This window comes from Elephas maximus, chromosome 27 (genome assembly GCF_024166365.1).
Source record: "Elephas maximus indicus isolate mEleMax1 chromosome 27, mEleMax1 primary haplotype, whole genome shotgun sequence".
In the NCBI taxonomy this organism is placed as follows: Eukaryota; Metazoa; Chordata; class Mammalia; order Proboscidea; family Elephantidae; genus Elephas; species Elephas maximus.
Window position 1 is genome coordinate 33,376,069 of NC_064845.1, and position 1,064,402 is coordinate 34,440,470.

The window sequence follows — 1,064,402 nt, forward strand, 5'->3', positions numbered from 1 at the left end:
AGGTCAGTCCGACCATGGTTATTAAGCCCCTATCTGTGGCAGGGGTTTTTCTGGGCCTTGTGTGCTATACAAACCTCAAAAAGCAGACAGGAGCCTCAGGGCCAGTAAGGGCACAACTATGCTGCCCAGAGTGTGCTGTAGTTACCGCTGAGAGTGTCCAAGATGACTGTGGACAAATTTACTGTGGCCTTGTGACCTTGGGCAAGTTATTTAGCTTCACTTAACCTTATTTGTAGAGTACAGTTCTCCTCATTTGTACAGATGATAATAGTTCCTCCTGTATTGGGTAGCAGTGGGTTTTTTTTTGGGTATTGGGTAGTTTTCAGTATTAAATAAATTAATATTTGTATAGTGCTTAGAACAGTGTGTAACAAGTTGCAAGCGTATTTAAAATACAATTTAAAGTATTTCAATAATTATGTATTTTATTTATGTGGAGTAGAAAGAAATACAACTGGCATGGTTTTAAGGGTATTTTTGCCTAGGATGAGGCTGAGTGAAAAATAGTAGGTTGATTTCACAACAAATATTAAGTAAGTACCAGTTTAAGAAGGAGCCCTGGTAGAATAGTGGTTAAATGCTTGGCTCCTAACCAAAAGGTCAGCAGTTCGAATCTACCACCTGCTCCGTGGGAGGAAGATGTGGCGGTCTGCTTCTGTAAAGATTTCTGACTCATAGGAATAGTGACCCTTTAGGACAGAATAGAACTGCCCACGAGGTTTCCAAGGAGTGGCTGGTGGACTTGAACTGCTGACCTTTTTGTTAGCAGCCATAGCTCTTAACCACGGCACTGTCAGGGTTGTTGTAAGTTGGAAATGACTTGATAGCAATGGGTTTGGGTTTTGTTTTACTAGTATAGGAGGCACGTGGGGATGGTAAGAATTGTGACAGTGGAAAACGAAGGATTACGTTTGGGAAATAACTGTGTAGGAGAAAAAAAGAAGGTAATATCTAGGGTGACCAGTCAGCCCAGTTTTCTGAGGGATTTCCCAGGACTGAGGGGTTTCCCAGGATGAGGGACTTTCAGGGCCCAAGGATAGTCCCGGGCAAACCAGAATGTTTGGTCACCCTATATATAACTACACCCTGATATTTATTTCAAAAGCATTTACTGAGCACCTACATTGTTTCAGGCATAGGGCGAGACACTGGGGGCTTCTGAAGGGCCCCTGCCTCTCACGAGCTGGTAGTAGAGTGGTTTCTTTTTCCGGATCCTGCCACTGACATGCCCTGTGATTGGAAGAAAGGACCTTAGCTTTTCTCTGTGTTTCTTAGTCTGCAAAACAAGGGATTGGGATAAATGATCTCTAAATCCCTTCCAAAGCTGGGGTTCTTAGACATGAAATGCACAGTACATCTGTTACTACTAAAAACTCAACTCCTACTGATGTCCAGGGTAAGAAAAGAACAATGAGTGAAGCGTGCATTGTGAATCTTTTCTTAGCTCTCAATTTTAACCTGAGGCATGGGAGAAAAAGAAAGGAATGGAGTCTCTCCTATCTCCCGGACTCTTCTATCCACTTACAACCCTGACATTTTGTGTTCCAAACATAGGATCCTTTGGAAAACCTGAAAAATGTATATGGTCTGGGAAATTAGCAGAAGAGAGACTTCCCCACAGGTCCAAACATGCAAGATTTCCATAAGAAACACCTGGAAGATTTATTAGGGCCAGAGCAGATGTTTATGAGGCCCAGAAGTACAGGTTGCTCCAACTGAGGTTGAGTTTATGAGTTGAAGAAGAATCTTTGGGATGATGATAAATAGTTTACTTAGTTGACTAACAGGTTCTTGTTTGTAGCCACTTTGGCTTCATCAAATGACCTTTCAGAGTTGACAATATTTCAAAATTTCAGGCAAGTTATGTTACATAAGAGTATAACTCACTGACCATCTGTTTTTGTGTGACTAAAATCATCTTACAGTTAGGGCTTGGAAATACTCTTACACAAATTGTTATTTATACATATTTTTTCCTAGAGTCAATTTAATGAAACAAATATCTGTTGAGTGCCAGTTATGAGCTCAGTTCTGTGAAGTTTTGAAGAGGAAGAGATTCTCAGTTGCTAGGAACCCTGGCCAAGGGAAACATGACAAGAATCCAATCATCCATGTTATATTGATGCTGCCATTTGTTGAGAACCTGATGATTTTTACCTAGAACTGAGATTTGCTGTAAGTGAGATATAGCAGATGGGTATGCTGTTTTGGGTATTGACAAATCTAAGAGGAGTTTCTTGGCTCAGAGAACTTCTCAGGGGTCCTGTCTTTTTTTTTTTTTTCCGCATGAATTTAAAAAAAAAATTTTATTGTGCTTTAAGTGAAAGTTTACAAATCAAGTCAGTCTCTCACACAAGAACTTATACACACCTTGCTACATGTTCCCAATTGCTCTCCCCCTAATGAGACAGCCCGTTCCCTCCCTCCACTCTCTTTTTGTGTCCATTTCGCCAGCTTCTAACCCCCTCTACCCTCTCATCTCCCTTCCAGATAGGAGATGCCAATATAGTCTCAAGTGTCCACCTGATCCAAGAAGCTCACTCCTCACCAGCATCCCTCTCCATCCCATTGTCCAGTCCAATCACTGTAGGAAGAGTTGGATTTAGGTTTTTTTATTTTTTAAATAATAAACTTCTAAGCCTTGTGATGCCCAGACACCCTCTAGGCAACATTCTCTGTAATTATTGCTCCCTTGAGTCACTGGTGGTTTTTAGGACCAGAATGTTGAGAGAGAGATAGGCTATAAAAACAAATATACTGCATCAGGGGGTATAGCTCAGGGGTAGAGCATTTGACTGCAGATCAAGAGGTCCCTGGTTCAAATCCAGGTGCCCCCTAAGCACTCCTGTTTTTGCTTTAGGAGAGTATGGATTGACTTTGTCTTGACATTATTGTCTTCTGTAGGTCACGGCTGCTCAAATATAGCCAATGTGCCCAGCATTCCTGGTATGTCAGGCACCAGTCTAGGTTCTTTACTTTATTATTTCCTCTATTTCCCACCAAAATTCTAAAGATAGGTATAACTAGGGTATGGCAGGTATAGCAAGTATTGCACTGGCCCTGGGAGCTGTGGCACCACTGGGCAGTTTTTATCAACCAGGTATGGCCAGTATTGTATCTACGAAAAATGGCGCCTACGGCAAGTACTGAGATTGCACCCCTGTCCAAACATCTGACACCCCTGTTTTAGATAACTTTACCATAATATCAGCTCAAAAATACAAGTCAAGCCCGTTAATCTTTTAATTAACAAATGCTTGAGGAAGGATGTAGTGCCGTCCGCGGTTAATAGAAACTGCTTAGTGGCACCACTGCTCTGGGCCAGTGCAATACCCTAGATACACCACTGCTAAATCTCCATTTTACATGAAGACTTGTAGATGCTCAGTATCTTCATCGAAGTAAAAAAGCTACAATGTCCAGGATTTGAACTCAGAACACATACTCTTAATGACTTCATTCTGCTTCCCATATGCTTCTTCTAAAGTTAAAAGCTTTGTGACAAAATCTCACTTAGCAATGTTCTCAGGGTCCTATCTATGGAAGTTTAGAACCTTGTGGCTGCAAGGACCACTCAGCAAATACGCCCACACTTGGCAGTACCTTGAGGAAAGTCAGGGAATAGGGTCTTTATAGAACTTTGCTGGGAGTCAACGTGAACTGGAATGAAGTTTTGGGAATCAAACTCTTTTTTCTTTCTAAGTTTTGAGGAATTTCTATTACCTCTCCCAATTCATTTATTGCAGCCGAGCACCCCCATATTGGCTATCTTCATTAGACCCAGGCATGTGGGGGTCTAGTGAAGATCAGTTTGAACAACACACACTGAGCACATAGTAGCATGGGCCAGAAATGTGGCAAGTGTGGACCCGGAGATGAAAAAGGCATGATCCCTGCCTTCAATGTCTTCACAGTCAGGATAAGTAAACCAAACTAAACCTACTGCCGTGGAGTCAATTCTGACTCATAGAATCACTATAGGACAGAGTAGAACTGCTTACAGAAGCAGACTGCCACATCTTTCTCCCGCAGAGGAGCTGGTGGGTTTGAACTGTCCACCTTTGGGTTAGCCACTGCACCACCAGGGCTCCTTATAATCAAGATAAACAGACAAACAAAAAAAACCAAACCCTGGTGCTGTGGAGTTGATTCTGACTCACAGTGACCATATAGGAAACAGTGATATGAGCTGTACCGCGAGGTCAGGTTCAGAAGTCATGCTGAGGAGGCATTGATAATGTCTGTCTAGAGGAGGGGAAGGTTAAGGGAGACTTTGGAGGGGAGCCGATGGCCAATTAGGGTTTGAAAGATGAATAATATCTCAGCAGATTGAGGGTGGGAAGGAGGTCGAGATGGTGGGAAGGGTGGTTGGAGTCCCAGGCAAAGAAAATAGCCCGGGCCTAGGATGGAGCCAGGTGGATGCAGTTCCAATCATCTGGACCCTAGAACATGATGCGGGAAGTGGCAGAAGATGGAGCTGGAGCTGAAGAGACAGGTAGAGGTCAAAATGTAAGGAAATTTGCATGTTGTGGTAAGAGAATTGGAGTTTATCCTGAAGGCATTCAAAGTGTGGTAACTTAGGTATACTTTGTTTTAAAACTGGCTGCCCTGGGTGGGCCAGGCGAAGGGATGTGAAGGGTGGGGTCAGCATTGGTTACGAGCTATAGGTGCTAACCAAAATGTCAGCAGTTCAAATCCACTAGCCACTTTTTAGAAATCCTGTGGGGGCAATTCAACTCTCTTCTGTAGGGACATCTTTGATATGGGTTTCACCACATCATAGTAAAATCTTTGATGTGGTGAAAGCCATGTGAAATTGTTCACTACAGATGCTCTGATAAGCAAGGTAAGCACCATGCTTACCTTGCCTCTTGGATAATCTGCCCCTGGGTGGGGTCCAGGAGGCCACTTAGGAAGTGCTAGGACTTAAGTGACGTCAAAGGTAAAATCAACAGTTCCTGATGACTAACAGGAATTGGGGAAGGAGAGGGTGGGAAAAGCCTAGAATTGTAAGTATTTTGGCCTAAATGACTGAAAACACAATCACTGACCAAGTGTCACCAACCAAGTGTCATCAGCCAAGTGTCACCAACCAAGAGAGGGAGGAAGGCTGATCAGATGGGTAAGGAGGCATGCCCTGCACTCAGCCCTGTGCCTACACAGGAACCTTTGCCCACCACCTCCTAGTTGGGTGTCCTTGGACTAGATATTTTACTTGTTCTGTGCCTCAGTTTCCCTATCCACAAAATCAGAATGTTAATAATGCTACCTATCTTCTTTTTTTTTTCTTATCTTAGGGAGTTTTTGTGATGATAACATAGAATGTGAGGGCAGAGCTTTTAGGGCATTGCCCGGCATGTAATAAACGCCCGATAAACACGAGCTACTGTTATTAGAGTCCCTGTGTGGTACGAACGGTTAATATGCTCCGCTGATAACAGAAAAGTTGGAGGCTTGAGTCCACCCAGAGGCACCTTGGAAGAAAGGCCTGGCTATCTACTTCTGAAAAATCAGCCCTTGAAAACCCTGTGGAGCACCGTTCTACTCTGACACACATGGGGTCTCTGTGAGTCAGAATTGACTCGACAGTAACTGTTTTTTTTTTACCTTATGATTATCATTGGAAACGCTGGTGGCGTAGTGGTTAAGAGTTTGGCTGCTAACCAAAAGGTCAGCAGTTTGAATCCACCAGGGGCTCCTTGGATTCTCCGTGGGGCAGTTCTACTCTGTCATATAGGGTCGCTGTGAGTCGGGATCAACTTGATGGTAGTAGGTTTTATTATTATTATTACCACAAAGCAGGATAGGAAGAGATGCAGGTTTGGGCAAGAAGATGACAAGTTTAGTTTGGGGCGTGCTGGTCCCTGTAGATACCTCAGAGTGGTGAGGTTGGGAATGGGTGTCTGAGGCCCTCAGAGAGATTGTGAGCAGGCTCTCTGGCTGCCGTTTGCTCCTGGTAAAATGATGTCACCTTTGAAAATCTGATGAAAAAATGCACATATATAATGTTGGCCTATAATTTTCAGAGTTGTACATGAACCCCTGAAATCTATCTGTGGATACCTAATAAAGATCTCCTAATAACATCCCAGCATTTTTTGGTGGCTCATAATGCTAAAAAACTGTTCACTGGTGTGCCCAGAGATCTATGAGCAGTTGGTGGTGTGTTTTACAACTTAGAAGATTAGGCTGAGAATACAGCCCTGAGCTTTAGATGCTGCAAGAGAACGAGCATATGCGCTCTGTGAAAAGCAGGAGGTGGGCGTGCTTAGGAGGGAATTAGAGACGTGTTTAAATCTAGGAGGAACCTCAGACAGAAAAGGTATTTATGAGGTGTGATGTAAGTCATAAAAATAGCCTAAGTGTTTATATGAAGCCTGTTATTGTCATGGGGGTATAGCTCAGTGGTAGAGCATTTGACTGCAGATCAAGAGGTCTCTGGTTCAAATCCAGGTGCCCCCTGTTTGCTCTTTTGCTCTTCTTAGCAGTTTCATTAAAAATTCAGGTCAGCAAGGTGCCTAAAAAAGAAATCAAACCAAACCTATTGCTGTTGGGTCAGTTCTGACTCATAGCAACCCTATAGGACAGAATAGAACTACCCCATACGGTTTCCAAGGAGCATCTGGTGGATTTGAACTGCTGACCTTTTGGTTAGCAGCCATGGCTAAACCACTACACTACCAGGCTATCCAAGGAACCTAGTGCTCGATATTTAAGGAGGTGCTCACTCTCAGTTTCCTGCAAATAACTTGGCTCATTAATTCCCTCACAGAAGGGATGTGTGTTCACACATACTGACCCCCTCAACATACAAACACAGTCATATACCCAGAAAGACACACACATATATATACACATACACATCTACACAGGTGTCCCCCTGTCCCCCCATGTGCTTGCTTATACATTTTTTTATTTCTCCTTTGAACATTCTAAAGAGCCCCGGTGGTGCAGTGGTTAAAGTGACTGACTGCTATCCAGAAGGTTAGCGGTTCAAAACCACCAGCAGCTCCTCATGAGAAAGATGTAGCAGTTTGCTTCTGTGGAGATTTACAGCCTTGGAAATCATATGGGGTTGCTATTGACTCTACAATGGTGAGCTTAGTTTTTTGGTTTGGGTTTATGCATTCAATCTTATAAATCAGACCCTTGTCATCTCCCTTTCTTGAAACACTTTATTTTGTGTTAATTTTGGTGGGCGGATTAGATTTACAGAAGAGTTGTCAAAACAGTAGGGAGAGGTCCAGTGTGGTTTTCCCCCAGCTTCCCCTAAGGTTAACAGTTTACATAACCATGGTGTATTTAGCAAAACTAGGAAGTAAACATTGGTGCGACATTACTAACTAAACCACAAACTTTATTCAAGTTTTACCAGTTTTTCCACTAATGTCCTTTTTCTGTTCCAGGATACAATCCAGAATACTGTGTTGCATTTAGTCGTAATGTCTCCTTAGTTACCAGCAATGGGGGTATAGCTCAGTGGTAGAGCATTTGACTGCAGATCAAGAGGTCCCTGGTTCAAATCCAGGTGCCCCCTGTATTACTTTTTAGGCGCCCTGGTGGCACAGCCATTAAGTGCTTGGTTGCTAAAGGAAAGGTTGGCTGTTCAAACCTACCCAGGTGCTCTTCAGGGAGAAAGGCCTGGCAATCTCCTTCTGTTAATATTACACCCTAGAAAACACTAGGAGGCAGTTCGACTCTTTCACATGGGGTCACCATTAGTAGGAATTGGCACCCAACAAGAATAGTGTCCTCCAATCTCTGAAAGTTTCTTAGTCCTTCCTTGTTTTGGGTAACCTTGATACTTCAGTATTAGTATTTTTAATACAGTAAGTGTATATTTATTGTATGTGTATTTCTTTAATTTAGCCTTATCCAGGTTCATCAGATATATTGTACACCATCAATTTGCTTTTGATTTAGTGCTATTTTATGATACATTTATGGTGGTTTAAATAAATGAAGTTGAATTGGCAATCTTTCCTGACATAAATATAACAAAAAGTCACAAGATTTTAGACAAAGATAAAGGTTTTTAAATGGCAAAAATTCTTGCTTAATGAAATGTTTTCTATCTTCTAATTTAAGATGGAAAGTTGATTCGTGATTATTTACAACACCTGTAGTAACTGATTTTATGAACTGCTGTCTCACAGATTTATATCTGAGCCATGAGAGTGAGTTAGAACCAGTCCTTAGAGAAGTCATTCTAGAAATTAAGTAGCAATATATAGGATCTTTTTACTGTACCTTAAAAATCTTAATTGTCTCCCCAATCTTTTAATTAAATTTTGAAGATAGCCTATATAAATACTGCCTCACTGCCCCCCTCCCCGCCCCCAAAAAGCAAGAAACCCAAACCTGTTGCCAGCCAGTAGATTCTGACTCACGGTGATAGCCAACACAGCCAGGAGCTGCTTGGCCATTATGAAACAAAGCCTCAGGTGATGGTTATGGGTGTGTTCAGGTGGGAACTGCTCACCTGCCCTCTCCTGTGCATCGTCCTCAAAGTGCTGAGTGTGGCTCAAGCCAGTCAAGCCCAGTTTAATAGCCTACGTGCCAAGGGAAAAAATGCCATTTGTCTTACTGCGCCTGCATGCCATGATAACCTATGTAGTACCTAAAGTTTGCATGTACTTCCTTGTGAGAGACGGTATAAAAGGTTCTGCCTCTCTTTGTTCGGGGAGCTTGATTTGAGGTATACACCTCCTTGCTCCTTTCCTGCACACTTGCAATAAACGGTCTTCCTCTCTCCTCCCTAGGTGTGTCTTTATTGATGAGAAGTCACACTGAGCAGGACCACCTTTAGGTAACAAGGGCAGCCTTACGTAACAGAATAGAATTGTGGTCCATCACAGGGTTTTCAATGGCTGATTTTTCAGAGGTCCATCAACAGGCCTTTCTTCCCAGGCACTTCTGAGAAGACTAGAACCTTCAGTGTTTCAGTTAGCAGGAAGCACGTTACTGTTTGCACCACTCAGGGACCCCAATACAAATAAAAATGTAACTAAATTTAAAAGAGATATTTATTTTATGTCCTATAACTCACAATGGAAAGAAATGAATAGGACTCAAAGTGAATTAAATGGGTGTAGCTGGATTCTAGCTTTTCTCATGGCATAACGTTCAGTGTTGTTTCTGAGTAGAGGTGTTTTCCTTACCCTCATTCTTTTCATTCTTTGTGGTAATCGTTACTGCTGCTTGCTGGCCACCCAGGTCTCCCTGTGCTGGGCATACGTTATGATCGGTCTTATAAAAAAACAAAAAACCAAACCCATTTTCATCTAGTAGATTCTGACTTATAATGAACCTATCCTTACCCTTATAGAGGCTGCTTCTTAGTGTTATCAAAGCAATTCTGAAAGGCACACATACATATTTAGGTTTCTTTCCAGCTCATCGTGACTCCACCGCTCCCACCCCTACAGGGATGAGAACCCAGCAGCTACATTTACACTTCCTTGGCCATAGTTGACGGTATGCCTTATGGAAAGCTGGGCCCATTGAATTCTCTTTCCCAGGGGTTTGGAACAGGCATGGAGACAAGTGCATTCCTGGGTTTGGCTGGAACTGGAGTGACAAGAGGAAACCCTGGTGGCCTAGTGGTTAAGTGCTACAGCTGCTAACCAAGAGGTCGGCAGTTCAAATCCGCCAGGCCTTCCTGGGAAACTCTATGGGGCAGTTCTACTCTGTCCTATAGGGTTGCTATGAGTCGGAATTGACTAGGCAGCAGTGGGTTTTGGCAGTGGGTGGAGTGACAAGCGACACAGGCCTGGGAGCTGTTGGGCCCTACACGCACAGAGCAGAGGAGGATAGCAGCCACAGAGAAAGAATGTAGCACACGTACAGAGAAAGAAGAATGCAGCACATGTGAGCAGGGCAGCAGGGCCAGGAGACAGTGTGGGGGTGAGGGGGAGAGAGAGAGAATGAGAATGAACCTCAGGAGAGGACACCGTGGTTCCTGATTGCCTTCCATTTCCTGGTCCTCATCCTTCTGGAGGATACAGTGAGACACATGTGTATTGTAGTATATCCTTCTCTGCTCCTTTTATTCCTAATTTGAAATGGCTTTCCATTAGTTGAACCCAAAAATCCTTGGCTAAAGCAGTACCCATTGCAGATAACCCAGCAACCCAGCCCTTTGGATAATCTTCCTGGGAAGCTTCAAGGCACCACTTCCATTTCTATTTGAAAGTCTGCTTTTGCCTTGGAGGAAGGGTACGCAACTCTGCCACCCAATCTCTTTGCAAAATGCCCATAAGTTTGTAAACGGCGAAAACAAAACAAAAATAATCTCTTAATCATCTGGATGATAAGGAAAATAGGGTGCGGCTGATGCAATGCAATGGAGACTGTTGAGTTTCACTACCTGTACCCTGACACTTTTGAAAAGTTCTGGTCATTGATGAAATATTTAAGGGTCCACTGGTCTGGGGCATGTCAGGATATTCCTTTTAAAACCAGAAAACAAAAAACAAACCCATTGCCATCGAGTCCATTCTGACTCATAGTCAACCCTATGGACAGAGTAGAACTGCCCCATAGGGTCGCCATAGCTCTTAACTACTGTACCACCAGAGTTCCCATTCCTTTTAAAGTGAGAGACAAATTGCTGTACCTTGTCCCAGTCACCACATAGAAAGGCACGTGAGTTGCCAGGCCTCTCTGGTTTTTGGTGGCAAGGTATATGGGTGTGCTACTGTGATATATTTCCTGGAAAACAATAACCCATAAGACCGTCAGTTGTTAGTGGATTCCGGAGCAATGGCGGAGTCTGCAGTAGGTCCAGGCTATGGTGGAAGTGGCTTTTCCACTTGGGTATTAGGATTCAATATTGGATGTGTATGTACAACTTCACAGGAGCCCTGGTGGAACAGCGGTTAAGCACTCAGCTGCTGACTGAAAGGTTAGTTCGAACCTACCAGCAGCTCTGTGGGTGAAAGATGTGACGATCTGTTTATGGAAAGACTACAGCCTTGGAAACCCTATGTGTGGGCACCAAGTGGGTCCTTGGTGGGGAGTTTTACTCTGTCCTGCAGAGTCTCTATGAGTCAGAATTGACTCGAGAGCAACACAACAACGTGTGCAACTCCAGCCTTGTTACTCCTTTTTCTCTGTGAAACAGTGAATTTACCTGTTCCATTAGTCATCACATGGTGTTTTGTAATTATTTATAATTAGTCAGGCTAAGCTTGGCCATACTGTGGCAAAAACCCTGAAATCTCAGTAGTTTAGCACAATAAAGGCTTATATCTCATTCATGCAAGTTCTGATGCAGGCCTGGCAGCCCTTGTCCCTCTTGTAGTTATGTGATCGTGCAAGTGTGGCCTCCAAGCCCATTGCTGCAGGGGTAGAGAGAGTTGGAGGGGCCACTCCAGATCATAGTTGCCTTAGCGCATGAGCGACATGCATCACTCTGCTCACAGTTCATTGAGCAAAATTTGTCACATGGCCCCAACTTGGTTGCAACGGAGACTGGGAAATGCAAGAAAGCTTTTGGATATCCAGTGAGTTTTAATTGTCTCTGTTACTGGGTGGTGCAGAAACCCTGGTGGTATAGTGGTTAAGTGCTATGGCTGCTAACCAAAGGGTCAGCAGTTTGAATCTGCCAGGCGCTTCTTGGAAACTGTATGGGGCAGTTCTACTCTGTCCTGTAGGGCTGCTATGAGTCGGAATCGACTCGACGGCACTGGGTTTTGGTTTTTGTTTGTACTGGGTGGTGAAAATGGTTAACATGCTTGGCTGGTAACTGAAAGGAGGGAGGTTTGAGTCTACCTGGAGATGCCTCAGAAGAAAGGCCTGGCAGTCTACTTCTAAAAATCAGCCATTAAAAACCCACAGTTCTACTCTGACAAACACACAGTGGTTAGGAGTTGAAGTCGACTTGATGGCCGCCTTTTTTTTTTTTTAATTGTCTCTGCCATACTTTGTTTTCCCAGCTCCAATATAAGCCCCCAGGATGTGGTCATTCTTCTTTGCATCACCAGGGACTAACACAGTACCTTGCGCATAGTAGGGACTCAGGGAGTGTTTAGTGAGTATTAACTGTTGACTAATCGAATGAATGAGAGATGCAATATATAGAAACAAAGCATATTTTCAAATTCTTCAGAAACTAACTTTACTGTAAGGCAATAGTTATACTTCTCATGTTTTAAAAGTAACTTCCTTTTGCTTTTGAAAACAGCTTCTGAAAAGATTCAAGCTTTTGTTGAAGAGGAAAATCTTGTCTATGCCCATCAAGTAATTATTATTATTATTGTTATTTTTTACCAGTTGCTTTTACTTTGAAAAAATCTTGGTTGTGTAAAATATTAAAACTATACCAAAAAATATAGGAGAAAATAAAATTTGACTGGATCTCTGCCACTGTCTTTTTTAAAAACTGTTACTTTTTTTTATATGTGTTTATACATGTGAATGTGTGTTGTGTGTGCGTGTGTTCATGTACACAAATATGTAGTAAACGCAAAGGTAAGGAAAATGTATCTGGTATATCTTAGGCAGCACCTCAAATTCTCTTAGCCTAGTCTGTCCCCGAGGCCTTTGGCCACTTTTCCTACCCTGGCTGCCACTGGAATGACCAAGTATGTGGGGGTTCTATCCAACTTCACACAAGTATAGCCCTACAGCCCTTTGCCTGACCACGGGGGATGCTTCTCGCCTCCCGCTCTTGGCTTCCCTCTTACCTTTGAGGTGTGAGAAGCCATGGGACCCATGGTGCCCACACTTGCAGAATCTGGAAGTCCTGAGGAGTTAATGCACCACGCGGCAAGCCTTTTGCCAATAAGATACAGAATTGGAGGGGTAATTTATTCTCCTTTCTTCTTTTGGGCGGATGTCCTGGGATGCAATAGTTTCTGCATCCTCTTAGAGGGCAGCTTTATGAGTGGGTAATCGGTTGTACTTGTTGTCAGGTGATGGCCAGTTTGGAAATGCACCCTTGAATTGCCTTAACCTTCTTTCTCTGCTTCACTCCCTTCCACCTCACTCTTGCTCTCTGGGACTGCACACTCTGAAAAAATAATAGCACCTACAGCTTTTGTCTTAAGCTCTAAGTTCTGGGGTGCCCAGGTATAGCAGACCCTATGTATGCTCTGCAAGTTTTTTATTTTATTTTATTGTGTTTTAGGTGAAAGTTTACAGCTAAAGTTAATTTCTCATATAAAAATTTATACACGTATTGTTATGTGACCCTAGTTGCAATTCCTATAATGCAACAGCACACTCCCCCTTTCCACTCTGATTTCCTGTGTCCATTCACTCAGCTTGATCCGTTTCTGCCTTCTCATCCCACCTCTGGACAGGAGCTGCCCATTTAGTCTTGTGTGTCTACATGAACTAAGAAGCATACACTTCAAGAGTATTATTTTATGTTTTATAAAGACCAAAACCAAACCCACTGCTGTCAAGTCGATTCCAACTCATAGCGACCCTATAGAACAGAGTAGAACTGCCCCACTGAGTTTCCAAGGAGCAGCTGGTGGTTCCAAACTGCCAATCTTCTGGTTAGCTGCTGTAGCACTTAACCACTATGCCATCAGGGTCTCTTTGTGTTTTATAGTCCAGTCTAATCTTTGTCTGAAAAGTTGGCTTCGGGAATGGTTTTAGTTCTGGGTTAACAGGGAGTTCAGGAGCCATGTCTACTGGGATTCCTCCAGTCTCAGTCAGACCGTTAAGTCTGGTCTTTTTACGTGAATTTAAGTTCTGTGCCGCACTTTTCTTCTGCTCCATCAGGGCTCTCTGTTGTGCTCCCTGTCAGGGCGGTTACTGGTGATAGCTGGGCACCGTCTAGCTTTCCTGGTCTCAGGCTGATGGAGTCTCTGGTTTATGTGACCCCTTTTGTCTCTTGGGCTAATGTTTTCCTAATGTCTTTTGTGTTCTTCATTCTTCTTTGCTCCAGGTGGGTTGGGACCAATTGATGCATCTTAGATGGCCGCTTGCAAACTTTTAAGACCCCAGATGCCACTCACCAAAGTGGGATGCAGAATATTTTCTTAATACACTTTGTTATACCAATAGACCTAAATGTACCCTGAAACCATGGTCCCCAGACCCCCGCCCCTGCTACTCTGTCCCTCGAAGTGTTCGGCTGTATTCAGGGGATTTCTTAGCTTTTGGTTTAGCCCAATGATACTGACTTCCCCTGTATTGTGTGTTGTCCTTCCCTTCACCTAAGGTAATTCTTGTCTACTATCTAGTTAGTGAATTCCCATCTCCCCTGTTTCCCACTCTCGTAACCAACAAAGAATGCTTTCCTCTGTGTTTAAAACTTTTCTTGAGTTCTTACAATAGTGGCCTCATACAATATTTGTGTTTTAATGACTGTCTAATTTCACTCAGCATAATGCCTTCCAGATTCCTCCATGATATGAGATGTTTTGGAGATTCATCGTTGTTCTTTATCATTGCATAGTATTAACTCTTGTGAATATACCATAATTTGTTTATTCATTCGTCCACTGTTGGGCACCTAGATTGTTTCAATCTTTTTGCTACTGTGAACAGTGCTTCAGTGAACATAGATGTGCATCTATCTATCCATCCATCCATCCATCCATCCATCCATCCATCCATCCATCCATCCATCCATCCATCCATCCATCCATCCATCTATCTATCTATGTGACAGCTCTTTTTTCTCTAGGATATATTCCAAGGAGTGAGATTGCTGGATTGTATGGTAGTTCTATTTCTAGCTTTTTAAGAAAGCGCCAAATTGGTTTCCAAAGTGGTTGTACCATTTTACATTCTCACCAGCAGTGTGTAAGTGTTCCAATCTCTCCACAGCCTCTCCAATGCTTATTATTTTGTGTTTTTTGGATTAATGCTAGCCTTGTTGGAGTGAGATGGTATCTCATTGTAGTTTCGATTTGCGTTAAAAAAAAAAAAAATTTTTTTTTTTTTTTTTAAAGTCTAATGATTGTGAGCATTTCCTCATGTATCTGTTACCCACCTGAATGTCTTCTTTGGTGAAGTGACAGTTCATATCTTTTGTCCATTTTTAATTGGGTTATTTGTCTTTTTGTGGTTGAAGTTTTGCAATATTGTGTAGATTTTAGAGATTAGACCCGGATCGGATATGTCGTAGCCAAAATTTTTTTCCCAGTCTGTTGGTTATCTTTTTACTCTTTTGGCGAAGTCTTTTGATGACTGTTTGATTTTTAGGACCTCCCAGTTATCTAGTTTTTCTTCCGGTGTTTGTGCATTGTTAGTTAAGTTTTGTATTCTGTTTGTGGCGTGTATTAGGACTCCTAGTGTTGTCCCTATTTTTTCTCCCATGATCTTTATCATTTTAGATTTTATATTTAGGTCGTTGATCCATTTTGGGTTAGTTTTTGTGCATGGTGTGAAGTATGGGTCTTGTTTCATTTTTTTTTGCAGATGGATGTCCAGTTATGCCAGCACTATTTTTAAAGAGGCTGTCTTTCCCCCATTTAACAGACTTTGGGCCTTTGTCAAATATCGGCTGATCATATGTGGATGAATTTATATCTGGATTCTCAATTCTGTTCCATTGGTCTATGTATCTGTTGTACCAGTATCAGACTGTTTTGACTACTGTGGCAGTATATGTTCTGAAACCAGGTAGTGTGAGGCCCCCCACTTTGTTCTTATTCTTCAGTAATACTTTACTTATCTGGGGCCTCTTCCTTTTCCATACGATGTAGGTGATTTGTTTCTCCATCTTGTTAAAAAGTGTTGAAATTTGGATTGGGATTGCATTGTATCTGTAGATAACTTGGGTAGAATTGACATTTTCACAATGTTGAGTCTTCCTATCCATGAGCAAGGTATGTTTTTCCACTTATGTAAGTCTCTTTCAGTTTCTTGCAGAAGTGTCTTGTAGTTGTCTTTGCATAGGTTTTTTACGTCTCTGGTTAGATTTATTCCTAAGCATGTTGTCTTCTTGGGGGCTAGTGTAAATGGTATTAATGTGGTGATTTCCTCTTCAAAGTTCTCTTTGTTGGTGTAGAGGAATCCAACTGATTTTCATATGTTTATCTTGTACCCTGATACTTTGTTGAAATCTTCTATTAGTTCCAACAGTCTTCTTGTGGATTCTTTAGGGTTTTCTGTGTAAAAGATAATATCATCTGCAAATAGGGATACTTTTACTTCTTCCTTACCAATTTGGATGCCCTTTATTTCTTTTTCTTGCCTTATTGCTCTGGCTAGGACCTCCATCACAATGTTGAATAAGAGTGTGATAAAGGACATCCTTGTCTGGTCCCTGTTCTCAATGGGAATGCTTTCAGACTCTCTCCATTTAAGGATGATGTTGGCTGTTGGCTTTGTATAACTGCCCTTTATTACATTGAGGAATTTCCCTTCTATTCCTATTTTGCTGACAGTTTTCATCATGAATGGGTGTTGCACTCTCTCAAATGTGGTATCTGCATCAGTTGATAAGATCATGTGGTTCTTATCTTTTGTTTTATTTATGTGTTGGATTGCATTGACTTTTTTTTCTGATGTTGAACCATCCCTGCATACCTGGTATGAGTCACAGTTGGTCATGTTGAATTTTTTTTTTTTTGAAATGTCGTTGAATTCTATTGGCTGGAATTTTGTTGTGGATTTTTGCTTCAATGTTCATGAGGGATTTTGGTCTATAATTTTCTTTTTTTGTGGTGCCTTTTTTATTTTACCTGGTTTTGGTATCAGGGTTATGGTAGCTTCTTAGAATGAGTTTGGGAGTATTCCATCTTTTTTTTATGCTCTGAAATACCTTTAGTAGTAGTGGTGTTAACTCTTCTCTGAAAGTTTGGTAGAATTCTCCAGTGAAGCTGTAAGGGCCAGGGTTTTTTTGTTGTTGTTGTTGGGAGTTTTAAAATTACCTCTTCAAACTCTTCTTTTGTTATAGGTTTATTTCGTTGTCCTACCCCTGTGTTAGTTTAGGTAGGTAGTATGTTTCTAGAAATTTGCCCATTTCCTCTAGGTTTTCAAATTTGTTAGAGTTTAATTTTTTTTATAGTATTCTGTTATGATTCTTTTAATTTCAGTTGGGCTTGTTGTGATATTGTCCTTCTCATTTCTTATTCAGGTTATTTACTTCTTCTCAAGTTTTTCTTTTGTCAGTTTGGCCAATGGTTTATCAATTTTGTTGATCTTTTCAAAGAACCAGCTTTTGGTCTTGTTAACTCTTTCAAATTGTTTTTCTGTTCACTATTTCATTTATTTCTGCTCTAATGTTTATTATTTCCTTTCTTCTGATGCCCAAGGGCTTCTTTTGCTTTTCTCTATTTGGTCAAGTTGTAGGGTTAATGTTTTGATTTTGGCTCTTTCTTCTTTTTGGACGTGTGCACTGATTGCTGTAATTTGACCTCTGAGCACTGCTTTTGCTGTGTCCCAAAAGTTCTGGTAGGATGTGTTTTCATTCTCATTTGATTCTGTGAATTTCTTTACTCTGTCCTTGATTTCTTCTATACCCAAGTAGTTTTTGAGCACGGTGTTGTTCAGTTTCCGTGTATTTGATTTCTTTTTTCTTTTCCTTTCGTGTTATTGATTTCTGCTTTTATGGCTTTATCATCAGAAAAGATGCTTTGTAGTATTTTGATGTTTTGGATTCTGTTAAGGCTTGCTTTGTGGCCTGATATGTGGTCTGTTCTTAAGAATGTTCTGTTTGCATTGGGAAAGAAAGTATACTTGGCTGCTGTTAGGTGGAGAGTTCTGTAGATGTCTATGAGGTCAAGTTGGTTGATTGTGGCATTTACATCTTTTGTGTCTCTGTTGAGCTTCCTTCTGGATGTCCTGTCCTCCACTGAAAGTGGTGTGTTGAAGTCTCCTACTACTATAGTGGAGCTGTCTATATTTCTTTTCAAAGCTGTTAGAGTTTGTTTTATGTATTTTGGAGCCCTGTCATTGGGTGGGTGATTATTTATTATGGTTTTGTCCTCCTATTATTGACCCTTTAATTATTATGTAGTGCCCTTCCTTATCCTTTGTGGTGGATTTTGCTTTAAAGTCTATTTTATCAGATATTAATATTGCCACCCCTGCTCTTTTTTGATTGTTGTTTGCTTAATATATTTTTTCCCACCCTTTCAGTTTTAGTTTGTTTGTGTCTTTAAGGTATGCCTCTTCTAGGCAGCAAATAGACGGACTCTGTTTTTTTATCCATTCTGCCACTCTCTGTCTCTTTGTTGGTGCATTTAGTCCATTTACATTCAGCATAATTATTGATAGGTATAATAGTGCTGTCATTTTGATGTCTTTTTTTCTTTTTTTTCTGTGTGTGTTGTTGACAGTTTCTTCCACTTAATTTTCTGTGCTGAGCCATTTTTCTTTATTTTCTTTTCATCTTTTTCATTGTGTTGATTTTGTATTTGCTGAGTTTTTATGTTTTTCATTTTGATATGTAAGATTGTTACTTTCCTTTGTGGTTACCTTAACATTTACCTCTAGTTTTCTAAGTTTAAAACAATCTTTTATTTCTTAATATCACCTTCATTTCCTCTTCATATGAAAGTTCTATGACTACATTATTTAGTCCCTGTTTTTTGTTTTAATGTTGTCATCTTTTACATGTTTTAGTTTTGATTTATTTTTGTGACTTCCGTATCTAGGTTGATATTTGGTTGTTCTGTCCTGTGTTCTAGTCTTGTTTTGTTATCTGATATTATTGATTTTCCATCGAGAAGACTCCCTTTAGTATTTCTCGTAATTTTGGTTTGGCTTTTACAAATTCTCTTAACTTCTGTTCATCTGGAAATGCCCTAATTTCACCATTATATTTCTTGGCTGGCAATTTTTTTTCCTTCAAGGCTTTATATGTATCATCCCATTGCCTTCTTGCCTATATGGTTTCTACCGCTATTCAGAGTTTAGTCTTATTGACTCTCCTTTGTAGATGACTTTTTGTTTATCCCTAGCTACTCTTAAAATTCTCACTTTATCTTTGGTTTTGGTGAGTATGATTATAACATGTCTTGATAACTTTCTTTTGGGATCTACCCTGTGTGGGGTTCAATGAGCTTCTTGGAGAGATACCTTTTCACCTCTCACGATATCAGGGAAGTTTTCAGCTAACAAATCTTCAACAATTCTCTCTGTATTCTCTGTTACTCCCCTCTGTTCTGGTACTCCAATCACTAGTAGATTATTCCTCTTGATAGAGTTCCACATAATTCTTAGGGTTTATTAATTTTTTAAAATTCTTTTATCTGATTTTTCCCTCAAATAAATTGGCATCAAGTGCTTTATCTTCAATATCAATAATTCTGACTTCCATTGCCTCAATTCTGTTCCTATGACTTTCTATTGAGTTGTCTAATTTTGAAATTTTATTGTTAATCTTTTGGATTTCTGTTTGCTGTGTCTCTGGATTCTTGCAGCCTGTTAAATTTTTCATTATGCTATTGTATAACCTTCTTAAGTTCCTCTATTGCTTTGTCCATGTGTTCCTTGGCTTGGTCTTTGTTTTGCCTGATCTCTTCAAGAGCTCTGTATATTAATCTTTCAAATTCTACCTCTGGTGGTTCCAAGATCTTATCTTCCTCCAGGAGTTTCTTGATTCTTTGCTTTGGTCCTTTGCTGAAGCCATCATGGTGTGCCTCTTTATGTGATTTGATATTGACTCTTGTCTCTGAGCCATCAATAAATTATAATATTTATTTATTTTATGTTTGCTTTTGTTCTGATATGCCCAAATAGGCTGGTTGTGTGAGCTACTTTGATTATCGGTGTCTTTGAAGCTCTCACGTTCTGTCACCAGGTGGTTGGAGCTGTTACTAGGTACATAACCCTAGGATTCCATTTACTTTTCTTGTGTGGATTCACCTCAGGTGTCCAGGTTGTCAGTCACCAAGTGTGTGGTGCAGGCTCTCACCTGCAGTCCTAGATGAGCAGGGCTACGTAGTCATGATTGGAGTAGGCACAGGTATCTGGCTGCAGTAGGAGGTTATATGCTGAGCAAGTTAGGGGGCTGATGGCTGCCCCTGAGTGCCTGGGTGGAAGGTGTGTCCCTGTTCCCTAAAGTGTATACGTGGGTGAGTTTTGAAGCCAGACTTTGGGTACCCAGTGCTGTTGGCTGTAAGAACAGGGAGGCACCACTTATTCTTGGGCCCCTTTAGTGGGTGGCTAGGTGGAGTGGGTAAAGCCACCAGTCCTCAGGTCCCTGATGTGAGTAGGTGAGGATCCTGCTTAATGTGGTGTCAAATGTCATGTATCTGCCACTCCCCTTTAGCTGTTGCAGTTGAAAATAGGCTTCAGATGTATACCCTACTGTATGTACTGTGCTAATGAGGGCCTTTGCTGTTGAAACAGGACGACACAGGTCTTGGCAGGGGTGAAAGGTATTCAAAGTCCATGAACCCCTTATGCCTGTGCCTAGGCAAATGGGCTCTGCTTGCCCTGAGTTCATGCCTTAGGGGAGCTGGCAGGTTATTTTTTCCTGTTTGTTAATTTGTTCCCTCTCCAAAGCTGGGAGAATGGCTCAGGGCAGGTGATGTGTCCCACTTCCGGCCCAGGGGATGTGCAATCACAGAAGCTGGACTGGGACTGAAGCAGAGCAGGTAGGGAGAGGGTAAATTGGAAAGGCATACTTCCCAGAGGGGGAAGGTTTTTTTTGATCCCTTGCAGTAGGTTAGACACTTGCATTTAACTTTTGCAGAATCAGTGCCTGCCACATGTCCCTGGTTCTGGAGGCTTGAGCAGACTCTCTGCCACTTGGTTTCTCCTGCTGTGGGAATTGTGTCCTGCATGATATTGGTTGCCTCAGTCTGCATGCAGTGGCCTATCCAGTCTGCTGGGTGCTAGCCAGGTCAGGTCTGGCAAATCATCGCTCCTTCTGAGCTGTCACTCCTTCTGCCTTCACTCAGTCTGACTCCTCAACTTTGTCTTTGATATTCAGGGCTCCTAGATTGTCATACATAATTGGTTTACTTGTTTTTTCTGGCCTTTGTTGTAAGAGGGACCACAGGAAGTGTCTGACTACTCTGCCATCTAGGCCCCGCCTCCTCTGCCCATTTTAAAAAAATTTTTTGTTGTCATCCAGAATTTGCACGAAACATACACTAATTCAACAATTTCTACATGTGCAATTCAGTAACGCTGATTACATTCTTTGAGTTGTGCAACCATTCTCACCCTTCTTTTCCAAATTGTTTCTTCCCTATTAACGGAAATTCGCTGCACCCTAAGTTTCTTACCTAATCTTTCAGGTTGCTGTTGTCAGTTTTGTCCCATATAGACAGATCCTAAAAAAGCACAATGCTCAAGGCAGAGACATTCTTTACTAATTAAGCTAAATTGTTGTTTGGTTTAAAGAAGGCTTCAGGGATATTTTTGGCTTAAAGTTTACAGATTACCTCAATGCAATAGTTGTGGGGGTTCATCCAGTTCAATGGCCCCAGAAAGTCTGGAGTCCATTAGCATTTGAATTCTGTTTCTCATGATGCTAATTTTCCCTTCAGCTCTTACAATACCACACCCTGGCCTGATTCCAACTGCTAGTATCTGCATATTTTTACCTGAGAGTTTTTTTTTTTTTGGCAGCTAGAGCCTATTCTGCACCTGTGCATGGCAAGTGGAAAGTGCCAGAGAATTAACACCTCCTGGGAGCAGCTCTCAAACAATGACTGACAGAAGTTGCTGTTTACCCCAGGTTCTTTACCCCTTCTGTGGGATGACTCTGAGCCATGCAGTCTACGTTGACTCCAGAGTTCCCCGGTGGGATTAAGTTTCGTTGCCCACAGTGGGAACTTGCTTGATAACATAACTTATATTGGCTGCCTTCACTTTTCTGTCTCACTTCCCTTCTCCTCTGCTGGTATGTCTTGGGGTCGCCTTCTAAATAAGTTACTTGTACTTGAATTCTTGACTCAGGGTCTGTGTCTTAGTTATCTAGTGCTGCTATAACGGAGATACCACATGTGGACGGCTTTAACAAAGAGAAATTTATTTCCTCAGAGTAAAGTAGGCTAAAAGTCCAAATTCAGAGTGTCAGTTCCAGGGGATGGCTTTTCTCTCTCTCGGCTCTGGAGGAAGATCCTTGTCCTCAATCTTCCTATGGTAGAGGAGCTTCTCAGGCACTGGGACCCTGGGTCCAAAGGATGTGCTCTGCTCCTGGTGCAGGTTTCTTGGGGGTATGAGGTCCTCAGCTCTCTGCTTGCTTCCCTTTCCTTTTATCTCTCAAGAGATAAAAGGTGGTGCAGGCCACACCCCAGGGAAACTCCCTTTACACTGGATCAGGGAGGTGATCTGAGTAAGGGTGGTGTTACAATCCCACCCTAATCCTCTTAACATAAAATTGCAATCACAAAATGGAGGACAACTACACAATACTGGGAATCATGGCCCAACCAAGCTGACACATGTTTTTGGGGGGACACAATTCAAACCATGACAGTTGGCTTCTGTGGGAACCCAAACCAAGATATCAGTCTAAGACATAATCTTAAAAATTGTTATAAACTGACTTTTTCATTTACTGTATCCTATAAAAAATTTTTTTTAATAAAAAAATTTTTTTTTATAATTGACATTAAATATTTAAAAAATTTCTAAAATGCATGATTTCAAAATGCTGCATGATATCTATATAGATCAAAACTTATGCAAATAATATTTTGGAAATTACAGTTGTTTCCAATTTTGTTATCCAACTGTAATTGAACAGACGGCAGTAAACAGAGCTAGACGGGTCTTGTCCCTGGGGTCAGAGTTGCAAAGAAATAAGCCCCGATGGGTCATTTGTGCACATGATAGGAAAGACACGATTCATGTGGACATTCCCTCTGACATCTTTCTGATTGATGTTTTCTGAAGGTTGCCATATAGCAGGGGTGCTTAGAGAAAAATCAAAGGACTCTTGATTATATTCTACCTTAAAAGGAAATGAATTGCATGCAAGCTTTCATTAAACAAGGCACCATCTCTGTCTCCTCTCTCTTTGAAAAGAAATGACAGCTAAAGCTCATTATGAAGTACTTTGCTAACTGATAGATTTTGTTTTACTGTGGGACAAATTGAGCTTCCTGCTTACAAAGGGATGTACCTTTCTCGTTGTATATGGTTAGGAAAGAAATTTAAAGTTTTATTCCAGCTCTCTGGATGATATGGGGCAGCTAATTAACCTCTCTCAGTTCTTTTTTTTTTTCCATTTGTACATTGGACACAATAATAGTATTGCCATGACTAAGTTTGATGTTGTTAGTTGCTGAGGAATTGATCCTGACTCATGGCAATCCCAAGTGTGCAGAGTAGAACTCTTCTATATGGTTTTCAAGGCTGTGATCTTTTGGAAGCAGAACATCAGGCCTGTCTTCCAAGGAGCCTCTTGGTGTGTTTGAACTGCCAATCTTTTGGCTTGTAGTCTTAGCATTAAACTGTACACTCAGGGGCTCCTAACTCAGGCTGCTATCCACCAGGCACTCCTTGGAAACCCTGAGGGGCAGTTCTACTCTGTCCTACAGGGTCGCTGTGAGTCATAATTGACTAGATTGCACACAACAACAAAATTCTTACATTACTACTAACATTTAGTCCTGATTAACAATTTCTCTCAGACTTGCAGATACAAACACAACAAGAAGGAAGATGTTGGAGGCCCAATGGCAGTTTCTTTAAAGCAAATCTTTTAGACTTTGTACGTGTAGAGATTAGCAGCATCACGAGAAAAAAATGTAAATAATTGATTTTTACTTGTAGATGGGAAGAGTATTATAGTTGTATTCAGTGCATAAATTTATCCTAAGCATAATAATAATAAAAAAAAGCATATTAGGTAATTGTTAATAGGTAATATGCCTTACACCCACTACAATGCATTAAAATTTCAATTAAAATCAGAAGAATGAAAGTGAAGGGTATAAAAAGTTCATTGTTTATTAGATCAGAATAAATAATGTTAGAGCTCACAATTTAAAATTTTATCCAAAGCAATGTAATGTGTGGATATATTTATTAAATATAACATTTAATATTGATACTATCAGTGCCACCGAGAGAAAAAATCAGGCACATGACAAATTGAAAATTCAAGGTTCCCTGAAGATTAAAAAACAAAACAAATGGAATTCGTAATAGAAATTGTATACATAAAAGACCAGGATAAAAATTTATTACATATGCATGTAATACTTGGACTATGTAAGTTTATAAACTTTCACACAAAAATTTAAAAATTTGAAGACAATTTAAGTCCACGAACACTAACTCCCGTTTTGGAAACCCATAAAGGGAAGTCACATCTTATGCTCAATTTTAAGCTATACTTGGAAGTTCTTTGAAAAAATGATTTTTGTTTTAATTTAAGTTTTTTAAAAAAGTATACTTATGTTTGTGATATTAATCCCATTTGGAGGGGCCCCTGTCATGCCTGGGTCTGCAACAAGAGTTTAGGACATTACCACCTCTTGGTGGCCCTGGATATTATTATATGAGTAAAGCTTAGGAGTTAATATAAATAAACTGCACGTTGGAGGACTCGTTTAGTGTCAGTCCACATCCAGTTTATATAATTTTCCAGTCCAGCTCAGATTATAATGCTACTAATTTACTTTTTATGTAAATTTGGTGCCCTGACTGTTCGATCATGGTAGACTTGTTGGTCACTTTTCTACCATAGAAAGTTTAATGTATTTATTTTGGGGTTTTCTCCATAATACTGGGTAGCCCTGCCTTGCTCTAAGTATATTAAACAATTCACTCACTTGGTTATGTGTGCTGTAGCAAAAACCACTCAGGCTGTAAGTGAGAATTCAGAGGATATATTTGTTTTCCAAAAATTTATTTGAATAGAGGAAACCACCAGCTCACATAAATGAAAACATGACGATTTCAAAGAGAGTCTCAGGGAGATGGTTACAGGGCTGAAGAAAAGAAATTTCAGCAAAAATCATTGGTTGGCTAACTTTGAAGTCAGAAGAGAGCGGGTCAAGCAAAGCAGGGAAGAGCCTTCTATTGGATATAAATGCTAAGGTATGCTTAGGTGGGCTACAAAGATTTACAATCATAGTCACAGGATACTTACAATGCGTGCTCTTCAGAATAGATTATAAAAATGTCTAGTTTGATGTAAAACATTTCTTGTGGCCAGAGTTGTTGATAAGAACTCACGCTAAGATTTCTTTCTTAGAAAATGCTTATCCAAGTGAAACCTTTCTGGTTGCCTACAGAACTTAGCTAAAGAGCTGTTGCCCAAGGTTTCTTCCTGAAACTTGTTTCTACATCCTTATCATGAAAGGAGTGTTTCTTAGGGACATTTTACACAAAGGCAGCTGTGCCAAAACCTCCCTTCTTGGGTGGATTCCTTCCACATCTTGACTTGTCCACAGTAAAGATACCTCCCTAACTACCCAAGTTTGCTATGCCAGCTAAAGAGCCTAAAAGCAGGCATTGCTAATTTCAGTTTAATCCTGCTAAAAGCAGTTTAGGAACATGGATTTCAGTTTTTTACAATTTACTCTGGTCAAAGATTTACTAAATTTCTCTCTTGCACTTGGAAACTTGCTGAAGCAGGAAATAAGATGGGGGTCTATATCTCAGTGTTGACACACTCACCTCCTCGCATGTTATGCTTCAAGACTGCTGAACGAGGGAACAGCCTGATGGGATGAATATTAAGCCCTTTGGACCCACGCATAAGGGATAGTGGCGATGCATCCGCAGAAATGCCTTCCCCCCTCTGTCCCTCTTGTCCAGCTGCCTCAGTCAGGAGCCTTTAATATTTGTGGCACCTGGAATGTCATTTTGCACGCTGTCACTACATACGTGACTGGTGCCCCCTTGGATTTGCACCTGGGGGAAGTGCCCCCCTCCCCCTACGCCTCTGCATACCGTGTGATTTGATAATCTGTGCATTTGGCCATCCAGTTATTGCCTGTTTCTAACTTGGCGAGTCTAACATGTCCCAATACAATCAATGCCTTTGCCAATATGAGATTCATTTGTGTTAATAAGTTAAAAATTTCCATATGTTAACCAGGCTCAGGCTTGCCACATAAATGTACGCAGTTAGCACATTACGCAAAACGGTGTAGCTGGGGGGTGAGTAGTGGCTAAAATCCAGCCCCGACACCACTAGCCAAATAGAACTCCCTGGTTTAGGCTGCATATACTAAAGAAAAGAAAGCCTTTTTCTAATGTGAACAAATGTGCCATTGATTTGCTGAGCTTTAAACCCACAGGACTGTGCCTGCCTAGGGTGTTTATTCTTTCTAATTATCACAAAGGTGTGTATGGTTAGCAGTGCTTCCCTTTGGGCCTCTTTCGGTTGCAAGGACAGAAACCCAACTCAAACTTTAAATTCCAAAAAGGAATTTAACAGAAAAATCCAGGTTTCATATTGGCTTCAAACACGGCTGGATCCAGGTGCCCAAGTCATGCTATCAGGAATCTGTTTCTCTCCTTCTCTTGGATCTGCTTTTCTCTGTGGTAACATTATTCTCTGTGAGGTTCTCTCCAAGTGGTGGAAGTTGACCAAGTTAAACTCCTTCCCTCTTAGCAGCCCCATGACAAAAGGAAGTTTGTCTTCTGCATAGTTCCAGCCAAAGCCTCGTGACTGCGTCACACTGGCTTGTTTCCGAACCAGTCATTGTGGAAATGGCCAGGGAATTCTCGGGTTTGGCCAGGACTTAATTCTGTGCCCATTTTTAGAGCTGGGGAGTTGGTTATGCCCCATTTAAGCCACATTAAGATTGGGAAAATGGATGGCTATCTAAGGAAAAATTGGATGCTTTCACCAGAAAAAAGGGAGATAGACCTCACACGGATTAGAAACAATACATACAGACTACACCCACTTACTGGATTTGGGTGGCTCAAATTGTTAAGTGCTTGGCTACTAACTGAAAAGTTGATGGTTTAAGCCCATCTAGAGGCACCTCAGAAGAAAGGCCTGGCAATCTAATTCTGAAAAATCAGCTATTGAAAACCCTATGGAGCACAGTTCTACTTTGACCCACATGGGGTCACCATGAGTGACTGTAGACTCGAGAGCAATTGGGTTGATTTGGTTTTTAGTCATTATAGAGTTGAATTGTAGAAAGACATTCGAGAAGGTGATGAAAACAAAGCCTAGATTTTGCCCATAATCCTTTGGCAGCCATGGGTTACTAATACCTGCTTAGGGAATTGAAAAGCTGATCACATAGCTCAGGCTGGCTCCTCAATGTCAGTACTGTAAGTACCTGGGCTTTCTTATGTAATCTCTGGATTTTATCTCATTCCATTTTTTTTTTTTCCATCCAATTCTGGGCCAGGGCACCTGACAGCACACTGCAGCCTGGGTTCGAAGAACACTCATGGCTCACTTTGGATGTGCCACTTCTTGATGTCACCAGACTTTTCCTTTGATGATCTCATGCTGCCTCATCTCTAAGTTTATTCCCAAGGAACAGGACCTAATACCCACATGTACTGACTCTTCTGAGGGGAGCCCAGAGAGTTAGTTATTCTGCCCCCCATACACGGGCGGTAAATTGACCTATTACTGGGAGAAGGCCAGGAAAGACCTCAGAACTCTGGTGGTCTTAGGAATTCCAGTTACGTGTGCACCCTCTTGGAATCTAAAGGCTTGACCACAGGCAGGAAGCAGTCACTTGAGGAGTTTACCCCATTTCAGACCATATGCTTTGGGTTGGTCTATTCTTGGCTTGGAGCCCTCGTGGTACAGTGGTTAAGAGCTTGGCTGCTAACCAAAAGGTAGGCAGTTCAAATCTACCAGCTGCTCCTCGGAAACCCTGTGGGGGCAGTTTTACTCTGTCCTTTAGGGTCGCTATTAGTTGGAATTGACTTGATGGCAACAGGCTATTCTTGGCTCCAAGTCTAAGCCAATCAGACAATTGCATTTCTCTCTACAGGGATCGGTTAAAGGATAGAGTTACAACCCAAGCACGATCAAGGTTTCTCAAAGGGACTGTCTCTGGATCTTGTGGTAGAGGGATCCTTCTTTGGTTAATTTATTTTCTGCCACCCTTAAGCCTGAAAGTACATAAATCTGGAGATTTCTGGCTAACTTAGAACCATAACAGAAAGTCTGTTCTGGGGATGGAACTACCAGTACAGTGGCAGTTGGAGTTGAGAAGTAGAAAAAGAAAAAACCAAGACCTGGTAACATCATTTCAGCTCCCGGAACAAGTCATGCTAGAAGCTAGGACAACTAGAATTTTCAGTTATGAGACCCAATAAATTCCCTGTTCGTCATGTTTTCTGACAACTGCAAGCAAAACACTCCTAGCTGGGGCATCCTAATATCACATTTTTCTAGGGTTTACTGAGGCCCATTGAGGCCAGGATCCTTCTTTCCATATTCAGAGCTCTGTTTCCTTGTTGTCATGGTTTGAGTTGTGTCCTCCTAAAATGTGTCAACTAGGCTAGGCCATGATTCCCAGTTTGTGTGATTGTCTACCATTTCGTCATCTGATGTGATTTTCCTATGTGTTGTGGATCCTACTTTTATGATGTCAGTGAGGCAGGATTAGAGGCAGTTATGTTAATGAGGCAGGACTCAATCTACAGGATTAGGTTTTATCTTAAGTCAACCTCTTTGGAGATATAAAAGAGAGAAGCAAGCGAGAGACTTGGGGAACTCATACCACCAAGAAACAAGAGTCAGGAGAATAGCGCATCCTTTGGACCCAGGGTCTCTGTCCTGAGAAGTGTCTCGACCAGGGAAGATTGATGAGAAGGACCTTCCCCTAGAGCCAACAGAGAGATAAAGCTGGAGCTGGCACCCTGAATTTGGACTTCTAGCCTCCTAAATTGTGAAAGAATATATTTCTTTGTTAAAGCCATCCACTTGTGATATTTGTGTTTTAGCAGCACCAGAGAGCTAAGATACTTGCATTCTAAAGCTAACATCAGAATTCCACTTAGTCCCTCTACCCTGCTGAACTTGTATCTCTCTTTGTAAATCCATGATAATAAGTCATGCCACCTATACCTCCATGTGTTGAGGACTACTTAGAATACTTGTAAAAGTCTTTGTTTTTACAAAATATTAACAAAAGTGCTCTGTGAGTTAATCCCTCTTACTCTTTCCTCCTGCCTTTATTTAAAAAAAAAAATCCTCCTGCAAAATAAAAGTTGGCTTTTATTTTAAAAAATTACTAATTATCTACATTCACTTCTCAAGGTGTAAACAGCTATACTAAAAATACCCCTTCTCTCTGGTGGGAGGTGGGAGGTGGGAGGATTCAGGGCCAGACTGCCTCCCATTCTTTCATTTTTCTTCCTCGGTCTTCCTAAATTCTTGACTTCTGAATTTCTAGTACTGGAAAGAAATGCAGTTATTCAGAAAATGCCAACAACAACGAGCTGTTAAGTGGATGAAATTGTTCCGGGTCTAGGTTTGTCACGAACTGGTGTCATTTTGAGAAAATGTCTCATTGATCTGCATGAGCTAAGTAGATTTACTGTGGACGAAATTAATCATGTGGTTAGCTGCCTTCGAATTGGCCCTGACTCATGGCAACGAGTCCATGTACAATGGAACTAAATGCTGCCCAATCCTGTGCTATCCCCGTTGATTAGCTGCAGGTTGGACAGTTGTGATTCACAGGGTTTTTGTTGGCTGATTTTTGGAAGTAGATCTCCCAGCCTCTCTTCGTAGTCCATCTTAGTCTGGAAACTCTGCTGAAACTCAGCATCATAGCAACTCGAAAGCTTCCCCTGAGGGACAGTGGTGGCTGCACATGAGGTACACTGGCCTGGAGTTGAACTCAGGTCTCCTGTATGCAAGCTGAGAATTCTACCACTAAATCGCCAATGCCTAATAGATTAACCATACCAGTTACTGCCGAGTTGATACCGACTCATGGGAGCCCCATGTGTGTCAGAGTAGAACTGTGCTCCCTAGGGTTTTCAATGGCTGTTTCTTCCCAAGTAGATGACTAGGCCTTTTCTTTGAGGTGCCTATTGGTGGACTCAAATGCCCAACTTTTCAGTTAGCAGCTTTGCGTTTTAACCATTTGCTCAGCACAGGGACTACAAAATTAACCATAGGATACTTTAAAAACCAGGAAAGAAAAGAGAAGTGAAATTTTATTGGGAAGGAAGAGGAGTGATAGAGAGAGGATGAGCAGAAAGGGGAGGGAAGAGACATGGTTCGTGGTGGAAAACCTACTCAGATAAAACTTTGGTGTTAAAATTTGGTTGGATAGTAGAATAAATGTAGGGTGCAAAGAAAATACAGGACAACCAATTAAATTTGAATTTCAGATAAACAATACTTATTACATCACCAAAAACAAAACAAAAAAACAAACCAAATGCATTGTCTTCGAGTCGATTCTGACTCAAAGCGACCCTATAGGACAGAATAGAACTGCCCCATAGTGTTTCTGTGGATCGGCTGATGGATTCCAACTCCTGACTTTTTGGTTAGCAGCCGAGTTCTTAACTACTGCGCCACCAGGGCTCCGTAAATATTGCATAAAATAGCAACTCTAAATGTGAGAATATGAAAATTTTTCTTTTTTAGAGTCGATGGATTATCTTGTTTGCATTATGGAACCCGCAGGTGAGACTGACTTGATCTAATTTCCTGAGACCAAACCAGGGGGTATTTGCATTATAAGTTCCTGTAACCCGTAGTCTCTTCCTTTTTTAATAGATGCCTTCAGCTGGCTGAAGTGTTCACAGTTTTTTTTTTTTTTTTTTTAACTACTCCTTCGAGCACTCCTTTGAGCACTGTGGCTGTATTTCTTTCTCTCTCTCTCTCTTTTTTTTTTTTTTTAACTTTTTTATTACGGAAAAATTTCAAATATACACAAAAATGGAGAAAATTATCAGGAGTTTTCATTACCTAGCTTGAACATTTGTTCACATTTTGCCAATCTTGTTTTATCTATCCTCCTCCATCCCATTATTTTGTGGAAATATTCAAAACAAATAAACAAACTGTAAATACCTTTAGGTACTACATTTCTTTTTTAATTTTATGTTTCCTCTCTTGTCCTAAACTCTATCTCATCTGTTTAATGTTGCCAGATTCCCACTTTTCACAAATTAATTTTTCTTGCATTTCCTCAAGTATCACCTACAGTTCATGAATTTCCCTGAACTTCGGCAGCCTGTTCAGACCCCACAGCATCTGTTCTGCATTGTGCTGAGGGTCCCTTTGGGCAGGGGCAGTATCAATTTTGACTTTCTCTCAAACTTACTTTTTTGTTGTAAAAAATGTGTATAACACAACATTTAAAAATATGGACTGCTTCACGAATTTGTATGTCTTCCTTGCATAGAGGCCGTGCTGATCTTCCCTGTATCATCCAGTTTTAGTACATGGGCTCCCAAAGGGAGCATTCAAACTTCCTTTTGAAAAACACTAATCTTTTTTTTAATTTAATAAACATTTTTTAACATTGCGCTTTAGGTGAAAGCTTACAGAGCAAATTAGTTTCTCATTAAGTAATTAATATACATACTGTTTTGTGACATTGATTGCCAACCCCACATTGTGTCAACACTCTCCCCTTCTCGACCTTGGGTTCCTCATTTCCACTCATCCAACTTTCCTGTCCCTCCCTGCCTTCTTGTCCTTGCCCTTGGGTAGGTGTGGCCACATAGTCTCACATAAATAGTCTCACATACACGGTTGAAATACGTGTGTTATTTTTTGTTTTATGTTACTGTTGTTGTTAGGTGTCACTGAGTGGGTTCCGACTCCTAGTGACACTATGTACAACAGAATGAAACACTGCCTGGTCCTGAGCCATCCTCAAAATTGTTGTTATGCTTGAGCCCATTGTTGTAGTCACTGTGTCAGTCCATTTCATCGAGAGTTTTCCTCTTTTTTGCTAATCCTCTAATTCACCAAGCATGATGTCCTTCTCCAGGGACCGATCCCTCCTGATAACATGTCCAAAGTACGTGAAACACAGTCTTGCCATCCTTGCTTCTAAGGAGCATACTGGTTGTATTTCTTCCAAGACAGATTTGTTAGTTCTTTTGTCAGTCCATGGTATATTCAATACTCTTCTTCAACACCACAATTCAAAGGCGTCAGTTCTTCTCTGGTCTTCCTTATTCATTGTCTGGCTTTTGCATGCATATGAGGCGATTGAAAACACCTTAGTCTTCAAGGTGACATCTTTGCTTTTCAACACTTTAAAGAAGCCTTTTGCAGCAGATTTGCCCAATGCAATGCATCTTGATTTCTTGACGGCTGCTTCTATGGGTGTTGATTGTGGATCCTAATAAAATGAAATCCTTGACAACTTCAGTCATTTCTCCGTTTATTATGATGTTGCTTATAGATCCAGTTATGAGGATTTTTGTTTTCTTTATGTTGAGGCGTAATCCATACTGAAGGCTGTGGTCTTCAACCTCCCCCAGTAAGCGCTTCAAGTGCTCTTTATTTTCCTCAGGCAAGGTTGTGTCATCTGCATATCGTGGGTTGTTAACGTTAATGAGCCCTCTTCCAATCCCGATGCCCCGTTCTTCTTCACATAGTCCAGCTCCTCAGATTATTTGCTCAGCATACAGATTGAATAGGTATGGTGAAAGGATACAATGCTGACGCAAACCTTTCCTGACTTTAAACCAATCAGTATCCCCTTGTTCTGTTAAAACAACTGCCTCTTGATCTATGTACAGGTTCCTCATGAACACAATTAAATGTTCTGGGATTTCCATTCTTTGCAATATTATCCATAATTTTTTATGATCCACATAGTTGAATGCCTTTGCATAGTCAATAAAACACAGGTAAACATCCTTCTGGTATTCTCTGCTTTCAGCCAGGATCCATCTGCCATCAGCAATGATATTCCTGGTTCCACATCCTCTTCTGACTCCAGTTTAAATTTCTGGCAGTTTTCAATTGATACTGCTCCAGCTGCTTTTGAGTGATTTTCAGCAAAATTTTACTTGTGTGTGACATTAATGATATTGTTCAATAATTTCCACATTTGGTTGGGTCATCTTTCTTTGGAATGGGCATAAATATGGATCTCTTCCAGTCGGTTGGCCAGGTAGCTGTCTTCCAAATTTCTTGGCATAGATGAGTGAGCACTTCTAGTGCTGCATCTGTTTGTTGGAACATCCCGATTGGTGTTCCCTCAATTCCTGGAGCCTTGTTTTTTGCTAATGCCTTCAGTGCAGCTTGGGCTTCTTCCTTCAGTACCATTGGTTCCTGATCTCATGCTACCTCTTGAAATGGTTGAATGTCACCAATTCTTTTGGGTATAGTGACTCTGTGTATTCTTTCATCTTCTTTTGATGTTCCTGCACTAATAGAACCCTTCATTACAACTTGAAGCTTGAGTTTTTTCTTCAGTTCTTTCAGCTTGAGAAATGCCGAGCATGTTCTTCCCTCTTGGTTTTCTATCTCCAGGTCTTCGCACATGTCATTATAATACTTGACTTTGTTTTCTCCAGCCGCTTTTGAAATATTCTGTTTAACTCTTTTACTTCATCATTTCTTCCTTTCAGCTCTTTTACTTCATCATTTCTTCCTTTCAATTTAGCTACTTGACGTTCAACAGCAAGTTTCAGAGTCTCTTCTGACATCCATTTTGGTCTTTTCTTTCTTTCCTGTCATTTTAATGACTTCTTGCTTTATAAAAAAAGGCCTGTCTAATCTTTGGCTGAAGGGTGAAGCTCAGGAGTGACTTCAGTACTGAGTTAAAAGGGTGTCCAGGGGCCATAGTTTCAGGGTTTCTCCAGTCTCTGTCAGACCAGTAAGACTGTTCTTTTTGTGTGTGTGTGTGAGTTTGATTTTTCTTCTACATTTTTCTCCAGCTCTGTCTGGGACCCTCTATTGTGATCCCTGTCAGATCAGTCAGTGGTGGTAGCCAGGCACCGCCTAGTGCTGGGCGCAGTCTGGCGGAGGCTGTGATAGCTGTGGTCCATTAGTCCTTTGGACTAATCTTCCCCTTATGTCTTTTGTTTTCTTCATTCTCCCTTGCTCCAGACAGGTTGGGACCAGTAGACATATCTTAGATGGCCGCTCACAAGCTTTTAAGACCCCAGATGCTATTCACCAAAGTAGGATGTAGAACATTTTCTTTATAAACTATGTTATGCCAGTTGAGTTAGATGTCCCCTGAAACCATGGTCCCCAGCCCACAGCCCAATAACTCAATCCGACAGGGAATTTGTATGTGTCTAGGAGGAAGCTACTCTGACTTTGCCTTGGTCAAATTGTGTTGACTTCCCCATATTGTGCACTGCCTTACCCTTCACCAAACACTAATGTTTTCTCTCTTTGCTCCTTGTTAGTATATATCATGCAAGTCTATATTTTCTAGGGCACCCAGCGGGTCCTCCAATTTAACTTTTAAAGATTCTGAGGAATCGGTTTGGAGATGCTGACAGCAACAGCTGTTCTCAAACTCTAGTGTGCACAGAATCACCTGGAGGGCTTGTTGAAACAAATGGCTAGGCCCCACCCCCAGAGTTTATGATTCAGTTTATCTGGTGGGGTGGGACTCCAAAATTTTCTTTTGTGTGAGTTCTGGATTCAGCTGCATCTCAAGTGTAGAGTACTGAGTAGACAATAATAAGGTTGAGCTCAAGTGATTGTACTCAAGCTCCTGAAGGGGCAACGATGAGGCGATGGCTATAATTCATTCATTCAATGAATAATTATTGAGCCCCTTCTGTGTGCCAGGCACTGTTCTAGCTGCTGAGAAATAGCAGTTAATAAGATGGATAGGGTCATTATCCTTACGGAATTTGCATTCTAGCGGGGTGAGTGAAAAGGGAACAATCTTGATGGGTCCCTAATCAAGCAGGAAAAATACAGTAATAAGTCAAAGTCAAATATTAATCTGCATTATTCGCTCACAGTTCTGGAGGCCAGAAGTCCGAAGCAGTTTCACTGGGCTAAAGTCAGGATGTTGGCAGGGCTGCACTCCCTCCAGAGGCGCTGGTGAAGAATCAGTTTCCTTGTCTTTTCCAACTTCTTGAACTGCATTCCTGGCTCATGGCCCCTTCTGCCATCTTCAAAGTCAGCACACTGTTGTTGTCATTTGACGTGGAGTCAGTTCTAACCCGTGGCAACCTCACGAGTGCAGAGTAGAACTCCTCCATAGGCTTTTCTTTTTTTAAAAAAAATTCTATTATGTGTTAGGTGAAAGTTTATAGCTCAGGTTAATTTCTCGTTAAAAAATTCACACACATACATTTTTTTGTGACATTGGTTGCTATCCCCACAATGTGACAGCACGGTCCGCCTATCCACCTTGGGTTCCCTGTGTCCATTTGTCCAATTCCTGTCCCTTCCTGCCCTCTCACCTTGCTTTTGCACAGGAGTTGCCCCTTTGGTTTTGTATATTTAATTGAACTAAGAAGCATGTCCCTCACATGTGTTATTTTTGTTTTATGATCCCTTACTGTCGAGTGGATTTTGACTTTTAGTGACCCTATAGGACAGAGTAGAACTGCCCTCATAGTTTCCAAGGAGTGCCTCGTGGATTTCAACTCCTGACCTTTTGATTAGCAGCGGTAGCACTAACCCACCAGAGTTGAGGCCTGTCTAATCTTTGTCTGGAAACCCTGGTGGCGTAGTGGTTAAGTGCTATGGCTGCTAACAAAAGGGTCGGCCATTTGAATCCACGAGGCGCTCCTTGGAAACTCAATGGGGCAGTTCTACTCTGTCCCATTGGGTTGCTATGAGTCGGAATCGACTCGACGGTACTGGGTTTGGTTTTTTGTTTGGTTTAATCTTTGTGTGAAATGTGGGCTTGGGGAGTGGTTTCAGTTCTGAGTTAGCAGAGTGTCTGGGGGCCATAGACTCCAGGGTTCCTCCAATCTCTGTCAGACCAGCAAGTCTGGTCTTTTTTCATGAATTTGAATTCTGTTCTAATTTTTCTCCCGTCCTGTCTGGGACTGTTTGTTGTGGTCCCTGTCAGAGCGGTTGGTGGTGGTAACCTGGCACTATCTAGTTCTTCTGGGCTCAGACTTGTGGAGTCTCTGGTTCATGGGGTCCTTGTAATCATTTGGGCTAATATTTCCCTTGTGTCTTTTGTTTTCTTCATTCTCTGTTGCTCCGGTTGGGATAAGACCAATAGATGTAGCTTAGATGGCTGCTTGAAATCTTTTAAGACCCCAGATGCTACTCACCAAAGTGGGATGTAGAACATTTTCTTTATGTCATATATTATAACCATTGACCTAGATGTCCCCTGAGGCTATGGTGCTAGCCCCCAGCCCCAGCTACTTGGTCCATCAAAGTGTTTGGATGTGTCTAGGAAACTTATATGCTTTTGTTTTGAATCAGTTGTGCTGACTTCTCGTATATTGTGTGCTGTCTCCCTTCATCAAAGTTGACACTTGTCTAGTATTTAGTCATTTCCCCTCCCCTCTCCCCCACGCTCGTAACCATCAAAGAATTTTTTTTTCTGTGTGTAAACCTTTTCTTGAGTTCTTACAATGGTCTTCTCCTACAGTATTTGTCCTTTTGTGGCTGACTTATTTCACTCAGCATAATGCCCTCCAGTTTCATCCATATTGTGAAATGTTTCACAAATTCATCATTCTTCTTTATCATTGAATAGTATTCCTTTGTGTATATGTATCATAATTTATATATCCATTCATCTGATGATGAACATTTAGATTGTTTCCATCCTTTTGTTATTGTTAATAGTGCTGCAATGAACATGGGTGTACATATGTCTATTCATGTGATAACTCATTTCTTTAGGGTATATTCCAAGGAGTGGGGTTGCTGGATCATACGGTATTTCTGTTTCTAGCTTTTTAAGGAAATGCCATGTCCTTTTCCAAAATGGTTGTATCATTTTACATTCTCACCAGCAGTACATTAGAGTTCCAGTCTCCCTGCAACCTCTCCAATATTTGTTATTTTGTGTTTTTTGGATTAATGCCAGTACTGTGGGGGCGAGGTGGTATCTCATTGTAGTTTGGGCTTGCATTTCTCTAATGGCTAAAAATCGCAAACATTTCCTCATGTGTCTCTTGGCAGCCTCAATATTTTCTTTAGTGAAGTGCCTGTTCAGATCCTTTACCCAGTTTTTAACTGGATTATTTGTCTTTTTGCTATTGAGGTGTTGAAGTATTTTGTAGATTTTAGAGATTAGGCCCTTGTCGAATATGTTGTAGCCAAAATTTTTTTCCCAGTTTATAGGTTCTCTTTTTACTTTTTTGATGAAGTCTCTTGATGAGCCTAAGTGTTTAATTTTTAGGAGCTCACAATTATCTAGCTTCTCTTCTGTGTTTGTGCATTGTTACTTATGATTTGTGTATTTGTGTACTATTTATGCCATTTATTAGGGCCCTGACCATTGTCCCGATTTTTTCTTCCATGATCTTTATCATTTTAGATTTTATATTTACGTCTTTGATCCATTTTGAATTAGTTTTTTTTTTTTTTTTTTTACATAGTGTGAGGTATGGATCGTCTTTCTTTCTTTTTTTTTTAAAACAGATGGACACCCAGTTATGCCAGCACTATTTGTTAAAGAAACTGTCCTTCCCCCATTTTACAGACTTTGGGCCCTGGCTTATCAATTGGTCATAGACGGATGGATTTATGTCTGGGTTTTCGACTCTGATCAATTGCTCATTTTGTCTGTTGTTATACCAGTACTAGGCTGTTTTGACTACTGTGGCTGTGGCTGTATAATAGGTTCTAAAATCAGGTAGTGTGAGGCCTCCCACTTTGTTCTTCTTCTTCAGTGATGCTTTACTCATCTGGGGCCTCTTCCTTTTCCACATAAAGTCAGTGATTTGTTTCTCCATTTCCTTAAAGAATGCTGTTGGAATTTAGATCGGGATTGCAATGCATCTGTAGATCACTTTGGGTAGTATTGACATTTTCTCAATGTTGAGTCTACCTATCCATAATCCTGGTATGTTTTATACTTATGTAGGTCTCTTTTGGTTTCTTGCAGCAGTGCTTTGTAGTTTTCTTCATATAGGTCTTTTATGTCCCCTGTTAGATTTATTCCTAAGTGCTTTATCTTCTTGGGGCCCATTATAAATGGTATTGATTTCTTGATTTCCTTTTCAAAGTTCTTTTTGTTGGTTTAGAGGAATCCAACTGATTTTTTATGTTAATCTTGTATTCCGCTGCTTTGCTGAAATCTTCTATGAGTTCCAGTAGTTTTCTTGTGGATTCTTTGGGGTTTTCCGTGTATAAGATCATATCATCTGTGAATTGGGAGAGCTTTACCTCTTTCTTACCAATTTTGATGCCCTTTATTTCTTTTTCTTGCCTTATTGCTCTAGCTAGGACTTCCAGCACAATGTTGAATAAGAGTGGTGATAAAGGGCATCCTTGTCTGGTTTCCGTTGTCAGGGGAAATGCTTTCGGTCTCTCTCCATTTAAAATGATGTTGGCTGTGGGCTTTCTATAAATGCCCTTTATTATGTGGAGGAATTTCCCTTCTATTCCTATTTTGTTCAGAATTTTTATCAGGAATAAGTGTTGGACTTTGTCAAATGCCTTTTCTGCATCAATTGATAAGATCATGTGGTTCTTTTGTTTTATTTATGTGGAGGATTATTTTGATTGTTTTTCTAATGTTTTTCTCTCCTTTGAGTTTTAGTTTATGTCTCTGTGTCCAAAGTGGGTCTCTTGTAGACAGCATATAGACAGATCATGTATTTTTATCCATTCTGCCACTCTCTGTCTCTTTACTGGTGCATTTAGCCCATTTACATTCAGTGTTTTTATTGATAGGTATGAGTTTACTGCTGCTATTTATTTATTTGGTGTTGACGGTTTCTGTGTTCTGCTTAATTTTCTGTGCTGAGTTCTTTGTGTTTATGCATATTCTTTTCACCTCTTTTATTATTGTTGACTTTTTGTTTGCTGAGTCTTTATGTTTTTCTTCTTTTCTCTTTTGATTGGTAGGTTTGTTACATTTCTTTGTGGTTACCTTGAAATTTACCTTTATTTTTCTAAGTTTAAATTAGTCTTTTATTTCTTGATATTGTCCTGATCTCCTCTCAATATGGAAGTTTTATGGCTACACTGTTATTTCCTTTTTTTTGTTTTGATGTTGTCGTCATTTATGTATTGATGTCTCTGGTCCCCTATTTTCAGTCTTTTAGCTTTGTTTTGTTTTTGTGAATTCTCTATCTGGGTTGGTATCTGGTTGATTTCTCTTGGATCCTAGTCTTGGATTGTTGTCTGATGTTGTTGGTTCTCTAACTGGAGGGCTTCCTTTAATATTTCTTGTAACTTTGGTTTGGTTTTTACATATTCTCTTAATTTCCGTTTATCTGGAAATCACCTAATTTCACCATCGTAGTTGAGAGACAATTTTGCTGGATATATAATTCTTGGTTGGCAATTTTTTTCCTTCAAGACTTTATATATATATGTCATCCCATTGCTTTCTTACCTGCATGGTTTCTGCTAAGTAATCAGAGCTTAGTCTTATTGGTTCTCCTTTGTAGGTGACTTTTTGTTTATCCCTAGCTACCCTCAGAATTCTTTCTTTGTCTTTGGTTTTGGAAGGTTTGAATATGATATGTCTTGGTGACTTTCTTTTGGGGTAGTTAAGAGCTCAGGCTCCTAACCAAAAAGGTCGGCAGTTTGAATCCAGCAGCTGCTCCTTGGAAACCCTAAAGGACAGTTATACTCTGTCCTATACGGTTGCTGTGAGTCAGAATCAACTCAACAGCAATGGGTTTTTTTGGATATCCTGTATGGGTTTCGTTGAGCTTCTTGGATAGATATCTCCTTGTCTTTCATGATACTGGGAAAGTTTTCTGCCAGCAAATCTTTAACAATTCTGTGTTTCCCATTGTCCCCCCATTCAGGTGCTCCGATCTCTTGTAGGTTTTTCCTCTTGATAGCATACCGCATAATTCTTAGACTTTCTTCATTCTTTTTTTCTGATTTTTTTCTCGAACAATTTGATGTCAAGGGATTTATCTTCAGTCTCACTACTTTTGACTTTTATTTTCTCAACTCTGTTCCTACAACCTTCTCTTGAGTTGTCTAATTCTGAAATTTTATTGTTAATCTTTTGGATTTTTTAGTTGCTCTTTTTATATGGTTTCTAGCAGATTTTATTCTGTCATTTTGTTCTCGTATTGTTTTCCTGAATTTTTCTATGGCTTTGCCTGTGCGTTCCTTGGTTTGGTCTATATTTTGCCTGATTTCCTTCTTAATCTCTTGGAGAACTCTGTGTATTAGTCTTTTGAATTTGTTAGCAGGTATTGCCATTGCCTTATCTTCCTCTGGGAGGCTTTCTGGTTCTTTATTTTGGTCGTTTGCTAGAGCCACCTTGTCCTGCTTCTTTATGTGGTTTAATATTGACTGTTGTCTCTGAGGCATCAATAAGTTATTGTATTTATTTATTGTGTTTTTGTTTACTGTGTCCTAGATTTTTGTTTTGATGTGTCAAAGTAGGGTGGGCATGTGTGATACTCTGTCATTCATCTTGCCTTATTGAAGCTCTCACCTCCTGTCTCTAGATGGTCAGAGCAGCTACTAGGTTATGTGAGCCCGAGAGTCTGTTCACTGTTCTTGCAGGGGTACTGAAGATGTAGGCAGCATTTTTTTTGAGATGATTAATCTATCCTGTTGGTCACCTGGCCAAGGGTGCAGGGGGTGTTATCCCTGGCAGTTGGGTTGGGTGTTGTGTGTGTGCTCTGCCACTTACTGGTTGTTTGGGATGATGGTGCTTGGGTTGTTGGTCACCAGGAGTGTGGTATGGAAACTCTCACCTACGGTCCTGGGGAGGCAGGGCTGTGTGGGGGTGTTTGGAACAGGCACAGATCTCTGGCTGCTGTAGGAGGTGTTGTGGGGGGCAAGGCAGGGGGCTGTCAATTGCCCCTGTGTACCTGGATAGAGGGTGTGCCTCTGTCCACTACAGCACATATTGGGGGGGGGAGGGGATAGCACAGCCTGTCCTTGGGCACCTGGTGCCATTGGCTGGAGGGATTGGGGGTTGTCACTAATTCTCAGGCACCTGTTGTAGGTGGCTAGATGGAGCCAGGCAGTGCCAAATGCCATAAATCTGCAGTTCCAACTTGGCTGCTGCATGTGAAAAGGGACTTCAAGTGGAAGCTCTGCCGATTATGTCCTAATGAGGGCATGCTGTGCTCAGTCAGCCAGAAAGGCACTGGTGCGGGTGATTGGCAGGGGTGAAGGATGCTGCAAGTCTGTGGATCCCCTATGCCAGTGTCTGGGCAAAGTAGCAGGTACCTTCATGATTTCCCAGCTTAGGGAGCATGGTGGTGTTGAACGTCACTGGACTGGTGTTGGAGTGGGGAGGGGGATAGATGAAGCAAAAGAAGCTCTCCTTGGCTATGAAACTCTGATGGGGGATGGGTTATGGTGTGCACACTGTGGGATGGGAGCTTGCACTTAACTTTTGCAGGTCCGGTGTTGCTCCTGTTTGGCTATGGAGGTGAGTGCAGATTCACTGCTGCTTGGCTGCACCAGGTGCGGTGTTTTGGGCTTGGGATGTTGCTGTTTGCCTCAACCTGTGTGCACTGTGCAGATTCAGCTAGCAGGATGCTGGCAATGCTGCAATCTGCAGTTCCCCATTTCTACTGTTTTTGAATGATCTCTCCTTCCATCTTCTGCTCAGTCCAATTTCTCAGCTTTGTCTTTAATGCTTCGGGTTCCTAGATTGTCATATATATCCAATTCACTTGTTTTTTTGGGTCTTTGTTGTAAGAAGGAGAATAGGAAGTGTCTGACTATTCTACCATCTTGGCCCTGCCTCTCCATAGGTTTTTCAAGTTGTGACCTTTTGGAAGCAGATCACCAGGCCTGTCTTCCAGGGTGGCTTTCAGTGGGATTGAACCACCAACCTTTTGACTAGTAGATGAGTGTTCGACCGCCTTCATATTCTCCTACTGTATCAATAACTGAAGATCATGTAGGAGTAGTGAAGCCTAATGCAGGGTGAGAAGATGACCCAGGAAGCATGGGAACAATGTCCGAAAACTAATTACAATTTGTTGCAAGTGTTTCCTGAAGTTGTATGGTCATGTAGTGGTAATGATGAAAATTTATTAGAAGGTTACAATGTGCCAGGTATTTTACAGGTATTCCTCTTTCAATTCACCAATAACACTTTGAAGGAGGTGTAAAACCCCTATTTTACACATGAAAAAACTCAGGCTCAGAGAACAACTTGCCCAAAATCACACAGTCAATAAAAAAGGTAGCACCAAGTGTACAAGGCAGGCAGCTGCCTCCAGAGCCAAAACCTAATGAAAACCTTGCTACTCAGTGTGGTCCACAGACCAGCAGCATTAGAGTCACCCAGGGACTTCCTAGAAATGCAGAATCTCAGGCACTGCTAGAACTGCTGGATCAGAATCTGCATTTTAACAAGGTCCTTAGTGTCTTAGGCTGGGTTCTCTAGAGAAGCAAAACCAGTGAAGTGTATACATATCTATACATATATTTAGAGAGAGAGAAAGAAGGCTGGAAAGTCCCAAATCCATGGGTCAGGCTACAGCTTCTCTTGACTCACATTGCTGCAGGGGCTGGTGAACCCAAGATTATTATTTCAGACAAAAGGCCTCTGGGTCACAGGCTATGGAGGCCAACAAATTTCAAGATCAGCAGGTAATCTGGCAGGCCGCTGGCTCACAGACTGCAGAGGCTAACAAATCCCAAGGTCAACAGGTAAGCTGCTAGCTCAAGTCCCAAGAACCGAAGGTCAAATGAACAGGAGCCAGCTGCAAGATCCAGAGCAAGCAAAAGCCTGTAAGCCTTGCCAGAAAGTCCACCTATATTGGATGCAGGCCACACCCCCAAGGAAACTCCTTTTCAACTGATTGGCTACTCACAGCAGATCCCATCACGGAGGTGATCGCATTATATCAAATCTCACCATGGAGATGATCACATCATTATATGACTGACAAACTGCATCATAATTGCCAAACCACTGAGAATCATGGCCCAGCCAAGTTGACATACAACCTTAATGATCACACCCAGCAATTGGGATAGACATTAAAGTTTGAGATGCACTGCTCTAAAGAATTGGACTTTAAATGTGGTGAACTACAGACTCAGCAGCTGTGGAAGCTGGGTAAATTATCTTCCTCTTTGCTGCCTGATCTAACAATATTAAGGAACCCAGTTAGTCTGATAAGTCTTCATTTAGATAAGAAAATAATGACAACACACACACACATACACACACACACCAAAAACCAATATTCTCTGAGTTCATGTTTGCAGGCCTAAAGAAGGACATCACAGGGTACTGTAAATAGCAGTTACTTGTCTCTTGGGCATTGAAATATTTGCTGACTTAGTTATTTATCATCTCTATGTGCTACAGGGTCCAGGGTGATAAATTATGGAAGAGAGGGTTATTCAATTACAACACTCTCGCTTACATCAGATGCTGGTGCTAGGCATATTGTGGGCACGGCAATAATCACACAGCAGATAAAGAATGTCTCCTGATTATTGTGCTTATAAAAGATGCTTATTCATAGAAGCCTGTTTTTACCCCAGGCCCTTGTTAGATTGGTTCTCTATTTCTAAATGTCAGAGTGTGTGGTTTTGGCTGAATCAAGGAGTAGAATAATAGAAGACGGCTCATAAACCAGTTTTTCACATTAGAATTACCCGGGTGCTCGTTACAAATGTAGATCTTTGGGCTGCACCTGGAAAATTAGACTTTTTAGGGGTGATATCCAGAAATTTTAATTTTTAACAAGCTTACCAGGCAATTCAGAAAAAAAAGAATAATGTAATGACTTGCCTAAAATCTAGTACTTGCATGTAGTTATGTTTCACACACACACACACACACACACACACACACACACACAGAGTCTGGTATATAGATGGCTGGCTTTTTAAGAAAGCATTTTAGATATTAGTATCTAACATAAGCGGGGCTAGACAGGTGTGAGTAGCTGAACATGAAATAGGCAAGTGTCTTAGTCATCTAGTGCTGTTATAACAGAAATACCACAAGTGGATGGCTTTAACAAAGGGAAGTTTATTCTGTCACAGTGAAGTAGGCTAAAAGTCTAAACTCATTGTGTCAGCTCCAGGGGAAGGCTTTCTCTCTCTGTTGGCCTTCTTATCAATCTTCCCCCGACTAGGAACTTCTCTGCTTAGGGACCCCAGGTCCAAAGGACACACTCTGCTCCTGACACTGCTTTCTTGGTGGTATGAGGTCCCCAACTCTCTGCTTGCTTCTCTTTCCTTTTATCTCTTGAGAGATAAAAGGTGGTACAGGCCACACCTCAGGGAAACTCCCTTTATATATTGTATCAGCAATGTGACCTTAGTAAGGGTCTTACAATCCCACCCTAATCCTCTTTAACATAAAATTACAATCACAAAATGGAGGACAACCACACAATACTGGGAATTATGGCGTAACCAATTTGACATACACATTTTTTGGGGGCACACAATTCAATCCATGACAGCAAGTAAGTGCTAAAAAAATGCAGTTAAACTTGAAAACACCTCTCATGTGATAGCAAGTGATCCTTTGTCACTAAACCAAAAAAGCAGAACTCATTGCTGTCAATTCCAATTCATAGTGACTGAATACTACAGAGTCGAACTACCTTATAGGGTTTCCAAGGTTGTAATCTTTACCAAAGCAGACAGCTGCATCTTTCTCCCATGGTTGGGCTGGTGGGTTTAAAACGCCAACCTCTCAATTAGCAGCTGAGTGTTTAAGCACTGCACCACCTGAACTCTGTTCCTTTGTCACCAAGCATGCCAAAGCCACAGGATTTAAGAGTTTAAAGAGTTAAGGAAGCTGGCTGATTTTCTTGAAAGATCTGACAATACCACCACTTGCCAGCAGGGGGCAGCAGAGAGCTGCTGAACGGTCCGCGGAGGCCTTGTGAATAAAGGTTACCATTTAGGAGGCTGTTAGAATTGAAGCCAAAAGTTGGCTGTAGGAATGTCTGCTAAGGACATGACCAGCCTGGGCAGGCTGAAGTTAAGCTGCAAATGGGGAGAGCGGCCCTGAAACAAAAGCAGTTACCCCTCATGAGAAAAGGCAATGCCCATGCTAGCGGGTGGAAGAGAAGAATTGAACTCACTGAAGCAAGGTGAGTCAGGAGCAGGGGTAAGTGCTGGGTGTGTCCGAGTGGGATGGTGGCATCATCAGGAAGATAATGGGATGTTAGAGAGCACCAGCTTCTTCTGAAGTAGCTGTTCTGAGTCACCGTATTTTAGGATGTAGTGGTTAAATGCTACAGCTACTAACCAAGAGGTCGGCAGTTCGAATCTGCCAGGAGCTCCTTGGAAGCTCTATGGGGCAGTTGTACTCTGTCCTATAGGGTCGCTATGAGTCGGAATCGATTCAATGGCAGTGGGTTTGATTTGGTTTTGGTTTTTGTTGGTACTAAACCAAAAACCAAACCCATTGCCGTTGAATTAATTGCAACTCATAGTGACCCTATAAGACAGAGTAGAACTTAAATGTAGCTTTTAACCACCGTGCCACCAGTCCCTGGTGGCACGGTGGTTAAGAGTTCTGGTGCTAACCAAAAGGTCGGTAGTTCAAATCCATCATCTGCTCCTTGGAAACTCTATGTGGTAGTTCTATTGTGTCCTATAGGGTCACTATGAGTCGGAATCAACTCAACGGCAATGGGTTTGGTTTGCCTGGTAAGGAGTCTCTAGGTGGTGCAGTCTACTAATGCACTTGGCTACTAACAGAAAGGTTGGAGGTTCAAGTCCACCTAGAGGCACCTCAGAAAAAAGGCCTGGTGATGTACTTCCAAAATATCAGACATTGAAAACCCTGTGGAGCACAGTTCTAGTCTGACACATATGGGGTCCCAATGAGTTGGGATCAAGTCAACAGCAACTAGTTGGTTTGTTGCCCTGGTAAGATCAGGGAAGTCATAGGGTTCCTGGCCAAGAGTGTCTTGTGACCAGATCATTAAAAAAATCCTGGAACCTAATCCCTCATTTGAGAAATCCTTTGGTAGTAGGCTTTTGAAATTCTTTTTGAAAATGCCATAGTATTAAAGGAAGAAAAAAACTTAAGAAATACAAGACAGTACATGATTAAATACTGCAATTGTGCTACAATCAATACTTGCTCAAGAAGTTTCAGTGAAAGGGGAGATCAATGAAGGCTTGAGTGGCCAAGGAAGCCTTCGTTAAGGAAGTGAAATTTGATCAGCGCCTTAATGGATGAGCAGGATTTAGAAAGGCAAGGACACTCTAGGTAGGAGGAACAAAATGCAGACCAGTGGGAGGCTGTCCTTCTGTATCCAGGGTGCCTTGAGCATGCATAAAGACACTTTTTTGACTTTTGTTAAGTTTGCTTTGTTTGGATGATTTCAGAAGGAACAGTTTCCAGCTTCTTTAGGCAATGGTAATCATTGATGACGCAAGCAAACATCTGAAACACACACAGCAGGTCACAAGGAGACAATTTGCTGGGAAGGAGATGTTTGCTTGATTCCTTCCAGTTGGGGCACCCTAATCTTGACTCTCTGAATACATGGGGTCTGCTCAGTTCATGTCTGGGTATATGAGAATATGTTGAGAATTTATGAAGACGAGAAAAGATTTTGTTGACAATTCCTGAAACAATTGTCTGTAATGAGCACCAGGTGCAATTTACTGTGCACTTACACAATAAAGGACACAAGAGATATATCTTCCTCCCAAGTAATGGGCTGGCAATTATCCCTTACAATCGTGGCCTGGAGAGTAGTTACGACTCAGTGGGTAGATCTCCTTTGTGTATCCCATCTCTCCTGGGATGTTAGCTTCCTGCTTCTTATTACTAATTGCTGATAGATCTTTTTGTCTTTGTTCATGCACTTATTTCAAATATCATGTTCTTTTAAATTAATTTTTATAGGAGGCTTCGTGTCCCTCCATGCACTGTGCAAAGCACCAACCTCTATTTGGGTGTGTGATACACCAGGTCTTGTTTCTCCAACGTAGAGTGTTTCTCAACTATTTTTGGGGGGATCTAAGCAACTTTCAAGACAAAACACTTTCCTATTGGTAACAGTGGGTCCTTGTGGTGTGGTTCTTAAGGGAATGGAGGTGGGGTTGGGGGTGAATTTAGGAAAAGACATATCAGCAATGGCCAAGGGGAGCATCACAGAGATCCTGAGAAATTCTCCTCTCTACCCCCTGAGGTGCTTTTAGCTAGGAGGTGCTGCTGTCACTTTGGGAGTCTCTTTCCCTGTGTGCGTAGGTGTAGATGTTTTGCAGTTATCAGTGTCCTCTTTGTCCTTTTGGCTTGGGAGAAGTGTTTTAATTCCCTTTAGTGAATTGAATCCAAGATGAAAACATGTTCCTCATTAGGCAGTACCAAGGATGCCAGGGCAGTTCTTGGACAACACCTCTGAATTTCTTCCTGGAAGCATACGTTTAGGAGCTCAAGGATAGTAAGATTTAATCATTTAATGCCCAATGTTGTGATATATATTCTTTTAAGGAGGCATTTCACTTTAAGATTTTCTTCAGTGTGGCAAGTCATCCACAAAAAATTATTTCAGGAAGAGAAAAAAGAAATTAGGGTCAGTTGTTCGAAGCTTCAGATAATAAGAGGGATAATTTAGATCGGAAGAAATTAACCACTTGGAGGCAGGTGATACGCCTGAACAGCTGAGGATTGTTAGAAGTAATGAACACATCTGAAATCACAGCTGAATCCAGTTTTAATGAGTCGAAGCCATATTAAAATAGAATAAATAGGGTTTCCTGTACACCTGTGGAACCCTGGTGGGATGGTTGTTAAGGCTCAGCCGCTAACCCAAAGGTCAGCAGTTCAAATCTACCAGCTGCTCCTTGGAAAAAAAACCCCATGGGGTGATTCTACTCTGTCCTGTAGGGTCGCTATGAGTCGGAATCAAGTCGACAGCAAAGGGTTTAGCTGGTTTTTATGGCTGTAGGAGCTGTGGTAGCGTAGTGGTTAAGTGCTGAAAGGTCAGTGGTTCAAACCCATCAGCCACTGGGAGGGAGAAAGACGTGGCAATCTGTTCCATAAACATTACAGCCTTAGAAGCCCATGAGGCAGTTCTACTCTGTCCTATAGTGTCAACAGTAGTCAGAATAGACTGGATGGCAGCAGGTTTTTTGTTTTTTTCATATGTAGCTGGAACTACATTTTAATGTGTACAGAAAATGTGATTTACTACCTGATTTACTTTTCATCAACCCTGCTGGATCCTAATGTTTAGTTCAATGCGATAACTTTTGTCCAATTCAGTAATTTAAACTGTCTTTATAGATTTATACTCATTTTCTTTTGAGTAGACTATCTACTCTCTTCCTGACCCCCACCCATTTTACCTCTTCAAAGTGGGAATGGGTACATTCGGTGGTGTGACTTATCTGACATTAGTATGATGTAGATGGGAATCTTGGACTATGAATTATTTTCTGGAACCATTTTCATCCCTGTGGCAGACACTGACCCCTGGCTTGGAGAACTCCAAGATTAACTGGCTCCATCACTGGGTGTTTAGCTGATGGCTGCTACTGACTTCTGCTGTAAGCCAAATAGCCCAGTCCACCAGTTTTCTCTGTCAACTTAGCCCCTGCCTTGGTTCTTTCTTGCTATGCCACAGTTACCCCTGAAGTCTGACTGGGACTCTACTATTGTGACCCCTTCTGTGAAACTCTCCAGACTAACTCTCAGGGGCCTGGGGGAGCCACCAAATGTGCAAGGAGTAGCCTCACTATGGTATATCCTCACTACTCAAAGTATGGTCCATGGACCAGCAGCATCTACATTACCTGGGAGTTTGTTAGAAATGCAGAATACAGGGCCATGCCAAAATAGCACTATAGACAGAAGTACCATGCCATCCCTCTACAGCAAAGACCAGAAAAACTAAGTAAAACAGACACAAATGTCAATCCTGGGACACTAAGTGTCAAATGAAGGAATAAAGAACTCAACCAGGCACAGAATGGAATAAGAAACTGACAGAGATCAAGGAGAGCTAACATGGCAGGGACTCGCCATCTGGGACCTCAGCCACCAAGAGTGGTGGAGAAGGAGTACGGGAAGGCAACTTCATGAAAGTCCCAACAGGAGACAGAACACCCGGTAAGTAGATACATGCTTCCTGCTCCTCACTCTTCTTCCCTCTAGTGGCCTCCATCGCTTTCTAGTGGGGCCTGATTGCTTGGCTGGCAAGATGCCAGCTCCTCACCATCCAGAATCATCTCACCCCTACCGGCTGGCTCCTTCAGTGTCATTTTTGTTGTTGTTTTGGCTTTTTTTTTTTGTTTGTTTCTTCTCTGTCTCTCTCACTTCCTTCCTTTCCTTTCCCCCGCCCAGTTAGTACTATGTGCCGTCTCTGCCCCTTCTTGACAGGCTGTCCCACACCGCTTGGCTAGAGAGCCACCAGGACACAGCTTCCCTTGTCTGCACCTCCCCATTGGTAGGCTCCCTCAGTGTCCTTTTTTTTTTTTTTTAGTTTCTTATCTCTCACTCTTCCTTCCTTTCCTTTCTCCCTCCCAACTAGCTATGTGTGCCATCCCTGTCCATTCTTGACTGGCTATGCCACACCACTCAGCTAGAGAGCTACCGGCACATGGCCTCCCTAGGTCCATGCCACCCCCACTGGTAGGCTTCTAAAGTGCATTTATTTTTACTTTCTTTTTTCCCCTCTCTCCCTTCCTTCCTTTCCTTTCTCCCACCCGCCTAGCCCTGTACACCACTCCCCCCTTTTAAATGGGCTGTGCTGTACCACTCGGCTAGAAAGCCTCTGGCACACAGCCTTCCCAGGTCTGCACCACCCCCCACGGGCCAGCTCCCTCAGTGCCATATTTTTTATTTTTCTTTATCTTTCCCTTTCTCCCTTACATCTAGGCCCTGTGCTGCCTCTACCCCTTATTGATGGGCTGTGCCATGCTGCTTGGTGAGAAAGACCTCAGCTTGCCACCAACCCCAATTCCATCCCACCCCCAATGGCCAGATCCCCCAGTATCATATTTATTTCTTTTCTTTTTTTTGTCTTTTCTTTCTTCTCTCTCTTTCCCTTCTTTTCTTTCCTTTCTCCAGCTCACCAAGCCCCATGTGCCACCCATGCCCTTTCTCAACAGGCTGAGCTGCACTGCTTGGCTAGAGAGCCACTGGCACACGGTCTTGCCAGGTCTCTCCTGCTGCCACCCACTGAATTCTACTGCAGCATCATTTTATTCACTTTTTATTTTTTCCTTTTGTTTATTTCTCTTCTTTCTTTCACTCACTTAGCTCCACACATCACATCACCTCCATTCCCTCCTGCCTATCTGCACTGCATGCTGAGTGTCCCTCCCCTGAGAGGCACAGGCACACACCAAAGGACCTTGCCCTGCACTGTGCCCCAACCATGCCCTGTCAGCCCCAGTATGTGCCACAAACAACTCATTACCACCTCTTCCCACCTGCTGGACCTGTCCTGCTACACTGTAGCTGAGCAACCAGCCCTGTCCACCTGGACAAGGTGGTGAGAAATATTGTGCCCATAGATGAGCAAACAACAAAGCAGGCCCAGCCTGCCTGCCCAGATATAACCAAATAAAACAAAAAAGCAGGATGAAGCAAACATATCTACAATCAATAAATGAAGAAAATAATTCCTGAATGTCCTGAAGACAGGAGGCAATATCAAAACATAAAAAAATAGGACAGGATGTCTCCAGAAAGCATCCAAAATAAAACATTAAATGACCTTCCTGTAGAAGAAAAGGCACTGGAACTACTACCTGATTAAAAAAAAATATATAGGGAATTCAAAATTCTAATATTCAGGGCTACCCAAGAGATGAAGGAAAACACAGACAAAAATAAGGAAAAAATAGACAAAATCATGGAAAAGACGACAAAGCACTGGTAGAATTCAGGAAAATAATACAGGAACAAAAATGTCAAAAGGAACAAACAACTAGAAATCATACAAAAACAGCAATTAGAAATCTGGTAGATAAACAGCAAGATTTCAGAAATGGACAGTGCAATAGAAGGTTTAGGAACAAATTTGAAACAATGGAAGATGGATCAGTGAAACTGAAGACAAATCCTTGGAAAACATTTTGTTTGAGTGAAACTCAGAGAAAAAAATGAAGAAACCCTGAGAACAAAATGGGATACAATCAAAAGCAAAAATCTACATATGAATGGAGTTTCAGAACAGGGGAAGAAAATGGAAAACACAGAGAGAATCATTGAAGATTTGCTGACAGAAAACTTCCCTAATATCATGAAAGATGAAAAGATGACCATCCAAGAAGCTCAGTGAAGCCCATATAAGACAGACTCCAAAAGAAAATCATCAAGACATATCATAATCACACTCTCTAAAATCAAAGACAAAGAAAGAGCCCTGAGAACAGCTAGAGAAAAGTCACGTAAAAAGGGGAAACAATAAGACTAAGCTCTGGTTACTTGGCAGAAACCGTGCAGGCAAGAAGGCAATGGGATGACAAATACAAAACTTTGAGAGAAAAAAAAAAAAAACTGCCAACCAAGAATAATATATCCTGTGAAACTCTTGTTCAAATATGGCAAAATTAGGACATTTCCAGATAAACAGAAATTAAGGGAATATGTAAAACCAAACCAAACTTACAAGAATTATTAAAGGGAGTCCTTCAGTTAGAGAACCAACAACATCAGACAACAACCTGAATCTAGGATGCAAGACAGCATCATCCAGATACCAGCCTAGGTAATGAGCTCTCAAGGATAAAACAAAACTACAAAATTTACAACAGGGAACCAAAGAGGTCAATCTGTAAATGACAACAATGTCAGAACAATAAAAGAGGGAATAAAGGGTGTAGGTATAGAATTTTCAAGTGGAGAGAAAGTCAAGGCAATATCAAGTAGTAAAAGACAGGCTTAAACTTAGGAAGAGAGGGGTAAACTTCAAGGTAACCAGAAAGAAAGTTAACAAATCTACTTATCAAAATAAAGAAGAAAAATATAAAGTCTCAGTAAACACAAAATCTACAAAAATGAAAGAAAGAAACAAACAAAAAAATCCACAAACAAAAAGAATTCAGCACAGGAGAATAAAAGGAACAAAGAAAACATCAGCACCACAAAAAAAAAAAAAAAGCACTACAAAATGACGGCAATAAACTCACACCTATCACAGTGAACATAGATGGCCTAAATGTACCCAAAAGAGACAGAGAGTGAAAGAATTGATAAAAAAAACAGGACCCATCAATATGCTGTCTACAAGAGACACACTTTAGAAACAAAGACATAAACATGTTAAAAATTGAAGAATGGAAAAAAAATATCAAGCAACAGCAACCAAAAAAGAGCAGGAGTGGCAATATTAATCTCAGATAAAACAGACTTAAAACAAAATACACCATAAAAGACAAGGAAGGACATTATAAAATGATTAAAGGGACAAGCCAACATGAGGACATAACTATAATAAATATATGTGTACTTGATGACAGGCCTCCAAAATACATAAGACAAACTCTAATGGCACTGAAAAGAGCAAAATGGATCAAAGACCTAAATACAAAACCAAGAACTATAAAGATTATAGAAGAAAAAATATGGTCAACACTAAAGGCCCTAATACACAGCATAAACAGGATACACGCCATAACTAACAATACACAAACACCAGAAGATAAGCTAGATAACTGAGATCTTCTGAAAATTAAACATTTATGCTCATAGAAAGACTTCAGCAAAAGAGTAAAAAGAGAATCTACAGACTGGGAAAAAAAATTTGACTATGACAAATCTGACAAAGTTCTATTTTCTAAAATCTACAGGAAAATCCAACATTTCTACAACAAAAAGACAATCCAATTAAAAAATGGGCAAAGGATATGAACAGACACTTCACCAGAGAAGACATTCAGGTGGCTAACAGACACTTGAGGAACTGCTAGAGATCACTAGCCGTTAGAGAAATGCAAATCAAAACCACAATGAGATACCATCTTACCTTGACACTACTGGCACAAATCAAAAAAACAGAAAATAACAAATGTTGGAGAGGCTGCGAGGAGATTGGAACTCTTATGCCCTGCTGGTGGAAATGCAAAATGGTACAGCCATATTGGAAAAGAAAACAGTATGGCACTTCCTTAAAAAGCTAGAAATAGAAATACCATACAACCTAGCAATGTCACTCCTAGGAATATATCCTAGAGAAATAAGAGCCATCACACGAATAGACATATGCACACCCATGTTCACTGCAGCATGGAAAAAGATGGAAAGAATCTAAGTGCCCATGAATAGATGAATGGATATACAAACTATGGTACATACACACAATGGAATAGTACACAAGAATAAAGAACGATGATGAATCTGAGAAACATATCACGATATGAATGAATCTGGAGGGCATTATGGTGAGTGAAATAAGTCAATAACAAAACGACAAATATTGTATGAGACCACTATTATAAACACTTACGAAAAGATTTATGCACAAAAAGAAATACTCTTCGATGGTTACAAGGGAGGAGTGGGAAGGGAAAAACATTAAATAGACAATAGACAAGTGGTAACTTTGGTGAAGTGTTAGACAGTACATAATACTGAGGAAGCCAGCACAACATGACCAAGGCAAGATCATGGAAGCTTCACAGACACATCCAAACTCCCTGAGGGACCGAATTACTGGGCTAAGGGCTGGAGACCATGGTCTCGGGGGACATCTAGCTCAACTGGCATAACATAGTTTATAAAGAAAACGTTCTACATCCTACTTTGGTGAGTAGAGTCTGGGATCTTAAAAGCTTGTGAGAGGCCATCTAAGATATGTCTACTGACTCCACCCTGTCTGGAGCAAGGCAGAATGAAGAAAACAAAAGACACAAGGGAAATATTAGTCCAAAGGATTAATGGACCACAACTACTACAGTCTCCACCAGACTGAGTCCAGCACAACTAGATGGTGCCCGGCTACCCCGACTAACTGATCTGACAGGGATCACAATAAAGGGTCCCTGACAGAGCTGGAGATAAATGTAGAACAAAATTCTAAATCACAAAAACGGACCAGACTTACTCGTCTAACAGAGCCTGGAGAAAACCTGAGAGTATGGCCCCTGGGCACACTTTTAACTCAATACTTACGTCACCCCTGAGGTTCATCCTTCAGCCAAAGATTAGACAGGCCCATAAAACAAAATGAAACTAAATGGGGCCTCCAGACTGGCACAAGGATGAGAAGGCAGGAGGGGACAGAAAAGCTGGTAATGGGGAACTCGAGGTTGAGAAGGGGAGAGTGTTGACATGTCGGGTTGGCAACCGATGTCACAAAACAATACGGATATTAATTGTTTAATGAGAAACTAATTTGCTCTGTAAACATTCATTTAAAGTACAATTAAAAAAAAATGCAGAATGCAGGCCTCACCTAGAGTAATGGGTCAGAACCTACATTTTTAACAAGATCTTACAGGTACATTAAGGTTTGAGAGGTACAGGCATAGAAGAACTATATGATCTTGCTCACTCAGACCTAGCCCTTAGTAAGTTAATGAGAGTTAAAGAGGTTTAGGAAATCATTTTTTATTGAAAAAGCTTGCTTTTATAGACCATTAAAGTGATGCAAAATCCTACCTTGGAATTTTGAAGCTGAATAAGAACTTTTTTATATCTGCAATCTTGCTAAAATAATCATCAACCTTCTCAAGGGAAATAGATGCTTCTGGTAGACTATGACAGCGAGTATGAGGAAATGTGAAAGAAAAGGCTATTTAATCATATTAAAATATTATCCCTTTACATTTCAAAAGAAAAGAGAGGAAAATAATGAGAGATGGGACGAGTTTAAACAGTCGGTGACAGTATAATTTGTTATACTTCCCTTTTTCTTTTAAAATTTTATTCTAGTTCTGTGTGGTTTGTAAGTAGAAAGCAAAGTTAATTGATTTGTATCACTATATCCATGCTTCTCAAAGTGTTTCACCTAAATGCCCTAAAAAATCGGGTTTCATAATCAAATCAATTTGGAAAATGTTGTGAACTATATATTCCTCTTGGAGACTTACAGTAAATATTATAAAGGCTCTGCAAGTTCCTTCCAAGAAATCCCTATAACTTTATCTAACACAGGACTTCCAAAACTCTTTTGCCCATGGAACCCTGTTCCAAGTAATATCCATCAGCATACCAAGGAGCCTTGTGTTCTTTTTAACAGGTTTTAGAATATTCTAATCTAAATTAAGCCCTTTCTATTAAAAATGAGATTATCGATGGGTATAATTTGTGATATCCCCAGCTCCATCTGATGGCTTATACCTGATTAAAACTGACTCAGGGTTGTTTTCACTCACCAGCAAGGTTCAGGGGCCCTGGGATTTAAAGGACCCTCACCTCAGACCCAGTTTCTCTGTCTTAAATGTCAGCTTTGGTGTCCAGTCCTTTCTTTCTGCCTATCTCATCAGCCAGTTAGGACTGCACCATTGATTGTCTGCTTGCCTCTCAACTCAGTTTTGTCCCCTTAGATCTCCTGGAAACTGAGAACCAAATATCATAAAGAAGCTGACCTCTACCCCCACAATCCAGCTCGGGCTCCCAGGACAGTTCCTGTACAGCTACTGACTAGAAGGAGCGTTAGACACTTAGTGAAGTATATCTTCCTAATGAGTCGGCAGTGATCACCTGATGACAGCTGCAAGTGCCACAGGCATGTCAACTGGACAGTTTGGACACACTCCCCTCCTGGTCCTTCATTCTTGGTGGCATGAGGTTCCCATCCTCTCTGCTCAATTCTTTCTTTTATATCTCAAAAGAGATTGACTCAAAATACAACCTAATCCTGTAGATTGAGTCCTGCCTCATTAACATAACTGCCTCTAATTCTACCTCATTAACATCATGTTGTTGGTAGGTACCTTGGAGTCAGTTCTGACTCATAACGACCCTGTGTACAATAGAATGGAACACTGCCGGTCCTGCACCATTCTCATAATGGTTGCTATGCTTGAGCCCATTGTTGGAGCCACTGTGTCACTGCAACAAGAGATTGACACTGGATTGATACAGATTAACATCGTAGAGATTAGGATTTACAACACATAGGATAATCACATTAGATCACAAAATGGTGTATAAGCACACAATATTGGGAATCATGGTCTAGCCAAGTTGATACACATTTTGGGGGACACAATTCAATCCATAACAGATGGGGACTGAGAGATTCTCTTCTCTTTTTCTCTTACAGTAGGAAGAGTCTTGTATGTGTTGTGTTTGAAAATCAGACCTCATTCTGTAGTTACGTGTGCAGTTGATTGTGTATGGATTAACATGATGCGTGTTCCATGGAACTGTTTTGGTAGATATTCGTTAGAACTGAGTCCTGTGGTAAAAAGAAAATGCTGGGAACTGCTGGGAATGGTAGTTGAAATATTGGTGGGATAAGAGTGGGATGGTAGGAATGTCAGAAAGCTAATGGGTTGTCAGAGGAAAGTAGAATTACACACCCACACTCATGTCATGGCCTCATAGAGGGCAGGATATACTTCTTTGCCTCTTGATTTGGGCTTGGCCATGTGTCTTACTTTGGCCAATGGGGTGTTACCAGACCTGACATGAGCAGAGACTTGAAATATGCTTGTAACTGCTGCCCCTTGAGTCTGGGTCCCAGAACGAATACTCAGGAAGTAGAAGCGAGCCCAATCCATAGCCCAAAGCCAAGTCCAGTCAAGCCCAGCCAACCCCAGCATGAAGCAAAGATGCCCAGATCAGCCCAGCCCTAGATCAGCCAAATGATTGTCAGCCTGCAGCCTTGTGAGTATGACAATAAATGCTTGCTGAAAGCCATGGAGTCTTGGGGGTTCTTTGAAATGCAGCATTATTGTGGCAATAGCTGCCTTACATATTGGGCTAAACAAATTTCCCTATTGCATTACTTCTTAGAGACCTTCATCTGCTACGTACATGACAAATCTTTAAGATGGACATAGCGGTATTTCCAATTCAACCCTTATTTTTCAGAACACCTTATGACACCAAGGAAGACAGAAATAGAACCAGAGTTGGTCTCTAAAAAAAAAAAACCAAGCTTGTTGCTGTCTGTCATTGTTAGGTGCTGTCGAGTTGATTCTGACTCATAGCAACCCTATGTACAACAGAACAAAACACTGCCCAGTCCTGTGCCATTCCCACAATCGTTGTTATGCTTGAGCCCATTGTTGCAGCCACTGTGTCAATCCATTTTGTTGAGGGTCTTCTTCTTTTTCACTGGCCCTCTGCTTTACCAAGCATGTGTCCTTCTCCAGGGCCTGATCCCTCCTGATAATATGTTGACGTCTAGGAGGAGGATATCAAACATCTGCCCCCCTTTAATACACACAGAAGTCCACCTTGAGAATGGAATTGCTAATATGACAGGTTATAAGCCAGATGATTGTTGGATCACGATGGTGGGGGTATAGTTTTGGATGTTGGCAGGGGAAAGGTGAGATTTTTAGGTTGCCTCATTTTTTATCTTCATGCATATAGCTGTAGCTATAACAAACCTACATTTTGAGGGGAGATGGATTGAATAGGACAGTGTGAAATGGGGAAAATGGATAATCTGTCTGAGGTGGAGAAGGTGCCAGGTGTGAGGAAGACGAGAATGGATATATGAGGTGTGACAATAAAGTCATCAACTTAAGTACCACCCCCACTAGTTCATTTGGTTATGTTTTCTAATTTTATCTCTTGTATCGTGATCTCCTATGAGGGCTGGATTGGAGCTTGCACCTCTTTGGGAGAAGTCTCCTCTCCTGGGAAGGCCTAGGATAGGTGCCCCTGGGCTGCTCTGGTGGAGGTTGCAGGAGAAATGCCCCATTTTCCTCCTTAGCGTACACATTCTTGGGTTTCTCTTTCCTTGCCTATTCTTGCCACTGGAGTGACAAGGCACAGATGGCCCAGATAAGGAGACCAAGGGGGCCATTTGCTTTTGGGATAGGGGTCGGAAAACTTTTTGTAAAGGGCCGGATAGTAAATATTTTAGCCTTTCTAGGCCATACAGTCTCTGTTACAACTACTCAAGTCTGTCCTTGTACATGAAAGCAGCCATAGACAATAAGTAAATGAATAAATGTGGCCGGGTTCCAATAATACTTTACTTACAGAAACAGGTGGTGAGCTGGATTCGGCCCATGGGCCATAGTTTGCTGACCCCTGCTTTGGAAAATGATTTCTTACAGCTAACATACCACCGTGCTTTAAACAAACCAAAGGCATTATAAAAGAAAGGCATTTTTCTGGAGTTTTCCCTGCTCACATATTGCTCCTGAACCCTTGGCACCCAGTGTTGAATCTGCAGACTCTGGGTTTAGGCCATCTTCATCTCTTTCTATTTCACAGACAAAAAATAACTTGTGATGCTCTTGAGAGGCAAGCCATACGTATAAAATAATTTTACTCCTATTTTGCAGATGCTCTATGTTTACTTTGGAATCTTTTACAAAAGGCAGGACATTGAAAAAATTGAATAGTAAATTAAAAATTACAACAGATGAAATATTACAGTTGGATTAAGTAGAAAATACAAGTTAAATTTTGAAGGTAACCATCACTGAGACATAAGATACTGGTGTATTGCTTGTACATTAGAAGGGTAGTCAGCATATTTAGCACTGAGTAGGGCAGTAAGGGATAACTATGCATTCAATTCTATACTGATGGAACCCATACCATCTGCACAACAGCTTTCCTTCATCTCTGTGCATTTGGAACTTTAATGACACTAACTCAAAACCTGGCCTGGATTTCTTCCCTTTTATGGATCGTATAAGTTTTTTTTTTTTTTAATAAGTTTTGTGCAACCGGTCCTTTTTATAGGGTACCAGCAGGCAGTGCGTTTAAGCAAGCTGAAATAGAGAATTGTACAAGAAGTCTTGCCTGCTGTTATACGATCCACTTAATTGCCAGCTTTATTAGATCACCCATCAGGTAACCCCAAAAACTCTTCTGAAGAAATAAAGCCAGAGCCAAGTGGGGATATCTGATCGTTGCCGGCATGTGGCTGAATTTTTCTGCTTTTGGGTACCATTGGCTTCATTTTCAGACAGGCAAAGGCAAGTAGGTCCTAGGAACCTCAGTCCCTTAGTTCCACAGCGAGCAGTTTCTCCAGAGACTAGAGGAGTATAAGGAATACAAGCAGAGAATTCTGGCTGCTAATGAAAAAATTCCGAAATCTGTCCTATTGGCTCTCCTGAACTGTGAGGTCTAATTAGATGTTTTTCTGTCTGACTCCCCCTACTCCAGACCTTATGTGTCTTTTAATCTTCTCATTCTGATGCCTAATGAGTGGGCTTCAACTCAAGCCTATCAGCTGGTCTTCTTGAGGTCTACAAAGTCCATTTCCAGAATGAAAATTCGCAGGGAACAGTCCCAATTAGGGGAATGTGAGTCACTTTCTTCTAAAAGAACCCAAAGCAGTAGCCTGTGTTACATTTTTTTTAGGTAAGACAATGAATTTCCTTCTTGCTTAAGCCGCTTGGGTTATGTTTTCTGTTATTTGCGAGCAAACAAGGACTAAATACTCAGACTCAGATGGCCAGTATTCAGGCTGAAAGGAGCCTGAGGGATGATCCCCTCCAATATCTTGTTTTATAGAAATGAGTAAACCAGGAGGGTGGGATACTGGCTTGGCACTAAGCACATATCTGCCGGTGGTAGATGTATGTGTAGCATCTGGGTTTCCTTCCTTTCCTGCCTTTAAATTAAGAACTATATCCATCATTAGAAATATGAACCATTCAAGAAAGTTGCTTGATCTTATTTGTTTATTATCATTCAGATATGCCAGTTCTGATGTCAGTTCTTAGTTTTATCTGCTAAAATAAAATAGCAACTGGCTTGCTAACTAACAAAAACAACCAAACAAAAAGAGTTATTGTAGCGGTCTGTTGCCTTGCCAATTTTTAGTTTGAAACTTGCAATATCTCCTATGGTTATGTGACTAGCCTATTACCAGAATAAGGTTCTTGCCTGTCACTGGTTCAGAATGAGCAGGTAAAGCACGTAGTTTTCCACACAAGCAAAGCTTTATTGAAGAGGCTTGCATGCAGAGATGCCTAGAGCAACGCTTACCCTCATCTCACAGAACAAAAGATGGGCCTGAGTTTTTAAAAGTTCTTGGGCAGGAAAAGATTCATGTTTATTCATAGGCACAGGCGGAGATATGTTAACTAAGGTGCGAGCACAGAAGCCTTCTAAGATGGCTCCTATCCCAGACGTCTCTGGGATTCGTAGCAGGACTTATCATGGGGTGTTGTGCCTGCACAGTCTCTCCCTCCCTGAGTTCGATTCCCCTGCTGGAGATGCAGCCCCTCACCGCCCCTGGTGGAAGGTCACACAGCAGTCACAGGTGGATGTTCTGCGTATGTCCCTGGGCTTGGTTTTCTCCAGCTGCTTCTGAAAGGGAACTTTAAAGAAGTTTGCAGGCTATTTTTAGATACCCCGCCCCACCGTTCTGGGGAATGGCTTTGTTTCTGTGCCCTGGCCCATTTTTTGTTACTTTGTTTGCAGATTTGGGGGCCCCTCTCTTCCTCGTTTTAATAAGTCCCTAGGTTCCACCCCCAGCCCCCTATTACCTCCCTGATAACCCTGATAGTATGATCTATTTCTCTTTTACTTGCTTCTCCTTTAACCACACCAGCCTCTTCACTATTTCTCAAACAGGCATCCTCTGATCTCAGGGCCTTTGCTCCCTGTCTTAATACCCTGGCCTCTGTTACAACGAAAGTGGGTACATCCTACCCACAAACACCAGATAACCTGACTTTTACTCCAACTTCCACAGTGACTTCTAACCTGCCCAAGCTCCAGCGCCTGAGGGGCTGAGCCCCCATTGTTCTTCTTCTGGAGCTGGCCTCTGTTTGGGAAGGCCCTGTTTTGAACAGGACTCCTGGTCCTCTCCAGGTTTGGTGCAAAATCTGGTCTCCAGCCACACTTCCTTCTGCCCCTGATTGAACTCTCTTTCCAGGACTCTTTGCATATGGTTTGAACTCTGGTTCTCCTTATTAACCTCCTGTTTCTATTCTCTTCTGCTTCATTAAAGGATTCTGTGGCCATTTCCTGCTCAGATGGCCCCTGGGGCTCCTCTACCTACACTCCTTGGGCATAATGGAATGTTTTTTCTTCAAAACAGAGCAATTACCCCATCTGCTACCCCCAAAAGCTTTAGCTAATCCTGGTGTCCTGAGGGCTTAACTGAATTTACAGACTTAATAAAAAATAAATTAGCTAACATTAAAAAAAAAAAAACCCAGTAGATTTTATATAAAAAGTATCTGGCTTTAGGCTACTCTTAAAAAAATCAGATGATCTGGCAAGTCTACTTCCCCATTCTCAAATTTCTCAACTGGTTGGATGTGCATTTTAGTTGCCCCCTTTGGAGAGGGTGTGCCACATTCCCTGGCATTCCCTATTGTCTTGCAACGGGCTCCATTGTGCCTTTACCTTACCTGCTGCCCGGTATTTCTGTTTGAGTTTGTAACCTCTTCCCAAGGTCAACCATTCTAATCCTGCTCTCATCTCTATTATATATTATGAATGTCTTTTATCCTCAAGGAAGATACACTTTTGAAGTTCTATGTGCAATTCAGATTGTTCATATATTGGTTTAGTTGTTCTTAACTTGTTATTTGCATATCCTGTACATACATACCAATCAGTTTTAGATTATAAACTAGTTAGCGTGGTAGAATCACTGAAGTATCTTTGTGAAGTACCTACTATGTGGTAGTAATGCATAGTACGGGGTTTCTCAATGAGTAGTTCATGAGCCACCAAGTTTAGAATCGCCTGTGGTGCATGTTAATGCTTGTTAAATAGGTAGATTCCTAGGCCCCACCCTAGACCTGCTGTAACACATTATCTGGATGTAAGGCCCTGGAATCTGCATTTTATACAGGGCACAGATGTGTGGGCAGCTGTCCTGAATGGGCAATGGTGGCTTTATCCGTGATGGTGGCAGTGGCCTGAGCAGAGTGATGAAAATGTGTTCCAGAGGGAACAGCACCCTAGAGTCCTGTTGGTCTAGCCATGTGCACATCAGCCCATAGAGTGACAGCCCAACCAGGAAGTAAGTAAATCCAGCAATGTGGGCCAGGGTTAAAGGGGAACTGGGCTGGAAGGAGGACAGTGGTTGTCCCAGCTTGGGCTCTCTGGGAGGCAGACTCAGAATTGGAGATTTGAAGGCAGAAAGTTTATTGGTAATGCTCTAGGATCAACCTCTTTGGGGAGTAAAGGAAGTGAGATCTGGAAGAGGGAGAAGTTGAAGTTCAATGTAATCCTAACAAAAGGTCTCAGTCAGTCCTACAGACAGCTGTGGAGCTGGGGTGGCCTTTCTCAGTTGTCCTGAATTGGAGCAAGTGGATTGGGCCTTTATATTCCTCATTAGCCAATTGCTGGATGTGGGCTACCCTTGAGAAGAGAGAGCGTACCTAGGGCAAAGTGGCTGTCAGCTGAGAGCAGGTCCCACAGAGGACTCAGCTGAAAGCTGTCAGCCTCCAATTTCTGCAGCTAGAGCCATGAGTACCTTTACCCTAAAGGGAGGAATCTGCATAGCACACAACAATCTACCAAAACAGGGTTCAATAGACTATGGCCCCGGGGCCAAATGCAGCCTGCAACCTGTTTTTGAAAGTAAAGTTTTTTTTTTTTATTGTAAAAATATGCATAGAAAAACATTTGTCAATTCAACAGTTTCTGCATGTATTATTCAGTGACATTGATTACATTCTTTGCAGTTGTGCCACTGTTATCACTATACTTTTCCAAACTATTCCTCCACCATTAACATGAAGTCAGTGCCCCCTAGGCAACAACCCCCCCTTTCCCCTCCCTCCCACCCTTGGTAACCACTACTATTCTTTGGTTTCTATCTATTTGCTATTTAACACAAATGAATATAATAAATGAAGTCATACGGTATTTGTACTTTTACAATTGACTTATTTCACTCAGCATGCTTTTGAGATTCATCCATGTTTTAGCATGTATCAGGCCTTTTTTCTCTTTATGGCTGGGTAATATTCCACCGTGTGGTGTTACGGGTAACGTTATATGTCGCCTTGGCCAGGCTACGATTCTCAGTGGTCTGGCAGATACTATGTAATCACCTTCCTTTTTTTTTCAAGCTGTGCCACCTTTTTTTTTTTAAATAATTTTTATCGTGCTTTAAGTGAAAGTTTACAAATCAAGTCAGTCTCTCACACAAAAACCCATATACACCTTGCTACACACTCCCAATTACTCTCCCCCTAATGAGACAGCCTGCTCTCTCCCTCCACTCTCTCTTTTCGTGTCCATTTCGCCAGCTTCTAACCCCCTCCACCCTCTCATCTCCCCTCCAGGCAGGCGATGCCAACATAGTCTCAAGTGTCCACCTGATCCAAGAAGCTCACTCCTCACCAGCATCCCTCTCCATCCCATTGTCCAGTCCAATCCATGTCTGAAGAGTTGGCTTTGGGAATGGATCCTGTCCTGGGGCAACAGAAGGTCTGGGGGCCATGACCCTGGGGTCCTTCCAGTCTCAGTCAGACCATTAAGCCTGGTCTTATGAGAATTTGGGGTCTGCATCCCACTGCTCTCCTGCTCCCTCAGGGGTCTCTGTTGTGTTCCCTCTCAGGGCTGTCATCGGTTGTAGCTGGGCACCATCTAGTTCTTCTGGTCTCAGGATGATGTAGTCGCTGGTTCATGTGGCCCTTTCTGTCTCTTGGGCTTGTAATTGTCTTGTGTCCTTGGTGTTCTTCATTCTCCTTTGATCCAGGTTGGTTGAGACCAATTGATGCATCTTAGATGGCTGCTTGCTAGCGTTTAAGACCCCAGACGCCACTCTTCAAAGTGGATGCAGAATGTTTTCTTAATAGATTTTATTATGCCAATTGACTTAGATGTCCCCTGAAACCATGGTCCCCAGACCCCCGTACCTGCTACGCTGGCCTTTGAAGCATTCAGTTTATTCAGGAAACTTCTTTGCTTTTGGTTTAGTCCAGTTGTGCTGACCTCCCCTGTATTGTGTGCTGCCTTTCCATTCACCTAAAGTAGTTCTTATCTACTATCTAATTAATGAATGCCCCTCTCCCACCCTCCCTCCCTCCCCCGTCTCGTAACCACAAAAGAATGTTTTCTTCTCAGTTTAAACTATTTCTCAAGTTCTTATAATAGTGGTCTTATACAATATTTGTCCTTTTGCAACTGACTAATTTTACTCAGCATAATGCCTTCCAGGTCCCTCCATGTTATGAAATGTTTCACAGATTCCTCACCGTTCTTCACCGATGCATAGTATTCCATTGTGTGAATATACCACAACTTATTTATCCTTTCATCCGTTGATGGGCACCTTGGTTGCTTCCATGTTTTTGCTATTGTAAACAGAGCTGCAGTAAACATGGGTGTGCATATATCTGTTCGTGTAAAGGCTCTTATTTCTTTAGGATATATTCCAAGGAGTGGGATTGCTGGATCTTTTGGTAGTTCTATTTCTAACTTTTTAAGGAAGCGCCAAATCAATTTCCAAAGTGGTTGTACCATTTGACATTCCCACCAGCAGTGTAGAAGTGTTCCAATCTCTCCACAGCCTCTCCAACATTTATTATTTTGTGTTTTTTGGATTATTGCCAGCCTTGTTGGAGTGAGATGAAATCTCATTTGTAGTTTTGATCTGCATTTCTCTAATGGCTAATGATCATGAACATTTCCTCATATATCTGTTAGCTACCTGAATGTCTTCTTTAGTGAAGTGTCTATTCCTCTCTTTTGCCCATTTTTTAATTGGGTTGTTTGTCTTTTTGCCATTGAGTTTTTGCAGTATTATGTAGATTTTAGAGGTCAGGTGTTGATCAGAAATGTCATAGCTAAAAACTTTTTCCCAGTCTGTAGGTAGTTTTTTTACTGTTTTGGTGAAGTTCTTGGATGAGCATAAGTGTTTGATTTTTAGGAGCTCCCAGCTATCTAGTTTTTCTTCTACCTTCTTTATGTTTTCTATACTGTTTATGCCATGTATTAGGGCACCTAACGTTGTCCTTATTTTTTCTTCCATGATCTTTATCGTTTTAGATTTTATATTTGGGTCTTTGATCCATTTTGAGTTAGGTTTTGTGCATGGAGTGAGGTATGGGTCTTGTTTCACTTTTTTGCAGATGGATATCCAGTTATGCTGGCACCATTTGTTAAAAAGACTGTCTTTTCCCCATTTAACTGTTTTGGGGCCTTTGTCAAATATCAACTGCTCACATGTGGATGGATTTATGTCTGGATTCTCAATTCTGTTCCATTGGTCCATGTATCTGTTGTTGTACCAGTACCAGACTGTTTTGACTACTGTGGCGGTATAATAGGGTCTAAAATCAGGTAAAGTAAGGCCTCCTACTTTGTTCTTCTTTTTCATTAATGCCTTATTTATCCGGGGCCTCTTTCCCTTCCATATGAAATTCGTGATTTGTTTCTCCATCTTATTGAAGAATGTCATTGGGATTTGGATCAGCATTGCATTAAATGTATAGATCGCTTTAGGTAGAATAGACATTTTTGTAATGTTAGGTCTTTCTATCCACGAGCAAGGTATCTTCCTCTCCATATGGAAGGTGTATGATTACATTTCTTAGTCCGTCTTTATTATTTTAATGTTGTCTTCTTTTATATAATAACATCGCTGTTACCCTGTGTCGGGGTTTTTTTTTTTTTTTTTTTTTAATCTTGTTTTGTTTTTTTTGGATTTCCCTGTCCATGTTGACTTCTGGTTGCTCTGCCCAGTGTTCTAGTCTTGGGTCGATACCTGATATTATTGATTTTCTAACCGAAGAACTCCCTTTAGTATTTCTTGTAGTTTTGGTTTGGTTTTTACGAATTCCCTCAACTTGTGTTTACCTGCAAATGTCTTAATTTCACCTTCATATGTAAGAGACAGTTTTGATGGATATATGATTCTTGGCAGGCAATTTTTTTCCTTCAATTTTTTAAATATGTCATCCCATTGCCTTTTTGCCTGCATGGCTTCTGCCGAGTAGTCCGAGCTTATTCTTATTGGCTCTCCCTTGTAGGTGACTTTTCTCTTATCCCTCGCTGCTCTTATAATTGTCTCTTTATCTTTGGTTTTGGCAAGCTTGATTATAATATGTCTTGGTGACTTTCTTTTAAGATCTACCTTATGTGGAGTTCAATGAGCATCTTGGATAGGTATCTGCTCATCTTTCACAATATCAGGGAAGTTTTCTGCCAACAAATCCTCAACTATTTTCTCTGTATTTTCTGTTATCCCTCCCTCTTCTGGTTCTCTAATCACTTGTAGGTTATTTCTCTTGATGGAGTCCCACATGATTCTTAAGGTTTCTTCATTTTTTAAAAATTCTTTTATCTGATTATTCTTCAAATATATTAGTGCCAAGTGATTTATCTTCAAGTTCAGAAATTCTAGCTTCTACTTGCTCAATTCTGCTGCTCTGACTTTCTATCAAGTTGTCTAATTCTGTCATTTTATTGTTAATCTTCTGAATTTCTGATTGCTGTCTGTCTATGGATTTTTCCAGCTTATTAAACTTTTCATTATGGTCCTGAATAATCTTCCTGATTTCTTCAGTTGCTTTATCTGTGTGTTCCTTGGCTTGTTCTGTGTATTGCCTCATTTCCTTCCTGATGTCTTGAAGGGTTCTGTATATTAAACTTTTGTAGTCTGCATCTGGTAATTTCAGGAATGCACTTTCATCTAAAAGATCCCTGGATTCTTTGTTTTGAGAGCCTGTTGCGGTGATCATGGTCTGTTTCTTTATGTGACTTGATATTGACTGTTGTCTCTGAGCCATCTATAAGTTATTGTATTAGTTTATGCTTGCGGTGGTGGTACTGTGTCGTAGCTGCTTGCTTTGTTTTGTTTTGGTATACCCCTATGGGTTGCTTGAGTGAGCTAGCTTGATTATTTTTGCCTTTGGAGCTCTGGTGTCCTGTCCCCAGCTGGCTAGAGCTGTTATCAGGTTTATCAGTCTAGGAGCCCATTCCGTTTTCTTGTATGAATTCAGCTCCGGTTTCCAGGTAGCTGATATCAAGTGTGTGGTCTGTACCTACAGTCTTAGAGGGGCAGGGGTGACTGGCGTATATACCCGTATCTGATTGCAGTAGGGGGTCACACTCTGAACAAGGCAGGGGGCTGAGAACTGACCCCCAAGTGGCTCTGACGAAAATGCATCTCTTCCTAGAGCGTGCTGTGGGTAGGCTCTGCAGAGGGACCATGGGCACCCAAAGTTTTTGTTGTAAGGACTGGGAGGTACCAGTTACCCCTGGACCCCTGTCGCGGGTGGCTGGGCAACACAAGTGGAGCCACCAGTCCTTAGCTCCCTGTTGTGGGTAGGTGAGGGCCTTGTTTAAGAGGCAAAGCAATGTCTAACGTCAAACACCCACCTCTCCACTGCACAGCTGGGAGTGGGGGCGGGTGCGGTAAAATATACGCAAGTACTTAGCTTTTGCCGAGAACGTCCTTCTCCTCAGGTTCCGGAGGTGTGAGTGGGCTGTGTGGCTGCTGCTTCTCCCTGAGGAAAGTGAGGCCAAACGCAAGGACCAGGCAGCCGCTGCTCCGGGAATTGTGCCTGAGGGCTCCCCGTGATTCAGGTCCGGTAACTCCTCTCCACTTCTGAACAGCCTCTTCCTTTCCCTGCCCCTCAGTTCGTTATCTAAGCTTGCCTTTGATGCTCAGGGCTCCCAGCCTGTCAGAAATACACTCATTTCACTTGTTTTTTTGGGTCTTTTTTTTTGTTGTAAAGAGGGCTCGACGGAAATGTCTGTCTATTCTGCCATCTTGGCTCCGCCTCATCACCTTCCATTTTGTGATCTGATATGATCACCCAATCAGTGAGGAAGGGGAGTTTCCTTGGGGGTGTGCCTACTTCCAGTATATAAATGGATGTTCTGGCAAGGCTCACTTTCTCTCTCGACCCAGCACTCTTCTTGTCATCTGGCCTGTGGTTTTTGGGATTTAAGCCTGTAAAAGTCTTCAGCCTGCTTCCTGACCTGCAGGTTTTGGATTTGCCAGCCCCTTCAATCCCGTGAGCCAGCAGAGGCCTCCAGCCTACTGCCTGACCTACAGATTTTGGGTTCATCAGCTCTTTTCAACAATGTAAGCCAGCAGAAATCTTCAGCCTGCCACCTGACCCATGAATTTGGGACTTGCCAGTCCCCACAATTGTGTGAGCCATTTCCAATTGCGTGAGCCATTTCCAATTGCATGAGCCATTTCCTTGAAGTAAATCTTTCTATATATATTTATGTATACAGTTCAATGTTTTCTTCCTCTAGAGAACCCAGATGAAGACATGTGGATACACCACATTTTTTTTATTCGTTCATCTGTTGATGGACATTTAGGTTGTTTCTACCTTTTGGCTATTGTGAATAGTGCTGCAATGAACATTGGCCTACAGGTTTTTGTTTTTGTTCCAGCTTTCAGTTCTTTTGGGTATATACCTAGAACTGGGATTGCTGGGTCATAATGGTAGCCTTATGTCCAACTGTTTGAGGAATCACCAATCTGTTTTCCACAGTGGCAGTATAATTTTGCATTTCCTCCAACAATGGATGGGGGTTCTAATTTCTCCACATCCTTGCCAACACTTGTTATTTTCAGTTTTTTTTTTTGTCATCGCCATTCTAGTGGGAGTGATATGGTATCTCATTGTGATTTTGATTTGCATCTCCCTAATGGCTGGAGCCTGGTGGAGCAGTGGATAAGAGCTATGGCTGCCAACCAAAAGTTTGGCAGTTCAAACTCACCAGCAGCTCCTTGGAAACCCTATGGGACAGTTCTACTCTGTCCAAAAGAGTCATTATGAGTCAGAATCTGCTCTACGGCAATGGCTTTGGTTTAATGGCTAATGACATTGAGCATCTTTTCATGTGCTTGTTGGCCATTTGTGTGTTCTCTTTGGTGCAATGTCTGGTCAAGTCCTTTGCTCATTTTCTGATTGGGTTGTTTGTCATAAATAAATATTTTTTGGAACACAGCCATGGCTGTTCGTTTACATATTGTCTATGGCTGCTTTCATACTACGATGACAGAGTGGTCTAAATATTTGTTATCTGGCTCTTTAAGAAAAAGTCTGCTGCAGAAAGCTGATGTAGAAGCAGTCCAATCCAAAGTTCTCCAATGGGAAGCCTTTGTGGCACTTTCCACATATGGTGGGAGGGCCATGGCTTTAAGGGGAACATTCCTGCCCAGGCAGAAGACCACATTTGAAAACTTGACTCAAGCCATTTAGGTACAAGGAGGTAACCTCCTGGAAATCCCATTGAGATGACCTGCAGCCTTGGCTCAAGTTGATTTCTCTTCCTTTACATGATGGGACCAATGTAGGAGGTCCGTGGATATTTTCACTAAGAGGATACAATTCATGAGAGGTTTATATTTTTTGTATTTTTATGAAAATGTATTATGCTACGCATATGTATTATGCCACAGGAAAAGAGGGTGGTCAGCCCAGTCTCCTTAGATTTAAATAGGATCTGTGAAGAAAAGGGTTTGAGATATCCTGGAACTCTAAAGCCTGTGTTAGAGTGAAGCGGGAGCTCCAGGGTAGCCACTGCTCAAGGTCTCCATGGTGAGAGACAAACACATCTGAATGACCAATCAGTCAGCCAAGGTGTGCTTTAGAACAAATAAGGGCCCCCAAGCTCTAGTAAGAGCTTGTTCATTTCCATGGAGCATGCGGTGCTCCCTTATAATTCACTTAAAATAGGTAGTTTCTATAACAACGGACCTAACTTAAATAGATGCATGCTCATCTCTCTGTTATGGAGGAAAACATTTCAAAGATTCTGTTCTGCTTTGCTAATCACTTTCAAAACTGAAAAAAAAATGTTCTGACTCATAACTTTGTAGGGGACTGAGCCTGTCTCACTAAGTCATCTCCGTGAGCTCTGAATTACTATTTTGGAGCAGAATCCAGCCACCTGAGGAGGCCAGAAACTCATTTCTCTTTGTGCAGCAGTGCAATTAGAAGCTTTTGAAATCTTGGGTCTGAGCTAAGACAGTTAAGAAAGCAAGACGCTCAGAGTACGGATGGACAGATGGGAGGGAAGCTTTAGGATGAAACGTAAGCTCTTGAACGGTGAGGGCAGTGTTTCTCAAATGATGACGAAAGGCCATCTGCATCAGCATCACTTGGAGAACTTGATTAAAAAAAAAAAAATACAAAAAAACCCTGGTCCCAAGCTCAATCTTACCAAATCAGATTCTATGAGAGTGGGACCCAGGAATCTGAACTTTTTAAAAACAAACTTCCCAGGTGATCCTGATGCACACAAGTCTGAGGACCAGAGACCAGTGACCTAGCTCATTTTTTACTTCATTGCTGTCTACCCCATTCAGAGGAAAATGTGTTTACATGACCATTTACATGTCTTTGCTTTTGTAGGGGGATACAATCACAACAAGGGTCTTGTGTTCTGATGGATTTGGCAACTTGGGGATGAGGCAGTGATATCATTAAGGTTTATGATTTTATACATATAAGCTGCAGGTCTTTCATTCTTTCAAAATTCAGCCAACAAACATTTAGACATTTATTGACCACCTACTATGTTGCAGGCATTGTGCTAAGCTCTATGAGTACCAAGAAGTACAAAAGAATCCCTACCCTCAAGTAGATCACAGCCTGGCAATTCTCTCCATTTCACAGATGACACAGAACTGTGGTTCAGAGATGTTAAGTAACTTACAAAGATAGGCTGCTGATAAGTGACAAAAGTGGACCTTGAATCTTAACCTCTGACTCCTAGTCCAGTGCTCTCTTGAGTCCATTTTCTATCTTTTTAGTTGTAATGATGCCATTTGCTTAAAAAACAGACTTAACCTGGGACATGCTGAGAAGATGAAGAATCACACCCAGCATGTCTTTAACACCCTTGTGTGAGTGTTGCAGCCATCTCTGCCATCATTTGGAAATTATTCTGACTATGCAAGTGTCTTACTATAATCATGTTCAACCCTTCTGGCTCTCTTGAACTGTAGGATTCTTTAAAACGAGGTTCTTTGAAAACTTTCATAAGTAAGCTCCCTTAAAAAAGGAAGTCACAATAAACAATGTCAAATACATACCGCAGAGATGTTGAATAAGAGGAAATCAAGATGAGGCCATTGAATGTGGGAATTAGGAGGCCATTAGTGACCTTGGAATGAGCAGTTCCCATCTAGTGGTGTGGACAGAGGCCAGAGGCTGGAGAATGAAAGGGAGCCGTAGAAGGAGGAGGAAAGTCGTGCCAAGTTCAATCAGGTCACCAAGATGAATGGGGGCAGGTAAATGGTGAGAACCGGGGTACGCAGCAAAACTGGGCCAAAGAAACAGAAAACTTGAGTGCGAGGAGTAGTGGGTTAGAGCTAAAAAAAAAAAAAAAGCTAGAGTTGGGTTATTTCCAGAGGTGTAGACCAACACCCAGGGGCAGGTGTATATGCTTGCCCAAGGGACAGGCCAAAGTACACAGGGTGGGACTGCATAGTGCCTCTGATATGGGCCACTCTTTCTAGAACTGGTCTGTGATTAGTATTGCATTTGTGCCTCAGAAGACCTCTTATTTCTGTATCTCTGGCATCATTTTGGCCAATATTCACTACTAGAACAGGCTACGGGATACATCTATTTATGGAGCTTTTGCTTTACAACAAATCACCCTGAAACTTAGTGGTTTAAAGCAACAGCCATTTATTTAGCTCACAGTTCTATGGACTGGATGAACACAGCTGGGCTCACACATGTGTCGATGGTCAGTCCCTGGTCAGCCAGGAGCCTTGCTCTGGAGTTTGGCTGAGTGTTGGATGAAGCAATGGAGGTCACTGGGCCACATATGCCTCATTATCCATCAGGCTAGCCTGGGCTTGTTCACCTGGTGGGAGGATTCCAAGAAAAAGAGTGCAAGGTCTCTTGAGGCCTGGGTTTGTAACTGGTACAATGTTACTTCCGGCTGCATTCTCTCGGACAAATCAAGTTATGAGGCCAGCCTAGACTCAAGGGATTTAGAAATAGACTTTTGGTGGGACAACTGCAAAATCACAGGGAGGAGAGTAATTGGTGCCATTTTGGTAAACAATCTACCCAGTCTCCCCTCTGCTTCTGGAAGGAGGCAGAGCCCAACATATTGGAGTGTAACTCACACTTTGTAGTTTGCAAGGAGCATCAGCACCTGTTCCTGAGGGACAAGGTCAGTCCAGTACCTGCTGAGTGAATCAGTGTAGCACAGTGATCATACCCCCACCCCTTGGTCTGAGGCCTGGAGAGCAGGCTTCTTGGTTCTGATTACCTCAGACACACTCTGTGGTCCTTTGAGCTTGAAATGCTTTCAGTAATTACTTGCTACCCAAGGGAACCTGTCTGGGGGGAATGTATAATGCTAGCAGAAATGAACAATACAAAGAGAGGCTATCAAACCCCATGACTTCTGGGAATGTCCAACACTAAAATGTCAACACAGCTCCCTGACGCTCCTTCTTAGGAGGTGACCCAGAGTCCTACAAAACCGAGGTAATTAAGCAGTAAATTCCCTAGGTGATGACCTTGGCAAACCTTAATATGTCCAGAATCTTGCCTTCCACCTCTGCTATCACTGTGCCCATGGGAGCTGCCTTTAGGATTTCTTTGTAGTTGAACAAAGCTGGTGACGGTTCTGATGTACTCAATGAACCTTTCTATGGGATGGCCCTTGAATACCAAACACGCTGCTCCCTCTCCATGCCGCATGCAGCCACCATTAACATTCCTGTTGTGTCTTTTGTTCGAATTACAAACTAATTACAGAATGCATAATTAAGTGCATCATCTTTCAAATGCTGAAAAAAACGGTCAAACATTCCACCCTTTAAGCTTGATCTTACTACTGGTAATTAGCAACATGATTCACTCTGCAATGACGGTGGGGGAGGGAGGTGCTTGGAAACACACTTTTCAAGCATAATAAAATGTTGACAGTGCAGGACAGGTTTTATCTATTATTATTATTTTTTTCCCCATATAAACAGAGCTGATTGGAAACCCCTTTCTTCTCAGCCTTTGTGAGTTGTTACTCAGTTCTCATTGGGCTGGGGGAACATATCCTCCCCTTGGCTGAGGAAACCCTGGTGGCATAGTGGTTAAGTGCTATGGCTGCTAACCAAGAGGTTGGCAGTTCAAATCCACCAGGCACTCCTTGGAAACTCTATCAGGCAGTCTTACTCTGTCTTATAGGGTCACTATGAGTCAGAATTGACTTGACAGCAGTGGGTTTGGTTTTGGTTTCAGTTTTGGTTACTGGCTGAGGTCAGAGTAATGGGTCTATGAGATATAAGATAACACATACTAATGCTCATGCAGCACTTTACATTTAGTGAAACTCATTTTACCCATATCTCATTTAGTCCTCATGACAAGCCTGCGAGGAAGGCACTACCATTCCCTTTTTATAGTTAAGAATCCTGAGGCTCAAAGAGTTTATGTGACTCACTGAGTCATACAGTTAGCGAGGCTGAATAGGACCTTTGGCCTGGATGGATATGTTTCTAGAATCCCATGCACTCCCTCCTACGACATGGTGCGAGATGGGATGTCAACTGTATAAATTCTATTTGAAGCATGCCTTCGGATGCCCCATTTCATCTCTAGAATCCTCCTGTGTCTGATACAATCAGTACTGACTTTTGTGACACTAGATGATTGTCGTGCATGATCCAGAGACAAAGAGTCAAGGCAGCACAAGGCAGACAAGCAAATTCATTCATTAAATGTTATATATATAACAGTTCTAAATGCTGAGATTTGATCATGGGGTCAGGTCTTGTCATAAGATGATTATCCTTTAAAATGGTGTGGAAAGTATAGAGACTGTAGACATGAGGCTGCTTCCAAGTGATAACGCTTATTAACCCTGCAAATAGTTACCGCCTCCTACACACACACACACGCTCCTCACCTCCCATTTTATTACTTTGTCTTTTTCTCCATTGGATTGTACAGTTGTTCCATATTTAAATCTGAAACCAGAAAATACATATGCATTTGATATATGAATCACCTGACATTCCCTTATTTCTTAGTTCTGGAAAATGAGATCTAGGAAATCTTTGTTGGCATTTCCAGAAACTGCTTACAATCTCTACAGTAGAAGTTCTAGAGACCCACCTAAATTTTATTAACCTGACATCCAATTGATATACATTGCTGTTAAGTCAATTCTAACTCACAGTAACCCTATAGGACAGAGTAGAACTGCCCCCATAGGATTTCCAAGGAGCAGCTGGTGGATTTGAACTGCCAACCTTTTGGTTAGCAGCAATAGCTCTTAACCACTGCACCACTGGGGCTCCATCCAACCAATAGCATTTCTTTGCCTGAGAGCTTCTCTAGCTACCAGCACTTACTTTTTCATTGCGAAAGCTGACAGTGTTAAGGAGTTAACATCCCCTGAGAGCAACCTTCAACCAATGACTGATAAACACTGCAGCTCTGTCACCCCTCTGGGCAGGATAACTTCAAGGCATGTGGCTTCCAGATTTTCTTCAGTGAGACCGAGCTTGATAATCCAAGAGCTGGCTTGATAATGCACTCTTTATAGGCTGCCTTCCTTTACCCTGTCTCACTCCCCACACTCCTACTGGTGTTTCCATCATCTCCTAGATAAACTACTTGTACTCAATTCTTTGTTTCAGGGTCTGCTTCTGAGGGAATCCAAACCAAGACACCTTTGTACTCAATGATTAGAAGCACTGTTACCAAGTCAAGTGATTGCTGACTTCCAATTCTTTGCCAAATACCATATGTCAAGAACAGGATTTCCCAAGTAAGTTCTCCAAACCTACACCATGTTGAATGGTTCTCTGGTCCAATAATATGGGAAAATACTGCATGCTACATCTCCAACGTAACATTTGCATATTAAAGGTCCTGAGAGGTCTCATAAAAAGAAATAAGCTTACTTTGTTTATTTTAGCATTTCTTAAACTTTTTGAGTAAATAACTTATTTTGATTGTTATAAAAATATATATAACACAACATTTTCCAGTTCAGCATTTTTCATGTGTACAATTTAGTGATATTGATTACATTAATCATGTTGTGCAACCATTACCAATAATTGTTGCTAAATTTTCCATCACCATAAACAGAGACTCACTACTTTCCATACAACTATTCTCCATTTCCCCCTTCCTCTCATCCTTAGTAACCACTAATAAAACTTTGATCTCTATATATTTGCATATTCTAGGTATTTCATATAAGCCAGATCATACAGTATTTATTGTTTTGTGATTGACTTATCTCACTCAGCATAGTTTTTAGGGTTCATCCACGTAGCATGTATCAGGTCTTCATTTCTCTTTTTGACTATGTAATATTTCATTGTATGTATGTATTACGTTTTGTTTATCCATTCATCTCTTGATGGATGTTTGAGTTTTTTCCACCTTCTGGCTATTGCGGATAGTGCGGCCATGAACGTTGGTGTACATGTGTCTGTGTTACTGCTTTCAAATCTCTTGGGTATATAACTAGGAGTAGAATTGCTGGATCATATGGTAATTCTATCTTTAACTTCTTGAGGAACCACCGAACTGTTTTCCACAGCAGCTGTACCATTTTACATTCCCATCAGCAATGGATAAAAGTTCTCCATAAGAAAAAACAAACAAACAAAGCAAACAAAAGTGAATAAATTAGCCATATTATTACAGTAGAAAATTTTCCTAAGCTAAAGAAAAACCTTAGTTTACAGATAGAAAAAGTTAATCAAATTCCAGACCAAATCAATGAAAAAAAAAATCCTGGCAAATTTTTAATTTTAGAAATAATGTTTTCCAAGCATCTATTTAGAAAACGGCCCCTTGGAACTTCCTTAAGTGTCTATACAACGTTAAGCGACAGAATAGAAATGAACCATGTCTGTACAATTTGAAGGGAAAATTTCTATGCTCTAGGAGTTTGTGTGCAGTTAAGCTCTCATTTATGTGTAAAGAAAATAGTCAATGAACATGCAAGTACTCTAATAACAACACGTGTATCCTCCTTTAAAAATATTTCAGGACATACTTCCTCTTTTGTTCTGATGCTCATTTTCAAGAGACACATTGGGCTGACATTACTCATCTTTTTAAGTAGGCATCTAAAGACCTTCTAGAAGTTTATCTTTAGTTCTAGTTTCAAGCTAGAGTGGCCAGAACTTCAAATTTGTTGCTATTCCCAAACCTTTCACATTTTTTTCAGTACTGGAACAAAAACCTGTTGGTAAGGTAAAGAATGGACTCGTCCTGTGCTTTTCAAAACTATAATGTGTATACGATTTACTTGGGGATCATGTTAAAATGTAGATTCTTACTCAGTAATTTTGGGGCCCAAGATTTTGCATATTATAACAAGCTCTCACATGATGCTTATGCCGTGGCCCGTAGACCACACTTTGAGTAGCAAAGGTATACATTCTTTCCACCAGAGCTTCAGTCTAAGGTCTCTTTTTTTCCTCAGTCTTTACAAATAAGGATGGGAATAGGTCTCTTGGCTTGGAACACACAAAATCTTTGTGATTAGGTTTTACTTCTTAAAATATTCCCTGCTTCTTTGCACTCAAGAGAACTGTTGAAAAACATGTCTCTTCTTATTTTATTTCTTTAATGGAAACTGAATTTAGAGCAGCATACAATAAGCTCCATGGGGGCAGGTCTGCATTGTCTGTCTTTTTCACACTCTATCCTCAGTGCTTTGCTCAATTTCTGGCTTATGGTATGGGTTTAATAAATATGTTTTGAATGAATAAATGGTTTACCATATTTTTTTACACAAATAACACGCACCTTCTATGTTTGCCAAACACACTTCCCCCCGCGAGGTATTTTTGTAAGTGCACTATGCTAATTTTTTTTACAGCAACATGTAAAAAAATTGGCATAGTGGCACTTATGAAAATATCTTGGGGGAGCAGGGTACAGTTGGCAAGCAACTATAGAAGGCACGCGTTATTTGTGTAAAAATATAGTACAAGGAAGGGAACTAACTTGTTGAGCACTGATTCTGTACTATGTGCTGTGCTTGGCACTTTACAGGCACTGTAAAATTCAATCTTAATATTTACCTCACAGAATTGTTACAAACATTGTAGAAAGTAGGAAACACACTCTGTAAAGTTGAATTACTTGCTAAAGTCTCATAGCTAGGAAGTGGCAGAGTTAGGGTTCAAACCCTGGTCTTTCTGATTCCAAATTATTTTTTTCCACTATATGAAGCTGATACTCAATAATTTGTGATCCTTTCCTTTCCCTACCTCCTTCTTTTCCTCCTTCTCTCCCCTTTCTATCCCTCCTCCTCCCTCCTTCCCTTCGTTCCTTGCTTCCAACCAACCAACCAACCAACCCACATTTGTTGAGCACATATTCTACCCCAGGGATCAGCAAACCTCTTCTAAATGGCCAGAGAATAAATAGCTTACTACTCAATGCCGCCATTGTAATGCAAAAGCAGCCATAGACATGACTAAACAGATGGATGTGACTGTATTCCAATAATACTTTATTTAAAAATGCAGGCAGCAATTCATATTTGACCCACAGGTCATAGCTTGCTTACCCCTCTTCTACAACAGGCACTTTACTTGAAGTTGGGCACATGTAGGGCGCTATGGGGACACACAGGAGTGGCATCGAATGGATTCATATGCATGTGTGGGTGGCTAGGGAGGGGGTGAAGCAAGGTCTCCTGGAGGAAGTGATTTCTAAGACAAAAATTGCTCCATCTAGATTGCTTTAAAAATGACTATCCCTCAAAACAGACAATTTATACAACAACCTTCACAAAAATTTAAATAGCAAAATAGACCACTTTTATAATGGGGGCTTTTCCAGTGTTTCCGTACCTTAGCACAGAGGCAGCCACCTGTGCCACAATATTTAAAGTCTCTTCGAAAAAGGTAACAAAGTCCAGATAACTTTGTTTCACACCTCCTCCTTACCTTCTTTGGACACCTTGGCTAACCTGCTTGCTCTTGCAACTCTTCATTTTGTCCATTTATATAAGTGACGGTAAGTACCTGATCCATTTGCTCATTGTTACAGCTTCATAAAGATAAAATCAAACATGCTTATAGTTTGTTTTGAGCTTACTGTGGACAGGTGTTATGTGAAGACATTGGGGCATATGATTCACTTTAGACAGTGTAAGGTGTCCTGGTTTTGACACTCGACTCCATGAGGTTTTGAACATTTTTTTCTTCTACTTTCTGAATTTATTTAATACGTAAGCTCTTATTGGAAGCCCTGGTGGTGTAGTGGTTAAGAGCTATGGCTGCTAACCAAAAGGTTGGCAGTTTGAATCTACCAGGCACTCCTTGGAAACCCTATGGGGCAATTCTACTCTGTCCTATAGGGTTGCTATGAATTGGAATCAACTCGTCAGCAACTTTTTTTTTTTTTAAATAAATGTTCTTATGTCATATGGCATGTCATAGGAACTGGTGGTTTTAGGGACAAGGAGAGGAGTAGGGCTGTGGTCTCCTCTTTTATACCTTCTTCCTTCCCTGGGTAGCAGGCCTAACATTTTTTTTCTCCACAATTCAATCCATGACATATATATATGCATGCACCCACTATTTTTGTGTTCCAATAAAACTTTATTTACAAAAACAGGTGGCCAGCTGTGTTTGATCTGTGGGCTGTAGTTTGCCAACCCCTGGTTTAGATTCTCAATGTGAGAGGAGGTGGCAGAAAAAGTGATCTTGGTTGAACAGTTGGGGAAGTCTTCGTTATAACCACCTTTCCTTGAGGGTCTACCCTCTGCCAGGTACTCTATCTGTCTCAGATCATTGAATTTTGAAGCACCCAATGTAAATTGCCCAAGGTTACACAATTTAGAAATACAGGCCTAGATTTAACCCCTGATCTTATCGTTGTTGTCTTGTGCCAAGTCAGTCCCAACTCATGGTGACCCCATGTGTTATAGAGTAGAACTGAGTTCAATAGTGTTTTCTTAGCTGTAATCTTTTTTCTTACCATTCAAAAAATTTATACACAAAGTGTTGTGACATTGGTTGCAATCCCTGCATTGTGTCAGTCAGCACTTTCCTTCTTTCTCTTTCAACCCCAGGTTCCCTGTGTCCATTCACCCAGCTTTCCTGTCCCTTCCTACAGAAGGTCTTTTGGAAATTGCAGACCCAAAATGCTAGTTCCTTCAGGTTATATCTTTGCTGGTTCTTTGTGTAGAAGAGAGCTGGCTCAGCTTGACCATGTTCTTTTGTACTCGTTCCCACAGGCCTTCATCCCAGATTGCTGGGAACCTTTTGCCCAGTGGGCAGTCCTCTTGGGAATAGGAGCAAGATGGCTTAACCCTAACCCTACTGCCATGTCCACGTGGTCATTGATGGTTGCACCTCTTTACAGCGACCTGCCTAGTCTAGCAGGCGTTCATGAGCCACTCCAAAGTAAATGAAGCACCTGGGTACAATCTGTTGTCCCTCATCAGGTCACACACTTTCTTCCTCTGCTGATTGTTCTGTGTGGAAGATTCCTTTTTATCTCCAGCTTCCAGCTCCTCTAATTTTGGCAGTCTTCTTATCTACTTCTTTAGTTTCAATCCCCAAAAATTCTCTCTCTGGTTTACAACTCATCACTTGTATCCTGGCTTGGTAACTGACCTGTTTACTTTGGTCTTGGAATCCTAATGAGGGCACTGTCCCTGTGGAATATCCTGGTTCAAAGAAGCCCAAGATCTTGGATCTAGTCTCCTCTCTTGGCTTGGGTCTTGGAGGACTAGATCTTATACTGCTAAAGATGTTTTCTTTCTTTATTACCTCCCTGGGCTAAAAAATAGGTTGGTTCCCAAGAGACACGGGAGCTAGATGCTACTCCATCATGCCTCTTGCTGTATTTAAGCCAATCAACAGCTATACAGATGCCCTCAGAGCACGTGTCAACTGGTTCTGGGTCATCTCCTGGCCAGAATCTCTCCGGTAGCTCCAAGTCAAGGGAAGAGGGCTCTCAGGGGAGTGCAGTAAAAAGTGGAAGTGCATGGTTAGGTGTGGTATAAGGCCTAAAGTAAGGCCCCCAATATTATGTGCTGTCGCGACATCCAGTGAAATTGGGAGGGCCTCAAATGTCCTAAATATAAGTTCTCTTCATTTTGCTTCTACAGATAAGGTCTCCTAGCCAAAAAAAATCTCCTTTCAAGGAGACCAGGCACAGTTCCTCTTTGTCCCTGAGTAGTGGGTTTCAATTTCCTGCCAGTGTGTGGAATTATTTAAACAGACCAATCACATTCTCCTACAGGAACCAAGACCAACCCAAAACCCACTGCTGTCGAGTCGCAGGAACCAAGGGGCACCCCAAAGTCTTGATACTCACAGCCCCCGGCTGTTCACTTTGTTCCCAAGTGCAACCCCCATGTGGCCCTGTGTGGTGTTCTCCTCCCCCAGCCTGTGACTTTATGTGACTAATGGACTGCTGCTGATCTCATTTGTCCACGTGGGGTGTCATGTGTTTGGCTATCCCTATATTCCTTGGTGAGAATCTCTCCTTACCAATTGTGTGGATGAAAACCAGTTGCCATCAAGTGGACTTTGACTCATGGCCACCCCATGTGTGTTAGAGTAGATCTGTGTGCCACAGAATTTTCAATGGCTGATTTTTTGGAAGTATATCTCCAGGCCTTTCTTCTGAGGTGCCCCTGGGTGGACTCGAACCATCAACCTTTTGGTTAACAGCTGAGTATGTTAACAATTTGCACCACCCAGGGACTCCAATGGGGTGGATTCCTATTAAAACACTAGGTTCAGCCTTTTCCCAGGAAAATGATTCATCTTTAAGAGGTTCTTGACCCTGATAAGCAGCACATTCTAATTACTATGTCTGGCTTTGTGGTCTGTATCAGAAACTTTTTGGATTAAATTAATTAGTTCACTTATAACAGCGCATGGGATGTAATAAATCCTCAACAAATGCTATCCATTATTGTCCATTGCTTTTATAGTTCCTGATCCTTAATTGAGGCTCAATAAATGATAACTTATACTACTACTAACTCATGCTATCCTGCTTATCCCGAATAGCTTATATGAAATCAAGTGAGAAATTAATCCTGTAGGCTCTTGATGATCTGCAAGGCAAATGGAAAGGGGAAAATTCATGGTAGTAAAAGCTCCATCTGTGATTTTCAAAGAAATATGAGGGAAAAAAGTAGATGTGTAGAAGTATTTTGAGTAATTGACTCCTATGAAAGGTTATGAAATACTTAGCAGGACTAAAAAAATTCATCGTCTTTAACAAAACCTAACATTAGACCTGCTGAGGAATTAATAATTTTTTAATAAAATAAACACTTAAAGTGTCTATATAAGCATTGAATTATTATATGTAGGTAGACATCTTAAAATATGCCTTTTAAGATAATTCACACTAATTATTCCTTACACTTTCTTTTTCATTATCTTGTTAGAATAGAGGGAGAAGACTATTTTTGAACTTGGAAGCTATGAAAAAAAAAGTGAGATTCCATTGTTTTTATTATACTCTAATTACAGTAGGGAAAGTCAGTCAGGGGCTAAGAATACAAAAATAACCAGAAATCGGCCTGTTCTCTCCTCTGCCCCCACCTGCCTGGTGGGATCTTGGTTTCTTCCCAAAGGGTTCTAGAAGTTCCTAGAGCCAGTGCCCAGGTACTTCTCAGCCAAGTCCCTGTGGCTCTCTCACTGTACCTGCGTTCAGCCCTTTCCTCTTGTGCTCTCACCTGCTGTTGTGATTTCTTCCATTCCTGCTGTCCCCACACCCTGCTCTGCCAGTGTCTGATGGACCTGTTGCACTGTCGGTGGTACTGATCTCCATCCAAAGATGGTGGTCCTTACCTAGTGTGTCCCTTCACCACAGAGCCTGCTGCTACTAGTGTCCTCTAAGTGGCCCAAGAAGATCATTAAATAGCCATATTTACCTGCAAGTTTATTGCAGCTCTGTTTCCCAATGATTCAGACCTGAGTCTGTGGAAATTGGAGAACAATCTGAGGGAGAACCACAGGCTCTTCCTCACCAACACCTCTACCCTGTGAGCCCAGGCCCCTGCCCTGGGACACATTCCCCTTCCCTCTGCCCGCCTCTCTTCCCAGGGGTCCAGTATCTTTCAGACTTGTCCCAGTAGCCAAAGTCCCAAGATGAATACAACTTGGGATCATTCTCAGATTCCTGCTACACTATTAATGAAGACCAACTGGCAATTGATTTTTAAAATCAAACAGATATGTCTGTATTCTTTGAAGAAGAAATCACCTTACCAAGAGGTGACATAGTTCCTATGTCCTGAAGATCCTTACAATTCCCTGCCAGGAAGACTCCCAAACAGTACTCCTTGGGTTGATTTTATACCAAAAGTGTCCTCATGTGGGTTCTGGAGTTACACCGGTTTTGAATTCTACCTCTGCCATTTATTTAATGAGAACTGGGCAAGGCACTTAATCTATGAAATTTGATTTATTCATCTGTAAAACAGAAAACAAACAAACTACCATTTTAGTTATCTATTTTTTTAGTAGTGCTAGTGCTATAGGGTCGCTATGAGTCGGAATTGACTTGATGGCAGCAGGGAGTTTAGTGCTGCTATAACAGAAATACTATAGGTAGATGCCTTTAAGAAACAGAAATTTATTCTCTCACAGTCTAGGGGCTTGAAGTTCAAATTCAGTGTGCCAGCTCCAGGGAAATCTTTCTCTCTCTGTCAGCTCTGGGGGGAAGGTCCTTGTCATCAACCTTCCCCTGGTCTAGGAGCTTCTCAGAGCAGGGACTCCAAGTACAAGGGACGTGCTCCCTCCTGGCTCTTCTTGCTTGGTGGTAATGAGCTCCCTTTCCTCTCTGCTTGCTTGTCTCTTTTATATCTCAAAAGAGATTGACTCAAGATACAACCAAGTCCTGTAGATTGTGTCTTGCCTTATTAACATAACTGCCTCTAATTGTGCCTTATTAACATCATAGAGATTAGAATTTACAACACATAGGATAATTACATCAGCTTACAAAATGGAGGACGAACACACAATACCGGGAATCATGGCCTAGCCAAGGTGACGTACATTTTGTGGGGATACAATTCAATCCATAACAACTACCTTCTTTATGAGTGACTGCGAGCACTAATTGGGGTATATAAAGTACTTAATAGAGAATATGGCTCATAATAAACGTTGCAGTGCCAAGATCCATTTTTAGTTATCATGGTCCTTGGGGTCTTGAAATAACTCAAAAGAAGACAAAATTACATTCTGACCTGATGTATCGCGGGAGATTTTTATTCCTTTTGTCCAGTCAAAGGAACTCAAGAGAGACAGAAAATGGGATACCTCAAGCTTGCCTCAAAGTGTAAAGTTTTGGCCTGAAATTAATAGTCATCATAAGAAATTCCTTTTCCAAGTGCAAGGGGATGGGATGGGATACAGATCTCACTGAGATGCGACAAAAAACAGCTAACTGCCGCAGCATTACCCTGGGAGGAGTTCTTAGAGTTTCCAGGTTTAGCTAACAAAAATACAGAACACTAAGTTAAATTTGAGTTTTAGAAAAACAACAAATAATTTGTTAACGTATTTCCCAAATAATGCATGACTGTCCTGTATTTTATCTGTATTTTAACTCTAACCCTCCCATCTCTCCTTGTGAGGTCCTGGCACCATGTGACTTTCAGCTCTGGGCATTTTACCAGACATATTTTTTTTTTATTAGTGGTTAAATTCATCTCTCATATCCATGTCAGAAGACTAGCAAACAATTACCCAATTACGGAGTTTGTACATTGTGACAAGGAAAACAAAATCTTCTAAAACTAAATTCTGGAATATGGACTATCATGAGCTTGTTCTGTTTAATTGATGAGGAGATGCTGGCTGGAGGGCTTTTACCTGGCTCAAATCTTGACCACCATCATACATCTTAGTTCTTAACTGGGCAGCCCAGAATATACCTGCCCTTGTGGCTAAAGCCAGTCCAAGGAAAGATTGATGAATAGTGGTAGTTATTAATACTTGCCGCCACATCCCCTGGATCAGATAATCACCTGAAACCATCTGTTCCAGCTTCAAACCAATGGGAAGCCTGGATGGAAATACCCATTAATCACAGCTGAGACTTTTAGGGAGTATGACTGATGGCAATTAGTTGATAATATTTATTTGGGAGGCTGCATTACTCTGCAGTAATTACAGAACCATGAGTAAATCATGCTACCCTCCCCCCTTTCATTAATAATTAGAGCTACAGAGACATTGCAGAAATTGCTACGTTGGCTTAACTGTCTCTCTACGAAGCTACTTTTCCTGGAGAGCTGGAATGTGTTTTGGAGACTGGTCCATCTCAGTGGTGGCATTTTGTCCTCCTCTTTCCAATAGGAACATGACTGTTTGAAGCTTCCCGAAGGTCTTTAAGTGGCAACCTACCTTCCTTCCCATAGTAACAGTTTCTTCTGATGGAGCAGGGAAGCCAGCATAATTAATAAAACTCACTGATAGATGTTTGCAAAGTCAATAATAAAACGTTTGGGGATTCTTGCAAGATCCCTTTACTCATTTTATCACTTTGTGGCTTCAAGGCAGTTGCCATAATCCCCACTTCACAGATGAGCAAAAGTGGTCATTAAACTTCTCGCATTGGAATGCAGATCATTTACTGATAGACCAGAAACACTCTATCAGATGGCTCTGCTTGCTTCTGTCGTCACCTGCTAGGAGAGGAAAGGCTATTTCCTCAAATCTCATGATCTCAGAAGAAGGTGTCCTTCCTATTTAAAATGGCCCAGTTTTTCAATGGAGACAGCCTACTTACCTTTTCTAGAAGAGTGCTTCTTAAACTTCCATGAGAATATGAATCACCAGGGGATCTTGTTAAAATGTGGATTCTGGCTCTGCAGGTCTGGGATGGAGCCCGAGAGTCTGCATTTTTAACAAGCTCCCGGTGGGGGGATACTGATGCCCCTGGTCCACAGACCACCCTGGGTAGAGATTCTAGAACACAGAACGGAAATCTTCAGTAAGAATCAAGAGAACTACATGAACAGTAATACTAAATGATAGTTATGTATTCAGAATGTCCTGGAACTCTTTTGTCTGCTCTGCCAGCTTTTTGATGATGAAGAACTACTTTATACTTCATTCTTATCTATTTTCTCGACCTAAGTTAAAGCTTATTTAATGAAAAAGTAGCCTTAACTGTAACTGCTCTGTTCTTATTGTCACCTAATGTTTCTACTGCCAGGAATGTCCTTTTCCAGTGTCTTTGCCTTATAAACTCATTTTAAAGACCCAGCTAAGGTGCACCTCCTCTGTGAAGCCTCCTTAATATGGCATAGAATATAATATCCTGTGGTGTGCTGGAGCCAGCTTGTACTAGCTCCGGAGTCAGTTGTGTGCATTTCTTCCTAACGCCTTATTTAATGACCCCACGGTGGTAATTCGAAATCAACTACTGAAGGAATATTTACACCATGGTTGTTTTTGTCAGGTGCTGCTAAATCAGTTCCTACTCATAGCGACCCTATGTACAACAGAACGAAAGGTCGCCCAGTCCTGTGCCATCCTCACAATCATGGCTATGTTTGAGCCCATTGTTGCAGCGACTGTGTCAATCCATCTCATTGAGGGCTTTCCTCTTTTTTGCTGATCCTCTACTTTTCCAAGCATGATGTCCTCCAGGGATTGGTCCCCCCTGATAACATGTCCAAAGTACGTGAGATGAAATTGCGCCATCCTCGCTGCTAAGGAGCATTCTGGGTATACTTCTTCCAAGACAGGTTTGCGTTGGGCAAATCGACTGCAAAAAAAAAAAAAAAAGACCTCTTTAAAGTGTCAAAAAGCAAATACGTCACTTTGGGGACTAAGGTGGCCTGACCCAAGCTGTGGTATTTTCAGCTGCCTCATATGCATTCAAAAGCTGAAAAATGAATAAGGAAGGCCGAAGAATTAAAACATGGTGCTGGCAAAGAATATTGACTATACCATGGACTGCCAGAAGAAATTTACACCATGGACAGCGGCAAATACAAATTAGTTACCAGGACCCCCAGCCCAATTCCCAGATAAATTGTTAAACATTTACGGGCATGACACTGGTAACCCCACAAGACAGGATTCCTCTCTTCTGTCAGTTGATACAGTTATTATTTTCTAAAATAACTATTTTCTCCACTAGACTTGCAGTGCCCAATATAGAAGTCACTAGCCACAGGTGCCTACTGAACACTTGGAATGTGGCTAGTCTGAATTGAATGTACTCTAAAATATACACTGGATTTTAAAGACTTAATATGAAAACAAAAAGGACGTAAAATATTTCACTAATAATCCCTATATTCACTCCATGTTGAAGTGATAATATTTTGCATATGCTGGGTGAAATAAAATATATTATTAAAGTTAATTCCACCTTTTTTTTTTCTTTTGTTACTGTAGCTACTAGAAAATGTGAATTTATACATGTGGCTCACATAATATTTGCACTGGCCAGCACTGCTAGACTCTAAGCTCCCTGAGGACAGGAGTCATGTTTCCTCAGTAACTAGCACTGTGTTTGCTACACAGTATGTTGTCAAAAAATATATATTGACTGAATGTGTGGAAGATAGTAGAAGAAAGAAGGTAGCGGTATAGGGAATAATTGAGTGGGAGCCTTGTAACCCATAGAAATGTACACCTCTTAGAGTTGGAAGTCCTATATGGAGATCCAGTTCTCTGCCAGTGGTGAAACCCCATCTTTAGGTTTCCTGATGGATGATCCCCCTGCCTCCATAGGAAAACTCCTAGTGACCGGGACCTTAGTGCTTCCAGGGGCCATCTATCCCTGGCTGGGTCTTCATTTGCTCCAACAATTCCCATTGCATAGACTTGGGCACAAATAAAACAATCTCGGCAGCTGCCTCCTTGCTGGTGAGGAGTAACTCCAGGATCTACCTTTCCTCTTCTCTCTTTTTTGTTGGCACCACTGTTGGTCTCCCTTCAGGATCCTCCGTCTTTGTCCAACTCCTATTCGTTTGATGATGTATTTTTAAGATCTTCTGGGATTTTGAATCAGTTCTTTCTCAAGGCACTGTTGCCTCCTTAGTTGCTCCTTCACCTTCCCACAGCCCTACTCTTGGATAAGGGAAGGGCCCAGCTTCACTCTCAGACCAGTCTTTGGTGGGTGAAGATGGTTGGTTTGAGGCAGCACCCAGGACTCCTGCTGCTTGGGAAGGAAGACTAGGGCAGGAGCAGCATACCCTCTGCCTTTTTGGTGGAAAACAGTGGGAAGTGGCATGGTTTAGGAAGGAAATCATGGGAACCTATTTAAAAAACTGTCAGGCTGCAAGTATGAAAATATTATTCCTAGGATAACAAACACATTTAATATATGCCAAGTTCTATGCCCCTGTGGTGCAGTGGTTAAGTTGGATGGCTTTTACCCTCTTACAGAACTGAATCTGTCTCCCAGAAACTTCCACCCATTAGTCTGTCTTCCTCTTCCTCCTTCTTCACCTTTTCAACATTGACATGAAAATAGCTAATATTCATATAACAGTTTTCGTGTGTCATTGATTCTACTATGCATTTTGCAATCCTCGTCTTACTTAATTCTCACAACAATCCTATAAGGCAGGTAATATTATTAACTCCACTTTACTGAGCAGGGAACTAAAGCTTAAAGAAATTAAGTAGCCTGCCCAAATTCCTCCAGAAAGAGTGGCAGAACTGGGATTGGACTCAAGTTCTGTCTGATTCCAAAGCCTAAATCTTAGCCATGTTGCTATAGTGTTTAGCTATCAGCTAGTTCTACATTCTGAAACGTCACGAAAAAATCTCTCCCTGATTTCACATGATAGTCCTTCAAGAGTTTGAAGACAGCTGTCCCCTCCTTTGTGACATAAATACCAGTCATGATTCATCTCTTTTTTTCAGAGTGGTCATTCGTATTTTCTTCCACCTTTCCCCAACCGCTCCTAGCTCTTGGACTGGTCCCGTTTCTCACACCTTAGCTTAGTGTTTGTCATGCTACCATTTTAGAATTAGTCAGCGTAGAGGAAAGGTTGGTTTAGAAGAAAGTAACAGCATATATTGTACAGTAAAACCTGAGAGACCTGGAACCTGTGTAAGGCGGAAAGCCGTCAGAGAAGAAAAACTCAAATATTTTTCACTAATAGAGAGCAATAGAAAAGTGGTAAGACCGCACTCTGTCAAAGATCTCTCTCTGTGAGATCTGGAAAAAACAAGGCAGTCCCGCTGAGTTTGCGCTCTCATAGATTTCACTGTAATACTTAAAAAAGAATTCTCACATATATTTTTATCATATTTGAGCCTAGCAAAAACCTTGTGAGATAGTCTTAATATTTTCAGATGTGGCAACAGTAGAAGAGGAATTAAGTGACCTAACCAAGATTAAAATGGTCCCTGGGTATCACAAATGGTTCACGCTTGAGTGCTAATTTCAAGGTTGGTGATTTGAACCTACCCAGCAGTGCCACAGAAGAAAGGCCTGGAGATCTTCTGTAAAAATTACAGCCAAGAAAATCCTATGGAGTACTTCTACTCTGTAACACGTGAGGTTGCCACGAGTTGAAATCGAATTGAAGGCAACGGGTTTTTACCCAAAATTACACAGATGATGAGTGAAATAATGAGAACTTTAATTTAGATCTTGCTGTGGTGGCGTGGTTAAGTGCTACAGCTGTTAACCAAAGGGTCGGCAGTTTGAATCCACCAGGCGCTCCTTGGAAACTCTGTGGGGCAGTTCTACTCTGTCCTATAGGGTCGCTATGAGTTGGAACCGACTCGACGGCACTGGGTTTGTTTTTTTTAGTTTATGCAAAACGTATTTTTTCCCCGCTTTAAGGGCACCAATAAATGATGTGGGAGTCTTTATGCGGATCTGCACATCAGCTCCCTGGGGCCTTGGTCTCACAAGCTCCTGCATCACAGCTCCTTAGAAAGTCTATGTCTGACCATTTTGACAGCCAGAGTCGTTCTTTTAGAATTATTTCTAAAGCACTGACATTTATTTATAAGGATGCAAGCTTTTGGAAGAATGCCTGCCTGCATCTTTCCCAAAAGGCTTAACTTTGGTAAAGAAATTCACTTGGATAGTTCAGAAAAGAGACAGAAGATTGAAAGAAACCATTACAAACACCTCCGTGGAGAAAAACTTACAGACACACAGGCTCCTGGCAGAGCACCTTGTAAAGTACCTGGCACAGAGTAGGCCCTCGGTAAATATTCATTTGAATAAGAGAGCTCCCAAAGCCTTACAAAGGTAGAATCATGCAAACTAACCTTTCTCCATGCAAGAAGGCACTCAGAGCCTAAGAAGCTGAGGCCACTTCTCAAACCTTAGGAGTAGATAGTGACACAGCTGAGACTAGAGCTCAGATTTACTTATCTGAGCCAGCCCTGGCTTTGGTCACCCAGCAGAGTTCCTTAGAAAAAACCATTTGCAAGGAGGGGGCTGCAGCGGGGGAGGTTTGTAAACAGTTGCCATGGTACCCAGGTCTCATGATAACCAGGCACAATTAGGATGGTGGTGAAGTCTTGCTTGACCAGCCTGCTTCCTGGCTGCCCTGTTGTCCCACTGGGAAGGGCTGGGTGTGCCTAGTGGCTAACAGGTTTCAGATGGAAATGAAACAATTCCGCTAAAGGTTCCTGTAAAAGCATCCCTTGAGTTACACTGGGAGGTCCATCTACTAAGTTTTCAGTGCTCCTTGAAGTAGTCTTTATCAGCTCTTTGCTGGTATAGTCACAGTAGAGTTAAATTAAAAATACTGTTATTTCAACTATCAGATAATGTTTCACAACTGAAGCTAGTTTTGCGGTCACTTTTGCCTCTGCTAATTAGCTGGGACAGTGTTCCACTGTTATTCATAAGGTTTTCACTGGCTAATGCTTTTCAGAAGTAGACTGCCGGGTCCTTCTTCCTAGTCTGTCTTAGTCTGGAAGCTCAGCTGAAACCTGTCCTCCATGGGTGACCCTGCTGGTATCTGAATGCTGGACACACTGACAGACAAGAGAAGCAGGACTATATGAAGAAGAACGGGGCATCAGGATTGGAGGAAGACTCATTAACAACCTGCGTTATGCAGATAACACAACCTTGCTTGCTGAAAGTGAAGAGGACTTGAAGCACTTACTGATGAAGATCACAGACCACAGCCTTCAGTATGGGTTGCACCTCAACATAAAGAAAACAAAAACCCTCACAACCGGACCAATGAGCAACATCATGATAAATGGAGAAAAGATTGAAGTTGTCAAGAATTTCATTTTACTTGGATCCACAATCAATAGCCAGGGAAGCAGCAGTCAAGAGATCAAAAGATGCATTGCATTGGGTAAATCTGCTGCAAAGGACCTCTTTAAAGTGTTGAAGAGCAAAGATGTCACCTTGAAGACTAAGGTGTGCCTGACCCAAGCCGTGGTATTTTCAATTGCATCATATGCATGTGAAAGCTGGACAATGAAAAGGAAGACTGAAGAAGAACTGACGCCTTTGAACTGTGGTGTTGGCGAAGAATATTGAATATACCATGGACTGCCAAAAGAACGAACAAATCTGTCTTAGAAGAAGTACAGCCAGAATGCTCCTTAGAGGCAAGGATGGCAAGACTGCGTCTTACATACTTTGGACATGTCAGGGGAGATCAGTCCCTGGAGAAAGGCATCATACTTGGCAGAGTACAGGGTGAGCAGAAAAGAGGAAGACCCTCAACGAGGTGGATTGACTCAGTGGCTGCAACAATGAGCTCAAGCATAATGACGATTGTAAGGATGGCTCAGGACCGGGCAGTGTTTCACTCTGTTGTGCATGGGGTCGCTATGAGTCGGAACCGACTAGATGGCACCTAACAAAACAACAGCATTTTTTAAAATAAAACTTGCCTAGCAATTATTGTGTGCAGGATCCAACATACATCCTGTATTGCTTGAAGAAACTTGAAAAATAATTTGTTCTTGGCTCAAGAATGCTGGACACTTTGTAGTTTTCCCATCTCCTTATAGCAATGTTGAAAACAATTTATTTTCTCAGTAGAAACAAGCTCTTCAACCAAGGGGAATCCCACACTTGTCCTCCTCAGGTAAGACAATGCTCTGAGATGACACCACTTTTCCCAAATGTGAACAAGAGAATTGTAGACAAGTTGCCACTGGGTTACTACAGCTTTGAGCTTTGTTTTGACTAGAGTTTCAGCTCTCCATTCCCTCCTATGTGGTTCTAAAAAAGTCCCCATCTTTTCAGACAGGAAAGTGGGTTTTTTAAAGTCAATTACCTGCTAAGAATCAAACTATGGGGTGTTTACATATATCATGAAAAAAGTATTACAGTTGGTATATGTGGTAGGCAGTGGGCATTAGCCTCCCTTGATTAACAGGGGCCCCAATTCCCTTGCTACGAGAATCCCAATTTTATTCCTGTTAGAAATACGTCCAGCTGCAAGGGAACACTAGTAATTAGTGTAAGCATATTATGGCTTTCTGAGTCTCTTTTGCCAGATAATTGCTTTCTCTTCCTCCCTGTAAGATAAGGGTGAAACTTTGAGCTCTTAACAGTGAAAGGAAACATTCTCCACCTTGCCTACCCCCTCCCCCATTGATTCTTGCCTTGGGATCTTGAGATGACAAGTCTAAGGGTAAAAAGTCAACGTCCTTATGATGGCAGATGGAAGGGTAGTAATTGCTGGGTCCTTGAACACACTTTTGAGCTCCTGAACTAGCCCTAGCTTCCTACCTCTGGGCTTGTTAAGTAAACAGTAAATGTCTAGTTTAAATCACTGTTAAACTTTTTGTTACTTGCAGCCCAATGCACACTGACTGATAGAGTACAGGTGAGCATCATATTTCCGTATCTGTAGCACCCAGGGACTCTACCCCAGGTCAGGGATCAGTCTCTGCCTAAATTTTGAGGTACTCCTCTAAAACATATTGGCTTTTTCTCTGCCTGAGCATGTGCAATTTCTTTATAAATTCAGCTTACATCCATTTGCGTTTAATCCGTGTTCATTTCTTTGCCATCTGGGCTCTTCAGAGCATTTTTGTTAATACTTCCAGGCAACAGCAGGTAATAGGTGAACCTACTGCTATACCAGCAATTATAATGAAGGCTTTACTTTTTTTCTCCAATCGTATGACTTTGCCTTTGGTCTAGACAGTGTTATCCAAAAGAAATATAATGAGAGACCCATATGTAATTTAAAATTTTCCAAAAGTAAAAAGTATACCCACAGTACAATATAACAGTAATATCTTATGCAATGCAACGGTTAGAGTGAAAGGAAATCCAACCAATAAAGTTGTATTTAATGGAAAAATATTTTACACTGCTTCAGCTTTAAAATTTTAATTAAATAAAATAAAAAATTCGATTCCTCCATTGCACTAGTCACATTTCAGGTACTCACTGGCCACACGTGGCTACTGGCTACCATATTGGATAGCTCAGGTCTACACGTAAACCCCTTAGGGGCGGGAACTGTGTTCTGTTCAGGCCTTACCTTAGTTATTGCTTCTTCCTGGAACCCTTCCCGGGTCCATTACGTGCCCCTCTTACGTGCTCCTGCAGCCCTCTGTGCTAACTTCTGTCATGGTGCTGGCACACGCTGTATTGCAATTGCTTAATTACTTGTCTATAGGCTCTTTGCGGGCCAGGAATAGTTCTAGTTTATCATTGTATATCCCATGCTTAGCACAGAGGCAGTCATATCATAGGCACTTGTTAAATGTCTATTGATCTTTTTTGATGAATTTTGTTAAGTTCATTGAAAAAGTTGTTTTTGGAGCCTTTATCAGACTGTAGGCTCCTTGAAGGTAGGGACTGTGACTTATCTCTATAACTTCTTCACCTAATGTAAACCTTAGCACATAGTAGGCACTCAATAAATGTTTGTTGAATGACTGTCGAACCTTGCCACACCCCAGGCTTTGTTTTCTGTCTTCCCATGGCTAAGCCTGACTGACTACACCTGCGGCTTCAGCCTCACCCCCATTCTTCGAGACTTAAGGTCATTTTCTGAAAACCTGTGTCTGATTCTCTGAGCTAGAGTCCTGGTTCCTCTGTCTGGTTGGTGCTGGGGCCTGCCTTGGGCTTGTCAGGTGCCCTAAGCTCCATTAATAGCCAAAGTATGACCAGTCCCCCCTCCAGCGGAAATAACCCTGCTGGCTTTCTCAGCCCTGCTTCCCTCTGCAGTGCTTCACTCCCTCTGGGTACACCTTACCTGGATTTACATGTTGCATAGTTTCCTAGTGTAGACTAATGTCTGGCCCACATCATGCTTGCACAATCTTGGGATTTCCTGTTTTGCCTGCCAGACTGGATTCCCTCTTAGCCAGACCTCGGTTTAGAGCCTTTGGCTTGTGCAGTGACGGGACACACCGCTAGGGGGAGACACTCACTTGCTGTCACTTCAAACAAACAAACCAAACCCACTGCAGTCAAGTCGATTCCGACTCACAGCAACCCTATAGGACGGAGTAGAACTGCCCGATAGTTTCCAAGGAGCGCCTGGTGGATTCGAACTGCCGACCTCTTGGTTAGCAGCCATAGCGCTTAACCACTACAAAAACCAAAAAAAAAAAAAAAAAAACTGTTGCCGTCCAGTCGATTTTGACTCATAACGACCCTATAGGACAGAGTAGAACTGCCCCACAGGGTTTCCAAGGAGCAGCTGGTGGATTTGAACTGCTGACCTTTTGGTTAGCAGCCCAGCTCTTAACCACTGCTCCACTAGGGCTGTCATCCGTAATCCGTTGACATCCAGTTGGTTCTGACTCACAGTGATCCTGTTGGACAGAGTAGAAGTGCCCCATAGGGTTTCCAAGGAACAGCTGGTGGATTCGAACTGCCAACTTTTTGGTTAGCAACGAAACTCTTAACCGCTATGCCACCACGGCTCTGTCAACCTTAGACATGAATAGTTATTTTGACTACATTCCAGCAGATGGCAGTAAAGTGTTTTGGACAAGGAGTTCCTTTTTTTTTTAGTTTGCACAAAGCCCCCAAATAAGCTAGACTGGAGGTTGCCAGCAGAGTCTGCCTGCAAATTTAGCAGGAGAGTCTAGTTGCAGTTTCTTGCCCCTTTATCCTAGTAGTTAATCGTACCAGGTATAGACAAAATGTGATGAGTAAGAATGCCTCTTGCTTGGGGGAGTGAAACACATTCCCTTTTGATGTTTCTTATTGCAAACCTAACAGGGAGCCGCTGCAGGAACTACCCCCAAGCCTTGCCTCAAGCTATCATTGTGCACTCTGGTGTCATTCACTGCTTTTTGTAATTCATCTGTACACAAGGCCTGCATTCTGGGATGAATCTGATTAAGGCCCCTGGTATGGGAGAACCAAATTCTTTATGGGCACCAATGGTACACACCCCCAGAGACAGGAGGAACATTCTATGCAAAAAAAAAAAAAAATTTGTTTTTAAAAAGAGAAAGCCATTTAAAACCTTTAAAAGGCAAGAGCAGAGAAAGGAAAGGGAGCTATTTAGTAGTTCTAAGAGGAGAAAGGTGCCAAAATGTTTATGCTGTTTTTTTGTTTAGACTCAATTGTCTGGAGTGGCAGAATTGTATCTAACTGTGTGAGATCTATAAAGCTGTGAGCATCTATGCAGAGAGTCCGTCAGGAGCAATACAGCCCTCTAATTATTGACTCTGTGATGATACATTTCAGAGTGCATTTGAGAAGGAGAATCTATAATCACACCCCTGCAGGGCTAGACTCCCTTCTTCAACCTAGTAGGTTCCAGGGAAGAGAGCATGTGATGACATGCGGCATTCACTTCTATCTGTAGCTGGTTTTATCCCAAAGAGCCCTCATACCCTCTAGCTTAACCAGGCATTAATCTGGCTTGGTTTTTCCTGGGTTAGGGTATTCCAGATCGTTTCTTGGTAATTTGTGGGCTAACCTGGTAAAGGGGGCTCACGACCTGCTGTTCAGGAGAACTGCCCCTGGAGCTGGCATAGTGGAGATTTGCCCAACTTTCTTATCAGAAGCTATGTAACAGATACCTCTAAGGTCAAAAGGAACTTGTCTTGTAGAGACATCTCTAGGGGTAGTAAAGAGAACTGGGTGGGGAGAAAAAACTGGGTTCTAATGTTTTGGAACCCCTGGTGGTGTAGTGGTTAAGTGCTATGGCTGCTAAGCAAAGGGTCAGCAGTTCAAATCTGCCAGGTGCTCCTTGGAAGCTCTATGGGGCAGTTCTACTCTGTCCTGTAGGGTCGCTATGAGTTGGAATCAACTTGACAGCACTGGGGTTAATGTTGTTTCTGCATTGCCAAGTAGGTATGAAGCTTTGGGAAACATCCTTTTTGAATTTCTGCTTCTCTTTTACATTAAATGAGGTGTTTGGAAGAAAGAAAGTTTCCAGGAGTCTTTGACTTTTGGTGCTTAGAACTTGACAAGCATTTCCAATGCGAATATTGAACCCTAAAGTGCAAGAATGGCAAATGCCTGGCACTTTGCTGCCACATCACCCATAATCAATCCCACTACTCTTTCTCTTGAGCCTGGATGTTGTCTCAGAATCTTCCTCAACGTGGCACCCCAGGAGGTCACTACTAACCAAGTGAAACAGGCCTTCAAGATGGAAGCTTCTTGCCACCCCAGACTGTGAAAATTCAAGGTTCCCTACTTCTCATCACACTGGGGTTTCAATTTTCTATTTAACTCCTAAAGCCAGTTATTTTTCTCCTTAATCAATAGGCTTTTTATTTTTTAGAGCAATTTAGGTTTATAGAAAATGAAGCAGAGAGTAGAGTGAGTTTCCAATACTCTCTCTCCTACTCACAGTCTCCTATTGCATGAACGTCTTGCATTAGAGTGGTTCATTTATTATACTCAATGTACCAGTACGGATACATTTTGTTAACTGAAATCCATAGTTTACACTAGGATATATTCTTCGTGTGGTACATTTCTGTGGGTTTTGATAAGTGCATAACGTCACGTATTCACCATTATAGTGTCATGAAGAATAGTTTCACTGTCCTAAAAAATCCTGTGCTCCACCTACTCCTCCTTCTCCTTCCCCGGAAACTCTAGAAACCATTGATCTTTTTGCTATCTTTATAGTATTTTGCCTTTTCTAGAATGTCATATAGTTGGAATCGTATATAGCATGTAGGCTTTTCAAGGTTGGGTTCTTTCATAAGCAATATGCGTTTAAGGTTCCTCTGTGTCTTCTCATGGCTTGATAGCTTGTTTCTTTTTATCACTGAATAATATTCCAGTGTATGGATATACCACAGTTGGCTTATCCACTCTTTTTTTTTTTTGAAGGACGTTTTGGTTGTTTCTTAATTTTTGGTAATTATGAATAAAGCTGCTATAAGTATTTGCATACAGGTTTTTGTGTGAACATAACTTTTCAACTCATTTGGGTAAATACCCATGAGCACGACTTCTGGATCATAAGGCAAGACTACGTTTAGCTTGGTAAGAAGTTGCCAAGCTATCTATCAAAGTCATCATACCATTTTGTGTTTATACCAACAGTGAGTGAGAGTTTCTGTTGCTCTACATTCTCACTAGCATTTGGTGTTGTCAGTGTTTTGGGTTTTATCCATTCTAAAAAAGTATGTAGTGATATCTCATTGTTCTAATTTGCAATTCCCTAATGACATATGAAAGGAGCCCTGGCAGCACAGTGATTAAAGCTATTGACTGCTAACCCAAAGGTCAGTGGTTCAGAAACCACTGGGAGCAAGATGTGGCAGTCTGCTTCCATAGAGACTTACAGCCTTGGAAACCCTATAGGGTTGCTATGAGTTGGAATTGACCCGATGGCAGTGGGTTTGGGTTTAAGAATGACATATAATGTTGAGCATCTTTTTATATGTTTATTTGCAATCTGTATATCTTCTTTAGTGAGGTGTCTATTCAAACCTTTCGTCTATTTGGTAATTGAGTTTTTATGTTTTCTTATTGCTGAATTGTAAGAGTTTTTTTTTGTATATTTTAGATATATGTGTTTTATCACATATATATGTTTTGCAAATATTTCCTCCCCATCTGTGCCTTGTCTTTTTATTCTCTTAAGCCAGCCAGTTTTTCATTACAATAGTATCCTAACAGACACACCAGGATAAGCTCCCACCCCAGTTTTTGTCATACAACAAGGGAGGGATGTCTGAAAGTAAAAAATGAATGAAATGAAATGAAACAAATGGCAACAGTAAAGACAGGGGCTCTATCAGTGTTAATTACTGATATCTGCTATATTAAGTAGAAGAACATAGGGATTTAAAAAAATCATCCCCAAATCTAGTTATTACATCACATCACAGTAGGGAAAAAATCGCTAATCAGGTGTTAGAAATTTTATATTGCTGATGTGGACGCTGAGGTTTTCTCTTTGCTTTAGTGTAAACTGGTGAACAGTATAGTCCATAGTCTGTGCTTTCCTGGAATAAGAACGACCACGATCAAGGCTATTACATTCTATATACTTTTATGTTAATCTCTTCAATCTTATTTAGGCACAGTATTGTATAGTTGGGCCAGTATTTTCTTTGTGGTGTTAGTATTTACAAGTGGTTCTCACCCCCATGCATCTGTCAGTTTGTCATACTGTGGGGGCTTGTATGTTGCTGTGATGCTGGAAACTATGCCACCGGTATTCAAATACCATCAGGGTCACCCATGGTGAACACGTTTCAGCCGAGCTTCCAGACTAAGACAGACTAGGAAGAAGAACCCGGCGGTCTACTTCTGGAAAAGAATTAGCCAGTGAAAACATTATGAATAGCAGAGAACACTGTCAGATAAAGTGCCAGAAGATGAGCCCCCCAGGTTGGAAGGCACTCAAAAGATGACTGGGGAAGAGCTGCCTCCTCAAAGTAGAGTCAACCTTAATAACTTGGATGGAATCAAGCTTTTGCGACCTTCATTTGCTTATGTGGCATGTCTCAAAATGAGAAGAAACAGCTGCAAACATACATTAATAATTGGAACCTGAAATGTACGAAGTATGAATCTAGGAAAATTGGAAATTGCAAAAATGAAATGCACAAAGATTGATATCCTAAGAATTAGTGAGCTGAAATGTACTGATAGTGGTCATTTGGAATCTGACAATCATGGTCTACTATGCTGGGAATGACAACTTGAAGAAGAATGGCATTATATTCATCGTCAAAAAGAACATTTCAAGATCTATCCTGAAGTACAATGCTGCCAGTGATAGGATAATATCCATACTCCTACAAGGAAGACCAGTCAATACGACTATTCAAATTTATGCACCAACCATTAAGGCCAAAGATGAAGAAATTGAAGATTTTTTATCAACTTCTGCAGTCTGAAATTGATCAATTGATAATTACTGGAGATTGAAATGTGAAAGTTGGAAACAAAGAAAAAGGATTGATAGTTGGAAAATATGGCCTTGGTGATAGAAATGATGCTGGAGATTGCATGATTGAATTTTGTAAGACCAACGATTTCTTCATTGCAAATACCTTTTTTCACCAACATAAACGGTATTTTTTTTTTTTTATACACATGGACCTCACCAGATGGAATACACAGGAATCAAATCGGCTACATCTGTGGAAAGAGACAATGGAAAATTTCAGTATCATCAGTCAGAACAAGGCCAGGGGGTGACTGCGGGTCAGACCATCAAGTACTCATATGCAAGTTTAAGTTGAAAGTGAAGAAAATTAGAACAAGTCCACAAGAGCCAAAGTGAGACTTTGAGTATATCCCACCTGAATTTAGACACCATCTCAAGAACAGATTTGACGTGTTGAACACTAATGACCGAAGACCAGATGAGTTGTGGAATGACATCAAAGATGCCATACATGAAGAAAGCAAGAGGTCTTTAAAAAGACAGGTGAGAAAGAAAAGACCTAAGTGGATGTCAGAAGAGACTCTAAAACTTGCTCTTGAACGTCAAGTAGCTAAAGCAAAAGGAAAAAATGATGAAGTAAAAGAGCTGAACAGAAGATTTCAAAGGGTGGCTCCAAAAGACAAAATAAAGTATTATGATGACATGTGCAAAGACCTGGAGATAGAAAAGCAAAAGGGAAGAACATGCTCAGCATTTCTCAAGCTGAAAAAACTGAAGAAAAAATTCAAGCCTTGGGTTACAATAATGAAGGTTTCTATGGGGAAAATATTAAATGACACGGAGACACTATACCAAAAAGAATTGGATGATGTTCAACCATTTCAGGAGGCAACATATGATCAGGAAATGATGGTACTGAAGGAAGAAGTCCAAGCTGCACTGAAAGCATAGGTGGAAAATAAGCCTCTGGGAATTGACAGAACACCAACTGAGATGTTTCAACAAACGGATGCAGTGCTGAAGTGCTTACTCCTCTATGCCAAGAAGTTTGGAAGACAGTTAGCTACCTGGCCAACTGGCTGGAAGAGATTCGTATTTATACCTATTCCCAAGTGTCATGGATTGAATTATGTTCCCCCAAAAATGTGTTTATCAATTTGGCTGGGCTATAATTCCCAGTATTGTGTGGTGGTCCTCCATTTTGTGATTGTAATTTTATGTTAAGGAGGATTAGGGTGGGATTGCAACACCCTTACTAAGGTCACATCCCTGATCCAATGTAAAGGAAGTTTCCCTGGGGTGTGGCCTGTACCACCTTTTATCTTACAAGAGATAAAAGGAAAGGGAGACAAGCAGACAGGGGGTGCCTCCTACCACCAAGAAAGCAGTGCCAGGAGCAGAGTGTGTCCTTTGGACCTGGAGTCCCTGTGCAGAGAAGTTCCTAGTCCAGGGGAAGATTGATGAGTAGGCAGACAGAGAAAGAAAGCCTTTCCCTGGAGCTGATGCCCTGAATTTGGATTTTAGCTTATTTTACTGCGAAGAAATAATTTCTTTTCATCAAAGCCAGCCACTTGCGGTATTTCTGTTTTAGCAGTACTAGATGACTAAGACACCAAAAGAGATGATCCAACTGAATGCAGAAATTATTGAACAATATCATCAATATCACACGTAAGCAAGATTTTGCTGAAGATCATTCAAAAGCGGCTGCAGCAGTATATTGACAGGGAACTGCCAGAAATTCAGGCTGGATTTAGAAGAGGACGTGGAACCAGGGATATCATTGCTGATGTCAGATGGATCCTGGCGGAAAGCAGAGAATACCGGAAGGATGTTTACCTGTGTTTTATTGACTATGCAAAGGCATTCGACTGTGTGGATCATAACAAATTACGGATAACATTGCACAGAATGGGAATTCTGGACCGCTTAATTGTGCTCGTGAGAAATCTGTACATGGATCAAGAGGCACTCATTCAAACAGAACAAGGGGATACCACGTGGTTTCAAGTCAGGGAAGGTGTGTGTCAGGGTTGTATCCTTTCACCATACCTATTCAATCTATACGCTGAGCAAATAATCAAAGAAGCCAGGCTAAATGAAGAAGAATAGGGCATCGAATTGGAGGAAGACTCATTAACAACCTGCGTTATGCAGATGACACAACTTTGCTTGCTGAAAGTGAAGAGGACTTGAAGCACTTACTGATGAAGATCAAAGACCACAGCCTTCAGTATGGATTACACTTCAACATAAAGAAAACAAAAATCCTCACAACTGGACCAATAAACAACATCATGATAAACGGAGAAAAGATTGATGCTGTCAAGGATTTCATTTGTGGATCCACAATCAACACCCATGGAAGCAGCGGTCAAGAAATCAAAAGATGCCTTGCATTGGGGCAATTCGGTTGCAAAAGGCCTCTTTAAAGTGTTGAAAAGCAAAGATGTCACCTTGAGCACTGAGGTGCACCTGACCCAAGCCATAGTGTTTTGAATCGCCTCATATGCATGGGAAAGATGGACAATGAATAAGGAAGACCAAAGAATTGATGCCTTTGAAATGTGGCATTGGTGGAGAATATTGAATATACCATGGACTGTCAAAAGAATGAACCAGTCTGTCTTGGAAGAAGTGCAGCCAGAATGCTTCTTAGAAGCAAGGATGACAAGACTATGTCTCACATAATTTGGACATGTTATCAGGAGGGATCAGTCCCTGGAAGAGGACATCATGTTTGGTAAGATAGAGGGTCAGCGAAAAAAGAGGAAGACCCTCAATGAGACAGACTGACACAGTGGCTGCAGCAATAGGCTCAAGCATAGCAACAATTGTGAGGATGGCGCAGGACTGGACAGCGTTTCATTCTGTTGTGCGTAGGGTCATAGGGTCACTATGGGTCAGAACCGACTCGACAGCACCTAACAACAACAACAGTGATTCTTAGACTTTGTGGTTGCCAAAATCTCCTAGGAGACTTATAAAAAGACTCAATTCATGGAGCCCTGCTCCCAGGGATATGACTCAGTATATGTCTGGGATAGCTCTCAGGAATATGACTTTATATCAAGCCTTGAATAGTCCTTAGGTCACAATTTGAGGAATGGTCATCTATGTTATAGTGAAGTAGTTCTTTCTTGTGCCTAAAACTGGATGTTGATGGCTTCCATTTTTTATGTAAGTGAGCCACATGGTGCCATCATTTAGCTCTGCGTTACTCAGTTTGCATCATATAATGCCAAAGGGTAAATTCAAGAAACTGTAATATGAACAGCAGAAGTTCTTGAGTACGATGAGCCCTAATGGCAAAAATATTCACATCTCCAAGTGACAGTATTGTACTTGCAGTATCTACTGATGGAAAAAATATGCAGTAATGAAAACCTGCTATGAGTTCAGTAACACTTTCCAATGCATTTGTATTTCACAAGGCCCAACAGCATCTATGTATATTCAAAATTATTAGTGCATATATATGTGAAATATATTGTTTATTCGATCTACAAAGAGTGGATTAGGGAACTGCATGAAAGAAGTCCACGACCTAACCCATGTGTCTCCCATCCTGCTTTAAGGAGTTCATGACACAGAAATTTGAATTGTTGAAACAGAAAAAAGCTCAGGAAGACTTGACTTTGAATTCCAAAAAGGCCACAGTCTTAGTTTCCTACTGCTGCTATAATACAAGTACCACAAGTGGGTGACTTTGAAGAACCAAAATGTATTTTCTTACAGTTTAGGAGACTAGAAGTCTGAATTCAGGGCACCGGCTCTAGGGGAAGTTTCTCTTTCTCTGTTGGCTCTGGGGGAAGATTCTTATTGAGCTTGGTTTCTTGGTAACCTTCATATGGCATCTGTCTTCCCCCATTTGTGCTTTCTTGCCTCTGTGTCTATGCTGCTTCTTGTAACTCAGAAGTGGTTACGTTTAGGACACACCCTGCACTGATATGACCTTATTAATATAACAAGGAAAACCTTATTTCCAAATAGGATTGCATGCACAGGTATAAGGCTCAGGACCCAGACACATATTTTTAAGGGACACAGTTCAATCCATAACAGATGCATACTGGCTGAGTTATGTATTTACTTAACCCAGAAGCCTCAGTTTCCTCACCTGTAAAATGATGATGGCTAATATATTACTGATAGATCTAATGTAAAGATTGAATGATGTATCTTGGCCCAAAATAGGCAATCGATGTTAGTTTTCTTCAAAAGAATTAATGAATTGACTCTTTAAGACTATAGCCATAGGAGAATCTGAAGCTTTATGCTTTTCCCTGTGATTCACCTTGAAGGTCCCAGGGGCTCTCATCTCAGTACAAGATAATTTGGAGGAGTTTCCATTTGGTGCTCATGCTGATACTCTTGTGTCCTGGGCTCTTTCATGGCTGTCAATTGACCAAGAGTCTATGAACCACAGTAATCCCAGGAAAACAAGGTACAGAATTGGAGTGGGCTCCTGCAAGATATTAAAAAGATTCTCTGCACTCAAGGAATGGAACAGAACAAACAACCACCCCGTCCCCTTTCACTCAGAGAGGAACACAAGGAGCATCACCCGTAATTAGTGTGTCTTTGTTCTTAATGTTCCCCAGTCAAGCCTACAGATGGAGCCAAGGTTATTACATGCACTTGGAACGTTCTTTTTCACCCTGCATCAGGAGATAGCAGGAAGAAGGTTGTGTTGCTCTCTTCTTCCGCAACTATTCTGCAATTTGACACTGAAAACACTCCGGCTTGAGGTTTAATTTGAATATCTATGGTATAAAATTACCAGTGTTCACATCCCCTAGCATTTTCCTGACAAATTAATTGCCAATACAAATTTCAGCAGCGGGTGTGTGTGGAGGGTGGTGGGGTTGAGAGTTCAGTTTACGGGAGGTAATTACGGGTGTCCTTGGCCAGGAAAGAGCAGAGACGAGACTAAAGGAGCCAATGTTTTGGGTAAGCAGCACCTGCTCCTTTGCCAGCTCAGACCTGTGGGCCTAGGAAATACATATAACTTGGAGGATTTAGTGTCTACCTTTGGTACCAAAAACCAAACCAAACCCAGTACCATCGAGTCAATTCCAACTCATAGTGACCCTATAGGACAGAGTAGAACTGCCCCATAGGGTTTCCAAGGCTGTAAATTTTTACGGAAGGAGACTGCCACATCTTTCTCCCATGGAATGGCTGGTGGGTTTGAACCACCAATCTTTTGGTTAGCAGCCGAGCACTTTAACCACTGTGCCACCAGCTCTTCCTACCTCTAGTAGAAGCAATTTAATCTCTTAAACATCGTGTGATGCTCTCTGAAACCACACTGTGTGACCCCGTTACCTGGTTCTTAGATCTTTGCTCCACTTTATTCGTCATTCCAAGTCTTCAAAACATCAGGATAAATAAGACGAACAGCAAAGCCCTCTAAGGTAGAGAGTAAAAGAGTTTAAAAAGAGATTCTTCATTTTGGTTGGGTGTGACAGAAGGGGCACATATCTAAAAGTAGCTGATCTCTTCTGAAAGCTGTGGATCTTTTAAGAAATAGTCTCCGCTCATTTGCAGGTCTTTAATACAGAACTATTTCCCTGAATTACATAGCTTTAGACAAGGTGCATATGTTCCTCTTTAGCCTAAGCCTTTTCACTGCAGTTGTAGTCCTCGAGTGTCAGAGGCATTTGCTGCTGGAGTTGTTTTCTTTACTGTGCCAAAAAAAAAAAAAAGACAACAACAACAATAAATAAACAAATAAAATCCCCAGCTTGGGTGAGAGGAATGGAGGGCTGGATGAAGACCAGAACAGATATGAACTCTTAAACATTCTCCTTAAAAATTTTCAAGTTTTAAAAATATTAGCACTTTTATAGATTTCCTTTCATCTTAAAGATACTTTTGGAAATTGAGTGTTATAACACTGCCGTGTGAGTAAAACAAACAAAAAAACTAAAACAGATGCACACAATTGATTCCATTAAGTCTTGTTCTTGAGTTTTACCTGTGACGTCAGTTGCGTTTAAAAATATTAAAGATCAAGTGAGGATGAGACAATATTTTGGGCACTCTAGTTCCTGGATCATGGGATTGGAAAGAAGGGAATGAGGCTACTTGTTGGCCAAGGTTAATGCACAAATGTTTTATTCTGTCTACTCGATGAATTTGGATCTCATCACCCAAATATCCCAGGTACAAGGCTTCCTCCATGTTTCCTGGGAGACAAGTTTACTCTCCCACAATTCTCACTGGGATTTCCATAGTTATAAAATAGCAGAGTTGGGTGGGACCATCTTCTCCAGATTTTTGATTTAACCGATAAAGACATGGAAGCCCATAGACAGGCAAAGGACTTAGGAAGGATTGTCCAGCAAGTTAGCAATAGAATGAGAACTAGAACCTAGGCCTGACTGGCTTAATACATTTAAAATAGCAGTAAGCAAATATTATGGGGAAGTAATCAATGATTTTACATGAATGTGGGTCTTGAATTTTAATTTGGAAATCAACTTTGCTCTACCAAGTTTGCAGATTTATGATGCTATTTGATACAAATGCCACTGTGGTAATAGTCAGGTGGAACTGGGGAAAGAGAGAAGAGAGTGAATGTTTGTTGAGCATCTCCTATTGTCAGGCACTTAGATTTACTATTGCATTTAATTTTCACATCTCCCTGATGAGATGGATATTGTTCTTATTTTATAAATGAGAAAACTGAGACTCAGAGAAGTTGAGTAATTTGACCAAGATCTTTCAGCTATTAGTATACTATTTGAACCTGGAAATAAATGATTCAAAGCCCACATATAATATCTTTCCATTTACCTCCTATGTTGTCTTGTTTGGAAGCCCTGGCGGCCTAGTGGTTAAGTGCTACAGCTGCTAACCAAGAGGTCGGCAGTTCAAATCCACCAGGCGCTCCTTGGAAACTCTATGGGGTGGTTCTACTCTGTCCTATAGGGTTGCTATGAGTCAGAATCGACTCCACGGCAGTGGATTTTGGTTTGGTCGTCTTGTTTCACCCACTTCCAACATTATTTTGTTAGACTTTCTCGCACCAGGGAAAACACAAAACAAAGTCTAGATAATCAGCCTTATCATTTGACCCAAGCATTTACAATGTGTCTACCAAGTACTTAGCCTTGTGCTGGAAATTTGGAATTTGGAAATACCAAAGGGGTATGAGGCATTTACATAACTGAGAAGGGCCCTGTAGACATAAGAACATTAGATAAACACCTCCTGTGACTTTCCATCATAATTAGCAGGAAATTCAAATATTTTCCCAGGCTTACAATACCCCACATCCTTGCTACTCAAAAGGAGCTCCACAGACCAGCAGCATGGACATCACCTGGTAGCTTATTAGAAATGCAGAATCTCAGGCCTCACTCCAGGTCTGCTGAACCAGGCTCTGCATTTTAAAAACATCTCTATGTGTTTCGGATTCGCATTCAAGGTTGAGAAGCATAGCCCAAGTGGTCTGGCTCACTACAACCTCTCTGACCTTACTGCTTAGCCTGAGTGGCCTTCATTTTTTGACCTCTGAACATGTTTATCTGGTTCCTGCCTCAAGACCTTTGTACTTGCTACTCCCCCTGCCTGGTCTGTGGCTGGTGGGTTCAAACTGCTGACATTTTGATTAGCACCCAAGCACTTTAACCACTGTGGTACCAGGGCTCCTGTCTGGTCTGCTCTGTCCCCAACTTTTTTTGTGGCTCTGTTTTGTCATTCAGGTCGCAGCTCAAACAATATAGTCTCAGAGTCTTCCTTGACTATCCAAGTTGAAGAGCGCTGACTCTTAATAGCACTGTATTCATTATCCTGTTATATTTTCTCATAGTACTTATTATTCTTGTAAGTAATATCATTTATTTATTTGCTTACTTGTTTATTATCTGATCCTCTCACTAGTATGTTAAGCTCCATGAACACAGGAATGTTTTGCCTGTCTGATTCACTGTTTTATCCCCAGACTGAGAACAGTGTCTGGCTCAAGTTAGTCAATAAATAATTTCAATATTCAACAAATATTTTATGAATTAATGAACAAAAGTATTTCTTTGACATTACAATTTCAGCACACTGATGTTAAAAGCTAAGATGATTTGCAAATGTGTTAACCTAACCAAATTACCAAGCAATACCACAGCAACAATTTTTGGCATGTTGGCTGGTTTGAGGTGAAGTTCTTTGGGATTGCAATTCCTGAGTCAAGGAAAGGAGAGCTGTGGTGGTGGTGGTGGGGTGGGGAGGGACCAAAACAACCTTTTCCGTAAATTCCTGCCAATTTTAAATAAATTGCTTCTGTTAGTGTGCAAATTGGGAATTTTTGACTTCTCTGCATAGGTAAGTTTTCTTCTTAATTTCTTTTCAGCAATTCCCTTGAGAAATGTAGATGTTATACATTTGGCACATGTAAAGAATGCGATTGGAAACCTTCCCTCCTTCTCTTTTTAGTTATAGGAATGTACAGTGAGGTGGTTTATTTCTTAGGTAAAAACACCAGTTTGGAGAGAGTTCATGCATACTTTACGAGCTGACTCTGCAATCATATCCTGCAGATATTTCTGGAACAGAATAGCAAGGGTAACCTTTCTGAATTCTGATGAGCCATCCTGGGAAGTGTGCTCACATCTATACAAAATCCCCAAACCAAACCCATTGCCGTTGATTCCGACTCTTGCTACCCTATAGGGCAGAGGAGAACTGCCCCATAGCTGTTTCCAAGGCTGTAAATCTTTAGTGAAGCAAACTGTCACATCTTTTTCCTGCAGAGAGCGGCTGGAGGGTTCGAACCATTGACCTTTCGGTTAGCAGGTGAGCACTTAACTGAGACAGAGCCCCCACAGTGCTGTATTCTTTACCAGGCTTCCTCTCCTACAGTGTTGCACTGAAAAATCCTTTCCTTTCCTCTCCCTCCTCCCCATCCTTGCATTGGCTTGGAGGTTATAAGTAAACCCCATTGCACCTGTATAGTGTGATTAAGAATGATGCTGACATAAAAACCAAACCAAACCCACTGCCGTTGGGTCAATTCCAACTCATAGACCTGCTGACATATCTTGTATGAACACCCTACTTGTAAACCCCTTTAAAGTAACTTGCCTGCCTGCCCGCCCTTGGCCAGCTGTCTTGGCAGCAACCGCTCCCACTGACTCCTTTTCTTTGCATAAGGAAATAAAGGTGTCTTTCCTGTTCTCCCACCTTGGTCTCTCCTTTATTGGGCCAATACAAGTCACGCTGAGCAAAAATCTCGGGTTTCCACCCAGTAGCATAACCACCGTGCCACCAGGGATCCTCGTATTCTCTACGAAGGCCCTGTAAAGAAAAAAAAAAAAATGTAAAATTATTTGATACTTAATATATGCCAGACAATTTAGGAAACAAGATCTCATTTTAATTCTCCTCCTTTACGAGGTGATACTGCCCCATTTTACAGAGCAGGAAGTTAAGAGCAAGAGGTTAAGGCTTGATCAAAGTCACCTGACTAGTGGCAGAACTGGAATTAAAGTCCATGTTCTGCCTTGTTCTTAGTGAAACTCCATTGTCCACCTTTCATTGTCCTTGGGGGAGGGTCTCCATCCCTGACCTTTTACATGTACATATTGGAAAGTACACCAAATTTTCTTCTGACTGAAAGAAAACACTGTGAAGACCAATAGCCTTAAGAATTTATGAAGAAAACAAGTGATGGTGTAAAATCTTCAGTATTCCGTGGATAGATGTTCTAGCCCTGAGGCGAGAAGTATAAAGATGAAAACATTTTTACCTCATAGGACTGTGGCTCTGCCAGTCAATGGGTCCAACCAGATTATATAAAGAACCTGAAATACCAGCTGCTGTGGTTTCAGATGCGGGTATATTATTTTATTAGCCATGGTCGTTGTTGTTAGCTGCTGTCGAGTTGGCTCTGACTCATGGTGACCCTCCATGTTCAACAGAACGAAACACTGGCTGGTGCTGCGCCATCTTCAGGATCATTGGTGTGTTTGAGTGCATCCTTGTGGCTATTGTGTAGTGCCTTCCAACCTAGGGGGCTCGTCTTCCAGCACCATACTGGGCATTATCCTGTGGTGATCCATAAGGTTTTCACTGGCTATTTTTCAGAGTTAGATTGCCAGGCCTTTCTCCCTAATGTGTCTTAATCTGGAAGCTCTGCTGAAGCCTGTCCACCATGAGTGACCTTGCTGGTATTTGAAATGTTGGTGGCATACTGCAAGCCACCACAGTACGACAAACTGACTGAAGGGTGATGGATTAGCTGTGGTAGACAGAGGCAATTTTAAGTGGAGGACTTAACTGAGACTGTTATTGATATTATTTTGTCAATAGAGAAAAAAAGGATTTTGAGGGCAATCTGAGATTCTCCAAGATGACTGAAGTTTTCCTTACGGTCACCTGAAGGCAGGGGGAAGAAGGGAAAGGGCTTCCAGGCACCACCCCCCCCCACCCATTAGATTGCTGCTCCGCAGCCCCAGCACACTTACACAGATGCTCTGGAGACTTCATTTCCAAGGGGTCTGTTTTGCATTTTCCCCCTGCAAATGGAACCCCTAAGTCTATCCCAGTATCTATGCAGAGCACCAAGACAAGATTTCCAGGGGAATCCAAACGCTATGCTGTTTCAAGTAGTTTCCTTTTATATGCCAAGAGGCCATTGAGTCCTGAGTTTCATTGCTTGCTGTGTGCCACCGAGCTGATTCATAGCAACCCTATAGGACAGAGCGGAACTGCCCCACAGTGCTTCCAAGGCTATAATCTTGACGTAAAAAAAAAAAAAAAAAAAATTTTTTTTTTTTTTTTAAGCAGACTGCCACATCTTTCTCCTGCAGTGCGTCTGGTGGGCTGGAACAGCTGACCGTTTGGTTAACAGCAGAGCATTTAACTGCTGCGCCACCAAGGCTCCTATTCATCGCTAAGTCCGTTGAAAATTCCCAAAAGGCAGAGTTTGGGTAATGCCCAGTAGATGGCGCTCATTAACAACTTTCTAAAAAAAAAAAAAAAGCGTACCTTGAGCTTTTAAAAAAGCCCTTCAAAAAGATTTTATTTTAGAGTCTTTTGGAAGACCAAAGCTTTGTAAAATATATATTTGAGACAAGAGGGAAGTTACTTTTCCGTCGTTTATAAAGATTTTAACTTTAGTATCTTCCATGGCTCAGAGGAAAAACAAACAAAAAACAAAAACAGAGAACGATCTTCTTCTACGGCGCAGTTTGTTTTCTTTTCTCATTTAAGAGGATCCTTCTCTGAACAGATTGGCCGGCATTTGCTTAGAGCTCGGAGTCCTCTCTTTGGAACGGGCGTTTTTAGAAAAGGGTAGTGAAGTGCCCCTAAGTACTTTCTCGACCCTTGATGTACCGGAAGTTCAGAGTCTCAGCACTATTTCAATGAAATCTGGGCACCGTGTACACCGTTGTTTCTACGGAAAATGAAATCTGAATTCCTCTTTCCTCAGCGGAGCTGCAGGGGCTGAAGCGGTTCTCCTGGCATCAGTAACTTGCCGATTTGTTATCCTGGATTATAGAGGGGATCTCATGAGCCTTTACTCTTTGCTCTTCTTAACCGGGCAACAAGCAGCTACCCTCCCAGGGGCAGACCTCCTTCCCACCCAGGGCTTTGGGAATCTTCTATACTTCCCGAAACAGGAGCTGCTTCACCTCGAAGTCAAGTCTCCAACGGTGTCTCTATCTTCTTTCAGTCATTGAGGAATTCTGTCTTTGGCAGATGCAGTCCCAGGATAAAGTCCAGTGTTTTAATCACAATCTTCATATTTATAAAGAACATTTGGGAAAGTTTGAGGAAGAAAGGGACCATAAATGCAGTTCAGGGAACAGGCGAATCAGAGGAGAGGTAGCTGTTGTCAGGTACCAATGAGTCGGTTCCAACTCATAGCGACCCTGTGTCCAACAGAAGGAAACACTGCCTGGTCCTGCACCATTTTCACATTTTCTATGTTGGAGCCCGTTGTTGCAGCCACTTTATCAATCCCTCTCACTGAGGGTCTTCCTCTTCTTCATAGCCCTTCAGTCCTGATGCCACATTCTCATGTTATTTACTCATCATACAGATTGAGTAAGGACGGTGAAAGGATACAAGCCCGGCACACACCTTTCCTGATTTTAAACCAAGCAGTATTCCCTTGTTCTGTCTGAATGACTGGCCTGCTGATCTATATACAGTTTCCTCATGAGCACAATTAAGTGTTCTGGAATTCTCATTCTTCACAGTGTTATTCATAATTTGTTATGATTCACACAGTCAAATGACTTTGCATTTGTAGGGTGGTGGGTAATCCACTAAGAGTCTTCTTTGATAAAATTCATGGACCATTTTTATCATCAGCTGATGGGATGCACTGGTCCTTATATATGCAGGCCCTGTCTTATCTAAGCAGAGATGAGGTGTTTAGGTTGGGTGTCAAATGTCTCCCACGACGTCAAAGTCCAGCTGACCTGTCTGATCTTAGTATAAATCATGACCTCAGCTCTTTGTTAAGTCTCTAAAATATTAAATTCTTACATGAGAGGCAATAAGACTCTGTTAGTAATAGATATTCCCAGATGCAGACAAGAACCATCCTGCTGAGTGTTTATTTTCCCTTCTATTTTATTTATTCAGCGTTTTCTTCTTGAAGATTGTTCTGTTTAGACCTCTCATTCATGCGTTCTTTCGATAAATATTTACAAAGCATCTTTTTATGTGCCAAGTGTTTATCTAGATAAGACACCAGCAAACTATAGTCCCTGGACCGAATCTAGCCCACGGCTGATTTTTGTAAAAAAAGTTTTATTGGAACACAGCCCTGCTCATTCATTTACCTATTGTCTATGCCTACTTTTGTGCTGCACCTGTAGAGTTGAGTAGTTGCAACAGACACCTACAAAGACTAAAATATTTACTATTTGGCCCTTTATAGAAAAAAGCTTGTGGGCCCCTGGTCTCAGTCATGGAGTCACAATGGTCCTTAACCTTAGTGACCCTATCTCTTTTGGAGGAAATGTGCTGGAGAGAGAGACAATAAACAAATGAACAATAACAACAAAAAATATACTTCTAAGTGCTATAAAGCAAATAAAGCAGGGTGGTATACTACAGAATGGAATGAGGGAGTTACTTCAGATTGTATGTATGGTCAGGGAGTTCCATGCGAATGGATACCTGAGTGGTGAGAAGGAGCCTTCTGTATGGAGGCCTGGGAAAGTGCATTGAAGCAGAGAGAACAGTGAAAGCAAAGGCCCTAATCTGAAACTAGGTTTGCAGGTTCAAGCTACAGAGAGAAGATCCTTGTGTTTGGACTGTAAACAATGAGAGGAAGAGTGGTAAGAGGTGAAGTTCAACAGGCAGCCAGGGACTGGATCAAGCGGGTCTTGTAGGCCATGATTAGGCATTTGGATTTATTCTAAGTACAATGGGATGCCATTGGAGGGTTTGAAGCAAGACAGTGTCATGACCTGAGACATACTTTCAAAGGTCAGTCTGGGCATTATGAAAGGGGTTGGAAGAGGGCAAGAGCGGAAGCAAGGAGAAATCCAAGTGAGAAAGAATGGTAGCAGTGACAACAATGAAGAGTTGTAGCCAATGGGACATGATAATGGAATGAACGTGAAGTGTGAGGGAAAAAGAGGATTCAAGGTGACTCTTAAGTTTTGGGATTGTGCAAACAAGTGAAGGGTGATGTATTTATATAAATGGAGAAGACTGAGGGTGGAACAGGTTCGAATAGGGCTGTGGATGACGAGTTCTGTTTTGGACAAATTAAGTTTGCAGTGCCTATTAGATGTCCAAGTGGAGATGTCAAGTAAGCTCTTGGGTATATACTTATGATGATTAGGAGAAATATGAGAATTGAAAATAATAATTTTGGAGTCCATGGCATACAGACAATATTTATAGCCATGTTGGAAGAGATCACCTAGGGAATTAATATTGATAGAGAAGAGAAGAGGGCTACCAAATAGGTACAAATATTGCAAAGATAAAGTCACAGAATGGGAAAAGTATGAATCAGACCTAGGTTCTAAATCTTTTTTGGTCCCTCACCAGCCATGTAGCCTTGGTTGGGCCCTTTTTTGTCTTTGATCCTTAGTTCCCTGATTTTGAAGGTCCTAAAAATCAATGACTTTTAGTTTCTGATGTAAACAGTGGTTGCAGGTCAAATAACATTTCTTATCAAATCATGTACCACTTCTACTTGGAGGAAAAAAAGCTTCTTGACCACTGTGTGTTCTCACTTGAAATCATTTCCCAGCTTTATGTATCAAGGAGAGGAAGTATTGGGGATGCAGTGTTTGGAAACACTTGCCTGATCTAGATGCAGCTGGACTCACAGAGCTCTGGTAGGGGCTCCTAGCCTCCTGGCAATCTCTCTACCCGGTGCTGGTATTATCAGGCTGGTGGTGATGCTTGCTCTGTATAGTCATCTGAGTTGATGTTGGGGCGAGGTTTCACTTCTCTTTGGCAGCAGGGGAAGAGCGATCTTCAGTCTCAAAAGAGTTCAGAAGACTCTCAGGGCCTTTGGGATCCAAGTGTGGCTGGAGTATGACCAGCAGGCTCGGAATTGGGAAATTCTCCAATAGCTCCTGCCAGTGTTCTCAAGGGGACCCAGACACAGTCATCCTAAAGCCAGCTGACTCTGCCCCCCTGGCATCATACTAAACTGGAAAAATGGAGATTGCTGGTCTCAGTGACTTCTCCACCTGAACCAGCACTAGGAAGGTTGATCTAGACCATCTTGGACTTTGTGATCAAACGGTCTGCATTACGGAGTGCCTGAGGCAAGTTACTTGCCTTCTTTGAGCTTAGTTTCCCCTCTCTATGAAATGCACCTTATAATACCAGCTTCATAGGGTAGCGTAAGGATTAACAGAGGTAGCCTTTGTGAAAGCAGAGTCAGAATTAGTTTTTTTTTCTTCTGTGGATTACACTCTCCTTGGCTGTCCTTAGCATGCTTTGCCCTGAATGACTATACAATGATGCAAAGATAAAGAATCAGGATTAGCCTTGGGCAGGAGGTCCTGGAGGATGAAAGAGAATTCTAAAGCAGGTGAGAAAAGGCAGACTCCCCTGTAACACTGGGGGCTGCTTCCTACACTCCACCCAATATCATGTTTTCAAATATTTCCTGCAAGCACAGAATGAACTAGTTTTATCATTAAAGACCATCTTATCTCCTTCTTGGAAACCCTGGTGGAGTAGTGGTTAAGCACTATAGCTGTTAACCAAAGGGTCGGCAGTTCGAATTCACCAGGCAATCCTTGGAGACTCTATGGGGCAGTTCTACTCTGTCCTATGGGGTCACTATGAGTCGGAATCAACTCAACAGCGCTGGGTTTGGTTTGGTTTTTTGGTATCTCCTTTTTACTCCCACCTCCAACACACATTATACATGCATTGAATTTAAACAAACTTCATTTATTGTGCATTTCTTTTATGTTGAGAAGAAGGTGTGGTGCAAAGATGCACCAGATGCCTCCAGCTTGGCTTTCACCTGAAGCTTGGGGGATCTTGGAGACTGTCAGTGATCTACAGAACTTCCTTATCTATACGTAGGAAGAATTTGCTCTAGACTACTGCTTCTGAAATTTTAAAGTGCATATGACTCATCTGATTAACAACCTGCGATATGCAGATGTCACAACATTGCTTGCTGAAAGTGAAGAGAACTTGAAGCACTTACTGATGAAGATCAAAGACCACAGCCTTCAGTGTGGATTACACCTCAACATACAGAAAACAAAAATCCTCACAACTGGACAAATAAGCGACATCATGATAAATGGAGAAAAGATTGATGTTGCTAAGGATTTTGTTTTACTTGAATCCATAATCAACACCCATAGAAGCAGCAGTCAGGAAATCAAACAATGTATTTCATTGGACAAATCTGCTGCAAAAGACTGCTTTAAAGTGTTAAAAGCAAAGATGTCACTTTGAGGAGTAAGGTGTACCTGACCTAAGCCATGCCATTGTCCAGTCCAATCCCTGTCTGAAGAGTTGGCTCTGGGAATGGTTCCTGTCTTGGACCAACAGAAGGCCTGGGGGCCGTGACCACTGGGGTCCCTCGAGTCTCAGTAAGACCATTAAGTCTGGTCTTTTTAGGCTAGGGCATTTAAGAGCCAGTGTGCCTTCTCCATCCCTCCCTTACCCTGCAGCAGAGACCTTGAAGGCCATGCCTACCTAATTGTGTAATTACATGATGGAAGCAACCAACATCTCCAAGTCACCATTTGGAGGAGAACCACATAGAAGGGTCTCACTTTTTGTGAGGAGAAAATAAACTTTTATTCCATATTGGGCATGTAGTTATTCCTACATCAAAGGATATTCAATTTCTTTCTTTTGTCTCTCAAATAATGTTGAAATAAGCATATTTGTACCTGGTGTGGGTGATTTTTAGAAAAAAATTTTATTATGCTTTAAGTGAAAGCTTACAAATCAGTCTCTCATACAAAAATTTACATACACCTTGCTATATACTCCTACTTGCTTTCCTCCTAATGAGACAGCACACTCCTTCTCTCCACCCTGTATTTCCGTGTCCATTCAGCCAGTTCTTGTCCCCCTCTGCCTTCCCATCTCCCCTCCAGACAGCAGCTGCCCACATAGTCTCATGTGTCTACTTGAGCCAAGAAGCTCACTCCTCACTAGTACCATTTTCTATCTTATAGTCCAGTCCAATCCCTGTCTGAAGAGATGGCTTTGGCAATGGTTCCTGTCTTGGGCTAACAGAAGGTCTGGGGACCAGGAGTTCTGGGGTCCTTCTAGTCTCAGTCAGACCATTAAGTCTGCTCTTTTTATGAGGATTTGAGGATGTTGGTGATTTTTTAAGAATAGACACTGAGAAGTGGAATTGCTGAGTTATTGCGTATGCATTTCAAATGCTAATAAATACTGCCAAATTGTCCTCTAAATTAACTATATAAATTTATACTTCTACCAGCAGTGTGTATGAGTGTCCATTTTCTACATGTTTATATTACTTCTTAAGCAAGAATATCTAAAACTTATTGTTTAATTAATCTATTGCTGTATAACAAACTATCCCAAAACTTAGTGGTTTAAAACAACAACCATTTTATTCTCTCTCATGATTTTGTGGGATGACTGTACTCAGTTGGATGGTTCTTCTGCTCCTTGTGATATAGGCAGAGGCTGCAGTTGTCTCTGGGACCTTTACCAGGATGAAATATCTGAGATGGCTTATTTTCAAGGGTCCCTGTCAGTGCTGGCTGTTATTTGGGAGCTCAGCTTGGGCTGTCTCCTCTCTGTGTCCCCTCCATGTGGTGTGGCCTTCTCAGAGAAGAGCGTCTGGATTCTTGGGGAAGAAACAGAAGCTGCCAGTACTCTTAAGCCCTGGACTCTGAAGTCTCAGAACATTATTCCTCCGCATTGTATTGGTCAAAGTACTCACAGGGCCAACTCAAGTTCAAAGGGAGTGGAAATGAACTCAGAGCTCTCTTGATAGGAAAATGACGTGTGTAAAGGATTGAAGGAATTGTTAGTGGCTATATCTGAAGACTGTTTACACTGTTTTTACGTATTATGAAAACAACCACTGTTTCTTTGAGTCTGAACAAAGTTGAAGGAATGGTATTGGCAAAACTTCTAAGAAACAAGGGATCTTAAAGTGTTTGATTCTTGGTACTATTATTAAGTGAATGTGCTCTCTGTAAATCAGGTTGGAGAAAACTGAAATTCTGCTAAGAATTCTGTCAGCCTGAAGATTAGTCATTCCACTGGTGGCCACTCCAGTCAAGGTGGGAACAAGCTGTAATTTCTTCTCATTCTCACTCTTTCTAAATATACCAGGAGAAAATAAAATGAAGAATCAGGTTCAGGCTCATTTCTAGCCATATAGCATGTGTTTGGGAGTTTCAAGGTTAGATATGATGGAAAACATTCAAAATAAATGACTTGAAAGCATACAAAGTCTGCATCATTTAGAGCGACAGTTTGTTAATTAATCTCCTGTCTCTGGAGATGGGGTAGGAGGTGGGTCAAACAAGGGACTAGGGAGGGGGTTTGGAGGCAAGTCCATGGATACCGCAAGTACAACAGATGGATCAGGAAGGCTTTCCTGATTTGTGGTCTTGATTTAGTTAAGCTATTTCAATGTGGCCCCTGGAATGGTGGGAAGGTGTCATGGATTGAACTATGTCCCCCCCCAAAATGTGTGTATCAACTTGGTTAGGCCATGATTCCCAGTATTGTGTGGTTGCCCTCCATTTTGTGATTGCAATTTTATGTTGAGAGGATTAGGGTGGGATTGTAACACCACCCTTACTCAGGTCACCTCCCTGATCCAAGGTAAAGGGAGTTTCCCTGGGGTGTGGTCTACACCATCTTTTATCTCTCAAGAGAGAAAAGGAAAGGGAAGCAAGCAGAGAGTTGGGGACCTCATACCACCAAGAAATCAGTGCAAGGAGCGGAGTGAGTTCTTTGGACCAAAAAAAAAAAAAGAGTTCCTGCGCAAAGAAGCTCCTAGTCCGGGAGAAGATTGATGAGAAGGTTGACAGACAGAGAAAGCCTTCCACTGGCTCTGACACCCTGAATTTGGACTTTTAGCCTACTTTACTGTGAGAAAATAGACTTGCTTTGTTAAGCCCATCCACTTGTGGTATTTTCGTTATAGCAGCACTAGATAACTAAGACAGAAGGGATAGAAATCAGAGCCAGTTTGGGCTAAAGGGGGAAAAGGGTGATATTTGTCATCTCCACCTACTCATGGCTCCTAGAAAGGACCCTATTATGAACTGAAGTGTGTGTCCCCAAATATTTGTTGGAATCCTAACCTCCTATACCTGTGAATTTAATTGCTTGGAAACTAGGTTTTTTTTTTGTTATGTTAATTAGATCATACCCAAGTAGGGCGGGTTCTCAATGTATTGCTTTTGTAAAAAATTGGACACAGATACACAAGCACACAGGGAAAGACAGACTCCATGTGAGGATTTTCTATAATCCAAGGAACTGAGGAAGGGCCAGGGCTGTCTACAAGGAAGAAATCTGCATGGCTGAAACCCTGATTTGGGCTTTTAGCTGCCAGAATTGTGAGAAAATAAATTTCTGTTCTTTAAAGCTACCCACTTGTAGCATTTGTGTCAAAGCAGCACTAGGTAACTAAGACAGTCCCTTTCTTTCTACCTATTCTGGAGAAGCATGTCTGTGAAAATATTTATGATTTTGGTTGTATTCTTTAAAATTTGCTGGGGTCAGGCCATTCAGCACTAAATTTAGGACTTCCCAAAATGTTTGGAGGCTGAGTTAGAAGTACAAAAGGTTTATTGAGTTACACATTTGAAAGGAAAAAGACGGAGTAGGATAGGACAAGGAGAGCCCCAGTCTGTGATGCTGAGCTGACAAAGCTTCTGCCAGTCCAGTGGAGAGTTTAGGGGGAAAATTGCCCACTAAAGGAGTCCTACATTGGGTAGAAATGGCTAGTTCTTGTACCATGTGTCTTGCTTAGACACTGGCTGGGGGCTGGCCTAAGAAGAACAAGACCTCAACTACCATTGCCTTGGTCAGTCATTGACTACGGGCTGCCCTCAGAAGAGCATGCCCTCAGCTTGAAAGCTGAGGCAGACCCTGTGGAAGCTTATAGCTATAGGCTGTCAGCCAACCACACTTCTTGTGGCTGGGCAATGAGTTCTTTCTTGAAGGGGGATCTGAATGCTGCTTCTCCTTGTCTACCACGGGTACCTTATCTTTCTCCATTTTTCCTTGTTTTGTTCAAAGTTGCATTGCAAAAGCAAAACTTTCTCTGCTATTAAGTTCATCATCAGATTGCAAGTGTTGCAAGTGTTTGAGAGCAATTTGAATCTGCTCAAGAGAATAAAAAAAAAAAATAGGAAAGTAAAATCCCTGGTTAGTGCAATTGGTTAACACACTTGGCTGCTAATGGAAAGTTTGGAAGTTTGACTCTACCCAGAGGTGACTTGGAAGGAAGGCCTGGCAATCTACTTCTGAAAAAATCGCCCATTGGAAGCCCTATGAAGCACTGTTCTACTCTAACCCACATGGAGTTGCCAGGAGTTGGAGTCAACTCAACAGAAACTGTTTTTTTAATTGCTTATATCATCAAGCCATGAGAAGGCCAGAGACATGACTGAAACCAGAAGCTCAGATGGTCCCAAGATTGTTACTGCCTCTTATTTCTACTTCCCTTAGTGAAGAAGCTTCACAGATGTGATGGTCTCTCCTGACAGTGTTGGAATGATGGCTGTACTAGACCCACCTCTCTCAGCTCTGCCACCACAGCAGAATGGGTCCTCTCTCCTTGGTTCTAATTCTTAGTCTCTCAAGGAAGGGTTCTATTGAGTCTGCTTGGACTGTGTGCCCATCCCTGGGTTAATCACTGATGCCAGGGTGACAAAAGATAGAAAGCTGGCAACTCTCATTTAACTTATACAATCAAAGGAACATTTCTCAGAAACAGAAGTGGGGTTGGACAGGGAATACGCATAGATGCCTACCGTAACCTCCCTCTTTCCCCCTAGTCCTAGATTCATTTTCTAATTATTTCTAACAACAGATGTTAAGTTTGATGGGGAGTGATCGCTCAATAAGAACCTCATTCTTCCCAGCCTTTCCCTAAAGATGCTGACACTCTTGCCTCATGGACTGCTTTGAGAAACACCATAAACTATGAAGAGCTTGTTCAGTTTTATTTTTCTATAGTTCTTGTATCAGTTAGCTATTGTAGCAACCAAAAAAATGATTGTAGCAAAGTACTCAAAAACTCAGTGGCTTTAAATAATAAACATTTAGTTTTGCTCAATTCTGTAGATCAGCTGGGTGTTTCTTCTGGTCTCAGTTGGGCTAATACATGCACCTGTGTTCAGCTGTGGGCTGGATAGGCCATTCAGTTGACTTTGGCTGTGTTCTCTCACATATATTTGTGTCAGGGGTTGTAGGCTAGTCTAGGATGGCCTCAACTATGACAGCCGGCTCTGCTCCATGTGGTCTCTGTCCTCCAGCAGGCTAACCTGAACTTGCTCAGATGGCCGTGACAGCGTTCAAGAGAATGAGTGGAAGTGAACAAAGCCTCTTGGGACCTCTTCTCTCACACACCATTTACCCCTACACCTCAACTGAGAATGACTGCTTTGGAGATGGGCTTAGAACTTGCGGAGAATTGAAAGAAGAGGGATTCTCTAGACTGAAAAAGACACAGAATGGCTGGGTTTACTGTAGGCATGAGGAGGACAGTTAGATAAATAAATGAAAGGGAAATAAAGAGATGAAGGGTACCAGTGTAAAATAAGGGAGTGGCCTGGGTGATCTTTAAGGTACTGTCAGGCTGACACATACTGAACTTAAAATTTATAGTCATTTTGATTATAGTCATTCTGTGATTTGCCTTTTCTCACAGAAATGCCCCCAAAATCAGAAAAGAGGGAGCAGCAGCAGCTAGAGGTGTGGGGTCATGAAAAACTTTTAAAGTATTGAACAGAATAGGTTTGGGATAGTAGCATGGAGTTAGAAAGGGAGAAAGAAAAGTGATTTTTACTGAGTTCCTTTGATATGCTAGGCCTTGAATTCTGCACCCTTAGGTTGTATTTCATTTTGCCCACAACCTTTGTACCAGACAGCATTGTTCTCATTTTAGAAATAAAGAAATGGAGGCTCAGTAATATCAGGAAATGTTCCCAAGTCTCACAGTTAGTTCTGGCAGCTTTGCCTGAAAACCAGTGATTTACAGGTAGGGAATGCAGACTTTTGTAGGCAGCTGAAAGAGGAGGATTTGTGAGTTCGGCAGTGATAGTTGTGAGCCTCTAGAATACCTGACCTGCATCTCCTCCACTTTGTATCCCGAGTGCTCAGCAGTGTGCCTGGCATGTGATAAGTATTTGTGTTGGAGATGCGATCATGCATTATTACGTAAATACACCAGGGCTCTGTTGATGTGTCATTATCAGAGCACGACTGAAGTAATGAGGAGCACACAGATGAAAGTGAGGCATGGCTGGGGGCTATATAAAAATACAAAGGAATGCCAAAGCCAGGAGTTCTGTGGCTACCAGGATGGGAAGTGGGGTGAGGGGGGAGCTACTGGAGCCCAGCTTTCTCCACCCAATGGAATTGGCCACTGAGCCCCTCCAGAAGTTGCTGAAACCAATACAGAAGCTCCCCACATGGACTGAGAGAAGAAAATACCTGGGTTCTTTTAGCCTTGTCACAATTTGGGGAAAAAGTCAGCAGTAACTAAAAGTTTCTAAGAATGGAATGGGAAGAAGTCCAGGGAATTGAGATAATCTTTAGGCTGCTTCTATGGATCAATAGGGAATCCTACCTTATCACAAAATGAGAGACTCTAGGCACTAATTATCCCTGCAACAAACGATAAACAAGTATCCCAGCTTTAGGACTTGGATTTAATGGATGTGTTTTGGTGTGTGTGTGTACATTTAATCAAGCAACCAGTAGTAATAAAATAGATTTCTTAAAATAATGGATAGGATAAAGATACTGTCTTAGTCATCTAACGCTGCTATAACAGAAATACCGCAAGTGGATGGCTTTAACAAAGAGAAATACATTCTCTCATAGTCTAGGAGGCTAGAAGTCCAAATTCAGGTGCCAGCTCCAGGGGAAGGTTTTCTCTCTCTGTCAGCTCTGGGGAAAGGTCCTTGTCACCCATCTTCCCCTGGCCAAGGAAATTCTCAGCATAGGGACCAGGATCCAAAGGACACATGCTCCTCCTAGTTCTTCATTCTTGGTGGCACGAGGTTCCCCTGTTTCTTTGCTCTCTTCTCTCTTTTATATCTCAAAAGAGAATGATTTAAGAACCAACCTAATCTTATGGATTGAGTCTTGCCTCATTAACATAACTGCTCTGCTGCTAATTCCACCTAATTAACATAGAGGTAGAATTTACAGCACATAGGAAAATTGCATCAGATGACAAAATGGTGGACAATCATACAACACTGGGAATCATGGACTAGCCAAGATGGTGGATATTTTTTGGGGGACACAATTCAATCCATGATGTTCCATGTTTTGGCCTCCCAAAATTCATGTCATGCCACATGTAAAACACATTCACCCCGTCATATCGTAGCAAAGGTCTTAAATCAACTCCAAGTGTGAACTCCATCCTGGGACAAGATTCCTCTTCATCTGTGAAATCTAGAATACGAGCTATCTGCTTCTATAGTACAATGGCGGAAAAGGCACAAGGTAGACATTTGCATTACAAATGGGAGAAATTGAAGGGAAAGAAGGGATAACATGCAACAAGAAAGTCAGCAGAACATGTTACATTAGCCCTTAAAGCTTTGAAAATAATCCTCTGTTCTCTGAGACAATTTATACAATAACCCTGTCCTCCAGCCTTTAGGTATTGACTACATCTCCAGATTCTGAGTGGAGGCCCCTCTACTCTGGGCTTCAGGTCTGCCTTCTAGGCCCACTGGGATGGCAACTCTGCTCCCTCGAATTTGGGCAGCCCCATTCTCCTAGTCCATCTGAGTGGTGACCCCACCCTTTGAGACCCCAGAGGCCTTGGCCCTACCCTTTGAGACTGAGGCAGCTCTGCTTCCTATGCTCCTTGTCTCTTCAGCTTCTGCTTTCTGGTTCATTGGCCTCTCCCCCACCTTGTGCTCTCCACCCGCATCTGCCTGCTGGGGCAAGTGTTCCAAAGCTCTGTAGATCAACTGATAAGTGCCCAGAGGCACCCCACTCCACCAGGAAGCCTCCTGTACAAAGGCACTCAGCTCTCTCACTCCGTGGGTTGGCTCTAGCACTGTCATGCATTGGCCTCCAGTATAACAGCTCTCCTTGCTTCCTTCTGAGTCTTTACCAGAATTGTCTTTGATGTCCATGATTCCACCAACAGTCTCTTCAAGGTAATCTAGACTTTTACTATGAAGCACTTTAAAACTCTTTCAGCCTCTTCCCATTCACAGTTTCAAAACCACTTCCGAATTTTAGGTATCTGTTAGAACAGCACCCCACTGTTCTGGTACCAAATGTCTTAGGCTGGGTCCTCTAGAGAAGCAAAACCAGTATAGTGTATAAATATATAGAGAGAGATTTATAGCAAGGAAATGGCTCACAAGGTTGTAGAGGCTGGAATGTCCCAAGTCCATGGATCAAGATAGAGGCTTCTCTTGATTCACATAGCTGCAGGGGCTGGTAAACCCAGGCTGGGCAGGTCAGAGAGCAGGGCTCTTGCTCACAGGCTGTGAAAATGAAAAAATTCCAAGGCTGACAGGCAAGACAGCATGTAAGCTGGTAGTTCAAGTCCTAAGAACCAGAAATCAGATGAGCAGGAGCCAGCTGCAGGATCTGCAGTGAGCAAAACCCCAAGAGCCTTGCCAGAGTATCCACTTAGATACTATGCAGGCCACATGCCCAAGGAAACTCACTTTCAGCTAATCAGCTACTCACAGCAGATCCCATCATGGAGGTGATCACATTATAGCAAATCTCATCATGGAAGTGATCACAACATCATGTTGTTGTTAGGTGCTGTTGAGTCAGCTCTGACTCATAGCAACCCCATGTACAACAGAACAAAACAATGCCCGGTCCTGCACCATCCTCACAATCATTGTTATGCTTGAGCCATCGTTGCAGCCACTGTGCCAATCCATCTCGTCAAGGGTCTTCCTCTTCTTCACTGACCCTCTACTTTACCAAGCATGATGTCTTTCTCCAAGGACTGATTCCTCCAGATAACATATCCAAAGTATGTCAGATGAAGTCTCACTGTCCTTGCTTCCAAGGAGCATTATGGCTTTATTTCTTCCAAGACAGATTTGTTCGTTTTCAACATCATACCACTGCCAAGCTACATCACAACTACCAAACCACTGAGAATCCATGGCCCAGCCAAGTTGACACACAACCTTAACCGTCCTGTATACCCAGGGAAAATTGGCCCTAAGATGCAAAGGTTTTGCTTGTAGTTGCTTATCAGTGTGGTTCTAGTTATTATTGCTGTGTAACAAACCAGCACAAAACTCAGTTGCATAAAACAACTGTTTTATCACACTCACATATTCTGTGGGTCAGGATTCCAGACAAGGCACAGCAGAGATAGATTCTTGATGCCTAGGGCCCCAATTGGGAAGATTCAAAGACTGGGAGTTTCTTAATGATTGGGCACTGGAATCATCTGGAGGCTTCTTCACTCACATTTCTGATAGTTGATCCTGGCTGTTAGGACCTCAGGTAGATTGTCAGATTCAACACCTATATGTGGCCTCTTCTAGTCTGGGCTTCCTCACAGTATGGTGGCTAGATTTCAAGAAGTGTCCTAAGAGAACATGGTGGACGTGAATGGGATTTTTAGGATCTAGCCTCAGAAGCTGTTTAGCATTACTTCTGTTCTGTTGGTTGAGGTAGTCATAAAGGTCTGCCAAGTTTCATGTAGACCTGTCATGGATTGAATTATGTCCCCCCCCAAAATAAGTGTATCAGTTGGGCTGGGCCATGGTTCCCCATATTGTGTGATTTTCCCGTATGTTGTAAATCTTGCCTCTATGATGTTAATGAGGGTGGATGGGCTGCAGTTGTGTTAGTGAGGCAGGACTCAACCTATGAGAATGGATTGTGTCTTGAGGCAATCTCTTGAGAGATAAAAAAGAGAAGCAAGCAGAGAGATAGGGGGACCTCATATCACCAAGAAAGCAGTGCTGGGAGCAGAGCGTGTCCTTTGGACCTGGGGTCCCTGCACAGAGAATCTCCTGGTCTGGAGGAAGGTTGATGAGAAGCCTGATAGAGAGAGAAAGCCATCCCCTGGAGCTGACACCCTGAATTTGGAGTAGTAACCTACTAGACTGTGAGAGAATAAATTTCTCTTTGTTAAAGCCATCCACTTATGGCATTTCTGTTATAGCAGCACCAGATAACTAAGACAAGACCGAACCACTTATTGGGAGGAATATCAAGGCTACAGTGTAAGAGGAACACGTGGGACAAGATATAATGTTGTGCTCACCTTTGGAAACACAATTTTCCCATATGTCCATTCCTCTTTTTACAATTTAATGGCAAGGGGGAAGCACTGTCTCGGACATGAGGAGAGCTTCAGACAAAGCTCATCATAAAAGAGAACCCTGGGCTGGAAATCGAGTGGCCAGAATTCCAGACCCAGCTCTGCTATAAATTAGCTGAACTTCAGATTCTCAACTCTAAAGTCCTAGAGGTCTGAGTAGTTAGCTCCAGTAAAACCTCTGTTCTTAAATTATTAGGGAAAGAAACTTGCTCCCTGGGCATCATTAACTTGAATTCAGACCTCATCAGAGGTGGGCTCTATTCCAATCACTTCACTCCCCCTTCTTGAAGACCCTCCTCTTGCCTTTGCCCCACAAGGGCCAGCTCTAGGTACCACTTGACACCTCCCACCCAGCACAGCTGTTTGTACCAGGAACCCACTTAACTTAAGCTGGCGCCACTGGAGTGCCTCTCCTGGGAACATGGAATTGTAAACAAGAGACTAATTAGGTGGTGCTGGGTGATGCAGTGGGAGGTCATGACGACCCTTTCCCAAGACATGTTGCTGAAGCACAGAATGCTGCTTGCAGAAAGACAAGAGTAGGCCTTTGTGGAGACAAAGTCAGAGGTGAGAGACAGAGAAATTATGTGTGACTGAGATCAGTTGGGTGAGAGATGAGCAAGACCCCAAGAGCAAAGGAGCTAGGATGAATAATGTTGTTGGATTTTAGTCCCTGGGTTCCGCCTCTTGTAAAACCTGGCTGTACTTCTTCTATTTCAGTTCTAAGAAATCCCTGCACCTTCTAGAAAATATTCCATTTGCTTGATTCTATCCTTTTCAACAAGCTATCCCTGACCAAGGTGCAAATTCCAACCTCACATACAATGAACATGACATGATAAGCCAGGTAAGACCTGTCCATCTCAGAACACTCCTCCTCCCAACTTTCACCAGTCACACCCTGGTGCTTGTATTATAAAATCCTTGATGAGTCTCGTCCTGCAGTTTATTATTCTGCAAGGATAAAGAGAAGGAGAAAAGTTATAAATATCAACCCTGGAAGAGACCTTGGATATAGTCTAGAGACCAAGCCACTGGAATAACAGAGAAGAGAACTGAGTACAGAGTGGGGCAGTGACTTGTGCAAGGTTGTATATTAGTTAACAGTGGGTTTGGGCTGAAAAATCAGGTCTGATTGTGGTTTCAGCCCCTGCCTGACTAAATCAGCCAGAGCTACCTGGGAGAATGGCAGCAGCTGATGGAGCAATCAAATATATACTCTGCATTGCTTTTCTCTGTACCTCTGTTTGTTCTCATGGGAGTCAGGATCTGTAGGGACATCTTTACTGCTAACAATGACAGACATTTGGCTGTTGCCCTAATGCAGAGAGCAGTAGAAGTGGAGGGAAGTAGAAAAGGGTCATTTTAGGGGTCAAATTAAATTTGTGTGAACCCAGCACACTCCTGAAAACTCTGTCAACTTGCATAAGCATTGAAAGCATTTGTTGGCCTTCCCAGTGAAGAGCACAATCAATACAATGTCACCTCGAGACTGCTTCTAGTTCCACGGCTCTGATTATGTCGCACCAAAAAGACAAAGGTCTTTCCTTTTAACTTTTTATTCTGGTAAATTTTAAACATATTCAAAAGTGGACAAAAGAGTGTAATAGATACCCAGATAACGAAGATTTTTTTTAAACCAGCTTTATTAATGTATAATTGACACACAATAACCTGCACATATTTAAAGGATACAAAATGACAATTTCACACACACACAGTCACGATCCCATCAACACAATCCAGATAATGAACACCTTTGTTTCCAACCACCAAGCTTCCTATCGCTGCTTTGTGATAATCTCCCCCTCTGGCCGTTCTCCATGGTTCTCCCTACCCGTAACCTTTCTCCATCTCACTTCCCCCTGTCTCCAGGCAACCACCATTTGCTTTCTGTCAGCATAAATATGCTTACATTTTTCTAGCATTTTATATAAATCATACTGTATGTACTCTTTTTATGTCTGGTTTCTTTCATTCAGCATAATTGTTTTGAGATTTATCCATGTTGAACCATCCAATGCTATATTCTTGTTGTATTGCTGAGTAGTACTCCATTGTACGAGTATACCAAAGTTTGTTTATCCGTTTACCTGCTGGGTAACATATGCATTGTTTCTTCCTGCTGGCTATTATCGATAAAGCCGCTATGAACATTTGTGTATAGGTCTTTGTGGGGATGTATGCTATTTTATCTCTTGGGTAAATTCTGGAGCCAAATGACTGGAACACATGTTAGGTGTATGTTTAATTTTTTCCAGAAAACACCAAATTGTTTTTCAAAGTGGTTATAACATTTTATATTCCCACCATCTGTGTATGAGAGCTCCAGGTCTTCCATATCCTTAGAAATATTTGACATGGTCAGTTTTATAAGTTTTAGCCATTCTAATTGGTATGTAGTAGTATCTCATTGTGATTTTAATTTTCTTTTCAATATTCTAATGACTAATTATGTTGATCATCTTTTCATGTCCTTATTTGACATCCACATATATTTAGGGAATTGTCTGTTCAAATCTTTTGTCCATTAAAAAAACATTGGGTTGTTTGTTTTCTTACTATTTACTTTTGACAGTTCTTTATATATCTGGATTCAAGTTCTTTATCAGATATATACTTTGGATATATTTTTTCCTGTCTGTGGCTTATCTTTTCATGTTTTTAACAATGTCTGTTGAAGAGCAGACATTTTACATTTTGATAAAGTCTAATTTATCAGTTGTTTCTTTTGTGGATCATATTTTGGGTATCACATCTAAGATACGTTCCCTAACCCAAGACCACAAAGATTTTCTCCTGTCTCTTTCTTTTAAATAATTTTTATTGTGCTTTAAGTGAAAGTTTACAAATCCAGTCAGTCTGTCACATATAAGCTTATATACACCTTACTCCATACTCCCACTTACTCTCCCCCTAATGAGCCAGCCCGCTCCCTCCTTCCAGTCTCTCCTTTCGTGACAATTTTGTCAGTTTCTAACCCTCTCTACCCTCCCATCTCCCCTCCAGACAGGAGATGCCAACACAGTCTCAAGTGTCCACCTGATACAAGTAGCTCACTCTTCATGAGCATCTCTCTCCAACCCATTGTCCAGTCCCTTCCATGTCTGATGAGTTGTCTTCGGGAATGGTTCCTGTCCTGGACCAACAGAAGGTTTGGGGACCATGACTGCCGGGATTCTTCTAGTCTCAGTCAGACCATTAAGTCTGGTCTTTTTATGAGAATTTGGGGTCTGCATCCCACTGTTCTCCTGCCCCTCAGGGGTTCTCTGTTGTGCTCCCTGTCAGGGCAGTCATCGGTTGTGGCTGGGCACCATCTAGTTCTTCTGGTCTCAGGATGATGTAAGTCTCTGGTTCATGTGGCCCTTTCTGTCTCTTGGGCTCATAGTTATCATGTGACCTTGGTGTTCTTCATTCTGCTACAGAGTCTTTGATCAAAATGTTCAGTAGTGGTAGCTGGGCACCCTCTAATTTTGATCTCATGGCAAAGGAGGCAGTTTTTCATGGAGGCAATTAACAACACATTCATTTCCTCCTCCTATTATTTTTATAAATTTTATGGTTTTAGGTTTTACATTTAGGTCTATGATCCATTTTGAGTCATTTTTGTGCATGGTGTGAAGTATAGACTAAAGTGTTTTTTTTTTTTTTTTTTTTGCATATCCAACAGTTCCAGTACCATTTGTTGAGAAGACTAATCTTTCTTCAGTTCATTGCTTCCTTACTTTCTAGAATAATCCTGGAAGGAACAAGGAGGAGATGACATTTCTTCTGGACTTTGAAGGATAACTGGGATTCTAACAGTTGGAGATAAAGGGAAAGACAATGGCTAGAAGGTTAGACAGTGCAGGACTTACAAGGCAACAGCACATAGAACTCTGTGCATAAGACCCTTCAAATCAAACGTAGTATTAAAGAAAATCTTTGTACAACTTATCTTCTCTAGTCACCCTCTGGTTTAAAATCCTCCGTTGGCTTCCTATCACCTGCAAAGTGCATACCAGCACCTTCACGATTTGTCATGTCTTGTGCTGTTCAGGCTCATCTCTTACCATTTCACCCAACCCTACTGTCCCAACTCAAGATGCTGACAAACCAAATGGTTTCTATTTTTTTGTGGGTACCATGCTCTCTCTCAACTGTAAGACTTCGTACATTATGTTTCCTCTATCTAGAGCCTTCTCCTCCATTTCCCTCAACTCACCGTTTTAGCTGTTTCCTACAGTCCTTTGGGGCCCAGCTTAGACTTTCCTCTTTCAATATTTCTTCAAACTTCAAATCCATGTACCCATAAAACACGTTATTAATCAGAGCTGGCTACATAATTTGCATGGCCCAGTGCAAAATAAAAACACAAGGCCCCTTGTTCAAAAAGTAGTGAAAAAAGTACCATTAAGTGTACTAAAATACCAAGCTTTTTCCTTTCTTCCATGGTTTTTCCCTTGAGTTGTCGTGGAATTTTTTATTTTGCTATTTAATGGTATCTTTTTTTTTTTAAGTACAGAAAAATTAAAAATTGTAAATTATTAGCATACATTTTACCTTTCATTTTTATCTGGTGCAATGCCAGCTTTATCTAAGAGCATTTTGTAGCTCATATATACATATGCACTGTGTCTTAACCAGAAGAGTGGAAAATATGCACAAAACTAACTTCTTAGTTTTACTTCTTGATAAGCAGACGTTCTACCAACACTCTCTACCTTCTGCTTACTGATGATTAAGGAGGGACTGAAATGAAAAGGAACTATGGATTGTCTTATCTTTTCCTTTCCTTCTATGTCATCATTTTCAAGATAATGGTTGGCTAATATAGGGAAGTAAAACAGGTATAAAAGAATATGATAGCATTCCTTGGGCATCCATTTTTGTTAGAATGCCTTTGCCTTCTTTCTCGTTTAAACTGAAAGCGTGGTGTCTTGAGGCTGTCAGAGCTTCCACTTACTCATTTATAGAAGTCATATATTTAACTTGTACTCACTTTGAGTCTTACTGACGGCCATGTATCGGGGTGCACTGGAACTCTGTGCTCATGGGGCACCCACAAACACATGATTGGGGTGGCAAGGAACAGTGAACATGCATATTGCGTGTATTTCCTCTGCATTTAACCATGTTTCATTGTCCATCAGACTTCTTTTACAAAACACAGGTTCAAAGATAAAATTGCTAAGGCTTTCAAGATGGTGACAGCAGAGTACTAAAGCAAGCCCCTCTGATTGCGGGCCCTCTGCAATTGCATAGGTCGTGTGCCCTGGTGCTAGCTGGGATCATTTTTCACTGTATCATAAATGCTTGGTGTCAGGGTCCAGTTCTCTGTAAGCAGACTCTGAGATGGAGATTAGTGTGCACGAGGTTTATTGAGTAGTACTCTTGGAATCAATACTTGTGGAAGGGAAGGGAGGAAAGCAGGATTGAATGGAAGAGAAGCTGAGCAGCCCCAATGTCAGCTGACACTATGGGTGATTCTGAAGAGTAATGGCTGTTCAGAATTGCTCCAGTTTGGGGCAAGGGGACTGGGCCTTTACATGCCCAAATCAATCAGTTATTGGCTGTGAACTTTCCCAGGAAGGGGGTGTGACCTTGGGGAAGGTGACTGTCTTCAGCCCAGGCATTCTCTGTAAGGGGCTGCAGCACTTCCAGCAGCTGGGGGAATAAGTCATTTGACACTAAAGGGGGATCCAGGTGCCAGATGTATCATCTACCACACTTACCCTCCCCTTCCTGTTGTCCTTCCACCCCCTTCCTGTTGTCCTTCCACCCCGCTGCAAACAAACAAACAAAAGCAGTTCTTCCTGAATCAGTTCTGACTCATGTGTGTCAGAGAACTGTGCTGCATAGGGTTTTCAGTGGACGATTTTTCAGAAGTAGGTTGCCAGCCCTTTCTTCCAACACAACTCTGGGTGGACTTGGAGCTCTTACCTTTAGGTTAGCAGCCAAGAGGGTTAACCATTGGTACCAGCCAGGGTCTCCAGGCACTCAAAAAAACCTTTATTAAGTGAATTAAAAAAGGTACTGAGCAAAATAATAATAATAATAATAATAATTTCCTCTAACAAAATGCAGATTCTGTTAAAGAACAGGATGCCCATGAACGTTTATATGGCTTTCCTCAATTTCCACAGCTCTTTCACATTTGTCTCATTTGAACTTCACAACAGGAAGGTGAGGTAGGGGATGAGTGTTCTCATTTTCTAGGTGAAGACACTGAGGCTCAGAGAAGTAAGCCAGTTTGCTCCGAATCACAGAGTTAATAAGTGGCTATTGCCAAGACTTCTTTTGCTGCAGTTTAGGGTGATCGCATTATGTTGATTAAACACGTTGCATCTTTCTCATTTGCTAAGACCCAGTTCTCATAGTCAGGCTCTAAGGATAAAGTGAGCAACCAAACGCCCTGCTTCCTTCAGCTGCCCAAAGGGTGCTAGTGGCCCATGTTTTCAGCAGCAGCATCAGTTACTAGAAAGCCACTCATACTCTTCCTGGACTCACGTTGTGGCTGACTGGTGTTCACAGTGGGTTGGATGGTTCCATGCCAAAGCGACTTCCATGACCTCCCCAGAGCCAGAGCTGGTCCTTTCCGCTCATTATCTAACTAAGCTCAGCTCTAACTATCCCAGCTAACTGGGTGCAGCTAAGATACAGTCAGGCTTGAGGTTGTCCAGAGGAGAGAGACTGGGGAAGCTTCTCTTTACTTTTCTGGTGCTAACCTTTAAAACATTCCACAGACCATCGGTTGAAAGTAAAAATAGCCTTTCTTGGCATTGAATAATCTAACTTCTCTTGACAAAGAGGTCATAGATTCCCCTCCTCCGGTGGTTTCTTCTTTTTGAATAACTAGCTAAATCTGTTAACGAAAGGACATTCAACTCTTAGGAGGAAGAAAAATGGAAATGTTTAGGTAAAGGGCATCTGTTTTTAAAGCTGCGTTTTTAGGTGACTTCCATTTGATCTTTTAGAACCTGTAAAGTACAGGCCTGTGGGTTGGAATGGTAGCAACAGAATTAATCCCTATTTTTGAAAGCAAATAAGATGTGCCAAATATGACTTCTGCTGCCTAGGTGCCTAATAACGAGGGTATTAAACTCAAAAGGCAAAAGCCTGCGATCCAGTTCTTTAAAGGCATCCGTGATGTAATGGGAAAACAGGAGCCTCAGACACTCATGGATTTTAGTCCATCTCTGTTGTTTACTAGGGAGCCCTGGTGGTGCAATGGTTAAGTGCTCAGCTACTAACTGAAAGGTTGAGGGCTTGAATCCACCCGGTGGCTCTGTGGGAGAAAGACCTGGTCATCGGCTCCTGTAAAGATTACAGCCTAGAAAACCCGATGGGGGCAGTTCTACTCTGGTACATGGGGTTGTTATGAGTCAAAAACCCACGTAACAGCACCTAACCATAACCACACTTGTTATTTACTGGCTCAGTGATTCTAAGCCTCAGTTCCCCATCTGTAAAAGAAGGATAAAAATAGAGACCTTCCTGGATTACTTCTCTAGTCTGACGTAATACACGTGAAAATTCTCTCCAAGTGTTAGAGAGCATTTTACTAAAGTACTTTACTAGTCATAGAAGGAGTAAGGATGAAATCAGACTTCTGAAGGCCTGTGCTAATTGGAAGTATTGCATACCAGGTCTCATGTTTAAAAGTCATGTTTAATCGAATCATGAGTAACATGACAGTCTACTAGATTATTACGACAATTTTTTAGAGTCCAGAAAGCATTTTGATATTATTTGGGTCTAAATAGTTAGAGTAATAAAGTTGCCTTTTTAAAATAGTAAATCACAACCCATTAATGGAGCCAAAATTAATTTATTCACTTCAAGCATGTCATTCCATGAGTTTTGGCAAAAGTAGAGACCTGTATAACCACTACCATAATCAAGATATAGAACATTTCTATCACTTTGGATAGTTCCCTTGAGTCCTTTTGGAGTCAGTCCTTTCCCCCAGACCCGATGCCCCACTGATTTTTTTTTTTTTCTTTGGTCATTAAGATTAGATTTAGCTTAGCTAGAATTTCATAGAAGTAGAATCATGCAGTATGTACTATTTGTATCTGGCTTCTTCACTCAGTATAATATTTTGGGATTCATGCATGTTCTGTGTATCAGTAGTTTCTTTTTATTTTTGAGTAGTATATTTGTAAGGATGTATCACAATTGGAAACCCTGGTGGCATACTGGTTAAGAGCTACGGCTGCTAACCAAAAGGTTGGCAGTTCAAATCCACCAGGTGCCCCTTAGAAACCGTATGGGACTGTTCTGCTCTGTCCTATAGGGTCACTATGAGTCGGAATCAACTTGATGGCAGTGGGTTTGGCTTGGTATCACATTTGGTAACTCTTTCACCTTTTGACGGACATTTGGTTATTTCCATTTTTTTTGGTGATTATGAATAAAGCTGCTATGAAATTGATGTACACGTCTTTGTGAGAGCATTTTTTTAAATTTTATTGTGCTTTAGGTGAAAGTTTACAGCACAAATTAGTTTCTCATTCAAAACGTTATACACAAATTGTTTAGCGACACTGGTTGCAATCCCTGCATTTTGTCAGCACTCTCCCCTTTCCCTTTCGATCCCAGGCTCCCTGTGTCTGTTTGTCCAGTTTTCCTGTCCCTTCCTCCCTTCTCGTCTTTGCTTTTGGGTAGGTGTTACCCGTTTGGTCTCCTATACTTGATTGAACTAAGAAGCATGGTTCTCATGTGTGTTATTGTTCGTTTTATTGGCCTGTCTAATCTTTGGTTGAAAGGTGGACTCCAGCAGTGGCTTCAATTCTGAGTTAGCAGGGTGTTCGGGGGGCATAGTCTTAGGGGTTTGTCTAGTCTCTGTCAGACCAGTCAGTCTGCTCTTCTTTTTGTGAATTTGAATTTTGTTCTGTATTTTTCTCCCTCTATTGTCTGGGACCCTCTATTGTGATCCCTGTCAGAGCAGTCAGTGGTGGTAGCCTGGCGCCATCTAGTTCTTTTGGGCTCAGCTGCTGGAGGCTGTGGTTCATATGGTCCATTAGTCCTTTGGACTAGTATTTTCCTTGTGTCTTTCGTTTTTTTCATTCTTCTTTGCTACGGATGGAATGGGAAACCCTGGTGGCATAGTGGTTAAGTGCTACGGCTGCTAACCAAAGTGTTGGCAGTTCGAATCCGCCAGGTGCTTCTTGGAAAATCTATGGGGGCAGTTCTACTTTGTCATGTAGGGTAGCTATGAGTCAGAATCGACTCGACGGTGCTGGGTTTCTTCTTCTTTTTTTTTTTGGTGTGGATAGAATGAGACCTATAGATGTATCTTAGATAGCCCCTCACAAGCTTTTAAGACCCCAGATGCTAGTCACCAAAGTAGGATGTAGAACATTTTCTTTACAAACTACGATATGCCAGTTGACCTAGATGTCCCCCAAAAGAATAGTCCCCAGCCCTCAGAGGGCATGTATTTTTATTTCTCTTGGATAAATACTAGGAATGGAATTTCTGTGTCTTATGGTAAGTTATAACCACTTGTGCTTGACTACTAACTCAAAGGCTGGTGGGTTGAACCCATCCAGCAGCGCTTCAGAAGAAATACTGGAGATCTGCTTCCATAAAGATTACATCCAAGAAAGCCCGATGGACAGTTCTACTCCGTCACACATGGGGTGGTCATGAGTCAGAATCTACTCGACAGCAACGGGTTATTGTTTTTATTCATAGTAAATTATATTAAACTATATTATACTTAGTAAAAAGCTGGCAAACTGTTTTCCAAAGTACCTGTACAGGAGTTCCAGGTGCTCTGCATTCTAATACTGCTGTTGTGTGCCATTAAGTCATTTCTGACTTATAGTGGCTCTACAGGACAGAGCGGAGCCCTGGTTGCACAGTGGTTACAAGCTCAGGCTGCAGTTCGAATCCATCCACCACTCCTTGGAAACCACGGGGCTGCTCTACCCTGTCCTATAGGGTCACTATGAGTCAGAATCAACTTGACGGCAGTAGGTAGAGGACAGAGTAGAACTGCCCCATAACGTCTGTGGAAACAGGTAGCCAGATTTTTTCTCCTGCTGAGAGATTTGAAGTTTCGGGTTTGAGTTCAAATTGCCCACATTTTGGTTAGCAGCCCAGTGTTTAACCATTGTGCCATGAGGGCTACTCTTCGCTAAAGCTAGGTTTAGTTAATCTTTCAAATTTAGGCATTATAGTGTGTGTTAGTGGCGTCTCATTGTAGATTTTATTTGCATTTCTTAGATGAGTATCTTTTCATGTGCTTATTGGCCATTTGTATGCATTTTCTTGTGATGTGTCTGTTCAAATGTTTTTTCCATTTTTAATTGAATTGCTTGCTACTGATGGCTTTGTAAAATGAAACTACAGAAAATATAATAGAAAATATCAGAGTGCATTGCATCTAGTGTGATATTTCGTTTCATTAAACGTTTGTGTCAGTGTATATACGTATATACACACACAAACACACGCACATGTGCACACACACATGCATACACACACCTTCTGTGTCACAATATTGAATACATTTATTATTACCTAATACCAGATTTCTTATTAAGTGATAAAAATATCCTCCTCCATATTTTAAGTCCACTAAAATTTGAGTTTTCTATTACTTGCAGCTGAAAGCATTTTTGCTCTGGCATAGGCTTCTACAGTTCTTCCCGGGGTTGGCCTGTTTATATTCACCTCCTTACATTATGCATAGACTTGGAGTCGTGCATTTGAATAAGCATACGGTAGATTGTTCATCTTGCTTGGCTGATCACTAACTGTGTGATTGCTGAAAAATAGAATTCATCTCTAGTTATTGACATTCGGATTCATAAGCTTAGACAGTAAAGTCTAGTTGGCAAAAAGGGGATATGTATGACATAAAAGACCTTCAGGTTAGGAATATAGGTGATTTGCATGCACCTTTTAAACTTACATTTATGCCCTTTAATTGATTTGTAATCAATTAATTTTCAATTTGGTAGTAGCAGTGGTAGTTCTCCAGAAGATTTTGGAGTTTATTAGCTATGCCTTGTTTGGTTTCAGGACGTTCATTGCTCCTGGATTTTCTCCTTTGAGTAGTTACAGTGTTAAAATGTTTGCAAAAGACATTCTCCACATGCTATTTTATAAAGAAGAGGGCTTCTTTTTTTGTTCATTTTCAGTATATGTCCACATCAAAGGCCAAAATATCCCTTTTAAGGTTCTGAGTTGTCCAGGAGTTTGCCATTCCCCGAATGTTCCACAGAAATCCCTGGATGGTACAAATGATTAAGTGCTCAACTACTAGCCAAGGGGCTGGTGGTTAGAACTCATCCCACAAGCGCCTCAGAAGACAGGCCTGGCAAAAGTTCACAAACTTGAAAACCCTACGAAACTGTTCTACTCAGCACACCTGGGGTTGCCCTGAGTTGGAATGACTCCATGGTAACGAACAACAGCAGCAGCCACATTTATTGTATTTACTATGTCCCAGGCGTCGAACTAAGTTTAATTATCTCATCTACGCTTCACAAAAACCCTATGAGGGAAGTCTATTACTATTATTTTCCTACAGATAACACTCAGAGAGGCTAAGTGCTATGCCTAATGTTACACAGTTAGAAAGCATTGGAGCCAAGCTGCTGAACAAGAGAGAGCTAAGTGCCTGTGCGCAGGAAGCTTCCTGGTGGAGTGGGATGCCTCTGAGCACTAATTGGTGGAGCTAGGCTTGCTGACCCATGGAGCGGGGGAGCTGAGTGCCTTCCGGCCGAGGTTTACTGGTGGAGTGGGGTGCCTCCAGGCACTTAATGGTGGAGCTACAGAGCTTTGGAACACTTGTCCCACTAGGGCAGACACAGGCAGAGAGGCCTGAAGGGCCAAGAGGCCAAGGAACTGGGAAGCAGAAGCTGAAGAGACGAGGAACACCGAAAGCAGAGGAGCCTCAGTCTCAAAGTATATGGCTACAACTTCTGGGGTCTCGAAGGGTGGAGTTGTTGCTCAGAATGGGGCCTCCCAAAGCCCAGGAAGCAGAGGTGCTGTCCCAGTGGGGCTGGAAGACAGAGCTGAGGGGTCCTTACGCATTATCCAGAGAGTATGTTCAATACGTAGAGTCTAGTGGGCAGGGCCGTTCTGTAAATTGTCTCAGAGAACATAGGATTATTTTCAAAGCCTTGAGAGCTAACATAATGTGTTCTACTGATTTGCTTGTGCCCATTATCCCTTCTTTCCCTCCAATTTCTTCCATTTGTGATGGAAATGTCTAGCTTGTGCCGGTTCTACCACTGTACTTTGGAAGCAGATATATTGCATTCTAGATTTCACAGATGAGGAAGACTTTTTGCATTTGAACTTCGAGTTGATTTAAGACTTTTGCTATGATATGATGGGGTAAATGTGTGTTATATGTGGAAAGAACATGAATTTTGGGGGGCAAGAGGGTGAAATGTTATGGATTGAATTGTGTCCTCTGAAAATGTGTATCAATTTGGTTAGGCCATGATTCCCAGTATTCTGTGATTGTTCACCATTTTGTCATCTGATGTGATTTTCCTATGTGTTTTAAATCCTATCTCTATGATGTTGATGGGATGGGATTAGTGGCAGTTATTTAATGAGGCAGGACTCAATCTACAAGATTGAACTGTGTCTTGAGCCCATCTGTTTTGAGATATAAAAGAGAGAAATGAGCAGAGAGACCTGAGGACCTCTTACCACTGAGAAACAAGAGCCAGGAGAATAATGCATCCTTTGAACTCAGGGTCCCTGTGCTGAGAAGCTCCTCAACCAGGGGAAGATTGTTGACAAGGACCTTCCCCCAGAGCTGAAAGACAGAGATAGCCTTCTGCTGGAGCTAACACCCTGAATTTGGACTTCTAGCCTACTAGACTGTGAGAGAATAAATTTCTCTTTGTTAAAGCCATCCACTGGTAGTATTTTTGTTATAGCAGCACTAGATGACTAAGACAGGGATAGGTATTATTGTGGTTTTTTAAGCATGAGGCAAAGGAAGCTCAGTAAGAACAATTGACCTGCCAAAAACACAAGTCCAGTAAATAGCAGAACAAAGATGGGAAATAAGCTGTTGCTGTTCCCCAGCCTAAGACCTGTGATGGAATAAGTTGGGTTTACTGGTACTTTTTAGAACAAGAGAGGCCACATACCATGGGAACCCTGGGGCATTTTCATAGGAAAAGCTTGTTATAGGATTGGGTTTGAGTTAGATTTGAGGAAAGGCTTCAAGGAAACATGGCATTACTTTGGACAGAATGCTATTAGGAAGCAGGGGAAATTCTGCAATTGGATATCTTAATAATTTTTATTTAGGATGCAGGAGAATGGAGTGGGAATAAAGCTGTAGTTGGTAAAGAAGTAGCAGTTACTCAAGTTAGCCACTCTAGGAAGATATCTGATCATTTTTGTGGTTTAAGCACTATTCTTGAGAGTTCTTGTTTTTGTCTTCATCAGGTTTACAGAGTGATTTTGTCTTACATTGGTGTTCCGCAGGGGTGGATTATCCAACATGCAAGGTAAGCATGGTGCTTACCTTGCTTACCAGATCATCTGTAGTGAACAATTTCACATGGGCTTCACATCTTTGATGTGGCGAAAAACAAAACAAACAAAAAAACACCAAACCAGTTGCTGTCTTGTCAATTCCTACTTATAGTGACCCTATAGGACAGGCAGAACTGCCCCATAGGTTTCCAAGGAGTGGCTGGTGGATTTGAACTGCCAGCTTTTTGGGTAGTTGCTGTAGCTCTTAACCACTGCAACACCAGGGCTCTTGTGGTGAAACTCATGTGAAATTATTCATTACACATTAGTAAGTAAGCACAAGTAAGCCCATGCTTACCTTTCCTGGGTCATCAGCCCCTGTCAGGGGTTGTAACTTTTAAAAGACACTTTGATTCTATAGGAAGGTGCTGTGGGGTTGGGAGAGAGACAGATGCCAGCCGTAACTAGAAGCAGAATCTCTGATGTGGTGAAAAAATGTGAAATTGTCCACTACAGATGATCTGGTAAGCAAGGTAAGCACCGTGCTTACCTTGTCTATTGGATAATCTGCCTCTGGTGTTCTGTGAAATTGCTTATCAACTAGGAAATACCAAGGTCTTCCTGTGAGTACTAAGCCAGTTAACAGATGATAACTGTCAGGGGCTACAATTTTGCTTTCTCAAAGATCTCAGCACTTCTAATCCAGTGTTCCTTCACTTCACTGTACTTTCTTGCCTATCTGAAGTTTTCTCATTACTGTGTGAAGGTTTATAGGTTTCTGAGAAGGAGCAGTATGAGTGGGGTATATAGTAGTGTATTATGAGCTTGCCTCTAGCCTCACCTCCAGGCCCCCTCCCCTCAATAGTCAATACAGTACTCAGTGCTCAAAGTCTTCCCTTCTCCCTATCAAAACCTGCTTTTCTGGAAGATTTGAAACTGACATGCCTGAGTTATAATGATGGATGATACCCCCAGAGACCTTTTCCTGTAACGAGATCACAAAGTGCTATTTTTTCCAGGGAATCGTAAAATTTTCGTCGGTTTATGTTTTTAAAGTCTTATTTATTTTTATTATAAAAGTAACATATGCTCACTAAAGGAGAAATAAAATACAAGAGTAGTAATTAGGAGAAAACGAAGTCACTCGTAGTCCCACCATCTGAAGAAAAACATTCTCAAAATTAGTAAGCATTTTCTATCAGATTTTTCTCTGTGTGCAATATTGTGTGGGATGTGTGTGTGTGCTCATTGTTTTGATCAGATTCTCTATAAAATTTTTGTTCTGGTCTTTTTATTAACTATTTGCATGTGAGCTGCAAGCATAATTTTTAATATTTACTTGATACTCCATAATATGAATATGTTGTAATTTATTTAGCCTGTATTTATTTGGGAGCATTTACATTGTTTCTATTTTTTTTGGATATTATAAATAATCCTGTGATAAACATTCTTGTGCAGAAATCTTGTCTCATGACTCTGTTTTGTCAACCTAAATTTCCATAGTCAGAAAAGCTCACACCCGTTGCCATCTAGTTGATTCCAACTCATAGGGACCCTGTAGGACAGAGTAGAACTGTCCCATGGGGTTTCCAAGGAGTGGCTGGTGGATTCAAACTGCTGACCTTTTGGTTAGCAGCTGTAGCTCTTAACCACTGCCATCAGGACTTCAAATTCCTATAGCAGAGTTGATAAATTGAAGGATATAAACATTTTAAAAACTGTTACATGTATTACTAAATTTGGACAGTTATATTTTGAGAATTAAAGCCTTAGGCTAAAGGAATGAAGGTCTTTCAGAGGAATTCCAGGTTTGGGCCAGCTGGTCAGTGAGAAGGGAAGAGACAGGAAGAAGTGAGGTGAAACATCAGTTTTTCTGGAAAGCACACCAATTTTTCTCTTACGTGTTAGTCCCGTCTTGGTTTTCAGGAGGTCTTAGTCACCTAGTGCTGCTATAACAGAAATACCATAAGTGGATGGCTTTAACAAAGAGAAATATTTTCTCTTAAAGTCTGGTAGGCTACAAGTCCAAATTCAGGGTGTCAGCTCCAGGTGAAGGCTTCCTCTGTCGGCTCTGGAGGAAGGTCTGTGTCATCTATCTTCCCTTGGCCTAGAGCTTCTCCCCGCAGGAACCTCAGATCCAAAGGACACGCTGTGCTCCAGGCACTGTTTTTTTGGTAGCGTGAGGTCCCCGTGTCCCTGATCACTTCTCTCTTTTATATCTCAAAAGAGATTGACTTAAGATACTATCGAATCTTTAGATCTCATTAGTATAACTGCCAATAATCCATCATAGTGATAGGATTTACAACACGTAAGAAAATCTCATCAAATGACAAAATGGTGGGCAATCACACAATACCGGAAATCATGGCTTAATCAAGTTGACATATATTCTGGGGGGACACGGTTCTGTCCATGACAGCCTCTGAAGGGAACTTAGCAGACCAAGAGGGCGAGGGTGCTGCACACCCAGAAGGTAAAAGAGGAGAAACAGAAGGTTCATCAAGCAAGAAGTGAGTGCCTTTGCCTTAATTTAACCCCACAGAGGAAGGGTTGACTTGAGCTGCTTGCGTAGCTGAAGGCTGCAGCCCTGATCCCAGTCCCTCACACAAGGCTGACTGCTGAGACTGGGAGAGTGATGTTCTGGTTAGCATTTGCCCAAAATGAGTCATGGGAGAACAGAAATGTACATTGGCATGTCAGGTCTGAGCTACAACTGGCGTCAAGGCCAAAGCTTCCCATTCTTGTCTGCTTCTCATTCAAGACATCTTAATTCCCCCTTGTTCCCCATGTGAGGCGTTAACTATACAGTCTGAGGGAGCTGGTGAACTCTCTGTGCCACCAGGGAAGAAGTGTGCTAGTTGATTCTTTTCTGGGTGGCAATTCTCTCTTCATGACCTCTACTATTAAAAATCCTGGAGGCACTCTTGAAAGCCCGTGCTAGCCTGGAACAAGCTTTGTGTCTTAAATGAAAAATGAAAACCTAAATAGTATCACTTTCAGAAGGCCACTAGCAAGGGGGAAAACAGGGAGGGTTTGGCACCACTCAGGGTGCCGGAGCCGCAGGCCAGGCAGGTGATGGGCCAGAGGTGGAGGGACGTATTCTGCCAAGACTGTGGGGGTTGGGTCACTGCTGCAGAATACGTGCTAATAGCTTCTTAGGCAGGAATACAAATCCCCTGGTACAAAGGGGTGTTTTGCTGCAATGTGCAAATTGGTTACCAAATGTTATACTTTAAGAAAGAGAAGGATGGAAGAAATCTAATATTTATTGAGCTTCTATTAAATATGAGGACTCTGCTCAGCACTGTACCTACATTATCTCACTTATCCCCCAACCTGCCCTATGAAGTAGGAGTGCAAAATAATATTAAAACCTATTTTGAAATGTGAGAAAATTGAGTTTCAGAGAGGTTCTGCTGCTTCCTGGGGTCACAGAGCAGGTTTGGGTGGGAGCCAGGATGCAGAAACAAGGCTGATGCCTCTATAAGTAAATATGTATACGGAAATGCATGAAAAATGCGCAGCCCTAAGATTTCGAAAACAAGTAATATGTAACTTAAAAAAAAATTCAACTCTTGGTGAGCTTTATTGAGGTATAAATTAAATACCTAGTTACCCGTTGTAAGGGTACAATTCAGTGGTTTCAGTAAATGTTACAGGATTGTGCAACGATCACCACAGCCCAGTTTTTTAATATTTTTATCTAAGTGTACTTTTTATGCAATAAGGATATGCCTGAAAATGTAGGTAAAGAAAATACTATGATTTCCATTGTCTGCTTACATTATTTTTCCTACATTCTAGTGGAGGAAAGAGGATGTTGATCCAGGGTGCAGGGACCCCACTACAGCTTCTTAGAAGAAAGATGGCTGAGATTTCCAGAAGGGTGATTTCTAAAAATTAGATATGGCCCATATGGCACCAGTTGATGGGCTATGAAACAGACTGCAAAGGAGGACTTGCTGGTATTAAGTATATGTGCAACATCGACAATTTTAAGTTATCGGCTTGTTGTTGTAAAATTCTGCTTATATTCAATGTCGACCTTAAACATTCCAGGATATTGGAACATTTGAATATAGAAATAAAATTGAGATGATGACCGTATATTGTTCTTTCCTTGCCTAACTTTGGCATGCTTGTCTTGTTTCAGCTTAGACTTCACCCAACCAGGCAGCTGTCTCTAACCTTCCTTTCCCTTCTTCCCAAGCATAGCTTACATGCTTTCATAACATCCTGTAATTATTGGTACCATATTATTTATCAGACTGAATTTCCCTTTGACCTGAATATCTTCCCTCATTAGATATTAAACTTCCTGAAGGCACAGGATTTGTTTTTTTAGGAGTAAAGAATTCATTTTGGTTTTGTTTCATTTGTTGAGCATTGAAAAGATATATTGATCATGTATTACTTGAAATTTTGCTACAAAGGGGCTAGAGAAGGTTGATCACAAAGAGTTGGAAGCCACTGATATTTAAAATAAAACTCAGAAAAGAATATAAAATATCTCTGAATTTTTAATGTACTTAAGTGGGACCAGGATGAGGGGGGTGGTGGTGGGGTCAGGGAATGGGAGTTGGTTAGGAAGAAGGTTTCCAGTTATAAAAAAAATAAGTACTTCGTAGGGTTATATCTGTAACATACGGTTTCCTTGATTTCTAGATCATTTAGATAATCCTAGAAATCTTGAAATTTACCTAGAAACAGTTAATATTTGATAAGAGATTTAAGGTGGATTTTAATTTCATTCCATTTTGTGTAACTCCAGACCTCATTTTTTTAATATTTAAAAATATATAATTTGTTGCCTAAAATGGACTTGGTCATGAGACATTTGCCAATGATCTATCCATAGCAATTAGATTTTCTTTTGGCCACCACATGAGCATATGTGTTAACTAAAAGAATGTCTGGAGTTTTATTTTAAATATGAACTTGTATGCTAGTGATTATTTTAACTTTTGAAGAAGAGATGGGCTCCTTAAAGCCTCTTACAGTGTCGGACTCTGTAAGTGACTCAGATTTAAACAGTTGTTTGGACACCTGAACAAGATGCCTTCCATTGTTGTTTTGCCACATGCCCTAGAAAATAATGCTTACTTGTTGAGGTTATTATTTTTCCTACTACCCCCTAGCAGCAAATGTAACTACTTCTGATTTCTTTGCTTGCTTGCTTGTTTATTGATGGCAAAAGCGAACCTCCAGTCTGGATGGCGATTTAGGAAGCTAATTGCCTACAATTATCTTCCTGAGGACCCAAGTCTCTTTCTGACTTGCTCTTTCCTGGAATTTCTTAGCCTATTCTAGAGATAACTTGGAAGTCACAACAGAGGTAGCATACTGCTAAACAATTTTTAACTTTGGTGGCAAAGGTAGAAGGATGGGTTATCACTGGTGGCTACTAAGAGATGATTTGTTTTTCTCCAAAGGAAGAGAACACAAGCCAGTGAAATATTGTGAGACTGTAATTATTTTATAGTTATAAAAGAGCCAAACAATTATAATCCATGCCACCACAGGCTGGGGCTAGGAACTCTGAACTCTACAAGAGAGCAGAGTTGAAACCCAGGTTTGCCACTCTTATCTGTGTGGCACCATGCAAGATACTTAGCATTTCTGAATTTCAGTTTTCTCAGGCAATACCAATGCCTAGCTCTCAGGATTGGAGTCCTGGTGGCACAGTGGTTAAGAGCTATGGCTGTTAATCAAAAGGTCGGTAGTTTGAATCCACCAACTGCTCCTTGGAAACCCCATAGGGCGGCTTTACTCTGTCCTATAGGGTAGCTATGAGCTCACAGGATTGGTGAGAAAGGCAAGACAACATAGGTGAAAGTCTTGGTCCAGTGCTTGGCACACAGTGAATATTTGCAAATGTTACTTTCATGGGAATCCAAATTCGTTTCAGAATCATTACGAGCTTCATGGAGTGGGCCTTCTTTAGGTTCTCTAGCTTCTGATATCTAGAAAGGCACAGGTATTACAAAGTTTTGTCCTTGGTATGCAGATGGTGCCTTCGTGAGACTCCACAAGTGCAGTCCTTTTGTAGTGATGGAGGCAGGTGCATCCTATTTCCCCTCACAGTATCCTAACGGTGACACCTGTCTGCGTGGTGGCAACAGTAGTAACTACATTGGTGACCGTGTGACCTGAGGGTTTCCAGAAACCTGCTAGGGAGAGGGTTTCTGCCTGGACTAAGTCCATTCAATATAACATTCCCTAAGTGGGATCTGTGGCAGATGGAGCCCAAAAGATTGACTTGGATTCTAGGGATAGATTTGTACTCTGCCTTTGCTATTCAGGCAAAGGAGTTGTGAACTTTGGAAAATATCTGTCACTGATAGCTGTCTTGTGTCTCGTCTAAGCTCTTCTGTAGTCATATTCATCTTTCCAATGGACTACATCCAAGTTCAAATTTGTGTCCTTATTTTTACCAGACACATGACCTTGAGGAAGTCATTTGATCTATTTGAACCAGCCTCCATTTCCTCATTTATAAAAAAAAAAAAACACTAACCTTACAGAGTTGTTATGAGGATTAAATGAGATAACTAACCCATGGAAATCCCAAGTGCTTTGCTTGGCACGTTGTAGAACCTTAGTAAATTTTACTTCCTTTCCAGTTGCCTTATCTGCAAGAAAGAAGTGGGTTGCTCTGTGAGTTGAAAGCCCCATGTGTCAATGTCTGATTCCAAATTGGGCATCTTTCTTAGATTCCTATCAGGCATTCTAACATGCATTATTTTGACAGATGCTAGACTCTGTATTTACCAGTCCTGGTTCTGTGACAGTGCTGAGTATGCAAATGAGATCTTCCCAAGTGCTGCTGACTGTCAAGAACATAGCGCTTCCGCCAACGACTATTGATGTGCTATCTCTTGCCACACTGCTCAGGATCTCAAGAGTGCCTTTTAAGATTTTAAAACCAAAGAGCTTCAAGGGCTTGCCAGTTTTCAGTGCAGCTTGAGAGAAGTGACTGGAGAGCTGGGCTAATAAGAGGTTAAGTGACTTACGTGTGGGCTCTGGGCATGGACCTACGCTGAGCCTCTAACACTGTGGAGTCAGAGTTATTAGGGAAAAGTTACCAAATAGCAACTTGGGGAGAGGAAAGAAGACTTTCCACCTAAGGATGCTAACTCCATCATAAGGCATGCTGTGAAAAACCGCTGACTTTGCCAGCAGTGAGGGGCTCTTTCTGCTCAATTTGCCTAGGATCCATTTACCAGACTAGAGCATCCCCAGCTAGGGTGTGGCTCATGAGTGGACTGAGGAAGGTGAGGAGTGTTTCAAGGAATAAAGCACCCAGGGCTTAGCTGGACAGTGGAAGTCTGTAGTCAGGATTACAGAAGGCAGAGTAGCTAGAGGGAATGCCCAGGTCAAAGCTAGATAACAGTTTTGGCTATCAGGTAAGAGATGCAAAGGAAATTTGTAAATAGACCACAAAGCTAGAAGTTGGGAAAGTCAGGAACAAGTGGGGAAATAAGATACAAGGGGAATTCAGAGCTAAGACTGTGAACCGTGCGAGAACATCAGAAATCTGCTATTATTATTATTTTAAAATCTGGCACAGGCTGTATTGTATATCAATATGTCTTCTGGCTTAAAAGAATCAGGCAGAACTGTGCAACTTACTTTAATCACACATTTCTGGCTTCTGGGCAGTGTGTTGGTTAGCTATGGCTGTGTAACAAACAACTACACAAATCCCAGTTGCGCACATAAGCATTTACTTAGCTCACGTCTGCTGGTGTTTTGGGAGTGGCTCACCTTTAAGGTGAGGGTCCTACTGGCTCAGATCTGCTCCTTCTGTTTCATTCTGAGATCAGGATGAAGAGACAGCAATCTTTTCAATGGAATGGCCAAAGTACAAAACAAAGAAATATGCGAGACCTCTGAAGGCCCATACTTGGAAGTGGCACACTGTCACTTCTGCCTATCCATAATTGGCCAAGGAAAGTCACATGATCAAGCTCAAAGGCAAGTCTTGGGGAAATGTGCTCTAGCCATGGAGGCAGGTGGAAATTTTCCTTTCAAAGCCTCATAACGTAGGGCATGGATACAGAGAAGGGTGAAGAATCTGGGCCATAAATGCAATCTATTCCAGCCGGGAATTAACAATGAGGCCTAAATTTATGAAAGTGCTATTTTATTAAATGTAACTTCTATTTAGTTACTTTGCAGGCCATTATGTGGTTTGCGGTGCTGGGTTCAGTGCTAATGTTTCCCTCAAATGCACATATGCCAAGCACAATGAGACTTGAAACATCTCTGCATGCAGTATTTCTCTGTTCCAACTAACATTCATGAAGATAAGCCAAGAAATGAAATTGAAGTGTGAAATTTACACAGTTTGTCATTTTAAAATGTTTTGCTATTGAATAAAATTCCAAAGTGTATGAGTCATAAGGGTAGAGCTCTAGGTACTTTCACAAATTGAGCACAGTGGTGTAACCAGCACCCAGATCAGTGAACAAAATATGAGCAGTATCCCAGAAGCCCTGCACTCATGCCACCTTCCTGTCATGACCCCGTCAATGGTAGCCACTATCCTGTCTTCTAGCATTATAGATGACATTTAGAATTTCATTGTCTTGGGTTGGGTTCTGTAGAGAAGCAAAACCAGTGAAGTATATGAATATATAGAGAGATTTATGTCAAGGAAATGGCTCGCTCAATTGTAGAGGTTGGAAGTCCCAAGTCCGTGGGTGAGGCAGGAGCTCCTCTTGACTCACGTAGCTGAAGGGGCTGGCAAACGCCAGATCAGCAGGTCAGACAACAGGCCTCTGGCTCACAGGCTGCCGAGGCTGATGAACCCAAGACTGACAGGTAAGCTGCTAGCTCAAGTCCCAAGAAGCAGAGGTCCGATGAACAAGAGCCAGCTGCAGGATTCAGAGCCAGGAAAAGCCAGTGAACTTGGCCAGAAAGTCTACCTATATTGGATGCAGGCCACACCCCCAAGGAAACTCCCTTTCAGCTGATTGGCTGCTCATAACAGACCTCATTATATAACTGCCAAATGACTGAGAGTCCTGGCCCAGCCAAGTTGACAACCTTAACCATCACTTTCATGTAAATAGAATTGAGTCATATATCCAATTTTGTCTTTTGAGCTTCCAGCCTCTTTTTTATGAAGCTTCTTCATTCTCTGAGGTTTCCCTTTTCTCTGCTTTTCCGAGTATTAGGAGCCCTCTGCTTTTCACATCCTCCCCCCGTTAAGGGATTTCACATCTCATTGGCACTTTCCCTGATACATAACAATACCAGTATGATAGCATTCTGAAATTATTTTATCTTCAAAAACCTATGTTGTTATTGTTGTTACTGTTTGCCATTGAGTCGATTCTGACTCATAGCAACCCTATAGGACAGAGTAGAACTGCCCTTTAGGGTTTCCTAGGCTGTAATCTTCATGGGAGCAGAGCATCAGGTGTTTTTTCCCATGAAGCCACTGGCGGGTTTGAAACACTCACCTTTTGGTTAGCAGTCAAGCCCCTAACCATTGTGCCACCAGGGTTCCTATTACCTATAGAAGGTATGTTTCCTGGTACAGTATAGATATAGGCAATGGCAAAGAGAGGGAGGCAATTGTTTTTCAGATTTTTTTTTTATGAAATTATTCCATCAATATTGAGAGGAGTGTGCCAAAATTTCCAACTGTAATTGTGGATTTGTCTCTCTTCTTTTAATTCTATCATTTTTTGTTTCATATACTTCAGATTTTTGTTGTAATTGTTTTCTCTTCCTGACATATCGACTCTTAGTGCAGTGGTTAAAAGCTTGGCTGCTAACCAAAAAGCCAGCAGTTCTAATTCACCAGCAGCTCCTTGGAAATCCTATGGAGAAGTTCTACTCTGTCCTATAGGGTCGCTATGAGTTGGAATCAACTCAGTGGCAATGGGTTTGGTTTTGGTTTTTCTCCTTGTCTCTGGACATTAACCTGTTTTGAAGAACTGAGATGCTAGGGTTATGGAGCTCAAGGTCATGGTGGTGTCTCCTCTCCTCAGGTCCACCACCCCTGACCAGGGAGGATTCTTTGTACTGTGAATCCTGTATCAGTCGGGATCCTGAAGAAAATAGATGGCATATTTGAAAAATTTGCGTCAAGAGAGTTTAATGAGTGAACTTACAAAATGTGGGCAGGGCTAAAGCAACCAACAAAAGATGTGGAAACTCACTGAGATTAGCAACAGAGGGGAGTTGTTAATTGCCCTAGGCCAGAAGAGGGAAGCAGGGGTGTGTGATAACATTTCCACAGTCCAGCAAGAGCAGGGTTGTCCCTGTTGTTGTTTGTTGTTACGTGCTGTTCAGTTGGTTCCAACTCATAGTAAGACAGGGAGCAAAGGCCCTGAGATCAGAGGATGCCTGTTTGAGAAATAGCGAAGAGACTGGTGTGGTTAAAGGAGAAGCAGGTAAAAGAGAAATAGATGATACTATCAGGGAGGTAATAGGGGGTTGAGTGCAGAACCTAGGGGCTTAGTAAGACAGAGAACAGAGGGGCCCCCAAATCTGCAAACAAAGTGACAAGAAATGGGCCAGGGCGCAGAAACAAAGCCATTCACCAGAACAATGGGGCAGGGTATCTAAAAATAGCCTACAAACTTCTTTAAAGTTGCCTTTCAGAAGCAGCTGGAGAAAACCAGGCCCAGGAACATACGCAGAACATCCGCCTATGACTGCTGTGTGTGACCTTCCACCAGGGGCGGTGAGGGGCTGCATCTCCAGCAGGGGAATCTAACTCAGGGAGCGAGAGACTGTGCAGGCACGACACCCCATGATAAGTCCTGCTACGAATCCCAGAGGCCTCCATGACAGGAGCCATCTTGGAAAGCTGCTGTGAGCACACCTTAGTTAACATATCCCAGCCTGTGCCTATGAATAAATATGAATCTTTTCCCACCCAAGAGCTTTTAAAAACTTAGGCCCATTTTTTGTCTTCTGAGACGGGGGTATGCGTTGCTCTAGGCCCTCCTCTTCTCTGCTTGCAAGCCTCTTCAGTAAAGCTTTGCTCGTGTGGAAAACTACGTGCCTTACCTGCTCATTCGTGACCAGTGAGAGGCAAGAACCTTATTCCAGTAACAATAGCGACCCTATGTACAACAGAAAGAAATTCTGCCAGGTCCTGTGCCATCCTCACAATCATTGCTATGTTTGAGCCCATTGTTGCAGCCACTGTGTCAATCCATCTTGTCAAGTGTCCCTGGGTGGTACAAATGGTTAACCTGCTCACAGCTGACTGAAAGGTTAGCACCCAAGGGGTCTTGGATGAAAGGCCTGGTGATCTAGCTCTGAAAAAAAATCAGCACAGTTCTCTGACACACACGGTTTTGTCGTGAGTAGAAATCAACTCCATGGCAACTGGTTTACCGAGAGAAGGCGCAATGAGGAAGTGACTGCCCAGCAGGAGCAGCGGTTATTGAGGAAGTAGCCATGGCTAGAACTCTGGTGAGGTAAGGAGAGAGTGGAGGAGGAACTGGAGTGGGGAATAAATGTCCTTTTTATACCCTCATCTCTTGCCAGTACCCTCCATTGGCCAAAGCCAACCAGAAGCCAGAGGGCAAGGGAGCCTCAGTAATGCAGACTATAGGGGTTGGCCTTTCAGGACACAGAACAGGTAGACAGGGTGAAAACTAGATCTGGGGGTTAAGGGGGGAGACAGAGAATAACTAGTGAAGCTCTCAATCTGAGGGGCAGCAGGGTTCCTACGACGTCCTAGGAGGCAAAGATGTAGAGTGTAGCATTCAGGAGGCCAGATTCTGGAGCCAGACTCCCTTGGTTCAACCCTACTTTTGCCACATACCAGCTGTGTTACTAGTTACTTATATTCCTCACTTATAAAATGGGTGTGATAATAGTATCTGCCTCATGAGGTTTTTGTGAAGATTAAATGAGTTAATGCATGCAAAACACTTGGAAAAGTGCTGGGCACATAGCAAGCACTACAGAGGTGGTATTTTTATTTTTACTTAATGGTCTGGAGCTCTTGCTTTCTTAAGCTCTCTAGCACCTGGAGCATGTTGCTCAGGTGTTTCAGTGACTAAGTGAGCATACAGGAGAGGACAGAAGAGGGCAAGAACAAGAGGCCGTCACCTTTTCAAGGGAGAAAGACCGGATATTTCTTCTCCTTTGTATTTTTCTGAGGGCATATGTGTGTACATATAAACTAATAATAAAATAGTGATTACACGGGTTTTGCTCCTAATTCTAGACATTGGAAGTCAACAAAGTGGGAAGAAAAAAGCTGAAAAAAGTTTGTATACAAGTAAAAACAGTAATTAACATCACTAAAAAAAAAAAAAATTATATATTTTTTATGTGTATTAGTGGAATCCCTGGGTGGTACGAATGGCTAAGTGCTTGACAACTAGCCAAAAGTTTGGCAGTTCAAACCACCCAGAGGCCCTTTGAAAGACTGGCCTGGTGATCTGCTTCTGAAAGGTCATGCCCTTGAAAACCCTGTGGAGCACACATGGGGTCACCATGAGTGGGAATCGCCGCCATAGCAACTAACAACAACAACAACAATATGTGTATTGTTGTTGTCGTTGGGTGCTGTCGAGTCGATTCTGACTTATAGCAGCCCTATAGGACTGAGTATAAGTGCCCCATAGAGTTTTCTAGGCTATAATCCTTATGAACCCTGGTGGAGTAGTGGTTAAATGCTACAGCTGCTAACCAAAAGGTTAGCAGTTCAAATCCACCAGGCGCTCCTTGGAAACTCTATGGGGCAGTTCTACTCTGTCCTATAGGTGTCACTATGAGTCAGAATTGACTCGACGGCAGTGGGTTTTTTTGGTTTAATCCTTATGAAAGGAGACTGCCACATCTTTCTCCTGCTGAGCAGCTGGCTGGTGGGTTTGAACAGCCGATCTCTCAGTTAGCAGCTGAGTGCTTAACCACTGCGCCACCAGGGCTCCTAACCTGTGTATTAGTTCTCACTTAAGTATAATTATCAAGCAGCATAACGTGATTATGATTAGCAATAAACGTGTTATTTTATTAGGACTAGAAACTCAGCTTTCAAAGTTTGTTATTCCAGGTAGTATGACAATTAATCAGAAGCTTCAAAAAAAGTAGAATGGATGTGTATTCTATTTCCACCTTCATCGCTGAGTGAGTGGGTAACTTTGTGAAATTTCTCAGTAAATCAATGTGTTAACATTTCTCCCTGCAGATATCGCCGAGGCACTTAGAGATCCTTGGAAGTGAGGTTCTTTTTTTTTTTTTTTTTACCAGTGAAGAATCTCAGTGTTCCTCAGAATGGTATTGACAAAAGGAGGAGAAGATGCTGAGCACAGAACAGGGCTCCATAAATATTCATAGGTCAGAAGATTGAGGAACCCTGCAAGAGTCATGTCCACAATTTCTTGCCTTTAAAATGCCATTAGCCTTTTCTACTGATGTCAAAACAATGATGTATCAGGTAAACACAGGGGCCTGTCTACAGAAAGTAGTGCCTATGGCAATTAGTTTTAAATTTCTGAATGATCTCTGACAGCTGGTGATGGAAACTGTGATGGCCAATGGAAACTGCTCATTATAGCCCCTCCTTAAGCAGCACCCGGGGCACACACCCTACCTGCCATATCTTAGTTACACCTCAACCCCTCTGTATTGTCACTCCAGAATTTCCTTATCTTTTTTTTTTTTTCTTACTTGCCTGGAGCCTGACTTCATTGCTATTAACCCAATAAATGGCTCCCATGAACTGACATGGCTTGTAAATTCCAATATCCCTTACGGTTTCTTTTGTTGTATCAGGAATGTGTTCAGCTGAAAATAAAAGAAAAGCCAACTTAAAGAAGTTTAATAAGCGACTTGTTTTTCTCACTTAATAAAAAGTAGAGAGATTGGCAGTCCAAGGCTGGTGCAGCTGCCCAGTGATGCCACTGGGCACTCAGGCTATCTTTCCATTCTCCATCCTTATTGGGTAGACTTTTATGCTCATGCTTGTCACCTCATGGTCAAGATGGTGGCTGCATCTCTAGGCTTCTTGATTGCAGTACAGGTTGGAAGAACAGTGAATGGTGGAAGGGTGTCTTTTAACAAGGCTTTGCTTTTTTTTTCAGGAAGAGGTACACTCCTTAGGGATTTTTGCCACTATTTCACTGGTCAGACTTGTGCCATAGGATCACTGTTGTCTATAAAAGAGCCTGGAAATTCAAATTTTTGGCTGGCCATATTGCTGCCCTGTAAGACCAAGTTAATAAGAAAAAAGTGTGGCGGGGCGGGGGGGGGGGGGGGCGGGGGGAAGCATAGCAGGGGTATGTGATGGCAGTCAGCAGGGTCTATTCCATTTGTCACTTAGCTTTAGCAATAGGCTCTCTATTCTCATGCTTAGGAACTGAAGTTTGGTAAAGTGAGATCTGGGATGAACTATTCACTTGCATTTCCTGCTTTACACTTAACCTCACTAAGCCTCTCTTTGTTCATCTGCAACATGAGAAGGAGAACCTGTGCCCCACTGACCTCACAGGTAATGTGACAATTAAGAAGTTTTGAAAACACTTGACAATGCAAGATGTTTTTAGATGATGTGTAGGATTGACCCTCATTTCTTGAGATCTTTTATTTTTGGAAAAATTCCCAAAATATTTAATGCCATTCTTTTCCCAGTGGTCCCTAGAAGGTACTCCATGGAACGCGTGGCTTTGTAGGATGTTAATAGTTTTGGCATGGAAAAAAAGCCCCTATGTTAAAATAGATTTGGAATTTCAGGATTACTTAGAGCTTTTAAAATGTTAATTTGCAGTGCACTCTCTAAGAAGGGATTCTATCTTTTAAACTTAGCTGTTGGGAAATTTTTTTTTTTTTTTTGGTCAGGTGATCTTAAGTGAAAAGTATTCCACACAGAATTGTATGAACCTTACTTTAGAAAGCAGCGTTCAATTCAAAGTCATTGTGACTCAGAGGTGTTTCTTATGTAGATTCACGGATTATGGAATGCAATTTAGAAAGGACCATTGTTATCAGCTAGTCCATTGCCTTCATTTTACAGTTGGGGAAATTGAGGCATTGGGTGGGAGGAGTGATTTTTTCAAAATGATACAGTCATAGATTTGTGATTCAAACTCAGATCTCCTGCTCATTAGTCTAGAGACATTTCTTCCACATCTCACTACTTGTCCCCCACCCCAATCTTGATTATATGTGGGCCTTGGCAAGGATGGACTGTGGAATTACCTGTGCCATCAATTGCAGCCCTGTCTTCTCCCTAGTGTGTTTCCCTTCTGAGTATTATTCTGACCCATTCAGAACCTCCATATAGAGCCAGTCTCTAAGCATCAGGTATTGCACCTCTCCTATCCCTTGCTTCAGCCCCCGGGCTGTGTTGCTGCCATAGTCAGGAATTTTTGCGCTCCTGGAATTTTTTCTCCTGAAGAGGGTCTTCAGTGATAACAGCTCATAGTCGATGCTATGTTTATTTTTGCCATATATATGGGAGAGAGACAGAAATGATTTTCAAAGAACATATATGCATTTGAACAGGGGAATTCTGGAGACTGCCCTGCTTTGTGGGCTAATCCAGTGCTTCCTAACTGTTACTAATAACAGTGGATACGCTATTGTTTGCACACATTTACTTTAACAAACTAGATCAAATCCAAGGCTATTTCTAAAACTAGCCAGTTTCCCTCTGTTAAATTCTGATATACTTACTTGAGGAGATGAGAAAGAGATGGAGTTAAAGCTCAAATGTCATATCAATGCCTAACATCTATCCATCCATCCACATACCCATTCATCTATCTGTCCTTTCATCCATCCATTCATTCATACGTACATTAAAAAAAAAAAAAATTATTGAGCGTTTTCTGTGTGTCAGGCATCATAACATGACATACAATACCATCATCTTGGATTTGAATAGCCCCTTCAAGTTTTCATAGCTTTTTCTTTATGCTGCATTTTTATTTTGATTTTCACAGTCATGAGATGGAGGGTAGAGTGAGGCACTAGGAAGGATAAGATTCAGTCATTCTCATTATAGAAGAGCAGACTCCTGCTGAAACAGCAGAACTGGGTTAAGGCCACCCAACCAGAAGTTGCCCAACCTTTTACTCTAACCCATTAAACCAGACAACTCATTAAAGGAACCAGCTCTTGATTAGTTTAGCGAGCCACAAATGCTAACTGACAGTTTTGATGATTTAGTCCTCACCTCCTGTACTTTTAGTCATCTTCTCTCCTTGAATCCAGTTTTTTACTCTGCATATCTTCCTAACTTGACCGTATTTGGGATGATCATCAATTCCCTTCTTGATCTTGTACCTGGGTCCAGTGTAATTGCCAGTTCGATGTGTCTCCACTCCTTGGCCTGGTGAACCCCACTCACTGCCACTAACTGTGCCTTTCCCAGGCCACCTTGGCTCACCTCTTATGGAAGAGCAAGTAATGCTGCCTCCTTTGTGCTGACTTGCCTCCTCATTCTTATACCACCTTACAAGCCACAATGTAATTCTGTTCGATACAACCAGATCCAGAACACTACTTCTCTTCTAATTATTAATTAGCTATGACAAAGACAAGCTTACCAGACTGGCATGACATCTTACATTCACTTATCACTGGCCCCCCTCAGAGCACCTTTCCCAATCCCAAATCAAGAAGTCAGATTTGTTCTCTTGCTTTTGCTCTGCTCTTTCACAAATAGCTTTTCCCCCTTTTCATATCCATGTAGTAGTTCTTCAGATTTGCATGAATTCTGTTCCCTGTTCCCTACTCCATTCTCCTCTGGGAAAATCTAGAGCCTTGACTTCTGTTCTACGCTTCTCTGCCTGAGGCCTATTCAAGCAGGGTTTTTAGTTAATTCTTTCCTGTTACCTTGGAACTATTGTCTATTCCTGTCCTCTATGCTCTCGTCACTGGCAACAACGTTCCCGATTCCTCTTATCTAGTTTTTAATTTCTTCATGGTGCCTCTTCCATGGTGCCTGTTTTATAATGAGGTGGGAAGCTCAGGAAGAAAAAACCTCCAGATGACAGCAAGCACTCACTGTGTCTTCATTCTTGATTACTTCCTTGCCTGCCAGTTGTCCCTACGACTTCCCACCTAAATGCAGCTTCCTTCTCACGGGGCTCTGTGCCCACTTATGACCAGGTTACTGCTGGCATCTCTCAGTTATTTTCTAGCTGATAAGAATGAATGAAAAACAGGTGGCCAGCTTCCTCGTCCCACAGCCAGGAAGTAGAATGGTTGAATGAAAAAAATTGAAATCTTTTTCATAATTCAAAGTTAAAATAATCTCAGACTCCAAATTGTAATCCAAAACAGACAAATGCAGAACTACATCTAATAGTAGATCAAAAGAATTGGAGGCGCAGTTCCAGAAACCTGGGCTCTATTTCTGGCTCTCCTGCTAACAGTAACTAGCAGTGATTTGGGGCTAGTCAGTTCACCTTTCTAAGTCTTGTAATGCTCTAACTACTAGTCTCTTTTCAGCTTTAAAATGCTTAAGAAACAAACAACTTCTATCTCTCCTTAGGGCATCAGCTATTCCTGTTTTATAAGTCAGTCAGTAATGGAAACCCTGGTGGCGTAGTGGTTTAAGAGCTATGGTTGCTAACCAAAAGGTTGGCAGTTCGAATCTACCAGGTGCTCCTTGGAAATGGGAGCAGTTCTACTTTGTTCTATCGGGTCTCTATGAGTTGGAATCAAATCGACGGCAACAGGTTTTTGGTTTAAATCAGTCAGCCTCTCTCTTGTGCACATACACATGTACACCCAAGCTGAAACAGCACAGATAAAATGGAGTGTTAAGAATATTTAAGAATCCCACAGGATGGCAGGAAACAGGAATTAGAGGAATGGCGAACAGAGGTAACAAACAGAAAACAGTAAAATGGCAGACTTAAATTCTAACATCTCATTACACTAAATATAATTAAGCCAATGGGCCAAATCTGGTCTCTGGGTCCATATTTCTTTGACAAAGGAGTAAAGAAATTATTTTTTAATATATATATTTAAAACTTTTTATTTTGAAATAATCGTAGGTTCACATGCAGATGTAAGGAATAATACAACAAAATCCTGTATACCCTCACCTAGCTTCGTCCAAGGGTAACATCGTGCAAAGCTATAGTGTATTTCAACCAGGAAAATTGACACTGATATAATCTACTGATATTTCACAGATTCCACCAGTTTTACGTGTACTCGTGTGTGCATGTATACGTATGTGTGTGTGTTTAGTTCTATGTGATTTTGTCACGGGTAGATTCATGTAACCTCCATAAGAATTAAAATATGGGATAGTGTCCATCACAAACTACCCTTTTGTAGTCATAACTGCCCACTCCCTAAGCCCTGACAACCACTAACCTGTTTCCCGTTTCTATAATTTTGTCATTTCGAGACTGTTATGTAAATGAAATAGCCTAGTATGTAACCTTTTGAAACTGGGTGTTTCCCACTCATCATAAATTCCCTTGAGATCTGTCCAAGCTGCTGTGTGTATCAGTAGTTTGTTCCTTTTTATTGCTCAGTAGGATTTCATGTTATGGATGCACCACAACTTGTCTAACCATTCACTCACTGAAGAAAACTTGAATTGTTTCCGGATTTGGGCTCTTTCGAATAAAAATGTTCTGATATGAACATTTGTGTACAGGCTTTTATGTGAATATAAGTTTTCATTTCTCTGGAGCAAATGCCCAAGAGTGCAAATGTTAGATGTTTAGTTTTTAAAAACACTGACATACATTTTCAGAGTGACTGTATCATTTTATGTTCCCACCAACAATGAATGAGTGATTCAGTCTCTCTGCATCCTCACCACCATTTGGCATTGTCGCCATTTTTATTTTAGCCATTCCGATAGGTATAGTTGTTGTTGTTAAGTGCTGCCGAGTTGATTCCGACTCATAGCAACTGTATATGACAGAGCAGAACTGTCCCATAGGGCTTCCTAGGCTGTAATCTTTGTAGGAGTAGATTGCCAGGTCTTTGTCCTGCTGCTGGGTAGGTATGAACTGCCAACCTTTTGGTTAGCAGCCGAAAGCTTAATAGTTGTGCCACCAGGGCTCCTTAATCGGTTATAGTTATATCTAACTATGGTTTTAAGTTGCATTTCCTTTATGGCTAATGATGTTGAATGTGTTTTCAGGTGCGTATTTGCCATCAGTATATAATTTTCAGTGAAATGCCTGTTCATGTCTTTTACTCATTTTCTAATTGGATTGTGTCGTGCTTTCATTGTTGAGCTTTGAGAGTTCTTTATATAAGAACTAGGCACAAATCCTTTGTTGAATATGTAGTTTGCAAATACCTAGTCTATAGCTTGTCTTTTCATTCTCTTCACAGGGCTTTTCACAGAACAAAAAATTTAAAATTTGATGAGATATAATTTATCACTTCTCCTTTTATGGGTCATGTTTTTGGTGTCAAGTCTAAGAATTCTTTACCTAGCTCAGGTTCTGAAGAATTTCTCCTTTTTTTTTTTTTTTCTTTAAGCATTAGAGTTTTCCATTTAAGTCTATGATCCATTTTGAGTTAATTTTTATATAAGGATATGGGGTTTAGGTTGAAATTCATTTTTTGCCTATGGATGTTGAATTGCTCCAGGACCTTTTTGTTGAAAAGGCTGTTCTTCCTCCATTGAATTGCTTTTGCACTTTTGTCAAAAATCAGCAGGGCATATTTGTGTGGGTCTAATATTAGGTTCTCTATTCTGTTGATCTATGTGTCTATTTATTTGCTAATACCACCCTGTCTTGATTGTGGTAGCTATATATAGTAGGTCTTGATATTGGATGTAGTGATTCCTACCACTTTATTCTTTTATTTTTTAAGATTGTTTTAGCTATTCTATGGCCTGTGCCTTTCCATATAAATTTTGGAATACACTTGTCTACATCTACAAAAAACTTTACTGGGACTTTGATAGGAATTACAATAGATAGGTCAATTTTGGAAGAGCTTACTCTTTACTATGTTGAGTCCTCCAATCCACTAACAAAACATGTCTCCCCATTTACTTAGGTTTCTGTGATTTTTTTCAACAGCATTTTGTTATTTTCAGCATATAAATCCTGTACATATTTTGCTACATTTACATCTAAGTGTTTCACTTCATTTGGAGCAATAGTAGATAATATTGTATTTTAAATTTCAGTTTCCACTTGTTCATTGTTAAAAAAACAAAAACCACTGCCATCAAGTTGATTCTGACTCATAGCGACCCTATAGGACAGAGTAGAACTACCCCATAGAGTTTCCAAGGAGCACCTGGTGGATTCAAACTGCTGGCCTCTTGGTTAGTAGCCATAGCTCTTAACCACTATGCCACCAAGGTTTCCTGTTCATTGTTAGAGTATAAAAATGTGATTGATTTTGCTCAGTTAATCTTTATCTTGTGTCTTTCTTGAACTCACTTATTAGTTCTAGAAGTTTTCTTTTATAGATTCCTTGGGATTTTCTACAATTAAGTCATCTGCAAATAGGGACAGTTTTACTTATCCTTTTCCAATATGTATATGCCTTTTATTTCTTTTTGTTAGTGCGGCGGCTGCTCTTCTAGCGCTATGGTAAGAGTGGTGAGAGCAGACATTCTCACCTTTGTCTCCAAGTTAGAGGAAAGCATTCAGGCTTTCACTAGAACGTATGACGTTGCTGTTGTTGTTGGGTGCTGTTGAGTCGATTCTGACTCATAGTGACCCCATGTGACAAGGGTAGAACTGCTCCACAGGCTTTCCTAGGTTGTCATCTTTACAGGACCAGATAGTGTGGTCTTTCTTCCACAGAGCTGCTGGGTGGGTTCAAACCACCAACTTTTTAATTAGTAGCTGAGTGCTTAAACATTGTGCCATAGATTTTTTGTAGATGCTCTTTATCAAGTTGATGAAGTTTCCCTCTATTACTAGTTTGTAGAGAGTTTTTTGCTTTTTATATTTAAAGTGTTGTCTAAACAAAACAAAACAAAGAAGAATATGTGACACACCATATGTGGCATAAAAAAGCTTAAAATATTTGCTATCTAGTCTTTTTCAGAAAAAGTTTCCAAACCCTAGTCTAAATACAGAAATTTAAAAGAGGTTGTCAGAATAGATACAAATACCATTCAACTATATGCTGTGTACAAGAAACTTACTTCAAATAAAATGAAATACATAGATTAAAAGGAAAAGAATGGAGAAAGATAAGACATGTAAATACTAATCAAAAGAAAGCTGGAATGTCTACATTAATATCAAAACTAGGAGACTTCACAGCAAAGAAAATAACCAGGCTTAAAAACAAGTACACTCTGTGCCAGGGTAGAGTTTGCCAGATAAAGTACCAGAGAACAACTTGCTGTCAAGTGGGTTCTGACTCATGGGAACCCCATGTGTGTCAGAGTAGAACTGTGCTCCATAGGGTTTTCAATGGCTGATTTTTCGGTAGAATGCTAAGCCTTTCTTCTCAGGTACCTCTGGGTGGACCCAAACCTCCAACCTTTCAGTTAGCAGCCAAATGTTAGCCATTTTCACCACCTAGCAACTCCAGATAAAACACAGGTTGCCTGCGTTTTAGTTTGTTAAATATAGAAGCTCTAGCCAAAAAACCATGTTAGGAACTTTACATAGTTATCTTAGTTATTTAGTGCTGCTATAACAGAAATACCACAAGTAGATGGCTTTAACAAAGAGAAATTTATTCTCTCATAATCTAGGAGGCTAGAAGTCCAAATTCAGGGTTCCAGCTCCAGGAGAGGTCTTTCTCTGTTGACTGTGGCGGAAGGTCCTTGTCATCAATCTTCCCCTGGTTTAGGAGGTTCTCAGCATGGGGAACCCAGGTCCAAAGGAGGTACTCTGCTCCTGGTACTATTTTCTTGGTAGTATAAGAGCATTTTATAAGAGCCCTCATGTTTCCCTGCTTGGTTCTCTTTTTTATATCTCAAAAGAGATTGATTTAAGACAAAACCTAATCTTGTAGAGTGAGTCCTACTGCTAATCCCACCTCATTAGCATCATAAAGGTAAGATTTACTATACATAGGAAAATCACATCAGAAGACAAAATGGTGGACAATCACACAATACTGGGAATCGTGGACTAGCCAAGTTGACATACATACATTGTTTAATGACATACATACATTGTTTAGGGGGACACAATTCAATTCATAACAATAGTTTATCTCGAATATTTACCACAATTCCTCAAAGTAGGACAAAAAGTAGCAAAGATGGAATTTGCAACCATCTGAGTCTCTTCCTAAGTCTAGATTCTGCTTGGATACTCCTTGACCCACACTGAATATACCAAAAACCAAAATCCATTGCAGTTGAGTTGATTCTGACTCATGGCAACCCCACAGAACAAAGTAGAACTGCCTCAAAGGGTTTCAAGGGAGCAGCTGGTGAATTCAAACTGCTGATTTTTTGTTTAGCATCTGTAGCTCTTAACCACTGCGTCTCCAAGGCTCCCACGTTGAATATAGAAGCCCAAACAATAAAAAGCCAATGAACGTACACAGTGGGATACCTGCACTAAGCTAATCTTTTCTAAGAAGGGTACTTTTCGCACCTAAAAATTAAGCCTGTATGCAGAAGTGGATGGTGAATTTGAGAACAAATTGTCAACAGGCTTGAATATCTAGGAAAGAGGTGAGAGTGAGAAAATCTTACATGCTTTGACCTTTTAACTTTTAGCATGTTCTGAAACTGATTTTTATAGGTTTTAAAAATATAAACAAAAAGCTATCCTCCCCCAACCCAACATGCAAGAACACTGGGCCCCCAACCTTAAATCTCTATTTACATTGTGATTTCTAATTTCTCTTTCAGCAAAGGTTTTGAATTCAGTAAAGTGATTGACTTTTTTCTTTTTCAGTTACAAAAAAAGATAGGATGTCTAGAATTTTAAAAACATCAAAATTTATTCAGGGTAAAATTATAGATGTGGTCATGTAATAGGTTGAAAGACTTCAAAACAGTCAACCATAGCTCACTCTTGTGAACCAGTTTATGAGGACCACCATTTCGCAGAGAGAAAATAGAATACAGACATCTGAAGTGGTTCTGCCATTGGCCAAGTATAGTGATAATAATGATCCTAAAGATGAAGTGAGGTCTTATCGTGCCAGTGGGTAGGAAGTAAGTGCAGCTTGGATACCACCTACAACATTTTTGTAATATCAACAACCTGCTCTTATTTACTTATTATTTTTCTTTAAACCAAGTCACCTTTTCCACTTAAAAATAAATTTAACCTCATCCTAAGCAATAATATCCATGAAATTGTGGCGTGATGAGCTATAGTTTTTAGTAAACATTAAATTGCAAATATAACCTAAAATCAGCCAGTGTACCTATGTTCCCTTGGTGATGCGTACACAATACTTTGTAAAACATTGGCTTAGAGCACAGGTCAGTAGTAAACTATGGCTAGCTGCCTATTTGTATAAATAAAGTTTTATGAAACACAGCTATGTTCATTTATTTTTGTATTGCCTATGGCTGCTTTGCACTATAATGCAGAGTTAAGTAGTTGCCAAAGAGATCATATGGCCCATAAAGCTAGAAATATTTACTATGTGCTCCTTTACAAAAAATTTGCCAACCCCTGGCTTAGAGGAACATTGTCAAGTTGAGTGTTATCCATTCTCATAGATCTGGTTCCCATTCGTGGTCCAAGCTCACATCTCCTTTGAAGTGCCTTTCAGAGAAGAAAGTATTCCACCTAATGTGAAGACAAGACAGAAGATTCACTTAAACACTGGCTGAACCCAGAGTGTCTAATGAAGATCTATTGATAGTTCTCCACCAAATGTCTTTTGGCTTGGGGGAACTGTGTTTCAATTTGCTGTAGGAACTAGCTGTCTCATTATCCCCCTAACCAGCTGGACAGAACATCCTTGTACTTTTCGTCTCTCCAGTCTTCAAAATGGCAGGGACATAGATGGGATTTCAAGCTTGAAAACTAACTACGAATTCAACATTGATATGGCTGTCATCTGTAGCTTTGATTTCTATATTCCTGGCAAGTGTGGGCAGCTTCTGTTTGAGCTAAAGTTGAAAATTGTTAAGCAGGAAAGTAATTTTCATCAGGTAAAGGAAGGGGGAAAAAAAACTGTGAAGCTGCGTCACCTTATATTACACAGGCTGACATTTTTTCTCAGTTGTTTCTCGTGGAAGGGACTAAAAGTTCCTATATAAAAGCAGGTGAGAATTGCTAATCTTGGGGCCCAGAGAGAGATGGCCATGTGTATGATCTATTGCTTGCTTTAGAAGTATATTTTTATTATTCTTATCAATGTACTTATCATCAGATAATAGCATTAAAATATATAATACGTATCTAATTAATGAGATAAGAAAGTATCACAAATAAGCACTTCTAAGCATAGGCCCTGGTGGCATAGTGGTTAAGTGCTACAGCTGTTAACCAAGAGGTCGGCAGTTCAAATCCACCAAGTGCTCCTTGGAAACTCTGTGGTGCAGTTCTACTCTGTACTATAGGGTCGCTATGAGTTGGAATCGACTCGACGGCAGTGAGTTTGGTTTTGGCTTTTTAAGTATAGGCCTATTTCTTCAAGGTGTTTGTGAATTTGTTATGAAAAAGTGTTGAAATATTATAGAGAAGACTGATTCATTGGTTAAGGTGTGTTTGTGTGCGGGGTGTGTGTGTGTGTGTGTGTGTGTAGGCTGGGGAAGGATTGAAGAAGTTTCACAGAGGATGTTTTATTTGAGCCTAGAAAGATGAGTAGGCATTTTCTGGATGAAAAAGCAGGTGGCAGACATTTCAGGTAGAAGAACCAGTCCTCCTATGACTGCAATCAGCGGTATAGGACTTCGTAAGAAACAGCAGCTACACCGTCATTGTACAGAGCAGGCTTTGTTGAAAAGAGAAGGAAAGCAATGGAGTGGCAGCTAGAGAGAAAGTGGGGACTTCTAGAGAGGATTTTTTAAGATGAGAGAAAACACATGTTTGTAAGTTCATGAGAATGATTCAGTAGAGGGTGAAAACTTGATGTAGACAAAAGAAGGGAAAATTAGTAGAAAAATATCCTTCAGTAGTCCAAAGGAGAAGGTGCAAAGAGAAAAGATTTTCCTTAGATAGGCATATCGTTAATTCATATGTTATCAAGGGGGAAGATGGAATTGTGGCCTTGAAAATGGTAGGCGGGTGGCGGAGTCTGTCAAACTTCTATTGTTTTACATTTCTCCATGAAGAAAGTAGTGAGAATTAGCTGAGAGCGAGAATGTGGGAGGGAGTTTGGGGGTTTGAGGAGATAAGATGTGAGAAAGTCCTTTGAGAGTGTTGGAAAGTGAGTGGATTAGGAAAATATAGTGTCCTCTTTCCTGCCTCCCTCATTCTTCCCTCCCTCATTCTCCCCTCTCTCCCTTACTCCCTTACTCCCTTCCTTCCTTCCTTCCTTCCTTCCTTCCTTCCTTCCTTCCTTCCTTCCTTCCTTCCTTCCTTCCTTCCTTCCTTCCTTCCTTCCTTCCTTCCTTCCTTCCTTCCTTCCTTCCTTCCTTCCTTCCTTCCTTCCTTCCTTCCTTCCTTCCTTCCTTCCTTCCTTCCTTCCTTCCTTCCTTCCTCCCTTCCACCCTTCCTCCCTTCCTTCCTTCCTTCCCCTCTGCTTTCCTTCCTTTAATCCTGCTTTCTCTTACATGTCTACAACACACCAAGTACTGTGCTTAACTCTGGGTATCTATCTAGAGGTGGAGGGACAATAACTTTTCTCAGTAAACCCTACAGGGAGAGACAGACTGTGGTCTGTCTCCTACAGTCGCCCTAGGTCCACCCTAGAGTCTTCAAGGCTGTTCCTGACAGGTGATGGTGGGTGGTTAGAAATGAGCAGTCAATACCAGCTGAGTTTTCTGCAGGAGAGAAAGAAATCCAAAATCCAGGAGTGAAACTGAGTTTGCCTCACTTCCATGCACAGGTTCTCAAATTTCATTATTCAAGAAGGCTGTTCTCATAAGTAAGTTGACCAGATATTTGATTTAGGCTATTTCTCAGACAAGGATTAAAATCATTGTTACAATGTAGTGTTTTCAGGATATACCTAAGCCAAGGCAGCTCATCGTTTGAATCCGCTAAATATTGTTGTTCCGTGTTTCTTTCTCAAGAACTAACAGGACTCTCAGCATCTAATAGGTGCTCGCAGCAGCTACTATGATTGAACATTGCTTTACTCTTAGGGACTTAAGACAGAGTAATGTGGAATGTACAGATTGCTGTAATTACAAGTGGGGAAATGGAAGCTGCAAAGCAGTGACTATGTCCTCCATTCTAAATGTATGAATGGTGTTACTAATATTTTATCTGACTCATCTCCCAGGAGCAGTTGTTTCAAGTTCACTGAGAAGGGGGACTAAGAAAACTGAAAACACATGACCTTATAGAAAGTCTAACAAAGATGCTGGTGGTATTGGGGGGACTGACCCTGACCCCACATGGCAGAAAAGGCATGGCCTACACTAGTGGCCTCAGCAAGGTCAGAATCCATAAAGAAGTAGCAGTTGCTACATGAGGCCACTGTGCAGTGGATTGGGTAACGCTACTGGCCATAGTAGTAATAATAAAAGTTATTATAATTATAATCATAGCAATGACAATAACAATAATAACACTATCTACATTTTTGAGAGTACCACCTATGTGCCCAGGGCTCTAGAAAAACTCTCTTTGATCTCTAGGACCATCAAGAAATATACGCATTATATTCTTACAGTTTTAGACATTGAATCAGCGATTAAGAGAAATTAAATAACTTGACCAAGGTCACACAGCTGTTAAGAGTTGAGCTGGGATTTGAACCAAAATAGATTTGATCCAAAAGTCCGCTCTCTCTGCTGTATGCTGTGTCCTCTCCGGGAAACTTTCAATGGCCAGTGAGGAATCTCAGACCCTTCCTTGGGAAGGATTTGGAGGTCTGGGTTACCAGGCATTCTCAGGGTTGAAACCATTCAAATAGTTGCCAAGTTCTTGACGGTTCTCCCTCTGACTGGTGTGATCCAGAAAGCAATGGTTATATTAAAATATAGAAGGTGAGTGAATATTTATTACACTAGTAAGAAGAGCTTTCTTCTTGAGCATTTTAACTTTCCTGAACCTTGGTGCCCTGGATCCTAAAGACACATCCCTTGACATCTTTGCTTGAATGGAATGAGATGAGTTGACTGTCATTTCATGTCATTCCTGGAGCATCTCAAACCGTTCCGCTGCCTCTCTGCAAATAATCATTCAGGAAAAGCTATGTTAAATCTGGGTTTATGAATAAACCAACCTATTTTCTATTCATTTTGCATCAAGAACTTCTTAAGGACTTACCCCAATCATAATTAGCTCTTTTTAAGTCAGTTTTTAAAGTATTCATTTTCATCAAAGGTGTATATGCATATGATTGAAAGAGTCAAATAGTGCTATAAGGTTTGATATGAAAATCAGCAGTCCCCGCTCCACCTCTATTTCTCCTTCCTAAGATATAGCCATTTGCTGTCTCCTATTGAATTCTTTTGGTATTTTCCACTATAACTCTAAAGAACATGCTTCTTTTAGACCCAATGTATTGATTTCCTAAATTGGGAGGATTTAATCTCTTTTAACCCCCACATATCCCATCACAACACTTCCATTTCTTCTCTCCTCCTAATATAAACCCCTATTGCAGTCAAGTTTATTCTGATTCATAGCAACCTGGCAGGACAGAATAGGACTGCCCCAGGGGCTATCCAAAGAGCAGTTGGTGGATTCAAACTGCTGACCTTGTGGTTAGCAGCTGAGCTCTTAACTACTGTGCCACTTACTTATATCATAATATCCATTATGTCAATATTCAGCATTTATACTAAAACAATGTAAACAATATTTATAACCAAGCCATGTAGTGTACTAGGATAACTTTGTTTTTGCACTACGTTTTTTCTCCCTACAGTGTTAATAATTGCCCTGTGTTTGTTGGCTTGCTTAGTTTATGTACCTATTCCTACATTAAATTATCGCTATGTCTTTTGCATCTCTGCCTCCATTTTTAATTACCCAAATCTTCTTTTGGTTCTGTGAATGTGTCTTTTTTTCAGCATCCTGTTTATGTTTCATGGATGCACTATTTCCCTTCATGTCCTTGTGGATATTAGTAATGGTTTTTATTTTAAATTTGCTTTTCCCTTCATAGTTTCTGTTGTCTCTAATTTGATTTTGATCGCTGTGTTCGTTCTGGGGTCTATCATTCCTCTTAGAAGGGCTTTTCGGTTAGATTTTTGTCGATACTCCTGCTGGTTTATGCTTAAGATCGAGGTACTAAAAGACTGTTTGGAGTTCTGTGGGTGGGCTTGTTGATGGTGGATTTCACTGTAAGACATCCTGGCTGGGCCATTTGGTTGGGGATCCCCATTGTCAGAATCTTTAGATTTTTCCTGTTGGAGTGCTTAGATTACTCAGAAAATGATCTTCCAGGATCCTGCACAAAGGGTACAGGCCTGGCTTCCAGCATTCTGGGGGCCAAATAGTGATAAAGGGCTTTGGGATTCAAATACAAATACTCACATTCCCCACCCCCATTCCACTCCCTTATTCTGTCCACACCCTCACTTGTCTGCCCTTCCCCCTTCCCCATTTTCAGTATTGCTTCCAACTGAAATTTGTGTTCCCTGGTCCAGACTCCTCAATAGAATAAACTTCCAGACTTCATCTGAGGTGGGGAGGATGATTCATTCAGCTGTGCCTATAATGATTTCTTAAAAATCAATAAGGAAAAGGCCGGGGGCAGGGAGGACCAAAATGCTTTTTAAGCAGACTTCCAACCAATCCTCCTGTTATAGCACCAGCTTCCCCATACTTTGGGCGTTCACTGGCATAAATCAGGTTATTTCTCAGATTTTTCCTTTACTCATTTCAGATTCAGCTTCCTTAGTTTGCTAAGTCTTCTGTTTCCTAGGCTCCAAATGTTTGCTGTTACCATTCATTCTTCTTTTCATTGACCTTGTAGATTTGTCTTAAAAAAAAACAACCAAAAAAACCCCTTTAACTGACATTCTAGTAGGGTTCTGGGAAGGAATAACAGTAAACATATATCTACAGTATGCTGTCTTTACTCAAAATCCAAACTTCCTTTTTGCCATATTTACCTTCTGTCTTAAGCATGAAAGATCCAGAAATTTTATTTTCCTTTTTTAACAAAAAGTCTTGGGAAATCTTACCGTTAAAGAAAATCACCCACAAAGAAATCACAAACTTCTCACGTATAATCGAAATTTGTTTTGGAGAAAAGAGGAAGGGAAGAAGGAAGAGAGAGACAGACATTAACTTTCAAAATGACTAAAAGATATCAAAAGACTAGAGAATTAGTGGAACACTCGGAGTTGCACATAGACTTTATTTAGCTACAGACGCTCATTTATTTTGCTGCTTTCAGTCTCTTCATCTGTAAAAGAGAGACTTTGAACCTTTGACTTAGAGGAGAGAATTTCAGACGCCTTTGGAAAATCGACCATTGTTTTGCCCTATCTTGCAGTAAATCCCGAGGAAGAATGTACTGGGCTTGTTTTGTACCAGTTTCTACATCTGGTAGGCAGGTAAACCAGTTGCCATTGAGTCTATTCCAACTAACAGCAACCCCACGTGTGTCAGAGCAGATCTGTGCCCCATAGGGTTTTCAATGGCTGATTTTTCGGAAGTAAATCACTGGGCCTTTATTCAGAGGCGCCTCTAGGTGGACTTGAACCTCTAACCTTTCTGTTAGCGCAAGCCAAGTGCATTAACCATTTGTACTATCCACGGACTTCCAGAAGTGTCAGGTGGAAGAATATTCCAGAAGAGTACAAAAGCCTCCACAAGAATGGAAAACGGAGAGTCCTGGTATTCCCAGTGTTCTGGGGATATTTGTACATCCTGGTGGAGTATGAGGAATCTGAGAAAGTGTGCCTTCATCTGGGAGCGTACTTTGTTTTCTTGCTTTACAAAACTGCTTCCTTACGTTTTGGTATTCTTTGCCATTAAAATAGCACTATATTTATGTTAGTGTCAGTGTTACTATGTTAAATGGGACAGAAAACAAACTAATCAACGGAGAAAAATAATGCATTTGACTACACTAAAATTGAGAACTTCTGTTCATCCAAAGTTATCACTAAAAAACTAAAAAGAATTATCTATGTCAGATCAAATTGACAACAGTAACTCTAAAGCATAGATGAGTAGTTTATGGGCAGTGGGCCTAAGTCCATGGCGGTGAAAAAATATGGGGAAAAATAGCAAGAACGATGACACAATGTGAAGACTGTAACCCAGTGTTATCGAATTACACATCTGAATGGGTGTATGATCTGCTGTGCATATTTTCACTAAAAGTAAAATAAATATTTTTTAAAAAGTAAGTGAAAAGAAAACTCACAGACGGGAGAAGATATTTATGTAAGATATAACCAACAGAGGGCTCTTTCACAGAATATATAATACATAATTCTTACAAATTAATAAAGAAAAAAAAGCACACCATGGTGTTTTTAATCACCTCATATTCATGCAAAAGCTGGATGATGAATAAGGAGGGCCAACGAAGAAGTGACACCTTTGAACTGGGATGTTGGCAAAGAATATTGAATATACCATGGACTGCTGAAAGAATGAACAAATCTGTCCTGGAAGAAGTACAACCAGAATGCTCATTAGAAGCAAGGTGGCGAGACTGTCTCACATACTTTGGACGTCTTATCAGGAGGGATTAGCCCCTGGAGAAGGACATCATGCTTGGTAAAGTGGAGGGTCAGCGAAAAAGAGGAAGACCCTCAATGAGATGGGTTGACACAGTGGCTGCAACAATGGGCTCAAGCATAACAACGATTGTAAGGATGGTACAAGACTGGGCAGTATTTCATTTTGTTGTACATAGGGTTGCTGTGAGTCAGAATCAACTCAATGGCACCTGTCAACAACAATAAGGAAAAAGGCAAACAACCTAATTTAAAATGGGCGAGAAACTTGAACAGATACTTCACAAAGGAGTATGTAAAAATGACCAACAAACATATGAAAAAATGTCTAATCTCATTACTGTTGTTATTAATTGCTGTTGATTCTGACTCGTGGCAACCCCACATGTGCAGAGGAGAGCTGCTCCATAGGATTTTCAAGGCTGTGACCTTTCAGAAGCACATCACCAGGCCCATCTTCCAAGCCACCTCTGGGTAGTTTAGAACTGCCAATCTTTTGGCTACTAGTTGAGCACTTAACCATTTGTGCCACCCAGGGATCCAAATTAAAACCATAATAAAACACTACTACTTAAACATCTGACAATACAGTGTCATTCCCTGCTAGTGGGAATGTAAATTGGCATAACCACTTTGGGCTTCTGTTTGGCCCAAACCCAGTGACGTCGAGTTGATTCTGACTCATAGCGACCCTATAGGACAGAGTAGAACTGCCCCATAGTTTTCGAGGAGCGCCTGGTGGATTCGAACTGCCGACCTCTTGGTTAGCAGCCATAGCACTTAACCACTACACCACCAGGGTTTCCTTCTGTTTGGCAGTATCCATTAAAGCTGAAGACACATAGACCCTGTAATCTGGCAAGTCTTCTCCTAAGTTTTATATCCTACAGTAATGCCCGCGTATGTGCACAGGCTATATATACATAATGTTCACAGCAGCACTATTTGAATAGCCAAAAATGGCGAACAGCCCAAATATCCATCAGTAGTGGAATAGATAATTAAATTGTAGTAGGTTTACACAATGGAATACTATTCAGCAGTGAAAATGGGTGAAGTACAGCTATATGTAATAATGTGGATGAATCTCACAAACAACCCTGAGCAAAAGTAGCCAGCTGTAAAAGAACACAGAGAGAGAGAGAGAGAGAGAGAGAGAGATTTACTTAAAGTTCAAAAATCAGGCAAAACTAAACTATGTCTTTAGAAATACATGCTTAGGTAGTAAAAATATAAAATAAGAAAAGGAAGTTAGGATAGTGGTTACTTTGTGGGGGGCAGGCAATGGGTAGAGGCAAGGAAGGGGTCCAATGGGAGCTTTTAAAACAATGTTTTTTCTTTCCTCCTAACCTGGCTGGTAGTTACATGGATATTCCCTATTTGATAAATCATGAAGCTATACATTTTTGTTTTGTACACTATTCTGTATGTACGTTATTTTTACCATAAGAAAAAGGGCTTAAAGCAGTACTTGATACATAGTAAACCCACAGTAAATGTTTGCTATTATTTTGATTTTTAAAGCAGTGGTTCTCAATCTGGAAATTTTTCCCCAGGTGACACTTAGCAATGTCTAGAGACACTTTTGGTTGTCTCAATTAGGGAGGGGAGTGGTGCTACTGGCATCTAGTGGGCAGAGGACAAGGATGTTGCTAAACATCCTACAATATATAGGGCAGCTCCCCACAACAAATAATTTTCTAGCCCAAAATGTCAGCAGTGCTGAGGCTGATAAATCCTGTTTTAAAGCATCTCACATGTTGTATAATACCCATAAGATCTCAGTGAATGGCCCTCCCCTCCCCTTCTCCCCACTAATCGCTCCACCAAGCTACATTCTTTACTTATGTCTGTTTACAGCTTTCTTGTCAAAGTGATAACAATTCATGACTCCTGATTCTTTTAAGGTCAAATATTGGATAAGCTGTAAATAGGTGAAAGTGAAAATACAGGAATGGCCAGAATTTCCTCTTAAAGCCCTTGGCTAGGGTAATGCCCTGTTTGCTGGAAAGGCACTCTGCTCTATTGAAATTCACCAGATACACTAGGCATATGCTGCACCCATCTTATTTTCTTCTGAATGACAAGGGCCATCTTTTGTCTTCTTAAATTCAGCTCATTTTTTTTCACAAGTCTGGCCTTTCAGGCAGCAGTGGCAGAGGTCCAGGGAATATCATTTGCATTATCTTTGCTTAAACACAGGGATTTGGGCCATTGGGTACAACTGAAGGGCCACTGGCTGATTGAATATGTCTTTCTCTTGACATACCTAAAGATCTCTTGGGTCGTAGAGATTGGTTCTTTCCAGTCAAAGTGATCAAATTATAAGACTAAGATAATGTCAAATAATAATAATAAAACCGTTTTGAGCAGATTAAAAGTAATCTAAAATTAGCATGTAAATGTTCTTCCTAGTTGAGAAAATAACCTCAAAAAGGGAAGAAAAAAACAGAATTTGTACTTTTCTGTAGCACATTGGTTTGATGGGACAAGTGCTAGGCAATGATTAACTTGTTTGTTCAATAAATCTTGACATGCCTCCATGTTATGATAGTACATTTGAACCCTTCTAAGTAATAATTTTCTTATAAAGTGTTTTTCCTTCTCCAAATACATCTGCACTAAAAAAAAAAAAAAAAAAAAAAATGCTTTTCAAAGTTGGGAGATCCAGAAGCTGAACTATGCATATTTTTAATGCATACCATCAATTTTGGCCTATTTCTGACATCACACCTTGTGATTTTATATTTTTTTCTTCATGTGCTTTAGGCAGCAACACTCTCCCGAAGCCTTTCCATTGATCTTCAGACATCCTGTCAGAAGCTATCCCTAGAAACAAATTTTATAATGAAGTATGAATCTAGGAAAAATTGGAAGTCAAAAATGAAACGGAATGCATAAAGATCGATATCCTAGGCATTAGTGAGCTGAAATGGTCTTGTATTGGGCATTTTGAATCGGATAATCATATGGTCTACTACGCTGGGAATGACAAATTGAAGGGGAACAGTGTTACATTCATTGTCAAAAAGAACATTTCAAGATCTATCCTGAAGTAGGACACCATCAGTGATAGGATAATATCCATATGCCTACAAAGAAGACCAGTTAATGTGACTATTATTCAAATTTACCTCCAACCACTAAGGCCACAGATGAAGAAACTGATTTTTTACAGACTTCTGCAGTCTGAAATTGATCACATATGCAATCAACGTGCATTGATTATTGCTGGAGATTGGAATTCGAAAGTTGGAAACAAAGATGAAGGAGCAGTAGTTGGAAAATATGGCCTTGGTGATAGAAATGATGCTGGAGATCATGATAGAATTTTGCAAGACCAACGACTTCTTCATTGCAAATACCTGTTTTCAACAACATAAGTGGCAACTGTACATGTGGACCTCACCAGATGGAATACACAAGAATCAAATTGACTACATCTACGGAAAGAAACGATGGAAAAGCTCAATATCATCAGTCAGAATAAGGCCAGGGGCTGAGTAAGGAACAGACCATCAAGTGCTCAATATGCAAGTTGAAGCTGAAGTTGAAGAAAATTAGAACAAGTCCATGAGAGCCAAAATACAACCTTTAGTATATCCCACCTGAATTTAAAAAGCATATCAAGAACAGATTTGACACATTTAACACTACCGACCGAAGACCAGACAAGTTTTGGAATGACATCAAGGACATCATACATGAAGAAAGCAAGAGGTCATAAAAAAAACAGAAAAGAAAGAAAAGACCAAAGTGGACGTCAGAAGAGACTCTGAAACTTGCTCTTGAACTTCGAGTAGCTAAAGCGAAAGGAAGAAATGATGAAGTAAAAGAGCTGAACAGAAGATTTCAAAGGGTGGCTTGAGAAGACAAAGTATTATAATGACATGTGCAAAGACCTAGAAATAGAAAACCAAAAAGGAAGAAACCTTGGCATTTCTCAAGCTGAAAGAACTGAATAAACAATTCAAGCCTCATGTTGCAATAATGAAGGATTCTACGGGGAAAATCATGCAAGAAGCATCAAAAGAAGATGGAAGGAATACACAAAGTCACACTACTAAAAAAATTCGTCAATGTTCAACCATTTCAGGTGGTAGCATATGATCAGAAACTGATGGTGCTGAAGAAAGAAGTCCAAGCTGCACTCAAGGCAATGGCAAAAAATGAGACTCAAGGAGTTGACAGTATATCAGTTGAGATGTTTCAACAAAAGGATGCAATGCTGGAAGTGCTCACTCATCTATGCCAAGAAATCTGGAAGACAGCTACCTGGCCAACTGACTGGAAGAGATCCACATTTACGCCTATTCCCAAGAAATGTGATCCAACCGAATGCAAAAATTATAGAACAATATCATTAGCTTCACACACAAGTAAAATTTTGCTGAAGATAATTCAGAAGTGGCTGCAGCAGTATATCAACAAGGAACTGCCGGAAATTCAAGCCAGATTCAGAAAAGGACATGGAACCAGGGATATCATTTCTAATATCAGATGGATTCTGGCTGAAAGCAGAGAATACCAGAAAGATGTTTACCTTTGTTTTAGTGACTATGCAAAGGCATTCAACTGTGTGGATCATAACAAATTATGGATAACATTATGAAGAATGGAAATTCCAGAATACTTAATTGTGCTCATGAAGAACCTGTACATAGATCAAGAGGCAGTCCTTCAAACAGAACAAGGGGATACTGCATGGTTTAAAGTCAGGAAAGGTGTGTGTCAGGGTTGTATCCTTTCACCATACTTACTCAATCTGTATGCTGGGTAAATAATATGAGAAGCTGGACTCTATGAAGAAGAATAGGGCATCAGGATTGGAAAAAGACTCATTAACAACCTGCATTGCTTGCTGAAAGTGAAGAGGACTTGAATTACGCACTGTTGAAGATCAAGACCACAGCCTTCAGTATGGATTGCCCCTCAACATAAAGAAAACAAAAATCCTCACAACTGGACTAGCAAGCAACATCATGATAAATGGAGAAAAGATTGAAGTTGTCAAGGATTTCATTTTACTTGGATCCACAGTCAACACCCATGGAAGCAGTAGGCAATAAATCAAAAGATGCATTACATTGGGCACATCTGCTGCAAAAGACCTCTTTAAAGTGTTAAAAAGCAAAGATGTCACCTTGAAGACTAAGGTGTGCCTGACCCAAGCCATGGTGCGTTCAATCACCTCATATGCCTGCGAAAGCTGGACAATGAATAAGGAAGACGGAAGAAGAATTGACAGTTTTGAATTGTGGTGTTGGCAAAGAATACTGAATATACCATGGAAAGGTGAAAGAATGGACAAATCCGTCTTGGAAAAAGAACAACCAGAATGCCCCTCAGAAGCAAGGATGGCGAGACTACGTCCCACATACTTTGGACATGTTATTAGAAGGATCAGTCCCTGGAGAAGGACATCATGGTTGGTAGAGGGTCAGCAAAGGAGAGGAAGACCCTCAATGAGGTGGATTGACGCAGTGGCTACAACAATGGGCTCAAACATAGCAATGATTGTGAGGATGGCGCAGGATTGGGCAGCATCCTGTTTTGTTGTACATAGGGTCCCTATGAGTCGGAACTGACTTGATGGCACCTAACAATGACAACAACACTGTTCAAGATAGTTATTCATGATACAATTAAAAAGCAAAGATCTTCACTCAGTTGGATCTCAGCCTTACCACTTCTTGTGAGAGTTTGTTTAACCTCGGTTGCCTAAATTTCCTCACCCATAAAAGGAATAGGTGCCTATCATGTTTCAAACAGCTATGAAAATGGAGAGGGGGATATCATGGGCTTTAAGATGGGCAACTTCATTTAGAAAGAGATGTGGAAGAGATAGGCAATTACCGATATCATTAGTAGCTATGGCCTGGGAATGATGTTCTAAGGAAAATTCAAAGACTTAAAAATAAATTGGCTGTGAAACTAGGATAGGAGAACAGGAAGCAACTTTTCAAGTATGCTAGGTACATTCACACATTTTCACCTTGTTTAATTCTCACAATGGTCATACAAGGTAGATATTATTTTGCTCCATTTTCAGTTAACCCATAGGCTTACCAGGAATTTATGACATTGCCTAGGCTCCAAAAATGAGCTGAATCCATAAGATCCTTGCCCTTGGGAAATCAGGAAACAGACAGAGAGTGAGAGAGACAGCCAATTCAGCAACAGGAGCAGAAGCTGAGAGTGGGCTTGGAGAGGGCGTGATAGCACTTCAGAATTACAAAGATGTGGACACTCTTGAAATAGATGAAAGCTGGTTAGTCCAGCAAGGGGGAACAGAGTAAATGTCAGAGAGAAACGGATGGAGAGAGGGAGAGAGAGACCATACAGCTCATGAGAAAGATGGAGAGAGACTATGCCTGGCCTCCATGGCTGCCTGAGGTTCTGTTAATTCTGTAGTTTCAAGTGTGTCCCTACCTAATCCCCCTACCACGTGCATTCTTATCTGAAGATGAAATTATTTGAGTTGCTGTTCTCTAGTTAACATCATAATATTACAAACATTAGCAAAATACAACCCCCCAGCAAGCCTCTCCTGAGTGTTGACTGCCTGCCAGGCACTGTTCTTAAAGTGAAGCCATCAGGGGTAAAACTGGGGGGTTACCCTCAGAGCTTCTGTGTATTTTCTCACTGCTCCACAGCTGGCTTCTATCTTCCAGGCTTTGCCTCACCAATGAGAATGAATGATGGCAAGATTCCTAATCTTAATCCTACACTGTATATAGGACCAAAGCAATGCGTTATTAGTACCTGATCAACCTTCTCCAACCAATGTTTATTACCTATTCTGCCTCTTGCGCTTTTTACCAGGTCAGTTCAGCCAAGCTCTTAAAAAAAACATAGCATACAAAGCAAACCAACTGTGTGCAATTGTAACCACCTCTTGGAACTTCTCCCACCCCTTACCCTTCGTCTGTTCCTGATCTTTAGTTCCTGATGTTCATACTCTGATATCCTCGTTCTATGACCATAAACTTGGCCTCACCTCTAGTTCAGAACTAGGACTTTGTAGCTGTAGCTGGACACTCTAGCATTTAAACCTTGCCTTTCCTGTTCAGAATTTGCTAGAACACTCTCGCTGTTCATCCCGCTGCCTGGAAGTGCCCTTGACAGCATCTGGGTCATTCCCAGTCCCTCACAAGAGGAAGGGGGCATTCAGTCATCCTCCCAGAGTACATACATCTGCACTGGTGGGGCAGGTAGGCACCAAATAGAGCAGCCAGAATGTGAGTCTGTGTCTGAAAAGGACTGGGATGGAAGGTAGGGGATGGGATTTCAATGAAGCCAGGATCCGGGGGTTCTTGACGGCTAGTGAATTCCTGTCAGTCACTGGAGACCTCAGCAGGATATTGGAGCAAAATCTGGCAGGTGAGAGGGTTACCTGGTGCCCTGAGTAGCTTAGGTGTATGGCAAGAATCCTGTATCACTGATAAGTTTATTGATTTTTTGGTCCAATCGTTCATTTTCTTGTTCACCACACATTTATGAAGTTTCTGCCATGTGCCTGGAACCTAGCATGATAACAAATATCTTCTGCTTCCATTAAACTCTTCAGCCTTGAATTGCTAAAAATAAGCATTGCAAACTGTGGCAGATGTGAGACCAAGGGTATGAGCAGGAAGGCCCTATTTTCTAATTGTGCTGGAGGCTAAGAAATTACCAGAACGATTACATTTGCTCTTTCTTCTCAACAGCCAGCTGCATGGTGCAATGTGAGCTCTTGTGGAAACATCATAAACAGTTTAGAGTCCATGGGGATGGAATTCTCTGCTGAAAAGACAAGGTTATTACAGAGCAGGGTGTCTGATCCTTGACTTGGCCAGTATCTGAGGTAGGGCCATTCTCTGTATTTAGAAAACAAAAAAAGTATAAAGAAGAAAATGTATACTGTCTATAACATAACCTCTCAGATGTAACCACTGTGTTCAAAAATTACATAATATATACGGAGAAACGGTGGTTCAGTAGTAGAATTCTCAAGACCCAGATTCGATTTCCACCCATTTCACTTCAGCTACAGTCACCATTCATCCGTCAGTGGGGTCTTGTGTGTTAGTATGATGCTGAACAGGTTTTGCTGGAGCCCCCAGACTAAGAAAGACTAGGAAGTAAGGCCTGGTGATTTACTTCTGAAAATCAGCCAATGAAAACTCAGTGGATCACAATCATCTGATCCTGCTGAGCATGGGGTTATCATGAGTCAGGACCGACTGAATGGCAGCTAACAAGTATACACACACACACACACACACGCACGTATACTGTTTGTATCAAGCTTTCCCTGGCTAACATTATGTCTTAGAAAATTTCCCAAATCATTAAATCTTTTTAGAGCATAACTTTAATGTTTACATACATTCCATTGTTTGGGAGTGTCTTTATTTCACTATTTTTATTGATTTCTATTTTTCTTTTTTATAAGCAGTGCTTCTGTGAACATCCTTTGTGTGCATATCTGATTGTTTCCTTTAGATAGATTCTTCTTAGAAGAAGTACCAGGTTTAGGGATTTTAACTTTTTCAGAATTTGGATCCACACTACAAAGTTTTTTTTCCAGAATGAAAGCACCAAAATGCACCTGTCAACAATGCAAGGAAGTGATCGGCAAACTACACTCTCTCCAACATTGTGTATTATATAAAAATTCTCTTATTGAATTATCTATTGAAGGTTAAAGTGAGTCTCTTGTTAAATTTGAATGTTTATTATCCATTTCTAAATTTTTCTCTGGGAAGAGTGAAGAGTGTGAATCGGGTGTCCAGAAAGCCATTGTTACTTTCTGCATTCTCTGATGTGCCTTCATCTTTCTGCCAAAAGATGATTTGTGTTCTCTCCCACCCTCACCCCCTGAGAACTCTTGTCTTGATGGAGTGCTGATTTCTCTCTTCTCCTCTGGCTGATAAAGGAGTCAGACTGTACTCAGGAGTATGCTGATTAGGGCCTAGGAAAGGAAAGGCTATTAAGACTTCCTTACCCATTCAGCATTTTGACCCTGACTTGGAAGTAACTTCAAGAAGACAGTCTCCACTTTGGTTTTGTAATATCTCCAGATGTCTTCATTTATACCCAGGGTGTCATGAGATTCTTTGCAAAGGCAATAACATATAATTTAATTAAAAATTAATTCAAAAAACTTTTTTAAGAGGAGAGAGGAGTCTCATAAAATCAAAGCAGTAAGTCTGGCTTCTCAGCTCTATGAAGATCAGCGAATACTTCCTCGATGGCAAAGGGCCTTCTTCTGTGCTGGGTGTTGTTGCATGCCAGGCATGTTTTAGGCTGAGGACAGTGAAGTGAGGTTGAGTGAGATGTGGCCAGAGCTGGAATTATCTGCATACTGGAATGAACTAGGTTTAGGAAAACAGAACTGGTTGTGGAAATGGGAAGAAAGAACAGCTTGGATATGTAATATGATACCTAAGTAATATGGCACCAAATAGTAGATAATATGATAATGCTAGATGGTACAAGAGGAAGGCTTCAACAGGAACTAATGGAGACATCCCAACAGGTGGGTGCGACACAGTGTGAAAGCAGATGGCTGTCGAGATCTAGCCAACGTGGTCAACATTTCAGAGAAGGCTTTCAGCAGATAGTATGTGTCCAGGCAGTACGAGTACAGGACCAGGACTCTAGTTTATGTCTACCTGGGAAGAGCGAAGTGGTTGAAAGACCTGCAAAGATTGGAATCCTAGGCAGGCAAAAGTGCAGAAGGCCAGTTAATTGGACCAGGGTGTGAGGTTGTGACTTGATTTAGAAAAGAGAAGTTCTATAACCTGAACAGGGTTCAAGGTCATAAGTGACATTGAAATCCGGATGACAAAGCTGGATCATGGAGTGTTGGGCGAGGGCTTTAGATAACTGCTTGGCTCAGAACTGGCTTGGTCCTAGGGCAGACTAGAAATTGAAGGGTCAAATGGGCCCTGCTAGGAGGTAAGGTAGTTCTGCTAGGGTTGGGAGCCAGGCAGGCCTGACTCCAAATCAGGAAGACGGCACACATAATGCAGTTCCTGCTTCTATCCTTGTTTGGGGTCAGCATAGCATCCTGCCTTTGTTGTTGTTAGTTGCCCTCCAGTCGTCCCCCCAACTCCTGGCAACGGAACAAAATGCTGCCCAGTCCTGTGGCATCCTGTCCTTATAATGTATAGATTATGAAGACAGTTTTCAATCCACCCCTTCTATTTTACTTCTTATGTATCTGCCAGAACGGATCATCAACCCCTGGTGAAGAGGATGAAAAGAGAGGCCTAAGAAGGAAAGTGCATCAAGCTCCCCATGATGTCACAGCTGTTGGAGAGGTAGATAAGGGTGGCAGGGAGAGCCCATCCAACTTCTTCCACCAGGGTGTTCTTGTAAAAAGTGATTCATGGTGCCAGAGCAGTCCTTCATTGAAGCACACTGAGCGCTTACAGCAACCCTGGTGAAGTCAGAAAAGCTTTGTGCAAGCACAGTTTGGGGAATAAAGCTCAGGGTTTAAGAGAAACATGGAGCCTGCTCTTTTTCTTCCTACCCTGGTGCCTTAGTCATCTAGTGCTGCTATAACAGAAATACCACAAGTGGATGGCTTTAAGAAAGAGATATTTATTTCTTCACAGTAAAGTAGGCTAAAAGTCCAAATTTAGGGCATCAGCTCCAGGGGAAGCCTTCCTCTCTCCGTAGGCCTTCTCATCAATCTTCCCCTGGACTAGGAGTTTCTCTGCACAGGGACTCCAGGTCCAGAGGACATGTTCTGCTCCCAGCACTGCTTTCTTCATGGTATGAGGTCCCCCCCTCTGCTTGCTTGCCTTTCCTTTTATCTCTTATAAGATAAAAGGTAGTGCAGGCCACACCCCAGACAATTTCACCCTAATTCTCTTTAACATAAAATTACAATCACAACATGGAGGACAACCACACAATACTGGGAATTATGATGCATCCAAATCAATACACACATTTTTTGGAGGACATAATTCAATCCATGACACCTGGTCAATCTGTTTACTTTCTGAAGCACCTGTAGTGTTACGTTAAACTGACCCTCAGGTTCCTCATGTGTATACCAATATCTGACTTGCCTGCTTTCTAGGATTGTTTTGCTTGTCAGTTGGAATGATATGAGTAGAAATGCTCTGGATATTGAAAAGTGTTAAGTAAATAAAAATTATGGTTACTGAGTAAAAAACACAAAGCAGCTGAAATAATAAAACTTAAATGTCAAGTTGATTTCCTACCTTTGACTCTAACCTTGGCCAGAAATGTGGAGACAAGCAGGACAATGCTTTATAGTACCAAATCATCAGAACTAATTCAAGGTCAACCAGAAGGACCATTCACAGCCATCCCACATGCAGTACTATGCTAGGAAGGGACCTGTTAGGTGAGAGAAGGTCTGCAATCTTTCTTTATTGGGGAGATGCTCTTGGAAAAGAAAGAAGGCCAATGACCCGCTCAAATCCAGTAAACATGCTAATGACAGACTTCTTGGGAAGTAAGTTTCTGGTATTTGTGATCAGGAGAGTCCTTATCTATAGAATGCTTTTAGTGGGATACTGGCATTCTTAGCATAAACAAACCAGAATCTGTAGATTTATGGGCATGGCTCCTCAGAAAATGACAAGTAAGCTACTACTGAGTATAAGATAATCTGGTCTGTGTAAGTGATGTGAACTGCACACATCACTTAGAAACTCATATGCTAACTTGGGCCCGGAGTGTATTTTGACGTGGCAAGAAAAGACTTGGGGAACAGTGTTGGAGGTCTCAGACCTCTTCCTGCTTTGAAATTATTCATCAAGCTTGATACTAAGACCTATGGTTCATGCTATCCTGATTTGACAATCCAATCATTTGTGTTATCATATATACGTTTCTTAAAAATGATTCCAGCCCTCAAAGCAAGAATTGCTTGTTTATTATTCCCTCCAGACAGCGCATGGTTTCATGGGCACTGATGCAGCTGTAGCCGGGGCATGACTCAGTGACACAGTAGAGAAAATCACTTCCATACAATCCAGTTGCATTGACTCCTTCTTTCCTCAACCCTTTGACTCTTCTCTCAACACTTCCCTCCCAGTAACATATTCATCAGATCCTGATCACCAGATGCTTTCCCTCAGTTTACCGTTACTTCATTAGGCCTCACTGGCATTGAGATTAGTAGATCTTCCAGAGTCTTTGAAGCCAGCCCTCCTCTTAAGACTGCTATCCAATCTTTGATTTTGTAAGATCCTGGTAGACTTTCTTTCCATCTAGTTATTGAGTGTGTGACCCTTGTACCAATTCTCCTTTCTTTTCTTTGAATTTTTACATTTCCTAGACCCACTGGCTTCCCTGGAGGTTCCTGTCTTCGTCATTCTTTCATTACATGAATTGAGAATACACAGCTATACTTCATAGACAGCTATGAACTTAATCCATTAACACCATGCACATCCACACTGTTTTCTTATCTTCGTCTTCCGTATGAAAGTGTCATAGTAAAGTTTCATGTGTTGCAAAAGAGTGAGTTTTTCATCAACAAGTATTTAACTTCTGATGTACCCTTACGGGGGAGAGATGGCATTCATAAAAGCGTTGACAAATGGGCCTGTTCTTATGTACTGTTCTGCTTCTAAGGATTTGTTTTGTGACACTTCTCCTTGGTATTTAAAAAATAAGTTTGAAAGGGAAAGAAGTTTCTACGTGGGAAGAATCTGATTCTAATTTTTTTAAAAATAATTTTTATTGTGCTTTAAGTGAAAGTTTACAAATCAAGTTAGTCTCTCACACAAAAACCCATATACACCTTGCTACACATTCCCAATTACTCTCCCCCTAATGAGACAGTCTGCTCTCCCTCCACTCTCTTTTCATGTCCATTTCGCCACCTTCTAACCCCCTCCACCCTCTCATGTCCCCTCCAGACAGGAGATGCCAACATAGTCTCAAAGTGTCCACCTGATCCAAGAAGCTCACTCCTCACCAGCATCCCTCTCCAACCCATTGTCCAGTCCAATCCATGTCTGAAGAGATGGCTTTGGGAATGGTTCCTGTCCTGTGCCAACAGAAGGTCTGGGGGCCATGACCACTAGGGTCCTTCTAGTCTCAGTCAGACCGTTAAGTCTGGTCTTATGAGAATTTGGGGTCTGCATCCCACTGCTCTCCTGCTCCCTCAGGGGTTCTCTGTTGTGTTCCCTGTCAGGGCAGTCATCGGTTGTGGCTGGGCACCATCTAGTTCTTCTGGTCTCAGGATGATGTAGTCGCTGGTTCATGTGGCCCTTTCTGTCTCTAGGGCTCATAATTGCCTTGTGTCCTTGGTGTTCTTCATTCTCCTTTGATCCAGGTGGGTTGAGACCAATTGATGCATCTTAGATGGCTGCTTGCTAGCGTTTAAGACCCCAGATGCCACTCTTCAAAGTGGGATGCAGAATGTTTTCTTAATAGATTTCGTTATGTGAATTGACTTAGATGTCCCCTGAAACCATGGTCCCCAGACCCCTGCCCCTGCTACACTGACCTTTGAAGCATTCAGTTTATTCAGGAAACTTCTTTGCTTTTGGTTTAGTCAAATTGTGCAGACCTCCCCTGTATTGTGTGCTGTCTTTCCCTTCACCTAAATTAGTTCTTATTCACTATCTATATAGTGAATACCCCTCTCCCACCTCCCTCCCTCCCCACTCTTGTAACCACAAAAGAATGTTTTCTTCTCAGTTTAAACTGTTTCTCAAGTTCTTATAATAGTAGTCTCATACAATATTTGTCTTTTTGCAACTGACTAATTTCACTCAGCATAATGCCTTCCAGGTTCCTCCATGTTATGAAATGTTTCACGGATTCCTCACTGTTCTTTATCGATGTGTAGTATTCCATTGTGTGAATATACCATAATTTATCCATTCATCTGTTGATGGGCGCCTTGGTTGCTTCCATGTTTTTGCTATTGTAAACAGTGCTGCAATAAACATGGGTGTGCATATATGTGTTGGTGTAAAGGCTCTTATTTCTCTAGGATATATTCCAAAGAGTAGGATTGCTGGATCGTATGGAAGTTCTATTTCTAACTTTTTAAGGAAGCACCAAATCGATTTCCAAAGTGGTTGTACCCTTTAATATTCCCCCAGCAGTGTAGAAGTGTTCCAATCTCTCCGCAGCCTCTCCAACTTTTATTCTTTTTTGTTTTTTGGATTAATGCCAGCCTTGTTGGAGTGAGATGAAATCTCATTGTAGTTTTGATCTGCATTTCTCTAATGGCTAATGATCATGAACATTTCCTCATATATCTGTTAGCTACCTGAATGTCTTCTTTAGTGAAGGGTCTTTTCATATCTTTTGCCCATTTTTTAATTGGGTTATTTGTCTTTTTGCAGTTAAGTTTTTGCAGTATCATGTAGGTTTCAGAGATCAGGCGCTGCTCAGAAATGTCGTAGCTAAAAACTTTTTCCCAGTCTGTAGGTAGTCTTTTTACTCTTTTGGTGAAGTCTTTGGATGAGCATAAGTGATTTTTAGGAGCTCCCAGTTATCTAGTTTTTCTCCTACATTTTTTATAATGTTTTGTATACTGTTTATGCCATGTATTAGGGCTCCTAACGTGGGTCCCTATTTTTTCTTCCATGATATTTATCGTTTTAGATTTTATATTTAGGTCTTTGATCCATTTTGAGTTAGTTTTTGTGCATGGAATGAGGTATGGGTCTTGTTTCATTTTTTTGCAGATGGATATCCAGTTATGCCAGCACCATTTGTTAAAAAGATTGTCTTTTCCCCATTTAACTGATTTGGGGCCTTTGTCAAATATCAACTGCTCGTATGTGGATGGCTTTATGTCTGGATTCTCAATTCTGTTCCATTGGTCCATGTATCTGTTGTTGTACCAGTACCAGACTGTTTTGACTACTGTGGCGGTATAATAGGTTCTAAAATCAGGTAAAGTAAGGCCTCCCACTTTGTTCTTCTTTTTCAGTAATGCCTTATTTATCTGGGGCCTCTTTCCCTTCCATATGAAATTGGTGATTTGTTTCTCCATCTCATTAAAGAATGTCCTTCGGGATTGGATCGGAATTGCAATAAATGTATAGATAGCTTTTGGTAGAATAGACATTTTTATAACGTTAAGTCTTCCTGTCCACGAGCAAGGTATGTTCTTCCACTTATGTAAGTCTCTCTTGGTTTCTTGCAGAATCGTACTGCAGTTTTCTTTGTATAAGTCTTTCACATCTCTGGTAAGATTTATTACTAAGTATTTTATCTTTTGGGGGGCTACTGTAAATGGCATTGATTTGGTGATTTCCTCTTCAATGTTCTTTTTGTTGGTGTAGAGGAATCCAACTGATTTTTGTATGTTTATCTTGTATCCCGATACTTGGCTGAACTCTTCTATTAGTTTCAGTAGTTTTCTGGAGGATTCCCTAGGGTGTTCTGTGTATAAGATCATGTCATCTGCAAATAGAGACACTTTTACTTCTTCCTTGCTAATCTGGATGCCCTTTATTTCTTTATCAAGCCTAATCGCTCTGGCTAAGACTTCCAGCACAATGTTGAATAAGAGTGGTGACAAAGGGCATCCTTGTCTGGTTCCCGATCTCAGTGGGAATGTTTTCAGGCTCTCTCCATTTAGGGTGATGTTAGCTGTTGGCTTTGTATAAATGCCCTTTATTATGTTGAAAAATTTTCCTTCTATTCCTATTTTGCTGAGAGTTTTTATCATGAATGAGTATTGAACTTTGTCAAATGCCTTTTCTGCATCATTTGATAAAATCATGTGATTCTTGTCTTTTGTTTTATTTATGTGGTGGATTACATTAATTGTTTTTCTAATGTTGAACCATCCCTGCATACCTAGTATGAATCCCACTTGGTCAGGGTGAATTATTTTTTTGATATGTTGTTGAATTCTATTGGCTAGAATTTTGTTGAGGATTTTTGCATCTACATTCATGAGGGATATAGGGCTATAATTTTCTTTTCATGTGGTGTCTTTACCTGATTTTGGTATTAGGGACATGGTGGCCTCACAGAATGTATTTGGTAGCATTCCATCCTTTTCTATGCTCTGAAATACCTTTAGTAGTAGTGGTGTTAACTCCTCTCTGAAAGTTTGGTAGAACTCTGCAGTGAAGCCATCCGGACCAGGGCTTTTTTTTGTTGGGAGTTTTTTGATTACCTTTTCAACTCTTCTTTTGTTTTGGGTCTATTTAGTTGTTCTACCTCTGTTTATGTTAGTTTAGGTTGGTAGTGTATTTCTAGGAATTCGTCCATTTCTTCTAGGTTTTCAAATTTGTTTGAGTATAGCTTTTCGTAGTAATCTGACATGGTTTTTTTAAATTTCAGTTGGGTCTGTTGTAATATCACCCATCTCATTTCTTATTTGGGTTATTTCGTTCCTCTCCTGTTTTTCCTTTGTCAGTTTGGCCAGTGGTTTATCAATTTTGTTGAGTTTTTCAAAAAACCAGCTTTTGGTCTCATTAATTCTTTCAATTGTTTTTTTGTTTTCTATTTCATTTAGTTCAGCTCTAATGTTTATTATTTGTTTTCTTCTGGTGCCTGTGGGTTTCTTTTGTTGCTCTCTTTCTATTTGTTCAAGTTGTAGGGATAATTCTTTGATTTTGGCCCTTTATTCTTTTTGGATGTGTGCATTTATTGCCTTATAAATTGGCCTCTGAGTGCTGCTTTTGCTGTGTCCCAAAGGTTCTGATACGAAGTGTTTTCACTCTCATTGGATTCTCTGAATTTCTTTATTCCATCCTTATATAATCCTTCTATAATGCAGTCTTTTTTGAGCAGGGTATTGTTCAGTTTCCAAGTGTTTGATTTCTTTTCCTGTGATTGATTTTCACTTTTATGGCCTTATGGTCAGAGAAGATGCTTTGTAATATTTCAATGTTTTGGATTCTGCTAAGGCTTGCTTTATGACCTAATATGTGGTCTATTCTAGAGAATGTTCCTTGTGCACTAGAAAAGAAAGTACACTTGGTTGCTGTTGGATGGAGTGTTTTGTATATGTCTATGAGGTCAGGTTGGTTGATTGTGGCATTTAGATCTGCTGTGTCTTTATTGAGCTTCTTTCTGGATGTCCTGTCCTTCACCGAAAGTGATGTGTTGAAGTCTCTTATTATTATTGTGGAGCCATCTATCTCACATTTCAATGCTGATAGAGTTTGTTTTATGTATCTTGCAGCCCTGTCATTGGGTGCATAGGTATTTAATATGGTTCTATCTTCTTGGTGTATTGTCCCTTTAATCATTATATAGTGTCCTTCCTTATCCTTTCTGATGGATTTAACTTTACAGTTTATTTTGTCTGAAATTAATGTTGCCACTCCTGTTCTTTTTTGATTGTTGTTTGCTTGATATATTTTTTCCATCCTTTGAGTTTTAGTTTGTTTGTGTCTCTAAGTCTAAGGTGTGTCTCCCGTAGGCAGCATATAGACGGATCTTGTTTTTTAATCCATTCTGCCACTCTCTGTCTCTTTATGGATAGGTATGAATTTAGTGCTATCATTTTGATGTCTTTTTTGGTATGTTGACAGTTTCTTTTTCCCACTTAATTTTATGCGCTGAGTATATTTTCTTTATATATTGCCCTTTCCTCATATTTGTTGTTGTTGATTTTGTTTCTGCTGAGTCTGTATTTTTCCCTTGTATTTTATCTTGTTGAATAGGATAGTTTGTCTCCTTTGTGGTTACCTTATTATTCACCCCTATTTTTCTAAATTTAAAACTAACTTTTATTTCTTTGTATTGCCGTATCTTCCTCTCCCTATGGAAGGTGTATGATTACATTTCTTAGTCCGTCTTTATTATTTTAATGTTGTCTTCTTTTATATAATAACATCGCCGTTACCCTGTGTCGGGGTTTTTTGTTTTTTTTAATCTTGTTTTGTTTTTTTTTGGATTTCCCTGTCCGGGTTGACTTCTGGTTGCTCTGCCCAGTGTTCTAGTCTTGGGTCGATACCTGATATTATTGATTTTCTAACCAAAGAACTCCCTTTAGTATTTCTTGTAGTTTTGGTTTGGTTTTTACGAATTCCCTCAACTTGTGTTTACCTGCAAATGTCTTAATTTCACCTTCATATGTAAGAGACAGTTTCGATGGATATATGATTCTTGGCAGGCAATTTTTTTCCTTCAATTTTTTAAATGTGTCATCCCATTGCTTTCTTGCCTACTTGGTTTCTGCCGAGTAGTCCGAGCTTATTCTTATTGGCTCTCCCTTGTAGATGACTTTTCTCTTATCCCTCGCTGCTTTTATAATTGTCTCTTTATCTTTGGTTTTGGAAAGCTTGATTATAATATGTCTTGGTGACTTTCTTTTAAGATCTACCTTATGTGGAGTTCGATGAGCATCTTGGATAGATATCTTCTCATCTTTCACAATATCAGGGAAGTTTTCTGCCAACAAATCCTTAACAATTTTCTCTTTATTTTCTGTTATCCCTCCCTGTTCTGGTTCTCCAATTACTCGTAGGTTATTTCTCTTGATAGAGTCCCACATGATTCTTAAGGTTTCTTCATTTTTTAAAAATTCTTTTATCTGATTTTTCTTCAAATATATTAGTACCAAGTGATTTATCTTCAAGTTCAGAAATTCTAGCTTCTACTTGCTCAATTCTGCTCCTCTGACTTTCTATTGAGTTATCTAATTCTGTCATTGTATTGTTAATCTTCTGAATTTCTGATTGGTGCCCGTCTATGGATTTTTCCAGCTTATTAATCTTTTCATTATGTTCCTGTATAATCTTTCTAATTTCTTCAGTTGCTTTATCTGTGTGTTCTTTGGCTTGTTCTGTGTATTGCCTTATTTCCTTCCTGATGTCTTGAAGGGTTCTGTATATTAAACTTTTGTATTCTGCATCTGGTAATTCCAGGTATGTACTTTCATCTAAAAGGTCCCTGGATTCTTTGTTTCGAGCCTGTTGAGGTGATCATGGTCTGTTTCTTTATGTGACTTGATATTGACTGTTGTCTCCGAGCCATCTATAAGTTATTGTATTAGTTTATGCTTGCTTACTGTGTCATAGCTGCTTGCTTTGTTTTGTTTTGTTATACCCCTATGGGTTGCTTGAGTGAGCTAACTTGATTATTTTCACCTTTGGAGCTCTGGTGTCCTGTCTCCAGCTGGCTAGAGCTATTATCAGGTATGTTAGTCTAGGAGTCCATTCAGTTTTCTTGTATGAATTCAGCTCAGGTTTCCAGGTAGCTGATATCAAAGCTCTTTCCCACAGTCTTAGAGGGGCAGGGGTGTTTGGCGTATATACCCGTATCTGATTGCAGCAGGGGTCACACTCTGAACAAGGCAGTGGGCTGAGAACCAACCCCCAAGTGTCTCTGAGGAAAACGTGTCTCTGTTCCCTAGAGCGTGCTGGTGGGTGGGTTCTGCAGAGGGACCATGGGCACCCAAAGTTTTTGTTGTAAGGACTGGGAGGTACCTGTTATCTTTGGACCCCTGTCGTGGGTGGCTGGGTGACCTGAGTGGAGCTACCAGTCCTTAGGTCCCTGTTGTGGGTAGGTGAGGACCTTGTTTAATAGGCAAAACAATGTCAAACATCAAACACCCAGTTCTCCACCGCACAGCTGAAATGGTTGGAGTTTGCCAACACAGCCTATTCTCCCAAAGTAGGCCCACACAGGTCCATGCAGAACGGAAAGGTGCTCAAGGTCCATGGACAGTTTATGCCTGGATAGGAGCCACTTCTGTCCTGAGCTCCCCCAGTTAATGGAGCTAGCAAATTATCTTTTCCCCCCAGTTGCAAATTTTTTCCTTCCCCAAGGCCAGGAGGCCATCTCTAGGTGCTCATCAGGGTCTATCTCAGGCCCAGGGATTTAGCCGCTGAAGCCGGCTTGGGGGTAGGGGGGGTGTGGTAAAATATAAGCAAGTACTTAGCTTTTGCCGAGAGCATGCCTTTTGCCTCAGGTTCCAGAGGTGTGAGTGGGCTGTGTGGCTGGCTGTTTCTCCCTGAGGAAACTGAGGCTGAATGCTAGGACCAGCCCGCTGCCACCACTGCGGCCACTCTGGGAATGGTGCCTGAGGGCTCCCCGCGATTCAGGTCTGGTAACTCCTCTCCACTTCTGAGCGGCCTCTCCCTCCCCCTGTCTCTCAGTTCATTGTCTAAGCTTGCCTTTGATGCTCAGGGCTCCCAGCTTGTCACAAATGTACTTGTTTCACTTGTTTTTAGGGTCTTTGTTGTAAAGAGGGCTGGACGGAAGTGTCTGTCCATTCCGCCATCTTGGCTCCGCCTCTCCTGATTCTAATTTTTTCAGTGTGTTTTGAAAGTTTTGGAGGGCCAGGAGTTCTATGTAGGATGAATGTATGTCCCTGTCATCATTCTCATTGTGCCTCTGGGAAGGACAGGAGTGGGCAATGGGGTGAGATGGTAAAAGGACATGATACTTGATGTCAGAATCTTTGAGACCCTTTCCCACTTAGTTACTATGTAAGCTTGGACCCATCCTTTCTCCCCTCTGAGCCTCATTTGCCTTATACATAAAATTGAAATAAACATATATATCCAAGGGTGGTTGAGAAGGTCAACTGTGATAGTAGATGTGAAAGCATTTTATACACTATAAAGTGCTACAGAATAAATATTCTTATTTGGTATTTTATATCAAATGGACTCAATTGTTTTCTGGGGCTTCCTGAGTTATCTGTTCCCACCCTGATCAGCAACCCCATAAACATTTAACGTGGTAGGTTATGCTCTTTCAGGCTCTTGGAAGACCACCTGCTAAATCTATCCTCAGATCTGTTCAAAGGGAAGCAAAAGTTCAGAGGATCAATATACACATACACATAAATACGCACAGATGTGCACACATACACACAGACAACCCTGCATCCAAATCTCAGAGGTATGGTTCCTTTGAACTTGTGATGAAAAAAAAAAAAAAAAAAATCCTGGCTGTTTTTCTCAAACCTAGTTAGTTACCTGAGAAAACAGTATCAGTGTCTTCTGAGCTGGTACCTACTTGCAGACTTGGGAGTTCATGGGGACTGTGAAATCCAAAGTGGGAGGAGAAACAGGACACCCGCACCAAAAGGGACATCTTGGGGCCAGAAATTAGGGTTAGGACTCAAAATGTCAAGGCATAGACTTTCAGGAAACTGGTCCCTTAGCTTTGTTGCCTCCTCTGTGACTTCATGATATTATCTCATAAGGATGGTTGAGAAGATAAAGTCCCACCCACTGAGCACTTGGAAAGTTTCCTTTAGTCCAACAGAGGCAGGAGCCAGCACAGCAGAATAGAATCAGCGTGCTTTCTGGTGGTCTGGTGGTAACTTAGTTTGTTTTTTTTTATTAGGAACTCTGAGTACAAAGTCTAAACCTGTGTGGGCTAAGCCAGATATGTATATCCTAGAAGTAGCTCCATAGTTCTTTGGCTTTTCATCTGATAAATCTTGGGTCTTTAGCTACAACAGGACTTAGAAAAACTAGCTGTTGGATTATGGTTGCTCCAGCTCAATTCCCAGACATTTGGTACAATGGAATCAGACAGACCTAGTTTTAAATCCCACTGACTAGTTTTGAGATCATGGGCAAGGTAGTTAAGCTCTCTTAAGTCAGTTCTTTCACCTGTAAGATATGGATAATAATACTCACTTGGGTTCTTGTAGAACAAGGTTAGATAACAGACAACGGTTGCCTGAGACATTAGAAGCTCACTAATTGTTAGTTCTTCCTGTCCTTCCTCTTTCAGGATCCTCTTGCTGGGCTTTTCCTGGTCAGTTCCTTCCACCCACAACTGCTGTTTAGGTTTGGGTTGTTTGAAAGTCATTTGGTTATTTGTTCAACTGTCTTCAAGCTAATGGAAGTAATAACAGCACCCATCCCATGCATTCATTGTAAGAGATAAATGATATATTACGGGTAAAACAGCACCCAAAACCCAACCCAGTGCTGTCGAGTCAATTCCAACTCATAGCAACCCTGTAGGACAGAGTAGAACTGCCCCATAGAGTTTCCAAGGAGTGCCTGGTGGATTCGAACTGTCAACACTTTGTTTAGCAGCCATAGCACTTAACCACTATGCCACCAGGCTTTCCATAAAACAGCACAGAGCTTGGCAAATAGTAAGTGAATGGATACAGGTTAGCTAAATGTTTTGCCTTCAAAGGAGTGGGGGGAAGAGAGGAAAAGCTAGTCCTCAAGAGAGGAAAAGATAGTCCTACTCCATCCTTAATTGTTCCCCTAATGACATCACCATAAGTCAGTAATTTTGAGTCTGTATCATTCCACTACAGAAAATTCTTAAGTCAACTAGAACTGTGTCCCTGTTTTTCTTTCCAGCATACCTTCTTTGCTTGGCCTGTGGCAGCTGGATTTGTTGGGGCCATTCCCAAAGTGTGGGCAATGCAATGTTCCTTAGAATTCTGTGTAGGGCTTGTTCTGTTTTGCTGGGGCGGGGGGGCGGGTAAGGGTGGGGATGGGGCCAGTGGTGAGGCAAGAAAGGGGTGGGATAAGGTGCTAAGTCTGGAACTCCTCCATTTTACAAAGGAGGAAACACTTCCTAATTTTATCATTTTTCAGGTTGCAGTTTCAGATCGTGGTATAAATCCAGGTATACCACTCCTGACATACCTACAGCACTCTAAGGACAGCACCCAGTCCCAAATTACAGCCTGTTCTCCACACTGGTCTCTTTAGATATTGACATTATGGGGGACTCAGTTTTTTCTAATTTCAGGACAACAGAGCAAATAATAACATTGATAGTGAAAGATAAAAAAAATCCCACCCCAAAATGCGTATTTGTGACATCAGAAACACACAGCTATTTTCAGTTATGTGCAGGACTGGTCCATGGGACTGTAAAAATTTTTCAAAAAATACTCTCTTTCTGGGCATTTCCTAAATCATGACACGGAGAAAAAAAAAAAAAAAAAACCTATTGCCATTGAGTCGATTTCAACTCATAGGGACCCAAAAGGACGGAGTAGAACTGTGCCATAGGGTTTCCAAGGAGTGACTGGTAGATTCGAATTGCTGACCTTTTGGTTTGCAGCCGAGCTCTTTAACACTATGCCACCAGGGCCCCAGAGAGTGGAAGGATGTCATATTAATAGTGAAACAAATTTCTCTCTTTTTTTTTTTGTTTGCATGGCAGGAAGAAAAATTACCATTTTAAACAGAAGAAAAATTGTATGTAGCCACTTTTGCAGGCCAGGGAGGGTTTTATTTTACATCAAAGGAGATGGAGTGTTAGGAATCTACTTTGATGGCTTCTTTGAGGATGAAAATTCAGCTCCCTTCATCCTAGGGCATCACAAAGAAGAGGAGGATAGACAGAGGGACAGCAGAGTTGCTCTGAATAATAAACCTTGTAAGTCGAAGGCAATTTTAAATATCTAATAATCATCAGGAAATGCTGGTGGCCTAGTGGTTAAGAGCTAGGGCTGCTAACCAAAAAAGGTCGGCAGTTGGAATCCACCAGGTGCTCCTTGGAAACCATAGGGGGCAGTTCTACTCTGTCTTATAGGGTCGCTATGAGTCGGAATCCACTTGACGGCAACGGGTTTTTTTTTTTGTGTGTGTGTGTGTGGTAAGAATCATCCAGGAAGGGAGTGGCATGTGAGAGGCAAGACAGGTGAGGGAAAGCTACAGAAAACAAGAGACCCCTCGGTGGGCAGGAAGCCAGCGTCTAACAGGAGAAACGCAGCCAGTAAGATTGTGATGAGGAAGGAGCCATTTTGTAGCAAAAACTTCTTGCTTTCAGTTTTAAGATGACATCTTAAATGATTGTAGCCTCCATTCTATTGCTTCAAACTTTGAGCGATGGATGCTTGCTTACGCAGACCTGCCCTACATCAGTGGTGCTTTGTGTAGGATGAAGGGCTAGGGATGGGGGACAGTGGCGGTGAGGGGTGATAGCCTGCAGGAAGAGCAGAGCAGTCACAAGACAAGGTGTGCCAAGTGGAGAGCCAGGACTCAGCAGAAGTAGACAGCTGGATTGAGAAAGGAAAAGAAGACTTGACTCAGGAAAACCCTTTGAGACATTGTAAGGAGCAGTGTGGAGAGAAACAGTGTTGTGCTGAACTCTCCACAGAAAGTAGGGTAAGAGCTGTAGCAGTTCTGCTTGAAAATTAGAGGACAGGTGATTCCCAGAAAGCTTGAAGGTGGCGGTCCCCACATAAAAAAAATATATATATTTTTTCCATTTTCAGGAGTAGGGGTGGGAGATATTCTTAGATGAGGCAATTAACAAAGGCTGTTACGTTTTATAGCACATCACTTCATACTTCAGAGGCCTATTTTGTGTAAGTCATAGGGCTGAAAAAGAACCCGACAGCCTTGATGTGTATGTGTGTTTTTGTGGTGTCTGTCTGGCTTTGGTATCAGGATTATGCCTGCTTCATAGAATGAATTAGGGAGTATTCCTTCCTTTTCTATGTTCTGGAATAGTTTGAGTAGAATTGGGGTCAACTCTTCTCTGCATGTTTGGTAGAATTCTCCATTGAAGCCGTTTGGGCCGGGGCTTTTTTTGTTGTTGGGAGTTTTTTTTTTTTTTTAGGACATCTTCGATTTCTTCTTTTGTTATGTGTCTGTTGTATTTTTTTTTACCTCAGTTGTGTTAGTTTAGGTAGGTTGTGTGTTTCGAGAAATTTGTCCATTTCTTCTAGGTTTTCAAATTAGTTGGCGTACAATTTTCATAATACTCTGTTATAATCCTTTTTATCTCATTTGGGTCTGGTGTAATGTTCCCCATATCATTTCTTATTTTGGATGTTTGTATCTTCTCATTTTTTTTCCTTTGTTAATTTGGCCAGTGGTTTGTCAGTTTTATTGATCCTCTCAAAGAACCAACTTCTAGGCTTGTTGATTCTTTCTATATTGTTTTTTCTGTTTCATTTGTTTCTGCTCTTTATTATTTCCTTTCTTCTGGTGATTGTGGACTTCTTTTGCTGCTCCTTTTCTATTTGTTTGAGTTGTAGGAACAAGCTATTGATTTTGGCCCATTCTTCTTTTTTAATGTATGCATTTATTGCTATGGATTTTCCTCTGAGCACAGCTTTTTCTGTGTCCTCAAGGTTTTGTATGTTGTGTTTTCATTCTCATTTGATTCTAAGAAATTTTTAATTTAATTTTTAATTTCTTCTGTTCCCCAATGATTTTTAAGTAAGGTGTTATTCAGTTTCCATGTGTTTGATTTTTTTTTCCTTGCTCTCCCTGTTATTGAGTTCTACTTTTATAGCATTGTGATCAGAGAAAAGGCTTTGTATTATTTTGATGCTTTGGATTTTATTGAGGCTTGCTTTGTGGCCTAAATGAGGTCTATTCTGGAGAATGATCCATGTGCATTGGAAAAGAATGTATACTTTGCTGCTGTTAGGTGGTGTGTTTGGATTTTGCCACAACTGCAAAGTTGAATAGTTGTGACTAAGACCATATGGTTTGCAATGTAAAAAAATATTTACTATCTGGCTCTTTACAGAAAAAGTTTGTAGACCGTTGTACTCAATAGGGGTCTTGTTGTTGGAAGTGTCTATACTCTAGATTCATTTGGGGCACGGGAGAAGGAAACTCATGTGTTAGAACCTACTGTGTGCTGGAACCACATGCTGATATCTGATCTCAATCCTCAAAATGACTTTAGCAACATAGGTATAATCTCCAATCAGTTTAGATCCTTCAAGGTACCAAGGAAAGATTTTAAGATGACTTCTCACTACCTCCTCTACTGTTCCATCCCCCATCTGTTATATTTAAGAACCCACTATCATCTCTTACCTGGATTATCACAGGTTTCCTTCATTCTGCCCTTGACCCTACATTCTATTTTCATTAGAACATTCAGAATAATTCTTTTAAAATCCTAAGTAAGATCAGTGTTACCTCTCTGCTCTCCTCCAGTGTCTTCCAATCTCATTCAGAGTAAAAGCCAAAATCTTGGCAATGTTTTACAAGGCTCAGCTTCACTGTCCAATACGTAGCCATTAGTTATTTAAATTTAAATAAACGAAAATTAAATCAAATTAAAATTTGAGTTGTTGAGTCACACTAGCCACAATTCAATTCCTCGGTAGCCACATGTAATAAGAGCTAGTATAGCTAGCCACATGTATAGTAGCTAGTGGCTACTATATGGGACAGTGCAGATATGGAAAGTTCTATTGCAGAAAGTTCTGTTGGGTGGTGCTGGAATCTGGCATCTTATTACCTCTCTGGCCTTGTCTTCCATTGCTCTCCTCCTTTCTGACTCCATTCAAGCCACACTGACCTCCTTGATGTTTCTTGAACATCCCTGCCTCAGGACTTTTGAATATGTTTTATCCTCTGTCTGGAATGTTCTACCCCTAGATAACAATAAGGCTCAATTTCTTACAAATTTTAGGTCATTGCTCAAATGGCATAGTCTCTCAAATCCTATTTAGTTTGCACCCCCTAGCATTCCTCCAATCCATATTCATGCTTTAATTTTCTCATTATTTACTACTACTTGTCATATATATGATATATGAATATGTGTATCTATACATACTCTCCCTCCACGTCTACGGTTGGTAGAATGTAGCCTCCATGAGGCTAGGTTTACTTATTTTATTTTTTTTAACTTCATTGATTATCTCCAGCACCATAGTAATAACTGGCCTAGTAAGCTCCCATAAGTATTTGATGAGTGAATGAATGAAAGTGTCAACAAGCACTTGTCTGATTTCCTAGAAGCCCACCAATCTTCATCTGCATTGTACTACATTGATTTTTTTCCCCCCATCCACTAATTTATTGCTTTGTGCTGTAATTGGCAATAGTTTTACTTCATGAGTCCTGCCTCCTGCCTATGTGCTAACCTCCAGGAGTGCAGGGTCTGTCTTCAAGTGTTCTGAGTGACCCTATTCAATGATTATTGCCTACCAAACCAAGAACTCTGAAGTTTCCCTCCTTAGCCCCCCCCCAAAAAAAAAGCCCAAATTAGTAGGAAAATATTAAAGAATTGCCAATATTCCTTCGTCATTCGCTACTTCTAAAAGTTATTTTCCCTGTGTCTTGAGAAAAATAATGTGCCCTAATAGGGTTTATGCAGGTGATGGAACATTTTTTATTATTTTAATTAATCCTATTCCAAGTGTACAGAAGAGGAGAAATCCAATAGAAGACAATTTTCATGACAATGTGTGGTTACAGCATGCTGGTGGAGGAACATTTATCCAAAGTTATGTCATGCCCTAATCATGAGAAATTTTGAATTTGGGCCAAAGCTACCCTCAGCTGCTGTCACCATGGGGTGAGGAGCTTTTCGTGCTGGTCTGATGGCACACTGGAGTCCCTGGGTGGTGCAAACGGTTAAGCACTTGGCTGCTCTCTGAAAGGTGGGCGGTTTGAATCTACCCAGAGGTGCCTTAGAAGAAAGGCTTGGTGATCTACTTCTGAAAAATCATCCATCGAAAACCTTAGGAGCCCGGTTCTACTCTGACACACACGGGGTCGCCACGAGCCGGAGTCAACTCTACCGCAACTGGTTTTGTTTTGTTTTTGGCTTTTTGATTGCACACGTGTTCTAGAGAATAAAGTGTGATAGAAATAAGGGTGGCTTAGAAAGGCTAAAAATTAGCCCATGTAAACAAATTCGGAGTATGGAAAGATCGTCAGCTCCGTTTCGAGTCCTAGGTCAGACATTTTGGCACTGTGTGAAAGTCTGCATTTCCCTAGCCCCTGAGAGAGACTGAACAGCACAGTACAGCAAGTGAACTCAGATTTGGCAGCCGGATCAATAGTGAAATTTCTGATCTGTGACTTGGCTCTGTGAGTCAAGGTAACTTGCTTGATTTCTCTAAGCTTCGGTTTCTTAGCTAGGATGGGATGCTTTGTGAAGATCGAAGGTGAGTGTCTGGCACAGAGTAGGCACTCAACGAAAATGGTGGCTTTATTCGTTGATCATCCCAACTCTGCTACTAAATAAATGGACAGGTCGCTTTAAATGTGGCTTTTGTTTTTCTCATCTGTAAAATAAAGGGTTGTATTAAATAACCACATTTTTTAGAACCCTTCTAGTCCTAACATCTCATGATTCAAATGTATTTATAGTGTATAAAGTTTTGTCTTCAACTTAGGCTCACATAGCCTTAGTTTTGATCTTCTGCTGAGTGTTAGCGTTGTCACTAATGAAAGCAAGACGTTTTAAACAAGCTCTCTTCCGCTGCTACCCCAGGGTCTGCTTCTTCATTTTTTGGGTGTGGCCTGGAGCCATGAGTAGCAAATTTTTAGCTGCACAATGAATGCTTCATTCCTACCTTTCACCCTCCATGTCATAACTCCCTTCAGGTCGGCTCCAGTGCTGCAGAACCTTCTTGGCTTTTTATCTTGCCCACTGGAGTTTTTGGTTTGCCCCTTAGGCTTCCCACTCCTTGATGACTCAGATGTCTAACTGAGTGCTGCTGCTAATATTTACCCATTTGCTTCATGCTTTGTCAACCCATTTTCAAGGCACAGAACCCATGGTTCAGCTCAGGCTCCTGCGACACCATTGCTGTCACCCTTGCCAGCTTCTCACTCTGGGAAGAAAGATCAGACCTGCACATGGAAATTGAAATTTTCATTCCTTTTCGAGACTTGGCTCAGCGTTGACATTGGAGAAGCCTTCTCTTAGCTCTTCCCTCAGGTCCCTTCTTGGTGTTTTCCATGTATGTGCAACGTGTGTTCTCTGTGCCCCATGCATGTTTTAATGCATATTTTCTGTGCCCCATGATGTTTTAATCATGGTACTTATCATACTATTTTCTCCATCGTGTCCCCCACTAAACTTTCAGCTTTTTGAGGGAGGGCCAAAATCTTAATCAGAAATGCATCTATTGTACTTAGCAATGTATATACAGTTAAAAAAAAAAAAAACAAACCCATTGCCATCTGGTCAATTCCGACTCATAGGGAACCTGTAGGATAGAGTAGAACTGCCCCATATGGTTTCCAAGGAACAGCTGGTGGATTTGAACTGCCGACATGTTTGGTTAGCTGTTGAATACTTAAAAACACTGGTGCCACCAGAGCTCTGTGTATACAATAGGTACTTAATTAATGTTGAATGAATAAAATTCCTATTACCTGAGGTCAAGTTACAAGTCTTCTTCCCTGCCTATTTCTCTCCCGAGACAGAGAGGGGGAGAATAGAGTTACAAAATGTCCGTCAGTCTGCTACCATAGGGTAACCTTATCATTTCCAGAGGTATTTATGAATATTGAAACGTCTCTACGTTCACTGCCTTGCTCCAACTCTACCACTGTCCTACGAGAGGTGTAAGCAGGATTTGAGTATCTTTTTTGCATTTAACAGACTGGAAGCTAAAGCCCAAAGAAGTTTGGTTATACCTAGACTACCTGTAAACCTAAGATTTTACAACTAGAGGTGGAAAGCAGTACTAGAATTCAGGTCTTCCAGTTCCAAACCCAGTGTGCATCTTGTTGCTTTTGACTTAGGACATCTGGGTAAACACCCACGGAAATACTTTTTTACACTTCCTTCGATTCTTCAAGGTTGGCAGACTCAGTAGGAAATGAGCTTGGAAAGAAAAGAGGCTATAAAAATGCTAACATTTCCAAGAGGTCAAAGAAAGGATTTGGGTACCACAGGCTGCATTTGCTCAGGCCTCCATTTGTAACCCCGTCTGGGGATAGTAGACCAGACTTGATTAGGGTATTAGATAAACAGATCAGTTAGGAAAAGGCATAGTGAAGCTTTTAGAATCAAATAGGAATAAGAGTCAGGGTCAATGTGTGAGGCTGAGATGCTAGAGGTGCACCCTAGAACAAAGTCATCTTCTTGCTCAGAGTAGAATAAGGAACAGGTAAAGATAATTTTGGAAGATTGGCTGTCTGGCAAAATTCAGAAAATCCAGGACCAGGAGAAAAGTGAATGTAAGAAACACTGCATCTGCTTCCAGGAGAGCTTAGAAAGAGTCTGCTCCCTTAGATTTAGCTGTCTCATCCTCCTTCTCACTCCTGGAAACCAGTGCCCAGGTGACAGCAGCCTGAGGTCTTTTAGGTGAGGATGACTGTTAGCACCTGGTTGGGTGATGAATGTAGGCAAGGACAGCTGCAGCTTCTGGCAGCTCCACCTTCCAGGAGGGAATGGAGGGACACCAAATCAGAGACTCAGAAAACTTCAGCATTTGAAGGGCTCACAAAATATTGGGAGTGTCATCGGTATTGATGAGATTCACACCCCAATCCTGATTCACACCTGAGGGTTAAACTGGGAATTATAAATCCTATGTTTCTTTTTTTTTTTTCTGCAAGAGAGATTGACAGCGCTAATCCTTATTTATTTAATAACCCCAATGGTACATCTCTTCGCTTCTTCATTCATACCACTCTCTGTCTTTCTCATGTACACACACACATACACAGAATTCCAGTCCAGTTCTCAGATTCTGTTGGAAGCTTCAATCCACTGAAGCTCGGGCCACAGTGACTCACTGATGTTGGTGCTTTTCTTTACTCTCATTTTGGTGGTGGTTACATTGTCCATATTTCTTTCACTAATAGAAAGTTATTCTGAAGTTGAGATGTAATTTGGTGGCTTATAATTGGTAATGTTTTGTTTTTGCTTTTTCTTATTTCCAGCTCTGGGACCACACATGATGTATTCATTGACTCTCTGAGAGAAGACTTTTCTTTAACATCTAAATGTGTTCAACAGTATAAGGTAGGAGTGTAGAAAAACAGACCCAGAGATGGGGAATTAAAATGAGTCACTGGGATTTTGGAACAAGGAGAGATTGAAACTATGAAGCACATTTTGTAAGGCTGAGCCAGGATAAGAACACAATTATAAAATCTCAAAGGATATGGAAAGTCTTAATATAAACTTGCTTACCGAAACCGCTAAAAAAATCGGAAGATCCAATTCTAGGATCACTAAGGAGGATATGCTTTTATGCAGCAGGTAGTATGCAACTGAGTCTTGTAACAAAATGTAGTCAAGCCAAAAATATTCTTTTTCTGCAAGGAAATAGATATAGCCATGGGTGAAAGGTCTCTTTAAAGTTATTTGGGGTAGATAAAGGATTTTTGAGTGAAATCAATAACCTCATATAGCTAACATCATTGGGAACCATCATGACCTTCAAAACACATTTTTTTTTAATTGTGCTTTAAGTGAAAGTTTACAAATCAAGTCAGTCTCTCATACAAAAACTTATATACTCCTTGCTATGTACTCCTAGTTGCCCCCCTCCAATGAGACAGCACATTCCTCCTCTTCATCCTATATTCCCTGTGTACATTCAGCCAGATCCTGTCCCCCTCTGCTTTCTCATCTCGCATCCAGACAGAAGCTGCCCATATAGTCTCACGTGTCTACTTGAGCCAAGAAACTCACTCCTTACCAGTATCATTTTGGGTCTTCCAGTCCAGTCCAATACCTGTCTGAAGCATTGGCTTTGGGAGTGGTTCCTGTCCTGGGCTAACAGAAGGTCTGGGGACCATGACCTCTGGGTCCTTCTGGTCTCAGTCACACCATTAAGTCTGGTCTTTTTATGAGAATTTGAGGTCTGCATCCCATTGTTCTCGTGCTCCATCAGGGATTCTCTGTTGTGTTCCCTGTCAGGGTAGTCATCGGTTGTAGCTGGGCACCATCTAGTTCTTCTGGTATCAGACTGATGTAGTCTCTGGTTTATGTGGCCCTTTCTGTCTCTTGGGCTCATAATTACCTTGTATCTTTGGTGTTCTTCATTCTCCTTTGGTCCAGGTGGGTTGAGACCAATTGATGAATCTTAGATAGCTGCTTTCTAGCATTTAAGACCCCAGATGCCACTCACCAAAGTAGGATGCAGAATGTTTTCTTAATAGATTTTATTTTGCCAGTTGATCTAGTTGTCCCCTGAAACTATGGTCCCCAGAGCCCCACCCCTTCTACTCTTGCCTTTGAAGTGTTCGGTTGTATTCAGAAAACTTCTTTGCTTTTGGTTTAGTCCAGTTGTGCTGACCTCTCCTGAATCGTGTGTTGTTTTTCCCTTCACCTAAAATAGTTCTTATCTAGTATCGAATTAATGAATACCCGTCTCTCTCCCCACCCTCGTAACCATCAAAGAATATTTTCTTCTGTGTTTAAATTATTTCTTGAGTTCTTATAATACTGGTCTCATACAATATTTGTTCCTTTGCAACTAATTTCACTCAGCATAATGTCTTCCAGCTTCCTCCATGTTATGAAATGTTTCATGGATTCATCACTGTTATTTATTGATGCATAGTATTCCACTGTGTGAATATACCATAATTTATTTATCCATTCATCTGTTGATGGGCACCTTGGTTGCTTCCATCTTTTTGCTATTGTAAACAGTGCTGCAATGAACATGGGAGTGCATATATCCGTTCTTGTAAAGGCTCTTATGTCTCTAGGATATATGCCAAGGAGTGGGATTGCTGGATCATATGGTGGTTGTATTTCTAATTTTTTAAGGAAGCGCAAAATCAATTGCCAAAGTGGTTGTACCTTTTATATTCCAACCAGCAGTGTATAAATGTTCCAGTCTCTCCACAACCTCTCCAATATCTATTTTTTTTTTTTTTTGGATTAATACCAACCATGTTGGATTGAGATGGTATCTCATTGTAGTTTTGACTTGCATTTCTCTAATGCCTAATGATCCTGAACATTTCCTCATGTATCTGTTAGCTGCCTGAATATCTTCTTTAGTGAAGTGTGTGTTCATATCCTTTGTCCATTTTTTAATTGGGTTACTTGTCCTTTTGTTGTTCAGTTTTTGCAGTATCATGTAGATTTTAGAGATCAGATGCTGATTGGAATCGTTGCAGCTAAAATTTTTTTCCCAGTCCGTAGGTAATCTTTTTACTCTTTTGGTGAAGTCTTTGGATGAGCATAAGGGTTTGATTTTTAGGAGCTCCTAGTTACCTAGTTTCTTTTCTGGTGTTTGTGCATTGTTAGTAATGTTTTGTATACTGTTTAAGCCATGTATTAGGGCTCCTAGGCTCCTAGTTCGAATCCCCCAGGTGCTCCTTGGAAACTCTATGGGGCAGTTCTACTCCCTCCTATAGGGTCACTATGAGTCGGAATTGACTTGAGGGCACTGGGTTTTTCTGGGTAGTGTTGTCCCTATTTTTTCTTCCGTGACCTTTATCGTTTTAGATTTTATAGTTAGGTCTTTGATCCTTTTCGAGTTGGTTTTTGTGCAGGTGTGAGGTATGGGTCTTGTTTCATTTTTTTTGCAGATGGATATCCAGTTTATGCCAGCACCATTTGCTAAAGAGACTGTCTTTTCCCTGTTTAACAGACTTTGGGCCTTTGTCAAATATCAGCTGCTCATATGTGCGTGGCTTTATGTCTGGATTCTCAATTCTGTTCTGTTGGCCTATGTATCTGTTGTTGTACCAGTGCTAGGCTGTTTTGACTACTGTGGCAGTATAATAGGTTCTAAAATTAGGTAGTATGAGGCCTCCCACTTTGTTCTTCTTTTTCAGTAATGCTTTACTTATCCAGGGCCTCTTTCCCTTCCATATGAAGTTGGTGATGTGTTTCTCCATCTCATTAAAAAATGTCTTTGAAAGTATAAATAAATTATGGTATATTCACACGATGGAATACTACACATCGATAAAGAACAGTGAGGAATCTGTGAAACATTTCATAACATGGAGGAACCTGGAAGGCATTATGCTGAGTGAAATTAGTCAGTTGCAAAAGGACAAATATTGTATAAGACCACTATTATAAGAACTTGAGAAATAGTTTAAACTGAGAAGAAAACATTCTTTTATGGTTCTGAGATGGGGGAGGGAGCGAGGGTGGGAGAGGGGTATTCACTAATTAGATAGTAGATAAAAACTACTTTAGGTGAAGGGAAAGACAACACACAATACAGGGGAGGTCAGCACAATTGGACTAAACCAAAAGCAAAGAAGTTTCCTGAATAAACTGAATGCTTCAAAGGCCAGTGTAGCAGGGGCGGGGGTTTGGGGACCATGGTTTCAGGGGACATCTAAGTCAACTGGCATAATAAAACCTATTAAGAAAAAATTCTGCATCCCACTTTGAAGAGTAGCATCTGGGGTCTTAAACGCTAGCAAGCAGCCATCTAAGATGCATCAATTGGTCTCAACCCACCTGGATCAAAGGGGATTGAAGAATACCAGGGACACAAGGCAATTACAAGCCCAAGAGACAGAAAGGGCCACATGAACCAGCAACTACATCATCCTGAGACCAGAAGAACTAGATGGTGCCTGGCTACAACCAATGACTACCCTGTCAGGGAACACAACAGAGTAACCCTGAGGGAGCAGGAGAGGAGTGGGATACAGACCCCAAATTCTCATAAAAAGACCAGACTTAATGGTCTGACTGACACTAGAAGGACCCTGGTGGTCATGGCCCCCAGACCCTCTGTTGGCACAGGACAGGAACCATTCCTGAAGCCAACTCTTCAGACATGGATTGGACTGGACAATGGGTTGGAGAGGGATGCTGGTGAGGAGTGAGCTTCTTGGATCAGGTGGACACTTGAAACTTGTTGACATCTCCTGCCTGGAGGGGAGATGAGAGGGGAGAGGGGGTTGGAAGCTGGCAAAATGGACACAAAAAGAGAGAGTGGAGGGAGGGAGCAGACTGTCTCCATTAGGGGGAGAGTAATTGGGTGTATGTAGCAAGGTGCATATAAGTTTTTGTGTGAGAGACTGACTTGATTTGTAAACTTGCACTTAAAGCACAATAAAAATTACTTAAAAAATCTTTGGAATTTGGGTTGGAATTTCATTGTATCTATAGATTGTTTTGGGTAGAATAGGCATTTTTAAAATGTTGAGTCTTCCTATCCATGAGCAAGGTATGTTTTTGTACTTATGTAGGTCTCTTTTGGTTTCTTGAAGTAGTGTCTTGTAGTTTTCTTTGTACAGGTCTTTTAGGTCTCTGGTTAGATTTATTCCTAAGTATTTTATCTTCTTGGGGGCTATAGTAAGTGGTATTGATTTGGTGATTTTCTTTTCAATGTTCTTTTTGTTGGTGTAGAGGTATCCAACTGATTTTTGTATGTTTATCTTGTATTCCGATACTCTGCTGAACTCTTCTATAACTTTCAGTAGTTTTCCTGAGGATTCCTCAGGGTTTTCTGTGTATAAGGTCACACCACCTCCAAACAGAGATACTTTTACTTCTTTCTTACAATTTGGATGCCATTATTATCTTTATCTGGCCTAATTGCTCTGGCTAGGACCTCCAGCACAATGTTGAATAAGAGTGGTGATAAAGGACATCATTGTCTGTTTCCCATTCTCAAGGGGAATGCTTTCAGACTGTCTCCATTTAGGTTGATGTTGGCTGTTGGCTTTGTATAAATGCCCTTTATTGTGTTGAGGAACCTCCCTTCTATTCTTGTTTTGCTCAGGTTTTTGTCATGAATGGGAGTTGGACTTTGTCAACTGCCTTTTCTGCATTAATTGATAAGATCATGTGGTTTTTGTCTTTTTATTTATATGATGAATTACATTAATTGTTTTTCTAATGTTGAACTGTCCCTGCATACCTGGTATAAATCCCACTTGGTCATGGTGAATTATTTTTTTGGTATATTGTTGAATTCTATCGGCTAGAATTTTGATGAGGATTTTTGCATCTACGTTCATGAGGGATATAGGCCTGTAATTTTTTTGTGATGCCTTTGCCTGGTTTTGGTATCACGGTTATGCTGGCTTCGTAGAATGAATTTGGAAGTGTTCCATCCTTTTCTATGCTCTGAAATACCTTTAGTAGTAGTGGTGTTAACTCTTCTCTGAAAGTTTGGTACAATTCTCCAGTGAAGCCATCCAAGCAAGGTTTTTTTTTTTTTCCTTGGGAGTTTTTAAATTACCTTTTCAATCTCTTCTTTTGTTATGGGTTTATTTAGTTGTTTGATCTCTGTGTTAGTTTAGGTAGGTGGTGTGTTTCTAGAAATTTTTCCATTTCATCTAGGTTTTCTATTTTGTTAGAGTACAATTTTTCTTAGTAATCTGATATGTTTCTTTTAATTTCAGTTGGGTCAGTTGTGATATCGTCTCTTTTCTTATTTAAGTTACTTGCTTCCTCTCCTGTTTTCCTTTTGTCAGTTTGGCCAATGGTTTATTGCTTTTGTTAATTTTTTCAGAGAGTCAGCTTTTGGTCTTGTTAACTCTTTCAATTGTTTTTCTGTTCTCTATTTCATTTAATTCTACTCTAATTTTTATTATTTACTTTCTTCTGGTGCCTGAGGGTTTCTTTTGTTGCTCTCTTTCTACTTGTTCAAACTGTAGGGATATTTCTTTGATTTGGGCCCTTTCTTCTTTTTGGATGTGTGCATTTATTGATATAAATTGATCTCTGAGCCCTGCTTTAGCTGTGTCCCAAAGGTTCTGACAGGAAGTATTTTCATTCTCATTGGATTCTAAGAATTTCTTTATTCTGTCCTTAATTTCTTCTATAACCCAGTCATTTTTGAGCAAGGTGTTATTCAGTTCCCAAATGTTTGATTTCTTTTCTCTACTTTTTCTGTTATTGATTTCTACTTTTACAGCTTCATGGTCAGAGAAGATGCTTTGTGATATTTCAATGTTTTGGATTCTGCAAAGGCTTGCTTTATGACCTAATATATTAACTATCATTAGCATGAAGTGAACATTATATTAAACATCTGTCTTTTCTCCCCAAACACAGAGATATAAAAATGGGTGGGGTAAGTAGATGTGCTATCTATATTAAGAGATCATACTATATGTGCTATTTTATTTATTTCTTTTTCTTTTTATTGTACTTTAGATGAAAGCTGACAGAACAAACTAGTTTCTCATTAAACGGTTAGTACACATATTGTTTTATGTCATTGGTTAACAACCCCATGACATGTCAACACTCTCCCTTCATGACCTTGGTTCTCTATTACCAACTTCCCTGTTCCCTCCTGCCTTCTAGTCCTTGCCCCTGGGCTATTGTGCCTCTTTAGTCTTGTTTTGATTTACGGGCCTGTAAATTTTTTGCTGAAGGGTGAACCTCAGGAGTGACTTCACTACTGAGCTCAAAGGGTATCTGGGGGCCATACTCTCAGGGTTTCTCCATCCTCTTTCAGACCAATAAGTCTGTTTTTTAAATTTTTTTTGTGATTTAGAATTCTGTTCTACATTTTTCTCCAGCTCTGCCTGGGACTCTGTATCGTGATCCCTGTCAGAGCAGTCAGTGGTGGTAGCCAGGCACCATCTAGCTGTACTGAAATTCTGGTGGAGGCCGTGGTTGATGCGGTCCATTAGTCCTTTGAACTATTCGTTCCCTTGTATGTTTAGTTTTCTTCATTCTTCCTTGCTCCCAAAGTGGTGAGACAAGTGTAGTATCTTAGATGGCCACTCACAGGCTTTTAGAACCTTAGACACTACTCACCAAAGTAGAATGTAGAACATTTTCTTTATAAATCATGTTATGCCAATTGAGCTAGATGTTCCCGAAAACCATGGTCCCCACAGCCCTCAGCCCAGCAATTCAGTCCCTCAGGGAGTTTGGATGTGCCTGTGGAGCTTCCATGACCTTGCCTTGTACAAGTTGTTCTGGCTTCCCCAGTACTGTGCAGTATTTTACCCTTCACTGAAGTTACCACTTGTCTATTGTCTATTTAGTGTTTTTCAATCCCCACCCTTACCCTCCCTCGTAACCATCAAAGATTATTTCCTTTTGTGTGTAAATCTTTTTGTAAGTTTTTACAGTAGTGATCTCACACAATATTTGTCCTTTTGTGATTGACTTACTTCACTCAGCATAATGCTCTCCAGATTCATCCATGTTATGAGATGCTTTGCAGATTCATCATTGTTCTTTATACTTGCATATTACTCCATTGTGTGTATGTCCCATAGTTTGTTTAGGCATTCATCTGTTGCTAGGCACCTAGGTTGTTTCCACCTTTTTGCTGTTGTGAACAATGCTGCAGTGAACATGGGTGTAGATATGTCTATTTGTGTGACGGCTCTTATTTCTCTAGGATATATTCCTAGGAGTGGGATTGCTGGATGATGTGGTATTTCTATTTATAGCTTTCTAAGGAAGTGCCATATCATTTTCCAAAATGGTTTTTATCATTTTGCATTTCCACCAGCAGTGCATAAAAGTTCCAATTTCCCCATAGCCTCTCCAACATTTATTTCCTGTTTTATTTATTTATTTGTGCCAGTAACGCCGGAGTGAGATGGTATCTCGTTGTGGTTTTGATACGCATTTCTCTAATGGCTAGAGATTGTAAGCATTTCCTCATGTGTCTGTTGGCTGCTTGAAAGTCTTCTTTGGTGAAGCATCTGTTAATTTTCTTTGCCAGTTTTTTAATTGAAATACTTGCCTTTTTGTTTCAGAGGTGTTGGATTTTCCTGTAGATTTTAGAGATTAGACCTTTGTCTGATTTGTAATAGCAAATATTTTTTCCCAGTCTATAGGTTTTCTTTTTACTCTTTCGATGAATTTTTTTCATTAATTAATTAAAAAAAAATTGTACTTTAGATGAAGGTTTACAGAACAAACTAGTTTCTCATCAAACAGTTAGTACACACATTGCTCTATGACATTGGTTTACAGCCCCACCACATGTCAACTTTCCTGTTCCTTCCTGACTTCCAGTCTCTGCCACAAGGCTCGTGCCCCCATTTAATCTTGTTTTGTTCATTGGGCCTGTTCAATCTTTGGCTAAAGGGTGAGCCTCAGGAGTGACCTCATTACTGAGCTGAAAGGGTGTCTGGGGGCCATACTCTCAGGGTTTCTCCAGTCTCTGTCAGGCCAGCAAGTCTGGTCTTTCTTTTGGAGTTAGAATTTGTTCTACATTTTTCTCCAGCTCTGTCTGGGACCCTCTGTTATGATTCCTGTCAGAGCAGTCAGTGGTGGTAGCCGGGCACCATTTGGCTGTACCGAACTCAGTCCAGTGGAGGCCATGGTAGATGTGGTCAGTTAGTCCTTTGCACGAATCTTTCTCTTATATCTTTAGTTTTCTTCATTCTTCCTTGCCCCCAAAAGGATGAGACCAGTGGAGTATCTTAGATGGCTGCTCGCAGGCTTTTAAGACCCCAGATGCCACTCACCAAAGTAGAATGTAGAACATATTCTTTTTTTTTTTTTTAATTTTTGAAGATTTTATTAAAGTATAACATGCATAGAGAAAAATGTATAAATCAACAAGGATGTTGTTGAAAGAATTTTCACAAACTGAGCCCACCAATGCAACCAACACCCAGATTAAAAAATAGAACTTTATCTTTGCCTCCAGAATTAGTCCCTCAGAGATTTTTATGGACTCTATAATTTAACACATAATTTAAACTTAAATATTTAAAGTAATAATCCATTTACTTTCCCAAATTTGGGACCATATTTAATCCCCTAAAATCAGGGGAGGCACAACAGTGGGGTTAAGTAAGATGGAGGAAAAATTTCTGGAGGCAACAGCATACAGCACCACTTGGGTTTTTCTCCTGAGCTGATGTCACTCTTTTTTTTAAATAATATTTAAAGTTTGTTGACCTTTTTTTTAAAAAATTTTTTTATTGTACTTTAGATGAAAGTTACGGAACAAACTAATTTCTCATCAAACGGTACACACATTTTTCTATGACTGGTTAACATGTCAACACTTTCCCTTTTCAAACCTGGGTTCCCTATTACCAACACTCCTGTTCCCTCCTGCCTTCCAGTCCCTGCCACAGGGCTGGTACACCCCTTTAGTCTCATTTTTTTTCTGTAGGCCTGTTCAACCTTTGCCTTAAGGGTGAACCTCAGGAGTGACCTCATTACTGAGCTGAAAGGGTGTCTGGGGGCCATACTCTCAGGGTTTCTCCAGGATCTGTCAGGCCAGCAAATCTGATCTTTCTTTTTGAGTTAGAATCTTTTTCTACATTTTTCTCCAGCTCTGTCTGGGACCCTCTATTGTGATTCCTGTCAGAGCAGTCAGTGGTAGTAGCTGGGCACCATCTGGTTTTACTGGACTCAGTCTGATGGAGGCTGTGGTAGATGTGGTCCATTAGTCCTCTGGGCTAATCTTTCCCTAGTATCTTTAGTTTTCTTCATTCTTCCTTGCTCCTGAAGGGGTGAGGCCAGTGGAGTATCTTAGACGGCCACTCACAGGCTTTTAAGACCTGGGTGCTACTCACCAAAGTAGAATGCAGAATGTTTTCTTTATAAATTATGTTATGCCAGTTGAGCTAGATGTTCCCCAAAACCATGGTCCCCGTAGCCCTCAGCCCAGCAATTTGGTCCCTCAGGGAGTTTGGGTGTGTCTATGGAACTACCATGACCTTGCCTTGTACAGGCTGCACTGGCTTCCCCAGTATTGTGTACTGTCTTACCCTTTACCAAAGTTTCTAATTATCTATTGTCTATTAAGTGTTTTTTCATTTCCACCCTTCCCCTCCCACATAACCATCAAAGATTGTTTCTTATTGTATATAAACCTTTTCATAAGTATTTACAGTAGTGGTCTCATACTATATTTGACCTTTTGTGATTGATGTATTTCACTCAGCATAATGCCCTCCAGATTCATCCATGTTATGAAATGCTTCACAGATTCATCCTTGTTCTTTATCATTGCGTAATACTCCATTGTGTGTATGTACCGTAGTTCATTTATCCATTCATGTGTTGATGGGCCTCTACGTTGTTTCCATGTTTTTGCTGTCATGAATAGTGCTGCAGTGAGCATGGGTGTGCATGTGCCTATTCGTGCGACGACTGTTATTTCTCTAGGATGTATTCTTAGGGGTGGGATTGCTGGATCCTATATAATTTCTATTTATAGCTTTCTAAGGAAGTGCCATATCATTTTCTAAACTGGTTGTATCATTTTGCATTCCCACCAGCAGTGCATAAGAGTTCCAATTTTCCCACAGCCTCTCCAGCATTTGTTGGAGTGTGAGATGGTATCTCATGTGGTTTTGATTTACACTTTTCTAATGGCTCGAGATCGTGAGCATTTCCTTATGTGTCTGTTGGCTACTTGAATGTCTTCTTTGGTGGAGTGTCTGTTCATTTCCTTTGCCCATTTTTTAATTGGATTGTTTGTCATTTTGTTGTAGAGGTGTCGGATTTTCTTGTAGATTTTAGAGATTATACCTTTGTCTGATTTGAAATAGCCAAAAAAAAATTTTTTTCCCAGTCTTTTGGTGAAGTCTTTTGATGAGCATAAATGTTTAATTTTTAGAAGATCCCAGTTATCTAGCTTATCCTCTGGAGCTTGTGTGTTGTTGGTTGTGGTTTGTACCCTGTTAATGCCTTGTATTAGGACCTCTAGCATTGATTCTGTATTTTGTTCTATGAACTTCACGATTTTTGGCTTTATATTTTGGTCTTTGGTCCATTTTGAGTTAGTTTTTGTATCTGGTGTGCGGTATGGGTCCTGTTCTTTTTTTTCCAGATGAACATCCAGTTTTGCCATCATCATTTGTTAAAAGACTGTCTTTTCCCCATTCGAGGGACTTTTGCCCCTTGTCAAAGATAAGGTAACCATAGGTGGGTGGATTTATATCTGGGTTCTCAATTCTGTTTCGCCGGTCAATGTCTCTGTCGTCTTACCAGTACCAGGCTATTGTGACTACTGTATCTGTATAGTAGGTTCTGAGGTCAGGTAGTGGGAGTCCTACTACTTTATTCTTCTTCTTCAATAGTGGTTTACTTATCTGGGGCTCCTTCCCTTTCCATATAAAGAAAATGATTAGTTTTTCTATCTCTTTAAAGAATGTTGTTGGTATTTGGATTGGTATCGCATTGTATTTGTAAATTGCCTTGGGTAGAATTGTCATTTTCACAATGTTGAGTCTATCTGTCCATACATCTCTTTTGGTTCCTTGCAGTAGTGTTTTGTAGTTTTCTTTGTATAAGTCTTTCACATCACTGGTTAGATTTATTCCTAAGTATTTTAATTTTTTAGAGGCTGTTATAAATGGCATTGTTTTCCTGATTTTCTTTTCATCGTTCTCTTTATTGGTGTATAGGAATCCAACTGATTTTTGTATGTTTATCTTGTATCCTGCTATTCTGCTGAAGCTTTTTATTAGTTCCAGTATTTTTCTCCTGGAGTCTTTTGGGCTTTCTATGTATAGTATCACATCATCTGCAAATAGGGACAGTTTAACTTCTTCATTACCAATTTGAATGCTCTTTATTTCTTTTTCTTTCCGTATTGCTCTAGCTAGGACTTCCAACACAATGTCAAACAAGAGTGGTGATAAAGGGTATCCTTGTCTTGTTCCTGTTCTAAGGAGAATGTTTTCAGCCTCTCGCCATTAAGAAGGATGTTGGCTGGTGGTCTTGTGTATATGTCCTATATCATGTTGAGAAGTTTTCCTTCTATACCTATGTTACTGAGAGTTTTTATCAGCAATGGGTGCTGGACTTTGTCGAATGTCTTTTCTGCATTGATTGAAATGATCGTTTGATTCTTTTCTTTCTTTTTATTTATGTGGTGGATTATGTTGATTGATTTTCAAATGTTGACCTATCCTCGCATACCTGGTATGGATCCTACTTGGTCATGGTGTATTATTTTTTTCATATGATGCTGAATTCTTTTTGCTAGAATTTTGTCGATAATTTTTCCATCTATATCCATGAGATATCTTAGTGTGTAATATTCTTTTTTCATGGCGTCTTTGCCTGGTTTTGGTATCAGGCTTATGCTGGCTTCATGGAATGAATTTGGAAGTATTGCTTTCTTTCCTGTATTCTGAAATAGTTTGAGTAGTACTGGTGTAAGCTCTTTTCTGAATGTTTGGCGGAATTCTCCAGTAAAGCCATCTGGGCCAGGGTTTTTTTTTTTTTTTTTATTTTGGGAGTTTTTTTTTTTTTTTTTAATTACCTTTCCAATCTCTTGTTATGGGTCTGTTTAGATTTTCTACATAATTTTTTGTTAGTTTGGGTAGGTAGCGTGTTTTTAGAAATTTGTCCATTTCCTCTAGATTTTCAAATTTGTTCAAGTATATTTTTCCAATATATTCTGTTATGATCCTTTTTATTTCAGTTGGGTCTGTTGTGATGGCCACCATTTCATTTCTTATTTGGGTTATTTGCATCCGCTCCTGTTTTTTCTTCGTCATTTTGGCCAGTAGTTTGTTGATTTTGTTGATCCTTTCAAAGAACCAACTTTTGGTTTTGTTGATTCTTTCTATTGCTTTTCTGTTCTCCATTTCATTTTTTTCTGCGCTCATCTTTATTATTTCCTTTCTTCTGGTGGCTGTGGGTTTTTTTTTTTTTTTGCTGTTCTCTTTCCATTTGTTCGAGTTGTGTAGCTAATGCTTTGATTTTGTTCCTTTCTTCTTTTTTGATGTGTGCATTTATTGCTATAAATTGACTTCTGAGGACTGCCTTTAATGTGTCCCAAAGGTTTTGATATGATGTGTTTTCATTCTCATTTAATTCTAGGAATTTATTGATTCTATCTCTGATTTCTTCTACCGCCCAGTGGTTTTTAAGCAGGGTTTTATTCAGTTTCCGTGTAATTGATTTTTTTTCCCTGCTCTTTCCATTGTTAATTTCTACCTTGATGGCATTGTGGCCAGAGAGGACACTTTGTATTTTCTCAATGTTTTGGATTTTGTTGAGGATTTCTCTGTGGCCTAAGTTGTGGTCTTTTCTGGAGAACGTTCCATGTGTATTGGAAAAGAATGCGTACTTTGCAGCTGTTGGGCACAGGGCTCTGTATGTCTATGAGGTCAAGTTGGCTGATTGTGCCCCTTAGCTCTTCTGTATCTTTGTTGAATTTCTTTGTAGATGTTCTGTCCATTACTGAGAGTGGTGTGTTGCAGTCTTCTACTATTATTGTGGCGCTGTCAGTTGCTCTTTTCAGTGCTGTTAGAATTTGTTTTTATGTATTTTGGAGTCCTGTCGTTTGGTATGTAGATGTTTGTTATAGTTATGTCTTCATGATGGATTGTTCCTTTTATCATTATATAGTGCCCTACTTTGTCTTTTATGGTGGATTTTGTTTTAAAGTCTATTTTATCTGAGATTGATATTGCCACTCCTGCTCTTTTTGCTTGATATATGTTTTTCCATCCTTTGATTTTTAATAGATTTTTCATCTTTGTTTCTAAGGTGTGCCTCTGGTAGACAGCATATTGATAGATCGTGTTTTTTTTTTTAAATCCTTTCTGTCACTCTGTGTCTCTTGATGGGTGCATTTAGACTGTTTACGTTCAGTGTAATTATTGATAGCTGTGAGTTTATTGGAAACCCTGGTTGTGTAGTGGTTAAATGCTACGGCTGCTAACCAAAGGGTCGGCAGTTTGAATCCGCCAGGTGCTCCTTGGAAACTCTATGGGCAGTTCTACTTTGTCCTATCGGGTCACTATGAGTCGAAATCGACTAGATGGCACTGGGTTTGGTTGGTTTTGGTGAGTTTATTGCTGTTATATTGTAGTGCTTTTTTTTTTTTTTTTTTTTTGTGGTGCTGTTGTGTTCTTTGTTCCTCTTACTCTCCTGTACTGAATTCCTTTTGTTTGTGAATTTTTTTCATTTCTTTTGTTTTTATAGATTTTTTAATTAAGACTTTATGTTTTTCTTCTTTATTTTGAAGAGTATGTTTGTTAACTTTACCTGAAATTTACTGTTATCTTCCTAGATTTGAACCAGTCTATTATTACTTGGTATCTCCTTGCCTTCATTTCCATAAGAAAGTTCTATACCTCTACTGTTTACTCCCTCTTTTATTGTTCTGACATTGTTGCCATTTACAGATCAACCTCTCTGGTTCCCTGTTGTAATTCTTTTTGTTCTGGATAGTCCTTAAGGGTTCATTTCCTCGGGTGGCATCTGGCTGGTATGATCTTGCATCCTGGATTCAGGCTGTGATCTGATGTTGTTTGCTGTCAAACTGAAGGATTTCTTTTAATAATTGTTGTAAGTTTGGTTTTTACATATTCCTTTAATTTCTGCTTATCTGGAAATGTTCTAGTTTCACCATATTTGAAGAAGAGTTTTGCAAGATATATTATTGTTGGTTGGCAAATTTTGTCTTTCTAGGTTTTATATATGTCTTCCCATTGCCTTCTTGCCTGCATGATTTCTTCTGAATAATCAGAGCTTAGTCTTATTGTTTCTCCTCTGTATGTGACTTTTCATTTTTCTTGAGCTATTGTCAGGATTCTTTCTTTGTCTTTGGTTTCAATTAGTGTGATTATGCTATGCCTTGATGATTTTCTTTTGAGTTCTATCCTATATGGGGTTCATTGAGCTTCTCAGATGGCCAGCTTTTCATTTTTCGTGATATTAGAGATGTTTTCTGACAGCAATTCTTCAGTGATCCTCTCTGGCTTTTTCATTTCTCCTCCTGTTCTGGAACTCCGATCACCCACAAGTTTTTGCTTTTGTTTCCCACATAATTCTGAGGGTTTCATCATTTTTCTTCCTTCTTTTTTCTGATTTTTCCTCAAAGTGGTAGCCAAGTATTTGTCTTCAACTTCTCTGATCCTGTCTTTCATTGTTTCAACCTGCTCCTCAGCCCTTCTATGACACTGTTCATTTCTGAAATCCTGCTGTTTATCTTTTGGATTTCTAATTGTTGTTTTTGTATGATTTCTAGTTGTGAATTTATTTTGGCATTTTGTTCCTGTATTATTTTCCTAAATTCTTCCATTTTTTGGTCTGTATTTTCTATGAATTTGTCTGCCTTTTCCATGAATTTGTCTATTTTTTCCTCATTTTTGTCTGCTTTTTGCATCAACCCTTGGATAGCTCTGAATATTAGAGATTTAATTCCTTTGGTAGTTCTTGTGCTTTTTCTTCTACTGGAAAGTCATCTGATATTTTATTTTGGATACCTACTTGAACCATCCTGTCCTTTTTTTTTAAAACATGTTTTGATATTGTCTTCTGTCTTTGGTACATACAGTAGTTATTTTCTTCATTAGATTTGTTTGTTTTATCCTGCTTTTTTTGTTATATTTGGTTATGTCTGAGCAGTGGGCTGTGCATTCTTTGTTCTTTGCTTGTCTGTGGGCACAATACTTCTCACCTCCTTGTCCAATGGGCAGAGCCAATAACTCAGCTATGGTGAAGCAGGGCAAGTCCAGCTCAAGAGGAAGGACTGGAATGTGTTGTTTTTGGCACCTATTAGGGCCAATAAGTCAGACTGGGAGTCAGTGCAGGGCAGGTTCCAGTAGACCATGTCTGTGCTGTTGTTTACATGATGTTTGGCTCATGATGCAGGTAGGCAGCAATGCGGGGTGGGGGGGAGGTTGTGATGTATGAAGCTAAAATGGGTATGGGAAAGAAGAGAGAGAGGAGAGAGAAACAGGAGTCAAAAACAAACAAAGAAGCCAACAAACAAAAAAAGTTCTAAGGGAGCTTGTTGTTGGAGTGGAGAGACAAGAAACTGAGAAATGGTGAAAGAGAAAGAGAAGGAAAAAATGATAAAATAATAAAAAAAAAGAAAACAAAATCCCCAGGGACCCCACTGGTGTGGTTGTGAGACTGGAGAAGTGGCTCCCAGACCATGCAGTACAGCCCCACTAGAAGGGGCTCTGAATCTGTGAAAAGAAAAAGAAAACAAACAAACAAACAAAAGAAAAAAAAAAAGGCACCCGGGATCCTGCCAGCATAGCAGTGCTGACTGGGGAAGCAGTTCCTTAGCTGAGCAGTGCTTCATAGCCTTTCAGGAAGAAGCAGAGCTGGCACACGGAGCCAGGTGTTCAAAAGAAAGGAGGGGGAGGTGGAGAGAGGCAGGGAGGAAAAAAAAAGAAGCAGAAAAAGGCAACACCAGCAACAAACAAATGGCACTGATAGAGCTGGCCACTGTGGGTGGGGTGAATCCAATCAGCATAGGGCTGGATTCAGTGCCTCCTGGCCAAGAGACTGCTGGTGGCAGAAAGTGGCAGAGGCCCAGTGGGGGGAAGATGGGTGGTGGGTGAGAAAGCTTATATCGCTGGTTACTGGGTGCTCTGTCTCCTGTTAGGAGCTCCATGAAGTTGCTTTCCTGTACTCCCTGTCCACCAATCTCTGATGTGGGTGAGGTGAATCCAAGTGGCACAGACCCTGCTCCTCCTGGCTGTCCGAGCAACCACTGCCAGCTAGAAAGCAGCAGAGAGCAAGCAGCAGGTGGGAGAAGGATAGGGGGTGGAAAAGCATATATTGCCGGTTACTGGGTGCTTCATCTCCTGTTCGGAGCTCTGTGAAGCTGCTTTCCCATACTCCCTGTCCACCGATTTCTGACAGGAGTTTAAAATGGTGAATCTGTGTTGCATTAGCTGATAGGGGACCTCTGCATGTATCTCTCCTCACTCTCTGTTCTCTATTCCATTTGGTGATTTGGTGAGATCCTTGTCTCTTTACTTGAAATTTAAGGTTCCAGGATTGACATTTGTCTCTATTTTACTTAGTTTTTTGGGTCTTTGCTGTGAAGGGATGGCGTGGTGCTTCTGTCTACAGCACCATGTTGGCTCTGCCCTATATGTGATATTTTAAATAAAAAAGTGTTACATTTTATTGAACTTAAATGTAAGGTCCCAAGAAGGAGCCCTGGTGGTGCAATGGTTAAGTGATTGCCTGATGTCTTTGTCATCTAGTGCTGCTATAACAGAAATACCACAGGTGGATGGCTTTAACAAAGAGAAGTTTATTCTCTCACAGTTCAGTAGGCTAGAAGTCCAAATTCAGGGCACCAGCTCCAAGGCAAGGCTTTATCTCTCTGTCGGCTCTGGAGAAATGTCCTTGTCATTAGTCTTTTTACTTTGGAAGCATCTCAGCGCAGGAACCTCAGGTCCAAAGAATGCGCTCTGCTCCCAGCACTGCTCTCTTGGTGGTAAGAGGTCACCATGTCTCTCTGCTCACTTCTCTCTTTTATTTCTCTAAATAGTATGGCTTGAGACACTATCTAATCTTGTAGACCTCATCAGTATAACTGCTGCTAATCCAGCTATTACATCACAGTGACAGGATTTAGAACACATAGGGAAATCACATCAGAAGATAAAATGGTAGACAATCATACAATCATACAAGAGAATCATGACCTAGCAGAGTTCACAGATATTTTGGGAGGACACAATTCAATCCATGACATTCCACCATTCGACCCCCCAAAATTCATGTTCTTGCCACCTGTAAAACACATTTACACCATTATATCATACCAAAAGTCTTAATTCAATTCCAAGTCCAAAATCCAAAAATTCCTCTTCATCTGTGAAATCTAGAATACAAGTTGTCTGCTTCCAAAGGTACAATGGCAGAACAGGCGCAAGCTAGACATTTCCATTACAAATAGGAGAAACTGGAGGGAAAGAAGGCATAGCAGGCACCAGACAAGTCAGCAGAACCCATTACATTAGCCCTCAAGACTTTGCAAATAATCCTCTGTCCTGTGAGACGATTTACACAACGGCCCTGCCCTCCAGACTATAGGTGTTTGCGACTCTCTGGATTCTGAGTGGAGGCCCCTTGGCTCTGGGCTTCAGCTCTGCCTTCCAGGCCTACTGGGACAGCAGCTATGCTCCCTTGGCTTTAGACTCACCATTCTCCTAATCCATCTGAGTGGCAGCTCCACTTAGAAACACCAGAGGCCATGGCTCCACCCTTTGAAACCCCAGAGGTCCTGGCCGTACCTTTTGAGACTGAGGTAGCTTGGCTTCTTGTGTTCCTTGTCTCTTCGGCTTCTGCTTCCTGTCTTCTTGGCCTCTAGGCTCTTCGGGCTTCACACCCACATCTGCCCTGCTAGGGCAAGTGTTCCAAAGCTCTGGAGCCACTGATAAGGACCTAGAGGCGCCCCATTCTGCCAGTAAACTTTGGCCGGAAGGCACTCAGCTCTCTTGCTCCATGGGTGGGCAAGCCTAGTTCCTTAGATGAGAGCCTGGAGGCACCCTACTCTGCCAGAAAGCCTCCTGGCACAGGCACTCAGCTCTCTCACCCTGCAGCTCTGGTGCTATCTGGCACTGGTCTTCTGGTTCTGCTGCTGCCACTTCCCTGCTGCTGCTGCTGCTGCTGCTGGTCTTTTGCTGCTGCCAGTCCTCTATCCATTCACAGTTTCAAAACCGCTTCTACATTTTAGGTATCTGATTAGCACCCAACTGCCAGTACCAAATTCTGTTTTCGTCATCTAGTGCTGCTATAACAGAAATACCACAAGTGAATGAGTTTAACAAAGAGAAGTGTATTCTCTCACAGCCCAGTAGGCTAGAAGTCCAAATTGAGGGCATTGGCTCCAAGGGAAGGCTTTCTCTCTCTGTCGGCTCTAGAGGAAGTCCTTGTCATCAGTCTTCCCTTGGTCTGGGAGCATCTCAGCATAGGAACCTCAGGTCCAAAGGACACGCTTTGCTCCCAGCACTGCTTTCTTGGTGGTGTGAGGTCCCTACATTTCTCTCCTTGATTCTATCTTTTATATCTCCCAAAAGAGATTGGCTTAAGATACTATCTAGTCTTGTAGACCTCATCAGTATAACTGCTGCTAATCCATCTTATTACACCATAGTGACAGGATTTACAACACATAGAGAAATCACATCAGAAGATAAAATGGTAGACAATCATACAAGGGAATCATGGCCTAGCCAAGCTGACAGATATTTTTGGGGGACAGAATTCAATCCATGACACCTGCTAACTGACAGGTCGAAGGTTCAAACCCACCAACTGACTGAGGGAGAAAAGACCTGGTGATCTGCTTCCATAAAGATTAAAAATTACAGCCTAGGAAACCCTATGGGGCAGTTCTACTCTGCCAGATAGGGTTGCTAGGAGTCGGAGTGGATTGGATGGCACACAACAGCAAGGTCCCAAGAGAATTTAGTTCTAAAGCTCTGCCTAAGGCAGTGGTTCCTAGACTAGCAGTGTTAGCATACCCTGGGAGCTGTTAGAAATGCAAATATCCAGGGTCCACCCCACACCTTCTAATAAGAAACTCTGGGGTGGGGCCCAACAATCTGTGTTCTAGCAAGCCCTCCAGGTGATTCTGTGTGCGCTAAGATTTCCCTCACTTCCTGGTTTCCTTTAGTTACATTTTTAAAGTTTTCAAGATTTATAATATTTCTATTTTGCAACCATAATTCCCTTAATTGCTTAATACTATATTTGTTTAAATGATATGTATCCTTTTTACAACAGTTTTTCCATTCTCGAATTCTGTAATTTTAACTCTTGGTTGGCTTAACGTAGTAACCTGGGATTTTTTTCAAGAAGGGCTCTCAGGTCCTATAATTCCTTAAATTTTTCATGCTGAGAGTAATTCTTTGTTTCCTCTATAACTTAAAAACATTCTGGTTTTGCAAGATAGTCTTGGGTCTAGAGTTTCTTGGATGCAGAACTTTGTAGACATTGGCCATTGACTTCTGTTATTAAATTTTGCTGTGGAGATTCTGAAACCAGAATCTATTTTTGCCCTGGTGACTTGGTTTTTCTATTAAATACCTGAAGAATTTTCTGTTAGCCTCCAAGTTTAATAACTTAACTATGATTTCAATAATTCTTTAACAGTTATTAATTTTTCCTGGAACATTCTATGCCAATCTGTAGATTGTCTTTCTTTTCATCAAGGAAAATCTACTATAACTTTTAATACATTTTTTTATCCCATTTATTGAAATTTCTCTTTCTGAAAAAATATGCCTTATGTTGGGCCATTGTTTTTTCTGTTTTATGTATCTATTACCTTTTTTCTTATTGTTGTAGTCTCTGTCAATTTTCCCCTCTACATTCACTGTGGTTAAGTTTCCCTTATGTATTAGTAATTGTTTCCAGCTGTGTCTATTACAGTCCCTGTTCTATGATGGGCTGCTTTAGCCTTTGATTTGTTTCCTTATTTTTGCAATCTCAATTTTCATTTCATCCTGTTGTTTTATTATCTTCTGTCTGTGGTCTTATTTTATTGATTTTATTTTCTCTGGAAGCCTATAGAAAAATTATAGTCTGAAGTACTATCAAAGAAATTTCGTTCAGGGTAAGTTTTTGAGCAGCATTTGGCAGATTCATTTTCTTTCTCATTTGGCTGTAGTATGTAGTAATGTCCCTCTATTTCTTTTTATCTTTAATACTTAAAGTGGACAACTCTTCCCAGAGTTTCTATTTGTTCTAATAATGTGAACATTGTTAGACTCCTTTCTCACTCTTTCAGTGACTTAATTGTTTTCCTCCTTTGAGACCCTTTGAAGTGTGCGTATTGTGAGTTCTACCCATTTTAAAATAGCCTAAAGCACTGGGAGGGATTTTGAAGAGTTCTACTTGGGTTGTGTGTGGCCTTTGGGAAGACCTGGGGCTTCTCTTTCTTCCCAGGCTTTGCTAAAATGCTGTGTGTCAGGACTCACTTCACCTAGTTGGAGCTATGTTTTCTTTGGACCTGTCCTGCAAGTCGGTGTGGACATACTTATCTCAGGGAGGTCATCTTGGTGGTTTCACATCAACATTTTTACTCACTGGTCTTTTCCTAATAGTTATTCTTATTCCCCCCAGAAGAAGAAAAGTAAAAAGACACCTGGAGCACTTAGCTATGGGGCACAGGGAGGGAGGTAGAGAGTCCAGAGTTTCTTAGTGGTTACCAGGGCTAGGAGGGAGGGAGAAAGGAGGGGTTATTGCTTATGGAGCACTGAGTTTCAGTGTAGGTGATAGAAAAATCCCATTGGTTAAGGGTAGGGTTGCACAGCTAACTAATATAATTGCTGTCAATAAGTTGTACACCTATAAAAATTTGAAATGGCCAAAGTTATGTGATAGAAATATTTACAGTGACAAAAACGGTAGATGCTGAGGCTGTTTTTGTACCAGAAATATCTAATGTGATTTGGTTTCTTGGTATGGACATTTAGGGTCATGGTTTCATAGGACATCCCAGTTAATTGGTCTAATAATGTGTTTAGTGCCTCTGTTCTACTTCCTAGTTCATTTCATAGAGCCTAGGGTCTTAAAAGCTTGCAAATGGCTATACAAAGTAAAACAATTTGTCTCTATTCACCTGCAGCCGTGGAGAAAGAAGAGTCAAGAATAGGAGGAGGAAATGGAATGCGTAGCTAACTGCCTTCATGAACAACTGCTGCCTTTGCCATGAGACCAGGAGAACTGGATAGTGCCCAGCTAACATTACTGAACATTTTGATCAAAGAGTCTATAGAAGGATCTTGATTAAAAGGCGGAAAATGAGGAATAGAATTTCAAATTCTTATGGAATCCAGAGGAGCCCTGGTGGCCAATGGTTAAGAGCTTGGCTGCTAAGCAAAAGGTCAGCAGTTCGAATTCATCAGCTGCTCTTTGGAAACCCTATGGGGCAGTACTACTCTGTCCTATAGGGTCGGGATCGATTCGAGGGCAACAGGTTTTTTATGGAATCCAGATTTTGTGGAGCCATGGAGGCTGGATGAACCCCCAAAACTATTGCCCTGAGATAATCTTTAAATCTTAAACCAAAAATATCCACTGAAGTTTTCTTTTAAAATTTATTTTTGTAAAAATATGTATAATACAAGATTTGCCAATTCAAGATTTTTCAAGTGTACAATTTAGTGATAACAATTACTTTAATCATGTTGTGTAACCATCATCCCTAATTGTTGCCAAATTTCCTACCACCATAAATAGAAACTCACTGCTTCCTAAATAATAGCTCCCGCCTTCGCTCTTGCTCCTAATCCTGGTATCCACTAGTAAACTTTGGTTCCTACACATTTGCCTATTCTTGTTATTTCCTGTTAATGAGATCATACAGTATTCGTCCTTTTGTGTCTGACTTATTTGACCCAGAATAATGTTTTCAAGGTTCATCCTTGTTGTAGTATCGTATTCTTTTCTCTTTATGGAAGAGTAATGTTCCATTGTATGTATATACCAGATTTTGTTTATCCATTTGTGATGGCTAAGGTTGTGTGTTGATTTGGCTGAGCCATGATTCTCAGTAGTTTGGCAGTTATGTGATGATGTAATTTGGCAGTTATGTAGTGATATAGTCATCCTCCATGATGTGATCAGCCAGCCAGTTGTAAGGGGAGTTTCTTTGTGGGTGTGGCCTGAATCCAATATATATGTGAATGTTCTGGCAAAGCTTGTTTGCTTGCTCTGAATCCTACATCTGGCTTATCATCATCTGACATCCAGTTCTTGAGTGTTGAGCTAGCGGCCTGCTGTCTTACCTGCTGATCTTGAGATTTGTTGGTCTCTGCAGCCAGTAGTCTGCTGTCTGACCTGCTAATCTTGGGTTCATCAGCCCATGCTGCTACCTGAGTCAGGAAAAGCCTCCACCTTAACACCTAACCCATGGACTTGGGACTTTCCAGCCACTACAACCATGTGAGCCATTTCTTTGAGATAAGTCAATCTCTCTGTCTATATATACATTGTATACACACTTCAGTGGTTTTGCTTCTCCAGAGAACATAGCCTAAGACACCATTCAACTGTCAATGGGCATTTAGGTTGAGACTAGCACAAAAATTTATTAAAAAAAAAAAATTATTTTGTCATTGCTGTTGTTGAGAATATACACAGTAAAATATATACCAAGTCAACAATTTCTACATATACAATTCAGTGACATTCATTACATTCTTCGAGTTGAGGAACCATTCTCAACCTTTTTTCCTGAGTTGTTCCTCCCCATTAACATAAGTGGACTGTCCCCTAAAGTTCCTATCTAATCTTTTAAGTTGCTGTTGTCACTTTGATATTATTTGGATAGTTCTTAAAAAAGTTTAATGCTCAAAGCAGTTTTTTTTTTTTTTTTTTTATTAGTTTTGATAAACTATTGTTTGGTTTTGAAAAGACTTCAGCAGATATTTTCAGTTTAAGGTTTAAAGATTATCTCAGGTAATAATTTCAGGGGTTCATCTAGCCCCCATGCTCCAGAAAGTCTACAGTCCATCAGAATTTGAGATTCTGTCCTGCATTTTCCCCCATTTGATCAGGATTTTTCTATAGAATCTTCGGTCAAAATGTCGAGCATCATCCAATTCTGGTCTCATGGCAAGGGAGGCGGTTTTTCACAGAGGCAATTTAGCCACACATTCTATATCCTCCTCCTATGCCTGACTCTCGCTCTTCCTCTGTTGTTCCAGGGGAATAGAGACCAATTGTCATGCTTTGGATGGTCTCTTGCAAGCTTTTAAAACCCCAGGCACTACACAACAAGCTAGGAGGTAGAACAGAAGCACTAAACTCGTTATTAGGCCAATTAACTGGGATATCCTGTGAGTCCATGACCCTAAACTGTGAAACCAAAGAACCAAATCTCACAAGGTTTTTGGTTGTACATAAACAGTCTCAGCAGCTACTCTTTTTTTTTTGTCATTGTTGTAAATATGCGTCACCTGACTTTTGCCAATTCAGATTTTTACAGGTATACAACTTATTGACATCAATTACAATAATTGGCTTGCAATCTTGTCGTTAATCAATGTGATATTTCAATCACCACTAACCTCCCTTACCCCCTTCTCCCTGCCTTGGGTAACCACTAATAAACTTTGGTCTCTCTACATTTGCCTTTTCTTGTATTTTATATAAGCGAGGTCATACAATATTTTTTCATTTGTGATAGATTTATTTCACTCAGCATAATGTCTTCAAGTTCCATCCATAGTGTAGCATGTATCAAGACTTTGTTTCTTCTACTGGCTGAGCAGAATGCCATTGTATGTATGTACCACATTTTGTTTATCCATTCATCCATTGATGGGAATTTAGGTTCTTTCCCCTTCTTAGTTATTATGAATAGTGCTACAGTGAACATTGGTGTACAAGTCTCTGCTATGAAGTCTTTTGGGTATATACCTAGGATTGGAATTGCTGGGTCATATAGTAGTTGACCTATATGGTGTTTCGCTATCAGCCAGAACCAACTCCATGGTACCTAACAACAACAAATTGTTATATTTTTAGTTTTTTGAGGAACCACCATACTGTTTTCCACAATGACTGTACCAATTCCCACCAGCAATAGATAAGGGTTCCAATTTCCCCACATCCTTGCCAACATTTGTTATTTTCTGTGTTTTTTTTTTTTCATCTTAGCCATGCTGGTGGGAATAAAATTGCATTTCATTGTGGTTTGATTTGCATCTCTCTGATGGCTAATGACATTGAGCATCTTTTCATGTGTCTGATGGCCATTTGAATGTCCTCTTCAGTGAAATGTTTATACAAGTTCTTTACCCATTTTATGATTGAGTTGTCTCTTTGTTGTTAAGTTGTCATTTTATATGTATTTTGGTTATCAGATTCTTATCAGATATATGGTTTCTGAAGATATTCTGTCAGTCAGTAGCATGCCTTTTCACTTTTTTTCGTAAAGTCTTCTTAATTTTTATGAGGCCTCGTTTATTTGTTTTGTCTTATGCTGTTTATGCTTTTGGTATTGTATTAGATAATCTGTTGTTAAAAGCTAGAACTGACAGTGCTGCCCCTACTTTTTCTTCTAAGAATTTTATGGCTTTAGTTTAGGCTTTTAATCCATTTTGATTTTTGTCTTTGTGGATGGTGTGAACATGAGTCCTGTTTCATTTTTCCGCATGTGGAAATCCAATTTTCCAATACCATTTATTGAAGAGATTCTTCTTTACCCACTGAATGGACTTAACACCACTGTCAAAGATCAGTTGACCATAGATATGTGGGTTTATTTATGGACTCACAATTCTATTCCATTGGCCTGTGTGTCTATTGTTATACCAGTACAGCAGTTTCAATTTCTGTTGCTGTATAGTATGTTTTAAAATCAGCAACTGTGAGTCCTCCTACTTTGTTCTTTTCTTTCAACACTACTTTAGCTATTCATGGCCTCTTGCCATTCCATATGAAGTTGAGGATTAGTGTTTCTATTTCTGTAAAGAAGGCTGTTTGAATTTTGATCAGGAGTGTATTGAATCTATAGATTGTTTTTGGTAGTATTGACCTCTTAACAATATTAAGTCTTGCCATCCATGAACATGGAACATCTTTCCGTTTATTTAAGTCTTCTTTAATCTCTTTCAGCAGTGTTTTATAGTTTTCATTGTATAAGTCCTTCACATCACTGGTTATATTTATCCTTAGGTATTTTATTCTCTTAGATGTTATTGTAAATAGAATTGTTTCCCTAATTTCTCTTTCAGTTCTCTCATTGTTGGTGTATAGAAACCCAACTAATTTTTGTTTTTTGACTTTGTACCCTGGAACTTTGCTAAATTCCTCTATTAGCTCTGGGAGTTTTCTTGTGGACTCTTTGGGATTTTCTTTATATAGGAGCATATCACTGCTAATAGAGATAATTTTACTTCTTTTCCAATCTAGATACCTTTTATTTCTTTTACTTATCTTATTGCTTTGCTAGGACTTCTAATACAATATTGAATAAAAGCAGTGAGAGCAGACAACCTTGTCTTGTTCCTGATTTCAAGGCGAAAGCTCTCAGACTCTCTGTTAAGTATAATGTTGACTGCTGACATTTCATATATGCACTGAATCTTGTTGAGCAATTTCCCTTCTATTCCAATTTTCTTTAGGGTTTTCATCAAGAAAGGGTGTTGGATTTTTTCAAATGCCTTTTCTGCATCCATAGAAATTATCATGGTGTCTTTTCTAGTTTTGAACCATCCCTGCATTTCTGGAATAAATCCCGCCCCACTTAGTCATGGTATATGATTTTAATATGGTGTTGGATTCTGTTTGCTAGTATGTTTGTATCTATATTTATAAGAGATATTGGCCTTTAGTTTTCTTTTCTTGTGGTGTCATCTAGTTTTGCTATTAGGGTTATGTTTACTTTGTAGAATGAATTAGGGAGTATTCCTTATTTCTCTATCTTTTGGAAAATTTTAAACAGTATTTGTGTCAGTTCTTCTCTAAATATTTGGTAGAATTCCCCAGTGAAGCCATCTGGTCCAGGACTTTTTTTTTGTTGAGAGGTTTTTGGTCACTGATTAGATCTCTTCACTTGTTATGGATCTGTTGGGACTTTCTCTTTCCTCTTGAGTCAGCTGGTGTAGGTTGAAGCCTTCTAAGAATTTGCCCATTTCATCTAGGTTATCCAGTTTGTTGCCATACAGTTGTTCATAATATATTGTTGTAATTCTCTTTATTTCTGTCAGATCAGTTGTAATATCCCCACTTTCATTTTTTATTTTGGTTATTTGCATCTTTTCTTTTCTTTGTCAGTCTAGCTAAAGGTATGTTAATTTTATTGATCTTTTCAAAGAATCAACTTCTGGCTTTATCGATTCTCTCTACTGTTTTTCTGGTTTTGATTTTATTTATTTCTGCCGTAATCTTTGTTATTTTCTTTCTTCTGGTAGGTTTAGGCTCAGTTTGCTCTTCTCTTTCCAATTCCTGGAGTTGTTGAGTTAGTCTATTGACTTGAGATCTTTCTTCTTTTCTCATGTAGGCATTTATTACTATAAGCTTCCCTCTGAGTACTGCCTTCACCACATCCGATAAATTTTGGTATGTTCCCCTGAAATTTTCTTAAACCCAAACAGAAGTTTAGCTAAACTAGTAAAGAACATCTGCCTTGAGCGCTGTGCTTTTTTAAGATCTATCTATAAGGACCAAATTGACAACTGCAACTCAAAAGATTACAGAATAAACTTAGGGGGCAATGAGTTTATGTTAATGTGGAGAAACAATTCACAGAAAAGGAGGGTGAGAATAATTGCACAACCTGAAGAATGTAATCAATGTCTCCAAATTGTACATATAGAAATTGTTGAATTGATATATGTTTTGGTGTGTATATTCTCAACAACAGCAAAAATAAAATAAGTAATAATAAAAAAAGACATCTGATGATTTGACCCCTCATTAATAATTCTGAGAGGAGGAGTGAGTCTTTCTCTGGGTTTCTCAGTGAGCACTCCCATGCCCTAAGCACTCCTTGTTTTGCTAAATCCTTGTTATTGTTATAGGATGTTATATCTGGGTAGTTCTGACCACTTTACATTCCTCCTTCTTTTTCTCATCCTGTGGATGCCCAAGTGGAGTTTGTTAATTCTTTCCATCCCTTTGGAGTTTCTGTGATGATAGGTGTGGGGTTCAGAGGGGTATTACAACTTCTCCCACTGCTGATGTGCCACATTGGGGCCTGTTTGTGCAACTTCTCAGGTTTGTTGATTTATTTTCTTTACCCAGCACTGATTCTGCTAAACTGCACCAGAATCTCCTTCTCTTTCATTCTACCAGCCCAGCTTCCATTTTATAATTTTATATCATGATGTACATTGTGCTGATTTTTTTTTTTAAATACTGTGGGTTTTTTATTATTATTATTTTTTATTGGGGAGGGAGGTTCTACGACCTGCCATCTTTCCTCATAGGACACTTCTCTTGTTATAAACTGTTAAGATTTTATTAATTTTTGATGTGCTCTTAGCTGGCTGTTTCTACAAACAGTGACAGTTTACTGGTACTTTGCATACGTTTGGGGTTAAGAGAAAGTAAGGGGTGTTAATAGTAGCATTCGTAATACAGTCCTTTATGGGATTTCCTAGATCCTAGGAAATGCTCTGACTGGAAGTTCCACAAGGAAAATCTTGCTCTGTCTTTGGAGAATATCCTCATGAAACAGAATAAAAATGGCTTGAAATCAAATGGCATGGTGTTAAAAATATGAGCTTTGGAGCCAAGCAGGCCTAGGTTAAATTAAATGTCCACCCCACATACATGTGTGATTTTGGCAAAGTTCTTTCGCCTCTTTAAGCTTCAGATTAAGTGAGAATAGCATGTGTAAATGGGAATGCCACCTCTTATTGTATAGACTTATGGAGAGGATTAAATCAGTTACATGTTCAAAGTATCTGGTCTATTCTACTGCCTGTCACAGTGGAGGTACTTGGTAAATGTTAGTTCCCTGTCTCCGCCTCCCTCTCCGCATTCCTTCCATCCTCCTCTCTAACCAGCAGACATGGCCATCTAATCTGAGCTAATAGGGTGGAGACCAGTTTCCTCAATTAGGAAATGAGTCTGGGGACCTGACACACATCTAGCATTTCATAGGTGCTTTTCTCACCTTATAATATGATCTTCTTTAATGCATAGAGTGTTCTTGTATGAGGTGAGATCAAGCGATGGGCAGGTGATAAAGTATTTGCTTTCTGGTCCATCCCTAGATAATGGGTTATGCTTTCCATTAAAATTCAATTTGTCTGAAATCCAGGAAGTCATCAAAAATGATTACATGCTGAACAAATTGTTCTCCCAGGAAAGGCTCTTGACAAGACATCAGCAAGGATTAATAGTTATTAATAAGTGTAGGTGCAAAAGGCTGAGGTGTTTGATTTTAGATGATTTGCAGAAGGCTTAATCCCCTTACTTGGTCTCAGTCACAGGCAGATACCTGGACTAACAGAGGCATTGGTGAGGACGGCAGGGGCGGGACTTGGTTGGAAACTATGAATCTACAGGTCTGCATCTTGAGAATTGACCTGCATGGGGCCTGGCAATGGCCACCTCTGCTGACTGTGAGGGTTGGTTGGAATGGCTCAAACAGCGGTCGATGAGCTGGTATCGCATGCAGCTTGTGGCTGTGCAGCCAATTCAAAATGAGTTACACAGAAGCATCACTGCCGCTCTCTCTTTGGGGGATTTGGCTTTATGAAGTTGAACCAGATACCGAGAAAATGTTCTTGTTTGTGTAGCCGGTGCTGCTTGGAAATCTTGGGGAGAACCTACTGTACAGCAAATTAAATTAAATTAAAGCAAATTAACCCCCAATTAGCAGAATGCAGAAGTAATGGGAGGTGAGAGTGGGCTCTATCTCATTACTTTTATGCTAACTCATGGATCACCAGATAACCACATTTGCTTTTAAAACTTGATTCTATACGAACTACATGTTTTCATTACGCACTACTCAGAACACAATTGCATTTCTCATTGATAGTTTAGTTTGTAATTCACCATTTGTGGTTGAGGTGAGATATAATTTCATTTTATTTATAAAATATATTGTTTTAAATAGCAAATTACTACAGGCATCTGTTTGATAATATTTATTCTATGTCCATCAAGAAAGTAGGGCTCTTTCTAGGACTCTTGTGTTTTGGAGATAACAGCAGAGAACGTCAGAACAATGAAGATTTAAAGTATAATACTTGAATTTATAACTAAAAATTCTAATCCTCAGGCGCTGATATCATGACAGACTAAATCATACTGCTGAGAGAGGAAAATTTCATCTGTGTAGTGAGCATGAAATTCAAAGTCTTTCAAAGGTATCTTCTGAAAATTATCTTTCGGTTAATAAATGTAGTAACAAACCAAAAACCAAACCCTTTGCCATTGAGTCAATTCCAATAGTGACCCTATAGGACAGAGTAGAACTGCCCCACAGGGTTTCCAAGGAAAGCCTGGTGGATTTGAACAGCCAGCCTTTTGGTTAGCAGCAGCAACTCTTAACCACTGAGCCACCAGGGCTCTTCTAGCAAAAGGTAATGCTTAATTTAGGTTCTCCAAAAGCTGACCCTGAGACAAGAAATTACGTATAAGTGGTTTATTTGAGAGGTAACCTCAGGAAGCAGAAGTGGGGGGTGGAGGAGTAGCCAAGGAAGGGAGGAGAGCCAATAAAGATGTATAAATGAGTAAGTTATCACTGTGGGCAACTGGGGCTCAGCCTCACTGAGAGCCCTCTGAGAGACTACGTAGAACATCCCTCAGGGTCATCCCACAAAAGGTCAAGGAGGCTGGGGTATTTATCTACTAGTCTTCATCCCTCTTTGATTGAGGATCACTTCTGGAGGCATTGACATCCTACTATTCTGGCCTGCCCCGTACCAGTGGCCAGAGAATGTGCCCAGGCATGGAGATGCATACAACCATTTGTGTGTATGGGGACTGTCTATGGGTAATCTCTGAGTTGGCTGAGGAGACTTGGCATGAGGTGAACAGGGAGGATACCAGTAGCATTTGCCACACTAAGTACAACACATAGTAAAATGATGCCACAACTTTTGAACTGTTCAGGTATTTTGGATCCACACTAAATTACTACCCAAGTCACATGAATTTTTGCCTCATATCACTGGATTTACCCACTGCTTTTATCCTTACTATTGCCACGTGGGTTTAGGCCACAATGGCCTTTTACTCAGATGACTGCCACCATTCTAAATGGTCTACCTGTCTCCTATCTTCCTCGTCTTCAATCAGTTCTTCACATAGCTGACAGAGTAAGCTTTCCAAAATGTAAATAAGATCATGCTATCCCCTTTTTAAAATTCTTCAATGACTCCTTAAAGCTCACTCCTTAAAGATCTTATACGACCTTCCATGATCTGGCTCCCACCTGCCTCTTCACACACTTCCCCCTCATGATTCCCATTGAGCTATATATCCTTGAATCACCAACCCCTTTTTTCCATCACCACCCCCACCCCCAATCTACCCCTACCTCTCTTCCATCACCCCCCTCCCCCATACCTTTACCCCTGGACTTTTTTTTTTTTAATTGTGCTTTAGATGAAAGTTTACAGTGCAAATTAGTCTCTCATTCAAAAATTTATACACAAATTGTTTTGTAACATTGGTTGTAATCCCTACAGTGTGCCAGCACTCTCCCCCTTTCCCTTTTCACCCCAGGTACCCCTTGTCAATTTGTTCAGTTTTCCTGTCCCTTCCTGCCTTCTCATCTTTGCTTTTGGGCATGTGTTGCCCATTTGGTCCCGTATACTTGATTGAACTAGGGAACACATTCCTCACATGTGTTGCTGTTTGTTTAATCCTTGGCTGAAAGGTGGACCTCGGGAATGGCTTCAGTTCTGAGTTAGCAGGGTGTCTGGGTGCAGTAGTCTTGGGGTTCCTCTAGTATCTGTCAGACCAGTAAGTCTGGTCTTTTTTTGTAAATTTGGATTTTGTTCTACATTTTTCCCCTGCTTTGTCCAGGACCCTCTATTGTGACCCCAGTCATAGCAGTCGGTGGTATCTGGGCACCATCTAGCTCTTCTGGGCTCAGACTGGTAGACGCTTTGGTTCAAGTGGTCCATTAGTCCTTTGGTCTAGTATTTCCCTTGTACCTTTGGTTTTCTTCATTCTCCTTTGCTCTGGACAGTATGGGTCCAGTAGATGTATCTTAGACGGCTGCTCACAGCTTGTAAGATCCCAGATGCTACTTACCATAGTAGGATGTAGAACATTTTCTTTATACCTCTGGACTTTAACACACACAACCCTTCCTCTGCTTTTCCCCTTTCTCCCAGTCCCATTTTCCTGCCCAACTTGTACTCATTCTTCAGATCTAAGCCTAAATGGTACCTTTTTAGGAAACTTTTCCATTTCCCTAGACCAGGTAAACTCCCTAGTCTTATGCTGCTATAAAAAACAAAACAAAAAATCAGTTGCTGTCAAGTCGATTCTGACTCATGGCATTTCAGAGGAGAACTGTGTTCTATAGGGTTTTCAATGGCTATAAACTCTTGGAAGTAGATCACCAAGCCTTTTTTCTGAGGTGCTTCTGGGTGGATTTGAACTGCCTACCTTTCAGTGAGTAGCCAAGTGCTTAACCATTTGCACCACCCAGGGACCCCTTTTTGTTGCCATAGAACCCGGAAAATTCTCTATCTCACTCTCACCGTGCTTCATGAAGTGTTGCCCGTCTCATGTCTGTCACTCAAGTCAATCTATCTTTTTTGCCTCAGTGACAAGCACAGTGCCTGGCACATTTTAGGTGCTCAGTAAATACTTATTGAATGAATGAATGAACAATATTAGGAACGTGCTTTTGATTCTCTTCTTCTATATTCCCTTAAGAAAGTATTATGGGAGAAGAAATGAATCTCAAATAGTTGCTACTTATGGCAACTGTAATAAGAGGCTAAGGAATATAGTGTTCGTGTGATGCTGGTCCTTGTTCCCAAGGATGGGAAAATCTTTAGCAAATAAAGACATGGCTTGAAGTCTGGTTGATTTGCTGTCTATGAGAAGCAAAGATATTATGATGTGTTGAGTTACTTTCTACAAATTTGGTGGCCTGGACCACTCTCTTAAAAGACCTTACCAATATCTTTCTTTATCCTACTTGTGCTGTTAATTGTAAAACAAGTTAATATTGGCAATCAAGGGGTTGAAAAGTAAAACCTCTGGGAAGCTAAAGCCTATTTATCACTTAGATCACATCGCCAGCTAAGAGCATGGCAGAATAATGCAATGTGCTGATGGCTTATATTTCCCACTCTCCAAATAAGTAGATTCAGTGGGGGAAGTAGTGGCCAACTGAATAAACAGTGAGGTCCCATTAAGCAGAGTGACATGGATGCTGGCTGCGTTTAATAGTGACCATGCATTTGTCTTGTATTTGAAAGAAAGAGTAACCGGTTGCCACTGAGTCAACTCTGACTCATAAAGAATGTTTGGTGGTCAGGACAGGAAGAATCACGTTCTTGCCCAAGGCAGACACCTGTTTTCACTTCCAGCCTATCTGAAAGCTACCTCTTCTATCCCAAAACAGCAGAATGTAAAAAGTTCTTACACTGCTGCAGAACAGATGAAATGCTGAGATATCCAGTGAGGAGGAATATAGAAACAGAAAACTAGAACCCAAGTGAGAGAAGCCATTCCGAGGCATTCCAAAGCTGGTTCCAAGAGGAACCAGCAGTTGGATTTTGTAGAGTCTTTTGGAGCAACTGCTCTTAGATATAGTTGATGAAGTCTCTGAATTTAAAGTTTTAACTTTGTTGATTATTCATCAATGATTTTTCATCAAATTTTTCTGCCAGTCATGTTAAAGCAGCTCTGACATGAGGCCAGGTCTTTCATGGAACGATGACGAGAAGAGAAAGACTCATCAGCCTTATGCGTTGTGTAAGAAACAATGTATCCAGACCAGACCACATCTAAGAACATTCTCCTGGTCATGGTTAGCTAATGATTTGTACAATTTTAAAGAAGGAGGCAATGGTACTTGAACTTGATAGTAGAAGCATGTATTGTGTAGGTGCAGTTAGTCATACAGTGAATCATACACAGGTCTAATCTTCTAATGAAGGTTTGGTTATGCTCAAGTAAGTCTTCTATTTTCTTCATAAAGAGGAGCCCTGGTGGTGCAACAGTTAAGTGCTCAGCTGCTGACTGAAAGGTTGACAGTATGAACCCAGGTCTTCATGGGAGAAAGACCTAATGATCTGCTCCTGTAAATATTACGACCTAGAAAACCCTATGGGGCAGTTCTACTCTGTCACATAGAGTTGCTATGAGTTGGAATCGACTCAAGAGCACACAACAACCACATTTTCATAAAGCTCCAGCATAGATAAACACACACACAAACACAAAGGGCATGAGTATTATAAAGATGTTGAAGCAACAAATAGGAAAAGCCATGTACGAAACTTCCTCTCCCCACCCTTACAGAATCCCAGATCGCTTCCTCTTGGATCTGAAAGGAAGAGTAACCGGTAACCAGCTGTCTTACAGTCAGCTCCTACTCACGGCTCCCCCATGTGTGTCAGAGTAGAGCTGTGCTCCACAGGGTCTTCAGCGGCTGATTTTTTCACAAGTAGATTGCCAGGTTTTTTTCTGAGGCACCTCTGGGTAGACTGAAAGGAAGAATAGAAGAAGGGTAATGTTAGCTGGAGCACAAGTTCTTGTTGGACCGAAGTGGTGTCTTATCTCCATTCTACACAGGCTAAGCGTATTGCTGGATATACACTATATGCCCAGTGAATCGTTCTGAATTTAGACATGGATTAGGTGGTGACAAATACAGGGTCATTATTAGCTGTAGCCAGCATCCGTGTTACTCTTCTTAATGTTACCCCTCTGTTTATTCAGTTGGCCACTACTTCCCCACTCAATCTACTTACTTGGGGAGTGGGAAACATTCCATTATCCTTGCCCCAGCATTAGCGCTTAGCTGGCCATGCGACCTAATTGACTCGATCAGAGCAAACCTAGGAACTTTGGCATGGAGTTCTGGACAGAAGTGTTTTCTCTTATCCCCCAGTCATGTAAATGTGTAGTCTGGGCAGTTACAGCCATCTTACAATCTGTCAGAGAAGAAGGTCAGAGCCAGAGTTAGTGTATAAAACCACCTTTGATACTCTGCCACTGGAGTCTTTCAACTTTATGAGCCCATCAATCCCTGATTGTTTAAGCTAGTTTGGGTTTGTTTTTCTGTTACTTAAGCCCAAAATTCCCCAACTTTGGCCTGTTGTATACTGAATATTAAAAATCTTGAGAGTTCTTCTGGGGGTAGAGCACACATGAGAAAAAATAACAATATATGATTTACTGAAAGTATATGATTTATTTACTCAACAAATTTTTATTGAGGGCCTACTCCATTCTAGACATTCAGCAAGGCTCCATTGCAGTCTTGGGTGTATAATGGCAAGTGAAATAGATAGAATAAAATAGTAAGTTAAGGGATACAAATAGTGAAACCAACAAATATAATGTAGTAAATGCTAGAGTAGGGTAGGTGTGGGCCTCTCGTGGGCACATACAAGAGCACAGTATCTTGTTTAGGGGATTCAGGGCAGGCGTCCCAGCAGGAGGGAAATATCTTCTAAGATGTAAAAGATTAGCCAAAAAATTGTGTGTGTATGTGTAAGTGTGCATGCAATCACACAGAAAGGTGATTCCCAGCAGAGGAAATAGCAAGTGAAAAGCTTAGAAATAGGAATTGAAGAACAAGGAAGAAATTCAGTCTGACTAAAGCATAGATGCCAGGGAACTGGAGAGGGTCATACTGTGAGACGAAGCAGGGACGGTAGAAAGGACTGGCTCTTGCAGGACCTTGTAGGCCATGTTAAGGAGTTCAGGCTTTATCCTAGGAGCAATAGGAAGGTATTGAAGGGTATTAAGAAGAAGAATGGCATGATCTAACTTACTATTTTGATGGTGCAAAGGAAGACAGTTTGGAAGTAGCGAACTAGAAGGAGTGATGAATTCAAGACCAAAAAAGGCAGTTATCAAAATGCAGAAGTTAGGGGAACAAGGGTATCAGGGATAAATTAAATTGCTATTGGACAGATTTTTGACAAAGAAAAAAAGTGAACATAGGAGACAAAAGGTAAGAGTTTGGAAAGAGATAGGGCACAAAGAAAGAATAGAAGAGCAGGGCAGAGCCCCACAGGGAGGGAGAAAAAGAGTGTTGAATTGTTGTCCCGACAGTGACCTTGCTTTAAAGGGAGAAACATATAAATTTGTCAAGACTAAGCCAGTTGTCATCATGAGCCAATTACAGAGTTACATTAAAATGATTGTACTTGATTTAGACTATGTTACTATAGATAAAAAATAGATTTCTCTCACCCAGCTCTTTCTTTCCATTGAGTAGATGATTCTTTATAAACATACACACATGCACACACCTTACACACTATCTAAAAGACAGCTTGGAAAGTGACTGTAGTTTTATCACATTTAAGTAGCTGTGATATTTGGTTATGGTGGGTTGGTTTTTTTCTTGTTTCCCTTCTATGGGCAGGGAATGTTGTGAAAGGAGTAGAGTCTGGCTTAATAGTGCTATTTAAATGTTATGAATCGAAATTGACTTGATGGCAATGGGTTTGGTTTTTTGGGTTTGGGATTGAATCCTGATCTCTTAGTTATTTAGTGTTGCTATAACAGAAATATCACATGTGGATGGCTTTAACAAACAGAAGTTTATTCTCTCACAGTCTAGGAGGCTAGAAGTCTAAATTTAGGGTTCCAGATCCAGGGGAAGGCTTTCTCTCTCTGTCAGCTCTGGGGGAAGGACCCCATCATCAATCTTCCCTGGTCAAGGAGTTTCTCGGCACAGGGACCCTGTGTCCAAAGGATGCACCGTTCTCCTGGCTCATGTTTCTTGGTGGTATGAGGTCCCCCTATCTCTTTGCTTACTTCTCTGTTTTATATCTCAAAAGAGATTGATTCAAGACATAACCTAATCTTGTAAATTGAGCCCTGCCTCATTAATATAACTGCCTCTAATCCTGCCTCTCTAACATCAAAGAAGTAGGATTTACAACACGTAGGAAAATCAATCAGATGACAAAATGGTGGACAATCACACAATATTGGGATCCATGGCCTGGTCAAGTTGACACGTGTTTTTTAAAAAATTTTTATTTGTTGTGCTTTAAGTGAAAGGTCACAAATAAAGCCAGTCTCTCATATAAAAACTTATACACATCTTGCAATGTACTCCTACCTGCTCTCCACCTACTCCTAGCTACTCTCCCCCTAATGAGGCAGCACACTCCTCCTCTCCGCCCTGTATTCCCTGTGCCCATTCAACCAGGTCCTGTCCCCCTCTGCCTTCTAATCTTGCCTCCAGACAGGAGCTGCCCACATAGTCTCATGTGTATACTTGAACCAAGAAGCTCACTCCTCACCAGTATCAGTTTCTATCTTATAGTCCAGTCTAATCCCTATCTGAAGAATTGGCTTTGGGAATCGTTCCAGTCTTGGGCTAACAGAGCGTCCAGGGCCATGACCTCCGGGGTCCCTCTAGTCTTGGTCAGACCATTAAGTACGGTCTTTGTACGAGAATTTGAGATCTACATCCCACTGTTCTTCTGCTCCATCAGGGATTCTCTGCTGTGGTCCCTGTCAGGGCAGTCATCAGTGGTAGCAGGGCACCATCTAGTTCTTCTGGTCTCAGGCCGATGTAGTCTCTGGTTTATGTGGCCCTTTCTGTCTCTTGAGCTCATATTTACCTTATGTCTCTGGTGTTCCTCCTTCTTCTTTGTTCCAGGTGGGTTGGGACCAATTGAGGTATCTTAGATGGCTGCCTGGTGGCGCTGAAGACCCCAGATGCCACTCACCAAAGTGGGATGCAGAATTCTGTTAATACATTTTGTTATGCCAATTGACCTTGATGTCCCCTGAAACCATGGTCATCAGATCGCTGTCCCTGCTACTCTGGCCTTCGAAGCGTTCAGCTGTATTCAGGAAACTTCTTTGCTTTTGGTTTAGTCCAGTTGTTGATACACATTTTTGGGGGCACAATTCAATTCATAACACCTGACTATCCTCACTTATTAACTGTGTGGTCTTGAAGAAATCATTTAATCTCTCTATGCCTCAATTTTCTCATGTCTTTAAAAAAAAAATAAGGTTGTTTGCTTGTATCAGTTAGGCATTGCTTCAAAACAAACTACCCACAAAAATCAGTGGCTTTAATTAACAATCATTTATTGGCTTACAGTTCTGTCCAGGTTTAGGTATTTTTGGCATGGCTCACTCATGTGTCTATGGTCATCTGAGGACTGGCTGGGGGCTAGTTTGCTGATCTTCATGAGGTCTCTCACATGACTGGCCCTAGGCTTCACTGGTCCATTTCTAGCCCATCTCTCACTGATCTTTCAACAAAATAGCTTTGGCATGTGCTCATAGAGCTGGGTGGAAGTGTGCTAGACTTCTTACAGGTCTAGGCTGAGAACTAACAGAGCATTACTTCTGCTGCATCCTGTTGGGCACAGTAAGTCACAAGGCCAGCCCACATATTACAAGACATATTACAAGTAGCATGGACATAAGGAGGGGGAGAGTAGTGATTGTTTTTTGAATTTCTCACACTATTACCCTGCATTGTTGGGAGAATTTGATATGAACATGCGTGAAAGTGCCTAGTACAGTGCCTGGCACACAGATACTCAATACCTGTTAATTTCTTCCTTCCCATAGATACCAACACCACTGCATACTGCTATAGGAGGAGGTTATAGAAATAGAGGAGTCTCTGGGTGGTGCAGTTAACTTGCTTGGCTAACTGAAAGGGTGGCAATTTGAGTTCAGCCAGAGGCACCTCAGAAGAAAAGCCCAGTGATCTGCTTCCAAAAAACCAGCCACTGAAGACCCTATGGAGCACAGTCCTACTCTGACACACAAAGTCACCATGAGTCAGAACTGACTTAATGGCAACCAGTTTTTTTTTTTTTTTTTTTTTTTTATGGAAACAGAACAGATAAACTTTTTAATACATGCCTCAGAATTACTTACATCTTCCCCAGTAGGCAAGTCTTTTTAAAAAAGATTTTCAAAAGAGCAAAATTATAGGCCTTGCTTTTAGAAAAAGTAAGCAATGTGGCTTCTCTCTTGCTCTTCTTTCTTCTTCCCCCAAGAATATCCTCAGAATGATAGGACTTCACCTTCTCCTCTCCAGAGGAACAATGCTTTATTTTGGTCTGCCTTTGATCACTGGTGATTCACTTTAAAGGCAGCACTGCTGGAAAAATGCACAAAGCTGAGTTGCAATCAGAAAAATGAGTATGTAAAAGCGGCATCTTCTGACTTTCTCTCCTTGTTTCCTGGGATTTTTTTGAGTCACTTCTTCTTAATTCCTTTGCCCACTGAGCCAGCCAGGCTGGGAAAGTTGGGCTGGGTCCTGATTGTCTGGTAGTTCTCATCGATATTCTCACTATGTTCTGTTAACTAGGGAATGTATTCCTGTGTAATTTGCCAAAGAAACGTTGGACTTCCAGAAGCCAAGCAGATGAAGTAAGATTTTTAATTAAGAAAGTAGGCAAAAATGGTGGATTAAATTTTACCATCCTGGTAACTTCACAAAATGTATCAAAACTCCAAAAATTATGCACAGTAGACTGGACTAGTATAATTTTAGGAGTTTATCCTAAAGAAACAAGTGGAAAAGTTGTGTTTTTTTAGATGAACTTTCAACTTTGGAATAATTTTAGATTTATGGAAAAGTTGCAAAGATAGCACAGAAAGTTCCTATATGCTCCTCAGTTGCTAACTCTGGTATGTTGCTATTAACTCCTGACTTCATTTGCATTTCACAAGTTTTTCCATTAATGTTCTTTTTCTGCCTGAGGACCTAATCCAGGGTACCACATTAACTTTAGTTGTCATGTCTCCTTACAGTCCTCTTGTCTGGGGCAGTTCCTCAGTCTCTCCTTGTTTTCCATGACCTTGACAGTTTTGAGGAACACTGGTCAGGTATTTTATGGAATGTTCCTCAACTTGGGTTTGCCTGATATTTTTCTTATGATTAGACGCGGGTAATAGATTTTTGGAAAGAATACCACATAGGTGAAGTGTCCTTTTGGTTAGCAGCCAAATGCTTAACCAGTGCACCATGAGGGCTCCGTAGGAGGGATACATGTCATAAAAGCAAGCTCATGAAAGCCTGTGTCCAATAGTGACAAACTGGAAACAAATGCCTAACGACAGGGAATTAGTTTAGCATATTCCGTTACATCCATAAATTGGGATTTTACAACAATTATAAATTATGATGTAGGCTAATATCTATAGACACAAAGAAGGCAGATTGCAAAGCAGGATTTTATTTAACAATTTAAAGATCTATATATATGGAAGGAAACCCTGGTGGTGTAGTGGTTAAGTGCTCTGGCTGCTAACCAAAGGGTCGGCAGTTCAAATTCGCCAGGCGCTCCTTGGAAACTGTATGGGGCAGTTCTACTCTGTCCTATAGGATCGCTATGAGTCGGAATCGACTCGACGGCACTGGGTTTTTGTTTTGATATATATGGAAAACCAAACGGAGAAAAGATTGACATTGTCGAGGGTTTCTTTTTACTTGGCTCCACGATCAACACCCGTGGAAGCAGTAGTCAAGAAATCAAATGGTGCATTGCTTTGGGCAAATCTGCTGCAAAAGACCTCTTTAAATTGTTAAAAAGCAAAGATGTCACTTTAAGGAATAAGATGCACCTGACCCAAGCCATGGCGTTTTCAATTGTCTCACATGCATGTGAAAGCTGAACAATGAGTAAGGAAGACGAAGAAAAACTTACGCTTTTGAGTTATGAGGAAACCCTGGTGGCATAGTGGTTGAGTGCTATGACTGCTAACCAAAGGGTCAGCAGTTCGAATGTGCCAGGTGCTCCTTGGAAACTCTATGGGGCAGTTCTACTGTGTCCTATAGGGTCACTATGAGTCGGAATCTACTTGACGGCACTGGGATTTTGAGTTACGGTGTTGGTGAAGAATGTTGAATATACCATGGATTGCCAGAAGAACAAACAAATCTGTTTTGGAAGAAGTACAGCTAGAATGGTCCTTAGAAGCAAGGATGGTGAGACTTTGTCTCACATAATTTGGACATGTTATCAGGAGGGACCAGTCCCTGGAGAAGGACATCATGCTTGGTAAAGTGGGAGGTCAGCGAGAAAGAGGAAGATTCTCAATGAGATGGATTGACACAATGGGTGTAACAAAGGGCTCAAGAATAACTAAGATCATAAGAATGGTGCAGGACTGGGCAGTGTTTCGTTCTTTTGTACATAGGGTCGCTATGAGTCAGAACCAACTAGGTGGCACTTAACAACAACAACATATATATATATATGGTTTAAAAATTCTGCACACTGTGACATAGCAACCCTGTGAGGAAGGCACTTTCATCCCAGAGCCTGCCCTGGAGTGCCCTGTGGTCTGCCCCTGTTATGGTGACAAACCCTCCTGCCACAGGAACTGGTGGGTGCATATAGATGTTTCCCAGTAATAACCCAGGAAGGAGTTTACCCTTCTTGAGACAGCCTGCACACATCAGAAAGGTTACTGCCACCAGAAGGGGTACATTTTTTCAAAGGCACATTCTACACAATGGAGCTAATGACGACTCCTAGATTTATTGCAAGGAGTACATGAGATAACATATAACCAGATAACATATATGAAAATATTTGACCCAAAAGTTAACTACAGATGCTGGCCAAACCTGAAGAATCAACAAGAAAACAAGCGACAAGAAGAGCAGGCTATATTGGGAGGAGGGAATCCTGCCAAGGCAAACTCTGTTCTTCCTTTTACATCTCTTTTGTGCATGTTACAGACTCACAGATCTGCCTTGGAAGAAGTACAGACAGAATGCTCCTTAGAAGCAAGGATGGTGAGACTTTGTCTTGCTTATTTTGGACATGCAGTCAGGAGAGATCAGTCCCTGGAGAAGGACATCATGCTTGGTAAAGTATGAGTCAGTGAAAAACACGAAGACCCTCAATGATTGAGACAGTGGCTGCAACAATGTGTTCAAACATACCTACTATTGTGAGGATGGCATAGGACCGGGTAACATTTCATTCTGTTATACATGGGGTTGCTATGAGTTGGAATCATCTTAACAGCACCTAACAACAAACACAATATAGGCTGCTGAAGTCAAGTGCAATATTTTGTCAACCCCAGTACCTAGAGTGGTGTTTGGCACAGAGCAGATGCTCAAAAAAAAAAAAAAAAACAAAAAGTTTAATTAATGAAACTGAAAGACCTTAGAGTTCTGTAATATTGAAGCCTTCTGTGTCCTTTTCATCCTCCCATCCTCTTTTCCTCTTTAACGAGTTTGGTGTGTTGTAAATGCCTGATCCTCTCTTGTTGTAACTACTAGAAGTGACTGTTAAGAACTTCTCCCTCCTCTGAGCTTTTGTACTTGCTCTTCCTTCTGCCTGGAACACTCTTCCCCCGATCTCCCCATGCTGGTTCATTCTTATCTTTTAGTTCTTAGCTCAAATGCTCTCTCCTTAGGGAGACTTCTTTGATCATCCTATCCAAAGAGCCCTTTCCTAATTAGTCCTTATCTCATCACCCTTTCCATTTTCATACAGGATTATTATAATCTATAGTTGTTTCTTTTTCTGTCTCTCATTCTCTTTCTCTCCTTCTCCATGACACCCAATCTCTTTGTCTTTATTTCTTTGTTTATTTTCTGTCTTCCCAACTTGACTGTTAACTCTCTGAGGGAAAACGCCTCACCCTCTGGTTCATCATTATATCCTTAACATCAGAACAATGCTCAGTAAATATCAAGTAAATGAATAGTGACTAGACACATTACTCATTTCTCCACCTCTAGTATTCTCCCTCACAAATCCCTCCCCAATTTAACACTAACATTTGATCATGACATTCCTGCTCAGAATTCTTCTGTATCTCCCCTTGACCTCTAGCCAATGTTTCCAAATGTTTAGAACAGGTGTCAAAACACAGTTTTGGAGGGGGAGGGGGGTTGCCAAGTAAGGACATTTTAAAAGTGGTAAAACTCCATACTACATTGATAGCAAGAATCCAGTGACTAATTAGATCCCAAAGTCTCAAAAATTAATCTGTTGTTGTTGCTGTTAGGTGCTTTCAAGTCAGTTCTGACTCAGAGTGACCCTATGCACAACAGGACGAAACACGGCCTGATTCTGCGCCATCCTCACAATTGTTGCTATGCTTGAGGCCATTGTTGCAGCCACTGTGTCAGTCCATCTCATTGAAGGTCTTCCTCTTTTTCCCTTCCCTCTTTTACCAAGCATGGTGTCCTTCTCCAGGGACTGATCCCTCCTGATAACATGTCCAATGTATGTGAGACATAGTCTTGTCATCCTTGCTTCTAAGGAGGATTCTGGTTGTACTTCTTTCAAGACAAATTTGTTCATTTGGCAGTCCACGGTTTATTCAATATTCTTCGCCAACACCACAATTCAAAGGCGACATTTTTTTTTTCCCGCCTTTCTTATTCATTGTCCAGCTTTTGTGTGCATATGAAGGGATTGAAAATACCATGACTTGTGTCAGGCACACCTTAGTCCTCAAGGTGACATCTTTGCTTTTGAACACTTTAAAGAAGTCTTTTGGAGCAGATTTGCCCAGTACAATGTGTCTTTTGATTTTTCGACTGCTGCTTCCATCAGTGTTGATTGTGGATCCAAGTAAAATGAAATCCTTGACAACTTCAATCTTTTCTCCATTTATAATGATGTTGCATATTGGTCCAGTTGTGAAGACTTTTGTTTTCTTTATGTTGAGGCGTAATCCATACTGAAGTTTATGGTTTTTGATCTTCATCAGTAAGTGCTTCACATTGTCTTCACTTTCAGGAAGCAAGGTTGTATCATCTGCATAACACAGGTTGTTGATGAGTTTTCTTCCAATCCTGATGTCCCGCTCTTCATACAGTCCAAGTTCTCGTATTATTTGCTCAGCATACAGATTGAATAGGTGGATGAAAGAATACAACCCTGATGCACACCTTTCATGACTTTAAACCATGCAGTATCCCCTTGTTCTGTTTGAACGACTGCCTCTTGATCCATGTACAGATTCCCCATGAGCACGATTAAGTGTTCTGAAATTCCCATACTCTGCAATGTTATCCTTAATTTTTATGATCCACACAGTCGAATGCCTTGGCGTAGTCAATAAAACACAGGGAAACATCTTTCTGGTATTCGCTGCTTTCAGCCAGGATCCATCCAACTTCAGCAATGACATCCCTAGTTTCACGTCTTCTTCTGAATTCAGCTTGAGTTTCTGGAAGTTCCCTGTCGATGTACTGCTGCAGCAGATTTTAAATGATCTTCAGCAAAATTTTACATGCATGTGATATTAATGATACTGTTCGATAATTTCCATATTCGGTGGGATCACATTTCTTGGGAATAGACATAAATATAGATCTCTTTCAGCTGGAAACCCTGGTGGCATAGTGGTTAAGAGCTCCATCTGCTAACCAAAATGTTGGCAGTTCGAATCCACTAGGCACTCCTTGGAAACCCATGGGGCAGTTCTACTCTGTCCTATAGGGTCGCTATGAGTCAATCGACTCAGCAGCAATGGGTTTTGGTTTTGGTTTCAGTCAGTTGGCCAGGTAGCTGTCTTCCAAATTTCTTGGCATAGACGAGTGGGTACTTCCAGTGCTGCATCCATTTGTTGAAACATCTTAGTTGGTATTCCATCAATTCCCAGAGCCTTGTTTTTCACCAATGCCTTCAGTGAAGCTTGGATTTCTTTCTTCAGTACCATTGGTTCCTGATCATATGTTACCTTCTGAAATGGTTGAACATCAACTAATTCTTTTTGGTATACTGACTCCGTGTATTCCTTCCTTTTCTTTTTTTGGATGCTTCCTGAGTCGTTTAATAGTCTCCCTATAGAATCCTTCAGTATTGCAACTCGAGGCTTGAATTTTTTCTTCAGTTCTTTCAGCTTGGGAAATGAAGAGCTTGTTCTTCCCTTTTGGTTTTCCATCTCCAGGTCTTTGCATATGTCATTGTAATACTTTACTTTGTCTTCACAAGCCGCCCTTTGAAATCTTCTGTTCTGCTCTTTTACTTCTTCGTTTCTTCCTTTGGCTTTAGCTACTTGACATTCAACAGCAAGTTTCAGAGTCTCTTCTGACATCCATTTTGGTCTTTTCTTTATTTTCTGCCATTTAAGTGACAACTGCTTTCTTCACATATGATGTCCTTTCACAACTTGTCTGGTCTTCAGTCATAAGTGTTCAATGTGTTAAATGTATTCTTGAGATGGTCTCTAAATTCAGGTAGAATATACTCAAGGTCGTACTTTGCTCACATGGGCTTTTCTAATTTTCTTCAGTTTCATCTTGAACTTGCATATGAGCAATTAATGGTCTGTTCTGCACTTGCCCCCTAGCCTTGTTCTGACTGGTGATATTGAGCTTTTCCATTGTCTCTTCCCACAGATGTAGTCGATTTGATTCTTGTGTATTCTATCTGGCGAGGTCCAGGTGTATAGTTACTGTTCATGTTGGTGAAAAAAGGTAATTGCAATGAAGAATTTGTTGGTCTTACAAAATTCTATCATGCAATCTCCAGCATCATTTCTATTACCAAGACCATATTTTTCAACTACCAATCCTTCTTATTTGTTTCCAGCTTTTGCATTCCAATCTCCAGTAATTATCAATGCATCCTGATGGCATGTTAGATCGATTTCAGACTGCAGAAGTTAACTTTAATTTAATTACATTAATTTGAAATTTCTTTAAGTGCCCTAAATAATAATTCAACCATTTTTGGAAAAGGGGTTTATAAAATTTATTTCTTGCTTAGTAAATAATTTGGAATTCACTTGAATTTCTCCATAACAATACCAAAAACAGAAACCAAACCTGTTGCGGTCCAGTTGATTTCAACAAGTTCCCTATATGACCTAAATGGTTTGTGTTTGACTCTGTGGAAGAAAGGCTTGGTGATCTGCTTCCATAAAAATTACAGCCAGGAAAACCCTATGGAGCAGTTCTACTCTGTAACACGTGGGGTAACCACTACGCCACCAGGGTTTCCCATAATGATACAGGTCACCATAAATGTCAATTACTTTGCCCTCTGTGACTCTGCTCTATGTCTTCCACATTACATCTTCTGCTTTTTTGCAGAACATGATCTTAAGTTCTGCAATGGTATTGTTTTCCTCGCATTTTCTTTTTTAGATCTATATGCTCCCTTTATATGCCTTTCTTATTGTCTTAGAATTACCTCAGGAATAAAAATTATAAAGCTTTTAGTTAACTTGCTTTATCCTATGAGTTTCAAAAGAAGAAGCAACTTCCTTTCAGTTTGAATTTAAGCTATTTGTCTAGCTTCAGCATTTTGTGTCATATAGAAGAATTATCCACCAATTTGTTCTCTGCTCATATGCCATATTCCCGATAAAGATGTCATGAGGTCAACTTATGTGAAAATAAAGAACAGTTGTCATCCAACTCCCAGTCTCTGGAAATAAGAAAATCTCTTGAGAGTTTCCAAAGTTGCCAGAGGAAGGCTGGGCTTTCTGATGATTGACAGCATTCCAAAGCTTATGAAGAGTTCATCAGTCTTTTCTAGGGTAGAAGAGAGTTGAGTTTGTGAAAAAAGGTGGCACAGAAGATAGAATGAGAGACTTGAAATAAACAGGTATGGGGCAGAATCTGATGACGCTCGCCAGTGGAGTTTTATTATGAAGTAGTGGCAAGAGCTGAGAAGATGTGGGTTTGAAACTCACCTCTACCCCTACTAGCTGTGTATGATAAGATACTTACCCTCCCTGAACCTCAGTTTATTATCTGTAGAAAAAGAGAGGATATGAACACCTACCTTACTGGGCTGTATGAGAGTTAAATATGATAATGTTTGTTAAATTATCCAGCCAAATTACACATAGTACAGGCTCAGGCTTTACTTTCCTTTTCTCTCCATACCTACCAACCTCTTCTTCAGGAAAATGGAGACCTGTTCTTCAACCAACTATGAAATAGAGAATATTTATTTTGGACATCATTAATGTCCCATGCCCTACACCTTTGGCCTATTTTGTTTATTTAAATAAATTATTAATAAATCTCCTCTCTCTCTCTCTGTACATTTTTTGTTTCTTTTAGCCAGGGTCTTGTCCCTAACTCTATCCAAAGTAAAGAAACCTGGAAAGAAAGTTTCTTACCCAAAGCCGTTAATAGAAAATTGTCTAGGAAGCTAGCTGAGGGTAAATAAATTAGGAATAATATTTGGCTGTTAGTAACAAAAAGTTCAAAGTTGTGGCTTGAATAGACTAGAGGTTTTATTTTTCTCATAAGAAAATGGGCGATACTGTGGTTGGCTTCATGATATCAAAAACCTAGGTTCCTTTTATCTTTTTGCTCAACCTGTCTTGACAAAAGCTTGTGGCTTAATGGTCACATGATGGCTGACCCACCTTCACTTTCAGGTAGAAAGAAGAGAGGGCATAAGTGGATAAAATCACATACCAGCTGAATCAGTATCCTCCTGCCCTGCCTTTAAGATGTTTTTATGGAAACTTTTCTATAACTTCTGCTGACAATTCAATGGTTAGGCCAGTGATTTACAACAGAACTTTCTGTGATGATGGAAATGTTCTATATCTGTACGGTCTGAAATGGTAGCTATTAGCCACATGTGACTTATTCAGTACGTAAAGTGTGGCTAGTGTTGAAGAAATAAAATTTTAATTTAATTTTAAGAAATATAAGTTTATATCTAAGTAGCTGCATGTGTTACTGGCTACGGTATTGGACAGTACAGTGCTAGACCTTTGTCACATAACTACCCTATCTGCAAGAAAGGCTGGCAAATAAAGGTTTTGTGCAGAGTCTATTGAGCTCTTATTAAAGGCGTTCTTTTAAAGGAAAAAAAGGAACATACAAATACACATAGGCTAAGAAAATAACAGTCTTTGCAACAGAGGAATAGTTGGATGCTAGCATCCCTTACCCCCAAAGAAGTGAAGTCCGAATGGCTTTATTGCAGGCATGAGGATTGGTGTGGTTGGGTAGCAGACATTATGTAGCTGAAAAGCAGAATCTCAGAGCTTGAATTCATTTGAATTTGTCAAATACCTTTTCACAAATGAGGAAACTGAGGCTGAGAGAAGTACCAGAAGGAGACCTAATTACTAGGTAAATGGGATAAGCTGCTCTGAAATGATACAGCTGATTAAACACACACACACACACACACACACACACACAAACAAACAAACACACACCAAACCCATTGCTGTCAATTCTATTCCGACTCATAGCGACCCTATAGGACCGGGTAGAACTGCCCCATATGGTTTCCAAGGAGCACATGGTGGATTTGAACTGCCAACCTTTTGGTTAGCAGATGTAGCTCTTAACCACTATGCCCGCAGGGTTTCCATAGCTGAGTTACTCAGAAACCCAGTGCCATTGAGTCGATTCTAACTCATAGTGACCCTATAGAACAGAGTAGAATAAAAATAGCTGATTTAGTGGCCTTTAAAACATCACCCATAATAACGGTAAAGTCTCAGAACACCCTCTGCCTACGGTTTTGAAAAATGCAGTGAAAAAAAGCTAGAGGGGCTTGGATGCCACCTATTGGTAGAAAAAAGTGTAAGGAGTCCCTTATAACTGCTAGTTAGAGGCGTCATAGGTCATATAGGGTCCCCAGATTGAAGAATAAGAGACAGTGGAAAATGTGATTCCTGAATCAGCTTGGAACATATGTATTAGTTTTCTCTTCACTCTTACTTAGCATTTTAGAAGAGTTTTCTTAGGGCATTCCTCTCTGCTTTCCAGTAATACAGCCCATATAAATGCCAGAGGAAGACGTATCAGTCAGTTCTCAAAAATCACTTGAAATAGAAAAAAAAAAATACATTTTTACCTATTTTAGTAAACATGGGGTGAGATTCAAGGTTCTTTTTCGATCCACAGCCTCAAAAATAAATCCTGTTTTTTACAGCAGCCCCCTTGACTTGTTGAGTATGTAACCATCCTACAGCTTGGATGGAAAAAAAAAAAAAGAAAGAAAAAAGACATTTCAATTTCAAAACAAAAATTCTCACCCTGACTCATTCAGAGAAGGATCCAGGGTTTTTAAGGCAGGGCACTGACTCTCTGCCTGTTTTTCTCCTTCATCATCTGCTACCCTTAAAAAATGGTATCAGCTGCATTGGTAAGAATCCACATTTCTTCCCTTTTGTTCCCTGGCTCCATTCCAGCATTTTACTCGTCGCACTGATGGGTGAGATGCCTTTCATATTGGCATAGGATACTGAGCGAATGCCTTCCCTTATGTTATCAAACAGAGACCCAGTGAGCAAATCTACCCAGAGCTGGAGCCTCCTCTGCGGCTTGGGAGCACCAGGGGCCCCGTGGCTCTGTGGCTTGGCTTTAGATACTTTTGACCATGGCTGTAGATCCCAGAAGCTCAGATTTCATGAAAAGGAGAGCTGGAAGGAGGTAAGTGATACAGATAAGGGGGTTGTGATGTCACAGTTTTTGAGGGGACTCTGGCTGTTGGGCAACCTGCTGTGGGGGGAGTGATTGCAACCGGAAGGTCATTAGTGCTTTATAAACCTTCGTTTATGGAGAGGTGCTGTTGATTTTATGAGAGGTGGGACTAAAGTCTGCCTTAGGAACCATGCAAAGAGCCTCTTTGAATTTACCTTCAGTATCATGTTTTGAGAAAGAAAGATGCAAGTTTCTGGCATAAAGCTGCACGTGTGTTCTGCACACTGGCTTGCAGGCGACTGTTTGTTTCTAATAAGGGAGCCGAAGCCTTCTGGCAAAGGAAACCATGTTTGTCACAAGTTGTGGCATTGTGTTTAGTGTGCATGTCTATGCTTTCAGCATGGCGAGGGGCAAAGATGACTGCTTTGGGTTGTTCCCTAAGGGCTCGGACTCTGTTACTTCCGCTCTGTGGCTCATGCCCCTCTGTAGTCTGTCTCAATGAAAGCTTCCTCTTCTCTCATTAACTAATAGCCTTTCCGAGTTTGGTTGTGCAGACCACTCAAACCCCAGCTTTTTTTTTTTCTTTGACAAAATAGATATAATAAAACCTACTTGGGCAGATCGTTGTGAAAATTAAAAGCGATTGTCAGTAGAGTCCTAATAGATTGCCTGGAAATAGTACATGCTTACCACCACCCTACACCCCCCACGAAAAAAAAACCCATTACCATTGAGTCAGTTCCGACTCATAGTAACCCTCTAGGACAGAGTAGAACAGCCACATAGGGTTTCCAAGTTGCAGTTGGTGAATTCGAACTGCTGACCTATTTGTTAGCAGCTTAATGCTTAACCACTGTGTCAGCAGGGCTCCAGGACATGCTTTAAAAACAAAACAGAACAAAAAACAAACCACTGCCGTCTAGTCGATTCCGACTCATAGTGACCCTGTATGAGTACATGTACATGCTTAGCACATCTTAATTCCTTTTCTTTCACCTGGAAACAAGGCGTTTGTGTTAAGCTCTCTCCTAAGTATTTTTCAAAATTTAACAAATGTTTGTTTATTACCCACTATGTGCCAGATCATTTACTAGGCATTAGGATTATATCACGCACAAGACAACAAAACAGACTTATTACCTGTCTTCTTGGAGCTTAGATTCTAGAGGAGGACACATTTGTTATGCAAAGAAATAGTGCCTTTCCCTTTCCTTCGCTTCCTCATTCCAAGTTTGTTCCAAATCAAGCTTCAGGCTCCTCTCAGAGGCTGCTTTTGAATGAAACCTGGAAAGAATCTTTTCTGACTTAAAATTTTCATATTTAGTGAACATATGTTGGTTTGTCTGCCAAGTATCCATCCCCCTTTCCTGGCGGGAAGACCCTTAATCTCATCTGGAAACCATCCCTGTGTCTCGCTGTCAGTCTGAGTAGGGTGAGTCTCTCCCTTGGCTCCGGGTGTGTAGAGTACAGAAAATGCTCCCAGACACCGTGGAAGGCCTGGCCATCAGTGTAATTCCATGTCCCAGGCCACAGTAATTGACTTGTGTGCACAGCCACATGACCCAATTTTTTCCAATCTAAGTGAACCCAAGGATTTTTATGGGAGCTCTCCCTAAGATCCTTTTCAGGGTCCATATTTTGTGTCATCCTACTTCATGAGGGCCTGAGTCATAACCTTGGGAAAGAAAAAAAATGCTTTTCTTTTTTGAAAGCTGTTCCGCTGCTGCTCAAAGACCTTTCTAATTGCCCATACAGAACGATTAATGGGACCCCTGCTCCTTCTTCTATCACAGTCTTATTTCTCTTTCTCTGGCATTTGAAATTGGAAAGTCTGTGGCTGCTAAAAGGTCCCAGAGTGGTACAAACAGTTTCCACTTGTGGTTCAAACCTACTCAGTGACTTTGCTGAAGGAAGGCCTGATGATATGTTTCCATAAATATTACAGCCAAGAAAACCCTATGGAATAGGTTCACTCTATAACACATGGGTTGGCGTGAGTTAGAATTGACTTAAGGGCAATGGTTTTTTTTTTTATTAAGTTGTTTTTGGTGATTAGTAAAAAGCTCTGGGCTAATAGCCTCTCCACCTGAAAAGAGGCCTTGTTAGGTAGTGTCTCAACAGGGTGGGGAAGACCTCCCATCTGTCTGTATCCCAGTCCATGTGAGATTGCAATACACTCCATGTTATCGCAATGTCAGGGAGAGCCTTTCTGCACTGAAGTCCAATTTGTGACTCTGGCAATACTGCTATACTGAGAGAATTTAGTTGTCTAATTTTTCTGTAGTTGCAGAAACAACGTACATTGTGTCCCCTCATTCCTCACGTGTATGAATTTGACTGTGAGTTTCAAATAGGAAAGTCATCTTTCTTTTTAAGGTGCTTCCTAAGATGTGGTAGTGGTTATTACCCCTTATTCCTTAACTAAGGCAGATTGTTTATGTCTATTTTTAAACACAGGTACTCCTTATCTTGTACTTATTTGGGAGGTGGAGGTAGGCAGGAAGACATTATGGGACAGATAAAAGCCTTGTAGTTCATTCATTTATTTATGTATTTATCTATTCCAAGTAATTATCAGAAGCCTACCATGTGACAGGCACTGTTGTAGACATGGAGGATCCAGAGGTGAGCAATACCTTCACCAATTTTGTGGTAGTCGAACATTCATCCCAGAAGTTCCCTTGCATGTGGGCAAAAAAAAAGAAAAGAAAAGAAAAAAACCCCCATAACTCCAACCCCTTGGTATTTGCGCTATACTCTAGAGCGGAGATAGGGTCCAAGCACTTGGAAAACTGAATCAAGCGTCTACAGGGCCTCGTGTCAGCAACGGAGCAGAGCAGGAAGTCCGTAGCGGGAAGCGGCAGGACCCTGGAGAGCGCCACCCGCTAAATCTAGGGCGGCGCCGGACTCACGTTCGCGGGGCAATGCTTGTATCCGCTGAAACCCCCCAGGGGGCGCTCGCGCGGAGGATTCCGAACTAGTATCTTGCTGGGCGCTTGGGTTTCGTCAGAAGGTGGAAATCTCTCTGTGAGAAGCTGCCATCTCCCCGCCACCCGCTCTCCCCCTTTCTCTGTCTTCCTTCCTCCCTAGCTTCTCTCCACTCTCTCCCTCTTTCCCCAGCACCTCCTCTTTACTCTCTGAGTTAACTGAGATCCGAGCTGCTCCCCACAACATTTTCACCCTCCTCCATCCAGCCCCTGTTACCAAGAATGGAGCCAGGATTTCCTGAGAGACCAAACTCTCCTCTCAGCATCTTTTCCATCCGCTACTGCTAACCTGGCCTCAGAGGACGAAGTGGGAGGGCAGTCCGACCCCCTTCACACCACTGCACAACTACAAAACCAACAACCTTCACCCCAAAGCCGGATTTTGCATCCTAGGGGCGGGACAGACCTGGTCCCCAGCTGAATTCTCTTTCTACTCTTCCAGCTTCGCACACCCAGGTAAGTCGGTGCAACTCTGCATTCCTGTGTTCTTGGGACGCTATGATTGCAAGTCTGTTGTGGTTGCTGCGTAGCACGACCAACTTTTGAGATGTACTGATTTTCGCTCAGATTTGCTTGTTTACCATTGTTATTGTTGCTGTTTTAAGAAGCAGCTGCAAGCATCATCTTTTATCCAAAGGAACTTTCATCCCGTATGCTTCACCTTTTGACGTACACCGGAGTTACCCAGGTGGGGTGGGGCGCTGTGGGCAGGACGCCCGGGTAGGAGGACGCAGAGCACCAGCTGAGGGGCCAGTCGAGGAAGTTCTGGAAGGGGGGAGGGGCTACTGTTTTGGAAATCGAGGAGAGGGGTGGGGGGCAGAATCGTGGCTGAAGTTGCAGCTTCTCCTCTGACAGTGAGAACGCTGTGGGAAATTGTAGCGGTATCCATGCCTTGACCTAGCTGCTGTTGGATTTCACTTGTCAACCCCATCCAGTCCCCTGACAATGAGCTTCCAATGATGTTAAATTGCATCTGGGGCTCTTGGGATTAAAACTAATCAATAGACTTGCGAGTCCCTTGATTCAGCCAAGTCTCCCATTCCTTCTTCCTCTGCTAAATGAAGTAGCCAGGGGGGAAAGGGGGCGGGACTGGAGAGACCACTCCAGCACAAACCCCAGCTGATTAAAGAGGTCAGGCCCCCCAGCAGGACATCACAGGATCGTTAGAAAAGAATCGGGGAGACAACTGGGAGGTGGTCCACGCTAGGTTAAGTGAGTGTTGATTACTGTCCTGTGGAGAGAGCAGGTTGAGCCCGGAGGGATGCCCTTAGGACGCTGTCGCACTCCTCCTTCCTCTTGAAGAGAAATCCCCTCCCCCCATTATGGGGTTTAAGGCTCTCACTCCCCCTGTTCTTCTAGATCTGACAACCCCCACCCCCACCCAGGTAGCCTTGCAGGGTGGGCTTTCTGTCCAAAAGCTTGCCAGGCTCCAGGAAAAAAATCACAGGCTGTAGAGATGATCCCTGGGGTCTGAGTTTATGAAGCAGTCTTCATGGGGGATTTGGTAGATGGAGGGAGGATAGAGGAACAGGCTAGTGGGGGATGGGGGCAGGGAGGAGAATGTGCCTTGAGACACTTTGCAAGAGAAATATCCGAGAGAACCCCCCCTCCCTGCCAAATGACCCACTAGTGCCCTAGGATTCCACTGCCCTTTGGGAAACGATGCCTTGGCTCCTTTACACCTTTGCACATGTAAAACTGTGCAAAACCAACTTTTCACTCTTTTGCTGCTTTGCCAGGGATTTTTAAAGCACTGTTCTTGTTCTTGGCTCACTGGGTTTTCAGTTTCCTGAACAGCGTTGTATGAGCTGTCCAAGGTACTTAAAGTTTTCTCCTTAAACTGAGAAAATCGACTTTAACTTCAAAGGAAATATTCTTTCCTTCTCACTCCTCCTCTCTGCTGCCCTCTTAACAATCCTGATCCTCAAAGCTGTTTGTGTTTTATTTTTTGCTCTATGTCAAAGCAAGCTAAGAGGAACTTTCATAGAGGATAGGTGTTTTTGAATCCATGGTTTTGAATCCGTGACAGTACTTTGGAGTTAGTATACACTGCTTTAAACTGCATAGCACATCTCCCTAAAAGCCAGAGGCAGGCAACAACTTTACTTCTTTTATTTGATGCCCTTCAAGTTCAAGAAGGTCCCATTTCTTTTTATTACCCCACAGATAAATCCGAGCTCAGGGTGGCTGCGATTAGATAACTTCCGGTGTTTTAATTTCCCTTACTGAGCTGCTGCTGCTACATTTAACACATTTTCTTTGCCTGTACAATTTTAAGGAGTGACCAACGAAGTCACTGTAGCATATCAGGGCCCTAAATTCAGAGTAGGTCAAAGGTTCCCTCATGTACATTGCTGTTGTCCTTGTTGTTGTTAGGTGCCATTGAGTCTATTCTGGTTCATAGTGACCCCATGTGACAGGGTAGAACTGCCTCCATTGGGTTTTCTGGGCTGTAATCTTTATGGGAGCAGATCACCAGGTCTTTCTCTCATAGAGCCACTGGGTGGGTTTGAGCCACCAACCTTTTGGTAAGCAGCTGAGCAATTTAGTGGTGCATACAATTTTTTTTTTTTTTACAATAGAGGGAGAATTGGGAAATACAGATAGGACACCTGTGTTAATAGTGTATACTAACGAAGTCCGAAATCTCCTTATTGATCTCTGGTGGTAAGATTCTTATCATTCCACAGAATCAAATCCAAACCACATCAGAACTAGACCATTTCCCCTGAGCCTTTCATAAAGGGAGGTATTGGTTTGTAGCAGGAGTAGATGTTAAATGCTGGGCAATACTGAATAGCTGAGTGAGAAGAGCGTTACTCTAATGTAACCAGAGGTCTGTAATGCGTTACCTTGTGAAAACTCCCCTGCCATTACACCTATAGTTTTCCTGTGAGTGGTCAGCCTTGTTTTTCTTCTTCCAGACACACTCCCAGCGTACTTTATGGAGAGCAGGCCCAGATGGGGTCCACTGAGTTTACCAGAATGAGACAGTTACTTTGCTAGAGCTACAAAATATTTCTTTAAAAATAGTTGCTCTGATGTTTATGAGTTGTCTCTTAATTGTGAAGACAATTTAAAAGACTCGCTGGTTATAATCAGGTCTCTGATAACAACATAGAATTTTCCTTGGATTATTGGTTTGTTTTCAGGAGACCCTACTTTTAGCGGGTTTAATTAAAATATGTCTTGTTCTAAAGTGTTTCTTGATCTGCATATGGGTTTGTGATTTAAAAAGAAAATACGTCATTTAGAATTAGCTGAGTAGGAAGCAGAGGTGTTATGTTGCCAGAGAAATTTTACGTAGTATTCCAAAAAATGGAAGAAAGCTTTGCTTCTTCCCATTGTCAGAAATTTCCATCAGGATGGAAAACCTTAAGAGTGTACTGATCTTAAGGAATAATCACAGAGGAAAAAAATGGGGGTGATGGTGGAGTCTTTATTCTCATTTGCATTTGAATCTTTGGGAACCCTACTGAATGAATATATAAAGTTTTACCATGCCTTCCTTTGTCTTCAGTTTGCAAGTTCACTAAACTATAACTCCCTGGAACCATTATGGACACCATTATTCACATAAACAAAAGATTATCCATTCAGAGGTGAGCATTTTGGAGGTGAGCAGGCAATGTTGTGCATAATCCCTGTCCCATACTTTCAGAGTGGTCTGAATCTAGAACAAAGAATAAGAAGAGTACTCCGATGATGTCAATCTGACTGACTGGGAGAAGTCTCTCTACTACTTGTGGAAGTCACTCCATGAGTCTTTTTTTTTTTTTTTTTAAATGAGAGATGGGGCATTTCATGCATTTTAAAGAGGAAAAGGACTGAATTTATTATCTGTACTTTATCTTTCCACTTTTATTTTGTTAGTATTTCAAGACAAAACAAAAAAAGAACCCTTTGATCTGTGCAGGAACCCAAAGTCATATTTCCTTGGCAACAGTAGCCAGTACGCTGGAGTTACAAAATATCAAGGGAGAAAATTTAAAATGCATTCAAAATCATATGTCACGTGGTTCAAGGGCATCCTGTAGTGCACTAGAGCTGACCTCCCAGCATTATAATAATAGAGTTGCATTTGTCTCTCCCTTTCTCTGATTGAATGTGTACGTTGAGGAACAGATCACAGGGTTTGAATTCTCTTTTTTTAAAAAAGAAACCCACGGCCGTTGAGTTGATTCCAACTCGTAGCAACCCTATGGGACAGAGTAGAACTGCCCCACAAACTTTCCAAGGAGCGCCTGGTAGACTTGAACTGCTGACCTTTCGGTTAGCAGCTGTGGCACTTAGCCACTATGCCACCAGGGTTTCCTTTAATTCTCTTTAGGATGTCCTAAAAATACCCCTTTGAGGGAAGCATGTTATGAAAATAAATTGGGTTGGGGTTACAAATCTGTTTCTTGTGTCAGGTAAACACCCCATTTGTCATTCCAATGACAAATTGAAAAGTGTGGAGGTTTGTGATGTGTCCAAAATTAAGCTCAATAAATGGGTTAGGCAAGCTGTGCTGTCTTTTCTATGCTATTTGAAATAGACGATATATAAACAGACAAAAAACCCATTGCCATCAAGTTGATTTTCACTCATAGCGACCCAATAGGACAGAGTAGAACTTCACCATAGGGTTTCCAAGGCTGTAATCTTCATGGAAGCAGACTGCCACATCTTTCTTTTGTGGAGCAGCTAGTGCGTTCAAACTGCCAACCGTTTGGTTAGCAGCTGAGTGCTTAACTACTGTGCCACAGGGACTCCTTTTAAACAATGTATAAAACCAAACAAAACCAAGTCCATGCTGTTGAGCTGACTCTTAGTGATCATATAGTGACCCTATAGGACAGAGTAGAACTGCCCACAGGGTTTCCAAGGAGCAGCTGGTGAATTTGAACTGCTGACCTTTTGGTTAGAAGCCATAGCTCTTATCCACTGCACCACCAGGGCTCCCAAACAATATACAGTAAGATTTAATTAGCTAGGAGCCCTGGTCAGTGGTTTAGAATATTTTCTGTACTAGAAATACTATTTATGCAGAAGCTTTCTGTTTGGTCTCTCGCTCTCTCTTATGTAATGTATCATATATATTAAGTAGATATATACATTATATAATGTGTGTGTGTATATACCAAATATATATGATATATTCGTATATATTTTTCTAAATTGCCAAATCCTGGGAAGTCCTTTATTTGACTGCTGTATTCTTTGGAAAAGCCTCTTGAGAACCACCAGCTTTTAGCTCTGTTAATACTGGAAGTCTAAAGGCAAGCCTTGAGAAGAGAAAGTGATAAAGATGCCCTCTTTGGGAACATTTATTCTAGTCCTATGCTTTTAATACACTCCATGGGGTAGGGAAGTTCCTCTAAGCTGGCCTGTGGTAGACCCATTCCTAAACTATGAACAATAACTTGATCGCTTGAGTCTATAACTCTCAGAAGCAGAAGAGAGCTTGGGGACAATCTATTGACTCTAGCGGTTTAATTTGACAGATGTGGAAACTAAAACTCAAGAGAAATGCTTTGCTTAAGACCAGAGACTCAGTCAACAACCTTCTTGATTACTCCTCTCATAAAGAGACTCAAGTTCCCTGTAGATGATGACTGTGGTGGCGCCAATCTCTGGCGCCATGTGTACTGATAGTCTTTATTGAGTATGAGTTGGGGATGATGGGGGGGCGGGGGCGTCCATCTCCATTGGAGTATTTGGAAGAGCAGGCTTGGGACTTATTACATTGCTTTCTCTTGGAGCCAGTGCAATATTTACTCAATAGATGTGATTAAATTTGTAGAAAGTCGTTGTCTGCAGCCATCTCTATTAATGTGCATGTTTTTGTGAAGAAGAATTGCTCATGCACAATCTTAGCTTTCTATTTCAAATGTCACAATTGAGTCAATAAAGTAAACAAGGAGATTTGATAAGTGTTTACAGTTCCAGGAACCCACAGGGGAATCCTTTATTCTGTCTTAAATTAAAGGTCTATTCAAAAAGAACAACTTGTATAAGATGTTGGTTTTACTTCTCTGGCTCCAAACATGATATTTGTTGCTTTGTATTTCTTATTACTTAGAAAACAACAAAGATTTCTCCTTGAAAACATCAGGGGAGAAATATAGTATTTTAGGTTAACCCTAGAAACATTCTCAGGTTTACAATATATTGACTTAAAGACTTTGTTCATTATCCCAGAGATCCCAAACCTCTGTAGGACAATTCACTGTGCCTTGGGGAAGAGGAAGAGGGAAATCAGGCTGGCATGGGGCGGTGAGGGGGTGGGGTCCCAGGCAGGGCTGCCCAAGGGGCCGGTGAGGCAGGAGGGAAGGGCTGGAGAGAATGACATTAGAGAGGACGGTCGCTAGAGGGTGCTGGAGCACCGGGAGAGCCTCACCTTGGGGACCACGAGCCAGGCTTCCAGGCTCAGGGATGGGGGTTTGACAGAGCCCTTGAGATGTGCCCAGATATGAGGTCTTAGTTGTCCAGGCGTCTCTGACTTTCCTGTTTAAATTGCCTAGCTGCAGAGAGGGGACAAATGGCTTTGCCATCAGCATTAGGTGGGTGGCATCTAGTACCTGGTTGGGTTGCTCAGTAACTGGACAAGGAATCGCTGTCAGGACTCTCCCTGGAAGGCCTGCCTGGCTGTTTGTTTCTTGACACTTGTGCCTGTTATCAGAGGAAGAACTCTGGAAATTCCTGTTTGGAATCTTGGGCTCATGCTTTTCAAGCTGCGGGCCTTTGGGTGAATTACTTGACCTGAGCGAGTGTTAGCTTCTGGGAAGTCAGGAAAATGTGAATGTGAAGAATCAAAAGTGTCTGGTGTTTTAGCAAGCAGGCAGATGTTAGTTCCCATGCCCTTTCTGTTGGGAGTGCTCCCAAAACTTCACCCTTTTCCCTCCATCTGAGCCTCATTTGCTGTCTCCACACCCACCCTTCCCTTAGCAGAAGGGTCTTATTTATCCATCTGTTGAATAATAATTGATCACATCCTTTACACCAAAAGCTATGTTAGCACTGGGGATAAAAGTGAATTTCTTATCTTTTGAAGTCACAGGCTTGAGGGGCAGATAGGTATGTGAGAAGAAACATTGAGATGGAGGTAGTAAGTGTGAGGAGAGAGAGGAACAAATGATGTTGGGTGAGAGATAAGGGGGAGTCCCTGGATGGTGTATATGATTAACTGGATCATAACCAAAAGATTGGAGGTTTGAGTCCAACTGGAGGTGCCTCGGAATAAAGGCCTGGTGATCTACTTCTGAAAAATCAGCCATCGAAAGCCCTATGGAGCACAGGTCTACTCTGACACACGTGAGGTAGCCATGAGTTGGGGTCTGTCTGCTGGATTGCCAACAGGTTAAGAGATAAGGGAGCCATTTTCTTAATCTCAATGAACCTGGAAACTAATCCCTTAAGTCCTATTATACACAAATATCTTCTCATCTCCTTCTATTTCAAGGAACCAGGTAGTAAGAGGGTAATTCTGAGGGAGAAGAAAGGGGGTGCTTTGGTTTATATATATTTTAGCAGATACTTGGTTTATGAATATATTTAACAGTACTGATTTTTGTTGTTGTTGTTAGGTGCTGTCGAGTCGGTTCTGACTCATAGTGACTCCATGTGACAGAGTAGAACTGCCCCATATAGGGTTTTCTAGGCAGTAAAGAGGTTTTTAAATCTAGTCAGCTAGTATCACTACCCTGCAAGTACTAATTTCCTCAATATCACAATAAGATAAATGCCTAAATAGTTGAGTTAATCCATTTAAACACAAAATTGATTTTTAAAGTAATTATAACAGAAACATAACTTAAAAACAAAAAACCTTACCATTAAATGTTAGGTCTGTTGTTGTTGTGTGCCTTCAGGTCGATTCCGACTCATAGTGATCCTACAGGACAGAATAAAACTACCCCACAGGGTCTCCATGGAGTGGCTGGTGGATTGGAACTGCTGACCTTTTGGTTAGCAGCTGAGCTCTTAACCACTATGCCACCAGGGCTCCAAATGTTAGATCTAGAACAACCTAATTAAGGATTCTGGTTTTAAAATATTGTAAGATGTATTCAATACGAATATCAATAAAAATGAAAGCTAATAAGACTAGTAGAGTGCAAAAAGCAATGATTTACAGTTCAATCAATATTACTAAAATGATGCACACTCACACACACACACACACACGAATCTTTTAATTTATCAGTCGGCACTGAGATTGGAGGATACCTGACCTGATGTCGTTGTTATATTTTGTGCAGTTGTTTCAATAGCTTAGAGACAGAAGTTCCAGGGACAAATTGAAAAGGCAAGGAGATTGGTGCCTATATTGTGCTGATGTGAAACTAGCAACAGGTACATCGGGTCACGTGTGTTGATTTTATCTGGCAAGTTAGACTGCCAGCTCCTGAGACGCCATGATTAGACTCCTTCTGCTGGGTGCCCCTTAACTTCTGTGATTTGATTGTGAAATGTGTTGGAGGGAAGGCCTGATAAGAGGACAAGATTGGAAAGAATTGATCATTGGAGCAGTCAGTAACACTCATCATAGCTCATGGCTTCGTTTAACTTTAGAGACAGAAAAATAAATGATTCTTATTGAATCAGAGAGTGTGAGACCTGGGTGATCCCATAACATAAGGTACACCTCCTCCCATTTTTTAGATGAGGAAACTCAGCAAGGCTCAGCAAGGTGAATTTTGAAGTGACTCACCCAAGCTGATAGGTGGTTGAGTCAGGTCAAAGACAGAGATATCCTCACCCCTTGTCCTGTGTTCTTCTCTTGGCCCACACCACATCCATCTCTTCTCCACTGTGTGCTTTGTGAGGGCAGGTCTGGTCCTCTCTCTGTCTTGCTCATGGTTTATCTTGGTCTCCTAGGGCTGCCATCACAAAACATCACACAAAGTGAGTTGCTTTAAAGAACAAAAATGTATTTTCTCACAGTTCTGGAGGCTGGAAGTCCAAATTCAAAGGATTAATCATGTCTGTTCCTTCTCAGGACTTTGAGAAAGGAACCATTCTATGCCTCTCTCCTAGCTTCTGGTGGCTGCTGGCAACCCTTGGTGTTCTTTGCTGCTTGTAGATGTATCTTCACATGGCTTCTTTCCCCCGTGTGTGACTCTATTTCTGTATCTGGTCTTCTCTTTATAAAACACTACTCAAAAGGGATTAGGGTGAAGACTCACCCCACTCCAGTATGTCCTCTTTTAATTTAACTAATAACAAAATAAAAACCTCTTTTCCCAAACAAGGTCACATCACAGGTACAATGGTTAGGACTTCAACATATCTTTTGGGGGGGCACAATTCAATCCATAATGCTGCTGAACCCAAAATAGTGCTAGGCACTGTAGTTGCTCAGAATGAAGGAACTACACCCTTTCTTTCCTTCTCACTCTTACTCAGGAATGTGTCAAGAAACCATTGGGTTGCAATGCAGTTTGACAAAGACAGATAAATATTTGTTAAGTTTTGTTATGATAGGAGCTTAAGCTTTGAGTGTAAACAGACTTGGTTTGAACCCAGACTCTGCCACTTAATAGTTGCTTGGCTTCAGGGAAACTACTAAAACTCTGAGTCTTATTTCCTCATTTGTAAAAAACAGGGATAAAACTATCCATGATAGTAAGGGGCCTGATCCATCCTAGGTAAGTACTTGCATGTTGGTTTTTCTTACTCTTCCGCTCCTGCCTTCTATTCTTCCCCAAGGAGGCTTAAATGGTGATCTTTGGAGCCCTGGGGGTGCAGTGGTTAAGAGCTCAGCTGCTAAACAAAAGGTTAGCAATTGGAATCCACCAGTCACTCCTTAGAAACCCTCTGGGGCAGTTCTACTCTGTCTATAGGGTCACTATGAATTGGAATTGACTAGACGGCAATGGGTTTTTTTTTTTTGGTTTTATAGGTGATCTAAGGCGCCCTGGTGGCTCTGTGGTTAAGTACTGGGCTGCTAACTGAAAGTTCAGCAATTTCAACCCACCAGCTGCTCTGTGGGAGAAAGATGTGGCAGCCTGCTTCCATAAAGATTACAGCCTTGGAAACCCCATGGAGCAGTTCTACCCTGTCCTATAGGATTGCTAGGATTTGGAATCCACTCAAAGCAACTTTTTTTAAATGGTGGCACAGCAGTTAAGCACTCAGCTACTAACAGAAAGGTTGATGGTTTGACCCCACCCAGCAGTTCCACAGGAGAAAGACCTGGTGATGTGCCCCCACAAAGATACAGCCATGAAAACCCCATGGAGCAGTTCTACTCTGTCACATGGCGTTACTATCAATTGAAATTGACTCAATGGCACCCAACAACAACAGTGTATATTTAAGTTACTCAAAACCAGCTCTATATCATGTCTCATTTATTAAACATACTACTACAGTATTATATTTTGATTTTCTGCTTTGTATTATATGAGTTAGATTTATGTGTGTAGTTATACAAACATATTAGTATACAGAATTATATATATATAATTAAGTATATATGTAGTACTTTATGAACAATTTAAGTGATTCTGTCAAGGATTACCTTAATGCATTAATTCTGAATCCTAGCCCTCATCTAAAATATACTCCATTATATTTATAAGACCATCAGCTATGTTGTATATCTAAAACAAAACAAAACAAAACAAAACAAAACAAAACAAAACAACAAACCAGGTTGCCATTGAGTCAATTCCAACTTGTGGTGACACCATGTGTTAGGGTCCAGAACTGCTCCAGGGGGCATTTTTGGCCGTAATCTTTACCAAAGCAGATCTCCAGGCCTTTCTCTTGTGGTGCTGCTGGGTGAGTTCAAACTGCTAACTTTAGGTTGTTAGTAGCTATCATAAACTGATTGTACCACCCAGGGACCTGGGTTGTACATTGGTAGGCAGAATTGCTTATCAATGAAAAGCATAAATTTTGAGTCAGGCATTCCTGGGTTCAAATCCCAGCTCCGCCATTTTTAAGGCGTGTTATCAGGAGTGATCTACTTAATTTCTTGAAGCCCAGTGTCCACAGATATAAAATAGAGATAATGCTAGTGCCCATTCCCAAGGATGACTGTGAGGATTGAAAGATACAGTGTACATCAAAAACATTCCAACTTCTCATCATATTGCTGGCACAGGGAGATTACTCAAAAAATCGTAACTACCATTGCCTGATGTCATCCCTCAAAGGTTAGAGGCTTATGAGTAATTATCCTAATAATAGTGATTTGCCATTGTGAAAACCCAAAGGAGTGTGTTTTTGAAGGTATGATAGAAATCAGCAATAAAAGGTATGCTTTCAACGGTTACTGACACAACCGTTTACCTCCTTTCTCCCTTCCCTTCATTTCTCTCTCTGTTCCTGCCCACACACTTTGTACCTGGCCACAAAGATGATTCAAGGGTTATGCTGGGGTTTCTCTTAGATAAAACTTTCTCCATTCATGCTGGTTCTAGCTTTATTTCAAATGCAAGGTATGTTTAGCACTGGCCCTCAGGTACACAGCTGGAATACAAGATCGATCACTGTACCCTGCAAGGCCCAGCAACAGGCATTTATTGTATTTGACTTTATGTATCTCCTACTTCTGTCCAAAAAGAATTCTGGACAGCCAGCAATAGACAGTGTATTGGGAACTCTCTCTGCTATGAAAATCCAAAATGTTACTAGCATTAAACACTCTTCCTCCCCCCCACCAGAAGTCAGAGACTCCATGCATATCCTAAAGCCATGGTTCTCACACTTTAATGGGAATCAGAGTCTCCTAGAGAGATCATTAAAACACAAGTTGATGGGCTCCACACCCAGAATTTCTGACTGAGTGGGTCCTGATCCAAAAACCAAGCCTGTTGCCATCGAGTTGATTCTGACTCATAGTGACCCTATAGGACAGAGTAGAACTGCCCCATAGGGTTTCCAAGGCTGTAATCTTTAGGAAAGCAGACTATCATATCTTTCTCCCGTGGAGTGGCTGGTGGGTTCCAACGTTTTATCTTTCGATTAGCAGCTAAGTGCTTTAACCACTGTGCCACCAGGGATCTTCCAGGTCTGGTTAGAGGTTGCTAATTTGTATTTTAACAATTTCTCAGGCGATGCTGATACTGTTGACCTGGGGACAATGCTTTGAGAATCACTGCTTTAAATATTTGCTTTATGTAGACAAGCCACACATTTTCCCTCCCTGCGGTACAACTGAGAACAGAGTTAGTGATGAGAAAGAGATCTGACATTTAGGGAGCACCTATTCTGTGCCAGGTACCTTACTAGGGGCTTTACAGGTATCACCCTATTTAACCCACACTGTGATCCTGTCAAGGAGCCCTGGTGGTATAATGATTAAGTTCTCACTGCTAACCAAAAGGTTGGCAATTTGAATCCACTAGCAACTCTACAAGAGAAAAGACCTGCTGATCTGCTCCTGTAAGTAGACATGACAACCTAGGAAACCGTATAGGGCAGTCCTACTCTGTCACATGGGTCACTAGGAGTTGAAATCACCTCAACGGCACACAACATCACGACCCTGTCAATCAATTTACACTTATTTATTGAGACCTACCATGAATCAGGCAATGTGCAGTTCTAGGTTCTGGGGATATGGAGTGAACAAGACAGATATAATCCTGACCTTCTGTATATTAAATTTCAGCAGGGAAGACATGCTTGAGCAAATAATTACAAGGCTGATTAGTCTGGTTTGTAGAAAATGAAAAGACCAGAGAGGCTAAGAAACTCAGCCAAGGTTACACAGCTAGTGGGAGGCACAGGAGACAAAACAAACTTAAAAAGCCATTTTACTCCACAGATGTAGGCCTTCCACAAAACTAGAGGTTCTCAAACTTTTTGCTCTCAGGGACCTTTTAAAAATGCCTAAAGAGCTTTTGTGAATGCGAGTTTAATCTATCAGTATTTGCTGTTTCAGAAATTAAAACAAAGTCATTCACATTTTGAGAACCGCTACACTAAACCATGCTGCAGCTGGTCCCTCTTCCCTGGACTCTGAACCTTAATTTGTTTTGGTAACTTTCGTAGTCATCAGAGATGAGTGACTTCTCATCTCCTTCTCAAATTTTTTTTTTTTTTTTAAACATGAGACCCTCCCTTAAGCCTTAGTCTGTACTTTCTAGGGATGATGATTTATTTCCTAAAGAAAAGGCTGACCTGCTTTGGAATGGCCTTTCAAAACATCTATGTATCTATTTGTCAATGTCTGTATGTAGGTAGGTATGTAGATATGTATGTAGGTACATAGGTAGGTATCTATGCATCTATCTTAGAGAAGTGCAACAGTTAAAATGTCAATCGTGGAACAAACTAAGAAGTGGAGGTTTTATTTCCCACCTGAGGATCAATCCCAGCCAAGAGTATATTTAAAGAATTAGCTCATGGAAGTTTCTGATCTGTGTTGCCTTCAGGGTTGCTCAAGGTACATGCCCCCACAGGGGAAGTCCAAAAAAGCAAGCTGAAAGATCATTTTTGCTGCTTCATTACAGTGAGAGAAATAGCTGAATGTGTGAACTCCAGCGCTTGCGGCTTCTGTGTAATGTTGGCAGCTGAATCGTGTTTAATCATGGGCTAATGACTCTGAAATACTGTTCTTTCCCATCGTTTTAATTCATTACTACTGGGAATGCAAAGCCCTAGTAGAAATTCTCCTTTGGTGTGTAATGGTCCGTGGTTGTTCCAACACTTTGATGCTTCTCCACGCTTTATGGTATTGTTAAGTTGTACTGAGTAGAATCAACCAAATCAGAGCTGACATAACTCAGTGTGATTCTCAATGGATGACCAACAAAGTCGGGTCTTCTCCTTTTATTTTATGTAGGAACAAGTGAACTAAGGGGGACGTTACTGCAAGGTTAGTGGGGTGATTTAGATGTGGCTGCTCTGTGGATGAGAACTTGGGAAAGAGAGAATCAACCTGTCACCTGACTGCTTGGGCTTTTGACACCAAACATCTGGGTCATTGGTTCAATGGACACGTTTTGAATTTTTTATCCAGATGTTTGGTGTCACACGGGCACAAGCCATAGCAAAACAAACAGGCCAAAGATGTGGGATGCGAGATGATCACATGTCATCTTCAATAAAAAACCAGTTGCCACTGAATCAGCTGTGACTCATGGCAACCCCATGTGTCACAGGGGGGAGCTGCGTTCCATAGGGTTTTCCATGGCTAACTTTTCAGAAGTAGATCTCCAGGCCTTTCCTTCAAGGTGCCTTTTGGTGGACTTGAACCTCCAACCTTTCAGTCAGTAACCTAGTGCCTAAAGCGATTGTGCCACCCAGGGACTCCTAGAGGCTGAAATTTAGCATTGACCTCAGGCAGCAGGATTCCTTCACACAGCATCTTTGTGTATAGGGCACATTTTGCAAGGTGATTATAACTTAATTAGAGGAAATACCTTTCTGGAGAAGAGCACTTGCATGAGGAGCCAAGGCATCAGTGGTCATACCAGCAAGTTCCACCACCTTTTCACCATCACCTCAAAAGAGAGCCTGTAATATAACTCATGAAGGGCCACCTCCTGGGGAACTCTTTTGGCTGAGTTTATTGGGCTGTTTTTATATTGTGACCTTCTTGCCCAGAGTTATCAAATTCTGATTTGATGGACTCATGTGAGCAACACACACTGTCGCTCCAAGTGATGCACTCTGTTGACTTTGCAAATTCCTAGGGTGGCCATTGAGAACCTGTTTTCTCTGAGGCAGGCACAAACAGGGAAGTCAGCTGGGCCAACCAGCAGCAGCATGCCACCCACCCACCCACCTCCTCACCCACTCAGCCCTGCCTGGAGAATGGGCTCAGGAAGACCATACTTGCTTTCTGACCCTTCATGCCTGCACTGTGTTTGGCTTGCACAACAAGCTAAGTACCCCAGAAACAGACTTTCTACCTCCAGCAGGACTGGATGAGAACTATGTTTTGTGGGGATGAAGTGATGAGAACTTGCTTGCATCATGGGGACATCATCTTCCCTAAGCTGGGGACAGGCGATAACACTCAATTATGGACGTCCCGTGCTTGGTTACTTAAATGGAAATTTCTATCTGCCTTTGTGTGGGTAGTCAGGAGCAATTCTATTTGTGATTCCCACTTTCCCTTTGTTTTACGAGTAATTCCAATAGCTAGTTACAATTTTCACTATCTAAGTTCCCTATTCTGCTATTTTATATTCTTTTAACTGCTATGAACGTAAATGAGGTTTGAGGTGAAATAAGACCTGAATAAGGCAAACTTGGGATCTGCAGCCTCAAAAAGTCATTGTCAAATGAGATCATTGACATTTAAGACATGAGGTCCACTAGGGCAGGGACCAAGTCCAGCATGCAGCCTTGTTTTTTTTTTTTTTGTAAGTCAACTTTCACTGAAACACAGTCACACCTGTTATTGTCTCTGGCTGCTTTCACTCTAAATGATAGAGTTGAGTAGTCAAGGCAGAGACCCTGTGTCCAGCAAGCCCGGCTCTTTATAGAAAAAGTTTGCCAATCGTTGCACTAGGGGCATATTTCTATTTGTCCATCTGCATATAAGAAACACACATTTTCAAAAAGACGAAGGTGTTATTAGTCTGAAATATGGGCTATGCCCCATAGGGTTTCCAAGGAGAGGCTGATGGATTCGAACTGCTGAGCTTTTGGCTAGCAACCAGGTTCTTAACCACTGTGCCACCAGGGCTCCTGAAATGTGCACTATGGATCAAATGATCTAAATGATAAAATTTTGGTACTGTGCACTGTGAGGATCTAGCACACTGTAGGTGCTTGTGGGATGAATGATTGTGTATTTCTGTATGAATGATTTATGTTTGGGGTTCTGGCTCCCCATTTATAAAATCAATGTGTCTGATCTGATTTCTAAAGGTCCTTCTTGCACTAATATTTTACATAGTATTAGAGAGGGAGAAGGTGAGGCAGACAGAAACACCCTTGGTACATCTCAGCCCCAGTCTGCCAAAGCGACAACCATAGCCTCCTGAGTCACCCTCAGTCAAATTCATTGAACGTCAGCTAGAATGATTAAAAAAAAAAAACTAGTGCCATCGTTAGGCAGGTACAAAAAGCATGACCGTCTGCTGTCACAGAGTTATCAGATGTCTTACCTGGAGAGAGATGAGGGGAGTTGAGAACTTCTCAAGTCTGCTTTATGCTTGTTCTGAATTTGTTTATGGGGATGAGTTTAAAGAATATGTTGTTTACTGTTTGTGTTCAGCGGCTCTGAAGTGAGTGGGTGTCATCTCAGGCATGTTCCAGCTGTGCAGGACTCAGATTAACAGCACTGTGTAAACACCACGTGAAGTGCCTAAGGTTCTTTAACTAACTCATTGTACCACCACCATAGGTGGAAATCACACTTCCATGAGTTTCCAAAATCACCCTGCAGGGAGGTAGGGAGCTACAGACTGTTACTTGGTGGGGATGGGGTGAGGGGTATGATGGCCGTCACCTGGCTTTTAAGTCCTCCACCCCCAGAGGAGAAATATGAGACGTGTCACCATGGCAGAAAAAGCTTTTGCTCTGTCCTGTGATTTGGGTTGCAGACTCCTCATTCTAAGCATATGCTATGCCTCCCCTTAAGAACTGGAGTTCCCACTGCCCATTTTCCTGAGAAGACAGTCAGGGTTTCACTCCACTCAGCCCCACAGATTTGACCATGGAATTATCGCTTATTAATTCAGCCATTTGGGAGGGTGACACGCTGCCTCTGCTGAGCTGTGAGCAGAACTTCAACCTCAGTGCTTGACTCCCAGGCTGTGCTCCGGTTTCCCCCACAGGCACTCAGCACTGGGTTTCAGACGGAGCAGCCCTTCTGCCTCCTTTCCCTGGTAAGTGAATTACTCATGGAGTGGGATGGCTGAGTGCAAGCAGAACGGTGCCTGAGCCCTGGGGTTGAGGAGGGGGGAGTCTGCTCAAGAGCTCTTGGCTTCCACATGCAGGACCCAGGCCACGTTTTTTTCCCCCCATTTTGAAAGAGAAGAATAGGAGGAACAGGATGGGGCTGGCACCAATATGATGCAATTTGTGCCGGGTTTTGAGGCTTGGACCTTTAAGATGGGAGGTGTGTTGTATCAAACAGGCTTTGTCTTGTCCTCCTGGCTGAGGAGCTATCTTTCTAGACTCTTTTTTCAGAGTTCCAATGCTTATTGGAACTTCTGAAAACCATCGGTCTTGGGACTGGAGGGGACAGAAGGATTGCTTTCAGATCTGATGAAGTTTGTCTAATGTTACAGTTCAGTGAAGTGGCGTTATGCCATGAAAGCATTGTGGCAAATTTTCCTGAACCACGAATTTCGTCTTGGTTGCGTGTATTCTGTTTTTCAGAAGTAAACGGACAGATGGTACATGTATGATTGTAAAAATTGTCTTATTCCTTTTTATGCATATCTTTGTATGCACCAGTGATGTGGATCTTCATTTAGGAAATTTGTTTTTCCAGTGGTATGGTGTCACTGACTGATGCAATACCATACCTATTAATTTGTATCAAATTTATTTAGAAAACAACCGCTCTAGGAGTGTATTACTCACTACCCGGGCTGAGACAATTTCATAGGCAACCAGGGCAAAGTCTTAAAGTAGAATTTCCTTTTAGTGAGAGGAGGGACCATTTCTGCAGCTTGGAAATGAAGAGGCTGATACCTGGTTTAACAAAATTGGACGTGATTTAAAACTAAATCCCACTTTTTTTTCTTGCTTTCTTTGCAAATGTTGATCCTGACATCGAGAGCCTCAGAGCTTTTCTTATTTTCTTGTTTCACAACTCCTGAGGAACGTGCAAAAAGGAAAGGTAATAAAGGAAAATCGTTTCAAGATCACACATGATTCGTAAAGGCTGCAGCCACGCCCTGTGTGAACAGTGATTAACAGCTGCAGAGTCTGCAAACGACTTTTTAAAAATAAAGTGATAAAGCAAATTGTCCCATTATTTCATGTTTTGGTGCTTGCTCAAGTGCATCGCCCTGATTTTTCTAGGCTTCGTTTTATTCTGTGGGAAATTGGATCACTCTTCACGTCCCGGCGCTGCTGTATGGGAGCTTGTTCACGTAGATTCCTGGTGATCCTTCCAGCAATATTTTAAGTTCCAAGACAATGACGTGGTATACGAAAACCATACCCTCTTCTAAAACTGCTTGGATGGACAGAAACGAGAGCATTTCCAAGGTTTGCTCATTTGGAAGTAGTCTGGTCTAATTTAGAGTGTGATGGTGGTGAGAACGTGCTTAATGAAGTGAAACCGGTTTAGATGGCTTTTCTTCTGCCATCACCAGCAGGCTCAGGGTAGGGCTAGTGGGCATGACAGACAGACAGACACAAAACTAGCTTCATTTGTGAAATGAGGGATGAAAGGAGGAAGAAAGCTCTTATTTTAAAATTCAGTGTCATTCCAGCAAAATAGATTCATTTGAGGAAAATAGTTTTTTTTGTGTGAAATTCAGTTGTCTTTGGCAAACTAACCGAATACCCTTTTCCTGATCGATAAGCCCCTGAAAAGGAAAACTTTGCTTTCCCTTGGGATATAGAGTGGTGATTTGAATCTTGTTTGGGTCACAATTTCCCTGGAGAATGTGGTGAAAGCTGTGAAAAATGAGCACACCTATTTGTATACAAAATCCACATCCAATTTCAGGGATCTTCGGATCTCACTGAGCACAGGCCCCTCCTTTTCCCCATCAAAAACCCCTTTCGTTGTCTTTTCAATGGATGTGATCTCTATGGTAAACTTCTTTTTGAAAAATGTGTATGTTAGCTTTCTCGATGTGGTGGCATTTCTCATTGAGGCAAAAGAGAACAGTAGGGCTGGGGACACCTTGGGAGGTCCCAGAGCTGCCTGGACTCTCTTTCAGGGCTACCACAAAGAGCTGTGCATTTGCCAAGATTTGGGTGCCCAACCTTCCTGTGTTATCTGGGGCATACTCTCTGAGATGAGTGGCTTGTCCGCAGGGGTAAGTGGAGGGGAGGAGGGGGGGTGATGGCAGGGCCCCAGGGGTTAGCAGTGAGAGAGGCATGGCTGCAAGCCAATGAGCATTCTCAGGGGCACTACCCCTCCCCCTACCCTCTGGAGCTCCTGAGCTCCCTTCCCTGATGGGCTGCCCAGGAAGCCAGTAGACTGAGCTTATCATATGATGCCCTGGCACAAATAAAAGGGGAGGGCCTCCCACTGCAACTCCTGGTAGAGAGCCAGTGGTGTCCCAGGCTTTTGCCCAGACATCCTCCAGAGCTCCAAGCCCTGGGCCATGACATACAGTCTTCCCGGGGCTCACTTCCTTGAATACGTGGCACTATACTCTCAGGAAAGGGTGGGTGCTGACCAGTGAGGCACCTAATCTGCATTGGAGGTGGTCCGCATAGCTGTATGCAGGTTCATCAGCAAGCTTGGAACTAGGACCTGTAAGGCACCTCGAGATATTTTGGAAAAACAAAGGGAACAAGTATAAAAATGGAAGATCCAGAAGCACAAGGGTAAGAATTGTCCTCCGTTCCTTCCCTTTCCTTGTTTACATCCTCCCTCTTTCTTTCTATCCTTCCTTCCATCCTTTCTTCTACATCTCTTTCCGTTCTTCCTTTCATCCATTCTTCTCTTTTCCTTCCCTCCCTCTAGATGTCCTTCCCTTTTTTCCTTTCCTCCCTTACTTTTTTTTCCCTTTTATCTTTTCCTTTCATCTTTTCTTCTTTCCTTCCATTCTTCTTTCTTTCATCCATCCTTCCTTCAGTTCAACAGACATTTTCAGGTGCCCACCGGCTACCGTATGTTCTTAGCTAGCATGGAATTTTGACACCCAGTCCTTCACAACAGGTCTACCTTCATAGTACCGAGGAGTATTTTTTGTCCTGTGTTACCTTCCAACACCTACCTCCTTCTTCGTTTGTCTTCCTTAATGATGTAATCAGTTAGCATGTATTGAACACATATGCAGTGTATTGCGGTAGAGAAAAGTTAAAATAATTATGGACTTTACCTCCAAGAAGGTTAAAATTAAATTGAAGATCAAGATACAAGTATGTGAAAAGCCAAGTAATAAATAGTAGTGTAATAATTACGTGAAGTGGCAAAATAAGAATGTGAGATTATGTAAGAGAGTGTGAACATTATTGCTGGATGAGTGGAATGAGAAACATTTGAGTTCAGAGAAAGGAGCAAGTTTTGTGGGGTGGATGGGTTTAGGAAAGTCCTATAGAGAAGCAGTGTAAACTCTATTTCCAAATAGTAATTTAATATTCAGATAAGAGAAAAATTGTATTCCAAGAAGGGAGACTGATATAAATAAAAGCTCAGTCTTTATTCCTGTCACCTTCATTTTCCAAAAGAAACCTCCAGGGGAATCTCTTTTCCTCTCTCTGTGTTCCTTGACTTCTCCTTCTTTCCTGGGCACTGCTGTCTCCTCTATAGTTTCTGTATTTTCCCCACATCACCATTTTGCCTCAGCTCAGATGGGCTCAGGATAATCATCTAGTTTATCTCAGACCCTACCTTGATCAGTAGAATGGTCACTTCATACTGCAGGTAAAACACTACTTGTGATGGAGGGCTAGGCTGAAGAGAGCATGTCAAAACGTAATTCTGAACTTGGTGGTTAAAATTCCAGCCTTTAATTTTTGTCAGATCTTGGGTGAACTGCTCTTAGCTTAATGGTTCTGGCATGCTGGACAGCCTGGAAGTCAGGGATATTGGTTGGAATTCTTAATTTGTCTGGTCCAACATGATTTTCTTGCTCCTTGAAATGTACGTTAAACATGTTCTGTGATGTTTTTATAGTAGATATGTGAAACCAATTCATATTATTTAATTCCAACATCCCCAATCCACAGAGAAATATCTGCTCTTTAGGTGCATGATGAGCGCGGATCCCAGCCTGATGTCTGGGTCTTTTGTGGAAGTGACTTGAATAAAATCTGACTGATACACTGTGGTAGCAGCCTGCCCATGGGAGTTGAAGAGCCTAAGTTTGTTCCTCTGAGGCTGGTATTTCTCTGCTATTGTTCTGTCTGGTAACTTCCGATGGTTTAGCTGCATCAGTAACCTTGCTTGGGAGATATAGGGTGGTTGGGATTTTTGCCCTTAAGTCAAGGAAATAATCCTTTTATCAAATATTTGCTAACTGCTCAGGATGTAAATTTTATCATTGGTACTTTATGATTGATTATTGAAAAGTTCACACTTTGGCATCATGTATGTTGTGTGTGTGTATGTGCGTGTGTGTAGGTGTGTGTCTGGGGTTAGAACAAAGGATTCCTTTTCCTTCCAGAAATGGTGTGGTAAGTCTTAGTGTCTATTTGAGCTTCTTTTCCTTCCTTCATCAGGAGAAATCTGGCTGTAAGGATTACCTTGTAGCAGAAAGGAAAGGGGAAGACTTCCCTGGCAGTAAAAGATGCTTCTCTGGGAGCTAACCTAGAATGTATTGTTAAAAGGCAATTTGAGATGCTTTTACTCAACTCCCTCTGTTATAGATAAAGGAAACCTAGACCCAGGGATGCGAAATGATTTTGGCCAAAGTGATGCAGCAGATTAAAGGTAAATGAGGGTTTTTTGACTCCCCAAAATAATTAGATGTAGAGAATCCTTGCATTCTTTTCTCAAAATATGTTAGAAAAAGAATGCAATGATAAATAAATTATTTAAGCAGCAGAATAAATCAACTGGTTTTGTTTTACATCTTATGAAGAGTGATTTAACAGAAGTTTAGAGAAAATTTTTAAAAATAGGGGATAAAATTATTTTCAAGAATTGTTGTGAGCTATCGAGTTGATTCTGACTCATAGTGACCCTACAGGACAGAGTAGAACTGCCCCATCGGGTTTCCTAGGCTGAAATCTTTAGGGGAGCAGATCTCCAAATCTTTCCCCCTGTGGAGCAGCTGGTGGGTTTGAACTACCAACCTTCTGGTTAGCAGCTGAGTGCTTGAACATTGCACCACCAGGGCTCCTTTTTCAAGAATAGAGAGATATTCTACAAAAATATATAGGATCTGTTTGAAAGATATTCCCAGGTGAAAAAAGTCAGACTTTTTGTACACTCTATTCTCATAACATGACACAATGACTTTGGAGCTGTATAATACTAAGATAATTAAAAGATATCCAATTGCTCAAAAACTATTAAATAAGTATTTTATGAAAGACAGAAGCCAAGAACAAAATATATTAAATATATTAAAAGATAATGGAAGTATAATCTCCGCATAAAAAAAAAAAAAAAAACAATGCCTTGCTATGAGTCGGAATCGACTCCAGGGCACTGGGTTTTTTCACTGGGGATGGGACCATGGAATGTAGCCAAAACCATAATTAGACTAAATTTCTTACTCCCCAATGCCAATGTTAGAAGAGAGAGAGACTAAATAGATTCTGAATTAAAAAAAACATTTTAGGAAAGAAAAAAGAAACAGAAAGCAAAATAACCTGGAAATTGAGGATGAAAAAATCAAATAGCCTAACGAAGAACAAAGTCCTAATTTCTAGCCCCAGCTTGTTAGTGCCTCTTCCTCCTCTCCCTCAGCTGCCCCTGGCCCTCACCATCATTGCTAGAAAATTCAGAATGCTTGATCCCTATACTCTCCAGAAGCAGGGTCTTGGGTAGATAGAGAAATTGTGTTGGGGGAGGGCTGGCCCTGGGGCTATTTGTTCCACTCTCATCCTTTAGGGAAGGCTCTAATAGGGTGCCCAGAAAGAACATCAATCCAGGCTGTTGGCATATTCCCAGGAGGCTCCCAGCCTGAGGTTGCTAGAGAAGGGGCTTTACCAAGCTGCAGACTTGCCTTTTTGTAGTTTTTTTTTTTTCTAATAGCATCACAACTCTTAGAGCCCAGCTCCCCTTTGGGGAGCCCACAAGATGATACAGCATTCTCCAGCTCAGGAGAGAGTGGTCCACGATGAGTTTACTGGCAATTATCTACAATTTGGCTTAGCTTCAACTCAGACCTCTGTCTTTGCTTCCCACCTTTCTGAGTCACCACTGACATCAACTCCAAACATTTATTGATCACATACTGATTGCATTATTGGAGGCAGCATTGCTTAGAAGCCAAGAGCACAGGCTCTGGAGCTGGGATGCCTGGGTTCAAATCTGAGTTACACCACTTCTAGCTGTGTGATCTTGGGCAAGTTAACTCAAACTCTGTGTCTCAGCTTCATCATTTGTCAGTTTGGAATAATATTAATAATAGTCCCCAACTCATAGGTTGCTGTTAAGTTATTAAATGAGATAAGCCTTAAAGCATTTTCAGTAGTGTCTGGCACAGAAAAATTGTTCTTTAAATATTAGCAATCACTATTATTTTAACCTGTAGGGAGTCTGAGCAAAGGCATAAATACCTAGAATTGCAAAAAACAGTCCCTGCCCTGGAGGAATTGTAGTTTAAACTAAGAAAAACATTTTTCCATTCATGAAAAGGAAGTTGGGCTTGTGAACTGATATCTAGGGAAGGATCAGCTATGATGTCTGAGGATGTGTACCTTTCCGCTACCCTTTACCCGACTGGCTTGGCATGGATGGAACAGAGGTTCCCTGACTCTCGAGAAAGAGTGAAATGTTTAGTCAACTGAATTTCTTTCAGATCCGGGGCCTCTGAGAAATTCTGCCTGAGTTTCATTCCAAAAAACCAAACCAAACCCATTGTCGTTGAGTCAATTCTGACTCGGAGTGACCCTATAGGACAGAGTAGAACTGGCCCATAGGTTTTCCAAGGAGCAGCTGGTGTACTCAAACTGCCGACCTTCTGGTTAGCAGCAAACGCTTAACCACTGCGCCACCAGAGCTCCATAATTCCATGTATTTGTCTAAAAAAGCATTAAAAAAAAGCATAACATATATGAATTCTTAAATATGATATTGTTACCAAGGCATTCCTGGTGGTTGTGTCTCTTGGGTATCCTGGAAAAATGTAGAGAAGAGGCCAGCCTAGCTTGCAGAATCTTGTTGTTAGCTGCTGTTGGTCGGCCCCTGACTCGTGGTGACCCCATTTGCAATGGACTGAAATGCAGACAAATCCTGTGCCATCCCGTGAATACCATGACTGGTGTGGATTGGACCATTTTAATCCAGAGGGTTTTCATTGACTAATTTTTGGAAATAGATTACCAGGCCTTTCTTCCTAGTTTGCCTGAGTCTGAAAACTGCTGAGACATGTCCAGCATCAGAGCAACATGCAAGCTTCCACTGGCTGCGGTTATGCACGAGGCATGAGTTGTATCAATTGGGAATTGAATCCAAGTCCCCTGCAAGGAAGGAGCCCTGGTGATGCAACGGCTAAATGCTTGGCCGCCGACAAAAAGGTTGACGGTTTGAATCCACCCAGTGCCTCTGCGGGAGAAAGACCTGGTGATCTGCTCCCATTAAGATTACAGCCTAGAAAACCCTGTGGGACAATTTCACTCTGTCACATGGCTATGAGTTGGAATTGACTCCATGGCACCTTACAATGACAACGACTTCCACATGGAGGGTAAGAATTCCACCACTGACCCACCACTGCTCTCTGTAGAATCTTAGGTCAATTTTCTAATGTCATTATGTCCAGACAGGTGCTATGGGAACTAGTGCTTGGGGTATATCTTATTATGAAGTGTCCATATTCCAGAAAAGCCCCTTCTCTTACTATGATATCAATCTTCTCAGTTTAATTGTCCTCCCATCTCAGTGACAACCAAGGGTGGGATCAGAGGAAGGATTACCCACTATTGTGACCTTGGTTCCTAACTTCCGTTTATCCAAAGGCATCACCTCGTGGTGGCTTTCTCTGCCTGTGTCAATGAGCTGGGGCTCAGGTTCTGCCCTCTCCATGCGGAACACCATCCAGGGCAGGGGTCAACTTGTTCTTGTAAATAAAGCATTATTGGAACACAGACACACCCATGCAATTGTGTATTGTCTACAGCTGCTTTTGTGCTATAATGCAGAGCTAAGTCATTACCACAGACACCTATGGCCTGCAAAGCCTAACAAATTTATTACCCGGCCCATTATAGAAAAAAGGTTGCTGATCCCTGACCTAAAGATTAGACACTTCAGTCCCAAAGGGAAGAGGCAATATAGGGGGCCAGACATCAGTGACTGGTTCTACAAATGGGGACAAAGGCAGTCCTGTTTCTTCCTCTCTGAGCTTCAGTTTCGCCAGTTAGGGGAAACTGAGCTAGATGGTTTCCAAGGCATCTCCTCGCTCTTTGATTTGAAGGCCTTTGGAGGCAGTATGTGTGGGCCAGCTAAGCAGCTCTCTTTTTGCTCTGTGTGTTCCCGCCTGGGGTGCCTTTGAAGCCAGCAGGGAAAGCCATGTGCCAGGAAATCCATGGGGCTTGGAGAGAAGAGAGCTCCTGGGTTGTTCTGGGGACAGGGCTCTGGAGACTGGAGGCAGCCGTGTCCAGGCAAATATCTGCTATGAGAGGGTGGTCTCAGACCAAAGGCTACGGACACCCAGCCTGATTTTGCTCATTTTTGAAACGACGAAGAGAAGCTAGCCCCTGTGACTCCATGCACTGGGAGAACAGGGACATGTGCCTGTATATCATATAATGGCAATCCCTTCTCCCTGACCAGATTGCTGGGGCCATGCTTAGCCTCTGACAATAGAGACCTGGACACAGAGTGACCTGGGCTGAGCAAAGATATAATAATAGTTAAGGAAGGTCGACCAAGGACCCTGTGGGATGTGAGTACACAGAGTTGAGTCTCTCCACTAGAGCCAAAAAGGCAACCAATCTAAGGCCCCTTGATCTCTTGTCAAACTCAAGCTCCAGTCCCCTCAGATTACCAAAGTACATGGTATGTTTTTCTTAAAAAGCTTGTTTTGTTCACTTGCCTCCCCACTTCCTCCCAGCTTTGTTGGACCTTCATAACCAGGACCCAATAATGTGTAGCTGTGTGTAAACCTGGGGCTAAATGCTTTCTTATCGTCATCTCTTGTAATTTAAACCTCACATCAGGTTGGGGGCAGCTAGTTCTGCCTGCTTTTGGCAGAAGAGGAAACTGAGGCTCACTGGAATTAGGTAAGTTGTTTAAGGCCACAGACCTAGAATGTTCACCTCAGTTTCAAACCCAGGTCTTTACACCCAGCTGATAGTGCTTCTGATGCCTGCTCATACTATCTTGAATTGGGCTAGTTTAATTGCTAGTACAGTGAGGCTGAAGGGGAAAGGGCTGCTTCCAACTGTTGAGTTCACATAACCCTGGGTTTCTCAGCTTTGGCACTATGACATTTTGGGCCAGGGGATTATTGGTTGTGTGGGGCTCTCCAGCAACTGTAGAATATTTAGCAGCTTCCCTGACTTCTACCCACTAGGTGCCAGTAGCACTCCCTACTTCCCCCTGCCCAATTGTGACAAGCAGAAATATCTCCAGACTTTGGAAAATGTCCCCTGGTGGGGGGATTGACCCTGGTTGAGTCACTGACACAATCCACTGTTAATTTGCCATTGAAGAAAAATTGCCTGTGTATATAATTTCTTTATTGTCTTTGGTTCATTTGTACCAAAATTCTGTATGAGTGACTTGGGTCCTTCTCCCTGCCTGGCTGATATCCTGGGGCGTGTCATTGGGAAGCCTTCACCTCACTGGCGCCTTCCCAGACTTCCCAGAGAGCCTAGAGCTTCCTGGGGATGTATTAAGAGCCAACCAGCCATGAAAACCAAGTGCTTGTCTCTGTGCTAAATGCCTCTGCTCAGACAGTAGAATGCTTCAGTGGCATAAACATATGGCATCAACATGGCCTCTGAAAACCATGCTGGGCATTTAACAAGCATGGAGGGAGGCACACAGGCTGTGCCAAGCTCTGGAAGCTTATAGAACAGGACCTCTCCTCCCCCAGGGGCACCTGGGCTGTATTTCCCCAGGGATCACGACCCCGAATAGGCCAAGGCTTTGCAGGGAAGAGGGCTGGTGCCTTGAAGCTATTGCGTTTTGTTCCTTTAATAAAACACCCTGCAGACCTTGACATCTGGCACAGAGCAGACCTGGAGCAGCCGTGTGGCCCAGTGCCAGCCTTTACCTCTCGCTCCAGGCAGGCATCCCACAATACAGCTTCTGTTAGGCAAGAGGATGTGGGCAGCTCAGCAGTGACCCACTGTGTCCTGTATGCACTGCCCCCCCAAGGGCAGGCGGTCACTTTGGGAGTTCTAGACCAATGAACAGGCTGGGATGCTGGTCACAGAAGCAGAAAAGCCAAACCCCGTTGCTGTCAAGTAGATTCTGATATGCTCACAACAACTGAGCAGGATGCAAAAGGTTTGGACTGCCTGTAAATTTTCAAACTCAAGCCTAGAGCTAAATCTCATCATCATGAAGTCTTGACAACGGACGTTTTAAATGGGCTTTGTTTTTTTTCTTTCTAAGAAGTAAGCTTTTGGAGCTATATAAAATCACTAGAAAAAGTCTTTAGAGGCTAAGAGGAGTGAGGACTTCTTTGTGAAATACGTGGGCAGATCCTGAACCATAGCTGACAGCGTGAAGCGTGTCTGTGTCTATGCCATGTACAGACATGTAGCCATGCACTTTTTCTCCACATGAGAAGATCACAGGCTAAACAGGCCTGTTTCACATTCTAGCTTAGCCACTTCCTGCATGTAAAGTGTGGATGAGTTACTTAACGTCATCAAGCCTGTCTCCTTGTCTTTAAAATATGAATAAAGGTACATCATGGCATTGTTGTAAAGGTTAGAGATAAAGTATTTGAAGCCGCCAGAGCAAAGAAGGCACTTAATAAATTGTACTATTTTTATTACCACAATATACTCTTAAACGTCCTAAATAAAAACAGATCCCAAGCCTGGGATAGAGCTTGTTTTCTTAAATTATTGCCCGATAGTTAGGCTATTGTACCTGATACTGACTCTGTTTCACTCTTGGAACTGAGAGTGGATATTTTTTATTTTGTATACTTTCTCTCAATCCTCATTCGTTATGAAATGATAAATAATCTTTCAGAAATCTGAATTATTTTCCTTAACACCTCCAAGGGCTTTAACTTCTCAACCATTCCACAAATATTTATTAAGCACCTAGTCTGCACCAGATGGAGTCTTGAGTGGTAAGAGTAGTTAACATGTTTGATTGCTATCTGAAAGGTTGGAAGTTTGAGCCCACCAAGAGTTGCGTCGGAAGAAAGCCCTGGAGATCTGCTTTTGAAGAATCAGCCATTGAAGCCCTGTGGAGCACAGTTCTACTCTGACACACATGGGGTCACCATGAGTCAGAATTGACCTGAGGCGGCTGGTTTCTGCACCAGACACTGGTCTAGAGGCTGGGGATTCAGCAGTGAAAACAGCGACACAAGTCCCTGCTTTCTGGGAGTTTACATATCAAATCTGCTGCAGCCATGCCTTCAAGAGGGATGTGCGTCATTCAATGTCAGAGTTGTCCTTTGCAAACTAACTTTGTGCCACACTCTGTGCCGAGTGCTTTGGGGAGCAAGATGCAGTGAAGAATGGAACACTGGAATAAGGCAGTGATGGTGGGCATGCTGGGTAAGTGACACATAAGCAACTGACTGTGAGACGGAAAATAAAAAATCATGACAGGTGTCACAGCAATCCAAGAATTGATTTAGAACAAATTTATGGATGAATAATTCATTAAGGCTTATTAAGGGGAGTTGACAGCAGAGTGCCTGGAACACAGTATGTGAATGTTTGAATGAATGAACTGTTGAATGAAGAAAAAGACTGCCACGTATGGTTGTGCAGGTTTCGCACTGCACAATTCTAAGGGCTGCCTTTTGAATTGAGGAGATATTCAGTGTTCAACCTGTGTGGCCACGTGTAGCGGCTCTGCCAGGCAGTTCGTACACACAATCTCATTTCAATCTCTCAGCACTACATTGGGTAAGTGGTGTCTTCTCCAATGTGCAGACATGGAATTTAACACTCAGAGAGATTGTTACCTGCCCAGGTTTACAAAGTAAGTCAGTGGGAGGACTCACACTTGAAATACAGACCTGCCTGACTTCAGAGTTCCTGCTTAGAGAATAGGAGAAAACCATCCCTTGAAGATTAAACTTGATGGTTTGAGTCCTGTCTTTCCTTTGAACCAAATATTTGGGTCTCTGGGGTCAAAAAGGAGAAGTGAAGACACTGTAATGATTATTTTTCCAAGTCCTGGGCTTCACATTACAAACTCTGTAAGCCTTTTGTCCCCTTTTCTCTCAGTTGATCATATTATACTCTCAGCTTTTCTTCCTCTTTTCCTCAAGAGAAGACTAGACCAGAGACCTCAGAAAAGCCTAGCTGCTAGAGGTGCAGGGCATACCATATGTATTACTAACAAAAAATAAGGGCAACAATGGGACCAGCTGAAGGGAGGAGCTGTTACTGTAGGAGCTGTATTGTAGCATGTGACCAGCTTCTCAGCAGGAAGGATTACATCCAGCTCTGATGTGCTGTTTCTTTTATAACTCATTTTTAATATCTCCCCATCTCTGAGTCAGCAGTAAACTGTATAACACAACATCATGTTTGGTGTCCTCTCAAGACTAGTTGATTGTGAACAAGTTCTGTCCCACACTGCCCCTCTGAAGTCTTGGCATGTCATGCTCCCTTGTGTTCCTGGAAATCCATGGGAGCTAGGGTTGACTGGTGGCTCATAAAGAGAATTTATTTCTCAAGAAACAATTTAAAACGATATCCCAGAGACTATCCAAAGGATGAAGGAAAGATTTATATCAGGATGAAAAGAAAAAAAAAAAAAAGAATTATACATAAGAATGAAAACTAAGTTTCAGGAGATGGAGAGTTGGAAAGTGTCTTAGGCTGGGTTCTCTAGAGAAGCAAAACCAGCAAAGCATATAAACATGTACATAGAGAGAGAGTTATGTCAAGGAAATGGCTCACGCGGTTGTAGAGGCTGGAATGTCCCAAGTCCACGAGTCAGGATAGAGGCTTCTCCTGTTGCACGTAGCCACAGAGACTGGCAAACCCAACATCCGTAGGTCAGAGAGCAGGGCTCTTGTTCACAGGCTGTGAAGATCAACAAATCTCGAAGATTGGCAGGCAAGACTGCAGGTAAGCTGCTAGCTCAAGTTCCAAGACATGGAGATCAGATGATCAGGAGCCAGCTGCAGGATTCAGAACAAGCAAAAGCCCACAAGTCTTGCCAGAATATCCGCTTACACTCAATGCAGGCCACACAACCAAGGAAACTCCCTTTCAACTGATTGGCTACTCACAGCAGATCCCATCATGGGGGTGATCACATAATATCAAATCTCATCATGGAAGTAGTCACACCATCGTATGACTATCAAATCACTGAGAATCTCGGCCAGCCAAGTTGACACACAACCTTAACCATAACAGAAGGTATATGCCTTTGGAAGGGCAATGCAGATTACCTGCTTAAGAAACATGTTGATTTTTATGCTATAAACTTCTCTCTGGCTTTCAGAGCCTGTAGGATCTCTAGAGTTCATCTGCTTACAGGTGAAAACAGGCTTTACATCTTCCGTGCTATTCATTTTTCTTAAGAAAAGAGGGGAGGGGAGGAGTGAGGAAAAGATTCATGTGTTTGAATTAAATGCTTGGTTTCCTTAGATCCTCCCAAGGATTCTGAGAGGAAGAAATTAACTCCAGTTTTATTGATGAGGAAATGGAGGTCTTCAGAAGCCACATGGCCTTAGGGTGTTCACATTTTTCATCTTTGGACTGTCTGCTGTAGCCCATGCTCATTCTACAATATTGTATATTTTAAAAGGCAGTGAGGGACCATTTTTCTTAAATAAAAGGGGAAATGATTCTGTGTTTTTAATAATAATAATATTCCCTGTAAATCAAAACCCATTGTCATCAAATCAATTCTGACTCATAATGACCCTATAGAACAGAGTAGAACTGCCCCACAGGGTTTCTAGGAAGCAGCTGGTGGATTCAAACTGCCAGTCTTTTGGTTAGCAGCTGAACACTTAACCACTGTGCCACCAGGGCTCCAAAATATTCCCTGTAGGCAAATTTAAAAGAAAAAAATTTATTGATTAATTACTCTGTGTCAGGCATTGTGGTAGATATTATATTTTCACAGCACTTCAGTGAGGAATATTCTATTTCTGTCCCCATTTGACAGATGATGACACTGAGGCTCAGAGAGGTAAATAACCTCCCTAAAATCACATAGCTGTTAGAAGTGCCCTATCTTTGTAGTCATATGGTTTTCTTCTCTGTTAGACTTTAAACTTCTGGAAGACAGAGACTGTCTCTGATTAATTTCTCGTCCCATTAAAAGGAGTCCGGGTGACACAACATTCAAGTGCTTGGCTGCTAACTGAAAGTTTGGCAGTTTGAACCCACCCAGGGACTCTGTGGGAGAAAGACCAGGAGATCTCCTGTAAAGATTATAGCCTAGAAAAGCCTATGGGGCAATTCTGCTCTGTCACATGGGGTTGCTAGGAGTTGAAATAGACTCCCAGCACCAAATAATAATGTCCCTACTGAACACAGAATCATCCTGCAAAGTGATTTCCCAGGGTAGGTGTTTAGTAAACATTTGAGTGGACAAATGTTAAATCACCCTGGAGCCTGCCCTTCCTGAGTTGTGTTTATGGTCCCTTCACACATCTGGCTACCCCTCTTTTATGAGTAGGATAGATGAGGAAGAAGGGTGTGTTAGCAGATTGTTTTTTTCCTTCTGTAAATCATAGCAACATATAGCTTTCATGCATATATTATAGAAATGGCATATTTGTTCTTTTTATGTTTGACTATGTTAATTAGAATAATCGACTCGACGGCACTGGGTAGGCTGTGCTACCTTGACAAATAACCCCAATGATTTAATGCAGCTAAAAGTTTGTATTTTACTCATGCAAAGACCAGTTGCCCAGTGGGTCTGAGAATTATTTAGGGCAGCTGTCCTCCATTATCAGTGATATTTGGTCTCCTTCCCAGTCACGCAGCAGGGCAACTGGGTACTAGGACGGTCTTGCACTGGTAATTAATGAGACTAAAATCTCTTTTGGCCATAGCCTATTGGCTGAAATTAGTCACATGCCTCACTAAATTGCCAAGAGGGAGAAGAGAAAGTCTCCCTTCTGTCCAGTAGGAGAAGAAAATTGGACATAAGTGAGCTCCAGAAGACTCTGCCCCAGTGGTGTTCGTATTTTATTTCTACCATTGACTTGTAGGAAGGATTTAAGGTAATGGCTATAATGCCAGAAGATTTCTTCAGAATAGTTTCATGGAGTGCAGTTCCATTAGGCAGGTGATATTAATTTCAATTTCATATATCTAACCACAGTGACTCCCATCCAACTCTGGCTATTTGGAAGTTCTAGATGTTAGTTGTACCAATAGCAGCAATTTCCTTTTAGGATAAGAAATTTTCTCTCAAACCATCAAAAACTGTTTTTTAAAAGTTCAGGAAATTGTTGTGTTTTCTTGATACTGTGTAGAAAGGGTGCCTTAGGTGGAGGTCTTGCTTTTTTAACGTCAGTGTAAGACATTTTCCATCAGATTGTTAAAATGAACTTAACAGACTATAAAATGTATGTGTTATTATCTCACATTTCTCTGTCAGTCTGTCTGGCAGTTGCTGCCTGAGTCTCTCTACTCCATCTCTGTCTTTTTCACTGTACACACACACACACTGCATAATTAATAAATAAAAATATAACAGCTATTATATCTGAGCTGAACAGTTATTTTCATTTTCTTCTGTATACTTTTATGAATTTTCAAAAGTATTTTACACTAAAATTCCCTTTGTAAAGTTAACATAATGTGTTTTACTTAACTATGTTGTAATCAGCAAAAAAAAAAAAAAAACATTTTGTGTAGATATAGGCTGGATAATTTTATGTGCTTTTTGTAACTGTGTCTCAGAATAGAATTAAATTCTGCTCATTAAAAATTATCCCCTTGCTCTCTTTTCGTTTTGAGGTCCTTTAGAACTTGGAGACAATGTTGAGAGAAGAGTGTGGAAAGCAGGAAGGGAGGGGGATGACGTTCAGAAATGAGGGGACCATCATTTCCATCACGAAATCCAATTTAGTTAGGGTCGGCCAGCCCCTGCCTCACCCTCCCCTTCTGCTCTTCCAGGTTAGTTAACATGGCATCTTCTGATGGATGCCATCTTGCAATTACAATGCTGGTGCTGGCAAGTTTCAGCATCTCAGCTTCCATGGCCCCTAGCTGTCAGCAGCCTTGTCTTTTTAATCAGGACCTGAATTACTCCTTTCCATCAAGTAACTTTTTATAATACTTTCCCAGGTCCCAATGAACTTGGTTGGAGAAGGGAGACGTTAGTTGCATTTTAATTGAATCATTTGCTTCTCAGGAACGCTAGCCCGATGGCATTGGATGGTTTGTACAGGGCGAGAATGAGCACTTGCTGGGGTCTGAGTCCCTTTGACTCACCACACCATTACAGGGTGCTGGGGGTGAGCAGAAGTTTGTGACACAGAAGCAGGCGGTGAAGAAGGCCTTCTTGGAAGTGGGAGAGAGGGGTCCTCAGCTGCCAGGGTCATCAGAGACTCCGCCTTCTGAGTCAGGACAGGAAGGAGAGCTGAGCTCTAGGGGCCTGCTCCCCAGGACGGAATTATCTCAGTAAGGTCCTGGGGTTGGCAGAGTGTGGGATGACTGATGCCCCCCCGACAAAAAAGCAGCCTCCAAAATAGATGGAGAAGTTGCTCTTTGTGACAAATGGCCCCAGTCCTCCCTCACATACCTCCTTGGCTGCGCAGCTTCCTTAAAGCAACAGCCAAGATGTCACCAGTATGGTACTTGTGAACATGTGTGCTCATGAGTTTAGTGTATATGTTCACCATCTACAGGAGCCGCATTGGCTAGTATCTGCCAGTGATGGGGAAACAAGCAGATTGTGTCTGTGATCATGCATTTCATTCTGAGCCCATAGTTTATTCATTTAATTCAGGGCTTCTTGAGCCCTAAAGTGCGTACAGATCAGCTGGGGGTTTTGTTAAAAGGTGAGTTCTGATTCTGTAGGTCTCGGGTGGGGCCTGAGACTCTGCATTCCTAACAGCTGTACAGGTGATGCTAAGGCTGCTGATTTGAGGCCCACACTTTGAGTAGCAAGGGTTTAATTGTCAGGTGCTGTCTTCATTGGGATCTCTGACCTATCAGAGGGGTATTGGCAAAGCTTGGTTTCTTGAGAAGTTCATTGATTCAAATTTTTACTTATTACCAAAGGTGATTTTTGTTGCTTGTTTATTCCAAAGATGTTAACATATACTTTGATATACAAATAACTCTTAAAGGGCTTGATTCGTGCTTTTTTTTTGTTTTTAATTGGAAAGAGAATTGTCCAAATGGCCACCACAGACTGAAGAAACACACCTCCTCACATAAACTAAACCCTGCATCACTACTTGTCTTAAACTGTAAGGATCTAGGGGACAAGGGCCAATGTTTCATGCAGACAAGTGCTTAATAGAAGCTCTTGGCATTCTACACATTTTTTAAGTGTGATCTGTTAGGGCGAAATTGCCAAAAGAAAAAAAAAAAAAACACATGCATTTGTGTAAGATGGGTCAAGAAAAATTGAAACGATTCCTTTAGAATTTCATTGCTTTGTATTCTTGCTTTAATCTGAATTCAAATTCTTACAAGCGTTCATGAAAGTGACAAGTCAAAATACATGGATGTGAGCCTTGGTCCCTATCCCTTGCCTTTTCTTCTTGGACGCCACTGAGGCTTTCTGCCAAGGCATGGGTTTGATTTAATACCCCATCTCTGCAGCAATTGGTGTTTGGCCTTCTGAGACTTGATTCTGAGCACCATGGCGTGCTATTTAGATGACGAATGGAGCAAATAAGAGAAGTTAGGAAGACAGACATGGGGGGCTGTCACCATGGTGGGTGTGGATGCCAGTGGAGAGACTGGCCGCCTAATGGATTTTTATTAGCCGGTGCTGCTGTGTCTGCAATGATATCATCCTTCAGAAAAGAGCCCAGGACTGACTGGGAACAATTTAACCTGGTTAAGAAAAATAAAAGTGTTGGGAAAAGATAACAAACGGGGAAAAATTCTGTTTGGCAGTACCTGGTTTAGGGAAATTAGAACAATGTATTCAGCTGCATCTTGGTTACCAAGTTAGTGTCAAATGTTTCTTTGTATTGGATAAGCCTTATGTAACCTCCTCTAATTTGCAGTGGTTCAGTGGTAGAATTCTCACTTTTCATGCAGGAGACCTGGGTTCGATTCCCAGCCAACGCACTTCATGTGCAGAAACTACTCGTCATGGGAGGCTTGTGTGTTGCTATGATGTGGAACAGGTTTCAGCAGGACTAGGAAGAAAGGCCTGGTGATCTATTTCCAAAAATCAGCAATGAAAACCTTATGGATCACAGTAGTCTGACCTGCAACCGATCATGGGGATGACGCAGGGTTATGGTGAAGTACTTGATCTGCAATTTCTTCACCGATATGAATTTTTTTTTTCCCATCGTATCTTAGATGGGGGTTTACAGAACAAACTAGTTTCTCACCAAGCAGTACGCACATTGTTCTATGACATTGGTTAACAACCCCACAACATGTCAACACTCTCCCTTCTCAACCCTGCATTCCCTATTACCAGCTTTCTTGTTCCCTCCTTCCTTCCAGTACCTGCTCTAGGGTTGGTATGCCCATTTGGTCTTGTTTTGTTCCATAGGCCTGTATAATCATCGGCTGAAGGGTGAACATCAGGAGTGACTTCATTACTGAGCTGAAAGGGTGCTGGGGATCATGCTGTCAGGGTTTTTCCGGTCTCTGTCAGGCCAGCAAGTCTGGTCTTTCTTTTAGAGTTAGAATGTTGTTCTACATATTTCTCCAGCTCTGTCTGGGACCCTCTGTTGTGATCCCTGTCAGAGCAGTCAGTGGTGGTAGCCGGGCACCATCTCATTGTACTGGACTCAGTCTGCTGGAGGCCGTGGTCCATTAGTCCTTTGGACTAATCTTTCCCTAGTATCTTCAGTTTTCTTCATTCTTCCTTTCTCCTGAAGGGGTGAGACCAGTGGAGTATCCTAGATGGCTGCTCACAGGCTTTTAAGATCCCAGACGCTACTCACCAAAGTAGAATGTAGAACATTTTCTTTATAAACTATGTTATGCCAGTTGAGCTAGATAATTCCCTGAGATCATGGTCCCCACAGCCCTCAGCCCAGCAATTCTGTCCCTCAGGGAGTTTGGATGTGTCTGTGGAGCTACCATGACCCTGCCTTGTACAGGTTGTGCTGATTTCCCCAGTATTGTGTACTGTTTTACCCTTCACCCAAGTTTCCACTTACCTATTATCTATTACATGTCCAGGTAGTGTTTTCTTCTGGTGTACAAGGGGTCACTGCGAATCAGGGGCCAATTCAATGACAGCTAATAACAACAACAATTTGTAGGGACTCAACAGTGTAACTCATGGGTATGGATTTTAGCTTCGATTCAGCCCTTGACTCTCTTGATATTGTCTTCATTTGTAAAGTATGTGAAAGGAGGAAGGACTAAGGCCCATCCTCTATCCATTTTATGCAGAGATGAAGGTGTTTTTAAGAGTCGTTGCTTTGAGTCATGTATTTAATATGGATAGATTTTTTTTTTTTTTTAATGCGGAGAACTACAAGGCTCCAGGCACTTCTCATGGTCCCAAACAGAAGGCTTTGATTTTGTGATACACTTATAGTTTTCATTTGCAGTCTAATTGCCTTTATCATTTCATCTGTGGTGTATTGATTAAAGCAACCACATTGCTGACGTTATCTACACAGCATACTTGGATATGATTTCCCCTCTGCCCCTTTATGAAAGTGTTTTATTTGGTTCTTTTAAATTAAGATTAATCATAATCTCTATCTGTTCAAATCAAGTCATCCTTTGGTCAAACTAGTTGACCTTCTTGTTCTGTAGCCAGCAAAACAAATCATTTGTTAATCAGGATTTAATTGAATTTGCTTTTCTTTCTTGATAAGATTATAATATTTACAATTTCAGACCCTCAGCCCTTCCCTCCTTGCAGTGCTACATCTACAAAGTGCAGAGCATCGAGATTTTAATTTTATGTTAAAGCAACTTTGTTCTGTCATAGGCACTACTGATTTTACTGAGGGTTTGTTTTGAGTGAATCTGTGCCTTAGTTTTCTCACCTGTAAAATGTGGATAACACTGCCCAGCTCATAGCATTGACCATTGCAGGGATTAAGTGAGATAATGTATTATCCATTCTTTGATAATTTCTTTAACATATCTGGTATGACTTCAGCAAGTAACTCTATTTACATTACTTGTATAGCATTTCTCACCATTTGATAATTTTGTTTTTCCCCATTATAATATAAGCTCATCGAAGCCAGGAATAGGGCCTATCTGCTTTACTACTGTCATTCCATAGTCTAAAATGGTCTAAACTAGTTTAGTTTCAAATAGTTTTAGGCCAGTCCATGATCTAAAGTAGTATAGTATGTGGAAAAAAAAGTACCAATAAACATTTGATGAAGAAGTGAATGCAGGAATAAGTAAATGAAATCACAGATTGCTAGGAACCCATCCATCTTTTTTCATTGTTGTACCCTTAGTGCCAACGTATAGAAAATGCTCACTATGCATTTCATGGGTGAATAGATGAGAACAGTTTTTTGGTAGATCAGAAACTTAAGAAAATGCCAGTCTAGAAGATATCTTCTTCCCTGTCTGTCATATGAAGGCAGTTAATTCAATTCTTTAACATATTCTGTACCTGGGTAAAAGTGGGTCACAGCTAGGGATGTGGGACATCTGCTCCATGTTCCTTGATGTTCAGGGAGAGATTGCTGGTGGTAAAGTAGAAAACACACTTGCAATCTGTCGTGTGAACAGATTGGTTGATTACTGTGCTGTTTAGTGGTGCTAAAGTGTATTACTCCAAATTTGGTTACTGGCAGTTGTCCTGATTAAGTGGATAAGGGTGAGGGAGGAAGTGCTTACCTTACAGGGTAATTAATACCCATAGTGTGGTTAGCAAATGGACATGATTTTCTTGTCTTGTTTGTGGTTTGTTATCCAGGGTGCCGGCAGCTATAGCAGCAGGGGCTCTTTGAAGTTCAAGGGCAGGAAAATGCAGCATTTCTATGCTTTTAGAATTCCTAGTGTGGTAGAGAGGGACAAGAGAGGGAATGCCTGGTGATATTTTTCAACCTAGCTAACATTGTACTAGATAGGAGCTGAGAACTGAGCCTGCCCATCATGTGAGTTGTGATGGGAATGTTTGAATCTTCCATGACCCACTGGGTGAAAAGAACAATCAACAGGGATAGTGGAAGGGAATCTTCCCAGCACTAGCTTTTCTTTGCTCTGGCTACTGATATGCCCGTGTCTTGGACCTTATAAACAGAGGTATAAAGTAAGGCAAGGTGGAAGTTATTATTGAAGGTGAGCCTGGCCCAAAGTCTATTGCCCCACCCATCAGTGCTAGTCCTCTGCCAAAATGCCCAGTGGAGAATTCCACTTGTTTGGAGACCATACTCAAACAGCCATCTTCCATTGTGCCTTTCACTATCAACTCAACACTTGCCTCTCCTGTTTCCTTCAGGACATTTCCTTTCTTCTTTGCTCCCTTCTTTCTTCCTCTACAGTGGTCCCCAATTCTCCCTCCTCCTCTCTCAGTAGGAACTGGCTCTCATTTATTAAGGCCTTGCTCTGTATGCAGACCCTGGGTGGTCCAAATGGTTAACGTGCTCAGCTGCTAACTGAAAGATTGGAGGTTTGAGTCCAGCCAGAGGAGCCTTGGAAGAAAGGGCTGGAGTTCTACTTCCAAAAAATCAGCCACTGAAAATCCTGTGGAACACGTTTCTACTCTGACACACATGGGGGTCTCCATGAGTTGAGATCAACCCGATGGCTATTGGTACTGGTACTGCTCTGTGCACAAGATGAACCAGACCATGTCTGGTAAATTCCTTGGTTTGAAGGAATGGTGAACTAATAGCATTAACACGGTCTAGAGCAGAATAATTGCTATGAAGAACTAAGGGAGTGGCCTGGAAGATGAATGGGGAGAACTATTTCAAATCAGAGTACAAGGGTATAAATACGTTAAAATAATGAGGGTTGCTAAAAGACTCATGGGAGCCTATCATTTCAGAAGGTCTACAAAGGACACATGGAGGGGGTAATTAAATGGCTATTTAAAAAATAATAAAAACTTAAGTCTATGAACTGAAGGTCCTTACTGAGTTCTACGTAAGGTTAATACAAAAAGGACCCACGCTTGAGCACATACTCTTAAAGTCCCCAGACAGTAAGAAGTTACTGACAAGGGATGAAGGCAATCAGACTGGAATCAGACTTCTCATGTACAACTCTAGAAGCTAGTACATAGTGGAAATAATATCTATGGAAAACTTCGAGGTGTTTTTTATCTAGTGTTTAATTTTCTTTTAGGAGATCACTCCTAGTTTGAGACTACGTGACTTAGAAATGCTCACTGATTCATTGAGATGGAGTTCTGGAATTACATCTGAAGATATAGGAGTTAGGATTCCAACACGTTTTGTTGTTGTTGTTAGGTGCCGTCAAGTCGGTTCTGACTCATAGTGACCCTACTTACAACAGAATGAAACACTGACCAGTCCTGCAACATTGTCGCAATCGTTATGCTTGAGCCCATTGTTGCAGCCACTATGTCAGCCCATCTTATTGACGGCCTTCCTCTGTTTCACTGACCCTCTACTTTACCAACCATGATGTCCTTCTCCAGGGACTGGTCCCTCCTTGTAACATGTCCAAAGTATGTGAGACAAAGTCTTGTCATCCTTACTTCCAAGGGGCACTCTGGCTGTACTTCTTCCAAGACAGACTTGTTCGTTCTTCTGGCAGTCCATGGTATATTCAATATTCTTCACCAACACCATAATTCAAAGGCATCAATTCTTCTGTCTTCCTTATTCATTGTCCAGCTTTCGCGTGCATATAAGGCAATTGAAAATATCACGTCTTGGGTCAGGTGCACCTTTGTCCTCAAAGTGGCATCTTTGATTTTTAATACTTTAAAGAGGTCTTTTGCAGCAGATTTGCTCATACATCATTCAATTTCCTAACCGTCGTTTCCATGGGTGTTGATTGTAGATCCAAGTGAAATGAAATCCTTAATGTCAATCTTTTCTCCATTTATTGTGATGTTGCTTATAGGTCAAGTTGTGAGGATTTTTGTTTTCTTTATGTTGAGGTGTAATCCATACTGAAGATTTACACATGTTTTGGGGGGAGACACAGTTCAATCCATAACAAAATCCCTTAATTCTGCAATCTACTCTATAGTCTTTCAATAAATTTCTTTTTAAGTAATTTGAGTGGGTTTCTTTTACTAGCAACCAAAGGACTCGAACTGATTTAATGTCCAGCTATTCTGACCATTTCAATAATAACCTATAATCAAGTGATCACTAAATTGGTATTTGTAGGCCTAATCTTTTCCCTGATTTCAGTTTCTCAAATTTCCTATGAAGTGTTTCTCCCTGTATGGCCCGCCTACTTTTCAAAACACATTAGGCCACATATCAAACTCACATCATTTCCAAACTGGCTATTTTCCATATGTTCTTAATTTTATCACTAGTATCACCATTACTCCAGATTACTTTTCATGAAACACCGTTCTCGTTATGTCGCTCTCCTACTCTAAAGCCTTCTAGTCAATCCCCTACTCTAAAGCCTTCTATCTTTCTTTGCACTTGCATCATCGTATTTGATTACACCTTTGCCTATCATTCAAGTCCCTGTCAAATCTGACCACTTTATGGTCATCAACTCAACATGACATGCCTATCTTTTATCCATACCTGTGTTCATCTGGACCTTCCACTTTAAATGACTTCCCTCTACCTACAAAAATATCCTTTATATAGTACTGTAATAAAAGTAGCTCTGTACTTACAATAAACTACAAGTAGTCCCCAAGTTATGATGGGCCTCCGTTCCGATGACTCCGTAGTAAGTTCTGACGTAAGTCGAATACCTCTCTTTTAAATTTTTTTTTAGTTTTCATTATTATTGCCTTTTGTTATTAGTATCTTTATAAATTGGTTATTTGTCTATGGAGGTTGCAAATATTACATATAAACTTGCAGATATATTTTGATATATACATACATACATACATTAAAAAATAAACAAATCATAAAACATTGCTCTGACCACAAAGAAGAGTTGGACAACATTGGCATTTTGTCCACAGATGGTTGTAAGTGCAATTCCTCGTAACTCAAATATGTCATAAGACTGGGACTACCTGTATACAGGGTTGTGCGTTAGTTCCACTAGTGCTAGCTGTGGATCCATGAAGCTTCCATTTTTCATCTGTAAGAAATGTACCTTAGCTCTTTTCTAGTCTGGCCCTTCCTTTTATTCTTATTAATAGAGAAAAATGAGGCACATACAGGTTTAGGGATTTGAACAAGGTCACATAGCTTCCAGGTAGAGGGTCAGGATTGAGAAAAATCAAATGAATATTAAGTGCTGTATCCCCAGGTAGATAATTTCTAAGGAGTCCCCTTGCCTGTTGCTGCTCCTAGCTTTAATAGTCTTCAGGCTCTGTCTCTGCAATGGGAAGGAGAGGGAACTATTTGTCCTGCGTTTAGTGTAACAGTTGTTGTAAATGTCTGAAAATTGTAATTCCAAATGGTTTGCCCTTTCCACCATTGGTTAAAAACAGACTTTTAGTATTTTGGGAAATTTATTTATTTTAGACAGTGAGCTTAGATAGCTGGAGGATTGCTAGAATCCAATGCTTTATATGAAAGTAGGTTACATCAAAACCATGGTGGAGAGAGAGACTCTTACCATACCTAACTCAGATACAGCAATGATTGTGAGGATGGTGCAGGACCAGAGAGTATTTTTTTCTGTAGCACATAGGGTTGCTATGAGTCAAAACCGACTCGACAGCACCTAACAAAAACAAACAAAACTCAGGTGGAGATATCTTGGTAATATTGCTAATGCCACCACTAATCGCACTCCCTGTACCCTGAGATCTATCCCTGTATTAGTACTTTCATGTAAGAACCTTTGGTGTAACCCAGTCATTCCCATCATCAATATGTCCATCCCACGACCATCAAGTTGATTCCAACTCACAGTGACCCTATAGGACAGAGTAGAACTGCACATAGGGTTTCCAAGGCTATAAATCTTTATGGAAGCAGACTGCCACGTATTTCTCCCATGGAGTGGCTGGTGGATTCAAACCTCTGACCTTTCGGCTAGCAGCTGAGTGCTTTAACTGTTGTGTCACCAGGGCTCTTCATCACCATGCAGTTCTCCACAATTCTTTAAGCAGATACTGTGTACATTTTGGGATGTTTCAGAAACGCTGGGGCAAATTTTCAGGCCTCCTGGACTTCTGGGCTTCTCCATTTCTAGACAGGAGGATACTTTTTTCAAGGAGATGTGGCTCTTCCTTTATTAAGCTCTCCTAACTCAGAAACCAGAGCATGTGACTACACAGCTGTGACAACACAGTCCCAGGAGGCTGCGATTTCCACAGTAACTACAAACCGATGGAATCTGCACAGACATATGACCCATCAGACAAACCTGATCCTATCACATCTGGGCTCTGCAAACAGATGATAAAAACAAAACCCAGTGCCATCGAGTCGATTCTGACTCATAGCGACTCTATGACAGATGATAGCTGAGTTGAACAGCATGATTAACTGCATTAAAAACTCTCACTGCTGCTCCTGCAGGCTTGGTGGTGTGAGGATTTTCTTAAGCGCTCATGACGGCCATTGTCTCCTCTTCCCCTCTTGATTGTTTTCCCATTTCACTCTCACATTGTTGAGTTAGTTTCTCTTTCTAGCCCTCATCTTTCTCTGCCTCTACCGTGTACAGGAATTCCTTCCCTCCTGGTTGTTGGCTTTTTCATCTCCAGCCTTTCTCCCTTCCTGCCTGAGTTGATTTTATTTTTAATGGAATTTCTCTTCTGGTTCTCTTCTCTCTCCTCCTACCCTCTGTGTTCTCCCACAATCCCCCAACTATAAATAATCCAAGGCACCCAACCTTTTGCTCTCATGGAGAAATGAATAATTAAAACCCCAAAGGCAGACACGTGGATTAAATCAGGCACTTAATTTCTTCAAAACACTGAGAGCATTTTATGGTGGCCTGTGCAAATGGATGAGTCACAGCCAATTACTTCAAGAGGGAAGAAAGCTGAGGTTTGGCTTGATCAACACCATATTGGGAAAAAAAAAAGAGTGTGCCAACGAATGTCAGATATTAGACAAGAATGACACTTCTTCCAAATTCAGCAGCACGAGCTGTGGAGTCCCATCTGTGACGCAAGTGATAGTGACAGAGTTTACTGACCAGTGGTGGTGTTTCTATATAATTTTTCTTTCACAAAGTGAAATACTACAAGTTACAAGCTCCTGTTTGCTAAACATGCCACAATGGTGATTCATTTGTTAGAAATAATCTGGTTGGTGAACTGGGAAATTGAGATCTTTTTAGAGACTGTGTAGTGGACTGGCAAGTCTATTTATTTAATTGAGGTGCTCAGAAAGCAGTCAACATGTTTCATAGACATGTCTTAGGAATGGGTAGTCCATAAAACAGGTTGCGAAGAGTTCCATGATGCCAAGCTGCTAGGCAGTTGCCAGGCTAAAGCGTTCTCCCTGGCTTTCCTTATTTTTCAAGCTCCTCTCAGGCTTTCCAAAGATGGCTGATTTCTTTCAAGAGTGGTCTCTTTTTTTTTTTTTTTTGACATCTGTCATCCTGAGGCATCTCTCTTATGCAGTGGCCAAGAAAGTACACTTAACAGTTATCTGATAAGTTACAGTCTGTTGCTGATTTGTGAATGGATTTTCTGAAGGAAAATGTAGAAGAAGTGTTTTCAATCTGGATGAAGTTAACAGAACCTTTATATTGGGAGGTTCTACAAAATCTTGAAGGGGACGTTATCAGTTGGAGATACATGAGGAGAAAAGGCATGGATTTAGAAATAATACACACACACAAACTTAAAGAAAATATTGGTAATTTGCTAGAACCATTAAGCCAACGCAGGAAATAGTCATTTATTAGAATTTCTTTGAAAGGACAGGCGTGCACGTGTATATATGTGTGCACTTGTGCCTATGAATTCTGCTTTGGAAAAAAAATCAAAATAAAATAAAAACTCTACCTTAAAGGAATCACTCAATGAAGTAGGACAAATGAAAGAAAAGCAGCAACTTAAAAGCTGAATGGAAAGGAGAGCAGCACATATAATGTGTTTAAAAATTACTTTGGTAGCATGTGTTTTTCTTTAAGGCCCTTGTGCTCTTTTAATATCAATTAACAGTTTTTCTCTATAAATGGCAGCTTCATTATGGAATGTTTAGAAAGGATTAAAAAATATATATTTGTCATATCCTTCTCCCAGTACATATGCTATTTTCTAAAAATTTAGGTCCTTTGGGAGGAGTGTTAATTATGCCAATTACTTGCTTTCACCTGTTCAGACTTTAAGGATGGGTTTTTGTTGTTGGTAGGTGCCATCTAGTCACTTCTAACTCATACCAACCCCATGTACAATAGAGCAAAACACTGCCTGGTCTTACACCATCCTCAAAATCATTGCTATCTTTAGTGATGGCCTTACCAAAAACCAAAACCAAGCCCAGTGCCGTCAAGTCGATTCTAACTCATAGCGACCCTATAGGACAGAGTAGAACTGCCCCATAAAGTTTCCAAGGAGCGCCTGGCGGATTCGAACTGCCGACCCTTTGGTTAGCAGCCATAGCACTTAACCACTACGCCACCAGGGTTTCCTTTCCTTATCACATTGTAATGCAATTCCTTATTACTCTCCAGAACCATTACAAATGGGCCTCTTCCAGCTCTACCATCTGCTTTGTCTTCCATTATCTTTTCAGCCCCCCACCTTTTTTTTTTTTTATCATTATCAATGGACATCCTGGACAAATAAATTACACTGGGACAGAAAGAGAAAGGGACAGCCATGATTACTCTAATAACTCCGGAGATAGAACGTTCCAGATATTTATTTTATTATAGAAGACCAAAGAAATTAAGGAAACCAAACTGTCCATATTTCATTCTATACTTGTCTCACGTTGTTGTAAAGTCAAGTATCATTTTTTGCTACATATTTCATTTAATGTGTTCTTGAAGAGCTTTGTACAATTGTTATTGTGTTTGCTGGGGAATTTTAAAGAGAAAAAGAACCTAAAACAACATTTATTCCACACACAAAATATGTACTCCATCTCTATTCAACAACAACCATTTGGACTTTTTCTCACTTGCTTAAAAAATAGCTAAAATTCAAAACCCACTTCAGCCTTCAAACCAAGGATTTATTAGGAAAAAAATATGAAATACCCATAATAGGTAAAGGTATGGATCCAGGAAGCAGATTAGTGTTTGCCGGGAGCTGGGGAAAAGGGGCAAAGAGGAATACTGCTTACTAGGTAAAGGGTTTTCTTTTGGGTGATGAAAATGTTTGGAAACTAAATAGCAGTAATGATTGCACAACATTGTGTATATGCTAAGTGCCACTGTATTGTATATTTTAAAAGGGTTTATTTTATGTTATGTGAATTTTGCCTCATTTTAAAAATCCACAATCACAATTTAGATATAGAAATTATTTTTTCATAAAACAAAACCTACTTATTGCCTTTTTTAAAAAAGAAACTTCAATATAGATAATTTTTTAAATCTTTTGGGTGGTGGTCACAGAAGTCTATAGAGCCTTGTATGACAAACAAAATGAAAAAGGTAGATAAGCAATTTTAAACATCTGTTTGACATACAAAGTTGGCAGTAAAGCCATGAACGTCGCAACTGACCTGGACAGAGTATGGGCTTTGACTACAGATTCACAATAATCTATTATTTGCATTGTTCCCATTGTCCAACAACTCTTCTGCTCAAAAACATTCCTTGCCTTCCCAGAATTCATACATTACATTTCTGCCTCTTTAGCCTTGGATTCTGGGCTCTCCAGACTTGGTCCCAAGCCTGCCTAACCTGATGCAGCCAGGCTTCATTTACACCAGACTGCCACCCGTTCCCCAAAACCTAAATACAATTTTGCTTCTTGATGCTTTTGACACAGTATTGTCTTGGCTGGACAGGCTTTTGCTGCCTGTAGAAATTTTATTTATTCCTCAGCCTCCAACATCTCAAATTTCATTGTGATTTTAATACCTGCTTCCCCAGTAAGAAAAAAATATATCATTCCTCTACCTTTCACAAAACTTGCTTCTCTTTTTAGCATCAATTTCATTCTGTTTGGATTAACTTTTAATTCTTCCCATATGTGTCTTCCCTGGTAGATTACAGTTCTTTGAGGATAGGAATCCTGGTTTATGGATCCCCAGACTTCCAATGTCTTGGCCATTGTTAGTGGTATGACATATATATATATATATTTTTTTTTTATTAACTTTTATTGAGCTTCAAGTGAACGTTTACAAATCAAGTCAGTCTGTCACATATAAGTTTATATACATCTTACTCCTTACTCCCACTTGCTCTCCCCCTAATGAGTCAGCCCTTCCAGTCTCTCCTTTCGTGATAATTTTGCCAGCTTCCAACTCTCTCTATCCTCCCATCCCCCCTCCAGACAGGAGATGCCAACACAGTCTCAAGTGTCCACCTGATTTAATTAGCTCACTCTTCATCAGCATCTCTCTCCCACCCACTGTCCAGTCCCTTTCATGTCTGATGAGTTGTCTTTGGGGATGGTTCCTGTCCTGAGCCAACAGAAGGTCTGGGGACCATGGCTGCCGGGATTCCTCTAGTCTGACATATATTTTTTAAAACATTAGTGCATTTGCAGGTCAAATCTCTGGTGACCCACTCACAGTATTTGATGAAAACTCAATATTTTATATTTCAAAGCAGTGTTTTTTTGTTTTTTTGCCTGGTACAACCTATACCACCTGAAGTGCTTTTAGGGGCATTTGATTGTATTGTCCCTGGGTGGTGCAAACAGTCAACACTGTTGGCTGCTAACCAAAAGGTTGACTGTTTGAGTCCATTCAGAGGCACCTTGGAAAAAAGGTCTGGAGATCTCTTTCTGAAAAATCAGCCACTGAAAACCCTATGATGCACAGTTTGACTCTGATACACACAGGGTCCCATGAGTTGGAATCGACTCAATGGCAACTGGTTTTAGTTGAACTGTAGGAATCCCAATAAACTGTATAAACTCTCACGTTTTGGCAGTGAACCTGATCTCAATAGCCACCAAAAGGTTTCCTTTCCTCTAGAAGGACATCTGAGTCTGCTGCTTGTCTCCTAGAGGTCATGATCATCTCTGCCACCCTTTGTGGGTCACCTGGAGTCATTTCAGGTAGGTGGATTCTGAATATACCTCTAAAATACATTGCTCTGGGAAGTAAAATCACACACCACAGGCCAACAGAGCACGCAATTATAAGCCGTTCACTAAGCGTGTGTCTCCATATACAATAGTCAATTACTGATTTATGAGGGTTAAAGGGAGAAGGAATGGGAAGCATCAGAAGAAGAATAATTTGGATTCCACTTTTGAGCTTTAGAGGCAGTGTATTCACAGTGAAACCTAAGTGGCCCGGCGTTATAGTGACCCCTGGCTGTGTGCATCTGTCTCTTCTCTGGCAATGCTGACCATGGAAAACAGAGCACCATTGTTGTCAAATTTTTATTTTCTTATTTGTATATTGCCTAGTCTTATATTTGGTGAACTATATTTTTTGACAGAGGTTAAATTCATATGAAATTAGGACAATTCTGGCAAGGCTGGGTAATATAGAACAACAAGGGCAGCATTCCCCATCTTTGTTAATGGCACCGCCATTTTTACAGTTGCGCCAGTGAGACACCTCAGAGTCACCTTTGGCACCACCATAGCAAAACTGTCATAAAGACCTGTCTAAGTTCCCTCTGTCAGCTATGTCCATCTCTATCTCTATAGCTGTCTTTCTTGTCCAAATTAATAATCATCTCTCCTTTGGTCTATTAGACTAGCCTTCTTTTTGGCCCCCCTCTAATCAGTTTTCCACACTACAGTTAGAGTGATCTTTTTAAAAATGCAAATCTGATTATGCCACCCCCCAGCTTAAAATCTTTCAAAGGCTTCCCATTGCTCTTAAGATAAAGACTGGAATCTTTAACATGGCTCGGAAAGCCCTGTTTCCACTGGTGCCTGTTCGGATCACCAGCCTCATTTCTTACTGCCTGCCATCACACCTCACTTCCAGCCACACCGGACTTCTTATAGCAACTCAATTTCACCATGTTCTTATAGCACTTATTGACTTATCACAACTGAAGTGAATAAATATTTGTGTACTTTATGGTCTAATGTCTATAAATTTTGGGGGGGGGGGGACAGGTACGTTCCTTGACTTCTTCATCCCTGTATCTCCTGATTATAGCATATGACAGAGACTCAGTAAGATATTTTTTAATAATTTTTTAAAATAATTTTTATTGTGCTTTAAGTGAAAGTTTACAAATCAAGTCAGTCTCTCACACAAAAACCCATATACACCTTGCTACACACTCCCAATTACTTTTCCCCTAATGAGACAGCCCGCTCTCTCCCTCCACTCTCTCTCTTTGTGTCCATTTCGCCAGCTTCTAACCCCCTCCACCCTCTCATCACCCCTCCAGGCAGGACATGCCAACATTGTCTCAAGTGTCCACCTGATCCAAGAAGCTCACTTCTCACCAGCATCCCTCTCCAACCCATTGTCCAGTCAAATCCATGTCTGAAGAGTTGGCTTTGGGAATGGTTCCTGTCCTGTGCCAACAGAAGGTCTGGGGGCCATGACCACTGGGGTCCTTCTAGTCTCAATCAGACCATTAGGTCTTGTCTTATGAGAATTTGGGGTCTGCATCTCACTGCTCTCCTGCTCACTTAGGGGTTCTCTGTTTCAGCAAGATATTTTTAATCAATGAATGACTGTATTATATTATAAAAATCATTTGATCTGTGACTGTGACTTCCTCAAGGGCAGTACATACCTGAGACATATTCATGGGCCTAGTGTTCAGCACTTAGTGGGCCCAGAACATTACAGGCACTAGGTAAACATTGATAGGAAATTGCCTCGTATGTCACCCCTGACTCTAGTCTAGGGCCTGAGACTCTGTGATCAGACCAATGGCATCAGCATTGCTTGGAAACTTGTTAGATGTCCAGAATCTCAGGACCCATCCAGACCTACAGAATCAGAATCTGTATTTTCACCTAGTACCACCATTTTAAGGCACCTCGTGGTGCAATGGTTAAGCACTCGGTTGGTAAATAAAAGCTTGGCGGTTTAAACCTACCTGGAGGCTCCGTGGGTGAAAGACCTGGCCATCTGCTCCTGTAAAAATTACAGCCTAGAAAATCCTGTGGGGAAATTCTGCTGTCACATGCGCTCTCTGTGAGTTGAAAATTAACCTGAGGTACCTAACAACAACAACCACTATTTTATTGTTGAGTTCCAAAATACATACAGTAAAATGTGTAAAAAAAAAGTGTAATAAATTTAAGCATACAACTTGATGTGTGTTATCTATGTTACCACTTCTCTGATCAAATATAGAACATTTCTAGCACTCAAGAGGCTTTCCTTCTTCCCCTTTCCCTCCCAGAGTAACCACTTCCATTACTACTTATTAGCTTTTCATGTTCTTGAACTTACAAAGTACCACTGTTTTTTAACTTAATATTTTCACAAAATACCCAGGTGAGTGGTATGCACATTCAATTTTGAGGAGTGTTGCTATGGAACATTGGTTCTCAAGCCTGGCTGCACATTGCCATCAACTGATGCCTGGCTCCTGCCCCCAGAGATTCTGATTGGGCTGGGGCGGGGGGCGGGCATCAGGGTTTTTTAAGAGTTCCCAAGAGATTCTAATGTGAAGCCAAGACTGAAAAACACTGCTCTCTATCTAAGACCTGTATTGCTCAGCTCCTGTATCCCCAATCCATGCTGGGAATGATCAGTAGTTACCTCTCAGAATGAAGCAGGTCTTGGATAGAGAAGATTTTGCCTGCTTTCTCAGTTTACCCCTTTTCTGTCTTCACCTTCCATAGAACCTACAGGAGAGGCACTAAAGCCTTTTGGTTTCTTTTATCCTCCTACGGGGCAGTGGTGTGCTGGAGCTGGCTCAAGCTGGCTTGTGAGGGCTGATTGTGTGCTTATAAACTACGCATTTAAAGATATATTGGCAGCTTGAAATTGGCTACAGAAATTGGCAAACACTACAAATCAGGTTTTATTTCCAACCACCTCCACCCAGCTCCTGGAGAGCTGGTTTAATGTCACACACTCCGTATGGGTAAACATTAAGTACTACTTGATCTAGTCAAAATAATTATATAGTGGCTGTTTCTGTGGTTCTCTCAACTTTCCCTTTTGCTAACGTCTGACTTTGTTGTTGTTGCTGTCGAGTCAATTTGAACTCGTGGCAATCCCTTGTATGCAGAGTAGAACTGCCCCATAGGGTTTTCAAGACCGTGACCTTTCTGAAGGCCTGTCTTCCAAGGTGCCTTGGGTGGGTTTGAACCACCAACCTTTCTGCTAGTAGTCAAGTGCTTAACCATTTTACCACCCATGGATATGTTTAAATAATGTGGGCAATGGATTCACTCCTTTGGGGGATATAAAAAGTTGGGTAGGATTATCGTGTTTCTTACATCCAGCTTGGGTGGAAATCCTTAGAATCAGGTTTCCCATAGCCACTGTTATCTGTTGTTGCTCAAGCACTCAGTACATGGACAAGGTAGGAAAACTACATTCATTACCACATCTCGTTTAAGATTTTTCATTGAATCTAGCATTCTCTTCTACTGGCTGGCACATGCCTTCTTTGGTATCTATTGATCATTGAATTCTACGGAGTACAGAGTGCTACAAGATATTTTGTGGACATTTTGTATATAAACATGTGGGACAGAATTGATAAAGGACCTATGATTCTTTTCTTAAAATAATTTATCTTATTTTTTCTGTCATTGAGAATATATACAACACATACACCAATTCAACGGTTTCACTTTAATGAATTGTCCACTACAGATTAGTATGTAAGTACATGTAAGACCGTACTGAGTTATCTATCTGCCACTGTCAGGGATTATAAATTTGAAAAGAGGCCTTGATGTTGTAGGAAGGTGTTGTGGGGTTGGGAGATATACGGATGACAGCCATACCTAGACGCAGAATCTTTGATGTGGTGAAAACACGTGAAATTGTTCACTACAGATTAATAAGTAAGTACAAGTAAACCTGTGCTTACCTTGCTTGTTAGATAATCCACACCTGATCTCAGGGAAATAGTGTTGGGTGTTCATCCAGGCTCCATGGCCCCAGAAAGTATGGATCCCGTGGGAATGTGAAATTCTCTTTTGTCGATGGCCATACCATCCAGATCATGCCCAACCTCATCTGATCTCAGATGCTAAGCAGGGTCTGGCCTAGTTAGTACTTGAGTGAGACGACTTGTGATTCTTAATGGTTAGAAATGAGAATCAGTAAGGCTGAGTGGAGAAACTACAGATGAGGAGTTAGAAGAACTTTTTGGAGTCTTGGCTTCGTCACTTACTAATGGTGTGGCTTTTGAAAGAAACATAATCCTCCTGAGTCTCCATCAGAAGATAAAGAATACCTGCCTAGTTAAATTGTGCCAAGGAGCAATAGAACAGTGCTTTGAAGGGTGATTGTCTCAGATGCTGTTGCCTATGTAGAAGTAGTCAGCCCTTCATAGCAGCCGCCAGAGCCCAGGTGCTTCTGGTTGCTTTTGGCAAGATTCCTGAATTGCCTTTAGGGCTTGGTGATTACCTCATGCTTCTCCTGTATCCACAGCATTGCAGTAATTTGCAGTCTGAAGACATAGTCTTCGAGGGAAATGTTAGACACAGGTGACATAAATCAGTTGGTCCCAGGGATTCTATGCAGCTCTTGCCTTCAATGGAGAGTTTGGTTGTAACTGCTTTTTCAGTTTTCTCCTGAGAAAAACAGTATCTTTGACATCCAGGAATATTTCCTTAGCTGCTCAGACATGGAGAAAAGGAATTCATGGCAAAGCCTATTAACTTTATTTTTCCTTGTTCTCAAATTCAAGGAAGTATCATGTCAAACCTGAGAATCTTTGGCCTCCACATGACTTCCCCTTTCTGAGAAAATATCTCCAAATGAATTAAGCTCTATTCATATACAAGATATAAGCATTTGAATTATTGAACAAATTGTAACTGAGTAAATGTTTACATGGAAGACTCTGGGATTCCAAGAATTTATTGCACATTGTGAACTTTAAAAAGCTCTTTTTATATAGGATGAAAGAAACATGGCAATTTAATCAACATGTCTTTGCAGCTCCATGTCAGAGCAAAGAATTTGTCATATGTATCTATGTGTATATACATAATTTATATACATATATACATAACTGGGAAACCCTGGTGGCGTAGTGGTTAAGTGCTACGGCTGCTAACCAAGAGGTCGGCAGTTCAAATCTGCCAGGCGCTCCTTGGAAACTCTATGGTGCAGTTCTACTCTGTCCTATAGGGTCGCTATGAGTCGGAATCGACTCGATGGCAGTGGGATATACATAATTTTACATATACATGTTATTGTTGTTGTCTTTTGTCAACAGAGTAGAACTGCTCAATAGGGGTAGCCCTAGGCTGTAATCTTTATGGGACCAGAATGCCAGGTCTTTTCTTATGTATATATACATAATTGTATTATCCTAGTGGAAACACTGGACCGACTCTGATAGATATTAAAACAAAAATTTTATTGAAGGAATAATTTTATTCCACGGGAAAGCATGCAGCATTCAAAAGGACTGCAACGTGTATACTGCTTTACAGGCAGAACATTGAGGTATTTAACAGGCAGGGTAAACAAATGCAAGCAACTTCACTTCAAAGCAGTTTCAGGGGGAGGAAAGAAAATTTACAAGGATGATTAAGCTACAAACTTTCTTAACATCAATTTCTAGTCTAATGCAAATCTCTCATTCCTGATACAGTTTGACGAAGGCAATATTTCTAAAATGAAATATATAAACATTCTTCATGTGGAGGCTGTATTGTAGGCTGATTTAAGCTTAATTCGAGTCCTTGAAAAGAGTAAAGATTAAATCAGCTCTAAATCTAAACATTGCCTATCCATCTGCCTCTTTATTCTAAAAAACTTCATTTTTACCTAGTTACCAATTTATAAAGAATTAGCAGAAATACTGTGGAAAAATTCTGATGAGTGAAAATTAATATGGGAGTGAGAATGGGAATAAGCTTGACATAACCTACTTTGGTATAAAATTATTTATAAGTTCTAACTTCATTTAATATATCTGTAAGATGCCTTCTCGGGGGCCAGCTGCATAAACATTCTTAACAGGCACTGGGCTTGCTTTTCAAGTGGTAAAACCTTGGCAAAAGGCTGAATATTTCTTAAAAGAGGAGAAATGAAATTCTTAGTTTTAACTTCAGAATGGAGTTTCTAATTTTAGGTCTGAAGCCACCTAATTCAGATATGCTAGTAGTTCAGATTCAAAAGTTTGTGTACATAGTATGTAGGTATATATACATATATACATATATGTGTACACACATATACACACATACACATGTATACAATGTACGTTCTAGCAATTAAACAGCCTTATTTTTTTTTTTTAGTATAATATAAATGTAAGTTAGTCCTGCAGATTTTGTGTTCTAAATTGCAGTACAGCATTATGTATGTTTTAAGAATGGACCTACTGTAAATATATTTTTATTTTGTTATAAATTTAGACAAACATTCTGGAGTTAATTTTCAAGACCTAAACTCAAGTACTTGAGAACTTAGATATTTACAGGTTAATGTTTGCTAATCAGAAAATCTAAAACTCATTAAAAGTATCATTCAATATCGGTGTGGTTGTAGCATTTTCTAATTTCAATTTTTAGAAAAAATTTTGGTGAAATATTTGGAAAATAAAAATGAGAAGGCAATTAAAGATACTAGGAAATTTGATAATTGTCTCCTTTTTCCCCCTTTAAGAAGGTTTTGTTTTATTCGGTCAGCATTATCTCTCACTTCAACATAAGCATAGATTTAGCGCATCCGCAAAGATAAAATGGCAGAATATTTCTAGACAGTTTCATATATTATAAGCCAATTCAAAATTTATTGAACAAACAAACCTGTTGCTGTTGAGTCAATTCCGACTCATGGCAACCCCATGTGTTACAGAGTAGAACTACTCCATAGGGTTTTCTTGCCTGTAATCTTTACAGAAGAAGATCTCCAGGCCTTTGCTGGGTAGGTTCAAAGTTCCAATCATTCAGTCAGTAGATGAGCACAAATGGTTTGTGCCAATGAAGATATATACAGTGAGACCTGTGAGAGCTGGAACTCAATGGGACTGCACTGTTTCCCCAGATCTCACAAGTTTTCTGCCTTGAGTTTTTCTTTTCTGAGATGTTTCTGCCCTAACCAGGTTCTGACTTTCACAGGCTTTACTGTATAATGTTTGTATACATATAAACCCATTGCTGTCAAGTTGATTCCAACTTATAGCCACCCTATAGGACAGGATGAAACTGCCCTATAGAGTTTTTTAAAGGAAACCCTGGTGGTGTAGTGGTTAAATGCTACAGCTGCTAATCAAAATGTCGGCAGTTCGAATCCACCAGGCTCTCCTTGGAAGCTCTATGGGGCAATTCTCAACAGCAATGGGTTTTGGTTTTGGTATAGAGTTTTTAAGCCTATAAATCTTTACAGAAGCAGACTGCCACGTCTTTCTCCTGCAGAGTGGCTGGTGGGTTTGAACCACCCACCTTTTGGTTAGCAGCCAAGTGCTGTAGCTACTGTGCCAACAGGACTCCTGGTGTATATATATGTAAATATGCGTATGTATATTGTATATATATGTATGGAAACACTGGTGGCATAGTGGTTAAGTGCTACGGCTGCTAACCTAAAGGTCAGCAGTTCAAATCTGCCAGGCGCTCCCTGGAAACTCTATGGGGCAGTTCTACTCTGTCCTATAGGGTCTCTATGAGTCGGAATCGACTCGATGACAACGGGTTTGGTTTTTGGTTTGATATATATATATACACACACACACAAATACACACACATACATATGATAATTTTTTTTCTTTTTCCTGTCAGCATATACTTTATGTGTAAACAAAAATAAAACTCACCCAAGCAAAAGCCACTAATGTACCACCGATGATTCCAGCAATAAAGTACACAAATTAAATAAAGGTTATGATCTTCCTTTCACTATAAATTCTAATTGCAGCAAAGGGGATAAGAGGTTGTTTATAATAATTCAAAGAGCCCTGGTGGCACAGTGGTTAAGCACTTGGCTGCTAACTGAAAGATGTGGGAGTCTGCTTCCCTAAGGATTTACAGGCTTGGAAACCCTGAGAGGCAGTTCTACTCTGTTTCTATAGGGTCGCTATGAGTTGGAACTGACTCGACGGTAGTTTTTTTTTTTTTTTTAATTTCTTATGACAAGTAATTTATATCTTTGCAAGTGATTTTACTAAATTACTGGGAAAGCATTATATACATGAGAGTTTTCACTTGTTTAAAATGGGCTTATCTGAATGGATATGGTTTTAGTATTTAGATAATTTTTTGCATAGGCTACGTCGGTAAATCAAGCTAAGAATGTAGGTATAGCAAGTTTTTGAGCTTTTGGTGGTCTTAAAATAGACATTTTACAAAACCATCTAAAGGAGATAGCAGTGGTGTCTTGTCTGTGTCTGTATGTTGGAAAGGGTAGAGGAGCAATCTCTTCCTTGAATGATTTATTGTCAAATATGAATATTTGTGGTTTTCAGCATAGGATGCCCCGTTAGTTGCAGGTGCCACGTGGGGTGTGAGCTTCCCTTGCGGTACTTTTTATATTCTTGAAAGGAGTAGGTGTTATGATTGCTTATTAACCCTGGACCCTATTTATTACTGTAACAACAAAGTGGTGTCTTGCTCAGACTAACCTGCAGCCAGTGTGGTGAAGATATCTTTCCAGTGACTTGATTTGCTTATCAAACAACTGAAGTGCAGCTTTGGGGGGAAAGTGGCGCTTTTCACACACTCTTTCTTGGAGTCTTCCATGTAACAGGAGAGCCTGCTCTTCCTTTCCCTCTCGCCGTGTCTCCTTCACTTCCCCCCTTTGGCTCCAACACGCTTGACTATTATTGCACAACAGAATTGGTAATTTCGTTCCTCTTTGCATCTTCATAAATACTTTTTGGGACAAGAATGAAGTACGTGTAACCTCAAATGGGTTTGTCAAAAATTATAATGCTTTTCATTTATCACTTATTAATTTTTAAGTATTGAATGTTTATCCCATTCAGATATTTAGAAGCTAGTTGCCAAATCCTTCACCAGCCATTACACAACCAGTCCATTTTCTTTGACTCTAACTCAGAAGTAATTTCCTTAATCATTTAGATGATTTTACCCCCCTGAGCTTCCTTAATTACTTTTCCTTTTGGGCATCGTAAAGCCTGATGCTAGACATCATCTTCTGACATTCACCTCCGGAGACTTCAGGGGAGCATTATTTTTCCTCTCTTCTCTTCTTCCCCCTACTTTCCCCACTTTATTCTCTCTCTTCTTTTTTAAATTTTCTTTCTCTTAGGGAATTCCAGACCCAACCTACTAGACACAGTGTGTTCTCTTAAAGGGAAAATAGCTTAGGTGAACTTTATCAACATTTTTCTGTTGCCACGGTTGAGATTTTCTTTCGTTTGCTTGTTTTTACATGAACCAGACGTTTTTTAATTTGAAAAGCCAACTGGGGCTATAGTATTAAAAAAAAAAATAAACCTTATAAAATTAAGCCTCCCACCCATCTCAGGCTTCCAGTCCCCTGGTCTTCTTCCCCAGGTACGACCACTCTTACCAGTTACTCGTGACCCTTCTAGAAATACTCCAAGGGTAGAATGTTTTATAGAAGAGAGAGTACACGAGAGAAAAAAGAAGGAGAAAGATCAGAATAGGCATAGTGTTTAAAAACTACTAATAGTGACGGAGCATAAGGGTTTTTTCACCTAACAATGTATCTTGGAGATCTTTTTATATCAGCATTCACAAGTCTACTTCGTTCTTTCTCATGGCTGCGTTGTGTGACCATGTTATCATCTGTTTTACCTGTCCTTATCAGTGGACATTTAAATCATTTTATTTATTTGTTTGCTTACTTATTTTTGCTGTCATGCTGTAATGAACATTCCGACTCATATGCCATTTCTCCACAACCTGGTATATCTGTTGGATAAGTTCTATGCATACCAAAAACCCATCGCTGTCGAGTCAAATCTGACTCATAGCAAACCTAAAGGACAGAGGAGAGCTGCCCCATAGAGTTTCCAAGGAGCAGCTGGTGGATTCAAACTGCTGACCCTTTGGTTGTTAGCAGGCTGAGCTCTTAACCACTGGGCCACCAGGGTCCACGTTCTATGCATTACTAGTCTTAACTGTCTGTACATATAACCCACTAAATCCACTGTTGTCGAGTCGATTCCGACTCATAGCGACCCTATAGGACAGAGTAGAACTGCCCCCTAGAGTTTCCAAGGAGTGCCTGGTGGATTTGAACTGCCGACCTTTTGGTTAGAAGCCGTAGCACTTAACCACTGTGCCACCAGGGTTTCCTCTGCACATATGGGTATGTTCATAACCACCAGTATACACAAACAGTAAGAACATGGATTCTGCCCTCTGATTTCCTCATTTTACAAAGTACCTCAGGATATTGACATGCACAGGGCCACCTCATTCTTTTCGGGGTCACCTTGTATTTCCCCTCTATAAGTATACATGTCAGGGTGTTAATTTCTGCAGGGTAGGCATTTGGGCCTGTAGAAGCAGTGTGAGTTTATTTTCCTGGGTTGGAGATGAACTGGCTTGAAGAGATTGGCGCCAGCAGCTCCCGGGGCTTGTCATTGCTCTTGAATATCTGCACAGAAGCCTAGGCTGGTAGCACTGGGAAAGACCATGGGTAATTGAATCCAGCCCCCTCATTCTCAAAGTGGGGGGACTAAACATGTAGAGGAAGTCAGTCTCAATCTCCTGCCCAGATCCATTCACACCAGGGAGGGGCAGAGCCTCCTAACTCACCATCCAGGGATTTTTCCACCACTTTGGTCTCTGTATTCCTGCAGACTGTCTCCTGTCATTTATTATTACTCCTCATGACCTTGACTGGGTTCTCTTGACTTGGAGACTCAGAGTTGGAAGAGACTTTTAAAGGCCATCTCATTCTACCCCCAGAGCCTAGTTAAAACTTGACAGGCAGCTCTCTCTTACAGGAGACATTTTGCCAACATTCCATCTTAGATAGTTTCAAAACTATGGCTGAAAGTTAATGATATAACTTTTGAAAAAAAAAAAAAATCATGGCTCTGTCTTTCTCTCTGTCTTGCATCCCTTTGAACAGGATGAGATGATAGTCGACACAATGGGCAGGCAGGCCTGGCCCTGCTGATATAACACGGGGCAGGGGGAGAGCAAGCAGAGGCTTTTGTTCTGGAGGTGGTAACCTTAATGGATCAGATCACATCTGAGTTGACCCCTTTCTCATTAGAGGCAGGGGAGAGAGATGCTGCTTGGTGTCCTGTCTTAGTTGAAACTGCTTCCAGAGGAGGAGGTCATCTGTCAGAATTGTTTGAGCTGAGTGCCGTGGTAAGGAAGGGGTGGAAAGTCAGTGTGTATGTGTGTGTGTGCACGTGCATGTTGGGTGTGTATACATATATGCATTTACTGCATATGCATAATCACGTATGAGTAGATATGTGTATACGTGTAATATAGGTACCTAAATGTGGGCATATGCACATATTTATGCACACACGTGTATACACACAACACATATTACAATATACAGCTAGGAAGGGAAGCAGGCATTAAGAACCCTCTTAAACCTCATCTAGCGACCCTATAGGACAGAGTAGAACTGCCCCCGTAGAGTTTCCAAGGAGTGCCTGGTGGATTCGAACTGCTGACCCTTTGGTCAGCAGCCGTAGCGCTTAACCGCTGTGCCATCAGAGTTTCCAGGGGTAAAAAAGAAACAACTGTATTAAGAAGACCAGAGAATGGAAAGTTCTGACAAAAGCAAGGGTGTTTGCCCCCCCCCCAAGTGAAAGATTTCTCTACATACCTCCTTTCTACCACAAACAGTTTGAATGACAGCCCTTCCTCTGTTCATGTGGTGGCATCCCCACAGACTCTGGTTGCCGTGGTGATTCATAGCAACTGGTATAACCCTACAGGCCGGGGTAACATGTTTGGAATAGTCAGGTAAGGAGCCCAGAGAACATGTATTTTGTGGATTGGTGCCTTGCTCATCTGTGCTGAATTCCGAAGGTAAAAAAATCAGTGCTATGTTTGGTGAACCAATTTCTTTTGACAAGTTAAATGCTTTTGACATCTCTACTTTTCCCAGGTAATTGTTAAGTAGATATACAGATTAAATTGACCTTAGAGATAAAAATTCATGCTTGTTCCCTCCATTGTTCTAACTGTTCAAAACATTTATTCCAGATTTCTTTGGCAAGAATATATTCCCACGTGGGGGAAAACCATTCAGCATAGTTAAGAGCATTGATTCCAGATTCAAATTGCCTGAGTTTGAATCCCAACTTTGCCACTTACTGGCTGGGACACCTTGAGCAAATTACTTCAGCCCTTTTTTTTTTTTTTAATTTTATTGTGCTTTAGGTGAAAGTTTACAGCACAAATTAGTTTCTCATTCAAAAATTTATACACAAATTGTTTAATGACATTGTTTGCAATCCCTACAATGTGTACTTAACCTTTTCGATCCTCAGTTCTCTTGTCTGCAAATATCTACTATTTGGGGTTGCACTGGAGAATAAATATATTAATATATGTAATGTACTTACAATCATGATTGATCCATACCAGGTGCTATATAAATGTCAGCTGTTACCATCATCATCGTCACTTATTTCTATTCTTATTATGACATTGGATTACTGGTTGAAAAATTGACATTTTTTTTCCATCCTGCATTTAGATGGACTCAGTGGGGAGAAGAAAAAAATAATACAGTCTGTAGAACAGAGTATGGGTAGAAGTTTAAAATCACAGGAATTCTTTCAAGACCACCTAAAACTCTCTCGAGCACACCTGAGGATTCTGTCTGCCCTTAATCCTCTCCTTGCCATCTAATTCAACTGGAAAACTGGTATATTTCATCTTTCTTTTCTTCAACTAAACTCAATTTTGGTAGCTTGTTAGATGACTGTGATATCACTAACCAATTGTATAAAATGACTTTTCTTCAAGTCACCCAGGTGTACTGCAAGTTTGTGCTCATACCTGCTGTTATAAACAGTTGAGAGTTTTGGAGGCAAGAAGTGATTTAAGGGGTGTATGTAGATGTGATAGGGAAGAAGGTAGGACTCAACCTGGGTTGTAGACCTCTGTTACACTCCAACACTCTTTTTAAGAAGTATATGAGAAAGCTGAGGAGTCAGGGAAAGATTAAGAGTAAAAATCATTATATTTTTCTTTGAGAATGGTGACCTGGGATGGGTCCACTGGGAACATCTGGTCCAATCATCCCATTTATAAAAAGGAAACAGAACCTCAGAAATACATGTGGATTTCCCTGTGGAGGGAGGGGCAAAGGCAAGAAGAGAACCCAGGTCACCTCTGGCCCAGTCCAGAGCTACTTCAGAGCAGAGGTGTTTGGGCCTTGAGTCCTCTGCACCATTTTGCATCCTTCCTTTATCATCTTCTGGTCTGTCATCTGTCTGGGTCTGGACTGTAGGAGTAGCCTCTCGGCCCTTTGGCACACTTAGAGAATTCTGCTCAGATGTGAGGGGCAGCCTTTGTTCCATGACAGCAGCAGCTTCCTGTGGGGCCCAGTGCTTCTCCTTTGGCATTCCAAACAGAAAGTCCAGCATTCCATGTCCCCAGCCAGTAAAGCCATCTATTTATTTAAAAGGGAACAAAAGGTCACCTGAGGTTGGCATTTGTTCCAGCTCTGATTTTTTTTTTTTTTTTCTGAGTACTTACGTTACTTCAGACAAAGAAACTCTGATTTGAAATTCTGTGATGTGCTCCAGTTGGCCAGCTGAGCTTGAGGAATTCATCAGGCAGAGTTATAGGCATGTCTGTCAACTGGAATGTACACTGTTGGCGACAGTGAGACCTCTGTGTGCCAAGGGAGTGCCCATACCTAACCCTTAGTATTTTTGTTAACTTCAAAGTCTCTGAGAGAACAGCATTTACTGTGTGTCAGGTGCTTTTTTCTGCCTAGGATGGGAGAACACAAAGTTTCATTAATCTCAGTTCTGACCTTTGATTTGCATGTGCATTTCTTCTCCTAAATGCAGCGTAACTTAAACATATGTTCTTTGCCATTCTCTGATCTCAGCCATCCATTCGTTCCATAGGTGTTCACTGAAAACCAACCAAGAGCCAGGCACTGACCTACATGCAGGGACACGAAGGCAAATAAAGCTCATCCTGGACCAAAACAAATCCACAGACTATTGAGAGAGAAGTAAATAAGTGGTTCCATTGAGTATCTTCAGTACTGACACATAGTAGGTGCTTCATAAATATTTAGTAAATTAAATTGAATTCGACAGTCAAAGCTGGAATTTAGGAAATGCTTGGTAAGAGATAGCAGATCTGTAGTGTAACTGAAGGCATATTGCATATCTCCTAGTTCAACTGAGCAAGTATTTCAAATCTTCAAGTCTGTTGACGAGCAACATTTTGTTGTTGCTTTTTGACATAATAATCAATTTGAGAAGTGAATTCAATAGTAAATTACTCATTAACTTCTCTAAAAAATGAGTAAGTTCTGATTCAAAGAAAAAAAGATCTGCATTCTAAGAATTTTTACTTAACACTGTCCAAAAGGGCCTCAATTAAGAAATTTAATTTTGAATTGGTTTAATGAAGCCAGGATGCATTTTCTTCTTATTTTTTCTTGAAGCTGCTGCCATATCTAGGTCTGAAAGTCAAGGGGAGAAGGAGCTACTGGGACTAGAGAAAATAACTGTTAGTCTCGAAGAGGCTATTTAACAGAGCTGTGGCCCCAGCTCAGCTAGAAGAACACGACCAACTGCAATGATCTGGAAGGGAGGAAGGTGCCTATTCTCACTCTCCTCTTGTCCTTCACTCCCTTGCCATTATTTCCAATTGACTGTGCCCAGCTGGAAACTAGAGGGCAAGGGAGCCACTGATATAGCCCATACAGGTCAGACTTCTAGGGTATATAGCAGAGGTATAAAGGATGGGGAATGGATTTGTAAGAATAAGGAAAAATCCAGCACAGTAGGACCAGATAACTCCTTGGGGCCAAAGGGAAGGCATTCGAACACGTAAGGGAATTATTGTTTGCCAATCAATTTTTTTTTTTTTAATCAAAGCTTGGGCCAGGCAATGTTTCATTTTGTTGTACCTAGGGTCATTATGAATCGGAACCAACTGGGATGTTTGAATCCAGCAGTGTCTTAGGAAATCAGAGAGGTAGTCAAGAGATTGCTGTTTCAAGGTATGATAAAGATGGTTGCAAATTCTTTGTTAATCCTCCCACTGAGACATGGAATCTACTTCCACTCCATATTAGCTAGAAATAGCCTAATTGGTCTTTACTGTCTAAAAAGTTCAGTAGTAGTGATGTTCTGGAATTTCTCAGAATCTTGTAGATTTTGCATTGGAATACTCTTTCTGAGAACCTTAATCTATCATGTAAGAAGTCCACTTACCTTGAGACTGCCATATTAGAGAGACCATATGCAGGCACTCTAGTTAACAGGCCCAGCTGAGCCCAGCCACAGAGCCATCTCCACCAAGGTGCCAGATGTGAGTGAAGTTATCTTTTACCCTCCAGACCAGCGCAGCTGCCAGATGAATACCACTGAGTGGCTTCAGCTATGCCACATGGAATAGAAGAATCACCCAGCAGGGTCCTTCCCAAATTCCTGACCTACAAAAATCATGAGATATAATAAAATGGTTGTTTTAATCCACTGAGTTTTGGGGTGGTTTGCTAAGCAGCAATAGATAATTAAAAAATGCTCTCACCCACAGATTGATGATTTCCATTCACCCTACAGCCACATTAACATGACAAGGTAATACCAACCCTCCATCAACCCTGACGCACACGTAAAACTCTGACTTTCCAGTTCTGCAATAAATGATCTAGCCAGAAAACTGACTCGAATATGAAGTTGTTTCAGGAGCTGTTTTAATTTGCAAACATGGAGAAAGTGGTAAAAAACTGCACCAAGGAAACATTATAACCCTCATCACCTTGGATTGTCTTTAAATAAAGTTTAATATTTTTTAGTATAATGAAGGTCAGAATTTATTTTCTTTTAAATGCCAGTGACTAAACCCTTTGCCATCGAGTCGATTCCAACTTGTAGCAACCCTACAGAACAGAGTAGAACTGCCCGACAAGGTTTCTAAGAAGTGGCTGATGGATTCAAACTGCTGACCTTTTGTTAGCTGAGCTCTTAACCACTGTGCTTTCAGGGCTTCATCTGCCAGTGAAAGATGTACAAAAATTGATCCTTTATTAGGCTCCCCCCGCCAAAAAAAATTCAAATTTAAAAAATGGGAAAATATCGACAGTTTGATGTGCTAATTACTCAGTCATCATTTTTAGTTTTAGCCATCTACTCAAGTTGCCAACACAGAGATCAAAGTTTGACTTTATTCATTGAGGCACCAAGAGCCATCACTCCCAAAGAACAGGGCTCCCTGGTGAAGTTAGGTTGGAGAATGTGTTTGGGACCTTAGGCCCAGTGGTTGCTTACTATTTTCTCCCTCCAAATGTAAACCCTAGGACCTGGCTATGGGTCCTGGACTGAATCTGCAAATCAGGATTTGGGGGTACTTATCCAATTGTGTCCATGGAGGATTGTAGCCTGCCTGGTAAAATCGAGTGTTGGCAAAAAGGAAAGCCACAGAGAGATAACAGTCTCCTAACTCCTAACTTACGTTTGGAAAGAAGCCTTTGTACCCTGCTCTTGGTGTGCTTTAGCACAGGAAGCCAGGAAGGAGGCCTGGCTCTTCTTACTGATCCATGGAGCAGACAGCCACACAGAGCCTGTTTCCTTTCTGAGGCAAAGGAATTCCACCTGGTGGATGTCAGCCATTCGCCTTGCCCTCACTTATGGGAGAGAGACCAGGAGTGCTCCTTTTAGCCCTCCTATGCTATGAGCCAGAATTGACTTGACAGCACTGGGTGGTTTTGGGTTATGCTGGGAAGGAGCCCTAGTGGTACAGTGGTAAAGAGCTGTGCTGCTAACCAAAAGGTCAGCAGTTGAAATCCACCAGCTGCTCTTTGGAAACCCTATGGTGAAGTTCTGCTCTGCTCTATAGGTATGAGTCAGAATCAACTCGATGGCAAAGAGTTTGAAGTTTCTTTGTTTCACTTTTGAAAAGCTGCAGAAGTCTCCAGGTCTATGGACTGAGGTGAGGTTTTGTGAACAGAAGAAGGATTTCCTCCTTCCAGTAGGCAAAAAATATGCATTTAATATAAGCAAGCTAAAATTTTGGAAAACTAAAAACAAAAAAAACAACCAAAAATCCCTACCAGATAACTGTTAGTTCAAGTGGGAAATTGAGATTACAGTAGCAAATTACTTAGAAAGTAATAGACCTTTGAGGCTAGCTGCAGGATGTATAATTTGGATTTTTATTTCTAATTGGGTATTTTTTGTTCCCTTGACCTTCAGTGAGAGAAGACACTGGATATTTATCTTCAGTAGTGTCTAAAGAGTCTGCTTCTGTTTTTTGCTCTTCACATTTCTGGTTCTCACCATAATTATTAACCTCTACTTTTCCAGCTTCTTTTTTTCTCCCTAGTTTTTTTTTCCTCTAAATTTTGTACACAACAAAATATACACCACCTCAAGTTTCTACATGTACAATTTAGTGACGTTGATTACATTCTTCGAGTTGTGCAACCATTCTCACCCTCTTTTTCTGAGCTGTTCCTCCCTCAGTAACACAAACTCACTGCCCCCTAAGGTTCCTGTCTAACCTTTCGAGTTGTTGTTGTCAATGTCATCCCATATAGCTAGTTCTTAAAAGAGCATAACGCTCAAGGCAGACATTTTTTACTAGTTAAGCTAAACTATTGTGGGGTTTTAAGAAGACATTGGGATATTTTTGATATAAGTTTTAAAGATTATCTCAGGCAAAGTTTCAAGGGTTCATCTGCCCTCCATGGCTCCAGAAAGTTTGTATTTTCCCCCTTTTGATCACGATTCTTCTATGGAGCCTTTGATCAAAACGTTCGGTAATGATAACTGGGCACCATACAGTTCTTCTGGCCTCATGACAAAGGAAGCAATTGTTCATGGAGGCAATTAGCCAAACCTTCCATATCCTCCTCCTGTTCCTGACTCTCCTTCTTCCTCTGTTGCTCCAGGTGAATGAAGACTAATTGTTGTGCTTTGGATGGCTGCTTGCAAACTTTTAAGACTGCAGGGACTATGCAATGCACTAGGAGGCAGAACAGAATCACTAAACACGTTATTGGGCCAATTAACTGGGATATCCCATGAAACCATGACCCTAAACTCCCAAACCAAGGAACCAAATCCCATGAGGCATTTGGTCATACATAAGCAGCATCAGCAGCTACTCTTTCGTTGTTGTTGTCGTTATTGCTGTTGTCAATATATCTATCACACAACTTTTGCCAGTTCAATTTTTTATGGGTATACAACTTATTTTTGGTTTTTTAAATACAACTTATTAACAGAAATTATAATAATCAGCTGTGCAACCCTACCCTTAATCAATGCCATTTTCCCATCATTGTTAACTCCCTTTTCCCCCCTCCCTCCAGCCCCTTGTAACCGCTAATAAACTCTTTTCTCTATACATTTGCCTTTTCTTGTCTTTTTATCTGAGTGAGGTTGTATGATATTTGCCCTTTTGTGATTGGCTTATTTCGCTGAGCATGTCTTCAAGCTCTGTCCATACTGTAGCATGTATCAAGACCTCATTTCTTCTACTGGCTGAGTAGTATTCCATTGTATGTGTATACCACATTTTGTTTATCCATTCATTTGTCGATGGGCATTTAGGTTGTTTTCGCCTTTTGGCTGTCGTGAATAGTGCTGCAATGAACATTGGTGTACACATTTCTTTTTGAATCTCTGCTTTCAGTGTTTTGGGTATATACCTAGGAGTGGAATTGCTGGATCATATGGTAGTTTTATTTTTAAGTTTTTGAGGAACTGCTGCACTGTTTTCCACAATGGATGTACCATTTTGTATTCCCACTAACAGTGTATGCAAACAAACAAAAAAAAGACAAACAAACTTGCTTCTGTAGAGTGATTCCAACTCATAACAACCCTATAGGACAGAGTAGAACTGCCCCACAGGGTTTCCAAAAAGCAGCTGGTGGATTCAAACTGCCAACCTTTTGGCCAGCAGCCGAGTTCTTAACCACTGCGCCAGCAATGGATGAGAGTTCTAATTTCCTCACATACTCACCAACATTTGTTATTTTTTGTTTTCTTTATCTTAGCCATCCTAGTGGGAGTGAAATGGTATCTCATTGTGGTTTTGATTTGCATCTCTCTGATAGCTAATGACGCTGAGCATCTTTTCATGTGTTTGGTGGACATTTGAATGTCCTCTTTGGTGAAATGTCTATTCAAGTCCTTTGCCCATTTTATGATTGAGTTATTTATCTTTTTGTTGTTAAATTGTTGAAGTTTTATGTATATTTTGGTAATTGGATTCTTGTCAGATGTATGGTTTCCGAAGGTGTTCTCCCAGTTGATAGCTTGTCTTTTCATAAAGTTTAATTTTAGGAAACTATAACATATTATATGTTTATTCCTAAATGCTGCATTAGGAAAACAAGCTTGAACATTTCATTCGTGATAGAGTGAACCCTGAGGTGAGATCAATTTCTGTGAAAAAAAAAAAAATTGTAGCAGAGAAATATGCAGCTAATGAAACATAATTAGGAAAATGAAGTGGTACTTCTTATGTGTGTTATTGGTCAGGATATGCTTGATTATGCTGCAGTAACAAATAACCCCAAAATATCAGTGACTTAACACAAGAAAAGTTTATTTCTTGTTCTTGATACAGGTCCAACTTAGCCTGGTATGTGTGTGGGGGTGGGTGGGTGCGGGGGCAGGAAGTCTCTCCAGTCATTAGAATCTCTCAGAGGCACATGTGAACTCAGGCTTCACCTCAACAAGTGTTCCCACTATCTCCAGAGCATTGAGAAAGGGATACGGCAACTCACATACTGATTTTTAAAGCTTCATTCTGAGTGAAACAGACTACTTCCATTTCCATTTCACTGACCAAAGCAAGTCACGTGGGCACACCCAATTTGAAGAGACCAGGAAAGTTTGTTTGAAAGAGGGAGGAACTGGAAACTTTTGGTGAATAGCACCAATTATGATCATAAGCATCTATTATGGGGCCAATATATTCTGCTAGGCAAGCCTCATTAAATTCTAACAATGATCTGTTTTATAGGTAGAAAACTGAGACCCACACAGGTCAAGCAACTTGTCCATAGTTACAGGGCTAGTACTTGAAGAAGAAGGACTGGAACTCAGGTCCTCAGGTCTTACTCCAAAGCTCATGTTCTTTCTTTGACATGATGTTTATAAAACATATTCATGTTATTTAGGAACTTGAAAGGGTGAACTAAAGTAAGAAGAATTTAATAATTGCCTAAATGTATTTTTGGGTCACTTTATAGGGTCACTATGAGTTGGAATTGACTCAATGGCAGCAGATTTTTTTTTTGGTTTTTCATCTTAATAAGGCATTTTGTTCCCTCTTAGATCTATGCTCGTAAGTGCAGTAAAATAGTTGATAAGCTACAGAGTCCCCACTGTGTTCAGAGCACTGTTCTTGGCCTGTGAAGAGAAATGAAAAAAAAAAAAAAAATCAGAAAACAGCCACCAGTATTTTTGTTGCGTTTATTATACCCTAGGATAGAAAAGACAAACTTTCTTTAAAAAAAAAGGCTCATGGACACTTACAGAGTCTGCTTGTAAATTAATATGCTAAATCCCTTGAAGCTTGAACAAGGTATTTTATAAAAGAATATGGTTCTTTTTATTTAGCAAATAGCAAAGTCTTGGAACTTGATCAGGTATAAATATCTGTTGTTTCAAGCAGGATTTAGAACAATGATTCTTATAATTTTTACATTAGGCACTCTTTTGAGATTCTGCTGAAAGCTGTTCTCTCCCTCAGGAAATAAACTTACACACAATTTTTTCCTTACATTCAGGGGCTTCACAAATGCATCCCCCACCAGAAGCCCATCCATTTGCTTAAGACACACTAGCTCAGGTAAATATTTAATTGTGAATTTTTGAGTTCCTATAACAGCATCCATCACCTATTAGGTGCTCACTAAATATTGTGAATTGAATGAATAGAGAAGGGAAGGGGGGAATATCTGGGATATAGCTGTAATCTTATATCTCAGATATCCATTATCCTTCCATTATCCATTCATTCAATCCACAATATTTCGTAAGCACTGAATGGGTGGTAGGTGTTGTTCTTGAAACTTAAAAATTTATCACCGGAAGTGGAATAGGTATGACTTAACAATGTGTATGCAGTGGCAGACCTGGATTTGGACAAGGAAAAGGAGTACAGGAGAAGAATAAATGGAAGATTGTTTTGAGATACCTAGTTTGTGTGACTCCTGGTGACATCACCTCCATGGTCTCTACTATTTCACCTGTTGGTCTTTCTTTAAGGTCATGTTTTGAGGATTGTAATAAGGGACCAGGAACCCCCTTCAACCCTACATATTCTGCCCTCAGTCTTCTATATTTGGATCTTAAGGGTCAGGAATTGGTGATAGAGAAGGAATGGGAGGACACTTTTGAGAAACGTGACATGCTTGCTTGCAATGGGGTAGTATGTTGAAAAAAAAAAAAAAAACATAGTTTAAATGAGCATTGAATACACATTTAATTCTTGCTCACCAGGTGCTTGGCAAAGCTGTAAATGAGCACATTCACTGTGTTTCCTTTGATCTTACGATAATGCATGTTGGCTGAATACTACTTGGGATGGATTTCTGGGTCAGGCAAAATCACACATGTTTATTCCTTACAACACCGGGATTAAGGTTAACGAGTTACTTCTGTTTAACCAGGGATAAAACTAAGGTTACTAGTGATTCAAGTTACCTACCAAGGGTCCCAGAGGGGCTACTGAAACTCTATCCTTGGGTTTATAAGGAAGTTGGAATTTCAGTACAGCATGGTGAAGTGATTCCTTGAGGGAAAAAGTCATTTGATGAGAGGCATAGTTACTCTAAAGAGTTTTTTTTGGTTTGTTTTTTCCTTTCTACAAAAGCGTGTCGGCTTGAGGAAAGTGCCTCAGATGATTACTCAGGTGATCAGGATTTTAGCCCTAGTCCTGCCCCTAAGAAGCTGTGTGGACTTAGAGCAGGCCTGGAACATCTCTGGGTCTCCACTTGCTGTGACATGTCTCTGAGGTTTTTGCAATCATTTTTAAAGTTTCCACTAGCAATAATAATCTATGTTGCTTATCCTTCTGGTACAAATTATGGCAATTTAGTCAAACTGTTTGAAATCAACTCTATGGATTGGAAGGAATATCAAATATTGCGTGAAGATAAACACAGTCAGAAAATATTATCAGCATTTTCTAAGCAATAAGTTTTTCTGAAGTAATATGATTTTATAGCCCTTTTGTGCTATTCAGCGTGAATGACCCCCCCCCCCCCACCCCGTGCCCTCAGCATCTCACACAGTGTATTATCAGGCTCATCATTCTTTTCGAGGCTGTTTTTGAGGCATTTAATAACCTGAATCTTTAGAAGCACGCGTACTATGACATATTACTTGAATTTGCTATTAGGCTTTATGCTTCAGAAGATATATTTCTTAAAATAATGGGTTTCATCACTCAAAAGAAAGAAGTCTCTGCTAGGTATTCATATTCTTAACTCAGTGTTATTATAATTCAGGGCACTGTATAACATTATAATTTAGGTGGTTTTGCATGTGAACGGCAGTCCTGGTGGTACAGTGGTTAAGCACTCAGCTGCTAACCAAAAGAACCGGCAGTTTGAATCCACCATTTGCTCCTTGGAAACTCTCTGGGGCAGTTCTACCCTGTCCTATAGGGCCGCTATGAGTCAGAATTGACTCAATGGCACTGGGTTTTTGGGTTTTACATGTGAGTAAGTAAGGGTCAGAGGAGCAAAGTGAGATCACTCTAAGTTGCATCTGAGAGTGGAAAACACTCTTTGCAACTTCCCATTATTTTCCAGAGAGGCACCATTGTGCTTTGGTGATACAGGCAATTACACAAATAAACAAGATAGGGTAGAAGCTAGATTATAAAAACTGGGATTTTTCAATTTCCCCCTTTCTAAAGTCAACTCAATGGCAATGAGTTTTTCTTTTACAGCCTGATGGCATATTCCACAGAGTAGCCCGGTGATCCTTGGATGAGGGTGTTTAGGAGGATGGTGTCTGTGCCTTGATCCCCCGCTCTGTTCTGCTGAGGCACATTGGCCTTGATGATTGCCAATCTGTTTTGAAATTGCAGTCTTTGAGTCTTAAGTATTTTAGGATATGTGATTTTTCTCTCATGGATTTTGATTAGAAACTGTCTGTCCCCTATCCCGCCCCCTGCTGCCTAGATTTTGCAGCATTTCACTGTATTATTTCCCCATTATTTGATGTTTTTGATGTCTTCAGTGCACAGTCATGGTCAGCTCCTCTGGACCTTTGGACTCATTACCCCAAATTTCCTCCAATCTTGTTTCCTAGATTATTGTTCCTTTTGGTTTAGATCAGAGGACTCTAGCCTGATTCACAGCAATCGGCCAGTTTGCAGGCAGGGAACTGGGCTGCAGGTGTCACCTATGAAACTATCACTACGCTAGATACTTGCATTTATCTCATTCTATTCATTATAAAAACCTCCAGGATTGGAGAGCACAGGGATGTTTATTATTAACTCAATTTTCTATGTAAGGGGAATTGAAGCTTAGAAAGGTACATAAATTGCCAGAGATCACACAGCTGGTATGTAGTAGATAGTGCTGGAATTTCACTCCAGATCTTTGATTTTAAAGACAGTGAAGAGTACTGCCGTGTTTCTCAAACTTCAAGTGCGTCAGAATCACTTAGAGGGCTTATGGGACCATTTTCCCCGGCCCCATCCCCACAGTTTCTGAATCGGCAGGTCTGGAGAGGGGTCTGAAAATTTTTATTTCCAGCGAGTTCCCATATGATGCTCATGCAGCTGGTCCAAGGACCACTCTGAAAACTATTGGTGCAGTGTATAAAAATGGATTTCTAAAGTCAATTTGCCTGGATTCAAATCAGGGTTTTGAACCAGTTAGTTCCAGTTTGAACCCCTGCTGAAAATTTGCATTTTGATCCCAGATCCCCTGAATCAGAATCTACATTTTAACAAACCCCCAAGTGATTCTTATGTATAACTTCCCGGGAGTGTGTTAGAAATGCAAATTTTCAGCAGGGGTTCCAACCAGAACGAATTAGTTTGAGGCCCTGATTCAAATACATATTGGTTCCATTACTTACTAAGGGCAAGAACCGGGGCAAATCACTTTATCTCTGAGTTACCTATTGCTCATTCAAACCTGCCTCAGAGAGTTGTAATGAGGATTACATAAAAGCCAAAAAACCCATTGCCATGGAGTCTATCTCAACTCATAGTTACCCTATAGAATGGAGTGGAACTGGCCCATAGAATTTCCAAGCAGCTCCTGGTGGACTCGAACTGCTGACCATTTGGTTAGTGGCCATATCACTTAACCACTATGTTCCCACCAGGATTTCTGAGGATTACATAGGATAAGGTATTTCAAGTGTTTAATAGAGTGCCTGGTATCTAGGAGCCCTGGTGGTGCAGTGGTTAAAGCAGTTGGTTGCTAACCAAATGGTTGGTGCTTCCAAACCACCAGATGCTTCATGAGAGAAAGGTGTGGCAGTCTGCTTCCATAGAGAGCTATAACCTTGGAAACCCTATGGAGTCTTTATGAGTCAGAATCGACTAGAAGATGATGTTTTTTTTTTTTATTTTTGATATCTAGAATCACTTTATAAAGTTATCTATTGTTATCATTCTTACTAAATTATACTTCCAGGATTTTGCTGGCCTTTCTCATACTCTGTGACATCATATGTTCTATTTTTGAGGCCCCTTTATTCACTTATTCCACCCACATTGTTTCCTATCAAACTCTGAGCTTTATTTCCCCTCCTCTTCAACAACTAGTGTCCGTAGCACACCTTTCTGCCCCAACCAAAACTGCAGTATTTTGAAGCTTCCATGTCTGTGTGGATATGATTGGACTTCTAACCTTCTTGAAATTTCGCCACCTTAACTTTAATGATCTCCAGCTGTTTCCATCTCACCCACCTTCTGGTGTAGAAGATGCAGTAGAATTGTTTGACTTTAGAACTCCCCTCTAGAATAAGTTCCTTGAAGACAGGGACTGTGTGCAATGAATCTTTGATCCTCTACCATGTCTGCCGCTGTTAGACATTCCTGAGAGGGTTGGAAGACGTGAAGTCAGAAGAGCTTTGCCACATGGAACAGATTATCTCTGCTCTGTGGAATTTGTTTTCCTCAGTGAAAGGCTTGAATTAGAATAAGAAATTTTTAGAAAGATGTCTTTCCTTTTATCATCTGCACCCTCCCCTGGCCTGAGGATTTCTTATTCAAGAGATTGATAACAATGCCGATAGCCAAAGGCTCTATGGTTGCTCTTTAGTTTAAGTCTCCTTCCCTTGTACCTGGTGCGGAATGGACCTGAGGACGTGCTAGTATACTGCGGAGACTTTTTTTTTTCCCCAAAATTCTCAAGGTTCAATTCCAGAAGCTATTATATTCATCCCAGAATTGGGCTGATGGGCATGGAGACATTATTATCCTTGGTAAAGTTTATTTTTCTACAGTTTGGAGAAAAACTGGATGTCAGAATACTAGATGTATTCTGACAAAAGTAAGGCTCCAGTGAGGATGAGCTCTGATAGCATTTATAGATGTCGGCAGTTTCTCACCGAGTTCTAGTGTGGGGTTATTTTGCATCCCAACTCTGTCTAAGTAGGACAAGGCATTGAACTAGGGGAATGCCTTGCAAACAGGATTATTTTGCAATGCATCCTGGATCAGTGTAGCTACAGAAAACAAGAGTAACTTAAAAAAAAAAATTACATAACTCTTTTTTCCTAATGACAAAAGTGTTGTCATGTTCATGAAAAATATGTAAAATTTTAATGAAGAATATAACAAGGTTAAAAATTTGGGACACATTCTACTAGTCTTTTATTCTCTCTTGTGTGTTTCTCTCTCTCCTCACTTACATAAACAAGATTAAGTAATAGCGTATACCGATTTTCTTGCTTGCCAACACAAAATATTTTCTCATAATCTCTAAACATTCTTCAAGAATATAATTTTCATTGGCCACATGATATTCAACTGGGTGGATATAGCATTATATTTTCAAAATATTTTTGATATTTATGTTTCCAAATATATTGACATTTTAATAAATGCTGTATCGAACATCCATTGCTACATATAAGTTTTGTGTACAATTTATGATAATTTCAGTAGAAAAACTACATAAAAATGTAGTTTTACTAGATTTTAGGACATGAATATGCTTTGATGATTAATGTATTGTAAATTACATTTTATTATGCAAAGGATTCGAATGCCAAAGGTTTTATTCACTGGTTGTTGTTAGATGCTGTCGAGTCGATTCTGACTCATAGCGACCCTATGTACAACATAACAAAACAGTGCCCTTTCTTGTGCCGTCCTCATAATCACTATGTTTAAGCCCATTGTTACAACCACTGTGTCAATCCATCTCATTGAGTGTCTTCCTCTTTTTCGCTGACCCTCTACTTTACCAAACATGATGTCCTTCTCCTGGGACTGATCCCTCCTGATAACATGTCCAAATTATGTGAAACAAAGTCTCACCATCTTTGCTTCTAATGAGCATTCAGGCTGAACTTCTCCCAAGACAGATTTGTTCGTTCTTCTGGCAGTCCATGGTATATTCAATATTTTTCACCAAAACCATAATTCAAAGGCATCAATTCTTCTTCTGTCTTTTGTGGTGATTGAAAACACCACGGCTTGAGTCAGGCACACCTTCGTCCTTAAAGTGACATCTTTGCTTTTTAACGCTTAAAAGAGATCTCTTGCAACAGATTTGCCTAACACAATGCGTCATCTGATTTCTTGCCTGCTGCTTCCATGGGCATTGATTGTGGATCCAAGTAAAATGAAATCCTTGACAACTTCAATCTTTTCTCTGTTTATCATGATGTTGCTTATTCGTTCAATTGTAAGGATTTTTGTTTTTTGTATGTTGATGTATAATCCATACTGAAGGCTGTAGTCTTTGATCTTCATCAGTAAGTGCTTCAAGTCCTCTTTACTTTCAGCAAGTAAGGTTGTGTCATCTGCATAATGCAGGTTGTTAGTGAGTCTTCCTCCAAGCCTGATGCCCTGCTTTTCTTCATATAATCGGTTCTTCTTCATGTAATCATATAGTCGGACTATTTGCTCAGCATACAGATTGAATAAGTATGATGAAAGGATACAACCCCAGTGCACACCTTTCCTTGACTTTAAACCATGTAGTATCCCCTTGTTCTGTTTGAATGACTGCCTCTTGGTCTACGTGCAGGTTTCTCATGAGCACAATTAAGTGTTCTGGAATTCCCATTCTTTGCAATCTTATTCATAATTTGTTAAGATCCACACAGTCGAATGCCGTTGCATCGTCAATAAAACACAGGTAAACATCTTTCTGGTGTTCTCTGCTTTCAGCCAGGATCCATCTGCCATCAGCAATCATGTCCCTCGTTCCATGTCCTTTTCTGAATCTGGCTTGAATTTCTGGCAGTTCTTTGTCGGTGTACTGTTGTAACCGCTTTTGAATGATCTTTAACAAAATTTTACTTGATATTTTACTAATGATATTCTTGGAGAATTTCTGCATTCTATTAGATTTTTTTTTTTTTTGGACTGGGTACAAATATGGATCTCTTCCAATTGGTTGGCCAGGTAGCTGTCTTCCAAATTTCTTGCCATAGACAAGTGAGCATCTGTTTGTTGAAACATCTCAGTTGATATTCCATCAGTTCCTGAAGTCTTGTTTTTTGCCAGTGCCTTCAGTGCAGCTTGGACCTCTTCTTTCAATAATACCATCAGTCTTGGTCATATGCTACCTCTGAAATGGTTGAACGTTGACCAATTCTTTTTGGTATAGTGACTCTATGCTTTCCTTCTATCTTCTTTTTTTTTTTTTAATAACTTTTATTAAGCTTCAAGTGAACGTTTACAAATCCAATCAGTCTGTCACATATAAGTTTACATACATCTCACTCCCTACTCCCACTTACTCTCCCTGTCTTGAGTCAGCCCTTTCAGTCTCTCCTTTCTTGACAATTTTGCCGGCTTCCCTCTCTCTCTATCCTCCCATCCCCCCTCCAGACAAGAGTTGCCAACACAATCTCAAGTGTCCACCTGATATAATTAGCTCACTCTTCATCAGCATCTCTCTCCCACCCGCTGACCAGTCCCTTTCATTTCTGATGAGTTGCCTTCGGGGATGGTTCCTGTCCTGTGCCAACAGAAGGTCTGGGGAGCATGGCCGCCGGGATTCCTCCAGTCTCAGTCAGACCATTAAGTTTGGTCTTTTTATGAGAATTTGGGGTCTGCATCCCACTGATCTCCTGCTCCCTCAGGGGTCCTCTGCTGTGCTCCCTGTCAGGGCAGTCATCGATTGTGGCCGGGCACCAACTAGTTCTTCTGGTCTCAGGATGATGTAGGTCTCTGGTTCATGTGGCCCTTTCTGTCTCTTGGGCTCTTAGTTGCCGTGTGGGCTTGGTGTTCTTCATTTTCCTTTGCTCCAGGTGGGTTGAGACCAATTGCTGCATCTTAGATGGCCGCTTGTTAGCATTTAAGACCCCAGACGCCACATTTCAAAGTGGGATGCAGAATGATTTCATAATAGAATGATTTTGCCAATTGACTTAGAAGTCCCCGCAAACCATGTTCCCCAGACCCCCGCGCTTGCTCCGCTGAGCTTTGAAGCATTCATTTTATCCCGGAAACTTCTTTGCTTTTGGTCCAGTCCAATTGAGGTGACCTTCCATGTATTGAGTGCTGTCTTTCCCTTCACCTAAAGCAGTTCTTATCTACTGATTAATCAATAAAAAACCCTCTCCCACCCTCCCTCCGTCCCCTCCTCGTAACCACAAAAGTATGTGTTCTTCTCAGGTTTACTATTTCTCAAGATCTTATAATAGTGGTCTTATACAATATTTGTCCTTTTGCCTCTGACTCATTTCGCTCAGCATAATGCCTTCCAGGTTCCTCCATGTTATGAAATGTTTCAGAGATTCGTCACTGTTCTTTATCGATGCGTAGTATTCCATTGTGTGACTATACCACAATTTATTTACCCATTCATCCGTTGATGGACACCTTGGTTGCTTCCAGCTTTTTGCTATTGTAAACAGAGCTGCAATAAACATGGGTGTGCATATATCTGTTTGTATGAAGGCTCTTGTATCTCTAGGGTATATTCCTAGGAGTGGGATTTCTGGGTTGTATGGTAGTTCTATTTCTAACTGTTTAAGATAACGCCAGATAGATTTCCAAAGTGGTTGTACCATTTTACATTCCCACCAGCAGTGTATGAGAGTTCCAATCTGTCCGCAGCCTCTCCAACATTTATTATTTTGTGTTTTTTGGATTAATGCCAGCCTTGCTGGTGTGAGATGGAATCTCATCGTAGTTTTAATTTGCATTTCTCTAATGGCTAATGATCGAGAGCATTTTCTCATGTATCTGTTGGCTGCCTGAATATCTTCTTTAGAGAAATGTGTGTTCATATCCTTTGCCCACTTCTTGATTGGGTTGTTTGTCTTTTTGTGGTTGAGTTTTGACAGAATCATGTAGATTTTAGAGATCAGGCGCTGGTCGGAGATGTCATAGCTGAAAATTCTTTCCCAATCTGTAGGTGGTCTTTTTACTCTTTTGGTGAAGTCTTTAGATGAGCATAGGTGTTTGATTTTTAGGAGCTCCCAGTTATCTGGTTTCTCTTCATCATTTTTGGTAATGTTTTGTATTCTGTTTATACCTTGTATTAGGGCTCTTAGGGTTGTCCCAATTTTTTCTTCCGTGATCTTTATCGTTTTAGTCTTTATGTTTAGGTCTTTGATCCACTTGGAGTTAGTTTTTGTGCATGGTGTGAGGTATGGGTCCTGTTTCATTTTTTTGCAAAGGGATATCCAGTTATGCCAGCACCATTTGTTAAAAAGGCTATCTTTTCCCCAGTTAATTGACACTGGTCCTTTGTCAAGCTGCTCATACGTGGATGGATCTATGTCTGGGTTCTCAATTCTGTTCCATTGGTCTATGTGTCTGTTGTTGTACCAATACCAGGCTGTTTTGACTACTGTGGCTGTATAATAGGTTCTGAAGTCAGGTAAGGTGAGGCCTCCCACTTTCTTCTTCTTTTTCAGTAGTGCTTTGCTTATCCGGGGCTTCTTTCCCTTCCATATGAAATTGGTGATTTGTTTCTCTAGCCCCTTAAAATATGACATTGGAATTTGGATCGGAAGTGCGTTAAATGTATAGATGGCTTTTGGTAGAATAGACATTTTTACTATGTTAAGTCTTCCTATCCATGAGCAAGGTATGTTTTTCCACTTAAGTATGTCCTTTTGAATTTCTTGTAGTAGAGCTTTGTAGTTTTCTTTGTATAGGTCTCTTACATCCTTGGTAAGATTTATTCCTAAGTATCTTATCTTCTTGGGGGCTACTGTGAATGGTATTGATTTGGTTATTTCCTCTTCGGTGTTCTTTTTGTTGATGTAGAGGAATCCAAGTGATTTTTGTATGTTTATTTTATAACCTGAGACTCTGCCAAACTCTTCTATTAGTTTCAGTAGTTTTCTGGAGGATTCCTTAGGGTTTTCTGTGTATAAGATCATGTCATCTGCAAATAGTGATAACTTTACTTCTTCCTTGCCAATCCGGATACCTTTTATTTCTTTGTCTAGCCTAATTGCCCTGGCTAAGACTTCCAACACGGTGTTGAATAAGAGCGGTGATAAAGGGCATCCTTGTCTGGTTCCCGTTCTCAAGGGAAATGCTTTCAGGTTCTCTCCATTTAGAGTGATATTGGCTGTTGGCTTTGCATAGATGCCCTTTATTATGTTGAGGAATTTTCCTTCAATTCCTATTTTGGTAAGAGTTTTTATCATGAATGGGTGTTGGACTTTGTCAAATGCCTTTTCTGCATCAATTGATAAGATCATGTGGTTTTTGTCTTTTGTTTTATTTATATGATGGATTACATTAATGGTTTTTCTGATATTAAACCAGCCTTGCATACCTGGTATAAATCCCACTTGATCAGGGTGAATTATTTTTTTGATGTGTTGTTGGATTCTATTGGCTAGAATTTTGTTGAGGATTTTTGCATCAATGTTCATGAGGGATATAGGTCTATAATTTTCTTTTTTTGTAATGTCTTTACCTGGTTTGGGTATCAGGGAGATGGTGGCTTCATAGAATGAGTTGGGTAGTATTACGTCATTTTGTATGCTTTGGAATACCTTTAGTAGTAGTGGTGTTAACTCTTTGAAAGTTTGGTAGAACTCTGCAGTGAAGCCGTCCGGGCCAGGGCTTTTTTTTGTTGGGAGTTTTTTGATTACCGTTTCAATCTCTTTTTTTGTTATGGGTCTATTTAGTTGTTCTACTTCTGAATGTGTTAGTTTAGGTAGGTAGTGTTTTTCCAGGAATTCATCCATTTCTTCTAGGTTTTCAAATTTGTTAGAATACAGTTTTTCATAATAATCTGAAATGATTCTTTTAATTTCATTTGGTTCTGTCGTGATGTGGTCCTTCTCATTTCTTATTCGGGTTATTTGTTTCCTTTCCTGTATTTCTTTAGTCAGTCTAGACAATGGTTTATCAATTTTGTTAATTTTTTCAAAGAACCAGCTTTTGGCTTTGTTAATTCTTTCGATTGTTTTTCTGTTCTCTAATTCATTTAGTTCAGCTCTAATTTTTATTATTTGTTTTCTTCTGGTGCCTGATGGATTCTTTTGTTGCTCACTTTCTATTTGTTCAAGTTGTAGGGACAGTTCTCTGCTTTTGGCTCTTTCTTCTTTTTGTATGTGTGCATTTATTGATATAAATTGGCCTCTGAGCACTGCTTTTGCTGTGTCCCAGAGGTTTTGATAGGAAGTATTTTCATTCTCGTTGCTTTCTATGAATTTCCTTATTCCCTCCTTGATGTCTTCTATAACCCAGTCTTTTTTCAGGAGGGTGTTGTTCATTTTCCAAGTATTTCATTTCTTTTCCCTCGTTTTTCTGTTATTGATCTCTAGTTTTATTGCCTTGTGGTCTGAGAAGATGCTTTGTAATATTTCGATGTTTTGGACTCTGCAAAGGTTTGTTTTATGACCTAATATGTAGTCTATTCTAGAGACTGTTCCATGTGCGCTAGAAAAAAAAGTATATTTTGCAGCAGTTGGGTGGAGAGTTCTGTATAAGTCAATGAGGTCAAGTTGGTTGATTGTTGTAATTAGATCTTCCGTGTCTCTGTTGAGCTTCTTACTGGATGTCCTGTCCTTCTCCAAAAGTGGCGTGTTGAAGTCTCCTACTATAATTGTGGAGGTATCTATCTCGCTTTTCAATTCTGTTAAAATTTGATTTATGTATCTTGCAGCCCTGTCATTGGGTGCATAAATATTTAATATGGTTATGTCTTCCTGATCAATTGTCCCTTTTATCGTTATATAGTGTCCTTCTTTATCCTTTGTGGTGGATTTAAGTCTAAAGTCTATTTTGTCAGAAATTAATATTGCTACTCCTCTTCTTTTTTGCTCATTGTTTGCTTGATATACTTTTTTCCATCCTTTGAGTTTTAGTTTGTTTGTGTCTAAGGTGTGTCTCTTGTAGGCAGCATATAGATGGATCTTGTTTCTTTATCCAGTCTGTGACTCTCTGTCTCTTTATTGGTGCATTTAGTCCATTTACATTCAGGGTAATTATAGATAAATAAGTTTTTAGTGCTGTCATTTTGATGCCTTTTTATGTGTGTTGTTGACAATTTCATTTTTCCACATACTTTTTTGTGCCGAGGCGTTTTTCTTAGTAAATTGTGAGATCCTCATTTTCATAGTGCTTGACTTTATGTTAGTTGAGTCGTTACGTTTTTCTTGGTTTTTATCTTGAGTTATAGAGTTGTTATACCTTTTTGTGGTTACCTGATTATTTACCCCTATTTTTCTAAGTGAAAACCTAACTTGTATTGTTCTATATCGCCTTGTATCACTCTCCATCTGGCAGTTCAATGCCTCCTGTATTTAGTCCCTCTTTTTGATTATTGTGATCTTTTACCTATTGACTTCCATGATTCCCTGTTATGTGTATTTTTTTTTTTTAATTAATCTTAATTTGTTTGTTTTTGTGATTTCCCTATTTGAGTTGATATCAGGACGATCTGTTTTGTGACCTTGTGTTGTGCTGATATCTGATATCTGATATTATTGGTTCTCTGACCAAACAATATCCTATAGCATTTCTTGTAGCTTTGGTTTGGTTTTTGCAAATTCTCTAAACTTGTGTTTGTCTGTAAATATCTTAATTTCGCCTTCATATTTCAGAGAGAGTTTTGCTGGATATATGATCCTTGGTTGGCAGTTTTTCTCCTTCAGTGTTCTGTATATGTCGTCCCATTCCCTTCTTGCCTGCATGGTTTCTGCTGAGTAGTCAGAACATATTCTTATTGATTCTCCCTTGAAGGAAACCTTTCTTTTCTCCCTGGCTGCTTTTAAAATTTTCTGTTTATCTTTGGTTTTGGTGAGTTTGATGATAATATGTCTTGGTGTTTTTCTTTTTGTATCAATCTTAAATGGGGTTCGATGAGCATCTTGGATAGCTATCCTTTCGTCTTTCGTGATGTCAGGGAAGTTTTCTGTCAGGAGTTCTTCAACTATTTTCTCTGTGTTTTCTGTCCCCCCTCCCTGTTCTGGGACTCCAATCACCCGCAGGTTATCCTTCTTGATAGAGTCCCACATAATTCTTAGGGTTTCTTCATTTTTTTAAATTCTTTTATCTGATTTTTTTTCAGCTATGTTGGTGTTGATTTCCTGGTCCTCCAGATGTCCCAGTCTGCATTCTAATTGCTCGAGCCTGCTCCTCTGACTTCCTAGTGCGTTGTCTAATTCTGTTATTTTATTGTTAATCTTTTGGATTTCTACATGTTGTCTCTCTATGGATTCTTGCAACTTATTAATTTTTCCAGTATGTTCTTGAATAATCTTTTTGAGCTCTTCAACAGTTTTATCAGTGTGTTCCTTGGCTTTTTCTGCAGATATCCTAATTTCATTTGTGATATCATTAAGCATTCTGTAAATTAGTTTTTTATATTCTGTATCCGATAATTCCAAGATTGTATCTTCATTTGGGAAAGATTTTGATTCTTTTGTTTGGGGGGTTGGAGAAGCTGTTACGGTCTGCTTCTTTAAGTGGTTTGATATGGATTGTTGTCTCCGAGCCATCACTGGGAAACTAGTTTTTCCAGAAAATCCGCTAAAAAAAACTGCAGTCAGATCCCTATCAGAGTTCTCCCTCTGGCTCAGGCTATTCGGATGTTAATGAAGCCGCCTGGGGAGGGTGGGGGAGGGAACAGAGAGATAGGAGAGTAGCACCTCAGAATATAGCCAGAGTTGCTTGTCTTGCTTGGAATGACTATTATATCTGAGATCCCTGCCGGGCGTGTCGCCTATGTGTGCTGGCTGTGTGGAGATTGCCCCCAGGGGGTCTGGCCCGCTGGAGTCACGGTCAGATCCTCCACTTCCAGCCCCATGCCCAGCGTCAAGGCTCCCCTACTGGGACAGTGCACTCTCGACTCCAAAATCAGTCGCTGCCTCCCGGGGACTTCTCGTCCCTCCAGCCACGTGGCCGTGCCGCCTCCGAGAACCAGTTGGGCCTCCTCCCGGGGTTAGTTCAGATGGGTGGAGTAGCTCCCCGTGCTTGTGCCGTGACTGAGTGTCCTGGCTGGGACGCTGTTCTCCCCGCTCCAATACCAGTCGCTGGCTCCCGGGGACTTCTCCTACCGGCTGCGTCCCACGCCGCCTGTGCGACCCGGCTGGTCCCCTTCCCGGGGTTAGTTCAGGGGGGTGGAGCAACTCTCCATGTTTATGGCATACCTGCGTCCAGTCCAAATCCCTGCGGGACGGTTCCCCAGCTCGGATGCTGCTCTTTCTGCTCCAAGATCAGTCACTGCCTCCCGGGGACTTCTCCTACCAGCTGCGTCCCACGCCGCCCGTGGAACCGGCTGGTCCCCCTCCCGGGGTAAGTTCAGGGGGGTGGAGCAGGTCTCTGTGCTTGTGCCGTACCTGACTGGTACGCTGGCTCCAGGCTCTGGAAACAATCACTGCTTCCCCGTATTAGTTCGTTCTCCGTCTCTAAATCTGTGTTTGTTGTTCAGGGTTCGTAGATTGTTATGTATGTTATCGATTCACTTGTTTTTCCGTGTCTTTGTTGTAAGAGGGATCCGAGGTAGCGTCTGCCTAGTCTGCCATCTTGGCTCCGCCCCCTCCTTCTGTCTTCTTTTGATGCTTCCTGTGTCATTTAATATTTTCCCCGTAGAATCCTTCAGTATTGCAACTCAAGGCTTGAATTTGTTTTTAGTTCTTTCAGCTTGAGAAATGCTGAGCGTGTTCTTCCTTTTTGGTTTTATATCTCTAGGTCTTTGCACATTTCATTATTATTCTTTGTCATCTTGAGCTGCCCTTTGAAATCTTCTGTTCAGCTATTTTACTTCATCATTTTTTAAATTTTTGCTTTAGCTACTCTATGTTCAAGAGCAACTTTCAGAATTTCTTCTGACAGCCATTTTGGTCTTTTCTTTCTTTCCTGTCTTTTTAATTACCTCTTGCTTTCTTCATATACTATGTCCTTGATGTCATTCCACAATTTATCTTGTCTTCAATCATTAGTGTTCAACTTTTTAAATCTATTCTTGAGATGGTCTCTAAATTCGGGGGGATATACTCAAGGTTGCACTTTGGCTCTTGTTCTAATTTTCTTCAATTTCAATTGACTAGGAGGAACATAGAAAATCTTAATGAATCAATAGCCATTAAAGAAATTGACCTGGTAGTTAAAAATATGCCCCTACCAATCCCCCATCATACAAATATAAGACATATACCAGGCCAGTAAATTTTGAACACAAGTTTCATCAAGCCTGAAAAAACTGGTATTTCCTACCTTTTGCATATTTCAGAGAACACACAGAAAAGAAAAAGCTCCCAACTCATTTTATAGACAAGTACTACCTTAACAGAGTCCCTGGGTAGCATAAATGGTTAAGCATTAAATTGCTAGCCAAAAGGTTGGCAGTTTGAACCTACCCAGAAGTACCTCAGAAGACAGGCCTGGCGATCTGCTTCCAAAAGGCCACAGCCTTGAAATCTCTATGGAGCAGGTCTACTTTGCACACATGGGGTTACCGTGAGTAGGAATTGACTCAACGGTAACTAACAACAACATTACCTTGACACTGAAATGAATGTTATAGACCAGTTTCACTTAGGAGCATAAATGAATAATTCCTAAATAAAATACTAGCACATAAAATCTAGTGTTTCAGAAATACATTGTAATGAAGAAGAATTAATGGGTACAAGGTTTCTCTTCAGGGTGATGAAAATGATCTGGAATTAGATAGTCATGATGGTTACATAACACTGTGAATGTACTAAAAACCATTGAAAAGTACACTTTAAAAAGGTTAAAACGGTAAATTTTATCTCATGTGAATTTTCCCTCAATAATTTTTTTTTTAATGATGTAATTTCAACAAATTTTTCATAAGGCTGGGGAAGCTTATCCTAAAATTTATATAGTGGAGTAGATGTTTAAGGATAGCCAAGACAAACCTATCAGTAAATAATAGGAAAATGGGCAAGTACATGAACAGATAATTCATAAAGGAAGAAATATAGCTGGCTGAATCACTCTAGTAATCTGATAAATCTGAATTTAAACAACCAATCACAGTTTGCATTTCATGTGTCCCAGATTGGCAGAAATCAAAAAAGGTAACAATACCAAGGGTTGGGAAGGATGCAGGGAAATACGGATGGATTGAAAAAGGGTGGAAGTGAAATAGCTACAACCATTTTGGAGAACAGTGTATGAATATCTACTAAATCTGAAGATGACTGTACTTTATTGTCCAGGGATGTTACCTCTAGGTATATACCATTTAGAAACTCTCACCCATATGCACAAGGTGTGTATAAGAGTATTGTTTACAACGGTGAAAATATGGATACAACCCTAATGTTCTTCATGAGGGGAATAAATGAGTAAATCCATTGCCATCGAGTTGATTCCACATCATAGTGACCCTGTAGGACAGAGTAGAACTGCCCCATAGGGTTTCAAAGGCTGTAATGTTTATGGAAGCAAACTGCCACACCTTTTCCTCTAGGAACAGCTGGTGGGTTCCAACCACCGACCTTTCAGTTAGCAACTGAGTGCTTACATTATGTCATATTCATGCAGTGGGGCATCCTCATGGTGCTAGCATTTTAGTGGCAGGACAGACAATGAACAAAATAACTATGTAAAGTAGATATATGTTAAAAAGTACTAAGGGCCAGAGAGGAAAATAAAACAGAGAAGGGATATAGTAAGCAAGTGCTGAGGGTGGGGGGGAGTGGCATTGAAATTTTAAGTTGGGTGGCCTCATTAAGATGGTATAAATAATAATAATTTGATCTTATTTAATAAGGTAGAACTTCTAGAATATTATTAAATTTTAATTGTAGTAGTAGACATTATTATTTTATTCCTGACTTAGAATCTAGCTTAGAATGTAGTAGGTAATTAATAAATGTGTACCAAATGAATATCTTTGATGTTTTATCTTTAAGTATGATTTTGACTATTGACTGATACTTTCACATTCCAGTGTTGTTGAAACTCCAAATCTGTTTGTGTTTTATTATTTCAATGGAAAGATGGGAAGAGATACTCAAGTATTGCAGGCTTTCTTCCATCCTCATCTGGAGTCCCATGACAACATTTTAATCTAAGTGAAGCACCATGCCTGGTGTGAATTGATGCTCTGTATGGTTTTTGAGTTGAATGAATGAAGAAACAGGATGAAGGACAGTAACCCCCTTAGCTTGATTTGTAATTAGTAAATATGCAGATATTTGGTAAGTGGATCTCCATTTATTCTCTTGCCCAGGACTAGCAAATGTTAGGGACAGGCTTGGCCAATGTTGTTGTTGTTTGATGCAATCAAGTTGGTTCCGACTCATAGCGGCCCCATGTACAACAGAACGAAACAGTGCCGGTCCTGTGCCATACTAGTGATTGTTGTTATGCTTGAGCCCATTGTTGTGGCCACTATATCAATACATCTCATCGAGGGTCTTCCTGTTTTTGCTGACCCTCTACTTTACCAAGCGTGATGTCCTTCTCTAGGGACTGGTCCCTGCTGATAACATTGTCCAAAGTATGTGAGACAAAGTCTGCCCACCATTCCTTCTAAGAAGCATCCTGGCTGTACTTCTTCTAAGAGAGATTTGTTATTCTTTTGGCAGTCAATGGTATATTCAATTTTCTTCACCAACACCATAATTCAAAGGTGTCAATTCTTCTTTGGTCTTCCTTATTCATTGTCCTGCTTTTGTATGCATATGAGGGGATTGAAAATACCATGGCTTGGGTCAGGTGCACCTAAATCTTCAAGGTGACATCTTCGCTTTTCAATACTTTAAAGAGGCCTTTATTAATAATTGGAACATGGAATGTACAAAGTATGAATCTAGGAAAATTGGAAATCATCAAAATGAAATAGAATGCATGAACATTGATATCCTAGATATTAGTGAGCTGAAATGGGCTGATATTGGCTATTTTGAATCAGACAAGCATATGGTCTATGCCAGGAATGACAGCTTGAAGAGAAATGGCATCACATTCATTGTCAAAAAGAATATTTCATGATCTAACCTGAAGTACAACGCTGTTAGTGACAGGATAATATCTATATACCTACAAGGAAGACCAGTTAATATGACTATTTTTCAAATTTACATACCAATCACTAAGCTCAAAGATGAAACAATTGAAGATTTTTACCAACTTCTGTAGTCTGAAATTGATTGAACATGCAATTAGGATGCATTGATAATTTCTAGTGATTGGAATGCAAAAGGTGGAAACAAAGAAAAAGGATCAGTAGTTGGAAAATATGGCCTTGGTGATAGAAATGATGCCGGAGATCTCATAATAGAATTTTGCAAGACCAGCGACTTCATTGCAAATACCTTTTTCAACAGCATTAAGGGTGACTATATACACATGTACCTCATCAGATGAAATCAAATTGACTACATCTGTGGAAAGAGATGATGAAAAAGCTCAATATCATCAGTCAGAACAAGGCCAGGGGCCATTGTGGAACAAGCCATCAATTGCTCATATGCAAGTTCAAGTTGAAGCTGAAGATAATTAGAACAAGTCTAAGAGAACCAAAGTACAACCTGAAGTATATCTCACCTGAAATTAGAGACCATCTCAAGAATAGATTTGACAAATGGAACACTAATGACTGAAGACCGGACAAACTGTGGAATGCCATCAAGGATATCATCCATGAAGAAAGCAAGAGGTCATTAAAAAGACAGGAAAGAAAGAAAAGACCAAAATGGATGTCAGAAGAGACTCTGAAACTTGTTCTTGAATGTAGAGTAGCTAAAGCAAAAGGAAAAAATGGCACAGTAAAATAGCTGGACAGAAGACTTCAAAGGGCAGCTTGAGAAGACAAACTAAAGTATTATAATGACATGTACAAAGAGCTGGAATTAGAAAACCAAAAGGGAAGAACACGCTTGGCATTTCTCAAGCTGAAAGAACTGAAGGAAAAATTCCAGACTTGGGTTACGATATTGAAGGATTCTATAGAGAAAATACTAAAGGACCCAGGAAGCATCAGAAGAAGAAGGAAGGAATACATGGAGTCACTATACCAAAAAGAATTGGTCGATGTCCAACCATTTCAAGAGGCAGCATATGTTCAGGGACCTATGGTGCTGAAGGAAGAGGTTCAAGTTGCGCTGAAGGCATTAACAAAAGACAATGCTCCAAGAATTGACAGAATACCAACTGAGAGGTTTCAACGAAGGGATACAGTGCTGGAAGAGCTCACTCATCTATGCCAAGAAATTTGAAAGACACCTACCCTGCCGACTCACTAGAAGAGATCTATATTTATGCCTATCCAAAAGAATGGTGATGCAACCGAATGCAGAAATTATTGAACAGTATCACTAATTCACGCACAGTAAAATTTTGCTGAAGATCATTCAGAAATGGCTGTAGCAGTACATCAAAGGGAACTGCCAGAAATTCAAGCCCAATTCAGAAGAGGATGTGGAATGACGGGTATCATTGCTGATGTCAGATTGATCCTATCTGAAAGCAGAGAATACCAGAGAGATGTTTACCTGTGTTTTATTGACTATGCAAAGGCATTTGACTGTGTCGATCATAACAAATTATGAATAACACTGCAAAGAATGGGAATTCCGGAACATTTGTGCTCATGAGGAACCCATACATAGACCAAGAGGCAGTCATTCAAACAGAACAAGAGGATACTGCGTGGTTTAGAGTCAGGAAAGTTGTGTACCAGGGTTGTACCCTTTCACCATACTTATTCAATCTGTATGTTGAGCAAATAGTCTGAGAGTCTGGGCTATATGAAGAAGAATGGGGCATCAGGATTAGAGGAAGACTCATTAACAACCTGTGTTATCCAGATGACACAACCTTGCTTGCTGAAAGTGATGAGGACTTGAAGCCTTTACTAATAAAGAGCAAAGACTACAGCCTTCAGTATGGATTACACCTCAACATAAAGAAAACAAAAATCCTCACAATTGGACCAATAAGGAACATCATGATAAATGGAGAAAAGATTGACTTGGTCAAGGATTTCATTTTACTTGGGTCCAAAATCAATACTCACTGAAGCAGCAGTGGAAAAATCAAAAGGCACATTGCATTGGACAAATCTGCTGCAAACGACCTCTTTCAAGTGTTAAAAAGCAAAGATGTCACTTTAAGGATTAAGGTGCAACTGACCCAAGCCATAGTGTTCTCAGTCACCTCTTATGCATGCAAAAGCTGGACAATGAATAAGGAAGACTGAAGAAAAATTGATGCCTTTGAATTATGGTGTTGGTGAAGAATATTGAATATACCATGGACTGCCAAAAAAAAAAAAAAAAGAACAAATCTGTCTTGGAACAAGTACAGCCAGAATGCTCCTTAGAAGCAAGGATGGTGAGACTATGTCTCACATGCTTTGGACATGTTATCAGGAGGAGTCAGTTCCTGGAGGAGGACATCATGCTTGGTAAAGTAGTGGGTAATCGAAGAAGAGGAAGACTCTCAATGAGGTGGACTGACACAGTGGGTGCAGCAATGGGCTCAAGCATAATAATGATTGTGAGGATGGTGCCGGAGCGGACAGCACTTTGTTCCGTTGTACATAGTGTCGCTATGAGTCGAAACCGACTCAAGGGCACCTAACATCAACAACAACAAAGAGGTCTTTTAAAGCAGATTTTCTCAATGCAATGCATCATCTGATGTCTTGACTGCTGCCTCCTTGGGTGTTGATTGTGGATTCAAGTAAAATGAAATTCTTGACGACTTAAATCTTTTTTGTTTGTCATGATGTTACTTATTGCTCCAGTTGTGAGGATTTTTGTTTTCTTTATTTTGAGGTGTAAGCCATACTGAAGGCTGTAATCTTTGATTTTCATTAATAAGTGCTTCAAGTCCTCTCCGCTTTCAGCAAGCAAGGCTGTGTAATCTGCATATCACAGGTTGTTGATGAGTCTTCCTCCAATCCTGATGCCCCATTCTTCTTCATATAGCCCAGCCTCTCAGACTATTTGCTCAACATACAGATTGAATAAGTATGGTGAAAGGATACAACCCTGATGCACACCTTTCCTAACTCTAAACCACGCAGTATCCTCTTGTTCTGTTTGAATGACTGCCTCTTGGTCTATGTATGGGTTCCTCATGAGCGCAAGTGTTTCAGAATTCCCGTTCTTTACAGTGTTATCCATAATTTGTTATGATCGACACAGTTGAATGCCTTTGCATAGTCAATAAAACACAGGTAAACATCTCTCTGCTAGTCTCTGCTTTCAGACAGGATCCATCTGACATCAGCAATGATATCCCTCATTCTATATCCTCTTCTGAACTGGGCTTGAATTTCTGGCAGTTCCCTTTGCTACAGCCTTTTTTGAATGAGCTTCAGCAAAATTTTACTTGAGTGTGATATTAGTGATATTGTTCAGTAATTTCCACATTCGGTTGCATCACCATTCTTTTGGATAGGCATAAATATAGATCTCTTCTAGTGAGTTGACAGGGTAGGTGTCTTTCAAATTTCTTGGCTTAGGTGAGTGAGCTCTTCCAGCACTGTATCCCTTCTTTGAAACATCTCAATTGCTATTCTGTCAGTTCCTGGAGCCTTGTTTTTACCAATGCCTTCAGTGAAGGTTGGACCTCTTCCTTCAGTACCACTGGTTCTTGATCATATGCTACCCATGTTTGCAGCTGTTTCTTCTCATTTTAAGTTGTGCCACATCGGACAGTGAAGGTCCAGAAAGCTTGACTCCACATCATTAAGGTGGACTCTACTTTGAGGAGGCAGCTATTCCCCAATCATGTTTAGAGTGCCTTTTAGCCTGAGGGGCTCATCTTCCAGCACTATATTAGACAATGATCCGCTGCTATTCATAAGGTTTTCACTGACTAATTTTTTTTTTTTTTTCCATAAGTGACCTTAGTTCCTTTTTCCTAGTCTGTCTTAGTCTGGAAGCTCAGCTGAAACCTGTCCACAATGGGTGACCCTGCTGTATTTGAATACCGGTGGCATAGCTTCCAGCATCACAGCAACATGCAAACCCCACCGTATGTCAAACTGACAGACACATGGGGGATGGCTAAAATAATTGGCACTTATTCAGCAAGTATCATTCCCTAGGCAAGGCCCTCCTATGTAATCATAACAAAACACTGCAAGATTGATATTATTTCTACAGATAAGAAAACAGGTTCAAAAATGTCACACAAATGTCCTGATGTAATGCTGCATGAACCATCGCAGAGCTTGTACCCCAACCTAGTAGGCCTGATGCCAAAACCTGTGCTCTTTTCTTCACATAGTGGTGTCAGTTCCTAGAGGCACAATCATTGTGTTCAGAACTACCCATTCATTTTTGTTTTTTCCTACATTGTATTTTATATTCAGTTTCTCCATTCCAAAGTACATCAGCATATAGGAGAAACATCTCTTGTTTCCAATTTGGTAAATATTTATTGAGCTCCTACATCAGTTATATTCAGTGCTTTACAAAAGGTTGTGACCAACCATCAGAGCTCTTAGAAGGTCTCGGGTAGGTCCCAGTTAAGCCTATTCCTAAAGGATAGCAGAGGAAGTTTTCATGTGCACCAAGGGTTGTGAACTGTTGTTCTGGGAACTTTCCAAACATCATCTCATTATCCCATTCGTATCCTCATTTAACCTTCATAAAAATTGGATTGATGGGTCAATTTTTATTCATTATATGTGAGTCAGTTTGTGTCCTCAAGAAGCAGGTGCCAAGATGAAATTAGACATGCCAGGGATTTATTTGGGGGAAATGATTACAAAGAATAAACAGGGGAAGGATCAGAGTAGGAGGGGAGAGCTTTCAGGCCGTGGTGCAGGTCTGGCACTTGTGAAATGAAAGAGGAAGGAAGGAGGATTGTGTAGGAAGAGCTCAGACTGCAGTGAAGCTCTGAGAAAGTCTAAGTCTGGCAATGGGGAGCTGCAGAGCAAAGACTGCCCATTAAAGGAGGCCTGTATTGGGCAGGAATGGGCCATCTCTAGTACCCCTACTTGTTCTGTCGTTGGCTGGGAGCAACCTTGGGGGAGAACATGGCTTTGGCAATGAATGGTGCTGAAGCTGTGAATGTGTGGCAGCTGAAGGAAGTCCATTAGCACCCTCCTTCAACAGGCTTTCTTGGAGGGAGGCCTGAGTAGCGTACCTCCATGGTCTTCACAGTGCTATACGGGACAAGTTCCATAATCTCCCTGAATCTCATTTGTGAAATGGAATTAGCATCATCTCCACCACAAAATTAGGAGGATTAAACAAGAACATAAGTGAAAGTACCTGGCATAGTATCTGGAATGAATTTAAGTGATTGCTATTCTTTTTCCCATGGCACATATGAGCAACCTGGCACTTAGAGAGAGAAAATACCTTTGCCAGAGTCACATGGCTATTAAGTGGCAGGTCCAAGATTCAAACACAGTTTTGCCTGACCCCATGTCCTACACACATTCCATTCAAGCACATGCTTGCTTATCTAAGATTTTATTCCCAAAGTCTGGAACTAAAGACTGCATGAATACTCTGTATTGTACAAAGCTGTTCATGGAGGAACATCTGCAAGCCCTGGGATGTGCACATATGTGGATTTTACTTAATTTCCTCACGTCTTACTTTCCACTGGCACATCACAGAAATGCCAAACATCTTGTTCTCTGATCATTAGTTGTGTATTGGCTTGTGGAGCTTTTGGTAGGGTTATAACATTTCTAGCACTGAAATACTCATTTTTAACAAATACTATCTTAGAATGAAAAAAAAAAAAAGACGTAAATTGGTTTCTTTTAAATCTCACCACTTCCACCCCATAAACTCACCAAGTTGATACAGCCAGATTGGGAATGTCATCCTTTCTCTGATGTCATCTGTAGGCAGGTGGAGGGACAGTAGCTATTCCTTGTCTAGGGCTTTGGAGTCATAGGAAGTAGCCAGCTGAGGACCTGAGGAGAGCCCTGGCCAATATTTCCTCTGCTGCTATTGCTGTTGTGGATAATGAAATAATACTGACAACCAGGAGCACGCTTTGGGCAGGGAGGCCCTTGGAATCACACAGCACCCTGCGCATTTTAGCCATTTGTCTCATTTCACATGCTTTTCTGGATGTTGTTACTCAAGAACACGGCAGCCCAATCCCTCCCTACCTCAAATTGCCCACATCCTGTAAGTTATGGTCAGCTTCAGCTGCAGAAGGAATGGTACCAAACTGCTCTGGGATTTCCCTACACAAACTTTTTTTTTACTGGCAAAAGGAGAGAGGTTCAATTCTCCTAGGTTTAGGAGATAAACATTTGGTGCCTGGTTAACCTTATAATACAGTGTTAGACGTAGGATTCAGTTTTATATATGTTTTTAATGCTGACTATGGCTATGTGAAGGAGCCCTGGTGAAACGGTGGTTAAAGTGCTCGATGCTAACCAGAAGATTGGAGGTTCAAAACCACTAGTCGCTCCGTGGGAGAAAGACGTAGCGGTCTGCCGTTGTAAAGATTAAAGGCTTGGAAACCCTATGGGGCAGTTCTACACTGTCTTATAGGGTCACTATGACTTGGAGTCAGAATTGACTTGATAGCAACAGGTTAATTTAGTTAGTTATGGCTAGGTAGGAGCCCTGGTGGTGCAGTGGTTAAGTGTTCGGCTGCTAACTGAAAGATTGGTGGTTTGAATCCACCAGCAGCTCTGAGGGAGAAAGATCTTTACAGTCTGCTTCTGTAAAGATTTATAGCCTTGGACCAGATTTACTGGACTGGTAGAGATTAGATGAACCCCCAAGATTATTGCCCTGTGATACTTTTTAAACTTGGAACTCCAACCACTCCCAGAGAACACCTTTCAGCCAAAAGACAGATTGGCCCATAAAATAAACATCACCTGTGAGTACTGTGTTCTTCAAAATAATCATCTAGATGAAACCAAATGGTTAACATTTACCCTAGACTAAAGATGAGAAGGCTGGGGGGATAGGGAAGCTAGATTAATGGAAACAGAACAACCAAAATGGAAATAACAAGAATGCTGCTATGTTGTGAAGAGCGTAACAAATATCACTGAACAGTATGTATAGATTACTAACTGAGAACCTAATTTCTTATGTAAACTCTCACCAAAAGCACAATAAAATACTAAAAAAAAAAAAAAAAAAATACTTATAGCCTTGGAAGCCCTATGGGGCAGTTCTACTCTGTCCTGTGGAGTCACTATGAGTCAGAACTGTTCAGGGTCAACAGGTGGGTTTTTATGGCTAGGGGCTAGAGATTTGGAGGTGAAAAAGTCCCTGTCTTCAAAGAGGGAGACATAGAACAAATAAATTCCAATCCACGGAAATAAATGTGACTCATAATGGGTTATTTGGTAAAAGCAAAGTGATACTTAGTATAATAGACATTCCAATAACATGAGAAAGTTTAGACAGCCTTTGTAACCTAAATTGTAACCTAATTTTATGATTAGGTTTTCTTAAATTGTTTTAAGTGTGCAAATAACACAACATTTGCCAATTCGAATTTTTTTACATGGTACAATTCAGTAAAACCAGTTACGTCAATCATATTGTACAACCATCTCCAATATCCATTGACAAATTTTCCATCCTCTAAACAAAACCTATATTAGGTTTTAATGAGAACATAAGTCTTCTCTTGTCAAACAAGGTATTATTGTGATATTTTATACATATTAAGAGTAAACAAGGCAGAACCCGGCTGGGGCAGCCAACACAGGTTTTGAAGGCACCGTGTACAATTTGGGACACTAAAGAGGAAAAATTCAGAAAAAAAAAAAATTGTTAACAATAGAACATCTATAAATCATAGAAGACAAGTTTTTATTGAGTACCTAATTTGTGTCAGAATGGAGAGTCCAGGAAAGTGGTAGGCCTAATCTTGGGTTTTAAAATGTATCTCCTGAACCAGAAGAACTTTTATCATATTTTGCCTTAAAGTAACAGTAAGTAACAGCGAGATGTACTATTTATTTCAAAGATAATCTGTTTTAGGGCCTTAATTTTTTCATGTGTAGATGGGGATAATAAAATCTATTTCACAGAGGTGTATTAAGCCGTCTGCTGGTAAACATTTGACAACCAGCTCCCAAAAAAGAAAGGAAAAGAACGAAAAAAGATCTCTGATTTGTAGCATTTCCTAATTCCCACAGTGTTAATATTCTCACTGTGACTCACTTTAAACTACGGCATAACATCACCGAATTGGAAGAGAATTATGGATAACAGTAAAATGTAGTAAAATAATTAAGGAATGATGACTATTTTTTACCTTTATTTTTAATATAATTTAATTTTTTTATATAATTTTATTCATTTTGTTATGGAGAACATACATGGGAAAACATACACCAATTCAACAGTTTCTACATATACCATTTAATGACATTGATTACAGTCTTCAAGTTGTACAACCATTCTCACCCTCCTTTTCTGAGTTGTGCCTCCCCCATTAGCATAACTTCACTGCCCCTAAGTTTTCTATCTAATCTTTTGAGTTGCTGTTGTCAATTTGATCCCCTATAGGTAGCTCTTAAAGTAGCATAATGCTCAAGGCAGACCTTTTTTTACTAGTTAAGCTAAACTATTATTTGCTTTTAACAAGCCTTCAGGGGATATTTTTGGTTGAAGGTTTAAAGATTATCTCAGGGTAATAGTTTCAGGGGTTCATCTAACCTTCATGGCTCTAGGAAGTCTAGAATACATGAGAATTTGAGTTTCCATTCTGCATATTCCCCCTTTTGATCAGGATTCTTCTATGGAATCTTTGATCAAAATATTAGCAATGGTAGCACCATCCAGTTCTTCTGGCCTCATGACAAAGGAGGCAGTTGTTCATGGAGGCAATTAGCTACACATTCCATTTCCTCTGTGGCTCCAGGTGAATAGAGACCAATTGTTTTGCCTTGGATGACTGCTTGCAAGCTTTTAAGACCTCAGGCACTACACAGTGAATTAGGAGGTAGAACAGAAGCACTAAACATGTTATTAGGCCACTTAACTGAGATGACCTATGAAACCATTAATATAAAAAATGCCTAATAGTGCGTCCATAAATTGTAATTTTCTCCAATCTTCCTTCGTATTTTATTAAATCCTGTCCTCCTCCTTGGAGGACATGACAATATCTCCAAAGACAAATTAGCTTGATGCATTATTCAGAGTATTCAGGAAAACTTGGTGAGCAGGATTCATTTAACTCTCAGTCAGTCTTCTAGAAGGGTAAGCTTGGATATGAGGAAGAAAGACTTTGAGGTCTTCGTCTCTCCTTGTAAACATTTGTTCCAGCTCATAAAGCCTGCATGCCAGGTATTCACTGCCCCACTTTCTCTGGGTTAAAAGTTCTTCATTTTTCCTCATCCAGTAGCTGGCCTAGAAGAGACAGTGATCTTATTAAAAAAACCAAACCCAGTGCTGTTGAGTCGATTCCGACTCATAGCGACCCTATAGGACAGAGTAGAACTGCTCCACAGAGTTTCCAAGGAGCGCCTGGCAAATTTGAACTGCCGATCCTTTGGTTAGCAGCCGTAGCACTTCACCACTACGCCAGCAGGGTTTCCATGTGATCTTATTAGAGAATTAAATTTGTGATTTTATTCAACTTCAGGTGAGAGTTCTGGAAGATGTTTCTCACTTTACATTGGAAACAGCATAATACCCATTGCCGTTGAGTCAATTCTGACTCATAGAGACCCTATAGGAGAACAGAACTGCCCCATAGAGTTTCCGAGGCAGACTGTCACACCTTTCTCCCGTGGATTGGCTGGTGGGTTCAAACCCCTGACCTTTCAGTTAACAGCTGAGCGCTTAACCACTGCACCACCAGGACTCCTTAAACAACTTAATACATTCCACTAATTTTAAACTATGGAGCCCTGGTGGCACAGTAATTAGGAGCTCAGCTGCTAACCAAAAAAGTTGGCAGTTTGAATCTACCAGCTGCTCTTTGGAAACCCTGTGAGGCAGTTCTAGTCTGTTCTACAGGGTCGCTAAGAGTTGGAATCAACTCAACAGCAAAGGGTTAATTTTGAACTAATTCTGATATAGTCATTTTTTGTTTCATTTATTTAGAACTATAAACCACATGATTAGAAATCTATGTTAGCAGGGCCCATATTTTTTTAAGCTAGATTTTATGCTGCTTTACTGAGTATAAAAGATAAAACACGCTCAAGGTAAAAATCATGAAAAAATACAGAAAAATATAAAGACAAAAATAAAATCACTAATCACTCTGCAACTCAGAATCAAAATTATCGTTTGGTTAATTTCTTTTTTTTTTCCCTGTTTGTATGAGTTACATAATTGGGGTTATACTGTACATACGGTTTAATATTTAGCACGAATAGTTTTTGGTAGATGTGATGAATTTAGAAGATTTATAATTATGTGTGAGCATTTTTGGAAACTCAAAATTTCATCAAAAACATAAACCTACCTGTTTTCCTTTTAAATATAATCTATCATAATGCTTTAATTTCATGATTAGTTATGATGAATTAAACTTGCCAATTCAAAACAAAGTGATTACTTATATTAAGCTTCAGGAATGAGGATATAACACACACTTTGGAGATAGATAAACTTGGGTACAAACCCCAAATTCCAGGTAGGTTATTGCCTGACTGTGTGACTTCGGGTAAGTTACTTCAACTCTTTGTGCACCAGTTTTCTCTGATGTAAAATGGGAATAATATTAATACCTGGAAAAGTTGTTAACCAGGTTAGTGTATTTTTACACAAATAACGTGTACCCTCTATGTTTGTTTGCCAAAATTCTCTACCCCTGTGAGGGTATAATTGCCACTATTCCTTTTTTTTTTTTTTTACATGTTGCTGTTAAAAAAAATTAGCATAGCATGCTTATGAAAATACCTCATGGGGTGAAGGAGAGAATGCTGTTGGCAAACAAACACAAAAGGCACGCATTATTTGTGTAAAAATATGGTATATGATGAGATAATGCATGTCAAGTGCTTATGATACAACAAGTGTTCTATGAAAGATAATCTGTTGAAACAAAACCGTTGCCGTCGAGTCTGACTCATAGCGACCCTACAGGATACAGTAGAACTGCCCCATAGGGTTTCCGGGGAACAGCTGGTGAATTTGAACCTTTTGGTTAGCAGCCAAGCTCTTAACCACTGTGCCACCAAGGCTCCTCTATGAAGATAGCTATTATTATCGTCATTACTGACTGGTCGAAACCTACCTGCTTGATACCAAGATGGAATAAGCTACTGACTCCAGTAGCGGTGGCAGAGGATGAGCTGTGATTATTAAATATATGTGTCTAGAACTTATATGTATCTAGAACTGTGCCTGGCACAGAGTAAGGGCTACCCAAGGGTTTGCTATCACTCACTGCCGGTTCTTGTGTGAGCCAGTGGTTAACCTCTAATTTATCATACAAATTAAGACAGTTTTGAGAGTGAAAGGGGCTGTTACTAATAATTACTCTGGAACAACAGGTGTAAACCACGACTGTTCTGGGCAAACTGGGACAAATCTAGGCAAACTGAGATAAATAGTCCACGCTGTCTATCCCTCCATTTCCTCCCAAAATATACACAGTGTTGATAGTTTCTTAAAAATTCTCTTCCTATTTCCACTTAACAATAATATATACAGAAATCACTGTATATCAATACAAAGAACCACCCCTATTCTTTTCTTAAAACAGCTACCTGGTATTGCATTCTTTGGCTACAAGATTAATATATGTACCCCGTTCTTTATTGGTGAATTTTTACATTATTTATAATATCTAGCTATTTCAAACAATGCTGCAGTGAGTAACCTTGTCCATAGTTGCGCAGAAGTGGAATTACTGGATTAAAGGGTATATGCCTATAAAATTGTTAACATTATTGCTGTGTCTCCCAGTGTAGGCCTTGTACTAATTTGCATTTCCATTGGTGGTATATGAGAGTGCCTACTTCCCACAACATTAACAACAGATATTTTATATTTACTTCCCACAACATTAATAACAGAGTGCGTTGACGACCTTTGGTTTTTGCTTTAGGCAATGTGATAGATATTTTAGTGTAGCTCGAACTTAATAATGTGCTAAACAATAGACATAATGGTAAGTATTTCTGTCTTATTTCTGACTTTCAGAGTTTGCCCATTAAGCTTGGTGCTGGCTTTTGAGGTATTTTTTTATGACGTTAGATATCCATATATTTTTAATTTTAGATTTTTGTGAAGCTTGCAAGAAACTTTCACAATGTGGATTTTGCCCTGTAGTTCTGATATCTAGAAAGATTTGTATTTTTATTCCAGTGGTATCTTGATAATTATAAATTTGTGTAACATCTTCAATTCTTCTTTCATTCACAAGAATCAATTAGCAGCAACCAGTAAACATATTGACTCTTTTCCCTTTCTGCATTCTTTCTTTTGTCACCTGATTTTAATCAATAGTATTATTTTGTTGATTAACTTTGTACTGTTCAGTATAGTTATATTTTCATCATTTGATTTATGACTTTTAAATGATATGGTTTGAGTGTCAGATATTAAAAATGGGAAATCAGCTAACTTATTCTATCTCCAAACTTCTGCTTTCTCTTCCAATTTCTGTTATTTGCATTATTTCTCCATGGTTAAGATATTAATGAATACATTCTGTTCTGGTACCTCAGTGATGATAGTTGGAGAGTTAAATATATTGAACACTATTACTTTTCCATAGTTTCCCCAGTTATTTCTTAATTTTTAAAATATATTTTATTGTGTTTTTGGTGAAAGTTTACACAGCAGATTAGGTTTCCATTTGACAATTTCTATACATATTGTTCAATGTCACTGGTTACATTTTCCACATTGTGTCAACATTCTCATTATTTCATTCTGGTTGTTCTGGTTTCATTAATCTAGCTTCCCTGCCCCCACTCCCCTGACCTTTTCATCTTTGCTTTAGGGTAAATGTTGACCATTTGGGATCATATAGATGATTTTTTTTTTTTTTTAAGAAGCACAGTACTCACGGATGACATTGTTTATTTTATGAGCCAATCTGTTATTTAGCTGAAAGGTGACCTTCAGGAGTGATTCAGTTCAAAGTTTAAAGAATATCTCTGGGTGGTAGCATTGGGGGTTCCTCTATTTAGTGGCCTGGTAAATCTGGACTTTTTTTTTTTTTTTTTAAGGAATTTGAGTTTTGTTTTACAATTTTCTCCCATTCTATGTAAAACCACCTATTGTGTCCCTGGTCAGAACGGTTAGTAGTGGTAGCTGGACACCATCTAGTTTTTCTGGTCTCGGGATAGATGAGGCTGTAGTTCTTGTAGGCAATTAGTCTTGTAGACTAGTTTCTTCTTTGAGTTTTTGGTTGCCTTTTTACTCTTTGCTCCAGACAAGTAGAGGCTAGTAGTTGTATCTTATATGGCTGCTCATAAGCTTTTAAGACCCCAGGTGCTACTTACCAAACTAAGATGTAGAACATAAACTTTATGGACTATGTTGTGCCAATTGACTGAGTTGTCCCATGAGACAGTGGATCCTTTCTTAATTGACTGAAGTTTGTCCTGTAGTATTTCCTCAGGAAGAACTAATAAGTACAATGTACTCTTAATTCCTGTATGTTCAAAAATACTAGTTCATGGTCTTTTTACGTCAACGGTAGTTTGGCTGTGTTTAAAGTCCTTGGCTCATAATTTTATTCCTTGACAATGTTATAAATGTTGCATTGGCTTCTGGTGTTGAATTTCTCTGTAGAAAAATCTAATGCTAGTCTGATTTATCTTCCATGGTTTTGCATGGCTTCCCAAATAATTATTTACCTTTAAAGTATGATACCTTTACTTGAATATATCTCAGTATTGACTATTTCTGGATAAATTTCCTGGTGTATGTAGTACGTTTGCAATAATATTGCAAAGCTTTTGATATTTTAATATTCAAAGCTTTCATTTCAGGAAAATTTTCTTGATTACATTTTTAATTATTTTGTTTATTGTTTTAGTTTTATTCACTGAGAACTCTGATTATACATATGTTGGATCTCCTTTGCTTTTCTTTTGTATTTTTCATTGTCTCTCTAATCCTTAACTTTATTTATGTGTCATTTTGTTTGCTTTTCTCATTTCTGTTCTCTATGTCCCTTACTGTACTATTTGTAATGTCTACTTTTTAGCATCCTTTTATTTTTTTGAACATCCCTTACTGTACTATTTGTAATGTCTACTTTTTAGAATCCTTTTATTTTTTTGAACATTTGATTGTGTTTTAGGTGAAAGTTTACAGAGCAAATTAGTGTCCCACTCAACAATTCATGCACGAATTTTCCCATGACATTGGTTACTATTCCTGCATTGTGTCAGCACTCTCCCTGTTTCCACCCTACTTTCCTCGTTTCCATCCTTCCAGTTTCCCTGCCCCTACTTATCTGCTCATCTTTGCTTTTGGGCAAATGTTGCCTTTTTGGTCTCGTACAGTTATTGTCGTAAGAAGCACATTCCTCATGGGTGTTATTGTTTATTTTATAGGGCAGTCTATTATTTGGCTGGAAGATGACCCCTGGGAGTGGCTTCAGTTCCAGGTTAAAAGGATGTCTTAGGACAATAGTCTCAGGGGTTCCTTCGGTTTCAATCAGTCCAGTAAGTGTGGTCTTTTTTGTGAATATGAGTTTTGTTCAACATTTTTCTCCCATTCTAACGGGGACCTTCTGTTGTGTCCCTGGTCAGAGTGGTTGGTAGTGGTAGCCAGGCACCATCTAGTTCTTCTGGTCTCAGGCTAGAAGAGGCTGTGGCTCATGTGGGCCATTAGTCCTGTGGTCTAATCATTTCCTTGATCTTTGATTTCCTTCACTCTCCTTTGCTCAGACAGAAAGAGACCAATAGTTGTATCTTAGATGGTCACATCTTTAGCATCCTTTTAAATTTCATCTTTATACCTGTGATTTTTTTTTTTCCTTCTGATTTTTTCCTGGATTCTGTCAACTAATATTTCTTCTCCTCTTGTTTCTCTGCCTCTTTCCTGCATTCTTAGATTTCGAATTTATGATTTTCCTTAATACAGCGTATTGCTCCATTAAATTTTAAAAATTTGTGGTAAAATATTTATCTCAGTGTGTATGTGTCCATGGCAACATTTTTCAATGATTGTTCTTTGTCTATGAGTAAGTTTTTTCTGATATTTCCACATTTTTCTTCTATATGTATATATATGTACATATGTGTATATTGCATCATGTCTGTGCCAGTTCACTTTTTATTGTTCTTTAATGAGAAAGCTGGATTTTCTTGAACTGGTTATATGCAGGAAGTTCATCTCTGAGGTGATGAGGGTCCAGGGTATAGCTATAAGCTTCCCAGCTCAAGGGTTCTCTGTTTTTCTGGTGCTACCCAGACAGAATCATTCTAGTGATTCTTTGTGTAATCCCCTCTTAACTTCTCTGAACCAAATTTAGTCCAGCAGGTCTCCCACTACAAGCTTTGCTCACTCCACCCATATCCACTCCTGCAAAACAAGGATATACTTTTTGCATGTCAGAGTGAGCCCCTCATCTTAAGTGAATGCTGCTGATCCTTTCTGAAATCTATCAATGCTGAGTTCTTTCATCATTCTGTGTTTATTCTTTTTCTTCCTCCCAGATAACTTTGGCTTGCTCTCAGCTGTTCTTAGCAACCTCTTTATGTGTTTTGAAATTCTGTGGATTAAATGTCTCCTAGTCCAGCTAAAAATGTTTTCTTTTTACTCTGTTTGTTATTTGAATATGATTTTTCATGAGGAGAAGAATAAAAATTCTAACTTATGCACCATAATCATATCAGATGTCCTGAACACTATTTATGCCAAAAGAAAACAAGACAAAGCAATAACCAAACAAACAAACAAATGAAACAAGAGGCCCATACTTCTGAACTGTTCCAGACTTGGATCATTCCTGGGTTTTCTTAAGGCATAAAGGGAAATTCATACTCTTTTACCAATCTTTACATCTTCTTACAGACTCAAAACACAGCCCCATGGAGTGGGGGGAGGCTCTTTTACTAATTTTCCAAACAATGAACTTCTCTAAATTTTTAACTTCTTCTGCAAACTTTCCCACCTCCTCCTTGTCTACATTGATATCTCACCGACTCCTAGGATATAACTTCCCCTGTAGCCTTCTCAAACAGAGGCTGTTTTTCAAGGCCATGTTATTGAGCCATCTCATCTTTTCCCTTAACTCCTAGTCACACCTTGTCAGTCATTGAAGGCCTGGCTGTCTTCCTCAGTTCCTTACATTTTGCTGTCATCCTAGACAATTTGACATTTACTTGGACAACCCCAAAAGGACTCTGGTCCTACCTCCAATGACCTTTCACTCTCCTCCACCCCATTTACCCATTTCTCATGCTCTTGACTTTGGTTATCAATAGAAAGTGCCCCACGTCCAATATTGCTAACTCAAACATCCTACTTTCCTGCTCCCTTGCTGAGTGATTTCTATGCAGTAATTCTTTGGCCTTATTGAGATGCACAATCTATTGATTCTTACAATTTCTCTATCAGCCCCCTCCTGTTTATATTCTCCAGATTATATTCTGTGGAACTTCATTTTAATCACTGTCTTGAAAATATGCTCAATTTCTTTATCTTTCTCTCAACCCATTTTAACTGCCTGATCTCAGTCCTATATGAACCAACTACACACCCACAAACATCCAAAGAACTAGCTTAGGGCCTCTGGAGAAAAATCAAATATTGGGGAAGGACAGTGTCATTGTAAATTCCTGAGCACTAACCCCCAACTGAGCCCTCAATAATTCCAAAATATCTAATTTCTTTTTAATAATATTTTATTGTGTTTTCAGTGAAGGTTTACAGAGCAGTTTAGGTTCTACACAAATTGTTCAGTGACATTGGTTATATTCTTCACAATGCAGGAATATTCTCAATATTTTCGGTTCTGGTTGTTCCATTTCCATTAATCTAGTTTCCCTGCCCACTTACATTCTCATCTTTGTTTTAAAGTAATTGTTGACCCTTTGGTCTCATGTAGATGATTTGTTAAAGGAGCACAGTACTCATGGGTGATATTCTTTATTTTGTGAGCCAATCTGTTATTTAGCTAAAAGGTAACCACAGGGGCTAGTTTCGGTTCAGGGTTTAATGGGTATCTCAGGGCAATAGTCTCAGGGCTTAATTTTCTTATTGAGTTTTTTCTCCATCACCAAACACTTGTTTTACATCCTCTATTATCCATGACTCTCTAAATTCTTTCCCCCATCCTTCATTGAATGATATTGTTCTATTCATACAAGAAATAGAAGCTATCAAGTAGGAAATCCCCCTCTTCCCACCACTGTATTCATGGATTTACCTGCATGTCCTTGCTTCTTGCTCAGTGGATGAAGCATCCCACTTCTAATCAGTAGCCACTGGCTGCATGTATGCTCCAGACATCGCTTTCCCCTCTGCGCCCCCAGTTGCAGGAGCCTTGTGTCACTAGGTTTTTCCTCTAACTCCTGTAACTTTAGTTGTCCTCTCTAACTGGATTCCTCTCAGCAGCCTTCATCCATGTCATGGTGTACTTCATCTATAAAACACTTTCCCTTGGCCTCTCATCTCTCTATGACATTTTACATATTTTGAAAAATCTTTGGACACATGCTGTTTTCACTTCCTTACCTCCCATTTACTTTTTTTGTTAAATAACTTTTATTGTGCTTTAACTGAAAGTTTACAAATCAAGTCAGTCTCTCTCATATGAACTTATATACACCTTACTACATACTCCCACTTACTCTCCCCCAATGAGTCAGCCCACTCCCTTGTTCCAGTCACTCCTTTCGTGACCGTTTTGCCAGTTTCTAACCCCCTCTACCCTTCCATCTCCCCTCTAGACACGAGATGCCAACACAGTCTCAAGTGTCCATCTGATACAAGTAGCTCACTCCTCATCAGCATCTCTCTCCAACCCATTGTCCAGTCCAATCCATGTCTGATGTGTTGTCTTCTGGAATGGTTCCTGTCCTGGGCCAACAGAAGGTTTGGGGACCATGACCGCCGGGATTCTTCTAGTCTCAGTCAGACCATTAAGTCTGGTCTTTTTATGAGAATTTGGGGACTGCATCCCACTGCTCTCCTGCTCCCTCAGGGGTTCTCTGTTGTGCTCCCTGTCAGGGCAGTCATCGGTTGTGGCCGGGCACCATCTAGTTCTTCTGGTCTCAGGATGAAGTAAGTCTCTAGTTCATGTGGCCCTTTCTATCTCTTGGGCTCATAATTATCTTGTGACCTTGGTGTTCTTCACTCTCCCTTGATCCAGGTGGGCTGAGACTAATTGATGCATCTTAGATGGCCGCTTGTTAGCATTTAAGACCCCAGACGCCACACTTCAAAGTGGGATGCAGAATGTTTTCTTAATAGAATTTATTTTGCCAATTGACTTCGATGTCTCCTGAAGCCATAGTCCCCAAACCCCCGCCCTTGCTCCACTGACCTTCGAAGCATTCAGTTTAACCAGGAAACTTCTTTGCTTTTGGTCCAGTCCAGTTGAGCTGACCTTGCCTGTATTGAGTATTGTCCTTCCCTTCACCTAAAGTAGTTCTTATCTACTATCTAATCAGTAAATAACCCTCTCCCATCCTCCCTCCCTCCCCATTTACTTAAAAAAATTTTTTTTAATTGTGTGAAAATATATATAATAGAACATTTACTTTTTTGTCATTTTTAAGTGTACAATTTATTTATTTTTTTATTGCACTTTAGATGAAGGTTTACAGAACAAACTAGTTTCTCATCAAACAGTATACACATTGTTGTATGACATTGGTTAACATCCCTATTACGTGTCAAGATTCCCTTCTCAACCATGGGTTCCCTATTACCAGCTTTCTTGTTCCCTCCTACTTTCCAGTCCCTGCCACAGGGCTGGTGCACCCCTTCAGTTTTGTTTTGTTCCATGGGCCTGTTCAATCTTTGGCTGAAGGATGAACCTCAGGAGCGGCCTCATTACTGAGCTGAAAGGGTGTGTGGGGTCTGTACTCTCAGGTTTTCTCCAGTCTCTGTCAGGCCAGCAAGTCTAGTCTTTGTTTTTGAGTTAGAATTTTGTTCTACATTTTTCTCCAGCTCTGTCTAGGACCCTCTATTGTGATTCCTGTCCGAGCAGTCAGTGGTGGTAGCCAGGCACCATCTAGTTGTACTGGACTCAGTCTGGTGGAGGCCATGGTATATGTGGTCCATTAATCCTTTGGACTAATCTTTCCCTTGTGTCTTTTGTTTTCTTCATTCTTCTTTACTCCCGAGGCAGTGAGACCAGTCGAGTGTCCTAGATGACTGCTCACAGGTTTTTAAGACCCCAGACGCTACTCGCCAAAGTAGAGTGTAGAACATTTTCTTTATAAACTCTATTATGCCATTTGAGCTAGATGTTCCCTGAGACCATGGTCCCCACAGCCCTCAGCCCAGCAATATGGTCCCTCAGGGAGTTTGCGTGTGTCTATGGAGCTACCATGGCCCTGCCTTGTACAGGCTGCACTGGCTTCCCCAGTGTTGTGTACTGTCTTACCCTTCACCAAAGTTACCGCTTATCTATTGTCTATTAAATGTTTTTCCATCCCCACGCCTCCCCGCCCTCATGACCATCAAAGATTTTTTTTTCGTATAAACCTTTTCATGAGTTTTTACAGTAGTGGTCTCATACAATATTTGTCCTTTTGTGACTGACTTATTTCACTCAGCATAATGTCCTCCAGATGCATCCATGTTATGTGATGCTTCACAGATTCATTGTTGTTCTTTTGCATTGTGTAATACTCCATTGTGTGTATGCACCACAGTTTGTTTATCCATTCATCTGTTGATGGGCTTCTAGGTTGTTTCCACGTTTTGCTTTGTGAACAATGCTGCAATGAACATGAGTGTACATATATCTATTTGTGTGAACACTCTTATTTCTCTGGAATGTATTCCTAGGAGTGGGATTGCGAATCACATGGTATTTCTATTTCTAGCTTTCTAAGGAAGTGCCATAGCATTTTCCAATATAGTTGTATCATTTTGCATTCCCACCAGCAGTGCATAAAAGTTCTGATCTCCCCACAACCCCTCCAATATTTGTTGTTTTCTGTTTTATTGATTCGTGCCAGTAATGCTGGGGTGAGATGGTATCTCATTGTGGTTTTGATTTGCATTTCTCTGATGGCTAGAGATCGTGAGCATTTCCTCACGTGTTTGTTGACTGCTTGAATGTCTTCTTTGGTGAAGTGTCTGTTCATACCCTTTGCTCATTTTATAATTGGATTATTTGTCTTTTTGTTGCAGAGGTATTGGATTTTCTTGTAGATTTTAGTGATTAGAGCTTTGTCTGATTTGTAATAGCCAAAAATTTTTGCCCAGTCTGTTGGTTCTGTTTTGGTGATGAGCGTGTTTAATTTTCGAAGATCCCAGTTATCTAGCTTATCCTCTGGAGCTTGTGTGTTTTTGGTTGTGATATGTATCCTATTAATGCCATATATGAGGGCCTGTAGCACTGATCCTAATTTTTCTTCTATCAACTTCTTAGTTTTTGGCTTTATATTCAGGTCTTTGATCCATTTTGAGTTAGTATTTGTATATGGTGTGAGGTATGGACCCTGTTTCATTTTTTTTGCAGATGGACATCCAGTTTCGCCAGCGCCATTTGTTAAAAAGACTGTCTTTTCCCCATTTGATGGACTTTGGGCCCTTGTTGAAGATCAGGTGACCATAGGTGGATGGATTTACATCTGGGTTCTCAATTCTGTTCCACTGGTCAGTGTGTCTGTCATTGTACCTGTACCAGGCTGTTTTGACCACCATAGCTGTATACTAGTTTCTGAGGTCAGATAGGGCGAGTCCTCCTACTTTATTCTTCAGTAGTGCTTTACTTATCCAGGGGCTCTTCCCTTTCCATATAAAGTTAATAACAAGCCTTTCTATCTCTTTAAACAGTGTTGTTGGTATTTGGATCAGTATTGCATTGTATTGATAAATCTCTTTGGGTAGAATTGTCATTCTCACAATGCTGAGTCTACCTATCCATGAGCATGGTATGTTTTTCCATTAATGTAGATCTCTTTTGGTTTCTTGCAGTAGTGTTTTGTAGTTTTTTTTTGTATACGTCCTTTACATCCCTGGTTAAATTTTTTCCCAAGTATTTTATTATTTGTAGGGGCTATTATAAATGGTATTGTTTTCCTGAATTCCTTTTCATTGTTCTCTTTATTGGTGTATAGGAATCCAACTGATTTTTGAAGGTTGATCTTGTATCCTGCTACTCTGCTGAATCTTTCTATTAGTTCCAGTAGTTTTCCGGTGGAGTCTTTTGGATTTTCTTAGTATCACATCATTCACAAATAGGGAGAGTTTAACTTCTTCCTTACCAATTTGGATGCCTTTTATTTCTGTTCCTTGCCTTATGCTGTAGCTAAGACTTCCAACACAATGTTAAATAGGAGCAGTGATAAAGGGCATCCTTGTCTTGTTCCTGTTCTCAAGGGGAATGTTTTCAGCCTTTCTCCATTGAGGATGATGTTGGCCATTGGTTTTACGTAGATGCCATTTATTATGTTGAGAAATGTTCCTTCTATACCTATTTAATTGAGAGTTTTTATCAGGAATGGATGTTGGACTTTGTTGAATGCCTTTCCTGCAGCGATTGAGAGGATCATGTGAATCTTTTCTTTCCTTCTGTTTATGTAGTGGATTACCTTGATTGATGTTCTAGTGTGGAACCATCCTTGCATACCTGGTATGAATCCCACTTAGTCATAGTGTATTATTTTTTTTTTTTTTTGGTTATGATGCTGAATTCTATTGGCTAGAATTTTGTTGAGAATTTTTGCATCTATATTCATGAGAGATATTGGTCTGTGATTTTATTTTTTTGTGATGTCTTTGCCTGGTTTTTTGTATCGAGGTTATTCTGGCTTCACAGAATGAATTCAGAAGTATCGCTTCCTTGTCTATGTTCTGAAATAGTTTGAGTAGTACTGGTGTAAACTCTTCTCTGAATATTTGGTAGGATTCTCCAGTGAAGCCATCTGGGCCAGGGTGTTTTTTGGTTGGGAGTTTTTTTTTTTTTATTACCTTTTCAATCTTTTCTCTTGTTATGGGTCTGTTCAGATTTTCAATGTCATTTTGTGTTAGTTTGGATAGGTAGCGTGTCTCTAGAAATTTGTCCATTTTCTCTAGGTTTTCAAATTTGTTGGAGTATAGTTTTTCATAATACTCTGTTAAGATCCTTTTTATTTCAGTTGGGTCTGTTGTAATGTTCCCAATTTCATTTCTTATTTCTGTTATTTGCATTGTCTCCTGTTTTTCTTTTGTCAATTTGGACAGTGGTTTGTTGATTTTGTTGATCCTTTCAAAGAACCAACTTTTGGTTTTGTTGATCCTATTGTTTTTCTATTCTCTATTTCATTTATTTCTGTTCTGATCTTTATTATTTCCTTTGTCCTGGTGGCTGTGGGTTTTTTTTTTTTGCTGGTCTCTTTCTATTTGTTCAAGTTGTGTAACTAATGTTTTGATTTTGTCCATTTCTCCTTTTTTGATGTGTGCATCTAGTCCTGTAAATTGACCTCTGAGTACTGCCGTCATTGTGTCCCAAAGGTTTTGATATGATGTATTTTCATTCTTGTTTGATTCTAGGAACTTTTCGATTCCATATTTGATTTCTTCTATTACCTGGTGGTTTTTAAGCAAGGTGGTATTCAGTTTCCATGTAATTGATTTTTTTCTTGCTCTTCCTGTTGTTAATTTCTCCTTTGATATCATTGTGGTCAGAGAAGATACTTTGTATTATCTCAGTGTTTTGGATTTTTTGAGGGTTGCTCTGTGGCCTAAGATGTGGTCTATTCTGGAGAACGTTCCATGTGTTGGAAAAGAATGTGTACTTTGCTGCTGTTGGGTAGAATGTTCTATTATATGTCTATGAGGTCAAGTTGGCTGATTGTGCTCTTTAAAAAAAAAAACCAAACCCTGTGCTGTTGAGTCTATTCCGACTCATAGCGACCCTATAGGACAGAGTAAAACTGCCCCATAGAGTTTCCAAGGAGCACCTGGTGGATTCAAACTGCTGACCCTTTGGTTAGCAGCCATAGAACTTAACCACTATGCCACCAGGGTTTCCCTGGGCTCTTTAGCTCTTCTGTAGCTTTGTTGAGTTTCTTTCTAGATGTTCTGTCCTTTACTAACAGTGCTGTGTTGAAGTCTCCTACTATTATTGTGGAATTGTCAATTTCTGTTTTCAGTGCTGTTAGAGTTTGTTTTATGTATTTTGGTATTGGGTACACAGATGTTTATTATGGTTAAGTCTTCATGATGGATCATCCCTTTAATCATTATATAGTGCCCTTCTTTGTCTTTTATGGTGGATTTTGTTTTAAAATCTGTCTTATCTGAGATTTATATTTCCACTCCTGTTCTTTTTTGGTAGTTATTTGCTTGATTTTTTTCCATCCTTTGATTTTTAATAAATTTCTGTCTTCATTTCTAAGGCATGTCTCTTGTAGACAGCATATTGATGTATCCCTTTTTTTATTTTTATTTAATCCGTTCTGTCACTCTGCATCTCTTTATGGGTGCATTTAGCCCATTTATATTCAGCGTAATTACTGATAGGTGTGAGTTTATTTTGTACTGCTTTTTTTGTGATGCTAACATTTTCTTTGTTCCTCTTACTCTCCTGTGCTGAGTTCCTTTTGTTTGTTGATTTCTTTTTCATTTATTTTGTTTTTATTGAGACTTTATGTTTTTCTTCTTTATTTTGATGATTAGGTTTGTTAACTTTTTTTTGTGGTTACCCTGAAATTTATCCTTATCTTCCTAAATTTGAACAGTCTATTATTACTTGGTATCACCTTACCTTCCTCTCCACTAGAAAGTTCTATACCTATACTGTTTATTCCCTCTTTTATTGTCCTGATGTTTTTATCATTTATAGATTAACCTCTCTGGTTCCCTGTTGCAATTGTTTTGGTTTTGGATAGTCCTTGGGAGTTCATTTCCTAGGTTGGTATCTGGCTGGTACAATCTTGTGTCTTAGATTCAGGCTTTGGTCTGATGGTGTTCTCAAACCGAAAGACTCCCTGTAATAATTCTTGTAAGTTTGGTTTAGTTTTTACATATTCTCTTAATTTCTGTTTATCTGGAAATGTCCTAATTTCACCATCATGTTTTAACAAATATATTGTTCTTTGTCAGCAGGATGTATTATTCTTTGTTGGCAATTTTTTTTCTTTCAAGATTTTATATATGTCATCCCATTGCCTTCTTGCCTGTGTGGTTTCTGCTGAATAATCAGAGCTTAGTCTTATTGTTTCTCCTCTGTATGTGACTTTTTGTTTCTCTTGAGCTGCTCAAAGGATATTTTCTTTGTCTTTGGTTTTAGCAAGTGTGATTATGATATGCCTTGGTGCTTTTCTTTTGGGGCCTATCCTATATGGGGTTTGTTGAACTTCTTGGATGGTCAACTTTTTCTCATTCATGATATTAAGGAAGTTTTCTGTCAGCAATTCTTCAATGATTTTCTGTGTGTTTTCTGTCTTCTCTCCCTGTTCTGAAACTCTGATCACTCATAAATTTTTGCTTTTAATTATATCCCACATAATTCTCTGGGTTTCATCATTTTTCTTTGTTGTTTTTTCTGATTTTTCCTCAAACAGAGTTGTATCCAAGTTTTTGTCTTCATATTCACTGATTCAGTCTTCTTTTGTTTCAAACCTGCTTCTCAGCCCTTCTATGACACTGTCGATTTCTGAAATCTTGTTAATGTTTTGGATTTCTAATTGTTGTTTTTGTATGATTTCTAGTTGTGAGTTTATTTTGGCATTTTCTTTCTGTATTACTTTCCTGAATTGTTCCATTGTTTTGTCTGTATTTTCCAGGAATTTGTCTGCCTTTTCCATAAACTTGTCTATTTTTCCTCATTTTTATCTGCTTTTTGCTTCAACTCTTGGATTGCTCTGAATATTAGAGATTTGAATTCCCTGTCAGGTAGTTCTAGTGTCTTATCTTCTACTTGAAAGTCATCTGGTGTTTTATTTGGGACACCTACTGGACCCATCCTGTCCTTTTTTTGGTATGTTTTGATATTGTCTGCTGTCTTCAGGACATTCAGTAATTTTGTTTGTTTCTTGATTGTAGATTTGTTTGTTTTGTCCAGCTTTTTAGTTTTATTTGGTTATGTCTGAGCAGGTGGGTTGTGCGTTCTTTATTGTTTGCTTATCTGTAGTCACAATAGTTTTCATCTCATTGCCCAATGGGCAGGGCTAGTCAATCAGCTATGGTGCAGCAGGGCAGGTCAACCTGAAGGGGAGGGGCTGGGATGGGTTGTTTGTGGCACATACTAGGGCCAATAGGGCGGGCCAGGAATCAGTGCTAGGCAGATTCCAGTAGGCTGCTCCTGTGCTGCTTGGGGGTGTGATGTTCAGTGCACAGTGTATGTAGGCAGGAAAGAGGTTTTGATGTGTGGAGCTAATAGGGGTATGGGAAGGAGGGGAAAGAGGAGAAAGAAACAGGAGGTAAAAACAAACAAGCAAAGAAAGAAAGAAAAAAAGTGCTAAGAGTGCTTGCTGTTGGAGTGGAGAGGAGAAATTGAGAAACGAAGAAAAGCAAGAAGGAAAAAAATAGAAAAAGGGAAAAAGAATGAAAAAAAATAACTAGATAAAAATTTGGAAAAGAAAAAAAGAAAAGCCCCCAGGTCCCAGAGTTCCACCAGTGAGGCTGCTAAGACTGGAGAACTGGCTCCCAAGCTGCATGGTATAGTTTGGCTAGAGTGGGTATAGACGTCACAAAGCAGCAGGTATTCAGGAGACAGGAAAAGAAGATAAGTGTAGAGAGACAAGAACTGAGAAATGAGGAAAGATAGAAAGGAAGGAAGGGAGGGAGGGAGGAGGAAGGAAGGAAGAAAGAAAGGAAGGAAGAAAGAAAGGCCCCGAGGGATCTCTCCTACGGCCGCGCAGATTGGGGGAGTGGCACCTAAGCTGTGCAGTGCAGCCTGGCTAGAAGGGCCTCCTAAACTGCGAAACGAAAAAGAAAAGAAACAAATAAAACAGAGCAAAACAAGGCCAAAAAAAAAAAAAAAAAAAAAAAAAAAAAATCCCCAGGGATCCCACCAGCATGGTGTTGCAGGCCGGAGGAGTGGTTCCCAAGTCGAGTATGGCTTCAGAGCCTTTCAAGAAGAAGCAAAGATGGCACACAGAGCCAGGCGTTCCAGAGAAAGGAGGGGGAGGTGGTAGGAGGCACAGAAGAAACCAAAAGAGACAGAAAGAACCAACACCAGCTCAGGGGCCCGGACAGTGTGGGCAGGGCGAATCCAAGCAGCCTGAGGTCAAAGCAGTTGCCCCCCTGCCAAGAGACTGCGGATGTTGGGAAGCAGAGGGGGCCGAACGAGGGGAGGTGAAGGGGGTGGCTGGGAAGGTATGTAACACCGGTTACCGGATGCTCTGTCTCCTGCTGGGAACTTCATGAAGCTGCTTTCCTGTACTCCCTGTACACTGATCTCCGATGTGGGTGGGGTGAATCCAAGTGGCATGGACGCTGCACTTCCCAGCCAGCCAAGCCGCCATAGCCAGCCAGGAAGCTCGGAGGTAGAGCAGCGGGGAGAGAGTGGGGGGGTGGGAAAGCATGTATCACTGGTTATGGGGTGCTCTCTCTCCTGCTGGGAGTTCTGCGAAGCTGTTTTCCCGTGCTCCCTGTCTGCTGATCCCCGACAGGAGTCCAAGATGGTGGATCCATGCTATGTTAGTCATGGGGCCTTCCGCGGGTATCTTTCCTCCCTGTCTGTCCTGTTTCAGTTTCTTATTCCATTCGGTGCTTGGCTGAGTTCTTTATCTCTTCATTTGACACTTCAGGTTCCAGGAATGATGTTTGTCTGTTTTTTACTTAGTTTTTCGGATCTTTGCTGTAGAGGGTCTGTGTGGTGCTTCTGTCCATTGTGCCATGTTGGTAGGAAGTCTTAAGTGTACAATTTAGTGACGTTAATTATATTCACCATGTTGTACAACCATCACCACTATCCATTTCCAAATTTCCATTTACTTTTTAATTTACTCCAATCTAGATTATTCGTAAACTGATCTTGTTAAACTCATCAATGACTTTCCTAACTCCGAGGGTCACTTTTAAATTTTTACCCTATATGACTTTTTAAAAGACCTCTTGATTTCTAGTTTCGATCAAAAAAATAAAACAAAACAAAAAATGGTTGCCATTGAGTAGACTTCCAACTCATGGGGACCCCATGTGTGTCAAAGTAGAATTGTGCTCCATAGGGTTTTCAGTGGCTGATTTTTTGAAAGTAGATTGCCAGGCCTTTCTTTTGAGGTACCTCTGGGTGCACTTGAACCTCCAACCTTTTGCTTAGCAGCTGAGTGCATTAACTGTTTGCGCCTTCCAGGAACTCCATATCTGTTCCTTTCACAGTGTCTTTCTTCTAATTAGAGGGCACCCCCACATGTCTAGTAGCTCATGCCATGACTATAGTTATCCTTTTGTTGTCTCCCCATCTTCTATTCATATATTCCATGTTTCAGGAAGCCTATCAATTTTTATCCCAAAATAATTTGCAAATCTCTTCATTTCTCTTCTCCTCTGCCACTACTTCAGTCCACGTTTCCATCATTTTTTGGCTTTACTGCTGTAATGCCCTCCTAACTATTCTCCTCACTTCCATTCTTGCTCTTACCTAATCCTTTCTTCACATGGCTCCAGGTAATAATTTATGAGGCTACATGGCATCATGTCACTCACTATTGCATCTAAAATCCAAAACCTTCAACATGGTCTACAAGGCATGATCTGACCCCTCCCTGCCTCTCAATCCTCATTTTCCTCTTGCTCTTAGTGCCTCACCCACACTGGCCAACTTTAAATATCTGGAACCCTTGGAATTTTGCATATGGTAATCTCTCCACTTGGGATGTTCTTCCATCAGCTCTTTACTTGGTTGACTCCTACCCATCCACCAGGTTCAACTTAAATGTCCCTTCCTCAGAAAAGCCTTCCTTGACCCCAAAAGGCACTCTCTCATAATATCTCATCACACTATTTACTCTTTCTGCATGGCCCTTATCCAGTTGTGTAGCTATATATTTATGCAATATTTAATGTCTGGTCTCTGCCAGGTCAGTCTTGTTCTCTACTTAATCACCAGCACCTACCACAGAACATGATATAAAGCAGGATTTCAATGGATATTTGTTGACTGAATGATTGAAAAGGGATCTCAGCTAGGCCTTGCTTTGTCACAGAGGATTAAATGCCTTAATCTCATGTATCAGATAGCCAGTTTCCTTTCAGGGTTCTTGTCTGTGACCTTGTAACCGAACAAGCTGGTTTTATGGTAATGCAGACTTTGAAATTGTCAGCATGTGTATACTTCTGTTTATGCTGTTGACCTTTGGTTCAGGGACCTCCACTCCTCTTGTCCAAACCCATTAGCTGACATGTGAGATCTTTCTGATATTCAGAAAGATATTTCCTGTCCCCTGACTGCTGTGTGCATTGGAAACATTGTCTTTTCTGATTGGTACTCACTTGTACCACGGTGTCAAACTACAGGTAGAAAAAAGAAGCAATTCTTGAAAGGCAATAAATGTTGAGATGTAAGAACTAAGGGGATTATTCTCTCTTCTCTAGAACCATAGAATGTCAGGTTGCAAAGCACTTTACAGTGCTAATCCAAATCCCTGTTGCACAGATAATAAATTTGAAGCCCAGAGAAGTGAAGTAATTTCTCCAAGGTGACACAGTTGTGTTATCCCTTTGCCCACTACACCCTGATTTATCTTGGTGACAAAAGAATGTGCTGCTGACTTTAAATTGCTTTTCTTGGAATTATTTCTGAATTGTAAAAAGGCCAGAGCAAAATGATGGTAGGGATGAAATGGGGTGGGGATATAAACTCTCTTTCTTAGTGACTAGAGGGGAAAACTCAAGTTCTTTGTCTCTCAGGGTTGAGGAGGACCTCAGAAGTCATGTAAGCCATAAACACTGAGGCAGGCCCTCCGAACACAGTCACCAGACCCATGGGCATGATGGGCAACATTGAGGTAATTAGGGATGGATGTTGCTCTCTTTTGAATGCAATTCCCTTTGCAATAGAGTGTTGTTGGTGAAGATAAGGTTAACTCTGCTCCTAATTGAGGAGACCTTGACCCCTCCCTGACCATTTAATTGAATGGGTCTGCTGAAATGGTTCTTCTTCACTGAAATGATCAGCACTTTCTTTCTTGAGACATTTTGCACTACTCCTACACGGAGGATGAATTTTGCTCAGTGCTGATTGGGTTTCAGGAGCACATCACAAAAGAGCCTACCATTTTACTTAGTAGAGTAAGTTTCATTGGCTTACTTGCTAGCATGACTGAAACTGCTCTGAAATTTATGGGGAATGAGTAAGTGTAAGTTGCTTTTGCTAAAATATCAGGTAGTAACATTTCCTGTATGAAGTATTGGCTTATGTGCTGATTGGAAATATTTCTAATCAACACCCTTGGCATCCTCTGTGTGAGCTCATTCTTTCTCCCCTCACAGTGGTTTGTCTCCCTCACCTTGCCTTGTGAGAGGCAAAGGCACAAGATGGGAAAAGGGATTTTTGAAATAACCTGTCTCTGAAAATTCTGTGGTTATAAGAGTCGGGTTGGAGAGCTCCCTACCATTCAGTTAAGTTCTTCTCTACTTAAGGGAAAGAAATCATCTAAGGGTGACAACTCTGTTCCTTTGGATCCTATGTGTAAAGGCCCAAAGAGATCCACATATAATTGGTAACTTTCAACTGAGTCTGTCCCAGTTGGAAGAGGGAAGAGAGTTACTAATTCTTGGAGCACTTACTATGTGCCAAGAATTATACTAAGTGCTTAATGGGGCTGCCATATTGTATGATTTCAGGGAGCACCATTCACATTGCAGTCTGTGTATAATGTACTCCCTAAAGTTGTACAATGAGTATCTTTATATCTATTAACACAATACAAACAACCCATACAGTAAGTGGTGATATTGGACCCATTTTTATGGATGGGAAAACTGAGGTTCAGAAAGACCACATAACCTACCCAAAGTCACAGAACTGGTAAGCGGATATCAAAATATCTTGTTTTCCCCTCCAGATCCACTCTCTGCCTTTTTCTACTCTCTTTATAGATCATATCCCCAAATCTCTAGTCCTTTGACTTCCTACTGGGTTTTTCTAATGGGGATCCTCAGCAGGAGATCAAAAGGAAGGATGAGAGTGAGGTCAGGGTATGTATGGCCCTGGTTCCTTCCCTGCAGGATCACTGAGGGCTGGTTGTGTCACTGCTATTCTCAAGATAGCCTCTTGTACATAACTTTCTCCCTTAGGGTTCTAGTTCCTTCCATTGCTCCTTTGGGCCTAGGGTTACTGCACTATTCTTTGAAATTCTCCTGCATCATACTTCCCTTAATTTGAGTGTGCCATCTGCTTCTTGTAGGGATGCTGACTAACAAAGGCTACATTTCAAAATGATACCTATCATCTTGAAAGTTAAGAAAGTTAAGGTCCTTTCCACTACCTCTTGCTAATGCTTATTGAAAAATACCACTACTTTACACGACTACCTGTTGAGTCAAGTGGAGTCATGGGCAAGAGCCTGCAGGATGGTGAATCTTAGGCACTTTCTTGCAAAATCTCTACAGCACATTCACAATAGTACTTGCAGCCAAGAGGACTTGTCCTGCACGTCTATCTTATAGATGGTGCTCAAATGATTGCTTTGAAACACACTAGACTACAGCCTCCCCCTGCTTCCAGCAGCTCCTCAGGCAGACGGTGCAGTTAATGCAGATTCATTCAATAGTGTCAAGGCTCTGCATCTCTAGGAGGGCTCAGTTAATGATGAACACCCCGGCCAGGAAGACATGTCTTTGACTAGATGGCTAATGAGCTTGTGAGCTTTTTCAAGAAGACACCAAGGCAAGAGAGAATGGGATACAGAAGGGATCAGCTTTGATAAGGGAGGGAGAACTTGCAGAACAGCGTTTGGAGCTTTGGCAAAATGGGCAAGCCTGTGCAGTTGGTACTGTGAAGAAGCTCTGGGAGACCACGGACACTGCCTGATGGAGGAGAAATGACAACGTGGAGAAGGAGCAGAAATGAGACATGGGACCAAGTTATCCTACAGGTTTTTCTTGTTGCAGGCCTGGATGTCACTGTACACGTCTGGCAAAGCATCTTCTGGCTTAGAGTTTATTTATATTACCATTGTTAAGAGTCACTTAGATTTCCTATTTATTTTCTAGCAGAAAAGAAATTCAAAGCAGATTATCACAAGCAAGTCCACAAACTGAGTGAGTCCCCATGATAGAGAAGGGTTGACAAACTTTTAGAGAGATTATACCCAGTCTCTAGTTATTTCTCTCTTAAACTAGGCCCAGCATTGTGGTGGAAGGTATCCAGAAATCACTGGCGTCTCTGTCAAGGCCATTCCTGACCAACTTCCATTCTGCAGATCTACGTATTAGGATTACTGTAAAGGCCACAAAAGGGAGGCTGTACTATCAGGCTCTGATACTTATTAACCATGTGACTCTTCCTGTGTTATGTTATCTGGTTGAGCCTCAGTTTCCTTATCTGTAAATAGAATAATAACAATAATACCTACCTCATAGATTTGCTGGCAGAATTGAAGAAGTTACTTCAAGTAAAGGGCTTAGCACAATAGTGCTAAGCACATCATAAGGGCTCATTCTGTTAGCCACCATGGTTATTGTTACTATTATGTAGAAAGGCAAGGGAGGAGTACCATTAACACTTGGTGGGAACGTGCCTGGAAAACCTTACTGACTCTTGAGTTTGGCTGGAACTGATCCTGCTGCGTAACTCATAACCGTCTTTTGGCCCCCCTTTGTCATTCATTCACCCATTCAACAAATATTTCTTGAGTGTGTATAATATACTAAGCACTGAATGAGGGAACGTTCAAAGTCTCTCTCACACAGTTCACCTGAGAGTGGAGTAGCAGACCAGTGCAGTAATCAGATAGTTACACACAGGGTCTTGTGCTATAGGAAGGATAGAGCCAGAGTGTGAAGGGTAGTACATAGAGAAGGAAGGGGGGAGATGGGACATTTAAGTTGGCCTGGAATGTCAAGGTTGACTTCCTACTGATACTAACGCTTTAGTTGAAGAGAACAGATAATCTATTGAATAACAGAGTCAAGACAAAAATAATTTATTGATTAGTTCCATAAATGTTTATTGAGCACTTCCTCCCTGCCAGCCATTGAACTAGGTGCTTTAAAGCTCCATGAAGGCAGGGACTTGCCTCTTTTGCTTACCTCTCAGTAAACATCTGTAGACTGATACTATAGTGATATGAAAGAGCTCAGAGGGTGCCAAAGGTGATTTGAACCCTGGTGTTCACCTGGAACCTCTGGCTCCTGTGGGGCTTGGTATTTGTAATAAGGCAGTATCTGGGCTTATCTGGCATGAATGTATGAACAGTGAGTAAATGCAGCCATCACCTCTTTGGTGTCTTCAGGAGCATGACAAGCCTTTTCTTTGGGGGGACAACTTGGGGGTTGGAGATTGGTGAAGACAGTGGCAGGTGATCTGAAATTGAAATCTGGCTGAGCCAAGAAACCTTAACCATCCCAGAGGCTGGGGGAATCCTTCTCTCTTCAAGGCCCCCTTGATGGGTGACTTTCAAAGTCAAGGGTGCCTTTTTCACAGCTGTTGTTGGGAGAACTCTCTAGCTCTGCTTTTCCTCAGCTAGTCCTGGGGTTGGTCCCATCCACTGCCTGTATCCAAAGCCTCGTTACTCATTGTCAATACCAGGATGCCAGACCTCCACGCCGGAGCAACCAGCTGCTGCTCATTATCTTCAGTTTGTCCTCGTCCTGACAGAAGTGTCAGGGAAAGCTTCTCAAATCGCAGTTTCCCCGGGCTCGTGACTGGGAGCCCAGAGACTTTCCGCACCATCTGCTCCAGTCTGCCTGGCTTGAGTGTGGATGGCAGAATGGTCACCTGGGCTGCTTGCTTCAGTAAGCATGTGCGAGTTTAGGCATGGACTGGACACAGCCTTTGTTACTTTTGGGGGAACACACTTCAGACATACCTGCTTGGACTCAGCTCGAGGTCTTGAAGTAGACTGTAGGACACTTGCTATGCCCATTCACTGCCAGGATGTTGTCGCCTTTTCAAACACCTGTTGGCAACAGATGGATCAGTTCTTATTGTTGAATGCAAAGGTGAAAAGATAGTGGGGGTCACTGGCTTGAAATGTTGGCTCCTTTAAATAGGTTTGGACTACTTTCCTAATGAACTTACCTTAGGATTTTATGGCCAAGTAGATCTAAAGCATGCTTTACAAAGCTTTTGTGGTAAGTATAATTTCAATTATGTCTACAAACGCTTCTCTTTTTGGAAAGCAGACTGATAAAAATTTTAAATTATCTATACTTCAATTTAGTGCTGTGGTATGTATAGTTAATATATGCTTATTCTAGATTTCAGGTATCAATATTATACAAGAACTGATGTCTACACAAGGTTCGCTTCATGCTTTAAGAGATAAACCTACTGTATTCATTCTTGTTGCAAAAGTAATACATGCACGTTTGTTACCCACAATTTAGGAAATGCCTAAAAAGCACAACACTGAAAATTAAGCTCATCTATAATCCCACAACTCTGAAATGAAATAATACTAACTTGGCGTGTTTTCTTCTAGGTGTTTATTCTATGCAAGTATGAAATATGTTTGTAAGTGCTTTTTACGCATACAGCTAAATGGCATCAAGAATGCAAACAAAAAAGAAAAGGAAATTACATTTCTTCCTGATCTGTGCAATTTTCCTCAAATGAGTGTTCTCTGAAACACAAGCCAGCTACCTCTACCTGCAACCACAAATCCAAAGCCAAGAGTCCATGAGCGTAGGGAAGAGGTGAGGGCATGGGGACACGCAGAAAAAAATGAAACTCTGGTTAATAGCCAGACCAGGGGGAAACTATCCTGCTGAATGAATTTGAGGGGTTGTTTTATAAAATCAAACAAAAGATGATTTCATTGACTGATTGATTGATTAAGTCATTTATCCATTCAACAAGCATTGAACCCTCATTTTTGACTTAGGCACTGTACTTGGCAAAGAAATAAAAAATACAAATAAGACATATCCTTGACTTCCAGGAGTAGTGCCCAGTCTGGGCTGAGAACCAGATGGCTAGCTCAGCAGTGACAATGAGATGTCATGCATTGTGGTTGAGCCACAGGAGCACGTGGGAAACACGAAGTCATTTCCAATGATTGGAAGGAAAGGCATTTGTAGAGATGTGGTGGGAAAAGGGTTCTGGGTGTCATTTTAGGGAGTTTGTTCTTAGTCCTGAAAGTGCCGAGATCCATTGAAGGATTACAGAGAGGGGAGTGAAATGATCAGTTTTGTATTTTGCCCAGCACGGTTAGAAACAAAATTTTGACATCAGATAGCCACATGACCAAAACATCCAAAACAGAAGCAAGCAAGCGAACAAACAAACAGACAAAAGGTTCTCTGAGCCTCAATTTGCCCATCTATTGAATAGGGTTAAGGATAACTACCTCTAAGCTTGTTGTGAGGTTTCAATTAGATAAAGTAAATTGTGAAGTAAAAGTTCTGACGTGTGGTTGATGTTCAGCAAATGGCAGTTATTGTTGTTGCAAAGTGCACAAGGTCCTTATTCCAGCCTCCATTCATCCATTCTCCCCCCTCTCCACCACATAGATCCCTCAGTGCTATCCCGCTCTCCTGCCACCCCTACCTCACACCTCCACTCCTTTGCTCAAGCTGTTCCATCTTCTTGTTATGCTGTTTTCCCCTTTCTATTGCCTACTTTACGAACTACAACCTATCTTTCAAGGCCTGACACAAATATCACCCTTCTCCTAAGGTAGTGAAAGGATTTTAGAGACAGGAGAGAAGTGGAACATTTCTTACTCAACATCGGGAGACTGAATTTTAAAGAATGGGATTAACAGTCTCTGACACTTTGCCTATAAAGTTTAGGTTTGTAGATAAAAAACCGGTAGCTGTGGAGTTGATTACGACTTATGGCAACCCCAAGTCATAGTGTGTCAGAGTACAACTGGGCTCCATAGGGTTTTCAATGGGTGATTTTTCAGAAGTATTTTGCCAGGTTTTTCTTCTGGGTCAACTCCAACCTTCAGTCTTTCAGTTAGCAGCTAAGCATGTTAACTGACCACCCAGGAAGCAGTTCATTCCCACTTAGAATTGCTGAGCCTACAATCAGGTTATGCTCCTCTTGAGGAAGGTCCCTAGGTTGGGTCCTGACCCAGGGATATCTGCTGCCTTCTCTGGGTTGTCTTTTTTCCTTCCCTTCTTCACAAACTCTCTCTTGTTTGATTTATGTTTTTATTCTCTTTTATCCCCTAATATTTCCACTTGTTTCTTTTTCCATTATAATTGTTTCCTTATTTTATGTTGTTTGTATCTTTCCTTATTTTTTAGTATATTTGTTACAAGCATTATTATTCCTCATTATAAATTCTTGTTGCATTTGTTCCAGTAATTCTGCTTCAATCAACAAATGCTTATGGATCAATTGCCTGTCTTTTGTTGTGCATGTCACATGCTAATTTGGGGAAGAAGGGAGAAAAACACTTAAAAGTTTTTCTCCATCTTATCATCTCTTTGCCAACACTCCCTCCCTTTGGAGTTTCTCACAAAATTTTGGGGGTTAATTCTTTTGATTCCTGCTCTCTTCTTGTTTCTGTATATTGCCCATGATTGATGCTAAGGGGGAGACCCTATACAGTCCATTCTAACTGGTCATCTTATCATTTACCTTAAAAATAATCACACTCAATTTCATTTTAAGCTTTGGAATCTGGGTGGCACAAGCACTTTGTGATTGGCTGTTAACCTAGAGGTTGGTGGTTTGAATCCACCTAGCAGCTCTGTGGAAGAGAGGCCTGGTGATCTGCTCCCATAAAGATTACAGCCAAGAAAACCCTATAGGGTAGCTCTACTCTGTAACACTGGGGTCGTGATGAGTTGGGGAAGACTGGAAGGCAGCTAACAACAGTTACAACATGATAAGCTTTATGTGGTGTATGTATATGTATGTGCGTTTTAAAGAACCCGATTAATAGACTACAGAAATTTTCTACTAATTCTTAACTGCAATGATACCTAATTATTTTCCCTCTGTACTTATATAGCTTACTTGCTATTGAAGCCTACCAGAACTGAGCAAATCATTCTACCGCTGGGACACCACTTGGAGATGAAATTTCCCAGAGCCTAAAGGCCATAATTTCTACTGGTCTCTTCTTTATTTCAGCTGCAGATGGGAATAGATTCGTGATTTTCTCACATCCCTGTTCTTTTATCTGTTCTGTCTCTCTTCCAGGAAGATGGAAAAGATACCACATGTTGCTAGGTTTTCTGAAATTCTCAATAAATGCAGGATAACCTGGTGATGAATCACCAGAAGTCAGAATGCCTGTCATTGTTCCTCAGCTCCAGTGCTCACTGGCTATGTGTGACCCTGGGGAAGTGGCCCAAATAGTCCGAGACCCAACACTCTGTACACAGGGAGCATCTTAGTACATCCTTCAGAGGGCTGATGCAAGGATTCAAGGCACCTACATGTGTATGTACTTTAGAATAGCAATGAGCACGTCATAAGAACACACAAATATATTTTCTCTTCCCATTTTTCTCCTGTCCTCAATTCCCAAATACCAATTTTGCCATTCAAGTAAAAAAAGAGGGGTAAAAATCTCTTTTTTCCCCCCTCAAGCAGAACTTTTTTGTGCACATAAGTATGTTTATCTATTTTTTATGTCATGTGTCAGTTGATGGGAGTTCACAGATGGGAAAATGGAGAGCCTGTACCCTCACAAAGTGTAGAGTTTTGTGGAGGAAGCAGGCAGATTTGATAGATGTCCTTGATCAAGTGAGCTGACTGCTGGCTCACTGTGAGGAGCCCAAGGTGCTATGGGAGCCTCAAGGAGGTCAAGGAAGGCACCAACTCAGCCTCAGGGTGGTGCTGGAGGCTCTCTGGAGTAGGTGATGTGTGAGCTGAAACCATGGTCCATGGTGAGTAGGGTCAGGGATGCAAATCACGAGAGAAAGAGAGAGAGACAGAGAAAGAGAGAGAGAAACAGAGAGGGAGAGGGAGAGAAACACAAAGAGAGAAAGAGACACAGAGAGAGGAGACAGAAACACTTTTAGAGAGTAACAAATGACTGGAGGAAGGAATCCTCAAGCTTTGAGAGCAACACTTCACTATTATGATGAATTCACAGAAAAGTTCTGTGTGAAGAGGAAGATCTTGCAATTGGTGCTTGTGCCGGAAGACCAGGGATGTTCCAGCTGTGATCCTGGTGTTTGAGCCTCAGGGACACAGAAGTCAGCAAGTCATTCTATCAGCTAATTGGTGATGCCCCCACTTACACATATTAGTTTGTTAGAGGATTTAATCTCTTTTGTGACCAAAAGGCACAGCTTATGTCACCCTCTTCCCTAGTCCATCCTTTCTAGGGATTAGAAACAAAACAACGGGTCTGCTTCCTCCTGTCACACAAATCTCTACACTAGTAATTTCCAAATTTTGATGCATATTTGAATTACCTAGGGACTGTTAAGACTCCCAATTCTGAAGTCTCACTCCAATTAAATCAGAATGTCTGGGGGTGAACACAGGTGCCAATACTTTTAAAAGATTCCTGAGGAGCCCTGGTGGCAGTCATTAAGCGCTCAGCTGCCAACTGCAAGGTTGGTGGTTTAAACCCACCAGCCACTCTTCGATAGAAAGATGTGGCAGTCTGCTGCTGTAAAGATTATAGCCTTGGAAACCCCAATGGGGAAGTTCTACCCTGCCCTATAGAGTAGGTATGAGTCAGAATTGACTCAATAGCACTGAACAACGAGCAATTCCTTGGTGCAGCAAAGTCTGGGAACCACTGCTCTACACATTGGAAGGTAATTTGATCTTTGAATCCAAGTTCATTTTGTTTTTTTGCCCCTTTGGTCATTTTTGTGGTTACCTCTAAATTTCTATGTAACTCAAGTTCCTGCTTCTCTTGTCTTCTCCTTCCCACTCTTTCTTTACTGCCCTGTCTGATAAAAGTTGGAAGTTTGAGTAGAGGGTGGAGATGAATGGGTATCCAGGGAGGGGAGCAAATGAGGACTTAGTAGCTGTAAGGGAGATAGAACATGGCATGTGGCTATTTGTTAGCAGCTGTGTCTCTGATGAGTTGGACTCAGGACTTTTGTTCCTTCATCGTCGTCGGTGACTTGCCAGGGAGCATGTAAAATATGGAAGATACTGCAGATAAACACTTTTATCACCAGGTGGATTCTTGTTCCAAATCCCTATCTTGTCACATGCTCTGTTGAACTGAGCTGAACCATGTAAGAGTCAGGCAGCTTCCTTTGGTCTCTGTGGCTTGAGAGAAGAAAAGAGGCAGACCAATTGGCCCCTTGACTCTTTTGCCTTCCTTCTCCAGGTCTTCCTCTTGGTGGAGAGGGGAGGATTAGGAAGAAAATCTTGGAGGGGAGGACGAGTCATTTTCCTTAGGTCCTGAGGTTTAGCTAGCCTGAGCCGCTCACTCACTTGAGACATATTTTCCCACAGTCCCCAGGCAAGTCCTGTTGGGGTTTCTACACTCCCCTGGCTTCTCACAAGACTGACAGACCCTGTTTGTTTCTGCTGATCACAAAGCAAAAGTGTCAGATTGCTTTAAGGGAGGCTGTTGTTACCGTTAGGTGCCCTCAGGTTAATTCTGATGGGTGGTGACCCCCATGTGTTACAGCGCAGAACTTCCCCATAAGGTTTTCTTGGCTATAATTTCTACAGGAGCAGATTATCAGGTCTCTCTCCCATGGAGCCGCTGAGTAGGTTCCAACTGACAACCTTTCGGTTAGCAGCCGAGCACTTACCTGTTGCTCCACCAGGGCTCCTGCTTTACGGGATTAAAAAAAAAAAAACCAAACCCATTGCCATGGGGTCGATTCTGACTCATCGTGAGCCTATCATACAGGTTAGAACTGCCCCATAGGGTTTCCAAGGCTATAAATCTTTAAGAAAGCAGACTGCCACATCTTTCTCCTGTGGAGCGGCTGTGGGTTCAAACCACTGACTTTCAGTTAGGCGCTGAGCACTTAACCACTTCACCACTGGGGCTCCTCTTTAAGGGATAAAACCAAAAAAAAACTAGACTCATAGTCATTAAGCCAATTCCAACTCATACCGACCCTATAGGACAGGGTAGAACTGCCCCATAGGGTTTCCAAGGAGCAACTGGTGGATTTGAACTGATGACCTTTTGGTTAGCAGCCAAATGCTTAACCACTGTGCCACCAGGGCTCCATTTAAGGGATAAGTATTGTGTGATCCTATGAAGCTGATATCTGGAGGGAAACTGGGTTTTGGGACACTGATATATGCAAATAAGGCATGTGACCATTAGAGTATCTTTAAATGACAACACATTGGAAGCAATTTAAATGTCCAAGGGAAAGAGATTGGTTGAATAAATTTAATATCTCAGATAGTGGAGTACTAGTTATTACAACTCATGTTTGTAAAGAATCATGACACTGGGAAATGTCTACAATATATCACTAGGTTAAAAAGCCACACAAAACACAATGTACAGATCGTGATTCTGTTTAAAATCCATAAGCATAGAAAAAAATTTCTAATAAAATATACCAAAATAGTAACTATGGTTTTATCTGAGTGGTAAAATTGCAAATGGCTTTTGTACTCTTGTGCTTTCTTAATATTTTCCATTTTTAAATCATGTACTTGAATTTCTTGGATTTTTGAAAAATCTTCTAAAAACAGAAAGTATAAACTGCATTTAAAAAAAATGTTTGGCTATCTATGTAAGGCACATGAACTAATACCCACCGGCAGACTATTCTTGGAGGAGTCATAAACAATTGACAGGGTCCCTCTGATGCTGGAATAACAGGTACTTAGTAGCTAGTTATAGAAAAAAAACGAAAATGGCAAGAGTGGTCACACAAGAATTTGAGAGGTGGATTAATGAAAAGTAAGGATTGGATTTCAAGGGCCATCTCTATCTTAAAGCCATTAAGTGCTTGGCTGCTGGGGGCAGCCACTGACGAAGCATTCAGTTGTCATTACAGATAACTTACTCTGTCGCTTGGGGTCACCATGAATCAGAGTTGACTTGACGGCACATGACAAGAATGTCTTCCTCCAGTGGAGACTCAATGACCTCATATACTTTGATATCATGACCCCACTAGCTCAATACAAGCACTTTTTGGTGAATCAACATGGCGGGGGAAGTACAGCTAGAGAACATGAACTGGCACTTCTATGCTTCTTCCTGAAAGTGAAACATATTACTTTTCAGGAATAGTCACATGGTTCTGCCTAATGCAAAGAGAACTGAGGGAGCAGATGGTATGTTTGGTGAGCAGATTTTATACACACACACACACACACACACACACACACACACGTGTACACACACCTCTCTTTCTTTCATCCTACTATTGGCATGAAAGAGGGCTGCATATAGACATGTAAAATGTTACTTATAACAGAATTTTCAATTGACTTAGACTCTGGAAGAGTGAACTTTAGCTTTTTATACCCACCAAAAGCAAATTCCTTGACAGAACTTACTAAAAGGTTCCCTGTGTCCAATGAACCAGTTTTGATTATAATTGAACTTATTTGCTCCTAAGTATTTGGCTCAAGCTGAAATATATGAGTAACTTCTTCTTTTTTTCTTTTTTTTAACATAAACTGACTTTTAATTTGGAATCTCAATTTATAATAATGATTTATTTGTAAAGCATAGCTCCCTTGAATGACCTCAAATTTAAGTTTGGGGAGCATTTGGGCATTTGCTATATTGTGGACCATAGGAGAAAGGGAAACAGAATTAACATTTTTAGAGAATCTAGTATGTTGGGTATTTTGCTTGGTTATTTCATATCTATTATCGCCTCTAATTGGCACAATAACCCTGGGAGGTAGCTCTTAGTACCTTTTTTTTTTTTGGAATGAGAAAACTGAGACTCAAGAGAGGTTATGTCATAACTAGTAAATATCAGAGGCAGGACTTAAATCAGGCCTGTGTGTCCCCAAAGCACTTTGAACTCTATCACGAATCACCCAAGTGATACTCTTACCTCCAGACAGAGCATACATACTCCTATGCTTTTGCACTTCTTTTGCTGCCTGGTCATACAAGTTGGCATTTCCTTTCTTCTTTTCTTATCCTCTTCAAATTCAGACTAAGCCCTGAGCTTAGCTTAAGGACCATCTCTCCCATTTCACAGATGAGGCAGTGATGGTTCAGTGTAAAACACCTAATACCAGTTCTGATATATAGAACAATGTGTGATAAATATTGCCTTTCTTCTCTCTTCACTGTGCTTTGTGCCAAAGTATCTCTTATCTTCTCTGGGTTTTATCATCACTTAATTTGTTCTTGCTAATTACTTTGGCAGTTCATCATACATCTACTTGCAGAGCTTTCTTTCACGTAAACAGTGGTAGCCTAGCAATTCTTGAGTGCTTGCTCTGTAGTATTCTAGAGCTTATACTCTGTATCTGCATTGTTAGTCACTGAATCCTCACAGCTACACTAAGGTAGATACTATTTTTAGTTCCATATGTGGATGAGGAAACTGAGGCACATCTTGCCTCTGATTATGCAGGTAGTAGATCATGGAGCCAGGATGTGAACCCAGGCTGTCTGACTCAAGAGCCTATGCGTTTAAATATCATGCTACAGTGGTTTCCAATAGTAAATATTTCATCTACTCAGTGACATTGAAAACTGTTTAAGGGTAGTAACCACATCTTATTATTTCGATATTGCCTCATAGCTTGTGTCTTAGGCTGGGTTCTCTAGAAAAGCAAAACCAGTAAAGCGTATATCTCTATCTCTATTGATCTATCAATCAATCATCTATCTCTCTCTCTCTCTCTATCATCTGTCTGTCTGTCTGTCTGTCTGTCTATCTATCTATCTATCATCTATCTATCTATATCTAGAGAGATTTATCTCAAGGAAATAACTCACGTGGTTGTAGAGGCTGGCAAGTCCCAAGTCTGTGGATTAGGTATCAGGCTGGAGGCTTCTCCTGGCTCACATATCTGCATGGGCTGACTAACCCAAGATTGGCTGGTCAGATGGAAGGCCACTGGCTCATAGGCTGATGAATCCCAAGGTCAGCAGGTAAGATGCTAGCTCAAGTCACAAGAACTAGAGGTCAGATGATGATGAGTGGATGCAGGATCAAGAGCTAGAGTCTTGCTGGAACATTCATTTATGTACTGGAGGCAGAACACACCCCCAAGGAATCTCCCTTTCAACTGGTTGGCTGCTCATAGCAGATCTCATCATAGAGTTGATTACATCATTACATAAGTGCCAAAATACATCATTACAAAGTAGCCAAACCACTGAGAATCGTGGCCCAGCCAAGTTGGCACACAACTTTAACCATCACAACATGTAACAGAATATTAAACAAAAAAACAAACCCATTCCTGTCGAGTCAATTCCGACTCATAGCGACATTATAGGACGGAGTAGAACTGCCACATATGGTTTCCAAGGAGTGCCTGGTGGATTCAAACTGCCAACTTTTTGGTTAGCAGCTGTAGCTCTTAACCACTACACCACCAGGGTTACCAACAGAGTATTAGGCACATGGTAAGTGCTCAATGATTTTTTGTTGATAATTGAATTTTTAAGGATTTTAGGAATAAAAGGAGAGTATCCCCAACCATGAGCATCTCTGCCCAGTGGTCTGTGATTATAAGAAGTTGTATCATTTGGGGCCTATGCTTTTAGTCTCCAGTGAAATTGACAAGTGTAAAGACTAGTGTCTGAGAGATCTGAGGACTCAGGAATGTGCCCGATTTTCTAATCTAGTTGGTGGAGGAACTAGGACTGAATTAGAGTTTTCTGCCTAGAAGTGACATCGTATCTCCTGGAGGACCTAGATTTCTGAGATGTAGAGGCAAAGTTGTCCCTTTTGAAACCACCTTTGGCAGAGCCCATTGAGGGGCAATGGTGTGGAAGCAGTAATGTCAGTCCATCAGGTGTGAGCAGGAAGCCTGGTGTGATTGGTCAACTCCTGGTTACCCGATACTGCTGTGAGGATTTCAGATCATCCAAGATCTTTTGCCTCGGCCATTTAACATATAAATCTCTGCCTTTGAGGCAGTTGCCTTGAGAGAGAGAGACAGAAGGAGGGAGGGGGAAGGGGAGGGGAGGGGAGGGGGGAGGGGAGGGGAGGGGGGGAGGGGAGGGGGGAGGGGAGGGGGGAGGGGAGGGGGGAGGGGAGGGGAGGGGAGGGGAGGGGAGCGGGGAGGGGAGGGGAGGGGAGGGGGGAGGGGAGGGGGGAGGGGAGGGGAGGGGAGGGGGAGGGAGTGAAAGAGAACTGCACTCCTTGATAGAATGCTTGGAGACTTGCATTGAAGTAATATTTGGTTCTAAGATGATGGCAGAGATCAGACTTGTTGTGTTTCTAGGTCACTTGACATTTTGAGGGCCTGGCTAGCTACCGCAATCCCTGTTTCTGGTTCTGGGTGTCTTCTTTATCAGCAGCTGGGGAGTCTCTGGGTGGTGCAAACTTTTAATGTGCTGGGCTGCTAACTAAAAATGTTGGAGGTTCAAGTCCTCTCCGTGGTGCCTCAGAAGAAAGGCCTGGCAGTCTACTTCTGAAAAAATCCTGTGGAGCACAGTTCTACTCTGACACACACAGGGAGTTGTCATGAGTTGGAGTTGACTTGATGCGAACAGCTGGAGCCACAGGTTTGAAAGTACCTCGACACTCAGAAGTTTCAGCTGTGGTACCAAGCTTGTTGGTGTTATGGACTGAATTGTGTCCCCTAAAATATGTGCTGAAATCCTACCCTATACCAGTGAATATAATCCCATTTGGGAATAAGGTTTTTTTTATGTTAATGAGGCCATATCAATGTAGGGTGTGCCTTAAACCTCATGCCTTTTGAGATATAAAAAGGGCAGATTAGACACAGAGAAGCAAGCAAGCACAAATGGGAGAAAGATAGATCGCCAAGGATCCAGGAAACTCCTGCGCTAGAGAAGCTGAGACAAGGATTGTTCGCCAGAGGAGGCGGAGAGAGAGAGCCTTCCCCTAGAGCTGGTGCCCTGAATTCAGACTTCTAGCCTCCTAAACTGTGAGAAAATAAATTTCTGTTTGTTAGAAGCAGATACCACTCACTTGCATTTCTGTTATAGCAGCACTCTAGGAAACTAAGACAGTAGGTTTAGGAGGCTTCACTCCCAGACCATCCAGCTTTGAGCCTTTGTTGAACAGTACTTGACCCCTACGCATCAGGACCTTGCAGACTGTAAGCTAGTCTTTCTAACACGTATGTGATGATTGATGTGAAGGATGCCTAAACAACTGTAAGAATACAGATGAAGAGTGACTGATGGGGGTGTAGAAACAGGTCATGCCGGGGGATTAAAATTGGGCCATGAGGGATGAATCCAAACCAAACCCATCACTGTTAATTTGATTCCAACTCATTGTGACCCTATGGGGCAGAGTAGAACTGCCCCATAGGGTCTCCCAGGCTGTAATCTTTACAGACACAGACTGTCTTTCTCCCAAGGAGCTGCTGGTGGGTTTGAACTGCAAACTTTCAGTTAGCAGCCAAGCGCTTAACCACTGTGTCACCAGGGCTCCTTGATGGAGAATCGGTGGTAGGAATTCTTTCACGTGAAAAAAATCTTCCTAGGATTCTGTGAGTGTTCTAGCAGAGGGACTAGACTGTGCAAAGGCTTGAAAGTGTGAAAAAAAGGTAATGAGAATAAAACACGATGATGTGGCTAAAGAAGAGTGTGGACGAGGTTATGAAGAGCCAGTTGGTGAGAAATGTGGACTTTGGCCTGTGGAATTTAAGAACCATGGAAGAATGTTGGGCAGGGGAGCGACCTGATCAGATTTCAGTCTAACAATTTGGTAAACATTCATGAGCAATGAATATCTGCTGATGGCAACAAAGAATAAATGACAATGGATCCAGGTTGGGAGAAAAAAGAGAAATGACCTGCTTTGTCCCATTTAAGGTTATTTTCTTAGATTCTACTTTGTCGCATTTTACTTATTCTCACTTTTTTTATTGGCGCTCATCTATTTTTCTTTATTCATACATTCATTCAATCATTTTGTTTATTTTAGTGATTTGCTTTGTAAGTATCAGTTAGATTTTAAAGATAATCTAAGGTCCTAGGTCCTTTAATAAGGTAGTTTAATCTCTTTCTAATTGTAACAGATATGTTGACCTTATTTTTGCCATCTTATTATTTATTTTTAAGTAAAATTTTATCTATGCATGACAAAAATATAGAAGAATATACATATCGCAAGTGTACAACCTGATGAATTTTTATAAAGCACACTCCTAAATCAAGATATAGAATATTTCTGTACCCCAGAAGTCTCTCTTGTATCTCTCTCATCAGTGCCCTCACAAAAAGTAACCATTATTCTGACGTCTATAATTATAGATTACTTTTTGCTGATTTTGAACTTTATGCAAATTGGGAGTATACAGTATGTATTCTTTTGTGCCTGGCATATTTTTTTCTTTTCTTTTTTTGTATCGTTTTCCTATCAACACGCCGGAGTCATTTAACGATGATTATGTTGGCCGTATCCACTGATGGACAGGAGGTTCTTCCACTAAAAAGGAGCGCCTGGCGGATTCGAATTGCTGACCCTTTGGTTAGCAGCCGTAGCACTTAACCACTACGCCACCAGGGTTTCCTCTTCCACTAAAGTCTCCCATATTTTCCACTGTATCATTTTTCTTGCCAGAAGCTTTGTTCGTTTTCAGCCTGAAAAATCACGTCTTCAATTTCTCCACCCTGAAGTTGGTCTTCTAACTTTTTAACTTCTGGCTCCACTTTAAACTTACCCAACTTCTCATTTGTAATTTCTTCTGTATACTTTCTATATCCTGCATTTTTAGGGATTTGCTAAAGAACATCAAGGATCTTTGTGTATAATATTTTTAGTCTCTCATGTGGGCTCACATGTATAATGATTCCCACAAGGCCAGTGGCCTTCTTCAGCAGCCCTCTCATGACAGCCCCGAGGACCTGAGGCGTGCCGCCCTCACGTATTTTTTCCAACATTCTAAGAGATCCATCCATGCTGGTGTGTGTATCAGAAGATCCTTCATTTTCATTGCTGTATAGTATTCCGTCATGTGAATAGACTAAATTTGGTTAGATGCTCAACTATTAGCCAAAAGGTTGACAGTTCAAACCCACTCAGAGGTACCTCAGAAGACAGGCCTGGTGATCTGTTTCCAAAAGGTCAAAGCCTTGAAAACCTTGTGGGGCAGTCCTACTCTGCACACATGGGGTTGCCATGAGTCGAAATCCACTCGACAACACCTAACAACAATGACAACAACAACAATCTTTTTCTTGGGGGCAGTGGTGGTTCAGTGGTAGAATTTTTGCCTTCCATGTGGACGACCTGCATTTGATTCCTGGCCAATACACCTCGTGCATAGCCACCACCATCTGTCAGCGGAGGCTTGCATGTTGCTATGATGCCGAACGGGTTTCAGCGGACCTTCCAGGCAAAGACAGACTAGAAAGAAAGGCCTAGCCATCTACTTCCAAAAAGCATCCAGTGAAAACCCTGTGGATCACAACGGTCAGATCAGCAACCAATCAGGAGGATGGCGTAGGACCGGGCAAGTTTTGCTCTGTTGTGCATGAGGTCACCACAAGCTGGGGGCTGCCTTGACGGCAGCTAGTAACAACAACAACATCCGTTTCTTAGGTCACATGTTGTTTCTGCTGTTATTTTCTCTTTATTCACCCAGGACTGTGGAGAAATCTATCCAGCCTGCAACTCACAGTTGACAGGCTAGGTGGAGTGTCATTAATCCTCCTCGTTATCCAGGCTGTATCTCCTACCTCTCAGTTGAACATCTGAAGGTCACCTTGATACCGAGTCCCTGGCCTGAGTTGCTGAGCTCAGCAGGCATTTATCCAGGGAAAGTCTGCCGGACCAAGGCTGGAGCTCTCTGACTTAGCTGGAACCTCAGAGTCCATGCTTCTGTACGGTGTGGTTTATGAAAGGCAACGCTTCCCTACTCTGCCCCACTTCCTGGGATCTTCTTGTCTTGACTCCCCATTGCAAGGCTTTTCACAGAAGATGAAATAGCTGCAAATGTAATATACTTCTGCCTGTTGCCCTTTAACTTCTTTTCCAAAAAAAAATTTTTTTTTGTCTTTTTCTCTCTCTTTCCTGGTCATTTATCTCCTAATGTATCCCATGGAAATTTTTTGTGATTAAATAAGTTTGGAAAATGTTATACACCATGCCTCCTTTTTGGAGATTCACAAAGCACATTCATATATTAACGACGCTGAAATGTACTGCTGTAAAGAAAAGCTTTACAAAATCTACCATTTGCTTCTTTTGAGAATATTTACTAGCACCTCATAGAAAATAGTTCCATCGCATACTGCCAGGTAGGAAACAGAGGGAATTCCACAGGAATGTTCTTCTCCTTTCCAATGCTGTTGCCAGTTTTTCAGGTTCTTCATGGCACTTTGAATAGAAATATGGCAGCAAAATTAATGTATTGTAGATATTTACTTGTCTGTCTGTTTCCCATTAGCCTGTGAGCTCCTCGAAGTTAGCAACTGTGTCTTTTCATCTTTGTTATCTCTCCGTGCCCAGCATGGTTCTCAGGGCATACTTGAAACATCTTATGAATGAATGAATGACATGTAACATTCTGGGGCTTTCAGCGTTAAGGGACTCACATAGAGCTAGAACCCGAACCTGGATCTCCAGGTATCCAGTGAGAGGTAGAATAATATCACAGAGAAAATCCTGAACTTCGGAGTTTAAGAAATCTGACTGACGCCTGCCTCCTCTTTTTTTTTTTTTTTTAGTAGCTGAGTCATCTGGCAGTTTACTTAGATTTTCTGAATCTCAGTATTCTCATCTGTAAAATGGGAATAATAGCGGCAGCTACCTCCCAGAACTGGTGAAAGGATTAAATGTGGTAATGTAACTGGAAGCACTTAGCACAGTGCTGGATACACAGGTAACAAAAGCACTTGCTAGCGTTGGTAGTACTGTGCTAGCGTTGGTAGTACTGTGCTAGCGTTGGTAGTACTGTGCTAGCGTTGGTAGTACTGTGCTAGCGTTGGTAGTACTGTGCTAGCGTTGGTAGTACTGTGCTAGCGTTGGTAGTACTGTGCTAGCGTTGGTAGTACTGTGCTAGCGTTGGTAGTACTGTGCTAGCGTTGGTAGTACTGTGCTAGCGTTGGTAGTACTGTGCTAGCGTTGGTAGTACTGTTGCTGTCATTACTTTCCATGTAACTCCTGTTTCTCTGGCCTGTCCCTACCCTCACTGGCCTGCACATTTTCTTGTACTGTTATTCTCCTCATATGTGTATTGGAAATCTACAGACCTTGTAGCTGCCACACACACACGGCATCTGCAGAATTTCTTCCTCATATTCCGATAATGCCTCCCACAAAGCCTTACCCAAGTGTACCAACTTGGTCAGTTCAGCCAATAGCCCCTCCTGCTGCTGGAGGCCCCCTGAAGTTTTTTTTAATGGAAATGGGTGGACTTTGTTTCTTTCCTTGTCTACCTATTCTCCCCAAATTCCTCTGCTGAACATACATTTCTCACGTTGTTTAATGCAAGCAATCACACCTTGCTCGCTGGAAGTCACTACGGTAACGGAGAAAGAGAGAGAATGTGTGTGTATGTGTGTCTTAGTTACCTAGTGCTGCTATAACAGAAATACCACAAGTGGACGGTTTTAACAAACAGACGTTTATTCTCTCACAGTTTAGGTGGCGAGGAGTGAAAATTCAGGGTGCCAGCTCCAGGGGAAAGCTTTCTCTCTCCATCACTCTGGGGGTAGGTCCTTGTCATCAATCTTCCCCTGGCCTAGGAGCTTCTCACTCAGGGACCCTGGGTCCAAAGGATGCACTTCCCTCCTGGCTCATTCTTGGCGGTGTGACGTCCCCCTGTCTCTCTGCTCAATTCTCTTTTATATCTCAAAAGAGATTGACTCAAAATGCAGTCTAATTTCTTAGCTTGGCTACTGCCTCATAGACATAACTGTCTCTAATCCTGCCTTATTAGCATCATAGAGGTAGGATTTACAACATATAGGAAAATACATCGGATGACAAAATGGTGGACAATCACACAATACTGGGAATCATGGCCTAGTCAAGTTGACACACATTTTTGGGGGACACAATTCAGTCCATTGCAGCGTGCATGCATGTGCGCGTGTGTCTGTGACCCTGCACGAATGCCAACATGCAGATACCACATCTTCCATGCTACTGTGGCTCGCTGCTTCACCAAAGCATCAGCCATGAGTACATGGTGACTGGCCACACAACTGATCTCTGGGACAGACATGGTGCTATCCTCCTAAATGGCCTCTCTTTCAAACACCCTTCTCTCCACCTCCAAAAACATACCCAGTTTACCTGCTCCAGTAAACCAATTGCTGTCGAGTTGATTCTGACTCATGGCGACCCCGTGTGTATCGGAGTAGAACTGTACTCTATAGGGTTTTCAATGACTGCAATCTTTCAGAAGTGGATTGCCAGGCCTTTCTTCCAAGGCATCTCTGGGTGGATTTGAACCACCAACCTTTTGGTTAGTAGCTGAGCACATTAACCATTTGCGCCAACCATGGACTCTGTTTACATGCTACTTCTACCTAAACTCTTATCTCTTCTTTGCTTTCATCCGTAACTCATATAGCAGAGCCATTCGCCACTAAGCTTATGTTCTGCCATTCTGAAACTTAGAAGGAACATTATTATGCTCTGAGTATAAAGGTAATGCTGCATTAGAAAGAAGCTCCAAGGAGAGCTTCACTCCAGTATTGTCATGAGGGTCCCTCCTAGTACCAGCAAAACACAGCCCACGATCTGCCGCTTCCCTCTTCCGTGCATGTGGATGGCCAACTAGCCAAACCCAGACTCACTGCCGTTGAGTCGATTCCAACTCATAGTAGAACTGCCCCATAGAGTTTCCAAGGAGCGCCTGGCAGATTTGAACTGCTGACCTCTTGGTTAGCAGCCGTAGCACTTAACCACTATGCCACCAGGGCTTCCATGTGGATGGCAGCCATCGTTTAATAGTGGGACTCTATCTCACTCATCTACCTCCACACAGCACTACAGGCAGGCACGGCCAATCACCTGGCACTGGCAGATGAGGAAAAGCTGGTGAACCAGCCTTAGGCCTGTGCAGCTCTTTTAGCCCTCCTGCATCTACTCTATCCCATAGTGGGAAGACAGATTTCTCTTATGAAAAAAGCCCTGTTTTCTTGAATTGCTTTGAGGTAAGGTCCCAGACATTGCATTTATGTTGGACAGTGCTTTTGAGCAACACCATTCAGTTTTAGTCTTCAGGAAAAACAAAGAAAGAAAGCTATAAACTAGAGATGCATGTCCTCTACAGGAGCTAGCAGCCACAGGTAGCTATTTAAGGTGAAATAAAATTAAAAATTCAGTTCCTACGCTGTACTAGCCATATTTCAAGTGCTCAGTAGCCACTCATGGCTAATGGCTACTGTGTTGGATGGAGCATATATAGACACTGTCATCATCACACAGATTTCTACTGGACAGCAGTGAACTAGAGGTTGTGTTCTGTATCTAAAGAGGTATTTCTTTTTTACAGTTTGTCATATATTCAACACCCTCTTCTTTCTCAAAATGCACCATACTGTCCTCTGCCAACTAAGCAAAAATAGCATTGTTAGCTCTACGATATAATTAAAAGCAGATGAAGGAAGCTCTTAAATGAGAAGGTGTAGGAGCTGAACAAGACCGATAAGTGGATCAGTTATCATACTTTCTCAAGGAAATTGCCTTCTGGCTTCATATGCTGTCTAGCTTCTCCCATTGAACATAAAAATAATCTTGCTCTTTTTTTCCCCCTTTAAGTTTAGCTACATGTATGAGACCAGAAGCACAAAATTCATTTTGTGAGCCCCCAGCTTCCTATTAACCTGACATTAGTGGAAGAACCCAACCTGTGATTATATTAAACAGGGAAAATAACTGAACAAAAGAAGGCTGGGATTTGATCTTTCTACTGGGTGAATTTAGTTGCCTGAGAAACGGGAGGAAATTATTTTAGTGCTGAGATGATAAAACATCATCTGAATTTGTTTTTTCTCTCTCACACAGGAACTGTAGCTGCTCTTGTTATGGCAGGAGAAAGAGGGGTTGTGGTAGGAAGAAGACAGTCATTCATACCATTTCCCTTGATATTTCATTCCCCTTTTCCTTTTTAAAGTTTCTGCCAGCCTTTATAATTATCTGGTTAAATTTGTACATCCAATTCTTCTCCTAAAAATGGGTGACATTTGAGTGCTAAAAAATTAATATGAATGTAATGCAATGGACATAATTGCTTTCTAGAAAAATCTCATCTTTCTGACTCACTGTTAGAGCCAAAAATGTGAGCCTGGGAGTTCCTCGAACATCAATTTCTCTGATTCTTTATGCACATTTTCCCAAGAAAGCTGTTTCTCGGGGAATGAGGCCTTTGCTGGATTTTTTCTTTTGGTCTCTGTTGTCTCAAAGCTCAGGAAATAATAATTCAATGCACTTGGGTGATATGGGTGTAGTGAATTCCAGCAAAACATTCATGTACGCATATGGTCAATGTATTAGAAACTGGTTTTGGATCTTATTCAGGAAAACCATGGCCTTTTGTAATTAACAAGCTTTGTGTTTCTGGGCTTCCTGGGTTGTAGTTCTACCATCTGCAAGTCATCAAATGCTCAGTGGCTGAAACAGAGTAGGGACACTGGGTTCCTAGACCCCTCACCTTGTTGGTGAAGGTCCCATTGTGTATAGAGTGTCCCAGAAGTGCCTTGAGCTGCCTTCAGAGTAAGGGGATAAAGAAAACTGAACTCATTAATGCACACACCACACCTTAGGGACTCATTGTGATTCACTTAGGGCTGAAGTTTGCCTTAGCATGATCTAGGAAGGAAAGATTTAGTAAGCAAATTAGAAGTGTAAGCTATTTTATAAGAAATGGTTAAAAATATGAGTCTTGGAGTCCATTAAACCCAGGTGTATGTCCTGTCTCTGTATTTACCATATATGACTTTGTGGTAAGTTATTCAACTTCCACGACCCTCAGTTTTCTCACCTATGAATCGGGGCTAACAATAACTTTATCAATAGGTTGTTGTCGTCATTGTTGTTAGGTGCTGTTGAATTGGTTCCAGCTCATACAGACCCCACGTACAACAGAACAAAACATTGTCCAGTCCTGCGCCATCCTCACAATTGTTGTTATGCTTGAGCCCATTGTTGCAGTCACTGTGTCAATCCATTTCATTGAGGGTCTTCCTGTTTTTTTGCTGACCCTCTACTTTACAAAGCATGATGTCCTTCTTCAGGGTCTGGTCCCTCCTGATAACATTTCCAAAGTATGTGAGAAGAAGACTCACCATCCTTGCTTCTAAGGAGCATTCTGGCTGCACTTCTTCCAAGACGGATTGTTCGTTCTTTTGGCAGTCCATGGTATATTCAATATTCTTCTCCAACACTGTAATTCAGAGGCATCAATTCTTCTTCTGTCTTCCTTATTCACTGTCCAGTTTGTGCATTCATATGAGGCGATTGAAAATACCATGGCTTGGGTCAGGCACACCTCAGTCTTCCAGGTGACATCTTTGCTTTTTAGCACTTTAAAGAGGTCTTTTCCAGCAGATTTGCCCAATGCAATGTGTCATTTGTTACGAAGGTTAAATGAAATAATGTGTGCGTATGTTTTTTATTAGTATAGTTAATATTAGTGGCTAGGAATTCAAGTTATCTTTAAAAGAGATTTATAGAGCATTATACGCTTGATGAAGATAAAAAGTATGACTATTCACAGCTATTCTCTCTTTCCCATCCTCTTGGGACAATTCAGTATTTCTATTGTCAGACTGTGAGCTGAGGGGGTCTGAGCAGGGTGAGTAATGATTAAAGTAGTGAGAGGAAAGAAACACAGCAGGCATATAAATTAAAAAAATAAAGGACCCTTTAAGAAAGAAAAATAAAAATAAAGAATCTGTAACTCCACAGGACTCAGAGAGAAGGGCGGCTGGAGGTTTTTGGGAGGACACGGAAAGAGGGGGAAGGCAGCTGAGTGTGGCATTCAGGGGAGCAATGTGGGCAAAGAGCATTTTGTGAAGTGTTGTGTGGTGGAAGTCCCCACCTGCTACTTTTTTGAGAGGCTTCTTAAGTAGCTATCCCGCATGGACACAGTATAGCATAGTGGTGTTAAGAGCCTAGATTCTACACTCGGGATTCTTAGGTTCTAATCGCTGTTCTACCGTATTGTGGCTGGATAACCACATGCATAACGCTCTATGCTGTGGTTCTTTGCCTGTTGTCTGATATAGTGCTGGAAGATGAGCCACGTAGGTTGGAAGACACTCAACATGCACAGTGGCCTCACGCCATGATTGTGAGGAAGGCACAGAAACAGGCAACATTTCATTCCGTCGCATGCGAGGTCACCATGAGTCAGTTGGTGGCAACTAAAAACCACAAGCATGGGACTATCCTGAGGATCAGATGACCTAATGTCAAGTCCTTTGTAGATATACGTACAAGAGCTTGATAAATGTTATGTTTTTCAGCATTGCTACTCCTCTAGGGGGAAGCTTAGCAGTGTGATTAAAAAAATAATAATAACAATCATAGTTTGTATCTCATGAATCCTCATTATGGACTGGCACTATTTGGAGGACTTTTTATGAATGAATCCATTCAGTTCTCAAGACAACCCTACAAAATATGAACTATTATTACCCCTATTTTACAGATGAAAAAACTGAGGCACAAAGAATTCAAGCAAACTGCCCAAGGCCATACAACAAGTGAGCGGTAGAGTTTGGATTCAAATCCAGATACTCACATGCTAGATCTACACTCTTATCCTTTAGGCCATTCTGCATCTTGAATGTGACAAGTACTGATTTTAAGATAAGCCATCTCTGGAGCAGTTTGCCTTGTTTTATGGATCCTTGGTTTGTACTCTACAAACCTGCTATTCAAAGTGTGGTCCATAGGTGAACAGATCAACAGCACCTGGAAGCAGAATCTCAGGACCCACCCAGGCTCTTGAATCAGAAGCTGGTTTTAAGAAACCGCCCAGATGCTTCACGCTAACATTAAGGTCTCATGTTAAAGTCTGAGAAGCCCTGCTCCAGAATAAGAACCTTTAGGGCAGGGGGACTCTCTCATTCTTGTCTTCACCTCTTGCAGTGCCCAGCACAGTGCCTGCTACCTAAGAGTAGATCTAAGAGTAGGATGACTCTTGATCATCCAAGGAATGTTGGACAGGTGCCAGTGGAAGAACACCTGGTTTATCTCTGGCAAGTGGATGACGCTCAGTGCCTCCTGCACCCACTACAGCATCAGACCCAGGGCAGGTGCCCTGTACACATCTCTGGAATTGATCTAGAATGTTGTGCTATAGAGACATCCAGCACCCTAACCTTCCCGGGATGTGCTGCGACATTTAGAAAGGCCAAATAATGCCAAGACAAGCAGAACAGTGATTATGCACTTGTTCTTAATGCAGGTTTAAGACAAGCTCTGCTCAGTTGGTTCCCTTGTGAACTCCAGCTGATTCCCTTCCCTCTTGGGCTCTCTATTGTCTTGGCGTTGTTTGCAACTCATTCAGAAACTAATTAAGTTTCAGGATCAGAGTGTGGATATGCTGAAGTGGTGGCTTTTTATAACTTAAATTATCTGAGTGAAAGGAAAATTTTAATTCGCTTCTAAAATTGGCCAAAAGTCAGATTTCATCAAAATTATTCTTGACTGACGTTAGTCTCCGTAAAACCAGAGTATTGTATGAAAGGCAACAAAGAGGGTTTAAACAGGACATGGAAAATGTATTGATAATCTGGCCATATTAATCCTGTTCTCTAACAGAGTGTGAAATTACTTGTTTACTCCACTTCTCTGGGGCTGGAGGCAGCTGATCTCTCGTTGACAGAGCCTTATTTTGGGATTGGCAGTGGGCTTCAGCCATGCCAAGACCAAACAATCTGACTTCCCTGACCCATGTCCCACCTCAGAAGTCAAGGTCAAGATTGTGGTTACCTCTGGGCGGACACAGGAACTAATGAACTCCAGTATATCTGGTCAGGGCTTTCAGTTGTGCATGGGCAGAGTTAAAATGGAGGCCCTAGGTATAATTGTGGGAAGTGGGGAGCTTTTTTCAGTATCCCCACGTTTCCTACCTGTATCCCATTCCCCACAGATGCAGGTGAAGGTTGGTTTCATCAGGAGTCCACAAATATTGCCAAATGAGCACTACTGGGTATGCAGTAATGCATAAGAAGTAGTCCCTGATCTAAAGGAGCTTGCATTATTTTTTTTTTAATTTCTATGTTGAAACACCTCTTGAATCTGCTTATATTAGTTAGCTACAGCTGTATAACGCTATTACCTCAAATTTAGCAGCTAAAACATAATTTAAACATTTTTATTAAACATATTTATATCTCACATTTTCTGACAGCCAGGAGTCTGGCCACAGGTTAGCTGGGTTCTCTGCTGTCTTAGTTACCTAGCTCTGTGGTAACAGAAATATCACTAGTGGGAGGCTTTAAAGAACAGAGATTTTCCTCACAATTATGGGGGTTAAAGTCCAAATCACGCTCTTGGCTGTGTTGATTCTTTCCTTGTCAGTAGCTTCTGTTGTTCTTGGTTCCTTGGTGATCCTCATGTGGCACCCGGTCTTCCCTGTGTCTAATTCACAGTTTTTATGACCCACCTTACTTGACTGTGGCCTAATTAACATAACAAAACCTTATTTTCAAACACGATTGCATCAACAGGTATATGGGTTAGGATTTCAACCCATATTTGCGGGCGGTGGGGAACACAATTTAATTTATAACATTTGCTTTAGGGTCTTACAAGGTGGCAATCAAGTGTCAGCCAGAGCTGTGGTCTCCTCTGAGGTTCAACTGGAGAACCATCCACTTTCAAGTTCACATGTTTATTGACAGAATTTAATTGCTGTCAGCCTATTACACTGAGGGCCTTAACTGCGTCTTTATTGCAGAAGGAACATCTCATTACTTTTGCTGTGTTTTATTGATTAAATGCAAGTCATAGGTCCCACTCACACTCGGGGAGAGGGGATTACACAAAAGCATGAATACCAGGAGGTGGGGCTTATAGGGGTCATCTTAACATCTGATCTTGACACCACTCCTGATTTTTGTTCCAGCTGCTCTGCTCAGTTCTCTACTTGGTCAGTTCTCTACCAGGAAGGAAACAGAATCATCTCTGTTGACTCAAGAGATTTTAATGAAAGGACTATTTACAGAGGTGTGTTTAGAGTTAAGGGACCCAACATGGAGGCTCCCAGAGGCTAACCACAGTGGTGAAATAGACCCTATTGACACTGCCTAGATCCCTTTTATCTAGTAGGTGTTTCCATCCCCCAGTGGTGGTTAATGTTGGCTGCTACTGGCTTATAGCTGCCCCTTTCTGGGGAATTGCCTGATTGCTCTCAGCCAGGAGGGTGCTACCAAACCTATGAGATGCTTCCCTAGCCCTAGCATTGTTACCTAAAGCAGGTTCCACTCAGTGTGGCTGAATAAAGACACACTGAGGCGAGGAGAGAGGAAGAGTGTTTACTGCAATCCTGCAGGCAAGGAGCAAGGAGGTATATACCTCAAATTAAGCTCCCTGAACAAAGGGAGGCAGAACCTTTTATATCGTCTCTCATGAAGAAGTACATACAAACATCACGGACTACATAGGTTATCATGGCATGCGGGCGCAGTAAGACAAATAGCATTTTTTTCCTTTGGCATGTAGGCTGGTAAACTGGGTTTGACTGGCTTGAGCCACACCCAGTGCCTTGAGGACAATGGACAGGAGAGGGCAGGTTCCCTTGGTCTGAGCAGCTCCCAATTGAGCCATAACCGGTGCTATCACTTAAAGCCTTGTTTGATGGTGGCATAGCGGTTAAGAGCTACACTGCTAACCAAAAGGTCAGCAGTTCGAATCCACCAGGCGCTCCTTGGAAACCCCATTGGGAAGTTCTGCTTGGTCCTTTAGAGTCGCTATAAGTCCAAGGTGACCTAACGGCAAAGGGTTTAAGCAGCTCCTGGCTGCTTTGGCTATTGTCATGACTGACTGACATGAGTTATGAGAGGCTGGTGCCCTTTCCTTGAGGTGGGATCAGCTCTGTGCTAAAGTTCATACTCCAGAGCTCCCAGTAGAACCAGGCTGAAGCTGGGCTCCAGCTGAGGCTGCTTCCTGGCTTCACTCACTTCCCTTCTCTTCTCTCCTCAATTTATCAAGTGACTCTGAGTCCCTACTTCTAGGATGCCCAACTTTAGACTAGCGGGAAACCATTACTACCCATAAGCCTGAAAGAGCAATGGGAGGGGTATAGGGGTGGTGTTACCAAAGCCCAGTGAGAGCTGAAGCCTTAGAGGCAGAGTTGCTGCCAGGAGCTGTGATCATGTAGGGACTCAGCCACTCCTAGAAGTGCAAGGTCAAATCAGCGTGGGAGTTGGGAAGAAAAGTGCTGTCCACCTTCTCCCTTCCTAAGGTCTTATGTTTGGGCATCCCTTTAGTCAAATCCATCAGTAAACTAGCCAACAATGAGCTGCCATCCCATAGAGGTCGGCCTCTTAGGGCCCAGAGCAGGAAAAGAAGGGCAAAGAATCAGTGGGGAAGGAAGGAATAATGACTAGCATAACAATCTTAGACAATCACGAACTTTTCTCTCATTTATTCCAGTCCAGCCAACATATTGGTACCAGACTGGTCTTTATCAAATGCTTATGTGATCATGTCCATTTCTCAGCTCCAAATCCTCCAAGGGTTTCCTATCACCTAAAGGAGTGAGCTGCAAAACATTTGGATCATATACCCACTGGTAAAAAAAAAAAATCTCTTAACATGTACCCCTAGTACATTTATTTATTCATTTATAAACAATTTAAATTTACTATCATTAATTAATAGCTTGATTATGAGGATGGTGCAGGACTGGGCAGTGTTTCGTTCTATTGCATATAGGGTCACTATCAGCGGGAACCGACTCGACAGGACCTAACAGCAACAACTAATAGCTCGGGGCACTATATACACTTAGTAAAGGATATACCTTTAGTATATAGTGTGTGTAAACCCATATTTCAAGAAGTCTTGATAATTAAAGAAAAGTTTTGGACAACTTCTTGTCACACGTGATTAGATTGTCACCATTTTTAACCAAGTAAGATGGCTAGTGGAAGCCTCATGTTAGGAGTAGATATGTTACATCTGCCATTTAGTGTTGTTGCTTGTGTCTACAGTACTGAATTATTTTCAATCATGAATTTCTTTGCAGTAATCTGCATTTTTGGGGGGAAGGGGTGGTTAAAATAGATACTTTCATCTGAAATCCACTAAACTAGGCACACATGAACCAAAAATGTTGTAATAACCTGAAAATGAATAAATGAGGGAAGATGAGGCTGTTGACCCTTCTACATTGTGGCATTCCCACAACTCCCATCAGATATCTCATGAACTGCATGTAACATACGACTTTCTGTCATATGGACCAAGAGAGGGTTTCCCTGGCACACCTGGCTTCCCAAGTAGCCAGCTGATGCATTGGGAAGAACATTGAAGAATAATTGTCCATATTGAGAAGGTGACAAAGCAGCTTCATAGTATTTATAGGGCTGGCACCATTGTTATATTATCTGCCTTGTGAACATGTGCAAGTTAGTTATCAGCTCATGTGTATGAATCCTCAGGCAAGCCACTATATGTGATAGGTGGCTGTGTGCTCTTAGGTGGGGGGTGGTATTTCCAGATCGTGTGGGCTTCAAACAGAAGGCATTTAAAGGGGGCTAGTGGAACTTTTTTTCTTTTTTAGTGGAACTTTAAGGAGACCTCACTGCACTTTAAGGAGGCCTCATTGCACAGTAGTTAGAGTGTTTGGCTGCTAACCAAAAGGTGAATGGTTCGAACCCACCAACCACTCCATGAGAGAAAGATGTGGCAGTCTGTTTCCATCAAGATTTACAACCTTGGGAACTCTGTGGGGCAGTTCTACTCTGTCCTGTGGGGTCACTATGAGTCAGAATTCACTCAATGGAGTGGGTTTTTTTTGGGGGGGGGGATGGTGTAGTAGAACTTTAGTTTTAAAGTAATAGCAGAAAATCTAATAGCATAAATGATTTCCTCTTGAGCGCAGTCAAACTACAATAATAATAACAACCACATGTGGAATATCTACTATATACTTGAAACTGTGCTAATTACTTTACAGTTTTCCATCTGATCTTCACAATGACTCTTAAAGTTAGGTAGATGTTAGAGAGGTTAAGCACCCTGTGCAAGGTCACACAGTTAGTGAATGGAAGGACCAGGATTTGAACCTGGAACTATGTGTCTCTCTGACAGAGTCTGTTTTTTCATTATATCTCACTATTAAGACCAGGCATTAGAGATGAAGTCCCATTCTATAGGAAAAACTTGTGTTCTGTAGAGTGAATCAGTGGTTATGGGTGAGAGAAGGATTAAACTCTCGTGCCAGGATAAGGGACAGTTAGAAGAGATTTATTTAGATGGCTCCCAGAGACAAGGCAAGCAACTCAGAGCTACAGAATATGAATTTCGAAGGAACCACTTAATGCATGGGGAATAGTAGAGCATGGGAAGACATTGATTGGAGAATAAACTGCCCTTTTTTGTGCCCATTTCAAAGAAAGGTGAATCGACAGAATATGGAAATTATCGAACAATATCATTAGTATTACACGCAGGTAAAATTGTGCTGCAGATCATTCAAAAGTGGTTGCAGCATTTCCTTAGTAGGGAACTGCCAGAAATTCAAGCTGGATTTAGAAGAGAACATGGAATGATGTCAGATGGATCTTGGCTGCAAGGAGAGAATACTAGAAAGATGTTTACCTGTTTCATTGCCTGTGCAGAGGCATTCAACTGTGTGGAGCATAACAAATTATGATAACATTGCAAAGAATGGGAATTCAAGAACCCTTAATTGTGTTCATGAGGAACCTGTACATAGGCCAAGAGGCAGTTGTTTGAACAGAACAAGGGGATACTGCCTGGTTTAAAATTAGGAAAGGCGTGTGCGTTGGTCATCTATTGTTGGTATAACAGAAATACCACAAGTGGATGGCTTTAACAAAGAGGAATTTATTTCCTCACAGTAAAATAGGCTAAAAGTCCAAATTCAGGATGTCAGCTCCAGGGAAAGGCTTTCTCTCTCTGTCAACCTTCTCATCAATGTTCCCCAGATGAGGAGCTTCTCTGCCCAGGGACCCTGGGTCCAAAGGACACTCTTTGCTTTCTTGGTGGTATAAGGTCCCCTGTCTCTCTGCTTTCTTGGTGGTATGAGGTCCCCTGTCTCCCTGCTTGATTCTCTCTTTTATATCTCAAGAGATTGCCTCAAGACACAATCCAAACTTGTAGGTTGAGTACTGCCTCACTAACACAAGTGCAGCCTACCCACCCTCATTAACATCCTAGAGACAGGATTTACAACACATAGGAAAATCACACAACACTGGGAATCGTGGCCCAACCCAATTGATAAGTACCTTTGGCGGGGGGACATAATTCAATCCATGACAGTGTATGTCAGGGTTGTTCATCAACTCATGTATACAATCTGTATGCTGAGCAAATAATCCAAGAAGCTGGACTATTTGAAGAAGAACAGGCATCAGTATTAAAGGAAGACTTATTAACAACCTGCAATATGCAAATGACACAATCTCCGTTGCTGAAAGTGAAGAGAACTTGAAGCACTTACTGATGAAGATCAAAGACTATAGTCTTCAGTATGGATTACACCTCAGCATAAAGAAAACAAAAATTCTGACAACTGAACCAATAAGCAACATCATGATAAATGGAGAAAAGATTGAAGTTGTCAAGGATTTCATTTTACTTGGATCCACAATCAACACCCACGGAAGCTGCAGTCAAGAAATCAGATGACCTACTGCATTAAGAAAATCTGCTGCAAAAGATCTCCTTAAAGTGTTAAAAAGCAAAGATGTCACTTTAAGGACTAAGGTGCACCTAACCCAGGCCATGGTATTTTCGGTCACCTCATATGCATGTGACAGTTGGACAATGAATAAGGAATACTGAAGAATTGATGCCTTTGAATTATGGTGTTAGTGAAGAACACTGAATATACCACGGACTGCCAGAAAAATAAACAAACCTGTTTTGGAAGAAGTTCAGCCAGAATGATCCTTGGAAGCCAGGATGACGAGACTTCGTCTCATGTACTTTGGACATATTATCAGGAGGGACCAGTCCCTGGAGAAGGACATCATGTTTGTAAACTAGTGTCAGTGATGGGCTCAGGATAGCCACAATTGTGAGGATGGCTGAGGACCACGCAGTGTTTTGTTCTGTTGTACATAGGGTCGCTATGAGTCGGAACTGGATCAATGACACCTAACAATAACAACAGCAAAAAGTTAAAGAGGGCTCACAGCATACTCTAACCATGTCTGAACACATGACCATTTTCCCACTAGCTGATTTCTTCCCTCCCAGCTTTGTTATAAATTTCATTACAGACATGTTCTGTCTTCCATGTTATTCTAATAATTGGTTTGCTCAGAAGTTTTAAAAATAAAGGAACAGTAATTTATTATACTGTGCATTTATCACTTGTGCATTTTGTATAAATGAATGAAAATTTATTTAAAAATAGGAAGGAAGTATGGCTCTCTATGGTTGTCGAAATCAATCAAGGGTATTGTTATACACTGTTCCTTGGTAGGTTTGAATAATTCTTCACCTAAAGGATTTACATGTGGAAAAAATGGCATTGAGATTACTGTTGTTGTTAGGTGTGGTTGAGTTGGCTCCAACTCATAGAAACTTTACGTATAACAGAATGAAATGTCCCCTGGTCCTGCACCAACCTCACAATAGTAGGTACGTTTGAGCCCATTGTTGCAGCCACTGTGTTAATCCATCCATTGTTGAGGGTCTTCCTCTTTTTTTGCTGACCTTCTACTTTACCAAGCATGATGTCCTTCTCCAGGAGCTGGTCTCTCCTGATAACATGTCCAAAGTACATAAGATGTGGTCTCACTATCCTTGCTTCTAAGGACCATTCCAGTTGTACTTTCTCAAAGACAAATTAGTTCATTCTTCTGGCAGTCTACGGTATTTTCAATATTCTTCACCAATACTATAATTCAAACGCATGAATTCTTCTTCAGTCTCCCTATTTCATTGTCCAGCTTTCTCGTGCATAGGATGCAATTGAAAATACCATGGCTTCCAGGAGCATCTTAGTCCTTAAAGTGACATCTTTGCTTTTTAAGATTTTAGAGAGATCTCTTGCAGCAGATTTGCCTGATGCAATATGTCATTTGATTTCTTGACTGGTGCTTCCATAGATATTGTTGTATACACTCTTCCTTTGTAGATTCAAACAATTCTCCAGCTATAGGCATTTATGTGTGGTAAAAACATTTGGGTAGGAGACAGAAAACTAGAATTCCATTCCCAACTCTACTGTTGGGACAATTGCATGACATGGACAAGAGGCCAACCTTCTGTGAACTTGAATTTTCCCATATGTAAAAAACAAATGTGCCAAATTCCCTATTAATGTTCAGTTTGGTGGAAGTTGGAGCAACTCTTCCCAGTACTAGCAGTAATCCCACAACACATACTAAAACAGAATTGCAACCCCTCCCCAACTGCAATTTTCTCTTATTTATTTTAGAATAGAAGTCAACAAACATTTTCTAAAAAAGACCAGATAGTAAATATCTTAGGCTTCATGAGCCACACAATCTCTCGTGCAACTACTCAGCTCTGCCTGTGTCCCAATAAAACTTTATTTACAAAAGCAATTGGTGGGCCAGATTTGGCTCGCAGACCATAATTTACTGACTCCTGTTCTAAAGCATCACTTCTTGGCATTCAGTGTAACTTCTTTTCAACATATATAGGGAAAAGCATATACTGACAATAATTAGATAAACAAGGCTCTAGTAGGATGGAATGTAAAAGACCAGAAATGTAAAGACGGGAGAGCAAGAGTAGAATCTTGTGATTGAGCCTTGGGAAAGAAAATTCCAGTGACCTCTGCAATGAAGGAGAGACGTTGCCAGAGAGGAAAAGACTTAGCTTTGGCGTGGAGCTCTGAAATAAGTTTGGAGGTGGGTGGTGTGTGTGAGTATGTGTATGTGTGTGTGTGCCTGCGTCGTCCTGTGAAGAGGTAGTACAGTGTTGTACCGGGGTCTAGTTTGGTCCTGGGCACTAAGTGGAAATTCACTAAATATTTGTGGAAGGAGAGGAGGGAGGGATTATCCTCAATTTATGCATGAAGAAATTCCACTACAGGACACTAATACCTTAAGGTTGAAGTAGCCATTGCCGTGTTTCCTAACAAATCTACAGTGACATAGAATTCTGTGAGAAGGATGTTGCATTTTCCAACTGGGAGAATCTTCAGAATGGAGCAGAGGAGCTTCCAATGTCCTTACAAGTTCAGTCCTCCTCAGAGAAGGGGGAGAGCGTTGGTGGGCTCTGGGTTGCCCCTTCAGCCCTGGACCTCTGTGATATGGTATGTTGTTGAAAAGGGTACTACATGGAGATGGGCAGGGAGCCTGCAGTGATCATACATGACCGCCATTTTTATGATTTCAGAATGAAAGACTGTGTTTTTCCTCTCATACCATCTAGCCCTTATCATTCCCCTTTTGATTTCTGAGTTTTAATGTGGTAGGTAGGAGTGAGGAAGGGAACGTTGAAAACAGATTTCCCACACTTGAGGCAAGAAATTGGATTTTAGCCCTTTCGTCTTGAAATGGGCTTGCTGACATCATCTCAAGAGGTGGGCCAGAGTTTAGGGAAGGCAAATTTGGACTGTTTCTTCAGATAGGGTGAGAGACTTCCTATAGATGTTTAAGTGACATTTTTGAGTTTTAAGATTTTAAAGAGGTCTTTGGGATCACAAAGCAGGGGAGTTGGATTTTTAGGGCATCTTAAAAAGTTGGAATGTGATTAAATTGATTAACCAACAAATCTGTAAAATTTCACACAAGCCATGCATTTAATATAGAAGTGGATTACAATTTGCAGTCTATTGCACTAATTCATTAATTTTATTTCACAGACTAAAAAGTGTACTATGCAAATGTATGCAAATCATATAGGAAAATAGTGTTCTTAGCCAAATAGCAGCTGCCTTTTTTTTTGGTTTATTTCCCTGGGACTGTGCCACTGGTGTGGAAAGTGAGATAATAAATACCTTCAATATTTGAAACTGTGCATCGAACAATTTCCTGAAGGATGATTGAGAGGCTTTTGCGGTTTCACAAATATTGCAGTGATTGGCACATATTTTTTTTTCCCTCTTTTTCTCACCTAAAACAGAATGAAGAAGATGACTAACATTTATGAGTCGGCTGCCAATACGCTGGGAATCTTTAACAGCCCCTGCCTGACCAAAGTTGAGCTGCGTGTGGCGTGCAAAGGAATTTCTGACAGAGATGCCCTTTCCAAACCAGACCCCTGTGTCATCCTGAAAATGCAGTCCCACGGGCAGTGGTTTGAGGTAGGCATGTCCAATGAAATGGACAGAAGCATGCCTGGTTGGTTTATTTTGATGAGATGGAAAATTCTAGAAATGAATATGATTATGTTTCTGCTTATTTCACAATGTTTTGATGTGGCTATTTTGATACTGTGGATCGTTTCACATTCACCCTTAATTTGAGAGCCTGAAACTTTTCACTTACTGAGAAGTATTTACAATATACTCTTTGTCCTATCTCCTCCTAAAGTCTCTCCCTGTCTCTGAGCTTTGCCCCATACCTCACTGCCACACCACCTGAACATGACATGACTGTGAGGCCTTGGGTCATTGGCAAAGGGTAGGCAGCGAGAGATTTAAGGACAGGCATGAACCTGTACCCCAGGCTGGGCTGGGGTGAAGAAGCTGATGCTCCAAATATTGGTTCCAGGGATCATTGTGGTCAAGGCAGATTCATAAGAGTAGATTAGACAACTAGAATTCTGGGAAAGGTAGCTCCAAGGGAGCAAGAATTTGATGATTGGGATAGAAGTGACTACTCAGATGGAATAACCTCAGTGGATGGGTGTCTTTTCCATATGTTCCTGGGTTGGGTGAGGGAACCAGGAGGATTGGTATCAGTAATGCATTCCATGGGATCCCTGGCTCCTAGGCTGCAGTTGGGACCAAGCTCCAGTCCTGGGAGCTGGGCTGGGGTACTTACTGTGTGGGATGTTTGGCCAGAACTGAGGAGTAGGGACCAAGACTAGAAGCCAGTCCTATGACCAAACCTAAAATAGGGTGCTGCAAGGGGAGCTGACTCAGGACAAATGACGTGTTTGTGGAGAAAACTGGGCTCTGTGGAGAGTTGTTCCAGTGGTGATGGAACCCAGTCCCCAGAACTGAAGCAGTGAGTGATGTCATTCCAATCCCCATGGGTTAATGGGGTGAGCTGGATGTGCTACCTCAGCGAAGGTTGGTTGGGTACTGAAGAAAGATGAATCCTGCTAATGGAAATCATCAGTAGATTGAGCAGTAAGGAGATTGAGGTGGCAGGAGTGGGATAAAGGAGTACCAGCTTGCAGTTTTAACTGGCTTTGAAGGGTAGTCAAACCACATTCAGACAGCCCCCCAAAGCATGCATAGAACGTCCACTCTACATGTTTGCTAACACACACTCCTTGCTATGCATGGGTGTGGAAGCTGGCTGGGCAGTGGTGGAAATGGAATGGTATTGTGTTTCTCCAAAGAGAAACGGGTTCCAGATTGTCAAGTTAACTCTGTTTTTTTCAGGTTCGTTCTAGGAAGGATTTATTCTTTTTTGTGCCTGTTAAACTCTAACCTATCATGGACCCAGTGGAGAAAAGCTCTAGGAAGAGTGTCGAAGCTCTTTGTCTGTTATCAACTGTACTACATTTGACCAGATGTTTCTTTGACTAGTGCTCACGGTAGAGGTGGTAGCTTCTGGGAAGGGCTCACAGGGGCCACATTACACATTTAGTTTTAGGGTCAGAACTTAAAAAAATATTGGGTGCTTATCAAGTACCAGGGACTGTTCTAGGTGCTTTATTTAAAATAACTTAGTCCTCACAACAATCCTGTGATATATTATCCTCATTTTACAGATGAGGAAAATGAGGCACAGAAAAATTAAGTAATTTGCCCAAGATCACTCTGCTTGTCAGTAGAAAATCTAAGATAAACCCAGGCAGTCAAACTCCAGGGCCTAAGCTCTTTGTTGCTATTTTATACTTACAGTGGACACCAGTGTTAGTCTTTGCTGGTTTGTGCAGCAATGTTGTGGGTTGGATTCTGCGTTTGGATTTTGTTTATTTATTTATGAGGTGAAACAGATTGGATTAGGTCTGGGTTTTAGTCCTTGTTGTTGTTTCTGTTTTTTTTTTCTTTTGCTTCTAAGAACCTGGTCTAAGTGAGCAACGTTTTTAAAGTTCTGGTCTTGGCGAAGGGTGGAATGGGGAGAAACAAAGGGTACAGCGGAGGATGTAGTTTTTGTTCTTCCTAAGGGAACCAAGACCTCAGTGAAATTTGGGTAATATGATTGAAGACTTGCTGAGTAAGGCAAGAGTAGACTACTACTTGCTTTGGGTCGTTTGGAACAAACTCTTCAACCTTTCAATACTTCCATCTGTTTACAAATAGCTAGAAGGCGGCTCCACCGTAGAAAGAAGGCTCAATGGACTTGAGAGGCAGCACTTTTACTGCTATGTATATATGTGATATCAGTAACTTCCCAAAAAGGGAAGTTGGATAGACATTGATGAGCAGATGAGATTCAGGTGAGAAGCCAACCTGCCCAGGAGAATGACAGACAGATGGGCAGATTTGGGGATCTTAATTTAACTTCAGATGTGTCCAGGGCTTAAATTGTAAAAGCAAAACAGCATTTACAACTAGCTTAATGTGAGAAGGGAGCCCTGGTGGCACAGTGGCTAAAGTGCTCAGCTGCTAACCGAAAGGTCTTCAGGAGAAAGAGGTGGCAGTCTGCTTCCATAAAGATTTATAGCCTTGGAAACCCTACAGGGCAGTTCTACCCTTCCCTATAGGGTTGCTATGAGTCGAAATCTATGGCAATGGGTTGGGGGTTAATGTGTGGTCTTTTTTTCCTTCTAAATAATACCTAAATAATTGACTTTGTTGGTGCATTTATTTTTTTATTGTTTATCTAACAAGACATAAATGGAATACCTATGTTAGAAAAAAGTCACTGTGAAAATTAGAGAAAAAAATTCATCTATCTCTCTTTAGGTAATGAACTATTATTTATATATATTCTTTTTCAGTCTTTTCTTTCTGGCAGCACATTCTTATATGATTCTGGTTATGCATGTACAAATTTCTGTCCCTGTGTTATTACCTAGTAGTGTATGTATTTCCATGTTGCTATAATATTCATCATTATATCATTTAAAGATGATATAATATCCCATCAAATGGATTTATGTAACCATTTCTCTATTTTTTTCTCTTAGAAGTTGCTTCCAAAAATACTCTATTTTAAGTAACATTGTGATGAATACCTCTATGCATGAGGCTTTCTCCTTTGTTTTTGAAATAGCTACTAGTAGAGATTCTGTCAAAGTGGAACTGGTGGGGCAGGGCATACTTGGAGGTTTTGATACATATTGCCAAATTGCTTTTTCAAAGTGCCCTGTTGTTGTTAGTTGCCATCAAGTTGGTTTTGACTTATAGCGAACCTATGTACAACAGAATGAAACACTGCCTGGTCCTGCCCCATCCTCACAATCATTGCTACATTTGAGCTCATTGTTGCAGCCACTGTGTCAACCCATATGGTTGAGGGTCTTCTGTTTCAGTAATCTATTACAGTGTTATTCAGAGTGTGGTCTGCACACGACTACCAGTCCAAAAACAAGTACAGATGAGATATGGAACTTGTATCACAGTATAAATAAATTCACTGCTTCCTTCATCTAGAAAGTCTTACTCTTAGAAAACAATGTCAGCTGAACTAAACAGCATGCTTCGTAAGACAGCTGGTTTACTATCTGGCACTTTGAGAACTGCTCCAATCATTTTTACACTCTTAGCAATATATGTTCAGGATATAGTCAGAAAAACAGAACCCATACCAAGTAGCTAATAGAAAGAATTTAATTCAGGGCACTAGTAACAAAAGTGTTGGATATGTTGAAAAGCTAAATAGCTAAAAACTCTACCTTAGGACTAGAGCAGTAGTGTGCTGGAGACAGCTTATACCGATTTGTGATCGCTGATGATTAAACATTCTGAAATCTTACAAGTTAGAAATGGTATTTATACAACAGAAATTGACAAACACTTCAAATCAGAGTCCAAAGCACCACCACCCAACCCAGAGCCAGCTGCTAAACATTACCAGCACAGAATTGGATGAGAGGGATAAAAGGAGTTGATAGTAGTCCTGAAGCCTAAGAGTTGGGCCACCTAGAAAAAGCTGGATCCATGGTGGGTGGGGATATCTGGTGGGAGCCAGAAAGATCGAGGAGATTCAGATAGTGCTGGAGATGCTGCCTGAAAAAGGGGGTGGAGTGGTGGAGGTACCCTAGCATCTCCCTTCCCATTGCTTTCCAGTCTCCCACCAATGCCTTTCACTGAGGCAAACTCTTCAAGCCTTCAGTACTTCCCCCATCTGTTTACAAATAATAGAAGGTTATGGTCCACTCCCTAGTAGAAATAAGAGTGTAGAATGCATTTAAGATCAAAGAAGTAGATGACCAGCACATAAAACTTCTAACAACTCGTAGTAACTTGGAGAATCATTCATTCACTCCTCAAGTAGTGTACACTTACTTAGTATCCATGCCTACTTTTTGGTGCAAGTTCCATAAGTGGCCTCTACCTCGCCCACACCTATGCTGGACCCCGAAAAGTTAGAAATACTTTGCAGTCTACTTAAACCATGTAGCTAACAAGGGCATTTGACTGTGTGGATCATAGCAAATTATGGATCACATTACAAAGAATGGAAACTCCAGAACACTTAATTGTGCTCATGTGGAACCTGTACATAGACCAAGAGGCAGTCATTCAAACAGAGCAAGGGGATGCTGCATGGTTTAAAATCAGGAAAGGTGTGAATCAGGGTTATATCCTTTTACCATACTTATTCAATCTATATGCTGAGCAAATAATCTGAGAAGCTGGACTATATGAAGAAGAATGGGACATCAGGACTGGAGGAAGACTCTTTAACAACCTGCAATGTGCAGATGACACAACCTTGCTTGCAGAAAGCAAAGAGGACTTGAAGCCCTTATTGGTGCAGATCAAAGACTAGAGCCTTCAGTGTGGATTACACCTCAACATAAAGAAAACAGAAATCCTCACAACTGGACCAATAAGTAACATCATGATAAACAGAGAAAAACTGAAGTTATCAAGGATTTCGTTTTACTTGGATCCACAATCAACACTCCTGGAAGCAGCAGTCAAGAAATCAAATGACACATTGTGTTGGACAAATCTGCTGCAAAAGACCCATTTCAAGAGTTAAAAAGCAAGGATGTCATTTTAAGGACTAAGATGTGCCTGACCCAGGCCATGGTGTTTTCAGTTGCCTCATATGCATGCAAAAGCTGGGCAATGAATGAAGAAGACCTGAGAAGAATTGATGCCTTTGAATTGTGGTATTGGTGAAGAACACTAAATATACCATGGACTGCCAGAAGAACAAACAAATCTGTTTTGCAAGAAGTACAGCTAGAATGTTCCTTAGAAGTAAAGATGGCAAGACTTTGTCTCACATACTTTGGACATGCTATCAGGAGGGACCAGTTCCTGGAGAAGGACATCATGCTTGGTAAAGTAGAGGGTCAGTGAAGAAGAGGAAGACACCCGATGACTTGGGTTGACACAGTGGCAGCAACAGTGGGCTCAAGCATGGCAAGGATTGTAGGATGGTGCAGGACCGGGCAGTGTTTCATTCAATTGCCCATAGGGTCACTATGATTCAGAACTGACTGATGACACCTAATAATATATAATAATAGCTACTGCTGTTTATGAATGTGCACAGGAGCAGTATTTATTGATGTGTGAATTTTCCTATATCCACCTTCTAGAAACTGCCTGGATTTACAGAGACATTCGTGTTTACAGAATCACAGAATTGAGAGAAAACCTCAATTTTTCATAAGAGAGTTCATGATGGCTGTGTCACTTTCCTGGGTCTCTTCCTTTTGGGGAATCTGGTAATTGGCTAAATGGAGGAAAAAAATAACAAACTGAGAGGCTAAGCTGATCTGTGTAATGAAGAGATTATGGAGGAGTGTCAGGGTAAGAGAGAGAGGAGCAGGTGAGCTTATCTTTCAGAAGCATTTTAAAGTCTGACAAAAGAAAGGCACCGTCTAGAGCAGCATCATCCAATAGAACTTCCTGCAGTAATGGCAGTGTTCCATGTCTGCCCTGTCCAAGAAGGTAACCCCTAGCCCCTTGGGGCTTTTGAGCACTTGAAGGGTGACCAGTATGGCTGAGAAAATGAAAATTTCAATTATTTAATTTAAATTAAACATAAATAGCTAGCATGGTTCTAGAACATCTTTGGCGCGCTAGATAATTTAGCTGGCGTGAGGAGGAGAGGAAAGGGGATTTGTAAAAATGTTACTGTGGACAGTTAATTTTATACCTTAAATTTTTGGAAGGAGTTTGCCATTTGGAAAGAGATTGCCATTTCTTTTTTATTACTTGTGATTGCTGGACTGTGCTTTTTCTAATGGAATTCCATCAGAGAACGGGCCCTGTGATGCCCTGGTTTACAGTTCAGGTTACCACTGCAATAGATAGAACTATCTTCAAATGGGCTTCCCAGAGGAAGAGGAAGTGCTTGCTCTTTTGGTTGGCTATAGTCCCTTAGCAATGGAAGAGAATATTTGAGCTCTAACATGGATCATAAAAATGTAGGCTTGATTTTTAGACTCAAAAAGACCTACAATCTGGCTTCTGTGCTATTAATAGTATTAAGGGTCAATGAGAATGAGTCAGTATGTCTTTGGAATATTGGAAATCAATCATTCTGAAATGCACATTGGACTGTGGCACTTTGCAGACCAACCGTGTTTGGGATCTACGTCTGATGACTGAGAGACACAGATGTGTTTTGTTTCCCCCCAGAATAACCCCTGCCTTTGGATTGGCTAGAGATGGAATGATGTTCACTGGGTAAAAACTTTCAGTAAATGTTTAGTAATGGCCATGGTTGAAACTGACAAAACGGAAGGAAGAGAAAACTTGCTACTTGGAAATGCATTCCAGAACTGAGAGTTTCAAACCTACTCTGTAATTTCCATACACATTTTTTAAAATCTCCCCTACATTCACTCCTGGCCATGTAATGATGACAGTGTATGGTGATATTCAGTGGTCAGTGTTTTAGAGAGTATTTCATCTTCCAATGAAGAGTGGAAATTATTTTGCCTTCCACTGATGTGTTTGGAAACTCCTGCAACTAAACATCACATCCAAGTGGGATAGTGAACACTCCTCAGGGATTCAAAAGCAAGGACCCTGCTGAACTGAAGACTTTGATTCAGTTCACTGGAACATAAGTTCTGTTTCCTGGGCACGGCTGGATGTTCTCCATGAAGCAGTGCCAAGTCCATGATGTGTGGCCCTTGGCCAAGATTCTGTGAATGGCAGAGTACTTATCCTCTTTGGAAAAACCCAAATTATTCCCTAAACCACTCCGATCACCTTAGTTCTGTGTTTCCACTTAGTTTTAATACATAATTATTGAGATCCTTTATAGGATGTTCTAAATAATTCTGAGTATTAATTGCCCTTGGATGTATCATGTACTTTGGTGGATTGTTGTAATAATAATAATTGTGAGTAATAATTAGTGTGCTTATGTCTAACATGTCACTTGTCAGTGGGTTCTAATAATTTAAGTTAATTATTATTTGTAATAATAATATATCCCTATAGTACTTTATATTCACAAAGCCCATCTGCTTACATTGTTTCATTGGCTTCTCATAACTGCCCCATGAAAAGGCAAGACAGACATTGAAATTACCCCTAGCATATATAGGGCACCCTGAAAAAGACATGCTTCATATCCTCAAAGACCTCAGAGTCCAGTAGAAGAAGTCTCTCCTTAAGAGGGCCTGAAGTTCAGAAAGTCAAGTGACCTTGAGAAAGAGGGCTCAAAATAAGGCCCTGACTTTCATCTCTTTCTTACATATGTGGTAGGTAGATCATCTCAAGGGTGCCTAGGCTGCCTTTATGTGGGATGGAGCTAAAAATCATCACTCTTCCCTCTCTCCATTATTCTCCATTTTCTTTCCACCTCCCACCCCCCAGCTACCCAGATGTAGGGTCTAGTTGGGGTGCCATATGATCTAACATCCCTGCTAGCAACACAGGAGGAGAAAAGTTGGTCCATGGCAGTGGACTTGCTGTGGAATTTTGTAGCAGTTCCTTCTTGGCTAGAGGGCTCATGGGAAAGCCCTATAGAACAAGTGGGCCATCACCCTTTTGTGTATTGACCAGAGAGCATGGAGCCCAAATGTCAGATTCACCTATACCTGGCATAATTGATTTTTTATTACTCTAAATTTTTAAAGCCTAGAATGAAAATGGGTCAAGCAATATAAACATTTAGGTGATGACTTCTTAAAATAAAAATAGCAGTAAAGTAAAACTGAACCAAACCTGTTGCTGTCGAGTCAGTTCTGACTCATAGTAATCCTATAAGACAGAGTAGAACTGCTCAATAGGGTTTCCAAGGCTGTAAATCTTTATGGAAGCAGATTGCCATGTATTTCACAGTGGTTCAAAGGTTTGAGCCACTGACATTTTGGTTAGGAGCTGAGCATTTAACTACTGCGCAACCGGGGCTCCTTAAAAATAGCCGTATAGGTAAGTGTGTGTACATAAATATAAATACACATGTATGTTGTTGTTTTTAGGTGCCATCAAGTTGGTTCCAACTCATAGCGACCCTACACACAACAGAATGAAATACCGCCCAGTCCTGCGCCATTCTCACAGTCTTTGTTATGCTTGAGCCCGTCATTGCAGCCACTGTGTTAATTCTTCTCATTGAGTCTTCCTCTCTTTCACTGACCCTCTGCTTTACCAAGCATATGTCTTTCTCCAGCAACTGATCCCTTCTGATGACTCGTCTAAAGTATGTGAGATGAAGTTTCACAATCCTTACTTCTAAGGAGCATTCTGGCTGTACTTCTTCCAAGACAGATTTGTTTGTTCTTCTGAAGTCCATGGTATATTCAATATTCTTCAATAACACCATAATTCGAAGGCATCAATTCTTCTTTAGTCTTCCTTATTAACTGTCCAGATTTCACATGCTTATGAGGTGATTGAAAATACCATGGCTTGAGTCAGGCACACCTTAGTCCTCAAAGTTTCATCTTTGCTTTTTTTTTTCTGCTTTTTTTTTTTTTATTGTGCTTTAGATAAAGGTTTACAGGGCAAATTCGTTTCTCATTAAACAATTAATACACATATTGTTTTGTGACATTGGTTGCCAACCCCACAGCAGGTCAACACTCTCTCCTTTTTGACATTGGGTTCCCCATTACCAACTTTCCTGTCTCCTTCTGTCTTGTCATCCTTGCCCTTGGGCTGGTGTACCCATTTAGTCTCATTTTGTTTTATGTGCCTGTCTAATCTTTGGCTGAAGGGTGAACCTCAGGAGTGACTTCAGTACCGAGTTAAAAGGGTGACCAGGGGCCATACTCTCAGGGTTTCTCCAGCCCCTATCAGACTAGTAAGTCTGGTCTTTTTTTATGAGTTAGAATTTTGTTCTACATTTATCTCCAGCTCTGTCCTGGACCCTCTATCATGATCCCTGTCAGAGCAGTTGGTGGTTGCAGCCGGACACCATCTAGCTGTGCTGGATTCTGTCCAGTAGAGGCTGTGGTAGTCGTGGTCCATTAGTCCTAAGGGGCAGTTCTGCTCTGTCCTATAGGGTCACTATGAGTCAGAATTGACTTGATGGCAATGGGTAGTAATGGTAATAAATATATGTATATATGAAGCTATTTATTAGTCCTTTTATATATATTCTTTCTGATACAACTACCCTTCAATGTAGGTATTGAAAACAGGTAGGGGAACTGAGATGCTTGGGAATATGAATACATTAACTAAAGTCACACAACTAGTAAATAGTAAACCTGGAATCTGGTTGATTCCAAAACCCATGCTTTTGCCACTTACCCAGAGGTTGTGAACTGAAGCTGCTGGCCCCCTTCTAGCCTACAGACATATTTTGTTTAGCCTTCATGGTATTTTAAAGTGTTGTACTTGGTTGCCAAAACATAAAGATCAGGAGATTTTTCATAAAACTCCAGATTTCTGTTTTTTTTTTTTTAATTTAATTTTCTAAAAATGTATTGTGGTAAAGTATATATAACAAAATGTTTGCCATTTTAACAATTTTTAAGTGTACAGTTCCGTGACATTAATTGCATTCCCCATATAAAACAATTCTGAAGGAATAAAATACCTAGGAATAAATTTAAGCAGGGAGGTGAAAGACTTGTTCACTGAAAACTATAAAACATTGCTGAACAAAATTAAAGGAGACCTAAATAAGTGAAGGAAACCCTGGTGGTGTAGTGGTTGAGTGCTACAGCTGCTAACTAAAAGATTGGTAGTTCAAATCCACCAGGTGCTCCTTGGAAACTCTAAGGGGGCAGTTTTCCTCTGTCCTGTGGGTGCTATGAGTCAAATTCGACACGACAGCAATGGGTTTGGTTTAAATAAGTGAAAGACATCCCAGGGTCATGGGGTGGAAGACTTAATATTGTTAAGATGTCAGTGCTACCAAAGAAATCTATAGATTCAACACAATATCAAAATTTCAAGAGCCTCTTTTGCAGAAATGGAAAAGCCAGTTCTCAAATTCATATGGAATTGCTGGGGCCCTGGTTTCTTTTGAGTAACCAGGAAATCTGGCAACCTGGGGCCTTTAATTCAGGACTTCAAACCAGTTCATTCTGGTTCAAACCCCTGCTGAGAATTTGAATTTCCACCTGAGATATACTGAATCGGGATCTACTTTTTAACAAGATCCCCAGGTAATTCTTATGTATAATAAGTGTTGAGGACCAGTGCTCTACTAGTGGTTCTCCGAATTGACCCCTAACCAGCAGTATTAGCATTGCCTGGGAACTTGTTTGAAAAGCAGGGCTTGGAAGCACTGCTTTAATCCTTGGGGCATCAATGAGCTGGAGATGGTCAGCAGCTGCCTTCCTTGACAGAGTATGAAGGTTGTCCTGTGCTTTCTATTAGCCAGCCTGCTTCCTGCACCTGTCCACCTGAGCGGCCCCTGGAGGCATTTGAGTTTAGACTACACTCATGCACGACTTGGGCTGGGTCTCTGAAAAACTTTTAACCTCTCACTTGTGGACACAGAAGAGAGTTGAAAAATGAAAATTAAGCTAATTAAAGCATTCCCTCTGGATATCACAGACAAGCTTCTTTCTCAAAAGATTTTCTGTTCACACTTTGCTGACTTACAGTGTTTCGGTGGCTAACGCCTAGCATGACAGATGATAAAAAACAACAGTTTTCTTCAGTTGTTCACAAAGTTTCCACTGTGGTTTCACATCAAGCTCCCATTTGGGAAAACTTTGATGTTGCTTTCTACCTCCCCCATAACACATCCTTAATAAGAATAATTTATTTTTCTTAGAAAAAAAATAAACAAAGTTGATTTTGGTGATATTAGAAATCTTACCCTAAGCATTAATAGAAAAGAAAACCAAATGAAATAGTAGAGCCAGAAAACATTTCTTCCCAGCTGCCCAAGGTCATGTCACTGTGACTAAGAGACTGAGGGTTCCACGATGTTCAATCTGTAAATGATGCACCTGGATACAGGGAAAGATGATTACTTGATATGTGGCTAAGTGGCTTTCTTAAAATTGAAATTGCAAAATTGCCAATATTGAGATGTCCAAGAGCAAAATTCATGCAAGTTGGGAAATACCAGCTACGAATGAGAAAAAACCAATTTGAACTGATACGTGTTGGTGATTAATTCTCTTGCATGTCCTGAAAATGCCTTATGACCTGGAAGACTAACTTCTGGCCTTCTGCAGCAAAGAAAGCACCATGACCTTGGCTTCCGTGCCTCCTTAGCCTGCAGGATTGGCGGCCACACTTTGGATGTGCAAACTGAGCATTGCTTGCCAAGGGTTTTCCTGCTGTACCCTGAATCCCATGATGGTCACTTGAGAAATGGAATTATACATCAAGGAGAGAGTTTGAGGAGACAGCTACAGTTTAGAGCCTTCTATGTCTAAGAAATGATGAAGTAAAAGAACTGAACAGAAGATTTCGAAGGGTGTCTTGAGAAGACAAAGTAAAGTATTATAATGACATGTGCAAAGAAATGGAGATGGAAAACCAAAAGGGAAGAACACGCTTGGCATTTCTCAAGCTGAAAGAACTGGAGAAAGAATTCAAGCCTCGAGTTGCAACAGTGAAGGATTCTATGGGGAAAATATTAAACGATGCAGGAAGCATCAAAAGAAGATGGAAGGGATACACAGGGTAATTATACCAAAAAGAATTAGTCGGTGTTCAACCATTTCAAGAGGTGTCATATGATCAGGAACCAATGGTACTGAAGGAAGAAGTCCAAGCTACTCTGAAGTCATTGGCGAAAAACAAGGCTCCAGGAATTGACAGAATATCCATTGAGATGTTTCAACAAATAGATGCATCGCTGGAGGTGCTCACTCATCTATGCCAAGAAATATCGAAGTCAGCTTCCTGGCCAATGGACTGGAAGAGATCCGTGTTTATGCCTATTCCCAAGAAAGGTGATCCAACCGAATGTGGAAATTATAGAACATATGATTAATATCACACACAAGCAAAATTTTGCTGAAGATCATTCAAAAACGGCTGCAGCAGTGGGTCAACAGGGAACTGCCAGAAATTCAGGCCGGTTTCAGAAGAGGATGTGGAACCAGGGATATCATTGCTGATGTCAGACGGATCCTGGCTGAAAGCAGAGAATACCAGAAGGATGTTTACCTGTGTTTTATTGACTATGCAGTGGCATTCGACTGTGTGGATCATAACAAATTATAGATAACATTGCAAAGAATAGGAATTCCAGAACACTTAATTGTGCTCACAAGGAACCTTTACATAGATCAAGAGGCAGTTGTTCGGACAGAACAAGGGAATACTGATTGGTTTAAGTCAGGAAAGGTGTGCATCAGGGTTGTATTCTTTCACCATACCTATTCAATCTGTATGCTGAGCAAACAGTATGAGAAAGTGGACTATATGAAGAAGAATGGTGCATTGGGATTGGAGGAAGACTGATTAACAACCTGCGTTATCCAGATGACACAACCTTGCTTGCTGAAAGTGAAGAGGACTTGAAGCACTTACTAATGAAGATCAAAGACCACAGCCTTCAGTATGGATTGCACCTCAACATAAAGAAAACAAAAATCCTCACAACTGGACCAATGAGCAACATCATGATAAACGGAGAAAAGATTGAAGTTGCCAAAGATTTCATTTTACTTGGATCCACAATCAAAAGTCATGGAAGCAGCAGTCAAGAAATCAAAAGATGCATTGCATTGGGTAAATCTGCTGCAAAGGACCTCTTTAAAGTGTTAAAGATGTCAACTTTAAAGTGCTGAAAATGTCACCTTGAAGACTAAGGTGCGCCTGACCCAAGCCGTGGTATTTCCAATCGCATCATATGCATGTGAAAGCTGGACAATGAATAAGGAAGACCGAAGAAGAATTGATGCCTTTGAATTGTGGTGTTGGTGAAGAATATTCTATGTACCATGGACTGCCAAAAGTACGAACAAATCTGTCTTGGAAGAAGTACAGCCAGTATGCTCCTTAGAGGCAAGGACGACGAGACTGCATCTTACGTACTTTGGACATGTTGTCAGATGGGATCAGTCCCTGGAGAAGGACATCATGCTTGGCAGAGTACAGGGTCAGCGGAAAAGAGGAAGACCCTCAACGAGGTGGATTGACACAGTGGCTGCAACGATGAGCTCAAGCATAACAACGATTGTCAATGGCTCAGGACTGGGCAGTGTTTCATTCTGTTGTACATAGGCTCTCTATGAGTCAGAATCGACTTGAAGGCGCCTAAGAACAACAACAACATACTGAGATGGCCTCGTTAACATAACAAAGAAAACCTTATTCACAAATGGGATTTGTCCACAGGTATAGGGGTTAGGAGTCCAACACATATTTTGGGGAGACACAATTTAATCCATAACAATACCTAATATGTATTGAGAGTACATATACAATCTCAAAATAAAACTGAACTATTTATGGTGTGTCCCACCAGGCTTCAGTCCAACCTGAAATCACTCTGCTGGACCACTTAGGAAGCTGTCCTAGGAGCCTGGCTCGACCTGGAGTTAGTTTGGAAACAAGGCCAAGGTTCACCACACGATAACTGTGACCTCAGGAGAGTTATTGCCTCTGAGCTGCTCATGCTTTTTCATCTCTAAATGGTTGATGTTGGGATTAAATTATTGGCTAGCAGGATAGTGAAGTGGCTGAATAGTGAAGGCTCTGGAATCAGTCCACTTGGGTTATCTGTGTAACCTTGCACAAACACCTCAACTTTTCTATGTCTGTGTTTTTACCTGTAAAATGGGTAGCAATAAAGCCTATCCATGAGTTTCTTATGAGGGTGATATAAGAAGATGCTTAAACTGGTGCATGTTGTTGATGTTAGCAGCCATTGAATTGGCCCCTGACTCATGGCTACTCGTGTACAATACGATTGCACTGTTTGAGCCATGGGATTTTCATTGGAAGTAGATCACCGGTATGACTTAGTGTGGAAGCTCTACTGAAACCTGTTTAGCATTATAGCAACACCCAAGCCTCCACTAGTGGTGGGTAGTGGCCTCGCATGAGGTGCATTGACCAGGAATCAAACCCAGGTCTTCCAGATGGAAGGCAAGAGTTTTACCACTGAAAGACCACTGCCATAGTGAGTGCTTAATGAATACTAACTGTTATTTTTTTAAAAGGAGATAATACATACAAAATGGATGTAGTTAGCACATTACTTAGGATTCAGTATATGGAAGATATTATCAGTTAATATGTACGTCGAGGCGTGTTCAATGCCAGAGGTACATTTTTGGTCTGCTGCCCAGCCCAAGCATTCTAGATCCCAATCTTCTGTGTAAAATAAGAGAACTTTTACTCAGAAAACTGAAAAAGTCTCTAAGTTTCTGCCAAGTCTCCAATTAACCACTTTGATTGATCTATTTGGACTTCCCTGGTAGGGAATTATTTAAGCCTCCTTATCCCCTTCATTCTCTGCATTTTGAAGACGACGAATAGACCTGGAGAGACTTCATTCCACTTCTCCGTTTTCTCTAATCTATGGACTGAGAATTTCAGAGAGGCCATGCTGATAACCTTACCTTTCCATCTTTGCTTCTGTGCCAACATCTTGCCCCCACCATTTGTCAGTTTTAGCAGAGAAGTGACAAGAAAATTCTTCCATTCCTTCTGGAAACTCCAGATGCTCTCGGGGTCAGCTTACAGGCTAATTAAATATTTTATCTTGATTCAGGCTCAGAAATGTTTGACTCCTTATCTCTTCATAGTCTGTTTTCAAATACTTGATGTTTCAAGAGCTTCTTCTATCTGAGAATTTAGTCTTCGATATTTTCTTCTTGAGTGTGAAGACTAGTTCTTATTGAGAGATTACAGTTTTGGAACTGTGTATAAAAGGAAGAAAATTTGATTTCCCCCCGCTTTGATGAATGTTAGCCTTTTGAAAACTACTTCAGAGGAACTGAGATTTAAAGTGAGGGAAACCTGTTTTAGCCTGCCCCTGTTGAAGACTGGGTGGTGTAAACCGTTAAGCACTTGGCTACTAACCAAAAGGTTGGCAGTTCGAGTCCACTCAGAGGCACCTGGGGTGTGAGGGTAGGGGAAAGGCCTGGTGATCCACTTCTGAAAGTATCACAGCCATTGAAAACCTTATAGAGTCCAGTTTTACTCTGAAAGACACGAGATTGCCATGAGCTGGAATCAACTCAAGGACATCTGGCTGGCTTCATCCAGTTTGTTCTAGTACTATTGTTGCATAATAAATTACTCCAAAATGTAACAGCTTGCATCAGAAGTTGAAAAAGGGCACAGTGGAGATGGCTTATCTCTGTTCCACGATGTCTAGGTCCTCATCTTGGGAGATTGCTAGAATGGTTGCGGTTTCAGATCATCTGAAGGTGTCTTCACTTATATGTCAGACTGGTATTTCTGATTGGAGAACTTCCATGTGGCCTTTCTATGAACAGCAGTGTCAAGGCAGGGACATAGACCCTGTCTCTTAATAAGAACAGTGTCAAATTTTTGCCACACAGCTAAACTATGAACTATACCTGGAAACATGAGCAAACGAGGGAGCCCCAACTTATTATCATGTGATCCTATGATTACCTTAAAGGGCATGGATAGGAGGAAATGGGCATATTTATAATTCCAGTCCCTGTTTAGGGTGCTCTCTTTGAAGTTTGAAATATTCAAATGTAGGAGTTGTAAAAGGAAATACTATTGTATACTCTGATAATTAAACTTAAAAAAATTTTGACTTGAAGAGGTACAATAAAAAGAATATACAAACTGAAATTTCTCCTGGGTTTGAACACCAGATTTAAGAATAGCCTAAAAAAATATGCATTACCACCAGTAGATACAATAAAGAAGAAAACAAAAAACAAACAAACAAACAAACTAGTATCTGCACCCACCTTCATTTTCTCATTGCTTCTTCACAACAGCTATTGAAATCAATTCTATTATTTTCATTGCCAGTTTATAGATGAAAGAACTGGGATTGAGAGATGACATAATAACATTTCCAAGATCATATAACCAGGAGGGGTGGAACCTGCTCTCTAAAATCCTCTGATTTCAGATTTCCGATCATTTGGTCACACCATGAGCCCTCTCTTGCTGATGCCTCATTGTGCCAAGTGTTACCCCTTTCAGAGAGACCTCTGTACCTATTGGCTGTGGGAACCAGCCAAGCCCAACCACAGTTGTCTCTGTCTCTTTGCTACTTGATCCTTTAGTTTCCCATTTCCAACCAACTACTTTAAGATTTACCTAACCACAGTTTTCAATACTCATATATTCCACAATAATTTAATGGCAAGAGAGCAGTTTATCCTATGGTTGAGGCATGATTCACCTAAGAATACAATTGCCATCGAGTCAATTCCAAGTCGTGGTGACCCCATGTATGTCAGAGTTGAACTATGCTCCATAGAGTTTTCAGTGGCTGATTTTTCAAAAGTAGTTCACCAGGTCTTTATTCTGAGGCACCCCTGGAAGGACTTAAACCAACAATCTTTTAGTTAGCAGCCGAGTGCATGACTGTTTGCACTACCCAGGAACTCCTGTGATCTACCTACTAGTCCATTAATGGTGCACATGTAAATGGCTAATTATTAGACTCATTCAACAATCATTTACTGAGCTCCCACTATGTGCCAGACACTGCTTTAGTGGGTGAGAATAAACAAGGAACAAAGCATGGTCCTAAATCTCGTGCTAGCACAGAGGATAGAAAGTAAGCAATAAATGTATCATTTATTGTCAGATAGCTGTATGTACTCCGAAGAAAAATGAAGCAGGGAAAGGGGATAGAGAATAGTATTTAAGTGCGTGAGAGGGGCTAGTTTAAAAATTGTGGCCACAGAGGCTTTTTTGAGGAGGAAATATTAGCACAGAAACCTGAATAAATAAGGGAGTGAGCCATCTGGACATAGGGAAAGAGTGTCCCAGAAGAAGCATGACCACAGGCCGTGGCACAGGCACTTGTTTGGTCTATTTAAGAAAGGACAGGATGGCAGGGTACCTGGAGCGCAGTGGAATAAGAAGGCAAGATTGACAGGAAGTGATGTTGGAGAGGCAGTAAAGGGCTAGATCATGTAGGGCCTCAGACCATGACAGAGTCCTGGATTCTATTGCAAATGTGGGAGGAGGTCATTGGAGGTCTTGGAGCAGTGAAGTAGTTTATATTTTAAGAGATGACACTGTCTGTGCCAGACACCATACAGAGACAAGAGAGGATGCTAGAGATGACTCAGGAGGCGACTATATTTATCCAGGTGAGAGATATAGTAATTTAGATGAGGTGGTAACCATGGAGAAGATGCTAAGTGAATGGAAATGAGATGTATTTCAAAAGTGACTAATTGCCTCTATGAACAACTGCCTTCTTTGCCATGAGACCAGAACTGGAATGGGCCCGGCTACCATTACTGAACATTTCGACCAAAGGCTCCATAGAATCCTGATCAAAAGGGGGAAATACAGAACAGAATTTCAAATTCTCATTGACTCCAGACTTTCTGGAGCCATGGGGGCTGGATGAACCCCTGAAACTACTGCCCTGAGATAACCTTTAAACCTTAAACCAAAACATCCCCTGAAGCCTTCTTAAAACCAAACAATAGTTTAACTTAACTAGTAAAAAAGGTTGACTTTGAGCATTATGCTCTTTTAATAACTATATGGAATCAAATTGACAATAGCAACTTGAAAGGTTAGATAGGAACCTTAGGTGGCAGTGAGTTTATGTTAATGAGGGAGGAACAACTCAGAAAAGGAGGGTGAGAATGGTTGCACAACTCGAAGAATGTAATCAATGTCACTAAATTGTGCATGTAGAAACTGTTCTGTGTTTTGCTGTGTATATTCTCAACAGCAACGACAAAAAAGTAGACCCTATAGAATTTGCTGATGGATTGGATATGAGGTGTGAGAGAGAGAGGAATAAAGAATGATTCTAGAGGTATAAGCAACTGGGTGAGTAATGATGAGTACTGCTGGAGGAGGAGCAAGGTTTGGGTTGTATCAATAATTCTGCAATAGACATGATTCTAATGCTGAGAGACAGTATGGTGTAGTTTTACAGTGTCACTCTGGTCACAGACTGTCTATATTTGAATGCCAACTCTATTATTTACTAGCTATAAGACCTTGCATAAGTCAATTACTCAGTTTTTCGTCTGCAAAATGAGGACAAAAAGAGTAGCTACATTGTAGGTTCATTCCGAGGATTTTAACACAAAGCAGTGCCTAGCATTATACAATTATTAACAATCAATATTATTATTAATATATTTCTGTGAACATTTATGACTGTTTTCTCAGGGGCAGTATTGGGACAAAGGATATATACATTTTTTTTTTAACTTTTAAAATAATAAAAAAAAGAATTTAGGCGAACAAAAAATAAAAATAACTCTAGTGTCCATCTGGAATGAGTATACCTGTAACCTGTGTTCCTACCGGCATCCTGTGAGATGCAAAGGAGGCAATTCTTTTAAAAATACTTTATATAGTTTAACATATAGACTCCTCTGCCCTTTGCCAGTCTCCCTTGCCCAGTCACAGAATGAATATTTCCCTGGTTCAGCATGACTTGGGTTTACTTAGATAATTCTTCTCCCTTCAAAATTATCTTTATGTTAATATACATATTAATTATTCAATAATATAATATGACTTATATAGTAATAAAATACTAATATAATATAATTTATTACTAATATATCTATATTAATATACAGTGTGTGAATTTGCAAGAGAGCAAGGGCTAGAGCATGTATGCACATGACAGAGAGCTCACAAGAGAGATGTGGGTTGTATATGTGTGTGTATCAGACCTGAAGAATAAATCCAAACATCTCTAGGTTGTCATCTCTAATTCTGAGCGATTGCTGTACTTGCTTCTGTGCCTTATTTAAAGAGAGGAAGAGAAATTGATTTAATAACCTGTCACATTATACAACACAAGAAGAACTTGGGAAGAAAAAACACTCTGGTAGTCTCAGTGGGAAGAAAAATATTGTGACAGCTCCATGGAGAAATCTTTTTGTGGAGAGAACTGATAGAAATTATGATGAGATGAGGATCTTAGGAAAATATATTGCTCCCATGAAATTAAGTTGACCACCACAGCACAGACCCCCTCAATATCGAAGACTAATTCCCTTATATAAGGAGAATAAGAAAACAGAGACTCTGATCATTATTTTTATCTTATTTCTTTAAAATAATGAATTCCACCATTACTTCCTCTGAGGCTTTCCAGAATACTCTATCTGACTGAGGTGGGACTGAATAACAACAAAATATGAAAATAATATGATAGCCTTGTAAAGTTTATCCAAGAGAGTTTAACACCTTATTGTTAAACTGGCCTCCTGGAGAAGCCAATTTTTAGCCATAGAGAACAAATAACATTAGGGAATTGTTAATACCCTCTAGCTAAAGGCCACCAGAACATACCTGTAGTTAAACAAGTTGAGTCTATTGGAACAAGGGAGAACACATACCATGGAAAACCATGAGACATCTTAGTAAGAGAGCTTAAGAAAGGACTTAGAGAATTCTGGCTATTGTTAGGTGTTTTGGGGGGAGAGATTTAAGGAAGCAGGATGCTCTGTATTGCATATTGTCAGCACCAAACCAAAAACCAAACCCAGTGCCGTTGAGTCGATTCCAAGCCAGACCAATTCTATGATGTGTACCTTAATGTCTCTTATCCAGAAGGTGGGAAGAAGAGAGTAAGGCTAAAGCTGTAATCAGCAAGGAGAATTTTGGCTATACTTCCAAGACAGATTTGTTGGTTCTTCTGGCAGCCCATGGTATATTCAGTACTCTTTGCCAACACCATAACTCAAAGGCATCAATTCTTTGGTCTTCCTTATTCATTGTCCAGCTTTCACATGCATATGAGGCAATTGAAAATACCATGGATCCGGTCAGGCACCCTTAGTCCTCAAGGTAACATCTTTGCTTCTTAACACTTGAAAGAGGTCTTTTGCAGCAGATTTGCCCAATGCCGTTCATCATTTGATTTCTTAACTGCTGTTTCCATGGACGCTGATTGTGAATCCAAGTAAAATGAAATCTTTGACAACTTCAATCTTTTCTCCGTTTATCATGATGTCGCTTATTGGTCCAGTTGTGAGGATTTTCGTTTTTTTAATGTTGAGGTATAATCCATACCAAAAGCTATAGTCTTTGACCTTCTTCAGTAAGTGCTTCAAATCCTCTTCACTTTCAGCAAGCAATGTTGTGCCATCTGCTTATCGCAGATTGTTAATGATCCTTCCTCTAATCCTGATGCCATGTTCTTTTTCATATAGTGCAGCTTTTTTTTATTATTATTTTTTATTGTGCTTTAAGTGAATGTTTACAACTCAAGTCAGTCTCTCACACAAAAACTTATATACACCTTGCTACATACTCCCATTTACTCTCCCCCTAATGAGTCAGCCCACTCCCTCCCTCCACTCTCTTTTCATGTCCATTCCTCCAGCACCCCTCTACCCTCTCATCTCCCCTCCAAACAGGAGATGCCAATGTAGTCTCAAGTGTCTGCCTGATCCAAGAAGCTCACTCCCCACCAGCATCCTTCTCCATCCCATTGTCCAGTCCAATCCCTGTCTGAAGAGTTGGCTTTGGGAATGGTTCCTGTCTACCTGTCTACCAATGGTTCCATGACTACCAGGGTCCTTCTAGTCTCAGTCAGACCATTAAGTCTGGTCTTTTTATGAGAATTTGGGGTCTGCATCCCACTGCTCTCCTGCTCGCTCAGGGGTTCTCTGTCGTGTTCCCTGTCAGGGCAGTCGTTGGTTGTAGCCAGGCACCATCTAGTTCTTCTGGTCTCAGGCTAATGTAGTCTCTGCCTTATGTGGCCCTTTCTGCCTCTTGGGCTCATAGTTACCTTGTGTCTTTGGTGTTCTTCATTCTCCTTTGGTCTAGGTGGGTTGGGACTAATTGATGCATCTTAGATGGCCACTTGCTAGCATTTAAGACCCCAGAGGCCACTCTCCAAAGTGGGATGCAGAATGTTTTCGTAATAGATTTTATTATACCTATTGACTTAGATGTCCCCTGAAGCCATGGTCCCCAAACCCCCACCCCTGCTACGCTGGCCTTTGAACTATTCAGTTTTTTCAGGAAACGTCTTTGCTTTTGGTTTAGTCCAGTTGTGCTGACCTTGCCTGTATTGTGTGTTGTCTTTCCCTTCACCTAAAGCAGTTCTTACCTACTGTCCCATTAGTGAATACCTCTGTCCCAACCTCCTTCCCTCTGCCCTCTCATGACCATCAAAGAATATTTTCTTCTGTCTAAACTATTTCTCAAGTTCTTATAATAGTGGTCTCAGACAATATTTGTCCTTTTGCAACTGACTAATTTCACTCAGCATAATGCGTTCCAGATTCCTCCACGTTATGAAATGTTTCATGGATTCATCACTGTGCTTTATCGATGTGTTAGTATTCCATTGTGTGAATATACCATAATTTATCCATTCTTCTATTGATGGGCAGCTTGGTTGCTTCCATGTTTTTGCTATTGTAAACAGTGCTGCAATAAACATGGGTGTGCAATATCTGTTCATGTGAAGGCTCTTATTTCTCTAGGATATATTCCAAGGAGTGGGATTGCTGGATCGTATGGTAGTTCTATTTCTAGCTTTTTAAGGAAGCGCCAAATTGATTTCCAAAGTGGGTGTACCATTTTACTTTCCCACCAGCAATGTATAAGTGTTCCAGTCTCTCCACAGCCTCTCCAACATTTATTATTTTGTGTTTTTTGGATTAATGCCAGCCTTGTTGGAGTGGGATGAAATCTCATTGTAGTTTTGATTTGCATTTCTCTAGTGGCTAATGACCATGAACATTTCTTCATGTATCTGTTAGGTACCTGAATGTCTTCTGTAGTGAAGTGTGTGTTCATATCTTTTGCCCATTTTTTAATTGGGTTGTTTGTCTTTTTGTAGTTGAGTTTTTGCAGCATCATGTAGATTTTAGAGATCAGGCGTTGATCGGAAATGTCATAGCTAAAAACTTTTTCCCAGTCTGTAGGTAATCCTCTTACTCTTTTGGTGAAATCTTTGGTTGAGCATAGGTGTTTCATTTTTAGGAGCTCCCAGTTATCTAGTTTTTCTTCTGCATTGTTAGTAATGTTTAGTATACTGTTTATGCCATGTACTAGGGCTCCTAACGTTGTCCCTATTTTTTCTTGCCTGATCTTGATCATTTTAGATTTTATATTTAGGTCTTTGATCCATTTTGAGTTTGTTTTTGTGCATGGAGTGAGGTATGGGTCTTATTTCATTTTTTTGCAGATGGATATCCAGTTATGCCAGCACTGTTTGTAAAAAGACTGTCTTTTGCCTATTTATAGTCCAGCTTTTTGGATAATATGCTCAGCATACTGATTGAATAAGTACGGTAAAAGGATGCAACTCTCATATGCACCTTTCCTGATTTTAAACCATGCAGGATTCCCTTGTTCTGTTCAAATGAGTCTTTCTTGGTCTATGTACATAGGACAGAATAGAACTGCCATGTAGTGTTTCTTGGGCTGTAATCTTTAGGGAGCAGATCGCCAGGTCTTTTCTCCCACAGAGCTGCTGGTGGTTTCGAATAGTCTTTGTTTTTGTCTGGTTCAGATATGATTATGGAGCAGTATAGTTTTTGTCTTAGTCTATCCTAGTCACAGAGTGGCCTTGTCTTATGTTGGTGTTCTCTGAAAATGTTTTTGCTCGAAAAGGGACCCCTGAAGCCCAGCTGTGAGTGTCAGGCCAGCTTCTAGCAATACCAAGCCAGCTCCCAGATGTGAGAGGCTGCCTTTCCCTTTCTCAGAGTGAAACCCAGAAGTTAAGCTGTTATACTTCAAAAGTATCTTCTTAAAAGCAGGTCACCGTGTTTACTGAGCAAAACATTGATTATAACAAGTCTTGAGTCTAAACAAGCTTACCTTTTATTTCTCAGTTCTTTATCATCCAAAGAAAGGTATTTATGATGGTCAGTGTGCATACATTCTACCAGTTATTTTTTTTTCTTTAATTTAACCCTGAGTCTCTCTTCTGCTCTTTATCCCTCTGATCAGTTAGAGAGAAAATTCCCAGGAGATCCGCGGAAGACATTTCAAGTTTCTGTTCATCTCTCACAGAGAAAACTACTCAAGAAACACCCCAAGTCCATCAAATTGGACAGAGTTTTCACAGGGATCTGGCTATGAGAATATGCCTTATTATTATTTTTTTTTAAGGTGGGGCAGATGGCTTTATTTCTGCCCCATTTCTTAAACCAGTGCCCAGTTAATTTTGGAGAAATCCATCATTTCCTCATAGTCCCATTTTAGAAGCAACACCTAGTCACTGATATTTACACAACAAACAGTTATTGAATATCCACCATATGCCATGTACTCTCCTTTTCACTGGATATGAGAATGAACAGGTATGGTCCTTGTACTTATGGAACTCGTACTCCTCAAGGGAAAGAGAGACATATGGACCAAAAATTCTCTTAGAAGTTTGAGGTGGGGGACTCAGAGGGAAATGTCTTCAACTCTAGATGGGAAGGAGAGCCAAGGAAGATTTTATAGAGAAGATGCTACTCGAACCAGTCCTTAAGTGATGGATCCGCCAGGTAGGCAAGGTGGAGAATAACATTGCTTAAAAAAGGAACATTAGACTATGTGCAAAGGTCTAACTTCAACAGAAGGGGACCCCTCCACCAAACCTTGATAGTACTAATGATAAACGTTCTTCATAGGACCTTATGAAGGCACCATTATTGTCTAAGCTAGAGTCCTACGTAGGCCTCACCCCCAGAAGAGAATATTTCAGTCACCGAGGGGGTAGATGACTTTTGAATCACAGAGACTTTTTAGTGCAGCTAGTATTCAGCAGTTCTCAGTGCGGAGAGGAAAGGACATTCCAGGAGGGATCAGGGTCAGTTTTGAGGACATAATCCTGTGCATAGAGAATAACCGTGATGCAGCCTGGAAGGTTGAATTAAATTGCCTTTTCCCGTGAATACGCCACAGGAGACAGAATATGGTAAACTCAGATGAAACAGCTGACTTCTTTTCCATCATGAGATCTTGGTGAAAATGAGGAAGACTAAGGAAAAATTCATTAATGGAAAGAGTCACAAGATTTCAGTCTTAGTTACATGCATCCTTATTCAGAAATGCATGAACACACTCTCTCATTGTGTTCCATACTCTCTTCACTCACTTTACTTAGTCACATTTTGCCTCAAGTCACTCTCACACAGTCCATGTGGTTTGCACTCATTGCCAAACTCTAACAAACACTCTGTCTCTGCCTCTCTCACAAACATTTACACAGGCACAAACACCCTTACACCTTTTTATTTTATTTTTAACTTTTATTGTGCTTTAAGTGAAAGTTTACAAATCAAGTCAGAATCTGATACAAAAATTTATAAACACCTTGCTATATACTCCTAATTGCTTTCGCTCTAATGAGACAGCACACTCCTTCCCTCCACTCTCTCTTTCGTGTCCATTTGGCTAGCTTTTGACCCCCCCCCCAAAAAAAAAGCCCTCTCATCTCCCCTTCAGACAGGAGATGCCAACATAGTCTTATGTGTCTACTTGATCCAAGAAGCTCATTCTTCACCAGTGTCATTGAATATCTCACAGTCCAGTCTAATCCCTGTCTGAAGAGTTGGCTTTGGGAATGGTTCCTGTCTTGGGCTAACAGAAGGTCTGGGGACCATGACCTCCAGGGTCCTTCTAGTCTCAGTCAGACCATTAAGTCTGGTCTTTTTATGAGAATTTGGGGTCTGCATCCCACTGCTCTCCTGCTCGCTCAGGGGTTCTCTGTCGTGTTCCCTGTCAGGGCAGTCGTTGGTTGTAGCCAGGCACCATCTAGTTCTTCTGGTCTCAGGCTAATGTAGTCTCTGCCTTATGTGGCCCTTTCTGCCTCTTGGGCTCATATTTATCTTGTGTCTTTGGTGTTCTTCATTCTCCTTTGGTCTAGGTGGGTTGAGACTAATTGATGCATCTTAGATGGCCACTTGCTAGTGTTTAAGACCCCAGATGCCGCTCTCCAAAGTGGCATGCAGAATGTTTTCTTAATAGATTTTATTATGCCAATTGACTTAGAAGTTCCCTGAAACCATGGTCCCTAAACCCTCGCCCCTGCTACACTGGCCTTCAAAGCGTTCAGTTTATTCAGGAAACGTCTTTGCTTTTGGTTTAGTCCAGTTGTGCTGACCTCTCCTGTATTGTGTGTTGTCTTTACGTTCACCTAAAATAGTTCTTACCTACTATTTAATTAGCGAAAGCCCCTCTCCCTCTCTTCCTCCCTCCCCACTCTCGTAACCATCAAAGAATATTTTCTTCTCTGATTAAACTATTTCTTAAGTTCTTATAATAGTGGTGTTATACAATATTTGTCCTTTTGCAGCTGATTAATTTCACTCAGCATAACGCCTTCCAGATTCCTCCATGTTGTGAAATGTTTCACGGATTCATCGCTGTTCTTTATGCGTAATATTCCATCATGTGAATATACCATAATTTATTTATCCATTCATCCACTGATGGGCACCTTGGTTGCTTCCATCTTTTTGCTATTATGAACAGTGCTGCAATGAACATGGGTGCATATGTCTGTTCGTATAAAGGCTCTTATTTCCTTAGTATATATTCCAAGGAGTGGGATTGCAGGATCGTATGGTAGTTCTATTTCTAGTTTTTTAAGGAAGCGCCAAATTGATTTCCAAAGTGGATGTACCGTTTTACATTCCCACCAGCAGTGTATAAGTGTTCCAGTCTCTTCACAACCTCTCCAACATTTGTTATTTTGTCCTTACACCTTTCTAAATTCAGTTCATTGTTAGCTCAGGCTAGTGTGCTGATCCAATGAACTAGACTCAAGAAGTCAAAGCAATAGGAGATGGTCTCATTTGTTCTTTTGGTGGAATTGTCCAGAATAAACAAATAAATTTGCTATGATCTTTTATTCAGGAACTAAAGGTATGGCAAGGTTAGCTCCGTGAGGGCAAGGCCTTTGTTTATCTTACTGATCACTGAATCTCCAGCACTAGAACGGTGCCTGGCACCTGGCAGACCCTAAATAAATATTCGAATGTATAAAAATGAATGACATTTTCTCTTGCTTGTAGATATTGTTGATGTTTCATCAATGCTGTATTTGATTGTTTGGATGTTCTTCTGTAGAGACCAGTATACTCTATCTAGTCATAGCACATCTATTTCTAATAGAATATCTTATTTCTTGGTAGTAAATGGGTCAAAGATATATCTTCTTGTAGTTTGAATTATCTAATTGGTGTGAAATTTGCCCAAGTCTTTTTTTGGAGGAATGTCCTTTGATAAATGTTTTTCAGTAAACTTTATTTTACAAATCAACAAATTTACAGAAAATGTGCACAAATTTATAACCCACACCCGGATCAAGAAACAGAACATTAATATCACTTCAAAAGCCCCTTTTGTACCCACTTCTGTTTATTACCTTTCATCCTGTGCCATGAATAACCCTGATCCTGGCTTCTAACAGCCTAGATTAGCTTTGACTATCTTTGATTTTTATACAAATAGTGCATATAGTATGTACTATTTAGTGTCCGTGTTCTCTTGTTTAACGTTTTGTTTGTGAGTTCATGGTATTTCATGTAGTCTAGTGCATTTATTGCCGTTGCCATATACTGTTCCATTGTATAGATATAACGCAATTCATTATCCATTCTGTTGCCGACGGACATTTGGATTGTTTACAGTCTGGAGCTATTAGGAATAATGCTGCATATGGATACATTGCTTTTGGGTAAATGCCTAGAAGCATGTTTGCGAAGTATCAGGGTGGGCATATGTTTAGTTTTAGTAGATGTTCACAAATAGTTTTCTAAGTGTTTATACCAATTTACACTCCCACCATCAGTGTATACCACATCTTCCCCAGCACTTGATATTGTCCATCTTTTTCATTTTAGCCATTCTGGTGGGTTTGTAGTGGTATCCCACTGGGCTTTTAATTTGCATTCCTCTGGTAAGTAAGAAGATGAACACTTTCATGTATTTGTTGGGCATTTAAATATCTTATTCTGTGAAATACCTGTGTCTGAGAAACAATTTTTTAATTTGTTTTTCAGTTGCATCTCCATTCTACATGTGTGGTCCCCAACCCTAACAGTTGCTTTCTTTTCAACCCATTTCTAATTTACAACTACATTATTACAATAATAAGCAGGAGTCCATTAATTCTTAGCCATCACTCTTTGATTTTGGGACTTCACACTGTTGTAATTATTACATATATTATTACTGATGTTTTCTATTCCAAATGCTACTCTTGGATCATAACTGTTATAATCATCATCCAATTATTATCATAAGCTTCATAGCAGCCCACATTACATCTCTGTATCAGCTAATAATTCTTCCAATTGTCCGTCACAAAAAACCAGGCTAGAGGGTCTTAAACAAATAAACAAATAGGGGTTAATTTTTCTCGTCTAAAAATAAGTTGCTGGTATTGGGTCAGCTGCTTCATATCACCATCAGGAACTCAGATTATTTTCACAATTTTTTTGTACCATCTTTAATAAGTTTGTTAGCTTTTTGTCCTCATGCTTATTGCCTCCTTGTCACAAGATAGCTGCTGAATTGCCAATATCATGTCTACATCCTAGGTAGGAATAATGGAAATGGGTGGAAAGCTGTGTCATCCATGTCTGGGATTCTTTTTTAATAGAAAAAAAATTGTCCCCAGAACCCTGATCATTCAACTTCTGCTTACATCTCAGTGGTTACTTAATTATCACTGTGTCACTCGAATACTTCAAGCTGCAAGGGAGGCTGGGAAATTAGTGGTTAGCTTTGTAGCTCCCAAAGCAGGAAAAGACAAGAGAGAAGAATGTTGTTTGATGTCAAGTGAGGAAACATACAGTGTCTGTCTAAAACTATAAAAGAAGCCATAGATAGCATGGTGCGATCAGCTCCTCTTTAGCTTTGGGGAAAAAAACACTAGAATGGATTTTTAAAAAATAGATAACGCCCATTGCTCGTGCTGGCGCACCTTCTGTCTGGTGTTCAGAGCATGATTTAAGGAGCACTTGCCATGCGGTCCTGAGCTGTTCCTTCTGATTAGAGGTGTTGAACTCATGTTTCACTAGGCTCTGCCACCTTTTGTCAGCAACCACACAGGTTAACCTTCAGTAAAATGATGATAAACACACACATACACATAAAATACACGATGAAAAATGGGGGAAAAATGTCTCCTGGCAATAGACAGCTCTCATAAAGAGTAAAAGACGTGCCTTCCATTTGGTTACAATTGGAATTTTATATAAACTACATAAACGTTATTTGCTCTTGCTTTTTATTGGTAAAGGTGAGGCCTTGCTGGACACTGGAAAGGTAGCTCATTCCTTTTATTTAACTGCTCTAATGAGTAAATAGAGCCCTAGTGGCACAGTGGTTAAGAGCTACAGCCACTAACTAAGCAGTTGGCAGTTCAAATCCACCAGCCACTCCTTAGAAACCCTATGGGGCAGTTCTACTCTGTCCTGTGAGGTTGCTATGAGTTAGAATTGACTCGACAGCAACGGGTTTGTTTGATTTTAATGAGTAGATAAGAGTGAAAATACCAGCCAACAAAAATCTTAATAGCCTGCTCGAGGTTTCAAAAGCGCAGCTAAAATTTTCGATATCAAACCCCAAAATGGTTTCTTAAATAAATAATCTTTTCCAGTACTCCCTAAAGGCACTTTCTTTCTTTCAGCCATTTTTTTTTTTTTTTTTTAGTGATCAAGTGTTTATTTAGTGCCTTCTGTATTAGATACCATATGTTAGAAAGAAAAACTATGGGTTTTAGAGATTAATAGTCTAAAGGTAGAATCCCAAATCTTCTGCAGGCTCTCTGAGTATGCCTGGCAAAGTTGCTCAGTATACCAGACTCCAATTCCTTCTTTTGTAAAATAGGAATAATGTCCATCTCATCGGTTTGCTGTGACAATTAAATGATAGTCAGCAAATCTCCTTAGCCAATGCCAGGTATCAAAGGCCTTAAGTGGTTAACGATTTTATAGCATATTCTGTAGAGAATTGAGTCTGACAGTGGAGCTAAGTATATGAGAAATATTCATCAATAATATACATGCAGTTTTTCTCTTTGGCTTACTTTGGCCTTAAAAAATAAACTTGCCAGCCTCTTCCATTGTTACAAGGAACTCCTTGTAATCCACGTATGATTTTAAAACTTATTTCTTTACCATGAAGTTGTAATGAAATATTTTCTATGAAGCAGCTTTGCAACTGAAAGGAGTGTATTAAATATAAGAAAATGAAGTAGCATTATTTTTCTTTAGATTCAATCCAATATGTATGTAGTACTTGATATACATAGGTTCATATAATCCTTACAACTCTGCCAAGTCGTGATGTTACCTTCATTTGTAGCTGAAGGAGCCAAAGCTCAGACACCTTGTGATTTTACAAGGTCACACAACCAGCAAATGGGATCTTCTTACCTGCAACTCTAGAACAGCCTGTGAGCACTTCAGAAGTTTCAGGGAAAAAAATGGCAAAGTGGTAATTTCCCCAAATACAAATTTATAAAAGCGGCAAAGAATCTCGAGGGCTGGGAGTTAGACTGGAGCTGTATCTTGTTCTCTGTTGTGTTCCCGTGTTTGTCCCAATGGCTGGTATGCAGTAGGTGCTCAACAGGCATTTGTCAAATAAGCAGCTGAATGACTGAAGAAGCAAATCTCACTCCCTAAGCCATTGAAGTAGTTTTAAAGCGGAGATTAAATGGTCAAATGTCATATTCCACACTGGATGGCCACTACACTGTGGATGTCAAAGCCTAGAAAGGCAGAAATCATTTGGAGAGAGAGGGAAGACATCTAGTTATCCACCACTGTTGTCACAGCCCCACAGACTGACCATTCCATGAGGCGTGGCCTGAGAATGGCAAAAAGGAGACAGTCAGTGAGATAGGAACCGGAGAATCCAGAGACAAGGCACACAGGTCACCACCACCATCCGGCTACTCCAGTGCCCAATGTATACCTCACTCCTAGCACTCGCCATGTTGAATTGCAATGATCCATTTATGGGTCAGTCATCCTTCTGGAATGTGGCTTCTCAAGGTTGGTGACTGGGCATTTGTCACCACTGAATTCCCAGCATTTACCCTAAAGGCAGCATTTCATATGTCTTTGTGAGCATGAACTGGGTGCACAGATGTGCTAAAAGAAGTGTTTCCCAGGTTATAGGCCAAGTTCCATGAGCACCAGGTGCCTCAGAGTGATCTCAGGGTCTAGTTACAGAGTCAGGGAGTTAGGGCTTGATCTAAAAGAAGAGGCTATTCAGAGAAGAAACCAAATTTAAGAAGAGGGGTGGAAGCATTAAGGGCTTTGAAGACAGGTGTCTCTGACCGACTCTCAGAACCAGGCTTTGCTAGAGCAGTAATTTTCACCCCCCACTGTATCAATCAGGATCCAGTGAAAGGAAGAAACCAGTGATTTAAGAGAGAGAATTTAATGTGAATAATTGTTTGCTAGGTATTGAAGATGTGAAAACACTAATAGGAAAACACTAAGGTACCAAAAAGGTAGCAACTGCCAGAAGCAGCTTATACTGCTGAGACTGGGTGAACAAAAGGAAAAATTTGGAACGATTATCTAAAATTCAGACCTTCGAGAAGGGAACTGTGCCTGTGTCTCTAAAGGGGGACCGTGAGGCTGGTTCTGTGAGTGTTGGACAAACTGCAAGGCAGACTCAGCCGCTGCTAAGGGACTGAAGTGCCACTGTCAAGGTAAAGACGTGTTGCTGGGGAGAGATTGCAGATGAGCTCACGGGAGCAGGAAGCAAAACTGGAACAAAGACACAAGTCCCTTCTTCTTCCCCTTCCAGCTTGCAGGCACCCCTGTTGTTGTGTAGCCATTGAGTCGATTCCAACTCATAGCGACCTTATAGGATAGAGCAGAACTGCCCATAGGGCTTCCTAGGCCGTAATCTTTACCAGAGCAGATCATTGGATTTTTTTCTCCAGCGGAGTCACTGGTGGGTTCAAACCACCCACCTTTCGGTTAGCAGCCAAGCACTTAACCATTGAGCCATGAGGGCTCCTGCAGTCATGCCTAGCAGCCCCTATTGCCAGAGCCTAACAGGAATCTGACAGGCAGAGTAGAAAGTGGTTTTCAGAGTGCTCAGCCCAGTACCACAAAGTAATGTAGAAGGATGGGTTTGGAACTGAGAGATGAGAGTTTCGTTTCATAATGGCCGTGCTCACCTACCTTCCCAAGGCTGGCTGTCCGAGAGTCACTGAGCACGCTTCATTCAAGTGCTCTGCAGTTACTCCACTTAAATGTTGCCATTGCTAATACTTCAGTAATCAGATTTCACCCTCATACTACCATCAGTCCTAGGTGGGTGACAGTGGGTTTCCCATTCTTATCTCAGCTCTTGCCCTGTGTGATCTTTAATACTGAGAAGTGATTAAAACCTCAGGCTGTAACAGGCTCTGGAGATTTGAATCTTACCTAAAGTTTGAATCTATTACCTACTATCTCGGCAAGTGTCTTTGCCTCTGTGTCTCATATTCTGGGGAAAAGTAAAAGAACCCGTTACTGCAATTTCTCAAGTTAGAGGCGCCTGCAGCAAACAGCCAATTCTTGAGATGGGGTGAGGTGGGTAGCAAGAGCTTTATTATGTATCGCTTTATGGAGACAGAGGGGAATGATCTCCTCCTGAAGCTGTCTCGAGAAACTGCAGTCCAGCTGGGGTTTTACAGGGAAAAGGAGACATGGGTTTTAGGAACTTATGGAATGTCCATTCCCTTTCTGTGTGGTTTTGGTGGTCACGTTGCAAACATGTTGATTTTTCCTGCCATTATCCCATCAGCACAGGGAGTGACTGGCACCATACTGGTGAGCATCGTCCTGTTTGACAGGCTTAGATCGATATCACTTGTTTTTCCACAGTTCTAGGGGAAACATTGGTTAACTTTTAACTTTTAGAGGAGCTAACAGCAAAATCATACTTGGAGACAGAGACAGACTAGGGAAGGGGGAAAAAAAAATGGCACAGGTACTGTTCAAGATACGGCTGAGCAGCCTGTTCCAAACCTTCCTCATACGACTAGGGCTGGTGTAGATATTAAATGAGTTTATGCACATGATACCCTAAGAACATTTCCTGGACTTGGTAGGGGCTCAGTAGAATTAATTCCTGTTGTTTATACTGACCTTTGGCTTCAGTGTCAGTGGTGGCTAAAACAGAATGACATGTGTCTTCTGGAAATTCATCTACCCAACAAACATGTACTGATTTCTCTGTGCTAGGTACTGGAGACATACAGGTAAAAATGGATGGTCCCAGCCACTGAGAGCTCACAGTCTTGTGATAAAAAAATAAAAAAAAAAAATTTTTTTCTTGTGATAAAAAAAAAAAATTTTTTTAGATACGGTAAATTGATAATGACAATATAGTGTGATAAGACATATGATTTTATTAAAAATGAATATGGTAAGACTATGGAGTATAGCATCCTATTTATAGTCTATTACTGTGTAAAACTTTACCTCAAACTATGCTTGCTTAAAGCAACAATAATCACTTATTATCTCATGTTTACTGTGGGTCAAGAGTTCAGACAAGGCACACCAGGGATAACTTGCCTCTATTCCATGATGTCTGGGATTTTTGGCAGAAAACTTGAGGGCTGAAATCATCTGAAGGCTCATTTACACACATACCTGGTATGTTGGCTGTGTTCCCAAGGCAATCTCTGAAGGGAGAGAAAGGCATGTGGAAGCCATATTGCCTTTTATGACCTAGTCTCAGAAATCATGCACTTCTGTCACACTGTATTATTCAAGGCAGTTAAAAATGTCTGCCCAGGTCAAGTTAAGGGAACAAAGAACCTACCTCTTGCTGGAAAACTGTCAAGGCCTAGTATAAAAGAGCATGTGGGGCAGGATACAGCCATCTTTGGAAAATGTACTCTCCTATAGCATGGGGTTGGGGTAGGGAGAGATCAGAAAAAAGCTTCTTAGGAGTAGTGGTGTTCTTGCCAAACTCTGAAGGCCCAATGGAGAAGAGAAGAAGATTATTTCAGATCAAAGATCCAGAAGCATGAGAAGGATTTGTGTGTAAAAATGTATCAATAATTCATTATGTTTGGTTTTCTTTGAATGGCAAGAGTCTGAGTTTACCAAGTCTTTCTTTTTTTGCAAGAAAATCAGTTTCTATAGTAAGTCTGAAGATACTATTCTTGGGAGAAATGGGACCTGGAATTTTTAGACTCACCCTCCCACTGCCCTTCTCCTGGCTCTGTCTTGACTGGCAGGAAGTGGTAAGATGCTCCGGGTAGTCAGTTTCCCCATTGCAGATGGAGAGCACATGTTTCCAAGGTCTGGCTATGAAAAGGTGGGAAAGAGGTGTCAGAATATCAGCAACTCTGCTCCAGGCATCCTCATCTGGCCATTTTCAGAATTTTCAAGAATGTTCTCAGCACTGACACTTGAGAATACAATCCTATTTTAAATATCTCCAAGGAGATGCCTCATCATATTTCAATCCCCATCAACTCTTCTTATCAGGAAAAACTCCAATTGATTCTTATTTTATAACCAAGATTACCTCCTATGGTAGAGGGGTCACATTTTCTCCTGCTCTATCTTCACTGGCCATCATTAGCTTTGAAGAGAGCCAGTTATAAATATCTTAATGTTTCCTGTTTCTTCTTCCTTACCCCCCCTGCTTTATCCAAGGACCAGTTTCTATTTGCAATATTTCTTCTTTCTATTCATTCCTTTACATTTCCTCTGCCCCTACTCTAGACCCTTGGAACTTTCTGGGCTATTGAGTTTGCTTAATGATTGGTCTCCCAATGTACTATGTTTCCCCCTGCCCCATCACACTTAGCATCAGTAGAACCTCTTCACAGAGGGCGTTCGACAAACGCTGGCTTTCTTCTAGAAAATGGTTATTGAATTACCCTTCAATCTTCCCTTCACTAGGCTGAATGTTCCCACCTCCCCAGAGGGTGGCTCCCTGTACTTCTTCAACATGCCTTAGTGTGATGTCTGCTACCCTGAGTCAAATGATTTCTAAATGGAAACCTTATGGTAGCACCATCATTAATTAGCATTCCTTCTCAGAACATCTAAAAGGAGCTGGTTGGGAAAATAACGTGCTCCAAACAAAGCTAGTGAAGTTTAGAAGTTGGCTGCTTAAAAAAAAAAAAAAAAAGTGCAGCCCTTGCTGCTTAACTATTCATGCAGAGTTTATTGGACTTCTCTCTTCTCCTTGTCCTCTTTTCTCTGTCCCCTGATCCTCGTACCCACTGCCTTCCTGTCTTCTATCTTCAGAATTATAGCCACTGTCTCTTAGCGATCACACTGTGCCCTGTTCATGCCTGATGAATAGCAGTGGAAACCCTCATAGCACTAATTTATGTAAGGACCGCCTTCTCTGACGAGACTGGCTGCTGCTTGAGGTTGTTGTTGTTGATAGCTGTCATTGAGTCGGCCCCTGACTCATGACAACCACAGAATTAAACGATTGTGATCCAAAAAGTTTTAATTGACTGATTTTCGGAAGTAGCTCACCAAGCCTTTCTTCCTAGTCTGTCTTAGTCTGGAAGCTCCAGTGAAACCTGTTCGGCATCCTAGCAACACTCAAGCCTCCACTGATAGATAGGTGGTGGCTTTGCATGAGGCTCATTGACTGGCGATCAAGCCTGGGTCTCCCTCATGGAAAGTGAAAATTCTACCACTGAACTACCACTGCCCTCCCCCTCCTTGCTTGAGGGTAGAGACCATGTTTTGTCTTTTTAAGCTCCACAATTATAGCACAGTGGGTGACACAAAGTAGATGCTCGGTGGGTATTTACTGACAGAATGAATGAACAAATTATTAGTAAGTTGTATTGTTTTGCCCATTTCAGGTTGCTTCTGGACAGTTGCCCATGTGTCGAGTCTGCTGAGGACTCTCTTTCGCTCATCATCAGCACATTCCCTGCTCATCATGAGTAGGTCTTAGTTTGTCATTTCCATAAGAAACTTTCCTTAACCCTCTCCCACCAAACTTTCAGTCTCTCCTCCTTTTTTACCGAGTTGTTGTTGTTGTGTGTTTTTGAGTGGACCCCCAAGTCCTAGTGACCCTATAGGGGAAAGCAGAACTCCCCTGTAGGGTTTTCTAGGCTGTAATCTTTATGGGAACAGATCTCCCATGGAGAGGCTGGTGGGTTCCAACTGCCAACCTTTTAGTTAGCAGCAGAGCACTTAACCATTGTGCCACCAGGCCTTCTTCCTCACCTAGGTAGGAACTCCCATGTGTGTTCCTTTGTACTTTTCATGTCATAGGAAATGTTGTATTTCGTTATTTTCTCATTAACTATCTGTATTCACTTTCAAACTACAGACCTATGAGAGGGAGGTCCGTATGTGTCTTGCTTTCATTGTACCCCTAGTGCCAAGCAGAGTGCCTGGTATATTTCCGGCTCTCGATAAATATGAATAAAATTATGTAAGTATGAATGATTAATAAAAGCGGGGTCCTTTCCTGTAGTCTTGAAATAGTCTTCTTTCTCCATTCCTTTCCCCCAAATGGGACTCTAATCATATAGTTATGACTGTACCCTGAAAAAGGAGAACCTCAATAAAACATAAACACATACAATGCAGTGTTCAAAAATCCAGCAACATCTTTTATTTATGCTTTTGTATAAAAATATTCCATTACTATAAAATATGCAGAAGTGGAGGATGCATGGCTGACAGATTTTCCTTCAATTATGAAAAGCTGAGCTAACTAATGGGCTTCAGCTGCTTCGGCCATTCGTTTAGCGCAAACGGGCTGTTCCAGCCGTGCTGAGCATTGTGGGTGCCATTCGTCTACGTCATGGGGGAGAATATGATTATTGTGAGGCATATTGAGGAGTTTTATCTCAATGTGACAAAAGAAATTAATAGTCCTAATATAACCTGTTCTGGCATAGTATTTCCTGTTCTTTATGCTTCAGCTGCTGCGGGCTGTCAGAACAGGGCACTACAGGGACCTGATAATGTGGAAGCCGAGGTCTCCCTAGCATGGAGAGAAACAAGCCTGACCTCCCTGCCCCTTGTTTTCTGGAAGTGATAACGTTTATCCAGGTGGTTGTTTTAGGACTGGGGGCTGGTGCAGAGGGGGAGTGAGGTGGGAGGAGCAAAAGGGCTTTTTTTTTTTTTTCGTTTTCCTGAAACATTCCTCTTGAAGCCTTGACTTGCTCCTCAAAAGCTTTTAAAATGCACCTCACAGCAACCTTAGCAAGATGTGTTTTGTGGAGGTTTTTTTTTTTTTTTGTCATTTACCTAATATTTCTGAGACTATGTTCTCACTTCCTTCTAGTCCTTACTTAGCTACTTTCAGGATTATAAAAGTTGTTCATAGAGGTAATGTGCAAAATCCCCTATTAAATTCTGGACAGATTGTCCCCTTTAACTTGTCATAGGAATACTTTTCCCTGTGGAATATAACATGTTTCTGAGACGTTCTAGTCTTGGGTAATTCCATTTTACAGGGTTTGTCTTTCAGCTTACATCTGCTAATGGTTGCTTTTATCTATCTAGAGAGAAGTAGGAAGTGTATTGGGCTTAGGCATCAAAACTGTCCTGTGTTCAAATGTTAGCCCTACTGAAGTTTTTGACAAGTTATTAAGTCTGTAAAATAGAACTAAGAATTCCTGGACTTGTACTGGTTAGGATTCGTTTGGGCTGCAAGTGAAAAAATTAAAAAATATTAGTTATTTAAACAAAACAGAAGGCTATTTTTCTATCACATAAAAGAAGTCCAGAGCCTGATAAATTCATGGAGCCATTAGAAATCAGCCATTTTCTTCTATTGGTTTTCCAACCTCCACAAGAACTACTACCTCAGGGTCCAAGGTGTTCCCTGAGCTCCTCCCATCAGGCTGCATTTCAGCCAGGAAGGATGAAAGAGCCTGCCTGTTTCTTTTAAAGGATGCTTTCTGAAAATTGTAACACCACTTCTGCCAGAACTTAGAGAGATGCCGTGCCTAGCTTTGGGGAAAGGCTGAGAAATCCATCCTTAATTTTAGGTGGTCATGGGCCAAGATAAATACCAAGGGAATTTTTTAGAAGATGAGAAGAATGGATACTGGAGGACAATTATAAGTCTTTGCCACCTTTCCTGCCTAAATATTGTGAGGATTAAATGAGTGACTTTTCCAAATTCATTTTATAAACTATGAAACCATGTATTCTTGGCAGGTGTTATTATTAAAATATCATTATGTTATTTTCATGGGTTGTTGTTAGTTGCCATCACGTCAGCTCAGACTCACGGTGACCCCAAGTACAACAGAATGGAATGTTACCCAGTCCTGTACCATCTTCATGATCGTTGGTGTACTCTAGTGCATTGTTGTGGCCACTGTATATTTTGAGTGCCTTCCAACCTAGGGCCTCGTCTTCCAGCACTAGGTCAGATGATGTTCTGTTGCGATCCATAAGGTTTTCATTGCCTAATTTTTGGAAGTAGATTGCCAGGCCTTTCTTCCTAGTCTGTCTTAGTCCAAAAGCTTTTTGCTGAAACCTGTCCACCATGGGTGATCTTGCTGGTATTTGAAATACTGGTGGCATAGCTTCCAGTATCGTAGCAACATGCAAGTCATCACAGTATGAGAAACTGACAGGCGGCTGGTGATTCTCATGGGTAGGAATTCAGAAAAATGAAGACAAGTTAAAGGAATTAGGGTTGTCCATTTCTCAAAGGGAAATTTTCATTCTGGAGAGTTATTGTTGAGATCTGTTTTATGAAGAAGTATTATAAGAAAAATACCTCTTATTCATTGTAGATTTGGATGGAGGATGAAGGGTGGCTAGAGCCTATCTCTTTCATTTTACATATGAAGAATTTGAAGCCCCAAAAGGGGATGTTATTTTTTCAAAATCATAATGCTGATTACTGGTAGGGCCAGAACTGAAGGCCTGAATATTCTGGCAGAATATTCCTTTCAATATCTTGTCTACCACACAGCTCTACCTTCCCCAAATGAAAATCAGCTGTAAAATGAGGAATGATTAAACTATCAAAGGAAGTTGTGATAGAGTGGTTGACAGAATTTTCTGACAGTGGAAGAGATGGGCATTTGTGAAGAGGGCTGGATGAGTTGACCTCTTAACGTAGCCCCAACCGTGCTCTTCCTTGATGACTGGAGTTAAAGTTGACAGCTGGCTCATTCAACACTGGCTCCCTTCCTTTTCCTTTCTTAGTCATATAGTTCATATTGGCCACCCCATGGCTACACTGTGATTCAATTTTCATCTTGCTCTTGAAATCTGTTTTAATGTTTTGTTTGTCCTTTGGTTGCTGCCTCTGAATTCAGGGTTTTTTTTTTTTTTTTTTCCTTCAGTTTATCAACTCCTGGTGCTTTTGTCATCTCAGGTTTTCTTACCCACTCCTGTACCAGCTGTGCCACAAGATGGTGGTGGGGGAAGTCAGTTCCTTCTTGAGCATCACCACCCTCTTCCCATCTCTATCCTTGCATCAGGGAAGCCTATTTCTATCTGCAAAATGTGACCTTTAGCTTCTTATATGAACACTTGCAGCAAACTCTTAGCACACTCCCAGCAGCACCAGCTGCCTTTTTGACTTCTCACTTGAATTTCTAAGGAGTGTTGCTGACTAATTGCTGAATTCTTTGTGCTTGGGATTTTATTTTAATGCTTGGTGGTGTCTTGTTCCTGTTTTGCCCTTTTCTTTGTTACTCCCTTCTCTCCCCTCTTTAATGTAAGATGACTTTGATTCTTTGTCCCGGCAATCTGTTTTCTGCTGTGTCGGGTTGTACACCGCTGTCTTTCCTTAATGTCCTCTGGCAGGCTTTATTAATTCGTATAATTTTGCTATGCTAAGTGGGAAACAGTCATTTTACAAAACAGCAATTACCTTATGAATCTACCTCGCTTCCGTGTTATCCAATCTTATTACATTTCACTGGTTTTTCCTTTAAGACTTTACTTCTTAAACCTGGTTTATACTGCAGAAATTCCTAGTTGCCCAGCTAATATCCACTGTTTCCTTTTTCATGAACAGAACTCTCCCTTGCGGAGGAGGGGTATGAAGAGGGGCAGTTACACCCAGCTATAAAAATTATCATTACTACCCCATGATATCTAATTTCCAGCCGCTCTTTCAGCTATAGGTGGCCACGTGATAGTGTTCTCACCAATAACATGTTAAATAGTGTTCTCTCCAATAACATGTTAATGGAAGGCCAAGCTGGAGATTTCTCAGGAAGTTTGACTTCCCGTAGATACTGGCCCTTTCGCATTCCTGGTCCCTGGAATGTAGCTATGATGGATGAAGCTGCCACAGCCATACTTTAATTATGACAGAAAGGCCAAAAGGACTGTGGAGACATCAGCCCTAGAATTCTGGGCCATTGAACTAATGTCAGAACCTCCTACCTCCAGAATTCCTGATAAAAGAAAATAAAATCTCTGATGAGTTTATATGACTGTTGTTGAGTACCACCACTGCTCCTGGCTATATGCAATTCCTCTCCAATACACTTATAACGCAATGAACCCACCTGCTATGGGTTCATGTGATGTGCTACCCAGAATCCCTGTAAGCAAGAACTTGTTTGCCTCAGTTACTGGCTGTGCTGTCTGCAGACAATCTTCGGCTGTCAACGTTTTCGGGGATTGCCTTAGGTTCAGAGATCCTCCTCAGCTGAGGTCCTGCTTTTTCCCTTTAGTGGCCCACATTCAATTAATGATCAGTGTGGGCGAACAAAGGCTGGCCATGTTGGCCCAACTTGGAATAACTCCTAAAGGCCATTTAGACTCTCCACAAGGGTGCAGCGGCCATCCTTAGGCCCACATTGCAGCTTGATGCCTCCCTCTGCCCATTCCTGATTTTGTTGCCTCCCTTGATCCCAACTCCTTAATAAGCATCCTATACAGTAGGCTCTGTCTCTGGGTCTGCTCCTCAGAAAACCCAACCTGTGACACCCGCTAAGTTGCTTTTTATTATACAGATGTATATTGACATCCTACCATGGACCAGCTGTATGCTGTGTCCTGATTCTTGGTGGTAGTAGAGGTCAGGTGCACAAAGATGCCTTATTCAGAAGTGGCTTTACTTGAGTGAAGGAGTCAGGTGTGTAAACAAATACGTATCATTTAGGGTGATGAGTCCAACTATAGGGGTGATTATATGAGAACACAAGGAAAAATTCAAAAACTGCCCGGGAGAGCCAGAGAAGACCTCATAAAAAAAAATGTGAGGTAGGAGGTGAAGGGCATTTTTAAAAGGATTCCTGGTGGTGCAGTGTTAAAGTGCTCAGCTGCTAACCAAAAGGTTGGCAATTCAAACCCACCAGTTCTGTGGGAGAAAAGTTGTGACAGTCTGCTTCCATAAAGATTACAGCCTTGGAAACCCTATGGGACAGTTATACTCTGTCCAAAAAAAAAAAAAAAATTTTTTTTTTAATAGGGTTGCTATGAGTTGGAATGGGCTCTATGGCAATGGGTTAGCATGCATTAAAAAAAAATGTTTAAAAGAGCATGGAATGATTGGAAAAGACAAATGATTTGTTTGTATAAGCCTTGTTGTTATTGTTAGGTGCCATTGAGTCAGTTTTGACTCATAGCTACCTTTTGTAGCACAACAAAACACTGCCCAGTTCTGTGCCACCCTCACAATCGTTATACTCGAGCCCATTGTTACAGCCACTGTATCAATCCATCTCGTTGAAGGTCTCTCTCTTTTCTGCTGACCCCCTAGTTTGCCAAGCATGACGTCCTTCCCCAGGGACTGGTCCCTCTTGATAACATGTCCAAAGTATGTGAGACGAAGTCTCACCATCCTTGCTTCTAAGGAGCATTCTGGTTATACTTATTCCAAGACAGGTTTGTTCATCTCTGGCAGTCCATAGTATATTCAATATTCTTTGCCAACACCATAATTCAAAGGTGTCAATTTTTCTTTGGTCTTTCTTATTTGTTGTCCAGCTTTCACATGCATATGAGGCGATTGATAATACTATGGCTTGTGTCAGGAACACCTTAGTCCTTAAAGTGACATCTTTTTTTTTTAAACATTTTAAAGAGGTCTTTTTTTTTTTTTTTGCAGCAGATTTGCCCAATGGAATATGTTGTTTGATTTCTTGACTGCTCCTGCCATGGGTGTTAATTATGGATACAAGTAAATTGGAATGCTTGACAACTTCAATCCTTTCTCCATTTATCATGACTTTGCTTATTGGTTCAGTTGTGAGGATTTTTGTTTTCTTGATGTTGAGGTGTAATCCGTACTGAAAGCTGTAGCCATTGACTTTCATCAGTAAGTGCTTCAAGTCCTCTTCACTTTCAGTAAGCAAGGTTGTGTCATCTGCATATCACAGATTGTTAATGAGTCTTCCTCCAGTCTCGATACCATGTTCTTCTTCGTATAGTCCAGGTTTTGAGAGTATTTGTTCAAAGTACAGAGTGAATAAGTATGGTGAAAGGGTACAACCCTGATGCATAACTTTCCTGACTTTAAACCACACAGTATCCCCTTGCTCTATTCAAATGACTGCCTGTTGATTTATATACGGGTTTCTCATGATCACAAGTATTCTGGAATTCCCGTTCTTCACAATGTTATCCATGATTTGTTATGATCCACACAGTCGGATGCCTTTCCATAGTCAATAAAACACAGGTAAACATCTTTCTGCTATCCTCTGTTTTCAGCCAAGATCCATCTGACATCATCAGTGATATCCCTCCTTCCACATCTCCTTCTAATCCGGCTTGACTTTTGGCAGATCCCTGTCGAGGTAACGCTGCAATCGCTTTTGAATAATCTTCAGCAAAATTTTGCTTGTGTGTGATATTAATGATATTGTTTGATAATTTCTGCATTCCGTTGGATCACCTTTCTTTGAAATGGACACAAATATGGGTCTATTCCAGTCAGCTAATTTCTTGACCTAGATGAGTGAGCACTTCTAGCACTGCGTCTGTTTGCTGAAACATCTCAGTTGGTATTCCATCAATTCTTGGAGCCTTGTTTTTCGACAATGCCTTCAGTGAAGCTTGGACTTCTTTCTCTGTATTAGGCAAGTGAACTGAAGCCAGATAGTGAGAGTCATTATATGAGTCTTTGGGAACCATTGTTTTTGTTTGTTGTTGTGTTTTGTCTTTGGATCAAAATGCAAGTTATATGAGAACTTAAGGGCTGTGGAAAGACCAAACAGTGATCAAGTAACAGGTAGATTTGATAGGAGAGACTAGAGATAAGGAAGCCATAAAGAGCCTGGTAGAGTGTCCAAGCAACAGGTGAAGAGAGAGTGAACTAGAGAAGTGACTGTGGATAGAGACAGCATGTGATGACTAGGAAATTTGGTAGAAGAATTAACCAGGTTTAGAGTCTACATTGATCTGGGTAGTAAAGAAGAAGGAGAAGTCCAAAAGGACTAATAATTTTGACTTATGACATGTAGTCATAGTACTCTCAAGAGCCAGAATAGGGATGATGAGTTGTTTTGAGGTCTCAAAACGTCTAGAAGACAACTCGAACTAGATTTCTATCACACAGAGCCATCTCTTGACTACAAATATAGACTCAGAATACACTGAAGTGTTTGTTTTTCTTGAAACTTTACATTTGGGTGATGTTGTTCAAAGAGAAGACAAAAATGTTCAAAGAGAAGAAAAAATGGCAAAGGACAGAGCCCCTGGGAAACATCTGTTGTGTCCAGTAGGACTTGAATAAATACTGCTTAATCCTGAGTAGAGTGGTAATGACTAAACATTTGCGTCCCACTCCTCTTAATTGACATGTAGTACAACTCCCACTTTTATTGTTTCACAAAACTCTAGGCTGGTTTTAAGACTTTATCCCTTTGTGCATTTGGCAGCTCAAACTTGCCCATTTTCCATGTCTTTAAACCCTCTTTTCATATACAACGAAAAAATCCAGTAGGGTTATCCTCAACTCTAACACCTTCTAATACCTTCCTATTTCCCATCTAACAAGATGAGATGGCCCAAACTCAGAGTCCAAAGAAGAACACTGGCTTGCACAGAAAGCAGGAGGCATTTCATGACTTAAAATCCTGAATCCTTAAATCAGGAGCGTTTTCTGCAGTAGAATCAAACTCAACCCTGAGGGCTTATTCTATAAACTCTTTAAAATCAAAGCCTTTGTCTCATTTGTCTTTGAAAGGCTCGATAAGGAGTAAACACAATTACCTTGTGTGGAACTAAATGAAATGGAGCTGGACCAAGACTGTAGGAATGTCCTCAACAAGTAATGCCTTAGAATCATTACCTGACCCCAGATGTGGGGTTTCATAAGAACGAAAATGGAGGGAAGGAAATGTTAATATATTTGTGATTGTACTTTGTACTCAAGAATGAAAACCAGACTTTCTTTTTACTGTAGTAAGTATATATGTAACAAAACACTTGCTATTTCAATATTCTTCACATGTACAATTCAGCAGCATTAATTGTATTCATGTCGTATGATCATCACCATTATCTGTTTCCAAATGTTTCCATCACCCTTAACAGAAGCTCAGTGTCCCTTAAGCAATGTGTCCTAGACTTATTTTTATACAAGGTAGGTGGAAATGCTGAGAGTCAGTAATAACAGAGACAGGAGGACATACTGGACATGAGATTCACATAGTGAGACATAGCTTAGGAGAGTAGCATTTGCATTGACATCCAGAAATTGGACAGGGTTTTCTTTCATCAGGCATTAATGTCAAACTCACTGAACGAGTATTATTCATTCAATGTCAGACTCGACTGTCATTTGTGAGTATCTTTTTTTTTTTCTATGTGCTAAGCACTGAGGATTTTTTTTTCTATATTGTTTGGGCCACAGAAGATGTGGTTATTTTATTTTATCCTTCCAGCATCTGCTGTGACATAAGCATGGTAACCCCACTTTACAGACGAAGAAACCAAGTCTCTTTAAGTTTAACTGATGTAAGTCACTCCACTTAGAATTGGGATTTAAACTCAGGTCTTAGTGACTCAAAGTCCTATATTCTTTGCATCATATCACACTGTCTCCTTTAAATGATTCATTAAAAATGTGTTGAGAGCCTCAGTAAGGGAAGTAAATACAATTTTCACATGTGTTCATTCTCTTAGTGGTGTCATCCAGCCTGGGGGCTCCTGACCAGGGAATATGCAGCATTTGTCCCTATTGTTTCCAATTCCAAGCCCTGCCAATTTTTATGTGTTTTATAGCAATAATTAAAATGAGCTCAATTAACTGGGCATGTTTATGTCTTTGGCCTTCTCTCTTTGGGCTCTGTATAACCAGTAATCCTCAGTTAATATCTGAACTATTTCCAAAATGTTATCATTATCATTTAGTCATACTTTTCATTTTGTTATCTGTAGCTTTAGAAACTGCTAACTCTGGTGGATTCTTTATTATGACTGCCCTTCTCTCCCAAATGTAACTTCTAAGACATATGTTATCATACTTTGTTGTGTGATCCTCCAGCATAACTTCAGGAACATGGAAGGGCTGACTGATGATGAACAGTTAAATACTTAAGTGCCTTTGCTTGTCCAAGCATTGACTTAGAGTTGTCATAACTCTATGTAAGTGCAAGATAGATGGAACCCAGGATAAGTTTGCTTTGCTTGAATTAAAGGGAAAGAAGTGGGGAATGACTTTTGAGTGAGAAAGCATGGAATGACTGAGTCATCCTGTGGATAGATTTGCATTGAGATAGATTTGCACTGGCATTTTCTATTTTGGTTTCTGACTTAAGTTCCCTTGGCTCAGAATACTTACAATTTCGTTAAGCAGGGCCAATGCCTCTCTGTATGTATTTTTTTCCCATTAACATTTGACACAAGGATTGCCTTCCAATATAAGGTTCTTGAGAAGCAAAGGAAGAATGGTCATCAGCAGAATGATAGACTGAACCCAGTGACCCCTGTAATCTGAGTTAGACAGAGTTCAGTTGTTGTCGACACTGGCCGATTATGGGAATCACTTGGAGAGCATGGGTTCTCAATCTTGACTACACATTCACCTTTAAAAAATAACTAATGATTAAGCCCCACCCACAGAGATTCTGCTTTTATTGGTCTGGGGTGTTGGAATCTTTACGCCCCATTCAGTAGTTTCTAAAATGCAGCCAAGGTTGAGAACCAATGAGATAGATGCTAAATTTGGGAGAAAGTAATATGGAAGAGGATCAAAGGCAAAAGTAGCCTGAGTTGCAAAAGTAGCCAATAGGAGATCAACTGTAGGTGGTTTCCAATGATGAGGACTGGGTAGAGAACAGGATCTTGAGGACCCCTGAGATTCCAGAAGATGAGATGTAGGCAAGTCAAGGAACTCAGCTGGGATTTGTTAGTTTTATTTGTGGCCGATGTGTTTCATTTGTAGGGTTACCACATAAGTTATCATCTAAAGTGGGACATTTTTGAAAATGAAAGGGAGTGCTAATAATTACACTGAAACAACAGGCATAAACCAGGACTGTGTTGGACAAACTAGGATGCAGGTCACTCTTAGCATTAGTCTAGGGGCAGATTATCCAATAGGCAAGGTAAGCATGGGCTTACTTGTGTTTACTTACTAATCTGTAGTGAACAATTTCACATTTCTTCACTACATCAAAGATTCTGCTTCTAGATATGCCTGGCATCTGTCCCTCTTCCAACCCCATAGTTCCTTCCTCCAGAATCAAAGCCTCTTTTCAAATTCACAGTCCCTGACAGGGGCAGATGACCCAGTAAGCAAGGTAAGCACAGGCTTACTTGTGCTTATTTACTGATCTGTAGTGAAAAACTTCACTTGATGAAACCCACGGAAAAAAACGTGAAATTGTCCACCACAGATGATCTGGTAAGCACCATGCTTACTTTGCCTATTGGATAATCCACCCCTGCATAGGTTTCATTGATAGCTTCTAATGCTAGGATCATTTGGCTTGTATAAACCTGTCCTTTATAAGTAAAGTAGAAAGTAGTTAATATTTTTGATTCCTACTAATATCATCTCTACAGCTCTACCAGCTTTTTTAGACAATGGTTCTCAAACTTAGTTGCACATTAGAATCAACTGGAGATCTTAAAAAAAATGCTAACACTTGGTTCCCATCCCCAACAGATTCAGATTTTGATGCGTAGAGTTCGGATATTCTTCTTTTAAATCTTTCTGAGTGATTTGAATTTGTTACCATAAATGAGAAGCACAACTTTAGAGAGAAGGGATTGCTCAAGTTGACGATGTTTGCGCCCCTGCATGGCAAGTTGCCTGATAACATGTGACATTATTATGAAGACAGGTTGTGGGTTTGTGTAATGAGTCTTGTTGCTTTATAGCCACAACTCCTAGATTGCTTTCTCCCATTTGCTGTTGAAATTATGTGGTCTTTATGTGATGGATTGGAAACTCATAGTCTTTAATTTGATGAGGCCTTGGGAAGAGTTTGGCAGTGATTGTTTCCAAATGTTTTACTGATGTGATAGCATTCAAAGGATAAAATGTCTAAAACACCTATTATAAAACTTCTAGAATACCATGGTATTACCCTAGTACGTCTTTCATGGCCTGTTGTAAAAGGGTTTCCACAGATGTTAAGTAAAGGAAAGGAAAACAAAACACCCCCCTCGGTGTTTTCGATAAATACCAAACACTGCCTCTTTGTGAGCATAACCAACTTTTCTTTATCCAAGGCTCTGTCTAGATTATCTGTACTACTCTAATCTTTCCCAAGGGATGATTATCTGTTGAGCTCTAGTTCAAATTAAAGTCCATCAGAAATGGGAAAACATAAAATGGGGAAACAAAACCCAACTGATATTTTCATTAATGGATCTGCCAAGAGGGTTGGGCGGGAGAAGGGTGTGCAGCTGGGGTTAAAATGATTCTTTTGCTCTGTGTTTTTCACTTCCCCTGCTCCCAGAGAACAAATCATGATCAACCCTTCAATTCTCTTGGCTTCAAGAATTTAAGAGAAGTTCGAAGACATAACTATATGAATTAACTTAGAAATATGGACAATTGATATTTTAAAATTATTACAAATTCTTGAAGAAATGCATATAGCTGCTCCAAAAAGTTGACTTGTCAAGAAAAGAGGTTTCTTTGCATAATTTTGAGAACTTACTCCCTTCCAAACACCTGTGTGGTAGTGTTTATATGGGCTACATCTGGTGTGAATTTTTTCGCTCTTTAATTTTTTTTTTTTTTTTGTCTACCTAACACCTGCTTGAAATTGCTATGTTGTTGGGAGAAATGAAAGTTGTATTGGTATTCTCAGTGGGTTATAAAACATAATTAGTCCAGGAGTGGATAACTGGTAGAGCAGCAGAAGGGTTGGAAGGCAAAGGGGTTAGCACATGACAAAATTTCCCTCCACCATTCCGCAAAGTATTTCTTTCACTGTCCCTTCCCCCGAAAGTAGGTTCCAGACAGAATATCCCGTCCTGAAGTCAGACAGTAACAATTCTGTACAACTGTAGAATATCATATCTGAGGTCTTAGGAAATTTCTAGACCACCCAACTCTTTTCTGTAAAATGAAGAAAACAAGGCTCAGGGAGACTGAAAAATATTCCTACAGTCAAGCTAATCAGGTTCTCTAATTCTCAGTTCATTACTCTTTTCACTTCATCCTACTATCCAGCCAAGTATTTACCAGCCCTAGGGCTCTACTGGAGGAGTCCTGGTGGTGTAATGGTTAAGCACTCAGCTGCTAACCAAAAGGTGGGCAGTTCGAAACCACCCAGCAGCTCCATTAGAGAAAGACCTGGAGATCTGCTCCTGTAAAGATTACAGCCTAGAAAATCCTATAGGGTAGTTCTACTTTTTCACATGGAGTCACTATGAGTTGGAATTGACTCAGTGGCACCTAACACGTGAGGCTGTACTGACTACAAACAAGGAAGTATTTTGTAGGGTTGATTGTGAACGATTGAACTGCTGCTGCTGGAGAACCCACTCTTCACTTTTAGCTCATTTATATTGCAGGTTCTTCATAAAATTTCCAGGATGGAGAAAGCCACCAACATCAGTTCTGTTGCTAAAAATATATAATACTCACTGGCATAAATGTTAAGTTTCTTGAATACAGTTTGGAAATTCTAGAATCTGGAACTGGGGTTGGCACAAAATCTCTCTCCATAAGTTTTTGTCTGAAAAATATGGGAAGGAGCTCATGAATAAAAGAATATGACTTATGACCTTTGTTTCTTCCATTACAGAGTCCTTGAAAGCAAAGGTTGTGCATACACTTGAAGATGATATATACACACATACACATAAAATCTAAAACTCATTGCCATCGAGTCGATTCCGACTCATAATGAACCTACAGGACAGAGTAGAACTGCCCCATAGAGTTTCCAAGGAGCACCTGGTGGATTCAAACTGCTGACCTTTTGGTTAGCAGCTGCAGCTCTTAACCACTATACCACTAGGGTTTCTATACATGTATATATACACATAGGAAACCCTGGTGGCAGAGTGGTTAAGTGCTACAGCTGCTAACCAAAGAGTTGGCAGTTCAAATCTTCCAGGCGCTCCTAGGAAACTCTATGGGGGCAGTTCTACCCTGTTCTATAGGGTTGCTATGAGTCGGAATCGACTTGAAGGCACTGGGTTTGGTTTTTGGTTTTATATATGCATAGGAGGCCTGGTGGCACAGTGGTTAAAAGTTCAGCTGCTGATTAAAAGGTTGGCAGTTTGAATCTACCAGCCACTCCTTGGAAACCTTATGGGCAGCTCTACTCTGTCCTATAGGGTCAGTATGAGCTGGAATCGACCCACCAGCAGTGGGTCTGGTTTTGGATATACACATAAGGAGCCCTTGTGGTGCAGTGGTTAAGTGCTTAGCTGCTAACCCAAAGGCCAATGGTTCAAACCCACTAGCTGCTCCATGAGAGAAAGACGTGGCAGTCTGCTTCCGTAAAGATGTCAGCCTGGAAAACACTATAGGGCAGTTCTACTCTGTCCTCTAGGGTTTCTATGAGTCCGAATCAACTCAATGACAACAAGTTTGGTTTGGTTTTGGTATATACACATGTATTGTAAGCAGAAATATTTGACAAAAAACATACCTTCTAATTCCACTGAGTAAATTGAATCATATACTGTAATGGGGAAGAACGTGGGTTCTGAAACCTGACTGGGTTCAAATCCCAGATTTGCCATTTATGAGCTGCGTGACATTGGGTGAGTTTCCTTTTTGCTCATGTACATGATAACACCTACCTCATGGGAGGGTTCAATGATTTCAAGCATATAAAGCCTGGCATGAAGTGTAATTATTCTTAAAATATTAACAATTGTTGTTACTAGCCAGGGAAGATCATGCCTGGGAATACTTTTTGGCCATCTTTTCCAAGGTTCCGTAGTTTGTCAGAAGGTTTTCCTTTCTACCTCCCATGTTCCCCATCCACTTTTGTATTGTTTTCCTCTTCCAGTAGGTCAGTACAGAAACCGGATGTGGACATCCCAGCTTCCAGACAAGAAGCACTGATTCATCATATTCTGTACAACTGCAAAATGATAGAGCTGGAAGAAATTTTCAGAATGCTTAGACTGTATGATGCCTTTGATTTCATTCTTCATTCTCTATGACATTTTGGGGTACTTCGCCTATTATAAAACATCTTAATTTGGCTAGAATCAGGGTATGATTGATATGAGAGAGAACGGTTAGATAGAAACTATGTAAAGGGAAATGTTTATGCCTTCCTAGGTTCTGTACATAGTGGGTGGCCCCAGAGATGGTTGTTGAATTTAATTAATTTTACAGATAGAACCACACGTACTCTCGGTCTTTTTCCATTTTATCCGTATCAGGTTATGTGATCGAAAGTTCCTGGCCTGTGCTGTGGGAAAGCACAATATCTTGGCAAATAGAGGAACTAATCTAAGCAAATTACATATTGGCTCAAGTCTCCAATATATTTCTTGTTCTGCTGGCTATTCAGCTGTGGGAGGACTCAGAGAAAGGCAGATATATGAGACCATGTACAAGAAGAAACTTACGATAAATTTTATTTTATATGAACTCAATGTCTGTTTATTAGAAAGGATCAGGGTTGGCTATTGAGATAATGATGACAAATACAGCCAGATATATGATGATGAATTTAACTAACCAGAGTCTGGAAGTGGAGGACTTTATAGGCAGAGGCCCAAACAAATTCTTCAGAATTAAATGGTTGCAGTATTCATCACACACATACATACACACACACCACTAAACATTCACACACACACGCTCACAATGCACAGTTAGGAAAACAAATGACTACTGAGATCAAAACAGGAATCTAGGAACTCAGGCTCCACCTACTGTTATAACTAATGGGTTATAACTAATGAGTATGAGATGGACAATGGGACTGATGGCTTTAAAACCAATTCGTCTTACATAGAGGTGGAGCTACTGGAAGAAAAAGATCTTTTTCAAAATTCTGAAGCAACCTTCCTGAAACGTAGGCAGAGTCCACTTTACAATCAGTGCTGTGAAAGACTATTGTGCTGTTGTGCACAGAGTGCTGTGCAATTATTGGTAAATCAAGAACCAAAAATACTCGCGTGTGCCCAGAAACTGCAGATGGAGAGTTTTAGGCATTTGTCCTCTGTGTTCAACCTCAATGGCCACAAACCCATTGCTACTGCAGTGAGAAAGGACTAATGCCAGGACCAAGTTTCCATGTCTACACACAGGTCAATCTTTATCCAACTGGGACATCATGAGACTTTGCCCAATCATAGAGAAGTAGGTATCTTGAGGTCCAGGGGAGAAAAATCCAACAACTGCAAAATGGATCATTTGAGATCAGGCCCAAACGGGATTCTCCTGAACACTGGAAATGCAAACCCAGGAAGAGGCTCATAAGGAATGCACTGGCATGAAACAAAAGCTAGTTTCTCTTGAACTTGTCTTTGCATTGGCATCCTGATCAAAAGGAGCTACAGGAACACCATTCTCTGGTTGTTAGCTCGTCCGGGCCCACGGAGAAGAGTTTGATAGACAAACGCTTTGATGTATTTGTTATGTTGTGGTCAGGCAAAACTTAAATTCTTGATTTAAGTGAAATTGTATTCTTTAAAAAAATCTTTCCTAGTTTCCTAGGGACCCTTGAAAGAAGACAAGAAGAAGGACAAGGACAAAGAGCAGGGTAGGATAGAGAGGAGAAAGGCGGGGGCGGGGGGGAGGAAAGAGAGAGAAATGTTGACTATTACTCATTTGGGTAATGAATGAGAAGGAAAAAATGGGGATGCTCTCATTGGATAATAGGACAAAGTTTAGTTCTTCATCCTGAAATGGAGTATATAAATATCTTCCCTTACTGGGATTTTGGAGACCACTTTTTTGAATTGAAGTAAATTTACATATAAAAGTGTACAGACAGATCTCAAGTGCTCAGTTTAATGCATTTTATTTTGACAATTATGTACACTCATGTAACTACCACCCAAGAGAACATATATATTGGTTTCATCACTCCAGAAAGTCCTCTCAAGCCCTTCTCCCCCTCTCAGACTTACTCCTCCTCTCAAAGTTTCTATTCCCGTAAATGAGTTTTACATGTTCTTGAACTTTATATAAGTGCACTCTTTTGTGTTTAGCTTCTCTCAACATAATATTTTTAGAGATCGATCTGTGTTATTGCATGTATCAATAGTTTATTCCAAGTAGCATTCCATTATTTGGATATACCATAATTTTTTTATTCATTCTCCTGTTTAGGAACATTTACGTTGTTTTCACTTTTCAGCTATTATAAGTAAAGTTGCTATGAAGATTCTTATACAAGTTTCTTAGTAGGCGTAATTCTTTTGTATCTCTTGGGAAAATGTATAGAAATGAAACTTCTGGGTCATACAGTAAATGTATACGTTTAACTTTATAAGAAATTCCAAAATGTCCTCTGAAGGGCTTATGTCATTTTACACCTCCAGCAGTAATGAGTAAGAGTTCTAGTTGCTCCATGTCCATGCAAACATCTGGTTTTGCCCATCTTTTTTTTTAATTTTAGTCATTTTAGTGAGCATAAAATATTACCTCAGTGTGGTTTAGATTGTATTCCCTGGTGACTAAATTATGTTGAGCATCTTTTCATGTGCTTATTGGCCACTTGTGTATCTTTTTTTGTGAAATGTCTGTTTGTATCTTTGCCCACGTTTGGAAAAAATTGGATTATGTTTTTATTGTTGATTTGTGAGAGTTCCTTGTATACTCTGAATATGTATATTGTAAATATTGTCTTCTGTGGCCTGCCATTTCATTAATAGTGCATTTAAAAGAACAAAATTTTTTTTTTAAATTTTGATTAAGTCCAATATATTACCATTATTATTTTATGGCTACTATGTTTTGTGTCTTATCTAAGAAGTATTTGCCTTTGCCAAGTTTATAGAAATATTTCTCTGTTGTTTTCTTATAGACTATGCAGTGATGAGGAAAGGGATTTGGCTGGGATGCTAGACTGAGCTCTGTTGCTACCAGGAGATCTTGGGCAACTCGCTCCTTCTACCCACGTCTCCTCATCTATAAAGTAGGGAGGCTATATAGTCTCCAAGACTCTTTCTTGGTATAGAATTCTGGGTTAGAGGTGGCTACTAAATTGAGGGAAGGCCAGACATAGAAATAGTTCTCCTCAGGCCAAGCTGGCTGTTTCTTCTGCCAGATTGCTCTGTCTTCCTCTTTCTAATAATTACTGTTTAATGCTGGTTATTTGAAGGCTAATTAAAATTGTTCAGTACAAGGAATGCCTATATTCTCCCTCTTTTCCCTCATAAACTCCCATGAAATGACTCTATAAAGTCCGTTACACCCAGTCTCTATTAATGTGATGGTAGAAGTCAAATTCTTATTTATTGACATGTTAATCCTTCAGTAGCTTTGAGCCTTTCTGTGTGTCTGATTCATCTGGACAGTAATGACCCTATCTATGTTTTATGATTTTCCGGTTCTAATTTTTTAAGCTTATTATAGTCCCTCTGTCCAACTGTTACACAGCTGGTGCCAAGCTCAAAGAATATTCTTCAAGTCAGCTTTTGGAGTTTTTCAATGAGTTTTTTTAAGGAGAGATTAAAAATATTAATTTTTAATTGAATGATTAATATGCAAATACAGTCTCATTTTTAAAACTTCAAACATTATGGATAATGCTTAAATCCTTCTGAACCACCCATCTCCTTTCCTAATCACCTCCCTAGAGGTTACCCATTTGGTGACTTTTTGTATGTAGCAACATAAATACATATGTGTACCTAAAGAAATAAAAGATATTAACATAAATGGTATAATGCAATGCATATTTTCCAGTATATTCCCTCATTATATTGTTTCATTTATCCATGTCACAAATGTTTCTGCAGCGAAGGTTCTTATTATACATGTTGTCTTGTACACAGGTGTGAAGAGAGGTGCCAGGAAGTAGAACTGCTGCATCATGGTGCATGGAAATACTTCATTTTTAACAGATACTATTGGGATTATTGGGATTATAGTAGAGCAGTTGAAAGCCTGGACCCTGGAGCCAGACTACCCAAATTTGAACCCCTGCTGTGTTACTACTTACTGGCTGTGTGATTTGAGGCAAGTTAACCTCTCTCTGCAGAGTGGGGATAAGCTCTCATGGGATTGTTAAGGGGGTTAAATGAGATAACACACATGAAGTACTTTAACTAGTGCCTCAGTGTGTCCTCCACTACACTTTTAGTTCAGTTAAGCAAGGGACCACGTTTTACTCATGTCATCCCCAGGAGAGCACTGTACTTGGGACGTGTTAGTTTAGTAAATCCTTACTGAACAATCCTAGTTTAACACCTAAATGGCTATTCTTCCACATAGCCTAAGTAGCTCCTTGTACAAGATGAAAAGTAGAATCAGGACGGAGAAGAAAGAGTAGTTACTGAGTATCTTCTACTGGTCTCTGTCAGGCATTGTGTTGGGTGTTCTACCTTCTTCCTTGCCTCATTTAGCTGCCCTTAGAGGTCCCATTTTATAGATCAGATAATGGAGGCTCAGAGAGGTTAAGAAAATTATCCAAAGCCACACATCTAGTAAGTTTGGATTCAAACTTGGAGTTGACAGCTTTCTGCTCCAGTGAATATTCTCCCAGTGCAGACAACAGAATGTCTTCAATTCCTATAAGGACAGGCCCATGGAGGAAGGTGGACTTTTTCTAGGGTGTCATAACCCTATAGGAACCCTTAGAAAGCTTTTTTTTTTTTTTTAAAAGAACATGCACTGTTTTAAGAACTAGTTAACTCTAAACTAATGAGGGGAGTCCTGAACTTAGCCAAAAATTAAAAGGGCTTTCAAATTCAGACGAATGGAAATGATGGATTGTGGAGGCAGCTGCAACCAAAGAGATACTCCAATATTAAAGGGATGCCACTCATGAATATTCCAAACCTTATGGCCAATGGAACATAGCATCTATACTTGCACTGAAGGATAGATTTACAGCACCACCAAGAACTGTGTATTTCTAGCTCTTAATCCCTGTGTTTAGAACTATCTCAGCTTGCTAATCCTGCAGTCATGCTGTGTAACAACTACAAAATCTCAGTGACACAAAAATGAGACTTTCTTTAGCTTATGTGTCTGTGGGTGGTCTGAGATTCAGATGGTCTACACTGGACTCATTAACATTGTGTTCGGTTGGGGTGGCTCTGTTTCATGAATTTCTCATCCTTTTCCTCAGACCAGTTGGCTAGCCAGGTCATGTTCTTCTCATGGTGATGGCAAAGGTCCAAGGGAACAAGAAGAATCACACAAGGCTTCATAAGACCTGGGCATAGAACTGATACACTGTCCCTTCTACTTCATTCTATGTCTAAAAGTTGAGTCACATGGGCAAACTCAAAATCCAGGGGTAGAGAATATTACACTCTGCACATTTTAGTGGGAAGAATTTCTAAGTCATTTGGAAAGGGTATGGATTCAGGGAAGGTGAAAAATTGGGACCAATGATGTAACCTACCAAAAGATTATATAAAAGAGTTTCTCTTCGGGTATGTATTTATTTCTCCAACCTTTAGTTGGGCAGCTAGGGTAGAAAGAGCAGGTAGGGAGACAATGGTTTTGTGTGTGTGTGTTTATTTTATATCACCACTGTCATTCCACTAGTGAGGCTGTGGTGGAAAATGCCCTCTTCAATCCTCCCTCCCACGTGGGCACATGGAGTGAAGAGTAATTTAAAATGAGCGGGCTGCTTGTATACTTCTCAGAGCACCTGCATCTTATTTTAGAAGCAATTGACGCCTTTGGCCTGTTTTGTGCTTGGGCAATTTGGAGTGATTAAAGAATTTTGCATTTCTCAAGTGCTTCAGAGGAGCCAAATAGGGGTTGGGTGCAAATCCTCAGGGGTTTTTCTTTGGGAAGGGCTCTTTTAATCACTGATCATCTAAGAAAGCAGCCAAGATACAAAGTTTCCAGTGTCCCAGTTTGAATTCACAGTGGACCAAATTTAGAAGCCTCCCTGACAAATTCTGATTCATTGGCTTGGTATTTCACCCTTTGCTTTCTTATTTTTAACAATAAATCTTTGCCTCTGTGTTTGTCATTTTTGCTCACACAGTGCAGGCTTGAAGGAGGACACCTTAAAACTAATGTTCTCTTAAATAAGAATTAGCATTCTGGGTGGGTACTGACTAGTGAGATGAGATGAATTAGGGAGAAAGTAGAGAATAAATGGGGTAAAAAAAAAAAAAAAAATGGGGTAGGGGCCACAAAACAAGATTGGCCATTGGTAGCATCTGCTTCCTGTTAGTGATACACAGGTAACCTAGAGATGGTGACAGCGATGGCAAGGAAACAAAAATATTTGATTTTTTTTAAAATGAAGCTATTTTCCAAGGAAGATGGATTATATGTAATAGAAGGTCCATTTAATTAGCAGAACAAAAAATGCAAAAAAGGTGGTTTTGGAAATGGAACTTGGCAATAGGAGCCAGGAAGAACAGAGCTGATCTGCATTTTAAAGACAGAGAAAGTATGAATTCCCAGGAGCCTTGCTATTCAGAGTGTGGTCTTCGGACCAGCAGCATTGGTGTCATTTTAGAGCTTCTTAAAAGTGCAGATCCTTGGGCAGAACCTACATATTAAGAAGGTCCCCAGATGACTCATATGCGCATTGGAGTTTGAGAATAACTGCCTTTGCATAGTCAGGATGGAAAGGGTTAAGAGTAAATGTATGGGGGAAAAAGCAAATGGGAAGGAGATGGTTTGGGTAAGGGGTTGGAAGCTGCCAGTGAAAAATCATCCGTGGTGGTAGGATGGCCAGTGAAGTTTTTAACAACAAAATTGCCTAATATCCAATTTTTAGTTGCTTGCTTTTCTGAAATGTAAACCCTTCATCTGTATCTCCCCTACCCTTTAATAAAATTTGTTCTACGTAATTACAGGTGGAGGTGGTTTGCTTTTGCATGTGTGTATAAATTCCAGGACTGTCTGGGTTTCACATCTGAGTGCATGTGGGAAGGACTAGAGACAGCAGGTGCAGCAAGGTAAGGGGATTCAGGATCCAAGTTGATCCATTACAGATAGGAATTTGGGATAAGGGACAACAAGGAAATGCTGATACAATGGGAATGCTTTGGAATATATTAATGTATTTTCTTTTTTCACATTTTTCTGTGACCTCCGTATTCAGAAAACCTTTTCCTCAAGGAAGGTGGGATTATCAAAGACAAAAAGCAGAGAGAGTTCAATGTAAACTTTTGATTGTCTTGAAGACCAAAAGGATTTCCTGAGTTGCAGAAGCTCCCCCTTTACATATCAAGACTCAAGTCTATCTGGCTATGATCACAGAATTTTATCTAAGCCTGGTGTAGAGAGAATCTAGACTATGTTCATAGAGGAAGTACCTGTATACAGGAAGTAGATGGAGAAGTCTTTGCAGGATAAGGAAAGAGTTTAGGATATGAATCTACAGTGACGATTCTGCACCCTGCCCCCCACCCGCATCTAGTTACCCCATCCCCTGGGCTTTGGCCTAGGGGAACAGAGATGTAAAAAAATTCCAAATAGGTTGAGGAAGAAGCCAAAAGCAGAGGGGGCCTGTGCCCATTTCCTGTTTGTAACTCTAGGGAGAGACTGCAGTGCAATGGGTTTCTCTTGTGTATATGACCTTTCTGGCCCTGGCTTTGTAGCTCTGCCAAAATGATTTGCTAGGCCACAATCTTGCAAAGGGATTGGACAGTTTACAAGGCAATTAAGGTATGTAAAATCCTTGTGGGGATTGGACAGTTTACTATGCAAATAAGGTGACTGTGGCCTATTAAGGGGATTGATCAGTTCATGGTCTCGATGGGAGGAGTAGGTTTATAAAATGGCTAATCCTACAGAGGCTGAGGGGGACCTCGCTACCATGAAGAAGAAAACCTAGGAGCAGATCACATCCTTTGGACCTCAGGTCCCTGCACTGAGAACCTCTTTTACCCAGGAAACAGAAATAACTGTGACACTGGAGATGGCACAAGATAGCTCAAAAGGGCACAAGACGGCCGTAGCAGTATGAGCAGCAAACCAGGAGACTGGTGTGGGATGGTTCTGGTGGGCTTGCTGATTCACGGAGCAAGAGAGCTAAGTGCCTTCAGGCAGGAGGCTCGCTGGTGAAGTGGGTGCCTCCAGGCACTTGTCAGCAGAGCTAAAGAGCTGTGACACTTGCCTGCGAAGGGCAGAGGTTGACAGAGGCTAACATGGCCGAGAGAAGGGCCTGCTAGCCTGGCCAAGAGTGAGGCCTGCCTGTGGGCATGGCCAAGAGAAAGCTGAGAGCTGTCCTGTTCGGAAGCTGTCCTGATTGACAAACCGTATCCTGTGTCCTGAGTTGTTCCTGTTACCTCCAAGTTGATCCTGATAATCATATGATCTGTGTGTTCTGTGTGGCTATTGCAATGAATTATCAAACCCAGTGGAGAAGTAGAGAGTGCCGTGGGGAGGATGGCTGGTGTCAGAATTGGCAAAAAGGATGGAGAGTGGAGGTATATATGTCTGACTTCTACCTCATAGGAGTCAGCTTTGGGCTGATCTTGATTCACATCTCTCCTCCTGAAGTTAGAGGGCTTTTGATACCACCACATTACAGAGATATTACAGAGGACGCTTCGTGCCTACAAGTTGTGGCCATGGTAGAATTGAAATGGCATTGTAGAGTGTAGAATGTAACTCGATACCATTTTCCCCCACAACACCCACCATTTCCCCCCTAAAACCCACTACACAATTCCCAAAGCCTGTGGGCTGTTGTTACTGTGGTCTGGCAGGTTCTGTGCCCAGTGAAAATATGATACATATCTGAAGGGAACTTCCTGGCAAGCTCAGTGGGAGGGCCAGAGTGACCCTGTGGCTGAAGGCTTCAAGAAGGACTGGCCAAACTGACAATTAAATTAGAGTCCCAGACTAACCTCAGAAGATCAGCTGAGCCAGCAAGAGCTGAGAGGACAGAATCACCAAGGGAAACACCAGGCCTCTACCACAGATAAGCCCCAGCTGTGGAGAGCTGCAGTTGCCCTGAAGACAGAAGCCCACTGCCTAAATTCTGGATGATGTGAGTTACTCCTCAGCCTTGAATCAGCAGGGAAGGACAACCCAGGGCCAGACACCCCTCCCCTGCTGCCATGAGGACGTCACCTTTCACCTGCTCCCAGTCCTGCTTGTAGAAAGATGGGAGGGGTGGGTGGTGGTTGTTGTTAGGTGCCATGGAGTTGATTAAGGCTCACAGTGACCCCATGTACAACGAAATGAAACCCTGCCCGGTCTGCACCATCCTCATGATCGCTGCTATGCTTGAGCCCACTATTGCAGCCACTGTGTCAATCCATCTCGTTGAGGGTCTTCCTCTTTTTTTGCTGACCCTCTATTTTACCAAGCAGGATGTCCTTCTCTAGGACCTGGTCCCTCCTGATAACATGTCCAAAGTATGTGAGACAAAGACTTGCCATCCTTGCTTCTAATGAGCATTCTGGCTGTACTTTTTCAAAGACAGATTTGTTCATTCTTCTGTCAGTTGATGGCATATTTAATATTCTTCACCAACACCATAACCCAAAGGCATCAATTTTTCTTCAGTTTTCCTTATTCATTGTCCAGTTTTCACGTGCATATGAGGCAATTGAAAAGGCCATTGCTTGGCTCAGACATACCTTAGTCCTTAAAGTGATATTTTTTCTTTTTAATACTTTAAAGAGATCTCTTGCAGCAGATTTGCACAATACAATGTGTCGTCTGAGGGATGAGTATACTCCTTAAGGGGAGAGACAGCCTTGACAGAGAATTTGAAGTTTGAATTGACAGAGTTCTTATCCAAAAGAGTGGAAATAACTAGAAAGAATATTTTATTGGAGAGAGTATTACTTCTACTTAGTGTGTATGTGTGTTCTTCCACCACTGAGAAAACAATGAGATAAGTTAGTAGAAAATAAAGGAAGCTACACTGTTGGCACAGTGGTTAAGATCTTGGCTGCTAACTGAAAGGTTGGTAGTTCAAAGCCGCCAGTGGCCCTGTGGGAGAAAAGACTTAGCAATCTGCTTTCATAAAGATTACAGCCTAGAAAACTCTATGGGGTAGTTCTACTCTGTTATCTAGGGCCGCTGTGAGTCGGAATCGACAACACATAACAACAATCAACAGTTTTGTAATCTGACTTATTGAATGCAATCTCCCTGCACACCTCCCCTCCCTTCCTCCACATACATATAAATGTTCCTGAGAATTTAAAAATCATAGAGCGTTCTATGGTCTTCCAGGAGCCCTGGTGGCACAGAGCTCAGCTACTAACCAAAAGGCTCTCAGTTCAAATCCACCAGCTACTCCTTGGAAACCTTATGGGGCAGTTTTACTCTGTCCTATAGGGTCGCTATGAGTTGGAATCAACTCAATGGCAAAGAGTTTTATGGTCTTCCATAGTATGTGGAGTTGGAGCTCTTGTTTGTTAGGGGAAGTGACCCCACCTGATCTCTAGGTGACATTAGATATCAAGTGTTTGAGTATCTTTTATATGCCAGATATTGTATTGGCACTTAATGTATTACTTTAAATAAGCTTTACAGAAAATCCTGTGATTTAGGTGGTGTTATTATTATCATTATTTTAGTTTACAGTTTTTTTTTTTTATTATTATTTTAGTTTACAGTTGGGAAAACAGAGGCTCAGAAGGGTTTACTTATAAGTAACTTGCTTGAGGTAACGTGGCTATTGAGTGAGTACACTGGGATTTTAACCCAGACTTGGAAGTTTATGTGCTTTCATATTCTGTATTTGACATTCTCTCAAAGTTGATGCTTACATTTTGAGGCTCTTTGCGATAGCATGCGTTTCCCTTCCCTGTTCCCTCTTTTCCCTTGTTGTGCTTCCTTCTTTTTTAATTGCTTGGTGAGTATTTCTGTCTAGGAATCTCCATGGCTATTCTTTACTGTTATATGGGCTCTTCAAGGCTGACTCCTGTGGTCTGACTCTGCCTTTCTCAGTTGTCCTTGGCCATTGCAGGGAGAGGTGCACAGGTTCCGAGGCCCATGCACATCACCATCAGGCACACAAAGTGCACGCACCATTCATAACTGTTACCAGAAACCCTATGTGGGAGAGGATTTGGCCCTAAGACCTCCTGTTTATATTCTGAAAAATGGCAGTGGTGACGCCACCATGGAACCACCCTCATGTCAGCTGATATTAATTGGTAATCCATGACATTTTGGAAAAAACATGTTCTCTCTGAGCACTGTAGTTCCACATCCTCTCTGGACTATTGCTGTGGTCTGGCAGGCTCTGCAATTAGATTAAACATATAGAACTTCCCCTTTGATTTTTATTCTGTGAACATAGGTTCCTCAGTCCCACTTCCCTTTCCTGGAAACTCATCCGATAGCAAAATCTGATAATATAATTATTAAGTAAATTATTATGTACAGTTGTTACTAAGCCTCCCTTGAGTGATCAGACCTGGGAGAATTTGAAAATGCTGCTTAGTCAGGCTATAACATCAAATGTTTTAAAGAAAACTATACAAATCAAGAGACAGTTGTTGGTTTTGTTTTTGTTTGTGTATTTGTTTGTTTTCCTCTTCACCTCTTTATTTTAGGAAGTAGGTCTACAAAAGGGTCCTGTATTATTTTTTTGGTAGGGTAATACTGCTCTCTGCATTCTTTTTCATGAGTTACCCTTCTTTACCACCTACATTCCTCTCAAAGTAGATATCACAACAGGTTGTGTGTGGCTGACATGCTTTGTATGAAAACATTGAGAGGGTGTGGCAGGGCTCACCTGCCAACACCGAGGTGATATAGGGGACGTATAGGTCATATATGCACAGGTTGACCACAGGTCCTGCGAGTTGGGTGAATGATACCACAGGGTTAGCTATGCCTCCTATAAATCAGTTAAGAGTGCCAAGATCCATAAACATTTTCCTACTCTGAGTTGTTCCACTTTTGGGGATTGATCCGAAAGAAATAATGAAAAATGCAGACAAAAAATGTACTGATAACATAGTAGGGAGTTTATTCCTTCAATGCCTTAAAGAACTTACCTGTAAGACCGTAATAACCTAGCATGCTTTAAGGGGTAATACTTTGCTGTTTTTTTTTTTTTCAGTTTCTTTAGTGGTTATTAGACAATTCCAGTTGTCTGCTTTTTTTTATGTCAGCTTTGGTACTTCATATTTTTCCAGTAATAGTCCTATTTCATCAAACTTGTCACATCCTTTTATAATTCCTTAAGTCTCCTCCATATTTGTGGGGATAGGATTTTTTCCAACATCTTATTGTGAATATTTTTAAGAATTTAGAAAATATTGATCAAATTGTACAATGAGCACCCATAAATTCACGACCAAGATTTTACCATTACAATTTTGCTACATTTGCTTTATCACATGTCTATCCACCTATCTGTCTCTTTATCTACCCATCAATCCACCTTTTCTAATGCTTTTCCAAGTAAATTACAGACATGATGAGAGGATTTTAAAAGTGGAAAAAAGATTTCAACTCTTTGAGCTACATTTTACTCTTGTGTTATATTAGTGGGTATATCGGTGAGGGTCATGGCAGGAAAGAGATGACATGTCAGATTGGACAATTTGCAGAGAGTTTACAAAGGTGGGGACGGTGCCAGGCCCAGGGGCAAGTGAATGGGGCACTAATGCCACCCTGAGGCTGAAGGACCAAGTGGATCGAGTGCTCACTGGATTCAGAGACAGAGCTGGTAGAGGAGGCTGCCTGATGGGAAATGCAGAGGGAACTGGGGGGGGGGGGGATAAACACCGGACTCACCCTCCTCCCTTCTCCAATCTTCTGCTAATGTTCCCTCTTAGCCAAGCCCAGGCATAAACCAGAGGGTAAGGTCAAACTTTGGGGCAGACAGCAGGATAGAGAAGGATAGGAAGTGGACCAGGAGTAGAGAATGGAAGATCTCTAGCACAATTTTGAGATTTTTAGCTGGAAGCACTTGGATCATCTAAATAGCATAAATTTTAGTTAAAACATAACATGCTAAGCAAATGAAAGCCTTGCAATAGGTCAAGTGGATACATGGGTAAGTGCCCATGAAATGTCAGTAGAATTAATATCAGAGTTATGAAAAGTTCAATTTAAGGTGATTACAGTCTAAAAAACCATCGACACAGTTACAGAAAGCCTTCTGGAAGGTGGAGTGTGTGATGAGGTAACTGTGAGGAAAGGATAAGAAAACTATGTGGTTGATTGGTTTGGTTGCAGGTTTTTGTATCCAGTCGATCGCTTGTCTCATTAAATAAAATAAATAGCAAGGCTAAATGACTTGTGATTATATGGGATTGTGCTCGGCTGTGTACATCTGGCCTGCTGGCTGTATGGCTGAAGGAGTTTAGTTTGGAGGCATTAATGTCTTTTCTGAAAAGACAGATTCATGACATCATGTTTTCCTTTGGATTTGAATTTGGAAGCCTTAATCAATCAGTAGCACAAGGAGTATATGCAAGACATCATTCTAGGGACTGTTGGGAATACCAGGCAGGGCTGCCTATGAGAAACTTCTAATCAATTAATGGGAATGATGCATACATTATTATTGAGGGTGTCACTGAGAGGTGATTTTCTTAGGGTGATCCCCACTAGTTTCTGAGGGCTTCTATAACAAAGTACCGCAAACTGGATGGCTTATAAGAACTGAAATTTATTGTCTCACAGTTCTGGAGGCTAGAAGCTTGAAATCAGAGTGTTGGCCATGTTGATTGCTTCTGAGAGCTCTAAGAGAGAAACAGTTCCATGCCTGTCTCCCAGTTTCTGGTGATTGCCAGTGATAATTGGCATTCTTGGCTTGCAGATGCATCACTCCAAATCTCCGCCTCCATCATCACGTGGCCACCTTCCCTCTGTGTCTCTTCTCTTTTACGAGGAGACCACTCATATTGAATTAGGACCCACTCGACTCCAGCATGACCTCATGTTAACTGATACCATCTTCGGTGACCCTATTTCCAAACAAGGTCACATTCATAGGTACGAACAGTTGGGGGGTGGTATTAGGACTTCAACATACTTTTGGAAGGGCACAGTACAATCCATAACACCAACATATGCTCATATCATCACTGATTTCTACTCCAACTCCTTGTTGTGGGCCAGGCCAAGGGCAACGAGGTAGAGAAGAGACCTCCATTGTAAAGTATAGCAGATGATTCTCATTTGTTTCAGCTGCCCGGCCTCCAGCCTCTTTTCATATTTGGAAAATCTTCATCTTAAGAGTTTGGGGACTGGCAAAGACTTCCTCCTGCCCATTAAGTCTTATGCTCTGTAAATTGGCCATGCCAGTGCTGGACTTCGACTTAAGAGCTAGTGAAACAAGGCTTAGTGGACTAGGAGCTCTTTCTTGCTGATTTCAGTGTCCCTAAAGGCAGTAATTTCTTCACCAGAACCAGTTGAAAAGGATGGCTTTGGTCATTTTTCCTTGATCCTTAGCCTCAAGGTTGGTTTTCAAGTTTTCCTAAAGACTCCGTGAGCCACCTCAAGCCTTTTAATACGTTGTTGTTAGGTGCCGTCGAGTTGGTTCCAACTCATAGTGACCCTAAGCACAACAGAACGAAACACTGCCTGGTCCTGCGCCATCCTTACAATTGTTGTTATGCTTGAGCTCATTGTTGCAGCCACTGTGTCAAATTCACTTCACTGAGGGTCTTCTTCTTTTCCTCTTTGTCAGGAGGGATCAGTCCCTGGAGAAGGACATCATGCTTGAAGGAGTACAGGGTCAGTGGAAAAGAGGAAGACCCTTTTAATATAGTCCTTTTTAATTTGCTTTGTTTGCAGTTAAGAGCTCTGTCTGATACATAAATCCATGCTTGAAATATTATTATCACATCCCAATGGATACATGTGCACAGGTTAAAAACAGATAATTTCAAGAGTCTTAAAAATGGCCAATAAACACATAAAAATTTCTATCCTGTTAATAATCAAATAAGTGAATTAAAATAAGATATGATTTTTCAATTATAATGATTGTTTAGGTTTTTAAAACATAATATCCAGTATTGTTGAGGGTGTGGAGGAGGGATGCTGTAAACAGCTTATGTTTGCTGGAAACAGGAACTAATGAATATGCAAACCTTAATGTATAGAGACAGTTGCTCCTCACAGTGCTACTTATAATAGTGAAAATATAAAAACACCTACATGTTTAACAATAGGGATGTAATTACATAAATTATGGTAAAAAAAAAGTTCATACAATTCAGTAGCCATTAGCCATAAGATTTTCAAATACTGTTCAATGGCATGGATCATGAAATAAGAAGAATGTACAACTGTCAGGGCATTATGAATGCATTTCTGTTAAACTGAAAAATATGTATGTTATTAAATGTACAAAATTACCAGTACTAAAATGTCCATACTGTTTATTTCTGGCTTATGAGCGAATGGGAGATTTGAATTTTCTCCTTTATTTGTTGGTATGTACCAAGTAGTCTTTAACAATCAAGTAAAACCATATTTTTTGTTTTTTCAAGTTCTCTAATAGTTTATCTGCTACAGCTACCTCCTGAAATAGTAGCATTTTTTAAACAATTTAGTCTCTAATTGCAATCCTGCAAGGAGCTCTTGTTATCTCTGTTTTGTACATAAGGAAACTGAGGCTCAGAGAGATCAAAAAGCTGGAACTTGGTGCAAAATGTCAAACTACAGTTTAGAAATAGTTAATATGCTGCTTGTCCAAACAGCCTGCTGGATTTTTTTTTTTTTTTTTAATAGCAGGGGAGAAAATAACCCCTTTCCACCATGGACACTGTCAACACACAGTACTTCATATTTTTAAAATGTATCTCAAAATGTGTGGAATTGATGGATCAACACTCATACTTCCAATGTAAACACTCTCTTTCCTGTGTGCACCATATCACGTTGCCCTCTTTATTTGAGCAATGTACCCTGCAGTGTGTAAATAAGAGATGACAACTCCTAATAATATGTGTGGGGAGAAATGGATTTGGTAAAACAGAAGCATGCATAATTCAAATAGCAAGCCCTGTCCCACTCAGTTTTCTGCGTAACTAATTTGCAAATTCTTTGAGTTTCTGCCAGCAACTGTTCCCCTCCCGTCCCCTTCCAGAAACCTCTCTGAATCAAATCAGACATGGCGTGGGGAGGTGGGAGTGGTAGGAATAAGATTTGTTTTTCTCTGACTCTAGGTATTGTAATTAAGCATTTTCTCAATATGTTTTATGATTAATCTCATCGGGTTTCTCTTATATTTATTAATGGAAAAATAGAGCTGCTGAGAGGGGTAAATCATGCCAAGGTACCGTTTCATATTGGTGGAAGGAGTAAGATAAGAACTATCTCAGTACCAGTGTAAGATTCAGTTCGTTCACTTTGGGGCTTGTATTTGCATGTCTTGTTTGACAAATGAGTAAACATCGTGCGATGTCCCTGGTTCTCTTCAGAAAAATCAGTTGCCATCAAGTTGATTTCAACTCATGATGACCCCATGTGTGTCAGCTAGAACTGTTCCTCAGAGGGTTTTCAATGGAGTATTTTTTGGGTGCAGGTAACCAGACCTTTCTTCCAAGGTGCCTCTCGGTAGACTCCAAACTCCAACCTTTTCGTTAGTAGCCGAGCTCATTGTTTTCACCGCCCAGGGAGTTCCAGTCTTTCCATTGTGGGGCACATTTTAGATACACGTCTGGTGGAATCAAATATTTCAGGTTACTTAAGGTATGTAGATGGTGCAAATTTTTCAGTGGCAACTCCGAAGTCTGGAAATGTGACTTTATTTTTCTACAGCAGAACAAGGCTCGCTCCCAAGACCTCATTTCTGCTTGGTGGTCATAGGGATGACCCTAAACTTGCCTGCTGGAAGTCTTTGTCACTTTCAATTTACAACAGTCTCATCCAGGTTAACACAATCATTTCAGTGTATATAGTCAATTGAGGATTTAAACGCAGTCAATTCGAAGTTCAAATTTCCTATCCAGGTGATTCTCCCCTCGTGAGGAGTCTCCCCTTGCTGAACTCTTCTCCAAGATGGTGCTTGGGTTCAGAGGGGCCCCTGTGTGACTACATGGCACCAGAGAAAGGGTATCTGGTTCTCATGTAGCCATCTGGATCCATGCTGACGAGCTTACTTGTGCTTACTTACTAATCTGTAGTGAACAATTTCACATGGGTTTCACCACGGCACGTCATCTGCCTGTCTCTCTGTCTGGGCTTCTGTAACCCTGGAAGACAGAGCTTTTATTTTCTCCCAGCGTGTGGCAGGACACCATCTTCACTTTCATATCATGATTTATAGCTGGCACTGCAGCTAAGGGTATCCCCGAAGGGGCTGACAACTGAAGAATCTCTGCCAATATCACTCCCAGCTGTGGGGGCAGCAAGTCCGTGAAGGGGGATTTGGGTGGTACATCTCTGCGTCCATTACAATGATGAGAGACCTCTATGCTTGCTTAACCCTGTTGCCATTGCTTCCGACTCACAGCGACCCTTAGTGATGTAATTTTGCCTCTGCTTCTATGCACATCTGAGTACCTCATGTTCTTTGCCTGCCTAACAGTGTATTGGTCTCATGGCAGTCAAAGGAGGGGCATTTTGTAATTCTTTGGAAGCATACGGTCACTGCCTTATGAGAATCTAAACCAAAATTTGAATCCTATGCCCTTTTTTCCCTATCTGTGGGTCAAAATATGAAGTCCTGATACTTCTATGTAACACCAACTTGTCTGAAAGAGGGTTTCCCTCTAATGATTCTTAGTATGGCAAAGGAGCTCTAGTTTTAGAAAGTGGAAGGACAGTGTTTTTCCTCCTTAGGAGGTAGTGATGAGGTTGGGTTAGAATTCTGTTCAGAAGCAATGCAGGGGTACAGGCAGGAGGGAAAAAGCAGAAAGAGAAGTAAAGGTTAACCCTTTGTTGACCCACGGGACATACAGTTTTCCAACCATTTTTATGCCTCTGGAGTTCTTTGGGAAGGAGTTAGCCCAGTTTTAAAGCATTTAGCCTCAAGGTGGGAGCCTTTTGAAACACGTGAAACTCAAGAACCCTGAGTTGGAGCCTCATTTTTGTGTGGATTGAGTATTGTCTTAGGTGATGCCTCCTGCAAGTGTGAATTTTCTAAACTTTTGACAAGTTTGCCTTTATCTTTGTGAGATAAGCCTCAATCTTCAGTCAGTCACATTGCTGTTGTTGTTAAGTGCCCTTGAGTCAGTTCTGGCTCAGAGCGATCCTATGTACAATAGAACAAGACACTGCCCAGTCTGTGCCATCCTCACAATCATTGCTATGCTTGAGCCTACTGTTGCAGCCACTGTGTCAGTCCATCTCGTTGAGGTCTTCCTCTCTTTCGCTGACCCTCTATTTTACCAAGCACGATGTCCTTCTTCAGGGTCTGATCCTTCCTGATAACATGTCCAAAGTATGTAAGAGGTAGTCTCACCATCTTTGCTTCTAAGGAGCACTCTGGTTATACTTGTTCCGAGACAGATTTGTTTGTTCTTTTGACAGCCCATTCAATATTCTTCACCAACACCACAATTCAAAGGCATCAATTCTTCTTTGGTGTTATTTATTCATCATCCAGCTTTTGCATGCATATGATGTGATTGAAAACACTACAGCTTGGGTCAGGTGCACCTAAATCTTCAAGGTGGCATCTTTGCTTTTCAATACTTTAAAGAGGTCTTTGCAGCAGATTTGCCCAATGCAATGCATCTTTTGATTTTTTGACTGCAGCTTCCATGGGCATTGATTGTGGATCCAAGGAAAATGAAATCCTTGATAACTTCAATCTTTTCTCTGTTTATCATGATGTTACTTATTGGTCCAGTTGTGAGGATTTTTGTTGTCTTTATGTTGAAGTGTAATCTGTACTGAAGGTTGTAGTCTTTGATCTTCATCAGTAAGTGTTCAAGTCCTCTTTACTTTGAGCAAGCAAGGTTGTGTCATCTGCATAACACAGGTTGTTAATGAGTCTTCCTCCAATCCTGATGTCCCGTTCTTCTTCATATAGTCTAGTGTCTCAGGTTATTTGCTCAGCGTACAGATTGATAAGCATGGTGAGAGGATACAACCCTGACTTATACCTTTCCTGACCTTAAACCACGCAGTATCCCCTTGTCCTGTTCAAATGGCTGCTTCTTGATCCGTGTATAGATTCCTCATGAGCGCAATTAAGTGTCCTGGAATTCCCATTCTCTGCAATGTTGTCTATAATTTGTTATGATCCACACAGTCGAATGCCTTAGCATAGTCAATAAAACACAGGTAAACATCTTTCTAGTATTCTCCATTTTCAGCCAGGATCCATCTTACATCAGCAATGATACCTCTAGTTCCACCTCCTCTTCTGAATCCAGCTTGAATTTCTGGCAGTTCCCTGTCAATATACTGCTGCAGCCACTTTCCAATGATCTTCAGCAAAATTTTACCTGCATGTGATGTTGATGATATTGTTCGATAATTTCTGCATTCTATTGGATCACCTTTCTTGGAAATAGGCATAAATATGGATCCCTTCCGGCTGGTTGGCCAGCTAGCTGTCTCCCAAATTTCTTGGCATAGATGAGTAAGCATTTCCAGTACTGCATCCAGTTGTTGAAACATCTCAATTGGTATTCCGTCAATTTCTGGAGCCTTGTTATTTGCCAGTGCCTTCAGTGTAGCTTGGACTTCTTCCTTCAGTACCATGGGTTCCTGATCATATGCTACCTCCTGAAATGGCTAAACGTCGACCGATTCTTTTTGGTATGGTGACTCTGTGTATTCCTTCCATCTTCTTTTGGCGCTTCAAATATTTTTGATGCGTCCTTTAGTATTTTCCCCATAGAATCCTTCAATATTGCAACTCCAGGCTTGAATTTTTTCTTCAGCTCTTTCAGCTTGAGAAATGCCAAGCGTGTTCTTCTCTTTTGGTTTTCTAACTCCGGGTCTTTGCACATGTTATTATAATAGTTTACTTTGTTTTCTGGAGCTTCCCTTTGAAATCTTCTGTTCTGCTCTTTTATTTCATCATTTCTTTGTTTTACTTTAGCTACTCGATGCTCAATAGCAAGTTTCAGAGTCTCTTCTGACATCTATTTTGGTCTTTCTTCGTTGTCTTTTTAATGATCTCTTGTTTTCTTCATGTATGATGTCCTTGATATTATTTCACAACTTTTCTAGTCTTAGGTCATGAGTTTTCAACAAGTCAAATCTATTCTTCATAAAAAAAAAAAAAAAATTTTTTTTTTTTTTTTTTTTTTAATAGGATGTAATCAAGCTCGTACTTGGGCTTTCCTGGACTTGTAATTTTCTTCAGTTTCAGCTCGAACGTGCATATAAGCAATTGATGGTCTGTTCCACAGTCGGCCCCGGCCTTGCTCTGACTGATGATATTGCGCTTTTCCATTGTCTCTTTCCACAGATGTAGTCGATTTGATTCTTGTGCATCCCATCTGGCAAAATCCATGTGTATAGTCACTGTTTATGTTGGTGAAAAAAGGTATTTGCCGTGAAGAAGTCGTTGGTCTATCATTTAATCTCTAGCATTGTTTCTGTCACCAAGGCCGTATTTTCCAACTACCGATCCTTCTTCTTTGTTTCCAACTTTTGAATTCCAATCAGCAGTAATTATCACTGCATCTCAATTGCACATTTGATCAATTTCAGACTGTAGAAGTTGGTAAAAATCTTCAATTTCTTCATCTTTGGCCTTAGTGGTCGATATGTAAATTTGAATAATACTTGTGTTAACTGGTCTTCCTTGTAGGCATATGGATATTATCCTATTGCTAGCAGTGTTGTACTTCAGGATAGATCTTGAAATGTTCTTTTTGATGTGAATGCAACACCATTCCCCTTTAAGTTCTCATTCGCGGCATAGTAGACCATATGATTCTCTGATTCAAAATGCCCGGTACCGGTCATTTCAGCTCATTAATGCCTAGGGACATCGATGTTTATGCATTTCATTTCATTTTTGATGATTTCCAATTTTCCTAGATTCATACTTTGTACATTCCACATTCCAGTTATTAATGAATATTTGCAGCTGTTTCTTCTCATTTTGAGTCGTGCCAGATCAGCAAATGAAGGTCCCAAAAGCTTGACTCCATCCATGTCATTAAGGTGGACTCTACTTTGATGAGGCAGCTCTTCCCCAGTTGGCTTTTGAGTGCCTTCCAACCTGGGGGGCTCATCCTCCCGCACTATCTTAGACAATGTACCACTGCTATTCACAAGGTTTTCACCGACTAATTCTTTTCAGAAGTAGACCTCCAGGTCCTTCTTCCTAGCCTGTTTAGTCTGAAAGCTCAGCTGAAACCTGTCCGACGTGAGTGACCCTGCTGGTATGTGAATACCCGTGGCATAGCTTCCAGCATCACAGCAACATCCAGGCCCCCACAGTACAACAAACTGATGGACGCTTGGGGCTCATTCAGTCATAGTGACCATTTTCTCCTTAACATCATTCATTGTTTCCAAGTTTTACTGGCCCCTTGATTTCTAGCTTCTGAACAGTAAATAATGCCTTTGCAATATGGAATAATGCATCACAGTGGCACTTTTCAAGAGACTCAAACTCTTGTAAGTTGTTCTTACCATGCATTCAATCTTAGGACCCAATTATTGCTTCCCCATGTAGTAGGTGAAATTCACCACTGTGAGGAGTTCTGGAGTATTCCCAGGCAGCTGTTTCTGATTCTTAGCTTTTAGTGCTGCGTTTGTTATAATGGAGAATACATATTAGTGGTAATTTTCCTGAGATTCAAATTCCTTTGGTTTTATTTATTTGACCTGTAAGTACTACTTTTGCGGTAAGGAATAATGCATTGTACCATGTTTGAAAAGTTTCATGAAAAATAATAGAAAGGCTAAGAAGAAGGAGACTAGAATAAAATGTATGCCTTCAAGTTTTACCTCGTGTTTTGTAAATTTTTAAGAAATAAAGTTAAAAAAATAAAAATAAATGATTTTATCAATGACTCATATTGGCAACATTTATGCCATCGAAGGTCCTCTGGGACATATGATCCCAGATAATGGGTATCAAAATCCGTAACAAAAATACTGAATTGGCCCTTTAATCAGCATGCCTTCCATTAGTAAAAATACATTGTATTAACAAAAATTCAAAGCAGAAAGTAATTGGGTCACCATTAAAAAGAAGCCACTTCACTCCTTGAGAAGTTTACTCAAGGGGATAGTGTAGCAAGTGGCCCCATATCCAGAAAACTGGTCACACTGAAGGCCCCACTGGGATGGTCCGAATGCCTATTTGTATCATAACTACTGGAAAGATAACTCCAAGCACATTTCCCATTTAGATTGGATCATTAGCAAGCCAGAAATTGTGTTCTAGAAGCTCACTCTGGGGAGGTAGGGACATTCAACTGGCATGATTCAAACAGCTGGATCCTAAACACCCTAAAAGACATCTTAAAGGGCTGCCAAGGACTCAGGGTAGTGTCCTAATGTGTTCAAAAACCATACTATCTGAGGTTGGCAACTGCAATGCTAACACACATATTTATCTTGCTACTTTGAAGGTCTTTTGATTAGAAATCCAGAGTTAACCAGCTAGATATACTGCATACTCAGCTGAGCAGAAATTTAAATCAAGCTGTAGAATTAAAATCCTGTTGTTAAATATTTTGTCTTTTTCCTACTGAGGCCGGCATTTAGCCAACATATTTGTCAAGTGAGCTTTGATTTGTTCTTTTGGATTCCAATTCACAAGTTTTGTGTCAGTCTTTGGCTGCTGACAGGGCTCACTGCAAAGGAAACTGAAATAAAAACTAATAATGATCCAAAAAACTAATGGAATAAAATTGGAAGCCAATTAAGAAAATTATAGAGGAGAAAATCGGCTGAACTGGGAGTGGAAGAGATAAGGCCGATTATATTCTCTTTTCATGAAAATGTCTCTGCTTGCCCAGGCAGATGTGGTTTCTCACTTTACTCACCCGTCATGGCACTCGCCAAATTCCCCCTTGTTCTATACTGATTGGTACGTGTACTTGACTTTTTCCTCCTGACTAGATGTTAAGGTCCTTGGGATTACATCCACTTGATCCATATTTGGGAGCCCTGGTGGCGAAGTGGTTAAGAGCTCAGCTGCTAACCCAAAGATCTGCAGTTTGAATCCACCAGCCTCTCCTCAGAAACCCTAAGAGGCAGTTCTACTCTATCCTATAGGGTTGCTATGAGTTGGAATTGACTTGATGGAAACAGGTTTTGGTTTGGTATTCATCTTTGTAGTGTCTTGTATAAGGCTTCATATATGGTAGGCAATTAAACCGTAAAATAGTAAAGCTATAAGGGAATTTTGGAATGGTATAATCTAATGCCCACTTTAACAGGGGAGAAAACTGAAGACTAAAATATTTTAGGGAGTCCCTGGGTGCTGCAAACGGTAAGCACTCACTGCTAGCTGAAAGGTTGGCAGTTTGAAACACAGAGGCATCTTGGGAGACAGGCCTGATAAAATCTACTTGTGAAAGGTCTTAGCCTTCAAAACCCTGTGGAGCAGTTCTCCTTTGCAGACATGGGGTCTCCTTGAGTCGAAACTGACTCGACGGCAACTAACAGCAACAAGAAAATTTTAACAGTCTGCCTAAGGTTATCGGTTAGTGGTAATACAGTAACTAGATCCTAGGTCTCCTTACTGTCAAGTCAATAGTCCTTTTTTCTGATTATAATATTATTACATGCTCACATATGTTACACATAAAAAAAAACACATAAACATGCTCCTATATGTGACAAAACATAAAGCACAAAAAAGCCACCCATAAGCCCACCACTCAGAATAATTACTATTTACCAATAATTTATTAAATACTTATATATTAATCAATAAATCTTTGAAGGTATAGGATATAAATTTTAGTATATTACTATATAAAAATAAAATGTATGCAAACATAATTTATATATAAATATATGTTCAATTTTTATTAAATAAATATATATTAAATAAAAAAATATAAATATACTTCTATATGTGTATATGTATAATTTTGTACCCTAGTTATTTTTATTCATTTAACATTATGTTATAAGCATTTTCCCATGGTAGTATTCTGTCTCCGTAATATACCTTTAAAGACTACTTTAAAAGTTCATTGTGTGCACTTAACACAATTTATTTCACTCATCCTCTATAATGTAGGTCTAAATTTTCTTCCAAAAATTTCACTCTTTTAATGCAAGTATTTCCTTACAAAATCTTTCACCATTAAAACGCACAGATGCAATGGGCATCTTTGTACGTAATTCTTTTCCATGCCTCCTATTTCCTCACAAAGATGATTTCTGGAAACAAGTATATTAGCTATTTTAAGGCTTTTGATACATATTACAAGATTGCATTTCAAAAAGTTGGCACCAAGATATATCCCGTTATCATTTGACTCTTTTTAATAAGGTGTTAGGCTAAAATTCCTTTATTTTTAAAAGCATGTTTTTTATTGTCTGAAAAGTAAGAATTTATTTGGTCTGAGTAAAATGATAACTCAGAATTTTCATGTTGGGTCATTGTAGGTTATGTATTTTTAATAACATGTAGTAATATATATTTGTTAATATGTTTATATTTAATACATATATACACAGGCATGCATACAAACATACATATAATAACCTTAAAATTTACAGAAAATCTTGATATATACTTTCATAATAGTGTCCTGTCCTCTGAATTAATTTTTTTTGTGTTCTACGACATTCTGACGTTGATTTTTCTCTGTATTAAAATTTTCTTTTGATAAAAGTCTTTAAGGAATACTTTCACTTGCATCAACATGATTCTTACCATAATTTTAATCGGAAATTGTAATGTTGTTTCTTTAATTTACCATTGTATTTTTCAGAATTTTAGGGGTTAGTTTTAAGTATTGTTTTACATTGCCTACAGAAATAAGCTTATTAGATTCTTCGCATTCCTTATTGGTCCCTGTGGGGTTTAGTTATCACCAATAATAACTGAATTTTCTCTGCTCTCTGTGAATTCTCCAGGCTATTCTAATAAGTCCCATGCTTCTAAGCCTTGACTAATAGAATTACACCATAATCGTCTCATTTGTATTTTCTCTAATATACATAGTATATGAATACTTTAAAATATCCTTGTGCTCACAGAAATTCAATATGTTTGGTAATTTTGTCAAGTTTCTTAGTAAAACAAAACTTTATAGGTTTTTAAAATTATTTTTAAACTTTTTTATTTTGAAGCACTTTTTGACTCATATAACTCAAAAACTCAACTGCTCTCGAGTGGATTCTGACTCATAGCGACCCCACAGAGCTTCCAAGGCTATAAATCTCTACGGAAGCAGACTGCCACGTCTTTCTCCTGTGGAGCCGCTGGTAGAAGTTACAAAAATAGTACAGAGACATATATATACCAACAGAGAAAGAAAGTAGTTTAGTGGTTGCCAGGAGCTGGGCATGGGAACAGGGAGTGACTTCAAATGAGCATGGCATTTCGTTTAGGGAGACATAAATATTCTAAAATTAGATTGGGGTGATGTTTTCACAGATTTTAAATTTACTAAAAATCATTGAATTATACACTTAAGATGAGTAAATTTTATGGCGTATAAATGATACTTCAATAAAGCTCCTAAAAAATAGTACAGAATTCCATTGTATCCCCCTCACACAACTTTTCCCAAAGATAACATCATAAATGACCTTAGCACAGTTATCAACACAAGAAATTTGACATTGGTACAATACTATTACCTAAACGGATATGATTTGTATTGCACTAGTTTTTTCATCACTCTTCCCCTTAATTTGGATTTTGGGAGGAGGAGTATATTTCCATGGATTTTATTTGTACGCATGGATTCATTTAATCACCACCACAGTCAGGATATAGAGCTTGTCCATCACCTCCCCCAAACTCCCTCTGCTATCTCTTTATAGTTACCCTACCCTGCACTCCCAACCCCTGGTGTATCCTACCACTTTATATAAAATTCTAAAAATGGCAAAATTATAGTCATGAAAAACAGATTAGTGGTTGCCAGGCGTTAGGAGTGAGGAGAGGGCCAACTATGTGAAGCCTTGATGGCACAGTGGCTAAGAGCTCAGCTAACCAAAAGGCTGGCAGTTTGAATCCACCAGCTGCTCCTTGAAAACCCTATGGGGCAGTTCTACTCTGTCCTACAGCGTCGCTAAACCAAAAAACCCAAACCCAGTGCCATCGAGTTGATTCCGACTCAGAGAGTGGGCTGTGAGCTGGAATTGACTGCACAGCAACGGGTTGGTTTGTTTTTTATACATTTTTTTTTATGTGACTGTTTGAGATTGGCCTTTTTCACTCAGCATAATGCCCTTGAGAGCCACCCACGTTGTTGACTGTGTCAATAATCTGTCCCTTTTTATTGCTGTGTAGTATGTCATTGTATTACCATCCCATCTGGTCATCTGTTTGACTAGTGCAGGACATTTGGGTTGCTGGCAGCATTGGGGCGGTTGCAGATAAAGGTGCTGTGAACACTTGTGTACAGGTTTTTGTGTGTACGTAAGTTTTCCTTTCTCTAAGGTAAACACCCGGGAATGGCGTGGCTGGGTCCTGTGATAAGTGTATGTTTAACTTTTTAAGAAACTAGCAAACTGTTTCCCAGAGTGGAGGGACCCTTTTATAGTCCTACCAGCAACGAAGGAGAGATCCAGTGGCTCTGTAATTTCACCAGCGCTCAGTATCATGTTTGGTTATTTTATCTATTCTAATCAGCATGGTTTACACATGTTTTCTCCCTGTTTGTAGCTTATCCTTTCATTCTCTCAGCAGCCCCCTCAGCAGAGCAAACATTTTTAATCTTGGTGAAGTCTAGTTCTTCCGTCGTTTTTATGCTGTCATGTCTAAGCCCTCTTTGCCTAACACCTTGTCATGAAAGAAAAAGTTTTAGTTCTTCCTTTCCAAGCTGTATTTCTTTTTCTTGGCATTTACTGTGCTGCCTTTAAAACCGCTCCTAAAATTCTGAACTCGAGTGATAAGAGTGGACATTCCTGCCTTGTTCCTGATCTTAGGGAGAAAGCGTTCAGAATGTCACCACTGGGTATGGTGTTAGCTGTAGGTTTAGATATCCTTTGTCAGGTTGAGGACATTCCCTTCCATTTCTACTTCGCTGGGAGTCTTTAGCATAAATAGGTGCTATTTTTTTTATGTTTACCCAAATGCTTTTTCTGTTTCAATTAATATGATTGTGTGGATCTTCTCCTTTAGACTGTTAATATGGCAGATTGCTTTAGTTGAGTTTTGAATAATGAACTATGTATGCATCCTGGATTGGAAACACTACTTGATCATGGCATATTGTTCCTTTTATATATTTACTAATATTTTGTTAAGAATTTTTGCAGTTATATTTGTGTTATTAGTCTATAGTTTCAGGGGTTTTTTTTTTTTTTTGCTTGTTTTGTTTGATTTTGGTTTTTTGTTCTGATTTTGGTGCCAGGGTTATGCTGGTCTCAGAATGGTTTGGGAGGTGGGTGTTCTCTCCTCATCAATTTTCTGGTGTAGAATTAGTGATAGTTCCTAAATGTTTGGTAGAATTCACCAGTGAAGCCATTTGGGTTTGTATAAATTTTTGCAGGGTTTTCACTATGAATTTATTTTTTTTTAATAGTTAGAGGACTCTTCAGATGATATCATTTTGGGTGAGTTTTGGCAGTTTGAATCTTTCAAAGAATTGGTCTATTGTATCAAGATTGTCAAATTTATTTATGGTATTGATACTTTTTATCTTCTCTCTGTTTACCTTTATCTCTTTTACTAGTTTTATCAGTTCTATTTATCTTTTCAAAGAAGAAACAGCTTTTGCTTTGATTGACTTTATTTATTTTTTTTTCCTGCTTTCAATTTCATTGATTTTTGCTCTTTATTATTCCCTTCCTTCTGCTTACTTTGGATTTCTTTTTTTAGTTTCTTGAAGTGGAAATGCAATTATTTATTTGAGACCTTTCTTCTTTTCCAATATAGGGAATAAGTGCTGTAAATTTTCCTTTAAGCGTTGTTTTATCTGCATCTAGCATAATTTGTTATATTGTATTTTAATTTTCATTCTGTTCAATATTTTCTTAATTTCCATGGGACTTCTTCTTTGATTAATGGATCACTTAGAAATGTATTGTTCAATTTCCAAGTGTTTTTGAAGCATTCCCTTTTATCTTTCTATTACTGGTTTCTAATTCAATTCCATTTTGGCCAGAAAATATACTTTGTAAGATTCCAATTCTTCTAAATTTCATGAAGTGTGATTTGCGATCCAGGATATAATCTATCTTAGTGAATGTTTTGTGTGCATTTGAAAAGAATGTATATTCTGCTGTTCTGTGCCTGTTCCACAAGTATCCATTAGATCCTGCTGGTTGATGGTGTTGTTCAATTCTTCTATATTCTTGCTGGTTTTCTGTTTAATGGTTCTGTCAATTACTGAGAGAGCAATGTTAACATCTCCAACTTTATTTGTTGATTTGTCTGTTTCTACTTTCAGTTTTATCAGTTTTTGCATCGTGTATTTTGAAGCTCTGTTGTTTGGTGAATACACACTTGAGGTTGTTATGTCTTCTTGAAGACTTGACCTATTTATCACTATGTAAGATTTCTCTTTATTCCTGGTAATTTTCTTTGTTCTAACATGAGCTTCGGCTGATATTAATATAGACATTCCAGCTTTCTTTTGGTTAGTGTTACATAGTATAGCCTCACTCTATTCTTTTACTTTTAACCTACCTATATCAGGGGTTTTCTGGGTATATCATAGTATTTGAAGTAAATTTACTATCGACTGCATATAGTTGAGTCTTTTTAGAAAAATCTATTCTAATCTTCTCAGCCTTTTATTTGATTGCTCAGACTATTTACATTTAGTGTAATTATCGATATGTTAGGATTTTTTTTTTCTCTTTGTGGTCTTTATCTATCACTATTTTTTCCTTTTTCCTCCATTCTTTGGAGTCACTTAAATATTTCTTAGTATTTCATCTTAATATATCTCTTGCATTTTTGACTATTTCTTTTTGTATAGGTTTATTATTGGTTATTCTAGGGCTAGGGGCCTTGCTGGCATGGTGGTTAAGCACTCAGCTGCTAACTAAAAGGCCAGCAGTTCAAACCTACTAGTAGCTCTGTAGGAAAAAGATGTGTCAGTCTGCTTCATAAAGATTTACAGCCTTAGAAACCCTATGGGGCAGTTCTACTTTGTTCTATAGGGTCACTATGAGTCGGAATCAACTGGATGGCAGTGGGTTTGGTTCTAAGGATTACAACATACATGCTTATCAGAAACTACTAGTATCAATATTTTTATCATTTCAAGATAATGGAATGTAGAAAGCTTACCAACATTTGGGCCTCTTTACCCTCCTCCTTTGTGATATAGTTGTCTTGAATATTATCTCTACCTGTACTGAGAACCTCCAGACAGTGTTAAAACTTTCACTTTTAGCCATCAAACATAATTTTTAAAACTCAAGAGAAGAATAGCCTATTAGATTTACCCAGATATTTACCTTTTTCCATTGTTCTTTCTCCATTGCTTATGTTTCATGTTACCTTTTTTTGTTATTTCCTTTCTGACTGAAGAACTTTCTTTAGAATTTCTTTTAGAACAGGTCTGCTGGCAACAAATCTTTGATTTCCTTCATCTGAGAATGTCTTTATTTCACCCTGATTCCTGAAGGATATTTTCAATGGTTGTATAATTTTGGGTTAACAATTCTTTTTTTCCCCCAGCATTTTAAAAATATTGTACAGCTTCCTTCTGGCCACCTTGGTATCTGATAAGAAGCTTTCATTCAAATCATTGATCCTCTAAAGGCAAAAATTGTTTCTCTCTGGCTGCTTTCATTATTTTTCCTTTGTCTTTGGTTTTCAGAAATTTGCTTATGATGTATCTGGACATGGACTGGGTTTTCCTGGACTTTTTTTTTTTCTTGATACTGTACCCTTTGGTAGATCATGGCTACAGGCTGTTCTAGCACAGACCAATATATATATGAAACAAAGATAAACCCCAGGGGAACTCACTGTCAAGCCTTTACTCGTTTCTAGTTTATCCATCTTCTCTTCACCTTTAAGAATCTTCTAATACTTTCTTTATGTGGGCTTTCTGTGGGTACAGGACCTTAGTTGTAATCAGCAGGAAGGTAGGGTGGAATATGTTTACACATCTTGACCGGAACGAGAAGTTACCATTTATTTTTGTTACCTAGTGAGATTGCATTTGTTTTCTGTTTGTTATTAATTTTTCCTTCTTTGAATTACTTGTTCATGTCTTTTCACTAATTTCAACTGAGACTTAAATGTTTTTCTAACTATTTAATATGAGCTCTTTATATGTTTAGAATGTTACTTTTATAACAATTTTATTTGTTGTAAAATAATTTCTTCATTTTTTGCCCTTTTAATATTATTGTTTTTTATTTACAAATCTACAGTTTTTTTTTTCTATTTTGACTTCTTTGCACATCCCAAGATCTGGTAAGCAATCAGTTTATATATATATATATATATATATATATATATATGTATAAACACACACATATATATAAAACCAAACCAAACCTATTGCCATCAAGTCGATTCTGACTTATAGTGACCCTATAGGACAGAGTAGAACTGCCCCACAGGGTTTCCAATGAGCACCTGGTGGATTCGAACTGCCAACCTTCTGGTTAGCAGCCATAGCTCTTAACCACTATGCCACCAGGGTTTCCAATTATATATATATCAATTACATATATATATTTCATTTAATTTTTGTTAACATTTAAATCATAGTCCATCTGGAATTTATTTTTATTCTATAGGGCAGAGGTGCTATAATTTGATTTTTTTCTTCCAAATAGTCCAGTAATTGTCCCAGCACCCTTGTTTATTTGGTGATCTTTTCTTTCTCTACTAACAGATATAATTATTGAACGAATAAGCCTTTTTTTCTTTCAAAGAAGAATTTTTTTTTTCCCCACCCACATCTTCGAGCCTAACAAACCCTGTCTTGGAATCTACATAAGAAAATGAAATTCAGCTTCTCTCATAAGAGGTGACACGGAATGAACCTCCTTGCCTTACTCTTCTACACCTCCCCCGTCAATCCACATCTAAAGGAATAAACAAGTAAATGAGCCAAACAGAAGAAATAAGAAACATAATTTAAAAGGAGATAATTAAGTCTGGTTGTCCCATGATACTAATAAAGGGAGAAAATGCAGAAAGATAATGGTTATTATAAAATCTAAAAAGGGAATTTAAACCACAGGCTTTCACTGTAGCCTGCATTTTTCCCTAGCTTTTGTCTAAAAACATGTGAAATACATGAATATTTATTGCCATCTTATTTTTTGAAAATGTAGAATTAAATTGGTGTCTCATGAAGACATAAAGTAATTATATATGTATGAGCTTGCAGATATTTCTTGTTTTCCTGCATAATTCTTTGAATTATTCAAATAATTATAATCAGCCATTTTAATAGCTACGTGAATGTAAAGATATACATTAGCACCTAATTTCCCCTGCTTTCCTGCAGATGGAGAAAACGCTAATTTCCTCTTGCTGGAATATGTGTAGTTTTCGCAGTGGAGGAAAGACTCCTGGGGGAATGTGGGGCACAGTAGAGAACTGAAAAATTTGGATGCTTCTGATGAGTCAGTGGCGACCTATCCACATTTCCCTAATTCTGATGAATTGTCTTTGAGCAAGTCAGCCCAACCAAGACTTATATCTTGATACACTGGACCAGTCTCCTCAGGAATAATGGGATTTTTAACTCCAGAAACTGAGAGACCATCTTTGTTCCCCAAGCAACCTCACTTGACATATCATTTACACCATTCTCCATCCAAAACCGGCTACATTTGCTGTATAAGAATATCTAGGACAAGCCCCGCTAAAACCACAATTATAAAACATAAAACCATATTGATGTAGATATCAAGTACAAAGTGCAAACCATGAACTCATTAAATAGAACTTTGAACTCTAGACATTTAAATTCAGACATTGGATTATAAAATCCACGTTCTCTCCATACCATTCCATGGCACTAGTGACACAGAAGATGATTTTAGGTGAAATACGGACACAGAGTTAAATAACATTGAGTCACACAGTGAGGCACAATGGCCTTTTGCATTATTTTTGTATTCCGATGGTGTCAAAGAGAAAGTTTCAATTTGGCATTAAATGTTTTCACAGTTTTTTAGCATTTCATATTCTCCCTTTTTAATGAGGAAGAGGAAGACCTCAGACTCAGAGGCCTAAGAGCAGGCAACATTATCTAGCTAGAATTAAATTTTTGTTGTTGTTGTTTTCATTATATTTATTTACATATTCTCTTCTATTTATGGAAACCCTGGTGGCGTAGTGGTTAAGCGCTATGGCTGCTAACCAAAAGGTCGGCAGTGTGAATCCACCAGAGGCTCTTTGGAAACTCCAACGGGGCAGTTCTTCCCTGTCCTATAGGGTCACTAGGAGTTGGTATCAACTAGATGGCAATGGATTTTGTTTTGTTTTGTTTTTTTCTATTTATAGCAATCAACACTGATTTTTCCATTAATGATAGTGATATAAAGCTTTTGTTTTTAGATAATATATTTAATTTTTCAAATGTGTCAATCTGAAAAGTAGTAAGTAAATACAAGTGTTGGTATGTGAAAGGCCGATGTGTGGAAACTACACATTTTGGTTAAAATATGACACTATAAATTCTTAGAACAATGTCAATGTTTGAATAATATGTATAGTATGTATGATATCTTCCTCTAGGCCCCAGAATATTTATCCCAGGTGCATGGACCACTGAGAAATATCAGTAGCCAGATCATGAGAGTATTTCTCTTGCAGAGAAAAGAAAAATTGTTGTTCTCAATTTTGAAGAATTTATAGCAATGGTGGAAAACCTGGTGAGGTAGTGGTTGAGTGCTACAGCTGCTAATCAAAAGATTAGCAGTTTGAATTCACTAGGCACTCCTTGAAAACTCTATGGGGGACTGTTCTACTCTGTCTTATAGGGTTGCTATGCGTTGGAATTGACTCAACGGCAATGGGTTTGGTTTTGGTCTTATAGCAATGTTGTATATTAGATGAACTGCCAAGAAAAATCGTGGGCTTTTCTTCCTTTAAAAGCCCCCCCTCCACCATTAGAGAAGATAACTTTTGTATAGAGTTCTCCATAGCTTTTAAAAAATGTCCTAGAACAATGATTCTAATAGTGTCTTTTATATATTTCCTAAACTTTCCATACTGAAGCTAATCTCAGGGAAGATCTTCATTCCTAGAAACATCTAATGTTTGTTCCTACTATATGCTAAGGCACTAAGCACTCAGAATGTATTAGTGAATGAAATAAACAAGTAGTTGTGAAGCTTGCTTTTGGCATAAGGAGTACCGAGGAGACAGGAGGATATTGTGATTTGATTAGGGTATTCTGAACAGGCTCCATTGAGAAGGTGACATTTGAGCAAAGACTTGAAGATGATGAGGAAGAGATAATTGGGGGGGGGTCAAGTAGGGACAGAGCCTTTTCCAGGCAGGGGGAACCATCATTGCCAAGTCCTAAGGTAGAAGCATACCTGGCATGTTCAAGAAACATCAGAGAGGCCCGGGTAGCTGGGTAGGATATGAAGTTAGAGAGTAAGTTTGGGGGTTGGTAGATCTTATAGGGCCTTGTAGGCCATTGTAAGAAGTTTAGCTTCTATACCAATGATCTATCTTGTCTCTTAGAAGAATCACACAGCCAGCTTGGTTGAGAATAAGCTGTAGAGGAACAAAGATGAAAGAAGGGAGACCAGATAGAAGGGTATTATAGTAATATGGTGGAAAGATGATGGTACCTGGAACCAGGGTGGTGGTGAAGAAATGTGGTTATACCCTGGATGTATCCGGAAAGGTAGAAGAATTTCTTGATGAATTGGGCGTAAGGTGTGAAAGAACTTTTCAACATGAATGCAGCACATGATGGAATAGCTGGAAAAGAATCACCACAGCAAAGGCATGGATTCAGAGGAGGTATCTGGTCTTGGGGCAGCCATATTTAATGGGATCATATAAGCCCCAAACACTTCATTAATGCATAAGAAGAGATCTGTAAAATACCTGGGTTTTGCTTGTTTAGTCAGGTACATCTAAATGACGGCCACCACTTTTTGTGAGACTCTTTCACAGTCTTGACTTTTGAAGAGCCGTGTGTGTGCGTGCGCATTCACATGCGAGCGTGAGTGTATATAGGAGCTTGTTATATATAGTTATATAGGAGCTTGTTCCCAGCTCTAAAAGCTATTACTTAGGACTGATAGAAATGCAACACTATGGTCTGCTGGTAAATGGCCCCGATGGCAGTAACGTATACAAAGTTATTTCAACAACGGAAGACACAGAAATCCAACCAATTTTTCCCTATCTTCTTGTGAAGGGGTATCACTTCTGATTTATTCTAGTTCAGCATTTTCAACATTTATCCCATTGGGCTCTTTATGCCTTAATTTCTTATTTTATAGTATAGTTACAGTGTCGTTTTATAGGATTGTATAGTTAGGTGTTCCGGGCATTATTTCTTGTATTTGTTGCCTCATCAGCTCCATCTGGGACTTGAATATTAACTACTGGCTCTAGTAACTTTTCATCTTCTGCTGATGAGGTTGGGTTGTGGGTGCAACTGAACTGCACCAGGGAAATGTCAGTTTGGGTGATTCAGCAGAAACTCATATTTCATTTGACAAACATTTAGTAACTTCTGGTTTAGTGCATGGCATGGGGATTATAATGATGAAAAGATATTTTCCTACCCTCAGGGTACAGTATTCCACGTGAATCATGATTAGGCCTAGTCTACAGCACTGACATTGACAGGGGGTATGAGAGAAGAGATGGCTGTCAAAAGTCTATCATTTGTGCTGAAAAAGAAAAGAAGATATTCTGTATAAATTCTCAAGAAGTATACCATTTATAAAACATTTTAGCACAAAGTGTTCAAAGATGTGATCCAGATCACCAAGAGATTAATCAAAATAACAGTTCAAGAATAAATTGTGTGAATGCAACAATTACCTCCTACAAATTTATCCAAGAGAAAGAACTATGTCCGCACAGAACTTATACAAAAATATTCATAAGAGCTTTATTTAAAATAGCCTCAACTGGGATCAATCCAAATGTCCTTCAACTTGAGAATGAATAAATAAATTGTGATATATTCATGTTACAGAACCCTACTCAGCAATAAAAAGAACGAGCTACTTAATGCATACAAAAACAAAGATAAATTCACAAAAATTTTTTTTTTGGACTGAAGAAATCCAAATATAAAATTACATATGGTATGACTCCATTTATATGAATAAGAAAATTGGCAAAACTAAGCTAGGGTGATAGAAATCAGAACAGTGAGAAACTTTCTAGAATGATGGAAAAGTTCTGTATCTTGATTATGGCATGGGTTACATGAGTATACATTTGTCAAAACTTATTTAACTACACTCTTAAAATCTCTATGTTTTATTGCATGCAAATTATACTTCCATAAAAAAGAGCAGTGGAGGGAAATAAAATCTGAGGATCAAGGAATCAGAATTTCATTAAACAAATTTAAAATCTGAGCAAGGCAATCTTAGAATTGGCTTTTTCTGCCACCAACATGTATATAACTTAGCATATTGAGATATTTTTTAGTTATTGCTTCTGTTTCTTTCATTCTCATTGAATTGTGAGCTCATTGAAGGAAAGAGTCTCTTGTTCACGTTGGTGGATAACATAATGCATGCCACGAAGTATTTTCTTGGAATCTGTCATGTCTCTAGCTTAGGAAAACCACACAAAGTATCAGTGATGGTAATCTAGCCTCTGCAAGATTTGTTCTATTGTTGTCGTTAGGTGCCATCGAGTCAATTCCAACTCATAGCGACCTCATGTGTTACAGACCCCACAGGGTTTTCTTGGGTGTAATCTTTATAGAAGCAGATCACCAGATCTTCTCTTGCAGAGCTGTTGCGTGGGTTCAAACTGCCAACCTTTTAGTTAGCGGCCGAGACCTTAACCTTTCTAAACTACTATATGTTCATGCCTTGCCCCATCTGCGTGTGCTCCATGTTTACTCCTCTTGTTTTATCTTATTAGCTTCCCATTTGATTAGACCACAAGTCCAACTTGACAAGCTACCACTTTCCTACATTTCAGTCCCAAATCAACACTCTCCCTTATGGTATAATGGAATAAGACTAAAGATTGTAATTAAGTATCTCAAACACAACAGTCATTGGGATAAAATGGTAGAAATTCAGTAGTGGATTTGATTTACTCTTCTCTATTTTGAAAATTGTTTGCATTATGATTATTGTGTTTAAATTATAAAATGTTTTATGTCTTACTGAGCTACCAGTTGTATCCTGTTTATCCACTGCTGCTTTTTTTCTATAAATACAAGTAAAATAAGGTTAGAGGCTGCTTCTGTAGATGAGCCCATGAGACTTTGTCACAGTAGCCATAGATAACTCTCTCTTCGTGGCTTACCACAGTCTTATTTCACCCTTGAATATGTGCACGTGAAAGTTATAGTGAGGTAGGTTTCCATTCTTGGTGAAGCTAATGAAACTTTGGAATAAATGTGTTCTATAGGGTCGCTATGAGTCAGAATCAACTCGACAGCACTGGGCTTTTTGGTTGGGTATCCTAGAATGTGTTTTGGGTTATTCAACATGTGCAGATAGGCACAGAAGCAACTGGGGACCTAGCTGAAAGGGCTTGATGGTGTTTTCTTTAAAGTGGTCATCCTGTGAGCTATTTCATTTCTTCTCTCAAATATAATTTTAGAGACTAAGGTTTCATATGCCTCTTCTTCAAATCCCATGAGAAGATTCCTCAGGATGATTCAAATTCTTACCTTTTAAAATGAGTTATAACACGTGCTATAATTTCAAATTGCAAATCTTCAAAAAACAGTGAAGACCAAGAATTAACAATAAGAATAAAAAACTCAGGCTGTCTGTGGATTCACAGAACCCATTCTGATGACTAAGAGAAAGACATCCAGAATTCATGATATACTTGTATTTATGGGGTGCGGGTGGTTGTTGTGAGGTCAGCTGATGGCCCTATCGAATGGAAGCAATGTTTATGATGGGGTTTAGTGAAGGGCGTTAGCTTAAAGAACAAGTGACATAAATTGCTTCATTTTCTTCATCTTCCTCACTTCTGAGGAACCTGTCATAAGGGAGTGCATCCCACAGGGGAAGCCAGAGAGACCCAAGGATATATTCAGCCTGAAAGCTGAGTGGGAATTTTCACTGAGAAAGTGGATTGTATTCTCAGCTCCATCTTGCTGCTTTTCTTTTATTTTGGCCTTTATGGGTAAGAAAATGGATGGTAAGAGGCTTTATTAAAGCACTGAAATGGGGCCGTAACTCAGGGTAGTATGAAATAACTGTATAGTGTCAGGAGACCTGGGGTTAGTCCCCCATGATCTTAGGCAAATGCATTTTTGTCCCCGGGGTCATGAAACAAAATAGAAGGTTTCTCTAAGTTTCCTTCCAGCCCACTTTGGCTTTCTGTGACTCAGGCTTGAACTCTGAACCTTTCTGTGACTCTGACCTTTAAGCCTTATCTTTTCTAACCCATCTAGCTACCTTTGTGTGGAATAGTTTGAATCCTTTTAATATTTGAGTTACTCTTTACCAAAAGATCCCCCAATTCTCCGGAGTTCCTTTAGGTCATGAAAAGCCAAACAAGCATATTTGTTGAGTGTCCACTATAAACCAAAGTCTCTAACAGGACTTTGCCTTTGCCGTCGAGTTGATCTTGACTCATAGCAACCCTACAGGACAGAGTAGAACTGCCCCAAAGAGTTTCCAAGGAGCAGCTGGTGGATTTTAACAGCCGACCTTTTGGTTAGCAGCCGAACACTTAACCACTACACCACCAGGGCTTCATATATATACATACATACAGATATATGTACATATATAATTTCATTTCACCCTTATGACAACCCTGTGATGACACGATTATTTCCCCCATTTCCAGCAAGAGAAAATGGAGATTTAGGGGCATTAAGCAATTTATCTGGGACATAAGCTTGTAAAAAAGCAACATTGGACACCAGGGTCCTTTGACTTCCCCTTTATCCTGCTCCAAATCCCTAAAATATTCACTAATTTATTTATTCATTCAAATCCAGGACTTGTATTGAGCACCTATTATATGAGGCTTAAACCCCTTACATACATATTAATTTGGGAATTTTTTCCTTTGGGGGTGAAAATTGTCCAACATAGGCTCCATCAAAGCTTTTGTCAAGTTCTCTGCCTTTATCACAGCTTCTCTGGGCCCTTTCATTATTCTTTTGATCACATTTGGCTTTACACAATGCCCATCCAAGGCCTAGGGCCTAGGGTCTAGAGGCTGGGCTCTGGGTCATGCTTTGGTTATCAGTGGCCATGCTAAGGGCAGAATAGCAGAATACCTCCATCTTTGGTTTTGCTGTTGGAATCTGAGCAATGTTACTCTGTGCATGGTAGCCTTTACGAAGGCCAGGACCTTGGTTTGGCCTCTTTCTGATGACTTGAATACACAAGAAGCAGCTGACACTGGTGGGGGAAGAATGCCTTCCTGTGTAGTTCTCCCATCTCACATTCTCATTGGGCCATAGCTTTATGTTAGAAACTGCTACTGATAGAAGTTACCACTTTCTTGTTTGTTGATTGGGCCTCAGAACAGTGAAAATGGTTTTGCTAATTTTTTTTTTATCTGCCATTTCTGAGTATCACTTTTAGGATTTGCTACAAGAACCATTTACATGGCACCCATTTGTCCTATTGATTACATTTAGAGTAATTCATTACTGTGATACCAGAAGAGGAGTCCTGATGGTGCAGTGGTTAAGCACTTGGCTGCTCAGTGAAAGGTCGGTGGTTTGAACCCATCAGCTGCTCCACAAGAGAACAAGGTGGCAGTCTGCTTCCGTCAAGATTTACAGCCTTGGAAACCCTATAGGGAAGTTCTGCTGTGTCCTACAGGGTCCCTATGAGTTGGAATTGACTCAACAGCAATGGGTTTGGTGTTGGTTGTATATTACCAGAAACTATTAAGGAATCTTGCGACAGACTCCATGAGGGCCAATGAGGCTCCTAGGTCCCTCCCACAGTCCTGGTTCAGCAAAGGCAATCGCTCATTTCTATCCATTGATAGTGGAGTGTCACCTGTCATGTCACCTGTCATGTCACATGAGAATAGAACTAGAGGTTCTACTCGAGTGGTCCTTCCAAGGCTTCAAGATTTCATGCAGCTATGAAAAAATTTCAGAAATAACAGGCTTGTCTTGCTTTCTGCTCTCTACTTTGCTGTCTACTCTAAGCCCCCTACCAAAGTTCTCCAATACAGGGTACTCTAGAAGCAAGCAGAAAAAGAAGCTCTGTCTCCTTTTCTAGATCATCTCTCTTCCCTAGTTCACATCCATAGGATAAGGAAGGAGACACCTCAAATAATTGGGAATTTTTTTCTTCTGAAGAGGCTCCCATGTTTAATTTGCTTTCACTTACCTAACTTGATGGTTTTTCCTGTGAGAGGAGTTTACACAGGCTTACCTATTTAAATATGGTTAAAACTGAGACCCAAAGACATTAAAAGACCTGACAAGACTGGTATTAACCTTCGCAGTTTTACCCTCTTTCTTACCATACCCAGCAAAAGGATAAGACTAGGCCTCAGGCCATACCACTTCTGCAAACGTTGGTGGTGTCAAATAAAGACTTTTGAGCTTAATCCTTTGATGATAACACTCAGGAGACCCCAGGTAAGCTGCCTTTTAAAAGATCGATAGCTCTTCTTTTAAACTTTGTGTTCTGCATTATTTCCAAAGCCCCATTTATGCCTAATTCCTATATTATTGGAACAAGAAAGACATCAGAAAGCAAGTATGATCTAAATAACTTTGGGCTTTGATTTTTTAGAATCATGGAGTTACAGTGTTGGAAGAGACCTTTCAAACTTGTCGTTTGTTAGATAAAGAACTAAACGTTAGAGTATTAAAATAACTTACCCAACTAGGAGGTTGGGTTTCCTGTCTTATAGACCCCTGAGAGGTTAATATATTAAAGAGTCTCAGTCAGTATTAGATTATTTCCTCTGCACTCCACATAAGGAAACAGGCTTTCATTCATTTGTTCAACAAGAATTCATTGTACATCTTCTCTGTGCTAGGTGTTAAAGTGGCTGTAAGGAATCATGAAATAGTTCCTGGCCAAAATCTTACAATCTAATTACAAGTTCCAATGTGTACACCAGAACTTTTATTTCTTTTTTCATTTAAGTAAGTTGAAGAGAAGAAATACCTGGCTCACTAAGGTTGATATTAGACTGGAAACAATATAGTTTTGATGTATGGTCTTATTTAAACTCTGCAACATACACTTATCTTGAAATGTTTTGCAATTTCAAGCTGATGAAAGCAACTTGGCCTTCAAGCCTAACCTTCAAGCAGAGTGTGGTTACAACATGATTTTACAACTCCAGTTATTTTTGCATTCATTAGAAAGCACTTCAAAGATGCTCCAAACTCGTCCTCAATCACTTGCTTTCAGAAAGGTATTTAATTGCCATATGCTCAGTGAAAATGAAAAGTCTTGACCTTGTCTATATTAAGAACATTGAGTATATTTCAATCCCAACAACTCATGGGGGTGGTGTCTATATTGATGTGAGTTTCCAAGAGCCTTATCTTTGAACTGTGCCACCGCTAAGCTTGTGGCTTGCTGGTAGCACAATAGTGGAAGGCTCAAGGCTATTGGAGTCAGGGAGAGTTGAGTTTCAAATACAGGTCTGCTACTTACATGCTATGGGACCTCAGGCAAGTTAAGAACCTTTCTAAATCTCCAGGGAAAATAATCCAGCATTATTCAAGGTTGTGACGAGGACTGAATGATACGTGAAACATCTAGCACAGCGTGTGGCATGTAGTAGGCTTTCAATGAATGTTAGTTTCCTTCCTCTTTTTCCTGTGTAAGAAATCTTGTGATGTATATGTTGCCACTTTGTTCTGTCTTGCCAAGAAATGTGAAAATTATTTTTGAAATCTAGTACTGGAGGGAAAGGAGCCCTGGTGGTGCAGTGGTTAAGCACTCGGCTGCTAACCAAAATGTCAGTGATTTAAATCCACCAGGCTCTCCACGGGAGAATGATGTGGCAGTCTGCTCTTGTCAAGATTTACAGCCTTGGAAACCCTGTGGGGCAGTTCTACTCTGTCCTATAGGATTGTTGACTCAGAATCAGCTCGACAGCTATGGGTTTAGGTAGTACTGGAGGAAAAAAACAAATTTAAGCATACGAATAAGGAAAACTTCTCAAATGATCTCTGAGATAGATGAATTTTTCTAGAATTGCTGGAGTCAAGTGCAGACCTGGATAGGTGTTACATTTATACGAGTAAGTACCTGCTGGCTCTGTTACATTTTGTGTGGGCAGGGACTGGATTCTCTGTGCAGGTCATACAAACGCCAGTCAACTCCTCAAGACAGACAAAGACATCAACTTGGATGGCTGAACAGAGAACTCATGTTGAATTCTCTCTGCCCTGTTAAATTAATGAAAATGAATTATCTGGGGGACCTACAGGATGGAGGAATAGTTAAGGAGAAGATGAAGAAAATAATTATTTTCCAACTCTTGTTCATTCATCACCTTGGAGAGTGATCCGTTTCAGGTAACACTAGGGTTATAGTTGTTGGTCTATGCTGGTCTCAGGATCAAGCATCCAGCATAAGGAACAACCCTTTAGTCAATTTTTTTTTTTTTTTACAAAGAATCAAATTACAAATCCTACAAAGGGACTCTAGTAGGACTTTTTCAAAGGTATCACTTTTGGTTAAGAATTTAGAGCTTTAAAAAAAAAAGAGTTTTATTTCGCACAACTGGCAGCTCTACTTTTATTCTGTCTAGCTAGTAACCCATTTTACAGAATTTAAAAATGGATTGATTTCCTCTACTTTGGTTAATAGAAGTATGTATAAAATAACAATTTTCCCAGATTATTGGAGTATTTTCCTTGCTTCCTGGAAATGGTATTTAAGAATACACTGTCATTAGTTCTGAGGGACAGGGAAACCCTTAAAAAGAGGGTTGGTTTGTCAGGTTTTCCTATTTTCCAAAGGAGTCTATCAAACATAAAATAAGAGACATAGGAATCCCTGGAGAAAGCTAAAGTTCTGGGAACAAGGGTCTTCAAAGAATTTAGACAGCATAAGAACATAAAGAGTAAATTGATTTGATTTGTCAATTTACCGAGAATAAGAATTTGTTAATTTACCAAGATAAGAATAAGTGAGCAAACTGCGGTCATAGTATGGGAGTTCACAGTGTAGTGTGCAGCTATGTTCCACTTTCTAATACACCCCACCTTTTGTGAAATGAATTCTCCCCGTTTCTGTAGTCTTTCTTGATGGGAGAAAAGTTCCATGCACCCTAGTCTACAATGGAAGGCCTGCCTCTCTGTCTTCTCCCTAATATTGCCATGGGACAGCCAAATACATTTCTCTTGGGACCTTCAATCCCGAGTGAGGAATGGGAGGTGGAAGGACTATTTATGAGTCACTCATCACAATGGCTACACCAGTGGAATGGATGGCATCTGTCCAGGCTTCTTTCAATAGAGAGACCGGTGATTTCCTGCTTGCTAGCCTTCCAGGGGTATGTGATCCTGCCATTTCCCAAACCAAACCCCTTGCCATCGAGTCAATTCTGACACATAGTGACCCTACAGGGAAGAGTAGAACTGCTCCATAGGGTTTCCAAGGAGTGACTGGTGGATTTGAACTGCCGAACTTTTGATTAGTAGTGAGCTCTTAACCACGGCACCACGAGGGCTCCCTTGTGTAAGTTGGCCAAAGCCAATTTCTATTTCTTGCAACCAAGAAACCCTTACTGATCTAGGACTTCATTTTAAGCTTGTCTCAAAGTACATCACACCCCATCAATTAATATGTTGGGTTATTAGTGGAGAATTCTCAGGCTGAAAGGGAATCTAGAGATGCTATAATCCAACCACCTCCCTCTTCTGCTCTGCTCTGGGGGGAAAAAAATGAGACTTGGGGAGAAACACCATTGATTACATTTTAAAATGTTGGAACATTGTGGCATAACTGTTCAGTGAGTTGACAAGATACTTGAGTCACTTTTCCCAACAAATGGTAACAAAGAGGAAAATAGTTCCCTTGAGACCTCTGTTTGTTCAATTATTGATAGATTGAGCTGACATTGGACAGATATAGCCTAGGGCTTTGAACCGTTCCATTCATTCTGGTTCAAACCCCTGCTGGAAATTTGCATGTCCAACAAGTTCCCTGCTGAGAATTTGCATTTCCACCCCAGGTAAACTGAATCAGAATCTACATTTTAATAAGAGTCCCAGGTGACTCTTATGTATAACTTCCTGGGAACTCGTTAGAAGTACAGATTCTCATCTGGAGTTTGAATTGGAATGAAGTGGTTGGAATCCCTGGTATAGCCATGGTGTGGCAAGAAGTTCCATTAAAAACCTCTCCAATATGGTGTTCTTTCACCCTCAAGTGCTTGCCAGGAGGGCTTGTTGTGTAAAGTAAAGTTGCTAATGTGTAAAAAGAGGGATCAATTCTACCTCACAGAGCTATTGAAAAGTTTAAATGAGACAAGTGCAGGTTTCAGAGCCCAGAGTCTAACAAAATACTCAAAGATATTTTTAAGAACACAGCTTATGATTTAAGCCATGATGTTGCAATAGCATTTTTCTGGACACCAGCATCTCTATTAGTAAGAGATGTGTGTAAGGATCACATATTCAAAGAAAATAAAGTAAACACTATTTGCATAGTATGCTGGACTTTAGGAACTACGGTGGCGCAATATTTAAGCATTTGGCTGCTAACCATAAGGTCAGTAGTTCGAATCCACCAGGCGCTTTGTGGGAGAAAAGGCCTGGCGATCTGCTTCCATAAAGATTACAGCCTAGGAAATCCTATGGGGCAGTTCTACTCTGTCCTATACGATCCCTATGAGTTGGAATTAACTTGATGGCACACAACGACAACCACATGCTGAATTTGTTGTCCAGCTGCTGGAAATGTGGGCAGCAGACAGCCCTCAGCTGTGGCTTCTTTAGGAATTGCCTCAGCTGCAGAAAGTCCCCTTGCTTAAGGTCATACCTTCCCTGAGTGGCCCACGTTTATTGCCTAATCAAGGTGGGATACAAAGACCCAGCCATCTGGCCCACTGTCATACAGCTTTGTCAAGCTCTTTTAGCCCTAGAGCTGCCCGGGGGGTCAGCCGCGGCTATTGTTGGCCCTTCATCTTAGCTCAACTTCTCCTACCCAATCCTATTTCCTTCCCTTCCCTTCCACAAGTGTTGGTCCCAAGGACATTCTCTAATCAACATCCTAGATGATAAACTCAGAATCTGCTTCCAAGGGAACGCAATCTACAGCACCCTGTTTTGGAATTTTACATTTAAACCTGCTAAGAACCTTATGAGATAGCCTATTATTTGTCCCATGGTAATAAATGAGGGGATTGAAGCTCAGGGAAGTAAGCAACTTGTTTAAGGAAACACATTAAGTGGCAGAGCTGGGATCCAAGTCTATTTCAGTTTGATTCCAAAGACCAAGTCTTTCGAGAAATTATTAATGTATCTCTTCTTGGCCTGAGAGAATAATTTTCTCTCCCAGACTGAGCAGCTGGGCTTCATGCTTTGAGCAGGATCAGAATCATACTGTTCACAGAACTGTTTAGGTTGGTTCCAATGAAATTCCTTTTCCTTTTGCCTTTATTTATTAGCATCCTTCTCTACTCCCTGAGTTAATGGCTATTGTCTTAGCCTAAAAATAACAAGTGTCAGGTTTTACACATTTTCAAAAATTTCAGTGTTATCATTTAAAAATAGGCTCCGAAATTTTGTTTTCTCTCTTTTGGCAACCACGGTTGCTATGGAGTTCAAGTAATAGATTGTGATGTTTAACACTGAATTAATTACTACTTCTCACTCCCAGGGAACATCTAATTATACGTATTCATGCCAAGAAGGATTTGCTTTTCTTAAGTGTTTATGTGCATAAGTGTGTGTGTCCTTTTACTGTGCCATAAGCATTAGGGAAGGGTCTTGGTTTGTGGTCTTCTGGAAGACTCATTTTTCCTCCTTAATTATAATTTATTTTACTGGATCTGGCTTATATCAAGATTGTATTGTTCTTTTACATACCCAGATAGCTTTTCCTACATGCCAGTTGTAGCCTCTTTAATTTTGAACCTAATGGTGAAATAAAGCATAAAGATTACCCCTCCTTTTCTCCCTCAGCCTTGGTCTCTTGGCCAATTTATCACGAGGTACTCCAGTGTTACTGTAAACAGCACGGTGTTTTTGGAATTACATACAACTGAGTCTGACTCTTGGTTTTGCCAGTTGATTGACTTGGGGAAAGTCATGTCAGGTCTGAGCCTCAACCACCCAATCAATAAAATGGGCATGATTTTATCAACCACATAGAGTTGTTGCAGAGATTAAATCAGCTTTAAAAAAAAAAAAACTTAGAACTGTGTTTTTCAAATGTTAGCAGGCCTATGAATCACCTGGGGATCTTGGTAAAATGCAGATTCTCACTCAGCAGATCAGGTGTAGGGCCAGAGATTCTGCATTCTTAACACGCTTCAGTGATGCCAACGCTGCTAATGCATAGACCACACTTCAATTAGTGAGGACTTTGATAATGCTGGGAACATATTATGAGGTCAGCGAATTTTTAGCTATTAATATGAGCCCTTTATTAATCCTTATCCTATACCTTTTGGACAAAAGAGTACAGAATTCATATACATTAACCAGATGGAGAAACCAAGGCACAGGTAAGCAGATCCTAGAATATTACCTTGATGACTTCCCCGGGCCTCTCTGCTGCTCATTGTACCCCTGTGTAGCTTCTATTTCTCCCTTGTGTGGGCTGTTGCAACTTCTGCTGCTACTAATGGGAGTTACCCAAGCATGTGTTGAGGAAAGAACATAAATCCTATGGTGTTTTTATATACTCAACTCATAAGACAATTTTGTTTTACTGAAAAGAAACCAATTTTTTCAGTAGGGACAGTAAGACGTCAAGAAATTTACTCCTTTTCATTGACTAATCAGATGACCATTTAAGAAAAAATTGGATTCAGGGTGTTCATTTGAAAACGGAGCTGTGGCTCAAAGGCTTAGGGGGTTCTAAGTGGTTGAAGTTACGTAAAGTGACCTGGGTGCATTTTAAGATGTGAATGCAGCCCCTTGCTGAAGAGATCTTGGGATGCTTACAAAACAGGAGTTGGCAACCTTTCAGATGTGGGTAGGCAGTGTTTCTTTTATTTATACTCTTCAGTTAGGGGAGGTGGTAAACTGCTTCTTCTTTGAGAAAGTCGGGAAAGGACTTTTTGGCCTTCCTTCTTCAGTGGTTCGAGAGAGCTTCTCTCTTTAACTTCTTCCATGAACATCAGCAAAACAATTTCATGTCTCTTGGGCCTCCTAGCTTCTTGCCTGGAATGTCTGTGTTCTTCTGGCTTGCCCTTTTTAATCATTCACCCCTTACTGGCCTTTGTCACTCCATCTTTTTGGATCTTGAGACCCAGACTAATACGCACCTGCCATTTTTTCCTTGGCCAGTGACCTTGCTGGCCCAGTATCTTCCTCTTCCACCCAATATGGCATAGTGGAATAACAATAACCAGAGTCCTCTAATAGATTTGGAAGTCCTACATGGCTTGCCTCCTCCTTAGCCTCTCTGGCCCCCTCTGCTACTATTCACTCCTCGTTGCTACACGCCAACCAAATTGCCCTCCTTGCCATTTCTTGAATACACCAGGCACATGCCTGCTATAGTGCCTTTGCTTTGGCTGTTCACTTTGCCTAGAACTCTCTTCTTCCAAGCAACTTGTTAACTCTCTCACCTCTTTCAAGTCTTACTTTCTCAGTGAAGCCTTTCCTGACTACCTGTTTAATATTGCAGCCTACATGGCACGACCACTCCCACTCCCACATTTCTGATCCCCCTAACCCTGCTTTCTCATAGCAACCTGATATGAGTCGGAATTTGATGGCAATGGATTTTTTTAATGGAATCATACCTTACCACGCCCGCCCATGAGAATTATAACCACCTAGTGTAGTTCATACACAATGAACCACAGTTTTGTTCAAAACCTTTACCTCACCTTCTCCCAGCATTACCTTTCCTTCCACATTAGGTAAATGTAAGTCTTCAGAAGCAACAGAAATAGTTCTTCGTAAAGAAAAGTTAAGAATGTTCTATATCTTGAGCATGGTGGTGGCTACACAGTTGTACGTATTTGTCAAAACCCATTAAACTGTCAGTGGGTGCAGTTTACTGTATGAAATTTATATTTCAATAAGGTTTTTTTTTTTTTTTTAAGTATATAATCATCAACCTTGGGTCGTGGGGTGGATATGAGGCTGGCTGATATTATAGGATAGAGGCAGTAGTTAGCATTTAGGAGGATAAATTTCTTCATGGGAAATAGGACAAATATCAGTACACATTTATTGTCATACCAATCACGCTCTCTGGCTTTGAGCACTAGAGCAAATGCCTCAATGTTACACACATCTGTACTGTCCTTGTTGGCTCTTCTCCTATTTGCAGAGTTATTCTTAGAAACTCACAGACTAGAAATTTTCAGATCAGTTTTGTTGTATGTTGTTCTGAAATGGTTGATTCCTGTTCCACTCCTGTTGCCAAGTTACCGGTTGCCAAGTACATTCCGACTCATGGCGACCTCATGTGTGTCAGAGTAGCACTGTGTTCCAGAGGATTTTCAATGGCTGATTTTTCAGAAGTAGGTCTCCAAGCCTTTCTTCTGAGACACCTCTGGGTAGACTCAAACCTCCAGCTTTTTGGTTAGCAGCCATATGAGTTAAACATTTACACCACCCAGGGATTCCTGACCCCGTAAAGGGGTATGGATTAGAATCTATTAACTCTGAAAACAATGTAGTTTTCATTAAAAAAAAAAAAAAAAAAAAGCTAGGAAAAAGTAAATGAAGGCACTCTTCTCATGCTAATAACTTCCATGTGGAAAGAAAACAACTAATAAGACACTAGCTAGCAAACTCCCAATACGTATATGCTCAAGTTTCTAAAGGTATCTTGTTCAGCCCACTCCTAACCACTCCTCCATTTCAATTTTAAACTTTTCAAAATGAGTGAGGTAGGTCTCAGATGTGAGAATGCCAGACATAAAGGGAAGACATAAATCTAAATTCTGCTGCCTCTGAAATACCACCATTACAACAGGGAAGGTTTAAGAAACCTTTCAGTACCTGAGTATGAATGTTACCCTTGGAAAAAAAAAAAGTGGGGGGGGGGGAGCTTGGAAAAGTATTAAAATGCTTAGAGAAGCAACTTGTTGTTGTTAGTTACAGTTGAGTTGGCTCCCATTCATGGTGACCCCATGTATAACAGAACAAAACATCGCCTGGTGTTAGGCCATCTTCATGATCATCGCTTTGCTCTAGTCCGTTGTTGGTGACCACTGTGTATTTTGAGTACCTTCCAAACTACGGAGCTCACCTTCCAGCACTATATTGGACAATATTCTGTTGTGACCCATATGGTTTTCATTCTGGCTAGTTTTCAGAAGTAGATTGCCAGGCCTTTCTTCCTAGTCTGTCTTAGTCTAAAAGCTTTGCTGAAACCTGTCCACCATGGCTGATCTTGCTGGTGTTTGAAATACTGGTGACATAGCTTCCAACATGCAAGCCAACATACTATAATAAACTAACAGATGAGTGGTGGAGAAAAGCACCTTATGTAGCTATAATTATAGTAAAATATATATATATATATAATTATAGTAGGTTTTAGGATTTTTTTCCATACTTACTTCAAGGATTACATATTTTCAGGCTCTGAGATCTTCCTACTCTGGACTAGAAGGAAGGCTCATTGTAAAGTGCTCTATGGTTCACTAAAACTTTAATTGCTGTAAATGCTTTGAAATGTTATCAAAAGGATTTGTTTGCTTCCATCCAGCTTCTTCATGCTGGAATCTGGGTAGCAACCATGAATCTCTAGGATAAATATGGGAGGGCAGGTTTACCCCAGGAGCGCTTCGTCTCCATTCCTGGATATCTCCCTAAAGTCTACCCCTTCGCCAGTTCTCATGCACTGGATTTTGTTTTTCCTGTCTTCTCAGGGGAGAAGTATCCAAGAGGGCTCCTGTCTCTCATTTTATCTAAAGTATTATCAGTTTGCCCAGTTTCATGACCTCACAGACTAATTCTGCTTCTCTTTCTCTGTCTGGTGATTCTTTCTTATTTTCTTGCTAAATAATTCTTCTCCTTTCTCATCGTTTACATCTTGTGGGTATTTTTAGATTGCTACCATGTCCACCTTTACCACCTACTGTTGCTTCCTACTGGGTCTGCTCAGCCAAACTATACATATTTAATTCTTCTAATCTTCTTTTATCCCCCAGACTTACCAGTCTCTTAAAATTGTGTTGCCCTTTTTTAGACCTCCTCCTGATTGTTGGTGCCCTGTGACCCAGCAGACTGTCTCCCTGAGATGGCATTAGAAGGCACTGCTAACATCACATCCCAAAGTCTTCTGCCTCTGGTTAAAAATAAACAATGCAGAAAGAAGGACCCTTATAGTATTCATTAATGACGTTTGTTAGACATTTCCAGTTCTCTGCTTTCTGGATATACAGTAGGATTATACTTCCCAGGGTCTTATGATTGGCTAGGGCCATGCGACTAGTCTGGTGGGTGAATTATGAGCTGTGAGTCACTTCTAGACCAGTAAAAGGTCCTCCAGACCACTGTTTTCTTCCTGGCACATTGATTGCCAATTTCAAGATGGTGACTGCTCTGTTAGTCTGATACCCTGAGTTACTACAATGAGCAGAAACCCCTCTGCCAAACTGTGTTGTGCATGTAACATGAGCAACAAATATAATTTTGTTGTTTTAAGCCTCTGAGACTTGAGTGTGGGAAAGGTTTTCACTGTAGCATAACCTCGCCTACCCTGACCGATGCAACTCTAACAGATACCCTTAGAATGTCCCAGCTGTCTATAGCTGTCTATGTCACTTCTGGCAGCCTGTTATAACAGTTTTGAATATGTCAACACAGCAAATCTCTATTGGATACAATGTCACATCAAGGTGATGCCTTCATCTAGACCCTTAACACTTAATTGTTGTTGTTAGGTACCATCGAGTTGATTCTGACTCATGGTGACCCCATGTGACAGAGTAGAACTACCCCATAGGGTTTTCTAGGCTGTAATCTTTATTGAAGCAGATCACCAGGTCTTCTTCCTGCACTAAACCAAAAAAACCAAACCCACTGCTGTCGAGTCAATTCCGACTCAGTACGACAGAGTAGAACTGCCCTGTAGGGTTTCCAAGGAGTGCCTAGTTGATTTGAACTGCCGACCTTTTGATTTGCAGCCATAGCTCTTAACCACTACACCACCAGGGTTTCCTTTCCCGCACTAGTCACACAAAAATCAGGTGGAGAAGTTTGAATGTAATCGAAACCTCTTGCCGAAGGCCCAAGGACAGAGAAGGAAGAGGAAAATGAAACAGCCGCCAAGTCTCCAACGTAAGATTTTCCAAACCATGTCAGGTATATTTAAGCATATCACATCTTGGATTCAGATATAGAGACAGCACCAGGAATAAATGTGTGTGCTGGGATTTCTCCCAAATCTACTGCGCCATAGCATGCAAACCACTCCCTCTTCAGGTGGCTGTTATTTGATATTTTTGTTTAAGAACAAAATCAGTGAACATTTCTCCCCCTAGAGAAATAGGTTAATATATGTTTCAGATTTTGATAAAACAATATTTTAGATGACTTACTAAAGCACTGTCAGAGGTTTCTGACTAGTTTTTTTTTTTTTTTTTTACTAATTCTTTTTTAAATTTTTGGTGGAGATATACACAGGAAAATATATATCACTTCAACAATTTCTACACATGCAATTCAGTAATATTAGTTACGTTCTTCAAGTAGTGCCACCTTTCTCAAAATCCTTTTCCAAATTGTTTCAACATCTTCAACACAAACTCACTGCCCCCTAAGCTTTTCATCTAACCTTTTGAGTTGTTATTGTCAGTTTGATCTCATACAGATAATTATTTAAAAGCACACAATGCTCAAGGTGGGCATTCTTTTCTAATTAAGCTAAACTATTGCTTGGTTTAAAGGAGCCCTGGTGGTGCAGTGGTTAAATATTCAGCTTCTAACCGAAACGTCAGCAGTTTGAACCCACCAGCCGTTGTGTCAGTCTTCATCTGTAAGGATTATGGCCTTGGTAACCCTGTGGGGCAGTTCTAAGTTGTCCTGTATGTTTGCTGTGAGTCAGAATTGACTCAACGGCAATGGGTCTCTTATTGTCTGGTTTAAAGATGACTTCAGGGGATAGTTTTGGTTTAAGGTTTAAAGATTTTCTCAAGGTAATATTTTCAGGGGTTCATCCAGCCTCAGTGGCTCCAGAAGGCCTGGACTCTATGATATTTGAAGTTCTGTGCCACATTTTCCCCCTTTTGATTGGGATTCTTCTATAGAATCTTTGATCAAATCATTTAGTAATAGTAGCTGGGCACCATCTAGTTCTTTTGGTCTGACTATAGTTTAATCTCCTCTTGGCCACCACTATATATATATAGTTTTTATGTGTGTTTATGAATGAAAACAACATAAATGGATTTTTTCTGATGTACTGCATATTTTAAATTAAAAAAATTCAATCAATAATCTTATCGTGTATAAATGTATTTTTAATATTCTCTTTGCTTCTACTATTCTACTACAATAACTATTCTCATTTCTTTGTTTTCATTTTTATTATGGTAAATAGGTGTAGTGAAACATTTGCCATTTGTTTTTAATTTTTATTCACTTAGAATCATATTTTACGTGCTTGAATTTATATTGCACATGGAATTTTTGTTCTTTGTATTTCACTTGCCATAATTTCATGGATTCTTTTTGCTGTTTCTACATAGTCTTCACAGATTTTCTTTTACTTTCAGTTTTCAATGAAAATAACTATTTCATTAGATTGAAATTCTGTTGGGTTGAACAATTTTAACTTACCATTTTATACATCAAAAATAGTATAATACACTATTTAATCAACATAATAGCATTTTCTTAACCATTCTTCAGTAGTTGAACATGCTGACTGTTTCCAGGTTTTAACCTTGGAATAAGTTGGCTTTAAATATCTTTATGCATTTATTTATTTTTCTTCATTTTTTTAAAACTTATTTATTGTGCTTTAGGTGAAAGTTTACAAAACAAGTCAGCCTTCCATACAAAAAGCCATACACACCCCGCGGGCACTCCCAGCTGCTCTCCCCTTAATGAGACAGCACATTCCTCCGTCTCCACCCTGTATTCTCCGTGTCCATTCAACCACCTCCTGTCTCCCTCTCTCTTCTCATCTCGCCAGTAGGCAGGAGTTGCCTGCATAGTCTCATGTGTCTACTTGAGCCACAAAGTTCCCGCCTTACCAGCATCATTGCCTATCTTATAGTCCAGGCCAATCCCTGTCTGTAGAGTTAGTTTCAGGAATGGTTCTAATCTTAGGCTATCAAAGGGTCTGGGCCCTCTTGTCTCAGACCATTAAGCCTGGTCTTTTCACAAAAATTTAAGATCTGCATCCCACTGTTCTGCTCCATCAGGGATTCTCTGTTTTGTTCCCTGTCAGGGCAGTGATCGGTGATAGCCAGGCACCATCTAGTTCTTCAGGTCTCAGGCTGATGGAGTCTCTAGTTTTTGTGGCCCTTTCTGTCTCTTGGGCTCATATTTACCTTGTGTCTTTGGTGTTCTTCATTCTCCTTTGTTTCAGGTGGGTTGAGACCAATTTATGCATCTTAGATGGCCACTTGCTAGCATTTAAGACCCCAGACACCTCTCACCAAAGTGAAATATGTGTTTATTTTTAAAACTTTTTTCTAAGTGTATATTCTCAGATGTGCAATTACTCCCTAAATTGTTTACTTTCCTCTTTATACTCCTGGTGAACTCCTACGCATCCTTTGAGATCCAACTCAGATATTCCCCTGTCTGGGAAGACATCTAGTGCTCCTCCAGGTTTCCTCTTCAACACTGCATATTTTGAAGCACTAACCCTTCCATGGGATTTGTGGGTGGCCGTCTTAGTCACCTAGTGCTGCTATAACAGAAATACCACAAGGGAATGACTTTAACAAAGAGAAGTTTACTGTCTCACAGTCGAGTAGGCTAGAAGTTCAAATTCAGGGTGCCATCTCAAGGGGACGGCTTTCTCTATCAGCTCTGGAGGATAGTCCTTGTCCTCAATCTTTCCCTGGTCAAGGAGCTTCTCAGGCACAGGGGCCCCAGGTCCAAAGGATGCGCTCTGCTCCTGGTGCTGCTTTCTTGGTGGTTTGAGGTCCTCAATTCTCTGCTTGCTTCCCTTTCCTTTCATCTCTTAAGAGATGAAAGTTAGTGCAGGCCACACCCCAGGAAAACTCCCTTTACATTGCATCAGGGAGGTGACCTGAGTAAGGGTGGTGTTACAATCCCACCCTAATCCTCTGTAGCATAAAATTACAACCCCAAAATGGAGGACAACCACACAATACTGGGAATCATGGCCTAACCAAGTTGACACATATTTTTGTGGGACACAATTCAATCCATGACAGTGGCATAGTGGTTACGTGTTCTACAACCAGCTGAAAAGTTGGCAGTTAGAAGCCACCCAGAGACACCTTGGAGACAGGTGTAGCAATCTTCTTCCAAAAGGTCACAGCCTTGAAAACGCTATGAAGCAGTTCTCTGGACACATAGGGTTGTCATGAGTCAGAATTGACACAACGGCAACTAACAACAACAACCCTTCCACCTTCCATAGCTTTTGAAATTTTAGCCTACGTATTGCTTTCATTGGCCTCTGAGCTCCTGTGGGGCAAGGGTTGTGTATTCTCTTCATGTACATTACCAGTGTTGCCACTCGTGCTCTATATGCGTTTGTGGAATGGAATGATTAAAAGTTGTGCACACTTTCAGGCACACAACTTTCCCACATGATGTTTGATATTTCTCGTAAGGACTGTTGGCGAAGCTAGATTCTTTAGTTTTTATTTGAAGAAGTGGGAAGCCTGCTTTGAGCTAACTGATATAACAGTAAGCTACAGCACCTTCTTATCTGTCCCTGGGCACTGGTTGCTACCTCGAAGAGGCCTTGACCTTGTCCCTGGGCACTGGTTGCTACCTCGAAGAGGCCTTGACCTTGTCCCTGGGCACTGGTTGCTACCTCGAAGAGGCCTTGACCTTGTTTTGCATTGTACTGTGCTACATGCCTTTGACTTTTTCCCTTTCCTGGGCATTAGTGTTGCATCCTCCTCACCCAACCAAGTTAAACTCTTATGCTTTTCTTTCTTCTTAATGTCTCTAACTTTATTGATCCTTTGAACAGAATTTTGCTTCCCAGTCTTCATGGTTTTTTTCTCCCAATTTTGGCCAGCTTAAATTCCATCTTTATTTTCTCTTGGGAAACATGAACACTGGGTCCTAACTGTAGTCCTAGATTGTTTAGATAACGAGTCAGGACATAGGAATAAAATTGTCTAGTTTGTTATTTATAGATCCTGAGACACCCAGACAGACAGACACTGAGATTTGTAGCGAGGACTATTGATTTCTGAGCCCTCACTCATGTTCATCTTACTATCTTGTACTTAAATATCAAGCAATACCCTTCGGCAACTGCCTTTATGAAGGGTTGTGTTTCCACCTTTGCCGCCCACTAGCTGTATGACCTTGGTCAAGTTGTTTAGCCCCTTTAAGCCTTAATTTCCTGATCAGGATATTTATAGTGACCACATAAAGATAAGGGGTTTAAATGAGAAGATGTACTTAAACTCCTTAACCCAGGGCTTGACATGAAATCAGCCCTTCGTAAGTACTGGCCTCCTCTTTACTTTGGTGGCGCAGTGGTTAAGAGCTTGGCTCCTAACCAAACTTTCAGCAGTTTGAATCCACCAGCACTCCTTGGAAACTCTATGGGGCAGTTCTACTCTGTCCTATGGGGTTGCTATCAGTTGGATTCTACTCGACTGCAATTGGGATTTTTTTTTTTTGGTTTACCTCGTGCTCATCTTGATTAACTAATGTTGTTAGGTGCCATCGAGTTGATTTTCACTCACAGCAATGCCACGTGACAGAGTAGACGTGCTCCGTAGGGTTTTCTTGGGTGTAATCTTTATGGAAGCTGATCATCAGGTCTTACTCCTGTGGAGCTGGTGAGTGGGTTCAAATCACCACAGTTTAGGTTAGCAGCCAGCCCTTAATCCTTTGAGCCAACTTTCTGTTAACTTGAGATAAATCTACATAATGCACTCCCTCTGGGATAATCAGGGGACTAAGAATTCTTTAAAAAGGCCTAATTTGAATGACATTTTCAGAGAAAGAATTAGAGGCAGCTTTGGGACAGAAGGAAAGCATGAAAGGGTGGACTTCCATGAAAGATAGCTTTGACAGAAAGATAGTAGAAACTTCCATTTGTACTGGGCAACCTCCCTGCTGGATATGAAGTCTTTTGGTCATTTCTTTTTCCATTCCTCAAATGATCACGCTCAACATATTTAGATTAATATCTTTATATATTTATGTTTCCTCCTTCTTTTTCTTCCCCTTTTGTTCCTCCTCCTCTTCCTCTTCCTTCTTCCTCTCCTTTTTCTCCTTCTCCTTTCTTCCCCTTCATTCTCATCTTCCTCCTTCCCTTACCTCTCTCTTTTCCCTTTTCCTCCCTCTCTTCATTTGACTCCTTTTCCATTTTTTTTTTAATTCCTGTGTCTCATGAGAAGATTTTTGACCAATGCAGGGATAAAATCTTTTATCCTGTTTATTTATACTAACCTAAAATAACCAGCTGATGACTTTTAAGAAATGCTGTCTACTTTTTTTAGACTACATCATTTTGAGTTAGCTCATCTATTCTTTCTGTGTTAAATTTGAAAATTTCTACAATGATTAGGCAGTTATGACCTGTTCTTACTCTTATAAGTGGACGTTGTAGTACATGATCTGCTTGTCTACATTTGATTTCCTATTATCACACATTTCACTGGTTTTTCATTGTTGTCAATATTATATGATTTTTTTTTTTTTTTTTGATTATCACACAGTTTTGGGTTGACCCCTCACATTCTGCCTTTCTCATTTTTTTCTAAGTATCCATTGAAGCTTTGTGGAATCAGGAAGGGGAGTACATTAGTTTTTGATTGCTGATGTAACAAATTACCACAAATTTAGTAGCTTGAAACAATATAAATTTATTATCTTCGAACTGCCGACCCTTTGGTTAGCAGCCGTAGCACTTAGCCACTATGCCACCAGGGCTTCCTTAAATTCTGTGGATTAGAAATCTGCCATGGATCTCACTGGCTAAAATCAAGATGTTGGCAGGGCTGTGTTCCCCTCTGGAGGCTGTAGGCATGAATTCATTTTCTTTCCTTTTCTAGCTTCTAGAGGCCAACCACATTCCTTGCACCCTCTTTCCTCAGTCTTCAAACCAATAACAACAGGTCAAGCCTTTCTCATATCAAATCACTCTGACATACTCTTCTGCTCTTTTACTTTTAAGGACTCTTATGATTGCATTGGGTTCATCTGGATAATCCAGGACACTCTCTGGATTATCTCAGGACACACTCCCTATTTTAAGGTCAGCTGATTAGCAAACTTAATTCCATCTGCAACCTTGGTTCCCCTTTGCTACATACCCTAGTATATTCACAAGTATACACACATACACAAATATGTGCATACATACATACGTGTACACTCTCCAAAAAGATGCCCTGTATCATTGTGAAAACCATGGGCTACTTTTACCAAAGACACAAGTTATGTTCATTTAGAAGCTGTAGAAGTCTATCATTTTGGGGGAAGCATCTTCCCTTCTGGGATAAATGGCTAACTTTGATTAGGGTGCTTAGTTCCCCTTTTACAAAACCCTCACAACAAATTCTTCTGAAAATACTAAGCAAATAAAAAGTTTGTTGTCTTGAATTTCATAATAAAAACTAGCCAACTATCACATTTCTTTCATCTTTCTACATTCTAGGAAGCTCAATACTAAGTTTATTAGATAGGTTTCTTAACAGAAAATTTCTTACGATTTTAACTTAATTTTTTATTTCACAAATCCCAAACCAGTGCCGTCAAGTCGATAAATAGTACATGAATAATTCTCCTAGATTTTTCTGGTTGATGTTGTTTTTATGTGCCATTGAGTCAATTTCAACTCATAGCGACCCTGTGCACAACAGAACGAAACACTGCCTGGTCCTGCACCATCTTCACAATTGTTGCTATGCTTGAGCACAGTGTTGTAGTCACTGTGTCAATCCGTCTCATTGAGTGTCTTCCTCTTTTTCACTGACTTTCTACTTTACCAAGCATGATGTCCTTCTCCAGGGACTGATCTCTCCTGAAAACATGTCCAAAATATGTAAGATGTAGTCTTGCCATCCTTGCTTCTAAGGAATAATCTGGTTGTACTTCTTCCAAGACAGATTTGTTCATTCTTTTGGCAGTCCATCATATATTCAGTATTCTTCTCCAACACCATAATTCAAAGGTGTCAATTTTCTTTGGTCTTCCTTATTCATTGTCCAGCTTTCGCATGCATATGAGGTGATTGAAAACACCATGGCTTGGGTCGGGCACACCTTAGTCCTCAAGGTGACATCTTTGCTTTTCGACACTTTAAAGAGGTCTCTTGCAGCTGATTTGTCCAGTGCAATGTGTCTTTTCATTTCTTGACTGCTATTTCCATGGACGTCGATTGTGGATCCAAGTAAAATGAAATCCTTGACAACATCAATCTTCTCTCCATTTATCATTATGTTGCTTACTGGTCCAGTTGTGAGGATTTTTGTTTTCTTTATGTTGAGATGTAATCCATACTGCAGGCTGTGGTCTTCGATCTTCATCAGTAAGTGCTTCAAGTTCTCTTCACTTTCAGCAAGCAAGGTTGTGTCATCTGCATAACACAGGTTGTTAATAAGTCTTCCTCCAATCCTGATGCCCCATTCTTCTTCATATAGTCCAGCTTCTTGTATTATTTGCTCAGCATACAGATTTCATAGGTATGGTGAAACGATAAAACCCTGGCGCACTTTTTTCCTGACTTTAAACCGTGCAGTATTCCCTTTTTCTGTTCAAACGACTGCCTCTGGATCCAGGTACAGATTCCTCATGAGCACAATAAAGTGTTCTGAAATTCCCTTTCTCCACAAGGTTATCCGTAATTTGTTACGATCCACACAGTCAAATGCCTTCGCATAGTCAGTAAAACCCAGGTATACATCTTTCTGGTATTCTCTGCTTTCAGCCAGGATCCATCTGAAATTAGCAATGATATCCCTGGTTCCAAGTCCTTGAATTTCTGGCAGTTTTCTGTTGATAAACTGCTGCAGCTGCTTTTGAATGATCTTCAGCAAAATTTTGCTTGCATGTGATATTAATGTCATTGTTTGATAATTTCCGCTTTCTATTGGATCATCTTTCTTGGGAATAGATATAAATATGGATCTTTTCCAGTCAGTTGGCCAGGTAGCTGTCTTCCAAATTTCTTGGCATAGATGAGTGAGCACTTCCAGTGCTGTATCTGATTGTTGAAACATCTCAATTGCTGTTCTGCCTTGTTTTAGCCAATGCCTTCAGTGCAGCTTGGACTTCTTCCTTCAGTACCATTGGTGCCTGGTCATATGTTACTTCCTGAAATGGTTGAATGTCAACCACTTTGTTTTGGTATAGCGATTCTGTGTATTCCTTCCATCTTCTGGTTGATAGGGTGGGAATAATGCTCTTTGCAGTTTTCAATATCCTAGGCAGAAATTTCCATTTAAATGAAGCTTTGAGGAAGGTAAAATTTCTCTTTCATTCTCCTTTATGATTATTTCCTTCCTTCCTTCTATCCATCCCTCCTTTCTTTCTTCAACTAATTCTGATTAAATGTCTTCTATCAAGTGCCAAGCACTGTTCTGATTTCTACATATATAACAATGAAGAAGAGTGGCAATGTTCTTACTTTAATGGAGGATACATTTGAACTTTTCCCTACTCTTCTTTTGCTTTTAAAATGCATAGTAATAAGTTTTTAAAAAATATTTGTAGATTAATAAACACTTAGGTAAGAATGTGGGGAAGTAATTCATCTACATTTTGCAGACTAATATGTTAATTGATATGGCCATTTTAGAAGATAATCAGGCAAGACTGAAATTATATATTAAAAAAAGTCATCCCCTTTGACCCAGAGATTTCATTTCTCTTTATCTATCCTGGAAATATTTTGGCCTAGCCTCAGAAGCCACACTCCATCATTTCTGAAATAGCCTATTGATTTTACAGGTGAACCTCATTCAAAGTGGAAGAGAGCTATGCTGGGACATGACCACCAGAAGACAGAATCACTGGAAACTATCTCAGAGGCTGTCACAGTTGTTTTCCAACCCACTGAGTTTTAGCCACCTTACTAAAGCAAGGGATGGAAACACTGATTCTAGATGAGGAGAGCAATTTGCAATTTTGTCACTTTTTATGATATGCTTAGTACTTAAGAATTATTTTTTCTTCCTTTTTTTCAAATTATTAATATTCACATCACCTACTATTTTGTGATTACCTAAAATATGCAAGGAAGTTAAGAGAGAAAAACTAACACATCTGGAGTTATAAGGGCCCTATTTTGTAGCAGGTTTTACACATGTTGCCATATTTAAGTATTTCAAGAATCCTGAAAAGTAGATATGAAAAAAACAGTTGCCATCGAGTCAGAGCGGAACTGTGCTCCCTAGGGCTTTCAATGGCTGATTTTTCAGAAGTAGATAACCAGGTCTTTCTTCCAAGGTACCTGTAGATGGACTCGAACCTCCAAACTTTCGGTTAGCAGCCAAGCTTGTTAACTGTTTGCACCACCCAGGGACTCTAAAATTGAGACTAAATAAAATGCTTATAATTATATGACTAGTCAGTGGCATTATTGGGATTTGAATTCCAGACTTTCCAGACCGTTTTCCACTAAACTGGATAGAAAGGCCCTCCGTGATTTCCCTAATTTTGTACTCATTAACGTTAAGTGCTACGACTGCTAACCAAAGGGTCGACAGTTCAAATCCGCCAGGCGCTCCTTGGAAACTCAATGGGGCAGTTCTACTCCATCCTATAGGGTCACTATGAGTTGGAATCGACTTGAGGGCACTGGACTGGGTTTAATGTTAAACTGGTATTATTGAACTTAAGAAACAAGTTGACTGTAACAATATTTATTTCTCTGAACATCATATAATGGCTATGAATCTCAGTCCATAAACTCAAAAATGAACAAAAAAATATAGCTTGTTTTATTTTCTGTAATATAATTTAATATTGACTTGTTCAGGCCCATATCCCACAAAGCTGAAAGGAAACTTTAAAGTCAGTCATTTTTGTGGTTTCCTGAACCCTCTTCCTTTCTTCTCTGGGTGGTGTCAGAGTTAGCTTAGGAACAGAGGACTGTAAGGTCCACAAATGCTGCTCCTGAGATGTCTTTTGCCCTGGTCAACATAGCCTTCAGTACAACTTCAGTGTCTGACTTGGGGCAAGGAAACTTTTGTTCAAGATGTCCATCTTCTTCTTACCCACCATAGCCATCTCCCCTCTGAGATTTCTTGTACTCTTTTTCTCCCTGTCCTCCCGCCCATGGGCATTAGCAGCAAAGAGTCCTAGTTTTTTATCTCTAAACATCCACATACCTCTCTGAATTTGTTCTGCTCATAATCCAAGGCCTTGCCACGGAGGCTGATCCCCTTTCTCTGTTGTTGTAGGCATTCTTCTAACTCTGGGAAACCTATCGTCTGAGTGATGCAAATCCACTTTACTTCCTGGTTCTGGTTAAGAAATTTTCATTAGCACACAAACTTCCTCCCTCCTTAGCCGTCTTCTGAACAGATACTAGGCTTTTGGAAATAAATTCAGGAAGACTTGGTTGCATTTGTTCTCATTTCCACCCCATCACGTCCTTCTTCAGAGGCAGTAGGCAGAGGGTAGACCACCTGCTGGAAACCAGAGCAAGAGAAAGAGGGAAACAGCCTTGGTGTAGTTTTTGACTTCTAAAAGTACCTAACAGATCTTTTTGACTCTCACTTTACCCTGCACCTGGAGCTTTATATCAGCTGACCAAGTTGGCTGTGTTTTCTTGCTCCAGGCAGAGGCTGACAACTGTAAAATTACTATGTTCTGATTAATATTTTAAGGCGAAGTTCATATTTTAAATTACACACCATTTAGTTGTATTTGGAAAGATGGCATTCAGCCAAGAGAAAAACAAAAACGCAGATAGGGAAATTTTCAAATATCTAATTATATCCAAGACTTGGCTGAATGTGGCCACAGTATTTAATGTTTAGGTTATTAGCTATCATGATTCCAGCTGCATGGTAATAAAAGTAAAATGATTCTGGAATTTCCTGATTTCCCACTATTTATATTCATGTCTGATAGACTGTGTTTTCCAGGGAATGCTATAATGATATCTTCTACCCCGTTCGCTATTCTTATGATGTGACCTTTTTTTGATGAGAAAGCACAGTCTCCTTTCCCTTTCTTGAATCTCGGCATACATTTTTCACTACCTCAACCAGTAGAGCCCAGTGATTATATACAATATGCAAAGAAGATAGGAGATGAAGACTAACACATCTGGAGTTATAAGGCCCCTACTTTGTAGCAGACTTGACACATGTTGTCACATTGAAGCTTTTCAAAAATTCTGTAAAGTAGGTATAATTTGCAGGAGCCCTGGTGGCTCAGTGATTAAGCACTCAGCTGCTAACCAAAAGGTCAGTGGTTCAAACCCGCCAGTCGCTCCTTGGGAGAAAGATGAGGCAGCCTGTTTCCATAGAAATTGAAGCCTGGGAAACCCCGTGAGGCGGTTCTACCCTGTCCTATAGGGTCACTATGAGCTGGAATCGACTCAGTGGCAACGGGTTTGGTTATAGTTTAGCTATAATTTGCCCCATATTACAGATGACAAATTGAGGATAAATGAAATGCTTATAATTGCAGTTTTCCACTAAAATTGTATAACTGGCACTATATGCCTCCTGAGTTACTAAAAGAGATGCAACTTCTGCCTAGCTCTCTCTTTGGTCACTTGCTCTTCATACCCATGTCACCAGGTGGAAACCCCAGGTTTGCCCGGTGTGACTCGTATCGGCCAATAAATGAGAGACCAAGGTTAGAGAGTGTAAAGGTGCCTTTATTTTATTGTGCAAGGAAGGAAGTAATCAGGACTGTTGTCGCCAAGACTGCTCCGAGAGGGCGAGAGAAAAAAGTTATAAAAAAAAAAAATTTATTTATTTTTATTTTTTTTTTACAAGTAGGGAGTTCTTACGAGGTACATCAGCAGTGTTCTTAATTGTATCATACAGGCAGCAGAATTCCCATGGGGCAGGCCGAGCAAAGAAACTATATAATTTTGATGCAAATTTAGAAGCCAACCAAGCAATGGAACTAGAAATGGCGATGCTGACCAAGCAAGCTTCAGTGGAATTTTCTGCAGCCTGGGGATTTCTGAATTAACCAGACACCATACTATAAAGAAGCCCAGGCCACATGAAGAGGCCATATATAGATGTTCTAGCCAATAACTTCAGCACAGGTCCCAGCCAACAGCCTTCATCAGTCACCAGACTACAACTCCAGTTACCCTTTGGCTGCAAACTTGTGGAGAACCCAAAAGAGAATCATTTAGCTAAGCCTACTCCATGCCCCAAAACTGTGAGAGATCATAAAAATAAATGATCCTTTTTTTATGCCTTTTTTTGGGATGGTTTATGTGACAGAAATAGATAACTGGAAAACATATATCGACCCATGGATAAAAGCAGTCCTGCTAAAGGACTAATAATGGGCCACATCTACCACGGCCACCACCAGACTGAGTCCGGTAAAACTAGATGGTGCCCGGCTACCACCACTGACTGCTCTGACAGGGATCACAGTAGAGGGTCCTAGACAGAGCTGGAGAAAAATGTAGAACAAAATTCTAACTCAAAAAGAAAGACTAGACTTGCTGGCCTGACAGAGACTGGAGAAACCCTGACACTATGACCCCTGGACACCCTTTCAGCTCAGTAATGAGGCCACTCCTGAGGTTCACCCTTCAGCCAAAGATTGAACAGGCCCATGGAACAAAACAAGACTAAAGGGGCACACCAGCCCTGGGGCAGGGACTGAAAGGCAGGAGGGAACAGGAAGGCTGGTAATAGGGAACCCAGGGTTGAGAAGAGAGAGTGTTGATATGTCATGGGGTTGTTAACCAATGTCACAGAACAATGTGTGTACCAAATGGTGAGTTGTGTACAAAACTTTCATCCAAAGTACAATAAAAAAAATTAAAAAATGGACAACTTGTATAAAAATTCTTGAATGGGAACCTAAAGACAATAAAATATTACTTGAAAAAAAAAGTGGTCCTGAACTATAGGTGCCAAAGTTATTGGAATCATCTATTTGTGGATCCACTGTAGCTCCATATACTAATTTTTTTTCCCCTGATGTCTTTTTCTGGCTGCAAATACTTGGGACGCCTGAGAGCTCTGGTCCCTGTTGCATACATATTTGCAAAATTGTACTTCAGACTAGCTAGCTATCCAGATTAATATATCTCCTCAAGGCAACAAGGAAAACCAGATATAGCATTCCCAGGGAAGCACACATCTCTCTGTTTGCAGCAGGTATTGTGTGATTCATTAATGGGCTAATTAGATGGTAATGAGGCTAGAAAAAAATCACAGAACGGGCAACCAGAATCCTTCTACCTGGACTCCAGGCAAATGCGTCTGGCAAGCGCTCGTGATTTGGCTTCTTTGGGAATCTAGTCTGCTTCTGAATATTTCTCTTAAATAATAAACCACCCAAAATGTAGTGGTTAAAAGCAACAACCGTTTATTTAACTAAAAATTCTGTGAGTCAGCAATTTATGCTGTGCTTAGCTGGGCAGTTATGGTCTCAGATGGACTCTTGCATGTGTCTGTACTCAGCTGCAGGTAAAAAAAAAAAAAAAAAGGCCTGGCTAATTATCAGGGCAAAAGGGATGACTGGGCCACAGCAGGTTAGCCTGGACATAGTCATCTGACAGTGCCATAGTTTCAAGAGAAAGAGCAGAAGAATGAAAGCCACTTATGACCTTGGCTTATGGCCTGGCCCAGTGCCGCTTCTACCACATTGCATTGGGCAAAGCAAGTCATAATCCAGCCCAGATTCACAGGAGAAGAGGGGTACACTATATCTCTTGATGGGAAGAGTTTAAAAGTCACGTAGTAAAGGATGTTGAATGCAGGAACCAAAAACCAAACCCACTGCCATTGAGTCGATTCCTGACTCATAGCGACCATATAGGACAGAGTAGAACTGCCCCATAGAGTTTCCAAGACCGTGCCTGGTATATTTGAACTGCCTACCTTTTGGTTAGCAGCTATAGCACTCAACCACTACACTACCAGGGTTTCCGTTGGCTACAGGGAGGAGTAAGAAGTTACTTTTTTTTTCAAAATATTTTATTGTGGTTTTTGTGAAAGTTTACACATGGAATTAGGCTCTCATTTAACAATTTCTATACATATTGTTCAGTGACATTGGTTACATTCCTCACAATATATTAGCATTCTCGTTATTTCCATTTTGGTTATTCTGTTTCCATTAATCTAGCTTCCCTGTCCCCCCTAGCCTTTTTATCTTTGGTCTAGGGTAAATGTTACCCATTTGATTTCATCTAGACAATTATTTTGAGTAGTATAGTACTCATGAGTGATATTATACATTTTATTTGGCTAAAAGGTGACCTCTGTGAGCGGTTTGAGTTCCAAGTGTAAAGAGTATCAAAGGGCAATAGTCTTGGGAATTCATCTAGTCTCTACTGGTCCAGTAAGTCTGGCTTTTTTATGGAATTTGAATTTCGTTCTACATTTTTCTCCCATTCTATCTCATATAATGAGTCCCTCGTCAGAACATGTGGTAATGGAGCCAGGCACAATCTAGTCCCTCTGGTCTCAGGGTTGGTGACATCATTGTTCATGTAGACTCTTAGTTCTGTAGTCTAGTTTCTTCTCTGAAACTTTGGTTAAGTTGGAGACCTTTTTTTTTTTTAAATTTTTTTTTATTGTATTTTAGATGAAGTTTTACAGAACAAACAAGTTTCTCATCAAACAGTACACACATTGTTCTATGACATTGGTTAAAAACCCCAAGACTTGTCAACACTCTCCCTTCTCAACACTGGGTACCCTATTACCAGCTTTCCTGTTCCCTCCTGCCTTCCAGTCCCTGCCACAGGGCTAGTGCGCCCCTTTAGTCTTGTTTTGTTCCATGGGTCTGTTCAATCTTTGGCTGAAGGATAAACCTCAGCAGTGACTTCATTACTGAGATAAAAGGGTGTCCGGGTACCATAATCTCAGGGCTTTTCCAGTCTCTGTCAGGCCAGCAAGTCTGGTCTTTCTTTTAGAATTTTGTTCTATATTTTTCTCCAGCTCTATCTGGGACCCTCTATTGTGATCCCTGTCGGAGCAGTCAGTAGTGGAAGCCGGGCACCATCTAGATTTACTGGACTCAGTCTGATAGAGGCTGTGGTAGATGTGGTCCATTAGTCCTTTGGACTAATATTTCCCTTGTATCTTTAGTTTTCGTTGTTTTTCCTTGCTCCTGAAGGGGTGAGACCAGTGGAGTATCCTAGATGGCTGCTCACAGGCTTTTAAGACCCCGAACGCTATTCACCAAAGTAGAATGTAGAACATATTCTTTTTTTTAAAAATAATTTTTATTGTGCTTTGAGTGAAAGTTTACAAATCAAGTTAATCTCTCACATATAAACTTACATATACCTTACTACATACTCCCATTTACTCTCCCCCTAATGAGTTTTTTTTTTTTTTTATGAGTCAGCCCACTCCTTCCTTCCAGTCTCTCCTTTCGTGACCATTTTGCCAGTTTCTAACCCCCTCTACCCTCCCATCTCCCCTCCAGACAGGAGATGCCAACATAGTCTCAAGTGTCCACACGGTGCAAGTAGCTCACTCCTCATCATTATGTCTCTCCAGCCCATAGTCCAGTCCATTCCATGTCTGATGAGTTGGCTTCGGGAATGGTTCCTGTCTTGGGCCAACAGAAGGTATGGGACCCTGACTGCCGGGTTTCTTCTAGTCTCAGTCAGACCATTAAGTCTGGTCTTTTTATGAGAATTTGGGGTCTGCATCCCACTGCTCTCCTGCTTCCTCATGAGCTGTCTCTTGTGTTCCCTGTCAGGGCAGTCATTAGTTGTAGCCAGGCACCGTCTAGTTCTTCTGGTCTCAGGCTAATGTAGTCTCTGGTTTATGTGGCCATTTCTGTCTCTTGGGCTCATAATTACCTTGTGTCTTTGGTGTTCTTCATTCTCCTTTGCTCCAGGTGGGTTGCTAGCATTTAAGACCCCAGACGCCACTCTCCAAAGTGGGATGCAGAATGTTTTCTTAATAGATTTTATTATGCCAACTGACTTAGATGTCCCCTGAAACCATGGTCCCAAAGCCCAGCCCCTGCTACGCTGGCCTTCGAAGCATTCAGTTTATTCAGGAAACTACTTTGCTTTTGGTTTAGTCCAGTTGTGCTGACCTTGCCTGTATTGTGTGTTGTCTTTCCCTTCACCTAAAGTAGTTCTTATCTACTATCTAATTGGTGAAAACCCCTCTTTCTCCCTCCCTCTTTTCCTCCTTCCCCATTCTCGTAACCATCAAAGAATATTTTCTCTGTTTAAACTATTTCTCAAGTTCTTATAATAGTGGTCTCAGACAATATTTGTCCTTTTGCAGCTGACTAATTTCACTCAGCATAATGCCTTGCAGGTTTCTCCATGTTATGAAATGTTTCATGGATTCATCACTGTTTCTTGTCGAGTATATTCCATTTTGTGAATATGCCATAATTTATTTATCCATTCATCCATTGATGGGTACCTTGGTTGCTTCCATCTTTTTGCTATTGTAAACAGTGCTGCAATGAACGTGGGTTTGCATGTATCTGTTTGTGTAAAGGCTCTTATTTCTCTAGGATACATTCCAAGGAGTGGGATCGCTAGATCATATGGTAGTTCTAGTTTACGGAAGCACCAAATCAATTTCCAAAGTGGTTGTACCATTTTACTTTCCTACCAGCAGTGTATAAGTTTTCCAGTCTCTCTACAACCTCTCCAACATTTATTATTTTGTGTTTTTTGGATTAATGCCAGCCTTGTTGGAGTGAGGTGGAATCTCATTGTAGTTTTGATTTGCATTTCTTTAGTGGCTAATGATTGTGAGCATGTCCTCATGTATCTGTTAGCTACCTGCATGTCTTCTTTAGTGAAGTGCCTGTTCATATCCTTTGCCCATTTTTTAATTGGGTTATTTGTCTTTTTGTAGTTGAGTTTTTGCAGTATTATGTAGATTTTAGAGATCAGACGCTGATCGGAAATGTCATAGCTAAAAACTTTTTCCCAGTCTACAGGTAATCTTTTTACTCTTTTGTTGAAGTCTTTGGATGAGCATAGGTGTTTCATTTTTAGGAGCTCCCAGTTATCTAGTTTCTCTTCTGGTGTTTGTACATTGTTAGTAATGTTTAGTATACTGTTTATGCCATGTATTAGGTCTCCTAGGGTTTTCCCTATTTTTTCTTGCCTGATCTTGATCATTTTAGATTTTATATTTAGGTCTTTGATCCATTTTGAGTTAGTTTTTGTGCATGGTGTGAGGTATGGGTGCTGTTTCCTTTTTTTGTAGATGGATATCCACTAGTACCAGCACCATGTGTTAAAGAGACTGTCTTTTCCCCATTGTATCTTCTTGGGGGCTACTGTAAATGGTATTGATTTGGTGATTTCCTCTTTGATGTTCTTTTTGTTGGTGTAGAGGAATCCAACTGATTTTTGTATGTTTATCTTGTATCCTGATAATCTGCTGGACTCTTCTATTAGTTTCAGTAGTTTTCTTGAGGGTTTTCTGTGTATAAGTTCATGACATCTGCAAACAGATACTTCTTCCTTACCAATCTGGATGCCCTTTATTTCTTTATCTAGCCTAATTGCTCTGACTAGGAATTCCAGCGCAATGTTGAATAAGTGGCAATAAAGGGCATCCTTGTATGGCTCCCGATCTCAAGGGGAATGCTTTCAGACTCTCTCCATTTAGGATGATGTTGGTTGTTGGCTTTGTATAAATGCTCTTTATTATATTGAGGAATTTTCTTTTTATCCCTGTTTTGCTGAGAGTTTTTTGTCATGAAAGGGTGTTGAACTTTGTCAAATGCCTTTTCTGTATCAGTTGATAATATCATGTGGTTCTTGTCTTTTGTTTTATTTATATGACAGATTACATTAATCATTTTTCTAATTTTGAACCATCCCTGCATACCCGGTATGAATCCCACTTGGTCATAATGAATTATCTTTTTGATATGTTGTTGAATTCTGTTGGCTAGAATTTTTTTTGAGAATTTTTGCATTTAAGTTCGTGAGGGATATAGGTCTGTAATTTTTTTTTTTTTTTTATGGTGTCTTTACCTGGTTTTGGTAACAGGAATATGCTGGCTTCATAGAATGAGTCTGGGAGTATTTCGTCTTTTTCTATGCCCTGAAATATCTTTAGTAGTAGTGGTGTTAACTCTTCTCTGAAAGTTTGGTAGAACTCTGCAGTGAAGTCATCCGAGCCAGGTCCTTTTTTGTTGGGAGTTTTTTGATTATCTTTTCAATCTTTTCTTTTGTTATGGGTTTATTTAGTTGTTCTACCTCTGTTTGTGTTAGTTTAGACAGGTAGTGTGTTTCTAGAAACTCATCCATTTCTTCTAGGTTTTCAAATTTGTTAGAGTACAATTTTTCATAGTAATCTGATATGATTCTTTTAATTTCAATTGGGTCTCTTGTAATATCGCTCATCTCATTTCTTATTAGGGTTATTTGCTTCCTCTCCTATTTGTCTTTTGTCAGTTTAGCTAATGGTTTATCAATTTTGTTAATTTTTTCAAAGAACCAGCTTTTGGCCTTGTTAACTCTTTGACTTGTTTTTGTGTTCTCTATTTCATTTCATTCTGTTCTAATTTTTTTATTATTATTTGCTTTCTTCTAGTACCTAAGGGTTTCTTTTGTTGCAGTCTATTTGTTCAAGTCATAGGGTAGTTCTTTGATTTTGGCCCTTTCTTCTTTTTGGATGTGTGCATTTATTGATATAAATTGACCCCTGAGCACAGCTTTAGCTGTGTCCCAAAGGTTCTGATAGGAAGTGTTTTCATTCTCATTGGATTCTATGAATTTCTTTATTCCATCCTTAATGTCTTCTATAACACAGTCATTTTTGAGCAGAGTATTGTTCAGTTTCCAAGTGTTTAATTTCTTTTCCCTGCTTTTCCTGTTATTGACTTCCACTGTTATGGCCTTATGGCCAGAGGAGATGCTTTTTAATATTTCAATGTTTTGGATTCTGCTAAGGCTTGGTTTATGACCTAATATGTGGTCTAATTTAGAGAATGTTCCGTATGCTCTGGAAAAGAAACTATACTTGGCTGCTGTTAGGTGGAGTGTTCTGTATATGTCTATGAGGTCATGTTGGTTGATTATGGCATGTAGATCTTCTGTGTCTTTATTAAGCTTCTTTCTGGATGTTCTGTCCTTCATTGAAAGTGGTGTGTTGAAGTCTCCTACTGTAATTATGGAGCTTTCTGTCTCAGTTTTCAATGCTGATAGAGTTTGTTTTATGAATCTTGCAGCCCTGTCATTGGGTGCATAAATATTTAATATCATTATATCTTCCTGATATAATGTCCCTTTAATCATTATATAGTGTCCTTCCTTATCCTTTGTGGTGGATTTAACTTTAAAGTCTATTTTGTCAGAAATTAATATTGCCACTCCTGCTCTTATTTGATTGTTGTTTGCTTGATATGTATTTTTTCCATCCTTTAAGTTTAGGTTGTTTGTGTCTCTAAGCCTAAGGTGTGTCTCTTGTAGGCAGCATATAGACGGATTGTGTGTTTTTATCCATTCTGCCACTCTCTGTCTCTTCATTGGTGCATTTAAACCATTTTACATTCAGCATAATTATGGATAGGTATGAGTTTAGTGCTGTCATTTTGATGTCTGTTTTTGTGAGTTGTTGACTTTTGTGTGTTGTTGGCTGTTGTTGACTTAACTTTTGTGCTGAGTAGTTTATCTTTATATATTATCTTTTCCTCTTCTTCATTGTTGTTGCTTTGTTTCTACTGAGTCTCTATTTTTTTCTTGTATTTTTTTTTTGGTTAGTAGAGTCGTTAGTCTCATTTGCGGTTACCTTATTATTTACCCCTGTTTTTCTAAGTTTAAACTTAGCTTTTATTTCTCTATATTGCCTTGGCTTCCTCTACATATGAAAGATCTATGACTACACTTCTTAAAAAAAAAAAAAATTTTTTTTTTTTTTTTCACTTCTTAGTCCCTCTTTATTGCTTTAGTGTTGCCTTCTTTTTCATAATGGTATCGCCGTTTCCCTGTTTTGAGCATTTTTTTTATCTTGATTTATTTTTGTTCTGGTGATGTCTTTTGATGAGCATAAATGTTTAATTTTTAGAAGATCCCAGTTATCTAGCTTATCCTCTGGAGCTCGTGTGTTGTTGGTTGTGGTTTGTATCCTGTTAATGCCAAGGGCTTCTAGCGTTGATCCTGTTTTTTCTTTTATAACCTTCATGGTTTTAGGTTTTATATTTAGGTCTTTGATCCATTGTGAGTTAGTTTTTGTGTATGGTATGAGGTGTGGGTCCTGTTTCATTTTTTTGCAGAAGGACATCCAGTTTTACCAGCACCATTTGTTTAAAAGGCTGCCTTTTCCCCATTTGATGGACTTTGGGCCCTTGTTGAAGATCAGGTGGCTATAGGTGGATGGATTTAAATCTGGGGTCTCAATTGTGTTCCATTGGTCAATGTATCTGTTGTTTTACCAGTACCGGGGTGTTTTGACTACTGTAGCTGTATAGTAGGTTCTAAGGTCAGGTAGTGCGAGTCATCCTACTTTATACTTCTTCAATATTGCTTTACTTATCCAGGGCTTCTTCCCTTTCCATACAAAGTTAATGATAAGTTTTTCCATCTCTTTAAAGAATGTTGTTGGTATTTGAATCAGGAATGCACTGTATTTGTAAATCACTTTGGGTAGAATTGTCATTTTCACCATGTTAAGTCTACCTATCCATGAGCATGGTATGTTTTTCCATTCATGTAGATCTATTTTGGTTTCTTGCAGTACTGTTTGGTGGGTTTTTTTTTTTTTTTTTTTTTTTTTGGTATAGGTCTTTTACATCCCTGGTTGGATTTGTTCCTAAATATTCTATTTTATTTTTTTATGGGCTATTATTAATGGTATTGTTTTCCTGATTTCCTTTTCATCTTTCTCTTTATTGGTGTATAGGAATCCAACTGATTTTTGTATGTTTACCTTGTATCCTGCAACTCTGCTGAGTCTTTCTATTAGTTCCAGTAGTTTTCTCGTGGAGTCTTTGGGGTTTTCTATGTATAGTGTCATATTGTGAGCAAATAGGTACGGTTTAACTCCTTCATTACTGATTTGGATGCCCTTTATTTCTTTTTCTTGCCTTACTGCTCTAGCTAGGACTTCTAACATAATGTTAAATAGGAGTGGTGATAAAGGGCATCCTTGTCTACTTCCTGTTTTCAAGGGTAATGTTTTCAGCTTCTTTCCTTTAAGAATGATGTTGGCCACTGGTTTTGCATATATGCCCTTTATTATGTTGTGGAATTTTCCTTCTATACCTATTTTATTGAGAGTTTTTATCAGGAATGGGTTCTGGACTTTGTCGTATGCCTTTTCTGCATCGATTGAAATGATCATGTGATTCTTTTCTCTCCTTTTATTTATTTGGTGGATTACATTGATTGATTTTCTAATGTTGAACCATCCTTGCATACCTGGTATGAACCCTATTTGGTTGTGGTTTATTATTTTTTTGATATGTTGCTGAGTTCTCTCAGCTAGAATTTTGTTGAGAATTTTTGCATTTATATTCGTGAGAGGTATTTGTCTGTAATTTTCTTTTTTTTTATGGTGTCTTTGCTTGGTTTTGGTATCAGGGTTATGCTGGCTTCATAGAATGAATTCAGAAGTATCGCTTCCTCTTCCATGTTCTGAAATAGTTTGAGTAGTAGTGATGTAATCTCTTCTGTGAATGTTTGGTAGAATTCTCCAGTAAAGCCATCTGGGCCAGGCTTTTTTTTTGTTGGGAGTTTGTTTGTTTTTGTTATCTTTTTCAATCTCTTCTCTTGTTACGGGTCTGTTGAGATTTTCAACATCATTTTGTGTTAGTTTGGGTAAGTTGTTTGTTCCTTGAAATTTTTCCATTTCCTCTAGGTTTTCAAATTTGTTGGAGTTTAGTTTTTTATAATATTCTGTTATGATTCTTTTTATTTCAGTTGGACCTGTTGTAATGTTTCCCATTTCGTTTCTTATTTGGATTATTTGTGTCCTCTCCTGTTTTTCTTTTCTCAGTTTAGCCAGAGGTTTGTCGATTTTGTTGATCTTTTCAAAGAACCAACTTTTGGTTTTGTTGATTCTATTGTTTTTCTAGTTTCTATTTCATTTATTTCTGCTCTGACTTTTATTATTTCCTTTCTTCTGTTGGCCGTGGGCTTCTTTTGCTGTTCTCTTTCTATTTGTTCCAGTTGCGTAGCTAATGTTTTGATTTTGTCCCTTTCTTCTTTTTTGATGTGTGTATCTCTTGCTATAAATTGACCTCTGAGGACTGCCTTTGGTGGGTTCCAAAGGTTTTGATGTGTTGTGTTTTCATTCTCTTTTGATTCTAGGAATTTTTTTATTCCATCTCTGATTTCTTTTATTACCCAGGGGTTTTTAAGCAAGGTGTTATTCATTTTACATGTAATTTTTTTTTCCTTGCTCTTCTTGTTGTTAATTTCTACTTTGATGGCATTGTTGTTGAGGAGATACTTTGTATTATCTCAATGTTTTGGATTTTGGGTTGCTCCGTGGCCTAAGATGTGGTCTATTCTGGAGAACATTCCATGCGCATTGGAAAAGAATGTGTACTGTGCAGGTTTTGGGTGGAGTGTTCTTTATATGTCTATGAGGTCAAGTTGGCTGACTGTGCTCTTTAGCTCTTCGGTATGTTTGTTGAGTTTCTTTCTAGAAGTTCTGTCCTTTACTGACAGTGGTGTGTTGAAGACTTCTACTGTTATTGTGGAACTGCCAATTTGTCATTTCAGTGCTGTTAGTTTGTTTTATGTATTTTGGAACCCTGTCATTGGTTTTGTAGGTGTTTGTTATGGTTAAGTCTTGATAGTAGATCATCCTTGTTTTCATTATATAGTGCCTTTTTTGTCTTTTATGGTGGATTTTGTTTTAAAATCTATTTTATCTGAGATTAGTATTGCCACTCCTGCTCTTTTTTGGTAGTTATTTGCTTGATATATTTTTTTCTATCCTTTGATTTTGAATTAATTTACGTCTTTGTTTCTAAGGTGTGTCTCTTGTAGACAACATATTGATGGATCCTGTTTTTGTATCCATCTGTCACTCCCTGTCTCTTTATGGGTGCTGTTAGGCCATTTACATTCAGTGTAATTGTTGATAGGTATGAGTTTATTGCTGTCAATTTGTAGTTTTTGTGTGTGTGTGTGTGCGTGTGTGTGTGTGTGTGTGGTGCTAACATTTTCTTTTTCCTCTTACTCTCCTGTGCTGAGTTCTTTTTGTTTGTGAATTTAGTTTTCATTTATTTTGGTTTTGTAAATTTTGTTTTTATTGAGACTTTATGTTTTTCCTCTTTATTCTGATGATTAGGTTTGTTAACTTTCTTTGTGGTTACCTTGAAATTTACCCTTATCTTCCTAGGTTTGAACCAGTCTATTATTACTGGTATTGCCTTGCTTTCCTCTCCATTAGAAAGTTCTGTACCACCACCATTTATTCCCCTTTTTATTGTTCCGACCTTGCTGTCATTTACAGATTAACCTCTCTGGTTCCCTGTTGCAATTGTTTTGGTTTTGGATAGTCCTTGAGAGTTCATTTCCTAGGCTGGTATCTGGCTGGTACAATCTTGTGTCCTAGATTCAGGCTGTGGTCCGATGTTGTTTGTTCTCAGGCTGAAGGACTCCCTTTAATAATTCTTGTAAGTTTGGTTTTTACATATTCCCTTAATTTCTGTTTATCTGGAAATGTCCTCATTTCACCATCATATTTGAATGAAAGTTTTGCAAGATGTATTATTTGTGGTTGGCAATTTTTTTCTTTCACGGATTTATATATGTCATTCCATTGCCTTCCTGCCTGCCAGGTTTCTGCCAAGTAATCAGAGCTTAGTCTTATTGTTTCTTCTCTGTATGTGACTTTTTGTTTTTCTAGAGCTGTTCTCAGGATTTTTTATCTTTGGTTTTAGTGAGTGTGATTATGATATGCCTTGGTGTTTTTCTTGTGGTCTATCCTATATGGGGCTGGTTGAGCTTCTTGGATGGTCAGCTTTTCATCATTCATGATGTTATGGAAGTTTTCTCTCTGCAATTCTTCAGTGATCCTCTCTGTGTTTTCCATTTTCTCTCCCTGTTCTGGAACTCTGATCACTTGTAAATTTTTGCTTTTGATTGTATCCCACGTAAGTCTTAGGGTTTCCTCATTTTTCTTCATTCTTTTTTCTGATTTCTCCTCAAACAGAGCTGGATCCAAGTGTTTGTCTTCGAAATTTTACTGACCCTGCCTTCCATCATTTCAAGCTTGTTCCTCAGCCCTTCTATGTCACTGTCCATTTCTGAAATCTTGTGGTTTATCTTTCAGACTTCTAGTTGCTTTTGTATGATATCTAATTGTAAATTCATTTTGGCATTTTTTTCCTGTATTATTTTCCTGAATTCTTCCATTTTTTTGTCTGTATTTTCCCTGAATTTGTCTATTTTTTCCTCATTTTTGTCTACTTTTTGCTTCAACTCTTGGATAGCTCTGAATACTAGTGATTTGAATTCCCAGTCAGGTAGTTCTACAGCCTTTTCCTCTACTAGAAAGTCATCAGTTGTTTTATTTTGGACTCCTACTGGAACCATCCTGTCCTTTTTTTCTATATGTTTTGGTATTGTCTGCTGTCTTTGGGACATTCAGTAGTTATTTTCTTTGTTTCTTGATTATAGATTTGTTTGTTTCATCCTGCTCGTTTATTTGGTTACGACTGAGCAGGTGGGCTGTGCATTCTTTATTGTTTGTTCATCTTTCACCTCCTTGTCCAATGGGCAGGGCCAGCCACTCAACTGTGGTGCAACAGGGCAGGTCCAGCTGAAGGGGAAGGGCCGGGATGGGTTGTCTGTGGCACATACTGGGGCTAATAGGGTGGGCCAGGAATCAGTTCTGGGCAGGTTCTGGTAGGGCATGCCTGTGCTGCTCAAAGGTGTGATGTTCAGCACATGGCGCAGGTAGGTAGGATAGAAGGGGAAGGGTGTGATATGTGGAGCTAATATGGATATGGGAAAGAGGAGAGAGAAACAGGAGCCAAAAACAAAAAAGGGGGGGGAAGAGTGCAAAGGGAGCTTGCCATTGGAGTGGAGAGATGAGAAACCGAGAAATGGAGAAAAGCAAAAATGAGAAAAAAAGAAAAAGCAAAAAAAAAAAAAAACTGGATAAAAATTTGGAAAAGAAGAAATAAAGGGGGGAGGGGGTTCCACCGGCACGGCCTTCAAGACCGGGGGAGTTTCCCAGCCTGCACAGAGGGGATATAGGTGTCACACAATACTGGGTATTCAGTTGACAGGAAAAGAAGGTAACTATAGGCAGAGAACTGAAAAATGAAAAGACAGAAAGGGAAAAAGAGAGAAGAAAGAAAGAAAGAGAGAGAAAAAAAGAAATACCCCAGTGATCCCACCTACATGGCTGCGGAGATTGGGGGAGTGGCTCCTAAGCCATGCAGCACAGCTCAGCCAGAAGGAGCTCCCAATTGTGAAAAGAGAAAAACAAACAAAACAGAACAGAGCAAAGCAAAGCAGAACAAGAAAAAAAAAAAGCCCCAGGTATCCCACTAGCAGGTGTCTCGGGCTGGGGGAGTGGTTCCCTAGTTGAGCGGGGCTTCACAGCCCTTCATGAAGAAGCAACGATGGCATATGGAGCCAGGTGTTTGAGAGAAAGGAGGGGGAGGTGGTGGGAGGCATAGAAGAAACCTAAGGAGACAGAAAGAAGCAATGCCAGCTCAGGGACCTAGCTGTTGTGGGCAGGGTAAGTCCAAGAGGCCCGGGACAGAAGGAGTTGCCTCCTGGCTGAGTGAATGCAGCTAGCAGGAAGCAGAGGAGGTCAGAGGGGGAGGGGGAAAAGGGTGGGGGCTAGGAAAGCTTATATCACTTGTTACTGGGTTCTCTGTCTCCTCCTGGGAACTTCTTAAAAGCTGCTTTCTCATACTCCCTGTCTGAGGATCTTCAGAGTGGGTGGGGTGCACCCAAGTGGCATGGATGCTGTACTTCCAGGCCAGCCAAGCCACCACAGCCAGCCAGGAAGCTTGGAGGTAGAGCAGCGGGGAGAGGATGTGGAGTGGGAAACCATGTGTCCCTGGTTACCGAGTGCTCTGTTTCCTCCTGGGAGCTCCATGAAGCTTCTTTTCCATGCTCCCTATCAGCCAATCTCCAACAGGAGTCCAACGTGGCAAATCCCTGCTATGTTAACTAATAAAGAACCTCTGCACGTATCTCTCCTCGCTCTTTGTCCTCTGTCAGTTTCTTATTCCATTTGGTGTTTGGCTGAGTTCTTTATCTCTTCATTTGACACTTCGGGTTCCAGGAATGATGTTTGTCTCTGTTTTACTTAGTTTTTCAGGTCTTTGCTGTGGAGGGACGGTGTGGTGCTTCTGTCTAAGGTGCCATGTTCTTGAGACCATTTATGCAATGAGTCTACCACAAATGGTTTACCTGCATTATGCTGGGCTTTGAACAATAACTCCAAGTAACTATGGGGTGCCATAAGCCTTTGACTTCATAGACTGGGCCAAATTTTCAGGGAGATAGAGGGACCTCTGTTACGAGCAGCATGGGTGCAGGAAGTACACTGAGAAAATTATAGAACTAATGATCTTTTCTGGCTTTATGGAAGGGTATCGCTAGCCTTCATACCTTGGCACATAGCAATGTTAATTGTGATAGCCAGGATGGGCAAAATTATGTTGCAGAAACAAACAACTGCGAAATTGTAATGGCTTAAAACAATATTGGTTCATTTATTTATCATGCCATATGTCCATTACAGATTAGTTGTGTCCCTCCTCTATGTTGTCTTCTTTCTGTGACCCAGGGTACTAGATCCGCAATCTCGAATGTTGCTGATTGCCATGGGTGAGCAAGGAGAACTCTGGTGGGTCTCACACTGGCTATTAAATGCTCCAGCCCCAAAGTCAAACAAGTCACTTCCATTCACAACTAGTTAAATAGAGCCAGTTATACGGCCCCTCCTTACCAAAAGGAGGACAGTGAATATAATCTTGTCATGGGCCTAGAAGAGGAAAGTCCTGGAATATTCAGTGATACCACTAATGACTATCATGCTTTAGGAATTACCACTTGGGGGTGATAAGTAATTTGAATTCTACTATTTGAATTATAGAACATTTTAAAAAAAGTGTTATCCAGGGTCAGCCCAAGATTCATTCTCCGAAAGTGAGATCATGGGATATGTAGGGGAGTCTGGTTGTTTTCTAAAACATCCACTACAAAGACCATATATCAAAGATATCCAATTTTTCTTAACAAATAAGAATGTAGCTATAATATATGGCTTGTCATAACCTGTCTTGTATCATCTTTTCATCCTTTGTTGCTAACTGGACCATTTCTTTTATTTATCCTACAATTGCTTCTTCCTTTTTTACAAAGATTTCCTCCTTTAGGGAGGCAGGTAGAACAGTGGTAAGTGTTCTGAACAAAGACTAGCTCTACTACCGATGAACTGTGTGACTCTTAGCCAGGCACATAAGTTCCCTGTGATTTATTTTCCTCGCTTCTCACCTTAAAAAGAGAAAGAGAATTAGATAATCTTTAACGCTCTTTCCACCTTAAAAAATCCTGTGCTATCATTCTTATGTCCTCTTTTCCTCATGGAAGTGCTAACTTTATCATCAGTTACTTATTGTAATCTCACAGTAAGAAGTAAAAATAAATAAATAAAAAAGAATGCCATGTTATTTATTTACCCACTATTTCACAGAAGCAACAAAGGGCAAACTATAGTGAATTAGAATTTTTAGTTTTCATCCAAGATCAGTCAATACTCAGCCTAGACGAGTGGTTGGTGACTGATATTTCTCCTTCTTTCTCTCTTCTTCTACCTAAATATATTTTGAAAGATATTTCCTAAAATGCCAATAATGATTTTTTTTTTCTGGAAATGTATAGGTTGTATCAATTTTCTTTTCTTTTACTCCTAGACACTAGAATTTCAGCAAAAAATTTAGAAATAAGTAGTGGGGTGCTGGTAAATTTATGACATATGCCAAGTTTTATGCATAAATACTTGTAAAAAATCAGTTGCTGAGTTGACTCTGACTCATCGTGACCCCGTGTGTGTCAGAGTAGAATTGTGCTCCACAGGGTTTTCAATGGATGAGTTTTTGGAAGGAGATTGCCAGACCTTTCTTCTGAGGAGGTTCTGGGTGGACTCGAACCTCCGACTTTTCACTTAACAGCTGACCGCTTTACTGTTTGCACCACCCAGGGACTCCTAACTCTCACTACCTCCCCAAGATTGAATATTGCTCCCATAACCTAACCTCAGAAATGTCTAATTCCAGTCTTTTCTCCATCCAAAAGTTCAGTCTCGGGCCAGGATGTTAAGATCAAGGCAACTTCTTGAAGTACCTATGCAGGGACAATCGTCTCTGTGGGTTGTGAACTGGCTCTCTTGTGATTTTTGGCTCTGTGCTATCATGACTTGATCCCACTATGAGATTGTCAAGGAGGAAGCAGCCTCTTCCTCTGTGTCCATAAAGCTGAATTTCTGTCTTCATTGTATGATTCAATTCTGAGATTTCAAATACATCCGACACAGGTTTTGGGGGCGATTCTGGGGTTTCCCTCTGTGAACACTTTGTGCTTTGAGGATGTTGCTAAGGGGCACTGCTCTACGTATGTTCTTTGACATCCTTCACAGCCTTGCTCAGGCCTGAGAAGCTCAATGAGTGTGACTTAGGTGTTTCAGTTTACAGTGCCCGGCACCGCTCACTGCTGCCCTGGCCCTGCCCCAGCTGAGTTCAGTGTGTGGCCATCATCTCCTGATGGCCCTACCACTCTTCACTTTTGGAACTCACAAGGAGCAGCTGGGCAATGTGTCAACATTTTTTGTTGTGCAAGCCAGAGGAGTGTGTAATAGTCTACTGCTCTACACCAAGACAAGCGGTCGGAGGTACTTGAATGATACTCTCCCAAAGAGCCCATTTTATATAATGGGTTCTTTTCTGCCTTGGGCACCTGGTGTTTCTGTGGCTCCAGGACTCTGGCCATTATCAGAAAGCGAACCTCGCATACTACTTTGACCAGGTAGCTGGAACCTGATTCTCACCAAAGTCCATCTGGGCTCTTTCCTATATTAATCTCTTCCCTTTTACTTTGGATGTGTAGCCTTGACTAATGTGGCATGAAACTGACTCTCCTTTTATCTTTTCTCTGAACTTCTAAAGCTGACTCCCATCCTATGCCCTGACCTGGAAAATAGACTCATCTGATTATTGCTATCGCATCTGCAGACCCTGCAGTGTCCCTATCTCTCTACATTCCTGTTGCGATCTGCCTCAGTTCAGTTTGAATCTTAGCATGGCTTGGAATCAGTGCCACTTAGGCATTGTACCCAAACTAAGTCCTGACACTGAACATCTACTGAATACTTGGCAATGCTCACAGACCTGAGAAAATAATAATTAAGTGCACTACAGTTTATATCCTGCAGTGTTTTGCACTGAGATATCTTGTATTTGAAAGAGCTAACCCATGGTTAAGTCCAGTTTTTTGTAAGAAGTAATGAGCCATGAACCATAGCTCTCTGGACTTTTTCTCCTCAGTTGACATATGGCTTTGACAGAGACTTGAGCACATGGAACATCTGGGCTTAGCCCATTTTTCTTTCTACTTAGTGCCAGGAGGCAACTTTTGTACCTTAATTTTATAGGTTCAACTCTTTGGCAGTAGTATAAGGTCTGGGGTGACTGGGCAGGAAGTTATTGTGCAATATAGTAAAGTACAAAAATAAACCTGGCCCCACTTCAGATAGGAAAGCCACATGAGCTTTTTAGAAAATGTCCAAGCACTGCCTGAGCACTGATTGATTGGCCTGCTGTAGCCGTTATTAATAGAAGCAGATCATTTTTCCCAGGCCCCTTGAAGATATGATAGGGGCTGCCTGCAAGTGCCATATGCAGACATAGATGCTCATGTACAGATGATAGATACCTTACAGGGTTCTGAATACTTATTCCACTTGACATAAATCACTGCTGACATTTTGAATTCTGTCCTTTTCCTCATCTCTACTTTCCTTTTTGCAAACAGCGTGGGAGCACCTTGGAAATCTTTCTAGGTGATCCCTCGCTATGATGGTCAGATGAGTCCATCCCTGAAATAGCTCTATCTTTCATGTCCTTTTTTCTTTACTGCTACCACACGCATCGAGGTCATCTTTGTATCTCTCAGAGGATCAAGTAGCTGCTTATTAGGCATTTCTAGCTTTGGCCTCAGCCATCCCCCATTGCTATCAGAATAGGTTCCCTAAGAGCATATATTCAATCATGTGTCTCACTTGTTCAAAACCTCCAACGTAGAATTAAGCCCACATCCTTAGGCTGATATTCAAAGCCTCCACAATTTAATCCCAGCTTTTCTTTTTTGGATTATCACCAACTGAGCCTTCCCAGACTGCAAATGGGGACATTAGTGAGAAATATGCAGTAAGAGCGCCTGACACAGGGCCGGTATTCCCACAAAACCAGGGCTTTGAACCAGTTGTTCGTGGTTCAGTCATGGTTATGGAAGTGAAACCAGAACAGACCTGAAAATTAAAAAATTTTTAAACTGAAACAGGAAAAGTTACGGGTTGAAGCCATGCTAGAAACCTAATCTCTCTCTTAGAAAGCAAGGGCAGCATACACGTTGCATAGCAACCAAATCTCTTGCCCATTGGATTTTGAGCACAGCCAGAAACAGTGGTGCCCAGCTCAAAGATGGCAGCTGACCATGCTGCTTTAAATGTGTGCGCTCTTCACAATCCTACTGTTAATCCGGTCTCATGCATCAGGCTCCTGAAATGGCTTACTACATGTCTTCTGTGTTTTCCATTCCAGGGCTTTGACCAGTAATTTTTCTTGTTTCGGTTGCCATCCTGGAAAGCCCAAATTGTAAAAACTCGGGTCTCTTCTGGTTTCTCTTTGTGGGCCATGACTGCACTGGTTCCAACCAGTTCAAAGCCCCCCGCACAAAATTTACTGCACTAAACAGAATTGAAAGAGACCCTACTTTTCTCATCCATCAGATATTTTGGCAATCAAAGTATTGACTCAGAACTACTCCGGCCTTGATATTCCAAGGGTCTACAAAATTAAAATATTGATATGTGTGGTATCACAATCCAGGGTATTGTTTCCTCTGCTTGCTTGTAGTGGACTGATGAAATGTGACAGAATTGTTTAAAACTATTTCTTTCGACATTTTTGTCGTGAGCCTACAAACCCCAAAACAACATTCATTCAGCTCTTTATCCATTCATTTAATCATCAATAAATATTTATTGAGCACCCACTATATGCTAGATAATTACAAGGAGCTGAGGATATGTAGATTATTAAGACAAGTGGGCCCTATCTACAAGCAGCTTACCATGTAATAGTAGTAGAGACTTATTAGGTGCTAGGAGAGCTGTGATAATGCTGTTAATGGTTACACTAGGGACACAAATTCTCTTGGGATTGTTGAAAAGGTTTCTGGGAGCAGGATATGTATGTTATACACACGCACACACACACACACATACACATGCAGATATACACATAATTATATATGAACGAATAGATATTCTCTAGTTTGAAGAAGTAAGAGAGAAGATGAGGCTGAAGGTAATGCTATTCCTGCAGAGATTTTAATAGGTCAAGTCACAAAGGTGTGAAAATCAAAGTTAGTAGTTCCAGGAACAACAAGAGGCTTAGAAGGCTGGAAGTTAGGGTGTTGACGTGAGAGTTGGTAAGACCACCATGTCAGACCTTGAACTTGTGCCAAAGAATGTGGACTTTATCTTGAGATCATGGGGAGTCAGTGAAGAGTTTCTGATGGGAGAATGACATAATGGTGTATCAGATTCATTTGTTAGAAAGATCACTCTAGAACAGGGTTTGTCAACCTCATTTGGGTCAGGTAATTGCTTTTTGTAGAGGTCTGTCCTGTACATTGTAGAATGTTCGGCAACGTCCCTGGCCTCTACCCACTAGATGACAGTGCTTCCCACTTCCAATTGTGACAACCAAAAATTCCTCTAGATATTGCCAAATGTCTCCTCTGAAGCAAAGTCCTCTGTGGTTCAGAACCACTGATCTAGAAGCATTGAGGAGGGGGAATTAGGGAGATAAGAGGCTAAGAGACCTTGTAGGGGCTAGTGAAATGGTCCAAATGAGAAATGATGAGGTACTGAATTAAAGCAGAAGCCAGAGAGATGTTGAAGAGGAAGTGCCTGACAGCTATTGTGGGGAATGACAGGAAAGAATTTTGCTTGATGCCAAAATTTTTTACTATGGCTATGTGGATGGAGGTGCCATGTGCCATGCTAAAGAATACAGGGGAAGGAGCTGAGTTCTGTTTTGGGCATGTTGACTTGAGGAATCTGGGCCATCTAGGTGGAGCTAGACAGATGGTTATAAGACCCAAGCAAACGGTGGCCTGTGCCAACCTCAGTACTTAATGAGTAGGGGGAATACCTGTCTCTTTCCCCCACAGAGCACACACATTGTTCAGACACTGATGTTAGTCCTCTTAGGATTTCAACCATTTCATAGGTCAGGGTGCAGATTTCAACTTGGAATTTTATCTTGAGAGATGAATATTTAATATGGCAGCTCCAACTCTGAATTTCTGTGTTTTCCAGGGAACAAATCTGATCTTTTTTTTTTAATTTTTAGAATTTTTATTGTGCTTTAAGTGAAAGTTTACAGCTCAAGTCAGTCTCTCACACAAAAACTTATATACACCTTGCTACATACTCCCAATTACTCTCCGCCTAATGAGACAGCCAGCTCTCTCCCTCCACACTCTCTTTTCGTGTCCATTTCACCAGCTTCTAACCCCCCTATGCTCTCATCTCCCCTCCAGGCAGGAGATGCCAGCATAGTCTCAAGTGTCCACCTGATCCAAGAAGCTCACTCCTCACCATCATCCCTCTCCAACCCATCGTCCAGTCCAATCCATGTCTGATGAGTTGGCTTCAGGAATGGTTCCTTTCCTGGGCCAACAGAAGATCTGGGGGCCATGACCACCGGGGTCCTTCTAGTCTCAGTCAGACCATTAAGTCTGATCTTTTTATGAGAATTTGGGGTTTGCATCCCACTGTTCTCCTGCTCCCTCAGGGGTTCTCTGTTGTGCTCCCTGTCAGGGCAGTCATCGGTTGTGGCCAGGCACCATCTAGTTCTTCTGGTCTCAGGATGATATAGTCTCTGGTTCATGTGGCCCTTTCTGTCTCTTCGGCTCGTAATCGCCTTGTGTCCTTGGTGTTCTTCATTCTCCTTTAACCCAGGTGGGTTGAGACCAATTGATGCATCTTAGATGGCTGCTTGCTAGCGTTTAAGACCCCAGATGCCACTCTTCAAAGTGGGATGCAGAATGTTTTCTTAATAGATTCTATTATGCAATTGACTTAGATGTCCCCTGAAACCATGGTCCCCAAACCCCTGCCCCTGCTACACTGGCCTTCGAAGCCTTCAGTTTATTCAGGAAATTTCTTTACTTTTGGTTTAGTCCAGTTGTGCTGACCTCCCCTGTATTGTGTGTTGTCTTTCCCTTTGCTTAAAGTAGTTCTCATCTACTATCTAATTAGTGAATACCCCTCTCCCACCCTCTCTCCCTCCCCCCTCTCGTAACCACAAAAGAACATTTTCTTCTCAGTTTAAACTATTTCTGAAGTTTTTATAATAGTGGTCTTATACAATATTTGTTGTTTTGCAACTGGCTAATTTCACTCAGCATAATGCCTTCCAGGTTCCTCCATGTTATGAAAAGTTTCATAGATTCCTCACTGTTCTTTATCAATGCGTAGTATTCCATTGTGTGAATATACCATAATTTATTTATCCATTCATCCATTGATGGGCACCTTGGTTGCCTCCATGTTTTTGCCATTGTAAACAGTGTTGCAATAAACATGGGTGTGCATATATCTGTTTGTGTAAAGGCTCTTATTTCTCTATGATATATTCTGAGGAGTGGGATTGCTGGATCGTATGGTAGTTCTATTTCTAGCTGTTTAAGGAAGCCCCAAATCAATTTCCAAAGTGGTTGTACCATTTGACATTCCCACCAGCAATGTATAAGTGTTCCAATATCTCCACAACCTCTCCGACATTTATTATTTTTTGTTTTTTGGATTAATGCGAGCCTTGTTGGAGTGAGATGGAATCTCATTGTAGTTTTGATCTGCATTTCTCTAATGGCTAATGATCGTGAACATTTCCTCGTATATCTATTAGCTACCTGAATATCTTCTTTAGTGAAGTGTCTATTCATATCTTTTGCCCATTTTTTAATTGGGTTATTAGCCTTTTTGTAGTTGAGTTTTTGCAGTATTATGTAGATTTTAGAGATCAGGCGCTGATCGGAAGTGTCATAGCTAAAATCTTTTTCCTAGTCCGTAGGTAGTCTTTTTACTCTTTTGATGAAGTCTTTGGATGAAAATAGGTGTTTGATTTTTAGGAGCTCCCAGTTATCTAGTTTTTCTTCTGCGTTCTTAATAATGTTTTGTATACTGTTTATGCCATGTATTAGGGCTCCTAACGTTGTCCCTATGTTTTCTTCCATGATCTTTATTGTTTTAGATTTTATATTTAGGTCTTTGATCCATTTTGAGCTCGTTTTTGTGCATGGAGTGAGGTATGGGCCTTGTTTCATTTTTTTTTGCAGATGGATATCCAGTTATGCCAGCACCATTTGTTAAAATGACTGTCTTTTCCCCATTTAACTGTTTTGGGGCCTTTGTCAAATATCAACTGCTCCTACATGGATGGATTTATGTCTGGATTCTCAATTCTGTTCCATTGGTCTACGTATCTGTTGTTGTACCAGTACCAGGCTGTTTTGACTACTGTGGCAGTATAATATGTTCTAAAATTAGGTAAAGTAAGGCTTCCCACTTTGTTCTTCTTTTTCAGTAGTGCCTTATTTTTCCAGGGTCTCTTTCTCTTCCATATGAAGTTGGTGATTTGTTTCTCCATCTCCTTAAAGAATGTCATTGGGGTTTGGATCGGAATTGCATTAAATGTACAGATTACTTTTGGTAGAATAGACATTTTTATAATGTTAAGTCTTCCTATCCACGAGCGAGGTATGTTTTTCCACTTATGTAAGTCTATTTTGGTTTCTTGCAGAAGCGTACTGTAGTTTTCTTTGTATAAGTCTTTTATATCTCTGTTAAAATTTATTCCTAAGTATTTTATCTTCTTGGGGGCTACTGTAAATGGCATTGATTTGGTGGTTTCTTCTTCGATGTTCTTTTTGTTGGTGTAGATGAATTCAACTAATTTTTGTATGTTTATTTTGTAAACCGATACTCTGCTGAACTCTTCTATTAGTTTCAGTAGTTTTCTGGAGGATTCCTTAGGGTTTTCTGTGTATAAGACCATGTCATGTGCAAATAGAGACACTTTTACTTCTTCCTTGCCAATATGGATGCCCTTTATTTCTTTATATAGCCTAATTGCTCTGGCTAGGAACTCCAACACAATGTTGAAGAAGAGCAGTGATAAAGGGCATCCTTGTCTGATCATTTTTTAATATAAAACTTACCAACTATGACTTACCAGCAAACCCATTGGACTGAGTCATGTTTATCAACAATAAAAGATCCAAGTGAAGATTCAGACTTGATGTTCAGAGCTCCTAGGCCTTGCATTTGTTTTTCAACAGTAACACTAGCTGTTAATGCTGGCCGTGTCTTTACAAACCCTAGGAAGTTCTCAGCACACAGACCACTGAATAGTCATTCTGGGCACATTTTACTAGTGATTACATTAGGAAAGAAAGGAGATGAGGCTGCCATTTAAAACAATGATTGTATGTGGCCCTAGTTTTAGTGATAGAGCATCATTCATGGGCCCTGAGGAATGGGAGAAAGGGAGAGGTTGTGGAAGAAGAAGATTCCAGTTTATTTTATAATTAAATTCAGAGACTGGAAGTAACAGAAAAAAAAAAAAAAAGCAAAAGAAATACTAGAGGAGGTAGAAATTAATTACCTCTTTAGCATAAATAATAATTCTGTGAACTCCCCAGGCCCAAAGAGTGGGTTCAGTAGGATGGGTTTGAATATACCCTCATAGAATCCCATGGGAGAATTCTGAGCCTGGCCCAACTTCCTGGGTGCCATGTCTTGAATGAGATTGTTATGGTAGTCCCATCTTTGTATTGCAGCTCAGCTCCTTTTCTGAGTCATATAGACCCTGCCCAGAATTTAATCTTTAATGAGTTTATTTTTACCTCAGAAGCAGGGTCTGGCCCAGCTGTCTATATCTTTTCTAACTCAGTTAGATCCAGTCTTCCGCGGGATGACTTTAAAAATGGCAAACACATCCGCAGTAGCATCCACGACCTTTTTCCTTTGAAAGCCAGTTTTCAAAACTCCACAAAGATCTTAAACTCTTTGGAAATGTCTTGTCAGAAGAGTTTGGAGAAAAGTGTCTTTAATTGACTATGGGGCACACAAGTTCAATTTAAATTCCAAAGTGTAATGGAGTTAAACTTTGCACAATTTTATCGTATTGATTTTGTACTGAGTTTTTTATTTAAAAAGGAAAAAACCAAAAGCTTCTAAGCAATCACTTTTCTGTGTGAAATTCAAGCTATGATGCCATTGGCATTAATGTCCTATAATCAAAACATTAGCAGTTTTCTACCACCCATTTAATTTCTCAATTCAGCTTTGAAGGGAATAAGAAGTAGTTACTTTCTTACTTCCAAATACCTCCCTAGTTGAGAGAAAGTTGGAAGGTTGAAAAATTTCCTTTTTGGACTGCCAAGCACCCCACTATTATATCCGTTGTGGATTAAGTTGTGTCTCCTAAAATATGTATTAAAGTCCTGGCCCCTATACCTCTGGATGTGATCCTGTTTAGAAACACGGTTTTTCTTTTGCTATGTTAATGAGGTTGATCATACCAGAGTAGCCTGGGTGCTAAATCTAATCTGAGTTATAAAAAGAGCAGAATAGACATAGAGACATGTATGGGGAAAGACAGATGTTATGTGAAGATCATTTATAAATCAAGGAAAGCCAAGGGTCATTAGCAGACAACAGAAACTAGGAGAGAAGCTTAGAGAAGGAATCGACACAGCCAAGACCCTGGTTTGGACTTTTAGCCTCCAAAACTATGAGAAAATAAATTCTGTTCTTTAAAGCTACCCACTTGTGGTATTTCTGTTACAGCAGCACTAGGTAACCAAGACAATGTCAGAATCAGTTTAAGGATTGATTACCTCTTCAAGGAAGCATCTTCTCACTACCCTCTCCTAGGCTAAGTTAGATGAGGTTTCTAGGTGTGATTTTTTTTTTATATCACTCCATGCCTGCCTTTAACATAAGACTATTTTTGTGCTTATAATTATCTTTATACTGCGATATTATTGAGGGTGGAAATCATGTCTTATTTATCTTCCCATTGTCTTGCACAGGTCATGGAACAGAGTAGGACTTCGGTGTTGATCAGTGAATGATTGTCTGATCCCCATAGATACATCTTAGTTGGTAGAAGCCTGTGAGTGAGGTTTTTGAGGTATGCTCTTCTTATAACTATGGCAGAGGCCCAATGGTAGGACATCTGTGGTCCTGTGTCCTAGCATTGACTGTTCACGGGGCATTTGCATTCACCAAATTCTCTTATACGCAAGGGACTCAAACTCAAAACTAAGCTCGTTCTGTGAGTTTTGATGTAAAGGGCATTGATTGATTTGTTAAGAACATGACAGCCACTCTACCTCAAAACACCTACTTTAGCATTGTGAACGATGACCTACTAGCTTGCCATTCCTAGCTGCGGTAAAACATTTGACCCAGCTTTCTGTGCCCATTGAATCTAAAGTATCAGTAAAGTTTCTAACAAGAGCCCCCTCATTTCCATGTTCCTGGTTGCTCCAGAATAAGATGAAAACATGTAATAAATGTCCTGAGTGTTAGCCCCTTCTAGGCCGTACCTTTGAAAGCTTCTAATAAAGCTAATTGAAAGATTTCTAGCGGAATCTGTGGTGAACACCTTTGCCGATACTCTGGAAAGGGTTTCTGACAGGGTGAAGCTGTTGGTTTTGACTAACCATTGACATGAAGCCATTTACCATCATGGCTCCTTCATGCTCCATAACTCTTAGTCAGTTTCCCAGTAAATTGGATATATTCTGTTCTGCCTTTCACAACTCCCTCCTCTGACCAGAGTTAGGGGACCCTTGCTCAGGAAATATTAAATCAGAGAAAATGGGCTGAAGGTCCAGGTCATTGAAAATCATGAGGGACATGAAGTATTTTGCTTTCAGTCCAGCTCTCCTTGACAAATCGCAATACCAAGAAAGACGGGTTTGATGGAGCAAGCATTTCATTCCAGAATTCAGACTGCCATAGCTTAAGGATACCATATACCAGTTCTAACCATACAATATGGAGCACATCTTAAGTAAACACATGTGCAGAGGTTGGAGGTGACTGGCATCATCTAGAATGAATAGGAACAATTCTGCCCTTTTCCAAAGAAAGAGAGAACAGCCTTCTGGTTGGAGACAAAAAGTTGTTACCTTTGCAAAGAAAGTTAAACTTGCCCAACGTCATTAGATGAAAAGAATATGTATGTATTATTCTAACAACAAAGCAATGGTGGTGAGAGGAAGGCTCCTGCCATCTGCTTCTGTGAGCCACAGTGGCATTGATGCTCTTTGAGTGGGAGGTTTCTGTTCATTTGCAAATGCTATGACATTTTCAGCTTTTTGTACCAGGAACGGAAGCACCTTGGGAAACTTGTGGTTGAATGCACTCTCCCTAGAGAGTAGCAAATGAGGTTAAATCCATTTACTGAAGGAGAGGCTGGGGGAGAGGGAGCAGGTGGAGGAAGGGGTGGTGTGTGGCAATGAGTTATTCTAGTTTGAGCTGACTTAGAGAAAATATATTTATCTGCATCCTTCCTCCAAACTTCATCATTTCCTCCACACACTGCAGGAACAATGCTTGGAAACATGCCCTCTTTGTAGAAAACTATGGGGTGTATGCGTGCTTTTGATCTGAGGGAGCAGGCCCAGAATAAATGAATGTGTCTGTAATTAAGCTCCTGGAGGCTGGACACCTGATTTCAACCAAGTTAGGAATTCAAGAGCAGTTAATGAGGCTGAAGATGATTCCAGAATGGCCTAATGTGGCAGAAGGTGTCTCACAAGATGGCTTTGATTCCCATAACCTTGGACAGCTGTGATGAAAGAGTAAAGAAAGTCCTCAATTTATAAAGAGCTCAGCCACTCCCTCTGGACAAAGATATTAGAGCCTGAAGGAACATTACTTGGTGCTGAGTCCACCTCCTAAGTTTCTGAGTGAGGAGAAGGAACCTCGACAGGTTAAATGATTCTAGTGGAACTGGAGGCTAATATTAATGATGATATTGCCTCTCATCCTGTAATTGTGGACTCAGCTGCATTGGTTATCAGCAGGAATCATCTCAAAGGAAGAGTATTTCTGAGTGTTCATGTAAAGAGCTTTAGGATTTTTTTTTGTAAACTCACTGACAGATTTTCTGCTGGGATAGGGTACTTCATCTCTCCGGATAACAAGGTCATCATCTGCAAAACAATAAACAAACAACAAACAAAAATAATAGTACTCTCAATGCTACGGCCATTGCATAAGGTGGAAATGAGAAAAATGCGGCTTTTCTGGTAGTTGAATTTGGGAAAGACACCCCTTCCTCTGAGCTGACTCTGCCCTGTGGCAGGAGACTGGCTTGGTGAGGGGGCTGGATTTCATTCCCTACTCACCGCCTTAGCCAGGCATCCTTTTGCAAGGCACAAGCAACACAATAGAATGCAGGGACCTGGTATCAGCCTCACCTCCCAGAATTTTTGTGAGAATTCAAAGGAGAACATCTGTATAAGTGCTTTGTAAGGTGTAGTGTTCCCTATCAAAGTAAGTTTATGAAGATATTGGAAGTGGTGGACTAGAGGGAGATCCCTTTAAAGAAAAATTGTGCTTGGGCACCTGGGTTGAAACTCACTCTATTACTGAGGGCTTTTACCCTGAAAAAGTAGGTTCCAAATTTGAACTAGGTTTTCAACGAAAATTTTTTTGGGAAAGGTCATTGAGGGTGATTAGAAAGGCCTTTGTGTCTAGCTATATCCCCAGGGAAAGACCCTATGAAGTGTCATTCCTTAGAGTCAATCAGAGGTGGCTCCTGCTTAAGTGACATGTTAAGAACCTGGTCATCTGCTGCTTCTTGGGATGGCTATACACCACTGTGAGGAAATGGAAGGAGGTCACATGATACATGAGAGAGTAAAGAATGCAGGCTGCTAATTCCTGATATGAGGACTCTGGTCACATGTACGCAGACATGAAGGTTTACAAGCCCGTGACACTCTTCTCTGTGACCTTCTCCTTTTTGAAGAGGTAGCATTTGAACTGAGACTTGAATGAGAAGGAGCCAGCCAAATACAAAACATTCTAGAAAGAGGAAACAGCTAGTGCAAATGCCATGTGGTAGGCACAAATTCAGTGTTCAAAAAGCCACCCTACCCCATTCCCTCCAAAAACGAAAATAATATTAGTGTGTTTGGATTTCAGTGAGTGAGAGAGAGAATGCCTGGAGGCATGGCCAGAACAACGAACAGAGGTCTTATGCCGGGCAATGGTTCTCAACTCCCACTGTACCAGAAACGCAGATATTCTGCTGTTCAGCTGGTCTGGGTTGGGAGCCCGGCATAGTTTTTTTGCTTTTATTTTTTTTAATTTTGTTTTCCTTGTTATTTTAGGTTCTCCAAAAAATCAGTGGTTAGGTTAAAAATCACTGATACAGAGTCTTACGGGCTATGGTAAGAGTTTAAGAGCCATGGAAAACTATGAAGGATTTAAAGCAGGGAGTGGCATGATACAATTTCCATGTTTAAAATGTCACTGTTGGTCCTGTGTAGAGAATGGATTAAAAGGGCAGAGGGAGGCAAAAGTGAGGGAAACTAACAGAAGGCAATTCTCCTCAGAGTCTTAGTCTGGTGGAGACAGAAGTGTGTAGATTTGGGAAAAGCTGTGAAATGGGAAATGCTCATTTGCTGATAGATTGAATTTTGGGGCACAGGAAAAGATGAATGACTGCAAATTTTGGTTTGAGCAACTCAATGTATTGTGGTACCATTTACAGAAACAGGGGAGACTGAGGAGAATCCAATTTGTTGGCGTTGGCGTACAAGGGAGTAGAATAATAAAATTCCTTTTTGGAAGGTTACCTTGGAAATGTATGTCAAATTTTCAAGTGTAGATATCTGATTGGTAGTTGGATATTCACATTGGGGATTAGCGAAGAGACCAGGGCTATTCGTGTAAACTACAGTTTATATGGTATATGAATAGTATTCCAAGCCGTGGGTTGAGATTTCCTCAAGAGTAACTGTGGACAGGGTATTGCATGTGGTAACATTTAGGGGATTAAGGGCAAATGGGTGCTTTCGAGGTAAATTAAAATGCAAACAGTGACTGTGCAGAGCACCCTTGCACTGGTATTACATAAAATGCCTTCCTGAAGAAAAAAAAGAATCTGAAATGGAAGAAAATGGAACTGAATGATTTGTTATATATAAACTCTTTGTTGACTGATTTTTCTCTTACAATATTAATTGAATGAAAAGAGATTTGAGATGTCATAAAAGTGGGTGTGGCCACAAATAAACTTCTCAGTTATTACAGTCCTGGGCCCTTTCATATTCTGACAGATGAGGGCTACTCTACCAAGGGGAATCCTGTAACCTCTTCCTGACCCACCCATCGTCTTACCCTCCACCTCGGGGAAGACCTAGGTACCTTTCAGTTCCTAGTTTTCTTTAATTCTGATTCAAGAAGAAAATTGCCAGTTTTGTGGCTGAGTAATTATAGTTCAATATCTTAAGTAACAACAATGTCTTCTGACAACCTTAATATCAGACTTAATAGTGAAAATGAGTCCTATTGTTGGATAGTTAATGGCTGAAATAACGGAGAAAGCATAGCTTGGCTGCAGATGGCTCAGGAGAGATAAAATCAGCCACTAACGTAACCCCCCCAGGACACCAAGTAGCCACGGGGGAACAGGGAGACCTGCTTTATCCCAGAAAAGAAATATCAGGGAATCCTGATTGACTTTCTGCATCTCAGAGCATGTCAGTAATTTACCTCCTTCCCAATCTTATATAGTCTGTTGACAGGTTGGCATAGGATAACTTGGGGAAGCACACTCCTGGAGGAACAAGATTTTCCACAGAGTGTACAGTGGGGCTTAATTTATGGATATTTATGTTCCATTTTAAGGATCCCGGGTGGTGAATCCCGGGGATGTAGCCTCACCAGTGGCTGGGAGGGAGAAAGATGTGGCAGTCTGCTTCTGTAACATTACAGCTTTGGAAACCCCATGGGGGTAATTCTATCCTGTCCTATAGGGTCCCTATGAGTAGGAATCTACTCAAAGTTTGTTTGTTTTTTTAAGAATTCACCTTCCTCCCACTTTATCAAATAAAAGGAAGTTGTCACTGTCTGGACTCTTTCTATGGTGTTTGCCCTGTGGTTTACAAAACCTCCGGAGTGCTAAGCAAAGTTCTATTTGAAATATTAGAGTAGGCGTTGAGAAAATGGATGAGTATCCTGACTCAGTAATCAACAAATCTTTTTGAAAGTCAGGTTTTCCAGTTCTTTGCTTTCCACGGAATTGAAGGTAGACCTAATTGAACTGTCAGTAGATGCATCGTTAAAAATAATTTTGATGATAAATCACTATGTGATTTTGATATACAACTTGGAAGGAGTTCAAAAAATTGAGTGACTCTGCTATTACAAAACCTCCATTCGCATTTATTTATTTACAGGGAAAAGTTTCTCCGTTCTAAGCATTTATAAAAATGAAAAACAGGAACTGAATTAAAACTGAACCTTGTTTATTCTAGCATTTGGTGATATCCATCCATGAATACGTGAAGTATTTTTTGGAGGAGTGGTCATTCATCTCACGAAGAGAGGCATTTTGAATTATAATCTTAACTCCACTGATTATTTATCAAAATTTATAATATATTTTGTTGCTTTGATCAATTTTATACTCCAAATTGTTATAACTCAATCCAAAATAAAATGTTTAGCACTTAACTTATAGACAGTTAAAAGATTTATGTTTATAAACATTCTGTTACAGAGATGTGAGACACTTATCAATAAAACAATTTAACATATAAAATTATGTTTCATTAGGGTAAAATTTTGAGAAGGAAATGAAATGGAAATAAAATTTGAAGGAGAAAAAGGAAGGTTATAAAATTTGTCAAGTAAGAGCTTGTCTGTGTATTTTTTTTTCTATAAATGATAGCGCTAAATCATATGGCATCAAATTATACCACTCTTCAGATTTCAAACAGTTTCATTTTAAGATGGCAGAAATAAGATACGTTGGTTTTTATATTCTGTGTAGCTATTGAAACCTGTGATAACATATTTTAGATACCAGCTTAGAAGTATGTAAGCATGTAACTGGTGTTGGAGTCTTAGTTCAGAATTATTTCAATGCAGTCCCTGTGTTTAAGTTACCTGGTGCTGCTGTAGTAGAAATATCACAAGTAGGTGACTTTACTCATAGCGACCCTATAGGACAGTGTAGAACTGCCCCATAGAGTTTCCAAGGAGCGCCTGGCGGATCCGAACCGCCGACCCTTTGGTTAGCAGCCATAGCATTTAACCACTATGCCGCCAGGGTTGAGTCGGAATCGACTTGACGGCACTGGGTTTTTTTGGTTTAGGTGACTTTAAAGAACATAAATTTATTTTCTCATAGTTCTGGAGGCTAAAAGAACAAATCAGGGTCTCAGCCATATAAATTTCTCCCTTGTCAGTAGCCCCAGGCGTCCCTTGGTTCTTGGTGATCCTCATATGACATCAGTCTTCCCCAGTATGTGCTCACCTCTGTGTCTATTCTGGTCTTTTTATAACTCAGAAGTGATTAGGCTGAGGACATACCCTATGCTGGTACGGCCTCATGAGCATAACAAAGAAAACCTTATTCCCAGACAGGATTACATCTGCAGGAATAGGGGTTAGGATTCCAACACATATTTTGGGGTGATACAATTCAATCCATAATACCTGGAAATGTATTTTTTTTTAAACTATTTAGCACTTCAAATATTTACCAACAATGAGTTGCATTTTATTGTTATTTACTAAGAGCAAATCAGGCGTATGAAACCTTACATCTTATTTTCTGTATGACTCTGGTTGAAAGTTTCGTTTCCTTCGTGCCTCCATATAAGTCCTGTGTGAGAAATACCTCCTAGCATTCAGGTCTTGGAAAGAACCTGATTTAAAAAATACTGGCAGTGGTTGGGCTATTCATTTTGTTTACATACATTTTTTAAAATCTGCAATAATCATGTATTACTTATGTGGTTAAAACTTTAAGAAGAGAAGTGTGGATGTCTCCAACAAAGGGAGGTGAGCTAATGCCCAGCTCTAAATTACTAAAGTGCCTGTTGTGGATTGAATTATTTCCCCCAAAAAATGTGTCAAATTGGTTAGGCCATGATTCCCAGTATTGTGTGGTTGTCCTCCATTTTGTGATAGTAATTTTATGTTGAGAGGATTAGGGTGGGATTGTAACACCACCCTTACTCAGGTCATCTCCCTGATCAAAGGTAAAGGGAGTTTCTCTGGAGTGTAGCCTCTACCACCTTTTATATCTCAAGAGATAAAAGGAAAGGGAAGCAAGCAGAGAGTTGGGGATCTCATACCACCAAGAAAGCAGCACTGGGAGCAGAGCGTGCCCTTTGGACATGGGGTCCCTGCGCCTGAGAAGCTCCTAGTCCAGGGGAAGATTGAGGACAAAGATCTTGCTCCAGAGCCAACAGAGAGAGAAAGCCTTCCCCTGGAGCTGACTCCCTGAATTTGGACTTGTAACGTACTAGACTGTAAGAAAATTAATTTCTCTTTGCTAAAGCCATCCACTTGTGGTATTTCTGTTATGGCAGCACTAGATGACTAAGACAGTGCCCCTCTTTGAAGACCTAGGAGACATAGTCCAACACGGGGTCTGCATGGATATTTTTGCTCCTAAGACCTCCTCTGTTACCTTTACATTAAGTTCTATACCTGACCTGCAGGGCAAGTTCATTTGTTCATTCATTTATTCATTCAACATTGATTGGACACCTACTATGCGGCACCGTTTGAGCTTGTCTACTAACCCAAAGGTTCGCAGTTCAAACCCACCCAGCAGAGGAGAGGCCTGGCAATCTGCTTCTGTAAAGATTACAGCCCAAAAAACCCTTTGGAGCATTTCTATTCTAGAACATATGGGCTTGCCATGAGTAAGAACTGACTCAACAGCACTGTGTTTTTATGTTGTTGTTGCTGTTTGTTTATGTACCAAGTCACCACCATGCTGTCCTTGGGCTACAGAGATAAAAGGCATAATCACTACTCTCAAAAAAACTCATGAAAAAGAGAATTATTGTCAAGTGTGATAAGTTGGTAAGTGCTGATGATAATAGTTGAGCAGCATCTAACTCAACCAGGAAGAAGAGTCAAAGAAAACATTTCAAAGGGGCTGATTCCACAGGTGAAGCTCAGAAGACAAGCAAGAAGAAAAGGACAGGGTTTCTAGGCAGAGGCAGCAGCTGGCTTTCCCAGATACCCATACTTGACCTGTACTGGACAAACATGAACTTCCAAATTAGGCTCCTTAACTCCTTAGGGCCAGCCAAGGAGTGACTGGCAAACAAAATCAGCTCTCTTGAGGAGGATGTCTAGACAGGTCCCAGTTGGCCTGCAGAACAAAGAAGGGGAAGGTGGGCTTTAGCTGAACAGCTTAGTTAATCTTCATGTGTCCCTGTGTTTTTAAAACCCTATGACAGGGAGTCTTGGGTATTTATTGCTTTGTGAGTACAAGAGTTAGCACAGCCTTTTACTAAAGGTCAAAGCAACCCATGTAGGATGAGAAGTATATAACTCCCATACCTGGCTGGCAGCAACAGGAGAAAGGACCTTGAAATGTCAAAAGTGTGACACACGTGAGTGCAAGTTGGTGTTATGACACCAGGCTGCCTGAGATGGGCGGACAGGGCAAGTTGGGGAGAAGAACGAGCATGATTCTCCCCGATTCCCTCTCCTGTTTCCAGTTACCCAGTTTCCACTTAAGGATCTCACAAAGGGAAGTGGTTAGTAAGAGAATGGATAAAGAAAGAAAACAAACATTGGTTAAGTACCCACTGGCTGCTAACCAAAATGTTGGGCAGTTTGAATCCACCAGGCACTCCTTGGAAACTCTATGGGGCAGTTATACTCTGTCCTATAGGGTTGCTGTGAGTTGGAATCGAGTTGACAGCTACAAGCTTGGTTTTCAGTTTATGGAGCCTTGGTGGCACAGCTGCTAACTAAAAGGTTGGTGGTTTGAATCCACCAGCTGCTCCTTGGAAGTGCTATGGGGCAGTTTTTCTCTGTCCTATAGGGTCGCTATGATTAGGAATAGACTCGATAGCAATGGGTTTGGTTTGGCTGTTGGTTTACGTGCTTTAAGCTTCAGCTCGGTGTCACCCCCTTTTTTTTCAAATAATATTTTATTGTGTTTTTGGTGAAGGTTTACACAGAAGTTTAGGTTCCCAATCAACAATCTCTACACAAATTGTTCAGTGACATTGGTCATATTCTTCACAATGCGTGAACATTGTCATTATTTTTGTTCTGGTTGTTCCATTTCCATTAATCTAGTTTCCCTGCCCTTTTACATTTCCATCTTTGTTTTAAATAATTGTTGGCTGTTTAGTCTCATATAGATGATTTTTTTAAAGAGCACAGTACTCTCGAGTGGTATTCATTATTTTGTGAGCCAACGTGTCATTTAGCTACAAGGTGACCTCAGGGGTAAATTTCAGTTCAAGGTTTGAAGAGCATCTCAGGCCAATCATCTCAGGCAGTCTCAACTAGTGCAGTAAGTCCTTTTTTTTTTTTTTGGTTAGGAATTTGAGTTTCTCTATCACATTTTTCTCCCATTCTATCAGGGTCTATGTATTGTGGCTCTGATTAGAACAGTCAGTAGTGGTAGCTAGGCACCATCTAAACTAGTTTCTTCTTTGAGTCTTTGGTTTCCTTCTTTCTCTTATGCTCCAGACGAGTAGAGACCAATAGTTGTACCTTAGATGGCCGCTTGCAAACTTTTAAGACCCCAGACAGTGCTCACTAAACTAGGACACAGAACATATGAACCGTATTATGCCAATTGACCAAGATGTTCCACCAGACTATGGTCCTAATCCTTCAAACCCGGAAAACCAATCCCACGAGTATTTGGTTATCTCTCAGAAATATCTGTAATCATACCCCCATGTATTTTATTGTACATATGAATATATACAGTCACATGGATGCGTATGCGTGTACATATGCATACACCTATATATACTCACATATACACACCTATACACATAAAGATAACATAAAGAAAACAAAAATCCTCACAACTGGACCTATAAGCAACATCATGATAAATGGAGAAAAGGTTGAGGTTGTCAATGATTTCATTTTACTTGGATCCACAATCAACACCCAGGGGAGCAGCGGTCAAGATATCAAATGACATATTGCATTGGGCAAATCTGCTGCAAAAGATCTCTTTAAAGTCTTAAAAAGCAAAGATGTCACCTTGAGGACTAAGGTGTGCCTGACCCAAGCCATGATGTTTTCAATCACCACATATGCATCCAAAAGCTGGACAATGAAAAAGGAAGACCAAGGAGAATTGTTGGTGAAGAACATTGAATATGCCATGGACTGCCAGAAGAACAAACAAATCTGTCTTGGAAGAAGTACAGTCAGAATGTTCTTTGGAAGCGAGGATGGTGAGACTTCATCTCACATACTTTGAGCATGTTATCAGGAGGGACCAGTCCCAGGGGAAGAACATCATGCTTGGTAGAGGGGCAGTGAAAATGAGGAAGACCCTCAATGAGATAGATTGACACAGTGGCTACAACAATGGGCTTAAATATAGCAATGATTGTGAGGATGGCACAGGACAAGGCAGTGTTTCATTCTGTCGTACATAGGGTCGCTATGAGTTGGAATCTCAATGGCACCTAACAACACACATATATGCCTACGTACATATCTATATACCCCCACATATGTTTTTTGGTTCATCCCCGTTCTTGAACTCCTAGAGTAGACCAAGGGCAGCTTCTCTTGCTCCTGAGGTGTTTTGTATGGAGCTCTAACTTGTATTCTATTGTGATTTTTTTCTTCATGTACATATTTTTCTTGAAATATTGTGCTTCTCAAAAGTGGTTGTTATTGTTAGCTGCCATCGAGCTGGCCCCTGACTCATGGTGACCTGATGCACAATGGATTGAAATCCTGCAGAGCCCTGTGCCATCCCAATGAACCATTGCAGATCGAATCATTATGATCCATAGGGTTTTCATTGGCTTATTTTCAGAAGTAGATTGCCAGGCCTTTCTTCCTAGTTCATCTTCGTCTGGAAGCTCTGCTGAAACCTGTTCAGCATCACAGCAATACACAAGCCCCCACTGACAGATGGGTGATGGCTGCACATGAGGTGTTTTGGTCATGAATTGAACCTAGCTCCTGCGTGGGAGGTGAGAATTCCACCACCGAACCACCATTGCCCTCTTTCTCAAAAGGAGAGGTTATGTATTCTGAGTTTTTGGACCACTAACACAGGACTTAGCACAAAGTGGGCATTCAAATGCTTAGTTTACTGAATTGCATCTCTTCAATAGGTGCTTTATCTAAGTTTCCTCATTAAGTAATAATAGCAGTCCCTGACATAGGGTGCAGTGTGTATTAGGATGCTCTAAGTGCTTATTGACTCATGTAACTCTCCTAATTAATAAAGTGGTAAGTAGCGAAGCTGGGATTTGAACCCAGGCAATGACTCCTGATTCTGTGCTTTAAACTGTCATACCATAGTGTCCTTGCTGCAATACTATTAGGTGGATGTTTTTAACTCTCTGAGAGTACAAGATTGTTGCCCAAGACCCACAGCTAATAACTGGCTGGCTGAGGATTCAGATCCAAATATGTGCAGCAGTTCCAAAGTTCATGTTGATTACACTCTAGGGTAAATTGCACCCTCTCAGAATCTCAAGTATTTTGATTAAGGAAGGTGAGTGAGTTAGGGGATCCTTTCTTTAAGGATGTAGGGTGATAGCCTAAGATGGGTAGTTAATGAAAGAGCAGGACCCTACTGGACTTAGGACCATTAAGCTTAGAGAGTTTAAGTACTTTGCTCTCTATTATTAGTCTCTTATTTAAAAGTGTGTGTATGTGTGTGTTTGGTTGTATTCTCTGCATAACAGATTAATATGTGTACAATGTGAACATTTTGAAGATAGAGAAAAGAATAAATAAGGAAAAGTCGTATCATTGTTCATCATCCTGACATAATCATTGCTAATTTTTATTCATCTAGTATGTAGGCATTCATATATGTCTATATATATATTTATTTATAGGTAAATTTAGACTCACATTATTTGTCTTTGACTTTTTTCCACTTAACATTATAATCTCAGCATTTTCTAGTTTTATTAAATATTCTTCAACATGTAATTTTTATTAGCTACACAATGAGCAGATAAACCCTAATTTATTTAATCCTAATTCCCTTATTTTTAGAGATTTATCACTGTTTACATCTCAGATAATTTCCTTAGGGCAGATTCTCAAAGTTGAATCATTGTATTGAAGGCTTTTTATGCATGTGATCAAAATGTCCTAAAGAAAATTTGTATAAATTCATTCTGCCACTATAAATGAATGTAAATACCATCTCCCAATCTCTGTCAACATTGAGTGTTATCTTTTTGATCTTTGTCAGTTAGGTAGATGAAAAACTTTCTCCCCAGATTTAAAATTGCATCCTTTGGTTATTAAAGAGGCTGAACTTTTTCCATGTATCTCTTGGTGATTTATATTTCTTCTTTTTGGAACTGCACATTCATATCATTTGCTCCTTTTTCCATTAGGGCACTTTTATATTCCTAATCAACTTACATGACCTTGTAAGATACCATATGTTTATTAAGAATGACTTAATCTTTTGCAAATGTTTTCCAAATTGTTCATTTGCCTTTACATTTTTTTTTCAGTTTTTATATATAGAAATTTAAAAATTATACAAGCAAGCTATCAATTTATTTTGTGGTTTCTTCCTTTGCTTTTAAGGTTGGAATTCAAAGCTGGAATCATGTTTACTTTTATTTTCTTTGGTTTAGGGTTTCAATTTTTTTTTTTAAGACTTTAATACATTTGCCGTTCATTTTAGTACATAGATGATGTATGTACTGATTAATCTTTTCTTTTTATCAATTAAAAAAATGTTTAAAAATTATATGCTGAGCAATTATTTCCTGGGGCCCTAAGTACAACTCTCCTGTAGTTTTTTTATTTAACAAACATCTGCTGCACACTCCTTATCAGGGTCAGATTAAGGCATTCAAATGGAATATATGAGTTATATATATACATGCATGTATATATACATGTATATATGTATGTGTGTGTCTTAGCTGTCCATGATGTAACCTCTTTTTTAAATGTGACTATGCCATTTTAGTAGAATGAGGTGAACTGGGTTATAAAATTTTTAGTGACTACAGGGTACTAAGACTTTTACTATATACCATATTTTCTACAGAAAGAATGTTCCACTTATTCTACAACAAAGAAAATGAACTCAGTTGTTCCAACAATCAGCGTAAAATTCTGTTGATCTCCCACAACAAAAAATTGACTTTCACCAATTTTGCTTTAAAAGGCTCATACTTCAGTTTTGTTGCTTGTTTCATAATAACCTTTCCAAGACCCAATTATTTTCTGCTTTGAATTTTTTGTTGCTACTGTATATTTTCAGTAGTAGAATGCATGCTGAGGCATTGAGTGTGTTTAAATTTTTGGTTGGTAATATAGACTTTGAGAAATATTATGTGAAAATACATGATTTGTGGGAGTCTGTCTGGCCCACTGGTTTGGGTAGCAGGTTTTATTGTGGGGAACCTTCCATTTGGGTACATGGGAAACCTCTGGTTTTGCCTAATTCCCCAGCTGTTTTGCTTCAATGAACATTTCTTTCACCTTTCACACTTGCACAAGTCCCCACTGGAGGGAAGCAAATACTTTCAGTGGGACAAGTATACTTCCAAAGAACTCCAGAGGCATAAAAAGTGGGTGGGATAACTTATGTTGCATGAGTCATGAAAGGATAAATGTTATAAATGAACAAGTGAAAAGATGTCATAAAAGAAGATTTAATGATCAGAAAACAAGTATTACAACAAATTAATTACTATATTTTATTTTTAGATCTTTCTTCTGTAATGTGTTACAGTTAAAAACAGTTTTCTATTCTTTGCTTTTACAAATTCTTCAATGGTTTCTTCACAGTTAGGCTACCAAACAACATCTACTTCCATACATAATAAGGATAATGAATTGAGTCTTTCTTGAATCATTGTTGTATGCTGAGGGTTTTCGAGTCTCCTTAGGGATGAAAATGAATCACAAAATTCTCTTGTGTGATTTTTGATCATTCAAGTTAAGAATATACACAAAGCAATTTCAACATTGGGAAATATGCACTGTATTTTATCTTGTAGTATGGAATCATACATGCCACATGAGTAAAATCTGTCTTTCCTGAATCTGTAAACTTAGTTCTCATGTGAGAAAGAAATTGTCACACTTCTAGGTAAAGGTTTGTATTTAAGTCTTTGGAATAAGCCTGCACTGATTTCTTGGAGGCCTTCATGCATTCTTCATCAGGCATATCCACATTGTTTAAGAAGGAAAGTCAGTTTGAAAGACCTTCATATACTTTTGGCCTTCTTTTCACTCGAGATTCAACTGTGTCAACGATGGTGTAATATGTGGTTATGCAAAAGTGATCTCTGGCACTCAATGCTTCTGGAGCACTTCCACCATTATTTGTTTCTTTCTAATTTTTCTGCAACGGTGAACTGCTTAATAATCAGTAGTTTGGCAGTATTTATTCTAATGTGTTTTCAAAATTTTCAAAATCTTCTCTTAAAGTATGTAAATACCCTATCAATGACTGGTAGAGATCAGTGCATGTCTTTAAATTTACATCTGAATCTTGGAGAGCTTGACTCATCTGATGAAAATGCGGTAATATTTCACATAACCAACATAAATACATACTCTAGTATTTACATTTTGTTGGTGATGTTTTCAGCTTCTCTTTTGGCATCTCCTTTTTGTGCCTGGTCTTCAGCAATATTTTCTAAGGCATCTAGAATCTGAGTGTACAATTCCAGGATTGCACTCGTTGCTACAGCATGTGCTTCCCCATGTACATTAGAAAAGCATTTTAATACTTGATCATCGCCTAAATAAGTTTTAAGAGCTTCCTATCAGTGAGTAGAGGCAGAACAAATGTGTAGAGTAACTGAATAGTAGTTAAAAAATCAACTGCTTTCAGACAACAATCTACTGCACTACAGCCTATAAGATTAAGTGAATGAGCAGCACATGGTATGAAAATGACATATTCAATATTCAGTACATTCTAAAATTTTCTGTTGCATGCCTTTATAATGCCCTGACATGTTGGCAGCATTATCATAGGATTGACCTCTGCACTCAGAAAAATCACTTTTGCAAACTTCACACAAGAGTGAAGTACTTGATTTGCAATTTCTTCACTTTTTAAGCTAGCGAATGTGATAAGGAAACCCTGGTGGCAGGTTTTCCATCTGTTGGAGATAGGTTCTTACGGCTATTAGGTGCCATAAAGTTGGTTCTGACTCACAGTGACCTTATGTACAACAGAATGAAACACTGCCCGGTCCTGTGTCATCCTTACAATCATTGTTATATTTGAGCCCATTGTTGCAGCCAATGAGTCAATCCATCCCGTTAAGGATCTTCCTCTTTTTCACTGACCCGCTACTTTACCAAGCATGATGTCCATCTCCAGGGACTGGTCCCTCCTAATAATATGTCCAGAGTAGGTGGGAGTCACCATCCTGACTTCTAAGGAGCACTCTGGCTGTTTTTCTTCCAAGACAGATTTGTTTGTTCTTCTCGCCAATGCCATAATGCAAATGCGTGAATTCTTCTTAGGTCTTCCTTATTCATTGTCCAGCTTTGCCATGCATATGAAGCGATTGAAAATATCATGGCTTGGGTCAAGCACATCTTAGTCCTCAAAGTGACATTTTTGCTTTTTAATATTTTAAAGAGGTCTTTTGCGGCAGGTTTGCATAATACATTGTTTGATTTCTTGACAGCTGCTTCCATGGGCATTAATTGTGGATCCAAGTAAAATGAAATCATTGACAACTTCAACCTTTTCTCCATTTATTGTGTTGTTGCTTATTGGTCCAGTTGTGAGGATTTTTGTTTTCTTTATGTTGAGGTGCAATCTATACTGAAGACTGTAATCTTTGATCTTCATCAGTAAGTGCTTCAAGTCCTCTTCACTTTCAGCAAGCAAGCTGTGTCATCTGCATATCCCAAGTTGTTAGTGAGTTTCCCTCCAATCCTGATGCCCCATTCTTCTTCACATAGTGCAGTTTCTCAGATTATTTGCTCAGCATACAGATTGAATAAGTATGGTCAAATGTTACAACCCTGACGCACACCTTTTCTGACTTTAAGCCACGCAGTATCCCCTTGTTCTGTTCAAACGACTGCTTCTTGGTCTAAATACAGGTTCCTCTTGAGCACAATTAAGTGTTCTGGAGTTCCCATGCTTCACAGTGTTATCCATAATTTGTTATGATCCACAGAGTCAAATACCTTTGCACAGTCTGTAAAACACAGGTAAATAAGTTTCTGGTATTCTCTTTCAGCCAGGACTCATCTGACATCAGCAATGATATCCCTAATTCCACTCCCTCTTCTGAATCTGGCTTGAATTTCTGTCAGTTCCCTGTCAATGTATTGATGTAACTGTTTTTGAATTAGCATCAGCAAAATTTTACTTGTGTGTGATGTTAATGATATTGTTAATAATTTCTGTAATCTGTTGGATCACCTTTCTTTGGAATGGGCACAAATATTGACATCTTCCAGTTGGTTGGCCAGGTAGCTGTCTTCCAAATTTCTTAGCATAGACAAGTGAGCACTTTCAGCATTGCATCCATTTGTTGAAACATCTCAATTGGTATTTATCACTTATTAAATTTATTAATTCTTTACACACTGTTTTAGACATATATGATGGGTTGCCCTGTCCTGTGTTCACATATTTTGAGATGTGACCTGCTAAAAATGGATCAAACTGAGCAATGAGTTCAAGTAAACCTCAAAATTTTCCATTTTGTGGGGATCCAAGCACTTCATTTTTTCCTCAAAAAGATAGTCCACGTTCAGCAATTGTTATGATAACAACAACAACATGTTGCAAAAAGGCTTTCCAATACTGACGTTTTTCATTAATTTGTGTTTCCAATTCATGAGTTTAGCCAAAACCATGTCTTTGGTTTAAACGTGACAACCTACAATCTCTGTAAATGATGCTGTTTTCATGTTTATCAATCATATTTGAGTTGCACTAGTCACTAAATCCATCTGTAACAAATAAAAAATTAAATGATTTAGGACTGACTAGTTTGCAAATGCAGAAACCCTGGTGGCGTAGCGGTTAAGTGCTACAGCTGCTAACCAAAGGGTCAGCAGTTCAAATCCACCAGGCGCTCCTTGGAAACTCTATGGGGCAGTTCCACTCTGTCCTATAGTGTCACTATGAGTCAGAATTGACTCGACGGCACTGGGTTTTAGTTTACAAACAAAACAATATACAGAGCCAGCTGGTGAAGAACATAATAGCCACTCCCTCTTATCGTTTCACCATTAGCTTTGCATGCTAGAAATATATCCTGGCTACAGGACCTTGTTTATTTACCATCCAGAAATTTTGTACACTAATTTTCAAATTGTCCACTGTAATATTGACAATCACTCAGCCCTCTTTTGATCCAATAATTTACTTGATTAGAAGAAAAATTATGCAGGATGTATATTTCTGTTATTTATGGGCTCTGCAAATGTGACAATTTCAGACTCTAAAATAGTTTCACTTATCCACCATTATTAACTTTTTACTACAGCAAGGAATGAATGCAGAATTTGGGACAAATTCTGCTATATTTGTATTGCTGTAATTGCAGCACTAGTAGTACTAGTACAACAATATGCACCCATTAAATTCAAGCAGTTAACAGAAGTCTCTTCTTACTCGTTATGTTTTAAAAAGGAAATTAATTTTGGAATTGCCTTTAGGGATTCACAAATCCTTTTCTTTTTATCTTCCGTGAGGTTTTATTTTTGTGCTCTACTTAGTTGCTGCTGTTTCATTATACCTGGATATAAAATTATGTCATTATTTAAATAAATTTTAATAACTGAAAATAAATGATATTTATAAAACAAGTGAAATTTATAAAATAAAATTCACATTGAAATTTGGATGTCAACACAAAAATTTATATTTGCAAATTGTTATTGAGTGCTGGTTCCAACTCATGGCAACTCTAAGTACAACAGAATGAAACACTGCCTGGTCCTGCTCCATCCTCACAATCATTGCTATGTTAGAGCCCATCATTGCAGCCACTGTGTCAATCCATCTTGTTCAGAGTCTTCCTCTTTTTCACTAACCCTTTACTTTACCAGGAAACCCTGGTGGCATAGTGGTTAAGAGCTACAGCTGCTAACCAAAAAATCAGCAGTTCAAATCCACCAGGCGCTCCTTGGAGACCATATGGGGCAGTTCTACTCTATCCTGTAGGATCGCTATGAGTTGGAATAGACTCAGTGGCAATGGATTTAGTTTTTTTGTTTTTGTTTTAAATATTCATTTAATTTATTTCCTTGAGGAATTGTTCAATTTCATTACACGGAGATACATAAATATTCTGATAAAATACAAATGTAATGTTCTGGTAAATGCCTTTTGTTGCTTTCTTGGAAAATTAATTTAGAAACACACTTGTTGCAGAACAGAAATGTATTTTGCATGATAAATAAATATTGAATTTCGTGTCCTCTTAATGTGCCTAATACCTCATTTAATAGCATATATAGAGTAATATCAAGCACTGTGTCCCATGCAACAGACAAAAAGAATGAAACCCACTCGATACATAAAGCTTTTCATGTTAGATAAATATTAATATTTCCAGTATTTTTTGACATTTGCTATGTTTGTATTATATTAAATTATTACCCATGTTAGTATTAAATGTATGTTAGATTGCATCCAAACATATTTTAAAGTTATAAATATTTTTGTTTACAAAACTTAGGACATAACTCCGTATGTACATGCTACATAGTTAAAAAATAATTTGATTGAATTCATTATAATGGTTGATTTATTCAAGTTCCCTAGCTTTTGCTGTCATATGGAACTAGAGTTCCCATTGGTTGTTTACCAGGACTTGTATAAAAGCATACCCTTTTGTGTGTATCATGGCAAAAGTATTGCTGGCCCTCCTGGCTGGAGTTGCTGGATGAGAGATGTGGGTATACAAGACAGTTCTCTCAAAATGGATCAGAGACCCATTATCTGTTAATATAATCTGTCCTTGCCCAGTAACGGCTTATATTGGATTCAGTTGCATATTGGGTGAATGTAGCAAGAGTTCGACTCAACAGCCCACCTCCACATTTGTTTATGAGAAAGAAATTATCTACTCCCCAGAGGCCCGCCAAGATAAGAAGTTTCAATTACATGGGAGGGGACTATAGGAGACAGATGTCAACAAAGGTGCTGAAATGGTAGGGGCCTCATAGCTTAAAAAACTTTGTGTGTGGGTACCCTCATGACCCTGCATGAATTGTGTTTCTGGCCAGCACATTCTCACACAGTGGAGCTAGTATCGATTTCATTTAGAGCCCTGCCAGTTCTCTTCCACTGCTTGCTATTCCTTGTGTTCTGTCTACCTGGCATCTATGGGTGTTTGCTTTGGACAACTGGTGCCCCTGTTTTATTGATGCCCTAAGCTTACTTTGCTTGTTGGGTAACCTGTCCCTGCTCATTATATAAAGGTCGCTGTGATATGTGCTGTGAGGTCTTCAGATTCATAGATCCCAGCTTCTACCCTCTGAGAACATATAACCAACTGTAAGGAAGTCAAGGTACCGAATTAACTATCATATAAGATTGAAGGAAGAGGAAAGGCAGTCATTTTGGTAATGGCCTCAGAGTTCATATTAGGATATTGATGAAACCTCACGTATAGTTTCAGTCTCTTTCTGTAGTAGATACAGAGGCAGGCTGCCCAGATTCTCCTTCAAGGAAAGTTCTTGCCTATCTGTGAGGAGGGTGGTCGGAGAACCTCCAGCTCTCAGATTCCTCAGAGTCAGACTGAGCTGCAGAGGAGCACCTCAACCAATGACACACCCTTCCCAGGGCATCCAGTGACGATGAGACCTGGGGTGTAAAGGCATAGCTATTTTGGCCCAATGCAAAGCAATTCTGACAGGCAATTTTTTCTGCAGACCTCCCCTAGAGGTAAGGGTTGACAAAGACTTTATCAAACCTACAATGCAGTTCATACTGTTCTGCTGAATCCTGCTTCCTCCTCCTCCTTTCGTAGCTGTTAATCCCTAATACATATCTCGTACCCTCATACCCAGGAGTCCCTGGGTACATGGTTACTAATTGAAAGTTTAGAGTCTACCCAGAAGCACCTCGAAAGAGAAGCCTGGCAATCTACTTCTGAAAAATCAGCCATTGAAAACACTATGGAGTGCAGTTCTACTCCGACACACATGGGGTCACCATGAGTTGGAATCGACTTAACAGCAACTGGTATACCCTCAAACCCACTTCAACATCTGCTTCAGGAGAATTCAACCTATGACACCCTCTCTCATCTTCTCCCATATATTGCTCTAGACCACGGTGGCAAGTCAGCTCTTCCCTGGCACCTATAGAAACGTAATTCTGGAGATCCAGGAAAAAAATCTTACAAACGACTTTGGTGTACTAGGAAGCGAGTTGGAACATGATGGATGCATCACTTAGCAAACGATATGAATTTAAAATGTGTGAAGATACAAATCGGGAGGCAGACGTTCATGTCAGTAATAACTGATGTGCTCACAGGTGTGCAGGGAAGTACCTGGCAACCAGAAAGAGCATGTGTGGGTGCTGACTTCTTAGGATCTGATGAAAGAAACATAACATCATCCCTTGAGGTCCATAAGAAAAAAATTTATTTTTATTTTCCGTAATACAAATATGACTTCTAAATAAGTGCTCTGTAATAACATCTAACATTTACAGACTGTACTATGTGCCAGGCACTACACTAGGCACTTTCTAAGGATATTCTCACTTAATCTTCATAGTGAACATTATTAATATCATCCCCATTATCCAGATGAGGAAGCCAAGGCTAAAAGAATTTAACTACTTTGCCCAAAGTCGTATACATAGTAAGTGAGGGAGCCAGGATATGTACTTTAGCTGTTCAAGCACTACAGCATTCTAGGTGGCTTATCTACTAACCCTCTGTGCAGCCTTGGGAGAGTTACATTAGCCTCAGTCTCTTTTTCTTTCGAACAGTACCTATCTTATAAAGTTGTTTAGATGATTAAGTTAAACAACGCAATATAAAGCCCCTAACATGTTGTCTGTCACAAAGTAAACTCTCTACAGATGTCAGTTGTTATTATCGGTGTTGTTATTTTTTTAAGCATCTGACATGAATTTCCATATTATCTGAAGTATGTGTCATTTCTGATAAGGGATTACATATGGAAAGTACTTCTAATCACCCTGGTAACCCAACATGACATGGAAAGACTCTTGCCCATCTCCAAACACAAAGAAATGCTAGATGAAATAAAACAAAAACAAAGTGAACCCAGAGCTGAGCTTGAAAGTGAGACAAGACAATCCCAGGTGCCAGAAATGAAAATGGGGAGCAAAGGTAGAGTGTTAGTCAGAGGCTGTTGATGACCAGCTCATAAAGCTGTAAGATCTGAGTTTAGGCCCTAAACCCTAGACAGCTGGTGCTTTAATTCCTCATGCAGAATAAGAGAGGAGGCTTTGGGCCTTGCAGCTAAGCTCCTGGATAGAAATGGGAGTTACTTTGATTGGAGAATGAAAAAAAAATCCTGGAGAAGCATCAAAAATTTGGTCATATACCTAGAAATAGTCTGCTGGAGGAGTAAATACAATCTTGATTTATACTACCTGAATATACAAAAACCCAAGTCAAGAAATCAACGGGCAAAAAAGTAGTCTGGAACTTCTGTCTCATGTGGGGTCTTGGCAGAAGCAAACTTCAAGCTCATCCCTTAGGGACATCTCCAAACCCAGAGAACCCACACTCTAAAGGAATGCCATTCCTGCTGAAGAGGAGCTCATGGTAAAAATTACAAAATACTTGGAGAAACAAACCAACATGAGAGACAGCTGGCAGATGTAATAAGCTGTAGAATTTGTATGCAAAGAACTTCAGATAATAAATAGCACAGTCAGAAAAAACTTTAAAAGAAGTATTTTTAAAATATGCAGAGAGCTAAGGGAGAGAAGCAGTAAGACAAAAATAAAACAGAATGGAAACAAAATGATGAACTTAAAAAAAGCCATTTAGAAATCATAGAAGTGAAAAATATAGATTACAATAAAAATAATAATCATATATACTGTAGACTAGACACAGTTGAAGAAAGAATTTGTGAGCTAAAAATTAAGCTTAAAGAAATGCCCCTCAATGCAGCATAGAGATAAAAATTGAAAAATAGTTTAAAGGCATGAAGGATTTAATGAGAAACTGCAGAAGGAAATGGTAGATAGAATGTAGGAGAGGTGATATTTAAAGAGATAATGGCTAAGGACTTTCTAGAATTTGAAAAAAGACATGAATCTAAATATTGGAAGATTTCAGTAAGCCCATGTCAGATTAAAAAAAACAAAAAATCTGTATCTAGACTCATCATAGTAAAAGTACCTTAGAATATCAAAGATAAAGTCACAAGTACCACAGGGAAATGGCAGATTATCTAGTACAAAAAATAAACAAAACAAACAATTTGACTGACAGACATCTCATCAATAACAATAAATACCTGAAAACAAATATTATCTTCAAAGGGCTGAAAAAAAAAGTAACTGTCAATACAATATGTTTTCTATAATACAAGACTGAGAGAATTTATTATGAACAGCTTCTCACTAAATGAATACTAAAGGGTATACTTTACAAGGAAAGAAATTGAATCAAAAGAGAGGGTTGTGACAAGGACATTGAGAAACATTCTTAGTAAATCTAAAACACAGAGTATAAACAGTAACAATTATTACTATGTAATTATTAGAATTATAACGTTATCACTATAATTGCTATTATTGACAGTGTTTAAAATTTGGGGGGAGTTAAGGTATTAGATAATAATAACATGGAGGAGGAGAGATAAAATGATACAAGGATATTTGTGTGGTTGTGGAAGAGGAGAGAAATATCTGTAGTACAGGACAATATACATATTAATGATATAAAGCCAACCAATAAAACAAAAATAAAATGTTTATGTTCTGAACCAGTAGAGGAGAACATCAGGAGAATTAAAAATAAAAAAGAAAACCTAGAAATTAAGAAAAGAAAAATTTAGAAGCAGAGTAAAACATTCTAAACAATAAACACAAAATAGTATGAGAGAATATATCCAAATATGTTAACAGTTAAATATAAACTGATTAACTTACTCTGAAAAGGCAAATATTTAACATTTAAAAATATCTTTTTTTAACTATACACTGTTTACAAGCAATTCATATGAAACATAATAACACAAAAGCTTAAAAGTTAAAATATGGAAAAATATATTCCAGCCAAATTTTATTTAAAAAGAATAAACAGAATACAGAATGTTCAATTAATGTCTGTATTAGTATCAGAATGTAAGTATAGAATATAAGGTAAAAATATCACTTGAGTTAAAGAAGAATTTTAAGATAGATGCTTCACCAGGAAGATATAATTATCCTAAATCTTAACATGTCTGCTTCCAGATATAAGGCAAGATTTGGAGAATCACAAGAAGAAGCTGACAAAGCCACAGTGAAATATTTTTAATACACTTCCTTTATAAAGTGATGCAACCAGCAGACAAAATTCAGTGAGGCTACAAAAGACTTGAATGATTACTAGATAGAAATGAAAATTCTCCAACAAAAGATCATTCTTTCATCTATTGGTGAATTCTTTACAAAACATTCTTTTGTAGTGAAACATGAAGAAATGCTAGGAAATTCTAAAGAATTAAATGGATTTAGACTTTGTTTTCTATTCAACAATTCAACAAAACTAAAAACAAAAATAAAAATTCAAAAATACATATTCAGAAACTAAAAACATATTTCCAAATAATTCATGGGTGAAAGAGGGAATAATAGAGGAGATTATGAAATATTTAGATCTGAATGTAGGATGCAGCTAAAATGGTACTTTGAGGGAAATTTATAGCTTTTGTTAAATGGGTGGTAGTAAATCATCCAGGACACTCTGAAATAAAGATTGAATTCAGTTGTCTCCTGGACGGGTCTGTCCTCTGGCCAGAATGACAGGAAGTGCCTTTGCTTAACTGCCTCAATTTCTCTTCTATCACCACCTTGGTCTTTTTTTCTGGACCGATACAGTAATTTTTAAGAGCACGTACTTTGAAGTCAGATGGTACTAAATTGGATTAAGGCAAAAAATGAACTTAATGAAGAGGGTATGGATACCCTTTAGGAAAATTAGGAGAACTGGAGAACCAGGCTGGAGGCATGCGATAATTTCCGAAACCAGGCTGCAAAAATGGTTTTGTGAAAAAATCACAACCACTAATCATTTCTAGAGTAGAACTGGCAACACTAGAAATTCTATACTAGAAATTCCATCTTGTGGCAACTGCAGCTGCCACCACCTCCAGAGAAAAGGGAACTCCATTTAAGCTAGTGAGTTAAACTCCAGACCAGGTTATCTATTTGGCAAGGCCCAAGTCTTATGCCTGTTTTTAGCTGCAAGGGAAGCTGGGACAGCTCCCACCAGGATTCCTAAGTCCCCAACAGGAAGGGGAGCTCAGCTCTGGGATGGCCAAAATGAATGCCCATTATTCACTACAAGATCTACTGATTAGAGGCGATGTTGGAGCACTAAAAATTAGTACTTGTTTATTATAGTAGAGGTTCCAGACTTTATCTTAGAGGATATAGGAATTAGAGGAAAAGCCAAAGTCTTTTTAATTCTAAAGTTGCATTTGTCATTTCATTTTTCGTCGGTTTTACTGAAAGGACTTGTCTTTCTCCTCTTTATGGTTATTTGCATTTTTGATGTTGCCGTAATCAAGAATGGCTGGATTTAGGCTGCAGCACAGTCATTACAGTTTACTTTCCTATCCAGGATCCTTAGACCATGATAAACTATAATTGAGCCCCTCTCAGAGTTGGCCACAATATTCTTATTACCCAATATTTATCTAAGGTCAGCAGCATGGGCCCAAACACCTAACAGCCTCAAAACTGGGAAGCCCACATAGTTTGTAAAATTTATGAGGCCTCACTTCACTGAGGAGAGGTGGGTTTTACCATGCCCTTCTAGGGAAAATACCAGCAGTGCATGAAACACCAAGAGCAGAAAATACCAGCAGATCTATATTTCCATTTATCATCCCTACGAAGGGGACCTAGACTCTCTGGCCCTCCAGCTGCCATCTCCCACAATATATAATATTCTATGTTAGCACATTTTAATCTAGTTTCCTAATTCCAGAAACCACCTGTGGCTTCTTTGGAATAAAATTAATCTTTTCACAATAACTTGAAACAATGAACCCTATTCTTTGTGTGTGTGTGTGTGTCAATGCACATGTGTCCAAAGTGTTCAAAGTGCATTAAATAGTAGGATGATATGATTAAACTATTAAATATTTTGATAATATAAAGTATCTGCAAAATACGATACATTAGTGAACCTTAAATCTGTTCTAATACAGGAGAGAAGATAATAGTATATGAAAAACTTTTATGTTGGACATCTCTTTTCACTGATATATTTCTTATTATGAATGGTACCAACTGTCAGCTTTGGGAATCAGCCAAATGCAGCTTATTGATTTTCATATTTTGCTTGAATTCTTTGTTTAGTGATGAGCAGTACTAGGTACGTGTCTTTGGGACACTCAAGTATATAGACAGAGACCATGGGGTGGAGGTGAGAGGTGGTTGTGTTCCAGCATTAAAACTGTGTTCTGGTTGTGTTTCAACTCTTTATGTACCACAAAGTCTGACCTCTTTGGTTTGAAGTACTCCTCTACCTAGGGTTTTGAAGGTGAGAAAAAAAAAAAAATGAAGAAAGGCAGAAATATGAAAATAGTGGTATTTTTCAACTCATTTAACAATTTCAAAGCATTTCAATATCAATTATTTCATATCCTCATTCATTCAATCCTTCATTCATTCACCCTGTGATCTAACAGACAACTATCCATTCCCTTCTCTGCCAGGATCAGTGGTGGGGACATAGATGTGGAGATTTGAAAAAGCTATCCCTGCTTCAAGAAGCTGCCATAGAAGGGCTATGGCATGGGGGACAAGGTTCTGTGTGCTGTGAACACCGAGAAAATTGAAGCTCACAAAGGCTAAGCTATTTGCCTGAGAGAGCAAGTCATTAGTATCTGACAGGGCTGAAATTTCAATCAAGTCTTCTAGCTTAAATAAGAAGCCCAGAGGTTTATAAGACGGTGCATTTGATAAGGCTTTCGCTTGGTGTAAGAATGTTGATTTTGAGCCAACCATGACTCAGAAAGGACATATTAGGAGAAATGGTGAACAAGCAATGAATTTCTACTTGTCTTAGCTGCAAATACTTCTGAAAGAATTTCTCCTGAGATTTTGGTAACTTTTCAGTCTTTCATTTAAGGGGGCCCTGTACTGCTCTGCCATTAAGATTCTGAAAGGGCTTTGCATATTTATTATTTATTGGTTATTGTTCATTCCTATTTTTTTCCACGTAAATATTGGAATGACTGGGATAAAATATGAAGCTTTAACTCTGGTAAACACAAAATGAGGTTCAGGACTTATGACATCATTGTCCTTATGGAAGACAGGATAGATATGTCTCTTCAGGCAGATTTTCTTCACTTTTAGCATATTTGTTCCTGAGAACGGCCTCCTTCCAGCCATATCCAGGCAATTTATGTGGGGAGGGGGGGAACACCTTGGGAAAATATGCCTTGTTTTGGGGGCTTACTCTGAAAATTTGAGTTCTTGGTAAGAGTGGAAACAAAGTTTGACCCAATTTCATTTTATCCATACCTGTGTTTACGAACCAACAGGGATGGATTGATTCAGAGTAGATTTTTTTTCCCCCAACCCCACCTTGGAGAAACATCCAAACACCCAGAGGTTCAGTCATTGAACTTTCAGGGGACTTCTGAGCAAACCGGTTTTTACCATGGCCAAGATTCATGACCCTCTGTCCCTTCCAGACCTCTCCTGGTCTCCTGTCCATCTACACTAACCTCAAGCTATATCTCTTAGTCCTGTCTCCATATCTCCCCCTTAGACCTGAGGACAATTAAGTTTAGCTTCTCCAGTTTTTCTCTTGGTGCTACTTCCCGAGCACTGGTTTTCTATGACCCTCTGGCTCTATAAGCTTCCACGCCATCTGGGCCCCAGCTCCCCAGAGGGAAGATAAGACAGATAGGGGAAAAAGTATCTCTATCTGGCTGTCCACTTTCTTTGACGGTCCTAGGAATTTTCTCAGCTTTCTCTGTGGCAGACACTCCACAAAAGAAACAGATTTTCTGGTCTATCACACAATAGAGTTAGAACAGGGAGGGTGACTATGGAAACAAACAAACAAACCAGTTGCCATTTAGCCGAGTCCGACTCATGGTGACATGTGTACAGAGTAGAAATGTATCCCATAGGGTTTTCAAGGCTGTGATGTTTTGGAAGCAGACCACCAGGCCTTTCTTCTGAGGTGTCTCTGGGTGGGTTTGAATTGCCAACCTTTGAATTAGTGGTAGAGTGCTTAGCCATTTGCACCACTGCAAGGGTAATATCTGCCATTTATGTACCCCCTACTCTGTGCAAGAAGCTGCACTATAATATGCATTTCCTATATGACAGTGATCATTACCTCCGCTTTGCAGATGAGGAAACTAAGGCTCAAGAAGATTATATGACTTGCCCAATGCCATGTCACTTGTCAGTGCCAGACCAGGATACTATGTCTGGGACAAGAGGACAAGAGAAAAACCAAGCCAGGCTCTCCATGCAAACAGCAGTTTTTCAAGATGGAAAACATAGTCACCAGGGAGCAAAACTCAGTCCTGCTGGGAGACTCAGTTTTGACAATGAGGTCAGAATCATACAGAATCAGTATAGATGTACTGAAGGCAGAGCTGTGGAATTTCCTCAACACACCATCATTAAATAACAGTTGCAATAAAGGGGAGTGTTTCACCTCTAGGCCTGCTTAGGGGGAAATCTCCACAAAGTTTTTTTCAGCCTCATCCAAGGATAGGGGCTGAATGCCTTCCTTTCTAATCCCCACCACCCCCTACATGGCTAAGGACCATTCTTGGTCTTGAAGGGCTTAAGAGTCACCTGGGATGTTGAATAGGACCAATGGGATTGCACAAGTCTTTGGGTGCATCGGGGTCTTGAGGGCTGCTACCGATGAAACATCCTCCTCGAAGAGGGCAGCCACAATAGCTCCTAATGAACGGTGCCTCCTGGAATGGTGCCTGAGTCTGCTCCTGCGTCCCTCTGGGCCTGTCTCTCCAATGTGATCTCTCCTCCAGTTGGACAACCATTATCTACCCTGTGGGGAGGTATTCCTTCCCTTGAGCTACCCTTTCCCAAATCTATTATTTATAATAAGTTTTACTTTTGTTATTAAAAATTCCTAGGCTCTTGAAACTCACAAAAACGCTTTCCTGAAATGCTATTGTCTTTGATTTAAAGTCTACTTAAAGCCAAGCCTGCACATTTCTCACATTCCCTTCTGTCTGCATTTCTATTTATAATCCTACCCAAGGGCAGGGTGTGTTGAGAGCTATTCCTGCTTTGTGAGCACTGGGGAGAGATTAGGTTCACATCATTGCAGGGGAAGGACACATGGATTCCCATAATCATATCACCTTATAACCTTTCAGGGAAAAACAAACAAACAAAAAACAACACTTCCACAGTCAAGGTGCATCTTTCCTGTAAGATAACCCCCTCTTTCAGGAAGATTAATGTATGTATTTTAAAATGAGTCTCGGATAAGGCTAAGTCTTCAAGTGGTGTATAGTCCAATGGTAGTAGCTCTGAGGACAGGAGAAGCATGGCATCTCCAACTAGAAAATGGAAAAATACAGCAGTCTTTAGCCAGCCTTCCTGAGCTAGCAGCAGTAACTGATATGAAACTCCATGAATTATGCTGTCACTCCTTAATTCAATCTGTACACTTGCTTCGGTCTGCTTCTTAATGTTTAACAGGTCTCCAGAGATATCTGTGTGGCAGGTGGAAGCTGAGGAGGGGAGTTACTTTTTCAGCAAAGAAGGGTCCTTAATCAACTGTCAGCTCCTGATGAACAAAAGGCCATTGTTCAACAAGATGCAATAGATGCAGCGTATTAGATGAGGCAGCCCCATTTTCAATGGTTTCTGTGAAATATGTTGGCTCTTGGAGATGCTGATTAGTTCCAGTATAAATGCTTTGGGTCATGCTTTTTCCAAATTGGCATCTGTTTTATCTCTAGGTGTATCTCTCTCACCTGGCTTCAGTGCATCAATTTGAAGCTGACTGGAATGGTTTTGTCTAAAATAAAGTTCCCATCATCACACTTTCTCCTTATCTGTTGTGGGTGGCAACAGGATGGTGAGGTAAAGAACTTTCAACTGAGATGTTATCAGCCTCCTCCCTCTCTTGTTGGAAACTCTTATTTCTTGAAGCCTCCAGTCAAGGTATTGAAAGGTCCTGAAGCAGTGTAAAGAGGCACTGATCTCCATTGATTGGGACTCTGATTTGCCACTTACTATCAGTGAATCTCTGAGAATGTTTCTTAAATTATTGGTACCTTGGCTTTGTGACTTGTGAGAAGGAGACAATCTTACTGAAGAAAGTAAAGTCCATTATCAAGTTCATGGCAAATAGGTTAAAGAGACTGATGTACCATTACCTGCCTTGGATGCTTTATTGGTTTGGGAAGCTTATTTGAAAGCTAGTGAGGAGCTTAGATGGCAGTTAGGCAGTGACCTGGTCAGAAAAGTACTCTGGGTTAGCCAAGGAGGAGAGAAGAGGCAAGCAGGAAAAAGTATACTCAACCCTGGAGGAGGGTCCCAGAGCTTGGAAGTGTTGACACCCATTTGTCTGCTGCTTTGCCATTACTTCTGTGGACCACATTTGTGCATAAAGGCTTAGGGAGCTCTGCAGTATGTTTAGGCCAGTGCATTTATTATGCATTTATTTTTATGATGTGTTTGCCCACTAAGGTTTCTCTCAACTGGCACATTCTGATCTCCCAAACCCAGAGAAGTCAAGAAATGTATACTGTTCCCTTTGCTCTTTAGTTCTGAACTCTGAGGTGATGGACTGAAGCAAATAAAGAAGACAAAACTTCTTGTCTTACTGCTGGAACATTTCCAACTTTTTCCCAACTTACTTTCTGGCCCTAGCAAGTTGCTGGCAGGCACCCTGACCCACAGAAAATAGGACCTGAGGATTCATGGCTTTTCAGTATCATTGCTGTCTCTCATTTTTACCTGCATCTCAGAAGGCTAATGTTGAGTATTCAGGTTAGACCATTCCAAGGAAGGATGCATTCAGTGGCATTTAAAGTGATGAAATATAGTAGTTAAAATACTCTCTTTCTCTTCCCATCTCTCCCTTCTCCCCCTCAACCCCTACCCATTTACCCCATTATCTCTCTCTCTCTCTAGCATCTTTTAGACATTTACTGTATACGGGCTAAAATTTTACCCCACCACAGATGGTTAACTCCTTGGGGCAAAATAAAATGATCACTGAAACCTGTCTCAAGAAGATTCAAAAGTTTAAACAAAATATGCTCTGAGTTTTCTGCCACAGTTGGTGAAATGTTTGTTACTGCCTCACAGCCCCAGTGTTCCCCCTTTCTTCTCTCTCCTTCTGTAGGACCCAAGGATATTTCAGTCCTCATCAGAAGTAAAAAATATGAATATGAAAGGGAAAAGACAAAAGGAGAGAGAAAAAAAAAAGCTAGAATTGAAAGCAAGTTGATTTGGTAATATCCAACCCAACGCCGTTGGTGATAGCCCAGGGAAAAAGAGATCTAGGTAAGAAAGAAGTTAAACCAGGTCAGTTAAAGGGAAGTTTCTGGGTTTCCTTTGGGATTCATCTTTCCTTTCTTTCTGCTGTATCCCTTATCAGCCAAAATAATTGAGGCAAACATTGGACCAAGATTTTAAGAGATCTCTTCTCAAGCAAAAGAGACTGCTGGTTTAGAGTTGGCTTGAAATAGAATTATATTTTCAAGGAAGCTGCATGTGGTGGTGCTGTAGTTTTCTATGATTTTTAAGGACAATATCTGACTCAGAACCTCTGTGTTGACTGGGGTGGCGGGGGGTTAGTGGAGGGCAGCATGAATAGAAACTCTCCAGCTTAGCTTCCCCCTACTTCTTGGCATTGTCACCTGAAGCATGGAAGAGAAAAAGAGAAGGATTCCTGGGAGTAACCAGATCAATTGTCTTGGTAATTTCATGGGCTTTGTGGTCAATAGGCCCTGGATTTGTATCTCATCTGTGTCACTCTACCAGCTAGAATGCTTTTGACTGCAAGTAATACAATATTCAACTATTTATTACTTATTATTAATTGTTAATGTTCCTACAAACCCAAGTTCTTTCATCTTTTTGCTACTCTATCCAGGGCATTGCTGGCTTTCACACTGTAGTAAAATGGCAGCTGCAGCTCAAGATATTGTATCCTCACAGAAGAAGAAAAGAGGTCCTTTCTCTTTGCTTCTATCTTTTTATTATTATTTTCCAGGTGAAAAATCTGTTGCAGAAGCTTCTCAACAGATTCCCCCTGCTGTATTTTTAGCTGAAGCTAGATAGAGGCTTACCCCTAAGCCAATCACCAACAAAAAAGAGAATGATATTATCACTTGAGATTTTGACCAATCATGTTTCGGCCTCTGGGTAGGAGCCCTTTAAACAAATAATTTCTTCTATAAGGATCAGCACAAAGCTGGTTCCTATGAGGTGGAGGTTAAAGATGTCCAAATGTCCAACTTTCCAAAGCTGCTCTACCGTTCCATCATCTCTAACATCAGCTACTCCCTCTCCCCTCAGTACTCTCCCTCCCCTCTTTGGTTTCCCTAATTTGCTGCAACATCTCACAGAACTCACAAACCATATGAAGGAAATGGGATTGTGGAGGCTGGGAAGTTCCAAATTCCTGGGTCAAGCGTCGGCTTCTCACAACCCATGTGGTTGCAGGAGCTGATGAACCAAACCAGCAGTTCAGACCACAGGCTGCTGGCTCACAAGGCTGCGGAAGCTGGTGAATCAGGTCACGGATAGGCTGCTGCCCCAAGGGGCTGTGGAGGCTGGCAAATCCCAGAATCAGCAGGTCAGACAGCAGGCTTCTAAGGAGGTCAATTGATCACGGACCTGATGTAGGACCCCGATGCAGACAGAGAGCCTCTCCAGGACATGTACATATATCTTATATGCAGGCCACACCCCAGGGAAGAGTATAACTTTAGTAAGGGTGGGACCTGAATCATGCCCTCTTGCAAGGCTTTGACTGAGGTACACCTCATACCAATCCTGTCTCATCAACATGCAGAGGTCAGGATCCACAATACATAAAATGGAGGACAACCACACAATACTGGGAATCGTGGCCCAGCCAAGTTGACACATAACCCCAACCATCACAGGTTCCATATATTTATTTGCATAGTCCCACTCGATCATTGTGTGTGAGTCACAATGGCTAAAAGGGCTGTGTTAAGTAATTCATTGCACTACACTTTTCCTCCGTGAAGTCTCTGCCTACTGACTAAAGCTGGAGTTCTTCTAGCAAGGAGGAAGTGAGGAATAGCTATTGTCTGGTGACACTAAGCCTCAGTTTCCTTATCTGAAAAATAGAGGGAAAAAAATCTATCTCACAAGATTGCTATGTCTCTTCTCTTCTTATACTTACAACAGTCATTTTGGATTAGGACCCACTCTGATGACCTAATCTTAATATGAGTACATCTGCAAAGACCCCATTTTCAAATAAGGTCAGATTCATAGGTCCCTGGGGTTGGGACTTCAACATATCTTTTTGAAGGGCACAATTCAACCTACAGCCTACTAGACACCAAATAAAATGTTTAATTAACTCTTTTTGTAATTTACTCATAAATTAGTTCAGTCTAAAATGGCAGTATATTCTAAAAAGTTCAAATTAATTTTGGGGTAATTGGTCAGTTGTTAGTTCTTAAGGAAACCTGAAACAGAATTTGGAGTTACAGTCTAAACTTTTAAAGGTATGTTTCTCAAAGAGCAACTGTATCAGTTTCCTGGGGAAGCTGTAACAAAATACCATGAAGTAAGTGATTTAAAGAACAGAAATTTATTGTCTCCTAGTTATGGAGGCTAGAAGTCCAATCAGGTTATCAGCTGTGTTGATTTTTTCTGAGGACTCTGAGAAAGAAACTGCTCCATGCCTCTCTCCCAGCTGCTGCTGGCTCCCAGCAACCCTTGGCTTGCAGCTGCATCTGCCTCCATTATCGCATGGCTATCCTTCCTCTGTCTAGCTCTATCTCTGTGTCTGTTATCCTCTTTTATAAGACACCACTCAGATGGAATTAGGACTCATCCTGCTTGAGTATGACCTCATGTTAACTCTTAACATCTTCAAAGACCCTATTTCCAAAAAAGGCCACCATTCTCAGAGACCAGCGGTTAGAACTTCAACATATAATCAGGGCGGGGGGAGGGACACAATTCAATACATAACAGCAACCAATCCATTTCCTAAAATAATCCATGATGTATCTGTTAGTGTTGTATGTAGGTCACACTTCAGGTAAGGTGCAGACTGACTAGCATTCAATAAATAGTGTTCACTGGTCAACTAAGTCTGGGCTTTCTCCATGCAGAATCATGATGTAACCTGCAAATTACAAGCTCTCAAAAGGAACAAAATGGAAGAAATGTGCCAATATTAAATCGTGCACAGTATGGTATGGTAGTAGGTAATGCATCCCTCACATTTTTGAACTGAAAGGGTGCTATGAGGCCATCTGTGTTATACAAATCTGTGTGGAAGGACCAGGTGACTTCACATGAATAATTGTTGTTTCTGGGAAAAGTTATGGCTTCTTGCATTTCATGATTCTCTGATGAGTCTGTCATGGGAGCCAGATGGTTTTAGAGGAGATACATCTAGCAACTCTGATGTTGTCAAGACACCCTAAGTAGAATTTCTTTGCACATAGCTAATATGATGATTCCTTCACATAGCTTGCACAGTCTCTTGACATGTCAGACACAGCTGCTAAGTACATTTAGTGTGGCAAGACTCTCGAGATCTTACTTTATAGTTCCTTGTTAAAACCAATTAATGCTTGTAATGTATTCCATCCATTCATTCATTTAACATACACTTGTTGAGCACCTAATACATTCTAGGCACTGTCTTGGTGTGGAGTAGGTATAGGCCAAGTAGTCTTGTTTTCTTTGTAATTCCTTAATCTCAATCTCGTTAAAGACAGTCCACTCAAACCTTGCAATATTGACTCCTGTGGTGGCCCAGCTCCTCTGATAGAAAAAGGAATATTGCTTTGAGGGATGGGAATCCTGCTAAACGTCCTGGGACAGCTCCCTTCAGGAGCTTCTCTGTACCCTTGTTCCATCTGTCGCCTGATCATTTGCTTATTGGTAATGAGGAGGGTTGGTGACAGCTCAGAAAAGGTTTTTGGCCATAAATCCCTTAAAATCAATTAAACTAAATGCAGACCCATGGTCAGTAATTACTGGCTCTGGTGATGTGCAGGAAAACAAAACAAAATAAAAAACAAAACTGAGGTTAACCTCTAACTGTGAAGCAGGAGCCCAAGATAGTCAGGAGCATCTGAAGCTGTTCTCAGATAGTATCAATCTAATCAAAATGAGGATTTAAAAAAATCAGTATGGATTCTGGATCCAAGTTACATTGTCACTAGCTAAAAAATAAATAAATGCCGTGTATCTTGTAACTTGCATGTGTTCATTTGTCGCATTTTAAGGATCTATTTGTTTATTCAGCAAACATTTACTGAGCATCTGTTATGTACCAGACATTGTGCCAGACACTGAGGATAAGGCATTAAAGAAATCAGACATGCTCTCACTTTCATGGAGCTTACAACTTGATGGGGCAAAACTTTACATCTATAGAAATTGTAGATAATAACTCTAATAATACTCATTAATAAGTCAACAGAAATAAGTAATTACAATCAAGATAAAGATTATGATGGTCATTGGACACTGCTCTTAGCCTTTATTTTTATAAATAGATCTTCACATGTGCTGGTTTGGTAAAGAAAACTAAATGACCATCTTCTAAAAAGATTGGTGATTTCTTCAGATTTTTCAGGTAGACAACTCTGGTAAATATCTTGTGAGTGGTCTGAAGTACTTAGCAGTTTATGTTCAGGAATCCTAATTATGAGATTTAATCTAGTTAGCTAGGAAGGTCATCTCCAAGATGAGAACATTCTGTGGCAAAGGCACAGCCTAAGCTGGTTCTGAGGTGGCAGAAAGCTCAGAAAACCAGCTTTCGAAATTGCCCTTCCAGACTTATAGATGAGCAGGTGGTCATAAACACTGGGTGAAGGACCCCAGCCCTCCTCTAGCTATCTTGGCCTGACTGTAATTCCCGCCTCTAGAGGATTACTCCATCATCTCTTGGGCCTCCTGGAGCCTCGTCTCATTGCTGCCCCTCAAAAGTGAGCCGCTGGGACACTCATTAGACTAAAATGAAAGTTGTATATCCTTGTCACACCCAATGATGGATGTCCTTGATGTTCCTTCCCTCTCCTCCAAATCTCTCCTATTACTGTTCAAATCTCCAGTTGGAGATGAAAAACCAAAAGGGAAGAACACGCTCGGCATTTCTCAAGCTGAAAGAACTGAAGAAAAAATTCAAGCCTCGAGTTGCAATAGTGAAGGATTCCATGGGGAAAATATTGAATGACACAGGAAGCATCAAAAGAAGATGGAATACACAGAATCATTATACCAAAAAGAATTAGTTGATGTTCAACCATTTCAAGAGGTGGCATATGATCAGGAACCGATGGCACGGAAGGAAGAAGTCCAAGCTGCTCTGAAGGCATTGGCAAAAAACAAGGCTCCAGGAAATGATGGAATATCAATTCAGATGTTTCAACAAACAGATGCAGCGCTGGAGGTGCTCACTCATCTATGCCAAGAAATATGGAAGACAGCTTCCTGGCCAACTGACTGGAAGAGATCCATATTTATGCCTATTCCCAAAAAAGGTGATGCAACTGAATGTGGAAATTATAGAATATCATTAATGTCACATGCAAGCAAAATTTTGCCGAAGATCATTCAAAAATGGCTGGAGAAGTATATAGACGGGCAACTGCCAGAAATTCAGGCTGGTTTCAGAAGAGGACGTGGAACCAGGGATATCACTGCTGATGTCAGATGGATCCTGGCTGAAAGCAGAGAATATCAGAAGGATATTTACCTGTGTTTTATTGACTATGCAAAGGCATTCGACTGTGTGGATCATAACAAACTATGGATAACATTGCGAAGAATGGGAATTCCAGAACACTTAATTGTGCTCGTGAGGAACCTTTACATAGATCAAGAGGTCGTTGTTTGGACAGAACAAGGGGATACTGATTGGTTTAAAGTCAGGAAAAGTGTACATCAGAGTTGTATACTTTCACCATACCTATTCAATCTGTATGCTGAGCAAATAACCTGAGAAGCTGGACTATATGAAGAAGAACGGGGCATCAGGATTGGAGGAAGACTCATCAACAACCTGCATTATGCAGATGACACAACCTTGCTTGCTGAAAGTGAAGAGGACTTGAAGCACTTACTAATGAAGATCAAAGAACACAGCTTTCAGTATGGATTGTACCTGAACATAAAGAAAAGAAAAATCCTCACACCTGGACCAATGAGCAACATCATGATAAACAGAGAAAAGATTGAAGTTGTCAAGGATTTCATTTTACTTGGATCCACAATCAACAGCCATGGAAGCAGCAGTCAAGAAATCAAAAGACGCATTGCATTGGGTAAATCTGCTGCTAAGGGCCTCTTTGAAGTGTTGAAGAGCAAAGATGTCACCTTGAAGGCTAAGGTGCACCTGACCCAAGCCATGGTATTTTCTTTTTAAAAAAAAAAAAAAAATTTATTGTGCTTTAAGTGAAAGTTTACAAATCAAGTCAGTCTCTCACATATAAACTTATATACACCTTACTACATACTCCCACTTACTCTCCCCCTAATGAGTCAGCCCGCTCCCTTGTTCCAGTCACTCCTTTTATGACCATTTTGCCAGTTTCTAACCCCCTCTACCCTTCCATCTCCCCTCTAGACAGGAGATGCCAACATAGTCTCAAGTGTCCACAGGTAGCTCACTCCTCATCCGCATCTCTCTCCAACCCACTGTCCAGTCCAATCCATGTCTGATGTGTTGTCTTCTGGAATGGTTCCTGTCCTGGGACAACAGAAGGTTTGGGGACCATGACCGCCAGGATTCTTCTAGTCTCAGTAAGACCATTAAGTCTGGTCTTTTTATGAGAATTTGGGGTCTGCATCCCACTGCTCTCCTGCTCCCTCAGGGGTTCTCTGTTGTGCTCCCTGTCAGGGCAGTCATCGGTTGTGGCCGGGCACCATCTAGTTCTTCTGGTCTCAAGATGATGTAAGTCTCTAGTTCATGTGGCCCTTTCTGTCTCTTGGGCTCATAATTACCTTGTTACCTTGGTGTTCTTCATTCTCCTTTGATCCAGGTGGGTTGAGACCAATTGATGCATCTTAGATGGCCGCTTGTTAGCGTTTAAGACCCCAGATGCCACACTTCAAAGTGGGATGCAGAATGTTTTCTTAATAGAATTTATTTTGCCAATTGACTTAGATGTCCCCTGAAGCCATAGTCCCCAAACCCCCACCCTTGCTCCACTGACCTTTGAAGCGTTCGGTTTATTCAGGAAACTCCTTTGCTTTTGGTCCAGTCCAGTTGAGCTGACTTTCCCTGTATTGAGTGTTGTTCTCCCCCTCACCTAAAGTAGTTCTTATTTACTATCTAATCAGTAAATAACCCTCTCCCACCCTCCCTCCCTCCCCACTCTCGTAACCACAAACGGATGTGTTCTTCTCATTTTAAACTATTTCTCAAGATTTTATAATAGTGGTCTTATACAATATTTGTCCTTTTGCATCTGACTAATTTCACTCAGCATAATGCCTTCATGAAATGTTTCACAGGTTCATCACTGTTCTTTATTGATGCATAGTATTCTATTGTGTGAATATACCATAATTTACCCATTCATCCATTGATGGACACCTTGGTTGTCCTATTGTAAACAGAGCTGCAATTTTTTTTTTTTTGCTATTGTAAACAGAGCTGCAATAAACATGGGTGTGCATATATCTGTTTGTGTGAAGGCTCTTGTTTCTCTAGGGTATATTCCGAGGAGTGGGATTTCTGGGTTGTATGGTAGTTCTATTTCCAACTTTTTAAGGTAATGCCAGATAGATTTCCAAAGTGGTTGTACCATTTTACATTCTCACCAGCAGTGTATAAGAGTTCCAATCTCTCCACAGCCTCTCCACATTTATTATTTTGTGTTTTTTGGATTAATGCCAGCCTTGTTGGAGTGAGATGGAATCTCCTCGTAATTTTAATTTACATTTCTCTAATGGCTAATGATCGGGAGCATTTTCTCATGTATCTGTTAGCTGCCTGAATATCTTTTTTAGTGAAGTGTGTGTTCATATCCTTTGCCCTATTTTTAATTGGGTTGTTTGTCTTTTTGTGGTTGAGTTTTAACAGAATCATATAGATTTTAGAGATCAGGCGCTGGTCGGAGATGTCATAGCTGAAAATTCTTTCCCAATCTGTAGGTGGTCTTTTTACTCTTTTGGTGAAGTCTTTGGATGAGCATAGGTGTTTGATTTTTAGGAGCTCCCAGTTATCTGGTTTCTCTTTGTCATTTTTAGTAATGTTTTGTATTCTGTTTATGCCTTGTATTAGGGCTCCTAACATTGTCCCTATTTTTTCTTCCATGATCTTTATCATTTTAGTCTTTATGTTTAGGTCTTTGATCCACTTGGAGTTAGTTTTTGTGCATGGTGTGAGGTATGGGTCCTGTTTCATTTTTTGGCAAATGGATATCCAGTTATTCTAGCACCATTTGTTAAAAAGACTGTCTTTTCCCCAATTAACTGACACTGGGCCTTTGTCAAATATCAGCTGCTCATATGTGGATGGATTTATATCTGGGTTCTCAATTCTGTTCCATTGGTCTATGTGCCTGTTGTTGTACCAGTACCAGGCTGTTTTGACTACTGTGGCTGTATAATATGTTCTAAAATCAGGTAGAGCGAGGCCTCCCACTTTCTTCCTCTTTTTCAGTAATGCTTTACTTATCCGGGCTTCTTTCCCTTTGCCATGTTATTTTCAACCACATCATATACATGTGAAAGCTGGACAATGAATAAGGAAGACCAAAGAATTGACACCTTTGAACTGTGGTGTTGGCAAAGAATATTGAATATACCATGGACTGCCAAAAGAATGAACAAATCTGTCTTAGAAGAAGTGCAACCAGAATGCTCCTTAGAGGCAAGGATGGCGAAACTGCGTCTTACATACTTTGGACATGTGGTCAGGAGGGATCAGTCCCTGGAGAAGGACATCATGCTTGGCAGAGTACAGGGTCAGCGGAAGAGAGGAAGACCCTAAACGAGGTGGATTGACACAGTGGCTGGAACAGTGAGCTCAAGCATAACAACGATTGTCGGGATGGCTCAGGACCAGGCAGTGTTTCGTTCTGTTGTGCCTAGAGCCACTATGAGTTGGAACCGACTTGTCGGCACCTTACAACAACAACAACTGTTCAAATAGGCATCAAGGAAATATTAATAAGGCCACTTTACACAAGCAGGAGTCCAACTCCAGCAATCTCGGATTAGAGATCTCCTGTAGCATCTCTGGAAACCCTGGTGACGTAGTGGTTAAGTGCTATAGCTGCTAACCCAAAGGTCGGCAGTTCAAATCTACCAGATGCTCCTTGGAAACTCTATGGGCCAGTTTTACTCTGTCTTATAGGGACGCTGTGAGTCTGATTCAGTGGCAACAGGTTTGGATTTTTTGGGCAGCTCTTCTGCTTCATTGAGTTTGTGGAATGACAAAGCCCTACCTTTCTTGGGTAGGGAGAGGGAAGACACTACACTCCTCATTAGCCGACAACTACAACTCTAGAGTTCCTAGACCTTCCTTTCCTTCCTCTCCAATGTTAAGCTTTTATTTGAAGCAGTAATGGTTAGAAATCAGGCTGTTTCCACAAAGGTGTTGTCTGGCCCCCAATTGTGAGGACGCTTTAAATTATGGGGTACTTGACATCTGTGTCCTCAGCTTTAGGAAATTCCAGGGCAATAGAAAAAGCCCCAATTCAACATTCTTTTACATACGTAACATATTAATATGAACCTGGGCATTCAACAATTGTTTGTGAATCTGCATGTGGATTCGGTCAGTGCACAGAATACATTTTGTGTTACAAAAACAAAGCAAACAAACATACATACATGGAGACACTGAATAACTTGAATTCACTCAAAGTCTAGAAGTTCTTGCTTTGTTGTTGAAGTGAATGCATCATGGAGTATACAAAATTCATCTTGAGTGTTTTGGGGCCCAGAGCAAGAGCTGAGGATAAATTGAAGTTTTAGCTTTGGTCCTATTAGCCAAAAAATGTAAGTAAGAGGAAATAAACAATGCTCATCTCATAACACAGTTCTAATTATTTGACCTTGATAATGGTCTGTTTAAAAGACAGGGCAAGCAAATAATGATCCACAGTTCAACTTAAAATAGAGGAGGGGAGGACAGGTTATTTTTACTGTTGTTTGGGAGGTCTCAAGCATCCATTTCTCTTTGGGTATAACTTGTGTCTAGGCTCCTTGTTAACATCACAAGCAAAGGTTTGAATCTTTCCTTTTCAGCATAGACCAATTAGCTGTCAGCCATCTTGTCAACAAAAGTAACTGTTAGACTTAATACATATATATTGTTCACACAAGTATATGCCTTCATTTACAGATGGCTATGACTTTTTGTTTTTTTGATGTCTTTTGGTCTATCAGAGAAGAGGAACTTGGCACACAAGTTTTCTTCACATCTTCCCACAACCCCAAGGGAGACAATCACGTGTCATATTTCTGTAAATTCACTTGTATAGCAAATTGGTTTTACGGCTTCCAGAACCCCATCTCTGAATTTGCCCTCTGATGATGCATATTCAATGAGAGCACCATTGAAGTAAATAAGTTATCTCACGTAACACTAGGGAATCCATAAGGACTGGAAAATTCTATGAGCAACAAAATTTGTTTATCTCTAACAGTACCAATTGATGATCACGTGCTTGGATGAGGTCAAAGTTTATAGTCATTTGATGAAAACCCACACTATCATGCTAGTCTGTATCTTAAAAATATGACTTAAAACAATTTGCTCTACCTGGTCCTCAGGCCTATGAAATATTTGAAATGCCTCTTTCTAGCATATGTAAGACGCAAAGAACTTAGTACTTTCCTTGAATAAGCAAATCCTTTTGGAGGTAGCCTTTCTCTTGAACTATGGCTTAGTTGGCGACTCAAGTTTCTTTCCGGGGGCCTCATTCAGTATTCATGTCCAATCTGGTTGCACTGCAGGGAAGTGTGGCATTGAATTCATGGTGCAGAGAATAAAAAACAAGGCAGAATCATCAGTGACAGCAGAAGGAAACCAATTCCGTTTTTCCCAGGCCTTTGGACAGCTGACCAGAGGGAGCCATTCCCCAACTTGTTGGAGATGAAATAGTTTACCAAACATCCCTCTGAACCATTCCATTTAAAAGTTTTGGCAGGCAGTGTTAGCCGAGTCTAAGCCAGTTCAAGGTCCTTTAAGTGCTTCAATTTCTTAAAATTGAGAGATTCTATTTGATACCAAAACAACACTGAATGGAAAGAAAAGATCGACATGAAAGGCATCTATACAAAGGAGGATTTCTGAGTCAATTTCTACCCCAATGGGCAGATTCATCTGGACTCAGGATATTACCTATATGACAGGATTTTTTTCAAGTCTCTTGTGTGTCCAGTTTAGCCTATCTAGTGCTCTGTTCTCATTTCCACCTCTCCTTGCAAGATGAGAAATTAAAGTTCCTGGCCTTTGACAGAATCTTGCTTTCTGGGCATCCTAGGTGAGCTGTGCAGCCACCAGAAGTCAGGCTCAGCTTCTAGAGTGAGTGGGTGCAAACATTTCTCAAAACCAGCTCTTAGTTTTCTGCGGGGATGGCAAGAGCAGGAGAGGATTGAAACTTGCAGTCCATGAAAAATTGCATAAGCCTGATTACAATGATAAATCTCAGCCTCCTCTTCCACCAAGTTTTTGGATCCCAGATATCCTGACCCAGAGCTGCACCAAGCCACTTTTATTCCCCTACCTTCCCCTTAACCAGGCCTGAAAGAAGAAATAAAGCAACAAGACAGTGGAAAAACCCGAAACCTACGTAGTCTACCAACTAGATACTTGGTTTCTGAATAGAATAATAGGGTGTATACTCTATTTGATAAGGGTACTTGATTTTCTGGATGCAGACACTCAAAATGGTTTCTCTTAAAGGAAAAAGTGAAACCTGAGTGTAGATGACTGGGGAGAGGGGATTTGGGGAATTGAAAAGAAATCCCTCTAGCTCAAAGATATCCTTTTGGTAGGCAGATTAGATCTGAAGCTCTTGTTTTGAAAAAATATTCACTGAGGAAGCAGAGGAAAGAATTGTGGCTGTAATTTTTTTTTTTTTTTTTCCCTTTCAAGTCTGACAAAGCAGGAACAATGTTCTCTCCTTACCTCAAGGGCAAAGGGGTTACGACTATTCACCAGTACCCCCATCAGTGCCCCAGCCAGGCTGAAGGAGCCAATTGTGCCCTTAGCATAAAATAATGCCACTCACAAAGCTCAGACAGGTCCAGTCTTTCTTTATTGAGTCCTGCTTGTTTTTTAGCCAGTTCAAACTGGTTTTCTTTAGCTTTCTTTAAAGGGACAGCTCTAAATATATATCTCAATATATATATCTCCTGGATAGAAGGCAAACTAAGCTGAGGGGTGATGGGGGAATCTTCTCCTAAATATCTAAGCATGATACACATAAACACCACACGCACACACTGCACTGTCCACACTGTGCCTTTGTTACCGTATAGTGGCACAAAGGTTAAGCACTCTAAGCGATTGGCTGCTAACAAAAAGTTTGGTGGTTCAAACCCACCAGTGGCTCCACAGAAGAAAACACCTGGCAATCTGCTTCTGTAAAAGATTACAACCTAGGAAACGCCACTGGGTGGTTCTACTCTGTCATATAGGGTTGTTATGAGTCAGAATCGACTCAACAGCGTACAACAACAACAATAATCAGAATGCAATGGATAAGCTGCAGACCAAAGACTAAAGCAAAAAAAAAAAAAAGAAGAAAATGAGAGGGAAAAGGAAAAATAGCAAGCAAGAAAGAGAGCGAGAAAAGTAAGAAGTTTGACGCTTTCTTGCACATATGCATTTACGTCCAGGTTTAGACTGTTTTAAAGTTTTTTTATGAAGGAGCCCTGGCAGTGCAGTGGTTAAGCACTCAGCTGATAACCAAAAGGCCAGAGGTTTGAACCCACCAGCTGTTCCACAGGAGAAAGATGTGGCAGACTGCTTCTGTAAAGATTACAGCCTTGGAAACCCTGTGGGGCAGTTCTACTCTAGGATCGTTATGAGTTGGTTGGAAAGCCACTCGACTGACGGCAACATGTTTGATTTTGGTTGGGTTATGATTTATCATGAATACAACATTAACAGGCATCCAAATGAAAGGAAAAATTGACTTCAAGCCTTGCTTCAACAACAAATCAAACTTTTTCCACTTTGCTGTGTTTTCTTCCTGTTCCGTTCCAATGTTGGCATCGTTTTATCTGCCATTTATCCTTGATTCTAGAGCACCATTACTTATGAAGGGAACCCCTGATCTGTTAACAGCTTTTCAGGACAAAAAAAATGACACAGAACATTAATGCTGATGGTAAAATGCATCATGAACACAGAAACTGAGCAAAACTGTGACAAATGTGCATCTTACAATCCAGGGAACATGTGAATTGTAATCTCGTTATAGATATGGTTTTGTATCTTCATTTTTTTTTTATTATCATAAGCATTTTGTAGTCTTTATAATTCTAATTTTTATGCCATGTATTATATAATCAAGGGACATTCCACTGACCATCCTGCTTTGGTAAAATGTTTAAGATTCTTCCCAAGCAGTGTGCTGGAGCTGGCTCGAACCAGTTTTGGGGAGCCAGTTCTGAACATCTTTTTCCAACTTTGCATTCAGTGACTTCATACTGGTAGCTTAAGACTGGCAATGGTAGGGGGCAGTGGTGTTTCATTGGTAGAATTCGTGCCGTCCATGTTGGAGACCTGAGTTTGATTGTGTTCATTCAGTAGCAATAATAGGAGGATTTATGTCATGAAAATCTGCAAATCCTACACATTTAGCAGCAACCCGCTGCTTATTTCTAAAATTTTTGGTATCATAAGTAATACTATAATGAATACCTTTGACTAAGCTTCCCATTTATTTTCTCCTCCTGGCACCTAGAAAATATTCCACCAAGGGGATAACGTTAATGAAGTAATAGTAAATAAAGCGTAATACTTCTTGAGTATTTACTACGTCCCAAATACTGTGTCAACAACTTTATTTAATCCTCAAGACAATCCAGTAGGTATTATTAGTAGAAGTAATTTCATTTTACAGATGAGAAAACCCAGGATTAGAATAATTGGATCAAAGTCAGATAGCTTACCCAGAGTCATACAGCTAATGAGTGGCAGAGTCAGGGCCTGAATGCTGGCATTCTGGCACCAGAGTTCATCCCCTTAACTGCAGTGAGGTCAATAGCATTTACAAAACTCTAGCACTGAGCTCCAACAAATGGACTTTCTAAGACCCTAGCCAGCCAAGTCTCTTCCTTCCCTGTCAAAAGCCAAGTTTTGCTGTCGACTTGATTCTAACTCATACTATAAGCTTAGTAGGATTCACATATTCTCTCAGGCCACACTGAAGTTTGCTTGGCAAACTTGAAGCTGCTAGTGCCAGACCCACTTAGAGCCTCCATTGTCTTCCATGTACCATTTGATTCCAAGAGTCAATGAGTTCATGCAGCTTCTCCAACCTTGTGTGCCTTCAGTGCTTCTTCCTCATAGTTCCACTTCTCTGTTGCTTTACTAATGACGTGGCTATCCTTCATCGGGTCCTGGGGTTTACCTCAGCTTCAACAATGTCACTGCTGTTGCCTCATAGATCCCTCTCTCCCAATTTTTTCCTCTGATCTTTTCTCTGAGGGCTGTCAACTGCTGACTCTCCCAAAAGACCACCAGAAGAGACCAGAAGAGCTAGATGGTACCCGGCTACCACTGATGACTACCCTGACAGGGAACACAACAGAGAATCCTTGATGGAGCAGGAGAACAGTGGGATGCAGATCTCAAATTTTTATAAAAAGACCAGACTTAATGGTCTGACTGAGACAAGAAGGACCCCGGAGGCCATGGTCCCTGACCCTTTGTTAGCCCGAGACTGGAACCATTCCCAAAGCCAATTCTTCAGACAGGGATTGGACTGGACTATAAGACAGAAAATGATACTGTGAGGAGTAAGCTTCTTGGCTCAAGCAGACACATGAGACTATGTGGGCAAATCCTGTCCGGGGGTGAGATAAGAAGACAGAGGGGAACAGGAGTTGGTTGCATGGACACGGGGAATACAGGGTGGAGAGGAGGAGTGTGCTGTCTCATTAGGAGGAGAGCAGCTAGGAGTACATAAAGAAAAAAAAAAATTTAATAGCAGGGCACATATAAGTTTTTGTATGAGAGACTGACTTGATTTGTAAACTTTCACTTAAAACACAATAAGTTAAAAAAAAAAAAAAAAAACACCAGAAAAACTATTGACTCAGAAAAGCTCTGTTTATTAGACTTACTGTAGTAAAGGAGAACAAGAACTTGATGGAGTCTTAGTACTGTCTCAGATGGGGGAAACGAGGGGAGGACATTTTAAAGGGTTTAGGGTCTAGGCCAGGTAATTTAAGGCATGTCTTGCCAGGCAGGAAACTGGTTGGGATTAGGCAGAGCTCATGATGTAACAAGGACCCCTTAGTAGCACAATGGTTAAGGGCTTGGCTCTTAACTGAAAGATTAGTTGTCCGAACCCATCTAGTATCTCTGTGGGGAAACAACCTAGCGATCTTCTCCTATAAAGATTACAGCCTAGGAAATCCTATGGGGTAGTTCTACTCTGTCACATGGGGTCTCTATGAGTCGAAATCGACTCCATGGCAACTAACAACAACAACAACATGATATAACAGCTTCTGATTAGTGGGCACAGTGAGGTGAGCAACTTAAAGTTTTGATAAGCAAACTATGGTATATATAAAACCAGTTACCATCAAGTCAATTGCAACTCATGACAACCCCATGTATCTCAGAGTAGAATTATACTCCGTAAGGTTTTTAATGGCTGAGCTCTTTCAGAAGTGGATCATCAGACCTTTCTTCCAAGACACTTCTGGGTAGATTTGAATCCTCGATCTTTCAGTTGGTAGTCAAATGTTTAACTGTTTGTGCTACCTAAAGAGATTTTCTCTTTCTCTCTCTCTCTCTGTCTATGTATATATATATACTCTCTCTCTGTATATCTATATCTATATATGTGTATGTGTGTGTGTGTGTGTGTATAGCCTTGGTGGAACAGTGATTAAGTGATATGGCTGCTAACCAAAAGGTCAGCAGATCAAATCTACCAGCCACTCCTTGGAAACCCTGCAGGACAGTTCTACTCTGTCCTATAGGGTCACTATGGGTCAGAATCAACCTGACAGCAATAGGCTTGGTTTGATTTTATGTGTGTGTGTATATATATGTATGTATATATATATACATATATATGTATATATTTATGTATACATATATACATATACATACATGTGTTTATATATACATATATTCATATATATGTACATATATACTGGAGCCCTGGTGGCACAGTAGTTAAGAGCTTGGCTGTTAACCAAAAAGGTAGGCATTTAGAATCCACCAGCCGCTCTTTGGAAACTCTTTGGGGCAGTTCTGCTCTGTCCTATAGGGTCAATGAGTTGAAATCGACTTGACAGCAATGGTTTTTTATATAAGTACAGAGAGAGAGTATATATATGCATATATAGAGAGAGCGAGAGAGTATATATACACATATACATGAAAAGAGAGAAATTAAAACCTGTGAGAGCCGGAACTCAACAGGACTGCCTTGTTTTTCTGGCTTCACAAGTTTTCCATCTTTGACAGAGTGCAGTCTTACCACTTTTCTATCATTCTCTATTAATAGAAAATATTTGAGTTTTCTTTCTCTGTCAGGTCTCTACCTTACACAGATTCTGGCTTTTGCAGGTTTTACTTCACATATGTACTATATATATATGTATATATAAACACACACGTATATATACATATATATATACCCACAGTACACACACATACATATATATGAAATAATTTAATTATAATTTTATTTTTTATTATTTAAATTTACACTTCTTTGATTTCTGAGGAGGTTTAACATTTGAATACATGTTGTTTGTAACAATGATTCAAACTAAGAGATAAACAAAAAGAAAATTTCAGGGGCACCCAAAGGTGCTACCCCAAAATAACCACTGTTAATAGTTTGATATAACCCGCATGTGTTTGTCACTTTGTCGTACCATGGTGGCTTGCATGTTGCTGTGATGCTGGAAGCTATGCCACCAGTATTCACATACCAGCAGAGTCACCCATGGAGGACAGGTTTCAGCTGAGCTTCTAGACTAAGATAGACTAGGAAGAAGGACCTGGCAGTCTACTTCTGAAAGCATTAGCCAGTAAAAATCTTATGACTAGCAGCAGAAAATTGCCTGATATAGTGTTGGAAGATGAGACCCCAGGTTGGAAGGCACTCAAAAGATGATTGAGGAAGAGCTGCCTCCTCAAAGTAGAGTTGACCTTAATGACGTGGATGGAGTAAAGCTTTCAGGACCTTCATTTGTTGATGTGGCAGGACTCAAAATGAGAAGAAACAGCTGCAAACATCCATTAATAATTGGAACCCGGAATGTATGAAGTATGAATCTAGGAAAATTGGAAATCATCAAAAATGAAATGGAACACATAAATATTGATATCCTAGGCATTAGTGAGCTGAAATGGACTGGTATTGGCCATTTTGACTTGGACAATCATATAGTCTACTATGCAGGGAATGACAACTTGAAGAGGAGTGGTGTTGCATTCATCGTCAAAAAGAACATTTCAAGATCTATCCTGAAGTACAACACCGTCAATGATAGGATAATATCCATACACTTACACGGCAGACCAGTTAATACGAGTATTATTCAAATTTATGCACCAACTACTGGGGCCAAAGACAAAGAAATAGAAGATTTGTATCAGCTGCTGCAGTCTGAAATTGCTCAAACATGCAATCAAGATGCATTGATAATTACTGGTGATTGGAATGCAAAAGTTGGAAACAGAGAAGAAGGACCAGTAGTTGGAAAATATGGCCTTGGTGATAGAAACAATGCTGGAGACTGAATGACAGAATTTTGCGAGACCAACGGCTTTTTCATTGCAAATACCTGCTTTCATCAACATAAACGGTGACTATACACATGGACCTTGCCAGATGGAACACCCAGAAATCAAATTGACTACATCTGTGGAAAGAGACGATGGAAAAGCTCAATATCATCAGTCAGAAGCCAACTGTGGAACAGACCATCAATTGCTCATATGCAAGTTCAAGCTGAAACTGAAAAAAATCAGAGCAAGTCCACGAGAGCCAAAATATGACCTTGAGTATATCCCACCTGAATTTAGAGACCATCTGAAGAATAGATTTGACTCATTGAACACTAATGACCAAAGACCAGGGGAGTCATGGAATGACATCAAGGACATCATACATGAAGAAAGCAAGAGGTCACTGAAAAGACAGGAAAGAAAGAAAAGACCAAGATGGACGTCAGAGGAGACTCTGAAACTTGCTCTCAAACATCCAGCAGCTAAAGCAAAAGGAAGAATTGATGAAATAAAAGAACTGAACATAAGATTTCAAAGGGCGGCTTGAGAGGACAAAGTATTATAATGACATGTGCAGAGAGCTGGAGATGGAAAACCAAAAGGGAAGAAACACTCTGAGTTTCTCAAGCTGAAAGAACTGAAGAAAAAAATCAAGCCTCAAGTTGCAATAGTGAAGGATTCTATGGGGAAAATATTAAACTACACAGGAAGCATCAAAAGAAGATGGCAGGAATACACAGGCTCATTATACCAAAAAAAAATTAGTTGATGTTCAACTATTTCAAGAGGTAGCATATGATCAGGAACCAATGGCACTGAAGGAAGCAGTCCAAGCTGCTCTGAAGGCATTGGTGAAAAACAAGGCTTCTGGAACTGATGGAATATCAATTGAGATGTTTCAACAAACAGATGCAGCGCTGGAGGTGCTCACTTGTCTATGCCAAGAAATATGGAAGACAGCTTCCTGGCCAACTGACTGGAAGAGATCCATAAAAACCAAAAAACCAAACCCACTGCCATCAAGTCGATTCCAACTCATAGCAACCCTATAGGGCAGAGTAGAACTGCCCCATAGAGTTGCCAAGGAGCACCTGGTGGAGTTGAACTGCCAACCTCTTGGTTAGCAGCTGTAGCACTTAACCACTACACCACCAGGGTTTCCATATTTATGCCTATTCCCAAGAAAGGTGATCCAACTGAATGTGGAAATTATAGAACAATATCATTAATATCACACACAAGCAAAATTTTGCTGAAGATCATTCAAAAACGGCTGTAGCAGTATATTGACAGGGAACTGCCAGAAATTCAGGCTGGTTTCAGAAGAGGACGTGGAACCAGGGATATCATTGCTGATGTCAGATGGATCCTGGCTGAAAGCAGAGAATACCAGAAGGATGTTTACCTTTGTTTTATTGACTATGCAAAGGCATTCGACTGTGTGGATCATAACAAATTATAGATAGCATCGAGAAGAATTCCAGAACACTTAATTGTCCTCATGAGGAACCTTTACATAGATCAAGAGGCAGTTGTTTGGACAGAACAAGGGGATACTGATTGGTTTAATGTCAGGAAATGTGCGTGTCAGGGTTGAAGTCTTTCACTATACCTATTCAATCTGTTTGCTGAGCAAATGATCCGAGAAGCTGGACTATATGAAGAAGAATGGGGCATCATGATTGGAGGAAGACTCATTAACAACCTGCGTTATGCAGATGACACAACCTTCCTTGCTGAAAGTGAAAAAGACTTGAAGCACTTATTAATGAAGATCAAAGAACACAGCCTTCAGTATGGATTGTGCCCCAACATAAAGAAAACAAAAATCCTCACAGCTGGACCAATGAGCAACATCATGATAAATGGAGAAAAGATTGAAGTTGTCAAGGATTTCATTTTACTTGGATCCACAATCAACAGCCATGGAAGCAGCAATCAAGAAATCAAAAGACACATTGCATTGGGTAAATATGCTGCTAAGGACCTCTTTAAAGTGTTGAAGAGCAAAGATGTCACCTTGAAGGCTAAGCTGTGCCTGACCCAAGCCATGGTATTTTCAATCACATCATACGCATGTGAAAGCTGGACAATGAATAAGGAAGACCAAAGAAGAATTGACATCTTTGAATTGTGGTGTTGGCAAAGAATATTGGATATACCATGGACTGCCAAAAGAATGAACAAATCTGTCTTAGAAGAAGTACAACCAGAATGCTTCTCAGAAGCAAGAATGGAGAGATTGTGTCTTACATACTTTGGACATGTTGTTAGGAGGGATCAGTCCCTGGAGAAAGACATCATGCTTGGCAGAGTACAGGGTCAGAGGAAAAGAGGAAGACCCTCAACGAGGTGGATTGACACAGCGGCTGCAACAATGAGCTCAAGCATAACAACGATTGTACGGATGGCTCAGGACCAGGTAGTGTTTCCTTCTGTTGTGCAAAGGGTCGCTCTGAGTTGGAACCGACTGGACGGCACCTAACAACAACAATACAACAACCTGAAAGACCTTTAAGGGTTCTTTCTTTTTATAAATATATTATCTCTTCTTTTCTATAAAAATGTGTCCACACTATTCAAAGTGTTTTGTAACCTGCTTTTTCACTCACATATTTTGAACATTTTTCCATGAAAACAGATGCATCTCTAACATCAGTTGTACTTACTTGAATCAGAAGAAGTGAATGCTGACTATGGAGCCCCTCTGCTAGATTCAATTGCAAATTCAGCCATTTAGTAGCCTTGTGACTTTGGACAAGTTACTTACAAACCTGTGACTCAGTTTACTCATCTGAAAATGGGCGTCATAGTAGTAGCTGCCTCATAGAAATATTATGGAGATCAAATAAATTGAAATTCATAAAGTACTCAGAGTTTCTCGCATATGGGGTAACACTTAAACAATGTTTGCTGAAAACCGTATTGGAAAGAACCATAATTATTTCATCAAATCAAAATTATTGTACATTTTAGTTGCTTTCTGTCTTCCTTTTTTTACTATTTTAGAAAATACTGCTATGACTGTCCCTATAAATAAACCTTGGATTTCTTCTTTCATTATTTCATAAGATAAATCCCTATGTATTAAATTGCTTGATCAAAGAGCACTTACATATTTAAAGCTTTTATTGCATATTGCTAAATTTTCTTCCAAAAAAAATATATATCCCATGAGCAGTGAAGGTGAGTGCTATTTATTCTTTGATGTTAGTAGCCAGTTTCCCTCAGATCCTTTGCCTGCCTGGGACAGAAGTCTGGGAGGTAAACACTATCTGATGGGAGAGCCAGAGACACAATTTCCTGTGGCCTCTTCCTTCTGCTCACCATAATCTCCTCATTACCTGGCCTAGCACTTTATCTATACTAGGGCACATTAGTCACTTAGGCATTATTTCAGAGGGAGAAATAATAACCGGTAGCATTACATTTAGGGTTATCATTAACTTGAGCTAAATTACAATGAGACATCTCCAGAAATAAATGGAAGCGTGGGAAGAATAACGAAGTAATTTATTATAATCACACATGAGCACAATGAGCACCAGAAAGGTGTTCATGACCGGGACTCAGGAAGTGTGCACTGCGGATCGGCTGCATCAAACAAAGGCTGCTTGGACGTGGCAGCCTTGGTTCATACTGGCTCAGTTATTAAGTCAGTTGCTAAATCACATCTATCATGATATCTTATTACTTGTCCAATTTAAAGAGGAGAAACTCATGGTGAGAGGGAATCGAACGCTGGCTGCTGTATCATAATTAAGGACACATACAACAACCCAGAACTTTCTGGGGCAACCTGCATTACTGTGTCTGGAGGGAATTCTATATGGTCACGTCCTGGATTGAAAAGAATATTTAATTTTTCTAAAAGAAACCACTCTCTGGTTTATACATTCTTTCCTCCCTTACATTCTTCCCTTTGGGAATCTCCATGGGGCTGATTTGGTTGCCCCTGTACATGTGAGGTTTTTCCTGCCTTGACAGGTAGAAGTTTTGACTGTATATAGAAAAGATCATAAGCCTTTGACAATTGTAACTTGATCAAGGAAAAACATAATGTGTATGTTAAGTAAGGAGGAAACCGTTTGATGTTTTTCATGTTATTACCTCAGTTTTCCTGTTGAATGGAATGGAATTGTACTTATCAAATCTTTATATTTTAAAATGTGGTTATCTAATTCTTAACTAATTTTGTTCAGGTGCCAGCTCTCTCCTATTCTGACTAACTAGCCACACCCTAATCACATGACTGACTATTTTGAATCCTTGGGATAAATGTCGGAACACACATCTCATCATATATCTCTTACGTTACTCTGGAAAAAAAGAAAATATAAATGAGGAGAGAGGTTGAAGCTCTTGGCTCGTAAGAGGTGGGTGGATAACCTCAATCCTTAATATATTTCTTTCCCCAAACCATGCAGACAGAGCAGTGACTCTGTTTATGAGTTTGCAATACAACAGATGCACCTGTCATTCACATAGATTACCCACTTTGATGTAATATTCAAGAAACAAAAGATCTAGAAAACTTCACTTTAACTGAGGTCAGAGAGAGAAGGGATGAGAAAAGATGTTGGAACTGACGTATATTGAGCATCAGCTATAGACTAGACACCTTACTGCATGATGAATTATTTAACAACAACTACTCACAACAAGAACTCAAATGACGTGTTGCATTGGGCAAATCTGCTGCAAAGGACCTCTTTCAAGTGTTAAAAAGCAAAGATGTCACTTTGAGGACTAAGGTGCGCCTGACCGAAGCCATAGTATTTTCAGTCACCTCATATGCAAGCAAAAGCTGGACGATGAATGAGGAAGACCGAGGAATTGATGCATTTGAACTATGGCATTGGCAAAGAACACTGAATATACCATGGACCGCCAGAAGAACGAACAAATTTGTCATGGAAGAAGTACAGTCAGAATGTTTCTTAGAATCGAGACTTCATCTCACAGACTTTGGACATGCTATAAGAAGGGATCAGTCCCTGGAGAAGGACATCATGCTTGGTAAAGCAGAGGGTCAGCAAAAAAGAGGAAGGCCCTCAACAAATGTATTGGCACAGTGGCTGCAACAATGAGCTCAAACACAGCAACGATTGTGAGGATGGTGAAGGACAGGGTAGTGTTTCGTTCTGTTGTGCATAGGGTCACTATGAGTTGGAACCAGCTTGGTGGCACCTAGCAACAACAACTCTCAACAATGAGACAAGATAGGTGCATATCCTGACTTTTCAGATGCAGAAACTGAGGTTATAAAGGCACACAGTGATTTACCATGTGGAACTACGTGCAGCCCCCAAGTGTACTGCAGAACTACTCACGGCCTTTAATTTGCTAATTAGTATTGTGAATCTTTACAAAGCGGAGAGAACATGAAAAATTTTCCAGCTTATTTAGTACAAAGCTCCTCCCCGCACCAGACACACATACACATATGCCTTAGTTATCTAGTGCGGCTATAACAGAAATATCACAAGTGGATGGCTTTAACAAAGAGAAATTTATTCTCTCACAGCCTAGTTGGCTACAAGTCCAAATTCAGGGCATCTGCTCCGGGGGAGGCTTTCTCTCTCTGTCAGCTCTGGAGGAAGGTTCTTGTCATCAATCTTCCCCTGGACTAGGAGCTTCTCCACACAGGAACCTCAGATCCAAAGGACACAGCTGGCACTGTTTTCTTGGTGGTATGAGGTCCCCATGTCTCTCTGCTTGCTTCTTTCTTTTATGTCTCAGAAGAGATTGGCTTAAAACATTATCTAATCTTGTAGATCTCATCAATATAACTGCCACTGGTCCATCTCATTAACGTGATAGTGATAGGATTTACAACACATAGGAAAATCCCATCAGATGACAAATGGTAAACAATCATACAGTATTGGGAATCATGACAAAACCAAATTGAAACACATATTTTTGGGGGACACAATTCAATCCATAACAGCATACAACACATAAAACCAAACATACTCCTTTTCTAAATCAGCTGTCTCATCAGTTAATGTTCCACAAGATAAATCTGGGAAATGCTAGTTTAATCCATACCTCTTGTTACATTGATGAGGTATCAGGGCCCCGGGGAGACTAACTAAGTCTCTCAAACTCACCTGAGGATTTTGGGGTAGAATTGGCACTAAACTCCATGTCAGTGATCTTCCCAATTCACCCTACCCAACGCTGATCTTAACCTTGAGCAGTCTAAGCTTTGCTTCAAAAATGATGCCTCACATATTTTCTAGGTTCTTTTTTTTCATTCTATGTATTATTCGATAATACTTCTCAACTTGAGAAACAGGTAAGCAGCTCCTTGTTTATACTAAGCAAAAAATGACGATACTGAATCTTTGCTGAGCACTGAGATGTCGTGCAGTAATTGATCAGTCTCTAATTCGATCAGGCATGGTGCAAGGATTAAGGAGCCTTTGGTTGAGAGAGGCAGCTCTGTCACTTAACTGCTGGGTACTTTCAATTTAATGAACATACTCTGTTAAGAAAAAATATATGTATATATGTGTGGTTGTATGTGTTGAATGTGTGGTGAGGAAAAGGAGCTTTGTACCAGATAAGCTGGAAGTATTTAATTAAATAAGTCTGCATTAGTTTTATTCAACAGTTTGTACCCACTATTGGCTTATAGATCCTTAAGGAATAATAGTTAAAGGATATGTAAAACCACGTAATTCCTCTACCCCAACCCTCTAATGCCTCCTACCCCCATCTCATTCAAAGGCGTTACAGTGGCCTACAAGGCCATACATGATCTGTTGTTGTTTTTAGGTGCTGTCAATTCACTTTTGACTCACAGTGACCCTATGTACAACACAACGAAACACTGCCCAGTCCACTGCCATCCTCACAATCGTTAAGCTTGAGCTAATTGTTGCAGCCACGTGTCAATCCATCGCGTTGAGGGTCCTCTTCTTCTTTGCTGACCTACATGCATGATCCACCTCCCCCTTTATCCCTCTAACCTCATCTAATTCCACTTTCCCCCTCACTCAATCTGCTCCAGTAACCCTGGCCTCTTCACCATTTGTTGAACCCTCCAGGCCTATTCAGGCCTTTGTAAGTGCTGTTCCTTCTGCCTAGAATGTTATTCCTAGCTCACACCCTAACCTCCTTTAGGCCATTACTCAAAAGTCACCGTCTGTTCTGGTTATCTTTCATTGTGCAACAAACTCCTCGATCATTAGTGGTTTATGTAACACGATTTATAATAGTTGTATCTCATGATTCTGTGGGTCAGAAAATCAGACAGAGCACAGGGGGACATCTTGTCTCTGCACTCCAGTATCTGGGGTCTCAGCTAGGATGACTTGAATACAAAGGGGTAAAACAGCTCCAGGCAGACTGGCAATCTCTCTCCTCTCTTTCTTTGTTTACATACTTTTTTTTTTTTTAAGTTGCCATCATTTTCTTTTATTTAAAAAATAAACAGACGTTGCTGTATTGATTAAAAAAAATAAATCATGGTAAAAAAACGATTAGTCTTCATAACCTTGTAGTTTTACCTCATTTTCAGTCACACAGACTTATGTTGCTTTTCAGGGAACTTAAGGATCATTTGCTACTTGGCTTATATGGGAAAATTCATGCCTAATTTCTAATTTTTTTTTTTTATTGTACTTTAGGTGAAAGTTTAAGGAGCAAATTAGTTTCTCATTGAGCAATTAATACACAAATTGTTTTGTGACATTGGTTGCCAGCCCTGCGATGTGTCAACATTCTCCCCTTCTCCACTGGGGGTTCCCCATTTCCATTCACCCAGTCTTCCTGCCCCTTCCTGCCCAGTCGTCTTTGCTTTTGGTCTAGTGAGCCATTTAGTGTCCTATAAAACCCATAGTGTCCTATACATGATTGAATTATGAAGCACTTCCCTTGCCTGTGTTCGCCCTATAGACCTGTCTAATCTTTGGCTGTAGGGTGAACCTAGGGAGTGATTTCAGTACTGAGTTAAGAGGGTGTCCGGGGGCCATACTCCCAGGTTTTCTCTAGCCACTGTCAGACCAGCAATTCTAGTCTTGTTTTGTGAATTTGAATTTTGTTCAACATTTCCTCACCGCCCCCCCCGCTCTGTCCCAAACCCTCTATTGTGCTCCTGCCAGAGCAGTCAGTGGTGGTAGCCAGGCACCATTTAGTTGTCCTGGGCTCAGTCTAGTGGAGGCTGTGGTAGTTGTAGTCCATGAGTCGTTTGAATTAATCTTTCCCTTGTGTCTTTGGTTTTCTTGATTCTACTTTGCTTCAGCTGGGATGGGATCAATAGGTGTATCTTAGATGGCCGCTCGCAGGCTTTTAAGACCCCAGACACTACTCCCAACATTTGGATGTAAAACATTTGCTTTATAAACGATGTTACCCCAATTGAGCTAGGTGTCCCCTGAGACCATGGTCCCCAGCCCTCAGCCCCAGTAACTCAGTCCCTCAAGGTGTTCGGATGTGTCTAGGAAGCTTCTGTGGCTTTGTCTTGGTCAAGTTACGCTGACTTTCCCTATATTGTGTGTTGTCTTTTCTTTCACCAAAGTTAACACTTTTGTACTGTCTAGTTAGTGATTTTCCCTCCCCATGCTTCCCCTCCCTCATAACCATCAAAGATTTTTTTTTTTCCTGGTGGAAACCTTTCCCTTGAGTTTTTATAGTAGTGATCTCATACAATCTTTGTCTTTTTGTGATAGACATCTCACTCAGCATATGCCCTACAGATTCATCCATGTTATGAGATCTTTTGCAGATTCATCATTGTCTTTATTAGCATTCCAATGTGTGTATGTACCATAATTTGTTTATTCATTCATCTGTTGATGGGCACTTAGGTTGTTGCCATCTTCTTGCTATTGCGAATAATGGCGCAATGAATATGGGTATCCATATGTCTCTTTGTGTGACAGCTCTTATTTCTCTAGGATATATTCCTAGGACTGGGATTGCTGGATCTTGTGGTATTTCTAACTTTTTAAGGAGGCACCATATCATTTTCCACAGTGGTTGTACCATCTTACAGTCCCACCAGCAGCATAAGGGTTCCAGTCTCCCTGCAGCCTCTCTGACATTTGTTATTTTCTGTTTTTTTTGATTCCTGCCAGTAATGTCGGGGTGAGACAGTATCTCACTGTAGTTTTTTGATATGCATTTCTCTAATGGCTAATGATTGCACGCATTTCCTCATGTGTCTGTTTAGTTGCCTGAATGTCTTCTTTGGTGAAGTGTCTGTTCATATCCTTTGCCCATTTTTAAATTGGATTGTCTTTTTGTTATTGAGGTGTTGAAGTATTATATAGATTTCAGAGAATAGACCCTTGTCAGATATGTCATAACCAAATTTTTTTTCCCAGTCTATAGATTCTCTTCTTACCCTTTCGGTGAAGTCTTTTGATGAGCATTGAGTGTTTAATTTTCAGGAGCTCTTTGTTATCTAGTTTATCTTCTAGTATTTGTATTTGGTCAGTTATTGTTTATATTGAATTTATGCCATGTATTTGGACCCCTAGCATTGTCCTTAAAATTTTTTCCATGATCTTTATCATTTTAGGTTTTATATTTAGGTCTTTGTTTCATTTTGAGTTAGTTTTTGCATATGGTATAGGTATGAGTCCTGTTTAATTTTTTTACAGATGGACATCTAGATTTGCAAGCACCGTTTGTTAAAAAACTGACTTTTCCCCACTAAAGGACTTTGGCCCTTTGTCAAAGATCAGCTGATCATAGGTGCATGGGTTTACATCTGGGTTCTCGATTCTGTTTCATTGGTCCATGTGTCTGTCTTTGTACCAGAACCAGGCTGTTTTGACTATCGTGTCTGTATAGTAGGTTCTGAGATTAGGTAGTATGAGACCTCCTACTTTGTTCTTTTTCTTCAATAATGCTTTTCTTATCTGGGGCCTCTTTCCTTTCCATATAAAATTGGTGATTAGTTTTTCCATCCTGATAAAGAATGTTGTTGGTATATGGATTGGGATTGCATTATATCTGCCAATCTCGTTGGGTAGGACTGACATTTTTACAATGTTGAGTCTTCCTATCCATGAGCATGGTATGTGTTTCCACTTATGTAGGTCTCATTTGGTTTTTGCAATAATGTTTTGTAGCTTTCTTTGTATAGGTCTTTTATGTCCCTGGTTAGATTTATTCCTAAGCATTTTATCGTTTTAGGGGCTATTATAAATGGTATTGTTTTCCTGATTTCCTTTTTGAAATTCTCTTCATTGGTGTATAGGATTCCAACTGATTTTTGTACGTTGATCTTATATCCTGCTATTCTGCTAATCTTTCTTTTAGTTCCAGTAGTTTTCTTGTGGAGCCTTTTGGGTTCTATATGTATAGTATCACATCAATTTGGATGCCCTTTGTTTCATTTTCTTGCCTTATTGCTCTAGCTAGGACTTCTAGTGCAATGTTAAATAGGAGTGGTGATAAAGGGTATTCTTGTCTTGTTCCTGTTCTCAGGGGGAATGTTTTCAGCCTCTCCCCCATTGAGAATGATGTTAGCTGTTGGTTTTATAGGACAGAGCACGACTGCCCCATAGAGTTTCCAAGGAGTGGCTGGTGAATTCAAACTGTCACCGTTTTTGGTTAGCAGCCAAACTCTTAACCACCGTGCCACTAGTGCTTCAGGGTTTTGTATAGATGCCCTTTATTATGTGGAGGAATTTCCCTTCTATTCCTATTTAATTGAGAGTTTTTATCAGGAATCAAATGCCTTTTCTATGTTAATTGAAATGATCATGTGATTCTTTTATTTATGTAGTGTATTACGTTGATCGATTTTCTAAGGTTGAATCTTCTTTGCATACCTGGTATGAATCCCACTTGGTTGTGGTATATTATTTTTTTGATATGATGCTGAATTCTATTGGCTAGAATTTTGTTGAGAATTTTTGCATCTATATTCATGAGAGATATTGGTCTGCAATTTTCTTTTTTTGTGGTGTCTTTGCCTGGTTTTGGTATCAGGGTTGTACTGGCTTCATAGGATGAATTTGAGAGTATTCCTTCCTTTTCTGGGTTATTTGCTTCCTCTTCAGTTTTTCTTTTGTCAGGTTAGCCAATGGCTTGTTGATTCAGTTGATATTTTCAAAGAACCAACTTTTGGTCTTATTGATTCTTTCTACTGTTTTTCTGTTCTCTATTTCATTTATTTCTGTTCTAATATTTATTATTTTCATTCTTCTGGTGGCTGTGGGCTTCTTTTGCTGTTCTCTTTCTATTTGTTTGAATTGTAGTCTAATGTTCTGATTTTGGCCTGTTATTCTTTTTTGATGTGTGCACCTATCACTATAAATTGACCTCTGAGACTGCCTTTCCTGTGTCCCAGTGATTTTGGTATTATGTGTCTTTATTTTCATTTGATTCTAGGAATTTTTTTATTCCCTCTTTGATTTTTTCTGTTGCCTAGTTTTTGTTTTTTTAAAACAAGGTGTTGTTCAGTTTCCATGTATTTGAGTTTTTTTTTCCTTGCTCTTCATTTTATTGATTTCTACTTCTATGACGTTGTGATCTAAGAAAATGTTTCGTATTATTTCGATGTTTTGGATTTTATTGAGGGTTGTTTTGTGGCCTAAAATGTGGTCAATTCTCAAGAACGTTCTATGTGCATTGGGAAGGAATGTATGCTTTGCTGCTGTTGGGTTGAGTCTTTTATATACATATATCGATGAGATCAAGTTCTTTGATTTTTACCTTTAGATCTTCTGTATGTTTGTTGAGTTTCTTTTCTAGATGTTCCGTCCGTTACCAGCAGTGGTGTGTTGAAGTCTCCTACTATTACTGTGGAGCCGTCTATTTCTCTTTTCAGTGCTGTTAGAGTTTGTTTTATATATTTTGGAGCCACATCATTGAGTACATACGTATTTATTAAGGTTATGTCTTCTTGGTGTATTGTCCCTTTAATCATCATATAATGTCCTTCCTTGTCTTTTGTGGTTAATTTTGCCTTAAAGCCTATTTTATCTGAGATTCGTATTGCCACACCTGCCCTTTTTTTAGTTAGTATTTGCTTGATGTTTATTTTTTCCATTCTTTGATTTTTAATATATTTATATCTTTGTTTCTAAGGTGTATCTCTTGTAAATGGCATACTGATAGATTTTTTTTAATCCATTCTGCCACTCTCTCTTTCTTACAGATGCATTTAAGCCATTTATATTCCATGTGATTATTGATAGGTATGAGTTTGCTGTCAAATTGCTGTACTTTTTTTTTTGTGGTGCTGATGTTTTCTTTGTTCCTCTTACTCTCCTGTGCTAGATTCCTTTTATTTGTGGATTTTCTTTCATTTTTATTGATTTTGTGTTTACTGAGACTTTATGTTTTTCTTCTTTTTTCATTACGATGAGTAGGCTTATTAGCTTTCTTTGTGGTTACCTTGAAATTTACCCTTATCTTCCTAAATTTGAACCAGTCTTTTATTATTTGATATTACCTTGACTTCCTCTCCATTTGAAAGCTCTATACCTATGCTGTTCATTCCCCCTTTTATTGTTTTGACATTGTTGTCATTTATAGATTGACACCTCTGTTTCCCTATCTTAAGTTTTTTAGCTTTTCTTTATTATTGAGAGTTCCTTATCTTGAGTAGTATCTGGCTGATGCTGTCCTGTGTCCTGGACTACAGCTGTTGCCTGATGTTGTTATTTCTCTACCTGAAGGACTCCCTTTAATATTTCTTGTAAGTTTGGCTTGGTTTTTACAAATTTCCTTATTTATTTATTTATATTTGGAAGTGTCCTAACTTCACCTTTGTATTTGAGAGAGTTTTGCGGGATATATTATTCTTGGTTGGCAGTTTTTTTTTTCTTTCTTTCTTTCAAAGTTTTATATATGTCATCCCATTTCTTTCTTGCCTGCATAGTTTCTGTCAAGTAATCAGAGTTTAGTCTTATTGTTTCCCCTTTTTAAGTGACTTTTCTTTTTTCTTGAGCTGCTCTCAGGATTCTTTCTTTGTCTTTGGTTTTGTCAGGTGTGATTATGACATACCTTGGTGATTTCTTTGGGGGTCTATCCTATATGAGGTTTGTTGAGCTTCTTGGATGGTTAGCTTTTCTTCTTTCATGATACTTTGAAAGTTTTCTGCCAGAAAATCTTCAACAATCTTCTCTGTGTTTTCAATTTCTCTCCCTGTTCAGGAACTCCAGTCACACACAAATTTTCACTCTTGGTTATATCCCACATAATTCTTAGGTTTTCTTCATTCTTTCCTCTGATTTTTCCTCAAACAAAGTGGTGCCCGTGGAGTTGTCTTCAATCTCCACGATTTTATCTTCCATTGTTTCAAATTTGCCCCTACAACCTTCTAGTTGTCCGTTTCTGAAATTTTGTTGTTTATCTTTTGGATTTCTGGTTGCTGTTTTCGTATGATTTCTAATTGTTTATTTATTTTGATGTTTTGTTCTTGTGTTATTTTCCTGGATTTTTCTATTGCTTTTTCTGTGTTATTCTTGATTTTGGCTATGTTTTCATTGGTTTTGTCTGTGTTTTCTATGATTCTATCTATTTTTTCCATGGTTTTTCTGTGTTTTCCTTGATCTCTTTCCTAATCTCTTGGAGAGCTCTAAACATTAGTCTTTTGGATTCTGTATCAGGTAGTTCCACTGCCTTTTCTTCTACCAGGGATCATCTGTTTCTTTATTTTGGTCACTTGCTGGAGCCATCTTGTCCTGCCTTTTTATATGTTTTCATATTGTCTGCTGTTTCCAAAACACTAAGGTACTATTTTCTATATTTATCGAATGTGTGTTTGTTTCATCCTGCTTCTTTGTTTTGTTTGGTATGTCAGGGAGGACAGCATAGGTGTGCTTTTCTAATTGCTCTTCTTTGAGCACAATAGCTCTCACCACCTCGTCCTGGTGGGTAGGGCAGCAGCAGCAGAGTAAGCCCACTTTGCTGTACACTGGTTTGGCAGGGTGGCTGAGGGCAGACTGGGTGTGCACTGTCTGCCTCTTGGTGTTGTTCCAGTGGGATGGGAACATTCACAGCCTCTTGCTGGAGAGGCATAGTGTCAGACAGGGAGTGGTGTGGGCTCTCTTCCCTCTGTTCAGCTGCTGGTCAAATAGTGGAAGGGGAGGGAGAATGCAAGCCTGGTGGGGCAGCGGACCTGAGCCTAGGATGCTGTAGCCATAGCAGTGCCATGAGGGTTGGCAGGAATGAAGGAGGTGGCATATATGGCAGGTGCTCTCTCTCCTGTTGGGAGCTCCATGGAGTTGCCTTCTCATACTCCCCGACCAGGGTTGTTTCTGGCAGCGCAATAAGACGGTGAAGTTGTGCTATTAGTTGGCAGGTGACCTCCGTTTCATATAGCTCCTTGTTCTCTGTTTTTGTTCAGTTTCTTCTATTTAGTGTTTGACCTAATTCTTTATCCCTTCATTTGATGATTAGGGTTCCAGGATTGATGTTTTTATCTGTTTTACTTAGTTTTTTTTGGTCTTTGCTGCAGAGAGACAGCATGCTGACTGTTTAGGGCTCCATGTTGGCTCCACCTCTCTCTTTACATACTTCTTGCTGTGTATAGCTTGAGCTCCTTCACAGCATGACAACCTCAGAGTAGTAAAAATTTCTTGAATGGCAACTTAGAGCTCCAAGAAACCAAAGTAGAAACGGTCAGTCCTCTTAAAGCTAGGCTGGGAACTAGAACTAGGCATAGTGTAACTTCTGCCGTGTGATGTTGGTCAAAGATGACACAGAACAACCTCAATTCAAGGGGAAGGGTATAAATAGATCCATTCTCTTGATAGGAGGAGTGTCAAAGAATTTGGGCCATCTTTAACCCACCACGTCTTCTCAGTAAGACCTTCATGGTTGTCTTATTTAAAATTGCAATCCTCTTAATACATTCTATTTTCCCTTCTTACTTTATTTTTATCGATAACAGCATAATCACTTATTTTTTATCTTACATATTTAGTTTTGTCTATATCTCTCACTAGGATATAAATTCAGGTCCTTTTTCTGTTTTGTTCAGTGTTGTGCCTTTAAAACGACTAAAACACTGTTCAACACCCTGTAAATAGTTATTGAAGAAGTGAATGAATGAATGAATAAATGAATAAAACTGAGGTAAATTAATCATTATGACCCTCAGTTTCCTAATCTGTAAAATGGAAGTAATACTACCTTTATTCTTAGAAGAATTAAATGAGATCAAGTAAAAAAAGTACTTGGTATACAACTTGGCACATAATAAAAAACCAAAACCAAACCCACCGAGTTGAATAAAAAAAAAAAAAATAGTAGCTATTAATTTGAATGGTGATGATGAGCCCTGGTGACACAGTAGTTAAGCTCTCAGCTGTTAACTAAAATGTTGGCAATTGAAACTTACCAGCTGCTTTGTGGGAGAAAGATGTGGCAGTCTGCTCCATAAGGGTGTACAGCCTTGGAAACCTTATGGGGCAGTTCTGCTCTGTCCTATGTCATTGCTATGAGTCGGGATTGACTTGACAGCTATGGGTTTTCGGTTTTTTGAAATTTGATTGGCCACTGGGTGCCCGTTTAATGGATTTTGCAAAAACCATAAAAGAGATTTATATACTGTTTTCTTGGGCTTCCCTTAATATTGTGACCTATGGAGGGAATAGGCAGCTGCAAACCAACTGAAGCTTCACTATCCAGGATAAGTGAGTTTAATAACAGAGGGAGATTGAGGATTTGACTGAAAGGGCAAGAGTCACTTTAAAAATAGGTTTCCTGTTGAAGTAAATATCAAAGTTGCTAGAACGATTCCTAATAAAATGAGCATCAAGATAGGTCACTACTGAAATTTCACTAGGGAAGGAAATCTTATTTGAATGCTGTCATTTGCTCTTTAATTGATTGACTATAAATAATAACCCAATTATTTATTTCTACTCAAGAAGGTCTCCTAATTTTTTATTTGAGCATTAGAGCAATGCTGATGCAGATTACCATCTCCTCCCAGCTGGGCATCATGTATTTTTGAGAAACATTCAGACATCCTACCTTCTTCCATTTCTGCATCTGTTGTTGCTCCTTTCTCTTCACAGTGTTGTTGAAAGTTAACCTAGCACATCATTGTGGGGTGATAAGAGCGCTAGGATCCCAAGAGAGGCAAATGGAATGAGAAACAGCCAGAAGGCGGAACCTAGGTGTCAGCAGCCTCATGTATCTGGTTAAACTTGAGCCAGAGCCCAACTCCGTGGCCTGTGGGAGTCTGGAGCCATCTCCCAAATTGACAAAAGTTCTCAGAAGCTTACTTCCTTATGGATCTCTACGTCTATCACCATGACCTTTTTTTCTTGTCCTACCAATCTGTCATTTGAGACAATATGCCTTTTCATTAATTTTTGTTTAAAATTTCCACTTATTCTAAGTGTTGTGTGAGTTTGGTAACCTGATGGGAAATAAGGGGTGAGGGATGAGGTAGAATCATTTCATATGTCAAGAGGCCTTACCTCATTTCATTTGGTATTTTCTGTTTTCCCTCTCTCTATCTCTCCCTCTTTGGAGAAAGAACCCCAAATCTGAGGCCAACAGTCCTACCCTCATTTAGGCCCTAAAGGCTCAGATTCTACCCCAAAGTGGACTTATCTAGGCATCTTCTCAACAAAGAAGGTGGATCTCTTTCCTCAGGGGGTTCTTGAACCAGCTACTAAGAAAATCAAATCATCGTCCTGAATCTCCTCCTCTAACTTGCCATCTCTTTGGCTCAAATGCAACTCCAAGACATGAGAATGGTCAGAACCAGTCACCTCATTTTATGAAGAAGGGTTGCTATTAGTCTATATTTCCAATTGATCTTTTGAAAATAAAAATGGCCACATTTTTAAGCTTTCCTAGAAATGAATTCTTTCTTTGGTTGTCCGTGGAGTACGGATAAAAGCCTCCAAAGCTCAGCTTATCCTCAAGGGCAAAATGATTTATCCTAGCCCATGAAATATGCAAATGTCATACACCCTGCATCTTAAGGGTGACTCAGATAATTTGGGGGATGAAAATAGGGACATTTCCAGGGCTGCTTCTGCATTTGGAGCTAAGATGGTCACCTACAGTAGAATGTAGACACGCATATCACGGGGGAACCTGGGGCTTGATTAGAGATTGGGGAACTGGCAATGGTATTTTGCTCAACAATTTGCTTCAAGGAAAGGATCAGATTCAAATCCCAAATATTCTACTGACTAGTTATTTATCCTTGGGCCAATTACAAACCCTTGCTGAGCCTCTTTTCCCTCATCTGTAAAACACTGAGAAGGATGGCCACTTCACAGAGATGCTGTGAGGATTTAATTATATATACCTAGAATAAGGTCTAAAAAAAGTCAGCCCCCTTCCGTCTCATAACTCGGACAAAATCTTATCGTTATAACTTAAGCAGATCTTGTAGTCATGCATTTTGTTTGGATAAGATTGTTCCTGAATTAATGACTATGGTGGCAACTCCAGTATTGATGGAATTGACCCTTTTTTAAAAATTCCACAGTATTTGCACTCTGACCATGAGACATCAAAGTGGCTAGTAAGATTCTTCAATAAGTGGTTATCATGGTAGATCACAGTGGCCAGGGCATTTTATTTGTAATGGAGGAAGTACTGTTTTAGAAATGGCAAAGCTGTCTGGAGTTGATCTTATAAAATGGATACCTGATAAAGCCATAATGCTAATGACCTTCTGCCCTCCACAGCACTTAAGTTACATTAGAGTGCAGTACTTAGAGTAGCAAGTGAGGTGCCTTATAGATTTATGCACATTTGTCTCAGGGGTGATGTTGAAGTGTTCTTGCTTTTCATGAATGCTACAATGTCAGTACTTGAGTTTTAGTTTGTATTTTTCTCCTCCCATCCCCACGCCCACCCCTTTTCTTTCCCCAAGATGACTTCATTTAGATCTGATCTAACTTCTCTCTTGTTTGGGTTGGTATCCCTATGTCTATTTCCTTGTTTGAAGGATGGGATTTGAATCTACCATAAGATGAGTATTAGAACCCCTGTTTTATAAACTAGAGGTTGAGCAGTGAAGAAAGAGAAGGAATTAGTAACCTTGTTTTGGCCGCAGTAAATAAGAGACTGGAAGAGAATTTCAAGAAATCAAATTTCTTGGCTTCTAGTGACGAGCTCCCTTAAGTAGACTATCCTTATAGTGAAGATTCTGATGAGGGGCCACCTTGGTAGAGGATTGTGGAATATCAATCCCTCCCTGATACATAATTGGTAGCTTTAGCCTGTGGCTCCAAAATGAACCCGTTGCCTATCCATCTGACCTGTTTCTTGCTTCCCAAAGACCTGTGCTGAGACTATAATTCCTGACTTATTCCTTCTTGCTTTGTTTCTTCTACTTTCTGGCATTCATATCATCTAACTAGGACTGGCTAGATTCCCACTGGTATCCCAACCTACTTGACTCTGTCTTCGAGTTAGGTATGCTTCAGCTCCCAACCTTGGGCCTCCAATTCAGGCCTTTGTTCTTGAATTTCTAAATCCCTGAGAACTGTCACTCTGACAGCCACTGATGGCCCAGTCCCAAATGAGCCATCTCATGTGACTACTATCTTCACTGATGTGGCCTTCTCCTGCTATCTCCTATACAAATCTGGCCATTGAAGCCAACTTAGCTGCCTTCCATCATTCATCTTTCCCAACCCAAGGCATGACATACTTGATGGAATTTACCTTTCTAGGTAAAGGCATATTGGTATGACTGGTGTGGCAGCAAAGTAGGAGAAGCTCTACCCTAGGATGGTACTTCCAGATTTTGTTTCTAGGGAGTGAGCTCTTCATCCAGGTGGGCTCCTGCGTGGGTGGGGTGGTTTGTGAAGCTTTAGAACTAATAAGGTGGAAATGGAAGACTGAGGTAAGAAAAACAAACGTTCTTGAAAAAAAAATCTAGGCTTCTTTCTGCTTCCAATAAGGGAAATCAAGCAAGTGAATATGGCTAAATACGGCTATTTATTTTACAAGACTATTTACACTTTAGTACTAATGAAGACTTGGGGCCCTAATTGCTGGGACTGTATCAACACTTCTTGTGTTTGGGAAAAGAAATGTCAGGTGTTCTAAACCCCAAAGCTTTTTGGCACATTTAGCCACTGCCTCTTTCCATCAGTAAAAAAACAAGTTGCCACAAAGTCGATTCTAATTCACAGTGATCCCATGTGTGTCTGAGTAGAATTGTACTCCATAGGGTTTTCAATGGCTGATTTTTCATAAGAAGATCATCAGAGTTTTCTTCTGAGCACTTCTGCTCAGTTAGCAGCTGAACGCGTTAACCATTTGAACCACGCAGGGTATGTTGTTGTGTGCCATCGAGTCAATTCCAACTCATAGTGGCTGCATGTGACGGAGTAGAACTGCCCCATAGAGTTTCCTAGGCTATAAATCTTTATGGGAACAGGTCACCAGGTCCTTCTCCCTTGGAATCGCTGGTGGGTTCAAAACACTGACCTGTCAGTTAGCAGCCAAGTGCTTAACTATTGCACCATCAGGGCTCCTTACCCAGGGTACACCAAACAATCAAAGCAAACCTGTTGCTGTCAAGTCGATTTCAACTCATAGTGACCGGATAGAGCTGCCCCATAGAGTTTTCCAAGTAGTGGCTAGTGGATTGAAACTACCAGCCTTTTGGTTAACAGCCAAGCTCTTAACCACTGTGCCAAGGGTATCCCCAAAAAAACCCTAGCATAGCATTGGCATGCTGTGCACTACCCTTGAATATATTCTTGGTGGTATGAGAACAATTGGATCAGGCAGACTTAGATGATTTTATTGGCATTCTTTCAAAAGGAAATGGAGATTTTATGGAAGCACACCATCAAGAATTTCTCTTCGGCATGCCAGAGAACTTTTACATTTTAAAATTGTATTACTGACTTTCTGTGAAAAATGTTCTCAACGTACTAGCAACCCTGACAGTCTCCAGCCTAAGAGTGCCTAATATGATGGGACAGACAATCCTAATATGATCTATTTAATAATGATACAGTAAGGTAGGCATGTGGCCTTTGTATTTAATAAATCCCATTACAAAACATACAAAAAAGGAAGTAATCAACACTAGAATGTGCAAATTCTGAATAGATCTGGTATTAATTATTCTGAATATTAAGACACTTGTCAAACTTATTGTGTCTTCTAGCAAGGCAGCTTTCAGATTTATGGCTCCTGAAAATCTAACATAACAGTAATCGATTTGTAATTGTTTCGTATTCTTTCATTGCTACAGGTTGTAATAGAGGCAGAGGATGGAATATAAATTAATTTCTTAAATACAAGTGAAGTCAGTGGCAGCAATTTTAGGATATTTTATGTATTTTTTTTTTTTACGGGTGAGGAAGAAAGAGTTCATTGTTTTTACATAATGGTCACCTATCACAGGCCCATATAGCTGTTTTTCAAGGTAGCTAGAGCCATTGCCTCTTCCCCTATGGAGGTTTGAGCTGCTATTTTTTTGTTTTTTGTCTCTCAGACAAGAGCTTAGGTTGTATCATCCTAGAGTAAATGTCACATTCACGCTCCTTAAAAACCAACCAAAACCCATTGCCATCGAGTCGATTCCAACTCATAGCGACCCTATAGGACAGAGTAGAACTGCCCCATAAGGTTTCCAAGGAGCACCTGGTGGATTTGAACTGCCAACCCTTTGGTTAGCAGCTGTAGCACTTAACCACTACGCTACCAGGGTTTCCTCATGCTCCTTAGAGGCTCAGTAATTTTCTTACAATGTACCTTAGCTAAAAGAAATGCTTAGCCGTTCTATTTGTTAAGTAGTTAGGTCCAAATAACATAATAGCTCATTTGAAAGAAATAAAAATACATGTGGATTAAAACAAAAATGATATTTTGATTTCATTCTTAAATAGCCACCGTTATTTGATAAGGGGGTGTGTGTGCCTGTTGGGCACTGCACAGCTCCTCAAGCCTGGGAATCCCGTTGGACACCACCACCCTCATTTCCTATTTCACACTTTAGCGTCTGCCAAAAATCTACTGTCACAAAGGTATAATGGCATTGAAAGGAATGTAGTAATCTACTGTTGAAAATGTAAACTGCTTAGAGCTGGTAGTTTGCAAGGTATCTGCCAGATATATATATATATATGCTGTATTTCTCTTGAAATTGGCCCTGTGAGTTCACCTTGGTGTCCTGAGGTGCCTTGGTGTTTACGGTTTATGGTTTGGAACCGCAGCCTATAGCTTCATGTCACAGGAGCATCAACTTACATAAATTCAACTATATTTTCTTGCTGCTGGCAGCTATTACTGGTGGTCAGGGTACAAAGAGAATATATATTTTTAGTACAACATGGCCCCTATGTATAAATCAACTACTTTAACTCATCCTTATACAAAGAACCAGCAATCTAGTATTCCAACTTGGGGGGACAAATCAGTTGTTTTGAGCTTACTGGAAGAAATGTCCATATTTGATGGATGATTTAAGGCATTTTTAAAATCTTGATGATTTTGTTTCAAACACACAATGTTCACGCACGCGTTTTATAGAAATATATGACTTAAATATGATTCTATCAGCACTTTTTTTAAGAACAGTCTCTCTTACTCCCTCTCTCTCTTTTTTTTTCCTTCGTACTTTTTTTGCTTGGTTCCACCTTCCTGTTCTCCCTTCCCTGTATATTCTCATTCCAATGTAAAGAACTTGAAATATACCCTTTTAAGTTTCCCTTTTTGCTCATGTATTCTTATACAGATATTGACGTAAACATTAGTATGTATAGTGGTCACTGATTTACGTAAAGTGGGCACATTACACATCATTTCTTGTATCTTGCTTTTATTATTAAAAAATACATTGTGAAAATGCCTCCAAGTCAATTGATACAGTCCTAATCCATTCTTTCAAATGGCCACGCAATATCCCATGGTGTGGATGAGCAGTAATGTACTCAGCCATGCCTTTGCTGATGTTCATTCTTCATGGTCCAGTTTTTATGACACTAAAAACACCTTTGTTCATATCTTTTGTATACCAGGGGGTATATGCTCGAGTACAGGATTGCTGGATTGAAAGGCATGTTTATGTTTTACAAAAATTGTAAGTAGATGTTGCTAAATAGCTTTCTTCGAAGGCTATAATAATCACATTCCCACCAACGGTGCATGAGGGACCTTTTTAAGCCTCATCTCAAGCAAGATAAGTGTTGTTGGTCTTTTGGCTTTTAACCAGTCTGATGGAAGCCGAGTGGTATGATATCTTATTGTTATTTCATTTTGCATTTTCCTGAACACTAGTGAATTTGAGAATTCTAAAATATGTTGGCTATTTGGATTTTCACTTCTGTGTATTGTCTGTTCACGTCCTGTAACCATTTTTCTGCTGGGTTTTTTGCCTTTTTCTTGATAGTTTGCAAAATCTCATTGTACATTACTAACCTTAACATTTTGCATCTGGATTATCTGGCATCTGAATTCCTTCTAAATCTGTTATTTGTCTGTTGACTTTTTAATGATTTTTTTTTTTTGTCATACAAATGTTTTACACGTTTGAGTCAAATATGTCTACCTTTTAAAACATCTGAGTTTCTGGACATGGTTAAGAGTGGTTTCTTCTCTAGTGAGTCATGTGCGTGTAGCTACAGAGATTTTCTTGCAAAATATTTTTTTTATGGTTTCTTTACAATTAAGATTTCAGTATTATACATGTTTTTTTTATCTGTATAGAGTGAGATGCAGTCTAATTTTTTTTTTTTTTGTAAGCTGTTAGACAGTTGTGGATTTATCACACAACAATTCATTTCTTACCACGGAAGTAGACTTTCATCATTAATAAATTTTCATAAATACTGGGAAAAATTCTGAAATCTGTGTTCTGTTACACTGATGTATTTGCTTATTCCTTTGCTAAAAACATGTCGATCTGATCGACATTAATTTTGTAACATGTTCTGATACTTGGTAAGAAACATTTCCCTTCACTGGTGTTTTGTTGCCACATTTTTCTTGGCTAGACTCTGGGTAGTGCGAATGGTTAATGTGCTCTGCTTCCAAAAAATCAGCCATCGAAAACCCTGTGGAGCACAATTCTACTCTGGCACACACAGGGTCACCATGAGTCGGAGTCGACTTGACGGCAACTGGTTACTGGTAGACTCAGTCATTTGTTCTTCAATATAAATTTTACAGTCATTTTATCAATTCCTTCAAACCCTTACTAGGATTGCATTAAATTCATGTATTAGTTTTGAAGAAATGGTCAAGAAGAATGGGATAAATTTTCCCGTTCAAAATCATATGTCTTTCCATTTTCTTCATATCTTGTCCTTTAAATTATATAAATTTCCTCCTTTAGATATAGTACCTTTTATGTTAAATTTAGTTTCAAGAGAGGACCAGTGAATGCTTCCAGGAAGAGTGGATATACCTTTTTATATTCCTTCTACAAAGTACAACTAAAACCTTGGACATTATATGTATAGTAAAGCTAACCCACCTGTGGCTCTGTGGGAGAAAAGACCTGCTGATCTGTTTCTGTAAAGATTTCAGCCTAGGAAACCCTATGGGGCAGTTCTCCACTGTAAAATTGGGTTGGTGTGAGTCAGAATCAACTCAACTGCACACAATGACACAACAATAAGAAGACTCTAAAAGGTCAAGAGAAGGTAGACCAGCTAGGGACTTTGGGACCTAAGTAATGACACAGTGGTAATTTCCATAGGTTTTCTTTTTGTCTCATATATCTAGAACCTGGAGCTGAAGAAGCCCACAATCTAGAAATGCCAAAGTGTACAGACCAAAAAAGCCCCAGCAAAACCCTACTTTCTTTACCTGTCTTTGTTCCCTATTGCTGCCATAACGAAAGTAACACAAATAGGTGGCTTTAAAGAATAGAAATTTATTTGCTCACAGTTCGGGAAGGTAAAAGTCCAAATTTAGGTGTCAGTTCTAGGGGAAGATCCTTGTCTCTTTCAGCTTCTATAAGCATTGGCATTACTTGGCATTTCTTGGATTATAGACAGATCCTCACATGCTGTCTTCCTCTTTATGTGTTTGTCTCTCTGTGTCTGTACTTCCCTTTATAAGATACCACTCAGAAGGCATTAGGTTTAGGACCCTCCCCCCCACTTGGTATGACCTCATTAACATAACAAAAGAAAACCCGAGTTTTCAGACAGACCATATTCACAATTATAGCAGTTAGGACTTCAACATATCATTTTGGGGTACATAATTCAATCCGTAGCACTACCCAAAGGACCAGAAAATGGGCAGCCTAAAAAGACAAAAAACTTTTACACAATAACCTCTCTACTTCAGCCAAACAGCAGAGAAAAAACTTTGGCTACATCCCTACCCATGCCAGCAAAGGTCAGGTGGGCAGCCTGGATTTCCACCGTTGTGAGGCTATAACAAGGCACCCCAAAACTCCATCTTGGCTGGTGTCAGAGAATTCTAAGTAGGGGTCTGAAACTTTCATCCCTGATGGCTGGTAACAAGCCCTCCATCTCCATCTCTCCATCCTCCACTGATACTACATGGTATCAGTGTAGACCATGTAGTAAATATGGACTACTCCCACCTGGCATTAACAAAGCTTCCTTCCCGCTCCCCAGTGGGGTTGTGTCAGAGGAGGGCTGGTTGAGACAAGACTTTAATCCATTACCCAAAGGTAACAAGGCCACTTCCTGCACAATGCAGTGGAGACCAGGTGGGCAGCCTGAACTACCACCCCTACCCAGTGATAATGAGGAGCTTCCCCACTTGGGTGTCAATGGATGCCAAGTGAGGAATCTGTACTTCTACCATCACTTAGTAATAATGAAGCAGTGTCCCCCTTCCCCTACCAGAGTGGTATCAGAAAAAAATCAGCTAAAACAGAAGATGTAAATAAGATCCAGAGTCTCATAACATAATATGAAAATGTCCAGATTTCAATTGAAAATCACTTGTCATACCAAAACTTTTAAACCAGGAAAATCTCATTCTATACCAGGAAAATCTAAAACCAAATTTAAAAAGACAATCAATAGGTGCCAACACTGTGATGACAGTGATGTTAAAATTATCAGACAAGATTTTAAATCAGTGATCATAAAAGTAGTTCAAAGAGCAATCACAAGCATGCTTGAAACAAACGAAAAACTAGAAAACTTCAGCAAAGAATGAGAAGAACCAAATGAAAATTTTAGAACTACAAAATGTAATAGCTCAAGTAAAAATTCCAGTAAAAAAAAAAATTCCAGTGGATATGCTTAATAGCAGAATGGAAGGGACAGAAAGAAGAATAGCAGGGTAGGAGGGACAGAGGAAAGAACTACTCAATATGATCAACAGGGAGAAAATAGACTGAAATAAAAATGAATTTCAGAGATCTGTGGACTATAACAAAAGATCTAATATTTATGTCCATGGAGCCCAGGAAGGAGACAAGAAAGAAGGCAGGGCTGAAAAAGTACTTGAAGTTTAATGTCAGAAAACTTTACAAATTTGGCAAAAGACATAAACCTACAGATTCAAGAAGATGAGTGAACCCTAAGTAGGATAAACCCAAAGGGACTCATGGCAAGGTACATCATAATTAAACTTCTGAAAACTAAGGACAAAAAAAGCATCTTGAAATCAGATAGAGAAAAATGACACTTTACCTAAAGGGCAAAAACAATTTTCTCAGCAATTTTCTTATCAGCAGATTTCTCGTCAGAAACCATAGAAGACAGAAGGAAGTGGTACAATATTTTTGAGTACTTAAAGGAAAGAGTTGTCAACCAGAATTCCTATGCCTAATGAAAATATCCTTCAGGAATAAAGGGGGAATAAAGAAATTATCAGATGAGGAAATAAAAGAGAATTTGTCACTAACAGACCTATTCTAAAAGAATGGCTAAAGGAAGTTCTCTAAACAAAAAGGGAACAATAAAAGAAAGAACTGAGGAACATCAGGAAAGAAGAGGTTCAGGAAAGAACACGATAATAAAAAATATAGGTACATTTAATAGACTCATTCTCCTCTTGAATTCTACATTATTTGACAATGGAGGCAAAAATTATAACACTGTCTGATGTGATTCAAAACATATGTAGAGGAATATTTAATATAATTCTGTTATAAATATGGAAGGTAAAGGAACATAAAAGGAAGTGGGATTTCTATGCTTCACTTGAACTGATAAAATGATGACACCAGTGGATTGTAGTAGTTATGTAAATATAATGTAATACCTAGAGCAATCACTAAAAATGCTATACAAAGAGAGGCACTCAGACAAATTATAAGTAAGTCAAAATGCAATTCTAAAAAACATGTAACTCGTAGAAAAAGAAAAAAAGACCAAAAAAAAAAAAAAAGAACCAACAGAGAAAACATAAAATGGCAGACATAAGTTCTAACGTGTTAACAATTACAATAAAATTTAATTGTTTGTTGTTGTTGTTGTTGTGTGCCACAGAATCGATTCTGCCTAATAGCTACCCCATGTAACAGAGTAGAACTTATCCATAGGGTGTCCTAGGCTGTAATCTGTATGGGAGCAGATTGCCAGGTCTTAATGATTTAAATATATCAATTAAAAGACAGAGATTGACAGATTGTATTAAAAACATGAACCAACTATATGCTGTCTACAAGAAACTCACTTCAAATATAATGATAAGGCAGGTTGAAAGTAAAAGGATGGAAAAGATATATCATGAAAACATTACGAAAAAAGCAGAAGTGGCTGCATTAATATCAGATGAAATAGACTTCAGAGCAAAGAAAATTACCAGAGAAAGAGAGTGTGGCAGTATGTAATCGTGAAAGAGTCGATATACCAAGAAGACATAGCAATCCTAAATGTGTATCCACCAAACAACAGAGCTTCAAATTACATTAAACAAAATCTGAAAGAGCTGAAAGGAGAAAGACACAAATCTACAATTATAATTGGAAACTTTAATATCCTTCTCTCAACAACTGATAAAACAACTAAACAGAAAATCAGCAAGGATATAGAAGAATTCAACAACACCATCAACCCACAGGATCCAATGGACATTGATAGTACACGTCACCCAACAACAGCAGAATACATGTTCTTTACAACTGCACCTAGGACATCTACCAGGATAGACCATATCCTGAGCCATAAAACAGACCTCAACAAATTAAAAGAATTGAAATCATATATTTGAACTGAACGAAAATGAAAATATACCAAAATTGTGGTATGCAGGTAAAGAAGTGCCGAGAGGGATAGAGGAAAAGTCTCGAATCAATAATCCAATTCTCATTTCAAGAACCTAGAAAAATAGGAGCAAAATAAACCCAGTGCAAACAGAATGAAGGGAATAATAAAGATCAGAAATCACTGAAATAGAAAATAGGAAAACAATAGAGAAAATAAACGAGGCAAAAAGCTGGTTCTTTGAAAATATATATATTTTTAATTATAAACCCATAACAATACTGAGAAAAAAGAGAGAAAACACAAATTGACAATATCACTACAGATCCCCACAGACATCAAAAGAATAATAATAAATAGTATACAAACAACTCTACACGCAATAATTTGACAATTTAGACAAAATGGATCACTTCCTCAAAAAACACAAACTATTACAGTTTGAATAGCCCTTTAACTATTTAAAAAACAAAACCCCATTGCCTTTGAGTTGATTCCAACTCAGAGTGACTCTATAGGACAGAGTAGAACTGCCCCATGGGGTTTCTCAGGAGCAGCTAGTAGATTCGAACTCCTGACCTTTCAGTTAGCAGCCGAGCTCTTAACCACTGTGCCACCAGGGCTCCTATAACTATTAAAGAAATTGAATTTACCATTTAAAATTCCCAACAAAGAGAGCTCCAGGCCAGATGGTTTCACTGGAGGATTCTACCAAATGCTTAAAGAGGAATTAATCCCAATTCTACCCAATCTCTTCCAGAAAATACGATGAAGTTGGAACACTTTTTATTTTTCTACTATTCTTATCAGGTTTTTTGGTATTAAATTTATGCTTTTTCCATGAAATTAACTGGGGAGCTTTCTAGCTTTTTCTGTGGCCTAAACCAGTTGAAAAAAACGTCATAATTATCTAGTCTTGAAAGGTTAGCTAAATCTCAGCTGTGAACCCATCTGGTCCTGGTGCCCTTTTCCTTGATAGATCTCTAGACACCTTCACAAGCTTGTCTACAGTTGTTGGTCTATTCAAGTTTTTCATTTCTGCTTAGATAAATCTGAGTAATTTATATTTTGCTAAAAAAAAAAAAATCTTTTCCTTTTGGGAAATAATTTGCATGTATCAGTCTTTTAATATTTCCTACATCCATGATTGCTCTTTCTCTTTTATCTACAATCCAACTTGCTAGGTGTTTGTGTATTTTACTACATCAGTTTATCTTATTTTACTATTTCATTTTAATTTTCAATAAAACCAACTTCTGGGTTTATTCATCCCTTCTAATATTTGTTTGTCTTCTAGTTTGTCGATGTCAACTTTCTCTTTATTATTTCCTCTTCCTAGTTTCTTCTGATTCATTTTATTGTTCTAATTTCTTAAGATGAGCCCCAAGTCTCTGTATTTTATTCTTCAATAGTAAGGGCATTTAAGGCTATACTTTTTCCAAAGAGTAGAATTTAAACTGAGTCCCATGGGTTTTGGTGAGAAGTGTTTTTTTAATTGCTTTCTAGATTGTTTAAAATTTCTCTTTTTATTTCTTCTTTGAAACAGAGTTATCTAGAATTTGGTTTTTAAATTTCAAAGTAATTAAGATCTTTGATAATTTTTTTTTAATTCTTTATTTCAGTTTTTATTGGATTTTATTCAGAATATGTATCCTATAAAATCTCCAGTTTAAACTTTATTAAGGTTTACTTGGTGGCTAATTATAAAGCCAATTTACATAAACATCCCACAGACATAAAGAAAAAAATACAGTCTTCTATTCAGTGAGAATGGAAACCCTGGTGGCATAGTGGTTAAGTGCTATGGCTGCTAACCAAAGGGTCGGCAGTTCGAATCCGCCAGGCGCTCCTTGGAAACTCAATGGGGCAGTTCTACTCTGTCCTATAGGGTCGCTATGAGTCGGAATTGACTCGATGGCACGGGGTTTGGGTATTCGGTGAGGATAACTCTCTCCCATGCCGAGGTACTTTCTGTCTCCCACGTTCACCTACCCCAATAACATAAGATTTTCAGAGAATTTTTACTTCCTTGATTTCCCCCCTCTCCTCCGTATAAGTTCTTTGGAATACTTTGCCTCACTCCACCCCATTCCAACTCTGGTTTTTCTGAAATGGGTTAGGACTTTTAATTCTAGACTATTAGAATTTCCTAACAATTAACCCTTCTGTTTTCTGGATCATTTCTCAGCTTATTTGCAAACTGTTTAGTTTTATCTCATTAGATACAAATGTAGATCTGATATTCAACTCACACTGGTATACACGTGTTAGTTCTTTACAGCAGTTGTCCATTCAAATGGGCCAGCGTCTGCTCTGATTGGGTGATGTTCTTACCAAACCAGTTTTAAGTATTTTGAATACTGGCCACATGCAGCTTACACGCTACTTGGAGAAACAAACAATAAATCAAGAAAATGAATAGGATTTATATTATGTTATATAGTAATGTTACCGGAGAATGGCCTTGGTTCTTGTCTTCAGTGTAGGAAAGGATTCAAACACTGAGACAAATAGTGCCAAGCGAGCAGAGGTTTATTAGCAAGCAGAGGGTCAGTAGTAAAAGTACACTTGACTAGGGAGTGTCAAGCGGGCTACTCGGATATAGAGAGACTCTGAGAGCCCCAATCATTTTCTTAGGGTTTTATACCCTTTTTGTCTCTTTATCTGTCTCTATTAACATTTAAAAGGCAGGACAAGACCCCCCTATGAAGACTATTTTCTTGGCTTAAGGTTTAATTACCAAGTTAGAGATCTTATCAAGTTAGGGACTTTATCAAATCAAAGACCCCTGTAAAGATCATTTCCTCAGCTTAAAGTTTAACTATGTAGGGACTGTCCTATTGAGGAATGTCACCACCCCCTGCCTCTTCCTCTTCCAGAGTGCAAGCTCTCCTCCTCCCCATTACAGTAATAAGTGTGAAGGAGAAAAATTAAAGCAGTGAATGGAAATATGTAGTGTTAAAGGGAGGTATTAGTATTTTAAATAGTGAGACAAGAAAAGGCCTCATGGAGAAGGTGACTTTTGAGTAAAGACCTGAAGGAAATGAGGGAGGGGGCCATGTAAATACCTCAGGGAAGAGCATTCCAGGCAGAGGTAACACCAAGGGCAAAGGCGCTGAGGTGAGAGTGTGCTGAGGGACTCAAAGGAGAGCAAGGAGGCCAGAGTGAACAAGGATGAGGATAGTGCTGCATGAGATCAGAATGGTAATATAGGAGTGTTTGGGGACAGACTTTAGAAGTCATAGAAGAACTCTGAGTGAGAGGCAAAGTTGATGGAAGGTCTTAAGCAAAGGAATTACATCTTCTGACCTGAGTTTTAAGAGGATCACTCTCACTGCTATGTAGTAAAAAAAAAAAAAAAAAATTTTTTTTTTTTTTTTTAGAGAGACTAGATTAAAGGTGGTGGGAGGTGAAGGAGGAAAACTAGTTAAAAGAGCACCCTAATAATCCTAGAAGATAGTGGCTTGGATTTAAATGGTGGGACCAGGGGAAGGGAGAAGTGGCCAAATGCACTATCTATGTTGAAGGTAGAGCCAAGGAGGTTTGCTGATGGGTCACAAATGGGATGTGAGAAAAGGAGGCATTCAGTATGACCTCAAGGTTTTTCCTGGAGCAGCAAGAAGGATAATGTAGCCATTGACTGGGATGGGTAGTTCTGGTGAAGGAACAAGGGTGGGGGTGGTTATTGTGTTTTGACACTTAAAATTTAAGACTCCCGTGAGACGTCTTAAGTGGAGAGACAGAGTAGGCAGCTGAATGTATGTTGAAGCTTCCTTAGCCAGTTATATTTTCACACTTCACCATTGGATATGGGGGTAGGAGGGCTTGGAGACTGCTGTCATAGTTCAGGGAGTTTACAATCCCCTGCTCCCCTTTCCCCCACATACAAGGGACTAGTAGCTCAGAGGTTCTCTCTCAAGTCACTCCTAAGAGGGTGCAGCCTTGGGTATGCACACAGTTTCCAGACCATCAGGAATGAGTGTGATTTTATTTTTAAAACCTGACTTGCTAGGAGTCACCTCTAGCTTATTGTTCAGCCAGTATTTGGCCAGAGGTTGTACTTAAGCCGTTTTGTTGATGCATCTGTGTGTGTCTTAGGGAATGTTTTCCACTCTGCTGCATGTCCTGCTCTAAATGTTCTTGAGTGGGTGCAGCCTAGCACTCATGCACAGATTTTAGGACCCCCAGGGATGAGTCTGCTCACAAGAGGGCTCTTCTTGGTGGCCCCCTTCCCTGGCTTTCTTTGTTAAATTTCTGGTTCATCTACAAGTTGGCTTTTTGCTTCTTATAGAGAAAAGACACCAGTCCTGGGACACTGCGGTTGGCTTAGCTTACAGTGCATTTTGAGGTAATTTGTAATAGAACATTGGTGTCAATATACATGGAATCCCTGAGTGTTGGAAATGGTTAATGCACTTGGCTGCTAACCGAAAGATTGGGGTTCCAGTCCACCCAGAGGCCCCTTGGAAGAAAGGCCTGACAATCTACTTCCAAAAAATCAGCCACTGAAAACTCTGTAGAGCACAGTTCTACTCTGATACACATAAGGTTGCCATGAGTTGAGCTGACAGGGCCACAAGTGGTTTGGTTTATCACAGGGCTCCCAGCCTTCTCTTAATTGCTGTCCACCAAGATGTCCAGTAAAATGAGCCCCCTTACTCAGAGCTCTCCTCTTTAACACCTGCGTCTCCCCTTGGGCAGAACCTCTTGCCACTGCACAGAAGTGGGGTGGGGACAGCAGAGAACACAGCTGGTCTTGAGATATCAATTCAGAAGTCATCAGCTTAGATTTTTTTAAAACCTTGAGATTGTATTGATGACCTAGGGAGGTCCTATAGCGATTAAAGTAATCCAAGAATTAACCCTGGGATCAGGAAAACACATAGAGCTGAGTTAAGGCATTTAGGGATGCATTTTTTTTTTTTTTAGAGGAGGAGTTTCTGCCTGAGACCAGGGCCAGGGAAAACTGGCTGTATCAGTCACAGGCCAGCTCCTTCTGAAGCCACGGGGGCAGTTTGATTTCAGTACCTTATCCTTATCCTGTACCCCTATTAATCAAAAACCAGACCCATTGCTGTCTAGTCCATTCCAACTCATAGCAACCCTATACAACAGAGTAGAACTGCCCCATAGGGTTTCTAAAGTCGTAGTCTTTATTTAAGCAGACTGCCACATCTTTCTCCTGTGGAATGGCTAGTGGGTTCAAAATGCTGACTTCTCAGTTAGCAGCTGTACCAGCAGGTCTTGTACCCCTATTACTTGATTATAAACCTACTTCTTCCATTCATTAAGTCTAGCATATGCTACAGTCTCAATTCAATTGGCCAAAATTGACTCTGTGGGTAGAAGATAGGAAAACCCCCTCCCATTCTGGCTATGTTTTCTGCCTTAAAGCAGAACCAGGGCAGACTGCTTTTACATTCATATTTGGTATAGAGAGAGGTAATGGGATATCAAGAAAAAAACAAAGAAAAACCTGGAACAGAAAGCCTGGCTTCCCATCCAGCATGGCCAGAAACCAGATGTATAACTCGGGCAAGCTGAATAACTTCAAGTGTCAGTTTCCTCACCTTTAAAACAGGATAGATATTGATTGCATCTACCTTGCAGTACTATTTTGTTCGGAGACTTAAGTAGTCTAAATGCAGTTGTATGTGGTAGGCGCTCAATAAATGCTGGCCATAGTGGGCAGGGAAAAGCAACTTAAATCTGCAAAATCACCCCTTAAATTTCCATTTTATTTGGTCCTTCTCTACCAAAATACCTTCCTATAGGCAGTAGGACTTCCTATAGTCATGCTCTGTTTTCTTAGCGTTTGTGCATAAGTACTGAATCAAGCAAAGTAGCCCTCACAGTGGATCAAGCAAAATCAGGGAGCTAGGAATGAACCATGGGTAATCCATGAGCACTGAACTTATCCCCTGGGTCATTAGAAACTAGCCACTCTCTGGCTATCAAAACCAGTAAAAAAAAAAAAAAAAAAATCCATATTTGGATTCAGGCATAAAGTTAGAATTCCAGGCTTGGAAGAAGCCTTAAAAATTAGTCCACCCCTGCCATCTGTTACTTAAATCTCCTTCATTTCAGTTACACAGTGTCTCATTCCTTCTTTGGATTTTTCTGATTTCATGGGGTCAAAATCTGTTTCATCTTGGCCTTTGCCTGTTAGTTCCTGAAAGCCTGTTTCTTGCTGTACGAATATAAAACACACTCAGCCCAGTTCCCAGAACAGCTGCCAGATCAGATAAAAAGTGTATAATGGGCTTGCAGAATTGCTGTTACAACCACAGTGAAGAGTCACTTGTATTTGTCACACATATTGCACATCTGAAAACACGACTTTTGTGATTTGTTTTCAGTCCATCTTTCTCTGAGCTGGGGCAGGAATGCCTCCACTTCAAGGTACCACAGAGCGATCCCAATAGCTGCTTCTACATGCAATGTCCTTCCTGTGCACCCTAGGCTTTCAGCAGAATGAATGGGATCTTGAACGGAAGGCAAATTATAAATTGGAATCTATGTTCTGGGACTCATGGTGACCCCAAGTGTGCAGAGTAGAACTGCGCTCCATAGCGTTTTCAAGGCTGTGAACTTTGTGGAAGGAGATCACCGGGCTCTTCTTCCAAGGCACCTCTGGGTGGGTTTGAACTGCCAGCATTTCTGTTAGTAGTCCAGTGCCTAACCATTTGTGTCGCCACTTGGGGTTGCCATGAGTTAGAATCAACTCGCTGGCAACTAACAACAACAACCTGACCGGGGATGGCTGGTGACATATCTAGTTTAATGCTGACTCCCCAAGGCCTAGCTCAGTGCTGGGAAAACCACGCGCTCTCATTAAATACTCTTCCAGTGAATGACTGAATGAATGTAGATGAGTACAAAGTCCTAATCAGAAGCATTTGCAAAGAATTCACTCAATAAATAAGACAAAGAAAAGAAACTTTGGGTTGCTATTGGAAGAAAAAGGGAAGTCTTCCAGGGGTCAAGGCTAGGCACTGAGATCATTGACGTTGTTACAAAAAAGCATATATTTTGGATTACATGCCCTGAATCAGGTGTTTGACAGGTTAGAAGATCCTAGAGAGCAAGAGGCCAGCACAGACAGGTTGTTTGTCGCTTCAAGGACAGAATGAACGTTAGAAACTTCGCACAGAGCCCATGATAGGCTCTCAAAGCACTCTTGTGTTGTTGACTTGATGCTTCCTTACAACCATGAGAGTGCCCAGCCCCATGCTTGTAAAATGTCAGCATACAAAAATGTTGGTCACTTGATGAACATTTTAATGATGCTGATGGCAATGACACTGTGATGGGAAATTTTACCACTTGGAGATTCAACCCCACTTATTAATAGTGCTTGTGAAGGACTTAGCAACATGAGTGCTTCACTGTATCAACAGGCTTAATGACAAATGAGTAAGAGCAATGCCACTGTGTATGCATTTAAAGACAAGGGAAACAGAAGTTTCGGACAGGGAAGGAGAAAAAGAAAGACATAGAAGACAAGAGAAAGATATCACCTCTCCTAATAAAGTCATATCTTTGACAGTCTTAGAATAATTGCCATAAAGAATCCTTGTGCCCAAATGGTGGGCAATGAATTGAAAATCCATTGAGATTAATTTTCTGGTTACCAAACCTTTTCATTTTTCAGAAACTCCTATGTTTACAAAGAAAGGAACAGAAATAAGAAGGGGGGAAATCAGCATTTTGGGGAACTTTGTGGTATGTGGAGTAGTTTGACTCTTCCGGGGTGGAAACGGAGCTGTTATCATTTGTAATTATCTAGAAGAGTTTTGTACTTAGCTCACCACAGGTTGGACGCCAGCTCCAGACAATCAGGATTCAAAAAAGACTATGTTGTTCCTAAACTCTGAGCAGTAACCCCACCATGCTTTCTCTCAAACCTTGCTTAAGTAGCTTCGACTTTTAAGTTACCAAATGTAATAATATTGTGTAAGTTCCTTGACTTCAACAGGAAGTGCTTTAGAAGCTAATAAAACAAAAAGTGGTACATATGGGAGTGTGTGCTCATCGTTGGGCATCAGTGGATAGAAAATCCATATACATAGTTATTGACTGCCAAATGGGCACCACTCCAGATTTTTCACTGGGCAAGGTCTGTGGTTCACGGCTAAACAAACCTGTGCGGTCTGACTTGAGTGTGGAGAAAAGGCAGAAGAACCTATTGCACATGTTGGAATCCACCTCTGGCTGAGAGGAAATCCAGTTATCTCTGCCACTCTGTCTTCTAGCTTCTGAGCTAGTGTTTCATGGTGTTAAGAATTTGTGGTAACCTGGGTTTGACCTCAGATACAAGCTTATCATTTTAGTGAGGAGGCGGTGGAGGGAACTCAGTCAAGTGAGAAATCAGTGAAAAATAGAGGCTGGGGCCCAAGGAAATTGAGCAAAATAGTGAACACATTCATAGGCTGATTGTTCGTTAAGTTCATAAATAGTTATAGAATAAGTGGTATGTTTTGGGCACTTTACCAAGCGTAGGGTATATAAGTCAGCTTGCCCTGCTTGCATTTTAATTTCTTTGCACCTAGAGAAAATTAGAGATGCCAATTTTCTTAACACTTTAATGCAAACTCTACAAAATGTGTTTAGTAGGATATTAATATATATATTAGTGAGCCCTGGTGGCACAATGGTTAAGTGCTTGGCTGCTAAACGTAAGGTCAGAGGATCGAACCCACCAGCCACTTCACAGTTTAAAAGACCTGGTGATCTGCTCCCATAAAGATTACAGCGTAGAAAATCCTACAAGCCCATTCTAGTCTATCCTATAGGGTTGCTGTGAGTCAGAATCAACTGCACAGCACACAGCAACAAAACAATATGATATGTTCCAGGATGGAGGAAAAAGAAGGTTCAATAATTCTGGAAAATATTGAATTAGAAGAAGTTAAGCACATTTATTTGTGGCCGAACTCCTCAAGAGTCTTTAATAATGTATTCTGTGTGATGACTTTCCAAGAAAGGGGTGTAGTGTGCAGGGCTTCCAAAAACTCATTCAACTATAGAAACCTTTATTTCCAGGAGTAGCTTGTAGAGCTAGGGTTCATGAAACATGCTTTAGGAAATGCTCTTTTAAGAATTAATCATCCCATTTAGAGAACATGCAGTGATGTCTGACCTGCACTGTTCTCTTAGCAGACCACACCAGTCTAGCTTGGTCCAAAGTCCTTTCCAACTGACTGATGTTTGCGTAGGAGGTGCCATTGCCTCAGATTGCCTTCCTCAGGCTCTGGGCCTGGCTAGTCCATTTCCTGATTGGCTTCCTGGCATAGCCTACTTCCATAATGATTTCCCCCTCAAGGGAATTTTTTTTCTAGATATTGTAGAGGGTCAGGCCTTATTGACAAAACCACAAAAAAGGCTGAATGTCTATATGTTTATGTGTCTGTTAAAACCTATTTTAGTCACTAAAGAAATTCTGGATTCTGTAAACATTCCATGTAATAAGCAATTTGGCACGGCCAGATGAGCACTGCACCAGGACCAGGGAACTAGCTGGATCCACGTCTCAACTGCCAGTGTTTCGCTACAGGAATATGAGAGTATCATTTTAACATCTCTGAGACTTAGTTTCCTCTTCTCAAAAATGAAGCACAGGAGTAAATGAAGCCAGAAACACGTATGATACTTGAGCCATGCCTACCCACCTATGACCAGGGCAGATATTGCTGAGTGATCGGACCATTCTTCCCACTAAATACAGACACAGCCTCAGGTTCTGTATTCATTTCCTAGGATTGGTTGTCATAACAAAGTACCACAAATTGGGTGGCTTAAAACAGCAGAAATTTATTCTCTCACATTTCTGGAAGCTAGAAGTCCACAATCAAGGTGTTGGGAAGGTTGGTTACTTCTAGAGGGCTCTGAGGAAGAGTCAGTTCCATGCCTCTCTCCTAGCTTCTAGTGGTTTCCCACAATCCCTGATATTCTTTGGCTTGCAGATACATCGCTCCAATCTCTGCCTCTGTCTTCACATGGCCATTTTCCCTCTGCTTCTCTCGGGGTCTTCACATGGCATTCTCCCTGTCTATCTCACTGTCTCAGTGCCTCTACTCTTCCTGTAAGCAAGGCCAATCTAGATTAGGGCTCACTCTAATGTTATCAGGAGGGACCAGTCCCTAAAGAAGAACATCATGCTTGGTAGAATAGAGCATCAGCAAAAAAGAGGAAGACCCTCAAAGAGATGGATTGACACAGTGGCTGCAATAATGGGCTCAAGCGTAACAATGATTTTGAGGATGGTGCAGGACCAGGTAGTATTTTGTTCTGTGGTACCTAGGGTCACCATGAGTCAGAACTGACTCAATGGCACATGACAACAACTACTCTAGTTAAGACCTCGTTTAACTTAACTTACCATATCTGCAAAGACCCTATTTTCAAATAAGGCCACATTACAGGTACCAGGAGTTAGAACTTGAACATTATCTTATTGGGGGACCCAATTCAACCCATAACAAGTACCTTCACAACACCATATTCCCACCAATCACTCAGAATTGAGAGGCAGGATGAAACCTGTTTGCCATTCCCAAACTTGATAAACTACAAGAATCCCACCAGTGTTAGCAATCTAAGATCTAAAATTACTGCTATCTACAATAAACATTTGATATTCTAGCCTTTTCATAGGGAGAACAAAGTGCCAGGAAGAGGTGAGTGCTGCCTGATTAACAATGAAGTGCTGTGGGAAAGAGAGGTGGCCAGAAGACTGATGTACTTCTCCATACCCAATGGTATTTGGAGAAGTTTCGCTGGGATTGTGTGAATAATTCACGATTTTGGCAACTGGAAATTGACTTATAAGCAGAATGGATATTGATTATTCTAAAGAGGTTGGAGGGGCTGGCGAGAATTGGAACCTGGGGAAACTGAACTTGTTGCTGAACCCAGGAAGGTGGGTCCTTGTCTGGTGTGCTCAGGCTTGCCAATGATCTGGACACTGGTCTTTGAGAAAGAGAGAGTAACTTTATTGCAATGCACAGAGCAAGGAGCCAGGACGAAGTTCCTCAGATCTGACTCCCCAAGCTGCGGGAAAGCAGGGCTTATATGTGATTTGGGCATACTGGGGAGAGAAAATTCTAGAAGGAAGACACTGCAGGACTCATGGCAGCCAGGAAACAGGAGGTGACATGATTCTTGTCAGATCCCTCACTTTGGAATGGGGCCTGAGTGATGATTTTCCTTCTGATTCATTCCACCTCTTGCTGCATCCTCTGGTGAGGTCAGTTGACGGTCACGGCTGGCCCTTCTGCACATGCAGGGTGGGCCAAATCTGGCTAAGACTAGTTTAAGGTAGTCTTTTCTGACTAACAGCAGGTTACAACCCCACTTTATGGAACATCCCCCATCACTTCATTCCTGTGCACAGACACCTCATACATGGCTTGGGGAAGTCACTCTTGTGAGGAGGTGTAATGGACTGAATTGGAGGTGTAATCCTCCAAAAATATGTATCAAATTGGCTAGGCTGTGATTCCAGTATTGTGTGGTTGTCCACCATTTTGTGATCTGATGTGATTCCCCTATGTGTTATAAATCCTAACCTCTATGATGTTAATGAAGCAGGATTAGGGGCAGTTATGTTAATGATGCGGGACTCAATCTACACCGTTAGGTTGTATCTTGAGTCAACCTCTTTTGAGATATAAAAAAGAGAAGCCAGTAGAGAGGAAAGAGACCGCATACCACCAAGAAAGAAGCGCCAGAAGCAGAGCACATCCTTTGGCCCCAGGTCCCTGTGCCGAGAAGCTGCTAGTCCAGAGGAAGATTGATGATAAGGACCTTCCCTCAGAACTAATGGAAAGAGACAGCCTTCCCCAGGAGCTGACACCCTGAATTCAAACTTCTAGCCTCCTAGGCTATGACAGAATAAACTTCTGTTTGTTGAAGCCATCCACTTGTGGTATTTCTGTTATAGAAGCACTAGATAACTAAGACAGGAGGGTTTAGGCAGGCCTCAGCTAATCCACCTTCACAACTGCTGGATGCTGAGCATACTGGACTTTGGATGCCTATGCAACATCCTGCAGATGAGTTTCTCTTCACTATTTTCAAACATTAATTAATCAGAAATCCAGGACTCTCCAGCCTTGAATGACCTTTCTGGAGGATTCCACAGCTATGACAGACGGACGAGATGGTAGGAACATCCTGCTAATAACTAACATCTAAGTGAAGTGCAAATGGCTTTACACTTGTGTGGAATTAGCCTCAAAGCTCCCGAATGAAGAGGATCTGACATTTGCTGCAACTTTGAGTGACCTGCAATCCAAACACGTTCCCACTCCTGATCCTGGCAAGCTCAGCCTGCTTTTAGCAGGAAGGCATGAATTTTGGAAGGCAGTTTCCAATTGTGTGAACTTTATGTGCTAGTTTACAGCTGTGTGGAGACGAGGACAGCTGATTTAGGAGCAAAAAACACCTTGCACCTTATAGATTTGTCTTCTTGGCCTGGAGATCCAGATTTCTCCTGAGCTATTCTAGAGGTATGCTAGTTCAGTGGAAGGAACTTGAAGAGCAAAATGTGACAGGAGGGGGAAGGGGAAGTTTGAAAACGGGAAAGGTCATGCTGGACACTTTGCAGCCACATTTAAAAGACTTTTCAGGGTCACTTTCCCCGCTGAGGGTGTTAAAGATTATTTATCTCTCAAGGATCATTTAGAGTATTGAGCGCTGGGAAGGCCGTCTTCTTGAAACCATAATGGCCAGACATCATTTGAATGGATTTCTCCTCTTCAAGAGAAATACCATGTGCCAGGCAAGAGTTTCAAGGAAAATCATAAGGAGCTCCGTCACTTAATAGCTGAGTGACCTTGTGCTAGTTGACCTCTTTGACCCTGAGTTTCCTTGTGTGTAAAATAGTGACTAATGATAATATATAGTTGTTGGGATAATTAAGTGGGATAACATATGTGAAGTGGCAGAAAAATGCCTGGTATGTACTAAACCAGTTGCCTTTGAATTGATTCCAACTCATGGCAAGCCCATGAGTGTCAGAGTAAAACTGTGCTCCATAGGTTTTCAATGGCTGATTTTTTGGAAGCAGATCTCCAAGACTTTCTTTTGAAGTGCCTCTGAATATTTGTTATGATGCATTATCTAGTTGTTGGGGAATAGGATCTTATGGCTAGTAGGAAGTTACCATGTGAATCACATATGGATTAGTAGTTTTCAAAGTCTTAAAAGACCATTTAATTAATTTATGATGAACCACCAGATTGGACACAATTTTACCTGCCCATGAGATTTAGAAGGCTCTTTAAGGTTTTGTAGTCTCAGGAATTTTTAAGAGCATCAGTGAACCAGTGAGAGTTCCATCAGAAACATTTTACCCCAGATTATTCAAATGAAGAGATTTTAATGAACAGACCACTTAGAGATGTGTGGGCAAGTTGAACAGAATCAGAAAGGGATGCTGGGGTACCCAGGGACTAGCAATAAGGGAAGCCATTATACCACCACTGGGCCTGAAGGGTGGCGGAGGTGGCAGTGTTACCGGAACCCAGTGAGAGCTGTAGCCTTCCAGGAAGAGCTGATAGGAGGTCGGCTGTAGGTGTCACACAGTCACTGCCAAAAGTGGAACATAAGGCAGGGTGGGAGCAAGAAAATATACCAACCTCTCTCTCTCCTGTCTTCTGATCTCCTACTGGTGCCTCCCATTGGCTGCAGGGGACAAACTGGCAAAGAAACCTGAGTGAAACAATCCATGGAGGTCAGTCTCCTGGGACACAGAGCAGAGCAGAGAGATCTGGTGATGCAAAAGAGAATAACTACCACATTCCCTAATTCTTATTTCACAAATAGGAATTGTGCCAGTTAATGGGGACTCTGTTGGATTAAAGATCCAAGTAAACCAACTTTTCCCATAATATGGTTATTTCATTCAATCCTCATGTCTTGCAGTGAGGTGAGCAGCCATCAAAAGGCAGCTTCCAAAGGAGCAAGAATGACTCTGACAAGTATCATTTCACAAGGTCTGATCCAGAGGTTGGGGTGTAGAAATGGGAATCTACAGACAGCCGTGGTTGGAGTATATCACATAATAGCTTCTAGCTCCTGATTTTCATCCACCTTGGAGCTAAGTCACAGCAATTGGCAATATATGTTACTGGTTCTTAAACTTAGCTGTGTACTGGAATCACTTGGGTAGATTTTTTTAAAATACTGATGCCTAGGTTCCATTCCTAGAGATTCTATTTTAATTAGCGTAGAAATCCCCAGGTGATTTCAATGTGCAGCAAAGTTTAAGAGCCATTGATATTATATATAAATATGTATATATATGCAGATATGTGTGTTATATATATGTATGTATGTTTGTATTCATACGCAACACACATCATATGCAGGATTTAACTAATTCCAGGGAGACAGAAGTAACACGGGCTAGAATACTGTATATTGTCCAATACAGTAGCCACTAGCCACATGTGGTTATTTAAATTTAAATTTTAAATAATTCAAAATAACTCAATTTAAATGAAATTTAAAATACTGTCCCTCAGTCACACTAGCCACATTTCAAGTGTTCGAAGTCACATGTGGCTAGTGGCTACCATTTTGGACACTGTAGCTATAAAATATTTACGTCATCATGGAAAGTTCTATTGTATAGCAGTGGGACAGTGACAGGATGCCCGGCTTAAGTGAACTAGGGTTCAGGGCAATGAGACACGGAGTAGAAATCAGGAAACCAAACCACACAAACTGGGCACTTGTTTTGAGGAAAAGGAACACCTCTGAAGGACACAGAGGTGTTCAGCACAGGAAGACTTATTTGAGATCCCAGCCAATATGCCAGCCCAGTCAAGATTGGCTCAGGCTTGTGCAGGATAGAACCAGCACCCTACAGGGGCTGGGGAGGATAGGAAGGAAGAGGAAGACCTGGAGCCCATCATTGTAGCAATTGTACCTAAAGGGTGATGCTCATTTCGATTGTGCTATACTCCTGGGTAAGGTGATGTGATTCTGCTGTTTGCTATAAGCAGCCCAGCCTGGGGCTATGTCTAGTGTTGAAAGGAATATCTGGCTCTGCTTTCTCCAGCAGGTTCATTCCCAGGGTCCGTAAACAGATCAAGTGACATGAGAGGCTCTATTACTTGAAAGCCAGGCTAAGTGCATAGCAGGATGAAAGGAGACTTCAGTAGATGAATAATGAGGGAAAGATACTTGTAATCTTGGATTGCTTAGTCATTTTGAAGGTTTTAGCCCTTGACTGGTTAACAGTGCCTTTTCTGAGATAAATGCAAGGTTTGATGTTTCTTGAGAGAAGTAGGATGCTATGGTAGAAAGAGCATGTACTTTGGGAGTCAGGCAGACTGTGTTTGAGTCCTACCTCTACCACTGCTTTTCTGATGCACCGTTTTATCATCTGCAAAATGGGAATAATATATTTAATAGGATCATTGGTTGTAAAATGAATCACTATTTTATGAATCATCATGAATGAAAAAAATGCTTTCTATTAAACAATGATATATCATCAATTATAACATAGATCTCAATTTGAAAGATGTAAACCTGTAAAATTTAAAGTTAAAGAAGGTAAGGACTGAAGGAGATAAAATATCTTCTACAGGGCCCAGCACTAAGCAGGTATGCTATAAAAGTGCATCATTTTCTCTCACCCCTTCCTTTGCCTGAGCAGTAAAGCTACAATCATTGTTAATAACTGGACAGTAACCCAATTTGCTATCCATTTCAAGAAGTTAAATAATTCACTAGACATGGGCCAGAATGATTACCTAAGGAGGTGGCTTCTGTAAAGTGCCCATGTGTTGGTCACCCAGTGCAGCTATAACAGAAATACCACAAGTGGATGGCTTTAACAAAGAGAAGTTTATTTTCTCACAGTGTTACCTCCAGGGGAAGGCTTTCTTTCTCTGTCAGCCTTCTCATCAATCTTCCCCTAGACTAGGAGCTTCTCTGCACAGGGACCTCGGGTCCAAAGTGCACGCTCCACTCCAGGCACTGCTTTCTTGGTGGTATGAGGTCCCCCTGTCTCTCTGCTCACTTCTCTGTTTTATGTTTCAAAAGATTGCCTCAAGAAACAATCCAGTCTTGTAGGTTGAGTCCTGCCTCACTAACACAACTGCCGCCCATTCTCCGTTATTAGCATCACAGAGGCAGGATCTACAACGTATAGGAAAATCACACAATACTGCACATCATGGCTCAGCCCAATTAATACATACATTTTTGGGAGGACATAATTCAATCCATGACAGTCAAAAATTTTGATTACCTCAAATATGGGGTGTCTTCTGGCATTTCTCCCTGGAGGATCCAAATATTTATTTCTAGGTTCACTCAAATCCATTCACATGATTGATTCTGAGAGCCAGAGAACACTTGGCAAAGTTTCCCAATTTGTCTAGCTGGGATTGAAGACGGACTGGATTAATAGGGGACATTATTAGCTTTCATTGAGCAAGACTAGCCTCCACAGTGTAGGGTATTTAGCATCCAGTGACGTTACCCTGTCCGAGTGACAACCCCAAATGCCACTGCACATTCCCAAATGCCCCCTGGGACAGTAAGTACTGCCCTACAGAGAGAGAGAGAGAACCACTAAGCTAGACGAATATGTCAAAGTCAGCTTCAGCCCAAGTTGTGTGTGCGAACTTAAGGAGAAACAAAGGCTGCCAAAGACTGAGACATATTTGCAGTTTTAGGAAAGGGTGAGCAGGAATGCCCAGTCTACATGGCAGGCCAGCCAGGCAGCCAGAAAATGTGTGACCTTAGTATGTGGACATATGATAAAAATGGCACTAGTAAACTTGCGTTAAGGTCCCTAGGTGGCGCAGACAGTTTGCACTGGACTGCTAACGTAAGGTTGGCAGTTTCAACCCACCCAGCAGCTCCTTAGAAGAAAGGCTTGGCAAACTGCTTGCATAAAGATTACAGCCAAGAAAACCCTATGGAGCAGTTCTACTCTTGTAACACATGGAGTCACCATGAGTCGGAAATGACTACAGCAACTCACAACAACAAACTTGGGTTTCCACATGTGTCTCTTTACATAACCAGCAGAATGTTAAGCAGTTTTAGTCCCATCAAAGTGGAAAATCCACTTATATTGAAAATAAAAACCTATCTCACTAGCACCAATCTATCTCTCACTCTGTTGAGTGACTTTCAGATCCACAACTTGTTTGTTGCAGCTACAGAACAAGCCACCAACCCTGAAACCAGTCATTTAAAATCAGCAGCCACAAGCCTGAATTTGAATGATGTTTCTGGTGGCTGGTGATTATCTAAACTTTATGTGGCTTAGTATGTCCCCAGAAAGTTTTACGATTTGAAGGATTGCCTTTAATAAATCCTTTATTTTTTCACATAAGAAAATTACTCATTTTTTATTCAGAGAAATTTATTTCTCTCCACACTCACTAAATAAATATTGAGCAAACATTTCAAGAATATTGTCTTGAAGGAATAGCTAACTGTAAGCCTGGCCCGGAGGCACTCGTGCCTCTCTCTGCCTCGTGATGTCATTCTTCCCCAGGCCAACCTCCCACAAAGCACCTGTTGACCTAGAACTAAAAACTTGTACTTCTCCAGGTTACCTTGGACCATTGAGTCACTGGCATCAATTTTTTGTTTTGCTTTATTTTTGGTGAAAATATACACAGCAAAGCCCACTCCTGTTCCACAGTTTCTAGACGTAATGATCAGTGACGTTGGTTACATTCTCCACACTGTGCTGATATTTTCATTATTTCTGTTCTCCTTGTTTGGCTCCCATTAGCTTAAACTTTCTTACTCCCAACCTTCTCATCTATGCTTTAAAATAGTTATTGGACATTTCGTCTTATATAGATAATTGTTTTTAAAAGAACTCAATACTCAAGGGTGACAGTCTTTATTCTTTGGGCTAAAATATTACTTGGTTTAAAGGTGACTTCATTGGATAATTCCAATTCAAGGTTTGCAGAGTAGCTCAGGGCCGTAGTCTCGAGGACTCCTCCAGGCTCATTAGGTCCAGTAAGTCTGGAATCTTTATGAATTTGAAATTCTGGTCCACATTTTTCTCCCTTTCATCAGAATCCATCTTTTGTGTCCCTGATCAGAGCTTTCGGTGGTGGTAGCTGGACACTATCTAGTTCTTCTGGTCTCAGGATAGAGGAGGCAGTGGTACATAGAGACAATTAGTCCTGCAGTCTAGTTTCTTCTCTGATTCTTGAGTTTCCTTCTTTGTTCCAGACTAATAGAGACCAATAGTTGTATCCTAGGTGGCCACTTGTAAGCTTTTAAGACCCCAGACACTACTCACCATACTGGGAGGTAGAGCATAAATTTTAAGAGCTATTTTATGGTTTGGCATAAATTTTAACTCCTGCCATCAGCTCCTCCTTGCCAATAGCATCACGTTATTTAGTAGTAGCTTCCTGGCAACTTTGCCTCTGGACTTTCCAGCATTGGGGTGCCATTGTGAGAATCGTCTTGAACCATTTGTTGATGTCACATTGACCTTGTCTCCCACACAGTCCAATTTCTATGAGCAGGTTCATGGCCCCTATTGTATTCCTAGTGGGCCAAGCAGATATCCAGTGACACAAGTGCAGCCTCATTCATTGACTTTCCCTATCAGTTTCATATTGTATATGTCTGTTTCCCAAGTTAAGCATTATTTTGAACAACAGAATTTAGATTAAAAAAAGCTCCAAATTTGCATAACAATATAGCATAGGAGGAGTCCTGGTGGTACAGTGGTTAAGCAACCAGCTGCTAACCAAAAGGTTGGTGGTTCAAACCCACCAGCTGCTCCATGGGAGAAAGATGTGGCAGTCAGCTTCCATAAAGATTACAGCCTGGGAAGCCCTATGAGGCAGTTCTACTGTTTTATAGAGTTGTTATGAGTAGGAATTGACTTGATGGCAATGGGTTTGGATTTTCGTTTGTTTTTTCATATAGCATAGATGTTAAACACATAGACTCTGGAGCTATATACTACACGGGTTCAAATTCCACCTTTGTCACTTGCAAGCTGGGTGAAATTGGGAAATTTGTGAGGTCTCTACCTCAGTTTCCCAGTTGGTAAGAGGGGATAATAATACCTACCTCAAAGTGTTATCATAAGAATAAAAAGGCAAGATCCTGTCAAAGGATTTAAACACTCTTCATCAAAGAAGATAAACAGATGTCAAGTAAGTATATGAAAAGGTGCCCCAAATCGTTAGTCATTAAAACCATCGGTCGCTTCTGACTTATAGCAACCCTTCAGGACACTGTAGAACTGCCCCATATGGTTCCCAAGGAGTGGCTGGTAGATTCAAACTGCTGACCTCTTGGGTAGCAGCTGTAGCTCTTAACCACTGAGCCATTAGTCATTAGGAAAATGCAAATTAAAACCACAATGAGATACCACTGCACACCTACTAGAATGTAAAAGATTAAATATACATCTGTCATATGACCTAGCCATTTCTCTCCAAGGTATTTACCCAAGAAAAGCGGAAATATATGTCCATTCAGAGGCGTGTACATGATGTTCACAGCTGCTTGTAACAGCCAAAAACCTGGAAACAATCCAAATGTCATCAATAGAATACCACTCAGCAATAAGAGGAGTGAACCACTGATGTGTACAACAACATGGATCAATTTCAAATTAAGCCGAATGAAAGAAGCAAGACAAAAACGAACTGTATATCATTTATACAAAATTCTAAAGGACACAAACTCATCTATGATGACATAAAGCAGATCAGTAGTTGCTTGAAAATGGGATAAGGGAGCAGCAAGAAGGAGGAATTTTAAAGGAACATGAGGAAGCTTTTGGGGGCAATGAATATGTTCAACATCTTGATTGTGGTGATATTTTCACAAGTGCAGACGTATGTCAAAATGTGTCAAATTGTGCATTTAAAATAAGCATACCTTATTATGGTTCAGTAAAACTGTTTATGAAAAGTGAGAGCCTGGCATGGCATGGCAGGTCTTCAGAGTTGTGATTACAAATTTTATTGGTATGCAGAAAAATATTTTAGATGAAATTTTTAAAAGCATGTCTCATCAACACCAATATTCAATGGTTCCTTCTGTCACTGTCATACCATAACCTAGCTGTGTTTTCCCTTTCCTTCTAGTGATACTCATGAGTAAATACAAATTAGGGAACACAGCCCAGACTTTGAGGTGAGAGGACATGAGTTCAGTGCCCACTCAGACATCCAGTAGCTTGTGCTGATCTTTGTCCCTGAACTTTCTCATACGTAAAATGGTATGATGCTATATCCCATGATTGCTTTAAGAATCAAAGGGATAAAATGGATGTAAGCCTGTTCTGTCAACTATAAACAGCGTGAATGTATCATTCATTACTACTAGGGAGGAGAGGAGATTAGTGTCCACATTTTGCAGACTGGGTAAATGAGGGCCTGCAAGATTAAAATAAACATTGACACATTTCACAGGAGAGCAAGGGCGAGGCCCCACATCTCTTCATTTCCCTTAGACCCTGATTTACATTAGAATTGCCTGGGACACTCTGAAAAGGTGTATCAATATTGAAAGGTTCCTGGGTCCTGCTCCATACTTACTGAATCAGTATCACATGGGGTAGGGAACAAGAATCTGAGTTTTAAAAAAGTTCCCAACCCTGTTGATTCTGATGCAGCTAGGTAGCACCAGTCAGTGGATGCTGGATGTTTTGGAAACAACCACCTTGACCTTGATGCCTCTCAATGAGAAAATGAGCTGTCAGGCTGTGTTGCTCAGGTTAAACCTGACTTAAGCCTCCAGAAAGGGTAATTCATCTCCCAGAATGCCTGGGAATACAGAATGTTTTGAAACATCCTTCAAATACGCGTTTAGTATTGCAAACACTTCCTCTATCATCATTTCCCTTCTTTTCCTGAGCACCTCTAGGAATTCTTACTCGCCCTGAGATTACTTTTGGAAATTATCTCTCTTGGTATTGTGAATGTTTATTATTTGGTTTCTGTCCAATTTATCATTTCCTCGAAAAAAAAAAAAAAAAAGCTGTTCAGTGTTGTACCCTGGAAATTCACCTTGAATAGCATGTCTAAGATGTGTGGCTTGACGACAGCATGAACTTTATATCTATGTGAGGTGCTTCTTTGGAAATCAAGAACTATTTGTACCAGCCACCCATCTGTTAAGTTGTTGTACTGTGTGATGATAGAAGCTGTGCCACTGGCTTTTCAAATACCAGCAGGTTCATCCATATTGGACAGGTTTCAGCAGAGCTTTCAAGCTAAGACAGGCTAAGAAGAAATGTCTGGTGATCTCCTTCTGAACATTAATCAATAAAAACCTTATGGATCACAACAAAATATTGTCAATATAATGCTGTAAAATGAGCCTTACCAATTTGGAAAAAAAAAAAAAATTTGGAAGGCACTCAAAATATGAGTAATCGAAATACAGAATGTCAACAATAGACTCAAACATACCACAATCATGAAGATGGCATAAGGCTGGGCAACATTTCCTTCTTTTATATGTAAGGTAGCCGTGAGTCAGAGTCCACACAGTGGCAGCTACCAACAACAAAACAGAAAAACAAAGAATGGCCTTTCCATCTCCTACCTCTTATAATCTATACTCACACGGGACTCTGTTATTCTATCGACAAGAAGAGAAGAAGAGAAAGTACCTTTTGTGTCTCAACTGAGAATGTCAAACCCACCTATAAGTTACTTCTTGGGGATTATTTTGAAATCTTCTACCAAACTCAAACCCAGTGTTGTCGAGTCAATTCTGACTCATAGCAACCCTATAGGACAGAGTAGAACTGCCCCGTAGAGTTTCCAAGGAGTGCCTGGTGGATTCGAACTGCTGACCCTTTGGTTAGCAGCCGTAGTACTTAACCACTATGCCACCGGGGTTTCCTTCAAAACGCACTATATGCATATAATTAACTCCCTTATCGTATACTTATTATTCCATGAATTTGGACCACATGATGCAAACTCAAATGCCTCTAGGGGCCAAGTGAGGAAATTCAGCGAGGAGAGAAGGATCTAGAAGGGACCATGTGAACGAGGGAATGAATGTCCTGTTTGAATCGGGCAACCCCCAGTTATCACCACATAGGAATGTGGCCAAGGATGCCAGATGTTCTGATCATTTTCCAAGAATGGAGCAATAGAAATATTCCTTTTTTGTGTTGGCAAATTAAGGGAAAAACACTTTGAGTGGGCAAATAAAACACCACCAAGTTAGCCTGAGTCCGAAGACTACTAGTTTGTTACTTCTGACTTATACTATTATTCAAAACCATGTTCTCTGAACAACTGAAAAAACAGAAACAAAAACCGGTGTAGGAAATTCTTTTTCCTACACCATTAGTCAATGGTATAATCAGTCCTGTTCCCAGAACTAACATTATATAAGAATGTAAAATTCAGCTCAAATAGAAGCTGGGTGTTCATGGAAAACCAGAATAGTCAAACAACCGTTCGTCTAAATAGTAAATTGTTTTAAAATGCTAATCAGCAGTGGGTTGGGGTTTGGTTTTTCTATTTGTTGGACAGAGACATGATCAGAACCTGTTCTCCACTAACTGCTCTGACAGGGATCCCAATAGAGGGTCCTGGACAGAGCTGGAAAAAAATGTAGAAAAAAATTCAAACTCACAAAAAAAAAAGACCAGGCTTACTAGTCTGACAGAGACTGGAAAAACCCTGAGAGTATGACCCCTGGACACCCTTTTAACTCAGTACTGAAGTCACTCCTGAGGCTCACCCTTCAAAGATTAGACAGAACCATAAAACAAACAATAATACATATAGCTCAACCATGTAAAAAAAAAATAAAATTTTTATTTTATTTATTTATTTTTTTACATGAGGCTAAATGGGCACACCAGCCCGGGGCATGGATGAGAAGGCAGGAGGGGAAAGGAAAGCTGGAGGAATAGAAATGGGGAATTTAAGGTCAAGAAGTGTCTAGGGGTTGGCAACCAATGTCACAAAAAAATATGTGTATTGTTTAATGAGAAACTAATTTGCTCTCTAAACCCTCATCTAAAGCACAATAAAAATAAATAATAAGATCCAAAAGCAAAAAAAAAAAAAAGAACCATATTCTCATTTTCCTTGCAACTTGGATTGTCTATGCTACCAAGAATGGCAGAGAGGTGTTCCTTAAGGACAGCCCTCTCTCCCAGAGTCCTAAGTAGTAGATGCCAGTGAAGCGGCACGAAATTCAAGAGTGTCAGGAGAGGCTGGAGCAAGTATCACATTTTATTTGCTGGAGAACACAGGACATGCACGATATGGTCAAAGACTGCCTTCCCTTCATTTTACTGAGAGACTGTTTCCTTTGCTAATATGAAAGTGAGGGAAATGGTTTTCATAGTCTGTGCCAATGAATGATGCTTGAAAAGTTGTCAACAAATTATGTTCCTATTTGAAAGCCAACAGTATATAATAGGCTCCATTGATTTATAAAATATGAAGGATGGGTATCTCCAGTTGAGAGGTGCTGTGGGAGCTCGAGTGATCCCTAGCATGGTCCCTTAAGGCTTCCTAGAATATAAATGGTTTTATGTATTTTTACTTGTGACAAACATAGAAGAAAAGATCTTTAATGGCAAAGATTCCAGCAGGAAAACAGATGCATACCTAGAGAGTTTCACCTAAAGGGTTAAATTCTTTACAAAGGGACTCTTTATAGGGGTGTGGGCAGGGTTAAGGGAGACAACAAAGGATGGCAAGGCATAGGGGGTAACAATGGCAGGAAGCGACCGCCCCTCTGTCTGAAGGGTGGAGGGAGAATATGTTACCAGATCCCAGCAAGAGTTCCCTCTGTGAAAGGGAGTCTGCTGGTAGAAGCTGTGTATGTGAGGCATGCAGCCACTGCTGGCACCCACCTCTCTGTTCCCCTCTCCAATCTCCTGCCAAGCCCTCCCTTTGGCTAAATCCAAGCAGAACCCAGAAAGCAAGGGAGCCCAAGAAACACAATCCACAGAGGTCATCCTCCTGGAGCACAGAGATGGGCAGAAAGTGGCAAATTTGGATCATAGTGGGATAAATATTACAGAAGGCAAGGGGCATCCTATGAATTCATGGAATGGTAGAGCAGAAAGGGACTTCTCATTCTCTAATCCTCTAATCCTCATCTTGTTGATGAGACAACTGAAGCCCAGGGAATTGAAACAAGTGGGTAAACATTATACACTTAATCAAGGGTAGAGTTGAGACCAAAGGTAGTTACCTTCCTAACCATTCTGATAGTTTTCCACTTCAGTATTCTGGGACTCATGAGATAGAGTGGGGTTGGCTAAAATGGATACCCACCCTGCCATTACTGTGCCTATCGGACATCACTAATCAATTACAGATTCCTTTCCTCCTGAGCTCAGACTTGCCCTAAGAGTCTTTCTCAACCCAAGGCTCCAGGCAGCCACTGATAACTGATGTACTTGCTGCCCAGGTAGCTAATAATAATATAAATATAAGGTGCTCTAAATCTTCAAACACAATGCTTCATTTTTTTATGTTGAACAAGATTTTCCTCCCTGAAACTTGGCTCATTCTCTAAGGTGCTTCCTTGTAGAGTTTCTAACTGCTTGCCCTGGTGAACCTGGACTTGATAGATAGCATTTAAAGTTTTCAAGAAAGGGAAGCACCATGAGATTAATTTGCTTGAAGGGCAATAATAAAAGCCCTAAACCCTGATGGGTTTTCTCTTTCTCTCTTTCTGCAGGTTGACAGGACAGAGGTGATTCGCACCTGCATAAACCCAGTGTACTCAAAACTGTTTACTGTGGACTTTTACTTTGAAGAGGTGCAGCGTCTGCGGTTTGAAGTCCACGACATCAGCAGCAACCACAATGGGCTGAAGGAGGCTGACTTCCTAGGTGGCATGGAGTGTACACTTGGCCAGGTGGGTCACCTGACACCCCTTTCTCCCACCCTTCCTTGGGCCTTTCTCCCTCCCTTTTCATCCCCCTCCCTTATTCAATTCTTGCTTTCTTTCTCCTGTTGATGTTATTTTTCTCCCAATTTATATAAACCTCGGACTCCACAAAACCTGGGCCCATCCCCTGCAAAAATAAAGGATCTGTTTTAGGGACTCGCGAGAAAAAGACTACCTGGCAAAGAGATGGCAAGTTTGCATGTTTGTTTTTACTTTGCCTGTGCCACTTAACACTAAAAGGAATTTCTCGTATGTAGGCACCAAGTGACAAAATAGACAAAATCCTCAATACTCTTTTTCAGCAAATATGATGAGCGATTTCATAGCATATTTCGTTGTTCCTTTAATGAAAGCAAAGTACTAATGTAGAAATACAACTGGGGCAGCGGGGGTTGGGGGCAGTCAGAGAGAGAACCTGGAATATCCTTTACAAATGTAATGTCTCCTATGGCTTTCAAAAAGAGTTAATGGCAAATAGTTTAAGAGCCTTGCTTGGCACAGTGTTCAATAAGTAGATATTGAATTAATTAATTAATTGTGGACTTGGGGTAGAACCTGTATTTTATAAATAAAATAAGATGATTAAAATGGCATCATTATAGATATAAATGAACCATACCAAGATTCTCCCTCCAAAAATTGGCATCTCTTCTATGTATAAAAGTTATATTTTGTCCCAAGAAGTAAATCTAGGTCTATGTAGGAAGCCTGTTGGTAAAAGAGCTTTTTCATTCAAAGCTTTGATGATTTTGTCTATGAAAATGGTCTTCAAACGTATATCTTTAGTCTCCCACAATGCTTATCTTTCCAACAGTCAGTAAGTCATTCCGATAGTAAGTTTTTGACCCTGTACTTGTGCCAGACATTGTGCTAGATGCCCTCAAGGAAGGGAAAAGAAGGCACTGTCTTAGTTATCTAGTGCTGCTATAACAGAAATTTATTTTCTCAGAGTTTAGGAGGCTAGAAGTCCGAATTCAGGGTGCCAGCTCTAGGAGAAGGCTTTCTTTCTCTGTTAGCTCTGGAGAATGGTTCTTGTCTCTTTTAAGCTTCTACTCCTGGGTGATTTTCATGTGCCTTGGGATCTCTCTTCCCCCATCTCTGCTTTCTGGCTTGCTTGTTTTAATCTCTTTTATATCTAAAAAGAGATTAACTCAAGAACACCCTACACTAATCCTGCCTCATTAACATAACAAAGATAACCAATTTCCAATTGAGATTATAACCACAGACATAAAGGTTAAAAATTACAACACATATTTTGGGGGAACACAATTCAATCTATAACATTCTACCCTGTCCCCCCAACTCCTGTCCTTTCCGCATGCAAAACACATTCGCCCCATCACATCATTGCAAAAGTCTTAAATCAACTCCAAGTCCAAAATCTCATCTTCTGAAGCATCTAAATCGAATGTAGGTAAGCCTTTAGGTGTATTACACCCTGGGGCAAAATTCTTCTTCATCCGTGAACCTGTAAAATCTGGAATACAAATTATCTGCTTCCAAAGTACAATGGTAGAACAGGTACAAGGTAAACATTTCTGCTACAACTGGGAGAAATCGGAGGAAAAGAAGGAATAACAGGCACGGAGCAAGCCCAAAACCCAGCAGAGCAAACTACATTAGCTCTCAAGGCTTGAAGATAATCCTTTGTTCTCTGAGACTCTCTGGGCAATGGCCCCACCCTCCAGGCTCTGGGTGTTGGGACACCCTCTGGATTCTGGGTGGAGGCCTCTCAACTCTGGGCTTCTGCTCTGCTTTCTAGGCCCACTGCGACAGCAACACTGTTCCCTTGGCTTTTGGCAACCCCATTCTCCTAGTTCGACTGAGTGGTGACCCCACCCCCTCAGCCCTGACAGGCCCCATTCTTCTGCCCCTTAGGCATGGCAGCCTGCCTCCTCAGCTTCGGGCAGCAGCCCCATCCTCTTGGCCAAACTGAATGGCATCCCCATGTTCCAGAACCGAGTTGGTGAAGATCTGACTCTTTGAAACCTAGGGGACTGTGGCTGTACCCTTTGGCACCCCAGAGACCGTGGCCCCACACTTTGAGACCCCAGAGGCCATGGCCCCACCCTTTGAGACCAAGGCAGCCTTGCTTCCTGTGCTTCTTCCAACAGTTCTGCTGATCTCGGAGCTGCTCCAGTGATGGTTCTTTTCTTGGAGGACAACAGATGTAGCTCCTTTGGCCTGTTTCCTTCCTGTAGAATTCCAAGAGACAGAAAGCATTCTCTCCTTTCATTCTTCCTCTGTCCCCTTCAGCCTAAGCTGATGGGTTTTCTCCTGTGGTTGTTGGTTAGATCCATCAGTCACGTTTTACGAAAGATTATGTAGCCACATCCTTGGTGAAAATTCTAGAACATGTGTCCTTAGTTTGTACAACAGAATTTTCCAAATCTTTAAATTTTGTTTTCATTTTGCACAGTTCATTTTTAAGTCCATCTCTTTCCTAACACATTTTACTATAAGGGGCAAGGAAACACCACTTGGCCCCTTCAAGAGTTTGCTTAGAAATCTCCTCAGCCAGATATCCGTCACTTAAAAGTTCTACTTTCCACCAGACATTTGAACATAATTCAGACAAGTTCTTTGCCATGACATAGAAAGCATCTCCCTTCTTCCACTGTTCAATCACGTGTTCCTCATTTTGTTTACAGCCTCACCAGAAGCACAGTTGACGTCCGCATTTCTAGCAGCATTCTGTTGCTGGTGCCATATGTAGTCTCTAAGACAATAGAAACTTTCTCTACAGCTCTCATCACTGCCTCCTGAGCCTTCACCAGAATTGCCTTTGACAGCCATAATTCTACTAACAGTCTCTTCAAGGAAATCTAGGATTTTGCTGTTAGGCACCTTAAAACTTTTCCAGCTTCCACCCATTACTCAATTCCAAAATTGCTTCTGCATTTTAAATACCTGTTAGAGCAGCACCCCATTCTTCCAGGACGAATGTTTTAGGCTGAGTTCACTAAAAGAGTTCACTAGAGCAGCAAAACCAGTAAAGTGTATATATAAATATATAGAGAGAAATTTATTTCAAGGAAGTGGCTCACATAGTTGTGGAGGCTGGCAAGCCCCAAAATCTATAGGTCGGGCAGCAGGCTGCTGGCTCTCAATCCTGCATCTGACTCGTTGTCTTCTGACCTCTGGTTCCTGGGACATGAGACAGCAGCCTGCTGCCTGACCTGCCATTTTGGGTTCGTCAGCCCCTGCAACCATGTGAGTCAGGTGAAGCCTCCAGCCTGATGCCTGACCTGTGGATTTGGGACTTGCCAACCTCCACAAATGTGTGAACACTTTCCTTGAAATAAATCTCTATATATTTATGTATATGCTTCACTGATTTTGCTCCTCTAGAGAATCCACACTAAGACCAGTAAAAAACCCAGTGCCGTCGAGTCGATTCCGACTCATAGCAACCCTATAGGACAGAGTAGAACTGCCCCACAGAGCTTCCAAGGAGTGCCTGGCGGATTCAAACTGCTGACCTTTTGGTTAGCAGCTGTAGCACTTAACCACTACGCCACCAGGGTTTCCCCAGACTAAGACAGGTACCCTATGAAGGATGTGTTGTCAAGCCCCCTACCACTGTGAACAACTGGAGCTTAATTATGTTGGATAAATTCTGGAAGCAAACACCACAGAGGTACCTCATCCTAAGGCTGAAGGATCTAGGCTATTTTTATACTTGGGGGTATATGTACTCTCATCAGCCATTGGTAAAGGGCTGCTCCCAGGGTGGGAGCGTTAATCCCCCAGCACTTCTGGCCTGCTGCATGGGCAACAAAGCAGGCTGCAAAGACCAGAGAAGTCTGGTGTCATGGATTGACTTGTGTCTCCCAAAAATATGTGTATCAATTTGGTTAGGCCACGATTCCCAATATTGTATGATTGTCTACCATTTTGTCATCTGATGTGATTTTCCTGTGTATTGTAAATCCTGTCTCTTGGATGTTAATGAGATAGGATTAGTGGCAGGACTCAACCTACAAGATTAGATTGTGTTTTAAGCCAATCTCTTTTGAGATATAGAAGAAGCAAGCAGAGACATGGGGGGACCTCGTACCACCAAGAAAGCAGTGCCAGGAGCAGAGGTTCCTGTGCTGAGAAGCTCCTTGACCTGGGAAGATTGATGACAAGGACTTTCCCCAGGAGCCAACAGAGAGAGAAAGCCTTCCCCTAGAGCTGGCACCCTGAATTTGGACTTCCAGCCTCCTAAACCATGACGGAATAAATTTCTGTCTGTTAAAGCCATGCACCTGTAGTACTTCTGTTATAGCAGCCCTAGATAACTAAGAGAGCTGGTAAGCAAAGAAATGCAAGTGCTGGCAGCCGTAAGTCAGCAATGCACACTGAAGTCATAGGCCCTGGGGTTCTGAACGGGGCACTGACAGCATCTGCTGCACAGACTCTGTTGGTTATGTACCCCAATAGCCAATTGCCTTGCTCTTTCAGCTGTCAGACCCCTGATCATTTTCAGATGTCTACTTTCCACCATGTGACCAAGTAGAAAATAGCCATATCTCTAGCTCAAGAGTGGATCCTGAGTAATTTCAGACCCTCATATGAATGCTATTCACCCTCCCCTTTGCTAGTGATTGGTTTAGGTTGGGCATGGGGGTCAGTTCTGACTAATAAGACATGAAGATTTTCTTGGAAATGTTTCCTAGCCTACAAAAAAAGACACATGTGAAAAAAATGGCTCCTGTCTTCCTGTGATGGCTGGAGCCACCGCAGCCATCTTGCAGCAAGGCTGAGGATGAAAGCAACCCTTAAGGATGGCAGAGCCAAGAGAACTATAGAGATGTGGAGACACGGGCCTGACACACTGAAACCTGGAGCCCACCCCATCAGTGGACTCCTTGTTTTGTGAGAATAAATGTACTAATTGTTGAAGCTGTTTGAGGTGGGATTTCCCATTCCTTGAGCTAAAGCGGCATAATTGATAGAGTACCTCTAAGGGACTAAAAGAGGCCAGGCTGACTGAATGTGTTGAGCAGAGGGAAACCAGGTGGTTATATTGGCTTCATTTTCTAATCTATCAAGATGAGGAATATGTACAAATGAACATTGAGGGTGACATTACAAATAAACCAAAAACCAAACCCATTGCCATCAAGTCAATTCCAATTCATAATAACCCTATAGGACAAAGTAGAACTGCCCTGTAGGGTTTCCAAGGCTGTAATCTTTACAGAAGCAGAATGCCACATCTTTCTCCCAGTAGCAGCTGGTAGATTCCCACTGCTGACCTTTTGGTTAGCAGCCAAGCACTTACCCACTGTACCACCAGGGCTCTTTGATAATCTTTTCTTTGCAAATAGTCTTTTCTAAATATATTGCTTGAAACTTTTGAAAGAGCTTCAAATTTCATTTGACACTCATGACAATGCTGGGAGGACAGGTGTTATCAACCCCATTTTGTAGATGAGAAACTGAGGATCAGAAAAACTCAATGTCTTGACAGAGCCAAGACCAGAAGCCAGGAGCTCTTGCCTCTTAATTCAGACATCTCCATTCTTCCATGGCCAAGGGAAGGCAATATGGGCAGACCACCTGTTCTGAGAACTCTTTAATGTCTTGGCTTAGATGAAGCAAATGAGCAGCGAATCATTCTTATTCAGTGTAGTCCTAAGCCATGTTTCCCAAGCCACACTGCTCCACTTTTATGTGACATTCTGATCTCTCTGAGTATCTTGTATATTATTGCGGAACCACTTCTCATATTATCAGTCATGTAGTAGGTGGGATTGACCTTTCCCACACTTTAGGGGTAAAGCTCTGATTGGCTTGAACCAATCAGCATATCCCATTAATGTTGCCAGAATGATAACTTCAGGGAAGGGTATGTAGCCAGAGAAAATGAGATGCAAATATATGTTTTGGGGGCCTTCTGGGAAATAAAGGGTGAGTCTGGGAGTTCTGGAAATGCTAGCCTTCAAGGGGAGAACATGGAGCTGCTGAGGGAAGAAGAGGAGGGGTAATAACATGAAAACATATAGAAGAAGAGGAATGGAAGCTGACACCTTAAAAGGAGGACCAGAGAGATGGAGAGAAATTATACCAAGTACCTGATTTCTGTCCATCTCTCTGCGATCATTTCCCAGGCCTTCGTGGCCTTTCCAAACTCCAAGACCCTGTAACCCGTCTCTGTCTCATTCATGTGGAAATTCATTCTGTATGGCCTTAAAACTATATTTATCTTTTAATTAGCATTTATTTTTACATTCTGGTCCTTACAGCTAGATTGAAGATTTCTTGAGGTAGGGGCCATGTTCTGTACTCCATCGTATCTAATGTAACACCATGCCTTAAATATCACAGGTGTTCAAGCCAATTTATTAATTAATTAATTTTGAAAATGTCAGATCAGTATGAACATTTATTTTGTTAACATGATAAATTTCATTTATTAATTTATTCATCCTTCCTACAAGCATTTAGCAAGTACCGTGGATATGCCAAGTAGTGTGCTAGATGCTAGAGACACAAAGGTAAAAAAGACAGAGGCCCTGCCCCAGGGGAGCTTATAATCAGCCAGGAGACTCAAACAGGTGAATAAATAATTCAAATGCATATTATTAAGAGTTATAATACAGGTGTGTCCCAGGGGCTACAAGGGAGACAGCTTACCTCTGCCTAGATGGGAATCAGGGAAGTCTCACAAGAAAGATAACCCTGGCTCTGAATCTTCAAGGATGAGTAGGAACTCACCAGCTGAGAAAAGAAATCAGGACTCTCCGGGAAAAATGAATGGCATACACAAAGACCCTTAGTGATTCAACAGGGCTGCATGGTCAGATGAGGATGGGAAAGGAACAGAAGAAGAGGGATCATAAAGTCTTTCAAGGGCCTTTTTTTAAAGTTTAGAGAGTTTGGATTTGATACACTGAAGGCACTAGAAGGTTTTGACAGGAGGAATGACAAGATTGGATGTGTGCATATTAGAAAGATCACTTTGACATTCCTATGAAGAGTGGATTGCAGGGAGTGGACATGAATACAAGGAAAACGGGTAACTGGTACAATAGCAGGAAAGAGTTGAGGAGAGCAGTGGTGATGAAAGTTGGGAAATGGCAACCCAAAAGAGAATTCTTCCAAGAGCGGAATCAACACGCCTTGGAGATCGGGTAAAGGAGGAGGAGCTGTAATTGAGGAAATCAGATGGGGGGGTCATATAATGTAGTGCTGACATGTTCAGCCCAGGATTTTTGTCGAGAATCCAGATAAGGTTGCCAGTTGGCAATTGATCTTGTAGATCTAGAGCAGATGTTATAGATTTGGGGGCTACACCCCATAGGTGGTAATTGGTAGCGTGGAAATGGATGAGGTTCCTGAAAGAGACTGATGAGTATTTGTTTGTTGTTTGTTTGTTTGAAGGAAATGCGTTGAACATGCCATTTATAAAAAAAACATAAAGGATTTCTTAAACATTCTTAAGTATGTAAGGACATCTCTCTTTTCACCCTCTTTCAAATGAAAAATATGAACTTGATGTTGTCTTAAAATCCAAAATCTTTGCTGAGTGTTTTCTACGTGTAGAATAACATAACAGACAAGTGCATTTGTAACAGAGTTTTATGAAGGGTAAGCTGTATTCCTTTACCCTTCATAGTTACACCAGTTGTATCTTTGGCACGAATGAGAGTTTTTCTCTTTGCTCTAAATTGTTCATCTCTCTAGTATAATCAAGCAAAAAGAATATCTATCAACGTTCTCCTTCTCCTTAACTCATGTGATGAAAGAAGGCTGCTTCTCCCATGACTGAGATTCAAAGGGTGGCTAGAGAAAACAAAGTTAAGTATTAGAATGAAATATTCAAAGACCTGCAGTTAGAAAACCAAAAGGGAAGAACATATTCAGCATTTCTTGAGCCAAAGAACTGAGGAAAAAATTCAAGTCTCAAGTTGCAATATTGAAGAATTAGATGGGCCAAATACTGAATGATACAGGGAGCATCGAAAGAAGATGGAAAGAATATACAGAGTCACTGTACCAAAAAGAATTGGTCGGCATTCAACCATTTCAGGAGGTAGCATATGATCAAGAACTGACGGTACTGAAGGAAGAAGTCCAGGTTTCACTGAAGGCATTGGCAAAAAACAAGGCTCCAGGAATTGATGGAATACCAACTGAGATTTCCAATGAACAGATACAGCACTGGAAGTGCTCACACTTCTATGCCAAGAAATTTGGGAGACAGCTAACTGGCCAACGGATTGGAAGAGATGGGTGTGCATTTCAAAGAAAGGTGATCTAACAGACTGTGGGAATTATCAAATGATATCAGTAATATCACATGTAAGTAAAATTTTGCTGAAAATAATTCAAAAATGGCTGTAGCAGTATATCACCAGGACACTGCCAGAAATTCAAGCTGAATTCAGAAGAGGGCATGGAACAAGGGATTGCTGATGTCAGATGGATCTTGGCTGAAAGCAGAGAATACCAGAAAGATGTTTACCTGTGTTTTATTGATTATGCAAAGGCATTCAACTGTGTGGATCATAACAAATTATGGATAACATTGCCAAGAATAGGAATTCCATAAAAACTTAATTGTGCTCATGTGGAACCTGTACATAGACCAAGAAGCAGTCATTTCAAACAGAACAAGGGTGTCACAGATTGAATTATGTCCCCCCAAAATTGTGTGTATCAACTTGGTTAGGCTACGATTCCCAGAATTCTGTGGTTGCCCTCCATTTTATGATTGTAATTTTATGTTAAAGAGGATTAGAGTGGGATTGTAACATACTTACCAGGTCACATCCCTGATCCAACATAAAGGGAATTTCCCTAGAATACGGCATGCACCAACTTTTATCTTATAAGACATAAAAAGAAAGGGAAACAAGCAGAGATTGGGAATCTCATACCACCAAGAAAGCAGGCTGGGAGCAGAGCAAGTCCTTTGGACTTGAGGTTCCTGCACTGAGATGCTCCCAGACCAAGGGAAGACTGATGACAAGGACCTTCCTCCAGAGATGACAGAGAAAGAAAGCCTTCCCCTGGAGCTGATGTCCTGAATTTGGACTTGTAGCCTACTAGACAATGCAAGAATAAATTTCTCTTTGTTAAAGCTATCCACTTGTGGTATTTCTGTTATAGCAGTGCTAGATGACTAAGACAAAGGGGGCAAGTCAGGAAAGCTGTGTGTCACGGTCATTATATTTCACCACATCTGGTCAGTCTGTATGCTGAGCAAATAAGCAACTGGACTATATGAAGAAGAACATAGCATCAGTATTGGAGGAAGACTCATTAACAACCTGTGATGTTTAGATGACAAAACCTTGCTTGCCAAAAGCAAAGAGGACTTGAAGTACTTATTGATGAAGATCAAAGACCACAGCCTTCAGTATACAGTCCACCTCAACATAAAGAAAACGAAAATCCTCACAACTGGACCAACCAGCAACATCATAGTAAATGGAGAAGCCTGAAGTTGTCAAGGATTTCATTTTACTTGGATCACGGAAGCAGAAGTCAAGAAATCAAACAATGTATTACATTGGACAAATCTGCTGCAAAAGACTTCTTTAAAGTGTTAAAAAGCAAAGATGTCACTTTGAGGACTAAGGGGTACCTGATCCAAGCCATGGTATTTCCAATTGCCTCATATGCATATGAAAGCTGAACAATGAATAAGGAAGGCTGAAAAAGAATTGATGCCTTTGAATTATGGTGTTAACAAAGAATATTGAATATACCATGGACTTCTATGAGAACAAACAAATATGTCTTGGAAGAAGCATAACCAGAATGCTCCTTAGTAGCAGGATGGTGAGACTTTATCTTATATACTTTGAACATGTTAACAGGAGGGACCAGTCCCTGGAGAAGGATACCATGCTGGGTAGGGTAGACGGTCAGGGGAAAAGAAGAAGAACCTCAATGAGATGGATTGACACAAGTGGCTGCAACAACTGGCTGAAACATAGCAATGATTGTGAGGAGGGTGCAGGACTGGGCAGTGTTTTGTTCTGTTGTACATAAGGTTTCTGTGAGTTGGAATCAAGTAGATGACACCTAACAAAAACAACAGCAAGCCTCAGTGTTTCTTCATTTGTAAAATGGAGGTAATAATAGTGCTGACCCCAAAGAATATTGTGAGGATCAAGTGACATAAGGCAGGTAAAGTGCTCAGCAGAGTCCCTGGAACAGAGGGAGCACTCAGGATATAAATATATATATATATATATATATATATATATATATATATATCCATGAGATAGTGGGAAGAATCTACACCTGCAGCAACCAACATTGTTTCAGAAGTGAAGGGGGACATATAAAGTATGAAGGTGTTATGATGAAGCACCCTTGTCCTGGGCAATTAGTAAAATTGAACTTACAATTTTCTTTCCAGTTTGTTTAGTACTTTTTTTAGTTAAAAGATTCAAATCGGGGCTGTGTTATGTGTGTGTGTTCTGGTATTTATTCTTCCCAGATTATTTTTAAGAAAAATGGTTTTAAACCAGATCTCTGAAGTAATTTGGTGCGGGCTTACTGATTCCTGTCTTGCTACAGTGAAGACACAAATGGAGAGATAGAGTGGCTTCCCCAGAAATCTGTGCAGGGAGTCACAGATTCAGAACCTGTGTTCTCAAGGCCATGTACAGATGCTCTGATACTCTCTCTGTCCACTTGAGTTTGCCACATTCTCATTCTGCCATGTATGTGAAGCAGAAGGACTCTTGGCCTTTAGGGAAGGAGAACATCAGCCCTCAAAATGCTGAAACCTGGCATTGGCCATGAAGTGGGCTACAAGTAGAGCAAGTGACTTAGCACTGAGCAAAAATGCTAAAGAAAGGTTCATGTCCTCAGAGAGCACTCGAGGCAGAACAGTGTGCATTCTGAGCAGATGGATGAGGGGGGTGAATCACAGGGTGCTCAGAAAGCTGTACACTTCTCCTGGGAGAGCCTGGAGACTGTCCTTGGGTTTCTGTTGGCCGAAAGGAGGCAAGCAGATAAGCCCCTTTCCTGCCCCAGTCAACAGAGGGCACACCAAGGAGAGACATGATCTCTCACTATCCAGAATAGCAAGCCAAATTTCTTTGATGCAATGCATTCATTTTCTCTTTCTTTGCTTACTAACTCCTGCATTCATGCCTATGTTCTTTCACTTCTTCCTCCACCAAACACAGTGGACACTGAGTCAGAAATAATACAAATAATAATTATAGCAGCAACCTTTCTCCAGGCACTTTTATTTACCAGGTACTAGGCTTTAGGCTAGGCTGGACCATGAGCAACATCATGATAAACAGAGAAAAGATTGAAGTTGTCAAGGATTTCATTTTACTTGGATTCACAATCAACAGCCATGGAAGCAGCAGTCAAGAAATCAAAAGACGTGTTGAATTGGGTAAATCTGCTGCTAAGAACCTCTTTAAAGTGTTGAAGAGCAAAGATGTCACCTTGAAGACTAAGGTGCACCTGACCCAAGCCATGGTATTTTCAATCACATCATATGCATGTGAAAGCTGGACAATGAATAGGGAAGACCGAAGAAGAATTGACACCTTTGAATCGTGGTGTTGGCAAAGAATATTGAATATACCATGGGCTGCCAAAAGAATGGACAAATCTGTCTTAGAAGAAGTACAACCAGAATGCTCCTTAGAAGCAAGGATGGAGAGACTGGGTCTTACATACTTCGGACATGTTGTCAGGAGGGATCAGTCCCTGGAGAAGGACATCAAGCTTGGCAGAGTACAGGGTCAGCGGAAAAGCGGAGAACCCTCAACGAGGTGGATTGACACAGTGACTGCAACAATGAGCTCAAGCATAACAACGATTGTAAGGATGGCTCAGGACCAGGCAGTGTTTCGTTCTGTTGTGCATGGGGTCGCTATGAGTCGCCAACTCGACGGCACCTAACAACAACAACAGGCTAGGCTCTTACTATACCTCATTTCATTTAATGAAATGGGAGGTAGGCACTACTATTATCCCCATTTTTTGGCTAAGTAAAGCTAGGTTACTTATCCAAGGTCACATAGCCAGTAAGTGGTGGAGCTGAGACTTGAATACAGATCTGTCTAGCTCTAAAGTCCCTCATGATCTTTTCCATTTACCAGCTTGTCATAAAGTAGTGTAAATTAAGATGTGGCATCTATTCATGGAAAGCCAGCTGGAGTTGAACTTACTAGTTTTGATTTTGTTTTGTTTGTTTTTCAGTTTGTTTTATAGCAAAGCTGAGAGAGGCAACCAAGGAATCCTCTAGCAGAAAAATAGCCTTGGTTACCTCCCCCTCAAACGTTTGCATACCAAATTTATTTAAAAAATGATATTGCTTCTTGAAAAGTGTCAATGTAAGTGTCAGCCTCCCAAAACCAGAATCTTATGAACTCAGCAGCCAGAAGATGTCCCCACCTGGCCTTCCTTTCATCCTCAACCATGCTGAATAAACCCATTATCCAAAATCAGCGGTTTGTCGCTGAGTTTCATGGCTGCTTTTCTTGCAGATGTTTCTCTTCTCTAGAGCTTGGAGGACAGTTACAATGGTGTAAAGTCCTCCTCTCTTTATTGCCATGTGCGTGTTTTTTGGTGTGTTTCTAACCCCAAGTTCACAGAACATCTTTTAAAACCGAGAACTTTCTGCTTCTGTCATCTAAGCGGGTCGAAGAAATCTGCAACCCTTGAAGGGGCTGCAGACGGTCTGGGGAGCCTCTGACATTTATTCATGAGAGAGAAACCATGCACCATTTTCCCCCAGAGCTGTGGTTCTCAAACTTGAATATGCATCGGAATCACCTGGAGGCTTCTTAAAACACAGATCACTGGGTCCTGCCCCCAGAGTTTCTAACTCAGTAGATCTAGGGAGACAGCCAATAATTTGCATTTCTACCAAGTCCCCAGGTTCTGATGACCACATTTTGAGAACGACTGTCCTGGGGTCTTGGTGGGCAATGCTCTAACAAGTGTGGCAAAATCTTTGAAACTTGAGCAGAGGTGCCCCCAGTGGAGACTTGGAACAATGAGAGAGAAGCCTTCTTTCCCAGCTTTTCTTTGTGGGCAAATGTTATATATCCATGGGAGCCAGATACCATTATGGGCTGTGAGGTGGACCAGCTTCGTCAAGAGCCTGCTAGCTGCTCAGCCCTCTCAGTTGGAGGTGGGGCGCCTGAGTGGGGTCTGGGAAGTGCAGGAGACTGGCCCCTGCAGGGCAGAGAACTGGTTAGCAGATTTGGCAGGAGGCAGCTGAAGTTGGCTTACACTTGGGAACTGGGAGGAGGTCTGCAGGGTGTATATAGTAGATGCCTCTTGCTTGCCATTCTCTAAGAGCCACCCATCCTGCACAGCCCTGTCCTCTGCCCCCTTCTCAATGAGGCTGCTTCCACCACCCTGCTAGATGGGCAGCAGGGCATGCTGCCCCACCCTCCTGGCCACAGCTAAGTGGACCAGGACTAACCTAAGAACATTGCCTTGTCTGGAAATTTAGAATTTGGTCTTTGCAGTTCTAGACCTATAAGATGCATGACCTCAGAGAACACGTATGTAGGGCCAACCATCGTAGCTACCTCTCTTGTTTGGAGAAAAAAGAGAAAGTGAATTTGTAGAAAGAAGCATGGACAAGTGGCAGCGAAGTCTTGCAGCCCAGAGATATGGAGTGTGTATAATGGAGGGTGAAGAACTGCTCGTATTCCTGTTGACTTCCAGGTCCTGGTTCCTGAGGCTGGCTGTGCTCCTGACTGTGACCTTAAATAATGCCCTTCTTCCCAATTTCTCTTATGCTAGCTTGGGGTCTGTTCTGCTACTCTCAACCTTTCAACCCCTGACTAGCTAACATAGGGGTTTAGACACCCATGCTGAGGGTAGAGAATACAAAATAGGCACAGGGAGGATACCAGAAGTGGGCTAGGTGTCATTTGTGCCCTCAAGTAGTTTACAGTCTGCTAGGAACAGTATCATAGAGGATAAACACAGGGCTATGGAGTCAGAGTGTCTAGGTTTGACTCTCTTCTACCATTCATTAGTTAATTTTCAGCTTTCTTATCTGTAAAATGGGTATAATAATAGAACCTATTCCTAGGATTGTTATGATAACTAAGTGACATAATCTAGGTAAAGTTCTAGGCACAATGTCTAACACACACTGAACCTTCAGCATATGTCTCTTCTTCTATCCCTTCTCCTCCTCTCCTCTCCTCTTCCTCCTACTTTTCTCCTCCTCCTCCTTTGTCTCATTGTTTTTAGAAGAGATTCATGGGTACAAATAACCATGAAACAAGACAAACATGGTTTCCCATAAGTGAGGTAGAAATTCAATGCTACTGGATTTCAGAGTCGAAAGTGACCATTTGTCACCAGGGATATCAGCCAAGACTTCATGGGGTATGCAGCATGTATACTGCGTGTTGAAGAGTGGAGAGGGTTTAGTCATGTGCAATTGGAATATAGGTTGTTTCAGGCAGAAAGAAAAGTTAGCTGCTGTCTTGGGTGAGGGAAGGCAGGTGATGGTAGCTGTAGTTACACAGAAAGGGTAGAGCATTGCATCTGCAAATTGGAACTTATATTGAAGATGGTGAAAGGAATCTCGAAAGCCCATCATGTGAGAATATGTTCAGAAGTCTTGGAAAATTTAGTTTGGAGAAGAGAAGACTTGGAATTTGTATGCTCACTGTTTTCACACATTGAGGAAGTCACTAGATAGAAACAGAAGTTGAATTACTATGTGTTAGTCCAGAAGGCAGAACGAGGACTAATACCAGACAATACAAGGAGGCTGATTTCTGCTCAGTGGAACAAAAAGACACCTCACTAACGTCACTGAATTGTAAATGTGAAGAATAATGAAATGACAAATGATTTGTTACATATATATTTACCACGGGGCAGTTCTACCCTGTCCTATAGGGTCGCTATGAGTTGGAATCAACTCGATAGCAACAGGTTAATATTTACCACAATAATAAAAAAAAAAAAAAAGGAAGTCTAAGATACAAAATGTGTTTTAAAAAAAAAAAAAAACCTTCCTACTGGTTGGAGCTGGTAATGTTGCCATGCTGCCTTGGACCATAATCAGCTGAGTCAGAAGCTGAGGCTTGTGAGAAGAAAATCCAGTTGGGTAGGATGGCGCCAGTCAGGGTGACATCTAAGGTTGCTTGTAACTCTAAAATTCTTTGAATCTAAGTGAGACCAGAAGAAAACTAGGCATCCTCCCACTTCTCCTCCATTCTCTACTGAAGCTGGAAACTTCTTTGGTAGTGTCAAATGCCCCCAGATAGCCTGATACTGAGCTCTGCTTCCACCATGGCCATTCCCTTTGTTAGGGGCCCTCTCTTCCTGGCCCTGTTCCCCATCCCCTCCCATCCTCATGGACCACTGCACTATAGACCTGTAGAGATCATCTCTCTCAGAGGAAGCACCACTTCAGCTGTCTGCAGCAGACAAGTCTGAGACGAATCCAGGCATGGAAACTTGGTGGACAAACTTGCTCAAGAGGAATCCTTCTACAAATTTTAAAGCTCCTCTGATTTTGTGATTTTACCCCTAAGGTAAACTCAACCTCTATAGTTTGCAGAGGCAACTTACCTGGACCTGTCTCTGACAATGTAGGGCAGTAAGTTTAATTAGAATAAATCATATCCAAAATGGCATGAAAGTTGAGTCTTGGACACTGTACCACTAGTATTAAATACAAAAAGAATGCACTGGGCAATTATCTGGTGAATTTAAGGAGGGTAAAGAAGACATCTGGAGAGGAAAAGGGAAAAAAAAGTTGCTTCATATCGTTTACAGTCCCCTTGGAAACTGCACTACGTGAAATTTATGTTCTTGGTGAAGATCTTGATTTCTAGAGTTTGTTTCTCCCATCCATTAAATGTAGCTGAATGGACCAGTATCTGGACTGTTGGTTCCATTCCTGACACTGGTGAACATTAGGATTAAGTCAACCACGTTAGCCCCTGAATGGAGCAGCTGACCACAAGCTCACAGTCATCAATGGGAATTTAGTCTCAGATCAGGGTGGCCCTGATGAGTGGACAAAGGGGATATGACAATGCAGAGGGTGCTGTCCAGCCTCAATGCAATGCCCACAGCAAGATCCTAGGGGCTGGCATTTGTGGAATAACATCTAATATCCTCGGCATAAAATTAATGGCCCCAGAAAGTCAAATGTACACATTGGAGCAGGCAACTCATTTTCATTTTGCTTCTCACATGAAAAGCTTTTCCTAGTTGTGCAGAATTACTGCACGTAATAGCCACATGAGTGATGAGTGATAATCGTAAGTAAAAAATATCATCTCAGCTCCTGTAGACTGGATAGAAATTCCTGGGACACAGTTTTGCTTTCTACTGCTGACTGTTCAGTTAATAGTCAGATGAGATTCACACAGGGTGGTTGACTGGTTGTGGGTGAGCAAGCCTTCAGTTTTCCAAGGAGGATAAAACTAGTTCTTGCTTTTTTCCTTGCTATCTTTGTCAGGTAAGTAATCTTTTGAAACTCAGATCCTAGGAAAATCTCTCTGCTTCCTCTGGAGTCTGCCTTTTGTTCCTTTGTTATTGTTGTTGTTGTTGTGTGCTGTTGAGCCACTTCCGACTCATAGGGACTTTATATGACAGAGTAGAACTGCCCCCATAGAATTCCCTAGGCTGTAATCTTTCTGTGAGTAGATCACTGGGTCTTTTCTCCCAAGGAGCCACTGGTGGATTCTAATCTCTGACCTTTTGGTTAGCAGCCAAGTACTTAACCCTGGCGTTACTAGGGTTCCTCTTTATACCTTTAAGTCTCCTTTGTTGTGCCCTGAGCTGAGAGTCCTGGATCTACCACCTACTCCCTGTGTGATCCTAAGTGTATTGCTTAACCTTTCTCTGGTGTCATGCCCTCCTCTCTAGAGGAAAGGTTTTGGATTGATTGACCCTTCAATTCCTTCCATTTCAACAATTCTCATTCATCTCTTTCCTTTCTCCTTGTCTCTGAAATTAAGCACCGCTTCTTGCATTCTCAGCCCTTTGCAGGACATGCCTCCACCCCCTCCTCATCTCAGTAAGTGTAGTATTCCCTCATGCTAAGTCACAGACTATATCATTTTGTCTAAGTAACCCCAGAAAAGCCTATGTCTGCCTATGCAATTGCAAAGATACTTTTTAGAAGAGATATTTAATGGCAATTACAATAGACCTGTATCTGCTTACATTGACGATAACATGTAACTCTCCTTGCTCCACGAGCACAGGGGAGGAGGCCAAGAGATCTAGAATTCAAATGAGAATTTGCAAGGCCTAGCATGTCATTGCTGAAAAGCAACTTCAGGAGTTTGTCCTGGCCCCCACCCTTTAAGCCAGTGCAATTCTTTAAGGCTGATAGAGGGCACTCAGCCCCCAGACTATCCCACCAGTGTACAGTGGATCTGTCCACCCACTCAGAGAGACACACATGCCAATCTGGATTTGAAAGCAGCTTCCCGGACCCTCCACCACAGCTCCACTTTTGCTTATTCCCAACCAGCTTTCATTCCAATCCCATATCTACCTACCTCACACCAACTGGTTGTAAAAATCCAACCTGAATCCCTGTGTCCATGGTGTTTACCCAAGCTGTCCCCATCATTTGGCCCTGTCATTTCCCCTATGTTGTTTTGCTACACCTTCTCAATTATCAGCATCCTGGGTGGCTTAGATAAAAAATGCCCTTGTCAGTGTGTAGCAAAGAGTATATGGGTTTTTGTGTGAGAGACTGACTTGATTTGTAAACTTTCACTTAAAGCACAATAAAAATTAAAAAAAAAAAAAAAGGGGAATGAAGAAAGGGTGAGAGAAAGGAAGAAAAGGAGACTAACTGAAGGATTTTATGAGTGGGTAATTTGAAACTGGAACTGTGTATCTTAGGTTCTTCTTTTAGTTCCTTAACGAACAAGGAGAACATAATAACATTCATGAAATTCTTGTTGAAGAAGACTTAAATCTGGGAGTGAGAAGAACTCTCATGCCCTCCAAAGATGGCGATGTAGTGCCGAAGATCAAGTGCACATGCGCTATATCCCATAATAAGTTATGCCAAGGGCTGCCGAGAGGACTCCATCTTGAATATCAGCGGGTTCCATCTTAGATTCCATCTTAGATTCCAGCTGCAGTGTGACCTAATTAACATACACCGCCATTCTGAGAAGTACCCTCCCCTTGAAAGGAGCCCACTAAATATTCATTACTCTATTGTCTCCACTGAACCCATTTAAGCCCTAGCCTTGCTTCCCTCTTTGAGTCAGTCTTTTGGAGAGGCTTAGATCCCCCCTGACTCCTTTTGCTTGATTCAAGCAAAATAAAGCTTGCTGAAGATAAAAAAAAAAAAAAATGCCCTTGTCCTTGTCCCATTCCTGAAGCATGAGATATTACAGCACAATGAACTGAAACATCAGTATGCCAAATGGCCTATTTCCTGAAATCAACCAAAAAATCAATTCACCAAATAATATATTAGCTCAAAAACCAATTCTCAAATTCATCAAATATTTTAATTACCCAAAATAAGATTTTTGAATTATTTATGAAGTTTACTACAATTATGTTAAAACTTGTCAAGACCTCTGCAAATTTTTGGTTTAAGTGACTTATGAAATTTAGTTACTCATTATCTAAACTTTTCTGAATATCGGATGTAGCCATAAGGACTAAACTCTCCTTTGTTTCCTGGTGTTCAACAAATTGGACAGTTCTTAAAGAATTCTCTGAAGGAAAATAAAAACCAGGCTAATAAAGTACCACAATAATCTTTAAAATATTATAAAAATCATTCCATTCAATCAATTACTGTAAACTTTCTAAAGAGTTAGAGAAAGCACATTTTTAATAAATCAGTATACGTACTAAATTTGTGACACCATCATTTGGCGAATTGATCATTCAGCAAATTGGATTTTGGTGAATTAGCCTAGTTTCCACACAGAAAACCCAATTCCTAGCCCAGCAACCTAGCCAAGCATCTGAACAGGCCAACCTTGGGGTGGTGTAAGGGGCTGGTGCAGGCAGGAGATTACCCGAATGAGAAAGAAAGAGAGCCCAAAAGAATCAATTGTTCTTTAACAGAGCTTGGCAAACTGCAGCCCATAGGCCAAAGACTGTCCACCAAATGTTTTCATAAATAAATTTTATTGTAACGTTGTTGTTAGTTGTCGAGTCAGCTCTAACTCATGGCGACCCCATGTACAACAGAACAAAATGTTGCCCATTCCTGTGCCATCTTCATGATCATTGGTACGCTCCAGTCTATTGTTGCAGCCCCTGTGTATCTGGAGTGGCTTCCAACCTAGGGGGCTCATCTTCCAGTGCTGTATCAGACAGCGTTCTGTTGTGATACATAGAGTTTTCACTGGCTAATTTTTGGAAGAAGATCCCAGGCCTTTCTTCCTAGTCTTTCTTAGTCTGGAAGCTCCACTAAAACCTCTCCACAGTAGAATTTGAAATATTGGTGACATAGCTCTCAGCATCATAGCAACACGCAAGCCACCCAGTGAGACAAACTGACAGATGAGTGGCTATTGGAAACATAGTCATGCCCATTTATCTATATTCATTACCTGTAACTTTATACAAAAATTTAGCAACACTATTCTAAAAGATTAATCCAGTCACTGCTTCTCCTGTGATGTTCTCATCAATTGTTCATCCCCCTCTCTTTACATTCTCTAGGGTATCCTCTACCAACCTCCAGACATTCAGACACTCCTCCATATTTATCAAGGACTTGGCCCCACATCCATCCTAACCCTATCACCTGTTGTTTGATCCCTTGAATAGCCGCACTGATCTAACACTCCCCCACTCACTCCATGGCCTTTGTCTCCACTCTGCCTTAGCAAACCTACTCCAGACCTCCTCATCTGGAAGAGCCACATCTCCTCTATGATCCTTACCTCTTTTTCCTTCCCACTTCTTCACCGACCCTCCACTCTGTTCCTTGAGCCCACCCCTGACCCGGAAGCCATGGCAGCCATTTCGGCCCAAGCTAGAGGAGTTGCCTTGTCTTTCTGGTCTTTCCTCATCACTTCATCAATGTCCAATCCTTGGCCAAACAAACCTGTTATGTCTGATTATCCTTCCCCATCCTGGCGATGAGCACATATCTGTCATTACTAATGACTATCCAGGATGCAAATTAATGCTACTCAAAAGTTCTTTCTCTCATCTGAGCTAAGGGATAGTCCCAAATAGTCACCCATTTTTTAAAGTCCCTACTGTATCCTTGCCCCTTTTCCCCTACCATCAGCAGGCAGCCACTCACTGAGAAACTGTGGTCAGAGTGAAATGAATCCTTTAACCCCCTTTCCCATCTACTTCAAAACATTGATATGTCATCAACCCTTTCTCCCTCTCTCCTATCTAAGAGAAAGAAGGATCTATACATATTTCTAAGAGTAAACCTCCCGTAAGAGCACCTGGCCAGGTCCCTGCCTTTTTTATTTATGACTTTATCCCTTTTTGCCTTGTATATTCACCCTTTCCCCTTCACAGGCTTTACTTTGGTAACAACAAACTTAAGTCTTTCCCTACATTAAACGACTTTTTAAAAAGCAACCAAAACCAAACCCCTTGCCACAGAATTTATTTCCATTCACAGTGATCCTATAGGACAGAGTAGAACTGCCCCATAGGGTTTCCAAGGAGCAGCTGTTGGATTCGAACTGCTGACCTTTTGGTTAGCAGCAGAACTCTTAACCACTATACCACCAGGGCTCCAAAAATAGGTTAGTAATAGGTAATCAAGGAGCCCTGGTGCTGCAGTGGTTAAAGTGCTCACTTGCTAACCAAAAGATTGGTGGTTCAACCCACTAGCCGCTCAGTGGACAAAAGATGGCAGTCTGCTTCCCTAGAGATTTACAGCCTTGGAAACCCTAGGGGGCAGTTCTTCTCTGTCCTATAGGGTTGCTGTGAGTCACCATTGACTCAGCTGCAGTGAGTTTGGATTTATTGACTGTTTACCACTTGCTGGCTCTGATCTAAGCGCTTTATATGTTATAATTCAGTTAATCCTCCCAACAACTCTGTAGGCACTTTTGTCGTTATTTATGGTTTTATGTGAGAAACCTAAGTCACTGAGATGTTGAGTAACCTGCCCAAGGTCACCCAACTGGCAGAGCTATGATTTAAGCCCAGACAGCCAGATGCTGGGATCTTTGCTCTTAACCAGCACACTGCACTACCTCTTGACATGATGGTTTCACCTGTAAAATGAGAGTTTTATGAGGGCGTGAGGAAGCAGACAGTCTCCTGCACTACAAGGGCAATCCATGATTAGTCTCGTCAACCTTAAAAATATACACAGTTTCCCTCATAGCTCTCTTCTATGAATTAAAAATTAGAAATTATTTTAATGTCCAATAATGGGGGATTATTTTTGAAAAATTATTGCATATCTTCAAACGGAATATCGGGCAGCCATGAAAATCATGTAATGTTTACTAGAATGGGAAAATGCTTATACTATGTTATTAAGTTAAAAATAATATTATAAATGGATATGAGGTGTGTGCGTGTGCAGATGATGTGTAGATGTGGGTGAGTATTAATGTACGGTTATTTTGTCTTGTGAGATTTTAATGAACTTGGTTCCACCAATGTCCTCTCATTTGGTGAGGCACTCAGCATCCCTCTCAATCTCCTGGGAACTGCCAGGGTAGTTATTTAAAAGGCTTTCGTTTCTTGCCAGTTACCTATGAGTTCCTGCTTCTAATTTAGTTCTGTTTATCAATCAACTCGCTATCCTATGAGTGCTACCCCTTTTCATCCCTATATAGTTTCATACTGGCCATCATTCTAATTTCTTCACTCTTTTAAAGAACCTATTGGACAGGACTATGTGAAGGTTTAAAAGTTAAACACCCTTGTTTTTGTGAGTCCTTTGGCTACCTTGACACTGGGAATTTCTGCATTTCTCTGTGGCCATCTTTCCCTCTTGTTCCAGGCTTCTCAATCTTTTCCTAGACACCCTTGCTGTCCTATTCTCCCACCTATTCCTGACCAACTGCTCCCAGCAACACCAACTCATGCTATACAGTATCTCCCTCAGATTAAACCCTGAGGTCTCCCCTTCCATTCCCAAAGCAGCTTCTCAAGACATTCTCCAAAACATAGATACTGCTCTCACAAAGGGGGAGTGAAATATATATATATATATAATATATATATATTACTGATATATATAACTATATATATAAATACTTATTTCTTCACAAGCCAACGGACTGGGAGAATGTATTTTTAAATATTAACAGTGATAACACCCAGATTGTGAGATTATGGGCAATTTTTAATGCCACCTCTGTGGTTTTCTGTATTTTATAAAAGGAATATATATTGTCTCTATAATCAGAAAAAATGATGATGGATGTTAGTAAAAGCGTAATAATAAGGACTCACACTCAAATGGAGGAGTGAGACATGCAAGCCTTGTATAGATTCAAAAACGAACTGTTGAAGAATTTTAAAAAGTGTAAAATACTTAATTTGGGAAATTTGTGGGGAACGCTTTGGGGTGAGACACTTGCTGAGGCTGTGTTTTCCGCTAGGTTTTTCAGAGAGCATTTTGCAGATGCTTTTTTTTTTTTTTTTCTGGTAAACCCCTAGTCTGCACTCCTTCCCCTACAGGGAGAAGGGGTTGCTTGGGTAATCTGATTCTGATCTTTTGTAATATTATTTTTGATTACAGAACAGACCCAAGAGGGCTTGGAGCACTAATGAGGAATAAGTTAAGGAAGCATCGTTGGAACTGCAAAGAGATTCTGAGACTCCCCTTGCCCCGCCCCCGCAACTCTAGAATTCCCAGTTCAAGCCTAATTTGGGAAAAGAATTTTTTTTTAATTAATAATTTTAGGGGGGGAGCAACAAATAACCATTTTGGCTTACAGAATCAATCCCAAGAGCTTGGGTTTCAGATTCAAGGACAAAATGAAGCCAGGTATGAATTCATTACCTTTGTTTTGGATGGAAGGAGAGCCTTGGGACTTCTCTGTACTAGAGGGCAGGTCAGCACAGGTGTAGGCTCAAGAGCAGGACTCTGGGTTAGGCCCCAAGTGAGCTGATGGTGTGTGTTTCACTCACCCTCCTCTAGCACCTGCCCCCATGAGGCTCAGGTCAGCGCATACTCCCAAGCCAGTTATCAGAAACAAAAGAAAAAAAGACTCTCTCTCCAGTGTAAAACTAGGATTGCAGTAAACTTGCGGACAGGACCCCAGTGGAATCAGAAAAGCTTTAAACTGGGGAGCAGACAAAAGCAGTGCTGAATTTACCCAGACCCAGGATAAGAGTTGGCTCTCAGATGCTCTCGGCCTTTGCTTACACACTTCCAAGGAGGGGGGATTCACCCCATAATAGGGTGACCCATGACTCAGTTTGCCCCCAGGCAGTCCCAGTTTACACCTGTTGTCATGGCTTAGTTATTAACACTGTCCACTTTCACTTTCAGAAGTGTCCCAATTTGGACACTCTATCTTATGGTCATGTCATAATAATAGTCATTTTCATAGCTAACGTTTACTAAGTGCTGATTTATACACCAGGCATTATGAGCTCGGTGCTATCAACAACATCATCATCATCACCAAACCAAGATCACACACCCCTAAGTGGCAGAGCCAAGATTCAACACCTGGCATTGGGATTCAAAGTTAGAGTAGTAACCTGTTTCTCCCTTATCCCTAAATCGCACTGCCTCTGGGCTTTCATTTCATATTGTTGTTGTTCTCGTTAGGTGCCATAGAGTCTATTTTTGACTCATAGTGATCCCATGTGACAGAGCAGAACTGGCCCACAGTGGTTAAGCGCTTGGCCGCTAACCAAAAAGGCCAGTGGTTCGAAACCACCAGCCCCTCCTTGGGAAGAAGATGTGGCAGCGTGCTCATTAAAGATTTACAGCCTTGGAAACCCTTTGAGGGATTTCTACTCTGTTCTGCAGGGTCACTATGAGTCCAACTTGTTGCTAATGGGTTTGGTTTTTGGTTGGTTTTAGAATCTTTATGGGAGCAGATTGCCAGTTCTTTCTCCCACAGAGCGGATAGGTGAGTTCGAACCACCAAGATAGGTATTCCTATACCAACCCCCCACTGACTTTTTAATAAGTGGTCCTTTAGAGGGAGAAGACTGAAATTTGGGAGGCGTTGTTGCATCCCAGGTATTATGTTAAGTGAGGCCAGTATTGATAGATCAGGATCCAGGCCCTGAGCACTCAAGTGATTCATCCAAGATCATGCTGACAGCAAGGTGAGGGGCTAAAATTCAAACCTACGCTTATCCAACTTTAATACCTGCCTTCCCATTAAACCACATTGCCTATCAAACTGCATTCAATTTCTACAGCCCTTTCCAAATTTGAAAAAATGGAGTAGCAATTCTCCTTCCGTGTTATCACTGTAAAACTGCTCCCAGAGATCAAGAAGGAAGAGGGATCTTTTTCTACCAGTTGATAAATTGATTCCTGTATCTAAAAATCTTTCTCTCAGTTCAGGGATCCTGTGATGTTCATCTGCAAATGGACATACTACTTGCAAATGAGTTGGGTATTTATCAGAAATACTCTTGGACCAAAAGGTCTGAGTAACTGATTTAGGACTTTATCACCCCATGGTATGGCTCTATTGCTCATGTAGGAGTTAATTATGACAGTAGTGCTAAAATAACTGACATGTTTTCATTCATTCAATGAATGCATTCATTTAATGCTAACAACAATAATGCAATAGCTAATATGCATTTATTCACTTTTCCAAATAAATATGTATGTATTCATTCATCCATTTATTGAGCACTCACTATATGCAGACACTGTTCTAAACCCAAAAAAGCCAAACCCATTGCAACCAAGTCGATTCCGACTCATAGCAACCCTATGGGACAGAGTAGAACTGCCCCATAGAGTTTCCAAGAAGCGCCTGGTGGATTCGAACTGCTGACCCTTTGGTCAGCAGCCGTAGCATTTAACCACAACACCACCAGGGTTTCTGACACTGTTCTAGGCACTGGTAATTCATTTGTGAACCAAGGCGTCAAAATCCCATCTTGCATAAAGCTAACCTACTCATACATAAGGTAATAACAGATAATAATAAGTACTATTTTTTTTTTTTTTTTTTATGAAGGAAAGGGGGTCCCTGAGTGGTGCGAGCAGTTATATGTTTGGCTGCTACCTGAAAGGTTGGAGGTTTGAATCCGCCCAGGGGTGCCTCAGAAGAAAGGCCTGGCAATCTGCTTCTGAAAAATCAGCCATTGAAAACCTTGTGGAGAACAGTTTTACTCTGATACACACGGGGTCACCATGAGTCAGAGTGGGCAACTGGTTTATGAAGGAAAACCAAGCAGGATAAGTAGTAAAGAGCGAAGGGAAAGGGGTGGGTGCTAATTTAGATAGGAAAGTCAGGATCCCTTTCTGAGCAGAGACCAGAAGAAAGGATGGTGTGAGCAGTGCAAAAACATCCAGAAGATGTTCCAGGTGGAGGGTCGAGCAACTGATGTTACTACGAGACCCTATGATGAAAACTTGACATGAATGAACTCATTTACTCTATGCAAAAACCCCAGAAGATAAGGGCCATGCTTTTCTCATTTTTCCATGAAACATCTCCACCTTGTAGTAATTTGTTTAGGTGCACGCAGTTTTCAAGGGAGGAATCATGATTTAAACGCAGGACTTCTGACTTGGAGGCAACACCCTCACCTCAACTCCTAAGCAAATCTGTGCCTTTGTCAGGCTGAAATATCCCCCTTGCCAGCACTTTTAACACAAAACTTAGCGAAAGGCTGATCACTGAGAAACATCGACAAAGCCTGCATCAGCCACAAGCCTGTGGAGACCAAGCCTTCAAATCTTCTTGTCCCCCAGTTCACCAGATATTGGACTCTGACAATTGCTATTGGCAGCTCCTGGTTTCTCTACACCCATGGACCCTCCATCTCTCTGTTAGTGGGCTGTGGGCCTCCAGCCTAGGCTCTTCCTCCAAACACCCAAGAACTTCCTCTGTGTCAGTCTAAGCCAAGTACAATTTTTCAGCCTTCCATCTCATTATTTTTAGAAAATGGGTTTATTGCTTTACGTAAATATAATACAGGCTCATTGTAAAATGCATTCAGAAATATAAAGGAAAATAAAATACTACTTTGCCCCACCATTGAAAGATAACCACTGAATGTTCTGGTGCAAATTCTTATAGACTTTTCTATGCATGCATGTACATAGGGTCATTTTTTAAAACAAACATTTGCTTACTTACATATGATTTTTGTTGCCTGATTTTTCACATAATAATATATCATGAGCACCTTCCCATGTTAATGCATGTACTTCAACATCACCTATTTTAAGGGATACATGGTGCCCCATGATAGCATCATTCATGTAACTTGTCCCCTACTGTGGACGTTAAATCTGTTTCCAGCTTTCCACAATTACAAGCAAGGTTTTGGTGAACATCATATTATATATATCTTTGTACCATTGCACAGTAATTTCCTTAGGATAAATTAACAACAGTGGAGTATTTGGGCAGACATTTTTAAGGCTTTTGACACAAATTAAGGGGCCCTGATGGAACAGAGTAAACCCTGGTGGCGCAGTGGTTAAGTGCTACGATCTGCCAGGCGCTCCTTGGAAACTCTATGGGGCAGTTCTACTCTGTCCTAAAGGGTCGCTATGAGTCTGAATCGACTCGACGGCAGTGGGTTTGGTTTTTTTGGTTTGGTGGAACAGAGTGATTAGGCACTCAGCTGCTAACCAGAAAGTCAGCAGTTCGAACCCACCAGCTGCTCTGTGGGAAAAATATGTGGCAGTCTGCTTCCATACAGCCTTGGAAACCCTACTGGGCAGCTCTACTCTGTCTTAGAGGGTCACTATGAGTCGGGATTGACTTGAGGGCAACAAGTTTTTTTTTTTCTTAATACATATATAAAAAAAAATACAAACCACAAAATATCTATCTAGAAAGATTGTAGCAACTTGCACAACCCGGTGCAATGCACAAAAGTACTCTTCCCTGCATCCTCAGTAAACTCCACCTTTTAATCTTTTTTTTTTAAGCTTCTACCACCTCGCAAACAAGAATACAGCCCTGCCCTAAAATGGATGTCCCTCTCGCCCCCCACCCACACACCCACACACAGCCCATTCTTTAGTCACTGTTCTTGGCCCTGGAGGCTGGTCCCCAAGAGGGACTGAGGGTAGAGTGAGGACAGGCAACACTGCTGTGTCCCAGCTCCCATGGGCCTCAGCCTGGGAAGGTTGCCACACTCTCAGAGCTTCTTTCTTTCTTTCCTTCACATATTCTCATCAGTTCCTGCTCTTCCTTTTATGATCCACACATTGAAGTCTCCCAACTCTGGTCTCTCCTCTGAGCCCCAGACTCATGCTTTCCACAGCCTCCAGATATTAACTTCACTTGGATGACTCTCAGGTGTTTCACACTCAACAGCCCAAAACCAAGCTCACCATCTCCTCCTGCTTCCCCTCCCACCCTGTCCGTCTGCCCCTCCTCCGCTATGCCCCTGATCAGCGCATGACACCTTCGTTCTCCTCCATGCAGAGCCCCAAAACCTAGGAGCCTTCTCTTATGCCTCCCACTCACTCCCTCCACCCCCACAGCCCATCAGCAATCACATAGCCTCATCAATTCGGGCCTTAAATATCACTGTTATCCATCCATTTGTCTCCTCCCTTATCCCTACATTGTAACCTGAAGTCCACTCCTATAAACCAAAACCAAACCCATTGCCATTGAGTCAATTCTGACTCATAGCGACCCTATATCTAACTGGAGCCCTGGTGGTGCAGTGGTTAAGTGTTCAGCTGCTATCCAAAAAGGTCAAGAGTTTGAAACCACCAGCTGCTCGTTGGAAATGTTACGGGGCAGTTCTACTCTGTCCTGTAGGGTCACTATGAGTTGACATTGATTCCAGGATAACAGGTTTCCACTCCTATAAAAAAAAAAAAAAATAGATGACTGTAATTATCTCTCTATGGGGATTGATTGAGAGAAAAGAGGAGAGTAGCATTTCCTAAGCATCTGTGTATGCCTGATGCTGGGCTTTTGTTAACTGGCCCAATACTCATTCCGTGCGTGATCAACCCGTGGAGTAGGTAACATTATCACCATTTCACAGATGAGGAAACTGAGTCTCAGAGAGGTGAACCTTCTCAGGGTCACACACCAGGGCCAGCGTTTGAGCCTCGCGTATGATCCTTGTCCTACATTATACAGCAAGAGTGAAGCTAGGGGAGGGGGAGGGTTACAAGACCTTTGCAGTGGTGTCAGTGAGAGGTAACTCACTCCCTTCTGTGGTTAGCACCTTGAGGACAAAGGTGACTGTAGATTATATTGTGTATCTAGTAGGGTTTAGCCCAGGGCCTTGTATCAATCCCAACTCTGTCATTTATGGGAAACAGGAAAGTCTAGCAGTCAAGGATGTGGACTCTGGAACTGGACTCTGGATGCAAATCCCAGCTCTGCTACTTAGTAGCTGTGGAACCTTGGGCAAGTTAACCAACCTCTCTGTAGTAGGCTAAATGGTGGCCAAAGACGTGTTCATGTCCTAATCCCCAGAACCTGTGAATGTTACCTTATTTGGAAAAAGTGTCTTTGTAGATGTAATTTAGTTAAGGACCACAAGATGCAGACATCATCCTGGGTTATCCAGGTGGGCCCTAAAGCCAACGACAAATGTCGTTATAAGAGACACACAGAGGAGAGAACAGAAGAGGAGAAGACCATGGGAAGACAGAGGCAGAGACAGGACTAAGGCAGCTATAAGCCAAGGAACTCCAGCAGCCCCCAGAAGCTATAAGAGACAAGGAATGGAATCACCCTGTCATGGATTGAATTATGTCCCCCCAGAAATGTGTGTATCGGTTTGGCTGGGCCATGATTCCCAGTATTGTATGGTTGTCCTCCATTTTGCGATTGTAATTTTATATTAAAGAGGATTAGGGTGGGATTGTAACACCCTTACCAGGTCACACCCTTGATCCAGTATAAAGGGGACTTCCCTGAGGTGTGGACTGCACCACCTCTTATCTCTCAAGAGATAAAATGAAAGGGAAGCTAGCAGAGAGTGGGGACCTCTTACCACCAAGAAAGCAGCAGCAGGAGCAGAGCACATCATTTGGACCTGGGGTCCCTGAGCCTGAGAAGGTCCTCCACCAGGGGAAGACTGAGGACAAGGACCTTCCTCCAGAGCCAAGAGAGAAAGCCTTCCCCTGGAGGTGACACCCTGAATTTGGACTTTTAGCCTACTTTACTGTGAGAGAATAAATTTCTCTTTGTTAAAGCCATCCATTTGTGGTATAACCAAGACACAACCCTAGAGACTTTTGGGGCAGCAAAGCTCTGCCAATACCTTGATTTTGGACTTCTGGCATCCAGAACTGTGGTAATTTGTTATGGCAGTCATCGGAAACTAATACATTCTATGTACCTCAATTCTCTCATCTGTAAATGTACATGCGATAATACTTCACAAGGCTATCATGAGAATTAGATGAGTTAATACACAGGAGGCATTCGAGAGCAGTACCTGGCACATAATAAGTGCTAAGTAGTATATATTATGATCCTTTAATAGTTGTGTGACCTTAGATATATTTGAGCTTCTGGTCCTTTCACTTGTTAATTGGTAATAATAAAATTACTTAGTGAGGGCCGTGGTGGTTCAGTAGTAGGATTCTCACCTTCCGTGTAGGAGACATGGTCCCATTCCTGGGCAACGCACCTTACACGCAGCCACCACCTACCTGTCACTGGAGGCTTGTGTGTTGCTATGATGTTGAACAGGTTTCAGGGGGAACTTCCAGACTAAGAAGAACTAGTAAGAAAGACCTGGTGATCTACTTCAAAAAATCGACCAGTGAAAACACTATGGATGCCAATGTTGTGGTTTAGTGCCTTTGAATCAGTTTCTGACTCATCATGACCCCGTGTGATACAGTAGAACTGCCCCATGGAATTTTCTTGGCTACAATCTTTATGGAAGTAGATCTCCAGGTCGTTCTCCTGTGGAGCCACTGTGTGTGTTCCAACTGCCAACTTTCGGTTAGGAGCTGAGTGCTTAACCAGGGCTCCTTGGATCACGATAGTCCGATCCAAAAACAGTCGTGGAGATGGTACAGGACTGGGCAGTGGTTTGTTGTGCGTTGGGTTGCCGTAAGTCAGGGCTGACTCGATGGCAGTTAACAACAGCAGCTACCTCAAATCTCCCCAATACTCCTCTGTCATATAGACCACTAATATTTGGTTACCAGCCTCACTGAAGAAAAGTTATATCAGTCAAATATGGTGGCTTAAAAATGCTCACGTACCCTGGAAAAAGATTGACAAAATGCTCTACCATGAGTATCAGCCTGCTTAGAAATGTAACTGTTTCTTCTTTATCCTGATTTCCACATGGTACAGCCAGGTGGGGAGCAGGTGGGGAGCCTCTGACTGATAACTAAGCTAAGTCATTTGTGATGGCGATGGGGCCTCACCCAAGAGATGAGGCAAAGGTGGGTAATTAACACAAGGCAGTCCTCAGATCCCTCTCTGATCCTCACTACTTCATCCCTTGCTAATGAAGTCAGAGAAAGGGTAAAAGGCTGTAATTACACTTGAAATAATTAGAGCCCTGCTTAATAGAAAGCTTAAGACAGGAAGCCCAAACCTGTGGATTACCCACTGCTCCTGTCATTCTGAATCACGCTTCCTAGGGTGGTCCTTTTGTGGCTCTCCACTGGGGAGCCGAGGACTGTACTGATTTACATAAAGTGGACGCAGGCATGTGGCATGTTCTCTCGCCTGAATGGCTGAGAAAGCCTCAGCATCAGACCTTTCTTTGTTTCTATGACTTTTACCCATTAACGAAAGTCCAAATCAGCAGAAACGATTAAAAATCCTTTTCTAAAAATCTTTTAAGTCTGATCAAATTGTACTAGAAGTGTTTACATGCAACACTCCCTTTCCAGCTTGGTCTTATCTTCAATGTGTGTGCAAAGCACCTGGTGATGTTATTAAAATGCAGATTCTGATTCAGTACCATCGGGAGTGGGGCCTGAGACTCTGCATTTCTAACAAGCTCCTAGGCCCTGCTGCTGCTGCTGCTGTTCCTGGGGAAGGGAGCCAGGTGGGGCAGGGAGGCAGACCGTGAGAAGCAAGAGGAAAATCCGTCCTGAGCTCACAGGTGCCTTCACCACCCCTCCTACTTCAGCAACGATTTCAAACTTCTAATGTGGATTGTTGGGGCAATATCATTAAAAACAAAATCTGCTCCCAACCCAAAAAAACCTCTCCACAAAGGTAGATGAAAACAAAAACAATTTTATTATTGAATAAAGCATTAAGCCAGAATGTGATGCATCCCAGGAGATCCACTAAAGAGACTGTAGCCAGAAAAAAAACTTTTACATAGCTGAGCAGATACAACCGATTTCATACATGTTGTCGAGAGAAACGACAAACAGTCCTCAAGCAAAATGACTTGACAATACCATTTGTCACACAAAGTTCATCCTAAATTCACCTGGGAGTTGGGTGGCCATTTGTGTTTGTTAATTGCCTTTATCCAAAAAAATAATAAAACATTCATATGTCAGTGATGACTAGTAAACTGATTGCTAGCAGGTTGACTCCAACTCTTAGCAACCCCACATGTGTCAGAACTGAACTGTGCTCCATAGGGTTTTCAATGGCTAATTTTTTCAGAAGGAGATCACCAGGCCTTTCTTCCAAGGCACCTCTGTGTAGACTCGAACCTCCAAGTTTTTGATTAGCAGTTGAACAGGTTAACTGTTTCTACCACCCGGGTTTTGGTTTCTAAAGTAAAGACTAAGAAAAAAAGGTAGAGATCTCCATCTCCTTTTTGCACCAGGGATAATTATACCTTTTTTTTTCTTTTCTTTTTGCTTTGTATTTACCCTTACAGGACCTTCACAAATGAATAAAATTTGCCACTTGAGGGCAGAGGGTGAACTGTATGAGGAAAAACTGTAATTTTTTTTTTTTAAATACTCTTTAAAATATTAAGCTTTTATTTGTAATGCACACAAAAGGCCAGTTTTCAGGGGTTATTTTCTCTGGACTCAGACAAGATTGTGGGTCCTTCTGGAGCCAGGGGACCAGGAGATAGCAGGAGGAGCACCAAGACAAGGGTCTTCTATGATATATACTTTGAGATGGAGCCCTGGTGACCCAGTGGTTAAGTGCTACGGCTGCTGACCAAAAGGTCGGCAGTTCAAATCCACCAGCTGCTCCTTGGAAACCTTATGGGGTAGTTCTGCTCTGTCCTGTAGGGTTACTATGAATTGGAATCAACTTGTCAGCAACAGGTCTGATTTTTTTTGGCCTAATTTTCTACTAGGCGAACTGATATTGCCTAGGAGTCTTAGGGAAAGAAATGTGAAGATATTTTCCTAAAAATCAGTCTCTGAGGCCATTGCTGTATCTCTTCCTGGGACTTTAAGCCCGGATGTGAGGGTCATGGACTAAGCCGCCATTGCCTAGAGTACTTAGGGTCAAGGTGCGGCATGGCCAAGAGCTTAGTCTCTGGAGATAAATTCCAGGTCTTCTTTCTGCCCTTGATACTCACACATGCCCTTTGTACCTGCTGTTCCTCCCACCTGGAGCATCGTCTCCCCACTCTTCGACTATTTTCCCTAAGCCTCCAGCTCAGCAGTCCTTTCTTCAGAAATGCCTTCCCTAAGCTTCCAACCAGGCCAGACCCCTTCTCATGGCATGACATTGCTGTTCCTGGCAGAGCCGGGACCTGAACTTTGCTTTGTGTGGCCATCCCTGAAAAGGCAGTGCCTCTGCCTGCTTTGCGTCATCTTATTCTCAATACCCAGCATGTAATACACACTCACTAAATATCTGTTAAATGAAGGAATGGATCCTGGCTGCAGCTGTGTGACCTTGGACACACTTCTTAATTTCTCTGAACCTTGGTTCCCTCATCCCTATTGCTTGGGATTTGATGATTAAATAAATGAGATAACACATGTAACGTGTTCCACACATTATCTGATACCAAGTATCTTGGTTCATGTTTGCCCAGAAGCAGACAAGGATTGGAGGGTAAGTGAAGGAAACCCCAGGAGGGCAGTGGAGAAATGAGACAGGAAAAAGAAAGCAGCCAATATAATAAGAATGTGTTATCTAACCATCACCAGCTGGGAGCAACAGGAGCTTAATCCCACTGTGGAAATTCGGGTATCAGCGTAGAGCAAACACCTCAGAGTCATGACCCTCAACCCAGGGGTAAAGAAGTTGAGGCCTTTATGCATCAAAGTCGGCCAGTTTTGGTTGAAGGCTTCTCCTACCAAACCAAGCCCGTTGCCATGAAGTTGATTCAGACTCACAGAGGACCCCAAAGTAGAACTGCCCCATAGGGTTCCCAAGCCTGTAACCTTTGTGGAAGCAGACTGCCACCATCTCTCTCCCACAGAGGTCCGGTGGGTTCAAAACGCTGATCTCGTGGTTAGCAGCCAAACGCTTAACCACTGCACCACCAGGGCTCCTTGAAGGCTTCTCCTAAAAAAAAGCTTATTCTCCCCACTTCAGTTTGCTGTGCCCGTAGGCCGCAGGCTTGGACCCAGAGAAAGCCTCAGACAAAGATTTGCAGATGCTGACCTGAAAAGGTCTGAGGGGATGTGGACAGGCCTTCCTCTGCCTGCTGCGGTGAGTGATCAGGAAACCTTAGTTGCGCTCCGCTATGGTGGTAGCAGTCATTGTACTAGTAGTTCGCTGAGCACTAGAGATGCTCTTTGACAAAAGGGCTCTGGGACCAAACTCATCACAAGGTCATCTTCAGGCAGATTCGAAAATTAAAGCGCCAGCGATGTCCTGCAGGTGAGATGACTTAAGCATTTTTAATCCTGTGATTTTGAAACTTATTTACAGAAAGACTTTTTTTCATGTAGTATGTATTCCCCTTCCAAGGAGTGAGAGTTCTACAAAACGTGTAGTGAATTAGCAGTTCAGACCATTAGAGACGTGACTGTAAAGTACTGTAAAGACGTTGTTAATCCGTTTCCTTAGCTGCTGTAGCCTCAGAACAGCGACTGGAACATAGAAGCTGTCCAATAGATGTTTGTTGTTGTAGCAGAGTTTTAAAACAATTTCGGGAAAGAATTCTGAAGATATTCTCAGTAACAGTCATCTCATGAAATGAGTGTCTAGTCCCAAAAAAGGAAAGACTTTGAAAGAGAGAATATTCAGCTGAATATACGTGTGTAGGAATATTTGCAAGGAAAAAAAGTCTCCTGGCTGTGTTCCCACTCACCTCAGTAGAACAGTAGACTTCCTTGTAAAACGAGGACCCACGCCGTGCAGAAGCCCTTGTCTGCTTCCCCAGGAGAGAAGCTTTTCAGCCCCAGAGCAGTGTGTGAGTGCAGACCAGGCACCTAACGGTGCTAACCTCCCCCCGGTCTGTCCTTGCTAAAAAGAGTGTTTCAACTTCCATTTTCTCCCCACCACACTTCACTTCTTGTTGGTTGCTAAGGGTTGCAGCTGTGAATCTACTAGAGAGTGAAAAGAATCAAATTAGATAGAGGACTTCTGACAAGCGCATCCCCTTTAGCTTGATGGCAGGCAGAGCTTGCTCTTTGTCAGCCTCAAACTGTCAGCTGGGAGTTGGAGTGAGTCCTTGTCGCTCTAACTTTGCTCAGCTTCTGCCAAGACCTAAGGCCTTTTTCAACCTGTTGCAATTGTTTTGGCTGCAAGAAAGCACACGTAAGTGGCCTTTGCAACGAATGGGCTTTTCTCTACAGATCACGGCTTCAGCTGGGCAACCCTCCTGCTTTTCCCAACATTCCTAAGAATGGAATGTCAGTAGAAACTCATTCCTTGTTGATCATTATGACAACGAGAGGTTTCAATCCCTCGTTACTACTCATTCTTTGGAGCTGAGATGGAGGCCTGCTTGATTAGCCACTTGTCTACCCAAATGCCCATTTCTTGAGGGATATTTCCTGGGAAATTGCTTATCTGCCTACCAATTCGAAAAACAGAAGCAGGTATGTAGTAGCATTCTCTTCACACCCTGTGAAGGGAAATGTTGATATTTCTAGATAACTTAGAGCAAGAAGAGAGAACTGTGACACCAGATTCTCATGGATTAATCCTCCTTGGTCTTTCTTGGGAAACCCTGGTGGTGTAGTGGTTAAGCACTACAGCCGCTAACCATAAGGGTCGGCAGTTCAAATCCGCCAGGCGCTCCTTGGAAACTCTATGGGGCAATTCTACTCTGTCCTATAGGGTCACTATGAGTCAGAATCGACTCGAAGGCACTGGGTTTGGTTTGGTTTTGGTTGGTCTTTCTTGAAAAAAGATTATGTAGTTTTTGGAAGATAGCCTGTGAACACAGCCACCTGCAAAGACCCACACCTGAGTGGGTTAAGACTTTGCATGAAAGGGTTATTTAAGTCACCTGGAGCCATGGGGTAGGTAACAAATACAGATGAAACAGAATAACAGTGAGCACAAGTAATTTCTGAGACCAGCTTTATTTGGGAAAAAGAATATATTGTCAGTTCTTTCGTCAGATGGTGGCCTGGCTACTGCTAAGAGGTGACCCTCATTTTGTTATTTATTCATGTGTCTTCCCCCCGCCCCCAGCCCAGCTTGCTAAAACACCCCTGGAGGGAAACTTTAAAGTCTTCCTAACGTTCTTTAGCTGTCTGTCTTCTCTTTTTCCTGCTGTGTTTTGATTCATCTCAAGTTTGAGACAATGTCTGCATTATTCTGGGCAGTGGTATCTCTCCTAGAATAAGTGACAATGCATGCATGGGGAAGGGGAAAAACAACGATTCTGTTTACAGGACAAGAACCACTGGAATCTTCTTAATAAGTCAGGTAGAAAAGGTGAGGAGATTAGTTTCAGAACTAAGGATTGGAAGGAATGCAAACTCCATTATCATTTGACATTCCATTTATGCTAGTTTATGGATATCCAACTATAAATAAAGAACCTATGTTTTCTTATCATTATGCCACACTGCCCTTAGCCAAGGCCAATGTCTTCAGATTACTCCATACATGAGGCTTAGCTTGGTTAGTTACATTTTTCTCCATGTTTACATATTGAGGATATAGTGCCCTGACATGAGATCTAGTGCTTAAACACATGCTATGCAAATCCAGCTGTGAGAACTTCCTGAATCTGTTTCATGACTTCACTTACTCAGTTTCGGGAGTGAGGTCTGCATTCAAATCCCTGCCACACTCACCTCTTAGCTCTGTGGCCTTGGGAAAGTTACTAAAATTCTTTGTGCCCAAGTTCCCTCATTTATTAAAAAGGGAACTACTAATATCAAATTGCAGGGCTAAAAAAATAGCAAAAATGTATTTTTTATTAAAACATTTGAGTCAGCTTTAACTCACGGCAACCTCGTGTGTGTCAGAGTAGAAGAACTATGCTCTCTAGAGTTTCCAGTGGCTGATTTTTTGGAAGTAAATCACCAGGCCTTTCTTCCCAGGCATCTTTGGGTGGACCCCAACCTCCAAACTTTTCGTTAGCAGCCGAGCACATTAAGCATTTGCACACCCAAATCAGTTATCGTTGAGTCAATTCCAACTCAGGGCAACCCCATGCGTGTTGGAGTAGAACTATGCTCCACAGGCTTTTCAATGGCTGATTTTTCAGAAGTAGGTCAACAGGCCTTTCTTCTAAAGTGCCTCTGAGCGGACTTGAACCTCCAGTCTTTCTGTTAGCAGAAAGTGCTTGACCATTTGTGCTATCCGGGGACTCAATAATGTATGTAGAGTACCCATTAAGGCCAAAATCTTACTTAATTTCTCATTCCCTTATAGATACTATTCTTTCTTTTCTACATTATAGCAAAACCTATTGAAACTTCTCTTCACATGCTGGCTCCATTTCCTTCCCTCTTCTTTTCTTCTTTAGCCCCCTCCAATCCATTTTCTTCCCTAAACCTGAACACATCATTTTTGCCCAAAACTTACTGTTTTCTTTACATGTTTCTCATTTCAGTGAATGACACGACCATCCAATCCAGTGATGCATTTATGATACCTCCTCTGTCTGTCTCCATTTTCAATCCATTTCCAAGTCCTGACAATTTTACACCCAATTATTTCATTAGTCTGGACTCTTCTCTCCAACTCCACTGCCACCCTCACCTCTTTTCTGTACTACTGCAGGAGCCTCTTAACTCATCTACTCCTGTCTGGCCTGCTGCCCGTCCACTCATTGTCCCCACGATGGTAGTGCATCTCTCATTTCTGACAGGTTATATTTGTTTATGTGACCATTTGGCTAATTCCCATCTTCCTCGCTAGTCTGCAAGCTTTATGAGGTCACATACTGCATCTCATGTTACTTACCACTCTATTCCTAGCACCTAGCACCAAGTCTGGCAAACAATGGAGGCTAAATAAATATTTGTGGAATGAATAAACCATCTGCCATGTAATAGTTACTTCTTAAATGGGATTTTCCACTGCTATCATTGTCATTGGAAACCTTGGTGGCATAGTGGTTAAGTGCTACGGCTGCTAACCAAAGGGTCGGCAGTTCGAATCCGCCAGGCGCTCCTTGGAAACTCTGTGGGCAGTTCTACTGTGTCCTGTAGGGTCGCCATGAGTCAGAATCGCCTTGATGGCACTGAGTTTTTTTTGTTTTTGTTTTTATCATTGTCATCATCATTGTCACCACCACCACCACTACCGCCAACAGGTGATAGTAAGGAAAAAGAGTTCGTGTAGTGAGGCTAGATATCTTTACGTTTTCCACATTTGAGCTTCTAGTTTTCTATAACTAAGCAATACATTATTTCTGAGTAGCAATGGCTAAGACGCTTCTATATCAAATACTGGAAGAAAATTCTATTTCATTTTCCCCACACCTGACAACTAAAGGTTAAGATCAAGATTACTCAGAAAGTGGAGCTAAACAGGACCACTGACTTAGACTAGGTGCATTTTATCTGAAGGATAATCATCTTCATCCATAAAACGCAATGTGGGGCTTTCTAATGGGGTCATTACTGGAGCAGCAAGAGAGGACTTGGCCACCGCACTGGAGATTAACTTTTAGGAAATGTTCTCCTTCAGAACTCTCTCTTAATGGACACTCATTTCACTGGCAGTGGGAATCCTTGGGGGCAATGCCTAATACCCAGCTACAAAAAAAGGAATAAATCCAAAATGAAAGAAAACTATCATGTTGGCACAACAACATCCTTTTAAGTCTCAGAAATAACTTTGTCTATCAGCTGCTTGGCCAGTAGTACGAGCTGATTCCTCCACTGACTCTCACCTGACCCCAGCAGGGAGCAGCACATATTTATGGGATTACTGGAGGGAACTAAAGGATACATGCAATCTTCTGCCATAAAGTGAAGGTTTTCTCTCTCTTCAAAGTCAACTCCTGTGAGGATCAAACTTCTCTAAGGCATCAATAAAAGGAGCCATGGTGGTGCAATGGTTAAGCACTCAGCTGCTTACTGAGAGATTGGTGGTTCAAACCCACCCAGCAGCTCTGCTGTAGAAAAGAGCTGGCGATCTATTCCCATAAAGACTATAGCCTAGAAAACCCTATGGAGCAGTTCTACTCTGTATCCTGTGGGGTCACTGTGAGTTGGAATCAGGGCTTTGAACCCGTTCAAATTGATTCAGTCATGGCCAATGAAGTAAAACCGGAATAGGCCTGAAGTTTTACAATTTGTGTTACCTGGAATGCCAACCAGAACGGGAAAAATTACAGGTCAAAGCCCTGGAATGGGAGACTCAGAAGAGGCATAGTGAGCCCTTCCAAGAGCCTTGTGCATGAGGTTGGATTATTGGCAGGACTTTCACGTTTAAGGTCAGCCGCCATCTTTGACTGGGGCACCACTATTGCCTTCTTTGCTCAAAATCCAAAGGGCAAGAGATTTGGTTGCTATGAAATGTGTATGCTGCCCTTGTTTTCTAAGAGGGAGATTAAACTTCTAGCAGGGCTTTGACCCGTAATTTTTTTTTTTTCCATTCTAGTTACTGCTCCAAAAAAAAAAAAAAAAAAGCTCCAGTTCACCCAAATTCTAAAAATTCAGGTCTATTTCAGATTTGCATCTTCAGCCATGACTGAAGCTTCCTTAGCCATGACTGAACCAGGAAGAACAAGTTCGAAGCCCTGGTTGCAATCACCTTAACGGCACACAACAACAACAACAAGACATAAATAAACCATACTCAAACCAACCCATCTAAATGCCTCAATTTCCTTACCCCCCTTTCTACAGAAATATTCTTTTCGGTTCAGATTGTAGCAGACTGAACATCAGAATTGTTAAATCTGCTTGGCTTTGGGAAGTTCTCCAGACTTTTTGCATTTGGCAGCACCATACTGTTGGTATTTTCATTGTTGTAGCACAGAGACAAAATATATGAGGATTTCAGAGGACGAGTTTGTCTTCCTGCCTTTCATGGTGATGTCCTTTTCTGTCTGTAAATAATGTATATGTTAGTTACCTATTGTTGCATAGCAAATTACCCCAAAACTTGGCAGCTTAAAAAAAGCAAACATTTAGTATTTCTGCATGTCAGGAATTTGGACACAGCTTAGCTGGGTTCTCTGAATCAGAGTCTCTTACAAGGCTGCAATTAAGGTGCTGTTATTTCGAGAGGTACTGAAGGAAGGATCTGCTTCCAAGCTCACTCATGGGGCTGTTTTCAGGCCTCACACCCTCATTGGTTGATTGGTTGTTGGTCAGAGACATCTATTCCTTGACATATAAAACTCTATATAGGGCTTCTCACAATATGGCAGCTTTCTTCCCCCAGAGTGAGAGTTCTGAGAGAGAGTGAGAGATGGCGAGCAAGATGGAAGTCACAGTCTTTTTGTAACCTAATCTCCAAAGTGACATCTCATCACTTTTGTGGTATTTTCTTCATTAGAAGCAAGCCATGTGTCCATTCCGCACTCAGAAGGAGGGGATTACACAAGAGCATGAATACTAGGAGGTGAGGCCCATTGGGAGCCATCTTAGATACAAGCTGCCTACCACAACAGTGACTTTGTTTTCCCTAGGCAAGAGCATGGCTTTCACTTTTAAGCCTTTTATCCTTAGGGTCTCAATGCCTTGCCGAACTTCTCATTCAGAAAAGGAAGCAAGAGGAGGAGTGAGGGTGTGGTGCAGGTTCTGCTAAGAATATCTCCCAAGATAATGATGATTTTAATTGTCATTGCACATTGTGCATTGACACTGAATCATGGTGAAGACCCCAATCACTCCTACTTGGCTTGTCTGAGCATCAGTTTCCTGATAACTAACTTTATAGTTTACTATTGAATATATTAAAAATAGAGCTCTAGAAGTTATATATACCAAAGGAGTATATTTTAGACCTTGAGTTCCATTCCTTTCCTGCACCCATTCCTCACTTTGCAGAGGTTTAGTGCTAATTTGAGATCATTCTGAAGCTTTATCTGCTTTGTTTTAATGTGCATGTTCAACTTTTTCCAACTAATTTTGATATAAATGGCTCAGCACCAATGAAGCCACCTACTAATTGACAGAATTATCTATAATTCCTCACTCACTGAGTCTCTTATGTCACATTTCATAAGAGAGAAGAAAGAAAGGAAGAAGAGAGTAACTTGTATTTTCAGAGAGGCCCATGGGTAAATCTTGGAATATAAATGGAGACTAAGTGTGGTCATAATTTCTAGTAGACCTTTGAATGCCGAATTTTGTAGAGAAAAAAACAAAACAGACCTGCAGTCATATGACAAATATTTCCACCTTTTGTTTCCTTTTGTACAGATTGTTTCCCAGAGAAAGTTGTCCAAATCCTTGCTGAAGCATGGGAACACAGCAGGAAAGTCCTCCATCACGGTAAGCCTCCCTAAGCATCTGTCTGCCCAGGTAGAGTGCCCCATGGAGCTGGCTGGTCCTAACTGAATATTTAGGAAGCAGACCCTCTGGCTATTGCAAATTGATTCTACAGTTGCTGAACTACCCGGGCCACCTCCTTTCTCCTTCCTGCCAATGGAATTTTGACCCTTCCACCCCTAGGAAAAGTGGCAAAGAAGGAGGGTTTGAAAGTGAGGTCACTCACTTCTACTAGGCATTTCTTTAACTGCAATGTAGGTTTTAGTTGGGGAGAAAGATGGAGTTATCCAACACAGTTGTTGTTGTTAGGTGCTGTTGAGTCTGTTCTGACTCATAGTGATCCTGTGTACAACAGAATGACTCACTGCCCGGTCCTGTGCCATTCTCACAACAGTTGCTATGTTTGTACCCATTGTTGCTGTCACTGTGTCACTCCATCTCTTTGAGGGTCTTCCTCTTTTCCACTGACCCTCTACTTTACCAAGCATGATGTCCTTCTCCAAGGACTGGTCCCTCCTGATAACATGTCCAAAGTATATAAGATGAAGTCTCGCCATTCTCACCAAAGACGCCTATCCCTGCCTCTCGTTTCGGTAGAGAATTAAAAATTTGCTGAAACAGAATTTGATCCAAGGACTGGTTTGTTGCCTAAGCATCAGAGATCCAGCATTTAAAACTCATCTTTGATATAATAGTTTAGATCTTTGCTGTCTAATTAGTAGCCTCCATTTTTTTTTTTAACCATATTTGGCTATTTAAACTTAAAATTATTCAAAATTAAGTAAAATCAAATATTTAGTTTCTTAGTCACATCAGCTACATATCAAGTGCTCAATCGTCATATGTGGCCAGAGGCTACTGTATGGGACAGTGAAGTTTATAGAGCATTTTTATCATGGCAGAATGTTCTATTGAGCATTGCAAGAAATATTTCTAAATAAGATCTTAAATTTTCAAATAGAACTTATAGAATTTGAAATGTTGACACCTTATATGAGAGGCCTTAAGGAAAGTAGAAAAAGTGGTCCAACCATTTAGCCATGTGGAGGGAAAGAAGGATAGAAAAAAGTACCAGGAGAATCTGAATTGCAAGTAAGGCAAATTGTCCAGAGGCAAACCTTCCAAGTTCCTTTGAACATTCTCTTTTAACTTGAGAATGACTGATTCATTTTTCTAAAAGCAATTTTTTTAAGGAAAAAATTTAAAAGTGTTCCCAGTGGTGAATATCGTGGCCATTCTTACAAGAACTTAATCTTAGTTTATTGCTTGAACATTTTAAAAGACACTGCCATGTGGAAGCTTATCCTTGACTGCCACATTCAATTATGCAGCAAATGGGTCTTTGAAGACTAGTGGTGCCCTACAAAGCCATGGACCCAAGGGCTCACTCTGAAAGCCTGTAAACCCAGAAGAGTACTGGAATGGTAGATCCAGGTATGAGGTTTGCAATGGTTCTTCCTCAGAACAAATCCTCACCTTGCCACCTTTTCTGTAAGATATGTGGGAGAATTTCTTCCACACATTCCCCCAAAATTTAATATTTTTCTTAATTTTAAATATTTAAATTCTCCTCTTAAATTTGGGTCCTTGGATCAAAACATTGACTCCATGGCTTCTGGAAAACACTTGAAAATGTATGCAAAATTCTGGGTCTCTACATTAGCTTTCCAAAGACATCCATAGCTGCAAAATAGTTAAGGACCACCGTCGAAGTGGAATTTAAGATGTGTTAGATGATAAGGGACAAAAGAGGACCAAATGAAAAATATAAATATGATGGTTTCTGGCTTATCAAGCATTTTTGAGTTTTTACTGTGTACCCAGACTCATTCGCTATTCCTCAGCTGCTCATACAGTTTGGGGGGGGGGTTCTTTTTTTGACAATATTTTTACCTTTAATATTTGATATAAAATAACTTAAATTTCTCAGAGGCTACCACCAGTGACTACTCATAACAAATGGACCCAACTTGTAATGGAACAGTTGAACTCAGAAAGAACTGAGATGGAATTGAATTAAGCCTCAGTGTCTCAACATAACCAATTTAACAAGGATGACCACGGGCTGTGGTCCCTGAATACTTGGTGAGGTTGCAGCATTATTTATAAATGGCTTATATATGCAACTAGTCTGCTGACTTGCCACCAATTTCTGATCCAAAACTTTGAGAGTCACTGGCTATTAAATATGGGAAAGTGACTTATTAGGAAAGAGGTTCCTGGACATTCTTACATCTTCACTTACATCAAAATTCTTGTCAGGAAAGCCCTGTTCTTGGATGGTAAGGGCTTGGGACATTACTTTTATTTCTCTCTCTGTCTCTTCCTCTCCCTTCCATCTTAGAAAGCCCAGAACAGCCTTTTTGTTTTTTAAATAGGGATTAGAACATTTCCATGACAACCATACAATCGTTGGTTGGAAAGGACATAGAGACCAATTTATTCCCCATCCCTTGGTGGTCTGACTCAAAACAGTGAAGAAATGTTAACTGCTCTCCCTCCTTTTTAACTTCCCAAAGAGAAAATATACAGTTATTCATGGACGTGCCATTCAGTGCTATGTGACCTTAAAAGAAAGAAGCTTCTCCTGACACTTGCTCCAAATACCACTTTCTTCAGCTTAAGTCCCATCTCTCTTATGATTAGCACAAATAAGATCTAAGCATCTACTGTAGTCTATTTCCAGAGAGTTTTCTTGTACACCTGGAAACGCTGGGCCATGTTCCCCAGGCAGGGCCCAAGATTGTGGAAAAACTCTTTGTCTGACCTTTGTTTTTGTTGATTTTGGGCCGGGCATGAGCTAAATTTGCTCCTGGGTGACTGGGCTGAGTGGCCTAGCTCTAATTCAACTGAAGCATGCCTTTTCATTTAGGTGATTGCTGAAGAATTATCTGGCAACGACGACTATGTTGAACTTGCATTCAACGCACGGAAATTGGATGACAAGGTAAAGTGTTTGGCATTAACCTTACTGAAAAAAAAAAAAAATGAAGGAAGTAATAAAGCTAGCACACACAATTTAATCAGATTTCCCCCTGCAGCTGTTTTTTCCTTTCAACCGACTTTATTAAACAGATCAAAGATTTCAGAGAGATCTGCAAAGTAAGGCTTCCCCCAAGTAGAGAATCAGTTAATGAGAATGTGGAAAGACTGTAACTAAAACAGGACAATTTTATTATACCAAGACTTCATTTGTCCCCAAATGCTGCAGGCTAGATGTGCACAGGTAAGTATTATTTAACCCCATTGGCTAGGGCTATTCCAAGGGAAAAAGGAAGATGTGAAAGGGAAGAAAAATGGCATTTATTAAACACCTATATATTCCAGGTACAGAATTTAGAGCTTTTCATGCATTATCACATTGAGTCATTCTAATAACCCCAGGAAACAAGTATTATAACCTGTTCAAAGACGAGGAAACAGATTCAAAGATGAAATAACTTGTCTAAGGTCACTCCATGTGTTATTCAGATACTCAAAGAAGCAGACACCAAGATGGGAGTAAAAGTGCAAGGGTTTTATTAGGGGAAATGCCTGTGCAGGGAACACAGGGAGGAAGTCTGGGAGAGGTGGCTGACGACGATGTAAGTCTGACTCTGAGTGAAGAAGAGAGAGCGTGAAGAATGGGAGGACATACCCTGGAGTACCACGCAGCCTAAGAAAGGAGCTCTGGAGCCGGAGGTGGTCATCAGAGGAGCCCCATGCCTCCCAGGAATGGGGCTGCCTTTGTATCCCCTACGCACTCAGTCATTGGCTAGGAGCAGACCATGTGAAGTCTGACCTAGGAGCAAACTCAGAGATTGACTTCAGAGCACGGCAGCTGGGACCCTTGGTCAGCTATACTTCCTGTAGTTGAATGTCTGCAAGGCACATTCTCATGGCCACTGCACTCTGGTAGTTAAGTGGGAAAAGTGATGACTCGGTCCCAAGTTAGTCTGACTCCTGTCTGTGTTCTTTCTATTACAACTTGCAGCTAACACCCAATCATGTGCCATGTGAATCTTGTACATACAGAAAAAGCTCTGCTGTCCCCGCCCCTTAAAAAAAAGTGTCCTCCCCAATCTCGCCATATAATATCTATATTTTCCCACCAACCATACTCTAAGAAAAAAAGAAAGAAACAACAAGCCATTACATCAATAAGTGTATAGGACTCCATTTTTCTGGAGTAAAACTAGAGAATTGGAAATTTGGGGATGCAACACCACTTTTCAATGACTTACAGGCCTTAGCCTGAAAAGGTAAAGCAATTTCTCAAGCAACACCCTGAAGTCTTAAGCAGCAGCTTGTATTCTGGGTATGTCTACAGCATTTCTCACCTACAAAAAATACTCAGCCCATTTATGCATTCATTTGTTCACTTCTTTTATTTGTTCATTTATTCATCATGTATTTACCAAATCTTTGTTGAGATGCTGGAAAAAAGATGTGCTTCAAATCACTCTCACACCACGACCTGGAATTCACCATCTAACTGAGACAAAAATTTAAGCAACAAGTGATATAATAATACTATAGCCATGACAGGCAATAGGTCCAGTAATAATCTTTATACATGTTCCAGAATGTCCTGGAAAGGGTCATTCATTCTGCCTCAGGACATCAAGGAAGACTTTATCCTTATAAACTAATTATGTCTGGGTGTTTTTTAGTGTCCAAAGTAGATCGTGTGAAAACTTCACAAACTTCTACCTCTGGACATTAGCCTGAGTCATGTGCTGAGAATTACAATCTGCATTGACCTCAGCTGGGTGCAAGCTTTTAACCCTCACCTCTCCATAACTGTTGATGCTCCTTCCCCCTCATCTCCCCAAGTTTCAGAGTAATTCACCAAACTAAAGTATCTTCCCTGGCACCATTTAAGTTATCTGGTCAACTTGTAGCAGTTTTAAGCTTCTTAATGGCTTGTAATGGCTTCTCTCCACTTAAGTGGATTTGAATTACTGACCTTTTGGTTACCAGCCAAACACTTTAACCACTGCACCACCCAGGCTCCTTGTAGTCTCTTAAAATCAAAAACCAAACCCACTGCCATGGAGTCAATTCCGACTCATGGTGACCCTATAGGACAGAGTAGAACTGTCCCTATAGAATTTCCAAGGCTGTAAACTTTTATGGAAGCAGACTACTGTATCTTTCTCCTGCGGAGCAGCTGGTGGGTTCAAACCACTGACCTTTATGGTAGCAGCCAAGTGCTTTAGCCACAGCACCACCAGGGCTCAAAGTAGTTTCTTTAGTACCTGTAATTTGTCCTCTAACTGACTTATGTTACAGTGCAAGGGAGGCTGGGGATTGGTTAGTGGGCCCTTTGGCTCTAAGGTGAGTGAATAGTTTCCCTTCAGTCAAATGAGCACTTGCTCACAGAACCGAAGGAGCCCCTCCAGCATTTCATATGGTTCTGGATGGGATGGCCACTCCCACCCTTTGCTGCAGTGATCTTCCAGGGCCCTGTCCTTGCTGAGCCTCATGTCCTGGTGTTATAGAGCCCAGATACTTGATATGTGGGTAAAGCAGACACCTAGCTCTGGTTTGGGCTGGGATGTGAACGGTCTCAGGTGGAAAGAGGCTGAAGTTGTAGAATCAAGGAGCATTAGAATAAGATGATCCCCTGATGATCAACTCATCAATGTTTTCTGGAAACCAGGGCTTAGCAAGTTCTGATCATTTATCCAAAGACCCAGTACTACTGCTCTGGTTGTCTACTGCTGCGTCGCAAACCACCCGTAAACCTAGTGGCTTAAAACCACCACTACTTAAAAAAAATACCTTATAATTTTGAGGGTCAGGCCATCAGTCAGCATTCAACTGGGCAACTCTTCTGGTCCTCTTGACGTTGATCGAGATCACTCGGTGCTACCCAGCTGATGGCTGAACTGGTCTAGAGGGTCCAAGCTAACTTTACTCCCGTACCCAGCACATGGAATTGCTGAAAGGCTGGGACAGTAAATGAGAGTTCCTACATGATGGTCTTGGGGTAGTCGCACTTCATACATAATGGCTGGCTTCTCCCAGAGAAAGCATCCCAAAGAAATCACATGGAAGCTGCATGGCCTTTTCTGACCTAGCCTTGAAGGTCATGCATCTTCACTTCTGCTGTATTCTATTGGTTACAAATGAGTCATAAGGCCTGCCCGGATTCCAAGAGGGAGAGTTAGGCTCCACCCCCTTGATGTAACAGTGGCAAGGTTATATTGTAAAAAATCATATGGACACTGGACATTGTGGTGGCCATCCTTGGAAAATGCAATCTGCCACAATATTTTTGTGATAAAGCCAGAATAAGACAGCACAGTCATTTCACGTCACAGCTGAGAAACAGTTCCCAGAAGTCCTCAAGGAGGGCTTCTTTCTAGATTTTAGCATCAAATGATTTTGTAGCCACCTAGACATTAGCAGTTGAATTTATCTTTTTAGAAAATATATCACAACTAAAAGGTCCTATGAGATAAACAAAGCTCTTAGCTTTTTACTCTTTAATGAGTATCTTGAACACAACCGATTTCTACATACATTTGAAAAATTGCAGTACGACTATATGGGGGAAATATGCAATATCCAATTCAGACAATGATTATAGAAGATCTGGATTCCTAGTAAACCGAAGAGTATTCAAGTACCTCGGGTAGAAAGCCACTGGTTTAATCCAATTCCCTTCTTTTACAGATAAGAAAATTGAGGTTCAGAGATGTGAAATGACTTACCCAAGACCACACACACCCACACACACCCACACCCACACACACACGCTCATAAAAAAATTGATGACAGAGAGGAATTCACTCAGGTTGCCTGACTGAAATCTAAATCTTCTTACAGGACAGAGAGTTAATGGGTAGAAGTTGTAGATTTCTCAGAATGTGAAAGACTAGGTAAAGTGCTCATGTATTTTAGGGAAGTAGGAAGCCAGGAAGGAAGGAGATGAGGGTACGCTTCCTCAAAGCAGAATCCAATGAGCCTTTGGGGTTCAAAGACCCTTTCAGGAGGTCCATGAGGTCAAAGCCATTCTCATAATAATACTAAGACAGTATTTTCTTTCTTCACTCTCATTCTCTCACAAGCATACAGTGGAGTTTTCCAGTGGGTACATGCTCTGTGATATCACAACAGATTGAATGCAAAAGCAGATATGACAGCCCTGCTGCCATCTATTGAGCCAGTTATTAAACTAAGTTACAGAAGTATAAAATAATGCCCTTCTCACTATTTCTTTTAACTTTGTAAAATAGAGTTGTTTTCCCTTAAAAATTCTATTTATGTTATAATGTAGTGGGTTTATTTTTATTAATGTTAAATGAATATTATGTTTAAATTTATAATATGGTAAATATTCATAGATACAACCCACATTAACAAAAGCTATTTTGGGGTCCTCAATAATTTTTAAGAGTGTAAGGGTGTTCTAAGACCAAAAAGTTCAAAAATAGCTGTCGTAGGGTATATCAGGGAGCACTGAGTACTTTTGCAAACTTTAGTGACAGAGAAAAGCCTCATTCCTTTTGACAGAAATAGTTATTTTTAGTTTTGCTATCCAATGCTGTCCAACAGACCACCAGCTATCTTCCCAAGATGGAAACCCAGAGAGTCCTTGAAGCCTAAGAGGCGGTCTTCAGTGACAGCCAGTGTATAAAGTAGATGAGGTTTTCAAGAAATAACTTGTTTATCTAATGTTAATGTAATACACTTAGCAGAGAGATGGGCTTTCTCATTTCTAAAGCATACTTATTACATTAGCAGCCAGTTAGCAATTAATCTAACCTGTAGGTAGAAGATATGAATGTAATAATTACTCTTGAACATTCAAATATTCTTACCCCACCCATTTCTGAGAAAGTATTCATGTCTATGTGTTGGAACTGATTTTCATTCACCCTGGTGGCCTCCAATTTGTAATAGTAATCATTATAGGCTGTGTTTTTAGGGTTACATGATGCCGGTTTAATCAAGTGATGTATAAGCAAATAAATCTGGCTATAAAGCAGGGGTCAGCAAACTTTTTCTGTAAAGAGCCAGATGTAAATATTTTAGCCTTTGTAGACCATATGATCTCTGTCCCAACTATTCAGTTCTACTTTAAAGCACAAAAACAGCCACAGATAATAGGTAAATGAATGAGCATGGCTGTGTTCCAATAAAACTTTATCTACAAAAGCAGGCAGCAGGCCAGATTTGGCCAGTGAACCACAGTTTGCCAGCCTCTTCTCTCCGGCCATGTGAGATCTCTACCTGTTGTGCTGTGATTTTACTCTGTGTAAGTATGCCTGCCTGGGAACCGTAATCCAATCTGCATTAACTGTAGAAAATTATAACCATTAAACACCGAAAATGTGCCATGTGTTTTACCTGCATCATCCCTAAAACTCATAACCATATTCCCAAAGGTGGGTGGTATTATTCCCATTTTATAGATGAGGCTTAGAGAGATTAAACAATTTGCCCCAAATCAAAGGCTATTGAGCAATAGAGTGTGGATACGACTCCACATCCGTCAGGCTACCTCTTCTATTTCCAATATTCTATTTTAAGGTCACTCTCACGGATATGTGCTGCTTCCTTTCCAGTCCAAACCTCAGCTGATTGCTTACCACCATCTCACGTAACTAAATTTCTTTCATATTGGACCAAAACTGCAGGGTAACATGGCCTCCAAATTATTAAAGCATTTCACCATAGCAAAACTTTATTACATCTACGTTGCACTGAATCTCTCCAAGGGCCACCTTTTTTTGTTGCTGTTATTGTTGTTGAGAATATACACAGCAAAACGTATACCAATTCAACCATTTCTACATGACACTGATTACATTCTTTGAGTTGTACAACCATTCTCACCCTCCTTTTCTGAGTTGTTCCTCCCAATTAATGTAATCTCACTGCCCTCTAAGCTTCCTATGTAATCTTTCGAGTTGCTGTTGTCACTTTGATAGTTATAGATAATTCTTAAAAGAGCACAAGGCAGAGTTTTTTTTACTAGTTAAGCTAAACTATTGTTTGATTTTAAGAAGACTTCAGGAGACATTTCAGGGCAATAGTTTCGGGGGTTCATCCAGACTCCTTAACTCCAGAAAGCCTGGAGTCCATGAGAATTTGAGATTCTATTCTGCACTTTCTCCCTTTTGATGAGGGTTCTTCTATGGAATCTTTGATCAAAATATTCAGTGGTGGCACCCAGGCACCATCCAGCTCTTCTGGTCTCATGGCAAAGGAGACATTAGTTCATGGAGGCAATTAGCCACATATTCCATCTCCTCCTGATATTCCTGACTCTTTTTTTTCTGTTGCTCCAGGCAAATAAAGACCAATTGTCATGCATTGGATCGCCACTTGGAAGCTTTTAAGACCCCAGGTACTATGTATCGAACTAGGAAGTAGAACAGAAGCACCAAACACATTATTAGGCCAATTAACTGGGATGTACCATAAAATCATGACCCTAAACCTCCAAACCAAGGAACAAATCCCGTGAGGTTTTTCTTTGTACATAAGCATATTCAGCAGCTATTCTTTTTTTTCTCTCATTATTGTAAACATATCTATCACACAACTTTTACCAGTTTAACTTTTTACAGGTGTGCAACTTATTGACAGCAATTACAGTAATTGGCTGTGCAACTCTACCCTTAATCAATTGGATTTTTTCATCACTATTAACACCTCCTTTCCCCTCCCTCCCACCCTTAAACCCCCCCCCCAAAAAAAAAAGACCATTGAATCAATTCCAACTCACAGTGACCCTGTGGGACAGAATAGAACTGCCCCATGATGTGTCCAAGGAGTGCCTGCTGGATTTGAACTGCTGACCTTTTTTGATTAGCAACCATACCTCTTAACCACTATGCCACCAGGGTTTCCCTTGGTTACCATTAATAAACTTTGGTCTCTACATATTTGCCTTTTCTTGTCTTTTTATGTAAGTGAGGTTGTACAATATTTGTCCTTCTGTGACAGACTTATTTCATGGTGCATAATGTCTTCAAGCTCCATCCATATTGTAGCACATATCAAGACTTTGTTTCTTCTACTGGCTGAGTAGTATTCCATTGTGTGTGTCTGTACCACATTTTGTTTATCCATTCATCTGTTGATTGGCATTTAGGTTGTTCCTAACTTCTGGATATTGTGAATAATGCTGCAATGAACATTGGTGTACAAGTCTCTGTTTGAGTTTCTGCTTTCAGATCTTTTGGGTACATACCTAGGAGTGGAATTACTGGGTCATATGATAGTCCCATTTTTAGTTTTTGAGGACCTGAGGGCCATCTGAATGGATGACCAAAAATTCCAGATTGCACTCAAGTGACCATAATTAGACCCAGAGTTGTGGTTTTTAAGCTATGCATTCTGAATATAAACTTCAAATATCTGTGAGCTGCTTATGAGTGTTTTATTTCAGATACTTCCTTAATAACAATCATCCCTTACACAGTGCCCTCATACATTGTCTTTTCTATTGATAATGATCATAGCAGCCAACATATTTTGAGTGCTTACATGTGCCAGGTACTGGACTCAACCCTTCACATGCACCAGCTCCTTTAATCCTCCCCCATTGCTATGAGGCAAGAAGTGGTACTTTCTCCAGTTACAGACGAAGATACTGAGACTGCAAGAAATTAAATATCTTGCCCAAGATCAACCAGATTATATGTGGTGGAGTCCAGATATGAAAACAGTCCAAAAGCCAGCATGCTACGTATTACATTTTCCATTACTTGAAGACAAAGACTATACCTGATCTTTCTTTATGTCCACCCTCCTCCACACACACACCAGTTGCCACTGAGTCAATTCTGACTCATGGTGACCCTGTGCATGTCAGAGTAGAACTGTGATCCGTAGGTTTTCAGTAGCTGAGTTTTTGGAAGTAGATAGCCAGTCCTTTCTCCTGAGGCACCTCTGGGTGGACTCAAACCTCCAACCTTTCAGCTAGCAGTATTAACTATTTGCACCACCCAAGGAATCCTTATGTCCACCCGAACCCCTGATTTATAGGATGTCCTCCATACAATTCTGCCCACAGTAAATAGTGTTTTAAAAAGCATATGAACTGAAATAGAAAAAGCATTGCAATATACTACTAAATGGCATAAACAGAGTACTAAACTGTATACAGTGTATGACTACAAATATGTTTAAAAAAAGAAAACGAAATATGTCTAGATTCTAGAAAAAGACTCACCAAAATGCTATTGGTGATTGTGGAATTATGGGTGAGATTATGGGCTATTTTTCCTTCTTTCTGTTTTTCTATATTATCCATTTTGAGTAAAAATGTAATACCTTGATGATAGTAAAATTATATTATCAACAAAGAGGAAAAAGAAAAATTACAGATAGTTCTTCCAGCGTGGTCAGAAGTGAGTATAATTCACAAACAAGTTCCCTGAGGGACCAACAATCTATTTAAGTGAAATACCAGAGAAGGAGCCCAAGGGTTCATAGGAACAAGCTAATGTGGCCCCATCCATCAGGGAAGGGATGGGAGAGGGAGGAAGAAACTTAGGGTGTAATTGGGGCAGGCACACGGGGAGAGATGACAAGCATGGCCTCCACGCCACATATTGATCCCAGCTGGATCAAATGCAGCAGAAAAAGAAAAAAAACAACAAAAATAAATAACTCATTACTGTTTTTCTACCTATTTTAGGATTTCTTCAGTAAATCTGACCCATTTCTGGAAATTTTCCGCATGAACGATGATGCAACTCAGCAGCTTGTGCACCGAACTGAGGTGAGACGCGTTATCTTAGCTATGCTATCTTGTCTCCTAAAAGAATAAACTGGGTTGAGAAACCCCTCACATTTTTAATGTCTGTAGAATAGGTGCTGAGACCTGGAGTCTTCACTGTTCTCAAGGTTACTTTCTACCTTTATAGCTTTTTTTTTCTCCCCCTCAATTTAGATGTTGGAAGGGAACACCTTCTTTAACCCCAGTTTTCCATTCTTGGCCTTCAATACAGACAGAAAGCCACTTGTTAATAATAAAAACATGAATGCTAACTAACAGTTAGTGAGGAATACTATGTTCTAAGCATTGTACTAAGTTATTAATATAAACATTATTTTATTTACTTCTCACAAAAATCCCTTCACATAGTTATTATAATTACTGCCTTTTTAAAGTTGAACTTTGGGGAGGTCCTGTCACTTTCTCAGTTAGCTGAGGTTTGAACTAAGGTTGTCTGACCCTGAGCTTCCTTGTAATTTGAAAAGCCAATCTGCTTCCTCAGGGAAAATGCATATACTGAATTTATGTCAAGACTATCACGTGAACGGCTGCCCTGTCTCAGCAGCCACTTAGTCTCCCTGCATCTCCTTATCTTCCTTTCTCTTCTTTCTCCATGTGGCTTCAAACTTTATTCCTCACTACCCAGAAATGCCCTCCCCAAACCCACTCACCACTACATGTCATACTGTGGTGGCTTTGTGTTGCTGTGATGCTGGAAGCTTTGCCATTGGTATTTCAAATACCAGTAGGGTCACCCTTGGTGGACAGGTTTCAATGGAGCTTCCAGACTAATAGAGACTAGGAAGAAAGACCTAGCAATGTACTTCTGAAAGAACTGGCCAGTGAAAACCTTATGAATAGCAGCAGAACATTGTCTGATATAGTGCCAGAAGTGAGGTTGGAAGGCATTCAAAAGATGACTGGGAAGAACTGCTTCCTCAAAGTAGAGCCTACATTAATGATGCAGAAGGAGTCAAGCTTTTGGGACGTTCATTTGCTAATGTAGCACAACTCAAAAATGAGAAGAAACAGTTGCAAACATCTATTAATAGTCAGAACGTGAAACGTATGAAGTATGAATCTAGGAAAATTAGAAGTTATCAAAAATGAAATGGAACACATAAAGATCAATATCCTAGGCATTAGTGAGCTGAACTGGACTGGTATTGGCCATTTTGAATCAGACAGTCATATGGTCTACTATGCTGGGAATGACAAATTGAAGAGGAATGGCATCGTATTCATGTAAAATAGAACATTTCAAGACTTATCCTGAAGTACAATGCTGTCAGTGATAGGACAGTATCCATAAGCCTACAAGGAGGATCAGCTAATACGAGTATTATTCAAATTTACACACCAACCACTAAGGCCTGAGATGAAGAAATTGAAGATTTTTACCAACTTGTCCAGTCTGAAATTGATCAAACATGCAATCGAGATGCAATGATAATTACTGGTGATTGGAATGGGAAAGATGGAAATGAAGAAGGATCAGTAGTTGGAAAATATGGCCTTGGCGATAGAAAGAATGCCAGAGATTGCATGATAGAATTTCACGAAACCAAAGACTTCTTCATTGCAAATATCTTTTTTCAACAACATAAACAGTGACTATACACATGGACCTCACCAGATGGAAAACACAGGAATCAAATTGACTACATCTGTGGAAAGAGATGATGGAAAAGCTCAATATCATCAGTCAGAACAAGGCCAGGGGCCGACTGTGGAACAAACAGATCATCAATTGCTCATATGCAAGTTCATGTTGACACTGAAGAAAGTTAGAACAAGTCCATAAGAGCCAAAGTATAACCTTGAGTATATCCCACCTGAATTTGGAGACCATCACAAGAATAGATTTGACTCATTGAACATTAAAGAGGGAAGACCAGGCATGTTGTGGAATGACGTCAAGGACATCATACATGAGGAAAACAAAAGATCATTAAAAAGACAGGAAAGAAAGAAAAGACCAAAACAGATGTCAGAAGAGACTCTGAAACTTGCTCTTGAACATAGAGTCGCTAGAGCTAATGGAATAAATGATGAAGTAAAAGAGTTAAATAGAAGATTTCAAAGGACGGTTCAAGAAGACAATATAAAGTATTACAATGACATGTGCAAAGACCTGGAGATAGAAAACCAAAAGGGAAGAAAGTGCTTAGCATTTCTCAAGCTGAAAGATCCGAAGGAAATATTCAAGCCTCGAGTTGCAATATTGAAGGATTCTATGGGGAAAATATTAAATGACTCAGGAAGCATCAAAAGAGGATGAGAGGAATACACAGGCACTGTAACAAAAAGAACTGATTGACATTCAACCATTTCAGGAGGTAGCATGTGATCAAGAACCAGTGGTATCGAAGGAGAAAGCCCAAGCTGCACTGAAGGCATTGGTGAAAAACAAGACTCCAGGAATTGACAGAATACCAATTGAGATGTTTCTATAAACAAATACAGATCTGGAAGTGCTCACTCTTCTATGCCAAGAAATTTGGAATACAGACACCTGGCCAACTGAGTGGAAGAGATCCATATTTGTACACATTCAAAAGAAAGGCGATCCAACAGAATGCAGAAACTATCGAACAATATCATTAATATCACACACAAGTAAAATTTTGCTGAAGATCATTCAAAAGCGGTTACAGGGGTACATCAACAGGGAACTGCCAGAAACTGAAACCAGATTCGGAAGAGGTTATGGAATAAGGTATATCATTGCTTATGTCAGATGAACCACGCCTGAAAGCAGAGAATACCAGAAAGATGTTTACTTGTGTTTTATTGGCTATGCAAAGGCATTCGACTGTGTGAATCATAACAAATTATGGATAACACTGTAAAGAATGGGAATTCCAGAGCACCTAATTGTACTCATGAGAAACCTGTACATTGACCAAGAGGTAGTCGTTGGAACAGAACAAGAGGATACTGAGTGGTTTAAGTCAGGAAAAGTGTGTGTCGGTTGTATCCTTTTACCATACTTATTCAATCTGTATGCTGAGCAAATAATCCGAGAAGCTGGGCTATATGAAGAAGAATGGGGCATCAGGATTGGAGGAAGATTCATTAACAATCTATGATATGCAGATGACACAACCTTCCTTGCTGAAAGTGAAGAGGACTTGAAGCACTTACTGTGAAGATCAAAGACCACAGCCTTAAGTATGGGTTACACCTCAACATAGAGAAAACAAAAATCCTCACAACTGGATCAATAAGCAACATCATGATAAATGAAGAAAAGGTTGAAGTTGTCAAGGATTTTATTTTACTTGGATCCATAATCAACACACATAGAAGCAGCAGTTAAGAAATCAAAGGATACATTGCATTGGGAAAATCTGCTTCAAAAGACCTCTTAAAGTGTTAAAAAGCAAAGATATCATTTTAAGGACTAAGGTGAGCCTTACCCAAGCCATGGTGTTTTCAATCACCTCACAGTCATGTGAAAGCTGGACAAGGAATAAGGAGAGCCAAGAAGAATTGATGGATTTGAATTATGGTGTTGGTGAAGAATATTGAATATACCATGGACTGCCAGAAGAATAAACGAATCTGTCTTGGAAGAAGTACGTCCACAATAGCGAGATTTTGTCTCACATACTTTGGACATGTTATCAGGAGGAGTTAATTAGTCCCTGGAGAAGGACATCATGCTCGGTAAAGCAGAGGGTCAGTGAAAAAGAGGAAGACCCTGAATGAGATGGATTAACACAGTGGCTGCAACAACGGTGCAGGACCAAGCAGTGTTTCATTTTGTCGTACGTAGGGTCGCTATGAGTCAAAACCTACTACAGGGCACTTAACAACAACAACAAACCCACTCAACAACCAATCCCATCTCTACTTTTTATTTCTAAAAGAGACTCTGTGGGGGTGGGAATGCATTGATAAGGAAAAGGTGGAGTAATTTTGATGACTGACTTGCTGCTGAGAGAAGACCCTGTTGTGCTTTCATGGCCAGTGGCAGGGTAAAGAAGAAGAAACCCTCATGGCTTTCACAGGATAACAATGGAGTACCATGTTCCCATCACCCTCCTCTGATTCCGTGTTCCTGAAGTAACGGAGTTGCTGATGATGTTTAGGAGAACGTATCATGACATATTTAAAGTAGACAAGGATTAAATGGCCTTGGATGGGCTAGTCTGTGGCTGTCATCTGGCACATAGCAGGCATTTAAAAAAGTGTGTTTAATAAAACAATGAATAAATGAACGGAGTTGAGTATATGTAGTATGTCTACTGCATGGTGCAGTACAATGTTGACTCTCTGGAACTTAATACCTGGGGAGTATTTTGAGGACAGTTGCCCTGAGTGACACTCTGCCACCAGCACCAAGCAGAGTCACCTTCACATGTAGATTCCTTTGGTGGAACAAACTTCTTTCAGGAGAAGTGCATAAATTTTGGAAATAACTAGAATTGATATTTATTCATGCTTTTTGCTCCAGTCAGTAAAATGGGGGCTTTAATGTGCAGCAGAAAAGGAGGGGGGTATCTCTGTTGGAGGTGGGTGCTATATCTATATATTCTGGTCTCACAACATTCTTCTCTCCTTGCTCCTTGCAACTCAACATACCTCTTCTCATTCTTGATATTGGTAAATTCTCCTATTCTCAAGAATCTCAAGAACTTCCCCCACACCCCAATGCTGACAGGCTCCTGGAGTCTCACAAGAAACATGACTGTAAAGTTTTCTAATGAGTCAAACAACATAACCTTGATCCCCCCCCGCTCCACCTTGCTTACTCAGTATATACAAAATACATACCAAGCAATACTGTTCTCCGGGGGTAAACACACACACACACACACACACACATTTAATTTCAGAGAAGTTTTCTAGCTGAAATTTTGATCTGCTATTGAGTTTTTCAAAACTGGTTCAATAAAACATCTTTGTCTCTTAGATTTTCATGTAAGGGTAAGAAATTACAATTAACCCAAACAATCTCATCTAATTTTTCTTCTCACCATCATGTTGATGATCCCCATGATATCAGGACATGAGGCTAACTCACACAGGAACATTATTTTTCTATTTTAATGCATTAAAAGAAATTTAATAATAATCCCATGGTCTAATCAATAATTCATAGTTATATTAAGGAATTTAGCAGAAGAGGGAATCATTTATAAAATATTTATGTTGTATTTATTTGGATAAAGGGTTAATTTTTTGGCAATTCTAAGACCTCTGCTAAGTAAAAACTTCATAGGAAGAAAAATGAATATGACAGGATTTTATTTACCGTTATTTGTATGTCCCCTAGACCAGTGGTTCTCAAAGTTTTAGCAAGCATCGCAATCACCTGGAGGGCCCACCTCCAGAGTCTCTGTCCTTAGGTCTGGGTGGAGGCCAGGAAATAGCTTTTCTATTAGGTTCCCAGGAGATGCAGCAACTGCTGGTCCGGAAATCACACTTTGGGAACCCCTGCCTGAAAGAACCCAGCTCAGTGCTAGGCATAGAGCAGGTACTCATACATTTGGAACCAAGTTAAATTATTTGAATGAATCATAGTGACGGCAGGATAAGATCTGACTTGTATGGACTCTTGGGCAGGATTTAACCAAATCCATGATTTGGAAGTTGCTTTTAGATGGGCTTTACTATATTGCAGACTTAGTTTATAACACTGAAGATCTGCCCCTGTTGTGCCATCCTAGTATATTCTGATTGAGATGGTGATGAGCTAGTGGGTTTTTGCTTTCTGGGGTTTTTCTTCTAGAAACATCTCCTCTGGCTTGCAACCTGATCTGACTCAAGGTCACAGATTACAAAGACCATCCAATTCTTTAATGGTAGAATTGCACTGCTACCTTATTCCTTCTCCCTTCCCCCTTTCCACCCCACCAGGAATCTTTACCCCTGCTGACCCAATCAAGGGCATTATGCCATAGAACTGATGGTCCTGCAGAACTAGGGATCCTCTGTCAAAGGCCAGAGGCCACCCAACATTCTTGTTTCCAGCTTCTTTTGATCTAGAAGGAATCATTCCCAGCATCCACAGGCTGGGTAATATTACTGTCCTGATTCATGAGACAACCCCCAGGCCAGTGACAGCCAGGACTTCTGCCCATAATGACCCACTGAGTGATCACCCTTAAAAGATCTACTACTCCAGCTTTTCATGATGGCACCAGCTCCAGACAACTGTTCTTTCCATAAGCTTCAAGACGACTGCTCAAGCAGTTTTTATGTTGAAATGTGAAAACGTCAAGTACTTCCTCCCTCACCCACCACTCTTTTCTTTCTTTTCTCAGGTTGTGATGAATAACTTAAGTCCAGCCTGGAAATCATTCAAAGTATCTGTAAATTCTCTATGCAGTGGAGACCTAGACCGCCGGCTAAAGGTCAGAAATCTATGTCTGAGAAATGCAATTCTTTATATATTTTTCATCCTTCTCTTTCAACTCAAGTTAACACTGGCAAACCCAAAACTTTCTGTTCCATTTTTCAACCACCTGTTTTTTCTGTGAGAACCATTGAAGCTAATGAGACAGCCCAAAATAAATCTCAGAGGCAAAAGCTATGGCTTCTCAGAGAGAAAACTGTGGAAATAAGATCAGGGTATACTAAGTAGTTATTAAGAACACAATCGTTGTCGTATAAGTTATCTATTATTGCAAAACTTAGTAGCTTAAAACAGTAAGTTTTTATTTAGTTTATGATTCCGTGCATTGGGAAATTGAGCTTGCGTGTACCTGGGTGGTGCTTCTGTTCATCTCACTTGGACTCCCTCCTGTGTTTGCCATCAGCTGCACATGAGCAGAGTCACTCTGATTTTGGGGTTTGGCTGGCTGTCTAGTGCACTGATTGGCGTGGGTGGGCCATATGTCTCTCATCGTTCAGCAGGCTAGCTAGGACTTATACACACAGTGGCCTTAGGGTTCCAAGAAAGCGAAGACAGAAGCTGCAAAGTCTCTTGAACCCTAGGCTCAAAACTCACATAAGGTCACTTTTCTCCACAATTGACCAAAGCAAGTCTCATGGCCAGCCTAGATTCAGGGGTTGAGGAAATAAACCCCACCTCTTGCAGGGAGGAGCTACGAAATATTATGGCCATCTTTTCAATCAGCCACAAATGTTTTTTGAGCAGTACGGGAAGGTAGAAATTGAAAGAAAAAACATAGTGTGAGGGCCAGGAATCACCAAGGGCAGACAACTGGCTGAACACCAGAAGCAAAGTGCAGGGGGCATTCCCTACGGTCCATGGTCTATCCCTCCCTCTACCTTAGAAGTTCCATGTTGTCAGTGCCCCAGAGTTGATTTTACCAATTCAGGCTGACAAGTCAGTTCACAGGAGACTGTTGTGTGCTTGTTGAGGCAATTCTGACTCATAGTGACCCTATTGGACAGAGACAAACTGCCTTATAGGATTTTCTAGGCTGAAATCTTTTACAAAGCAGATCACCAGGTCTTTTCTACCACGGAGCTGCGGGTAGGTTCGAACTGCCGACCTTTCAGTTAGCAGCCGAGCACTTAAGCATTGCGCCACCAGGGCTTCTTCACAGGCGACTAAGGATTAGTCTAACTGATTGACTGATTAATGTTTAGTGAGAATCATGATCATCAAGCTTACCTGGTATCACATCACCCTCACCCGGGTATTTTCTCCGTCTTGGCAAACCCCAGGGAAGGCCATTGTTAGAAGGTTGCTGTGATCTGAAAGCAGAGCTAGGATGCTGGATAACGGAGCTGACTATTGACTTCAGACTCTGAAAGCCTGAGGCATCTACCTCCGCTATGGGAATATAGATCCATCAGGAAGACTAAACTTTCATGTTGATCTTTCAGGGTACCTGATCCCCTGGGAAGTGTTAGACGGGCATTCCAATGTTTCTCTCGATGGCTTCATATTTTCCTCACTCCTTTTGCCCCACAAACCTTCTTCTGATGTAAATGCTATCAGTCAGGTTAGAGATCCATCTGGTTGGTTTAGGACCCCCTATAAGGTGACTTTGAATAACTCTGCTTAAGCCTATTCTGTGTGGACTTTGTGGTTGAACTCTCAGGACATGCTTACTTCCATATTCTTGAGGAGCAGCTCAAGAGTTATGCCCTAATGTTTCCAATAAGAGCCAAGATATTTCAAGCCTCAATCCCCACAGGAAACTGTCAGTAATGCCAAAATGAGGACTCCTGGTTGTTGGGCCTTCATGTGGCAGCTCCTATGAACCCAGAACAGCCAAGAGCTACAGCTCCAGGCATGGGGGCTGTTATTGTCTGTACTTTGAGCAGCACTATCCCACTCCTAGGGAGATAAGTGGCCTTTGGCCATAAATAATTATAATATCTCTTTGAGCCATATGTCAGCTTTGTCATGGGAAATTACTAAAAGGATAAAAGGAAAGGGTTATCTGTAAATGAATAAATAAAAATGTAGAAAAGGAGTACTCTGTAGTCTTTTGAGTGTTGTCTGTAGAGGAAATGGAGTGAAGAAGATGGATGGAAGGAAGGGAGGGACAACCAGGATTTCTCAGCAGCTGCACTACTGACATCTGGATTTCGTGATGGGGTATTTAGCAGTATCCCTGACCTCTAGATGCTAGTGGCACTCTCCCTCCCCAGTTGTAACAACCATGAGAGTATCTAGATATTGCCAAACGTCCCCTGGAGGGTTAGATCAGTGGTTCTCAAACAGCACCCATCAAAGTCACTGGGAAGGCTTGTTAAAACACAGACTGCTGGGCCCCATCCCCACAGTTTCTGATTCAGTCAGTCTGGAGTGAGGCTGAGAATTTGCACTTCTACCAAGTTCCTCTGTGACACAAATAGTTAAGCGCTGGACTACTAACCCACAAGTTGGCAGTTCAGACCCACCTAGAGGTGCCTCAGAAGTAAGTCCGGTGAACTGCTTCCGAAAGATCACAGCCGTGAAAACCCTACAGAGTGCAGTTCTACTCTGCCCATGTGGGGCCGCCATGAGTTGAAATCAGTTCCATGGCAACTAACAACAAAAACAAGTTCCTAGGTATTGCTGATGCTGCTGAGAAGCCCTGGTGTTGACATTTGCTCCTTAAATGTCCTCACGTGACTTTCCACCACCCAGTCAACCCTCTCCCGCCATTCTCAGCCCCGCACCCGCTCACCACATGTCCTCGCTCTCCTCAGCGTGCCTGGGTGCCTTCCTTCCACCTTTCTCTGATTTTCCTGGAACATACTGTTTTCTTTCGGGTCTGTTAAACCTCCTTCCACTCCCAGGAAACCTTCCCTGACTTCTTCATGCCTGGGTGGGTTGCCTCATTACCCCCCAACTCTGCCCATGGGAATACTTCTCTGCCTGTTCTGAAATTGCCTGTTTACATATCTGACTCCCCAACAGATGATTTGCTCTTCCTGTTTTAGCCTTTCAGGGTGGGAGTTGTGTTTTCTTCACTACATACCCAGGTATCTAGCATGGTGCTTAGCACAGAGCCGACATCCAGTGACTATTTCCAGAATTAATGGATAGAGACATGAGGGAGGCATCAGGTCATGAGCTGTCTGAGCCTCACTGCCCTCACTGATGTATGTATGTGTGTGTGTGGGGGGGCGGTTTACTAGGCCACACAGTGTCACAGTAACCAGCTCACAATAAGTGTTGTTGTTAGGTGCCATCAAGTCAATTCCAACTCATAGCAAACCAATGTGACCGAGTAGAACTGTCCCATACGGATTCCTAGGCTGTAATTATGGGAGCAGATCGCCAGGTCTTTCTCCCGCAAAGCACCTGGTGGGTTAGAACCAAAAGGTGCCAACCTTTTGGTTATCAGCCAAATACTTAACTACTGCGCAACTAGGGCTCCTTTCACAATAACTAGATACAGCTTTTCTGAAAGGCAGGACAGACTTCCAGTGTTGTCCCTTATTCACATTGATTATTTTGTTACAAAATCCGCCATGAAATTCTCCCACGGCTTTCCCTAGCCAACTTTCTCCAAAACAAAATGGCACCATATTGGCAGGCAGCCGCTCTGTCCAGGTGGGTGTCATTCTTCCCTGATCGTAAAAAAAAAAAGAAAAACCAAAAGTGAATTTTTGGAAAACCCTCTCATCAGGTTAGATTGAAAATCTTAGCAAAGTTTTAATGATTAGGTCCTTGCCTCACTGAGGCTTGATATTAAAAAAAAAAAAAAAAAAAAATTTTTTTTTTTTTTTTAGTTCTCATTTATTCACAATCTACACTAACATTTTGTTTTGGTTTTGTCTATTTATTCTCTACTCCTCCCTTATGAGAAAATAAAAACACTATTCAAATAAGTATTTTTCAGAAGTTTATTTTTAACATATTATGGAAATGCCCAAGCATACACGAAAGTAGATGTATGCTATAAGAACCTCCACACCCATTACACAACTTCAACAATTACTAACGTGGCCACTTTTATCTCAGCTATGCCCCCACCATTCATTTTCCCTCCCTCTCTCTACCACTCAATTGTTTTGAAGGGAATTCCAGACCAATACATCCTCCATTAGGCACAACAGGCCCAATGCCTCAGGCCCATGATACTTTAAGGAGCCTAAGAAAAGGTTTTCATTTCTTTTAAAATCAGATTGACTAAAGTGTTTAAGGTTTTTTTTTTTTTTTTTTTCCATATCAGAAAATAAAGTTTTAGAGCCCATGAAAACCAATTATGATAGCAGGGGCCCATGAAGCCAAGAGTGCCTACAGCCAATGAAAGTCATAGTGGCCCTGTCCTAGACATGTTCTTTCATCCAAAAATACATCAATATGTATCTCTAAAGGATAAAGAATCTTTCTATAAACATAACCACAAAACCATTATCACGCCTAAGAAGATTAACTGTACTTTCTTAATACCATCAAGCATCCTGCCACTACAGGCAGTCCCCGGATTACAGACAAGTTGCATTCCCAAATCTGTCTTTAAATAGAATTTGTATGTGAATCAGAACAGTTAGGTACAGTTTGTATCTAAGGTTAATCAAATGTTTGTCTTAGTATATAGTATACCTTTCTACACATAAAAAACATTAAATACTTCCAGATACACTAAAACATCTTTAACATAATAATACAGTGATAATAATAATGTTTTGATGATGCAAGTCGAAAAGTAGCATCTGTTATTACAAACCATTGTATGTGCCTCAAATTTTTAATATAATAGGCTTTACGGGGGTTGATTCGTACCTACAGGTTGAACGTAAGTCAGACGTTCACAACCTGGGGACTGCTTGTATTCAAATTTGCCTTACTGTCTCATTTGTTAAACAATCTTTTTTTTTTTTTTTTCCAAATTAGGATCTAAACGATGTCCAAACATTGCATTTGACTGAGATGTCTCTGAAGTCTCTTTTAATGTGTTCGTTCTTTCTCCCTCTTTTTTTACTCTCCTTGCAATTTACTTACTGACAAAAGCAGGTTGCTTTGTTCTGTAGCACTTCTTAAATCATGTATTCCCTGTCACATGGTAATTGGGACTTGATCAGATTCAGGGTGTTTTCTGTAAAGAATACTTCATAGGTGATGTTGCTTTCTTATGGTGTTAGCAGTCATTGATAAGCACTGGCGCTTCTTCCGAGGTGCATCCGGGTGGGTACAAACCGCCAACTTTTCGGTTAGTAGTCAGGCACCTAGCTGACTGTATCACCCGTAGCTAGCCCTACCCCTTCTGCATTCCTTCTTCTTAAGGCTTTTTTTTTTTTTTTTTAATATATTGTACTTGTTTGTTCTTTCCAATAAACTGTATAAACAACTTGTCTGTACAAAAAAAAAGAAAAAACTTGATGGTATTTTTATTGAGATTGCATTAAATTTGTAAATTAGGGAAAAGGGTCTCCTTTTAATATTGAGTCTTCTTATCCAAGAACATGGCATGTGTTTCCATTTGTTCAAGCCTCCTTTTGAGTTTTGCAGGAGTGTTTAATGTTTGTCTCTTATAGTTTTGGAACATTTGTTTTTAAGTTTATGCTCATTTATTTTGGAAACCCTGGTGGCGTAGTGGTTAAGTGCTACAGCTGCTAACCAAAAGGTCAGCAGTTCAAATACGCCAGGAGTTCCTTGGAAACTCTATGGTAGTTCTTCTCTGTCCTGTAGGGTCACTATGAGTCGAAATCGACTCAACGGCACTGGGTTTGATTATTGGTTTTTGCTCGTTTATTTAGCCATTATAAATGGAGTCTTCCGTTATATCTTCTAACTGACTGTGTACATAAAGCCATTGAATTTTTTTTCTTAAATTGCTATTTTATTGAGTCCTCTTATTATTTGTAGTAATTTTTCTATTATTTTTTCCAACTATATAATCTTATCAGTTGAAATTATAGTTTTGCCCCTACCTGCTTACTTCTAATGGCTCCAATTACTTCTTTTCTTTAATTGCATTGGTTAGAACCCCAACACAGTGTTAACTAATAATGGAGATAGAGAGCATTCTTGTCTTATTCATCACATTAGTGCAAAATCTTGTAGTATTTCTCCATTAATTAGGACAGAGATTAATTTTTTAAAGTAACTCTCAGGGTGTCATAGATTGAGTACTTTCTCAACCACATTTGTAAGTAACTAGTTACCATCAAGTCCATTCCAATTCATGGTGACCCCATGTGTGTCTGAGAGTAGAAATGCTTTCTAAAGGGTTTTCAAAGTTGGTTTTCTAGAAGCAGATTCCCAGGACTTTCTTCTGAGGCATTTCTTGGTGGAGTCCAACCTCCAACCTTTCAGTTAGCAGCAGAACACGCTAACCATTTGCACCAGTCAGGGACTTTGTCTACTGAGCCTTAAATACCTGTAGTAGCAAAGAAAATTTTTGTGCTATGGTAACCCTAGTGACAACATGGCAAATAGCTCTGAGCAATTTAAAAGGCATTACATTGCTTTGTGAATAAATTTATGGTTATATTTAATATTACCTATTTTTTTTTATTTAATGAAATGATCCTCTATTTCTATGGCATATTAGAGCTTATATAGGCCTCACCAAAACCATGATTTCATTTACTTTTGTGTACACTGTGAGGTAGGTTTCGTTAGCTCCATTTTACAGATAAGGAAGCATGTTATCACGTGCCAAATTCACTGCCCTTCTCTTTGGGTTCTGCTGCCTCTGTTTTGTCGTATTATATTTCTTAGAAAATAAATCATCCTGATAAAGCATTATCACTTGACTCTGATTCAACTAGGATGTTTTATTTACCATTGTTCTAACATTTAGTAGAAACAAGACTTGTCTGTATGTAACATATTTCCAAAAATCTGAGTTACTATCAATTATTCAATGTACCACTAAGAAAAAAATGTTCTCAGTAAAACTGTAACATGTTTTCTTACCCATGCGTGGTTGTTAAGAAAACATGTGCATCTTAGAACCTATGAAATATAGTATTGATCATTGCCCTTGATTTGATCAACACACTATTAACACTCAGGGCATATTCTTTTGGAAGCAATGCCAGTGTAACAATAGAATCTTCCAGATGGGGTCTTAAAGAAGAAGAGGGTGAGAGGGCACCATCTACAAGCATCCATAAACACTACAATTATGCCTAGCACTGTGGCAAAATATAACGCTAGAACAATCCTGACAGACGCCTTATAAGCACCTTCAAGCCATTTAATCACACGTGTAACAGGGCCAATTCCCATTTCCCTTTCTAATGTTCAAACCACACTGTAGTTTGGAGACTTTCCCCTGTACAAGTCCATCAGGGACCCTCTGAGTATGACTGATAGAAGCTAGTTGCCTTAAAGAGGGAGCTAGGGCGATGGAGCCAGTTGTTTCTCTAGAACTTGTTTCCATACCTTATGCCGGAGAGACACCCAGATTATTACCTGAGGTCATGGTGGGGTGGACACAAGCAATACATAACCAGGGAGAAGGAAGTAGCAGGAGGAAGAGACAAGTCTCCAAAGTCAAAATAGAGTTGAGTAAGACCCAGGAGCCCATGAAAGGTTGAAAAAAACAAAAACCAAACCAGCTGCCACCGAGTCAACTCTGGGTCATGGCAACCCCACTGGTTTCTAAGTAAAGCTGTGCTCCATAGGGTTTTCAATGGCTAAGATCTTCCAGAAGTAGAACACCAGGCCTTTCTTCAGAGGTACCTCTGGGTCAACTCAAACCACAAACTCTTCGGATAACATCCAAGCACTTAACTGTTTGCACCACCCTAGGATTCCTAAAGGGGTGAAAGGAGGCACAAATACAAGACTAAAGCAACCAACAAATGACATTTTCACACCCGATTCATCTTTCTCACTCTCTGGGCCCTCCCTCTTCTGCAGCCATGCCTGCCCAGACTTATGTTCACAAGCTCCCTTCTGACACCTCCAAAGCTGGGTTCCTGGCCAGTCAGAAAAGTGCTCTATTGAATTGGAATTCTAGACCCGTGGGCCTGAAATCTTCAATTTTACCAACTTTCCTAGACAATGCTGGTGCAGGCCGTTAGCCAGCCACACATTGAGAAGCACTGTTCTCCTATTGGCTCTGCAAAGCTGGCTGACTCACTGCTACTTCCCTGGGGTAGCTCAGCGTTTTTTTCTGCCACCTTCATGCAAAGTTGGACTTTCTATCCTATTATATTTGTCACTAGGTTACTTCCAGCTATTCTTGTCCTCCTCTTCTTGGGTATGACCAGTCCATCTTGAACTGAGATTGTATTTCTACACAAATTCACTTTCTTTGCTTTGGATGCTCTGAGCCAGGATGACACACAACTGCCAAATGAATCTGACACCTCATGCATGTTCCTAGAAGTTGCCTTTTATTTTCCCCCTTAATTCCCAAACCTCCATGACTGCCAGACCCCCTAAGTGCCTCTTTTTTTTTTTTTTTTTTTCGCCTCTCACCCTCTAGACTCATTCTTCATGCTTCTTTTCTTTGTTTCACCTTGATCTTCTCTAACAAATTTGGCTCTTACTACTTGGATAGGAAGAAACCCTACTCCAGTTCCACCACCTGTTCCCCCTGCCCCCAGATCTGTCTTTGGCAGTGGCCTCAGTTCACTCTCCTGATTTCCTCAAACCCATAGAAATGGTTTCAGTCATTACATATCCCATTAGTTACATCCACATTTCTTGATTCTTGGGAACAAGGAGTTGGGAACTGAGGAGTCCATCATTCACTCTGTTCTGTATTGTTGGATATTTGCAATGAAGAACTTGCCATCTCAGACAATTGACAGCAATTTCATATCCCTCTTTACTCACCTTATAATTGAAAGAAAACAACAAAAACAAGACAACAACAACTTAGATTGTTCCTGGACCTGCTAAGATCTCTTGAGATCTGTTAATATTCAAGTGCTTTCTTTATGGCCTTCTGGACTTAGGGCTGCTGGTTTCGTGCCTGTCGATAGCTCACTCAGCTAAATGTCCTGCAGTTACCAGGAGATTGCAGACTCATCAAGGTGTCTTGATATTGGATCAGCCATGGCACAGGAATTCTTGGCTCCATTTAAGTAAATGTACCCCTGGGCCCAGCAAGCTGCTTCTACTCAGATCTATATAATCAATACTGCAGCATGGAAAATAATTATCAGCTTAAATAGTGTTAAACCATGCAGAAACAGAAGAGGCATCTGAATTGAGAGAAAAACTATATATTCTTTTAACTTTAATAATTCTTCCTTTTCATTAATATTATCTTTTTTTACAGGTGAGGAAGTCAAGACTTTGTTAAGCAAATTGCTTAAGACTACACAGATACACAGCATAGCCTTAGTTTAAACCCAAGTCTTTTGTGCTTCATAGCCCCAGCTCTTAACTATTACAAGACAGCTAATATTTACTGAACACTTACCATGTGCCAGACACTATGCTGAGCACTTTGTCTAAACTATCTCATTGAGCCCTATAATTACCCTAAATTAAACAACGTTGCGGTAGCAAATAGCCCCCATGCAAATGAATTTTATTTTTTGCTCACATAACTATCAAAGGTCAGAGTTTCCAATCAGTGGCTGCCTCTCCTCCATGCAGTGATTCAAGAACAATGGTTTAAGTGCTTCTATATTTTTTTACATAGCTTAGGGCCTCGTTATTTGCATCCAGCAGACAGAGGATAAAAATTGTAGAGAGGGCTCTCTCTAGAAGTTTTAGCTGGAAGCAGCACTCAGTGATGCTGCCTACATTCCAATGGCTAGAACTGAATCACATGATATGATGGTTAAGATTGCTTGTCAGCTTGGCTGGGCCGTGATTCTCAGTGTTTTGGCAGTTGTATAATGTTGTGATCACTTCCCTGTTGAAATTTGCTATGTGATCATCCCCATGATGGAATTTTCTGAGTGGTATTGGCAGGGGAGGGGTCTGTGGCAGCTCTCCAACCCCTCAGCCTTCATCTCTCCACCCTCTGCCACCTACTTCCTTCCTGCCTGCCTTGTCAAGGCTTTTGGCTTGTTCTGGATTCAGCAGCTGTCTCGTCGTCTGACCTCCAATTCTTGGGACTTGAGCTAGCAGCTTACATGTCAATCTTGGGATTCGTCAGTCTTCACAGCCTGCAAGCAAGAGTCCTGCACCCAGACCTGCTGATCTTGGGTTCGCCAGCCCCTGCCGCTACATGAATCAGGAGAAACCTCACCCTCTTGCCTGCAGATCTTAGAATTCATTGACCTTCATAGCTTGTGAGCAGGAGCTCTGCTCTTTGACCTGCCAGTCTTGGGTTCGCCACCTTCTACGGCTTCATGAATTGGGAGAGACCTCTATCCTGATTGACACACTTGGGACATTCCAGCCTCTATAGTCGAGTGAGCTATTTCCTTGATATAAATCTCTCTCTATATATATTTATACACTTTACTGGTTTTGCCTCTCTAGAGAACCCAGCGTAAGACACATGGCCACACCGAACTGCAAGGGAGCCTGGAAAATATGTTCTAGATGAGGGCCTAGAAAGAAAAAGAAACACGTTTTTGGTGGCCAGTTTGTTGACTATCCCACAGATGGATACTATTATTAGCCCTGTTTTCCAGATGAGAAAACTGTAAGAAAGATTAAATAACTTGCCTAAATTCACAGAGCTAGCCAGTGGTATAGCCAGGATCAGGTCTGTCTGACTCTGGAAACTAAACTCTACACCAGCCCTGTCCAACAGAACTTTCAACGAAGGTGAGAATGTTTTGCATCTGTGCTATTCAATCCAGTGGCCGCTATACACATATGGTCAGAGTAATTCCCCTTTCCCAATCTCTCTTCTCTTTTGCTTCAAGCCTCGTTTCTGTTTTCAGCCCCCCACTTGCATGCTGGTATCCCACCCTATTTTCTCCAATAAACACCATCCTTCCCACCCACCAAGGAGAAAATGCTGCCCTTTCATGAGCCAAGCTTCTGCTGCTAAAAGAGCCTTCCTCTGTCGTGTCTTTAATGATTCCAAAAAGAGAAGAATGGGGTCTCCCGCAAAGGAGGCCAGCAGTAGGTGCTTCAACCCCAAGTCACCTTCTTTTTAATATATAATGGATTATTTTTATTGTGGTAAATGTACATGTAACAAATCATATGCCATTCCAACATTTTTTACATGTGTAATTCAGTGACAATTGTTGTTTATCATGCTGTTCAACTATTACCGTCATCCATTGCCAAATTTTCCCATGACCCTTAACAGTGTACACTAAGCAGCGAGTCCCCCTTTTCCTATCCCTCCTGCCCACTCCCAAGTCAACCTTTCCACCAGTGAGAACCAGCTCTGAATTCCTCAATATCTGAGAGCACACCTTGCCAAAATAAGTGCTATGCTCCCCTCCCCCCAAGAAACTGCACAATCTGGTCTTTTTTTTTTTTTTAAGTAGGTACATTTTTCTCTATTTATATTATGGTTTAATGCAAAGTTAAAGTTGTAAAGCTATGGTCATCAAACTAATCTTGTAAGATAACCAACACTTAAAATCCTGCCACAAGGAAATAGAAACCATATTTCCTCCTATGTTCCTCAGATAATGCCCAGCCTTCCACAAGTGGGAAGAAAGCAAGGCATCTTGTTCTTTATCCTGTTTGTTGTTGTTGTTGTTGTTGTTGTGTGCCATAGAGTCAATTCCAGTTATAAACCAAAAACCAAACCCGTTGCCGTTGAGTCAATGCTAACTCATAGTGACCCTACAGGACAGAGTAGAACTGCCCCATAGGGTCTCCAAGGCTGCAATCTTTATGGAAGCAGACTACTACATCTTCGTCCCATGGTTTGGCTGGTAGGTTCAAACCACTGACCTTTAGGTTAGCAGCTGAGCACTTAACCACTGCGCCACTAGGGCTCCTTAATTCTAACTCATAGCAACCTTGTATGACAGAGTAGAACTGCCCCATAGAGTTTCTTAGGCTGTAATTTTTTTCTTCTAAATTTTATTTATTTTTACACCATCCGGTCTTGGTCTTATATAAAAAAAGAATCTTCCTCCTCTTAACACAACTTTCAGCCTCCCCTCTGTGAATCACTACCTAACATTATTGTACTGAGGCACATCTGACTCCTGCCTAAAGCTGGTACACCTTAAAAGCATCTCTACTACTTATGACAGACGGTCTTGCTCTCTCAGCAGTCTGGGATGAGGGCATGGCAGCTCTAACAGCCATTCAGTTTCCCATATTCCTCCCTCTGTGAAACCCTGTGAGGAGAGGGTGGGACGTCCTTCCTTTCACCAACCGAGTAAAGGACCTGGCCAAACTATTTTATTGGGAATAAATAAAGCGGGGTCATGCTCTGTCCCTGACGGGTGCAGAAAATGGTTTTTAAAAAAGCACCTTTGAAAAAGACTTTGAAATTCAGAACTAAGAACACCAAATAAATGCTAATCAGGCCATTGTGAGATCTCTAGTTTAAAGTGAAGAGGGGGCCCTCTTGTCATCAGGGGTAGGCTTTTCCCCACTGGAGAAAACTTCCATCTAAATAAATCACAAAATGCCATGACTGGAGGTATCTTCCTCCTTTTATTTAACCCATCTGTGCCCATTTCTGCAATGAAAATGAAGATAGCTAACCAGCTACTGAGAAGATGCATGGGGGAAACTGGGAAGCTGGATGAAGCTGCTGAATCGTGAAGGGAAAGGAGTATTCTGAGCAGAGTATGAAAATTCTCTGCTGCAGCCTTGCCGCATAGTTCAGACCAATAGGCTAGCTGCTCTGTCCAAATGATGCTGCGTGATGGTAACAGAGATATATGCTATTAGTTATTTTTATTTATTGTATTTATTTTTAATGTGGGTCCCTTCGTGCTCGTTGTCCGTCGCACCAGCTTATTAACACATGCTGGAAAAACTGTCTCGAGATTTTGATTTTGATTTTTTGGGACCTTTGTAAATGTTTTTAAACCTGGTCTTGTCAAAAGGAAGATTTTCACAAGCTGGGTTGGCCTCCCAAGAGGCTTTTGCTTTGACTCAGCTTCCACAGGGCATTCAGCTACTCTACCACACTTTAAACATTAAACAGGGATGTTGTTAAAGCATTGGAATCTAAAGCCGCCCTGGGCATTTCTTTCTGGAAAGGCTTTTCAATAGAATCACCAAATAAAATGTTAAAGTAGCTATCTCTTAGGAAGAAAAACAACCTTTATAAAGAGAGGGTCCTTGAGGCCAAGGGAAAAGACCCTTTTCTAGGTGCTTGGCAAAACAATCCCACAGGCCCTCTTTCTCAGGAGCTGAAAGAGTATTGGTACCTCCTCATAAAAATGGCACTTCTGAGACTGCCAATCCCCTATCTGTCTGCAAAGTGCTTAGGCTTCCAAAAAGGAGTGGAGGAATGCCAAGGTTTTTGTCTGTGGGGAACATATGAAACTCATGTCAGGGAGAACAAGTTGATTGACCTCATAAGAAATGAATTATTTACTGTGACCTTGAAATTATTCTGAAGAAGTACAAATGCTTTTGCGCCTTCGGAATAAGGAGAAGAAAACTGGAACGATTGTTATCCCCAGCTCTACCCTACGAACTTAAAGAGAAACAAGCTAGAGAGATGCCTCCTCATGTTGCCTAAAGAGGCTGCTCAGGCTAGACTTCTCCACCCAGAGCCCCCTTTCACCTGTTCTGGTCTCCAGCTTCTTTATTGATATAGGAACTCAACTTCATCCTATCACTCAGGCTTGATGGGACCTAGAAGAATTGATTCACATAAGAAGTAGATGCAAAAGTCAAAAGGCCAATTTGTTAATTTACAAAATAAATAAATAAATAAATAATGAAATATAATTAATTTGACAAAAACCAGAATCCCCATGCTCCATACAACCCCTTTCCTGATGTCTGAACACTAATGAAGCAGAATTAGCAATCAGAACACTTCTTGGTGAGCACGGAAAATCAATGCAAGGGCACACTAGGTGTCTTGAGAGTAATTTCACTCTGGTCAGCAATTTTTAGGCAAGAACTCTTTGGAGAATGTGATTAAAATAATAAGATACTTGCTTTTGAAAAAAACCTCTAAAATGCTCTCAAAATTCTAAAGCCTTGTGGACCCTTTTTTTTATGGACATCACACTCTTGAGCTCAGCTGTGGTGAGTCTTGTCAAAGCATAATTTTCAAAAAGCTAAGAAAGCATGGCTCTCATTCAATTATCAGATGAATATCAAAGATTTTATTCAACTCAAAAATTAATGAGGAAACCAGTAAGATGGTAGAAGTGCTCTCCAAGAACATTTTGAGGAATTGGGTCTACAAGAAATAATTTTTTTTTTTAAGGACTAAGATTTCTAGATACAACACTGGTTAATATCCTTCAGTTCATACTCTTGGCCTTATCTCTAGCTTGTGAATAACTTTTCTTGATGGTTTCAAATAGCCCCCACTGAGTTCACATCTCTAGAGCCTGATATATACCTTAAATTCTTGTCTGTCCCTCTTTAACACGTCCCCATCTCAGAATGGCTGGTACATTCTTAACCTTCAGGCGTTAGCTCAAAACTCAACCACTGAGAGATGCCTTCCCATTCCTCACTGTCTATACATGCATTCCTCCAGTTACTCGCCATCTCATAACCCTATTAATCTCTTCCATGGCACTTCCCATCATCTGTAATCATCTTTTGTTTATTTGTTTACATGTTTATTGTTTGCCTCTTCTACTGAAATCTAAACTCCAAGGTCCAAGAGAAAAGGATTGTTCTAGCTAATCCACTACGACAGTGCCTGCCATTTGCTATTGTTGTTGTTGTCGTTAGGTGTCGTAGAGTTGATTCCAACTCATAGCGACACTATGTACAACAGAACAAAACACTGCCCAGTCCTGCTCCATGCTCGCAGTCGTTGTTATGCCTGAGCCCATTGTTACAGGCACTGCGCAATCCATCTTAATGAGGGTCTTCCTCTTTTCTGCTGATGCTGTACCTTACCAAGCACCATATCCTTCTCTAGGGACTGAGCCATCCTGACATGTCCAAAGCATGTAAGACACAGTCTCGCCATCCTTGCATCTAATGAGCATTCTGGTAGTACTTCTTTCAAGACAGATTTGATTGTTCTTTTGGTGGTCCATGTTATGTTCAATATTCTTCACCAACACCACAATTCAAAGGTGTCAATTCTACTTCAGTCTTCCTCGTTGTCCAGCTTTTGCAAATATATGATGTGATTGAAAACACTACGGCTTGGGTCAGGTGCACCTTTAGTCTTCAAGGTGACATCTTTGCTTTTTAACACTTTAAAGAGGTTTTTTGCAGCAGATTTACCCAATGCAATATATTGCTTGATTTCTTGACTGCTGCTTCCATGGGCATTGATTGTGGATTCAAGTAAAATGAAATCCTTGACAACTTCAATCTTTTCTTTGTTTATCTTGATGTTGCTTATTGGTCCAGTTGTGAGGTTTTTTTTTTTTTTTTTTTTTTTTTTTTATGTTGAGGTCTAATCCATACTGAAGGCTGTGGTCTTTGATCTTCATCAGTAAGTGCTTCAAGTCCTCTTCACTTTCAGCAAGCGAGGTTGTCATCTCCATAATGCAGATTGTTAATGAGTCTTCCTCCAACTCTGATGCCATGTTCTTCTTCACACAGCCAGCTTCTGGTATATTTGCTCAGCATACAGATTGAATAAGTATGATGAAAGGATACAACTCTGCTGCACACCTTTCCTGATTTTAAACCACGCAGTATCCCCTTGTTCTATTTTAAACAACTGCCTCTTGGTCTATGTAACACAATTAAGTGTTACAGAATTCCCGTTCTTCACAATGTTATCCATAATTTGTTATGATCCACATAGTCGAATGCCTTTGCATAGTCAGTAAACACAGGTAAACATCTTTCTGGTATTCTCTGCTTTCAGCCAGGATCCATCTGACATCAGCAATGACCTCCCTTGTTCCACGTCTTCTTCTGAATCCAGCTTGAATTTCTGGCAGTTTCTGTCGATGTACTGCTATAGCTGCTTTTGAATGATCTTCAGCAAAATTTTACTTGTGTGTGACATTAATGATATTGTTTGATAATTTCCACGTTTGGTTGGATCACCTTTCTTTGGAATGGGCACAAATATGAATCTTTTCCAGTCAGTTGGTCAGGTAGCTCTCTTCCAATTTTCTCAGCATAGATGAGTGAGTGTCACACAAACTCATTGCTGTCAAGTCAATTCCAACTCATAGCAACCCTATAAGACAGAGCAAACTACCCTGTAATGTTTCCAAGGAGCAGCTGGTGGATTCAAACTGCCGACCTTTTGGTTAGCAGCCAAATGCTCAATTGTAGACGCTAAATAAATACGTGCTTAGTGGGTGGATGGGTGGGTGGTGGGTGAATGGATGGATAGATGGGCAGATGGATATGGCTTAACCCATAGTTGTACTAACTAGACCCTGTAGAAGACATACTCTCAGGTTTTTGCTATTCAGTCTACCCTTTTAAAGACCCCAAGAAATGCACTCGCCTCATTCACTTATTCTTCCTCTGACATATATTGATACTACTGATTAGGTTAATATTTTCATTACAGCACTTTTGACCCGGGGCACTTTTTTTCACTTAAGACATTATCTAAATTCATTTCAAAAGCTTTCTTCCCTTATTGCCAGGGTCTTGGACAACTGCTGCCCCTTTTATCACCATACTCTAACAGTTTTTTGCCTCAAATACAAACATGTCTTTCCCTCCACCAGCTCCATGGTGTTATAAGAAGAAAGGGAGGGAGGGGAAGAGTTTGGATAAGTAAGAAGCCAAAAGGAGAAGACAGTCCTCATGAATGAGGGACTGGAATAAGATTCTCACAAAGAAAAGAGTATGTATACTTTGGCCTCATCCGGTTCTCACAGCATAGTTTTTGGAGGACAAAAGGACCTAAATTTGTCTTAGGAGAGAAAGCCTCTTTGTGGATGTTGTAAACATCAAGTTCCTTTTGTTTCTCTGGTATCTGTTTTCCTCAAGCAGCCTCTGAAATATCAAGAACCAAGTTTAGTTCTAAGAATGATAAATCCTGGTTTACCTTTAAGCTGTGAGATTTTCAATGAAAGAAATCATGAGAGGGGACAGGATGAGTGATACAAATAGGATTCAGTTCAGTGTTGGAGTGGATGAGGAAAAAAAAAACTGTCTAGATTCTGATTCTCAGAACCTTTTCTGTAAGCTACTTTTCTTCCCTTTTCCTTGGCAGTTAAACCTCTGCCCAGATATTATTGTTGTTGACTACTCAGCATGTCTGGTTGCACTGGCATTTAAAACACTTTATGACAGTCATCCCTTGAAAGAGTAAAATCACTAAATGGACCTGTCAGGAAGCATTACCTCTAGCTCATCTCCCCTGCAGACCAGCTGGCCTTCTTCATAAGATCTCTTTCAATTCACTCACCCCTGCTACTCCTAATAATGAAATTGACCCTTGAAGGTTTACAATATACCAGAAAGCTCAGCATATGATCTAGAACAACGTTGTCAAACTTTAGCATGCACCAGAACTTCTTAGAGGGTTTGTTAAAACACAGATTCTGGGCCCCAACCTCAGAGTTTCTGATTCAGCAGGTCTGGGTTGGGGCCCAAGAATCTGCATTTCTAACAAGTTCTCAGATGTTGTTGATGCTGCTTATCCAGAGCTGACATGTAAAGAATCACCTCAACATGTTTCTCTGAATTCACCAATCCCCACCCCAAAATTTCTCTATATCTGCATCCATTATTTCTTTCTGTCCAAAAATAACTCGTTCATCTGCCTGCTTCATTTCAATTCATATTGCTCAAAGATTCTTTCATAGCTAGTCACTTATACAAGTATTTTAAAGCTAGAAAGAAGGAAGCTTTCAAGTCACCTAGTCTTTAGATCAGGGCTTCTCAACTTCAATATTATTGACATTTGGGAATGGATAATTCTTTGCTGCCCTGTGCATTGTAGGATGTTTAGCAATGTTCCTAGCCCATACCCATAGATATCAGTAGAACCCCCCCTGCCCCCCAGTGTGGTCATCAAAAATGTCTCTAGACATTGCCAAATGTCCCCTGGAGGATAAAATCACCCCAGGTTGTTAACTACTACTCTAGTTTATTGTATCTTCAACCTCTTCTTTGTTGGAGTTTAAGGGTGAAATTCATTACATCTCTTCCTAATCTGAGTTTGACCCAACTGAGAAGTAAACATAAAATTCAGACACATGGCGATCAAACTATGACTTCATTGCTGCTGAAAATTGGCCCCTGATGCAAAGGAAAGATCACTTCTCCTGGAAGATGTTTGGGTTGAGATTAATAGGGATAGCCGGGTATATACATAAGAATCACCTGAGAATCTTATTGAAATTTAGATTACGATTCAGTATATCTGGGGGGGGGTGGAAATGCACATTTGCAGGGAGTCAAACTGGAATGAACCGGTTCCAAGCCCTGGCCCATACTTAATCTTAGACTGGGTAGAAGAGAATTATATAAATACCAGGTGGGACTCCAGTAATATAATTAAGGCAGTGGTTCTCTTGACTACTTATTAGAATCATTTGGGGAGCTTTAAAAACCTATTGATTCCTAGGCCCCACCTCAGCCAATTAAGCAGAATTCCTGGTGATGGGGTCCAGGCATCAGAAATTTTTAAATGCTTCCAAGGCGATTCTAATGTGCAGCCAAGGGGAGAACTGCTGAGCTGAGAAAAGTGAGAAGATGTAACCCCTTGCTGGATTTTTTCATAAGGGTAATGAGGAGACAGCTACCCAGTCTAACACAAGATTTTCTGTTCAGTTTCTTAAGACTGTTTTAGCTAACTAGCCCTCAAAGTTCTGCTGACATGTAAGTTGCGTAAAATTATTAGAAAGAACATAAAATATTTACAGTCTTTGGAGCAGGCATCCTAGAAGTATATCACATCTAAGCCAGGACTTTCAAGGCATAAGCAAAGGCCCAGAAGTTTCTGATTAATAGGCCCAATGTGTTGGGGGAGAGGGTCCCAGAGCATGATAAGAAATGGCAAAGCTAGTGAGGTAAACAAAACCTCGTGTGTCCTGTTTAGGAGTTGAAATTTATAATCTGAGAGCAATAAGGGACACTGAGGGATTCTACACGGAAAAGTAAAAAGATATATTTGAATGTTTTGGATCAGTACTCTGCCTGTTTTGTGGCACTTGGATTGAATAAGGGTAAGTCTGGAGGCAGCAGACTTGGTTAGAAGTCAGCAATAATCTAGATAAGAGTTATTTACCAGACAGAGATGACCAGAACTTGGCCACAGATTGGCTATTAGATGTGAAAGAGAGGAAAAGGAGAAACTCAAGAATTAGTCTCTGATTCCTGGCTTGGTCACATGGATGGAGAGCGACACCATTCCTTAAGAATGGGACCACAGAAGGAGCAGGAGGTTTGGAGTGGGAAAGATGAGTTCATTTCCGAGTTTGATATGTGTATGGACCATCCAGTGCACAGCTGGTAAAATAGTCAACCCTCCCAGTTTGCCTGGGATTGTCTCAGTCTTCAGCACTGAAAGTTACCCATCCCAGAAACCTCCTCAGTCTTGGGCAAACCAGATAATTGGTCAACCTGGCAGTTGCCTATGTGCATTTGACTCTCAGAAGAGAGATCTGGGCTGGGGCATAAAAGTAAGAGGTGTCAGTAAGTATATATGTGTATGTGTATACATCTACACAAGTGTATGTGCATGTGACTGGAAGGAAACACACCAAAATGTTAACAATAAACATTTCTCAGTGGTTAAATAATAGAGTTATTTATTTCTTTAGAATTTTTTTTTCTCCCTTAAGAATGTGTTACTTTACAAAAAGGAAAAACACTAGCCTAAAACACAAACACATTTTTAATATCCATGCCAATTTGCTATATTGCCTTAGACCTTTTTTAGTTCCTACTTTAGAAATCAAAATTGAAAGAATTATTTTGAAAGTCCCAGAGGGTTTTCTGGTGATGGCCAAGTGAATTCTATTTTTGCATAGTGATGTTATAAAGTTAGGAAATGAGTTCTGGATAAATTTGGTTTATCTCTTAAATTCCAGTGTCTACTTAGGCTTAAAGTAACCTAGCAATAGAGCTATTACTTGGTAATGCAAACTCAAACATCCAGAGAAGACTACTTTTATATACTTATATACTGCCCTTATATACTTTTAATAGTTTTCTAAAATGAGTTTATCATATACTATGTTTCTGTACTGTTCATTCTGCAATCATAACCTATACTATATAGTGACCAAGTATATATTTGGAACTATAGTTGTAGCACCTAACTTCTTTGCAAAGCACCTGGCCAATGACTTCATCAAATGTTCTTTAAACCAAGTGGGCTAGAAATGGTATCACCAATCTCACTCTGAGGTAAGGAAGAGAATGTGGGAGAAGTTTAGGTGAGTTTTCCTGGATCCTGTGGAACCTTGTACAGCAGTGCTGATAATTGAAACCTAGGATTCTCTAGAATCATGTGATAGAAACCTTAAGTTATTCTGATCTTACCAATGGAAAAACTGAAACCTAGAAAGAATAAATGACTTTCCCTGGATCACATAGCTCATTAAAGCCAAACCAAGACTTGAATGTGGACTTACAGAAGGGAGAAGAACATTAAGCCGTTATTGTGTACCTACTGTATGCCACATGTCTGTCAGTTTGTTGTACTGTGGGGTTGCATGTTGCTGTGATACTGGAAGCTATGCCACCGGTATTCAAATACCAGCAGGGTCACCCATGGCAGACAGGTTTCAGCCAAGCTTCCAGACAACGGCAGACTAGGAAGAAGGACCTGGTGATCTACTTCTGAAAAGAATTAGCCAGTGAAAACTTTATGTGTAGCAGTAAAACATGTCTGATACAGTACTGCAGGATGAGCCCCTCAGGTTAGAAGGTACTCAAAAGATGACTGGAGGAGAGCTGCCCCCTCAAAGTAGAGTTGATCTTAATGACATGGATGGAGTCAAGCTTTCAGGACCTTCCTTTGCTGATGTGGCATGACTCAAAATGAGAAGAAATTGCTACAAACATCCATTACTAATGTATGAGGAATGAATCTAGGAAAATTGGAAATCATCAAAAATGAAATGGAAGGCATAAACATTGATATCCTAGTGGGCTGAAATGGACTGGTATTGGCCATTTTGAATTGGACATATTTTTTTATGGTCTACTATACCAGGAATGACAAATTGAAGAAGAATGGCATTGAATTAATAGCCAAAAAGAACATTTCAAGATCTATCCTGAAGTACAACACTGTCAGTGATAGGATAATATCCATACGCCTACAAGGAATACCAGTTAACGCGACTGCTATTTCAATTTATGCACCACCCACTAGGGCCAAAGATGAAGAAATTGAAGACTTTTTCCAACTTCTGCAGCCTGAGATTCATCAAACATACAATCAGGATGCATTGATAATGATTGGGGATTGAAATGTGAAAGTTGGAAGCAAAGAAGAAGGATCAGTAGTTTGGAAAATATGATCTTGGTGATAGAAATGATGCTGGAGATCACATGATAGGATTTGCAAGACCAAGGACTTCTTCATTGCAAATACCTTTTTTCAACAACACAGATGGTGACTGTACACATGGACCTCATCAGAATACATAGGAATCAAGTCAACAACATTCGTGGAAAGAGATGATGGAAAAGCTCAATATTATCAGTCAGAACAAAGCCAGGGGCTGACTGTGAAACAGACTAGCAATTGCTCATATGCAAGTTCAAGTTGAAGCTGAAGAAAATTAGAACAAGTCCATTGAGAGGCAAAGTAGGATCTTGAGTATATCCCACCTGAATTTAGAGACCATCTCAAGAATAGATTTGATGAGTTGAACATTAATGACCAAAGACCAGATGTGTTGTAAAATGACATCAAGGACATCATACATGAAGAAAGCAAGGGGTCATTAAAAAGACAGGAAAGAAAGAAAAGACTAAAATGAATTTCGAAAGATAACTCTGAAAGTTGCTCTTGAATGTCAAGTAGCTAAAGTGAAAGGAAGAAATGGTGAAGTAAAAGAGCTGAACAGAAGATTTCAAAGGGCAGCTTGAGAAGACAAAGTAAAGTATTATAATGACATGTGTGAAGACCTGGAATTAGAAAACCAAAAGTGAAGAATACATTCGGCATTTCTCAAGCTGAAAGAACTGAAAAAAAAAAAAAAAAATTCAAGCCTGGAGTTGCAACACTGAAGGATTCTATGGGGAAAACATTAAAGGATGCATCAAAAATATTTGAAGCATCAAAAGAAGATGGAAGGAATACACAGAGTCACTGTAACAAAAAGAATTGCTTGATGTTCAACCATTTCAGGAGGTAGTATGTGATCAGGAACTGACGGTACTGAAGGAAGAGGTCCAAGTCGCACTGAAAGCAGTGGTGAAAAACTAAAAGGCTCCAGGAATTGACAGAATACCAATTGAGATGTTTTAACAAACGTCCTTTTCTGAATCCACCAGATTTTTTTTTTTTACCCATCATCCTCAGTGATTGAAGGATGAGAATAAAAGGAGAAATTCCAAGGACCTTCCTGCAACTTAATATTGCCCACCACGTTTCAGATGAAGCACCCTTAGCAGTGAACAATCAGGAAGCAGGAGTCAAAAAATTTTTGTAAGTTTGTTATAAAAATTCAGAGAGCCCTACAGTGTTTAAATCACTTGGGAGAAAGAAATTACACATAAGCAGAAGGAGAAGGCACCTTGAACAAGTTCTTTCTTGCTTTTCTTAGTCTAAAATCAGAGGTGATGAAAACTCTCTTTCTGCCTACTTTGTGTATACTGTGTCCATGTTCAAATAATTCCCAACATTTTCTCTTTAGAGCATCACCTAGGATGTCGACAGGGTAGGAATTGTTAGCTCCATTTTATAGACGAAGAAACTGAGACATAAACAGTTTACACAGGATAGCACAGATGATTAGCAAAGGTGGGAAATAGAGCTGCTGTTTGGAATGGCTTACAAAAAAAAAAAATTTTTTGGCACTCCCAACCAAAAAAAAAAAGCTGAGCACTCTTCAACATATGCATATTTTATTACTTATATACCTTTAATAATATAATATCTACATTTTAAAATATGTATAATAATAGAATTTTTAAAGGACGTGATAAAAATGGACATAAATGAAGTGCTAACATTTTCTTCCTTCTCCCCAGTTGTGGTGGACACACCCTAGGGTAGCTCCCATGACTCCCATCCCTTGGTAACCCTACCTTTGTGTAATCCCCTCCTTTTTAGTATGGGCAGAGCCCTGGTGGTACAGTGGTTAAGAGCTCAGGGTGCTAATCAAAAAGGTCATCAGTTCAACTCTACCAGCCGCTCCTTAGAAACCCTATGGGGACAGTTCTACTCTGTCCAGTAGGGTCACTATGAGTTGAAATCAACTTGACAGCAATGGGGTTTTTAGTGTAGGCAGGACCTGTGACCTTCGAACCTGTAGATATGGTAAAGGTGATGGGATATCATTGTTGTGATTATGTTACATTATATGACAAAGGTGAAGATGTAATTAAGATTCCTAATCACTTGACTTTGAATTAAACCAGACTGGGTCTGATCTTACCAGGTAGGCCCTTTAAAAGAAGGCCTAGACCTTCCCTGAAGTCAGGGAGTTGAAGCAGCAGAGACCATCTCTGTTGCCAGTTCTCAAAAAGTAAGTCTCCATGAATTCTACTGCCACAAGGGAATAAATTCTGCCAGCAGCCTGAGGGAACTTGGAATCAGATCCTTCCCTAGTTAAACCTCCAGATGAGAATACAGCCCAGCTGACACCTAGATTTCAGTCTTGTGAGGCCTCAGGCAGAGGACCTACCTAAGCCCAGCTTGAATGCCTGGCCCAGAGAAATTGTGAGATAACAAATGGCTGTTGTTTTAAGCCACTATTTTGTGGTGATCTATTACATAGCAATAGAAAATTAATGCATCGTTAAATGTCCTTTTGTACCCCATTGAATTTGTGTAGACATTCTGAAGAATTTGAGCATGTACCAGGTGCTAGGTGCTATGCTAAGCATTTTACCCACAAGATCTCGTTTAATCTTCCTGAAAACCATAGATATGGGGTTGGTATTCTCGTGCCCATTTTGTGGGTGAGGAAACTGAAATTTGGCAGGGTTAAACAATTTGCCACAGGTCCCACAGTCAGAAGTGACAAGCAAGGGACTTGCAGCTCAGCCTGGAACCGAGAATAAAGACAGTTCTAGCTTCCCTTTTTCTGTTGCATCCAAATGGCCCTGTAGCGTATCACAAATACGAACAATTCCACACTCATTTATTTTTCTATCCATTCGTGAAACATATATTGAGCACCTACTATGTGCAATGTATTCTGAAAATGAGTAATATCAGGCTGTTCCTCCCTTGTGGTAAAATTCGTCTAAGAGAATGGTAGGAAAATTTCTTTTTAAGCAAAATTTTATATGTAGTCCAACAGGGATCTAGTCCACAATCATCTTCAAATACTACTTTAGCGCTATATTTTCATCCCACATTTTTAAATTTTTTTCCCCAGGAGCAAACAACCTGATCTCTTAAGGAGAAAAGTTGAGAAATTATTTTTCCTTCTGTATCAGTCAGGATCCTGGCAGAGCACTGAATGAAGGAACTATCACAAAGATGTAAACTGAGTGATGGTGAAATGCACGAGGATTAACAATTGTTGATGTTGCATGTCACCAAGTCTGTTTCAACCCATCGCGATCCCACGTGACAAAGTAGAATTGCCCCATGGTGGAGATCACCAGGTCTTTCTCCCACAGAGCCATTGGGTAGGTTCACACTGCCGAGTGCTTAACCGTTGTGCCACCAGGGCTCCTGCATTAAGCTTTTACCACTCCAAGCCTAAGGGGACAAGGACAAGGACTTAAGTTACCAGAACACAGAGAGAGTAAAAACTGTTGAAAGAGTGTCCCCAACAAAAGCTGTAGCAGGAAAGGGGCACTGCCAAAACCTCAGTGTGGCAGAGAGGTAGCAGGGGTAAGTATCTAGATGCTCCCTTCATCTGCTGGCCTTTCATAATGGGAAATCGGACCTTAACTAGCCTTTCCATTAGGTTCCCAGTAATGCCATTCATGCCCTACCTGGATGCTTTTTTACTTTAGCACTGATGTCTGTATAGCTCGCATCTCGTAAGCAATGAGAGTGGGTTCTCTGTATGGTTGTTACACTTGAGAAGGAGTCTGTGTGAGGATCATCCATCAAGGCTATAAGGATGCTGGACTGGAGAGTTCAAGAAGGTGACTGATTTGATATTATGGAGCTTGGAGTTCTGAGAAGCAATTTGCTAGGCCCTTCCTTTCATTCTGTTTTGATGTGCTAGAAAGAAATAACATGTCAAAGCTGCTGCTTCTTACAAATCCTTTTTTCACGTGGGCACAGCTATCTAGGAGCTTTTGTCCATGCCTTCCCAGAGTCCTGATGATACACATCCATCACTAACCAAACGCAGAACATAGCGTCAAGGAGGAAAAATGCTTAGATTTGGAGCCTGCCTTGCTGGTTGCCATTTTGTTCTGATGAAGGACTTTTGTTGAACTGGAATGACAGACACACAAACAGCCCTCGGTTGTAGCTCTGCCCCTACTTATGGGTGATTAGGCCTCTTTGGGCAAATCTCAGAGCTTAGTGCTAACCTCCCTGAGCCTCAGTTTCTTTATTAGTCAAATGAAGATAATAGCCCTTGCTCTTATTTCATAGGGCTGATTCATACATTCATTAAATCATTCATTCAACAAATCTTTGATTGCCTGCTATATATCAAGACAGCCTTAAGAATCCTCAAGGAAAAAATGTGATCAAGGAACAAAGCCAGAACTTTCAGAGTAACCTAAATATCAAATATTTATACCATTTATCCCTAAAAATGATAAATTTCCTGAATATCTTCTCTGTATCATCTGCCTTAAATACATTACTATGTGATCAGTCAGTCAGTCATTTATAAATCTCCATTCAAGATCAAATCTCTGAGAAGCATCATGTTAGATTCTGGGGGACCAAAGATGAATGTTCTTACCATCAGGACATTCACAGTGTAATGGTGAAGACTAAGGTCAATGTATAAGCAGGCAAAAAAAAATTTTTAATGTGGAAATACCAGAAAAAGAAAAACTGATTGAGCACCCATCATGAGGTTGAGAAAGAGAAGACATGGACAGGATCCTTATATTACTCTGACCATGTGCCCCAATTCTTAGATCTAAAAATCTGCTCCCTGGACCATTAGATAAAGCAAGGAGAAGGAAGGGATGAGGCAGTCAGAGATAGTGGAGGGCAGGCAAAGTGTGGGGCCCGATAAACAGCCTTCACTTCCTCTCACCTCCCGGATCCCTTCTCCATCACTCTTCTCCAAGAGCAGGTGCACAGTTCTCAGATTTGCCCTGTAATCTGGTCCGTAGCAATCAATCCAGGCAGACTCTGCAGTGACACCTGGCCATCACATTACTCTTGCTGTGGTTGTTCAAGACATCTCCAGGTATTGTGACACATCTGATTCATTCCAAATGGAAAGGCTTGAGAAGCAACAATCAGGAGCTCCAATTTGCTGTTGGCTCACCAGCATTTCTCAGGCTCCATCCTTCATTCCAGCTGTCTGACAAAACAGAAACTTGGCAGCGGAAAGGAGCAATATTATCCCTCAAAGTTTCCTTTGAATCCATACAATTAGAAGACAGCTGCAGGCAGAGTGGAGTTAATGGTGATACAAATAGTTAACGCGCTCTTGCTGCTGACCGAAAGGTTGGAGGTTCAAGTCCTCCCAAAAGAGCCTCAGAAGAAAGACATGATGATCTACTTCTAAAAAATCAGCCATCAAAAACCGTATTGAGCACTGTTCTACTCTGACACACATGTGGTGGCCACGAGTTGGAGTCAACTCGACAATAACTGGTTTTTACCAGCAGAGTAGAAAGTCTCCTTTTCCCCCACTTTTTCTCCTCAAGGCTGGGGGTGGATGGTTCAGATGACAAAATGGTGCCATCTGTGGACCACAACTCTGCATCACCAACAGTGATTTCGAAGGTAGCAAAGATGTTCCCTAGCACCAATAGAGCCCAGAGATGGCACCCAGCTGTCGTCACTGGCTGCCCAGCCCTTTTCTTCATCCTGACATGCTTGGGGAAACCCTGGTGGCCTAGTGGTTAAGTACTACGGCTGTTAACCAAGAGATCGCCAGTTCAAATCTGCCAGGCACTCTTTAGAAACTCTATGGGGCAGTTCTACTCTGTCCTACAGGGTCGCTGTGAGTTGGGATCGACTCGACGGCAGTGGGTTGGGTTTGGTTTGACGTGCTTGATTACTACTTTTTCTTCAGCCTATTCATTTACTGCCCCACCAAGTTGCTGAAGAGAATTTCAAAGAATACAAATGGTCCAGAGTTGAGATGGTTTCCTAACATTGTGTCTACTGTGCCAGTCCTCCACAGGATTCTATCTCTGAATTTAGCCCTGTGACATCTGTTGGACCTGGAAGATATGGGAAGGGTTTTTTGAAGAGGTCTTCTGAAATCAGAAAACCTTATGCGATTTTCTACTGACATAATAGTGCAGGAGAAAGAATTTCCCTTCTTTCACAGAATAGGTGGTTTCAGTAAAAGCACTTATCAATGAAATTATCTTTTTTCTATTGATTCCATTTTATAATAAGAATTATGTTGCTGTGGGAGGGGGAACAGCCCTCTGGCCTGATTCTGAATTCTAGGGACAGTGTATGTTTTAAGAGAAATGTAGATGGAGTCCTTCAGTGTCTTAGCCTAATATGCAATGAAAAGTTTTCTATTGTTTTCCTTCTATTTACATATAGTTTGCCACCTTTTTCAGTAAAGGTTGTGTCCTTAGTGAATTACAAATGGTGAAATTCTAACCACTTTCAGCACAAAGTAACCCCCTGCATTAGAAGCCAAATACCCTGCAACTGTTAAAAAGAAAGACCTTTCTAGAACAGGTTCTTGAACTTCCTGAGTCTATCCTCAAGGTCAAGATCTGAGTTCTATTTACAATTCTGAAACTTCACTATGTGACTTTGGACAAATATCCTTCCTGTGCTTAAGCTGAATTACCTACAAAACAAAAATGGTAATGCCTGCCCCCACCCACTTCTCAGTGACATTTTTTTTTGAGTCATTGAGAAATTCTAAAGACCAGTTTGGATTTCTCTAAGGAGTCTGTTCTTTTAGAAATGTCTTCTCAGCAGTTAGGGCCACACAGTCAGGGCAGCCAGCTGTATGCCCCAAAGGCATTGAATGCTGAGACTTGAAAATGAAAAGTCGACTCATTGCTAACTTTGCCAAGACTCTCTATTTGAAATTTTGGAATCTGTTTAATTTTTATAACTCTAGGTAAGATACTTCTCTGGACCTCCATCATCAATAAAGCTGGCATAAAATTGTACGTGCCTCAAAGAGTTGTTATAAGGATTAAAGGAGGAAATGGAAGCAATACACTCAACATATAAAAATAAGTGGTCAAGAAGTATGCACTAAATACCTGTATTAGACACTCTGATAGATCATTTATTAAGATGTTTTATAAAAAAAAAAAATAGCCACCAATAACTGAAAAGTACATATGTTCTCTGAGGCATCTGTCACTCCTATAAAGAATGTCAAGGTTTCCAAGAAAAAAAATGGCTAAACCTGAAAAGGGTGGAGATACTATCTTCCGTTAGTAACCATGAGGCCTTCTAACTCCAGCTGTTAGGTTGGAAAACCTTTCCCATTTCAGCATAGGTGCAGTGTTAGCTAGGATAATGCAGACAGATAGTGGCAGCAACAGAAATGTAATTTATGATATCCGGTGTCCCTTCAACTTGAAAACTTCTGCCAAGGGTGATCAGTCTTCAGCTTTTTCCTGTGTTTTCCTCTAGGCAGTGATGGTTTGGTACCTCCAGCATCTCTCTTAGCAGTCGATTCTCCATCCCAGTTCATCACGGGCTTTCTGTTAGTGCAACATCAGTCTAAGTCTCTCCATCTTTATCTGAAAACTTTTTTATTGAGCTGCAGTTGAATTATCTGAAACTGGAATAATTGCTTTCTGTTTCTTTGCTTCTGTCCATTACTGGAAAGCTATTCGAACTTTAGGTTGTGTCCATTTTCCTCCACCTCCTTGATTATGCCCCTCTTACATTTCTGCCAACTTTATCTAGAGTCCATAGCATCCTTATACCTTGTCTGAAGGCCCAGAGGAGGGTGCCAACATGCTCGAGGCCAGCCAATTAGTGTCCTGAGACAAGAAACAAGGTCCCCTAACTCTTAATCCTGGACTCTTCTCACTTTCTGCACAAATGGCCTCTTCTTCCATAAGCATAAATGTGATCCTCAGCTAAAAGCTGGGTCTATAAAATGGCTAGAAAAACTATTAGCAAGTGCATAAACTAGTGTTTGTCAAAGTGTGGTTTCCAAACCCGCAGCATGAACATCACTTGGGAACTTCTTAGAGATGCAAAATCTTGAGCTCCACCCAGGAGCTACTGAAGTAGAAATTTGAGCCCTACAGGTGATTCTGATGTACGCTAAATTTTGAGAACTAGTTGTATAGACTATGCAAAAATCTTACACCTCGATTATATAAAGCCACTAAATTCATGCGTGAAATTGTGTTTGGAGTTCACAAGTAGATTTGTCTTTCATGGCTGTTATTTCCTCTGGAAGATGAACTAAGCTGATATCTTTAAAAGTGCAAGATTTTACTTAAATTAGCAGAAGTGTTCTCAGGGCCATGTGGGATCATAGGCCTGTCTGAAACCACCATGTAACCTTCCAGCCTGGATCCGGGGTATACACTGCTTGATACAGACAGGCATTTCTTTGGATATATTCTATACTGTCCAATTCAACAAAGACATTGAATCCCTCTATAGTCTTACAACAAGTTGCTTTAAACACATATGTTACCTTCCTGGTCCCTGAAGACATTTGACTTTGCTACCCAGCCTGAATTTATTTACTTTTTATACAGGGTATTAGATGGATACATGTCAAATAGCATTGTCCAGTAGAACTTTCTGTGATGACGGAAATGTTTAATATCTGCAGTACTCCATAGGGTAGCCACTGGTTTCATGTAGCTATTGAGCACTTAGAATGTGGCTAGTGGCCACAGAGGAACTGATTTTTAAATTTTATTTAATTTACATTTAAAAAGCCATATATGGCTAGTGGCTACCCTGTTGTACAGCACAAGTGTACATACATCTGTCTAATGTCTTACACAATAATTAATTAAATAGGAAGCTGATTCTATACTTTCGAAGAGCATTCAGCAAACTACAAATCAGTAAACAAGAATCCCAGAAAACAAGAATAGTCCTTTTAAAAAATTGGTGGACCACTTGCAGGGCCAGTCCAAAATGATTATGTCTAAGCCATTAATTAGGGTTGCTTGACAAAGTCAAGAATCTTCCATCTATGACAGGAGCTCAGTCGTTCTAGGACCAACAGATTTTCTGAGAGTTTTTACAACTTTAGTTCTTGAATAATCTATTTCAAATAGGAAAGGCTACTGGATCCAAGTTTGAGAGAAATCATGAAATATACAAAAGACAGTTCTTCAAACAGAAATCATACAAGAATTTAAATTCATTTTTTGTTCAGACAAGTGAATGATAAGCCATCTATTAAAGGGCTATCACAATCACATAATCAAGTTTTTCAAAGGGATAACTTATCAATAAAAGACTTAGAACTTCAGAAGCTCATAGGTGAACAATACCAGAACCATTTAAAATGTTGTCACATTGATTTTTGCTGATATTTTTGAATGTCCAGTAATTTCCTAAGCCAAGAGATAGAATACCCACTCTCCTCATTTTCTACTCAGGATAATATCAGCTTATGAACAATGATATAAAACTGGGGAGTAGTCTGTCTTAAAACACAGCTATAGGTTTTTTAAACCTCAGAGGTTTTCACACATGAATTTGGGAAGAACATTGCTTCAGCTTTACCTTTTATCCTCTAATTCCCCTTCCACTTATAAGGTATTGTCTGTCTCCAGGGTAACAACATTGAAGGCCAGAGTAGACTTAAAGTAGAAGTAATCATATTTACCCAATCTGAGATATTCACTTCAAGAATGAAGATGAGCAAATAAGGACTGACTATGAAATTATTGAGTAGTACTGGCTACTGAACTGGAGACCCAAGTTTAATTGTCCCTAGAATTATTTTCACTGCTGAAGTTCAGCAAAATTGGATAGTGATAATAAGTGAGTTTGATTACTTACTTTCTTCATTGATTCTGACAGCTATACCTGGGGAAATGATCTAAAGGGAAGCACTCTTTCTAAACTAGATTTCCTATGGATAAAGCATTGGCAGAATGCTTGCCGATCTTGGCATTCATATCTTCTAAATTTATTAAGTAATTAATGAATGTTCAGAGTATATAAAGTTCAGGAGACTATTAAATGTGTTTCCAATATCTGAGGGATAGATATACATGTTGTTAGGGAGGAGACATTGGTATATTACACAAAGAGCAAGATCGAGAGTAGGAGTAGGTTGTTATTAAATGTATCAAGGATTGGAGTATAATATCTAACATTAATTAAGGTTAGTATGGCTAACCATCCCAACCCTCAAATATATCAAAAGCCTGAAGCAGGTATAAACTTTTTAACCTCACAATTCCACTTTTAAGAATTTTTTCTATGGAAAGCATAATGGATATTTGTATTTATACGTAAAATTTCCACATAGGTGAACAGTTACCTTAACAATGGAACAAACTGCATAATGGAATCATCTGCAGCCACTGAAAAAGTTACAAAATGAAAGTTCTAGATGGGTAGGGGGAGAGTGAACCAAAACCAGCTGCTAACTTTATTTGTTTTTTCTTCTACTTTTTGGGAGTTTATGCTGTTCTTTTTTAAAAAAAAATTAAGTTCAACATTTGACTTATTAATTTTAACCCCTTCTTCATTACTAATGTAAACATTTAAGGCTTCAAAAATTTTAAGGCGTTATGTTAGCCACATCACACAAGTTCTGATATTTAGTGTCCTCATTTCCATTCAGTTCCAAGTAGCTTTCTGTTTCCATTATTATGTGTTTTTTAATCCATGAGTTATTTATATTAGTGAATTAAAAAATATTCTTAGATGTATGGCAATCTAGTTATTTTCTAAAATCAACTTCTAACTTAACAGCAGTAGTCGCAAAATATGTTTATGCTCATTTTTGGCATTTTTTGAGACTCGTTTTATGTTATAGTCCTAGCCAGGGACCAATTTTTATAAATATTGCTACATGTATGCTTGAGAAGAAAGAGTTTCCGCTGCATTAAAATAAGTACCTATGGTGGTTAGAGATGGAGAGATGAATGAAGTTATAGAGGGGAAAGGGTAGAAGCAAAGAGGTCAGTTAGGTAACTATTACAATAATCTAGGCAGGGGATGATGGTGGCTTGTACCAGGCAGGTAATCGTGGAGATGATGAGATGGAGTTGGATTCTGGATATATTTTTAAAGTAAAACCAACAGGATTTATTAAGGGATTAGATGTGGTGTGTGGAAGAGAGAAGAGTCTTGACTTGAGTAACTGGAAGGTAGGGATTCCATTAACTGAGATGCGGAGGACAGCAAGTGGAGCATGTTTGGGGTAGAAGACCCAAATGAAGAGTACAGGTTAGACATTCAAATGGAAAAGTGGAGTAGGCGGAGGTTAAAGGAAGATTGGATATATAAAGTTGGGATATAAACTTGAGAAATTTTGGCTTACTATTGATTTTTAAAGCCATGAGACTAGATGAAATCTCCTGGGGCAATGATTCTCAACTGGGAGTTTCTACTGGCATCTAATGGGTAGAGGCCAAGGATGCTGCTAACCATCCTACAATGCATAGGACAGCCACCCACAAGAAAGCATTAAAATCAAACCAAACCCACTACAGTTGAGTTGATTCTGACTCATAGCAACCCTATAGGGTTGGGTAGAACTGCCCCATAGGGTTTCCAAGGCTGTAATCTTTACAGAAGTAGACTGCCACATGTTTCTCCCACAAAGTAGCTAGCAGATTCAAACCACTGATCTTTCAGTTAGCAACCAAGCACTTAACCCACCACACCACCAAGGCACCTCAACAAAGCATTATCTGGCCTAAAATGCCAATAATGCCAAGGTTGGGAAAACCTGACCTAGAGTATGGGCATAGCTAAAGAAGAGAAGGTGCTCAAGAACTGAGCTTTGGGGCACCCCAATACTAGAAGTTCAAGGAGATGAGGAGGAACCATCAAAGGAGTCTCGAGGTGTGTGTCAAATGATATTGGAAGGGAACCAGGAGAATATTATGTCCTGAAAGCCAAGTTTAGAGAGTCTATTGAAGAAGAGGAAGTGATCAGTGCTGCTGATAGGTCAAGAGATGCAATGACTGAAAAGTGCCATTGGATTTATCATTGTGGATTCATTTACAAGACTGGTTTTGACAGAATGGTGTTGGCAAGTCTGCCTCTGTTACTTACTAATTGCATGACCTTGGGCAAGGCACCTAGCCTTTCTAAGTCTTAGTTTCCTCATTCATAAGATGAAGATACTAATCTCTACTTCATAGAGTTCCGTGAGATAATGTAAGCAATGTGTAAGCAATGGCACATAGTAAGCGCTAAATAAATGTGAGGTTCCCTTCCACAACTCCTCCGTTCTTTTCTGACTTTCCTCATCTTTTGCCCCCCCTCCTAAAAAAAGCCTTCTGCTTCACTGTTTTGTCTCAAAACCTATTGCTTCAGTGTTTTATCTCATTCTTAGAACTAAACAGTACTATATGAGGCAGTTATTTCACTAACATGCACTTTATGATGGTACCATATTTCACATTATCGCTTGTCATGAACTAAAGAAAAAGAAAAATATTAACAATTTGAGTTTTTCTGTAAAAAGTGATACATTGGACTGGGAGATAAATGGGTAGAAATTAAAAAATATACAGAGGCACAAAGTAATTTTTTCATGAAGTTAAACATTCCATCGTTAAATTGCATTAGGTACTATGTCTTTCTACATTTTTTGGAATTGTACAAACCCAAAAGAACAGCTCCATTTTTTAGGCTTACTATAGCTCTGCATATCTTCCCCAGATAAAATTCCTGTGTTTCAAACTCTCGATCAAACGAAATGAAAGAGTCAGAGAGATGTTTCAAATGATGTGAATTGAGGTAATGCTAAAAAAAAACATGCTAGAGAGGCGGAAATTCACTCTTTAAAAACTCTTCCCCTGGGATCTCCCACTGGTATTCCCACTGGGACTCAAACAATGATTATATTACGCTAACGATTAACAGTAACTTTACAAAACACGAATTTAATTTTAAAAGGAATAGGCTAGATATATTGTGGGGGAAGATATCTGAAAATACATCATTTTGCATTCAATTCTAATTTCCACAGAACTAGGGGTCCTGGAATGCCATCCAAGTAATGAGATTTTGTGTTAATGCCCCAGGTCACACAGTAAGCTCTCAGTCCAACTGGCTCCAGACTGCAGTAAGAGCTCAGAAGACTGAAGAGGAATCCTCCATGATTTGGGACTTTGGATGCCCTGACTCAGTCTCAAGTGATTCACAGGCACTCTGACTCCTACATCTGCCAAGTCCTCTAAGTGGTCTTTAATTAATCTCCCTACTTCCACATTTGCTATATTTTGTTGAGTGTAAGACTCACACTTTTTCGCATTCTTAAGTCTCAGAAATCAGGCTACATCTTACAGCAAATGGCATGTTACTATTGCTGTTGGTCAGTGTTATCTGGTAGAAATTTTGTGATGATGGAAATGTCCTATATCTGTTCTGCCCAATATGGTAGCCTCTAGTCACATATGGCTCTTGAGCACTTGAAATGTGGCTGATGCAAACTAAAGAAGTGAATGTTTTATTTTGGCTAATTCCCATTGTTTTAAATTTAAATAGCCACAAGTGGCCAGTGGCTACCATATTGGACAGCACAAGTACAGTTGAGTTCCTCCAGTAAGGATTTATGTTTGTTTCCGCCATTCATTTGAGACATGACCTTTTTAAATTAAAGTCTCTGCTTGAAGCTTTATGGACTGCTCTGGTAGTGTGAATTCAGACCATGGTTCTGAATGAGTGCCAGCTTTGGTTGAAATTCTCAGAAGAGGTTTTTCTTTTCCTCCCTCCAACTAATACTATGGTTGAGATATATAAATTTTCCTACTGGCCTTTTCTGAATGGTAGGCTTTTTTTTTTTTTTTCCTCTCATTTACTCTTAACTTCAGAGGGTAACCCCATGGAGTCCCAGCATTATATAGAGGTCACCTATTAGACTCCCCATCATGTATAGTTTTACTTTCCCAGTGAAACCTAAAATAACTGGAGCTCTGATGGCGCAGTGGTTAAGAGCTTGGCTGCTAACCAAAAGGTTGGCAGTTCAAATCAACCAGCTGCTCCTTGGAAACCCTGTGGAGATTTGACTCAACAGCAGCTGGTTTCCTTCAGTTAATAATAACTTGTTGTTGTTATTAGGTGCCATCGAGTCACTTCTGACTCATAGCAATCCTATATAAAACAGAACAAAACGACGCCTGGTCCTATGCCATCCTCACAATAATAATAAATTAGAGCCAATGAAATATGGTAATATAATTTCTGATACATAGTAGAAGTTTAATAAAGGTTTGTCAAAACAGAGAGAAGGTAGGAAAGGCCAAATATGGCCTTAGAGTTTGGGTGTTTCTTAAAATGATGATTCCATGACCTTCTAGATGCTTTGAGGGCTTTAAATGCACTATTTATTTATGTCTAAGTGAGAGAAGGGAGGAACTGGAGAAAGGATGTATGGAGCCCTGGCAGGGTGCAGGGTGACAGAAAGGCCTAATAATCAGTGTATCAGAGTCCTGGCAGGACGGAGATGGCACGTTAAAATTTGGTAATTTGAAGAGAGTTTAATAAAGGGCCTATTTACAAAAATAGGGTTAGGATGTAGGTAAACTACAAAGGAGAGTGGAGTAGGCCTGGCCTAGGGACAACAGGCCTCCATTATTACCCCTAGGTCTAAAGGGTTAAGAGGAGGGAAACTATTCCCAGAAGCCAGACAGAGGGATCCATGGGGTGAGGAACAACCTGGCAGGAGCCAGAACCTTCAGTGGAAGGATGAAGCCAACAATGAAGGAAGCCAGCTGGGGAGGAGTCAACAGAATCATTGTCCTGATCTCACTCTCCCTCCGGTCCTCCAGTGTCCTGCTTGTACACCCATTGGCTGAATCCAACCAGAAGCTATAGGGCAAGGGAAACTATTTATGCAGTTTATGTAGATCAGCATCCAAGAACACCGAGCAGATGGAGAAGAGGGTGGATGTGGAGAGCAAACCAACAATGGGTGGGACAGTATCTGCCCTAGTCTTGCTTCTTGAACTAGAGCTCTGTTTGTAGAGGGTGAGGACCAGAATCTAAAGACATTGTTTCATGAGTGTCTTTATGAGCCTCTGTGCACATGGAGTGCTGCTCTGGTACCCAAATAACAATGTGTGACTCAAGAAAAGTGTCCTCTGTTCACTTCTGCAAAACCCAGCACTGCTCAGAGTCCCTACCTCTGGCAGTTTTGAGAACTTTGAGGGCTACTTCCTTAGGTATAGGCATCAGCGTGGATGCCAGTGGCAGCTGCAATCATGAAACATCCTTAAGGGGCTAAGGAGAAGACAGAGCAGGAAAGAAGCAAAGAAGAGTATGCCCCTTGGTAACTGTAGCAGAAATATTTATTTCTGGATCCAGTTGGAGACTCTCTAAGATACTTGGGTTGTGAGGGTAGAATCAGGAATTCTGCAGATGACCAACACTTCTGCTTGATCATATGAAGCTCAGCTCTATCAAGATTTAGTAAATGATATTTGTGGGAACTCACTTCAGTTTAGGAGTGAATGAGGACTAAGGTATTTAGATTGTGAGACAAGAAAAGAAAGCGAGTTTTCCCAAGATTGGAACTATTGCAGAGGAAAATATATATTCCATTCCTTTTCACCTAAACCATTCAGATTTTATCCAGAAGATGAAAAAGGCTATTTTGCCAGAACTGTAGTAAGAAGCCATTTGGCAACCTCAGGTAACTGCTAAAGCTTTTTGAGCCCAATACATAAAGCTGAGATTTACCCAGCAAGTCCTCTTTTGGCCTCTGGGTTATTGGGCACCAAAATGGGCCATTCTCTGACCCTACTAGAGATACATTGGGAAGTGTAGACAGAAGAGCACTGGCCTTAGGTAAGAACACTTAAGTTTGAGTCAGTTGTGCCAAAGCTATGCTGCATAAGGGGACTGATTTAGCTCTCCAAGCACAATATCTTTGTCTAAATATGGAGGTAAAATACCGCTCTATTAGACTTCACAGAGCTTTTGTAGCATCATATGAGATAATAGTAACCCGGTAAATGCCATGTGAATGTAGGGAGAAAAGAGCATGTTTTAAATAGAACCAATCTAGGGTGAAACATTATTCAACTAAAGAAATTAGAAAGCCCAAATGATGTCTGCCTTCTAAAAAATCTCTCCAAATTAATCTGTGGGTTCTAGTCCAGACCTCTCAACTGAATTGAATGTATTTGGATTTAGTGTTAGAGTCAATGTAAAGAAAGTTCTGTTGGGTGATAAAAGAGAATGGAAAGAATATGGAAATTTAACAGGCTTTCTAGAAAATATAACAGTTTTGCTATCCCAGTGGTAGTTCATTGCTCTGTTGCTAAAAAGAAACACTTAAATTGAGGAAGGTACAAAAATAGGCTCTGGAGGACAGAGTCTACTTTGTATGGCAGGAAAATAAATCTTTCATTTTCCTTTGCAAAGGCAGGTGACTTCTCCCCAGGGTGTGAGCTTAGCAGTCTCTAGTTTTTGTTAGATTCTACCGAGTAGAATACGACTGATAGCAATGCTATGTACAACAGAGCAAACCATTTCCCAGTCCTGTGTGAACCTAATAATCATTGTTATACTTGAGCCCATTGTTGCAGCCACTGTGTTGATCCATCTCATTGAGGGGCCTCCTCTTTTTCGCTGACCCTCTACTTTACCAAGCATGATGTCCTTCTCCAGGAACTGGTCCCTCCTGATAATATGTCTGCCCAGGGTATGAACCTAGCAGTTTCTAGAGGCAGCCACAATTCCTAGAAACCTGGACCCAGGTGTCAGCAGCAGGTAGGGTAACCTGTATCTTAGGGTAGAGTGAGAAAGCTACGGTCCAAGGGCAGATGTAGCAATGAGACATAGCCACAGGGAAGCAAGGCAGGGTCTGAGCAGCCTCAGCAAAATTTGATACATGAGACAGGCAGCAGATGGTCAGAGAGATGTCTTAAGTCAGAATCAGAGAATCCAGATAGATCGATGGCAGAACAAAAGAGAACCAAGCTAACAGGCAAAACTCAAAAAAATCCATATAGCAGAAACTAGAGCAAGGCAAGACACCCAAACTTAAGGAGGACCATGAGAAAGGGGCAGGCCTGCCAGAGCTAACAGGCAGGGCAAGGTGGGAAAAAATGCCATGGCACGCAGGAAGAAAAGAGGCTATACCCTATACCCTCTTCACCAAAGAACTTAGGGGAGTGCCTAATACAGAGTAGATGCTCATTAACTGCATGGATGTTAATAAGCCCAGCAAACAGATCTAGGATATTAGAAGCTGGCCTTACTAATTGAGCCAACTGATAGACCAAACCAGTGCTTCGCAAACTTTAATGTTCATACAGATCACCTGAGGATTTTTAAATGCAGATTTTGGTTCAGTAGGTCTGGAGTGCGGCCTCAGAGTCTGTGTTTCTAACTCCCTCTGGGACGCCAATGCTGCTGCTCCACTGACCACACTTTGAGTAACAAGGACCTTGACTCAGAAGCTTGTACTAGCTTTTTTGTAAAGAGAAATCAATCCTAAGTGGGAGGACTTCAAGACAAAATGAGTGAAGCACCTGGCAGGAGTAAGGAAGCAAGGAAGGACAAGACAGACTATTCTTGAGAGGAGCCATTTGGGAAACTCCTGCGACAATGGCTGCTGACAGCCCTGTGTCCAATGAGAGGAGACCACAGTGTCCCAGAATTGTAAATTCAGGTTTGGTGGGGGGCAGAATTTGTAAAATGGTTTACCCACAGGAACCATCACAACTTTTCATAACCTGAACAAAAATCAGCACCCAAGGATGGACTTCATTTCAGCACACTCCATCTGTCCTCTTGCATAAAACAAAAGTTCAGATTTATTTTTTCAGCTTGATGTCACTGCAGTAGAGTTCTGTGACATAGAAAGCTGGTATAAAAATAGAGTTGGCAGTGTCACAAAGGGACAGATGTGGGAACTCTCTAGACATTTCAGACGGAGTTATCCACCTTAACTCTTTGTAGCCTCCCATTACATACCTGACCTTGCCTCTGTTGTCCTGTGTGAACATGTGGTCTGGCTTTAAGGGGAATTGGGAGCATACTTTTGTCTGTTGTAGATATTCCTAGGTGCACCCACCAAGCAACTGACCAAGGTAGTGAAGCAGAATCATTTCCAACTTGAGCTACGATGAGATTATGTGTTCTAGAATCGACATTATCAGTACCATGGACAAAGTCAGATCCCTGTAAAGCCAGTATGCAGCAGATAGTCTAATTCATTGACAAAGGGAACAAATGCAAGCTCCGTGCTTCTCAGTATAGCAAGGTCACAGTAAGGAGCCCTGATGGCACAGTGGTTAGGTGCTTGGCTGCTAACCGAATGGTTGATGGTTCGAACCTACCAGCTGTTCCATAGAAGAAAGATGTGATAGTCTGCTTCCAGAAAGATTTTACAGACTTGAAAACCTTATGGGGCAATTCTACTGTGCCCAGTGGGGTCACTGTGGGTTGGAATCAGCTGGACAACAATGGGTAACAGGAAGGTCACAGAAGGGAATTAATTGTACTTCTTAAGACCAAAATTGGGAGTAAGGAAGTGAGATCGAAGGAGATTCCTGAGAGTAGGGAAAGCAGATAGCAGACCACAACTAGAATAGGGGTCATATTTATAATAAGAAATTTCTCTGAGGTACAGTCAGGAGACATAGGCCTCAGCTTAAGAAGCCAGCTGATTATCAGTAGGGAAGAACACAGTAGAGCATGTCGCCAGACACATGCTATTTAATGGCCTAATTTCTAGTAACATTTATTCTAAGTTCCTCAGAGTGAGATTTACAGACTGAAAGTGTCAATATGAATAATTCTCTGAGGCTGACCGTGAAAGCTGTAACTTCTAAGATTATGGCCTGGATGATGCCTGAAGGGGCAGTATCAGAAGTAAGAGCAAATGGCTATAGGTAAGCCATTGCGATGGGGAACTCTGACTGGTGATTATAACGATCTCACAGTAAAGAGAGGGAAATATGGCTTGTCTATCCAGTGATAGTTCTGTGTGAGAGTCAATACCTAGACTTTGAACTTGAGTCTTAATTTGACCTCCATTCTGGCTTTTCCTAAGGATTGTCCTTGGCTACAAAAGCCTTCATACTCAACAGGAAAATAACAGACAAAAGCCACTTGATGGTGTATTAGTTTCCTGTTGCTGCAGTAACAAATTACCTAAAATGAGTCTCACTAGTCTAAAAGCAAGGGGTTATCAGAGATGCATTTGTTTTGAAGCCTCTAAAGTAGAATCTATTTCCTTGGCTTTTCTAATCTCTATAGGCTACCTACGTTCCTTGGCTCATGGCCCCTTCCAGCAATCACGTTACTCCAACCTCTGCTTCTGTCATCACATCTCCTTATCTTACTCTAATTCTGCTGTCCTCCTTTTATAGGGGGATTACATTGGGCCCACTTGAATAATCCAGGAAAATATTCCCTCCTCAATATCCTTAATTTAATTATATCTGCGAAATCCCTTTTTCCATGTAAGTAATATATGCACAGTTTACAGGTATTTTGGACGTTGTAAAAACAGAATGAGGGCAATGCCTGACCACCTCTAACTTCATAAGTGAGAAGGAGACTCAAGAGCAACAGCCCAAGGCTGATTCCTATGAGGCGGAGGTCAGACATGCCTTCTCTCTCCACCATCTTTACTAATTGTGACACGAACCGTGCCTCCCCCAGCACTCCCCGCTGGGTTCAATAATTCCTTGCAATGGCCACACAGAGCTCACAGACCATACTTCACGATTATAGGGTCTATTAGGGAAGTAACAGTCACAACTCAGGCTCAGGAACACTCAGGATACAGTTCTTCCATCAGGACAGCCTCTCCCCCGCTGTGCTCACAGGCACGCCTCTCCCTAGCCCTCAAGCTCTGCCCAGAGGCACTCACCTTTCTCTCTCCATGGGCCAGAAAGCCTACCATGCTGTCTCCTGCTGCTGGGTCTCTGCTGTCAGATCTCTCCTGCCACTGCTTCTCACTCGTCTTCAAGGTTACAACTCACTCTCTGTCTCCTGGGTCCAGAAGCTTCTTAACATAGGGATCCCAGGTTCAAAGGATGTGACAGCTCCTGGCTATTCTTCCTTGGTGGTGCTGGGATTCTCCTCTCTGCTCTGGAATTGGTTCTCTTTTAAAGCAAAACTGACCAATCCCCTTGGTGGGCCCAAATTACCCTATCACACAGTCCCATCCAATCACCTGGGTGGGAGTTACAAGACCAAGGCTAGAAAGGCCACACAAATGTAATCAATCACAGGACAGACATGGACATCTTTGAGGAACCATTATTCTGCCTTCCATAGGTGGTATCTTCACTGATAGCCAAAAAATTAGCATATATCTGGCCAGGAAGTGGCAGGTAACTCAGGGCCTGAAGGTGAATGTAAAAAGGTTCCACTAAGCCAAAAGAGAATAGACTTACCCTACCACGTTTTTGTCAATTCTAAAACATTAACATAATTTCTTGATCCAAGAAACTATCTCTTTAAATCATGTCCTTGTAATATATGATCACTTTTTTTTTTTTTTTGCTTATCAGTTGGGCTTCCTTTTATTTATTTGTGTGTTTATTGTGCTTTAAGTGAAAGTTTACAAATCAAGTCAGTCTCTCATAAAAAAAATTTATATACACCTAGCTATGTACTCCTCCCCTAATGAGACAACACATTCCTCCTCTCCACTCTGTATTCCCGGTGTCCATTCAGCCAGCTCTTGTCCCCCACTGTCCTCTCATCTCCCCTCCAGAGAGAAGCTGCCGGCATAGTCTCATGTGTCTACTTGGGCCAAGAAGCTCACTCCACACCAGTTTCATTTTCTGTTTTATAGTCCAGTCCAATCCCTGTCTGAAGAGTTGGGTTTGGGAATGGTTCCAGCCTTGGGCTAATGAAAGGTCTGGGGACCATGGCCTCCGGAGTCCTTCTAGTTTCAGTCAGACCATTGAGTCTGGTCTTTTTATGAGAATTTGAGGTCTGCATCCCACTTTTCTCCTGCTCCATCAGGGATTCTCTGTTGTGTTCCCTGTCAGGGTAGTTATCAGTGGTAGGCAGGCACCATCTTTTCTGGTCTCAGGTTGATGTAGTCTCTGATTTATGTGGCCCTTTCTGTCTCTTGGGCTCATAATTACCTTGTGTCTTTGGTGTTCTTCATTCTCCTTTGCTCCAGGTTGGTTGAGACCAATCGATGCATATTAGACGGCTGCTTGCTAGCGTTTAAGACTCCAGAAGTCACTCACTAAAGCGGGATGCAGAATGTTTTCTTAATACATTTTGTTCTGCCAATTGACTTAGATGTCCTCTGAAACCATGGTCCCCAGGCCCCGCCCCTGCTAATCTGGCCTTCGAAGCATTCGGATGTATTCAGGAAGCTTCTTTGCTTCGGCTTTAGTCCATTTGTGCTGACCTCTCCTGTATTGTATGCTGTCTTTCCCTCCACCTAAAATACTTCTTGTCTATTATCAAATAGTGAATACCCCTCTGCCTCCCTCCCCACCCTGTAATCATCAAATAATATTTTCTTCTGTGTTTAAACTATTTCTGGAATTCTCATAATAGTGGTCTCATACAATATATGTCCCTTTGCAACTGACTAATTTCACTCAGCATAATGCCTTCCAGATTCCTCCACATTGTGAAATATTTCAAGGATTCATTGTTGTTCTTTATCATTGCATAGTATTACATGGTGTGAATAAACTGTAATTTATCCATTCATCCATCAGTGGGCACCCTGGTTGCTTCCATGTTTTTGCTATTGTAAACAGTGCTGCAGTGAACATGGGTGTGCATGTAGCTGTTTGTATAAAGGCTCTTATTTCTCTAGAATATATTCCAAGGAGTGGGATTGCAAGATTGTATGGTAGTTCTACTTCTAGTTTTTTTAAGGAAGCTCCAAATCGATTTCCAAAGTGGGTGTACCATTTCACAGTCCCACCAGCAATGTATAAGCGTTCCAGTCTCTCCACAACCTCTCCAACATTTATTATTTTGTGTTTTTTGGATTAATTCCAGCCTTGATGGAGTGAGATGAAATCCCACTGTAGTTTTGGTGCGCATTCCTCTAATGGCTAATGATAGAGAGCATTTGCTCCTGTATCTGTTAGCTACCTGAATGTCTTCTTTGTATCTGTTCATATCCTTTGCCCATTTTTTAGTTGGGTTGTCTTTTTGTTGTTGAGTATTTGCAGTATCGTGTAGATTTTAGAGATCAGACGCTGATTGGAAATGTCATAGCTAAAAACTTTTTCCCAGTTTGTAGGTAATCTTTTTACTCTTTTGGTGAAGTCTTTGGATGAGCATAGGTATTTAATTTTTAGGAGCTCCTAGTTATCTAGCCTCTCTTCTGGTGTTCGTGCATTGTTAGTAATGTCTTGTGTACTGTTTATGCCATGTATTAGGGCTCCTAGTGTTGTCCCTATTTTTTCTTCTATGATCTTTATCGTTTTAGATTTTATATTTAAGTCTTTGATACATTTTGACTGATTTTTTGGGCATGGTATGAGTTATGGGTCTTGTTTCATTTTTTTGCAGATGGATATCCACTTTTGCCAGCACCATTTTTAAAGAGACTATCTTTTCCCCATTTCATAAACTTTGGGCCTTTGTCAAATATCAGCAGCACATATGTGGATGGATTTATGTCTGCATTCTCAATTCTGTTACATTGGTCTATGTTTCTGTTGTTGTACCAGTATAAGGCTGTTTTGACTACTGTAGTGGTATAAAATGTTCTAAAATCAGGTGGTTTAAGGCTTCCCACTTTGTTTTTCTTTTTCAGTTGTGCTTTACTTATCCAGAGTCTCTTTCACTTCCATATGAAGTTGGTGATTTGTTTCTCCATCTCAATAAAAAATGTCGTTGGAATTTGGATCAGAATTGCATTGTATCTATAGATTGCTTTTGGTAGAATGGACATTTTTACAATGTTGAGTCCTCCTATCCATGAGCAAGGTATGTTTTTCCACTTATGTAGGTCTTTTTTGGTTTCTTGCACTAGTGTCTTGTAGTTTTCTTTGTATAAATCTTTTACGTCTCTGATAAGATTTATTCCCAAGTATTTTATCATCTTGGGGGCTATTGTAAATGGTATTGATTTGGTGATTTCCTCTTCGATGTTCTCTTTTTTGGTGTAGAGGAACCCAACTGATTTTAGTATGTTTATCTTGTAACCTGATACTCTGCTGAATTCTTCTATTAGTTTCAGTAGTTTTCTTGAGGATTCTTTAGGGTTTTCTGCGTATAAGATCATGTCGTCTGCAAATAGAGATATTTCTACTTCTTCCTTACCAATTTGGATGCACTTTATTTTTTTATCTAGCCTAGTTGCTCTGGCTAGGACCTCCAGCCCAATGTTAAATAAGAGTGGTGATAAAGGACATCCTTTTCTGATTCCCATTCTAAAGGGGTATGCTTTCAGACTCTCTACATTTAGGATGATGTTAGCTGTTGGCTTTGTGTAAATGCCGTTTATTATGTTGAGGAATTTCCCTTCTATTTATATTTTGCTGAGAGTTTTTATCATGAATGGGTGTTGGGCTTTGTCAGATGCCTTTTCTGCGTCAATTAATAAGATCATGTAGTTCTTGTCTTTTGTTTTAATTGTATGATGGATTACATTTTGTTTTTCTAATGTTAAACCACCCCTGCCTACCTGGTATGAATCCCACTTGGTCGTGGTGAATTATTTTTTTGATATGTTGTTGAATTCTATTGGCTAGAATTTTGTTGAGGATTTTTGCATCTGAGCTCATGAGGGATATAGGTGTTTAATTTTCTTTTTTTGTGGTCTCTTTATCTGGTTTTGGAAACCCTGGTGGTGTAGTGGTTAAGTGCTATGGCTTCTAACCAAAAAGTCAGCTGTTTGAATCCACCAAGCACTCCTTGGGAGCTCTATGAAGTGGTTCTACTCTGTCCAGTAGGGTTGCTATGATTCGGAATTGACTTGAAGGCAATGGGGTTTTTTGTTTGTTTGTTTGTTTTTACCTGGTTTTATTATTAGGGATATGCTGGCTTCATAGAATGAGTTTGGGAGTATTCCATCTTTTTCTGTGCTCTGAAATACCTTTAGTAGTAGTGGTGTTAACTCTTCTGGAAAGTTTTGTAGAATTCTCTAGTGAAGCTATCAGGGCCAGGGCTTCTTTTTTTTGTTGGAAGTTTTTTTAATACCTTTTCAATCTCTTCTTTTGTTATGGGTTTATTTAGTTGCTCTACCTCTGTTTGTGTTAGTTTAGGTAGGTAGCATGTTTCTAGAAATTTGTCCATTTCTTCTAGGTTTTCAAATTTCTTAGAGTACAATTTTTTGTAGTAATCTGATAAGATTCTTTTAATTTCAGTTGGGTCTTTTGTGATATTGCCCATCTCATTTCTTATCTGGGTTATGTACTTCCTTTCCTGTTTTTGTCAGTTTGGCCAATGGTTTATCAATTTTGTTAATTTTTTCAAAGAACCAGCTTTTGGTCTTGTTAACTCTTTCAATGTATTTCTGTTCTCTATTTCATTTAACTCTGCTCAGATTTATTATTTGTTTTCTTCTGGTGGCTGAGGGTTTCTTTTGTTGTTCTCTTTCTATTTGTTCAAGTTGTGGGAATAATTCTTTGATTTTGACCCATTCTTTTTTTTGTATGTGTGTATTTGTTGATATAAATTGACCTCTGAGCACTGCTTTCGCTATGTCCCAAAGGTTCTGATAGGAAGTGTTTTCATTCTCTGTGAATTTCTTTATTCCATTCTTATTGTCTCCTATAACCCAGTCCTTTTTGAGTAAGGTATTGTTGAGTTTCCAAGTGTTTGATTTCTTTTCCCTGCTTTTTTTGTTATATAAAGCCATAAAAGGCTTTATGGTCAGAGAAGATGCTTTGTAATATTTCAATGTTTTGGATTCTGTTAAGGCTTGCTTTGTGACCTAATATATGGTCTATTCTAGAGAACATCCCATATGCACTAGAAAAGAAGGTATACTTGGCTGCTGTTGGGTGGAGTGTTCTGTATATGTCTATGAGGTCAGTTTGGTTGATTGTGACATTTAGATCTTCCGTGTCTTTATTGAGCTTCTTTCTGGATGTTCTGTCCGTCACTGACAGTGGTGTGTTGAATCACCTACTATTATTGTGGAGCTGTCAGACTCACTTTTCAATACTGTTAGAGTTTGTTTTATGTAACTTGCAGCCCTGTCGTTGGGTGCATAAATATTTAATATGTTTATATCCTCCTGGTATATTGTCCCTTTAATCATTGTATAGTGTCTTTCCTTATCTTTTGTGGTGGATTTAACTTTAAAGTCTATTTTGTCAGAAATTAATATTGCCATTCCTGCTCTTTTTTTGATTGTTGTTTGCTTAATATATTTTTTTTCCATTCTTTGAATTTTAGTTTGTGTCTTAAAGTCTAAGGTATGTCTCTTGTAGGCAGCATAGGGATGGATCGTGTTTTAATCCATTCTGCCACCCTCTGTCTCTTTATTGATGGATTTAGTCCATTTACATTCAGTGTAATTATGGATAGGTATGATTTTAGTGCTGTCATTTTGAAGTCCTTTTTTGTGTGTTGTTGACCATTTCTTTTTTACACTTACTTTTTTGTGCTGAGTAATTTTTCTTTTTATATTGTCTTTTCCTCTTTTTCATTGTTGTTGATTTTGTTCTTGCTGAGTCTTTATATTTTTCTTGTATTTTATTTTGATGAGTAGGATTGTTAGTTTCCTTTGTGGTTACCTTAATATTTACCACTATTTTTCTAAGTTTAAACCAAACCCTTTAATCTGTCTCCCCATTTTGCCTGCAGCTGCAACTCCTCCCATCGCTCTTTCACAGCACTCCCTGTATGACCAGGTCATTTTCCCCTCATTCCAGGGATAACAACTTCATGACCTTATCCACAATGTTTCATTCCCCTCCACCTACAAGCTGCTTGTTCTTCAAAGTTTGTATCACAGAACTTCCCATGAAGCATTCCTAGCTTGCCTAGGCTAATATCCCTCTGAATGCTGATGGTCTTTAAGCTGTAGGTTACACACAAGCCCTTAGATATGAACCATTCTCTATTGTTCAATCAGCCAATACTCAGAAGCCAATGCTGTCTCCTTCCTTGTGGGAAGGGACCTCTTCTGACTCCCCCATCCTAATAATGGTGGGGAGGGGTCATTTGAAGTAGGAGTAAAATTCTCACCTTCCATGCGAGGGACTCAGGTTCAATTCCTTGCCAATGCAGCTCATACACAGCCACCACCTATCTGTCAGTGGAGGCTTATAAGTTGTGATGATGCTGAACAGGCTTCAGCAAAGCTGCCAGAATAGAATAGGCCTGGTGACCTACTTCCAAAAATCAGGGAGTTAAAACTCTATGGGTCACAACAGTCCAGTCCTCAACCAATCATGGGAATGGCACAGGACCACGCAGCATTTCATTCCATTGTACATGAGATGGCCATGAACTGGGCAGGGGGAGGGGAAGCTGAAACAACAGCAGCTAACAACAACAACAATAGTAGTGGATGCTCTATGAACACATGTACCTTTGATGGATATTTCAGGCTTTGGAAAATGTCTTTTCTAATGAATGTTCCATTGCTTGGACATCTAATCTCTACCAGTAATAAATCAGGTTCCTGGGGAGAGCCTAGATGGTGGACTAGTGAGATGCACTAAGCCATCCCACTGCAACAAAGACCCGAAAAACCAAGTAAAACAGATACAGATGTCAGTCCTGGAACTCTGAACCTTAAATGAAGGGATAAAGTGTTAGATTGGAATTCAATGAGGAGAAAAAGAAACTGATAGAAAACATGAAGGAATAGAGGTACAGAGTGGAAGTTCACGGCCAAATGGCATGGCCATCTTGGAATAAAAACAACAAACCCATACACAGAAAGGCATCTTCATGGAATTCCCAGTAGGAGATAGAGGTGCAGCGTGAACACGCCCAAGGCTATATAATATCACATTTGCTGGCTGCAACTTGAGGAGGAGCCCAGACTCTCTCACCTGGTAACCACAGGAGCATGTGCCTACAAACCTCACCTCTCTGGTGAACAGCAGCTATAACCACCCAATCTCAGCAACTCCAACTACCAGGAACCACAATACCAACCCACCCTATTGCCCTTCTTCATCTAGTTCCCTCTGTGCCTGCTTTTGCCCACCTTCCTACCTGTCTTCTCCACCCCGGCAGCTGTGGACCCTAGGTGACCTAGAATGGACCCCCGGGCTCTTCCCCGCCACCTCCTAATCCCTTCTACCACCTGTTGCAGCCCTGGGGAGACCCAGCCGGATGCCGGGCCTCTCCCCCAGGCTCCAGATCCCTCCTGCTGCCCACTGTGGCCCTGAAGGGACCTGTCCTGGACTCCAGGCCCCTCCCCACCAGCTTTGGACCCTCCCCACTGCCCAACACAGCCCCAAGAGAACACAGCCCTGGCCCCAGCACTCCTCCCCAGCTCAGAACATCCCCCCACTGACTGCCATGGCCCCGTTCCAGCCCCTGGCCCAGTCCACAATGCAGACAAAGAACCCATCTCCACCTCTTCCACCCCTGCTGGCCCTGCCCTGCTGAACCATAGCTAAGCAACTGGCTCTGCGCACCTGAACAAGGTGGTGAGAACTATCATGCCCACAGATGAGCAAGCAACAAAACACTCCTGGCCCACACGCCCAGACATAACCAAACAAAACAAAAAAGCAGAACAAGACAAACATACCTAAAATCAATAAAGAAAATAATACCTGAATGTCTTGGAGACAGCAGACAATACCAAAACAAATTAAAAAAACAGGATGAGATGGCTCCAGTAAGTGACCAGAATAAAGCACCAGTTGACCTTCCAGCAGAAGAAAAGGCATTGGAACTACTTGATAGGAAATTCAAAAGATTAATATTCAGGACACTCAGTGAGATTAGGAAAGAGATCAAGGAAAACGCAGACAAAATCATGGAAAACAAAGACAAAACCAATCAAACATTGGAAGGAAAACACAGACAAAGCAATAGAAGAATTCAGGAAAATAATACAAGAACAAAAAGTCAAAATAAATAATTAGAAATCATACCAAAAAAAGCAATTAGAAATCCAAATGACAAACAACAAAATTTCAGAAATAGACAATGCAATAGAAGGTTTTAGGAGCAAATTTGAAATGATAGAAGACAGGAACAGCAAAATTTAAGACAAATCCATGGATGCCACGTTGTTTGAAGAAAATCAGAGAAAAGAATGAAGAAAACCTAGAAACTATGTGGGATACAACCAAGAGCAAAAATTTCCACATGATGGGAGTTCCAGAACAGGGGGAGAAAATGGAAAACACAAAGAGGATCAAGATTTGCTGACAGAAAGCTTCCCTAATATCATGAAAGATGAAAATCTGATCATCCAAGAAGCTCAATGAACCCCATATATGATAGAGCCCAAAAGAAAGTCACCAAGACACACCATGACCACATTCGCCAAAACCAAAGAATCCTGAGAGTAGCTCAAGAAAAAAGAAAAAGTCACATAAAGAGAGGAAACAATAAGATTAAGCTTTGATGACTTGGCAGGAACCATGCAGGCAAGAATGCAACAGGATAATGTACATAAAACCTTGAAAGAAAAAAATTGCCAACCAAGAATGATATATCCTGCAAATCTCTCACTTAAATATAATGGCAAAATTAGGACACTTCCAGATAAAGAGGAATTAAGGGAATTTGTAAAAACTAAACCAAACGTACAAGAGTTATTAAAGAAAGTCCTTTGGTTAGAGAGTAAACAAAATCAGACAACAGCCTGAATCTAGAACACAGGACAATAGCAGCCAAACAGCAGCCTAGGTAAAGAACTCTTAAGGGGAAACAAAACTGAAAGATTCAAAACGGGGAACTAGAGACATCAATCTGTAAATGACGACACTGGAACAATAAGAGAGGGAATACATGGTGTAGGTATAGTAATTTTAGGTGGAGAGGAAGTCAAGACAATATCAAGTAATAAAAGACTGGTTCAAAATTAGGAAGATAAGGGTAAATTTCAACGTAAGCACAAAGAAAGTCAACAAACCTCATCAAAATAAAGAGGAAAAACATAAAGCCTCAGTAAACACAGAATCTACAATAATGAAAGAATGAAAAGAGATTTCACAAACAAAAGGAACTCAGCACAGGAGAGTAAGAGGAAAATGTTGCACCACAAAAACAAAAATAAAAAGCACTATAAAAAGACAGCAATAAACTCACGCCTATCGATAATCACACTGAATGGAAATGACTTAAATGCACCCATAAAGAGACAGAAAATGACAGAATGGATTAAAAAACATGACCCATCAATATGCTGTCTGCAAGAGACACAACTTAGACACAAAGACATTAAAAATCAAAGGATAGAAAAAATATACCAAGCAAACAGCAACCAAAAAAGAGGAGGAATGGCAATACTAATCTCAGATAAAATAGACTTTAAGGCAAAATCAACCATAAAAGACAAGGAAGGACATTATATAATGATTAAAGGGACTATCCACCATGATGACATAACCATAATAAATATCTATGCAACCAACAAATGACAGGGCTCCAAAATGCATAAAACGAACTCAAACAGCACTGAAAAGAGAAATTGACAGGTCCACAATAATAGTAGAAGACTTCAACACACCACTCTTGATAAAGGACAGAACATCTAGATATAAAAGATCTAAAGGCCAGAATCAATCATCTTGACTTCATAGATATATATAGAACACGCCACCAAACAGCAGCAAAGTATACATTCTTCTCCAATATACATGAGATATTCTCCAGAATAGACCATATCTTAGGCCACAAAGCAACCCTAAACAAAATCCAAAACACTGGATAAATCAAAACATCTTCTCTAATCACAGTGCCATAAAAGTAGAACTTAATCACAGGAAGTGCAAGGGAAAAAAATCAAAAACATGGAAACTGAATAACACCTTGCTTAAAAACCACTGGTAATAAAGAAAAAATCAAAGAATAAAAAAATTTCTAGAATCAATTGAGAATGAAAACATCATATCAAAACCTTTGGGACACTGCAAAGGCAGTGCTCAGAACTCAATTTATAGCAATAGGTGCACACATAAAAAAAGAAGAAAGTGACAAAATCAAAACATTAGCCCTGTAACTCGAACAAATAGGACAGTAAAAGAAGCCGGCAGCCACCAGAAGAAAGGAACTATTGAAGATCAGGGCAGAAATAAATGAAATAGAGAATAGAAAAACAATAGAAAGAATCAACAAAACCAAAAGTTGGCTCTTGGAAAGAATCAATAAAATTGACAAACCATTAGCCAAACTGACATGAGAAAAGTAGGAGATGAAGCAAATAACCCAAATAAGAAATGAAATGGGGGACATTATAACATACCTAACTGAAATGAAAAGGATCATAACAGAGTACTATGAAAAACTGTACTCCAACAAATTTGAAAACCTAGAGGAAATGGAAACGCACTACCTACCTAAACTAACACAAACTGAGGTAGGCAGTCTGAACAGACCCATAACATGATAAAAGATTGAAAATGTAATAAAAACAACTCACAAGAAAAAAAAAAATTTCTAGCCCAGATAGATTCACTGGAGAATTCCGCCAAGCATTTGAAGATGAGCTCGTACCAGTACTACTCAAACTATTTCAGAACATAAACAAAGAAGGTATACTTCCTAATTAATTCTATGAAACCAGCATAACCCAGATATCAAAACCATGCAAAGACGCCACAGAAAAAGAAATTTACAGACCAATATCCCTCATGAATATAGATACAAAAATTCCCAGCAAAGTTCTAGCCAATAGACTTCATCACCATATAAAACAATAATAATAATATAGCATGACCAAGTGGGATTCACACCATGTATGCAAGGAGGGTTCAACATTAAAAAATCAATGTAATCCACCACATAAATAAAACAAAAGAAAAAAAATCACATGCTAATCTCAATTGATGTAGAAAAGACATTCGATAAAGTCTAATACACATTCCTGATTAAAACTCTCAATAAAATAGAAATAGAAGGGAAATTTCTCAACATAATAAAGGGCATCTATAAAAACCAACAGCCAATATCATTCTCAATGGAAGGAGGCTGAAAACATTCCCACTGAGAACGGGAACAAGATAAGGATGTCCTTTATCACTACTGCTTTTTAACATTGTGCTGGAAGTCCTAGCTAGAGCAATAAGGTAAGAAAAAGAGATAAAGGCATCCAAATTAGTAAGGAAAAAGTAAAGCTATCCTTATTCACAGATGATATGATACTATACATAGAGAATCCAAAAGACTCCACAAGAAAACTCCTGGAACTAATAGATAAATGCCCTTTATTACTACTGCTATTTAACGTTGTGCCCGAAGTCCTAGCTAGAGCAATAAGGCAAGAAAAAGAAATAAAGGCATCCAAATTAGTAAGGAAGAAGTAAAGCTATCCTTATTCACAGATGATATGATACTATACACAGAGAATCCAAAAGACTCCACAAGAAAACTACTGGAACTCATAGACTCAGCACAGTATCAGGATACAAGCTAAACATGCAAAAATATCAGTTGAATTCCTATACATCAATAAAGAGAACTACTAAAAGGAAATCAGGAAGCAATACCATTTATAACAGACCCTAAAAAAATAAAATACTTAGAAATAAATCTACCAAGGGATGTAAGAGACTTACACAAAGAAAACTATACAACAGTACTGCAAGAAACCGAAAGAGACGTACATTACTGGAAAAAACATAACATGTTCATGGATAGGTAGACTCAACATTGTCAAAATGCCAATTCTACCCAAAGGAATCTACAAATATAATGCAATCTCAATCCAAATACCAACAACATTCTTTAATGAGGTGAAAAAAAAAAAATTAACTTTATATGGAGAGGAAAGATGACCTGGATAAGTAAAACATTATTGAAGAAAAAGACCAAAGTAGGAGGCCTCAACTACCTGACCTCAGAACATACTATACAGTTATGGTAGTCGAAACAGCCTGTACTTGAATGATGACACGGTGACCAATGGAACAGAATCAGAACCCAGATGTAAATCTATCTACCTACAGCCACTGATCTTTGACAAAAGGCCCAAATTCCATTAAATGGGGAAAAGACAGTCTTTTTAACAAACATTACTGGCAAAACTGGAGGTCCACCTGTAAAAAATGAAACAGGACCAATACCTCACACCATACACAAAAACTAATTTAAAATGGATTAAAGACCTAAATATAAAACCAAAACTATGAAGACCATTGAAGAAGAAATAGGGTCAACACTAGGCGGCCTAATATATGGCATAAACAGGATACAAACTGTAATTAACAATACACAAACACCAGAAGAAAAGCTAGATAAATGGGATTTTCTACAAATTAAACACTTGCGCTCATCCAAGACTTCACCAAAAGAGTAAAAAGAGAACCTACAGACTGGAAAAAATTTTTGGGCACGACAAATCCTACAAAGGTCTAATCTCTAAAATCTATAGGAAAATCCAACACTTCTACGATGAAAAGATAAATAATTCAAATTAAATAATGGGCAAAGAATATGAACAGACACTTCACCAAAGAAAACATTCAGATGGCTGACAGGCACATGAGGAAATGCTCGCAATCACTAGCCATTAGAGAAATGTGAATCAAAACTACAGTGAGATACCATCTCACCCCAACATTACTGGCACAAATAAAAAAACCCAAACCCATTGCCGTCGAGTCGATTCCGACTCATATTGGAGAGGTTGCAGGGAGATTGGAATGCTTGTACACTGCTGGTGGGAATGCAAAATGAGACAACCATTGTGGAAAATGACATACAGTTTCCTTAAAAAGCTAGAAATAGAAATACCATATGGTCCAGCAATCCCATTCCTAGGAATATATCCTAGAGAAATAAAAACCATCACAAAAAATAGACATATGCACACCCATGTTCATTGCAGCATTATTCACAATAGCAAAAAGATGGAAAAAACCTAAGTGCCCATCAACAGATGAATGGATAAACAAACTATGGTACATACACACAATGGAATACTACGCAACGATAAAGAACAATGGTGAGTCTATGAAGCATCTCACAATGTGGATGAACCTGAAGGGCATTATGCTGAGTGAAATAAGTCAATCACAAAAGGATAAATATTGTAGGAGATCACCATTATAAAAACATGAAAATGTTTCCATACAGAAAGAAACAATCTTTGATGATTATGAAGGAGGGAGGGGTAAGGAGTGAAAAACACTAACTAGATAGTAGATAAGTGGTAACTTTGGTGAAGGGTAAGACAGTATGCAATACTGGGGAAGTCAGCACAACTTGACAAGGACAAAGCCATACAAGTTTCATAGACACATCCAAATGCCCTGAGGGATTGAGCTACTGGGCTGAAAGCTGGGGACCATGGTCTCAGGGGACATCTAGCTCAGTTGACATAACATAGTCTATAAAGAAAATATTCTACACTCAGTTGTGTTACGTAGCACCTGGAGTCTTAAAAGCCTGCAAATGACCATCTAAGCTACATCTACTGGTCCCATCCCAGCTGGACCAAAGGAGAATGAAGAAAACCAAAGACACAAGGGAAAGATTAGTCCAAAGGAGTAATCAACCACAACTACCACAACCTCTACCACACTGAGCCCAGAACAACTAGGTAGTGCCTGGTTACCACCACTAACTGCTCTGGCAGGAATCACAGTAGAGGGTCCCAGACAGAACAGGAGAAAAGGTAGAATAATATTCAGATTAAAAAAAAAAATAAAAAGACCAGACTTGCTGGTCTGACAGAGACTGGAGAAATGCCGGGTATATGTTCCCCAGACATCCTTTTAACTCAGTACTGAAGTCACTCCTGAGGTTCGCCCTTCAGCCAAAGATTAGACAGGTCTATAAGGCCAGCAATAGCACACGTGAGAACCATGCTTCGTAGTTCAATCATGTGTACAAGACTAATGGGCACACCAGCCCAAAAGCAAAGACAAGAAGGCAGGAAGGGACAGGAAAGCTGGGCAAATGGAAACAGGGAACCCAGAGCGGAGAAGGGGAGAATGTTGACACATCACGGGGTTGGCAACCCATGTCACTAAACAATTTGTGTATTAACTATTTAATGAGAAACTAATTTTCTCTGTAAACTTTCAGCTAAAGCACATATAAAAAAAATAATCACATATATAGAAAAGATTGCTGTGCAAGATAGTTTATCCAAAGAATAAGTATAATAGTCTCAGATTATGCAACGACTGAAATGTTTTTTAAAGACTCTTTAATATGGGAAAATGCTTAAGATATGTTAAATAATAAAAAGATACACAACTAAAAAAAACAGGTTCCTGGAAGCTTGGAGCAAATGCAGAGAAAATACATTCTGCTATAACCACAGGTTCTTTCCAAGAGTGTCCTAGAAATGTTCAAGGAGGCCCAGATCCTACAGAACACACAGGTAGAAAACCAAAGGACTAATACAATTCTCAGAAGCCCATAAGATAGTAAACAAGGAAATGAGTTAAATGTGTCTTCAGTGTCATCCTTCACTATGCTTTTAGTGTCACCTCTACCCTCCCAAACCACCCCAGTACTCAACCCCCCCCCACCCATGTACACACCTTGAGAAATTCCCTATATCTTCAGGCCTTATCCTGTACCCATCTCCAAAGTGATGCCTCCCATACGCTGACCCATTCCTTCACAGTTTTGGGGTTGAAAAAGATGCTTACATTTGATAAAGCAGTGAACTCTAACATTGTGAAGATGGAGTGTGGTCTCTACCCAAGGTTCTCTGCCATTCAACCTGGCCTCACTAATGGTGCACACTCCAGCTCCCGAGAGAGAAATATATGATGAGCAGAAGCCTTTGGGGGTCCTCATTCATATCACATCAGACAGACCTCCTCTATGTAAGACCAATCCCTGCTTTTGATAATTAAAATAAGGCCAAAGGGAAGCTTATCCTCCCAAATTGTTATGCCGCGGAACACTGTCAGGACTGCATCAAGCCCCAGCTTATTTCTTTTGGCCTGTCAGTATGCACAGAAAACACAGACAAGAGCCCATCTTGTAACAAAAAGGAAAACATATAGAGGGCTGAGGAGATTTGAGTTTGAGATCTCCAAATCAGTGGCTGCCTGCCTTTGGAGTGGTCACTTCATCTCTCTGGACCTCTGTTTGATCATCTGTAAAATGGATCATTTGACAAGATTGGTCCTCTTTTGGTGTGGTAGAGTATAGGAATGGAAAGAAGCCTCCATAATCTGTAGTCATCTCTGCTCATTCCAAGGGCTCCCCTGCAGATTCAGGAGGGTGGTCCATTGTCTTTGAGAGGGATCATTCCCAAGATGAGTGTCACCTCCTCCAAACTGCCTTCCCTGGTCCCTCATTCCAATTTAGAACTTTCCTCTTCTGTGATTCCACAGCATCCTGTCCTCGTCTTTATCATAGCAAGTGATCACCTCTATCATAATTATTGATGTATCTGCCTGTCTTTCCTCTTTCCCACCCCTCTGCCCAGAACTCCAGTTCCCTACACACATTAAGTTTGTGGGAGACAGGCCTTGTTGTCTTTGTATCTTTAGTATTTAACAGTGTCTGGCACATAGTAGTTGCTCATTAGATAGTGTATGAATTAATGAATGGCTTGAGTGATGGTGGGTCAATGTTGGTGTCAAGGAGAAGCCTCTGAAGACAGTGGTCACAGTGATCTTCAAGTGAGGCCTCAAAAAGAAAGCCTTTGACTCCATGAAGAAAATGGTTTCTTAGGAATCTAAGAAAGTTACCACCATTCAGAGGGGCTTTATTTAAAACCCAGCGAAGAGTCTGACTTATTTTGGGGAGAATTCCTGTAATTTCAAAGTGATGTGCCAGAAGACTGAAGGTACAAAAAAATTGCCCTGAAGGACACACCTTTGTGTAGTGCGTGGAAAGGGGCATGGGGATGAAGGTGAGGGTTATGATAAAGACCAACATTTCTATTGCAAACTTGAGTTTACAAATTGTTTTCAAATACATTATCCATTGGAGTGACACCTGGACTAGAAGTCAGAGGATATGGGTTCCTAAGGAAAATGGCCTCACCCCTTTGAGCCTTAGCCTGTTCACCTGTAAAATACAAATGATACTTCAGCCATCTCAAAGGGCTGTGGAGATAGCCAATAGGTAAGATACGTGACAGCACTGGAGCTGTTCTATATGGCCCCACAAATTAAGTGATTGAATGGGTCAGTAAGGTGAAGTTTTTATTGCCTCTAAGCTAAGAATAGGTAGAAGAGGGCTTTAAAAGCAATGCTATCATGAATAAATTGTGTGATATTGGTTAAGTGACTTCTCCTCCCACAGCCTTAGTTTCCTTGTCCTCCAAATGAGAAGGTCAGAGTGAAATGACATCCAAATTGCCATTGAACTGTAAGATTCAATTCAACCCCAATTATGAGATACTAAGATTTCTATGACCAACTCAGGACAAGGCATGGTAAGTTTCCATTTAATGAATCAAGGAATACTAACTTCCTGGGAGCACTCATCAGCACTATAGATCTTCACCACACAAGTAGGGGGTGAGGATCTGAAGCACATCATCTTCAGGTTCAGGTTACAGTATGTTCCTGGACCTCATTATCCCTAGGGAACCTGGAGGATCCGTGATTCTATTTGGCCAAAGCCTCACAGAGATTGGCAGAACTAATTATTTATAGATGCAGCTCATCAAAGTCTTTGCACCTTCCTTCGTGGTGAGGGCTCCCTGACTCTCCCCCTACCTTTCTCTTTTGTGTTCCACCTGTTCCTTAATTCCTTGCATTTTTAGGTGCCTCCAGTTCTGATTAATTCAAAGCTGTGTATATTCTACCTTGCTGATCCATGAGTTCTTCCCAAGTGGAAGGAGAAAAATATTGCGCCAATTCTCCCAATAAAAAAACTTGAGCCCAGGGATCTGAAAGGAAGATTAGAAAGTAAGGATATTGAACACCAGTTATGTGCCAAACATGCCACTAGGCGTCTTCCATTGGAGTCTATGTTTGTGGCAGTAGTGGTTCAGTGGAAGAACTCTCACCTTCTGCTCAGAAGACCCAGGTTCAATTTCTAGCCAGTGCAACTCATGCACAGCCTCTACCTGTCTGTCAGTGGAAGCTTGTGTGTTGCTATGATGCTCAACAGGTTTCAGTGGAGCTTCTAGACTAAGACGGACTAGGAATAAAGCCCTGGTGATCTACTTCCGGAAATCAGCCAATGATTCTGATCTTCCAGAAAGATGGGGTAGTGTTTCATGCCCTTCTGCGTAGGATCGCCATGATTTGGGAGCGGACACTAAAGGCAGTTAACCTTAAACGGGAATTTGGATTACCTCTTGTTTTGAAGGGTTTTTGTAAGGGTTCACCTGAAAAAAAGGGAAGATAGGGTATTTATTTTTTACACTTAACTGGATTCCAGGCACAGCTGAACAGCCAGGTCTCAGAGTAGTGGAAGACTTAGAAAGTCATTCAAAATTCAGAGCACTGGGTCATTTAGTCAACCCACTGAGTCACAGGGGTTCACAAAAGTTTATTCTCATTCTCCACAATTATGGCAACTCAGCTAGTCTCTGTGTCCTTCATCTTCTACTCCCACAACCACCTACTTCTTTCTTTGATTGGTGGAGTTAGCCCCCATTGCTCATAATGAAAGAAACTTCCACACCAGGTCACCTTATGGGCCCCTGGCCATCCAGCAGGCTGATTTTTTCTGGCCTGTCATCTGTGACCCAGGAATCAGGAGCGTGAGACACCACTATGGCAACTTATGTAACCCCTCAGAAGGAGGCTGTGGGAGTTCTGGAGGCTAGGCTCTCTAGTTACTGTTGTTGTTAGGTGCCTTCCAGTCAGTTCCGACTCATAGTGACCTTATGTGCAACAGAACAAAACACTACCTTATCCTGCGCCATCCTCACAATCATCGCTATGTTTGAGCCCATTGTTGTAGCCACTGTGTCAATCCATCTCATTGAGGGTCTTCCTCTTTTTCAGTGATCCTATACTTCACCAGGTATGATGTCCTTCTCCAGGGTCTAGTCCCACCTGATAACATGTCCAAAGTACATGAAACAAAGTCTGTCCATTCTTGCTTCTAAAGAACATTCTGGCTGTACTTCCTCCAAGACAGATTTGTTCCTTCTGGCAATCCATGGTATATTCAATATTCTTCGCCAGCACCATAATCCAAAGGTGTCAATTCTTCTTTGGTGTTCCTTATTCATTGTCCAGCTTTCACATGCATATGAGGTGACTGAAAATACCATGGCATGGGTCAGGTGCACCTTAGTCCTCAAGGTGACATCTTTGCTTTTTAACACTTTAAAGAGGTCTTTTGCATAGGGGGAAAAAAACATTTTTTAAAGAGGTCTTTAGCAGCAGATTTGCCCAATGCAATACATTGTTTGATTTCTTGACTGCTGCTTCCAAGGGCATTGATTGTGGATCCAAATAAAATGAAATCCTTGGCAACTTCAGTATTTTCTCCATCTATCATGATGTTGCTTATTGATCCAGTTGTGAGGATTTTTGTTTTCTTTATGCTGAGGTGTAACCCATACTGAAGGCTGTGGTCTTTGATCTTCATCAGTAAGTGCTTCAAGTCCTGTTTGTTTTTAGCAAGCAAAGTTGTGTCATCTGCATATTGCAGGTTGTTAATGAGTCTTCCTTCAATCACAATGCCACATCCTTCATATAGTCTGGTGTCTTGGATTATTTGCTCAGCATATAGATTGAATAAGTATGGTGAAAGAATACAACCCTGATGTATATCTTTTCTGATTTTAAACCACAGAGTATTCTCTTGTTCTGTTCTAACTACTGTTTCTTGGTCTTTGTAAAGGTTCTGCATGAAAACAATTAAGTCTTCTGGAATTCCCATTCTTTGCAATGTTATCTATAATTTGTTATAATCCACAGAGTTGAATGCCTTTGCATAGCCAATAAAACACAAGTTAACATCTTTCTGGTATTCTTTGCTTTCAGCCAAGATCTATCTGACATCAGCAATGATATCCCTCCTACCACGTCCTCTTCTGAATTTGGCTTGAATTTCCAGCAGTTCCCTGTCGATGTACTGCTGCAACGTTTCTAATTTATCTTCAGTAAAATTTTACTTGTGCATGATATTAATGATATTGTTAAATAATTTCCATGTTTTGTTGGTTCACCTTTCTTTGGAATGGGCACATATATGAATCTCTTCCACTTGGTTGACCAGGAAGCTGTCTTCCAAATTTCTGGGCATAGACGAGTGAGAGCTTCCAGCATTGCATCTGTTTGTTGAAACATCTCAGTTGGTATTCTGTCAATTCCTGGAGTCTTGTTTTTCATCAGTGCCTTCAGTGCAGGTTGAACTTCTTTCAATACCATTGGTTCCTGATTATTTGCTACCTCCTGAAATGGTTGATCATTGACCAATTTTTTTTGGTACGGTGACTCTCTGTATTCCTTCCATTTACTTTTGATATTTTCTGCATCATTCAATATTTTGCTTATAGAACCCTTCAATATTGCAAATTGAGGCTTGAATTATTTTCTTCAGTTCTTTCAGCTTGAGAAATGCCGAGCATGTTCTTTCCTTTTGGTGTTCTAACTCCAGGTCTTTGCACGTTTCATTACAATGTTTTGTCTTCTTGAGCTGCCCTTTCAAATCTCCTGTTCATTTCTTTTACTTTATCATTTCTTCCATTCACTTTAGCCTGTCCAGTAGAATGTTAAAAGCCAGTGCCATAATAGAGTCTGTAATTCCTACATAAGCCAAATTCCTTTCCTATAAGAACTATGACGTAGAAAATGAAATTCTAGTTTAAAAAGCATAAAACAAATGTTTTAAGAACTCCTTTTATGCACCATGTCTTAGTTATCATAGAAATACCACAAGTGGATGGTTTTAACAAACAGAAATTTATTATCTCATAATCTAGGAGGCACTGGGGTTAATTAAAATATATATATATATATATATTTTTTTTTTTAGGAGGCTAGAAATCCAAATTCAGGGTGCCAGCTCCAGGGAAGGCTTTCTCTCTCTGCTGGCTCTGGAGGAAGGTACTTGTCATCAATTTTCCCTGGTTGAGGAGCTTCTCAGTGCAGGGGGTTTGGGTCCAAAGGACGAGCTATTCTCCTAGCTCTTGTTTCTTGGTGGTATGAAGTCCACCATGTCTCTCTGCTCCCTGCTCTGTTTTATATCTCAAAAGAGATTGGCTTTAGACAAAACCTATTCTTGTAGATTGAGTCTTACATCACCAACATAACTGTTACTAATCCTATCTCATTAAAATAATACAGGTAGGATTAACTGTTACTAATCCTATCTTGTTAAAATCATACAGATAGGATTCACAACACATAGGAAAATCACATCAGATGACAAAATGGTGGTCAATCACACAATATTTGGAATCATGGCCTAGCAAAGTTGACAAATATTTTGGAGAAACACAATTCAATCCATGGCAGATGATTTCATTATTTTAAAATTTATTGTGTGTTACTCTCTTATTCATTGATTAAGAGTCTTTTAATTAGTGAGTTTCTAAATATGTTAAAAATACAATTTGATTTATCAAAATCTAGTGGTCATGGGACCTTTAAGAATTGTCTGTTGGACAGAGTGGAGCACACATGTACAAAGTTGTGTTTGATTTGACTAGTGGTATTTCAGCAGTGGCGCAGTGGTTAAGTGCTTGGCTGCTAACCGAAAGGTCAGTGGTTCAAACTCACCAGCGTGGCTTCAAGGGAGAAAAGACTTGATGATCTGCTCCCATAAGGATTACAGCCCAGAAAACCCTGTGGGTCAGTTCTACTCTTCATATAGGGTTGTTATGAGTTGGAATGGACTCGCAGCACACAACAACTACATTGCAACAGTGTTGTTTTCTGTCATTATCTATTGCTAAACTGAGTGCTTTAAACATATTCCAGGTAACCTGCACTTTTGTGATGAGATGGAGATCTATACACTATTTACAACATTGTCGCTCTGAGGAAAATAATGTTCAGAGTTCCAGACACACAATTAACAACAGGAACTTGCAGAGTGTAATAATTCATAAATTGGAAATTAATGCAGTTTTATTCCAGAAACCTTATCTCATCTGACACCAGCATGCTTGAAGCAGCAGCATTTGGCAAACATTTTAAAAGGCTCTGCCTATCACAGTCATCTTATGGTATTTGATTCTCTCCATGTCTTGGGAAATGATGTAAACATGAGGGAAAGGAAACTGTATGTTTATCTAAGACCAAATAAAAAAAACATGAGTCAATTCCAACTCATGGCAACCCCATGTGTTACAGAGTAGAACTGATCCATTGAGTCTTCTTCACTGTAATCTTTATGGAAGCAAATCACCAGGGATTTCTTTCATGGGGCCACTGGGTGTGTTCAAACCACCAATCTTTAGGTTATTAGTTAGCACAAACAGTCGTTCTCAAACTGTGGTCCCCAACTCAGCAACAACACCTGAGGACTTGTTAGATACGCAAGCCCTCAGTCCCTACCCCAGACCTGCTGAATCAGAAACTTGGGAGTGGATCTCAGAAATCTGTGTTTTAACAAGCTCTTCAGGTGATTCTTGTGCATAATAACTACCTTTTAAGAACTACTTATCTAAGACAGTTTGATGAGCTTCAGAAAATCCCAAGGAGACTCCATTTCCCATGAGAGCAATGCAGTATTCCCATTTCTTGAGTAGAAACAAGAAGATGCACATATTATATCTCTAGTTACATGTAAGTGGGAGTAGAAGAATGTCTCTTCAAATTTATAGAGATCAAATCTGGGAGGAAGGCCTACCTAAAGGTGAATGCCATCAGTGTGCACTTGTACTCCTTCATTATTCTCTGTCCATCTCTTCTGTTCCAGGAGGCTGCCCCCACCCCCTCTATTTCTATGCTCCTTCAGTTTTCTACATAGTACCTCCTCCTACTTCCTCTAGGTCAACTTTCTTCCAGATCTGCTACAAAAATGACTTCCTCCTGGAAACCCACCGTATTTCCTCTCAACTGCATTCATCAACCATTTATTAAGCACCTACTTTTTTTCCTGGCATAAGTTACAGAGACAAATAAGACTCAGTCTAAGGAGGACACGTGATAACTCTCTCCTTTGCTTCAACTCAACCCTTTCTCTGAAGTTTCTACTAAATTGTCACACCACTTCACTTTGGTTTTAGGCTATCACAATAAACTTCTCTGCCTTTTCTTCCTATGCTCTTTGGCTTTGAGTAAAGTAAAGGTAAGAGAAAGGGGGGTAGGATGGTAATTTCCATGAATGAAGTTGTCATTTCTTACTACTCCATTGTGAGTTCTTGATAGTCTTGGGAAGATGGCAAAAAGAAAAATTACCTTCTTTAATGAAATAGCACTCAGGATTACCAAGGTTGGCAGTAGAAGGAAGAATCTGAGTGAGGAAAAGCAGCTCAACCTTAGGACTCAGACTTCCCTACGAGTGTTCACTGATTAGCAGTGCCAGATGTACTCTGGTCTTAAGGTAACCCAGCTTCATCTTTAGCTCGGACCCAATCATGGACACACGGTTCTCCTTTAGGTACTCTGTGGCCTAGCTGCAGCATGGCAAGATCATTCCAAGCAAATGTTACTAAAAGAGAGGGGAGAATAAAGGGGAAATAAACCCAGAGAGTAATATGACGCTAAAATGATCTGGCTTACAATATACGGCTCGTTATCTAGGGCTCACAGTCCTGCCCCTATGGCTAAGGCAATGACATTCAGGGAGTTCTTTCCCTCCTAGCTCCCAGGCTCCTACAAGCATGTGTAGATGTGCATACATCCTGACTCATCAGAGTTGAGACCAACAATAGGAAATAGATTTTAATCTCACATTCCAACTCTGATCAATAGCCAGTGACTAAGTGGGATGCTGGATTGAGAAGGAGGCTTTATCTAGACTCACTGAGTATATAGTCTTTGGTTGGTGCTATCTGCGATGGATGAGGATAAGAGGCTAGGCAGGGAGTAGTGGGGAGGATGGCTGATAATGCCTGTGCCAAGCAGTTGCCATGCTAGTCTAAATCTAAGAGAGAGAGGACCACTCTTAGGACCTGACCCCCTTTCCACGAGAAATACTTAAAACAATGCCCCCTCCGTCTTTGGAGGAAGACCCCCAGCTAACTACAGAAGCCCAGTTTCCACCGGCAGCCATATTAGAATAATGCACAGGAGCCTTGAAATTCATTTAGAAGAAACTAACGTTAATAGGGGAGTCTTATCTTTCCATCAACCACTTTTCTCTCTGGGACAAATCACAACAGTTGCCTCCGTCTTCCTTTGGGCCACACAGAGCCTGAAGTTTCTGAAGTTACAAGTAGCTATCACAGGCACAGTGGCTGACCCTTCTGGGTCACTGTAAACTTTACAAAACCGTCCATACTTGGAAGGAAATCTCTCTCTGACTTGGTCTTTTATGCCTTTGCTAATGAAGAAATTAATAGGCATTTCTCATTCCTGGTTAGCTCAAAATGGAGCAAGAGTTACAAAATGACCTCAGTAGGGAGAAGCTTTTGCAGAAGAGTGTAAATTATTTTATACCCTTTGAGTTAACATCATTCATTTTAAAGGTAAATAGCAGAAGGAAAACTAAGTTAAAGCACAGGTTAGTAGGCAAAGGAAAAAATCATGAGCAGGGAGACCTCAAAAGAGAAAGACATTCAAGAAAGAAGAGGAACTGAGAGACCCATCATATAGGTTGCCATCAAAATTGCATTGGTTAAAGTCAAGCTAGACAGCATAATTGAACTGAATATCAGAGTACACCAACCAGCTTTAAATCTGTATCTGAAAATAAAGCCCATGTCAGTGTTGATTCTCACAGCAACCCAGAGCAATGATCTATAGGGAAGCACTGAAACGTCACAAGTCAGCCTTCACATCCCACATGTAGCCGGGTGACAAGTGTTTATACAATATGATTGATTACCCTGCAATTTACTTTGTCAATCAGTCATGGAGTTAATTACATGTTACTCTTGGGCACTATTATAAATAATGGTATGGCAAACAGTGCTAGGTTTAATGGTCCTTAGCGTTCGGCTATTAAATTGATGACACAGCTACATCAGTATTGATGAACGTGGACCTTCTCCATCAAGGATAATTTATATCACTAAGTGTAATGGACTAGCCTGCTCTCATTTTCACCGAGGCATTATTCACACTGATACAGACAATGAATCCATCAATAAATGAGGAACGAATACATTTTGTTTTGAATTAAAAGAAAATATCCCCTGAGAAATACTGGTCATGAGTAAATAGGGATTTTTGTATCGCTGGCATAGAGCTTACAGGAAATGTGAGCTTACTATAAAACTTGCCAATGAAAAAATAAAATGGATTCAAGAGGGGTGACTTGCACACAACCACAGCCTCTCCAGGAGGAGCCTTTGAATGAACTCTACACCCAAATTAGAACACTTTTCTTTTCCACCCACTCCCCATACACATGATCTAAGGTATGAAACTAATAAACTCACGCATCGGACATTAGCTTAGGTGACAACTCTTCCAAGAAGCCTTCCCTAACTTTCTAGACTGGGTTAGGTGGCTGTATTAGATTGGGTTCTCTGGAAGCCAATCCTGAGACAAAGATTCCCAGGAAAGACTGATAGGGGACTGGAGGAATGGAACCAGAAAATGAAGTAGGCAAAGCAAGGATAGGATATCAAGCCAAGTCTCAAATGGGAATTTTAGCTCAATCCCACCAGGGGTCTCTGGAAACAGTATGGCCACATCTCAGAGTTGTTCCAATTAGGGATGGAATTTAAACCTCCACGTGCATCTATCACTGGTTAAGGAAATGTCTTCCTCTTCACCAGTGTGTAGGGTAGCTCTTCAAGTACCACACACAAAGGGAAACCATTCTGGCAGCCCGAGGACAGGCCACCAGCGAAGAGGTACAAGTGCTGGCTGTAGGGAGAGAAAGGACATCAGTAGTTGGTGTGCCCCAAATGGTAGTGAGATCCCATGTGACATGGGTGGAACATACTGATAGTGTGTGCTGAGTTGACTCCACGAGTGTTGCCATTACACCCTGTGCACTCCCTAGGCTAGCATTTATAATGTTGTAATGTAGTTGTTCAGTTAATTGTCTTTCCTGCTAGACTGTAAACGCCATAAGGCAGGAGCCATTACTGTTGTGTTTCTCATTTTATCTCCAGGGATTAGCACAGTTCCTGGCATGATTAGCCCTCAAAAAATATTTGCGCAGAAGGGAAAAAAGGAGGAAGAGAGAAAGGGAGGTTAATTCAATGGAAGGATTATACTAGTGTACTACTTGCAAAAAGAAACAAATCTTGGTAAGACAGCATTCTTTCTTTTTTTTTTAATTTTTATTGTGCTTTAAGTGAAAGTTTACAAATCAAGTCAGTCTCTCAAACAAAAATTTATATACACCTTGCTATATACTCCTAGTTGCTCTCCCCGTAATGAGACAGCACGCTCCTTCTTTCCACCCTCTGTTTCCATGTCCATTCAGCCAGGTTCTATCCCCCTCTGCCTTCTCATCTCCCCTCCAAACAGGATCTGCCCACATAGTCTCATGTGTCTACTTAATCCAAGAAGCTTGCTCCTCACCGGCGTCATTTTCTATCTTATGGCCCAGTCCAATCCCTGTCTGAAGAGTTGGCTCTGGGAATGGTTCCTGTCTTGGGTTAACAGAAGGTCTGGGGACCAGGACCTCCGGAGTCCTTCCAGTCTCAGTCAGACCATTAAGTCTGGTCTTTTTACGAGAATTTGAGGTCTGCATCCCACTGCTCTCCTGCTCCATCAGGGGTTCTCTTTTGTGTTCTCTGTCAGGGCAGTCACCGGTTGTAGCCTAGCACCACCTAGTTCTTCTGGTCTCAGGCTGATGTAGTCTCTGTTTTATGTGGCTCTTTCTGTCTCTTGTGCTCATAATTACCTTGTGTCTTTGATGTTCTTCATTCTCCTTTACTCCAGGTGCATTGAGACCAATTGATGCATCTTAGGTGGCCGCTTGCTAGCGTTTAAGACCCCAGACGCCACTCTCCAAAGTGGGATGCAGAATGTTTTCTTAATAGATTTTATTATGCCAAGTGACCTATATGTCCACTGAAACCATGGTCCCCAAACCCCTGCCCGGACTACACTAGCCTTCAAAGTGTTCGGTTTATTCAGGAAACTTTTTTGCTTTTGGTTTAGTCCAGTTGTGCTGACCTCTACTGTATTGTGTGTTGTCTTTCTCTTCACCTAAATTAGTTCTTATCTACTATCAAATTAGTGAATAACCCTCTTGCTCCCTCCCTCCCCACTCTCATAACCATCAAAGAATATTTTCTCTGTTTAAACTATTTCTCGAGTTCTTACAATAGTGGTCTTATACAATATTTGTCCTTTTGCAACAGTCTAATTTTACTCAGCACAATGCCTTCCAGATTCCTCTATGTTATGAAATGTTTCATGGATTCATCGTTGTTCTTTATCGATGCGTAGTATTCCATTGGTGTTTGTGCATTGTTAGTAATGTTTTGTATACTGTTTATGCAACGTATTAGGGCTACTAGCATTGCTCTGTTTTTTTATTCCATGATCTTTATCGTTTTAGATTTTATATTTAGGTCTTTGATCCATTTTGAGTTAGTTTGTGTGCATGGTGTGAGGTATGGGTCTTGTTTCATTTTTTTTGCAGATGGATATCCAGTTATGCCAGCACCATTTGTTAAAGAGACAGTCTTTTCCCCATTTAAGAAACTTTGGGCCTTTGTCAAATATCAGGTGCTCATATGTGCATGGATTTATGTCTGAATTCTAAATTCTGTTCCATAGGTCTATGTATCTGTTTTTGTACCAGTACCAGGCTCTTTTGACTACTGTGGCGGTATAACAGGTTCTAAAATCAATTAGTGTGAGGCCTCCTACTTTCTTCTTCTTTTTCAGTAATGCTTTATCCACGGCCTCTTTCCCTTCCATTTGAAGTTGGAGACTTGTTTCTCCATCTCATTAAAAAATGTCCTTGGAATTTGGATCCGAATTGCTTCGTATCTATAGATCACTTTTCGTAGAATAGACATTTTTGCAATGTTAAGTCTTCCTACCCATGAGCAAGGTATGTTTTTCCACTTATGTAGGTCCCTTTTGGTTTCTTGCAGAAGTGTCTTGTAGTTTTCTTTGTATAGGTCTTTTACATCTCTGGTAAGATTTATTCCTAAGTATTCTATCTTCTTGGGGGCTACTGTAAATGGTATTGATTTGGTGATTTCCTCTTCAATGTTTATTTTGTTGGTGTAGAGGAGTCCAAGTGATTTTTGTGTTTATCTTGCATCCTGATACTCTGCCAAACTCTTCTATTAGTTTCAGTAGTTTTCTGGAGGATTCCTTAGGGTTTTCTGTGCATAAGATCATGTCATCTGCAAATAGAGATATTTTTACTTCTTCCTTACCGATCTGGATACTCTTTATTTCTTTGTCTAGCTCTGGCTAGGACATCCAGCACAATATTGAATAAGAGTGGTGATAAAGGGCATACTTGTCTGGTTCCCGTTCTCAAAGGAATACTTTCAGGCTCTCTCCATTTAGGATGATGTTGGCTGTTGGCTTTGTATAAATTCCCTTTATTATGTTGAGGAATTTTCCTTCCATTCCTATTTTGCTGAGAGTTTTTATCATGAATGGGTGTTGGACTTTGTCAAATGCCTTTTCTGCATCAATTGATAAGATCATGTGGTTCTTATCCTTTATTTATATGGTGGGTTACATAAATTGTTTTTCTAATGTTGAACCATCCCTGCATAGCTGGTATGAATCCCACTTGGTCATGGTGAATTATTTTTTTGATATGTTGTTGAATTCTATTGGCTAGAATTTTGTTGAGGATTTTTGCATCTAAGTTCATGAGGGATATAGGTCTGTACTTTTCTTTTTTTGAGGTGTCATTCCCTGGTTTTGATATCAGGGATATGCTGGCTTCATAGAATGAGTTTGGGAGTATTCCGTCCATTTCTATGCTCTGAAATACCTTTAGAAGTAGTGGTGTTAACTCTTCTCTGAAAGTTGGGTAGTACTCTTCAGTGAAGCTGTCCAGGCCTGGGCTTTTTTTTTGTTGGGAGTTTTTTAATTACCTTTTCAATCTCGTCTTTGGTTATGGGTTTATTTAGTTGTCCTACCTCTGTTTGTGTTAGTTTAGGTAGGTAGTGAGTTTCTAGAAATTCATCCATTTCTTCTAGGTTTTCAAATTTGTTAGAGTACAATTTTTCATAGTAATCTGATATGATTCTTTTAATTTCAGTTGAGTCTGTAGTAATATCGCCCATCTCATTTCTTTTTCGAGTTATTTGCTTCCTCTCCTGTTTTTCTTTTGTCAGTTTGGCCAGTGGTTTATTAATTTTGTTAATTTTTTCAAAGAGCCAGCTTTTGGTCCTCTGAACTCTTTCAATTGTTTTTCTGTTCTCTATTTAATTCTCTAGTTTTTATTATTTGCTCTTTTCTGGTGCTTGAGGGTTCTTTTGTTGCTCTCTTTCTATTTGTTCAAGTTGTAGGGATAATTCTTAGATTTTGGCCTTTTCTTCTCTTTGTATGTGTGATTTATTGATATAAGCACTGTTTTCTCTGTTGTTTTTTTTCTCTGTGTCCCAAAGCTTCTGATAGGAAGTGTTTTCATTCTCATTGGATTCTATGAATTTCTTTATTCCATCCTTAATGCCTTCTATAACCCTGTCATTTTTGAGCAGGGTATTGTTCAGTTTCCAAGTGTTTGATTTCTTTTCCCTGCTTTTTCTGTTATTGATTTCTACTTTTATGGCCTTATGGTCAGAGAAGATGCTTTGTAATATTTCAGTGTTTTAGATTCTGTTAAGGCTTGCTTTATGACCTAATATGCGGTCAATTCTAGAGAATGTTCCATGTGCACTAGGAAAGAAAGTATACTTAGCTTCTGTTGGGTGGAGTGTTCTGTATATGTCTATGATGTCAAGTTGGTCGATTGTGGCATTTAGATCCTCTGTGCCTTCATTACTGAGCTTCTTTCTGGACGTTCTGTCCTTCACTGAAAGTGGTGTGTTGAAGTCACGTACTATTATTGTGGAGCTGTATATCTCACTTTTCAATGATGTTAGAGTTTGTTTTATGTATCTTGCAGCCCTGTCATTGGGTGCATAAATATTTAATATGGTTATATCCTCCTGGTATATTGTCCCTTTAATCATTATATAGTGTCCTTCCTTATCCTTTGTGGTGGATTTAACTTTAAAATCTATTTTGTCAGAAATTAATATTGCCACTCCTGCTCTTTTTTGATTATTGTTTGCTTCATATATTTTTTTCTATCCTTTGAGTTTTAGTTTGTTTGTGTCTGTAAGTCTAAGGTATGTCTCTTGTAGGCGGCGTATAGACAGATCGTGTTTTTTAATCCATTCTGCCACTCTCTGTGTCTTTACTGGTGCATTTAGTCCATTTATATTCAGCGTAATTATGGATAGGTATGAGTTTAGTGCTGCCATTTTGATGTCTTTTTTTGTGTGTTGTTGACAGTCTCTTTTTCCCACTTAATTTTTTGTGCTGAGTAGTTTATATATTGTCTTTTCCTCTTAGTCATTGTTGTTGATTTTGTTTTCGCTGAGTCTTTATTTTTTTCTCGTATTTTATTTGATGATGAGTCTCCTTTGTGGTTACCTTAAATTTTACCCCTATTTTTCTAAGTTTAAGCCTAACTTTTATTTCTTTATATCACCTTGACTTCCTCTCCATATGAAAGATCTATGACTACATTTCTTAGTCCCTCTTTATTGTTTTAATGTTGTCTTCTTTTACGTAATGACATTACTGTTTCTCTGTATTGAGTGTTTTTTTATCTTGATTTATATTTATGGTTTCCCTGTCTGGGTTGACATCTGGTTGCTCTGTCCTGTGTTCTAGTCTTAGGTTGATATCTGATATTATTGATTTTCTAACCAGAGAGCTCCCTTTTTTTTCCTCATAGTTTTGGTTTGGTTTTTACAAATTCCCTAAACTTCTGTTTATCTGGAAATGTCCTAATTTCACCTGCATATTTAAGAGACAGTTTTGCTGGATATATGATTCTTGGCTGGCAATGTTTTTCCTTCAATGTTTTATATAAGTCATCCCGTTGCCATCTTGCCTGCATGGTTTCTGCCAAGTAGTCCAAGCTTATTCTTATTGACTTTCCTTTGTAGGTGGCTTTACATTTATCCCTAGCTGCTCTTAAAATTCTCTCTTTATCTTTGGTTTTGGGAAGTTTGATTATAATATGTCTTGGTGACTTTCTTTTGAGATCTACCTTATGTGGAGTTTGATGAGCATCTTGGATAGATACTTTCTCATCTTTCATGATATGAGGGAAGTTTTCTGCCAACAAATCTTCAACAATTCTCTTTGTATTTTCTGCTACCCCTCCCTGTTTTGGTACTCCAATCACTCATAGGTTATTTCTCTTAATATAGTCCCACATGATTCATAGGGTTTTGTCATTTTTTTTTTAATTCTTTTACCTGATTTTTCATCAAATATATTGGTGCCAAGTGCTTTATCTTCAGTCTCACTAATTCTGCCTTCCATTTGCTCAGTTCTGCTCCTCTGACTTTCTATTGACTTAACTACTGTAATTTTATTGTTAATCTTTTGAATTTCCGATTGCTGTCTATGGATTCTTGCAGCTTATTAAATTTTTCATTATGTTCTTGAATAACCTTTTTAGTTTCTTCAGCTGCTTTATCCGCGTGTTCCTTGGTTTGTTCTGAGGTTTGCCTGATCTCGTTCCTGATGTCTTCAAGAGTCTGTATATTAGCCTTTTGTATTCTGCATCTGGTAATTCCAAGAAGACACCTTCATCCAGAAGATTCCTTGAATCTTTATTTTGAGAGTTTTTGAAGTGATCATGGTCTGCTTCTTTATGCAATTTGATATTGACTGTTGTCTCCAAATCACCTATGTTATTTATCAGCTTATTCTATGTTTGCTTACTGTATCCTAGCTTTTTGCTTTGCTTTGTTTTTATATGCCCAGATAGGCTGTTTGAGTGAGCTAGCTTGATTATTTTCACCTCTGAAGCTCTGAAGTCCTGTCACCAGATGGCTAGAGCTGTTACCATGTGTATGAGCCTAAGAATCCATTCACTTTTCTTCTATGGATTCAGCTCAGTGTCCAGGTAGTTGGTCATCAAGTGTGTGGTACAGGCTCTGTCCTACAGTATTAGAGGGGCAGGGGTGGTTGGTGTAGGTACTGGAATCTGGTTGCAGCAAGGGGTCAAGCTCTGAAGAAGGCAGGGGGCTGACAACCATTCTCTCAGTGTCTGTGAGGAAAACACATCCCTGTTCCCTGGAGTGCACTGGTGGGTTGGTTCTGCAGCTGGATCATGGGCACCCAATGCTTTTGGTTGTAAGGACTGGGAGGTACCACTTATCTTTGGACCCCTGTCATAGGGCTAGGTGACATGGGTGGAGCCACTAGTCCTTAGGCCCCTGATGTAGGTAGGTGAGAACCCTGTTTAATAGGCAAATCTTTGTTAAACATCAAACACCCCCTCTGTTCTGCACAGCTGATGCAGTTGCAGTTTGCCAACAAGGACCTGTTCTTCTGAAATGGGCCCACACAGGTCCATGCAGGGGTGAAAGGTATTCAGTGTCCATGGACCATGTGTGCCTGGATAGAAGCACTTCTGTCCTGATCTCCCCAGCTTAGTGGAGCTACCAGATTTACTTTTCCCCCAACTGTGAGTTTATTCCTTCTCCAAGGCCAGGAGAATGGCTAAGGTCATGAAGTAGGACCTATTTCAGGGCCAGGGAGATCAACCACCACTGAAACTGGCTTGAGGGCTGGGGGCCCATTAAAATAAATGCAAGTTCTTAGCTTTTGGTGACAGCACTGTTCTTCTCTGGTTCCGGAGGTGTGAGTAGGCTGTGCGGCTCACTGTCTCTCCCTGAGGAAACCACATCTGGAACACTACCACCAGCCCTGCCATGGCCACTCCAGGGAATGGTGCTTGAGGGTTCCCAGCGATTCAGGTCCAGCAAATCCTTGCTACTTCTGAACCGTCTCTCCCTCCCCCTGCTGCTCAGTCCACTTTCTAACTTTGCCTTTGATGTTCAGGGCTCCTAGCTTGTCATATTTATAACTGTTTCACTTGTTTTTTCGGGCCTTTGTTGTAAGAGGGATCACCAGAAGCATCTGACTACTCCATCTTGGCCCCACCTCTGGTAAGACAGCATTCTTAAAAGGTTTAAAATGAACTAGTTTCACTTATTCTGAGTACAAGAATCTTGACTTTTAAGTGGAATATTGCCAATCCAGCCAGGTATTTATTTGTGACAGCCCTGGCATTCAACTGCTAACCAAAAGTTTGGTGGTTCAAAACCACCAACATCTCCAAGGGAGAAAGTTGTGGCGGTCTGCTTCCATAAAGATTTCCAGCCTTGAAAACCTTATGCATTTGCTACCAGTCAGAATCAACTCAATGGGAGTGAGTTTTTTGTTAATTATTGTTGAAAATTCTTAACTAATGTGGGATGGATAGCCAGCTCTATTCTGATCACATGAGGATTACTTTTTAATCTTCCTTTACTTGTATTAGTTAAAGTAATACTAGTTCCTATCAACAACAACTGAATTCTCAGGGACTTAATAAAAAAAAAATAGTAAAGTAGAAGTTTATTTCTCAGTCAGGTAATGTCTAGTGGGTTTTCCCATGGACATTCTTTAATCAGGGATTCAGGGATGCAGGCTTCATATATCTTGTGAGTCTACCATCCTCTAAGGACTTAAAGTTCTTCACTCACAAGCAATGGATAAGAAAAGAGAATGAAAAAACCACACCTACTTCTTAACTACTTCAGCCCAGAGGTGAAACACATTCCATTCCCTTGGTAGTAACCATTATATGGCTAGGAGATGTAGCCTATCTAGCAACAGCCCTGCAGTATGGAAAACCCTCTACCATCTAGTTGATTCCAACTCATAGCAACCCCATAGGGTTTCCATGGTTGTAAATATTTATGGAAGCAGACTGCCACATCTTCCTCGTGTGGAGCTGTGGTGGTAAATCTTTCAGTAAGCAGTTAATTGCTTTAATCATTGTGCCACCATAGCTCATTTCAGTATGGAAGGGAACCACAAATATTCCATGGATATCTAGCCAACTGTGCCACACAGTTATCCAACAAATAAGTATTAACACTTAAAATACACAAAGTTCTGTGTTAACCCATCCAACCAAGCTCTTGGGAATAACAGTTTCTATGAGTGAAACAGAAGGGGTTACTGCCCCCATGGAGCTAATTTACAGTTTATGGGGGAGATAGGAATTAATCAGGTAATTATGAAAACATAAAATCCCAAACTGTGATACACGCAAGAAAGGAAAAGTACAGGGGGAGAAGAAAGTTAGTAACAAGTTAGATCTAGTTTGAGTACCTGAGAAAGGAGCATGTGAGCTGATATCTGCAATTTGAGCAGAATTATCTTTATCTAGAATAAGTTGGAGAGAAAAACATTTCAGGCAGAAAGAACAGCATGTGTCAAGGCCCCTAGGTGAGAGAGATTAAGAAAAAAAAAATGCCTATATGGTTGAAGCTCTAAAAATTAGGACAAACATTGGGAAAAATGAGGCTGGAGAAATAGAGACCTTCAAGGCTCTATAGACCTTGGTAAGAATGGTAAGGATTTTGGCCTTCTTCCTAGTTCTGTTGATTCTTCCTGGATCTATGTCTTAGACCCTTCTGGTCATGCATTGGTTTATGAAGGGTGATTATATGTGTGTATCCATGCCCTTGCTCTCAATCTTTCATTATTATAAACCTCTTAGAACAGCCTTACTTTAAGGCCAGTTGCTTTCAATGAATGTTGTCTTCTCCATGGCTCCATCTCAGCAGGCATAGCCAACACCATGCAGTTGCTCAGACACACCATGGACTCTCACATGTCAGTACACACAGTGCAATGAGCTGTTCCTTCTGCCTAAAAAACTTGTCATCCTCTTATACCTCAAGTTTAATTGCATTCATCCTCGAAAACTCAGCTTCCCTACTCAGCCCCACCACACATTCTTCACCGGCTTTCCTCAAATTCCAGACTGAGTTGAATGCCATCCAGTTTAATCCCACGGTATTCCACGTTAAATGTACGTTTAGCATGGTATTTGAGCCCTTCATAGTGCAAACAATTAAACACTTGGCTGCTAGCTAAAAGGTTGGCCATTCAAGTCCACCCAGAGACACCTCAGAAGAAAGTCTTGGCAATCTACTTCCAATAAATCAGTCATTGAAAACCCTGTGGAGCACAGTTCTACTCTGACACACATCGGGTTGCTGTGAGTCAAATCAACTTAATGGCAACTGGTTACTTACTAAATTGTATTATTAGTTTATTTGAACTGATTTTTCCTACTTGATTTCATCATTTTAAGGAAAGGTACTGTTTCCTTTTGATTTTGGTATCAATGCGTAGCCATTATTTGGTACATAGTAGATGCTCAAAAAATATGAATGAATTAAAAAAAAAATTCTCAATTTTTGTTTCATAAGAAATTAATCTCATGACAAGCTTTATATATGTACAAATCCAAATTCCTGAGGCAAATAAATTGGAAAAGGTTGTGTAAATTGCCCTAATCTTGAAAATTATTCCCAGTGCACATTAGCAGAACCTGGACTAGGGTAAGGCAAATAGTTGTGTAGAGTGCAAAATTTAAGGAGGCACTCACTCTCAGGCTCACACAAGTGCCAACACTGCACTCGCAGTGCTCTGAGAATGCCTCCTAAAATTGTCTGCCAGATGCACCTATGTGCTTTAATCCACTCTGAGCCTATACGTTTGCATGTCAAAGGCTCTGAGAATTCCTGAAATAAATCTGCCTAACTTCTGTTATCCCAGAATAACTCAAACTTATTTGAGTATTGAGTCCTTTTTTATTTTTTACTAAAAAAAATTTTTTTACTAATACTTATAAAATCCCAGTATAGCTGGTGTACTGTAAAATGAACTTTTAAAAATGCTATGCTCCTATATAGAGTAATAAGCTTTAGTTTCTGCTCTTTCAAATGATAACCTTGACGTGTAGAAGGGAATTTAGATGGAAACTTGGATCCATTTATCAAAAACCACCATTGAAAATACAGTGAATGTTATGGCAATCAGAAGAAATTTCTAATTATTTTCCATTATTTTTGCTAGCCTTCCAAAGTAGTTATTGATGAGGCCTGTTACTAGGAGGGCCATTCCCATCACTGAATGAATAGGTTCGCACTTCCAGGTAAAGCAGATCTGTTTCATCTTCCCAGAGACAAATAAAGCTATTGGTCTGTCCAGTGATGGGAATGGAATGAGAAGAAAATTTCAATTACTTCGGTAATAAGCCTGATAAGATAGGTCGGTGGCCCTGCTCAGCACTGTCAAAATCTTAGGCCTCTGCTTGTCCATCTTGCAAATGTGTGTCTGACTCCATCTGGATAAAAAGAATAGGATGCCTTCCTGGCTGACTCATAGAACCAAGTTCTCCTAACTCCCTGGAAAATGTTATACCCAAGAGTCTGCCTATAATTATTATTTAGGAGAATTGATTCCCTTTGACAAATAGAGTTTCAGCAGCAACAAAGTTTAAATTTTTGGTTTTCTTGTTTCACCAAAGAACTTCCAAACTGTTGTGCTCACACTGAATAAGTAAGTGTCATAATTCAATGAGGTAGGGATTGGGCATAAATTCAGAAGCTGTGCAGAAAGGCTAAGTGACATAGAAAATGATCTGCTGGAAACAGAGACCCTATCATAAATGAAAAACCAAACCTATTGCTGACAAGTTAATTCCAGCGTATAGCAACCCTATAGGGTAGAGGAGAACTGCCCCATGGAGTTTTTAAGGAGCACCTGGTAGATTCGAACTGCCAGCATATTGGTTAGTACCCTAGCTTTTAACCACTGCACCGCCAGGGGTCCCTACCACAAATAATTAAATTAAATTTCAAAAAAGAAATATTAGATTATCCTAAGCTTGGTTTCTGGTTACCTTGAGGGTGGCTTGAGTAAGACTACATGTGCCTTCAGCCAGAGCCAAATCCTGGGTTAGGATCTAAGCACCAGACTTAGGCCAGATGTGATGGTTGCCTAAAAGAGTTAATGAATGCAAAGATCCCAAGGATTAGCTATGCCCTAAAGAGTCCTGAGCATCAAAGATGTGATGCCATTGAGCACAAAGGATAAGCTAGATGTCCAAGCAAGAGGTTAAGCCAAAGAATAACTCAGTGCTGTTGAATGTATTCCAACTCATAGAGACCCGATAGGTCAGAGTAGAACTGCCCCATAGGGTTACCAAGGAGGGGCTGGTAGATTCGAACTGCAACCTTTTTGGTTAGCAGCCATAGCTCGCCGTAGCTCTTAACCACTGCACCACCAGGGCTCCGAGAACATTACAGGCACTAGAAAAGAGCAGAGAGTAAGACCGATGGTTATGATAAAGCAAGAAACGTCCAGGGCAAGAGTGTCCTCCATGATTTTAGGATCTGTTTTGTTTCCTTGCTTTAAAAATTCCAAATCCTGAACAACTTTGGTAGTTGCATCAGGCAGTAATTAAACAAGAGAAGCGAGTAAATGAGTAAGTAATCAAGTTGTCTGGCTGTGCCAAGACTTCCTCTTGGCTATGAGTGAGTCCCACATCACCAGCTTGTGGTTTCCAGACTGATTAAGCCATACAAATGGAGTCATCTGTTCTTTTCCGGTCTTCAAGAGCCTTTTCTTCCTTAGGGACCCATCAGGAGGTTGTCCCCAAGCATCAAATTACAACAATCAATAAACTGCGAGTACCATGGCTCATTTAGAAACAGAGACAGAGGGATTTTGCTAGAAGAAACAATGATTACCTGTCATGGATTCAGGGAGTCATGGTGTTTATTAGAGGTCAAGAGTGTGGGATTCAACACAGCCACATATGAAACTGTCCCTTGACCCTCAAACTTGTTCTTCCTGTGATTCCCATCTAGGTGAATGGTGCATCTAGAAGCGTGGGGATAATCCTTAATTTCTTTCTCTTCCGTTTCTTTCTCCCTCAACCTCAGCATCTGTGGTTAGAGATTGAGACCTATAGTTTCTGCTTCTTTAATATTTGTAAAATTTCTCCATTCTTGGTGTCATAGGCTCACTTCAAGCCCTCACTGGACTTCAATTTTGTCCCTTCTTATTCTCTACTTGGCACCTAGAGCAGTCTTTCTAAATTGCTAATCCGATTATGTCAATTTACGAGACAGTGAGTTTATGTTAACAAAAGAAGAACAACTCAGAAAAAAATGATGAGAGTCATTGCACAATTTGAAGAATGTAATCAATGTCACTGAATTGTACATGTAGGAATTGTTGAATTGGTTTGTGTTTGGCTATGTATAATCTCAACAACAAAATAAAATAAATAATAATAATAAATCCTACACAAATCTTTGAATTGCCTACAGTGGGTCAATCCAACCAAGGAATTCTCTGGGATGCCCTGTGTTTAGAAATGTAGAGAAATGACATCCTGTCTCAAATGCCAATGAATCAATACCCAGAAAGTTACATAAAGCATAGCAGACAATAAATATTCATTCAATGGTGAGTAAGTGGGCAGTGTGGTATGCTGGAAAAAGCACAGACTCTTGCCCACAGACTATGATTCAAATTCCAGCTTTATTACTTTCTAGCTGGATGACTGCAGGCAAGATATCTAGCCTTCGTGTGCTTCATTTTCCTTCTAAATTGAGTTAGCAACATGTGCCTATTGGGTTTGTTGGGAGGATTAAATGAGACGTACTTAGAGGACTTGACCAATGAGTGCCTACATATAGAAAAACTCAAATACTGAATGTATTAGAAACAAACAAGTTGACAGGACAGAAAACATATACTTACTAGACATCACCTATATAGGACAGTTTCCAAGGAAAACTGGGGCTTTGTGAGCTGTGACCTCCAGGACTTAAAGGCTAAATTGCACACATCAACCCCATTCAGTCAGACAAAGAGCATTACTGTCACTCAACTGAAATTCACTCTTTTCAATGAGATTAATAAATCTTTTCTCCATGTTAAATAAGGATTTTTCAGTTTTAAAAGTTTAGTTTGTTTTCATGAGAAATATCCATACCTATTGGAGATATATCTTTATTAGGTAAAAATGAAATTGGAAGATTTTAGAATTCATCTTCTACACTTGGTGAGCCATTACTGCCTAGAATGGATGCAATGACACAGGACGGGGATCTAGAAGTACGTGGTTCTGTTAACAGGAAGCATGAAGCAATGATTTTTCCTGGAGGTAATCAAGTATTATCCTACTGATGGAATAGACCAACTCTAGTGAAGGACATCATGCTTGGCAGAGTACAGGGTCAGCAGAAAAGAGGAAGACCCTCAACGAGGTAGATTGATACAGTGGCTGCAACAATGAGCTCAAGCATAACAACGATTGTAAGAATGGCGCAGGACCTGGCAGTGTTTCGTTCTGTTGTGCGTAGGGTCGCTATGAGTCAGAACCAACTTGACGGCACCTAACAACAAACAACAACAGGGAAGGAGAGGGAAATCATTTGATTTTTCAACCATTTTAATAGTAAGATGGGAACTTAGCGATCATGGAGGCTTTCTCCAGATGATGACCGTGAGCCCCTGAGAAATAAAGTATATTGCCAAAAAAAGGCAATGGCCGTTCTGACACCAAAAGTACTCATCTCCTAACCGTCCAATGACCCTTCCATGAGGACTACACAGAAAGGCTCTTCGTGACTCAATGAAAGGCAAACTTTTCTTCAGAACATTGGGACTTGTTCTCCCTAAATACTACTCTCCTCATAGTATCTCTCCACCATGAGTTGTAGGTAGACTTCTATTTCTTCTTACGGCACGTGCTGTGGATGCTGTGTGGCTCAGACTCCTGGGTCCCCGAACAACCTTTCTGCCTTATAACTCTGAGATCCTCTCATACCTAGTCTAAATTCTAAATGAAATTGGGGTGTCTGTGTCCATTCTGAGGAGCCTTTGTAGCACAGTGACTAAGTGCTCACCTGCTAACTGAAAGGTGGGTGATTCATGCCCACCAGCAACTGTGGGAAAAAGATGTGGCAGTCTGCTTCCATAAATATTAAATAGCCTAGGAAACCCTATGAGGCAGTTCTGTGTCCTGTAAGGTTAATGTAAGTAGGAATTGACTTGATGGCATTGGGTTTGTGTCAGCTTCTACTGATCTTCTGGAACATTTAGAGATATTTATTGCTTAGCATTTGTGAAAAGTGCTCCAAGATCCTTGCAATAAATATGCCTTTTGTATATTGGTTTTATCTACTCCTCCAACCAGCACTTACTGTGTTCCTATTGTATACCCACTGGAATTTACATTCTTTCATTGTGTAATCAACGTTTGTCTTCACCATGGAACTGCAAGCTTTATGTGAGCAGATTACCTCATATATCTTTCCCATTTGTTGTCTTCTGTCCTGCACCAGGTCATCTCCTGACACACTGTTGGTACTCAATAAAGGTTTGATAATGATTGAAAGAAAACTATCAAATAGGATAAAAATTCTCTGTTATGTTTTCTGCCTTCTACTACAGAATAGGAGCCCTGGTGGCACAGTGTTTAAAGCACTAGCTGCTAACTAAAAGATCAGTGGTTCAAATTCACCAGCCACTCAGCAGGAGAAAGATGTGGCAGTCTGCTACTGTAAAGATTACAGCCTTGGAAACCCTATGACGCAGTTCTAATCTATCCTATAGGGTCACTATGAGTCAGAATCAACTCAACAGCAGTGGGTTTTTTTTTTTTTTTTTAGCGTAGAATAGACTCATCCTGTTAGGTCATAAAGTAGGTCTCAGGACATACACAGAGAGATGGAGATAATGATAGAGACAAAAAGACCAAACAGAAAATCAGAGATAATTAGAGATAAAGTAAGGGAGAGACCCTAATTTCAGAACTGCTCAAGGACAGAAGTGCTTCATCAAAAGTTAAGAAAAGTGTGCATCATATACTAGCAACCTATTGCACTGTCTTGTATTACTGGATATCTCTGCATTGAGTAGGGATTGTGTTCACACTTGCAATTCACACAAGGAAGTTCCTGAATCCAGCTACCTCTTAGTCACTAACCAAATGTAGTTCTCAGAGAGATCTCACACCTGTAAATTTGGTAGAAGAAAGTATAGTACAGGTGGAGCCAGTGCAGAGTGACTCTGATAATGAAGATGGAGCTCTCTTTGAAAGCCTGAGGCATAAGTCACTGTCAAAACCTGCCTCTTCACTCTACCCACACAACCACGGGAGTTTCAATCTTCCTAAAGAGTAGTGAAGTGTGAAGTTAAAAAGGTTTGAACAAGCATTTGGGAGCCTCTGAAGCTTATCTAAACCAACGGAGCCTTCCAAGGCCATAAATCTCCAATGAAAGCTTCCAAGAGGACATACTTCATTGTAGAATGTCTCTGGGCTTGGCCGGAGTCCAGAAGAGCAGAGATATATGAGCTGACAAGATAAAGCCAAAATACCCATCACCCTTGCCTTTTCAGCATCTCTCAGCCTGGCTTTCATGAGCATACTGTTATAGGGTTTCATTTGCCTGCTTAGAACAGAACTGCATTGAATGATCATTAAGGAGCACACATGGCCCTAGATATTGTGGTTGGGTTTTTCATTGAATTGAAGATGGCAAATGTTAGCCAAGCTATAATTGTAATCAATTGTCACAGAAATATGGGCTCTTGAATTTTCTGTCCAGTGTTTCTCAGCACGTGATCCATAGACAAATGCATCTGGTCTGGCAGGTTGTTTGTTTCAAAGGAATATTCTTGAGACCCACCCCAAATGACTGAATCAGAATCTCTGAGAGTAGGGCCTGGATATCTGAATTTTGTAATGTAAGCTTTTCTTGGGCATATTAAATTCCTATACTTACAATTTTTTTATTGTTATTCCTCCCTTCCATGTAGGAGCACTGATGGGACAGTGGTTAAGAGCTCTGTTGCTAACCAAAATGTCAGTGGTTTGAACCCATCAGCCACTACATGGGAGAAAAATGTGGCATTCTACTCTTACAAAGATTGCAACCTTGGAAACCCTATGGAGCGGCTCTACTCTGTCCTATAGGGTCACTATGGGTTGGAATTGGCTTGATGGCAGTGGGTTTGGTTTTTGGCCCACCCATGCCAGTCATTTCCCAGACGAGGACACTGAGACCCAGAGAGGTAGAGCGACCTGCCCAGTGTCTCACCATTGGTTAACATCAAAGGCCACACTGGAACCCAAAACTTTGCCCTCCAAGGTCTGTCCCTATTACACCACAACATTCTCGTCGCTATCTTTTGGGGCATTCACCCTGGCATAACACAAGGTCATATAGAGAAGTGCTCGAAGCTGTTTGGACCCATTTCTGTGGCATGTAATCGAAGGGGAAAAAAAAAATAAAGGGGAAAGGAAAGACTAAATTGGATGGATTACATTCCAATTCTGTGCAGGCTCAGCCTGAGTGTAAACAAAAGGGAGAAGATGGGATCTCTGCATCCTCCAGTTGTTCCTTTAGACACCCAGAGTGCTCTCCTACTCTCTCTGCCCTTACCTTATGCTCAGGAAAGATTCTAATATTAGTCATTTATTTTTCTGTATAAATGAAATAAAGACCTCTTATCCTTGTAGATGCCATTCCCCAGGTGCTATTATCTTAGTTCCTCTTGGAAGCTCTACCTGTTTCTGGAAAACACTCCCAGAAAACCCTTGGTGGAACCCTCCATTTTTGCCATTTCCATTCTGTGCCACCGTTATCTATTTTCACATCCATCTCCTGCACTATATCCTCAGCCTCTTGAAGATAGGAGCTAAGTCTTTCATCTCCTTCTCTTCATTGCCAGCACAATTCCTAGCCCATGGTAGGTGATAAAGAAATGATAAGTATGTGTGAATAACCTGGTGAGTAGAAAGGAATTCTCTTCCCCACCTTAGACATGAATAAACTAAGGAGAGAAAGGCAAGGCAAGTGGGGGGATGATTACATGGTTGTCCAGTGAAAAGGAGGAGATTGTAATCAAATTCTGAATGATTCCAAGAATTCTGCTGTTTTCACCATGCCAGATCACTAGTGAGTTCCCTCCTGAGAAATTCTTACATCTTTAACCAACAGTCTAATTGTGAAAAAGGAAGTTTTGCCCCATTAGTGGGAATGGAGTGAGTCTAATCTACACTGTAAATTGAGAGCAGATTTAGAAGAACAAGTAGCAAAGTCAGCAGCAAGAGTGTCTAGAACGGGATACAGCAGGATACAAGGAGCAGATGAAGATAAATGCTTTGACTTGACTCTGTGAGGGGAGATCATGCTTTGGAATGCCTTCCCCACTAAGAACCTGGTCTGAATTTTGGGATTAGAGGAAGCCCCACCAGCCTGGACACATAGTACTGATAAGGAAGGTTGTGCAATACCAAGATGAATGCAAAGCACTTATTCACTGCATCTGGACCCAAATGTGTCCATATTTCCTCCTGAGGCGAGATCAGTGAGGTCAGCAAGTGAGGGCAGACCAGGCAGGGCAAAGGAGTGATGGATGACTGTGCACAGACTCAGTTATGGTGTCTGAACCTAGAATTAGAATATGGCCATACCCAATATTTAGCACAGATTGCAAAACAAAGGCTAGTGGTAGATTCTACCTTTTACTTGGTCTTGTTCCATCAGTAAGTCAGAACTTCTGGTCTTCCTTTAAGGTCCATCCCTCAGTTCTTTATATTGAAATCGTCAAACTTGTTCTTGCACATCTCATCCACAAGTTCTTTCAGTTACCTTATGGTATGAGCCATCTTCTACACACCCTTTCCAGTCCTCTTAAACACTGTTTCCTACTTCTGCTACCTTTGGATCCAGCGGAGGCCCCTTCTCCACTGTCATTGTGTCGGAGGCTCACCATGACAGCATTAACTGGAGCCAAGGGAGATCATTCTACATGGATCCCAAAGATTCCAGCATCACTTTCTCTGCTGCTGCCTCTTGCTGCTGCCTTGGTGCATAGAAGCCTTGGTTCTTGGACACCAGTGCTGTGCTCTCTGCTGCCGCCACCCCTCCCCTGACCACCAGATAGCACTTCCACCATGTCAAGAGTTGCACCTGAGCCCTTAGAAAGCCCAGATTTGTACTCTGAAGCTCTTGGTGCACCAAAACCATTCCCTCTGTCCTCCTGATCTTGGGGAGATCCTGCTGTTTCCTGAAAACTGTTCTTTCACGCTGTCTATTTACTTACGGTCCGCTCCCTAGAACTCAGACATAAGTCCATGGTGGCAAGGTCTGGGGACAAACTTGAATGATTGTCATCAGACTCTACTCAGATGAGGCAAACATCTCTCCAACATCCAATTCTTTGTTTCGAGACCAATCTTGTGTTTCCTGACTCTCACCTGAGGTTGAATCCCTCAGAAGATACTCAGGCTCTCATACAGACAGATTCACTAGTTCTACCTGCCAGTCTAGCAAGTATGAGAAATTCTCCCTTCCACTTAGATCCCCCCACCCCACATTCTTCTATGAGGATTTTCTGTCTTCACTCCGCATAGAATCTTGCCCTGCCAAACACAGAGTTCCAAATCAGAGTGTTCATGTTACCACGCAGGAGCTACTTTCAACGCCCATCCTAGCAGCCTGGTTGAGGGTTATTGCCAGGTCTGCACTGAGCAATAACAATAAAGTAAGAAGAAAATAACTGAGGGAGCTTGGGCCCTCTATGATATTCCTTTCATAGATGTTTACAGTCCTGTGTAAACCACTAAAGCAATTTTGTGTTAAGAACCGTCACTGAGTATTTCTAAAAAAGGGGTCATCCCAAACACTAAATGATTGATGGGATTCTTGCAAATCCCTAATCATAGCCGTGCTGAAATAAAACTATATGTATTTGCCTAACATAGCCATTAAATGACAGAACATTGCCTGATTTCCCAAAAGCCACAGTTAGAAGACTGTTCTAGGCAGTGATATGAAAGCACCACTGATTCCGACATTGCTGACCTTGTTAGCCTTTAGCTTTGGTGGTCTCAATTTAAAATTCTGCCTTTAAATGAGCCCATGAAGGCCTCTTCTGGGTTAATCACTCTGGGTAAATTTTAAAGAATGCCTATTATCAAAGAAAACATTAAAATATACATATATATATTCCCTCCCTAGAAAACCCTGGTGGCGTAGTGGTTAAGTGCTACAGCTGCTAAGCAAGAGGTTGACAGTTCGAATCCTGCAGGCACTTCTTGGAAACTCTATGGTACAGTTCTACTCTGTCTTATAGGGTCGCTATGAGTCGGAATCGACTCGACGGCAGTGGGTTTGTTTTTTGTTTTTTTTTTTTAGGAGAGGTTAGACTTCCATGAATTAGTTCATTAAAAAAAAAAAAAAAAACCCAGCAACAGCAGCAGCAGCCTGTCAGTAGAAAGGTACCTGGCAGAAGTAAGTTGTGAAGCTACATGGTATGAAGAAAAGGCACCTGGATATGGAGAAACAAAGCCAAGTTTACATCCTGATTTGAATCTTCCTAGCTCCGTGCATTGAAATAAGTCACCTTAGGTTGCTTTGTTGTATTTAAGGATCGTCATTTGTAAAAATGGACCTCCATCTCATGGAGCTCCCCCGTGAGAATCACCATAAGGCAATGAACAATTGACTTTTTATTGCCCAAGGGGTAAAAAAATACTTCTAACAAAGTAAAACAAAGGGAGTAGTGTTTTGTTCATCAGGTATTGATGGTTAACTAGCAGTTTTATTACTTTACTATGGAGCCCCCGGGTGGTGCAAATAGTTAAGCACTGGACTACTAGCTTAAAGATTGGTGGTTGGAACCCACCTAGAGATGGTTTGAAACTACCCAGAGATGCTTCGGAAAACAGGCCTGGTGATCTGCTTCCAAAGAGTTATAGCCTTGAAAACCCTAGGGAGTTTCGAAATCAACTCAAAGGCAACTAATAACAAGAATGATAATCTCAGACTTTAGAACAGAAGGTTGAGAAAAGGATAAAGGTTAACTCTACGCTGCAGTGCCATGTAATTGGGAATTTTATATTTGGAAGGTACAGTAATTTCCTTGGGCTGCCATAGCAAAACACCACAAACTGGGTGGCTTAAAACCACAGAAATGTATTCCTTCACAGTTCTGGAGGCCGGAAGTCTGGTATCAGGGAGTCAGTGGAAGTGATTGCTTCTTGAGGACTGACAGGGAGAATCTGTTCCATGCCCCTCTTCTAGCTTCTGGTGGCTGCTAGCAGTTCCTGGCTTGTGGAAGCCTAACTCCAATCTCTGTCATCACATGGTACTCTCCCTGTACGTGTTTATGTCTCCACGGGGCCTTCTTATAAGGCCACCAGTCATTAGGTTTAGAGCTCACCCTAATCCAGTGTGACCTCTTCTTAAAAAATTGCATTTGCAAAGATCCTGTTTCCAAATAAGGTCACATTCTAAGACTCTGGGTAGACATGAATTCTGGGGGAACACTGTTCAACCCAGTACAGAAAGGACCTCAGATAACATTCATTCCAATTCTCGTTCCCTGCACAACCATTTTTTAGAGAAGGAAACTGAGGAACATAGAGACTGAGATGCTTGCCTGAGGTCTCACAAAATGTCAGCAGAGCTGAGACTAGAATCCAAGTCTCCTGTGTCCCAGCCTCTAGCAACTAGTGTCTACAACCACTAAAGCTGTGTTGACTTTCCCAGCTATACGATTTTGTGTGTACAACCCCCGTCTACACCTGCTAAAACAACTTATCCAGTTTGATTATATCCTTTAATAAAAATTAGCCAGATTATTGCAACCTCTTCCCTTTTTCTAGTGGTATGAAGGCAGGGCCAAACACTCAGAGACCTGCCATCAACTTGATTCAGGGTGAAAATCCTTTTTCATCCACTCATCAAACATGTATCTGAGTTCTTACTTGTGTCCCAAGAATGGTGTTAAATTTTGTTAAAAATCTCAGTGCTCAGAAGTTTCCTGCAAGTAGTATCAGCTCAGGAGCCAATGGTTATCATGTAGTGAGTGAGAGATACATCAATGCGATGTAAACAGATTGCAATGGAAGCTTAGCAAAAGGTGTAACTAAAGAGCCAGAAAAAATTTGACAGTGAATTCTATCAGACCCGGACAATTGACAAGTTGCAATGTCAAAAAAATAAAAAATGTCAAGGAAAGAACAGATTTCCTTTAACTGTAAAAATTCAGCCCTGACCGGTGGTAGTTATGAGCTTTTAGGACCTGGGTTTGGAAAACTCACCCCTGCCCGCCAGAAAATGGATCAGATTCAGAGTCTTATGACTCTGATTTCAAATACTCAGTCCTAATACTCTGTTGTTGTTAGGTGCTGTCAAGTCAGTTCCGACTCATAGCGACCCTATGTACAACAGAACAAAACACTGCCCTGTCCTGCGCCATCCTCACAATCATTGTTATTCTTGAGCTCATTTTTGCAGCCACTGTGTCAATCCATCTTATTGAAGGTCATCCTCTTTTTTTGCTGACCCTCTACTTGGCTAAGCATGATGTTCTTTGCCAGAGACTGGTCCCTCCTGATAACATGTCCAAAGTGCATGAGACAAAGTTTTGCCATCCTTGGTTCTAAGGAGCATCCTGGCTATACTTCTTCCAAGACAGATTTGTTTCTTCTTTTGGCAGTCCATGGTATGTTCAGTGTTCTTTGCCAACACCATAATTCAAAGTTGTCAATTCTTCTTCAGTCTTCCTTATTCATTGTCCAACTTTTGTATGCATATGAGGTGACTGAAAACACCATGGCTTGAGTCAGGTGCACCTTAATCCTTAAAGTGACTCCTATGCTTTTTAACACTTTAAAGAGGTCTTTTCAATAGATTTGCTCAATGCAATATGCTTTTTTGATTTCTTGACTGCTGTTTCCATGGGCATTGATTGTAAATCCAAGTAAAATGAAATCCTTGACAACTTCAATCTTTTCTCCGTTTATCATGATGTTGCTTATTGGTCCAGTTGTGAGGATTCTTTATATTGAGGTAAAATCCATACTGAAGGCTGTAGTTTTTGATCTTCATCGAAGTGCTTCAAGTTCTCTTCACTTTCAGGAAGCAAGTTTGTATCATCTGCACATAATCCAGCTTCTTGAATTATTTGCTCAGCATACAGATTGACTAAGTATGGTAAAAGGATACAACCCTGACACATACCTTTCTTGACTTTAGACCACCTAGTATCCCCTTGTTCTGTTTGCATGACTGCTTCTTGGTCTATGTGCGGGTTCCTCATGGGCACAATTAAGTGTTCTGGAATTCCCATTCTTCCGAATGTTATCCATAAATTGTTATGATCCACACAGTCAAATGCCTTTTGCATAGTCAATAAAACAGAGGTAAACATCTTTCTGGTATTCTGTGCTTTCAGCCACGATCCATCTGACAGCAGCAATGGTATCCCTTGTTCCATCTCCTCTTCTGAATCTGACTTGAATTTCTGGCAGATAGTTCTGCTGCAGCCACTTTTGAATGATCTTCAACAACATTTTGCTAATAAACACCCTGAATATTCTGCGACAGCAGTAGTTAATTAACCTTTCTGTTTCCTAGTTTCCTCATCAATAAAGTGAAAATGGTAATAATAGCAACACCCTCATAGTGTTAACTGTTAAGATTAAATGAGCTAGAACATGTCAAACCCTTAGAACAATGCCTGGAGAAAGTAAATATTCTAGCATGAGAACAATTGTCATTGGAAACTCACTTCTAAATGTGAACATATAAAAGTAAGGGAGGAAGCAAGGAAAGCTGAATGAATCAGGGTACCACCAGAGAAACAAAACAAGTAGGATATACATATTAAGAGATTTACTGCCAGTAACTGGCTTATGTAATTGTAGGGGCTGGCTAGGCAAGTCTGAAACCGGCAGGGCAGGCCATCAGGAAGGGCAAAGGGAAACTCTTGGGAATGATCTGAAGCTACAGTCCACAAGTAGAATGTCTTCTTTGAAAAAAAATTCATTGCTGCTCTTAAATGCTTTCAGTCAATTGAATCAGGTCCACCCAGATTATTTAGGATAACCCCTTTACTTAAAGTCAACTGATTACGAACGTAAATCACCTCTACAAAATAACTTCACAGTATCACCTAGATTAATGTTTAGTTGAATAACTGGGGCTATAATGTAGCCATGAATCGGAATCAGCCCAACAGCAATGGGCTGAATGGGTTTTCTAGCCTAGCCAAAGGAGCCTGGTTGTACAATGGTCAAGCACTTGGCTGCTAACCAAAGGATCTGCAGTTCAAACCTACCAGCGGCTCCGTGGGAGAAAAGAACTGGTGATCTGCTCCAGCAAAGATTATAGCCTAGGCAACTCTATGGGGCAGTTCTACTCTGTCCTAAAAGGTCACTATGAGTTGGAATCAACTCAACGGCACCCAAAAACACATAGCCTAGCTAAGCTGACACGTAAAACTCATCATCACAAAAGGCTAGTGAGCAAGTTGACCTTTGTTTCTGATGGGTTCACTGTGAAAGTGAAATAAGAGCAGGGGGGAATAGTCTGATCCCTCGAGACATGCCTGTCCATGCTGTTCACAGACAGCTGAGGACCCTAGGACAGTGCACACACTGCTTGTCTTTGCATCCTTTTGTGTGGGAGCAGTGAGCAGGTTCTCTATGTTTCTAAATGGAGCTTAGTGTTGTTCATTGAGTCCGTCAATGAAACTGGAGGTTTACAGTTTCAAAGAATGGGGCTTTTCTACACAGCAGACTTAGGAAATCCTGATTCTGAATTCCCCCTTCTGTTAAAAGGCAGTATTGCATAACCAAAACATCAGGTTTGGCATCGGACGCTTGGGTTCAAATCCATCTCTGTCACCTAACAGGTATCTAGTCAAGTCATTTAACCTCTCTGAGCCTCAGCTTCCTAACCTGTGAATGGCAACAAAAATAACATCATCTCAGGGTTGTTACAAAGGATTAAAGACCACAAGCACAAATGGCCTGGGTTCATGAAAGATGCTCAGTTAAGACAAGCTATGAAGTTTAACGTCTTACTGTTCAAAGATTACCTAGCGTCAGCTGCTTGAACTTGGAAAAGTTACTCTGTGCCTTGGTTTCCTCCATTATAAAATGAGAAAGGATAATGAGAAGTTGTTCCAGAGATTAAGTAAGTTAATATATGTAAATTGCTCAGAACAGTGTCTGGCACATGTAGTTGTTGTGTGCTGTCGGGTGGATTCCGACTCACAGCGACCCTATAGGACAGAATAGAACTGCCCCATAGGGTTTCCAAGGCTATAATCTTTACAGGAGCAGACTGCTATATCTTTCTCCTGGGTGCGGCTGTCAGGCTTGAACCACTGACCTTTCAGTTAGCAGCCGAGAGCTTCACCACTGCACTACCAGGTCCCCTTGTCTGGAATGTAGTAAGCCCTAGGTACATTGTTAACCAGGGTGATTTGCTGTTTGGGTGGCAGTGGTGAAATCAAGGAGGCAGGAAACCTGGATTTTAGTCCTAGTTCTAAATTGGGTGAACTTGCAGAAGTTCCTTCCCCTCTCTGCCACTGGTTTCATTTTCTATAAAATAGGGGGTTGAGCACTCAGACGTCTTAAAATTCTACACCTAACTCCACTGTGAGATGTGAGAGCTTGAGGAGACTTTCTGGCTCGTGGATCCTTCTGAGATGCTGATCTCCCGCAGGTGTATCAGGGCTGCCTTATTGATTCACACCAGGAACGCTGTCTCCATCTCGGTTTTTCTACAGGCTGGTGGTTCTGTTTCTTTTCACCAAGATACGTTCCTCTGTCAGCCCCGTCAAAGCTGTCATAAGCCAGCTTTTGGCAGGAAGAAAAGGAAAACAGTGTTTTTATTTGTCTGTCTCGCCATGCCTTCCTTCCTTGGGGATCCCTTCTGAGAAAAATCGAAACAAAATTCTGCAACTGCCATGGTGAGAAATGGCAGCGATTCAAGAACCAGGGCCGCTCCTGTGAGGCAACGACTGGGCTCCTGTAAGGCCTGACTCACCCTCCCACTCAGGGCCTCCGGGGTCACTCCCTTTCTGTCCCAGTTGGATAACACGTTACAAACATCTTGACTGTTGTGGTTGGCAGGGGAATCTAAAAGAATGCAAAGAAAGAGTAACATGTGCTTTTTTAAAAAAAATAATTTTTTTTGTGCTTTAAGTGAAAGTTTACAAATCAAGTCAGTCTCTCACACAAAAACCCATACACACCTTGCTACACACTCCCAATTACTCTCCCCCTAATGAGACAGCCTGTTCTCTCCCTCCACTCTCTGTTTTTGTGTCCATTTTGCCAGCTTCTGACCCCCTCCACCCTCTCATCTCCCCTCCAGGTAGGAGATGCCAACATACTCTCAAGTGTCCACCTGATCCAAGAAGCTCACCTCTCTCCAACCCGTTGTCCAGTCCAATCCATGTCTGAAGAGTTGGCTTCGGGAATGGTTCCTGTCCTGGGGCAACAGAAGGTCTGGGGGCCATGACCACTGGGGTCCTTCTAGTCTCAGTCAGACCATTAAGTCTGGTCTTATGAGAATTTGGGGTCTGCATCCCACTGCTCTCCTGCTCCCTCAGGGGTTCTCTATTGTGTTCCCTGTCAGGGCTGTCATCAGTTGTAGCCGGGCACCATCTAGTTCTTCTGGTCTCAAGATGATGTAGTCTCTGGTTCATGTGGCCCTTTCTGTCTCTTGGGCTCGTAATCGCCTTGTGTCCTTGGTGTTCTTCATTCTCCTTTGATCCAGGTGGGTTGAGACCAACTGATGCATCTTAGATGGCTGCTTGCTAGCATTTAAGACCCCAGATGCCACTCTTCAAAGTGGGGTGCAGAATGTTTTCTTAATAGATTTTATTATGCCAGTTGACTTAGAGGTCCCTGGAAACCATGGTCCCCAGACTCCTGCCACGCTGGTCTTCAAAGCATTCAATTTATTCAGGAAACTTCTTTGCTTTTGGTTTAGTCCAATTGTGCTCACCTCCCCTGTACTGTGTGCTGTCTTTCCCTTCACCTAAAGTAGTTCTTATTTACTATCTAATTAGTGAATGCTCCCCTCCCCCCTCCCTCCCTCCACCCCTCGTAACCACCAAAGAATGTTTTCTTCTCAGTTTAAACTATTTCTCACATTCTTATATGATAGTGGTCTTATACAATATTTGTCCTTTGCAACTAATTTCACTCAGCATAATGCCTTCCAGGTTCTTCCATGTTATGAAATGTTTCACAGATTCCTCACTGTTCTTTATTGATGCATAGTATTCCATTGTGTGAATATACCATAATTTGTTTATCCATGCATCCATTGATGGACACCTTGCTTGCTTCCATGTTTTTGCTGTTGTAAACAGTGCTGCAATAAACATGGGTGTGCATATATGTGTTGGTGTAAATGCTCTTATTTCTCTAGGATATATTCCAAGGAGTGGGATTGCTGGATCATATGGTAGTTCTATTTCTAACTTTTTAAGGAAGCGCCAAATCAATTTCCAAAGTGGTTGTACCATTTGACATTCCCACCAGCAGTGTATAAGTGTTCCAGTCTCTCCACAGCCTCTCCAACATTCATTCTTTTGTGTTTTTTGGATTAATGCCAGCCTTGTTGGAGTGAGATGAAATCTCATTGTACTTTTAATCTGCATTTCTCTAATGGCTAATGATCGTGAACATTTCCTCATATATCTGGTTAGCTACCTGAATGTCTTCTTTAGTGAAGTGTCTATTCATATCTTCTGCCCATTTTTTAATTGGCTTATTTGTCTTTTTGCAGTTGAGTTTTTGCAGTGTCATGTAGACTTCAGAGATCAGGCACTGATCAGAAATGTCATAGCTAAAAACTTTTTCCCAGTCTGTAGGTAGTCTTTTTACTCTTTTGGTGAAGTCTTTGGATGAGCATAGGTGTTTGATTTTTGGGAGCTCATTTTTTTTTTTTCAGTTATCTAGTTTTTCTTCTGCATTCTTTATAATGTTTTATATACTGTTTATGCCATGTATTAGGGCTCCTAACTTCCCTATTTTTTCTTCCATGATCTTTATCGTTTTAGATTTTACATTTAGGTCTTTGATCCATTTTGAGTTAGTTTTTGTGCATGGAGTGAGGTATGGGTCTTGTTTCATTTTTTTGCAGATGGATATCCAGCTATGCCAGCACCATTTGTTAAAAAGACCGTCTTTTCCCCATTTAACTGTTTTGGGGCCTTTGTCAGATATCAACTGCTCATAAGTGCATGGCTTTATGTCTGGATTCTCAATTCTGTTCCATTGGTCCAAGTATCTGTTGTTGTACCAGTACCAGGCTGTTTTGACTACTGTGGCGGTGTAATAGGTTCTAAAATCAGGTAAAGTAAGGCCTCCCACTTTGTTCTTCTTTTTCAGTAATGCCTTATTTATCTGGGGCCTCTTTCTGTTCCATACAAAATTGGTGATTTGTTTCTCCATCTTATTAAAGAGTGTCCTTGGGATTTTGATCAGAATTGCATTAAATGCATAGATCGCTTTTGGTAGAATAGACATTTTTATAATGTTAAGTCTTCCTATCCACGAGCAACGTATGTTCTTCCACTTATGTAAGTCTCTTTTGGTTTCTTGCAGAAGTGTACTATAGTTTTCTTTGTATAAGCCTTTTACATCTCTGGTAAGATTTATTCCTAAGTGTTTTATCTTCTTGGGGGCTACTGTAAATGGCATTGATTTGGTGATTTCCTCTTCGATGTTCTTTCTGTTGGTGTAGAGGAATCCAACTGATTTTTGTATGTCTATCTTGTATCCCGATACTCTGCTGAATTCTTCTATTAGTTTCAGGAGTTTTCTGGAAGATTCCTTAGGGTTTTCTGTGTATAAGATTATGTCATCTGCAAATAGAGATACTTTGACTTCTTCCTTGCCAATCTGGATGTCCTTTACTTCTTTATCTAGCCCAGTTGCTCTGGCTAGGACTTCCAGCACAATGTTGAATAAGAGTGGTGATAAAGGGCATCCTTGTCTGGTTCCTGATCTCAATGGGAATGTTTTCGGGCTCTCTCCATTTAGGGTGATGTTGGCTGTTGGCTTTGTATAAATGCCCTTTATTATGTTGAGAAATTTTCCTTCTATTACTATTTTGCTGAGAGCTTTTGTCATGAATGAGTGTTGAACTTAGTCAAATGCCTTTTCTGCATCAGTTGATAAAATCATGTGATTCTTGTCTTTTATTTATATGGTGGATTATATTAATTGTTTTTCTAATGTTGAACCATCCCTGCATACCTGTTATGAATCCCACTTGGTCATGGTGAATTATTTTTTTGATATGTTGTTGAATTCTATTGGCTAGAATTTTGTTGAGGATTTTTGCATCCACATTCATATAGGTCTATAATTTTCTTTTCTTGTGGTGCCTTTACCTGGTTTTGGTATCAGGGATATGGTGGCTTCATAGAATGAGTTTGGTAGTATTCCATCCTTTTCTATGCTCTGAAATACCTTTAGTAGTGGTGTTAACTCTTCTCTGGAAGTTTGGTAAAACTCTGCAGTGAAGCTGTCCGGGCCAGGGCTTTTTTTTGTTGGGAGTTTTTTGATTACCTTTTCAATCTCTTCTTTTTTTTTTTTTTTTTTAATCTCTATTTGTGTTAGTTTAGGTAGGTAGTTTGCTTCTAGGATATCACCCATTTCTTCTAGGTTTTCAAATTTTTTTGAGTATAGTTTTTCATAGTAATCTGATATCATTGTTTTAATTTCAGTTGGGTCTGTTGTAATATAGCCCATCTCATTTCTTATTCGGGTTATTTACTTCCTCTCCTGTTTTTCTTTTGTCAGTTTGGCCAGTGGTTTATCAATTTTGTCGATTTTTTCAAAAAATCAGCTTTTGGTCTTGTTAATTCTTTCAATTGTTTTTCTGTTTTCTATTTCATTTAGTTCAGCTCTAATTTTTATTATTTGCTTTCTTCTGGGGCTTGAGGGTTTTTTTTTTGTTGTTGTTGCTCTCTTTCTGTTTGTTCAAGTTGCAGGGATAATTCTTTGATTTTAGCCCTTTCTTCTTTTTGGATGTGTGCATTTATTGATATAAATTGGCCTCTGAGCACCGCTTTTGCTGTGTCCCAAAGGTTCTGATAGGAAGTGTTTTCATTCTCATTGGATTCTATGAATTTCTTTATTCCATCCTTAATGTCTTCTATAATCCAGTCTTTTTTGAGCAGGGTATTGTTCAGTTTCCAAGTGTTTGATTTGTTTTCCCTGCTTTTCCTGTTATTGATTTCCACTATTATGGCCTTATGGTCAGAGAAGATGCTTTGTAATATTTCAATGTTTTGGATTCTGCTAAGGCTTGCTTTATGACCTAATATGTGGTCTACTCTAGAGAATGTTCCATGTGCACTAGAAAAGAAAGTACACTTGGTTGCCATTGGGTGGAGTGTTCTGTATATGTCTACGAGGTCAAGTTGGTTGATTGTGGCATTTAGATCTTCTGTGTCTTCACTGAACTTCTTTCTGGATGTCCTGTCCTTCACCGAAAGTGGTGTGTTGAAGTCATCTACTACTATTGTGGAGCTGTCTATCTCACTTTTCAGTGCTGATAGAGTTTGTTTTATGTATCTTGTAGCTGTGTCATTGGGTGCCTAAATGTTTGATATGGTTATATCTTCTTGGTGTATTTTCCCTTTAATCATTATATAGTGTCCTTCCTTATCCCTTCTGATGGATTTAACTTTAAAGTCTGTTTTGTCAGAAATTAATATTGCCACTCCTGCTCTTTTTTGATTGTTATTTTCTTGATATATTTTTTTTCCATCCTTTGAGTTTTAGTTTGTTTGTGTCTCTAAGTCTAAGATGTGTCTCTTGTAGGCAGCATATAGACGGATCTTATTTTTTTAATCCATTCTGCCACTCTCTGCCTCTTTATCGGTGCATTTAGTCCCTTTACATTCAGGGTACTTATGGACAGGTTTGAATTTAGTGCTATCATTTTGATGTCTTTTTTTGTGTGTTGACAGTTTCTTTTTCCCACTTGATTTTATGTGCTGAGTAGATTTTCTTTATATATTGTCCTTTCCTCATATTTGTCGTGGTTGATTTTGTTTCTGCTGAGTCTGTATTTTTCCCTTGTATTTTATTTTGATGAGTAGGATAGTTTGTCTCCTTTGTGGTTACCTTATTATTTACCCCTATTTTTCTAAATTTAAAACTAACTTTTATGTCTTTGTATCACCATATCTTCCTCTCCCTATGGAAGGTGTATGATTACATTTCTTAGTCCCTCTTAATTATTTTAATGTTGTCTTCTTTTATATAATAACATCGCTGTTACCCTGTGCTGGGCTTTTTTTTTTTTAAATCTTGCTTTGTTTTTTTGGATTTCCCTGTCTGGGTTGACTTCTGGTTGCTCTGCCCAGTGTTCTAGTCTTGGGTTGATACCTGATATTATTGATTTTCTAACCAAAGAACTCCCTTCAGTATTTCTTGTGGTTTTGGTTTGGTTTTTACGAATTCCCTAAACTTGTGTTTATCTGGAAGTCTTAATTTCACCTTCATATTTAAGAGACAGTTTTGATGGATATATGATTCTTTGCAGGCAATTTTTTTCCGTCAATTTTTTAAATATGTCATCCCATTGCCTTCTTGCCTGCATGGTTTCCGCTGAGTAGTCCGAGCTTATTCTTATTGACTCTCCTTTGTAGGTGACTTTTCTTTTATCCCTTGCTGCTCTTATAATTGTCTCTTTATCTTTGGTTTTGACAAGTTTGATTATAATATGTCTTGGTGACTTTCTTTTAAGATCTACCTTATGTGGAGTTCAGTGAGCATCTTGGATAGATATCTTCTCATCTTTCACAATATCAGGGAAGTTTTCTGCCAACAAATCTTCAACAATTTTCTCTGTATTTTCTGTTGTCCCTCCCTGTTCTGGTACTCCAATCACTCGTGGGTTATTTCTCTTGATAGAGTCCCACATGATTCTTAAGGTTTCTTCATTTTTTTTAATTCTTTTATCTGATTTTTCTTCAAATATATTAGTGCCAAGTGATTTATCTTCAAGTTCAGAAATTCTAGCTTCTATTTGCTCAGTTCTGCTCCTCTGACTTTCTATTGAGTTATCTAATTCTGTCATTTTATTGTTAATCTGAATTTCTGATTGCTGTCTGTCTATGGATTTTTCCAGCTTATTAAACTTTTCATTATGTTCCTGAGTAATCTTTCTAACTTCTTGAATTGCTTTATCTGTGTGTTCCTTGGCTTGTTCAGCATATCGCCTCATTTCCTTCCTGATGTCTTGAAGGGTCCTGTATATTAAACTTTGTATTCTGCATCTGGTAATACCAGGAATGTACTTTCATCTAGAAGATTCCTGGATTCTTTGTTTTGAGAGCCTGTTGAGGTGATCGTGGTCTTTTTCTTTATGTGACTTGATATTGACTGTTGTCTCCGAGCCATCTATAGTTATTGTATTAGTTTATGCTTGCTTGCTGTGTCGTAGCTACTTGCTTTGTTTTTTGTTTTGGTATACCCCTGTGGGTTGCTTGAGTGAGCTAGCTTAATTATTTTCACCTTTGGAGCTCTGGTGTCTTGTCCCCAGCTGGCTAGATCTGTTACCAGGTATATCAGTCTAGGAGCCCATTCAGTTTTCTTCTATGAATTCAGCTCAGGTTCCAGGTAGCTGATATCAAGTGTGTGGTACAGGCTCTGTCCTACAGTCTTCGAGGGGCGGGGTGATTGGCGTATATATTGGTATCTGATTGCAGCAGGGGGCCATGCTCTGAACAAGGCAGGGGGCTGAGAACCAACTCCCAAGTGTCTCTGAGGAAAACACGTCTCTGTTCCCTAAAGTGTGCTGGTGGGTGGGTTCTGCAGAGGGACCATGGGCACCCAAAATTTTTTGGTCGTAAGGACTGGGAGGTACCAGTTACCTTTGGACCCCTGTCACGGGTGGCTGTGTGATCTGAGTGGAGCTACCAGTCCTTAGGTCCCTGATGTAGGTAGGTGAGGACCTTGTTTAATAGGCAAAGCAATGTCAAACGTAGAATACCCACCTCTCCACTGCATAGCTGAAATGGTTGGAGTTTGCCAACAAGGGCCTATTCTCCCAAAATAGGCCCACACAGGTTCATGCAGAAGGGAAAGGTGTTCAAGGTCCCTGGACGGTTTATGCCTGGACAGGACCTGCTTCTGTCCTGAGCTCCCCCAGTTAATGGAGCTAGCAAATTATCTTTTCTCCCCAGTTGCAAATTTTTTCCTTCCCCAAGGCCGGGAGGACAGCTCTAGGTGCTCACCAGGGTCTATCTCAGGCCCAGGGATTCAGCCACTGAAGCCAGCTGGGGGGTGGGGGGATCGCAGTAAAATATACGCAAGTACTTAGCTTTTGCCGAGAGCACCCTTCTGCTCTGGTTCCGGAGGTGTGAGTGGGCTGTGTGGCTGGCTGCTTCTCCCTGAAGGAACTGCCCCCGAATGCTAGGACCAGTCACCTGCCGCCACTGCCACTCCAGAAATGGTGCCTGAGGGCTCCCCGTGATTCAGGTCCGGTAACTCCTCTCCACTTCTGAACGGCCTCTTCCTTCCCCTGCCCCTCAGTTCGTTGTCCAAGCTTGCCTTTGATGCTCAGGGCTCCCAGCTTGTCACAAATATACTCATTTCACTTTTTTTTTCGGGTCTTTGTTGTAAAGAGGGCTGAATTGAAGCGTCTATCTATTCTGCCATCTTGGCTCTGCCAACATGTGGTTTTTGGCTATGATTCTGTGACACAGCAAAGTACTAATTACACCCCCACCCAGACCCGCACCTTGGTTTTTCTCTGTTCTACTGCTATGAGAGAGGAGGAAGAGTTATATCCCTTTCCCTAAAACGGGACTCCTACCCTCTTTTCTGGTTCCTGGGTGGCACAAGCAGTTTGCCCTAGACTCCTAACATAAAGACTGGCAGTTCAAACCTACTCAGTGGCACTTCGGAAGAAAGGCCTGGTAATCTGCTATAAATATCACAGCCAAAAAAAAGTTATGGAGCAGTTCTACCCTGTAACACATGGGATCACCATGAGTTGGAAGCAATGGGTTTTTACAGTTTCTCTCAATGCAGGAGATGTTTAAAAGGCTGCTTCTGCTTCTCCTCTCTTATTTGCTTCTGCCTCTGAAGAGTGAGTATCTGAAGGTCAGACCCTGGCACTCAGTGGGCTATATTTACTACAAGGCAGAGTTATGAGCCTTAAAGGCAGGATCCCAGGAACCACCCTCCTTTCTCTTTCTGTGGCTAGTCCCAGCAACTTTTCTTCCATTTCTTTCTCCTGGTAATAAATGTGTGAGTGCCAGGGTCAGCAAGGAGGGCAAGCAAAGGGAAAAACAACTGATTATAAGTAACAGCAAATCAATTCACAGTGTTCCACAATGTTACACTATGCACATCCCGAGCAATTTTTCCGAACAACCAAATCATTGATTGGTTCCACTGTCCACTGGAAAGAATGAGGTAGAACTTCGTCCTACCTTAAGTTAAAAAGAATTTCTTATCACTCCTACCAAAGCTAAGTTGCATTGCTTAGTGTTTCAACCAGAATGAGCTTAGCCTTTCCTTGGCTTCATTTATTATTATTATTTTAAATAAGGAGAGACTTCATTTGCAAGGATTATTGCAAGAAGGGAGAAAGGGACTACTGCAATAGCGAAAAGAGGATTTTGCAACAGGGAGCCCATTCCAACCATGAGATCTACAAGACTTCATTTTACAGCAAAAAAAAAAAAAAATTTTTTTTTTTTATGACTAGAACCAGTCTTTGCATTTCCAAGTTAGAAGAAAGTTCAAAGACCATCCCACCCAATCCTCTATAAATTTGTCTACTTGACTTTCTCTATTACAACCTTTGTATGTGGTCCTGTGGTTTCTGTTTGAACATTTCAAGCACTAAAATGAACACTCTTTAACAAAAAGACTATATGTGGATAGATTTAATTATTGGGAATTGCTTTCTTTGTTACTTCTTTGTAACCTCCTCAAAATAAATTGTAATACCTTTACTTAGGGCAGCTTTTTAAGTACTTAAATGGTTCTTAGACTAGCTTCTGCTGTAGCAATCTCAGGGGCTGAAAACAACAAAGGTTTGTTTCTTGCATATGCCTATGTCCATCATGGCTCATCTTGGGGTTCTGCTGTGCATGGCCTTCATTTAGGTTGACAGAACAGATGCTCTCAGGAATGTTTTTGATCACCGAAGCAGAGGGAGAGACTGCTGTTGCTGTTGTGTGCCATCAAATCGATTTTCAACACATGGTGGCCCCGTGTGACACAGTAGAACTGCCCCATAGGGTTTTCTAGGCTGATCTTTATGGGAACAGACTGCCAAGTCTTTCTCCCTTGGAGCCGCTGGGTGGGTCTGAACCGCTGACCTTTTGGTGACCACTTAAGTAAAAAAAAAAAAAAAAATTTTTTTTTTAAGTGTTGCACCACTAGGGCTCCTTAAAGGGAGAGATAAAACGTGTAAAATCATGCTTCAGCTCCTACCTGAAAGTGATGCAAGTAACTTCCACTTATGTTTCATTGTCCAACACAAGTCACATAGCCACACTCAAACTCAAGGAGACAAGGAAGTATTATTCTACCGTGTGATTAGAAGGAAAACCAGGACTATTTAGTGACCAGCACTAAATGCAGACTTTACAAGCTCAAGGATCTTTTTTTTTTTTTTTAATCTACCATTGAAACAATTTTCAGTCCTTCACATGCTAGTCTTTAACTCTTGGCACCTACCAATTGAGTAAATGCATAATGAATAAAATGCTAATATAGCCTGAGTAATGATTTTAGCTGAAACAATTGTAAGTCTCCAACTTTCTGGGGTCAAACTTTCTTTTAATATCTAAATAAAATAACTTGAATTCTCACAGCATGTGACCGCACAAATCAGCCTCCCTCCCTAGTATTTCTGTGAAGTGCCAGTCCTAGGGTTTGGCAAACTGTTTTCTCCACACTCCTATACCCCACTCAATTCTCAATTAAGTTGCCCTGGCGCAGTGGTTAAAGAGCTCAGCTGCTAACCGAAAGGTCAGCAGCTCGAACCCACCAGCCGCTCCATGGGAGAAACTCACTGTGGGCCATCTCGTGCTGCTTTCTGGATTGTTGTCCACAAAACACAGACACAGCCCCTCTTCATTCCCCAAGTCACCACCAGCATAATACTGTTGTGGGTAGCAGACTTCACTGAAGTCTCAGGGATAATAGCTGTGGGGCAAGGACGGGGAGAAGTAGAGGAGAACAAACAAAAACCAAACCCATTGCCATCGAGTCAATTCCAACTCATAGTGACTCTAGAGAACAGAGTAGAACTGCACCATAGTGTTTCCAAGGAGCACCTGGTGGATTTGAACTGCCTACCTGTTGGTCAGCAGCTGTAGTACTTAACCACTGCGCCACCAGTAGGGGAGACAGACAGACATAAATAGCTAGACCTTAAAACGTAGACCTCACAAAGGACTCCTGGTGGCACAGTAGTTAAGAGCTCAGTTGCTAACTGAAAAGTGGGTGGTTGGAAACCACCAGCCGCTCTGCAGAAGAAATATGTGGCAGTCTGCTTCTGTAAAGATTACAGCCTTGGAAACCCTACAGAACAGTTTTACTCTGTTCTATAGGGTCACTATGATTCAGAATTGATTCAATGGCATACAACGACATGTTGAAATTATAAATAACTCTGGGTTAAGACAATAGCTACCAAATAAATAAACTATAAAAAAAACTAAATTGAGGATAAATATATTGTGATTCATGAACCTGAGTGTCATAGTTATTATCCAATTTCTGTACTTAGCCTCAGAATTATAAACATAATCTGAAATATCCTTAATACTAACATAGCTTTGTGCTGTATTCTAGAAAAAAAAAAAAAAGAAAGAAAATTAGACTTCACAGTTTCCAAAGTTCCTTACCTGTCTCTCACACACTCCCACCCCAATGCTGGGCCCATCTTCACCCCTCTGATGAAACCTGTCCCAAGTTCTTTCCCAACCCATGTTTCCAGACCCTGACCTCTTGTCTCCAGTTACCAAGGGGTGAACTCCACTTGACCATTGCTTTATCTTGACCTCTTCTATTCTCAACTTTTCTAATCCGTTCTCTTTCATAACAAAATCCTTATTAATATGTTTTCCAAACTAAAGAATTGTCCACCAAAACCTCCACTTTGAAATAGAGAGTAGAAATGGAGAAATTACAATTTTTCTTTCAGATGGCTCAGGAAAAAAAATTCTAAGCAAGTGCTTTTTCTCCCTATCAACCACATATTAAAAAAAAAAGTTTTAAATACTGTAAGCGTGGTTCATAAAGAGTGGATTTGGGAATACTGAGTGATCATGTAAAAGGGAGTCAGATTATGAAGGACCCTGGAATATCTGTTAGCCAATACTCATTTGTATTTTAAGCAGGGGATAACATGATGAGTGGATTATATGGGGTAGGGAGCACAGGCGAGGCAAAGCTGGGGGGGCTGTTGTAAAGCAGGTGAGAGGAAGCAGTGGGAGTGGGGAGAAGTGATGGAATCCAGTTCTAGTGAGGAGACAGAATGGACAGGACCTGGTGTGGGAGGGGGAGACTAGAGGGGAAAATCAGGAATGAAGCCTGGTTTTCTGTTTGTAGCAACTGAGTGACTATTGGTGCAAATCACAGTGGTAGAAAATAAAGAATAGGAATAACCTTAGGCGGAAGATAATGTTGTGTTTCAGACGTATTTCATTTTAGGTTTGTAGGACATCCAAGTGGGATCTGGGAACAGATTTGTAAGTCAGGGTTTTTAGGCAGAAGTGAACAGGGGGCTCTGTATCCTGAGGAAGAGCCAGGCTGCTGCTTAAAAAAAAAAGGGAAAACCTGAGCGAGTGTCCTTTTTGCTGCCTCGACCTCGTTAGAAGTTTGTGACTTTCTTGCAGTAAATCATTGGCTTAAGATGCACAAGAAATGTCTAAAGTGCTTGAGACCCTAGTTCAACCTCCACCTGGAAAAATAGAAAAAAAAAAAACTGGAGAGCTTGCTCTTCACTTAAGCATGTGTGGCCAAGCAGAGGTTAGCTGCTACTTTAATCAAAGTCGCGTGACAATGTGTTGCTTGGGAGCCCAGAATTTATCCCTTAACGTTTTTAGAGGAAGTTGTATTGTTAGAAATAAATTGTCACATCCTGTGATAGACTTCTGATATTTACAAGTGTGGCTTATCTGGCCCCATCTGACACCCATTTTTCATGTGGGCAGAGTTAAAGGCTCACTTTTTTTTTTTTTTTTTTTGCCTTTTTACTCATTTTTATGGGCATCACTCTTTGGTCTTTAAGGTGAGAAAAGAAATAGAAAAACATGGTTGATATGGCCTCATTCAAATCATTACACCTAAGCTGCCATTGTGGATACTATGGATAAGGCCTCAGGTATCTGAGTCCAGCCCTAAGCCAGGGTACCTATCGTACTACAGAAGAGTTGTTCTCGGCTGCTAACCTAGAGGTTGGCAGTTCAAACCCACCCAACAGCACCACGCAAGTGAAGCCTGGAGATCGGCTTCCATAAAGATTACAGCCAGGAAAACTCTATGGAGCAGTTTTACTCTGTAACATATCAGGTCGCCACGAGTCAGAATTGACTCAGCAGCAAACATGGGGAAAACGCCACTGGAATTAGAGCCAGGACACCTGCCTTCAAGTCCCAGGTTGTCATTCATTAGAAGGTTCCTTTGGCAAGTCACTGATCTCCTTTGGGTCTTCCTGGCCTTATCAGAGAAACAAATGATTACAGTTATCGCTGCATCAAAGGGTTGCTTGGAGATCATGGCTCAGAAAAGGACTGTAGAAGCAAAGGGATTATTACATGCCATGTGCCGCAATCCCCGATGAAGCTCAGGCTCCCTTCAGCTGTTGTGGCTGCGTTCTTAAAACAAAACAAAACTTCTTTTCTCTTGCAGTGCATCGTATGGGACTGGGACTCCAATGGCAAACATGACTTCATTGGAGAATTCACCTCCACGTTCAAGGAGATGAGGGGAGCATTGGAAGGGAAACAGGTATGTGGGAAACCACTTGTGTTACTTCCCCAGATGCTTCTCTCCTGATGCATACTTAGCACCCAGCCACATATGAAACACCTAGAGGTGAGATATCAATATAGGATTAAGTGTGATGAAAATGGAGCCTGTTGGAATATAAGTACCTTGACTCTGATACTGATACTAGCCCCACCCAAACAATTGTGTGACCTTGAATAAGACATTGTCCCACTACAGTAAAGTGTCTCCATAGGTAAAATGCAAAGGTCAGATGAGAATGTTTCTAATTTTCTTTAGTTGTAAAGCACTGGATAAGTGACTTAATCTCTGTGTCTCAGTTTTCTCACCTTGGAAACGAGGGTAATAATTGAATTTAACTCATAGAATTGTTGTAAGGATTAAGCGAGATCATCTGTAATATTCCCTTAGCGAAGTACCTAGCACATTGCAGCTCTGTGTTTCCATGACTTGGTTACATTAATAACATTTAGTTCTGTGGAGAAATTATTTTGATTTGCCCAATTTTCACTATGGGCACCAAGTTTTCATCTACTTTCAGAATTTCACTTACACACTTGATACAAAAACATGTACCCAAACACACACAACACAGATGCACATAGGATCCATTACACCACACAGAGACCTAAGCCTCCTCTGTGTTTCTCTCTCTCAGACACAGGTACCCTCATATATACATATACATCTGTCAGTTGTTGCTTAGACCCTAACCATGTAACTGATCTGCCTGTGCCCGTGGCTGGAAGTGTGGGAGGATGTAATGCCATCCAGGGAGCAGCCCTCAATAACTAATTAATGGAAGTGGGGTATAAATACCCCAGCTCCCTTGCTCTTCAGGTGGCATAACTTTGAGGTGTATGTTCTATATTGTTTCCCAGAGTTCCCCAGCAGGAATAAGCTCCAGCCGTCCACAGCGGTAACTAGCCTGATAATGTACCTTTATTTGGCTGCTTTCTCTTCCCTATTTTAATTCCTGTTATCACTTCCCAAATGAACTAAAAACCAAAAGCCAAACCAGTTGCCGTCAAGTCGATTCCAATTCAGAGCAACCCTAGAAGGCAGAGTAGAGCTGCCCACAGGGTTTCCAAGGAGCAGCTAGTGGATTTGAACTGCCTACCCTTTGATTAACAGCCTGAGCTCTTAACCACCACACCACCAGGCCCCCCCCAAATAAACTAAACCCAAAATAAACTACGGCACTTAAATCCTTGCCTCAAGGTTTGCTTCTGCAGGAACTCATTCTTCCTCTGGGGCCCACAGTTCCCATGGAGGATAAAGGAGTGAAAGCAGAACCTTCAGTGGCTTTGAGACCGTTCCTTTCCCTTGGAGATGACACTCTGCCTGGCTTGGTCAGGTGCTGGTTAGAGATGATATCCCAACTCGTTGTTCAAGTCTCTTCTTTCAAATATAAGGTCAGAATATAACCAAACTGGATAGAAATGAAATAATATTCTTAGAAGCTTAATCTGAATCAGACCCTTTGTCGAATACATTCCTTTGGTCTGGAAACTCAAGGGCAGGTTTCTGCATAGCTCCTACAACCTGCTTTCTATGATCCATTATGTACCCAGCACTGCAAGAAACTTGTCAGATGCAAAGAGCCCATCACCCACAGGCAGGCCTGCAGAGCTTCAGGGCCACAGTTAAAACCAGCACTAAATTATAAAAACAATCACTCCCAGAATAACAACAAATACAAGCAGAGAAATTGTGTCATTGCATTACAAAACCAGGCCCTAATGAGCTAATGAATAAATGACAATTATCAATAGTATCCACTCGTGTTCTAAAGGGTTTTTGAAAGCTTTGCCTTATTCTCCTCTATAAATAAAAATGGCCAAATCAATAAATATGGAAACATTTCATCTTTAGTCTCCTAAGAGGATACTAAAAGTGAGATCCTAACATATACCACAATTGAAAGCTCCAAAGCCTGAGTCTTTCTGCAGTCAGAACACAAATCCATAAGTTCTACTGAAGAAATAGACAATATGCTGCCGTACTTTACCGTATCATGGAGATATCATAAAATTGTAGTTCAACTGCCCAACCCGTTTCATCACATTGCACTGTGCGATCTATTTTCTTATGTATTGACTCTATTAATATTTATTGAGGAGCCCCAGTAGCCCAGGCTCTCAGTGTGCCATGACTGACAACACCGACACGGTCCCTGTCTTCTGAGAGCTTACAGACTGACACGAGTCTGGGAAGAATGTAAGCAAAAATCAAATAAACAAAAAGTAAAAATGTAATTATAACTTGTGACAAATCCTATTTTGAAAAAAAGGCTGATCCTGCCTTATCAGCTATCAAAGTGTGTGTATGGAAGGGATAACCAGAGAAGGTAACATTTAAGTTGAGGCCCACTGAGGATGAAAAAAACCCAACCATGCAGCAAGCCAGGGAAAAGCATTTCAGGCAGAGGGAATAAAAAAAAAAAAAAAAAATACTGAGGCAGGAAAGAGCTTGGTGTGGTTGAGGACCTAAAATGAGATCGGTGTGTCTGGAGCAGAGAGGGTAAGGTAGCCATGCATAATTTGTGGTCAAAGACAGGGGCAGAGGCCAGAAAAAAGTTGATTCTGAGAGCTCAGAGAAAGGAGTTTGGAGTTTCTCCTAAACGTGATAGGAATACACTGAAGTTGTGTTGTCCAACTCAGTGGCCACTAATGACATATGACTACTTAATTTTCAATTTTATTTAATTAATCTGAATAAAAAATTCAGTCCTCAGTCACACTAGCTACATTCGTAGTGCTCAGTAGCCACAATGACTAGTGGCTACCACGTTGAATGGTGCAGATATAGAATATTTCCATCATCAAGGAGAGTTCTATTGGACAGTGTTTCAAAGGGTTCTAAGCTAAAGAATGGCATGATTGGTTTTAATTTTTCAAAGATTACTTTGGGTACTGTGTATATATATATAAAAAAAAAAAAAAGGTGGTGCAAATGATTAAACACTAGACTACTAGCCAAAAGGTTGGCAGTTCAAACTCACCCAAAGGAACCTAGGAAGACAAGCCAGGCAATCTGGTTCAGAAAGGTCACGGCTTTGAAAACTCTATGGAGCAGTTCCACTCTGAACAGATGGGGTTGCCTTGAGTGGGATTCAACTCCATGGCAACTAACAGCAATAACTATGTATGTAATTAATTATAGAGAGACAAGAGAGTGATACATGGAGATGTGTTAGGAGGCTAGTACTATAGGCAAGGCAAGAGGTGATAATGGCTCAGACTAGGATGTTTTAATCACTTCTGTTCACCCCTCTGATGAGGGAGAAGCTCCCATTCTAGGCTTGTGGGGATGGCCAGACATTCAAGACCTGACACTGGCAGATGAGACAGATAGCAGTTCATTAGTCACATATCCTCCCATCCTGGGGAGGAGGGCACTGCACACCATGCAAGGCCACATGGGGTTGTACTCTGGAGCAGAGTGAACAAGCAGGGCTGTGGGAGGCAGGTTTTGTAGCTTCAAGAAGGTGGGGTGTCACCTGGCTCCGACAAGAGAATGTTAGCGGCTTGTTTGAACAATTCTATAGGCTGCAGGAAACTGAAACCTGTTACTCAGGGATTAACAGGAACTGTGCCTGGTCCCCTTGATAAAGAGGGTTGTTTAGCCAGGGAATGATATCCAAAGGAGCAGAGCGGGGAAGGGAACTTGCTGTTAGGTCATCTGAGGCCCTCCCAATTTTACCAGATACCAAGGCAACAAATAATATTGAGCCTTAGTATTAGGCCTTATACCACGTAGGAGCTACAAGATCTGTTGAGAAATCAGGTATGAGGAGAAAAGAAAGGAAAGAAAATGATGACTCATGGATAGATGGATTGATGTTGGTATGGTTTCCTGAGATGAGGAACCCTTGGGGCAGAGAGGCCTAGTTTGTGAGGAAAATTCAAGAGTTGGGTTTGGAAAACTGTCACCCACAGGAGAGACTAGACTGGAGATATATTCTAGGAGCCATCAACAAAGAGAAGGTGTTTAAAACCAAAAGAAGGGATGAGATCATCTAGGGAGAGAAGAGAGGATAGAGGACACTTGAATTCTGAGAAACCTCAGCATGCAGAGTCAGAGAGAAGAACTGGAGACTCCATTTTTCAAGCTCCCTCCTCCTGTGAGAGCCATGCATCTGAAAGTATGGAGTAAATTTTTATCAACCTTTATTATTTCTTAAGTAACCTTCATGAACATCCTTACTTTCAAGTGGCCAAAGGAGAAACTTCCAGGCACAAATAGGAAAGCACCTCCAAGACTCTCCTTGGGGAAGGCATTGTGGTTAAAAAAGGTCAGGCTTTGCCATTATTGAAGAAGAAAGTAGGAGGACTCGCACTACCTGACCTTAGAACCTCCTATACAGCTACAGTAGTCAAAACAGCCTGGTACTGGTACAACAACTGGTACTGGTACAATGACTGATACATTGACCAGTGGAACACAATTGAGAACCCAGATGTAAATCCGTCCACTTACAGTCATCTGATCTTCAAAAAAGGCTTAAAGTCCATGAAATTGGGAAAACAGTCTTTTTAACAAATGATGCTAGCAAAACTGGATGTCCATCTGCAAAGCAATGAAACAGGACCCTTACCTCATGCCATACACAAAAACTAATTCAAAATGAATCAAAGACCTAAGTGGAAGACCCAAAACAATAAAGATCATAGAAGAAAAAAATAGGGTCAATGCTAGAGGCCCTAATATACAGCATAAACAGGATACAAACTATAACGAACAATACACAAACACTAGAAGATAAGCTAGATACCTGGGATCTTCTAAAAATTAAACACTTATGCTCATCAAAAGACTTCACCAAAAGAGTAGAAAGGGAACGTACAGACTGGGAAAAAATTTTTGGCTATAACAAACCTGACAAAGCTCTACTCTCTAAAATCTACAGGAAAAATCCAACACCTCTACCACAAAAAGGCAAATAATCCAGTTAAAAAATGGGCAACAGATATGAACAGACACTTCCCCATAGAAGACATTCAGGCTGCTAACAGACACGGGAGGAATCAGCTTGAGATCACTAGCCGTTAGAGAAATGTAAATCAGAACCACAATGAGATACCTTCTCACCCTGACATAACTGGCACAAATCAAAACAACAGAAAGTAACATGTTGGAGAGACTGCTGGGAGATTGGAACAATTATGCACTGCTGGTACCTCGTGCTGGTAGAAATGCAAAATGGTACAACCATTTTGGAAAATGATATGGTGCTTCCTTAAAGAGCTAAAAATAGAAATATATGATCCAGCAATCCCACTCCTAGGAATATATCCTAGAGAAATAAGAGCCATCACACGAATAGACATATGCATGCCCATGTTCACTGCAGCATTATTCACAAATAGCAAAAAGATGGAAACAACCTCAGTGCCCATCAACAGGTGAATGGATAAACAAACTGTGGTACATACACACAACAGAAAACTGATAAATTTTAAGGAACAGTGATGAATCTGCAAAACATCTCACAACATGGATGAATCTGGAGGGTGTTCTGCTGAGTGAAATAAATCAATCACCAAAGGACAAATATTATATGAGACCACTATTATAAAAACTCATGAAAAGTTTTACACACAAAAAGAAACAATCTTTGATGGTTACAAGGGAAGGGAGGGGTACAGATGGAAAAACACTAAATAGACAGTAGACCAGTGATAACTTTGGTGAAGGGTTAAGACAGTACACAATACTGGGGAAGCCAGCACACCTTGACCAAGGCAAGATCATGGAAGCTCCATAGACACATCCAGACTCCCTGAGGGGCAAATTACTGGGCTGAGGGCTGAGGCCCATGGTCTCGGGGAACATCTAACTCAATTGACATAACATAGTTTGTAAAGAAAATGTTCTACATCCTGCTTCAGTGAATAGTGTCTGGGGTCTTAAAAGCTTGTAAGCAGCCATCTAAGATACTCCACTAGTCTCACCCTGTTTGGAGCAAGGGAGGAAGAAGAAAACCAAAGACACAAGGGAAAGACTAGTCTGAAGGACTAATGGACCACAACTACCACAGCCTCCACCAGACTGAGTCCAGTACAAACAGATGGTGCCCAGATATCACCGCTGACTGCTCTGACAGGGATCACAATAGAGCTGGAGAAAAATGTAGAACAAAGTTCTAACTCACAAAAAAAAGACCAGACTTTCAGTCTCCAGACAGAGACTGGAGAAACTTCAAGAGTATGGCCTCTGGATACCCTTTTAACTCAGTACCGAAGTCACTCCTAAGGTTCACACTTCAGCCAAAGATTAGACAGGCCCATAAAACAAAACAAGACTAAATGGGCACACCACCCCAGGGGCAAGGACAAGAAGGCAGAAGAGGACAGGAAATCTGGTAATGGAGAACCCAAGGTCAAGAAGGGGAGAGCGTTGACATGTTGTGGGGGTGGCAACCAATGTCACAAAACAATATGTGTATTGTTAATGAGAAGCTAGTGTGTTCTGTAAACCTTCATCTAAGGCATAATAAAAATAAAGTAAAAGAATAAAAAATATGTAAAGGTTAAGTTTAAAATAGAAAGAGAAAGAATGTAATAAAATATATAGGAAAAAAAACCACAAGGTAAAAGAAAAAAAAAGTCAGGCTTTGGGGTGAGACCGATGTCAGTGTAAATCCCAGGTCTACCAGTTACCACCTGGGTGAACTGGGCAAGTCCCTTCGCTTCTATGAGCCTTGGGTCTTTCATCTTTAAAAGCAGGTGCTGTGGAGTGTTAAACAGGGTTGTGGAAGTGAAGTGTGTACCCCATAGTTATAGTACAGCTTCCTTCCAGGGCAGATGCAGGATATTTACCAGACTTAGTTCATCAGCACCCTGTTCCCACCCAACAGGCACAAAGGCCCCAAGCACCCCTGGTTTTGATTCAGCTTCCTTAAAGCCTTCTCTTACTGAGCAAACCTTCCCGCACCACTGGTCCAGCTTAGCCTGAGGTGGAAATGAGTAGGCTTTTTATAGACCATTATTGTACTCCTTAACAGAACTGGGACCCTTTAACTTATTCATGATTTCATTTGCAAGGTCCTGCTTGATTGAAGAAACTGAGATTAATAGCAATTATTTAGAATGACAAAGGAATAAGCACAGTTAATTTTAGAGTCTTTTCCTTCCAATTGTTCCGTAAATCCCTAAAGCCACTTGTTTATACTGTAACATTAGAGGAAGCTTTGGAGAAAAGGCCATTTCTATTTGGATGGGCTTAGGAGAGACTTGGAATACTAGGTCTGAAAATACTCGATCTGTTTCTACCCAGGATAGGATTCTTACTTATCAAGCACCATCCACATGGAGAGGAAATGAGAAGAAAACCGAAGGGAGGGAAAGAAAGGCAACCATTGTGACAGATTAGGCCTTTAAAAAATAAAACGGGGCTGAAGAGCTCCGAATTTCAAGTTCAGTTTTGACTCTTTCCTTCTTTCTTTCCTCTCTCCCTCCCTTCTCTCTCTCTGTCTCTCCCTGTCTCTGTCTCTCCTTTCCCAAGAATCCCAGATCTGGAAGGAGTCTTGGAGTCCCCTTAGCCAGTGCAGAATCATATCCTTCCACACTTTTATGTGGTTGCCTGGTCCCTGCTGGAATCTCCCCAGTGAGAAACTACGCTATCCGTTTTATCCGTCGTTGAGTAACAAATTACCCCAAAACCCCTTGGTTGAAAAAACAATCATTTATTTACTCACGGTTCTCTGGGTTGGCAATGTGGGCCGAGTTCAGCTGGGACAACTCATCTCTGCTCCTCATGGCGCCAGCTGGACTCAGTCATGCATTTAAGTCTCAGCTGGGATGCTTCGGGCCTTTCTCCATGTGCTCTTTTATCCTAAGCTTTTTTTATGGTGGTGAAATCTTCCCAGCAGCAAGAATGGAGCGAGCCCCAATATACAGGCACTTTTCAAGGCTCTGCTCGTATCATGTTTGCTAATGTCCCACTGGTTAAAAAAAAAAACAAGCCCCATGGCTAAGCTGAGAGTCAGCGTGTCCATACAAATGCGTGGACAAGTATAAGAATGGATCATTGAGGGCCACCACTGTATCAATCTACCTCACTCAGGTGGCCTCAGACACTGTGCTTCATTTTCAGACACTTCCTACTGTTCAGGGAGCCCCTTTGTCTCCTGAGTGGAAATCCTAGAATCCAACACCCATGGAATGGTGGGCAGGAGCAGAAGGATCTAGAAGATATCACTTTCCCCAGATCGAGAAGTGACAGTCCAGATATTTACCTTTAGACATTAATATCCTGAACTGAATATATACTAAAGAAAGCAATCATCAGAATCCATTTAAACAAAATATGTTATTTATTTGTTGTCTATACTACGGAAGACAGCCCTGTGGTATCTTAGTCTGGATTCCCCCAGAAGCAGACTCTGAGATAAGAATGTAAGTGTAGGGAGCGTCTATGGAAAGTGAAGGAAACACTCCACTCACAGTAAGGGAGTGGAGAAGTGAGGTTGGGAAGGAAAGAAAGACAATAAATGATACTTTATCAAGCCAGCTGCCACTGTGAGCAACTCAGATTTAACCCTGCTGAGGTAGAAACAAGTGTAGAATACAACCATCAGAGCTATTCCACCCAGAGCGGGAGGGAGCTAGGGTATGTATACACCAATTCATGTTGGTCATTAGTTGAGGGCTGGTTCCAGGAATATTTTATCCCCTGACATTTTCAGTTGGCCTCATGGAAGTTCCTGTGACCAGAAGTCTGAGGCCAGAGAAACCTCTTGGACAAATTAATGCTGATGTGGCAGTTGGAAGTCAGGCCAATGTGAACTGAAATGGTGGGAACACGGTGGTGTGACTAGGGCACCAGCTGTTTCTTCTGTTGTTGTTGTTAGTTTCTCTCGAGATGAGTCTGACTCATGGCAACTCCATGTGTGCAGAGTAACTGCTCCACAGGGTTTTGAAGGATGTGAGCTTTCGAAAACAGATCACCAGACCTGTCTTTTGCGGTGCGTCTGAGTGGGTTCAAACCCCAACCTTTCAGCGAGTAATTGAGCACTTAACCATTTGCACCACCTAGGGACCCCATCAGTTTCTGCTATAGGTGGTGAAAAGAAACATCACCATTGTTTATATTTTGACACAAAATTACACATGGATAAAGAAGAAAGGGCGATAGTGGTATATACCTCTTCATGTCTTCTGCCCATCCTCTCCATCAACACCCGTTATCTCTCCTACAGCAGGTTTGACACAATGACCCGCCAGTCTAGCTATTGTATTATTAAAGTGCCCAAGTACCACTGTGACAATATTAATAAACATATAAGTATTTTTAAATATCCCATAGTCAGCACCAACTCACCAATATCATTTAATGTTTTCATGTACCTTCAAGATGTACACACATACTTTTTTCTTCTCCCTTCCCTTAGCATTACATAATATGCACCATTCCACGTTGCAGCTTGATCTCCAAAATTATCATTTTTCATAGGGTGCACATTCCATCAATTACCATAATTTAAGTCACCAAACCTATATTGATATACCGGAATTTTGTTTAAAATTTTCACTCTTAAAAATAGCACTGCATTTAATACCCTTAGGTGTACAACATTTTTTACCTTTCCCTTGGAAATGACCCCAGGAATAAAAGTGTGAATTGTGTGGCTTTTTAAGACACGGTTATTTTCCTAGGAGCTGATGTAGGAGTGGCTATTTTTCACACCAGTGTTTAAGAATGAAACTTGGAATTCTCATTATTGGCAAAAAAGTGAGCAATCCCAGAATATGAACTGAGCATAGACAAGCGTAATAAGGGCTGGGAGAAGGGTAAGGAAATGGGAGGAGAAGGGAGAATATGTGCCAACGAGGAGAACAATGAACTTAAGAAACTAGTTAAGATATATCTTATAGCAAACCCCAAAACAAAACCCATTGCCATCGACCCCATATCAACATTATAGAATGGAGTAGAACTGCCTCCCTCTACAGGGTTTTCAAGGCTGTAAATCTTTATGGAAGCAGACTGCCACATCTTTCCCCCACGGAGCAACTGGTAGGATCGAACCTCCAGTCTTTCGGTTCGCAGCCAAGCGCTTAACCACTGCGCCACCAGGGCTCCTATTTATTGTAGCTGAGCTTCCCAAATTAACAAGATCATCATTATCATTTGTGGTGCTTGATAAAAATGCAAATTTGCAGCTCCTCCCTGGTGAGTTTATCTTGGCAGATGGGCATACTCAGTTCCAGGCCCCAGAGATACTTCCACAATTTTCAGCATCATTCCCACTCACTTCTTCTGTTGGCCTCCCCAACCACAGCAGAACAATCTTGAGCTCCAGGGTCAACCTGGACCCAGAAACCAGTGCTTCGCTTTGAGTGAGTCCTCAGGCCATCTCTGGGTCAGGTATGAGACAACTAGAGTCTCATTAAGGCAGTCCTGTTGTTCCCATGTAGACCAGTCAAGGGAGTGATACCAGTGATTCCTGGCAACCTTGGTTCTTGAACACACTCTAGAGCGTACTCAATGGCTCTTGGTTGTTTGACCCACAATCGATTTTGTCCCATGAAATCTTCCATAGGCTGGAGAACACTGACACCTGTTCCCCTAGGTAACTCCTTAGCTCCCGGTTAGGGCCCCCAGTTCCCAGCTACTCCTGCAGCTCTGATGCCATCCATTCCTTGAAGAGGCCCTAATGAAGGTCCCATAGAGAACTTCTGTGCCACTTATGTGACATATATCAATTCATTATTTTAGTTCCCAGTGAAGTTCTGTGTAAATTCATTGTTGTCCCATTAACTTCCTGGAGCTATTATTAAGCATTCCTCAATTTTCCTATCTTTTACGTCAATTCCCAGGCACTAAGACTCAGTACCTGGACATCATTCAACTGTGTCTGCAGATCTTTGCTGTCTACCACCTGTTTTGACCTTGTTAATAGTAGGCATTTACATGTGCCAGGTACCATTCTAAGTGTATTACATGTAGTAATTATTTAACACTTGAAACAATCCTATAAGATAGATATAATTATGAGCTCCATTTGACAAAAGAGACACCCAAGGCATGGAGGAGTCAAATAATTTGCCAAAGCCGGGAAGTGGAGGGATTCAAACCAGAGAGTCTAATTCCATAGTCTGCACTCTCAACCACTGTGCATCACCGCCCCTGTAGATGCAAGGTTGACCACCTAGATGCCATTTGTCAGCCCTTCAGTCCATCCATAGCAGTGCCTGGTGTCTTGGCCTTATTGAATAATTCACCTTCTTCCCAAGCAGGCTCTCCTGTGACTCCTTTTGTTTCAGGTGCAGTGGGAGTGCATCAACCCTAAGTACAAAGCTAAGAAGAAAAATTACAAGAACTCGGGCATTGTGATTCTGAATCAGTGCAAGGTATGTGCACAGCCCCTTTCTCCTAGGAGTATGAAGGCAGGGTGTCTCGGGGAAGAGCTTAGATTGTAGAGTCAGAGGGGAAGGGTGTAAAGAAGGCATGATCTTTTTTTAAAACAAAAATCAGAAAGTCGATATATTAAATACCCTTATACGGTTATTCTAAGAATTAAATAAGATAATGGGTGTTGAGTATATACTAGCATATAGTAAGTGCTCAAGAAATGTTGATCACTGTTCTTCATGGCAAGGGAGAGGATATAGCTAACTGGAAACTCTCAGTAAAGGCCTCAGGAAATTGTGATGTTAAAGCTGCCAATCTAATTACTTGCAGTATTACAAGTATTATCAGATGGGGACTTTGGCACGGGGAAGCAAGGCAGAAGCCAAATGTGAGATTTTATTAATTTCAAAACAGTGGTGACCCTTGAAAATATAGCTTTCAGTCTATAGGGAGAGGCTAATTAAAATCATGCATAAACCAAAGAGGGAGGAGAAGGGAGCAAAAGATGGATACATGCAGCCCTCACAGGCCCATCTGTATTGAGCATTGCTTACTTTCTCTCCTTTAGGGGAATAAAATCAACAGACCTTTGATTTGTAGATCTCTCCCTGCTCTTTCCTCTGGTTTTAGCAGACTGCCCCCGAAGCTCAGGCCTCTAGTCTGTGAGGAAACCGGTCATGCTGTTACTAACTGGTTTCCTGTCCCCTCCTCCTGTGTAGATCCACAAGATGCATTCTTTCTTGGACTACATCATGGGTGGTTGCCAAATCCAGTTTACAGTAAGTTGTCTCCACATTCGTTCTTATTCAGGGAACAAGGGGTGGAGAGCAATGTTAGGTTTGGGGGCAAAATCAGGAGAAAATCTGTTAAAACCCTAGTCAACCTTGTTCAAGTCTTATTCCTGAAATACGGTATAGTATCATGTTGGTTTTTAAAATGAATCTATACTCCTCTGTTTTCTCCTATGAGTATAGTTTTTAATGACACAGCAGAAAACTCATGCCACTCAACTTTAGGTGACTTTAGGAACACTCCTAATTCCTTCAGTAACTATATGAGGCACGAGCCAGGGTGTACATTGCCAGATCCCATCCCCCAGTCAGGAGGATGGGAAGGAAGTGAACCTTGCTGGTAAGTCCCACCAAGCCAAAGTACATGCCACTAAATTATGTTCATGTGGCCAGAACACAAACATCATGGCTAAGGGTCTGTGCCAAGGAAAACCATCCAAATAGTTCACTGAGCAATGAAAGATGAATTCCAAGGATTGAAGAAGTAGGTTGAAATCAAGGTTGAGAAGTAGATTTGGTATATAGACTCAGTGGGCAGTTTGAGGATTCTGTCCTATAGTCTGTGAGCCCAAGAGATTTATACTCTCCTAATGTATTTTTTTTTTTATGTATATTTGGGACCCTGGTGGTACAGTGGTTAAGAGCTTGGCTGCTAACCAAAAGGTCAGCAGTTCGAATCTACCAGCCACTCTTTGAAAATCCTGTGGGGCAGTTCTTCTTTGTCCTATAGGTTGCTACGAGTTGAAATTGACTCAACAGCACACAAGAACAATGCATATTTTGGGCTCTGGTGGCACAATGGTTAAGCATTTGGCTGCTAATCAAAATGTCAGCGGTTTGAATCCACCAGCTGTTCCTTGGAAACCCTGTGGGTCAGTTCTACTCTGTCCTATAGGGTTGCTATAAGCTGAAATCGACTCAACGGCGATAGGTTTGTTTTGTTTGTTTGTTTTATTTAATGTATATTTAGGTGAGTAGGCTGGGCCCTTTAAAAGTGCCCAGGTGGGCCATGTGTTTTTGTGTCAGAGATTTTGTGTCCATTGTCTCTGACACAACTGGTTTTCACTGACTTAATATTCAAAATACTACTAGATTTGGGCAGATGTGACCTCCAGAAAGAGAATCCCCAGATGGCAAAAGATAAACCTGCTAAAACCTATGAGAAATGGGCCTGGATGTAAACAATTTGTACAGCATCTCTTTCTCATCTTAGAGAAGCATCTGCATGAAGCTCAGCCCTGCTTAGCTCCCTAGATGAGCTCAGTCATGTGAGGAAAGCAAGGGAAATAGGTTTAATTTTTGTCCAGGTTTGATCCCAAGGGAGTAGACTGGACCAATGTATTCCTGGGCCCAGGGATGGTGATGCTTCAAGGACTAAAAGGGGTTTTCCAACAGGAAAGAGATAGGGGGCTGTTTAGTAGGCCAGCTTGTCCCTAGCTAGAGGTTTATCCTCTCCGCTAATCTCATAGGGTTCTACCTACTTCCTGCCTAAACTCAGGGCATTCTTCATTTATCCCTAATACTTAACAGGAGTTAATTACACAGTCTGGTCATTTTCTTAAAGCCTAAGTTTCTCTACTGACAACCCATCTCGTCTTCTTGCATGAACATTGGGACACACAGAAGGAGAAAACGTTCACTACAGGCATTCACACCTGACTCTAGCTGGCCTGTGGCTCATCACTGCTCTGGGTATATGCGGATGGAAGTAGAGAAGCTAGCAATGTCATCAAGGAGAACTACAGGAAATAGTTTTCCAAGACTGTAGGCAAAGCAGTGATTTCAGGAAACTATTTATAGGTTTTCAAGCAAAAGCTCTATTGATTTGGGTCTGTTTTAGATTCTATAGATCTCATGCCCTTGAACAGCTCTTTGTTTAACCTTCAGAGGCTTCCTTTGCCCTTGGAGTGGTGTGGCAAATAATTTACCCCAACCAAAACCAGAGATTTAACCCCCAGAAGGACCCCAGCTCCACGTCTTGTCTCACAGATGTCTTTGTGGCCTGCCTGACACAGAAGATTGCCCTCCCTGCTTCACTCTCCCCTCCTTTCTTTTGCTGACCTGCTCCACTGGAAGGTACCACCTCAGGGATTCTCCCCACCCCACCCCGTCACAGCTTCTCAGCTCCCCCCAGTGCCCACTGAGGGACGTGTAGTGGGAGAAACAGGGGGAAAGCAGTGTGTAGCAAGGAATAGGAAGAGGAGGAGTGTGTAGCGATGGATGCTAAAAAGATGGGGGCAGACCATCAATGGTGCCTGCCAGGAAGCCCTTCCTTCTGTAGGGGTTAAGCCTAGGGACTCAGAAGAGTGTTGCTATGTATTCTATTTTAAGCCGTATATTTAAAAAATGCCAGTCATTTCATCACCATTTTCCTCCAAAATTAAGTCAGCTTTCTCATTATTAATTTCTTATTGCTCAACCGATACAATCTAATGTAAGTTATAAACTGTGATGCAAACTGTTAATAAAAGTGTATCTGTCTTGTTTAATTTGATCTATAAGTGTTTATTATCTGCCCAGTAATTTTACGGAAACCATCTGGCAGCACAAGAAAATGGCTGAGATGAGAAGAGAGGAAAAGAGGGCCCCCTCACATGGAGATGAGCAGAGGGGAGAGAATAAAAAGTTTAGCCAAGACTAACTTTCTATCTTCCTGGAAAAAGACCTCCAAGAGCCAAAGGTGACATAAATTTTTGAAAATTCTCATTTCCTCTTCCAGACCTACTCTTTACCTCTTTCCTTTCCCCTTCTGTGCCCCAGGAAGCCAGCCTCTTTGGATACAGCAGCTGGACTGTCTTGCATTTGGCTTTTGGTTGGCTTTGGCCAATAGGAGGCACCAGCCAGAGACCAGAGAATGGGAGGAGAGAGAAGTTGGGGCACATATTCCCCCAGCTCTCTGCCAATCAGGCTGTGGTTAGGCAGTGACCGTAGAGACCCTATAGAAAGCCGGAACTCCTGCTGGGTGCCCTCTCCTCAGGTAGTACTCTTACTGAGTCCTAGTAATTGCTTCTTCCCTCCCTCTCTTGTCATTTTCCCTTAGTCTTTCTCAAATTGCCCCTTTATTAAACTCTCCTCAATCCCCTCTCTTGAGTGGCCATTGGTTTCCAGTCCAGATCCTGACCAACAAGTATTACAAACAGCAGCTAGGAAAAAGCCTTTGTGTCTTGCACAGACACTGGGTGCCCCTGGTCTAGCCTTGGGTGTTAAAGATGGGGTGTCGTTCTCTTCAGGTACCAAAATGATGTGTAGTGGGTATTCAAGATACTGTTGTTGAATTGTGATGAATCGAACACTGACCCTTAAAGAGGAGTTAGGTTTAGGAAAAATAAAGAACTAGGAGAATAAATATGATACTAGGTTTTTACTTTAAAAAATGTAAATATTCATACATCTATATCCCTGGTGGCCCAGTGGTTAAGCACTCGGCTGCTAACTGAAAGGTTGGCAGTTCGAACCCATCACTCTGTGGGAGAAAGATGTGGCAGTCTGCTTCTGTAAAGATTTACAGCCTTGGACTGGAAGAATTCGATGGTGTCCAGCTACCACCAATGACTGCCCTGACAGGGAACACAACAGAGAATCCCTGATGGAGCAGGAGAAAAGTGGAGTGCAGAACTCAAATTTCTAGTAAAAAGACCAGACTTAATGGTCTGACTGATGCTGGAGGGATCCCAGAGGACACAGCCCCCAGACTCTCTATTAGTCCAAAACTAAAACCATTCCCAAAGCCAACTCTTCGGACAAAGATTAGACTGGACTATAAGACATAAAATGATACTGGTGAGGGGTGTGCTTCTTAGCTGAAGTAGGCACACAAGACTATGTGGGCAGCTCCTGTCTGGAAGTGAGATGAGAAGGCGGGGGGGATGGGAGCTGGTTGAATGGACACGGGAAATAAAAGGTAGAGAGAAGTGTGCTGTCACATAAGGAGAGCAACTAGTGTCCCATAACAATGTGTGTATAAGTTTTTGTATGAGAAACTGACTTGAGTTGTAAACTTTCACTTAAAGTACAATAAAAAAAAAAGAGAGAGAGAGAGAGAGAAAAGATTTACAGCCTTGGAAACCCTATGGGGCAGTTTTACTCTGTCCTATACTGTCTCTATGAGTCAGAATCGACTAGACGGCAATGGGGTTTATATATATATATATATATATATATATATATATATATATATATGTATATATATTCTAATGATAAATGTAAATCCTTGCTTGAGTTAATACTGATAAACAGGCATATTTGGAGGAGTTTTAGGGAAGTGGTTTGGGAACAGAACTTGAAAGGCTTTGAAAACCAGAATAGGGAAGTTTGAGGTAATTTGGTGGATATGGGAAAGTTCAGAAGAATCTTGAGCAGGGCACTGAAGCAATAAGTCTTGTGCTTTGGGGAAGTGAATCTGAAAGTGTTTGGTGAAAGCCATTGTTGGTCCTGAAGGTAGTCTGAAAGAAGCAGCAAGATGAGATTACACTCACTGCAATAGTCCTGGTGACAGTAATAAGAGTCTAAAGAGTCTAGAGTGGTAACAGTAGGAAGAGGTATTGTGGAGAGACAGTCAATAAGCCACGGCATATGATACAGTGAGGAGACTGAAAGCAAGGACAGCCATGAGTCCAGAATGACTCAAAGTATTTGTGCCTGATGGACAGAGTATGATGGTCCTGTTTATGGATGTATGACCATTACAAAAATCTGCTCTTTGAGGAACAAGATGATGAATTTGGTTTGGGACGTGTTAAAGATACTTTCAGGTATCTGATGGAGATGGTACTTATAAATATGGACCTAGATATCAGGAGAGAGATGGGAGTTGCATATATATGAGCCTGAATGAGATGGCTAAAGAGAAGAATTCTGATGACAGAAAATGGTAGAAGACCACTATTTGGCATCAAGGGAAACACTGGAAAATAGTAAGAGAAGAGATGCCAGAGGAGGAGAAGGAGGTCCAGGAGCAAGCAGTAACTAAAATGCTCACAGAGGAAAAGCTTACAAGATGGAGGGCAATAATCCCATATACTAAGAGAAGTCAGATGGAAAAGAATAAAAAAACAATGGTTAACTCGTTTGATGCATAGGTGTCTATCATCTTTGAAAGAGCAAGTTCAGCAGAATGAGATGGGAGAGGCCAAAGATTTAGGATCTAAACAAAGGTAAGGGAGTGGACACAGTAGGTATAAATATTTATTCAAGAAGATTCGCAGTGAAGGAAAGGCACAAGTAGGAAAGGAATATGGCAATTGAGGATTACATAAGAAAAGTTTTAGGCTAGAACGTGACAAAGCCAAGAAGACACAGGGGAGGGAAAGAGATAAATGATGCTAAAAAGGGCCTAGTCATTGACTTTCGTTCTTTTTTGGTGACCTGGATAACTTGAGAACCTGATACATGACATATACATTCTCTTTAGAAAATGTACACACCCAATTTTGCACGTATTTTTAGGAGGTCAAGGATGCCCCTAAGGATAATCCTTGTGCCTTATGTGAACCCTTGAGTCATAGCAACCCAAGAGCAACTCTTGCATCACAGTCTTGGAAGAGGAAGGTGGAGGTGAAACAAAGACTACAGGGAGAGAGATTTGGTTCAATATGTTTGACACATGGCACAGCAGCTAAAAATAAAACCAGATACTAGAATTCCACACACCAAATACAGAATTATAGATGGCATAGAAGAGACAGACGCCATAAGGTATTTGGGAGGAAAATAGTGGAAGAATTAAAGGTTACTTTTGAAAGTTATTGCTTTTCCAGAGGCACAAAGATGTTCATTGTAACACCAATTATCACAGAGACAAGTTAAAAACAACCTAAATGTAAATTAAGGCTATGTAAAGTATAGCATTTCCTTTAAGTGGACTATGATAAAGTGATTTTAAATGATAATTATAAGGACTGGACAGGACCAGATTACCCAATAAGCAAGGAACCATGAGAAATTGTTCAGGTTCCAGGAAATGGCCTCAGGGGTCTTTCCATCTGGTCTAGGTTCCTATTCTCTACCCCCTATGGAGTTTGTGGAAATAAAGAACGAGAATTCAACTTATCACTTAAGAAATGGTCCAGACTAAACAATGTTGGTGTTGTTAGGTGCCATTGAGTCAATTCTGGCTCATATTGAACCCATGTGACAGATTAGAACTGCCCCATAGGGCTTTCTATGCTGTAATCTTTATGGGAGCAGATCTCCTGGTCTTTCTCCCTCGGACCTCCTGGGTGGGTTCAAACTGCCAATTTTTTCGTTACCAGCCAAGCACTTAACCGTTGAGCACCAAGGCTCTACATAAAAGCTCATTGTATAAGTCCAGTTATATCTTGTTGTTGTTGTCAGGTGCCTTCAAGAGAGTTCCGACTCAAGCAACCTTATGTACAATAGAACGAAACAGTGCCTAGTCCTGTGCCATCCTCATAATCATTGCTATGTTTGAGGCCATTGTTGCAGCCACTCTGTCAATCCATCTCAATGAGGGCCTTCCTCTTTTTTGCTGACCGTCTACTTTACCAAGCATGATGTCCTTCTCCAGGGTCTGGTACCTCCTGAGAACATGTAGAGACAAAGTCTCACCATCCTTGCTTCTAAGGAGCATTCTGGCTATACTTCTTCCAAGACAGATTTGTTTGTTCTTCTGGCAGTCATGGTATATTCAATATTCTTCACCAACACCATAATTCAAAGGCATCAGTTTTTCATCGGTCTTCCTTACTCATTGTCCAGCTTTCACATGCATATGACATTAAAAATACTATGGCTTGGGTCAGGTGCATCTTAATCCTCAAAGTGACATCTTTGCTTTTTAACACATTACAAAGGTCTTTTGCAGCAAATTTGCCCAAGGCAATACATCATTTGACCTCTTTACTGCTGCATCCATGGGCATTGATTGTGGATCCAAGTAAAAAGAAATCTTTGACAACTTCAATCTTTTCTCCATTTGTCATGATACTGCTTATTGGTCCAGTTGTGAGGATTTTGTTTTCTTTATGTTGAGATATAATCCGTACTGAAGGCTGTAGTCTTTGATCTTCATCTAAGTCCTTCAAGTCCTCTTCAATTTCAGCAAGCAAGGTTGTGTCATCTGCATATCACAGATTGTTAATGAGTCTTCCTTTGATCCTGATTCTGCATTCCTCTTCATATAGGCCAGCTTCTCAGATTATCTGCTCAGCATACATATTGAGTAAGTCTAGTGAAAGGATACAACCCTGGCACACACTTTTCTGATTTTAAATCACACAATATCCCCTCGTTCTGTTTTGAATGACTGCCTCTTCTACATACCAGTTCCTCATGAGCAAAATCAAGTGTTCTGGAATTCCCATTCCTTGCAATGTTATCCATAATTTATTATGATCCACACAGTCAAATGCCTTTGGGTAGTCAATAAAACGCAGGTAAACATTTTTCTGGTATTCTCTGCTTTTAGCCAAGATCCATCTGACACCAGCAATGATATCCCTCGTTCCATGTCCTCTTCTGAATCAGGCTTGAATTTCTGGCAGTTACCTGTCAATGTACTGCTGCAACCATTTTTGAATTATCTTCAGCAAAATTTTACTTGCATGTGATATTAATGACGCTGTTCAATAACTTCCACATTCTTTTGGATCACCTTTCTTTGGAATGTCTACAAAAAAAAAAAAAACCTGTTGCCATCAAGTCGATTCCAATTTATAGCAGCCCTTATAAGACAGAGTAAAACTACTCTCGGTTCCAAGGAGTAGCTCGTGGATACAAACTGCCAACCTTTTGGTTAGCAACTGAGCTCTTAACCACTGTGCCACCAAGGCTCCTTGGAATGTATACAGATCTAAAAACACTGCCCCAAACCCCCATTGCCATTGAATCAATTCTGACTCATAGCAACCATATATGACAGAGTAGAACTGCCCCATAGGGTTTCCAAGGAGTGGCTGGTGGATTTGAACTGGAAACGTTTTGGTTAGCAGCCAAGCTCTTAACCACTGCACCACCAGGGCTCTGCTGATCCACCAGGGCTCCACAAAAGCTGCCTAGCAATTGATAGTGCCAAAGCAGATGATAAGAGAGATTCAGCAAATATCTGAGATCAATTCACGGAGGCTTCTCTTAGAAACCGTCCAGCAGGTGCAGCTAAGATGGCAGAGTAGTCAGATGCTTCTGGTGAACCCTCTTAAAACAAAGACCCAAAAAACGAGTGATAAGATGACATTTAAGGGAATGTAAAATGGTACAACCACTTTGGAAATCTATCTGACGTTACCTTAAACAGAAATAGAACTACCATACAACCCAGAAATCCCACTCCTCAGAATATACCCTAGAGAAATAAGAGCCTTCACACAGATATATGCACACCCATGTTTATTGCAGCTCTGTTTACAAAAGCAAAAAGCTGGAAGCAACCAAGGTGTCCATCAACGGATGAATGGTTAAATAAATTGTGGTATATTCACACAATGGAATATTACGCATCAATAAAGAACAGTGACAAATCTGTGAAACATTTCATAACATGGAGGAACCTGGAAGGCATTATGCTGAGCGAAATTAGTCAGAGGCAAAAGGACAAATATTATATAAGACCACTATTATAAGATCTTGAGAAATAGTATAAACTGAGAAGAACACATACTTTGTGGTTATGAGCGGGGGAGGGAGGGAGGGTGGGAGAGGGTTTTTTACTGATTAGTTAGTAGATAAGAACTGCTTTAGGTGAAGGGAAGGACAATACTCAATACATGGAAGGTCAGCTCTGCTGGACTGGACCAAAAGCAAAGAATTTCTGGGATAAACTGAATGCTTCAAATGTCAGCAGAGCAAGGGCAGGGGTTTGGGGACCATGGTTTAAGGGGACTTCTAAGTCAATTGGCAAAATAATTCTATTATGAAAACATTCTGCATCCCACTTTGAAATGTGGCGTCTGGGGTCTTAAATGCTAACAAGCGGCCATCTAAGATACATCAATTGGTCTCAACCCACCTGGATCAAAGGAGAATGAAGAACACCAAGGTCACACAATAACTAAGAGCCCAAGAGACAGAAAGGGCCACATGAACCAGAGACCTACATCATCCTGAGACCAGAAGAACTAGTTGGTGCCCGGCCACAACCGATGACTGCCCTGACAGGGAGCACAACAGAGAACTCCTGAGGGAACAGGAGATCAGTGGAATGCAGACCCCAAATTCTCACAAAAAGACCATACTTAGTGGTCTGACTGAGACTAGAGGAATCCTGGCGGTCACGGTCCCCAAACCTTCTGTTGGCCCAGGACAGGAACCATCCCCGAAGACAACTCATCAGACATGAAAGGGACTGGACAGTGGGTAGGAGAGAGATGCTGATGAAGAGTGAGCTATTTGTATCAGGTGGACACTTGAGACTGTGTTGGCATCTCCTGTCTGGAGGGGGGATGGGAGGATAGAGAGAGTTGGAAGCTGGCAAAATTGTCACGAGAGACTGGAAGGGTTGACTCATTAGGGGGAGAGCAAGTGGGAGTACGGAGTAAGGTGTATATAAACTTATATGTGACAGTCTGACTTGATTTGTAAACGTTCACTTGAAGCTTAATAGAAGTTAATAAAAAAAAAAAAGATTACATTTAAGACAAGCTAGAAGCCCTGAACATCAAAGGCAAAGTTAGAAAACAGACTGAGCAGCAGGGGGAGGGAGAGATGGCTCAGAAGCGGAGAGGAGTTGCCAGACCTGAATCGCTGGGAACCCTCAGGCACCATTCCCGGGAGCGGCTGCGGCAGGCTGGTGGTAGCATTTGGCCACAGTTTCCTCAGGGAGAAACATCCAGACGCACAGCCTACTCACAACTCCAAAACCAGGGAAGAACGGCACTCTCAGCAAAAGCTAAGTACTTGCGTATATTTTACCGTGCCCCCCGCCCAAAGCTGGCATCAGTGGCTGTTGATTTCCCTGGGCCTGAGATAGGTCCTGTTGCATGACCTGAGCCGTTCTTCCGGCCTTGGAGAAGGAATAAATTCACAATTGGGGAAAAGATAATCTTCCAGCTCCACTAACCTAGGGAGCTCAGGACAGAAATGGCTCCTGTCCAGGCATAAACAGTCCATAGACTTTGAATACTGTTCCCCCTGCATGGACCTGTGCTGGCCTATTTCAGGAGAATAGGCCCTCATTGACAGACTGCACCTGTTTTAGCTCTGCAGTGGAAAGGTAGGTGTCTGAGGTTTGACACCACTTTGCCTATTAAATAGGGTCCTCACCTAAACACAGCAGGGGCTTCAAGACTGGTGGCTCCACTCAGGTCACCCAGCCACCCATGACTGGGGTCCGAGGATAACTGCTACCTCCCAGTCTTTACAACCAAAAGCATTGGGTGCCCAAGGTCCATCTGCAGAACCCACCCACCTGTGTGTTCTAGGGAACAGGGACGTACTTTCCTCACAGACACTCAGAGAGGATGGTTGTCAGCCCCCTGCCTTCTTCAAAGCATGAACCCCTGCTGCAACCACATACCGGTACCTATGCCAATCACCCCTGCCCCCCAAGACTGTAGGACACAGCCTGTACCACACACTTGATGACCAACTACCTGGACACCTGAGCTGAATCCATACAAGAAAGGTGAATGAAATTGTAGGCTTATTCATATACCTGCTAACAACTCTAGCCATCTGGGGACAGGACATTACAGCTTCGGAAGTGAAAATAATCAAGCTAGCTCACTCAAGCAACCTATTTGGGCATATCAAAACAAAACAAAGCAAGAAGCTAAGATACAGTAAGCAAACATAAAATAAACTCTACAATAACACGGATGGCTCAGAGACAACAGTCAATATCAAATCACATAAAGAAGCAGACCATGATCACTTCAACAAGCTCTCAAAACAGGGAATCGAGGGATCTTCTGGATGAAGGTGCCTTCCTGGAATTACCGGATGCAGAATACAAAAGACTAATATACAGAACTCTTCAAGACATCAGGAAGGAGATCAGGCAATACGCAGAACAAGCCAAGGAACACACACATAAAGCAGTTGAAGAAATTAAAAAGGTTACTCAAGAACATAATGAAAAATTTAATAAGCTGCAAGAATCCATAGAGAAAAAGCAATAAAAAAATTTGGAAGATTAACAATAAAATAACAGAATTAGACAACTCAGTAGAAAGTCAGAGGAGCAGAATTGAGCAAGTGGAGGGCAGAATTTGTGAGGTTGAAGATAAAGCACTTGCCACCAATATACTTGAAGAAAAATCAGATAAAAGAATTTAAAAAAAAGAAGAAACCCTGAGAACCATGTGGGACTCTATCAAGAGAAATAACCTGCAAGTGAATGGAGTACCAGAACAGGGAGGGAGAACAGAAAATACAGAGAGAATTGTTGAAGATTTATTAGCAGAAAACTTCCCTAATACCATGAAAGATGAGAAGATATTTGTCCAAGATGCTCATTGAACTCCAAATAAGGTAAATTTTAAAAGAAAGTCACCAAGACATATTATAATCAAACTTCCCAAAACCAAAGATAAAGAGAGAATTTTAAGAGCAGCTAGGGATAAACAAAAAGTCACCTACAAAGGAGAGTCAGTAAGAATAAGCTTGGACTACTCAGCGAAACCATGCAGGCAAGAAGGCAGTGGGATGATTGCATTGAAGGAAAAAATTTCCAGCCAAGAATCATACATCCAGCAAAACTGTCTCTCAAATATGAAGGCCAAATTAGGACATTTCCAGATAAACAGAAGTTTAGGGACATAAAAACTAAACCAAAACTACAACAAATACTAAAGGGAGTTCTCTGTTTAGAAAATCAATAATATCAGATATCAACCCAAGACTAGAACACTGGACAGAAAAATCAGATGTCAACCCAAGACTAGAACACTGGACAGAACAATCAGATGTCAACCCAGATGGGGAAATCACAAAAATAAATCGAGATTAAAAAAAACACTCAAAACAGGGAAACAGCGATCATTACGTAAAAGAAGACAACATTGAAATAATAAAGAGGAACCAAGAAATGTAGTCATAGATTTTTTATATGGAGAGGAAGACAAGGCAATATAAAGAAAAATAAGGGTAAATATTAAGGTAACCACAAAGGAAAGAAATCCTAACATCAAAATAAAAGAAAAAAATAGAGACTCAGCAGAAATAAAATCAACTACAATGAATAAGAGGGAAATACAATGCATAAACATAAGCTGCTAAGCACAAAAAATTAAGTGGGAAAAAGAAACTGTCAACAACACACAAAACAAGACATCAAAATGACAGCACTAAACTCATACGTATCCATAATTACGCTGAATGTAAATGGACTAAATGCACCAATAAAGAGACAGAGTGGCAGAATGGATTAAAAAACATGATCAGTCTATTTGCTGCCTACAACAGACACACCTTGGACTTAGAGACACAAAAAAACAAACTCAAAGAATGGAAATAAAATATATCAAGCAAACAACAATCAAAAAAGAGCAGGAGTGGCAATATTAATTTCTGACAAAATAGATTTTAAAGTTAAATCCACCACAAAGGATAAGGAAGGACACTATATAATGATTAAAGGGACAATATGCCAGGATGATATAACCATATTAAATATTTATGCACCCAATGACAGGGCTGCAAGATACATAAAAAAGAAAACTCTATCAGCATTAAAAAGTGAGATAGACAGCTCCACAATTATAGTAGGAGGCTTCAACATACCACTTTCAGTGAAGGACAGAACATTTCAGAAAGAAGCCCAATAAAGATATGGAACATCTAAATGCCACAATCAACCAACTTGACCTCGTAGACATACACAGAGCACTCAACCCAACAGCAGCCAAGTATACTTTCTTTTCTAGTGCACATGGAACATTCTCTAGAATAGACCACGTGTTAGGTCATAAAGGAAGCCTTAGCAGAAAACAAAATATTGAAATATTAACAAAGCATCTTCTCTGACCATAAGGCCGTAAAAGCAGAAATCAATAACAGAAAAAGCAGGGAAAAGAAATCAAACACTTGGAAACCAAACAATAAATAAATAAAAAAAAAAATACCCTGCTCAAAAATAACTGGGTTATAGACGACATCAAGGATGGAATAAAGAAATTCATAGAATCCAATGAGAATGAAGACACTTTCTATCAGAACCTTTGGGACACAGTGAAAGCAGTGCTCAGAGGTCAATTTATATAAATAAATGCACACCTATGAAAAGAAGAAAGGGCAAAAATCAAAGAATTATCCCTACAACTTGAACAAATGAATGAAAAATTCATTCATAGAGAGCAACAAAAGAACCCTCAGGCACCAGAAGAAAGCAAATAAAAATTACAGCAGAAATAAATGAAATACAGAACAGAAAAATAAGTGAAAGAGTTAACAAGACCAAAAGCTGGTTCTTTGAAAAAATTAACAGAATTGATAAACCATTGGCCAGACTGACAAGAGAGAAACAAGAGAGGAAGCAAATAACCCGAATAAGAAATGAGATGGGTGATATTACAACAGACCCAACTGAAATTAAAAGAATCATGTCAGATTACTATGAAAAATTGTACTCTAAGGAATTTGAAAACCTAGAAGAAATGGGTGAATTCCTAGAAAGACATTACCTACCTCAACTAACACAAACAGAGGTAGAACAACTAAATAGACCCATAACAACACAAGAGATTGAAAAGGTAATCAAACACCCAATAAAAAAAATCCCTGGCCTGGACAGCTCACTGCAGAGTTCTACCAAACTTTCAGAGAAGAGTTAACACCACTGCTAAAGGTACTTCAGAGCATAGAAAAGGTGGAATACTCCCAAGCTCATTCTATGAAGCCACCATATCCCTGATACCAAAACCAGGTAAAGACACTACAAAAAAAGGAAAATTATAGACCTATATCCCTCATGAATGTAGATGCAAAAATCCTCAGCAAAATTCTAGTGAAGAGAATTCAAGAACATATCAAAAAAAAAAAAATTCATCATAACCAAGTAGGATTCATACCAGGTATGCAGGGATGGTTCAAAATTAGAAAAAACAATTAATGTAATCATATAAATAAAAGACAAGAACCACATGATCCTATCAATTGATGCAGAAAAGGCATTTGACAAAGTTCAACACCCATTCATGATAAAAACTCAGCAAAATAGGAATAGAAGGAAAATTCTTCAACATAATAAAGGGAATTTAGACAAAGCCAATAGCCAACATCATCCTAAATGGAGAGAGTCTGAAAGCATCCTCTTGAAATCAGGAACCAGACAAGGATGCCTTTTATCACCACTCTTATTCAACGTTGTGCTGGAGGTCCTAGCCAGAGCCATTATGCTAGACAAAGAAATAAAGAGCATCCAAATTGGTAAGGAAGAAGTAAAAGTATCTCTATTTGCAGATGACATGATCTTATACACAGAAAACTCTAAGGAATCCTCCAGAAAACTACTCAAACTAATAGAAGAGTTCAGCAGAGTATCAGGATAGAAGACAAACATGCAAAAATCAGTTGGATTCCTCTACACCAACAAAAAGAACATTGAAGAGGAAGTCACCAAATCAATACCATTCACAGTAGCCCCCAAGAAGATAAAATACTTGGGAATAAATCTTACCAAAGATGGAAAAGACCTATGCAAAGAAAACTACAAGACACTTCCGCAACAAACCAAAAGAGACCTACATAAGTGGAAAAACATACCTTGCTCATGGATAGGAGGACTCAACATTGTAAAAATGTCTATTCTACCAAAAGCCATCTATAGATACAATGCAATTCTGATCCAAATTCCAACGACATTTTTTATTGAGATGGAGAAACAAATCACCAACTTCATATGGAAGGGAAACAGACCCCAGATAAGTAAAGCATTACTGAAAAAGAAGAACAAGGTGGGAGGACTCATTTTACCTGATTTTAGAACCTATTATACCGCCACAGTAGTCAACCTGGTACTAGTACAACAACAGATACATAGACCAATGGAACAGAATTGATAATCCAGACATAAAGCCATGCACTTATGAGCAGCCAATATTTGACAAAGGTCCAAAGCCAGTTAAATGGTGAAAAAACAGTCTCTTTAACAAATGGTGCCGGCATAACTGGATATCCATCTGCAAAAAAAATGAAACAAGACCCATACCTCACACCGTGCACGAAAACTAACTCAAAATGGATCAAAGAGCTAAATATAAAATCTAAAACAATAAAGATCATGGAAGAAAAAATAGGGACAACGTTAGGAGCCCTAATACATGGTAAAAACAGTATACAAAACATTACTAATAATGCAGAAGAAAAACTAGATAACTGGGAGCTCCTAAAAATTGAACACCTATGCTCATCCAAAGACTTCACCAAAAGAGTAAAAAGATTACCTACAGACTCGGAAACAGTTTTTAGCTATGACATTTCCAATCAGCACCTGATCTCTAAAATCTACGTGATACTGCAAAAACTCAACTACAAAAAGACAAATAACCCAGTTAAATAATGGGCAAAAGATATGAACAGGCATTTCACTAAAGAAGACATTCAGGTAGCTAACAGATACATGAAAATGCTCACGATCATTAGCCATTAGAGAAATGCAAATCAAAACTACAGTGAGATTCCATCTCACCCCAACAAGGCTGGCATTAATCAAAAAAAATAATAATAATAAATGTTGGAGATGTTGTGGAGAGATTGGAACACTTATACACTGCTGGTGGGAATGTAAAATGGTAGAATCACTTTGGAAATCGATTTGGCACTTCCTTAAAAACTAGAAATAGAACTGTCATACGATCTAGCAATCCCATTCCTTGGAATACATCCTACAGAAATAAGAGCTGTTACACTAACAGATATTTGCACACCCATGTTCATCGCAGCATTGTTTACAATAGGAAAAAGATGGAAGCAACCAAAGTGCCCATCAATGGATGAATGGATAAATAAATCGTGGTATATTCACACAATGGAATACTATCCATTGATAAAGAACAGCAATGAATCTGTGAAACATTTCATAACATGGAGGAATCTGGAGGGCATTATGCTGAGTGAAATTAGTTGCAAAAGGACAAATATTGTATGAGACCACTATTATAAGAACTTGAAAAATAGTTTAAACAGAGAAGAAAATATTCTTTGATGGTTATGAAAGCAGGGAGGGAGGGAGGGAAAGGGGTTTTCACTAATTAGGTAGTAGATGAGATCTATTTTAGGTGAAAGGGAAGACAACGCACAATACAGAAGAGGTCAGCACAACTGGACTAAACCAAAAGCCAAGAAGTTTCCTGAATAAACTGAATGCTTTGAAGGCCAGCGTAGCAGGGGCGAAGGTTTTGGGACCATGGTTTCAGGGGACATCTAAGTCAACTGAAATAATAAAATCTATTAAGAAACATTCTGCATCCCACTTTGGAGAGTGGTGTCTGGGGTCTTAAATGCTAGCAAGCAGCCATCTAAGATGCATCAATTGGTCTCAGCCCACCTGGAGCAAAGGAGAATGAAGAACACCAAAGACACAAGGTAATCATGAGCCTGAGAGACAGAAAGGGCCCCATAAACCAGAGACTACATCAGCCTGAAATGAGAAGAACTAGATGGTACCTGGCTACAACCGATGACTGCCCTGACAGGGAACACAACAGAGAACCCCTGAGGGAGCAGGAGAACAGTGGGATGCAGACCCCAAATTCTCGTAAAAAGACCAGACTTAATGGTCTGACTGAAACTAGAATGACCCTGGTGGTCATGGTCCCCAGACCTTCTGTTAGCCCAAGACAAGAACCATTCCCAAAGCCAACTCTTCAGACAGGGATTGGACTGGACAATGGGACAGAAAATGATACTGGTGAAGAATGAGCTCCTTGGATAAAGTAGACACATAAGACTATTTGGAGAGCTCCTGTCTGGAGAAAAGATGAGAGGGCAGAGTGGGGCAGAAGCTGGCCAAATGGACAGGAAAATAGAGAGTGGAGGAAAGGAGTATGCTGTCTCATTAGAGGGGGAGCAACTAAGAGTATATAGCAAGGGGTACATAAGTTTTTGTATGAGACACTGACTTGGTTTGTAAACTTTCACTTAAAGCACACTAAAAATTTTTAAAAAAAGAAACCTCCAGGAGATTTTGACATGGCGTGTTTGCTACATGTGGGGAAAGGATGTGAGGAGTGGGTTGTTTCATGGAAGATGTTTAAACCAGGGCTTTGAAATGATTCATTCTGGTTTGAAGCTCTGCTGAGAGTTTGCATTTCAATAATTTCCCTGCTGAGAATTTGCATCTCTACCCCAGATATACTGAATCATAACCTACATTTTAACAATATTCCCAGGTGATTCTTATGTATAACTTCCTGGGAACTTGTTAGAAATGCAAATTCTCAGCAGAGGTTCGAGCCAGAGCCAGAAGGCTCCAGTTTGAAGCCCTGGTTTAATATGTCCAAGAAAGGTGCTCATCAACTCCCTTCCCACCTTCTCCCAGCAGCAGCTCCAGGCATTGGGGACCATGGTGGCCTCGGAGGGAGAATTTTGCATTCTTACTTTATGAGTTTTTGCAAAGCTCCTTCACAGCTCAGCTTAACAGTGAGCAAGGCCTCCTGGGAGGGCAACAAGCGCCAATTCTGCAGCTGCCCGCTGAGAAGATTGGACCGCGTACCAGAACCACAGGCTTTCATAAAAGCTTCCTATCAAAAAATGAAAATGTGGTGGCTCGACTCACAAACGGACATTGAGGAAATCAGGCGTTGGCTTCCACCTCCACAAAGTGGCATTTTTCAGTCATTTTCTTGCTATTATTTCTCAACTTAATCCTGTCTTTCACTGCCTCCCCATTGCTTTTCAAAATAAACCTACCCTTTCACTCTGTTCTCTTTCCACTAATGCTTCCTTTAAAGAGCACAGAGAATTCTTGGTAGAAGGCCACCTCCTGAAGATAGACATTTTATCTCCAGCTTCATCAGGAGACTTTAGAAACCATCACTGGCCAGACAGAAAAAAAAAAAAAAATCTTTTAGCTGCCATGTACTTAAGACTGCTCATTGCTGTATAGCCATATGATAAAATATTTTTGTATGAGCAAAAGAAGTACTGAAAGAGGCAGGTGGTAAGGATCATTGGTTTATTTCCTTTTTTCATTAGTTAATTTTTAAGTTCACACTATCCTCCAGAGCTTATCAGAATCTCCTGAGCTGGCATAGTCTCCAAGGTTGTCAATCCACAGGGGTCATTCCCATGGACAAAGTGGGAACCCCAAAGGATTGCAGGAAAAAAAGGAAATTTTTCACCAGGCATATTTTTATGTCCACCAAGAACAGGCGGCTCAATACCAACCTTCTAACACTGACCTTCAGATTGTTGCAGGACCCCCAAAACGGGGTTATTTTCCTCCATCTCCAGAGAAACCTGACTGTACTCTTTCTCTGACACTCAACTCCACGTTCACTGGGTCATCAAATCTGATTCATTTTCTGTCCTTAATGTCTTCAGTCATAATCCCCTTGTGACCATCATCTCTGTCCCGCCCTTATTCATTACACATAAAGGAATTATTGCAAACCTGAAGATGAAGAGTTGTTAGAAATGACTCAGCAGGGGCAGGACAAGCATGAAGAAGAGAGATAGATGCCTAAGGTACAAACTTGCAGGAAGCACTCATTCTCAGGGTCGTGCAGGCGCATAGTCAGCCAAGAATGAGCGCCTCCCTGGGTCTTATGCCCTGCTTGCCTCTCTCATCCCACCCAAGTCCTGACCCTGTGATTTGCTGTTGCATTTTGAGTTTTTAAAATCCATGGTTGCTGAAATGTGTGCTCATCCATACCTTGCACACTTCACCAGATACTACCACATACTCATCTAAGTGATATACTCAGGTCCTGCTGCTTGGTGTCTGCGTGCTTAGAGGCTGTTGCCCATGCCCGAAAGACGAAGAGAGGCAATTTTCCTGAAGCTTTGTCGTGTATGGAGTTGCAATTTTTCTTTATGGAAGTCTTTTTTCTCTGATCTTTGTATTACCCGAATCATTGTCTGCTTTTATAGCAAGACATCAACATGTTTTTGTCATCACAGAAAACTCTTGACCCTTGAGGAGTCTCAGTCATGTACTCAGCATATGTTGTATTCTGGGACAGTTTCAACTTCAGTGTCTCAAAGCACAGGTCTGATGCCTTTAGTTGTGAGGAGTGTTGTGATCCATTATGAAGGACATCTAGAAGAGAGGTGAGAGTACTTTATAAAGTATCAGCATTTGCCAATAATTTACTTTTTTAGATAAATTAGAGCAGAATCAAGGCTATCTCCATAACAACATCCTCACACCATCTAGAATTCTAAAATGTTTTCTTCAGTAGGAAAGAAAGGGGTGGCTTTACACCAGGACTTCCAAGTGCTGCTTTTATCTTTTAAACACTATGTACGTACTTGCAAGGTGTCATTGTCTCTCAAGTGTGTCTCATCGGGAAAAAAAGGCTCTGGGAGGTTGAGCTTAGTATACTCAGAGGTCCCCAGGTGTATGATTTCTTCGAACACTGTCTCTCAAGTGCCCCTTGAGCGTTCCTTTTGAGGAAGTTTTCCCAGAATTATGCACTTGTTTTTGGACCTCTGTCTGGTCAGGGCCTCATGGATGGATCCCAGGGTGTTTCACACCACCTTCTGTTCACAAAATACCTGTAGACTCCACCCACCACTAGATTTGTATCACAATCCTCGATTAAAAGGATCTTCACCTACATCTTCCTAACATTTCCAGTGGATTGGCTTTCTCTCCCCTTCAGGCTGAAACTCATCTCAGAAGATTTGAGATTTCAGTGGTCCTTTTGGGTCACTTCCAGTAGTCCGCAGTAGCATATATTCCCACCATTGTGTGTCGTGTGTGCGTACACATGCATACACACACACACCCCCCTCCACATACGCACATATTTCAATAGTCCCTCCCTTTCCTGTATTTTATAACTGCTTTGGGCACAAAGCTGTTTGGTCAAGGCGGTTTTTCTCCCCTAAATTACTGTAGTAGCCTCTTAGCTGGTCTCCCTGCCTCAAGGCCAACTCCTTCCATTTTTTATGGGAATCTTCATATCCATAAGAAGCCTTGGTATATTGATCATACATGTTCTCTTGAATGTTATGGAAGAACACAGTCTTTGGAGCCATATAAGCCTAGATTTAAACCCACCTCCACCCCTCTTACCTGTGACCTTCCTCACCTTTGAGCATCAGTGTCTTCATCATTAAAATGGAGTAATAATATCTCCCAGAGTTTTCTGAATATTAAATAACATAATGTCTATAAAGCAATTAGTACGGTGCCTGAGACAGAATAGGGTTTTAACAAAGGTCACTCATCTCTTCTTTCCTCCTTTTTACATCAAACTGAGAACATCTAAGGGTCAGGGAGGGACTAGGCAATTTTTCTCCACCTGGCCTTTCCTTCAGGCACACTGTTGCTATCAGCATTTTGTCAGTTGGTACCCTCTTCTTTAAAACATCTATGTATGCCGAAAACAGAGTTTGAACCCTGTCTAAATTTATTTTCACCCACAGTCCTGTGGAGGGGTGGTGAAGAAAAGAAAAAAAAAAAAAAAATCAGTGATGGAATAATAATTTTGTAAAGAATAAAAAGTTGTAAGTGAATTACTGTTTATTAGCCAATTGCTTTTCTTTTCTGGTCACTTTGATTTGATTTCAAGGTTACTTTTTTTTTTTCCCATCAGCTTTACTCTTACAGGCTGATCCTTAAGAAACACAAATGGAGCACATGGCACCTTCTCTCTGACCTTCTAGAAGTAACATCTCACCTTAACAAACCCGATAGGGCAGTCCAGTAATCCGTTATAATTGAGCTTTGCCAAATATAATACAAATAGCACTTTCTATCCACAAGAGCATAAGAGAAAAGAGATTTTCAGTGAATGAATTTGCTGAGCCCAAGAGAGAAGGGAAAGATGGAACATGAATGTTTCCTTCTTCCTCTATGACGCCTCGTTTTAATACCTACACCCAAGCTTAAGCATTTTTTGTGAACCATTTGCTGGATTAAACTCTTTATTTAGATGGTGATTATGTTGGAAATGAGAAGAAATGCTGCGTCTCATTTTTACACCCTTCAGGCTTAAGCTGTTGTTGCTGTTAAGAAGTGTTTCCTGAGTTAACTTTTATTTAGATGGGTATGATGATGGGAGTGAGAAAAAATGTAAGAAGTTGAAGAATAGTGACTACTTCATGGTAAAATAAGGAGCCTTGGTAGCACGAACAGTTAAACATTCAGTGGTTCGAACCTACCAAGCAGCTCTGCATAAAGATTATGCTTCCATAAAGATTATAGCCTAGGAAACCCTATAGGGCAGTTCTGCTCTGTTACCTGGAGTTGCTATGAGTTGAAACGGACTCAGTGGCACAGAACAAGTGGTAAGATAGAGGTTTCACTTCTCCATTTCCCACTCAAAGTGACATAAGTGGTCAGTCATATTCTTGGTCATAGGTAAGAATTCTTACACGAATGGGGAACAAAAAGTTGAATGTCTTACATGAAGCTGCTTCTTGAAGAACATTTTTTATAACCAGGACAACATGTCTCTCTACAGCTGGCCACTCATAAACTATGACAATGGCTTTGTTTACATAAGCCTAGTCTTTAACATAGAATTCAATGTTAAGGGGTTTAACCTATCCCTCAGAGATGAAGTTGTCCTACACAGAGAACACAGAAACCTTTTCTTAGTGAAATGTGGAGAATATTCTGCTTACTGCCTGATGACATGAGTCAGCAGTGGCTAGGATTTCTGACCTAGACTTCAATCTCAAGTTCTGTTTTGGACAAGGAGAACACATGGCAGGGAGGAGGAAGTGGGGAAGAAGGAGACTACAGAGAAGGTCATAACCAAATTGCTAACTAGTTTTCTTAGCTAATTAATTTCTTCTCTAACTTTCCTTTTGGGCAGGGTATATAAGGTGCTGCTTTTTTCCATCTGTGGCCATGTCTCCTTGTGGCGAATCACAATTCCTAGGAGATGCGTTCACTTGAAACCCACCTCTTCTCCTCTCTTCCTCTTCCAGGTAGCTATAGATTTCACTGCCTCCAACGGGGACCCCAGGAACAGCTGTTCCCTGCACTACATCCACCCCTATCAACCCAACGAGTACCTGAAGGCCTTGGTGGCTGTGGGGGAGATTTGCCAAGACTATGACAGGTAAGAGAGTACAGGGCAGCTGAATTTATCGTCTCTCATGTGGGTTCAGATGGTCCCTGGCTGATTCTCAGCAGGTCAATGGAAATTAGTCTAGCAACTCCTCATGCAGAAACTCATGAAAAAACAGGATACAACCTTCTCTAAATGTTTCACCCACTCCACACCTAGAGAAGCTGAGTGAGTTTGTACCATGCTCACCTTGGTCACCCAACAAAATCCTTTCTCAGATTTCTTTTCTTAATTGGCTTGCAGGACCACTGTATAGCAATTATGGTTTTCAGTTTTGAAGTTTTAATATGTGCCTTACTACTCAAAGGTTGGTCCATGGACTATCAGGATAGCATCACCTACTCACTTAGAATTCTAGACTCACCCCAGACCTACTGAATCCGAATCTATTTTTTTAGCTAGATTCCCAGAGCCTTCATCATGGCTTGCTGGCTGATGTATGGATGATCTGAAACAAACTGCTGACCTTTTCTGTTTCCTGATTGCTTCGCCTGCAAAATGCGGATGTTATTACCAGAGTGACATGTACATCTTTTTTGTGTACTGCAGAGTTTGGGAAGCCCTGGTTTATAGGACATTATTGCATCTAATCCTCACTATTGTAAGCATTGTTTAACCAAAGAAGAAAACTGTGCAGGGAGTAGTTTGCCCACTGTCACACAGCCAGAGGCAGGATTTGAACTTAGATCTATCTTAACACGATATTTCAGTTTAATGACCTCAAACACTATTGGTAGCTTTAGTAGAGGGTCACGTGTCTGCCTGCATGCACATGCGGGTATCTGTGCCTGTGCAAATGTGTGTGTGTGTATAGAAAACATGATTTTAAGATCAGATCACTGTCATATTGTTTTTACTTGATACTAAATATTGGCCTTTCCCACCAAGGAATGCCCTGTAACAAGTGATTTACATAAATTACGTTAAACTGGTTTTATTCTGTCTTTATTCAGTATTTCCAGATTGAGGTAAAGAAGCTCAGGTGTGTGTTCAAGAAGACTTTTGGAGGTGGAATCAATTTAAATTTAAATATTTGTAAATCTCAGTTGACTCCCTGGTGTGGTTGTTAAACAAGGTTAGTTAGCATAGTAATGAGCAGCAACTAATCTTTTAAACTAGGAAAATAAAGTGACTCTATCTTCCAAGTTTCTGAGAAATTTTATGCTATAGTATAACTTCTTTCTAGTTTCAGAATTGGTGATAACAATTTTGAAAACCTGTTACCCCACACGCCACAGGAAATGACACATCATTTTTTTTTCTAGTGACCATAGTATAGTGAGAAACAAATAAGACGGGTAATGGGAAAGGGCCCATCAGTCTCCTTCCTTCCCGCTGGAGTGCTCTGGATTCCACTTGGTCACCTCCAGTAACTCAAACGGGTGCGAAGACATTTAGGGGATGAATGACCAGGCACAGTAAAGCCAGAGCTTTAAACACTCCGGCCCTTGCTGACACTTCCCCTCCTGTACACCTGTAGCAGAAGGCAAGAGTCCTTTCACATTACCTGGTTGAAATGATTCTTCTCACACTTAAGCTTGAGATATTGACTGTAAAGATGACTTAATTTCAGCTCCGACCCCTGGAGGCCCAAGTACAGGGAGGATTCCTAGAGAGATTTATATCATGTGAAGATTTCTACAAGGAGAGAAAAGACTGAGTCTGACAGAGACTGGAGAAACCCCAAGAGCATGGCCCCCAGACACCCTTTTAGCTCAGCTTTGAAATCATTCCTGAGGTTCACCTTTCAGCCAAAGATTAGACAGACCCATAAAGTAAAACAAGACTAAATGGGTGCACCGGCCCAGGGGCAAGGAAGAGAAGGCAGGAGGGGACAGAAAAGCTGGTAATGGGGAAACTAAGGTCAGGAAGGGGAGAGTGTTGACATGTCATGGGGTTGGCAACCAACGACACAAAGCAATATGTGTATTAATTGTTTAACGAGAAGCTAGTTTGCTCTGTAAACCTTCATCTAAAGTACAATAAAAAATAAATAATTAAAAAAAAATTACACCTCCACTATAGCAGAAGCTTCTCTAAGCTTCCCCAAGACATCAATACAATTTTTCTCTCTCATCTTTCTGTAACACACGCAGGAATAATCTAGCATAATAACCAGTTACCATCCAGTTACTATCATGGAGACCCCACATGGTCGGAACAGAATTGTTCTCCATAGTGTTTTCAATGGATGATTTTTCAAGAGCAGATAACCAAGCTTTTCTTCTGAGGCACCTCTTGGCGGACTCGAACCTCCAACTTTTCGGTTAGCAGTAAGCGTGTTAACCATTTCCACTGGCCAGGGACTCCACGTAGTGTATGTATTAAAAGGCAAGAAGGAGGGGAGGGGAAGTGTTGGGGATTCTTAATAACTCTTTAAAACTGAAAATACTTGTAAAAGAGATAAAGTGAGGTAAAAGCACTTAATACGTCTCTCATACGTATATATGAATCTGAGTCTCCAGGAGTAAAAGCAGTCTAATAATGAATCCTAAGCAGAAAAGTTTATGGGCTGTCCAGAAATTAAGATATCCATGCCCAGACCCTCTCCCTGATCCTATGGCTTAAGTATTGGACAATCGGGAACAATTCACTCAACTTTTCCGTCTCCTGATTGCCTTACCTACTAAAGGCAAATACTATTATCAGAGTGACACGTACATCTTCTAAAGCTTTTATCCTTTTATAAAGTGAATCAAAGATTGGGAAGATTTTTGTATTCCCCCCCAAAATGTAGATTCAGTATAAAAATAAGATACAGCACCTTAGGAATTACGTGATGAATTACCGTAAAGGATTCTTTTGTAAAGTTTAAGAGGATAATACCAAAGCTATTAGCCCCGGCTGCCTAAGAAAATTAAGTTTCTGAAAGCTAGGGGAGCAATTTTTTTTTTTTTTTCTTTTCATACAAAGAAGGCAGCTCCATGTTAAAATAGACAAATATCTAAGGAAGAAAAGCATGATTGAAAACCTCAGAGCTCTTTTAAAAGTCTCCCTGGAAGAATGTGTAATTGCAAACTGCTCGCTTAAAAACTGACAAGGGTCGCAGTCTCTCCTTCGTGTGGGTAGATAGACAATAGACAGGCAGAGTCAGGAAATTTCAAGTCGGTGCTCTGGAATTAATTTATTCTCCCGTCAAAGTCAGTGACGTTGGTGCTCAAAAAAAAACACTTGAATACGAATGGACAGAAGGCATCATTCCCCCTCCTGCTGCGACAGAGAGATTTTTAATCCCCATGAGCCTTAGAAATTCCTCTCAGCCCCTGACAGCCAACAGTTTTTTTTTTTTTTTCTGCCTTGCAGTCATCGCTAAGAGGTCATTGCGAGGTGATCCGCGAAGTAGAACAGCTAGAGAGAGGCATAAAGCTGCTCTATGGGTGGCCTTGGAGGGACGCTCCCCTCAAATATCTGATCCTCAAACCCAAAAGGCAATCCTGCCAGTCTGATCCATCTCTGGCCCTCTGAAGGAGACATCACCACCGATTCCCTCCACTCTGACTTCCTAAGCATGCACACACACACACACGTACACATGCATGTACAGACACAGGCACACACGAGCTCATACAGTCCCTGTGGGACGTACACTTTCCCTTCCTGGTCTCCTAAAGCTTCTCAAGGCCAAGTTGCCATCCACTCCTTGGGCCCAGCACAGACATGGGTTTCCGACTATATGAAATGTTCTGTAATAGAATGGCTTATCTGTCTGCTATCTAGAGAGTATGAATATTGAGCACATTGCTGGAAATACAAACTGCCATTTTATAGATGTGGACCCCCCCAGAATGAGAGAATGATATCCAGAAACTGAGGCAGGAGTCTTCCTCCACAATGTGCTAGGTACTTTGCTAGGATGCAAGGTGAGAATGAAAACCCAATTAGGACAGGTATCTTGAGTGTAGAGGATTGGGGTAGAAATCAGAAGACAGGTTCATATCACAGAGCTACCTTTCCACACTACCAACACTCGTCAGTTATTCTCAACCTTATCTGCACATTGGAACTACTTGGGAGGTCTTCAAGTACTGATACCTGGGTCCCACCCTAGAGATTCTGGTGTATTTGGTCTGGTGATTCAAATGGGCATGCAGAGTCAAGAACCAGAGTTAAATTGGGAGAGGTGGGTCAGATGGGTCACCATTTTCATTCCATTTTCCATTCTCTTCCCTCACTAAGGACCTATGCAGCACCTCCTGGGTGCTAGGCACCTCACGTGGTGTGGCGAAGACAGATAGAAATTAACAAAGCACAGTTTTCTCAAGTGACTCAGTCTCATAGCAGAGAAAGACATGTAAATAAATCACAGCCTAGCATGGCCAGGGCAAACTAGGGTGCGTGTACAAGGATGGGGAGTGCGTAAAGGGGAGAAGCATAAGCTCTAATCTTGGTGAGAAGAGGAATGGTCAAAAAGGGCACCCTGCACAGGTGATTTATGGGCTGATCAGAATTCTGCCTACTCTGTAAAAAAAAAAAAAAAACTCTGTAGTTTGTTATAATTAGAACATGACTGAACTTTTCAAAGGCACACTGATGGTGCACCAGTTAAGTGCTCGGCTGCTAACAAAAAGTGGATGGTTTGAACTCCCCAGCTGCTCCATGGGAGAAAGATGTGACAGTCTGCTTCTGTAAAGATTACAGCATTGGAAACTCTTTGGGGCAGTTCTACTCTGTCCTATAGGGTCACCATGAGTTGAAATCAACTCAATGGCAACAGGTTTGGTTTGGTTTGGTTCGGTTCGGTTCGGTTTGTACTTGTCTTCATGATTCTGAATCATTAGACCAAACTAGCCTCCAACGAGGGCAGAGTCAACAGAGGTAATGGAAGGAGCATGGGTCCTGGTGGTAGGTAGATCTGGGTTCCACCCCCAGCTCTGCTCCCTCTTCTTTCATGAGTCTTACATTACCTGGGCCTTGGTTTCCTTGTTTGCAGATTGAAGGTTTATCTAGCATCTCTTGAAGAACAGTTGTAAGGGTTACATATAAAGCAGCTAGCTAGCACAGGTTCTGCCCTTTGTAAACAATAAATGGTAGAGGCTATCTTCTTTAATACTCTAGATTTATTTTTAAAAAAATAAGCTGAGCACAAAAGGAGAAAGGAGTATAGCGCTAAAGGCCATTTTGGACCAATGATGTTTACTTTTGGGTTGTTTTTTTTCTCCTGTACCCATAGAAAGAATTTGGCATAAATGTATAACGCTCACACATTTTTTACATTGAAATCTAATGTTTCTTTCTATGGGTTTAAATAGTGACAAAAGAAGAAATTTCTAATGTATTGTAAATATAGCCATTTAAAAATAAAACTCTCACATAACTCTTGTGAATGTATCCAATAGAATCTAAATGTCATAGCTCTTTCATACCCACCATCATCCATTTAAAAAAAAATGCATGAACAATTTCTTCAGTTTGAGATGGGAATTTTCATTGTTTCTTTTTTTCCATAAACTCATATTTTTACTCCCTTCCCTCCCAGAATTTTATCCTAACATACCCTAGTAAATTTGTTTCAGTATCCATTTATTGATCACTGTATCATACTTTCTATAATAAATATGAATATAAATTGAAACTTAAAATTTTCTAGAATTTTCTGTGACCATAGATTCAAAGCATTTAAAAAATGCCTTCTGGATTGAATTTTCATTACCATTATCATTCATATACAACGAATAAAAAAAGCACAAATATATTGGAAGTGTTATGATTTAATTATTGACTATAAAAAGCAAAAATTTATTGGAAATCTAGCTCTTAATGAAACAGATAATTTTTTTTAATCAGTTTACGTATCCATGGATAAACTGCTACTTATCACTAGAATGGGAGAACCCACATCAATCCTAGTCAGATTTCTGTTTACATTAATGTCAATACTAAGAAAACTTGTAAATGAGTATGTAGGAATGGAAAAAGTTTCACTAACGGTATTACTCAATTCTTTTAAATCTAAGTTAGAATTGAAATCACACAATCTATCATCAAAATATATTTTTAATGATCTACCCACTGAGATCAGCACTTCCTACAATTTTTTTTGAAGCAAACATTGGCAACTATCCGACTTGCAAAAGTATCTGCTTTCCAGTGAATCGTGCACATTTAGAAGTATTTCTTTATTCGATGCTGCGGAGTTTTTACACTTGGGAGCCGTGCACTGTGGTAGTTGAGATTCAGAATGGGGAAAGGAGAAGGGCGATTGTGAAGGAGAAGGTGTGAAGGGAGAACAGATTTCTCCATCACAGGTGTTGCCAGAAGATGAATTTCAGCAAAAAATATATATGGAAGTGGAGGAACCGAATCAGATTTCCTAAAAAAAAAAAAAAAAAATGCTGTCATGCCCCTGTAAGGGCTTTGCATTTCATATACCCCGGTTTTAAGACCGCCACTCTAGAGAGCAATCTTCATGACATGAACGTCCAAAACCGGTTGCCGTGGCATCGACTCCTGCTCGTGGCAACCCCACCATGTCTGTCAGAGTAGGGCTGTGCTCCGTAGGGTTTTCAATGGCTGATTTTTCAGAAGAAGATCACCAGGCCTTTTTTCTGATGCCCCCCTGGGTGGACTCAAACTTCCAACCTTTCAGTTAGCAGGTGAGCACTAACCATCCAGAGATGGCTTATTAAATGTCTAGGTGTTCTTAAATGTCATGAAATGCTCTGTTAGTCTCCATTTCCTTATGGACGCAATTATTCGTCTTTACTTTCATTTATCTCTTGCCTTATGTCAAAGTCTCCCTTACAGGGAGCTAAACTGAATCTTCCATCTAGAGATCACTTGACCATAGTCATTTCCTGAGAAGTGCAAGACGGCTTACTCATTACCACTGAAGACCATGGGCTCTGTTATTGTATTTGTGCTATTTTATTCCAGTAGTAGGAAATATTGCCTATACCAATGCAGTGATACACCCCTGAAATTCCCAGATTGACAGGCTCTACCAATCAGTTTCCCAGATAGTTGCTAAATGTCCCTTTTGCTCAATCAAAGTGAATCCCACGGCGTTATTTGAAGTGTTGGCATACCTACGCTTTGCTTTGTGCTCAGCTTGCCTTCTCTTGCTTCTTACATAAAACTATTCTCTGTCTAGTTTTGTATTTAATGGGGAAGAAGGGATGTTTCAATCTATTGTGCTTAAGCTTGAATTTTTCTTTAGTATGTTTATTAGTTAGGAGCTTTGTGGTAGCTAACTTCAGAGAAGTTATGCCCTCCTGGCTCATTAATTATTCCCCTTGTAGGTGAGGCATTTTCCCATCTCCCTACTCTTGAAACTCAATTATGTAACAGTATAGCATGTCCAAGAAACTTCAAATCCCCAGGGGTGGCTTAGAAGTTACAAGTGGAAAATCATTAAGGCTGGGACACTGGTCTGGTGTTTAGAAATGGATAAAATGTGAGATCTCATCTCTCCTAAAATCATCAAGAAGAAAATTAAGTGTGGAGCCTCCCAGGTTTCTCTGTTCCTATTTTGACTTCCAAGCTGTCTGAATTGGAAGAACCAGACTCATCTTCTACCAGGAAAGCCTTCTTCTAGACGTAACTAGAAAATACATCTGAAATCCATCTGGTAGATCCCTTTGACACACACACTTCCTTGTCTTGGTTAAGGAGGAATTACTGAGACAAAGTATTTCAGTATTTCCAAGAACCAGAAGTATTCTTTTTTTATATACATATAATTTTTATTGTGCTTTAAGTGAAAGTTTACAAATCAAGTCAGTCTCTCACACAAAAACCCATATACACCTTGCTACACATTCCCAATTACTCTCCCCCTAATAAGACAGCCCGCTCTCTCCCTCCATTCTCCCTTTTTGTGTCCATTTTGCCAGCTTCTAACCCCCTCCACCCTCTCGTCTCCCCCCCAGGCAGGAGATGCCAACATAGTCTCAAGTTGATCCAAGAAGCTCACTCCTCACCATCATCCCTCTCCAACCCATTGTCAAGTCCAATCCATGTCTGAAGAGTTGGCTTCAGGAATGGTTCCTGTCCTGGGCCAACAGAAGGTCTGGGAGCCATGACCACTGGGGTCCTTCTAGCCTCAGTCAGACCATTAAGTCTAGTCAGATGTATTCTTTATCAGAGCTTTGGCTTATCACTTATAAGCTGTTATGATTCTCTTATCATCATTAATACCTTCTCTAATACATGGTTTTTGTAATGCATCACAAAGCCTGGATCTACAAAACAATAGGGAAAGGGGAGAGGGGCCTGGTGATTTTCTGGGGAATTTAGTTTTTGATTCCAAAGAAAATTCTTTGGAAATAATTTTGTGAATTCATTGTAAAAATTCTGGCTTCCTTGTATCTCCAAACCCCTAGCCACAAATTTGGTCAAACTGGTTATGTTCTGGTGAGTATTTGCCAAGGTCATCACTGGCTACTAATGATTTCCAAATTGGTTAGGTGGTGATGGGTGAGAATGTGCCCTTGCTCCTCTGATTTCTCAGCCAGACTGCAAGGCCTCCTTTTGCTTACAGAAGATGTTTAGGGACAGCGAAGCCTAATCTCAATTCCCTTTTCTCCTCGATGAACTCTGCAAAGAGCTGAAAAATGCAGGAGTGGTTCCAAGAGCATATCTCAGTTGTGTTCTTAATGGCAGAGGAAGTGGGAGGCAGATGGCATGAGAAGGACATGCCCTCAGCCAAGTGCAGTACTCCAGTGCCTCTTTGCAATACCACCACCCCCGCCCCCATGGTAGCACAAAATCTGCTTAAGAAGGGTCTTATGTGTTGCCTGGTCAGAGGACACAGTTACTAGAAGTGCCAGAAGGAAATCAGGTTTAGTATCACATATAAGCATTATATTACGAAGGTATGGTTGAAAAGGCATGGGTTTTGGAATCGCATAATCCTCCACTTAATTACCTTAGGCCACTTATTGAACCTTTCTGAGACTCAGTTTATTCATCTGTAAAATGGGACTAAGAAGCAGGTGGTATTTCAAGGATTGTGTGAGAATTAAATGAGGTAAGTATGTAAATCACCTAGTGTGGTATCTGGCACATATTATGTGCCAATAAGTGTTAGTTCACCTCCTCCCCCTACTCTTACCTATCAAAAAAAAATAGTACAGTACAATTAGAATTGAGTTACAAATTTGATTTGAATGAATAAATTTAGGGAAAAAAATTCCAATACGCATAAGAGAAAACAAAACAAAGGACATATATGTGACGTTCATGAATTTTCACAAGAATTCTCCCTTCTTTATATAGCCACATTTCAGTGATTCAATTTATGGGTTATCTATTCATTAAATCTTTACTGAGCACACGCTCTGTGATAAGTACTATGCTGACAGTGGGGACAGGAGAAAGGACTGGGGAGGGGGGTGACGGTGGAGATGTAAAGATATTAATACAAAAGATAGAGTTCCTCAGTCATCAGAAGCTAATAAGAGACTTGTAAACAATTTATTGCTGTTGTTGTGTGATAAGATGCCAGAGTCAATGAGTCCTGTAAATGGGACCAAGCTCTATCGTTATCCATTGTATTGAGTCGATTCCAATTTATAGCAACCGTATAGGACAGTAAAACAGCCCCATAGAGTTTCCAGAGCTATAAATCTTTACGAAAGCAGACTGCCACATCTTTCTCCCACAAAGTGGCTGGAGGTTTGAACCGCCAAACTTTTGGTTAGCAGTCAAATGCTTTCCACTGCTTTTTAATAGTGCTTTGGATTCAGGCGAGGCTGGATTTGAACCTTGGCACTAACTAGCAGCATAATCTTGGGCCAGTCACCTCTCAAGTCCTCAGTTTGCCCACCCATAAAATGAGAGGAATAATCTCTTTCTGTGCAGATTTTAAAAGATAGTATGTATGAAAGACCCTAACACAATCAACCACAGGAGTTATCTGATAATCACTTTTCAAAGGAAACAGAAAGCTGTAATGGGGAAAAAACCCTGGGGCCATTTTATTCCTTGGTATCAAATCTCGAAAAAAGTTAAGGGAAGAAGTTGCAGACTAATGACTAACAAACTTTGGGGATTATTTCTTGATTTTAATCACCCGTGCTGTTGCGATGCCCCATTAGCAGATAATCAGAAAGCGTGAGTTAGCACCATGATTTGTTCCAGGGAGGATATGAAGGTTCATTTTTTTTTTCCTTATTAGATGAACAAATGAAGCATTTCTTCTTTTTTTTTTTAATTTTGATTTCAGTGACAAAATGTTCCCAGCCTTTGGATTTGGAGCCAGGATACCTCCAGAGTACACGGTGAGTGGATGGGGATAGGATCTTCTTTCGTTTTGCTGTGGCCCAAGGATACCCTGGGTTTCCTTTTCAGGAGTCTCACTCTTGGTACTTGATATAAACTATGTAAATGGGGTACAGAGAGTCTGAAATGACCCACAGAATCAGCTAGATTATCTTCTCAGAGCCTGTCTCTTGTCAAAACCCAATCACCTGCTATTCTGGGTAGGTCTTTTCAGAGGCCCAAATGAAGGGTTCCGTTTTCTAGCATCTTGTAGATATGGTCGGAGACAGAGAAAACACTCAGGACATTGATTTCCTGTGACTCAAAACCTATTAAGATCTCCCTTAAGAAAAAAACTGAAAACCCATAATACAATGAAGTCTACAGACTCCATTATCCCAAGACTCTGAGATCCAGCCTTGCATGGGAGACTCAGGGAAGTTCTGAAGGAAAAACCATTCTGGCTTAGAGTATTGGGAAGCTGAAAGATTTTTACAAAGATGTTGGAATCCTATTTGGTTTCAATACTGATTTTTCATGACACAAAGAAGGCAAAGCTAGTATGTAGAGAGATCTGCACTGCAGTGGAGCCGAGGCACTCTGCCGTGGTACACTCAGGTGTTCCTGTGGGCCCCTCTCCACCAGGGAACTCAGCTCCCCCAGGTGGGCAGGGTCTTCGAGAGGCAGTGGGGTCCCTTCCCCAGCCTTGGCTTTACCAAGGCATTCTCTGAAGCCTGAGCTATGTGCAAGTAGCACTGCCCAGTCATCAATTTCTTTTTTACATACTGCATCTAACCCACAGGTCAGGAAACAGGTACTGACGTTTGCTTCCTCACCAGAGCTGTCAGACCAGGCGCCTTCCACTCCAGTGTACTTTGTGAAAGAGGGAATTGATCGCCCTGTTACTACTGGGCTGAGCAGTGGATGGACTGCCATGTCTTCCTGTCCCCTCCCCCTTCTTGTTTGCCTTGTATTCAACACTAGCCTCCCTGCTGGGTATGGCTCTGGAATTCTAGAAGCATTTGTCCGAAATAGAGCACTTGGGGAGAAAGATTATAGAACAGGAATTGTCAACTACTAGCCTACGAAACTTAATTAGCCCATAACCATATTATATTTGATACACAGTTTTTTTTTAAGAATTGGGAAATTTCATATAAAATGCCAGATTTCCGGCTTCTCTTGAAAAACTGAAAGACCAGGTAGAGCTAAGATTAAAAGATGACACATGCAAGAATGAGCCCAGATCTGAGGAGACCCAGTCGTCTTTAGATAGGGTATCAGCTGCAGAATGTGGGCAGGTGGTTACTCACCTTTTCACAGAGCTGGTGAGCCTTGAAACTGGAATGCACCTCAACAACCATCAGGCCAACTACCCAGATGCTTGAGTGTTCTCCACCACATCGCCACCAAGCAGTCTTCTGGCCTTGACTTGGCCCAGCAGGGCTGAGGCCAGAGCTGTGTGGCATGCCTTGTTCCAGGCCTTCTTCTCATCCTTAACATCTGTTCTGGTCCCCTGACTGGAGTAACTTAGCCTTCTTGCCATTCCTGACACCTTCAGGTTCACCTGATCCCCTAGCTCTACCCTACCCGTCAGCTAACTTGCTCTTTCTGCTGTCCTAACAGGCACCTTTCATATCTCCTCTAGTCCAAAAAAGCCATTCAAATATCCCTTTTCCATGCCTAATCCCCCCTCTGCCCCAGACATGCACTGATGGTCTCAGCAGCTCAGGTACCCCAGAGAGTTTAAAAGGTCACCATGATTTACTTCTTTAGGACATAGTCTTAGAGTGTGCATTAAGACTCAGAAACAAGCAAGTCTCTCTAATTTGCATTCCCCCAGTAACAGACTTTGAGACAAGGATTTGGATGTAAATCGTTTATTTGGAGGTAGAGGAAACATCAATAAAAAGTGAGGAAACAGTGAAGGAAGCCAATAAAGGTATATTAACAAGAGAGCTACCCTGTGGGCAACTGGAGCTTAATCCTGCTGGGGAGCCCTGGGAGACAGAGTAGAGCATACACAGAACCCAAGGCATACGGGAGCTGAGGCATTTTATTCATCAACTCCTGTTAACCCTTGATTAAGGTTGCTCCCGAACTAAAACCCAAACTTGAGGCCGTGGAGTTGATTCCAACTCATACTGACCCTACAGGACAGAGTAGAACTGCCCCATAGGGCTTCCAAGAAGTGGCTGGTGGATTCAAACTGCTGACGTTTTGGTCAGCAGCCATAGCTCTTAACCACTGCATCACTAGGGCTTCAAGTCTGCTCTCAGGGAACGTTAGTTCCCCACCACTTTTTATCTGTCACTTAGGCAAAGCAGGCTCCAGAGGCCACAGGAAGCCCTACGGCAAAGAAGCCCTATGGTCGGAAGTCAGTTGACTTGCCTGGAAGTGCTAAGGACAAGAGTATCTGCTATGACCTCCTACAAAGAAAAGAAGGGTCTTTTAACACGGTGACCCATTTTCTAGCCCCCAAGGGAGTCATTGCTTGGAAATAGCCTTTGAAATGGAATTTTCCACAAAATTCCAAATACCAGAAAAGCCCTCTTACTTTATCAAGTTTTGGAAAGAGAAAAATGAAAAATATGTTATTTGACCTTGCTCATAGGCCCTGCCAGGTAGAGGAATTTGTGTTGGAAGATTACAAAATATAATACTTTGTTAGTTTTCCAAAAGTGCAGTTATTTTACCTGTAAATATGTGAAAATCTCCTTGCTTTGTAGCTCTACATATCACATCAGAATGATCCTCAAATGTCAACCGTTTAGCTGCAGCCTTTATAACTATCGCCGTGTTGAGAGGACAGCTTGGTTTATTGAGTTTTGTTGTTGTTGTTGTTTATTTGTCTGTTTGTTTTTTATCACTTGGTCCAAGTAGAGTCTAGGCAAATCTAAGTCTCCGTTCTGTGGCCAGTTCTATCTGGGAGCTATTTGAAGTTACATTTTTATGAAATATTTTCTTGGATTTTTTTATATGCCCTATTCTGCCCTCCTGCCAACATTTATCTGATTCTAGAAAATCTTTCTCTCACCTCAACTCCACAGGGAGCTTAGAATTCACCATCCATCTCAGATTGATTGTGTAAAGGCTTAAAATGGTTCCTGCTGTTTAACACATAATGAATATAATGGGCATTTGTGTGCATGCTCCAAACCCCAGTGCCTCCTTACTGTATTACAGTTGTAATTCTTCTTTCTTTCTTCTTAAAAATTTAATTGGTGTCTAGGTCTCTCATGACTTTGCAATCAACTTTAATGAAGACAACCCGGAATGTGCAGGTAAATCACAACTTAAAAGAAAGCTAGCGTCTCATAGCCCTCCTGTCTATACGTTTCCCATTTTAGCCTCTCTCCTTTGACTCAGTTATGATTGTTCACAGCAAAGAAGTTGGCTGTCTGGATCCAAATAAGCCATACTACTCTACTGGCAACAGAGAGCACCATAACAACAGAGCAGAAAAATAAGCTCTGGACAAGACAAAATGCAGAAAAGATCTTGAGCTTACAGCAAGAATATTGATCCCAATCCTGGATTGCTATGGCCAAAATAACATGGGGGGAAGTTCATCTCATGGGCAGTGACCAGACACCCCTTTCTTGCTTTCCAAGTTTTCATCAAGTCTATTTTTCATAATTCCCTCTCTATGCAGGCATAAGGAAACAAGGAAACATGAAAATCATTTGAACTTTTCAGCACGTTTGCAAAGGACATGGCCTCAGTGATCTTGATCAAGTAGCTTCTTGGTTTTGTTCCAGAAAAAGCCTTTTTAAAGACTGTGTTCTATGTTCATCATTTCCAGGCAGAAGTTTTCTAACATAATTCCACAAAATAATAATGATGACACTATGATGATGATTATAGTGATAAATTTTATTCTATAATTAATTTTCCCAATATCTACATAACAAATAGAGCCAAGTACATTTGTTGTTAGAAGACCTTAAGACATTTTTATGATGGAGTAGAAAGAAATACCCGTATCTCTCTCCTCCTTCTCGTCAGTGAGGAAGGAGGCTGAGCAAGGGTTAATGCAGACCCAATAGGGTGTGTAGAGCATCTAGCAGTTTCTTTTACAAACTCGGCACTTAATGTCCAAGATAAGATATCAATAGTATTGTGTCTGTACATACCAACCTCCAAGACTCAATCCCCATTCTGCCATTATTCCCTCCCACAATCTCTCACCCCCAATTTGTGATGGTTTAGGCTTCTCTCCTCCCAAACCACCTTCTATCTTAAACTATAAGAGTGGTTTTCTACCAAAGCAAAACAAAATACATACCCTAGTGTTCATCTGTTTTTTGCTGTTAGAATTCATTAGCCTGATACTTTTGAAAGGGAAATGAAACTTGTTTATCTTAGGCAAAAACTCAACAACCTCAAAAGATAAGGAGCTTCCACTCAGTATCACTTAACTCTAGAACTAGGGCCCATAATGATTTGGCATCTGTCTTTAGAATGACTTTAGGGCAGGGCAAAGTGGGTACAGCATTTTAAATGAGGTGGGAGCATGAGCGTTAAGGACAAAACAGAACCAAATTTACTCGTCCAAAACAGCCCAGAGCTGGTTTGCTGTACATGGCGGCTATCGGAACAGTCTCAGGAGGGGCTTGTGTAGACCTCTCTAGCCAAGAACAGGATCAATGTGCTGTGTCAGGATAGAGAAGGATAGAAGGATGAGCTGAAACATGGAGGCAAAGGTAACACAGGCACAAAGAGGAGGCATTGGAATAAAAATAATTTGTAATAGAACAAATACTGTGGGATCATGATTTTAATATTAAATGTGCAGTCAAGATGTATCAAACGCTAAGAGAAGCTACATAGGCAAGGGGCTGCCTCTCCCACCAGAGTCCCACCTTTTACTCTTGCCTTGGCTCATGTGACTCAGGAAGGAAGCCCCTTGGGATTGGCCATAATGATGAATGTCATGCATCTGTACTAACATCCAGCAGATGAGTGTATCAGCCACTTTGCTCATCCTTCACACACTTGGTGAGCATCTGCCATGTGCAGACACTGCCTCAAACTCTTTGGGGGAAAACAAAATTGAATAAATCATGATTCCCGCCCTCAAGGAGTTTGCCGTCTGGGGAGATAGATGTGTGTACACGTAACTCTTATAGGTGGCCCAGAGTGATGTATACTAGAGTAGACTTAACAAGGTTATGTGAAAACTAGACGATCATTAAAGGAGACTTGCCTAGTGGCTGAGAACACAGCTCTTAGAACTAGACACCTGGGCTTAAACCCTGAATCAATCACTCACTTGCTGTGTGGCCTGGGGCAGATTATTTAATCTCTCTAAGATTATTAAATCTCTCTAAGCCTCAGTTTCTTCACCTGTAACATGTACCCATTTATAGTGCCTATTTCATTATACTGTGAGAATCTGAGGAAACCTGGTGGTCCAGTTATTAAGTACTTGGTTGCTAACTGAAAGGTTGATGGTTTGAACTCACCATGAGAAAAAGACGTGACGGTCTGCTTCAGTGAAGATTACAGCCTTGGAAACCCTATGGGGCAGTTCTACTCTGTCCTATAGGGTTGCTATGAGTCAGAATCGACTTGACGGCAATGGACAATGGGATGAGGATCTAATGAAATCTTACATGTAAAGCGGAATATTAGAGAAAAATTTGTAGAATGTTTACATTTGACTTGAGACTTTAAAGAGGAGAATGGTTTCAGAAGGAGAGGAGGCAGCAACACCAGTGGTGTGATATTTTCTATTTTTCTCAAAAACAAAAATGTGATGCTGATAAGAGCTATTTGGGGGAAGTTAATGCTTTTTTTTTTTTTTTTTTAATGCTTTACGTTTGTGTGTATTTGATTACAAATATATTTGAGGAGGCTGTTGACCTTTGCCAACTTCACCTTAGGAATTCAAGGAGTTGTGGAAGCCTATCAGAGCTGCCTTCCTAAGCTACAACTCTACGGGCCCACCAACATTGCCCCCATCATTCAGAAGGTCGCCAAGTCAGCATCAGAGGAGACTAACACCAAGGAGGCTTCAGTAAGTATTGGCCAGCCGTCTGCTAACGGGAATTTACCTCCTCACCTGGATATTGACCATAGCACCCATCCCACTCTAACAATAAATTCCAGCATTTCTATCTGTGTGAATTTGGACAAGTATCTTAACCTTCCCCTATCCTCAGTCTTCTCATCTGAAAAATGAGGCTAACCGTGCCCTTCTCTGCTGAGTTATTGTGCAGCTTAAAGATGACACATATCAAATGTCTCTCACATAGGCTGAACACAGAAGGCACTCAACAGTGGAAGCTACTATATTTGCTGGAGTGTAAGTCATAACCCTCTTCCACTCCTGGGAAGAAACACAAGCTGTCTAAAAATAAGCCTCCTTTCCAATGTACCCATACTGTAGATGGAAGTGAAGTGCCACAGAAGTGAAACAATGGATGATTCTGCTCCCTGGTGATAAAATGCCACCGTACACAACATCACAACAAAGATATGTTTCACATTCTATGGTGGTTTCCTTCAGAAAAACACAGACTAAGGCTATAAGGCAAAACAGAGCTTGGGTTATTGTCTAATATTTAGAATTAAATATATTACCATAATAATTTCTATGTGTCACTTTTTAATGATATCAGTGTTTCTCTTTTAGCTTTATGAGTTTGCTTTTTTTTCTAGTTAGTAGAACATGACTGATATCTGAAACTTATCAGTTTCTCATTTGTTCGGAATACTGTATTTGCCTAAGGGAAATACTATACTTCCCCCTCCTCTTCTTAGAATGAACCCATCTAACCACTTGCACTGTACTCATGAGCTCAGCCTTCGCTCATGTTAGAATAGATGGACCACACTCCTACCTAATGCCGACCTCTTCCCTTGTGCACTGAGGAACATCCCTCTCAGTTACGCAGGACTTTGACCCAACAGTTACATTCCCCTTCTCTCTCCTGTGTCATCATCTCTCTTTTCCCTTTCTACTAAAAACTCATTCCCATTAGCATATAAACTTGCTATGTTGTTGTTGTTGTTACTTGCCTTTGAGTAGATTCTGACTCATGGCGATCCTACCCAGGGACCCCAAACATGCTATAATCCATGCTATTTAAGTTAAAATTTCTCCCTTGACACCACTTTCCCTTCTAGCTACTGTCCCTTACTTTACTGCTCTTTAGAGCAAAATTGTTGAAAGAGTTGCCTGTACTCAATGTCTCCATGTCGCCTCCCATGGGCTCCTCCATTCATATCAGTCAGGCACTTCTCCCCAACATTCCACTGAAAATTACATTTCTCAAATCGTTTGTAATGGGGTTATTACTGTGGGATCATGGTAATAACATTAAATGTACTCTTGTCAAACTCGTTAATGTCAACAGTACCTCCATCTGCCAAAACCAAGGGTCAAACCTCAGGCTTCCTCTTGACCACCAGTGGCTGTCGATCCAGGTGATCACACTCCTTCTTGAAACACCTTCTTCACCTGGATTCCAGAATACCATGTTCTCCTGGACTTTCTCTTTTCTCATTGACCGCTCTTTCTAAGTCTCTTTTTCTTGCTATCCCCATTTTTTTGACTTCTAAATGTTCTATCTACAGGATCCAGTCCTTAAATATCCTTCCTTGTATGTGTGTGGTATCTTATCTAGTGTCATGGCTTCACAGGTCACAAATACGTTGTGGTCCCCAAATATGTATCAGCTGTTCAAACCTGTCTCCTGAACTTTGAACTCATATATTCAACTCTCTACTCAGAATTTCCACCTGGGTGCCTGATAGCACAAATGTAGCATATTCAAACAAGAACTCTTAAATTTCTCCCTCATGCTTTCTCCTTGCCCTGTCTTCCAACTCTCTGTAAATGGCCCCACTGTTCACCCAATTGCTTAGACCAATACCTCGAAGTCATTTTTTTATTCTTAAAACAATAATAAACATTCATCGTCTCTCACAGTTTCTGTGTCAGGAATTCAGGTGCAGATTACCTGCATGGTTTAAGGTCTCTCATGAGGTTCCAGTAAAGATATTGATGGGGGTGGAGTCATCAGAAAACTTAACTGGGGTGGAGGATTTTCTTTCAAAGTCACTCACTTTCATGCCTGGCAAGTTAGTGTTGGTTGTTGACAGGAGGCCTCAGCTCTTCATCACATGGACTGCTTCATACGGCTACTTGAATGTCCTCATGACATGGAAGCTGGCTTTCTACAAAGCAAGTGACACAAGAGGGAGCAAGGCAGAAGTTACACATCTTTTATGACTTAGCCTCAGAAGTCATACTCCATCATTTCCACAATATCCTATTAGTTACACAAGACAGCCCTATTCAGTGTGAGAGAGGACTTCATTCTTATTGTTGCTGTTAGTTGCCATCGAGTTGGGTCCAACTCATGTATGTATCACAGAACAAAATTTTGCCCAGCCCTGCACCATCTTCATGTATAGAAAGGACTGTTGTTGTTGTCGTTAGGTGCCGTTGAGTCGACTCATAGAGACCCTATGCACAACAGAACGAAACACTGCTCAGTCCTGCGCCATCCTTACAATCCTTGTTATGCTTGAGCTCATTGTTGCAGCCACTGCATCAATCCACTTTGTTGAGGGTCTTCCTCTTTTCCACTGACCCTGTACTCTGCCAAGCACGATGTCCTTCTCCAGGGACTGATCCCTCCTGACAACATGTACAAAGTGTGTAAGACGCAGTCTCGCCATCCTTGCCTCTAAGGAGCATTTTGGTTGTACTGCTTCCAAGACAGATTTGTTTGTTCTTTTGGCAGCCCATGGTATATTCAATATTCTTTGCCAACACAATTCAAAGGCATAAACTCTTCTTCGGACTTCGTTATTCATTGTCTAGCTTTCACATGCATATGATGCGACTGAAGATACCATGGCTTGGGTCAGGCGTACCTTAGTCTTCAGGGTGACATCTTTGCTCTTCAATACTTAAAGAGGCCCTTTGCAGCAGATTTGCCCAATGCACTGCGTCTTTTGATTTCTTGCCTGCTGCTTCCATGGCTGTTGATTGTGGATCCAAGTAAAACGAAATACTTGACAACTTCAATCTTTTCTCTGTTTATCATGATGTTGCTCATTGGTCCAGTTGTGAGGATTTTTGTTTTCTTTATGTTGAGGTGTAATCCATACTGAAGGCTGTGGTCTTTGGTCTTCATTGGTAAGTGCTTCAAGTCCTCTTCACTTTCAGCAAGCAAGGTTATGTCATCTGTATAATAGTTAATGAGTCTTCCTCCAATCCTGATGCCCCGTTCTTCTTCATATAGTCCAGCTTCTTGGATTATTTGTTCAGCATACAGATTAAATAGGTATGGTGAAAGAATACAGCCCTGACGCACACCTTTCCTGACTTTAAACCAATCAGTATCCCCTTGTTCTTTCCGAACGACTGCCTCTTGATCTATGTAAAGGTTCCTCATGAGCTCAATTAAGCGTTCTGGAATTCCCATTCTGTGCAGTGTTATCCATAGTTTGTTATGATCCACACTGCCGAATGCATTTACATAGTCAATAAAACACGGTGAAAACCTTATGAATAGCAGCAGAACATTGTCTGATATAGTGCGGGAAGATGAGCCCCCCAGGTTGGAAGGCACTCAAAAGATGACTGGGGAAGAGCTGCCTCCTCAAAGTAGAGTCGACCTTAATGACATGGATAGAGTAAAGCTTTCAGGACTTTCATTTGCTGATGTGGCACGACCCAAAATGAAAAGAAACAGCTGCAAACGTCCATTGATAATCGGAACCTGGAATGTACGAAGTATAAATCTAGGAAAATTGGAAATCATCAAAAACGAAATGGAAGGCATAAACATCGATATCCTAGGCATTAGTGAGCTGAAATGGTCTGGTATTGGCCATTTTCAGTCGGACAGTCATATAGTCTATTTTTCTGGGAATGACAACTCGAAGAGGAATAGAGTTGCATTCGTCGTCAAAAAGAATGTTTCAAGGCCTATCCTGAAGTACAACGCTGTCAGTGATAGGGTAATATCCATACACCTACAATGAAGACCAGTTAATATGAGTATTATTCAAATTTACACACCAACCACTAGGGCCAAAGATGAAGAAATAGAAGATTTTTATCAGCTGTCGCAGTCTGAAATTGATCGAACATGCAATCAAGATGCATTGATAATCACTGGTGATTGGAATGCGAAAGTTGGAAACAAAGAAGAAGGATCAGTAGTTGGAAAATATGGCCTTGGTGATAGAAACAATGCTGGAGATCAAATGATAGAATTTTGCAAGACCAATGACTTCTTCATTGCAAATACCTTCTTTCACCAACATAAACAGTGAATACACATAGAAAGGACTATACACATAGAAAGGACTATACACATAGAAAGGACTATACAAGGACATTAACCAGGAGGCAGGGTTGTTGGGTGCTATCTTGAAGGCTGACTATCACATACCCATATCTAATCTATCAGCAAGTTATCCCAGCCTGTGTTCTAAATATGTCCCAAATCCTACCACTTATTGCACATTGCCATCGAGTAGATTCCAACACATAGCAACCCTATAGGACAGGATAGAACTGCCCCACAGAGTTTTGAAGGAGTGCCTGGTGGATTCAAACTGCCAAACTTTTGGTTAGCAGCAGTAGCTCTTAACCACCTTGCCACCAGGGTTTCCACTTACTACCTCCATAGTCACTACTTACTCCAGTTCATCAACTCCTTTCACCCAGACTAAGACAAAACCTCCTAAATGAACTCCCTGCTTCATTTTTTTCTCCCTACATGGAAGTCAGACTGATCTTTTAAAAATGTAATTAATATCACATCACTCCTTTGCTCTAAATTCTCCAATGGGTTTCCATTATATACAGAATAATATATAAATTCCTTACTATGGCCTAGAAGGCCCTATATGATCTAGCCTCTGCCTACTTCTCTGATCTTAACTCCAACCTTCTCTCCTTTGCCCCATAGGCCCCAAATACACTGGGCTTCCTGCAATTCCTTAAACATACCAAACATAGTCCCACCTTCAGCTTTTCACCTGCTGTTTCCTCTACCAGAGTTTGTCTTCCCCAGACCTCCACATGATTCGCTCTGACTTCATTAAGGTCTTTGCTCAAATATCACATCATCTGAAATGCCCCCCTGTTACAGTATTTAAAATAGCCGACTCACCCACCCCCACAATTGTCTCAGCTTTATTCTCCCTCTCAGCACTGATCACTACCTAAAATTCTGATATGCATTTGCTAAATTGTATATTTCATGTCACCTTCCCTTTCATGGAAACCCTGGTAGCGTAGTGGTTAAGAGCTACGGCTGCTAACCAAAAGGTCAACAGTTTGAATCCACCAGGTGCTACTTGGAAACTCTATGGGGCAGTTCTTCTTTGTCCTATAGGGTCGCTCTGAGTCAGAACTGACTCGACAGCAATGGGTTTCTTTTCTTTTTCTTTTTTTGGTTCCCTGTCACATGGAAGCTCATGATGAGGGAGGCTTTGTTCACCATGATATCCCCAGCACACAAAACTGTCTGCACACAGTGCATGCTCCATAAATATTTTTTAAAGAATGAGTATGAAGTCACTCTAAAATTACTTTTAATACGTATGTAGTGAAAAGTACTTTAAATTTTCTTTTGTAAAATTGATGCATACCTTAAATATATGCACATCTTGTTGTTGTTGTTGTTAGGTGCCATCGAGTTGGTTACAACCCATAGTGACCCCATGCACAACAGAACGAAACACTGCTCTGTCCTGCGCCATCCTTAAAATCGTTGTTATGCTTGAGCTCATCGTTGCAGCCACTGTGTTAATACAACTCATTGAGGGTCTTCTTCCTTTCCGCTGACCCTGCACTTTGCCAAGCATGATGTCCTTCTCCAGGGACTGATCCCTCCTGACAACATGTACAAAGTATGTAAGCACACAGTCTCACCATCCTTGCCTCTAAGGAGCGTTCTGGTTGTACTGCTTCTAAGACAGATTTGTTCGTTCTTTTGGCAGCCCATGGTATATTCAATATTCTTCACCAACACCACAATTCAAAGGCGTCGATTCTTCTTTGGTCTTCCTTATTCATTGTCAAGCTTTCACATGCATATGATGTGATTGAAAATACCATGGCTTGGGTCAGGCGCACCTTAGTCTTCAAGGTGACATCTTTACTTTTGACACTTTAAAGATGTCCTTTGCAGCAGATTTACCCAATGCAATGTGCCTTTTGATTTCTTGCCTGCTGCTTCCATGGGTGTTGATTGTGGATCCAACTAAAATGAAATCCTTATAAGACAGAAAATATAAATTCCTGTTTCAGTTATAGTTTGAAGTCTCCCCTTTGAAAATATCAGGGTTTCCAAGGTCCCTAGAGGGAACAGCAGTTATCACATGTCTGGTTCAGTCCACCATCTCTTGCTTACATCTCAGTAGTACATTTAGCCCCTCTAGGCTTCATAGCTAAGTAAAGAGAGAGAGGATAAAATGCTACATTTAGTGACACATAATTCTTTCTATGAGGGGATGGCAATAGTGTAGAGCAAATTTTTTTCATAGTCTAATAATCTGAAAACTTCCTTTTAGTTACATAGTTGACCACATTAAAACTGTATGACCACATTGAAACCTCCTACCCAGCATCCATCTGGAAACCAGAGCTAATATGAGAAACAAATGGGTCTGATCTGTGCAGCATCTTCCTTTACCTCCTCTGCTCATTCCATTTGTGAATCACTAACAGGTGATTTCACTAACTAGAAGGTGGTTTGCCTGAGAAGAGACTTGAAGACCTCACACAGTCCATCACTGACCCCTAGGGAGCCAGAGTGTTTTTCCTTGGACAATATGCTCAGGCTGGTGATCAACTGTGGGCATTTTGGCCTTTAAGCTGAGTACTCCTTACCCCAACCCCCCCCCCCAAAAAAAACCAAACCCATTGCAGTTGAATAGATTCTGACTGATAGTGACCCTATAGGACAGAGTATAACTGCCCTGCAGGATTTCCAAGGAGTGGCTGGTAGATTCAAATTACTGACCTTTTGGTTAGCATCCGTAGCTCTTAACGATTGTGCCACCAGGTCTCCTTAAGCTGAATAGAACCACTCTAAGCTGGGATCCAGTCCAGCAGAGATGCTGGGGACGTGATGTAAGACAAGCCTCCCCTCAATGTAGGAGCTGAGAAAACCATGCCTCCTCTCTGGCCATCTTCCCTTTTCTCTTAAGAAGCCATAAACACTTCCCACTGCAGACCAACATTTCTCCACTGGTCCAGAGGCTCTGCAAGGTTTCTCCGAATATGTCTTCCTCTGACCACAGAGACCTTGGGGCAAATTTGAATCCTCATGGATGTAAGATTTAGGAATAAGTGTTGGACAAAATCAATATTTCATTTTATTTTCAATTTTTTCTTAACGCTGGAACCTACTTTTCAAATGATACCTTGCTTGGAAAATCAATATATAAAATAGATTTGAAAGGAGAGAGAGAGAGAGAGAGACTATTTTTGCTAAACCCCGAAGAACATCCAAGGTACCCCTAGGGTTCCGCAGAGCCCAGTTTGAAAACTAGGTGACCTCAGTCCCCCTGAGGTACCAAGACCCAAATGAGTAAGAAAAGAACAGAGCTGGCATAGGTCTGAATCCAGGACTTGTATAAACCAGCATGAGTTTTTTGGCTGTGACTCATTGCTCTGAAAGGAGGACAGGTCAGCAAATGGCACCATTCGCAAGAAGCATCCACTCTCAGAGGTCCCCAAATAAATTACTCCTATAAGCTGAGAACAATGACACTTTTCCTCAGAAGTTTTTTTCTGTTCTTTGAACAGTCTCTGGTCCAGGGTCCCTTGCATCACCAATTGATAAGGGTCCTAAACTCCTTGAATCTTAGAGAAACTGGTGCCAAGGAGTCTAGGGCTGTAGGATTTTCTCCTTCATTTTTTTGATAGTCTTCTGGGGATAAAAAAGAAAAAAAAAAAGGCTTCTCCTTATCTTAACAGGACCTCAAGTATATTCAAAGACTGTAATATTTCATCTGAGAGCATTTTCCAAGCCTGACTTTGGAAGGGACTCTTACCACTAGCTTTATTGGAAATTTCCATCAAGTTTTTTCGATCCAACAGTCTGCAGCCTATTACTTTTAGCTAGATTAAACTTGGAGAATCAGATTCTAAAATCCTGCCAATTTCTCCAGACCAGAGATTGTTAACCTGTTTTGTTCCATGGACCTTTTAGTAGCTGATGAAGCCCATGAACCCCTCCTCAGAATATTGCTTTTAAATTTAAAAAAGTACACAGTGTAAAATATACAAAATTATGAAGTAAACCAATTATATTGAAATGCATTTAGCAAAATATTTTACATGTGATAGAAATAGCACAAATATAGTAATAAAATGCTACTTTGTTAACATTAAATTATGAGAAGCATTAGCTAGTCTAATCTGCAATTTTGACAGTGTTGAGTGTAAATGATACCTTCAGATATTTGCAGCTGCTGTAAATATAACGGGAAACTATGATTTCTATCAGTGACTTAATCACAAGTACAGCTAATACTAATTTGATTTGTTGATTACGTTTGTAATTGAAGAAAATAATAAATTTCAGTTAGAGACTAGTGAAAATAAAAATATAGTTCACCCCGAGTTCACAAATTGCCTGGAATATTTCAACAATCTATAGACCCAAGCTAAAAACCTAGATCTTAGTTCTTAATTTGACCCATGTAGTTTGTGAGTCAGCGAATTATGGCTCACCACCTGTTTTTGAATGACATACTTGTTAACATCAAACACTACAGCCTTCAGTATGGATTACACCTCAACATAAAGAAAACAAAAATCCTCACAGCTGGACCAATAAGCAACATCATGATAAACGGAGAAAAGATTGAAGTTGTCAAGAATTTCATTTTACTTGGATCCACAATCAACATCCATGGGAGCAACGGTCAAGAAATCAAACAACACATTGCCTTGGGCAAATCTGCTGCAAAAGACCTCTTTAAAATGTTAAAAATCAAAGATATCACCTTGAAGACCAAGGTGGGCCGCGGTGTTCTCAGTCACCTCATATGCATGCAAAAGCTGGACAAGGAATAAGGAAGACTAAGAACTGATGCCTTTGAATTATGGTGTTGGTGAAGAATATTGAATAGACCATGGACTACCAAAAGAACAAATAAATCTGCCTTAGAAGAAGTACAGCCAGAATGCTCCTTAGAAGTGAGAATGACTTTGTCTCACATACGTTGGACATGAGGGATCACTCCCTGGAGAAGAACATCATGCCTGGTAAAGAAAAGGGTCAGCAAAAAAGAGGAGGGCCCTCAATGAGAGGGACTGCCATAGTGGCTACAACAGTGGGCTCCAACATAGCGATGACACGAGGATGGTGCAGGACTGGGCAGTGTTTTGTCCTGTTGTACGTAGGAGTCGTTATGAGTTGGAATCGACTCTGCAGCACCTAACAACAACAACAAGAAGTTAAGAAAGGTTTTTACATTTTTTTGATGCTCTCATTTCATGTCCTTAAAGTTGTATTGGAACACAGGGACACTTTTCCATTTATGTGTTGTCTATAGCTATTTGCACGCTACAACAGCAGAGCTGAGTCATTGTGACAGGAGCTATTATGGCCCACAAAGCCTAAAATATTTACTATCTGACCCTTTATAGAAAATATTTCCCCAATCCCTGCTCTAGAACATTATAACTCTAAAATTTCTCAGTGTGGTGGTATAACTGTCCGATTTTTCTTTTGTTTTTTTTTAAGATTAGGAAGATCCAGCCCCTGACCTATAAAGATCAGATCAGACAAGAGTTTGGGGAGGGAGGAGAGAGGAGGCAGAAGACCCAGAGGTGTGCTCCATTCAAGGGTCCGCTTACTTATGAATCAGAAGTGATCTCCTTCCAGGTGTGGCATCTGTCCTGGCCTTCTGAGGAGCACCCTGGGGAGTAATGGTGATTCATGTATCTGGTATATTCTATACCCCTTCCTTGCATTCCCCAAACTGCCAAGGTGCCCTTTCTTTCTGCACCTTTCTCACTTCTCTTTCACTTCATCCTCCCGAAACCCTCTTCTAAACTCCTACACCACCTTCCTGTGAACATGTAAGATGAAAAGAGCATAGATATAGACGAAAATTTATAACTCAAAAGAATTTGCAACTTGAGTGGTCAGCTAGGACTCAGGGTGGGAGGTCAGTTAATGGACGTGGAACAGGATTAATCTGTCTAAAAACTATATGGCGAGTATTCAGCACTGTCTTCATCATGGTGTGATTGCAGGTATCTCCAGTTATATTTTTGACTGAGTCATTTTGTTTAAAAACATTTTTTTCAGGATTACAGAGAAAAGAGGGAACTCTTGAGCACTGCCAGCCTATTTTCAACCTTTTAAGTAGATGATTTTCTAAACCAGATGTTTTCAAATTATAGTTAGTCTGTCCAGCTTTTCTTTTTTGAAATATGGCAATTTGGAATGGTTTAATTTTCCAACATTCACTCCCTGTAAATTTTGAGCATGTTGCGGAGATTATACTGGAAGTTCTTTTGAGTTTCTGGGTCTTTTGGGATGAGCTGCATCACAATGAGCCACATCTCTACCCTCTCACCTGTAGAGGTTTTCATGGTGCCTCTGATGATGATGGACAACAGTGATGACCTGCCTTTTTCCTCCTTCTCCAGACCCCAAAGCACTTCCAAGCCTTCCCTGTGGTGAAGAATCAAAGCCTTTCCTCCAATCTTCATCTCACATGACCTACCTGCCCATCTTTCCAAGTGGGAGGGGGCCAGGCAGGTTGCAGGTCAGGAGCCAAGACTGAGAGTGGGAAGCCACAGGAGCATGGCAGCCTTCTGCCTGTGTGTGTGGAGCGAGGACACCACCTCCAAGCATATACAAGCAAGGCTTGGCATGGGGGCCTCAGAGAGAGACATAGAAACCTTGGCCCTCTCTAATTGGGTTTTGGACTCCTGCTGTCCAATGGAAATATAATTCGAGTAATATATTTAATTTTTAATTATCTAATGTTGTTGTTAGCTGCCACCAAGTCAGCCCCTGACTCATGTCAACCCCATGCACAACAGAATGCAATGCTGCCCAGTCCTGCGCCATCCCGTTACAGGTTGCGGATCAGACCATTGTGATCTATAGGGCTTCCATTGGCTGATTTTTTGCAGGTAGATCGTCAGACTTTTCTTCCTAGTCCATCTTAGTCAGGAAGCTCTGCTGAAACCTGTTTAGCATCACAGCAACATGCAAGCCTCCATTGACAGATGGGTGATGGCTGCACTTAAGATGCATTGGCCAGGTCACTCAATGTAGCCAAATATTCTCATTTTAATGTGGATTCCATATAAAAAATTATTAATGAAATATTTTATACCCTTTTCTTTGTACTAAGTCTTCAAAATCTGGTGTGTATTTTACACCTACAGCATCTCAATGTGATGTTAAATTTTCACCCAAAATACTTGATCCTTATTTAGATTTTATAAATTTAGAGTTGGAAAAAATAGATTCATGTACTTAAGTTGTTCCAGACATACTTGAAAGGTTTCCAATAAGTGAATTGGTATCCATTTTTAAGGTTAAATTTAAACTCATTAAAATTAAATAATATTAAAAATTCAATTCCTCAGTTGCAGTGGCCACATTTCAAGGGCTATTGCACTGGACAGCATAGCTTTAGACTTAAAAATCATAAAGCTGAAGAGGACCATGTAAATGATCTTAATCCCACACCTCATTTGAGAAATGAAGATGCTGAGACTCAGAGAAGTGAAAAAATTTTCCCAGGACCTCCCAGACTGAGGCTTTGAACCCAGTCCTCTTGGGTCTCCATCTGCTGCTCTTTCTCCCACTTCGTGCTTTGTAACTATTACTAAAGTGGTTATTATAATTAAGCCATAATTACCGGGTCTGCCTTTAGATTCCATTCACCATAACCTTAAGCCTTTAAGGCTGTTAGCACAGGTGTCATCCTGGTTGCTGTGGTCAGTATGCCGCAAAACCACATACAGATGTCTAACTAGTGTTGTCTTTGTCTCCCCACCTCTCCATCCCCATCACCTGCTGACGTCTGGCCACAGCAATACTTTATCCTGCTGATCCTGACAGACGGTGTCATCACAGACATGGCCGACACCCGGGAGGCCATCGTTCACGCCTCCCACCTTCCCATGTCAGTCATCATCGTGGGAGTTGGGAACGCTGACTTCAGTGACATGCAGATGCTGGATGGTGACGATGGGATCCTGAGGTCACCCAAGGGAGAGCCTGTCCTTCGAGACATCGTCCAGTTTGTGCCCTTCAGGAACTTCAAACACGTACGCACAATTCCGGGGCTTCCTGTGGGCAAAGAGAACCAAAGCATACCGTCTCCCACATTTTTCTGCCAGTGTTTGTAGTAAGCTGCCGTCTTGAAGGAATACTAGCTATCCCTGCCTGGCCAGGCCATCTCCCACAGCAAGGATATATAGAGCTGATTCTTTGGAGAAAGAAGTATAAACTGAGTTATAGATAAGGAGTCATGCTTATGAGAGCCAACATTTCACTGGTGCTTGCCCTCTTCCAGGTACAGGATCTCTAGTGCCCCAGGGTTCCTCGTCCAAGGGTGCCTGGTGGAAGAAGCAAGGAGAAGCTGAAATGAAGTCTGGGTCCTGCTTGTCAAGACATGTTTGTGTTTGCCTTGGCAAAGCATATTTTCAAAATGATAAAAACCTATAACCCCTATAAATATATAACAGTGGCATCAAACATTTATTTAACTCATTAATGAGGGAGCCCGCAGGATGACAAAATTGGTTCAAAGGAAGATATGAAACAGAGAATATAGTCAGTGGGGGAAAATAGTGGAATAAGTTTGCTAAGCTTGATTCAATAGCTGATTAATGACAAATAGAGTTTAAAAACCATAATCTTTGGATTACCTTCTCTTTTTTATTGGACAGAAGTCATTTGCATCTTATCAATTTTCTATGAGTTAACATCTGACTATAGGCTTGGTCTTTAATTAACAATAAATAGTAAGTCTAGCAATGTTATATTCCCTTGATATTCTAAAGCAGGCCCATTAGACAATGCTCTACTGTGACATTGGAAAGGTACTCAGTAATAATTTTTCCACATTTCCAAATTTTGGACAATTATTAATCCCATGAAGAAAGAGACATCTTTCAAATTTCCACAAAACCATGCACATGTAGGGTACCTTTTCTAATTTGTACAAATGCTCCATATGGACTAGTGGTGGCCCTGAAGTACCCTTCAGAGTCACACCACTGTGTGTATGGGAGGCCTTGAGGGTAACGTGGGTGGTCACAGACAGTCCTCTATGTTTTCTGTCCCATGCCTGTCTTAGTTTGCTAGTGCTACCATAACAAAAAAGACCACAAGTGGGCAGCTTTAAAGAACAGAAATGTATTTCCTCAGAGCTTTAGAGGTTAAAAGTCCAAATTCAAGGCAATGGTTCTACGGAAGGTTCCTTCTTTATCTCAGCTTCTATTAAAAAAAAAAAAAAAAAAAAACCTGTCAGTTATTCCTTGGTGTTCCTTGCCTTGTAGACAGGTCCTCAAATGACGTCTAGCTTCTCCCTGTGTGTATGTCTCTCCCTGTCTGTTCTGCCCCTTTATAAGGCACCACTCAGGAGCAGGAGTGATTAGGTTTAGGACCGACCCTGCTCTGGTATGGCCTTATTAGCATAACAAAAGAAAAGCCGTATTTCCAAACAGAACCACATTCATGGGCACATGGGTCACAACCTCAACATATATTTTGGGGGACGCAATTCAATCTATAACAGTGCACCTATTGGAAGTAGCCTAAGAGTGGAGCTTTCACATGGCTCCTGCTACCCTCTGAGGTCCTGCCCTCAGCACTACTGTTGGTGCCAACAATTCCACTCCCAGTAGCTGCTAACTAAACGTAAGCTGCCCCAACAGGAAGGAACCTCCAGAGCCCTCAGTGCCCTAAAGCTGCTCTGCAGTCCCCTTGAAAATAGAATCCCCTCCCCTCCATGCTGTGAGTACCCTTCATGACCTGGGCCAGTAAAGTAGAAATCTGTGTCCCCACATCTCAAAAGATTCCTGCTGGAATCTCTTTTTGCCTTCCACTGCAGCCCTTCCCTCCATGGGGCTCAGGTGAGGGAGAGGAAGGGACAGGCACCAGGCCGTCCACCCCAAGCCCTTTCTTTCTGATGCTTATTTGGAAAAGCCTTTCTCCTCCAGCCAAAAACCCTCATTTAAATTAATTCCTGACATTCTTCAGAGCTAGTTTCATCACATCTGAATCCCAGTTTGGGCTCAAGCTGGGACCCCAACTACACTGGGGAAGGTTAGCACAGGAGTGGAAGGATGGCTGGATCGTTATTTAGTATAGGCAAGCAGCAGTCCTCATGTCAGAGGCTTAGGCATAAATTGTAAAGTGCTGTTTGTGTCACCACCTTCTTGGGACGGGCTTTAAAGTGAGCATTCAGATAAATCTCCAGCACCATGGCCTCAGCTGAACCCTAGATTTCGTGACCTGCCAGGACCTTATAGGGAAGTACACACTCTAGGGCTCCTTGAATGATGAGGTTTTGTTCATAACTGCACCACCGCACAATTATGATTTTCCTTTTAAGGAGGGATGCATGTAATTAGAATGATGAAAGGCACAGAAAGTCCCTGGCTCCAGAGTTGAGTGCAGAGGGAGTTTCCAAGGAAGCGCAGCCATAACCACGCTCCCCCACACGCTCCTGGGGGTCGTGAGTGTGGGCAGCATATTCCATCTTCAGCATTCCCAAGGAGGGGGTTTCCAAATGAAAGCACTCATTAAATGGAAGTAACTCTCCATGTTCTCAAGTCATTTGCATATGGACAGCAAAAAGGGGAGTCACAAAGAAATAGTATTCTGTAAAAGGAAGGACCAAGTTAACTTATTTCCTGGAGCCGATGTTGAGGTTGGGGGAATGTGCTAGAGTAAGCTAAATTTGGTGCCATTATGTTCATAAATGAAGATGGATACGTGCATGATACCTCAGGTACAGGGGAGAGGTATTCTTACAGTTTATGATGTCCTGCTCCACTTGTCAGTGAGAAAGTAGAGGTAACCACATCACTCACCACCACCCATAACATTGCCTGGGTGAATGTTAAGAGAGTCATAAACTTTCCAAACCGTCCTTTCTAACCCCAGCATACACACACACACCCATGTTTACATATGCTAAAGCAGTGTCACTAAGCCTAACAAGGCTACAACATCTACCCCAGGCCTCTTCCTCATCTCCAAATGTTCACCAAGTGCCTGCTATGTGCAAGGCACATGCCAGGCACTGGGACCACTGCGAGATTATAAAGCCTTTTGTCTAGGCCCCAAGGAAGTTATCAGAAGATTTGCATAGTTGGGACACAGGTCTCAGAAAAATCATGCTAAGCAATCTGGAAGTGGTTGAGAAGAGCTGAAGTGTTCTACAGGATTTCAGAGCAGAGAGAAATGGCCACAAGGAAAGCTTTTCGGCTTGAGCTGGGGGTTAGAGAAAATACAGAGCCTTGGTGAGCAGGAGTTGAGGGTCATCAGCCACTGGGGAGTGTCACGAGCAGGCCCAATTCAGCCTCTGCACTCCACAGGGTCTCCAGCTGCTCTGTGGATGACCAAGGCCGGGAGCACATTCATGCATGTTATCTTCATGGATTTCAAATTAGATTTTGAAAACCATTTTGTTATCCAAACTAATCTACTCTGAATTCAATAAGCAATTAATCAGAAAGGGAAGGTGAAGAGCTGATATTTCATACGAGCCAGTAACCCATGAATCAGCTCTTCTTTTTCTGCTCTGCAGAAACTCAGAGCTTTCATAACTCAGAGCTTTGAAGCAGATGGGACACAGGCTCAAAGCTATGTGTCTCTGAGCAAGTTTTTAACCTCTCTGTGCTATGGCACTTTCATTTGTGAAATGAGACTCATGATACACACATTAGTGGATTAAAGGTGATGTCTATATAAAGCTTAGCACAGTGCTCATGTAGGTGGTTAAAAAAATGTAGCTATTATTACCGTTATAACCAGCTGCTTTCATATTTTTGGCCTTTTCCCAACCAGCTAATGCCCCCACAAGCCCTATTTGCTCACCACAACCACCAGGACAGAGATGCAAGGGGCTGAGAGAATTACTTAGGAACTACGCTGTCCATTATGGTAGCCGCTAGCCACTTATGGCTATTTAAATTTAAGTTCTTTAAAATTAAATAAAATTAAAAATTCAATTCCTCCATCACACTAGCTATAATTCAAGGGCTCCGTGATTGCATGTTGCTAATAACTTACTGTATTGGATAGTGCAGATATAGAAATTCTCATGTCCTATTGGACAACAGTGGTTAGGATATTTTTTGGCTTTTTTTTTTTTTTTTAACAACAAACTCACTTTACAGTGGCTTACATGAGTGGTTCTAAGCTAGGAGGAATTTTTCTCTCCAGAGGACATTTAGCAATGTTTGGAGACATTTTTGATGGTAACAGCTGAAGGGTTGCTATTCCCATCTAATAAGCAGAGGCCAGGGATGCCACTAAACATCCTACAATACACAGGACAGTCCCCACACAAAGAACTTCCTGGCCCTAAAGGCCAATAGAGCCAATTGAGAAATCCTGGGTGACATAAATAGGAACATATTTTTCTCATGTAACTAGTAGTTAGGAGCTGGCAGCTGCTGGCTTTTTTTTTCTTTCTTTCTTTCAGTGATTCAGCCCTATCAGGGCCAGCACTCTGTGATTCCCTCTGCCATTCCCTCATGAAATAAGATGGCTGCTATAGCTTCAGGATCATGTTCTCATTCAAAGGAGAAGGAAAGGGGAAAGAGAAAGAGAGCCATGTCTGTCCCATTTTACCAGGAAATAAAAGCATTCCAAGAATATTCCCTCAGAAAACTTCCATTTATGTCTCACATGGCCACCCCAGATGCAAAGGCAGCTGAGAAATCAAATATTTGGCCCTCCAACCTTTCTAGGAGAGATGGCCAGGAAGCAAGGGTGGGGTTGACTTTTCTGTCTGCCATGGTGTACACACAGACCATGGTCTAACACAGTCCTGAACAATTAATCATAAAGTCAAATATTCAACATGCTATGACATCTTCAAAATGTAAGACATCACTTCACAAAAACTCTTCCTAGTATTTTCAGATTATTTTTAAGAATGTATGTCTCAAAAAGAAAAAAAAGGTATGTCTCATTTTGAGCCTCCTAAAAATTCTATGAGGTAGAATGGGTTGTTATTCTTCTCTATTTTGCCCCTCAGAACATTCAGGCTTAGCAAAGTTGAATGGCTAAGTGGCAAGCCACCTGGGAAGAGAAGAAGTAGAAACCAGGCATTTAGTCAAGGCCTGTTTCCTCTGGGATCTTTCCTGAGAGGTCTTAAACACATGTTAACTGGTCGCTCTGCCTTAGGATTTCAACCTCTTCAATAATAGCTCTAATGAGACTCAGACTATTGAAGTTACCTGCCCAGGGGTCATTCCACAAAAAAACAAACCAAACCCACTGCCATTGAGTCACTTCCGACTCATAGCAACCCTATAGGACAGAGTAGAACTGCCCCATAGAGTTTCCATGGAGCACCTGGTGGATTCGAACTGCCAACCTTCTGGTTAGCAGCTGTAGCACTTAACCGCTACGCCACCAGGGTTTCTAGGGATCATTCGGGTAGTCCTAAATGCCACAGTCAGGAGTTAAACCCAGCTCTGTATGACCCAGAATCCAGGTGTGATATTAACCTCAATTCTCCTCTGCTGCAGTCACCGCCATAAATCACATGGCCCTAAGATAAATAAATCACATACATGGTCCTGTTTCTCCCCTGCCCCCAAAACATAGAGTGGATCAATAATGCTGATTTTAAAAAAGGCTAAATTCATTAGCATGGTATTCAAGGTTTTCTGTCACCTGACCTCAACTGAATGTTCCACCAATTCTGCAACCCTAGCACACACACGCGCGCGCACACACACACACACACACTTTCTGCCCCATTAGATGACTCACTGTACCTAGAATGATCAAACGCCATTCTCTATGTCTGTTTTTTTTTTTAATAATATTTCACTGTGTTTTCAGTGAAAGTTTACATAGCAAACTGGTTCCCATTTGACAATTTCTACTCACATTGTTCAGTGACATTAGTTACGTTTTGCACGATGAGTCAGCAATCTCTTTAGTTGCATCCTGGTAGTTTTGTTTCCAGTGCTCTTGTTTCCCTGCCACCTTATGTTCTCATCTTTGCTTGGGAGTACTTGCTGACCGTTTGGTCCCTTATTGATGTTTCTTTTTTTTTTTTTTTTTAAATGGAGCACCATACTCATGGTTAATACCCTTTACTTTGTGTGTCAGTCTGTTATTTTGCTAAAAGGCGACCTCAGGGGATGTTTCAGTTCAAGGTTTAAAGAGTATCCCGGGGCAATAGTCTCAGGGAGTACTCTAGCCTCAACTGGTCCAGTAGGTCTGAACTTTTTAAGAATTTGAGCTCTGTTCTGTGTTTTTCTCCCTTTCTGTCACGGTCCATTTATTGTGGCCCTGATCAGAATGGTAGGTAGTTGTAGCCAGGCACCATCTAGTTCTTCTCTCAGTATAGATGAGGCCATAGTTTGTATAGGCTGTTAGCTCCGTAGACAAGTTTCTTCTCTGAGACTGGTTTCGTTTCTGTCTCTAGTCTTTTAAATCATGCCCAGCTCAAATGCCACCTCCTCTTGGAAAGCCTGGTCTAATTTGCTCCGAGATGCCTCAGTCTCTCTTTGCTATGCTTGGGTCACACGGTGTTTGAGGCTTTCTAGAGCAGTGCTTCTCAAATTTCAATATTCATACAAATCATCAGAACATCTTGTTAAAAGTGAAAATTCTGATTCAGTAGCTCTGGGATAGGTCTAAGGTCCAATATTTCCACTAAACTCCCACGTGAAATGATGCTGCTGGTCCACAGCATGTATCGTGTTCTGCCTCATATTAAGATTAATTTTGGCCACACCAGACTCCCTTCGCATGATTTAATCTCCCTGATGGCAAGAACCATAGACCCCACATACCCTAGTTCAGTGCCTGGAACATAAATAAGTATCTGAAATTGAATGCAAATCAGAAGCAAAACAATTCATTTAGCCATCCAGTTCCTACCCACCTTCAGATGTGAATAGTTTAATGTCTTGGGACAAACATGAAAAATATGATTATTAAAGTCCCGTTTTACAACAACCTGACAATTCTTGCTTAGAGTAGACCCTCAACAAACACTGAATGAATGAATAAATGAAACTAGCTGCTCAGATCAGAACTCTTCGTCTTTCAGACCGAGCCTGAGTCAGATTCCTTTGGCCAAGCGCTATAGTCATGGTGGTTTCTTCTTTCCTGCAGGCATCTCCTGCTGCCCTGGCAAAGACTGTGTTGGCCGAAGTCCCAAACCAAGTCGTGGACTATTACAATGGAAAGGGGATTAAACCAAAATGTTCATCGGAAATGTACGAATCTTCCAGGACACTAGCACCATGAACTTCACACACTTTTACAGCGTTCTGAAATACTATTCCGTATAATATTTAAATACTTCTACTACTCCCATACTTAAACAAGCAACACATACACATTTAAAAATAGCACGTTTTGGTGATTTTTAACTAACCAATGATTTTTTTGCATGTGTAGCCCCAAGGCCTGGATCTGTTAAGCTGTTGTATTGTTAAAGACTTTTTACACAGAAACACAAATAACAATAACCTACTCTTTACAGTACAGCATGTCGCCTTGAAATAAAATGGTTATCTGTATCCATTTTTTATACAGGTTTGTTGAAATTTTGCTAAATTTCTTATTATCTTTACATTGTAAAGCATTTTGAAACATTTATTGAATGTCGATAGCCAAAACATATTTGGTTTTATCTGCTACAGAATGAAAGACTTTTCAAAATGGCAGATGCATGGACTGTATTTTGCATGTTTAAAATAAAAAAACAAAAACCCACACTGTTTTAGCAGTTGTTATCTCTGATCCCTCCCTGCTAAGAATGGTCTCTTTATTGAAGAGGAGGTTTATTCACCTAGGGAGAGTCTTCTGAAGTGTATCTTGAAGCGCTCCTCCAGCTTTACAGTGCACACAGCTCACCTGAAGATCTTGTTAAAATCCAGATGCTGATGCCGTGGGTCTGCATGGGCCTTGAGATTCTGCATTTCTAACAAGCTCCCCGGTGATACCCATGCATTCGTTGGATCACACTGAGAGTAGTGAGGTGCTAGACTTTTGGGTGTGATCAGAGAGACCACCTGAAACAGGGCAGCGCCTAGTCTGCTTGAGGATGGCACCTCGTCCCTGCCGGTAGCACAAAAGCCCTGTTTGTCTCAGAGGTGGGAAGAGAAAGCCGTGAGACTGATTCCAGAAGCTACACACCCCAAATCAGTCTCACTGCTATCTAGTCACACCTCTTCCTTCAGTGGCCAGCCCCTGCGCTCTGCAAGGAGGCATCACTCAACACTCTATGGTTGGTTCCATTTTTATGTCACTCCCTGGGAATAACCTAAAACGTCTTCATTGGAACCACAACAATGTCCACTGCAACTGGCTATGCAAAATGGCTTACCGGACGTCTGGTCCACAAAGTCAATCTTTGATCAGTTTGCTTCTTTTTGTCACTGCCGAGAGCAGAGTAGATCAACAGAAATACCTGGAGTCATTGTTTGGGGTGGAGGTATTTTATTTTGATGTAAGCCAGCCAGTCTTAAGTCAAAAGAATGAACGTTTCACTTGCATAATCTTCTCACAGAGGAAAGGACAAGTGTTTTGCAAGCATAAAAAGCACAAGGTGGAACTTATTTTTGGTCAGAGAGATTGGAAATAAATCGCAAGGCATAATAGACCTGTGTGTGTGTTTGTTGGGAGGGGGGTGGGTTTGAACAAGCAAATCAAATGCCTTGTATGATTTCCAGAGTTATAATTATAGATCCTAACTTTGCAAATACATGTCAGCCAAATGCACAACATTTTGGGAATGATGGTAAAAATGTACGACTGAAAAAAATCATAAACATTTAAACTGTATTGTTTTATGAATAAATTGGGCACTTACAGAATTTTTTCTAAGAGTCGTGATATTGTTTCTCTTTTCAAGGTGATTTCCTAATGGTGATTTATTTCATGTAGGTGACCTGGCCACAGATTTAGGAATAGCTCTGTCATGGTCCCATTGAAGCATACGGACCATTGCCTTTAGCAAACAAGGAATTAAAATATTTACACCCTACACTACAGAAAGAACCCCCAGTGGTGCACCAGTTAAGTGCTTGGCTGCTAATTGAAAGGTTGGCGGTTTCAACCCACCCAGCGGCTCCATGGAAGAAAGACATTACAGCCTAGGAGATCCTATTAGGTAGTTCTAGTCTGTCACGTGGGGCTGTTATGATTCAAAATCGACTCAATGGCACCTAACAACAACCTACTACAGAAATCGCAGATGCTTGTTCTAACCATAATGGAATGAATGAATGGACTTGTTATCTGCCCTCTATTAATCTCAAGGGAACCCTGATGCTGTAGTGGTTAAGAGCTTGGCTGCTAACCAAAAGGTCGGCAGTTCAAGCCCATGAGGCACTCCTTGGAAACCCTATGGAGCGGTTCTTCTCTGTCTTATATTGTTGCTATGAATTGGAATTGACTCGATGGCAATGGGTTTGGATTTTGGGGTGGGGGTTTGGTACCAATCTCAAATCCATTGTAGATTTAACAGGAAGAGTAAGGACCTGTGGCTGTCAATCAAAATGATATTACACTATGTCATTCTTAAATATCTGTTGGGATCTACTACACTCATGTCAAGAACCCTGGAATCTATGGAACGGAATGGTGAGGACAGAGCCCAGTTTGTCCAGCAGAACCTTCAGACAGTTTACTGCTTTTTTTGTAGCAATACTCAAGCCCAGCTCAAAGAATAATAAAAATAACTAACAATTGTTGAGGGTATACTGTATGCCAGGCACTGTTCTAAGTGCAGGCCCTATCTTATGAAATGAGAGAGTATAAGGACTATGTCATTTAATCCTCCCAATAGTCCTTTGAGTGTTATTATCAGTCTCATTTTGCTGATGAGGGAATTGAGACACAGAGAGGTTAAGTAACTTGCCCAAAGTCACACATCTATCAAAGGGTAGAACACTCTGGCTCCTGAGTCCAAACTCATCATATAATCCCCATTTCAGCTATCCTCCTGGCACTATAACCCTCTACTTAGCCATATTAAACAGCAAATTACTAGATTTGATTTGAGAGTAGTGAGCCTTAAAACATGAACTTTGCCCCCATTTCAGAAAAAAATACGTCCCATCTAGTGATCTTAGCTTCTCGTGAGCTCTTGGCATTTTGTGCTGTACAACATCTGTCTTAGTCATCCAGTGCTGCTAGAACAGAAATACCACAAGTGGATGGCTTTAACAAAGAGAAATTTATTCTCTGTCTAGTAGGCTACAAGTCCAAATTCAGGGTGTCAACTCCAGGGGAAGGCTTTCTCTCTCTGATGGCTCTGGAGGAAGGTCTTCCCTTGGTCTGGGAGCATCTCAGCGCAGGAACCTCAGGTCCAAAGGACACGCTCTGCTCCCGGCGCTGCTTTCTTGCTGGTATGAGGTTCCTATGTCTCTGCCCACCTCTCTCTTTTATATCCCAAAAAAAGATTGACTTAAGGCACTACCTAATCTTGTAGACCTCACCAGGATAACTGCCGCTAATCCATTTTATTATGTCATAGTGATAGGATTTACAATATTTAGGGAAATCACATCAGAAGATAAAATGGTAGACAATCATACAAGGGAATCATGACCTAGCCAAGTTGACAGATATTTTGGGGGAACACAATTCAATCCATGACAACGTCCCTTTGTGAGCAGTGAAGATGCTCAGGATATATCCAGGCCTTCCCGACCTCTTGATGCCGAGTAGATGATATAGGTCAGACATTATAAACACAGATGGTTCCAGGAGCTGAGCAAGCCACAGGAATGACAGAGGAGGAGGCAAGGTTTAAACAGGGACATAAGAGCGGAAAGTGGTGAGGATGGAGGGAAACTGGAACGAATGTGTCCAGAAGAGGGCAGCTACACCACAGCTCTAGGGTCCATGCAAGAATGTGGACCCAATGCAGCCAGTTGATCCAGTTGATCCAGTGTTTCAAGAGAATTGGAAAATCTGGTTATTTTCCTTAAGTAAATCATTAATTTAATAACTCCTAGAAAAAGAGGCCTGGTGGTGCAATGGTTAAGAGCTCGGCTGCTAACCAAAAAGTCGGCAGTTAGATCCATCAGCTTTTCCACAGGAGAAAAGACTTGGTGATGTGCACCTGCAAAGATTACAGCCTAGAAAACCCTACGCTGTCCTTTAAGGTAGCCATGAGTTGGATTCGACCCGATGATACAACAACGAGAAGAAAAAAAGTAATGCTGTATTAAATATTTATAAAATTTTATATTTGTCAACGATAATGAACATTTATCTCGACAATTCCATTCCCTTTGCCAGTGTCAAAATGCATTCAAGCCTTCTTCATATTCTGAACGTAAAGGTTCGTCTACCTTTTGCAGTTATGCCAAACCCATTGCCATCGAGTTGATTCCAACTCAAAGCAACCCTATGGGACAGAGTAGAACGACCCCACAGGATTTCCAAGGAGCGGCTGGTGGATTCCAACAGCTGACCTTTCGGTTAGCAGCCGAGGTCTTAACCACTATGCCACCAGGGTCCCTGAAGAAATGCTAGGATTTGTAACTGTGCTTGGAACTCTGATCTTTTTGGGTCTTTAGGATGGATGATATAATTTTGTAGTTTACTCAGGGACACCGAGGTTCTGTATGCATTTCCCATTTGATTAAACTTACAGTGGTTTCCAATTTTAAACCCCCAGTGTGGATTTGCAGAGGAACACCAGGCTGTAATTCTATTCCTGTCTGTGTGACTCCTGAGAAGATAACAGGGTCCTGAAACTGCAACCTTGTTGATGGAACAAAAAATGCTTTTCCCCAGAAAGTAAATACAGCTTCAAGCTCTGACATTACGAATAATTTCTCTCATCTTGCCCAGGAATTTCTGAGGGCAAAATCGATTCAAGCACCTATATGGTTTATTTTAATACAGGCAGCATCCTTTCATCTCAGCTCTGTTTATCTTTTATGCATGTATGCACATATATTCATTAGCTTTCATTTTTGTAAAGTTGAAAGCAGAACCTGAACTTGGCAGGGCTCCCTCAAAGGTGAGCAGACACCATTTCTCCTACTATTGCTCTATCCTGATCATCGGTGAAGTTTCTAAGAAAGGAATTTCTCTCACAGGTAATTTAAAGGTTTGTTACATTTCAAAGGGAAGATCTTTTCTTCCCTCTTGCACATTGAATGATTTTTTCCAAGTAACAAAAATGCTGAAAAGGACCTCTTACATTCATTAACAGCCCAAAGATAAATCCTTGGCAACACTGGGATCCGCTGGGATTGTAATCCCTGCATCATGGAAAGCAATCAGAGAACCAAATGTCACACCCAGGTGGGCCAGAGTGAAGGACATTAAAAATACCCGCACCCACAGGGACTGAGTGAGGCTGAGACAATAATTGCATCATCTAAACTAATTCATTTAGAGTTTAATATGAAGCAAATGAATTGAAAGTAACTAAAAATATCATTAAATGTAGCTGCAGCCCAGAAATTACCATCATGTTCTTTGCCTCTTTGTTTAATACCCTCAGGATCAGAAAGAGCTTAGCTGAGCCGTCATTCTGGAAATCTCTGGTTCATCCCAGGAAGTGCATGTATCCATTCTAGAAAGGATCTAACCGTACCATCCTAAAGAAGGCAGCATCACAGTGGTTATAAGCGAGAGGTTTGGTATCAGGCAAAAACACATTCCCCAGAGAAGGTAAATTTAGTTACCTTCTCTGACCAGCAGATTCCTCATCTGTAAAATGGAGATGGTACTAGCTACCTCTTACTGTTCTTGTGAGCACTTCAGGAGACAATTATCTGTAAAGTGTACAGCTCAATGTGTGGTGTTGTAGATAGATAGATGATAGAAGATAGATAGGCAGGCAGGTAGGTAGGTAAGTAGGTAGGCAGGTAGATAGACAGACAGATAGACAGATTACCGCTGTGAGTCATCTCCGACTCATGACAACCTTATGTATAACAGAACAAAATGTTGCCCAGTCCTGTGTCATCCTCACAATCACCAGCTTGTTCAAGTCTATTGTTGCAGATATTGTGTCAATCCAGTGAGGGTCTCCCTGCCCTCACCAACCCACCACTTTGCCAAACACAATCCCCTCCTCCAGTGATTGACCCCTTCCAATGATTTTCATTGGATAATTTTTGAAAGGAAACCTTGGTGGCACAGTGGTTAAGAGCTCAGCTGCTAACCAAAAAGTCGGCAGTTTGAATTTCCAGTTTGCTCCTTGGAAACCCTATGGGGCAGTTCTACTTCATCCTATAGGGTGTTCATGCATCAGAATCAACTCAACGGCAATGGGTAATAAATTTTTGGAAGTAAGTTGCTGGGCCTTTCTTCCTAGTCTGAAAGCTCTGCTGACCCTGCTGATATTTAAAATATTGATAGCATAACTTCCAACGTCATAGAACCCACTAGCTACCACGGTACAACAAACTGGCAGGTGGGTGGTGGATGGCAGATAGTTAGGGGTCTGTGAGTGTTAGTCATTATTTATAGCATAATGGGCAAGAAACTTGGTCTGGAAGATAACACCCTGGCTAAAAACAATACCATGTTTTTATGCAAGTAACACGCACCTCTGTGTTTGTTTGCCTGCCCCTGCCCCCAGGTATTAAGAGCACCATGCTAATTTTTCTTTAACAGCAACTTGTGGAAAAGGATTGGCCTGGCAGTACTTGCAAGGGTGCCTCATGGGGGGAGGGGGGCACAGCTGTCAAACAAATGCAGAAAATTATAAATGAATATAAGCTAAACTACTGTCTGGTTTTAAGAAGACAAGTGGATATTTTTGGTTTAAGGTTTAAAGATTCTTTTGCTTAGGTCAGTTGAAGATGGGCTCTGTTCCTTGCAACCAAAGAGTTCTGGCTAACGTAGCTTAGCTATGGGCAGAGAAGAAAGATGGCAGAGTCGGAGGGAGAGGGAGGCAGCAAGTCACTGAATAAACATTTCTCCTCTGCCCCACTACCCACAGAGGGAACCCATGGTCCTGACTTACCTTCTGGTCCCTGAATCCTTGCGGAGATAAGAAGTAGCTAAATTAATATGGGGAAAGGACAGTGGTGGTTTGGTGGTAAAATTCTTGCTTCTATGCAGGAGCCCATCCAGGAGACCCAGGGTCAGTTCCTGGGTTCAACGCACTTCATGCACGGCCTCTACCAGCCTGTCGGTGGAGGCTTATGTGTTGCTGTGATGCTAAACATGTTATGACAGAGCTCCCGGACTAAGACACGGAATAAAGGCCTGAGAATCCACTTCCAAAAATCGGTCAGTGAAAACCCTGTGTCTCTCCAATAAATGGTGCTGAGAAAATTGGATTTCCACATGTGGAAAAATGAAACAGGATCCAGGCCTCACATTATACACAAAAACAAATTCAGAATGGATTAAGGACCTAAATGTGCAAACTAAAATCATAAAATTCTTAAAGAAAAAGCAGGGGCAATGCTGTCAGGACTAGCTTTTAACAATGAATTATGTAATAGGATAAAAACAGCAAAAGACAAAATAAATAAATGGGACCTCATAAAAATTAAAAACTTCTGTTCATTGAAAGACTTTTCCGAAAAAATGAAAAAACAAGCTACCAACTAGGAGAATAGCTACGGAAACCATATATCTGACAAGAACCTAATATCCAAAATATATATAAAATTTTGACAACTTAACAACAAAAAGATAAGTCAATCATAAAATGGGCAAAGGACTTGAATAGGCAGTTCACCAAGAGGGCATTCAAATGGCCACCAAACACATGAAAAGATGCTCAGTATCATTAGCCATCCAAAACCAGTGCCATCGAGTCGATTCTGACTCATAGCGACCCTATAGGACAGAGTAGAACTGCCCCATAGAGTTTCCAAGGAGCCCCTGGTGGATTTGAACCGCTGACCCTTTGGTTAGCAACTATAGCACTTAACCACTACGCCACCAGGGTTTTCTTATTAGCCATCAGAGAGCAAATCCAAATCACAGTGAGATACAATTTCACTCCCACTAATTGACAGCACTGGCTTAGGATGGCTAGGAGCCCTGGTGGCACAGTGTTTAAGAGCTTGCCTGCTAACCAAAAGGTCAGCAGCTCCAATTTACCAGCTGCTCCTTGGAAACTCTATGGGGCAGTTCTACTCTGTCCTATAGTGTCGCTATGAGTCAAAATCAACTTGACAGCAATGGGTTTGGGTTTAAAATGGCTAAAATTTGAAAAAACAGAAAATAACAAACGTTGGCAAGGATGTAGGGAAATTGAAACCCTTACCCATTACTGGGGGGAATGAAAAATGGTACAGCCACTGCGGAAAACAGTGTGGCAGCTCCTCAAAATACTAAAAATAGAACCACCACATGACTCAGCAATTCCACTCCTAGGTATATACCCAAAAGACTTGAAATCAGTGACTCCAACAGAAACTTGTACACAAATGTTCATTGTACCACTAATCACAATAACCAGAAGGTGGAAACAACCTAAATGCCCATCAACAGATTAATGGACTTGTAAATTACAAGACCAGACTTAATGGTCTGACTGAGACCGGAGGGACCCTGATGGCCATGCTCCCTGGATCCTTTGATAGCCCAAGATTGGAACCATTGCCAAAACCAACTCTACAGACAGGGATTGGCCTGGACTATAAGATAGGCAATGATGCTGGTGAGGAGTGAACTCCGTCGCTCAAGTAGACACATAAGACCAGGCAGGTAACTCCTGTCTGGTGGTGAGATGAGAAGGAAGAGGGGGACAGGAGCTGGTTGAATGGACACGGAGAATACAGGGTGAGGGGGGAGAACGTGCTGTCTCATTAAGGGGAGAGCAGCTGGGAGTGCACAGCAGGATGCGTATGGCTTTTTGTTTGAGAAACTGACTCGATTTGTAAACTTTCACCTAAAGCACAATAAAAAAAAAAAAAGGCAGATGATAGGATAGACAAAATGTGGTACGTACATACAATGGAATACTACTCAGCCAGCAGGAGAAATGAAGTCTTGATACATGCTACAGCGTGGATGGAGCTGGAGGACGTTATGCTGAGTAAAATAAGTCAATCACAAAAGGACAAATATTGTATGACCTCACTTATATAAAAAGGTAAATGTATAGAGAACAAAGTTTATTAGTGGTTACCAGGGGCAGGAGGGAGGGGGAAATGGAGGGGTTAATGGTGATGAAAATATCTCATTGATTAAGGGTAGGGTTGTACAGCCAATTATTATAATTGCTGTCAAAGAGTTGTACACCTGTGAAAAGCTGAATTGGCAAAAGTTGTGTTATAGATATATTTACAACAACAACAAAAGGGTAGTTGCCGAGGCTGCTTTTGTGCAAGTAAAAACCTCATGGGATTGGTTTCTTGGTTTGGAGGTTTAGGGTCATGGCTTCATGGGACATCCCAGTTAATTGGCCTAATAACCATGTTTGGTGCTTCTGTACTACCACTTAGTTTGTTGAGTAGTGCCTGGGCTCTTAAAAGCTTGCAAGCAGCCATACAAGGCACAACAATTGGTCTTTGTTCACCTGGAGCGACAGAGGAACAAGGACAGTCAGGAATGGAAGGAGGAGATGGAATGTGTGGCTAACTGCCTCCATGAACAGCTGCCTCTCTTGCCATGAGACCAGAAGAACTGGATAGTGCCTGGCTTCCATTACTGAACATTTTGACCAAAAATTTTGATCAAAGATTCTATAGAAGAAACCTAATCAAAAGGGGGAAAATGTCAACAGAATTTCCAATTCTCATAGATTCCATACTTCCTGGAGCTGTGAAGTTTGGATGAACCCCTGAAACTGTGCCCTGACATTATCTTTAAGCCTTAAACCAAAAATATCCCCTGAATCTTCTTAAAACCAAACAATAGTTTAGCTTAACTAGTAAAAAATGTCTACTCGGAGCATTATGCTCTTTTAAGAACTATCTATATGAGATCAAAGTGATGACAGCAACTGGAAAGATTAGATAGGAAGCTCAGGGGGCAGTGAGTTTATGTTAATTGGGGAGGAACAACTCAGAAAAGAGGTGAGAATGGTTGCACAAAATGTCACTAAATGATACATGTAGGAACTGTGGAATTGGTGTATTTTTGCTGTGCTTATTCTCAAAAACAATAAAATAAATAAAACTGGAAAAAAAAAAAACAGAAAAAGAAAACCCTATGCAACATGAAGCACAACAATCCAATCCCAACCGATCATGGGGATGGCACAGGACCAGACGACATTTCTTTTTGTTGTGCACTGAGTCACTGTGAGACTGGGGCCAACTCGATGGCACTAACAAAACAGATTAATATGTTGATAAAAAGCCAAAAACTGGTTGCCATTGAGTCGATTCCAACTCATACTGACTGTAAAGGACAGAGTAGGTCTGCCCCATAGGGCTTCCAAGGAGCAGCTGGTAGATTCAAACTATTGGCCTTTTGGTTAGCAGCCAATCTCTTAACCACTGCACCACCAGGGCTCTGATATGATATTACATATCTATTAAAATTTTTTATTGTAAAGGTTCTGCCCTAGAATCTTGAAGAACGGGTTCATCTTTGATTTTCTCATAGGATTTAGCACAGTGCTTGGAACATAGAAGGGACCCAGGTATTTGTTGAATAGAACAAACACGTTGCCCATTTACCAACCTCTCCTTCACTTCCTTACATAAGATGGAAAAGAACGGACGATTTTTTCCTAGCCCAAATAAAATCATTTGCATAGACACTGCAGGGAAAAGGGGCAGATGAGACAGGCAACTGTAGTGTACTCCTCCCTTCTACCTCTGGGGAACCCACTGATTGCTCCCCTGATTCTGTATTTACTACTCTTTTTTTTTTTTTTTTTACCACTTCCCTTGGTGCCCATCACATGACACCCAATACATTTTTCATCTCAGAATTTGGGATAAGATAATTCAGACTTACATTCAGGGAACAGTGAAGAATTAAGATCAAATCTCTCTCACATTCTTGTCCACAGAAGGGAATTAGGAGGTAAGGTGTCCTTTAAATTTGCTGGAAGTCTGAGGGAGAATGGCTCCTTTTCCCACAGGCTGACTTCTTTTTCCTCCTCTTGAATGGCCACTCTGCTTTAGAACCCAAGGAAGCATTTACTGTGACCAGCACCTTTCCACAGCTCGAGAACTCCTGACAGCCCAGAGCTGGGACATTACTCTGTGCTCATGGAGGAGAGTGCCAAGTTTAGGTGACAAAGTCAGTTTCCCTAAGAATCAGTTTATAGCTTAACTTCTCTCCTGTCTGACCAAGTAAGTCCCAAACCCTCTTTTGGGGAGAACCTTCCCATTCAGAATGACATTTTACATTTAGACATTTTCAATCTAGTTGATATCTCACTTTAAAGATCATTTTTCCCTTTCCTGCCAGCCATGACTTAAGCAAGGACACAGTTTATAAATAACTTCCGCTTTCAGTCTTCCAAAAGAGCAAACCCAAGGGCTCAGCACCATGTAGAGTGGAAAACATTGGGATGAGTAGAAGACCTGGGTTCTAAACCAAGCTTTATAAGGCATGTAGGTCTACTGGAGGTGTTTATTAGATGTGTGGACTTAGGCAATTTACCTAACCTTTCTGGCCACAGTACTTACCTCATAGATTATTGTGGGGATTAAATCAAACAATATTTGCGAAAAATTTAGCATGGCACCAGACATAATATAAATGGCTCAAAAAATAAAATAAAAACCCTTCTATTATGAGCATTTTCATTACTATACCAAAAACGAAACCAAGCCCACTGCCATTGAGTCAATTCCAACCCATGGCAACCCCATGTGTTACAGAGTAGAACTGCTCCATAGGATTTTCTCGGCTGTAATCTTTAAGGAAGCAGATTGCCAGGCCTTTCTGCAATGGTGCTGCTGGGTAGATTCGAACCACAAACTTTTAGGTTTAGTAGTTGAGAGCAAACCGGTTGAGCCACCCAGGGAGCCCCACTCTTACTATCACTGTAGTCTGGCAGCAGCTTTTTCTTAAAGAATATATGTTCTTCCAAACAAATGACTGTACCCATCAACGAACAGCTGAAATGGAAGGAACAACAAATTCACATGGAACTGAACTGACCGCAGACACTGCCTCCAACAGTCTGGTGCAAACTGCATTTAAATGGAACCAGTTTTATTGTTGTTGTTGTGTTGTTTGCTTAGCAATGTCTGAAGATCCACATTTGGCATTCTGTGCAACTCTCTTGGGCCTGCGTGGGGATCGTGAATCCCAAGGAAGAGGGGAGTGGGCTAAGCTCTCTATGTATTAATTATCAAGGGAGCTGATGATGATGATGATGGTGGTGGTGATTTTTTTAAACAATAAGACCACTACTTTAGCATATGCTTTTATTTCTGTAGAATTGAAAGGAGGTCTGCGTGTGGAGAAAGAATACTAAAGACCAAAGAATGACAAAGAGATCTCCCAACGTCTTGTTAAGAATCTTGCATGATTGCGTCAAGATGAAATTGTTCACGCAGAAAACATCAATGAGAAAGTTGTTAGAAAAGGATGAATAGGGATTTTTCATAATTATTGTAATGGATAGCAGAAAGTGATATAAAACCCAACCAAACCAAACCCACTGCCGTCCAGTCAATTCCAACTCATAGCGACCCTATAGGACAGAGTAGAACTGCCCCACAGAGTTTCCAAGGAGTGCCTGGTTAGCAGCCGTGGCACTTAACCACTACGCAACCAGGGTTTCCAGAAAGTGATATAAATATCAGTAATAACAGTAGCCAGCATTTACTGAGTCTTACTTTGTACAAAGTTCTGGGTTAAGCCCTTTATAGGCATCATTTCATTTCATCTGCACTGTTGCCCTAAGAAGGAGGTATTTTCCATCATAGTTTATAGAAGCTGAGAGAAATGATGTGATTCAGCCAGGCTCATGGAAATTGTAGCAGAGACAGAAACTGAACGCAAACCTGCCTGCTTCTCGATCAGATCGTTCCTAACCATTACATGAGTACATTGATCCTGCCCCTTCTGTACATGCCAGTGGAGGAGGAGGTAGAAGGGATATTTTGGTGGGCAAGAAAGATTCCTTTTCCTTTTTTTAGATGTTTGGTAACCAAGTACAGGCCCATTCACCTGAGCTATAGCTCTGGGTTGCCAATTTTTCTGTTGGTCTGGTAACTCTGGTGACTCTCTTTGATTTTCACGTCAGATTGCCACATATATTAAACTTTTTGTTATTGGTATATATCACACACCCCCAAATTCACCCTTTCAAAGTGTACAATTCACTGGGTTTCAGTATATTCACAGAGATCTGCAACCACCACCACTCAGGTTTCCATATTTGGAAAGTATCTTATAATATAGGGTTTCTGCGGGAGTTGAGCAAATTCATATGACTCTGCCTTTAAAGGGTTTGCAGTCTTGTTGAGACAACTCTGTTTATAAGCTTGAGGCACTCTCACGATCTAAAATAAAAGAGAATAATACAGTGCGAAACATAAAAAAAATACTCTTGGTAAATGCTAAGGGAGGAGAGGAATTAACAATCAGGCGAAGAATTATGAGGGAGTCCTTAGGTCTCAGACAGACCCTGGACATGGGGGAAAATCAGAGAGGTGGTATCTTAGTTACCTAGTGCTGCTGTAACAGAAATACCACAGTGGGTAACTTTAACTAACAGAAATTTATTTTCTCACAGTTTAGGAGGCTAGAACTCCAAATTCAGGGCACCGGCTGTAAGGGAAGGCTCTCTCTCTGTTGGCTCTGAGGGAAGATCCTTGTCTCACCTTCTCTAGCCTTGGCGTTCCTTGGAGATCTCTGTGGCATCTATCATTCTCCATTTGTGTTTACTTCTTTTGTGTCTAATCTGCTTTTTTTATATCTTAAAAGTCATTAGGTTTAAGACACACTCTACACTGACATGGCCTCATTAGCATAACAAAGAGAACCATATTCCAAATGGGATTACATCCACAGGTATAGAGGTTAGGATTCCAACACATATTTTGGATGACACAATTCAACCCACAACAGGGTGTGTGAGCAGGGAGGATTCACAGATGCAAGAAACTGTCAGGCTCAATGACTCAAGTGTTAAACTCTTGCCAAGCATAACTATTTATCCTGCTGAGAGACTGGCAGGGACTTCAATAGGAAATCGAAAAGAGAGGAGATGAAGCCCAGCTATTGCAGCCACAGATCGCCTGATCTATTTGAAGGTAATTTATACAATAGTGACCAGCAGTTCCTCTCAAAAACTCAGATGTGATGTTCATTGGCTTCAGTGGGATGTGTGTTTTCTGTGGAGCGAGGCCAGCATTTGTCCCGTGGTTGGAAATTCCCTTTTTTAAAAAGCCATTTTGTTCCATTTTGAAATAAAGTGGATTGAAAGCCATGTCCCATGATGCTTCATGGTTAATAAAACTACAAAGGCATTTCTGTCTGGGCATAAAAGATTATTTTAAGCATCATCTCCTGTGCTCCTTGGTTACTAAGGGAATCCTGTCTCAGTTCAACAGCACAGACAGGCGGGTTGCCATGACAATCCTGCTAGGTCTGGTTGGAGTCGAAATACCACATGGAGGAACCACTGACGCCACAGCCTGACAGTGCCCTCTCTGCCCCTTAAAGCTTGCCCACTCCTCCTTCTAGACCCTTTTCAGCTGCCTAGTCCTTTCCACTGGGTGCCACAGGCACAGGTGGGGGGCCATCAAGGTCAGCAGCTCACCCTGTTTGATGGTCAGACTCCCCTTATGTGTTGTTCATGCCAGGCCATATTCGAGTCACACCATGTCCTCTTGAACACATACAATCCTTTAAGCCTGGCCTTTGTCTATCTGAACAGAAAAAATACTAGACATTTACTCAAAAGTTGCACTGGGGAGTCAAAGGAAGTCTGGAAGGAGTCTTCTTTTCTCTCCTGTAAATGAGCTGGACACAGGGACAGATTACCCCATAAGTAAGGTACACACTGGCTTACTTGTGCTTACTTACTAATCTATAGTGCACAATTTCACCTGTTTTTCACCACATCAAAGTAAAAACAATTAAGCCCATGCATAGCTTGCTTACTGTAAACATGTGCATACCTTGCTCACTGGTTAATCCACCCCTGGACATAATCTGAAGCTTTTTCACAAGGTAAATTTACCATGGTAATTACCAATTGGTCAACTTCTGCAACTACCTTAATGCAATTCCATTCTTTTACACAAACATACAATTAGTGTACAGTCTGTAGCATCTCTCCAAAGATGGCTGCAACCATGTGTCCCATTGTACATGCTCTTCTTGCAATGTGACCTTGCCATGTTTCATTGAGGGCTGGGTTCTATGTTCCTTCTACGTGACTTCTGAGGCTAGGTCATAAAAGGTAATAATACAGTTTATGTCTGGTTCTCTTTAAATACTTCCTCTTGGAAGCCAACCATGTTGTAAGGAAGCCCAAGTAACCATGTGGAGAAGCCACACATAGGTGGCCCAGGTGACAGCCCTGTTAAGGTTCTAGGTGACAGCCACCATTAATCACCAGACATGGAGTGAATGAGACTTCAGATTATTTCAGCCCCTAGCTGACATCACTCCCAGTCTTTGAATCATACCAGCTGAGGCTACAGATACAGTGAAGCAGAGATAAGCCAACCCCACTGTGGTCTTTATGAATTCCTGACCAACAGAAACCATACAAATAATAAAATGGCGGTTGTTCTACACCACAAAGTTTGGGGTGTTTTATCACCCATCAGTAGTAGGAGGGACAGGTTCCCTCCACTTGAAATGCTCTCTCTCTACTCTGCTCCTGAACGCTCTTACTCTTCCCTCACCAAGTAATTCCCTCCTCTGTGAGTATCCTAGGCTGGCACTTTGTATACACACCTCTACGTTGGCCTTACCACTTTCACTGCTTACCTCCTCTGTCTCCCTTGCTACACAGTGAGCTCCTTCAGGACTGCGGTGGTTTTCTTGTTTGTTTTTTATTGTTCATTAGGTAAAAGTTTACAGAGCACGTTAGATTCCCATTCAACAATTTGTACATAAAGTATTGTGTCATGGCCAGACTTAATGGTCTGACTGAGACTAGAGGAATCCCAGTGCTCATGGTCCCCAAACCTTCTGTTGGCCCAGGACAGGAACCATTCCCGAAGACAACTCATCAGTCATGGAAGGGACTGGACAATCGACTGGAGAGAGATGCTGACGAAAAGTGAGCTACTTCTATCAGGTGGACACTTGTGACTGTGGTGGCATCTCCTGTCTGGAGGGGAGATAGGAGGGTAGAGAGGGTTAGAAACTGGCAAAATTGTCATGAAAGGAGGGACTGGAAGGAGGGAGTGGGCTGACTCATTAGGGAGAGAGTGAATGGGAGTGTGTAGTAAGGTGTATATAAGCTTATATGTGACAGACTGACTTGATTTGTAAACGTTCACTTAAAGCTCAATAAAAATTATTAAAAAAGAAAAAAAAGTATTGTGTCATGGCCTTGGTTTCATTTCCCACAATGTGTCAGCACTCTCCGCATTTCAACCCTGGGCTCCCCGTTTCCTTTTGTCTGGATTTTCTACTGCTTCCTGCCTTCTCAACTTGGCTTTTAGGCAAATATTGCCCTTTTGATCCCATATAATTGACTGTTCTAAGGAGCACATTGCTCTCGTGTGTTATTATTTATTTCATGAGCTTGCCTATTGTTTGGCTGGAAGGTGGTCTCCAAGAACAGCTTCAAATCCAAGTTAGAAGGGTGTCTTAGGGTCATTGTCTCAAGGATTTACTCAGTCTCTGTCAGATCAGTAAACCTGGCCTTTTTTGTGAATTTGATTTTTTGTTCTACATTTTTCTCCCATTCTGTCCAGGACCCTTTGTTGTGATACCAGTCAGAGTGGTCATTAGCAGTAACTGGGCATCATCTATTTCTTTTGATCATAGGATCATGTGGTCAAGATGGTTTTGTTTTGCTGTTTTGGAGTAGAAGCAAAACAGCATAGTGATTTGGGGGTTTTGGAGCCAGACCAACCTCGTTTCAAATTTCAGCTCTGCTACTTAACAGCTAAGTAAGAAAGTCACTTACTGTCTGAGTTATCCCATATGCAAGATGGTGAATGTATCTATCTCTACTGTCAGGAGCAACCTTCACACTGTCTACTCTGAGCCCAGTGCCTGGCATATAAAATGCCAATACATAGAGGATATTATCATTATTTTTTTATTATCTCCTATACTTAGTACCAACGACAACAAAAAACATCTCAGTGAGGAACACCCTCAATGAGATGGGTTGACACAGTGGCTGTAACAACAGGCTCAAACATAGCGACGCTTGTGAGGATGGCACAGGACCAGGTGGCGTTTCCTTCTGTTGCACACAGGGTGGCTATGAGTCAGAACTGACTCGATGGCACCTAACGACAACAACATTTAGTACAGTGCAATTTGAATTCCCCCAAAATTGGAAAAAGGACAAGAAAAATTTAGGGAAAAGTCTAAACACGTTTTTAAAAATAATCTTTAATTTCAAATTTAAGGCATATCATAAACCAAGAGACAGCATGAATTAATATTTAAAAGCAAATTAAACAGCAATGAAAAATTATCATTCTGCAACATGTCAAACATATAGGACATGTTGCAAACATTACAAGAATTAGCTGACAGCCCTAAATGCAGCAACACGTGGACAACGTTATTTACAATAAACCCTCGGTTTGAAAGCTACTCCTTCTATAGTGATTCTCATTACTTGGACACAACTTTAGCAATTCAGAAGTGAAACTATTCCTAATGTTTTATTCAGTAAGAAATATGTTTATTATACTAGCTTTTTGGTCTGAATTAATGGAGTAAGGATTTTAGAATTGTAGCACTAAAAAGAAATTGTGGAGATTACCCTCGTTCTGATGAAGAATTGAAGTCCCAGTGAGGCAAAGTGGTGTCAGGGTCCCAGGGTCTAGGGCAGTCTCCCAAGAATGACAGCAAAAGCAGTCTCCCAAAGATGACACCAGAAATGACAGGAAGATGGAGCTCAGTGCCTGAGTGCCCTGAATGAGCCTGGGCTGGGATCCTTGAGATCTGGGTCCCATACTTGTCAGTTAACAGCATACTGCAGTGACTACATCTAGAATGATGAAACCTCAAAGACCTGGCAGGCAATCAGGAGACATGGGCTGTGTGACAGCAGACGAATGACTCCTTGCTCTGATTCAGTTCAGTAGTGGTGCCAGTGAAGGGTTTCATTAACTCAAGGTCCCTGTTCTGGACCAGGAGAGATTTGACACTAGGGGCAAAGGTTAGGGTAAAAGGCTTCTTCCTCAATACTCACAGACCACTGTATGTGATATGTTTATTTGCCAGTTTTCCTCTCTGGCCTTGGAGGAACTACAGGGCAAGGGCAGCAACATATTTGTCGTAGAGAATCAAAGAAACGGAATGGCTAAGAACAGAAGCTCTCTGGTCACACTGCTGAGATTTAAATCTAGCTGGATGACTTCATTTAAGTTAAATAATCTCTCTGTACCTGTTTTCTCAACTGTAAAATGAAGATAATTATAGTATTGTCACATGGGTTTGTTATAAAGATTAAGTGAAAAAATATACTGAGAGTGAAAATGAACCCTGTTAAGTAATCATGCTATAGTGCTTATAACATCAACACAATTTTTCCAACAGACCACACCCAAGACCACACACAGCTACAAATGATTAACAATTCTTCCTTCTGAGTGATTGCTGCTGTCTTACCAAAGTCACTTCCTGTCCCACTTTGGATTCTTCCTGCCTCCTAAAAAATGCTCTTGAAACGCCCAGTTGCTGAACTGCACTTGCTTCTTCATGGCATATGATTCAAAACAAGCCCGTTTCCTTGATGCCACCTTAAAATCACTCATCAGAAGCCCAAATCCTGTAACAAGCCCTCTCAACTCACACAGAAATGTTATGTGTGTGTTCTCTCTTGCTGTAGCAAGCTAAATAAGCCTAACTTTGTTTGAATTGAGACGTGCTTCTGGTGGTCTTTGGCTGGTGGGCTTCCACAATTCTGAGCACATACTATATGCACAAGAAATGCTAGGTATTGGCAGTAGTGGTCAAGTCTTCTTATCCCAGCACACCTCAAGACAAGTTTGTCCAATGGAGGGTCATTCTTATTTAACTGGCGAACTAGGCAGAACGGCTAGGATGAAGAGAGATAATTTTCTCCTCCAAGGCCCAAAGTACTATTGAGAAGTGTCTGTGGTAACTGCAAGAGCACTGGGTAGAGTAGAGGGCAAGCAAACAAATCTTTGGTGCCTACTAAAATCCAAGTAGTAGCCAGAAATTGCTTGGACCATTGCTTGGAGTTTTTAAGTTATGCTTGCCAGAGGTCAAAAAGAAGAGTTTGAAATAACTAAAGTTTTTTAAGTTTTCATTTCAGCATGTCTACAAACACCCATTTGACAAATAAAAAAATGGAGTGGTAGAATGCATGCCCAAGGTGCACAGACGGTGATAAGGCCGGGTGTGTTAGTAGTCCGTTGCTCTATCACAAATCTTAGAACTTAGTGACTCGAAACAACATCAGTTATTCATTCTCTCTGGCAGTTTCTTTGGGTCAGGAAACTGAGTTGCTTGGCTGCCTGGCTCAGAGTCTTTCATGGGTTGCAGTCATCTGGAGCCAGAGAATCCACTTCGCAAGTGCCCTACTCATGTGGCCAGCATGTTGATTCCTCTCCGTATGTATGGGTTTCTCTACAAGAATGCTTGAGTGTCTACAGGACATGGCAGCTAGCTTTCCCCATAGGGAGCAACCCAAGAAACCATGATAGAAGTGGCAATACCTTTTATGACCTACTCCTGGAAGTCACACATCATCCCTTTGGCCATAGTCTATTGATCACACAGGCCAGGCCTGTTTCCATGAGAGAAGGAACTACACAAGGGCACGAATAGCAGGAGACAAGGATCGTGAGAGGTCCTATTGGATGCTGGCAACCAAGGGAGAGGACGGCTGTTCCTGTGAAGTGTGTAAAACTCAGGAACTCTCCTTGTGAAGAAATGTGGCGTGCTGCCCTTACTCAGGCTGGTTCAAATTTTCGCTCTGCCCATCGGTCAGATGTGTGATTTTGGAGAAGCGCCTAAATTCTCAATGTGTGTTCTGTTATTTATAAAACAAAAATAACTTCCTTTCAGGACTGTTGTGAAGGTCAACCAATGTAAGTCCATCACGCGCTGCTTAGCCCAACGGCCTGCCCCACAGTGGGCACATTTAGAAGTTATTTCCCTTCCCTTCCCTTCCCTTCCTCAGACGAAGTCTCATTCCTTGTACATCCCTTTTCTTCGACTCCGGGAGAGACCATTCAGCTTCTACCCTCCCGACGCGCACTCGGCTATTCCCGAGGTGGAACTCTAGTTCCGGGTCTCGGGTGCCCGGAGCGCATTGTGGCCTGGACCGGAAGTGGCTCCGCCGGCTGTCCTTCCGTCGCCGAGGGCATCGGCGGGCAAGTAGCGCGACATTTCCCGGCGGCTGCCGCAGGACGCGTGGCACGGCGTGGGGACCCCCAGAGAGCAGAGCCTCGGGGCGCCGGGAGGTGTCGTAGCCGGAACCCTTCCCGGCCACGCCATGCCGAGCTGGAGGCTGCTGGCTCAGGCCGGCGGCCAAGTGCTGGGCCGCGGTGCTGGCGCCCTGGGTGCTGCCCGGGGCTCGGGGAACAGGTGGGTGTGGGGGGAGAGACGGGTTTTGGGGGGAGTGGACCCCCCCCATCGCAGCTTTGGGCGACGGCCCTGGCGGGACACAGAGGTGCCTGACCTGGGTAGAGAAAGGGGCTTTGGCCAGACCTGGGGCCCAGAGGGATAAGGAGTGTTACCTAAGGATGTGCCTTCTAAGGGGCTAAAAGGGCGTTTTTTTGTTTTTTTCCGAATGCCTAGGAGCCAGTGACTGCCAGCGAACATTACCAGCAATCAACAGTAGTATTATATTCCTGTTAGTGAGTGTTTTCTATGTTCTAGATACTCTGATAAGTGTATTAGGCGCCTTATCTCGCGTAGCCCTCACGCGAGCCAGCTCTCTTGACCCATTTTACAGACACTGTCACTATTTCCTGGTGGCGCAGTGGTTAAGAACTCAGACTGCTAACCAAAAGGCCGGCAGTTATAACCCACCAGCCGCTCCTTGGAAACCCTGTGGGACAGTTCTCTGGCGTATAGGAATTGGCTCGACAGCAGCAGGTTTTGTTGTTATTTCGCCTTGTAGATAACTAGGACATAGGGGAAGTAACTGGCGCATGGTCGCTCCAAATAAATGGAAAATTGAGACTCCAACCTGGATCTACCTGACTATAAGGGGGTTCACAGGCTGCAGGAAGCTCTACTTCTGTTGTGTCACTGGGTGAAGAATTGCATACCTCCTTCCGAAGCTCCAAGTGTTAGGGAGAAAGTCTTGCATAGAATCCAAACCTTTTTCCTAAAGCCCTGACTACACTTTCTAGCTCCTGTGATCTCTTTTTCTCTACATTAAATAGGGGAACCTTCTGAGTTGTGTTTTCTTCTTTTTTACAGAGCAAACTTATGGCTTTTTGTTAGAAGTCTCCATGGCAAAAGTTGTACTTGGTGGGATGAGCATCTTTCTGAAGAAAATGTCCCGTTTATTAAGCAGTTGGTCTCTGATGAGAATAAAGCTCAATTAGCAAGTAAACTGTGTCCTCTGAAAGATGAACCATGGCCTGTACATCCTTGGGAACCAGGTGGTTATTTTGTGATGAGTTTTCACCTCCTGATTATTATGTGGCTGGGCACATTCAAAATCGTGGGGAATGCTGAGTAAATTTATCATCGCTTGAAGTTATTTCTCATGTCTAAGTATACCTGTTTCATTGTGATTTGGTTTGCAAGTTTATTTCCAGGCCGATACTCTACTGTTAGTGAACATCTAATACAAAGACCTCCTCAAGAAGCCATTTTGTAGGTGAAAAGAAAATCATTCTGTATATATTCGCTGCTTCTTTCCGATAAAAAATATATATAAATCAAGGAAGAAAGACTGGAAGAATATAATCTAAATCGTAATTTGTCGAGCAGATGTTTTTGTTGGGTTCTAGCACTCAAGGTTTGCCAAGCATGACCCCAGAATTAGCTTCATGCCTGGTGAGTTGCTAAACTCATATGTGGCCAGACCAAAAAGAATGAGACCTCTCCTATTTGGCATGTGGTCTCTGAATTGGGTTTATAGTGACAGTTGGATTGTATGGTGGCCAGAAGGTCTTAGAGTAAGAGCAACTTTACCAATTTATGCAATAAATCCAAGTGTCAGGTGAAGGCTGACCTATTTTAGCAACGTGACCACTTGTGGCATTCCTATAGCTCCAGCTCTTAGAATTTGGGTGGTAAATGTTTTCCAGTTAATGAGTTGGATATGAATTGATACTAGGAAAGTGTAGTGATGTATTTATCATGTCTTGTATTAACATTTTCAAACTGGAATATAGCAGTCTGTTTTCTTTATTGTGTACAGTTGTTCATTTTACAAAGATTTACTGAACATCAATATATTATGCCAGGCATGGTTCAAGGCACTTATACCTATGAGGAAAAACAGTTGTGTTTTACTTTGAATATATTAGCATGTTTCTTATCTGTCTGCCGTTGCATTGAAACTGCATTTTAGGAAAGACTTGTGTCATGTTGGGAAGTGTTGAAGACGCTTGTGCTGACATTTATTTGGTTTTAATTGTCAGGTTCCTCTAGAGTTGGCCTTATCGCACTGAAGCTGGGCATGATGCCTTTGTGGACCAAGGATGGTAAACAGCACGTGGTCACATTACTTCAGGTAAGAAAGAAATGGGGTGTAAAGGATCTGTATGTGTGCCATGATCTATTTATGCAAAATAAACCTCAATGGGCAATATATGTATCCTAAAACTGTATGGTGAAGGATAGAGTAATGTCGACCATGAGTGATATTAAAGAGCTTTACTTGCTGGATTCAGTGAATGCTCTGACTCTTGCTTTAGTGGTGGTCTTCTTGATCCTGGTGTTGAGGTAATTGAGCAATGAAGAAAAAAGATTATAACCTAACATCTCATAGATGCACCAGTTTAATTACTAATTTAAACAATAAAATCTGTCACATCTTATTTTCATTTTTGGAGTTCTCTCAAGTCCAAATGATAAGTTTGATCTCTTTGCTAACTGTCAGACTGTAACGCTCTCTTGTCTGGAGAGGCAGCATTTTGTTTGCTGAAGTGAAGTATACTCTAATGGTAAAGAATGTGGGCTCTGGGGTCAGAGTACCTGAGTTCAGATCCTGCTTCTGCCACTTACTAGCTGTGTCATGTGGAGCACTATCCCTCATTTATAAAAGAAAATAGTAATTACGACCTTTTAAAAGATTATAGTGAGGATTGCACAAGATGATTAATGTCAGGCATTTAAAACAATGTGTAAATTCCCAAGAAATGTTAGGTACTGTTGTCTTTATCATTATTATAGAAAGATCACTGATAAAGTTAAGAGATCATCACTCCCCAAATCGCTGGAAAACTCGTTAATATTTGGGACCTGGTCTTCATGTGCTCATTAGACAAGTGATGATGATTAAAAAATGAGAGCTATGCACTAAAGTGCTTAAAGTGCTAACAGACACAGAGGGCCTACGTGCCCTTAGTAATTTTCTTTTTTTACTTTGAATGATCCAGTATAAGACTACAGTTACAAGACCTCTAAGTAACAGTCCTTCAGGAAGGACTGGTGGGATTGTAAACTGGAACAACCACTTCAGAAAATGTTTACCATTATCTGGTAAAGTTGAGAAAGGCGGGCCTTGTAGACTAGTAGTTGTACTCCGAGTATTATTAGAAAAACTTGAGCAGATGTGCACCAGGATATATGTGTAACAACGTGTAGAGCAGCTTCACTCTTAACACCTCAAGATTGGAAATAACCCAAATGTCCGTTACAGTAGGATGGGAAAATAAATGGTGGTATATTCACCTAACGGAATGCTGTACAACAATGAAAATGAACAAACTAGAGCTATGCACAACAGTATGCGTGAACCTTACAAATAGAGTGTTGAGTGAAAGAAGCAAGACATGGGAAAGTGCGTACAGTCTGATTCCATTTACATCGAGTTCAAATCAGACAACACTAATCTACATTATTAAGCAGTACTTTCCAAGGTGGCAATTTGTAAAAAAGAAAAAAGTAAATGATTACCCATAAATGTCAAGAGTAGTGGTTATCTCTAGGGCAGCAGTTCTCAAACTACTGAGTATCAGAAGCACCTGGAGGGCTGGTGAAACACACAGATCCATTAAGTTTGGGTCTGGGCCTGAGAATCTGTGTTTTTACCAGATTCCCAGTTGATATTGATGTTGCTTTTCCAGGAGTACAGTCTGAAACCACTGCTGTAGGGTAAAAAGGGTGGAGCGGGGAGAGGAGATAGATTGGGACAAGACCCAAAGAAGCTTCTGGGGTTCTACTTGACCTAGGTAGTGGTTACATGTTTACTTTCTTTATAAATACTCATTATACATTTATGTTATATGCATTTTCCTGTGTGATTACATTTGACCATTTTTTAAAAAAATTTTATTGTGGTTTAAGTGAAAGTTTACAAATCAAGTCAGTCTCTCCTACACAAATTTATATATACCTTGCTCTATACTCCTAGTTGCTCTCCCCCTAATGAGACTGCACACTCCTTCTCTCCACCCTCTATTTCCATGTCCGTTCAGCCAGCTTCTGTCCCCCTCTGCCTTCTCATCTCCCCTCCACACAGGATCTGCCCACATAGTCTCATGTGTCTACTTAATCCAAGAAGCTCAGTCCTCACCAGGATCATTTTCTGTTATATAGTCCAGTCCAATCCCTGTCTGAAGAGTTCGCTTCAGGAATGGTTCCTGTCTTGGGCTAACAGAAGGTCTGGGGACCATGACCTCCGGGGTCCTTCTGGTCTCAGTCAGACCATTAAGTCTGGTCTTTTTATGAGAATTTGAGGTCTGCATCCCACTGCTCTCCTGCTCCTTCAGGGATTCTCTGTTGTGTTCCCTGTCAGGGCGGTCATCGGATGTAGCTGGGCACCATCTAGTTCTTCTGCTTTCAGGCTGATGTAGTCTCTGATTTATGTGGTCCTTTCTGTCTCTTGGGCTCATAATTACCTTGTGTCCTTGGTGTTCTTCATTTTCCTTGGCTCCAGGTGGGTTGAGACCAATTGATGCATCTTAGATGGCTGCTTGCTAGCATTTAAGACCCCAGATGCCACTCTCCAAAGTGGGATGCAGAATGTTTTCTTAATAGATTTTATTATGCTAATTGACCTAGATGTGCCCTGAGACCATGGTCCCCAAACCCCTGCCCCTGCTACGCTGGCCATCAAAGCGTTCGGTTGATTCAGGAGACTGCTTTGCTTTTGGTTTTAGTCCAGTCGTGCTGACCTCTTCTGTATTGTGTATTGTCTCTCCCTTCATCTGAATTAGCTCTTGTCTACTGTGTAATTAGTGACTACCCCCTCCCTCCCTCCTTACTCTCGTAACCGTCAAAGAATATTTTCTTCTCTGTTTAAACTATTTCTTGAGTTCTTACAATAGTGTTGACTTTTTTTTTTTTTTAAGTTGATTTATATATTTTTAGACTGGTTGATTTAGGGACGTAACGAGATAAATAACTTCAGGGAATTCCTAATTGTCCCAGAGCCACAACGTGTTTGGTGTGTAATGTTAAAATGTATCTTGGCACATACTTCGTTCTTTGTGTTTTTTAGGTCCAAGATTGTCACGTCCTGAAATACACTCCAAAGGAAGATCACAACGGGAAGATGGCAGCCCTGACCGTAGGAGGAAAAACCGTGTCACGCTTTCACGTAAGGATGCATTCTTATGACTGGCGTAGCGTATTTCATCACCTTCCGATCTGAATTCTTTTGTTTTGAGACTGTTCGACAACCATAGATGTGTGTTTGTCCGTGAGGTAAATGGGGCACTTTGGAGGAGGTAGCTTAGCAGGGCCGTTGAGCCCAGGAACCCAAGTGACTTTTAATTTGTTCCAGCAACACTCCTAACTATCCGGAACAAGTCGCTTCACCTTTCCGAGCTGCAGTGTTTGCCTGTCTCAGTCATCTAGTGCTGCTATAACAGAAATACCACAAGTGGATGGCTTTAACAAAGAGAAATTTATTTTCTCACAGTCTCGGAGGCTAGAAGTCCAAATTCAGGGTGCCAGCTCTAAGGGAACAGCTTTCTCTCTGGGGGAAGGTCCTTGTCAGTCATCAGTCTTCCCCGGTCAAGAAGCTTCTCAGCACAGGGACCCCAGGGCCAAAGGACATGCTGTCCTCCTGGCCCTTGTTTCTTGGTGGTATGAGGTCTCCCTGTGTCTTTGCTTGCTTCTGTGTTTTATATATCAAAAGAAATTGACTCAAGATGAAAGAGATTGACTCAAGATACAACCTTATCTTGTAGGTTGAGTTCTGCCTCATTAACATACCTGCCTCTAATCCTGCCTTGTTAACATCATAGAGGTAGGATTTACAACACATAGGAAAGTCACAGCAGGTGACAAAATGGTGGACAGTCACGTAATACTGCAAATCATGACCTAGCCAAATTGACACACAGTCTTAGGGGGACACGATTCAATCCATAACATTGCTCATCTGTAAACTTGGAATAAAGTGAACACTTCCATCATAGGTTTGTTATGAGGATTAAATGAAGCTTTTCCAAATATACCTGGCATAGAGGAGACGATGTATGGCAGCTGTTGGTTGTTGTGTTGTTAATTTTACTTTCTTCCTAAGGAAAATTGTCTGAGTACTTGATACCAATAAGTATATATGAAGCCAAATCAGATTTTTTTTTTTAAAGAAAGCCTTTTTTTTTTCCAAGTAAAATACTCAATAGAATGCTGGGTTTTTAGTTTAAATTTTTAAAATTTTGCACGATTGGTATCCTTTATTGCTGACTAAACCCTTCCGCGGCAGACATGGTTAACATGCTTGGCTGCTAGAGGTACCTCAGAAGAAAGGCCTTGGTGATCTGCGTCTGAAAAATCAACCGCTGAAAACCCTGTGTATCACAGTTCTACTCTGACATGCTTGGGGTCACCATGAGTAGGAGCCGACTTGGCTCCTACTGTTTTGTTGTTGTTTTTTTAGTATTGATGACGAAATGCAGAGAAAACCTCTCTAAAATGGTGACTGTTTTCACTAATAGATGACAAAACATCTTTAGGTTTACTAGAACATATTGCTTATGTCTAAGATAAACACCTTTTTTCATTGCAAATTATTTTCAAAATGAGCAATGGTTGGAAATTAGGATATAGCCCATATTCTCACCTGTCATAACTAGCCTTTGAATTGTTCAGCAAGTGTTTATTGTATGCATGTTTCTTCATCATAGTTAACTTTTGTTGAGACTTATGCTCAACATATGAATTTTTTATATAACTGTCTCAGCCTCTGAGGTTTAAAGAGGCTTGAGTAACTCACTCAGGGCCACTGTTTTACCACTGATAAAAGGTAAAGTGACAGTCAGACTCCAGAACCTTACTCTCTATTATGTCTTGATGTCCACCTTATGGGAACTCATAGACGAGGGGGAAGGATGGGCAAATCAATCAGCCATCCCAGTACAGTGCTAGAAATGCAGTAGGAACACAGAAATGGGATGGCCAGCTCTGCTTGGGGAAACCCCAGAGGCTTCACAAGGAGGAGACCAGGCAGGAGAATGGGTGTTAAAGCCATGTGGAGGAGCATGCGTGCTTGGGAATAGAAATATGGTGGCTGGATTTGAGTGTGCGGTTGTGGGGCCAATGGAGGAAGGTGGTAAAGGTGAAGCTCTCAGGTTAGAGCAAAAAGGGCCTTTATACCACAGTAACTAGCTTGGACTTCATCTGGTGGACTCCAAGGAGCTTTCAGAATTCTTTAACCAGGCAGTACTGTGGTCAAGTTGTTATTTTGGTTAACCACAATTAGAAGAAGCGAGGTGCAGGGAGTGCACTTAGGAGGTGATTAAAAGCAACTCCAGGAGAGTTGGTAGAAGCCTTCTGAACCAAGGTGGTTGCACTGGGATTGGAAGGGGTGGGGATTCGTAAAGGGCTTGGTAGACATGTTGTAGTGAGAGGACACAGATGTAGAGCAGTTTAACTCAGCGGCTGGGTCCATGCTGGTGCTTTGACCTGGGATAGGGACAAAGAAAGGAAAGTTTTGCAGAAGGGATGTGTTTGAGGTGGAATTGTCCGATAAATGGTGGAAATAATGATGTGGGAGGCATCAGTGAAGAGGGGGTAGTGGGAACCATTGATGTCCTTTTAAACTGACATGTTTTATAAATGTTAGAGAAGTTTGCTATTTTTTACATGTTAGTGTAGGCCATTTATAAAATTAAAACTTTGTAGAAATAGGTGTCCAGCTCTTCTGGAGGGTTTATTAATTATAAGTTAAAGATTCAAATAATTCCACAGCAATTAAAAGTACAGTGAGATACTTATAAAGTCTTTTTTCAGATGTCAAATATTTGAATTTTTTAAATACATGACAGCTTTCCTTTGGTTTGACAAACAGCACTGTTTTCTAACTGATTGCACTTCTGTGTGTTTGTAATGACTAGCACTGTTGTCTTTATTTTTGTTAGCAGTTTTGCAAATTCATGACTTTATGACCCTGAAACTTGTAAATCTAGTACCACGTTAGGATAATCCATTCTGCTCCAACAGATCTATGAACATTAGTTTCTCAGAAATAGAAGATAGTGGGGAAAAAAAGTGGATTGGGGTCAGAAGAGCTGAGTTCTCATCCTGATCGCTACTCTTAGCTACCCTTCCACCCACTTGTTTGGAAGTCCCTTTCCTTACCCATAAAAACAAAGAATGGGACTTGACAGTTTGTAAATTCTCTGCCAGTTCCAAAAGGCTTACGTTGGTTCTCTGAATATTCTAGTTCGGGGCTGGGGCGGGGGGGGAGGTAAAACAATGTACTTGGGAGCTCATTTTAATTTAGTCCATTTTACTTAGTAATGAAAATGTGGTGTAGATAAAATTTCATGAACATAATAGTGTTAACTAACATAATACTAATAACTGAAATATTCTAGAAATGAAAGTACTTTCAGCCTTGAGACTGTAGTCTGCATATTTTAAGCTTTGTTCTCTTCACTGATACGCAGCAATGTGATTTCGGCGCTATATTCCTATGTTGCACTGGATTTTGACCCACTTACAGAAACTTTTAAAAACCACTCACTTCTCTAGTATAGAAAGCATTCCAAAGGACTTTCTTAGATGATTCCTTCAAGATTCAAATTTTCTAGGTCCAAAGGGACATTTATTATAATATTAAGAAAAAGCTTAGTAATAGGGCCAGAACTGTTTTTGTTTGTTTTTCTTTTTTTGATTTACAGGGAACTTACGCCTCCCAGAAAGACTACTTTGCTTTTGCTATTTTTGTAGCTTATTATAAACAAAAGCTAAAGTGGTACATGAGGTTTTTGAATAAGGAAGTTAAGTGGCCTTAAAAGTTGATCAAGTCATTCATCTTAGGAGCAGAGATGCATTTTCATTCTGAAAAGGATGATTGCAGACAACGTTGAAGAGGGAAAAAAATGCGACCTCACAGATGGGATTACCCAAGTGTGACGCTGCTGTCAGCCTTTTCAATTGCATTTTGAAATCATTTATGTAGAAGTTTAAAAAAGGAGAAAAAAAAAAAACCCTTTTTGTTATACTGTGGCAGATTCCAGCTCATCTTGAGCATTTGGTTTTTCTCATAGCTGACACCTAATTAGTTTTATAACATTTGGATTTTAAAAGAAAAAATTAAGCTTTTCAGCTTTAGTGAAATTGGAAGATAATTAACAAGTATATGTTACCTTGGTTCGATTTGTTTCTCAGACTGTAGTTACTTAGGTCAAGATATTCACCTTGTCCCTTTTGTGTTACTAGAGAAATAAAATCTTTTTCTCAGAAGCCTTTGGCATACTTTAAAACTGATGTATTAACATAATATTATGCTTTTTTTAAATCACCAGGTGGAATATATGAATGACAAAAATAAAATGGAAGTCTATTCTAAAATTTAATAAATCTGAGTTTGACACATACATCAGGAAAATAATTTCAAAGAGACTTAAAATGAGAACTTTTGTTTTAGCAGCAATTATGACTGAAGATGAAAAGTTGGGGCCTTGCTAAGAGGGATGCCAAGTATTAGTCTTCTGTTTCCGTGTGGGAAGTGAAGTCATAGAGGATGACTTGAATGAATTTACGTTATCACTCGTTGGAGGAAAGAATTCTTCTTGAGGGAACTCTGAGGAACAGAGCAGCCTCTGGTGGGCATCCAGAGCAGAGCTTCTCAACGTTTGTTGCACAGCGCCACTAGCGAGCCCCAGAGAGATCCTCAGTGGGTTGTGGACCGATCCAAAAATTAAAGTTCTGTGCTTGTAGGCTAATGCCGTCCAATTTCATGTTAATTAAAGGCAACTTGGGGTCTCTGGGTGGTGCAGACATTTAATGCGCTTGGTGCGTTGGAGGTTCAGGTCCACCCAGAGGTGCCTCGGAAGAAAGGCCTGGCAGTCTACTTCTGAGCATATGGGAGGTTCGAGTCCACCCAGAGATACCTCGGAAGAAAGTCCTGGCAATGTACTTCTGAAAATTCAGTTATCGAAAACCCTATAGAGTGCAGTTCTCTTCTGACACACACGGGGTTGCCATGAGACAGAATCAGCTCAAGGGCCAGTACGTGTTTGTTTGTTTTTTAAAGCAACTCACTGAGTAAGTTATGAAGGGAGGCTAACATTTCACGTTTTAAATTGGAATTAGCAAGTAACTGAAGTTTGCTGGCCTTTCAAACATGGTTTTCTGCAGTAAGTCTGGCTGTGCAGACACGTCATTGGGATTTGGGGGGAGGGTGCTTTGTTGTCAGCACACCATCTGCATCGTCTCGAGTTGGTCAGTGTTTGTCATTTGCTGCTGTTCTTGCTTTTTTAGTTACAAATTATGCTTTGGTTTCATAATAACCAGTTTTAGCTTCTCGTGGATTGTTGTTCATCCTCACAGTAGGTACTGATGTGTGTTCGAGGACTATAGTTTTACAATGACTAGACCTGAAGACAGAGGTCACAAACTGTCAGGCCGCAAGCGTACTACGTTGTACGTTGAGAACTACTGCAACAGCAGTAACAGTGGAAAGAAGAGGCAGGTCAAACAGGTGTTCGTTGTGCTCTTGGACTAGTAAGGAGGGCACTGTACCTGAAGCAGGGTGAGCCAGGGGAGAATAGTAGATGACCTACTTTGTATAGAACCTCGTAGACCACGGGAAGGACTTAGGATGCGATCCTGCACAAGATGGAAGCCATTATATTGATGTGATACAGCTTTAGTTTTAAAACGCTCATAGTCTTTGAATGAAGAACAGACCAGGGGGTCGGGAGTGTGGAAACTTGGAGACCAGTTAGGAGTCTGTTGAAATTATCCAGGCAGAAGATGGTGGTTTAGGGTGGAGTGATGAGAAATGATTGATGTGGGCTGTATTTTTAAGTAGAGCTTTATAGGACTTGCTGATGGGATGGATGTAGAATGTGAAAGAGAAGAGTCAAGGGTGACTACAAGATTTTTGGCCCAACTCATTGCTGTCAAGTCGATTCCAACTCATAGCGAGCCCACAGCACAGAGTAGAACTGCCCCATAGGGTTACCTAAGCGGAAATCTTTACGGAAGCAGACTTCCACGTATCTTTGTCCTTCGGAGCAGCCGGTGCCTTCAAACCACTAAACTTTCAGTTAGCAGCCCAGTACTTAACCACTACACCATCAGTGCTCCTTGATTTTTGGCCCAAACGAGGAATTATGTTGTTGTTCTTAGGTGCCATCAAGTTGATTCCGACTCGTAGCAACCCCATGCACAACAGAATGAAACACTGCCCGGCCCTGTACCATCCTTAAAATTGTTATGCTTGAGCTCATTGTTGCAGCCACTGTGTCAGTCCACCTCTTTGAGGGTCTTCCTTTTTTCCACCGACCTCGTACTTTGCCAAGCATGATGTCCTTCTCCAGGGACTGATCCCTCCTGACAACATGTCCAAAGTATGTAAGACGCAGTCTCGCCATCCTTGCCTCTGAGGTTGCGCTTCTTCTAAGACAGATTGTTCGTTCTTTTGGCAGTCCATGGTATAGTCAATATTCTTCGCCAACACCACAATTCAAAGGCGTCAGTTCTTCTTCGGTCTTCTTATTCATGCATACAATGCGATTGAAAGTACCATGGCTTGGGTCAGGCGCACCTCAGTCTTCAAGGTGACATCTTTGCTGTTCAACACTTTTTTAAAGAGGTCCTTCGGCAGCAGATGTACCCAATGCAATGCATCATTTGATTTCTTGACTGCTGCTTCCATGGCTGTTGATTGTGGATCCAAGTAAAAGGAAATCCTTGACAGCTTCAATCTTTTCTCTGTTTAGCATGATGTTGCTCATTGGTCCAGTTGTGAGGATTTTGTTTTCTTTATGTTGAGGTGCAATCCATACTGAAGGCTATGGTTTTTCATCTTCATTAGTAAGTGCTTCAAATCCTCTTCACTTTCAGCAAGCAAGGTTGTGTCATCTGCATTATGCAGGTTGTTAATGAGTCTTCCTCCAATCCTGCTGCCTAGTTCTTCTTAATGTAGTCCAGCTTCTTGGATTATTTGCTCAGCATACAGATTGAATAGGTACGGTGAAAGAATACAGCCCTGACGCACACCTTTCCTGACTTTAAACCAATCAGTATCCCCTTGTTCTGTCCGAACAGCTGCCTCTTGATCTATGTAAAGGTTTCTCATTAGTGCCATTAAGTGTTCTGGAATTCCCATTCTTCACAACGTTATCCATAATTTGTTATGATCCACACAGTCGAATGTCTTTGCATAGTCTACAAAACACAGGTGTTCTCTTCTTTCAGCCTTCTGGTATTCTCTGCTTTCAGCCAGGATCCATCTGACATCAGCAATGATATCCCTGGTTCCACATCCTCTTCTGAAACCAGCCTGAATTTCTGGCAGTTCCCTGTCGATATACTGCTGCAGCTGCTTCAGCAAAATTTTGCTTGCATCTGATGTTAATGATATTGTTCTACAATTTCTGCATTTGGTTGAATCACCTTTCTTGGGAATAGGTGTAAATATGGATCTCTTCCGGTCAGTTGGCCAGGAAGCTGTCTTCCATATTTCTTGGCACCGATGAGTGAGCACCTCTGGCGTTGCATCTCTTTGTTGAAACATCTCAACTGATACTCTGTCAATTCCTGGAGCCTTGTTTTTCGCCAGTGCCTTCAGAGCAGCTTGGACTTCTTCCTTCAGTACCATCGGTTCCTGATCATATGCCACCTCTTGAAATGGTTGAATATCGACTAATTCTTTTTGGTATAATGACTCTGTGTATTCCTTCCGTCTTCTTTTGATGCTTCCTGCATCATTTAATATTTTCTCCGTGGAATCCTTCACTATTGCAGCTCAAGGCTTGAATTTTTTCCTCAGTTCTTTCAGCTTGAGAAATGCCGAGCATGTTCTTCCCTTTTGGTTTTCCATCTCCATCTCTTTGCACATGTCATTATAATACTTTACTTTGTCTTCTCGAGAGGCCCTTTGAAATCTTCTGTTCAGTTCTTTTACTTCATTTCTTTCTTTAGCTTTAGCTGCTCGACATTCATGAGCAAGTTTCAGAGTCTCCTCTGACATCCATCTTGGTCTTTTCTTTCTTTCCTGTCTTTTCAGTGACCTCTTGCTTTCTTCACGTATGATGTCCTTGATGTCATTCCACAACTCATCTGGTCTTCAGTCACTAGTGTTCAGTGTGTCAAATCTGTTCTTCAGATGGTCTCTAAATTCAGGTGGGATATACTCAAGGTCATATTTTGGCTCTCGTGGACTTGCTCTGATTTTCTTCAGTTTCAGCTTGAACTTACATATGAGCAATTGATGGTCTGTTCCACAGTCAACCCCTGACCTTGTTCTGACTGATGATATTGAGCTTTTCCATCGTCTCTTTCCACAGATGTAGTCAGTTTGATTCCTGTGTGTCCCATCTGGTGAGATCCATGTGTATAGTCACCATTTATGTTGGTAAAACAAGGCATTTGCAAAGAAGTCACTGATCTTGCAATATTCTATCATTCGATCTCCAGCATTGTTTCTATCACCAAGACCGTATTTTCCAACTGCCAATCCTTCTTCGATTCCAATTTTCGCATTCCAATCACCACGAATTATCAACACATCCTGACTGCATTTTCAGTCAATTTCAGACTGCACCAGCTGATAAAAATCTTTTATTTCTTCATCTTTGGCCTCAATGGTTGATGCATAAATTTGAATTATAGTCGTATTAACTGGTCTTCCTTGTAGGTGTATGGATATTATTCTATCACTGACAGCCTTGTACTTCAGGGTAGATCTTGAAATGTTCTTTTTGATGATGAATGCAACACCATTCCTCTTCAAGTAGTCATTCCCAGCATAGTAGACCAGATGATTGTCGGATTGAAAATGGCCAATACCAGTCCATTTCAGCTCACTAACACCCAGGATAATGATGTTTATGCGTTCCATTTCATTTTTGACAATTTCCAATTTTCCTAGATTCATACTTCGTACATTCCAGGTTCAGATTATTAATGGATGTTTGCAGCTGTTTCTTCTCATTTTGAGTCATGCCATATCAGCAGATGAAGGTCCCAAAAGCTTTACCATCTACATCATTAAGGTTGACTCTACTTGGATAAGGCAGCTCTTCCCCCGTCATCTTTTGAGTGCCTTCCAACTGGTGGGGGCTCATCTTCCAGCACTATATCAGACAGTGTTCCGCTGCTATTCATAAGGCTTTCACTGATGAATGCTTTTCAGAAGTTGACTGCTGGGTCCTTCCTAGTCTGTCTTAGTCTGGAAGCTCCATGAGTGACCCTGCTGGTATCTGAATATCAGTGGCATAGCTTCCAGCATCGCAGCAATAGTCAAGCCCCCACAGTATGACAAACTGACGAACATGGGGGAGGAATTATGGAGTTGCCATTTATTGATATTTGGAAGACCAGAGGAAAGCAGGTAGGGGGAAGATCTAGTTCAATTTTAGGCATGTTAAGCCTGAGTTGCTGTGTGGTTTTGAGGTGGAAATAGTAAGTTGGCAGCTGGACGTACGAGTTTGTAATTCCGAGTAGGATGTGGGATTGAAGTTAGAAATGTGGGGTCTTCACTGTATATGAGAACAGAGAGAATAATGACTGGAAGCCAAGTGAAAGTCTTTCAAAGAGAGAGTGGTTACCTATGTCAAACATTGCTGATGCAGTCAGTAAAATGAGTGTTGACTGGTGTGTTTGACCTTGTGGAGAAGGTGAGTGATCTCTTGACTTGCACTTTCCATGGAGTACCAGGGACTGAAAGTGCCTGATTAAAGTGGATTTGAAAGAGTAGGAAGAGAAGAAGTAGACACAGCAAGTCTTTCTAGGAGAGGGGGATGCCTCTTCTTCCTCTCAGGGGGGTTGCTGTAAAGGGAAAGAGAAAAAAATAGTTGAAGAAGGATGTGTGATCAAAGCAGTTTTGTTTTAATATGCGTCTTATTGCAACACATTTGTATACTGGTAGGGAAGTTTCAATAGAAAGGGGGAAATTGGTTCACAAGTGAGGGATTTGGCTTTTTGTAGAAGCATGGGCAGTTCAATTTGTCAACGTGATTCTCAACCTTAGTTTCCCATTAGGGCGCTCTAAAAAATCCTGATGTTTGGCTTGGCATTGTTATTTTCTAAAAGCTTCCCTGTTGTGTCTCATGTGTAACCTAGGATGGGGCGGAGGAGTGACAGAATATTAGTGCAGATGGAGAAGTTCTCTTGATTCTTCTATTTTTTTTTTTTTTTTGATAAGAAGTAACATGATCAGGTAAAAGCGAGGAGGAAGGAACAGTACTGGAGGTTTTAGAAGGAGATGTGATTTGTCTTGGTAGGAGATTGAACCAGGGATATATAAGTTGGCCGGACCATATTTAGGACTCACTCTGAAGTTTGTGGTTATATATTTAAGTGTGAACCCACCATGTTTTCTTCTAGCTGCTTGGGGTGCAAGTAGGCAAGAGTCGGATTTCCCAGGGTTGAGGTTTTACCCAGAGAGGGCAAGGGGGTTGATAGGCTATGATTATAAAGAGGGACCATGGAATCTAAGCCCAAAAAGGAAGGAAGTGAGGATGGGGGTGAGGAGCGATGGCCAAAGAAAAGGAAGTAGGATCAGCAGATGGTATGCCCTGCTCAAAGATTTGTGGGACTTAGAAAGAAAAGAGAGTGAGATTTTGGAGAGGAAACAGTTAAAATAGATTCTAGGATATGACCATGAAAGTGGTGGCTGAGGTGGGGCGGAGAACAAGATCGCTAGAAGTGAGGCAGTCAGAGAATTGAGAGGGCAGGAGATGGGAAGGTCAATCAGTGTGATGCTGAAATCACCGGGGTTCAGAACATGATACAGGGACAGTGCTCAGAGAGTGACAGTGAACATGCAAAAGATTGGTCTGTGGATAGCAGGTATTGCAGTTTGATGTCATGAACTTCAGAGGAGCTGAGCCTTTTAGGAAGCGGGTGGAGCACAATGATACAGAAGCAACAAGGATAGCAAAGGGGACGCTTGCCCCACCTCTCAGCTCAGTGGTGTGTGGGGGCAAGTTAACTATTCCCAAAGAGGGCTGCTGAGGACGCAGTGTTCTATGTAAAGATCTGGTTTAGTTGGAGCAAAGGACTCTACCACAGGTTAGTTTGTGTTCAGGGATCACCATCAGGGTTGGGAAAGGATAGGAGGGGTTGGATTAGGGAATGTATAAAGCTATAAATGGGTGAGAGGAGCCTGGGTGGTGCAAGCAGTCTGCTATCAGCAGCCAAGCCAAAGGTTAGTGGTTTGAATCCACCTAGCTGCTCTGCAGAAGAAAACCCTGGCCAACTGCTTCTGTAAAGATTACAGCCAAGAAAGCCCTGTGGAGCAGTTCTGCTGTATAATGCATAGGATCATCATGAGTCGGGACCATCTTAATGGCAGCTAACAACAACATGAAGGGGTGAGGGTCTCCAGGATGAGGAATACCGTGGGAGGTCTGGGCTTTGAGGTGCTTGAGGTAAACAAGCAAAAAGGTCAAGGTTTTTCAGTTCTGACGTTAGCTACTTCTTTGCGTAAAGGTTCAACATTAAGAGACTGGCTAAGGAAATTCAGGAATAGCTCAAATATGGAATTCATAACAATTACAAATTGTGTTTTTGGAGAATATTTAATGCCTTGAGGGGAGAATCATGGTACAGTGCTTAAAGTGGGAGAAGAAAATCTTTAAGGCTTATATATGCATATGATTCCAGTTTTTTTAAGCGTATGGTTGGATACACTGTTAAAACTAATGCTATTTCTAGGTGTTTTTTTTCTCGTACTTCCATGTGCTTCCTGCAGTAAAGATATCTGGTATTTATAACCCCTCAAAGGAGCGGTATAAAATAGCAAAATAATGCTGCGGACATACATGTTTCAGAGTAATTCCTCCTGGTAGTCTCCCAGAAAGGAGCTTATTGTGTCAGAGGGTGTAAATAAGGTTCTTGATACACAGTCTCCAGTCCGTATTCAAATCTGACCCAACTCTTTTTCCTACAGGACAGAGGTCTTTTCCAGGGTACTATATTTGAGACGTTGCAAATGATTTGATCCTAAATAGTAAGGTTATTTGTTCATTGAACTGTAACTGGATTATAGATAAAATTCTCACCCCCATTCCATAGGGGAACAGGGTGCTCTTTGATTTGTATTTAATGTGGTATCTATTTGTGCTCATTTCTCTTTAGTATCTAATGTGTTGCTTATATGTGCTCCTTTCTCTTTAGAAATCTCCGTCCATATTGGAATTTTACCAAGAACTTGGATTACCACCAAAACAGAAAATTAAAATCTTTCATGTGACAGATAACGCTGTAATTAAGCCAGGTAATCTGAGGTCAGGGAGAGGAGGGAGGTAAAAATACCCATATATGTGATTCGTTTAATGTCAGCCCTTTCAATAAAGCTGAATCCAAAATACAAAGACCCAAACATTTATTTTTAAATATAAAACTGTATTTGGTTTAATCACTAGGAATAAACAAGTCTTTTTCTTTTTCAAGAGGAAAAAACTGGAGAGAACACTTTGTTTTCTGTGAGAGACGGAGGAGTACTTTTGTTTGTAATGTAGAGAGAGTTTTGCATTTGGAAAAGCCATTCCAAATAAATACACTAACTTCTAAAATGCAAGGTTCGCTATTTGCAGGCTGGTATTTTATTCTAGTAAGTAAAGAATATTTAGACTTTTGCTTAGGTAGGAGAACTTGAGAAGATACAGCCTGCAATGGGAGAGTGACTGACTATGGTACCTCAATGTAAAGATTCTTACTTAAAAATTCCAAAATACTTTACTTAATCCATAGAATGTCAAAAAGTAAGATTTTGGCATATAATTCTACGTTGGTTCAAATAGTTAACAAAATACAGCCTTTTGACATCTTTGAATTTCAAAAAAGCTACCTGATCTCTTGAACTTGAGTTCAAGAAGAAGACAGTAGAAGGATGTTTTAAGATTTGCTGTTTAAAACTCTGAACTGAATTTCTTGAAGTAAAATGCAGTTGCAATAGAAAAAAAAATTTTTATTTTATTTTAATTAGTGCAGCAGAGGGTCAACCTTGATATGAGCTAGAATTAAAAGTATCTTTTGAAGTGCCAGTTTTGTAACTTTAAGGTAAAGTAAGTGAAATTAAACTAAAGTATAAAAATTTGTAGAAGTCCAGGGATCATTATATGTTTGAATGATTTATTATGGACATATTTTACTTTAAATATAAAGGGACATTTCTAAAATATTATTTGGTTGTATAGAAAGTTTGATCTGAAGCAGTTTCCCCTATTTATTGTTAACATAGCTAACTTTCTTAAACCCTTTATTTATGTTTAGGATAAAAGTAAAAATTGAGTCCACATTAACTTTTGCTGTCAGTCAAATCATATAAAATTGATCTTTTTATGGGTCAAAACTGGTTGAATATCCACGGTAAAGAATATTTAGACTCTTGCTTAGATAGAAGAACTTGAGGAAGTATAGCCTGCACCGGGAGAGTGACTAACCACAGTACCTCAACGTAAAGATTCTTACTTAAAAATTCTGACATACTTAATCCATAGAATGTCAAAATAAGTTTTCGGTTGTTCAGCCCCATAGAAATGAGGCCACTCTTAATCTCTCCTATATTTTCTTGTTTCAAAGTTTTTCTCTGCCCATACAAATCCAGGTTTGGTCCTGCCTTAAAGGAGTCTACCCGGTGAAACCCTGCAGTGCTGTACTGCCTGTATTAAACAAACAGGAAACCTACTTTTCGATTACATTCTCTCCTATGTTTGTTCCTGGTTTTCTGGTTTTGTTTTGTTTTTTTTTTTTTAAAGAATCTCTTATTTGATGATGCTAATGTTGGTTCTTCATCTAGATAATAAATTTCCTAAGGTCAAGGCCGTGTCTTATATTTTTCTATTCCTAACTATGCATATTTTAAAGGCCCTAGAAATGTTTGCTGATTAATTGCCAAATTATTAAAATAAGTGTTAATTCTAAATTTTTATGAACAAAATATCATGAAAGACTGTAGTCACAAAAAGCTTTTTTTAAATAACATGTTTCCTAAGTCCATTTAAAGTAAGATTTGACTTCTGCATAACTTAATTTTGGGAACATTACTATATAAAAAATAAAAGGTATCTGTAGTAGTAGCTTTTAGCTATTTCAGTTACCTGGGCACATTCTGGGATGACTATATTTTATTGAAACAATAACCAGCCTGCCAAAACTCTGATATGTATGGGCTTTGCATGCATATCATACATGCCGTAATCACTTCCCTGTAAATGAGGGATCAGGGCTGAAATAATTAAATCTCCTACTTTTGGATAACTTATCTCCAGTGGATGAAAAAAGATCTTACTCAGCCTCAACATTTTTTGAGTCATTCTTTTGTTTTTGTGTTCTGTATCTGAGATAGGAAACTTAACCTTATTTCAGTTTATTGTTATTCACAAAATGACCGAGAGGCATCAAACCAGCGCATTTACCAGCAAGACCACTGTGCTGTCACAGGAACTGCCCATGTCAACCAGCACCTCTGTGGCCCCCAGCCCGTCAGCCAGCTGTGGTTTGTGGCTCACTCCAGCACCAGGCACCAGGGCACATTGTTCTTCAGCCTACACAGAGACAATTAAAAAGCATGTTGGTTGAATAATTTAATTATTTGAATGTTCCTAATATTTATACTTACAGAAGTGACTCCTACCATTTTTGAAATCTGATAGCTAGAAGACTTCCTGTTTCTGAGCTGACGAATTTCTTATTGCTTTTTCTTTTTTGTTAAGGCACTCCTCTTTATGCTGCCCATTTTCGCCCAGGACAGTATGTGGATGTCACAGCCAAAACGTAGGTCTGCGTTGCGAGTTCTTTTTCTGTTTATTTTCTTCATATAGTCATAAATAACTGCGTGAGTGAAGTACAGCCTTCAACTCAGTGAATAAAGAATAAATACCTATTATTTATTCGTAATTCTGATCTTTAATGTTATTGCATATACTGGTTTTTAAAATTGTACTGAGTTAGTTGTATGTGAAGAGTTCCTATCAGGTTACAGCTTTTAAACTGAGATGTATGCTTCTTGAAATGGAGCTAAGAGATAGGTCACATTACTCAGGTTCTTTGTGGGTTGGGCTGACTTCTATTTTGAAGACTAAAGGTTACATTTTGATGGTGAAATATCCATGAGCAATGCTGATGGAGTTCTTTGTGAAATTATTTTGTAGTCTAGTAATTGGCACTTCTTTCCAATTCTAGGAAACAGCTAAAGTAGAAAACATTTTGTATCTGTGTTAAAAGCCTGTCAAAAGCTGGTTAGAAGAAATGGTGTCACACTGTAGACCCTTCGATAGCATGTTATCTGTCAGTACTAGTTAAGTGAGACTTTTGTAAAAGCAGAATAAAAAAAAATTTTTTTTTTTTTTTTAATGTATAAACTTTAAACAAGGGTTAAGTAGCAATAAACATTTGATTGCCACTAACAGAAATGCTGATGTTGTGTCACATTTAGACTAGGCCATGGTATTTTTGGTGCTATAGTTCTTTCATATCTTAGTGTCTGAATCAGATGGCTTAGGGTGGTTCACTACTGGCTAGACGATCTCCAGAAAACATTGAGATATTATGAGAAGTAGTTTTTCAAAAATGAGTTGAGATCACTTCTCTGTGGAATGAATCAACCAAGCCCTTATATATGTTTATATAGAAAGTATTCACTGTAGGTTATTGGAATCCCCATGACCTAGACTAAGCAAAACTCCAGGTATCAGCTCTTATCCATCCAGTGTCTTGTTCTCTCGATCTAGATAGCATTTCAACTCACTTTGTGCCTCAGTTTTCTCTTTGGGATCATATGACAATGTCTGCAGCCTATGTTCCCGGGGTATTCTGATTGGGAACCCTTTGTAAATGACCAGTGACCCCCAGGTGCTCTGGGCGAGTCCCATGATCCCAGTGACGGAGCCAGAGCAGCCTTTACCCATGGGAACGGTACGAGTGCCAGCATCAGTTTCCTTACCACAGCCAAATGCATTCCTCATTCCCACACTGTTATGGCCTGGTTTCAAATACAAGCCATTGCAGGCAGCTGCAGTATGCCTTTGCCTTTGTCAGGCTACTTAGAAATGGAGTGTGATAGCTTGGAAGTAGGGCAGTTGCTCTTTTTAGGGAGATTATGAACTACTTCCCCCCTTTTTTCTGCTCCCTGGTTGTTGGGGACTCATCCCTAGTTACTGGGGCCCCTAAAATCACTGGTGTCTTGGTAACTGTGTTTATTCTACCTTCCTTTGTCAAAACTTCAGAGTATTGGAGCTGTAAGGCTTTGATTTGGTTAGTTGGAAAGGTGTGTGTTTTATGAATCAGATTATTTTACTTTTTAATATCTGAATTATTGTGTATAATATACTTTACACACAGTTAATGGTGTGTGAATCCCATTGTGTGTTTTACGGGATATATGGGGTATTCTGAGGAACCATCCAAAGTCAGAGGCCATTATGGCAGAGACCCTCGTGGCTGGATTTGTGACTAGCTTGGATTAGAGCCTCGCTTTTCAAATGCCTGCGTGCTGTGAACGCTTTCATCTTGTGTGCTACTGTTGTGTTCCCTTGGCTTCTTAAAAGTTATTTTTAAAACTTTATCCTTCTGCTTATGACTATAAAATGAAAAGGGAATTTTTTTTTTAAGGTGGTGTTCCTAGAAAACAAGATTGTGTACAGCCATGTGCCAGCCTCGGGACTAGAGAGCTGATAAGAGCCGGGAGAATAACTAGCCTCTTCTTTTTGCAGCTGCCCTCCCTGGGTTGTGGGGAATGTGTGTGCACACATGTGTACGTGCATTTGCTTGCTTTTCCTTTTTCTTTCTAAACTCTTCTTTTATCCCCTTTCCTTGATGCTTCCTTTTTAGGCAGCTCCCCGTAGTTGTAGTTTAAGTCCTTTATAGCCAATGAAAATGTTCTTTTCCTTATTGACTATATGTTCCCTCAGTACCTTGTCCTTTATTTCCAGCCCGTTTTAAAAATTTGAAACTTCTGAGCTCCATCTTCTTTTTCATTATTAATCCTGTTACAGGTGCAAACACTGGAGAAAAAAAAAATTGTGCAGTGACATGGTTGAGTGGGGTGATTAGGGACTGGAGCAGCGATTTTCATGTTTGGGTGTTTCAGAATCTCCTGGAGGGCTTGTAACGCAGATTTCAGGGCCCTACCCACAGAGTTTCTGATTCAGTAGATCTGGGTTGGTGTTGCATGTCATTGAGCCAACTCTCAGTGACCCTATAGGACAGGGCAGAACTGCCCTATAGGGTTTCCTAGACTGAAATCATTACGGGAGCAGAGCACCAGGTCTTTTCTCCCGAAGAGCAGCTGATAGGTTTAACTGCTGAACTGCTGACCTTTAGGTTAGCAGCTGAGCACTTAACCATTGTGCCACTAAGGCTCCAGATCTGGGGTAACTCCCCCACCAAAAAAAATACCAAACCTGTTGCCATCTAGTCAGTTCCAACTCATCATAACCCTGTAGCATGGTAGAACTGCCCCACAGGGTTTCCAAGGCCGTAAATCTTTACGGAAGCAGACTGCCACACCTTTCTCCCTCAGAGCAGCTGGTGGGTTCAAACCACCGATCTTTCTATTAGCAACCGAGCACTTAACCACTGAGCCGCCAGGGTTCCCAGATCTGGAGTAGTGCCTGAGAATTTGCATCACTGACAAGTTCCCGGGTTATGTTGATGCTGCTCCCCCAGAGACCCACGGACTGGAGACTAGTCCAGAGCTCAGCGGAGTTGAAATGCTTTTCCTCCCTCACTCCTTTACCCAGCACAGAATTCTAGTGCCTTCCTTTCCTTAACTCCACTGAAGTGCCAACATAAACATCTCGTTAAAGCAAGTTTAATTCATCCAGTTTCAAGTAACATTGTCAATCAAAGTGAGCCTGTTTATTTTACTTACATTTGGTTAGCATAAAACTGAAGATTGGCCTCTTTAGGAATTTGCTGCATCATCTCATTTCCATTAGAAAAAAATTTCAAGTCTCCAAAATCTCAATTTTCTTAATGTCGTAATAAGTGTAACTGTTAATATACACTTATATGTTGAGCATTTCAAATTTTTATACCGTATACCTTCGATTTTAATTACTGGGTTAAAAATATTTTAGAAATAGCTATGTAAATAAGAAAATTAGAAAAAGAAAAAATTACTGTGTAATTTAAGAAAATAGAGTATAATAGAATCTACCTTAGGTTTGAAATTGTATCAGACTTTTTTTTTAAGTAATCAGTGACCGACAGCAACCTCTTGAAGGCTTCTTTAAAATGTAAAAATGTTGTTTTTTTAATAATTGCAATAGGAAATCTGCTTACACTGAAAGATACATTGTGTTTATCTGAATTTGGGTATAATTCTCTACATAAACAGATAAATTTACAAGTCTCTGCTTTGAGATGTGAGGTAAATATATATTTACCAGAGTTCATTTTACTTTCATACCAGAAATAACTTTTTATCTAAAGGGCCTGAGAATACAAATCCAATTTAGATTTTATGGGAAAGATTCTTACATCTTACCTATAAAACCATTCTAGCAGAATAATTTTTCATAGTTTTGTTATGCTATTAATAAATAATAAAGCCCAGTCTTTGAAATGTGATAGTTTTATGTAATTCATTCTAAGTAAAATTTAAGAGCTAGCATATATACGGCACCCTGGTGGCATGATGCTTGAGAGCTGGCTGCTGACCAAAAGATTGGCAGTTCATATTTCTAGTTAGCCCCTTGGAAACCCAATAGGGCAGTTCTGCTCTGCCCTGTAGGGTCACTATGAGTCAGAATTGACTCAGTGGCAAAGGGTTTTGTTTGTTTTTTAACATATGTAATGATGTCTTTCCCTCTCCCTGCCACCCTTCCACAATTTATATTCTTGTTCTGTAATGGTGATTATATTCCAACATAGTTTGTAATAGATCGTGGTTTGGAGGTCTAACATTTTCCCTTTCGTTCTGCCTCAATTTTGAGGAGGAAACAGCTATAGACAATGTATAAATACAAATAGTTTTTTCTTCTACAGTTTTCTCCTAGACGTAACAAACCCTAGTGCGCTGAGGTGAAGTATGACTATCGATTCCATCTTCAACATAGTATGTTTAGCCCACTTATTTCTGTTGAATCTTAGCAGTGCTTGTTATAATTTGTAATTAAAAAGAAAAAGGAAAGAAGTAGAAAAAGAATGAAATAGAACACTGTAAAAAATGTGTCTATCCATTGTGTTTGGGGAAAATGCTAGGTCTCTGCCTCAAAGGACGTGAAGGCTACAGATGTGGTCATGGGTACATAGCAGTGGTCACAGATGGGCATGTTCCTGCCAGCTGTCTCACTGAACTTTGAATTCATGGCAGTGGCATACCTGAAGTAACTTTGTTTCTGGTTGTCTGAAATTTGTTCATTCAGTCATTTAAAAGTTGAAACCCAGATTGAAGTCAGATGACAATTCATTCCACTAGTTAAAAGATTTTTTCCTTTCTGGAAGAAGGATAATGTAAATATCCTGTCTACTGATCTGGGTTAATTAAAACAAACCATATGTTTTTACCAATAGCAATTTTAGGCATGATCTTATTATTTTAAAGCCATCGGTGCCCCTTAAATTCTCATTGTCCTTCAGCCTCAAAATGGAAAGTTAGACATTTATCTTGGTGATACAGGTAGCCCTCGATTTACGATGTATTTGAGTTACAGCGAACCATATTTACAACTGTTCTTTTTTTTTTTTTTTTACGTCTTATCGTTAGTAATATGCACCACGTACAGCATTGCAGCGCGATTTGCTGATGTTACCATTCTCAGGTGCTCACTCGCAGATATTTATGTGTAATGTTCCCAACCCCCCAAGGATCGAATTTATAAAGATACTGATAATAAAAGGCAATAAAAATGAAAACAACAACCAGAAAAGAGGTATTCGACTTAAGTCAGAACAGACTTATGATGGAGCCCTTGGAACGGAACCCCATCGTAAGTCGGCGACTCCTTGGATTGTCCCTGGTGATAAAAGTGAAAGGGACTATGGGGGAGCCGAGGTTCAGTTAGTTTGGGCTCTGTCATTAAAATATCAAAATGTATAAAGAAGTATTTTGTCCACCAGTCTTAAAAGTGATGAAAAGGCTAAATGGGTTCTTTGAAGAGCAGAGCATCTTTGGGCTCTGTGCCCAGCCCTGCACACTTTTCAGAGAAGTGGCCCGCTGTCCTTGAGAAACTCTCCTCACTGGCTGCTTGTTGTGACTCCTGGGTGCTTGCTGTAAACTCTGGGAGGGGGAAGCAAGGGAGTATGCTGCCTTCGGGGTACAATTTCTGTCCATCCCTGCACATTTTCAATTTTATTTCCTTTTTAATTAGTTACTTTGTTTACTAGTTACTCTTGGAAGTCAAATTTTAAGCATATTAGTGAACAGTTTCAAAATGATTAAAGAGGGATATAATCTCTGTGAAAAAAAAAAAACTCTGGTCAAAGTGAATGTTTCAAGATAAAGACTAGAGTTGGGAGTGATGTTTTACAGTTACATTTTGTTGCTTTAAAATTTTTTATAGTAGGCATCATAGTAGGCACCTGTAATTGCCTCTCTAATTCCACAAAGCAGCATTTTTTTTTTTTTTTTTTTTAACCCAAGGTCAGCAAAATCAAGGCTTAATAAGAGGCAGCCTAGGGTAGCGACTAAAAACATGGCATCCACAGCTCAGGAGCATTTGGTTCCTATTTAAAAAGGGAACGATCCGTGTCTGCCTCAATAGGAAATAGTTTTTAAATGAATAGAAAACATGAAGCCTTGCCTTCTCTCTTAATACTATCTTTTGTATGGCAAGGTAGCATTTCAAAGCACTCTAGGTAATTTTAAGATAACATACTGTGTGCTACATCTAGAATTTACAGAGTAATGAGGATGTCCTTGAAATAACTTCGTGCCTCTCGGATTTGTTGCATACTTTTATAGTTTTGTTCTAATCTACTTCTCAACGGGTAGTGTGACCTGAAGGCGTAACCAGATGCCTCCATTTCCGGGGCTTTGACCTTGGGTAAGTGACAACTTCTCTGGATTTAGATTTTATCATCTTTAACATGAGGGTATGGGACTAAATGGTTTCCAAGATTGCTTTCAACTCTAAAAATCTGCTTCCAAAAAATAATCCCTTAGTTTTCCAAGTGTTAGGGCCCACTCTTACCTATACTACAGAACGGGTATTTCACGACAGATCGACAGCATGGCAATGTGGTCTTCTGATCTGTTGAAGAAAGTGATACGGCTGAAGACCTTCTGAAAACTGAGAATATGGCAGAATTGGTCATTCGAGTTTCCTTTTTTTGAGAAGAGCTGACTGCACTCAGGACAGCAGATGTGTTGTTCTGGATTTATTTAGGCCAGCCAACAAATGCTTCCTTTTCGTAAGAGGGCACAAAGGAATGACCACATAGATGGGTCTGTTTACTATTGAATGAGTTCGATTTGATGCTAGAAATCACTTAGCAATCACTTGTTGATGAAAACATTGCAGATATTGATGGGAAGTTTATGGTTTTCAGACAGAAGCAGAATGCCTGCATTTCAGGTCATGCTGTCCTGGACTCATCCTAGAGAGTTACGGCTATACAGACCTTATATGACAGCTTTAAAGTATACGTACATGAAACACAAAGCAACTAGGAAATTCCACCATGACTGACTGACTTGTGGCCTTAGGAGCTGTTCATCACTGATCAAATAGGTTTATACAACAACACTGATTTGGATAGAAACATACTCCCAGACTTTACAAGGCCCTTCAGTAGAGGTACTATAACTTTGAAATGTGTAGAAGATGAAAGTAGGTAGATAACATCTGGGTGAGTTTGCTGAAATGGGGAGAAGGTGCAATTAAAAACGAAAACATTTGTGCCATATTAGTTCATCGTAAATTGAAAGTGAATCCTGAGCAAGACAGTGAATTGGCTAATAACAAGCCTTTTATATACATGTAATATTTTGGTAAAAGTTATCTTCCTTTTTTTGTTTGTCGGAATTTTTTATTTGTTTTAAAACTAATTTGGAAAGTTTGAATTAATACATGGTGAAATGTTTAAATTATACAAAGAATTCTTTTGATGTTGGGTTAAACATTGTACTTTTATACCCATGAGTACTTTTCCACAGTTAAAAGTTTCATTTCACTCTAATGTGTTCTTGGTGGATCAGTTTTATACATAAAGCACAATCCTGATTTGGCTAAGAACTGAAGTGAGTCTTCCATTTCCCTATATTCAGACACAGTGTTTAATCATAGCATAGAGAAGCTGATTGTTTTCTTCCTTCACCCCCACTTTTGTTTATTAAATATAAAAATATAACCTGATCTTGGCACATTCTTAGAGAAATTAAGAGTCCTCTATTTTTTTTTCCTTTATTTAGTACTCATTTATTTTCTGAGAGATTGTATACAAGTCACTTAACCTTTTTACAGCATGAATTCGCTGAAGAAAGTTTAAGCTTTTAATTTGGAAATGGGTCTGACTGAAAAACCTCTGCTTAGCACTGATGTTAATTTTTTTTAACTAAGAGAATCAAGTACTTTGCAGGTGATGCAACACTTGGTGGTAAATACTTCTGGTACTTCTTTCATGATAATGGTAGAAAGACAGTGCATGGGAAGGGTGTTTGAGGCAGGAGGACCAGAATGAGCAGGGGCATGAAGGAGAAGAGCGTAGTAAGGGACTCATGGAGTAATCTGCTATGCCTAGGATTTGTGGTGGGCAGTGTTTAAAAGCCAAGCTGGGCCTGGTTGTAAAAGACATTGTATGCCTTAGGCTGAAGAAGTTGCTGGGGAACCATTCAGGGTTGTGGTTTGGTTGTTTCCATTGTTTTGTCTTTTAAAGCAGAGGAGAGGCTTGTGTGACCGGATTACCCACTTAGAAATTTTACTCTAGTGACATGATGAGGCTAGCTTCCAGAGGGGAGGATACTCCGTTTCTGTTTTAGAAACTAACGAATGACTGAGGCACTTCTGATTGGATATGGTCAGCACATCTGTGGATGTGGGTGGCAGCAGGAGAGATTCTTATCAGAGGGCAGCTTTCATGGAGCTCAAGTTCATAAGTAATGGTTTTGGGGATTGGCAGACTTTTTCTCAAAACGTCAGATAGTAAATACTTTAGGTATACAAGCCATATGGTCTCTGTTGTAATTCAGCTCACCATTATAGCTGTAAAGCAGCCATAGACTATATGTAAATGAATATATGTGGCTGTGTTCCAATAAAAACTTCATTTACAAAAACAGGTGGCCAGTGCAGGCCGTAGTCTGCTGACCCCTGGTTTAAACTATCATGAGAAGAGGGTCACAGGCAGGACTCTGAGATCATCTTTTCTTGAAGCAGCAAGGGGAAAGGGACATCTCAAAGGGCAGCAGGGAAGTAGGAAGATAGGGAGAGTGATTATGACTAAGGGTAGGGAGGCTAGGAAGGAGGGGAGAGGAGAACCCTGTGGAGAGTCTGTTTAAAAAGAAATTTGAACTTTGGATATTTGATATTAAGGAAAAGAATTTACTAATTTTGAGGGGTTGTGACAATAGTATTTTGTTCTTAAAAAGAATCCATATGTTTTGGAGATCCATACTGAAATGTTTACATATAAAAATGATATGATATCTGGAGTTTGCCTTAAACCATTGGAGTTGAGAGGAGAGAAATAGATGAAACAAAGTAGGAGTTGGTAATTGTCCCTGGGTGAAGGATTTGTAGGGTTCATCATACTAGTCTTTCTGCTTTTGAGCATGTTTTAAAACTTCCATAATAAACTTTAATCTTTGAGACTTTCATAATAAAAACTTATGTTAATAAAAGGCTTTGGGATTTGGGAATTAAGGGGTTAGCCCCAGAGCAAGTTCCAAAGAGTGATGGGACAGTATACTTTCAATATCATGGGTATTGTGAGGGGGGCGGACCCAGCGGCCAGCGCTTTCAAGGAGTTTATTTCCAAAGAAGGGAAGTGAGGGAGGATCATGGAGGAACAAGCCAGAGGCGAGGGAGCTCCTCAAGGTGATGGGGAGATTGGAGCAAGTTCCCAAAGGACTTGAAGGGACAGGCTCAAAAGAACAGGTCACTGCTCACCTCAGGGACATTTTTGTTTTGTCCCCATTTACAAGTGTATCCAGAATCATGCAGTGAAAGGCAGCTTCTCACAGAGTGGAGAAATAGATGATAGATTTTATATTAAAGCCTGAGTGTTGCTGATAGACATTTGGACATTTGTTACAATACACAAGGGGATGAAGTTCACAGAGTAGAGCTCCCTAGAGGTTTATAGAATGCAGTAGGGGCATTCCCTTCTGTGAGCTTCTGCTTGTTCATACTTTCCAAAAACCCCTGCCCCCCCTTTACTTAATACCATCTTTTTAAAAATTATAACAAGGTAAAGTATGTCTGTGATATACCTGTTAGAAACTTCAGAACACAAGAAAGGAAGGGAGTCATCTTGGTTCTCACAGCACAGCCATAGCCAGGAAGAAATTTTATTCTGACTTCTCTGGATTGGACATTAGGGCTAAATCAGCCACAGTCCCTGCCCTTAATGAACATAAAGTACAGTAAGGGAAAATGGACTGAGAAACAAGGGCAATAAAGCCTCCTAAATTTAAATGGTGCATCTGAATTTCTGAGACATTTTTGGTTTAACAAGTATAAGTGGTCTCAATAAAATGTGTTATTTTACTTTTTCCTGATTTTCAGATATGTTGTACTAAATTTGGTTTTCCTAACACTTCTTTCTGATTTGAATTTTCCTTTATTTGATTTTTTTTTTTTTTCCTGCTGTCATTACTTAAAAACAGCAGTGGAAAAAGGGGGGTGAGGGAGATGAACCGTCGTGTTCTATGTGTTGAATATCACTTTTAATAAAATGATGCTTTTATTTTATGTGACCTGTGAAGACCTTGCATTTGAAATGTGCCTGGGTATGCTAAGTATAGATTAGTTCGTTTTTTGCTTTTGTTTTTGTCCTCAAGTTGGGTGTCAACTGCCAGAGGCAGTAGAATAGATACCTGTACCACCCATAGATCAACAGGTGCACTCTATTCTCTTGTGATTTGAATTAAGCCAATAATTTGTCATGTCATTTGTGTTTTATCCTTTTGTTTAAAGGTTATTTATTGAAGAGGTTCCCGTTGTACACAGTGTAACAACATGATGTATTTTAGAGCTAGATTGAAAAACAATCTGTAATTAGTCGGCAGATAATTAGCACTTTCAGGATACCACTTTCATCTTATAATCATTTACTCTTAAAATGAGCTAAATTATCTTCTGTAATTTACCTGGCATGTGTTCCGTTGGTGCACGTACTTGCCCTCTCTCTTCTTAAGTAAGAGATGAATCAGTTTGAGAACTCAGAAGGTACCAGTAAACTTTCTACCAAGAATGGCCAATGTTGGGATGTGGTATTTTAAAAACAGGTGTTTATTTCAAATTAGTATTTTCACTGCCCCTCCCCTTTTTTCTCTAAAGTGTTATTTACCACACATTATCGCAGCAACATCCGAGGTTCATTTGGCTCTTCAGATAGTCCTTCTTTTATTCTTAAATTGCCAACCTTTTTTATTTTTTAGTTATGTTCTAAGATTCAGTGTTAAGCAGAAATATTTGTAAATTTCTAAAGCAAAATTTTAGTGAAGTATTCAGTTATCTTAGGTTCCTGTCTTAGACTTTTGACCTATATAATGTGATTATATTCAGCTGTTATACATAAAATTTATAATTGTTTCTGTCTTGAATTTTTGACTTATCTGAAACAAATTATATTACTCACATGAGCTAACTTCAGTTCATTGCTCTCTGATAATTCTTTGTTAAATACATAGTAAAGTCCTTGTGGAAACAAGGTGGTTTTCATAATCATCTGTTTTGGTCTTTTTATAAATGGCCTTTTTATAAATAGACAGTACAGAGAGCTATGTACTGTCTATTTAATAATAGCTTAGTTTTGTTCTGGATAGGGAATACTACATCATAAATATGTTTCCATATTATCTAGTGAAAGGTGAAAAAGAGTTTGTCTTAGTTTGTAAAATATGTCCAGTACAGCCTTAAAATTCCTTCTAGCCTTTTCATTGTATCATTTGTACTGATCGATATACTCGACATTCAGAGACAAGCCTTAATGTTTGAACCTTAGCATTACTTACTTTCTACCTCCTTCTCAGAATGTTTCTCTAGTTAATAGAATTGGAAAATGAAGTGATTTCATTTAAAGATTAAGAGATTAGGCTTTTAAGAAGTTGTTACCCTCTGACTTTATTTCTCCATTGGCTTCCTATCCAGACCTTGAAACTGAGATTCGTGTGGTAACTTCTAAAAGTAAAATTAATTCAGCATTTAGGGCATCATTGTTTTATTTAGGTGTGCTTTTGTGTTATTTACTGTTGCATAATGCGTTAGCCTAAAACATAATGGCTTAAAACAATGAATTGCAATTACTTTAAATCCTTGGATCCGATCCCAAGCTCATTAATGTAACTGTTGGTAGCCTCCAGATCCTTAATGGCTTTTGGCTTCAAACATCCTTGCCACATGGGCCTCTTCATGGGACAGCTTACAGTAACTCAGTTGGCTTCCTTCAGTGCCTAGGGACCAAGAGAGTGCCAAGACAGAAGCCAAAGTGTCTCTGCACCCTAATCTCAGAATTGACATCTCAACACTTTTGCCTTATTATTCATTAGAAGCAAGTCACTAGGTCTAGCCCAGACTCAAGAGGAGGGAATTACACACGGCGTGAGTGCCAGGAGGCAGGGATTTTTGAGGTCCGTTTTAACAGTAGCCTGCCACATCTATTATGAATACTTTGGGATCGATCTTTACTGCTTTTACAGTGTTGTCTTCACAGGATTGTGATGATGAAATTCCCTGCTCAGAAAAAACTCCCTGTGCTTTGCTTGCTGTTGTCTCACGTTTCTAATTAATCTTTTTATATAGAATGAGACTCCAGGAAGGGGTGCAAACCAGGACAGAGATAAAGAAAGGAGTGTTCTTCTGCAGTTTTGCTTGTATAGCCTTTTCTAGTTATTTAGATAAGAAGCTTTGTTAAAACTCTGAGGTACTATGAAGAAAGTGTACAATTGGGAATATTTTAAGCTCTGTTCAGTATGTAAATTCTAATATTTGTTTTGTTGCAGTATTGGTAAAGGTTTTCAAGGTGTCATGAAAAGATGGGGATTTGCAGGCCAGCCTGCTTCTCACGGTCAAACGAAAACCCACCGGAGACCGGGAGCGATTTCCACTGGTGTAAGTGTGACCTAGTGATGCTCTTTTTAATGTTCGGTCTTCAACTTCTGCACAGAGAGTCTTTCAGGCTGTCCTTGAGACCAGGTCATATAATTTCAGTCTGACTCCAGCCGGGTCCTAGTGCAGTGACATTTTATAGGTCTCTAGAGTGGCACAGTGGTTAAAGTGCTCGGCTGCGAACAGAAAGATCAGGAGTTTAAATCCACCAGTCACTCCGTGGGAGAAAGACGTGGCCATATGCTTTCGTAAAGATTGCAGTCTTGGAAACCCTGTGGGGCAGTTCTGCTCTGTCCTGTAGGGTCGCTGTGTGTCGGGATTGACTCGATGGCAGTGGGTTTGGGTTTTGGGTTTTGGGTTTAGGCCTACTGTTCATTTTAGCAGGAGCCAGACTTAATCATTTAGTTATATCCCACATATTTCCAACCTGTGTTCTCAATCTGGCTGCTTTTTTATTCCCTTCTCTGTCTCCCATCCTACACTCGGAAGTCTGCTGCAGAAATAAGAGATTAGAATGCCCTTCCATCTGGCTCCACTGGTTCCTTCACAGATTTGTTTTTGCATTAAAAGAGACAGTTGGGGAAGTTTAGTAAAGACAACACCATGGTGCAAGGGAATTGTGGGTGCAAGGAAATGTGGTAGAAAAGAATAAGCATAGGAAATGGAGACGAACCCTTGCTATTGCTAAGCCAATCCAGCTCTACAGAGATGTAGCATGGAGAGCCCAAGGCACTTTTAGTCTTCTTTGGAGCATCAGAGTAATCCAAGGTCAGTCACAAGAGATTGGTGATATATTCTGCTTCTCACGTAATAAGAGAAATGCAGATTAAAACTACCCTGATTTCTCACCTAGTGGGTTGTATTATTAAACTGTTTAATTTTTGTCACTCACTTGGCAAGAATGTAGGGAAACAGGTGCTCTCTCATGTATTGCTGGTGGGAATACAAAATGATGCAGTCCTTATGGAGGGGAATTTGACAACATCTGACAAGACTACATATGCATATACCTTTTGACACAGCAACCCTACTCCTAGGGGTGAACCCTGATGGTATTCTAACAATACAAAGCACGCATTTACCTTTTGACACAGCAACCCTACTCCTAGGAGTGAACCCTGATGGTATTCTAACAATACAGAGCACGCATATACCTTTGACACAGCAGCCCTACTCCTAGGGATGAACCCTGATGGTATTCTAACAGTACAAAGCATGCATTTACCTTTTGACACAGCAGCCCTACTCCTAGGGATGAACCCTGATGGTATTCTAACAATACAGAGCACGCATATACCTTTGACACAGCAGCCCTACTCCTAGGGATGAACCCTGACGGTATTCTAACAGTACAAAGCATGCATTTACCTTTTGACACAGCAGCCCTACTCCTAGGGATGAACCCTGACGGTATTCTAACAGTACAAAGCATGCATTTACCTTTTGACACAGCAGCCCTACTCCTAGGGATGAACCCTGACGGTATTCTAACAGTACAAAGCATGCATTTACCTTTTGACACAGCAGCCCTACTCCTAGGGATGAACCCTGACGGTATTCTAACAGTACAAAGCATGCATTTACCTTTTGACACAGCAGCCCTACTCCTAGGGATGAACCCTGATGGTATTCTAACAATACAGAGCACGCATATACCTTTGACACAGCAGCCCTACTCCTAGGGATGAACCCTGACGGTATTCTAACAGTACAAAGCATGCATTTACCTTTTGACACAGCAGCCCTACTCCTAGGGATGAACCCTGATGGTATTCTAACGATACAAAGCACGCATTTGTACAGAATTACTCAGTGCAGCATTGATTGTAATTTCAAGCATAAATGCCTGTACACGGAAGTTTGGTTGAATAAACTGTGATAAAACCAAAAACCAAACCAAACCCAGTGCTGTCGAGTCAATTCCAACCCATAGCGACCCTATAGGACAGAGTAGAACTGCCCCATAGAGTTTCCAAGGAGCACCTGGTGGATTTGAACTGCCGGTCTTTTGGTTCACAGCCGTAGCACTTAACCACTACGCCACCAGGGTTTCCCACAAAACTGTGATACACCTACTCAGTACGATACTACGCTGATGGGGGAAAAAAGAACGATAAGGTCATGGTGAAACCTTGAAGAAATTTCCAGGAAATGTACATGTATCTGTTTGTTTTTGCACAAACAAAGAAGAACTGGGAGGATAAACCAGAAACTAGTGAGATTTGTTGCCTACGAGGGATGGGTAGGAATGGTAGGAGGGCTTAGGCATGGCAGGAGTGACACTTGCTGGCTATACTTTTGTGACAGTTTTTACTTTTGGAACCATGGTAATGTTTTAACATTTTTTAAATGAAGTAAAAACTATAGATGAGGGGGAAAATCCAAAATGGAATATAATTAGAAAATGAACCTAACAGCGTTTCAAATGAATAACATAACTATACTGAATTGGTGGGCTGCAGGTAGAGGGAGGACTAATTCAAATAACTCTTGAACACAGTACATTGGCTACATATGCTCAGTCTAAATTAAAAACGTCCTCTGAACAAATGTTGGATTCTCGTTAGAAGGTTTCTTTTTTGCAGTGGTATAGGTTTAGCAGTTCTGAAATAATTTTCTAAATTGTAAGGTTGAGCAGATGAGTCAATATATGGATAATGGAAACCCCACACTGTTGGAGAAGGGGATTAAAATGTGAAAGGGGGAAATTAGAATGAACCCTATAGTGTCGAATTAGAATTATAAGTATCAGTATGAATTTCCTGTTTGTATATAGAGTGAGAGGAGGAAAAATAGAGGTAGGGATGTATGTGTGTGTATATATGTGCTTGTATTTATATCTTAGCTCTGTCTGCTGAAAGAATATAAAAGCAAAGACATTCCAGGAGCCATGAGCATACCTAGAGCCCAGATCTTGGTTTCTAACCACCATTGCATACTGAAAGAAACAAGGGCTCCTTGGAGAAATGGCTGATTTCAGGCATGAGGCAAGAAGAGTAAAACATAAACCTGAAACATCTCATGCAAGAGAGCACAGATGTGCTTAAAAAATAATGAGCACCTCAAAGGACACAGGAGCCAGCTGAACAGGCTCCTCCTGGCCAAAACAGGAGCATTTGAGTTTCAAACTAAAAAAAATAAGAACAACAGAATTCATGGAATAAAATTAGAATCCATCAGTTTACACTGATGAAAATGAATGAATAGGTGAATAAATGGGAGGAAAGGGAAAGCTCTGCCTCGAAATTTAATGCCAACTAATACAGAAGGAATGATGGAATTAGAATATCACTCTTTGATAGTCATCATAGTAATTAATTCAGCCAGAAATCATCAATAGATGCTAAAACCAGTGGGTGAAAGCTTGATGGAGACAAGATGCTTACATAATCCCAAAATAAATCACCTATTAATTACAAAAGAATAACTTTAGAATGATTAACCTAGTGAACCACAACCTTAACTACATGAGCAAAACTAGACATCACCAATAATGGGACAAGCCAACATAGCGTACTTCTTGATATGATTCCTGGAAGGAACACAGTATTGCTTCTGTGGTGTTCCTGCCAGAAATGTATCACCTAAATTTAATTATAGGGAGACAGCAGACAAACCCAAAGTGAGCAGTTTTATACAAAATAATTGGCTTGCATCATTAAAACAAAACAGAAGTCTTCACAACTGGATCAATAAGTAACATGATAAATGGGAGACAATACTGAAGTTGTCAAGGACTTCATTTTACTTGAATACACCATCAACAGCCATGGAAGCCGTAGTAAAGAAATAAAACAACATACTGCATTGGGCAAATCTGCTGCAAAAGATCTCTTTACAGTGTTAAAAAACAAAAATGTCGCCTTAAAGACTAAAGTGTACCTGACCCAAGCCATGGTATTTTCAGTCCCATATGCATGCAAAAGCTGGACAACGAATAAGGAAAACTGGAGAACTGATGCCTTTGAATTGTGGTGTTGGTGAAGAATGTTGACTATACCACGGGCTGCCAAAAGAACACACAAACCTGTTTTGGAAGAAGTACAGCCAGAGTGCTCCTTGGAAGTGAGGTTGGCAAGACTTCATCTCACGTACTTTGAACATGTTATCAGGAGGGACCAATCCCTGGAGAAGGACATCATGCTTGATAAAGTAGAGGGTCAGCAAAAAAGAGGAAGGCCCTCGACAAGATTGACACAGTGTCTGCAACAGCGGGCTCAAGCATAACAATGATTGTGAGACTGGCGCCGGACCAGGCAGTGTTTTCGTTCTGTTGTACGTAGAGTCACTATGAGCCGGAGCCCACTCGATGACATCTGAAACAACATCCTTCAAAAAAAATGTCAAGGTCATGGAAGACAAGGAAAGACCAAAAAACTTATACCAGATTAAGGGAGACTGAGGAGACAGGACAACTAATATAAAGAACATGATTGGGACAGTTAACAAAATTAGAATATAGGCTGTGGATTAGGATTGGATAATAAAAAAGTATGTTGAATTTTCCGAGTTATATAATTGTATTGTTGTTATGTGAGAACATCCTTGATCTTAGTAAAAGCACACTGAGATACTTACAGCTAAAGGAGTATTATATCTGCCACCTAATTTCAAATGGTACAGGAGAAGATACGCATGTACAGATATAGAATAAATAATGGAGCAAAATGCATATGGGGAATGTGGGCAGAAAGCCTGAGAATTCTTTGTATTCTTATAACATTTTTGTAAATGTGAAATTATCTGAATTATATAAAAGTTTCAAAGGTTACCTATATTGTAAACATAAACTTAAGAAAACGAGTAAATCTTCGTGATCTTGGGGTAAGCAAAGCACAAACAAAAGAAAAAATAAATTAGACCATCAAAATTAAAAACCTTTTTGCTGCAAATGATACTACCAAGAAAGTGAAAAAACTCACAGAATGGGAAAAAATATTTGTAAATCATATATATGATAAGTGACTTGTATCCAGAATATATAAAGAACTCTTACAACTCAGTAGTGAAAAGATAAATAACCAAATTAAAAAGTGGGTTAAGGATCTGAGTAGACATTTCTGCAAAGAAGATACCAATACCAAAACCAAACCAAACCCACCACCATCAAGTCTATTCTGACTCATAGCGACCCTATAGGACAGAGTAGAACTGCCTGATAGTTTCCAAGGAGCGCCTTGCAGATTCGAACTGCCGACCTCTTGGTTAGCAGCCATAGCACTTAACCTCTAAGCACCTGAAAAGATGCTCAACATTATTAGTCATCAGGGACTTGTAAAACTAACATAAGTACACACAGTACAGACGAGGTCAGCACAATTGGACTAAACTAAAAGCAAAAAAGTCTCCGGAATAAACTGAATGCTTAGAAGGCCGGTGTAGCAGGGACGGGGGTTTGGGGGCCGTGGTTTCAGGCGACATCTAAGTCAATTGGCATAATAAAATCTATTAAGAAAACATTCTGCATCCCACCTTGGAGGGAGGCGTCTGGGGTCTTAAACGCTAGCAAGCAGCCATCTAAGATGCATTAATTGGTCTCAACCCACCTGAATCAAAGGAGAATGAAGAACACCAAGGACACAAGCCGATTACGAGCCTAAGAGACAGAAGGGGCCACATGAACCAGCAACTACACCATCCTGAGAGCAGAAGAACTAGTTGGTGCCCGGCTACAACCGATGACTGCCCTGACAGGGAACACAACGGAGAACCCCTGAGGGAGCAGGAGAGCAGTGGGGTGCAGACCCCAAATTCTCATAAAAAGTCCAGACTTAATGTTCTGACTGAGACTAGAAGGACCCCAGTGGTCATGGCCTCCAGACCTTCTGTTGGCCCAGGACAGGAACCATTCCCGAAGCCAACTCTTCAGACATGGATTGGACTGGACAGTGGGTTGGAGAGGGATGCTGGTGAGGAGTGAGCTAATAAAAAAAAAAAAAAGTCAACTACCTTGTCTTTGTCCTGTGGAGCAGCTGATGGGTTCGAACCACAGACCTTATGGTTAGCAGCTGAGTGCTTTAACCACTCTGCCACCAGGGCTCCTTATCCACAGGTAGAGGGATTAGGATTTCAAACACATATTTTGGGGAAGACACATTTCAATCCATAACACAGATGAGTACATCCATATAATCATGCCTCTTCCCAGTCTGTACTCCTGGAGAGGTAACCACTATTACAACTTCTCCCACCATGTAAAAGTTTTGCCTGTTTTTAATATTCGTGTAAATTGAATTATACTGGAAAAAAAAAAAATAAGATGCAACTTCACACCTACGAGAATGGCTATAATCAAAAAGATGAATAAGAACAAGTGTTGGCGAGGATGTGGACAAATTGGAACTCTCATTCATTGCTGGTCGAGAAGTAAAATGGTACGGCCACTTTGGAACAGTTTACTTAAAGCTCACGCCTAAAAAGGAAAGAACTATTGATACATGCAACAGTGGGAATGGGTCACAAGAACATTATGCTGGGTGGGAAAAAGCCACCTCAAAAGGTCACATACCGTATGATCATGTAAACCAAAAAAAAAAACCCAGTGCCGTCGAGTCGATTCTGATTATATATATGATTATATGTATAGCACAACCTAAATGACACAACTCTAGTGATGAGGAACAGACCAGTGGTTTCAAGGCTAACTATAAGGGGATAACATGAGGTAAGTCTGGGGGTGATGACGCGGTATTCTGATTGTGGTGGTGGGTACATGAATCTGTGCATGTCAAAAACTTCATAGAACTACACACATACACAAAATGAGTGTACGTGAAACCCCAAAAAGGAAGAAGGATAAGGACTGTTGAGTTAATGACATAGTACTTATATCGGTTTCCTAGTTTTGATGATTGTACTGTGGTTTTGTAAGCTGTTACTTGTGGAAGCTGGGTGAAGGGTGCTCAGGAATTCACTGTACCATTTTTGTAACTTTGAGTGTAAAATTATCTCAAAAGGTTAAAAAAAACCATAAAATATGACCCAACAATCAACTCCTAGGTATATTTCTAAGAAAAATGAAAACATATATCCACACAAAAACTTCTACATGTATATTCATAGCAGAATTATTCATAATAGTCAAAAAGTAGAAACAACCCAAATATTCATCAGTTGATTAATGGGTAATGAAAATGTGGTATATCTGTACAGTGGGATATTATTTAGCCATAAGGTGGGATTAAGTACCGATACATGGTGCAACATGAATGAACCTTGGGAACATGCTAAGTTAAAGAAGCCTGTCAGAGTAGATAGACCACATATTGGATGACTCCATTCCATTATACGAAATGGCCAGAGTAGATGAGCGGGTTGCACAGGACTAGGGAGGCTTGGCGGGAGAAAAGACAGTGACTGCTAATAAGTATGGGATTTTGTTTTGGGGTAATTAAAATGGCCTAAAATTGATTTTGGTGACGCAGAACTCTGAATCTACTAAAAACCATTGAATTGTACACTTTAAATGGGCAAAATGCATACGTGAATTATATCTCAATAAAGCTCTTCTAAAACTTAGGAATATAGGACAACCTGTTCTTACGACGCAAGTTATTTATTTATCGTGAAACATACACTTCCATGTCTATGTAAATACTTTCATTAAAGATTAGCTAGTAAATGCCTTCATAATCCTAAGAGTTAGGGTATACCTTTAATGACAGTATAAATTTGATGGGGCAGGACAGTGTCAATCCTATTTTAGTACTGTAATGATAATCATAGTGCTTATCACAGAGTAAGTATATTTGTAGAATATCAGAAATAGTCTGAAGCTGCTTGATTTATGTGAACCAAACAACCAGAACTAGACAAACTCAATATTCTAATAATTAACCCTGTTCTTTCAATTACTCTGACCATGGAAAACCAAAACCCGTTGCCATCCAGCCAATTCCTACTCATCGGTCACTTTTGTTATTGAGTTTTTCTCCTAAGTATCTTTCTTACTTATTACTTACATTGTCAGCCTGGTTTAGAAAGGAAATCCTCAGGATGGGGGAAAAAATAACGTTTCAATAACTCATATGCTTAGTTTGCATCTTGATTTGATCATTGCTCTTTGAAATTGAGAGTACTTGCAACTGCTGACTTTGGTTCTCTCATTTAGGATGTTGCAAGAGTCTGGCCTGGAACTAAAATGCCTGGACAAACGGGAAATAGAGACAGGACAGCATTTGGACTGAAAGTAAGTTTCTGAAGCAGCTTGTTAAGAATGGCAAATTAATGCCTCAGTGCAGAGGCACCTGAGTGTGTATTTAATACGTGTCTGTCTCATTGTTCTAATAGTGCTTTAAAGTTACTGAGAGGTGAAATAGAAGTCACTTGTGTGTGTGTGTGCTATTGTGGTAGCAGTAGCAGCAAGAGCAGCAGTACGTAGCCGTTTAGCAAGCAAGCAGCGGCATGTACAGCCATTAAAAGGGAAAAATTAGCTGCCATTTGACCTGGAGGATTTCTACAAAATGTTGCATGAAAAAAGAAAGACTCAGAGCTTTTTTTTTTTTTTTTTTCATAAAAGAGTGAACAAAACGTTCCCTACGTGTGTGTTACTATGACATTATATAAGCATGGAGAAAAGTGGAAGGTTACATACCAATTGTGGATTACATGTCAAATATGTGGTGGGTGGACATGGATGTAGGTGAGGAAGAAGAGAGAGAGGCAAGCAAAACGGGGGGTGAGGAATAAAACTAAAAAAAGGATTAGAAATACAGACATTTTTATAAAATCTTGTGCTTTAAAGGGGAAAACTTAAGTTCATTCTCTACTAAACTGAATTATATGCTACATAAATGAAAACAAGTTACACTATAATGAATAAGTATAATTCTGTGTTTATAAAAATAAACTATGTATGTATGCATATACGCTTCACAGCATAGAAAGTGCAAAGAAAATAAGCCACCCATAAGAACATCCAAAGATAATCTTTTTTGTACATGTCCTTCTAGTTTCTATTTTAGATATATTTTATAATTTTTGACCAGCAAAAAAAAAAATTAAATTTTGTATAATTAAATCCAAGATTTTTTCCCTTCTATTTTATTTATTTTTTTTTAGTACTCATATTGTTTTATGACATTGGTTACCAACCCCATGACATGTCAACACTCTCCCTTGTCGACCCTAGGTCCCCTATTACCAGCTTTCCTGTCCCCCCCTACCTTCTCATCCTTGCCCCTGGGCTATTGTGCCCACTTAGTCTCATTTTGTTTTATGGGCCTGTCTAAACTTTGGCTGAAGGATGAACCCCAGGAGTGACTTCATTACTGAGCTAAAACGGTGTCCAGGGGGCCATGTTCTCAGGGTTTCTCCAGTCTTTGTCAGGCCAGTAAGTCTGGTCTTTTTTTGTGAGTTAGAATTTTGCTCTACCCTTCTATTACTCTTACACTTACCAGAGATCATCATTTTTTTTTTTTCCGTGTGTGTATGTGTGTGTGATTTTAGTTTCTATAGTATTTAACTTTTAGCCATTGTTACATATGAGTTCTGGATAAAACTTCATTTTCCTCAAAAGTATTTAGTTGTCTTAGTATCATTTCTTGGCTGATCATTCCCGTTTGTTTATGTAATTTTTTTTCTCCACATGAAGATCTGCTTGGCCCTTTTATTTTAGAAAACCGTCCCAGTGGAATTGTGGCTTGCCCAGTTCCTAGTTCCTAATGTTAACTAGAAAAAATTTTTGGTGTGCTTTAAGGCTGCCAACAGAGTTCACTGAGGTATCCAGGTAGTCTTGATCATTTCAGTCACGTTTATATTTGAAGTGAGTTTTCTGCCACTTCTATAGGGCATAACTTACAGTTTTATATTTAAAGAACGGAAAATGTTGCATAGAAAAAGAGTCAGGGCATGGTTCATAAAACAGTGAAGCCACAAACTCCTACATTTGTGTGTTGCTGTGCTGTTATATAAGCACAGAGAAAAGCGGGAGGTCATACACCAGGTATATAGATGATGTCAAATGTGAATCAAACTTGATTTTCCACCCAAAACTTTAGTTTTCTCAGTACCATTTCTTGATAGATCATTCTTTCCCAATGGCATTCATATGGTTTGAATCTTTTTCAGTTCCTGTTCAGCATGTTGAAATGCTAATACGGTTATTACTTTACAAGCTTCCGTCCTCCTCATCTTGTACTAACAGCTACTGCTTATTTGTTTTAATACAAGTATATTTCCAAATTTTTAGTGCTTTAACTTTCATTTCACTTTATGCTTTAGGTGTGGAGAATAAACACAAAGCACAACATAATCTATGTAAATGGCTCCGTACCTGGACATAAAAATTGCTTAGTAAAGGTATGTGTATATAGTTGACAGGTACGTGGTGTGTGCTGTGAATTTTTCTTTGATCTGTGTGTGTGTTTGGAAAGTTAGTGGCTCTTTTATCAGGTGCTCTTTGCTGAACTTTACTGTTGAGTCGATTCCGACTCAGAGTGACCCGATAGCACAGAGCAGAACTGCCCCATAGGATTTCCAAGGAGCGCCTGGTGGCTCTGAACCACTGACCTTTGGTTAGCAGCCATAGCTCTTAACCACTGCGCACCGCCACCAGGGTTTCCATTTTGGGGTGGTGTATCTGAATTAAAAGGTTACACAGAATACCCTAAAAAAAACCCTATAAATCTGGAAACCTGCAAAAATAAAAGTAGAGCCACCAGCACAGGGATCTTCAGAAATGTGACAAAGTTATGAGGAAATTTATTGTCAGAATGTCAGCGTATCACTGTCCCTCCAAAAACAAGAAATTTTTTGCCTTTTAAAGAGAGTTACTTTGGTGCGGGCATTGGCAGTGTGTGGGGTGGAAATTAAATGAGAGAGAGTCATCAATAAAGGTGATTAAAAGTAGACATTTTATGGAGAGATTCATTTTGCTGCTACCACTACTACCCTTATTACCCCTTTAAGTGTGTGTTGTAATTTGTTCCCCCCTTTAAAAAAAAAAAAAAAAGGCTTTTTTTTTTTTTTTTAATTCAAAAACAAAGTAAAAGAAGGAAATAAGCATGTGCAGGATAGATTTGAAGTGAAAACTCTTAAACTCTTAGATGGTTATTTCTATCAAAATAGATATTCTGTTTCGGGTTTAGGCCAACATAATACAAATTCTCTCACTTCTGAATTTGTAATCTTTTATTCTGAAAGATTGTAGTAGAAGTGATGTCAGCTATCCCCAGAAACATATTTTCATTGGCCTCGCAACAACAAAAAATCTCTAAATTTAAATCTCAAATTTTTAAAATTGCATCTTTCTGTATTCTTATTTCTTAAAGTAAGTTCCATTGCTAGCATAAGGTACAATTTTTTTTAAAGTCTTAAGAGTTTTACTTGTCTTAGAGTCCCTTTTGAAATGCTTTGCTTCCTGACTGGGTTGTTTTTTTTTTAATGATTTTTATTGCGCTTAAAGTGAAAGTTTACAAATCAAGTCAGTTTTTCACAAAAAACCCATATACATCTTGCTACACACTCCCGATTACTCTCCGCCTAATGAGACAGCCCACTCTCTACCTCCACTTTCTCTTTTCTTGTCCATTTTGCCAGCTTCTAACCTGCTCAACAGTCTCATATCCCCTCCAGGCAGGAGATGCCAACATAGTCTCAAGTGTCCACCTGATCCAAGAAGCTCACTCCTCACCAGCATCCCTCTCCTACCCATTGTCCAGTCCAATCCATGTCTGAAGAGTTGGCTTCAGGAATGGTTCCTGTCCTGGGGCAACAGAAGGTCTGGTGGCTATGACCACCGGGGTCCCTGTAGTCTCAGTCAGACCATTAAGTCTGGTCTTATGAGAATTTGGGGTCTGCATCCCACTACTCTCCTGCTCCCTCAGGGGTTCTCTGTTGTGTTCCCTGTCATGGCAGTCATCGGTTGTAGCCGGGCACCATCTAGTTCTTCTGCTCTCAGGATGGTATAGTTGCTGGTTCATGTGGCCCCTTCTGTCTCTTAGGCTTGTAATCACCTTGTGTCCTTGGCGTTCTTCATTCTCCTTTGATCCAGGTGGGTTGAGACCAATTGATGCATCTTAGATGGCTGTTTGCTAGTATTTAAGACCCTAGACGCTACTCTTCAAAGTGGGATGCAGAATGTTTTCTTAATAGATTTTATTATGCCAGTTGACTTAGATGTCCCCTGAAACCATGGTCCACAAACCCCTGCCCCGGCTACACTGGCCTTGGAACCATTCAGTTTACTCAAGAAACTTCTTTGCTTTTGGTTTAGTCCAATTGTGCTGACCTCCCCTGTATTGTGTGCTGTCTTTCCCTTCACCTAAAGTAGTTCCTATCTACTATCTAATTAGTGAATGCCCCTCTCGCACCCTCCCTCCCTCCCCCTTCTCGTAACCACGAAAGAATGTTTTCTTCTCAGTTTAAACTATTTCTCAAGTTCTTATAACAGTGGTCTTATACAGTATTTGTCCTTTTGCAACTGACTAATTTCACTCAGCATAATGCTTTCCAGGTTCCTCCATGTTATGAAATGTTTCACAGATTCATCACTGTTCTTTAATCGATGGATAGTATTCCATGGTGTGAATATACCATAATTTATCTATTCATCCGTTGATGGGCACCTTGGTTGCTTCCATGTTTTTGCTATTGTAAACAGTGCCGCAATAAACATGGGTGTGCGTGTATCTGTTTATGTAAAGGCTCTTATTTCTCTAGGATATGTTCCGAGGAGTGGGATTGCTGGATCGTATGGTAGTTCTATTTCTAGCTTTTTAAGGAAGCGCCAAATCGATTTCCAAAGTGGTTCTACCGTTTGACATTCCCACCAGCAGTGTATAAGTGTTCCAGTCTCTCCACAGCCTCTCCAACATTTATTCTTTTGTGTTTTTTGGATTAATGCCAGCCTTGTTGGAGTGAGATGAAATCTCATTGTAGTTTGGATCTGCATTTCTCTAATGGCTAATGATTGTGAACATTTCCTCATGTATCCGTTAGCTGCCTGAATGTCTTCTTTAATGAAGTGTCTATTCATATCTTTTGCCCATTTTTTAATTGGGTTATTTATCTTTTTGCAGTTGAGTTTTTGCAGTATCACGTAGATTTTAGAAATCAGGCGCTGATCAGAAATGTCATAGCTAAAAACTTTTTCCCAGTCTGTAGGTAGTCTTTTTACTCTTTTGGTGAAGTCTTTGGATGAGCATAGGCGTTTGATTTTTAGGAGCTCCCAGTTATCTAGTTTTTCTTCTACGTTCTTTATAATGTTCTGTATACTGTTTATGCCATGTATTAGGGCTCCTAACATTGTCCCTATTTTTTCTTCCATGGTCTTTATCGTTTTAGATTTTATATTTAGGTCTTTGATCCATTTTGTGTTAGTTTTTGTGCATGGAGTGAGGTATGGGTCTTGTTTCATTTTTTTGCAGATGGATATCCAGTTATGCCAGCACCATTTGTTAAAAAGACCGTCTTTTCCACATTTAACTGTTTTGGGGCCTTTGTCAAATATCAACTGCTCATATGTGGATGGGTTTATGTCTGGGTTCTCAATTCTGTTCCAATGGTCCATGTATCTGTCGTTGTACCAGTGCCAGGCTGTTTTGACTACTGTGGCGGTGTAATAGGTTCTAAAATCAGGTAAAGTAAGGCCTCCCACTTTGTTCTTCTTTTTCAGTAAGCCTTATTTATCTGGGGCCTCTTTCCCTTCAATATGAAATTGGTCATTTGTGTCTCCATCTCATTAAAGAATGTCTTTGGGATTTGGCTCAGAATTCCATTAAATGTATAGATCGTTTTTGGTAGAATATACATTTTTATAATGTTAAGTTTTCCTATCCACGAGCAAGGTATGTTCTTCCACTTACGTAAGTGTCTTTTGGTTTCTTGGTCTCTTTAGTTTTCTTTGTTCAAGCCTTTTACATCTCTGGTAAGATTTATTCCTAAGTATTTTATCTTCTTGGGGGCTACTGTAAATGGCATTGATTTGGTGATTTCCTCTTCGATGTTCTTTTTGTTGGTGTAGAGGAATCCAACTGATTTTTGTATGTTTATCTTGTATCCCGATACTCTACTGAACTCTTCTATTAGTTTCAGTAGTTTCCTGGAGGATTCCTTAGGGTTTTCTGTGTATAAGATCATGTCATCTGGAAATAGAGATACTTTGACTTCTTCCTTGCCAATCCGGATGCCCTTTATTTCTTTATCTAGCCTAATTGCTCTGGCTAGGACCTCCAGCACAATGTTGCATAAGAGTGGTGATAAAGGGCATCCTTGTCTGGTTCCCGATCTCAATGCGAATGTTTTCAGGCTCTCTCCATTTAGGGTGATGTTGGCTGTTGGCTTTGTATAAATGCCCTTTATTATGTTGAGGAATTTTCCTTCTATTCCTATTTTGCTGAGAGTTCTTACCATGAATGAGTGTTGAACTTTGTCAAATGCCTTTTCTGCATCAATCGCTAAAATCATGTGATTCTTGTTTTTTGTTTTATTTATGTGGTGGATTACATTCATTGTTTTCCTAATGTTGAACCATCCCTGCATACCTGGTATGAATCCCACTTGGTCATGGTGAATTGTTTTTTTGATATATTGATCTCTATTGGCTAGAATTTTGTTGAGGATTTTTGCATCTACATTCATGAGGGATATAGGTCTATACTTTTCTTGTGTCTTTACCTGGTTTTGGTATCAGGGTTATGATAGCTTCATAGAATGAGTTTGGTAGTATTCTGTCCTTCTCTATGCTCTGAAATTCCTTTAGTAGTAGTGGTGTTAACTCTTCTCTGGAAGTTTGGTAGAACTCTGCAGTGAAGCCATCCGTACCAGGGCTTTTTTTGGTTGGGAGTTTTTTGATTACCTTTTCAATCTCTTCTTTTGTTATGGGTCTATTTAGTTATTCTACCTCTGTTTGTGTTAGTTTAGGTAGGTAGTGTGTTTCTAGGAATTCATGCATTTCTTCTAGGTTTTCAAATTAGTTTGATTATAGTTTTTCATAGTAATCTAATATGATTCTTTTAATTTCAGTTGGGTCTGTTGTAATATCACCCATTTAATTTCTTATTCGGGTTATTTGCTTCCTCTCCTGTTTTTCTTTTGTCAGTTTGTCCAGTGGTTTATCAATTTTGTTGATTTTTTTCAGAAAACCAGCTTTTGGTCTTGTTAATTCTTTCAATTGTTGTTCTGTTTTCTATTTCATGTAGTTTAGCTCTAATTTTTATTATTTGTTTTCCTCTGGTGCCTGTGGGTTTCTTTTGTTGCTCCCTTTCTATTTGTTCAAGTTTTAGGGGTAAATTCTTTGATTTTGGCCCTTTCTTCTTTTTGGATGTGTGCATTTATTGATATAAATTGGCCTCTGACCACAGCTTTTGCTGTGTCCCGAAGGTTCTGATAGGAAATGTTTTCATTCTCATTGGATTCTCTGTATCTCTTTATTCCGTCCTTAATGTCTTCCATAATCCAGTCTTTTTTGAGCAGGGTATTGTTCAGTTTCCAAGTGTTTGATCTGTTTTCCCTGCTTTTCCTCTTATTGATTTCCACTTTTATGACCTTATGGCTAGAGAAGATGCGTTGTAATATTTCAGTGTTCTGGATTCTGCTAAGGCTTGCTTTATGACCTAATACGTGGTCTATTCTTTATGACCTAATACGTGGTCTATTCTAGAGAATGTTCCATGTGCACTAGAAAAGAAAGTATACTTCGTTGCTGTTGGGCGAAGTGTTCTGTATATGTCTATGAGGTCAAGTTGGTTGATTTGTGGCATTTAGATCTTCCATGTCTTTATTTTAGAGTTTCTTTCTGGACGTCCTGTCCTTCACCGAAAGTGGTGTGTTGAAGTCTCCTACTATTATTGTGGAGCTATCTCACTTTTCAATGCTGATAGAGTTTGTTTTATGTATCTTGCAGCCCTGTCATTGGGTGCATAGGTATTTAATATGGTTCTATCTTCTTGGTGTATTGTCCCTTTAATCATTATATAGTGTCCTTCCTTATCCTTTATGATGGATTTAACTTTACAGTCTATTTTGTCAGAAATTAATATTGCCACTCCTCTTCTTTTTTTGATTGTTGTTTGCTTGATATATTTTTTTCCATCCTTTGAGTTTTAGTTTGTTTGTGTCTCTAAGTCTAAATTGTGTCTCTTGTAGGCAACGTATAGACGGGTCTTGTTTTTTAATCCATTCTGCCAGTCTCTGTCTCTTTATTGGTGCGTTTAGTCCATTTACACTCAGGATAATTATGGACAGGTATGAATTTTTTTTTTGAATTTAGTGTTATCATTTCAATGATAACAAAAAAACACACTTTTTTTGTGTGTTGACAGTTTCTTTTTCCCACTTGCTTTTATGTGCTGAGTAGATTTTCTTTATATATTGTCCCTTCCTCATATTTGTTGTGGTTGATTTTGTTTCTGCTGAGTCTGTATTTTTCCCTTGTATTTTATTTTGATGAGTAGGATAGTTTGTCTCCTTTGTGGTTACCTTATTATTTACACCTATGTTCCTAAATCTAAAACGAACTTTTATGTCTTTGTATCACCATATCTTCCTCTCCATATGGAAGGTGTATGATTACATTTCTTAGTCCTTCTTTATTATTTTAATGTTGCCTTCTCTTATGTAATAACATCGCCGTTACCCTGTTAGGCTTTTTTTTTTTTTTTCAATCTTGCTTTGTTTTTTCGGATTTCCCTGTCTGGGTTGACTTCTGGTTGCCCTGCCCAGTGTTCTAGTCTTGGGTTAATACCCGATATTATTGATTTTCTAACCAAAGAACTCCCTTTAGTATTTCTTATAGTTTTGGTTTAGTTTTTATGAGTTCCCTCAACTTGTGTTTATCTGGAAATGTCTTAATTGCACCTTCATATTTAAGAGACAGTTTTGATGGATATATGATTCTTGGCAGACAATTCTTTTCCTTCAGTTTTTTAAATATGTCATCCCATTGCCTTCTTGCCTGCATGGTTTCTGCCTAGTAGTCTGAGCTTATTTTTATTGGCTCTCCTTTGTAGGTGACTTTTCGTTTATCCCTTGCTGCTCTTATACTTCTCCTTTATCTTTGGTTTTGGCAAGCTTGGTTATAATATGTCTTCGTGACTTTCTTTTAAGATCTACCTTATGTTGAGTTCAATGAGCATCTTGGATAGATATCGTCTCATCTTTCACAATATTAGGGAGGTTTTCTGCCAACAAAGCTTCAAGAATTTTCTCTGTATTTTCTGTTATCCCTCCCTGTTCTGGTACTCCAATCACTCATAGGTTATTTCTCTTGATAAATTCCCACACGATTCTTCAGGTTTCTTCATTTTTTTTAATTCTTTTATCTGATATTTCTTCAAATACATTAGTGCCAAGTGATTTATCTTCGAGTTCAGAAATTCTAACTTCTGCTTGCTCAATTCTGCTCCTCTGACTTTCTATTGAGTTATCTAATTCTGTCATTTTATTGTTAATCTTCTGAATTTCTGATTGCTGTTTGTCTACGGATTTTTCCAGCTTATTAAACTTTCATTATGTTCCTGAATAATCTTTCTAATTTCTTCAGTGGCTTTATCTGTGTGTCCCTTGGCTTGTTCTGCATATTGCCTCATTTCCTTCCTGATGTCTCGAAAGGTTCTGTATATTAAACTTTTTTATTCTGCATCTGGTAATTCCAGGAATGCGCTTTCATCTAGAAGTTCCCTGGGTTCTTTGTTTTGAGAGCCTGTTGAGGTGATCGTGGTTTGTTTCTTTATGTGACTTGATATTGACTGTTGTCTCCGAGCCATCTATAGTTATTGTATTAGTTCATGCTTGCTTACTGTGTCATAGCTGCTTTTTTTGTTTTGTTTTGGTATATCCCTATGGGTTGCTTGAGTGAGGTAGCTTGATTATTTTCACCTTTGGAGCTCTGGTGTCCTGTCCCCAGCTGGCTAGAGCTGTTATCAGGTATATCAGTCTAGGAGTCCATTCAGTTTTCTTGTATGAATTCAGCTTAGGTTTCCAGGTAGCCAATATCAAGTGTGTGGTACAGGCTCTGTCCTACAGTCTTAGAGGGGCAGAGGTGATTGGCATATATACTGGTATCTGATTGCAGCAGCGGGTCATGCTCTGAACAAGGCAGGGGGCTGAGAACCAACCCCCAAGTGTCTCTGAGGAAAATGCTCCTCTGTTCCCTAGAGCGTGCTGGTGGGTGCTTTCTGCAGAGGGGCCATGGGCACCCAAAGTTTTTGATTTTAAGGACTGGGAGGTACCGGTTGTCTTTGGACCCCTGTCACAGGTGGCTGGGTGACCTGAGTGGAGCTACCAGTCCTAGGTCCCTGATGTGAGTAGGTGAGGACCTTGTTTAATAGGCAAAGCAATGTCAAACGTCAAACACCCAACTCTCCACCGCACAGCTGAAATGGTTGGCGTTTGCCAACAAGGGCCTATTCTCCCGAAATAGGCCCACACAGGTTCATGCAGACGGGAAAGGTGTTCAAGGTCCACGGACGGTTTATGCCTGGACAGGAGCCGCATCTATCCTGAGCTCCCCCATTTAATGGAGCTAGCAAATAATCTTTTCCCCCCAGTTGCAGATTTTTTCCTCCCCCAAGTCCGGGAGGATGGCTCTAGGTGCTCACCAGGGTCTATCTCAGGCCCGGGGATTTAGCCGCTGAAGCTGGCTCGGCGTTGGGGGTGCGCAGTAAAATATACGCAAGTACTTAGCTTTCGCCGAGAGCGCCGTTCTCCTCAGGTTCCGGAGGTGTGAGTGGGCTGTGTGGCTGGCTGTTTCTCCCCGAGGAAACTGCGGCCGATCGCTAGTACCAGCCCGCCGCTGCCGCCACCGCCGCTCCAGGAATGGTGCCTGAGGACTCCCTGCAATTCAGGTCCTGTAACTCCTCTCCACTTCTGAACGGTCTCTTCTTCCCCCTGCTCCTCAGTTCATTGTCTAAGCTTGCCTTTGATGCTCAGGGCTCCCAGCTTGTCACAGATATACTTCTTTCACTTTTTTTGTCGGGTCTTTGTTGTAAAGAGGGCTCATCGGAAGCGTCTGTCTGTTCCACCATCTTGGCTCCGCTTCTCTCATTTTCTATAAAGAAAAACTTTTCTTCCCCCTATAAGTCACATCACTTAAGATATGCTTTATATTCTCCTCAAGTTCTGAAAAGGAATAGAAGCAAAAGGTAACTTTGCAGCTCTTCTTGGTTATGATTTCATACCCAGAATGGATTTTATGTTTAGCATCTTTTTGTAGAGAAAGAGTTATTAAAATGAATATCCAAAGGAAGATGTTGTTTGGATTGAATAATCATCCATTCTTTGCAACGGATATGGTTCCTTTTTCAATAAGTAGTAGTTTATTAGCATGAAAACAACTTTACAGTATTAAACATGTTCTAGTATTTTTATTTGTAAATTAAATTATTGAAATGTCCTTTCTCCCACTTTTTTATTTGATCTTGAGTCTCACAGAATATGGTTGAAAATCAACCTTGACATTTAGTAAGGTGATAGAAAACAGCAAAATGTATATTTATTCCTTAAGATGTGATATATAAATGTATTTATGTAAGTATAAAGCAACGGAAAGCTAAAACAAATTCTAGGACTTTGAACAAGGATTCTTTTGCCTCAGTTTTGGTTAGGATACAGTGCATTTTACCATCATCAGTATCTCATATTGAGATTGTTATAATTAAATGAAGATAAAGAAAAGACAAAACAACATTGTCATGAGACTTTGGAGAACTGAGAATCTTCTTCCAGGATGCCCTTTGTTAAGCAAGACTTTCGAGGTGTTTCTGTTGTTCTGCTCTTCATACTTTTTCTTACCATTAGTTTGTGTGGACCCTCCTGTACCTCCACTCCTACTCTACGGAGGACACAGGACAGTACTTTATAATGCTTTGCCAGCCCTCTTTGCCTGTCATCACATGACACCTTCCTTCATTGTACAAGCCCTTGGGATTGCAGCCAGGAACTGCAAGAAGAGCGTGTGCTACTGTGGCTCACGTAAAGCCTAGGCCTTGGGCAGCTGGAGGTCCTGTCCTGCCCCCTGTGGTTGGATGTAGGCTTCTAAGTTTAAGTAGGTTTCCAGTCCTCAGATGGCTTAGTTATACACAGTGACACACATGTAGTGGAAGCCAACAAATTGTCATTTTACTTCTCATAACATTTTACCTTCATAATTCAGTGTAACCCAGCTCTATTCTGAGTATCACAGCCTAACAGAAGGAAAAAAAAAAAAGGAAAAGAATTAGTCCCCATAGTAAAATTGAACTGGATAGCAAATAATTTTTTTTTAATATTGTCAAATCCTCCTTTTTTCTCGTTTTGATGTATATAATACTATGCTGGCTTTCTAGCTGGGCCTTACCCACTCCTGTGACTTCTCAGGTGGCATGTCAGCATCTTTGTTGACACCATAAAGGATGAATAGGTCAGCCATCTTCAAAAACCATAGTGAGTGTAGTGATGTTCTGAGCTGGTTATTTCAAACCGTTTATACTCAGGTTTATCATCCACTTCAATAAAAGGTTGCTTTTAAAAACTCAGTCAGCCTTCTTGAAGGGTGATGGTTTATTGTCACTGAAGGTATTCAGACATTAAAACAAATGCAATCCCAAAAGAAACTGTAGCATCAAAGAAATATCTAGTCCACTTTGAACTGTTAACACACTGTTGTTGTTAGGTGCCCTTGAGTTGGCTGCAACTCATAGCAACTCTGTGTAAAACAGAACAAAACATACCTGGTTCTGCGCCTTCCTCATAATCATTGTTATGTCAACACACTAGTGAATATATTTCTAACAAACATATTTGGATAAAAAGAACTCATCTTTTTTTTAAAAAAAAAAAAAAGGATCTCTGAAATACGTCATAAATAACTGTCTCATAAAATTTTGAACAAGGTTTAAGGTCTCAAATGTCTGTCTCAAACATCAAGATGTGGGTTTGAGGGAATGTTTTGTGAGTTTATGTTTTAAATGTCAAAAGCTTGGTACATCTTTTGAAAACATTTACCCCATTTTTGCCATTCTTCCAGGTGATTGAAATCAGGAGAATGAGCCTCTTGTCCATGGAGATTGAGATGCTCCTTCCTGGGCAAGCAGCCTCGTTAACATCTACTCCCCCTGTAGGCCCTTTTTCTCCTTAAGAGTATAGGGCTGCCAGTTTTTTGTTTGTTTGTTTTTTTAAAGATCCTAGAGATGACCAACCACCTTGATTAGTGTAACCTTTTCGATGTTGTTTGGATTCAGTAAATATACCAAGAGAGCTTAAAGAACTGTTGTTTCCATCATATGTATGTTACGAAGTATTATTCATGTGTGCTCATTTCTATAACCTGACTTAAAAATGTAAGTGTATTATCAGATTTACCATTTTTTGTTTGTCCCCGCCCCGTCCTTTCCTCAAAGATTTGAACTGGTTTGCCAATACACATAAATATAAAAAGAATGAGATAGATAGAGTCTTGGTGAAGATAGGGAAATAATAAAGCCAGGGGTTAAGATTAAGTGCACAGAAATTCATGCCTCACAGAGTCTTTCATGCTTTTTAATTTTTTGTAAATTTTTGGCTCTCAACTTTCAAGCCACCAAAATAGAAGAAAATTAGATGAGATGTCATACTGTATGTTTCAAATCAATCAATTATAGTAGTGTTTACACTTTCAGTATAAAAGTAGTGCTTGTGTTGTCTGAAATGTTCCTCAGCTATAATTACCTATAAAAAATGTAAAATAAACAGAATTTGCTATTTAGTTCATTTATGACTAAATGTATTTATCAAATTAGTAAAGGAAGTTTTGTTATTGTTGGCTTCGTTGTTTGGGGTTTTCTTTCCTATATAACATCATATTTTGTCCTTTTTTATTGTGCTTTAGGTGAAAGCTTACAGTGCAAATTAGTTTCTCTTTTAAAAAATTATACACAAATTGTTTTGTGACATCGGTTACAATCCCTGCAATGTGTCAGCACTCTACTTTCCACCCTGAGTTACCCGTGTTCAGTTTTCCTATCGCTTCGGCTTTCTCGGCTTTGCTTTGGGGCAGGTGTTGCCCATTTGGTCTTGTATACTTGATTGAACTAAAAAGCATGTTCCTTGTGTGTGTTATTGTTTATTTTATAGTCTTGTCTAATCTTTGACTGAAAGGTGGACTTCAGGAGTGGCTTGGATTTTATTTTTAATACCAAATTCTAAGAAAGTTTAATTTGGTATGAATATGACTTTTTAAGTTAAGGTTCAGGTTCAATCCAAGATTAGTAAATTGGGGGAAAAAAAAGCTGAATAACTTTATTTTCTTCTGGGCTAACTTAGCAATAATTTCTTAGGACAATTATAATGAGAGATTAAAATAGATCTGTTACTCTGTACTTAGCTGTTCCTAGCAGCTGTGTACTTACTTCAACCAAATTATTCATTTTCTTATTGCAAAACTGATTATGCCTTACTTTACTCTGTGTGTATAATTAAATGCATTTTTTTAAATTTCTCTCGAATGAAGGCTGTAGAATGAGTCAGAAGCTTTGAAAAACCTAATACTGTTTTTCAAAAATAAGACCACGTTTTAGATCATATCAATATCTGTATTAAAATTCTTTGGTCTTTGAGTTCACAGATAAACTAGAATATTGTTAGAACATAAGGAGTTAACAGCTATTATAAAGACTTATAGATTTATTATCATAGCTTTTTCTAAATATTAATCTCTTCTCTGTGACAATGGAGCAAAATTTTTTAATAAAAGTTCATATATTTGGTTCTGTGTCTTAGAGTTGAGGCTAACAAATATGCTAGGTACGTTTCTAACCTCAGCTAGAAAAAATCTATGCTATAAATAGTAGAAAATAAAATAAAAATAGGTAGTGTGAGTAGGTAATAAAATAAGTAATTAAAAATAGATAATATTAAGTATATAGTTTGTATCAGATCTTTATTGGAAAAGTCAAAAAATTGGATATAATTGATATTTGAGTAGTAATTTAAAAACAGTTTATCTTTTTGGACAGTTCTAGAGATTAATAAATTATGAATAAGATTAAGTAATAATCAGTGTAATTTTATTATGCAGTGGCTGATTAGCTTGAGGGGAGATTGTTTTTCTATAGTTGGATTAATTAAATTTATTGAAATGAAAAGAATAATACCTTGACTGAGTCTTTTTACTATATATATATGTTATATATATGTAACAGTTTTGTTATTCATATTAGGAAATATAGGAACAGATATTCTTTGTTGGTGAATAATAAGCGTTATATATTTAAATAAGCAGTTTACTAGAAGCGCTTACCAATAAGATCTTTGCTTGTCCTTCCAGATTAGAGATTCCAAGTTGCCAGCATATAAGGATTTCTGTAAAAATCTACCATTCCCTACCTATTTTCCTGATGGAGACGAAGAAGAACTACCTGAAGATTTGTATGATGAAAATGTGTGTCAGCCCAGCGCACCTTCTATTACGTATGCCTGACACAGCTGGACATAGTTGAACCTCACATAGTCTGTGGACTTTGCTGAGCCAGTGCAATGACATAAGCAGGAGCTATATTCTTTTTTTGGTCATAACAATAATATTCTTAACATCTTTTCAAGGGCCTAAAGATATTATTCATCCCCCAACTGAGTTTTGTTAGAAAAATTACCATATTTAACAGATCAGCTAAGTAGATTGGATGGATGTACCAAATTTGAGATGGGCTGACAATTTGCATATTAGCAAAATCTTTGTACATTTTGAGCTGCACTCTTTTTTATTATGCATTTCCCAAATTATCTTAAGATGTTTGTAAATTTAACTTCTTTTATTAAAGATTTGTCTGTCTTTTTGAAGGGGTTGTTTTCAAGCAATGGAAAATGATATGGGGACTATGGTGCAGCCTTTTTAAATAAACCATTTCCTAAAATTCACATTTATTGTTCTACACCTTAGAGTCCAATAGGACTGATCCCTCCTGACAACATGTCCAAAGTATGTGAGATGTAGTCTTACTATCCTTGCTTCTAAGGAGCATTCTCGTTGTACTTCTTCCAAGACAGAGTTGTTCGTTCTTTCATCAGTCCATGGTATATTCAGTATTCTTCGCCAACACCACAATTCAAAGACATCAGTTCTTCTTCAGTCTTCCTTATTCATTGTCCAGCTTTCATGTGCATACGATGCGATTGAAAATACCATGGCTTTGGTCAGGCGGACCTTAGTCTTCAAGGTTACATCTTTGCTTTTCAACACTTTAAAGAGGTCTTTTGCAGCAGATTTGCCCAATGCAGTATGTCTTTTTATTTCCTGACTGCTGCTTCCATGGGGGTGGATTATGGATCCAAGTAAAATGAAATCCTTGACAACTTCAATCTTTTCTCCATTTATCGTGATGTGGTTTATTGGCCAAGTTGTGAGGATTTTTGTTTTCTTTATGTTGAGGTGTAATCCATACTGAAGGCTGTGGTCTTTGATCTTCGTTATTTGTAGGAAATATAATCCACCTAGAAAATCAGAAAGAATCAACTGACAAACTATTAGAATAAATAAAGAGAGTTCAAAAAGGTGGCTGAATACAAGGTTAATATACAAACATCCCTTATAAAAGCAGTTAATTGGGAGATTTCATGGGGGTAATAGCATTCATAACAGTAACAAAAAAGACAAGGGACCTAGGAACAAGCCTAACAAATGTGCTAGGGTGTTACTGGAAAAGATAACACTTTATCGAAGGGCACAAAAGAAAATTTTAGTAATGGGAGAGGAATGCAGTCATGAATAGGAAGACTCAATACGGAATACGGTAAAGAATTCAGTTCTATTTTAAAATCTGGACAGGACTTCAGCTATTCAAGTTAATTCTAAAATTCATGTACAACTATAAAGAATAATCAAAACTTAATATGGTATCCATTAAGTATGCCCCATTCAGTGTTTAACCCATTGCCATTGAGTCAATTCTGAGCCATAACGACTATAAGAGAGTAGAACTGCCCCGTAAGGTTTCCTAGGCTGTAACCCTTATGGAAGCAGATTGCCACATCTTTCTCCTGAGGAGCAGCTGGTGGGTTCGACTGTGTTTAGGGACTTAGAATACTTACTTCAGTTTAAACTTCAAAATACTGTATGTCTTAATTCCCCTTTTATTTGATCAAAAGATTTTAATGAACTTACAGATGCATTAAAGTTTGCTGGTAAAGCAATCGAAAGTGGCTCTTTAAAGACAAGTGGGTGATTATTGCTAAGAGAACGTAAAAATCTTTTTCCTGCAAAATATATTTGTAAAGAGGAGGAGGGAAAGGTATTTTTGCATTGTAGTATCTGAAAATTGTCAAGTGGTGGAAGGAGAGCAAGAGCAACTCATGAGCCTATTGCCCAGAATGTAAGATGATTTGAAGAAAGCGGGGAGCCCTTTCCACAAGACAACCTGCCCCAAACCCACCACCATCTATCACTAGTCTGCAGTGGTCCGGAGCCCTGCACTTGAGTTTTATGGAGAAAATTTCTAATCACCTTTCAGGATCACAAGTGTGAGCCCTGTATTTCAAGAGCCGTACGGGGCAAAAAACATTCATTCCCATCCTCTACCCCCATCCCAGTCCCTAAAGCAACAAGAAATAGAGCTCTATCTCCCCATCTGCTCCCCACTGCCGGCACCTTGTACCACGAGCTACCTGCTTACTGGAGAGGATCTGGACCCCATTCCAGCAAGCTTGCTGGGTGGCCAGAAGTGTGTCCTCTTGAATGAGGTGCTAAAGGAAGAAGCCTTCCCTCCAGTCATGGAATACATTAGCCAAAGTCCACCTGGCCCAACACTAAGCAAAACACATGATTTGCTAAGGACCTTGGATCACTATTTCTGGCTACGGCACAAGCGGCTTGCCTCAGCATCTGTCCTCAAATGGACAGTGGAAAGTGGAATTCTGCTGTCTAAGAATAGGAAGTAATAGTCCCAATGCTGGCTTGCTTACCTCCTTGTGTGGAACCTGCGGGCAATATTAGATGTCTACTGAACAGAACTCAAAGCGACCCTATAGGACAGAGTAGAACTGCCCTGGAAAGTGTCCAAGGAGCGCCTGGTGGATTCGAACTGCAGACCCTTTGGTTAGCAGCCGTAGCACTTACAGGGTCGCTATGAGTCGGAATCGACTCGACGGCACTGGGTACTGGGTACTGAACAGAAAGCTGCTGGGTAGATAGTAGAGGAATTTGATTTTTAGCAGTGGAGCCCTCTAGGGTCCTGATTTGGGCTTGGACTTGCTTTACTGTTTCAGATGTTGTCTTTAAGTAGGGGCCCTTTTTGTAACTAAACTTTACTCAAATTAGACATTTGTTCAACTTTGGTTGGTACTAGTTTTGAAGTAATAAAATATGGAAATACTGAACTTTGGATATGTTCTGTAGGCTTCAGGAAGGCCAACTGGCCAAGGAATCCCTACGTTTAGAGTTACGCCAAGTATTGGTCATCCTCCTTCCTTCCCAGGACCCTTATCTTACCCAGAAGCCTGTTCTATGGCAGCTAAAGGTGGAATTCTAATGTTGACTAGTCCTTTCTTCACACTGGACCCTGACATGGGTAAATTGGATGATGTCACAAACACTAAAACTTCAATGAAAGCATTTCTTACAGCAGGTGTAAGGATATAATTTACAAAGGGATTAAATATTTGAGAGTGTAATAGTGGGCTCTTTGACAACCTGTGATATGCAGATCGTACGACTTGCTGAAAGTGAAGAGGACTTGAAGCACTTACTGATGAAGATCAAAGACGACAGCCTTCAGTATGGATTATATCTCAACATAAAACAAAAATCCTCACAACTGGACCAATGAGCAACATCATGATAAATGGAGAAAAGATTGAAGTCAAGGATTTTACTTTACTTGGATCTAAAACCAGTGCCCACGGAAGCAGCAGTCAAGAAATCAGATGTATTGCATTGGGCAAATCTGCTGCAAAAGACCTCTTTAAAGTGTTAAAAAGCAAAGATGTCACTTTGAAGGCTAAGGTGCGCCTGACCCAAGCCATGGTAATTTCAGTCTCCTCACATGCATGCGAAAGCCGGATAATGAATAAGGAAGACCAGAGAAAAACTGATACCTTTGAATTATGATGTTGGCGAATAATGTTGAATATACCATAGACTGACTGAAGAACAAACTACTCTGTCTCGGAGGAAGTACAGCCATAGTGCTCCGTAGAAGCAAGGACAGCAAGATGTCACCTCACGTACTCTGCGTATGTTATCAGAAGGGACCACTCCATGGAGAAGGACATCATGCTTGGTAGAGAGTCAGCTAGAAGGTGGAAGAATCTCAAGGAGATGGGTTGCCACAGTGGCTGCCACAATGGGCTCAAACGTAGCAAAGGTTGTGAAGATGGTGCAGGACCCGGCAGTGCTTCATTCTGCGACAGCAACTGATAACAACAACAAAACTGTGAGAAAATTAATTTCTGTTTGTTAAAGCCACCCATTTATGGTATTTCTGTTACGGCCGCACTGGATAACTCAGACAGACACTCTTGGCCATGTAGCAGCAAACGCCCGCTACGGGAGGAAAGAGAGCAGCGTCTGAGATGCTGACGCTGAGCGTGTTGTTTGTACCTCTGGGATGAATGCTCCAATGCAAACCCCTTTAAATGTTTGTATTACCCCTCACTCTTGGCAGAGGTACCGTGTGTCAGAATAGAAGCACAGCACCGTGACTTCCTGTGGCACGAGTTTTGCAGATAGTCTCCTAGCCTGCAGTGGGATGTCCTTTTGCCAGCTACTTTGTTGCTTTTACACGGCTAATTTCCTTGGTTGGATTGCATTAGCCTAGAAATGCCCATTACTCTTATTTTGCCTCAAGTTTACCACTTTGGGTGTTCTCCTCACTTTTGCAGAAAATATGGCAGGGAGAATAGACTTGTACTGCTCACCTGGTTTTTATAAATAGTTACATACATGGTGGTGCGCTTTTGACAAGATAGGGCATGTTGCTGGTATCTATTTTCCTGATCTGCTGACCCAAGAGAGCGTTTGAAGAAAGACACAAACAGGTCACGGTGCTGTGAGGCCACGTTGGACAAACTTCTTCAGGAGCTTTGTAATCATATGTGTCATTTCATGGCTACCGGTTTTCTGTATAGGAAGCAGTTCCTCACGAGAGTTTTCTTGACTAATGACAAAGCTTCTGCTGCCTTCAGGAATTTTTCATGAAGTTGACTTTAGTGTCGTAACAGATATTCTCCTTCAGTTTGCAGTTTTACTGCTGTATCTGCTATAATGCCTCATCTGCCATCTTTCGGTATTAATCCCTACAGTAGTAATTCCTCCCAGACCAGGAACATGGCCCCAGCAATGACAATGGTCTCTCAATTCATGCCTTACAAGACCAAATGATGACTGTCATTCAGATTCTTTCCAGCAATTGCCTAGAATTCCCCAAAATGAGAGGACCCAGGTAAAGTGTCACTGTCCCATCCAGAAAACAGAGTCCTGAGCGTGCAGGGTCAGCAGCCTCAATTTCATCATTTACTTTTCTGCTTTTAACTGTTGTCTCCAAAGAACTTAGAGCGTCCATATCACGCATTGTTTTCCGTTGTTTTTAGATTAATGAACTGGCCTGTTCAAGCTAGACGAGCCAAATTAATCTCAGTGGATGCAATCTGTAGCACCACAAAAGGAAATAAATGATTTGAACCCAGCTGGCCAAAAAATCTTCTTGACACAGGAGGTGCATAATTGCTCCTTCCTGACATCTGGCTGAGAGAGTCAAAGTGACAGTTCTGGTCTCGAGTCTCCAAAAGTAGGCTTTCTGTGAGCGTTGAGTATGGCTTAAGGCATTTAGAATTTATTTTTTTTTATTTTTATTTTTGAAGAAAACACATAGGACATCCATCAAGTGCTGACACTGCTTTGAATTTGCTTTATTTTAGAAGGAACAAACTAAACACTTCATCACAAATGTCACGGCAAAAATGCATGGACAACTTATATTAATGGAATTGTGTCAGAATGAACAATAATAAATGGCTTTCTTGGGCATCCCACACTAATTTTCTTATCTGAGGTAGTGGTGTAGTTAATAACAAAGCAAAGATGACACCAGAGCTGTCGGTGCCCTGTCCATTTTACTCTGCTAACAGGAAGTATTGAGTCTGATGCTTTACCTCACAGAGGAGTCCTGGTGTGGCTGTTCGCCCCCCTCCTCAAACATGGGGAGCTAGGCTGTTAATAGCATCCAGCCTGCTGACAAAATATCACCATAAATGGCAGAACAGAGGTGACAGTATCCACAGAGGAAATAGGTATTTAGGAAAATATGAATCAAAGCTGAGGGAGTATAGAAAGAAAGAAGAGGTGATAAAATGAAAGCTATTTTTTTTTAATAAGGAAAAGATCTGTGTTACATAAAAACACAGGACTTTTTCTACCTGTGAAATGAGAACAGGCAGCATCTCCGCTCCGCTTGCATGGTTCATTTCTCTAAACAGTAACCAGTGAGGATGCCCTGCATTGGGAAGGTGTCATGGATTGAATTACGTCCCCCAAAAATGTGTGTATCAACTTGGTTAGGCCATGATTCCCAGTATTGTGTGGTTGTCCTCCATTTTGTGATTGTAATTTTATGTTGAGAGGATTAGGGTGGGATTGTAACAGCACCCTTACTCAGGTCACCTCCCTGATCCAAGGTAAAGGGAGTTTCCCCGGGGTGAGGCCTGTACCACCTTTTATCTCTCAAGAGATAAAAGGAAAGGGAAGCGAGCAAAGAGTTGGAGCCCTTATACCACCAAGAAAGCAGCACCAGGAGCAGAGCGCCTCCATTGGGCCCGGGGTCCCTGTACCTGAGAAGCTCCTTCACCACAAGGACCTTCCTCCAGAGCCAACAGAGAGAGAGAGCCTGAAGGGAGGGAAATGCCTCAGACACAAGGAGATTCTCACAATGGTTTATAAAGGCAGCCTTGCATTTACCTGGAAACCCTGGTTGTGTTGTGGTTAAGCGCTATGGTTGCTAACCAAAAGGTTGGCAGTTCAGATCCACCAGGCTCTCCTTGGAAACTCTACAGGACAGTTCTACTCTGTCCTACAGGGCTGCTATGAATCAGAATCAACTCGACAACAACCGGTTTGGTTTGGTTTTGGTTTTGGCTTTACCTAAAGCAGTGGTTCTCAATCCTGGCCGCATATCAGAACTACCCGGGGAGCTTTTAAAACCCTAGTCCAATGTTTTCAGAATCTCTGGAGGTGGAACCCAGGCATCAGGGCTGGGTTAAAGCCCCCCAGGAAATCCGATGTACAGCCAAGGTTAAGAACCACTGGTCTAAAACAACATCACGTATAGACAGGCAAGGTACTTATATGAAAGCCAGGCCAATTAGTTGGGAACCCACCAGAGCAATCCAATTGTCTCCAATTTGGAGACAACTTTATTAAAAAGTAAAAATACTGTTTTATAAGTGTATAAAAAGCCATTGCTGTTGAGTTGATTCCAACTCACAGCAATCCTATAGGACAGAGTAGAACTGCCCCCATACCGTTCTCAAGGAGCCGCTGGTGGACTTGAACTGCCAACCTTTTGGCCAGCTGCCAAGCTTTTAACCACTGTGCCACCAGGAGTTCGACTTATATGTGTATACTACTATTTTTATTTTAAGGTGGTTTGTGTTCATGTGAAAGTACCACCTTGGGAAAATGCTTTACACCTTGTGATAGTTAAGGTTGTGTGTCAACTTGGCTGGGCTATGATTCTCAGTGGTTTAATAGTCATTGATGATGTGATCACTTCCATGATGAGATTTGATATTATGTGATCACCTCCATAATGGGATCTGCTGTGAGTAGCCAGTCAATTGAAAGGAAGTTTCCTTGGGTGTGTGGCCTGCATTGAATGTAAGTGGATATTCTGTCAAGGCTTGTGGGCTTTTGTTTGTTCTGGATCCTGCAGCTGTCTCCGGTTCCTCTGATCTCCAGTTCTTGGGACCTGAGCCAGCAACTTACCTGCTGTCTTGCCTGCTGATCTTTGGAATTCGTCAGTCTTCACAGCCTGTGAGCAAGAGCCCTGCTCTCTGACCTGCTGATCTTGGGTTCACTGGCCCCAGTAGCTATGTGCATCAGGAGAAGCATTCTATTCTGATGCATCAGCTTGGGACGTTCCAGTCTCTACAACCATGTGAGCCATGTCCTTGACATAAATATATATGTATATATATTTATATGCATAACTGGTTTTGCTTCTCTAGAGAACCCAGCCTAAGACTCACCTTATCACAGTATACAAATGTCAGATATTAGTGACCCTGTGTATAACTGAGGAAACAAGCCGAGTCTGGGATCTAGGATTTGTCTGGGGTCTCACTAAAAGTGGCTAGCAGAGCCTGGGCTAAAATCAAGGCTCCTGACTTTTGCTTTCTAATGTCCCTCTATATAACAACCTGGGAGGCTTAATTATCTTTGAAGAGCACCATAAAATAATAATATATTTGTTTCATGAATTACGAACTCTGCTTTAGCCTCCCACCAAATTGTTTTAGTTTGCATTACAAACTTGTTATCTCTTATCTCAACTTATTGATAAAATCACAAGCGTACTGTCCACTAAGCAAGCTATCCAGGTTTAAGAAAAATTCCTGACAGAAAAAACTGAAAATGGAGAAAATTTTATTTATGAGCTTCATTTCTTATTGGGACAGATCAAGACGTTACAGAATTTTCATGTCTGGATGCTTTAGCACAACTCCAGAAAAGCTGGTGTGGAAATGGAGACTCTTAGGTGTGAGTGAAGTTGTACCAGCAGATCCCTGAGGGTTGACTTATTAATGGTTAAATCTTCCTTCCCAGGCCTCATCAGGGCCCCTCTCCCTTATGACTCAAAGGTGAAGGTCAGAACTACAAACCATTTGTTGAACACCCACTAAGTGCCAGCTGTTTAACACATAAACCCACCCACTGCCATCGAGTCAATTCTGACTCATAGCGACCCTATAGGACAGAGGACAGCTGTCCAATAGAGTTTCCAAGGAGCACCTGGAGAATTCGAACTGCCAACCTTTTGATTAGCAGCCATAGCGCTTAACCACTACACCACCAGGGTTTCCATCTTCAACAACCCTGCGAAGTGATTGCTACCATCTCCACTTTATACGTGATAATACTGAGAAATAGAGAACTGAAGGTCCCCTTTGTACTCCAAGTCATGCATTCTGGGCAGAGTCCCAGCTTTCAGCCACCCAAGTTTCCCAGCCACTTTGGTGGGAATCTCTGAGTAGGCTCTTCCTCCAGCTGTGGGAAGGAAGGAAACTCCTCCCTTACACCACACCTGCAGCCATGGCTTATACAACTTTTCTGGGAGGCAGCTTCTCCCATTTATTGTAAAGAAAAGAAAGTATATCTCATGTCCCTTCAGTTCTTCATTTTTCACCTCTTCTCCCATCACCTGAGATGGGAAGGGAGTTCCCAAAAGATAGGTTTGCCAGAGCTAGGCATAGTGAGAGCTGGGTAGGAGTTAGTGTAAGGAAAAGCTGGCCTTGGTGTGGGGTCACTTGTCACTGCTTGATGCCACCCACTAACCACTCCCACTTACATTCGAGTGAAATTGCTCTGTTTGGCAGGGCTGTTTGCACCATCCTCAGAGAGCAAGAGGGTCAAGTATGTATTTGAGTGGTTGGGTGCTGGTGACAGTGAATAGAAAATGAGGATTAAAAATCCTGCCTTTTCACTCCAGGTTGTACGTCAAGACAGTCATATTACCCTCTCAGTCAACTCTAAAATTACTGTTTTGATTTGAGCATGGTCTTGGGCCTGACTAATAGATATTGGATGTTGTTGTGTGCTGTCAAGTCAATTCTGACTCATAGTGACTCCAAGTGACAGAGTAGAACTGCCCCATAGGGTTTTCTATGCTGTAATAGAAACAGATCACCAGGCCTTTCTCTCACAGAGCTGCTGGGTGGGTTCAAACTGCCAGCCTTTCAGTTAGCAGCCAAGTGTTTAACCATTGTACGACCAGGGATCCTTTAGGTATTGAATAGACCTGCAAATAGCTTCAGTCAGTAAAACATTATGTGAGTTTTTTTTTTTTTTTTTTAATGAATTCTGAGGTTCCAGAATATTGAAGAGGTCATAGCAGCTGTCATGGATTGAATTGTGTCCCCACAAAATATGTGTCAACTTGGTTAGGCCATGATTCCCAGTATCATGTGGTTGTCTTCCATTTTGTGATTGTAATTTTTTGTTAAAGAGGATTAGGGTGGGATTATAACACCTTAAAAAAAAAGAAAAAAAATTTTTTTTTCTTTTTTTTTTTTACTAAGGTTACATCACTGATCCAATGTAAAGGGAGTTTCCCTGGAGGGTGGCCTGCACCACCTTTTATCTTACAAGAGATAAAGAGAAAGAGCAGCAAAGACAGAAGAGGGACCTCATACCACCAAGAAAACAGTGCCAGGAGCAGAGCACATCTTTGGACCCAGTGTTCCTGCGAGGAGAAGTTCCTAGTCCAGGGGAAGATTGATGAGAAGGATCTCCTTCCAGAGCTGACAGAGAGAGAAACCCTTCCCCTGGAGTTGATGTCCTGAATTTGGACTTCTAACCTACTAGATTGTGAGAAAATTAATTTCTCTTTGTTAAAGCCATTCACTTGTGGTATTTCTGTTATAGCAGCACTAGATGACTAAGACACCAGCTAAAACTGCTGAACCATCTTCAAAAAAAATCAACTCAAAATTTAATTGAATGGTGGATTCTTACAGCTTTGTAAGGACAATGTCCCAATTTTCTCTGCACCCATGAGATGGTGAGGTGCATTGAACAGGGCAGTTAGGCACTCCTGGCCTCTGTGCATATTCATGGGCAGGCAAGGCTAGGAAGAATGTCTATGAATTCACCATTCCTCCTATTTATTTGATAAGTTGACCTAATTTATCAAACACAGAAGGTCAATGATCTGGAGAACTTTAAGAAATCTTCTAATGATCCTTTTCTTTCACCACCAGGTAAGAAAATGTCAGAACTTCTCAGGCTTTTGGTGATTCCTAGGCATAGAGATGCCACCATTTCTGACCAAGGTAGGGGTCCTCTTTGGTACCTCCTGGATTCTTGGGATGTTGATTCTATGTTGAGTCAAGGGTAGTTTCCTGTTTTCATAGAAATGATAAATAATAGGAAAGACATTCGGAAAACCCACTGAATGAGAAAATATAAATTAGGAAAATATCATTATGGGCCAATGGACACTTAGTTTGATTTTAAAAAACACCAAAGAAAAGAAATAATAGCATTTTTAAAAATAACCTTTGTTTATTTTGCATTACAAAAGTAATATTTATTTTTTATGTAAAATTTAAAACAAAAACAATTCATGATTTTACCCTGCAGAGATACTATGACTGATGACATCTTCTAGACCTTCTATGTATAGATCTATGTATAGATCTATATTTATAATAAATAGGATTGTGCTGTTTTATAGTATTTATTTCAGTTGAGAATATATCTTTTAATATCATTAAGCTTTTGCTTTTTGATGTTGCTTTGTGTTTATCATTAGAAACTCTTCTGTGATGAACATCTTTTTAGCTAAATCTTTGTGGACATCATTTGTTATTTTCTTAAGTAAATTCCTAGAAATGAAATGACTGGGTGAAAGAATATGTAGTACTGAATTGCCCCTCAGAAAGATTTTGCCAAGTTAAATGTGTTCAAAATGTCAACCTCCTCTGTTGAGACAAAAATAGCTGTTACCTGCTCCCTGACTGAGGTATACAAGGGCTTCCCCCTCAAGTGATTACGCACGTACTAGTAATTTTTCCCCTAGTTCTTAATAGGGATTTTGCTTTTATCCTTTTCTTCCCTAAGGTCCAGAGGGGGAATGCCCAACTTGCCTTTACATCACTTTTCTCCCTTCACTCCTAAAACTGCATTTTTCCTCCAGTGATCGAAGCAAGGTCCTGTACTAACAACTTGGAACTTCCAGAATCTCTAGGAAGAAAGAACTAATCTCTAGCGTCCTGGGTGAAGTTATAAGCTACCACATGGAAAGCAGGAAGAAACGCAAAAGCCTGTATCACTTCAGCTAGTGGATATTGGATGGGTTCAAGTATCTCTATCTGGGGCTGTCCAGAACCCCAGGAGGGTGCGCCACTGCACAGCAAGGGAGGAAAGAGGCTGGTTTCATGGGCCTGCGTGGTGAAAGGCAGTGTTCAGACTGGCAGCATCAAAGCAGTATTACACTTGACAACCCTGATAGAGATAGACAGCTGCTGCCGAGTTGACTTTGACTCGTGGCAATCTTACATGCAATAAAACAAAACACTGCCCAGTCCTGCATCATCCTCACAATTGCTGGAATGTTCAAGTCCATCCTTGAATCAGGTAGAGGAAGATCTTTAGTCCTTCAGGTGTCCCTGCCTCAACTCCCCCAATACTGAGTACAAGTATGTGTTCAAATGAACCAACTCTTCTTAGCCTGGCTTCCGTGGTAATTATCTCATCCCAACCCAACATTCCTATTCATGGTGCATGGCAATTAATATTTAGGTGTATATTGTCAGGTATATACAGTCCCACTCTGTGTGTGTCTTTCTGGTAAGTCATCATACCTCCTTTTAAAAAGGGAATGAAGAAAGGGCGGGAGAAAGCAAGAAAAGGAGATTAACTGAAGGATTTTATGAGTAGCTAATTTGAAACTGGAACTGTGTATCTTAGGTTCTACTTTTAGTTCCTTAACGGCTGGAAAGAATTGATTCCTTTCCAGTCATCCAGAACAAGGAGGACATAATAACATTCATGAAATTCTTGTTGAAGAAGACTTAAATTCGGGAGTGAGAAGAACTCACATGGTAGGCAATCAGTAAATACCTTCAGGAGAAATGGAAGGGGGATGGAAAGAGGAGGAAGAAAGGAGAAATAAATTATGGCCTGGAAACATCTCCTTAAGCTACAGATAGAATCAGCCCAGCAGGGCAGTTAGCCAGTTGCCATAGTGTCAATTCAGACTCACGGTGAACCCATGTGTACAGAGTAGAACTGCGCTCCCTAGGGTTTTCGTGGCTGCGACCTTTTGGAAGTAGACGGCCAGGCCTTTCTTCTAAAGTGCACTTGGGTGGGTTCAAAACACCAACCTTTCAGTCAGCAGCTGAGCACTTAACCATTAGTGCCACCTAGGGACTCCACAGGGCAGTTACACAGACCATTTCTTCCCTATATGTGTGATGCTTGCATTGGGTGGGGAAGCAGACCTAGACTGACAGAGGGCCAAGTGATCTGGGCTCTGCCCCAGGGTCGCTGATTTGGCCAGCACTTCCAGTAACACAGATTGAAGTGTCTAAATGAAGTTGCAAAATCCTAAAAGGTGCTGAGAAGCTGATAAAGGCAAAAGAAAGGAGCCGAACCTTCTTCAATCCATTCATAATTGCCAGTGATGTTTGAGGATCTTACTTGCTTATCGCAGGGCTCAGAAAGTTTCTAAGGGACCCTGTAGAAGTCCCCACCCTACCCAGGCAGTTCTGTCCCCTGGGACAGGAAGTAGAAAGTGAATCTCTCAGGAAATATTTCTATATTTTTTAAATATATTTTTTCAAGAAAATGTTTTTAAAAATTGTCAGATCTACTTTTTCTGTCCCATGTGCTCTTATTTAGCATGCGTGCCATTTCCTCGTTACGAGTTAACCATATAACGTTTTACCAAAGTTCATCATTGAGCTACTGATAATTCTTTAGCCAGTGCTTAACTACCTGCAGAGTTCAGTAGGGTGTCTTGGTTTAGTGCTGCTATAGCAGAAATACCACAAATGGATGGCTTCGACAAACAGAAGTTTATTCTCTCACAGTTTAGGAGGCTAAAAGTCCAAATTCAGGGTGCCTGCTCTAGGGGAAGGCTTTCTCTGTCAGGCCTGGGGGAAGGTCCTTGTCATCATTCTTCCCCTGGTCTAGGAGCTTCTCAGCACAAGAACCGTGGATCCAAAGGACACACTGTGCTCCAGTGTTGCTTTCTGGGTGACATGAGGACCCCTGTCTCTCTGCTCCTCAAAAGAGATTGTCTAAAGGTACAACCTAATTTTGTAGATTGAGCCCTGCCTCATTAACATAACTGCCTGTAATCCTTGCTCATTAACATCATAGAGGCAGGATTTACAACACATAGGAAAATTACATCAGATGACAATATGGTGGACAGTCACACATCACTGGGAATCAAGGCCCAGACAAGTTGACACAAATCTTTGGGGGACACAGTTCAATCCATGGCATAGAGCTTCCTATTATCTGTCCTAAAATCACTTTTTTCAAGCTCCAAGGGGCAGTGCTATGACCAAGATTTTTGAAATTTGATAGACAAGCTCATGATCCTTCTGTCCGCATGTCATTAGACTTCAACCCTAGAGGCTCTTAGTCTTCTGTGAACTCCCAGGGCATGAAATATGGCCTGTTCACCTCTCTGTGTGTTCCCATGTTTGGCATAGTGTCCGACAGGTGACGTGGAAGGGCCTGCAAAAGGCTTGTAAACAAAGGGAATGGTATGAGCATACTGAAGTCTTTATTTGCTTTTCTTTTTTCCGTATTTTTGATCATTTTATTTGCTTTTCTCTGGACTGGTTTCATATCTGTACTCCATATACACTATGCTTGCAACTTTTCTGTAAGTTTGATGTTATTTCCAAACAAAAAGTTAAAAAAAAAAAAAAAGAATGCATACAGTTATAGTTCCATTTACATGAAGTTCAAGAACAGGCAAAATGAATATCCGATGCAAGAGATCAGAAGAGATCTGTAGGTCACCTCTGTAGAGGAGGCGGGCGGGGGGCAGGTGCTGACTGGGAAGGCGCTCACAGGAGCTGTGCTGCTGGAAATATTCTATGTCTTGATCTGGGTGGCGACCACACAAGTATATATATTTGTATGTAAAAATTCCTAAATGATGCTGGTGCTGCTGAGCCACAGACCATATTTTGAGTTGTTATTGTCAGTTGCCATGGTGTCAATGCCAACTCATGGCGACCCCATGTGTGCAGCACATCACCAGGCTTTTTCCTCTGTAGTACTACTGAGTGGGTTTGACCCTCTGACCTTTATGTTAGTCCAAAAAACCAAATCTGCTGCCATCGAGTGGATTCCAACTCATAGCAACCCTATAAAAACCCTATAGGAGAGAGTAAAACTGCCTCATAGGGTTTCCAAGGAGCGGCTGGTGTATTCAAACTGCTGACATTTTGATTAGCAGCCTTAACTCTTAACCACTATGCCACCAGGGCTCCCTCAGGTTAGTAGTCGAGTGCAAACTGTTGACACCACCTAGGGACCTTTCACATACTTGTTGTTAGCCGCAGTACAGTCTGTTCTGACTCATCGTGACCCCACATGTGCGGAGTAGAACTGCTCCAAAAGTCCTAAAGGCTGTGATATTTCAGAAGCAGATCCCCAGGCCTGTCGCCTAAGGCATCTCTGGGTGGGTTTGAACCACCAACCTTTTGGCTAGTAGTCTAGTGCTTAAGCATTTGTGCTACAAAGGGACTGTATATTTTGAATAAGAGGGTCTGAAGTCCTTTACAGCTTCAAGCTACTGACTTTCTAGAAATGTGCTTTGTTTCTCCATTTACAAAAAAAAAGTAACTTAATTATTTAGTCACTTCTTGAGTATCTCTAATGCATCAAGAACCATGCTAGGTGTTGGGGATCCAGCAGTAAACTAGACAGAAATGTGCCTGCTCACACACAGCTTACTTTCTAGAAAGTGAGAGAATTCTCTGATTAAAGGTTGACTGACTAAAGCAGGGAGTCTAGAGACCTAGGGCCGGGTTTGCTTGGTGACCATGGTGATGATTCGTGCTCTGATATCTTCCTTCCAGCATCAACATTTGCTATTTGAGTTTCTCCTGAATAGTATGGTTTTGGGAATCATGTATTTTATTCCAGATGCATTCATTTGCTGAAACAACGGTAATATGGACAGGAAAAAAAAAAGCAATATATTCAAGGTCATGGAAATACAAAGTGTGTTGTTATTAAAAAACCACAGCAGCTGGGATGGAATTTAAAAGTAAATTATTTAGCATCCACGAGATAATCCCCCCAAGATTATCAGGGTTTTAAAGTAGGTCAGATTCTGAGGCTCTGTCTCTAGACTGTACCTATAATAAGTGAAACTCGGTGTTTTCATTGCTCTTGCATTTAAATGGCCTTGACATGAAATTTTAATTAGTCTTCAAAAGGCAGTGTGTGTCTGTTGCAGGGAGCGTGGGGAATTTGTTAACCCTGCCTTTTTTTTTTGTTGTTTCTCCTGAATGTCAGACCAGCAGAGCCAGTTTATTTAAATCTGGAATTTTCTTTCTCGTAATGTTTGGTCACTTGTACAGCCTCTCACACTTGTAAGCTGGACTAGTAATATCAGCTGGGCTAGTAATATCACAGTGTTCTGTCCAACATGAGAATTTCACAGAACATCAACATCACACAAGGCCACTCTATGATTATAATGGATCAAAACAAAAACAAGAGCACTCCATAACCAAGTCTGAGTACAGACAGAAACAGAAAGTTGTCCACACCACAAAAGTGACCAAGTTGTTGTAGTTGGGTGTCACCAAGTGGATTTCCACTCAGCAATTCCACGTGACAGAGAAGAACTGCCCCATAGGGTTCCCTAGGCTGGAATTTTTATGGAAGCAGATCACCAGATCTTTCTCCCAGGGAGCATCTTGGTTAGCGGCCCAGCACTTAAACAACCCCCTAGCACAGCTAGTATGAGTGAATCCAGGTTTAGTCTTGGTCTATTCTTCCTTCTTCCTTGACAAGATGTATTAAGATAATCACAAATTGCCTGGCACATTGTGGTCACTCAAGATAGAATTGTTGAACACACCTCCAAAAATTCTGATTCCACATATCACTTCTCCTACTACTGTTTCCTACTCTCCTAGCTCATGTGGCCTGATGCCCTTTTTCTATGTTTCACTGATCTCACTGAAAGCAAAGCCCAGCTTTTCATCTTCTCCAGGCCTGGCCCCAGCTGCTGGACGTTGCTGGAGAACATTCACACCATCAGGCCAGCTGCCTTGCTTGATGTTCATGAACATGGGCAATGGCGGGCTGCTCACGCATGCTTTCAGTCTTGTGGAACAACCATGAACACTTTCAATATCTAGGAAAGGGAAAGGGAGATTGGGGCAGAATTGAGAGGTGTTGAGGGAAAATACAAGGGCAAAAAGACTCAGAAGGAGGAAGTGTCAGAAAGTGATATTTTACATGACTCTAGAATAAAAGACATTTAAGCTTTCACCAGCTTACCAAAAGGTCTGTGGTTCAAATCCACCAGCTGTTCCACGGGACAAGGATGTGGCAGTCTGCTTTCGTGAAGATTTACAGCCAAGGGGCTGTTCGTTCTACTCTGTCTTTTAGGGTATATACGAGTCAAAACTGACTCAGTAGCAATGGGTTTTGTTTTTGGTTTAAAATAGAAGGGACAAGTTCCTTTTTGGGGCAGGATACTTTGCTCCCCACCCCTCAACATTCAGTCACCCCATTCATAAGCCCTCTTGCAGTATTTTAGAAAGAGGTTTATTTAACAACAATAAAAAAAATTACAATCTTTGTTTCTGCCATTTGCATGTAGGGATGGAGAATCCCAGAGTAGCCTAGTGTCTAGATACTCCACCATCAATAATATCCCAGACCACTAGAACAGTATGGAATATTCCTACTCCGAATCCATAAACCCTCCACCTCATCCTTTATTCTGTTCTCTCCTTCCATCCTTCTATGACTTGGAACACCTCCTGCTTCTCATATTATGGGCCATTCTAGAGCCTTCTCCAAAGAGATGCTGGCTTTGGAGGCTCCCGATCAACTACCTCTTCTATAAACACACCTTCAGTCTTAAAAAGGGAAGCCTCTCTGCTCAGGTCAAAGTCTTGAGTTAGTGTTGGTGTTATGCTCCCACATAGCAGTAGGAAAACTTTCTTCCTTGGGGGTTGTTATGGGTTGAATTGTGTCCCCCCCAAAATATATGTCAACTTGGCTAGGCCATGATTCCCAGTACTGTGTGACTGTCCACCATTTTGTCATCTGATGTGATTTTCCTATGTACTGTAAATTCTATCTCTGTGATGTTAATGAGGTGGATTGGAAGCAGTTATGTTAATGACGCAGGACTCAATCTACAGGATTAGGTTGTATCTTGAGTCAATCTCTTTTGAGATATAAAAGAGAGAAGTAAGCAGAGAGACAAGGAGACCTCATGCCACCAAGAAAATAGCACTGGGAGCAGAGAGTGTCCTTTGGGCCCCGGGGTCCCTGTGCTGAGAATCTCCTAGACCAGTTGAAGACTGATGACAAGGGCTTTCCCTTAGAGCTGACAGAGAAAGCCTTCTCCTAGAGCTGGCATCCTGAATTTGGACTGCTAACCTCCTAAACTGTGAAAGAATAAATTTCTCTTTGTTGAAGCCATCCACTTGTGGCATTTCTGTTATAGCAGCACTAAATGACTGACACAGGGGTTGTGGTAGGCCAAAAAATGGTCTGCCAAAAGATAACCACATCCTAACCCATGGGACCTGGGACCGTTACCTTATATAGTTAAAAAAAAAAGGACTTTCCAGATGTGATTAAGTCAGGAATCTTAAGATAGGAAGATTATCTGGATGGGCCTAAATACAATCATGTGTATCCTTGTAAGAGGGAGGCAGATGGCTGACAGAAGAGGACAAGGCAGAATGACCACAGAGATAGACATCGGAGTGATGTGGCCACACGCCAAAGAAGGCTGCAGCCACCAAAAACTGGAAAAGGCAAGGAACAGATTCTCCCCTAGAGCCTCTAGAGGGAATATGGCCTTGCTGACACCTTGATTTGGGTCCAGTGGTACTTATTTCAGACTTCTGCCCCAGAACTATAGAGGGAGTTCCCAGCGTTTCTCTCCCTGGCTCTGGCTTCCACTTAGAAATAAGAAACAGCCTTCCTGGCTTTTTTTCCCATGGGTCACAAAGTTGAGGGAACTTGTGAGCAGCCTTCCAGATAGTACATGAGCTGGGGCTGGACATAGAAAGACAAAGGATTCGGTGTGGAGCCGCAGCTAGGCAAATTCCAGCCAAGTTGTCAGCCGTAGTTCCCTGCATCTTCACTTTCAACCCACCTCTCTGTTCTTGGGTGACACGGGTCTCTACCCAACAGGAGAGAAAAAGTTTGTGGCTTCAAATGAATTCAGAAGCCCTCAGCTGCAAACTAGCACTTCTTGGAAAAGATCTCTTTTGAAGTAGGAAAAGCTTTCAGGGAATGCCCTCAGAGTGGCTGACCTTTCCTGAAATGCCATGGCCTACGCAAACTTACAGTGTGCGTTAGGCAAACACAGGAGCTGGGGCCTGACAGGACAGGGGGCCTTAGAGAAGGAATCGTCCTGTGTTGGCCCAAGGTAAGTTGACACTACTGAGGGCTGTTTGCTTAGAAACGGCTGGAAGCACCAGGGGCTGAAACCTTTTCCAAAATAATCTCTGAGTTCACCTGACTTCAGTGTCACCAGACAGCCACTGGAGAGCCAAAATTTCCAACTGGACAAAGCTGCTTCTAGTCTCTGAATCCTACCCCTTTCCCAAGCTAGCGTGAATGGCAGAACAAAGCCTCTCCCAGCTCAGCTGCTAACCAAAAGGTCAGCAGCTCAAATCCACTAGCCACTCCTTGGAAACTCTATGGGGCAGTTCTACTCGGAATTGACTCAGTGGCAACTGTTTTTTTAGGGTGTGAGAGCCTGGGATCTGGGCCTCTTATATCTTTTTTTAAATCAAGTTATTGTTCATAATTAAAATATAGGAAGATATTACAGAAAACTTGTAATACAGAGAATAGAAAAAACATACACTTACCACTCTAGTGCACCCACTCACTGTCAGGATTTCAGAGTGTTGCTTACAGCCACACCATTTTTATCTTGGTTTTTAGAAAGCTACAGTCAGAGAGGGCTGTTGTTGGTAATTGCCATCAAGTCATTTCCAATTCATGGAGATTCCATGTGTGTAGAGTAGAACAGTGCTCTGTAGGGTTTTCAATGGCTGATTTTTTGGAAGTAGATCTCCACACTTTCTTCCAAGGTGCTGCTGAGTGAATTCGAACTGCCAACCTTTCAGCTAGGAGTCAAGCATTTAACTGCACCACCCAGGGACTGCTTCAGAGAGGACTTTGTTATTGTTGTTAGGTGCCATTGAGTGGGCTCCAACTCATGTGACCCCATGTATAACAGAGCAAAATGTTGCCTGGTCCTGTGCCACCTGGTAATAGTAGGTACGTTTTAGCCCATTGTTGCAGCCACTGTGTCAATTCATCTCCTTGAGGGTATCCTTTTTTTCACTGACCCTCTACTTTACCAGAGAGGTCCTCTGGTGACATTTGAAAACTGTCCTTTCTCAGGAATGGATTACCCAGTAAGCAATGTATGCACGAGCTCCCTTGTGCTTGTTTACTAATCTGTAGTGCACAATTTCACCTGTTTTTCACCACATCTTTGAAACCTACATAAAATTATGCACTATAGATTAGTAAGTAAATGCAAACACGCCTGTGCATACCATGCTTCCTTGCTTCCCGGTTGTCATGGATTGAGTTGTGTTCCCAAAAAATACGTGTCAACTTGGCTAGGCCGTGATTTCCAGTATTGTGTGATTTTCCTCCATTTTGTGATGTGTTGTAAATCCTAACCTCTATGCTTGTAGATGGAGCCCTGGTGGCACAGTGGTTACGAGCTCAGCTGCTCACCAAAAGGTCAGCAGTTCAAATCCACCAGCCGCTCCTTGGAAACCCGACGGGGGCGGTTCTACTCTGTTCTATAGGGTTGCTATGAGTTGTAATCTACACAACGGCAACGGGTTTGGTGTTTGTTTGTTTTTATGCCTGTGGTTATGGTCCCATTTGGGAGTGAGCTGTTTGTTATATTAATGAGACTATTAAGGGTTTTTTGGGTAATGAAGATTAGGGTGGTATGCACCATTATTCATGTCACAGACCTGGTCTGATGTAGGGGCAGTTTCCCTGTGACGTGGCCTGCATCACCTTTTATTTTACAAGAGGTAAAAGGAAAGAGAAGTGAACAGAGAGAAGGGCCTCAGTACTGAGACAGACAGGGTTAACTGTGCCGGTGGCTGAACAAAAGAGCTTTTAAAAGATTATCATCTAGAAGTTGAGTAAAGAGGAACCACACCCTATCGTGAGACAGATAGGGTTAACTGTGCTGGTGAAACAAAAGAGCTTTTAAAAAGATTACCATCTAGAAGTTGGGTAAACAGGAACCCACCCTGTCAACATGAGATAGGATTGGGGCAGCCCGAGAATTACTATCTCCTTCTTAGTGTCTTTCTAGTCCCCTTCTCCTTTGCAGGCTTTGTATGCACAGAGGAGAAGAATGTGACTGCTGTTTGACCTTCCTTAGCCCTCCGAAGATGGTGATGTAGTGCTGAAGATCAAGTGTGCGTGCGCTATATCCCATAATAAGTGATGCCAAGGGCTGCCGAGAGGACTCCATCTTAAATATCAGCAGGTTCCATCTTAGATTCCAGATGCGTGTGCAGCCTAGTTACATATACTGCCATTTTGAGAAGTACCCACCCTTTGAAAGAAGCCCACTAAATATTCATTACTCTGTTGTCTCCACCGAACCCATATAAGCCCTAGCCTTGCTTCCCTTTTTGAGTCAGTCTTTTGGAGAGGCTTAGATCCCCCTGACTCCTTTTGCTTGATTCAAGAAAAATAAAGCTTGCTGAAGATAAAGTTTCTCTTGCGTGTGTTCTTACTCGGGAAAAAACAAGGACCCCTTGTGTCAGATAGCAATTGGTAACAGTACCACCAAGAAAGAAGAGCTGGGAGCTGAGCACATGCTTTAGACCAGGGTCCCTGTGCTGAGAACTTCCTAGACCCAAGGGAAGACTGATGCCGAGACACATGGAGATCTCCAAGAGACGCTGGACCCACAGATGTTAAAAGGAGACAAGGACTCCCCCTGAGCTGACAGAGAGAGAAACCCTTCCCCTTGAGCTGATGCCTTGAATTTGAAATTCTACACTACTAAGCTGTGAGAGAGAGAATAAATTTCTGTTTGTTAAAGTCATCCGCTTGTGGTATTTCTGTTATAGCTGCTCTAGATAACTAAGACACTGCTTAATCCACTCCTGAGAGAGGACTACAGTTTTCAAATGTCAACTCTTCAGAGAACTCATGTCTGACAACCTACTCTAAGACAGCTTCTCACCTGTCCTACCAATTCTTTTACCCTATTTTTATTTCCATCCTAGCCCTTATGACTATCTGAAATCACGTTTCGTTATTTTTTCCTTGTAATATCTCTCCCCTTTAGCTCCACGAGAGATCTTGCATCTAGGAGAGTGCTTGTCACCACAATTAAAAATGTTCAGCATGCATTAATTGGATGAATGAATAAATCTGTATATTCCCTTTTCTCCTGATGTAGTACCTTAAGTTTTTTTCTTATGCCTATACAGTTGTTTAAGCTGTGTTTTGCATTCTCAAAAAGCAAATAGAAGCCTGATTTCCCAGAGTTTTCCACCCATAGTCCTCCTACTTCCTCTGGAAGAGGAAACCCCTAACTTTCCACCCACTTAATCCATCACTTCACAGCTGCTTCCTGACCTAGGACCAAGGCAAAGACATTTATTTACTTACAGGGAAAATGAATGAGGGGAAAATAGGCATAGACCATGAAAGCAAAATTAAACTCAATTTGGATAAGTGATGTTAATTAATGTCAATTCAAAGAGGTAAAGGTAAAAACTCAGGCCTTATAATTGCTTTAAAAAAAACACTTGCCCTGTTATTTGTATGAAAAACCCAAACCCGTTGCCGTCGAGTTGAGTCTGACTCATAGTGACCCTATAGGGCAGAGTAGAACTGCCTCATAGAGTTTCCAAGGAGTGCCTGGCAGATTCAAACTATTGACATTTTGGTTAGCAGCCGTAGCACTTAACCACTACAGCGATTCCGTTATTTGTATACAACTTGCTAAATATACAAAAGCATAATAAGGAAATTAAACTCATTCTCAATTATTGTCAAAGTGTGTGTGTGTGTGTCGTTGTTGTTGTTAGGTACTGTCCAGTCACTTCGATTCATACAGACCCTATGTACAGCAGAATGAAACACTGCTGAGTCCTGCACCATCCTCAAAATCGTTGCTATGCTTGAACTCATCTTTTCAGCCACTGCGTCAATCCATCTCGTTGAGGGTCTTCCTCTTTTTCACTGATCCTCTACTTTACCAAGCATAATGTACTTCTCCAGGGACTAGTACCTCCTGATAACCTGAGCACAATTAAGTGCTCTGGAATTCCCATTCCTCGATATGTTATTCATAACCTGTTATGATCTACACAGTCAAATGCCTTTGCGTAGTAAACATCTTTCTGGTATTCTCTGCTTTCAGCCAGGATCCATCTGACATCATCAATGATATCTCTTGTTCTACTCCCTCTTTTGAATTTCTGACAGTTCCTTATTGATGTACTCCTGCAAACACTTTTGAATGATCTTCAGCAAAATTTTACTTGAGTGTGATATTAATGATGTTGTTGTTGTGTTAGGTGCCGTCCAGCCAGTTCCGACTCATAGCAACCCTATGCACAACAGAATGAAACACTGCCTGGTCCTGAACCATCCTTATAATCGTTGTTATGCTGAGCTCATTGCTGCAGCCACTGTGTCAATCCACCCTGTTGAGGGTCTTTCTCTTTTCTGCTGACCCTGTACTCTGCTAAGCATGATGTCCTTCTCCAGGGACTGATCCCTCCTGACAACATGTCCAACGTATGTAAGATGCAGTCTCGCCATCCTTGCTTCTAAGGAGCATTCTGGTCGTACTTCCTCCAAGACAGATTTGTTCATTCTTTTGGCAGTCCATGGTATAGTCAATATTCTTCGCCAACACCACAATTCAAAAGTGTCAATTCTTCTTCGGTCTTCCTTATTCATTGTCCAGCTTTCAAATGCATATCATGAGATTGAAAATACCATGGCTTGGGTCAGGCACACCTTAGTCTTCAAGGTGACATCTTTGCTCTTCAACACTTTAAAGAGGTCCTTTGCAGCAGATTTACCCAATGCAATGCGTCGTTTGGTTTCTTGATTGCTGCTTCCGTGGCTGTTGATTGTGGATCCAAGTAAAATGAAATTCTTGACTTCAACCTTTTCTCCATTTATCATGATGTTGCTCATTGGTCCAGTTGTGATGATTTTTGTTTTCTTTATGTTGATGTGCAATCCATACTGAAGGCTGTGGTCTTTGTTCTTCATTAGTAAGTGCTTCAAGTTCTCTTAACTTTCAGCAAGCAAGGTTGTGTCAGCTGCATAACACAGGTTGTTAATGATTCTTCCTCCAATCCTTCCTTCATGTAGTCCAGCTTCTTGTATTTGCTCAGCATACAGATTAAATAGGTATGGTGAAATGATACAACCCTGACACACACCTTTCCTGACTTTAAACCAATCAGTATCCCCTTGTTCTGTCCAAAAAACTGCCTCTTGATCTATGTAAAGGTTCCTCAAGAGCACGATTAACTGTTCTGGAATTTCCATTCTTTGCAATGTTATCCATAATTTGTTATGATCCACACAGTCGAATGCCTTTGTGTAGTCTATAAAACAGGTAAACTTCCTTCTGGTATTCTCTGCTTTCAGCCAGGATCCATCTGACATCAGCAATGGCACGATTCAAAACTGAGAAGAAACAGCTGCAAACATCCATTAATAATTGAAACCTGGAAAGTACAAAGTATGAATCTAGCAAAATTGGAAATCGTCAAAAATGAAATGGAACAACATCCTAGGCATTACTGAGCTGAAATGGACTGGTATTAGCCATTTTGAATTGGACAATCATATAGTCTACTATGCTGGGAATGACAACTTGAAGAGGAATGGTGTTGCATTCATTGTCAAAAAGAACATTTCAAGATCTATCCTGAAGTACAATGCTGTCAGTGATAGGATAATATCCATATGCCTACAAGGAAGACCAGTTAATATGACTATTATTCAAATTTATGCACCAACCACTAGGGCCAAAGATGAAGAAATAGAAGATTTATATCAGCTGCTGCAGTCTGAAATTGACTGAACATGCGATCAAGATGCATTGATAATTACTGGCGTTTGGAATGTAAAAGTTGGAAACAAAGAAGAAGGATCGGTAGTTGGAAAACATGGCCTTGGTGATAGAAACAATGCCAGAGATCGAATGATAGAATTTTGCAAGACCAATTACTTCTTCATTGCAAATATCTGCTTTCAGCAACATAAACGGCGACTATACCCATGGACCTCACCATATGGAACACACAAAAATCAAATTGACTACATCTGTGGAAAGAGAACATGGAAAAGCTCAATATCATCAATCAGAACAAGGCCAGGGGCCGACTGTGGAGCAGACTATCAATTGCTCATATGCAAGTTCAAGCTGAAACTGAGGAAAATCAGAGCAAGTCCACGAGAGCCAAAATATGACCTTGAGTACATCCCACTTGAATTTAGAGACCATCTCAAGAATAGATTTGACACATTGAACACTAGTGACCAAAGATCAGACGAGTTGTGGAATGACATCAAGGGCATCATATATGAAGAAAGCAAGAGGTCACTGAAAAGACAGGAAAGAAAGAAAAGGCCAAGATGGATGTCAGAGGAGACTCTGAAACTTGCTCTCGAACATTGAACAGCTAAAGCAAAAGGAAGAATTGATGAAGTAAAAGAACTGAACAGAAGATTTCAAAGGGCCTCTCGAGAAGACAAAGTATTATAATGATATGTGCAAAGAGATGGAAGTGGAAAACCAAAAGGGAAGAACACACTCTGTGTTTCTCAAGCTGAAAGAACTGAAGAAAAAACTCAAGCCTCAAGTTGCAATAGTGAAGGATTCTATGGGGAAAATATTAAACGATGTAGGAAGCATCAAAAGAAGATGGAAGGAATACACAGAGCCATTATACCAAAAAGAATTAGTTGATGATCAACCATTTCAAGAGGTGACATATGATCAAGAACCAATGGTATTGAAAGAAGAAGTCCAAGCTGCTCTGAAGGCATTGGCAAAAAACCAGGCTCCAGGAATTGATGGAATATCAATTGAGATGTTTCCACAAAGAGATGCACCGCTGGAGGTGCTCACTCGTCTATGCCAAGAAATATGGAAGACAGCTTCCTGGCCAACTGACTGGAAGAGATCCATATTTATGCCCATTCCCAAAAAAAGGTGATCCAACCGAACATGCAAATTATAGAACAATATCATTAATATCAGACACAAGCAAAATTTTGCTGAAGATATTCAAAAATGGTTGCAGCAGTATATTGACAGGAAACTGCCAGAAATTCAGGCCGGTTTCAGAAGAGGACGTGGAACCAGGGATATCATTGCTGATGTCAGGTGGATCCTGGCTGAAAGCAGAGAATACCAGAGGATGCTTACCTCTGTTTTGATATTAATGATATTGTTTGATAATTTCCACATTCAGTGGGATCACCTTTCTTTGGTATAGGCATATATATGGATTTTTTCCAGTCGGTTGTCTTGGCATAGACAAGTGAGCAATTACAGCACTGCATCTGTTTGTTGAAACATCTCAACTGATATTCCATCAATTTCCGGAGCCTTGGTTTCACCAACGTCTTCAGTGCAGCTTGGACTTCTTCCTTAATTGTCATTGGTTCTTGATCATATGTTACCTCCTGAAATGTTGAACATGGGCCAATTCTTTTTGGTACAGTGACTCAGTGTATTCTTTCCTTTTTTTTTTTTTTTTTTTTTTGATGCTTCCTGCATCGTTCAGTATTTTGCCCATAGAATTCTTCACTATTGCAACTCGAGGCTTGAATTTTTTCTTCAGTTCTTTCAACTTGAGAAATGCTAAGCATGTTCTTCCCTTTGGTTTTCTAACTCCAGGTCTTTGCACATGCCATTAGAATACCTTGTCTTCTCAAGCAGCCGTTTGAAATCTTCTGTTCACCTCTTTTACTTCATCATTTCTTCCTTTTGCTTTAGCTATTCTACATTCAAGAGCAAGTTTCAGAACATCTTCTGACATCCACTTTTGGTCTTTCCTGTCTTTCCTGTCTTTTTAGTGACCTCTTGCTTTTTTCATGCATGATGTCCTCGGTATCATTCCACAACTCAGCTGATGTTTAGTAAATAGCATTCAGTGCATCAAATCTATTCTTGAGATGGTCTTTAAATTCCGGTAGGATATACTCAAGGTTGTGCTTCGGCTCTTGTGAACTTGTTCTAATTTTCTTCAGCTCCAACTTGAACTTGCATATGAGCAATTGATGCTCTGTTCTGCAGTCAGCCTCTGGCCTTGTTATGACTGATATTGAGCTTTTCCATCGTCTCTATCCACAGATGTAGTTGACTTGATTCGTGGGAATTCCATCCACCCAGGTCCATGTGTATAGTCACTGTTGATGTTGTTGAAAAAAGGTATTTTCAATGACGAAGTGGCTGGTCTTATAAAATTCTATCATGCAATCTCCAACATCATTTCTATCACCAAGGCCTTATTTTCCAACTACTGTTCGATCAATTTCAGGCTGCAGAAGTTGGTGAAAGTCTTCAGTTTCTTCATCTTTGGCCTTAGTGGTTGGTGCGTAAATTTGAAGAGTCACATTAACTAGTCTCCTTTGTAGGTGTATGGATATTATCCTGTCACTGACAGCATTGTACTTCAGGATAGATCTTGAAATGTTCTTTTTGATGATGAATGCAACGCCATATCTCTTTAATTTTTCATTCCTGGCATAGTAGACCATATGATTGTCTGATTCAAAATGGCCAATACCAGTCCATTTCAGTTTAATGCCTAGGATATTGATGTTTATGTGTTCCGTTTCAATTTTGACAACTTCCAATTTTCCTAGGTGCATATTTCATAATTCCATGTTTCTACTATTAATGGACGTTTGCAGCTGTTTCTTCTAATTTTGAGTCGTGCCACATCAGCAAATGAAGGTCCCAAAAGCTTGACTGTATCCGCGTCGTTAAGGTTGACTCTTATTTTGAGGAAGCAGCTCTTCCCCAGTTGTCTTTTGAGTGCCTTCCAACCTGAGGGGTTCGTCTTCTGACACTCTGTCAGACAGTGTTCCATGGCTATTTATAAAGTTTTCACTGGCTAACTTTTTTCAGAAGGAGACCACCAGATCCTTCTTCCTAGTCTGTCCTAGTGTGGAAGCTCATCTGAAACCTGTCCACCATGGGTGACCCTGCTGGTATTTGAATACCGGTGGCATAGCTTCCAGCATTACAGCAACACTTAAGTCCTCACAGTAACACAAACTGAGAGACACATGTCAGTTTACGTATATATATATAGAACAGGTAGTAGATAGTCCTAGACTTACTACGCATTCAGGTTACAATGAACTGCACTTATGACCACACCTTCTTTTTTTTTTTGTACATCTTAGCGTTAGTAATATGTACTACATACTATGTCCTAGCTCATAATTTCCAGATGTTATCATTCTCAGATGTTCACTAGCAGATGTTCTTTCAATTTTATGATTTACTTTTCAAAACACTGCTGTATAGGTTTAGTTTTCTAAACTAAATCAGGGGCTTCAGTTGCTTGAAAACATGGGCCCAAATGCTGATCACTTTGTTAAAGTTGATATGCAGATTCTGTAAGCAGTGAGATGATACCAGGAAACTTAGGAAGGAAAAAAGGCAAGGACCATGCAGACCACCCTCACTAATTTTCTGGCTAGGAATATCATCCCAGTTCTCAAGGATAATCCAGATGATTTAGAACCTTTCAAAAATGGAGTTATTATTGCAACTGACAAAATGCCAATGTCATCCAACTCTGCTTCATCGTCAGAGTAACTTTTTATGATTTAAGTATTTTTTAATGTATGTTTCCAACCCTAAAGACAAATAAAAATTGAATTTATGAAGATACTGATAATAAAAGGCAATAATAATGAAAACAGAAAAAAAAAATGAGGTATTCAACTTACATCAGAACCAACTTATGACAGAACGCAGCCCTGTTCCATTCTGATATATTGAGAGAGAGAGGAAGAGTCCCTGGGTGCTGCAAATGGCTAAGTCATTTGGCTGCTAACTTGAAGGCTGGATGTTCGAGCCCATCCTGGGCACCTTGGAAGAAAGCCCTGGTGATCTAATTCCAAAAAGTCAGCCACTGAAAATGTTATGGAGCACAGTTCTGATCTGACACACATGGGTTTGCCGGGAGTTGGAGTCTACCTGACAGCAACCGTTTTTGTTTTTAGAGAGAGACAGACAGACACAAAGAGCAAGAAAGTCTTGATTTTTTTCACTTAGAAATATATTACATGTGTTAAAAATAAAATCAAAGGCAGCATCAAGGGGGCTGGGGAAGAAGCCACAAAGGTGGAGTGGGGATGAGGAAGGTAGGACAAAGCCTGGATGAAGTCAGAAATTATGTGGTACAGTAGACCGCACACGGGGTTTTACCATCACATTTAAGAAAAAAAGAAAAAAAGTTTTCAAATCCTAATCCTGCCACTTATCAGCTATGAGATCATGGGAAACTAATTTAACCTCTCTGTGCCTTTGGTGGATACCCTGGTGGCATAGTGGTTAAGTGCTACGGCTGCTAACCAAAGGATCAGCAGTTCAAATCCACCAGGTGCTCCTTGAAAACTCTATGGGGCAGCTCTACTCTGTCCTGCAGGGTTACTGTGAGTCGGAATCGACTGGACGGCACTAGGTTTGGTTTTGTTTTGTTTGGTGCCTTTGATCATCATACATCCTGGGGAGACTGATACTGTCTCCTTCCAGCTATTGTAAGGATTAAATGTGTGTAAAGTACCTCGCTTTTTTTTTCTTGACAATTAAATGTAACTTTATTGAATTTTTAATATTACCATGAAATAGCCTAAAAAATAATTATTAAATAATTGCGTAATAAATTACTAATGAATTACCAAATTATTAGTCAATAAATTGCTAAACACACTTTGGTATCATGCTGACAGATATTACCAGCCTTTCACAGATGGGGTTATTTATAGCTTAGATGATTATAAAGCTTATGATTGACAATATAAAAGTATTTGTACAGAGCCAATATGCCCCAGATCTGTATATTCGCCAGCAATGGGCATGTAACAAATGCAGAATAAATAACAGCTTTATTTTTGTTTTTTTGTTTACAATTTCCAAATGCAGAAGTGTAGACTATATGAGATCATTTTGCTTCAAAGTGTTATTTTGTTATTTGCAACAAAAGCAGAAGCAAAGAAGATAGTTTTCTTGTAAATACAAGTAGAAATACTATTATAAATACAGTACTGCTAGCAAGAGGGGGTACAAACTTTGAACACTGCATTCTGCCTGCTTTATAGAGAAAATGAAATATAAAGTGCTCTCTCCCTAATTACTGTATTTTTACACAAATAACACAAAACTTCTATGTTTGTGAACTGTACCCTTTGCTATGCCAATTTTTTTTTACACATTGCTGTAAAAAGTTAGCATAGCATGCTTATCAAAACACTTTGCGGGGGGGGCGGAGAGTAAGGTTGGCAAACGAACATAGAAGGCTCTCGTTATTGCATAAAAACACGGTAGCTACAAATTTCCCACTATAACATCCAGTATGTGCCAGGCCTTGCTTTTATGGATTGCCTAATTTAATCCTTATGACAATCTGGCAGAGAAGATCCTATTATTTCACCATTGTACAGATGAGGGAACTGAGGCTCTGAGGTTAAGTAATTTACCCCAGGTTCCAAAGTTGCTGGTGGTGGTAGAGTTGGGTTCAAACCCAGGCAGTCAGGTTCCAGAACCCATATTCTTAAGAGCCAATATTTAAAATTTTAAGCAAAACAAAAGTTAATGACTTTTAAAAAGTGTCACTAAACTATCCTTTCACAGTCCACACCATCACTTCAAAATAGTGAAGGGGTAACAAGATTCTTTTATTCAAACCATTATTTACAATTTCGTTGAAAGCATTTGAAAACCACAATGTGATTTTATGAGTATGGACCATTTTTCCTCATCTAAAACCATAAATTTAGAAGATTTGACACTTGTATTATGAAAATAGATGGACCAAGTTCATGTCCTGTAAGGTGGCCATGAGTCAGAGTAAACTCAGCAGCATACAACAACAACACGCCGAACTCCACCTCGGCCTCTGACTCTGGAGACTCTAACCTACGATGAACTATGTTGTTGTTGTTGGGTGCGGTCAGGTCGATTCTGACTCAAAGCCACACCACGTGACAGAGTAGAACTGCCCCCACAGAGTTTTCTTGGCTGTGATCTTTACAAGAGCAGCTCTCCCAGGTTCCAACCATCAAACTTTCCGTTAGCAGCTGACCACTTTACCGTTGTGCCACCAGGGATCCTTGTGCCATGTGATCTCTAAAAGCTCTTCCTGGTTCTAATGGCCCATGTGGAAAGAAAGAGGAAGAAATATAGCATAGAGAATAAGGACATGGACTTCAGAGTTGGGTAACCTTGTTTGAACCCTTCTGCATTCTAGCTGATGACCTTGAGAGAGCTACTTGAATGTGGAGATCTAGGGGAGGCAGATATTAATCTCTCTCTTAGAGGGTTATTGTGTGGATTAAATGAGCTAATGCATGTAAAGTACATGGCACATATAATGGTATATGCTGATAATATTATAAGATAATGTAAGTCTTAAATAATCTGGGTCTCTCTGTGTCCAGAACCCAGAGGCCTAATGACTTTGCTCCACAGCCCTCTGTCCTTTTCTGGCCCTTTTCCCCACCGTGAAATCCTTACTAGAGTAGCAGATGCTAAAACCTAAAATAATGATTGTTAGTTTAATATCGGGCATGGAAATGTGTCAGGGATGTGTGTGTGTGTGTGTGTGTGTGTGTTTCCCACCCCTAACCCCCCATCCTTTTTTTTCATTTGTTTTGGTTGTGGAAAGATAACTTTAACACATGCCCTGGATCAAACTAGGAACATGAATGAAAGCGCTCTGCATGTAAAGTAGAAAGAATTTTGAACTTCTGAGGGAACCCAGAGGGAGGAGGTGAGGGTTCTAGGACTAGATAATAGAAGATGGAAAAGCGCCGAGTGGAGGCCAAGTGAAATGACAGGAGAGGGGGCCCCACAAAGTGACCACGAGTGGCAAGGTGCTGGAGGCGGATGTGGCTGAGGGACTTTTGAGAACAGCGATCCCTGATAACCGGTGTTAACTGACCCGTTGTGCTGGTCCACAGGGTCCCCAACCCCAGGCCTATGGTCACCCCCAAATATTTAGTAGCAAAGGCTTCTCACAAGTATAAGTGGTACTAGGGGGAAAGGAGCTGAGCTGGATGTTGGGGTGGATGCAAGGCAGAATAAAGGAAGCAGCCACAGAGACACAGCACAACCCAGAATTCAGCAGAAGCAGGAAATCAGATCAAGCGATAACTAGGAGAAATATGTCTTCAAGATTCCTCCCAATATCGGGAGCAGGCAAGACACTGGAGCGCTTGACACATCCAGGTGGTGCTGAGTCAGACTGATTGGAGACCTGCTGGAAAAGCCCATGGGTGGCCTTTCTCTTGTGACACTGCGCCTTCTCAGAACCAGGACCCTGGGTGTGCAGAGCCTGTGCCTGCTCCCATCAAGCCCTGTAAAGAATCCTGTTGGGTTAATGTATTTCACTCAGCACAGTGTTTTCAAGGTGAGTGTAATAGAGGTTACCAGGTGCAGGAAAGTAGCCCTGGTGGTGCAACGGTTAAGCGCTCAGTTCCAACCCACCCAGTGGCTCTGTGACAGAAAGGCCTGGCAATCTGCTGCCATAAAGATTACAGCCTAGAAAACTCTAGAAGGTTAGTTCAAGTCAAAATTGACTCACAGGCACCTAACAGCAACAACCAGGGACAGGAGGGAGGGGGAATCGTGGTTTCTGAGGCAGTGAGTTTCTGTTTAGGGTGATGGAAAATTTGGCAACAGATATTGGCGATGCTTGTACAACATGAATGATGTAATTGGTCTCCCTAAATTGTACACTTGAAAAATGTTGAATTGGCAAATGTGTTACCTGTATTTTTACAAGAATTAAAAAAAAAAAAGAATCCTATCAAAGAGAAAGACACTGCCCCACCCTAGGTTATGTGCGTGTTTGTGCCTGTTTGTGTGTGTGTGTGTGTAAGTATTGGACGGGCAGAGAGGAGAATTCTGGGGGAGCACTGGGACAGCTCTGCCTTCCCCTCCTCTAGGCTCCAGCTCTCCAGCTCTCTCCACCGTTTCCTAGGGCCTTTGAGAGTCTGGGAGGGCTGGAGGAAGTCATGCATATGAATGGGCCCTGCAAGGACCTAACCTTTTCCCTCCTCCAGCTACAGTAAAAATAATGCTCCTAACATCAATACTTAATGAGACTAAGCCTTGCATGCTAATGAAAACCTCTGCAGAGGAGCCGCCTGGAGGGAGAAAAATAAGGGGGACGTTATTGACTGTGAACCAGCAAGACTACATCACCCCAAAGGCCTTGCCAGCCAGGCTAGGAGGCTCTACCGTCCCACCTGAAGGTGGACCCGTTTAGTTGTTGTGTGCTGCTGGGGAGGGGGTGTTGTGGAGACAGAGATCGGACCCTCCTGGGCCACCCTCCTTCAAAGTAGGCCCCTCCCTCCCCACCTCTCTCCAACCAACAGTGACAGAGGTGGAGGGGAGAAGGAAGGGCAGCGTCTCACAGCAAGCATCAACCTCATCCCACCTTTGAATTTTGTCCTCCAAGGTGTAGGAGGCAGCAGCCTATGGTGAAAGAATATAGGCTTTGGACAAGGCAGCCTTGGGTTCAAAACCTGCCCCTAGCACCTATAAGGTGAGGGACCTCGTACAAGTAGCAACCTCTGTGCAGCTCAGTTTCTTCACCGGTCAATGGAGGACAGCAGTCCCTTCTCACAGGAGAGTTCTGGAGATGGAATGAAGTCACCAATGCAATGTGCCTGGGACAGAGCAGGTGCTTCACAGATGGACAGCTCACATTTGCTCTGAAAGAGCTCAAAGCCGTTTCCACAATTTGCCCTTTTCCCCCAAGTCAAATAAAGAGAGATACAAGAGAGTGAGCAAAGGACATAATGTGACATGAAGGAAGATAAGGAGTCCTGGAGGAGCAATGGTTAAGCACTCGGCCGCTAAACTGAAAGACTGGAGGTTCAAACCCACCAGCCACTTCAAGGGAGAACAATGTGGCAGTCTGTTTCCATAAAGATTACAGCCTTGGCAACTCTGTGGGGACAGTTAGGGTCTCTATGAGTCAGAATTGGCTTCATGGCACACAACAGCAGGTATTTGCCAGCTATTGACCATGAATCAGACATCAGGCTTAGGTCTTCCCACCATAGAACAACAAATTGGAGGGCGGTGGGGGGGGGGGGGGGACATAAACAAGGAACCAGGCTTTCTGTGCCCACCTTGTGGTCCCTCATTTTTCCAGAGTCTCAGAGCAGAAATGCCAAAGGTTCTCCTTAGGGAAATGTATGGAGACAAGGATGAGGCCAGGTCTCAGCTCCCAGTCTCATGAGCCCTATTGCCTTCTGCCACTGAGGAGCCTGGAGTGAAATCAAGGAGAGAAAGGGGTACAAAGAAGAAAGGGCATGGAGTTTCTCCTTGGTCTGATAGGCCTCCTTTGCCACTAAGGGAAAATTTCAAGTTACAATCCCAAAGTTTCAATCCCAGAAGGCTAGGCAGATGCCAGCAGAGGGGAAATAGCCTTGGGGTCTTGGAAATTCAGGAAATCAGCTGGCTTATTGATCTGCCCCTAAACCTACATAAACAAATGCGGAAAGAATGGGGAAGTTGGGAGGTGGGGCAGTGGTTCAGCTGGCAGGCCCACCTGTGTCAAGTAAAGGCACATGAACTGAAAAAAGGTCCCCATTTATCACTGTCCTGAACATAATGAATGATGAGTTGAAATTTCAAGGGTCTTTATTTAAAAAAACTAAAATGGACAGCTAGGAGGAAAGGCTGGCTTGAACTATCTGGGCACACTGCCCGGGAACACTGCCAATGGTGTGAGGAGACATTCACCCTTGCTCCCTCTCAGTGCCAGAGGAGTTAGAGCTTAGAAGAGAAAGGAGGACAAGAGAATGAAGAGTAGATCAATGCCACCTGTCCATGTTCCAAGCTCTTTGACAGAATCTGTACAGTCTCAGCTACTAACTGAAAGGTTGGGAGTTCGAACCCACCAGCTGCTCTGTGGAAGAAAGTCTGCTCCCGTAAGGATTTACAGCCTTGGAAGCCTTATGAGGCAGTTCTACTCTGTCGTATAGGGTGGTTATGAGTTGGAATCGACTCGAAGGCGATGGGTTTTGGTATAAGGATTTGGTAGTACCCGAGAGGTGCAAACGGCTAAAGCAGTCGACTGTAACTGAAAATTTGGCAGCTCAAACCCACTCAGACACACCTCGGAAGAAAGGCCTGGAGATCTACTTCCAAAAAATCAGCGATTGAAAACCCTCTGGAACACAGTTCTATTCTGACCCACGTGGGGTCACCGTGAGTCAGAGTCAACGCGACAGCAACTGGATTTGGTTGGGTCCTGAGTCAGTCTTCCAGGCAAGAAGCATCAAAGTGAGGATAACCTTCCAGGGTTACTCCCCACAGGCAGGATTCCATTTGACAAGCTCAGCTATTTAGGGAAAAAGGTATTCAGACTGGTTTATCCAACCTGGTCATTACAGCAAGTAATAACCTCTTAAGCAAAGATGTTCTTAAGTGAAGACTAGATAAATCTGGCCTACAGTGTTGACGGCATACCAAGAGTTGGGATAAATGATAAAATAGGGCACCATTTATCACTGTCCTGAACATAACGAATGATGAGTTGAAACTTCAAGCGCCTTTATTTAAAAAAACTAAAATTTTACAAATAAGTTTAAAACTCCTCAATCCATTAACCAAGATCTTTGCTGCCCCAAACATGGCAATTTCCCAAACACCAAATCAGTGATTTGCAACATAAATAAAGCAATCAGAGTGATGAAAATAGAAGGCTTCCAGCAAGAGCCATTTCTGAGAGCTGCTGCCAAAGGGAGGAGGAAAATCATTTCCAAACTAAAATTTTGACTGAAAATGAGCTGAGAGTAAGCTGACAATTATCACCTCTCTCTGAACCCCAGCAGTTAATTACGCTATTGCACAGCAAGGTGAGTACAGATGCAGTGGGTATAAAAGAGAAATAAATGTACATTTGGACAGAAGTCAAACCACAATTCCTTTGATGGTCTAAAACAGGTTGTAAATGTTATGCTGACTTCAGTTGTGGTTGTGAAATTGCTAGAAAATGGCTGAAAGTCTTTGCTCTGTTCTTCAAATGGCCAGCTCTCAGATCTCTTGTTTCAACACTCCCTGTTCATTGCTTATTTATGTTCCCATCTGGAAGCATATGGCAGTGCTGTGGGAGCAACCTTTGAGCTCCCTGAGCTTCTGGCTGCTTCCTTGGACCATCTGAATAGCAACCACTTGGATGGTCCCTAAAACCCAAAAAACCCATTGCTGTCGAGTCGATTCCGACTCATAGAGACCCTAAAGGTCAGAGTAGAACTGCCCCATAGGGTTTCCAAGGAGCACCTGGTGGATTTGAACTGCCAATCTTTTGGTTAGCAGCCATAGCTTTTAACCACTATGACACCAGGGTTTCCTTGGGGAAATGGCTTGTGCTCAACTACTAACAGAAAGGTTGGGGGTTCAAATCCATCCAGCGCTTTACTTTCACAAGATTGTTGTTGGGTGCCATCTAGTTGATTCTGGCTTATAGCAACCCTATGTGACAAAGTAGAACTTCCCCATATGGTTTTCTTGGCTGTAATCTTTATGGGAGCAGATCGCTAGGCCTTTCCCCTGGAGTCACTGGGTGGGTTCTAACTGCCAACCTTTTGGTTAACAGCTGAGTGCTTAACTCTTGCACCATCAGAGCTCTTTGTCCCATAATATTACAGCCGATGAAAACCCTATGGACCACAGTTCTACTCTGAAAACACACGGAGTCGGAAGTGACTCAACACCAGTGGGTGTGGCTTTTGGATTTTTGGAATGTCTCATATACAACTGCTAGAGACTCTATAACTTTTGAAGAAAGAATGAAAATTATACCTGATCCTTAGTGGACCAAAACCAAGCCAAACTCATTGCTGTTGAGTTGATTCTGACTCATGGCAACTCCATGTGTTACAGAGTAGAACTGGGCTCCGTAGGGTTTTCTTGGTGGTAATTTTTACAGAAGGAGATCACCAGGCCCTTCTTCCTGATGTCACTGGGTGGGTTTGAAAGGCCAGCCTTTCAGTAGTAGCTGAGTGCAGAGTGTTTGCATCCCCCAGTGGCCTTATTGGATACCCCACGTTAATGTTTTAATTATCCTTTTCTTAGTATGTATTGTGTTCCCCAGGAGCAGACTCTAAGATAGGGATTCAACGACAAGTGGTTTATTTGAGAAGTGATCTAAGAAAACACCAGCTGAGAGTAGGGAAGTGAGAGAGGAAGAGAAAGAAGCTAATAACTGCTATTAAGCTAGTTCGACAGTGGGCAACTGGAGTACTGGTCCACCGAGCACTCTGGGGATCGTGCAGGACCTTCCTCAGGTCTATCTCGGCCACGAGGTGAGGACGCTGGGGTGTTTATCTACCAATTTCCCGTCTGTCTTTGGTTGAGCGTTGCTTTGGGTACATGAGCTCCTGAAATTTCCAGCTTGTTTTGCACACAGGCCAAGCACGTGCCCTCTGCCAGACCAAAAATCCTCAAACACAGAAAACCCGCTGCCATCAAGTCCCTTCCAACTCATAGTGACACCGTAGGACAGAGTAGAACTGCCCCACAGGGCTTCCAGGGAGCACCTGGTGAATTCAAACTGCTGACCTTTTGGTTAGCTGCCATAGCTCTTAACCACTACACCACCAGTGTTTCCTCAAACATAGAGTGAAAGGTATTTCCAGTAAGCAACTCTCAGAAAGCAGAGACGAACACTGAGGGGAAGTGGGCCAGGCACTGTCAGCCCGTGCTACCATGCTGGAGAAGCTCCTGGGCAAGTAACTCAGCCCATTTCTGCCAGATAAAAAGAAAAGACGAGCTTCACTCGTCCACCACCTCTGTGTGTGTCAGAGGCAGAATTTTTCCTGATCATGTCTCAGCACTGCAGGGTGTCATTACCGTCCTAGATTTAGGCCTTATGGCTTTCAAATATATTGAAAGGTCTCAGGAGTCTGAACTCATTAATGTTTGGCCATAAAGGAAACTAGATATCTTCAATTTTAATGTGTCAATTACAGGCAAGATGAGCTTGGTCACGACTCCTTTTGCCTTAATGGTATTATTTTTCCGTGCATTTAATATGCTCCCTCTGAGCTCTATTTGGCATGCAGGTTACTGGGCTGGGATGCAGAAGGGAAAAAAGGCGGGGGGAGCAAATGCTGGAAATCTGAATCATCCTCATTAAAAGATATTCTTCGTGCAAATGTGGAAAGAGAGGGGTAGGCTCATATACCTCACAGGAGGTGACTAATAAGCAGTCACAGAAAGCCATCTGATAACCTCGAGAACGGAGGCTGGGATGGAATACAGCCTTGGGAGCCACCTCCATCGTAAGAAATTTCAATTGATGTCAAAATTTAGCCAACAATGTGCTGCGGTACAGGTAGAGCAAGGCGGACTCCCAGTTACTTGAAGAAATGTTGTTAGGTGCCGCTGAGTGGATTCCGACTCAAGGCGACCCCATACGACAGAGTAGAGCTGCCCCATAGGATTTTCTAGGCTGTGTTCTTTACAGGAGCAGATCACAAGTTCTTTCTCCCGTGCAGTTGCTGGGTGGGTTTGAACTGCCAACCTTTCACTTAATCATTGTGCTACCAGGGCTCCTGAAGAAATGCTATAACCCATAAGGTTATACACCAAGGGGACACTGCACCTTCCTTCTGCCCCTCTTCCCCATGTCCAGCATGCTTCTGTCTCCACAGGGCTCTAGCGCTCTTAGAGGCACATGTCTAGATTTGCAGTTCTACTCTAGTACAGTAGTTCTCAAACTTGAGTTGCATTACAATCACCTGGAGAACTTACTGAAACAAAGATTGATGGTCCAGACTCCCAGCTTCTGACTGAGTAGGTCTGGGCTGAGTTTACGTCTCTAACAAGTCCCCAGGTGACGTTAATGCTGCAGGTCCAAAGATCAGACTTTGAGAACTACTGCTCTAGAAAGAGGAGGCAATTGGAGATTTAGTAGTCAAGCCCACTGGAAGTTGGTCCAAGCTTTTTTAATCTGTTGAAAGCCTAGCACATCCTCCAACCCATGCATGTCTCCCAGCTCAGCTCGAAGTTGAAACTATCAGATCATTCTATTCTTGGGCCTCTGTATTTGTGGATTTGCATCAGGAAGACTTCAACAATTATTCTACCCACAAATTTCTACAATCTTGTTTCTCCTCAAAGCTTGTGGCTTGTTCCTTAGATCCCAGATGCATTCTTTTAATTAGATCTAGCATCCCTAAAAGGCCATATAGCTATCCAGTGTGAGTATGACTGTTCTACAGATGGAAAAAAGAATACAGAGCCTTGAAACTAGGTCAGGGGATGACCATGGACCTCAAGCCAGTCTAGTTTAATGAAATTTAAGACTAAGGTCTTCTGTCTTCTGGATAAATGGTCACAAGTCTCATTCTGGCTCCCCAGTCCTTTAGATCAATGTGTGACTTCAAGGGGAGCCTTTGAGCCACAATTAGGACAAAGCAGCCCCTGTGAAAATTGGGGTCCTGCATCCCAATTTTGGTTTACTCTTTAGTATGAAAGTTAGCAGTTAGAAGTGGATTCTTGTCCTTAAAGACTGGGCAGGGTCTGGGGTTCTTCAACTTAGTAGAAGGAAGGCCATCATTGTGTCATCTTCAGCTGCTGCTGCTGTTGACAATGAAAATGACCAAGGGACAAGGACTTGGAGATATGTCACAGAATCCCAGCACCTAGACGAACGAGCTATAGACAATAAACCAGGATCCAGAGGGATAAAGCTGCTGGGAAAAGGCATGATGAGGAATGCTATAGATTGAGCTGTGCCCCCATAAAAAATAAGTTGAAGCCTTAACCCCTGGTACCTATGAATGTGACCTTGTTTGGAAATAGGGTTTTTTAAGATATTATCAGTTAATGTGAGGTCATATAGGAGTAGGGTGGGTCTTAATCCAATATGAGTGGTGTTCTATAAAAGAGGAAAAGAGATAAACATACAAAGGGAAATGGATATATTATGATGGGATTATGACACAGCTGCAAAGCGAGGAGTGCCTGAGGCTACCAGAAGCTGAGCTAGGAAAGGATCTTCCCCCAGAGTCTTCAGAGAGAACATGACCCTGCTGATCTGCTGATTTGAACTTCTAGCCTCCAACACTGTGACACAATGAATTTCTGTTGTTTAAAGCCACCCACTTTGCGGTACTATGTTATGGCATCCCTATGAAACTAATACAGAGAAGAATGTACATGTCCGTTGAGTTGAGGGTTTTCTATTTATTCATTTCATGACTTCGAACAAGTTATTTAATTTCTTAAATCTTAGTTTCTTCATCTGCAACAATAAGGCACTAACCCTGTTTACAGAGTTTTACTATGGGCCAGGAACTATGCTAGTGCTTTACTTGAATTATCATAATCATTATTCCTGAGAACTCTGTGAGATGGGTACTATTAGTACCCTATTTTATAGATGAGGTCACTGAGGCACAGCGTGGTTGCATCATCGGCCAAAGTTCACAAGTGGTTTTCTTAGTCATCTAGTGCTACTGTAACAGAAATACCACAAGGTAATGTCTTTAACAAACAGAAATGTATTCTCTCACAGTCTAGTAGGCTACAAGTTCAAATTCAGGGCATTAGCTCCAGGGGAAGGCTTTCTCTGTCAGCCCTGGAGAAGGTCCGTGTCATTAATCTTCCCTTGGTCTAGGAGCTTCTCTGCGCAGGAACCTCAGGTCCAAAGGATGCTTTCTGCTCCTCGCACCGCTTTCTTCGTGGTATGACGTCCACATGTCTCTCTGCTCCATTTTATCTTTTATATCTCAAAAAAGATTGGCTTAAGATACTATCTAATCTTGCAGATCTCATCAATAGAACTGCCACTAATCCATCTCATTACATTATAGTGATAGGATTTATAACACATAGGGAAATCACATCAGATGACAAAATGATAGACAATCATACAATACTGGGAATCATGACCTAGCCAAGTTGACAGATATTTTGGGGAACACAATTCAATCCATGACAGTGATTAAGACAAGATTCAGACTTAGTTCCATGTGACTACAAAAGCTCTCTTCAAAAAATTGCCACAGGGCCAAGTGAGTAAAAGCACAAAATGGGGGGAAAGGCCAGACAAGCAAGCAGGAGCTGGGAAATAGAAGTTTCCAGAAGCTGGGCTAAACATAAAAGCTAAACAATCCATGGCACACGCAAGAGATGTTGAGACTGAGTGTGACATGGCCACCTTGTTTCAGTAGGAAGGCTTTTTTCTACATCTACGGCTACAGTGGCATCTCCCGATGCTAGCACTCAGCCCACCAGGGTCCAGGACTCAAAGCTCAGCGTGGTGAAATGCCATCTATACCTCACAGGGAGGACCTAATAATGTGGGTTTGGGAAAGAAGGGGCTAAAAGGAGCATAGTAATTAAAACGTCCAGATTCTGGAACCTGACTGCCTTGGTTCAAATTCTACTTCTGCTACTTGCTAGTTGTGTGACCTTAGGCCTGCCCCAAGTAATGTGCTGGAGGTAGCTTGTACTGGTTCTCAAGAGCCAACTGTGCACATCCCTTCTCAGTTCTGCACTCAGTGACATCCTGCTGGTGACTGGAAATCAGCCATGGTGAGAGTATGGAAATGGGCATATGATACAAATCAGGGTCTTCCCTGCCCCAAGCTGGCTGTTAAACATTTACCAGCAGACCCCTGCCCACCTTTATCATTTATGGGGTTCAGGGGAAGAGCACAAATGCAGGCTTATATACTGTTGCAGGCTGAACTGTGTCCTCCCTAAAAGGTATGTTGAACCCCTGGTACCTGTGAATATGACCTTATTTGGAAATATAGACTTTGCATATGCAATCAAATTAAGATGAGGTCAAACTGGATTAGGGAGGACCCTAACTCACGAAGAGAAGAGACAGAAGGCAGACACAGAGGGAAGACGGTCATGTGAAGGCAGAGGCAAAGATTGGAGTTAAGATGCCACAAGCTGAGGACCACCTAGGGCTACCTAAAGTGGAAGAGAAAAGGAAGGCTCCTCTGCTAGAAACTTCACAGGGAGCATGGACCTGCCAACACCTTGATTTTAGACTTCCAGTCTCCAGAACTGTGAGAAAATTGATTTCTGTTGTTTTAAGCCACCCAAACCAAAACCAAACCCACTGCCGCCGAGTCCTTCTGACTCATAGTGACACTGTAGGACAGAGTAGAACTGCCCCATAGCGTTTACAAGGCTGTAAATCTTTAAGGAAGATGACTGCCGCATCTGTCTCCAGCAGAGTGGCTGGTGGGTTTGAACTGCTGACCTTCTGGTTAGCAGCAGAGCGCATAACCACTGCGCCACCAGGGCTCCTCTTTTAAGCTGGCCGGTGTTCTGCAATTTGTTTCAGCAGCCCAAGGGAAGGAATACATACACGATATGTGCAATTATTTTAAAGTTATAAATCACATTAACACTGTTAAATAGAATTGTTCTACTCTCCTACCTTGACAAATACACCTTCTTAATGGCCCAGTGCTCCCGGCTCAAGCTTAGAATTCTCATAGTCTTCAGGGTTCCATGTTACGTGGCAGTGGGAAGACAGCCGGCCCCTACCCATGGTCTCTTTGTACTCTGCCCCAGTTCCCTTCTCCTTGAGTGAGAAGCCCCCAGCCTGTACTTCCTAGGCCCCACGACCACAATGGTTGCTCCTTGGCCACCCCTCTGGCCGGGGGCTGTACACACACGGAAGGAGGTGCACCCTCAGGAGGACAGCCCTAAGAAAAGAGGCCAGCACAGGGCCTGGAAGTGTTCTCAGGGCTACTGGGGTGGGAGTCCCAGGGCACTGGGCCCTTGGAGGTGGTCCAGAAGGTAGGACAGAGCCTTCATTTAGGCAGGCGCCTTGGCCCACTGATTCCTTCCCCCTGCAGCTCAGGGGCCAGAGTGGGGCCCTCAAAAGCACAGAGCCCAGGGCAGGGCCCTTCTCCCCCAAGTCTCAAGGTGGCGCTGACCTTGAGCCACAGCTTCTTTATGCCTCAGTTTTCTCCTTTCACTGACAACAAGAATAATAATGCATAAGGAGTCCTAGTGATGCAACAGTTAATTGCTCGACTGCTAACTGAAAGGTCAGCAGTTCAAACCCACCCAGAGGCTCCTTGAGAGAAAGAGTTGGTGATCTGATTGCATAAAAATTACAGCCTAGAAAATCCAATAGGGCAGTTCTATTCTGTCACATGGAGTCACTATGAGTCAGAACTCACTCCACAGCACCCAACAACAACAACAAGAATAATCATGGCACTTATCCCTTGGCCTCATCGTGAGAATTAAGTTTGCATTAAGTTCTAATAAGCACTTAGAACATTGTAAGTGCTTTATAAAAAAAAAAAAGATGTTTTTAATATAAATTCAATGAGCATCTACAGATAATATGAGGAGCACACCAGGTTGGGAGTCTAAAATCCTGGCCTCTGGCCCCTGCCTTGCCAACTATTAACTCGGGGCATTCCCTCATCTCTCTGAAACTCAGCTTTCTTATCAGTAAATTCAGGAGTTGGACCAGATAATCTTTAAGGACCCTTCTGGCTTAGATATTTTAAGCATGGCTTATTTTTCTAACTAGTAAAAATTCCAGAAAGGATTTTATATTCACCAGAGAATTTTTTTTTTTTAGAGAAAGGGTAAGATGGTTTCCACAGGAAAAAAAAAAAACCCTTATCTCTAGGCCTAGCATTTCTGATTGAATTCGAATTTGAACCACCTGTAGCCAAATGCAATTAAAATTTCACCCTCTCCAGGATGTGTGGTTGGCAGAGTTTCTTTGTATTAATAATAGGGCTTAGCATTTTGATGATATTTACATTTCAATTCCAGGCTGCTCCTCCATGGCCAGGGGTAGAGGGGTGACCTGCCACTCAGCAAGACTGCAGACTCTGACCAGTGTTGAGGTCCCATGTAGGAGGGAGCCAGTCTCCACAGTTCCCCTGGCCTGGCTCCTCACCTCAGCGGTGCTCAAGGATTCTGTAGCAGTTATCTACTGCTGTGTAACAAACCAGCCCAAACTGATGGTGTCAATCAACAACTGCCATATATTATTATAATATTTCATTCACAGTTCTGGGGGCTTGACTGGGCTCAGCTAGGTGGTTCTCACATGGGGCCTCTCATGTATTTGCAGTCAGATGGTAGTTGGGGCTAGGGTTATCTCCAAGGCCTCTTCATTTACCTGTCTGGTACATGGGCTGGAAAGACTAAAACAGCTGCGAGCTAGAACTGCTGGGCTCTTCAGAAATCTGTCTCTATGTGGTTTCCCCACATAGTCCCTTCTGTATGGCTGGACTTTTTATGTGGTAGCTCAGGGCTCCAAAGGCCCAGGAGAGATCTAGGAGTTCCAGTGTGGCGCAAATGGTTAAGCACTCAACCACGAGATGAAAGTTTGAGGGTTCAAGCCCACCCAGAGGTTCCTCAGAAGATAGGCCTGGTAATCTGCTTCTGAAAGGTTGCAGCCTTGAAAACCCTATAGAGCAGTTCTACTCTGACACACATGGGGTTTCCATGAGTCAGAATCAACTTGACGGCAACCAAAGAGATATCTAGGCTTGGAGGTCACATGGCATCATTTTTGCCACATTCTGTTCGTTAGAAGAGGAGCCCTGGTGGCGCAGTGGTTAAGCACTCAGCTGCTAATTGAAAGGTTGGTGGCTCAAACCCACCAAGTGCTCTGTAGGAGAAAGATGTGGCAGTCTGCTTCAGTAAAGATTTACAGCCTTGGAAACCCTATAGGGCAGTTCTACTCTGTCCTGTAGGGTCACTATGAGTCGGAATCTACTTCTTAGCAATGGGTTTGATTTGGTTTTTTTAGCCCTGACTTTGGAACTCTGGTGGCACAGTGGTTAAAGTGCTCGCCTACTAACCAAAAGATCAGTGGTTCGAATCCACCAGCCACTCCATAGGAGAAAGATGTGGCAGTCTGTTTCCATAAAGATTTACAGCCTTGGAAATCCTATGGGGCAGTTCTACTCTGTCCTACAGGGTCGCTATGAGTAGTTGACTTGATGGCAATGGGTATGAGTTTTCATTAAAAGTGAGTCACTAAGCCTGGCCATATGCAAAGGGAGGGAAGTTAGGCTCCACCTTTTGAAGGAAAGCATGTCAAAGAATTCATGTTATTGTTGTTAGCCACAGTTAAGTCAACCCCCGGCTCGTGGCGACTTCATGAATGCAGAGTAGAACTGCTCCATAGGGTTTTCCTGGCTGTAACCTTTATGGAAGCAGATTGCCAGGCCTTTCTTCCATGGAGCTGCTGGGTTGGTTCAAACTGCCAACCCTTGGGTTAACGGCTGATTGTAAACCACTTGCACCACACAGGCTTCTAAAGAATTTATAGACATGCTTTAAATCCACCAGATTCTTCTCCCCTCACACAGAGTTAGAGCCTGAGGAAAGAGATGAGGCCTTTCCTTCTCAAGTGAGTTCATGGTTCTTAGGGGAAGGAAAAGCCAAGCTGAAGCCCTCAGGGACCAAGCCTGGATCTACTCTCCTCACTGAAGGCTGTGAGAGCCTCAGGTAGAGCCGGGTCTTGTTGACCTATCTCTTGAGGGTCCAGCACAGCCATGCTGCTGGAAGTGACCCATATATGGGAGTTTTTGCTCTGCGTAACAGGGGAACCTGATTTCTTCTAGTCCACACTTGTCTACCTATAGACCTTGTTTCCCTCTGAGGAAGATTCTGGCTAGCTGGGCCAGTTCTGATTCTGAGGGAGATGCCTGAAGCAAAGCACCTCTTCTGAACACTGAACTACCATGTTTTGCCTACGACCAGGTTAGGAAGTAGATTGGCCAGACAGTATACCAATTCAGTAAGTGTGCATCAAGATAGTAAGAACATATTTACCAAGACTCATCCCAGAGAAAGCGAAGAATATGGTTAGAAGAATGCCTTGCTCTTCCTTTGATGCTATTCCTTTGAAGGGCATGCTTGAGTAATGCTTTAATTTTCTACTGTTATGTAACAAACTACCCCAAAACTTAGTGTTTCCAGCACCAATGACCTATCATTTCTAATGATTCTGTGGATTGGCTGGTCAGTTCCTCTGCGGGTCTTACCCGGGGTCATTCATGTGGCTGTACCAGCTAGAGAGATGGCGGGGCTGGAAGGCCCAAGATGGCGCCACTCACATGTCTGGCATTTGGTGCTGTTCACTGGAGCGCCTGGGTTCTCCTCCACATGGTCTCTTATTCTCCAGGGGGCTAGACTGGCTTCCTTAGATGTTGGCCTCACTGGATCATTGTACTAGGAGGGCAAAAGAGGAATGCATAGCAGCTCTTAAGGATTTAACTCAAAAGTTAATAACAATACTTCTGTCACCATTTGCCTAAGCAAGTCTCAAAGCTAGCTCACATTCAAGGGGTGAGGAAATAGACTCCACAGCAAAAGGGCACGCATATCAGGATGGGAGGAATTTGTGGCCGTTTTGTCGCACTTTACAAGAAACAATAGATGCCTTCTAAGGAGGTCCCTGGGTGGTGTAAACAACTACTAGTTGATGGTTTGACTATACCCAATAGCTCTGTAGAAGGAAGGCCTGGCACTTTACTTCTGTAAGATTACAGCCATTGAAAACCCTACGGAGCACAGTCGTACTTGACAAACATGGGGTTGCCATGAATCAGAATCAACTTGATGGTAATAGGTTTTAAGGAAAGTGAGTCTTAGAAACTCAGGAGAATGGGGCCAGAGCTGAGATGTTTGGGGGCAGTAAATGAGACACCAAGCCCTACCTCCACCATCCTCTTTCTCTGACCTTACCCCTGCCTAAAACCCCCAACTTTCAACTGAATATATATTTAAAGGCTACCTATTTGAAAGGGCACTAAATTATTAGCCTTAGTATGGTCCTACCTATCTGCTTTCCCATGTTCCACAATTTACTGCAAAGATTCTATGGTACCCATGAAATGTAGAATGTCTAAATGATCACAGAAGCCCCCATTAACCCAAGGGTTTCCCTCTGAAAGGGACTACAGAAGTCAATCTTCTTGAGCGATAATGATGGCTTGAGCTAATATGGTAGCAGTGGAGCAGATCACTGGAGGTTTCTGAAAAAATTCTGAAAGGAAACTGTAGAGTTTGCTGATGGACCAAATACAGGGTGAGAGACAAAGAGGAAAGTCAAGGATGATACTGGGTTTTGGACCTTGAACAACTGGGTGAATCATGGTACCATTTTATGACATAGGAAACAGTAGGTCAAGAGTTTGACTTTGGACATTTTAAGTTGAAGATACCTATTGGACAGTCAAGTGGAGATATCAAATAAAGACTGAAGCCGAAGATATAAATTTGGGATTAACTAGCTACTTGTTATCCTTGTTTGATGTCGTTGAATCACTCGTGGTGACTCTATGCACAATGGAATGAATCGCTGCCCAGCCCTGCACCATCCCCATGACTGGATGTGGATCAGACCATTGTGACCCATAGGGTTTATCTCATTGGGGAAAAGAAGGTTCGTTCATTCAGCAAATATGTGTTGAGTACCTACATAGTCTACCAAGCATTATCCTAAGTTTTGTGGGTTTACTGGGAGAAAAAAAACAAACACTGCCCTAGCATTCACAAGTGTATGATCTATTGGAAGACTCAGACATTAATCAATTATTCATGTAATAGGGGACAAGTATTATGAAAACCTGTAATAAGGCACTATGACCTGATAGGGGACTCCTACGCTGAGCTGTGAATTATTTGTTGTTGATTAGGTGAAGTGGGAAGGGAAAATTATTCCAGCCAGTGGGAAGAGCATGTCCTGAGGAAGGGAGAGCTAGAAGGGACAGACAAAAAGCCATTTTGGTTCTAAGCTGAGAGATGGAGGGGCAGCTTCAGGGGAGATAAGCAGACGGGATCCAGACCATGCAGGACGTCACAGGCCATAAAAGCATACAGAGTTTCTTCTTATCCTAAAAGCAATGGGAAATCACTGAAGGATTTCAAGCGTGGGATGAGTAACCAGGTTGGTTTAAAGCACAGGTTCCCAGAACCCACCCTAGAGACTCTTATCCAGGAGGCCTGGGTAAGACCTAGATAATCTGCGTTTCCTGCAAGCACCCCAGAAGGATACTATCACAAGGACACTTGAAGAAGCACTGGGACACCCTGATTCTTCAAAGGGTCGCTAAGCATCCAGCGATACACTGTGGCACTGGAGAAACATGCCTCAGAAAAGGAGGCCTGTGGGTTCTATCAGGACCAGATGGTGCCTGATTAAAATAGAACCCAGCGCAAGGAGAGGAATGAACTACCTTGCAGGGACAGAAGGCAAGGGACTCCGTCAGCCTGCTAACTTTGTGTGTACTCCTGAAACAGTTGGGCCTTGCACAGTTCCTTCCTGGTCACGGTGATTAACCCCAGAAAGGCTTTTCAGTAGCCAGATTTCACAACTTCAAGTTCATGGTTCCCCTCTTTAGTCTAGGAGGCCAGTGGACAGAAAACCTTGTGTTTGGGGAACATCACCTCCAAACTTAGAGAAATCCTTGTTCATGTTCCTCTCCCAACTCTTGATGCTGGTACAAATCTCTTTCCTGAGAAGTTAGCTCCTGCAATATTTTGCCTTTAGGTTGCTAATTTGTAGACAACTATCCTTGAAGCCCCTGGGGGCAGTGGTGGTTCAGCAGTAGAATCCTCATCTTCCATGCAGGAGACCTGGGTTCAATTCCTGGCCAGTATGCCTAATGTACAGCCATTACCCATCTGGCAATGGAGGCTTGCATATTTCTATGATGCGGAACAGGTTTTAGCAGAGTTTTCTAACTAAAACAGACTAGGAAAAGGCCTGGCAATCTAATTTTGAAAATCAGCCAATAAAAATCCTATGGATCACAACAGTTTGATTCACACCTGATCATGAGGATGGCACAAGACTGGGTAGCATTTCTCTCTGTTGTACATGCATGGGAGCCCACTCAATAGCAGCTAATAATACTGTTAGCTCAGCCAAACCCCTAGTCCTCCACACAATGATTTCTCTGCATGCTCCTTGAATTTCTGAACTTAAAAATTATAAGCAGAGATAATAATCAGCAATTGTGAATTCAATCCCTCAAAAATTAGAAGGGCTTATTAAAAAACAAACATTATCTAAAAGAACAAAAATACCAAGTTGTTGCAAGGCTTTTTCTGGGTCTCATGAGAATCTAGGCAGGTGATGGTGTCCTGAACTAGGATAGTGTCTTAGGCTCGGTTCTCTAGGGAAGCAAAACCAGTGCAGCATATAAACACATATAGAGATTTAGATCAAGAAAATGACTCATGTGGTTGTAGAGGCTGAAAGTCCCAAGTTCGTGGGTCAAATTGGGGGCTTCTCCTCACTCACTTAGCCACCGGGGCTGGCGAATCCAAGATCAGAAGGGCAGATGGCAGACCTCTGGCTCAAAGGCTGTGGAGGCCGAAGAATCCCAAGATTGGCAGGTAAGACAGCAAGTAAGCTGTTAGCTCAAGTCCCAAGAACCAGAGTTCAGATGAACAGGAGCCAGCTGCAGGATCCAGAGCAATCAAAAGCCTGTGAGCCTTGCCAGAAACTCACCTATATTGGATGCAGGCCACGCCCCCAAGGAAACTGCCTTTCAACTGATTGGCTGGTCACAACAGATCTCATCATGGAGGTGATCACATCATATCAGATCTCATTATGGAGGTGATTACATGAGTAAAGAGCTGCCAGACTACATCATAACTGCCAAACCACTGAGAATCATGGCCCAGCCAAGTTGACACACAACCTTGCTCATCACAGGTAGTATCAGTAGAGATGGAGAAAACGCCACTGAATTGTGAGATATTTTGGAGTAAAATCAACTGCAGTTCCACTAATAATTCTTTGCCCAGATTGCAAAAAGTTTTCAAATAATTTTAGAGATTTTTTTCATGGCCAGAAAGTGTCAGGAATAAGGCCCCAGAGTCTGACTAGAATGCAAATGTTCCAGAGGATGATAACATCTGCCTCAGTCCTTATTGACCCTTATTACCTTAGTGTGAATGACTTGACAATTACTTTAGTGTGAATGTCTTGACAAGGTGTGGCCCTGAGGAAGAGCGAGTGCACAATGGAATTGATACTAAATGCCTAGGGCAGGGGTCCCCAATCCAAAGGCCTACCTGGCCTGGCAGGTAAAGGAAATGAGTGAAGCACCCCAGCTGTAGGATGGTCAACTGTACCCAGCACTGCTTCCAGACAACCAGGCAACAGCAGGAATGAGGAGAAGGCCGGCGCTTTTGATCAAAGCTGGGCTCTGGAGGCTCAGCAGCCTCTCCACCCTGGCCCTTGTCTGCATGCAGCAAGGTGGGCTCAGTGCTGCCAGAACCTCCAGTTTTCTAGGGTAAGCCAGAAACATGGACTTTTTGGAAGTGTGAAATCTCCCAACGTTTTAACAAATTCAAAGTTTAAAAATGTACTTGAGGGTAAGAGAAGAAAAGAAAAATAGACCCACAGGTCAAAACGTGCAGTAATTTTGTAACCTGTAGCCCAGTATGCTGGAGACCCAGGGTAGTGCAAAGCATTAAGCACTCGACTACTAGCTGAGAGGCTGGTGGTTCGAACTTACCCAGAGGCACCTTGGAAGACGGGCCAGCCATCTGCTTCTGAAAGGTCACGGCCTTGAAAACTGTATGGAGAAGTTCTGCTCTGACACACATGTGGTCACCATGAACGTGAATCGACTCCACGTCAACTAACAACAGCCACAACAGCCTAGTATTACTGTCCCTAGGTGGCACAAGCGGTTTGCCCCTGACTACTAACCTAAAGATTGATGGTTCAAACCCACCCAGCAGCGTCACAGAAGAAAGACCCATTGGTCTGCTTCCGTTAAGATTACAGCCAAGAAAACCCTATGGAGCAGTTCTACTGTGTTACATATGGTGTCACCATGAGTTGGAATTGACTCCACGGCAACAGTTTGGTTTTGGTCTTAAAACCCAACCCACTGCTGTTGAGTTAATTCTGACTCATAGCGACCCTACAGGACAGAGTAGAACTGCCCCATAGAGTTTCCAAGGAGCACCTGGTGGATTCGAACTGCCGACCTTTTAGTTAGTGGCCATAGCACTTAACCACTATGCCAACAGGGTTTCCGGTTTTAGTCTTAGCCTTAACTTAATCCTGTGAGGTTAAGTATTATTGTTCCTATTCTGCAGATGCAGATGAGAAAAACTGGAGGCAGGGGACATGTGACTTGCTCCAAATTAGTCTGAAATCTTAGTCTGAGTTTCTATATCTGTAAAATGAGGAAGAAGTGCTTTCTGAGTCCCACCCCCCATTGCAGTCGAGTCAATTCTGACTCATAGTTACCCCTGTTGTTGTTGTTAGGCATTGCCAAGTCAGTTTCGACTCATAGAGACCCTACGTACAACAGAACGAAACACTGCCCAGTCCTGCGCTATTCTTAAAATCATTGCTATATTTGAGCCCGTTGCTGCAGCCACTGTGTCAATTCACCTTGTTGAGGGTCTTCCTCTTTTCACTGACCCTATACTTTACCAAGCATGATGTCCTTCTCCAGGCCCTGGTCACTCCGATAACATGTCCAAAGTACGTGAGACGAAGTCTTGCCATCCTTCCATCTAAGGAACCTTCTGGCTGTACTTCTTCCAAGGGAGATTTGTTCATTCTTCTGACAGTCCATAGTATATTCAGTATTCTTCATCAGCACCATAATTCAAAGGCATCAATTCTTCTTCAGTCTTCTTTATTCATTGCCCAGCTTTCACACGCATACGACACCATGGCTTGGTTCAGGTGCTGTGTAAATGAACAACTGTGCTTCTTTGGTGGGAAAGGACTGATTAATTTTATCATATTCTCAAAGGGGTCCCTGACCCAAACAAGCTTGAGCACTACCATCCCAGAGAGGATATGAACGGAGGATTTATAGAAGGTATTCAAATGTCCAATAAGCGTGAAAAGGTGCTCAGCTTCTGTGGTTGTCAGGGAAGTGCAAGGGAAAGAAATAGTGAGACAGTGATGTACCCAGTGTACTCAACACCCAGGGTAGATCCCTTTTTAACAAAAAAAGTCCTCCTCTCAACTTCAAAAGTATTTTCAGTATTAATCAGTAATAATTACTATGAAATAGTATGTCAGTAAACTCATGAAATAATGATCAGAAAAAAAATTCCCACAGTAAGCTTTTTTACTGTTGAATTCTGTGTGTATAATTACTATTTGGCGTGTATAATTATGCCAGTAAAAGAAATAAAAAATTAAATAAATATTACAGAATGATGAAATAAAAAATAATGATTAATATTTTTAAATTATATTAGTTTTTTTTTTTTTTAAGGGAAAAAAAACCTCATACCTCCTGTATTGATTTCCTAGGGCAGCTATAAAAAAGCACCACAAACTGGGTGGCTTATAAGAGCAGGAATGTATTGTCTCAGTTCTGGCATCTGGGAATCCAAATTCAGGTCATGTTGATCCTTCCTGAGGACTGTAAGGGAGGATCTATTCCACGTCTCTCCCGTAGCTTCTGGTGATGGCCAGCAATCCTTGGAGTTCTTTGGCTTGTAGATGCATTGCTTCGTTCCCTGCCTCCATCTTCGCATGGCCATCTTCCCTCTGTGTGTCTGTCTGTGTCTCCTCTCCTTTTTTACAAGGACCCCCCCTCATATTAGATCAGGACTCATCCTAACCCAGCATGACCTCCTGTTAACTAGTAACAGCTTTAATGACCCTATTTCCAAACAAGGTAATGTTCACAGGTATTAAGGATTTGGACTTCAACTTATCTTTGGCAGGGAGGGCACAATTCAATCTATAAGATCCACATATTGGTCAATCTTAGTAATGAAATAACATTGTAGCTTTTATTTCCAGGCCTTAACTTCTGCAGATGTCAGTGGCTTTTGTCAAAATTTTCATATCAATATGAAATGGAGTAGGCAGATTTGTCCCCCATCTTCTCTTGCAATTCATGAAAGAACAATTTTTATTAATTTTAAAGTTTCTTTCTTATGAAGCAAGTTAGACAAGTCATTGGGAAAAGTCTCAAACATACAGATAACTTTGACAGAGATTCATAAAAATCCCATTTCACAATAAACCCAGTGCCGTCGAGTCGATTCCAACTCATAGCGACCCTACATGACAGGGTAGAACTGCCCCATAGAGTTTCCAAGGAGTGCCTGGTGGATTCGAATTGCTAACCCTTTGGTTAGCAGCCATAGCACTTAACCACTACGCCACCAGGGTTTCTACCATTTCACGATAAATTCCAGAAATGGCAATATTGCCCACATTTTATTTCTTCAGGATTGATCTCAGTGGTTTTCAAATGTCTTCGCAGTTGAAACATTTCCGCTCAAGTATTTTTTGCCAGAAAACTCACCATAAATTTCTATTACATTTGGTAAAAACTTTGAAGGTTTTCTTCTTCTGCAAAAATTAGAGAAAATGGCAGGATAGCAAACACTGGCATCATTGGATCCATCACTTTAGCACAAGTGTCTAGTTCTTGGTGAAAATGATCAAGGTATTCAAGTATTGCCTGGTAGAGTAGAAGGTCATCAAAAAAGAGGAAGATCCTCGACAAGATAGATTGACACAGTGGTTGGAACAATGGCTCAAACATAATAACAATTTTGAGGATTGCGCTGGACTGGGCAGTGTTTCATTCTGTCGCTATGAGTCAGAACTGACTTGATGACACCTAACAACAACATGCAAGCATTGTCTTTTTTATTTCTTCTGGCAATATAAAACCAGCATCTTTTGCCATTTTTCCTGGCAATCCTCTTCAAAAATTGACTCTATTTTCTATGAGATTATCTATTTCCTTAACTTTTTGTTATTGTTGCCTTGTTAACAGCCTTTTCCACAATTGCCGTACACTGATCTTTTAGGGACAATTTTAAAGCTCAATATTTCAGAGCACATGGCTCAAGGCCAATTATGGCCATTTGAAAATATTTTGTTTTTGTCTGTTTAATCTCAGAAAAGAGAAATTGCACCCAGCTATCATGGTTTATTTGACTCTCTTCCTTCAGCACAGGCTGAATATGTAGGACCCCCGGGTTGGGGACACAAACTGCACCCGAAATGAACTAGAATTATTCTGAACTGTTCTAAATTTACTCTTGAAACAAGCATGTGTATCTGAGGCCAATTGTATAACTGGGATTTGAAGGGTACATATATATTATTACAACGCAGCAGTAACCACGGCAATTGCTTAGAATTTAGACCAACAAAAGATTTTTGAGGGGAGGGGTATTTTATTATTGACATTGTTTCAAATGCCCAACATGTGGTGATAATAAAAAGCAGACCGATTTTTAGTTAGTTTTATTGTCGTTTTTATATTCTCTACATCTAGTGCAGCCTTTCATTGCTTGTTCCCTGGGTGACCTCTTCCACCACTTGTCTGAGTTGCCTACTGCTGCCGTAACACAAGTACCACAAGTCAGTGGCTTTAAAGAGCAGAAATTTATTTTCTCACACTTCTTTTGGCTAAAAGTCCAAATCAGGGCCTTGCTCATGTCAAATCCTTCCTTGTAGGCAGTCCTGGCAATGCTTGGTTCCTTGATTTATAGACAGTCCTCACATGGCATCCGCCCTCCCCCACCCCATGGTTGCTTGCATGTCCCTGTGTCTGTGTTGCTCTTCATATAACTCACAAGTGATTAGGTTTAGGATCCACCCTGCAAAATATGTGTTGGAACCCTAACCCCTGTACCTGTGAATGTAATCTGACCCGGTATAATGCAATCTAATGTAAGCAACCTGCTACTTCAGTTGAGGTCATACCACAGTGTTTTTTAAGTGAAGTAAAGCAAGAGGGCTAAAGGTGTTTATCAACAACAACGAGACCCTACACATATGAATCTGTGACTTTATATGATCATAAGAGCTTGGAGGAAAATATGAAAGAATTCATATCCATCAGGATTATCACAGAGAAGAGCAGAGAAGGGGCAAGGTAAGAAAAAACGTGGAAGAAAAAAGAGAATAAAGAAAGGTCCCTATAATAAAAGACAGCATGGAAAATATCATTCCATTTATAGAAAACTACATATATGTGTTTGTACACACCCACCAAGAGCTCTGAAAAAAGGAGGTCATCACACTATTCAGTGCTGCCTTCTGGAACTTTCTGCAGTGATGTAAATGTTCTATATCTGCGCTATCCATAACATAAGTCACTAGGCACATATGGCTATTAAGCACTTGAAAGGTTAGTGCAACAGAGGAACTGAACCTTTGCTTTTCTCAATTTTAATTCATTTAAATTTAAGTAGTCAAATATGGCTATATATAGCTATAGACAAAGATTTTCTATAAGTAGCAGAGTTGCAGTTAATAGTATTTTCTTTCTTCTATTCATCTATAGTCTTTTAATGTTTCTGTGGTGAAGAGTTGTTAATTATGTAATCAGGAAAAAAGAATTGTAGAGCAGAAGTATGTGCAGTGATTAAGAGCTCAGACTTAGATCCAGACAGCTTAACTCAAATCCTGGGCTTGCTACTTCATTGCTTCTAATTCTGGGCAATTTACTTAACCTCAAATTACTTTCCTCGCTGTGCCTCAGTTTTCTCACCAGTAAAATGAGAACGATCATAATACTTATCTCATGGGGTTACGTAAGGATTAAATGAGTTTATGAGTGTAAAATCCTTCAACCAATTCCTGGCATGTGGTAAGTGTCTGATAAGTATTAATAATGAATATTATTAGCAGAGGTCAGCAAGGTTCTTGTTGGGTGCTGTCAAGTCTATACCAACTCATAGAGACCCCATGTGACAGGGAAGAACTGCCATAGGGTTTTCTAGGCTGTAATCTTTATGGGAGCAGATCACCAGGTTATACTCCCAAAGAGCCACTGGGTGGGTTAGACCACCAACTTTTCAGTTAGTAGCCGAGCATTTAATCATTGTGCCACCAGAATCCTTTTGGAAGTAAAGGAAGTAATCAGTAGAACTTTTCAAGGTTCTTAGTTGCATGTAATGAGGAATTTATTAAATAGATATTGGTGAACTTACAAAAATATTAAGAGGTCTGAAGAAAGGCTCATAGCCCAGATGGCAGACCCCAAAAGATGTCTCATAGTAATGATTCTAGTGAGAAAACCATTGATGCCGGTACAGGTTGCCTGAGAGCAAATGCTTCCCTCCTATTTCTGAGAAAAAGCCCTGCATGGTTGTTCTAGATTGTCAGAGCCTAGATCACATGTCTGTACCCTAGTGCAAGGAAGTCTGGGAAAGCAAGCCCTCTACCTAGCACTGAGCCTAGATCACATGTCTGCACCCTAGTGCAAGGAAGTCTGGGAAAGCAAGCTCTCTACCTAGCACTTTCAGCTTCTACAGGGGAGGTGGCCATGATGCAAAGCACCGTCAAAATAAAAAGAACTTCACATGCTGGGCAGCCAAGAGCAAATGATAAAAATATACTGCAAATACTGTTCAAATTAGGCAAAGGCTGGGGAGAGAGGGGAATAACTAATCTAAATTTTTAAGTAGGCCAGGGTTCTGGACTCCCTAACTTTTCAGCTTTCAGAGGTACCTGTACCTCAGTTTTCATATCTGTGAAATGAAAGTGTTAGATTGGATGAGCTGTCTGGACATTGATAGCTGTGAAATGCCACTTTCTCTGGTAATCTCTACGGTTGGCATGATTTGAAAACAAGGGACATCAAGAAGATTCCATGGTTATGCTGAAGAAAATAAAGATGATTTTGTTAGAAGTCACATCAAAATTCATTTCTGGGAATGGGCAAGGTATACATTTTTATAGGAATTTTTATTCCTTTCTCTAAAGTAACTTGCCAAGGTCACACGGTTGGTTATAGGAAGAGTTGAGAGGGGATCGTCAATCTCCAGACCCCAAAGCCTTTCCCCTTGTGTTCTACGAAATGGATCAGGCTGTTCTTAAAAGAGAGAGGAAAAGGTGCTGTGAGGTGGGAAAGGGGACAAAAAAAAAAAAAAAAGGACCCCTCTTTTGGAACTTGTTGGCTCTTTTAACCACATTCAGAAGGGAATGAAAGCTCACAGCTGCCTCTCCCACATTTCCCATGACAGTTGCTCTTTAATGCCTTCTTTAGGTTTGAGGCCACCCAAAGGCACCTTGGAAGAAAGGCCTGGCAATCTGCTTCCAAAAAATCAACCACTGAAAACCCTATGGAGCACAGTTCTGCTACAGTTCTACTCGGACACACATGGGTCACCATTGGTGGGTGTCGACTCAATGGCAGCTGGTTTTCTTTTTTCTGAATCACCAGAACATATTTTTAGGATTATTTCTATTTCATCTAAAGTTTTCTTTTAAATGTATGGTGTGTATGTGCATGTGTGTTTAAGTTTTGCTAAAATCTCGAATGTGATTCCATGATAATTCAATTTCTTTTTCGGTGGGGCATGTATCTCTTATTTTATAAGCCTAATCCAGGCTTCTGAAAGTTTTTCCCATGGTGACACTCATAAAAATGACATCTGTGCAATACCTGAGGTTCCTACAGACCCTAAGGTGACTGACTGGGGACCCCAGGCTTCGGCTGCCCCAGGCCTCACCCCACAGGCCTGAGGGCGGAGGGCATCAATAATGCCAGGCGTCCGTGTCCCACTCTTGGCTCACTAGTATACAGGATGTTCCTTGGGAAGCTCTGGCCTAAGCTAATAGGCAGATTGGGTTTGATATATCAAAGTACCCTTACATTCCATTTTCCAGGAATGGATCTGTTGAAACATGGGACAATTCAGACAAGGTAAATTTCATGAGGGTGAAGAGAACAGCGGGATAGCCAAGACACCCATCAAGAAGAGCATGGTTAAGTAAACTGTGTATATTCAGATGACAAAACTTACATGTTCATAAAAGGAAATAACTGCTGCTACCACACAGTAACTCGGATGAATCTCAAAAACATTACACAGAGTGAAAGAAGCTAGACACAATAGAGAACGTACAGCATGATTCCATTTATATGAATTTTTAGAACAGGCAAAATGAATTAATGAAGTGAGGTGGGGTGGGGTGGTGGGAGTGGGGATTGACTGGGAAGGGTGGCGGTAGTGTTACCTTGATGGGGAAGTGGGTTATACAAGTATCTGCTTTTGCCACTTACCTCTCGTTAGGGATAGGCATGCTGAAGTGTTTAGGGACGAGGTATACTGCTATGTATTACTTGAAATGCTTCAAAATATAATGGAATGGTGATGAGTAAAGGCATGGATAGACAGAAATGTGTAGGGCAAATCAAGTAAAATGTTAATGGTGGAATCTTCTTTTTTTAAGCAGTGGGTATATGCATGCTCATGATACAATTCTTTTAATTTTTTTCCATTTGAAAATTTTTATAATAAAATGTTAGAGAAAACATTATAAACTATGATTATGAAATGATATTCATGTGGGAAATTCATGAAACATTTACTACACTCAGAGTAGGGAAGCCCTTGTACATTTACAGAATTTAGAGAATTCTAGAGCAGGAAAGCGTCTAAGAGAGCTATTCCAGTGACTTCATTTAACAGATGAGAAAACTGAGGCCCAGAAAGGTTAAAAGACTTGACCTAGGATACAGAGCCAGCTGGTGGCAGGCCAGGCCTAGAACTTCCAGGCTGGGATCTCTCTTAAATTCTACCACTTAGGGAAGATTTTTGTCTCAAACTGAAGCACTGACATCAAACGCATTTTAGAATCTTGAAACTTTCTTTATATTTATTTATTTATTTGGTGAAAATATACACCAGTTCAATCATTTCTACGTGCGTAATTCAGTGACATTGATTAGATCTTTCTAGTGGTGCAAACGTTCTCGCTATCCTTTTCCAAATTATTCCACCACCACTGAGATAAACTCACTGCCTGTCTTGGTCAAATAGTGCTGCTATAACAGAAATAGCACAAGTGGATGGGCTTCACGAAGAGAAGTTTATTCTCTCACAGCCCGGTAGGCTAAAAGTCCGAATTCAGGACGCCGGCTCCAGTGGACGGCTTTCTCTCTCTGTTGGCTCTAGGGGAAGGTCCTTGTCCTCAGTCTTCCCTTGGTCTAGGAGCATCTCAGTGCAGGAGCCCCGGGTCCAAAGTATGCACTCTGCTCCTGGCACTGCTTTCTTGGTGGTATGAGGTCCCCATGTTTCTCTGCTCACCTCTCTTTTATCTCAAAAGAGATTGGCTTAAGACACTATCTAATCTTGTAGATCTCTTCAATTTAACTGCCACTAATTCATCTCATTAAATCATAGTGATAGGATTTACAACACATAGGGAAATAACACCAGATGACAAAATGGTAGACAGTCACACAATACTGGGAATCATGACCTAGCCAAGTGGACAGATATTTTCAGGGAACACAATTCAATCCATGACACTGTCCCATATGCCTCTCATCTAACTTTTCAAGTTTCTGTCAATTTGATCCCGTATCATATAGGGGCACTGTAGCTTTATTTCCATATACTAATGTATTTCTGCAAATGATAGTCCTTGTTATCTACCCAAGCAATTAGTTCAGACACTGTTTTTTAAAGTTTGTAGACATCAAGGTTAAAAAAAAAAAGAATGAAATGGTACTTTATTTTAAGCAGCTTAATTAAAGTCTTTAGCTACTTCATCTATTTATTGCTTTCTTCTAAAGTGTTTTTGCACTGTGCAACTGCTTTGGCAGAGCATAGAGAAAAACAGTTATTAATTACTATTATCATAACCACTTCCCAAAGCAATAAGTACTCAGACCTTCACCCGCACTTCCTGGGAGCAAAAGTTGCACACCAACATGCGTCAAAGACAAGCAACTTCGGGGTAAAATATTCATATGAATCAACAAGAGCTATTATTAAACTCTTTTCGAAGTTTCTGAGTCATTAGCTAGAAGAAGCTTTATCTTAGGTTTAATTTGAAGAGAAATAGAGGGAAGTGCTGGTCCTTGATGTTGTTTCCTTGCACTGTCCGTTCTACCTCTCAGGAGAGACAAGTGGGACTCAGGTGTCTATATCACTGATTCCTCTGTACAGTGAGGACTGTGTGGGGGGAACTTGTTTGCTGTCTTCTTGGTTCTGTCAAAGTACTGAACTAGCATAGGCTGCTGGCTCCCTTCCCCCAAAATCTACTCTAGAAAAGCTGTAGCAGCAGATGCAAGTGAAGATCTGAGAAAACTATCAACACCCAAAACTGCAAGACCTCCCTGGGAGTCAGAGGCTGTCTGGAGCAAGCGTGTGGGAGATGGGGCCTGCAGGTTGGGGCGGATGGCCAGGCAGGTAGAGCTGACAGAGTGGATGGGCTGAGGGAGGTCTCTTGGTTCTGCTCTTACGTCACCAGTGTGTGGCCTTGACTGGGTCATTGCTTGCCCCTTTGCCACAGAAACTAGCAGCCTAGCACAGGAGGCCAGTGTCATCAGGGTTGATCAAGCTACTGCAAAAGTCCTGCTGGGGAGCGGGGCACGGGGGGTGGAGACTTGATGAAAACAGACTGACCAGCTGGCATTTAGCATTTGCTCATTCACCTGTTCCCCTTTGGCCCTTCAGGGTTGGTAGATTTTCACTTGGAAGACTACTGTCCACCCACGATTCTTCCCTGACCACACATAAGCTGCCCAGTTTTTCTATGGCATTTATTTGGTGAGTCTAGAGGTGTTGAGGTTTGAACTTCATGTTTTAGGGTCTTTTGAGTTTCTTCAAAAGCCTATTAAAGTAATATTTGAAGGTGAGGAGGCCATAGGACTGTCACAGCTGGGAAGGCAGGAGGAGATGTCACTCTCAGCCTAAACCAAACCAAACCTGTTGCCACTGAGTTGATTCCTACTCAAACCCACCCTATAAGCCCTTTGCCATTGAGTCGATTCTGACTCATAGTGGCCCTGTAGGACAGAGTAGAACTGCCTCACAGTGTTTCCAAGGAACGACTGGTAGACAAACTGCCAACCTTTTGGTTAGCAGTGAACTCTTAACCAGTTCGCCACCAGGGCTCCACCAACCCTGTAGGGTAGAGTAAAACTGTCCTATTGGGTTTCCAAGGCTGTAAATCTTTATCCAACTGGTAGATTCAAACTGCTGACCCTTCAGTTAGCAGCCGAGCTCTTAACCGCTGCTCCACCAGGGCTCCTCACTCTCAGTCTACACAGGAGTAAACCGTTGTAGCAGAGGCAGACCGAGGCACTCATTCCCCAGGTTCTAGGTGTGTTGGAGGCTGCCACCTGGCTGAGGCCCCTTTTGGGAGCTGCCACAACTGGAAAGAGCTGCCTAGTCCAAAGTCACATTCCCTTCCCAGGGGTAGTCTACATCCAGTGACTGGCTAATGTCGGGGGACAAAGCCCCAGCTCCCTCTCCCCAGTGAGGTATGACTCCGAAGGCTATTCTTATTCCAGACTCCCTTTGGGATTGTTCTCTGTTGAGGTTGCTGTGAAGTTGAACATTTCTCTCAGCTCAATCTGTGCTTGCGAGCACTTCTCGACAAACTTCCTGCCCACAAATCTCTGACTCAGACTGCTTCTTTGGAAACTAGACCTGTGACACCGTTTAAATCCAAACAACCATCTCATGGCCCACTGGGCACCCTAGTGCTCATGTATCCATGTGCTACTGGGGAAGTGGCCAGTGCAGGGCCCTGCCACCTTCAATGAAGCCAAAACAGTGGGTCAGCAGAGTGTCTTGGAGGATAAGACTAAAGGAAAATTGCTACTGCCCTTATAAATTTGAATTTTTGAGTTATATTTTAGGGCAAGTAACATTTGAGGATGAGGACAGCAGTGGGTCAGTGGTAGAATTCTCACTTTCCACAAGGGAGCCCTGAATTTGATTCCCAGCCGATCCACCTCCTTCACAGACACCACTTGTATATCAGTGGAGGCTTCCAGGTTGCTATGATGCAGAACAGGTTTCAGAGGAACTTCCAGACTAAGACAGACTAGGAAGAAAGGTCTGGCGATCTATTTCCTAAATCCTGTGGATCACAACAGTTCAATCCCATTGTGCATAGAATTACCACAAGTCAGGGACAAACGACTACACTAGGGTAGGAGGCCCTGAGGTTACAGAGTGGTTGAAAGGAAAGGGATATTTAGAGTGAAAGTCTGGGAGATCAAGACACAGAAAACTGACCTTTTTCCTGCTAAAATGTGAGCTCCATGAAGACAGGGACTTTCGTCTATTTTGTTCACTGTTGTATCTCCAACACCTAAAAGAGTACTTGGTATATAGGAGGTGCTCAATAAATATTTATCTAGTGAATAAACACAGAGTTTGGCAGGAAAGAGGTGGGAAGAGAAGAAGGCAAAGGTAACAGCAAAATGAAAAATGTAACTTAATTCAACTCCTAGAGGGGCAGCAAGGCAGTGAAGTTGGGTGGGTAGATCACGGTCTGTGACCACAGGCAGGCATGAGTTCAAATCACGGCTTGCTACTTACTAGCTCTATAACTGCTGGAAAATCATTTAGCTTCTCTAAGCCTCAGTTTTTTCATCTGTATAATGGAGCTTATATTTAATAAGTGACTCCGTAGATTAAATAAAATGATTTGAGTAAAGTACCTGATACACAGCAGACATTCAGTTCTCTGTGCAGACATGAGCACGTATGGTACACACACACAGAGACTTGTACAATCTCAAGGGGTTCTAGTGTTTGTAAAGTGCTTCCAGATCCCCAGAAGGAAGGAGTTTGGTGCCTTGTTAGTTGCAGGGGCAGATGACCCAATAAGCAAGGTAAGCACAACCTTACTTGTGCTTACTTACTACTCTGTAGTAAACAGTTTCACATGTTTTTCACCACATCAAACCATGTGAAATTGCTCCTTACAGATTAGTAAGCACAAGTAAGGCTGTGCTTACCCTTTTTACTGGGTCATCCACATCCACCCCGTTAGGAACGGCTAATTTGAAAAGAGGCTTTGATTCTGTAGAAAAGTTCTAGAGGGTTGGGAGAGAGACAGACACCAGCCATACCTTGAGGTAGAATCTTTGATGAAGTGAAAAAAGGTGAAATTGTTCACTACGCAGATTGGTAAGTAAGCCCGTGCTTAACTTGCTTATTGAGTAATCTGTCCTGGTCAATTGTAAAAGGCTTCATAGCATATTGGCTTTAAAAATAACAAGAATCAGTACAAAATGCCCTGGCCAAGTGGAGCTTAAGGCTGCACTAGCCCATTAATTTGAGACCTAACCATATTTCTAATTTTATAGTCTCTTAAGCAAATAAATGTTTTGAAACTGTCTTTGGAGAAGAGCCCAACTGGCAAGTGATTTTTTTTTTTTTAATTGACCATTCGAGACATTGCTGCTGAGACTTGAATCTTTAGCCCTGACTCAGATCGGGACATTATGCCAGATGGAGAAGGTGTTTAACCTTTTTTGTCTGCCCCGGCATTCTCAACAGCAGAAGCTATGGACACAAGGCCAGCTACAAGTATCTGGTTGCCATGGCACCCAGCTGCAGATCTGACTTCCGTCTCTTATTGAATATGAGGTAGGCGGGCAGGCGGCCAAGGAGAGCCAATGGCTTCATAAAACCTTCCAATGTCAGAGAACTGTTTGTGATCAGGTAGAACAATACAAGTTTCCCTGGTGCCCCTTTACACTTTGATGACAGAAATAATTATGCACTTCATTCAGATATAATGTTCTACCTTCCATGGCATTATTATTATGGGTTGGATATTGAGGTTTTCTTCCCTCCCTCACTAAGCAAACCAAAACAGTTGCCATTGAGTCAGTTTTGACGCAGTGGCAACCACATGTGTTTCAGAGTAGAACTGTGCTCCATAGGGTTTTCAATGGCTGTGATATTTCAGATGTAGATAGCCAGGCCTTTCTTCTGAGGTGCCTCTGGGTGGAGAGTAGACACGAAATTTGAATAAAATTGGCCCCACCTAACCCTATTCCCAAGAAGCCCTGGTGGTGCAGTGGGTAAAGTGATCGACTGTTAACTAAAAGGTCAGAGGTTCAAAACCACCAGAAGCTCTATAGGAGAAGGATGTGGTAGTTTGCTTCCGTAGAGATTTACAGCCTCGGAAACCCTAGGGGTCACCATGAGTTGGAAATGACTTCAAGGCAATGGGTTTGGTTTGGGTTTTGGTAATCCTATTCCCTTTAGCACAGTGATTTAGGTCACCCAGGCCTAAGCCAATCAGCTCATGGCCTTCCTATGAGCACAAGGATTGGTTCAGGGTTGATCCACACAGCTAAGGACTCTGCTTGGATGTGAATTAGAGAACAGCCTGGAGATGGAGCTCTCTCTGTACGTGGAGTGGAATGAGAGAATGAAACTAAGTCATGAAGCCCCTGGACCAAATAATCTTGAAACCCACATGCCTCTGAGCTTGCCAGGTATATGAGCTAAAAAAGTTTGAATTTGGTCTTCTGTCACATCAACCAAAAACTTTGTCAATAACATATGTCCACAGCAAGTGCAAATGTATTTGTCTTTCCAAAATTACGTTTGCCTTCCTGCATTTCATCACAGGCGGCTCAGCTCACCATTCCTGGTAACGGCATGCATAGTCAAGGCAGACCGTCTTACTGAAGCAAACATGATTTCCCTCCACATCTCAAGTACAATCTGAGTCCTGAATTTGTAATTTGTTTGTGCATGAGTGCTGCATCTAAACTATGAAACCCCAGCCATTCTGGCTGCCTCCTTGAATGGTCACTAAGCAGCAAAGGCTCTGCAGGTCATGCAGAGCTAGAATTGCCCCAGCACTCACCTGGTTGGCCCAAGATCAATGAGGCAATCAGACAGGCAAAGCACGTTATCATCCATTAGCCAATGGGTCAGCAGAAACTGAGGGTGGGTGCCAAAAGCCCCTACGGCCAACCTCAAGGGGCCAGCTTCTCCTTGCCTGTCATCAAGAAAGAGCAGATAGCTTTGGTTAAGAAAGTTGAGGGAAAAGTTTATCAGTGAATTTACTTGCCCTATTCTACCTGACAAGGAACCTGGGTGATGCAGTGGTTAAGCACTCGGCTGCTAACCAAAAGTTCGGCAGTTTAAACCTACTAGTCACTCTGTAGAGAAAGATGTGGCAGCCTCGTAGAACTGTCCTATATGGTTTCCAAGGAGTAGCTGGTGGATTCGAACTGCCAGTCTTTCTGGTTAGCAGCCAAACTCTTAACCACTGCACCGCCAGGGCTCCCCATAAAGATTACAGCCAAGAAAACCCCGTGGAGCCATTCTACTCTGCAACACACGGTATCAGCAATGGGCGTTCTACTTGCCAGTCTTGTTTGGCCTTATGTAGTTAGTAAGCAGCATTTACTTATGAACGTCCCTGAAATAAAGATATGGAATAGGTTTCCCTCTCCTGGAAAAAATTCAGTCAGAACCACTCACTTGCCCAAACCTCAATTAGAAATAAATATGAAGGCAAGAACAGTTGAGTATTTCTAACAGCTTTTAAAGATCTGTTCTTAGCCCGGGATGTTCTAGCTGGAAATGAAAAGATTGTAGACCACAGGTTGAGCTGGGAAGTCTTCAGTCATATTGAATGATACTGGAAAAATCCACCATTCATCCAATGGGCTTGGTCACTGGTTAAAATGTAAAGAAATAACACTTGCTATAAATAATATAATTTATGGGGTAAATTGCAGAAATGACCTCAATTCTTTACCCCTCTCTGTATCCATTACTCATATTCTTTACCATGTGACTTTGCAATTCATCCTACTAAGAGGCAGAGGGAATTTTCCTGTCCCCTGATTTTTTTTTTAGGCCTCTGGTTTAGATCCAGCTAATTTAGCAAATAATCTGTATGATAGGAAGTATTTAGAGCTTCATATATGGCATGGCAATACTTAAATAAAATTACATATACTAATCTCCATGAATATATATTTTTATTGAAGCTCCAAAGCCTGTGCACCAAATTATAGCCTATGATTTTTTTTCTGGTTTATGAATTTTATGGTAATTGTTTACTTTCTTCTGTGCTCTCTTTTGCACGTGCTTCTTTAATGACTGTGTATATGTGTGCATATGTACATATATTTAAAAATATATATATGTACATGTATATTTTTTCTTTTATAAAAAAAGAATCTACTCAGCAATACTCTTCTGTATATAATTTGGAGTATTGATTGTCATAGCCAAAACTGAAATCCTTGAAACTTATTTATTTGTCCAATAAAGTGGTTATTCTACATGAGCTCAGCTTTGGCTTTTATGCTCAGAAATTATATTGAGGAGAGAGTCACAAAATTATCATTGTCTTACTTAGGATGTTTTACATGTAAGTAAACACAAAACCTGGCTCAAAATGGCTTAATCAGTGTGGGAATTTATTGGTTTATGTTAGTATTTTAGGATGGGATTCACAGTCATTTTGAGTAGGCATTAAAATCAAAGGCCTGATGTTTTTACTTCTTTGTTCTCTGCCATCAACCCAAAACTGGATCTTTATGGTTGCAAGATGGTTATATAAAGTTCCAGGGCCCAAGATAAACACTCATATCAAGGAAAAAACTAAAAATCTCCCATCTAAAAGTAGAACAAAGTCACTTTCTCACTTGGCTTACCTATTTAACCTGGAACCTATCCCTGTGGTAATTTGCCCTATGATTTTGGGTTCAGCCATGTGACTTGCTTGGGCCAATGGAACGTTAGCAGGGGTGATGTGCTCAAAGGCTAGGGGAAAAAAAAGTTACTGTCCAGTTGCTTCTGACTCATGGCATCCCCATACTGTCAAGAGTAGAACTGTGCTCCATAGGGTTTTTCAATAGCTGATTTTTTGGAAGTAGATGACCAGGCCTTCCTTCTAAGGCATGTGAGGGTGGAATCCAACCTATACAACCTTTTAGTTAGCAACTGAGCTTGTTAACTGTTGTACCACAAAGGGACTACAAGGCTTGAAAAGCACTTGTGTAATTGCACCTTGCATCTCTGCAGTGGCCATGAGTAGAATACCCTAAGCTAGCCAGCTGGTCCCAGGAGGGGAATGAGAAACCCATGGAATGGAATCACCCCCAGTCAAGCCCAGCCTAGAACAGATAACTCCAGGGTGGCAGCAGTTGTGGGATCTAAATAAATGCTCACGTTCTTCACTGCTAAGATTGGTTGTTATATAGCATTATTGTAATTGTTAATTAATTGGGTGTTAATTTATTGTTACCTAATGGGATGCAGGGTGGCCTATACCTCCTTCTGAGCATGTCCCCCCCACCCCCGCCCGGCAATGCCTATCTCTGTCCCTTCCCTACGCATTTGTCAGTTTGTCCTACTGTGAGGGCTTGCATGTTGCTGTGATGCTGAAAACTATGCCACCGGTACTCAAACACCAGCAAGGTCACCCATGATGGACAGGTTTCAACTGAACTTCCAGACTAAGACGGGCTAGGAGGAAGGACCTGGTAGTCTACATCTGAAAAGAATTAGCTAGTGAAAACCTTCTGAATAGCAGCGGAAAATTGTCTGATATAGTAGTGCTGGAAGATGAGCCCCTCAGGTTGGAAGGCACTCAAAAGACAACAGGGGAAGAGCTACCTCCTCAAGGTAGAGTCGACCTTAATGACATGATGGAGTTGACCTTAATGACGTGATGGAGTCAAGCTTTTGAGACCTTCATTTGCTGATGTGGCATGACTCAAAGTGAGAAGAAGTGGCTACAAACATCCACTAATAATCAGAATGTGGAATGTACCAAGTACGAATTTAAGAAACTTGGAAATCATCAAAAATGAAATGGAATGCATAAACATCAATATGCTAGGTATTAAAAAACCCAGTGCCATCTATTAGTGAGCTAAAATGGACTGGTATCGACCATTTTGAATAGGACAATTTTATGATCTACTATTTTTTATGCCGGGAATGACAACTTGAAGAGGAATGGAGTTGTATTCATCATCTAAAAATAACATTTCAAGCTCTATCCTGAAGTACAATGCTGTCGGTGATAGGATAATACTCATACACCTACAAGGAGGACCAGTTAATATGACTATTATTCACATTTATGCACCAACCACTAAGGCCAAAGACGAAGAAATTGAAGACTTTTACCAAATTCTGCAGTCTGAAATTGATCAAACATGCAATCAGAGTGCATTGATAATTACTCGTGATTGAATGCAAAAGTTGGAAGCAAAGAAGGATTGGTAGTTGGAAAATATAGCCTTGGTGATAGAAATGATGCTGGAGATTGCATGATAGAATTTTGCAAGACCAATGACTTCTTCATTGCAAATGACTTTTTTCAACAACATAAATGGCGACTATACATGTGGACTTTGTCATACGGAATACACAGGAATCAAATCGACCACATCTGTGGATAGAGACAATTAAAAAGCTAAATATCATCAGTCAGAACAAGGACAGGGGCCATCTGCGGAACAGACCATCAATTGCTCATACGCAAGTTCAAGTGGAAGCTGAAGAAAATTAGAACAAGTCCACAAGAGCCAAAGTGTGACATTGAGTATATCCCACCTGGATTTAGAGACCATCTCAAGAGTAGATTTGATGCATTAAGCACTAATGACTGAAGACCAGACGAGTTGTGGAATCACATCAAGAACCTCATACATGAAGAAAGCAAGAAGTCATTAAAAAGGCAGCAAAGACCAAAATGGATGTCAGAAGAGACTCTGAAGCTTGCTTTTGAAATTCAAGTAGCTAAAGCAAATGGAAGAAATGATGAAGTAGAAGAGCTGAATTCTTCAAAGGGCAGCTAGAGAAGATAAAGTATTATAATGACATGTGCAAAGACTTGGAGATAGAAAACCAAAAGAGAAAAATACTCTTGCCATTTCTCAAGCTGAAAGAACTGAAGAAAAAATTCTACGGGGAATGTATAAAACAATGCAGGAAGCGTCAAAAGATAATGGAAGGAATACACAGAGTTGCTTTACCAAAAAAGAATTGGTCAACGTTCAACCATTTCGGGAGGTAGCATATGATCAGGAATCAATGGTACTGAAGGAAGAAGTCCAAGCTGCACTGAAGGCATTGGTGAAAAATAAGGCTCTAGGAATTGACGGAATACCAATTAGATGTTTCAACAAACAGATGCAGTGCTGGAAGTGTTCACTCACCTATGCCAAGAAATTTGGAAGACAGCTACCTGGCCAACTGACTGGAAGAGGTCCATATTTATGCCTATTCCAAAGAAAGGTGATCCAACTGAATGTGGAAATTATCGAACAATATCATTAATATCACACACAAGTAAAATTTTGCTGAAGATCATTCAAAAGTGACTGCAGCAGTACATCAACAGGGAACTGCCAGAAATTCCAACTGGATTCAGAAGAGGACGTGTGTCTTAGTCATCCAGTACTTCTATAACAAAAATACCACAAGTGGAAGGCTTTAACAAAGAGAAGTTTATTCTCTCACAGTCTAGTAGGCCAGAAGTCCAAATTCAGGGCACCAGCTCCAACAGAAGACTTTCTCTGTCTTTCAGCTCTGGAGCAGGGCCCTTGTCATCAATCTTCACTTGGTCTAGGAGCTTCTCTGCACAGGAACCCAGGTCCAAAAGATGCACTCTGCTCCTGGCACTGCTTTCTTGGTGAAATGAGGTCCCCTGTTTTTCTGCTAGCTTCTCTCTTTTATATCTCAAAAGAGATTGGCTTAAGACACTATCTAATTGTATAGATCTCATCAACGTAACTGCCACTAATCCATCTCATTAATATCATAGTGATAGGATTTACAAAACATAGGGAAATTACATCAGATGACAAAATGGTAGACAATCACACAATACTGGGAATCATGACCTAGCCAAGTTGACAGATATTTTTAGGGGACACAATTCAATCCATGACAACATGGAACCAGGGTTATCATTGCTGATGTCAGATGGATCCTGGCTAAAAGCAGAGAATGCTGGAAAGATGTTTACCTACATTTTGTTGACTATGCAAAAGCATTACATAGATCAACCTGTACATAGATCAAGAGGCAGTCATTGACACAGATCAAGGGGATACTGTGTGGTTTAAAGTCAAGAAAGGTGTGTGTCAGGGTACACACCTTTTCAGCAAAATTATTCAATCTGTATGCTGAGCAAATAATCCAAGAAGCTGGACTATATGAAGAAGAACTGGGCATTGGGATTAGAGGAAGACTTATATGATATGCAGATGACACAAACTTCTCGCTGAAAGTGAAGAGGACTTGAAGCACTTACTGATGAAGATCAGAGACCACAGCCTTCAGTATGGATTACACTTCAACATAAAGAAAACAAAAATCCTCACAATTAGAACAATAAGCAACGTCATAATAAATAGAGAAAAGACTGAAGTTTTCAATAATTTCAGTTTACTTGGATTCACAATCAATACCCAAGGAAGCAGCAGTCAAGAAATCAAATGATGCATTTTATTGGGCAAATCTGCTGCAAAAGACGTGTTTAAAGTGTTGAAAAGCAAAGATGTCACCTTGAAGACTAAGGTAGGCCTCACCCAAGCTACGATGTTTTCAATCACCTCACATCCATGGGAAAGCTGGAGAATAAAAAAGACCAAAGAATTGATGCCTTTGATGTGCTGGTGAAGAACACTGAATGTACCACGGACTGCCAAAAGAACAAACAAATCTGTCTTGGAAGAAGTACAGCCAGAATGCTCCTTAGAAGCAAGGATGGTGAGACTACGTCTCACACTTTGGACATGTTATCAGGAGGGATCCGTCCCCTGGAGAAGGACATCATGCTTGGTAAAGTAGCGCGGGTCAGCGAAAAAGAGGAAGATCCTCAGTGAGATGGATTGACACAGTGGCTGCAACAATGGGCTCAAGCATAACAACGATTGTGAGGATGGTGCAGGACAGGCAGTATTTTGTTCTGTTGGGCACAGGGTCACTATGAGTCGGAACCAACTGGACAGCACCTAACAACACAACGACAATCTCTATCCCTAATTTTTACCTTTGAAGCTTTATGCTTTTTCCCTACTTGAGCACATTTCCAGATCTTTCTTCATGCATTGATATAAATGAAGACATCCTACACACAGTTCCTAGGGAAATGTGGCCTACCTGAGATTTTTAGGAAAGACTTTTGTCACATAATTAGTATAACACTTGTACTCACGGGTCCAGCCTGCCCACCACTACCAATATACGATGAACTGCCACCAGCTGTCATGCTAGCAGACCTGAAGCAAAGGTTTGCAAAGTTAATTCCCTTAAAATATCATCATGAACCTCAAGCAATATGACCCTCTTGACTCACCAACGTTATCTTTAAAAACTCTGTGCAGCCCATACATAAGGATATTTATTTTAATGTCAGGCACTATTGAAAAAAAAAGGAATGAATAAGAGAATTTTAGGCATCAGTCAACATGTGGAAGAGTACCTGAGGACAGTCTCTAGGGACCACTACGACTTTGTCACATTATAGTCAAAGAGGTTGGTCTTGACTTCCAAACATCAACATGTATCTTAAGTGGGCTCATCTGTACTGTACCCATCATATGCAGACTAGGAAGTGTGATGTTGCCATGGTAATAAGTTGCTAGGATATCTCTGAGCAGCCTTGTAAATTTACTTCGTTACACTAAACCCTGTGGATTAAGAATTCTAAATGTGTTTGATTGGATGGAGATGAATTAATTCTTTACATTATTAGAAGGACTGTTGCAGATTGAACTGTGTCCCCCAAAAATGTGTGTCAACTTGCTTAGTCCAGGATTCCCAGTATTATGTGATTACCTACCATTTTGTCATTTGATGTATTCCTGTGTGTTGTAAATCTTTCCTCTATGATGTTGATAAGGTGGGATTAGTGGCAGTTACGTTAATGAGGCAGGATTCAATCTACAAGATTAGGTTGTGTCTTAAATCAATCTCTTTTGAGCTATAAAAGAAAGAAACCAGCAGAGAGACAGGGGGATCTCATACCACCAAGAAGGCAGTGCCAGGAGCAGAGTGGGTCCTTTGGACCCAGGGTTCCTGGGCCAAGAAGCTCCTAGACCAGAGGAAAATTGATGACAAAGACCTTCCTCCAGAGCCAACAGAGAGAGAAAGCCAACCCCTGGAGCTGGTGCCCTGAATTCGGACTTCTAGCCTACTAGACTGTGAGAAAATAAATCTGTTTGTTAAAGCCAGACACTTGTAGTATTTCTGTTATAGCAGCACTAGATAATGAAGACAGGAATCTTTGAAGTCATTTATGCAATCCCTTTATTCATTTTACAGACTCATTCACCGAAACAAACATTTATGGAGCACCTAATACGTGCCAGGCACAGTGCTAGATAATGGGGGACACAAGGCACCCAGCCCCATTTCCTTGAGATATTCACTTTGCAGTCCTTCTTCACTGAAGATGGGGAGACTGAGGCTTAGTACGCTGCCCAAAGTTACCCAACCACTGGACTTATATAAGAGACTTGAATCCTAGTCCAGTGCTCTTTGTCTCACTGTGACCAAGCTCTTGGGAAAAGAATTGATATGAATTAATATTCAAAATGAGCTTCTACAAGCTGTTTAACTTCTGTAAGAGAAAAGATTTTTGAAGAAGCATTTATTCAATAAGCATTAAAAAAAAAAAATCATTGCTGTCAATTCCCACTTATGGTGACCCTACAGAACAGACTAGAACTGCCCCATAGGGTTCCCAAAGAATACCCGGTGGATTCGAACTGCCAACCTTTTGGTTAGCAGCCGTAGCTCTTAACCACTCCGCTACTGGGGCTTCCAATAAGCATTTGACTGTGTACTTACTGAGTTTACTTTATAAGGCAACATACCAGATGCTGAGAAAATAAAGTCATGATCTAGCGGGGCCAAAAGCAGTTAAAGGAAGGACCCTGGGCAGTGGGATACGTGCTGTTGTGCTGGAATGGCCAGGTTGCCATGGTGGCCCAGAGGAGGGGGCTACAGCAGACTGGTGTTCAGCAAAAGCTGCCCTAACGGGGTGATGAACTTTGAAGGACAAGTAGGTGTTAGCCAGGCATGGAGTAAGCAGGACTTTCTAGGAATGAACCAGCCCATGAGCTGGAATTAATGCAATCAATATGTTACTAAAAAGAGGACCAGCATGTCCTTGGCAGTTCCCGAGAGCAGATGCCTGATACCTATGTCAACCATATGTCTAATTTCAAACATTTTGCTCCTTGGTCCACAAAAGTTGGAGAAGCCTTGACAGAATGCAGGTCCTGGTTTGAGAAATGGGATAATGGAGCCAGTATTTAAACAGATCTTAAAGTACAAGGGGAGTGCCTGTGTAGTGCAAATGCTTAATGCACTCAGCTGCTAACTGAAAGGTTGACGGTTCAAGCCCACCCACAGGCACCTACGAAGAAAAGCCTAGTGACGGACTTCTGAAAAAACAGCCATTGAAAACCCTATTGAGCACAATTCTACTCTGACACACATAGGGTCGCCAGGAGTCAGAGTTGACTCGACAGCAACTAGCTTAAAGTACAAGGTTCTGGAGTCCTTAGGAGCCTTCCAGGTGGTTAAATTATTCTCCCCAAAACACGTGTTCCGATTACAAGCTCGACGCAGTATTAACCCCTTTTGCAAGCAACAGATCCCGTAAAGCTTTGATTCTGGCTGCACCAATGTGGCCCAGGCAGCTCTTCCTACACCGTTAGCCTACTGTCTCTTTAGACAGTTTCATGTCTCTGTGTAATTCTCCTCCTCTTGGCTTGGACCTTACAGGCCCTCTGAGGACACTTCAAGTTGGTCAGGTCATCAGAGCCTCAGAAGGGCAGAAGACCCTTACTTTCCCAAACCTTGTGCCCCTGAAAACATTTTTCCTGGTTCATGCTTAGGAGCCCTGCACCCAGCACCCAGCTAACGCTGCCTCAAGCCACAGCTTTGCTTGTTCTCCTGCAGCCTGCGTCCCTTCCTGGTCTCTGCCCGGAGCGAGGTGATGGCAGAGCAGCCATGTCACTGGCATTTCTGACTCAACATCTGTTATGGAATGAATTGTGTTCTCCCAAATACGTGTTGGAATCCTAACCCCTACACCTGTGGATATAATACTATTTGTAAGTAGGGTTTCTTTTGTTAAGTTAATGAGGCCATATCAGTGTAGGGTGTGTCCTAAACCTAATCACTTCCCAGTTATAAAAAGAGCAGATTAGACACAGAGACAAGCAGGCACAAATGGGGAAAGACAGATGCCACATGGAGGTCACCAAGAACTGGAGGAATGCCAGGGCTACAGAAGCTGAAAGAGAAAAGGTTCTACCCTCACTGCTGACAGAGAGCCTTCTCCTAGAGCCGGCACCCTGAATTTGAATTTTTGGCCTTCCAACTGATAAAGTAAATTTCTATTCTTTAACGTCAGGCAGTTGTGGTATTTTGTTGCAGAAGGACTGGATAACTAAGACAACATCTCTTAGACATCACTGTATAACATGGGCTGCTTCTTAGAAGTCACTTATGACCTTTTATGACCAGAGGGACATATAGCACCCACCTCCATTTTCCACCTTTTGGGTTTATTGGGAATCTGCTTTCCCACCGATATAGTGTGCTGCTGGCAGGTGGGGACCTGTGTAACTGAAACCAAAGAAACGGGTGTGTGCCACAAATTGCTGTTTTTACAGGATATTGTATTAGGTGGTACATCCTGCAGGTGTGATTGTGCAAAACTTTTGTCTCTTTTGGCTTTGTACAGTGAGATAAGCCTTGTAAGTATATTTCCAGGTTCCTTTGCATTATTTGGAAGTTGCATTTCTTGTGATGATTCCAAGTTGGCCCAAATACCGCACTTTCAGGCACCATACATTGTATGCACCTGTCAAGGGATCTAGAAGGCAATGGAGAATCCAGAGCTACAAGTGTGACCCATATAATCCTACCTCCGGAGTGCAGAGGGATACGTGTGACCCACATAATATGTATCAAAATCCACATTTCATAATGAAATTTCAGGAATGCTCCTTGAGTCAGTATGCCCTCCATTAATGAAAACACATGGTATTAATGAAAAACTCAAAGCAGAAAACAATTGGTCATGAAAGGGTTTTAAGATGCTTCCAAGATAAAAGGCAGGTCCTCTTCTGAATTTCATCTACTCTAAGACACCATTGACTGCAACATGTATTATTCTTTTATGCACCTCTTAGAAAGAAAAATGCTTCCATTAAGCTATACCACAACACTTTCATGTCATTTATAATTTTTCTTCTACAGATTTTCTTCTAAAAGAAGTTTTAGACTTATTAGACATGCATTTTTATCATAGATCATGTATATACACAGGAAAGAAAAAAAGAAATTGATTTTGATATTCTCAAACCTTCTGCACTGTGTCCAGCTCTTCTCCTACTTTGTCAGCCCACATAGGCTTTCGATCCACCCTCTGGCCTCACTGTTCCTGGAACTCACCTTCCAAAGCTCCTCCCCTGGCCAGCCATCCCGGCTCACACCACAGACCTTGATTTTACTTGTCACCGCTCCACCTCTCAATTTCACACACACCGGTCTCTGGCTCAGACACACTACCTGCCCTGCCCCTCACCATGGTATAGCTCCACCTTCTCAAGAGTTCCAGTTTGCCTCCCCTTCTGAAGTCACCTCCTGTCTTCATTTCCCATCTTATCCAGATTAAACTTAGACCCCCACAGTCCATCATTACAATTTCTCCTGTGCAAGTAATCTTAACCGCCTCTTCTCTCTCTCCTGTCCTTGTACCCCCAGGCAAAACCCTAATCTATATCAAATGTCTCCAACCAAGCTGCTAAATAATAATGAAGGGGAAACACATGTGTGCACCCCCATACATACACCTGAGTGATTAGTTTCCCACTTTAAACTGCCCATCTCCTATCTCAAGCCTGTCCTGCCATTCTGTTTAATAGATTTGCTTTTCCATGCCAAGATGAGTGACTACTTCATACCTTCTGAGAACCATCTCTACCCACATCCAGCTGATGGTCTCATTCATTTCATCCAGAAGAGCTTCAAACTCCTTCATCATCCCACCACTAATTCAGCCCTACTAAGTCATCTATAATTGTCCTCATCTTCCGCTTCTTGAGCTCTGTCATGCTGTCCAACTGTCTGTCCTCCCACCAAAGGCCCCATCCCTCCTCCTTTTTCAAGGGCAGTGCTCCTTCAGGACCCCCCCCCCCCACTGCCCCATCAATCTCTCCACTCTCAGTCTCGATTGTTCCTATCAACTTCTCCTACTTTAAACATTCCCTAGAGCCCCACATGCCTCTCCAGTTATCACACCATTTCTCTGAGCCCCTTTAGGACCTACTTCTCACTGTCCACTCCCTTCCTTACTTCCCATTCACTCAACCAACTCCTGTCTTTCTGCTCCCACCCCTTCAGGACGCTGCTCCCATCAAGGTCATCACCAACCTCATGTTACCAAACCCAACTGACAGTTCTGTCCTCATTTCACTGAAATTCTTCAAAGCACTTGGGAAGTCCACTTTCCTAAAGCAGCTACCTCTCTCAGCTCCTGGTCTTCTTTAACATGTCCACCTCCTCTACCAAGACTCTCAGGGTTGGACTTCCTCGGGACCCTGTCCTGAGCCTGCTTTTTTCTCTTCCTGGATCACCTCATCCATTCCCACAAATTTGTATACTCTTTTTTATGCAGATGACTCACAAAGTTACATCTCAACATGTTGCAAATGATTACCTTGATCCTGTTCCCTTTGAACGCTTTACTCCCCGCACCCACCCAGTTTTCACTTCATCTACAATATGAATGAACAAATTAAGACACAAACCTATGTCATCCTTAAATCCTTTTCCCCATCTCTGTCCTCAATCTGTCCATCATGGGTACATTCCGTCTACGCCATCTCCAAAAACTAAAATGCATCTTCTCTCGATCTCTACTGCCACCACTCAAGTCCCGATCACCATCATCTCCCATGTGACCTACTGTGGTAGCTTCCTGTCCTGCTTCCTCTCCTAGCCCCTTCTAGTCGAAGCTCCACACAATAGCAGGAGTGACTTCCTTGAAACATACAGCAGGCTCCTCACCATGATCTGTAAGGCCCTGTACCATCTGGCTCCTGATTACCATTTCAGCTCCATCTCCCTGTGCTTACCATATTCTAATCACACTGTTTTTTTTCCAATTTCTAGACCACACTGTGGTAGACTAAAGATGGCTACAACTTCTTTGCTGTTACTCCCACTAAGAGATGGCATCTAATCTCCCTTCCCTTAGATGATTTGCTGGCCCAAAGGTGACAAAAGTGATGCTGTGCAATTTCTGACACCAGATCACTGCCTTGCAGTTTCCACCTGGTCTCTTGGAATACTTCTTTGGGGGCCCTCAGCCACTATATAAGAAATCCATCGACCCTGAGACCACCAAGTTGGAGACACAATACATAGAAGCTCTGGTCAACAGTTCCAGTTGAGCCCAGGCTTCCTGCCATCACCACCAGGTGCCAGACTTGTAAGTGATGCTGTCTTTCCAGACTGGTCCTATTCACCAGCTTAATACCACCAGGCCTTTTCAAGGGATCGCCACTGATGTCACATGAAACAGAAGAATCACCCAGCTGAGCCCTATCCAAATTTCTGATCCAAAAAATCTTGAGGTATAGAATGGCTGTTTTAACCACTAAGTTTTGGGATAGTTTGCCAGGATTCTTCCCACTTCAGGGCCTTGACATGCTTTTCCCTGGAATACCTGGAATACTCTTTCCATAACTCCCATCTACTTCCTTCTTATCCTTCAGTTTAAATGCTCTTCAGAGAGGGCCCTTTCAGACCCCTCCAACTAATATTAAAAACATCAAGATATAACCTGTATCAGTCCCTTGTTTATTTCTTCTTAACACTTACATAAATAAAGCAAATAAATAGGCATCGCTATTAAAAATTTTAACGTAGCTTCCTTTCAAAAAAATTAAAAAAAAATTTTTTTTTTTTTTTCCTTTCTAGAGCAGGGGTTGGTAAGCAACGGCCCACAGACTGGTCACCAGCTTTTTAAAATAAAGTTATATTGGCACATGGCCCACTCATTCGTTTATATATTGTCTATGGCTGTTTTTGAAATACAAAGGCAGAGTTGAGTAGTTGTGACAGAGACCATGTGGCCTATTCAGTTTAAAATATTTAACATAAGGACCTTTAAGAAAAAGTTTGCTGATCCCTGCTTGAGTCTTGGGGAACAGGGCCAAAGGATCCCTTACCACTAGATCTCTAATACCTTGTACAGTACCTAGCATTTAGTAGGTACACAAACACTTGTTGAAAGAACTGTTAGGCCTTAAGCCCCAGCTACAAGCCCTTCTTTCCTGGGAGGCTCTTTTGGGCAGGACTAGGGTAGACAGGAGCTGGATCAGTTCTCTTCTGATCTCCCCAGAGTCCAAGGGATCCCAAAGATGAAGGTCCTACTGGAGAGGCACCAGGGCTCAGAGGTCTCACGTCTAAGGTCAGACCAAGGAAACCATGTCCCTTCCTTACCACCCCCCTGCTTAATTTCAGGGGACAGAGAGGGTCAAGAGTTGGTTGAAACCCTCTCCCACCTTTCAGGGACCCACTGTTTTGGTCACTCCCTTGGCAAGAACATGACCACTTTCCGGGAGCAAAGACAGCTTCTCTGTCCTTTGCCAGCAAGCACAGGCCAGGCTAGGCCCTAGAAAGTAGTCATGTAGGAGCCTAAGACCCTTCCCTGTTTCAAAAGCCCCTTCCCAGCAAGGAGAAAGGTATGGTGACAAGCCAGGCCCTACCCACAACACTTCCAGGTTAAATGGGGTGAAGGTGTCAGCCTGTGTGTGGACACAGATTGTGCATTCAAATACCTGAGGCAGGGGTTGGAGTGGGGGACAGAGAGGGTGCCAGGCTATGTGTGTGTGTACGTACGTGAATCCAGGAGGAAGCAGGCTCTAAGAGTTTGCTAGGGCCCCTGGGATGATTTTTGCCCCCGATGCTGTGAACTGGCAAGAGCAGGGCGGGCAGGAGGGTCTCTGCTCAGAACATATTACACATGCTTCTCCTTCTTTTAATCTGTTATCTATTATCTCCCAGGCCCAGAGGAGAAAACATTCCTCTTTCCTTCCCTCCCTTCTGCCAAGGTCCTTAGATTGGGCTCCACAAGCCCATGAAAAGCTGCCTCTAGTGACGAGCTGAGATTTTAAGGCCCTGGAGGGATCCAGACTCCAGCAATCCCAAGTCCTGGAGAGCTTCCAGCAGTTGCTCCCGCGCAGCACCAATAAAGGAATTTTCTAGGAAGGCGGGCAGGCCTCCCACGCCATCCCTCAGGGTATACAGGGGCACCCGCACCAGGCCCAGCACCTGTGGAAAGAAGTAGACGGGACACTGGAAACCCAGAGAGCCCACCCCCCTACTCTCACCCTCTCCCCAACCAGTTCTTTCTAGAGCAGAGGCCTTAGCCCTTATCAGCCCAGCAGAACCATACCAAGGCACACACCTCAGTGGAGCCCAATGGGCCCAGCCCTCTCCTCGCAAATGAGTCAAGACATCAAACACCAATTCTTTCAGCATCTCCCTTAAACCTGCAGTGGCTTCTGCCTCCATGATGCAGGCTTGGCCCTACATCAGTGGATCTCAAAGTGTGGTACCCAGGCCAGTGTGATTTGGGACCTTGGGAAAAATGCAAACTATTGGGTTCCCGTTATCCCCAAACCTACTGAACCAGCAATTCTGGGAGTGGGACCTAGTGATCCGGGTTTTAATAAGAGCGCCAGATAATCCTGATACTTGTCAAAGGGCGAGAACCACCTCCATACACAATCTGTTTTCCTACTCACCTAGCCTCGGTGCCCAGGCTTCCCCTTAAATTACCAGGATACATCTCCTACCCAAGAAAAGCAGGAGCCTGAAAATAAGTGCCTAGGGTGCCATGCTTGGCCATTATCATTGGGGAGCAGAAGAGAGACTTGTATCTTCTCGAAAGATCTCTGCAGAGGCCAGTAAAAAGGGGGGGGGTGCGGGGGTGGAGGGAGAAAACCTTGGCGGGGACACTAGGTAGGCTGACAGCCATTCAGTTGAAAGAAGACCAAAGCCCCCAGGTATACCAGGAAATTACAAGACAGCGCAAGGGCGCTGACCTGCCTACAGTGAGGCTTTGCCAGAGAGGAGGAGGGCATGGGCGTGATCGGATGGATGTGGGGCAGGATCTGCCGGCTGGTCCCACCTCCAGCCCGTGGTCCTTAGCGCGCGGTGCACCGGCCTCCACCGCTGCCAGCTGCTCAGGCGTCAGGCGCTTGGCGTAGAAATGCGCCACGACGCGCTGCCCGGACGCGGCGTGAGAGCTGCGGTAGTCGGTGCGCTCCACGCGGAAGGCGGCCGCGGCCTCGCCCAGCTCCTCGCGCAGCTCGCGGTTCAGCCCATCCTCCAGGCTGTCGTCCTGCGCATCCACGAAGCCGCCGGGGAAGCCCAGGCGCCCATCGAAGCGCATCTGCATCTGCGGAAGGGGAAGCGAGGATGGGCTGCAGCGCCTGAGGAGGCGCAGCCCGGGATGCGGCAGGGAAGGGCCGGGGAGCGGGACCTCACCAGTACAGCGTAGCGCAGCGGGATGCGGCCGAAGAGCAGCCCCTTGTCGGGCGCGTAGAGCAGTGCGTGGCACGCGTGTCGCCAGCGGGGCCCCAGCGCCAGGGCCTCGGCCAGCTCCAGGCGGCGGCTCCCGGCCATGGCCGGATGCTTGCCCCTCCGCTGTCTCCGCGTCCAGTGGGCCAGCGAGAGGACCCCACCCTGGACCAATCCGGGCCTGGGCGGGGCCTCCAGGGCCAATCCCGGCAGGCGTAGGGCGGGGCGCGGCGACTCGTTCCCCAGACCCAGCCAATGAGGGCGGGGCTTGCGGGCCTGGGTGAAATCGAGGACAGGGGGACCCTCGGGAAACCGAAAGCTTCCCACGGGTTGGGCCTCGGGCCTGGGGCGGGGCTGAAGGTCTGGCCCGCGTCCTGGAGCCGCCAGGGGACGGCAAATGAGTGCTTAGCTCACAGTCCGGCGGCTGCCGGAGTTCCCCAGGAGGTCAGGAGAGCTGGGGCGCACGTGGGCTTCTGCAGCATGAGTCAGATTCCATTAGGGACGAGTCCTGGGAGCCCAGGGAACAACATGGAGTGTTCAGGAAGCTACACTTGCTTTGCTCTGGATAGTACACGAAGCACAGGGGCTGGAGTTGGCCTTAAGAAGGAGGAAATAAGGCCGTTGGCTTCTGAGGTGTGGCCTATCCTGGGGCAGTAGGGACTGGAGGAGTGATGGCTGTAACGGCTGGGTTGAGTGGTGCAATGAAGGGCACTCCGTGGCTGACTTGGTGTAGGGGGAGAATTGGGTTAGTTTGTGGTCAGAGTACTTGGCCTGGGTGGATGGCAATGTCATTTTTTGAAATGATAATCATAGGAAGGGGGTGATCAGTAATAAGTTCTTGTTAGAAATTGGGTAGCGATGGGCACTCGGCAGGTAGATGTGGGGTCTGATGCACACGAAATGGGGCATAGAGAAGTCACAGGATTGGATGAGAGCGTCTGGGGGAGGGTGGGTGAGGAATGAGCTGTGGGTGGAACTGTGTGGGCACAGGAAGGAGAGTGAGAAGGGGTCAGAGGTAGAAGAAGCCCCCAAGACTTTCTAGGTTTTACTCTCAAACACTGAGACCTTGGAGCTGTGAAGGGGGTGGGGTGAGCAGGTGAGTGACCTCGGCACCAGTGCACGAGGCTACTCAGGGCCTGATGCTGAAGAATTGGGATTCAGGATCCCCCAGGCCAGGCCTTCCCCACCTTTCCTCAGGCCTTGTATTCTGCGCTTTGCTCCTACACCAAGAATCAATATTTATTACACAAAGGAAAAGAGGAAGCCACTCCTTGAGAGAGCCTGAGCATAAAGCACAGCCTGTAAGTGACAGGATGTGGTAGGAAAGAACCCAAAACACAGGCTTGTGACCTTGGCAAGCCACTTAACCCTCTCAGTTCCCCAGCTGCTCATCTGTTAAATGGAGATGATGCTCAAATGATCAGGGGTGTTGAGAGGCTTAAAGCACTTAGACCATTCCTAAAAAAAATAAAAACAAATCCATCGCCATCAAGTTGATTCCGACTTATGGTGACCCTATAAATGGGAGCAGATTCTCCAGCGCCACTGCTGGTGTGTTTGAACCACCGACTTTTTGGTTAGTAGCCAAGCTCTTAACTATTGCGCTACCAGGGCTCCTTGAACAGTGTCTGGCACGTAGTAAATGTTGTCATTCTTGGAGCTGAGGATGGCGCGGAGTACTGTGGGTTACATTAAAGACCCCAGGGTTGGAACTCAGCCAGGCTTATTAGAGCCTTAGCACACCCAGCGGGGGCAAAGGAGACACACACCTGGATCAAGGCAATGAGGCTGCAGGTGTGGCACAATTGGCATTAGCCTGCAAGAGTTCCCTGGTGCTTAGAATTCGTTGTTGTTGTTAGGTGCCATCAAGTCGTATGCATGACGGAAACGAAACACTGCCTGGTCCTGCACCATCCTCACAATTGTTGCTGTGCTTGAGCCCATTGTTGCAGCCACTGTGTCAGTTTGTCTCGTTGAGGGTCTTTCTCTTTCTCACTGACCCTCTAATTTACCAAGCATGATGTCCTTCTCCAGGGACTGACCCCTCCTGATAACATGTACAAAGTATGTGAGATGTAGTCTCATCATTCTTGCTACCGAGGAGCATTCTGGTTGTACTTGTTCGTTCTTTTGGCAGTCCATGGTATATTCAATATTCTTCACCAACACCACAATTGAAAGGCGTCAATTCTTCGGTCTTCCTTATTCATTGCCCAGTCTTTGCATACATATAAGGCTGTTGAAAACACCATGGCTTGGGCCAGGTGCATCTTAGTCCTCAAGGTGACATCTTTGCTTTTCAACACTTTAAAGAGGTCTTTTGCAGCTGATTTGCCCAATGCAAAGTGTCTTTTGATTTCTTAACTGCTGCTTCCATGGTGTTGATTGTGGATCCAAGTAAAATGAAATCCTTGACAACTTCAGCCTTTTCTCCATTTATCATGATGTTGCTTATTGGTCCAGTTGTGAGGATTTTTGTTTTAAGTTGAGTTGTAATCCCTACTGAAGGCTGTGGTCTTTGATCTTCATCAGTAGGTGCTTCAAGTCCTCTTTACTTTGAGCAAGTGAGGTTGTGTCATCTGTATAATGCAGGTTGTTGATGAGTCTTCCTCCAATCCTGATGCCCCGTCTTCTTCATATAGTCCAGCATCTTGGATTATTTGCTCAGCATACAGATTAAATAGGTATGGTGAAGGGATACAACCTGACCCACACTTTTCCTGACTTTAAACCATACAGTATCCCCTTGTTCTGTCTGAACAACTGCCTCTTGATCCATGGACTTGATGATAGAAATGATGCTGGAGATGGCATGATAGAATTTTGCAAGAACAATGACTTCATCATTGCAAATACTTTTTTCACCAACATAAATGGCAAAGATACACATGGACTTCACCAGATGGGATACACAGGAATCAAAGCAACTACATCTGTGTAAAGAGACAGTGGAAAAGCTTAACATCGTCAGTTAGAACAAGGCCAGGGGCTGACTTCAGATCAGACAATCAATTACTCATATGCATGTTCAAGTTGAAACTGAAGATAATTAGAACAAGTCCACGAGAGCCAAAGTACAACCTTCAATATATCCCACCCGAATTTAGAGACCATCTCAAGAATAGACTTGACGCATTGAACACTAATGATTGAAGACCAGATGAGGTGTGGTATGACATTGAGGACATCATACATGAAGAAAGCAAGAGGTCATTAAAAAGACAGGAGAGAAAGAAAAGACCTAAATGGATGTCAGAAGAGACTCTGAAACTTGCTCTTGAACATCAAGTAGCTACAGCAAAAGGAAAAAATGATGAAGTAAAAGAAGACGAAGTATTATGATGATGACATGTGCAAAGACCTGGAGATAGAGAGCCAAAAGGGAAGAACACGCTCAGCATTTCTCAAGCTCAAAGAACTAAAGAAAAAATTCAAGGCCTCAAGTTGCAATACTGAAGGATTCTATGAGGAAAATATTAAACGAATCAGGAAGCATCAAAAGAAAATGGAAGGAATACACCGAGTCACTATACTAAAAAGAGTTGGTCAATGTTCAACCATTTCAGCACTTAGAATAGCCCTGGGTTAAACCTGGCAACGTTTTGTTCTGTTATATGTAAGGTCACTACGCGTCAGAGCCGACTGTGGGCAGCTAACACGCGTCAGAGCCGACTGTGGGCAACTAAAAAAAACAACAAACGTTAGAATCACTTTGCAAAAAGCTTATAAAAATTGCCCTTTCCTGAGTCCCACCCCAGACCAATTGAATCAGAGTCTCTGGAGGTGGTTTTAAATGTGTTCAAGGTGATTTTAATAAGCAGCCACTGTTGAGAACCAATGCTTTACCCCTCACGCCTAACATTTTGAAGGTTACTTGGTTTCTGTCCTAGGTGGGCTTCCTTTCAGGGCTTCTGTCCCTGGGTAGTGCAAGTGGTTTGTGACTGACTATAAACCCTAAAACTAAGGTTGGTGATTTGAACCTACCCACTGGAATAGACTTGATGAGAACTGGTTTGTTTTTTTGTTTGTTTTTATGCCTCTTCCCAGAGCTTCAGACTGTTCTGTTTGTCTTCCTGGTTGCCTGAGGAGACGGCAACCAGCTATTCTAAGGCAACATGAGGAAAAGCTCTATAAAACCAAGTATACAGCCAATGTAGGAAACCCCTATACAGGAATAAATGACTTTGGAGACCAGAGTTTTTCAGGATGAACATGGAAGCCCTCAAGACCCACCTCCCCCAACCTCGACATCTGTATCCAAGCGGCTCTCTGCTTCTGCCAGGAGGGCCCAGAATCTGCTCCCCCACCCCGCATTCTGAGGCAGATTACTCAGGAGTCAAGGCAGGAGGTAAAGAGCGGAGTACACCACAGGGCTGAAGACCCACCCCGTGTTCATAATGACACTGAAATGCAGAAGTAACTCAGTGGTCAGATTGGACCAATTCATTTTAACATTAATAGAGAAAAGAGTTAAGCATTTATCCTGCCTTTCTTATATGGTTTATACCTTAGGGCTACCAAATAGTTGGTGAGGGTAAGTTTCTCTTTATAAAAATATTCCAATTGAAGAATGAAGGAGCCTGTCTTGATCATCTAGTGTTACTATAACAGAAATACCACAACTGGATGGCTTTAACAAAGAGAAATATATTTCTTCACAGTAAAGTAGGCTAAAAATACAAATTCACGGTGTCAGCTCCAGGGGAAGGCTTTCTCTTTCTGTCGACCTTCTCATCAATCTTCCCCCGGACTAGGAAATTATCTGCGCAGGGGCCCCAGGTCCAAAGGCCACACATTGCTCCCGGCACTACTTTCTTGGTGGTATGAGGTTCCGCCTTCTCCCTGCCTTCCCTGCAGGTGATGAAGCCAATATCAACAGTGATAAGTCACATGAATAGCATGTGCCCTTGACATAACATGATGAAAATAGCACTTTACCTATGTGGTCTTCCTCCCAAAAACATATAACCCTAGTCTAATCATGAGAAAAACAGCACAGAAACCTCAGTGGAAGAACATTCTACAAAATACCTAACTACCTAGTGCCATCGAGTCGATTCCGACTCATAGCGACCCTATAGGACAGAGTAGAACTGCCCCATAGAGTTTCCGAGGAGCACCTGGCTAGTACCTCTCAAAACTGTCAAGATCATCAAAAACAAGGAAGACTGGGAAACTGTGACAACCAAGAGGAGCGTCAGGAAACATAATAACTAATGTAGTATGGTATCTTGGATGGGATCCTGGGACAGAAAAAGGATTTAAGGTAAAAACTCAGGAAATCTGAATAAAGTATGGCCTTTAGTTAATAAAATACATCAATATTGATTCATTAATTGTTAACAAATGTACCGTATTAATGTTAACAGGAGAAACTGGGTGGGGTATATGGGAACTATATATTATCTTCGCCTTTTGGAGGGGGGAGTAAATCAAAAGCTTCTAAAAAAAATAAAGTTTATTTTTAAAAAATCGGGAGAATACAATCAGTAAAGTCTAAACTGAAGGAAACCTTACAGGAATAGTCACCTGGTTTCTTCATTAAATGAATCACAAGAGGAAAAGACTGATGGAGGCAGAATCTATAAATTAAAAAAGATTGAGGAAATATATCAATTGAAGCAAGTGGGCTTTATTTGATCCTAAATTAAACAAATGTAAAAAGTGAGACAGTGGGGGAAATGTAAATTCTGATTGCATATTTCCAGGAATTATTGATGTACTTTTTAAATGTGGCGATAGGTTTTTTTTTAAGATTCTTTATGTTCTGGAGATATATACTGAAATATTTATGAAGGAAATAATATGATGAAAATAACTCAGTGAGGGGAGAGTGGGTGAGAGTATAAATAAAACAAGATTGGCCATGAATTGATCATTTTTTAAGCTGGGTGATGGGTCCATTAAGAGCTTATTATTCTCTTTACTTTTATATATGTTTGATGTTTTCCACAGTAAAAGTTCAAAATAAAAACATCTTTGACTTCTCCTGAAGTTAAGGTAAAAGTCATAATTTACATTTGAATAAAGCTTTGCATTTCACAAAACGCTTTCACAGACAGGATCCCTTTGGTCCAGGAGAGGGAGAGAGACACAAGGGTTTATTTAGTCTCACCATTTTTTTAATCCTTTTAGACAGGAAAAAGACTCCCACCAACATCTACCTATGCCAGGTAATTTTAAATCATTCCACTTAATCCTCAATCTTGATAAGATTTTCTAGGTGCTTCCAATGCAAATTGATTTAGAGGAATGTATGGATTTTTTTTTTATGGATGGGGTTAGGGAAGGTGCCACTAGCAGAGAGCTACCAGCTATAGCCAGTTGGGGTTTATCCAAAAGGACTTCTGAAAGGCCTAAGTGCTGTTATTTATTATTTATTGTACTTGAGGTGAAAGTTTACAGCTCAAGTTAATCTCTCATACAAAATTCTATACATATATTGTTGTGTGACACTAGTTGCAATCCCTACAATGTGACAGCACGCTTCCCCTTTTCACCCCGGGTTTCCTAAGTCCATCCAACCAGCTCCTGTCCTTCTTGCCTTCTCATCCTGCCTTGAGAGAGGAGCCACCCATTTGATCTCATGTTTCTGCTCAAACTAGGAAGCACGGTATTCACAAGTATTATTTTATGTTTTGTAGTCCATTCTAATCTTTGTCTGAAGAGTGATCTTCGGGAATGATTTTAGTTCTGGGTTAGCATAGTGTTTTTTTCCAGGGACCATGGCTTCAGGAGTTCCTCTAGCTTCAGTCAGACAATTAAGTCTAGTCTTTTTATGTGAGTTTGAGTTGTGTTCCATACTTTTCTCCGGTTCCGTCAGGGACTATCTGTTGTGTTCCCTGTCAGGGCAGTGTTTGGTGGTAGCTAGGCACCATCTAGTTCTTCTGGACTTAGGCTGATGGAGCCTTTGTTCTTTGTGGCCCTTTTGTCTCTTGGGCTAATATTTTCTTTGTGTCTTTGGTGTTCTTCATTCTCCTTTGCTCCAAGTGGGTTGGGACCAATTTATGTATCTTAGATGGCCAATTGTAAGCTTTTAAGACCCCAAACACCACTCACCAAAGTAGAACACAGAACATTCTCTTAATAAACTTTGTTATTTTTATGCCAGTTGACCTAGATGTCCCTGTAAACCATGGTCCCCAGCCCCCAGCCCCAGCTACTCTGCCCCTTGAAGCGTTTGATTGTGTTCAGGAAACTTCTTAGCTTTTGTTTTAGTGCAGGTGTGCAGACTTCCCCTGTATTGTGTGTTGTCCTTCCCTTCACCCAAGACGATTCTTGTCTACCATCTAGTGAATTTCTCTTTCCCTCCCTACCATCATAACCATCAAAGAATGTTTTCTTCTGTGTTTAAATTTTTTCTTGAGTTCTTATAATACTGGTCTCATATAATATTCATCCTTTTGTGACTGACTAATTTCACTCAGCATACTGTCCTCTAAATTCATCCATGTTGTGAGATGTTTCACAGATTCTTCATTGTTTTTGCATAGTAGTCCATTGTGTGTATGCACTATAATTTCTTTATGTATTTGTTGATGGGCGCCTAGGTTACTTCCCCCTTTTTGCTATTGTGAACAGTGCTGCAATGAATATGACTGTTCATATATCTTTTTGTGCAATGGTTCTTGTTTCTCTGGGATATATTCTGTCATGGATTGAATTATGTCCCCTAAAAAGTGTGTGTATCAACCCGGTTAGGCCATGACTCCCAGTATTGTGTGGTTGTTGTCCATTTTGTAATTTTAATTTTATGTTAAGAGGATTAGGATGGGACTGTAACACCATTCTTACTCAGGTCACTTCCCTGATACAATGTAGCTTCCCCAGTGTGTGGACTGTACCACCTTTTATCTCTCAAGAGGTAAAAGGAAAGGGAAGCAAGCTGAGAATTGGGGACATCATACCACCAAGAAAGCAGCACCAGGAACAGAGCATGTCCTTTAGACCTGGGGTCCTTGACCAGGGCAAGATTGATGACAAGGAATCTTCCTCTAGAGCCAACAGAGAGAGAAAGCCATCCCCTGAAGCTGGCACCCTGAATTTGGACTTGAAAATAAATTTCTCTTTGTTAAAGTCATCCACTTGTATTTCTGTTATAACAGCACTGGATGACTACGACATATTCCAAGAAGTGGGATTGCTGGATTGTATTTTTTTTTTTTGGATTGTACTTCTATTTCTAGATTTTTTTTAATGTAATTTTTTTTTTTTTACTTTAGATGAAGGTTTACAGAACAAACTAGCATCTTATTAAACAGTTAGTACACATATTGTTTTGATATTGTTTAACAACCCCATGACATGTCAACACTCTCCCTTCTTGACCTTGAGTTCCTTATTACCAGCTTTCCTGTCCCCACCTACCTTCTAGTCCTTGCCCCCAGGGTGGTGTGCCCTTTTAGTCTCATTTTGTTTCATGGGACTCTCTAATCTTTGGCTGAAGAGTGAACCTCAAGAGTGACTTCATTACTGAGCTAAAAGGTCATACTCTCGGGGTATCTCCAGTCTCCGTCAGGCCAGTAAGTCTAGTCTTTTTTTGTGAGTTAGAAATCTGTTCTACATTTTTCTCTGGCTCTGTCCGGGACCCTCTGTTGTGATCCCTGTCAGAGCAGTCAGTGGTAGTAGCCAGGCACCATCTAGTTGTACTGGACTCAGTCTGGTGGAGGCCGTGGTAGCTGTGGTCCATTAGTCCTTTGGACTAATCTTTCCCTTGTATCTTTAGTTTTCTTCATTCTCACTTGCTCCTGAAGGTGTGAGACCAGTGGAGTATCTTAGGTGGCCACTCAAAGGCTTTTAAAACCCCAGGCGCTACTCACCAAAGTAAAATGTAAAACATTTTTTTATAAGCTATGTTACATTGATTGAGCTCAATGTTCCCCGAGACTATGGTCCCCACAGCCCTCAGCCCGGTAATTCGGTCCCTCAGGGAGTTTGGATGTGCCTATGAAGCTACCATGGCCTTGCCTTATACAAGCTGTTCTGGCTTCCCCGCTATTGCGTACTGTCTTACCCTTCACCAAAGTTACCATTTATCTATTGTCTATTTAGTGTTTTTCCATCCCTACCCTTCCCCACAATCAACAGCCACGGAAGCAGCAGTCAAGAAATCAAAAGACACATTGCATTGGGCAAATGTGCTGCAAAGGACCTCTTCAAAGTGGTGAAGAGCAAAGATGTCACCCTGAAGACTAAGGTGTGACTGACCCAAGCCATGGTATTTTCAATCGAATCATATGCATGTGAAAGCTGGACAACGAATAAGGAAGACCAAAGAAGAGGTGATGCCTTTGAATTGTGGTGTTGGCAAAGAATGTTGAATATACCATGGACTGCCAAAAGAATGAACAAATCTGTCTTGGAAGAAGTGTGACCAGAATGCTCCTTAGAGGCAAGGATGGCGAGACTGCATCTTACATAATTTGGACATGTTGTCAGGAGGGATCAGTCCCTGGAGAAGGACATCATGCTTGGCAGAGTACAGGGTCAGCAGAAAAGAGGAAGACCCTCAACAAGGTGGATTGACACAGTGGCTGCATCAATGAGCTCAAGCATAACAACGATTGTAAGGATGCCGCAGGACCGGGCAGTGTTTCGTTTTGATGTGCATAGGGTCGCTATGAGCCGGAACCAACTCGACGGCACCTAACAACAACAACAACAACCCTTCCCCACCCTTGTAATCATCAAAGATTCTTTTTCTGTGTAAGCCTTTTCATGAGTTTTTATAGTAGTGGTCTCATACAATATTTGTCCTTTTGTGACTGACTCTTTCACTCAGCATGATGCTCTCTACATTCATCCATGTTGTGAGATGCTTCACAGATTCATTATTGTTCTTTATCGTTGCATAGTACTCCATTTGGATGTATGTACCATAGTTTGTTTATCCATTCTTCTGTTGATGGGCATCTAGATTGTTTCCATTTTTTGTTATTGTGAACAATGCTGAAATGAACATGGGTTTGACGACTTTTATATCTTTAGGATCTATTCCTAGGAGTGGGATTGCTGGGTCATATATTTCTATTTCTAGCTTTCTAAGGAAGTGCCATATCATTTTCCAAAATGGTTGTGTAATGGGTTGAATTGTGTCCCCCTCAAAATATGTGTATCAATTTGGTTAGGCCATGATTCCCAGTTTTGTGTGGTTGTCCTACATTTTGTGATTGTAATTTTATGCTAAAGAGGATTAGGGTGGGATTGTAACACCACACTTACTCAGGTCACCTGCCTCATCCAATGTAAAGGGAGTTTCTGTGGGGGTGGCCTGCACCACCTTTTATCTCTCAAGAGATAAAAGGAACGAGAAGCAAGCAGAGATTTGGGGACCTCATACCACCAAGAGAGCAGTACTGGGAGCAGAGCACATCCTTTGGACCCGGGGTCCCTGCACCTGAGAAGCTCCTTGACTGGGGAAGTTTGAGGACAAGGAATCTTCCTCCAAAGCTGACAGAGAGAGAAAGCCTTCCCCTGGGACACCCTGAATTTGGACTTGTAAACCTACTAGACTGTGAGAAAATAAATTTCTTTTTGTTAAAGCCATCCACTTGTGGTATTTCTGTTATGGCAGCACTAGATAATTAAGACCCAGATTGCATCATTTTGCATTCCTACCAACAGTGCATAAGGGTTCCAGACTCCTCACAGCCTCTCCAAGATTTGTTATTTTCTGATTCCTGCCAGTAATGCTAGGGTTAGATGGTACCCCATTGAGGTTTTGATTTACATTTCTCTAATGGCTTTTTTTTTTTTTTTAATGGCTAGTGATCATGAGCAAAATGCGTCTGTTAGCCACTTGAATGTCTTCTTTGGTGAAGTGCCTATTCATTTCCTTTGCCCATTTTTTAATTGGATTGTTTGTCTTTCTGTTGTAGAGATGTTAGATTTTCCTGTAGATTTTAGAGATTAGACCTTTGTCAGATTTGTCATAGCCAAAAAATTTTTCCCAGTCTGTAGGCTCTCATTTTTTCTCTTTTGGTGAAGTCTTTTGATGAGCTTAAGTATTTAATTTTTAGAAGATCCCAATTATCTAGCTTATCTTCTGGAGTTTGTACATTGTTAGTTATTGTTTGTATCCTGTTCATGCCTCTAATGTTGAATCTATTTTTCCTTCTATGATCATTATACTTTTTGGTTTATATTTAGGTCTTTGATCCATTTGGAATTAGTTTTTGTGTATGGTGTGAGGTATGGGTTCTGTGTCCTTTTTTTGCAGATGGACATCCAGTTTTGCCAGCACCATCTGTTAAAAAAAAAAAAAAAAACTGTTGTTTCCCATTTGATGGGCTTTGGGCCCTTGTCAAAGATCAAGTGACTGTAGGTGGATGGATTTATATCTGGGTTCTGAATTCTGTTCCATTGATCAATGTATCTGTCATTGTACCAGTACCAGACTGTTTTGACTACTGTAGCTGTATAGTAGGTTCTGAGGTCAAGTAGTTTGAGTCCTCCTACTTTCTTCTTCTTCAATAGTGCTTTGCTTATCTGGGGCTTCTTCCCTTTCTATATAAAGTTAATGATTAGTTTTTTCATGTCTTTAAAAAATGTTAATCATATTTGGATCAATATTGCATTGTATTTATAAATTCCTTTAGGTAGAATTGTCCTTTTCACAATGTTGAGTCTACCTATCCATGAGTATGGTATGTTTTTCCATTTACGTAGATCTCTTTTGGTTTCTTGAAGTAGTATTTTATAGTTTTCTTTGTAAAGGCCTTTTACATCCCTGGTTAGATTTATTCCCAAGTATTTTATTTTTTTAGGAGCCATTATAAATAGTATTGTTTTCCTAATTTCCTCTTCATCATTCTATACCTACACCATTTATTCCCTCTTTTATTGTTGTGATGTTGTTGTTTACAGATTAACCTCTCTGGTTCCCTGTTATAAATCTTTTGGTTTTGAATAGTCCTTGAGAGTTTATTTCCTAGGTTAGCATATGGCTGGTGCGATCTTGCTTCCTAGATTCAGGCTCTGGTCTGGTGTTGTTTGTTCTCAAACTGAAGGTCTCCCTTTAATAATTCTTTTAAGTTTGATTTGGTTTTTAAATATTCCCTTAATTTCTGTTTATCTGGAAATGTCTTAATTTCACCATCATATTTGAACAAGAGTTTTGCAGGATATGTTATTCTTGGTTGGCAATTTTTTTCCTTTCCATTTCCTTGTTGCCTATATGGTTTCTGCTGAGTAATTAGAGTTTAGTCTTATTCTTTATCCTCTGTATGTGACTTTTTGTTTTTCTCGAGCTGTTCTCAGTGTTCTTTCTTTGTCTTTGGTTTTAGCGAGTGTGATTATGATATACCTTGGTGTCTTTCGTTTGGAATCTATCCTATATGGGGTTTGTTGAGCTTGTTGGATGGTCAGCTTTTCGTCTTTCATGATATTGGGGGTGTTTTCTGTCAGCAATTCTTCAATGATCCTCTCTGTGTTTTACATTTTCTCCCCCTGTTCTGGAACTGCAATCACTGACAAATTTTTCTTTTGATTTTATCCCACATAATCCTCAGGGTTTTTTCATTTTTCTTCCTTCTTATTTCTGATTTTTCCTCAAACAAAGTTGTATCCAAGTGTTTGTCTTCAGTTTCACTGATCCTGTCTTCCGTTGTGTCATACCTGCTCCTCAGGCGTTCTATTACGCTGTCCATTTCTGAAATCTTGTTGTTTATCTTTTGGATTTCTAATTGTTGTTTTTTATGATTTCTAGTTGTGAATTTATTTTGACATGTTATTCCTGTATTATTTTCCTGGATTCTTCTATTTTTTGTCTGTATTTTCCATTAATTTGTCTGCCTTTTCCATGAATTTCTCTATTTTTTCCTCATTTTTGTCTACTTTTTGCTTCAACTCTTGAATAGCTCTGAATATTAGAGATTTGAATTCCAGATCAGGTAGTTCTAGTGCCTTTTCTTCTCCTGGAAAGTCATCTGGTGTTTTCTTTTGTATGCTTACTAGAACCATCCTGTCCTTTTTTTTTTTTTTAGTATGTTTTGATATTGTCTGCTGTCTTCAGGACATTCAGTAGTTATTTTCTTTGTTTATTGATTATAGATATGTTTGTTTTGTCCTGCTTTTTTGTTTTATTTGGTTACATCTGAGCAGGTGGGCTGTGTGTTCTTTGTTGTTTGCTTGTCTGTGGGCATGATACTTTTCACCTCCTTATCCAGTGGGCAGGGCCAGTCACTGAGCTATGGTGTAGCAGGGCAGTTCCAGCTGAAGGGGAGAGTTTGGGATTTTTTTTTTGGCATGTACTGGGGCTGACAGGTCAGGCCAGGGGTAAGTGCAGAGCAAGTTCCAAAGACCGTGCCTGCGCTATTCGGGGGTATGATGTTCAGCATACAGTGTAGGTAAGCAGGAGGGAAGGGAAAGGTTGTGATGTATGGAACTAAAATGGGTGTGGGAAAGAAGAGAGAGAAACAGATGCCAAAAAAGCAAACAAAAAAGTGCTGAGGATGTTTGCCATTGCAGTGGAGAGATGAGAAACTGAGAGATTAAGAAAAAAAGAAAAAGAGAAAAATAAATAAAATTTATTTTAAAAAAAGGAAATGACCCCAGAGATCCCACCAGTGACTGGTGGTTCCCAGGCCTCGGGCACAGCCTTCTAGAAGGGGGTGGAGACAGCACACAGCTTCACATATTCAGGAGATAGGAAAAGAAGGAAAGCACTGAGAGATAAGAAAGTGAGACATGAAGAAAAACAAAAAGGAGAAGATAAAAGAAAACATAAATAAATAAAAAAGAAAGGCCCCCAGTGATCCCATTGGCACGGCCGTGAAAACCAGAGAAGTGGCTCCCAAGCCACACAGTACAGCCTGGCTAGAAGGGGCAGAGATGGTACAAAGTGCCAGGTATTCAGGAGACATGATAAGAAGTAGAGAGAGACAAGAAACTGAGAAATGAAGAACAACAAAAAGGAAAAAAGAAAAAGAAAAAAAAGGCCCTCAGTGATTCCACTGGCACAGCTACACAGACTGGACAAGTGTCTTCCAAGCTGCACAGTACAAACTGGCTAGAAGGGGCAGAGATGGCACACAGCACCAGGTATTCAGAAGACAGGAAAAAAAAAAAAAAAAGTAGAGAGGAGAAACTGAGAAATAAAGATAAAAATGAAAAAAAGAAAAAGAAGTGCCCCACAGATCCCCCTGGCATGGCTGTGTGGACTGGGAAGGTGGCTCCCAAGATGCACAGTACAGCCTGGTTAGAAGGTGATCCCAAGCCTCAAAAAGAAAACACCCCAGGGATCCCACCAGCATGGTGGAGTGGACCAGGAAGGCAGTTCCCCAGCCAAGTGGTGCTTCACAGCCTGTCAAGAAGGAGGAAAGATGGCACACAGAGCCAGGTGTTCAAGAGAAAGGAGGGGGACTGGGTGAGAGGCAGGGAAGAAACCAAAAGAAGCTGAAAAAGGCACCACTGGCAACAACGAAATGGCACTGAAGGAGCTGCTCAGTGTGGGCAGGGTGAATCCAAGCAGCATGGAGCTGGTACCTCCTGGGCCACAGTCACTGGGAAGCAGCGGAGGCTAAGCAGGAGCAAGGAAGGGTGGGGGTTGGGAAAGCGTATATTGCTGGTTACCGGGGGCTTTATCTCGGCTGGGAGCTCCGTGAAGCTGCTTTCCCATATTCCCTGCCTGCCAATCTACCACAGGAGTCCAAGTTGGCAAATCCATGCTGCATTAGCTGATAAGGGACCCCTCACTCTGTTCTCTGTCAGTTTCTTATTCCATTCAGTGCTTGGTTGAGTTCTTTATCTCTTCATTTGACACTTAGGGTTCCGGGACTAATATTTGTCTCTGTTTTACATAGTTTTTTGGGTCTTTGCTGTGGAGGGACAGCGTAGTGTTCTGTCTATAGTGCCATGTTGGCACCACCTCCCTATTTCTAGCTTTTTAAGTAAGCATCAAATTGATTTCCAAAGTGGTTGTACCCTTTTACATTCCCACCAGTAGTGCATGAGTGTTCCAGTCTCTCCACAAACTCTCCACATTTATTGTTCTGTGTTTTTTGTATTAGTGCCAGCCTTGCTGGGGTGAGAAGGTATCTCATTGTAGTTTTGATTTGCATTTCTCTAATGGCTAATCCCCCATGTGTTTGTCAGTTTGTTGTACTGTGGGGGCTTGGGTGTTGCTGTGAAGCTATGTCACTGGTATTCAAATACCAGCAGGGTCACCCATGATGGACAGGTTTCAGCTGATCTTCCAGACTAAGGAAGACTAGGAAGAAGTATGCGGCAGTCTACTTCTGAAAAGATTTACCCAGTGAAAACATTATGAACAACAGCAAAACATTCTTAGATTTAGTGCCAGAGATGAGCCCCTCAGGTTGGAAGACACTCAAAAGACAACTGGGGAAGAGCTGCCTCCTCAGTGTAGAGTCTGCCTTAATGACATGGATGGAGTCAAATTTTCGTGACCTTCATCTGCCATATGGCATAACTCAAAATGAGAAGAAACAGCTCAAACATCCATTAATAATCAGAACCTGGAATGTACGAAGTATGAATCTAGGAAAATTGGAAATCATCAAAAATGAAATGGAACACATAAAGCTCGATATCCTAGGCATTAATGAACTGAAATAGACTGGTATTGGCCATTTTGAATTGGACAGTATAGTCTACTATGCCGGGAATGACAACTTGAAGAGGAATGGTGTTGCATTCATCATCAAAAAGAACATTTCAAAATCTTTCCTGAAGTAAAACAATGTCAGTGATAGGATAATATCCATACACCCACAAGAAAGACCAGTTAATATGACTATTATTCAAATTTATGCACCAACCGCTAAGGCCAAAAATGAAGAAACTGAAGATTTTTACCAACTTCTACAGCCTGAAATTGATCGAATGTGCTATCAGGATGCATTAATAATTACTGGTGATTGGAATATGAAAGTTGGAAATGAAGAAGAAGGATCAGTAGTTGGAAAATGTGGCCTTGGTGATAGAAATGATGCCAGAGATCACATGATAGAATCTTGCAAGACTAATCACTTCTTCATTGCAAATACCTTTTTTCACCAATGTAAACAGTAAATATACACTCGGACCTCACCAGAGGGAATACACAGGAATCAAATCCACTACATCGGTGGGAAGAGATGGCGGAAAAGCTCAATATCATCAGTCAGAACAAGGCCAGGGGCCGACTGCACATCAGACTAGCAATTGGTCATATGGAAGTTCAAGTTGAAACTGAAGAAAATTAGAGCAAGTCGTCGAGAGCCAAAGTACGACCTTGAGTATATCCCACCTGAATTTAGAGACCATCTCAAGAATAGATTTGACACGTTTAACACTAATGAGAGAAGACCAGACGAGTTATGGAATGACATCGAGGACATCATACATGAAGAAAGCAAGAGGTTATTCAAAAGGCAGGAAAGAAAGAAAAGACCAAAAGGGATGTCAGAAGGAACTCTGAAACTTACTCTTGAACGTCAAGTAGCTAAAGAGAAATGAAGAAGTGATGAAGTAAAAGAGTGAACAGAAGATTTCAAAGGGCTGCTCGAGAAGACAAAGTGAAGTATTATAATGACATATGTAAAGACCTGGAGATGGAAAACCAAAAGGGAAGAACATGCTCTGCATTTCTCAAGCTGAAAGAACTGAAGAAAAAATTCAAACCTTGAGTTGCATTACTGAAGAATTCTATGGGGAAAATATTAGACGACTCAGGAAGCATCAAAAGAAGATAGAAGGAATATACAGAGTCACTATACCAAAAAAAAAAAAAAAATGGTCGATATTCAGCCATTTCAGGGGATACCATATGAGCAGGAACCTATGGTACTGAAGGAAGAAGTCCAAGATGCACTGAAGACATTGGTGAAAAACAAGGCTCCAGGAATTGACAGATTACCAATTGAAATGTTTCAACAAATGGTTGCAGCACTGGAAGTACTCATTTGTCTATGCCAAGAAATGTGGAAGACAGCTACCTGGCCAACTAACTGAAAGAGATCTATATTTACGCCTATTCCCAAGAAAGGTGATCCCACCGAATGCAGAAAGTATTGAACAATATCATTAATATCACAGTAAGTAAAATTTTGCTGAAGATCATTCAAAAGTGGCTGCAGCAATATATCAACAAGGAACTGCCAGAAATTCAAGCCGGATTCAGAAGAGGACGTGGAACCAGGGATATCATTGCTGATGTCAAATGGGTCCTGGCTGAAAGCAGAGAATACCAGAAAGATGTTTACCTGTGTTTTATTGATTATGCAAAGGCATTCAACTGTGTGGATCATAACAAATTATGAGTAACATTTTGAAGAATGGGAATTCCAGAGCACTTAATTGTGCTCATGAGAAACCTGTACTTAGACCAAAAGGCAGTCTTTCGAACAGAACAAGGGGATACTGCATGATTTAAAGTCAGGAAAGGTGTGCATCAAGGTTGTGTCCTTTCACCATACTTATTCAATCTCTATGCTGAGCAAATAATCCGAGAAGCTGAACTATATGAAGAAGAACGGGGCATCAGGATTGGAGGAACTCATTAACAACCTGCGTTATGAAGATGACACAACCTTTCTTGCTGAAAGTGAAGAGGAATTGAAACACTTACTGATGAAGATCAAAGACCACAGCCTTCAGTATGGATTGCACCTCAACATAAAACAAACAAAAATTTCGACAACTGGACCAATAAGCAACGTCATGATGAATGGAGAAAAGATTGAAGTTGTCAAGGATTTCATTTTACTTGGATCCACAATCAACACTCATGGAAGTAGTAGTCAAGAAATCAAAAAACACATTGCACTGGGCAGATCTGCTGCATAAGGCCTCTTTAAAGTGTTGAAAAGCAAAGATGTCACCTTGAAGACTAAAGTGCACCTGACCCAAGCCATGGTGTTTTCAAACGCCTCCTATGCATGTGAACGCTGGATGGTGAATAAAGAAGACAGAAGAATTGATGCCTTTGAATTGTGGTGTTGGAGAAGAATTAGTGACTATGCCATGGACTACCATTTATTTCTTGGATGAAGTACAACCAGAATGCTCCTTAGAAGGAAAGATGGCAAGACTTCGTCTCACATACTTTGGACATATTATCAGGAGGGGTCAGTCCCTAGAGAAGGACATCATGCTTGGTAAAGTAGAGAGTCAGTGAAAAAAGAGGAAGACCCTCAATGAGATGGATTGACACAGTGGCTGCAACAGTGGGCTCAAACATAACAATGATTGTGAGGATGTGCAGGACCGGGCAGTGTTTCGTTTTGTAGTACATAGGGTCACTATGAGTCTGAACTGACTCGATGTTACCTAACAACAACAACAATGGCTAATGATCATGAACATTTCCTCATGTACCTGTTAGCTCCCCGAATGTCTTCTTTGGTGAAGTGTCTGTTCATATCCTTTGCCCATTTTTCAATTGGGTTATTTGTCTTTTTGCTGTTGAGGTAGTGCAGTGTCTTGTAGACTTTAGAGATTAGACCCTTGTCAGATGTGGTGCCAAATTTTTTTTTCCCAGCCTTTAGGTAGTCTTTTTACTCTTTTGATGAAGTCTTTTGATGAAGACTTTTGAGGAGCATAAGTGTTTGATTTTTAGGAGCTCCTTCCCAGTTATCTAGTTTCTCTTCTGGCATTTGTACATTATTAGTTATGGTGTGTATTCTGTTTATACCATGTATTAGGGCTCCTGGAGTTGTCACTATTTTTTCTTCCATCATCTTTATCATTTTAGATTTTATATTTAGGTTTTTGATACTTTTTGAGTTAGTTTTTGTACATAGTGCGAGGTATGGGTCTTGTTTCATTTTTTTGCAGATGGATATCCAGTTATGCCAGCACCATTTGTTAAAAAAGACTGTCTTTTCCCCATTTAATGCATTTATGCCAGGATTCTCAATTCTGTCCACTGGTCTATGTATCTGCTGTCGTGCCAGTACCAGGCTGTTTTGACTACGGTGGTGGTATAATAGGTTCTAAAATCAGGTAGTCTGAGGCCTCCCGCTTTGTTCTTCTTCAGTAATGATTTACTTATCCGGGGTCTCTTCCCTTTCCGTATGAAGTTTGTGATTTATTTCTCCCTTTCATTAAAAAATGTCCTTGGAATTTGAGTCAGGATTGCATTGTATCTGTAGATCGCTTTGGGTAGAACTGACATTGTCACAATGTTGAGTCTTCCTATCCTTGAGCATGCTATGTTTTTCCACTTTTTTAGTCTCTTTTGGTTTCTTGCAGTAGTGTCTTGTAGTTTTCTTTGTATAGGTCTTTTATGTCCCTGGTTAGATTTATTCCTAAATATTTTATCTTCTTAGGAACTATTGTAAATGGTATTGACTCGGTGATTTCCTCTTTTCTGTGTTGATGTAGAGGAATCCAATTGATTTTTGTATGTTTTTCCTGTATCCTGAGACTCTGCTGACATCTTCTATTAGTTCCAGTAGTTTTCTTGTGGATTCTTTAGGGTTTTCTGTGTATAAGATCATATCATCTGCAGATAGGGATACTTATACTTCTCCCTTACCAATTTGGATGCCCTTTATTTCTTTTTCTAGCTTAATTGCTCTGGCTAGGGCCTCCAGCACAATGTTGAATAAGAGTGGTGATGAAGGGTGTCCTTGTCTGGTTCCCATTGTCAAGGAAAATACTTTCAGACTCTGTTTAGGATGATTGATGTCGGCTGTTGGCTTTGTATAAATGCCCTTTATTATGCTGAGAAATTTCCGTTCTATTCCTAGTTTGCTGAGAGTTTTTATCATGAATGGATGTTGTACTTTGTCAAATACCTTTTCTGCATCAGTTGATAAGATCATGTCGTTTTTGTCTTTTATTTCATTTATGTGATGGATTACATTGATTGTTTTTCTAATGTTGAACCATCCCTGCATACCTGGTATGAATTTCACTTAGTCATGGTGAATTATTTTTTGATATGTTGTTGAATTCTATTGGCTAGAATTTTGTTGAGGATTTTTGCATCTATGTTTATGAGGGATATTGGCCTGTAATTTTCTTTTTTTTGGTGTCTTTACCTGGTTTTGGTATCAGGGTTATGCTGGCTTCATAGAATGTGTTTGGGAGTATTCCATCCTTTTCTGTGCTGTGAGATACCTTTAATAGCAGTGATGTTAACTCTTCTCTGAAAGTTTGGTAGAATTCTCCAGTGAAGTCATCAGGGCCAGGGCTTTTTTGTTGTGAGTTTTTCAATTACTTCTTCAACCTCTTCTTCATGGGTTTATTTAGTTGTTCTGCCTCTGTTTCTGTTAGTTTAGGTAGGTACTGTGTTTCTAGAAATTTGTCCATTTCCTCTAGGTTTTCAAATTTATTGGAGTACAATTTTTCATAGTATCCTGTTATGATTCTTTTAATTTCAGTTGGGTCTGTTGTGATGTTGCCCATCTCATTTCTTATTTGGGTTGTTTGCTTCCTCTCCTGTTTTTCTTTTGTCAGTTTGGCCAATGGTTTATCAATTTGTTGATCTTTTCAAAGAACCAGCTTTTGGTCTTGTTAACTCTTTCAACTGTTTTTCTATTTTCTGTTTCATTTCATTCTGCTCTAATTTTTTTTATTTCCTTTCTTCTGATGTCCGAGAGCTTCTTTTGCTGTTCTCTTTCTATTTGTTTGAGTTGTAGGGTTAATGTTTTGATTCTAGACTTTTCTTCTTTTTGGATGTGTGCATTTATCGCTATAAATTGAACTCTAAGCACTGCTTTTGCTGTTTCCCAGTGTTTCTTGTAGGATACGTTTCATTCTCATTTGAGTCTGTGAATGTCTTTATTCTGTCCTTAATTTCTTCTGTAACCAGTAGTTTTTGAGCAAGGTGTTGTTCAGTTTCCATGTGTTTGATTGTTTTCCCTGCTTCTTCTGTTATTGATTTCTTTCTTTTATGGCTTTGTGGTCGGAAAAGATGCTTTGTAATATTTTGATGCTTTGAATTCTGTTGAGGCTTGCTTTATGGCCTAATATGTGGTCTATTCTGGAGACAGTTGCATTGGAAAAGAAACTATACTTGACTGCTGTTAAGTAGAGTGTTTTGTATATGTCTGTGAGATCAAGTTGGTTGATTGTGGCATTTAGATCTTCCGTGTCTTTATTGAGCTTCTTTCCAGATGTTCTGTCCTTCACCAAAAGTGGTGTGTTGAAGTCTCCTACTACTATTGTGGAGCTGTCTGTTTCTCTTTTCAACACTGTTAAAGCTTGTTTTATGTATTTTGGAGCCTTGTCATTGGGTTCGTAAATATTTATTATGGTTATGTCCTCCTGGTGTATTGACCCTTTAATCATTATATAGTGTCCTTCCTTATTCTTTGTGGTGGATTTTGGTTTAAAGTGTAATTTGTCAGAGATTAATATTGCCACCTCTGCCTTTTTTTATTGTCGTTTGCTTGATATATATTTTTCCATTCTCTGAGTTCTAATTTGTTTGTGTCTTTGAGGCTAAGGTGTGTCTCTTGTAGGCAGCATATAGGCAGATCGTGTTTTTTTTATCCCTTCTGCCACTCTGCTTATTGGTTCATTTAGCCCATTTACATTTAATGTGATATTGATAGGTATGAATTTAATGCTGTCATTTTGTGTATTTTTTGTGTGCGTGTGTGGTGTTGACAGTTTTTTTGTACCACCTAATTTTCTGTTGCTAAGTTGTTTTTCCTTATGTATTCTCTTTTCATCCCTTTCATCATTTTTTATTTTGTATTTGCTAAGTATTTATGTTTTTCTTGCTTTTTATTTTGATGTGCAAATTTGTTAGTTTTCTTTGTGGTTACCTTAAAATTTACCTCTATTTTTCTAAGTTTAAAGCAATCTTTTATTTCTTTTCAATTTTTTTATAGAGCTTTAGATGGAGGTTTACAGAACAAACTAGTTTCTCATCAAACAGTACACACCTTGTTGTATGACATTGGTTAACAACCCCACGACATGTCAACACTCTCCCTTCTCAGCTTTCCTGTTCCCTCCTACTTTCCAGTCCCCGCCCCCAAGCTGATGCACCCCTTAGTCTTGTTTTTTCCATGGGGCTGTTCCATCTTTGGCTGAAGGGTGAACCTCAAGAGTGGTCTCATTACCGAGCTGAAAGGGTGTCCAGGGGCCATACTCTCAGGGTTTCTCCAGTCTCTGTCAGGCAGCAAGTCTGGTCTTTATTTTTGAGTTAGAGCTTTTTTCTATTTTTCTCCAGCTCTGTCCAAGACCTTCTATTTTGATCTCTGTCAGAGCAGTCAGTGGTGGTAGGTGGGCACCATCTAGTTGTACTGGACTCCACCTGGTCCAGGCCGTGGTAGGTGTGGTCCATTAGTCCTTTGAACTAATCTGTCCCTTATGTCTTTAGTTTTCTTCATTCTTCCTTGCTCCCAAAGGGGTGAGACCAGTGGCGTATCCTAGATGGCCACTCACAAGCTTTTTAGACCTCAGATGCTACTCACCAGAGTAGAATGTAGAACATATTCTTTATTAACTCTGTATGCCAGAGTTAGATGTTCCCTTAGACCATGGTCCCCACAGCCCTGAGCCCCACAAGTCAGTCCGTCAGGGAGTTTGGATGTGTCTGTGGAGCTACCATGGCCTTGCCTTGTATAAGTTGTGCTGGCTTCCCTTTGTGTACTGTCTTACCTTTCACCAAAGTTACTGCTAAGCTATTGTCTATTAAGTGTTTTTCCATCCCTACCCCTCCCCTCCCCCATAACCATCAAATAGTGTTTCTTTTTGTATGTAAACCTTTTCATGAGTCCTTTTGTGATTGACTTATTTCACTCAGCATAATGTCTAACATTTTCTTTTTTCCTTTTACTCTCCTGTGCTGAGTTTCTTTTGTTTGTGGATTTCTTTTGCTTTTATAGATTTTGTTTTATTGAGACTTTACGTTTTTCTTCTTTATTTTGCTGAGTAGGTTTGTTAACTTTCTTTGTGATTACCTTGAAATTTACCCTTATCTTCCTAGGTTTGAACCAGTCTATTATTACTTGGTATTGCCTTGCCTTCCTCTCCATTAGAAAGGTCTATACCTATACCATTTATTTCCTCTTTTATTGTTCTGATGGTGTTGTCATTAACAGATTAACCTCTCTGGTTCCCTGTTGCAATTGTTTTAATTTTGGATTGTCTTTGAGAGTTCATTTCCTACGTTGGTGTCTGGCCGGTACTATATTGCATCCTTGATTCAGGCTGTGGTCTGATGTTGTTTGTTCTCAAACCAAAGGACTCCCTTTAATAATTCTTGTAAGTTTGGTTTGTTTTTTACATATTCCCTTAATTTCTATTTATCTGGAAATGCCCTAATTTCACCATCATATTTGAATGAACATTTTGCAGGGTAATTTCTTCCAAGGTTTTATTTATGTCATCCCATTGCCTTCTTGCCTGCATGGTTTCTGCTGAATAATCAGAGCTTACTCTTATTGTTTCTCCTCTGTATGTGACTTTTTGTTTTGCTGGAGCTGCTCATAGAAGTTTTTCTTTGCCTTTGATTTTATTTTGATTATGATATGCCTTGGTGTTTTTCTTTTGGGGTCTATCCTACATGGGATTCACTTAGCTTGTTGGATGGTCAGCTTTTCATGTTTCATGATATTGAGGAAGTTTTCTGTCAGCAATTCTTCAGTGATCCTTTCTGTGTTTTCCATTTTCTCTCCCTGTTCTGGAACTCTGATCACTTGCAAATTTTTGCTTTTCATTGTATCCCACATAGTTCTCAGGGTTTCTTCATTTTTCTTTGTTCTTTTTTCTGATTTTATCTCAAACAGAGTTGTATCCAAGTGTTCGTCTTCAATTTTGCTGATTCTGTCTTCCATTGTTTCACACGTGTTCCTCAGCCCTTCTATGACACTGTCCATTTCTGAAATCTTGTTTATCTTTTGGATTTCTAATTGTTGTTTTTGAATGACTTCTAGTTGTGAATTTATTTTGGCATTTTGTTCCTCTGTTACTTTCCTGAATTGTCCCATTGTTTTGTCTTTATTTTTCATGAATTTGTCTGTTTTTTCCTCATTTTTGCCCACTTTTTGCATCAACTCTTGGATTGCTCTGAATATTAGAGATCTGAATTCCCTGTCAGGTAGTTCTAGTGCCTTTTCCTCCACTGGAATGTCATCTGGTGTTTTATTTTGGATGCCTACTGGAACTATCCTGTCCTTTTTTTTTTTTTTTTTTTTAATATATGTTTTGATATTGTCTGCTGTCTTCTGGACATTCAGTAGTTATTTTCTTTGTTTCTTGATTGTAGATTTTTTTTTGTTTTGTCCTGATTTTTTGTTTTATTTGGTTATGTCTGAGCAGGCTGGCTGTGCATTCTTTGTTGTTTGCTCGTCTGTAGTCACAATACTTTTCACCTCCTTGTCCAATGGTCAGGGCCAGTCATTCAGCTATGGTGCAGCAGGGCAGGTCCAGCTGAAAGGGAGGGCCTGGGATGGGTTGTTTGTGGCACGTACTAGGCCAATAGGGCAGGCCAGGAACCAGTGCTGGGCAGGTTCCAGCCATGTCTGTGCTGCTTGCAGGTAGGCAGGATGGAGGGGAAGGTTGTGATGTGTGGAACTAATAGGGGTATGGGAAAGAGAAGAGAGAAACAGGAGCCTAAAACAAATAAAAAAAAGTTCTAAGGGAGCTTGCCGTTGGAGTGGGTAGATGAGAAACTGAGAAATGGAGAAAGGCAAAAAGGAAAAAAAGGAAAAAGGGAAAAAGAAAGAAAAAAGCAACTAGATAAAAATTTGGAAAAGAAAAGCCCCCAGGAGCCCCAGAGTCCCACCAGTGGGGCTGCTAAGACCAGGTAAGTAGCTCCCAGGATGCACAGTATAGCCTGGCTAGAGGGGGTATAGATGTCATACAGCATGAGGTATTCAGGAGACAGGAAACAAAGGTAAGAGAGATGAGAACTGAGAAATGAAGAAAGAAAGGGAAAAAGAAAAAAGGGGGAAAAAAAGGAGCAAAAAAAAAGCATTGCCCCCAGGGATCCCACCTATGTGGCTGCACAGACTGGGGTGGGGGGGGGTGGCTCCTAAGCTGTGCAGTGCAGCCTGGCTAGAAGGGGCTTCCAAGCGGGTGCTCTGTCTCCTACTGGGAACTTTGTGAAACTGCTTTCCCGTACTCCTTGTCTGCCAATCTCTGATGTGGATGGGGAGAATCCAAGTGGCACAGATGCTGCACTTCCCAGCTGGAGCCACTGCAACCAGCCAGGAAGCTTGGAGATGGAGCAGCGGGAGAGAATGGGGGGTGGGAAAGCATGTATCCCTGGTTACCGGGTGCTCTGTCTCCTGCTGGGAGATCTGCAATGCTGCTTTCCCATGCTCCCTGTCTGCCAATCCCTGACAGCAGTCCAAGATGGCAGATCCATGCTGCTTTAGCTGATGGGGCCCTCTGCACATATCTCTCCTTGCTCTCTGTCCTCTGTCAGTTTTTTATTCCATTCGGTGCTTGGCTGAGTTCTTTATGTCTTCATTTGACACTTCAGGTTCCAGGAATGACATTTGTCTCTGTTTTACTTAGATTTAGGGGTCTTTGCTGTGGAGGGATGGTGTGGTGCTTCTGTCTATGGTGCCATGTTTTACAGAAGTCCAATCTTTTATTTCTTGATATCCTCTTAACTCCCTTTGCATATGAAAGTTCTATGACTATGCTATTTAGTCCCTCTTTTTTGCTTTAATGTTGTCATCTTTTACATAATGATGTTTCTGTTTCCCTATTTTCAGTGCTTTAGCTTTATTTTTGTGTCGTCCCTGTCTGGGTTGATATCTGGTTGCTTTGTCCTTTCTTCTAGTCTTGGGTTTTTATCTGATTGATGTTATTGAGTTTATAATCAGAGGATTCCCTGTAGTAGTTCTTGTAATTTTGGTTTAGTTTTTACAAAGTCCTTAAACGTCTTTTTATCTGGAAATGTCCTAATTTTGCCTTTATATTTGAGAGATAGTTTTTCTGGATATATAATTCTCGGCTGGCAATTTTTTTCCTTCAAGGCTTTGTATATGTCATTGCATTGCCTTCTTGCCTGGATGGTTTCTGCTGAGTAGTCAGCACTTAGTCTTATTGACCCTCCTTTGTAGGTGACTTTTCATTTATCCCTAGCCACTCTTAAAATTCTCTATTTTTAGTTTTGGCAAGTTTGATTTTAATATGTTTTGGTGACTTTCTTTCGGGATCTACCGTGTGTGTGGTTCAGTGACCTTCTTGGTTATATATCTACTTGTCTTCTGCAATATCAGGGAAGTTTTCTGCTAGTAAATCTTCAACAATTCTCTCTGTATTTTCTGTTATTCCCTGCCCCTGTTTTGGTACTCCAATCACTTGTAGGTTATTCCTCTTGATAGAGTCCCACATGGTTCTTAGGGTTTCTATTGCTTGATAGAGTCCCACATAATTCTAGGGTTTCTTCATTTTTTACAATTCTTTTATCTGATTTTTCCTCAAATAAATTGGTGTCAAGTGCTTTATCTTCAGTCTAACTCTGACTTTCATTTCCTTAATTCTTCTTTAACCTTCTATTGAGTTGTCTAATTCTTTTATTGTTAATCTTTTGGCTATCTATTTGCTATCTCTCTGTGAATTCTGGCAGCCTGTTAAATTTGTCATTTTGCTGTTGTATATAAAAAAAAAATTATAGCTTTCCTAAATTCTTCTATTGCTTTTTCAGTGTGTTCCTTGGCTTTGTCTGAGTGTTGCCTGATCTCTTGAAGAGCTCTGTATATTAATTTTTTGAATTCTACCTCTGGTAATCTGAAGACTTTATCTTTCTCCAGGAGGTTTCCTGGTTGTTTTGGTCATTTCCTGGAGCCATCATGGTCTGCCTCTTTATGTGATTTGATACTGACTGTTGTCTCCGAGTCATCAATAAGTTATTTTATTTATTGTATATTTGCTTACTGTGTCCTAGCGTCTTGTTTTGTTTCATTTTGATGTGCCCAAATAAGCTGGGCATGTGAGCTATTTTGATTACTGGTTTCCCTGAAGATTTCATGTCCTGTTTTTTTTTTTTTTTTTTAACCAGGTGGTTAAAGCTGCTCCTAGATACGTGAACCCAGAAATCTGTTTATTTTTCTTGTGTGGATTCGGCTCAGGTGACCAGGTTGTTGGTCACCTATTGTGTGGTGCAGGCTCTCACCTGCCATCCTAGACAGGCAGGGATACATAGGGGCGATTGGAGCAGCCACAGGTATCTGGCTGCAGTAGGCAGTTATGTGCTGAGCAAAGTAAGGGGCTGATGGCTGCCCCTGAGTGCCTAGGTGCAAGGCATGTCCCTGTCCCCTAGAGCGCATAGGTGGATGGGTTTTGCAGCCAGACTTTGGGCACCCAGTGGTTTTGGCTGTGAGGACTTATGGACACCACTTGTTCTCAGACCCCTGTCATGGGTAGCTAGTTGTAGTGGGTGAAGCCCCCAATCCTCTGGCTCCTGATGTGGGTGGGGATTCTGCCTTAATGGGTAGGGCAATGTCAAATGTCATAAATGTGCCACTCCCTCTTAGCCGTTGCAGTTGAAAATAGGCTTCAGGTATATACCCTACTGTACTACGCTAATGGGGGTCTGCAGTGTTGAATGAGCCCACCCAGGTCTAGGCAGGGGTGAAAGGAACTCAAAGTCCGTGGACCCCTTATGCCTGTGCCTAGGCAAAGGGGCAATGCCTGCCCTGAGTTCCTGGCTTAGGGGGTGTGGTGATTTTTTAAAGCCACAAAACTGGTTTGAGTGCAGTTAGCCCTGAGGGCCCAGCTTAGGGGAGCTGGTGTTTTCCTTTTTGTTTGTTCATTTATTTATTTGTTCCTTTCCCAAAGTTGGGAGACTGGCAATGCATGAAGTGTCCTACTTACAGTTCAGGTGGTGCAGCAACTGTTGAACTCTGGGGACCAGCACCAGAGCAGAGTGGGGAGGGGCAGGTGAGGCGAAAAGAGGCACTTCCCCCTGGGGGAAGGGTTATTTTAATTCCATGTGATAGGTTAGATGCTTGCACTTAACTTTTGCAGATCCAGTGCTGCTTCCCCCTGGCTCCAGAGGCTGTGCAGAGTCTCCACTGCTCAGTTTCTCCCAACATGGTAAAAATGTGTCCCAAGCATTACCGCTTGCCTCAGCCCACATGTGCCAAGTGGGCCAGCCTGCAGGGTGCCAGCTAGGTCAGGTGTGGCACTTCTTTGCTACTTCTGAACTGTCTCTCCTCCTGCTGCTCAGTCTGATTCCTCAACTTTGTCTTTGATGTTCAGGGCTCCTAGATTGTCATATATAATCAATTCACTTGTTTTTTCGGGTCTTTGTTGTAAGAAGGACCACAGGAAGCTTCTGACTCTTTCGCCATCTTGGCCCTGCCTCTATTATCATTATTTTTAAAGCATTCATATACCTGAAATCACACCCAGAAGCCTTTAAGTAAGTGGCATTCTCCAGAACCCAGCCCTTTTCTAGGTTGTTTGCAGGTCCATCATCAAGAATATCTACTCTGTGTTATCTGAAGTCCATTAGATCCATCAGTTTCATTACAAGGACAGTATTTTTCAGACAGCTCCAACTTCATGTGTGGGCCTCTTCACTGAATACCCAACAACCACCGCAAACCCTACACATGCAGGACTGAACTCAGTATACTTCCCTCTTCCCACCCCCAATCTGCATCTCCTGTATCTCCCAGCTCTATGAGTGACTGACCACCTGCCCTGTCACAAACTGAAAACCTGGGAGCCCTCATGGACAACTCCTCATTCTCTCCCCCATCCAGCGGTCCTCAATTTTGAGTTCCTGCTCATCATCTCCACTCTCAATGCCCTAACTGGGATCAGGACTTCACCTTTTCTCACCTGGACTACACCTCCTCACAGCCTCCCTGTCCTGCCTCCAGTCTCACACTCTTCAAACCTGCCTTCCACACAGTGCTCAGTTACAAGTAAAGGCCGTACCCTGCCAATACCTTTTCGGTTCCTGTCCCTGGCTACAGGATACAGCAGAGCAAATTCAACAACTAAAATCTGAGCTTTGCCTTCTGTATTAGTTATCTATTGCTGACTAACAAATTACCCCCAAAGCTTAGCAACTTAATACAGCAATAAACATTTAGTATTTCACAGTTTCTGTGGGTCAGGAATTAAGGAATGGTCAGGGCTGCAAACAGCTTTGGTCTTGTTCAAACCCATGCTGAGAATTTGCATTTCTAACAAGTTCCCAGGAAGTTATACATAAGAATCACTTGGGGATCCTGTTAAAATGTAGATTCTGATCCAGTACATCTGGGATGGAAATGCAAATTATCAGCAGGAAACTTATTGGAAATGCAAATTCTCAGCAGACATTCAAACCAGAACTAACCTGGTTAGAAGCCCTAGGAATGGCTTAGCTGGGTGGTCCTGGATCCGGGTCCCTCATGATGTGTTTGTTCAGATGTGGGCCAGGGCTGCAGTCAAGTGAAGGCTTGACTAGGGCTGAAGAATTTACTTCCCAGGTAGCTCACTCACATGGCTGGCAAGTTGGCACAGGCTGCTGGCTACAAGCCTTAGTTTCTCACCACATAGACCTCTCCACAGAGCTTCTTGAGTGTCCTCATAACACGGTAACAGGTTCCCCCAGAATGAGTGATCCAAGAGAGAGCAAGGTGAATTCATAATGTCACACATCATCACTTCTACAGTATTCTGTTGGTCACACAGGCCATCCTGATGCAATGTGGGCAGAAACTAAACAAGGGCATGAAAACTAGAAGTGAGGATCATTGGAGGCCTTCTTGGAGGGTGGTTGCCACACCTTTCTCTGTAGACTTGAAATGCTCACTCTTATATGTTATGTGCCATCAGCACCAAGAGATTTCAAATTCCCAGAACCCACAAGGCTGTGTGCTTCATCCTTGTATTTCTCATGCCTACAAGGTTTTTTTCTTCCTCTTATTTGCCTGATGAATTCTTACTTATCATTTAAAATTGTGAACCTAGACATGATGCCTGATATAGAATGGGAAATCAGTACATGTTGAGCTGAAATCCAAAGAAGAAGCAAGCCACCTCTGTGGAAAAGCTGGTCCTGGTTGATCCCGTACATTCATGCAGCATTGCCTTGAAACATGTTTGTCTTAGTTTCCTAGGGCAGCTCTAACAAAACACCACAAGGTGGGTAATCTTAAAGAACAGAAATGTATTGTCTCACAGTCTAGAGGCTAGGAGTCTAAGTTCAGGGTGTTTTCTGTATCACGCTCTCTCTGCTTTAGGGGAGGCTTCTTCTTCATCTCCTCCAGCTTATGGTAGCCCCAGGCATCTCTTGGCATGCCTTGGTTTGTAGATGATCTTAACATGGCATCTTCCCCATGTGACTCTGTTTCTGCGTCTGCTCTTCCCTTTTGTAAGACACCACTCAGAAGGAGTTAGTTACCTCATTAACTTAACTGATAAAATCTCCAAAGAAAAACTGAATTTCCAAACAAAGTCACATTCACATGAACAGGGGTTAGGATTTCAACAACTCTTTTTGGGGGACACAATCCAATTCATACAATGCTGAAAGTCGAGAAAGACAGAGTTCAATGGTTCACCTGAGCTGTTTCGAGAAAGGGTGTCATGGTCTCCCCTGTCCTCCAGGACGCCACAAAATCAGTCAATCAGGAGATGAACTTTCCCTCAGGTTTATAAAATCAATGCAAAAAAGAACGAAATCCCAAAATTTGATAAAAGATGTTAGAGAAATGGTATAGAAGTGGTATCAGGAAAAGGAAGGTATATTGATTAGCTAATTGCCACAATGGAAATCCCAGTGGCGTAATAGTTAAGTACGAGGCTGCTAACCAAAAGGTCAGCGGTTCAAATCCACCAGGTGCTCCTTGGAAACTCTATGGTGCAGTTCTACTCTGTCCTGTAGGGTGCTATGAGTCGGAATCGACTTGACCGCAATTTACGTTGATTGCCACAATAATGCTGCATAACAACCAACCAGGAAATCTGAGGAGCAGACAGCAATGAGCATTTGTTTCTTGCCCAGGAGTTTGCCGATCACCTGCAGCGGCTCTCCTTTATTCTGGCTGGGATGGCTTTGCTTTACTCTCTGGGTTGGCTGGAGTGGCTCTGCTCCATCAGCTCTCTCATTCTTCTCTTATGATTGGTGAGCTAGCTGATGATGACAGAGGTGTAAGAGAACATACCCAATTGTACATGCACACTTCCAGCCCCTGAGTGCCTCACTCATTAGCCAAAACAAGTTCTATGGCCAAACTCAAAGTCAAGGGGTAGGGAAATATACTCCTTACATAGAGGGGGAAGAACTACAGAGTTATAAGGCAGTAGGCAGGGTACATGGAAGAGTGAATTGGGACCCAAAATTCAATCTATCAAAAAATATATATATATATTTTGGAAAGAAAAAAAAAAAAAAAGTGTCTCTAGCTGTTGAAAGATTGCCTCCCAAGCTAAACCTACAAATCTACTTTGAAAATATTGTTGGAGATGAAAATTCAATTTTACACCCATTTTAATGACTGTGATCCTCCTAATGAATTCAAAATAATGTATTTTTGTTGGACCAAATTTTGAATTTCCAAGTTATGGGGGAACTGAGCATCCGTAAGAGTTCTGGTGCCGATACTTACTTTGGAGTTGCACAGTAGGTTAATGAAATGTAAAATGGGTGGAAGAACTGTGCAGGAGGTAAAGCTGGTCCTAAAAGCCCACTCACTTGCCTTTCGGAGCTGCTCTGTCAGCTGGTAGCTGCTGGTCAGCTAATCTCTAGTCAAGTGCTAACTGGAAATGGATAGATGTTTTGGGGTGTGTTTGCATGGTAATAGTAGGATCTTAGACGCCCAAGGAAGTCTTCAGGGATGAATTCTGCAATGGTGGAAGATCAGGCAGTCTGATGATAAAGTTAATGATTCCTCCTCACAAAGTTTATAGCACTTTACAGCAATGAAAGCACTTCCACATGTTGGCAATTTCATGTGATTCAACCTATTGTATTATCTTATTTGTTCTTTACACCAATCTTCTGACCTAGGAAGGAAACTCAGAGAAAATGACTTGCCCTAGATTACACAGTAAATAGCAAGAATAGGTCTAGATTCCAAGTCAGCTAATGTACAGTTCAATTTCTTTTTTCTTACAAAAACTGAAGCAAAGTATTATTTATTGTGCTTTAAGTGAAAGTTTACAAATCAAGTCAGTCTCATACAAAAAGTTATACACACCTTGCTATGTACTCCTAGCTGCTCTCCCTCTAATAAGACAGCACATTCCTCCTCTCTACCCTGTATTCCCTGTGTCCATTCACCCAGCTCCTGTCCCCTTCTTCCTTCTCATCTTGCCTCCAGACAGGAGCTGCCCACATAGTCTCATGTGTCTACTTGAGACAAGAAGCTCACTCCTCACCAGTATCATTATCTATCTTATAGTCTAGTCCAATCCTTGTCTGGAGATTTGGCTTCTGGAATGATTCCAGTCTTGGGCTAACAAAGGGTCTAGGGACCACAGCCTCCAGGGTCCCTCTAGTGTCATTCAGACCATTAAGCCTGGTCTTTTTATGAGAATTTGAGATCTGCACCCCACTGTTCTCCTGCTCCATCAGGGATTCTCTGTTGTGTTCCCTGTCAGGGCAGTGATCAGTGGCAGCTGGGCACCATCTAATTCTTCCAGTCTCAGGCTGATGTAGTCTCTGGTTTATGTGGCCCTTTCTGTCTCTTGGGCTCATCTTTATCATATGTCTTTGGTGTTCTTCATTCTCCCTTGCTCCAGGTGGGTTGAGACCAATTGATGCATCTTAGATGGCCGCTTGCAGCAAAGTATTTTTAAAACGTTCTTTACTACATGTCCATCCCTAGCTGGCTGCTCTGTCTCTTTTTGTCTCTGTCTCTGTTGCACACACACACCCCTCCCTTCTCTTTGCTTCGTCTCTGCTCCCTTCTTATCTCGGTGGCTGGTTCCATTCCCTTCTGATACATTAGTTAGTGATCCCATCATTTTGCAAGAGGAATGTGGTGTGTTTTTCCCCCTTGAGCTACTAAATTTGCCTGCCTCCTTTATCCTTCCAAGCCCACTGTGATAGCTGGATCTTATAATACACCTTGAGCTTTTGCTCCTGTCTCAGCCCCAAAGACATTAAATAATTAACTTCCATTCGCTTTTTTATGTGCCTTATCTCTGTATCACCCAAAATAGCCAGTGGCATTTCCTCAGCATAAATAGGAAGCAGAAAGGTCAATTGGCATTTGTGAAATATATATGTTTTTTACAAAGCAGCAGGCTAGCAGGGTCCCTTTATCCTCTCATGTCTATGACTGTTTCATAACAAGCAACTTCCTAGTTATTTTAAATCTCAGTTGACTTCCCCTATCATGTTGCAATTTGGCTAGTTATTAATACCCACATCAGAGTTGCTCAGAATTAAGCCTGAGAATGGCTGAAGGAGAAAGCATTTTCCCAGTGGTAATAATAAAAACGTATATTCTTCTAGTCATCTGTTAGTCATCTGTTAGGGATTGAATTATATCCCCCCAAAATACGTGTTGTAAATCCTAACCTCATAGTCTGGAAACCCTGGTGGCGTAGTGGTTAAGTGCTATGGCTGCTAACCAAAGGGTCAGCAGTTCGAATCCGCCAGGTGCTCCTTGGAAACTCTATGGGGCAGTTCTACTCTGTCGTATAGGGTCGCTGTGAGTCGGAATCGACTCGACAGCACTGGGTTTTTGGGTTTATGCCTATAGTTATAATCCCATTGGGAATGAGTTGTCTTTGTTATGTTAATGAGGCAGAATTAGTGTAGGAAGTATCTTGAGTCAATTTCTTTTGAGATGTAAAAGAGATTAAACAAGTGAGCAGAGAAGAGATGGTGTAGATGTCAAGACACATGGGGATCTCCAAAGAACCAGGAGCAGAAGCTGAAGAGTCAAGGACCTTCCTCCAGAGCTGACAGAGAAAGGCTTCCCCTCTAGCTAATGCTCTGAATTCAGACTCTAGCCTCCTAAACTGTGAGAAAATAATTTTCTGTTTGTTAAACCACCTACTTGGGGTATTTCTGGTAGAGCAGCAGTAGATAACTAAGACATCGTCTTAAACTTTGCTTCCCTGCAGTGAGCCAAGTGAAAGGAAAATGTGAGTGAGCTTCTTCACAAGGCATGGGACTGTGATCTAAAATGGTATTTCTCCCAGCTTCCCTTTGCTTTAAGCCTGATGCGGTGTATAGCACAAGACCCAGAAGGGTAAGGTGTTCTCAGTCTGGACCTGTCTTCTCGGAAACATCTAAAACAGGGGTATCGTTCCCTGGATGTGTGATCTGTTTGTGAAAGATGGTGAGGACTATGAATATCTAGCTATTCCCCCTTTTGACTTAGGAAATCACAGAAGTATTCTGCTCTAAGGTTATAAAAACCATTAGCATGGAGATTCAGAAACTTTCCTTAACTTGGGTGCTATGATCACAACCCTTTTCCATATCCATTTGAAATCTGAATGGCTAAAAAGGCCTGTAGGGTCAAAGGGAGCTCTTTCTGGTGGTTAGGTCTCTTCCCTGTTAACATGATAGAATCTCCATGCCTGCTCCCGGTAGTGGAGTGGTCACATGCCCCACCATCCTGGGTTTCCCAGACAAACCTGATTTTCAGTGTTCTACCATGGCAACAGTCACGGGTCCCAGATTTGACGTGCCTAACATGTTCAAGTACAGAATTCTGAAAAATCTCAGATCCCACTTTTAGAAGCCAATATTTAAGGCCTGCCCTTCCTGAACCAGATGCTTAGAGGGGCTGTGAGAGCACCAACATGATTTCTGTCTCCCAGCAGGACCAATTCCCCAGCATACAGAAATGGAGGGGGAGAATGGGCAACCACCACTGGCTTGGAGAAGCAGGGTGAAGACTTGTGCTGTCCCCAACACTCTTCCATAGTGTAAAGGAGAAACCAGGAGTTGAGGGAAAAGGCAACAGTGATGTTCACAAGTCCTTGAACACCACAGAAGTTGTGAGTTCATTTGGGCACCCCGTGGCTCCTCTTGTTGCTGGAGAGAAGTGGGAGTGAGGCCATGGAGTAGGCAGAGACTGGGAGCCACAGTGGCCATGCTCCCTTGTCCATAAAATGAGCCCATCTAGTTTTCTTAGCCACACTTTGACTTCTCGCTACTTTTTTAAAGTACACAGGGTGAGGCAGCTGAAGTCCTTGGGCCCTTTTTCCCAGTCCTCATTCCACCTTTAGAGATATTGAAAAACAAAGACAAAAAACCTGTTGCCATTGAGTTCGACTCATAGTGGCCCTATAGGACAGAGTAGAACTGCCCCACAGAGTTTTCAAGGGGCGCCTGATGGATTCAAACTGCCAACTTTTTGGTTAGCAGCCGTAGCTCTTAACCACTATACCACCAGGGTTAGGTGTGTTGAATTGTAAGCTCCAATTCAGAGCACTCAAAACAACTGTTTGAAATGATGGCGGGAGAAGACAGGCAATAGGAAGAAGGGCTTGAGCAGTGGTTCTGCTTATGGTCCTCATACCAGCAAGCAGTAGCAGAACCATCCGGAAAATTGTTAGACATGCACATCCTCAGGCCCTCCTCCAGACTACCTGAATCAGAAACTCTGAGGGCAGGGCCAGCAATCTGTGTTTTAACAACTCCTAAGGGAGCCCTGGAAACCCTGGTGGTGTAGTGGTTAAGTGCTACAGCTGCTAACCAAAAGGCTGGCAGTTCAAACCACCAGGCACTCCTTGGAAACCCTGTGGGGCAGCTCTACTCTGTCCTATAGGGTCACTATGAGTCGGAATTGACTTTACGGCAATGGGGTTTTCAACGGGTTTTAAGGGAGCCCTAGGAGCCCTGGTGGCTCAGTGGTTAACAGCTTGGCTGCTAACAAGTCAGGATCGACTCAGTGGTAATGGGTTTGGTTTGGTTTTTTAACGGAGCCCTGGTGGTGCAGTGGTTGAGAGTCCAGCTGCTAACCAAGAGGTTGGCAGTTTGAATCTACCAGCTACTCCCTGGAAACCCTATGGGGCAGTTCTGTTCTATCCTATAGGTTTGCTATGAGTTGGAATTGACTCGATGGCATTGAGTTTAGTTTTTTGTTTTTTTAAGGAAGACCTAAGAAGAATTGATGCCTTTGAATTGTGGTATTGGTGAAGAATATTGAATATACCATGGACTACCAGAGGAACGAACAACTCTGTCTTGGAGGAAGTACAGTCAGAATGCTCCTTACAAGCAAGGATGGTGAGACTTTGTCTCACATACTTTGGACATGTTGTCAGGAGGGACCCATCCCTGGAGAAGGTCGTCATGCTTGGTAGAGGGTCAGTGAAAGAGAGGAAGACCTTTAACAAGATGGACTGACACAGGGGCTGCAACAAGGGGCTCAAGCATAGCAATGATTGTGAGGATGGTGCAGGACCGGGTAGGGCTTCGTTCTGTTATATATAGGGTCACTATGAGTCGGAATCAACT

At 40.8% G+C, this 1,064,402-nt stretch overlaps 3 protein-coding genes and 4 non-coding genes across 8 annotated transcripts; 5 read left to right on the forward strand and 2 right to left on the reverse strand.

The window, feature by feature from the left end:
• The first annotated feature begins 2,765 nt into the window (after nucleotides 1-2,765).
• TRNAC-GCA (transfer RNA cysteine (anticodon GCA)) lies at nucleotides 2,766-2,837 on the forward strand. Its single transcript has one exon. It is a non-coding gene; the product is annotated as a tRNA-Cys (tRNA).
• Nucleotides 2,838-6,390: 3,553 nt separating this feature from the next.
• Nucleotides 6,391-6,462, forward strand: TRNAC-GCA (transfer RNA cysteine (anticodon GCA)). Its single transcript has one exon. It is a non-coding gene; the product is annotated as a tRNA-Cys (tRNA).
• A 1,003-nt stretch (nucleotides 6,463-7,465) lies between these two features.
• On the forward strand, nucleotides 7,466-7,537 carry TRNAC-GCA (transfer RNA cysteine (anticodon GCA)). Its single transcript has one exon. It is a non-coding gene; the product is annotated as a tRNA-Cys (tRNA).
• A 23,608-nt stretch (nucleotides 7,538-31,145) lies between these two features.
• On the reverse strand, nucleotides 31,146-31,249 carry LOC126068533 (U6 spliceosomal RNA). The gene has a single exon (XR_007515729.1). It is a non-coding gene; the product is annotated as a U6 spliceosomal RNA (small nuclear RNA).
• A 219,260-nt stretch (nucleotides 31,250-250,509) lies between these two features.
• On the forward strand, nucleotides 250,510-872,391 carry CPNE4 (copine 4). Its single transcript, XM_049870893.1, has 16 exons — nucleotides 250,510-250,783; nucleotides 400,686-400,866; nucleotides 638,856-639,035; nucleotides 679,783-679,854; nucleotides 682,724-682,798; nucleotides 691,496-691,579; nucleotides 697,852-697,941; nucleotides 802,057-802,155; nucleotides 813,429-813,515; nucleotides 814,236-814,295; nucleotides 836,307-836,440; nucleotides 846,615-846,669; nucleotides 849,882-849,933; nucleotides 852,538-852,671; nucleotides 864,708-864,944; nucleotides 871,999-872,391. Exons 2-16 carry the CDS (start codon nucleotides 400,687-400,689, stop codon nucleotides 872,131-872,133), a joined length of 1,674 nt encoding a protein of 557 aa, XP_049726850.1. The 5' UTR covers nucleotides 250,510-250,783; nucleotide 400,686; the 3' UTR covers nucleotides 872,134-872,391.
• Nucleotides 872,392-892,188: 19,797 nt separating this feature from the next.
• MRPL3 (mitochondrial ribosomal protein L3) lies at nucleotides 892,189-948,446 on the forward strand. 2 transcript variants are annotated; one of them, XM_049870802.1, is made up of 10 exons: nucleotides 892,190-892,461; nucleotides 893,305-893,489; nucleotides 894,480-894,571; nucleotides 897,506-897,604; nucleotides 909,595-909,694; nucleotides 912,135-912,195; nucleotides 924,530-924,638; nucleotides 932,746-932,823; nucleotides 934,857-934,934; nucleotides 947,857-948,446. In XM_049870802.1, the coding sequence occupies exons 1-10, from the start codon at nucleotides 892,370-892,372 to the stop codon at nucleotides 948,007-948,009; spliced, it is 1,047 nt and encodes a 348-aa protein (XP_049726759.1). In that variant the 5' UTR covers nucleotides 892,190-892,369; the 3' UTR covers nucleotides 948,010-948,446. The 2 variants fall into 2 exon arrangements, with proteins under 2 accessions (XP_049726760.1, XP_049726759.1); XM_049870803.1 differs by lacking the exon at nucleotides 934,857-934,934 and having other exon boundaries at nucleotides 892,189-892,461.
• Nucleotides 948,447-1,023,720: 75,274 nt separating this feature from the next.
• NUDT16 (nudix hydrolase 16) lies at nucleotides 1,023,721-1,028,342 on the reverse strand. The gene is made up of 3 exons (XM_049870895.1): nucleotides 1,028,075-1,028,342; nucleotides 1,027,716-1,027,985; nucleotides 1,023,721-1,026,853 (listed from the first exon to the last, which is right to left on the reverse strand). Exons 1-3 carry the CDS (start codon nucleotides 1,028,210-1,028,212, stop codon nucleotides 1,026,674-1,026,676), a joined length of 588 nt encoding a protein of 195 aa, XP_049726852.1. The 5' UTR covers nucleotides 1,028,213-1,028,342; the 3' UTR covers nucleotides 1,023,721-1,026,673.
• Nucleotides 1,028,343-1,064,402: the final 36,060 nt, after the last annotated feature.

What these genes read in the sequence shown, in the direction of transcription:
- NUDT16 (XM_049870895.1), bottom strand. Translation starts at nt 1,028,212, where the DNA reads ATGGCCGGGAGCCGCCGCCTGGAGCTGGCCGAGGCCCTGGCGCTGGGG. An exon ending in CGCTGCGCTACGCTGTACTG is followed by an intron (nt 1,027,986 to 1,028,074) that starts GTGAGGTCCCGC and finishes CCCCTTCCGCAG; the next exon opens with ATGCAGATGCGCTTCGATGG. An exon ending in CTAAGGACCACGGGCTGGAG is followed by an intron (nt 1,026,854 to 1,027,715) that starts GTGGGACCAGCC and finishes TTCTTTCCACAG; the next exon opens with GTGCTGGGCCTGGTGCGGGT.
- CPNE4 (XM_049870893.1), top strand. Translation starts at nt 400,687, where the DNA reads ATGAAGAAGATGACTAACATTTATGAGTCGGCTGCCAATACGCTGGGA. An exon ending in ACCTAGACCGCCGGCTAAAG is followed by an intron (nt 697,942 to 802,056) that starts GTCAGAAATCTA and finishes TTTCTCTTGCAG; the next exon opens with TGCATCGTATGGGACTGGGA. An exon ending in CTAACACCAAGGAGGCTTCA is followed by an intron (nt 852,672 to 864,707) that starts GTAAGTATTGGC and finishes GTCTGGCCACAG; the next exon opens with CAATACTTTATCCTGCTGAT.
- MRPL3 (XM_049870802.1), top strand. Translation starts at nt 892,370, where the DNA reads ATGCCGAGCTGGAGGCTGCTGGCTCAGGCCGGCGGCCAAGTGCTGGGC. An exon ending in TAACGCTGTAATTAAGCCAG is followed by an intron (nt 909,695 to 912,134) that starts GTAATCTGAGGT and finishes TTTTTTGTTAAG; the next exon opens with GCACTCCTCTTTATGCTGCC. An exon ending in CGGGAGCGATTTCCACTGGT is followed by an intron (nt 924,639 to 932,745) that starts GTAAGTGTGACC and finishes TCTCTCATTTAG; the next exon opens with GATGTTGCAAGAGTCTGGCC.